The 1,153,433-nt window shown below is 43.9% G+C and overlaps 1 protein-coding gene and 2 pseudogenes across 4 annotated transcripts; 1 reads left to right on the forward strand and 2 right to left on the reverse strand.

The window, feature by feature from the left end:
• Positions 1-8,851: 8,851 nt before the first annotated feature.
• LOC126248185 (transcription factor CP2) lies at positions 8,852-925,372 on the forward strand. 4 transcript variants are annotated; one of them, XM_049948961.1, is made up of 15 exons: positions 8,852-9,097; positions 432,750-433,605; positions 578,777-578,903; positions 686,355-686,435; positions 738,044-738,189; positions 746,562-746,673; positions 746,984-747,128; positions 753,673-753,885; positions 770,510-770,656; positions 771,828-771,938; positions 784,876-784,961; positions 912,538-912,703; positions 914,256-914,452; positions 921,792-922,036; positions 923,365-925,372. In XM_049948961.1, the coding sequence occupies exons 2-15, from the start codon at positions 433,344-433,346 to the stop codon at positions 923,415-923,417; spliced, it is 2,091 nt and encodes a 696-aa protein (XP_049804918.1). In that variant the 5' UTR covers positions 8,852-9,097; positions 432,750-433,343; the 3' UTR covers positions 923,418-925,372. The 4 variants fall into 4 exon arrangements, with proteins under 4 accessions (XP_049804918.1, XP_049804920.1, XP_049804919.1 ...); XM_049948962.1 differs by lacking the exon at positions 8,852-9,097 and adding an exon at positions 268,479-268,784; XM_049948963.1 differs by lacking the exon at positions 686,355-686,435.
• Positions 593,116-593,233, reverse strand: LOC126250111 (5S ribosomal RNA; annotated as a pseudogene).
• LOC126249959 (5S ribosomal RNA) lies at positions 866,782-866,899 on the reverse strand (annotated as a pseudogene).
• Positions 925,373-1,153,433: the final 228,061 nt, after the last annotated feature.

The raw sequence follows: 1,153,433 nt of genomic DNA on the forward strand, positions 1-1,153,433 counted from the left end.
TTAGCTTGAAATACATGCTGTAACAGTTGTGAGCGTCAGTTACCTTTAATATTGGATGTGGTGAGTTGATGTTAGTCAAGGCAACAAAGACACCATTATCAACAACTCACTGAGTTTGAATGAGGGCTACGAGAAGCTGGATGTTCCTTCTGCGATATTGTAGAAAGATTTTGCAGTAATGTAGCCACTGTACATCACTGCTGGCAGTGGTGGTCCAGGAATGTATGGTCGCAAAAAGATCAGGCTCTGGATGGCCACGTTGCACAACCAAGAGGTAAGTCCATCACATTTGGCGTATGGATCTGGCACATCGCACTGCATCTGCAGCAGCAGTCTGAGCAGCAGTTGGCATCACGGTGACACAATGAACTGTTACAAATCAGTTACTTCAAGGACAGCTCGGAGTCAGATGCCCAGTAGCATGACTTTCACTGACCCCAAAGTACTGCCATTTGCAACTTCAGTGGCGTCAAGGGAGACTTCATTGTAGGGCTGGGTGGAGATCTGTTGTGTTTTCTGGTAAAATGTAGTTCTACCTCAGTGCCTGTGATGGTCATGTGTTGGTTAGGAGGAAGCCAGTTGACGGCCTGGAACCAAACTGTCTAAATGCTACACACACTGGACCTACACCGGGAGTTATGATCTGGAGTGTGATTTCATATGACAGAAGGAGCACTCTCATGGTCATTCCACACACTCTGATTGCACGTTTATGTCAATCTGGTGATTCAGCCTGTTGTGCCGCCATTCATGAACAGCGTTCTAGCAGATGTTTTCTAACAGGATAACTTTTGCCCAAATACCACTGTTGTAGCCCTACATGCTCTACAGAGTGTCTACATGTTGCTTTGGCCTGCCCAGTCACCAGCTCTGTCTTCAAATGAGCTCATACAGGACATTATCAATGACAACTCAAGCATCACTACAAACAGCATTAACTGGCCCTATGTTGACTGACCGACTGCAACAAGTACAGAACTCCATCTCTCAAACTTAAATCTGGCACCTGTACAACACAATGCATGCACATTTGCATGCTTGTTTTCACTTTCTGATTGTTATGCTATTTATCTCATACTTACATTAACCTGTGATATTGTAATGTTAATTACTTGAATATGTTACCTAGGCAAATGCATTCCCAAAATTTTATTGCTCTTTATTAATTATTTTTTGGAGTTGTGTTTTTTTCCCATTAATGTGAATGACCTTCCAACAATTTTATAGGATTGTTCAAAAACTGAAATGTTTCTGAATGACAAAAGCATACTAATCTAGGGCCCAAACACAACCCCATCACACACAGCACAGATGATAGCTGAACAGGTCTACAGCCATTTCATAGCAGTCTGAGCCTCAATCATATTATGCAATTCTAAATAAATAAAAATTAACAGATGGTAGCAGAAACAGACATTATTGGTTACACACTACATAAAACACTATGTTTAAAATTCCTTGAGGTCCATATGGATAACACGCAGAAACATAGCCAGCACATAGAATACAAAAAAAGATCTCATCAAAGAGGCCAAATCAGCATTTTTTGCATTTCTCTCATTGTGATGACTTGAAGACCAGGGTGCTAGATTATTCTGCATACTTTCACTCCCTGTTGTCTTACATAATTGTCTTTTAATTCAATGAAGCTAATGTAAACAAAGTATTCATACAGAAAAAGTGAGCTGTAGGTATCAGTCACTTGGTTTCTATATATCACATATATTATGTACTTTTTGGAATGTGTCACAGTTTGCTCTACTTTAATGAAGGATGTTTTCATCATGTGATCCTTATTTTGATGTCATCTTACCTGTGCTTTAAACCTGTATCAAAGCTCTGAAGATGACAGATTAATCTGTTGAAACTAGTAATGCGAAATTAACATTTTTATGTAGCTGATGGCTGATTTTTAGTTTGGTGAAAAGAATTCTTTGTACACTAGATAACTGAAGATCATGCACAGGTCTCTTCTGTGCTCACCAAATCCTCATGTTTGTTCCCACCACAACAGAATCATTTTCACAGTATGGGATATATGTTATGGAAAATTTTAACAAAAACACATATCTAATCATTATGACAGTTCTTACATGTACATGTACTACAGCAGAGAAGGTATAAATATTATGATAAGAATTGTCAATAAAAAATCAACTCTTAAGTTAACTTCTACAAATGTTGGAGCAGTATACCATTGTTATTCTTACTTAATGGTTTTGTTTTTATTATTGAGAATGGTAGTGTAGTATATAATACGAAGCCTATTTTCCTTATACTACTGTAGCATTTACTCAGTCAGATGTACATTATCTTTTACGTGGGTGTGGTGATCGTACACAAGATCAATCAGATCAAACAGATGCAGATTCTTATCTATGGATGAGACTGTCTAAAATGTTAATTCATGGGACAAGCAATAATCTTACAGTTCCTCGAAAATTGGCTTTGATGCCGTGTGTGGTTGTAATCATAGCATGACCTTTACAATTCATTTTTGTGTGACAAATGCTATATATTTCAACCCTCAGAAACAAATTAGCTCTTATCTCTGCATAGAAATGTTGCAAGAGACCAGGTTTACACCATCAGTGAACGATACAGGTACTGGTGGTACTGATGGAGGTAGGTTTTAATGGAGATCATGAACAGAATGAAGAGAAGTGGACCTAAGGTTGAGCCTTGAAGGAGTCTTGAGGCAACTGGTATTTCATCATGACGAATTGTTGGTCTCTCAGATATTATTTCTACCAAATGCCTTATGTTGCACAGATAGGCCTAAGCCCAGCCCTTGAAGACTCCTCTTATACCATACACATCAAGTTCGTGGAAGAAAGTGAATAAGCAGAATAAAAGCCTTTATTGGGCCAATAACAATTCAAAAAGCATAATTTTTTGTGTTAAATGCATTTAATATCTGAAGAAAAAAGTTCACTGATTTACTTACTTTTCTGAAAGCCAGAATGCTATAGTGTTAGTAAGGAGCTACTTTCAAGAAAGACCATTGCCTGAGTTAACCTGATATTTTTGGTTGTTTTAAAAACAGTTGGGATGAGGGAGATTGGCCAATAGTTGTCAGCATCATGTTTATCTTCTTTCTTGTGAAAGAGAACAAATTTGAAGGTTCTAAATGGTTCAGGTAAAATGCCAGTTCTTAAGGAACAGTTAGTTATGTCACAGTGGTTTCACTGTTATTGTCCTTTTTATTGTGTGGACAGGTATATTGTCAAGGCCACATGAGAGGGGATTATTGATGTTCCTAAAAATTTTGAAAATCTCCTTCACTGCTGCAAGAATTAGAAAAGTGATTTTTCATAAAAAGTGCGTTCTAAGGGGCAAGATTTTGCTACAGGAGAGTAGCCTGCTGATAGACTGTCAGAAATACCTGAAAAATATTTATTAAATGTGGCACATATCTGTTCGGTACCTATTATTTGTTATCCATTGGAATAGAGAGATTCTGGAGTTTTCAGCTGGGTTAGATATTGAAATTTACTATAAGATTCTTTATATCACTCACTGTGCTTGACATCTGCAAAATAACCTTAAACTCACCTTATAATACAATCTCATTATATTTAGATTTACAGAAATACACAACATCTTCATATCTGTTCATGAACAGTGTTATATTACCATCAGGTGACTGCTAGATGCAGATTATCATTACAGTATTCCACTTGGTTTCCATGCCACAGTATTCATACTCCTTAACAGCATTTCTTCTTGAGCATAAAAATCCATTTAACTGATTTTTGTGATTTACAAAGTGATAATAGGAGATGAAAAAAAAGAACAACTTGTCTCCTTGTCTAGGTTTTTATTTTCTTGCAGTCTAATGCATAGATCTTCATCAAAATGCTATAACACATCAAACAAGTAATTGAGTATTCCTGTAAGTTCAACAGACATATAAAAGCACACTTTATGAGCTACTCCTTCTATAATTGGTCTGCCTAGATTCAAGAATTGAAGTTTCCTATTAACTGCATGTCAGCTAGCAATATTCTTTGCAAACAGGTCCCTATTTCTTCTTGAGCATAAAAATCCATTTAACTGATTTTTGTGATTTACAAAGTGATAATAGGAGATGAAAAAAAAGAACAACTTGTCTCCTTGTCTAGGTTTTTATTTTCTTGCAGTCTAATGCATAGATCTTCATCAAAATGCTATAACACATCAAACAAGTAATTGAGTATTCCTGTAAGTTCAACAGACATATAAAAGCACACTTTATGAGCTACTCCTTCTATAATTGGTCTGCCTAGATTCAAGAATTGAAGTTTCCTATTAACTGCATGTCAGCTAGCAATATTCTTTGCAAACAGGTCCCTACTATTATGGTAAACAGTTAAACATATAAAAGCACACTTTATGAGCTACTCCTTCTATAATTGGTCTGTCTAGACTCAAGAATTGAAGTTTCCTATTAACTGCATGTCAGCTAGTAATATTCTTTGCAAACAGGTCCCTACTCTTTATTGTATCACATCACTATGATCATACAGATATTAACACAGCAGTAAAAGATAAGTATTGGCTATTTAATTTATAGTAACTGAGAAACCAGATTTAGTTTTAAGTGAGGCCTTTCCTGTTAGTTGTATGTTTTATATTGATACTGAGTGAGCACTGTTCATTTACAGGAGTTTAACAGTTCTGGTAGTTGATTATTAATGCAGTTTCTAACACCTGCATCACTTTGTTAATGGTAACCTGTCCCCTCATATATGGCAGTCTTCCTGCATGATGAGATCTGTGGAACTGGACGAATGACCATCTGTCTTTTGTTTTGACAAACAATGCAACTGTTTTTTAGCTTTCTTCAGAAATAGATAATGTGTTTCTTAACTTGAAGCAAATTCTCTTTAATGCTAATGAATACTGGTCAGTGTTTGGGTTGTAGGTTAGAATTCATATGTGGTAATCTGTCTGTCCCAAAAGGTGACAGGAAGGGGAACCAGTGGCCATCAGTATAAGTGGCCCCCCTCAGTGTCACGAACAACCTCCTTCAATGGTGGATAAGTGAATTGAGGTCAAGGCACTCTTTCGTCATTGGAATGAGAACTACCCGTACAGACAGACAAACCAATGCATCTGGGTCAGTGATGTAGAATGGACAAGGCAACGAGAAACCATCACATGAAAGATGTCTACACTATCCCAAGTAGAATGCAACCATGGAAATTGATATTCATGAGACATTAACTGCTGGTCATGGATCTTGGAACTTGAGATCTGGCAGGAGCGGTAAGAAAGCTTCTCGGATCACTACCAAGCGAAATCCCTCTAAAACTGTCATGAAGATGGGAACATGGAATTTATGGATGATATTGAAAGTGGGAAAACTGGATAAAGTAAAAGACCGAATAAGGAAGAACGAGACAGATATATTTTTATTTTATTTATTTAGCACCCGTACTATAACATTCATTATATTGGACTTGTCAAAGTACAGGACAGCATAAAATATTACATATTGACATAATGTACAAAATCTTATCATTGGTATCAACACATCTTTATAACAAAAACATTATTCTGCTTAATTTGATTATAAAATTATATATGTACATACAGATAGAATAAATGCTGGCGAAACTCCGTCGTTGATTTTACTAAAACTATTATACCAATACTTTAGTTAACTAAGCATAGTAACGTATAGCACAAAAACTAGGTGCATAATTAGGTACATATATGGCCAAAAGATTTTACTTTTATCTAGGAATGGTTTATAATTATGAATTTTTGTTTAGAGAGTTATGAAGCAGACCTACAGATTTGAGCAAAATTCCAGGTATTCATTAATGCTGTAGATGCTGTTGTTTCTTAGCAGATTTTTTAGTCCTTTTTTGAATGTGTTAATGTTTGGCATTTTTTTATGCTATCTGGCAATGCACTGTACAGAATTTTTTGTTTGTAAACAGCACTGTTGTGATATATTGATTTTCTGTGCACCTCCCTATGATAGTCATCCCTGTTCCTTGTTTGATAATTGTGGATCTCACTATTCAAAGCTGAAACTTGATGGTTTTTAATGAAGCAGATGCTTTCAAATATAAATACAGATGGTAAGGTCATGAATTTTAATTCCTTAAAGATACCTCTACATCGTGCTCTGTAAGCAACATCACTTATTAATTTTACAGCTTTCTTTGGAGCTTAAAAGACTGCTTTGCAAAAGAGGTATTTCCCCAGAAAACTATACCATACTTCAGCAGGCTATGCATGTATGTGTAATAAGCACTTAACACTGTTTCAGTATCGCAGCAAACTTTAAGCACTCTTAATACGTAACAGTACTTGCTTAATTTTTTGTTAAGCGTTTCTACGCATTTTTCCCATCTTACATGCTCATCCACCCATAGTCCTAAAATTTTTTATGTAATTCTTTTGCTGAATTTGGCTATTCGATAACGTGAATTTTACATTGGTCGTATTTTTGTTCCATATGGTTTAAGTTCATCCACACAGTTTTCTTGTCATTGACAACTAGACAGTTATCTTTAAATCATTTTTCTGCCACTTCTGCTGTTTTGTCGATTTTTTGCTGCATCTCATAATCATTCTTCCCTTTCATAATGCAGCTGGTATCATCAGCAAATAATATGGTATCAGCTGTTGAAAACTGTTGTGGTATGTCATTAATAAAAATCAAGAATAACAATGGTCCCAATACCGAGTCCTGGTAGACCTATATGGCACAAGACGGGGAGAAAATGGAAACCTCTACAATAATAAGTTTAGAGTAATTTATTGTGATAGCAAGAAAAGAGGAAAGCATGGAGTGGCAGTTATAATAAAAGGACAACAGTCAAATAATGTAGGAAATGCTTACCAAGTCAGTGACTGGTTAATAATTGTCAAGATACACAGTACATCTGTGAACTTGGTAATCGTTCTGATATATTTCTCAACACTGGCTCATGAGTTGGAATAAGTGGAGACTGTGTGTGAAGATATTGAAGAAGTGGTAAAACTGACTAAAAAATAACAGTATTGTAAGAATGAGCACTCTTAATGCAGTAGCGGGATCCCATACAGAAAATAAGACAGTAGGAAACTTTGGCTTGGGGGAAAAACATAGAAGAGGTGAAAATTTGGTTGATTTCTGCAATCAAAATACAGTCAACACAAACACATTATTTGAAGTTTCTCTTAAAAGAAGGCACACGTGAGAGGTGCCAGATAAAATGCAGTTTTGGTTAGATTATATACTAATGAAGCAGAGGCACAGGAATCAGATAAAATTATGCAATGGTTATCCAAGTCCGGAAATAGATAGTGACCATAAACTAGTGTTAGTTGTATGCTAAGAGAACTGTCAAAAGGAAATGGAGAGTAAAATATTGAAAGAAAAAGCAACAAAGATATCTTTTGAAGAAAGCATCCACAAAACAGCTAATGGAAAAGATTTATCCAAGATAATTCTGAGTGTTAGCCTTGCACTTCACAGTGGTTTGCAGATGTAAGGCCTGGCATGTTAAAATATCAGAAATGAAACATATTTCCAAGCTAAAGGAAGGATGTGATGCAAGGTTGATAATAGAAGCAAGCTAAATGTCGAGGAGAAACCAGATACCACTCACATACAAGAAACATGTTATACTGCCTACTGTTCTTTACTGTCATTGGGCAAGTAACAGGTATGGCACAGACTACTAACAATTATCTTAAACTTCCGGCCTGAGACACTGCAGTGTTTCACAAAAAGACTGGCCACTATGTGTAGCAATAAGTAAACCTTGGGCTGTACTACCGGTCAATTTGTTACCAAAACCTTTATTCAGCTTTCCCATTCATTTGTTTCGCCATCTCACAACCAAATCGTCATCTTTCAACTAAACCTATACCTCAGGCTGTGTTAAGATCAATCTGTCACCGCAGCCCGAATTCAAGGGACGGGGGGGGGGGGGGGGGGTCCAATGCCACACTATAACCTACATGGATGTTAACAAGAGTGCAGTGGTAAATTTCAGAACTATAGTCACAAATACGCGAGTATCAATATAATCTGTGTAATAAGTGGAATATTGTCACAGAAGCGTAAAAGCTTCGTTTTAATTATTAACAACAAAAGATCATAAAAACAAAGCAAGAATCCAAATTGAATATAAAACATTTACTCGAGTAGTCGGCGCCTGCTACTTTTTTAAGGCAACAAGTATAGGCCGACGATGATTAATCGGCGTTACGAACGTAATTGGGGACAATTTCAAATGTTTTCTGCGTACTGCTACTGATCAAGACGCATACCCATACACTGTATTTGTATGACAGAGAATTTGAAATAACCGCCCTCGGAAAACACCGATAAATAGTCACTATCATTTCCAGATTGGTGGTTTTCTTGCTCTCTGTCAAAGAAAACGTATTTTTCCGTGAACGGACAAAGAAGTACTAGCAGTCAAGCATCTAGAACAGCGTTTGTGAATTGAGAGCTACACTGGGAAATAGAAAAACAAGTGCTCCGCACATGACTCCATGGATAATATAACGGAGGTTACCTTCGCACCGCTGTTACTGGATAATAAATGGCAAATTTAGAGTTTCCAACAATACAGAACAAGAAATATGTTTTGGGTTTTTTCAGCGTATTGGTGTCACGATAAATTGTTTTAATTATATGATAGTTTATAAATAAAACATTATCATTATATATTGCCATGGCCATACTTCGCAAGATTTCGAACCTTTATGTTGTAATTTCATTTAACAATGTATACATTTATTCAAGCCTTTTTGGGCAAGGTACGTAAATGTAACTTCTGTAGAACAAACGGTGATATCGATAGCACCTCCTTTTAACAGACACTTTGCTTTTCTGCCGACCAGAGAAGTTCCGGCGTGCAGTATTGTCTTGACGTACGTATGTTGCATGTGTAACTCTGTACGGTACTCACGTTATTGCAAGCGTGAGGGACAGATGCGTTAGCCATCTGGGGCTGGATAATGACGTGACGCTGTGTTTCTTCAATACACAGAAATATCGGATACGTTGTTGACGTGTGTCAGTTAATAACAACGAAAACTTGGACGATTCACCGCGTCAACGCTCACGGGCCACACTTCCTTATACCAGTAGTCCTCTAAGGTAGGTGAAAGTGTGCATAATTGCATTGCAATATACGAGAAATAAGTCTTAATACATTCCATCCTAACTTTTGTAATGAAATGTGCTTTGCACAACTGTTGTCCTTTTGAATTGGTACCCTTCGTTTCACAGAGTTATGATTTCATAGTTGTAAAGAAACGCCGAAATAAATACAGCGTTGAAGGAGTACTGATAGTCCCCCTTAGGAGAAATGCAGGTGAACGTCGTTTTACATTTTATATACACCGGCAGTACTGTAGTTACGCTTTCAAAGCAACAGATCTTAATAAAAAAGAGATATAGTACGTTCTATGCTCTGGCCAAGTATGTTGTCTTAGAATACATGAAATCATTGTGGACAAATTTTGTACCAACCAGTGAACAATTTATCAGACGTCATGTTTCCCCAACAGCGAACATCTGTATACAATTAAAAACCAGTGAAATATCCTAGTGCATCTTGTCGAATTACATACTATCTGTGGTACAACTAAAATACCTTTTCGTTCAGTGATGTTGCTTGTGGAACAGTGTACAGTCATTAACTCCCGCAATTTCCCAGTAATCACCCAGTTCCCATAGAAACCCTTTATCAGCGTTTACTAATCAAAACTTAACAGTGCTTGTAGCTTTCAATGTAATATCTTTGGCGGACAAGACGCGCCAAGTTCGTGTACACAAATTTTTCCTATAGATGAATTGTTTTTAAAATTATGTTGCTGAAGAACATTACGATGGCGGATGGAAGTTCATAAAAATCACGAATCTGTAATGATGTGAATGGCAAACAAATTTGTGGTTATGGAAAAAGAGTTCCTTCATGACGCACATTTTTCTCGCAATGGAGATAACAGGAACAATCGAGCGGTAAGTTTTGGCATGATATAATTGTACTCTAATAGGTGTTGTTGCACATACGGGGTGATACTGAACTTGTAAGGATCACCACATGATATGTGTACTTACACATTCCTCTGTCTGAGACAGTTATTACGAAATAAAGTAAAAAAAGCTAACGAAGACATTGAAAATGGGGTTAATGATTTAACTTCCCTGATTATTTACATGAAGGGAATACCGTCTCGTCATTGACCTCTAATCTGATAACTTACACTAAATACAAACATAAAAAGGAAATACAAATTTGGTTTTATTTCACTGAGAATTAGTGAAAGTAAACCAAACATGAACATACAAATGACTGTAAGTATTTTTAACGTATTCGTTGAAGTCTACAGATGCTGGTGCAAACAGACGTTTCTAATTGTTGTTTGTTATTGTTGCAGGTAGATGACAGTATCCTCTCTAGTTACTACTCGAAAAGATGACAGAAACACAAGCCATAATTGTTGAGTGATATTACTTTACACCGGGATAAATGTGACGAAAGAACTGGCTAGAGCGCAGAATTATGTGAGGGAGAAGCTACATTACATCGTCAGCCTTTCTGTATCATCAAACTTCCATACTTCTGTTACCCTTTTTAAAATGCCTTGACAAAGCGTGACATCATATAATTAAATGTAAGAAAGATCAGTTAGCAGAAACAGTCCTGCTCATACTCCCCGATGCACCCTTCTCCCCACTCCCTGCTCTTCCTCTCATCAGGCAATGTCCTGAAGGAGACCTAAACCTGTAGTCCTGTAAAATGTCGATCCAAAACTCTCTGGGAAGGTGGAAGGAATCCAGTACACCCAGGAGTAATGACCAAACTTAGTTAGACTGTTCATTCCAGAGGCTCATAGTGATGAGATGCTCAAAGATGTGGTATGTGACAGAAAAACGAAAATTCATGCAAAAGAACTGATCTATTAATGTTCCTTCTGCAAATACTGGACCTCAAGGATGTGCAAAATGCCAGATTGCATACATTTATTTTCGTTTGGGCATTAATTGAAAAGCTTACGAAAAACATTTAAATGTATACATACAAAAGTGCACAAGATAATTCTTTGGCTGTTGTAATCAAGCATCATCAATACAAAAACAGTTTACAAACCTTTCTCACACAGATTGCATTACACAACTGAAACGCTATCTAATTCAGGCATTACACACGTTTGATCCTGCTATGAAATTCTTCAATGAAGTAAAAGGATTTAGCTGCTAATAACTCGTTAGGGTGCCCTTAAACTAATCGTTATTAGGATGCTTACCATTCTTCTAGGTGTTGTGGCGCGTTATTGTATAAAACATAAACTATATAACCGTCGTGCCAGCCATATTACAACGGTAAGACTTGTCTCTGTTAATAGTTAAACTTATATTTGCTGGCAAGTTACTGAAAACGGTTGGTATTTAGGCCTTTATGAAGATTAGTCTAGCGCCTAGTACTGATTCTAAGAATTAATGCTCCAAAAATTTCTGTTCAAATCTCTTTTTGGAAGTTTGCTCAGTTTACTATGTACCAATATGTTTGTATCATCTGCTAACGAAACATTTGTATATGATAAAGTTACTCTAGGAAAGTCTTTAATTTACATGAGAAAAAAATTAGGTCCTGAATTGGAACCTCGTGGGACACCACATACAATTAATTCCCATTTGGCTGAAGGTTGTTAGCTTAATACAGGACTCTTCCCTATTGACATACTTTGTTTACCATTAGATATTACTTGAACCATTTTGCAGAATTTACTGAGACCTCGTAATATTATAAATTACCAAATGGGATGTTGTGATTTACCCGGTACATTGCATTTAATAGGTAATGGAATATACCAGTACCATGTAATTTGTCTATTCTCACTGCATGTGTAATATCATTCGCAATATAAATACTATTTAGAAATCCAAACTGCTACTTGATATCACTAGAAGGGATGTCTGAAATATTCTGGAGACTGGAATTCGTTTCTCATATGTATCTCATAACTTGATTGGACCTTCACAGAGGTTCTACATCTACATCCATTTTCTACAAACCACAGTGAAGTGTACGGCAGAGGGCACTTTCCATTGTCTCACATATTGAGGTTTCTTCCTGTACCATTCACATATGGAGTGCTCACATATTGAGGTTTCTTCCTGTACCATTCACATATGTAGTGCAGAAAGATTGACTGTTTTAATGCCTATGCGCAATCTTCTATTTGCGATGCATACGGGAGCGATACATAGGAAGCTGTAGTATATTCCTAGATTCCTCACTTAATACTGGTTCTTGAAACTTCGTTAATTGGCTTTTGTGAGACAGTTAACGTTTACCCTCAAGTACCTCTCATTTCAGCTTTTTGAGAATTTCCATGGCACTCTGTTACGACAAAAAACAAAACTTCAACCATTTCTGCTGCCATTTTTTTGTATACATCCAGTATCCTATGTTAGTCCTACTTGATACGGCTTGCATACAGTTGAGCAATATTTTAGGGTGGGCCACACGGATGATTTGTAAGAAGTCTGCTGTGCAAACTGCATTTTCCCGGTATCCTACCTAAGAAATGAAGTCTGTCGTCTGTTTTTCTTACAGTTAGTCCTATGTGATCATTCTATTTCATATGCCCACAAACTGTTACACCCAGATATTTATACGAGTTGACTGATTCCAACTATAGTATATTAATTTATACAAAGTGCATAAATGTACATTTTTCAACATTTAAAGCAAGTAGCCAATCTTTACACCACTTTGAAGTCTTATTAAGATCTGTGTGGATGTTTGTGTGGCTGTTTTTTAAGGTAGTATTTCGTTATAGACAACTGCATCATCTGCAAAAGTCTGACGTTGCTGTTAATATTGTATCCCACATCATGACTACACAACATGAGTAGTAAGGATCATAACACACTTCGCTGGAGCACACATGAAGTTACTTTTACATGTGTTGATGACATTCCATCCAAGATATCATCCTAAGTCCTCCCTACACATTAATCCGTAACTAATCACAAATTCCATCCATACTTTAGGCAATAAACGTTTCTGTGTTGGTTAGTAGAAAGCTTCTCGGAAGTCAAGAAATACTGCATCCACATGTCTGCCTCAATCCATGGCCATCAGGATGTCATGTGAAAAGAGCACAAATAGAGTTCCTCATGGTCGTTGTTCTCAGAATCCATGTTAGCTGGCCCTAAGAAGATCATTCTCTTAAAGACACCAGTACGAAGTTTGAATCCAGAACACTTCCAAGATTCTACACATATTGACGAAGTGGTATCGGATAATAGTTTTTCGGGTCACTTCTGCTGCCCTACTGCTGTGACCCATGCTTTCTTCCATCCACTGGGCACAGTTTTTGTCTGAGCTATCTACAGTGTATTATGTTCGAGGGAAGCGTTAACTTAAGCTACAAATTTCCTATAGTAGCTGATAGAAATTCCACGGAGGCTTGTTCAGCTTTAGCGATTTCAGATGTTTCTCAACGCCACTGACACTAGTATTGCATCATGTTTGCAGTGGTGCAAGAAAGAAGCTGGGACAGTACTCCTGGTTCATCCTTTTGAAACCAATATTTGAAAACGAAGTTTATAATTTCTGCCTTTACTGTACTACACTAAATTTCGATCTTTTTTACGTGGTAGGAGGGGGAAGTTGCAATCGGTTTTACAGTAACATTCTGCCGTGGTTGTCACTGAAGATTCACGGACTGCCCCTTTGAATGCCAAACGTGGTTTGTTTAGCATCTCCATATCCATAATCTGTTTTGTTTTATACATGTTGTGCAGCAGCCACTGCTTGTGTAGAAGCTTCTTTACACTGGCTCTATACCATGGAGGGTCCGTCCTTCTATGAACTGTTGTGTTAAGTACATTTCTATTCTATCTGTATTAATAATTAGAAACTGAATTACGTTTTACTCAAGCAGTCTCATCATAGAAGCAGTCGCTCAAGGAGTCAAATCATACAAAACGTTCTTTCAAGCGAGGATTTATCTTTCATATTATGACGGAACACCTTAATTTCAGTGATTGCTGCAGTGTGAGAACTTGGTTTAACACTGGGGTGAAGTAAGTAACCTGCACTGTTTGACTGCTCAGATCAGTCTCTTGATGACCTCTTTGAAATGAGGCGAAACAGATCAAACTAAAACTTCCATTAGAAAGATCTCGATAATATGGATGAGCATTATGATTTGTTTGATCCTAGTCATCTCTGTGGGAGTGTATTAACTTTATCGTATCAGGTTGCCCTGAGTGGAATGGTTAGGACGTCCACACAACCTCGTGGGGACAAATAAGTTACTATTTCAATAAATGAGCAATGACACTGATGCAAAATAGTATTAAATTAAGAGGCTTGCAACAGTCTATGAACCACGCTACATCTTCTCTTTTTGCTCAATAAGTGGTCTCGAGAAGACAGGTTCTCTGACCAAACCTGGAATTAGTTATTCATGTAAGCTATTATGTTTATTAACTCTGCTACACAAGGAATACTGTAATCGCGTTAATTCACGCTCTTCAGACTGCCTAATCGCCAACTAAAATGCCAGCATCGAGAATCGAAGAGTAACTAACAGAGAATAAAGAGCACTGACAACGATAATTCCATGACGATATCTAGCGGGCTGGGATTCATAGTTTCTAGGAAGCGTTGGTACCTCAGAAGCAAGCTTCGTGAGTTCAAGTCCATCCTTGGGCATGTCTGTGGATTCAAAATGTGCAAATACTGTATATGAACGTGTCCTTAGAGACAGGATTGATGTTGATACACTGAGAATATATATATGATAAACTTTGGGTATACTATAAATACACAAATCTAAGGGCTGTCAGTTCGACTAAATATCTAGGAATTACAATTACGAGCAACTTACATTGGAAGGACCACATAGATGATATTGTGGGGAAGGCGAAACAAAGACTGCAGAACACTTACAAGGGAACCTCCCCAACGCACCCCCCTCAGATTTAGTTATAAGTTGGCACAGTGGATAGGGCTTGAAAAACTGAACACAGATCAATCGAGAAAACAGGAAGAACTTGTGTGGAACTATGTAAAAATAAGCAAAATATACAAACTGAGTAGTCCATGCGCAAGATAGGCAACATCAAGGATGCCGTGAGGTTAGCAGTGCCGTGGTCTCGTGGTTAGCGAGAGCAGCTGTGGAGCGAGAGGTCCTTGGTTGAAGTCTTCCCTGGAGTGAAAAATTTATTTTCGCATAATTATGATCTGTCCGTTCGTTCATTGATGTCTCTGTTCACTGTAATAAGTTTAGTGTCTATGTTTTGCGACCGCACCGCAAAACCGTGCGATTAGTAGACGAAAGGACGTGCCTCTCCAATGGGAACCGAAAACATTTGATCGCAAGGTCATAGGTCAACCGATTCCTCCACAGGAAAACACGTCTGATATATTCTATACGACACTGGTGACGGCATGTGCGTCACATGACAGGAATATTTTGTCGACCCATCTAACTTGTACACTTGGCGAATGGGTAAAAAGATTCTTCTACCTTGCCCTATTTAGGTTTTCTTGTGGATGTGATAATCACTCCCAAAAAAGTGATGAAAACAAAAGAGTTTGTGACATAAACTGAAAATAAAAAAAAATTTCACTCGAGGGAACACTTGAACCAAGTATTTCTCGCTCCGCAGCTGCTCACGCAACCACGGGACTACGGCGCTGCTGAGTTGACACTGCCCTTGATGTTGCCTATCTTGCTCATGGACTACTCAGTTTGTATATTTTGCTTATTTTTTCATAGTTCCACACAACTTCTTCCTGTTTTCTCGATTGATCTGTGTTCTGTTTTTCAAGGCCTATCCACTGTGCCAACTTATAACTAAATCTGAGGGGGGTGCGATGGGGAGGTTCCCTTGTTAGAAGATGCGACGAACCCACTAAAGAGACAGCCTATATTACACTTGTCCATCCTCTGCTGGAATATTGCTGCGCGGTATGGGATCCTTACGAGGTAGGATTGACGGAGGACATCGAAAAAGTGCAAAGACGGGCAGCTCGTTTCGTGTTATCGCGCAACAGGGGTGAGAGTGTCACTGATATGAATCGCTAGCTGGGGTGGCAGTCACTGAAACAAATTCGGTTTTGTTTGCAGCGAGATCTACACTCCTGGAAATTGAAATAAGAACACCGTGAATTCATTGTCCCAGGAAGGGGAAACTTTATTGACACATTCCTGGGGTCAGATACATCACATGATCACACTGACAGAACCACAGGCACATAGACACAGGCAACAGAGCATGCACAATGTCGGCACTAGTACAGTGTATATCCACCTTTCGCAGCAATGCAGGCTGCTATTCTCCCATGGAGACGATCGTAGAGATGCTGGATGTAGTCCTGTGGAACGGCTTGCCATGCCATTTCCACCTGGCGCCTCAGTTGGACCAGCGTTCGTGCTGGACGTGGAGACCGCGTGAGACGACGCTTCATCCAGTCCCAAACATGCTCAATGGGGGACAGATCCGGAGATCTTGCTGGCCAGGGTAGTTGACTTACACCTTCTAGAGCACGTTGGGCGGCACGGGATACATGCGGACGTGCATTGTCCTGTTGGAACAGCAAGTTCCCTTGCCGGTCTAGGAATGGTAGAACGATGGGTTCGATGACGGTTTGGATGTACCGTGCACTATTCAGTGTCCCCTCGACGATCACCAGTGGTGTACGGCCAGTGTAGGAGATCGCTCCCCACACCATGATGCCGGGTGTTGGCCCTGTGTGCCTCGGTCGTATGCAGTCCTGATTGTGGCGCTCACCTTCACGGCGCCAAACACGCATACGACCATCATTGGCACCAAGGCAGAAGCGACTCTCATCGCTGAAGACGACACGTCTCCATTCGTCCCTCCATTCACGCCTGTCGCGACACCACTGGAGGCGGGCTGCACGATGTTGGAGCGTGAGCGGAAGACGGCCTAACGGTGTGCGGGACCGTAGCCCAGCTTCATGGAGACGGTTGCGAATGGTCCTCGCCGATACCCCAGGAGCAACAGTGTCCCTAATTTGCTGGGAAGTGGCGGTGCGGTCCCCTACGGCACTGCGTAGGATCCTACGGTCTTGGCGTGCATCCGTGCGTCGCTGCGGTCCGGTCCCAGGTCGACGGGCACGTGCACCTTCCGCCGACCACTGGCGACAACATCGATGTACTGTGGAGACCTCACGTACGTCCACCCGGCCTCCCGCATGCCCACTATACGCCCTCGCTCAAAGTCCGTCAACTGCACATACGGTTCACGTCCACGCTGTCGCGGCATGCTACCAGTGTTAAAGACTGCGATGGAGCTCCGTATGCCACGGCAAACTGGCTGACACTGACGGCGGCGGTGCACAAATGCTGCGCAGCTAGCGCCATTCGACGGCCAACACCGCGGTTCCTGGTGTGTCCGCTGTGCCGTGCGTGTGATCATTGCTTGTACAGCACTCTCGCAGTGTCCGGAGCAAGTATGGTGGGTCTGACACACCGGTGTCAATGTGTTCTTTTTTCCATTTCCAGGAGTGTATTTAGGAAATTTCAATCACCAACTTTCTCGTCCGAATGCGTAAATATTTTGTTGACACCCACCTGCCGGCCGGAGTGGTCTTGCGGTTCTAGGCGCTACAGTCTGGAACCGGGCGACTGCTACGGTCGGAGGTTCGAATCCTGCCTCGGGCATGGATGTGTGTCATGTCCTTAGGTTAGTTAGGTTTAATTAGTTCTAAGTTCTAGGCGACTGATGACCTTAGAAGTTAAGTCGCATAGTTCTCAGAGCCATTTGAACCATTTTTGACACCCACCTACATAGGGAGAAATGATCATCATAATAAAATAAGAGAAATCAGAGCTCGAACGGAAAGACTGAGGTGTTCCTTTTTCCCACGCGCCATTCGAGAGTGGAATGGTAGAGAAGTAGTATGAAAATGGTTCGATGAACCCTCTGCCAGGCACTTAAGTGTGAATTGCAGAGTAACCATGTAGATGTAACGATCTTGATCACTGATATTAGTACATTATTATAAAACACGCTGGCTGAATGGGTGCACAGCCGAAAGCCACTTTTTAAAAAATACATAGAGGCTGCTACTCGCTGTTCGTTTAAGCTAAAAGGTGTACAACTTTGCTTCCGCTGTTTGCCGATAGGTGACGACAACGGTAAGTAGCGGTCGAAAGAAACAGATGGCACACGTCAGGCAGTTCGCTTGGATCTCGGTCAACATAACCTCTTTCAAACATTAGTCGATTTGTGTCTGCATCATAAAGTCGTTCTTGATTGAAAATGTCATTTTACGAGCCTAATTCTCGTCATTTGCGGGAGGTGTTACTGTTTTGCTTGAATATGAACAAAACAGCGGCTGAGTGTCATCGAATGCTCTCAAGTACGTATGGTAAGGACGTTATTAGTGAAAGAACGTGTCGTGAGTGGTTTCAGCGCGCCAAGAACGGTGATTTTAATGTCGTAGACCGGCATAGTGGTGGAAGAGAGAATGTTTTCGAAGATGCAGAATTGGAGACATTGCTGAGTGAAGACTCGCGTCACACTCAAGATGAATTGGCACGATTAGTGGGAGTGACACAGCAAGCCATTTCAAAACGTCTCAAGGCTGTGGGCATGATTAAGAAAGAAAGAATTTGTGTCCCGTGTGAGCTGAAACCAAGAGACGTTGAACGGTGTTTGTGTGTTTGTGAACAGTTGATTAAAAGGCTAAAACGGAAGGGATTTCTGCATCGCATTGTGACCGGGGACGAAAAATGGGTTCATTGCAATAACCCTAAACGCAAAAAATCATGGGGATATCCCGGCCATGCTGCCATGTCGACGGCCAAACCGAATATTCACGGCTCCAAGATCATACTCTGCATTTGGTGGGACCAGCTCGGCGTCGTGTACTATGAGGTGTTAAAACCAAGTGAAACAATCAAAGGTGCTCGTTATCGAACGCAATTAATGCGTTTGAGCAGAGCATTAAAAGACAAACGGCTGGAATACAGCGCGAGGCCCGATAAAGTGATTTTGCAGCACGACAACGCTTTACCGCACGTTGCAGAAGAGGTCAAAACGTACTTGGAAACGTTAAAATGGGAAGTCCTACCCCACCCGCCGTATTCTCCAGACATTGCTCCCTCTGATTATCACCTGTTTAGATCAATGGCGCATGGTCTGGCTGACCAACACTTCCGATCTCATGAAGAAGTCACAAATTGGATCGATTCCTGGATCGCTTCAAAAGATGACCAATTTTTCCGACGTGGGATCCGTACACTGCCCTAGTGGCCAGCGATGGAAAATACTTTGAATGATAGATGTGTATCCAATTTGTTTCATTAAAGCCTCAAATGTCGAGGAAAAAACGGCGGAAGCAAAGTTATACTCCTTGTAGTTGCTCCATTGTTGGCGACTAGCAGCTGGCAGCGTAAGGTGTGCGTTATGTAATTAATGCTGCTTTTGAAAACGATAGCCGTAATCATAGGGGACACTGTGACTGCTTCTTTAAGTGACAAAATGTGTTATCCAGCATAACAATGAAGTACATATCCATATGTGTTCTTTAGGACTACTAATCAATAAAAGTGCTCAATTTATTATGAATTTCGAAGTTCACTATGAGTTTTGGGGTGCTAAACATCAGTGAATGAGGAGCAGAAAATCTGTGCTGAAAAGTTTGAAGAATCTGAAGGAGATTAGCAACGTTAACTTCAGGTAATAAAGACATACCATGTGGAAAGTGACATTTCCCAAAAGACTGGGGTTCACAACCAACTTTAGACCATGCACATAAATCCATTCCACATTTGCTGCCGCTACAGTATCAGTGTGTTTCACGACTTCCGTAAAATGCTTCTTCAAACACAGGCAAACCTACTGTATCAGTACTATACGTCTCACCCACTGGTCCATTTGTCTCTGTGTTACCCAGACTACCATCGGTTACTGTATTAGTAGTGTTTGAAACTGTAGAAACAGTACGCACTACATCATTGCATCAAAGTCTCCTCCAAATTCTGAATCTTCTGCTCTTCTTTAACCTCTTCCCAGCAGTTCATTGATAGTTCATATGTGAAGGAGATAGACGTACTACTTAACGAATCCATGCATATCACTAGTAGATCAGTACAATCTACTCCCATATACTGGTTACCTATCTTGAGTCACATTCCACTTCCTGATATCGTACAGAAGAGTGTGCTACTATGTGAATATCAGAAGATTGTTGATAACCCCAACCCTCCAATATTGAATTGTGTATTCCCTATGGAGCAGAAAAGATGAAGACCAAGGCATCCTACTCTTATCAAAGCCAGGACTTTTGCTGAAAATTAATTCAGTGTCATCGATGAACAGAAACGCTACTGACAACAAAATTCTTGCACAATAACTGAAACTGCACTGCACCCTGGAGAATTCCCCTGGATTTGACTAGCCTCAGGAAATGTGGACTTCCCCCTTTGTGTTTGGGGGTTAGAATAGGCCCATAGTATTCTTGCCTGTCATAAGAGGTGACTGAAAGGAGTCTGCTACTTTTCGGCTTTAAGTCTTATGACCCCCTTTTAAGGTTTGACCTCCGCCTTTCGAAATTCTATATTTGTGCAGTCCATTTGAGGAAGGACGCCTTACATGGTGCATCATATATCCATCATGCGCTGAGACCTTCTGCACCTATTATTATCATGGCTCTGCAACCCTGCCTGTAATCCAGCTATTTGGGCGAGGACTCCATTCGAGGTGCATCATTTACATCCATTGCCCACTGTCCTCTTCTGCACCCATGATAATGATGGCACTTTTTGCACCCAATATCCAGCACGGTAGCCTGCCCATCACGGAGGGCTCGCCATGTACCCTCTTCTTTGTAGCCCCCCGACAACAGGAATCATACAGCTGATGCCTGAGATGCGAAGTTCCCAGTGTATGCCAAGGAATAGATCCAGTCTTCCTGGAGCATCAGGACTTCCAGAAATGGCCATCATCCCAGGAGGCCTTTGCTGTGGCTGGTTGGCGCCCGTGGAGATAGCCCCTGATTGGAGTGGTGGTCATACAGTCATACGACCCCAGCAGTCTCCAAGAGTGGAAAAGGCCAGTTTAATGTTGACAGATATGACCCCAAATCGTTCCCCTCCCTGGCTACCCCATGGAAGGAATGCAGGGCTAAGAATCAAGGTGAGACATACTCTCCGCAATATTCAGTTGGTGCCAGGTATGATGAGGAATCCTTTTCAATGACAAAGCCTCTGTTTTTCGTAAAACACATAGAGGACAAGTTCGAGAAAGTGGCAGGCATGTCCAAAGTGAGAAATGTGTCAGTCCTGATAAAAACAGCCTCCCCCCCAAAGCCACGGGCATTGTTCACCTGTGACATGCTGTGTGATGTCTCCCCATAAGAGCTTGAACATGGTCTAAATCATTATATTCCATAGAGATCTCCTCCTGCAGTCTGATGATGAGTTGCACACTAACCTACATCAATGAGACGTCCACTTTGTCAGGCGTGTGTAGTACAGGGGGCCTAAGGACAACAGGGTTTCTACTGGTGCCTTCATCTTGGCCTTTGAGGGTGATACATTGCCTGAACTCTATGTTCCTGCCGCTATGTGGTGGTTCAAATGATGGAAATTTGGGCACATGTGCTCTCGATGTTATGTCATCCCCACGTGTTGGTAATGTGGACGTCCTTGTGCCCCTCTTCCCATTTGTGTGCACTGTAAAGGTCACCATTCCCGCTGTTCGCCAGACTGTACCATTGATCTGAAAGAGAGGAATATAAGACCCTGGACTGGCTGACCTACACAGAGGCTAAAATAGAAGTACGACTGTCTTAACCCTGTACACATGATGTCATGCTACAGCTACAATGCCATCACCTTTTATGAAAATAGCATCATCATCAGCCATAACTCTTAAAGTGTGCCTTTAGGCCGCCAGACTATGCCTGCCTCCTTGATGGTTGGGGGCACTCCTCCACCCGTTGCACCCCTAACATCTACTTCAGGAGCAACACCCTCCCCCCCCCCCCCCTAGCAATTGCAGACATTGGTCCCCACCCTCGGCTGGAGAAGCAACAGTCTCCTCCAGCTCCTCTTGCAAGGAAGGGGCCCCTCGGGACACTGCCTTCCTATGCTTCTGCTGCTGTGTAGCTAAATGCCAGCCAATGGCTGAAGGAGCCACAAGTTGCTGGTTGTAGAGCTTCACGATCTTCATCAGTTCCTGAGACAAGCAGCCCTCCCAGCCAAAGAAGCCAAAAGAGAAGTGAGAGGGCAGAAAGAAGAAGCCTATCAAGAAGAAAGATATCGTGGTGGCTCCCACACCAACTCTTCCAGCAGGCTCCAATTCTGAGGATGAGGTAGAGATCCTAGTGTCCCCTGAGGACCTAGATCTCCCCAGAGACTCAGAACCAATGGACACAGAGGCCACAAACCCTCAACAGGTGGCAGAATGTGCCCCTGAGGCGTAAACTGCCTCCTTATCCACTTCATGCCTTCCCAGGCTACAGAAAACAGCATGCTCCAGTGGAATTGCGGCAGTCCCCCCCCCCCTCCCCCCACCTGGTTGATTTATGACAACTCTGAAGTGGTGCACCTGCTTTTTACATTACCTTTCAGTTTCTGGCAATGCAGACACCATCTCTTCGTGGCTACTGGGAGTATTACAGAAATTGTACTGACTGTAACAGCATGTCAGGTGGAGTGTGTATATATGTCCTTACCTCTGTATATGGCGAACCTGTGCCCCCTCAAACACCTTTAGAAACTGTGGTTGTCAGTGTGAGGACAATGCAGGAAATTAACATCTGCAATATCTACCTTCCTCCAGACGGTGAAGTATGTCACCATATACTGGCTGCACTAATTTCCTAACTCCCCACACCTTTTCTACTTCTGGGTGATTTTAACGCCCATAACCCTTTTGTGGGGTGGAACCAAAATTACTGGCTGTGGTAGATATGTCAAGAATGTACTAACTCAACTCGACCTTTGCCTGCCAAATACAGGTGCACCCACTCATTTCAGAGTGGCACATGGCACATACTCAGCCATTTATCCCTCAGTTTGCAGTCCTGGCCTTCTATGGTCTATTCAATGGAGATTCATGACAACTTGTGTGGTAGTGACCACTTTCTGCTCTTCCTGTCCCTCCCCTGGCGTCACTCACCTGGACACTTGCCCAGATGGGCTCTTAGCAAGGATGACAGGTATGCTTTCATCTCTGCTACCATTGTTGGATCTCCATCGCATGGCAACATCAGTGTGGTGATCCAGGATGTAACTACAACCATTGTTTCTGCAGCTGCATCGGTAGTCCCTTGTTCCTCAGATTGTCCTTGGCAGAAGACAGTGCCTTGGTGGTCATCAGAAATCGTTAAGGCCATTAGGGATCATAGGTGGGCCCTACAACATCACAGGCAGCACCTATCCCTGAAGCACCTTGTTGCCTTCAAACAGGTCCATCAGCTAATCAAAAGGCGAAAGCAGGAGTACTGGGAATGGTGCATCTCCACCAATGGAACACAAAGCTCTTCTTCCCAGGCTTGGACTAAGTTCAGACACCGTAACGGATATCAGACGCCTGAACATATACATGGCATTTCCACACATGGAACTGTATATACCAACCCAGATGCAACCGCAAAGCATTTTTCTGAGCATTACGCTCGAACCTCTGTGTCTGAGAATTACACCATGCCTTTTGTCTCCTAAAACAGCGGGTGGAATGACAACACCTATCTTTTACCTCATGCCACCCTGAGCCGTATGATGCTCCATTCAATGACAGGGAATTTCTCAGTGCCCCTGCAGATTGTCCTGACACATCCCCTGGGCCAGACTGCATTCATCACCAAATGATTAAACATCTGCCAGTGGATTACTAGCGCCACCTCCTTGCTGTCTTCAACCACATCTGGAACGATGGCATATTTCCATCACAGTGGCGAGAAAGTATCATCGTTCCACAGCTAAAACCTGATAAGGACCCGCTGGATATGGATAGCTATCGTCCTATTAGCTTCACCAACATTCTGTGGAAGCTGCTCAGACATATGGTAAGCCAGCAGTTGTGTTGGTTCCTTGAGTAACGGGGCCTTCTAGCTCCGTCCCAGGGTGGTTTTCGCCAAGGTCGCTCCATCACTGACAACTTGCAATACCTGGAGTCTGCCATCTGAACGATCTTTTCCCGTCGTCATCACCTTCCTGCCTTCTTTTGTGACGTGATGAAAGCCTGTGACACCACTTGGCAGCACCACATCCTCACTACATTGTACAAGTAGGATCTCAGGGGCCCATTCCCGATTTTTATGCAGAACATTTTGTCGCTCTGCACCGTGAGTTCGAGTCGGTGCTTCACACAGTTCCCCCCATATCCAAGATAATGGGGTCCTGCAGGGCTCCATACTGCGCATCCCAATCTTTTTAGTGGCTATTAATGGTCTCACAGGAGCTGTGGGGCCCTCAGTATCACCCTTATTATATGCTGACGACTTTTGTATTTCCGTTTGCTCAACCACTGTTGGTGTGCCTGAATGTCGACTGCAGGTAGCCATATGAAAGGCGCAGTCATGAGCCCTAACCAATGGCTGTCAGTGTTCAGCCAGCAGGACTTTCCTCATGCACTTCTGTTGTCATTATGGTGTCCATCCACATCCAGAACTTCACCTCGATGACCAACTATCTAATGTAGTGGAGACTTATCGCTTTTTAGGACTGGTTTTTGATACCCATTTATCTTGGCTTCCCCATCTTCGTCAGTTTAAACGAAAGTGCTGACGGCATTTTAACACTCTTCAGTGCCTGAGTCACCAACTGGGATGCAGGTCACCCTACTCTGTTGCAGCTGTACAAAGCCCTTCTACAGTCCCATATTGACTATGGGCGCCTGGGATATGGTTCAGCACCGCTCTCAGCATTGTGGATGGTGGACCCTGTAACCACGATGCAGTTCGACTTGCGACAGGAGCTTTCCAAATGAGCCCAGTGAACAGCCTACTCGTGGAAGCTGGGGTTCCACCATTATGGATCAGGTGACAACACCTACTAGCAAATTACACTGCGCATATTCCTAGCTCGCCTCAACATCCAAATTACCGTCTCCTTTTCCTTAGTATGGCAATCCATCTCCTGCAATGGCAGCCCAGGTCGAGGATTATAATTGCAGTTCATGTCTGGTCCCTTCTCACTGAACTCGATTCTTTTCCTCTCCCACCTTTCTTCTGGGTCCACTCATGTACACTTCCATGATCCATGCCGAAGCCACAGCTTCGTTTGGACCTATTGCAAGACCCAAAAGACTCAGTTCCTCCTGAGGCCCTCCACCGCCAACTTTTCTCTATTCCAGGGCTCTGAAATAATCTACACTGATGGCTCGATGGTAGAGGGAAACGTAAAGCGTCTATTAATTGTCCTGAACAGATGCAGTTATTTATCAGACAGCCAGTTTCAAACCCTTATAGGTCCATTTTCAAGCCTGGCCCACTGAGGCTGCACTGACTGCCTGATCTTAATAAGAACATTGAGTTGCAACCCATGCTCTATAACTGTTAGCAGGATGAATGCTACCATCCACACACGCCTGTTACCAAGTCAAAATCAACGAAATGTTGGTAGATGGTTACCATGGCCTCGCTTATGCTCATGCTGGACAATTTGAACAGAACTCCATGCCAGATGGCTGCAGTGTTTTCACTGCAGAGTTGGTAGCCATCTCTCGCACTCTTGAGCAAAATCCGCTCCTGCACAGGTGAGTCCTTCCTCATCTGTAGTGACTCCTTAAGCAGCCTACAAGCTCTTGACCAATGCTTCCCTCGCCATCCTTTAGTAATGACTATCCAGGAGTCTGTTTATGCCCTCAAAAACCGTGGACGTTCAGTGGCCTTCATCTGGGCCCATAGGAAATATCGGAATCCCAGGAAAAGAACTTGCTGACAGGCTGGCCAAAGGGACTACTGGTAGACCGATTCTGGAAATTGGCACACTGGAAACTGATCGATCAGCCTTATGCCATAAAGTTTCTGGGATCTGGGATACCGAATGGCACACTCTTCAGTACGCCAAATAAATTTTGTGCTATAAAGGAGACAATGAATGTGTGGAGGTTATCCATGCGAGCCATCTGCAGGGACTCAGTTGTCCTTTGACGGCTCCGCATCGGCCATACTTGGCTGACTCACGGTCATCTCCCCTGTCGTAAGAACCCACCCCAGTGTCAATGTGGTTCTTGATTGACTGTAGCCCACATCATTTTGGACTGTTTCAATCTAGCCGCCTTGAGTCAGACTTTTATTAACCTTCCTACTGTGTTAGGTGACAATACCTCAATGGATGATCTAGTTTTAAGTTTTATTTGAGAGGGGGGTGTTTATCACTCAGTCCAAGGATGGGCGCCTGGCCTTATCTCCCAGGTCCTCACCCTACCTGCAATTTTTTATCTCTCCTCGCTCTTTGTGGTGTTGTTTATTCAACTTGATGTTCGTCTTTTCACTATATGTGTTTCTCTTGCCTTGCGTCTCTAGGCTGAGAATTTTAGTGTGTTGCATAGTGACTGGCTCATCCATTTTTTTGTTTTTGCGATCATCCAGCCCAGGCCATCTGCTGTATTGTTTTAACACCTTCTACCTCTTTTTCCCTTTTAGTTCATGTTTTCACTTTTGACGTGCTTCTTTCGTTTCTCCTTTTGTGGTTACACAGTGCGTTTTACGCATTTTGTTCCTTTCCCAGGTTTTAGGTGATAGGATTCTTTGGGGGTGTGGTTTTCATCCGAGACCTGTATGACCACGGAAAAAGAGATCGATAACCAAGCAGTTTAGTCCCTTTACTCTCCAACCAACCAACCAAATGTGGGGCAAATCTTCATCACCATCTTGTGACCGTTATGTTGAACGACAGACAGTTGCTCATATTGTATAAAAATAGCCTGCACGTGCATACAAGGGTCCTTTCGAAGCTTTCCTGACAGTGACGAGTGGTGTAATAAACGACATAAAAGACTTTGATACTGTCCTATAGATGTCGTCATTTGTATTATATGAGGGCATGCTGAAAAGTAAGAAAAGTAATCCCTCTAATTTTTTATGAGAAAACTCTTAAAGCTTTTTAAATAAAAAACGTTACTAACATTCTACATCTTTATTCTTCATGTCTACGTATTTATTTCTCGACGTGCTCACCCTGGCAATGAGCACATTTCCCCAATGAGAGACGAGTTTGTTGATACTGCCACTGTAGAATGTTTGACGTTGTCGACGGAGCCAAAACCTCACCTCTGCTTACACCGCCTCGTCATTATCGAAGTGACGTCCTCAGAGGTGTTCTGTAAGTTTCGGAAACAGATGAAAATCGGATGGGGTCAAATCGAGACTGTATGGAGGATGATCGACGACAGTGAATTGTTGCAGATGTCACAGTGCTCGTGTGTAGTGTGGCATTGTCTCGCTAAAGGAGACGGTACTCCATGTGTGGATAAACTTTTCGAATTCGAAACTTGATTACAGCACGCTGTTTCTCAGGCACTAACATGGTTATGCTACACGCCGCCATGTTACACGCTACAGTTTGGAGCCCTCTTGTGGCAGGGGGCTGCAAATATGTAGGCATGAGAAATAAAGATGTAGGATGTTAATAACGGTAATTTTATTTAAAAAGCTTTAAGAGTTTTTACATACAAAATTCGGAGGCGTTGCTTCTCAGCACGCCCTCATATTATACTGGGGAGCTGCATTGATATGTAGTAGTTTAGTAATATTTGTACATGTATAGCTATTCTTGTGATTCAGAAACTCTTAATATGTCACACGATAAATAAAATCAATTAAAGCTCAGTGGCTAACATTTTCGAAGTACACTAATGGCCGTTAAAATTGCTACACCACAAAGATGACGTGCTACAGACGCGAAATTTAACCGACAGGAAGAAGATGCTGTGATACGCAAATGATTAGCTTTTCAGAGCATTCACACAAGTTTGGCACCTGTGGCACACCTACAACGTGCTGACATGAGGAAAGTTTCCAACCGATTTCTCATACACAAACAGCAGTTGACCGGCGTTGCGTGGTGAAACATTGTTGTGACGGCTCGTGTAAGGAGGAGAAACGCGTACCATCACGTTTCCGACTTTGATAAAGGTCGGATTGTAGCCTACAGCGATTGCGGTTTATCGTATCGCGACATTGCTGCTCGCGTTGGTCGAGATCCAAAGACTTAGCAGAATATGGAATCGGTGGGTTCAGGAGGGTAATACGGACCGCCGTGCTGTATCCCAACGGCCCAGTATCACTAGCAGTCGAGATGACAGGCATCTTATCCGCATGGCTGTAACGGATCGTGCAGCCACGTCTCGATCCCTGAGTCAACAGATGGGGACGTTTGCAAGACAACAACCATCTGCACGAACAGTTCGGCGATATTTGCATCAGCATGGACTATCAGCTCGGAGACCATGGCTGCCGTTACCCTTGACACTGCATCACTGACAGGACCGCCTGCGATGGTGTACTCAACGACAAACCTGGGTGCACGAATGGAAAAACGTCATTTTTTCCGGATGAATCCAGGTTCTGTTTACAGCATAATGATGGTCGCATCCGTGTTTGGCGACATCGCGGTGAACGCACATTGGAAGCGTGTATTCGTCATCGCCATACTGGCGTATCACCCGGAGTGATGCTATGGGGTGCCATTGGTTACACGTCTCGGTCACCTCTTGTTCGCATTGACGGAACTTTGAACAGTGGACGTTACATTTCAGATGTGTAACGACCCGTGGCTCTACTCTTCATTCGATCCCTGCGAAACCCTACATTTCAGCAGGATAATGCACTACCGCATGTTGCAGGTCCGGTGCGGGCCTTTCTGGATACAGAAAATGTTCGACTGCTGCCTTGGCCAGCACATTCTCCAGATCTCTCACCAATTGAAAATGTCTGGTCAATGGTGGCCGAGCAACTGGCTCGTCACAATACGCCAGTCACTACTCTTGATGAACTGTGGTATCGTGTTGGAGCTGCATGGGGAGCTGTACCTGTACACGCCATCCAAGCTCTGTTTGACTCAATGCCCAGGCGTATCAAGGCCTTTATTACGGCCAGAGGTGGTCGTTCTGGGTACTGATTTCTCAGGATGTATGCACTCACATGTCAGTTGTATTATAATATACTTGTCCAATGAATACCCGTTTATCATCTGCATTTCTTCTTGATGTAGCAATTTTAATGGCCAGTAGTGTAATTTGCGAAACAATATTATAATGGATGCTCCAATGAAAACTAAACATCCGCCACAACAGGGCCATGGAATTGTTCCATTCAGAAGTGACAACCACACGTGTTAAGATATTTATCCCACTGGAAGACGAGATGATCATCTCCCGTTTCGTAGGACGTGATCGGCCGCTGATGGATCCACAGCCGCACCCACTCTTGCACTTCCTAGTCTGACTGAAACCGACGTCCACGCATGTGTGAAAGATCCAACCTGTACGGAGGGTGTTGCCGTGCTTCGCAACCAAATCGCTGAAGCGTAGGCTTCGTCCGATTGGTATTGTGGTGGTGTATGTTATCGTGAAATAGGATGATTCCGTCCGACAGCATTCCGACAGCCTGATGTCAAACGGCAAAGTCAGCAGTTTAAACATCACCCATTTCCCCCTCCAAAGAAGTCCAGAGCTCCCAGAATGAGATTTTCACTCTGCAGCGGAGTGTGCGCTGATATGAAACTGCCTGGCAGATTAAAACTGTGTGCCGGACCGAGACTCGAACTCGGGACCTTTGCCTTTCGCGGGCAAGTGCTCTACCACTGAGCTACCCAAGCACGACTCACGCTCCGTCGTTACAGCTTTACTTCTGCCAGTACCTCGTCTCCTACCTGGTAGAGCACTTGCCCGCGAAAGGCAAAGGTGCCGAGTTCGAGTCCCGGTCCGGCACACAGTTTTAATCTGCTAGGAAGTTTCAAATCCAGAGCTGTTCACGCAAGTTATGGTAAGCTTCTGATGACCTTCTTGGACTGCAGGGATCCTCTGCTCGTCGAGTTCCTCGAGCGTTGAACTAAAATCAATGCGCTGTGCTGTGAAGTCACTTTGCAGAAACTGCGACACACCATTAAGTCAAAACGCTCAGGAATGCTGTTGCACGTGTTGCGCGATAACACCTGCCGTCACACTGCCTATCAGATGAAGACTCCGATTCAGCAATTTGGTTGGGAAACATTGCAGCGTCCTCTGTGCAGCCCAGACCTTTCACCGTTTGATTTTCACATCTTTGGCGACATGAAGAAAGACATGCCATTGCAAAACAGAGGTATCTAGTGCTACACGGACGTACTTCTACGAATGCATTGCATTGTAGCAGTCATTTACAGCGTTCAGAGCAAAAGGTTGTTACGTGATTCCAGAGATTTTGACATTTTTTTTAATTTTTTTTATTTTTATTTTTTGGTTGTGTTACGTGATTCCAGAGATGTTGACATGTTTTTTTTTTTTTAATCACATTGAGTAGATCATTGACGGTGAAAGTAAGTATGTCTAAAGTTATCGTAATATAAATTTGCATTTGTACTACAACTTTTATGAGTGGTTTCGAAATGAAAGCAGTCGTGCAGTATTTATTTTTGATATAAATTTTGTTAAATTTTATGCCCATTTTTGCCTGTTATTTAGGGCTATATTTTTAGGCATTATGAATTGGTGGCAGTTTCGAGATTCCAGATTGTGTCTAGGAAAAACGCTAGATTGCTTTCAAATATATCACGTGAAATGATGAGTGATCGAAAACTGTATGTCCCAGTGATTGTAAAGTGAAACCACCTCCTTAAAACTATTGATTGCTTAATATTTATCCATTCCATCTTTTATTCATTGCTCACCATGATAAAAAAGGTTATTTTTGGGAAAAAACTCAAAATTATATTGTTTTTCATACTGTCGGGACTCAAAGGGTTATTCATCGTTGGTATTAGATTCTACAGATGCGCTGCTACGGTTCTGCTGCTCACTCATCACATTGTGTCCTCTTCCTATACGCCACATCCGAAGATTGTCTCCGTGCCCCAAGTTCTAACGCGGCGTGATGTTGCAGATATGACGTTCGCAGGGAAGAAACTGGGTAATGTTGCTGTGGGAATTTTTTATTACTGAGTCAATGGTAAAAGTCAGGATGTGTGGCAATAATCCTGTTTTATTCACAGATACGATGCTGCAAGCGAATACACGCACAAACGTTCTCGTGTATTGCACTATGGAGTTGTTATTATGCACAAACTTTCTCTGCACAAAATTCTCACTCTACTTCAGTACGAAAAACGTTAATCTCATCTTTCCTGTCCATTGCAAATGAACCGTCCGTCCATCCTACGTCCGCAACTGACTGTAACTGACTACGCAGACTCAACACAAACTAACAGTGGCTGCCGGTTGCATTGTTGACAGTGGCCCCAACTGTAGTGCCTAACCCTTAAATATTAGTTTCAATATTCAGATTTATGCTTCAGTTAAATGGGTCATAGTAGTGTGGTAGCTATGGGAACGACACACAATCCGCTGGATATTACAGCCGCTCTCTGCTGCTTTGTATTCACCCACAAGGATTGAAGTCATGGCGAACGGATTACGATTTGTGTTAAGAACGCCTATCGCTGGCTTAGGGGCATAATTATAATGACACGACGGTAGCACAAGAATTATTACGTTAATAGTAATAGCACTAGTTTTCAGAGTATGTAAAGTTTTGGAAAGGGAGTCAGAAACAGAATCATTGCTGGAGATATGTGGCACGTGTGGTATAAGACAGACAAAAATTGCATAATTTTCACCTCCTGTTCTTGCCTAAAATGCATCAAATATGCTACTTCTTCGTTGCACATTCTAGGTGTGTACATTGACTTCCCAGTGTCCACTGGCAGACCTGTGACTAGGGCATTCAGGAATGTGCTCTTAGCTGGTTGGCCAGTCTTTGGCTTTCGACTTCACTTTCGTAACGGCAGCATCAAAAGTCAAGTCACAAGACACTCGTGCTGGTGTCGGAGGCATTTCTGCGAAGCATCCTCCCATCGCTGTCTTCAAGCACTCGTGTGGAAATTCAACTGTGATGTTACAAAAGAACTTATGGAAGCTCAATCATATATGCTAAGTTTATTAAATGTCGATCAGAAACAAATGCGAAAATCATTTTCTCAGCCGTCTTTGGATTGTTATAAAAAGAATGTAACTGATTTTGTGCGGATGTGTGCGAGGCCTAGGTTCACCATTTCACGGCACACACGAAAGAGCAATCAGACCAGTGAGTGGAAGTCGGTGGCCCTGCACAAGAAGGGCGAAGTCAGTTTCACCTGCTTTGTCCAGTGTTTCCGTAGATACAAGAGAGATTCCTCTCTGGATTACCTTGCAAAGAGTAAAACAACTGGCCATTACGAAGCAAGTATTCTTTAAGACCTGTGTTAAATGCATGTGAAGACAGGCCTGATTTGTAATAGAAAAAAAATTTGTTTGGATCAGCTAATGCAGTTTACCACAAAGGACCTTTGGCAATGGGGAAACTGAGGGATTTGAAGTTTGAGGTGTCGAAACATTCCAGCGCTCTAGAGATGGCAGAACAGTGGAGGAAATGAACAAATCTGAAAGGTTTTCACTTTACAACCAAGAAATATTCACTTTTTCCTCGTATGAGGTGTGTGAGAAAAGTAATGAGACTGAGAACACTGCGAGCGATATGACAAGGCTGCGTTGTTCTACTTAGGTAGACCAGTGTATTCATACCTTCCAGATGCTCAGTCCGAGCTTCAGCTCCGTACATCCATTACGTGATTTTTGAGAACGCCAACAGTAAAGTTGTGTTTTTGTTATGTGGTATGAAAATGGAAGCGCAGAATTCAGAGCAACATGATACCATCAAGTTTTGTGTTAAACTTGGGGAATCCGCGACCTTCAAAAAGTTGAAACAGGCGTAGGGGAACATTATTCATCAAGCGCACAAGTTTTTCGCTGACACAAATCATTTTTGGAAGGCCGAGAACGCGTTGAAGATGAACCTAGCTCAGGGAGACCTTCGGTTTCAAAAACCGACGCAAACGTCGAACATGTGAGTGTTCTTGTGAGATCAGATCGAAGTGTAACAATAAGGATGATGGGTGACTAGTTAAACGTAAACATTTTCGCCGTACATCAAATTTTGATCGAAGTTCAGCACATGGGAAAGGTTTGTGCCAAAATGGTGCCGGAAAACCCCACAACTGAGCGGAAGGACAACCGAAGAAACGTGTGCGTTGACCTTCTTGAGAGGATTGCCAGTAACCACGGATGGTTCAGTCGTGCGATCACAGGTGATGAATCCTGGATTTTTGGGGCGATCCTGAGCGGCACACTGAGACATCTCCTTGACCGAGAAACCTCGAATGAGGAAATCAAAGATGAAAACAATTTTGTTTTGCTGTTTTGACAGTAGAAGTATAGCGCATTAAGAATTTGTTCCTCCAGGACATACTGTCAGTCAAGTGTTTTACAGAAATGCTCTTTCCTCAGAAAGGTGTGAATCGAGTTAGACGAGATATTGCAGACAAGTGGATGCTGCATTATGAGAATGCCCCATCTCATACAGCCACTTCCATCACGGAATTTTTGACCTCTTGTTCCACAGTCCACCTGTTCACCTGATCTGAGTCATTGTGTCTTTTTTTCTTTTCGATAAATTGAAAAATGTCTTAAAAGGACGTCATTTTGGTACTCTGGAGAAAATTCGAAAGAATGTGATCGGCATGTTAAAGGCCCTATCAGGTGAGGCATTTCAGTGCTGCCACCAAGACTGGGAACAATGACATAGACGGTGCATAGTTGCCAAATGGAACTGCTTTGAAGGGGACAATTCTGTTGTTTGAAGAAAATACACTACTGGCCATTAAAATTGCTACACCAAGAAGAAATGCAGATGATAAACGAGTATTCATGGGACAAATATATTATACTAGAACTGACATGTGATTACATTTTCACGCATTTTGAGGGCATAGATCCTGAGAAATCAGTACCCAGAACAACCACCTCTGGCCGTAATAACGGCCGTGATACGCCTGGGTATTGAGTCAAACAGAGCTTGGATGGCGTGTACAGGTACAGCTCCCCATGCAGCTCCAACACGATACCACAGTTCATCAAGAGAAAGTGACTGGCGTATTGTGACGAGCCAGTTGCTCGGCCACCATTGAACAGACGTTTTCAATTGGTGAGAGATCTGGAGAATGTGTTGGCCAGGGCAGCAGTCGAACATTTTCTGTATCAAGAAAGGCCCGTATAGGACCTGCAACATGCGGTCATGCATTATCCTGCTGAAATGTAGGGTTTCGCAGGGATCGAATGAAGGATAGAGCCACGGGCCGTAACACATCTGAAATGTAACTTCCACTTTTCAAAGTGACGTCAATGCGAACAAGAGGTGACCGAGATGTGTAACCAATGGCACCCCACACCATCACGCCGGGTAATACGCTAGTGTGGCGATGAGGAAGACACGCTTCTAATGTGCGTTCGCCGCGATGTCGCCAAACACGGATGCGACCATCATGATGCTGTACACAGAACCTAGATTCATCCGAAAAAATTACGTTTTGGCATTCGTGCATTTAGGTTCGTCGTTGAGTACACCATCGCAGGCGCTCCTGTCTGTGATGCACCGTCAAGGGTAACCGCAGCCATGGTCTCCTAGCTGATAGTCCATGCTGCTGCAAACGTCGTCTAACTGTTCATGCAGATGGTTGTTGTCTTGCAAACGTCCCCATCTGTTGACTCAGGGATCGAGACGTGGCTGCTCGATCCGTTACAGCCATGCGGATAAGATGCCTGTCACCTCGACTGCTAATGATACGAGGCCGTTGGGATCCAGCACGGCGTTCCGTATTACCCTCCTGAACTCACCGATTCCATATTCTGCAAACAGTCATTGGATCTCGACCAACGCGAGCAGCAATGTCGCGATACGATAAACCGCAATCGCGATAGGCTACAATCCGACCTTTATCAAAGTCGGAAACGTGATGGTACGCATTTCTCCTCCTTACACGAGGCATCACAATAACGTTTCACCAGGCAACGCCGGTCAACTGCTGTTTGTGTATGAGAAATCGGTTGGAAACTTTCCTCATGTCAGCACGTAGTAGGTGTCGCCACCGGCGCCAACCTTGTGTGAATGCTCTGAAAAGCTAATCATTTGCATATCACAGCATCTTCTTCCTGTCGATTAAATTTCGCGTCTGTAGCGCGTCATCTTCGTGGTGTAGCAAATTTAATGGCGAGTTGTGTAAAAACTTTGATAGATAAGAAATCAGTCTCATCCCTTTTCTCACACCCCTCGTAGGGCCTGTGTACTCGCGACAGATACCGTTAGTATTCTTGGTTTGTTATGGGTGGCTTATGTCAGCTGAATGCATAGTACGATGATTAATGTATAGGTGGGGTGTAAGATACACATCTTGGTAGCCAGACGCTGAGAGCAGATGTAACGGGAAGCTGGCCGTGTGTGTCCAAGGCCGCTGGCGCGCCGCTGCGTCACGCGACAGTACCTCCAGTAAGTTCTTCCGTCTGCGAGGCGGCGAAAGGGACCTGCTGACGCGGATGCAACGCGTCACACGAGGCGCGTCAACGTTTAGAAACTGTCTACACTGCCGTCTGTTAGAACTGCGACACCACGAAGACGCCACGCAACAAACACCAAATTGCCACGGAGTGTACTAACATTGACGTGTAAATGATTATGCATTTCAACGCAGTAGTAGCAACGCCACTTACGTATTGTATCCAGGTAAACAGTACGCAGCGGGTTTCTCGTTCAGAAATCACAGATGAATGTTGGTTGTTTGTGAGAAAATCGTGTTATGCGTCGTGTAAAGAGGAGAAGCGTCTAGCATTACGTTGAATTAATCGATAGTAGCAGGATCGTAGCCTGTCGAGGCTGCAGTTTATCGTTCCACGATATTGTAGCTCGCGTTGGTCGGGATCCCACGACTATCATGCGAACAAGGAATCGCTGGGTCCAAAGGGGCCGTACTTTAGGCCATGAAGGATCTGCACTGGCTACGCGACTAGCGCCTGAGAGTACAGACATTCCTTTTCTCTCGGACAGGAAAAGGGCCTGTTTGCAGCAAAAGAAGTACCCGCACGGAGAATGCGACGACGTCGCGATCACCATAGTCTGTCAGCACGGCGACCTTTGTTGCAGCTTCTCTCGACGCGGAAGCAGAGAGATGTGCCGACAGCAGTGCGCCCCGCGACGACACTGAACCTAGGAATGGCACCACGTCGTCTTTTCAGAAGTGTCCCAGTTCTGCGTACAGCATCACGATGGATGTATCCGCGCCTCGACGCTCCGAGGAGAACGGACTTTACCAGATTGCATTCGTCACCGTCATATGGGCCCTGACTTGATGATGTGAGGTGCTGTTAGGTACACAGCGCGATCGTCTCTGGATCGTATAGCCGGTAATTTGGACAGCAGGCGTTAACTTTCTAGCGTATCAAGCCAGTGGCTGTGCCCTATCTTCGATGCCTCCGTGACATTACCTTTCAGCAAGAAAACGTAAGGCCCATGTTGCCCGTGCTGTCCTGCGTTACCACGATACAGAGGGTGTTCGATTGTTGTCGTGACCAACAGTTCTCCAGATCTCTCATCAGTACAAACATATGTTCATGGGTTACAGAGAGACTGGCACGCCACCGCTCCCCAGCAAACACGATTGTTGGATTCTGGCATAGAGTTGAAGCAGCATGGAATGACGTACCCTCTGTGTTATCCAGCCTCACTTCGACTTGATACCCAGCCCAGTTAGACACGATGTTGCTCCCAGAGGTGATAGTTTCGTATACCAAATTTCGCATACTGCATATCTCAAAATAACCTACATATTTTTTCAAGTATTCTTCCTATTATACTCATAATATACTGAAGCGCCAAAGAAACTGGTATAGGCATGCGTATTCAAATACAGAGATATGTAAACAGACAGAATACGGGGCAGCGGTCAGCAACGCCTGTATAAAACAACAAGTGTCCGGCGCAGTTCTTAGATCGGTTCCTGCTGCTACAACGGCAGTTTATCAAGATTTAAGTAAGTTTGGACATGGTGTTATAGTTGAGCAGTGAACCATTGCACGCGCGATGGGACACAGCAAAAAATGGCTCTGAGCACTATGGGACTTAACTTCTGAGTCATCAGTCCCCTAGAACTTAGAACTACTTAAACCTTAGTAACCTAAGGACATCACACACATCCATGCCCGAGGCAGGATTCGAACCTGCGACCGCAGCGGTCACGCGATTCCAGACTGTAGCGCCTAGAACCGCTCGGGACACAGCACCTCCGAGATAGTGATGAATTGGCAATTTTCCCGTACGACCATTTCAAGAGTGTACCGTGAATATCAGGAAACCGGTAAAACATCAGATCTCCGACATCGCTAGGCCGGAGAAAAATCCTGCAAGAACGGGACGAACGACGACTGTAGATAATTGTTCAACGTGACAGAAGTGCAATCCTTCCGCACATTGCTGCCGATTTCAATGCTGGGCCATCAACAAGTGTCAGCGTGCGAGCCACTCAACGAAACATCATCGATTTGGGCTTTCGGAGCCGAAGGCGCACTCATGTACCCTTGATGTATGCACGACACAAAGCTTTACGCCTCGCTCGGGCCCATCAACACCGACATTGGACTGTTGATGACTGGAAACATGTTGCCTGGTCGGACGAGTCTCGCTTCAAATTGTATCGAGCGGATGGACGTGAACGGGTATGGAGCCAACCTCATGAATCCATGGACCCTACATGTCAGCAGGGGACTGTTCAATCTGGTGGAGGCTCTGTAATGGTGTGGGGCGTGTGTAGTTGGTGTGATACTGTGATACGGGATCACTGATACGTCTAGATACGATTCTAACAGGCGACACGTATTTAATCATCCTGTCTGATCACATGCATCCATCCATGTCCATTGTGCATACTGAGAGACTTGGGCAATTCCAGCAGGACAATGCGACACCCCACACGTTCAGAAATGCTACAAAGTGGCTCCAGGAACACTCTTCTGAGTTTAAGCACTTCCGCTGGCCACTCAACTCCCCAGAAATGAACATTATTGAGCATATCTGCGATGCCTTGCAACGTGCTGTTCACAAGAGATCTCCATCCCTTCGTACTGTTACAGATTTATGGACAACCCTGCTGGGTTCATGGTGTCAATTCCCTGTAGCACTACTTCAGACGTTACTCGAGCCCGCGCCACGTCGTGTTGCGGCATTTCTGCGTTCTCGCAGGGGTCTCACACGATATTCGGCAGGTGTACGTTTCTGTGGCTCTTCAGTGTACATGCGCACAATAAGTAACATTTCATTATGTGCTAACCTGCCTGGTGTTGAATTTAATTACCAGCTGTGTTATAGATCACGCGCTCGTCAAAGCACTTTCCAACGGAAGTTGAGCTACTCTACACTGGGATACGTCCTACAATCCTGTCGGGCCTCCATTTTCCCTGCGTAGTGCAGCAACTCGACGTGGCAAGGACTCAAGAAGTCGATGGGAGTTTCCTGCAGAAATATTGAGCTATGCAGCCTCTATAGCCGCCCATAATTGCGAAAATGTTGCCGGTGCAGGATTTTGTGCGCGAACTGACCTCTTGTTTATGTCCCATAAATTATGATCGGATTCATGTTGGGCAGTCTGGTGGCTAAATCATTCGCTCGAATTGTCCAGAATGTTCTTCAAACCAATCGCAAACAGTTGTGGCCCAGTGGCATGGCGCATCGTTATTTGGGAACATGTAGTCCATCAATGGCTGCAAATGGCTTGGAAATAGCAAACATAACCAATTACAGTCCGTTCCGTGTAAACACAGCTCGCACCATTTTGGAGCTACCCTGGCTTGTACAGTGCCAGGTTGACAACCTGGGTCCATGACTTCGTGGGCTCTGCGCCACACTCTAACCCTACCATCATCGCTTACCAACTGCAATCTGGACTCATTTGACAAGATCAGGGTTTTTTAGTCGTCTAGGGTCCAACGAATATGGTCACGAGCCCATCAGAGGCGCTGCAGGTGATGTGCTGTTAGCAAAGGCACTCGCATCGGTCTAACGGATACGTTCGTTGTACGTGTTACATTGATTTCTGCGGTTATTTCACTGAGTGTTGCTTGCCTGTTAGCACTGACAACTCTAGGCAAACGCCGCTGCTCTCGGTCGTGAAGTGAAGGCTGTTGGCTACTGCATTGTCTGTGCTGAGAGGTAATGCGTGAAATTTGGTGTTCTCAGCACACTCTTAACACTGTGGATCTGGGAGTATTGAATTCTTTATAGATATCCGAAATGGGATGTCCCATGCTCCAGCTACGATTCCACGTTCAAAGACTCTTTAATTCCCGTCTTGCGGCCACAGTCACATCGGAAGCCTTTTCACATGGCTCGCCCGAGGACAAATGACAGCTCTGCCAAAGAACTGCCGTTTTATACCTTGTGTGCACAATACTACCACCATCTGTATATGTGAATATCGCTATCTGCTGACTTTTGTCACCTCAGTGTACATCTGGCGCAGCAGAACACGCATATCTTTTTAAAAAACCCAGACGCATGAGACAGCTGCATTTAACTAGCAGTTGTCAAGTACCGATGTAGATTTTGAGGATATCGGTGGATACAGTGGCGCTTATTGCGATGGAAAGAAAATTATACAATATTGCAGCGTCTTGAGAAGAAATTGATGCAGCGTACAACTTAAGTGGCTGGATCGTGAGAATGATAGTATGTAAAGAAATTAAAATAAAATGAAACCTCAAGGTGAGTACTGCTCCTGAGGCGAAGCAGTCGTCTGGGTTACCTAGTGCATCGTGCTGCATTAGGCTTGTTCAGACAATGGGGAATCTGAAACTTCCTGGCAGATTAAAACTGTATGCCCAACCGAGACTCGAACTCGGGACCTTTGCCTTTCGCGGGCAAGTGCTCTACCAACTGAGCTACCGAAGCACGACTCACGCCCGGTACTCACAGCTTTACTTCTGCCAGTACCTCGTCTCCTACCTTCCAAACTTTACAGAAGCTCTCCTGCTTTCCCCTATTTTAAGTACGTACTACGGTTTTATCGTTGTGTACAGTGTACCCAGGAAGGATGTTCAGTAGTCAAGGATATGAGAGAAACGATCATTCGAAGCAAAACAGTGTAGTAAACATGGGCTCTGAACTGTATACCGTAAGAGCAACGAGCATTTCTTAATCTTCGGTACTGCGAAACAGACCTCTTCTACTGCAGGCTCTTTGCTTTCCATATTTTGGGAGGAAGTAGTATGGAACAAAACAAAAAAAATTAACGTAAATGTGGCTTTTAAAATGTATACCTTAAGAGTTGTGAGCACTATTCAGTAGAAGAGATGCGTTTCGCATTAGCGAAGATGAACTGCTCATCGATATTAAGGTACGTGTTTTAGAGCCCATGTTTACTAGACTTTTTTGTTTCGAATGATCGTTCCTGTCATACCCTGGAATACTGACTATTCCTCCTGGGACACCATGCATACGGATGTCTCCCAGCAAATGAACTCGGTTGTTCAGCTGTTTTTCCTGGTGGGGTTTTCCAAGTACTCCATCCGAAACTACAAATTATGATGCGTAGCTACTCTACTGGCCATTAAAATTGCTACACCAAGAAGAAATGCAGTGATAAACGGGTATTCATTAGACAAATATATTATAATATAACTGACATGTGATTACATTTTCACGCAATTTTGGTGCATAGATCCTGAGAAATCAGTACCCAGAACAACCACCGCTGCCGTAATAACGGCCTTGATACGTCTGGGCATTGAGTCAAACAGAGCTTGGATGGAGTGTACAGGTGCAGCTGCCCATGCAGCTTCAACACGATACCACAGTTCATCAAGAGTAGTGACTGGCGTATTGTGACGAGCCAGTTGCTCGGCCACCATTGACCAGACGTTTTCAATTGGTGAGAGACCTGGAGAATGTGTTGGCCAGGGTAGCAGTCGAACATTTCCTGTACCCAGAAAGGCCTGTACATGACCTGCAACATGCGGTCTTGCATTATATTGCTGAAATGTAGGGTTTCGCAGGGATCGAATGAAGGGTAGAGCCACAGGTCGTAACACATCTGAAATGTAACGTCCACTGTTCCAAGTGCCGTCAATGCGAACAAGAGGTGACCGAGACGTGTAACCAATGGCACCCCATACCATCACGCCGGGTGATACGCCAGTATGACGATGACGAATACACACTTCCAATGTGCTTTCACCACCATGTCGCCAAACCACGGATGCGACCATCATGATGCTGTAAACAGAGCCTGGATTCATCCGAAAAAAATGACGTTTTGCCATTCGTGCACCCAGGTTCGTTGTTGAGTACACCATTGCAGGCGCTCCTGTCTGTGATGCAGCGTCAGGGATAACCGCAGCCATGGTCTCCGAGCTGATAGTCCATGCTGCTGCAAACGTCGTCGAACTGTTCGTGCAGATGGTTGTTGTCTTGGAAACGTCCCCGTCTGTTGACTCAGGGATTGAGACGTGGCGGCACGATCCGTTACAGCCATGTGGATAAAATGCCTGTCATCTCAACTGCTAGTGATACGAGGCCGTTGGGATCCAGCACGGCGTTCCGTATTACCCTCCTGAACTCACCGATTCCATATTCTGCTAACAGTCATTGGATCTCGACCAACGCGAGCAGCAATGTCGCGATACGATAAACGGCAATCGCGTTAGGCTACAATCCGATCTTTATCAAAGTCGGAAACGTGATGGTACGCGTTTCTCCTTCTTACACGAGCCGTCACAACAATGTTTCACCAGGCAACGCCGGTCAACTGTTGTTTGTGTATGATAAATCGGTTGGAAACTTTCCTCATGTCAGCACGTTGTAGGTGTCGCCACCGGTGCCAACCATTGCTACCTTGTCTGAATGCTCTGAAAAGCTAATCATCTGTATATCACAGCATCTTCTTCTTGTCGGTGAAATTTCGCGTCTGTAACACGTCATCTTCGTGGTGTAGCAATTTTAATGGCCAGTAATGTAAATGACATTTGACGACATTTGATTGGATTCGAGGGTATCACAGTACAGAGCGTCTCATCTGCTCTTCATCACTCAGTGTGTTACAAGCGGTCCATCACATGTATACAGTATACCAGTTGATTCAGATCATCCATGACACCTTACAGTGGACCCAAAACGGAGGTGCCTGCATACGTCGGGATGCTGGGAAATGCCTCAGCCCACAAAGCAGCCAAAGAAGCGTGCAGGGATGGTGGTGTGCGCCGATGTGCCGAAACTTGCACTGCGTCATCTCATTGTCTGACTGAAGAATCATGCGTCACCGGAACACCGAATGGGTGGAAGTGCGCTGGAAGTGACAAAAAACAAAATGCGGTCACTCAAATCGAACGCGCAGTCATAGCAGACTTCATGCCAACCACACCGATGGAAGGAAGTGCTGCTCACCACACTGCACATGGGACATTGCCCACTAGCACATGGTTTCCACCTCCGGCGGGAGGATACACCAATCTGTGAAGTTTGTGGTGTGCCACTTTAACATATTTTGGCTACGTGTGTTTTATGTGCTGACATCAGGGCAACCCTCACTTTGGCTGGATATCTGCCGACCATCCTCGCCACCATTGACACCATTATCACACGGGTTTTGAAATTTTGTGAACTGTCGTTCCTCATTCCTAAAGTGGCGGGGAGGGAAGGTCAGCATGCTTTGAATGGATAGCTTGTCCTGCCATTTTGTTATTTATATTAATCGATTCTCATTGTCTTACTTTAGTGCTTCGTAACGGCGTTTTTTTTATAACTGATAGAATTTCTTGCATTATAAACAACTCTGCCTGTGGGAATAGCCTTCGTCCTCCGCCCCCCCCCCCCTTTTCACCTCCACACCTGAAGACCCTCCCACCCCCACAAGCAAATGGAATGCTGACATTTCGTAAGGGCGGTAATGACCTCGCTGTTGAGCGCCCCACATCAAAAATAGTTCAAATAGCTCTGAGCACTATGGGACTTAACATCTTAGGTCATCAGTCACCTAACTAACCTAAGCACATCACACACATCCATGCCCGAGGCAGGATTCGAACCTGCGACCGTAGCAGTCACGCGGTTCCGGACTGAAGCGCCTAGAACCGCACGGCCACCGCGGCCGGCGCCCCACATCCATTATCATCCTCATCATCGTCATGTTGGACTTCTGAAAAGCATTCTAAAACAGTTCCGCACTGACTTTTAGCGAAATAAAGTACGAGCTTAGAAAATACCGGACGAGCTTTATAACTGGATTCAGGAGTTCCTAAAAAGATAAAAGATACAACTCAACACGAATAGGATGAAACAGATGTTCGGGAATACACCAAGGGCGTGTTACACAGCTGTTATATTAAAAATTGCTACACCAAGAAGAAATGCAGATGATAAACGGGTATTCATTGGACAAATATATTATACTAGAACTGACATGTGATTACATTTTCACGCAATTTCGGTGCATAGATCCTGAGAAATCAGTACCCAGAACAACCACCTCTGGCCGTAATAACGGCCTTGATACGCCTGGGCATTGAGTCAAACAGAGCTTGGATGGCGTGTACAGGTGCAGCTGCCCATGCAGCTTCAACACGATACCACAGTTCATCAAGAGTAGTGACTGGCGTATTGTGACGAGCCAGTTGCTCGGCCACCATTGACCAGACGTTTTCAATTGGTGAGAGATCTGGAGAATGTGTTGGCCAGGGTAGCAGTCGAACATTTTCTGTATCCAGAAAGGCCCGTACAGGAACTGCAACATGCGGTTGTGCATTATCCTGCTGAAATGTAGGGTTTCGCAGGGATCGAATGAAGAGTAGAGCCACAGGTCGTGACACATCTGAAATGTAACGTCCACTGTTCAAAGTACCGTCAATGCGAACAAGAGGTGACCGAGACGTGTAACGAATGCCACCCCATACCATCACGCCGGGTGATACGCCATTATGGCGATGACGAATACAATGTGCGTTTACCGCGATGTCGCCAAACACGGATGCGACCATCATGATGCTATAAACAGAAGCTGGATTCATCCGAAAAAATTACGTTTTGCCATTCTTGCGCCCAGGTTCGTTGTTCAGTACACCATTGCAGGCGCTCCTGTCTGTGATGCAGCGTCAAGGGTAACCGCAGCCATGGTCTCCGAGCTGATAGTTCATGCTGCTGCAAACGTCGTCGAACTGTTCGTGCAGATGGTTGTTGTCTTGCAAACATCCCCATGTGTTGACTCAGGGATCGAGACGTGGCTGCACGATCTGTTACAACCATGCGGATACAATACCTGTCATCTCGACTGCTAATGATACGAGGCCGTTGAGATCCAGCACGGCGTTCCGTATTACCCTCCTGAACCCACCGATTCCATATTCTGCTAACAGTCACTGGATCTCGACCAACGCGAGCAGCAATGTAGCGATACGATAAACGGCAATCGCGATAGGCTACAATCCCATCTTTATCAAAGTCGGAAACGTGATGGTACGCATTTCTCCTCCTTACACGATGCATCACAACAACGTTTCACCAGGCAACGCCGGTCAACTGCTGTTTGTGTATGAGAAATCGGCTGGAAACTTTCCTCATGTCAGCACGTTGTAGGTGTGGATAACGTCGGAAGCTCCGTGGCGCCATTCCTGAATGGCGCTATTGTTTGCAGGAAAGATGCAACGCCAGGAAACTGCAGCGAAATGCATGAAGAACTGCAGAAAAGCGACACTTGGTGCGAGCCATAAATACACTATGCGATCAAAAGTATCCGGACACCCCCAAAAACATACGTTTTTCATATTAGGTGTGTTGTGCTGCCACCTGCTGCCAGATACTCCTTATCAGCGACCTCAGTAGCCATTAGACATCCGTAGAGCAGAATGGGGCGCTCCGCGGAACTCATGGACTTCGTACGTGGTCAAGTGATCGGGTTTCACTTGTGTCATACGTCAGGACGCGAGATTTCCACACTCCTAAACATTCCTATGTCCACTGTTTCCGACGTGATAGTCAAGTCGAAACGCGAAGGGATACGTACAGCAGAAAAACGTACAGGCCGACCTCCTCTGTTGACTGACAGAGACCGCTGACAGTTGAAGAGGGTCGTAATGTGTAATAGGCAGACATCTATCCAGACAATCACACAGGAATTCCAAACTGCATTAGGATCCACTGCAAGTAGTAAGACAGTTAGGTGGGAAATGAGAAAACTTGGATTTCATGGTCGAGAGGCTGCTGGTAAGCCACACGTCACGCCGGTAAATGCCAAACGACGCATCGCTTGGTGTAAGGAGCGTAAACATTGGATGATTGAACAGTGGAAAAACGTTGTGTGGAGTGACGAATCACAATGTGGTGATCCGATGGCAGTGTGTGGGTATGGCGAATGCCCGGTGAACGTCATCTGCCAGCGTGTGTAGTGCCAACAGTAAAATTCGGAGGCGGTGGTGTTATGGTGTGGTCGTGTTTTTTATTTAGGGTGCTTGCAATCCTTGTTGTTTTGCGTGGCACTATCACAGCACAGACCTGCACTGATGTTTTAAGCATCTTCGTGCTTCCCACTGTTGAAGAGCAATTCGGGGATGGCGACTGCATCTTTCAACGCGATCGAGCACCTGTTTACAATTCAAGGTCTGTGGCGGAGTGGTTACACGACATTAACATCCCTGTAATGGACTGGCATGCACAGAGTCCTGACCTGAATCCTATAGAACACCTTTGGGATGTTTTGGAAAGCCGACTTCGTGCCAGGCCTCACCGACCGACATCGATACCTCTCGTCAGTGCAGCACTCCGTGAAGAATGGGCTGCCATTCCCCAAGCAACCTTCCAGCAACTAATTGAACGTATGCATGCGAGAGTGGAAGCTGTCATCATAGCTAAGGGTGGGCCAAGACCATACTGACTTCTAGCGTTACCGATGGACGGCGCCACGAACTAGTAAATCATTTTCAGATTGGTGTCCGGATACTTTTGATCACATAGTACATAGTCTAGCTACGCGAAAAACCCACTACTGTTCGATTACACAATTGGTTATAAATTACTGGAAACACATACAACCATAAAATGTGTATCAGTACCCATCTGTATTTACCTAAAGTGGAACCGCCACGTGAAACTGGTGGCAGGAAAGTAGATGCCAGGCTGTGATTCATTTGAAGACTCCTTAGGAAGCGTAACTCCTCCCTGAAGAAGTGGCTTACGAAACAGGCTCGTTCTATTGACTCTTCAATATTGCTCGTCATTGTTGGACCATTATCAGATAGTATCAATTAAAGAATAGAGAAGATCAAAAGAAGAGCGTCATATTTCGTAACGGGTTCGTTTATTAAGCGTCAGAACGTTAGGGAATGCTCATCAAACTCCAGTGACCGATGCTACACTAGAATTGTTATGCGTCACGGAGAGTTTGGTGTTAAAATCCGGGAATGCACCTTCCAAGACACGCTTCTTGAAGTGAGCATGTCAGCAGAATGAAATACACATAAATTATAGCTAATACGGAGGCTCAGTGTCGGACTGGCCATATAGTCGAGATGGCGTTTGCCAGCTGGGCCCTAGCCTGTGCGAGCCGCCTACCCTCCCTACCCCCTGGCTTGCGACCTAGATGTGAAATAGCTCATACATACTTAAGAGAGAAATGAAACAGAAAAGTGCTTCGCCCCGAAGCCATCTCTGAAACTTGAAGCTATTTTTGAGCTCTTCATACTTTACAATTTTTTACTAAGTAATTTTAGGTGATTCTAATGTTTTTATGCTAAATTCGGAAAAACGAAGGGTTTCCCTCTCTCACATAAGGTTTTTTCTCGAAGTAATGACGGAGATCCGTAAAATTCAGACAAAACACATAAACGAAAAAAAATTACATAAGACATGATAAAATAAGGCACTCATAAAATTAAAATGAAGATATGTTCTTCAGCAACAATTCAAACGCATAAACCTTAATGTTTTTTTATTTTTTCTTCTCAAATTTCCATTGTGTTTTGTTCTGCGCTCCGACTGAAGACACTCCTTATGCAGCATCCGACTATAGTCAGCCTTCATGCTGATATCCCGTCGGTCACGGCGCCACCGTTCCATTTGTTTAATGCCTTGATGAATCCTTTCGCCCTGTTCCTCACTCACAGCACCTATATTTTCTAGACAACAGCTCACGCAGGAGTCCAGAAACTACAGCTTCAATTCTCTTTGAGGTATCCAATAGCCGCGCGGGATTAGCCGAGCGGTCTTAGGGGCTGCAGTCATAGACTGTGCGGCTGATCCCAGCGGAGATTCGAGTCCTCCCTCGGGCATGGGTGTGTGTGTTTGTCCTTAGGATAATTTAGGTTAAGTAGTGTGTAAGTTTAGGGACTGATGACCTTAGCAGCTAAGTCCCATAAGATTTCACACACATTTGAACATTTGAGGTATCCAATACTTTGAAGGTACCCAGGATGTTTCGTATCAATTGTCGTACTCACGGTATTTGCAGTTGTCAGGAAACTTGTTGACAAGTTGTTTATAGGGTATCCGAGATTGTCTTTAAATTTCATTCAATTTGCCTTCAGATGTTTCGCCTTTCATTAGTTTCTGAACGTCAGGGATGACAAAACCACCTTCTTTCGTCTTTGCTTGCGACAGCCGCAGTAACTTTTGTTAGAAAGCGAATAATCCTGTTTTGATACTAAACCGATGTACGTTGGCTATTGTGTTCCAAGATTCTTTAACAATTCTGGCACTTTAAAGAAGAAATATGTCGATTCTGAATAAATAAAAATCAAGGCACAAACCTGTTTTTGGATGCCGTATGACGGCAAGATTTTTTTTGTTCATGGTTTATGTAACAAAACACAAAATGTAAATCTAAAACTGCAAGGAAAATACCATATCAGTACGAACATAAGGGGCCAGTTTAAAACATTCAAATGTAAACTAGTTTTTTGGAAAGCGTTGAAGAATGAAAACTTGACGCTTTTTTCTGACATGTAACGTGAACAAATCCGTTCTAGTGAAACTGTATCTTATAAGAAATACGCGATTAAAATTGTGAGGCTGCCAACACTGTTTGCAGATTATAAAATTTTGAAAGTCAGTGTCTAAGCAAAACGGAGATAGAAGTGGTTGAGAACCTGTGCGATTCAGATTTGAAAGCGAAATTTTGTGTCCCTGGATTTTACAAATATTTTACTGCCTGATTTTAAAATACCAGAAAATTCGTATTTGGATTTATATCCAAGTCTGTAAGTACTTACAAGCAGATATTGAAACTCATGAAGGGAAATAAATCTCCCGTCCGATCCAGAACTACTGACAATCAATCAGTCTAGAATTTAATCACTGCAAACACAATTATCCTCCAGGTAGTAACATTAATTTTGCCGTCGTTCTTCTGCTTTTGGTACTGCACATTCAAAATAAATCTGCATTTGTATGAAACGGAAAGGGCTTAAAGATTTTCTTTAAAAGGAAGAAAATATTTTATTGTTGTACTTGCTCCTTTATGTATAGTATAGTTAAAGAAATGGGCATTTCTGTGAAAATTGAATTATTTTCCAGAAGACACGAACTCGCACCTCGTTGATTTGTACCGGATTAGCCTCTGAGTTTGACATGCTTGCTGTACACTTCGATGGAGTCAAAGTGCAATGTCAAAATATCAAGCAAATTGTGTCGAAAGTTTTCTAATGTCAGAAAACACAAAACATAGAGAAACGCAAAGATATTGAGAAAGTGACATGCTGTGATCCGTAAACTGAGGAGAGTCACAACAGACTGCCCCAGAAACATTATAAAGCTCAACGTAAGATATTTAAATAAAAGCATCCTCTGCGAGTGAAGCAGCTATATAAAAACACGTTTCTGGATTAAAGAAGTACAAGTAATTGTATCGTAGAAAGAGGAATCTTGTAAGTGTTTGATACTGCAGAGAGTGACCATAATCAGTGGGAGTTCGCGTTTTAACGCACAACAGAACGATGCACTATAGTCAAAGCTGCGATGAGCTCACGGGGGAATGAAATAGAGTGAAGTGCACGGTAACATACAGTGCCAGTCGTTAACTTTCCGAACTGCGGAGCCAGTGTTAGCACGCTCCGAGATTAGTCAGCCACCATCACGGTTATCAGTTCTGTAAATAAAGCTAAGTGTTGGTACAACGGGTTCCATTGACCTTTGTGTCGTAATCCACATTCGGCCATCCTACAACGTGAGGAAATAATTCCTCCACTGTCGTTTCGCTCGTTTGTGTCACCATGTTCGTAAGATGCGAATGGTTTACGATTCTTTCAGAAGCTCCAGAGGCACAGTTTACTGTAATTTAATGATGGCCAGTTTCTGGCAGCCCTAAATGCGAAATTTGCTTTCGGTGAACAGATCATGTTGTCCAGATTCGTGGCCGTTGCAGGCGCCCACTAGTGAAGGAGGAGAGCATTCTCGCTCACGTCTCTCGCCACCTTAAGCGCTGCCAGCCACTGACAAAGGACAGACGCCTCCAAGGCTGCGGAGGCGTTTTTCAGCTCACAAACACCTCACACGTGGAAATCTGCCTTCTTCAACAGGAACACTTCACTGTAGCAAACTTGTGCACTGGAGCCCATCTCAAAGCTACTGGCACCGTCCTATTCACATCCACAAAGTAAACAACTGAGGACGCGTGGTGCAGTGGTTAACACATCGTTCAGCAACTAGCTTCCAGTGCCACTGCAGCCACCTTAGATTAAGTTGATACAAATCATTTAATCGATATTAAAGGGGTTCTTCTTTTAACTGTGAGTATACTCTTGTTTGATTAGATTCTAACTAGCTTTTAGAATTTCATTCCATATTGTAAATTTCATTCTAACTTCCAGTAAACTCATCATTAGCGTCGTATGTTTTAAAACCTTGCCCGGCACCGTTTCGAACATCCGTTCATTCCCACCTTGTGTTCTGTAAATCCCCTCATGAAGGAAAGCCTTCAGCAATCTGTAACGAGTCAAGTTATACAGCAGAAGACGGAAGCAACCATCGTAATCTTCTTTTTTACTGTCGTACTGTTTTAGTGCGGTATATACTCTACTGGCCATTAAAATTGCTACACCAACAAGAAATGCAGATGATAAACGGGTATTCATTGGACAAATATATTATACTAGAACTGACATGTGATTACATTTGCACGCAATTTGGGTGCATAGATCCTGAGAAATCAGTATCCAGAACAACCACCTCTGGCCGTAACAACAGGCTTGATACGCCTTGGCATTGAGACAAACAGAGCTTGGATGGCGTGTACAGGTACAGCTGCCCATGCAGCTTCAACATGATATCACAGTTAATCAAGAGTAGTGACTGGCGTATTTTCACGAGCCAGTTGCTCGGCCACCATTGACCAGACGTTTTCAATTCGTAACACATCTGAAATGTAAAGTGGGTCGGGTAACCAATGGCACACCATACCATTACGCCGGGTGATACGCCAGTATGGCGATGACGAATACACGCTTCCAATGTGCGTTCACCGCGATGTGGCCAAACACGGATGCGACCATCATGATGCTGAAAACAGAACCTGGATTCATCCGAAAACATGACGTTTTGCCATTCGTGCACCCAGGTTCGTCGTTGAGTACACCATCGCAGGCGCTCCTGTCTGTGATGCAGCGTCAAGGGTAACCGCAGCCATGGCTACCGAGCTGATAGTCCATGCTGCTGCAAACGTCGTCGAACTGTTCGTGCAGATGGTTGTTGTCTTGCAAACGTCCCCATGTGTTGACTCGGGGATCGAGACGTGGTTGCACGCTCCGTTACAGCCATGCGGATAAGATGCGTGTCATCTCGACTGCTGGTGATACGACGACGTTGGGATCCAGCACGGCGTTCCGTATTACCCTCCTGAACCCACCGATTCCATATTCTGCTAACAGTCATTGGATCTCGACCAACGCGAGCAGCAATGTCGCGATACGATAAACCGCAATCGCTATAGGCTACGATCCGACCTTTATCAAAGTCGGAAATGTGATGGTACGCATTTCTCCTCCTTACACGAGTCATCACAATAACGTTTCACCAGGCAACGCTGGTCAACTACTGTTTGTGTATGAGAAATCAGTTGGAAACTTTCGTCATGTCAGCACGTTGTAGGTGTCGCCACCGGCGCCAACCTTGTGTGAATACGCCGGCCGAAGTGGCCGTGCGGTTAAAGGCGCTGCAGTCTGGAACCGCAGAACCGCTACGGTCGCAGGTTCGAATCCTGCCTAGGGCATGGATGTTTGTGATGTCCTTAGGTTAGTTAGGTTTAACAAGTTCTAAGTTCTAGGGGACTAATGACCTCAGCAGTTGAGTCCCATAGTGCTCAGAGCCATTTGAACCTTGTGCGAATACTCTGAAAAGCTAATCATTTGCATATCACAGCATCTTCTACCTGTCGGTTAAATTTCGCGTCTGTAGCACATCATCTTCTTGGTGTAGCAATTTTAATGACCAGTAGTGTATTATGTACACTCCTGGAAATTGAAATAAGAACACCGTGAATTCATTGTCGCAGGAAGGGGAAACTTTATTGACACATTCCTGGGGTCAGATACATCACATGATCACACTGACAGAACCACAGGCACATAGACACAGGCAACAGAGCATGCACAATGTCGGCACTAGTACAGTATATATCCACCTTTCGCAGGAATGCAGGCTGCTATTCTCCCATGGAGACGATCGTAGAGATGCTGGATGTAGTCCTGTGGAACGGCTTGCCATGCCATTTCCACCTGGCGCCTCAGTTGGACCAGCGTTCGTGCTGGACGTGCAGACCGCGTGAGACGACGCTTCATCCAGTCCCAAACATGCTCAATGGGGGACAGATCCGGAGATCTTGCTGGCCAGGGTAGTTGACTTACATCTTCTAGAGCACGTTGGGTTGCACGGGATACATGCGGACGTGCATTGTCCTGTTGGAACAGCAAGTTCCCTTGCCGGTCTAGGAATGGTAGAACGATGGGTTCGATGACGGTTTGGATGTACCGTGCACTATTCAGTGTCCCCTCGACGATCACCAGTGGTGTACGGCCAGTGTAGGAGATCGCTCCCCACACCATGATGCCGGGTGTTGGCCCTGTGTGCCTCGGTCGTATGCAGTCCTGATTGTGGCACTCACGTGCACGGCGCCAAACACGCATACGACCATCATTGGCACCAAGGCAGAAGCGACTCTCATCGCTGAAGACGACACGTCTCCATTCGTCCCTCCATTCACGCCTGTCGCGACACCACTGGAGGCGGGCTGCACGATGTTGGGGCGTGAGCGGAAGACGGCCTAACGGTGTGCGGGACCGTAGCCCAGCTTCATGGAGACGGTTGCGAATGGTCCTCGCCGATACCCCAGGAGCAACAGTGTCCCTAATTTGCTGGGAAGTGGCGGTGCGGTCCCCTACGGCACTGCGTAGGATCCTACGGTCTTGGCGTGCATCCGTGCGTCGCTGCGGTCCGGTCCCAGGTCGACGGGCACGTGCACCTTCCGCCGACCACTGGCGACAACATCGATGTACTGTGGAGACCTCACGCCCCACGTGTTGAGTAATTCGGCGGTACGTCCACCCGGCCTCCCGCATGCCCACTATACGCCTTCGCTCAAAGTCCGTCAACTGCACATACGGTTCACGTCCACGCTGTCGCGGCATGCTACCAGTGTTAAAGACTGCGATGGAGCTCCGTATGCCACGGCAAACTGGCTGACACTGACGGCAGCGGTGCACAAATGCTGCGCAGCTAGCGCCATTCGACGGCCAACACCGCGGTTCCTGGTGTGTCCGCTGTGCCGTGCGTGTGATCATTGCTTGTACAGCCCTCTCGCAGTGTCCGGAGCAAGTATGGTGGGTCTGACACACCGGTGTCAATGTGTTCTTTTTTCCATTTCCAGGAGTGTATATTAATAAAATGCCACTGCTATCCGCCCCAATAGCGAAACGTGTTGAAGCGCTGCTTCCGAGACTGGGAGGTGCGTTGGCCGCGATTGAATCTGCGCGACGGATTAACGACGAGGGTCCTTGGCAGACCAGTCTAAATACGGTTTTTAGGCGGTTTCCACATCCCACTTACTGAATATCGCGCTGATACCCAAGTCCCGCCTAAGTTTCACGATTCGCTAACATTTAGAAACGTTTCGCACACTTTCACATGAATGGCATTGCATGCAGACGCTTGGGGGACACACATTACGATCCTGGGGGTAACGTGGTGACGGCGGGAAGAACATCCGGCAACCATGAAGTTGAAGACATGCGCGGAAAAACGGACTAACCCTCAAATGTAAAAGATTAGAGATAAGTGTTGCCATCTGTTACTGGGTATGGGAACATATCAAAATTGACGCTGGTCTCACCTCAAATGATATTTAGGGGTGAGACCAATGTCAGTTTCGATATTCCCGTACCCAGCAACAGATGGCAACACTTATCTCCAAGTTTTTGCATTTGATGGTTTGCCCGTTTTTCCGCGCATGTGTTTTAACGACCCCGAACCCATTAATAACCATGCCGACCCTGCGCAGATGCGGGACAAAGGCACAAGAAAAAGAAAAAGTAAAAAAAAAAAAAAAGCCACTGCTCTTCCGCGAAGACTACTTAGCTGCTGCTATTATCCCCTACTGCACTAACCATGTAATGAACTTTACTGATTCCATAGAGCGCTGTCAGCTGTCTAGATAGCAGGAAAGCTAAAACACTTCAGTGCTAACTGGAATTCTCGCCCACAAGTCCAAATATTATGATAAATTATAGAATGAGTGGCTAATAATGTACCCTTCTACTTTATTCTGGGCGATCTTGAGTTTCATGGTTTCCTGCCTGATGTCTGTCAGCAATTTGTTCCGCACTTCGCCAGAAGATGATGGGAAGGGACTCTAATCGAAACGTCGCACCATTTCGACCTTGGAAACCCAGAACTTTATAGAAACCTGTTAAAGCCTTTTGGATTAAAATGGTTAAATTGGCTCTGAGCACTATGGGACTTAACTTCTAAGGTCATCAGTCCCCTAGAACTTAGAACTACTTAAACCTAACTAACCTAAGGACATCACACACTAACCTAAGGACATCACACACATCCATGCCCGAGGCAGGATTCGAACCTGCGACCGTAGCGGTTTTGCGGTTCCAGACTGTAGCGCCTAGAACCGCTCGGCCACCCCGGCGGGCAAAGCCTTTTGGACTAGGATATAAAACTGTATTCTGAACCTTAGACAAGGACGTATAGGCCACATAGAAACTATTTTTGCTTACAGTACTGTGACTGTGAATTTCACATTTCATTCTAAATTCACTATGTTTACTAACCATAATACCATTAAGAAGAAATATATTGGCACGAATAGAATCGTAATGACCCTAAAGTGGCTTCTCCTAGATATTCGGCTACAGACTTTACACATTATTCCCCTATTCCCACTGCACGCATCTGCAGAATAAATACTCATAGATCTCTGCTGCATTACTTCAGAAAACAGCACTATAGGGCATTATCGAATGAAAATACGCAAAGTTTTACTAATACCGTCTGCTTGGTAACACAGTGAGAGAGACATTTCTAAGTGCAAAACGGATAGAACTGACATTTTGATATTACGAGCCGGCCGGGGTGGCCGAGCGATTCTAGGCGCTACAGTCTGGAATCGCGCGAACGCTACAGTCGCAGGTTCGAATCCTGCCTCGGACATGGATGTGTGTGATGTCCTTAGGTTAGTTAGCTTTAATTAGTTCTAAGTTCTAGGGGACTGATGGCCTCAGAAGTTAAGTCCCATAGTCCTCAGAGCCATTTGAACCATTTGATATTACGAGGATCTGGTGAAAAGTAATGCCTCCGAATTTTTCATGTAAAAACTCGTAAATATTTTTAAATAAAACAGAAGTTCTTAACATTCTACATTTTTTCTTCATGTCTACAGATTTATTTCTCAACATAGTCACCCTGGCAACGAACACATTTCTCCCAACGAGAGTCCAGTGTGTTGATACGGTCACTGTAGAATGTCTGACTTTGTTGACAGAGCCAAAACCTCATCGATGCTTGCAGCACTTCATCACTATCAAAGTGCAATCCTCGAAAGTGTTTTTTAATTTTAGGAAACAAATGAAAATCGGATGGGGCAAGTCGGGGCTATATGGAGGACGATCGATGACCGTGAAACCAAGGTGTCAGATTGTTGCAGATGTTCAGTCGCACGTGTGTGCGTTCTGGCATTGTCATGGCGAAGGAAAGAGCGCTCCATGTGTGGACGAACTCTTCGAATTCGAAACTACGAGTAAATTACAGTGCACTGTTTCTCACGCGCCGACGTAGTTACGTTACATACCGCCTTGTTACTCGCTACAATTCGGAGCTCTCCAGCGGCAGAGGGCTACAAATATGTAGACACGAAGAATAAAGATACAGAATGTTAATAATTTTCGTTTTATTTAAAAAGCTTTAAGAGCTTTCTCCTTAAAATTTCGGAGGCTGAAAAGCACGCCCTCCTATATATCCATGTGCTGGTGACACGTCTGTTTGGTCTTAAACACGATGCGTAGGAACTTCATACACGAAGTTTTATTCAGTTATTTAATGTCTCTGGTAAATCATTTATGCAGATCAAGCACAGGAGTGGCCTAATACCCATTAGTGCAACTGGTTTCTCGACCCTACAGATCCAATGCAGCGCAGCCCGAACACTGGCCAGGTCAGGGCGTGGCAGAAAAGCGAGTACGGCATGCGTGATGCACGCACATGTCTCCGGGAGGTCATTGCGCAGCTGAGGTCATAGCACTACTGCCTGTCCAGAAGGACATTTCGCTCTCATTGTGTCTACACGCTGACACTGCTCAACACAGAGACTACAGATAAACTCGCTGTTGAAGATAGTCTTGTTTACTGTTTCTGAACGTAGCAAGCGACCTGCTTCAAAGGGGACATTAAAAAATTAATTTTGTCTGTGATCCTCACCAGAATGAAAACCAGAGCTGTAACTGTATTTTATAGAAATTCTAGAGGTATTATTAGGTCTACATCCTTGCTTCCACCGCTTTTCTCGAGGTTAGAGACTTTATTATGAAAAATTTACAAAATATTTACTTTTTAAAGTACTGTCTATCGCTGGCCACTACTTTCTCCCATGTTTCGGGAAGTATACGAATCCCGGGGCGGAAGAACTAGGCGTCTTTTGAGGAGGTCCGTGAATTGATTCAATTTTGCACTTCTTCGTATGACCGAAAGTGCTGGTCAGCAAGGCCGTGTGGCGTTGATCGAAAAATATGGTAGTCAGAGGAAGAATACGACAGGTGGGTAGGACTTTCCATTTCAACGTTTCCAAGTATGTTTCGACGGGTTTTTCGACATGGGATCGATCATTGTCATGCAGCTTAACCACCTTTTTCATGTCTGCCATTGTATTGTGACCATTTGTCTTTCAGTGCCGGGCTCAAACGCATAAATTGCTTTCGATAACGATCTCCCGTGACTGTTTCAGTCGGTTTCAGTTGCTTCGAGCCCCATCTCTTTTCCACCACCATGCCAGCCATCGACTTCAAAATCACCGTTCTTGAAGAATTGAAACCGATCACGTTCTTTCGCTAATAGATGCCTCACTGTAGATCTTACTCAGCATTTTATGAGCCTCGGCTGCAGGTTAATTCATGTTAAAGCAAAAAATTAAAACTTCCCGCAAATGGGCTCGTAAGTTGACATTTTCAGTAGAGAATAGCTTCATGGTGCAATCACAAAACGACAAGTATTCTGATGACAACAAATGAAAAGCACCAGTTTGCTTTTGTTCTACAATATATTGTAGAACAAAAGCAAACGAGTGCTTTCCATTTATTATAATGTTGTTCTACCAAGAACCGACGGAAGATTCTGTTAATATGCTGATGACGTTATGTTTACAAATTCCTAAGATTACTGTATGACGCTTACAACGTACCACTTGCACCGCCAATTTCGGTTGCTGCCGTCCATTGCAAAACGGCGGAAGCAAAGTTGTAGGACTAATGTATGTTACCGAGCGAGGTGGCGCAGTGGTTAGCACATTGGACTCGCATTCGGAAGGACGACGGTTCAATCCCGCGTCCCGCCATCCTGATTTAGGTTTTCCGTGATTTCCCTAAATCGCTCCAGGCAAATGCCGGGATGGTTCCTTTGAAAGGGCACGGCCGACTTCCTTCCCCATTCTTCCCTAACCCTATGAGACCGATAACCTCGCTGTTTGGTCTCTTCCCCCAAACAACCAACCAACCAACTAATGTATGTTATTAGAGGAGTTACATAAGCCTCAGTTAAAAGCCTAGGAATAAAGCAAATCTAATACGCAAGCCAATTATTACTATATTTCACCGAACGTTGCCGATGTTATTTGAAGTTAATGCACACAGGGTAACTACAAAGTCCGCCGACAAAATTTCTGTCATTTCTCGGGGAACTTTTCTTTGTATTTTAGTACAAGTGGCCCATGGTCTCCGGCGGCTCGTTACACAGCAACTGCGTTTCATTTGATTTATTGTCCCACGACGGTATGCGCTGTTCATCTTGTCTGGAAAAAAACGTGTTTCTCTTACTCGTAGTACTAGCTGCTGATAACAGTAATACCCACTTTGCTCTGCGCCCTCAAGTGTGCATTCAATTCTGAGGGGTTCTGCTTCGCGTCTGTTGTTCTGCTGGTGTTAGATGTACATTAACTGTGATGGACAGCTTTACTGGTGAAGAGTGGCCGATTTGCAATTCGTGTACGGGCTCACTGAATCGCAGTACTTCTCCATCTGTGGGTTGTTGCGTTACTCTCTGTTTCGTGTTTTATGTTTTGCTGATTGCCTTTCACGGGGTTTTGCTGTTCTGAAGGCGTGTTTACAAAAACGAAAGTGATGGGGTAATAAACCGAATAAATCATAATTATATTACTACTATGTAACGAGCCATCGGAGAGCACTAATATCTCCTACCAAAATATTCAGAAAATATCCTTGAACAACCTCCGAAATTTTGCCGATGGAGTTAGAATTCATGGTTTATGACGTTCAAGTTTAATATTTTCGAAAGCTGCTTAAAAAGTTTCACGTGATCTCTTTCAATACTCCGTTAAAATTCGCTCGACGAAAGATCCGTATCCAAAGACTGGAAAGTTACACAGGTCACACCAATATTCAAGAAAGGTAGTAGGAGTAATCCGCTAAATTACAGGCCAATATCGTTAACGTCGATATGCAGCAGGATTTTAGAACATATATTATGTTAGAACATAATGAATTACCGCGAAGAAAACAGTCTATTGATACACAGTCAACATGGGTCTAGAAAACATCGTTCTTGTGAAACACAACTGGCTCTTTATTCACATGACGTGCTGAGTGCTATTGACAAGGGATTTCAGATCGATTCCATATTTCTGGATGTCCGGAAGGCTTTTGACACTGTACCACACAAGCGGCTCGTAGTGAAATTGCGTGCTTATGGAATATCGTCTCAGTTGTGTGACTGGATCTATGATTTCCTGTCAGAGAGATCACAGTTCGTAGTAATTGGCGGAAAGTCATCGAGTAAAACAGAAGTGACTTCTGGCGTTCCCCAAGGTAGTGTTATAGGCCCTTTGCTGTTCCTTATCTATATAAACGATTTTGGAGACAATCTGAGCAGCCGTCTTCGGTTGTTTGCAGATGAGGCTGTCGTTTATCGACTAATAAAGTCATTAGAAGATCAAAACAAACCGCAAAACGATTTTGAGGAAATATCGGAATGGTGCGAAAAGTGGCAGTTGACCCTAAATAAAGAAAAGTGTGAGGTCATCCACATGTGTGCTAAAAGGAGCTCGTTAAACTTCGGTTACACGATAAATCAGTCTAATCTAAAAGCCGTAAATTCAGCTAAATACCTAGATACTACAATTACGAACAACTTAAATTGGAAGGAACACATAGAAAATGTTGTGGGGAAAGCTAACCAAAGACTGCGTTTTATTGGCAGGACACTTAGAAAATGTAACAGACCTACTAAGGAGACTGTCTACACTACGCTTGTCCGTCCTCTTTTAGAATACTGCTGCGCGGTGTGGGATCCTTACCAGATAGGACTGACGGAGTACATCGAAAAAGTTCAAAGAAAGGCAGCACGTTTATATAATCGCGAAATATGGGAGAGAGTGTCACAGAAATGATACAGGATTTGGGATGGAAATCATTAAAAGAAAGGCGTTTTTCGTTGCGACGGAATCTTCTCACGAAATTCCAATCAACAACTTTCTCCTCCGAATGCGAAAATATTTTGTTGACACCGACTTAAACGGGGAGGAACGACCACCAAGATAAAATAAGGGAAATCAGAGGTCGTACGGAAAGATATACATGTTCATTCTTTTCGCGCGCTATACGAGAGTGGAATAATAGAGAATTGTGAAGGTGGTTCGATAAACCCTCTGCCAGGCACTTAAATGTGATTTGCAGAGTATCCATGTAGGTGTAGGCCGGCCGGAGTGGCCGAGCGGTTCTAGGCGCTACAGTCTGGAACCGCGCGACCGCTACGGTCGCAGGTTCGAATCCTGCCTCGGGCATGGATGTGTGTGATGTCCTTAGGTTAGTTAGGTTTAAGTAGTTCTAAGTTCTAGGGGTCTGATGACCTCAGAAGTTAAGTCCCATAGTGCTCAGAGCCATTTGAGCCATGTAGATGTAGATGTAGATGACTGAAGTTGTTGATTAAGTACAGGGCGCGGCGCTTAAATCCGGGTAAATTTCAATTTGAATTTTCCGCCATATCGTAATTCCGCCGGAGATCGCCATTGGCGTTCTTGAAAGCCATAGGCATCTAGTCCACAGTCAGAATCTCAGAATGACAGAGATGTTACGGACAAGTGCGGAGTACAACCGAAGAGCCGCGATTATCGAAAGTCTTCGCGCTGGGCGTTCGCCCACTGAAATAGTTCGGTTCTTCGGGTACCCGAGATCAAGTGTTTACGATATTGTGCTCAAGTATAATGCTTCAGAGAAGTCTGGGGGGAATGTTCCGCTAACCCGTCGAGGAAACCTCATTCGAGGAAACGCGTGTCACGAACTGCGGCAGTCATAGAAAAGACTCAGGCACCGATTTCGGAGGATCAGGGGCAATCGCTGAGGAAACTGGCGCCAGTATTGAATATAAGCCAGCGAACAATGCGTCAGATGGCAGATGAGGACCTCATACACGCCATTTAGTCCAACACTGGCTCTCAGATAACGTTGACATGTTCTAGTCAAAGGAAATCTGGCCCCCCAATAACCCGGATTTGAACCCACTCGACTACTATGTTTGGAGCGTAGTCGAAAGAGTTACCAGTAAGACGAGGCACCCTAATATCGCATATGTACGCACGGCTGTCGAAGCAGCATACACGAATATGGACAGCGCTGTTTTAAAGAGTGCGTGCGATTGCTTCACGACAAGACTGGAGGCGGTCATTGCGGCTGAAGGGGGCTACATCGAGTAATGTTACTTTTGAAAGATACCACTACTATTTATAAAAGAATTTTCATTTTCATTTACATTTTGTTTTAATAAATTTACTTTTAAAAATAGTTTCATTTGTCCAGATCTAAGCGTCACACCATGTAGATCTCAGCTTTTAATTATTAATTAACCAATCCAGATCTCAACAGTGACAACTTCACGTCTCAGCCTCCCTTCTACGTAAAGCTTTTACACTATTATAACAATGAAACACTGACGTTGTGAGACAATATGTTTGAAGACGTGCATACAGTTCTCTTAGCAACTTTTATGATAGTAATGGGTCTTAAAATTTGTCCTACTGACGTCAACGCGAGTGAAATGGCCCACTGGTAAAATATTTGACTCCTATCAGGAAAGGTACCGTCGAAATATCGGAATGGTTGTCCTCAATCAGAGCTTGTATAGTTTTCGTAAGTCACTCCAGGCGACTTCGTGAACACTCTCACTCTTGTCCAACTGAGCTAATGCTATGTTTCTAATGATTCCCTGTTGATGTTAACCAACGAAAAGAAACCTGAAAATTTCGGTAACATTCTCTTAAATACGCGATCTTTGCACAACGAACGTTAACACAAACCGTCCACTGTAGAACTGAATTTCTAAAAACAAGCATCAACGAAACAAACAAGGAAATTTCTTTCTGCAGATACTCGGAAACATACGCTTCCATGTTATCCAGGAGGAACACTTCAAATACGCTCCTAGCTTACTTAAGATGCTTTAATATTGCCTATAAATTCACATATAGCGGCTGAAGAAACCAAATCGTCTCTAAATACGCGGAAACGCCAAGGAAACTGGTAAAGGTATGAGTATTCAAATACAGAGATATGTAAACATGCAGGATAGGGCGCTGCGGTTGGCAACGCCTATATAAGATAATACACTCCTGGAAATTGAAATAAGAACACCGTGAATTCATTGTCCCAGGAAGGGGAAACTTTATTGACACATTCCTGGGGTCAGATACATCACATGATCACACTGACAGAACCACAGGCACATAGACACAGGCAACAGAGCATGCACAATGTCGGCACTAGTACAGTGTATATCCACCTTTCGCAGCAATGCAGGCTGCTATTCTCCCATGGAGACGATCGTAGAGATGCTGGATGTAGTCCTGTGGAACGGCTTGCCATGCCATTTCCACCTGGCGCCTCAGTTGGACCAGCGTTCGTGCTGGACGTGCAGACCGCGTGAGACGACGCTTCATCCAGTCCCAAACATGCTCAATGGGGGACAGATCCGGAGATCTTGCTGGCCAGGGTAGTTGACTTACACCTTCTAGAGCACGTTGGGTGGCACGGGATACATGCGGACGTGCATTGTCCTGTTGGAACAGCAAGTTCCCTTGCCGGTCTAGGAATGGTAGAACGATGGGTTCGATGACGGTTTGGATGTACCGTGCACTATTCAGTGTCCCCTCGACGATCACCAGTGGTGTACGGCCAGTGTAGGAGATCGCTCCCCACACCATGATGCCGGGTGTTGGCCCTGTGTGCCTCGGTCGTATGCAGTCCTGATTGTGGCGCTCACGTGCACGGCGCCAAACACGCATACGACCATCATTGGCACCAAGGCAGAAGCGACTCTCATCGCTGAAGACGACACGTCTCCATTCGTCCCTCCATTCACGCCTGTCGCGACACCACTGGAGGCGGGCTGCACGATGTTGGGGCGTGAGCGGAAGACGGCCTAACGGTGTGCGGGACCGTAGCCCAGCTTCATGGAGACGGTTGCGAATGGTCCTCGCCGATACCCCAGGAGCAACAGTGTCCCTAATTTGCTGGGAAGTGGCGGTGCGGTCCCCTACGGCACTGCGTAGGATCCTACGGTCTTGGCGTGCATCCGTGCGTCGCTGCGGTCCGGTCCCAGGTCGACGGGCACGTGCACCTTCCGCCGACCACTGGCGACAACATCGATGTACTGTGGAGACCTCACGCCCCACGTGTTGAGCAATTCGGCGGTACGTCCACCCGGCCTCCCGCATGCCCACTATACGCCCTCGCTCAAAGTCCGTCAACTGCACATACGGTTCACGTCCACTCTGTCGCGGCATGCCACGGCAAACTGGCTGACACTGACGGCGGCGGTGCACAAATGCTGCGCAGCTAGCGCCATTCGACGGCCAACACCGCGGTTCCTGGTGTGTCCGCTGTGCCGTGCGTGTGATCATTGCTTGTACAGCCCTCTCGCAGTGTCCGGAGCAAGTATGGTGGGTCTGACACACCGGTGTCAATGTGTTCTTTTTTCCATTTCCAGGAGTGTAAGTGTCTGGCACAGTTATTAGATCGGTTACCGCTGCTACAATGGCATGTTATCAAAATTTAAGTAAGTTTGAACTTAGTGTTATAATCGGCGCACGAGCGATGGGATACAGCCTCTCCGAGACAGCGATGAAGTGGGGATTTTCCCGTACGACCATTTCAAGTGTGTACCGCGAGCATCAGGAATCCGGTAAAACATCAGATCTCCGACATCGCTGCTACCGGAAAAAGATCCTGCAAGAACGGGATAACGACGACTAAAGAGAATCGTTCAACGTGACAGAAGTGCAACACTTCCGCAGATTGCTGCAGATTTCAGTGCTGGGCCATCAAAAAGTGTCAGCGTGCGAACCATTAAAGAAAGATCATATGGGCTTTCAGAGCCGAAGGCTCACTGGTGTACCCTTGATGATTGCACGACACAAAGCTTTGCGCCTCGCCTGGGCCCGTCAGCACCGACATTGGACAGTTGATGACTGGAAACATGTTGCCTGGTCGGACGAGTCTCGTTTCAAGTCGTAACAAGTGGATGGACGTGTACGGGTATGGAGACAACCTCATGAATCCATGGACCCTGCATGTCAGCAGGGGACTGTTCAAGGTGGTAGAGGCTCTGCAATGATGTCGGGCGTGTGCAGTTGGAGTGATATTTGACCTCTGATACATCTAGATACGACTCTGACAGGTGACATGTACGTAAGCATCCCATCTGATTACTTGCATTCATTCATGTCCATTGTACATTCCGATGGACTTGGGCAATTCCAGAACGACAGTGCGACACTCACACGTCCAGAATAGCTACAGAGTGGCTCCAGGAACAGTGTTCTAAGTTTAAACACTTCCGTTGGCCACCAAACTCCCCAGACATGAACATTATTGAGCATATGTGGGATGCCGTGCAACATGCTGTTCAGACGATATCTCTAATCTCTCGTACTCTTACGGATTTATGGACAGCCGTGCAGGATTCATGGTGTCAAATCCCTCCAGCACTACTTCAGACAGTAATCGAGTCGATGCCACGTCGTATTGTGGCACTTCTGCGTGCTCGTGGGGGCCCTACAGGATATTAGGCAGGTGTACCAATTTATTTGGCTCTTCAGTGTAATACACGACTTACATTGGGAAAGGGAAGGCTATGGGCGTTCAGTATACGGTTCCTGATCACAAAATGGTGCCAACACAGGATGAACGCGAAATACATTGACAAAATTTCGGAAGTTGTGCAGGAATGTTTTCTGGGTAAAAGACTCGTTGTCTGTCGTTGTTCGTTACAGAGTAATTGTAACTTTTATCAATTATGTATGTGGAGCACTGCGACTGTAATGAATAAAGGTTTCCTGAAGTTACTGCGACCAGTCGCCTTTTGTTTTAATCTTCAATTTTTATTTTCCATTACCGGTTTCGAATCGCCTACAACCTGATGATGAATCGGTAGGCGATTCAAAATCGGTAGTGGACAATCGAAATTGAAGAATAAAACAACAGGCGGTGATGAGGCGCTAGGGGATTCAAAACCGGGTATGGAATATAAAAAATTGAAGAATAAAACAAAGGACGACTGGTTACAGTAATTTCTGGAAACCGTTAAACTTGTTTCATTCAGTAACAGTACTTATTGTTGGCAACCGTGATGGCCACTTTACTCTTCGCCCTCAAAGTATTGCTCGCTTCTGTTCAAATAAATTTCGTCTTCCGGCTATGTTAGTTGACGTTGACGGTAATATGCAGCAGTATGGAGAGGTTTACTGATGATCATGTATGTACAGGGTGTTTCAAAAATGACCGGTATATTTGAAACGTCAATAAAAACTAAACGAGCAGCGATAGAAATACACCGTTTGTTGCAATATGCTTGGGACAACAGTACATTTTCAGGCGGACAAACTTTCGAAATTACAGTAGTTACAATTTTCAACAACAGATGGCGCTGAAAGTGATGTGAAAGATATAGACGACAACGCAGTCTGTGGGTGCGCCATTCTGTTCGTCGTCTTTCTGCTGTAAGCATGTGCTGTTCACAACGTGCAAGTGTGCTGTAGACAACATGGTTTATTCCTTAGAACAGAGGATTTTTCTGGTGTTGGAATTCCACCGCCTAGAACACAGTGTTGTTGCAACAAGACGAAGTTTTCAACGGAGGTTTAATGTAACCAAAGGACCGAAAAGCGATACAATAAAGGATCTGTTTGAAAAATTTCAACGGACTGGGAACGTGACGGATGAACGTGCTGGAAAGGTAGGGCGACCGCATACGGCAACCACAGAGGGCAACGCGCAGCTAGTGCAGCAGGTGATCCAACAGGGGCCTCAGGTTTCCGTTCGCCGTGTTGCAGCTGCGGTCCAAATGACGCCAACGACCACGTATCGTCTCATGCGCCAGAGTTTACACCTCTATCCATACAAAATTCAAACGCGGCAACCCCTCAGCGCCGCTACCATTGCTGCACGAGAGACATTCGCTAACGATATAGTGCACAGGATTGATGACGGCGATATGCATGTGGGCAGCATTTGGTTTACTGACGAAGCTTATTTTTACCTGGACGGCTTCGTCAATAAACAGAACTGGCGCATATGGGGAACCGAAAAGCCCCATGTTGCAGTCCCATCGTCCCTGCATCCTCAAAAAGTACTGGTCTGGGCCGCCATGTCTTCCAAAGGAATCATTGGCCCATTTTTCAGATCCGAAACGATTACTGCATCACGCTATCTGGACATTCTTCGTGAATTTGTGGCGGTACAAACTGCCTTAGACGACACTGCGAACACCTCGTGGTTTATGCAAGATGGTGCCCGGCCACATCGCACGGCCGACGTCTTTAATTTCCTGAATGAATATTTCGATGATCGTGTGATTGCTTTGGGCTATCCGAAACATACAGGAGGCGGCGTGGATTGGCCTCCCTATTCGCCAGACATGAACCCCTGTGACTTCTTTCTGTGGGGACACTTGAAAGACAAGGTGTACCGCCAGAATCCAGAAACAATTGAACAGCTGAAGCAGTACATCTCATCTGCATGTTTTTGACACGTTGTCAAAGGTTTCGGGTAATTTCATTCAGAGACTACGCCATATTATTGCTACGCATGGTGGATATGTGGAAAATATCGTACTATAGAGTTTCCCAGACCGCAGCGCCATCTGTTGTTGAAAATTGTAACTACTGTAATTTCGAAAGTTTGTCTGCCTGAAAATGTACTGTTGTCCCAAGCATATTGCAACAAACGGTGTATTTCTATCGCTGCTCGTTTAGTTTGTATTGCCGTTTCAAATATACCGGTCATTTTTGAAACACCCTGTACTTACTGAATGGAATGGAGGAGCAGCTTGACGATGATATGCTGGCTGATCCCCGCAGCGACGGCAACCACATAATAGTACTTTTATATCTGAGAATTGTTGCATTACTCTGTGTTCCGTTTTGGTGATAGCATGTTACAGGCGTTTTCACTGTTCGGACAGTATTTTCACAGAAATGTAGGTAAGTCTTACAGAAAGGACACTATCGGTGATAATCAGTCCATCCGATAGGCACCGCTCAGCACGCCTTCAAGCATATCCCGAAAAGCACGCTACGTACCAGTATCAGGTTCCACACTTTTCCTTCATTTTACTCCACAGAAAGTACGCAGCGCTACACTACACTACACGCTCACCGTAACCGACACCTTCAGTTGTTCATTTGTCGTATCTCCCACAGATCGGATGTAGTCCATGGCAAATCATATCCAGTAACACCTTACCAAGAAAGCGATGTGGGAGTTCCGTATTGTCAATGAAGCGCAGAATAAGTACATAACTTTCTAATAGAAAAGGAGAGTGATAGTGCGAATAAATACACGACTGGCCATTAAAATTGCTACACCACGAAGATGATGTGCTACAGACGCGAAATTTAACCGACAGGAAGAAGATGCTGTGATATGCAAATGATTAGCTTTTCAGAGCATTCACACAAGGTTGGCACCGGTGGTGACACCTACAACTTGCTGACATGAGGAATGTTTCCAACCGATTTCTCATACACAAACAGCAGTTGACCGGCGTTGCCCGGTGAAACGTTGTTGTGATGCCTCGTGTAAGGAGGAGAAATGCGTACCATCAAGTTGCTGACTTTGATAAAGGTCGGATTGTAGCTTATCGCGATTGCGGTTTATCGTATCGCGACATTGCTGCTCGCGCTGGTCGAGATCCAATGACTGTTAGCAGAATATGGAATCGGTGGGTTCAGGACGGTAATACGGAACGCCGTGCTGGATCCCAACGGCCTCGTATCACTAGCAGTCGAGATGACAGGCATCTTATCCGCACGACTGTAACGGATCGTGAAGCCACGTCTCGATCCCTGAGTCAACAGATGGGGACGTTTGCAAGACAACAACCATCTGCACGAATAGTTCGACGACGTTTGCAGCAGCATGGACTATCAGCTCGGAGACCATGGCTGCGGTTACCCTTGACGCTGGATCACAGACAGGAGCGCCTGCGATGGTGTACTCAACGACGAAGCTGGATGCACGAATGGCAAAACGTAATTTTTTCGGATGAATCCGGGTTCAGTTTACAGCATCATGATGGTCGCATCCGAGTTCGGCGACATCGCGGTGAACGCACATTGGAAGCGTGTATTCGTCATCGCCACACTGGCGTATCACCCGGCGTGATGGTATGGGGCGTCATTGGTTACACGTCTCGGTCACCTCTTGTTCGCATTGACGGCACTTTGAACAGTGGACGTTACATTTCAGATGTGTTACGACCTGTGGCTCTACCCTTCATTCGATCCCTACGAAACCCTACATTTCAGCAGGATAATGCACGATCGCATGTTGCAGGTGCTGTACAGGCCTTTCTGGATACAGGAAATGTTCGACTGCTGCCCTGGCCAGCACATTCTCTAGATCTCTCACCAGTTGAAAACGTCTTGTCAATTGTGGCCAAGCAACTGGCTCGTCACAATTCGCCAGTCACTACTTTTGATGACCGAGCGGTTCTAGGCGCTTCAGTCTGGAACCGCGCGACCGCTACGGTCGCAGGTTCGAATCCTGCCTTGGGCATGGATGTGTGTGATGTCCTTAGGTTATCTAGGTTTAAGTAGTTCTAAGTTCTAAGGGACTGATGACCTCAGATGTTAAGTCCCATAGTGCTCAGAACCTCGCTACTCTTTATGAACTGTGGTATCGTGTTGAAGCTGCATGGGCAGCTGTACCTGTACACGCCATCCAAGCTCTGTTTGACTCAATGCCCAGGCGTATCAAGGTCATTATTACGGCCAGAGGTGGTTGTTCTGGGTGCTGCTTTCTCAGGATCTATGCAACCAAATTGCGTGAAAATGTAATCACATGTCAGTTCTAGTATATACCAGTTTATCATTTGCATTTCTTCTTGGTGTAGCAATTTTAATGGTCAGTAGTGTAAATAATGTCTCTGCTTCTGTTGCAGATAGAGAAGTTAATTTTGTCACAAATAGATTTGCAGAAGTTGAGAATTACAGTTAAATATTTTCACCCGTGTTTGTGTTATACGTTACTATGGTTTCAACAATTCTTCGAACATGTTGAAATCCTCGTCTAAAATACGAAGAAACGCAGCTAACTGAGCTAAATCTTCAATGTCTGTACTCTCGTCACAGCATAAGGAATGGAAAAAGCTTCGAAATTAAATGTTTTTGTTTTAATTTGATTGCTTACTTGTCGGCAAATCAGTCATTCTGTCCGCAGCTATATTTTAAGACGAAGAGATTGTTAGAAAATCAACTGCCTTACGACTGAAACGCTAAGAGCCTCAATATGATTTTCTCGATATCCGTACTTTCTTCTTATTTCATAAAAGCCCGCGGGTATCATATTTTGAGGGCACCTGGCCAAGAGGCCTCACCCAGAGAGAGAGAAAGAGAGAGAGTGAGAGGGAGGGAGGGAGGGAGGGAGGGAGACGGGGAGAGAGAGAGAGAGAGAGAACAAAAATTACTTGGTCTTCCACGAAACAGATTCCAAACTTCATTCTTTTTGCTAAACATGTGTACTGCAAAAACACGCTGTTGCTCGTTTGGTTATTGGCAAAGGTGTTTGCAGCTCGTTGTCTTTGCCCCACAGTGCTGCCAACTGCACATGGATGCCGCGGTGCATTTCAGAACTTTTTCTTTTCTTTTCTCTCTCTTTTTTTTTTTTTTTTTTTTTTTTTTTTTTTTTTTTTTTTTTTTTTGCTGTCGCCCTGCTTGTCTAAACCCAACGAATATAAAAGAGGCGTTGATTTCGACATTAAATAATTATTCCCCATAGAGTTCTATGTGTAACAAGTGGGCCACAGTAAGTGTAAGTATTAATGGTGATGAGCGCTCAGGACGGTCAAAACCGTGTATGGTCGACGGGGTTGTGGCAAAAGTTCACAATGCCCTATTCATTGATAGCCGACGGTATGCGAGCTTGCCAATATTGTAAGATCTCCGCCACCTTTTACGCCTGGTAATGTTACTGCAAAACTGCATCACCTTTGCTTCCACATCCACCAGACTGGTCGAATTTGACCCCAATCGATTATTTTATTTACCTGAACTTAAGGAAACTGTTAGTGAACGAAGATTCACGTCAAAATATGACGATAAAGCTGAGAGAAACGCTTATTTTGTAGAGCTGGATAAATCATATTTTCCGGGAATCAGAATTTAGAAAAGTTGTACTAAATGTATTATCTAAGAAGTCCCTTATGGCAGTTGGTGCCTCATGTACAACTTTGTACAGAATCTTTAAACATGTCCTTGGACGGAGCACAACTAAAGATATATACGCGTGTTACAGTTTCAGGACATGTTTCCGAATCAGAGCCTTGGAACATTCGCTTCTGGACAACAACATCAAGTGACTCATTGTTACGTAACATCTAAGGTGAAATAAGAGGCATGCGGACAGTTTACCGGGGACGCGCTAGTTAGTTTCCTCTCTACTCAGAAAGGCAAGCGTTTACCACAGGCAGAGGCCGCATAATTACGGGTCTGTCTACATTGTCGCCTCCGGCGCCTACCTTATTACACGCTAATTAGCTGTCATGGTCTTCATGCATCATACCGACGTACACAAAAGGGGCAGAAGAAACTCTCACACATTTCAGGCAAAAATAAAAAAAAGAATCAAACGAAACAGTGAATACGAAACTTACTTTAATCTATGAAAAGCACTCGTGGTAATTACTTTCGATTGCTCTTGAAGATAATATCACTCAATTGGCGGCTCTTATCGATAACACATTTGCGAGCCGTGTGCATCTTGTCTGCGTCTTCTGTATCCACTGCGACCAGAGCGTCTAGTCTGGTTTTCTACGCGCACGCAGTTAGCTAGGGATAAAATAGTGCCGTGTTCGCGAGTTAGAGGACACACACCGCGAATGTAGTTCCAACCCATCACGTGACGTACTCGGCTAAAAACTCCATTGCCGACAGTGAAATATAGGACGCGAGCGCTATTTACTCGTAGCAAAGGATGTAAAATTTTCACTGGCGAAACCGACTATATCGGTTAGGATGCTACGGTTATGCATGCGGTTCTGGGCCTCGAACCTCTGTCCAAGGTGTTTCATCACACCCCTAGATGACTTTAACAGACGCCAGCATCATTCCTTGGAGAGGTCACAAACGTTTCTGTCTCCCATACTTCTGTAATATACTACTCCGTTGCTAATGACCCTCCTTTGCCAAAAGTTCTCCGATTTTTTTTTACCTTTCTTCATTAGTAGTACCCCATAATACAGCACAGTCCAGTGTTTTGCTACATTTTGAAGGAGGGAAACTTACCACATGCCTAAAACTGTATTCATTGATTTCCGTAATTTAATTGAGGAAATAGGTGGCTGAGGAAAACTAACACTGTAATAGAAAATAAAATTTATTTTATGCAACATACCTGTACTTTCCAAAGCGTGCAGATTGTGCAGAATGTTTAAGAAAAAGTGTTACATATTCCTGCAGTAGGTAATATTGGTCAAAACTAGAACAAAAGTTCTTCGAATCAAGATATGGGCTGCTATGTCCTCTCATTCTCATCTGTCTGTTATGTCCGCCCCTGGTAGCTGAGTGGATGCCGGCACGGTAGCTCAGCGTGTTCGGTCAGAGGGTTAGCAGCCCTCTGTAATAAAAAAACTGAGCTAATCGATCAACAACGAACTTAAACGGATGTCTTACGACGTCCGCCCCGAACAGATGCAACGATCAAAAGCGAACAAAATGAGATTAAAAAAAAAAAAAAAAGTGGTCCACGTGACGGAATGTCATACCTAACGGCCCGGGTTCGATTCCCGGCTGGGTCGGAGATTTTCTCCGCTCAGGGACTGGGTGTTGTGTTGTCCTAATCATCATCATTTCATCCCCATCGACACGCAAGTCGCCGAAGTGGCGTCAACTCGAAAGACTTGCACCAGGCGAACGGTCTACCCGACGGGAGGCCCTAGCCACACGGCATTTCCATCTGTCTGTTATAGAGTTGCTCAACAAACTCCAGTGGCAGATGCTATAACAGAGGCGTTGTGCATTATGAAGAGGTTTTTATTGAAATTCCAAGAGGGTGCGGCCTAGGAAAAATCGGGCAACATGTTCCTTCCACAGATGTCTCATGAAATGGCTACGACGAAAAAATCCGAGAAATTAGAGCTAATATGGAGGTTTACCGTCGATCATTCTTCCCACGCGCCATTAGCGATTGTAACAGGGAAGGAAGTATCAGACAGTGATATCTGAAGTACCCTCCGCCACACACCGTAAAGTGTCTTGCAGAGTGTAGATTTCAGCCACATATACAGGGTGTTTAAAAAAAGTGTCATATATTACTAATGTATATGTGGCGTCTGTTCTTTCGGGCTATAGGTAGTGCTGCATGTGGTTACCACATCCTTCAGACCCTCTTTGCAGTAAATCACGCACTCTTTCAAATACACCTGGCCCCATTCAGACTGCGTTACATGCATTGATCCCACGCTCCTGTAACGTCTGCACACTGTAGATGCGTTGGACATACACCAATGCCTTAGATGTCCACATAGCCAGAAATCCAACGGATTCAGGTCCAGTAAACTGGGAGGCCATGCCAGCGGATCTCGTCGACCAATCTATCGCCCATGAAAGGCAGCGGTGAGGTACTGTCGCACTATCCGTAGAAAACGGGGTGGCGCCCCGTCGTGCGTAAACCTCAGTCCTCTTTCTGCAAGGGTAACGTTCTCCGATAGTGCTGCTAATTCGTCGCGTGGAAGTCGGTAATACACAGCATTTGTTAATCTTTTTGGTAAAGAGTATGGTCCTACGAGTCTGTCACCGACAATTCTTGGTCATACATTGATAGTGAAGCGATCCCGATGCCTCATGTCCACGATTACTCGGGGATTTGCATTTGCCCACTTGTGAAGCCTGCCTCGTCTGTAGATACTACACGTTGCTTGTCACAGGTAAAACGGTCCATTTATCAACGGTATTGTTTTCCCGACATCTAATTATTGGAACTTTTCTTCTAGTTTTGACTAACACTTCCTCCTGCAAGAATATGTAACACATGATGAAAGAGAGATACTGATGTCAGCCGCATGAGGGCATTGAAATAATTCGGTGGCAACAAGACGAGAGCGGTCGCGTTATCCGCTTCGGCTATCAAAGCACGCTCTACGGTCAACCCAAATTCCCAACTTTTCGCACATTACTTCCGTAGCGCCCCGCTGCCCTCATTGCTTGCACGATTCTCGCAAGAGGTCGGACCTAAGAGGCATCCGCACTGACGATATCATAAACTGCCGTCGAGGTTTAGATATTACTATTGTGTGTGTGGTGTCTTTTCTTTCGGACATGTCAAAAAGAACAGACACCACATAATCACGACTCAGCGACCATATATGTACAAGATAAAAAAGAAATGCCGCTACAAATGAAACTTTATGACGGACAGGGACCCGAACCCACATTTCCCGCTAGACGCGAGCGGTCGCCTGAAGCGTTTCGGCTATCCGAGCCCTCTGCACGGCAACCCAAATTCCCAGCATGTCACACACTACTTCCGTAACGCCTCCCTGTCCATTTTCCTCATTGCTCGCAGCATCTCGCATGACACACGCAAGAGGTCGGACCTAGAGTGCATCAACAGTGAAGATACCACGAACTGCCGTCACCGCTTAGATATTACTGTTATACAGTGTGTTTTCGTAAGAGCGTGCAAAAATTTAACAGGACATGGAGGATGCGCCATTGAAAAATTTGAGGTAGGGAACCTGGGGTCGGAAAAGCCAGCTTGAGGAGGTAATAGGTATAAAGTCACTTTACTGTGTACTTTTTTATTTACACTAGTTACCTGCGAATACCATCATCGACGCAATGAATGTACCATTTGTACTGTTTCTTACAAAATGTGCTGAAACTGGCGGCCATCAATCTTAAATCAAGCATGACATCGGCTAACAAGATTCTGACGCACCCTGACGAATATCTCTGGTGTATTTCGAATCACATCAGAGGCAGCTACAGTTCTGGCCACTAATTCCATCTCCGTATCTGCTGGGGTCTCATACACAAGTGACTTTAGATATCCCCATAGGAAATAATCAAGGGGATCCAGGTCAGGTGATCTCGCAGGCCATGGGAGAAGACCTCCCTTCCAATCCAGCAACCAGGAAATACTGTATCGGCAGTGTTCCATCCTATTGTACTGTGCTTCTCCGAATAGCACTGGATAATGAATGGGTCTTTCGTTGATTCATAGCACGTTCTGTTCATATGGTTCAAATGGCTCTGAGCACTATGGGACTTAACTTCTGAGGTCATCAGTCCCCTAGAACTTAAAGTACTTAAACCTAACTAACCTAAGGACATCACACACATCCATGCGCGAGGCAGGATTCGAACCTGCGACCGTAGGGGTGGCGCGGTTCCAGACTGTAGCGCCTAGAACCGCTCGGCCACCAGGCCGGCGCACGTTCTGTCATGTGACAGTGTAAAAACGATACAACAGAGACGCATTATGGACAAGTAAAGTAAACAAAACCTGAATCATGAATTACATGTAATCAGACTCGTCCTCCTTATTTCCTTGCTGGAAATAAAGAATCTACATGTAAATAAACAACACAGTACGCCGGCCGGGGTGGCCGAGCGGTTCTAGGCGCTACAGTCTGGAACCGCGCGACCGCTACGGTCGCAGGTTCGAATCCTGCCTCGGGCATGGATGTGTGTGATGTCCTTAGGTTCGTTAGGTTTAACTAGTTCTAAGTTCTAGGGGACTGATGACCTTAGAAGTTAAATCCCATAGTGCTCAGCCGGCCGGTGTGGCCGAGCGGTTCTAGGCGCTACAGTCTGGAGCCGCGCGAACGCTACGGTCGCAGGTTCGAATCCTGCCTCGGGCATGGATGTGTGTGATGTCCTTAGGTTAGTTAGGTTTAAGTAGTTCTAAGTTCTAGGGGACTGATGACCTCAGATGTTAAGTCCCATAGTGCTCAGAGCCATAGTGCTCAGAGCCATTTGAACCGAGCCAACACAGTACGTGTAAACGCGTACGCGTGTTAGTTGTAAATAAGATGGGAAATAGTAATGCTAGACAAGACGGTAGACAAGTTTACTTCCACATCTCCTGTCCGGAGGTCGTGGTCTAGTGGCTAGCGTTGCCGCCTCTGGATCACGGGGTCCCGGGTTCGATTGCCAGGCTGGTTGGGGATTTTCTCTGCTCTGGGACTGGGTGTTTGTGTTGTCCTCATCATTTCGTCGTCATCACTTTTGACAGTGGCGCGCCTGTACTGTGTAAAAAATTAGACTGTGAAGAAATTGGGACTTCGTATGGGCGCTGATGACAGCGCAGTTGAACGCCCCACATCTCCTAAGTTGGCTTCTGCGACCCCAGGTTCCCTACCTGAAGTTGTTCAGTGAACCATTCTCTATGTCCTATTACAGTTTTCCACGCTCTTACGGAAACACCCTGTATATGCCGTGTCTGTTCTTTCGAACATATTCCAAATAACAGAAGCTACACATATAATAGTAACAACCCTGTATATGTGACTAAAATCTACACTCTGCAAGCCACTTTACGGTGTGTGGCGGGGTTCTTCCGGTACCTTTGTCTGATCCCCCCCTTTCCTGTTACGTTCGTGAATGGAGCGCTGAAGGAATAATTGATGGTAAACCTCAACATTAGCTCTAATTTCTCCGATTTTCTCCGTGTAGCCATATCACGAGACATCTGTGGAAGGAATATGTTGCCCAGCTGTTCCTATACAGTATGCTCTTGGAATTTCAGTAGGAAACCTTACCATGATGCACAACGCCTCTCTTGCAGCGCCTGCCACTGGAGTTTGGTGAGCAACACTCTACGCGTCTCTCTTCGTTGCATCGTGTCTATTATCTCTTTACATTGCATACCACTGCATTCTTGTTTGCTCCTTTCTTTCACCTTACTTACATGTTTCGCACATTCAGTGGTCAAAACAGTTAAGGTATATGTTAAGATATGCCAGTTGATAACAACTACTCTGTAATCAGACAAGGAAGCTGCGCGAGGCCGACCGATCGTTGCTTCATTCTCGTCCCTGGCACATAATTATTGTAATAAGTCAAGCTTTTTTCAAACCGACGGTTAGTTTGCGCTCACAGCTCTTTAAAAGGAATTTTCCTATTGGAAGTGGTACGTTCTTGCCTTCCTCCGTCGTTTGAACTGTCTTATCCCAGATTGTTAGACGGAGAACTACCATTAAACGTGGACTCCCAATAACGGTGTAACTCGGTATTTTATACGTTGTCAAACACTGTAATTTGGTACTTAACCACTGAGTCACCAATCATTGCATGACACCTTTGTCGGAGGTGCTTGTCGTCAGCATGCAGCTCTCCATGCCGTTAACATCTATTTTCTGAGCAAAGTGCCGGCCGGGGTGGCCGAGCGCTTCTAGGCGCTACAGTCTGGAACCGCGCGACCGCTACGGTCGCAGGTTCGAATCCTGCCTCGGGAATGGATGTGTGTGATGTCCTTGGGTTAGTTCGGTTTAAGTAGTTCTAAGTTCTAGGGGACTAATGACCTTAGAAGTTAAGTCCCATAGTGCTCAGAGCCATTTGAACCATTTTTTTTTTTTCGGAGCAAAGTCACAGCTGTCCTCTGTTTTCTTGCGGATCAGGACCCCGTTCCAGTATTCGTAGTCAGGAAAAAAAAGTACCGCTGGGGTTTGAAATTTAATACTGTGTCTTCCAAGAGACGCACACACTGCCAAGTTACGAAGATCGGATATCCTGACAGAAAATGTGGAGAATAATGTCTGGGACAAATTGGAATGCAATCCACATGCGGGAGGACGTCGGTTCAAATACGCGTCCAACAATTCAGATTTAGGTTTTCTGCGATTTCCCTAAATCGCCCCATGCAAATGCCAGGAAAAAACAATCCAAGCTTGTGCTCCGTCTCCAATGACCTTGTTTTCTATGGGACGTTAAACCTTAATCTTCCATCCATTTTTTAAATATTGTTCTAGGAGGAGTGAAATAGGTTGTTCTAGTTGTCTAGATAGGTCAGGTACCGCGTGGTTATAATTACACCGAAGTGCCAAAGTCGTGGGACAGCGATATGCACACGTACAGATGGCAGCAGTATCGCGCACAAATGTATAAAAGGGCAATGCTTTGGCAGAGCTGTTATTTGTACTAAGGTGACTCAGGTGAAAAGGTTTCCGACGTGATTATGTCCGGACGACGGAACTTAACAAACTTTGAAGAATAGTAATTGGAACTAGACGCATGGCACATTCCGTTTCGGAAATCGTTAGATAGTTCAGTATTCCGAGATCCACGGTGTTAAGAATGTGCCGATAATACCAAACTTCAGGCATTACCTCTCACCACGGACGACGCAGTGGCCGACTGCCTTCACTTAATGATCGATAGCAACGGTGTTTGCGTAGAGTTGTCAATGCAAACAGACAAGCAATACTGCGTGAGGTAACCGCAGAAATCAATTTCGAGTGTATGGCGAACGTATCCGTTAGGACAGTGCAGCAAAATTTGGCTCAATGGGCTATGGCAGCCGACGACCAACTCGAGTGCCTTTGCTAACAGCGCTACGGTCGCAGGTTCGAATCCTGCCTCGGGCATGGGTGTGTGTGATGTCCTTAGGTTAGTTAGGTTTAAGTAGTTCTAAGTTCTAGGGGACTGATGACCACAGCAGTTGAGTCCCATAGTGCTCAGAGCCATTTGAACCATTTTTTTTTTGCTAACAGCACGACATCGCCTGCAGCGCCTCTCCTTTGCTTGTGACAATATCGGTTGGACGCTAGAAGTTTGGAAAACCGTCGTCTGATCAGATGAGTCCCGATTTCAGTTGGTAGGAGATGACGGTAGGGTTCGAGTGTGGCGCAGTCCCCACGAAGCCATGGACATAAGTTGTCAACAAAGCACTGCGTCTGGTGGAGGCTCCATAATGGTGTGGGCTGTGTTTGCATGGAATGGACTGGAAATGATTGTTTGGCTACTTGGAGACCATTTGCAGCAATTTATGGTCTTCATGTTCCAAATACCGATGGAATTTTTAAGTAGGATTTTTGAATCCATGGCACGTCGAGCTAATGCACTACGCCGTGCGGAATGAGGTATCCGATGACTTTTGTCACCACAGTGTGAAGTGCAGCTACTCACAGGTTTCTATTGTAGGCTTACGATAAGTAAGGCAGCCAAACTTGGTAGACCCGCCGATCTGGAACTGTTAATGCCAGAAAGACATATAGAAATGTTTCCGTAAGTAATGGATTAGAAACGGGACGTGGGCAGAAAAGGTCAGACAAGTGAGAAGGGCATAATGTTGATTTTAGTATTATCTGCCGCTTACACAATTTGTTCAATATGAGCAACAGAGACATCGACGAGATGTTATACAGCGCCAGGTTTGCACCTGGTGGCCAAAGTTGGAACTAATTTTTTTCCGACGTTAATCGAATTCGCACTAACGCTTTAGCATATCTACGAATTTCGCTGCCATACAATAATTACAGCCCACAGTGGACCTCCGTGAATAGCTACACTTTAATTATAACCGCCAGGTATTAATATTACTGAAGAGTCTTGCTCTGCTCAAGAATTGAAGCTCCAGGAGCCTTCGGCGTTCTGTGCCAGTATTCAGTTAGATACGATGTAAGTTAGTGCAATGGATCAGCAACGCGACTCACCAGATTTGTGGTATGTCAGTGGTATGATAGAATCTCTTCAGTAAAAGTTTGTGGCTGTGAATGCCACTGTAGTATACAACAGGCTTTCTTTAAATAATTTCCGCTTATATTGTGAAGTCAGTCTTTCTAATATTTTTTCTCTTTGTGGAGGGTCTTTTCTTTTCCATCTTGACTTATTCAGCTGCCTTTGTTTTGCCGGCCCGCGCACTCATGAATAGTGTCGAAGTTATTGTTGTCAGCAGGTCAGGTCAGCCTGTGAATGGTCTCCTTTCCTCGACCGTAAAGTTTTCTGCAGCCGGTCAGGTCTTGTACGATCCACGTGGGCAGACTCTCACGTAAGCAGCTGAAATGTATCCTGGGTTAAACGCAACCTGTAATTTCTAGACTTCCGTGCCATTTTTGAGATTCTTAGTTTTCGTGCCACTTGATTACCTGAAAGTTAACTGAGTAATATGAAGTGAGTAGATATAAAAATATAAACGTTTTTAGTAAAACTTTCTTTGGATGGCGGGGGGGGGGGGGGTGCCATTTGAACGTTTGAACATCCCACACTCCCGCCCTCCCCCTCCCCCTCCCCTCTTGGAACATCACTCGGATGCCGTAACCAGCGTGTTCCGCAAATTTCTCCCCAGACTTCAGTCCTATTGAACATCTCTGGGAGTCTGTGATTCTTTAAGAACAACAAGTGCAATTTGACCACCATCTGCCACGGTTTCCAAGACGTGTAACTGGTTTTCTTGAGGAGCGGGAGAAAGTAACTCCCTTTGGGTCGAAAACAGATCAAGGCGTTGGGGCAGGGTTCTACCGGGTTCAGCCAAGACCGGAGAGCAGCATCTCTCTAGGGAAACTGGCCTTTGTATTCCAAGCCGAAATTACTGCAATCAGGGCATGTGTGGAGGAGAATATGAGTAGGTGCTACAATGACCGTAGCATCTACATCTATTCAGACAGCCAGGCAGCCCTGAAATCATTGGCAGCTCCTGCAACAAGATCTAACATTGTCGCAGACTGCCACAGGGCTCTAGTGGAGCTAGGGGGAAGCAATAGGGTGTACCTAGTGTGGGTCCCTGGCCACTCAGGGATCTGTGGCAATGAACAAGCCGATAGATTGGCTAGGATGGGGGCAATAACTCCATTTATTGGACCGGAACCTGTCTTGACAATCACCAAGGCTATGATCAATTTAGAACTACGGAACTGGCGTAGGAAACAGCACGTAGGATATTGGACCAAGGTCCATTAACAAAAACATGGTAAGGTAATGATGCCCAAGCCGTGTTTTAAAAGAAGCTCTGTAATCCTGGGATTGAACTGGAAAGAGATCAAACTCATGACTGGACTGATGACCGGTCATGGGAACTTGAAAAGACACCTACACACGATGGGCATAATGGAAGAGGACCCTAAATGTAGGATCTGTGGTGAGGCTGAAGAAACTGCATCACACCTAATCTTTGAATGCATGGCATTGGAGAGTAAAAGATACAGAATCTTCGGGACAACTAGACCTGAAGAAATTGTGTGTAAGAAAAAACTGGTAGAGGGACTCCTTGCACTATTTAAGGGCACTGGTTGGCTTTACTAGATATACAGGGAGCGATACCGCACAATAAACCTAGTTTCGGTGCGGGCAGTGGCGGGTTAGACCTAAGTTGTTTTAGCTCTCCTGTTAAAATCAATCAATCAACTCCCTTTGGACCTCTTTGGTACGAAGCAGCGTTTTTCCTTCGCTGACCACGTGCCATTTCAGGGGACAGTAACTATGATTCTCCGCCTGTTCTGTGCACAGATTGTCTCCGGACCAGATTGATGGTTACTACAACCTACAGATACTGCAATAAAAATAAAAAGGAAAGAAGATTAGGGTGTAACGTCCTGACAACGAAAAGGTCAATAGACGCGGAGCACAAGCTCAGACTGGGGCAAGGAAATCCGACATGTCTTTACCGAATGAGCCGTCGCGGCATCCTCCGTAATCGACTTGTGGAAACAACAGAAAACACGAATCTGGTTGGCTAGTCAGGGATTTGAACCGCCGTCCTCACGTATACGAGTCCAGTGTGCTTATCACTGCACCACCACGTCACTGTAATTATTCTGCTTTGTCTTTACGTTATGTGCGCTCTGCAGCATCGTCATTAAGTTTCACTTGTAAGCATTTCAAGAAACGATAGCGAAAGATCGACAGAACAGCCTCAGCAAAATTTCCGCATATTCACATAACAAGTGTTGCATATGAACTTTGATTTGCTACAGTCTTTGTTTGTCGAAGAGAGATGCTGAGAAATACAAAATTTGTAGATAGTAGTGGGAACCAGGACAAGCGTGAGCTATTTTATATTAGTAACGACTAGCTGCAGAATACTATCAGCGTGTAACTCGTTTGAACAGTATCTTATATTAGTCTCAATTATGCTACGTCGGAAAAAGACGGTCGTTCGTTGCGCATAGGCTCTCACTAAAATGACGAAGTAGTTTTAACAGAGTACTTTGTGATTGCTTCTGGCTATTACACAAATGCTGTTACATAGAATTTTACCCATAATTTTTCCGCAGGCTGTTTCTTTGTGCTTTTACATTGGTTCATATTCTTGTGTGTAGCTATAACTTTCTTAATGAAGAAACGGAAAGTAATAAGTGTATTGTTCAATGATACTTCATGCGATACTTTATTGCATACAAACATACAGAAGAAAACTGCATCACTTCTAAACTAATTCTCATTGCGTGGAACGCGCAGCACCCAACGCCTTAGCCGGCCGCGGTGGTCTAGCGGTTCTAGGCGCTCAGTCCGGAACCGCGAGACTGCTACGGTCGCAGGTTCGAATCCTGCCTCGGGCATGGATGTGTGTGATGTCCTTAGGTTAGTTAGGTTTAAGTAGTTCTAAGTTCTAGGGGACTGATGACCACAGATGTTAAGTCCCATAGTGCTCAGAGCCATTTGAACCAACCCAACGCCTTAGAAGTGAGTGGATCCGTCACTATGGCCACCCGTACACGTTTTACACCTCTTATTTCTTCTTCAGCAAACTGAAGACTTGAAAATGACTGCTGGCGAGATATGGTGATCTGAGAGGTCCTGGGTAGCTGTTGTTGCCGTTGTTTTTCGTGCTTTTTTCGGGGGGGGGGGGCGGGAGGGGTACGGGGAGGTCATCAGTCTTCAGTATTTTGGCTGGTTTAATGCGGCTCGCCGCGTCTTCCTATCCCGTGCCACGCTCTTCAGCTCATAGTAGCAGTTACACTCAACTTCCTCAGTTATCTGTTTGCTACAGTTTTCATACTCTGCAGCTCTCATGGAAGTTATTCCCTGTTGCCGCAGCACAGGTCCTGTCATTCTGTTCTATTTTCTATACAGTATTTTTCACGTATTCCTTTCCTCGTCGATTGTACGCAGAACTTCTTCATTTCTTATCGTATTAGCCCACTTAATTTTCAGACGCCTCGATTCTCTTCTTTTGCTGTTTTCGCACAGTCCATGATTCGCTCCCATACGGTGTTGTGCTCCCGACGCACATCCTTAGAATTTTCTGCCACGTGTTAAGGCCTGTGATTCAGACTAGTAGGCGCCCTTTAGCGAGCACTTCTCTCTTTACCTGTGCTAGTCCGCTTCTTATATCTTCCGTACCTCGTCCGTAATACGTAATTTTGCTACCAAGCTAGCAGAATTCCTTCAATTCGTTCTGTCACATAGTGCCAAATTTTTATTCTAAGTCTGTCGCTTATCTCATTTACCCCATGCCCCATTAGTTTCTTCTGTCTTTGGTTTACTCTCAATCCATATTTTGTGCTCAGTAGACTGGCCATTCTATTCAACAGCTTCTGTAATTCTTCCACACTTTCACTATGGACAGCAGTGTTAGCAGCAAATCTTAGTTACCTCGAATTATAATCGAACTCCTTAACTTTTCTTTTACTTCCGTTATAGCTTTTTCGATATTCATATTGGACAGTTGGAGAGAAACTTTGCATTCCTTCTGTAGGCCCTCTGGTGAACTTCTCTCTTGGACTTCAGTTCTTATAGCTTCCTCTTAGTTCTTATGCACGTTGCATATTACCCATTTTTGCCTACAGCTTACACCTATTTTCCTGACAATTTCGAATGCCTTACACGACTTCACGTTGTCGAATTCTTTTTCTAAGCCGACAAATCCTATGAAAGTGATGAAAGTGTCTTCATTCTCTTAAGTCTTGCCTACATTATCAAGGGCAACATAGAACTTCATGTCTGGTGCCTTTACCTTTCCTGACGCTAAGGTGATCTTTGTGTACCCGATCCTCAATTGTCTTTTCCAGTCTTTAGTATATTATACTTGCCAGCCGCTTGGATGCATGAGCTGTTAAGCCGATTGTGCGATATTCTTCGCATTTGTCATCTCTTCCCTTCTTCGGGAGTGTTTGCATGATGTTCTTTCGAAAGTCCCGTAGGTTCTACACACTAACTCGAATATTCGTATGGTTGCCACTTCCGCCGATGATCTGAGACATTCCTAAGTTTCACCGAGCGAGGTGGCGCAGTGGTTAGCACACCTGACTGGCTTGCGGGACGACGACGGTTCAATCCCGCGTCCGGCTATCCTGATTTAGGTTTTCCGTGATTTCCCTAAATCGCCTCAGGCAAATGCCGGGATGCTTCCTTTGAAAGGGCACGTCCGACTTACTTCCCCCCCCCCTTCCCCTATCCGATGAGACCGATGACCTCGCAGTTTGGTCCCCCCCCCCCCCTCCCAAATCAACCCAACATTCCTAAGGAACGCCACCGATCCCTTCTGCACTGTCTGACTGCAAGTCTTCCAAATCTCTTTCAAACTCTGACTCTAATTACGAATCTCCCATGTCTTCCAGATGACACCCATTTCGTATTGTGTCACGTCAGCAGACAATTCCTCCCCCATTTGAGTGTTTGCAACATTTGAGGGTCAGTGTGGGGTTGGGCATATTAATGCAGCAGACAGTTGCTGCTGACTGAAGGGCGAAGATGACTCCATGCGTTGCACTGTACACCTTAGCATCCCCTCGCCTTTGTTCGCTTAGTCATCCGAAATTGCCCGTCTTGGATCGATCCCGCGACCCTTCAGTTTGCAGGGACGCGCTTCACCGCTAGATCAACAGGCCAGGCATTAATGCTACGTTAATGATTTCTAGGTTATGGCCATTTGTTTTCAAGTGAATAAAGGCATGATATGTTTTTCCGTGGCAACAAAAAAAAAAATGGTTCAAATGGCTCTGAGCACTGTGGGACTCAACTGCTGAGGTCATTAGTCCCCTAGAACTTAGAACTAGTTAAACCTAACTAACCTAAGGACATCACAAACATCCATGCCCGAGGCAGGATTCTAACCTGCGACCGTAGCGGTCTTGCGGTTCCAGACTGCAGCGCCTCTAACCGCACGGCCACTTCGGCCGGCTCCGTGGCAACACAAATATTGGCTTTAGTCTGTTGCAGAGACACAGTCACCATCTAAAAATCATTAATACAGGGTGTCGCACTCAAACCTCCCTGATTTCAAAGTCCCAGGAAAAAAAAAAACCACAGTAGATACGACAGTGAAAAATGCACTACATTGTAGAGCATTTCAAAGAATTTACTTATGATCAATACACCTCTACATGTGAACCATTTGTAGCAAGAAGAATATCGAGTCTATATTCAATTTCTTGCCAAGTTCTTTGTAACATTTTCTCTGTTATTGTTGTAATCGCATTAGTGATACGATGTCGCAACGTAGGAATATAGTCCACTTTAGTCGCATACACGCGGTCCTTCACGAATCCCCACATGAAGAAATCAAGCGGCGTAATGTCGGGTGAACGTGGTGCCCAGGCAATGGGTCCTCCGCATCCGATCCAACGATTGGGAAATTTCCTATCCAGGAACTTGTGAACAGCCGTTGACCAATGCGGCGGAGCTCCATCTTGTTGAAAAATTATGTTGGGTTGCAAGTCTTGTATCTGAGGGTACACAAACTGCTCCAACATGTCCAGATACACTGACCCATTCACTGTTTGTTCCGCAAAGAAGAACGTCCAACAATCCTGTCGCACATTAGCCCGCACCAGACGTTTAGTTTGGGGTATCACGAACATGTTCAATGACAACGTGCGGATTTCGCGAACCGCAAATCCGAACATTATGCCTATTAACCCTTCCTGATAGATGAAAGGTTGCCTCATCTGAGAATAAACATCTTTCCAGGAAGCTGGCATCCATATCAGTACGTTGCAGCATATCCGCAGCAAATTGTTGTCGGCATGGTTTGTCGTTCGGCGTCAGATGTTGCAGAATTTGCACTTTGTAAGCACACATACGAAGACGCTGGTGAACTACACGATGCAATGTTGATCGAGGTACATCAGGTTGCCTAGATGCTTGACAAATTGACTTACGCGGGCTTCTGAGAAACATATCTTCTGGTAAACCTTCCGGGATGTAAGGTCGTGGTCCATGAAACTCTTCATGGACCACGACCTTACATCCCGGAAGGTTTACCGGAAGATATGTCATCCGGTCGTGACAGCTTTCATACTTCTGAGAAACGTTTGTCTGATGTCCCCCACTGTCTCTTCTGAAACTCCGTAACGTGCACTGCCAGATTGTTTCAGAACACTTCCTGTTGTCAGAAACTTCCGTAATAGTTTTCACATTAGGTGGATCACATTCATAGACACGACGATAATTTCTTTGCACAGTAATCGGCGATTTTGTTTCTGCAAACCACACTACTGTTTGCGTACGCTGCTGTGAAGTTGCCATTTTCACTTCATGCTGCACTCTGGCGATGATACTTGGCACTTCTGACGCGGGAATATAAATTCTTTGAGATGCTCTACAATGTGGTGCATTTTTCATTGTCGTATCTACAGTGGTTTCTCTCTTCTGGGTCCTTGAAATCAGGGAGGTTTGAGTGGGACACCCTGTGTAATATTAATAGCATATGAAACGCAAATTGTAATATCGTGAATATCATATCTGAAAAAGAGGCATTTGTTAACATCTGATAACAGTATAAGTTTCAGGAAGTCGCTTCAGAAGGTATTTGTGTAGAGTATAGGCTTGTACGGAAGTGAAACGTGGGCGATAAGCGGTTCGGACAGAAAGAGAATTGAAGTTTTGAATGTGGTGCTACAGAATAATGCTGAAGATTAGATGTTTAAATCGAATAATTTATGAGGAGGCACAGAATCGAATTCGGGAGAAAAGAAATGCATGGAAGGAATAGAGAAGCAACTGGAATCACTCAACAGAGGAAAGTCCACTGGACCTGACGGGATACCAATTCGATTCTACACAGAGTACGAGAAAGAACTTGCCCCCCTTCTAACAGCCGTGTACCGCAAGTCTCTAAAGGAACGGAAGGTTCCAAATGATTGGAAAAGAGCACAGGTAGTCCCACTCTTCAAGAAGGGTCTTCGAGCAGATGCGCAAGACTATAGACCTATATCTGTGACGTCGATCTGTTGTAGAATTTTAGAACATGTTTTTTGCTCGAGTATCATGTAGTTTCTGGAAACCCAGAATCTATTCTATAGGAATCAACATGGATTCCGGAAACAGCGATCGTGTGAGACCCAACTCGCTTTATTTGTTCATGAGACCCAGAAAATATTAGATACAGGCTCCCAGGTAGATGCCATTTTCCTTGACTTCCGGAAGGCGTTCGATACAGTTCTCCACTGTCGCCTGATAAACAAAGTAAGGGCCTACGGAATTTCAGACCAGCTGTGTGGCTGGATTGAAGAGTTTTTAGCAAACAGAACACAACATGTTGTTCTCAATGGAGAGACGTCTACAGATGTTAAAGTAACCTCTGGCGTGCCACAGGGGAGTATTATGGAACCATTGCTTTTCACAATATATATAAATGACCTAGTAGATAGTGTCGGAAGTTCCATGCGGCTTTTCGTGGATGATGCTGTAGTATACAGAGAAGTTGCAGCATTAGAAAATTGCAGCGAAATGCAGGAAGATCTGCAGTGGATAGGCACTTGGTGCAGGGAATGGCAACTGACCCTTAACATAGACAAATGTAATATATTGCGAATACATAGAAAGAAGGATCCTTTATTGTATGATTATATGATAGCGGAGCAAACACTGGTAGCAGTTACTTCTGTAAAATATCTGGGAGTATGCGTGCGGAACGATTTGAAATTAAAATAAAATCAATTGTTGGTAAGGCGGGTGCCAGGTTGAGATTCATTGGGAGAGTCCTTAGAAAATGTAGTCCATCAACAAAGGAGGTGGCTTACAGAACACTCGTTCGGCCTATACTTGAGTATTGCTCATCAGTGTGGGATCCGTACCAGGTCGGGTTGACAGAGGAGATAGAGAAGATCCAAAGAAGAGCGGCGCGTTTCGTCACAGGGTTATTTGGTAAGCGTGATAGCGTTACGGAGATGTTTAGCAAACTCAAGTGGCAGACTCTGCAAGAGAGGCGCTCTGCATCGTGGTGTAACTTGCTGTCCAGGTTTCGAGAAGGAGCGTTTCTGGATGAGGTATCGAATATATTGCTTCCCCCTACTTACACCTCCCGAGGAGATCACGAATGTAAAATTAGAGAGATTCGAGCTCGCACGGAGGCTTTCCGGCAGTCGTTCTTCCCGCGAACCATACGCGACTGGAACAGGAAATGGAGGTAATGACAGTGGCACGTAAAGTGCCCTCCGCCACACACCGTTGGGTGGCTTTCGGAGTATAAATGTAGATGTAGAAGGTATTTATTGATAAGATACATCGTGAGGCATCGAGGAATAGTCAAACAGTCAGTTTAGTAACGCAGGAAAGTGTGTGTGTGTGTGTGTGTGTGTGTGTGTGTTTGGGAGGAGGGATAAAATTATTGAGGGAGACCCAGTCATGAATGCATTAAGCAGATTCGAATGGACGTAGATTGCAGTAATTATTCAGAGATGAAGAGGCTTGCACTGGTTAGACTGGCATGGAGAGCTGCATCAAACCAGTTGTAGAAATGGAGACCATAACAACAACGACGACAGTAACAACAGCATTAATAGCAACTAAGGATAGACAGACCGTCAACATTAAAGAGGTTTTGTAAATTTTTGCTCATACCAAGCACGACACTACACACACTTTCCGTCTAGGTGATTTGCTATTTCTCTCTTCCCACTCTTTATCTTGCTGCCGATCTACGATACACGAGTGCGCAGTTTTGTGTGTGTGTGTGTGTGTGTGTGTGTGTGTATGCGCAGAGGGACTGATGATGTCGATGAGCTTGCTACCAGCCACCCTCAATCAGTGGCCACAGTAATTTGCAAACGGGAAGCCCGGCCGCAGAGTGAGAGGTCGGCGTAATGCGTACCGGCAGGTTGGCAGCGCCGACTTTTTTGCGGTGTCCACGAAGGTCGGCCAGGCAGGCAGCATGCGCGCTGTTCCCAGCGCATGGCCGCGAAAGAGCCCGCCGCTCCGTACCCACGCGCTTCTTGCGCATGTACCCGAGCAGCCATCTCCCCCGTCCCAGTGTCGTCATGTCGCGGCCTGCCAACTGCCTCCTCTAGCTAAACCACTGGCCTTCGTTTAACTAGAAGGGTTTTACAGGACTAACTCGACCTCCCCCGCACACAAAGTGGCGTTCTTATTACGAGACCGAGAAACGAGCTCGGGCCTCTTTCTGGTTCCGGCTATCTGAGAAGAGACGCCCGCCGACAAACGTGCAGAAAGACGACGGTAAATACAATAAATCCATGATTCCCCTAAATCTACATCTACATGATTAGTCTGCAATTCACATTTAAGTGCTTGGCAGAGGGTTCATCGAACCACAATCGTACTATCTCTCTACCATTCCACTCCCGAACAGCGCGCGGGAAAAACGAACACCTAAAGTTTTCTGTTCGAGCTCTGATTTCTCTTATTTTATTTAGATGATCATTCCTACCTATTTAGGTTGGGCTCAACAAAATATTTTCGCATTCGGAAGAGAAAGTTGGTGACTAAAATTTCGTGAATAGATCTCGCCGCGACGAAAAACGTCTTTGCTTTAATGACTTCCATCCCAACTCGCGTATCATATCTGCCACACTCTCTCCCCTATTACGTGATAATACAAAACGAGCTGCCCTTTTTTGCACCCTTTCGATGTCCTCCGTCAATCCCACCTGGTAAGGATCCCACACCGCGCAGCAATATTCTAACAGAGGACGAACGAGTGTAGTTGTCTCTTTAGTGGACTTGTTGCATCTTCTAAGTGTCCTGCCAATGAAACGCAACCTTTGACTCGCCTTCCCCACAATATTATCTATGTGGTCTTTCCAACTGAAGTTGTTCGTAATTTTAAAATCCAGGTACTTAGTTGAATTGACAGCCTTGAGAATTTTACTATTTATGGAGTAATCGAATTCCAACGGATTTCTTATGGAACTCATGTGGATCACCTCACACTTTTCGTTATTTAGCGTCAACTGCCACCTGCCACACCATACAGCAATCTTTTCTAAATCGCTTTGCAGCTGATACTGGTCTTAGGATGACCCTACTAGACGGTAAATTACAGCATCATCTACGAACAACCTAAGAGAACTGCTCAGATTGTCACCCAGGTCATTTATATAGATCAGGAACAGCAGAGGCCCCAGGACGCTTCCCTGGGGAACACCTGATATCACTTCAGTTTTACTCGATGATTTGCTGTCTATTACTACGAACTGCAACCTTTCTGACAGGAAATCACGAATCCAGTCGCACAACTGAGACGATACCCCATAGGCCCGCAGCTTGATTAGAAGTCGCTTGTGAGGAACGGTGTCAAAAGCTTTCCGGAAATTTAGAAATACGGAATCAACTTGAGATCCCCTGTCGATAGCGGCCATTACTTCGTGCGAATAAAGAGCTAGCTGCGTTGCACAAGAACGATGTTTTCTGAAACCATGCTGATTACGTATCAATAAATCGTTCCCATCGAGGTGATTCATAATGTTTGAATCCAGTATATGCTCCAACTAGCGCAACTAAACGATCCTGTGATGAAAAGTGTCGCTCTTCGTTGGATAGTGCGTATGTGTGTGTTTCCGTTAATTCAACTTGGTAAGGGTCCCAGGTTTATAAGTAACTAGCGACCAGCCCCGCTTCGCACGGGCAAGTATTAAGGGCGGACGACTCGTCTGACATAGCGGTAATAAGTTATTCAACAAACCTTCCTCGAGACTCAGTCTATCTATCCATCCGGATGATGCTGTAGTATATCGAGAGGTTGTAACAATGGAAAATTGTACTGAAATGCAGGAGGATCTGCAACGAATTGACGCATGGTGCAGGGAATGGCAATTGAATCTCAGTGTAGACAAGTGTAATGTGCTGCAAATGCACAGAAAGAAAGATCCTTTATCATTTAGCTACAGTATAGCAGGTCAGCAACTGGAAGCAGTGAATTCCATAAATTATCTGGGAGTAGGCATTAGGAGTGCTTTAAAATGGAATAACCATATAAAATTAATCGTCGGTAAAGCAGATGCCAGATTGAGATTCATCGGAAGAATCCTAAGGAAATGCAGTCCGAAAACGAAGGAAGTAGGTTGCAGTACACTTGCTCGCCCACTGCTTGTGTACTGCTCACCGGTGTGGGATCCGTACCAGATAAAGTTGATAGAGGAAAGAGAGAAGATCCAACGGAGAGCAGAGCGCATCGTTACAGGATCATTTAGTAACCGCGAAAGCGTTACGGAGATGATAGATAAACTCCAGTGGAAGACTGCAAGAGAAACGCTCTATTGCTCCCTTCCCCCCCCCCACCCCCCCACCCCCACCCACCCACACACACGTATGTCTCGCGAAGAGACCATGAGGATAAAATCAGAGAGATTAGAGCCCACACAGAGGCATACCGACAATCTTTCTTTCCACGAACAATACTACCCTGCCGGCCTTTGTGGCCGAGCGGTTCTAGGCGCTTGTCTGGAACCGCTCGACCGCTACGGTCGCAGGTTCGAATCCTGCCTCGGGCATGGATGTGTGTGATGTCCTTAGGTTAGTTAGGTTTAAGTAGTTCTAAGTTCTAGGGGACTGATGACCTCAGATGTTGAGTCCCATAGTGCTCAGAACCATTTGAACCAATACGAGACTGAAATAGAAGGGAGAACCGATAGATGTACTCAAGGTACCCTCCGCCACACACCGTCAGGTGGCTTGCGGAGTATGGATGTAGATGTAGATGAAAACCGACTCAAAATCCCTGCAGTTGTTCCTGATATTACAATTCCTACATCAATAAATGATGTACGCAGCTAGACAGACAGCTGCAAAAAGTTTGTTGTAATGGCCTTGATCGGGTTTCAGTACCACTAAGGTTATTCTTTTTCAGATGGAATGAAGTCGCATAACTTAACATTACCCTTAGAGGTACTGAAACATGGTCAAGGCTTATTACAATAAACTTATTGCAACTGGTTGCCTTATACATCGTTCATTCAAAGTTTACGTACGGCAGCTGCTGTGAGCTATGTTTAAAACTGTGATGTATAAATCTTATATATAATATGTATAGATATTCTGGTCAAACATTTTTGCTCTTTGGACTTGCGGCGGTTGTTTACTTTAATACTACTCCCTCCATATACGCGCCCCTCTGTAGATGACCAACACAGCTTCCGCCATTTGCACGATATGTCACTCCGGACGCGAATTAAATATGGAACAGATAACACTACACATGTTACACATTCATCTTTACTATAATATTATAAATTATTTACGAACCTTCTTTGTGACTCAGTCTATCTATGTGGCAAAAATGTATCAAAATCCCTACAGCAGTTCCCGAGATTAGCCTGAGCATATAGACAGAAACCGCGACGGGGGACTTTAATTTATAACATGTAGAGACAGATACGTAAGAATCGCACTAACAAGTGTTTCGTATGGCAGTTATTTCTTGGATGAATTACATTTCCTTAAGATTCTTCCAGTGATTCTCGGCCGTGCGTCTGCTTTTCCTACAATTCTTTTTATATGGTCATTCCACAGCAGATTGCTCCAGATGGTTGCTCCCAGGCATTTTATGGTAGGTAATGTTCCCAGCGACTTGTCGCTAATACTGTAATGGATTTCTTCGCCTGCTTAGGCGCAATATGTTACATTTATTTACGTACAGAGTCAACTGCCCGTCTCGCACGAATCATAGACCCTCTGCAGTTGTCTGCAGTCTTCTGGCGTTGCTGTCTTCCTATAGAGAACTGCATCTCGGAGTGGAACTGAAAGATTGTATCTTCTTAGCCACAAATGCTCTTCTGTCTCTTCGAACTGACCATGCAGGTCAGTGGATTGTACCTACCGTTTTTCCAGTGAGCAGATTCCATCCCTGAAATGCGGCTCTCGGAGATCTGCAAAATATTAATTCACAACTACCATAATGTCTTCGTTTGGCTCAAGAAGATTTCACCGAACAAAGTACATCACCTCCGTCCGGCCATTGACATTTAGATTGTCCACGATTTCCTGAAATAGCTTTAGGCAAATACGGAGGTTGCTCCTTCGAAAAAGACAATAGCTGTTTCCTTCGCCACGCTTATACGTCTGAGACCGTGCTCTATCCCTAATGACCTCATCGTTTCGTTTGGGCCGATGTACAGAAACTCGTCTTAATACCCCTCGGGCATGGATGTGTGTGATGTCCTTAGGTTTGTTAGGTTTAAGTAGTTCTAAGTTCTAAGGGACTGATGTCCTCAGATGTTAGCCCCATAGAGCCATTTTGAACCAATACGGGGGGACTTCAAAAAGTAAGTTACACATTATTATGGAAAGCCAAGTAACTTTTTAGTGAATGCCGCACTACACTTCAAAGTGACACAGATACATTACTCTGTTTTTCAAACGTAGTCACCAAGCCTCTGTGTACAACGGTCGGAATGTTCTACTAACGGTTGTATTCCTCGACTGTAGAAATCCGCTCCTTGGTCACGAAGCTATGCGAGAACCGCTGTGTGAACGTGCTCATCATCGAAATATCTGCGACTGATGCGTATAAGTTACTCGATTGCCTGGTCATTGTCGTCTGTGGACGATTTCGACGGTCTTCCTTCCCGGTCACGATGACCCAAATCTGTGTGGACTTTGCCAAAATGTTGGCACCATTTCACTATGGCTGCACGAGGAATTGGATTTGGTCCGTATGCCGACAGACAATCACAGTAAGTGGGTGTGCAGCTTAGACGTTTCGCCTACAATAATTATACTGTCCCGCGTACTTCATCTTAGGAGTACGTTTCCAGTTACCACCCTGTGATGGACCTGTTGCCCGCACAGCATTTCAGCTGTGTCTCCGGGAAATTCAGACCGTGTACTCGCTTCTGACAATGCGTCACTCTTGTTTCGCTATGGCATTGGCATGGGACGACACATGTAACTTACTTTCTGAAGTCACCACGTGACTGAGTCTGACCCTCGTAAACAAACTATACTGCTGCCATTCACTTGTCTGCAAGGAGGTTCAGATGTGCTATGAAAGTTTTCACTGTTCTCTTCCACATTTTAGCAGCAATACCTCCAAACCGAAGCTAAAAATACTTCATTATATTTTTTACTGCTCTATTAACCATTGAAATCTGTTTCATCAAAACTGAAGTACCTTTCAAATTTCCATGTCACTGATTTAATGAGTGAGTTTACATTCCATTTTCAGTGTTCTTCAGATATATTACACTATGAACCAGGAGGTCATGCCATTAGAGAATTACACTACTGGCCATTAAAATTGCTACACCAAGAAGAAATGCAGATGATAAACGGGTATTCATTGGACAAATATATTATACTAGAACTGACATGTGATTACATTTTCACGCAATTTGGGTGCATACATCCTGACAAATCAGTACCCAGAATAACCACCTCTGGCCGTAATAACGCCCTTGATACGCCTCATCATTGAGTCAGACAGAGCTTGGTTGGCGTGTACAGGTACAGCTGCCCATGCAGCTTCGACACGATACCACAGTCCATCAAGAGTAGTTTGTTGTTTTTTTTTAGGGAAGGAGACCAGACAGCGAGGTCATCGGTCTCATCGGAGTAGGGAAGGATGGGGAAGGAAGTCGGCCGTGCCCTGTCAGAGGAACCATCCCGGCATTTGCCTGGAGTGATTTAGGGAAATCACGGAAAACCTAAATCAGGATGGCCGGACGCGGGATTGAACCGTCGTCCTCCCGAATATCAAGAGTAGTGACTGGCGTATTGTGACGAGCCAGTTGCTCGGCCACCATTGACCAGACGTTTACAATTGGTGAGAGATCTGGAGAATGTGCTGGCCAGGGCAGCAGTCGAACATTTTCTGTATCCAGAAAGGCCGTACAGGACCTGCAATATGCGGTCGTGCATTATCTTGCTGAAATGTAGGGTTTCACAGGCATCGAATGAAGGGTAGCGCGACGGGTCGTAACACATCTGAAATGTAACGTCCACTGTTCAAAGTGCCGTCAATGCGAACAAGAAGTGACCGAGACGTGTAACCAATGGCACCCCATACCATCACGCCGGGTGGTACGCCAGTATGGCGATGACGAACACACGCTTCCAATGTGCGTTCACCGCGATGTCGCCAAACACGGATGCGACCATCATGATGCTGTAAATAGATCCTGGATTCATCCGAAAAAATGCCGTTTTGCTATTCGTACACCCAGGTTCGTCGTTGAGTACACCATCGCAGGCGCTCCTGTTTGTGATGCAGTGTCAAGGCTAACCGCAGCCATGGTCTCCGAGCTGATAGTCCATGCTGCTGCAAACGTCGTCGAACTGTTAGTGCAGATGGTTGTTGTCTTACAGACGTCCCCATCTGTTGACTCAGGCATCGAGACGTGGCTGCACGATCTGTTACATCCATGCGGATAAGATGCCTGTCATCTCGACTGCTCGTGATACGAGGCCGTTGGGATCCAGCACGGCGTTCCGTGTTATCTTCCTGAACCCACCGATTCCATATTCTGCTTACTTTCATTGGATCTCGACCAACGCGAGCAGCAATGTCGCGATACGATAAACCGCAATCGCGATAGGCTACAATCCGACCTTTATGAAAGTCGGAAACGTGATGGTACGCATTTTTCCTCCTTACAGGAGGCATCACAACAACGTTTCACCAGGCAACGCCGGTCAACTGCTGCTTGTGTATGAGAAATCGTTTGGAAACTTTCCTTATGTCAGCAAGTTGTAGGTGTCGCCACCGGCGCCAACCTTGTGTGAATGCTCTGAAAAGCTAATCATTAGCATATCACAGCATCTTCTTCCTGTCGGTTAAATTTCGCGTCTGTAGCACGTCATCTTCGTGGTGTAGCAATTTTAATGGCCAGTAGTGAATTAGGAGACGATTGAAAAATTACAGATGACCAGCGTATGGTACAAATTCAAAGAGGTGCCCCTGAACGTTGATTAATGTAACGGAATGGAATGTACAGCAAGGCCTGATGTAGTTTGATTACGTATTTGGTTTGAGCAACGAGTGACTGACATTCGTAAAATATCTACATTGTCCAGCCACATTAATGTGACCATCTGTCAGTAGCCCGAATAACCACTTTCTACAGCACAGATAGCTGCGAGACGTCCAGGAAGGGTCAGTGAGGTTCTGGAAGGTACCGACAGGGACGTAGAGCCATGCCGACTCCAGTGCCGTGGCCAGCTGCTCTAAGTTTCTCGGTTGAGAATCCACATCACGAACAGCCCGATCGAAGCGATCACACAGATTCTCGATTGGGTATAAATCTAGGGAGTTTGGTGGCCAGGGGAGTAGGGTAAACTCATCCTGGTGGTCTTCGAACCACGCACGTACAGTGCGAGCTGTGTGACGCGTTGGTAGATGCCGAGGAAAAACAAACTGCATATAGGGGTGGAAATTGTCCCCAAGGATAGAGACATACTTGTGTTGGTGTGCCCTCCTTAGTGACGACATCACCCAGGAAATGCCCCAAAAACATCCGCAGACCATAACGTTTTTTTCTCCAGTCTGAACCCTTTCAACGATTGTTGCAGGGTTGCTGTCAGGCGTTCCACACCAATGGAGCATAAAACGTGATTCATCTAAGATAAATTGGTGATCCCTTGATGCCTCAGAATATGCTCTACCAACCGATCCCTTCTTCTAGTCGTGCCACAAATTTCTCTTCTCTCCAATGCTGTTCAATACCTCCTCATTAGCTATGTGATCTACCCATCTAATCTTCAGAATTCTTCTGTAGCACCACATTACGAAAGCTTCTATACTCTTCTTGTCTAAACTATTTCTCATCCACGTTTCACTTCCATACATGGCTACACTCCATACAAATTCTTTCAGAAACGACTTCCTGAGACTTAAATCTATATTCGATGTTAACAAATTTCTCTTCTTCAGAAACGCTTTCCTTGCCATTGCCAGTCTACATTTTATATCCTCTCTACTTCGACCATCATCAGTTATTTTGCTCCCCAAATAGCAAAACTCCCTTACTACTTTAAGTGTCTCATTTCCTAATCTAATTCCCTCAGCATCACCCGACTTAATTCGACTACATTCCATTATCCTCGTTTTGCTTTTGTTGATGTTCATCTTATATCCTCCTTTCAAGACACTGTCCATTCCGTTCAGCTGCTCTTCCAGGTCCTTTGCTGTCTCTGACAGAATTACAATGTCATACGGCGAACCTCAAAGTTTTAATTTCTTCTCCATGGATTTTAATTCCTACTCCGAATTTTTCTTTTGTTTCCTTTACTGCTTGCTCAATATACAGATTGAATAACATCGGGGATAAGCTACAACCCTGTCTGACTCCCTTCCCAACCACTGCTTCCCTTTCATGTCCCTCTAGTCTTATAACTGCCGTCTGGTTTCTCTACAAATTGTAAATAGCCTTTCGCTCCCTGTATTTTACCCCTACCACCTCTAGAATTTGAAAGAGAGTATTCCAGTCAATATTGTCAAAAGCTTTCTCTAAGTCTACAAATGCTAGGAATGTAGGTTCGCCTTTCCTTAATTTATTTTCTAAGATAAGTCGTAGGGTCAGTATTGGGCTTCTACCAGTTTTTCCATTCGTCTGTTAAGAATTCGTGTTAGTATTTTGCAGCCGTGGCTTATTAAACTGATAGTTCGGTAATTTTCACATCTGTCAACACCTGCTTTCTTTGGAATTGGAATTATTATATAAATATTATATAAAATATATTGTTATGTAAAACAAAAAGTTACATAATTACTTTTTTGTTTGGTTGCAGGTAAATATCTGCCGTCCTGTAACACGCTGAAATGTCCGCTCCAGAGTACCGAAGCACGCCCGCTAGAGTAGCCAAAGCAAAGTGACGCAACTCATTGACAAAGTTGAGTATCGTGTGGTACATCGTTTTCTGCATTTGAAGGGTAATTCCGCTGCAACAATCTGTGCTGAGTTTGTAGCGTATGGCGACAACTCACTATCATATCACACAGTGGTTAGGTGGCGCAGACGCTTCCAGTGTTGTCAAACTGTAAGGTGTCAGGCAAATCCAACACCTTCCATGAAAACCCTGACATGATAAGCAAATCCAGTAGTATGTCACATAGCTCCGAATAAATCGTGACATTAAACTAACCAAAGTAATACGAGTAACGAGTGAGCAAATGGAATACCACAGACTAACACAAGAATGCCTAAATGCATGTCATACCTTCCCACCGTGAGACAGACGCAGTTCCGAAGGGAGAAATGAGAACAGAAGCCGAGAGCAGAACCGTGTTAAGTTAGAAGGCCCTACGATAAGGGACAGACACCCACGTCGCCAGCTAACCGTTAGGACTACCCCCAGCCCATGTTAAAAGGTAGAGCCTTAGCGTGAGACTTTTTCGCGTCTCTGTTACGTTAGGACCACCCCCCAGCCCATGTTAAAAGCTAGAGCCCTCCAGAAGAACAGTATAGATCTTACGATAACACAAAAAGGGCCACCCCAGCCGCATGTTTTAGCGTGAGACTTTTTCGCGTCTCTGTTACGTCAGGACCACCCTCCAGCCCATGTTAAAAGATAGAGCCCTCCAGAAGAACAGTATAGATCTTACGATAACGCTAAAAGGACCACACCAGCTGCAAGTTTTAGCGTGAGACTTTTTCGCGTCTCTGTTACGTTGCAAACTTTAAAAACATTGCCCCACCACGAAAAGTATAATGTTTCTCATTGGATAAACATAATTTTTGTCGGTGGAGCTTAAGGTTAACATTGAGACCCTGATTGGTCAGATGAAAACACAGCCAGATAGTTTTTTTTAAACCAACTTCGGTAAATTGTAGTAAGGAGAAGTTAGGGGAGAGTTGCTTCCGAGACGGCGAGGTAAGCGGAGCTGTGCTGTCCGCCGCCCCCTGACGAACACCGACAAGGTAATGAGCGCACGCGATGCCGCATAACAGCGCATAAAGCTTCACTCAGAACTGCAGAAGTCTCATCTGTTACACCCCCTTTTTGCGTAATACTAGTGTCGATCGTCAATTAAAGCTCATGGTGTTCACATTTGCCACTTGAAGTAAAAATCTGAAACGCGATGATTTTTCTGTTATATAGTTATTGAGAAGCCACATCAGCCACTGTAATTTACGACAAGTTAGATAAGTAATTAAAGATAATTGAGGGTCACTGTAGACCATTTTGATAGTTTTCTCTTTTGTGAAACTTAATTTAAACCTAGATTATAGATGTGATATGGCATAGGTCATCCTTCGATCCATTGTAGAACTTGGAAACCCATTCAGGGAATATTCGTTCACATTTTTGTTGAACGCAGTTGGTTTTTACCATCCTGTATTAAAACATTTCCTTTTATCAATAGTGCAATTTATAAACAATGTTTTGTGAGTAGAATAAAATTTCCAATGGTAAACTTAACTGCTTTTTCGACGTTATTTTACCAGCTAACTAAAAATAGGAAAGCCTTGAACCCCTTCCACTAAATTTAGTTAGCATTAAGATTCTTTTACAGGTAGTGCAGTGGAGCTGACGCTGAAATCATTAAGTATTTGGTTGTATCATCGCTAGTCTCACTGAACTCTTCTGAATTCTACTTGCCATGTGTGGTCTGGCGTCTCCTTACCAGCAACAGGTCCCAGGTTCAAACTAGTCAATTCCCTAAAAAACACGCTCAGAGCGTCGTTGCGCGAAAGTGGTAGGGAGACACGATATAGAACAAACAGACACCACGCAGAATGTTAGAAAACAAATCTGAATGCCGAAGAAGCGGGAATCACAAAAGGAGCGGAGGCTCTGGTGCTCGGCCGGCGTATCACAATAAAGGCGATAGACGAAAAACTGAAAATCAGTTATGGATCAGTTATCAGCATCTTGCGCGACATTTTGAATATGACGAAGGACGCCACCCGCTGGGTTCCAAGACTTGTCGCACTCACTCAAAAAGCCTGCCGAACCGAGGCCACAGCGGAAATGTTGCAGCTGTGTCGGTTCAGTCCATATGACTTCTTTAGCTGGCTAATTACCGTGGACGAGTGCTGTGCGTTTCAGTATGACACCAAGGCAAAGTAGCAACGCAAGCAATGGAAAGATGTGGATTCACCACCGCCGCCGCAAAAAAGCGGAGACCCAACCATCACTGGGCAAAGTGAGACTTTCTTTTTTTTTGGGGGGGGGGGGGGAATTGTATGAGGAATCTACCTACGTCTCCATCTGAGATCGTGGGAGGCTGTCAAGACGAATCGTGTTGTCTTCCTGTCCACTTTTGATGCTGTGGAATACACTGTTTGTTTTTGCATCTAGCTTTTTGTAGTTTTTTAACCTGTGGCGCTATCGCTGTTTTTTCCGTATACTAAATTCCCTGCTCGTCCTTTAATTTTAGTGAGTAATTTCTGTTTCGCCCTTTTTACATTGCAAGTAATGCGATATAATGACGTTCGGTCCTGCACTATATGGTCAGTTGTTAGTTAGAGCTGTGTCTGCTCCTTACGCTGCTGTCATGGACTGTGTGGCTGGTCCCGGCGGTGGTTCGAGTCCTCCCTTGGGCATGGGTGTGCGTGTTTGTCCTTAGGATAATTTAGGTTAAGTTGTGTGTAAGCTTAGGGACTGATGACCTTAGCAGTCAAGTCCCATAAGATTTCACACACATTTGAACATTTTTTTGTCTGCCCATTAGCTGAGCCATCAGCGCGTCGGCAGCGAGCCCAGGATCTGTTCCTGCTCGGGTCGGTGATTTTCTCCGTTTGAGAAGTTCTCTTTATCATTTCTTCATTATCGACACGCAAGTCACCCAATGTGGCGTCAGCTGAAAAGATTTGCAACTCGGCAGTCGAGGTTCCTCAGGTGGAGACTCCCGGCCATCAATGCCATACCATCATTTAATTATTTTCATGGTAGAGTTCTCAAGTGTTTTGCTTGCGGCGCCCCCCCCCCCTCCTCCCCCCCCCCCCCCAACACCCACCACCCTGCCCGCCCCTCCCCGTATTTAATTCGTTTTATTTCTAATGTTTTTGCAATGAAATTATTTGTTGTTGAATAATCGTCTCAGGTAGGTCAGTCAAATAATATTTGGTAGTCTGTTTTCTTCCCAGTAAACTTTGTTTGTGGCGTACTGAATAACAGCTTCTAAGGATGAGGTTTTGCGCATTCGATCCTCCATGTGGTTCGGTCTTTGTATTTTAAGGCGAATAAATTTTTTCTCCTTGGTTTGATCTCTTGCTGTAAGCTGTCCTCGTCTAGAAGTGAACCGTTTAACTGCCAAATGCTTCGAATCAACTAATTTTTTTCCTCGCGTGTGGTTGATTGTGATGTGATAGAGGCTGAACTAAATGAAAAAAATAACGTAAATTAATTACAAACTACTGCGTGCACACACTTTATTCAACATGTAAAATTCACTTCAGATATTTGGATTTAGATTATGACTTGTTTGATATGCCTGCCATGATTGGCGATGATATAGCCCAGACGAATAGCGAAATTCTGCATGACCCGCTGAAGTGTCGGAATATCGATGATGTCAATGATCTCCTGAATGGCTGTTTTCAGCTCATCAGTGGTTTTGGGATTATTGCTGTACGCCTTGCCTTTAATATAGCCCCACGAAAAGGAGTCGCATGTATTGAGATACGGAGGATATGGCGGCCAATCGAGGCCCATGCCAGTGGCCTCCGGGTACCCCAGAGCCAGAATGGGGTCCCCAAAGTGCTCCTCCACGACGTAAAACACTCTCCTGCTTCAATGGGGTCGAGCCCCGTCTCGCATGAGCCACATCTTGTTGAAAATCAAGGTCACTTTGGATAATGGGGATGAAATAATCTTCCAAAACCTTCACGTACAGTTAGGTAGTCACCGTACCATCAAGGAATATCGCACCGATTATTCCGTGTCTGGACATTGCACACCACATAGTCACCCGTTGAGGATGAGGAGACTTCTCGATCGCGAAATGCCGATTCACAGTCCCCCAAATGCGCCAATTTTGTTTATTGACAAACGCATCCAAAGTGGGCTTCGTCGCTGAACCAAAACATGCATGCGCATACTAATTCCCATCATTCCCCACTGCCAACCGTGCAGTTTGAACGTCCTAACGCAAACCGTTCAGAAGTTATGACGATTTTATTTCGTGTAGTTCAATAATTGTTACCCTGTATGTGTTATGGCCTGAAAAGTTCATTGTCCAATCTTCGCAGTTGACAGTATTGTACAGGAAGTCTTTAGTTGTGTAGTGGAGGTACCTCTATTGACGTAGGTATATCGTATGTTTATCATACGATTTTAAATGAGTCCAAGTGTCCTCCATATCGTGACATTTATCGAGATTTTCAACCTCGGCACAGGTAGTGTAGTTGGGTGCCTGCTTTTCTTTCTCAGAACGCAAATGAAGTCGCCACATAGTAATATGTTTGCTCTTGAGTATAGTAGGAATTTATTATTTCTTCCTTAAGAGACTGCTTCTGTCAACTTGCGATAGAACCCGTTGTCGCATATTGTTGAACCCTGCCTAGTCGTCGATGTGGGGTGTCTGGAAAACCTGCTTTCTCTAATCGCTAGACAACTATTCAAGAAAATCCTGTTAATGAGTTTTAGTACAAAAAGAAGTGATTACAATACTTAACTTTGTTTTTACACAGATGTGTCGCAAGCAAAGGACGACAGACAAAATAAACAATCTCTTCAGTATATACAAGTTCTGAGTCGTTGCTTTACTAGTGCCTAATCGTGATCCTGCTGTAGAACTGGCCCGCGGACACTCGGGCGCGGCGCTTATGTTCTCTTCGCATAAACGTCACTGTTGTCGCGTTGTCGTCCTGGAGAGGGGTCGGTCAGCGTGGAATTGGCTGACGTCTTCGTCTCAGCCCTCTCTGCTCCGTCGTTCCCGACTGACGTGCCGGCGCGGGACTTTACGCCGTATCACATATACATTAAATAATTACACTACTGGCCATTAAAAGTGCTACACCAAGAAGAAATGCAGATATACGGCTATTCATTGGACAAATATATTACACTAGAACTGACATGTGATTACATTTTCACGCAATTTGGGTGCATACATCCTGACAAATCAGTACCCAGAACAACCACTTCTGGCCGTAATAACGGCCTTGATACGCCTGGGCATTGAATCAAACAGAGCTTCGATGGCGTGTACAGGTACAACTGACCATGCAGCTTCAACACGATACCACAGTTTATCAGGAGTAGTGACTGGCGTATTGTGACGAGGCAGTTGCTCGGCCACCATTGACCAGACGTTTACAGTTGGCGAGAGATCTGGAGAATCTGCTGGCCAAGGCAGCAGTCGAACATTTTCTGTATCCAGAAAGGTCCGTACAGAACCTGCAACATGCGTTAACGCATTATCCTTCTGAAATGTAGGGTTTCGCAGCGATGGAATGAAGGATAGAGCCACGGGTCGTAACACATCTGAAATGTAATGTCCACTGTTCAAAGTGCCGTCAGTGCGAACAAGAGGTGACCGAGACGTGTAATCAATGGCACCCCATACCATCACGCCGGGTGATACGCCAGTATGGTGATGACGCATACACGCTTCCAAGGTGCGTTCACCGCGATGTCGCCAAACACGGATGCGACCATCATGATGCTGTAAACAGAGCCTGGATTCATCCGAAAAAATGACGTTTTGCCATTCGTGCACCCAGTTTCGTCGTTGAGTACACCGTCGCCGGCGCTCCTGTCTGTGATGCAGCGTGAAGGGTAACCGCATCCATGGTCTCCGATCTGATAGTCCATGCTGCTGCAAACGTCGTCGAACTGTTAGTGCAGATGGTTGTTGTCTTACAGACGTCCCCATGTGTTGACTCAGGGATCGAGACGTGGCTGCACGATCTGTTACATCCATGCGGATAAGATGCCTGTCATCTCCACTGCTCGTGATACGATGCCGTTGGGATCCAGCACGGCGTTCCGTGTTATCTTCCTGAACCCACCGATTCCATATTCTGCTTACTTTCATTGGATCTCGACCAACGCGAGCAGCAATGTCGCGATACGATAAACCGCAATCGCGATAGGCTACAATCCGACCTTTATGAAAGTCGGAAACGTGATGGTACGCATTTCTCCTTTTTACACGAGGCATCACAACAATGTTTCACCTGGCAACGCCGCTCAACTGCTGTTTGTGTACCGGATGATGAAGCGACCCTGTTGAGGTGCGATAGGCTGCATATGTATTCGTCAGACATGGAATGTACCGTGCGGACACTGTCATCTTGGAAGATGAGAGTGCTCACTGCCGTCCCATCATGAAGATGTAATGGAAGAGCAGCACATGGTCACAATGAACGTTGAAATAAACATTCTGGTTCATATGTGAGTGCAGGCTTTCTTAGCGAATTTCATATATGAAGTCTTCACGGGAGTAATATTTCAGAGCTAGATCAGAAATGGAAGGACTATGGTATGAAGATCAGCATCTCCAAAACGAAAGTAATGTCAGTGGGAAAGAGATATAAACGGATTGAGTACCAAATAGGAGGAACAAAGTTAGAACATGTGGACGGTTTCAAGTACTTAGGATGCATATTCCCACAGGACGGCAACATAGTGAAAGAACTGGAAGCGAGGTGTCTGACAATTTAGAACGGCGGGCGAAAGGTAGCAGTCAACATCCCCGGAGTTTGGTAATTTTGTGGAATCTTATCATTAGTGAGCGGCTTCATCTGGATTTGGCACACCTGGGAACTTGTAGATTTCTTTCTTCGCCGAATTGACGCTATTATTGTGGTGTCACCGTCAGACACCACACTGGCTAGGTGGTAGCCTTTAAATCGGCCGCGGCCCGTTAGTATAAGTCGGACCCGCGTGTCGCCACTATCAGTGATTGCAGGCCGAGCGCCGCCACACGTCAGGTCTAGTCTAGAGAGACTCCCTAGCACTCGCCCCAGTTGTACAGCCGACATTGCTAGCGATGGTTCACTGTCTACATACGCTCTCATTTGCAGAGACGACAGTTTAGCATAGCCTTCAGCTACGTCATTTGCTACGACCTAGCAAAGCGCCATATTCAGTTACTATGTATCCTGAACAGATAATATTATGAATCATGTACCGTCAAGAGCGACGTTAATCATTAATGGATTAAAGTTAAGTATCAAACTAATTATGTCCGCTTTCTGAATTCTAATTCCTTGTCATGTTCCAGACCTCACGTCAGTATAGTTCTTCCCTCCTCACGCCAGCCTGCGTGAGCTAAAACGCGCGCATTTCGGCCTCCATTCGTAACACGGTGTTGGCTCTTCTGCCAAAAGAACAATTATGAAGGCCAGAGGGGATACTAGCGTGATGCCTTCGGGGGGTGAATAATTATTCGTCCGGTGTGCTAGCCTTCGCCGGCCGGAATGGCAGTGCGGTTCTAGGCGCTACAGTCTGGAGCCGAGCGACAGCTACGGTCGCATGTTCGAATCCTGCCTCGGGCATGGATATGTGTGATGTCCTTACAAGGGAACATCCCCATCGCACCCCCCTCAGATTTGGTTATAAATTGGCACAGTGGATAGGCCTTGAAAAACTGAACACAGATCAATCGAGAAAACAGGAAGAAGTTGTGTGGAACTATGAAAGAAATTAGTAAAATATACAAACTGAGTAGTCCATGTGCAAGATAGGCAACATACAGGAGAGTGTAATCTCAGTAGCGCCGTGGTCTCGTGGTTAGCGTGAGTAGCTACGGAGCCCGCATCTCGTGGTCGTGCGGTAGCGTTCTCGCTTCCCACGCCCGGGTTCCCGGGTTCGATTCCCGGCGGGGTCAGGGATTTTCTCTGCCTCGTGATGGCTGGGTGTTGTGTGCTGTCCTTAGGTTAGTTAGGTTTATTGCTCAGAGCCATTTGAACCATTTTTAGTAGCTGCGGAAGGATAGGTCCTTCTCCGACTGAAAATTTTACTTTCTTTATTTTCGCAAAGTTATGATCTGTCCGTTAGTTCATTGACGTCTCTGTTCACTGTAATAAGTTTAGTGTCTGTGTTTCGCGACCGCACCGCAAAACCGTGCGATTAGTAGACGAAAGGACGTGCCTCTCCAATGGGAACCGAAAACATTTGATCGCAAGGTCATAGGTCAACCGATTCCTCCACAGGAAAACACGTCTGATATATTCTATACGACACTGGTGACGGCATGTGCGTCACATGACAGGAATATGTTGTCGACCCACCTAACTTGTACACTTAGGGAATGGGCAAAAAGATTCTTCTACCTTGCCCGATTTAGGTTTTCTTGTGGATGTGATAATCACTCCCAAAAAAGTGGTGAAAACATAAGAGTTTGTCACATAAACTGAAAATAAAAAATTAAACTTTTCACTCGAGGGAAGACTTGAACTTAGGACCTCTCGTTCCGTAGCTGCTCTCGTTAACCACGGGACCACGGCGCTCCTGAACTCCCATTGTCCTTGATGTTGCCTATATTCGCATGGACTACTCAGTTTGTATATTTTACTAATTTTTTTCATGGTTCCACACAACTTCTTCCTGTTTTCTCGATTGATCTGTGTTCAGTTTTTCAAGGCCTATCCACTGTGCCAACTTATAACTAAATCTGAGGGGGATGCGATGGGGAGGTTCCCTCGTTGGGTTAGTTAGGTTTAATTAGTTCCAAGTTCTAGGCGACTGATGACGTCAGAAGTTAAGTCGCATAGTGCTCACAGCCATTTGAACCATTTTTTTGCTAGCCTTCTGTAAGTTAAAGGGGAGTTGTGCAAGTGTACTTGCAAAGCCATTACGATGCATAGAAGTGGGCAGCAGCAGCAGAAGAGATGCGCAGAAGCGGAGCCGCTGCAGATATTGCGCAGGAGGCGTGTGGCGTGTGATGGGCTGCGGGAGGCGGGAGGCTAGGCAGGAGGCGCGCGTGCTGCGCTGGCCTTGGCGGGGGGCGGGGCCGGCCGCTACGTCACGCCGGCGCGCCAATGCGGGCGCTGCGCTCCCGTGGAACCTTTGTTCACCTCACCACTCTGCACAACTTTCACTACACCATAGAAGACAGTGGCACGCGAACAGTTCGGATGTTTGTGTCGTTACGGGGTCAAGTGCATAACTAACGTTGGCTTTGTGCCAACTCGTAAACACACGTACACTACTGGCCATTAAAATTGCGACACCAAGAAGAAATGCAGATGATAAACGGACAAATATATTATACTAGAACTGACATGTGATCACATTTGCACGCAATTTGGGTGCATAGATCCTGAGAAATCAGTACCCAGAAAAACCACCTCTGGCCGTAATAACGCCCTTGATACGCCTGGGCTTTGAGTCAAGCACAGCTTCGATGGCGTGTACAGGTACAGCTGCCCGTGCAGCTTCAACACGATACCACAGTTCATCAAGAGTAGTGACTGGCGTATTGTGACGAGCCAGTTGCTCGGCCACCATTGACCAGACGTTTTCAATTGGTGAGAGATCTGGAGAATGTGCTGGCCAGGGCAGCAGTCGAACATTTTCAGTACCCAGAAAGGCCGGTGCAGGACCTGCAACATGCGGTCGTGCATTATCCTGCTGAAATGTAGGGTTTCGCAGGGATCGAATGAAGGGTAGACCCACGGGTCATAGCACGTCTGAAATGTAACGTCCACTGTTCAAAGTCCCGTCAATGCAAGCAAGAGGTGACCGACATGTGTAACCAATGGCGCCCCGTACCATCAAGCCGGGTGATACGCCAGTATTGCGATGACGAATACACGCTTCCAATGTGCGTTCACCGCGATGTCGCCAAACACAGATGCGACCATCATGATGCTGTAAACAGAACCTGGATTCATCCGAAAAAATGACGTTTTGCCATTCGTGCACCCAGGTTCGTCGTTCAGTACACCATCGCAGGCGCTCCTGTCTGTGATGCAGCGTCAAGCGTAACCGCAGCCATGGTCTCCGAGCAGATAGTCCATGCTGCTGCAAACGTCCTCGAACTGTTCGTGAAAATGGTTGTTGTCTTGCAAACGTCCCCATCTGTTGACTCAGGGATCGAGACGTGGCTGCACGATTTGTTACAGCCATGCGGATAAGATACCTGTCATCTCGACTGCTCGTAATAATACGAAGCTGTTGGGATCCAACACGGCGTTCCGTATTACCCTCCTGAACCCACCGAATCCATAATCTGCTAACAGTCATTGGATCTCGACCAATGCGAGCAGCAATGTCGCTATACGATAAACCGCAATCGCGATAGGCTACAATCCGACCTTATCAAAGTCGGAAACATGATGGTACTCATTTCTCCTCCTTACACGAGGCATCACAACAACGTTTCACCAGGCAACGCCGGTCAACTGCTGTTTGTGTATGAGAAATCGGTTGTAAACTTTCCTCTTGTAGCACGTTGTAGGTGTCGCCACCGGTTTCAACCTTGTGTGAATGCTCTGAAAAGCTAATCATTTGCATATCACAACATCTTCTTCCTGTCGGTGAATTTTCGCGTCTGTAGCACGTCATCTTCGTGCTGTAGCAATTTTAGTGGCCACTAGTGTCCATTGCCTGAAAAAAAAAAGTGACGGGAGGAGGAAACGTAATGTAACTCTACTCTCTGAGAGGGTGTATGATGTTATATCAGTAATTACAAAATCGAGTCAAATTTACAAAGAACTTGGCGATAGGAGCCCACTTATCAGTATGAAGATGCACCCTCTCTGGTCTGGATGCATTCACTTATTCGGTGGGGAAGGCCGTCTTAGCCGTTGTATACTCTCCTGATGTCAGCCTGCTCGCAACGGCTGTATCTGGTCCTCGGTACTAGGACTGGGACTGAGTTGAGTAACTGGTCCTACACATTTTCTGCCGCGGACAGATATGGGGATCTTGTTGGCAAAGAGGTTACCTGAACATTACTCCGACAGTTCATAGAGACACGGGCCATTTGTGGACGAGCATTGGCTTGTTAAAAAAAAGTGGCACCGCATTGAGGCGCAGGATGTGCATGGCGTTGTACCGTCACAGTCCCCTTAATTACTACCGTGACTAAGTCATACCCGATGGCTTCCCACACCGTGACGTCAGAAGTAACATCGCTGTCCCCTCCAAAACATTGGAAGAATGGAACCTTTCCCCAGGTAGCCGCCATACTGGCCGAGGATGGTCATCCAGCATATTTCACTACTGGCCATTAAAATTGCTACACCACGTAGATGACGTGCTACAGACGCGAAATTTAACCGACAGGAAGAAGATGCTGTGATATGCAAATGATTAGCTTTTCAGAGCATTCACACAAGGTTGGCGCCGGTGGCCACACCTACAGCGTGCTGACATGAGGAAAGTTTCCAACCGATTTCTCATACACAAACAGCAGTTGACCGGCGTTGCCTGGTGAAACGTTGTTGTGATGCCTGGTGTAAGGAGAAGAAATGGGTACCATCACGTTTCCGACTTTCATAAAGTTCGGATTGTAGCCTATCGCGATTGCGGTTTATCGTATCGCGACATTGCTGCTCGCGTTGGTCGAGATCCAATGACTGTTAGCAGAATATGGAACTGGTGGGTTCAGGAGGGTAATACGGAACGCCGTGCTGGATCCCAACGGCCTCGTATCACTAGCAGTCGAGACGACAGTCATCTTATCCGCATGGCTGTAACGGATCGTGCAGCCAAGTATCGTTCCCTGAGTCAACAGACGGGGACGTTTGCAAGACAACAACCGTTTGCACGGACAGTTCGACGACGTTTGCAGCAGCATGGACTATCAGCTCGGAGACCATGGCTGCGGTTACCCTTGACGCTGCATCACAGACAGGAGCGCCTGCGATGGTGTACTGAACGACGAACCTGGGTGCACGAATGGCAAAACGTCATTTTTTCGGATGAATCCAGGTTCTGTTTACAGCATCATGATGGTCGCATCCGTGTTTGGCGACATCGCGGTGAACGCACATTGGAAGCGTGTATTCGTCATTGTCATACTGGCGTATCACCCGACTTGATGGTACGGGTTGCCATTGGCTACACGTGTGGTCACCTCTCTTTTGCATTGACGGCACTTTGAACAGTGGACGTTACATTTCAGATGTGTTACGATCGGTGGCTCTACCCTTCATTCGATCCCTGCGAAACCCTACATTTCAGCAGGATAATGCACGACAGCATGTTGCAGGTGCTGTACAGGCCTTTCTGGATACAGAAAATGTTCGACTGCTGCCCTGGCCAGCATATTCGCCAGATCTCTCATCAATTGAAAACGTCTGGTCAATGGTGGCCGAGCAACTGGCTCGTCACAATACGCCAGTCACTACTCTTGAGAACTGTGGTATCGTGTTGAAGTGTTGAAGCTGCATGGGCAGCTGTACCTGTACACGCCATTCAATGCCCAGGCATATCAAGGCCGTTATTACTGCCAGAGGTAGTTGTTCTGGGTACTGATTTGTCAGGATGTATGCACCCAAATTGCGTGAAAGTGTAATCACATGTCAGTCCTAGTATAATATATTTGTCCAATGAATACCCGTTTATCATCTGAATTTCTTCTTGGTGTAGCAATTTTAATGGCCAGTAGTGTAACTTAAACAAACGTACCTAAGGACAACACACACACACATGCCCGAGGAAGGAATCGAACCTCCGACGGGGGTTTCTCCGTTCAGCACACGTTTTTCCTTTTTTCATGCTTGATGTGTGTTCCGTTTTTGATGGGCTATCCACTGGGTCATCTTACCACTAAATCCGAGGGGAGTGTTATGGGGAGTTTCCCTTGCAAGAATCAGTGTGCCGTCTAGCAATGAAGTGCAGCGTGCGGTGATTTAGTTGATTTCTTGCTTTATTTATATTGGAAATGAAGCCCACGCTTCTTGACAGAGCGTAGGGTACGATGCGGGAGACCCGCACCGCCGTACTAAGCAAGGTCCTAATGTAGGTGGTTTGCCGTTGCCTTCCTCCGACCGTAATGAGGATGAATGATGATGATGAACACGACACAACAACACCCAGTCATCTCGGGGCAGGTGAAAATCAGTGAACCCGCCGGGAATCGAGCCCGAGACCCCGTGATCGGGAAGCCAGAATGCTACCGCGAGACCACGAGCTGTGAACCTTAGTTATATTACTTACTAATTTCTGCATTCCGTATATTGTCAACAGGTTTAGTAGAAAATAAACATTCGCAGACGTGTCAGAACAATGCTTTACGATGCATTTGAAAGGCACTTTGCGGAAGAGCCAGTATAACATAATGACGTAGTTTCGTACTAAGAGTGGGGAATCGCCTGCTCGCTCTTCAGTTAACTTACTGACAGGCAATCCGCACTAAAACGCTGTTCCTGACTTCAAAAGCAAATACTTGATCAACATTTGTACTGTTCCGTTCATTCACACAGCACATTCTGTCACTAATAGCCAGGCTGTTCAAAGAACTGCAACTTGAACCAGTCAGTAACGATCTCAAAGTCTACAAATTATTTATCAGTTAAGAATGCTCGCCCAGTATTATACAGTTCACCAGTATTCTGTGATCTGAAGTTTCTGAAATATGACTGCATAGTATGCCACGCTGAAGTTTAACCCACCGCAAGATAGTTACACCAAAACTTCCAGAAGCGTTATTTACAGAGGATCTCGTCAGTTTTAGATTTACTGAATTCCTCAGCAAATGAAAATAAGAAAACTTCCACAAAACTACTGGGGCACCAGGCAATACCTCCTCACGTTACGGAAGCTGAATCTGGACTTCTAGAGACGAGCACGTGCCGATCACTCTCCCTTAATAACCGCACAGTCGTACTACTCTCTGATTGGCTGAAACATACTGTAGCCAGTCAGCTTCATAACTTTTCTCGGACAACAAGGAAATTATGCTCCTTGACCAATCTTCAATTCCGAATGAAATTTAATCGTATGCCAAAACTTGAACTTTCTGAAGAGGAAATAAGATCAAAACAATCCCATATTTTCTTGTCTTAAGGGCGGAATTACAGATTTTGTTTCTATAATATCTAAACTGGAAAATGGAAATTTGTGGTAAGTCCTATGGGGCCAAACTTCTGTCATCGGTCTTAAGCTTACACACTACTTAATCTGACTTAAACCAACTCACGCTGAAGACAAAACACACACACACATGCCCGAGGGAGGACTCGAACCTCCGACGGGAGCAGCCGATCTAAACTGGCCTCTTCACAATAAGCATTTCATGCCGAAAATGTGTCTTACTGAACAATTACACGATATGGTTCACATGCTCGTTCGTCATTATCAACAAATTCTAAGGTTTTTTTGGTCACATACGTGCTGCATTCACCTCTTCGCTCACTCTGATAGCATTACAAATGAAAATAATAGCGTCAGACAACTGAAAATAATAATTGCTGCTCGAAATTGAAACAACCACATAAAACATAGTGTTTTGTTCAAAATATTGTTTAATTAATTGTTTAGCAATAAAGTTTTTACTTACAGACCGTCTTTGCTTTTGACTAAGCCATAGAGTGTTATCCGGAAAATTATTTTCGGTAGTGAAAAACCATTGAAAATACCCAAAAGGAAAACAAAGAAAGGATCTTATAGACTACGTATTAAATTTGGCATTGAATACACTGAGAAATTAGATCATCTCTTGATTCATATTTATGAGAATCTCTCCCGTATGAAAAAAGTCCCACGTGACTGGAGAAGAGCGCAGATGAGTCGTGTTTACAATAGAGGCAAAAGAGAGGTTGCACGCATCTAAAAACAATTATATATACCCACAATTCATTCCTGCACAAAGAGAAACTTTGTCTCCACATGGCAGGAAACATTACTCATCTCAAGCATAGCTCGCTTTTTTCGCACATAATAGAGTGTAAATAGTGCGCATATGTGAAGGGGTACTTTGTTGGCCATTAAAATTAAAACACTACGAAGGCAGCATGCAACAAACATCAACATGCTTGAATATGCAGCTGATAAGCATTTCAGTGCAACCGTACAAATAGGTTAGGGGTTACGTTATCTACTCTTCATTCACAAATCGCATATGAATGTGGATTGTTTGTAAGAAGATCGCCATATTTCTCAAGTAAGAAGGAGAACAGTCTACAGGACGTGTGGGAACTCAGCGTCAGGAGCGTGGCCTCTTGAGACTGCTGTATATCGATCGGCGATAAATTCCCGTTGGTTGGGATTCCACGAGTGTCATGCGAATATGGAATCGACGGGGTCAGGAGGGCCGTACTGAACGCCACGCAGGATCTCAACTGCCCCCGCGACTAGCGTCCAAGACGGTAGATAATTTGTTTTCTGAGGCGTGCAGGATCATATTGCAACGTCACGCGGCTTGAGTCGGCAAATGAGCTTTCTTGCAGCAAGACAAGTGTCCAGACGACTGTGACGTTGTCCGGAGCACCACGGACTGTGTAATGCCTACCCCCTTGTTTTTTACAAATAAAGTCATTGACTGATAATAGGATTAGTTAAAGATAAAGAAATAAATAAACAGCTGTCACCTAAGTGTTCTTATCTTTGGAACTGTGGATCTGTGTCTGAAAATCACTCAAAATGCAAGGAAAAGTTATTGTTAGTTGAACTTAGAACCACCTCAGCAATACAAGTGCCACTGATATTAGTGGACCGTGTGTAGCCTGACATATGTTGAAATTGTGGGGTTTCGTAGCACTACTAAGGTGCACACTAACTAATTTAGCCTCAAATGGAAGTAGTATGTTAACAGTAAACATTAAAAAAAACAAATAGAGACTGCATCTTTTGGAACAATAACTTTAAGTGTTGTAATATGTTGAGCAAATGTGACGTACCCTAGTTTTATGTTGTCTTCTAGGTCATTCACACTTCTGCTCGTTAGCAAGCGTCTAACACAGTCGCTAAATCTGTCTAAATAGTTCATAAGTACACCTAATTATTTATACACATAAATGCGTTAGCACATGACTTTAATATGATTTAAACCCTCTAAAACAGTAGAAAAATAACTGTGGAACAATCTGTTAAATGAGACTTCCTGGCAGATTAAAACTGTGTGCCCGACCGAGACTCGAACTCGAGTCTCGGTCGGGCACACAGTTTTAATCTGCCAGGAAGTTTCATATCAGCGCACACTCCGCTGCAGAGTGAAAATCTCATTCTGTTAAATGAGTGTTTGTGAAATGTTAATCAGCAGAACCATGCCTAAACGCGAAATCGACTGCAGATTATACACAAGTCCTTTAAGTACCGATAGGTTCTGAATCCTCATTTACTCGCACGTTCTTCACACAGTAAATGGAAGTGAATGTCTACATCTGCATCATACTTCGCTAGTCATCTAACGTTGTCGCAGTAACTGTACTTGCAGCGGAGCACATTCGACGCTTTCTCCTTTTTTCCGTGATTTATCTTACCACAGCTTTCCTTCCTTTAATTATGTTTAAATTAGAACCATGTAACATACCCAGATAAACTGAAAATAACCGTAGTTACTGTGTGGCAGATAAACTATCGAAGTTTGATGGCTCAAATGGCTCTGAGCACCATGGGACTTAACATCTGAGGTCGTCAGTCCCCTAGACTTAGAAGCACTTAAACCTAACAAACCTAAGAACATCACACACATCCATGCCCGAGGCAGGATTCGAACCTGCGACCGTAGCAGCAGCGCGGTTCCGGACTGAAGCGCCTAGAACCGCTCGGCCACAATGGCCGGCCGAAGTTTGATCCTCAGTATAACTATGTATTGCCGGCCGGAGTGGCCAAGCGGTTCTAGTCGCTACAGTCTGGAACAGCGAGACCGCTACGGTCGCAGGTTCGAATCCTGCCTCGGGGATGGATGTGTGTGATGTCCTTAGGTTAGTTAGGTTTAAGTAGCTCTAAGTTTTGGGGGACTGATGACCTCAGAAGATATGTCCCATAGTGCTCAGAGCCATTTGAACCATAACTATGTATTACTTGTGCATTTGACCAAGACTAGAGAGAGAGAGAGAGAGAGAGAGAGAGAGAGAGAGAGATCACAAACTATTACATATATAAATCGAAGGAAGAGGAAAACGAAACATTTTAGCTACCCAGTGCACTATGGGCGAATGAATTGGCTCTGAGCACTATGGGAATTAACATCTATGGTCATCAGTCCCCTAGAACTTAGAACTACTTAATCTTAACTAACCTAAGGACATCACACAACACCCAGTCATCACGAGGCAGAGAAAATCCCTGACCTCGCCGGGAATCGAACCCGGGAACCCGAGCGCGGGAAGCGAGAACGCTACCGCACGACCACGAGCTGCGGACACGAATGAATAAATGGATCACACATACCGCTGTATTTCCAAAATTGCAAGACATCTTTAATCAGTTTCCCATTCCCTACAGTTGTAATAATGGCTCTGCTCGGTCGGCTTCTTCTTTTATCATATAATGCCCATTTGTTTTCAACTAAGACAATGACGTCAGCTTCTCATTTAGCCATTTACTGAACGCTCACGAGAAATGGTAAATCCATTTCACAAGCCATTTTTCTGTGTGTCTTCCATCTCTTTTAGATCACTCAGACGCCGTGGAACCGCAATGTTATTTCGTAGTTATTCGAAATACCGACATTCAGTAATAAACAGTGCGCTGTATTATTTCCCTGTACAGTTATATAAAGCAAAAATGCTTTAAACAACTGTCTCTCTCGCAGTCCAAAAATAGTTTACAAAGAGAACTACAACGCTAACATTTGTACAACCACATTTATAATTTACTTTCAGAAACATGAAACAATTATTATTGCACATAGTTATATGAACGTTATCTCTAGAAGCCCATAAATTAATATATTGGTAACGGCTATGATGCTTCCACCTGGTGGAAGCTTGTTTCACTAAGCTACATAGTGTTGTTGTAGACTCTGAATAAACCACAGACAAATGGTTCAAATGGCTCTGAGCACTATGGGACTTAACTTCTGAGGTCATCAGTCCCCTACAACTTAGAACTACTTAAATCTAACTAACCTAAGGACAGCACACACATCCATGCCCGAGGCAGGATTCGAACCTGCGACAAACCACAGACAGCTCTGGCGTACCGATACTACTACATTTATGCGTTGGCGTCCTGATATATACAGGATTCAGAAAAAAGTGTCGACTACTTTGAGAGATGGTAGTACTCATCGAAACAAGAGAAATAAGTCCAATAAACATGGGTCCGAAAACGCATAATTTCTGAGATAAACACGTGTTTACAGGAAGGGCTGCGCGACGTTTCGTTGCGGATACTAGCACGGTCGCTGCATTGGCGCTCTGTCAAATGTGTCGGCAGCGTATTATGATGTCTAATGCACAGTACTCTACTTACCATTAGGTGGTCTACAGTCAGTTATGTGGTTCGAGTCGTATTATAGGCTACATTAGTTTCCGTCTTGTTTGTGTGCGTTATTGTACAGTACTGTACTATCAACCCTGCGTACGTATCATGGTATTTTACCTTCTTCGAAATGCGGATTCACTTACGTGTTTGCTGTTATTGCGCTGTTTGTACGTACAGATGGTGTAGTACAGTTACATTTTCTCTCTTCCAACAGCTGTTAGCAATGGAAGCCTACTACTCGACAAGTGAAATGGCGGTTATGATATTTTGCTATGGTCTAGGAAATGGACGTAGCCTGCGAGCCCGTGCCTTCTACGCTGAAATATAACCACAGCGCAGAATGCCCTCTGATAAGCTGTTCGGCAGACTTTTCCAGCGTCTGAGGGACACAGGTTCCCTTGCACCTCTGAAGACTGACAGTGGATGGCCCCAAACAGTCCGCTCGCCTGACATGGAGAAGCGTATGCTATGTTTGTTGCAAGAAGCCCCTGGGACCCGTGTCTACATCTGCAGCATACTCCGCAAACCACGTTATGATGTCACAGTAACTGCCGGCCGGTGTGGCCGTGCGGTTGTAGGCGCTTCAATCTGGAACCGCGTGACCGCTACGGGCGCAGGTTCGAATCCTGCCTCGGGCAGGGATGTGTGTGATGTCCTTAGGATAGTTATGTTTAATTAGTTCTAAGTTCTAGGCGACTGATGACCTCAGAAGTTAAGTCCCATAGTGCTCAGAGCCATTTTTTTGTCACAGTAACTGTACTTGCAGTGGTGCACGTTCGACTCTTTCTCCGTTTTTTTTTCGTTTATTATCTAGCCAAAGCTTTCGTTCCTTTAATTATATTTCAATTAGAACTGTTGTGGTTGGCAGGAGAGCCAACACCGTTTTACTAATGGAAATGCACGCGTTTTAGCTCACGCAGGCTGGCGTGAGGTCTGGAACAGGACAAGGAAATTAGAATTTAGAAAAACAGACGTAGCTGGTGGAATACTTAACTTTAATCCATTAATGATGAACGTCGGTCTTGACGGTAAATGATTCACAATATCAATAGTAACTGATATGGTGCCTTGCTAGGTCGTAGCAAATGACGTAGCTGAAGGCTATGCTATACTATCGTCTCGGCAAATGAGAACGTAAAGTAGGCAGTGAACCATCGCTAGCAAAGTCAGTTGTACAACTGGGGCGAGTGCTAGGAAGTCTCTCTAGACCTGCCGTGTGGCGGCGCTCGGTCTGCAATCACTGATAGTGGCGACACGCGGGTCCGACGTATACTACCGGACCGCGGCCGTTTTAAAGGCTACCACCTAGCAAGTGTGGTGTCTGGCGGTGACACCACAAGAACCATTTAACATACACAGGTAAACTGAAAATAACCACCCGCCAGGGTAGCCGAGAGCGCTAACGCGTTGCTTCCTAGACTCGGGTAGGCGCCCCGGCCCCGGATAGAATCCGCCTGGCGGATTGACGACTAGAGCCGGTGTGCCGGCCAGCCTGGATGTGGTTTTTACGCGGTTTTCCACATCCCGCTAGGTGAATACCGGGCTGGTCCTCACGTTCCGCCTCAGTTCCACAGCTCGCAGACATCTGAACATATTCACACTATTTCATGGATTCCACTAGACACAGACAGTTGGGGTACACTAATTCCGTCCTGGGGGGTACGGGGTGGCGGCAGTAAGGGCATCTGGCCACCCCTTAAACTTCATATGCCAAATCCGATTTACCATGGCCGACCTTGCGTAGCCGCGGACAAGGCACAAGCGATAGATAGAATAGATACGTAAACTGAAAATAACCTTAGTTAGCAGCAGAAGGCGTCGCTCACTCTCTTATCTCTGGGATACTTCATGAACAGTTGCTGTATCCATATCATCTACACCGCGTTCAGGCCCTAAAGCCAAAGGATCATCTTGGCAGACGGCGGTTCTGTCAATGGCTGTTGCCAAGTGTGCCGCAGATCCACTGTTCGCATCCAAGATTTCATTTACCGATGAGGCAGGGTTCACAAGAGATGGTGTTGTGAATTTCTATAACCAGTATGTATGGGCAGATGTAAATTCCCAAGCAATTCGGAAACGGGGCATCAGCACCGACTCTCAATCGACCTATGGGCAGGCGTACTTGGCGATAGATTGATTGGGCCATACGTACTACCTACCAGAAAGGTTAACTGGGGCGCATTATCTGGACTGTCTCATTGATGTGTTGCGTACCTTGCTGGAGGCTGTGCCATTGCAGCAACGATCACAAATGTGGTTTATGGGTGGTGGTGAATCAGCACATTTTCGTCAGAATGTGCCCGAACATCTGACGCAGGCATTTCGGGATCGCTGGATTGGTCGGATGCATACCACACCTTGGTCTGATCGTTCCCCAGACCTCAATCTCCTAGACTTTCGGTTATAGGGAGACTTGAAAGAATTGGCCTACGCCACTCCAATCAACGAAGTGCTGACACTATGGGGTCGCGTTTTCATTGCGTTCCAGCAAGCACAACAACCGCGTATAGAGGGTGTAAATTGTAAGTTGACTAACGAAAATAACTCGAGAAATAAGCTTCACACGAAAAAATGTGGAGAATCCAAAGTTGATTATTTTCGAGGGGGCATCTGCTGGTGCTAAAATTAGCCCGCCACCCCAGCCCCCTGTGGGTGGGGCGGGGGGAAACTTTAAAATTTCAAATGGGAACCCCCATTTTTTATTCCATAATCAGATTCTACATAAAAAAACTACGTACATTTTGCCTTAAACATTTGTTTTGATTCTTGGTAATTGGCGCTGTAATTCAAGAAAATCCATGTTCTCATTTTTGCGTGGAAAGTGGTTACGGATAAATAAAAAATACTTATTTACTTCGTAGGATTTTTGATTAGTTAGTTAGCTAGTTAGATGATTTGTTTGATAATTAAAAGTTGTGTGGCCTTATGACCACGAAACAAACAGAACTTTTCCGAATCTACGGAAAAAATTAATATTTGGGTCAACATTTGTAAAACTCTAATTCCTCTCTCCCAAATGCCACCCTATGTGGAGAAAAGGAGAGTTTTTGTTTTAGCGAATCAAAATTTACGAAGTAAATAAGTATTTTTTATTCATCCGTAACCATTTTCCACTCAAAAATGAGAACATGGATTTTCTTGAATTACAGCGCCAACTACCAAGAATCAAAACAAATGTTTCAGACAAAATGTACGTAGTTTTTTACGTAGAATCTGATTCTGCAACAAAAAACGGGGATTCTCATTTGAAATTTTAAAGTTGCCTCCTGCCCCACCCCCATGGGGCTGGGGTGGCGGGCTGCTTTTAGCACCAGCATATGTCCCCCTCGAAAATAATCAACTTTGGATTCTACACATTTTTTCGTGTGAAGCTTATTTTTCAAGTTATTCTGGTTAGTCAACTTAAAATTTACACCCTTTATTTCAAAGGGTGCACCATTCTTTACGCCGGAGGACAAAGGGGTGCATTGTCATGACTGGTCGCCACGTTGACCGCCTCCTGTAAACACGTGTTTGTCGCAGAAAGTATGCATTCCGGACCCATGTTTGTTGGACTTATCTCAGAAAGAATGCATTTCCCGACCAATGTTTATTGGACTTATTTTTCTTGTTTCGACGCGTACTACCTCTCAAAGTAGTCGACACTTTTTTTGAACACCCTGTATCACCTGATAAAAAAGTGGAGGAGCCAAAAGGGGAAGAGGAAACGAACTGAACCTCCACGGGGTGAGAGATTGTGTGATGGTACTGCAGTGGTTACAAAATCGAGCCAGATTGACAAAGAACATGGCAGTCTGAGTCTGCTTATCAGTTTGACGTTACAACCTCTCTGACCAGGATGCATGGGCTGATTCGGTTGTTAGGGCGTCTAAATCCTTTGTGTCTTCTCCTGAGGCAAGCTGGCCCACAACTGTTGTAACTAGTCCTTGATATCCTGCCTAGTGGCACCAGGATGGAGTTGACGTCTGAATTGTTCTACACATGGTCCATCGCTGACAACATTTGGGCATCTTACTGAGTTACTCCTGTGGTCAGTAAGATGCCCAAATCTGTCCCTGATGGACACGTGCCAAGTGTGGACTTACGTTGTCCTGTTGCAAAATAGCATCACGATACTGTCACATGGGGAGCAGGACGTCCGTGACATATCGTGTGGCATCAGGAGTTCCTTCAGTTATCAGCCGTGACCAGAAGCCATACCCGATGGCTTCCCGTACCATGAAGTCAGGAGTAACACCGCTGTGTCCTCCAGAGCATCGGAAGGACAGGAGGTCTCTCCAGGGTGCTGCCATACTCGCCGACAACGGTCATCTGGTGTACTGCTGGACGTTATTCGTCACTGAACACAACGCGACGCCTTTGGTCAGCAGCCCTTGCATCCCGGTCTCGGCACCACTCCAATACAGCCGTTTATCGAGTAGTAAAGGGTACAGCAATCAGTCGCTGTTTATTGCTGTGCAAATTTTTTGCGACTGATTGCTGCACTCTTTACTACTTCAAATTAATACAGTCGCTGGGCACAACAGTTTGCCCATGGAATTAAACCTGACAGTGCTGACCACATGGTTCAAAATGGTTCAAATGGCCCTGAACACTATGGGACTTAACATCTGAGGTCATCAGTCCCCTAGACTTATAGAACTACTTAAACCTAACTAACCTAAGGACATCACACACATCCATGCCCGAGGCAGGAATCGAACCAGCGACCGTAGCAGCCGCGCGGTTCCGGACTGAAGCGCCTAGGACCCCTCGGCCACAATGGGCAGCTCTGACCACATGCTCCTCCATATCCGCATTCAGTGATGCCTTCGGTCTGAGGATGACACGGCGGCCGATCGGTACCGTTGGGCCATCGTGGCCTGTTCGGGCGGAGTTTAGTTTAGTTATGAAACCTGACAGCAGTTCGTGTTGTGGTGTTGACAGCAGCCTACGTATGGGAGAGTACTTCCCTAGTACGGCTGCTGATAGTCTACGACCAATGGTGCGGGATGACAGTATATTGCGCGGAGTCCATTACATGTTCTCGGATGGCAGACGCAGATGTGAAGGATTTCAATGTGCTTGCTTCACAATACAGCGATGCTCCCTTCTTGATTAGCCGGGCGGTCTAAGGCGCTGCAGTCATGGACTGTGCGGCTGGTCCCGGCGGAGGTTCGAGTCCTCCCTCGGGCATGGGTGTGTGTGTTTGTCCTTATGATAATTTAGGTTAAGTAGTGTGTAAGCTTAGGGACTGATGACCTTAGCAGTTAAGTCCCATAAGATTTCACGTACATTTGAACATTTTGAACTCCCTTGTTGTGGTGAGGCATGGCCGACCGGAACCTCGACAGAGAGTATTCCTACTCTTACTTTCCCATGCAGTCCAACGTCGGGCCACTCTTACATTCGAATGTTCCACGTATCTGGATGTTGCACGATTCGACCAGATAGCCAGATGGAGACGCACCATGAACCCCCTTTCAAACACTGTCAGTTGTTGAGAATGCTGTCTCACGTGAATATGCGGAATCTCCGTGTCCTTCACAGTGATCACTCTACATCTGACGCTGTTCACGCCCCTTTATATACTTACCAGGCCTGGTAACAACGCTAAACATGTACAACACTAATGAACTCTGATGGCCTTTATACCTGTTACAGAGAACTGCAACTCTAAATCATTTACTTACCAGGCAGTGGTGTGTATGTGAACGAAGTTGCACTGACATCCGACCATAAACTTTTTTTCACTTCCTTGTCAGGCAGTGTATTACAGGTGTCAGCATGGTGAACAGCGTAGCGCCTTCCCTGACGCGGCATCGGTGGGAGTCGCACTGACAGCGTTTCACCCAACTTCAACAATGGACACTTGAGTGACACCACTCGTCTTTTCAGACAAGCCCATTCCTCTATGTAGCATTAGGGTCGACCAATCCTTGTGAGGAAACTCAGAGGAGCAGGAACGTTGCCAGACTGCATTCGTCGTCGTCATACTGACCCAGCATGTGGCGTGATGGTGTAGGGTGCCCATGGTTACACCACACAATCAGCTTTGGTACGCCTAGCCGGTAATTTGTACAGCAGGTGTTGCGTTTTAAGGCCGGTGACTGTGGCGTATCTTCGATGTCTCCGTGGTGTTATCTTTCAACAAGATAACGCAACACCGCATGTTGCCGGTGCTGTTCTGACAACCTCGATGTGCAGGGTGTTTGTAGCTCTTCCAGCGTGTTCGCTATATCTCCCATCCATTAAACATCTGGTTGCATGTTGCCGAGAGGCTAGCACGCCATCACTCATCTGCAACTACGATTGAAGAACCCTGGCATAGAAATGAAGCAGCATGGAATGATGTTCCCTTATCTGTCATCCGAGCTCAGTTCTACTCGGTGCTTTTGTTGCTGCCAGAGGTGGCTGTTTTGTGTTCTACATTTCGCACTTACAAATGTATCCTTCCTGGTGTTGCAGTTTTAATGGCCAACACTGCAGATTCCATCTTCCTAGATTTCCGAACAGCGTTCGACACTGTGCCAAACTAGCGATTGATGACCGAGATACAATCGTACGGAATGTCGTGTCAGATATGCAAATGGTTCAGCGAGTGATTGATACGACATAGTACGTGATAGTAGACGAAGGATGTTCAACAGAAACGAAGATCACAGCACGTGTGACGGCAGTAAACTACGCCCACAGGCCATGGCGTGCCAATCGGCGCCGGCCGACCGCCCTGTCGTCCTCTACGAGTGGCGTCATGGGATGCAGTGTGGAAAGCCGTGGGGTCAGCACCTGCCCTGGAGCCGCTATTACTCCAAGTAGCTCCTCAATTGGCATCACGCGGCTGAGTACACCACGTTCCAGTCCCCCAGTAACTGGCTGTGTAAGTCAGTTCAAAGATCAGAGGGGGCAATGGCAATCTTCCAATTGATGACTGCTTTACTTCACTTTATCAAGAAGTAATAAATCGTATCACGATTAAATGAGGAAAGGCATTAGACGGAGATACAACTTACACTACTGGCCATTAAAATTGCTACACCACGAAGATGACGTGCTACAGACGCGAAATTTAACCGACAGGAAGAAGATTTTGTGATATGCAAATGATTAGCTTTTCAGAGCATTCACACAAGATTGGCGCCGGTGGCGACACCTACAGCGTGTTGACATGAGGAAAGTTTCCAACCGATTTCTCATACACAAACAGCAATTAACCAGCGTTGCCTGGTGAAACGTTGTTGTGATGCTTCGTGTAAGGAGGAGAAATGCATACCATCACGTTTCCAACTTTGATAAAGGTCGGATTGTAGCCTATCGCGATTGCGGTTTATCGTATCGCAACATTGCTGCTCGCGTTGGTCGAGATCCAATGACTGTTAGCAGAATATGGAATCGGAGGGTTCAGGAGGGTGATACGGAACGCCGTGCTGGATCCCAACGGCCTCGTTTCACTAGCAGTCGAGATGACAGGCATCTTATCCGCATAGCTGTAACAGATCGTGCAGCCACGTCTCGATCCCTGAGTCAACAGATGGGGACGTTTGCAAGACAACAACCATCTGTACGAACAGTTCGACGACATTTGCAAGGGCATGGACTATCAGCTCGGAGACCATGGCGGCGGTTACCCTTGACGCTGCATCACAGAAAGGAGCGCCTACGATGGTGTACTCAACGACGAACCTGGGTGCACGAATGGCAAAACGTCATTTTTTCGGATGAATCCAGGTTCTGTTTACAGCATCATGATGGTCGCATCCGTGTTTGGCGACATCGCGGTGAAAGCACATTGGAAGCGTGTATTCGTAATCGCCATACTGGCGTATCACCCGGCGTGATGGTATGGGGTGCCATTGGTTACACGTCTCGGTCACCTCTTGTTCACAATGACGGCACTTTGAACAGTGGACGTTACATTTCAGATGTGTTACGACCCGTGGCTCTACCCTTCATTCGATCCCTGCGAAACCCTACATTTCAGCAGGATACTGCATGACCGCATGTTGCAGGTCCTGTACAGGCCTTTCTGGATACAGAAAATGTTCGACTGCTGCCCTGGCCAGCACATTCTCCAGATCTCTCACCAATTGAATACGTCTGGTCAATGGTGGCCGAGCAACTGGCTCGTCACAATACGTCAGTCACTACTCTTGATGAACTGTGGTATCGTGTTGAAGCTGCATGGGCAGCTGTACCTGTACACACCATCCAAGCTCTGTTTGACTCAATGCCCAGACGTATCAAGGCCGTTATTACGGCCAGAGGTGGTTGTTCTATGTACTGATTTCTCAGGATCTATGCACCCAAATTGCGTGAAAATGCAATCACATGTCAGTTCTAGTATAATATATTTGTCCAATGAATACCCATTTATCATCGGCATTTCTTCTAGGTGTAGTAATTTTAATGGCCAGTAGTGTATAGTTCCATCAAATATAAACTTTAATTGTTGCAAATTGTTGAGGAGAACTACACTACGATTTGCAAAATAAGATTTGCCCATGAATGTTTTCCGTCACGTTGTTATAGGATTAACACCCAGCAAACTCTGTTCTTTCAAAAATGGTTCAAATGGCTCTGAGCACTATGGGACTCAACATCTTAGGTCATAAGTCCCCTAGAACCTAGAACTACTTAAACCTAACAAACCTAAGGACAGCACACACACCCATGCCCGAGGCAGGATTCGAACCTGCGATCGTAGCAGTTCCGCGGTTCCGGACTGCAGCGCCAGAACCGCTAGACCACCGCGGCTCTGTTCTTTGACCGCGGTTATGTGAAGATCGGAGATACGGATCATCTCTTGTTCTCATGCAGCAAACATTATGTTGCAATAGAAAATATCGTACAACCGAGAGCATTTGCTTTTGAAGTCTCACAAAAAATTAGCTCGACCGTCAAACAGGATAACCGGAATGATCTTACAACTATTATTGAGTTAATATTGACAAATTATTTTCTTTTATGAATTAATCTGTGTGCCAATCTACGGCTTGATGTACCCGTGGTGCGACGTCTTATAATATCTGAAATGGTATGATTTAAATGTGTTTTAACATTTGCTGTGTGTTTTAGCTGCCTCAGTAAAAGATACGGTATTTCAAAATTTGTTTGTCATAAATTTTATGCAACTCGTTTGAAATATTAGATGATATTTGTAACATGCTAGTGGTAGTGTACAGTTTCGACGACTGTATGGTCGGGTAGATGTCAATAAAAGTAATTTTTAAAAAAAATCCTTCAACTGTTTTCGCTTCCTTCTCTAAGAGCGCAGCAATTATCAGATAGTAAAAATGGCGTCATCCGCCGAAAAAGTTTATGTAGTGTCGTAATTTCATTTGCCTTAGTGTGTTATGAGGTTGCAAAGACATTTCTTACCGACGTCTATCACGATGATACATGGAGTGCCAACTCCATTAAGCGGTCGTGTGCACAGTAGAGACGCAAGATTCCTTTGTAAGGGTAAATCAGCGGGTCTTTCGACACTGAAGACACGATTGAGTGCGTGCGAACGAATTTTGTAAGTATCCCACAGACGTTTCACAAACAGAGGAAACAGAAAGCATCCAATCATTGGATGTATCTGATTGGAATAGTTCAGCAGAGACCTTGCCGTATATTATTGCTACAAGCAAATGTAAGCGGATTTTCCCATTTGTGGCCCATACCGTGGCTAGAACGACACTCCATTCGTGTCTGCTCTCCTTATACAAGTGTACTTTCCACACCGTGTCACGTGCCCGCAACGCTGCTAGATGGTATTCGATCTCGCGGTGGGCAGTGCTCGTAATGTTTTGACTCATCACTGTTATTTCTTCCCTTTAAACACTTCTTCCTGCTAATTGGAATATTTAGCATATCATTTTTATGTTACTGTTTTAGTGTGGAGACGGTTCTAGGCGCGCAGTCCGGAACCGTGTGACTGCTACGGTCGTAGGTTCGAATCCTGCCTCGGGCATGGATGTGTGTGATATCCTTAGGTTAGTTAGGTTTAAGTAGTTCTAAGTTCTAGGGGACTGATGACCACAGCAGTTGAGTCCCATAGTGCTCAGAGCCATTTGAACCATTTTTTATTGTGGAGAGTAGTCAACAGAAAATCACAAGTTTGCCGGCTGGAGTGGCCGAGCGGTTCTAGGCGCTACAGGCTGGAACCGCGCGACCGCTACGGTCGCAGGTTCGAATCCTGACTCGGGCATTGATGTGTGTGATGTCCTTAGGTTAGTTAGGTTCAAGTAGTTCTAATCTTGGGGACTGATGACCACAGATGTTAAGTCCCATAGTGCTCAGAGCAATTTGAACCATTTTTTTGAACTTACAATACTCCTACCGAAAATCTCATCCTTACTCTCTTGCTCAAAATTATAACCATAACCTTTGACGCCATGTACATTCGACCTAACCGTCCCATTTCTTATGTCTTCCTTACCCACATAGACAATATCTTCTCCATCTTTATTACTGCCACTGACTTCAACATCCACAGCCGTTTCCAATCTGAACTCTAGCGGTGGCATCGATTTACTGATACCCTCCAACGTGATACAGTCCCCATTCGACATCGCACTAGCCTCGAAAGTAAGTCCATGCCCGATTTCGTCCTAGCATCAGCTATGCCCCTTGGGCGTAGTACTGCAGAATTCCAGGATCCAATTGGAAGTGACCACCTATCCATCTTTCTTACTATCCCCTGTGGACTACCCCAACCCTACACACCCAATCCTAACGTCCAAGTCTACTCCCATGCCAACAGGAAATCCATCGATACCCATATCGGAAGACACCCAATAACCATCCAACGCCTTGATGATGTTTCTCATGCTGCTTCTTTTGTACATCAGACCTTGTTAGATGCCATATCCCAACCAAACGTATCAGTCTTAACTGGCCCACTTTCCTTCTACGAGCTCTATTCCTCGTCCAGGAATCCTGTCTATTATACTTCCTTCCTTTAGACTCGTGATCGGGATACACCCACACGCCACCGGCTACTACAGACTTATTTTATAAACCTACTGATCGCTGAGAAACGTGGGGTCTGGCGCCACATTTGCAACAGGCTTAACACTACAATCCCTTTAAACTCCTCCAAGTACTGGAAAGCTTTCCACCGGCTCACTGGCAGCTATTCTGCATCTTACTACCGTCTGCTCCATCATTACCATCCACTACCAGACAACCTGAGCAAAGCTAATCATTTTACATTCTATCTTTCCTACATATCCGCAATCTGATGACCCTCATTTCGACTACTTTTTCCCCACAGTTCAAATGGTTCAAATGGCTCTGAGCACTATGGGACTTAACTTCTGAGGTCATCAGTCCCCTAGAACTTAGAACTACTTGAACCTAACTAACCTAAGGACATCACACACATCCATGCCCGAGGCAGGATTCGAACCTGCGACCGTAGCGGTCGTGCGGTTCCAGACTGTAGCGCCTAGAACCGCTCGTCCAACCCGGCAGGCTTCCCCACAGTCCATTAACGTACAGATACCACTGTCCCACGCCTTATCCCCAGTTTCCCATACTTGGACAACATAATACAGACAGAGCTGAACACACCAATAACTGCTCATTAAGTTGAACAAGTCCTCTACAAGAAATGCAACATTGCTCCTGGCTACAATTGTGTTTCCGATAGACATCAAAGCCCTTCTTCCTTCCTTAGCATCTCTTGCAACTCTTTACAACACTATCCTCTACACAGGTTATTATCCTGAACCACAGAAAGCCTCCAGAATCCTTATTTTCCTAAAACCCAAGAATCCCTCAAGTGAAACCACCTCCTACAGCCCACTCAGCCTGCCTATAAACCAGTGTGACTGCCATCCCAATTTATCTTCCCATGACCTCAACTCCTGTACGTAACCCATATCATATGCTATCAAGTTAATGACAGTAAATCCTCCACTTCTGTATCACTTGACAAAGTCTATACCCGTGTATGGCATCCTGGTCTTGTCTTCAAACTCTAGAATATGCACTTCCAGTTAACTATGCCCATCTAATTGGTTCCTTTCTATCTAACCGTCCATTTTTTTTCGCTATTAACAGTGCCAATTCCCATACCTTCTGTCCTGTTGCAGATGTGCCCCAAGGCTCTCTCCTCTCTGCACATCCTTTACACCGCTGCGTACCTAAACCTCCATTATATTGATGACACCGCCTTCCTCGCCTCTACCTTACCCTCCAGAAATTCCAACACGCCCATTACATCCATCTTGATCAGATCAAATCCTGGGGCAACTAGTAGATACTCAGGATTAATCCCTTCAAAATCCAGGCGATAACTATAGGACAATCCACCGGCAATTTGCGCCTCCACGACTGTTACCTTACCATTTATGATCGCGCTATCCAATTAAATATATTAAAATATCTCGGACTAACCCTTGATAGTAAACATGGACACTCTACCGACTATACGTCCAACAGAAAGTCACAATAGACAAACTAAGTGACCGAACATGGGGACTGCATCGCTCCACCACCCTCCACAAGCACAAAGCCTTGATCCGACCTATTCTCTCCTGTGCTAATGTCGCCTGGATATCTGTTGATATCTCTCCAAATTCTTCAACGCCATGCATTCCGCCTTGCTTTTCGAATCCATTTATCCTCCCCTACAAGAATCCTTTACCAGTTCATTTCTTTTCCCCACCTTCTCGCCCACACAAAACATCCCTGTCTGTCCTATACTTTCCGTAAACTCTACTCCAACAGCCCCATTGCCTCCCTCTTCCCTAATCACAAATCAAAGTCTGCTGCCGTAGATATATCAACACATTCCACCCACAAACCACTGTCACACTCTCCATGCCCTCTTCTAGCGTAGTTTTAACAGACTCCCAGTGCCTGACAACGAAATCTGCCCTGACATCTATCCCTCCTACCAGATTTATCCCACTCTATTCCTTTCTGATTTCAAGGCTCCCCTCCCTGGCAATCTCTCCCTTTTCTTTCCTCATCTAGGCTTTGACCTGGCCTCCACCCTAGCTATCTGTTTCCCGAATCCCATATTGCCCTACCAACCATCCTCCCACTTTGCACCTGTCGTTCAGGGTATGATGATCTATCTTCAGTGGTAACATGGCCGAAAAACATGCCCCCTTAAACTAAATGAAAACAGTCACAAGTAATCTTAGTATCCCAACAGAAATCAATATGTTCAGAATTCCGCGTACAATTGCCTCCTATTCAGCTCGACCGTATTGCAATACCATATCAGAAAACAGTAAAGAGCTTGTGTATAACTTTGGATGAGCATCTTAACTAAGCAGAGAACACCGTCGCAATGCGCCACTTGCCTCCATGCTCTCAAAAAGGACTCTTTCTACAGAACCACCAATATAGTGATGTAATTCAGCATGGCACGAATAGTAAAAAGACAAGGCGGTTCGAAGTAACCATGAATGCTTGTGTGTGTTAGATCTGCAACATCGTCGAGATACCCATCGGTCAGAGCTTCGCACGCCTAGTTATGGTGGTTGAGGTCAGACAAATTACATAACTACCACAAGCTGTGTCTACTTCATCGGTTGCTCAGCGCGCAAGAGCCACATTACCACGCGTCAGAAATTAAACGCCTTTCATGTCATTATAATCGAAACACCAATTCCCACATATCTAGTATCTCAGTTGTACAAATATAAAGAAATTAAAAAAAAAACACCACATTCGCATATTCCTTCGCTGTCGCTCCTGCCTGCTTTTGAAACAAGCAGTCGTGCACTTTGCGCACAATTCAATGACCTGCTACTTCAGTCTCGTAACGGTTTCCCCGAAAACTAACGTAAGGTCACCCCAGCGCGCACGCACAGAGTAATCGTTACACCTTTACAGGTGGCGCAGCGGTCGAGTCACGTGCTCAACCGCGCGAGCAGTGCTTCTACGTAAGCATAAAGCAGTAGCTATCTGTTAGACATGTGTCTCGAGCGGATGGATAAAATGTAAGGGTGTGACTGATTGAAAAAAAACGGCAATCATGTTTGGCCGTGCCCATGGCTATACGTTGTGTGAAGTTCCTGGACTTGGTGTTTCACGTCGGACTGTTCAACGTGTCTACAAACAGAGGAGTAACAAGATTGGCCACGAAACACGACGTGAGAATTGTGGTCCGAAAAAGGTCCTCACTGAGAAGGAGCGGAGACGCGTTTTATGGCTTGTGAATCAAAATCGCTTCCAAACCCGACAGAAATTGCTGCAGGTAGTGAATGAGGATGAATCCCAACCCGTTAGCGAGAGAACATTGCGACAGGAACTGCATGCAGTGAACATTCGGAGTCGGTCACCTCACAAGAGACCATTGCTCACACAGGCACATAAAACCGACAACAGCAAAGTTCATCGGGCTGGAAGAATATGTGACTCACTTGACGAACCTCATAGAAAATCTGCGGAACATATTGGAACAACGGATGAAAGGTGGACATCAGCATCCCCACAATTTGGTGCAATTACGCAACAAAACCGTCAGCGAGGGCGTAACAGGGATACGATGTACCTGCACAACCTTGTGGACTCACTTTCTAAACGAATCCACGCGGTCATCAAGTCCAGGGGCGGAATTACACGTTATTAGATGACACTTGTAATGGTTACTCTACGGGTGACTACCTCTTTGTCCAATTAACTTATATGGCCAACTTCCCCTCTGTAATATATTAAAGCCAGTGCCCCTATCTTCTCCCAATTATGCTCCTTTCTCTTTTCTTTTCCATACGAGTCACTTCATCTTCTTTTCCCTTATCTACATCTACATCTACATGGGTACTCTGCAAATCACAATTAAGTGCCTGGCAGAGGGTTCATCGAACCACCTTCACAATTCTCTATTATTCCAATCTCGTATAGCGCGCGGAAAGAATGAACACCTATGTTTTTCCGTACGAGCTCTGATTTCCCTTATTTTATCTTTGTGATCGTTCCTCCCTATGTAAGTCGGTGTCAACAAAATATTTTCGCATTCGGAGGAGAAACTTGGTGACTGAAATTTCGTGAAAAGGTTCCGTCGCAACGAAATTTTCTGTGTTCCTTCCAATTTAAATTGTTCGTAATTGTAACACCTAGGTATTTAGTTGAATTTACGGCTTTTAGATTAGAGTGATTTATCGTGTAACCGAAGTTTAACGCGTTCCTTTTAGCACTCATGTGGATGACCTCACACTTTTCGTTATTTAAGGTCAACTGCCACTTTTCGCACCATTCCGATATTTCTTCTAAATCGTTTTGCAGTTTGTTTTGATCTTCTGATGACTTTATTAGTCGATAAACGACAGCGCCATCTGCGAACAACCGAAGACAGCTGCTCAAATTGTCTCCCAAATCGTTTATATAGATAAGGAACAGCAAAGGGCCTGTAACACTACCTTGGGGAGCGCTATAAATCACATCTGTTTTACTCGATGACTTTCCGTCAGTTACAACGAACTGTGACCTCTGACAGGAAATCACAGATCAAGTCACATAACTGAGACGATAGTCCATAAGCACGCAATTTCACTACGAGCCGCTTGTGTGGTACAGTGTCAAAAACCTTCCGGAAATCCAGAAATACGGAATCGATGTGAAATCCCTTGTCAATAGCACTCAGCACTTCATGTGAATAAAGAGCTAGTTGTGTTTCACAGGAACGATGTTTTCTAAACCCATGTTGACTTTATGTCAATAGACCGTTTTCTTCGAGGTAATTCGAACACAATATATGTTCTAAAACCCTGCTGTATATCGACGTTAACGATATGGGCCTGTAATTTAGTGGATTACTCCTACTGCCTTTCTTGAATATTGGTGTGAGCTAAGCAACTTTCCAGTCTTTGGGTACGGATCTTTCGTCGAGCGAACGGCTGTATATGATTGTTAAGTATGGAGCTAAAGCATCAGCATACTCCGAAAGGAACCTAATTGGTATACAGTCTGGACCAGAAGACTTGCTTTTATTAAATGATTTAAGTTGCTTCACTACTTTGAGGATATTTACTTCTACGTTACTCATGTTGGCAGCCGTTCTCGATTCGAATTCTGGAATATTTACTTCGTCTTCTTTTGTGAAGGCATTTCGGAAGGCTGTGCTTAGTAACTCTGCTTTGGCAGCACTGTCTTTGATAGTGTCTCCATTGCTATCGCGCAGAGAAGGCATTGATTGTTTCTTGCCGCTAACATACTTCACATACGACCAGAATCGCTTTGGATTTTCTGCCAGGTTTCGAGACAAAGTTTCGTTGTGGAAACTGTTATAAGCATCTCGCATTGAAGTCCGCGCTAAAATTCGAGCTTCTGTAAAAGATCGCCAATCTTGGGGATTTTACGTCTGTTTAAATTTGGCATGTTTGTTTCGTTGTTTCTGCAACAGTGTTCTAACCCGTTTTGTGTACCAAGGAGGATCAGCTCCGTCGTTTGTTAATTTATTGGTATAAATCTCTTAATTGCTGCCGATACTATTTCTCTGTATTTAAGCCACATCTGGTCTACATTTATATTATTAATTTGGAATGAGTGGTGATTGTCTCTCAGGAAGGCGTCAAGTGAATTTTCATCTGCTTTTATTGAATAGGTTTGTGTTCCTCGTTCCCTCCCTCCTTCATCCCTTTGTCTTAGTCCCACTAACCGTTACTGTATCACACATAACTATACATCCATCTACCGTAATTTCTAACTGGTTGGTTGGTTGATTCAGGGGAGGGGACCAAACAGCGAGGCCGTCGGCTCCATCGGATTGGGGATGAATGGGGAAAGAAGGCAGCCGTGCCCTTTCAAAGGAACCGTCCCGGCATTTGCATGAAGCGATTTAGGGAAATCACGGAAGAGCTAAATCAGGACCGCCGGATGCGGATTTGAACCGTCGTCCTCCCGAATGCGAGTCCAGTGTACCAACCACTGCGCCACCTCGCTCGGTGATTTGTAACTATTGCTGTACTTATCATTTACGAATATGAACTGTGTGGGTGTGTTTTTTTTAATCTGCGTTGTAATTTTTAATTTCTAAATGTAATATAACATGATTACCGAAATGTATATTCATGCATGTCCAAAGGAATTTTGCATCGTAAATCGGAATAACAAAAAAATGTTCAAATGTGTGTGAAATCTTATGGGACTTAACTGCTAAGGTCATCAGTCCCTAAGCTTACACACTACTTAACCTAAATTATCCTAAGGACAAACACACACACACACCCATGCCCGAGGGAGGACTCGAACCTCCGCAGGGACCAGGCGCACAGTCCATGACTGCAGCGCCTGGGACCGCTCGGCTAATCCCGCGCGGCTCGGAATAACACAGGCACCGCACTATGATATTTATCTGCCGGTACCAGGCAAGCGACTTTAAAGTAAAAGGTGTCAGCTGTACGCGAATATACGTAATGCATGTACGAGTACAGGTTGTAGAAGCATGGTTGACGACATATGGAGGTTTGAGTATGGCCGTGAGTTCTGCACGGATAGCTAAATGGTAAGGCGACCGCTCGCGATAAGAGGGAAATACCGGTTCGAATCCCGGTCGGGCACAAATTTTCATTGTCGTCATTACATTCTACAGCTAATGGTTCTCCATATTCGGAATTGCGAATACATTTAATGTAAATCTTTCCTTCTTCACCTTGTATTGTATTGTACGTTAACCGGTGGCCTAGATACGACGGAGAGGCTCCGTCGTCGCCGCAGCCGCAGTGGTCCTCAACCCGACGACGACTACCGCAGTCCACTACACCCCTCCGCCGCCCCACACCGTACCCAGGGTTATGGTGCAGTTCGGCCCCCGGTGGACCCCCCAGGGAACGTCTCACACCAGACGAGTGTAACCCCTATGTTTGCGTGGTAGAGTAATGGTGGTGTACGCGTACGTGGAGAACTTGTTTGCGCAGCAATCGCCGACATAGTGTAACTGAGGCAGAATAAGGGGAACCAGTCCGCATTCGCCGTGGCAGATGGAAAACCGCCTAAAAACCATCCACAGACTGGCCGGCTCACCGGACCTCGACACAAGTCCGCCGGGCGGATTCGTGCTGGGGACCAGGCGCTCCTTCCCGGCCGGAAAGCCGTGCGTTAGACCGCACGGCCAATCGGGCGGGGCTTCTCTTACTCCTAAATGCAACAAATGGTATAATAGCGAAGTGTAATTTAGTCCATTGTTTTTAAATGTCCACAACGTTTTACTATTTGTTATTTTAAATATCATGAATCAAAAACATCTTTTATGTGTTTTAAAATTTTTTTGTATCGTTCATCCTTTTTTTTAAAAACAGTACTCCATCCTCTGTTGGCTGAAGAGTTCCCAGACGACCCTCACCCCTTTGGGACAATGGAATGAAATGACAATAAAGAAAAATAGTCTAGAGCTCGTTTGTTTAGCAGGTAGAAGTCGCGGAATTCGTTTGCACCCTTTTAGCCAGTCAGTCAATGTTGTTCTCTCGAGCGTTTTGAGAGAGGTGAATGAGGTGGGCTAAAACTGGCGGCTGTCATGGGGCGCTCACTACTGCAGTTTCAAGAGTTACAGTTAAGTGTCGGACCACGTTGATGGCAGATGGTTTTATTTCTGCCGTCGACTGCTCGCATTGTTTCGAAACTTGAGCGAGTGACGGCAAGTGGTCGCATGCAGCTGTGGCCGCAGCTGGCGCCGCGCATGCCAGTGCTGTTGCAACGGCCGGCTATTTTGGCTTGTTAACGAGCAGCTTCCTTCAGTTAGCCGCTTCATTTCTTGGCGCAGCGGTTCGCCAATTCACCTGTTAGCCGAATTATTATCTATTCTGCCATTTTATCCGAAGCACAGTAGCTTGTAAACCGAAGGGGTAGAAAAACCTATTTCCAAAGCTACTCAAATTGTTAGTTAGCGACACGTTCCTCCGTGCACACTGCTGAACGTGAAAATTAGATACTATACCTTGAACTGCTTTCCTCTTTCAACCGTTAGTACCAAACTTGACAGCAATGGGGAACTGTGAATGAGCGGAAGACTAACACACTGTGTTTGTTCGGACAACGATGTCTGACAGGTCGTTTCGCAAACTCTGGCTGCTGCATATGCGAGGCAATAGATAGTCTGAAATCGTTTAAGATCGTCGCACTGCTGGAACGCTCTTCTCGCTTTTTTAGTAGCGGGCCACGCGTAGCGGTAGTTTTCCGTGCAGAAGCTCTTTTGAGCTACGAGGGTCACTCCAAAAGAAATGGCCGGCCGCGGTGGCCCTGCGGTTCTAGGCGCTTCAGTCTAGAACCGCGCGACCGCTACGGTCGCAGGTTCGAATCCTGCCTCGGGCATGGATGTGTGTGGTGTCCTTAGGTTAGTTAGGTTTAAGTAGTTCTAAGTTCTAGGAGACTGATGACCTCAGATGTTAAGTCCCATAGTGCTCAGAGCCATTTGAACCAAAAGAAATGCACACTATTTTTGTAAAAATACAGTTTTCATTCTGCATGTGTGAAAGTTTTACAGTGTGTAGATACATCCTTCCCGCTTGTTTTCAAACTTAGTTCAACCTGTTCCCGTGAGTGGCGCCGCCACAGCATGTCTTCAAGATGGCTGCTACACTTGACGTTCGTCAGAAGCAACGTGCTGTTATAGAATTCCTGTGATGTGAAAAAGAGACAGAGGGAAACGTCCACAAGAGGTTGAAAAAGGTGTATGGATATGCTGCTGTCGATCGCAGTACAGTTAGTCGGTGGGCAAGCAGGTTACGTGATGAAAGCGGGCACGGCAATATTGAGGATTGTCCTCGCAGCAGCAAGCCTCGTACTGCACACACTCCAGACAATGTGTAGAGAGTTAACGAATTGGTGACTGCTGACAGACGCATCACAGTGAACGAATTGTCACGCTACATTGGGATAGGGGAAGGAAGTGTCAGCAGAATACTGAAAGTGTTGACAGTGGCTCACAAAGAAATAAGAAAACGGTATGCAGCGAACTTTTGGAACAGTACCAGAATGGAGGAGATAAATTTCTTGGAAGAATTGTGACAGGTGATGAAACACCAGAGACGAAGAGGCAATCAATGGAGTGGCATCATGCAAATTCAACCAAGGAAAAAAAAAAAAAATTCAAAACCACACCTTCTGTTGGAAAAGTTATGGCTACGGTGTTTTTCGATTCCGAAGGACTTTTGCTTGTGGACATCATGCCAAGTGGAACCATCATAAATTCTGATGCATATGTGACGACACTGAAGAAGCTTAAAGCTCGACTGAGTCGTGTTCGACCACATCGGCAAAAGCAGGATGTTTTGCTGTTGCACGACAATACACGGCCACATGTCAGTCAAAAAACCGTGGAAGTGATCACAAAATTCGGATGGACAACACTGAAACACCCGCCTTGCAGTCCTGACATGGCTCCATGTGACTATCATCTCTTTGGGAAACTGAAAGACTCTCTTTGTGGAACAAGGTTTGAAGATGATGACTTCCTTGTGCACGCTGCCAAACAGTGGCTAAAACAGGTTGGTCCAGAATTTTACCGTGCGGGTATACAGGCGCTGGTTCGAAGATGCCGTAAGGCAGTTGAGAGGGATGGAAATTATGTGGAGAAATGAAACTATTGTTCCTAAAGGATGTATCTACACACTGTAAAACATTCAGACATGTAGAATAAAGGATGGATTAAAAAAAAGAGTGAATTTCTTTTGGAGTGACTCTCGTAATACTTCATATAAACGCTGAAGCTTTTTCTCGCCGATTTCTTGTCACAGACTTAAATCCGTTTGGTCTATTCTACTTACGAGGGGACCACGTATACTCGCCATTACCGACGTCGTCCGAATTTATGCAGGGCTTGACCAGAAATGAAAATGTGAGAAATGGGAGCTGCTGACGGCCAAGCGTTTAGAAAAAAAGAAAAAAAAAAGCATTTTTGGTGCAGGTCGTGTGAAGCATCCTGGGAACCCACCTGGCGAAAACCTTTTTTTACGCCAACACTTTCAGTATTCTGCAAACACTTCCTTCCCCTATCCAAACGTAGCGTGACAATTCGTTCACTGTGATACGTCTGTCAGCAGTCACCAATTCGTTAACTGTCTGCACATTGTCTGGAGTGTGCAGTACGAGGCCTGACGCTGCGAGGACAATCCTCAATATTGCTGTGCCCGCTTTCATCACGTAACCTGCTTGCCCACCGACTAACTGTACTGCGATCGACAGCAGCATCTCCATACACCTTTGTCAACCTCTTGTGGATGTTTCCCACTGTCTCTTTTTCACAGCACAGGAATTCTATGACAGCACGTTGCTTCTGACGAACGTCCAGTGTAGCAGCCATCCTGAAACATGCTGTGACGGCGCCACTCACGGGAACAGGTTGAACTAAGTTTGTAAACAAGCAGGAAGGATGTATCTACACACTGTAAAACTTTCACAGGGACTGGGTGTTGTGTTGTCCTACTCATCATCATTTCATCCCCATCGACGCGCAGGTCGCCGAAGTGGCGTCAAATCGCAAGACCTGCACCAGGCGAACGGTCTACCCGACGGGAGGCCCTAGTCACACGGCATTTCCATTACATGCGGAATGAAAACTGTATTTTTACAAAAATAGTGTGCATTTCTTTTGGAGTGACCGTTGTAATTTTTTTGAGTCTTTTCGCTCGTTAGTTACTTTCTTGTACATTATAACTGAGATAGGCGGTGTCACTGGGCCAGCTATTCATTTCTATCAATATGAAAGTCCCGCTGGAAATCACTCTTAGAAATTACGTGTACTGGCACCAAGTTTCACGCCATCCCATTCTTTCACAATTAACAAAAACATGACACCATACTGGAAAAGCGTTAATCAGCGCTTACGACGATACATTTATGCACTAGACATCACTGGTCTCCAGAAGGCAATGACAAACAATCTTGCTAGGTGCTTGTGCAGGACAATTAGAGGCTGGCGCACGAAATATGTCACCATTTGTTTCGTACATGAATTATGAGACGCACTACGCATCCCGTAGGGCAACTCAACAGCGGCAGTAGTAGAGCTTTAAACAAGTGAGTTACGAAAAGACGTGTAACTCATAATTCGGTCGCTGGGAGATGGTTCAAATGGCTCTAAGCACTATGGGACTCGACAGCTGAGGTCATCAGTCTCCTAAACTTAGAACTACTTAAACCTAACTAACCTAAGGACATCACACACATCCATGCCCGAGGCAGGATTCGAACCTGCGACCGTAGCAGCAGCGCGGTTCTGGACTGAAGCGCCTAGAACCGCTCGGCCCCCGCGCGGGCCGGCTGTCGGTATGAGACTAATGTTTACAACATGACCGACGATGAAGACTAACACCGCAGCAGTGATCGTCAGTTGTGTTACGTTTTCACGAAATGGAAAGTCCTTTTGCGACTCAGGAGTGGTTTCGACTACAGTTTAACACACGTTGGGCCCTTTGCAAGAGAACCAGTCACAGCCTGTAATATCTATTTCTACTGGAGGGATCAATATTGGAAGCGAACAACAGTCGAAGTCTGTTTGCCCGCCGGAGAATACTGAAGCGGTACGAGCTGCTCTACAGAGAAGCCCTAGAAAGCTGTGCAGAACGGTAGCAATGCAACTGGGCACATCCACACACTCCATTCGACGGATTCTTGAAAGTCGCCTCCGGATGTTCCCTTACGAGATGACCTCTGCTCAAATGCTCACTGTAGTACACAACTGGTAGTGAGACTACTGTTTGCCCCCCGGGCGGAGGCGGTTCACAAACAGAATGTACACTTTTGGACTACTGAAAATCCGCAACTGCTTCATGAACGATGTCATGCTCTGAGATTACTTTGTGGGTCGCAATTTCCAGTCACGGACTTACTAGACCTTTTTTCTTTGAAAAAACTATGAATATTGCGCGTTATTTGAACATCCACCGCAATAACTTCTTTCCACAGCTTCTTGGTACTGCGTTGCCGTTCAACACGCAATGGTTCATGCAAGATGCAGCAAGGTCACATACTGCAAACACTGTGTTGGATTCCTTTCACGAGCGTTTTGACATGCGGGTCATTTCACTTAGAATTCTCAGGTCGTTTCACTGACAAGACAATCTTGAGTCCCCCCAATAGTCGAGAGCTCAAACCATGCGACTCTGTGGCTGCTCCCGGCGGAGGTTCGAGTCCTCACTCGGGCATGGGTGTGTGTGCGCTAGTCCTTAGGATAATTTAGTTTAAGTAGTGTGTAAGCTTAGGGACTGATGACCTTAGCAGTTACATCCCATAAGATTTCACACACATTTGAACATTTTTTGAAACCATGCGACTTCTTTCTTTGAGGGTACCTAAAGGAAACAATTTTCCCAAAACATGTAAATGATTTAATGGAGCTCAGATACCTTATTCTTCAAGCTTGCTGTGAAATCACGGAAGACACGTCCCGCAGGGTTATTACTAACATCACTGTTCGTGCGAAGAGAGTTAGGAATCAAAATAGTGGACACATTGAGAATGAGCTTACAAGGGGAGGCCGCCAATTGTGAAATTCAGATTCGATTCATACTGCGCATAATAAAAGCTCATGGCCAGAGGTGTAATGTGGCAAAGCACCAAGATGCACTTCTCAGCCGTTGTCGAGAAAATCGACAGTTAAAAGAAACCGTTGCCGTGAAATACTCTCTACGATTAATAATTTTCTACAGCGTCGTGGCGCAGGGTAAGCGCTCGGGTTCATAATTCGAAGGTCGCCGGATCGAATCTCGCGCCATGCAACCCTTTTTTGTATTTGTTTTTAGTAATATATATATATATAATATATATATATATATATATATATATATATGTATATATATATATATATAATTCCCGGCAATCAGTTGCAACAATTATGCATATAATAAGTTGTTGAAAGTCGTTTGTCGTGCAAAAACTGGCGACTTCGAACATCATTATGTTTTCCACAAACAAAGTTGTATTTCACAAATGTTATTAATTGTCTTCATAATGTTAACCACGTATAGTTAACGGAAGACGTAGAAACGATATTCCGAAACGAATGCGTATAGCGTAAGTCAAACGTTCGAATTAGAATAGAGACCCCACGAACACAAATTTGCTGCGGCATGTATGAAATATAAACTCCGTTACTCGCTCGTTACACTTGAAGGACAGATGCTGAATGGGCCGAAACGAGCCACGGCATAACAGCGTAGTTACCTGCTAACTTCGAAAGAAGGTAGATGCGGTCCCTAGCGCAACTTATAATATCGTCGAAAATCAGTGCGGACGGGAGAGCTTTGGTACACCCTGTTAAAAAAACGGAAAAATGGAGGCGGTACAATTGGAGAGCGATCCGCCTTCACCAGTATGCATAAGCAATTCATTAATAGTATATATATATATATATATATATATATATATATATATATATATATATTTGAATTACAAAAAACTAATAATAAAAAAAATTGCATGGCGCGAGATTCGATCCGGCGACCTTCGGATTATGAACCCGAGCGCTTACCGCTGCGCCACGACGCTGCGGAAAATTATTAATCGTAGAGAGTATTTCACGGCAACGGTTTCTTTTAACTGTCGATTTTCTCGACAACGGCTGAGAAGTGCATCTTGGTGCTTTGCCACATTGCACCTCTGGCCATGAGCTTTTCTTATGCGCAGTATGAATCGAATCTGAATATCACAATTGGCGGCCTCCCCTTGTTAGTTAAAACTGTTCTCCGCAGAGTGTTTTCCATGGCAGTGTATGTTCCTTTGAGTTTGCCTTGATAGTAAAGTGTTTATTCAAAAACAAAATGGTTACACATATCGTACGCCATCCAGTACGTGGAACTCCCTTGCCACGTCCAACGCTTATTGACCAGTAAGGCACTGATATGTGGCATGATATGACTGCATTAAGTAGTGGTGTCCTCACTTGTTGCCTAGATGTACGCTTCCCGGCAAAATATTAATTACATCTTTAAAAGAGCGTGCCGGGAAAGTGTAGTATGGTCCGACGAATCGGGAGTTGACCCCTTTCCAAATGAGGCGTAGCGTCGAATGGTCCGACAGCCTAATGAAGCGTTCAGCCAGCAGTGTGTGGAATGTGTCGCAGGCCGGAAATGGTTTGTGCTGTTTTGGAGGTGTTTTTCATACCTGACTTGGAGCCACTCATTCAGGTTACCATGAGCATGAAGCAGGATGTTTATTTCAATATATGTCCTTTCTACTACATCTTCATGATGAGTATGTTGTGGACAAACCCACCTTCCGAGATGACAACAGCTGTGATGACAGGGTTGCGTGCGTAAAGTTCCTGGTTTGACGAATATTCAAACACCCTGTCACATCACGACTAGTCCGCTAAGTCTCCTGATCTTAATCCTGTAGCGTATTAAATATAACACTCAACATCCTAATAATTTGGTAGCTCTCCGCCATCTAATCATCAATGAGAGGATTTGGAATATTGAAAGGTACTTGTGGACTCTCATCCTTGCCAAACTGAAATCATTACCAACGCTAGAGGCTATGCTACGCGTAATCAGCACGATGTCTTGCCAGTGTAACTGTTTTTGTCCTGCATACTTATAAGCTATGTTAGTATATACTGACTTGACAAAAGTTATGGGATCTACATCTACATCCATAGTCCGCAAGCCACCTAACGGTGTGTGGCGGAGGGTACCTTGAGTACCTCTATCGGTTCTCCCTTCTATTCCAGTCTCGTATTGTTCGTGGAAAGAAAGATTGTCGGTATGCTTCTGTGTGGGCTCTAATCTCTCTGATTTTATCCTCATGGTCTCTTCGCGAGATATACGTAGGAGGGAGCAATATACTGCTTGACTCTTCGGTGAAGGTATGTTCTCGAAACTTTAACAAAAGCCCGTACCGAGCTACTGAGCGTCTCTCCTGCAGAGTCTTCCACTGGAGTTTATCTATCATCTCCGTAACGCTTTCGCGATTACTAAATGATCCTGTAACGAAGCGCGCTGCTCTCCGTTGGATCTTCTCTATCTCTTCTATCAATCCTATCTGGTACGGATCCCACACTGCTGAGCAGTATTGAAGCAGTGTGCGAACAAGCGTACTGTAACATCCTTCCTTTGTTTTCAGATTGCATTTCCTTAGGATTCTTCCAATGAATCTCAGTCTGGCATCTGCTTTACCGACGATCAACTTTATATGATCGTTCCATTTTAAATCACTCCTAATGCGTACTCCCAGATAATTTATGGAATTAACTGCTTCCAGTTGCTGACCTGCTATTTTGTAGCTAAATCATAAGGGTTCTATCTTTCTATGTATTCGCAGCACATGACACTTGTCTACATTGAGATTCAATTGCCATTCCCTGCACCATGCGTCAATTCGCTGCAGTTCCTCCTGCATTTCAGTACAATTTTCCATTGTTACAACCTCTCCATTCACCACAGCATCATCTCCAAAAAGCGTCAGTGAACTTCCGATGTCATCCACAAGGTCATTTATGTATATTGTGAATAGCAACGGTCCTATAACACTCCCCTGCGGCACACCTGAAATCACTCTTACTTCGGAAGACTTCTCTCCTTTGAGAATGACAAGTTGCGTTCTGTTATCTAGGAACTCTTCAATCCAATCACACAATTGGTTTGATAGTCCATATGCTCTTACTTTGTTCATTAAACGGCTGTGGGGAACTGAATCGAACGCCTTGCGGAAGTCAAGAAACACGGCATCTACCTGTGAATCCGTGTCTATGGCCCTCTGAGTCTCGTGGACGAATAGCGCGAGCTGGGTTTCACACGACCGTCTTTTTCGAAACCCATGCTGATTCCTACAGAGTAGATTTCTAGTCTCCAGAAAAGTCATTATACTCAAACATAATACGTGTTCCAAAATTCTACAACTGATCGACGTTAGAGATATAGGTCTATAGTTCTGCACATCTGTTCGACGTCCCTTCTTGAAAACGGGGGTGACCTGTGCGCTTTTCCAATCCTTTGGAACGCTACGCTCTTCTAGAGACCTACGGTACACCGCTGCAAGAAGGGAGGCAAGTTCCTTCGCGTACTCTGCGTAAAATCGAACTGGTATCCCATCAGGTCCAGCGGCCTTTCCTCTTTTGAGCGATACTAATTGCTTCTCCATCCCTCTGTCGTCTATTTCAATATCTACCATTTTGTCATCTGTGCGACAATCTAGAGAAGGAACTACAGTGCAGTCTTCCTCTGTAAAACAGCTTTGGAAAAAGACATTTAGTATTTCGGCCTTTAGTCTGTCATCCTCTGTTTCAGTACCATTTTGGTCACAGAGTGTCTGGACATTTTGTTTTGATCCACCTACCGCTTTGACATACGACCAAAATTTCTTAGGTACCTCCTAACATTGTGTCGGCCTCCTTTTGCCCCGGCGTAGTGAACCATCTCGACGTGGCATGGACTCAACAAGCCGTTGGAAGTCCCCAGCAGAAATATTGAGCCATGCTGACTCCATAGCCGTCCATAATTCCGAAAGTGTTGCCAGTGTATGATTTTGTGCGTGAATTGACCTCTCGATTATGTCCCATAAATGTTCGGTGGTATTCATCTCGCCGCGCGGGATTAGCTGAGCGGTCAAGGCGCTACTGTCATTGACTGTGGGGCTGTTCCCGGCGGAGGTTCGAGTCCTCCCTCGGGCATGGGTGTGTGTGTTAGTCCTTAGGATAATTTAGGTTAAGTAGTGTGTAAGCTTAGGGACTGATGACCTTAGCAGTTAAGTCCCATAAGATTCCACACACATTTGATCATTTTTTTGGTATTCATGTCGGGCGATCTGGATGGCCAAACCGTTCGCTCGAATTGTCCAGAACATTCTTCAAACCTGTCGCTAACAATTGTGGCACATTGGCTTCCATAAAAATTCAATCGTTATTTGGGAACATAAAGCTCATGAATTGCTGCTAATGGTCTCCAAGTAGGCGATCAGACTAGGGTACCCAGTCCGTTCCATCTAAACATAGCCCACATCATTATGGAGCCCCCACCAGCTTGCACAATGTCTTGTTGACAGCTTGGCTCCATGGCTTCATGCAGTATGCGCCACCCTCGAACCCTACCATCAGCTCTTACCAACTGAAATCGGGACTCGTCTGACCGCGTCACTTTTTCCAGTCATCTAGGGTGCAAACGATATGGTCACGAACGCAGGAGAGGTGCTGCAGGTGATGTGCTTTTAGCAAAGGCCCTCGCGTCTGTCATCTGCTGCTATAGCTAATTAACGCAAAATTTCGGAATTTCGCCACACTGTCCTAACGGACGCCTACGTCGTACGTCCCACATTGGTTTCTAAGGTTATTTCAGTCAGTGTTGCTTGTCTGTTAGTACTGACAACCCTACAAAAACGCCGCTGCTCATGGTCGTTAAGTGAAGGCCATCTACCACTGCGTTGTCCGTGGTGAGACATAATGCCTGAAACGTGGTGTTCTCAGCACACTCTTGATACTATGGATCTCGAAATATAGAATTCACCACCAATTTCCGAAATGGAATGTCCTATGCGTCTACCTCGAACTACCGTTCCGCGTTGAAAGTGTATTAATTCCCGTCGTGCGGCTGTAATCACGTCGGACACCTTTTCACGTGAATCACCTGAGTATAAATAACAGCTCCGCCAACGCTTTGCTCTTTTATTCATTTTGTACACGATACCACCGCCATGTGTATATGTGCATAATGCCTCAAATATTTATATGAGCTTTCAAATTGATGGTTGTACGTATTCAGTCTTGTTCGTGCAAAAGAGACCGAGTGAGATGGCACTGTGGCTAAGAGTTGCACCAGCATTCGAGAGGAACACGGTTCAAATACTTCTCCCTCATCTGTATTTAGATGTTCCACGGATTCCTTAAAGACGAATGTAGGGATTATTCGTTCGAAAAGTACGTCAGATTTCCTTGACGTCCAATCAAAAATTGTGCTCCGTCTTAAATTACGTCATTGTCGGCGGCACGTTAAACGTTACTTTCTACCTGCTGCAGTCGTAAACAAATTCACTGCCTCTGACAGTGAAATATTTCTTAGAATCGGTTATAAGAATTTTACCGGCTAATCGTGGCGGCTGAAACAGCGGAAATGGTAATCATTAATGTGTACAGTGCGTTTTCGCTTTATGTGCTATTCTGTTATCGAAACAGCTTACCGTTATAAGCATACGAAGATCATTTGAGTGAGCGACAAGTGCTGGGACTCGAAAGATCGCCTAGCGTAATCGACCTTCACTTCTGTCAAAGGTGTGAGTACAGCGAAAATGGTCATCGTTAATGTGTTCAGTGCGTTTTCGCTTTATGTGCTGTTTTGTTATGGAAACAGCTTACCGTTATAAGCATTTGCAGTTCATCTGAGTGAGCGACAAGTTCTGGGAATCGAAAGGTCGCCTAGTGTAGTCGACCTTCTCTTCTGTCAAAGCTGTATGTGCACGACGTCGCGCTATAGAGTGCAACACACATTTTGACTTATCAAAAATTTGTTCAAATGTGTGTGAAATCTTATGGGATTTAACTGCTGAGGTCATCAGTCCCTAACCTTACACACTACTTAACCTAAATTATCCTATGGACAAACACACATACCCATGCCCGAGGGAGGGCTCGAACCTCCGCCGGGACCAGCCACACAGTATATATATATATATATATATATATATATATATATATATATATATATATATATATATACTGCTGGCCACCGTAAATGCAACACCCTGAAGGAAGCATCCGAATCAAGTGAAATTTACACCATGAGTTTGCAGCGATGAGATATGCAACTGATTAGAATTTCAGCGCAGACGCACATCACGCGCGGCTGTGGCGCCACCTCATAGCGCCATTTAAGGCTTGGCGATTTTGACGAGTGTACGTTCGGCACGTGTGTTTACCTTGTGGTTGTTTCACAAGACGATCAGTTATGCCTCGTAGACAACAGCGAACATCTTTTGATCAAGTATCCGAGTTCGACAGAGGAAGGATAGTGGCTTACCGAGATTGTGGATTATCATACAGAGAAATCGCTAGTCGTGTTGGACGAAACTAAACAACTGTAATGCGGATATGTGACCGTTGGATGCAGGAGGGTACGACGGACCGACGTGGTCGATCGCATTCACCTCGGTGCACCACTGCACGTGCTGATAGGCAAATTGTGCGCATGGGTGTGACGGATCGCTCAGTGACATCCCGAACCATAGCACAACACATTACGACTGTAACGCATCATCCAGTGTCTGCGCGTACCATTCGACGCCGTTTACAGCAGAGTGGTCTGTCCGCAAGACGTCCATTGCTTCGTCTACCATTGACGCAGAACCACAGACGTCTCCGTCGCCAATGGTGTGATGACAAACGGATGTGGACGGCAGAATGGAATGACGCTGTCTTTACTGACGAGGCACGCTTCTGTCTGCAGCACCACGATGGTCGGATTCGAGTGTGGAGACACCGTGGAGAGAGGATGCTGGACAGCTGCATTATGCACCGCCACACTGGTCTTGCACCGGGTATTATGGTATGGGACGGTATTGGATATTACTCTCGCACGCCTCTAGTACGCATTGCCGGTACTTTAAATAGCCGGCGCTACATATCCGAGGTGCTGGAGCCAGTTGTCCTTCCTTACCTTCAGGACTCGGCCACAGCCATATTTCAACAGGATAATGCGCGACCACACGTGGCACGCATTGTCCAAAGGTTCTTCGTCAATAACCAGATTGAATTGCTTCCCTGGCCGGCTCCCTCTCCGGATCTTTCGCCGATAGAAAACATGTGGTCCATGGTTGCTCCACGAGTGACCCAGATTACATCCCCAGCTACCACACCAGATGATCTTTGGCAACGTGTGGAAGCTGCTTGGGCTGCTGTACCCCAGGAACACATCCAACGTCTCGTTGACTCAATGCCGAGACGTGTGGCAGCGGTGATCTCCAACAATGGCGGCTACTCTGGCTACTGATTCTGGCAGGAACCACATGTCACAGACGTCTGTAAACGTAATCATTTGATACTTGGTCAACATGTTATCTACAAAATAAATTTTGTTGTGCTACCTCTTGTCTTTCTTGGTGTTGCATTTACGGTGGCCAGCAGTATATATATATATATATATATATATATATATATATATATATATATATATATATATATATATATATATATATATATATATGCTTTACTTATCGTCAACGACAATGTCGACAGGGATGGGTGAAGGTCGGGTAATTAAATTAATGGTATGGTAATCTGATTCTTAATCACATGGAGTAGACAGAAGTATTTTTGGAATTCATCTGCTTTGAAAAATGGTGGTTAGGACTTCAGAATAGGACCAAGAGCTCTTTTTGATGCTTGAGAAGAAAAATAGCACTCCTATATTAAATATCTAGGAGAAATGTGATGTCATTTCGAGAGAAATGTGATGTCATTTCAAGCCATGCAATCACACATCTCCTGCGCTAAAGAAAATATCAGTTTTGATGTATTGAGTTTAATAAGAAGTGTCCACATAGCTACAAGTTCAAGAAACCACATCAGCTAACCGTTTTGTAGTTAACGCTCCTGTGTAGTGAATGTTTCACAAGACGTACACCTAGCAAGTCGTTCAACTAGTGGTCACCCTGTGGATATACGGGGTGTTTGAAAAAGAAGTCACTAGTTTCAAGTATAAATTTAATAGGGTAATTAATGAAAAATTACATCAATGAGTACATATCATGAAAGAGAATTCCTTCAAGTTTTGTTTAATAGTTGGCCTGCACACATCGAGATGATATTCCACTTCTCGTCATGTATTCACCATTTCTGGTGTAACTGTCCCAACCGCCGCGACGATTCTTTCCCGTAAATGATTGATGTCTCTGATCTTTTCACTGTACACATTTTTTATGTGGCCCCGAAAGGAAAAGTCCAGTGGGATTAAGTCTGGGCTTCGTGGTGGCCAAGGTATTGGGCCAGCCCTGCCTATCCACCTTTCTGGAAAACGAGTGTCAGGAGCCGTACGCACATGGTTATTGTAATGAGGTGGGGCGCCATCTTGTTGGAAAAACACAAGCCCGTTTTCCGCCTCAGTATCGTCCATTTGGGGAAAGACGTACCCTGTCAATATGTCACAGTAAATGTCCCCGTTTATTGTTTTTCGTACAAAAATGAAAGGACCAATCACACGATCTTCCATCAAACCGCACCAGACAATAACTTTGGGTGAGTCACATTGATGCTGAATAACTTCCTGTGGATGCTCTGCCCCCCAACTTCTGCAGTTATGACGATTAACTGTTCCACTGATATGAAATGTAGCCTCATCTGAAAAGATAACCCTTTTTAAAAAATTGACATCATTACCAATTGTGTGTAGAAAGTCAACAGCAAACTCATGCCTTTCGATTTTATCAGTAGGTTTTATTTCATGTAACAGTTGCAATTTGTAGGCACACAACTTAACACTTTTACGCACAACATCATACACAGTGCCTCTAGTCACTCCTAAATGTAGACTATATCTACCTAATGACTTCTTCGGGCTCCGAACACACGAAACACAGATCTGTTCAACAACATCTTCTGAAGTTCTCGGTCCACCTGGTGAGTTTGCTTGTAAAACACTACCGGTTTCCTTGAAAGACTTTAGCCAATGATGGATAGTTTTTGCTGTAGGTGGTTCACCACCATACTGACTTATAAAATTACGTTGCACTGTTATAACTGCCGGCCGGGGTGGCCGAGCGGTTGTAGGCGCTTCAGTCTGGAACCGCGCGACCGCTACGGTCGCAGGTTCGAATCCTGCCTCGGGCATGGATGTCTGTGATGTCCTAGGTTAGTTAGGTTTAAGTAGTTCTAAGTTCTAGGGGACTGATGACCTCAGATGTTAAGTCCCATAGTGCTCAGAGCCATTTGAACTGTTATAACTGAATCAGTTTTCACAATCCAAGTAACACATTGCGCTTTCTGTTGCGGGAGTACACACTGGTGCTGAGTTACTCTGTACTGCACTGAACGCGCTGGACTGAACTGAGGCAACAGAGGAAAAAAATAGCACTGGTGCCGTCTCAAGGTCAAGCAGACCTGCCAACTGCAGGAGAGCCAAACTTGGAGAGCTGATGATTCAAACACCACAAAATAGAATAGTATATGTCACTTTGTAGAGATTCTATGACACATTAAAACTAGGGAGTTCTTTTTCAAACAATCTGTATATACTTTATGTATATTGTGTCTAGTGCTATGTCAGGCACGCCAGGCATTCCTCAGGATACCTCATTTTAAAAAATATACTTAATAACCAGATGGCAGTTATAAGAATCGAGGGGCATGAAGGGGAAGCAGTGGTTGGGAAGGGAGTGAGACAGGGCTGTAGCCTATCTCCGATATTATTCAATCTGTATATTGAGCAAGCAGTGAAGGAAACAAAAGAAAAATTCGGAGTAGGTATTAAAATCCATGGAGAAGAAATAAAAACTTTGAGGTTCGCCGATGACATTGTAATTCTGTCAGAGACAGCAAAGGACTTGGAAGAGCAGTTGCACGGAATGGACAGTGTCTTGAAAGGAGGGTATAAGATGAACATCAACAAAAGCAAAACGAGGATAATGGAATGTAGTCGAATTAAATAGGGTGATGCTGAGGGAATTAGGAAATGAGACACTTCAAGTAGTAAAGGAGTTTTGATATTTGGGGAGCAAAATAACTGATGATGGTCGAAGTAGAGAGGATATAAAATATAGACTGGCAATGGCAAGGAAAGCGTTTCTGAAGAAGAGAAATTTGTTAACATCGAGTATAGATTTAAGTGTCAGAAAGTCGTTTCTGAAAGTATTTGTGTGGAGTGTAGCCATGTATGGAAGTGAAACATGGACGATAAATAGTTTAGACAAGAAGAGAATAGATGCTTTCGAAATGTGGTGCTACAGAAGAATGCTGAAGATTAGATGGGTAGATCACATAACTAATGAGGAGGTACTGAATAGAATTGGGGAGGAGTTTGTGGCACAACTTGACTAGAAGAATGGATCGGTTGGTAGGACATGTTCTGAGGCATCAAGGGATCACCAATTTAGTATTGGAGGGCAGCGTGAAGGGTAAAAATCGTAGAGGGAGACCAAGAGATGAATACACTAAGCTGATTCAGAAGGATGTAGGTTGCGGTAGGTACTGGGAGATGAAGAGGCTTGCACAGGATAGAGTAGCATGGAGAGCTGCATCAAACCACTATCAGAACTGAAGACCACAACAACTTAATGATTTTATTTACTCTTGTTTTGTTTGTTTATCATTTCAGTTTGTTGTCGAATGAAGTACGTATCTGTATCAGAGTGCCTGATGGCGTGATTTGTGGCACAAAAAAGGGGGTATCTCAAATTTTTTCGGTTCACAGAAATGCACGATGCTCGGATCGAAAGCTGTGATTAAAACACACTGGCAGAAAAAAAATTGCGCCACCAAGAAGGAGTTGTGCGACATAAAGCAAAGCTGGTAGGCGTGTTCCTACATCTGTAACATGCTCTCTTCAAATTTCGCGCGAGGCCCATAAGAGTGGTGCTAGCAGCGTCACTATGAGGATGCAAATAAGATTTAGTTTAAATATATGCTATAACGATCGTGAGCGTTAGTTACCTTGGAGTCGGTGAGTAGATATTAGTCAAGAATTCCTTTAAAACGACAAAGACGGACTCATGAGCACGTCACTGAGTTTGAACAAGATCCTGAAATAGGGCTACTAGAAGCTTTCTGTTCCTTCTACGATATTGCAGAAATACGTGGCAGGAAAGTAGCCAGTGTTGAAATGACTCAAATGGCTCTGAGCACTATGGAACTTAACTTCTGAGGTCATCAGTCCCCCAGAACTTAGAACTAGTTAAACCTAACTAATCTAAGGACACCACACACAACCATGCCCGAGGCAGGATTCGAACCTGCGACCGTAGCGGCCGCGCGGTTCCAGACTGAAGCGCCTAGAACCGCTCGGCCACACCGGGGGGGGGGGGGGGGGGAAGGAGTGGTGACAGGAAGGGCATCCGGCCACGCCCTGCCTCTAACATTGCCAAATACAGATTAGCATGCCGACCCTATTGGATAATGCCACTAAAAAGAAGAAGAAGAACAAAAAAGAAAGAGTGTGTAGCTTACCACCGATCTTAAAAATCTCATATTGGCAGTTTTCTCTGTTGCTGACTTGTTTACTACCCAGTACACGCTGCCAAAAGTTACAGAACTTTTTGTTGTTGATTTCTGCATTTTCCTGCTTAATGTTCTGTTAAATGTAACATAAATTCTACGAAATTTATTTTATTGGTAACCTCCATTCTTTCGTAGTACGAAACCTTATTCTCTAACTAGTTGTAACTGCGTACTTCTTCTGTTATTTATTTATAACTATTTTAGTTCTCAAATTTTTCCCTTCGGAACCCGTTGCGTGATTTCTATCACCGATATCTTAAGGTTAAAATCTTTGACTACGAGTTCCCGCGTATTCGGTGCTAACTGAAGGTCGTCTCCTGTAAAGCTGAAAATAACCTTGTCGTCTACAAATAAAAGGGTATTTAAAATGATACTGTCCACTTACAAATCACTTCCCCGAGCACTTTGTGATTCCTGTGTGACTGCGTTCACTGATGAGCCAAAGCATTATGACCACTGTCCACCACGAGTCTGAATGCCACCTTGTGGCGTTGAGGGCATGTCACGTAGTAAGGATAGTACACTACTGGCCATTAAAATTGCTACACCAAGAAGAAATGCAGATGATAAACGGGTATTCATTGGACAAATATATTATACTAGAACTGACATGTGATTACAAAATGTTCAAATGTTTGTGAAATCTTATGGGACTTAACTGCTAAGGTCATCAGTCCCTAAGCTTACACTCTACTTAACCTAAATTATCCTAAGGACAAGCACACACACCCATGCCCGAGGGAGGACTCGAACCTCCGGCGGGACCAGCCGCAAAGTCAATGACTACAGCGCCTTAGACCGCCCGGCTAAACCCGCGCGGCGACATGTGATTATATTTTCACGCAATTTTGGTGCATAGATCCTGAGAAATCGGTACCCAGAATCACCACCTCTGGCCGTAACAACGGCCCTGATGCGCCTCGGCATTGAGTCAACAGAGCTTGGATGGCGTGTACAGGTACAGCTGCCCATGCAGCTTCAGCACGATACCACAGTTCATCAAGAGGAGTGACTGGCGTATTGTGACGAGCCAGGTGCTCGGCCACCGTTAACCAGATGTTTTCAATTGGTGAGAGATCTGGAGAATGTGCTGGCCAGGGCAGCAGTCGAACATTTTCTGTATCCAGAAAGGCCTGTACAGGACCTGCAACATGGCGGTCGTGCATTATCCTGCTGAAATGTAGGGTTTCACTGGGATCGAATGAAGGGTAGAGCCACGGGTCGTAACACATTTAAATGTAACGTCCACTGTTCAAAGTGCCGTCAATGTGAACAAGAGGTGACCGAGAGGGGTAACCAATGGCACCGCATACCATCACGCCGGGTGATACGCCAGTATGGCGATGACGAATACACGCTTCCAATGTGCGTTCACCGCGGGTGTCGCCAAACACGGATGTGACCATCATGATGCGGTAAACAGAACCTGAATTCATCCGAAAAATTGACGTTTTGTCATTCGTGAACCCAGGTTCGTCGTTGAGTACACCATCGCAGGCGCTCCTGCCTGTGATGCAGCGTCAAGGGTAACCGCAGCCAGAGACGTGGCTGCACGATCCGTTACAGCCGTGCGGATAACATGCCTGTCATCTCGACTGCTAGTGATACGAGGCCGTTGGGATCCAGCACCGGCTGGTCCCGGCGGAGGTTCGAGTCCTCCCTCTGGCATGGGTGTGTGTGTGTTTGTCCTTTGGATAATTTAGGTTAAGTAGTGTGTAAGCTTAGAGACTGATGACCTTAGCAGTTAAGTACCGTAAGATTTCACGCACATTTTTTGGATCCAACACTGCGTTCCGTATTACCCTCCTGAACCCACCGATTCCATATTCTGCTAACAGTCATTGGATCTCGACCAACACGAGCAGCAATGTCACGATACGATAAACCGCAATCGTGATACGATACAATCCGACCTTTATCAAAGTCGGAAACGTGATGGTACGCATTTCTCCACCTTACACGAGGCATCACAACAACGTTGCATCAGGCAACGCCGGTCAACTGCTGTTTGTGTTTGAGAAATCGGTTGGAAACTTTCCTCATGTGAGCACGTTGTAGGTGTCGCCACCGGCGCCAACCTTGTGTGAATGCTCTGAAAAGCTAGTCATTTGCATATCACAACATCTTCTTCCTGTCGGTTAAATTTCGCGTCTGTAGCACGTCATCTTCGTGGTGTAGCAATTTTAATGGTCAGTAGTGAATATGAGCGGAGCAGTGACGAATATGGAATCAGTGGTATAAACGATTCGACAGGGGGTAGAGCGTTATGGTCCGGCGCCTGAGAACTAGGGCCTCGGAAACGACAAAACTGGATAGCTGTTCGCGTGCTATTGTGGTAAACGTCCATGGAAAGTGGTTGAAGGACGGTGAAACCACGAGCGGGCGATAAGGTGTTGGACCTCCACGGCTCACCACAGAAAGTGGAAGTCGGAAGCTTGCCCGTTCTCTAAAGCAGGATAGGTGGCAATCTGCGGCAGATGTAGACAGACGGTGGAAGGTTCAGATGCTTCGGAGCACACCGTTCGTCACACATTATTGAACAGGGAGCTTCGCAGTAGACGCTCCCTATGTGTTGCGGTGTTGACCCAATGAAATCATCAATGACGGTTGCAGTGGGATCATCGGTATTGGTGTTTCGTGCAATGGAAACGTACCGCCTGGTCTGATGAATCAAGTACCTTGTTACACCGGGTCGATGGTGAAGTCGGACACCCAGGCGGGCGAGTGCTCGAAACACCGACTCAGACCGGTGGGGGCAGTGACTGAGTTGACAAAAGTCATGGGATGGCGATATGCACATATACAGATGGTGGTAATATCGCGTTCACAAGGTATAAAAGGGCAGTGCATTGGCAGAATTGTCATTTGTACTGAGGTAATTCGTGTGAAAAGGTTTCCGACGTGATTATGTCAGCACAACGGGACTTAACAGACTTTGAACGCGGATAGTAGTTGGCGCTAGACGCGTGGGATATTCCATTTCGGAAATCGTTAGGGAATGTAATACTCAGAGATCCACAGTGTAAAGATTGTGAGGAGAGTACCGGATTTCACGCATTACCTGTCACAACGACAACGCAGTGCCGGCCGGAGTGGCCGTGCGGTTCTAGGCGCTACAGTCTGGAACCGTGAGACCGCTACGGTCGCAGGTTCGAATCCTGCCTCGGGCATGGATGTGTGTGATGTCCTTAGGTTAGTTAGGTTTAAGTAGTTCTAAGTTCTAGGGGACTTATGACCTTAGAAGTTGAGTGCCATAGTGCTCAGAGCCATTTGAACCATTTGACAACGCAGTGTTCGACGGCCTCCACTGAACAACCGAGAGCAACGGCGTTTGCCTACAGTTGTCAGTGCTAACAGAGAATAACACTGCGTGAAATAAGAGCAGAAATCAATTTTGGGACGTACGACGAGTGTAACCGTTACGACAGGGCGGTCAAATTTGGCGTTAATGGGCAATGACAGCAGACTACCGACACGCATGCGTTACCAAAAGCACGACACCTCCTGCAGCGCCTCTCGTGGGCTTGTAACCATATCGCTTGGACCCTAGACGACTGAAAGACAATGGCGTGGTCAGATGAGTCCCGATTACGGTTTCTGAGTGCTGATGGTAGGGTCCGAGACCCCACGAAGACGTGGACCCAAGTTGTCAACAAGGCACTGTGCGAGTTGGTGGTTGCTCCATAATGGTGTGGGCTGTGTTTACATGGCACTGTGCCGTCTTTCCCAATTGAACCGATCATTGACTGGCAATAGTTATGTTCGGCTAGTTGGAGACAATTTGCAGCAGTTCATGGACTTCCTGTTCCCAAACAACGATGTCATGTCATCGAGCCACAATTGTTCGCGATTGGTTTCTAGAAGATTCTGGATAATTGGAGCGAATGGTTTGGCCGCCAAGTCGCCCGATGTGAATCCCATCAAATGTACAGGATGTTTCCGTAAGAACGTGCAAAAATTTAACAGACATACAGGATGCTCCACTGAACAATTCGAGGTAAGGAACCTGGGGTAGGAGAAGCCAGCTTAAGGAGATAATAGGAATAGAATCACATTACTTTGTACTTTTTTATGTGCATTAGTTACAGCTAACAGTAAATACCACCATTGACACAACGACCGTACCATTTGTACTGTATCTTACAAAATGCACTGAAACTCACGACTATCAACCTCAATGCAAGCATGACATTGGTGAACAAGATTCTTACGCGCCCTGGCAAATATCTCTGGCGTGTTTCGAATCACGTCACAGGCAGCGACAATTCCGGCAACCAATTCCATATCCGTATCCACTGGGTTCGCATACACAAGTGACTTTAAAGATCCCTATAGGAAATAATCAAGGGGATTCAGGTCAGTCGACTTCGCAGGCCATTGAAGAGGACCTCCCTTTCCAATCCAGTGACCAGGAAATACAGCAGTGAGATGGTTGCGGACATCCACACAGATGTGATACGGTGCACCGTCATCTACATCTACATCTATACTCCGCGAGCCACCTTGTTGATTCATAACACGTTCTGTTATGGGACAATGTAAATACTATACAACAGAGCCACCTTATGGACAGGTAAAGTAAGCAAAACCTGCATCATGGTTTCCTAGTAATCAGGCTCGTCTTCCTTGTTTCCTTGCATGTGAATAAACATCACAGTACGTGAAACTTCCTGGTAGATTAAAACTGTGTGCCCGACCGAGACTCGAACTCGGGAAGGTAGGAGACGAGGTACTGGCAGAAGTAAAGCTGTGAGTACCGGGCGTGAGTCGTGCTTCGGTAGCTCAGTTGGTAGAGCACTTGCCCGCGAAAGGCAAAGGTCCCGAGTTCGAGTCTCGGTCGGGCACACAGTTTTAATCTACCAGGAAGTTTCATATCAGCGCACACTCCGCTGCAGAGTGAAAATCTCATTCTGATCACAGTACGTGTAAACTTGTATGCATGTTAGATGTATATAAGCTGGAAAACTGTAATGCTAGACAAAGCGATAGACAAATTTACTTTCATATCTTCTTAAGCTGGCTTCTCTGACCCCGGGTTCTCTATCTCAAATTCTTCAGTTGAGCATTCTCTACGTTCTGTTACATTTTTGCACGCTCTTACGCAAACACCCGGTATGTGGGATATAATCGAGGTGTCGGTTCGTGCACCGGCAACACTTTCGCAATTATGGATGTCTATAGAGGCAGCATGGCTCAATATTTCTGCAAGGGACTTCCAACGGCTTGTTGAGTCCATGCCACGTCGAGTTGATGCATTACGCCGGTCAAAAGTAGGTCCGCACGATATTAGGAGGTATCCCACGACTTTTATCACACTAGTGGATGCTGTTGGGGACATTTACTTGGGCCTCCGTGGCAGCACAGGCACCGTGACAGCTGTGGACCAAGTGAACATTAATGCGGACCATTTGCATCCGTTTATGCCTAGTGTCTTCCCCAGCAGAGATGGCATCTTCCAGCATGATAATTGTCCGTGCCAGAAAGCTACAGTTTTTTCAGGACCACGACATAGAACTAGAATTCATGTGATCTGAGCCCGATGGAGCACATCTGAGTCGCTATCGGGTGCCAGATTCGCCTAGAAACTCCTGGACCGTAACTTACAGGAATTGTGTAACCTGTGCATAACAACCCACATACCCGAGGAACCTACCGTAGACCTTCGAATCTATGACACGCAGAATCGTGCTGAATTACGTTCCAAAGGTCGGCTAACGCGCTATTAAGTAGGCGACCATAACGTATTGCCTTGCTTTTTTTTATTCGAGTCAGAAATAAATGCAGTACGTGGCTCATTAAATATTAGTAGTAACATCCCTGCTTTATTCCATGATTTACGAATGCACTTCTGTAAGCCTGTCTCTTGATGCGTTTAAACAGAAGTGTTTGAAAAGTGATAATCCGTGTATTACTATAAGAGCTTGTAATGGTTCTTTATTTACGTGACCATTACGGCACTCCAACCCCAGTTCTCGATACCAGTAATATCGTACTACTTTTCTGCGAAGTAACAGACATATTTTTGTGACAATATTCACATTTGGTTTTATTGATGTATAGGTACTCCGATGTATCGATACATTACAGTGATATGGTTCTTGTGTGTATTCATTTCTGTGAGACTGTCATAATCTTTGACTTACTTGTAACCGTTTTGGCGCGAATGGGCACAGACCAGTCTTAGTTTCACTTTGCAGAAGTTAAGTTATTTCGCTTTGTAAAAGAACAGTCAAGTATTGTGTTTGGTTAAAGTGGAAATTAAATATATGAAGATTGATACAAAACTGTTTTCTTGATGATGTGACAATTAAGAAGAAGTGTATGTGAATTTACAAGAAGTTTAATAAAAATGTGGATCGTGAACACTAAGTCAAAAATTATTTCTACCATACCATTGTTCTGATGTGGGATTGTTTGATCATTAAGAATTTCCTGAAAAACGTATTTGTTAGGTCTTCAAATATTGCTAAAATACAGACCTGGACCTTCTAGCAGTCAAAGTGGAATCACCCTAGAATCAAGAAGATGAGCCATAACAACTTCGACGAAATCTACGTGGGAATCCATTCAAGATAAGTGCCAAAATTAATGACTTTTTTGCAGTGACTTCATTATTTGCTTTCTGACGATACCATCCACAGTCAACAACTTTGTTGTTGCCCAATAAAGCGAACATATGCTGCGTGAGCAACGTTATTAATCTGATTTATAACCTACTTTGCTAGTGGTGGTATCGTTAGAAGCTGTAAACTATACGCTGAGAGCGCCTTATAATGAAACTGCAGGCTAGAAATGGATGAGTGGTTGTCGTGAATGTGGAATAATTTTCCGTAATGACACTTTTGGACGTATGGAATAAAATGCTGCTTCTGTGGACTCTGTATGGAAACAGCAACTAGATATCCGAATGAGCTGATAATATGGTAGTGAAAAACGTCATGTGATGTCACCACAGACTTTGGGCTTCTCATCGGCACAATATTGCTGATCATAATCAACTAATCAACAGTAAGCATAACACTGGAGCACTACATCCCTTCATAATTCGATATTCACCCGGTAAAACAGCGTTGAGCTTAAGACTACAGTACGAGCGTGAACACAATTAAGACGGGATTGGCGTGACGTCTAATTGTGGGGAGGGTCTCACTTAAACGCTGAGTATTGTGGTAGCCAAACGAAAAAAAGTATTGGCAAGCTGCTGCTGAAACTGTGTTTCTAGCTTCGCACTGGATGAATGCGAGGCCAACTAGGGATTGTAGTTGGCCTTGGGATGAACGGCAAACGCTACGGCGTGAAATATCAATAGATACGTCGGCTGAAACAAACTGTCATTATAATCGACAACAAGCACTTCCTCTGGGAAACTCCAGACTCTAAGAGTCCTTCTCAATCCAGGTGCTGTAATCCAACGGAACAGCGCACGGCTTCATCCTTTATCTGACAGGGTGTTTCAAAAATGACCGGTATATTTGAAACGGCAATAAAAACTAAACGAGCAGCGATAGAAATACACCGTTTGTTGCAATATGCTTGGGACAACAGTACATTTTCAGGCGGACAAACTTTCGAAATTACAGTAGTTACAATTTTCAACAACAGATGGTGCTGCAAGTGATGTGAAAGATATAGAAGACAACGCAGTCTGTGGGTGCGCCATTCTGTACGTCGTCTTTCTGCTGTAAGCGTGTGCTGTTCACAACGTGCAAGTGTGCTGTAGACAACATGGTTTATTCCTTAGAACAGAGGATTTTTCTGGTGTTGGAATTCCACCACCTAGAACACAATGTTGTTGCAACAAGACGAAGTTTTCAACGGAGGTTTAATGTAACCAAAGGACCGAAAAGCGACACAATAAATGATCTGTTTGAAAAATTTCAACGGACTGGGAACGTGACAGATGAACGTGCTGGAAAGGTAGGGCGACCGCGTACGGCAACCACAGAGGGCAACGCGCAGCTAGTGCAGCAGGTGATCCAACAGCGGCCTCGGGTTTCCGTTCGCCGTGTTGCAGCTGCGGTCCAAATGACGCCAACGTCCACGTATCGTCTCATGCGCCAGAGTTTACACCTCTATCCATACAAAATTCAAACGCGGCAACCCCTCAGCGCCGCTACCATTGCTGCACGAGAGACATTCGCTAACGATATAGTGCACAGGATTGATGACGGCGATATGCATGTGGGCAGCATTTGGTTTACTGACGAAGCTTATTTTTACCTGGACGGCTTCGTCAATAAACAGAACTGGCGCATATGGGGAACCGAAAAGCCCCATGTTGCAGTCCCATCGTCCCTGCATCCTCAAAAAGTACTGGTCTGGGCCGCCATGTCTTCCAAAGGAATCATTGGCCCATTTTTCAGATCCGAAACGATTACTGCATCACGCTATCTGGACATTCTTCGTGAATTTGTGGCGGTACAAACTGCCTTAGACGACACTGCGAACACCTCGTGGTTTATGCAAGATGGTGCCCGGCCACATCGCACGGCCGACGTCTTTAATTTCCTGAATGAATATTTCGATGATCGTGTGATTGCTTTGGGCTATCCGAAACATACAGGAGGCGGCGTGGATTGGCCTCCCTATTCGCCAGACATGAACCCCTGTGACTTCTTTCTGTGGGGACACTTGAAAGACCAGGTGTACCGCCAGAATCCAGAAACAATTGAACAGCTGGAGCAGTACATCTCATCTGCATGTGAAGCCATTCCGCCAGACACGTTGTCAAAGGTTTCGGGTACTTTCATTCAGAGACTACGCCATATTATTGCTACGCATGGTGGATATGTGGAAAATATCGTACTATAGAGTTTCCCAGACCGCAGCGCCATCTGTTGTTGAAAATTGTAACTACTGTAATTTCGAAAGTTTGTCTGCCTGAAAATGTACTGTTGTCCCAAGCATATTGCAACAAACGGTGTATTTCTATCGCTGCTCGTTTAGTTTTTATTGCCGTTTCAAATATACCGGTCATTTTTGAAACACCCTGTACCATCAGTTGATTATATACTTGATATAGACTTTCGGTAACAAGCCAGTCGATGCACGTCAGTAAATATCAACGAGATTCTATAAAAATGGCGCAGTTTGTTCCTATCCTACCATCTCTCCTACAAGTCGAGTTTATTCCCCGTCTCCGTTTTTGAGATATTAATCTCTAAGCTTGCGCTATTTTGCATATTCCGGCGGCTTTATTCAAACAGCATATCATCTGATGATAATGTGTTCTGGAGGTTAAAACTACATTCGCTGCACTGTAGATACTACCCTGTCTATTCAACAGGTATCTATGGCGTATGGACGCTTGGCATTCGGTACAGTAATGTACCCCACCCCCTTATTGACAACAGTGAACTGTAGACTTGGATCACATCATTTTAACAGGCAGTACCAAATACTTCTTTCATTGGGTAGCGCAGAGTATTAAAACACTCTAAAAACTTATGTTTTGTAACGTAATGTGATTCCATAGGTCTGAAACTCCAAACACATGTAATTATTGATGAAAAGCTGTCGGGTTTCTAGCGGGATGGCAGTGCTGGAAGACCGCGAAATTTCAAGTAGTGTCATACTCATCACAAAGACGTCACAATGTTGAACATTGCCACCCAGCTAGAAACCCGAGAGCTGCTACTCAGCAGGAAGTCTGCATTCTCATACATAATTATTATTCACATTGCATGTGGCATAAATTTAATTATTTACAAATGATTCCTTAAGGATGTTTAACACCTTGCCAAGGAAAGTGTAGCAGACCGGAGCTGAAACTCGAACATCTGTCTGTTGAGTGCTGGCTCTTTAATTTGAGCCATCCGAGGATACACAATGGACAGATCCACAGTTTCCCGCAATCACACTGGTTCCTTTCTTTCCTTTGCACTGAGATAATATAGTTTGCGAAAGTCAGATCCACTACTGGGTCTCAAGCGAGTACAAATCTTTATTTGTGACGTTGAACATTTACGAGTAGCCAGTCTCCTAAAGTCAAATATATTTTATTTCAGATACCATATGTATTTGAATATATTTTCATCGGGAGTAAATATACAGATGAAACCGTTATATACAATAATCGCATTTCGCAACAAAACTGTTCATTCTGATTCCTTGTAGTGTGAAGTTAGCAGTGTTGCTGCTTGTGACTTGGAAAATTGTCTACTATTCTTAGTACATATCAGGGCTTTTCACAGTGTCGATTTCTGGAATGAAATGTTACTGTCCCGAAAATTTACTTAAGGATGTGCTTGAGTGCAAAAGCAATGGCTTCGGTCTTTATGTACTGGTTACAACTGTTAAGCGGCAACGACGAATGTTGTTCCTTGCAGGTACTGTAAAAAATAATAAAACACAGGACAGAATCGTGGGTATTTATATAATAGCTTGTCAGAGACTGGACATATGGGTTTCCGAAGAGGAAGCGGATAGTATGATACACTAACACAACTTATTAGAGATATCCAGCTTTGCCTCTTTAACAAGAAGTTCCTGATATCGGTTTATATGCGTACGGAGAATGTTTATGAAGCAGTTGACCTCTCTGGGTACTAGACAAGGAGCGACACAATATCCCTAGCCTTCATTGGCAACCTCATTTCTCTGATTAGGGTGAGAGAATTTTGCATCAAATTTGTTAGTAACAGCGTGAGACGAAGGATGGCGGTGAAGGGAATCTCTCAAAGATCACTTCTCTCGCCAATACTGTCTAATATGTACACCACAAATACGCACGCCATTTTCGGTAGCACTGCACTATCAACATATTTCACTTCGCTGATGACTTGGACATATACGCACCGAGCGACAGCCTAGAAGAAGGACAGCATAAAATGGATGCAGCTACTCGTATTACAGTTGCCCGCATCTCGTGGTCGTGCGGTAGCGTTCTCGCTTCCCACGCCCGGGTTCCCGGGTTCGATTCCCGGCGGGGTCAGGGATTTTCTCTGCCTCGTGATGGCTGGGTGTTGTGTGATGTCCTTAGGTTAGTTAGGTTTAAGTAGTTCTAAGTTCTAGGGGACTGATGACCATAGATGTTAAGTCCCATAGTGCTCAGAGCCATTTGAACCATTTTTTTATTACAGCTATCGGCTACTGCCTGGAGGAAAATGGACTAACTGCACCACAGAACAAGTCTGCTGTGAGAATTTACACCAGACGCCGGATGCAAGAGCTCCCCACTAAGAAACTAAGAGCGTTTGTTCTTCTGGTGAATGCAGTCAAGAAATACTCTCTCTGTATATCGACTGTAAACTACCGTCCACTACGCAGATAAGTCAAGTAGTAGAAAAATATGAAAGAAAAATTGACGAGTTAAGAACAGTGACAGGGGTAACATGGGATGCAGGTGCGGACTACAACACCTGCATGAACGTGTAGCGATCGGCGACGGACACCTACTATAAAGACTTAACAAGGTACAACAAGAAGAGCTTAGAATATGTCTTGGTGCCATGAAGTCAACGGCAAGAAATGCAGAGGGGTCCAAAAAAATGTATCCACTGTTTAAAAGTCCATAAATTTCAAACTAATTGATGGAGTTGTCTCATTTTTGGTGAAAGTGTAGCTTACAGTCCAACTTAAAGATATCACTGTAGGTTTTAACATCCACACACAAACGATTCCGCCGAACTGCAGCACGAACTACTGACTGCAACGCGTTCAGCTGGATATTTGCAGATGAATGTACGATGGATTCTCGAAATTCATCCAATGTGCGTGGCTTTTGTCGATAAACGACGTACTTTACTGTTCCCCACAGGTAAAAGTCCAGAGGAGTTAGGTCTGGGTTCAAATGGCTCTGAGCACTATGGGACTCAACTGCTGTGGTCATAAGTCCCCTAGAACTTAGAACTACTTAAACCTAACTAACCTAAGGACAGCACACAACACCCAGCCATCACGAGACAGAGAAAATCCCTGACCCCGCCGGGAATCGAACCCGGGAACCCGGGCGTGGGAAGCGAGAACGCTACCGCACGACCACGAGATGCGGGCCACCCAGTTAGGTCTGGGGAAAGTGGTGGATACTCCACAGCACCTCTACGGCCTATCCATCTTCCTGGTAGATTTTCGTCGAGATACGCCATAACACGATTTTGGTAGTGGGCTGGGGCACCATATTGTTGAAAGTAAACTCTTCCGTCTCCATACAAGTCTCGGATGGCAGGTAAAATGGATGACTGAAGGTTCTGAAGGTACACCTCACCGGTAACTGTGCCGTCAAAGAAGAATGGCCCAATCAAGCCCCAGTAAGACAACCCACACCACACATTTACTCCTGGCAAATTCACGGCTTTGTCTACATGGAAGTTCGGATTTTCGGCGGCCCAGTAGATGCACTTATGGCGATTTACTGTTCCACTGAGTTTGAAGTGTGCCTCATCGGACCACACAATCATCTCTGCAAACTGTTCATCGTTGCGCACCATGTTAGTGAACCACTCGCAGTACTCTGGGTCGTCCTCGTTGATTGCGTGTAGCAATCGTGGGATGTAGCACTTCCACTTTGCTGCCTTCAAAATTCACCAAACACTTGAGCGACTCACTCCAGTTTCACGGGCACACTGTCTCGCAGACTTCTGTGGTGAGCGAGTGAATTGTTGTAACACACGACGGGAGTTAGCTGGACTTGTTACTGTTACAGGTCGTCCAGATCATTGTTAGTGTACATCTTTAACACAGCCTTCGGCTTCAAAATTGTCTCGAATGCGACGAATCGTTAAACGTGTCGGTGGCTCTGTTTGATATTCGTTTCGCCATTGCCGTTGATCCTCATTAATATTTTCGTACTTAAAATACCACTTCAAAACTGACTTCCTTTCATCGAATGTAAGCCTTGCGCCAGCCATGTTTACTCGAGTAACTAGGTGCAACTAAGAACAAAACACTGGCTATCTGGCGACTGTCATCTGACAAAACAAAGCAACGCATACAACGCTTTTGTGGCGATTGCCGGAACTACAAGCTATTACACTACCAAAGATGAGACAACTCCGTCAATTACGAGGTGCATTAAAGTTCTAAGGCCTCCGATTTTTTTTCTCCGAACTGGAAAGAGATAGAAACACGCGCATTGTTTTAAAATGAGGCCGCGTTCATTGTCAATACGTCCCAGAGATGGCAGCACCGTACAGCAGATGGTATTTTACCGCCAACGGCGACAATGAGAACTGTTTTAAATACTTAAAATGGCGACGTTTTCCTTACTTGAATGGCGTGCAATCATTCGTTTTCTGAATTTGCGTGGTGTGAAACCAATTGAAATTCATCGACAGTTGAAGGAGACATGTGGTGATGGAGTTATGGATGTGTCGAAAGTGCGTTCATGGGTGCGACAGTTTAATGAAGGCAGAACATCGTGTGACAACTAACCGAAACAACCTCGGGCTCGCACAAGCCGGTCTGACGACATGATCCAGAAAGTGGAGAGAATTGTTTTGGGGGATCGCCGAATGACTGTTGAACAGATCGCCTCCAGAGTTGGCATTTCTGTGGGTTCTGTGCACACAATCCTGCATGACGACCTGAAAATGCGAAAAGTGTCATCCAGCTGGGTGCCACGAATGCTGACGGACGACCACACGGTTGCCCGTGTGGCATGTTGCCAAGCAATGTTGCCCCGCAACGACAGCATGAATGGGACTTTCTTTTCGTCGGTTGTGACAATGGATGAGACGTGGATGCCATTTTTCAATCCAGAAACAAAGTGACAGTCAGCTCAATGGAAGCACACAGATTCACCGCCACCAAAAAAATTTCGGGTAACCGCCAGTGCTGAAAAAATTATGGTGTCCACGTTCTGAGACAGCGAGGGCATAATCCTTACCCCTTGCGTTCCAAAGGGCACTACGGTAACAGGTGCATCCTACGAAAATGTTTTGAACAACAAATTCCTTCCTGCACTGCAACAAAAACGTCCGGGAAAGGCTGCGCGTGTGCTGTTTCACCAAGACAACGCACCCGCACATCGAGCTAACGTTACGCAACAGTGATAACAACTTTGAAGTGATTCCTCATGCTCCCTACTCACCTGACCTGGCTCCTAGTGATTTTTGGCTTTTTCCAACAATGAAAGACATCTCTGTGGTCGCACATTCACCAGACGTGCTGCTATTGCCTCAGCGATTTTCCAGTGGTCAAAACAGACTCCTAAAGAAGCCTTCGCCGCTGCCATGGAATCATGGCGTCAGCGTTGTGAAAAATGTGTACGTCTGCAGGGCGATTACGTCGAGAAGTAACGCCAGTTTCATCGATTTCGGGTGAGTAGTTAATTAGAAAAAAAATCGGAGGCCTTAGAACTTGAATGCACCTCGTAGTTTGCCAGTTATGGACTTTTAAACAGTGGAAACATTTTTTTGTTTTTTTGGATCTCTTCTGTATATTACTTACGGGAAGTAACGCACAACCCTTACACTTGCGGCGCAAATATTTAAACATAAAATTCTGAATGAAGAGGAGTCACTTTTCAGAGGACGCCTTGTTATCCTGCACCCAGGAACTATCTATAACATGTTGCACGTTTAATTATTGATCGTGTAAAGTCTGTCTCCACTAGCAAGGAATATATAGAGGCAGCACTTGACATTAGATTAACCAGCTCTGCACGTAGACTGTTCATTTTTTAACAAAGTATTGTCATTGAACCTGACATGAGATTTGTTCTGCGAGTTACATGAACTGTTTCAAACCATACCTTGCGCGAGCTCCGAACCAAATACCCACAAGCGAAGATAAGCTATACAGACGGCTCAAAGAAACGGGAGGGAACAGAATACGCCTTTTGGGATTCTCATGTGCTAGTAGGATTTAAGTGCAAGTTGCCAGAGGAAATTACAGTAATGACGGCGGAGCTTATGGTAACCTTGGAAGCACGTACTTCTGTCACACAGTACCGGAGGAAAACATTGTCATCTTCTCGGGCTCTAAATCTGCTCTCACTCTTCTTAAATATTTTCATCGAGAGCATAAAAACCACCCCATAACGTACGAGATGATAGCGTTCGTGGACCAGTTAGAAATGAATGACGTAGTGTCTATGTATTGGATTAAACCGCATAACAACACACTTGGAAATGAGATCGCTGACTCAACTGCTAAAGAAGGTGTGATATCGCCGATAGAGGACTAAACGCATGTTCCAGCGGAGGCTCTAATACCAATTTCCAGAAGACGATTCGGAATGAGTGGGACAAAAACTTACACGCTTCTCAGACAGTTAAAGGATAATACTACGCACGTATTACACAAGTACTACCAGCCAAGGCTTTGATACCGTGGACTCAGGTGTACACAGAAATTTGAAATTACCATAGAGCGGTTGAAGTTCAACCAGTGCCGCTTTGCACAGCACCTACACAGCACAAGCATAGCATCATATCCACTTTGAGCTTGCAGCGAAATGTAATACACAAATCACATATTTTTTGGACGCAATAGCTCACGTCAAAGTTGCGAAGGAATGTTGTGAGTAAGAAATCACTGACTTTGCTGTGTGTAAAGAACTTTACTCGTTCCTAACCGAAGTTAGAAGTAAGATGTGAAATAACTTGCGTAAACTAAATAATTTTGTGTAATCTCTGTATGTTATTTTAAGTTGTTTTTGCCTTTGTTCTATATTATCACCACTGAGTTTGTTTGCCCAATATTGTTTGTTATGTATACCAGATGTATGCATAAGGGACAGTGAAATGAAAATGAGACTCGCCTACGTATTGGCAAGATTGTTTCGACTACGCTTCAGAAGTTTTGCTGGGAAGCCCTTGCACATCGTCCACATAGTCCTTTCTCTCCCCATGCGATTTCCATATTTTTGGAGCCCTGAAGAAAGACAATCGTCGCCGTCGATTTGGTTCAGACGAAGAGATGCACGCCTGGACACAATCATAGTTCCGTAGGCAGCCGCAAAAATTATTCGATGAGGGTATTGACGGTCATGTCTCACAGTGGGATATAGGTATAAAGGTTATAGCGATTACTTAGGAGATAATAAATAGTTTACTTACATTTTTCCACCAGTCGCTTTAATTTGACTCTCCCTTACAATTCTGTTTTATTTACGTAGATGGCTGCATGGGTTGTAAACAAAGGCCAATACATAAAAAAGAAGACTTTTTATTCATGTCGCTACCTCTCTCCTTCTTAAAATGGAAAGGGCAGTTATAATGAACGTTCTTTACTACTCGGCTCCGAAACGAATGTAATTTTCCACTACACGGGCTTCGCTTCGACGCCAGCTCGGGCCGGGGCTTTAGGGATGACTTCGGACAGCTGTAAGATTGGAGACGCATCCGTATTACTTTTGGTTCAAACCTTAAACACGATGGCCTGAATCTCGTCTGACTACAGGGAAATGATTTCCATTGTAGATCGGCTGGCTGCGGGCTAGGTAGGGAAGGAGAGGGCAGAGTAGTGGGAGGAAGGTTAAAGTTAACGTCTCATCGACAGCGAAGTCATTAGAGGCAGCGCTCTAACTCAGTTGGAGAAGGGTGAAGAGAGGGAGGGATAGACCATGGCCTTGTTGCAGAACTCGTCCGGTCATTCGCCTTAAGTGACGAAGCGAAATGACGGTCGACGGTTGGAATACCGATCCTTCCGAACGTAAATTCAGCGCCTTATCCACTGCCCCACCTAGCGAGGTTACGTGTGGTCGGGGAAGGGAGAGGAGAAGCATCGCCACGTACGAGCAGTTTGAAAACCTTGCGTTCCAATCACACAGACTATGACTACAAGTTAACTTGTGTTTCGTATGTGATGTAGCCGTAACAGATAAACTTAATTTGGAAATGGGGCCTGCTGTAGGCAAGGCGAACAGAGTAGGCATTACGTCACCGCTATGTTGGCTGAGAATGCCTCTTCAGATGGATGCGCGGATATGTGTCACCGTAGTGCTACAGGTAAACACATCAACATCTCCATACATATTACGCAAACCACTGTATGGAGTATATCGGCGGGCATCTTGTACCACAACTATTCATTTCCTTTCCTGTTCCACTCGCAAATAGAGCGAGGGAAAAACGACTGTCTACATGCATACATTACCTTATCTTATCTTCGCGGTCCTTACGCGAAATGTACGTTGGCGGTAGCAAAATCTCTCTGCAGAACTTCTCTAAATTTTCTCAATAGCGTTTCACGAAAGGAGCGTCGTCTTCCGTCCAGGGATTCCCATTTAAATTCACGAAACATATCCGTAATACTCGCGTCTTTATCGAACCCACTGATCGAGCAGTAGTCAACAGTGGGCCGCCCTAGTGTTCTATTCGCGGTCTCGTATACAGACGAGCTATACTTTCCTAAATTTTTACCAATAAACCGAAGTCGACCGTTCGCCTTATCTACTACTGTCATTACGTGTTCGTTCCATTTCATATCATTTTACAACGTTACGCCGAGATATCTAATCGACATGACTGTGTTAAGCAACACACTACTAATGCTGTATCCGAACATTACCGGATTGTGTCTCCTACTCTTCTGTATTAACTTACATTTTTCTACATTTAGAGGAAGCTGCCATTCATTACACCAACTAGGAATTTTGTCTAAGTCATCTTGTATCCTCCTGCAGTCACTTAACGACGACATCTTCCCGCACACCATAGCGTCATCAGCAAAACAGCCGCAGATTGCTTCTCACGGCCGACCGCGGTGGCCGAGCGGCTGTAGCCGCTTCATTCTGGAACTGCGCGACCGCTACGGTCGCAGGTTCGAATCCTGCCTCGGGCATGGATGTGTGTGATGTCCTTAGGTTAGTTAGTTTTAAGTAGTTCGTAGTTCTAGGGGACTGATGACCTCAGAAGTTAAGTCCCATAGTGCTCAGAGCCATTTGAACCATTTTTTGCTTCTCACGCTGTCCGTCAATAGTTAATGTATATAGAGAATAGGAGTTACCGTGTCACACTTCCCCGGGAATTTCCTGACGATGCCCCTTTGTCTCATTGGCATTCGCCGTCGAGGACAACGTACTGGGTTCTATTACTTAGAAGTCGTCGAAACCTATTCAGTATGCTCGTACCTTTGTTAACATTCTGCAGCAGGGAACCGTGTCAAACGTTTTTCGGAAATGTAGGAGTATATAATCTGCCTGTTGCAATGGTTCGCAGTGTTGTGCGAGGAAAGGGTAAGCTGAGTTTCGCACGAGCGATTGTTTCTAAATCCATACTGATTTATGGACAGAAGCTTTTCCGTCTCAAGGAAACTACTTAAGTGCTAACTGAGAATATGTTCAAGCATTCTGCAGCAAATCGGTGTTGAGGATATTGGTCTGTAATTTTACTGGTCCATTCGTTTACCACTCTTATACAGGGTGTTACAAAAAGGTACGGCCAAACTTCAGAAAAGATGTTATGTGGACATGTGTCTGGAAACGCTGAATTTCCATGTTAGAGCTCATTTTAGTTTCGTCAGTATGTACTGTACTTCCTCGATTCACCGCCAGTTGGCCCAATTGAAGGAAGGTAATGTTGGCTTCGGTGCTTGTTTTGACATGCGACTCATTGCTCTACAGTACTAGCATCAAGCACATCAGTACGTAGCATCAACAGGTTAGTGTTCATCACGAACGTGGTTTTGCAGTCAGTGCAATATTTACAAATGCGGAGTTGGCAGATGCCCATTTGATGTATGGATTAGCACGGGGCAATAGCCGTGGCGCGATACGTTTGTATCCAGACAGATTTCCAGAACGAAGGTGTCCCGACAGGAAGACGTTCGAAGCAATTGATTGGCGTCTTAGGGAGCACGGAACATTCCAGCCTATGACTCGCGACTGGGGAAAATCTAGAACGACGAGGACACCTGCAATGCACGAGGCAATTCTTCGTGCAGTTGACGATAACCCTAATGTCAGCGTCAGAGAAGTTGCTGCTGTACAAGGTAACGTTGACCACGTCATTGTATGGAGAGTGCTACGGGAGAACCAGTTGTTTCCGTACCATGTACAGCGTGTGCAGGCACTATCAGCAGCTGATTCGTCTCCACGGGTACACTTCTGCGAATGGTTCATCCAACAATGTGTCAATCCTCATTTCAGTGCAAATGTTCTCTTTACGGATGAGGCTTCAATCCAACGTGATCAAATTGTAAATTTTCACAATCAACATGTGTGGGCTGACGAGAATTCGCACGCAACTGTGCAATCACGTCATCAACACAGATTTTCTGTGAACGTTTGGGCAGGCATTGTTGGTGATGTCTTGATTGGGCTCCATGTTCTTCCACCTGCGCTCAATGGAGCACGTTATCTCATACGGGATACTCTACCTGTGCTGCTAGAACATGTGCCTTTATAAGTACGACACAACATGTGATTCATGCACGATGGAGCTCCTGCACATTTCAGTCGAAGTGTTCGTACGCTTCTCAACAACAGATTCGGTGACCGATGGATTGGTAGAGGCGGACCAATTCCATGGCCTCCACGCTCTCCTGACCTCAACCCTCTTGGCTTTCATTTATGGGGGCATTTGAAAGCTCTTGTCTACGCAACCCCGGTACCAAATGTAGAGACTCTTCGTGCTCGTATTGTGGACGGCTGTGATACAATACGCCATTCTCCAGGGCTGCATCAGCGCATCAGGGATTCCATGCGCCGGAGGTTGGATGCATGTATCCTCGCTAACGGAGGACATTTTGAACATTTCCTGTAACAAAGTGTTTGAAGTCACGCTGGTACGTTCTGTTGCTGTGTGTTTCCATTCCATGATTAATGTGATTTGAAGAGAAGTAATAAAATGAGCTCTAACATGGAAAGAAGGCGTTTCCGGACACATGTCCACATAACATATTTTCTTTCTTTGTGTGTGAGGAATGTTTCCTGAAAGTTTGGCCGTACCTTTTTGTAACACCCTGTATACATGAGTCACCTACGCTTTTTTTCAGTCGCTTGTTACTGTGTGCTTTGGCGAGACGTTCGCGATAAATGGAGCCAATTTCGTAGAGTGCTCTTCGTAAAACCGAACTGGGATTCCATCCGGACGTAGCGACTTACTTATTTTCAACTCTTTCAGCTGCTTCTCTACGACAGTGGTGCGTATTACTATGTCCTCCGTACGGGAGTTCGTGAGACGGTATGTTTGTACGAGCCTCCTGCGACAATTAATACTTAAATTACATTCCGTTGGGGAGTAAGGTGGTAGACTTGTTCAGGTAGTGAGGACTGGTATTAGTAGCGGGGCTCGAATCATCACCCTACCGTTAAGGAGAAGTGTTTCGTGTTTTCTCAAAATTGCATCATTCCTTAAAGCGACACCTATTTCTTTACTTCATCAAAAAAAATTTTTTAAAAATTTTCAAATGGCTCTGAGCACTATGGGACTTAACATCTGAGGTCATGAGTCCCCTAGAACTTAGAACTACTTAAACCTAACTAACCTTAGGACATCACACACATCCATGCCCCAGGCACGATTCGAATCTGCTACCGTAGAGGTCGCGCGGTTCCGTACGGAAACGCCTAGAACCGCTCGGCCATAACGGCTGGCTTTCCTCCATCCCTATGCAACTAATACCGTTATCGATCTCGATGACGACGGAAGGTTGAACTCTACTCATTGTTCCTTTTGTCTAGTTGTACATATCTTTAGGAGAACAGAGATGTTTTCGTGAATTCATAAATTCATTTCTATTCAGAATGAAATGTTTGCGTACCGCGCCTGCTCGTCAGACTGCAGTGGGGTAAGGAAACCGCGTGCAGTGAGTATTTGTAAACAGTGCGAACGCAACAGGCTGACTGACGCAACAAGCTTGGCAGCGCTGACATTCAGTGTCCCACACACATTTCTCGAGTAGATACAAACACGTTCTGTCCCTCGAATTACTACTGCAAGAAATGTCATAATATATTGAATAATGATGCGCTGTTTCCGTCCATCACATTGAGTTACAAGTTAATTAATCTCCACTTGATTGTGAAATCGAGTTGTTGGTCCCACTGCTACTACTACTACTAAATAATGTTAGTAATTCCGTACTGACTTTATAATAATGTGCGGCTGGTCCCGGCGGAGGTTCGAGTCCTCCCTCGGGCATGGGTGTGTGTGTTTGTCCTTAGAATAATTTAGGTTAAGTAATGTGTAAGCTTAGGGACTGATAACCTTAGCAGTTAAGTCCCATAAGATTTCACACACATTTTTTTTTATAATAATGAATATCTCCGCTGTAAACAATGGTAAGAAACAAGTTGGTTGTTTTCTGAAACTGAGCAGTAAAGTTTTAGTAAAATCTTACCATTAAGATGTTCCAATTACATTTTTTATTCAGATAAGTAATTCTTTTCTAGTATATTAACAATGACAGTGTATGTTTAAAATGGTAAATCCTGCCCAAAATCTTATTCTTAAAAGCTCGTCAATGAGTACTTTGGTTCTAGGCGCTTCAGTCTGGAACCGCGCGACTGCTGCGGTCGCAAGTTCGAATCCTGCCTCGGGCATGGATGTGTGTGATGTCCGTAGGTTAGTTAGGTTTAAGTAGTTCTAAGTTCTAGGGGACTGATGACCTCAGCAGTTAAGTCCCATAGTGCTCAGAGCCATTTGAACCATTTGAGTACTTAACATCGTTTACTTGCAAACTGAGTGTACTTCACATGGGTTAGCATTGTCTTACCACTTACTTTCTGGGTGAATTAACGAAACGTTACTGCAAAACCTCTTAAAAATACAGATGACTTGTTCCTTCCGCCACACACCGCTTGGTGGCTGGCGGAGTATATATGTAGATGCAGATTTAGATGCCAAGGACTGTGTGACCATTTTGGCTGATTGGGTCCATCCCATGGCACAATTGTTGTTCCCCAATAGTGTTTCTGTGTTCAAAGACGACAGGACCCTTGTTCTCAAAGTCCCCCTTTCAGTCAGGGACCTACCACCGACGTTTTGCCAGTGAGTAAATTCCATTACCAAGTGCGATTCAGGAAAGCCTGCAAAATACTAACCTAAGATTGCCTTATCTTATTCGTATCGGGCTCAGATGTTTCCAGTCGCAAAGTTCTTTAATTGGTGTTGGATTGGATGGATGTTCCAACAAATCGTACTTAAAATGCTTCCAGTTTCTAACTGCCTAAGCGCTTTTAAGGATGTATGCATTCTCCTCACGAATGATATTCTTCATTTCTTCGCGTATTTTTATCTATATCACCCAGAAGTCTTGCGTCGAACTGGTCAGTTGTTTTACATTTGGTAGGTAATGAGGAGAGTCCCTTTTGCATCCTCGAATAGATTGCGTTCCCTTTCTGGCGGAGAGCTGTCGACTCACATTCTATCTACGGTAATGCATCGGCGCACTAAATCAGTTGGATTCTCTGTACAGCGATTCAGACATTGCTGAGACATTAGTTTCAATACTTGCCTTTGATCGGGATTCAACAAATGCAGCGCGGAACATTTTCTGGGTAGATCTGTCGCATTGTTGACTCTTATATGCCTGTGGAATCAACTGAATCAACTATTTTATGTACAACTTTTATCACAGTTCGTCCGGTTCTATATTGTGCACGTTCTCTCTGTTTTTGTCTGTCTCTAATGATCTTGTTGTCGACGGGATGTTCAACCATAATCGTCCTTCCTTGCTCCTGTGTTTTCATCTACGGTTGTTGTCTGCGTGGGACATCTCAAAGGTTCAAAATGGCTCTGAGCACTGTGCGACTTAACTTCTGAGGTCATCAGTCACCTAGAACTTAGAACTAATTAAACCTAACTAACCTAAGGACATCACACACATCCATGCCCGAGGCAGGATTCGAAACTGCGACCGTAGCGGTCGACCGGTTCCAGACTGTAGCGCCTAGAACCGCACGGCCACTCCGGTCGGCACATCTCAAAGGGAAATACGTTTTAATATAGCTACGCACTTCTTAACTGTTGAATTAGAAGGAGCAAGTTTCTTGTAAACCTTTATCAAATTCGGATGAATTTCCGTTCATGATGAAGCGACCAAGGATTTTATGACAGTACGGTATTCCAGATTACCAAATTAAAAAAAAGTAATCACAACTGCTTCAAAATACCGTATCAATCTAGTTATTCCGTACGGTAAGTTACTGTGCATCATTCATCGAAATTAAAAACAGCATCCTGTAGTTAAGCACCACTTACTGTTAGAACATTCAGAAAGGCAAACGCAATAAGGGTCCACTTCGCTTTAGACTTAATTCCTTTTCGTCCTGTCTAAACACACTCATCTCCGTGACTTCTGAAGATAGATGGACGGAGACTTGGTGTTCAAGCAGAATATGTTTACTGTTAGCACTGTTTTGTTGCTATAACTACTCGAGACATCCAGCACCACTGATTTTGTGCAGATTTTCAAGATTTCGTGTACTCATCTTCACAAAACTTTCAAGAAGTTAAATTACAGTGGAAAATATATCGTAGAGCTGACGTTGGGGTTGTCAGAACTTCAGATGCCTCCATAAATATGACGCTAACGAAAGCGAGCCACTTCTGATTTCCAAACATTTGTTTCATGCCAGGAATTCAAACAGCGTTGCTACATATGGCTGAGGCCCATCCTGCATAAACCACTGCGTATGCATTGGGAGGTTAGTGGCACATATATCCGGTAGGAACTGGTTTTCCAATATGGAGGAGCACTTATTCTTTCGACTAAGCATGATGACTGGGTGTTGTGTGGTGTGCTTAGGTTAGTTAGGTTTAAGTAGTTCTAAGTTCTAGGGGACTGATGACCATAGCTGTTAAGTCCCATAGTGCTCAGAGCCATTTGAACCATTTTTTTCGACTAAGGAGAAACGTCACCTTATTATCCCATGGCTTGACTTTACTAGACCAACACATGCTTATCTACTGTAAATATACCATTTAATTACAAGGTGAGTCAGGAGGAAAGGTACATGACTTGAGGGGTGACAGTATTAATGATTCTGAACAAAAAAAGTCGTATGAACTTATGCCCTGTTCTTAAACGTTTCCGCGGTAACTAATGAAAACTAAGATAGTTGGGACTTAACAAGTGCAGGTGATATTAAATGAAACATTATGATCTAATATTTTGTTTAATTGTGTACATTTCGTCACAGTAGATGTTCAAAACGTCCACCGCCAACTGCAGTGCATTTTGCAGCTCTTTTAGACAGCTGCTGTGTTGCTGACCTGAGCTCCTTCGCACTGCCCTTTACTTGAGCACACGCATGTAAAACACGAGCGAGAAGTACCTCTTTTGTGCTTTGTGTCCACTCTGCGCTTGTAGACTCCGCTCTTGAGCCAACCCCACCAACAGTCATCTAATGGAGTGACGTCGGTGGCTGAGAAAAGACTCCACGGCGACCGATTCAACGCCCAGGATATGTTTCAGTGAAGTACTGTGTCACTAGTGCTATAGTGCGCAAATGAAGTGCGCAGTCAAATGGGCAGTAAAAACAACATTATGCAGCCTGATTTCGCACTGGTTGTATTTGCATGTGAGTGTTTTTGAAGGACATGCGACTGACGCCGGTGAATTTCAAACACCTGTAGGTCGGATACGGGTAAGAAAAGAGCATATGTTCATTTGAAGTATTGTGTACAGAGTCACCAAGACTATCACTCTTAGAAACATGTACCTTTCCTTCTGACTCACCTGCATATATCGTACGTAACAGATTCTAATATGGGGCCGGCCGGTGTGGCCGAGCGGTTCTAGGCGCTACAGTCTGGAACCGCGCGACCGCTACGGTCGCAGGTTCGAATCCTGCCTCGGGCATGGATGTGTGTGATGTCCTTAGGGTAGTTAGGTTTAAGTAGTTCTAAGTTCTAGGGGACTGATGACCTCAGAAGTTAAGTCCCGTAGTGCTCAGAGCCATTTGAACCATTTTCTAATATGGGAGAAGTGAGGTGCAAACAACCGCCTGACCACTATATTTGGTTCAAATGGCTCTGAGCACAATGGGACTTAACATCTGATGTCATCAGTCCCCTAGAACTTAGAACTACTTAAACCTAACTAACCTAAGGACATCACACACATCCATGCCCGAGGCAGGATTCGAACCTGCGACCGTAGCGGTCGCGCGGTTCCAGGCTGAAGCGCCTAGAACCGCTCGGCCAACCCGGCCGGCCACTATATTTCTAAAGCAATTCATGCTAACGCCTCAAATAAACTCACAGTCAAAATCATTCTCCATTCTTGTTCAGCATGAGCTAGTAAACTATCTCTGGACATTGATGGAGCATGAAGCTAAGAAGAGTGCCTGTTTCCTTCGTTTCTTCCCACCTACAGAGTCCGGTCGATTACCCAGAAACACAAATACACACCCCTCCCCCCACCCTCCCGACACATACACTCATCGTGTTATGTAAAGCCCATCTTAATAGACAGGCGGAAGAGCATCTACGGTTATGAGGTTAGAGTCAGACATAGCCACTGTGACGGAAGGCATATAGACTAAAAGCCCAAACAGACTCACAGCTGGGTACGAAACTCGTGACTCTTCGTATATTGTCTACTCAAATCAGACACAAGCCAAAGATAGCCGACATACAGAGGGTGGAGAAAAATATGGAAACACCAAAAATATAACTCGTTAACATTCCTAATACGGTGTAGGAAAGTCGCTGATATGCAGATCAGTTTCCAGTCGCCTCGGATTGGATAAATTTCAGGTCCTGTGTGGTTTGCAAGGGACGAAAATCAGTGGCACGTTCAGGTAACGATTATGGAAGTGGATAGCGATCACGCAGCCTTCTCTCCGAAATAGACCACAAGGGCTCAATAATATTGAGAGCTGGTGACTGATGGCTCGGGCAGTCCCTATAATTCATCCTCGTGCTCGGAAAAAAAAATACACACACACATACACACACAAACACACAATACCGTAACACCTACAACCATCAAAAAGAAACGCAAAGTACGCTACTGGCCATTAAAATTGCTGCACCAAGAAGAAATGCAAATGATAAACGGGTATTCATTGGACAAATATATTATACTAGAACTGCCACGCAGTTTGGGTGCATAGATCCTGAGAAATCAGTACCCAGAACAACCACCTCTGGCCGTAATAACGGCCTTGATACGCCTGGGCATTGAGTCAAACAGAGCTTGGATGGCGTGTACAGGTACAGCTGCCCATGCAGCTTCAACACGATACCACAGTTCATCAAGAGTAGTGACTGGCGTATTGTGACGAGCCAGTTGCTCGGCCACCATTGACCAGACGTTTTCAATTGGTGAGAGATCTGGAGAATGTGCTGGCCAGGGCAGCAGTCGAACATTTTCTGTATCCAGAAAGGCCCGTACAGGACTTGCAACATGCGGTCGTGCATTATCCTGCTGAAATGTAGGGTTTCGCAGGGATCGAATGAAGGGTAGAGCCACGGGTCGTAAAACATCTGAAATGTAACGTCCACTGTTCAAAGTGCCGTCAATGCGAACAAGAGGTGACCGAGACGTGTAACCAATGGCACCCCATATCGTCACGCCGGGTGATACGCCAGTACGACGATGACGAAGACAAGCTGCCAAGGTGCGTTCACCGCGATGTCGCCAAACACGGATGCGACCGTCATGATGCTGTAAACAGAACCTTGATTCATCCGAAAAAATGACATTTTGCTATTCGTGAACCCAGGTTCGTCGTTGAGTACACCATCGCAGGCGCTCCTGTCTGTGATGCAGCGTCAAGGGTAACCGCAGCCATGGTCTCCGAGCTGATAGTCCATGCTGCTGCAAACGTCGTCGAACTGTTCGTGCAGATGGTTGTTGTCTTGTAAACGTCCCCATATGTTGACTCAGGGATCGAGACGTGGTTGCACGATCTGTTACAGCCATGCGGATAAGATGCCTGTCATCTCGACTGCTAGTGATACGGGGCCGTTGGGATCCAGCACGACGTTCCGTATTACCCTCCTGAACCCACCGATTCCATAATCTGCTAACAGTCATTGGATCTCGACCAACGCGGGCAGCAATGTCGCGGTACGATAAACCGCAATCGCGATAGGCTACAATCCAATCTTTATCGAAGTCGGAAACGTGGTGGTACGCATTTCTCCTCGTTACACGAGGCATCACAACAATGTTTCACCAGGCAACGCCGGTCAACTGCTGTTTGTGTATGAGAAATCGGTTGGAAACATTCCTCATGTCAGCACGTTGTAGGTGTCGCCACCGGCGCCAATCTTGTGTGAATGCTCTGAAAAGCTGATCATTTGCATTTCACAGCATCTTCTTCCTGTCGGTTAAATTTCGCGTACGTAGTACGTCATATTCGTGGTGTAGCAATTTTAATGGCCAGTAGTGTATATCTATTTTAAAAAGCTGATAAAAATGCTGTTAACACCTGTTTAAGAGACACTCTTCACTCCCTCCGATCTGATCATGAAAGTGTAGAAAAGTTGTGGAATGTTTTGAAAGAGATAGTATCGACAGCAATTGAGAGATATGTACCACATAAATTAATAAGTGATGGTACTGATCCCCCCCCCCCCCCCCCACGGTACACAAAACGGATCAGATCGTTGTAGCAGAAGCAACAAAAAAAGCATGCCAAATTTAAAAGAACGCAAAATCCCCAAGATTGGCAAAGTTTTACAGAAGTTCGAAATATGGTGCGTACTTTAATTTGAGATGCTTTTAATAATTTCCGCAACGAAATTCTTTCTTGATATCTGACAGAAAACCCAAAGAGATTCTGGTCATACATAAAGCACACCAGTGGCAAAACGCAATCAATACCTTCACTGCGCGATAACAACGATGAAGTCACTGATGACAGTGCCACTAAAGCACAGTTATTAAACACGGTTTTCCGAAACTCCTTCACCAAAGAAGACGAAGTAAATATTCTGAATTCCAATCAAGAACAACTGCCAGGATGAGAAACATAGAAGTAGATATCCTCGGAGTAAGGAAGCAGCTTAAATCACTTAATAAAGGCCTCCGGTCCAGATTGTATACCAGTCAGGTTCCTCTCAGAGTATGCCTGATAAAATAGTTCCATATTTAGCAATTATATACAACCACTCGCTCACAGAAAGATCCGTACCTAAAGACTGGATAATTGCTCAAGTCACACCAATACCCAAAAAGGGAAGTAGGAGTAATCCGCTTAATTGCAGGCCTATATCACTAACGTCGATTTGCAGTAGGGTTTGGGAACATATTCTGTGCCCGCATCTCGTGGTCGTGCGGTAGCGTTCTCGCTTCCCACGCCCGGGTTCCCGGGTTCGATTCCCGGCGGGGTCAGGGATTTTCTCTGCCTCGTGATGGCTGGGTGTTGTGTGATGTCCTTAGGCTAGTTAGGTTTAAGTAGTTCTAAGTTCTAGGGGACTGATGACCATAGATGTTAAGTCCCATAGTGCTCAGAGCCATTTGAACCATTTTTGAACATATTCTGTATTCGAACATTATGAAATACGTCGAAGAAAACGATTTATTGTCACATAGCACGGTTTCAGAAAATATCGTTCTTGTGAAACACAACTAGCTCTTTATACTCATGAAGTGAGTGCTATCGACAGGGGATGTCAAATTGATTCCATATTTTTAGATTTCCAGAAGGCTTTCGACACCGTTCCTCACAAGCGTCTTCTAACCAAACTGCGTGCATACGGAGTATCGCCTCAGTTGTGCGACTGGATTCGTGATTTCCTGTCAGAAAGGTCACAGTTCGTAGTAATAGACGGAAAGTAATCGAGTAAAACAGAAGTAATATCCGGCGTTCCCCAAGGAAGTGTTGTAGGCCCTCTGTTGTTCCTAATCTATATTAACGACATAGGAGACAATCTGAGTAGCCGTCGTAGATTGTTTGCAGATGATGCTGTCATTTACCGTGTTGTAAAGTCATCAGATGATCAAAACGACTTGCAAAATGATTTAGATAAGATATCTGCATGGTGCGAAAAGTGGCAGTTGACCCTGAATAAGGAAAAGTGTGAAGTTATTCACATGACTACTAAAAGAAATCAGCTAAATTTCGATTACGCGATAAGTCACACAAATCTGAAGGCTGTAAATTCATCTAAATACTTTGGGATTACAATTACAAATAACCTAAATAGGAACGATCACGTAGATAATATTGTTGCTAGAGCAAACCAAAGACTGCGATTCATTGGCAGAACACTTAGAAGGTGCAACAGGTCTACTGAAGAGACTGCTTACACCACGCTTGTCCGTCCTATTCTGGAGTATTGCTGTGCGGTGTGGGATCCGCATCATGTGGGACTGACGGATGACATCGAAAAAGTACAAAGAAGGGCAGCTCGTTTTGTATTGTCGCGAAATAGGGGAGATAGTGTCACAGACATGATACGTGAATTGGAGTGGCAATCATTAAAACAAAGGCGTTTTTCGTTGCGACGGGATCTTCTCATGAAATTTCAATCACCAGTTTTCTCCTCCGAATGCGAAAACATTCTGTTGGCATTCACCTACATAGGGAGAAATGATCATCACGATAAAATAAGAGAAATCAAGGCTCGCACAGAAAAATTTAAGTGCTCGTTTTTTCCGCGTGCCGTTCCATAGTGGAACGGTAGAGAGACAGCTTGAGGGTGGTTCATTGAACCCTCCGCCAGGCACTTTATTGTGAATAGCAAAGTAATCACGCAGATGCAGATGTAGATTGCTTACCTAAACAGTCTTTTGCTGCTATTCAAGAACCTTTTTCTCTTGCCCTTGTTGTTAATTGGATATGAGGTAGTAAATATTTTAATGGGACAAAATATCGTCTGCTATAAATATCCGTACAGAAGTTGTACTTCAAAAAAAGGGAGTTCTTCTGTTCCTTCTCCGCGATTGAGGCTCAAGCTGTCGAACACTATCATGACGGTCGGATTCCATTAGGAATCGTTGTGCTCAGCGACTGTGAAATGATTATCATAAAGGATGGCCACAGCAAACAGTCGCGTGTCAGTCTGTATTTTATTGCAGATGGAGCTAGATTTCAGCTACAGTATAGCCATCATCAGTGCGTTAGTAGTAAAGTGTCACTATGGTGGCAGTAAAGGCTTATAAACAGCAGCCTCAGTGTGAAGTGAGCTATGGACAGTTTTGTCATTTTAACAAAATGTGTACGTACATGCTTTCTGGATCTATATGACTTGCTGCTAAACGCACTGATCAGTTGAATTGTAGCTAGATCTGCAATAAAATACAGATTGATACGCGACTGGTTGCTGTGTTCATTCCTGATTGTACTATCATGTGTTTACAGCAAATTTTGTTGTTTGTGTGCTGAACTAAGTGCATGCGTAATACCCGGAAAGTAACCGCAAGCTTGTTGAAAACAAAGTATACGTCGTCTGAACTGCCGTGATCCAGCTCCAGCTCCTTCTCTTATGTTGGTGTGCGCGTGTTTCTCTGTAACGCTACGCCTTCATGGAATGACGCCAACCGCGGCCCTTCCCAGATGCTTCCTTTTTGCACTGTGTGATTTGCGGCTCTCTCTCTCTCTCTCTCTCTCTCTCTCTCTCACACACACACACACACACACACACACACACACTTCTCCCCTTTTCACGCGACGGACGTGCACATATTATACAGGGTGTCCGAAAAGTCTTTCCCTGATTACATAAACTGATAACTCAGGCTAGAAGTAAGATACAAATATGAAACTGGTGCCTAATTGTTTACAAACTATCAGTTTTTTTCACACGTCAGTAAACTTCCACATGAGCACCCTTGGTAGCAGCCGGCCGCGGTGGCCGAGCGGTTCTAGGCGCTTCAGTCCGGAACCGCGCGACTGCTACGGTCGCAGGTTCCAATCCTGCCTCGGGCATGGATGTGTGTGATGTCCTTAGGTTAGTTAGGTTTAAGCAGTTCTAAGTTCTAGGGGACTGATGACCTCAGATGTTAAGTTCAAATGGTTCAAATGGCTCTGAGCACTATGGGACTTAACATCTGTGGTCATCAGTCCCCTAGAACGTAGAACTACTTAAACCTAACTAACCTAAGGACATCACACACATCCATGCCCGAGGCAGGATTCGAACCTGCGACCGTAGCAGTCACGCGGTTCCGGACTGAGCGCCTAGAACCGCTAGACCACCGCGGCCGGCAGATGTTAAGTCCCATAGTGCTCAGAGCCATTTGAACCATTTTTGAACCCTTGGTAGCACGCAGCACATCTAGGCGATATTCAATTTCCGTCCACACATTAGCCAACATCACTGGAGGGATCGATTCAACGACTGTGGTTATCCGTTGCCGCAGGTTTTAAGATCTGGTGCACGTGTTCGGTAGACCTCGTCCTTGACATAACCCCATAAAAATAAGTCTGATGTGGTTACGGCAGGAGAGCGTGGAGGCCAAACATTTGGCCCATCACGACCAATCCATCGCCCAGGAAAGGTCATATCGAGATAGGCACGGACGTCGAAACCCCAATGAGGCGGTGCACCGTCTTGCTGAAACAATTCATCGGGGTGATACTGAAGCAGCTGAGGAACAGCATACAGTTGCAACATGTCCAGATACACTGCAGATGTGATGGTAGCCTGAGCGAAGAAGATTGGCCCGATAGTTCGATCGTGCAATAGCGCGCACCAAACATTCACCTTTGGACTGCCTCTGGTGCACTCCATGACCTCGCCAGGGGGTTGTGAAACCCAAATGGCGATTCACTACTCCACTGACAGAAAAGGTCGCTTCGTCGGAAAAGGCAATTCGCTGAGATAACCATCATGGTCCTCAATACGTGATAGCATTTCGACCGCAAAGTCATATAGACGTGTACTGTCATCGGGCAACAAGGCCTAAACGATTTGCACGAAACAATAAACGTTTGTGTAAAATGTCATGGAGAGAGCTTTTTGGCAACTGTAATTCACGTGAGGCCCTGCGCGCCGATTTCTTCTGACTTCGCAGAAAAGACTGCCTTACAGCTTCCACCCTGTCTGCTGAGGTTCTTGGTCGACCAGACCTCGGAAGGTCAGCAACCGATCCAGTGTTCTTGAACTTCTCATACCAGGCTTTAATGCTCTTGACATCAGGTGGATTCCTTCCAAATGTTGTCTGGAAGTGTCTCTGCACTGTGGTTGGTGATCGTGTCTCATGGTACCACAGGACACACTGTGCCTTCTCCTGATTGGTTAACATGGCTTCTTGGGCACTGCACCTCATCCACTACTTACGTACTGCGAAACTAAAGCAGAAAAAAACTTTGATAGTTGTAAACAATTCGACATAAGTTTCATATTTGTTTCTTACTTCTAGCCTGAGCTATCAATTTATGTAATCAGGGAAAGTCTTTTCGGACACCCTGTATTTCGCTGCTATCTTAAATAGTGCTAATTCGTCTCTAATACATTCCATTACATTCTCATAATGAATAAAAAGTTTTCATTATAGTCAACGTGTTTTCTTTTTCTGTTTCAGGTAAGCTACCGTTTACGTCATAATTGGGCGTGAGTTCGTCTGAGAAGAGTACTGTTGGTTCAAGTAAGAAATAATCACAATTATTTCGAGAGCTAACGATGTCCAACGTAAGTGGGCATCACTGACGAATTCTCACACCAAATATTAAACCAGTATTCATATTTATCCTTTGGTTTACAGTTTAAAAATCATTGTAACGAATTTTGTGAAGAACTGAAATGGTATAAACTGGTATAGAATCCCTATTTATTTATTTCATACCTTGTAGTTTGACATCAAGAACACTAAGTCTTAAGCGACAACGTAAGTAGGGAAGTTCTTGCTAACCAGTAAGAGAGAAATCAAGACTAACACCAGAGACAAGGAGGCATAGATTACGAAAGTAGAGTTAGACTCCCTTTAACGTCGAGACTGTGTGTGTAAATTAGCTTCCAATCATTCAAAGCAGAGAACTGTTTACTCATCCTACGTTGCAGCAAATGTTGCTACCAGGAAATTATTTAACTTACTTATACTGACTCGAATTATGGTGATATTGGAACGTGAGGGGGGGAGTTAGGGGAAATGACTACCGAAACAAAAGATTATAAAATTGGAAGCGTCGCACATCTAAACATAAAAGTAAAACACGTGAGTTAAGAGGGCTGGAATGTCTTGTATATGTAAAATTACCAGAGCTACTGGTTAGACGCATTGGCATACGATTACACTTCAGTCCGCCTTACATCGTCAACTGTTAAGGAGCATCTTTTAATTATTGGACGGAATCACAAGAAAACACTGAACTTACATGTGACGTGTATAGAATTTCCAGCCACTACCATCTTTGTTTGCATCAGACTGCGTCAGGAAATGGTATTTAGAATCAATTTACTTCGAGATCCAATTCTGGTGAGTAGAAAGTCATGACCGTGAGTTAAGTGATATTCAGATCCACAGAGCATGAGGCAGGGGGACGATGCGTGCACTAAAAGGCGCATTGGCATCATTGTGACTCTTTGAAATAATTATACGGATACAAGGTGTACTAGAAAGCGGACCTCTAGCTGTGACTGACACTTCCCACGCGCAGTGCCTCTCTACTGATGGCAAACACAGGAATCAGTACGGGGTATTATACTCTTGCATGCCAATACAGGATGCAGAGCAGCAGGAAAGCATGCTTTGGTTTGTGGTAATGCCTGGCTGTTAGTGGACAAGGGCAGGTACTACGTCAGCAGTGGTCTGGGGTGGCGGTGTTCGGACTTCAAACGTTCGACTTAATGATTCCTCTATGTTCAATCGAACTTAGTCTCGGGGACCGAACTAGCTATTCGTATGCCTCCTAAGAAATTTGTCCAAGAGGGGGGCAAGATTCTGAAATTGCGTATTTGATATAGCTGATTCGATGAGTCTGAGAATTTATAGTGCCACAATGGTGTGCCAAAAGCTAAATTTGATAGGAATTACGCAAAACGTATTGCATCACAATTGATTGACAGGTATCAAGTCAATGCTTTATAGGTACATTGATTTAATACCGAAATGGTAAACATATTTAATTAGTATAAGTCAAGTACTTATTTTTATATTATTAATGTAAATTATATGAAAGTCACTATTTAGGTATAAAAAGCTGAAGTTAAATCCTTCTTATGATTAAATCAGTAGTATTCAACGAGTTATTATAAAGAGTTTTTTATTTGTATACCAATATTGTTATATTTTCACTGAAAATTAAAAATATCAAACAGAAAGAACACTCCTGACGATGGAGCAGTACCTGTTGGATAGCAACAAAAATAATCAGGAAAAAATGCCAAATTATTATTCCTCGAACTGTAGATCAGAATTAAACTTTAAAGAATCACAGTATTTAAAATTGCGCTCAGTAATGCTAAATCTGCATTTGTAGAATCGCTGGCAATTAATGCTCGAAACGCGCGGAAGATTTGTACTGAGTTGGACATACATATTCATAGTTGAGTCAAAATACTGGGTACTAGAGGGCTTAATGGTAGTTACAAAATATATATGCAACCGTGCGTCTGTCGCTCCCTCACTTACCAGTCCTCCGCCACTTCGGTAGTCGCCTGCTGTAGTAACGAGCGCTGTGATTGGTTAAAGTGCACCCGCCTAGTCTTGAAGCCAACGCACTCTCACAAACATAATGAAACACATTCGAAATGCTGGATTTACATGTAATAACTTGAAATTAAGTAAATAGTCCTACGGCTGGACCATAAACACGCTCTAACACACATTATTAAATACATAAACAAATTAAATAAACATATATCATGGGAACAGAAACAAAGTAGGCCTGTAGCCTAATGTCTCTGTGCTGTCTAAACACAGCAAATATTTGACCAATTTCTTCTTGATTAGTATATATCGGATATAAACAAAGACATAGACGAATAAATATATTTATAAGCATGCTGCTACCATTTTTTCGTGTAACTGTGGAGTACTTATGGCCTGATGCGGTCGATAGTAATCGGCCACTTTGACTTCCAATAACTCATGTACTAATTAAGTTACATGCCTGTAATTTATACCAATTTAGGTTTACACTAATAGCTTTCTAAAGACACATCGATCGACAAAATCGGATGAACCGTTTAGGTTTTCGAAATTCGTTTGTTGTTACTTGTATAATTTATCGTCAGAGACTAAACTTGAAACTAATAAAGATATTGAAAATCTGATTACACCATCAGAATCGTCGTGCAGATAATGGTAATGTACATGTTTCTTTTTGAGGTATCATGATTCGTCTGGCTACTATTAATTTCTATACGAACTGTTAAGTGTCTGCCATTAAGGTTTCACAAAGTCCGCCATCTTTGTCACTCCCGGCATGTCTCCTTCATCGACACAGCGTCACCATGGAATTTCCACCCACTCACTCGGCCGGACCACGTGGTCCGGCCGTTGTGCGGTATCACGCGGTTGCTAACGAGGCATGGCAAGCCGAGCAGCGTGAGCGGTGGCCGCCAACTCTGAACTTAAAATATTTCCAGGGCGCCTCAACTCGCCAGTTACCTCACATACGGAAGCGAAACGTGGACGATAAACAGTCCAGACATGAAGAGAATAGAAGTTTTAAAAATGTGGTGCTACAGGAGAACGCCGAAAATTAGGTTGGTAAATCAGATAGATAATGAGGAGGTATGGGCTCGAACTGGAGAGGAAAGAAGTTTGTAGTGCGCCTTGACCATAAGAAGGGATCGGTTTATAGGAAACATCCCGAGACATCAAGGAATCAGCAATTTGGTAATGGAGAGACGAGTGAGGCCTGAGTACAATAAAGACGTTAAAGTGTATTTGCATTGCTGTAGTTATACGTAGACGAAGAGCCCTTCACAGCTTAGAGTAGCATTGAGAGCTGCATCAAACACGTTTTCGGACTGGAGACAACAACGTCGTCGTCGTCAACGTCACCAACATCACCATCATCACCACCACCACAACCACCACCACCACCACCACCACCATCATCATCATCATCATCATCGATAAAATCTTCTCGGGTGATCAGCCCAGTAGGGGCGTCGTCTGAATACGATGGGTGCGAAACTCAGTGAAACGTTGTAGCAAGGCGACGCCACTACTCGGCTGATCATCTGGGAAGATTTTATCATTGGTATACGCCGAAAAAGCCTGCAGTCACGTACAACATCTTCATCAACAACACCAGCAGCAGCTGCTCTTCCCAGGAAGTTGTATGAGGATAGGCTTTCACAAGGTCCTTAACTTGCGAATATCACACAGGCGCCGTTCGCATTACCCTTCCTGTGACGCGGTTTGCACCTGTCTGCATCCCCGTGCTTGAGTCTCGCCGAGTGAAGCAATGCTGTTATACTACATGACGCAGCAGGCTTACAGTTGCGTCAAACTCGTGACGCTTGTACACGGCAGCCTAGCTGGCTCCTCCTTAAAACATTGTGTTGCTAACTGAAATGAAATTAACTAATGAAAACACAATTTATCTACACCGTGACTGGAACTTTCTTTGAGAAAGGAATACCGCAAATGTTATGTGGTTAATGGACTGCACACACATTTCGTAGGAGCTGAGCGCTCACCATCTTGCCATCCTAAGTTGGGCTCACCGTGGTTCCCTTAAATAGATTACGGCGAATGCCGGTATGGTTCCATTAAAAAGGATGCAGCCGATTTATCTTTCTAATCCGAACTTGTGCACCGTTTCCAATATCCTAATTGTCGACGGTAGGTTAAATATTGCTTTTCCTTCCTTCCATCCTTTGTTTTTTTTATCGATAGGCAGTGGAAGAGATCTTATAGGAGGCTTTCAAGTCTGCCCCACGCAGAACTCAACTTATTTTCGTGCAGTTCTCGCACCTCGCTGAGCAGTCTGATAACGATAATGCGCTATAAACGTGTCACTGGTGAATTAGTGGCCACTCGCGTGCTGTGTGCTGTATACACTGTGGGTGACAACGCCGTTGCTCTGGCTTCAGCAGGTTGCCGAATATAAACCTATTACACATTCGTGCCGCATATAATCTGATCGTCTATTTTCTTTCCAACTTGTTGGTGTTGTAGCCTCCACGCTACACAGCTGGCTACGCGTTAACTGAAAAGTATTCACGTCCGTGGAATAGGTTTTCTTAGTGGGTAAGGTTAAAGTTTCTCGGCCTGCCACAGAAACGGAATTTCTATTAAACAGTTTTTGTCCTTACATTGGTACGTATTGTGCAGTAACCTAAGTAATGTTTAGGTGATGTGGTTTCTCGTACACGGCTTTTTAAAGTACTCTTATTATGCGTCTTTCGTTCAGATGGAGTACTGGAATACCATACTGTCATAAAATCCTTGGTTTTGGTAAGTTTATCGCCGACGAGTTTTCGTTCAAACCCGTAGATGTTTTTTTTAAGTTATGTACTATTTTACTTTCATCAGTTAAGGAATAAGTGATTGAATTCAAACGTGCCGATTTTATCTTCATGCTGATGCCAGTGAAGGACACTCAGCTGAACCACTGATGAAAACGCCGAGAAGATGCACAATACAGTATTCGACGATCGGCAGTTAAGGATGTGTGAAACCTCTGGCTCCATAGACTTGTCACAAGAAAGAGTACGGTACATTTTAATTGAGGAATTTGCTATGCGAAATCTTTGTGCTGTATGAGTGCTGAATCCAATGGATTCTGATTTGGTACATTTACTAGGTAGCATTTAGTGCATGCCGGCCGGGGTGGCCGAGCGGTTCTAGGCGCTACAGTCTGGAACCGCGCGACCGCTACGGTCGCAGGTTGGAATTGCCTCGGGCATGGATGTGTGTGATGTCCTTAGGTTAGTTAGGTTTAAGTAGTTCTAAGTTCTAGGGGACTGATGACCCCAGAAGTGAAGTCGCGTAGTGCTCAGAGCCATTTACTGCGGGGGACTGATGACCTTAGCTGTTTAGTCCCCCTTAAACATCCCAACAACCACCACCACCATTTACTGCATAACTATGTTTAGCGATAAAAAATGGCTCTGAGCACTATGGGACTTAACTTCTGAGGTCATCAGTCCCCTAGAACTTAGAACTACTTAAACCTAACTAACCTAAAGACATCACACACATCCATGCCCGAGGCAGGATTCGAACCTGCGACCGTAGCGGTAGCGCGGTTCCAGACTGCAGCGCCTAGAACCGCTCGGCCACTCCGGCCGGCGTTTAGCGATAAATCAGCGTTAAATAAAATACAGATTTCATTAAAACTTTGCTTTCCAAGCCGCACCCGCTGTAGGAGGTTTTATACACTTCCCTTTCCCCGGTTAAGGAAAAACTTGTCCATCGATTTATGAGTGGATATCCAATGAAAAGTTAATTGTGTGCCAATGTAAAAAATAGCTTGTACAGATGCAGAAGGTAAGGCTAGAAGTGAAAATTATGAAGTGTCACGAAAAAAAATCTTGAACTAAGCGAGCTTGTAATCTCCATACTCCTTGGGATTACTAATATGCCACTTGACGAACTGAAGTGCCTAGCCACACACACGACTACGTATAGATCCATCATTCCTGCGGGGAACGATGTGAGGAATTCTTATCGGTTGTAGAATAAAAACTTTCAAGGCTGGAAGTCATACGCCTATAAATTTTTCCTGGCTCTTATATGTTGGTGTGGTGGATTCTCTTGAAAATCTTAAAATTACGTCCTAATCTTTGGAGCACATCATCAGTCGTGACTTAGTTGTACGATCAGTACACATACTGACGTAGCAGTGACTGAAGTGAATTTAGTTTGCAGTGTATATTGGCACAATTTCTCCATTGTCACTGCCGCTATCGTCTCACGGCGATAAATTCTTGTATGTAGTTTCTCTTCAACACCGAAAGCCAGAAAGAGTTAAGCTTCACTCCTTCCAGGTTCTGACAGTAATATAGGTGTGTTTTAGCTATCTCTACCGCACCTGTACAACTTTTTGTATTATCTGCAAATGTCTTTGAGAATGAAACTTGCTGGCAGATTAAAACTATGTGCTTCTGTGAAGTTTGGAAGGTAGGAGACGAGGTACTGGCGGAATTAAAGCTGTGAGGAGGGGTTGTAAGTCGTGCTTGGGTAGCTCAGTTGAAGACAGTCGCCTTACGGCACGCTAGAGGCACGGACGTCTTGTTTACGTCCTCGCCGCGCAGCTCGCTCGCGGAGTTGTTTACGTGATTCTGCCGTCTTAGCGCGCTATATTTCCTTCAACAGAATGGCTTATACCCACAGAAAATCGACACTAAAGATTAGCTTTGCACCTGAACATGCCCGACCAAAAGCACTGGAAATCGAACAGTTTATCAGAGATGAAGTCAAGATTGATTGCAACGATCTTGTTGGCATCCACCTGTCTACAGTGAGCAGTGTGGTATACGTGAAATTGGTTAACGAAGACATATGTGACAAAATTCTCAGTGAAACTCGAAGTGGTCTTAAGTTCCGTCACTCTGATGGACACATCGGTGACGTAACTGTGGAACATGCAGGATTTAGACTGCGGACGATACGTGTATTTCAACTCCCTCGCGAGGTGCCTTCAGAGGTAGTGGTATCTGCATTCCGCCCATATGGAAAGGTGATTAGTCATACAGCTGAAAAGTGGGTTCAGTTCACTACATACCCTGTTCTCGATGGAGTACGACAGATCCGCATAGAGCTAACCAAACATGTGCCGTCCTACTTATATATTGGTGTCTGCCGTGCAATTATTATTTATGATGGCCAGCCGAAGACATGCTCGTGATGTGACAAAGGAGGACACCTCCGTTCCAGCTGTCTGCAGACTCACAGAGTTGCCGCCTGGGGACCTGTCGGCCACGACCGCTCCGACGACGCTACTGCTGACGTTTGTCGAAGTTCTCCACAACGACCCCCGACCGTTATCACCACTGCCTCCTACTGCTGCCACATCGTCGTCTACGGTAATGCCCCAGGCTGTTGCGGACGGACTGACGCTCTTGCCTCCTCTTCCCGACATGTGCAGTGGTGAGCAGTCTCTCGGACAGCGGATGGCCCTTGACTCCATGGTTGTGCCTACCGATGCTTTTGTGCCTAAACATCCGGATCCCCAGGCGTCTTCGGACACTGAAGATCACGTGCGCAAGCAACGGTCTCCGAAGAGACATCGGAAACGGCGGATCGCCCCGTCTGGTACCTGCAGGACGCAGTCTCAAGACGATGAGGATCACAACTATCAAGGTGTTCCTTCGATGGACGATTCCGTGGTGGAAGCACCAGTCTACACCCCGTCGAAGGTACAACCATCTTTGCATGCACCAGGCGTTGTATCTATGGACGTTGAACAGCAGCTGTGGCAACACCACTCTTCCACCGCCGACGTGACGCCGCCTTTGGACTCCACAGGTGCTCCACTGGACGCACACCATTCACGCACCTTTGCGTGGTCTGACGATGTAGACGACGAAACACCAACAGTTGAGACATCAGCGAATGCTGCTGCTCCAACCCACGACTACTAATCGACAGGGTTACTGGATGGGGATGTGCAGCCTACTGGGACAACGTTACTGTTCGCTGCTGCTCTTCGTGCCTCCATGTGCGTCCCTGTAGTCCCAATTCCACGACAAGCTTAACGGATTGGCTCCATGAATGTCAACACCATTGGCACCCCTGTCAAACTACAATTGCTCTGTGGAATGTTGAGGGCGTCGGACCTCGATGTTGCCCTTTTGCAGGAAGTTCGCCTGGCGACGTTTCCTAATATCTATGGCTATGTTTCCTACCTCAAGCCGTGTGCTGACGGTGACAGTGGGACATCTACTCTTTTAAAGGAAGGCATTGGGGTAGAAGCCGTGATTTACCTACCATCGGCTAGGGGGCCTTGCTGTGACTTTCCACGGTGTCCGAGTCATCAATGTTTGCGCTCCCTCGGGCACGGCCAAGCGACGGGAACAGTCGCGATTCTACTCAGAACATGTTGCTCCTTTGTTTGTAGGTAGGCCGCTACGACCGTATTATTCTTGGCGGCGACTTAAATTGTGCGTTATCCCAGAAGGACCAACATCCCCATTTCACGACATGCCAGGATCTCAAGCTGCTCGTGCATGAACTGAACCTCACCGATACTTGGGACCGCGTGCATGGTGATCGACCTGGATATACGTACGTCACCAGCCATTCAACAAGTCGTCTTGATCGTGTCTACGTTTCACAAGGAATTGTAACTTCCACGCTTGACGCTGAGTTATGGCCTACCTCCTTTTCCGACCATATCGCCTACATTTGCACTGTTTAGTTCCAGAGGCAGAAGGTGTGGCGCGGTCGAGGCCTGTGGAAGCTGAATGTCGCCCATCTCAAGGATCCGGAATGCAGGCAGGTCGTAGAAACGACGTGGAACAACTGCGTGAGACGCCTTCCAGCGTATCCTTCAACACTCCGGTGGTGGCTAGACTGCACGAAGCCTGCTTTCCGTCGTTCGATGATAAATTACAGTCGCGACAAAATGCTGTGGCAACGTCATACCATGGAATACTATTTCACAATTCTCCGGGAACTCTCAAACCATGCCTCCTCTATTCAACGACAGGTTGAAATTCAACGGATTAAGGCAAAGATAATTTCTCTTATGCGTCACCGCCTTGATGGCACAATAGAGCGCGCAAGCTGTCACTATTGTATACTAGGAGAGCCCCTTGGCAGCTACCCTGGACGAGGCTGCTGCGGAGATTCTCATAGCGACAATTACGGTTGATGACGTCGCCGATGCTCTTCATAAGGGTGCGGCGAACAAAGCCCCAGGTCCAGACGGGTTCCTGCTGGAGTTTTACCGCACATTCCACGACATCATGGGCTCACACTGGACTGCGATGTGTGAAGAACTGATGAACGCTAACCTTCCTCTCCCACCCGAATTCGTAGAAGGCTTGCTTATCCCGGTCCCCAAGCCATCAGGGGCGTCGGGGAGTTGGACATTCTCTGCTGTTGACCATGTTAAATTGTGACTTCAAGATTTTTACCCGGATTCTTGCCGCTCGCCTTCGGCGCGTCATCCCTCAAGTCATCTCTCTGGATCAAACGTGCTTTGGTGGTGACAGCAACATTCAGACGTCACTAAGCAATTGCCGTGACGTCATAGCCCTGGTCGCGACCTGCCGCAGTCGCGGTGCCTTAGTGACAGTGGACTTCGACCACGCCTTTGAGAGAGTGAGTCATGACTTTCTAGAAAACGCACTCCGACGGATGGCCTTTCCCCACAGGTTTATACACATCGTCTTGCGGCTCCTCCGAGGTGCCACGTCGTGAGTGCTGGTCAATAGCCGTGTGGCGGGCCCTATTAATGTCATGCGGTCGCTCCGTCAAGGATGTACGCTGTCGATGCTGCTTTTCGCCATCGCCCTTGAGCCACTGTTACACGGTTTGAGGAGCCGACTGACAGGGATAACAATGAGGGGGAATGATTTCATCTGCCACGCCTATGCAGATGACGTGCTGTTCTTGGTTCTACCGGAGGATGAAGTGCGGGAGGCACTGCTATGGATCAACCAGTACGGGACTGCTGAGGGCAGCCGTGTGAACCTCACGAAATCTAGTGTTATGTCCGTCGGTAGAGGTCTTCCAGCAGAGAGTGTGGCTCCATTGCCATTAGTGGACAAGCTCAAATGTTTGGGGAGCACCTTCACGCGTGATATACAGCGCACGATCTCATTAAGCTATAAACGCCTGCTTCAAGCTATTCGCACCTGAGAGCATTGGACATGTTAAAAAGGGCGGATTTTGTTAACACTCGTCTAGTCTCGCGACTACCCCATTTGCACAGATTTTACCGATGCCAAAGGCAATGGCACACAGACTTCAGGCGGCGTTCGGCTACTTTGTAAGCGCGGGTCTCATCTTCAAAGTCCGCTACGACACGCTGACACCTCCTCCTCGAGATGGTGGCCTCGGCCTTGTCAACGTCCAAGCGAGAGCAGCTGCCCTTTGTGTAAGTACGATGGTTAAATCGTGGACCCGCCGCCGACCCGGATTATCGGGAAGCCTGATTGACGAACTGGCCCCTCCCTCTCGAGTGGCACCCGTTGCAGTAGCCAATATTTCTTCCTCTCTCTGACATGTCAGGACCTTTTTCATCGAATACAGTTATGTCCATGCCGACTTGCCTAGTACCAGGAACCCTACGGCACGTGATGTTTACCGCCTAATGATGAGAAATCATACTCGGAATGTTGTGGAAAGCCGATATCCTACGATCGCATGTCCCGCGGTTGGGCATTCTGTGCACCATATCCTCCTCCACACGAGCGCTCGTGCGACCTTGTATCTGGTCGTTAATGGAAAATACGTGACACAACTTCGTCTACATTCCATAAAAATGACAGATTCTCCGCTGTGTCCTCGTTGTCACACGCTTGATACGGACGAACATCGACTGATGTGTGCATCTTCTGCAGAGGCGTGGCAGCTGATTCAGAATATGCTTGCCTTTCTTCTACGTACGGCTCCCCTTGCCATTACACCGAAATCTATTCTGTTCCCAGATGAGACATACTTCTCACGTACGAAGACCAACGCTCGATCTCTTATTTGTTCCATGAAGGTGATAAGAGTATTCTTGATTTTTGGACGTTCCTGCAAGATCGCTTTACTTTTCTCGTGCACCATCCGCGATACTGTCAGTACTATGCCAATTTTTTGGTTAGTGCCATCTTCGATTTCCCCCCCCCCCACCCACCCCCCCTCACCCCCCACACCTGCAGCTGGGGCGTCCCAGGTATGAGAAGATGATTTCAGTGAGATTGTATTATGCCAGGACTCGGTCCAATGAACCGGCAAATGCAATATTCTTCGTGAAGACGTGCCTGGAACTTGCCTGACTACCTTGGGATTCAGTGTGCGGCTACCCACAAGTAAGCGGGACGCGGATGCCATTTTGTCTGTTCTGCCAGGAGGGAGTTTTCTTTCATTTATTTTGTTTGCTATTGATGGTAATTACACATCATTATTTTTCGCCTGGAGGGCGTCCTATGTGATCTCAACAAATATAAAAATAAATAAATAAATAATTTAGTATGATACATGATCTGAAACAAAACCTAATATCAAAAAAGTATATTTATTTACATTTTAAGAAATACTTTTATTTTATGCAGAAGGCAGTTATTTATTTTAGAAAAAAAATAATAATCTCCTCCTCCTCCTCCTCCTCCTCCTCCTCATCCTCCAGATGTTCCAACAGTTAGAAATTATGGAAAGAGAAATATATGAACTTAGGCAAAGGACTACATATTTACGGGGTCGCCTCACTTCGTGTAATACTTACAAGGGAACCTCCCCATCGCACCCCCCTCAGATTTAGTTATAAGTTGGCACAGTGGATAGGCCTTGAAAAACGGAACACAGATCAATCGAGAAAACAGGAAGAAGTTGTGTGGAACTGGGAAAAAAGTAAGCAAAATATACAAACTGAGTAGTCCACCCCCAAGATAGGCAACATCAAGGAGAGTGTGAGCCCCGGGGCGTCGTGGTCCTGTGGTTAGTGTGAGCAGCTGCGGAACGAGAGGTCCTTGGTTCAAGCCTTCCCTCGAGTGAAAAGTTCAATTTTTTATTTTCAGACAATTATTATCTGTCCGTCCGTCCGTCCGATGCGAGGTAACTGCGCCGTAGTATGGGGACGCTACACCTAAAAGGAAAAATTTGAAAACGTTAAAAACATATGTTTTGACAGAGCACAGGGAAAACTGTGCGACTGTGAAACTGTTGCATTCACTTGTTGCAGTTTATGTGACAAACTCTTATGTTTTCACTACTTTTTTGGGAGTGATTATCACATCCACAAGAAAACCTAAATCGGGCAAGGTAGAAGAATATTTTTACCCATTCGCCAAGTATACAAGTTAGGTGGGTCGACAACATATTCCTGTCATGTGACGCACATGCCGTCACCAGTGTCGTATAGAATATATCAGACGTGTTTTCCTATGGAGGAATCGGTTGACCTATGACCTTGCGATCAAATGTTTTCGGTTCCCATTGGAGAGGCACGTCCTTTCGTCTACTAATCGCACGGTTTTGCGGTGCGGTAGCAAAACACAGACACTAAAATTATTACAGTGAACAGAGACGTCAATGAGCGAACGGACGGATCATAACTTTGCGAAAACAAAAAATTAAACTTTTCACTCGAGGGAAGAATTGAACCAAAGACCTCTCATTCCACAGCTGCTCACGCCAACCACAGGACCACGGCGCCCCTGGGCTCAAACTATCGTTGATGTTGCCTATCTTGCGCATGGACTATTCAGTTTGCATATTTTGCTTATTTTTTTCATAGTTCCACACAACTTCTTCGTGTTTTCTCGATTGATCTGTGTTCAGTTCTTCAAGACCTATCCACTGTGCCAACTTATAACTAAATCTGAGGGGGGTGCGATGGGGAGGTTCCCTTGTTAGTTACTTTTATACTTTACTTTACATGTGGTAAGGGCCTTATCGACCATACGCTTGCTCTGTGAGCCTCTTCCACTTCTGTCAGTCCAGTGCGCTGTTTGTCCAGTTGCTGTTGCTGTTCATCCTAGTTGTTTCCTCGCGAATGTGATCCTGCCATCTGATTCTGGGTCTCCCTCTTCCTCTCGTTCCATCTATTGTTCTGCTGAATGCCATTCTAGGCAGTCTATCCTATGTCATTCTTGCTATGTGGCCCGCCCAATTCAACCTTCTTCTCTTGAGAACTTCGACGATGTTATAGTGTTGTACAGCCCTCTTAATTCTTCATTTCTTCTTATTCTCCATTCCATGTTATTTTCGACGTATACAGGTCCAAAAATTTTCCTTGGTGCTTTTCTTTCGAATATTAAGTTTTTCTTCATCTTCCTTTCTAAATATTAATGTTTCACATCCATATAACATCATAGGTATAATGGTCGACTGATATAAGCAGATTTTGAAGTTACTGCTAAGTGATCTTTTCCTCAGAATTTTGATGAAACTAAAAAGTGTCTTGTTTGCTGTTGCTAAACGGGCATCTATTTCTATATCTGTTCTGTTGTTATTACTAAAAAGACTTCCTAGGTACTTGAAGTGGTCAACAGTCTTGAAATTGAATCCATCTACAGTCAAAGGTGCATCTTTTCTGGTTTTCTTACTTATGGGCAGGTATTCTGTCTTTTCTTCATTAACATGCAGTCCTGTTTTCTCAGCAATTTCGTAGTACTTAGTTACTTAAAATAAAACATTTTGAAAAAGCAAAAAAATAAATAAATAAATAAATAAAATGGTAGAGCACTTGCCCGCGAAAGGCAAAGGTCCCGAGTTCGAGTCTCGGTACGGCACACAGTTTTAATCTGGCAGGAAGTTTCACATTAGCGCACACTCCACTGCAGAGTGAAAATTTCATTCGGGTGTTTCAGAATTTGTGATAGCTAAAATAGAATCAAGTGGTTTTGTGGTTGCAAAGTGTATTTCGCTATAGCTGATTTATCCGTTTCCGATATTGAAGAAGAAATGCGTTGGTCTTCCATAATGGGGCGGTAGCGGTAGCAACAACCAGCAATGGCTACAGTGCGCTCAGATGTAAAAAAAAAAAAAAAGTGATTTTGTGAACTAGAAGTATTTAACAATAATTCAGTTTAGACAGTAGTGAGCCACATTATGAATTCGCCACATATGGACGTTTCGACCCTCCTGAAAAAGTCCGCAGCATACGGGGACGTACGGTACGATTTTCAAGAGAATTCAAGTGACTGTGGTGTAGGGTGAATCAAGAGGAAAGATACGTGCTTTGAGGGGTAATAGTAGTGATGATTGTGAACAAAAGACTTCAAATGAATGAATGCTCCTTTCTTAACCGTCCGCCATACAGCTGCCTGAAAATCATGTGAGTCAGTCGTACCGAAAGTACATACGACGTCGCGTTGCCAAAGGAATATTCTCCAAGTTTTCTGGTAACACATTTTGAGGGGAATCAGGATACCGTACTCCATTCAGATGGTTATATAAAACAACCGTACCGATGAGCCTGTCATTAATAATACCGCACCACATGTTAGCTGCGAAACGTCGTTGAAAATTTGTTTCTATAGTAGCGTGCAGATTTTCATGTACCCACACGTGAGAGTTGCGCGTCATTCGTGCCGTTGCGGGTAAATGTTGACTCATGATTTAATAGTATACCTGGAGTTCATCGTCCCCCTCGAATGAGATAAGCTCAGCAACACAGAAGCTGTCTACAAGAGCTGCAAAATGCGTTCCATTTGACGGTGTACTTTTTTGACATCTTTTGTGAGGAAATGTACATTATTAAACAAAACATTAGATCACAGTATTTAGTTTACTATCACCTGCGTTTGTCCTGTTCTCCATTGTTTCCATTAGCTTCCTCGGAAACTATTACTAACAGGTCGTATGTTCATATGACATTTAGTACTGTTCAAGCAAACAGATTCTAAAAACACACACACACACACACACACACACACACACACACACACATACAGAGCAACACTAGCGTAGGGCTGCTGTAGCATCTTTGCGTTTAAGAACTTCTATGGTTTGCACTGTTCTTCTCTGAAGACAGTTCTCTGCAGCTCGCGCACAGTCCTTGGACCCAAATTAGCCGCTAGATGGCTCTGAAGGTCAGTGATGACGACAGTGTGTTTTATGAAGCAGTGTACTGATGACGGTTCCATTGTACGGTTGTTTGTGGAATTGTCTGTCAACTACATAACATGACTCTCGATGCTCTGAGGAAAATTTTTGAAATCACACGCTTCTGATACAAAATTCTAGCGACAAATAGAGAGGAAAAAGCCGCGCTACACTGCAGTCCGCGAATCCTGTCGTCATCGCACTGGAATTTAGTTTCACTTGCTTCCATAACTCCGGATTCATGTATAGCTAGTCTTCGTGAAGCTTGTAACCCGAGCGTTATTATGAGTATAGCGCAGACATTTGAACCAATCCTGTCCAAAGAGCTTTTTCTGACTTTCGTGGCCGCGCCAGTCTCGGTGATTAGTTCTGGCCTGTTTGACTTAATTTACAGAACAAACTTCGAGCATCTTAATGTTTTAAATGCTGGCTGTTTTACTATTCAGTGATATATAGTGGCAAAAATAATTTGTTCTCAAAAGTCCATCTGACAGTCTAGTATTTTTTTTAACTGTAAAGCGACATTAGTGTACTCACTGGTTGGGTTCCTGCACTTAACTTAGGATCCACTTAGCAACTAATAAAAACACGAAACCCTCCGTTGCCAAATTTACCTTTATTGTAATTTTAATTAACGTGGAAGCCATAAAAACACCAAACATGGAGGCAAAATGTACGCATATAAAGGCTACTTAAAAAGGAATAAAGTCACTTAAATTTGTATCCACAAGAGGAGAATACAACGTCCCAATTCGGACCTAGCTAACACTTACATTTTACTGACATTAAATATAACAAGATAAATAATATACATGTGACGAGAACAAATGAATAACACTATCAATCTTTACAGATGAGAATACGACTATATTCACGAAGGTTCGCGTCCTGGCAAGGGAGATACTCAACTTCAACATATAAGGTGATCACAGTAAGACCAAATTCCACTCGACAAACGTAGTAACGATATAAGCGAGACAAATGTACTGAAGGAGGATAGCCGGATGTGCCGTAGTAGAAAGTGCCACTATCAACCCCGTCCGGACGCGACCCCCGTGAACACTTAAGTTTCAGCTACCTGAAACATACACAGAGTCATTTGTAGCTTCTTAAAAAAACAGTTAACATGAAAAGGCACAACGCGTAACACACTAATAAAATATAAACGACTACTTCACAGAACTAGCTCTTCTTTAGACAAAGCAAACAGCAGAATATTAATAACACGTAAAATGCTTCTAACCTATAACAAACTAAGGTACCACGTAATAGAATATCGTCTTGAGCTCATAGAACACTCAGTTTGACTTGCCTGTTTATAGGTCTTACAACACAACAGTGTCAGCTTAAGCAAACACACGAATACAAAATTCGAAATATAACAGGAATAATGATTGAAGCCACTGACAATGCTAGGCTGCCATAGAGAGGAGACAATAGTAATTTACAGTGGCACACAACTGACCTTACATCTCCAACTTAGTATAATCAGAATAAACAATTTTGTGTATAATAATTACTTACAGTGCCGTGACAACCTCCGAATAACACTTATTAGCCAAGGTAGGTGCTGGTATCGAAAGGCACCTTTAGTAATACAGAGTTCGGTTTATTCACTTATTGGAAGGGTTTCAACTTTACATCCCTTTCCACATAGCTCTCTGTTTACACACTTCTACAACTTCTGCGACTAAAGAAGGGCATGTAAATGCACATATAACTGACACAGATTTAAGCAGAATAACACAGTACATTAGTTCAAATGGTTCAAATGGCTCTGAGCACTATGGGACTCAACTGCTGTGGTCATTAGTCCCCTAGAACTTAGAACTACTTAAACCTAACTAACCTAAGGACATCACACACATCCATGCCCGAGGCAGGATTCGAACCTGCGACCGTAGCAGTCGCACGGTTCCGGACTGCGCGCCTAGAACCGCGAGACCACCGCGGCCGGCACAGTACATTAGTGTGGTGCAAATGGCTTCATTTGCTTTACACTTGGGATATCTTCACCATTCAGTAATTCCGAAATATATTCAACAACGCGTGAGAGCAAGACGTCACCGTGGTATCAGCTATTTACTTCACATAATTTCCTGCACAGACACAAAGCAGACGAAGCGTTTTCACATGCAACAGCGGCGAGCATCACACATTACCTCCGTCACGCCATAGACACATCTCAATTTGAATGGCCGGTAACAAGAACCTATACAAACCCTCGCAGCAGAAAAACCCCAAAACACAACAGTGCACCACCGCGATACCAAACCCGAGGTCCCATCAAGCCACTGCCGGGATCTCTCGCTGACCCTACCCATAGTGTACAGGCGTCGTACCACAGGCCTCGCGGTAAACGTCAAACAAGCCACCTGCGACCCTGCGAATCTCCACTCCAATGTCCTTGTTCTGTCTCCGTTAACCCCCGACCACCGGCCTGAATCGCGGAAGACAAAGATGGTGACCGTATAATCGATGGCAGCGATGCCATTCTAAGTACGAGAACACTGGCGCCAGCTGCGCTCACCTTGTCTGTGGCGTTTAGAATAAGGAATCCTGTTGCTATTTTTTCTTGCGCAACCCAGTGACACGTACATTTCTGAATGTTTTCAAGAAATTACGTCAAATATAATCGTAGCACAAACGTATGCTTCTTTCTGTTCCGCAAGTATATTGTATTGGTCTTCCCATTTGTTGTAGATTGAAATCGCAGAGAGAGGGCGTCTTCTTTTACAGTCATCTGACGCGTGATATGTGTCACATACAGGGTGATTCCTTGATGGTTGCAGATTTTTAGGGATGATGGAAAACGGTTAAAGTCTAAATTAGAGATAAGGGATCCTGATGTGGAAACGACCGAGTCGGAAGTTATAAACGAAAATCGTTTCGGTTCTGTTGTTGCTAAGATTGAAGAGTAGGTAACTTTCATAGTGGTAATATCGACCGAAACAAGAGAAACATACCCAGTAAACAGGTGCTCTAAAATGCAAACCTTAAGAGCTGTGAGCACTTGTTCATCTTGGATACTGTGCTTCTCCTGAACTAGTAGGTTTGCAATTTCAGATCCTATGTTTACTCGACAATATTTTCTTGTTTTGGTCCATACTACCTCTGGAAGTTGGGTACCCTGCAATCATAGCAATTACCGTACTTGTACATGTATTTCACTGTCACAGGTATCAGAACGATTATCGCTTATAACTTTCGACTCGTTCGTTTCTGGACAAGGATCTTTAACTTCAAATTGATATATTTACCCTTCTCCATCATCCCTGGAAGTGTGTAACATCATCACGGGATCATCCTGTATATCAAGAACAGAGAAACATACATTCTGTACCTTGGTATTGGGGGGGGGGGGGGGGTATTTATAATTACTTTTTTGTAAGTTTCTTGTACTATCCTACTGCTTGTGTAAATTGCTACAGCAAGAAGGATGCATGTAATAACTATTAAATTTATTCTACAGTCTAGCAGAGAAACTCAGCATTGCCCAGGTATTTATTTATAGCTGTGCTTAAGTCTTCGTACGTGTGTAATTTATTTTTAACTTATAAAGCTTCTTTGTATATAAAGTTTGAAGTAGTATGATTGGGAACATAAACACAGAGCTTGTGTTGCTTCACTGACTGAGAGAACCACATAGAGATGGCCGTGCGAAAAGCAAGTGACACTAAGATCCCCGCCCGCAAAACACAGCGTGTGGCCTCGTGCTTTGTTTATGGTCATGGCATTACATAAGCTCACCGGGAATTGTAGACGTTTAAAGTGAAGTGGTAAACTGTTAGGAATAGGAGGGATTCAGGGTATAAAAACTCGCTTGCTTGCGCCACTTCCCGTCAAAATTTCCGCTTCTATGATGCTACGTTGGAGAGAAGTAACTTTAAGCCTCTGTGGGCGAAGGGTTCTGAGGAGCGAGACAGTGCTTGATGCTCTCGATCGGAGTTAAGTCAATTCTTGCTTTCGGGAGAAGTTTCCAAACAGCGAGTTAAAGGCTGATAATCTCGAGTCGCAGAAAGTCATGCCTCACGATCTTCTCAGTGGATTCTTGAGACCGCACTGTTCTTAGTCTTTTAGCTGTTGTGGCGTATTCAGAAAGACTCGAACGTTTTCTGCGCTCTTTCGCTCGTAAATAAAACGAAATAAAAACTTAATTACTTGGCATCCAAATCGCAAGGCAAACTTAATAAATCACTTCTTCCTAGGAAAAAATATAAATAAAACCTATCGAAAGAAGCAAAGCAATATCGTTAAGTTTTTAATAAACAAAGTGAAATCAGTAGATCGTATGTCCTATCCATGTAAATTCGTAAAGATAAGATTGCGGTGCTTACTTCTGTCACTGACGTAAACTTCCGAAAGTATATCTGTCACTGGGTTAAAAAACACTAATAACACCATATGTTGATTCTTTGTGTACTAGGAAACTAACTTGTGTACTATGAAACTAACAGCGCGATCTGTTGGTTCTCTGGTGTACTACGCTGTGATGATTAAACATCCGAATTACTAAGCTCAGCACACGATTTTGGGTAAAATTTTTAATTACGATTTCCTTTTTTCTGTGATCCTATTTTAATAATATTAAGCCTGTAAATTCGTGTAGTAGTTTGAAAATTAGCATGTTCAGACAGACAGATACGACACTTTTACAGTTTTATTAGTGTAGGTATAGATATAGAGTAGACTGGTCGAAGGAGTGTTTTGTAAGTCGCTTCCTTTGTTGATGGACTGTATTTCGTGAGGATTCTTTCCATGAATCTCAGTCGGGCATCTGCCTCACCCGCGATTAATTTTATGTGGTCGTTACACTTCAAATCGCTCCGTACGCATACTTTTATCGAAGTAATTGCTTCCAGTGATTGTTCTGCAATTGTGTAATCATACAGTAAAGGGTCTTTCTGTGTATGTATTCGCAATACGTTACATTTGTTTACATTGAGAGTCAATAATTGCCAGTCCCTGCGCTAAGCGTCGATCCTTTGTAGGTCTTCCTGCATTTCGCTACAATTTCTAGCACCTCCGACTTCTTTGTATACATCATCCGCGAAAAGCTTCATGGAATTTCGGAAGTTATCTACTAGGTCATTTATATATTGTTTTGTGAACAGTAATGGACCTACAACACTTGCCTGCTGCTCTCTCGAAATTACTTTTACTTCTGAAGACTCCTCTCCGTTAGGAATGACGTGCTGTGTTCTGTTTGCTAGAAACTCTTCAGTCCAATCACACAGTTGGTCTGATATTACGTACGCTCTTATTTAGTTCATTGAGCGGCAGTGCGGAACTGTATCTAAAGTTTTCCGAGAGTCAAGCAACACGGCAGCCACCTGGAGGCCTATATCAGCTGTTCACAGGGTCTCGTAGACGAACAGAGCGAGCTGGATTTCACAAGATGGTTGTTTCCGCAACCTATGTTAGTTCCTACGGAGGAGATTTTCGGTCTCCAGAAATGTCATAATACGCGAGCATAAAAAATGTTCCAGAATTCTACGACGGACCGACCACACAGATATAGGTCTATAGTTTTGTGAATCTGTTCGACGACCCTTCTTGAAAACGGCACCAGCACTAGGAACGCTTCGTTCCTGTAGAGACATGCGTACACTGCTGTTAGAAGAGGGGCAATTTTTTTCGCATACGCTGTGCAGAATCGAATTGGTATCCACTCGAATCCAGCTGCCCTTTCTCTGTTGAGCAATTGTCTCTCTTATTTCGATATCTATCTTTTTGTGGTTCGTGCGACAATTCAATGGAGGAAGTACGGTGCGATCTTCCTCTGTGAAACAGTTTTGGAAAAAGACGCTTAGTATTTCGGCCTTTTCTTTTTCATTCTCTGTTTCAGTGCCATTATGGTCACAGAGTGTCTGGACAGATGGCTTCGAACCGTTTACTGATTTAAGATAAGACCAGAACTTCTTGGGATTTTCTGTAAAGTTGTTAGATAGAATTTTACTTTCGTATTCGTTGATGAACTCTTCTCGCATAGCCCTCATTACGCAAGTTTTGGCTTCATTAAGTTATTGTCTGTCTGTGAAACTTTAGCTGCATTTAAATTTACAGTGAAGCTCTCTCGTATTTCGTAGCAGCTTCCTAACACGCTTGCAAAACCACAGTGGGTCTTTTCCAGCCTTCATAATTTTGCTCAGGACGTACTTGTCTAAAGCGTATTGTACGATGCTCTCGAACAGTGTCCATTGACGCTCGTCATTGTCAGCGCTGGAGATGAAATTTTGGTTTCGTGATGACGCGTCAGGTAATCTGCTTCTCGTCACTCTAGCTAAGCAGGAAGATCTTTCTGCATTTATTTGTATTCCTATTTACAGCCGTATTCAGTGAGACCGTAACGGGCTTATGATCACTGATCCCCTATCTTACGCAAAATGAGTCGAAAAGTTCGGGTCTGCATGTCAAAAGCAGGTCTAAGATGTTATCTTCACGAATCGGTTACCATATTAACTGCTGAAAGTAATTTTCGCATAAGGCACTCGGACCAATTTCGCATGATTCTCTGTCTCTGCTACCCGCCTTAAGCACTTGAGTCGCCCAGTCTATATCTGGTAACTTAAAATCCCCACCTGAAACTATAACATGACCAGGAAATTTACGCGAAATATTCTCAAAGTTTCCCTTCAACTGTTCTGCCACTGATGCTGCTGAGGCAGTGGGTCTGTAAAAGCAATCGATGGCCATGTTTGATCTACCTGTAACAGTTATCTTCACCCAAATTATTTCGCATTCTGAATCTGTTCCAAACTCACTATATACTATCGTATTTTTTATTGCTATAAACACGCCTCCACCACCAGCGTTCATCCAGTCTTTGCGATAAACATTCATGTTGGGGTTTAGAATTACATTGCTGTTAACGTCTGGTTTAGCCAGTCTAGTTTAGTCCCTGTTACCACGTGGGCATTGTTACCATTTATAAGCGAAATTAGTTCTGGGACATTTCCATAGACGCTCCTACAGTTAACTAATACTATATTAACATTCCCTTTCTCCAATCTCCTATGATGAATGCTACTTTGTCTGGACTCAGAAGGCATATTATCGGTTCCTATGCGCACGCCACACTTACTCTCCTACCCTCGTTACCGCTTCCTGCGTGTAGAGCACGCCTGACATACACTACTGGCCATTAAAATTGCTACACCAAGAAGAAATGCAGATGATAAACGGGTATTCATTGGACAAATATATTATACTAGAACTGACATGTGATTACATTTTCACGCAATTTGAGTGCGTAGATTCTGAGAAATCAGTACCCAGACCAACCACCTCTGGCCGTAATAACGGCCTTGATACGCCTGGGCATTGAGTCAAACAGAGCTTGGATGGCGTGTACAGGTACAGCTGCCCATGCAGCTTCAACACGATACCACACTTCATCAAGAGTAGTGACTGGCGTATTGTGACGAGCCAGATGCTCGGCCACCATTGACCAGACGTTTTCAATTGGTGAGAGATCTGTAGAATGTGCCGGCCAGGGCAGCAGTAGAACATTTTCTGTATCCAGAAAGGCCCATACGGGACCTGCAACATGCGGTCGTGCATTATCCTGCTGAAATGTAGGGTTCCGCAGGGATCGAATGAGGGTAGAGCCACGGGTCGTAACGCATCTGAAATGTAACGTCCACTATTCAAAGTGCCGTCAATGTGAACAAGAGGTGACCGAGACGTGTAACCAATGGCACCCCATACCATCACGCCGGGTGATACGCCAGTATGGCGATGACGAATACACGCTTCCAATGTGCGTTCACCACGATGTCACCAAACACGGATGCGACCATCATGATGCTGTAAAGAGAACCAGGATTCATCCGAAAAAATGACGTTTTGCCATTCGTGCACTCAGGTTCGTCGTTGAGTACACCATCGCAGGCGCTCCTGTCTGTGATGCAGCGTCAAGGGTAACCGCTGCCATGGTCTCCGAGCTGATAGTCCATGCCCTTGCAAACGTCGTCGAACTGTTCGTGCAGATGGTTGTTGTCTTGCAAACGTCCCCATCTGTTGACTCAGGGATCGAGACGTGGCTGCACGATCCGTTACAGCCATGCGGATAAGATGCCTGTCATCTCGACTGCTAGTGATACGTGGCCGTTGGGATCCAGCACGGCGTTACGTATTACCCTCCTGAACCCACCGATTCCATATTCTGCTAACAGTCATTGGACCTCGACCACCGCGAGCAGCAATGTCGCGATACGATAAACCGCAATCGCGAGAGGCTACAATCCTAGCTTTATCTAAGTCGGAAACGTGATGGTACGCATTTCTCCTCCTTACAGTAGTCATCACAACAACGTATCACCAGGCAACGCCGGTCAACTGCTGTTTGTGTATGAGAAATCGGTTGGAAACTTTCCTCATGTCAGCACGTTGTAGGTGTCGCCATCGGCGGCAACCTTGTGTGAATGCTCTGAAAAGCTGATCATTTGCATATCACAGCATCTTCTTCCTGTCCGTTAAATTTCGCGTCTGCAGCACGTCATCTTCGTGGTGTAGCAATTTTAATGGCCAGTAGTGTATTAAGGGGCCCGGGGGGAGGGAAGAGACTCTACACTCCTCCACCAGATAGCAGAGGTCGAGAAGTCTGCATCCATGATCGTCACAAAATCTTCTGACCCTCTGTTTAAAGCCTTCAAACCAGAGGAACGCCATGGGTTCTGGGAACGATGCAGCAAAACGATAGCTCTGTTCTCACCCCGTGAGCGAGGCTAGCTGTCTTCACCAGATCAGCCATTCGGCTGTAGGAACTGAGGATTGAATACTTGCGGCAGGCGTCATTCGATCCAACATGAGCCACGATTTGCAGCGGAGTGCTACCATTGCGCTCACCCCCCCCCCCCCCCCTCCGGAAAGCATAGTGAGTGGACACCGGCATTCTTTCCCAACCTGCCCGCCAGGTTCTTGAGGGACACCGTCACCCACCTAACAATGAAACTCCCAATGACAAGCACTCTCACCCTCTGTGCTTGTCGGGACCCCTCAGGAAGATCGGCCGAAGTCCCAACAGGGGAGGCATCCCGCACCAACTCGCATGTACTTTCAACAGCGGGCAATGCCTCAACCTGTTTTTGGGGTTTTGGAGCATATACTGTATTCAAAAATTATGAATCATCTCGAAGGGAACGATCTATTGATACGTAATCAGCATGGTTTCAGAAAACATCGTTCTTGTGCAACGCAGCTAGCTCTTTATTCGCACGAAGTAATGGCCGCTATAGACAGGGGATCTCAAGTTGATTCCGTATTTCTAGATTTCCGGAAAGCTTTTGACACCGTTCCTCACAAGCGACTTCTAATCAAGCTGCGGACCTATGGGGTATCGTCTCAGTTGTGCGACTGGATTAGTGATTTCCTGTCAGGAAGGTCGAAGTTCGTAGTAATAGACAGCAAATCATCGAGTAAAACTGAAGTGATATCAGGTGTTCCCCAAGGAAGCGTCCTGGGACCTCTGCTGTTCCTGATCTATATAAATGACCTGGGTGACAATCTGAGCATTTCTCTTAGGTTGTTCGCAGATGATGCTGTAATTTACCGTCTAGTAAGATCATCCGAAGACCAGTATCAGTTGCAAAGCGATTTAGAAAAGATTGCTGTATGGTGTGGCAGGTGGCAGTTGACGCTAAATAAATGTGAGGTGATCCACATGAGTTCCAAAAGAAATCCTCTGGAATTCGATTACTCGATAAATAGTACATTTCTCAAGGCTGTCAATTCAACTAAGTACCTGGGTGTTAAAATTACGAACAACTTCAGTTGGAAAGACCACATAGATAATATTGTGGGGAAGGCGAGCCAAAGGTTGCGTTTCATTGGCAGGACACTTAGAAGATGCAACAATTCCACTAAAGAGACAGCTTACACTACACTCGTTCGTCCTCTGTTAGAATATTGCTGCGCGGTGTGGGATCCTTACCAGGTGGGATTGACGGAGGACATCGAAAGGGTGCAAAAAAGGGCAGCTCGTTTTGTATTATCACGTAGTAGGGGAGAGAGTGTGGCAGATATGATACGCGAATTGGGATGGAAGTCGTTACAGCAAAGACGTTTTTCGTCGCGGCGAGATCTATTTACGAAATTTCAGTCACCAACTTTCTCTTCCGAATGCGAAAATATTTTGTTGAGCCCAACCTACATAGGTAGGAATGATCATCTAAATAAAATAAGAGAAATCAGAGCTCGAACAGAAAGGTTTAGGTGTTCCTCTTTCCCGCGCGCTGTTCGGGAGTGGAATGGTAGAGAGATAGTATGATTGTGGTTCGATGAACCCTCTGCCAAGCACTTAAATGTGAATTGCAGAGTAGTCATGTAGATGTAGATGTAGATGGGGCGTAAGTGTGTAATGTCTCTTGCAGCGGTCTCTCCGCGATATTTTCAGAAATTTTATAAATTATATAACTCAGTAGATATCTCGAAATATCTCTACTTATCTTACCGATTCGTAAACTTTAATATACGATGATTATCAATGCAAAGTAGTTTCAAGCCCTATTATTCCTTGGAGCGTCCATTTACTCCATGGAATAGCTTCTCTGCTATCTATGTTTTCTCTTTTGAAAAGAATGAGGGAGATCTTGCCGATTAGCCGTGAAAGAACGAAGATGTATATGTATGTATTGTTGAGCTAGTCGCCATCTTGATGAGATTCTGTATGAGAAGGAATTTAATACATGAACTAAACTAAAGTAAGTGTGTTCGCGTATTATTTAACTGATTATTATTGACAGTGTCTGCTTACTACGCTGTGTTGCACGGGATCAGTGGGGAACGTCTGATTTACACTGGACGAACCTGCCGTTTTGTATGCTCAAGATATCCAGCTTATTACTTTCAATTAATAGGCTAACACGGTCTTACCAGCAGATCTCCGGTGTTCCCCATGTGATCACCGAAAGTTAATTATTACAAATGTTTTCAGGAGATCGACTGACAATTTTCGTCGCACCGAGACTTCGAAATTGCTTCACTGCCTTATGGAATTTAAGTTAAGCTCAATTTAATCAGGATAGAACAGTATTGAACTGTACGAATGTGATAAGCCTGCTTTGTGAATGAAAATTCCCTTAATATACGCATGTTTTTTACTATCCTGATCAGTGAAGCTAAATCAGGCCGGTGTGAGAGAGGTTTTTAAATTTTAGATCCCACAAAAAACATTAAAAGGGGACAGCTTTGGAGCCAGTATCCCCTTTCGTCTTCCGCCCAGAGACTCGCGATCTTACCGCTGTTCACCAATCACCGTCAAGTAACTGGCGACCGGCTGGGACATGCGACTCAGGAAGTGCAGTGGTACCAAGGATCCCAAACGACCCTGTAGGCTTCAGGGGCCCCAACGCCATTGCAGCCCAGGGCAGTAGCCTGAAGGCTGTCAACCATATGCAACACAGCTTGCAGCTGTTTGTGGACGATGGCCAATTCCCCCTGCATCCGTACATTGCAAGCACAATCCCTGTCCATCCTTAATCAATAAACAAGAAAACAAAAATTAACTCTTATGTTTCTTAGACCACACTGAAGGCGATATTAATACTCATTGTCACAAAACGAAAAGCGCAAGCTGCTATATAAACAATAACTCCCCTGTGACGTGGCAGGCGGCGTAAATCTACACCACTAAAACTACGATATACACAAAAATATAAACAAGAAAACAAAGGCTAGCTCAGATGTCTTTTAGACAATATTGAAGATAATACACTCCTGGAAATTGAAATAAGAACACCGTGAATTCATTGTCCCAGGAAGGGGAAACTTTATTGACACATTCCTGGGGTCAGATACATCACGTGATCACACTGACAGAACCACAGGCACATAGACACAGGCAACAGAGCATGCACAATGTCGGCACTAGTACAGTGTATATCCACCTTTCGCAGCAATGCAGGCTGCTATTCTCCCATGGAGACGATCGTAGAGATGCTGGATGTAGTCCTGTGGAACGGCTTGCCATGCCATTTCCACCTGGCGCCTCAGTTGGACCAGCGTTCGTGCTGGACGTGCAGACCGCGTGAGACGACGCTTCATCCAGTCCCAAACATGCTCAATGGGGGACAGATCCGGAGATCTTGCTGGCCAGGGTAGTTGACTTACACCTTCTAGAGCACGTTGGGTGGCACGGGATACATGCGGACGTGCATTGTCCTGTTGGAACAGCAAGTTCCCTTGCCGGTCTAGGAATGGTAGAACGATGGGTTCGATGACGGTTGGGATGTACCGTGCACTATTCAGTGTCCCCTCGACGATCACCAGTGGTGTACGGCCAGTGTAGGAGATCGCTCCCCACACCATGATGCCGGGTGTTGGCCCTGTGTGCCTCGGTCGTATGCAGTCCTGATTGTGGCGCTCACCTGCACGGCGCCAAACACGCATACGACCATCATTGGCACCAAGGCAGAAGCGACTCTCATCGCTGAAGACGACACGTCTCCATTCGTCCCTCCATTCACGCCTGTCGCGACACCACTGGAGGCGGGCTGCACGATGTTGGGGCGTGAGCGGAAGACGGCCTAACGGTGTGCGGGACCGTAGCCCAGCTTCATGGAGACGGTTGCGAATGGTCCTCGCCGATACCCCAGGAGCAACAGTGTCCCTAATTTGCTGGGAAGTGGCGGTGCGGTCCCCTACGGCACTGCGTAGGATCCTATGGTCTTGGCGTGCATCCGTGCGTCGCTGCGGTCCGGTCCCAGGTCGACGGGGACGTGCACCTTCCGCCGAGCACTGGCGACAACATCGATGTACTGTGGAGACCTCACGCCCCACGTGTTGAGCAATTCGGCGGTACGTCCACCCGGCCTCCCGCATGCCCACTATACGCCCTCGCTCAAAGTCCGTCAACTGCACATACGGTTCACGTCCACGCTGTCGCGGCATGCTACCAGTGTTAAAGACTGCGATGGAGCTCCGTATGCCACGGCAAACTGGCTGACACCGACGGCGGCGGTGCACAAATGTTGCGCAGCTAGCGCCATTCGACGGCCAACACCGCGGTTCCTGGTGTGTCCGCTGTGCCGTGCGTGTGATCATTGCTTGTACAACCCTCTCGCAGTGTCCGGAGCAAGTATGGTGGGTCTGACACACCGGTGTCAATGTGTTCTTTTTTCCATTTCCAGGAGTGTACTAATAATCATTGTTACAAAATGAAAAGCGTAAGCTGCTATATAAAATCACAACTCACTGAACGCAAGTGCACAGCACACAGGCAGACAACAAACTGATTGGTATTGCAGACCTGTACATGCACTTTATTAGTGAGAAATCAGTACAGTGTAAAGCCTCTGTGTGCTGGAATCAGGGCCTATAGACGTCATGACCTGGAATCAAAGAATCCCTGACACGTTCATAAGGCGACACGTCAAGCGAACGTGCAGACCAGGAAAGCAGTGGTACCCGTAGTTCTTTGAACAAGGCTTGCGCGTTCAGCGACACATGTAGCTGGGCACTGTCCTGCTGAAATATGGCATGCGGAACTGTCTGCAGCAGAGGGAGTGCCATGGACTCCAGAATCTCTCTGTTGAAGCGGTTGCTATTCAGTTTGCCCTCATCACGTAGAAGGCGAGATGGCATGTTAAGCCAATAGCTACTAAGACCGTCACACTTGGCGTGTGTCCGCTATGCCGATCAACAATGCAGTTTGCCCAATAGTTTTCACCACAATAGCGCGTAACATGACTTTCTGCCCCATTCTAACTTTCATTGATTTTGCGCACCTTGACGTCGATGAAGCACAACGGCACTTGCTTCCAGGAATTCACTTCGTTCGGCGGCTCTGGACTAACTGATTGTGGCTGACGCTGACCTGTCCGGTCACACAAAAAAGGGCCCATCGAGGCCTACATGCATGCCATCTCATTTATCACGTAGTGTGGTTCCACTGTTCTACACAGCCACCGATTTTGGAGTGACCGAGACCACTCCTTCTGGGTGTTGCAATTTTCACAAACAATGGTGTATATCGCTGTCTCATAATGGTAAACTTTGTTTGAGACTTGCTATGCCTCGTGCAAACCAAAGAACTGGCGACAAATTGACTTTTTGAATGTGGTTCGTCATTTGTGAAATTTCAGTCTACATATTCTATAATGCTGTTATAATGATGCGTGTATGAAAAATGTGGACTAAAGATATCTGGATAAACTACAGACCCGTCAGTGGAACAATAAATGTAATGTCAGCACGACACACACCAGAGATGCGTGCCAGTGACTGACTGCAGAGCTTCATCACGAGTATTGGCATCTCATAGCACTGCCAAAGAGCCGGCCGCGGTGGCCGAGCGGTTCTAGGCGCTGGAGTCCGGAACCGCAGGACTGCTACGGTAGCAGGTTCGAATCCTGCATCGGGCATGGATGTGTGTGGTGTCCTTAGATAAGTTAGGTTTAAGTAGTTCTAAGTTCTAGGGGACTGATGACCTAAGATGTTAAGTCCCATAGTGCTCAGAGCCATTTGAACCATTTGAAGCACTGCCAAAGGTCAGATGTCCCATATAAACATCACACACTGTCATCTTTGACTTTGAAGTTCTTTGGCTTGTGTTGTCCTTTTGTGAGTGAGCTATCGTACTGTAAACTTGCTACAATTTTCCATTTATTTCGGCAATTACGGTTTTCAGAAGTAACGTATGTCAAAGCATGTATCTATCGCTTGCGCCTTTGTCCCGCATTGTGCACGGGGTTGGCGGGATTAAATCGGATTTGGCGTGTTAAGTTGAAGGGGTGGCCGGATACTCTTCCTGCCACCACCCCGTACCCCCCGGGACGGAATCAAAGTACCCCATCTGTCTGCGTCTAGTATAAATCATGGAAAAGTGCGGATGTGTGTCAAATATCTGTGAGTCGTGTAACTGGGGACCAGTCCGCCATTCACCTTGGGGTATGTGGAAAACCGCCTAAAAACCACATCCAGGCTGGCCGGCACACCAGCCCTCGTCGTTAATCCGGCGGGCGGATTCGATCCGGGGCCGGCGCGCCTACCCGAGTCCAGGAAGCAGCGCAGCAGCGCTCTCGGCTAACCTGGCGGGTATGTCAAAGCACGTTTGACATGTGTTAAATCTGCTATAAGTTTTGTATTTGCATTGATTCGGTTTTTTGTGTTTTGATCTTATTTCGTTTTGCGTTGTCACATTGTCCACTTTGTGCTGCAGATTAAGATTGTTTAAGGCAGAAACCGGTAGCAGAATAAATATCACTCACAGACAGCACAATGTAATGCATTTTGCAGAAATCACCTTCATTAACGTACACTTTTGTATACTAAGACCAAGCTGCCATTGATTACACCAAACAGAAATTATAAGTCATTTTGTATTATCCTTCGGTCGCTTAACGACGACACTTTTCTATACACTACATGACAACATTAGAAGTGTGCTACCTGACAAATCACGTTGGTTAAATATGTAGGCGTAACGTTGCAAAGCAATATGAAATGGAATGAGCATGTAAGGATTGTATTAGGCAATGCGAATGGTGGACTTCGATTTATTGGGGTAATTTCAGGAAAGTATGGTTTGTCTCAAGAGGAGACCACATATAGGACACTAGTACCTCCCATTGCTGAGTACTGTTCGGGTGTTTGGGACGAACACCAGGTCAGATTAAAGGAAGACATCGAAGCAGTTCAGAGGCGGGCTGCTAGATTTGTTACTGATAGGTTCAAACAACATTCAAGTGTACGGAGATGCTGCGGGCAGTCAAATGGGAATCACTGGAGGGAAGGCGACATTCTTTTCGGGAAGCACTATTGAGAATGTTTAGAAAACCGCATTTGACGCTGACTGCAGAACGATTCTACTGCCACCAGCATACATTTTCCGTAAGGACCACGAAGATAAAAGAAATTAGGGCTTGTACGGAATCATATAGACAGTCGCTTTTTCCTCGCTCTGTTTGCAAGTGGAGCAGAAAGGGAAATGATTAGTGGTGGTACAGGGTACCCTCCGCCACGCACCATACGGTGGCTTTGGGAGTATCTACACGGAGGTGGCAAAAGTCACGGGATATCGATATACACGTATACAGATGGCGGTAGTATCGCGTACACAAGGTATAAAAGGGCAGTGCATTGGCGGAGCTGTCATTTGTACTCAGGTGAAAGGTTTCCGAAGTAATTATGGTCGCAGCACAGGAATTAATAGACTTTGAACGTGGAATCGTAGTTAGTGCTTGACGCATGGGACATTCCATTTCGGAAATTCATTACAGAATGATGATGATGATCGTATGGCATTGTTGTCCGGGAGGCCCCATGCGGGGAAGTTCGGCCGCCGTATTGCAAGTTCTTTTTAGTTGACGCCACTTCGGCGACTTGCGTGCGTCAATGATGATGTAGAACACACACAACACCCAATCATCATCATCACGAGGCAGAGAAAATCCCTGACCCCGCCGGGAATCGCACCCGGGACCCCGTGCGCGGGAAGCGAGAACGCTACCGCAAGATCACGAGCTGCGGACCATTAGAGAATTAAATAATATGACTGTGGAGTGTCAGGAGTGTGCCGAGAATGCCAGATATCAGGCATTACCTCTCACCATGGGCTGCTTGCATTTAACGACCGAAAGCAGCGGAGTTTGCGTACAGTTGCTAGCGGTAACAGATAAGCAGCACTGCGTGAAATGACCGCAGAAATCAATGTGGGACGTGCGACGAACGTCTCCGTTAGTACAGTATGGCGATATTTTGCCTTAAGGGGCTACGGCACAGACGACCGATGCGAGTGCCTTTGCTAACAGCACGACGTCGCCTGCAGCGCCTCTCATGGGCTCGTGACCATATCGGTTGGAGCCTAGATGACACGAAAACCGTGACCTGGATAGTTGAGTCCGGATTTCAGTTGGTAAGAGCTGATGGTACGAGGTGCATTCAAGTTCTAAGGCCTCCGATTTTTTTTTCTCCGGACTGGAAAGAGATAGAAACATGCGCATTGTTTTAAAATGAGGCCGCGTTCATTGTCAATACGTCCCAGAGATGGCAGCACCGTACGGCAGATGGAATTTTACCGCCAGCGGCGAGAATGGGAACTGTTTTAAATACTTAAAATGGCGACGTTTTCCTTACTTGAACAGCGTGCAATCATTCGTTTTCTGAATTTGCGTGGTGTGAAACCAATTGAAATTCATCGACAGTTGAAGGAGACATGTGGTGATGGAGTTCTGGATGTGTCGAAAGTGCGTTCGTGGATGCGACGGTTTAATGAAGGCAGAACATCGTGTGACAACAAACCGAAACAACCTCGGGCTCGCACAAGCCGGTCTGACGACATGATCGAGAAAGTGGAGGGAATTGTTTTGGGGGATCGCCGAATGACTGGAACAGATCGCCTCCAGAGTTGGCATTTCTGTGGGTTCTGTGCACACAATCCTGCATGACGACCTGAAAATGCGAAAAGTGTCATCCAGGTTGGTGCCACGAATGCTGACGGGCGACCACATGGCTGCCCGTGTGGCATGTTGCCAAGCAATGTTGACGCGCAACGACAGCATGAATGGGACTTTCTTTTCGTCGGTTGTGACAATGGATGAGACGTGGATGCCATTTTTCAATCAAGAAACAAAGCGCCAGTCAGCTCAATGGAAGCACACAGATTCACCGCCACCAAAAAAATTTCGGGTAACCGCCAGTGCTGAAAAAATGATGGTGTCCATGTTCTGGGACAGCGAGGGCGTAATCCTTACCCATTGCGTTCCAAAGGGCACAACGGTAACAGGTGCATCCTACGAAAATGTTTTGAAGAACAAATTTCTTCCTGCACTGCAACAAAAACGTCCGGGAAGGGCTGCACGTGTGCTGTTTCACCAAGACAACGCACCCTCACATCGAGCTAACGTTACGCAACAGTTTCTTCGTGATAACAACTTTGAAGTGATTCCTCATGCTCCCTACTCACCTGACCTGGCTCCTAGTGACTTTTGGCTTTTTCCAACAATGAAAGACACTCTCCGTGGCCGCACATTCACCAGCCGTGCTGCTATTGCCTCAGCGATTTTCCAGTGGTCAAAACAGACTCCTAAAGAAGCCTTCGCCGCTGCCATGGAATCATGGCGTCAGCGTTGTCAAAAATGTGTACGTCTGCAGGGCGATTACGTCGAGAAGTAACGCCGGTTTCATCGATTTCGGGTGAGTAGTTAATTAGAAAAAAAATCGGAGGCCTTAGAACTTCAATGCACCTCGTAGGATTCAAGTGTGGCGTAGACCCCCCCTAGCCATCGACGCATGTTGTCAACAAGGCACTGTGCAAGCTGGTGCCGGCCGGAGTGGCCGATCTGTTCTAGGCACTACAGTCTGGAGCTGCGCGACCGCTACGGTCGCAGGTTCGAATCCTGCCTCGGGCATGGATGTGTGTGATGTCCTTAGGTTAGTTAGGTTTAAGTAGTTCTAAGTTCTAGGGGGACTGATGACCCCAGATGTTACGTCCCATAGTGCTCAGAGCCATTTTTTTTGCAAGCTGGTGATAGCTCCATAATGGTGTGGGCTGCGTTTACATGAAATGGAATGGGTTCTTTGGACCAACTGAATCGATGATGAGATGGTTATGTTCGACTACTTGGAGACTATTTTAGCCTTTCATGGTCTTAAGAGTTCTCAAACAACGATGGAATTTTCATGGATGATATTGCGCCATGTCACCGGGCCACAGTTCCTCGCGATTGGTTTGAAGAACATTCTGGACAATTTGAGCTAATGATTTGGCCACCCATTTCGGTCGACATGAATCCCATTGAACATTTATGGTACACAGTGGAGAGGTCAGGTCGTAAACAAAATACTGCACGGCAACACTTTCGCAATTATGGGCGACAGTAGATGTAGCATGTCTCAATACTTCTGCAGTGGTCTTCCCACTACTTGTTGAATCCATATCACTTCGAGTTGGCTGGCCGGTGTGGCCGAGCGGTTCTAGGCGCTTCAGCCTGGAATCACGCGACCGCTACGGTCGCAGTTTCGAATCATGCCTCGGGCATGGATGTGTGTGATGTCCTTAGGTTAGTTAGGTTTAAATAGTTCTAAGTTCTAGGGGACTGATGACCTCAAATGTTAAGTCCCATAGTGCTTAGAGCCACTTGAACCATTTGAACTTCGAGTTGCTGCACTGCCCCGGGTAAAACGAGGTCCAGTACGACATTATGAGATATCTCACGACTTTTGTCACCTCAGTGCATGGAGATGTAGACAGTTTCCCGTACACTACAGTGTCATCAGAAGACAGTCGCAGAATGCTGCTCAACCTCTCCGTCAGATCGTTGATGTATGTAGAGAACTGCTGACGATACCTTTATCTCTGATGAACACTCGCCGTCCAGGACAACATACTGGTTTCAATTAGATAAAAAATCTTCGTGCCACTCACGCATCTGGGAACCTATTCCGCATGCTCAGAGCGTCGTTAACAGTCGGCAGTGGGGCACTGTGTCAAACATTTTCCGGAAATGTTGGAAAGTGGATTCTGCATGATGCCCTTCATACTTGGTTTGCAGGATATTGTGCGAGAAAACGGCAGACTGAGTTTCGCATGAGCGATGCTTTCTAAATCAGTGCTGATTTGTGGACAGAAGCCTTTCTGTTTCAAGGAAATTTATTACATCCGAAGTTAGAATATGCTCAAGAATTCTGCAACAAATCTACGTTAAGAATGTTGCTCTGTAATTTTGCAGGTCCATTCTTGAACCCTTCCCATATAGGGTGGTCCATTGATCGTGACCGGGCCAAATATCTCACGAAATAAGCGTCAAACGAAAAAACTACAAAGAACGAAACTTGTCTAGCTTAAGGGGGGAAACAGATGGCGCTATGGTTGGCCCGCTAGATGGCGCTGCCATAGGTCAGACGGATATCAACTGCGGTTTTTTAAATAGGAACCCCCATTTTTTATTACATATTCGTGTAGTACATAAAGAAATATGAATGTTTTAGTTGGACCACTTTTTTCGCTTTGTGATAAATGGCGCTGTAATAATCACAAACATATGGCTCACAATTTTAGACGAACAGTTGGTAACAGGTAGGTTTTTTAAATGAAAATGCAGAACGTAGGTACATTTGAACATCTTATTTCGGTTGTTCCAATGTGATACATGTACCTTTGTGAACTTATCATTTCTGAGGACGCATTGTGTTACAGCGTGATTATCTGTAAATACCACATTAATGCAATAAATGCTCAAAATGAGATCCGTCAACCTCAATGCATTTGGCAATACGTGTAACGACATTCCTCTCAACAGCGAGTAGTTCGCCTTCCGTAATGTTCGCACATGCATTGACAATGCGCTGACGCATGTTATCAGGCGTTTTCGGTGGATCACGATGGCAAATATCCTTCAACTTTCCCCACAGAAAGAAATCCGGAGACGTCAGATCCTGTGAACGTGCGGGCCATGGTATGGTGCTTCGACGACCAATCCACCTGTCATGAAATATGCTATTCAATACCGCTTCAACCGCACGCGAGCTATGTGCCGGACATGATGTTGGAAGAAAATCACCATTCTATCATGCTGTAAAACATCTTGTAGTAACATCGGTAGAACATTACGTAGCAAATCAGCATACATTGCACCATTTAGATTGCCATCGATAAAATGGGGGCCAATTATCCTTCCTTCCATAATGCCGCACCATACATTAACGCGCCAAGGTCGCTGATGTTCCACTTGTCGCAGCCATCTTGGATTTTCCGTTGCCCAATAGTGCATATTATGCCGGTTTACATTACTGCTGTTGGTGAATGACGGTTCGTCGCTAAATAGAACGCGTGCAAAAAATCGGTCATCGCCCCGTAATTTCTCTTGTGCCCAATGGCAGAACTATACCCTACGTCAAAGTCGTCGCCATGCAATTCCTGGTGCATAGAAATATGGTACGGGTGCAATCGATGTTGATGTAGCATTCTCAACACCGACGTTTTTGAGATTCCCGATTCTCGCGCAGTTTTTCTGCTACTGATGTGCAGATTAGCCGCGACAGCAGCTAAAACACCTACCTGGGCATCATCATTTGTAGCAGGTCGTGGTTGACGTCTCACATGTGGCTGAACACTTTCTGTTTCCTTAAATAACGTAACTATCCGGCGAACGGTCCGGACACTTGGATGATGTCGTCCAGGATACCGATCAGCATACATGGCACACGCCAGTTGGGCATTTTGATCACAATAGCCATACATCAACACGATATCGACCTTTTCCGCAATTGGTAAACGGTCCATTTTAACACAGTTAATGTATCACGTAACAAATACCGTCTGCACTGGCGGAATGTTACGTGATACCACGTACTTATACGTTTGCGACTATTACAGCGCCATCTATCACAAAGCGGAAAAAGTGGTCCATTTTCATATTTCTTTACGTATTACACGAATATGTAATAAAAAATGGTGGTTCCTATTTTAGAAAAAAACGCAGTTGACATCCGTTTGACGTATGGCAGCGCCATCTAGCGGGCCATTCATAGCGCCATTTGGTTTCTCCCTTCAAGCTAGACGAGTTTCGTTCTTTGTAGCTTTTTGTTTGATGCTTATTTCGTGAGATATTTGGCCCGGTCACTATCAATGGACCACTCTGTATACAGGAGTCACCTACGCTTCTTTCCAGTCACTTGGGACGTTGCGCTGGGTAAGAGATTCGCGATAATTGCGAGGTAACTAAGGGGCAAGACCGAAGACTACTTTCTGTAAAACGGATTTGGGATTCCAACCGGACCTGGACAGTTACTTGTTTTCAGCCCTTTCAGTTGATTCTGAACGCCTGTGTTGGCTATTTCAGTGTCCTCTCTGCGGGAGTGTGTGCGACTGTTAAACGATCCTCCTGCGTGAATGACTTTTTTTTTTTTTAACTCGAAATTTAAAACTTCTTTTCTCTTGCTGTCTCCTGTTGCCACAGCAGACTGGTCAATGAGTGAGTAGATACAAGCCTTTGACCAGCTTAGTAATTTTACGCATAACCAGAATTTTCTCGCGTTGATGTAAGATGTCGCGCTAATTTACGAGGGTCACTCCAAAAGAAATGCACAAAATTTTTTAAAATCATCTTTTATTCTACATGTTTGAAAGTTTTACAGTGTGTAGATACATCCTTTAGGAACAATATTTTCATTTCTCTACATAATTTCCATCTCTCTCAACTGCCTTATGCCATCCTGGAACCAGTGCATATATACCTGCACGGTAAAATTCTGGACCAACCTGTTGGAGCCACTGTGTGGCAGCGTGCACAAGGGAGTCATCATCTTCAAACCTTGTTTCACGAAGAGAGTCTTTCAGTTTCCCAAAGAGATGATAGTCACATGGAGCCAGGTCAGGACTGTAAGGCGGGTGTTTCAGTGTTGCCCATCCGAGTTTTGTGATCGCTTCCATGGTTTTTTGACTTACATGTGGCCGTGCATTGTCGTGCAACAGCAAAACATCCTGCTTTTGCCGATGTGGTCGAACACGACTCAGTCGAGCTTGAAGTTTCTTCAGTGTTTTCACATATGCATCAGAATTTATGTTGGTTCCACTTGGCATATTGTCCACAAGCAAGAGTCCTTCGGAATCGAAAAACTCCGTAGCGATAACTTTTCTAGCAGAAGGTGTGGTTCTGAATTTTTTTTCTTAGGTGAATTTGCATGATGCCACTCCATTGATTGCCTCTTGGTCTCTGGTGAAAAATGATGGAGCCATGTTTCATCACCTGTCACAGTTCTTCCAAGAAATTCATCTCCACCTTTCTCGTACTGCTCCAAAAGTTCGCTGCATACCGTTTTCTTGTTTTTTTGTGAGCCACTGTCAACATCCTGGGAACCCACCTGGCACAAACCTTTTTTAACGCCAACACTTTCAGTATTCTGCAAACACTTCCTTCCCCTGTCCCAAAGTAGCGGGACAATTCGTTCACTGTGATGTGTTTGTCAGCAGTAACCAATTCGTTAACTCTCTGCACATTGTCTGGAGTGTGTGCAGTACGGGGCCTTCCGCTAAGAGGACAATCCTCGATATTGCCGTGCCCGCTTTCATCACGTAACCTGCTTGCCCACCGACTAACTGTACTGCGATCGACAGCAGCGTCTCCATACACCTTTTTCAACCTCTTGTGGATGTTTCCCACTGTCTCGTTTTCACAGCACAGGAATTCAATGACAGCACGTTGCTTCTGACGAACGTCAAGTGTAGCAGCCATCTTAAAGACATGCTGAGACGGCGCCACTCACGGGAACAGGTTGAACTAAGTTTGAAAACAAGCGGGAAGAATGTATCTACATACTGTAAAACTTTCACAAATGCAGAATGAATACTGTATTTTTACAAAAATAGTGTGATTTCTTTTGGAGTGACCCTCGTATACCGGTGGAATTTATTTGCTTCGGACATCGATCTTTTTATTGACGCAAAAATCTCTACTAACTTTTGCCTATCCACACTTCTGCTGTCTTTCTGCTACCGAGAGTGCAAGAATCTGTGCTTCCTCAGCATTTTCTGAATTTTGTTATGAAACCACGGTGTGTGTTTTCCTTCCTTAATTCACTTACTGGGAACCCACTTCTCCGGAGAGTGATTTACAGTAAGTTTGAATTTGCCCATAATTGCTGTACTTTTTACATATTGGAACTAAACGATGTCCATTCTCTGTCTAAGTAGGGTGGGAACAACTACTTATCTTTTCTTATTTCTCCTAGCCTTCTTGATGGATTCTAAGAATCATCATCGTCGTAATGATAACATCATGATCATTAAACACTGTCTCTATACTGACTCTGCTGATAATGTCAGCCCTGTTTGTAGCTTAACGCGCCGGCCGGTGTGGCCGTGCGGTTCTAGGCGCTTCAGTCTGGAACTGCGTGACCGCTACGGTCGCAGGTTCGAATTCTGCTCAATCCCGTCTCCGGCCATCCTGATTTAGGTTTGCCGTGATTTCCCTAAATCGCTTCAGGCAAATGCCGGGATGGTTCCTTTGAAAAAGGGCACTGCCGATTTCCTTCCCCATCCTTCCCTCAACCGAGCTTGCGCTCCGTCTCTAATGACCTCGTACCGAGCGAGGTGGCGCAGTGGTAGCACACTGGACTCGCATTCGGGAGGACGACGGTTCAATCCCGTCTCCAGCCATCCTGATTTAGGTTTTCCGTGATTTCCCTAAATAGTTTCAGGCAAATGCCGGGATGGTTCCTTTAAAAGGGCACGGCCGATTTCCTTCCCAATCCTTCCCTAACCCGAGCTTGCGCTCCGTCTCTAATGACCTCGTTGTCGACGGGACGTTAAACACTAACCTAACCTAACCTAATGACCTCGTTGTCGACGGGACGTTAAACACTAATCTCCTCCTCCTCCTCGAATCCTGCCTCGGGCATGGATGTTTGTGATGTCCTTAGGTTAGTTAGGTTTAAGTAGTTCTAAGTTCTAGTGGACTTACGACCACAGTGGACGTATGTCCCATAGTGCTCAGAGCCATTTGAAACATTTTGTAGCTGAACGCTCTGAAATATTGCCATTGATGATGAGAAATGCAACCTGCTACCATTAGTTTTCCTCTGAGACTGCACATATCCATACGTCCATCCTGAGACTGTACGCAGAAGCAGTAATCTTCATAGACGACGTGGTAGCACTCCGTTGTCGAGTGTTGTCGGTGGACGCACTGTCTGCGGTCCTTCCTCTGCTACCTCTTCAAAGATACCTGCTACAATATTCGCCGCACTGACAATTCGTGGCTCTCGAGAGACCATCGTGCTGGTTTTTTTTTTTTTTTTTTGCATCCACGTCCTGCTCCGAGCTCATTTTCTGACTCATTTTTCCTGACGCTACTCGCATAGGGACATTTTGATCCTACAAGGCGCTGCGTATGGTCCACCTGAACCCATATACTTAAAAAAAAAAAAGTGGTTCAAATGGCTCTAAGCACTATGGGACTTAACATCTGAGGCCATCAGTCCCCTAGACGCTGAACTACTTAAACCTAACTAGCCTAATCACACACATCCATGCCCGAGGCAGGATTCGAACCTGCGACCGTAGCAGCAGTGCGGTTCCGGACTGAAGCGCCTAGAACCGCTCCGTCACAAGGGCCGGCGCATATATTCCTTACTGACATGAAAGTCACGCGATATCTGAATGAGAAGCCCGCTGCGGAACCTTTCCTTGTACAGGGTGTTTCCGTAAGAGGGTGCAAAAATGTAACAGAACATAGAGAATGCTCCACTGAACAATTGGTGGAAAGTATCGTGGAGACGGAGAAGTCAACTTAAGGAGATAATAGAAATGAAATCGCATTACTGTGTACATTTTTATTTACATTTACAGTTAATTGAAAAAAAATGGTTCAAATGGCTCTGAGCACTATGGGACTTAACATCTATGGTCATCAGTCCCCTAGAACTTAGAACTACTTAAACCTTACTAACCTAAGGACATCACACACCACCCAGTCATCACGAGGCAGAGAAAATCCCCGACCCCGCCGGGAATACAGTTAACTGAAAATGCCATCACTGACACAATGAACGTACAATTTGTGCTTTATCTTACAAAATGTGTTGAAACTGACGGCCGTTAACCCAATGCAAGCATGACATCTGCGAACAAGGGTGTGGCGCACCTGGACGAATATCCCTGATGTGTTTCGAATCACATTACAGGCAGCTACAACTCTGGCAACTAATTCCATCTCAGTATCCACTTGGATTTCATACACAAGTGACTTTAGATATCCCACAGAAAATAATCAAAGGGATTCAGGTCACATGACCTCGCAGGCCACGGAATAGGATCTCCACTTCCAATCCAGCGACCAGGAAACACAACACTGAAATGGCTGCGGACGTTCACACTGAAGTGAGGCTGAGCACCTTCATGTGTATCCAAATCCTCTCGCGAACAGCCAAGGCCGGCCGGAGTGGCCGAGCGGTTCTAGGCGCTACAGTCTGGAACTGCGCGACCGCTACGGTCGCAGGTTCGAATCCTGCCTCGGGCATGGATGTGTGTGATGTCCTTAGGTTAGTTAAGTTTAAGCAGTTCTAAGTTCTAGGGGACTGATGACCTCAGCAGTTTAGTCCCATAGTGCTCAGAGCCATTTGAACCATTTTGAACAGCCAAGGCTACGTTCTCCTACAACTCAGGATGAACTCTTTGCACGAACCTCAAGTATAGGTGGCCATTCAGACGGCCAGGTTGAAGATATGGCTCGTCCTCCTTGTTTCCTTACAGGAAATAAAGACTGTACGTGTAAATAAACAGCACAGTACTTGTAAACTTGTACGCATGTTAGTTGTAAATAAGCTGGAAAACAGTAATACTAGACAAAGCGGTAGACGAGTTTACTTCCATACCTCCTTAAGCTGGCTTCTTCGACACTAGATTCCCTGCCTCAAATTGTTCAGTGGAGCATCCTCTATGTCCTGTTAAATTTTTGCACGCTCGTACGAAAACACACCGTGCGCAGAAAGTAGATGGCGTTACTGCTACCTGCTGTGTGCGGTTGCACCGAAATGCTAATCATTTACATATTTAGGCCATTTTGACCTTTGTTGCATGTCAACTTCAATGCGTTGCAATTTTAAAGACCACCAGTAGATTTTCCATGGCGTTGAACGTGAAACTGGAAAAATTCGGAGGTATGTTACTGGTGCGTGGCTTATTATTTTTCGAGACTCAGACTCCACTGCTGTAGGAATTTTCGCACTGGCTGCTGTGGCATGTCCGGCCTGTGTATTTCTAGAAGTGTTACCGACTCGGGATATTTTGAATCATCACTAAATTTCTCGACAAAGCAAACTGTTGTCCCGCCTGTGGCAGGAACCAATTTGATCGAGATACAGTCACGTTCCAGTTCAAAGTAGTGCTCTTTGTTATTTTTCAGTGCGAATATAGTAAATAATATCGGAAAATGTCTTCGTGGACATTCGCGACAGCTTATCTTTCAAAATTTTAAAATTAAAGTCGATAGTGTGCAGATTGCGGAAGTCGGTCGTGTGCAGAATACGGAAGGAGGCAGAAAATACAGAGGGAAATGAGGTTAGAGCTTCAAGGAAACCGAACGAGTGGCAGATTATTTAAAACTCCGGACTAGCATACTAGTCGACTGGCGAGTCAGGATTAGATATTTCGTGGTTTCCCTAAATCTGTTAAGACAAAGGACGGTTTGCTTCCTTTAAAAAAGTCGCGTCTGATTTCCTTCTCCAGTCGAAGCCTAAGAGCAATCTCTAATGGCATCATCGTCGACGAGAAGTTAAACCCTAATCTTCTTTCCTTATGAAAAGAGAAGAAACGTGCTCGCAACAAGCATTCTGTTGTAGATAATGTGCTATTATGGAGAAGTTTCCGCGTTAGTACGAAGAACATTACATACCAACTTAGCAGATATGTCACACCTTTTGTGGCACAAAGCTTGACTTAACAGCTAGGAAGGAAATTCCCTGAAACATTGTTCCATCTGATTGATTTGGTTTCTAAAGATGCCAGATTACCATATGAAAACTACAAAACACAACTGGTGGAGAAAAATTCGTTTTCTCTAGAATATAACAGGGATAGGTGCCGGGTTGGAGTCCTGGGAAGGAAAAAATTAATGTTTCGTCTCGTCATTTCAGTTAAAACATCTAGCTAATGCCGAGAAAATCCGATATGTCACAGTTGATTGTGCTTCGATAACAATCCGATTAGGTTCTGGGTTCGAATACATGTCCAACACAATGCTTTACCTTACGGCATTTCAAGTAAGTTACTTGTGAAGAAGCAATATTTAACATCTCTCGTAGTTCGTTAACAGGGACAATCGATGCTAGGTAGGAATACGCGTCCGTTCAAAATGTTTACGTTATGTAATTTAAAGTTGATATTTGCAAACTGAAATCGAGGTATATCACTCTCTGTATGCCTCGTCAGGAATGACTGTTAGTTTCCATCAGTCACGAAATCTTTGCTTAGTCTGCGTGACCTGGGTTTGAATCCATGTGCAGAACGAGACGGTTCGTCGTGTCATTTGAAGTTCATACATATTCTCAGCTAGCTGCTCGTGAATAACTTAAATTTTTAATGTCATTTTGTGTTAAATAATAAGTACGGTGTGTTAGTTTCAAGAGGACATCATGAATACGACGAACTTACTGCGTGCATTACCTATCTGACGTAATAATGAGAGTGGTAGCATTTTAGGTATGTCATTTATTGTAATAAATGTGAGCTTACAAGCCTTAAGGACAGTCTTATCTGTGATAAGGTGTTCCCTGATATTTGTAGTACCGTGGTATTACTTTACATCTTGAGTTATTGCGATTCAGAGCAGTGTTTTCTAGTGGTAACTTGTTGGAACCATTTTCGATAGTCAAACGACTATACCAAGGAGCGATTAGAGGACCTGCTAGACAGCTGCGTTATGCGGGTTGAATGTGAATCCGTCGAAATGCAATTCAGGTCGTTCGGATACTTTTGAGCATGACTGTACGTGCTTTGAGCAAGTCCGGTAATTCATCAACAAGCAGCAAATCGAAACTGATACCCGCACAACGAATATATGGAAAACGTATTATGGTCGTGCGGTAGCATTCTCGCTTCCCACGCCCGGGTTCCCGGGTTCGATTCCCGGCGGGGTCAGGGATTTTCTCTGCCTCGTGATGGCTGGGTGTTGTGTGATGTCCTTAGGTTAGTTAGGTTTAAGTAGTTCTAAGTTCTAGGGGACTGATGACCATGGATGTTAAGTCCCATAGTCCTCAGAGCCATTTGAACCATTTTTGAAAACGTATTATAGCTTGACATCTCATATGTTGGGAGACTTGCCAGTATGTCTAAATCAGCTGTTTAATTCGTGTGTTAATCCTACTGTCATATATTCTTCGACCTGCTCTAACACGTAAAGAAAAAAAGTCAGAATATGACACTGATCGTTGGAATGCGGGGGGGGGGGGGGGGGGGGGATGCGGTATGTGAATGGTTCAAATGCCTCTGAGCAGTATGGGACTTAACTTCTGAACTCATCAGTCCCCTAGAACTTAGAACTACTTAAACCTAACCAACCTAAGGACAGCACACACATCCATGCCCGAGGCAGGATTCGAACCTGCGACCGTAGCGGTCGCGCGGTTCCAGACTGTAGCGCCTAGAACCGCTCGGCCACTCCGGCCGGCGCGGTATGTGAAATATAACGTTAAGATGCAGGGTTGGAAACGAAGATTTAAGAAAAAACGGGAGTAAACAGAGCACTGATCCAAGCTAAAAGTCTTGAGCTGCACTGTGTGCTGGGTGGGACACGTTATAAGAAGTTTCGTTGCGACATGGAGCAAATAAAGCAAACCTCCGCGTTTCGGTACAGAAGGGCCAATCGGGAGCGACCGACAGTCATGTCATGCTATGCCAATGCGGTATGGAGGGGCTCGCGATCGGCACACCGCTCTCACGGCCGTTCTCGGCTTTGTTAACCTTGGAACCGCTACTTCTCATTCAAGTAGCTCCTCAGTTGGCCTCACGAGGTCGAGTGCACCTTTCCTTTAAGCAAGGAATAATCTCCGCCAATACCAGGGATCGATCGCGGTTTCTCAGCATAGCAGCCAGACACGCATGGCCACTGTGCTGCGAAGGCGCACGATGACATATGGAGCAAATTAACAAAATGCTGATTGTGTCGCAAAAGTAAAAAGGAGAAAGTGAACATAAAGGAGATGGTGAGATGGCCATTAATAGTGAGGAGGACCATTATGGCTAATCTTTGCACAAGACTTTCAGGAAAGCAGTGGACCAGGTTGGGAGAGGTCTTCGCTACTGTGAAACACATCTCTTCTATCGAACAAATGCTCGTAGCCCTTAAGGTATCCGTTGTAGAAGCCATGTTTACTAGATAATTTTTTCTTGTTTTAGTCCATACTGCCGGCCGCTTTAGTCTGGAACCGCGCGACCGCTACGGTCGCAGGTTCGAATCCGGCCTCGGGCATGGATGTGTGTGATGTCCTTAGGTTAGGTAGGTTTAAGTAGTTCTACGTTTTAGGGGACTGATGACCTCAGATGTTAAGTCCCATAGTGCTCAGAGCCATTTGAATCATTTAGTCCACACTACCTCCTCTCTCTTTCAAATTCTGAAGATGGCAGGGGTAAAATACAGGGAGCGAAAGGCTATTTACAATTTGTACAGAAACCAGATGGCAGTTATAAGAGTCGAGGGACATGAAAGGGAAGCTGTGGTTGGGAAGGGAGTGAGACGGGGTTGTAGCCTCTCCCCGATGTTATTCAATCTGTATATTGAGCAATCAGTAAAGGAAACAAAAGAAAATTTCAGAGTAGGTATTAAAATCCATGGAGAAGAAATAAAAACTTTGAGGTTCGCCGATGACATTGTAATTCTGTCAGAGACAGCAAAGGACTTGGAAGAGCAGTTTAACGGAATGGACAGTGTCTTGAAAGGAGGATATAAGATGAACATCAACAAAAGCAAAACGTGGATAATGGTATGTAGTCGAATTAAGTCGGGCGATGCTGAGGGAATTAGATTAGGAAATGAGACACGTAAAGTAATAAAGGAGTTTTGCTATTTGGGGAGCAAAATAACTGATGATGGTCCAAGTAGAGAGGATATAAAATGTAGACTGGCAATGGCAAGGAAAGCGTTTCTGAAGAAGAGAAATTTGTTAAAATCGAGTATAGATTTAAGTGTCAGGAACTCGTTTCTGAAAGTATTTGTATGGATTGTAGCCATGTATGGAAGTGAAACATGGACGATAAATAGTTTGGAAAAGAAGAGAATAGCTTTCGAAATGTGGTGCTACAGAAGAATGCTGAAGATTAGATGGGTAGATCATATAACTAATGAGGAGATATTGAACAGGATTGGGGAGGAGAGAAGTTTGTGGCACAACTTGACTAGAAGTAGGGATCAGTTGGTAGGACGTGTTCTGAGGCGTCAAGGGATCACCAATTTAGCATTGGAGGGCAACGTGGAGGGTAAAAATTATAGAGGGAGACCAAGAGATGAATACACTAAGCAGATTCAGAAGGATGTAGGCTGCAGGAGGTACTGGGAGATGAAGAAGCTTGCACAGGATAGAGTAGCATGGAGAGCTGCATCAAACCAGTCTCAGGACTGAAGACCACAACAACAACAACCTCCTCTCAAAATATGGAAAGCAAAGAGCTTCCAGCAGAAGAGATGTTTCACAATGTCGAAGATAAAGAAGTGCTCATAGCTCTTAAGGCGCGCATTTTAGAGCCCATGTTTACCAGAATTTTTTTGCTACCAATGATCGTTCCTGTCATGTTGCTGAATATTGACCATTCCTCCTGGGACAACCTGTGTAACTTCTCGGATATTTATAAGGCTTTAAAGTTGCATTACAGTTCTATAATGCTAGAAGGTCTGAAATTCGTGCTATGGCGTAATGTGCGACGCTTTTGCTGCTGTAGATACGTATGTAGGTAACGTTCCAAAACTACTCGAGGTCATACAAGAGGTTGTCAAAAGAAACTGGCCCGGAAAATATTTCATGCACCTTCAGATAGGCAACCCATATTACATCATTTGCCCTGAGCAAGAACAGCAGTGATTATTTTGGTATAAGAAATTCGCCATAGTTCTTGTTTAAGTTACGAGGTTCATATACGTAAAAGGCTAGCACGCCAAACGCACACCAAACGCAACAGCTCAATCTTCTACGAAAAGTTGACTTTGTGCCACGGCTCTAAAATTAGCGAACTCGCAACATTTTCGGTAATTCTGGCGTCAAAAGTGGCGCTGTTGTTTTAACACAGTGAAACAGTTATTCATTCCAAAATATCATTATAAATTACCTCCATAACTGAAGGGGTCTTAGGGCCCTAAAAAGAATATTGTGCCATGATGACGTTATGCGGAACTATGGTGGAACAACACAGTATAATGCAACATACGAGGCAGCTAGTAAAAGACGGTTTGGTATTCTTACAACAGATCTTATAAACTGAGTTATTTATGCCTTGGGTACATTGGTCCAGAATGCGTGTGCTGAGTCAGTATTCGAGTCGTGGGAAAGCAGTATGGCACAGCGAACATATTCGGATCGTTGGAAAATAGGGAGAACCAGCCATTGCGAACAAGAGGTACGCGGCGAATTAAGATGGTGGGAGTCATCCTGATTTCTAGAACATTCACCACTGAATCTCGGTTAGGATGTAACGGTGTCGATTTATACCAGCACTTGAATCCGCAGTAATACGAACCGCAGTTGCGCAAATATCATTATGTACTTCAAGAATTTCAATTCGGGACTAAAGTTACTTTTCGGTTGAGAAAAGAACGCTTCACAGTTGCGAAGTACAGAGTGGTTATAATTAAAATTTCGCTATTAGAGCCAGTGTAGACAGAAAACTGTTCACCGTTCGGTTATCCAACTTTACAAAAATGTAGTTCAGACTGTGCGCTGCAGGATTTACACTATTGGCCATTAAACTTTCTACACCACGAAGATAACGTGCTACAGACGCGAAATTCAACCGACAGGAAGAAGATGCTGTGATATGCAAATGACTAGCTTTTCAGAGTATTCACACAAGGTTGGCGCCGGTGGCGACACCTACAACGTGCTGACATGAGGAAAGTCTCCAACCGGTTTCTCGTACACAAACAGCAGTTGACCGGCGTTGCCTGGTGAAACGTTGTTGTGATGACTACTGTAAGGAGGAGAAATGCGTACCATGAAGTTTCCGACTTAGATAAAGGTAGGATTGTAGCCTCTCGCGATTGCGGTTTATCGTATCGCGACATTGCTGCTCGCGTTGGTCGAGATCCAATGACTGTTAGCAGAATATGGAATCGGTGGCTTCAGGAGGGTAATACGGAACGCCGTGCTGGATCCCAACGGCTTCGTATCACTAGCAGTCGAGATGACAGGCATCTTATCCGCAAGGCTGTAACGGATCGTGCAGCTACGTCTCGATCTCTGAGTCAACAGATGGGGATGGTTGCAAGACAACAACCATCTGCACAAACAATTCGTCGACGTTTGCAGCAGCATGGACTATCAGCTCGGAGACCATGGCTGCGGCTACCCTTGATGCTGCATCACAGACAGGAGCGCCTGCGATGGTGTACTAAATGACGAACCTGGGTGCACGAATGGCAAAACGTCATGTTTCGGATGAATCCAGGTTCTGTTTATAGCATCATGATGGTCGCATCCGTGTTTGGCGACATCGCAAAGAATGCACATAGGAAGCGTGTATTCGTCATAGCCATTCTGGCGTATCACCCGGCATGATGGCATGGGGTGCCATTGGTTACACGTCTCGGTCACCTCTTGTTCGCATTGACGGCACTTTGAACAGTGGACGTTACATTTCAGATGTGTTACGACCCGTGGCTCTACCCTTCATTCGATCTTTGCGAAATCCTGCATTTCAGCAGGATAATGCACTACCGCATGTTGCAGGTCCTGTATGGGCCTTTCTGGATACAGAACATGTTCGACTGCTGCCCTGGCCGGCACATTCTACAGATCTCTCACCAACTGAAAACGTCTGGGCAATGGTGGCCGAGCAACTGGCTCGTCACAATACGCCAGTCACTCCTCTTGATGAACTGTGGTATCGTGTTGAAGCTGCATGGGCAGCTGTACCTGTACACGCCACCCAAGCTCTGTTTGACTCAATGCCCAGGCGTATCAGGGCCGTTATTACGGCCAGATGTGGTTGTTCTATGTACTGATTTCTCAGGATCTATGCACCCAAATTGCGTGAAAATGCAATCACATGTCAGTTCTAGTATAATATATTTGTCCAATGAATACCCATTTATCATTTGCATTTTTTCTAGGTGAGCAATTTTAATGGCCAGTAGTGTACGTTGTTAGTAGTGTTAGCGTCATGGCTTGCCGTTAAGCTTCAGTATTGATACGATAACGTGGGGTTGAAATACAGGCATCAGTGTGCATTAACAGTTGCAATGAACATGGGTCTGGCCAAGCTGAGCAGGGTCTTAGTCGTAAAGGTGTTTTATCAAAACGACAGTAGTAGTGCTACTGCTCTTCGCGAGTATCGACGCATTAAAGGACTACATACATGTCCTAATTCCGCAACGGTGTTGGGGAACATGATTCGGAAGTTAGAATTAACTGTCGATTTGGGAACTGCTCCTGGCAGTTACACCTCAAATTGTTCGAGAAGTTCACTGTTGCCGTGGCTGAGAGTGCTGGACGCAGTTTCAAGCAGTGTGCGAGCTGTGTCACGACAGTTGAACATTTCACGGTCCACAACACACCTGAGATATTTCGGGCAGCAGTCGAGCAATCTCGCAGTGTCTAGTGCGGTTCCAGGCTGGCATGGATGTTGATGATCGTCACGTTGAGCAAAGTTTGTAACCTGGAATGTAAAAATGGTACGCAATTAACAAGTGTTATCCTCCTATATGGAAATTAAAACTTCTTTGTTTCAATGGGTTATTCTTTATTTCTCTTCCACAAAGTTTCTTTGTCCTACGATCACTCGTTTTTCGTGGGGCCCTCTCAGGTAGCGAAAGTTTAATTATGTCCGCCCTGTACAACAATCTATTTCGTTACGACTTTTACTGCTCGGAGGCAGCTCTGTGTTTTGTGCCGATGTTAACCTTACTCATTGTGAGATTTGTCAGCAGGGCCGATGTTTCTTGAAGATATACTGTATTTAAGTTCCATCTACGACGAGACATTTTGAGACGGAACATAAGCTCAGACTGTACGTGAATTGAAAGGAACCATCCCAGCATTCATCGTCAGTGATTTAGCGAAACCACGAAAAAGCAGTTCTGCGAATGTGAACTTCACTTTTTCCGAATACGTGTCTGATATGTTATCTACTGCGCCACACAACCCTGAGGTTGGCTTTGGAACGCTTCTCAAGCTCCTGGGGAATTGCCAAGAACATTTTCGGCTTCCATTCCAAGCGTATTAAGCACGAATTGTACATTGGTGTACTCTAATATGGCGGGTACCTTTCGTACTATACTGCAGCAGTTCTTTCTCTGTATGGTCGATATTTCATCGAGCTATGTTACTTGGTAATGACACATCGTGTGAAAGTTATTTTCGTCCTAAAGTTCTGCACACCAGTGTAGTAATAGAGAGCAAGATAATGTCTGGTCTCCTCCTAATTTTCCCCTTTTAAACACAGATATTTCTAACTAACATGAGACACACAGGCATTTGGTAATTGGGGCACCATACACAAGCTTTAGAATAAGGATGACACTCAGGAAAGCTTCAGTAACTATCTGACACAGAAACCGTAATTTAAGATGAAGCTGATGATTGAAATGTCGCTGCGATGATGTTAGGTACCCAATAATACGTCATAAGATTTATTAATAACTGAATACAATGTATTTATTAGTTCGTTGTGAACCGGTTTTCGGCTTCTTAGGTCATCGTCAGGTAACTTAATGCTGAACAGATAGTCCACACAACTTAAACGAGAATTCATAGCTGTACGAAGAATGCTGAATAAAGATATGTGACATTTTATGAATGTCTTGATACAAAACACAAGCTGAAAATGCTCTGAATGAATGTCATTCATATAATGTGAAATGTGATGTTCTCCATAAAGGAACTAAAGAGAGTAAACTAACATTAATTAATGCTAATCGAAGAATGCTGACCTGTTCCTTGATGACTAAATACCGTTCCATGACTCACCATTTTTAAACTAGCAGCCAGTTATTATTCCTGTCACCATTAGTTAATAAGCTTGTTATAACTGTTACACGCCCACATCCCATAGACGTCTTTCTTCTCCTCCCTTTATTCGGCCTGTTCGTCACATTCACCAGTTTGCCCTTATGACATAATAACCTGTGCCATTACGCACCTGTAGAACATTTCTGTTTTATACACTCACGTAGTTTTAACATCTGAATATACTGTAATATAAGATTTATTTGATCACTGTCTCTTTAGGTATTACGCCATGCTTGTGCTTTGTATCAGTATAGTCATAAAATGTCACATATCTTTGTACAGCATTCTTTGTAGAGCTATTAATTCTCACTGAATTTGTGTGGACTATCTGTTCAACATTAAGTTATCTGACGATGGCCTAAGAAGCCGAAAGCCGGTTTATAACGAACTAATAACTACTATTGTGGAACGTTCAAAAATGGTTCAAATGGCTCTGAGCACTATGGGACTTAACATTTATGGTCATCAGTCCCCTAGAACTTACAACTACTTAAACCTAACTAACCTAAGGACATCACACAACACCCAGTCATCACGAGGCAGAGAAAATCCCTAACCCCGCCGGGAATCGAACCCGGGAACCCGGGCGTGGGAAGCGAGAACGCTACCGCACGACCACGAGCTGCAGACTGGCTCCCTTACAGTGTACGGGGTGCAGCTCTCTGGGACTCTCAAGTGAATTAGCAACACTGACACTACAGATTCCGTAGTGAAACCTATATCGCGAGTTCCAAAGAATAAATCTAAAATACATAATATTACGTGTAAGTATTAATTTAGACGAAATGTCCAAAGAATAATCGAGGTAGAGATTAACCAGGTAGACACGTAGCAACACCACACAAAACTACTACGAAATAAGCGAGATAAATACCACATCGAGACTGAAAGTAGGTATCGGACCATCTGAAGTGTTATTTTTGCAATTCTCCCATCCATCTCAAAGGACGTCCGAGCTAAAATGGAGTTAAGTGGGCAATGAATACTTGCCTGTTCTTTCGTTCTCACGCACGTTCGAGTCGTGCTCATGGTTTAGAAATTCACCAGTAACCCTCCCTTTTCTCTAAATAATCGATCTCCCATGTGTGAAACAGCTTCAAACGTCGGGTTACTGTACAAATGAGTTAATGTGTTAAATATTTCACATTGAGCATGTAAGCGAGAAAAATTTTAGAAAAGGTCTGACATTCTGTTTAAAGTTTGCTAGAAGTCGCTAAGTGCTATAATTCTTAAACATTGGATGAATATACACTCCTGGAAATTGAAATAAGAACACCGTGAATTCATTGTCCCAGGAAGGGGAAACTTTATTGACACATTCCTGGGGTCAGATACATCACATGATCACACTGACAGAACCACAGGCACATAGACACAGGCAACAGAGCATGCACAATGTCGGCACTAGTACAGTGTATATCCACCTTTCGCAGCAATGCAGGCTGCTATTCTCCCATGGAGACGATCGTAGAGATGCTGGATGTAGTCCTGTGGAACGGCTTGCCATGCCATTTCCACCTGGCGCCTCAGTTGGACCAGCGTTCGTGCTGGACGTGCAGACCGCGTGAGACGACGCTTCATCCAGTCCCAAACATGCTCAATGGGGGACAGATCCGGAGATCTTGCTGGCCAGGGTAGTTGACGTACACCTTCTAGAGCACGTTGGGTGGCACGGGATACATGCGGACGTGCATTGTCCTGTTGGAACAGCAAGTTCCCTTGCCGGTCTAGGAATGGTAGAACGATGGGTTCGATGACGGTTTGGATGTACCGTGCACTATTCAGTGTCCCCTCGACGATCACCAGTGGTGTACGGCCAGTGTAGGAGATCGCTCCCCACACCATGATGCCGGGTGTTGGCCCTGTGTGCCTCGGTCGTATGCAGTCCTGATTGTGGCGCTCACCTGCACGGCGCCAAACACGCATACGACCATCATTGGCACCAAGGCAGAAGCGACTCTCATCGCTGAAGACGACACGTCTCCATTCGTCCCTCCATTCACGCCTGTCGCGACACCACTGGAGGCGGGCTGCACGATGTTGGGGCGTGAGCGGAAGACGGCCTAACGGTGTGCGGGACCGTAGCCCAGCTTCATGGAGACGGTTGCGAATGGTCCTCGCCGATACCCCAGGAGCAACAGTGTCCCTAATTTGCTGGGAAGTGGCGGTGCGGTCCCCTACGGCACTGCGTAGGATCCTACGGTCTTGGCGTGCATCCGTGCGTCGCTGCGGTCCGGTCCCAGGTCGACGGGCACGTGCACCTTCCGCCGACCACTGGCGACAACATCGATGTACTGTGGAGACCTCACGCCACACGTGTTGAGCAATTCGGCGGTACGTCCACCCGGCCTCCCGCATGCCCACTATACGCCCTCGCTCAAAGTCCGTCAACTGCACATACGGTTCACGTCCACGCTGCCGCGACATGCTACCAGTGTTAAAGACTGCGATGGAGCTCCGTATGCCACGGCAAACTGGCTGACACTGACGGCGGCAGTGCACAAATGCTGCGCAGCTAGCGCCATTCGACGGCCAACACCGCAGTTCCTGGTGTGTCCGCTGTGCCGTGCGTGTGATCATTGCTTGTACAGCCCTCTCGCAGTGTCCGGAGCAAGTATGGTGGGTCTGACACACTGGTGTCAATGTGTTCTTTTTTCCATTTCCAGGAGTGTAGTATGTATAATTTACGCGCCGTGAGTTACTCTGCCTCAAGGCATGTACGCTGCTTTTAAATGTAATACGTGTCTTACAGTGTTCAACGTTAACGCAAGATTATTCTTCTTAATGACTAAATTGTGAGAGCATTTTAAATTTTTTAATTCGGTCAATAATTACATGAAATATTGAAAATCAAATTTTTGTTGCCCATGAAGCCCTTAGGTAGGCAACCTGCAGCAGTAACTGTGCACCATCAAGCTTGAACCGGGTTAACCGTTAGTAATATACACTACTGGCCATTAAAATTGCTACACCAAGAATAAATTCAGATGATAAACAGGTATTCATTGGACAACTATATTATACTAGAACTGACATGTGATTACATTTTCACGCAATTTGGTTGCATAGATCCTGATAAATCAGTACCCAGAACAACCACCTCTGGGCCGGCCGATGTGGCTGAGTGGTTCTAGGCGCTTCAGTCTGGAACCGAGCGACCGCTACGGTCGCAGGTTCGACTCCTGCCTCGGGCATGGATGTGTGTGATGTCCTTAGGTTTGTTAGGTTTAAGTAGTTCTAAGTTCTAGGGGACTGATGACCTCAGATGTTAAGTCCCATAGTGCTCAGAGCCATTTGAACCAAGCCAACCACCTCTGGCCGTAATAACGACCTTGATACGCCTGGGCATTGCATCAAACAGAGCTTGGATGGCGTGTACAGGTACAGCTGCCCATGCAGCTTCAACACGATACCACAGTTCATCAATAGGAGTGACTAGCGTATTGTGACGAGCCAGTTGCTCGGCCACCATTGACCAGACGTTTTCAATTGGTGAGAGATCTGTAGAATGTGCCGGCCAGGGCAGCAGTCGAACATGTTCTGTATCCAGAAAGGCCCATACAGGACCTGCAACATGCGGTCGTGCACTATCCTGCTGAAATGCAGGATTTCGCAGGGATCGAATGAAGGGTAGAGCCACGGGTCGTAACACATCTGAAATGTAAAGTCCACTGTTCAAAGTGCCGTCAATGCGAACAAGAGGTGACCGAGACGTGTAACCAATGGCACCCCATGCCATCATGCCGGGTGATACGCCAGAATGGCGATGACGAATACACGCTTCGTATGTGCATTCTTTGCGATGTCGCCAAACACGGATGCGACCATCATGATGCTGTAAACAGAACCTGGATTCATCCGAAAATATGACGTTTTGCCATTCGTGCATCCAGATTCGTCGTTTAGTACACCATCGCAGGCGCTCCTGCCTGTGATGCAGCATCAAGGGTAACCGCAGCCATGGTCTCCGAGTTGATAGTCCATGCTGCTGCAAACGTCGTCGAACTGTTCGTGCAGATGGTTGTTGTCTTGCAAACGTCCCCATCTGTTGCCTCATGGATGGAGACGTGGCTGCACGATCCGTTACAGCCATGCGGATAAGATGCCTGTCACCTCGACTGCTAGCGATACGAGGCCGTTGGGATCCAGCACGGCGTTCCGTATTACCCTCCTGAAGCCACCGATTCCATAGTCTGCTAACAGTCGCGATACGATAAACCGCAATTGCGATAGGCTACAATCCGATCTTTATCAAAGTCGGAAACGTGGTAGAACGCGTTTCTACTTCTTACACGAGGCATCACAACAACATTTCTCCAGACAACGCCGGTCAACTGCTGTTTGTGTATGAGAAATTGGTTGGAAATTTTCCTCATGTCAGCACGTTGTAGGTGTCGCCACCGGCGCCAACCTTGTGTGAATTCTCTGAAAAGCTATCACAGCATCTTGTTCCTGTCGGTTAAATTTCGCGTCTGTAGCATATCATCTTCGTGGTGTAGCAATTTTAATGGCCAGTAGTGTAGATTATCGAGTCACAGCTCTTTAGACAGTTGCGGTGCAATAGATAGTGTTTCAACCATCGTCTCATTATTGAACTCATGTCCCGGCAATGTGGCAGAAACAGCATCGTCGTAGACTGGAGATAATTATTGAAGATGGCTGCTGCACACGTGTTTCCTATCGGCCAATTGTTTGCCGTATCGTTCACACATAGCCGCTGCGCTCCAAGGCCAGCCGACACGTCAGACCGCCTCCCGGCTTCTGCGGCTGCCGTGCATCCGTGCTGAGAGGCGTCAGACCTCGCTTCCAATTACCAACACTTCGTGGCGCACGGCCAAGGCAACAGAGGCGAGCAACGAGTGAGGCGTGTTTGATTATATGCCACGCAGTGCGTGCAGACATGTAGCTAAGGGAGGCGCTTAACGAGGCCCAATGGCGTACCAACCTACTAACCTTCGCGCCATCGTATTACTGTCGACGGGGTTGTTCTCTTATGGCAGTCACAGAAAAAGCTTCATTGAGTTCAGTAAAGAAGTCTCTGCGAGGAAAAGGTGAGAAGTTCTTGGCCTGGGAGAGAGATAGCGTTGAGACCAATGAAGTTTTGTGGACCACATTAATTCATGTTGTGCAATATTGTAAGTTAAGTGTTAACGTGATTTGTGGAACTGTTTTCTTTACACGGCTATTTTGAACTAGTCCATTTGGTTTAGTTTCAATCGAACATCGTAAAATTGTTGGTTTGTGGCTGGTATGTCCCCAACAGCAATTCATACCCAGTTCCACAAGCTGCGTCATGGTCGCGAATTGAACAGTCCCGAAAATAGAATAAATTTCCTTATTTCGCGTCTATGGTCACAAATTTTTTATGTCATCAGACTACTCGTTTCGGTCTATAATGGCCGTCTTCAGGTCTGTTTTATAAAAACATGTCCTAATACACTGGAGTCATAGTGGCATCGTCAAGTGTAAAACAAAATCAGCGCCAGCATCGTCGAACGTATATAAATAATAGTGTACACAAGAGTCATCTTGTCAGCAGCACTACTGTTCAAAACAGTTTGCTTTGAACAGTAGTGCTGCTGACAAGATGGCTCCAGTATATTAGGACATGTTTTCATAAAACAGATCTGAAGATGGTCATTATAGGCCGAAACCGGTAGTTGATGACAAAAAAAAAAAAAAAATTGTGACCATAGACGTGAAGTAAAGGAAATTTGTTCATTCCCACTTAGTGAAGGTCTGTAAGGAGTGTACAACGTCATTTCCAAAAATTAAGGAACAGATTTCTCTTTAATATAATCCACGTAAAGGACGTCCCAAAACAGAGCGAAAATGAAAACACAGGGAAACTGCACCATCTCGTATTGGACAATCGCCGATTAATAATGTGTGAAATAGCTGATGCCATAGGCCTCTTAAAAGGGTACAGTGCTTTGTACATAAGAAAGTCACGTACAAGATGGCCTCATTTGATTAGCGTCCAAACGTAAATGCAGAAACGAATTTTTGAACTTATCAAAATTCAAATGATTTTGTGCACAGATCTGTTACTGTAGATGAGATGCGAGTCTACCGTTTCACGCCTGAAACGAAATAGTAATCAAAACAGTTGGTGGCCATGAAAAAAAAACCTCTTGTCATCTTACTGTAAGGGTATAGTCAGTGAATTTATATGGTATGAAAGGGATTCTTTTTATTAATAACTTTAAAAACGCTAAAACATAAGCTGAGAAGTACTATACAAGCTCTCTGCACCAACTGACCGATTACATACATGAAAACGGGCCTAGAGGGCAAAGGAATATGTTTTATATTCGTGACATTGCGCCAGAATGGGGGCGATCTGCAGTGTAATAAACTCAAAAGAAAAACTTCAAATAGCCAAGATCTCTGGGAAAGAATTTATTTCGGTAACCGGTTTCGGTAAGACTACGTATCACCTTCGGATCTTATGCTCTACAAATTCACATACTGATATCCATCTGTGCTATGTATCGTGTTGTGTCACGAATATGAATGCGAAGATCATGATGAACTGGATATCATCATTTCAAATTTAAAATCAACAATATGTAGAAACTATGGATAGTGTGTCGAATACAAGTGCTCGTTCTCACAAAATAAATGGTTCAAATGGCTCTGAGCACTATGGGACTCAACTGCTGAGGTCATTAGTCCCCTAGAACTTAGAACTAGTTAAACCTAACTAACCTAAGGACATCACAAACATCCATGCCCGAGGCAGGATTCGAACCTGCGACCGTAGCGGTCTTGCGGTTCCAGACTGCAGCGCCTTTAACCGCACGGCCACTTCGGCCGGCCCCGTTCTCACAGTACAACCGAATACCGAATACAGTCTGTTGTGTGAGCATGAACACTTGTTTGTACATACTATTTATTTTAAATTTGAGGCCGATGACCTCAGCAGTCTAGTCCCTTAGGAATTCACTTACACACACACACACACACACACATATATATATATATATATATATATATATATATATATATATATATATATATATACTCCTGGAAATGGAAAAAAGAACACATTGACACCGGTGTGTCAGACCCACCATACTTGCTCCGGACACTGCGAGAGGGCTGTACAAGCAATGATCACACGCACGGCACAGCGGACACACCAGGAACCGCGGTGTTGGCCGTCGAATGGCGCTAGCTGCGCAGCATTTGTGCACCGCCGCCGTCAGTGTCAGCCAGTTTGCCGTGGCATACGGAGCTCCATCGCAGTCTTTAACACTGGTAGCATGCCGCGACAGCGTGGACGTGAACCGTATGTGCAGTTGACGGACTTTGAGCGAGGGCGTATAGTGGGCATGCGGGAGGCCGGGTGGACGTACCGCCGAATTGCTCAACACGTGGGGCGTGAGGTCTCCACAGTACATCGATGTTGTCGCCAGTGGTCGGCGGAAGGTGCACGTGCCCGTCGACCTGGGACCGGACCGCAGCGACGCACGGATGCACGCCAAGACCGTAGGATCCTACGCAGTGCCGTAGGGGACCGCACCGCCACTTCCCAGCAAATTAGGGACACTGTTGCTCCTGGGGTATCGGCGAGGACCATTCGCAACCGTCTCCATGAAGCTGGGTTACGGTCCCGCACACCGTTAGGCCGTCTTCCGCTCACGCCCCAACATCGTGCAGCCCGCCTCCAGTGGTGTCGCGACAGGCGTGAATGGAGGGACGAATGGAGACGTGTCGTCTTCAGCGATGAGAGTCGCTTCTGCCTTGGTGCCAATGATGGTCGTATGCGTGTTTGGCGCCGTGCAGGTGAGCGCCACAATCAGGACTGCATACGACCGAGGCACACAGGGCCAACACCCGGCATCATGGTGTGGGGAGCGATCTCCTACACTGGCCGTACACCACTGGTGATCGTCGAGGGGACACTGAATAGTGCACGGTACATCCAAACCGTCATCGAACCCATCGTTCTACCATTCCTAGACCGGCAAAGGAACTTGCTGTTCCAACAGGACAATGCACGTCCGCATGTATCCCGTGCCACCCAACGTGCTCTAGAAGGTGTAAGTCAACTACCCTGGCCAGCAAGATCTCCGGATCTGTCCCCCATTGAGCATGTTTGGGACTGGATGAAGCGTCGTCTCACGCGGTCTGCACGTCCAGCACGAACGCTGGTCCAACTGAGGCGCCAGGTGGAAATGGCATGGCAAGCCGTTCCACAGGACTACATCCAGCATCTCTACGATCGTCTCCATGGGAGAATAGCAGCCTGCACTGCTGCGAAAGTTGGATATACACTGTACTAGTGCCGACATTGTGCATGCTCTGTTGCCTGTGTCTATGTGCCTGTGGTTCTGTCAGTGTGATCATGCGATGTATCTGACCCCAGGAATGTGTCAATAAAGTTTCCCCTTCCTGGGACAATGAATTCACGGTGTTCTTATTTCAATTTCCAGGAGCGTATATATTTTTTTTTTAATTTGACATGCCTGTATCCAGTGGTTTTTATGATCTTCACGTGCATATTCGTGATTTGACACGATACACAGCACGGATGGAGGCGGTTATGCGAATTTTTGTAGAGTATTATATACGAAAATGATAACGTAGTCTTACGGAAATAAATGTTTCACTAGCGATGTTGGCGTTTTGAAGCTCTTCTTCTGAGTTTATTTAATTAAATAAAACATCTCTCTTCTCGTAGGTGCTTTGGAAATAGGAAAGCTTAGGAGTCAGAAGTACGAATTTTTTGAACATCCAGCCTGTTTACCAGATATGGCATTTTCTGCCTTTCACCTTATCTAAAGACATTTGTAGGTGGAAAATGTTTTGAGGTCAATGAAGGGATTAGGGCAGTCTTGGATTGATATTTTAGTGAACTTCCGGAATCACACTTAGGATTAGGTCATACTAACTGGGTAAATGTTGGACAAAGTTCGTTTACTTGGAATCGGAGTAGGTCAAAAAATAAGTCATACTAACTGGGTAAATGTTGGACAAAGTTCGTTTACTTGGAATCGGAGTAGGTCAAAAAATAAGTGCATTTGACTTAAAAGTTGAAGAGTTCACCGGGATCAAGAGTGTTTCACTTTGCCATTGTACCTTAAAGATTAGGGTGTGTAGAAATCCACCTAAACAAATTAAAAAATTGCCTTTACTATTTTTAGGAGCAATACCTGCGAGACCACTTATATCTGAATATCTAAAATGAATGTTAGAAGCGGCTACTATCCATTCGCATGGTATAGCGAGGAGGGCGGGGGAGAATTGCGAGAAGTGAGAGTTCTTGGCGTTCTTTAGTGTTTCTGAGTAGGACTGTGGTTTAAAATTGCTCTGGGAAATTATTAATACCGAAGTATGAATTGGAGCAGTTCTATGGACTGTCGTTGCCTCTGGGATTCCATGGTTCGTGACATGTAGGAACAATACGCTATATTAGTACTCTTGTTGTTCAGTATCAACAGAAAGGTATATAATTTAAACAACACTATTTTTTGCTGTGGAGTGATTCTCATAATATTTCGTTAGTACCTGAATGATCTGACGCAGTTGCAATGTGTCTAATACGTTCAGAACAAATAGATAGATTTTTCAGTATTTTACTACACCTTCTTCCCAACAGTGGTTAATTATACACTGAAGCGCCAAAGAAACTGGTATAGGCGTGCGTATTCAAATACAGAGATACGCTATGTGACCAAAAGTATCGTGACACCCCCAAAAACATACGTTTTTCATATTAGGTGCATTGTGCTGCCAGGTACCCCATATCAGTGACCTGAGAAGTCATTACACATTGTGAGAGAGCAGAATGGGGCGCTCGGCGGAACTCACGGTATTCGAAAGTGGTCAGGTGATTAGGTGTCACCTGTGTCATATGACTGTACGTGAGATTTCCACACACCTAAACATCCCTAGGTCTACTGTTTCCAATGTGATAGCGAAGTGGGAACGTGAAGGGACACGTACAGCACAAAAGCGTAAAGGCCGACCTCGTCTGTTGACTGACAGAGACCGCCGAAAGCTGAAGAGAGTCGTAATGTGTAATAGGCAGACACCTATCCAGACCATCACACAGAAATTCCAAACTGCATCAGGATCCACTGCATGTACTATGGCAGTTAGGCGGGAGGTGAGAAAACTTGGATTTCATGGTCGAGAGGCTACTCATAAGCCACCCATCACGCCGGTAAATGCCAAACGACGCCTCGCTTGGTATAATGAGCGTAAACATTGGACGATTGAACAATAGAAAAAAGTTGTGTGAAGTGACGAATCACGGTACACAATGTTGCGATCCGATTGCGGGGTGTGGATATGGCGAATGCCTTGTGAACGTCATCTGCCAGCATGTGTAGTGCCACAGTAAAATTCGGAGGCGGTGGTGTTAAGGAGTGGTCGTGTTTTTCATGGAGGGGGTTTGCACCCCATGTTGTTTTGCGTGTCACTATCGCAGCACAGGCCTCCATTGATGTTTTAAGCAGCTTCTTGGTTCCCACTGTTGAAAAGCAATTCGGGGATGGCGATTGCATCTTTCAACACGATTGAGCACCTATTCATAATGCACGGCCTATGGCAGAGTGGTTACACGACAATAACATCCCAGTAATGGACTGGACTGCACAGAGTCCCGACCTGAATCCTATAGAACACCTTTGGATGTTTTGGAACGCAGACTTCGTGACAGGCCTTTCCGACGGACATCAATACCTCTCGTCAGTGCAGCACTCGGTGAAGAATGGGCTGCCATTCCCCAAGAAACCTTCCAGCACTTGAATGAACGTATGCTTGCGAGAGTGGCAGCTGTCATCAAGGCTAACGGTGGGCCAACACCGTATTCCAGCATTACCGATGGAGGGCGTCACGAACATGTAAGTCATTTTCAGCCTGGTGTCCGGATACGTCTGCTCACATAGTGTTTGTAAACAAGCAGAATACGGCGCTGCGGTCGGCAACGCCTATTTAAGACAACGAGTGTCTGGTGCAGTTATTAGATCGGTTGCTGGTGCTACAATGGCAGGTTATGAAGATTTAAGTGCGTTTGAACGTGGTATTATAGTCGGCGCACGAGCGATGGGACGCAGCATCTCCGAGATAGCGATGAAGTGGGGATTTTTCCCGTACGACTATTTCACGAGTGTACCGTGAATATCAGGAATCCGGAAAAACATCAATTCTCCGACATCGCTGCCGCCGGAAAAAGATCCTGCAAGAACGGGACCAACGACGACTGAAGAGAATCGTTCAACGTGACAGAAGTGCAACCTTCCCGCCAATTGCTGCAGATTTCAATACTGGACCATGAGAAAGTATCAGCGTGCGAACGATTCAACGGAACATCATACATGCGGACTTTCGGAGCCGAAGGCTCGTGTACCCTTGATGACTGCACGACACAAAGCTTAACGCCTCGCCTGGGCCCATCAACACCGACATTGGACTGTTGATGTCTGGAAACATGTTGCCTGATCGGACGAGTCTCGTTTCAAATTGTGTCGAGTGGATGGACGTGTACGGGTATGGAGACAACCTCATGAATCCATGGACTTTGTATGTCAGAAGGAGACTGTTCAAGCTGGTGGAGGCTCTTTATTGGTGTGGAGCGCGTGGAGCTGGAGTGATATGGGAACTTTTATACGTCTAGATACGACTCTTGACAGGTGGCACGTACGTAAGCATCCAGTCTGATCACCTGCATCCATTCATGTCCATTGTACATTCCGACGTACTTGTGCAATTCCAGAAGGACTATGCGACACCCCACACGTCCAGAATTGCTACAGAGTTTAAACACTTCCGCTGGCCACCAAACTCCCCAGACACGAACATTATTGAGCATATCTGGGATGCCTTGCAACGTGCTGTTCCGAAGAGATCTCCACCCCCTCGTATTCTTATGGATTTATGGACAGCCCTGCGGGATTTATAGTTTCAGTTCCCTCCAGCGCTACTTCATACATAATTAGAGTCCATGACACGTCGTGTTGTGACACTTCTGCGTGCTCGCTGGAGCCCTACACAATATTAGGCAGACGTACCAGTTTCTTTAGCTCTTCAGTGTATATGCATGTAAGTTGGTTTTGTAGCGATAATTACGTTTTCGGCTTTAATAGTGAACTTGACTTCTACATTAGAAACTGTCGAGACTGCACAAAAATTGCACCAAACTTGCCAGATTCCTGTTAACTCGACATATAATGGTCTCGATGTACATTGGACGTTAAACTGTGACATGCCTTTCTATAGTCTTTCCACCTTACATGACATGTTGGCTGCGCAGTAGCGACCATGCCACACCTCATCAGTTGGCTCCAGGAGCTAAATGCTCTCAAGCTCTGAGTTGGTCGTAAATGTAATGGGCCTTAACTTTCCACGCACTCATAAGTACTGGATGGCAGAATCCACTCTTAGGTACTGAATGCACAATACTTCACAAATATTTAACATTCCAAACTTTCTATTCTTAGTGTCAGTTTTTTGCCTCCTTTGTGATTTAAATAGATTTGTGACCATATGACCTATAATTCACACAGCGGGCACAACGTTGACGCATAATACAGTTATAATGAAACACAAGAAGGATCCATGTTGGAGCAGCTTCCTGAGAATCAGGCGTGTGCTGAAATTCCGCTATTACTGATTAAAGTTAACGAAGTTCGTCGGGTAGCAACAGGAAATGGCGAACCCTTCTGTACTTGATCAATCTGAAATCCGTCGAAACACAACATTACTAAAGATCCCTGTTTGATGGTCAGTGTAAAATGATAGTAACAATAAGTATATATTTCAAAACGACGTAGTGAATTTTGGAACTCCGTCTAACATAGTCCACCAGAGATGTTCCTACAATGAAGTTCCTGTCGCTTGTGGGTGAAAACCTGTTCCGAATGTCCCTGCACATGCGAAGCTCTTTCGTTACGTTTGATGTAGACTATTTAACCTATTTCCAAACAACGACGAAACCACATGTGACCTCGTGTTTAGTGCCGATAGCATGTAGAAATCCTGTCGTATCTAACTGACAATGCTCAAAGAAGATACGACATTCACGAATGTGTGTTCACTTGGAACGAGAGTGTTTGTCGTATGCCCAATGGACACAGTTGATATACAATACATTAGAAGAAAATGCGGTAAAGTAGTCATCTCACTTCAGAGACAATCCGTTAAAAGAACTATTTCCTGCCATACACCTACAGTTACATATATATCCCGCCTGCAACTGAAGAGAGCTTGTCGGAGTGTTCTTCGTACCAATATAAGCCATTCTCTACACATATCCCTATGGAACAGGAGAAACAATTACTCTATACGCACATCTACGCACCCTAATCTTTCGTACCTTAATTTCCCTTCCAACGTGAGGTATAATATGGAGACAGAGGAATAGTTTACAGTCTACCACAAATATCGGTTCTCTATTTGGAGAGAATACATCGTCTTTCTTCCTGAGAAACCCATTTAAGTTCACTGAAGATAACGATTGCTCTTTCTTAAGAGCTGTATTTGATGTGTCGGCAGCTGGGCCAACACCTTGTAGATCGAAGTGGCTGAAAGTGCACGCTAAACTAGCGCAGACGGGCGTGAAGTACTGGAACATGAGACTTATTAATGAATAAGAAGAACAGTACGTAGCTGGAATAATATACTTAACTTTATTCTCTTGTTGGAATACATCTCTTGAATAGTAGTAAGCTATAAGCACTGATACAAATGGCGCCTTGCTAGGTAGTAGCTATGGAATAAGCTGAAGGCTATTCTATCAGTCTCTCGGCAAATGAGAGGAAGACTTGGTAGGTCTGGTCGCAAGCTATGTCGTCCGTACAACTGGGGCGAGGTCTAGTCCGTGTATTGTGACCTGCCATGTGGTGGCGCTAGGATTGCGATTACACAGTGGCGACACGCGGGTCCGACATGTACTACAGGACCGCGGCCGATTTAAGTTACCACCTAGCAAGTGTGGTGTCTAGCGGTGACACCACAGTATTGACATGTTATGACTAAGAGCACGTCTCTGAATTCCTTTGACGTATGCTGGCGGACCTACGTGCAAGGACCCCAAAACATTGGAACAATACTAACATCGTTAATGCGGCTTCCTTTATAAATGAATTGTATATGGTTCAAATGGCTCTGAGCACTATGGGACTTAACATCTTAGGTCATCAATTCCCTAGAATTTACAACTACTTAAACCTAACTAACCTAAGGACATCACACAAATCCATGCCCGAGGCAGGATTCGAACCTGCGACTGTAGCGGTCGTGCGGTTCCAGACTGAAGCGCCTAGAACCGCTCGGTCACACCGGCCGGCTATGAACTGTATATTACTAGAATTTTCCAAACAATGTTTTCATTCACCAACCCTACTTCAGAGTTAATGTATACCTTTCATTTCATACCTCTCGTAGGATTACCTCTAGATATTTAAAACTACGTAACCGACTCCAGAAATATGCCACTGATTCTGTAATTCTGTTATGGATGCTACGTTGCATCTATCCGCAATGAAAATGTGTTTTTCAGTGTAAGTGATAACACTGTACACACTAAGGAGCCAGAACATTGTGGCCAACGACTTACTACCGATATGAACTCGAGCAGGCGATAGCACTGTCACCTGGCGAGGAATTACCGCTAGTCAGACACACGCTCTGAGCAATGTAGTAGCAGCGAGCGTGTTGTGCCGCGCGGGATTAGCCGAGCGGTCTCAGGCGCTGCAGTCCTGGACCGTGCGGCTGGTCCCGGCGGAGGTTCGAGTCCTCCCTCGGGCATGGGTGTGTGTGTTTGTCCTTAGGATAATTTAGGTTAAGTAGTGTGTAAGCTTAGGGACTGATGACCTTTTCAGTTTTCACACACATTTGAACATTTTTGATTTGAGCGTGTTGTCAGTGTGTAGAATGAGGAAGGCGCGCGATATCATGCCTATGGGAGGGCGCGAATCCGTCGTCTTCCAGGGGCACAGCTCCTTGACACCTGTTTTGCGGGACGAAGACAAGCTGTAAATAGTTGGTTGGTTGGTTGGTTTGGGGGATCAAAGGGACCAGACTGCTACGGTCATCGGTCCCTGTAAATAGTTCCCTTATGTTCTGGGGGACCATTTTAATTGGCATCCACGGTCCAGCGGAGCTCGCGCAAGACACCATGACGGCCAAGGACTATCGTACACTGGTTGCAGACAACGTACACCCCTTCATAATGACCATGTTTCCCGATGGCAGTGGCATTTTTCAACAAGATAATGCGCCATGTCATAGAGCGAGGAGTGTGATGGAGTGGTTCGAGGAACACAGTAGCGAGTTAATGTGCTGGCCCCACAGCTTGCCAGATCTGAACCCGACAGAACTTATCTGGGATGTGATTGAACGTGGCGTCAGAGCTCATCGCCCCATCCCAGAAATTTGTGGGAATTAGGTGACTTGTGTGTGCAGATGTGATGCCAGATTCCTTCAGCGACCTATCAAGGCCTCATTGCTTCCATGCTACGACGCGTCGCCGCTGTTATCCGTGCCAAAAGTGGCTGTTAGGTTGGTAGTCATAATGTTCTGGCTAATCACTGCAAATCGTCATTCATTTCCTCTACTTTTCTATAGGCGTAATCATCGTCATTGAATAATCTCAGACTGCTGCTAACCCTATCTGATGTGTAGTTTGCCCGCATCTCGTGGTCGTGCGGTAGCGTTCTCGCTTCCCACGCCCGGGTTCCCGGGTTCGATTCCCGGCGGGGTCAGGGATTTTCTCTGCCTCGTGATGGCTGGGTGTTGTGTGATGTCCTTAGGTTAGTTAGGTTTAAGTGATTCTAAGTTCTAGGGGACTGATAACCATAGATGTTAAGTCCCATAGTGCTCAGAGCCATTTTTTTTTTTTTTTTTTGATGTGTAGTTTGTTTCTATCTGGAACATGAATGGTCCTGTTGGGCTTCCTTGGGACGTAGCCTGCTTTCCATTCGTTTCTGTTGACGATTTTCCATCCAATATAACTTGCTGGATTCGATCTGCCAGATGTCTGAGACAGTCACAAATCTGGTATGATCTTCCATACCTATCTTGGTTATCAGTCTACACTGTCGTATAGTTTTAAGCGATTTTTGTTTTATGAGCATTAAGCCGTGGTAAGGCATATTTCTCTGCCGGAGACATAATCAGTGGTTGTAACTACAGAGAAAGCAGTTACAATACCATACAAGGTCAGCAAGCCGAACAGTTTCTTCGTTTTCAGGCAACCGTTGCTTTGTGACGTTATCAGACCATTGCCTAAGATCACAGAGTTGCCCCGACATGTATTATGGAGCTTTATTTAGTGCTGAGGCTCACTACTTTTCTAATTTCAATCTTTCTAGTTTTATGTTACAGTTGTTTTGTGTTTTTGAATCACTATGGCTTCTCTTTACACACTACCATAGTAATCACTCGATCTTGATAAAACCATGATGGTATCAGCGAAAGCCGGACGGAGTGGCCGAGCGGTTCTAGGCGCTACAGTCTGGGACCACGTGACCGCTACGGTCGCAGGTTCGAATCCTGCCTCGGGCATGGATATGTGTGATGTCCTTAGGTTAGTTAGGTTTAAGTAGTTCTAAGTTCTAGGGGACTGACGACCTCAGATGTTGTCCCATAGTACTCAGAGCCATTTGAACCATTTGTATCAGCGAAATGAATGATAGGAGGTACAGAGGGACCACAGAAATTAAAAAAAAAAATCTTCAACAGTAAATAAGAAGGACTAAAATTAGACTTGTTGTGGGCCTTAGCCCTAAATTAAGCCCCGTAAAACTTGTCGCCGCAACTCCGCGATCTTGTGCAACGGTCTGATGACGTCACGAAGCGACCGTTTCCTGGGTACGTATAAACAGTTGGGCTTGCTGAGGTTGTTTGAGACTGTAATTGCTTTCTGAGTTGTTGACGCCTGTGATGATGTCTCCAACATTGGAAGACGAAATTTCAGGCAAAGAAATATGCCTTGTACCACGGCTTGATGCCCATAAGAGAAATAACACCAAAAACGCTAATACCAGCTGCGAATGCCCGCATTGTCGATTTCTTTTTGGAAATATAGGAAGAAGGAATTACGAGACTTTTTACAGCGTTCTGGGATTCAGTTATCAAAAAATTTTTGCAAATACGTTTTGCGGGAAATCTTATTAAATGTGATTGCGGCTTTCAGTCTTAAAAAGCGTGGGACCCGGTAATCTCTTTAATTTCTTCCCAAAACCAAACTTTTATGCCAAAAGCCACATCTAGGAAATATTAATTTTATTTTTCTGATCACTGAATATTAACTCCTGTGGCTACCAATTCGACATGAGTAAGTGCAATATCACCATTACACATGCTCTCGCGCGCCTAACATGGAGCAATATTCGACAGACAGCACTAAACTCGTCAGCAGCTCGTCGACTTGGGGTTAGCGTTGCTGACTCTCGATTATGGGGCACCGGCATCGATTCCCGGCGGGGTCGGGGATTTTCCCCGCTCGGGGCTGGATGTATTTCTTGTTGTCGTCATTATCGAAGCGCAAGACGCCGAAGTAGCGTCAAACAAAAACACTTGAACCAGGCGGCCAAACATCCCAGACGGAGTCTCCGGGCCAATAGTGATATACGAACATGTCAGCGCGACAGTCGTCAGAACCTGTGCGCATGCGCCAGCGCTCCAGTTTTCGGTTCAAATTTGTAGTAGCAATCTCTAGTGAAAACTCATCTGAAGATGGTTATTGGCCTGTATATCGTGGTAACATCTCGACGTAATCCGGCTGCAGTACCGAAACCTCATGGAATATTCACTACGCGGGGAAAACTTCAAGAGACACACCTGGAAGTAGGCGTAATGTTGAAGTCAAGCTATCCTTCCTGCCGATTTCTTTTATGACAGTCGAGTGGCATCTCAGTCCAAATGAACATCATGTACCGGTGTCTTGAACTTGTTTTGAGCAGCATGCGGGTATGCTTTCAGAGTGTAATGGTTGCCGTCACTAAGAACTGCGTATGTGAACAGAACACGTCAAGTGCTAGATGGACACCTGTTGCGTTTTCGCCCAGGCAAAAGCATGAAATCTCCTGAAAGCTAGAGTGCGCGCAGTTGCGCCATCCTGATCCGAAAAGCTTCTCTGCCACCAGTTGGGCTTCATAGCCGGCCGGTGTGGCCAAGCGGTTCAAGGCGCTTCAGTCTGGAACCGCGCGACCGCTACGGTCGCAGGTTCGAATCCTGCCTCGGGCATGGGTGTGTGTGATGTCTTTAGGTTAGTTAGGTTTAAGTAGTTCTAAGTTCTAGGGGACTGATGACCTCAGATGTTAAGTCCCATAGTGCTCAGAGCCATTTGAACCATTTTGGACTTCATAAACAATTAAGGATTCCATTCCTTTGGTTTCTGTAAAAAATTAGCAGATTCCGAGAGAATGCCAATGTGTGTCACAAAGTTTTTCTAGGTTGAAACCATCTCATCGTCCACTGCATAACGGGCACAAGCTCCTACTTAGTGGGGAATAGGATGTGAAATCGAAAAATAGGAGATTACCTTTTCCACCACCTCTTCCTCCGCCAATACTTTGCTGCCAGAATATGGCTGTAACTGCTTTCATTGTTCGTTGAGTTTCCGTTCTCTGCACTCCTTCCGCTGTAAGGAAGCGCACTACATTTCTATGCACTTCGTTTGAGGCTTCCGGTTATCTGTTTTCAGCACTACTGAGTGCAGTGGATGGTGGACGCGTGCACGCGCTCGGTCTGTAACCACATCAATGTACGCCGATGTCCCCCTAGCGGCGAGTTTGGAGCCTCGGCACTCTTGTAGGGACGACACCTTCTTCCGTAGGTAGTGGCATTACGATCGCTTCATCAGTTTTCATTATGCAGCCTCCGGCTCGTTTCATTTTGAATCACCCTAGCAGGTCGCTATGCGATCAGTAATTACGAAGTTCAGCATAAACGTTCAATATAGACCGAATTTAATGCAATATAAATTGATTACAAGAAACATTAACACGTTTCGCCTAGTATAAAACCACAGTTATGCGTCTCTCACACTGCTCGTCACAAAAACCAGCCAATCTTACTTAAAACTGTTCCAAGAGTGCCTACTACACACATCAGAGAAGGTTTGCATCACTTCGGTTCCTAGAGCTCCGGAACCTCTACAGAAAATTGGAATAGAGATCAACATAAATATCATCCGCCCTTTTTATTGCTTATAAAAACCACACGTTGCGTGCTGTGCCACCATACAGCGAGACCTTCAGAGGTGGTGGTCCAGATTGCTGCACACACAGGTACCTCTAATACCCAGTAGAATGTCCTCTTGCATCGATGCATGCCTGGATTAATAGTGTCACACTATCCACAAGTTCATCAAGGCACTGTTGGTCCAGATTGTCTCACTCTTCAAAGTCGATTCGGCGTGGATCCCTCAGAGTGGTTGGTGGGTCACATTGTCCATAAACAGCCCTTCTCAATCTACCCCGGCAAGTTCGATAGGGTTCATGTCTGGAGAACATGCTGGCCACTCTAGTCGTTATCCCGAAGGAAGTCATTCACAAGACGTGCATGATGGGGGCGCGAATTGTCGTCCATGAAGACGAATGTCTCGCCAATATGCTGCCGATATGGTTACACTATCAGTCGGAGGATGGCATTTACGTATTGTACAGCCATTACGGCGCCTTCCATGACCACCAGCGGCGTACGTCGGCCCCACATAATGCCACCCCAAACCAGCAGGGAACCTCCACCCTACTGCACTCGCTGTACAGTGCCTCGAAACACGTCTCCGACGATTGTATGGTTGAAGGCATATGCGACACTCTTTGGTGAAGAGAACATGATGCCAATCCTGAGCGGTCCATTCGCCATGTTGTTGGGCCCGTCTGTACCGCGCTGCATGGTGTCGTGGTTGCAAAGATGGACCTTGCCGTGGACGTTGGGATTGAAGTTGCACACCGTGCAGCCTATTGCGCACAGTTTGAGTCGTAACACGACGTCATGTGGCTGCACGAAAAGCATTATTCAACATGGTGGCGTTGCTGTCAGGATTCCTCCGAGATAATCCGTAGGTAGCGGTCATCCACTGCAGTAGTAGCCCTTGGGCGGCCTGAGCGAGGCATTACATAGACAGTTCCTGTCTCTCTGTATCTCCTCCATGTCCGAACAACGTCGCTTTGGTTCACTTCGAGACGCCTGGGCACTTCCCTTGCTGAGAGCCCTTTCTGGCACAAAGTAACAATGCGGACGCGATCGAACCGCGGTATTGACCGTCTAGGCATGGTTGAACAACAGACAACACGAGCCGTGTACCTCCTTCCTGGTGGAATGACTGGAACTGATCGGCTGTCGGACGCCCTCCGTCTCATAGGCGCTCCTCGTGCATATTGTTTTACATCTTTGGGCAGGTTTAGCGACATCTTTGAACAGTCAAAGGGACTCTGTGATACAATATCCACAGCCAACGTCTGTCTTCAGGAGTTCTGGGAACCGGGGTGATGCAAAACGTTTTTTGATGTTTGTGTATGAATGCGTGGTGCCTGTTCTTTCAAACATGTCCGGAAGAACAGACACCACACATACATATAATTGAAACTCCTCGGTTAGCTATGAATCTACAACCATCAGTGCAGATGCACATTTACCTTGGACCTCCAGAGGAATCTAATATTAGCGAGGACTGAGAACTTGGATGGGAGCTTCGGATAAGTGGTGGCGCTGAGTGTGGAAGTGGGTCGGCCGAGCAGTGTGTCGAGATTGTCTGCCCATTTACGACTAACACTATGTCCGGGTGGCGCAGTGGTTAACCCAGCTGCCGAGTAAGCAGGAAATCCCGGTTTCAAGTTCTGGTCCGGCACACATATTTGCTCGTCACCGCTGATTCTGCGTAAAATCTCGAAGTAGCTCATATCATCAGTACCTTCCCTTTCTTCTCCTTTCTCCCTCCTCCATCTTAAATTTACATAAAGGGCGCCTATGTTACTCTCTGCTAACGAATTTTCCGTTCTTCTCGGCTTCTGACTGGCCGAGAGCGTTTCTCCCTCCATGTTTCACATGCTAATAGGGACTTATCCTTTGCTTTACAGCGATAATTTCAGAATGCCTCGATTCGTTTTTCGGTGGCATTCACTAGCTCCTCGGAGTAGCAGTTCGCTCCCCTGTTTCTGCTATTGTGAGACACTGGTTTCTGGGAACCGTAAAAATTTTACATTTTGTGCTATGCTAATGGCGTGGTAGTTCTTCGATGAATTCGTCATGGGCATGACTATCTGATAGAATGAAATACCACCTCAGTATATAGAGCTCAGTTGCCGGGTGTGTCATTGCGAAACTGGTGTCTTACGTCACACAATGTTCATCAATAAGGTTTCGTGTGTATTGTGAACGATTTATGTAATCAGATAATCGTTAAGAACTTACCTCTCGTTATGCACAGTGTGTTAACAATATATAAAATAAGAGAAACACTTGAACAGGTCAGTAATTTATTTAGTAAGCTGCTTGCTACAACTTTTCTTTGCTGTAGATTTGCAGCCATATTGGAAAAAGTTTATATGAACTCTGCATTGTGTCAAGATCTCATGGAACCCTACAACGCTTTCGACAAGGTGACAAACATCTCAGACGTTTCTTTCATAAGGACACGATCAATTTCCATCCCCATCCTGGGTTTTTCGGAGCTTTCTCTCCGTCTTTTTTACCTCATCGACTGTACGTGAAACCCTACTCTTACTTTCTTGCTTTTTAAACGTGGAAAAGAGGAGTCGCAGTTTCCTAAATAAATCGTAAGAGATTTCTCATACAGATATATAAATTTAGATCCTTATTAAAGACGCTATTAAGGATGGAAAGCATCGTTTCCTCGAAAAACTCTGTATTCGTAAACGGAATAAGTAAGATTCAAATCGCGGCCCGGCAGCTTGATGTAACATTTATGTGAAACAGTAAGCCCTTGGCCGATATATGGTCAAAGATGAAGTGTTCCATCACTGCCGACCAGCCGTGTTTCAGAATAGGTTTGATTCGTCCTGCTCCCATTCATCGTCGTTGTAAGGTGCTCGTACTGAATGCTGTGAGTGCAAGTGGCTTTGCACGAGCTGAATGTAAGCACGCCATGCAGGACGAGAAGCCATAAACGACTTTAACTGCCAGCCTGCCAGCTTTATAGCCTACCGTGGTCGTTACACTAGGTTAGGAACAATTAAAATCAGCACTTAGGATATGATTAATTTCTGCGGTTTTTTAAAAGTCGTTCATTACTTGCAAACAGTGTAGAATATCGTAATGTTTGTCAGACCCGTGCCTTTGGCTGAAACTGTTATTCGTGGTTATGAGATATCTATATAGATGAGGAAAATTAGTTCGAATTCCAGTCATGGAAGTAAATCATCCAGAGAATGTAATCCAATCCAGAATTATGTAATCCATTGTTCTACATTAAAGTCCAAGTTTCTCTCAGTGTCCCTGAAAAATTTCTGAAATTTGTGGTGAGGTCTAATGGGACCAAACTGCTGAGGTCATCGGTCCCTAAGCTTGCGCACTACTTAAACTAACTTACGCTACGGACAACACACACACACACACACACACACACACACACACACCTATGCCCGAGGGAGGACTCGAACCTCCGACGGTGACAAGACGCCTGAGACCGCGCGGCTAACCCGCGCGGCGGTGCCCTTGAAATGGAACCACAGGGCATTGTTGATTGTTACCGCTTCGTAGACAAAAGTGGCGACCCTTTAGTGCTTCTAAAAGCGAGCCGATTTTGTATTGTCACGAGATCTTAGCCTTTCTCTTTGCTTCGTTTCACACTTATTAGCGTCCATACCCACAGACATACATATCATCCAAGCTGTACAGTTAATACACTCTAGGAAAATCAGCGTCTATATCCATAGACATACATATCATCCAAGCTGTACAGTTAAACACCTGACATACGCCACTAGTTACAGGAAGACGTTGGTAATATGACATACAAGGGCCTTTCCCACGTAACTTTGATGGATTGTTTTGTTATTTGTTTGTTTATGGGTTGCAAAATGATTATTCGTATTTTTGATCATATATATGACACATTCCAGTAGAATATACGTAACAGAGAATTAATCCTTGCTGTTTCAGGTGATGAATTTGACTTTGTGAGACCAGGGGTTCAGTGGTTGTGAGGGAGCGCCGTGTCGAGAACGGTCCTAGTGTCAAGGCAAAGATGTAATGGCAAGAAAATCCGTTAGAGATCCTATAGCTGTACAGCCAGCGAGGAAGGGTTAATTAACGGAAAGTAAGGGCACAGAAGATATTATTGAACATTTTGTCGACTCAAGATGGCCTGAAAATGTCTTATGTTTCTTCCTGAAGAAATGCTAGGCCGTAATGAAAGTGTTTGATCTCGAAGTACACGTAATACCACTGTGTTCCTTTGAAGCAAAGAACTTTGGCAAATAATAAAAAAGGATAAAAGACTTTTTCTATAAAATACTCTGGATGATGTATTCGTCGCATTTTTCTTAACCGATAAGTTTTCCGTAGTATCTTGGGTCTGACGTTCTTAATACGTCTATCTCCTTTCACTAGGTGTCAGCATTTTTGACGGACACTTTTTCTTTTAATTACTTGGTCATTAGTGTCATCGAGACACAATCCCACAAGATCAGGCAGGTCAGGAAAGTAGTGAGAGTTATTCGTCGTCCCTCGAAGGAAGCTTGCACATTCCGTGACATTTGTGGCATCGATTGAGGTTATTTGATGGTTAAGTCACTGGGCTCTCATTCAGGAGAAGTGAGACGTAAATCCAAGTTAAGATTTTCCGTGGTATTCGTAAATCGGTTAAGGTGATTGCCGGGATGGTTTCTTTGATAAGGATACTAATGATTTCCTTCCAAATAAATGTTCCGTTGAAACGTACCATGTGGATTAGCCTGAAAGAAGGGAGATTTTCTTTTCTCTAATAATCATTACCTCTAGTACAGGGTCCGCTTTTTCACGATGTGGCGAATTTTATCATTTAACCGTGAGGCCGGATGCCTTACCTGACTTCACAGCCGCCAAGGCTATCTGAGGGAGAGAAGTCGGCAGCATTATCTGTTTCTTGTGTCTGTTATCGTATTTTAACTGTTTGTACATCGTGTTCTCTCAGGCACAACCCTCAGGCTGACCGGAGGACAAGCCCACGATCGTTAACCATCTGCTAGTCTGAAGTAATTTATGTAGATCTTGGGAAACGTACATGAAGATGGCTAGATGGTATTCTGTATCTAGCTCCTCTCAACGATCATGATTATTGTGTTTCGGATGGGTAACTTCCGAGCGACGAAGCGTGATTGTCGAGAAGTTAGACTCATATTCGCGAGATGACAATGCCCACCCTCCCCCCTCGCCCCGACCTTTTTGATGTCAGATTACCGTTGTTTTACTGCTAAGATGGTCTGAGAAGTAGGCAATGACGGACTCCTTCCCACATTCATTCGCCAGAATAGAGCTTGTACTGTTTCTGTAATGACAGCAGCACCGAGGAATCGTTAAAACCTAACCTCATTTCTTCATATTTGAGCGTATTTATCGGGTATTCAACAGAGAAGAGGTCTGCTAACACACAGCGCCAGCGATAACTGCCTGTATTATCGTCCTTGTTCAGCTGACATATCAGCACCAACGGTGTTCTGTGCGTACGCTGTTGCAAATAGTTTTAGAATTTAATGCAGGACGAAGTCACGCAGTTTGTTCTTCCTTTGTTGTTCCCAGATTTCCAGTATAGTTCCAGTTTCTCCACGAGTTATCAGTTTCTTTCTTTCATTTTTAAGGCTCCGTTCAAAGTGTCTCTTGACCTGCTCGTACAGTGAGGTGAAAAAAGTGGGATAGGGTTATATACACTACCGGCCATTAAAATTGCTACAACACGAAGATGACGTGCTACAGACGCGAAATTTAACCGACAGGAAGAAGATACTGTGATATGCAAATGATTAGCTTTTCAGAGCATTAACACAAGGTTGGCGCCGGTGGCGACACCTGCAACGTGCTGACATGAGGAAAGTTTCCAACCGATTTCTCATACACAAACAGCAGCTGACCGGCGTTGCCTGCTGAAACGTTGTTGCGATGCCTCATGTAAGGAGGAGAAATGCGTACCATCACGTTTCCGACTTTGATAAAGGTCAGATTGTAGCCTATCGCGATTGCGGTTTATCGTATCGCGACATTGCTGCTCGCCTTGGTCGAGACCCGGTGACTGTTAGCAGAATATGGAATCGGTGGGTTCAGGATGGTAATACGGAACGCCGTGCTGGATCCCAACGGCCTCGTATCACTAGCAGTCGAGAATACAGGCATCTTATCCGCATGGCTAATGGATCGTGCAGCCACGTCTCGATCCCTGAGTCAACAGATGGGGACGTTTGCAAGACAACAACCATCTGCACGAACAGTTCGACGACATTTGCAGCAGCATGGACTATCAGCTCGGAGACCATGGCTGCGGTTACCCTTGACGCTGCATCACAGACAGGAGCGCCTGCGATGGTGTACTGAACGACGAACCTGGGTGCGCGAATGGCAAAACGTCATTTTTTCGGACGAATCTAGGTTCTGTTTACAGCATCATGATGGTCGCATCCGTGTTTGGCGACATCGCGGTGAACGCACATTGGAAGCGTGTATTCGACATCTCGAAACTGGCGTATCACCCGGCGTGGTGGTATGGGGTGCCATTGGTTACAGGACTCGGTCACCTCTTGTTCGCATTGACGGAACTTTGAACAGTGGACGTTACATTTCAGATGTGTTATGACCCGTGGCTCTACCCTTCATTCGATCCCTGCGAAACCCTACATTTCAGCAGGATAATGCACGACCGCATGTTGCAGGTCCTGTACGGACCTTTCTGGATACAGAAAATGTTCGACTGCTGCCCTGGCCAGCACAATCTCCAGATCTCCCACCAACTGAAAACGTCTGGTCAATGGTGGCCGAGCAACTGGCTCGCCACAATACGCCAGTCACTACTCTTGATGAACTGTGGTATCGTGTTGAAGCTGCCTGGTCAGCTGTACCTGTACACGCCATCCAAGCTCTGTTTGACTCAATGCCCAGGCGTATCAAGGCCGCTATTACGGTCAGAGGTGGTTGTTCTCGGTACTGATTTCGCAGGATCTATGCAACCAAATTGTGTGGAAATGTAATCACATGTCAGTTGTAGTAGAATATATTTGTCCAATGAATACCCGTTTATCATTTGCATTTCTTCTTGATGTAGCAATTTTAATGGCCAGTAGTGTACATATGCAGATGGCGGCAGTATCGCGTATACAAGGTATAAAAGGTTAGTACATTGGCAGAGCTGTCACTTGTACTCATGTGATTCATGTGAAAAGATTTCCGACGTGATTCTGGCCACACAACGGGAGTTAGCATACTTTGAACGTGCAGTAGCACTTGGAGCTAGACGCGTGGGACATTCCATTTAGGAAATAGTTAGGGAATACAGTATTCCGACTTCCGAAGTGTCAAGACTGTACCGAGACTATTAACTTTCAGTTGTTATCTCTCACCACGGACAACGCAGTGGCCCACGGCCTTCACATAAACACCAAGAGCAGCGGCGTTTGTGTAGAGTTGTGAGTGCTAACAGAGAAGCAACACTGTGTGAAATAACCGCAGAAATCGATTTGGGACGTACGACGAACGTATTCGTCAGGACAGTGCGGCGAAATATGCTGTTAATGGGCTATGACAGCAGACGACCAGCGCGAGTGCCTTTGGTAACAGCACGACATCGCCAGCAGCGGCTCTCCTGGACTCGTGACCATATCGGCTGGACTCTAGACGACTGGAAAACCGTGGCCTAGTCAGATGAGTTCCGACTTCTGTTGGTAAGAGCTGATGGTAGGGTTAGAGTGTGGCAGCCTGGACCCAAGTTGTCAACAAGGCACTGTGCAATTTGGTGATGGCTCTATAATGGTGTGGGCTGTGTTTACATGGAATGGAATGGGTCCTCTGGTCCAACTGAACCGATCATTGACTGGAAATGGTTACGTTCGGCTAATTGGAGACCATTTGCACCCATTCATAAACTTCATGATTCCCAACAACGATGGTATTTTTATTGATGACTCTGCATCGTGTCATCGGGCCACAATTGTTCGCGATTGGTTTGAAAAACATTGTGGACAGTGTGAGCGAATGATTTGGCCATCCAGATTGACCGACATGTATCCCATCGAACATAAATGGGACATAATGGAGACGTCAGTTCGTGCTCTAAATCCTGCACCAGTAACACTCTCGCAATTATGGACGACTATAGAGGCAGCATGGCTGAGTATTTCTGCAGGGGCTTCCATGGACTTGTTGAGTCCACGCCACGTCGAGTTACTGCAGTGTGCCGGGCAAAAGGAGGTCCGACACGATAGTAGGAGATATGCCGTGGGTTTTGTCGCAGCGCGCTAGCTTACGAGACAGGAGGTCAATCCGACCTAAATCGAATTCGTGTGGCGGATTGACGACCGTGGGCTGGTACACCGGTAAACCTGCGTGTTGTTTTTAGGCGGTTTTCCAAGCTCGTTTTGGCAAATGCAGGCGTGGTCTTCAAATCCCGTCCCATAAAATACGATTCACAATTAACTTACGATAACGCACAGAACAAAGTTTACACAATTCACAGACAGGTGGTTGCACACCACTTCCCTTTCTCTGGTTACGTTGACGACTATGAGGACCGGAAAGACACCGACTTGAAAAAGTGGACAAGTAAAAAGAAGAGGGAAATTGTTAGAAATATCTCTCTGTAATTATCAGTTATCCAGTATCTTTTCATTTTTCATCTTTCTTTAATTTTTGTGGTTAATTGAATTATTATTTTTTCAAAAAGATGGAATTTTTCATTAGCATTTTCTCACTCATTCTGTGGAAATGGCCGAAGAAGTTCAGCCTTCGATTTCTGTAGATTGGTGGCCGGCCGATGTGGCCGAGCGGTTCTAGGCGCGTCAGTCTGGAACCGCGAGACCGCTACGGTCGCAGGTTCGAATCCTGCCTCAGGCTTAGATGTGTGTGATGTCCTTAGGTTGGTTAGGTTTAAGTAGTTCTAAGTTCTAGGGGACTGATGACCTCAGATGTTAAGTCCCATAGTGCTCAGAGCCATTTGATCCATTTGTAGATTGGTTTTAAACTCCCTGGGCTCGACAGCCCCTTTACGGTATCCAGTGGACCGTAATAATTGTTTTCCAGCGAGCAGGAGAAACAGGATTCAAACTCCTGTGTGAACATAAAGATGTAGCTTCCCTCATCAAACACTTACGACGAATTCCCGGGTGGCATTTTTGGTTGTGCCACCCTTACCTACCGAGCGAGGTGGAGCAGTGGTAGTTCCGTTTCAGCCGCGCTCGCGAGTGGCCGCTGTTAACTGTTGCGCTGCACTTCAGTGTTTACATTGCTGTACTTGTGCTTCGCCGAGTGCCGTCCGTCAGTTAATCTCCGTGTTCGTTCCTGTTCCTTGTGATCTGATCGCTCTTTCTGGTCTTGCTGCTGCTACTTGGAATTTCGGTTGTTTAACCGAAATTGCTTCGCTGGATTAACCATGGCTACAAACCTCAGGAAGAATACTCTGGTATTTGCTTTTGACAAGGAATCCCGACCTGTTCAGCCGACATCCCTGGAAATAGATGACTGGATTATACAGGTAATTGGTCTAAATTCTGAAACCGTTCATACCTGGCAACTGAATCAGGAAAAATACTGTGTTTTTGTCAAGTTAATCAGTGCTTCGACTGTTGATAAAGTGTTACGAAAGTGGGGTATGAAGTAGATTTTGTGCATAGAAATGGTTATAAAAGTAAGGTTTCCATCTATAGAGTGGACATTCATTACAAAACCGTTCGTGTCTTGAATCTTCCCATTGAAATTGAAAATGATAAGATTAAGGAAGCTCTTTCAAACTACGGAGACGTTAAATCAATTGCAAATGAAAGATGGTCGCCTCGCTTTAAACTGCAGTGTTTTAACGGGGTCCGCTGTGTAGAGATGGACGTTAAGACGAATATTCCGTCTCGCATAACTGTTTGTGGGTATAAGGCACAAATTGTTTACACAGGTCAGGAAGCTACACGTCATATATGTAACGAAACCGGCCACTTCAGACAGGAATGTCCGCGGCGAACTGTCGTTCTTAAAAGTAATTTGATACAGCGTCAGAAGCTTACCTTAAATGATCTGTTACCAAAGGATAGCCCGGAACAACTGGTTGAGGATGTTAACGCAGCGGGCCAAGCTGATGTCTCCCTTCACGATAACAGTCAATTTCCCCCGTTAACAACAAAAGGAAACCCTGTTGCCACTACTCGTGAAACTGAAACGCAACCGAAAAAACAACCTCTGGAGATAACTGATAGTTGTTCAGAGGACGAGCTGTCTTGTCCCACTCCCTCACTTCGCAAGCAAAAACAGTGCGATGAGGAGGCAGAGGAACCTGAAGGCAAAATGCGAATGGAAACTAATGAACAGAAAGATAATACACATACGGTACCAGAAAATGAAGGCGGTGTAAGCAGCATTAATTTGCAAGAAACATCAGGTGCAGTAGCCGATTGCAAAGATCAGAATCTATCTGTTAATAAACAGATTCAGGGAGAGGTTGCAAAACTGCAGTCTCCACTTGTTTCCCTCGATCAGAAAGTGAGTGAAATTAGTAAAGAAAGAGGAAGTGGTGGCCAAACTGAAATCACGGTCAACACCTCAGGGCAGACGCCGGCAACCGAAATTGCGAAAGCGTCTGCTGCTGCTCCAGATAAGCCGCGAAGTAAAATACCGACACAACCAAATGAGAATGTACACTCCTGGAAATGGAAAAAAGAACACATTGACACCGGTGTGTCAGACCCACCATACTTGCTCCGGACACTGCGAGAGGGCTGTACAAGCAATGATCACACGCACGGCACAGCGGACACACCAGGACCCGCGGTGTTGGCCGTCGAATGGCGGGCGCTAGCTGCGCAGCATTTGTGCACCGCCGCCGTCAGTGTCAGCCAGTTTGCCGTGGCATACGGAGCTCCATCGCAGTCTTTAACACTGGTAGCATGCCGCGACAGCGTGGACGTGAACCGTATGTGCAGTTGACGGACTTTGAGCGAGGGCGTATAGTAGGCATGCGGGAGGCCGGGTGGACGTACCGCCGAATTGCTCAACACGTGGGGCGTGAGGTCTCCACAGTACATCGATGTTGTCGCCAGTGGTCGGCGGAAGGTGCACGTGCCCGTCGACCTGGGACCGGACCGCAGCGACGCACGGATGCACGCCAAGACCGTAGGATCCTACGCAGTGCCGTAGGGGACCGCACCGCCACTTCCCAGCAAATTAGGGACACTGTTGCTCCTGGGGTATCGGCGAGGACCATTCGCAACCGTCTCCATGAAGCTGGGCTACGGTCCCGAACACCGTTAGGCCGTCTTCCGCTCACGCCCCAACATCGTGCAGCCCGCCTCCAGTGGTGTCGCGACAGGCGTGAATGGAGGGACGAATGGAGACGTGTCGTCTTCAGCGATGAGAGTCGCTTCTGCCTTGGTGCCAATGATGGTCGTATGCGTGTTTGGCGCCGTGCAGCACGAACGCTGGTCCAACTGAGGCGCCAGGTGGAAATGGCATGGCAAGCCGTTCCACAGGACTACATCCAGCATCTCTACGATCGTCTCCATGGGAGAATAGCAGCCTGCATTGCTGCGAAAGGTGGATATACACTGTACTAGTGCCGACATTGTGCATGCTCTGTTGCCTGTGTCTATGTGCCTGTGGTTCTGTCAGTGTGATCATGTGATGTATCTGACCCCAGGAATGTGTCAATAAAGTTTCCCCTTCCTGGGACAATGAATTCACGGTGTTCTTATTTCAATTTCCAGGAGTGTAGTTCGTAACCAAGGGAAGGGAAAATCCGGTAGGTGGCGACCGAAGCCCACAGAATGTTCAGTCCGAAACGGTCGTACACGAATCACTGGAGGAAAAATCAGAAAGTTTACCAGGAAATCAGTCTGCTTGCGTTACAAGAGAAAACATTAGAAGCAGAAAAAAACGGGACAGTAACTAATAAACTGACTGAAGTGTTATTCCATGTTCAGCCTTCCGAGAAAGCTGTTACAGCTTAACTGAACCCTGAACCACATGAAACTATATTAGTTCATCAAAACAACTACATAGTGACAGCACAATGACGCAATCTTATTCTGTCACCACTATAAACATAAATAAAATCACGACCGGTTTGAAATCATCGGCCCTTAAGGAATTTTTGTACGAATCCGCGACTGATATTGCCCTGTTACAAGAAGTTCTAATTTCGGATTTGGTAATTCCCTGTTTTGTCAGTTACATAAATGTGTCTCCGAAACAAGTGTTGGAACAGCTATTTTGGTGAGGGAAGGGATTGTAGTAAGCGAGGTGGAACGACTGGAATCCGGAAGAGGAATAGGACTAAATATCTATGATGTGACTATCGTCAACTTGTACGCCCCTTCAGGGAGTTCTCATCGAGCTGACAGGGCACGTTTCTTCAAAGATGACCTGATATACTTGTTAAGGAAATCGCCAAGACAGTTATTACTTGGAGGTGATTTTAATTGTGTTTTAAATCGAAAAGATCAGTTACCTAATTTTAATTTCTCAAGTGAACTAAAACAACTAGTTACTGGTTTAGAATTAAAGGATGTATGGGAAATCAAATACCCCTCCACTGTTGAGTTCACTTATGTCACGGCAACATCACGTAGCAGGATTGCTAGACTATATATTTCTAAAAATCTTGAAACTTCCGTGACAAAAGTAGAAACCATTTCTACGTACTTTTCAGACCATTCAAGTGTCATAGCTTGCATAAATCTAACAAGACAGCCGGTTCGCCGATTCAAGAATCAGTGGAATTTGAACACTTCCTTGTTAGTAAACCATGATTTAGAAGATCTGATTAAAGAAATATGGGCAATATGCCTGCGAGCCCGTAGTAGATATGCCACTGCTATTGACTGGTGGGTTAAAATGGCAAAGCCAAAGTTGAGGAAAGTTCTTATTCAATACAGTGCCCAGAGCGCAAGGGAAATGAAATGCACTATAGAGTATTACTATTCCGTTTTGAGAGATCTATATGATCAAGTCTCAGCAGGTTCCTCACTTCGGATAGCAGACATCAAAAAAGTCAAAGCCAAGTTACTTAATATCAAGAGAAGTCAAATGGAAGGGTTGAAAATAAAATCGAAGGCAAATTCGGTGTCAGAAGATGAAACTACTTCCCTATATCATTTAGTGAAGCATACGAAAAACGGGAGAAGGACTTTTATTGATGAAATTCGAACAAAACACGGCACGATTCTCAGAACCCAGCAGGATATCATGGACGAGATTTGTCGCTATTATTGCGAGCTATATTCTGTACATCAAAGTAGAGATGCTTCCTTGGAAGAATTCCTTGACATCCTAGCCCCACAGTTGACAGATGATGACAACGAAAATTTTCTCGAGGTTGTCACTGAAGAAGACGTGTATGAGACTCTGTGCGCCTCACCACCAAAAAAATCCCCAGGACCGGATGGTCTGCCAGCAGAGTTTTACATCCGTTGCTGGCCAATAGTAGGTGCAAAAATCACGGACATTGTAAATGAGGTTATTCAGGGGAAAATAATTCCGGCTGAGTTTAAAGAGAGTAAAATTGTTTTGGTGCCAAAAAATAATGGAAACAAAGATTTAAATAATTTTCGTCCAATTTCACTGCGGAATTCTGATTATAAATTAATAGCTAGAATAATTAACAAGAGAATTTCATGCCTTACAGATAAAATTATTAGTCAACATCAGAACTGTGCACAAGGCAGAACCATGTTTCAAAATCTAGCGGAATTCAGGGATATCATTGCAATAACTTCTGTAACAAACATAAAGTGTGCTTTATTGTTTTTAGATTTTTATAAAGCGTTCGATGTAGTAAATCATGAATATCTTCTACAGACATTGAAGAAAATAGGTTTCAACGATAGGGTCATACAGTTGATTAAGAACATAGCAACTGGAATAAATGCTAAAATAGCGGTGAATTGTTAACAATCCAGGCCGATGCAAATACAACGAGGTGTTCCTCAAGGAAGTCCTCTGTCCATGTCGCTCTTCGCCATTTCGCTGGAACCTTTCCTCCGACATGTCCATGCTACATTAAAAGGCTTAACATTATCAGGAAATAAAACGGTTATAAGAGCCTATGCTGACGATATAGGGGTCATTATAAGGAATAATGACGAGGTAACCACGCTAGCAACGGTGATTGATTCGTACTGTAGAGCATCTGGAGCCAATGCAAACGAAAAAAAAGTAAGATGTTAAATCTCAAAGGTTTTGATAATATCAACGTCGAGTGGGCAAAATTAGTCCGACAACATAAAACACTTGGGATCACCCTGACAGCATGCCCTATGAAAATGACGGCTTTAAATTGGAAAGTTGCAGCAGATAAAGTGCAAGGAGCCATTGTAGAGAATTTAACTCGATATATGAACCAAGTTCAAAGAACACAGTATATCAACTCATGCATCCTTGCTAAGGCTTATTATACTGCCCAGCTGTTTCCAATACCTAGAATGATAGCGAGGAGAATAATGTCCAAAATCACCAACTTTTTGTGGAGAGGTGAAGTGTTCAGAGTCACTGCTTAAGTAGCCACTTTAGATCCTAAAAATGGTGGACTAGGATTAACTGATATAACGGATAAAGCCTCTGCTCTTTTTATCAAAAGACAAGTTAATTTAATAAGAGACTCGCGAGAAAGCATAACCAGCCAGCTTTTCGAGATCATTAAACCTCCAAGCCTGCTTCCCCCGATTGACGTGCAGAATATCAACAGTCGCTTACAGCACGTGAGGATTTTCTATGTTGAGTTTAGTTACGTCAGTGTCGAACTCAGGCAGGTCACGACACTTAACATCGAGAGCCATAATGCGGGAACGAAAGAAAAGCGAAGGAAGAAACAAAATAGAACGACAGTTTCCAAACATTGAGTGGACTGAGATTTGGAAAAACATTAGTTCTAATGTGCTCACGTCTAACATAAAAACGGCATGGTACAAGACAGTTAACAACATAGTTAGCACCAATGAAAGATTGCACGCAATCGGACTCTGTGAAACAAATTTACGTCAACAATGCCATCTAGTTGACACAGTAATTCACAGATATACTTGCAGTGGTCACATGAATAGTTGGAAGTGGGTCCGAGAGCAAATAGATCTGATTACAAGAACATCCCCTGAGTATATATCGCTGTCATTGATACACAGGCCTGACGCACGCTATTTCCCAGAAGCAAAAAATAACGCTGTGCACTGGTTGCTGGGAAATTTTGTTAACTACGTCCTTAACAAATTAGGATCCGATAGCATCATAGAGTTCAAGGTACACATGCTGTGTGAGTTTCACAAAATTAGAAGCTATTCGAATCACAAGAAAAAGTTCGGTAATATGTTAAAAATTGTATTTGAAAGAATAGGCATTGGTTAATATAAAAAAGAAGACTGTGTTGACAGTGATGTATTGTAGTTACCTTAAGGATACTATTTAAGATTTTACAGTATATTAATGATGTGTACTTTTTCTACTTCAGAGAGTAGTTTTTGAAACTTATAAGCTAATGTACAGAACTTATGTGACATTGAGATTGTGTGTCGAAATAGTATCAAAACACAAAACATTAAAGGTGCATTATTGGCTTATACTAGAAATTTGGAAATAGACAGTTTTTATAGAAATGTCCTTATCGATTGTTTAAAACCATAAGATTCTATCTGATAAATGTAATATTCAATGGCTGGCACATTGCCCTGTTCATTTTTGCACTGTGATGTGTAAGTCAGTGTCTCAGTGAAAGACTGATTATATAGATCTGATCCAGTGAAAGACTGATTATAAAGATCTGATCACTTCAGATTCAATTAATGTCCAGAAAGTATAGTTGGAAGGCTAGTCAAATTTATTATATATCTTCTTTCCGCCATTCTCAAGTATTTCAGAAATTGTCTAATATGATTATTAAATTGTTTTAATTAAAATTATCCCATCAACTTGCTGATATCCATCATAAAGAAATTATGCTTCTGTAAAGATTGCACCTCATGTAATTCAAAGTGCAGATTTTACTTCTTCAGGTTGAAGTTTGAATGTCTTTAAAAATTTTGTTCTTGATGTTTAAATTAATTCTTTCTGGTAATTAGTCAGTAACACAATCCTCTGTTGTCTTTCCTTAACGTCAGCGTAACTGAAATGTTTAAATAACTTCATGTATGCATAACATAGTATGTATTTGGAGTGTAACATTGTTTTTTTAATAAATATTTTTATAAAAAAAAGAAAAAGTGGTTAGCACACTGGCCTCGCGTTCGGGAGGACGACGGTTCAATCCCGCGTTCGGCCATCCTGATTTACTTTTTCCGTGATTTCCCTAAATCGCTCCAGGAAAATACCGGGATGGTTCCTTTGAAAGGGCACGGCCGACTTCCTTCCCCGTCCTTCCCTATTCCGATGAGACGGATGACCTCGCTGTTTGGTCTCTTCCCCCAATCAACCCCAGAACCCTTGCCTACTGCTCGGACTTCAGAATCTACGACGGCGACGGAACATTAAATTCTTCCCCGAGAGTTTGGCATCACCACTGAATGGTTTTGCGAAAGTTGCGAGGGCAGCACGTGTGGGGCTGAACGCGCAATTTTTGTGCGGGCGTGTCTGCGCGGCGCTTGTGCGCCGGCTCGCGGGGAGCCACAATTTATAAATACGCCGGCGTGGCCGGTACGTCACAAGGCTGGTGCGTTATCTAACCAGTGGTCAGTAGCCTGCGCAGCAGCACACACTCAGCTGGTCGCTTTCTCCGCCGTTAAAAAATCTCGCGTTTTGCTAATCTGCTATGCGATCGTAGTGCCGAAGAGAACCCCCGGCTCTGGATAACGAGAACTGCACAAGTTCTATCTAGAGAAGGCGTGTGAAAATAGTCAGTGACGTAGAAACTAACGTGTGTCGTTAACGTTTTGTGTAGCAAAGGTGTGAGTGCTCTCTGGATCTGAAGAAGAGATTCTCCACGAGACGGAGCCATTCATCTGCCCAGACATCAACATTACACTGGATTGAGACAAGACGTGTAAGTGTATACGCCCTTTTGGGCATGAGGGCGATTCAGTTTACGTCAGTTGGTTATCCCTTTAAGCTTTCAGCATGTTGTTCTTTAGTAGTTGCGATATACGTAAAACAGGTAGTATTTCGTAAGAAACTGAAAACATTTACTAACCATTCGAAAGCATTACGCAGTAACTAAAATTAAAGAAAAAGGGGTGGACCAGAAAAGTCGAAAATTAACCCTGAATCTAAAGATCGTTTTGCGTTAGGCATATCCTTGACTGTCATTAATATCAGTTGAGACACAAGCCATTTTCCTAGCAACTCACTTTCGGTTTGGTAAACAAAATGTTTGATAAATAAAAAAATAATTAAATACCGAAACGCGTAGTGGAATAGTAACATAAAAGTGACTAAAAACAGCTATTTTTGTGTGTTCCAATTCTAGATCAATATGTTAATTATTGAGAGTATCTCGTCGCCTCTAGAATCGTATCCCCTTCACTCCTCTATCGTACGTACTCCCACAAGTCATCTGAAGAGTTCGTACATTTCAGCAATACGTAGATTTTGTTGTACGCATTCAGTGATACTTCGTGATAACAAATCAGGTGCAGTCTGTATCGTAGCGTGCTTTGTTCTCGCAAAGGTCAGTCTTTATACCCGAGTAGCTACGCCTAGAGAAAAACTGTGCCTTCTTTGCCCCAAAGATACACAAGCTAAGTAGTCAGCGAACGAGATCTTACGCCTCCGTTCAGCGGTAGTTTAGATTTGCATGCATTTCAACTTGATATAATTTTCGTTTATATCCAGCACTACTTAGAAAAAAATTTCTGGGTTACGCAGAAACCGAATCTGTCGTGTTTTAAATCTCTCATCATTTGATTCGACGGTGTACTCGATTTTGGTTGTGTAGAAGTACAGTGTTATACAAAACAAATGACAACGGTTCTTGGTTGTAAAAGTATTCTGAGAAGTATCACTTTCTTTACGTGTTCTAGCGAAAAAACTTGTAGAATTACGTGATTTGGAATAGATGTACACCACAGCTTGTGCAAATACGGCAGAAGGTTACATAAAAAACGTTTGCACACAGCCGTGGTAGTTTTATCCCATACTTATGCCTAAATCTACAGTGTTTTATTCCTTGATTGTTTTATTTTCTTGCAAGACACAAGTAACACGTCATAAAATGTGTTACAAAATGGTTCAAATGGCTCTGAGCACTATGGGACTTAACATCTGAGGTCATCAGTCCTCTAGAACTTAGAACTACTTAAACCTAACTAACCTAAAGACATCACACACATCGATGCCCGAGGCAGGATTCGAACCTGCGACCGTAGCGGTCGCGCGGTTCCAGACTGAAGCGTCTAGAACCGCTCGGCCACTCCGGGCGGCAAAATGTGTTACAAAATAAATATTCTACGAAACCTCCCGCGCTCCATTCAGTGTATCAGCAGTTACAGAACGAAGCGTTGCAACAGCAGTGTAGATTCACACACCACAGGCATAAGTTCACAGATTCATATTTTTTGAAACGTTTAAAAATAATGTGTTTTCAACACACTTCGCGCATTGTGATGGAGTTGATAGGATTATTCTTAATTTTCAGCCTGCAGTGTGGTATCGGTTATGTGGCTGCAAATTGAGACGTATAGTAGTTAACTTGTTAAAATTAATTCACGTATAACAAAATACTGGTACTTCTATAGAACATGAAGCATTCGCTGTGGAGGAAGCTCTTGTTGTTGACTGATGTGGTGGTTGTACAAATAAATGGTTGGAATTTGCACACTGACGTGCAGGTTTCTGAGACCAGAAAAGCTTGTAGTCTCTCACTCCAGAACTGCTACTTGACAAGAGGGGTAACGAGGTGCCAGCATCTCTGGAGCTATTTCAGAGGCGTGTGCTCAGCCTTGCTGAATGATGAAGTTGGTTTGGAACATGACGTCACTTACATTTTCAGAAATGTAGCGTAGGTAGCATGTTTCACCTGTCAGCTACATATACGTTGTGATGATTATGATTTCATTAAATGAGGCTAACATAAGTATGTTAGACGGCCTTCGGTGGTGTGTTGGCCCGAAATGACAATCCATAAAGAAGAAACGAATAGTGGCCACGATGGTTATGAAATTTACCTTTATTTAGGGGTTAAAGCGAACAAAATTAAAACGAATTAAAATTTTTTGCTTTATAATAGATTTTTCCCTTGGTGATTGGTAGGAAAATTTCATATATTGCATATCAATGAAAATACAGACTGTGGACGTTGTACAGTATTTATTTAGTTTCCGGCTTAAATGACCGTTGTCAGACAATAACGGACTATCGTTGTCTTAATATACCACTCTGGTTAATAAGTGTAATGGGAGAGGACGGGATCGGCTACATTGGGTGAGTCAAATTAGATATTTGGCTCATTTTTTATATTTACATTTGTTTGATGCTTAGTTTTAATGTTTCCTGCCATGTGGCCTTTGCATCACAAAAGGTGATTTTTACACAGTGTGTGTTTGCAACACACATTTCGAATGTAACATCTTTCTTAAGGATATTCAGTCACTTACTATCATCCTTGAAAACGGTACTTATATACTGCCTGACGGTGGCGCTGTAAACCGAAAATTGGTTCGCTGGATAAACGCGGTACGGCATACACATATTATGTCTTCCTCGATCAATGCGTGTGCTCTTCAACAGTTTCCAATGTTACGTATGCTCAAAAATGGCTCTGAGCACTATGGGACTTAACATCTGAGGTCATCAGTCCCCTAGAACTTACAACTAATTAAACCTAACTAACCTAAGGATATCACATATATCCATGCCCGAGGCAGGATTCGAACCTGCGACCGTAGCGGTCGCGCGGTTCCAGACTGAAGCGCCTAGAACCGCTCGGCCACATCGGCCGGCTGTAACGTATGCCTTTCCATAAAAGTCTCTTGTGTATTTTTCTCAGATTTTGTGATAAGACATTCTTCAAATGGCACATGAATATTCGATTACTTCACTGTTTTAGTTTTTATTCAGTGAATACTAGGGTAACTGCACTGTAAAAGTATTTTTATAGAAAAAAGTGACGAGGCTACTGTCGGTTCCAGTCGATAATTATAAACAGTGTTTTTTTCAGGATTCTAGGAAGTGTAGTTTCGCCGGTTTTGTCTTCGCAGCTCTATGTTCACTTTTTGTCTTGTTCGTTAAAGTTGCCATTTGATAGGAAACGTATTCGATACAGACGGCTTGTGAATGTCTTAGCCGGCAGTCAGAACGGCAAGACTGCGTTAATCTCTCTTCAGCGGCTCTCCACTCATCCAGCATGCCGCCCTGCACCACATGCACGCCCGAGTACAGGAAATTTGCCTTTGCCAAGTCCAAGACGCATTTGTAAATCATTTGAATCGGGACGCAAAGACACATTCAACGTAATCAGCAAGGTGAGAACGCATTAACTTCAAGTGATGTCTTTTCTTAGCGACAGCGTAGCGCAGCGGATGAAGTTTCATTTCTCTGGACGACATCTAAAAACGGAAGCGTACGTTGTTGGGGCGCGAGGGGCGGTAGCTGAACGTAGAGGGCGTATCGCCAAGAATGTGCTCTCTTGCGCAAGTTTCGCTACACCGTGCCGCTGCTCATCGCGGGAAAGGTCACTCACACGCGATGTGACCCTGGAAGAGGTATTCGATAGAAACAAACAAATCGAAATACCGGCCATGCAACAACTGTTCCGCCTAAATTTGAAAACAATCATATTCCCTTACGAGTATCATAATCTCTTATACAGGATGTCCCAGGAGAAATGGTCAGTGTTCAGCGATAAGGCAGGAACAATCATTCGAAGCAAAAAAGTCTAGTAAACATGGGCTGTAAAATATATACCTTAAGAGCTATGAGCACATCATCTTCGATACAATGAAACAAATATTTTCTATTGCAAGTTCTTGGCTTTCCATGTTTTGAGAGGTATCAGTATGGACAAAAAAAGTGCATTAAACATGCATACGTTGAGACCTGTCAGCACTTGTTCATATTCGCTACTGTGAAACACATATCTTCTACTGAACAATCGCTCATAGCTCTTAAGCCATGCATTTTAGAACCCATGTTTACTAAACTATTTTTTGTTTCGGCCCATACTACCATCTGTTAAAATATGGGAAGTAAATACACTCCTGGAAATGGAAAAAAGAACAGATTGACACCGGTGTGTCAGACCCACCATACTTGCGCCGGACACTGCGACAGGGCCGTACAAGCAATGATCACACGCACGGCACAGCGGACACACCAGGAACCGCCGTGTTGGCCGTCGAATGGCGCTAGCTGCGCAGCATTTGTGCACCGCCGCCGTCAGTGTCAGCCAGTTTGCCGTGGCATACGGAGCTCCATCGCAGTCTTTAACACTGGTAGCATGCCGCGACAGCGTGGACGTGAACCGTATGTGCAGTTGACGGACTTTGAGCGAGGGCGTATAGTGGGCATGCGGGAGGCCGGGTGGACGTACCGCCGAATTGGTCAACACGTGGGGCGTGAGGTCTCCACAGTACATCGATGTTGTCGCCAGTGGTCGTCGGAAGGTGCACGTGCCCGTCGACCTGGGACCGGACCGCAGCGACGCACGGATGCACGCCAAGACCGTAGGATCCTACGCAGTGCCGTAGGGGACCGCACCGCCACTTCCCAGCAAATTAGGGACACTGTTGCTCCTGGGGTATCGGCGAGGACCATTCGCAACCGTCTCCATGAAGCTGGGCTACGGTCCCGCACACCGTTAGGCCGTCTTCCGCTCACGCCCCAACATCGTGCAGCCCGCCTCCAGTGGTGTCGCGACAGGCGTGAATGGAGGGACGAATGGAGACGTGTCGTCTTCAGCGATGAGAGTCGCTTCTGCCTTGGTGCCAATGATGGTCGTATGCGTGTTTGGCGCCGTGCAGGTGAGCGCCACAATCAGGACTGCATACGACCGAGGCACACAGGGCCAACACCCGGCATCATGGTGTGGGGAGCGATCTCCTACACTGGCCGTACACCACTGGTGATCGTCGAGGGGACACTGAATAGTGCACGGTACATCCAAACCGTCATCGAACCTATCGTTCTACCATTCCTAGACCGGCAAGGGAACTTGCTGTTCCAACAGGACAATGCACGTCCGCATGTATCCCGTGCCACCCAACGTGCTCTAGAAGGTGTAAGTCAACTACCCTGGCCAGCAAGATCTCCGGATCTGACCCCCATTGAGCATGTTTGGGCCTGGATGAAGCGTCGTCTCACGCGGTCTGCACGTCCAGCACGAACGCTGGTCCAACTGAGGCGCCAGGTGGAAATGGCATGGCAAGCCGTTCCACAGGACTACATCCAGCATCTCTACGATCGTCTCCATGGGAGAATAGCAGCCTGCATTGCTGCGAAAGGTGGATATACACTGTACTAGTGCCGACATTGTGCATGCTCTGTTGCCTGTGTCTATGTGCCTGTGGTTCTGTCAGTGTGATCATGTGATGTATCTGACCCCAGGAATGTGTCAATAAAGTTTCCCCTTCCTGGGACAATGAATTCACGGTGTTCTTATTTCAATTTCCAGGAGTGTAGTTTGCAGTAGAAGTGATTTGTTTCACGATATTGAAGATTAAGTGCCCATAGCTCTTAAGGTGTCGCTATTCATTTTAGAATCCATGTTTACTAGATTTTTTTGCTCGAAATGATCGTTCCTGTCACACCCATGAATACTATTCCTGCTGGGACAGATGGCGCTTCAAAACGAATGGTTACATATTGAAGAAATGATAAATTTTTGCCACAAATATACTCAGTCAGAATGTACTGTAAATGTCACGATTTTGGCTACAGCTTTAGTCAATAAACTGATTTTGCAAACTCTGACGAAATGTCAAATGGAGGCATCAGTGATTGGCAAAAGGTGTTATTTGATTGGTAAAATGACTTTGCTGTTCACTAAGCTTTCTTTGTTTCTACACTGATCATCTTCAGAACACGCTAAAATGTCTTGTAAGTTGACAAAGTGCGAATTACTTGTACAAAATGTATTAGCGCGTTGCTTCACGTGCTATACTCAAAAGATGTCCAATGATTCGCCGAAACAGGTAAACAGTTATGAAACCATGTAAAGTGACTGATGCAAAGTATCATTACTGGAGGCAAGTGTTAGGTTTGGAACATTGGGACGGACGCTATCGCCGGCCGCTGTGGCCGAGCGGTTCTAGGCGCTTCAATCTGGAACCGCGCGACCACTATAGTCGCAGGTTCGAATCCTGCCTCGGGAATGGATGTGTGTGATGTCGTTAGGTTAGTTAGGTTTAAGTAGTTCTAAGTTCTAGGGGACTAATGACCTCAGATGTTAAGTCCCATAGTGCTCAGAGCCATTTGAACCATCTGAACGGACGCTATCATAGCGGATTTGCAAAAGTTCTCTACGGGTAACAAACACACAATAGTTCAGTGTCAAACTAACACTTGCCGTTTTTTTTCGATGTCACTAGAGTCGTAGTTTACGAATTTTTGTGCAGACAGCAAAAAATATACCGCCATTACACTTTAAGCGTTTAGAAAAAGCTGCAAAAAAATTCGCTAATGGAGACAACAACAGTTGGAAGATAACCCATTTTTCATTCACCTGACAGCGCACTGCCCACTCAACTGTATATTTATATATGAGCTCGTGACATTTATTGCCAAAAGTCATTTCTTTTTTAATTCCAATACTGTTTTGACTTTATTAATAGCAAGACGACTTCGTCACGAGCTCTGAAGGACATTCCAAAAGGAGGACTGCAGAGCAAGAGTTTAAAAATCGCTGATAGAGGTCCATAAATAGAGGAAGGGAGTGTTTTGGTGGAGACAAGGGCCAAGCATCTGCTAGTAGAATGAAACAAGGTATTCGGCAATTTTTGTAACGGACCTTCGAACATTTGCCTGGAAGTATTTTTGGTATTTTGTGTCGCTTCGATACCAAAATAAATTTCTGCCTTTATTGGGCTGGTTATCTCTTTTGGAATGAATCTGAAATTAAGTAGTTTAATGGGTGTGTTTTTTCAAATGGTTCAAATGGCTCTGAGCACTATGGGACTTAACTTCTATGGTCATCAGTCCCCTAGACCTTAGAACTACTTAAACCTAACTAACCTAAGGACATCATACACATCCATGTCCGAGGCAGGATTCGAACCTGCGACCGTAGCTGTCACGCGGTTCCAGACTGAAGCGCCTAGAACCGCACGGCCACACCGGCCGGCTGTGGTTTTTCAAAAAGAACTGGTGTTATAGAGAGGAATTATCGTATCCTTACGTTTGCTATTAGAAGAAGGTATTTCATTCTAGTTTAGAAGAAAGTATTTACGCGCTGAAAGTATAAATGAATCTTTTTATAAATTATTACAAATAACATTTGCCTGTTTCCGTTTGCTGCAACAAGCGGTGAATGTACTTTACGGCTTGTTGCAAGCACATTCGTGGCCAGCAATTCAAACTCTAGGTGGAGTTGGCATCAAATGGCATACTTACCGAACTCCGTCTACCATTCCATCTCCAAGAAAATTTGCTTTTAAACTGCGTATAGTCGCCAATGAACAATGAATATCGCATACCATACTGAAAACAGGTAAAAGAGTTATTTTGTAATACTTTACAAACCAATTGGCTCTCAAATTTAAAAATAAAAATGTTTTAACAATTAAACTGAAAAGAGTGCTTCTTTTTAAACAGGTATCATAAATCTTTTCCTCAGTAAGAAAAAGGGAATTTTAAACATTTTAATTAGACCACCACTACTCTGTTTTTGTGTCTCTCAGTGGATGAGTGTCAGGAAGATTATTTTGATTATACAGACTCTGCACCACGTACATACATACACACACACACACACACATATATATATATATATATATATATATATATATATATATAAGGTCGATTCTCCTCTTATTTTGCGGTTTTCTTTTCGTCTATAGACGGTTTCCCTAATGATGGCCGGCCGAAGTGGCCGTGCGGTTAAAGGCGCTGCAGTCTGGAACCGCAAGACCGCTACGGTCGCAGGTTCGAATCCTGCCTCGGGCATGGATGTTTGTGATGTCCTTAGGTTAGTTAGGTTTAACTAGTTCTAAGTTCTAGGGGACTAATGACCTCAGCAGTTGAGTCCCATAGTGCTCAGAGCCATTTGAACCATTTGAACCCTAATGATGTAGAAAACACATGAGTGGAACTGCAATTTGGTGCACGATATGACGTGATCGATAGTAGCCTTAGCAACATAGTATATACCTGTCTGACTACACATGGCCTTTTCCGAGTGCAAGAGATAAGGCTATCGGATGTGTGAATCGCAGCCTAACTCACGCCGCACTGCTCCGCATTTGTTATTGCAGCTTACGGCTCTATAATCATTGACACAGAGAGGTGGTGCAGCGATTATGATATTGGGATCGAATTCAAGAGCAATGGGGCTCAAGTTCGTGTCTGAACAGATTTTCCGTGGTTTCACTCAAAGCAGTAACGGTGAAATGCAGGATGGATCTGTTTAAAAGGAACCATTCTTGGTCTGTGCGAGCGTTTTCTACGTCTCTAATAACACAGTCGTCTATGGGAGGTTAAACGCCAATCGCCGGCCGTTGTGGCCGAGCGGTTCTAGGCGCTTCAGTCTGGAACCGCGCGACCGCTACGGTCGCAGGTTCGAATCCCGCCTCGGGCATGGATGTGTGTGATGTCCTTAGGTTAGTTAGGTTTAAGTAGTTCTAGGTTCTAGGGGACTGATGACCTCAGATGTTAAGTCCCATAGTGCTCAGAGCCATTTGAACCATCAAACGCCAATCGTCCTTCCACCGTCATAATTCAATTATTAACTGGTGAGAAGTCAAATAATTTCTTATACGTTCACCGAAAAGTTTTAAATGCTGCCATGAAATTATTTCCGTGCGTCTTTTATTGACAGTCGTGATAGCTTTTAGCTGTCCTAGATCGTCTGGTACCAAAATTCAAGGTTGACTACGATAATGTGCGTCACTTTCCTGCGGAATATTACCTTGTAACGTGTCTGGATACACAATTTTCGAGATTGTGTTTACAAAATTCTCAGTGTGGTAACGAGTGAATATCATAAACGAAAATATGTAATTGACTGAGACGGATATATTTGTTTTGAAAAGCTTTCATCTGTCAATATAATAATAATGAGCGTTTGGCGTCATTGGCCGGGAGGCCCCTTGCGGGGCAGGTCCGTCCGCCTTGGTGCAGGTCTTATTACATTCGCACATTGGGCGACCTGCGCGCTGGATGGGGATGAAACGATGATGAAGACAGCACAACACACAGTCCCTGAGCGGAGAAAATCCCCGACCCAACCGGGAATCGAAACGTGGCCAGCAGGACGGCAATCCGTCACACTGACCACGTAGCTATCGTGGTGGACGTCTGTCAATATGATTATACGTTTCCAGATATACAAAGATGTTCGACGATGTTTAATACATTTCAGAAAACTACAAGGACGAAAATTTTGCGTTCTTACGACAAAATCACTGTGCTATTTGACTAAAATTGGAACTCCATGAAGGAAGAATGCAAATGATTCAGAACTTCCAAGATATGCAGAATAGGATACAGAGAGAAAATTATCATAAATACCGGCGACTAGTACCTAAAAGGTCCCCTGGACGGCCATGTTCGATTTACAGAGAAGCGCTGAAGACTGTTAGTCGTTGTCTGCCTGCAGTAAACACTTCATGATACGACGCATCTCGTTGACACGAAGAAGCTCAAATGGCTCTGAGCACTATGGGACTTAACATCGGAGGTCATCAGTCACTTAGAACTACTTAAACCTAACTAACCTAAGGACGTCACACACATCCATGCCCGAGGCAGGATTCGAACCTCCGACCGTAGCAGTCGCGCGGTTCCGGACTGAAGCGCCTAGAACCGCTCGGTCACAGCGGCCGGCACACTCGATAGCAACGGAGGCACAAAATCGTTTTTATTTGATGAGTCACTCAGTTTGAACAGGGCGAGTGGTCGGTGTCTATAATGTAATTCCTCATGAAGTAGCAGTTTGTCCTGTGTATAATGTTACATCAATTAGGCGTATGTGACAGATGTGAAGCTGCATGCATATACCACAGGCCACGGTTCAGTGTGACAGTGGGCCTTTCATACTAATATTAACTCGCTGTACCATTCCACTTGCGTATGGCGTGAGTTTTTACTGCTTGTATGCGCATCTACGCGACCAAATCTGCCTTATGGTATTTTCATGATCCTTACGAGATATACACTATGGAGGTAGTTTGTTGTTGTACAGAGCACCTCGAATACCAGTTGTTCTAATTTATCCAACAGGGTTTCCAGGGAAAAAGGGCCCCTTGTCTAATTACCTCTTCGGTGATGGGACGTTAAATCCTGATCATCACTCTTCATTAATTTCTTCGGTATCTGTTGACTTGTCTACTTGATAAGATCCCACGCACTGGAGCTGTACTCTGGAGTAAGTTGCACTACTGTCTTGTATGCGGTTTCCTTCAGTTTTACAGCACTTTCCTCGAATTTTTCGCGCTTATCAGGGCGTTCTATTCACCTTTTACATTATTAATATTTCATTGAATTAGTCCTATTCATTTATGCAACGTAACACGCATCAGAGTTCACAATTATTATTCTATATCAGGTAGCAGCCGGTTCCTCCTCTTGTTTATGGACATTATCTTGAACTTATCAACATTTTTAAGAAAAATGACTTTCTGTACATCAAATGGAAATTTTGTCCAAGTGGTTTGATTTACCTTAAAATCACCCAGAAACGATATTTTCCTGTAGATAATTGCCTCATCAGCAAAAAATTGGAGAGTTCTTGTGCGGTACAGCCGATCTTTTCGTTTCTGTTGAAAACTCGCTGTCCAACATAACGTACTGGTACTATCGCTCAAAAATTATTTGAGCAAACTACTTTGTATGTTCGTATCTTGAGTGTTATCCGGAGTGCTGTACCCTGTCGAACACCTTTCGGAAATGAATTTAGACGGATTCCACCTGTTGGGTTTCGTCATAGTACGTGAAAAGTCAGCTATGTTTTGTAAAAATCGTGTCTTCTCCATCCACGCCGACTGCAGGAGATAAATAAGTTTATAGTCCTCAAGAAATGCCATTACAGTTTAGTTTAACATATTTTCTAGGATCCTGAAACAAATAACTGTTATAGATATTGATGTATAAATTACGGCGTCCGTTATGTTACCATTTTTTTATTAATAAGGATAAGCTCCTCAATTTCCTAATCAAGCGCAACCTCTCATGTGTGAGAGATTTTCCATAAACGTGATATAGCAAGGGGGCTAATTGCGCAGAGTATTCATTGTAAAATTAGTAGGAATTGTTTCGGTGTTTGCTGCCCTGTGTTTTGGTTGAGTAGTTTATATTGTATTTCAACACCACGATTTCTTATTCCAGTATCACCAATGTGTGTTGGTACAATGGTCGAATGAAAGCAAGCCTTCATGCATGACTGCATGTTTAAACGCAGAATTTAACATTCCGGCTTTCTTTGTGTATTCTTCAGTTTCAATATCAGACTGATGTATGAGAGACTGGAGAGGAAGCTTCGATCAGTCCATTGACTTGACATATGCCCTGAACATCCTTGGTTGAATCACTCTTAATTAGTTATCTTGCCCAGGTACATTGCTTCTTTTGTGCCCATAAGCTCATTCCGTGGTGTAGCAGGAATTTCTTCATGGAAATTCACTGCAATATCTACACATGATGAATCTTTACTCGCTTTGGATCTAGTAGTCACTTACGCTCTGTCTGGATGCTTTACCTGACACTGTAACCCCACCTTAAAATATGTCTTGGAATCCCGTACAATTTGGTCTGTGATTTGTGAAGAACTGCCTAAAACCCACTCCAAAGCTAGCCTGTATATCAGACTGTCGATCTTTAATATGGAGCTACGGTAGAAGCGTAGTGCTCCTGGTGATAGTTCCGCCATTGCTAATGTAACCTTGAACCACTACACCTTACGAATTCCTGGAAGAAAGTGTTTTTCTACAGATCCTATTCGATTACAATAACAGACTGAAAAGTTCAGGACTGGGACAGGAGTTAGGCAGAGGGACGCCATTTCACCAAAACTATTTCCTATAGCCTCGGAAAAAGCCTACGGATCATTAAACTGGGGTGAGGAAGCAATCGTAACTGAACTACCTTCTTACAGTCAGTATGCCGACTGTAGAGCAGTAAAGATTAATGATGAAGTTCAAAAAATGACGAATTTATGTACTCAGGACAGCTGAAAACTACAAGTGGACGAACACTTAAAGACATCAGACAGAAAGATAGAAATGGCTTAGGGTGTTTGTTTGTAAAGCTGAATGCTCTATTCAGAACCGAATTACTAATGTGCTGTAAAGGGAAGGTCTTCAACGTGTGTATGTTGCCAGTACTAATTTATGGAAGTGAAACATGGACGTTAAATACTTAGATAGTTCAGAAATTGAGGGTTGCCCAACGAGCAGTGGTAAGATGCATTTTGGGAAAACAAGAAGGGTCAGAAAAAGAAACAAAGGAAAAAGATAGGAGTTGATGAAGTGATAATGACTTACGAAACTGACATGGAGATGGGCCGAGTATATACCGTGACGAAATTATGGGAATTCTGTGTTGATTCTGTGTTGAATTCCTCGTAATAAGAAAGTAGCTAGCGGACGACCGAGTGAAAGAGGGATTGACGATATAAAGGGGAAAGCTGGAAAAGTGAGGAAGAAGCATGTATCCAGCACTGGAAGACAAATGGTTGATAATAATTAACTCTAAAATCTTCTTAGAAATTTCAACACGCGTTCGTTTTTAGACGATAATTAACAAACGTGGCACTCATGGTGCGGAAAGCTTTGTTATACCAAAACATTAGTGTAAAATTTGGTCTTCATGTAATATCGATTTCTTTGCAAAGTCATTAAGGCTCGTAATTCAGTTTCCATTTATTACTAAAATCAGAAATCTTACTTTCTTGCACCATCGCTGTAAACAATCAACTAATCGTACTTGTGTAACACTTCTTGTAAAATGGTTCAAATGGCTCTGAGCACTATGGGACTCAACTGCTGAGGTCATTAGTCCCCTAGAACTTAGAACTAGTTAAACCTAACTAACCTAAGGACATCACAAATATCCATGCCCGAGGCAGGATTCGAACCTGCGACCGTAGCGGTCTTGCGGTTCCAGACTGCAGCGCCTTTAACCGCACGGCCACTTCGGCCGGCCACACTTCTTGTAGCGTCAACCATAGGGGCCGTTATCCCATATCATCCGTGTGTTAGTATTTCTAATTCTATTGTTGATCCTAAGCTTCTGCTAAAGAAGACAGAGATAAATGCCTTTGTCGGCTTGCACAAGGAGGTCATAACTCTCTGTAGGAATGAGACACGCTTGTCTTTGCGCGCGAAAACTGCAGGCGGATCTTGTGTTTAGGAAAATAGTACTACGAGGTGCATTCAAGTTCTAAGGCCTCCGATTTTTTTTCTAATTAACTACTCACCCGAAATCGATGAAACTGGCGTTACTTCTCGACGTAATCGCCCTGCAGACGTACACATTTTTCACAACGCTGACGCCATGATTCCATGGCAGCGGCGAAGGCTTCTTTAGGAGTCTGTTTTGACCACTGGAAAATCGCTGAGGCAATAGCAGCACGGCTGGTGAATGTGCGGCCACGGAGAGTGTCTTTCATTGTTGGAAAAAGCCAAAAGTCACTAGGAGCCAGGTCAGGTGAGTAGGGAGCATGAGGAATCACTTCAAAGTTGTTATCACTGTTGCGTAACGTTAGCTCGATGTGCGGGTGCGTTGTCTTGGTGAAACAGCACATGCGCAGCCCTTCCCGGACCTTTTTGTTGCAGTGCAGGAAGGAATTTGTTCTTCAAAACATTTTCGTAGGATGCACCTGTTACCGTAGTGCCCTTTGGAACGCAATGGGTAAGGATTACGCCCTCGCTGTCCCAGAACATGGACACCATCATTTTTTCAGCACTGGCGGTTACCCGAAATTTTTTTGGTGGCGGTGAATCTGTGTGCTTCCATTGAGCTGACTGGCGCTTTGTTTCTGGATTGAAAAATGGCATCCACGTCTCATCCATTGTCACAACCGACGAAAAGAAAGTCCCATTCATGCTGTCGTTGCGCGTCAACATTGCTTGGCAACATGCCACACGGGCAGCCATGTGGTCGTCCGTCAGCATTCGTGGCACCCACCTGGATGACACTTTTCGCATTTTCAGGTCGTCATGCAGGACTGTGTGCACAGAACCCACCGAAATGCCAACTCTGGAGGCGATCTGTTCCAGTCATTCGGCGATCCCCCAAAACAATTCTCTCCACTTTCTCGATCATGTCGTCAGACCAGCTTGTGCGAGCCCGAGGTTGTTTCGGTTTGTTGTCTCACGATGTTCTGCCTTCATTAAACTGTCGCACCCACGAACGCACTTTCGACACATCCATAACTCCATCACCACATGTCTCCTTCAACTGTCGATGAATTACAATTGGTTTCACACCACGCAAATTCAGAAAACAGATGATTGCACGCTGTTCAAGTAAGGAAAACGTCGCCATTTTAAGTATTTAAAACAGTTCCCATTCTCGCCGCTGGTGGTAAAATTCCATCTGCCGTACGGTGCTGCCATCTCTGGGACGTATTGACAATGAACGCGGCCTCATTTTAAAACAATGCGCATGTTTCTATCTCTTTCCAGTCCGGAGAAAAAAATCGGACGCCTTAGAACTTGAATGCACCTCGTACTACTACTACTAGTAGTAGTAATTTTATTGATTCGTGTATAACTTTTTCCAAAATATTAGACATGTCATTGTATTACAGTTTAAGAAAAAAAATACAGAGTTTACAAGGAATTACGTACGTGTATGTCTATGTTCACAAGGATGAGACAGGTACTTGGCCATGTTCGCAACATCTACCGTTATATCTACATACATACTCCGCAGGTCACCAAACGGTGCATGGCGGAGGGTACCCTGTACCACTACTAGTCATTTCCTTTCGTGGTACACTCGCAAATAGAGATGGGTCGAGCTCGTTCATTCCCGTGAACTACTTCATTCATTTCACTCTTTGCCGTGAAGCGTTCAAATGAAGTAGTTCATTCATGAAGTACGGAAGGCTGGCGAAGTTGCCCAGTTCGCCGCTCAGCCGCGGCTACGCACGCTTCGCCTCGCTTGTACAATAAAGCTTCGTAATACTTCATAATTTTACCAACAGAAGGCCGAACTATGCAGTAACGTGAACGTAACGTTTTACTCTCTTACAGTGTCTGAGAGTTAAATAGAGCATGGTCGAAGGGGACAAAGGAAAGATAAACAGAGAAACCTGTCACATATAAAGAAGGGATTACATTTAATCTTGCTCGACATTTTCTCATGAAGCGCCCAAAAAAGTCTTTATCTGCCAAGTGAAACCTTATTTGTTGTATTCATGGACTGAAAACTAGGGCTACCAACGAAATGCAGTCCAGTTTTGTTCCTTTTAAAATTTAAACCAAAATAGAATGAGTATGTTTACCACTGTTACAAAGTCTATATACCTACGTTAAGTAATTATTCAGAAGTTTTCCTGTAGATTTCATTTTTGTTGAGAATAATAACCCTCCAAATTCAAAACGTAAACTGTCACCTGTAGTCATTGGTACGATTTCAGGTAAAATCCCTCTTTATTTTCTTTGGAAAGCAGTTTTTGTGTCTGTTCACTCCTATACAATGGCTAGCAACTCGCGATCGCGTAAAAGTAGTGAAATTTGGGGTTTCTTCGCCGATTTAGGTGATGGGAAAGCAAAGTGCAATTATTGTTCTAAGTGTATTTCATATAAAGGAGGAAATACATTTAATCTAGCGCGTCATGTTCGAGTGCTGCATCCAACAGTGTCATTTTCAGTCAGACGCTTAGCGCCCCCTGCTCCTGCATCTTCCGATATCTCTTGGATAAAAAACCTGCACAATCCGGAACTAACATCAGCAAATGCCAGAAGCGAACAGCAGTTGGTGCCAGAAAATAACAGTACCACTTCAGTATCAGAAAGCAGACCTCCATATCACGGAACATTACCCATGTATTTTCCGAAACCTCTTTCTAACAAAAGAAATCAGGAGACAGATTTCGCACTTCTGCAGACTGTTGTAAAGGATTATTTGCCCTTCAACATAGTGGAAAGCAAACATTTCCAAAGTTTTGTAGGCAAACTGAATGGTGCTTACAGAATGCCATCTCGGAAGACCATTTCCAATACGCTGCTACAACAACAGTACGCCATGATGAAAGAAATTGTGAGAGCCAAAATTAATTCTGCGGAAGCGGTTGTGCTGACAATGGATGGGTGGACCTCAACTACAAATGAGAGTTATTTGTCGGTGACAGCACACTACGTTAAAGACCTGGAGCTGGCGTCTTCCCTCCTAGAGTGCTTTAAATACGACGAAAGGCACACGTCAGAAAAACTCTCGGAAGAACTGCTACGTGTCACAAGGGAATGGGGCATTCAAGAAAAAATCGTCTGTGTTGTCAGCGAAAATGCTGCTAACATTGTGGCAGCTATAAGACTCACAGCCTGGAAACACATCCCCTGCTTTGCGCACACACTCAATTTAATTGTTCAGAATGGGCTTCCGCACATTCAACCCATTCTGAATAAAGTAAAAAAATTTGTTGAATTTTTTAAAAGAAGTTCGCAGGCCTGCACGAAACTGAAAAAGATGCAGGAACAGTTAAAAGAGCCAGTTCTGACACTAAAACAGGACACTGTTACAAGATGGAATTCAACCTATGATATGCTGCGAAGAATAATCGAGGTTAAGAATTCCCTAATGACAGTTATCACTCTGAATTATCCAGATCTTCCAAATCTGACTGCAGAGGACATTGCAAGTGTAACACAAGCCTGTGACCTGTTGAAAGTTTTCAAAGACTGCACTGAGGAAATGTCAAGTGAAAATGTTGTCACTGCTTCTAAAGTTATACTACTTAGTCGCTCGTTGAAAAAATGGTGTTGCAGGTTTGTTAATAACACTGAAATTCATGTAGACGTGCAACAGATGGCCGAAAAGTTAGCCAAAGACCTAAAACGACGATTTAGAAATATAGAGGAAAATTCCATTTTCGCGGAAGCAACTGCATTGGATCCCCGGTTCAAATTACATGGTTTTTCTGATAAAAATTCTGCTGAGAAGGTGAAATTAAACCTGATCAGGCACTGTGAGAAATTTGTGACGAGCACATCCACTGCTACTGCAACAATCTCAGTTCCAACCACTGAATCAACTTCCAGTCTCTGGCTCGAATTTGATGAAGTGTTTTCCAGGCTGCAGAGTAATCCACACCCGAGAGCTGCTGCAATAGTGGAAGTGGACAAATATTTACAAGAGCCCCTGCTACAAGGCAATCCACTTCAGTGGTGGTCTGAACGGCTGTCAGTATACCCCTCGCTCTTTGAACTTGCAAAAATACGACTGTGTATTGTCGCAACCTCCACGCCGTGTGAAAGAGTGTTCTCGAAGGCAGGACACCTTATAACTGACAGAAGAAATCGCCTGACAGGGAAAAAAGTGGAACGAATTATGTTTTTAAACGGAAATCTCTGAAGATTCACCAAATCCGTTGATGTTTATTCATAAATATATATATATATGTGTGTATTTTTTTTAAATTTAATTAGGACAATCCTCAAATTGACATTTAGTGTAATTATTTCAATAATGTGTACGAGATAAACATTCCTACATGAACGATTATCTTTCAAGCGTGGATTCCACGCATGCTTCAGTTCCAGACTCACAAGCTAAGCATTTTATTTTCATGTTGGCTGTGCGTGCTCACACAGCCAGCCTCTTCGTTTGTATTTTAATATTCATTTGTCTGCAAGCGCTGCCAACGGTAGCTTACCTGTAGACGCGAAGTATAACACCACAAATAGTCGCTGGTTATGGTGTCAGCACTGCAGGAAGCAGCTGACGCTACCTTCCCCTCCCCCCTCAACGCCTGTACCCCTCCTAACCCTACCGTTCCCCAGAAACACCGCGCGATTCGTCGACAGGCAGTAGAGGGAGGACTGAAGTGAAGGGAGAATGAGTGACGTAGCGCCGATGTACTTGGGGAGGGAGAGGGGAAGAGAGTGAGTGAACTAGAAAAAAGTGTGGAGTGTGCTATCTGTGAAGAGTTTGAAGTACCAGTTCATTGAAATTGAGTGGTTAGTTCACACTTCACTGGAGTGAAGCGTTCATTTGAACGACTCATTCACGAGCTCCCCATCACTACTCGCAAACAGAATGAGGGAAAAACAACTGTCTGTACGCCTCCGTATGAAACCTGATTTCTCGTATCTTATCTTCAAAATGGTTCAAATGGCTCTGAGCACTATGGGACTTAACAATCTTATCTTCGTGGTCCTTATGCAAAACATACGTTGGCGGCAGTAGAGTCGTACTGCAGTCAGCCTGAAATGCCGATTCTCTAATTTCCTTAATAGTGACCAGCGAAAAGAACACCATCCCTCCAGGGATTGCCAATTGAATTCACAAAGCAAGTCAGTAATACTCGACTGCTGATCGAACCTGCCCATAACAAATCTAGCAGCGCGCCTCTGATTTGCTTCGGTGTCTGTCTTTAATCCGACCTGGTGGGGACCATCCCGGCATTTGGCAGAAGTAATTTAGGGAAACCACGGAATACCTAAATCGGGATGGCAGGACGGAGATTGGAGACTTCATCCTCTCGATTATAAGGCCAGTCTGTTTGAAACAGCCCAACTTCATTCAGTATAGAGCAGAGACGTCGAAGTCGTCAATGACGCACGTGCTCGGCGCAGGATTCCTGAAGTGTGACTCTGGGAGGAGGAGCGGTGGTAATGGTGCGCCGCTATTTCTGCCAGTCTAGACACTTGCTAGTGTCTCGGCGCGTGTTTGGCGGCCACCTATGTATAGCTCCCACCTCCACGGCCGGCGTGTCGTCATACATGACGCCGCCGATCACGACGTCGCTCTTCCCGATTTGACGCAGTTTCCTGCATTCGAGGGCCAATTACCTCTCTGCGCTATTCCTGCTCATCTGACGGAAACCCTTACGTCTGGTGCCCTGTTGAGGCAACCTTTGCTGCGTAACAAGATGTAATTGAGTAAAGGCCAATTAACTCGCTGCGCTATTCCTGCTCATCTGACGGAAACCCTTACGTCTGGTGCCCTGTTGAGGCAACCTTTGCTGCGTAACAAGATGTAATTGAGTAAAGGCGGATGTAACTGATTGGATACTAATACGATTCTACGAGGGGCGTTCAACAATTAATGCAACAAACTATTTTTCTGAAAGCAGGTTGATTTTATTGAGGATTCCAATTCACCATATCATTCCCAACTCTTTTGGCTACAAAACCATATTTTTCAACATAATCTCCGTTCACTGCGACGGCCTTAACGCCACCGTACTTGGAGGGCCTTTATGCCCGCTTAGTACCACTCTACTGGCAAGGCAATCGTAAAATGCGTTAGACAGGTACGTGACGAGTAAAATTGTGAGGGACGGGAAAAACCCACCGTGGTTCAACAACAAAGTTAGGAAACTACTGCGAAAGCAAAGAGAGCTTCACTGCAAATTTAAACGCAGCCAAAACCTCTCAGACAAACAGAAGCTAAAAGATGTCAAAGTTAGCGTAAGGAGGGCTATGCGTGAAGCGGTCAGTGAATTCGAAAGTAAAATTCTATGTACCGACTAGCCCGCATCTCGTGGTCGTGCGGTAGCGTTCTCGCTTCCCACGCCCGGGTTCCCGGGTTCGATTCCCGGCGGGGTTAGGGATTTTCTCTGCCTCGTGATGGCTGGGTGTTGTGTGATGTCCTTAGGTTAGTTAGGTTTAAGTAGTTCTAAGTTCTAGGGGACTGATGACCATAGATGTTAAGTCCCATAGTGCTCAGAGCCATTTGCACCATTTTTTTTGTACCGACTTGACAGAAAATCCTAGGAAGTTCTGGTCTTAAATCAGTAAGTGGCTCGAAACAGCATATCCAGACACTCTGGGATGATAATGGCATTGAAACAGAGGATGACACGCGTAAAGCTGAAATACTAAACACCTTTTTCCAAAGCTGTTTCACAGAGGAAGTCCGCACTGCAGTTCTTTCTCTAAATCCTCGCACAAACGAAAAAATGGCTGACATCGAAATAAGTGTCCAAGGAATAGAAAAGCAACTGGAATCACTCAACAGAGGAAAGTCCACTGGACCTGACGGGATACCAATTCGATTCTACACAGAGTACGCGAAAGAACTTGCCCCCCTTCTAACAGCCGTGTACCGCAAGTCTCTAGAGGAACGGAAGGTTCCAAATGATTGGAAAAGAGCACAGGTAGTCCCAGTCTTCAACAAGGGTCGTCGAGCAGATGCGCAAAACTATAGATCTATATCTCTGACGTCGATCTGTTGTAGAATTTTAGAACATGTTTTTTGCTCGAGTATCATGTCGTTTTTGGAAACCCAGAATCTAATATGTAGGAATCAACATGGATTCCGGAAACAGCGATCGTGTGAGACCCAACTCGCTTTATTTGTTCATGAGACCCAGAAAATATTAGATACAGGCTCCCAGGTAGATGCTATTTTTCTTGACTTCCGGAAGGCGTTCGATACAGTTCCGCACTGTCGCCTGATAAAGTAAGAGCCTACGGAATATCAGACCAGCTGTGTGGCTGGATTGTAGAGTTTTTAGCAAACAGAACACAGCATGTTGTTTTCAATGGAGAGACGTCTACAGATGTTAAAGTAACCTCTTGCGTGCCACAGGGGAGTGTTATGGGACCATTAATTTCTTCAAGATTTTTCCAATGAATCTCAGCTTGGTATCAGGTTTTCGTACAGTTAATTTTGTGTCTTCATTCCAACTTAGATCTTCGTCGACGGGACGTTAAACGTCAGTCCATCTTCAATCATTTTGCAGCGAAGACATAGTGCGTTGTGGGGCGATCACTCTGTTGTAGAAATAATTCAAAAGCCAAGATCGCTTAGATACTGTTTACTGGATAACCGGTTTCAACACACTAAAGGTGCCATCATCGGATCTGAATGTAGATTAACATTTATAAACCATTTGGATATAACGATACATGAGGCAGACCAGATGATATAAAATGATTGTCACAAAAAATAAAAAACAACTGCTCTCATGGTCATTCTTTTCCATAAGATATGTAAAACCGAAGTCACAAGATAAAACTATTTGGTACATGATCCCTGCTCGACAAACAACGGTCGGCATCCAGTAAACAGTATTTAAGCGATCTCTGCTTTTGAATTATTTCTACATCTTCAATAAGTTTTCCCTGAAAATTGTGTTTTGAGTCTAATCGTATTTTCACTATTACTACTGAAGCGGTATACTTTGGAGGAGGTGGATTTTATTTGATTTATCGGTGGAAACCTATCGGTGATGTTTTCTCTGTAGAGTATCGTGAAATTTTAGGGCTGTCACTTCTGATCATTTTACATATTTGCTATACAATCTAGCTTCTCAGACAAGGCTAGTACTCTAAGCCGATGCCGAATCCGCACACTACAACTGTATTCCAATGCGTGTCGTACAAGTGTCTGAAAGACAAAGTCCTTCGTGCAGAGAGTGCAGTTCTGTGTGCTTTACCCGCGATTGGACAGTCGTGATGGCCTCTTTTTTTTTTAATTTGTTCCATACCTGGATTCCTTACTGAACTATTTGTTCTGCATACCTCCCAAAGAATACTTTAGACCATTTGCGGTAGAAATTTTGTCCTGCCCACCATTTAAGAAATGGTGGCTTTTCCTAATTTGTCGCAAGATAATAAAATTTCAAATAAAAGAAAAAAAAATGGTTCAAATGGCTCTGAGCACTATAGGACTTAACTTCTGAGGTCATCAGTCCCCTAGAACTTAGAACTACTTAAACCTAACTAACCTAAGGACATCACACACATCCATGCCCGAGGCAGGATTCGAACCTGCGACCGCCGGCCGAAGTGGCCGTGCGGTTAAAGGCGCTGCAGTCTGGAACCGCAAGACCGCTACGGTCGCAGGTTCGAATCCTGCCTCGGGCATGGATGTTTGTGATGTCCTTAGGTTAGGTAGGTTTAACTAGTTCTAAGTTCTAGGGGACTAATGACCTCAGCAGTTGAGTCCCATAGTGCTCAGAGCCATTTTTTCGAACCTGCGACCGTAGCGGTCGCGCTGTTCCAGACTGTAGCTTCTAGAACCGCTCGGCCACTCCGGCCGGCTCAAATAAAACAATTATCTGCGTCAGTCACTCTCTTTATTTCATCGCACGACGCGTTTCGAGAGTTTACACTCTCATATTCAGGTGGAACATTGATATTATATTACATTTTTGCTAGCTGGATGCAGCCAGTTGTTTGTTGTGGTTTCATTTTGCTACAAACGTGTAACGGCCGCTTGTTAGCGTAATATGGCACTATGATTATAAATTTTAACGGTTATGGAGTTACTTACAATTTGTTTCAGTGCACAGAAGCCTGCGGTTCGTCATAAATATACGTTTTTAACTTAATTTGTCTCACCGAACAAGAACCAATAACATAAACTGACGTTCAAATAAAGCAATTACCTACGTTAGTCGCAGTTCCTTACAACAGGCCAGCGCCGGCCGGAGTGGCCGAGCGGTTCTAGGCGCTACAGTCTGGAACCGAGCGACCGCTACGGTCGCAGGTTCGAATCCTGCCTCGGGCATGGATGTGTGTGATGTCCTTAGGTTAGTTAGGTTTAAGTAGTTCTAAGTTCTAGGGGACTGGTGACCTCAGAAGTTAAGTCCCATTGTGCTCAGAGCCATTTGAACCATTTTACGACAGGCCAACATGGACGTCATAAGTTTGTGTTGCAGTATTATTGTAATTTCTTCGCCTGCTATGATATGATATTGAAATATACGTACCAGTCAACTGTGGTTGCCCTACAGTTTCAAGCTATTTCTGCGAATGAACTGGTAGCCGGTAGAAGTGCCAAAGTAAAAGTAATTGTCGCCCGTCCCTCTCGTGATAATCATTTCAGCTTAAGTATCATTCACAGATTTCCTTTCTACCGCTGTAAACACAGTTTGACTCGTCGCTATATATCACTGCTGTAGATTTCGAGACATGGTCAGCTTTCGATACCAAATATTGTAAGAATCTGATGTTTTCTGGAAGTGCTTCACATTTGGTGATATCGCAATCGATGGATTTTCTTCATTGAGAGTAATTACCTTTGATATTTGCATTCACGAATCGCAGCTCATGTGCCATGATCACTTCCACTTCACTTCATTGTAATCTATGTCAACTATTCGTTTGTTAATACTTCTTATCCTTATCAAGATGAACGTGTTCTCAATATATAAAAGACCAGAAACGAGTTGGCTGATAACTGCATACTGTTGTCGGCCAACTCTTTCCTGCTCCTGTCAGTCACAAGTTTGTCTGTTCTCTGCAACCACATAAATTGGGCGTGGTAGTGACGTGAGCTGCATCTGCGTATTGTGTAGTAGACTCCTGTCCGTAACTTGCGGAACCTCCACGAACAAACATTAGTGAGTGTGGAAATTGGATAATTTATTTTATATTTAGTCCGCCACAGTTGCATTGATTATAAAATTCAGCTGTAGTGGTTACCGATTTCGGGCTGAGACACCCATTTTCAAACCACACATCGTGTTATTAACCGTAATTGTTCATACTATATGGTGCCAAAAAGCACAGCAAAGTGTATAGTACGTAACAAGTTTCCCCATTTATCTTAGCCTATGCTTCCGTAGCTGATGACTGAAACAATCAAACAAATAAAAAAATAAAAATTAAGTATCCAGTTTCTTCAGTTCTGCCGGCGGTGTTGCCTAGCGGTTCTAGGCGCTTCAGTCTGGAACCGCGCGACCGCTACGGTCGCAGGTTCGAATCCTGCCTCGGGCATGGATGTGTGTGATGTCCCTAGGTTAGTTAGGTTTAAGTAGTTCTAAGTTCTAGGGGACTGATGACCTCAGATGTTGAGTCCCATAGTGCTAAGAGCCATTTGAACCATCTTCAGTTCTGAATAGTTGCCGCCCTACCATCCTGTGGCAGTATGCCTCGAATAATCAAATTTGTGACTTGTGATAATTTGTGCACTAAAAGGTGCCCAGGAAACACTGACAAGTGGTAGCGATACTGATACGAGGTGTACCTTTTGATAACTGGTCATGAGCCGTAGCTCGCTCTTGCCGTGTTTGATGTCCCCACCCGGGTGGCATAAAGAAAGATGTCATGCCATCACATGGCAACACAAAACGTATACTATGGATTAGGTCGTCGAGCATGGCTTGAGGTAACGCATCCCATTACTGGACAAGCGCATTCTGGAGTCAGCAGCTGTTTGCGTTAGAGCTGCAATTACTTAGCGACGTTGCGCAGTGGTTGTGACGCTGTACTCGCACTCGGGCGGGAAGAGAGGATTCAAATCTCGTCCTGATCTCGGGGTGAAGTTTCATCTGGTTTTCCTGAATCGATTAAGTTGAATGCTGTGGTGGTTCCTTCGGAAAGGACACTGCCGATATAATACCATCCTGGTCAAATCCGAGCTGGTACACTGTCTTTAAGGAACTCACCGTTGGCGGGGCGGTAAACCACAGTCTCCGTTCCTGATCTACCTTAGGAGCTGCAGTCATTCAAACTAGTTCGTCCCACGCATGCTGAATCGGATTTACTCCCGGGAAAAAAATTGCCCGGGAAGAAAATTGCAGCGAAATGCAGGGAGATCTGCAGCGGATAGGCACTTGGTGCAGGGAGTGGCAACTGACCCTTAACATAGACATATGTAATGTATTGCGAATACATAGAAAGAAGGATCCTTTATTGTATGATTATATGATAGCGGAACAAACACTGGTAGCAGTTACTTCTGTAAAATATCTGGGAGTATGCGTGCGGAACGATTTGAAGTGGAATGATCATATAAAATTAATTGTTGGTAAGGCGGGTGCCAGGTTGAGATTCATTGGGAGAGTCCTTAGAAAATGTAGTCCATCAACAAAGGAGGTGGCTTACAAAACACTCGTTCGACCTATACTTGAGTATTGCTCATCAGTGTGGGGATCCGTACCAGGTCGGGTTGACGGAGGAGATAGAGAAGATCGAAAGAAGAGATGCGCGTTTCGTCACAGGGTTATTTGGTAAGTTGATAGCGTTACGGAGATGTTTAGCAAACTCAAGTGGCATACTCTGCAAGAGAGGCGCTCTGCATCGCGGTGTAGCTTGCTGGCCAGGTTTCGAGAGGGTGCGTTTCTAGATGAGGTATCGAATATATTGCTTCCCCCTACTTATACCTCCTGAGGAGTTCACGAATGTAAAATTAGAGAGATTCGAGCTCGCACGGAGGCTTTCCGGCAGTCGTTCTTCCCGCGAACCATACGCGACTGGAACAGGAAAGGGAGGTAATGACAGTGGCACGTAAAGTGCCCTCCGCCACACACCGTTGGGTGGCTTTCGGAGTGTAGATGTAGATGTAGAAGTGAGCTGGCCACACAAGTCACGTGATTCCCTCATGCTGCAGATACTCGCCCTCCAGGCTTACCCTTTGTAGTCGTATATTATCATCCAACTTGTGGAAAACGAGTCGATGATGAAAGCGTCACGGTATCTCTAGGAAATACATCTACTGACATGTGTCCCTTACCTGGTGCTGCCTCAAGGTGGAAACACTGACACCCCCATAACGGTACATTTACCCATCAGTAAGCGCTCGACTTTAGACTGTACAGGTGTTGAATGTTTAATCCGTACTGGAATATTTTCAGTAGAAGTGAAATGACGCAAAGGGAGACATTCACTAGCCGACCGAGCTTGCGCTAGCAGTGGCCTGTCAGCTATTAATTCACGCATGATGTCATCAGAATGGGTTCACTTTGTTATCCTGCTGTCCTGCCATTAGCAGGCAGTGTGTAACCGCACACAGCACGTAGTGCAATTCATTTTGCTGGAGAATTGTACCATACGGATTGTTGCAACCACACTAAACGCTCTCATACGGTACACAGTGTACTGCTTTTGTGTACCGTTTTCTTCTGTCACACATTAAAGAAAGAAGGAAGGAGGATTAGCGTTTAATGTCCCATCGACACCTGGGTCGTTAGAGACGCAGCACAAGTTCGGATTAGTGATGGATGAGGAAAGAAGTCGGCCGTGCCCTTTGAAAGGAACCACCCCAGTATTTGCCTCAAGCGAATTAGAGAAATCACGGAGAACCTAAATCTGAATGGCTGGACGCAGATTTGGACCTTCGTCCTCCCTAATGCGAAGCCTTTGTGCTAACCACTGCGCCACCTCTCTCGTTTCCGCATATTAGTCCATCAACACGAGGCTTTGTCCTGGGTGTAGAAGAATCTTCAACTTAGGGACGCGAGTTTAGTATGTAACAAAATCTACAAATATTGGAAGTGAAGAAGAACCCATTTACTACACCTAATGAAAGAAACTGAATCCATTGTTAGTGGTGTCCAATTCATGAAATTCCTAAAAAAGTGCTCTTCAGTCCCTTTGGGAATCTACATGAGCTTTCGATAGATCAGCTAGTATCGAGAACGGAGTTAATGCGTGCATTCAGGACGTACGACATTGCCTGTACACGTTCTTAAAGTCTCGCGACGCGCGTTGAAGTTCTGACGTAATACGTACGGAGCGGCCAAACCTGAAAGAATGCTGCATAGCGTGTGAGTGGAACATGTCTGTATAGATCTGCGTCACAACTTTCGTGATTAGATCAGATTCGAGGCCGTAGAACCGGATACTGCGAATTTAAACACTTGCCCATATACGTGTAATGTTTGATTGTTAGTAACATCACCATGGTCATCCGGGATGAGCGTTTAATTCTGCAACAGAGTGTACGATGTTGTGAAACGTCACGATCCATCAAAACTGTGCCACACTGGGACTCGAACCCGGGACGTTCTCATTCCAAAGGTAAGGTGGCAGTTTGATTTTAAATCTGTCAGGAAGTCTCATCATTGCCTTTACAATCACGTACCTACTTGCCTAAATACACAGGACCGTCCAAACCTCTCGGATCAAATTTATACAGTTGGTGAGGAACCTGAATTGAGCACTGTATGTTGAGATATGGTACTAATGGTCACAAACCCATATTTAGTTTTACTGACATAAGCAACTTAAACATTAAAAGTTACATCTTAACCTTATAGGAACTATTCAAAGTGAATGGTGAAGGTCGTTAGATTGCGGGTGGTTATTAGCGAATTTTCTCGCAGACGATCAAATATCATCAGCTCAAATTCTTCTCTGCGAACTGTACTTCGTAGAAAACCCTTGATGGCTGTCTCTGGCTTGAACGATTCAGTTTCTCGCTAGTATCCATCCACAGCAATAAATTTCTTTTAGTTAGAATGACACCGGTTGCGAAATTTTTCTCTGTGGATTCGTTCGGCTTTCTGGGCAGTACATCCTACGGCACAATACATTAAATGTATGTCTGCGTGTTCCTGTAACGAGTAATATTCTGTCTTTGACAGCCGATAATTAACTGCACGTAGTGGTTAACGATTGTGTATTGCTTTTGAAGATAGCTCTAGCAACGTTGATGCGGCAGGCAGTTGTTTGTTAACAAACATAAACAATTTGCAAACACCTACCTCAAGCGAATTTCTTAGTCGTGCTTTCTTAAATATTAATTTCTGACCTTTTATTATTTATTTCTTTATCTGATATCACATCATATAAGAAAAACTTCTTTTTTAACAATACATATACACATACTCAACACTTAGAAAATTTCGTAATTATTAGTTAAATTTACAATATTTACAAAGCACAGAAGATCAGACATACAACAAAGTTAAGACACAAAGAAAGTACAGACATCAGCAGAGAGCGGGCATTAATTGAACTCAATGGGGAAAGTTGAAAATATGTGCCAGACCGAGACTCGAACCCGGGTCTCATATTTACTAGACAGATGCTCTGACCACATTCTTTCTTATCGTGGACGTATCTTCTCATCTAATTAAGTTTAATATCCAAAAATTAAAAAAAAAATCAAATCTACCCCTACTTGGTACGGCCACTTTAACCCCCCCCCCCCCAAAAAAAAACTAATCCCTCTTGAGACGTTGCCCCTAACTATTCCCCAAACTTCTTCTAAGGGATTGGCTCCACAAGTCTACAATTTGTATTTTTGTTGTTTTTGCTTTATTTATTTATTTTATGTAATTACATGATTATAATTAGTAAATGTGTACAAATGCAAATGTTATAAAACAAAATGTTACAGTAAAAATGTGGTTGAAAGTATAAAGTAAAATAGCTTTGTATATTGCTTGCGCTACTTCAGCGAAAAGAATCTTTCTTCAAGAAATGGGGCATCCGGAGTTTCCTAGTCCACTGCCCCTTTCGTTTTCTGTCCCTTTCGATACCGTCTAAAATATCTACAACAAACTTATACTGCATTGCCAATGCCTCAGTGAATGCAGCGTTACTGGAATCAACTAAACGCTGTTCTTTGTCAGTGCCTGCAATTCAGGTCATTCTGTCTTCGATTAGGTGCTGCGCCATACGTTACACTGAGCATGCCAGCCGGCCGAAGTGGCCGAGCGGTTCCAGGCGCTTCAGTCTGGAACCGCGCGACCACTACGGTCGCAGGTTCGAATCCTGCCTCGGGCATGGTTGTGTGTGATGTCCTTAGGTTAGTTAGGTTTAAGTAGTTCTAAGGGACTGATGACCTCAGATGTTAGGTCCCATAGTGCTCAGAGCCATTTGAACCATTTTTTGAGCATGGCACTCCACAACTAGCAGGAAGGAGGGGGGGGGGGGGCGGGGGGGGGGGGGGTTATGAAAACTGCGCATAAATAATGTGCAAAGAGCGTACGGTATCTAGGTGTGAGTGCAAAAGCGATGTGAGCGTTTTGCAGATGCCACCAGTAATCAAGTTCCTCTTTCTCCCCTTCGCCGAAGATGTAATCCATTGTCATTCCCTTGAACCATGCAAGCGCATGATGTTTGTCGAGGAGGAAGTAACAATCATAGGAACACAGAAGGGATCGAAGGTCAATCACGTCAGGTGGAAACGTGGGTAACAGACTAAGATCTTCTGTGTCAGTCGCCAAACGCCAGACGACGACACGCGATGAACATCAGTGTCCATGAGGCAACAGTCGGGGAAAAGTGGGGAGTCCGTTAATCCGATAGCGTGGAGCCGGTGTCTTGTCGAATATTTTATATTGGTGGCTTGATACCACGTCGCACGCGCGGTACTTGGCAGAAAGTGGTGATGTATCGTTTACGACACTCGTGGCCAATTGACAGTTGGGTACTTGGTTTCTACCACATTACGCGGAACTGTCCGCAGAAGGGTGGTGCAAAGATCTTTCGCCTTTGGCGATAGCTGTATTCCAGAATGAATGTCGATACGTGGAAGTGCTGTGACGTGACGTCTGGGGCGTCTTGTCACAGTTCGCGCAGCTGCCCCCGTCGTAGGTTCGAGTTCCCCTCGGGCATGTGTGTGTGTGGTGTCCTCATCGTAGGTTAGTTTAAGTTAGATTAAGTAGTGTGTAAGGTTAGGGACCGATGACCTCAGCAGTTTGGTCCCATAAGACCTTACAAGAAATTTCCAAAATTTGTGACGTGACGTGCGCCACCGACACCGGCGGGGCGGTGAGAGACCGGCATCAGGAAGTACGATAGACAACCCGTGAGGGAGATGTGTTGACTAGTCCATCGTTTCCACATACTGTTCATATAAAGGGCAGCTGCCCGTGCTCGGACATTAACCAGTCCCAGAACTCTATTGCATGGGGTAGGGTGAGAGTTTCATAACGTATTTTAAATATGTGTTCTGTGAATAGGAAATAACTGAAGGGCGCCTGAAGTCTGCGACCTATCGCCGCTGATAGGAGGAGAACCTGTGCCAAGTGACTCAGTTTTGATGTCACGTAGATGTTCAGGTATTCAACACGTTGGAGCTGGTTCAAGTCCCAGAGCAGGTCCTGGCGCACCATCACACATATAATCTGTAGTAACCGCCGACAGTTTGCCGAGGCCGTTCCGCACACATCCTTCGTAAACGTGACTCCCAAATATCTCATTTCAGTAACTGGTGTGAAGGGGCCGACAGCGCCCGGCCCGAGACCGTGCCCGATATTCAGCGCCGCCGACTTACTGATGTTCAAGAGACGACACGCAGCCTGTCCATATCGCTCGATCCAGTTTAGTACGCTGCGGACTTCATCGGAGGAGGGAACCAGCAGTAGCAGGTCGTCGGCGTACGCCCTATAGTGGAAGATTGTGTCCCGCAGGATGATGCCAAATAGCCTGTGGCTGAGACGCCCGAGAAGTGGCTCGAGCGCGATTGCGTAAAGGTAGGTAGAATGGGGGCAACCGTGTCGTAGAGACCTCTTGGTAGGTATCGGACGGACCCACCGTCCGCCAGTTGACTTGGATCTGAGAGCTGGTTACCGCCAGAAGGCGCCGCAGGGTGTTGGTGAGCCTGGGAGGTAATCCCATACGGTCCATCACCTGTAGCAGTTAGTTGTGGTACCTCTCTCGAAGGCCCGATTGAAATCAGTGGAGACAATTGCAGCTCGTTGGGGCCGGCATTCCGAGGCGATCGCTATTAAGTCCCTGCAGTCGCCGGTCGCCATTTGTATGTTGGCGTTTCCCTCTGTGACGACTGTTCCGGGGCGACAATAATTGACAAAGTCATCTTAATGCGTCCTGCTAAAAACCTCATGCCGGCCGCTCTGACCGAGCGGTTCTAGGCGCTTCATTCCGGAATGGCGCTTATGCTACGGTCGCAGGTTCGAATCCTGCCTCGGGCATGGATGTGTGTGGTGTCCTTAGGTTAGTTAGGTTTAAGTAGTTCTAAGTTCTAGGGGACTGATGACCTCAGAAGTTAAGTCCCATAGTGCTCAGAGCCATTTGAACCATTTATTTTGAAAAGCCTGATGAAAATTTTGTAGTCGGCATTCAACATTGTAAGTAGCCGATAGTTATTGACCGATTGCTCTCCTGCTGGCTTGTGTACTGGTGTGAGAAACCCATCTACGAAGAAAGGTGGTATGGTGCAGTCGGGGGACATGAGTTCTCGGAACACTGTAACCCAGTGAGGCATCTTGATGTCACGGCCGTCCGGAGTGGCCGTGCGGTTCAAGGCGCTACAGTCTGGAGCCGAGCGACCGCTACGGTCGCAGGTTCGAATCCTGCCTCGGGCATGGATGTGTGTGATGTCCTTAGGTTAGTTAGGTTTAATTAGTTCTAAGTTCTAGGCGACTGATGACCTCAGAAGTTAAGTCGCATAGTGCTCAGAGCCGTTTTTTGATGTCACGGAAGGTTCAGTAAAACTCGACTGGTAATTAATTGACTTGTTGATCGCACCTTTGTCCAAGGCGTCGTCCACCACCTCACGCGAGAGATCCTCCAGTAATGCCGTCGCCATTTCCCTGTCAATAGTGCGTGTCACCTGTTGTAATGCTACCGCACGGACGTCCTCTACAGATCTTTCCTGGTAATGATTACGAAAATGATACTCCATGGCTTTCACTATAGTTGCTTGGGTTGTACAGGAGTGACCATATTGCGTCGTAAGGCGTGTGATTAACTGTCGGGGTATGTCCGCCATGATGTGGTGCATGGTGCGGACCTCTCCTGCTGTTCGGTCGTGTGGTCGCGAGCGGACTACGGCGCCTTCTAAGCGGCGCTTCGTCAACGACAATATATAAGCTTTGAGTCTGTGTGGTTCTCGTTGTGTGTCCGACGATGGAGATAGAGCGTCGAGGCCTCTGAGCACCGCATAGTTAAAGTCCTGGGCATGCCGCTGCCACGTAGCCGTGTCCTTGTCGAACTGCGTAAGTGTCCTGCGGACTGCCGGTTTGGCGCAGAGGAGCCACCACCCCAAAGTCGATTGGTATCGGGAGTGACGTTGTTCACAGTTGGCCCACATTGCAGCGACTTGCCGACGGTAGTCCGGGTCCTGGAGGTGTGTTACATTCGTCTTCCAAAGGCTGTTACCACGTCAGACATGTTAAGTGTGGAGATGCATCTTGCAGATGTAACCACTATGATCAGAAAAGGCCACCACTTCCTGAATAATAAGACCTTGCGACACATGTATGATATCCAGTCGGCTCGCCGAATGGTTGGTAAGATGAATGTGTCCAGAACTGTCAGCATGTATCTTTTCCCACGTGTCGCACAGATGAAGATAGTGAATCACTATACTCAGTTCAGAACAAGGCGTGTAGTGCGGGAATTGGTTCAAAACATGGCTCTGAGCACTATGGGACTTAACATCTGAGGTCATCAGTCCCCTAGAACTTAAAACTACTTAAACCTAACTAACCTAAGGACATCACACACATCCATGCCCGAGGCAGGATTCGAACCTGCGACTGTAGCGGTCGCGCGGTTCCAGACTGTAGTGCCTAGAACCGCTCGGCCACACAGGCCGGCCGGGTATTAGTTCTTGGGATGAAGGACGCAATTAAAATCGCCAGCGAAGACACTGTATTCGTTCCGTCGTAGAAGAAGGCGGAGGGCGCAATGTCAGCGGAGTGGAACCAGGCATGGTCACGACGTTTGGTGGTGCCCGATGGGTGGGTCTCAAGTGCCGTGACAGATATTTCTCGTGCGGATGGGAGATATGTGATATCGGTGGCTTCGATACCGTCACGCATTAAAATCGCCACACCGGTGTCCGTGAGACCACCAGCGGTCACGTACGCTGCGTAGCCATAAAAGTTATGTCACTAATCGTGTCCGCAGCTCGTGGTCTCGCGGTCGTGTTCTCACTTCCCGAGCACGGGATCCCGGGTTCGATTCCCTACAGGGTCAGGGATTTTCACCTGCCTCGAGATGACTGGATGTTTGTGTTGTCCTCATCATTGCATCACCATCATCATGAAAGTGGCGAGATTGGGCTGAGCATAGGTTCGGAATTTATAAGGGCGCTGCTAACCGTGCAGTTGAGCGCTCCAGAAACCAAACATCATCATCATCATCATCATCATCACTAATCGTGCTGCCGCTCACGCCGGAGGTTCGTGTCCTCCCTCGGACTTGGGTGTGAGTGTTGTCTTCAGCGTTAAGTTAGTTTAAGTAGTGTGTAAGATGATCTCATCAGTTTGGTCCCTTAGGAATTCACACACATTTCAACATTCATTTGGCTCGTATTGTTCCTCTTAGAAGTTGGGTCTTGGCAGGAGAGCTAACCAAGTTGATATGCATGGTGGCTAGGCGGAAAGTTTGGCGGTGCTGTGGTCGGGCAGTTTTATCCATGGTGACGGTGGAGAGAAGCGGACATCGCGAGTGACGTCACAGCGCGCCGACCGCGGCCCTCCCGGTATTGTTCAGACCTGAACCGGCCCCGGATCGGAGTCTTGCTGAGTCTCGACGTCCTGGGGCCACGATGTGGGCGCGGAAATCTGCTCAGTGGTGGTTAATAGGGAGAGACCGAGTGGCTTCGCAGCCTACAATGGATCCTTCGCAGAGGACTGGCTCCGCCCGCCCCGCCGTCTGTTCTGCAGGGATGGAGTCAGTGGTAATGGTGTCAGTCTCATGGTTGGCGTCTGCAGGATTAGTTCACCTTCCTTCTGCGAGTGGGAGCAGCCGTCTTCCGACGTGGTCCTACTGCGTCATTTTCGGTGTTTCGGAGAACGTTGTTTTCGTGTGTGGCCTTCAGTATCTGACGATGGCACTGACTCACGCCTCGGCGGCACAAAGGTTTCCATTGGTACCATAAGTGCATCGACTGTCAGCCTACTGTCGGCGGTGCCTGCAGTGTCTGGTGATATCGATGGCATTGGACGGAGTTCTGCCACTGGCCAGTATGACTGATCGGACCAGTGTCTGCAGAGGGCGATTCCGGTACTCCAACGGCGGTCTGTTGCGTCTGGATGGACGGAGACGTCGGGAGAACCGACGCGTAAGTTACTGGGAGGATTTTCGGCGTCAATGGAGGTGCCACGTCCTGTGGTGGAAGTTCTGTAATACGACGTTGGAAGCACTCAGAACGTAAATGACCTTGCTTGCCGCGTCGGGAACACAGGCTGTTAATAACTATGGCTCAGCAGGCTCCTGTTTGGAGTTATGATGGTACGAGCCGTCGGAGTTCTACATCTACATCTATATGGATACTCTGCAAATCACATTTAAGTGCCTGGCAGAGGGTTCATCGAACCACCTTCACAATTCTCTATTATTCCAATCTCGTATAGCGCGCGGAAAGAATGAACACCTAAATCTTTCCGTACGTGCTCTGATTTCCCTTATTTTATCGTGGTGATCGTTCCTCCCTATGTACGTCGGTGTCAACAAAATATTTACGCATTCGGAGGACAAAGTTGGTGATTGGAATTTCGTGAGAAGATTCCGTCACAACGAAAAACGATTTTCTCTTAACGATTTCCAGTCCAAATCCTGTATCATTTCTGTGACACTCTCTCTCATATTTCGCGATAATACAAAACGTGCTGCCTTTCTTTGAACTTTTCCGATGTACTCGGTCAGTCCTATCTGGTAAGGATCCCACACCGCGCAGCAGTATTCTTGAAGAGGACGGACAAGCGTAGTGTAGGCAGTCACCTGAGTAGGTCTGTTACATTTTCTAAGTGTCCTGCTAATAAAACGCAGTCTTTGGTTAGCCTTCCCCACAACATTTTCTATGTGGTCCTTCCAATTTAAGTTGTTCGTAATTGTAATACCTAGGTATTTAGTTGAATTTACGTCTTTTAGATTAGACTGATTTATCGTGTAACCGAAGTTTAACGAATTCCTTTTAGCACTCATGTGGATGACCTCACACTTTTCGTTATTCACGGTCAACTGCCACTTTTCGCACCATTCAGATATTTTTTCTAAATCGTTTTGCAGTTTGTTTTGATTTTCTGATGACTTTATTAGTCGATAACCGACAGCGTCATCTGCAAACAACCGAAGACGGCTGCTCAGATTGTCTCCCAAATCGTGTATATTGATAAGGAACAGCAAAGGGCCTATAACACTACTTTGGGGAACGCCAGAAATCACTTCTGTTTTACTCGATGACTTTCCGTCAGTTACTACGAACTGTGACCTCTCTGACAGGGAATCACAAATCCAGTCACATAACTGAGACGATATTCCATAAGCACGCAATTTTAATACGAGCCGCTTGTGTGGTAGTGTCAAAAGCCTTCCGGAAATCCAGAAATACGGAGTCGATCTGAAATCCATTGTCAGTAGCACTCAACACTTCATGTGAATAAAGAGTTAGTTGTGTTTCACAGGAACGATGTTTTTTAAACCCATGTTGACTGTGTGTCAATATACTGTTTTCTTCGAGGTAATTCATAATGTTCGAACACAATATATGTTCTAAAATCCTGCTACATATCGACGTTAACGATATGGGCCTGTAATGTAGTGGATTACTCATACTACCTTTCTTGAATATTTCAGTGCACACCTGGCGCTCGCCGTTGAGGACTGTATACATCTGAAATTGGGTCCTCTTTATCTGCCACGTGTTCGTGTTCTGTACCTTAGGGGCGCTGCGCCGCAACGACCTCAGCCGTCGGGAGTTCGAAGGGTAGCTAAACCTGCGTAGGCCCAATAGTCCGCTGTCCCTGTCCGGAATGAGCAATCTCGAAGTTGCCGACATTTCCGTCTGCGTGGCGGAAGCGTAGTCCGTGTTTCATGTCTCGAAGAACCCTGTCGAACGTTGCGTCATTAGTAAGTATCAGACAGACCGTGTTACTTACGATTGAAAACTGTATGATTGCGATGTCGCCAGCCGGTACCTTGGCCTCTTCCTTTAAAAAGTGCTCAACATCGAGTGCTTCTGGCCTAGCAAAGTCGTTTCTAAAAGTGAATCTCAATATTGATCTTCGGTATTGATTCGCCGTGATCTTGTCGCGCTGCGGCGTCACGTTAGTGTCGGCCGAGGAGAGTAAACAAGCCGAGTGGGCCCGCCCTACAGGCGAAAACACACAGCAAGTCCACGCTGCTCGGCCGGTAAAGCCGTACTCTAACCAATAGGCCATCCGGACACAGTGGTCAGTCCAGCTACACGGAATACCCTAGCACGCCTCACGCCAGACTCAAATTCTCAACTTATCCACACACTACTAATGTAGTACCCCTTGTCCATTAACTCCATTACTTACGGCATTTCGCACTGAAGAGACCGTTGGCCGTCTCTCCTTAGAACACAGTCAACTGACCGAGCGAGGTGGCGCAGTGGTTAGCACACTGGACTCGCATTCGGGAGGACGACGGTTCAATCCTGTCTCCGGCCATCCTGATTTAGGTTTTCCGTGATTTCCTTAAATCCCTCCAGGCAAATGCCGGGATGGTTCCTTTGAAAGGGCACGGCCGATTTCCTTCCCCATCCTTCCCTCACCCGAGCTTGCGCTCCGTCTCTAATGACCTCGTTGTCGACGGGACGTTAAACACTAATCTCCTCCTCCTCCACAGTCAACTGATGTCTTTGTTGCCATCAGGAGCTCCACCAGATCATCAGGCATGGATGGTTTTGGGTACACGCGTACGATATGCTGAACAGTTTCTCATTCTGCACCACAATCACAGCGGGGCAATGATGTTGTTGATCCACATTTGTACACTACTGGCCATTAAAACTCCTACACCACGAAGATGACTTGCTGCAGACGCGAAATTTAACCGACAGGAAGAAGATGCTGTGTTTTGTGTTAGCAGAAGAGCCAACACCGTGTTACGGTTGGAGGCCGAAATGCACGCGTTTTAGCTCACGCAGGCTGGCGTGAGGAGGGAAGAACTATACTGACGTGAGGTCTGGAACATAACAAGGAATGAGAATTCAGAAAGCGGACGAAATTAGTTTGATACTTAACATTAATCCATTAATGATGAACGTCGCTCTTGACGGAACATGATTCATAATATTATCTGTTCAGAATACATTCTTGAAGATAGTCATTATAGTAACTGAATATGGCGCCTTGCTAGGTCGTAGCGAATGAAGTAGCTGAAGGCTATGCCAAACAGTCGTCTTTGTAAATGAGAGCGCATGTAGACAGTGTACCATCGCTAGCAAAGTCGGCTGTACAACTGGGGCGAATGCTAGGGAGTCTCTCTAGACTAGACCTGCCGTGTGGCGGCGCTCGGTCTGCAATCACTGATAGTGGCGACACGCGGGTCCGACGTATACCAACGGACCGCGGCCGATTTAAAGGCTACCACCTAGCAAGTGTGGTGTCTGGCGGTGACACCACACTGTGATATGCAAATGATTAACTTTTCAGAGCATTCACACAAAGTTGGCGCCGGTGGCGACACCTACAACATGCTAACATGAGGAAAGTTTCCAACCGATTTCTCATACACAAACAGCAGTTGACCGGCGTTTCCTGGTGAAACGTAGTTGTGATGCCTCGTGTAAGGAGGAGAAATGCACGTTTCCGAGTTTGATAAGGTCGGATTGTAGCCTATCGCGATTGCGGTATACCGTATCGCGACATTGCTGCTCGCGTTGGTCGAGATCCAATGACTGTTAGCAGAATATAGAATCGGTAGTTTCAGGAGGGTAATACGGAACGCCGTGCTGGATCCCAAAGGCCTCGTATCACTAGCAGTCGAGATGACAGGCATCTTATCCGCATGGCTAATGGATCGTGCAGCCACGTCTCGATCCCTGAGTCAACAGATGGGGACGTTTGCAAGACAACAACCATCTGCACGAACAGTTCGACGACGTTTGCAGCAGCATGGACTATCAGCTCGGAGACCACGGCTGCGGTTACCCTTGACGCTGCATCACAGACAGGAGCGCCTGCGATGGTGTACTCAACGACGAACCTCGGTGCACGAATGGCAAAACGTAATTTTTTCGGATGAATCAAGGTTCTGTTTACAGCATCACGATGGTCGCATCCGTCGACATCGCGGTGGACGCACATTGGGAGCGTGTATTCGTCACCGCCATACTGGCGTATCACCCGGCGTGATGGTATGGGGTGCCATTGGTTACACGTCTCGGTCACCTCTTGTTCGCATTGACGGCACTTTGAACAGTGGACGTTATATTTCAGATGTGTTACGACCCGTGGCCCTACCCTTCATTCGATCCCTGCGAAACCCTACATTTCAGCAGGATAATGCACGACGATCCTTTACGGGCCTTTCTGGATACAGAAAATGTTCGACTGTTGCCCTGGCCAGCACATTCTCCCGATATCTCACCAATTGAAAACGTCTGGTCAATGGTGGCCGAGCAACTGGCTCGTCACAATACGCCAGTCACTACTCTTGATGAACTGTGGTATCGTGTTGAAGCTGCGTGGGCAGCTGTACCTGTACACGCCATCCAAGCTCTGTTTGACTCAATGCCCAGGCGTATCAAGGACGTTATTACGGCCAGAGGTGGTTGTGGTGGGTACTGATTTCTCAGGATCTATGCACCCAAATTGCGTGAAAATGTAATCACATGTCAGTTCCAGTATAATATATTTATCCAATGAATACCCGTTTATCATCTGCATTTCTGCTTGGTGTAGCAATTTTAATGGCCAATAGTGTAGTTCGAGCCAGCATATCTCCTGTTGTTTGTCCTTACTGTGTTGAGCACAGACTAGTTCTTGGTGTGGCCTTCTAAACCTGGTGGCCTAAACGAAATGTAGGGCACCTTAAGTTGTCTGGGATTGCACTGTTCTGCCACTTTTCTGTCATTAGGTCCGTTGTTGTTACTCCGTCGTCCGCAAAATATTTTGCACCTTGTAAAAATGGATGAGAGGAGCAAAGTCTGCTTTTATTAATTCCAGGGATGACCTCACGTGGGAGGGGTTTGGTGTATGGGCTTCTGACCATTGATTTCTTATCTCAAAATATTCAATTTAGGATCACGTGCCGTCCGTATAATTTTGATCTCAATGTTTTGGAACTCTGTATAACGCCAATTAGTGTCATACCGTGTTATGCGCTGTTATTTTGTTGTAGATAACTTTATATTTGAAAATGCCGGTGTGTTTGACAATGACCCTTTTGATTCATTTTAAGTATTTCAGTGCCATTTCGTGAGCCCTGACTTATTTTTATCTGTGATCGTAATTTGTACTAAGTTTCTTGTCATTTTGTGAAGCACAACTATTTCGCTTCCTTAAATGCCCCAAACTAAATAGCTGAATGTCGTAGGCCTCCTACCTGGTGCGTGGCAAGCAATATAATGCAATGGTAAGACACTGGACTCCCATTCTGGAGAATGGCGGTTAAGATTTTTCGTGGTATCCCTAAACCGCTTAAGGCAAATTATAGGATGGTTCCTTCGAAAAGGACGCAGTCGATTTCCATCCCCATCCTTCCCCAATCCGAGGGTATACTTCGTCATTAATGACCTCATCGTCGACGGGACGTTAAACCTTAACCTTCGGTCGTGCCTTCCGGTGGATGCCTGTAGACTGACGTCACTTCCGCAGCTTATTTTGCTCCCGTTTTATCGAGACGCTTACTGTTTGACCTCACGGGGTTGAGTGGTCTTCCTTCTACACCAGGCCTGTTCAGAAGGCGGCTAGGCAAGTACGAGCGCTCACGCTCTCTCGTCGCTCGAGCAGTGAGCGCTCACGGTGAAATGTGGCTGTCAGACGTCATTACGTAGCGATGGAGAAGTGCGAACTGTGCTCTGTCTTAGGAGCAATTACAACATATTAAGTTCGCCTTGGATTGAAGTGCAAGCGTATATTCTTAATGGCACAGTGCTTAAAGTGGAGAGTACCTGTTTTAAAATCGACGAAAAGCAGGATTATGACCGGGTTAGGAACTTCAAAGCGAAGGTCAGATACCATATTATCATTTTGTAACTTGTCAGTACAGCATGCGTAGCTACTGTTAGAACTTATAGACCTGCAATGTGACAAGGAGCCGGCCGGGGTGGCCGAGCGGTTCTGGGCGCTACAGTCTGGAACCGCGCGACCACTACGCTCGCAGGTTCGAATCCTGCCTCGGGCATGGATGTGTGTGATGTCCTTAGATTAGTTAGGTTTAAGTAGTTCTAAGTTCTGGGGGACTGATGACCTCAGAAGTTAAGTCCCATAGTGCTCAGAGCCATTTGAACCATTTTGTGACAAGGAAATGAGTCCTAAGTTTCATAATCAAATAAGTCTTATAGCTTCATATAAAAATTTTCTTAGACATAAATTCCCACAACTTCAGAAGTTTGCAGCTACGCCTATGTCGATATTTGGACCTTTATACATACCCCAGAAATTTTTTTTCTGCAATGAAGAGAACGATACCTATCCACACATGCTCACTGACAGTCTTCTTCTTCTAAGCTTATCTTCGAACTGGCAGTGCTCGTAAAGTGATACAGGACACTGATGCTTTAGTGAAAATCAAAGCAAATAGTATTCATTGTCATGCAGTGTTTCTGTGTTAAAGTTATGATGGTCAATCCACCCTAATCAGGCAATTGCTGTTGAGCGAGAGGGCCGGGCCACATAAGCAACATTCACAGTTTATAACAACAACACCTTGATTAAACTTTTCTTTAGGAAATAAAATTTTATCTTTAAAATTGTTGTTATAAGGTAAGTTAGCAAAGAATCCTTACAAGCACGGGCAAGCGCCCTATTCAAACAACAACATTAATCTTTAAACAGGCATTAAGTGATTCGCAAGTTAATTATATTCTGTACACAGTACAACTCGCAAAAGGAGACTACAATAATGAGATAAAGTTTAACCAATCATGGGTATCACAATTTTTTTAAATAAAATACAAACAGATACACCCCTTCGTGACAGATTTTCAAAACAGGTGACGTCACATAGGCACGGGCTAATTCAAGTAGCAGAAGGGGTGCCCACTGGACCCAGACCAGAGGCGGCTAGACCCAGAACCCACAGCAAGCGGGCGAGCTAGACAGGGTGCCGCACACAGTACACTATAACACACTGAAAAAAAGGTCGTAGAGCCCGTGCTACTACACAATTTCAGAGAAGGCGGGGGGGGGGGGGGGGGGAGAAAACGGTAAAAATTAATTCCTCAAACGTAAAATAACTACGATGTATAATATAATAGCCTATTTCACGAACATTGCAATAAAATAGTCAAGGGTAAATCAATAACTAATGCCCTTGACGTAACCTTAAAGCACGAGGGCGAATAGCATAATAGCAAGTCAGCTTAGAAAGTTAAACTACACTAGTAGGTTAACAAATGCTCACTGAAACTGGGGATCTCATTTAAATTACCGCCCGCATCTCGTGGTCGTGCGGTAGCGTTCTCGCTTCCCACGCCCGGGTTCCCGGGTTCGATTCCCGGCGGGGTCAGGGATTTTCTCTGCCTCGTGATGGCTGGGTGTTGTGTGCTGTCCTTAGGTTAGTTAGGTTTAAGTAGTTCTAAGTTCTAGGGGACTTATGACCACAGCAGTTGAGTCCCATAGTGCTCAGAGCCATTTGAACCATTTAAATTACCCCTTAACGGGATACTGATAAACTTACACAGTCAAGTAAGACTACCATTTCTCTGTTTACGAGTGAACAAGTAACGCAATTAGATAACACAGAACGTACAGATTCAGTGTTAAGCCTGTGCTTTGAACCAACTATAACAACGTCCACACATCTCAGTGTACTGGGAAAAATATTACAATTTCACCATACTGGCTTATGCCGCCCGTCACTCCGAACAGCAATAGTACCAATTAATACACCTCGCTTACTCGGACTGTATCACATCACAAAATCCAGATAAACCTTTAACCAAACACAATAACACGTGTTTACTTAAACAGCACTAAATAGAGGGGACCTTTTGGTTGGCAAGACAACAGTTTCCAGTCATGGTGCCGATACTTGGGAAGCAAGGATCAGTATAATATACGCACCAAAAACATGACAAGCAATTCTCACCAAATCTTTTATGAAATCCTTTACTGATCCAAATCAAAGCCGCACGATGCGATTTGGGTAATGTGGCTGAGTCCATTTCCCACACTACAAGCCAGGTTCGGTCTTGCAAACGTGTCAAACACACCACAACCTCTGCGTCGTGCCCTGGCCTGCTCCACCACGCTCCCCGTGATTCCCCAGCGTCGCGCGGCTCTTCAAATAAATGGTTCAAATGGCTCTGAGCACTATGGGACTCAACTGCTGAGGTCATTAGTCCCCTAGAACTTAGAACTAGTTAAACCTAACTAACCTAAGGACATCACAAACATCCATGCCCGAGGCAGGATTCGAACCTGCGACCGTAGCGGTCTTGCGGTTCCAGACTGCAGCGCCTTTAACCGCACGGCCACTTCAGCCGGCCGCGGCTCTTCGGCTGCCCCTCTCTCGCCACACGCCCATCGCGGCCAAAAGCCACGTCAAACGGCCGAGCCCAAAGATCACACCATGCCGACCCGATCGATCAATCGATACGAGCCGTCACGGCTCAAAAGTGTGAATAAAATACAAATTACATGTTGATGTCAATTAAAACTTCGCCCGAAAACGACATTTATCATGAGACTGTAACAAAAATCATCTTTCGCACTTAATTGCACTATGTTCTTTGCCTCGACAAATAAAATACGTGTAAGCTTAATTTCATTATCATTTCTCAACAGTGCAACAGTTTTAGGAAATAAATTTGCAAAGAAAGGCATTAATTAGCCACCATGAAGCAATAGATGTCCGTAAAATGATTAGCATCTGTAGAATGGATTCGTTGACAGCATTTTCTCTTGCCGAGCGGCTGTGTTCCGATTCCCCCTCCCCTCTCCTCCCTTCCCACCACCATTACTGCCGTGAGCCAGCCGTTGCTCACTGCTCAGGCGTGAGCGCGAACCAGCTCGCACGAGCAGATCGGTGAACAGGCCATCCCATCTCTGAAAAATCCAACATGGCCAGTGTGAAGGATCTCTGCGCTTGTAGCCAGCGACGGTAATCGTTAGACGATGAAGGTGGTTAACTATTCATATATGCTTAGACTATTTCACGATTAAGACAAGCATTCTTCCTCGTCAGTGATTCTTACACCCGAATAGGTGAATATCTGGCTCGTACCCACTTCCCGCATCAATTACACGATTCGCAAACACTTCGTAAACTTAAGGTTTTTAACATGGCTGTCAATCAGCGACTGTTGTATAATACAAAATTTTGAAAAACAAACTCTCTCTCACTTTTCCATTAGGTAACACTGGTTGCAAACAGGTAGGGTACACTAATTCCGTCCGTTGGTGGGGGGGAGGGAACATGGGGGGGGGGGGGATGGAGGAGCGGGAGCGGGCGTTGGTGACAGGAAGGGCCAACCGCTAACGCAAACACTGCCAAATCCAGATTCACCTGCCGACCCCATAAAGATACGAAATAAGGGCAGGAAAAAGAAGAAAAAGGAAAAAAAAATCTGCCATGTCAGTATGAAGCTCTCGTCCTCTAACGAATTCGGCCATCCTACGTGCAAGTTCGTGTCATGTTTCTCGATATTTATCTTTATTGGAGACAATTTGTAAAGTAGCTCGCAGCAGATACTTGTAAACGTATTCTCCTACCCAAGACAATATGCTGTCTGCAATTCGCCATTTACACAGCAAAATGAACGACGTACTGTAGAATACGCGTCAATATCTAAGGTCCGCGTAGTTAGGGATATCGCTTTCAAAGGCAGCTCTTTCTTCATTTAGATGTGAAAGGTTTCCGAATATACAGCCTAAACTTCAGTCTGTCCTATGCAGTGAGAGCACCTGCAACAAAAAAATTGCTCTGAACACTATGGGACTTAACATCTATGGTCATCAGTCCCCTAGAACTTACAACTACTTAAACCTAACTAACCTAAGGACATCACACAACACCCAGTCATCGCACCTGCTACAAATTACAGAGGTAATGTTAATGGGTAAACTGCATTGACCATGCAAAATTTCTGCAGTTTGTAGTGACATAATGTCATCAAGTCATTGATATGTAATCGGAGTTAGTAGCACCAGACGCGATCGCCGGTGGATGGCAGCCTATGCCGGCAAATTGCATCGGGAAACATCACATGTCCGGCCAGAGAGAAGATCTCCAATTTTCATCAAAGAAACATTCTTTTTAATTCATGCATAGACTCTGGCATTCGTTTAGAAAATGTCGTGAGTGGATGGAAGCCACTGGTGGACATTTCCATTAATTTTTTAGGTAGTTGAGTTGATGCCATGGCCTCCCGAGTTGTAATAACGAACATTTCTAAAAGAAGGTTCATGTAAAGTGGTGTAATATTCCTCCGCCTTAGGCAGCGAGTCTCGTACCGTGTCACAAGTAGCAGCAGTGAACGATAACAGAGAGTACCTTACTGAATAAGCTGCTGGCTGAATTTTGTTACCTCCTGCTGTATCATTTCGGCCGTCTAACAACTGTATGTGTCGGCAGGTATCAGGAGATAAAACGAGTTGAGATAATAAGCGTTCAATAACGGTTCAAATGGCTCTGAGCACTATGAGACTTAACTTCTGAGGTCATCAGTCCCCTGATCGTGCGGTAGCGTTTTCGCTTCCCACGCCCGGGTTCCCGGGTTCGATTCCCGGCGGGGTCAGGGATTTTCTCTGCCTCGTGATGACTGGGTGTTGTGTGATGTCCTTAGGTTAGTTAGGTTTAAGTAGTTCTAAGTTCTAGGGGACTGATGAACATCGATGTTAAGTCCCATAGTGCTCAGAGCCATTTGAACCATTTGAGCCATCAGTCCCCTAGAACTTAGAACTACTTAAACCTAACTAACCTAAGGACATCACACACATCCATGCCCGAGGCAGGATTCGAACCTGCGACCGTAGCAGTCGCACGGTTCCGGACTGAAGCGCCTAGAACCGCTCGGCCACAACGGCCGGCTTAATACACTACAGGCCATTAAAATTGCTACACCAAGACGAAATGCAGATGACAAACGGGTATTCATTGGACAAATATATTATACTAGAACTGACATGCGATTACATTTGCACGCAATTTGGATTCATAGATCCTGAGAAATCAGTACCCAGAACAACCACCTCTGGCCGTAATAATGGCCTTGATACGCCTGGGCTTTGGCTCAAACAGAGCTTGGAAGGCGTGTACAGGTACAGCTGCCCATGCAGCTTCAACACGATACCACAGTTCATCAAGAGTAGTGACTGGCGTATTGTGACGAGCCAGTTGCTCGGCCAGCATTGACCAGACGTTTCCAATTGGTGAGAGATCTGGAGAATGTGCTGGCCAGGGCAGCAGTCGAACATTTTCTGCATCCAGAAAGGCCCGTACAGGACCTGCAACATGCCGTCGTGCATTATCCTGATGAAATGTAAGTTTTCGCAGGGATCGAATGAAGAGTAGAGCCACGGGTCGTAACACATCTAAAATGTAACGTCCACTGTTTAAAGTGCCGTCAATGCGAACAAGAGGTGACCGAGACGTGTAACCAATGGCACCCCATACCATCACGCCGGGTGATACGCCAGAATGGCGATTACGAATACACGCTTCCAATGTGCTTTCACCGCGATGTCGCCAAGCACGGATGCGACAATCATGATGCTGTAAACAGAACCTTGATCCGAAGAAATGACGTTTAGTCGTTCGTGCACACAGGTTCGTCGTTGAGTATACCATCGCAGGCGCTCCTGTCTGTGATGCAGCGTCAAGGGTAACCGCAGCCATGGTCTCCGAGCTGATAGTCCATGCTTCTGCAAACGTCGTCGAACTGTTCGTGCAGATGGTTGTTGTCTTGCAAATGTCCCCATCTGTTGGGGACGTGGCTGCACGATCCGTTACAGCCATGCGGATAAGATGCCTGTCATCTCGACTGCTTGTGATACGAGGCCGTTGGGATTCAGCACGGCGTTCCGTTTCACCCTCCTGAACCCACCGATTCCATATTGTGCTAACAGTCATTGGATCTCGACCACCGCGAGCAGCAATGTCGCGATACGATAAACCGCAATCGCGATAGGCTACAATCCGACCTTATCAAAGTCGGAAAAGTGATGGTACGCATTTTTCTTACTTACACGAGGCATCACAACAACGTTTTACCAGGCAACGCTGGTCAACTGCTGTTTGTGTATGAGAAATCGGTTGGAAACTTTCCTCATGTCAGCACGTTGTAGGTGTCGCCACCGGCGCCAACCTTGTGTGAATGCTCTGAAAAGCTAATCATTTGCATATCACAGCGTGTTCTTCCTGTCGGTTAAATTTCGAGTCTGTAGTAGTCATCTTCGTGGAGTAGCAATTTTAATGGCCAGTAGTGTAAGTGTCTGTAATAAATTTTGTGGTAATTAATCCATTATTTCATCTTACTGAGAGTGTAAGTTTTTCAATGACTTTAGCGTTAGCAAAAAGAATGGTAAATGACTTCAGAGTTAGGAGGAAGAAGGTGGGCGGGGGGAAAATTGATAATATATCACTTGCGTGTAAAAATGTTGTCGATTAGGTCTTGCCTTGAAATGAACAAGAAACAAGGCTGTAATTTTATTTTTTGAACGGTTGGCTTATAAGTTTCAAATACGGTATAATTTTTTTCATTTTTTCGTAAATGATCTGTTATCAGAAAATACAGCTCCGCCCCCCCCCCCTCTCCCGTCCGAGTTGTTTCGGATAATTGACACTCTTCTGTATTGCATTGCAGCTAGTTATTTTATGTAAAATATGATTGGATTACGGACGGAAGAAGGCAGTGGCAAACCACCTCCACTAGGACCTTGCCTAGTACAGCGGTGCGGGTCTCCCGCATCGTCCCCAACGCTCCACGGAATATGGGACCTCATCATCATCGGATAGCTTTCTAGTGATGTTAATCCCCTGGAGATGGACCCACAGGGGCTTGCGACCCATTCTGTATTGATCGAATGACCGTCATATTACGAAGCATGCCATTTGTTATAAGTGCTTCAGAAGGTAAAAAGCGCGGCAGGTGAGCTATGAAGTGGAGTCGCGAGAAGAGTGGGCGGGTGGCTGGCAACCACGGAGGCATGTGCGGCCAGCTCGTGGCGTGACAAGGTTGCCAATGCCGCCGCACACACAGGCTATTCAGCGCGACGCGCTCTAAGCGAAACGATGCTGCTGTCTGTGTCTTACACGACCATTCTCTGCACCCGAATGCCACTCTGCAGGTCCCAACTTACACACTGATGATACCATTTATCGTGTAACACGAAAGGAAGCGCTCGATTCGCACTAGAGCCAAATACTGCTTACACTTCGGCGCTCGAGCCCTCTACAGCTTCGAATAGTGTTGGGTAGAATCGACAAATTCAGGCAGTGTCACATTTATGCTGTGTAATAATGAGAGAATCGAGAGGGTGAAATGCTGTGCCGACACATAGTGTACTCCTCCCGAATAGCACGAAGGGGACTGCCGAATTTAACGTCCCCATTCGAGGAAGGATCATCAACAGTGTCACAAATGCTCTCTGCAGACGCACTGCTGAGAGGTTTGGAATGTAATCTATGGAATTGGCGCACTGTTTCATATCAGGAACTTCTCGCTATCATCTTTCCTCCTCCTGCCGGCCTGGCGGTGAAACTCTCCACCTCCAGTATTCGTATCGGCTACGTGCCTCTGTACAACATTAGTGACCTCGGCTACACAGGCGTGTAACCAAGGGAAATCGAATACACATCCTAATATTTAGGACAGCCTAGCTGCTAGAGGCACCTTACGATTCAGCCACGCAAACGGCTGAACTCATTCAGCGGCGCATTTCGACTAGGACTGTTGCTATTTTTAAAATTATCGTGAATCTGATATATCGATATTTATAATAGTGTCATTATCGGCCCCCTATATATCGAGAAATAGTGTCAATATCCATATGGCAACGGGAAAAACATCTACGCCACAGCCTATAAAAATGTCGGCTGCACGTTGTAAATGCACTGCCGGTTTTGGAGGCGTATATTCAAGTATTGATTTATTATTAGGTATTCTGTGTATCAACAAGCTAGCAGCGTGCGTACCTCCGTTAGAGGAAAAATTGGTGGGAAAACAATGCACGTTCACGCTTGGCGATAACCACTTTGCTAACAATGGTAACTGCATGTAAGTGGCACAATAAAAGATGTCTGATGGATCCGTTGTTCGGTTTCGTCACGTATTGGATTTGTCCAGAACACTTCCTGTCGACTTCTCTGTGTTTTCATTTCTGCAAACGAGCCAGTTACGTCAGCAGTAACCGTCTCACGTACCCACCCACCACAAAGACCAATCTTGTCATTTAGATCTTTGTTTACCGTTTATCATTTCCAGCAACTGTTTCTGAAGAATGCTGATGTGAAGAAATAACACTCTAGTTACTTTAAAAATTGTTTTTAGCGCAACCGATGTGCTGTTCTTCATATTGGAAATGTCATTCCATTCACACTGTCATCCCTCTGTGCAATCGGACTTCGTCTTTTTGCCATCTATACTCAAAAAGTAGTAAGTCGCCTTCACACAGTGAAAGCAATATTATATTCTACTACAGTTTCAGGAGAATAATTTCAAATAGTTACCGGAAATACCGGAAGAAATATAAAATAAAAATATCGGCACTCGATATTGCCATTTCGATGTAGATATTTCGGAGAAAGAGATATCACCCATAAATATCGATCAATTTGGCAAAAGTAATGATATATCGATATTATTACAGCAAGCGTAGTTTCGACACGGGATCGTTCAGTCGGCACGAGAGCGTTACAGAGATGGTCCAGTGGCAGACGCTACAATGAGGCGTTGTGCGTCACGGAGAGGTTCAGTATTCAAATTCCGTTACGGTATGTTCCGAGAAGAGTCGAGCAGCGTATTACTTACTCGTATATAGCCTCGCGAAATGAGCACAACGGCCGGCCGTTGTGGCCGAGCGGTTCTAGGCGCCACAGTCTGGAACCGCGCGACCGCTACAGTCGCAGGCTCGAATCCTGCCTCTGGCACGGATGTGTGTGATGTCCTTAGGTTAGTTAGGTTTAAGTAGTTCTAAGTTCTAGGGCACTGATCTCCGAAGTTAAGTCCCATAGTGCTCAGAGCCATTTGAACCATTTTTTTTTAGCACAACGAGGAAATCCAAGAAACTAGAGCTTATACGAATGTTTACTGACAATAATTCTGCCCATGCCGGCCGGTGTGGCCGAGCGGTTGTAGGCGCTTCAGTCTGGAACCACGGGACCACTAGAACTACGGTCGCAGGTTCGAATCCTGCCTCGGGCATGGATATGTGTGATGTTCTTAGGTTAGTTAGGTTTAAGCAGTTGTAAGTATAGGGGACTGATGACCTCAGATGTTAAGTCCCATAGTGCCACAGGTTCGAATCCTGCCTCGGGCATGGATGTGTGTGATGTCCTTGGGTTAGTTAGGTTTAAGTAGTTCTAAGTTGTAGGGGACTGATGACCTCAGAAGTTAAGTCGCATAGTGCTCAGAGCCATTTTGATGATGGTGTATTTACATCACTGGCTAGTATATCGACTTAGAGTAACTCCCAAGAAATTGCAATTCAGAAAAATACGTGATTTGAATGGCATTTTCGTTCCGCTTGATTCTCCTAAAGTTAGCTGAAAAATTTTGAAACTGATATATGTAAAAATATAGCGCTTACAGCAAAATGTTTCTGGGGGCGGGGGGGATCATGATGTCCTATAGGACATGGCTGCAGCCCCCTCCCTCCCTCCCTCCCTCCCTCCCTCCCCCCCCTCTCTCTCTCTCTCTCAAGCCGCGCAGGATTAGCCGAGGCGGAGGTTCGAGTCCTCCCTCGGGCATGGGTGTGTGTGTTTGTCCTTAGGATAATTTAGGTTAAGTAGTGCTTAGGGACTGATGACCTTAGCAGTTAAGTCCCATAAGATTTCACACACATTTCTCTCTCTCTCTCTCTCCCTCCCCCCCCCCCCCCCGTCCCTTCTCCCTCTCCCTACCACCATCCTCTTGGTTCGTGACTGCAGCGGTCACGTTAGTTCCCGCTAAGGCCGTAATTTGACTTAGCTTTGGCAAGTAATGTGAGGTCAATGCAGGACCGAGAAATGACAGCGGTCTGGGTCGTGTTTGGACGCGCTGGTGAACACAGCGATCCCTCGTCCGCCGCTGGCCAAACCACTGTGTACTGCATTGAAGTGTTGGCGGTATTTGACGAGCGGGAGCGCGCCACGACCTGGCCGTCCGCGGCGTGGTTGAGAAGCGACTGGCAGCAGGCCAAAGCCGGCTGGCTCCATGCCACGAGCCCAGCTGGCCTCAACAGTGAGCACCGCACGCCTCGCGCCGTCTGCCTTTTTTCACTACGCCTACATCTGCGCCCCACCAATCTGCGTGAGGACCGCTCTCTGTGTACCACGTACCACGTGGAAACCATGCTCGCGGATTACGATCGCTCATTCGTAATGCCCGTGCCAGATAATTGTTAACAAGTGCTGGAAGACTTGCAAGTGATCACCCGTTAGAGAAAACACTGGCGGCTGACCCTCGACATAAAAAGGTGTAATGTAATGTGCGAAGATAGGCGAAGAAGCCCGATATTGGAGACCAGTCAACAGTATCAGAAGCGATTTGAGGTGTAAGGACTGTATAAATTTTGTGGTGAGTAAGGCAAATGCGACACAGGTTTAGCGGAAGAGTAATTCTACATCTACATCTACATCCATACTCCGCAAGTCACCCGACGGTGTGTGGCGGAGGGTACCTTGAGTACCTCTATCGGTTCTCCCTTCTATTCCAGTCTCCTATTGTTCGCGGAAAGAAAGATTGTCGGTATGCCTCTGTGTGGGCTGTAATCTCTCTGATTTTATGGTCTCTTCGCGAGATATACTTAGGAGGGAGAGACATACTGCTTGACTCCTCGGTGAAGGTATGTTCTCGAAACTTCAACAAAACCCCGTACCGAGCTACTGAGCGTCTCTCCTGCAGAGTCTTCCACTGGAGTCTATCTCTCATCTCCGTAACGCTTTCCCGATTACTAAATGATCCTGTAACGAAGCGCGCTGCTCTCCGTTGGATCTTCTCTATCTCCTCTATCAACCCTATCTGGTACGGATCCCACACTGCTGAGCAGTATTCAAGCAGTGGGCGAACAAGCTTACTGTAACCTACTTCCTTTGCTTTTGGACTGCATTTCCTTAGGATTCTTCCAATGAATCTCAGTCTGGCATCCGCTTTACCGACGATTAATTTTATATGGTCATTCCATTTTAAATCACTCCTAATGCCTACTCCCAGATAATTTATGGAATTAACTGCTTCCAGTTGCTGATGTGCTGTATTGTAGCTAAATGATAAAGGATCTTTCTTTCTATGTATTCGCAGCACATTACACTTGTCTACATTGAGATGCAATTGCCATTCCCTGCACCATGCGTCAATTCGTTGCAGATCCTGCATTTCAGTACAATTTTCCCTCCAGGAACGAGGCTTCTCAAGCAACCATCCTTCGACCAGTTCTTTAGTCCTGCTTAGTCATCATAGGAGCGTCACAAAAATGCTCAAGAAACCCCAATGGGAGACTCTACGAGAGGAACGTTGTGCACCGCAGAGGTCCTTACTCTCGAAATCCCGAATGACCGTTCTCCAATATGAATCAAACATATTTATTCCTCTCAAGTACATGGCGCGTAATGATCTCGAGAGAACTAAAACTCCAGCGTACACAGATGGGTACCAACAATTTTTGTTCCTCTGTATCATTAAAGATTGTAACACGAAGGGGAGAAAAATGACCCAGGTGCTCCGTATACCTTCGGCCGTACACAACACTGTGCCTCGCAGAGTTCCGACACACAGTTTCACGGTACTCCAACTATGAACGGAGTCTGCCAGTTCTTTACTCATAAGTAAACTTTCGTCATCGTGTCGTTTAGATACAACACGCATTATAGAGGGTGTTCCAGAGAGGACTTTACAACTTTAAAAATTCATATAAATTTATTGAAATAAGATACAGGGTTGGTTTTAGTGTTATTTTATAGGGAAACACATCAAGGTTCTAGTACCTTAAACTAAAGATGTTGTATGTGGATTTCACTGGTTATCCTGCACACATCCCATCGGAACTAAATTTCTTGCCAAACTCGCTGTAGCATTGCAGGTGTAACTTGCTCAGTTGCTGCGTAAATTCATGCGCTGGGTTCAGGTGTATCTTTGAGGAATTCCCATTAAAAAATCGAGTGGTGTCAGGTCTGGGGAATGTGGGGACCGTGCAATTGGCGCATTGCGGCCAATCCATTCACCTGGAAAGGGGTCACAGAGAAAATCTCTGACGTCCGCCACTCATAAATTATATGCTGTACTTCGTACGGAAATACGCTGAACTGTTGTCGTCGACTTCGATTCTTCAAACGGAACCACACAGCTAGCACGCTCGGGTCCAGTGAAGGTAGTCATCTTTAACTCAACTGCCGGTAGTGCTCCTTACGGTGCGATTCGGCACTAGCGAACTACGGGAGACAAAACTTGATGTATTTCCCTACAAATTTATACTACAATCACCTCTGTAGGTATTATGAATTAATTTATGTGAATTTTCAAAGCTGTAAAGTCCTTTTTGAAACACCTTGTGTTCTTACGACCGTTAAACACTAATAACGAAGAGGAATTTCTGCAATATCTGTTGCACTCTGCCGGCCACTGTGGTCGAGCGGTTCTAGGCGCTTCAGTCGGGAACCACGCGGCTGCTACGGGCGCAAGTTCGAATCCTGCCTCGGGCATGGATGTGTGTGATGTCCTTAGGTTAGTTAGGTTTAAGTAGTTCGAAGTCTACGGGACTGATGACCTCAGATGTTAAGTCCCATAGTGCTCAGAGCCATTTGAACCATTTGATAGTTACCACATTCCTAGCCTGACAGCTAACCTTCATATTCTCTCCGTTTCACTTTCCCTACTTTCTGAAAGCTGAAAAGCATCTCGAAGGTGAGTAATTCCCGAATTCACCCACATGTAAAGGGCTACGTGGAGAAAACCAGTCACGGAAGTAGCTCTGTGGGACGTATTTTATACATTTGCAGAAAGTGATGCCCCAAAGTTCGTAATAAATTTCGAGAACGTAATGATTTGCCTCCAAGAGCTGCTGATAAAATTTCATCATTGAACAAACAGGTTCGGTCCACAGACAATCATCAGATTCCTAAAAGCATTTACATCATCATACTAGCCTGCACAAAATCAAGGGCTTCAGGTAATAATGTCACATAGTAATGTAAATTACATCGTCGATCGTAAAATGTGCTACACGGTGCTCTCATTCATCCTATATCAACATTCAGCATTAACGCTACGAACGTTGGCATTCTACATACGAAGTATTTTATTTGCTCGAGTATTGTTCGAATTGTTCAACGTCTAAATGTACTACAAACCGGTATTAACACCACGTTGTCACATGGTACAAAACTTTGGTGTTTGACACACCATTCTTTGTTACTCACATTCTGTTAAACATTACACGCTTCCCATTCTCGTTAATTATTATGTAATCGGAAAATTGCGATAACAACTGTAGGTAAGGCAATTCGTGTAGTTGTTTGCAGCATTCGAGGTATTATGAAATACTGTTATTTATATTCGTGCCGAATGCTACAGATTTGACATTGTTGGAGTATGATTCATACCTTTTAATCACGTGACCGTAATTCTGACCACAGTAAATGATGTAAGATTAAAGAACCAATCATTTAAACACGTAAACCGTATGTGGTAAGTTTCCTCTTAAAACCTAAGTCACCAGCGGGGTGAATATGTTATGCACGTAAGTTTGCTTCATTAACATAGTTATCTTAAGACAGCACCAGGGGGTGGACGAAAATATGGAAATGCCAAAAGCACAACACATTTCCATGCCTAATTAAGCATAGTAAAAGCGGTACCATTCGAAACAGCTTCCAGTCGTCTCGGAATGGATAGACACAGGTCCTGTATGGTTTTAAAGGGAATCTAATACCTTTCTTCCAGAAAATAGTTGCACATTGAGGTACGATGGTGGATGTTGATGGTGATCACGTACCTTTCTCTCCAAAGTAGATCACGAAGACTAAATAAAATTGGCATCTGGTAAGTGTGCGACGATTCATTCTCGTGCTCACGAAAACAGTTCTGGACCATGTGAGCTGTGTGGACAGGGACGTTGTCGTCTTGGAACGCAATATCACTGTTGGGGAACAAACATTATACCATGAGATGGACCTGACCAGCCAAAAGTCACATAATCCTTGGCAGTAATGCACACCTGCAGGGTACCTGTCGGGCCCATGGAATACCATTATATGGTTGCGTTGCCCAAATAATCTCTGAACCCCCGTCGCGTTTTGCTCTTGGGACGTAAACTCGGCCAGGAGTTGGAAACAGTATGAAACAAGACTCATCCGACCAAATTGCTTTATGGCTTCGGTACGACGTTTTACTATTATGGGCATTTGCATCACTCATGTGCTGTGTTTGAATTCCAACTAGCCCTGCAATTCTCTGCTAATGGAGTTCCCTTCGTGTTGTTTTGCTTGCGTCGGGGTTCGCGAGTGCGAAATACAGTTCGGCAGTGACTTCTGCAGCTGTCGTCCTTTCATTTTTCGTCACAGCCCTCTCCAATGACCTACCACGATCACTTCAAGTCCGCAGCTCGTGGTCTAGTGGTTGCCGGCACGGTATCTCAGCGTGTTCGGTGAGAGGGTTAGCTGCCCTTCGTAATAAAAAAACTGAGTTAATCGATCAACAACGAACTTAAACGGATGTCTTACGACGTCCGCCCCGAGCAGATAAAACGAACGAAAGCGAACAAAATAAGTGTGAGCCCGAGGTCTAGTGGTAATCGTCGTGCATTGTAAACTTATAGTAGCCTGTTTGCGTCCAACTGTATTTTGCCGGCATGGTAGCTCAGCGGGTTCGGTCAGTGGGTTAGCTGCCCTCTGTATTAAAAAAACTGAGTTAACCGATCAACGACGAACTTAAACGGGTGTCTTACGACGTCCATCTCGAGCAGATACAACGAACGAAAGCGAACAAAATGAGATAAAAAAAAGTGGTTAGCTTCGCTGCCTCTGGATCACGGGGTCCCGGGTTCCATTCCCGGCCGGGTTGGGGATTTTCTCTGTCCGGGGACTGGGTGTTTGTGTTGTCCTCATCATATCATCATCATTCGTGATATGGCTAGACTGGATTGCGTAAAACATTGGACTGTGAAAAAAAATGGGACTTCGTACGGGCGCTGATGACCGCGCAGTTGAGGGCCCCACGAACCAAACATCATCATCACGATCACTCAACACACTGTTCCGTACGCGTTGTGACTTAGCGGATGAGGTTTTTCCGCTTTCCCTGTATGTGGTAAAATTCAGGATGGCAGGAATAGGTCACTTGTCCTAAGTTAAAATGGCAGGAGATTGTTGGTGTACAAACCCAAGATATCGGCAATGGGTGGAATTTAAATCGCCTCTTATTTTGGAGATTACCCCTTGTGCTACTTAAAATTCATGATGATGGACGTAGATATGATATTTGGTGCAATGGGAAAACTACCAAAAGCAGTGAAGTATAAAGACATGGTGCCTAGTAAGATAGGTACAGGAACTGATTTTTTCAGCAAATATATATGTGAGATTATACGGGGCTTGGTTAATGATACATTTTCTTTCAAAAACAGATAATGTTGTTGGGATTCTCAGATGACAGATTTTCAGATAAAGACAGATAGGACAGCTGCATCAGGGTGATCGATTTATATAATATACAGGCCGAAAGAGGATGAGCGAACACACAATTAAATAGGGGATCAGCTGCTGTACAGTGCCAAGTAAAGGTTAAGATATATAACGGAGCTGAAGCAATAGCTACGTATTATCAGGAATACCAAACGAAGGAAAGCCAAAGGAGAGTTCACATCTTCAGACTGGAATTAAGCAGGCGTGGTGAGTTAAATTAAAATTCCATTTAACTAGTGCTATTACTGGATGAATGCTCATTCTAAAAAAATACTAAACCTGCAGGAGTTAGACTTTGCATCTGCTCAGTGTCAGCGACTGACACATAAGTGCTTAGGTGACTCACGGCTTATTTGCCAATACAGGCTTTCCCGTATGCATCTTTATGAGAGGTTCTTTAGATTTTGAACCAAGTACTCAGTAGGTACTAGTTGCATAGCTGAGTGAACAGTGTGGCTGACGCCCTGCGGAGGATCTATGCTCAATTCCTTATACTGGCAGGGATTTTCCGTTGGTGAAAAAAGTGGAGTGGGGTCCACTCATCCTCGTGATTCCAATCGATGCCAACTGATGAGCTACATCAGTGAGAAGTAATGGGTCCAAGTTTTGCAAAGTCGACAATGGCTGGGAGAGTTGTGTGCTGAACCCACGTCCCTCCGCACCACATCTAAATAATGTCGTTGGCTACGGATGACAGAGCAATCGGCCGGTGACGATTGGCGCATTTGGGCCAGAATGAGGGATGTATACACGGTCCAGTCACATCAATGTAATCACCACCTATGTTCGACTTCAGTGTGCAGTACCACTCACAGGCGTCAGGTACCAGCGCTAACAGTGGAGGGATGTGGAAAATAATGCAGTCATTGTCGTAATTCGGAAATGACCTACTTATCTGATATTCAAATGGCATTTTAGCCAATGGCATAAGAATTTTCAAATCAGCTAAGTTTGTAAACTGTCCATGTGCTGCCACGTTCAACATATACTGTGTATGGCAAAATGGCACTATCCAAAACCTGTGCCGAGGCAACTGCGGTGCACTTTGGGCCATAGATAACAGTGATGAACGATGGCTGCAGCGATGCGTATGGGCGAATAGACGTGCAACTGTTGAACAACTGACTGTGAGATGAACCATGGGTCTCTGAACAGTGTCTCCTCAACGACCATTCAGTGAACATTGCTTCATATGGGCCTTCGCCGCAGGTGCCTGATTCATGCAACCCTGCTGACTGCTGTTCATCGGAGATGAAGGTAATTTGCATGCCAATACTGTAACTGGACTTCCGCTGATTGGTAACATGCCTCTTCAGATGAATCACTTTTTATGCTTCATCAGACAGAAGGCCGTTGGCATGTACGGCGCGAAACGCCTGAAAGGAAATACCCTACATCAGTCGTCGGAAAGGGTCCAGGCCCGAGGGAGCATTATGGCCTGGGGAATGTATTGTGACACTACCTGGGTAGTCTCGTCATTTTGAAAAGCACTGTGGATCAACACCAATCCTTGGGGACCATATCCACTCCTGCATGCAGTTTGTTTTTCCTCAGCATGATGGCATTTACCAGCACGACAGTACCATATGTGAGACATCGCACAGTGTAGGTGCATGGTTCGAAGAACACGAGGACGCCCATAGCCACCAAACTCTCTGGATTTAAAGCCAGTCAGGACTCTGTGGGACTACCTCGATAACGTTGCTGACACCATGACTCCTCAGCTGGAGGCAACATCACTCCAGATTCCTGACCGTCCCTTCCAGAACTTCACTGACTCGGTTACTGCTTATCTTGCAACAGACCGCACAGCGAAAGGTGGTTATTCAGGCTTTTGGCAGGTGATCTCATTAATGCGGCTGGACAATGTATATACTGACTATAAACATGTCGGCCATAATACACTACTGGCCATTAAAATTGCCACACCACGAAGATCACGTGCTACAGACGCGGCATTTAACCAACAGGAAGGAGATGCTGTGATATGCAAATGATTAGCTTTTCAGAGTATTCACACAAGGTTGGCGCCGGTGGCGACACCTACAACGTGCTGACATGAGGAAAGTTTCCAACCGATTTCTCATACACAAACACCAGTTGACCGGCGTTGCCTGGTGAAACGTTGTTGTGATGCCTCGTGTACGGAGGAGAAATGCGTACCATCACGTTTCCGACTTTGATAAAGGTCGGATTGTAGCCTATCGCGATTGCGGTTTATCGTATCGCGACTTTGCCGCTCAGATCCAATGACTGTTAGCAGAATATGTAATCGGAGGGCACAGGAGGGTAATACGGAACGCCGTGCTGGATCCCAACGGCCTCGTATCACTAGCAGTCGAGATGACAGGCGTCTCAACCGTATGGCTGTAACAGATCGTGCAGCCACGTCTCAATGCCTGAGTTAACAGATGGGGACGTTTGCAAGACAACAACCATCTGCACGAACAGTTCGACGACGTTTGCAGCAGCATGGGCTATCAGCTCGGAGACCATGGCTGCGGTTATCCTTGACGCTGCATCACAAACAGGAGCGCCTGCGATTGAGTACTCAACGACGAACCTGGGTGCACGAATGGCAAAATGTCATTTTTTCGGATGAATCCAGGTTCTGTTTACAGCATCATGATGGTCGCATCCGTGTTTGGCGACATCGCGGTGAACGCACATTGGAAGCGTGTATTCGTCACTGCCATACTGGCGTATCACCCGGCGTGATGGTATGGGGTGCCATTCAAATGTTCAAATGTTTGTGAAATCTTATGGGACTTAACTGCTAAGGTCATCAGTCCCTAAGCCTACACACTACTTAACCTAAATTATCCTATGGGCAAACACACACACCCATGCCCGAGGGAGGACTCGAACCTCCGCCGGGATCAGCCGCACAGTCCATGACTGCAGCGCCTTAGACCGCTAATCCCTCGCGGCTGGGGTGCCATTGGTTACACGTCTCGGTCACCTCTTGTTCGCATTGACGGCACTTTGAACAGTGGACGTTACATTTCAGATGTGTTACGACCCGTGGCTCTACCCTTCATTCGAGCCCTGCGAAACCCTACATTCGAGCCCTGTACAGGCCTTTCTGAATACGTTCGACTGCTGCCCTGGCCAGTACATCCTCCAGATCTGTCACCAACTGAAAACGTCTAGTCAATGGTGGCCGAGCAACTGGCTCGTCACAGTACGTCGTCTTGATGAACTGTGGTATCGTGCTGAAGCTGCATGGGCAGCTGTACCTGTACGCGCTATCCAAGCTCCGTTTGACTCAATGCCCAGGCGTATCAAGGCCGTTATTACGGCCAGAGATGGTTGTTCTGCGTACTAATTCCTCAGGATCTGTGCACCCAAATTGCGTGAAAATGTAATCACATGTCAGTTCTAGTATAATATATTTGTCCAATGAATACCCGTTTATCATCTGCATTTCTTCTTGGTGTAGCAATTTTAATGGCCAGTAGTGTATAATGGAAAGTAACCTTTAATAGAACTCTCCATTGATGAGATGTCTGGAACTGATAAACTTACAAATAATATAAAGTGAAAATGTACTGCTACACTGATCATTAGATCATCCTTGCAAAACCGAATGTGAGACTAAGCCTGTGAAGGAATGGCTTGCTCACCCTAAAAGCTAAAGTAGCCAAGAATCAGGATTGAAACTTAAGCGCGCAACCAGTAGGCCATAGCATGAGTGAAAACAAAGAAAACATCAGATATGACGCAAATGCAAAGCCAACTACCAAAATTACTCATCCAGCTTGATGCAGTAGCATCTTGAGATGAGAATGCGAAACTAACATTGTTCTATATAACTTTACAAGCAAAATTTTTACTTTTTCAGCCAACAAAATTCCCTGCCTGATCGATATGTAACTTAAACGTATCTGTGTGAAAACTCAGAATATAACTGGATCGGTCTTCGAAATATTTTGCGTAAAACCGAAACAACAACTCTGCAGAACCCCCGCCCATTGTGGAGCAGACGGGCAGATGGCTGCCACAGACATGTGAGAGAAAGAAAGGTATTGGACAGTCATAGAGGGAACTGAAACTGACCTACAGTAATATATGCTACAACCTGTAGAGCAGTGGTGGTAGGAGGGGATAAACAAGTTGAAAGCTACCGTGAGCTTGTTCAAACGAGCCAGTGGTGGAATGGTGGTGAAGGAAGTGATGAACCAGTCAAAACTTGCAGAGAGTTTCTGCAACTAGTAAGCCGGCTGCTCAGCTCGCCCTAAGTGTGGTCGCAGTTGATAGCTCTCTCTTGTAGCATATACTGCGTGGGCAGACGCTGCTTCCTCCAGTGCCCATGTGGAAATTCTTTATAAATTAATCATAAGAATAACAACAGGGCGCAGAGCTCCAGATCGTCTGTAGCAGAGCTGCAGCACTCTGAAATTAAAGTAGCACAAGTTCTGTATCTCCAACGTATTAGTTGATATACAGGGTGCTGAGAAACCGTCTGAAAAGCTTGTAAGGGTTCGGAGAGTAGGTTGTGCTCAGAAATAATTGTTAAGAAAGAAACGGAATACAGTGCGCCATTTCCGAGCGAAATAGCACTGAAGTTAGCTGATCGGGCCACTGCGTGCGCAAATTAAAGTGATCCACTAGAGACGGTGGTGCCAAACGTGTTCTTCATTTGGTTTCCTAAAATTGAAAAAGAAAAATGATACAAAAATTGGACTTGGGACTGCAGTAAGCCTGGGCGGTCTTGTGCACTATCATCTATGCTATGACAACTGATACCAATTATATCTGACAGACCGCTTGAATATGCATGTACAACCGCATGATTGGCTAACTTTAATGCTAATTACCTCATAAACGGCGCTAAGTATCGAGTACTTTTCTTAACAATTATTTCTGAGCAAAACCTACCCTGCAGCATCCTTACAAGCTATTCAGGCCGTTTCTGACCACCCTCTGTAATACCGATTCACCCATTTTGCAGTAACTTAGGACAATTGTGACCTATTTCCACCATCTCTAATTGAACATGGCACAAGTAGGCTAAATGCTCCATCTTGGCTTTTTCCTACTAGAAATACGGCAATTGCAGATGGGGTGTGAGAGTGGGAAGGGGTTATCTTGAAAGTGGAGGTGAGTGGAGGTGGGAGGGAGTCAGTTTGAGCCTTCCTAGGGACTGGATTCATCTACTAAAGCAGCCGTCTATATGAATCACGAACGAAACTTAATTCGACCACTTTTCTGTCTGCAACACCACAGCGAAAGCAATAGGAGCATTATTTCTTCCGTATTAACTCTAAGCCCCAATAGGTAACAAGCTTCCATATTGATTTCACACGGGCTGAAAAAGTTACTGACAAGCAAACACATTGTGTTATGTGGTCACGAAGACTTCCGCGAGGGATTTCTTGTCTCCAGTGTCCTTAACGACTACTGATGTTAAAAGTGGGTAAAAACCAAACTTTAGACAACGTTCGCCATTTTCTTCGTCAGGAAAGCAACTACTTTCACAGACAGAAAGGTAATCCAGAGAAGGAAATCATGTTGTTTTGTCCTGCGACAAGAAAATTGGAAATTTGGGACCAAACTGCTGCGGTCATCGGTCCCTAGGCTTGCGCACTACTTAATCTAACTTACGCTAAGGACAAAGAAAAACAAGAACCACACACACACACACACACACACACACACACACACACACACACACACACACACACACACACACGCCCATGCCCATACCCATGCCCGAGGGAGGACTCGAACCTCTGACGGGGGGAGCCGCGCGAGCCATGAAAAGGGGCCTTAGACCGAACGGCTACCCCGTGCGGTCCTGCGACAAGATATTATATCAGTGTCGACAATGCTACATACTCTGCAGCGTAATGGATCGTATCACGATGTCAAATATGCGCCTAATGTTTTTTTTTTCTTTATTGATTTTCAATTCCCCCCGAAGGGGGCGGGCTGGCAGCAGCTTACTACACTGCTCTACAGCCTACAGACTTCTTTTAAATAAAGGAAGAAGAAAGAAACAAGGTAAAACAGGCGATAAAATGGTGATTTAAAGTGTAAAATGGCGTAAAAATGCGGAAAGTTAAAAGAAAAAGCAAAAGGGGTTGGCAATGTAGATAAAATACACAGAAATCAGACAAGTAACATAGTAGACACACAATTAAAAAACACGGCGACAGTCTGGTTTCTGTTCGCAAGAGATAAAAGGCACACCCAGCGACAGTATGATGGCCGTTCGCAACAAGTCCCAAAAAACACAACACGGAACACTCACTGTAAAACACGCACTGTAGAACACTCACTGGAGAACACTGCACGAAAGTGGCAGCACAAAGATGACACTCCCGAGCCAAAGGCAGATGGGGGGGGGGGGGGGACCGCAGGAGGGGGAAAAACAAGGAGGGAGGAGAGGAAAAAAAACGAAAAGGGGGGGAACCAAGGAGGGAGAGGACTAATAAAGGGGGAGAAGGGCAGACGCGAGAGGGAATGAGAGGAGGGAAATGTAAAAGGATGCGGGGGAGAGAAGGGGGCAAAGAGAGGGGAGGTGGGGAAGAAAGAGGATGGAAGGGGGGGGGAGAGGGAGCCCGGGAAAAGGACAGAGGAAAGGAGGGGGAGTGAGGATCAGAGTTGATAGGAGGGATAAATGGAGGGAGAGAGGGCAACATCCGGGAGGGGGAGTTGATGGAAGCCACCTTGGGAAAGGAGATGTAGGGTGTAGAGATGGAGGGTAGAGGGGACAACGGTGAAGACGTGGCAGGGGGCGAGGATCGGAGAGGAGAGGAGCAACTAGGGGGTGAGGGGGTTCAAGACGGCGGGAGGTGTAGAGGATGCGGATATGTTCGAGGAATAGGAGCAGATGGGGGAAAGGAATGAGATCATAGAGGATCCGCGTGGGGGGCGCCTAATGCACTGTAGTCTCCCTATATCAAACGCACATTGGCATTAATTGCTGAGCACGGACCGTTTATACAGGCATAGGTCACCGCCTCCGTGATATTAGTGGCTAGAGTCACTAGCTGTTGGCTCATGTCCCCGTTTTTATTCCCGGAGATCGTCTCAGATTTTTGTGTGCTAAGTATACACTGATCACCCAGAAAATCATGACCACCGACTTACTGTCCATATAAACCAGTACAGGCGATAGCAGCGTCACCTGGCGAAGAATGACTGCTAGTCAGACACAAGCACAGTGCATGTATTATCAGTGAGCGTGCTGTCCGTGTGCAGAATGCGGAAGGCGCGCGATCTATCTGAGTTTGACCGAGGACAAATTATGATGGCCCGGAGGCTCGGCACGAGCGTTTCGGAAACTGCACGATTTGTTGGGTGTTCGAGGAGTGCTGTGGTGAGTGTCGTCAACAAAGCCCTAAACCAAGGTGAAACCACGTACAGACGTCGTGGGGTTGGGCGGCCACCCGTCATTACAGATGTCGGACGTCGTAGGGTGGGCAGACTGCTAAAACAGGACAGGCGCGGAACTGTGGCGGAACTAACATCAGACTTGAATGCTGGACAGTGTACAAGTGTGTCTGAACACACAGTGCACCGAACACTCCTAATGATGAGCCTCTGCTTCGACGACCCATGCATGTGCCAATGTTAACACCACGACATCGGTAACTACGACTGAAATGGGTATGTGTCCTGCCGGCCGGCGTGGCCGAGCGGTTCTAGGCGCTACAATCTGGAACTGCGCGACCACTACGGTCGTAGGTTCGAATCCTGCCTCGGGCATGGATGTGTGTGATGTCCTTAGGTTAGTTAGGTTTAAGTAGTTCTAAGTTCTAGGGGACTGATGACCTTAGAAGTTAAATCCCATAGTCCGCAGCTCGTGGTCGTGCGGTAGCGTTCTCGCTTCCCACGCCCGGGTTCCCGGGTTCGATTCCCGGCGGGGTCAGGGATTTTCTCTGCTTCGTGATGACTGGGTGTTGTGTGATGTCCTTAGGTTAGTTAGGTTTAAGTAGTTCTAAGTTCTAGGGGACTGATGACCATAGATGTTTAGTCCCATAGTGCTCAGAGCCATTAAATCCCATAGTGTCAGAGCCATTTGACCCATTTTTGGCAACGTGTCCGTCGGCGCAGTGGTGGCAGAGCGTTGCATGGTCTGATGAATCCCAACACTTTCTGGACCATGCCGATGGACACCGTCTTCCAGGGGAACATCTGTACTGCGGGACGAAGACAAACTGGTGGCGGCTCCATTGTGCTCTGTGGAACATTCACGTGGACGTCCATGGGTCCCGTGGAGCTCGTGCAAGGTACCACGACACCCAACGCGTATCATACACTAGTTGCAGACGACGTACATCCCTTCACGACGATTTAGTGGTTCGAGGAACACTGTGGCGAGTTCCAGTTGAAGTTCTGGCCCCCATGCTCGTCAGAGTTGGACCCGTTCGAGCACATCTTTGATGTGACTGAACGTGGTATCAGACCTCATCGCCTCCCTGCACATAATTTACGGGAGTTAGGTGAATTGTGTGTGTAGTTGCGGTGCCAACTCCATTCAGCGACCTACCAAGGCCTCATTGCTTCCATGCTACGACGAGTCGCCGCTGTTATCCGTGCCAGAGGTGGACATACTGGCAGGCGGTCATAAAGTTCTGGCTGATCAGTGTATTTGGAACGACGTCTTTTCAGCCTAGGGAGGTACATCTAAAATCCCCCCCCCCCAAAACAAAAATAAATAAATAAAAAATAAGCAGCGAAACTGATCTGAAAGCCTTGTGCTATTGAAAGTGTTTCACAGACTGGGAGCCACAAAGTATGTAACTTTTTCAGTATCTCAGTGATGTCCCACTGATACGAAGCGTGGGCCTTCATCCGCGCCTGCTCAATAAAGATTTTATGTCTGTTCCTGAGGCTGTGGTTGACCAACGCTGGTTTTAGATCCCTGTGCCGATGGTACTCTCTGCAGCCCTGAATCACATCGTTGGCGACGATGTAATATCTGGTCGTAAGAGACTCCAAATGGTTCTCCATGATCATGGAACACTCACAGCTGAAGCGTGTTAATATGGAAGCAATGTTCTGAAACCAGAGAAGCAAATTTTTTGTGGGTTCGTGCAGTTTTAAGCATCCTTTCTTTCACTTCAGTAGTAAAGCTGCCCTCAACATGAAATATGGGTTGAGCATCGCAGTGAGTTACTATGAATGGGCCTATAGAGATGACTACTCTTCCCTCGAGTTGACTTACCCAACCTACAGGGCCGGCCGTAGTGGCCGAGCGGTTCTAGGCTCTTCAGTCCGGTACCGCGTGACCGCTACGGTCGCAGGTTCGAATCCTGCCTCGGGCATGGATGTGTGTGATGTCCTTAGGTTAGTTAGGTTTAAGTAGTTCTGGGTTCTGGGGGACTGGTGACCTCAGAAGTTAAGTCCCATAGTGCTCAGAGCCATTTGAGCCAACCTACAGGTTAAGGTGGACTCCGAACCACCGTGCAAATTGGCGTTTTTCACAGAAACAAATCAATGCCGTAGGTGGAAGATGTGTCGAGTGATAAAAAATCATAGAACCGACTGGGGATAGAAACTCAGTACTTTAGAGCGTTAGACTGGCATTTGCCCGTGAACCATCGAGCCGCACCAGCTATCTCTTAGTTATACATTTCCCCCACCAAAAATCTCTTTAACGCCTCATTTTTGTGTTTGATTGTATTGCATGAAGACCTCGTGCCGTTCTCTCTCAGCCTATTTCGTGCCCATGGGTACTGGATTTATCGCTTCTTATCATCTTTCTCTTTGTGGCCTTGCTCTAGCAGTGTCTTATCTCTGCCGAGCAAGGTGGTGCAGAGGTTACGACGCTGCAAGAAGAGAGTCTCATTCTGACTACTGCCGCGCTGTATTCCAATTCTGAACAAGTTTTTCAACTGGCGGTGAATGTTGGAGTAATTCGCGATCAAGGACACCTTCTTTCCCTTCTAAATGTGAACAAAATCTAGTTTTTTTTCTAATTTTTATTGTTTGGGAGACGGAATTGGTACTGTATCGTCATCATTTTAAATACTCGGGGTAAAAGGTTCTGCCGTTCGCGAACAGGAGAAATTATATTTTGGTGTAAACTTCGGAGGGGTATTCCTGGGTTTAAGAGGAGGAAAAATATCTTTATCAACAGGAAGCCTAAAATCCTTCTGTTTCTGAATAGTAGTCGTTGGTACGTTTGGTACAGTCTGTTCTCGTACTAGTTCGAGACTCACCGTTTCATATTATCTGTCCGATATACATTCTAGAGATTCCAATATGAAGTCTGCGCCGCGTCATTGACGACACTACTCTTACTAGCATTTTAGGTACATTATTAATCCTATGAAACGAGGAAGTAACTGAATGTTGCAGGTCAACAACAGTGTTAACTGGAATAACGTTGTGTCATTGCTGCAATTCTGCCTGCCCTATGACACATGTGCTCGGCCTCTGGCATTGCACGGGGAAAACCTCCTTCACCAAAGAAGACGAAGTAAATATTCCTGAATTCCAATCAAGAACAACTGCTAAGATGAGAAACAGAAGTAGATATCCTCGGAATAACGAAGCAGCTTAAATCACTTAATAAAGGCAAGGCCTCCAGTCCAGATTGTATACCAACGAGTTTCCTCTCAGAGTATGCTGATAAAATAGCTCCATATTTAGCAATTATATACAACCGCTCGCTCACAGAAAGATCCGTACCTAAAGATTGGAAAATTGTTCAAGTCACACCAATACCCAAAAAGGGAAGTAGGAGTAATCCGCTGAATTGCAGGCCTATATCACTAACGTCGATTTGCAGTAGGTTTTGGGAACATATTCTGTATTCGAACATTATGAAATACGTCGAAGAAAACGATTTATTGTCACATAGCACGGTTTCAGAAAATATCGTTCTTGTGAAACACAACTAGCTCTTTATACTCATGAAGTAATAAGTGCTACCGACAGGGGATGTCAAATTGATTCCATATTTTTAGATTTCCAGAAGGCTTTCGACACCGTTCCTCACAAGCGTCTTCTAACCAAACTGCGTGCGTACGGAGTATCGCCTCAGTTGTGCGACTGGATTCGTGATTTCCTGTCAGAAAGGTCACAGTTCGTAGTAATAGACGGAAAGTCATCGAGTAAAACAGAAGTAATATCCGGCGTTCCCCAAGGAAGTGTTATAGGCCCTCTATTGTTCCTATCTATATTAACGACATAGGAGACAATCTGAGTAGCCGTCTTAGATTGTTTGCAGATGATGCTGTCATTTACCGTCTTGTAAAGTCATCAGATGATGAGACGACTTGCAAAATAATTTAGATAAGATATCTGCATGGTGCGAAAAGTGGCAGTTGACCCTAAATAAGGAAAAGTGTGAAGTTATTCACATGACTACTAAAAGAAATCAGCTAAATTTCGATTACGCGATAAGTCACACAAATCTGAAGGCTGTAAATTCATCTAAATACTTTGGGATTACAATTACAAATAACCTAAATTGGAACGATCACGTAGATAATATTGTTGCTAGAGCAAACCAAAGACTGCGATTCATTGGCAGAACACTTAGAAGGTGCAACAGGTCTACTGAAGAGACTGCTTACACCACGCTTGTCCGTCCCATTCAAAGAAACCATTCCGGCATTAGCCTGAAGTGATTTAGGGAAATCACGGAAAACCTCAATCACGATGGCCTTCATCGTCCCGAATGCGAGTCCAGTGTGCTAACCACTACGCCACCTCGCTCGGTGGTGGTGGCTTTGATAGTGATGAAGCGGTGTAAGCGGAGGTGAGGTTGTGGCTCCGTCAACAAAGTCATACATTCCACAGTGACGCTATCAACAAACTGGTCTCTCGGAGAAATGTGTTCGTCGCCAGGCTGAGTATGTTGAGAAATTAATACGTAGAGATGAAGAATAAAGATGTAGAATGATAATAACGTTAGCTCTATTTTAAAAACTGTAATAGTTTTCACATAAAAATTCAGAGGCATTACTTTTCATCAAGCCCTTTTACAAGGAATTCAGCGTGCATTTGTCTTCAAAGGCTGCTAGACACGTATTGATCAAGGATTACAATAAAACTAGAGATGTTAGGTCACATCGCGAATCGTCCAGGCACTCGTTTATCCACGCAGCATCTGCGAATTACAGAATCAGGGCTTGGGACAAATAATGCAGATGGCAGGTATTTCTCGCCATACACACTGCTGTGATTAAGAGAAAATATTTGCGTAGACGGAGTGTAAAACCCACATAACATCCTCTTACTCCTCTTACTGTGATATCCGGTTGCTTGGTCGTAGGGACTTGTCCGCACGTGTACAACGGAAAGATTACTTTAACAAGACACACCCACGCCGCTTCCTCCAGACGTGTATGCATGCGTGTTAACTTAAAAGACGCTGTTTCCTACTGATTACATTAAGTCCGCAGCAGAGTCCGACGGGCAGTGGCCGCTGCATGCTGGTTTCACAGTTGATGAGAGTGAACTTGCGAGGACAAAACAATTTCACGACCTGATACAGAAATAGTGTTGGTCCAGTGAAATTTTGTTTGTGTTACGTTGATAATATGGTGCACAATTGTGTTTCGTCCACGGAATGATTTGGTTTGTACTGCTTTTTAAATTAGTGGTGTTGTTTGTGTGTCGTTCAAATGGATAAACTGAAATGCCGTGCCTTCATAATATTATTGATTTTTAGACAGTTTATGGCCAACGGATACTCATAGAAAGTTAGTGGAGGTTTATAAAGAGTGTGTTCAACAGTTAAGGACCGGATGGCTGAACTGAGAGGCAGTAATAGTTCCTCGCGTGAAGTACGTCCGAAAGCTGCAACGACAGATGAAAACAGCGAGTAATGGATGAAATAGACACATCATAAAAAAGTCAGCTGCATTTTACGTGGCGAATTCTCACAGTCCAGGCGTTATGAAGGAGGATGCAGTATTCGTTGAACGCTGATCGAGAGAAAATGTGAGTAAGAATAGTTGGCCAGTATTAACTAGAGCCTAACTGATTTTCATGAATGCAAAAGAAATTGCTAACCAGAAGGCACTTGAATGAATGACCCTTCAATGGCTCCGAGCACTATGGGACTTAGCTTCTGAGGTCCTCACTTCCCTAGAACTTAGAACTACTTAAACCTAACTAACCTAAGGACATCCCACACATCCATGCCCGAGGCAGGATTCGAACCTGCGACCGTAGCGGTCACGCGGTTCCAGACTGTAGCGCCTAAAACCGCTCGGCCACTCCGGCTGGCCCCAGAAGGCACTGAATATCCTATAGTGCCTTAGCCACTGGTCTTGGGGAGCTTCTGCTCCAGTTTGATAGAGTTTTCGTGAGATCGTGGATTGACTATGGGGGCACAGTGTGCGATACAACGAGACCGTACCTGAAGATACTGGCACTGTCCACCATGAGGGATCAGGCGGGGATAGGGGTGCTTGCAGGACCAGTCCGATACCCAGTCTCTGTGCTGAGTCTTGTGAACGACCACTCACCACCCAGTGGCAGCTCCTCATGGTGCGTCAGGCGCATAAGACCCTCGCTGTTCCCATTTCACTACCATACCGCACTGTTGCCCGTGCAGCTATGGAACGCCTTTTTTCCAGTCGTTCACGAGCCACAAGACCGTTTGGTTCAAATGGCTCTGAGCACTATGGGACTCAACTGCCGAGGTCATTAGTCCCCTAGAACTTAGAACTAGTTAAACATAACTAACCTAAGGACATCACAAACATCCATGCCCGAGGCAGGATTCGAACCTGCGGCCGTAGCGGTCTTGCGGTTCCAGACTGCAGCGCCTTTAACCGCACGGCCACTTCGGCCAAGAGACCGTTTGGGATCCGCGTGAAGCATGAGCGGGCGTCACTTTGTGTGGGGCAATACAAACCCGAATCCTAGGTTGGAACCGGCTGCCTCCCAGGTTACTACAGAGACCTAGAGTAATTTTAGATTTAGTGCGGTGCAGGAAAGCCGCACTCCTGCCTCTGCTTTTATTACAGTGCTACAACGTTATAAATGAGCGCCACAAAAATGTAGCTGTATTCACGGACCATTGTAGACAGGGGCACTCCCTTGGCTGCTCTGGTTTTTTTTTTTTTCCACTGATCGTGTCCTCGAGAACTGGTTATCTCAAGCATTATACGCGATCTTGAGAGCACTGGAGCAGATGAAATGCTTTGCAACTGCTACATTCCTCGTCAGTTCCGACTCTCTGAGTGCCCTTAACTTTTGACAACACTTTTATCCAGCAAATAAAGTAGGATATCCAGGACGTCCTTCTTCAGCTACAGATACTGGAGCAGAAGTTGTCTTTCACCAGGGTCCTACATGGGTTTTAAGGGAAACGAAAAAGCAAATGTAGCAGCCAAGGAGGCGTATTGCGATAGTCATACAGTTTAGTGTGCCATCCCCCTACAGGCTATCACCTGACTGTTGAGGTACAGTCACGCGCAAATGGGAAGAAATGTGGCTAGAAGAGAGAGACAGTAAGCTGCGTCTAGTAAAGTCAACAGCTTGGCCATGGCGTATCTCGTTCCAACCACATAGCTGGAATGAGGTTCCTCTCACTTCATCGCTGAGCGCCTGTAACCTCCTCCTCCCCCCCCCCCCCACACCCTTCCGTCATCGCGTAGGACACAACCTTATAACTCACGGCTCCTCGCTCTGGCGGAAGTATCCTCCCGTAGGTGATGCTTCTGGCGCACGGATCACATTTTAGTTGCCTGAGTTTTATATTCATACAAGAGGGCAACAGCTAATTTACGTACAGATTTATCCTCTATTTTAACAGACAATGACACAAATGTGTTAAAACTTTTAAGGTTCTGTGAAATATGCGACCTGTTCCCCAAAAAATTTACGCAGAACTTTTTAATGTGTTGTCAGGATGTCTGACTCATCCATATTTTTTGTAAGTGATTAGTCAGCCACATATTCCTGTGTCCGCAGCTCGTGGTCGTGCGGTAGCGTTCTCGCTTCCCGCGCCCGGGCTCCCGGGTTCGATTCCCGGCGTGGTCAGGGATTTTCTCTGCCTCGTGATGACTGGGTGTTGTGTGATTTCCTTAGGTTAGTTAGGTTTAAGTAGTTCTAAGTTCTAGCGGACTGATAACCATAGATGTTAAGTCCCATAGTGCTGAGAGCCATTTGAAACAACCATTCCTGTGTAATTATTTCAGCTTTCCTGTTTCACTGCTAGTGTTTTAAATGACAGTTTTAAACATCTGACCGTATTTGCGCTATCTTAAAGGAGGTGAGATAGAGTGAATGTGCAGATGAACGTGAGTGGAGTTGGCACAGAGTCAGTGTAATTTTGTAAGACATATTCTTCCTTATTTGATAATGTTTTTTTTCACAACATTAACTAATTTTATTGATTGCCTTGCCTTTGTAGCAGCTGGTATATTCTATGAGGAACTTCTCGATCAGCTAGATAAAAATACGCGAGAACAAAACAAAATATTGACCAGGGCGATCCATCTAGTTTGGCATGTTCTCATTACCACCTGTTCCTACATCTAAAGAAGTCTGTGACTGGAAAACTTATTGGGTCTAATGAAGAAGTTATGAAAATTGTGACCACACTTGAGAGAACGTACATACTCAACGGGAAAATAGTTGGAAAAAGTGCATTTATCTACTTAAAAAAAAGTACATTTCTCATTTAAATAAGAAAAGTTTATTTTTTGGGGAGAGAAACGGGGAAGGCGTCCGTGGGGCAAGATCGAATGTCCTGCGTGCTACCCGCTGTAATACTCTTATTCGCGTCACAAGCAGAACTGTAGCGATGTAAACAATCGCACTGTACGTCACGTCACGTTAAGCATTCACCTTCGAAATTTAAACAGTGACCTGGCCCAGTGTTAAGCTATTTTTACCACACTTGCTTACGTTATTAGGTTCCGTCTTTTGTTGTGTGTAGCTACATCGCTAGTAGGAAGAGGACAAGTTGCAAGGGACGAGGCAAAAAGTGTTTTACCTGCCTTTTATTCTCTGTGTTTGTAATAATTTTCTGGAGAAGTGTTTTGATATCTTTAACTTTTTCGCAGCACTTTCTGTGTTCCTTCTGTCCTCTGCAGCTTACAGACATTACCATAGAAGCTTTTGTCAGAATCCTTCATGAATTTTGGCATGGCCCATGGTAACTGGAACTATGTCACTAATATTTTCCTAATGCTGAAAGAAAATCCCAACTTCTATAGGATGGACGTTCTCTTAGCTTTAAATTCAACATTCAGCAATGGGCAATGTTGCGTGCTGTAACTGTGAATTCAGTTATAGTGTGAGTCATCACCATTCAAGGGGCATCGGCGTTCCGTTTATATCCAGTGTGAATCAACATTAACTTGAAACGAAAGTAAATTAACTCTTTGATCTCTAAGTGTCTTGTGTTTCGGTGTATCTTGTTCTACATACTAACAATCTACTCATCGAGGCAGTGTATTGTATACATCCGTTAACCCGATACTCTCCCACGTCTGTGCCGAAATATAAGGTCGCTTTGCGGGCGTAGTGATGGCCATACTCAAGGCTACTACAGACCCATTATCACAAAACTTCCAAGTCAGGTCGCCGCTGTAAGAAGGTGGAAGAAGTAACTACAAGGTATTAGCTAGGTGGTCATAATTCAGGGAAGTGTGAAAGTTCACATTATATAGCCTCTCTGAGCTACCGAGTGTTATTAAGAGCATATGCTTCACTCATTACCTCGCTGAGCAAATGTTACCGAATCACTCAAACGGGAGTGTTCTGATCGTACCTGTCTGTGGAGTTGGGTTATCACTCGTGAAGGAGCTTCACATTCGTCATTCTCATAAGTTTGAAGCGTCTTTTTTACCAGCTGTCACGTGTTGTTTCGACATCTGATTCTGTTCGATTGGCGCCTTGAATCACTTATGACATTACGCTCCCTGAGAGATCCTATAATTGGCAACTGTTTGTGCTCTGTTGTTTGATTATAGTGCACCTTTATGCCTGTTACTACAAGATGATGCAACACACGATTAGCCCAAGAGCACTGCATTATATACCTCACGCGTCAATTTAGATAACACTCCGGAAATCATCCACTAACACGTACTTCTTCCTTCGATCTTGTATTATCTACGTCTAACGTCAAAACATTGAAACGACGAAAGTCCCCAACTGGATATCTGTCATTCACCTGGGTGTAATGGTGTTAAGACATATAACATGAGTTGTGGGGCATGTAGCCGGTATATAATTGTTTGGCTCTGAGCACTATGGTCCTTAACTTCTAAGGTCATCAGTCCCTTAGAACTTAGAACTAACTAACCTAAGGACATCACACACACCCATGCCCGAGGCAGGATTCGAACCTGCGACCGTAGCGCCTAGAACCGCTCGGCCACCCCGGCCGGCTATATAATTGTTTCTTTTTCCGATATATTCCTTGAAAAGCAGGAAACACGTGCAGCAACGATACGCTGTAGAATTCGCAGATGACAAATGCGCCACATCAGCGTGAAGGAGGAGGAGGAGGAGGAGGAGGAGGAGGAGATTAATGGATTAATTTTTAAGTCCCGTCGACAACGAGGTCATTAGAGACGGGGGACAAGCTCGGATTAGGGAAGGATGGGGAAGGAAATCGACCGTGCCCTTTCAAAGGAACTAGCCCGGCATTTGCGTGAAGCGATTTAGGTAAAACCTAAATCAGGACGGCCGGACGCGGCTTTGAACCGTCGTCGTCGTCATGAATGTGAGTCCAGTGTGGTAACCACTGCGCCGCCTCGCTCGGTATCAGCGCGGGTTAACGAGAAATGTATCGCAGATGAAACTCAGTTCTCAGTACAACAGGTACGAAGCTGCTCATTAGAAACCGCAAATCCGCAATAATTAAGAGCCTGGCGAATCGACTTTAAAACTGGTGGCCTGCATCGGAATCTAAGCAGCGAGAACTCCGATCACACATACCTGTGAGAGCGAAGATGATATGTATAGTATACGGATCATTTGTGTTGTTGAAATGAAAACCGTCGTCCAAGGTGATTAGAATGGCTGTCAGACATACTTTCACAGCTTTTTCGACCAGTAGATCCTGACAGGATGTTGCTATGGCCATTTTACCTTCACGTCACGTGTATTTCGCGTCTCAATGAACAAAAATGGATACGAATTTACGCTCAGTACTCAGTTAAAATGAATCGATTGCTATGACAGAAACGTTTTCCGTCTAAATACCGGAGGACGAAACAGTAATATTTCTCCTGCACGTCTGAAAACTGACGTAACATTAATTTCTCCCGGAGAATCGCATACCATAGCAACGTTATCGTCGTCAGGCGGAATATTTAATCGGGGATCCGAGCTGCAGCCGTCGTTTTCCTTCATTAGCGGGCAGCATTTGCTTGCCGTATCTCGAAACGGCTACAAAAGAGCCAATCGAAATCGTGTTTTTTTTTTCAACTGTTCTGTCTCCAAGTCCGTGCACCTTAATAAGACACTCGCATTTCGTGATGACATGTGACATATACCACGAATTTGTGTAACCAAAGAATCATCATAACCTTCGTTGAGTCCCTGCTCACAGTAGTATTTGATGTTCGCTTGTCACCTGACTAATAATTGCGTCTGCGACACGAAACAGGAATTCTGAAAACTTCTATATTTACATTAGCAAGAACCACACCCAGTGTTGGACGTTGTCGATAAACATTCTCATGAAAACCTTTCATCCCTCTCGGCACACATTTACCAGGTAACTGAAATACATATACATTTTTTACTGTTTCTTATTAGGAAATGACAACCCGTAAATTACAAGAACGAACTTGGGATAGCTAATTAACATAAAAATTATTAACAAAAACTTTAAAAAAAACATAAATATTACTTCGTACAGTGGGAAACTTACCAGAAACACATTATAAATTTCTGTTTCATTGATTCTGAAATACACTCCAGGAAATTGAAATAAGAACACCGTGAATTCATTGTCCCAGGAAGGGGAAACTTTATTGACACATTCCTGGGGTCAGATACATCACATGATCACACTGACAGAACCACAGGCACATAGACACAGGCAACAGAGCATGCACAATGTCGGCACTAGTACAATGTATATCCACCTTTCGCAGCAATGCAGGCTGCTATTCTCCCATGGAGACGATCGTAGAGATGCTGGATGTAGTCCTGTGGAACGGCTTGCCATGCCATTTCCACCTGGCGCCTCAGTTGGACCAGCGTTCGTGCTGGACGTGCAGACCGCGTGAGACGACGCTTCATCCAGTCCCAAACATGCTCAATGGGGGACAGATCCGGAGATCTTACTGGCCAGGGTAGTTGACTTACACCTTCTAGAGCACGTTGGGTGGCACGGGATACATGCGGACGTGCATTGTCCTGTTGGAACAGCAAGTTCCCTTGCCGGTCTAGGAATGGTAGAACGATGGGTTCGATGACGGTTTGGATGTACCGTGCACTATTCAGTGTCCCCTCGACGATCACCAGTGGTGTACGGCCAGTGTAGGAGATCGCTCCCCACACCATGATGCCGGGTGTTGGCCCTGTGTGCCTCGGTCGTATGCAGTCCTGATTGTGGCGCTCACCTGCACGGCGCCAAACACGCATACGACCATCATTGGCACCAAGGCAGAAGCGACTCTCATCGCTGAAGACGACACGTCTCCATTCGTCCCTTAATTCACGCCTGTCGCGACACCACTGGAGGCGGGCTGCACGATGTTGGGGCGTGAGCGGAAGACGGCCTAACGGTGTGCGGGACCGTATCCCAGCTTCATGGAGACGGTTGCGAATGGTCCTCGCCGATACCCCAGGAGCAACAGTGTCCCTAATTTGCTGGGAAGTGGCGGTGCGGTCCCCTACGGCACTGCGTAGGATCCTACGGTCTTGGCGTGCATCCGTGCGTCGCTGCGGTCCGGTCCCAGGTCGACGGGCACGTGCACCTTCCGCCGACCACTGGCGACAACATCGATGTACTGTGGAGACCTCACGCCCCACGTGTTGAGCAATTCGGCGGTACGTCCACCCGTCCTCCCGCATGCCCAGTATACGCCCTCGCTCAAAGTCCGTCAACTGCACATACGGTTCACGTCCACGCTGTCGCGGCATGCTACCAGTGTTAAAGACTGCGATGGAGCTCCGTATGCCACGGCAAACTGGCTGACACTGACGGCGGCGGTGCACAAATACTGCGCAGCTAGCGCCATTCGACGGCCAACACCGCGGTTCCTGGTGTGTCCGCTGTGCCGTGCGTGTAATCATTGCTTGTACAGCCCTCTCGCAGTGTCCGGAGCAAGTATGGTGGGTCTGACACACCGGTGTCAATGTGTTCTTTTTTCCATTTCCATGAGTGTATAACGTAATAGCTGCTTGGAAATGTAGATTACTCTTTGTTGAAGGAATGTATTTGGACTTTCTCCGCACAAGATACAGTATTGCGTTCGTAGCATATTCCTTGTATCTGCATCAAGACTAATTAATCAATGTCTTATATTTTCATGACCGTAAACCTAACGACTACGGAGAAAGTAGTCATTTGTAGAGAAACTGCAGTCATCCTTTCGTATTCTTTATGATGCTATGCAGCTGGCTTGCGCCTGCAATTTCTGTACAGCATAGCGAGGCCGAAACATCTTGTAACTGGAGACGAGAGTATAAGAACTTGTTATGACGCCAGAGCTCGGTCGGTTTACGTTCCTTAATTCGCATTGCGCACTAAATCTACTTAATTCGTGTTCCTACTCTTCGTTGTCGTCCTGGCACAAGTGGAATTCCAAGAAGTTGCTTTACGTCATGGTAATCTTTTGTGTTGTAGAGAAGCTGCTATTCGAACAGAACTCATAACCACTGTGAGGTTTTAGTTTGTTGACAGTGCTTATTTCGTCTTTTAATGCCATTGTTTTCCCACAGAACACACGTTTTCTACATTTGTATAATGAGAATAGCAGCTTCTGAGACTCAGGTTTCGGTGTTCAGATGCATGACAGTTTTCTATACTATTGACTCGCATCGTTTCTTACGTAGACGCTACTCTTTCTTTGGTTAAGCGGCGGGGAATCACGCTTAACGGCCCTCTATCGCGGGTGTTAGGAGGAAATGTTTGCATCATATGGCCGTACTTAAGTATACAGTGGCCCAGAGACAATTGCATTCTCTTTCACGGTTGCTAGCTCACTACAACATCCAAACGTAAAGTTTCGGTAATTCGGATCCGTAGCCAAGTCAACAATAAGTACAGAGTAATGTTATTATACGTGAACGCCAGCGGGTACATATTCCCGAACCGTGTGTTAGTTTTCAGCGCTTTCCCAGCGAATGGCGGATTGGCTTTTTGATTATGCCACGCGGTTCTAGGCTCTTCAGTCTGGAACCGCGCGACCGCTACGGTCGCAGTTTCGAATCCTGCCTCGGGCATGGATGTGTGTGATGTCCTGAGGTTTGTTAGTTTCAAGTAGTTCTAAATTCCAGGGGACTGATGACCTTAGATGTTAAGTCCCATAGTGCTCAGAGCCATTTTGAACCATTTTTGAATATGCCACGGCCCCTTGATCTCAACGTCGCGGGGACAATACACTCCAACAATGGATAAATTCAAGGTAGTGCCCATTAATAAGTGAAACAAACCGACACTAACAGATTGCACTGTCAGTGATAATTTCTGGAGACTGCCGCATGGTTTAAAAAACTAGGGCAGGTGGTACGAAGCGTTATAAAATGGAGCGAACAGGAAGTGGAGAAGGGTAATGGAAGAGTTAGATCTTTTGGGAGGATTATGAGAAGACATGTTCATAAAACTACACATAAGACGCATGTGCCAAGAGTACAGTACTGCTCTAGTATACACCGATGTCCCAGTCAGGAAATGCTATAAGACCTCTGCACTCTGATTACCCTGAGCAGTGCTGCTGTTGACTCGTTACTTTCTCCATAAACTTGAGAAAGCAGTAGAGCAAGCGGAGACTTACATCTACTAAACATACAAGTACCGCGTGGGATAAATGAAACTGTCCTGGAAAATATTTATCACGCTGACGCGGAATTGACCCTCGTTAATGAACAGGAGAACTGCCCATTGAAGAAAATGTTGGAAACCGTGATTTGGGTGCACCATTCGGAGTCTATGACGAAGTAGACTCTGTTCAAGAAACCCACCATTACGGCAAGCAGAACAGCAAGTTGCCATTAATACCGGGGTGAGAGATCTGTGGGATCAGAACTGTCAACTTATTGAAAGTTGTGAAGAAAAAAAATGGCTCTGAGCACTATGGGACTTAACAGCTGTGGTCATCAGTCCCCTAGAACTTAGAACTACGTAAACCTAACTAACCTAAGGACATCACACACATCCATGCCCGAGGCGGGATTCGAACCTGCGACCGTAGCAGTCGCGCCGTTCCGGACTGCGCGCCTAGAACCGCGAGACCACCGCGGCCGGCTAAAGTTGTGAAGAGCGTGAGTTGTTCCCAAAGTATAACTATGATACTGCTGGCACAGAATTAGACAGGAAATTATGGGTCAAATTGAACAGAGGTCACACTGGGCATGGAAGACGAATAGGGTGCTACGGGGTACCCGGTTTGTGACTGTGGGGCTCCGAACCAGACAATCAAGCGTATTAGAGATGAATGCCCCTTGCATTCCTATCAGAGGAGTTGGAGCGACCTCATGAAAGCTGATGATACAGCTCTTATATTTTAAGCTTTTTTTTTATTTTACGCGTCTAGTTCCGTAGAACCAAATTGAGCAGCAAATTTCGAAGATCATGGAACGTATCGGTACATGAAATTACAACAAAAAGGTAATAACAGATGAAATAAAATGTTTATGAGCCCAAAAAAAGACAAGCCATGAGTTTATGTAAACGGAATCAACAATATAACACAGCAATCAGCTTAATTTTTCAAGGAACTCCTCGAGAGAGGAGTGGCGCATGAGGAAACTCTTCAGTTTAGATATGAAAGCGCGTGGATTACTGCTAAGATCTTTGAATTCCTGTGGTAGCTTATTGAAAATCGATGCAGCAGTATACTGCACACCTTTCTGCACAAGATTTACGGAAGTGCGCTCCAAATGCGGATTGGATTTTTGCCGAGTATTAACTGAGTGAAAGTTGCTAATTCTTGGGAATAAGCTGATATTGTCGACAATAAAGAATATATATATATATTGAGAGGGCAATGTCAAAATACCCAGGCTAGTGAACAGGGGTTGACAAGAGGTTCGCGAACTTACACCACTTACTGCCCGAACTGCCCATCTCTGAGCCAAAAATACCCGTTTTGAATGGGAAGAGTTACTCCAAAATATAATACTATACGACATAAGCAAATAAAAATAAGCAAAGTAGACTAATTTTCATGTCGAACGATCACTTACTTCAGACACCGTTTGAATAGTAAAAATAGCAGCATTAAGTCTTTGAACAAGATCCTGAACATGGGCTTTCCACGACAGTTTACTCTCTATCTGAACTCGTAGAAATTTCAACTGTTCAGTTTCACTAGTCATATGCCCAATCTATGAAATTAAAACGTCGGGTTTTGTTGAATTGTGTGTTATAAACTGTAAAAACTGAGTCTTTATATGATGTAGCGTTAGTTTATTTTCTACAAGCCATGTACTTATGTCATGAACTGCTGTATTTGAGACAGTGCCAATGTTGCAGACAACAGCCTTTGCTACCAAGCTAGTGTCATCAGCAAACAGAATTATTTTAGAGTTACCCGTAATACTAAAGAGCATACCATTTATATAAATAAAGAACAGGTGCGACCCCAGCACTGGTCCCTGGGGCACCCCCCCCCCCCCCCCCCCATTTGATTAGGAACTTTGATATCGACATTTAGTTAGTTTTATATGCAATTTTGTCTTTCTGTATTCGTGTTATATACATATAGTAATGTTAGCGACCTGTATTTTTAAACTGCATGTTGGCCATACGAATAAATAAATAAAACCATGCTGTCACATGCTGTCACATGTCTGCGCATGCGCATCTCCCGAGCGCTTTGTCTCGAGAACGTCGTTGTTTCATTGCGTTTGAGTAAGTTAAAGTTAGAGGAGGAGACGCGTTTAGTGAACAGTTGAATGCAACACAAATTGGAGCTCACAATAAAATAACGCGTGTTCATTGTCGAGTGTTATGCCGAACTGTTTGCACAAGAGCTAAAGACCATAAGCGTTTTGACAAGACGTCCGGGAAAATCTGCAATGTATAAAAACCGTAAATATACGAAAAGATTTCGACTATTTATTGTAAATATTATCCGGGACAGTTTTTATGTTGTATGTCCTGTACATAGTGTCCTCATCTAACAGCAGGTTTCGAAGGGATTGAGAGGAACTGTGCTAGGATCGCTCCTGGTCGTACAGTACATACGGATGTGTGGCGTATATGGTCAGGGAAATACGACGTATATCTTTGGAATAAAAGCTCTCGCGAAACTCTGTTTGGCAAGTTTAGAGAAGCGATTTTCGCAATAGGCAGTGCACCAATCATTCTTCCTCCATTCGTATTTTGTGCAGAGCTCAGAAGAATAAAACAGCAAAAATTAGGGTGCACACCGAGGGATACAGTCATTCTTCTCTCGCACCATACACGAATGGAATAGGTCAAAGAGCGCCTAATATTGATATGAAGTAACCTCTGTGATGTATTCTACATCGATTTACGGATTATAGTTGCAAATGTAAAACCTTCATTGTTCCTTTATACTCCGAACATACTATGTTTAGAAAAGACTTACACTTTCAGCTCTATGTTTATGAATGCGCACATATCTTTCCGTATATTAGTTATGACCTCTGCTTCGTGTTAGTTCACTGTAAAAGTTAATACTCTAAAGAAAGACTTTGTAAATAGTGTACCGAAGGCTCTGGATAATGATTCATTTGGCAGAAAGATAAGTTCGCTTGCGCTAAAAATGCTTACGGTTCTGATTCGTATCACGATGACACTAATGACAACACGCAAAAATCTTCGAAACCAATGATACGAAATCCAAAGAGGACGATCTTTCCCTAGAGAATTAACATAAAAAATATAACAGAAAACTTTTGAAACAAAAAAGTTTGATTAATCCTTTCGACAGGAGCAGATAACATTGTTTAATGCACCCTTTTCTCTTCCCTCGTCACGTATGGACAACAGCAAGAAAACTGGAAGTTAATTAGAAGGGGCATGGAAGTTTGAAGGTTTGATTCCATCAGGTGAGCGTATGTAGTCCAGCATAAAGATTACTGTTAGCGATAATCGGAGATTTTGATTCAAAACCGAGTCCGTAGCGTAATTTTCAACATCGCAAATATTCCGAACAAATGTTTTCATATCCGTAACAACACTGAAGTCATGGCTAACTTCAGCGTATCATTTATCAAAGAACTGAACCAAACTCCAAAGTCTGACTTCTCTGACAGAGAAGGGAGGATAGGTATTAGAAAAGAAGAGAGGTTTTGTTGTGAAATACAAACGAAATCATAGCGAGTAGCAGAAAGGAACTTGTTTAAATATGCACGTAGAAAACGTCCGAAAAAAATATACTATTCTGCAATACATATAACGAGTAAGGCGAAAACATTGTATGAGAACTAAATGTAGTTACAGAAAGAAATAAGGATGATTAGTGTTTTATGTTCCATCGACGACAAGGTTATTCGGGACGGGCCACAATCTCGAAATGAAAAAGAATGGGGGTTAAAATCAGCCATTGCCCTATTTTTAAAAAAACATCAAGACAGTCACCTTGAATCATTCAAGTACACCATAGAAAACCTAAGGATATAAAGGCGAGCGAGGATTTGAATCTCGCTCTTCCGAATGCGAGAACTGCACTCTAACCACAGCTCCAAAATAAAAATGGGTCCTTGTATAAACTGAACTACAATGGAAAAGGAGGGCAAGTAACGTTTAAAATAGTTATTCATTGTGCTAACTTAAAGCATTCCGGCATGGAAGTGATTCATGTAATTGATGCCACGACTGAAGATAGTTGTAACGCTTTGGACTGGCAAAGAAACGGGAAAAATGAGCGTATTTTTTAAAGTGCTGAACGTAAGAGGACAAGTGAAACGAATGTGTCTTCGCGCCTAGTTGCTGTGACGCGTGGCGCACATGCTCGCAGGCCGGAAATTACTACCCACGCGATTACTAAGTTCCAGGAAAGAGAAGCAATAGCACTCCACTCTGGTAGCCTACAGGTCTCGCCTGCAAGCCGCTCTCTCGGCAACCCACACAACTTGTTCGGTGGCGGGCACATGCTGTCGTAGCAACCAGTTCATTAACATCTCTTGAGTTACTCCTAGTACAGGTCAGCGAGGCCACCGACGACACTTGAATAAAGCTTTTGGACAGTAACAACGAGAAGGACACTGTTGTTATATATAATCCTTTGTTTTGAGCACTTTCGTTGGAAAGTGCGCCACGGATGTGCTCCGCGAACTACAAACACTTCCCATTATCCTCCGTAAATGGTCTTAATTTTCAACGTAATTTAAGTAAGCAAGGTGAAATTTTCTCAGCTTTTCACTTAAAAATTGTGTTTACAAGACAAAAATTCACTTTTTTGGGAAGCACATGTAAACTACCCATGTATGTACGTGATAACCTCTTCAAAGGACTCGAAACGTTTTCCAGCCACTCATTTTATTTTAAAATAGGTAGAAATCGGTAGATGACATTCCAGATCTTTGAATCCGTGTTTCGCCACTACTAAAGCGGGCAGGTGTATTGTCCTGATCACAGATGACCTTTCCCTCTTTTCCAGTCCAAATCTCATATAACATATTTTTTCATACATCTGGTCGCGAAGACTGGACTATTGTTCCTTAGTAGTTGTTTTACCTTTTGAAAAGAAATCGAGAGTAGAGTCTCTTTCGCATCCCAGAAAACATTCTCCCGACATATAAAATCGAATTCACTCTTTCTGCTGTAGTACTGCCGGCTTCATGCCATTACTTTGCTGTTTCATTTCAGATGCTACGTGATGGGCACAAGTGGAAACTACAGTTACAAATGAATACACAACTTAAGTTGTATTCTTTTCAAAAAGTGTTACAGAAAAATCCGTTTCTCATTTTGATCATAATTCGAACAACAGAAAACTTTTTCATAGTTGATTCTTCGCGTGAAATGCACTGTGGCCTTTCTGCCGATACGCTTATGGTGTTAGTTATTTCATACGCCATTAACCGAAGATCGTCCAACATCGTATTACGCACTTTGTCTCCAAGACAACTAAGTCCACATTTGAATTCAGCCGCCCCATTCTTAACGTTCTCGTTAACATAGCCTGATAGGTCTGCGCTATCCTGGAAGACTTCGGCTTCACATTTAGTACAATTTTGCGAAATATTTTACTGTTTTTATTTACTCTTTTATTTGGTTTTGAGAGAGCCTTGAGAAAATACAGCTGTTCAGATAAAGAAAGAACAGTTCCTTCACTTTCTCGTTAGATAAACTTCGGAGTATTAACTGAATATCAGAGTACTTGTCCCCTTCGCGTACTATAATTCGTGAAAAACCTTGATAATTTTTTTGATACTGAAATGTTAAGGTTGACGTAGATGACTCACGTTGTGCAGCGGATTGGTACCTATTGTTGTGGCACAATATTAAGGTAATGGATTCGCAGCCGGAAAGATTTCATTCACATTTGAACTTTCCAGGGTCATTTCACGCGGAAGCCTACCAATAAAATAAAATAAAGGTGAACCTTTATGATGTAGAATTTTGTAAATTTTATGCATTTTATTCTGCCTATGAAAATAAGGTAAACTCTACAAAGTTAATGATTTTAGGACCTTCCGTTTTTGACTTATTAATTTTTAAGGTTCCCATGATTGGGCGAGTATTGTCGCGTTCAGAAACCTTAAAATGGTCAAATCTCAAAAACTATTTGACTTAGAGATCTGAAATTTATACCATTTGATTCAGTTTCTTGTAAACTTTAAAAATATGTGCTGTTTGATCATATTCATTTACATGCCAATTTATTTCCAAACAAAAATTTTTAGTTCGTGATTTCGAACCAGGAAATTATTAGTATCGAAGAAAAAGTGCATGTGAGTCATACACAACCCGTGTGCCAAATTTCTTGATGGTATCCAATTTGAACATACTAAAATAAATTTCACTTGACTGCAATTTGCATTGCGAACTGTACAAGTGCACCTTGTTTGCAAGATCGTCTATAAATTTAAAGCTGAAGTGAAATTAATGTGTAATAGTTAAGCACACTTTGGTTTAACATTTTAAGAATTGAGTTATCGATCCCATGAGACAATTGAAATGAGTAATGTGAGGGATTTTATGTAATTTTCATTTTATACAGGTTGGTCAGAAACAGTTTGAACAGCTTGCAAGGCTGTTGCAGGGTAGGTTATGTTGATAAATACTTTTTAAGGAAAAAAATTATATGTTGCGTCATTTGCGAGTTAATTAACATTGAAGTTAGTCAATCAGGCCGTTGCGCGCGGAAATTCAAGCGGCCCCGCCAGAAACAATTACTGTCAGTTGTTGCCATAGCGTAGATGATAGCGCACGAGAATGCTCAGCCTTTGGCTCGTTTTGGATCCTTACTATCGTTCCATGTCCTATTTGAGTATCGCTCGCTTGTTCGGTTTTAGGAAACCAAACGAAGATTGCGTATGGCATCATCGTCTCTGGAAGGGGGGGGGGGCGCTTGAATTTGCGCGCGCAGCCGCCTAAATGACTAACTTCAGTGCTAGTTAAGTCGGAGACGGCGCAACATATCAAATTCTTTTCTTAACAATTATTTCTTAGCACAGCCTGACATGCAACACTCTTACAAGCTTCTCAGACGGTTTCTGACCACGCTGTATAAATTTTAATTTAGCTGTAGTTTATGTTAATAGAAAATATATGCCACCGATATGTAATAAAACTAAAACATTCGCTTCTGTTAACACTGTAATTCACTTCAGAAGAGATAAATTGTTGAGATAAAATTAGTAAAGAACTGGAGTGACAAAGAGAAGCAGTGTACTGCGTAAGTGTATGACTCATTAAGCACATGTGCTGGGGTGACAGAGTGGCAGAAACGTACCGCTGTCATGATTAAAATGCCTAATTACCCAATAAAATGTTGAAAGGCGTATGTTGGAGAACGGCAAGTACCAAGCGCAGGCAACGAAGTGAAACATTTTACTTGTCGTATTACAACATGTACCTTTCAACATTTTATTGGACAATTAAGTATTTTAAATAGTGAGATCGCAACATTTCTCCCACTGCTTCAACTGAGGTATTCATGCAGTATGAAACTGGTTTTGGCTTAATAAATGCAGCTAATATAACAATCGACGTGGTTTCTTAACATTCATGTTAATCAGCTGTGCAACCACAACATGATCAAATATTAACTACTTTCCAATTGTTTGAGTCTGTTGAAAGGAATACCCCAGCAGTCACTTTCTTCTATGTGACAAATTATGAGCATGCAGCAGAAGAAAGGAGCAAGGCCAAAAGATTTTATGAAACTGTAGCAATCACAGGGACTATGAAGTATTTATTATACGCGGAGCAGCCGGCCGCGGTGGTCTCGCGGTTCTAGGCGCGCAGTCCGGAACCGTGCGACTGCTACGGTCGCAGGTTCGAATCCTGCCTCGGGCATGGATGTGTGTGATGTCCTTAGGTTAGTTAGGTTTAAGTAGTTCTAAGTTCTAGGGGACTAATGACCACAGCAGTTGAGTCCCATAGTACTCAGAGCCATTTGAACCATACGCGGAGCAAAGCCAAAGTTAAAGTAAAATTTGTTTTCCGTTTTAAGTATTTTGACGTTCGTAAAATTCAAGTGCGACCGGATGAAGATGACACGCTCTTGAACAGATTACCTGATTTATTGCTTGCGCTTACGACAGCAAATGGCAGATGGCTTGTGTGGTACCAAAAGTTGAACGAGAAAAAAAATAAAGCCTTTTACTTATGCGTCCTTGTAAACCAACTCCTTCTTTTTCATAACCAAGAAAACCAGATAAGCTGACTGTTTCAAAAAATTTCGTACTGTGTAAATTAAAACCCACAGCTGCCACTGAAAGAACATATAGACCATAAGATGAAAAGATACGAAAAGCCTCGCAGATTATTTTGAAAAAGAACGCGTTGTTATATCAATAACCTGTCATTATTGCTTGAGAGGAGTGGGTTATTCATTTAAAAAAAGACTTCAGTGTACAATCTTAGCAACTGGATCACCATAAAGTTTTTCTCGTTGCAGATGATAAGAAAGTTTCTCAGTGCAAGACATTTTATAGTAACAGTTTCACCAGTGTTTAATTAATAGTATTAATTAATACGAATGTATTTGTAAAATAAAGGTACAGTTAAAGTAAGTTTTTTATAGTCGTTATTCAGGATGTGTTGTTATGTTGTGCCAACGGCCTTGTCGCAGTGGTAACATCGGTTCCCATCAGATCACCAAAGTTAAGCGCTGTCGAGCTCGGCTACCACTTGGACGGGTGACCATCTGGTCTGCCGAGCACTGTTAGCAAGCGGCGTGCACTCAGCCCTTAAGAGGCAAACTGAGGAGCTACTTGATTGAGAAGTAGCGGCTCCGGTGTCGTAAACGAACATACAGCCGGGAGAGCGGTGTGCTGCACACGCCCCTCCATTTCCGCATCCTGTGATGCCTGCGGTTGAGGATGACACGGCGGCCGGTCGGTATCGTTGGGCCTTAATAGTCTGTTCGGACGGAGTTTAGTTTTAGTTGTTACGTTGTATGTTAAAGGCCTTCAACAATTAACATTTTTGAAGCCAAAAAATAATAATACCAACCTTATTCGGTTTTTTTGATATTTATGCTTTCCATCACTACTTAGTAGTAAGTCCGAAGTGTACAACTACGTACTGGATGCTATGCTTACCAGTAAAATAAACTTTATTTTAATGTATTGTAACTGGAACAGTTGACTCACATATTAACAAATGATGTATGAATAACATATATTCATTTTTCAAAACAAAAATCCGATTTTGAAATTTTAAGAATTTAAAGAAATTTTCGATTGGCAAAAGTCAACATTTTTATGAATATGGTCAAGTTACTGCTTTTAAAGCTTATAAGGTACTGAATAAAATGGTAGAAATTTTAGGTCTGTAACTCACATAGTTTTTGAGTTTCGTTGCAAAACATGACAGGAATAGCATAATTTTAGAAATTTTAAAAATTAACTCAAATATTTTAATTTGGAATTTTTAATGCAAACAACTACTATTAATGTACAAAAAATTATCAATATCAGAGACGTTATGAACCAGACCACTGGTTAATTTCACTCTGCACTGTTTAAGTGGTGGTCTTGTAGAGCAGAGTGACTTGTCGATGTGGATACCATTTACATATTCTCATATGAGAACGTTGTTAATCGAGACTCGCATTTTAGGGATCAAAACGTTCGTAACATGTACAACATAGCCTAATTGCATCACATTTTTTTATGTTTTATTGGCTATTTGGTGACCTCATTGAGCCAACTAAATACACAACAGTTCGGATAGAAAGATATTAAAGTGATACATGATTGCAGTGACTTAATAGTCTGTATACAAAAGTAAAAAAATGATTCTAATCAGATTTAAATATTAAAGTCATCGCTTTATATTTCATGAATGTTTCGTATATAGTTTCTTTTGCTGCGTATTTCGAAGATATATAACGTTCTGACATAGCTTAATGAGGTGAGCAAAACTGCTTCTCCACAGTGATATGTGATTCTTCAGAACTTTACCAATGAATCATAAAGGATAACCTAGCTGTCACATGGGCATTAAATGGTTCAAATGGCTCTGAGCACTATGGGACTCAACTTCTGAGGTCATTAGTTCCCTAGAACTTAGAACTAGTTAAACCTAACAAACCTAAGGACAGCACAAACATCTATGCCCGAGGCAGGATTCGAACCTGGGACCGTAGCGGTCTTGCGGTTTCAGACTGCAGCGCCTTTAACCGCACGGCCACTTCGGCCGGCTCATGGGCATTAAATTGTAGGCAAACGTTACTGCTTTCCGCAGGAATCCAATGAAAATGTACACTACTGGCCATTAAAATTGCTACACCAAGAAGAAGTGCAGATGATAAACGGGTATTCATTGGACAAATATATTATACTAGAACTGACATGTGACCACATTTTCACGCAATTTGAGTGCATAGATCCTGAGAAATCAGTACGCAGAACAACCACCTCTGGCCGTAATAACGGCCTTGATATGCCTGGGCATTGAGTCAAACAGAGCTTGGATGGCGTGTACAGGTACAACTGCCCATGCAGCTTCAACACGATACCACAGTTCATCAAGAGTAGTGACTGGCGTATTTTGACGAGCCAGTTGCTCGGCCACCATTAACCAGACGTTTTCAATTGGTGAGAGATATGGAGAATGTGTTGGCCAGGGCAGCAGTCGAACATGTTTTGGTATCCAGAAAGGCCCGTACAGGACCTGCAACATGCGGTCGTGCATATCCTGCTGAAATGTAGGGTTTCGCAGAGATCGAATGAAGGGTAGAACCACGGGTCGTAACACATTTGAAATGTAACGTCCACTGTTCAAAGTGCCGTCAATGCGAACAAGAGGTGAACCAGAAGTGTAACGAATGGCACCTCATACCGTGACGCCAGGTGATACGCCAGTTTCGCGATGACGAATACACGCTTCCAATGTGCGTTCACCGCGACGTCGCCAAACACGCATGCGACCATCATGATGCTGTAAACAGAACCTGGATTCATCCGAAAAAATGACATTTTGTCATTCGTCCACCCAGTTTCGTCGTTGAGTATACCGTCGCAAGCGCTCCTGTGTTTGATGCAGCGTAAAGGGTAACCGCAGCCATGGTCCCCGCGCTGATAGTCCATGTTGCTGCTAACGTCGTCGAACTGTTCGTGCAGATGGTTGTTGTCTTGCAAACGTCCCCATCTGTTGACTCAGGGATCGAGATGTGGCTGCACGATCCGTTGCAGCCATGCGGATAAGATGCCTGTCATGTCCACTGCCAGTGATACGAGGCCGTTGGGATCCAGCACGGCGTTCCGTATTACCCTCATGAACCCACCGATTCCATATTCTGCTAACAGTCATTGGATCTCGACCAAAGCGAGCAGCAATGTCGCGATACGATAAACCGCAATCGCGATAGGCTACAATCCGACCTTATCAAAGTCGGAAACATGATGGTACGCATTTCTCCTCCTTACACGAGGCATCACAACAACGTTTCACCAGGCAACGCCGGTCAACTGCTGTTTGTGTATGAGAAATCGGTTGGAAACTTTCCTCATGTCAGCACTTGTAGGTGTCGCCACCGGCGCCAACCTTGTGTGAATGCTTTGAAAAGCTAATCATTTTCATATCACAGCATCTTCGTGTCGGTTAAATTTCGGTCTAGTTCTGGGAAACGAGGTGATGGCCAGTTGATCGACCGAGATTTTACCTGGCTGACTCGGCGGGCAGACGCTGACCATCATCCGTCATTAACTGTTGCGATTGTTCTATTGTACAGCGCGCGTCCTTGCTGGCGCGTGCTGAGTCGACGTCGTATAATCTCGACTGCGTGTCGTTCGTTTCTAACGACACTGGCCATGAAACGTTGTCCTGTATGGATAACTAGCGAGGTATCGCTGAGTTTGCAGCGCCGGACTCCGGGCGTGAGAAGGGGATCAGCTTCCCATCCGGCCGCTCTGGTTTCTCCGAGTTCTTTCAGCAAGGTGACGCCGATGAGTACCGCCTCCTTCTCCAGCCGTGTTAATGTTCCGTCTGTAATGAGATGGATGTGGACGAGACAACTTCTGCTTCCCTCTTGAAGCACATAGATATAAGTTCAACTGCCGAGAAGACAGCTGGACGTCAGCGTGTGAGTTCCTTTAGTAAGCACAATGGACAAAAAATTAGATACCCCCTGAACACATGACGTTAATGCCGTGTAACACCGACTCTGGCCTGAATAATGATCTTAACATGACGAGGAAGAAGGCTACGACTTTGTTCTGGTATGCTATATCCAGCTGAAGCCACCCAAGTCTTTCTTGGTCTGCACAGTGTACGACCAAGGCTGAGAGCTTGGAGAGATTCAGTGCCGTAGGGATCAGTCGCAACAGTGCGTTAAGCCCATATATTTATCAAAGAACTGACCCTTGAATCACTGCAGTGTAGTGGGCTCAAGTTAGTGAAACAGTATACAGGGTGGTCCATTGATCGTGACCGGGCCAAATATCTCACGAAATAAGCGTCAAACGAAAAAAACTACAAAGAACGAAACTCCTTTTGCTTGAAGGGGGAAACCAGATGGCGCTGTGGTTGGCCCGCTAGATGGCGCTGCCATAGGTCAAACGGATATCAACTGCGTTTTTAAAAATAGGAAGCCCCATTTTTTATTACATATTCGTGTAGTACGTTAAGAAATATGAATGTTTTAGTTGGACCACTTTTTTCTCTTTATGATAGATGGCGCTGTAATAGTCACAAACATATGGCTCACAATTTTAGACGAACAGTTGGTAACAGGTATGTTTTTTAAATTAAAATACACGCCGTAGGTACGTTAGAACATTTTATTTCGGTTGCTCCAATGTGATACATGTACCTTTGTGAACTTATCATTTCTGAGAACGCATGCTGTTACAGCGTGATTACCTGTAAATACCACATTAATACAATAAATGCTCGAAATGATGTCCGTCAATCTCAATGCATTTGGCAATACATGTAACGACATTCCTCTCAACAGCGAGTAGTTCGCCTTCCGTAATGTTCGCACATGCATTGACAATGCGCTGACGCATGTTATCAGGCGTATCCTTCGACTTTCCCCACAGAAAGAAATCCGGGGACGTCAGATCCGATGAACGTGCGGGCCATGGTATGGTGCTTCGACGACCAATCCACCTGTCATGAAATATGCCATTCAGTACAGCTTCAACCGTACGCAAGCTATGTGCCCGACATCCATCATGTTTGAAGTACATCGCCGTTCTGTCATGCAGCGAAACATCTTGTAGTAACATCGGTAGAACATTACGTAGGAAATCAGCATACATTGCACCATTTTGATTGCCATCGCTGAAATGGGAGCCAATTATCCTTCCTCCCATAATGCAGCGCACCATACATTAACCCGCCATGGTCGCTGATGTTCCACTTGTCGCAGTCATCGTGGATTTTCCGTTGCCCAATAGTGCATATTATGCCGGTTTACGTTAACGCTGTTGGTGAATGACGCTTCGTCGCTAAATAGAACGCGTGCAAAGGATCTGTCATCGTCCCGTAATTTCTCTTGTGCCCAGTGGCAGAACTGTACACGACGTTCAGAGTCGTCGCCATGCAATTCTGGTGCATAGAAATATGGTACGGGTGCAACAGATGTTGATGTAGCATTCTCAACACCGACGTTTGTGAGATTCCCGTTTCTCGCGCAATTTGTCTGCTACTGATGTGCGGATTAGCCGCGACAGCAGCTAAAACACCTACCTGGGCATCATCATTTGTAGCAGGTCGTGGTTGACGTCTCACATGTGGCTGAACACTTCCTGTTTCTTAAATAACATAACTATTCGGCGAACGGTCCGGACACTTGGATAACGTCGTCCAGGATACCGAGCAGCATACACAGCACACGCCCGTTGGGCATTTTGATCACAATAGCCATACATCAACACGATATCGACTTTTTCCGCAATTGGTAAACTTTCCATTTTAACAGGGTAATGTATCACGAAGCAAATACCGTCCGCACTGGCGGAATGTTACGTGATACCACGTACTTACACGTTTGTGACTATTACAGCGCCATGTGTCACAAAACGAAGAAAGTGGTCCAACTAAAACATTCATATTTCTTTACGTACTACACCAATATGTAATAAAAAATGGGGGTTACTATTTAAAAAAGCGCAGTTGATATACGTTTCAACTATGGCAGCGCCAACTAGCGGGCCAACCATAGCGCCATCTGGTTTTCCCCTTCAAGCTAGACGAGTTTCGTTCTTTGTAGTTTTTCCGTTTGATTCTTGTTTCGTGAGATATTTGGCCCGGCCCCTATCAGTGGACCACCCTCTACAGTATATTATTTAAACCGGAACCGAGTACAGTTGCATGATGCCTTTCTAATGGCTTCCAGTGGCAACAAAAATCTGACTTTCAGTATTTCCTGCAATTATTGGGCGAATTCAGAAATTTAAAATGTTTCGTAGTCTGCTAATTAATGGGTATATCCTTACGTTAGAAGTTTTACATAATAAGACAAGTATTACGGGTGTCTGCCACTGTCAGCTGTGTTTGGAGATTCCTGATTCCCCTCCTTGGCCAAGCTCCTCTATTCTTTCCGTTTTATTCTGTTTTCATCACTTTTTAGAATTGGTTAGTCTCCTTCTACAATACGCACTTCTACATTCAAGCAGTTGAACGCTTTTAAATAGCAGGTGGTGTTGCCTCTACCGCATCAGAGGTGGAATATTTCCTGCCTCTAGCATAGCCTTGGGGTTGGTCTCTTGCTGAGTTCCCTCATTTTGTTTTTACCATTGACAACACGACTGCACTTGTACGTTTTTTAGCCTTTTACCTTTTATCTTTCTGACTTTTCTGAGATGTCAACTTGTCTGAATGGACCACATTGGAAACAAGGGACTGATGACCTTGCTGTTTGGTCCCTTCAACCCCAATCAACCAACCAACCAACCAACCATAGACAAAAAACTCTTTCTTGTAGCAGCCAAGGAGGCGTATTGCGATAGTCATACAGTTTAGTGTGCCATCCCCCTACAGGCTATCACCTGACTGTTGAGGTACAGTCACGCGCAAATGGGAAGAAATGTGGCTAGAAGAGAGAGACAGTAAGCTGCGTCTAGTAAAGTCAACAGCTTGGCCATGGCGTATCTCGTTCCAACCACATAGCTGGAATGAGGTTCCTCTCACTTCATCGCTGAGCGCCTGTAACCTCCTCCTCCCCCCCCCCCCCACACCCTTCCGTCATCGCGTAGGACACAACCTTATAACTCACGGCTCCTCGCTCTGGCGGAAGTATCCTCCCGTAGGTGATGCTTCTGGCGCACGGATCACATTTTAGTTGCCTGAGTTTTATATTCATACAAGAGGGCAACAGCTAATTTACGTACAGATTTATCCTCTATTTTAACAGACAATGACACAAATGTGTTAAAACTTTTAAGGTTCTGTGAAATATGCGACCTGTTCCCCAAAAAATTTACGCAGAACTTTTTAATGTGTTGTCAGGATGTCTGACTCATCCATATTTTTTGTAAGTGATTAGTCAGCCACATATTCCTGTGTCCGCAGCTCGTGGTCGTGCGGTAGCGTTCTCGCTTCCCGCGCCCGGGCTCCCGGGTTCGATTCCCGGCGTGGTCAGGGATTTTCTCTGCCTCGTGATGACTGGGTGTTGTGTGATTTCCTTAGGTTAGTTAGGTTTAAGTAGTTCTAAGTTCTAGCGGACTGATAACCATAGATGTTAAGTCCCATAGTGCTGAGAGCCATTTGAAACAACCATTCCTGTGTAATTATTTCAGCTTTCCTGTTTCACTGCTAGTGTTTTAAATGACAGTTTTAAACATCTGACCGTATTTGCGCTATCTTAAAGGAGGTGAGATAGAGTGAATGTGCAGATGAACGTGAGTGGAGTTGGCACAGAGTCAGTGTAATTTTGTAAGACATATTCTTCCTTATTTGATAATGTTTTTTTTCACAACATTAACTAATTTTATTGATTGCCTTGCCTTTGTAGCAGCTGGTATATTCTATGAGGAACTTCTCGATCAGCTAGATAAAAATACGCGAGAACAAAACAAAATATTGACCAGGGCGATCCATCTAGTTTGGCATGTTCTCATTACCACCTGTTCCTACATCTAAAGAAGTCTGTGACTGGAAAACTTATTGGGTCTAATGAAGAAGTTATGAAAATTGTGACCACACTTGAGAGAACGTACATACTCAACGGGAAAATAGTTGGAAAAAGTGCATTTATCTACTTAAAAAAAAGTACATTTCTCATTTAAATAAGAAAAGTTTATTTTTTGGGGAGAGAAACGGGGAAGGCGTCCGTGGGGCAAGATCGAATGTCCTGCGTGCTACCCGCTGTAATACTCTTATTCGCGTCACAAGCAGAACTGTAGCGATGTAAACAATCGCACTGTACGTCACGTCACGTTAAGCATTCACCTTCGAAATTTAAACAGTGACCTGGCCCAGTGTTAAGCTATTTTTACCACACTTGCTTACGTTATTAGGTTCCGTCTTTTGTTGTGTGTAGCTACATCGCTAGTAGGAAGAGGACAAGTTGCAAGGGACGAGGCAAAAAGTGTTTTACCTGCCTTTTATTCTCTGTGTTTGTAATAATTTTCTGGAGAAGTGTTTTGATATCTTTAACTTTTTCGCAGCACTTTCTGTGTTCCTTCTGTCCTCTGCAGCTTACAGACATTACCATAGAAGCTTTTGTCAGAATCCTTCATGAATTTTGGCATGGCCCATGGTAACTGGAACTATGTCACTAATATTTTCCTAATGCTGAAAGAAAATCCCAACTTCTATAGGATGGACGTTCTCTTAGCTTTAAATTCAACATTCAGCAATGGGCAATGTTGCGTGCTGTAACTGTGAATTCAGTTATAGTGTGAGTCATCACCATTCAAGGGGCATCGGCGTTCCGTTTATATCCAGTGTGAATCAACATTAACTTGAAACGAAAGTAAATTAACTCTTTGATCTCTAAGTGTCTTGTGTTTCGGTGTATCTTGTTCTACATACTAACAATCTACTCATCGAGGCAGTGTATTGTATACATCCGTTAACCCGATACTCTCCCACGTCTGTGCCGAAATATAAGGTCGCTTTGCGGGCGTAGTGATGGCCATACTCAAGGCTACTACAGACCCATTATCACAAAACTTCCAAGTCAGGTCGCCGCTGTAAGAAGGTGGAAGAAGTAACTACAAGGTATTAGCTAGGTGGTCATAATTCAGGGAAGTGTGAAAGTTCACATTATATAGCCTCTCTGAGCTACCGAGTGTTATTAAGAGCATATGCTTCACTCATTACCTCGCTGAGCAAATGTTACCGAATCACTCAAACGGGAGTGTTCTGATCGTACCTGTCTGTGGAGTTGGGTTATCACTCGTGAAGGAGCTTCACATTCGTCATTCTCATAAGTTTGAAGCGTCTTTTTTACCAGCTGTCACGTGTTGTTTCGACATCTGATTCTGTTCGATTGGCGCCTTGAATCACTTATGACATTACGCTCCCTGAGAGATCCTATAATTGGCAACTGTTTGTGCTCTGTTGTTTGATTATAGTGCACCTTTATGCCTGTTACTACAAGATGATGCAACACACGATTAGCCCAAGAGCACTGCATTATATACCTCACGCGTCAATTTAGATAACACTCCGGAAATCATCCACTAACACGTACTTCTTCCTTCGATCTTGTATTATCTACGTCTAACGTCAAAACATTGAAACGACGAAAGTCCCCAACTGGATATCTGTCATTCACCTGGGTGTAATGGTGTTAAGACATATAACATGAGTTGTGGGGCATGTAGCCGGTATATAATTGTTTGGCTCTGAGCACTATGGTCCTTAACTTCTAAGGTCATCAGTCCCTTAGAACTTAGAACTAACTAACCTAAGGACATCACACACACCCATGCCCGAGGCAGGATTCGAACCTGCGACCGTAGCGCCTAGAACCGCTCGGCCACCCCGGCCGGCTATATAATTGTTTCTTTTTCCGATATATTCCTTGAAAAGCAGGAAACACGTGCAGCAACGATACGCTGTAGAATTCGCAGATGACAAATGCGCCACATCAGCGTGAAGGAGGAGGAGGAGGAGGAGGAGGAGGAGGAGATTAATGGATTAATTTTTAAGTCCCGTCGACAACGAGGTCATTAGAGACGGGGGACAAGCTCGGATTAGGGAAGGATGGGGAAGGAAATCGACCGTGCCCTTTCAAAGGAACTAGCCCGGCATTTGCGTGAAGCGATTTAGGTAAAACCTAAATCAGGACGGCCGGACGCGGCTTTGAACCGTCGTCGTCGTCATGAATGTGAGTCCAGTGTGGTAACCACTGCGCCGCCTCGCTCGGTATCAGCGCGGGTTAACGAGAAATGTATCGCAGATGAAACTCAGTTCTCAGTACAACAGGTACGAAGCTGCTCATTAGAAACCGCAAATCCGCAATAATTAAGAGCCTGGCGAATCGACTTTAAAACTGGTGGCCTGCATCGGAATCTAAGCAGCGAGAACTCCGATCACACATACCTGTGAGAGCGAAGATGATATGTATAGTATACGGATCATTTGTGTTGTTGAAATGAAAACCGTCGTCCAAGGTGATTAGAATGGCTGTCAGACATACTTTCACAGCTTTTTCGACCAGTAGATCCTGACAGGATGTTGCTATGGCCATTTTACCTTCACGTCACGTGTATTTCGCGTCTCAATGAACAAAAATGGATACGAATTTACGCTCAGTACTCAGTTAAAATGAATCGATTGCTATGACAGAAACGTTTTCCGTCTAAATACCGGAGGACGAAACAGTAATATTTCTCCTGCACGTCTGAAAACTGACGTAACATTAATTTCTCCCGGAGAATCGCATACCATAGCAACGTTATCGTCGTCAGGCGGAATATTTAATCGGGGATCCGAGCTGCAGCCGTCGTTTTCCTTCATTAGCGGGCAGCATTTGCTTGCCGTATCTCGAAACGGCTACAAAAGAGCCAATCGAAATCGTGTTTTTTTTTTCAACTGTTCTGTCTCCAAGTCCGTGCACCTTAATAAGACACTCGCATTTCGTGATGACATGTGACATATACCACGAATTTGTGTAACCAAAGAATCATCATAACCTTCGTTGAGTCCCTGCTCACAGTAGTATTTGATGTTCGCTTGTCACCTGACTAATAATTGCGTCTGCGACACGAAACAGGAATTCTGAAAACTTCTATATTTACATTAGCAAGAACCACACCCAGTGTTGGACGTTGTCGATAAACATTCTCATGAAAACCTTTCATCCCTCTCGGCACACATTTACCAGGTAACTGAAATACATATACATTTTTTACTGTTTCTTATTAGGAAATGACAACCCGTAAATTACAAGAACGAACTTGGGATAGCTAATTAACATAAAAATTATTAACAAAAACTTTAAAAAAAACATAAATATTACTTCGTACAGTGGGAAACTTACCAGAAACACATTATAAATTTCTGTTTCATTGATTCTGAAATACACTCCAGGAAATTGAAATAAGAACACCGTGAATTCATTGTCCCAGGAAGGGGAAACTTTATTGACACATTCCTGGGGTCAGATACATCACATGATCACACTGACAGAACCACAGGCACATAGACACAGGCAACAGAGCATGCACAATGTCGGCACTAGTACAATGTATATCCACCTTTCGCAGCAATGCAGGCTGCTATTCTCCCATGGAGACGATCGTAGAGATGCTGGATGTAGTCCTGTGGAACGGCTTGCCATGCCATTTCCACCTGGCGCCTCAGTTGGACCAGCGTTCGTGCTGGACGTGCAGACCGCGTGAGACGACGCTTCATCCAGTCCCAAACATGCTCAATGGGGGACAGATCCGGAGATCTTACTGGCCAGGGTAGTTGACTTACACCTTCTAGAGCACGTTGGGTGGCACGGGATACATGCGGACGTGCATTGTCCTGTTGGAACAGCAAGTTCCCTTGCCGGTCTAGGAATGGTAGAACGATGGGTTCGATGACGGTTTGGATGTACCGTGCACTATTCAGTGTCCCCTCGACGATCACCAGTGGTGTACGGCCAGTGTAGGAGATCGCTCCCCACACCATGATGCCGGGTGTTGGCCCTGTGTGCCTCGGTCGTATGCAGTCCTGATTGTGGCGCTCACCTGCACGGCGCCAAACACGCATACGACCATCATTGGCACCAAGGCAGAAGCGACTCTCATCGCTGAAGACGACACGTCTCCATTCGTCCCTTAATTCACGCCTGTCGCGACACCACTGGAGGCGGGCTGCACGATGTTGGGGCGTGAGCGGAAGACGGCCTAACGGTGTGCGGGACCGTATCCCAGCTTCATGGAGACGGTTGCGAATGGTCCTCGCCGATACCCCAGGAGCAACAGTGTCCCTAATTTGCTGGGAAGTGGCGGTGCGGTCCCCTACGGCACTGCGTAGGATCCTACGGTCTTGGCGTGCATCCGTGCGTCGCTGCGGTCCGGTCCCAGGTCGACGGGCACGTGCACCTTCCGCCGACCACTGGCGACAACATCGATGTACTGTGGAGACCTCACGCCCCACGTGTTGAGCAATTCGGCGGTACGTCCACCCGTCCTCCCGCATGCCCAGTATACGCCCTCGCTCAAAGTCCGTCAACTGCACATACGGTTCACGTCCACGCTGTCGCGGCATGCTACCAGTGTTAAAGACTGCGATGGAGCTCCGTATGCCACGGCAAACTGGCTGACACTGACGGCGGCGGTGCACAAATACTGCGCAGCTAGCGCCATTCGACGGCCAACACCGCGGTTCCTGGTGTGTCCGCTGTGCCGTGCGTGTAATCATTGCTTGTACAGCCCTCTCGCAGTGTCCGGAGCAAGTATGGTGGGTCTGACACACCGGTGTCAATGTGTTCTTTTTTCCATTTCCATGAGTGTATAACGTAATAGCTGCTTGGAAATGTAGATTACTCTTTGTTGAAGGAATGTATTTGGACTTTCTCCGCACAAGATACAGTATTGCGTTCGTAGCATATTCCTTGTATCTGCATCAAGACTAATTAATCAATGTCTTATATTTTCATGACCGTAAACCTAACGACTACGGAGAAAGTAGTCATTTGTAGAGAAACTGCAGTCATCCTTTCGTATTCTTTATGATGCTATGCAGCTGGCTTGCGCCTGCAATTTCTGTACAGCATAGCGAGGCCGAAACATCTTGTAACTGGAGACGAGAGTATAAGAACTTGTTATGACGCCAGAGCTCGGTCGGTTTACGTTCCTTAATTCGCATTGCGCACTAAATCTACTTAATTCGTGTTCCTACTCTTCGTTGTCGTCCTGGCACAAGTGGAATTCCAAGAAGTTGCTTTACGTCATGGTAATCTTTTGTGTTGTAGAGAAGCTGCTATTCGAACAGAACTCATAACCACTGTGAGGTTTTAGTTTGTTGACAGTGCTTATTTCGTCTTTTAATGCCATTGTTTTCCCACAGAACACACGTTTTCTACATTTGTATAATGAGAATAGCAGCTTCTGAGACTCAGGTTTCGGTGTTCAGATGCATGACAGTTTTCTATACTATTGACTCGCATCGTTTCTTACGTAGACGCTACTCTTTCTTTGGTTAAGCGGCGGGGAATCACGCTTAACGGCCCTCTATCGCGGGTGTTAGGAGGAAATGTTTGCATCATATGGCCGTACTTAAGTATACAGTGGCCCAGAGACAATTGCATTCTCTTTCACGGTTGCTAGCTCACTACAACATCCAAACGTAAAGTTTCGGTAATTCGGATCCGTAGCCAAGTCAACAATAAGTACAGAGTAATGTTATTATACGTGAACGCCAGCGGGTACATATTCCCGAACCGTGTGTTAGTTTTCAGCGCTTTCCCAGCGAATGGCGGATTGGCTTTTTGATTATGCCACGCGGTTCTAGGCTCTTCAGTCTGGAACCGCGCGACCGCTACGGTCGCAGTTTCGAATCCTGCCTCGGGCATGGATGTGTGTGATGTCCTGAGGTTTGTTAGTTTCAAGTAGTTCTAAATTCCAGGGGACTGATGACCTTAGATGTTAAGTCCCATAGTGCTCAGAGCCATTTTGAACCATTTTTGAATATGCCACGGCCCCTTGATCTCAACGTCGCGGGGACAATACACTCCAACAATGGATAAATTCAAGGTAGTGCCCATTAATAAGTGAAACAAACCGACACTAACAGATTGCACTGTCAGTGATAATTTCTGGAGACTGCCGCATGGTTTAAAAAACTAGGGCAGGTGGTACGAAGCGTTATAAAATGGAGCGAACAGGAAGTGGAGAAGGGTAATGGAAGAGTTAGATCTTTTGGGAGGATTATGAGAAGACATGTTCATAAAACTACACATAAGACGCATGTGCCAAGAGTACAGTACTGCTCTAGTATACACCGATGTCCCAGTCAGGAAATGCTATAAGACCTCTGCACTCTGATTACCCTGAGCAGTGCTGCTGTTGACTCGTTACTTTCTCCATAAACTTGAGAAAGCAGTAGAGCAAGCGGAGACTTACATCTACTAAACATACAAGTACCGCGTGGGATAAATGAAACTGTCCTGGAAAATATTTATCACGCTGACGCGGAATTGACCCTCGTTAATGAACAGGAGAACTGCCCATTGAAGAAAATGTTGGAAACCGTGATTTGGGTGCACCATTCGGAGTCTATGACGAAGTAGACTCTGTTCAAGAAACCCACCATTACGGCAAGCAGAACAGCAAGTTGCCATTAATACCGGGGTGAGAGATCTGTGGGATCAGAACTGTCAACTTATTGAAAGTTGTGAAGAAAAAAAATGGCTCTGAGCACTATGGGACTTAACAGCTGTGGTCATCAGTCCCCTAGAACTTAGAACTACGTAAACCTAACTAACCTAAGGACATCACACACATCCATGCCCGAGGCGGGATTCGAACCTGCGACCGTAGCAGTCGCGCCGTTCCGGACTGCGCGCCTAGAACCGCGAGACCACCGCGGCCGGCTAAAGTTGTGAAGAGCGTGAGTTGTTCCCAAAGTATAACTATGATACTGCTGGCACAGAATTAGACAGGAAATTATGGGTCAAATTGAACAGAGGTCACACTGGGCATGGAAGACGAATAGGGTGCTACGGGGTACCCGGTTTGTGACTGTGGGGCTCCGAACCAGACAATCAAGCGTATTAGAGATGAATGCCCCTTGCATTCCTATCAGAGGAGTTGGAGCGACCTCATGAAAGCTGATGATACAGCTCTTATATTTTAAGCTTTTTTTTTATTTTACGCGTCTAGTTCCGTAGAACCAAATTGAGCAGCAAATTTCGAAGATCATGGAACGTATCGGTACATGAAATTACAACAAAAAGGTAATAACAGATGAAATAAAATGTTTATGAGCCCAAAAAAAGACAAGCCATGAGTTTATGTAAACGGAATCAACAATATAACACAGCAATCAGCTTAATTTTTCAAGGAACTCCTCGAGAGAGGAGTGGCGCATGAGGAAACTCTTCAGTTTAGATATGAAAGCGCGTGGATTACTGCTAAGATCTTTGAATTCCTGTGGTAGCTTATTGAAAATCGATGCAGCAGTATACTGCACACCTTTCTGCACAAGATTTACGGAAGTGCGCTCCAAATGCGGATTGGATTTTTGCCGAGTATTAACTGAGTGAAAGTTGCTAATTCTTGGGAATAAGCTGATATTGTCGACAATAAAGAATATATATATATATTGAGAGGGCAATGTCAAAATACCCAGGCTAGTGAACAGGGGTTGACAAGAGGTTCGCGAACTTACACCACTTACTGCCCGAACTGCCCATCTCTGAGCCAAAAATACCCGTTTTGAATGGGAAGAGTTACTCCAAAATATAATACTATACGACATAAGCAAATAAAAATAAGCAAAGTAGACTAATTTTCATGTCGAACGATCACTTACTTCAGACACCGTTTGAATAGTAAAAATAGCAGCATTAAGTCTTTGAACAAGATCCTGAACATGGGCTTTCCACGACAGTTTACTCTCTATCTGAACTCGTAGAAATTTCAACTGTTCAGTTTCACTAGTCATATGCCCAATCTATGAAATTAAAACGTCGGGTTTTGTTGAATTGTGTGTTATAAACTGTAAAAACTGAGTCTTTATATGATGTAGCGTTAGTTTATTTTCTACAAGCCATGTACTTATGTCATGAACTGCTGTATTTGAGACAGTGCCAATGTTGCAGACAACAGCCTTTGCTACCAAGCTAGTGTCATCAGCAAACAGAATTATTTTAGAGTTACCCGTAATACTAAAGAGCATACCATTTATATAAATAAAGAACAGGTGCGACCCCAGCACTGGTCCCTGGGGCACCCCCCCCCCCCCCCCCCCATTTGATTAGGAACTTTGATATCGACATTTAGTTAGTTTTATATGCAATTTTGTCTTTCTGTATTCGTGTTATATACATATAGTAATGTTAGCGACCTGTATTTTTAAACTGCATGTTGGCCATACGAATAAATAAATAAAACCATGCTGTCACATGCTGTCACATGTCTGCGCATGCGCATCTCCCGAGCGCTTTGTCTCGAGAACGTCGTTGTTTCATTGCGTTTGAGTAAGTTAAAGTTAGAGGAGGAGACGCGTTTAGTGAACAGTTGAATGCAACACAAATTGGAGCTCACAATAAAATAACGCGTGTTCATTGTCGAGTGTTATGCCGAACTGTTTGCACAAGAGCTAAAGACCATAAGCGTTTTGACAAGACGTCCGGGAAAATCTGCAATGTATAAAAACCGTAAATATACGAAAAGATTTCGACTATTTATTGTAAATATTATCCGGGACAGTTTTTATGTTGTATGTCCTGTACATAGTGTCCTCATCTAACAGCAGGTTTCGAAGGGATTGAGAGGAACTGTGCTAGGATCGCTCCTGGTCGTACAGTACATACGGATGTGTGGCGTATATGGTCAGGGAAATACGACGTATATCTTTGGAATAAAAGCTCTCGCGAAACTCTGTTTGGCAAGTTTAGAGAAGCGATTTTCGCAATAGGCAGTGCACCAATCATTCTTCCTCCATTCGTATTTTGTGCAGAGCTCAGAAGAATAAAACAGCAAAAATTAGGGTGCACACCGAGGGATACAGTCATTCTTCTCTCGCACCATACACGAATGGAATAGGTCAAAGAGCGCCTAATATTGATATGAAGTAACCTCTGTGATGTATTCTACATCGATTTACGGATTATAGTTGCAAATGTAAAACCTTCATTGTTCCTTTATACTCCGAACATACTATGTTTAGAAAAGACTTACACTTTCAGCTCTATGTTTATGAATGCGCACATATCTTTCCGTATATTAGTTATGACCTCTGCTTCGTGTTAGTTCACTGTAAAAGTTAATACTCTAAAGAAAGACTTTGTAAATAGTGTACCGAAGGCTCTGGATAATGATTCATTTGGCAGAAAGATAAGTTCGCTTGCGCTAAAAATGCTTACGGTTCTGATTCGTATCACGATGACACTAATGACAACACGCAAAAATCTTCGAAACCAATGATACGAAATCCAAAGAGGACGATCTTTCCCTAGAGAATTAACATAAAAAATATAACAGAAAACTTTTGAAACAAAAAAGTTTGATTAATCCTTTCGACAGGAGCAGATAACATTGTTTAATGCACCCTTTTCTCTTCCCTCGTCACGTATGGACAACAGCAAGAAAACTGGAAGTTAATTAGAAGGGGCATGGAAGTTTGAAGGTTTGATTCCATCAGGTGAGCGTATGTAGTCCAGCATAAAGATTACTGTTAGCGATAATCGGAGATTTTGATTCAAAACCGAGTCCGTAGCGTAATTTTCAACATCGCAAATATTCCGAACAAATGTTTTCATATCCGTAACAACACTGAAGTCATGGCTAACTTCAGCGTATCATTTATCAAAGAACTGAACCAAACTCCAAAGTCTGACTTCTCTGACAGAGAAGGGAGGATAGGTATTAGAAAAGAAGAGAGGTTTTGTTGTGAAATACAAACGAAATCATAGCGAGTAGCAGAAAGGAACTTGTTTAAATATGCACGTAGAAAACGTCCGAAAAAAATATACTATTCTGCAATACATATAACGAGTAAGGCGAAAACATTGTATGAGAACTAAATGTAGTTACAGAAAGAAATAAGGATGATTAGTGTTTTATGTTCCATCGACGACAAGGTTATTCGGGACGGGCCACAATCTCGAAATGAAAAAGAATGGGGGTTAAAATCAGCCATTGCCCTATTTTTAAAAAAACATCAAGACAGTCACCTTGAATCATTCAAGTACACCATAGAAAACCTAAGGATATAAAGGCGAGCGAGGATTTGAATCTCGCTCTTCCGAATGCGAGAACTGCACTCTAACCACAGCTCCAAAATAAAAATGGGTCCTTGTATAAACTGAACTACAATGGAAAAGGAGGGCAAGTAACGTTTAAAATAGTTATTCATTGTGCTAACTTAAAGCATTCCGGCATGGAAGTGATTCATGTAATTGATGCCACGACTGAAGATAGTTGTAACGCTTTGGACTGGCAAAGAAACGGGAAAAATGAGCGTATTTTTTAAAGTGCTGAACGTAAGAGGACAAGTGAAACGAATGTGTCTTCGCGCCTAGTTGCTGTGACGCGTGGCGCACATGCTCGCAGGCCGGAAATTACTACCCACGCGATTACTAAGTTCCAGGAAAGAGAAGCAATAGCACTCCACTCTGGTAGCCTACAGGTCTCGCCTGCAAGCCGCTCTCTCGGCAACCCACACAACTTGTTCGGTGGCGGGCACATGCTGTCGTAGCAACCAGTTCATTAACATCTCTTGAGTTACTCCTAGTACAGGTCAGCGAGGCCACCGACGACACTTGAATAAAGCTTTTGGACAGTAACAACGAGAAGGACACTGTTGTTATATATAATCCTTTGTTTTGAGCACTTTCGTTGGAAAGTGCGCCACGGATGTGCTCCGCGAACTACAAACACTTCCCATTATCCTCCGTAAATGGTCTTAATTTTCAACGTAATTTAAGTAAGCAAGGTGAAATTTTCTCAGCTTTTCACTTAAAAATTGTGTTTACAAGACAAAAATTCACTTTTTTGGGAAGCACATGTAAACTACCCATGTATGTACGTGATAACCTCTTCAAAGGACTCGAAACGTTTTCCAGCCACTCATTTTATTTTAAAATAGGTAGAAATCGGTAGATGACATTCCAGATCTTTGAATCCGTGTTTCGCCACTACTAAAGCGGGCAGGTGTATTGTCCTGATCACAGATGACCTTTCCCTCTTTTCCAGTCCAAATCTCATATAACATATTTTTTCATACATCTGGTCGCGAAGACTGGACTATTGTTCCTTAGTAGTTGTTTTACCTTTTGAAAAGAAATCGAGAGTAGAGTCTCTTTCGCATCCCAGAAAACATTCTCCCGACATATAAAATCGAATTCACTCTTTCTGCTGTAGTACTGCCGGCTTCATGCCATTACTTTGCTGTTTCATTTCAGATGCTACGTGATGGGCACAAGTGGAAACTACAGTTACAAATGAATACACAACTTAAGTTGTATTCTTTTCAAAAAGTGTTACAGAAAAATCCGTTTCTCATTTTGATCATAATTCGAACAACAGAAAACTTTTTCATAGTTGATTCTTCGCGTGAAATGCACTGTGGCCTTTCTGCCGATACGCTTATGGTGTTAGTTATTTCATACGCCATTAACCGAAGATCGTCCAACATCGTATTACGCACTTTGTCTCCAAGACAACTAAGTCCACATTTGAATTCAGCCGCCCCATTCTTAACGTTCTCGTTAACATAGCCTGATAGGTCTGCGCTATCCTGGAAGACTTCGGCTTCACATTTAGTACAATTTTGCGAAATATTTTACTGTTTTTATTTACTCTTTTATTTGGTTTTGAGAGAGCCTTGAGAAAATACAGCTGTTCAGATAAAGAAAGAACAGTTCCTTCACTTTCTCGTTAGATAAACTTCGGAGTATTAACTGAATATCAGAGTACTTGTCCCCTTCGCGTACTATAATTCGTGAAAAACCTTGATAATTTTTTTGATACTGAAATGTTAAGGTTGACGTAGATGACTCACGTTGTGCAGCGGATTGGTACCTATTGTTGTGGCACAATATTAAGGTAATGGATTCGCAGCCGGAAAGATTTCATTCACATTTGAACTTTCCAGGGTCATTTCACGCGGAAGCCTACCAATAAAATAAAATAAAGGTGAACCTTTATGATGTAGAATTTTGTAAATTTTATGCATTTTATTCTGCCTATGAAAATAAGGTAAACTCTACAAAGTTAATGATTTTAGGACCTTCCGTTTTTGACTTATTAATTTTTAAGGTTCCCATGATTGGGCGAGTATTGTCGCGTTCAGAAACCTTAAAATGGTCAAATCTCAAAAACTATTTGACTTAGAGATCTGAAATTTATACCATTTGATTCAGTTTCTTGTAAACTTTAAAAATATGTGCTGTTTGATCATATTCATTTACATGCCAATTTATTTCCAAACAAAAATTTTTAGTTCGTGATTTCGAACCAGGAAATTATTAGTATCGAAGAAAAAGTGCATGTGAGTCATACACAACCCGTGTGCCAAATTTCTTGATGGTATCCAATTTGAACATACTAAAATAAATTTCACTTGACTGCAATTTGCATTGCGAACTGTACAAGTGCACCTTGTTTGCAAGATCGTCTATAAATTTAAAGCTGAAGTGAAATTAATGTGTAATAGTTAAGCACACTTTGGTTTAACATTTTAAGAATTGAGTTATCGATCCCATGAGACAATTGAAATGAGTAATGTGAGGGATTTTATGTAATTTTCATTTTATACAGGTTGGTCAGAAACAGTTTGAACAGCTTGCAAGGCTGTTGCAGGGTAGGTTATGTTGATAAATACTTTTTAAGGAAAAAAATTATATGTTGCGTCATTTGCGAGTTAATTAACATTGAAGTTAGTCAATCAGGCCGTTGCGCGCGGAAATTCAAGCGGCCCCGCCAGAAACAATTACTGTCAGTTGTTGCCATAGCGTAGATGATAGCGCACGAGAATGCTCAGCCTTTGGCTCGTTTTGGATCCTTACTATCGTTCCATGTCCTATTTGAGTATCGCTCGCTTGTTCGGTTTTAGGAAACCAAACGAAGATTGCGTATGGCATCATCGTCTCTGGAAGGGGGGGGGGGCGCTTGAATTTGCGCGCGCAGCCGCCTAAATGACTAACTTCAGTGCTAGTTAAGTCGGAGACGGCGCAACATATCAAATTCTTTTCTTAACAATTATTTCTTAGCACAGCCTGACATGCAACACTCTTACAAGCTTCTCAGACGGTTTCTGACCACGCTGTATAAATTTTAATTTAGCTGTAGTTTATGTTAATAGAAAATATATGCCACCGATATGTAATAAAACTAAAACATTCGCTTCTGTTAACACTGTAATTCACTTCAGAAGAGATAAATTGTTGAGATAAAATTAGTAAAGAACTGGAGTGACAAAGAGAAGCAGTGTACTGCGTAAGTGTATGACTCATTAAGCACATGTGCTGGGGTGACAGAGTGGCAGAAACGTACCGCTGTCATGATTAAAATGCCTAATTACCCAATAAAATGTTGAAAGGCGTATGTTGGAGAACGGCAAGTACCAAGCGCAGGCAACGAAGTGAAACATTTTACTTGTCGTATTACAACATGTACCTTTCAACATTTTATTGGACAATTAAGTATTTTAAATAGTGAGATCGCAACATTTCTCCCACTGCTTCAACTGAGGTATTCATGCAGTATGAAACTGGTTTTGGCTTAATAAATGCAGCTAATATAACAATCGACGTGGTTTCTTAACATTCATGTTAATCAGCTGTGCAACCACAACATGATCAAATATTAACTACTTTCCAATTGTTTGAGTCTGTTGAAAGGAATACCCCAGCAGTCACTTTCTTCTATGTGACAAATTATGAGCATGCAGCAGAAGAAAGGAGCAAGGCCAAAAGATTTTATGAAACTGTAGCAATCACAGGGACTATGAAGTATTTATTATACGCGGAGCAGCCGGCCGCGGTGGTCTCGCGGTTCTAGGCGCGCAGTCCGGAACCGTGCGACTGCTACGGTCGCAGGTTCGAATCCTGCCTCGGGCATGGATGTGTGTGATGTCCTTAGGTTAGTTAGGTTTAAGTAGTTCTAAGTTCTAGGGGACTAATGACCACAGCAGTTGAGTCCCATAGTACTCAGAGCCATTTGAACCATACGCGGAGCAAAGCCAAAGTTAAAGTAAAATTTGTTTTCCGTTTTAAGTATTTTGACGTTCGTAAAATTCAAGTGCGACCGGATGAAGATGACACGCTCTTGAACAGATTACCTGATTTATTGCTTGCGCTTACGACAGCAAATGGCAGATGGCTTGTGTGGTACCAAAAGTTGAACGAGAAAAAAAATAAAGCCTTTTACTTATGCGTCCTTGTAAACCAACTCCTTCTTTTTCATAACCAAGAAAACCAGATAAGCTGACTGTTTCAAAAAATTTCGTACTGTGTAAATTAAAACCCACAGCTGCCACTGAAAGAACATATAGACCATAAGATGAAAAGATACGAAAAGCCTCGCAGATTATTTTGAAAAAGAACGCGTTGTTATATCAATAACCTGTCATTATTGCTTGAGAGGAGTGGGTTATTCATTTAAAAAAAGACTTCAGTGTACAATCTTAGCAACTGGATCACCATAAAGTTTTTCTCGTTGCAGATGATAAGAAAGTTTCTCAGTGCAAGACATTTTATAGTAACAGTTTCACCAGTGTTTAATTAATAGTATTAATTAATACGAATGTATTTGTAAAATAAAGGTACAGTTAAAGTAAGTTTTTTATAGTCGTTATTCAGGATGTGTTGTTATGTTGTGCCAACGGCCTTGTCGCAGTGGTAACATCGGTTCCCATCAGATCACCAAAGTTAAGCGCTGTCGAGCTCGGCTACCACTTGGACGGGTGACCATCTGGTCTGCCGAGCACTGTTAGCAAGCGGCGTGCACTCAGCCCTTAAGAGGCAAACTGAGGAGCTACTTGATTGAGAAGTAGCGGCTCCGGTGTCGTAAACGAACATACAGCCGGGAGAGCGGTGTGCTGCACACGCCCCTCCATTTCCGCATCCTGTGATGCCTGCGGTTGAGGATGACACGGCGGCCGGTCGGTATCGTTGGGCCTTAATAGTCTGTTCGGACGGAGTTTAGTTTTAGTTGTTACGTTGTATGTTAAAGGCCTTCAACAATTAACATTTTTGAAGCCAAAAAATAATAATACCAACCTTATTCGGTTTTTTTGATATTTATGCTTTCCATCACTACTTAGTAGTAAGTCCGAAGTGTACAACTACGTACTGGATGCTATGCTTACCAGTAAAATAAACTTTATTTTAATGTATTGTAACTGGAACAGTTGACTCACATATTAACAAATGATGTATGAATAACATATATTCATTTTTCAAAACAAAAATCCGATTTTGAAATTTTAAGAATTTAAAGAAATTTTCGATTGGCAAAAGTCAACATTTTTATGAATATGGTCAAGTTACTGCTTTTAAAGCTTATAAGGTACTGAATAAAATGGTAGAAATTTTAGGTCTGTAACTCACATAGTTTTTGAGTTTCGTTGCAAAACATGACAGGAATAGCATAATTTTAGAAATTTTAAAAATTAACTCAAATATTTTAATTTGGAATTTTTAATGCAAACAACTACTATTAATGTACAAAAAATTATCAATATCAGAGACGTTATGAACCAGACCACTGGTTAATTTCACTCTGCACTGTTTAAGTGGTGGTCTTGTAGAGCAGAGTGACTTGTCGATGTGGATACCATTTACATATTCTCATATGAGAACGTTGTTAATCGAGACTCGCATTTTAGGGATCAAAACGTTCGTAACATGTACAACATAGCCTAATTGCATCACATTTTTTTATGTTTTATTGGCTATTTGGTGACCTCATTGAGCCAACTAAATACACAACAGTTCGGATAGAAAGATATTAAAGTGATACATGATTGCAGTGACTTAATAGTCTGTATACAAAAGTAAAAAAATGATTCTAATCAGATTTAAATATTAAAGTCATCGCTTTATATTTCATGAATGTTTCGTATATAGTTTCTTTTGCTGCGTATTTCGAAGATATATAACGTTCTGACATAGCTTAATGAGGTGAGCAAAACTGCTTCTCCACAGTGATATGTGATTCTTCAGAACTTTACCAATGAATCATAAAGGATAACCTAGCTGTCACATGGGCATTAAATGGTTCAAATGGCTCTGAGCACTATGGGACTCAACTTCTGAGGTCATTAGTTCCCTAGAACTTAGAACTAGTTAAACCTAACAAACCTAAGGACAGCACAAACATCTATGCCCGAGGCAGGATTCGAACCTGGGACCGTAGCGGTCTTGCGGTTTCAGACTGCAGCGCCTTTAACCGCACGGCCACTTCGGCCGGCTCATGGGCATTAAATTGTAGGCAAACGTTACTGCTTTCCGCAGGAATCCAATGAAAATGTACACTACTGGCCATTAAAATTGCTACACCAAGAAGAAGTGCAGATGATAAACGGGTATTCATTGGACAAATATATTATACTAGAACTGACATGTGACCACATTTTCACGCAATTTGAGTGCATAGATCCTGAGAAATCAGTACGCAGAACAACCACCTCTGGCCGTAATAACGGCCTTGATATGCCTGGGCATTGAGTCAAACAGAGCTTGGATGGCGTGTACAGGTACAACTGCCCATGCAGCTTCAACACGATACCACAGTTCATCAAGAGTAGTGACTGGCGTATTTTGACGAGCCAGTTGCTCGGCCACCATTAACCAGACGTTTTCAATTGGTGAGAGATATGGAGAATGTGTTGGCCAGGGCAGCAGTCGAACATGTTTTGGTATCCAGAAAGGCCCGTACAGGACCTGCAACATGCGGTCGTGCATATCCTGCTGAAATGTAGGGTTTCGCAGAGATCGAATGAAGGGTAGAACCACGGGTCGTAACACATTTGAAATGTAACGTCCACTGTTCAAAGTGCCGTCAATGCGAACAAGAGGTGAACCAGAAGTGTAACGAATGGCACCTCATACCGTGACGCCAGGTGATACGCCAGTTTCGCGATGACGAATACACGCTTCCAATGTGCGTTCACCGCGACGTCGCCAAACACGCATGCGACCATCATGATGCTGTAAACAGAACCTGGATTCATCCGAAAAAATGACATTTTGTCATTCGTCCACCCAGTTTCGTCGTTGAGTATACCGTCGCAAGCGCTCCTGTGTTTGATGCAGCGTAAAGGGTAACCGCAGCCATGGTCCCCGCGCTGATAGTCCATGTTGCTGCTAACGTCGTCGAACTGTTCGTGCAGATGGTTGTTGTCTTGCAAACGTCCCCATCTGTTGACTCAGGGATCGAGATGTGGCTGCACGATCCGTTGCAGCCATGCGGATAAGATGCCTGTCATGTCCACTGCCAGTGATACGAGGCCGTTGGGATCCAGCACGGCGTTCCGTATTACCCTCATGAACCCACCGATTCCATATTCTGCTAACAGTCATTGGATCTCGACCAAAGCGAGCAGCAATGTCGCGATACGATAAACCGCAATCGCGATAGGCTACAATCCGACCTTATCAAAGTCGGAAACATGATGGTACGCATTTCTCCTCCTTACACGAGGCATCACAACAACGTTTCACCAGGCAACGCCGGTCAACTGCTGTTTGTGTATGAGAAATCGGTTGGAAACTTTCCTCATGTCAGCACTTGTAGGTGTCGCCACCGGCGCCAACCTTGTGTGAATGCTTTGAAAAGCTAATCATTTTCATATCACAGCATCTTCGTGTCGGTTAAATTTCGGTCTAGTTCTGGGAAACGAGGTGATGGCCAGTTGATCGACCGAGATTTTACCTGGCTGACTCGGCGGGCAGACGCTGACCATCATCCGTCATTAACTGTTGCGATTGTTCTATTGTACAGCGCGCGTCCTTGCTGGCGCGTGCTGAGTCGACGTCGTATAATCTCGACTGCGTGTCGTTCGTTTCTAACGACACTGGCCATGAAACGTTGTCCTGTATGGATAACTAGCGAGGTATCGCTGAGTTTGCAGCGCCGGACTCCGGGCGTGAGAAGGGGATCAGCTTCCCATCCGGCCGCTCTGGTTTCTCCGAGTTCTTTCAGCAAGGTGACGCCGATGAGTACCGCCTCCTTCTCCAGCCGTGTTAATGTTCCGTCTGTAATGAGATGGATGTGGACGAGACAACTTCTGCTTCCCTCTTGAAGCACATAGATATAAGTTCAACTGCCGAGAAGACAGCTGGACGTCAGCGTGTGAGTTCCTTTAGTAAGCACAATGGACAAAAAATTAGATACCCCCTGAACACATGACGTTAATGCCGTGTAACACCGACTCTGGCCTGAATAATGATCTTAACATGACGAGGAAGAAGGCTACGACTTTGTTCTGGTATGCTATATCCAGCTGAAGCCACCCAAGTCTTTCTTGGTCTGCACAGTGTACGACCAAGGCTGAGAGCTTGGAGAGATTCAGTGCCGTAGGGATCAGTCGCAACAGTGCGTTAAGCCCATATATTTATCAAAGAACTGACCCTTGAATCACTGCAGTGTAGTGGGCTCAAGTTAGTGAAACAGTATACAGGGTGGTCCATTGATCGTGACCGGGCCAAATATCTCACGAAATAAGCGTCAAACGAAAAAAACTACAAAGAACGAAACTCCTTTTGCTTGAAGGGGGAAACCAGATGGCGCTGTGGTTGGCCCGCTAGATGGCGCTGCCATAGGTCAAACGGATATCAACTGCGTTTTTAAAAATAGGAAGCCCCATTTTTTATTACATATTCGTGTAGTACGTTAAGAAATATGAATGTTTTAGTTGGACCACTTTTTTCTCTTTATGATAGATGGCGCTGTAATAGTCACAAACATATGGCTCACAATTTTAGACGAACAGTTGGTAACAGGTATGTTTTTTAAATTAAAATACACGCCGTAGGTACGTTAGAACATTTTATTTCGGTTGCTCCAATGTGATACATGTACCTTTGTGAACTTATCATTTCTGAGAACGCATGCTGTTACAGCGTGATTACCTGTAAATACCACATTAATACAATAAATGCTCGAAATGATGTCCGTCAATCTCAATGCATTTGGCAATACATGTAACGACATTCCTCTCAACAGCGAGTAGTTCGCCTTCCGTAATGTTCGCACATGCATTGACAATGCGCTGACGCATGTTATCAGGCGTATCCTTCGACTTTCCCCACAGAAAGAAATCCGGGGACGTCAGATCCGATGAACGTGCGGGCCATGGTATGGTGCTTCGACGACCAATCCACCTGTCATGAAATATGCCATTCAGTACAGCTTCAACCGTACGCAAGCTATGTGCCCGACATCCATCATGTTTGAAGTACATCGCCGTTCTGTCATGCAGCGAAACATCTTGTAGTAACATCGGTAGAACATTACGTAGGAAATCAGCATACATTGCACCATTTTGATTGCCATCGCTGAAATGGGAGCCAATTATCCTTCCTCCCATAATGCAGCGCACCATACATTAACCCGCCATGGTCGCTGATGTTCCACTTGTCGCAGTCATCGTGGATTTTCCGTTGCCCAATAGTGCATATTATGCCGGTTTACGTTAACGCTGTTGGTGAATGACGCTTCGTCGCTAAATAGAACGCGTGCAAAGGATCTGTCATCGTCCCGTAATTTCTCTTGTGCCCAGTGGCAGAACTGTACACGACGTTCAGAGTCGTCGCCATGCAATTCTGGTGCATAGAAATATGGTACGGGTGCAACAGATGTTGATGTAGCATTCTCAACACCGACGTTTGTGAGATTCCCGTTTCTCGCGCAATTTGTCTGCTACTGATGTGCGGATTAGCCGCGACAGCAGCTAAAACACCTACCTGGGCATCATCATTTGTAGCAGGTCGTGGTTGACGTCTCACATGTGGCTGAACACTTCCTGTTTCTTAAATAACATAACTATTCGGCGAACGGTCCGGACACTTGGATAACGTCGTCCAGGATACCGAGCAGCATACACAGCACACGCCCGTTGGGCATTTTGATCACAATAGCCATACATCAACACGATATCGACTTTTTCCGCAATTGGTAAACTTTCCATTTTAACAGGGTAATGTATCACGAAGCAAATACCGTCCGCACTGGCGGAATGTTACGTGATACCACGTACTTACACGTTTGTGACTATTACAGCGCCATGTGTCACAAAACGAAGAAAGTGGTCCAACTAAAACATTCATATTTCTTTACGTACTACACCAATATGTAATAAAAAATGGGGGTTACTATTTAAAAAAGCGCAGTTGATATACGTTTCAACTATGGCAGCGCCAACTAGCGGGCCAACCATAGCGCCATCTGGTTTTCCCCTTCAAGCTAGACGAGTTTCGTTCTTTGTAGTTTTTCCGTTTGATTCTTGTTTCGTGAGATATTTGGCCCGGCCCCTATCAGTGGACCACCCTCTACAGTATATTATTTAAACCGGAACCGAGTACAGTTGCATGATGCCTTTCTAATGGCTTCCAGTGGCAACAAAAATCTGACTTTCAGTATTTCCTGCAATTATTGGGCGAATTCAGAAATTTAAAATGTTTCGTAGTCTGCTAATTAATGGGTATATCCTTACGTTAGAAGTTTTACATAATAAGACAAGTATTACGGGTGTCTGCCACTGTCAGCTGTGTTTGGAGATTCCTGATTCCCCTCCTTGGCCAAGCTCCTCTATTCTTTCCGTTTTATTCTGTTTTCATCACTTTTTAGAATTGGTTAGTCTCCTTCTACAATACGCACTTCTACATTCAAGCAGTTGAACGCTTTTAAATAGCAGGTGGTGTTGCCTCTACCGCATCAGAGGTGGAATATTTCCTGCCTCTAGCATAGCCTTGGGGTTGGTCTCTTGCTGAGTTCCCTCATTTTGTTTTTACCATTGACAACACGACTGCACTTGTACGTTTTTTAGCCTTTTACCTTTTATCTTTCTGACTTTTCTGAGATGTCAACTTGTCTGAATGGACCACATTGGAAACAAGGGACTGATGACCTTGCTGTTTGGTCCCTTCAACCCCAATCAACCAACCAACCAACCAACCATAGACAAAAAACTCTTTCTTGTATGATTACACAAATAGAGGACAATCATCGGAAGCAGTTAGAACCACAGAATACACTGGTTTGCAAAACTTAAGGTAAAAGTAACTTTCGCATTAGGTGTCGCTGCCAAGTAACAAAGCTCGATGAAAATTTGTGCATACATAGAAAGAACGGCTACAGTGTAGTGCGGAAGAAAGCAATTCGTAATGAGACACTTATATTCAAAGATAATAATTACACTGAAGTTATCGCGATTTATGATAGTTCTCTGGGCATTACGGAAGGCGGCATGTGGTTCTTACTAGGCTGTGTGATAACCACGGGCGGTAGTACGTGCTCTGCAATGTGCACCAATGCTGGCCACAAGGTTGGTAAAAAGTTTTTGTGGGAGGGCGTTTCATTCCTCCACCAACGTGGTTGACAACCACTGGATGGTCATTGGTGAATGTGGACGTGCTGCACTCCGTCTCCTCAGCGCATCCCACACGTCATCTAAGTGATTTAAGTCGGAGGGACGGGCAAGACATCCATTCGGACATCCTCTCGTTTCACCATCTCCTCCACTTGCGCAGTTCTATGTCGTCGCGCGTTGTTATCCTGAAAAGACGCACATGGGGAAACAGTGCAGTGTAATAATAAGCTTGACCGCATGACTGCTTACAGTGGCTCCAACGCCTTGGTAAGGAGGTGATCTTTTGTTGGGCACGTGGCCACGTTGGGATACAAGGTAACGACATGGCTGATAAAGCTGCCAAGGAAGCATGTTGGGACGGTGCTGTTCATCAATGTCCCATCCCGTTGCACGCCATTATCTCATTTTCTGACAGATGCATCATGTGTCAGTGGGAGACTGAATGGTTGCAGGTGTCGGACAACAAACTGCGGTCACTCAATCCGACCACAAAAGCTTGGCGGACTTCGTGTCAGCCTCGCCGCTGGAAGGAGGTTTTGCTTACCAGACTGCGCATCGGGCATAGCCCTTTCACACATAGCTTCCTCCTCCGGGGGGAGGATCCATCTTTCTGTGAAATTTGTGGCGTGCCGCTTTCAATTCAGCTTATTGTGGCTTCGTGTGTCCTGTATACTGATAATAGGGCAGCCCTTGGTCGCTCTGCAGATCTGCCCACCGTCCTCGCAGATTCCGATACCAGTGTTAACAGAGTGGTGGAATTTTGTAAACTATCAGGCCTCACCCCTAAACTGGTGGAGAAGGGCGGCAGACTTTAGTACGTTATAAACTGCTCTGCATTTGGGGACAGCCTTCGTCCCCACCCATGGGATTTCCTGTTGATTTTTCGTTAGGACGCTGATGACCGTGATGTCGAGCGCCCCCTCAACCCAACTCATCATCATCACAATAAGGTTGACCGGCAGGCGAATGTACCGTGTTCAAAGATAAAGAGGTTAGTATGCCCATGCCACATTGTGCTTCCCCACACCATAACACCGGGACCACCAGAAATACCAAGTTGACAGTTTTCCTCAGTGCTTTACGTAACCTCATATGGCGAGAGGTGGGAGCACGCAATGCAACCAGGAACATTCTCAAACATGATCGTTTTTGTGGTCCAGGTATTATCGTGTGGGGAGGCATAATCTTGCATGGTTTGAGTTTCGCATTGGTTTCCATTTTTCGGCCGATCGGACATTACTTTCTAAATAGCCCTCTTAAATCTCACGTGTTGTCAACCCCGATAGGTACCGACAATCGTTCTTACAGCGTACCCAACCGTACGGTGGCTTGTGTTCTACAGATATACATTTATTTTATTTCTGTATGGTTTATGATCTGCGACAATTAAGATCTAATCTTACCTAACGCAGGCAGAGAGGGCCAACACCTGCCTCTGAATCGCGGGAAGCTGAAATCCGTATTGTCTTAGGATGAATCGCTGCTGAAAAGGTCCGGTGTGGGACAGTTTGGTAACCAGAACCGGGCTGTCATTGTGTGTCCTCGCAGGAATGGTTTAGTAACGAACGAAGGAATTGTTTCGTGTGTACTGATAATTTCCATATCACACAATACATCCAATCAATCGTTTTCTTAAAAATATTTTAATTAGATACAATGAGAAAGCGGAGGATTGCATTTCATGGCCAGGATAACAACAAGGAGACAAAAAGTTCGACTTCTTTGATACAAACCCAAAAACCCAAATTTGAATATTTAAGGAAGCTGAGAAAGATCTACCTGGGTATTGTAGACAGGGATGTAGAAAACAGAGACGAATTCGGAGAAAAGGTACAAAACGTCAAGAGTTTCCAGAAGAACACACAAAAGAACCGAGGAGGGAACATACACATAAGAAAGAAGTGAACACCTGAGAAGTTTTGAGAATCCAAAAACGGAAAACAGTACGATGTTATAAGTCGGCTGTTTCACGTGGCCCTGAAATGGGCAATTTGGAATTGTAATAATAATAATACTAATTTGATTAGATTTCATCCAAAAGTTAATGGAGATTAAGTATCAGAGACTGAACAGTTAGTAGCAGTACTAGAAGTATGATTTAACTATCATCTTATTAGTTCTACGTATTTAAAATTAGAAGCTTCGTGATAGATTAAAACTGTTTGCCATATGGGAGAAACGACTCAGTTACCCGAGTATGCCTCTCGGGCCAGCTCGCAGCAACATGAGCCAGTACCGCACTCTTCTTTTTCCGAAACCCGCAGAGATTCTCGTGCATACCTTAATGGACAGCCTTCCTTCGGAGAAACGATAGCAACAAAATAAAATATTTATGATCTGCACACAAGACGCTAATGCTGTCAGCTTTAGCACCACGGCTTTACCTCACAAGGGAACCTCCCCATCGCACCCCCCTCACATTTAGTTATAAGTTGGCACAGGGATAGGCCTTGAAAAACTGAACACAGATCAATCGAGAAAACAGGAAGAAGTTGTGTGGAACTATGAAGAAAATAAGCAAAATATACAAACTGAGTAGTCCATGCGCAAGGTGGGCAACATCAAGGAAGGTGTTGGCTTACGAGCGCCGTGGTCCCGTGGTTAGCGTGAGCAGCTGCGGAACGACAGGTCCTTGGTTCAAATCTTCTCTCGAGTGATAAGTTTAATTTTTTATTTTCAGATAATTATCAAAGTTCAGGCACTCACACATAATCAACTTCGCTCTCCAAAATTCCAGGACATGTTCAGATTTGCTTGGACATATACAGAATTTGACGGTCTACGCACGGAAACATTTGAAAACGTAAAAAACATATGTTTTGACAGAGAACAGGGAAAACTGTGCGACTGTGAAACTGTTGCCTTCATTTGATGCAGTTTATGTGACAAACTCTTATGTTTTCATCACTTTTTTTGGAGTGATTATCACTTCCACAAGAAAACCTAAATCGGGCAACGTAGAAGAATCTTTTTACCCATTCGCCAAGTGTGCAAGTTAGGTGGGTCGACAACATATTCCTGTCATGTGACGCACATGCCGTCACCAGTGTCGTAAAGAATACATCAAACGTGTTTTCCTGTGGAGGAGTCGGTTGACCTATGACCTTGCGATCAAATGTTTTCGGTTCCTATTGGAGAGGCACGTCCTTTCGTCTACTAATCGCACGGTTTTGCGGTGCGGTCGCAAAACACAGACACTAAACTTATTACAGTGAACAGAGACGTCAATGAATGAACGGACAGATCGTAACTTTGCGAAAATAAAGAAAGTCAAATTTTCACTCGAGGGAGGACTCGAACCAAGGACCTTTGCGTTCCGCAGTTGCTCACTCTAACCACGAGACCACGGCGCTCATCAGCTAACGTTGTCCTTTATGTTGCCTATCTTGCACATGGACTACTCAGTTTGTACATATTGCTTATTTTTTCATAGTTCCACACAACTTCTTGCTGTTTTCTCGATTGATCTGTGTTCAGTTTTTCAAGGCCTATCCACTGTGTCAATTTATAACTAAATCTGAGGGCGGTGCGATGGGGAGGTTCCCTTGTCAGCAGGATTTATTTCAGTAAGGAATTCCTACTAATTCTTCTAATATGTACATGAAAAAAGAAGGGTTCTACAGTTCCTTTACCGAATATATGAGAATACCTTTCGTCACATTCATAAAAGACATGAAGGGCCAGATACGAGAAATTTCAGTGTAACAGTTATTGCTAGGTCTTCGCGTGTGTGTGCTACAGTGATCTCTCTTACATTACGTAACAACTCCCTTTTGTATTGATGGTAGTTAGCAGACAGGGGACGGCCCCATGGACCCAGCCTGAGTGCAGCGGTTACTTGGCAAAGCTAGCTTGGTAAACTGTTTGTCAAACGTCAACATCACGCGCGCCTGTAGTGGACACTCCCCTAAGGAGCAAATGAGGCACTCAACTACACAGGCTGCTGGTAAGTAGCACTATCACACGTCAGAGAACACGCAATTTATTTATGTATATATATATCTTCCCATATTAATCTATTCTTGTCAAGTGAGTAGAACGGAAAATCACATCAGCTTGCCTATGAAACACTGTTCCGAGATCGAAAGCCACGGTTCAAAAATTTCACAAGTTTCTAAATAGGTTGTTGATTTAATTTCACTGGCCGCGTGACTATACATGTTGTCGTGTGAGCAGAACAATACATAGGTACTATGGTATATACAGTCTGTTGCGTAAGATCGTGGTCGGGTTAATCAGTAGAAAAACATATTTTACAACAAACTAAAAGATATACGTACATCGTATGTGAAGAAATAAAAATTAAATTAGAATTAATAATACGTCGAATCTCCCGCAGCGTCGATAATTTCTTGGCATCTCTGAGTCATGCTTGAAACCAAGTTATCCGCTATTCGCGTAGAATAGACCTATGCATTGCGTTGACAGCTGTTCCAAAGTGAAGATCTGTTTTCCTTGCAACTTCTTTTTGATGTAAGACCATATATTTTCAATAGTATTAGCGACAGGCGACTGCGAGGGCCAATCCAGTACCTGCACACCTTTCTTCTTTTTCCAGTCGCTGCAAAGCCTGCTGCGGTGCTTCGGATCATTGCCCTCCTGTTGTATCCAATATTCATTTTTGTCGATAAGCCAACGTTTGGTAGTCGACATCAAGCATCTTTGATAAATCTGTAACAACATCTTCTGTGCATTTAAATTGTCGATAAGCACGTGCAAATTACCGAAAGCCAATTTTGAGAAGCATTTCCAAATAAGCTTTATAGACATTGTTCCTTCTATTGCGTTGTGAAAGAACTAAGACGATATCTTTTACCATCTGTGTGTAATGGCAATCACGCTTTTACTTAACAGACTGTATGTGAAATATAACCACATCAGAATTTACTGTGTTAAAATACACAAAAAATTTCTAGCGGTGCTGCTCATGTAACAACAAATTTTATATATTTTTAAATGTTGAAAGCAGTATGCAATAAAATTCTGACGAAGGTAAGTTCACTCAAAAAAGAAAAAAATACTTCTATTAGTTCGCAGACTAGTAGCGTATCTTTGAAACAGCCGAGGAGTCACTCTTGTTTGCCGAAACATGCGAAAATAAGATAGTGGGCTGAGCTGAATTCTGCCGTCATATCGTTACGTAATCATTTGCGAGACACTTAAAATGTGATACGCTTCCAGTAAACGCTCTCCGCTTTAATTTGCTCAAGGGAAAGAGATAAGATTCGGAATCTTTGCTATGTCTGAAAGGAGGCATTACTGTACAAGCAAGAAATACAAGACAGTAACTCTTTTCCAAATACAGGTAATCAACTTACTATGTGAGAAGTGTCACCAATTATTCCTCAACTACAGGCAACTGGGGCCATGCAAACGACAACTTAATGTTTTTATTTGTTCATCGTGAAATTACTGTAACAAGTAAGAAATACGCTGCACCTGAACAACGGTTAAAGAATGTAGCTTTCAAAATATGATCTGGTAATAAAATGAATATGATCTGGTAATAAGATGATTATGTTCGAATATTATCTATATATTTGCACTGTCTGTACAGCATTAAATTAGTGGAATCTACAGCAGTATCCCTCAAAGTGTCTCGCAATGAAAACAGATTCTGCCACGGTGTAAGTGATAGTCGTCCAGAAGATGTAAATTAACAGAGTGAATTTATCGGGCAGTGTCGTCCACGGCCAATTTGGAGCATAACGATAATAGCAATAGCCTACGATGATCGTACACCTCTTGGGTTTGGTAGGCAAACCCTTAGCCGTCTATGGTGCACACATCCAACCCAACCCATTCTGTCGCCGTTTGTAAAAGTCACTGAGATCTGTTCTCCAACAGGGCAAAGCCCTTGTTTACACTTACTATGTTACGCCACCTGTTTTCCAATATGTTCACCAATTCCTATGGTCAACATGAACATCATACCTAACGGACTCCCCCACAAAAGAATATGTACAGGACATGATGGGACGGCGTTTGGTCCGATACAAAGTCCCTTGATCAATTGCGGCAACAAGTGAAAGTATCTCTGAGATCTACTTCCCTAGATGATAACCGACATATCTATGACCGCCTTCAAGTACAACTGCAGAACTGCATTTTAGCTAATGTAGGCTGTAGAAAATACCGGAATTGTTTCCCAAAACAAGCTGTCCACAGTATTTATGAATATATGATTATGATCACACAGTGCACAACATATGTAACAAGCGAAAAAACTTCTTTAATGTGAATCCCTTACTTCAGTCACAGGTCCATATTTCTTTTTGGACTACTCTACAGTTTAAGAAGATATCAGTGTATTATCACCATTAATCGTTGTGTACCCGTTCACAAATGTTTGAAGGAAGGCATTCGCGTCATGTAAAGTCGACACAGTCCAAAATAGTTTCTACATTTGGCCGTCATTTCTAGTCCTCCCAGAGAAGACTCTCGGCATCGGTAAAGAGATTTCACTCGCTAAAAGTAGAAAAAGTAGATATGGTAGATTCGCATGAACTGGCTGAGGAAGTAAGATGGTAAACGAGTTTTTCTTTTGTCGCAAGGAAGTTACAGGGTTTCAATTCTTGAACTATATGAAATAAAATCGCCATAACTTCTGAACGGTTTGCGGTAGGACGTTCAAACTGCACGGTTGGCCGCGGGGCATGATGGGAATTAGTATGGTTTGGGCATGATGGGAATTGGTATGGTTTATTTTAGCGACAAAGCGTACCTTCATTTGGATGGGTTCGTCAGTAAGCAAAAGTGGCGCAGTTGGGGGACTGACAATCCGCAATTCGCGATCGAGAAGTGTCTTCGCCCTCAACGGGTGCAATGTCCAGTCACGGAATAATCTTTGCGATATCCCTTGACGGCACGGTGACTACCAAACGGTACGTGAAGATTTTGGGAAGATGATTTCAGCCGCATTATCCAAAGTGATCCTGATTTCAAGAAGATGTGGTTCATGCAAGACGCAGCTCGAGCCGGTCGTTGTGGCCGAGCGGGTCTAGGCGCTTCAGCCCGGAACCGCGCTGCTGAGGTTCGAATCCTGCCTCGGGCATGGATGTGTGTGATGTCAAAATGGTTCAAATGGCTCTGAGCACTATGGGACTCAACTGCTGTGATCATAAGTCCCCTAGAACTTAGAACTACTTAAACCTAACTAACCTAAGGACATCACACACAGCCATGCCCGAGGCAGGATTCGAACCTGCGACCGTAGCAGTCGCACGGTTCCGGACTGCGCGCCTAGAACCGCGAGACCACCGCGGCCGGCTGTGTGATGTCCTTAGGTTAGTTAGGTTTAAGTACTTCTAAGTGCTAGGGGACTGATGACCTCAGATGTTAAGTCCATAGTGCTCAGAGCCATTTGAACCATTTTTTGAACACATGACTTCTTTTTTGTGGGGCTATATTAAAGACAAGGTGTACAGCAGTACTCCCAAAACCATTGCTGAGCTGAAAATAGTCATTCAGGAGATCATCGACAACATCGATGTTCGGGCACTTCAGCGGGCCATGCAGAATTTCGCTATTCGTCTGCGTCACATCATTGTCAATGATGGCAGGCACACCAAACATGTCATAACCTAATTCAGAATATCTGCGGTGACGTTTACATATTGAATAAAGTGTGTGCGCACCGTAGTTTGTCACTAATTTACTTTTTTTTATGTAATTCAATGATTGCCACCCTGTATCATCTCTTGTTGAGGAAGTATCTTTGTGTTGAGTTATTGGAAACAAGATGTCCGATTTCGGGAAGATGTGATGCAAATATATGTATAGTGCTAGTTTACTGGAGAGTTTTTCAATCATATTACCTCTCAAATGTCATACAAATTAGATAACACGACCATTGTTGTAAAAAAGAATAGATTAAAAATTACGTCTGTGGGGGAGTCACACCATCGCTTCATCCAAGTTTGTCTTTCGAGCTCGAACGCTAATCATATGACCACCATAAACTCTAACGTCCGGCATCTGCGCACAGATAGATCAGGTAAATAATAGACGCTTAAAACTTTTCTTGCGATTTTGACGGATTCCTATGACTCAATGCCGATCGTAGAGGTAGTCAGCCTTATCGTCTGTTTATGAACGTAATACACTAAGGTGACATAAGTCATGTGATATCGATATGCACATATACAATGGCGGCAGTAGGGTGTACACAGGGTATGAAAGGTCAGCGTGTTGGTGGAGCTGTCATGTTTACTCAGATGATTGATGTGAAAAGGTTTTCGAGATGATTATGGCGGCATGACTGGAATTAACAGACTTTGAAGGCGGAATGGTAGTTGGAGCTACACGCATGAGACATTCCATTTCGGAAATCGTTCAGGAATTCAATACTCCGAGATCCACTGCGTCAAGAGTGTGCCGAGAATATCAAATTTCAGGCATTGCCTCTCACCGTGGACAATGCAGTGGCCGACGACCGAGAACAGCGGCGTTTGCGTAGAGCAGTCAGTGCTAACAGACAAGCAACACTGCTTGACATAAGCACAGAAGTCAATGTGGGACGTACGACGATCGTATCCTTTAGGATAGGCTATGGCAACAGACGACCGACGTGTCTTTGCTAACAGTACGACACCTTCTGCAGTGTCTCTCCTGTGTTATTGACTATATCAAATGGTTCAAATGGCTCTGAGCACTATGGGACTTAACTGCTGTGGTCATCAGTCCCCTAGAACTTAGAACTACTTAAACCTAACTAACCTAAGGACATCACACACATCCATGCCCGAGGCAGGATTCGAACCTGCGACCGTAGCAGCCCCGCGGTTCCGGACTGCGCGCCTAGAACCACTAGACCACCGCGGCCGGCCTATTGACTATATCGGTTGGACGCTAGATGGCTGGAAAACCGTGGCCTGGTCAGATGAGTCCCGATTTCAGTTGGAAAAAGCCATGGACCCAAATTGTCAACAAGGTACTGTGCAAGCTGTGTTGGGTGTGTTTACACAGAGTGGACTGGTTCCTCTGGTCCATCTCAACCGATCATTGATTGGACATGGTTATGTTCGGCTTCTTGGAGACTATTTGCAGCAATCCATGGACTTCTTGTTTACAAACGACGCTGGAAGACCACAATTGCTCGCAATTGATTTGCACAACATTCTGTACAATTCGAGCGAATAATTTGGCCACCCAGATCTACATCTACATCGATACTCTGCAAATCACATTTAAGTGCCTGGCAGAGGGTTCATCGAACAACCTTCACAATTCTCTATTATTCGAATCTCATATATCGCGCGGAAAGAATGAACACCTATATCTTTCCGTACGAGCTCTGATTTCCCATATTTTTCCTTGGTGATAGTTCCTCCCTACATAGGTCGGTGTGAACAAAATATTTTCGCATTCGGAGGAGAAAGTTGGTGATTGGAATTTCGGGAGAAGATTCCGTTGCAACGAAAAACGCCTTTCTTTTAATGATGTCCATCCCAAATCCTGTATCATTTCCTTGACACTCTCTCCCATATTTTGCGATAGTACAAAACAAGCTGCCTTTCTTTGAACTTTTTCGATGTACTCCGTCAGTCCTATCTGGCAAGGATCCCACACCGCGCAGCGGTATTCTAAAAGAGGACGGACAAGCGTAGTGTAGGCAGTCTCCTTAGTAAATCTGTTACATTTTCTAAGTGTCCTGCCAATAAAACGCAGTCTTTGGTTAGCCTTCCCTACAACATTTTCTATGTGTTCCTTTCAATTTCATGAATCCCATCGAACATTTATAAGTCATAATCGAGAGATCAGTTCGTGCGCAAAATCCTGCACCGGCAACCGCGCGGGATGAGGCGAGCGGTCTGAGCGCTGCAGTCATGGACTGTGCGGCTGGTCCCGGCGGAGGTTCGAGTCCTCCCTCGGGCATGGGTGTGTGTGTTTGTCCTTAGGATAATTTCGGTTAAGTAGTGTGTAAGCTTAGGGACTGATGACCTTAGCAGTTAAGTCCCATAAAATTTCACACACATTTGAACATTTTGAATTTTTTGCACCGGCAACACTTTCGCAATTACGGACGGTTATAGAGGCAGCATGGCTAAATATTTATACAGGGGACTCGCAACGACTTGCTGAGTCCGTGCCACGTTGTGTTGCTGCACTACGCCTGGCAAAATGAGGTCCGACACGATATTAGGCCTATCACCTCAGTGTAGCTTGCAGTGTTATAAAAATTTTCAGACTGCCATGTCGGAAGGAAGCGGAATAACACACCCAGCTTTTGGGTCGAAGCCGGGTTTCCGTGCCTCCCGCCAGAAGCGGGCTGTACTTCAAGAACGACCGAATTGCGTGGAGCTAGTGATCCGCGCAGTGAAGCAATCTCTCGTTGAGCGACAAGTAAACAAGTTTATTAACAAGGCGCGCGACAGCTGCTGCAGCGCTGGCGCGCCCAGACGCGTTTCGGCAACGTTCGCGCTAACCAGATAACTGCAATCTTGCTCGGCCGCCGCCTCACGTGTCCGTGGCCCTCGCAGTCTGCTCGCGGCTGTTCAGACAGGAGGTGCAAAGTCTGCGGGTGCGAGCGTTCCTATCTTCCGTCTTCGTTCTCGGGACTCAGCCGCAGGAGAAGACAGCCACAACGCGGCTACGGAAAGGACTTTACCGCTGCTTTTCAACACGAATCTCTAAATTTTGGTATGATCCTCCGCAATGTTTACAGTGTTGACGACGGCGAAATACTGAAGTCACGTGGTACCTTGTGTTTGTGTTTCTTAATTTTCTTTGCGATAGTGAAATGTTAATCATTTGTGGCAGAGTCAGTGACAGTGTGTTCGCACTTTTGGTGTTTTAGATATGTGTATTTTGTAGGGCGCTCTATTTTCAATTCAGTGTTAGTTGTACCTGTGGTGATTATTTGTTGCGTTCGTGATGATGTGTTTCAAATGGCTCTGAGCACTATGGGACTCAACTGCTGAGGTCATTAGTCCCCTAGAACTTAGAACTAGTTAAACCTAACTAACCTAAGGACATCACAAACAGCCATGCCCGAGGCAGGATTCGAACCTGCGACCGTAGCGGTCATGCGGTTCCAGACTGCAGCGCCTTTAACCGCACGGCCACTTCGGCCGGCCGTGATGATGTGTACTATAATACAGGTTTGTTTGGATGACAGTAATCAGTGTTGGAAGAAATTTATTTCTTGAAACCGTGAACGGTGTTGAACATTTCTTGTTCATCTTCTTGTGGGTTACATTTTTTTATTGTACGTCATGGACATTCTTCGGTTGTACAACACGATCCATTAACCTATCAGCATGCGAAATTGCGAGAAAGGGTTCAGCCATACTGTGAATAAAGATAATTTCTTTTAAGTTTCTTCCTAAGCTGCTGGTAACAAACATAGGTGGCAAACTCAAGTGCAGGCTGCGTCACATTAATGTAACCATCGGAAGTAATTCAAGAAATGCCCGGTATCAATTTTGCTTGCTAGAAATAAAATTCTTCCTAGACATGTAACTGGTTGTTGCTATGCTAACATAACTTGGATTTCACTGTAGTTGCGCCTTTGCTTCCTCTGCAATAGGGAAAATAATTACTGGATTACAGACAGCATATGGATGCCCGTAGGAGCTATAGTTTTGCTTGATCAACATTATCGTAGTGTTCACTTTCATCCCATTCATAATGGCCTTCTTGCGCTTGTGACGTAGACATGGGTAAACATGTGATACTCTTTAAAATTTAGTTTTGAGAATGTAGACGATGAATTTCCATCAGAGAAAAATTTATTCCCTATTTCGGAGACCAGGTAGCATGAATCGAGCGTAGGAACCCCCCCCCCCCTCCCAAAAAAAAAAAAAACTCTTCCACAACGACTTTACGTAAAGTTTCGAAATTTCCGGTTTTCGTTGATAAAATCAGATTGATAATTTGGAAATACGGAAGCGTCCGATCCCGCCCGTCTGCTTTGACCCATGACGTCACAAATATGGCGGAAACAAAAACACACACACTTTCCACAAGAAGCCTAATGACACTAACGGGACAAGCGCGGGAAATGGGGTGTTTTTGGTGGGGGCAAACTAAATATAAACAAATTTACACGCCTTGCGTAGCTACAACGTGTAAGTGAAGACAACCATGCATGAATACCCACCCACCTCCCCAGGGATCGTAACCCCTGCAACCCATAGAAGATAAAGATGCTTCAGTAGCTGATTAGTGTTTTTTGTCTTTTTAAAAAAAAAATCTCACGGGATAGAACGAACAGATCTGAAAGATAAATATAATAAACTAAAACAGAAATTGGAGGAAACAGATAATTAAAATAAGTAAAAAGTGTTTTTAAATTTAAAAAAAAAAATCTCACGAGATAGAACGAACAGATCAGAAAAGTAAATAAAATAAGGTAAAACAGAACTGGAAACAGCCACACGCAAACCAAACTCCGCGCCGTCATGACGTCACACACAACACCCTTACGTCACGGGTCAAAGCCGACGCGTGGGATCGGACGCTTCTGTCGACCCGATAATTTTTACAGTCGCCCGTTTCTTGTTTTCGAAAACCGTGACGTGTAGCAACTGGGTTTATGAACAGTAGATAATACGATACAAGAACGTATGTTATCCTGTGAAGCTGGATGTTCACCTCTGTGTATCATCTCAGTGAACTTAAAATAATTAGTGTCAAGGTCCTCTTCCCAACAGGTTTACATCTACCATTACCAAAGTGCATGCTTACGTGAGTCCGTAGCCTTTTTATGTTGAAACTTTAAAGTGCTTCACATATTACATAACATCTTTGCGGTAGGCTGACAAGGGCCATGCGCTATGGAATTATAGTTTCCGAATGTCGCGCTAAACTTGACATGTTGTTTTCAGCGTTCCGTAGGTTCACTTATTCTCCTTGGTTGTACCCTGAAATATTTGGAAACCGCTACTCGCCTTACATAAAACAGTGATGTGATATTTAGGAGTAGTTTAGTGATGTTCAGTAAGTCTGAGAAATAAATAGAACAACGCATCCAGTGCGCACCGGCTCTACTTGACACGTGAAGTATCAAATACATAACCAAACGTAGATTTAGATCGTTGTTTCCCACGTGTTAGGATTATTTTGTTTTGTCAGTTCTATCGCTCTTTGGACAACGTTTAATCGAACTTAGTTCTGAAGTCTAATTCGTACATGTTTTCTGTGTAGTACTACACGCTACTGTATTTTTTTGTTTTTGTTTTTTTCTTTAATATGTGGATACAAATTTACTTTTACCGCCATTTTCTAAGAAACACGTGTTTCTTAAAATTGCGAATCATACGTTGAATAATTTCCCGAGTATTTTTTTTCCGAAAGCAGATTTCTAGAAGCAAATTTCTTAACGAATATTCCGAGAAAGGAGACGCACCAGAATGTCAGCTCCGTCAATTGGTCCTCTTGGCCGATAAATTGAGTAGAGCACGCCGGCCGTGAGCCGGCCGTTTGCTGGTGCGTTGCGCAAGCTATGGATTGTCCTGCTGTCTACAGCATCACCAGTGCGTCTGGAGCTTCTACTCTCTTTTTCTCCTCATTCCTAAACATGGTTTTTGTTGGTGGTCAATGCATTCTTCTTGGACAAAACACGATAAAATACTGGTGTGACTCACCAGAATTTGTTAGAATATAACTAAAATATGGACAGTCCCCAGAAAAGTTAATATAAGCACCTAAAAATTTTGAGAACAAGGCCACTGGAATGTGAAGTATAGGTCGCTGCCTAGTGCAACATCGAAAATATATATCGCTGTATCGTTGTGATGAAGTAACAAAAAAATGGTTCAAATGGCTCTGAGCACTATGGGACTTAACAGCTATGGTCATCAGTCCCCTCGAACTTAGAACTACTTAAACCTAAATAACCTAAGGTCAACAAAAAACATCCAGTCATCACGAGGCAGAGAAAATCCCTGACCCCGCCGGGAATCGAACCTTTTTTTTTTTTTTTGTAACCATATATATTTATTTAAATATTTTAACAACGATACATTTAAAAAAAGACATTTTATTCTATTAATCTATTATCCTAGTGATGATTAATATTATTGTCATTTCATATGTTTTCGTTTTTATATTTTCCTTTTTCGTTTTTCTCTTATTGTTTGTTCCTTAAACCCTTTTACATGGCCATTTGTCTTTTGTTTTGAGGGGGGTAGACATTGCAGGACAGGCATAACAGTTTATATTTGGCATCGTTGCATTGATTTGAGTTTGTTTCTGTATGTGATGCACTTGTGATGACACAGGCACATTGTGTATTCTGGTTTGATCTTTTCCTCTAGTTACACTGTTTAGTGGGACAGTGTGAAGGAAACGTCACCATGATAAGTGGAGCAGAAGTGGAAGAAACTTTTTTTTTTTTTTTACATATACTACAGAATATACCTAATTGAAGAAGAGAGAAAATTTTGTCATATTACATAAGAGAAGCAGAAGGGATAGTGTGAGTAATCAATAGAATTTTATAGGCACAAAGTAAAGGAAATCAAATATCTAATAATAATGAGTAGTTGGCACTTTCCACTAAGGAGCACTTTGTGTCACTGATTCCACTAGGAAGAAACACTTTATACTACTATACTTCACTATTTGATGCGAGAAGAGAAAGCACTTTATCTTTTTTGTTGCACTTGTTCACTATCACTGCACACGTTATTCTTGTGGTGAGTGTGGTGAGGTGGCTGGTGGCGGTGCTGAGAGTCACAGGCTGGGAAGGACTCTGGCGATTGCTGTCTGCAGTGGAATCTGCAGGAAGTTTTTGAAGTTGTCGTGGTATCGCCTGTGCTGCTGGGCCGTCTTGTTCTCCTCCCAGAGGTCCATCAGGAAGGCCAGCCGGTCAGTCTGCCTCCGCGCTACGATGGCGTGTGCCGTCATGGCGAGGATCCAGAGAGTCGCCAGTCGCTTGGGTCGTGGAAATGGGTTGCAGTCTGGGGCGGTGATTGCTTCCACTGTGATGCTTCCCGGCGCCGTTCTGTTGATGTGGGCCACCATCTGCTGGCACGCTTCCCAGATGTTGATGGCATTCCCGCACGTGAATCGGTGCTCGAGGGTGTCGGTCATGCCACATACGTCACACTTGTCACTTGCGACGCCGGGACCCCGTGCTCGGGAAGCGAGAACGCTACCGCGAGACCACGAGCTGCGGACGATGAAGTAACAATCACTTATTCAGTAGTGTAGGGTATACTAGTATATTACTGCATGTTAAAACACATTCTAGCCTAAAATTACTAAAAACAAACGGAAATTACCTTTATTTCTCGAAGACACGCTGTCACTACGATAAACAGCTTTCTTTAAGCAGATGCTGCCACCTACTGGGAACATGCAGAAATGGAAACAAATGATGCAGTGGAAGCACGTGGTGTAAAGTAAATGCTATAGTCCGGCACAGCGAATTTAGGTTATTCTCTGAGCTAAAAAAAAAAAATAATAATAAATAAAAATGGGTGTAGCATGGGGCTATACAGGGACATGTTAAACTTTTTCGGCCCGGGAGTGGAAGACTGGTTTATAGGTCAAGATGCACCTAGTTTACGACTTACTCCCCTGTTTAGCCGGCCGAAGTGGCCGTGCGGTTAAAGGCGCTGCAGTCTGGAACCGCAGGACCGCTACGGTCGCAGGTTCGAATCCTGCCTCGGGCATGGATGTTTGTGATGTCCTTAGGTTAGTTAGGTTTAACTAGTTCTAAGTTCTAGGGGACTAATAACCTCAGCAGTTGAGTCCCATAGTGCTCAGAGCCATTTTTTTTACTCCCCTGTTTAGGTGAGCACAATGTCTCCAGCGTTGTTTTATTACTTATTAGATATGCTTCTGAAGTGCGAATCCGAAGGTCTACAAATACCGGTCTACGGCTGCCATAATCTCCTCATTGACTCCAAACTATTTCCAAATGCAAAATTCTTTACGTATTGAAATAGGTAGAAGCTGTAAGGTGCGAAATCTGGTGAAGGGGGTGAATGTTCTGACAGTTCGCAATTCAAACTTCTGTTTTCCCATTGCTAAAACACGTCTCTCTGGGCTGGTGCATTGTCGTGCCGACAAATATTTTTTGTGTGTAGAATCCACACTTCTTCTCGCTTATACACTGCTAACCATTAAAAACTGCAACACCAGGAAGAATTACAAATGAAAGTTTATTTGTTGTGCGTCTACAGATACTAGGATTAATCATCACCATCACTGTCACCATCATCATTTATTGCATTAACGGGCGTTTAAGGCTTACAGCAGAAAAACAAAAGAAATAGCCACATTGCAAAAGGAGAAAAAACACCACTGTAAAAAAGTTACGGACGAACACGTTACGAAAAGCACATTAAAAAAAGGAACTCAGTCAGTGACAACAGAGAAGATATCTACTGCATATGCTAGTCCATCGTTGCTGGTCTCTAGCTTCGTGTTCCACCGCCGTCGGCTCGGCTTGTTTAAGGACTGTTGATACTCGATCCTGCCATAGCGTTCTCAGACGTCCCCTCGGGCGTTTTCAAGCAAGTCGAGAATGGAAGAGTGGGATCTGTCAACTCGAAGGATGTGGCCAAACAACTGTAACCTCTCGTACCCTTATATTAAGCCAATGTGTGGTACAGGTCTTCTTTCGTTCTTCGTTCCCATTTGCCTTCTGTACTATTGTACAGGTGTCCGTAGATCTTTCGAAGTACCTTTGTCTCGAAGGCACAGATTGCTTGGCCTCGCGGTCTAGGGCGTCTTGTCACGGTCCGCGCGGCTACCTCCGTCGGAGGTTAGAGTCCTCCTTCGGCCATGTGTGTGTGTGTGTTGTCCATAGCGTAAGTTAGTTTAAGTTAGATTAAGTAGTGCGTAAGCTTAGGGACCGACGACCTCAGCAGTTTGGTCCCATAAGGCTTTACCACAAATTTACCACAGATTGCTTCTTGGGTTGTTGCTGATGTCGCCCAGGTTTCTCAACCATATAAGAGTTCTGACTGTGCTAGTGTCATATACAGCTGGATCTTATTCTTCTGTGATATCAGTCGTAACTTGAATCAGTTTTTTCAGACAAAGCAACATGCGACAGGCGTGTATTATGCATTGATGCCCTCCTTCATCACTTCACTTGTATTAGCCAGTATGGAACCCAGATACTTGAAGTCTTGAACTCGTAGGAAAAATATATTATTAAAGAGGTAGGCGATTTGGGGGTGTACGGGTTGCGAAATACAGTATGAGCTCGGATGACAGATACGTATACGCCATTCCATGCTGCTTTAGTGCTATGCCAGAGTTTGTCAACCCTGTTGCATGGCGAGTGGTGACATGGCAGTCGCTCACCTATCAGTGACCAGAAGTGTTCAATAGGAGTGAAATCTGGAGAACATGCTGGCTGTGACAAGTCGAACATCCTCTGTATCGAGGTAGGCCAGGACAACGCAGGCAACATCTGGTATTGCGTTATCTACGAGGGTGAGTCAAATGAAAACCTTAAATATTTTTTTAAATATTATCTATTGTGCAGAAGTGGTACAAAGCTGTATCACTTTTCAACATTATCTCCTCCACGCTCAATGCAAGTACTCCAGCGCTTACGAAGTGCATAAATTCCTTAAGAAAAAAATTCTTTTGGTAGTCCGCGCATCCACTCATGCATGCGTGGAGTACCTCTTCATCAGAACGGAACTTCTTTCCTCCCATTGCGTCTTTGAGTGGTCCAAACATATGGAAATCACTTGGGGAAGGGTCTGGTTAGTATGGTGGATGAGGAAGACACTCAAATGCAGGACTGTGATTGTTGCAACTGTAGCACGGGCAGTGTGGGACCTTTCATTGTCATGTTGCGAAAGGATACCTGCTGACAGCAATCCACGTCGCTTTGATTTGGTTGCAGGCCGCAGATTATTTTTTAGGAGATATGTGTATGATGCACTGGTGACAGTGGTCCCTCTAGGCATGTGATGCTCCAAAATAACGCCCTTTTTGTCCCAAAAGAGAGTCAGCATAACCTTCCCTGCTGATGGTTCTGTTCGAAACTTCTTTGGTTTTGGTAATGAGGAATGGCGCCATTCCTTGTTCGCTCTCTTCGTTTGCGGTTGATGAAAGTGGACCCAGGTCTCGTCCCCAATAACGATTCTCACCTTCTCGTTCAAAGCCCCGAAGAAGTTCTTCACAATCATCAACACGTCGTTCTCTCATTTCAGGAGTCAGCTGCCGTGTCACCCATCTAGCAGACACTTTGTGAAACTGGAGCATATCATGCACAATGTGGTGTGCTGACCCATGACTAATCTGTAAACATGCTGCAATGTCATTCACTCGGCGGTTTTCCTTCACTATGGGTTCAACTGCTGAAATGCTCTGTGGAGTCACAACTCTTTGTGCCTGACCTGGACGAGGAGCATCTTCCACTGCAGTCATACCATTTGCGAACTTCCTACTCCATTCGTAGACTTGCTGCTGTGACAAACATGCATCACCGTACTGAACCTTCATTCGTCGATGAATTTCAATAGGTTTCACACCTTCACTACGCAAAAACCGAATAACAGAACGCTGTTCTTCCCTGGTGCAAGTCGCAAATGGGGCGGCCATCTTTGTACCGATACTACGACGGTATGTTTGCATCTGCACTATGCTGCCACCTACAGGCCACTCTGCACGCTGTTTGTAGCACTCACAAGATAAAACGGCGCGAAATTTCGATTTGTTATTACAAATTTAATGTTTTCATTTGACTCACCCTCGTATTTGAAAGTCGGCAATTGGCCACTCTGCTGCTGCTGTCGAATTGCGACACGTGTTGATAGACCTTTAACCTTACACGAGTCATAACGTAATGTTCTCGCAAAAAAATCAAATTTTAATTACGAATGAGAAACCCTCTACGGACTCTTTCCTTAGTTGCAGAATGTAGGTGGCGTCACCCTTAACTACGTTGTATGGTCGCAATGAAATGCCAATTATTTCCATATCCAAGCTATGCTGCGTCCCTATTTGACGTTTGCTGCACTTCACGTTCATGGTGTCGCAATTGTAATGTATGGGAAATTATTTTACATACATTTGGCTCAAAAGACTTACCATACTTCGTACAGTGAAAGAACATCCCTGACAGCTAGCTACACGGTAGCCAGCTCCCGAACGCGAAGTACAAACTGTTTCCACAAAACTAGCAGAAAGCCATGGTTTCTTGACGCTGCGGCAGCACTGCTATACAAACAAAAACAAAATCGCGTTACATGTTTGGTTGTGGGAAACGCGCGAAGCAGTCGCGCCAGGTTCACTTTAAATATAAAGAATCTTCTCTTCCCGTGTGTGCATTCGCACAATAAAAAGAAAATTTCTAGCGGCGTGAAATAGAGTTCGCCGTCATTGTTGCACAGCCACCGGCTTCCGCCCTATGCTGTGGTTGTTGTTTCGTACCGAGCGAGGCGGCGCAGTGGTTAGCACACTGGACTCGCATCCGGGAGGACGACACTTCAGGTCGGCGTCCGGATATCCAGATATATAGGTTTTCCGTGATTTCTCTTAATCTTCCCAGGCAAATTCCGAGTTGGTCACTTTGAAAGGACTCGGCCGATTTCCTTCCCCATCTTTGAAACATTCTGAGCATGTGCTCCATCTCTAATAATCTCGATGTCGACGGGACGTTAAACCCTAATCTTCCTTCCCTGTTGTTTCGTTTTTCATATGACGTGACAGACCCACGTCTCTTTTACAGTAACTAATGGTCAACAAAATACGTTGTAATCTTCTACTGGTGGTCCAAATTCGTTTCAACGTTTGTTTTTGGACAGCATTCTATGGATGCAACGTATGTCTATCACAGGACTTCGTCGTATTTACTTTTACACTTAAAATGAACTGTATTCTTTCTTCATATCTCCCATGTTGGCAGATGCTTTATACACCTTACATTTTCCGTAACGCACTTTATAACCCTTCACGGAGAGTACTTCACATCGTCAATAGCAGCTCTTTTTCTACAGCACTCGCGAATGGAGCCCAGGAGAAATTGACTAACTCTATGCCTTTGTACATTCTGTTATGTAGAAATGTGCTCCCCAAGCCACCGTAATTTGCTTGGCGCGAAGTAGATACTGAACTTATATTGTTGACACGCTTCTTAATTCACTTGTGGATGCTCCACGGGAATAAAGACGGGCGGAGCGCCTCTGTAATAAATGCGAATTCCTATAATTTTAGTTTATCATTGCGCGAGAAGTATTAGAGCGGAAGTAATGTTTATTGACTCGTCTTGGACTTCTTCTCTCGGAATCATCACAAGAGTCACCTTCAGTGTGTCCCACTGCAGGTAGCTGAGCATTTTTGTGATGCTTTCGCTCTGGCGCGGCAAGTTCGTAACGAGTCGTACCACTTCTCTTTCAATTTTCCCCGTCTCCAACTTCGTCACGGTCCTGACTGACAATCAATCACTATCGTGTGTGACCTTCGTAGTTATTTTTCCTGTGAATTTGTTTGACATCTGTCGTCGTTACAACTAGGTTAATTCACTTTATCCATTATTCCAGATAAAAAAGGTGTTCCTTATTGATAAACGTACATATTTCATACGTGAGATTTACTTAAATTATTGCATGGAGATTGTGTAATGCAATGATTTTAGGACTTCTCTTCTATAAATCAAGTCGCTGGAGCAACGAAGCGTTCCTAGCGAGTGGAAAAAGGTGCAGGTCATTCCCGTTTTCAAAATGGTTCGTCGAACACATGGGCGTGACTATGAGGCTATATCGCTGACGTCAGTTTGCTGTAAACATATGAACAACTTTCGTGTTCTAGTATTGTACCTTTGGAGACCGGAAATCTACTCTGTAGTAATGAACATGTAATTCTGAAATAGCGATCTTGTGAAACTCAACTCGCTGTGTTCGTCCATGAGATCCAGAAAACAATAGATAACAGTGCCCAGATCGATACCGCGTTCCTTGAATTCTGTTAGGCTTTCGATACAGTCCCACACTGTCACCCAGTGGACTAATTCCATGTACATGAGTGTTTCTTCTTCAGTCTGGGACAAGGTGGGATTAATAGAGTGCATATAGAAGGTTCCTGTGGAGAAAGGCGCGTTTCGTTTAGTAAAATGGTTCAAATGGCTCTGAGCACTATGGGACTCAACTGCTGAGGTTATTAGTCCCCTAGAACTTAGAACTAGTTAAACCTAACTAACCTAAGGACATCACACACATCCATGCCCGAGGCAGGATTCGAACCTGCGACCGTAGCGGTCTCGCGGTTCCAGACTGCAGCGCCAGAACCGCGCGGCCACTTCGGCCGGCTTTCGTTTAGTAAACGCGAGGGCGTTAAGGAGATGCTTATCCAATCCTAATGGAAAAAGAACGTGATGGGACAGTAAGAGGCATTCGAGCTCATACAGACATATACCTAAAGCCAATCTTCCCAAGCACCATTCGCGAATGGGAAACGTAAGGAGCGAAATGACAGCGATAACCGAAGTACCCCTCGCCACGCTCCGAAAGGTGGCTTACGGCATAGATATGTATATGTAAATTTTCATGGACTATACTACATTTATGTTAAAAAACGTGTGCCAACCTTCACATCAACCAGTGGTCATTTTCAAGTCTTCCTGCATTTCGCAGCAGTTTTATAATGATGTGATTCCCATGTATACAACCGCATCTTGTACCCAAGCCTGTTTTCAGAATGAACCTGGAGACATCAGAAATGTTTTAAAATCTATTCCAGTTACCGGTTCTCTAAGCTGTCCAACATACATTCGCGATAAGAACATAGACATTCCTTGAACGATTTATATTACTGTTCGATGAACATAACAGGAAGAGACTTCAGTAAGAAGTACAGTGAAGGGTCACAACTGTTGCATACCATGACACTGTTTTTCCTTTTCCTTCGGGAATCGACCGAACAGTCCTTAACCATAAACTGCACGAGAGAGTTAAAAGCGGTCTGTTTTGAGGTTGAACTGCGATTTCTAGAATTTTCCCAACACGCACCCTAAGGACATCAACGAGATAAAGATGAACTGATAAGAAAGTAATCATTCATAGTTCCACTACTTGCTGTTTCGTAATTAACTGATTGAAAAACTATCGTCCGACGCATTCATGAATAAATTTCTTGCATTTACGATTCTTAGTAAAAAAGATTTGACAGGGGTCACATTGTGTCGCTGATATGATCTGTAAATTTCAAAGCAAGACGCTAAAACAAAATAAATACGCATCATGTAAAGGAGTTATCTTAAATATCAGATAACTGGTTTTCTAAGACGAATCAAAGATCATTGTAAACGGCATTTGCACATAGCATAACAATCACAACGAAAGGGTAATGCTGTTTTTTTTTCAGCATCACCACTTTACAATTACAATACTAGCCATTAAAATTGCTACACCAAGAAGACATGCAGATGATAAACGGGTATACAATGGACAAATATATTATACTACAACTGACATGTGATTACATTTTCACGCAGTTTGGGTGCATAGATCCTGAGAAATCAGCATCCAGAATAACCACCTCTGGCCGTAATAACGGCCTTGATACGCCTGGGCATTGAGTCAAACAGAGCTTGGATGGCGTGTACAGCTACAGCTGCCCATGCAGCACCAACACGATACCACAGTTCATCAAGAGTAGTGACTGGCGTATTGTGACGAGCCAGTTGCTCGGCCACCATTGACCAGACGTTTTCAATTGGTGAGAGATCTGGAGAATGTGCTGGCCAGGGCAGCAGTCGGACGTTTTCTGGATCCAGGAAGGCCCGTACAGGACCTGCAACATGCGGTTGTGCATTATCCTGCTGAAATGTAGGGTTTCGCAGGGATCGAATGAAGGGTAGAGCCATGGATCATAACACATCTGAAATGTAACGTCCACTGTTCAAAGTGCCGTCAATGCGAACAAGAGGTGACCGAGACAGGTAACCAATGGCACCCCCATACCATCACGCCGGGTGATACGCCAGTATGGCGGTGACGAATACACGCTTCCAATGTGCGTTCACCGCGATGTCGCCAAACACGGATGCGACCATCATGATGCTGTAAACAGAACCTGGATTTATCCGAAAAAATGACGTTTTGCCATTCGTGCACCCTGGTTCGTCGTTGAGTACACCATCGCAGGCGCTCCTGTCTGTGATGCAGCGTCAAGGGTAACCGCAGCCATGGTCTTCGAGTTGATAGTCCATGCTGCTGCAAACGTCGTCGAACTGTTCGTGCAGATGGTTTTTGTCTTGCAAACGTCCCCATCTGTTGACTCAGGGATCGAGACGTGGCTGCACGATCCGTTACAGCCATGCGGATAAGATGCCTGTCATCTCGACTGCTAGTAATATGAGGACGTTGGGATCCAGCACGGCGTTCCGTATTAACCTCCAGAACCCAGCGATTCCATATTCTGCTAACAGTCATTGGATTTCCACCAACGCGAGCAGCAATGTCGCGATACGATAAACCGCAATCGCGATAGGCTTCAATCCGACCTTTATCAAAGTCGGAAACGTTATAATACGCATTTCTCCTCCTTACACGAGGCATCACAACAACGTTTCACCAGGCAACGCCGGCCAACTGCTGTTTTTTTATGAGAAATCGGCTGGAAACTTTCCTCATGTCAGCACGTTGTAGGTATCGCCACCGGCGCCACCCTTGTGTGAATGCTCTGAAAAGTTAATCATTTGCATATCAAACCACTTCTTCCTGTCGGTTAAATTGTGCGTCTGTAGCACGTCATCTTCGTGGTGTAGCAATTTTAATGGCCAGTAGTGTAGTATATTTAATCTAACAACTTTCCAGCTTTTTAATGCCTTCATGTGAATATTTTTTTCCAGCTGTGCACAATTGTCTCTCAGCATCAGCATCATTATTTGGTGCGAATCATCGTCCACCCAACCGTTTCTGTAGTCTTTGGAACAAAAAGTAATCATTGGTAGCCAAATCTAGCGAATACTGTGGGTGTGAAAATGAAAGGCATTCAATTTTCCAGCAATGATTAAAGAATTCTGTTAGGAAGCGTTATGCTGCTGGAAGAGAACTTTCTACTTTGCAACATCTAGACGCTCAACCCAAATAGTATCCTTCAGCTTCGCCAATAGTGAAATGTAACACTCCCTTGTTAGGTGCTTGCCCTTGTGGAGGTACCCTGTAAATACATCATGAGAATCCCGGAAAATGGTGACATGACTTTTCCTATAACCTGAACGGTTTTTACTTTCTTTGTCATCCACTGTTTAGACTACTGCTTTGTCTCAGGCGGTTAACAGCGAATTCGTGTTTCATCTATTATCAAATGTAGAAACTCATTGCGATTGCGTTTAAATGAGGTTAAATATTCTGAACAGCACTTTACGCGCGCATCTGGGATGGTAACGGCTAATTCCGCAGCCCCCTTTTTAACCGCCAAAAAACGAAGAGTCTTTTAATGTCGGATATCTAACTCCTATTTTATATTCGTTGTAGGGGGTAAACTTCAAAACAAAATATTTTCAGGAAAATCTTAATATGTAATTGTTTATACAGAATTACAATTGTTGAACTATATAAAAAACGTAAATTAGTTACAAACTACGGCGTGCACACTCTTTATTCAACATGTAAACGTCACTACAGATATTCGGATTTAGGTTATGACATGTTCGATATGCCTGCCATGATTGGCGATGATGTGGCGCAGACGAATAGCGGAATTCTGCGTGACCCTCAGAAGTGTCGGAACATCGATGCTGTCGGTGACCTCCTGTGTGACTTTTCAGTTCAGCAATTGTTTTGGGGTTTTTGCTGTACGTCTTGTCCTTAATATAGCCCCATAAAAAGGAGTCGCATGTGTTCAGATCCGGAGAATATGACGGCCAATCGAGGCCCATGTCAGTGACCTATGGGTACCCCAGAGCGAGAATGCGATCCCCAAAGTGCTCCTCCAGGTCATCAAACACTCTCCTGCTTCGATGGGGTCGAGCTCCGTCTTGGATGAACCACATATTGTCGAAATCAGGGTCACTGTGGATAATGGAGATGAAATCATCATCTAAAATCTTCACGTACCTTTCGGTCACCGTGTCATCAAGGAATATCGCACCGATTATTCCGTGTCTGTACACTGCACACCACACAGTGACCCGTTGAGGGTGAAGAGATTTCTCGTCCGCGAAATGCATATTCTCAGTCTCCCAAATGCGCCTATTTTGCTAATTGACAAACCCATCCAAATGAAAGTGGGCTTCGCCGCCAAACCAATTCATATTCACATCAAAGTCCCGTTCGTCAGTTCTGTGGACAAAAGTCTTGGCGAAATACTACCGCTGTTCTATGGCCCTGTGGCTTAATGGCTAGTGGGTTTGAATTTTGTATGGGAAGAGATGCAGGTCTTCAACAACAATCTGTCGCAGTGTCTCCCGGTTGATTCCCATCTGTTGTGCAGCTCGTCTGATCGGTTTCCTGGGGCTTGTTTGAAACACAGCGTGTGTCTTCCCGATGTTTTCATGCGTTTTCACCCTTTTTTGACGATCGACATTACCAACACTGTCATCACAAACGCCACCCGTATTCTCAAACTTGCGAATCAAATTCTTGATCGCTATCACACTTGGATCCGGTTGTCTACAGCTTTAACTCGATCGAAACATCCTTTGAGTGTAGTTGGACTGTTGTTGCTCGCATAGTAGGCGTTCACAAGAGTACTGTGACATTTTCGAGTGCAAATGGCGACAACAAGATGCTTGCGCATGCGCTTACTAATTCCTACCATGCCCCACCGCCAACCGTGCAGTTTGAACGTCCTAACGCAAACCATTCTGAAGTTATGACGATTTTATTTCATGTTGTTGTTGTTGTTGTTGTGGTCTTCAGTCCTGAAAAAGGTTTGATGCAGCTCTCCACGCTACTCTATCCTGTGCAAGCCTCTTCATCTTCCAGTACCTACTGCAACCTACATCCTTATGAATCTGTTCAGTGTATTCATCTCTTGGTCTCCCTTTACGATTTTTACCGTCCACGCGGCCCTCAAATACTAAATTGGTGATCCCTTGATGCCTCAACACATGTCCTACCAACCGATCCCTTCTTCTAGTCAAGTTGTGACATAAACTCCTCTTCTCCCCAATTCCATTCAATACCTCCTCATTTGTTATGTGATCTACCCATCTAATCTTCAGCATTCTTCTGTAGCACCAAATTTCGAAAGCTTCTATTCTCTTCTTATCTAAACTATTTATCGTCCACGTTTCACTTCCGTACATGGCTACACTCCACACAAATTCGTTCAGAAACGACTTCCTGACACTTAAATCTATACGCGATGTTAACAAATTTCTTTTCTTCAGAAACGTTTTCTTTGCCATTGCCAGTCTACATTTTATATCCGCTCTACTTCGACCATCATCAGTTATTTTGCTCCCCAAATAGCAAAACTCCTTTATTACTTTAAGTGTCTCATTTCCTAATCTAATTCCTTCAGTATCACCCGACTTAATTCGACAACATACCATTATCCACGTTTTGCTTTTAGTTCATGTTCGTCTTATATCCTCCTTTCAAGACACTGTCCATTCCGCTAAACTGCTCTTCCAAGTCCTTTGCTGTCTCTGACAGAATTACAATGTCATCGGCGAACCTCAAAGATTTTGTTTCTTCTCCATGGGTTTTAATACCTACTCCGAATTTTTCTTTTGTTTCCTTTACTGCTTGCTCAATATACAGATTGAATAACACCGGGGAGAGGCTACAATCCTGTCTCACTCCCTTCCCAACCACTGCTTCCCTTTCATACCCCTCGACTGTTATAACTGCCATCTGGTTTCTGTACAAACTGTAAATAGCCTTTCGCTCCCGGTATTTTACCTCTGCCACCTTCAGAATTTGAAAGAGAGTATTCCAGTCAACATTTTCAAAAGCTTTCTCTAAATGTGCAAATTCTAAAAACGTAGGTTTGCCTTTCTTTAATCTATCTTCTAAGGTAAGTCGTAGGGTCAGTATTGCCTCATGTGTTCCAATATTTCTACGGAATCCAAACTGATCTTCCCCGAGGTCGGCTTCTACCAGTTTTTCCATTCGCCTGTAAAGAATTCGTGTTAATATTTTGCAGCCGTGACTTAGTAAGCTGATAGTTTGGTAATTTTCACATCTGTCAACACCTGCTTTCTTTGGGATTGGAATTATTATATTCTTCTTGAAGTCTGAGGGTATTTCGCCTGTCTTATACATCTTTCTCACCAGATGCTAGAGTTTTGTCAGGACTGGCTCTCCCAAGGCTGTCAGTAGTTCTAATGGAGTGTTGTCTACTCTCGCAGGCTTGTTTCGACTCAGGTCTTTCAGTGCTCTGTCAAACTCTTCATCTACATCCTCTTCCATTTCCATAATATTGTCCTCAAGTACATCGCCCTTGTATAGACCCTCTATATACTCCTTCCACTTTTCTGCTTTCCCTTCTTTGCTTAGAACTGGGTTTACATCTGAGCTCTTGATATTTTATTTCATATAGTTCAATAATTGTCACCTTGTGCTGTTGCCAAAAGCAAGGAACCGTACGTACGCCACAAACTTCACCTAAAGTCATACTTCTCAACGATACTTTTTTTTTGGTCACATTCATGCCATTTCAGTGTTACGCCTACAATTTTTAACACGTCTTTCGTAGAAACACGCTATATTTCCATCTACTGTTTGTGAGTGTAATTGAACAGTACTGTCCACTGCACACCGCGGGGCTTCTTGCCGGGAGCAAATTTAGGTGTTGTTATGAAGCTGTTTCCTGTCTACGTGGAACACCTAGTTACACGGATCGAGGCGCAGAACCACTAGTGCCACCTTTTAGGGAATAAAGAAACTCATGCTGTGAGTCCTTGGTACGGATAACTTGTAATGTGAAAGATGTTACGTGTAGCGCACCGTAGGACGTGGTGGGTACGTCGTAATAGTAACACAAAATAAAATTTTTCAATTGGTTTTATACGTGGCGAATGGACTTAACACAGTAGTCGCGTAAGCAGGTTCCATCATGAAGATTAGAGGAATTTCGCATCATACTTCTGTTATGTTTGTGCTTAAGCGCAGTGTAGAGCATGTCCTTCCAAAAAGGGGAGATGGAGCAGTCAGTATAGAGTCCTCGCGAGGATTCGCGGACATGCATTGGCATAATGTCAAGTGTAGTACGATTTTCCACGGTCACCAGATCTTTCATTCCTATCTCATATTTGCGACATGAAAGTCATTAAGATATGAAAACACAGATTCATAGGTGGATGATGTACAATACACTCCTCTGTCTGCACCAACCTCAGCTTGTGGTGACATGAACAAGAGTTTATGACGATAGAAGGAACATTCTGTGGATAAATAAATGTAAAAGCAAGATGGGAATAACAATGGAAAGAAGGCTATGTCTTTTAGCGTGATACATCCGTTGTCTCGTAACACCATGCGAACCACTTAACTCAGGGACTCGACCAATGCGCCTCGAACGTCCTACACAATGAAAAAAAATCGAATTTGTGTATATCTTGCTTTCATTATTATGTACCACACAAGTCCACAAATATGTCTTGCGTTCGTCGTATTTGTGGTTCAAAAATGGCTATGAGCACTATGGGACTCAACAACATCTGAGGTCATCAGTCCCCTAGAACTTAGAACTACTTAAACCTAACTAACCTAAGGACATCACACACATCCATGCCCGAGGCAGGATTCGAACCTGCGACCGTAGCGGTCGCGCGGTTCCAGACTGAAGCGCCTAGAACCGCTCGACCACACTGGCTGGCCGTCGCATTTATGGCAAATAAATTTTCAGCGTTGAAATCTCCAATTTCGAGAAGCAGATCCTACGTCTACAGGCGAGAAACCATTTTTATGTGAGGAATTCGATGGATCCTAACTACGAAAGCACCAATATCACCGCTTAAAAGCAGATTTCTGCAATTAGCAGGTACCTCGGTAAGATTGTGTACAAGATTTAGAAACTTGGAACTCTGTACCGCAAGTAGTGTTTACGAAACGTTGGACTTTTTTCTTACTATTCTCTGAAGAACAATTGGAGATGCCTGCACGGAGTCGGAAATCCAGTCAACACGAGGCGTGTTCGAAGAAGTAATGTTCCATATGTGTGTTCAGCTCCGAAGCTCGTTTGTTGGAACAAAGATGATACTCCTACATGAGGGCAGGGTCCAACACAGAGAGCAAGACGTGCGCCTCCGCGAGAATTGTGCCAAAACATGAATCCGGCGATTTCCGATCCCACTAAGTGTCAATTATGCACGCTCGTTCTCTGTCTGGCTGTTTCCTAGAGTCTTCTGTGACGAGGGTGAAACCAGCGGCCCGTAACATATTGAAATGGAAAGGATAATTGATGCGGTTGCGTCATGTTGGATCGTCATTGACCACAGAAAAAAAGTCGCAGCAGTCCTTGGAAAAAAGTTCTGATTTTGCGATTGAGAAGGGATTTTACTTTTTTTGGCATCGGGCCTAAATACACCGCGAAACCATCAAGACGCTTTGCTAGATGATGTGAACTCCGCAGCAGTTTCCTTTTGGATATTCTAAATAATTCTATCTATCCATGACCCCTACCTAACATGAAGCGACTTCCTCCTGTTCGCCATTTTTAAGAAGCACAGGTGCGTAGAACACTTTTTAACAGATCATGATATGAAACATGCTGTATATGATTTATCAAGGAAATTGGCGGCGCGCTAGTATACCATGGGCATAACGACCCAGGTGACTGGAACGTAATGACGATATCTGCTATAGTTGTGAAATATTTCCCGTAAGTTCCTTGAATAGCGAACGCTCTTGAATGACGCACTGTGCTGAGATGAGATACCCTTCTGCCCTAAGTATGCACATTAAAAATCCCGGCATGCACGAGTTTGTTCGAAATTCGGCCAGAGCGAGGTGTCTGCTTTCGGATACAAGGCCATCCGAATATGGTTTTTCGTGATTTTTCCTAAGTAATTTGAGAAAAATCTTCCTTCTATAAAACCACGGCTGTTATCGTTCTCCATTCTTTTCCAGTTAAGTTTAATGACCGTTTTGTTGATCAGAACTGCTGTACCGGTGCATTTTACAAGGTATGTATCACAACTGAGGTTCCAGTGTCCCTCACAAATAGAAGTTTCTTAGTATTAGTGCACAGGTAAACCTCAAGAAACAGGCAAAGTTAAGAGAATGATTACTGTGGTATAGACAATGAATCGTAATCCATCAACAGCGAATAAAAGAAATAAAATTTCTATTTTCTTCCATTTTTCTCGTATTTCTGTAGCTGATAGCTGTTCCCAGTTGTGGCTGGTTTAATGTGGCGTCTCCCTGATTTTGATGATTGTCACAGTAGCGGGTCAATCACAAAGGCTCTCTTCTGAAACAGAGGATATTAAATTGGCTCTGTGTATAACGAAGTAGATATTTAAAAGTGTATAAAAACCACGCTCAGGTTGAGAATCGATCGTTACTGGGATTTGCATCATTGTTTCATGGTACTCATGTACATAATCTGGTTTAATGTCCTAACGGGTCGGAAAATCCTCATAAAATAAGCTTCAACTTTTAGTAAGCGTTAGGGTGACACAAATTTTGCTATGATTTCAAAACTACAAACCTTATTTGGGAACGAACGTTATGCTGAAATATGTACTGCTTTGAAACGCAGGCACAGATTCGAACATAAACAACCGCCTCATCAGCTCTGCAAGACTTTTTGACAGAACTGTACAGAAAGTCTCAAAAAGTTGTTTGGCGATATGGCACGTAGCTCCATGTTCAACACCAACAAGGAGCATCTCCTCCATTGATAAAAACGTTTATGGTGAGCTGGCGCAAGGCAGACAGCGTTTGAAGTTTCGTCAGGATACCTATTCGAGGAGGAGGAGATTAGTGTTTAACGTCCCGTCGACAACGAGGTCATTAGAGACGGAGCGCAAGCTCGGGTGAGGGAAGGATGGGGAAGGAAATCGGCCGTGCCCTTTCAAAGGAACCATCCCGGCATTTGCCTGAAGCGATTTAGGGAAATCACGGAAAACCTAAATCAGAATGGCCGGAGACGGGATTGAACCGTCGTCCTACCGAATGCGAGTCCAGTGTGCTAACCACTGCGCCACCTCGCTCGGTGATACCTATTCGAGGTGGTGACTTGTACCTGCACGTGGAGGGCTGCTTTGTTATGCTTCTTTAAACTGTTAATCAGTCGGCAAACAGGTTAAGCCACGAGCGTTGAATACTCTCTTTTTCTTCGTACTGGGAAGCGCGTGTTGTTTCTTTCCAGATGTATCAGCTTCTATCTACTTTCTGTGTGCATGTCATAGCACTCGTCGTGCCGAGTGCCGGGCGTATTCATTGTTATACGTGATTTAGTCTGTATGAAAATAGGTCCAGCACTACTTTATTCTCTACATAGTTAACAAGAATCACTTAAAAGTGATGAACGGGTTTTTCTCGTGGATTTTTCTGTGCTGTGTTGACGATTTCTACGCATGTGGCTGACCACTTAAACATAGATGACTGCCAACATACCAGTGACTCAAAAGTTTGGGAGTCCATGACATTAAAGTATACCGCGATTAACAGCACGACATTGTAAAAAAAAATGAGACAAATAGTGTGTGCTCGATCTGCTTCATCTCAGTATTCACTGCGCCTGAACCCAGATAGGCATTAATTCGATCACGGCCTCTGTATAATCTTAATTGTTTTACGTGTAAATCGACAAACCAAACTGTAGTTCCGGGTGTAGCGGAACCAGTTTCCTATCAAAGTAGCTCCCGTTGTTTCCTAGACGGGCCTTGATTTACATATGCGTTACGAGAGGTGCTGTGGCGCTACTTCATTCGGAAATATACGAGGGCTATTCGGAAAGTAAGGTCCGATCGGGAGCGAAATGGAAATGGCTCTAAGCACTATGGGACTTAACATCTGAGGTCATCAGTCCCCTAGACTTAGAACTACTTAAACCTAACTAACCTAAGGACATCACACACATCCATGCCCGAGGCAGGATTCGAACCTGCGACCGTTGCAGCAGCGCAGTTCCGGACTGAAGCGCCTAGAACCGCTCGGTCACAGCGGCCGGCCGAAATGAAAAACACAGTGAAATTGCGATGACGCTTTGCGTAGATGTGTTGAAGTGTGTCTCTGAAATGCCCGTCGATCGCGCCACGTCATTTTTTTCACTTCAGTGGACACAGTGAGCGAGTAGGATGCCTCGAAAATAAGAGTGCCGCGGCAAGTGTGAGGACCTGGTGAGAGATTTCGCCTGTCTTCATGCAGCCCATATAACATAACTGTCATGCATTTCCTTCTTCGTGGCAATTCTGAGCCGCACTCTGCAGGGGCAATGAAGATGCTCCCGCAGCGTTTTCGATAGGAAGTGTTTGATCACTCACAATACAGCCCGTAACTGGCTCCCCTTGAGTTTCATCTCTCCTCACGTGAACCCTTGCTATGACATCATATTGGCATAGACAACGAGCTGTGGACCAGCGTAGAGATTTGGAGGAAAGCATAGGCGGCGGCCTTTTGTGACGGGATGTTTGAAAGTTGATACAACGCTATTACAAGTATCTATGTCGGAGAGACGACTATGTAGGTGGGTAGCTAGTAGGTGCCGCTAACTGTTGTAAATAAACTATTTTTCATTTTCTCTGTAGTTTCCATTTCGTGACCGATCGGACCATACTTTCCGAATAGCTCTCTTACTTTGTCTGAAGCTCCGGGGAGACGCCATGTTATATTTCGCCAAGCGTGTATATGGTTTGTTCTACATTCTGTCTTAAATTACGTACTACGAATATATGCTTCTCCAAAACACTAACACATTGAGGATCTCTCGAAAGGGTACAGGATATTGCAGTTAAATGCCAGGTAATGAGTTACTCGCATTTAAAGGTGTTCTGTGATACAGAACAAAGTCGTAATTCGTACATGTAGTGGGTGTAGACGCGGAGTTCCGAATTTGAAAACTCTGATTCGCGTCCCGCTAGCTGCAAAAATTTTTATTATTCATCTTCGCGCTTCTGAAAGATTCGGGGACTTTTCTTTTTAATTTAATGGAAATATATTCTGTAGTAGTCCATGACATGTACATATGAGAGCGCTCTCTCAGGAGTGAGTTGTAATTGTCAGTAATGTTCTGATTAAGATTGAAGCACGAAAATGATTATCTGATAAAACAAACTACCACTCAAATAAAAAACGTAGAAAAGACTGACACACGTGAAAAAGAATTAAAAGGTAATATAGTCTCAGCCGTCTACAGAAGTACAAAGGAAAATTTACAAGTTAGTTATCTTAGAAAACTTCTTTTCCATACAAGAATATTTTCAATTAAAATACATTTGCAGACGAAATACACACATCAAAAAAGTTTTGCATCACCCCGGTTGCCAGAACTTTTGAAGATGTACGTTGACTGTGGATATTCTATAACAGACACAGTCCCTTCGACTGTTCAGAGATGTCACTAAATCCGCCCAAAGATGTAAAAAACCATGCATGAGCAGCGCCTATTAGACGGATGTGTGTCCGACAGCCGATCAGTTCCTGTCATTTCACCAGGAAGCAGGTACATGGCTCGTGTTGTCTGTACTTCAACCATGCCTAGACGGTCAGTACCGCGGTTCGATCGCGTCCGCATTGTTACTTTGTGCCAGGAAGGGCTTTCAACAAGGGAAGTGTCCAGCCGTGTCGGAGTGAACCAAAGCGATGTAGTTCAGACAAGGGGGAGATACAGAGAGACAGGAACTGTCGATGGCATACCTCGCTCAGGCCCTCAAGGGCTACTACTGCAGTGGATGACCGCTACCTACGGATTGTCTGGGAGGAACCCTGAAAGCAACGCCATCATGTTGAATAATGCTTTCCGTGCAGCCACAGGACGTCGTGTTAAGTCTCAAATTGTGCGCAATAGGCTGCATGGTGTGCAACTTCAATCCCGACGTCCACGGGAAGGTCCATCTTTGCAACCACGACACCATGGAGCGCGGTTCAGATGGGCCCAAAAACATGTCGAATGGACCGCTCAGAATTGGCATCACGTTCTCTTCATCGATGAGTGTCGCATATGCCATCAACCAGACAATCGTCGGAGACACGTTTGGAGGCAACCCGGTCAAGCTGAAAGCCTTAGACACACTGTACAGCGAGTGCAGCAAGGTGGAGGTTCCCTGCTGTTTTGGGATAGCATTATGTGGGGCCGACGTACTCCGCTGGTGGTCATGGAAGGCGCCGTAATGGCTGTGCAATACGTGAATACCATATCGGCAGCATATTGGCGAGGCATTCGTCTTCATGGACAACAATTCGTGCCCCCATCGTGCACTTCTTGTGAATGACTTCCTTCAGGATAACGACATCGACTAGCATGGCCAGCATGTTCTCCAGACATGAACCATATCGAACATGCCTGGTATAGATTGAGAAGGGCTGTTTATGGCCGACGTGCCCACCAACCACTCTGAGGAATCCACGACGAATCGCCGTTGAGGAGTGGGACAATCTGGACCAACAGTGCCTTGATGAACTTGTGGACAGTATGCCACAATTAATTCAGGCATGCATCAATGCAAGAGGACATGCTACTGGGTATTAGAGGTACCGGTGTGTGCAGCAATGTGGACCACCACCTCTGAAGGTCTCGCCGTATGGTGGTACAACATGCAATGTGTGGTTTTCATGAGTAATGAAAAGGGCGGAAATGATGCTTATGTTGATCTCTGTTCGAATTTTCTGTACAGGTTCCGGAACTCTCGGAACCGAGGTGACGCGTACTTTTTTTAATGTGCGTATATTCTGGTACTGGTGTAGGAATGTTACTGCCGGTGTTTTTTCTTCTAGTTTCTGTTACTTTCAAATGCATAGGAAGAAGTTTCCTTTTCAGGCAGTGAATAGAAAATTTTCTCTGAAATTAGAACGTACTTCAGACAACCAACAGATTTGGACAACTTAGGAAGCTTCTCCATAATTACTTTTTTGTAATACATATCACTATGTAACTAACGAGTATGAATTTGGTAAGTACTCATTTTCACAGAAAGAAACGACAAAAGTAGTTTCCAAATTTGCAATGAATGAACCAGCGGAACATATAATAAGCTGTTGCTTTAATTCGTCTACTAGACTGTCAGCCGCAGTCACGACGATAGGTTAAGAACAGAAACATCTATCGGTGTGTTAGAGAAGGCGGAAGTATACACTACGTGATCAAAAGTATCGGACACCGGGCTGAAAATGACTTAAAAATTCGTGGCGCCCTCCATTGGTAATGCTGGAATTCAGTATGATGACAGCTTGCACTCTCGCAAGCATACGTTCAGTCAGTTGCTGGAAGGTTTCTTGGGGAATGGCAGCCCATTCTTCACAGAGTACTGCACTGAGGAGAGGTATCGATGGCGGTCGGTGAGGCCTGGCACGAAGTCGGCGTTCCAAAACATCCCAAAGGTGTTCTGTAGGATTCACGTCAGGACTCGTTGCAGGCCAGTCCATTACACGGATGTTATTGTCTTGTAACCACTCCGCCACAGGCCGTGCCTTATGAACAGATGCTCGATCGTGTTGAAGGATGCAATCGCCATCCCCGAATTGCTCTTCGACAGTGTGAAGCAAGAAGGTGCTTAAAACATTAGTGCAAGTCTGTGCTGTGATGGAGCCACGCAAAACAAGAGGTTTAAGCCCCCTCCATGAAAAACAAAACATGGCTCTAAGCACTATGGTACTTAACATCTGAGGTGATCAGTCCCCTAGAACTTAAAAGTACTTAAACCTAACTAACCTAAGGACATCACACACACCCATGCCCGAGGCAGGATTCGAACCTGCGACCGTAGCGGTCGCGTGGTTCCAGACTGTAGCGCCTAGAACCGCTCGTCCACCCCGGCCGGCCTTCACTATCACATCGGACACAGTGGATCTAGGGATTTTTAGGAGTGTGAAAATCTCTTGTATAGACGTTTGACACAAGTGACACCCAATCACCTGACGAGGTTCGAAGTCCGTGAGTTCCGCGGAGCGCCCCATTTTGCTCTCTCACGATGTCTAATGACTACTGAGGTCACTGATATGGAGTACCTGGCAGTAGGTGGCAATACAATGCACGTAATATGGAAAACGTATATTTTTGGGAGAGTCCGGGTACTTTTGATCAGATAGTGTATCTTTGAAATGAGTGAAGGCAGAATACCTCTCGTAACGCATATACAGTGTGAGAAGGAAGGAAAGGTACATACTTGGAGGGATGATAGTAGTAGTGATTCTGAAAAACTACACATGGACATATGCTCTATTCCGAACGGTTTCCGAGATAGAACACATTTAACCACTTTTGTAAGTTTTCCTTGAATGACTCGAAAACCTCCCCTTCCAGCAAAAACTTTTCGCGGTACAAAATTAAAGTTCAATTACTTTTCTACAAAAAGGTTCTATTCAGTTTTTATCTAGGACTAACAGTTTGCACGAAGAGAGAGCAAGAATATTGAAAATTTTGGCGGGACGTTCATTCGCTATGGCTTGGGTAATTTTTGCAGGTCAGTTTGTGTTACTTTTCTGACTCGATATATTACAGACGTCCTGTATGAAGATGTTCGTTTCGCTTTCCTCCACATTACTATGGTACGTTATAAACAATGACAATGTTTGAATAATACAGAAAATAAATAACAATGTGCATTAAATGTGTTCTATCTCGGAAACCATTCGGAATAGGTCAGGTGTCCATATAAAGTTCTTTGTTCAAAATCACTTATACTGTCAGCCCTTAAAGCATGTACCTTTCCTCCTGACTCATCCTGTATAAATAAAGGCACGTTTACCTCGCGATATGCCGGCCGGAGTGGCGCTACAGTCTGGAGCCGAGCGACCGCTACGGTCGCAGGTTCGAATCCTGCCTCGGGCATGGATGCGTGTGATATCCTTAGGTTAGTTAAGTTTAATTAGTTCTAAGTTCTAGGCGACTGATGACCTCAGAAGTTAAGTCGCATAGTGCTCAGAGCCATTTGAACCAACCTCGCGATATAAGCAAGTAAAGTGACCGCAGAAAATGTTTCGCACTCAAGCACATGGCAAAAACATCATATCAATTACGGGCGATGCAAAGGGGGAAACAGTGGCCGTTCAGTGGAGACATTGGTGGAACTTGCTTCCAAACTGATAAAATTAACTCGATAATGTGCACATGTTGTCGCAGGTTCGAATCCTGCCTCGGGCATGGATGTTTGTGATGTCCTTAGGTTAGTTAAGTTTAACTAGTTCTAAGTTCTAGGGGACTAATGACCTCAGCAGTTGAGTCCCATAGTGCTCAGAGCCATTTGAACCATTTGCACATGTTGTAAGGAATAACATAGTACCCATGGAGCTTGATTAGAATTTCTACTGCAAAGAAAGTGAAGAAACAATGTTGTCACAACAGATGTTCAACGGACAAGATGCAGAATGTGCTATTGGACAGCAATTCCTTCGATTAAGTGCGACGAAGAAGTAACGTAGGTACTACTTATACAAAGGCTCCGTCCTTTTAAGTGGACACAATTAGACTTCAGTCTAGCAAAGAATTTACGAGAAAAGTTAGAGCCTCATGGGCGCTTGATTTTGAAAGGAATCAAAGTAATGATCGTATCGAACGAAAGCCTTATGACAGGCGTATTTGGTAAATGTGTTAACATGTGCATCCAAACGTTTTTCATCCGTATCCTTTCTTTGAATGAATCACTGTTAATTTGTATTTGCTCGCGTCATTTATTATTGAATCACAGTACATCTCCGTTGCTAGGTGTTAAGATCGTCGATGACGAAACCGTTCTTTCAGAAAAGCTAAGTGTACTCCGTCATTCTCTTTCGGGAAGATCATGACTACCTCTTCATGTTAGTGGCTTTTTCTCTAATTCGTTGCTACTGAAAAATGTATAATTACTAAACAGTTCCTCTCCCCATAGACTGCATAAGAGATGATTTGATTTCTCCACAATGGGTCTGCCTATTTAATACCACTAACTCTCACCTTCTAGCATAATGAGAGAACAGATGTAAACCTGCAGACATGAACGGTATTGGCCATCTTAACATCGAATTGCTGTGTTCGGGCGCCACAGGTTGCGGTGCTATTGAATGGGTGGTCTTTGCTGGAAGTGAGCGTATGGCGTCAGTGACCGGGAGTTCCCAGTCGGGAAGTTCGGCCCTCAAGTGCAGGTCTTATTGAGTGCGACGCCATATTCGTCGACCTGCGCGTCGACAATGGGGATGAAATGATGATGACAGCAAAACACCCAGCCCCGAAGGGGAGAAAATCTCCTTCCCCAGCCGGGAATCGAGCACGGCCCCCCGTGCGTGGCAATTCAACGCGCTAACCTTTCAGCTAACGTTGCGGACTTGGTCTGTACTAATATATCCGTTTTAGCATTAAAGCGACGTTGATCGTGGGCAGATGATTTGGCTTTTCTCTTTGCTAGAAGCTGTACGTGCTTATCCATTGAGTAGTTGTAGACAAGTAAACACCGGTGACTTATTTAACCTGAGCCAAAACATTTTGATCAATGCCTACCACGGGATTGAATCCCGCCTGGTGGCGTTGGGGGTAGGCTGTATATTGGAATGGCGACAATGAAAATTTGTGCTGCACTGGGAATCGAACCCGGATTTCGCGCTTTAGGTGAGCGGTCGCCTTAAACGCTTTGGCTATCCGTGCACGAATCACGTCCAGACCCAAACTTCCATATGTCGTCGTCCACGTACCACAGCCTGCACTCTTACGCTGCGTATATTTCCGCTCAGAAAGAACATGTCTATAGAAAACCGAAAGCCGCTGTGGCCAAGCGGTTCTAGGCGCTTCAGTCCGGAACCGCGCTGCTACTACGGTCACCGGCTCGAATCCTGCCTCGGGCATGGATGTGTGTGATGTCCTTAGGTTAGTTAGGGTTAAGTAGTTCTAAGTCTGGGGTACTGATGACCTCGGGTGATAAATCCCATAGTGCTTAGAGCCATTTGAACCACTTGAACGAAACAGCAGTGCCTGTGTTATTAAGAAGTACTACTAAATGTTTGTTCGGACATGCGTGCATGCATTGCATCGTACTTTGTGCGAAAACTGGCAACTGAACCTAAATAATGAAAAGTTTGAGCGTCATCCACATGAGTGCTAAAAGGAATCCGTTAAAGTTCGATTACACTACACAATAAAACAGTGTAATCTAACGGCCGTAAATTCAACTAAGTACCTAGAAAATACAGTTATGGTTCAAATGGTTCAAATGGCTCTGAGCACTATGGGACTTAACATCTATGGTCATCAGTCCCCTAGAACTTAGAACTACTTAAACCTAACTAACCTAAGGACAGCACACAACACCCAGCCATCACGAGGCAGAGAAAATCCCTGACCCCGCCGGGAATCGAACCCGGGAACCCGGGCGTGGGAAGCGAGAACGCTACCGCACGACCACGAGATGCGGGCTAATACAGTTACGAAGAATTTAAATTGGAAAGAACACTAGAAAATGTTGTGGGGAAGGCAAGCCAAAGACTGCGTTTTATTGGCAGGACACTTGAGAAAATGGAACAGATCTACTAAAGAAACTGTCTTCAATACGCTTGTCCGTCCTCTTTTGGAGTACTGCTGCGCGGTAAGGGATCCGTACCGCATACGATTAACAGATTGCACCCAGAAAGTTCAACGAAGAGCAGCACATTTTATATTATTGCGAAACAGGGGAAAGAATGTCTCTGGATGGACACCATTAAAACAAAAGGCGTTTTTCGCTGCGGCGTAATCTTCTCGGGAAATTTCAATCACCAACTTTCTCTTCCGAATGCGAAAATATTTTGTTGACGGTGACCTACGTAAGGAGAAAGGATCACCATAATAAAATAAGGAAAATCAGAGCTCGCACGGGAAGATATAGGTGTTCGTTTTCACTGCGCGCTATTCGAGAGAGGAATAATAGAGAATTATTGTGAAGGTGGTTCGATGAACCCTCTGCCAGCAGTTAAGTGTGATTTGCAGAGTATCGATGTAGATGTAGATAACACAGGCACTGCTATTTCGTATCGGAACAGAAATGAGTGTGGAATCATTCTAGCGATCAAGCGAGCCGCTGGGGAAGAGGGGAGGGGGGAGGAAGAATCCACTGACGTAGGCTACTGTGACAAAGAGCAGATTGTTATAGCCAGGAACCTGGGAACGAGCATCTTGCAAACGGTTGTTCGCGTGTTATTGTCAGAAGGGCGGCGAAACCTCGTGTAGGCGACACGATGTTAGACGTCCACGCCTCATCACAGAACATGGAGGTCATAGGCTTGCCCTCACTGTAAAGCAGATAGGCAGCGATCTGCAGCATGTGTGAAGACAGAGTGCAATGCTGACATTGGCACAGGTGTCTCGGAGCACACCGTTCAGCACAAATATTTGAACATGGGACACCGCAGCAGACGACCCCTTCGTGTTCGCATGTTCACCCAACCGAAATCGTGAATTAGTACTGCAGTGGGCACGCGACCGCCGAGATTCGATCGCGGATAAGTGGAAACGTGTCGCCTGATAGGACGAATCACGTTTCTTGTTACACCAGGTCGATGGTTGCGTTCGGGTATGCCAGTCACTCAGGCGAACGACTGCTTAAAACATGCACCACGTCAAGGAAGCAGGTCGGTGATAAGTGTTATGCTGTGCCGGACATTGACATGGGCTTCCATGGGACCTGTGGTGGTAATGCAAGGCATCATGAAATTTATGGATTACGTGAACATTTTTGCGGTCCACCTGTACCCCTTCAAGCTTGATACCTTTTTCAACGTCGATAGCATCTTCTAGCGAAAAACCTAAAATACAGGCTGTATCATAATTGCAAAAAACTAACAGCGGTAAAAGTATACTATGTTAGAAGCAAACACGTTCCAGTAAACATGGGTTTGCAAGCGAGGTGTCACTGACTTCAATACGAAACGTTGTTCTATTTAGTACAAATGTATTGGACATTAAACTTTTCGATTAAATCTCCATCTAATTAGGTCTAAATTTCACCCATAGCCTACTTTAACAGGAAGTGAAATACACTACTGGCCATTAAAATTGCTACACCACGAAGATGACGTGCTACAGACACGAAATTTAACCGACAGGAAGAAGATGCTGTGATATGCAAATGATTAGCTTTTCAGAGCATTCGCACAAGGTTGGCGCCGGTGGCGACACCTACAATGTGCTGACATGAGGGAAGTTTCCAACCTATTTCTCATACACAAACAGCAGTTAACCGGCGTTGCCTGGAGAAACGTTGTTGTGACGGCTCGTGTAAGGAGGAGAAATGCGTACCATCACGTTTCCGACTTTGATAAAGGTAGGATTGTAGCCTATCGCGATTACGGTTTATCGTATCGCGACATTGCTGCTCACGTTGGTCGAGATACAATGACGGTTAGCAGAATATGGAATCGCTGGGTTCAGGAGGGTAATACGGAACGTCGTGTGGATCCCAATGGCCTCGTATCACTAGCAGTCGAGATGACAGGCATCTTATCCGCATGGCTGTAACGGATCGTGCAGCCACGTCTCGATCCCTGACTCAACAGATGGGGACGTTTGCAACATAACAACCATCTGCACGAACAGTTCGACGACGTTTGCAGCAGCATAGACTATCAGCTCGGAGACCATGGCTGCGGTTACCCTTGACGCTGCATCACAGACAGGAGCGCCTGCGATGGTGTACTCAACGACGAACCTGGGTGCACGAATAGCAAAACGTGATTTTTTCGGATGAAACCAGGTTTTGTTTACAGCATCATGATGGTAGCATCCGTGTTTGGCGACATCGCGGTGAAGTGATGGTATGGGGTGCCATTGGTTATACGTCTCGGTCATCTCTTGTTCGTATTGACGGCACTTTGAACAGTGGACGTTACATTTCAGATGTGTTACGACCCGTGGCTCTACTCTTCATTCCATCCCTGCGAAACCCTACATTTCAGCAGGATAATGCACGACCGCATGTTGCAGGTCCTGTACAGGCTTTTCTGGATACAGAAAATGTTAGACTGCTGCCCTGGCCAGGACATTCTCCAGATCTCTCACCAATTGAAAACGTCTGGTCAATGGTGGCCGAGCAACTGGCTCGTCACAATACGCCAGTCGCTACCCTTGATGAACTGTGGTATCGTGTTGAAGCTGCATGGGCAGCTGTACCTGTACACGCCATCCAAGCTCTGTTTGACTCAATGCCCTGGCGTATCACGGCTGTTATTACGGCCAGAGGTGATTGTTCTGGGTACTGATTTCTCAGGATCTATGCACCCAAATTGCGTGAAAATGTAATCACGTGTCATTTCTAGTATAATATATTTGTCCAATGAATACCCGTTTATCATCTGCATTTCTTCTTTGTGTAGGAGTTTTAATGGCCAGTAGTGTACTAATTTAACATTTTAGTATACACTCGTACTTCTACATCTACATCCACTTGTTAAAATAGGTGTTCCTTGAGTCGCTGTCGCACTAGATGCAATGCTGCGCTCGCCTCCGCCTTGAGTTACGAATTCTTTCTAGCACTTCCGGATAATCTCGCAAAGCTTGACAAGAATATACAGTTCAATTTTCCAGTTCGACAACTGTATCATCGGGGCTGCAGTACACTTCATTTTCGAGAGGATTGAGGTCAGGTGATCACGAAAGCTAAGGCACAAGTCCTGTTCAACCTATCCATCTTGGGCTATAGTGGTGCGTTAGATGTATTCTTAGATGAGGTGTCCGCATTCTTAGCTGAATGGTAACGGGTTTTCCTACCATGTACCGGGCCCGTGTTAGATTCCCGGCCAGGTTGGAGATTTTCTCCGCTTGTGGATTGGGTGTTGTGTTGTCCTCATCATCGTATCATCATCACCGACACTCAGGTCGCCCCAATGTGGCCTCACCTGAAATAAGACTTGCAACTCGGCCATCAATGCCACACGATCATTTTTTGAGATGAGGTGAAAAAAAATTGCTGGTGCCGCATGATGCATGTACCAGATTCCCAAACGTCGCGCAAGGGGAACATGTTCAAGCGTTCCTGGAATATCGCACTGCAGTATCGGATGTACCCTCGACCATCAAATTTTCTTGTAAGAATGGGCGGCCCAACGATCCTTTCACCTAGCATCCCGAACCACATATTTGGTAGAAGCGTTGTTGATATGCTGATTTATGAACAGTATGTGTCTCAGATTTGAGCCATTTTGGATGGGGACCTAATCGAAAAGTTCACACTTCAGGTAAATTTGTACTAACTCTGACAGTATTTTATACTGCCGTCAATGGCGTTTAGTAACAACATATTCGCCGTTACCTCGAAAACGGCCTTTAAACCGAGTCAGTTTTCGTCATGAATTGTAATACACCATGTATAATAATGTGATGAATACGGTGGCCCATGGACATTTGATGAATTGAGGCGATGTAGAGTAACGCAGTCGTCTCGTATAATCTTCACAACGATCGTAATAAACGTTCCAGCGCCCTTATATGAAGCACCAACTCCTATCTGATCAGACATTTTTAACGGTCGGCAGGCTTAGAAATCTCTGCCAAGGCAAGAAGTTAGTATTTGGATGACTATACTGTATGAAGGTGTGCACTACCCTGTGGTACACGCTGAAGTCGCTAAGGTGCTAATAGTTGCAGAAATTTCTGATTCGCAACTAGAGGGATTCGGAAACACGCATCTGACACGATGACAGTGTGACGGCAGTGTGAGCTACAAATCCAAGCTGGGTCTTAGAGCTTCACCACTCTGATACACTTGCGACGTCACTGCTGTATGCGAGCTCGCACGCTACGGTCCTACATGTTGAAAGAGGGCGCTTTCAGTTCGTACGTGATTTTTGGATTTCCGATGTTACATGATGCTTCTATTTAAACCACTAAGTCTTTCGCGACGTATTTCTACTATAAACGTATCTCACTTCTAATCTGATTAAATTTCCAGGGTTTCGACAGTGTCCATTATTTTTAGCAGGGAAACAACTCACTTGTCTGTACATCACGTATAGACGCAGACAACAGGGGGCACCTTCACTGCTTTCACGTCTTACAGTTCAGATTATCTTTGTGACATTTGGCTGCTTACCTGTCGAAGAAAATGGAATGTATTCTCATAAACTTGTAATATTTCCAAATCTGACGCGAGTTTGGTGAGAACATTTTATACCGACATGATTTTTAGGGTAAATACCCCAAATAGCTGCTTATAATAAATAATCTTTATTTACGCCAGACTGTCTCGGCTTAGTCGCCATTTTCAAGTACCTGCAATTACAATATTGCCGAGAACAGGTATGCATGCCAATGCCATTCTTATTAAAGTATCTGTCTTGTACTCACGTCTACATTGATGTGACGTCCAATTGCGTTGTTAGTTATACAGTGATTTCAGTTATCATTAATCCAATCGTACTGTTAACTCTCATTAATACATAATCTGTGTTAAATGATATAATATTCACAACGTAACTAGCAATGAACATAATAATAACTATTATTATTAATTTTCATTGTGTGATCATGTTACACTTAGTGACCAGTATTGAAACAAGTTAACCGTATGTGAAATTCTGGATGTAGAATGTCTCAGACAGTCTATTTCTGTGAAATCCGATGCTAGAGAATTCTGACGTGGATAGCCATGTTCTATGTGTTGGAACCAAAATATGCTGTGCAAACAATGCGTAAAAACCACTTAGGGCTTTAAAGAGTGAATAAGAAAGTGTACAGTCCCCTAGTGCGACAAAACAGTCAAAGGAATAGTGACTCAACAGTCCGAAGTTGGCCCTAATAACCACTTAAAACAGAACAACTAACAAACCCATCACTGTTGAGGTGCTCATGGAAGGCGGCTCCGCCGGCCGGAGTGGCCGGGCGGCTAAAGGCGCTACAGCCTGGAACCGCACGACCGCTACGGTCGCAGGTTCGAATCCTGCCTCGGGCCTGGATGTGTTTGATGTCCTTAGGTTAGTTAGGTTTAAGTACTTCTAAGTTCTAGGGGACTTATGACCACAGCAGTTGAGTCCTATAGTGCTCAGAGCCATTTGAACCATTTGAAGGCGGCTCAAGGGAGATCGGGAAAACCGATGTGATTCGCGGCTTTTCGCAGAGACATGTTTTGCCGCCTCCTTTTCGTCATTTAGACTTTTTGACCACACCAGAGCGTCTGTGCCGTCTAACTTGTGTCATACAAGTATGATGATGCGTTGTTGCCGTGCACTTCCCCCAACTCAACATGGATTGTTGTAGAATTGTTCGGCTTCAGATTTTCAGGGTGCGATAGAGAACTCCCCAATTTTTGGAATGAATAAAATCAAAACATTATGAGATACCGACCGATACTTTTTATTGAAATAAAGTAAACAAAATTCCATATGCACTAACTGTTTACATTTACGGTTTTTGAACAGTACATCATTCAGTTGGCGGCCTGATGCACTACTCAAGTCTCGCGGTGGAGGTTTTCGTGTCTGCGATTCATCTCGGGCGGAATGGTAGTAACCTTGTTCGATATCGCTTCCTTATGAGCTTCCAGGGTATCGGGGAGATGCTGAAACACCTTGAAATTTAGGTATCCCCGCAGGAAATAGTCGCGGGATGTCATGTCGGGTGAGGCTGAAGGCCACCAGATATCACCTCTGAAGAAAAAACGTGCCCAGGAAATATATCTCTCAGGATTTCACGTAAACGACGAGATGCGTCTCGCTGAAGCTCAACGTTTTGAGCTCCGCGTTCACTGATAACATCGTACACTTTTTGCTGGAGAAGGTTTTGCTACAATGCACAGTGACGATCAGTGTTTGCTGTAACTGTCACTCATCTTCAAAAAAGCAGGACCCCAACACACCAAGTTGAAAAACTGCACACCAAACTGGTACTTTCGGGCTAAGAAGTGGACGTTGATGAAGATCTCTGCGGTTGTTTTCAGACCATTATCTGAAATTTTGTTTATTTACTGCACCCGAAAGATGAAGAAATTGGTTTCGTATGTAGAGAGACGTATGTGCAGCACACGTTTCGAAGAATGTATGGCATAATCTCGCATGTGTTTCAAAGTCTATCACTCAGTTTTTGAGTCGTCACAACCTTACAAGGACGCAGCTTTAGGATGCGGTGAAAAATTCTGCGAACAGTTCAGTCAGATATGTGTAGGGCGGTCGCGTGTTTTCGTGCTGAGCGCCGTCAAGACTGCTGAATTGAATTCCTTACTAAAGCCACATTTTTCCGGTCGTGCTGCAGTGAGAGAGTGGCCAGGAAGTTTTCTTTTGAAAGCAGAACTTGTTTCTCTAAAATGTATGACTAGTTTTCTTATCCGAAACGGGGTGATGTCGACCATACGCTATCGCTGATAGCGTTTACTGAGTTTAAACTCCTCGACTACTTACGGACGATGCTCACCAGACTAAGTCGTAGCTGACACTGACACTGGAACATACACAGCAGATGAATGATACTCTCAGCACTCTACACCATTTCCCCGCGTAGCTGTATGTTCAGTATCGTGGAGTTCTTTTTGCTGTACGATATTCCACTTTATCACTGGGCTGCTCCCTTTTGTTACGTCTCCCCTGCTGGTTTGCTAGGGTCCAATCGCGCGAGAATTTCAGCGTGTATCAGGGCTGCAAACGTGTACCTGCAAATAAACCAAAAATTGATTATGTGACTTTTTTTGATTTGACTTATTACCATACTTACGTAGGCGTAATCTTCACATTTCATTTTATTTGTACAGTTGTTTGTTTTCCATTGTTGCGTATTTTGCAAATAATAATTCTTTAGAAAACTTTGCTGTACTGAACTTACACTTTTATTGTCGCTGGTTACGATTGTCAACCAACATCTAGGGGAAACCAAATAAAAATACAACTTTCACATTTCATATATCATGCTACAGACGAATATTATACTACAAGGCATATTATGATACACTGCTCTGTATCTGAGTTGTATTTCACTGATAGCTGTTGATGTGTATCATAATATGCCCTTTAGTATACCATTAGCCTGACCCGCCAGGGTAGCCGAGGGCGCCAACGCGCTGCTTCCTGGAGTCGGGTAGGCGCGCCGGCCCCGGATCGAATCCGCCCGGCGGATTAACGACGAGGGCCGATGTGCCGGACAGCCTGGATATGGTTTTTAGGCGGTTTTCCACATCCCGCTAGGTGAATACCGGGCTGGTCTCCATGATCCGACTCAGTTAGACGGCTCTAAGACATCTGAGCACATTCGCACTATTCCATGGATTACACTCGACGCAGACAGTTGGGGTACACTAATTCCGTCCCGGGGGGTACGGGGTGGCGGCAGGAAGGGCATCCGGCCACCCCTTAAACATTAACATGCCACATCCGATTAACGATGACTGACCCTGCGTAACTGCGGGACAAGGCTCAAGCGATAGATACACTCCTGGAAATGGAAAAAAGAACACATTGACACCGGTGTGTCAGACCCACCATACTTGCTCCGGACACTGCGAGATGGCTGTACAAGCAATGATCACACGCACGGCACAGCGGACACACCAGGACCCGCAGTGTTGGCCGTCGAATGGCGCTAGCTGCGCAGCATTTGTGCACCGCCGCCGTCAGTGTCGGCCAGTTTGCCGTGGCATACGGAGCTCCATGGCAGTCTTTAACACTGGTAGCATGCCGCGACAGCGTGGACGTGAACCGTATGTGCAGTTGCCGGACTTTGAGCGAGGGCGTATAGTGGGCATGCGGGACGCCGGGTGGACGTACCGCCGAATTGCTCAACACGTGGGGCGTGAGGTCTCCACAGTACATCGATGTTGTCGCCAGTGGTCGGCGGAAGGTGCACGTGCCCGTCGACCTGGGACCGGACCGCAGCGACGCACGGATGCACGCCAAGACCGTAGGATCCTACACAGTGCCGTAGGGGACCGCACCGCCACTTCCCAGCAAATTAGGGACACTGTTGCTCCTGGGGTATCGGCGAGGACCATTCGCAACCGTCTCCATGAAGCTGGGCTACGGTCCCGCACACCGTTAGGCCGTCTTCCGCTCACGCCCCAACATCGTGCAGCCCGCCTCCAGTGGTGTCGCGACAGGCGTGAATGGAGGGACGAATGGAGACGTGTCGTCTTCAGCGATGAGAGTCGCTTCTGCCTTGGTGCCAATGATGGTCGTATGCGTGTTTGGCGCCGTGCAGGTGAGCGCCACAATCAGGACTGCATACGACCGAGGCACACAGAGCCAACACCTGGCATCATGGTGTGGGGAGCGATCTCCTACACTGGCCGTACACCACTGGTGATCGTCGAGGGGACACTGAATAGTGCACGGTACATCCAAACCGTCATCGAACCCATCGTTCTACCATTCCTAGACCGGCAAGGGAACTTGCTGTTCCAACAGGACAATGCACGTCCGCATGTATCCCGTGCCACACAACGTGCTCTAGAAGGTGTAAGTCAACTACCCTGGCCAGCAAGATCTCCGGATCTGTCCCCCATTGAGCATGTTTGGGACTGGATGAAGTGTCGTCTCACGCGGTCTGCACGTCCAGCACGAACGCTGGTCCAACTGAGGCGCCAGGTGGAAATGGCATGGAAAGCCGTTCCACAGGACTACATCCAGCATCTCTACGATCGTCTCCATGGGAGAATAGCAGCCTGCATTGCTGCAAAAGGTGGATATACACTGTACTAGTGCCGACATTGTGCATGCTCTGTTGCCTGTGTCTATGTGCCTATGGTTCTGTCAGTGTGATCATGTGATGTATCTGACCCCAGGAATGTGTCAATAAAGTTTCCCCTTCCTGGGACAATGAATTCACGGTGTTCTTATTTCAATTTCCAGGAGTGTAGATAGATAGATAGATAGATAGTATAGCATTAGTCTGTAGCATGAGATATGAAATGTAACATTCGTATTGTTTCTTGCTTTTCTCTGGATGATGTTTGACAACCGAAACCGGTCAGAATAAATGTGTAAAATTCAGTACAGCAAAGTGAACATACATTTTATAAAAATATATTCGTGCGGTAGACTGTCGCCTTAAAAATGTTGATAATTAATTAGGCATTTACTGAGTGCTCTGTGCTCGTGTGTTGCAGGAACGCTGAATGTATCTGGTCGGGCCAGCGGAGAAGCCTGGGACCCTCACGTACAGCCACCGTCGCAGCTGCTATTGGATCCGCAAGCGCGAACGCAAGAGGTCCCGCCCCAGCGCGCAACGCGGCTGCGACGCCGCTTCTTCCCATGAGCCCGGTCGGCATTCGCTGCTCATAAGTTAGGCACAGCCGACCACCGTTTCGGTAATGCATTGCTCCGGCCGCTATGTCTCCGAGCAGAAATGGTTTAACAAGTGCTTCAGCAGCAGCAGTTCCGTTCCACAGACCTTTATAAATTTTCTTATGTTCGTTTCCGGTATAGCTCTGTATCTGAAGTGTGCTGTAGGAAGGCAGTGCCGCCTCCTGGCTCTGAGTGCTAAGGAAATTACCGTGCTCGAGAGAAGTCGTCATCTATAGAGGAGATTCTAGTTTCGCCCCGAGTTAGGTAATACAGTTTATCCCCTCCCGTGTGTGCTAGACTAGGTAGTAGTGTGCTTTTGCTTGTCGCCTGCGACCGCACCGTCTGATCGCGTCCGAGGGAAGTTTTCGGTGCTGGGGGGCCGGCGCACAGCAGGCCCCTCGACTGCTCCCCGAGGAATGGAACTGCAAATGATTCTGCGTGACGTGATTAAGATAATGGACCTGCCGTTCGCGGACGAGTGCGCCGCAGCTGAAGACACAGGCGAGCTGACGGAAGCAGGGGTGCTGGCCGCGCAGGACGGACTGTCCGTCGACTCGGTGGACCTGCTGCCCTGGACCAACGACGTGCGCCTCGTCACCCTCGGGCCTCCGAAGAAGAAGCGACGCGCCGCCGACGACGAAGGCCGCACGGCCACCAAGAAGATCCTCACTGAGCCGGGTAAGTACTCTCACGTTTCTCTCTTTTCTCAAAACGCCAGCGGATGACACTAGCCTAGCTGAAGCAGGACAAAGCACTGAATCGACCACAGGTCTGAAGGAAACACTCCAGTATTCCGACCAAGTGATGTACGAAGCACTAGGGAACGTTACCTGGGATGGAAAGACAGGGATTTTAACCCATTTTTGGAAGCTACACTATTGGCCATTAAAACTGCTACATCAAGAAGAAATGCAGATGATAAACGGGTATTCATTGGACAAATATATTATACTAGAACTGACATGTGATTACATTTTTACGCAATTTGGGTGCATATATCCTGAGAAATCAGTACCCAGAACAACCACCTCTGCTCGTAATAACGGCCTTGATACGCCTGGGCATTGAGTCAAACAGAGCTTGGATGGCGTGTACAGCTACAGCTGCCCATGCAGCTTCAACACGATACCACAGTCCATCAAGAGTAGTGACTGGCGTATTGTGACGAGCCAGTTGCTCGGCCACCATTGACCAGACGTCTTCAGTTGGTGAGAGATCTGGTGAATGTGCTGGCCAGGACAACAGTCGAACATTTTCTGTATCCAGAAAGGCCCGTACAGGACCTGCAACATGCGGTCGTGCGTTATCCTGCTGAAATGTAGGGTTTCGCAGGGGTCGGATGAAGGGTAGAGCCACGGGTCGAAACAAATCTAAAATGGAACGTCCACTGTTCAAAGTGCCGTCAATGCGAACAAGAGGTGACCGAGACGTGTAACCAATGGCACCCCATACCAACAAGCAGGGTGATACGCCAGTATGGGGAAGACGAATACACGCTTCCAATGTGCGTTCACCGCGATGTCGCCAAAGACGGATGCGACCATCATGATGCTGTAAACAGAACCTGGATTCATCCGAAAAATGACGTTTTGCCATTCGTGCACCCACGTTCGTCGTTGAGTACACCATCGCAGGCGCTCCTGTCTGTGATGCAGCGTCAAGGGTAATCGCAGCCATGGTCTCCGAGCTGATAATCCATGCTGCTGCAAACGTCGTCGAAGTGTTCGTGCAGATGGATGTTGTCTTGCAAACGTCCCCATCTGTTGACTCAGGGTTCGAGACGTGGCTGCACGATCCGTTACCGACATGCGGATAAGATGCCTGTCATCTCGACTGCAAGTGATGCGAAGCCGTTGTGACCAAGCACGGCGTTCCGTATCACCCTCCTGAACCCACCGATTCAATATTCTGCTAACAGTCATTGGATCTCGACCAACGCGAGCAGCAATGTCGCGATACGATAAATCGCAATCGCGATAGGCTACAATCCGATCTTTATCAAAGTCGGAAACGTGATGTTACGCATTTCTCCTCCTTACACGAGGCATCAAAACAACGTTTCACCAGGCAACGCCGGTCAACTGCTGTTTGTGTATGAGAAATCGGTTGGAAACTTTCCTCATGTCAGCACGCTGTAGGTGTTGCCGCAGGCGCCAACCTTGTGTGAGTGCTCTGAAAAGCTAATCATTTGCATATCACAGCATCTTCTTCCTGTCGGTTAAATTTCGCGTCTGTAGCACGTCATCTTCGTGGTGTAGCAATTTTAATGGCCAGTAGTGTATGATTTTACCCAGGGGACACGACTGTACCTGTCGGATGGTGAAAAGAATCCCGTCGGTGACTCTGTACTGTGTCGTTGGAGACCATAGATTACTTACATCAAACTTCAGTCACTAACCTACAAGGATCTCAGGAATCTCTTCAGCACAGTTTCCTTCCATTAGGTAGGTTACTTCCCGAGCAATGGCTCATCTGAAGATGAAACTCCTGGCAGATTAAAACTGTGTGCCGGACCGAGATTCGAACTTGGGACGTGTGACCTATGAGGACGGGTCGTGAGTACAGTACTATTCCCGAAAGGCAAAGGTCTCGAGTTCGAGTCTCGGCCCGGCACGCACTTTTAATCTGCCAGGAAGTTTCATATCAGCGCACACTCCGCTGCAGAGTAACATTTAATTCTGGTCTCATCTGAAGATGTTGTTATGAAAGATATCATCGTTGCCTATGGGTCTTGGCCATTAAAATTGCGACACCGATAAGGATAGCAAATAACGAAATTTTACTTATCGTGCGTATACAGTATGGTAGGAAAAATAGACGATTAAATTTGTAGCTGATACAGGGGTAAACAGGATGCGAAATTAAGTGCAGAGCTGACAAGGTGAGGCCGCGACGTTGTAATAACGGATTTACTTCAAACTTTGTACACCTTTAGTAGGCCATAAAAGCAACATAATGTGTAAGTACAGAATTGCACTACCTTGGCAATTCCGAGAAATTCGCAGGAGAAATTTTACGCGTCTGTTACGTCACTGATGTACTTGTGCGAAGGTAACGGGTCTAAGAAGTCATTAAGGTCAAGTGGTTAGCGTTAGTGTTGCCAGAGGGTCGTGGATGAGGCGACAGTCCGAACCCATGTAACATTTACTTTTTAATCTATGTTTTTTTCTTCACTGGTCATAGTACTTCATTTGTAAGACATTTGATAAGTAATATAATGAAAAAAACACGTGAATTTTCGTGAAGTTGTAGTGAATTTCATATGTTATTTGACTATTTACTATTTGTCATTAAATTTTCAAGTCAACCTTCTATAAATAATTATGCGAATGATGTTATTTACAAGCAGTAATTTTAGTAAGTCACAGTGTGCCAGACCACAAGAGTAATGTAAAATTACTCGTGGGATGTGCTCTCGATATCACGTTGCAGGATAGTATTTGACATACAGAAATGGAAAACATATATTTAAGCTTCATGCGAATACATAGGGATGATAAAAACATGTTAATAGTTGAGTTAGCCGAGCGGTTCTAGGCGCTTCAGTCTGGAACCGCGCGACCGCTACGGTCGCAGGTTCGAATCCTGCCTCGGGCATGGATGTGTGTGATGTCTTTAGGTTGGTTAGGTTTAAGTAGTTCTAAGTTCTAGGGGACTGATGACCTCAGATGTTAAGTCCCATAGTGCTCAGAGTCAATAGTTGGTTAGAGCGGGGGTCCAAACGTCGCGTTATACACGTTCGTCTTACAAAGCTCGAACGGTAATCACTTGAGCACAAAGAACTCTCCGGTACCTACGCACAGATACATAAGCCACAATACAGACGCGTGAAACTTCTCTTGCGCTCTTCTCGGAATTGCCGGCGTACTGCCGGCCGGGGTGGCCGAGCGGTTCTAGGCGCTTCAGTTTGGAACCGCGCGACCACTGCGGTCGCAGGTTCGAATCCTGCCTCGGGCATGGATGTGTGTGTTGTCCTTAGGTTAGTTAGGTTGAAGTAGTTCTAAGTTCTAGGGGACTCATGACCTCAGAAGTTAATTCCCATAGTGCTCAGAGCCATTTTTTTGCCAGCGTAGTGCACCTTACTACTTGCACACTACGTTGTTTTAATGACGTATTAAAGATGTACAAGGTCTGAAGTAAATCTGTGATCTCAGCGTCGTGGCCTCCCCTTGTGAGTTTGAATGACAGGTGGAGGTAAATCATTCCGTGCTGCTTCAGCTCTGCCAGAGTTCATTAATCGTAGTGGCTGGCGAGTGGTCGTGTGCCAGTCTCTCGACAACCCACGGTCAGATGTATTCAGTGAGTGAGAGATGTGGATGACCTGCTGGCCAGCGCAGCAGTTTGACACATTCTCTATCGAGGCAGGTCAGGACAGTATGAGCAACTAATGGTTTCGCGTTATCTTGGTGGAAGATAACGTCACCAAGATCTTGAAAATATGGCTCAGTCACCGATCCTAGCACTTAAAAAATATAACGGCTGCCGTCAAAATTACAGGGTATGCGAGATGTAGGTGATCGTGTACTGTACGCAACGGTATTCCGTACCGCATCGCCAGGCACTGGATCTGTTTGATTATGATGAATGCAATCTGGTAACGTCCATTCTCCTCGGAGATTCCACACCTCGGCACGTCCATCATAACTCTACGTGCAGAACTGGGATTCGTTGGTGTGCAGTACTGACGTTGGACCTGCTGCCACGTCGAGGGAGGAGCCACTACAATGGTCGTTGTGCTGACAGACTATGGTTCTCCAAGTATGGTTGCACTGCCCGTATGGTTTACAATCATGTATTGAGTTACTACATTTACTGCCGTTATGCGGCGTTGGAGTTCACCCAAGGTTGATGGAAGGGGTGGCACGAAGACGGAGTTTTTCACACTCTCCCACAGAAAATATCATATAACGTGAAATCAGGCGACCTTGGAGGTCAAGTGTGCAATATGACATCCGTACGCCTCTTAAACTTCTTTTTCACGATCGACTTTCGTGTCTGAACAGATTAATCGAGACAAGTGAGTCAACTACATTCTTGTACTGAGTCCCGTCTGTCTAGAGTAGTTTTTACGTTTACGCATCAGTAACAAAATTGCATGTATTGTGAGAGCTGTCTGCTGTGCAATTCGGCACCTGAACCGTAAGGGAGAGGTTATGAGGGACTATCCTTTTTACGAAAAAATTGAGTAAAAACTGTAGGAAGAGGCAGTAATAATAATAGAGTTCATTAATGACCACACCAAAATTCGTGGTAGATGTTCTTGTCAAAGATCGTGTGGTGAATTCTCTACACTCTTGAGAACCGAAAAAATAGGAGAAGTGTCGTTCAAACATTTCAAAACAAACACATTGATTTGCTAGAGAATATATGTATTTGAAAACACATCAAACAATATCTCAAACGCAGAAAACAGCTCCTTTATATTTTATCCTTTGAATTTTGTTTTCTTGCTAAGTGCCAAATAATATCGAACATTATTTTTGTCATCAAATAATTGTGACTTTTTTGTTGTTTAAATAATTTTCATTAAAACACGTTTATCTGTTTATGTTCTTATTTATGCGTAGTGGGGACTTTCGTGTGCTTTCAGTTATTTCGTCTCCCTTTCAGAAAACACTAGTAAGAAAAATACCAAGATCTCGTGCAACCTTTACAGTATGTCATGAAGACAAAGCAAACAAGATTAAGAAGACACGAAAGCAAATAATCCCTTACTGTATCAAGAGTGAGTTCGGCCAGAATAGGTTAACTTCCGGTGTTAGGAGACGCCGCCGTAGTTCCCAGTTTCTGCGCATGCGCAATGTGCGGTCTACTCGAAAATGTTAAACTCCACACTCGGCGCAGTCTGTAGATCATTGACGTCATGGACGCACTGTCTACGTGGTTGGCTGCTGATTTACACGTATGCACGAATGGCGCACACTCTTCGAGTAGTCGAGTTTGACCAGAAAGTCGCTCGTGTAGGAATCGCAGTCCCGTGCTCACGACGAAAATCACGCCGCACGGTTGTACCTGAATCACGCCCGTTGGAACGGAGAACGCAGAACGCCTTTTGTTCGTGTGTTGTCGTCATCTCAATACGATCACCTGTGTGTCACTAAGCGACTAACCCGAAACCCCATTTCATTTGCAGGTTGCCTATCTAACGGCTTCCACGGACAACGAAATTATAAATTTCAATATTTCGCTTAATTACTGACGGAATTTAAAAATTTAAAATGCTTTGCTAATCTACTCATTAAGAGGTATACTCTCATGTTAAAAGTTAAACGCAGTAGGACATAGGACAAGTGTCACAGTTACAAACTGTACGTTTCTCATGAGGTAGCGCACCTGACGGCGTGCAAATACGCAGATTAAATTCATCCAGTGTTAGGAAATGAGAAAACTTAGCAACTGCCAACAAACTTTGTGCGTAATTTAAAATCCTTACGAAACGTCTTCCCGCTGACGTCCTCTACAAAATGATGAAAGGAAAACAGTTACTCGTTTCCTAAAGTTTCGCTGTTCATGCAGGCAAACTTCAGCGTTGGGTATGACATTTTAATTTATTACTTCTCTACTACCCACTCTGATCGTAACACAGTGTGCATACAGTATGTACATATACCGCTGAGTGTACCTGCAAAATTATATCATTATGCGACGCATAGTTCACGACATAAGATGTCATAAATGTTGAGATGCATGAAAAACTAGCTTCTGTTTAAAATGGAGCACAGGTTACCCCAGCTATATTCATCCAGTGTTACATAATGAGAGCACTTAGCGTCTTCCAACAAACTTTAAGCTTAATTTCAAACCTTTTCAAACCTTCTCTAACGTTTTATTCGCTTAGATGCTTAACATCATATATTTAACACATTAACTCATAAGTAAAGTAATCCACCCTTTCAAGGTGTTTTATACATTGGAGTTCGATTCTTTAAAGAACCTGGGGTTACTGGTTGGATAACGAGCGACGAGCGGTTAGGGAGACCTCTACCGGCAACCACAGTAACTAGTAAGTTGCAGCTGGCACCGAAATAAACTTTTTAATCTCACATTTCTATCTTCACTAATGAAGAAGATATATTTTTGTGAAATCGGATGAATCTCTTCCAAAAACCCTGTAATTTCTTGCTAATATTTCGCAATCACAAAAGGTGCATCTTGCGTTTTACACGAGACTAACAGACAGTGCAATATAATTCCTTTCTCTGCAATCAAAGGCTTAGACAAAGTTAAAGGAAGACAACTCCTTAATCTCGTCCACCTTCTCTCCCTCCAGCTTCACTTCCGTCGCTCCGCCATTTTTGTTTCCCTCGACCTCCAAAATGCCTAAGAGTTTCGGTATTTGACGGTCTTCTTCATGTCCAGCAGCGTGAATCGTGTGATCGTTGTGTCGGGGAAAAAAGAACGCAAGATCAGAAACGGAACAAAACACGTTTATTTTCAGGTTGTCACATTCGATCTCGATAACAGCGGTGAGTTTATCTGCTTTCGCGAATATTAGGCTGTTGATTCTTAACTACAGATAAAATTCCTTTCTTCACTGATGTGGTTAGTTCCACTACACACTTACCCTGTTCGACAGTTACGATGAAATTCTCGGAACAGACTTACCTCTTCACTGGATGTTCCTGAAGCTATTTATTATCCAAGTCGAACTGAAGTCCCAGCCAGAGTTTTAACACTGTTATATGTGATTGTAGACTTTCTCGGAGTATTCAAATGATAAGCTGAAATACTAAACACCTTTTTCCAAAGCTGTTTCACAGAGGAAGACCGCACTGCAGTTCCTTCTCTAAATCCTCGCACAAACGAAAAAATGGCGGACATCGAAATAAGTGTCCAAGGAATAGAAAAGCAACTGGAATCACTCAACAGAGGAAAGTCCACTGGACCTGACGGGATACCAATTCGATTCTACACAGAGTACGCGAAAGAACTTGCCCCCCTTCTAACAGCCGTGTACCGCAAGTCTCTAGAGGAACGGAGGGTTCCAAATGATTGGAAAAGAGCACAGGTAGTCCCAGTCTTCAAGAAGGGTCGTCGAGCAGATGCGCAAAACTATAGACCTATATCTCTGACGTCGATCTGTTGTAGAATTTTAGAACATGTTTTTTGCTCGAGTATCATGTCGTTTTTGGAAACCCAGAATCTACTATGTAGGAATCAACATGGATTCCGGAAACAGCGATCGTGTGAGACCCAACTCGCGTTATTTGTTCATGAGACCCAGAAAATATTAGATACAGGCTCCCAGGTAGATGCTATTTTTCTTGACTTCCGGAAGGCGTTCGATACAGTTCCGCACTGTCGCCTGATAAACAAAGTAAGAGCCTACGGAATATCAGACCAGCTGTGTGGCTGGATTGAAGAGTTTTTAGCAAACAGAACACAGCATGTTGTTATCAATGGAGAGACGTCTACAGACGTAAAAGTAACCTCTGGCGTGCCACAGGGGAGTGTTATGGGACCATTGCTTTTCACAATATATATAAATGACCTAGTAGATAGTGTCGGAAGTTCCATGCGGCTTTTCGCGGATGATGCTGTAGTATACAGAGAAGTTGCAGCATTAGAAAATTGTAGCGAAATGCAGGAATATCTGCAGCGGATAGGCACTTGGTGCAGGGAGTGGCAACTGTCCCTTAACATAGACAAATGTAATGTATTGCGAATACATAGAAAGAAGGATCCTTTATTGTATGATTATATGATAGCGGAACGAACACTGGTAGCAGTTACTTCTGTAAAATATCTGGGAGTATGCGTACGGAACGATTTGAAGTGGAATGATCATATAAAATTAATTGTTGGTAAGGCGGGTACCAGGTTGAGATTCATTGGGAGAGTGCTTAGAAAATGTAGTCCATCAACAAAGGAGGTGGCTTACAAAACACTCGTTCGACCTATACTTGAGTATTGCTCATCAGTGTGGGATCCGTACGAGGTCGGGTTGACGGAGGAGATAGAGAAGATCCAAAGAAGAGCGGCGCGTTTCATCACAGGGTTATTTGGTAACCGTGATAGCGTTATGGAGATGTTTAATAAACTCAAGTGGCAGACTCTGCAAGAGAGGCGCTCTGCATCGCGGTGTAGCTTGCTCGCCAGGTTTCGAGAGGGTGCGTTTCTGGATGAGGTATCGAATATATTGCTTCCCCCTACTTATAGCTCCCGAGGAGATCACGAATGTAAAATTAGAGAGATTAGAGCGCGCACGGAGGCTTTCAGACAGTCGTTCTTCCCGCGAACCATACGCGACTGGAACAGGAAAGGGAGGTAATGACAGTGGCACGTAAAGTGCCCTCCGCCACACACCGTTGGGTGGCTTGCGGAGTATAAATGTAGATGTAAAATCTTCTCGGGTGAAAGCCGAGTGGTGGCGTCGTCTTGCCGCCGACGCTTCATCGAGATTCGTAACCACCGTCTTCTGAAGATGGATTTCTATTTCTTCTTATGAAAATGATGGGTGCGAAACTTACTGAAACGTGCGACAAGACTACGCCACGACGTTGCTAATCACACGAGAAGATTTTATTATTGCAACACCGTTGCCTGCTAATGGGAAACAGAGGAACAGAGTACAACGGCTTACATTCCAGTAGTGGCGCGCTATCACACGCTGAGCATCTGACATCAATGAAATAACGTGCGTTTCTTTTATTCGACAGTACTTTTCGCAGAATGCCACTTCGTAAGCCATATATTCACGGAGTATTGGGTGTGAATACGGCCGTTTGAATTCCAGTGCCTCTTCTTTTCTAAATATGTAGGTTGCACTATGCTCGGTACGCAACTACGTTTCCTTCTTATTGCGAGCAGTTGCATTATAATCTGGCTAGCCGAGCCCCACTCACGGCCAGACTTGAACTTCCATATGTCGCCAGCCATGTGTTTACAACATGTTCTCGTACATCCATTATGTACTCGTTCATTTTCGCTTGTCCGATGTCGGCAGATAAATACGATATTTCAGTGCCGTTCCAAGGAACTTTGCGTCGTAATTCGGGAGAACACAGGCACTGCAATATCGTATTTTTAAGAATGTTTTCTTGTAACGTTCCGAATGTCGTTCCGTGTGATGTTTTCATGAGGTTGGTATTTTTTTTTTTTTTGTATCCTTATCCCTTACCTTCACGGGGTAAGTATGTTCACCCCCCCACCCCCCACCCCTCGCTTCCCGGGATACTGTGTGCACCATCAGTGTTATCTGTGTGAAAGTGTGAGAACATTTTTCGAAGTTTTTACGAATCGTGTAATTGAGACGAGACGTGGGTACCAGCCCGTTATTCAGCTAGTCGGATGCGGGAAACCGCCGAAAAACCACTTCTAGGCCGACTGATACACAGGTCTTGTTCATTAATCCGGCAGGCGGATTCGCTCCAGCGTCGGCGCGTCTTCCTTAACCCCGAAATCGACGTGCTAACGCTTTTCGGGTGGGTGCTTTCATAGAGTAGGTATCTTTTAATATTCCTCCTTATATCGAAGATATATCTACCTTTATTATTATTATGTTGTATTTGCCTAGTGGCAGGTCCATGTCTTCGTACGGAGAATTTCTGATTCCACTGTTCCCTGTCTTCAGCTTCTTCCTTCAGTCTGTTGTATCTCCTTCCATCTTTCATGTCGTCCAGATGTTGAATTCTTCTTCTTCCTCGTCCTGCGTTTCCTCTGAGTTTCCCTTCGATGACATCATGTATGAGTCCCTCGTGTCTAAGTGCATGTCCAATCCAGTTGGCCTTTCTCTGAAGAATTGTACGCAGAATACTTCTCTTCTCTCCTACTCTTCGCAGTACATCGTCATTTTTTTATGCGATCTGTCCACTTGATCTTTTCCATTCTCCTCCAGCACCACATTTCAAAGCTCTCTAAGTATCTTTTTCTCTATCTTTCTCATGGTCCATGTCTCTGCACCATACAGTGCAATGCTCCAAATGTAGCACTTTATCAGTTTTTTCCTCAATGCCAAACTCAACTTGCTGGTCATCAGAGTCCTCTACTTGTTGAAAGCAGCTTTGGCCATGGCGATTCTTGCTCGGATTTCGTTGGTGCAGTGGGCATCCTTTCTGATAAAACATCCCAGATACTTGAACTGATTCACATTTCCCAGTTCCCGATTGTCAACAGTTATCTTCAAGTGTTTCTCACCTATCGATATGCGCATCACTTTTGATTTTTTCGATGTTGATTTCCATGCTGTATTTTCTTCCCCTTTCCACCAAATTGTTCATCATGTGTTGCAGCTACCTTATAACACATTATATACATCGTCAGTGAAATGGTTATTGCAAGCGCGTTGTTTCCTCTTATTTGGATATTCGTATCATATTCCAGTGTGCATCGTGGCTCTACTACCGTAATAACCACACCGCCGACTTGCTCAGTTTGTATATTTTGGAAGCACGTTCCGTTGCGTTCTTCATCGACACTGACCAAGGTTTTCTGCTTTTCATTGTAAATAAATTGGACGGCATTAATAGCGAGTAGTCGCCCCTGCCTGCGAAGACATTCTTCGATGTCTTTTTCATACTTGCTCTGCGTAGTAACAACGGCACTGGAATACAGCTGTACCAAGCCACATATCTACATCTACATCTACATTTATACTCCTCAAGCCACCCAACGGTGTGTGGCGGAGGACACTTTACGTGCCACTGTCATTACCTCCCTTTCCTGTTCCAGTCGCGCATGGTTCGCGGGAAGAACGACTGCCGGAAAGCCTCCGTGCGTGCTCGAATCTCTCTAATTTTACATTCGTGATCTCCTTTGGAGGTATAAGTAGGGGGAAGCAATATATTCGATACCTCATCCAGAAACGCACCCTCTCGAAACCTGGACAGCAAGCTACACCGCGATGCAGAGTGCCTCTCTTGCAGAGCCTGCCACTTGAGTTTGCTAAACATCTCCGTAACGCTGTCACGCTTACCAAATAATCCTGTGACGAAACGCGCCGCTCTTCTTTGGATCTTATCTATCTCCTCTGTCAACCCGACCTCGTGCGGATCCCACACTGATGAGCAATACTCAAGTATAGGTCGAACGAGTGTTTTGTAAGCCCATCTCCTTTGTTGATGGACTACATTTTCTAAGTACTCTCTCAATGAATCTCAACCTGGCACCCGCCTTACCAACAATTAATTTTATTTCATCATTCCACCTCAAATCGTTCCGTACGCATACTCCCAGATATTTTACAGAAGTAACTGCTACCAGTGTTTGTTCCGCTATCATATAATCATACAATAAAGGATCCTTCTTTCTATGTATTCGCAATACATTACATTTGTCTATGTTAAGGGTCAGTTGCCACTCCTTGCACCAAGTGCCTATCCGCTGCAGATCTTCCGGGATTTCGCTGCAATTTTCTAATGCTGCAACTTCTCTGTATACTACAGCATCATCCGCTAAAGGCCGCATGGAACTTCCGACACTATCTACTAGGTCATTTATATATATTTTGAAAAGCAGTGGTCCCATAACACTCTCCTGTGGCACGCCAGAGGTTACTTTAACGTCTGTAGACGTCTCTCCATTGAGAACAACATGCTGGGTTTTGTTTGCTAAAAAAAAAAAAAAAAAAACAGGCGACAGTGCGGAACTGTATCGAACGCCTTCCGGGAGTCAAGGAAAATGGCATCTACCTGGGAGCCTGTATCTAATATTTTCTGGGTCTCGTGAACAAATAAAGCGAGTTGGGTCTCACACGATCGCTGTTTCCGGACTCCATGTTGATTCCTACAGAGTAGATTCTGGGTTTCCAGAAATGACATGATACGCGAGCAAAAAACATGTTCTAAAATTCTGCAACAGATCGATGTCAGAGATATAGGCCTATAGTTTCGCGCATCTTCTTGACGACCCTTCTTGAAAAGTTAATTCCGAATTAGTACCCGCTACTCCCGTGTTACAGCTTGCTTTGTCGAGCAATAACCACTCGTGCACGTCGATACAAAGTCCACACTACCGTTTCCGTCGTATGTACAAATAGTGTCTCTTGTTTTCTTCGTGCAAGGAAAAAGCCTAAATTAAGGTATAGTGTTAGTAAGGAATGTCCGTTTGCGTCTAGTTTCGTTAGCTTATTACTGCCCGTGACATTCTACAACGGCTCATGCGCAGTGGCTTTCAATAAAACGGGATGGTGTGACGTCTGTGTGGAGCATTTCGTCAAGCTTAATAATGTTTGCTGACAAGCGTATCACGCTGTTTTCCTGTCCCCGCATTGATTTGTGTTCAGCAAAGCGCGCAACATCGCGGCTGCTCATGTGGAGGGCAGACATCGACGCAATGTACGTGCGCTGCCGACGGATGCTACCTGCCGATTCAGGTAACCAGCTCTCGCAAATCTTACGACCAGTTCACTGCACCTAATCACAAACACAAACAGAGGCAAAATAAATGATCTTAATATTTTCCTTGTTTGCTAAGTTATTTTCCTTCGTTGTCAGTACAGGAAAACCAGCTCGCACCAACTCATTAATGAGGGTATGTTAAAGGTAAACTGCTCCAGTGTATTTAAGGACAGATGGTCGCACTATAAAAGGTCATATTTGTTTGTCCACTTGGAAGGAGAACACTTTATTTTGCCCATACTAGTTTCAGCGAAGTTCACCTATCATCACTGGGCTTTCAGTTCTACAAAACGTAGAAAACACTTAGATATACAACGATTTTAATTTACTTTGTGTTATAGCTTGTAACTCATTGTATGTTAAAGTGTGACAATACCTTTTCTCATACGTCACCAAACAGTTTACGATGTAAATGTGATTTAAACGAAACGAACTGAAATGAACTATTGACATTAATTAACTTCCAAATTACAAAATGCGAAATTGCCAGTAGTGGAATGTTTAGGGGAACCTTAAGCAAAAACATGCATCATTCTGTAGTTACGGATCTAGATTCTTTTCTTTTGCGTGGCCACAGTTTTATGAAAAATGTAAATACTCATCTTACAAATAGAATGTATTATGATACACAATATGTAACCGTTTGGTGACCTCTGAAGACAGAAAAAATAGTAGAACTTAATGCTATCAACATACTATACTATCAACATCGAAAATGCAATCAATTTCATTGTTCATATATAACGATTTCTTTAGTGTTTCAAAATTGAAAGCGCTCTAATAATAACGGAACATCGCATAGCTTTTCTTGAGTAAAACTAAAAGATGTTTTTCATCTGATGGACCCACAAAACATCGCATTCTTCTTTGCACACGCGAACAGTCAGGCGAAGAATACCAGTGCAGAATAAATCTTCTTTGACAAATTGAATATCATAAGTGAAATGCGCCAAGATGCAGCGTGGTACAAAATCCAATTTAACCTGTAGGTCCTCCTGCAACTCTCTGGGTATCTCTGTTTAAAAGTCGGAGGGAAGCCTACGATCTCTAATAAGACACAGCGGTGTTCAAACCAAACCTCGGGTTCATCATCACTAATTCACGTAGCAGAATACTTACAAAATGTTGCAGTTTATAAATAGCAGCCGCCCAAGACAGAGAAACTTGATGGGTAGGTAACTGGTTCAAACACCCAAAAGAGACACTGTTTTTGTGTCTGAGTCGTATTTCAGCAACTCAGTATACACTGACAGAAGAAAACCGCAGCACCAAAAAGCAATTAATGGATAGTAATGGAATTTAGGGAATACGTTTGTCTAGGTACCATATGTAAGTGATAAACATCACAAGATCATACAGGGTGTTTCAAAAATGACCGGTATATTTGAAACGGCAATAAAAACTAAACGAGCAGCGATAGAAATACACCGTTTGTTGCAATATGCTTGGGACAACAGTACATTTTCAGGCAGACAAACTTTCGAAATTACAGTAGTTACAATTTTCAACAACAGATGGCGCTGCGGTCTGGGAAACTCTATAGTACGATATTTTCCACATATCCACCATGCGTAGCAATAATATGGCGTAGTCTCTGAATGAAATTACCCGAAACCTTTGACAACGTGTCTGGCGGAATGGCTTCACATGCAGATGAGATGTACTGCTTCAGCTGTTCAATTGTTTCTGGATTCTGGCGGTACACCTGGTCTTTCAAGTGTCCCCACAGAAAGAAGTCACAGGGGTTCATGTCTGGCGAATAGGGAGGCCAATCCACGCCGCCTCCTGTATGTTTCGGATAGCCCAAAGCAATCACACGATCATCGAAATATTCATTCAGGAAATTAAAGACGTCGGCCGTGCGATGTGGCCGGGCACCATCTTGCATAAACCACGAGGTGTTCGCAGTGTCGTCTAAGGCAGTTTGTACCGTCACAAATTCACGAAGAATGTCCAGATAGCGTGATGCAGTAATCGTTTCGGATCTGAAAAATGGGCCAATGATTCCTTTGGAAGAAATGGCGGCCCAGACCAGTACTTTTTGAGGATGCAGGGACGATGGGACTGCAACATGGGGCTTTTCGGTTCCCCATATGCGCCAGTTCTGTTTATTGACGAAGCCGTCCAGGTAAAAATAAGCTTCGTCAGTAAACCAAATGCTGCCCACATGCATATCGCCGTCATCAATCCTGTGCACTATAACGTTAGCGAATGTCTCTCGTGCAGCAATGGTAGCGGCGCTGAGGGGTTGCCGCATTTGAATTTTGTATGGATAGAGGTGTAAACTCTGGCGCATGAGACGATACGTGGACGTTGGCGTCATTTGGACCGCAGCTGCAACACGGCGAACGGAAACCCGAGGCCGCTGTTGGATCACCTGCTGCACTAGCTGCGCGTTGCCCTCTGTGGTTGCCGTACGCGGTCGCCCTACCTTTCCAGCACGTTCATCCGTCACGTTCCCATTCCGTTGAAATTTTTCAAACAGATCCTTTATTGTATCGCTTTTCGGTCCTTTGGTTACATTAAACCTCCGTTGAAAACTTCGTCTTGTTGCAACAACACTGTGTTCTAGGCGGTGGAATTCCAACACCAGAAAAATCCTCTGTTCTAAGGAATAAACCATGTTGTCCACAGCGCACTTGCACGTTGTGAACAGCACACGCTTACAGCAGAAAGACGACGTACAGAATGGCGCACCCACAGACTGCGTTGTCTTCTATATCTTTCACATCACTTGCAGCGCCATCTGTTGTTGAAAATTGTAACTACTGTAATTTCGAAAGTTTGTCCGCCTGAAAATGTACTGTTGTCCTAAGCATATTGCAACAAACGGTGTATTTCTATCGCTGCTCGTTTAGTTTTTATTGCCGTTTCAAATATACCGGTCATTTTTGAAACACCCTGTAGGTTAATGTAAGCGCGAGATTAGCCATTTCAAATGTGAAATGCTAGTACATTAATAACCCGTCTTGTACAGGTGCCGGATGCTAGTTTGTGGGGTGGAGTTCCATGCCTGTTGCACTCGGTCGGTCAGTACAGGGATGGTTAACCCTGTTTGTGGATGACATTGGAGTTGTCGTCCTATGATGTCCCATATGTGCTCCACTGAAGACAGATCTGGTGATCGAACAGGCCAAGGCAACGTGTCGTCACTCCATAGAGCTCTGGTTCCCAATCTGGGGTAATATCTTGTTACTAAAATGGTGCGTCAACAAACAAGTCTCAAACTCCAGAATTCCGCAAATCGTTTTAAATTACGCGCTTCTACGTATCTAGAAGGTGGCAGCACATGCCGCGTGGAAGGTAACCGACACTTTATGCCTCGGCCAATGCTTAATGATCGACAGTCAAATCAAGGTGGCAGGTGTGCTAGAAGTGCGTTCCCGACTTGCACAACGCGATTTTTGTGAACCGAGGGACTGTCCGTTATATGGTTAGAACTTTATTTCATGGAAATTTGTGTTCAGTGAGATGCTGAAATTCAGCAAAGGACAAGAAAATATCACAGACGAGAAGCGTCCTGGGCGCGCTGCTTATCCTGCGCTGGCATGGCGCAGTTTCCCTGTCTAGGCGTATTTCGCTACCCCCAGAACACATCGGTCGTGTGGGTTGCAGCAATGTAAGGAACCACATAAACAATTTATAACCCAAGAGGTCGCTCGTTAACGCGAACGCTGCCACAACAATTCTATATTGCAAACGTTAAACGCCTTGTCGGAACGACGGGATAAGTGTTTAAGTTAACAAAGGAAGTATATTGAAAAAGAAAATAAGTTTCAGGCTGTTACATCCCAGTTTCCGACTTGTTTATTGACTCACTCCTGTACAACAAAAAAAAAAAAAAATTAAATATATGAAGAACATCTTAATCACGCAGTCCGTGTTCGTTTTTTGTTCTAATATTGTAATACTAAGACATTTCTAATATTGGTGTAAAAGTGATCTACGCCCTAAGTGATGAAGACACGCACATACTTTGTACTTTGTATCATGCATCAATGACAGTAAAGCTGAGGCATATACATCACATATGTTTGAGTATCTCCTGAAAATGCGTTCTCTTAATTGTGAATAGTTCCGTCAACAGACTGGTAATTGCTTCATTATTCGCTTCGCAACAGTGAACAAACTAAATGCCAACACAGCAGTAGCTACGTAATGGCTATTACACTGCTATAGGGCTTACTCTGTATTATTATGACATAAAGCGTTGACAGACTAAAGTATTCCAATTTCTGTCAGTTCAGAAACAAGTAGTCCAGAAATAAAGTGATTTACAAACATATACACTACTGGCCATTAAAGTTGCTACACCACGAAGATGACGTGCTACAGACGCGAATGACAGGTATCTTATCCGCATAGCTGTAACGGATCGTGCAGCCACGTCTCGATCCCTGACTCAACAGATGGGGACGTTTGTAAGACAACAACCATCTGCACGAACAGTTCGACGACGTTTGCAGCAGCATGGACTATCAGCTCGGAGACCATGGCTGCGGTTACCCTTGACGCTGCATCACAGACAGGAGCGCCTGCGATGGTGTATCAAAGACGAACCTAGGTGCACGAATGGCAAAATGTCATTTTTTCGGATGAATCCAGGTTCTGTCTACAGCATCACGATGGTCACATCCGTGTTTGGCGACATCGCGGGGAACATATTGGAAGCGTGTATTCGTCATCGCCATACTGGCGTATCACCCAGCGTGACGGTTTGGGGTGCCATTGGTTACGCGTCTCGGTCACCTCTTGTTCGCATTGACGGCAGTTTGAACAGTGGACGTTACATTTCAGATGTGTTACGACCCGTGGCTCTACCCTTCATTCGATCCCTGCGAAACCCTACATTTCAGCAGGATAACACACGACCGCATGTTGCAAGTCCTGTACGGGCCTTTCTGGATGCAGAAAATATTCGACTGCTGCCCTGGCCAGGACATTCTGCAGATCTCTCACCGACTGAAAACGTTTGGTCAATGGTGGCCGAGCAACTGGCTCGTCACAATACGCCAGTCACTACTCTTGATGAACTGTGGTATCGTGTTGAAGCTGCATGGGCAGCTGTACCTGTACACGCCATCCAAGCTCTGTTCGACTCAATGCCCAGGCGTATCAAGGCCGTTATTACGAGCAGAGGTGGTTGTTCTGGGAATTGATTTCTCAGGATCTATGCACCCAAATTGCGTAAAAATGTAATCACATGTCAGTTCTAGTATAATATATTTGTCCAATGAATAGCCGTTTATCATCTGCATTTCTTCTTGGTGTAGCAATTTTAGTGACTAGTAGTGTACTTTCCTGTAGACTACAGCATCATCGGCACACAGTCTAAGGCCGCTTTCAGTACCACCAACCAGATCCTTTATGTTAATCGTAAAAAGCAGAGGACATATTACGCTGCTCTGGGGCGCACCTGAAGTTACGCTTGTTTCTGTTGAAGTCACCCCGTTCAGGACGATATACTGCTCCATGTCTGTTAGAAAACTTCCTATCCAACCGCACATGTCATCGGATAGACCGTAAGCGCGTACTTTTTGTAGCAAGCGACAGTGCGGAACGTCTTTCGAAAGTCGAGAAATGTGGCATCAACCTGGGAGCCGGTGTCTAGAGCCTGTTGTATATCATGCAGAAAGAGGACCAAATCGTAGAGGGAGACCAAGAGATGAATACACTAAGTAGATTCAGAAGGACGTAGGTTGCAGTAGTTAGTCGGAGATGAAGAGGCTTGTACGGGATAGAGAAGCATTGAGAGCTGCATCAAACCATTCTTTGGACTGAAGACCACAACAACAAAAACAACAACAACAAGCACTAAATAGGGCACCAAATCCTACGCTTATGTAGTCTTCTAATTTTCATCGCCAAAGAGTTCGCAACGACGTGGTTAACTGAATTCAAATGATGGTGGACAGTAATCCTGTTACTTGTTTGTGAAAGTTCCCGTTCGAAGGCCTTAAAGTCTAGGATCGTTATGTCAGTTAGATAAAATTGCCGTGAGCATTGGGGCAATCATCCAACCGCCGCACCATATTAAAGATACCTGTTTGGTGAAACCCTGTGTTCTGCTGCGTGAAAAAGACCGTAACTGCCTGCTACACATCCTCCCCCGACAGGAATCGTCGACCCTTCGAAACCTTTTTTTAAGTGACTGAAGACGTGACTAGAGATCAGGACTATAGGGTGGGTTTCCCAGTGCCTCCCACTTAGTGCGCCTAGCTTCTGCACCCGTTGTCGCACCATTCCAGGACTGTGGTTTCCAACAGACACGCTGCCCCTTACGCACTCTTCATTCTCCAGTCGATTTATACTGGCGTTTGTCCTTCGGCAGCCAAGAAAAGAATAACAGCACGTTGGTCCTGTTCGGACGCATTTGGTAATAATCGCCATAGTTCACGTTTCCGGGTTTACCGCACGCACGTCGGAAAGACACGAATGGAGCATTCATCTCTTGCCTACAGGTCGGTGCTTATATACTCGCATCGGAGTGGTGCTACTTAGCATAGACGCTGCAACAACGCCCTCAGACGGAAACCGATGTAAGGATATATAAATTGATTTTTTGTTATTATTTTATAAATAAAGCTGTTGTGAATCCAGATTTTCGTTTGAACACCACAGTACCTTACTAGACATTATCATATTGATAGCAGTATCCCTACGTTTCTGTGAGTTGACTTACACAGTTAGTTATAGGGGACCTTCAGTTTCAAGGTAATTCGTAACCACGGTGCAGCTTTCAATGTTTTACATGTAAAAAATCACGCCAGTGGGGAAAGAAGCGACAAATGGCAGAAAACATATGGAGACTTACTAAGTATCGAACTATGGACCCTTAGATCTGTAATCCGACGTCCGTTCAGCCGCCGAGCCATAGGAAAATGAGCAACAAGTATTCCAGCAGAGGAATATATGTGACTACAAGTCGTAAACATGTGTCCATTTTCAGTGCGCTTTGCCTACGCAACCTCAAAGTGCAAGCATCGTATTAAGACTTTACTTATAAGCTGTTAGTAAACAGTGGCAACAACCAAAATTATATGGCAAGTAGTAAATGGTTCAATTTATGCGTTTATACATTAGCAAATATGTGTAGACTTTTGTGTACTCTTTTTTTTTTTAATTATCTACTGACGTATTACATAGTGAATAAGCTTAAATATTCTCTCACGCCGTAGTTGAGCGCACAAAATCACGATCAGTTTCGGTTAATTTATTTATCTGTCGTTGCTATGCCCTGACACTCCCACATTTGATACAGTGTCATTACAGTTTACAATTTATTATTGCATTTTTATCGTTAATCTACGTCTAAGCTGCGCGAAGTTACGTGCAATCTACCTGTTTGTAGTCTCGTTCAATACAGAGGAGCAGTAGCAGTCAGAGGATAAAGATGTGGCAGTAACATTGACGGGAGGTGTAGCATCAACGCATGAAAAGTGCTTGTTTATGTAATCATTACGGACACACAGTTGAATATTCATGCGCTCCTTTTGAGGCGTTTAATTCCCATTTCTGACTAAGAGAAAACAAGTTTTCATGCTTATCTTAAGGATGAGCTCCTAAGCTGTGGGGCTGCGAACAGCGTAGAATGAAATCGACAGTAAAATTATTCTTGTAAAAGTTACATGACTTGTGAAACTAAGAAATGTAAAAAATTCTTTTGGATGAACTAGTTCACAGTTTCAAAACAAATGTAAAGATGACCATCCTTCGGATTGTGGCGTTCTAAAGTAGCCCTTCTTGTAAAAGAAGATACAGGGATAGGTTCCACGTGGTTTTGCAAAACACAAATTCATATCATTTTGCTAGCCAAAGATGTTTCAATAGATTTGTGCCACCGTAAATGGCTACTTCCCTTTTATGACATATAAAGAAGTTAAAGCTGTTCGCAACCGAGCATTGGTTTGAGTACCGTGGAGGTTTACTAATGTTGGAAATGGTATACCTTGTCTTTTTTTTCGATATTTGATCTGACTTACCTAGCGAGTAATTGGGGGACTTGCATTTAACCTCGACTCCGAACCGCGGTCACATTAACACGTCATTGCCAGACGTGAAAGAAGCGATGAGTGACGAAAAAAATCGAAGACTCACTGGGGCCCCTAGAATCATGGTCCGTGTGAACTCATGCATTATTCTCCGTCGACTCGTTCCAACAGTAATAAGTCATTCAGTGTGAAACTGAAGTCCTTCCCTGCAACCGTACTGAGGAAAGAACATTCGGATATGTCGTCTGGTGTAAGTCTCGAAGTGTCGCGACATTTCGGCATCACACAAGACGCCATCGTTAAGTAGGTTTAGTCTGATACACTGAGACGTTGTTTGCAACGAGTACCTATTGTGTCTACACTTGTACGTATTTCATCAGATGTGGGGCCTGATGCCGCACACACAGTTTTAAATAGTGTCCGGAGTCTCATAGTGTATATAATAGTGGCTAAACGAGTCAAAGTCCTGCAAAATTTGAGATTTAAAAGGCACCTAGCCACCTACCAGATAGGTACAACGTTTCTCCAATTACTTGAATGATCTCAGCAAGTGACTCCTTTGGCTTTTATAAATGGTCTTGTCAGTTTGTGTCAAAACCTATACGGGGTAATTATAAAAAGCGTCCTTCGGTCTTACAGGAGATAGTACTGGTCAAAACTACAAAAAAGATCCTATAAAGATATGACTGGAAACAAAAACTTGTTGGGGTATGAGCGCTTCTGTCCTGGGACAGCCATCTGTCTGTTGATACTACAGGAGGTGTTCAATAAGCCTACCACTCATTCTTACATAATCTTCAGTCCTCCTCCTCAAAGACTTACGGACCCGTGCGAACATACGTGGCTGCCCACAGATTTGGTCACAGGCGTGCGGTACACTCTCTTGTAACTAGTACACGTAATCGGCGGGTTCTGAATACACCCTGCCCCCAGAGCCATAAGTCTTACTGATTGAAGTCAGATAAAATGAGCCTCCTCAACCAATCCAACCTATCTTAAATACTGTCATAGAGGCGCATAACAAGGGGTGTGCTTAAACCACTTACTGCAGTAGCGCGGGTGATTTGTCGCGGCAGATCACCTGTTAATTTGTCCGGTAAAATGTATGGTCCTATGAATCCGTTACCCACAGGTCCTGCACACACACCTTGATACTAAAGCGATCATGATCCTTTGTTTGCAAGCTCGCTTGAGGATTTGCATTTGCCCAAACGTGATTATTGGGATACTTTATTATCCATCTCCGTGTGAACCCAACAGTATCCGTAAATACGAGGGTATTTCGGAAAGTAAAGGTACACAGTACGCCAAAGGAACATAAGAGTTTTGGCGAGCAAGTTGGCAACACTGATGTTAACATTGAACCGTTAGCTTTCTCCTCGCGGTCGGTCGGCAGTTGAACGTGCTCCTGGTTGGAGTAGGTCGTTTTTAAAATGGCTGCGCCTATTCAGAATTCCGCCAAATGCGAAGTGCGCTCCGTCATACGTTTTCTTGATGCAAAAGTTCAGCGACCAGCGGATATTCACAAAGAAATTGTTTCTGTTTATGGGAACATTATGAATCGACAAAATGTAACGAAATGGTGTCGTCATTTCTCTGAAGGTAGGACCAGTTTTCATGACGAACAAAGAACAGGTCGGCCATCTGTGATCTTTGATGCCGCCCTTCTTCGGAGAACGAAGGAAGCAATTCGTGCGAATAGACGTCTCACATTGAAAGAATTGCATCAGATCATACCGGACGTGTCAATGACAACTCTTTATGGCGTTGTCACTGTCAAGTTAGGGTACAGGAAATTGTGTGCGCGCTGGGTTCCAAAACGGTTAACGGAAGAACACAAAAAGAAAAGGATGGACTTTGCACTTGACTTCCTCACATGCTATGCTGAAGCAGGTGATGAGTTCCTTGATCACATTCTGACAGGTGACGAGACGTGGGTTTATCACCATACACCTAAATCCAAGCAACAATCAATGCAATGGCGCCATTCGAATTCATCAAAGGCCAAGAAATGCAAAACGTCGATTTCAGCAAATAAAATCATGGCTTCTGTTTTTTGGGACAGACAAGGCATTCTTCTGTAGGAAATTATGCCTCCTGGAACGACAGTTAATGATGCTGCATATTGGCAGATTTTGAAACGTCTTCGAAGGGCAATTCAAAACAAACGCAGGGGAATGCTGACAAGTGGAGTCCGCTTGCTTCATGACAACGCTCGGCCTCACACAGCGCTCGTAACCAAAGCACTACTCAAACAATTCAAATGGGACGTATTGGACCATGTGCCACACAGCCCGGACCTTGCACCCACCGAAGTCCATGTCTTCCGTTACCTGAAGTCACATCTTGGTGGAAAATCATTCCACGCCGATGAAGAGATCAAAGATGAAGTTGAAATGTGGTTCCGACAACAAGCGGCAACGTTCTATGGCTGTGGGATACAAAAGCTTGTGCGCCGACTTTACAAATGTTTGGATAACGGAAGTGATTATGTCGAAGAACAACAAATAATCCAGTTCATAAGATGCAACTGACGTTTTCTAAATAAATGTTCTATTTAAGGACTACGAGCCATTGTATCTTTACTTTTCGAAATGCCCTCGTAAAAGGCAAGGTGTCAACTTCGAACCCTCAGCTATCCATCTCAGAATCCATTTGTAGTCTTACGGTTCAAAAGCTTGCACACATTCTAATTTGGATACAGTACCCGCTAGTGCAGAAGTGAACGCATCTTGTCACACCTTTTTCAGGATCATCTCCCACTTGTCGTTGCACTCGCTCTTCCATATCTGACGTGTGGACTGTGTGAGGTCTATTGAGAGCCCTTTTCCTTGGTGTGAATGGTCCCGTGTCTGTTGAACATACATACACTGATCAACCAGTACATTATGACTTTTCCTTGGTGTGAATGGTCCCGTGTCTGTTGAACATACATACACTGATCAACCAGTACATTATGACTTTTCCTTGGTGTGAATGGTCCCGTGTCTGTTGAACATACATACACTGATCAACCAGTACATTATGACCACGACCACCTACCTAATAGCCGGTATGTCCACCTTTGTCACGGATAACAGCGGCGACGCGTCGTGGCGTGGAAGCAATGAGGCCTTGGTAGGTCGCTGGAGGGAGTTGACGCCACATTTGACACGTAAGGCACCTAATTCCCATAAATTCCTGGGAGAGGGGGGATGAACTCTGACGGCACGTTCAATCGCATCTCAGATGTATTTGATCGGGTTTGGAACTGGCGAGTTGGGGTGGCCAGCACATCAATTGGAACTCGCCACTGTCTTCCTCAAACCACTCCATCACACTCCTGGCCTTGTGACATGCCGCTGTGACACACGATCGTCATGAAGGGGTGTACGTGGTCTGGAATCAGTGTATGTGGTCTGGAATCAGTGTACGATTCACCTTCGGCATTTATTCGCCTGAAAGAGACAGTCATTCAGTGCATGGCTCTGGGCACTATGGGACTTAACTTCTAAGGTCATCAGTCCCCTAGAACTTAGAACTACTTAAACCTAACTAACCTGACATCACACACATCCATGCCCGAGGCAGGATTCGATCCTGCGACCGTAGCGGTCACGCGGTTCCAGACTGTAGCGCCTAGAACCTCTCGGCCACCGCGGCAGGCCATTCAGTGTAAGTACTCGTATCATTGTCAGTGGAGTTGTCTGAGTTAACACAAAGATTGAAAGGCTAGAGTTAGATTACTTATTTTAACTGATGAATAATTAAAAATTTTAATGATCCCAAAAATATTTTTCTGAAATTTACAAGGTAAAAAGACGGCTACTGACACATAGGGTGTTTCCTAAGGGCGTCCAAAAATTGAACGGGACATGGAGTATGCTCCACTGAACAATTTGAGATAGGGAAACTGGGGTCGGAGTAGCCAGCTTAAGGAAAACTCATTACTGTGTGCCTTTTTATTTACCTTAGCTACAGCTAGCTAACTGTAGATACTCTCATTGATACAATGAACGTACCATTTGTAATGTGTCTTACAAAATTTGCTGAAAGTGATGGCCGTCATACTCAGTGCAAGAATTGACATCGGTGAACAAGATTCTGACGAACCCTGACAGATATCCCCAGTGTGTTTCGAATCACATCTCAAGCAGCGACAATTCTGGCAACTAATTCCATCTCCGTATCCACTGGGGTCTTATACACAAGTGACTTTGGGTATCCCCATATTAAATATCAAGGGTATTCAGGATTGAAATGGTTGCGGACATCCACACCGAAGTGAGGCGGTACACCGTCATGTTGTATCCACACCCTCTCACGATCAACCAGGGCTACGTTCTCCAAATTTGCACGGACCTCCAGTGCAGATGACCATTCAGACTGCCTGCTGCATCATGCCTTCCTAGTACTCTGGCTCGTCCTCCTTGTTTCCTGGCAAGAAATAAAATATGTACATGTAAATAAACAGGAGAGTACGCCTAAAGTTGCACGCATGTTTGTTGTAAATAAGCCGGAAAACAGTAATGCTAGACAAAGCGGCAGACAAGTTACTTCCATATCTCTTTAATATGGCTTCTCCGACCCCAGATTACCTACCTCAAATTGTTCAGTGGAGCATCCTCTGTCCTGTTACATTTTTGTACGCTCTTACGGAAACACTCTGTATATGAGAAGCAGGATATAGAATAAGAGTGCGGACAACAGCTGAAGAAATACGGTGTAGGCAAGAATAGAATAGCAGGAAGCAACAGGTAGCATTAAGATAAAAGACTGTTAAGAGAGTTGTGGTACGATCTGATCGTGTAGCTTATAGCGTAGTGTCCTTCCTACCTTGTGGTACAGAGAGGTAAGGCCGGCCGCGGTGGTCTAGCGGTTCTGGCGCTGCAGTCCGGAACCGCGGGACTGCTACGGTCGCAGGTTCGAATCCTGCCTCGGGCATGGGTGTGTGTGATGTCCTTAGGTTAGTTAGGTTTAAGCAGTTCTAAGTTCTAGGGGACTTATGACCTACGATGTTGAGTCCCATAGTGCTCAGAGCCATTTTTAGAGAGGTAAGAGACACCTGCTTCGAACGGTTTAACCCCTTTTATTATCATACACCGACCAGCCTGAGTGTGCGGTTTACGCGATTTTCCACACACTCTTTTAGACAAATACAGTGCTGTTGTTCAGAAAATACGAAGCACGAACAGCTGAAACACGATGACACACCGAACAAAGTTTACACGATGCACATATGGCGCACACAACTTGCCTCCCTTAGGTTAACTGACAACAGTGGCGGAAACAAGGGTGTCCTGCCACAAAGATATAATATAATTAATTTGACAAATAATGAAAACAGCGGACTTCACACGGTGGAGTAAACGCTAAGAAAGACAAAAAGACAGCTATAATACGGAACTCTCAGTAACGAAATAAACAGGCAAGACAGGGAGGCATTTTTGGAGGAGGGGTACCACGATCTGGAAAATCTCGTGAGTATAAATAAACTGGATGTAGCTGAAAGTATAGCAAAACACTATTACTAGATGCAGTTGTTTAAAGAAAAGGTGGAAGAAAAAACTACGAACAACAGAAAATCGAGTGAGGAAGTGACACCAGTACACTGAGAGATTATATATGGTGGACACAAGCTTGAACCATCAGGTATGATGCTTTAAAGAAAGTGCCAAATAGATTCTAAAAATGAGGGTGGGTGGGGGGGAAGGCGAAATATTCACGGAGAAAAGTGGCAGAGCAGTAGCAAAACTGAACAACAAGAAGGCGCCGTGGTATTGAATGATTACATGCAGAGCTTCTGAAGAGGGCTGGAGGGAAACCACGCGATTCACTGTGAATGTGGTAAACGATATGCGTGGCACTGATAACATCCCCTAAAACTTCGAACATTGTATCTGTTGCTGCTACTAAAAAAAGGTCGCTGCCAATAGATGTGAACAGTGTCGAACATCTCTCGTGCTTCTAAATTACTGACTGACATTAGCTACAATAATAAATAAGCTTCACATTATTTTCAGCTAAGCACAGTATGTATTTAGGGAGAGCAGAAGGATCAGGGAAACAATATTTGGCCTCAGAATATTATTATTCATGTTTTCTTTTTATCCGTCGTAAGCAAACTACAGATCTGAAAATTTTTTTAACAATTTGAAATACGATTTGGACTGAAAAAAACCACATTAATAATTCGTATAACAGCTGCTACAGAAGATACAAACAAAAATATTATGTTAATAACAGCAGTAAGTAGTAGTAGTAGTAGTAGTAGTAGTAGTAGTAGTAATAACCGGCCAAGTCCTTTTGACAGTGCAGGTTCGCACCGACTTCTGAAGATAAAGCATTAGTAAAGTATTTGGTGTCTTTATAGAGAAGAAAATGCAGTTGTGAAGTGGGAAAAACATAATAAAGAAGCTTATAACAGAACTAGAGTAAAGCTGGAATGCTCACTGTCACAAGCCCCATTTTTAATCCGTACGTACGAAAACTGTTAGCGTACGATAACTGTTAGCTCAAACAATGGAAAACACCATGGAAGCCGAACCTTACACACACCGTCAGGAAAGATACACGCCACATTTCGCAGGTGACATAACAGTCTCGGCGGAAAATGAGAAACAGCTACAGCAAATCCTTTCTGAGACTGACCGGACATTATCAGGGGTCCATCTAAAAACAAGGCAAAAAGTAAGACACTTGTTGTAAGAGAAACATGAATGGTAGAGCAAATAACTTTGAAAATTATTTATCTCGAAATGTATAAGAAGTTAGCTATTTCAGAAGCGTGATAACAGGTGATGTCCAAAGCATCAAGGAAACCACTAGTATAATACAAGCAAAGTTAACTATCAAAAGGAATAGAAAACGATTTGTTTCAAAAACTATGAGAACAGACATACGAATGTACGAATGAATCTAGTCAGGAATTCAGTGAGGAGCGTAATGCTGTCCGGAAGGGAAACGTTGACTGAGCAACAGAGGGCAAAGAACTTAATCCAATCTCTGTATATCGAAAGTTACCGGAGAACGTTAAGAATGTCATGAGTGATCAAAATAACGAACGGAGAAGTATTGATTCGAAGGAAAGTGAAATCCGACCTACGAAAATTTTTATGTTTTCATTGTGACATACTCATGAATAGGGCACATATTGAGATATAAAGATTTAATGATGACAATTTTAGAGGGGACAGCGGAAGGTCCGAACAGTATGGGACGACATTACAAGGGGACCATACGGTAATCGGATTTTTACCGTTTTTTTTATATTTATGGTACAAGAAGTTCAGAACACAAATATAAAATATACCTCTCACTTAGCAGTTCGATGCATCTCTCAAGTATTCTCGAGAAAATCTGCTTTGAAGTTTTCCGACCACGTTTAATATGCTAAAATAAGGTAGATATTTTTCGACAAGCAATGTTGCTGTGTGTCAAAGCGTTCGCGCTCTCTCTCTCTGTCTGTCTGTGTGTGTGTGTGTGTGTGTGTGTGTGTGTGTGTGTGTGTGTGTGTGTGTGTGAGGGCGGCACGGGTTCAGTTCCAGGTGGAATCAAATTTTTAAACAAAGGTTCATGTTTTACGAGCATTTCCCTGAAGCGTACAATACATAACGCGTACGAGAGTGGTAATCACTAGATTGAGTCTTTTTTCGGTCATTATTTTTTTCCCTTCATTTCGAATACTTACACCATTTAAATGTAAAATTCATCAAATACATGCTAATTAACACACCTAATAGTCATTTTTCTGAAAAATGCTTGTCTTCGTATTTCTGGTTATATATTGCACACAAGAATCCAGTTTACATTACAAACAAAAATTCTTAATTAACGGTTCTGTATAAAAGATTGTTATTCAAGATTGTATAGTTGAAAACTTACAAATTGATTTTTCTTCTGTCTTTTGTGTTTTATGCTTCACGTAAATGCTCACAAATGGTTCAAATGGCTCTGAGCACTATGCGACTTAACTTCTGAGGTCATCAGTCGCCTAGAACTTAGAACAACTTAAACCTAACTAACCTAAGGACATCACACACATCCATGCCCGAGGCAGGATTCGAACCTGCGACCGTAGCGGTCGCTCGGCTCCAGACTGTAGCGCCTAGAACCGCACGGCCACTCCGGCCGGCAAATGATCACAGAACATACACCTTTGCTTCAAGTACACTCCTGGAAATTGAAATAAGAACACCGTGCATTCATTGTCCCAGGAAGGGGAAACTTTATTGACACATTCCTGGGGTCAGATACATCACATGATCACACTGACAGAACCACAGGCACATAGACACAGGCAACACAGCATGCACAATGTCGGCACTAGTACAGTGTATATCCACCTTTCGCAGCAATGCAGGCTGCTATTCTCCCATGGAGACGATCGTAGAGATGCTGGATGTAGTCCTGTGGAACGGCTTGCCATGCCATTTCCACCTGGCGCCTCAGTTGGACCAGCGTTCGTGCTGAACGTGCAGACCGCGTGAGACGACGCTTCATCCAGTCCCAAACATGCTCAATGGGGGACAGATCCGGAGATCTTGCTGGCCAGGGTAGTTGACTTACACCTTGTAGAGCACGTTGGGTGGCACGGGATACATGCGGACGTGCATTGTCCTGTTGGAACAGCAAGTTCCCTTGCCGGTCTAGGAATGGTAGAACGATGGGTTCGATGACGGTTTGGAAGTACCGTGCACTATTCAGTGTCCCCTCGACGATCACCAGTGGTGTACGGCCAGTGTAGGAGATCGCTCCCCACACCATGATGCCGGGTGTTGGCCCTGTGTGCCTCGGTCGTATGCAGTCCTGATTGTGGCGCTCACCTGCACGGCGCCAAACACGCATACGACCATCATTGGCACCAAGGCAGAAGCGACTCTCATCGCTGAAGACGACACGTCTCCATTCGTCCCTCCATTCACGCCTGTCGCGACACCACTGGAGGCGGGCTGCACGATGTTGGGGCGTGAGCGGAAGACGGCCTAACGGTGTGCGGGACCGTAGCCCAGCTTCATGGAGACGGTTGCGAATGGTCCTCGCCGATACCCCAGGAGCAACAGTGTCCCTAATTTGCTGGGAAGTGGCGGTGCGGTCCCCTACGGCACTGCGTAGGATCCTACGGTCTTGGCGTGCATCCGTGCGTCGCTGCGGTCCGGTCCCAGGTCGACGGGCACGTGCACCTTCCGCCGACCACTGGCGACAACATCGATGTACTGTGGAGACCTCACGCCCCACGTGTTGAGCAATTCGGCGGTACGTCCACCCGGCCTCCCGCATGCCCACTATACGCCCTCGCTCAAAGTCCGTCAACTGCACATACGGTTCACGTCCACGCTGTCGCGGCATGCTACCAGTGTTAAAGACTGCGATGGAGCTCCGTATGCCACGGCAAACTGGCTGACACTGACGGCGGCGGTGCACAAATGCTGCGCAGCTAGCGCCATTCGACGGCCAACACCGCGGTTCCTGGTGTGTCCGCTGTGCCGTGCGTGTGATCATTGCTTGTACAGCCCTCTCGCAGTGTCCGGAGCAAGTATGGTGGGTCTGACACACCGGTGTCAATGTGTTCTTTTTTCCATTTCCAGGAGTGTATTTTGAAAAATTTGATTCCTCCAGGACTCCATCCCAGGCCCCCAACACAGGGCGTGGACACACTACCACAGAGCCGCACAGCTTGTTGACAAAGACCTCCATAATTATAGGATATTAAGCATGGTCATAGAACTTAAAAGTGTTTTTTTCGAAAAATTTTGAGAGTTGAATCGAACTGCTTTGAGAGAGTTGTATCTGAGTTCTGACCTTCACGCACCATAATTATAAAGAATTACAAACATCCGACTGTTGTGTGGTTCCCTTGTTAAGTACGTTGACCAGATGATATGCGACATAGACTGCAACACCTGTCGCGTGACTAGCTGAGGGCAGAGCAAACTGAAGGACGGGGACTGTAAACCAGTCAGCCAGTTGATTACGAAATTATGTCGTTAAATAAAAAGTACGGGCAGATTTATTTTAGTGAGATCATAGTTGATGTATTAAACGGGCAGGGTGAATCTGATATACGTGTACAACGTTTGGAAATATAACGACCTGTCAGACACTCGAGTACGCGATCTCGCAGGAGGCAGCCTCAGCCGCTCCGGAGTCGGCCGATCGTCGGACGGCGGGGCTTGACCCGCCAGCGACCTCAGAGGCCGCTGCGTTTACGACGACCCAGGGGATGGCAGGAGGACTCGTGCCGATGACAACACAGGCTACGAACATGGCATTCGAGAAGACAGTAACACAATACTGCACGACCACCGACGGTGCTCGTATTGCTACCACTCACCAGCATCCCAGTAACGGGAAACGGCTCATACATACTCAACTGCTACCGGTTCAGCATGCATCCGCAGAAGTGGACCAAATACCATACCACAACGTGGTAGACGACTTTCCACGTGACGCTTCTTCATCTCCTCCGAGCGACCAGGAGACGAATGACGATCCATAAGCGCAAAAAACGCGGTGCTCTGATTTTGAAACCATCCAAAACAAACGTAGACACCGGCCACGACTGGCTACAGAACAACGTCCGAAGAAACGGAAGGCAGAGGGGGAAATGCAAATCGTTTCCATTCGTTGCCCAGCAAACCTCCGAGCAGTGTTAGGCACAGGCATGGTTTGGTTCTCGCCCACGCCAACCAATCGGAACCCGTGACTAAACCTACACCACCAGGCAAATACCGCCGATCACGGTGTACTGCACGCAGAACAACGTCTCAACGACGTCTTGAAGGAACAATTGCAAGGCTCCCTCAAGGCGATATTCCAAGTAGACCGAATTACGTATCTTCTGGATTTTTACGAGGACCACGAATGGGAAATTTAGATCTTTGAACAATACAACATCTTGCTTTTCATTCACTAGCCTCCAGAGGCAAGAGAGCTGAAAGTGGTCACAAAACGGCTGACGACCAAGTACCACTGCCCGACGTTGCACGGGCACTACAGGGAAAAAGGGTTCACCTCAACGAGTGTGTACCAACATAAAACGACAAACGACTTATTGCCCACGCCAGTATTTGTGGTAAATCTACCTAAGTCGAAAGACGACGACAAGATTTACGCTGCACAACATTTTTTGCACACCGAAGGTGCCGTCGAAACATTCAGGAGCAAAGAAGAGCCAGCTCACTGTAGACGGTGCCAGCGTCTCGAACATACAGCGAACTATCCCTAACTTCCCCCATGCAGTGTCCGCTGTGCCGCTACCATGTCTCCAAAGACTGCACATTGTCCCACATGTCCAAGGCGAAATACGCCAACTGCGAAGGAGACCAACTTGCCTCGTGGCGTGGCTGCGAGAAGTACCAGGAGCTCTTGCATAAATCCAGGAATAGGAAGTCCAAGGCACCGAAGCAGACCCAGCCGAAACTGGTGATTGCACAGCACCCATCGGCGGCGTCCACACCAGCGCTAATCATACCACCCGATACGGCCCAACCGTCAACTTCTAGTTCCAGCCTTTCAACGACAGGTTGGCGACAACCCAACAGGACTTTCTCGGATGCCTTCCACAACAGACCAGGCACAACAGTGCCCTATCTCTGCTGACGCTAGCACCCTTGTGTCGCAATACAACGTGCAGTCTTTTTCACAAACGCTTACTCAAAATGGTTGGTTCAAAAAGGCTCTGAGCACTATGCGACTTAACTTCTGAGGTCATCAGTCACCTATAACCTAGAACTAATTAAACCTAACTAACCTAAGGACATCACACACATCCATGCCCGAGGCAGGATTCGAACCTGCGACTGGAGCGGTCGCTCGGCTCCAGATTGTAGCGCCTGGAACCGCACGGCCACTCCGGCCGACTAAGCGCTTACTTACATCGTGGCCCTTCTTACATCGCACAACAGATCAACTCCTTCCTCGGGCACGTCGAAGGAGTCGTCAGAGGCATTCGTACCGCCCTAAATCGGACCACAGGTCTCACACGAGACACTTCAAATTCGTGAATTCGAGTGCAAATGGTCTCGGTACTAAGACGACAGAACTTAACGACTTTTTATCACGACACCGCGCGGACGTGGCGATGGTTACGGAGACGCACTTAGAAGACACGGTCATCTTCCAACTGCGCAACATGCAAGCATACCGTACCGACAGGCCAGACCGGCACGGCGGAAGAAGGACGATCTTCTTTCGAAACTCGATGCGACACCAAGTGAAAATGCTACCGGCCCTCAATTCCATGGAGGCAATGTCAGTGACGATTCACACCATGGTTGGCATTGTGGCGTTGGTAGCGACAAACACTACTGGCCATTAAAATTGCTACACCACGAAGATGACGTGCTACAGACGCGAATGACAGGCATCTTATCCGCATAGCTGTAACGGATCGTGCAGCCAAGTCTCGATCCCTGACTCAACAGATGGGGACGTTTGCAAGACAACAACCATCTGCACCAACAGTTCGACGACGTTTGTAGCAGCATGGACTATCAGCTCGGAACCATGGCTGCGGTTACCCTTGATGCAGCATCACAGACAGGAGCGCCTGCGATGGTGTATCAACGACGAACCTGGGTGCACGAATGGCAAAACGTCATTTTTTCGGATGAATCCAGGTTTTGTTTACAGCTTCATGATGGTCGCATCCGAGTTTGGCGACATCGCGGTGAACGCACATTGGAAGCGTGTATTCGTCATCGCCATACTGGCGTATCACCCGGCGTGATGGCATGGGGTGCCATTGGTTACCTGTCTCGGTCACCTCTTGTTCGCGTTGACGGCACTTTGAACAGTGGACGTTACATTTCAGATGTGTTACAACCCGTGGCTCTACCCTTCATTCGATCCCTTTGAAACCCTACATTTCAGCAGGATAATGCACGACCGCATGTTGCAGGTCCTGTACGGGCCTTTCTGGATACAGATGATGTTCGACTGCTGCCCTGGCCAGCACATTCTCCAGATCTCTCACCAGTTGAAAACGTCTGGTCAATGGTGGCCGAGCAACTGGCTCGTCACATATTGCCAGTCACTACTCTTGATAAACTGTGGTATCGTGTTGAAGCTACATGGGCAGTTGTACTTGTACACGCCATCCAAGCTCTGTTTGACTCAATGCCCAGGCGTATCAAGGCCGTTATTACGGCCAGAGGTGGTTGTTCTGGGTACTGATTTCTCAGGATCTATGCACCCAGTGTAATCACATGTCAGTCCTAGTATAATATGTTTGTCGAATGAATACCCGTTTTCATCTGCATTTCTTCTTGGTGTAGCATTTTCAATGGCCAGTAGTGTATATCAGCTCCACGGACCCACTAATCAAGGAAGATCTTCTGTCATTTTTTGACCGAAGATATTGTTCCCTGTCGACTTCAGCGTAAAACATATCTCCTGGCACCACGTTAAGACCAACACCAGAGGTCAGCCCCTCTACAAGATGGAGGAGGAGCTGAACTGCGTAGTCAGTGGTTCTCCCCAACGTACCACGATCAGCTGTTTCCAAAACTAGTCGGATGACATCTTGGATATATAGTGCTTACGGAGGACATTGATCCGAACGTTCAACTCAGGACAATAAACGACACGTCCTCCTACCACCTACTCGTCGTGAGAATCGTCGAACGTGGTAGTGTTTGTCCTCCAATCAGACAGAGGTCGACTGGTACCTGTTTTGGACGTATCTGAACAACAACGTCAGGCTAACCCTGCCCATCTTCACGACAGCAGACATCGTGGTCGTAGTGAAGGTGTTGACAATGAAAATCCAACGAGTATTTCAGCAAGCCACGACAGTTAGACTACTTCCGGAACGACGCCTTTCGCCAACCCCTGAAAGACCTGAAGACGTTGCGAAACCGCGTCCGTAAACGATGGCAGCTAGCCCAGGACCCAGTGGACAGACGAGAAGTGAGGCACTTCTGACTTACACAGACGTGTCATTGAGTGGCGCCAACAAGCGTAGGAGTCGACAGTGGCCCATTTCGTCTTGCCAACTCAAGAAGACGAATGGAAACACATGAACAATATCAGGCAAAATAAGCGAGCTATCGCCGGCCCTGATGGACACTTTGCTTGAAGTGGAACTAGGCCCAAGAGATGGCGATCCCCAACCGTGACCAACACGACCCTGGTGGAGGTGGCATTGAGAATGTTGAACGGGTTCGGGTCTTCACTACCCAATTCTGGTTAGAGACCATGCATTACCAACCTGTGTTCACGACAGCTAGAGAGGTCTCCAAGATTATCTGCAAGACGAACAACTTGGCGTGGAGGGTGGACCATATCAGCAATGCGGACTTTCTACATCTCCCGCAGAAGGCGGTGATCCTCCTGAAAGGAATCATAAATGTCTGTCTGATCAACGCATACTTCCCACCCAACTGGAAGATTGGGAAGATCGGGAAGATCATCCCCATTCCGATGCCTGGCCGCGCCCTTGCATAGCCAACAAATCGCCGACCCATCTGATGCTACCGACACTCGGCAAGATACATGAGAGCGTGTTGCTTGCAAGAATAACTCAATGGGATTATTCGGCCCGAACATTTCGGCTTTCGGCAGGAAATGGCCGCCGAATATAAGCTCATGCGCGTCACGGAACATATTCGCCACCACTTTAACCTGCGGCAGTCCTATGTTGGCTTCTTTTTTGACCTCGAAAAGACGTATGACAAGGTCAGGCGGGACAAACTTCGTCTCCAAACGCCTCTCTGATTGCTACATTTAGCTGGTCGACAGCTTTCTGCAAGAAAGAACTTTGTGTGTCACTGTTTACGGCAAGAAACCTACATCGAAAACTTCAGCTGATGGCATCCCACAGAGCTCCGTTATTTTGCCCCTAATCATCAACCATACCGAGCGAGGTGGCGCAGTGGTTAGCACACTGGACTCACATTCGGGAGGACGACGGTTCAATCCCGCGTCCGGCCATCCTGATTTAGGTTTTCCGTGATTTCCCTAAAATCGCTCCAGGCAAATGCCGGGATGGTTCCTTTGAAAGGGCACGGCCGACTTCCTTCCCCGTCCTTCCCTAATCCGATGAGACCGATGACCTCGCTGTTTGGTCTCTTCCCTCAAACAACCCAACCCAACCTAATCTTCAACCTATACATCAATGACCTCCTGACGAATCCTCACATAATCTGCAGCGTCCACAAAGATGACACAGCGCTTTTCCATGCCTTCATGGAAACAATGACAACACCCCCAGAGGAACGTTGGACCCATTTTGTGTGCCCCAGTTTCCACTCAAAGTGAAATAAGTAAATAAAGATAACATTTTATATGTACTCCCTTCACCCAGTAAGAGGAAGCTGTCAAAGAGAGTCAGTCTTGTGTCCACATTATTGATGAACTGCTCACTAGGGCGCAATGACAAACCGATGTGATGGAAGCATGGGCACTTGTCAGTAAAATTACCATCAGCCCCCAAGAAGGCAGCAGTGCTCATTCCACGGAAGAGACGACCACTACTACGATCCCCACTGTGGGCGTTGGGACAACCCATTCCTTGGTCGCCATCTACGAAATACTTAGGGATTGTCTTGGACACGTCTAAATGTTTACGTTTCACACGCAGGAGCGGAAGACAGCCACGAATAAAGTGGTTAACGTAATTCCCCTTTTTGTCAGTAAGGACCTAAACGCCATGACGGCATTGCAACTTTACAGGATTTCTATATGAATGTGTAGCGTGGGGCATTATTTGTGATTACAACGTTAAATCCCTACAGACGATCCAAAACCGGTCCCTGAAGTCGATGCAGGGGATGCCATGTTGGACCAGGGCACGAGAAATTCACGAAGCACTTCGTGGATGAAACCTAATGGGCAAGATAACAGACTACGCCACCAAGTTATTCACCAAGATCGACATGTTACGAAACATAGTTGGCCAACTACGCCTGGTCGGAACGGAACGCCCACAACGCCGGCGTAAGCATAGCGTGGCACGAGCTTTGGTGCCCTGGCACACACCTTGACTCCGCTCTCGTATTGGAAGGACACCGAGAGCGTGGTCTACCCTTGGATCAACATCCCAGTGATTTACCGCCCAGTGTTTCATGCCTTCATGGAAACAAGGCCGGCCGCGGTGGTCTAGCGGTTCTAGGCGCTCAGTCCGGAACCGCGCGACTGCTACGGTCGCAGGTTCGAATCCTGCCTCGGGCATGGATGTGTGTGACGTCCTTAGGTTCGTTAGGTTTAACTAGTTCTAAGTTCTAGGGGACTAATGACCTCAGAAGTCGAGTCCCATAGTGCTCAGAGCCATTTGAACCATTTTTTGAAACAATGACAACACCCCCAGAGGAATTAAGGACCCATTTTGTGTGCCCCAGTTTCCACTCAAAGTGAAATAAGTAAATAAAGATAACATTTTATATGTACTCCCTTCACCCAGTAAGAGGAAGCTGTCAAAGAGAGTCAGTCTTGTGTCCGCATCTCCCAAAAATACAACGTATCGGACGTGTTGCGTCAACACATGTCCGGCATTGTGTGGTTTCCCGATAGCATTCAGAGGCGTTTACTGAAAAATAACTGTACTATTCGATGCAGTAATGAATGTATCCGTTTTATTATTGACTTGAATGAATGCCCCAGGGTTCCGCTTTGACGTACTATCAAATCTACATCTACATTCATACTCCGCAAGCCACCTGACGGTGTGTGGCGGAGGGTACTTTGAGTACCTCTATCGGTTCTCCCTTCTATTCAAGTCTCTTATTGTTCGTGGAAAGAAAGATTGTCGGTAAGCCTCTGTGTGGGCTCTAATTTCTCTGATTTTATCCTCATGGTCTCTTCGCGAGATATACGTAGGAGGGAGCAATATACTGCTTGACGTATAGAACCAAGCATCTGCGTCGTACAACCACTTTGACAACCCATTCCATACGCTGGATGACGATACCATTTAGTTTGTTGTATACCCCAACCTGGGCAATGCTGCAGTGCAGCGACACGTGAATGTTCGATTGTGATGGATCGGTATCCACATCACAGGCAGCTAGGTAGGAGCCGACCACTTCCATGGCATGCACGCTTGCCAGACTGTATTTATGTGGACATTAAAAGTATTTGGTGTATAGAAGACCGGTTCACAGTTAGGTGATACATCAGGCACTCATCTGCATCTACATGACTGCTTTGCAGTTCACACCTAGTACATCATTCGTGCATGCGAAACCACACGTAGTCAGACTAGTTGTTTTTAAATGCTGTGGCAGTTCATAATCCGACATGTCCAAGCGTATACAGAAGGTTCTGCGTGGTTCAATGATAGTTGAAGCAGAAATGAACAGCCTGCAGTGCAGACAAGTAAACAAGAAAATGTGTTGACATTCTGACACAGCGTAGCACGAGAGCTCTGCTTGGTGGTGTTAGCACCGCTAATACCGATTCCAGCCACCGTGCTCTCAAATTCTAGGACATTTTTCGAATTTTTTACGACAGGTTTCAACGTCAACGTTAATAAACGCTATACCATTGTATTTGTCTTCTCAAGAGCTATCGAATGCAGTTATAAAAAGTATACGGTTCCATTTACAAAAAACGTACTTGCTTCCATATCTCCGTTGACACAAGCGCTAAAAACGCTAACCAAACAAAAAAATACGTACCCCTCGACTCTCTAACATTTGCCGAAAATCGCGTTTCAGTATGTGCAATCGTTCACGAAATAAAAGGGGTGCTACGTCTTACGTGACTCACCTTGTGTATAAAAACCTTTTGTAAAATTTAGTCTCCTTGCAAACGCGCCTGTGGATAAAGACCATGAACGACTGGCCCCGTCACAGTTCTCTCATACATTTGCACGATCACCTTTGTATACGCTGACATTTGTCGTTTCAAGACACGTAGCACCCTCTCAAAAAAGTCTTCTGCTCAACTGTGTAACCGGTCGGAATCTCCACAATAACGACATTTTCGATATCGGCGGGGCACTAGTCTTTCTAGCTTCGCAAATAATGTATTTATGAAGTACAGCCGCACAAAACGGCTGTTACCGAATTCTTTAAAAGACTACTGGAATATTGGGCTGGGAATTTAACGATAGGTTCTAACAGAATAGTTATAAATTTCCTTACCGTCAGCAAGCGACATCGGGGTCATTTTTGTGCTACCGAGAACTCCAACAAAAGAATAAGTATTTGAAATAAATGTAATTTTATTCTTAACCTTGAACGAAGGGCTAATAGAACATCTCACAGCATAACAGCAGTCAGCATGTCACAAACCGAACACACGTGTATTACACAATTGCTTGTAGTCATCTTGGCATATGTGCGATTATGGCTGTAATAAATTTTTGTAAGATTGTTAAAACTTGACTTAATCAGCAAACACTGCTTCAACGAATAAACTTGGTATACTTTGCCTCGAGTAGAGGCAACCCGCATCACATGTGTTTTGCGTTCTCGGCCACGGAGCAACGTTCTGCTTCTGTAGGATATTGCGGAGAAATTTTGAATTTAGCACTGAAAACTCAAAATTTGATAATCGCCAGTTATACATGTGGTTGTGAATTTTCTCTATAGATGCAATCGAATTTCATAAGTACATATCATGCGCCATCACTTTGCTGGGATTTCACAAATACTCAACTGACGGCTTCCTGCGCGGCTCTCCCCGGCGGAGGTTCGAGTTCTCCCTCGGGCACGGGTGTGTGTGTTGTCCATAATATAAGTTAGATTAAGTAATGTGTAAGCTTAGGAACCGATGACCTAGAGTTAGGTCCCATAAGATCTTACCACAATTTTTTTTTCAACTGACGGAAATGGAAAGCGTTACGCTGTGAAGCACTAGTCCAGTATTAATCGAACTTCGTGGAGAGGTTCATCACATAATGGGCAGTAAATGATCAGATTTGCATCCCATTCGTAACTGATGCCCGTCATCATCAGTATGAGGAATGACCATCACGAGCACGAATACACTAATATTCGTTATGATATGGAAGCAAACAGTCTCTAAATGTCATCTTGAGGAATTTCTTGCTATGCCTGAAACAAATCTGTGCCAGCTGAATAAGATAGCTGGCTGGAGGCTTGTAAGGAAGCATACGTCTTCCCGTCACGTCCCAGACATGCTGTATGCGAGACAAATCAGTGAACTGAGCAGGCCAGTCAAGTATTTGTATTTTCCTCAAGGTGTTCTTTAGTGTTTACTGCAGCGTTGAGTATTGCATTATCCTGTTGGTGTGGTGTCACCGCCAGACACCACACTTGCTAGGTGGTAGCCTTTAAATCGGCCGCGGTCCATTAGTATACGCCGGACCCGCGTGTCGCCACTGTCAGTGATAGCAGACCGAGCGCCACCACACGGCAGGTCTAGGGAGACGTACTAGCACTCGCCCCAGTTGTACAGCCGACTTTGCTAGCGAAGCTACACTGACCGATACGCTCTCATTTGCCGAGACGATAGTTAGCATAGCCTTTAGCTACATTTGCTACGACCTAGCAAGGCGCCGTATTCAATTCATATTTATTATATGAAGCATGTATCATCAAGAGAGATGTTCTACAATTGTGGATTAAAGTTAAGTATTACATCATCTACGTACTTTATTTGCAATTCTCAAGATATTGTCCTGTTCCAGACCTCACGCCAGTCAGCGTGTAATTAAACGCGTGCATTTCGGCCTCCTCTAGAAACACAGTGTTGGCTCTTCTGCCAACACTACAGTTGGTTCAAATGGTTCAAATGGCTCTGAGCGCTATGGGACTTAACTTCTGAGGTCATCAGTCCCCTAGAACTTAGAACTACTTAAACCTAACTAACCTAAGGACATCACACACATCCATGCCCGAGGCAGGATTCGAACCTGCGACCGTAGCGGCCGCGCGGTTCCAGACTGTAGCGCCTAGAACCGCTCGGCCATTCCGGCCGGCCACTACAGTTGGAATGTGCTATTTCGTACTGTGCTCATGAACGGTATGACAATAGGGTTTAACATTCTTGGCACATACTGGCGAGCATTCATCTTCCCTTCATCAATTACCAAACGAGTTTTGCTGCAATATCCAATGGCTCCCCACTCCGTGATTCCAGGAATTTGAGAGGCGAGGGACTCGAGAATCGCTCTTACCTGTGGACTTCCATCACGTCGTTTACGGTCATGTTGTAGTCGATCTTACCACTACAAACAGATACGAGACACCGCCGATTACCATAGATGATTCTGGACCTAAATCGTGCAAGTCCCTGTTGTCCTTTATATGGTGTCAGCGGTAAATTACGCATGACGACTCGAAATCTCAACCCAGTTACCAGTAATCAGTTCGTAAGGAAAGGAAGATTAGAGTTTAACGTCCCGTCGACAGCGATGTCATTAGAGACGGAAATGGAAATTTACGAGGTGCATTCAAGTTCTAAGGCCTCCGATTTTTTTCTATCCGGACTGGAATTCTCCGGACTGGAAAGAGATAGAAACATGCGCATTGTTTTAAAATGAGGCCGCGTTCATTGTCAATACATCCCAGATATGGCAGCACCGTACGGCAGATGGAATTTTACCGCCAGCGGCGAGAATGAGAACTGTTTTAAATACTTAAAATGGCGACGTTTTCCTTACTTGAACGGCGTGCAATCATTCGTTTTCTGAATTTGCGTGGTGTGAAACCAATTGAAATTCATCGATAGTTGAAGGAGACATGTGGTGATGGAGTTATGGATGTGTCGAAAGTGCGTTCGTGGGTGTGACAGTTTAATGAAGGCAGAACATCGTGTGACAACAAACCGAAACAACCTTGGGCTCGCACGATCCGGTCTGACGACATGATCGAGAAAGTGGAGAGAATTGTTTTGGGGGATCGCCGAATGACTGTTGAACAGATCGCCTCCAGAGTTGGCATTTCTGTGGGTTCTGTGCACACAATCCTGCATGACGACCTGAAAATGGGAAAAGTGTCATCCAGGTGGGTGCCACGAATGCTGACAGACAACCACATGGCTGCCCGTGTGGCATGTTGCCAAGCAATGTTGACGCACAACGACAGCATGAATGGGACTTTCTTTTCGTCGGTTGTGACAATGGATGAGACGTGGATGCCTGAGCGAGGTGGCGCAGTGGTTAGCACACTGGACTCTCATTTGGGAGGACGACGGTTCAATCCCGTCTCCAGCCATCCTGATTTAGGTTTTCCGTGATTTCCCTAAATCGTTTCAGGCAAATGCCGGGATGGTGCCTTTGAAAGGGCATGGCTGATTTCCTTCCCCATCCTTCCCTAACCCGAGCTTGCGCTCCGCCTCCCATGACCTCGTTGTCGACGAGACGTTAAACAACACTAACCTAACCTAACGTGGATGCCATTTTTCAATCCAGAAACAAAGCGCCAGTCAGCTCAATGGAAGCACACAGATTCACCGCCACCAAAAAAATTTCAGGTAACCGCTGAAAAAATGGTGTCCATGTTCTGGGACAGCGAGGGCGTAATCCTTACCCATTGCGTTCCAAAGGGCACTACGGTAAGAGGTGCATCCTACGAAAATGTTTTGAAGAACAAATTCCTTCCTGCACTGCTACAAAAACGTCCGGGAAGGGCTGCGCGTGTGCTGTTTCACCAAGACAACGCACCCGCACATCGAGCTAACGTTACGCAACAGTTTCTTCGTGATAACAACTTTGAAGTGATTCCTCGTGCTCCCTACTCACCTGACCTGGCTCCTAGTGACTTTTGGCTTTTTCCAACAATGAAAGACTCTCCGTGGCCGCACATTCACCAGCCGTGCTGCTATTGCCTCAGCGATTTTCCAGTGGTCAAAACAGACTCCTAAAGAAGCCTTCGCCAATGCCATGGAATCATGGCGTCAGCGTTGTGAAAAATGTGTACGTCTGCAGGGCGATTACATCGAGAAGTAACGCCAGTTTCATCGATTTCGGGGGAGTAGTTAATTAGAAAAAAAAACGGAGGCCTTAGAACTTGAATGCACCTCGTACTGTGCCGGGAATCATACCGGCATTTCGAAAAAAAAATGCGTGTGAAATCTTATGGGACTTAACTTCTAATGTCATCAGTCCCTAAGCTTACACATTACTTAACCTAAATTATCCTAAGGACAAACACACACACCCATGCCCGAGGGAGGACTCGAACCTCCGCCAGGACCAGCCGCACAGTCCATGACTGTAGCGCCGGCATTTGCCTGGAGTGACGCAGGAATATCACGGAAAATCTAAATCAGTATGTCTGGATGGAGATGCGAACCGTACCCTCCCGAATGCGATTCCAGTGTGCGCCACCTCGTTCGGCCAGTCTGTTCCTAACGGTTCGTAGTGCTTGTTTGTCTGTAAACTCTGACCAGTTTCCAGTTGTTCTCAGCCTTCTATTCGTCAGAGACCGTCGAACATGGCTACTATCTTCTGGCGTGTAGTCCTGTGGGATGGACCTCTGCCTACTTTTCTCGTCATATTGTTGTCCTGAGTCCATTCCGTCGCCATTCGTTCTGTAGTCATTACAATACAGCCCACTGTATGTGCTATCTGTGTGTATGCCGCTCCCATGTAGCCCATGACAACGATTCACCTTTCTCAAAATCCGAAAGATGACGACAAGCCGCACGTGTACCCCCTCTGGGCCTTCTTTGTTGCGATTTACATCTTAAAAGATCCAGTAACGTTGTACACATCCGAAACGCAAACACTTCTTCGATTATAGGAATGGCTTTGCTCTGTGCTGAAAATAATCTTGTGTAAGGATTAAATTTTAATCAACATATCCCACAGGTATGGAAATACTGGAGTGTCAGTTTATTATCTTTCGGTCAAGATGATCATCGTGTAATACTTTCCATTTCCGTCGGTGTGAGGACGATAATCCATGAACAAGATGCTACAGATCGATAGCAATGAATTGTGGGACGTTGTAATTGTACTTTTAAGTTTTTTCCCGTATTTGTGCAGTAATAAAATATTTTAAGGGTGCCCCTTGTTTCTGTTTTACTGTCGGCCTAGACTTGTTTCAGTGCTGTTGCACTCTCGTCGGTGGGTTTGTTTTATTAATATTGTCGATGATCATTCAAAGCATAAAGAATTTCTATATCAAAGTAAAAAAAATTATAGAAATCGCATTTTCTGTAAGAAAAATGGAACAGGATGCACTGCGGGGAAATGACAACAGCACCGTCAGGCCTCTCGTATTTTCTTACAACCACTGTATGAAATTTTTACAACACGGATCGACCTGATCACCCAAATAAAATCTCATTCATAGGAAAGCAGCCGGCCGGGGTGGTCGAGCGGTTCTAGCCTCTACAGTCTGGAACCGCGCGACCACTACGGTCGCAGGTTCGAATCCTGCCTCGGGCATGGATGTGTGTGATGTCCTTAGGTTAGTTAGGTTTAAGTAGTTCCAAGTTCTAGGGGACTGATGACCTCAGACGTTAAGTCCTATAGTGCTCAGAGCCATTTGAACCATTTTTTTGAAAGCACGAGTCTATCCCTTACCTCACGAAGTGACTTTTCCGTAACGTATACTACGAGATGGGGTCTCTGGGACCCGTATGCTAAAACCGAGATTTAAGACATAAATCATTTGAAAGTTTTAATTTATGTCATATAACACTTATTTTTACAATTATTTGAGTGTTGTTTAAAAGCTCTTTGTTTATTTTATTTCAGTTAATAAGGCCTGCAGCATTTTACTATTTATCACACAAAATCACATACTTTTGCGTGGTCTTTTAAATAATACGTGTAAATGGACTGTTACAGAACTGAATTTTGCATTTTGAAAAATCATACTATCTTTGTAGAAGGTAAATTGCCACATAAAACTAAATTCCAGGGTTTAAATTTGCCAAAAAAAAAATTCCACTCGATAGCTACAGAAAGAAAGTCTGCAAAATTGACATTCAGTGCTGGGATCTAGATTTTTCTTATCACCACTCAGAACTTAAGTATGTAATTGGAGAAACAGACAGATCTCCGTCACAATCGTCCTGAAGGTCCTGCTCTGAATGATGCTCGTGTTCGATAGCAGAACTGAAATAATTGGCTATTGTAATATCGTCGTCTGTTTCGACTGTTTCTTGACCTATATCACTGACACCGTCCTCCATCCACCGACTAACAATTTCATCCAACTCGGGAAAGTTAAAACTGACACGTTCCTGGAAAGGCATTTTTCACTATACAGTACTGAAGAAAAGAGATACGTAGCTCACGAGGCGCCGTTTATAAGACCCTAACCCGTGTCAGCAACAAACAGACGGTGATAACATAACCGACAACAAAACATTGTAAAGTTGGCAATTTAAGGAGGATAGCGGGAGTATAGAAGCATTCCGCCACAAATGGCTCTGAGCACTGTGGGACTTAACATCTGAGGTCATCAGTCCCTTAGAACTTAGAACTACTTAAACCTAGCTAACCTAAGGACATCACACACATCCATCCCCGAGGCAGGATTCGGACCTGCGACCGTAGCGGTCGCGCTGTTCCAGACTGATGCGCCTATAATCGCTCGGCCACACCGGCCGGCATTCCGCCACAACTGACCTTGGAGCCGCTCCTGTGTTCAGAAACTGAAATTTGCGGAAGTGCGTATTTTGAGGCCACCTTCGTTCGTAGCATATAACACCAATTGGAGAGAGTAGTGTGTGGAACGGGACACTGGTAATTGCCGTCATACGCATAAATCGCTTATGTCAACCGTACCAACACATATTCCAGTATCTATTTAATTAATGGGGTTCTTATATATTTTACGCTCACAGTCACTACGCGAAATGTATGTTGGAAGAAGTTACATGTTTTGTTGACTCGCACTGGAACGTGGGATATCGCAATCAGGGTGCACAAGTTAGCATCCGCTTGGTATTTGTTATGCATTTATGTGACGCTCTCGCGCTGACTAAATAAACCCGTGACGAATCGCGCAGATCTTCTTTCAATGTTCTGCTCCCTCCCCCCCCCCTTCCCCTCGCTCACCCCTTACGTTACGTTATACGAACTTGGCAGTGTTTCCAGGCTAACGAACAATACTCCGGAACTGGTCGAACGAACGAGAGTTAATGACCGACCTCCATCGTGGTAAATCTCAATCCGGAATATGCCTTGCACACTGGTAGATTTATATCGTCGTTTTCACAAAGTGACTCCAGATTTATTTTGACAGGTGTCTGGATGCTTTGGCTGATTCTACGGACCGGTCGCCGATCGTTTGGTCAAATAATGTCTGTTCTTTTCCTCAATTTTATGCGTATATCATCGATTGCATTTCTCTTAATTTTATCCATTTCTCTCAGTATTTCTCCCGTGATGGTATCACTTTCGTAAAATAAAGAATAACCACCTTCAGCCACAATCCACTGAAGTCAAATCACGGTTGTGACTGAAGGCTGTTGTTCTGTATTTTACGATTGTATTTATATTGAGAGTATACTGCGAGCCCTCCTACAAAGCGTTAGTCGTATACATATTCTTGTATCTTTAACGACGTAACAAGCTCATAGAGGCTGCCACTTGATTCCTAGTTCATTTAGAAAGCGTGCACCCGAACTCCACTAACAAAATTTCTGATCTAGTTCAGTGATATTTTACGAGTATTTTGGTATAACAGTTCCATAGTATCTGGTGGTTTGTCACAGAATAATTGCATTTTGTTATCTTCATACATTTATTACTTTGATTGTATCTGCACAACAGTACAAATATGCATGGTATGTACTGCTTATCATGTTTTGAAAGAAAATTGTTCCATTCACTCACAGTATTTGCTGCTAATTCCCACTATACTTTCCGCCTTCAAGTCCTGTCTCAGCTTTGTTTCTTCTGCAGTGTTGGTTGTCCATTAACAGTGATACACAACACTTCGGGTAGATTTACAGCGTGTGAGGCAGCTGATGCTGCGTCGCTTTCCGCTTGCCATGATAATGGTGGTCTATATTTTGAACGGTATCTACAACAGAACAGCTCTGTATTTGATACGTAGTGTACTATACTCTGACAGAACAAACTGAACACTCTGCGATAAAAGTGTACGTGTTTCTTCTGAGGGTTGTTGAATTTCTCTGGTTTATGTTGTACATTTTGATGATTGCATATTACAGGCATAACACAGTTGTGAAGTTATTTGCACTTAAACAAAGGTAATGGAGCATAACAAACCGAATAAACTTCATTACTCTGTAAGGAGTCACCAGAGAGGGTGAGTGCCGCATGAAAATATTTCAGGAAATATCTCTCACCAATCTTCGAAATTTTGTCGGTAGAGTTCGCGTTTACCTCGTATACGAGTGTCACTCCAAAATACACACTATTTTTGTAAAAATACAGTTTCATTCTGCGTGTGTGAAAGTTTTGCAGTGTGTAGATACATCCTTCCCGCTTGTTTTCAACCTTATTTCAACCTGTTCCCGTGAGTAGCGCCGTCACAGCATGTCTTCAAGATGGCTGTTACTCTTAATGTTCGTCAGAAGCAACGTGCTGTCATAGAATTCCTGTGCTGTGAAAGCGAGACAGTGGGAAACATCCACAAGAGGTTGAAAAAGGTGTATGGAGATGCTGCTGTCGATCGCAGTACAGTTAGTCGGTGGGCAAGCAGGTCACGTGATTAAAGCTGGCACGGCAATATTGAGGATTGTCCTTGCAGTAGCAGGCCTCGTACTGCACACACTCCAGACAATGTGCAGACAGTTAACGAATTGGTGACTGCAGACAGACGCATCACAGTGATCGAATTGTCACGCTACGTTGGGATAGGGGAAGGAAGTGTTTGCAGAATACTGAAAGTGTTGGCGTTAAAAAAGGTTCGTGCCAGGTGGGTTCCCAGAATGTTAACAGTGGCTCACAAAGAAACAAGAAAAACGGTATGCAGCGAACTTTTGGAACATTACGAGAATGGAGGAGATGAATTTCTTGGAAGAATTGTGACAGGTGATGAAACATGACTCCATCATTTTTCACCATAGACGAAGAGGCAATCAATGGAGTGGCATCATGCAAATTCACCCAAGAAAAAAAATTCAAAACCACACCTTCTGCTGAAAAAGTTATGGCTACGGTGTTTTTCGATTCCGAAGGACTCTTGCTTGTGGACATCATGCCAAGTGGAACCACCATAAATTCTGATGAATATGTGACGACACTGAAGAAACTTCAAGCTCGACTGAGTCGTGTTCGACCACATCGGCAGAAACAGGATGTTTTGCTGTTGCACAACAATGCACGGCCACATGTCACTCAAAAAACCATGTAAACTATCACAAAACTTGGATGGACAACACTGAAACACCCGCCTTACACTCCTGACCTGGCTCCATGTGACTATCATCTCATTGGGAAACTGAAAAACTCTCTTCGTGGAACAAAGTTTGAAGATGATGACTCCCTTGTGCACGCTGCCAAACAGTGGCTCCGACAGGTTGGCCCAGAATTTTACCGTGCAGGTATACAGGCGCTGGTTCCAAGATGGCGTAAGGCAGTTAAGAGGGATGGAAATTATGTGGAGAAATGAAAATATTGTTCCTAAAGGATGTATCTACACACTATAAAACTTTCAAACATGTAGAATAAAAGATGGATTTAAAAGAAAATAGTGTGCATTTGTTTTTGAGTGACCCTCGTAAATTGTGAACAATAACGGTCCTGCCACAGATCTTTATGTATGCCAGACACTGCATTTTCTTATGGTTGCGTCTTTCAGATACGAACACGCTACTGAATTTCAAAATATCCACGGGTGTACTGCCAGTCTACACTGTCCAACGGGCACAATATTTCGGCGATCGCCTGATGATGGCGATATGTATGATCGCCGAAATATTGTGCCCGTTGGACACTGTAGACCGGCAGTACATCCGTGGATATTTTGATTATCAAATACGCCGGGAGAAACTCAAGAATCACATCATACACCTTTACGGGGAGGAGATGTACCGCAGCATGAAGAAATTTGAAAAGTTGCGCCACCGTAGACCTGATGATGGCGACATGTATGATCGCCGAAATATTGTGCCCGTTGGACACTGTAGACCGGCAGTACACCCGTGGATATTTTGATTATCAAATACGCCGGGAGAAACTCAGGACTCACGCTACTGAGTTCTTTGTACTTGTAAGTCTTTCATTTGATCGCATACCTGTTTCTGTACTTTGCAACGGTGCGAAATTGTATCAAAGCTTTACGTTTCGAGTTTTTGGGGAAAGAGACTATTTCTGGCGATTAGTGACGTGCAGGCGCGACAGAGCGCTCGACACGTGCGGCCGCGAGGTGTCGCCACCAGCTCCGCTGCTGTGCGCCAGCGGCGGCGTCATATCTGGGCGTCGTTATCCGCGCCATTAGAGACGCCCAGCTGACTCGCTGCCGCTGCGGACGTCAGTCGGCCTGCTTGCCGCGCGGCTCGAGAGATGTCGCCCCGAGCGGCGTCGGCGGCGCGCCAGTCTGTCCCGCGGTGGTGAGCTGCCCGCGCTATGTTCGCTGCCGGCTACAGCCGAACGACCACGAAAATGGCACGTGGCCGCTAAAGACGCGTCGCACCAGCTGGCGCAGCCGCGCAGTACACCGCTGGGATGACAAGAGGACCTGGCATTCGGTATCTCCACGGTCAGTCCCTACTCCATGTATTATACTCCGTACCACGCCGCGCCTGCATACTTTCAGCGCTGTCGCCACTCGTATTTCCGGCGCGGTCAGCAGCCTTTGCGTGCGCAGACGCTATAGCGGAGGACGTGGAATTAGCGAGCCGCGGCGCCAGCGGCGACCTCCCCCCTGCAGGACCGCTAGCGAAGGCAAACCGGTTGTCTGCGGCGATCAGCTGGCGCCCGAATGCGGCCTTTCGCCACTTGCTGGTTTTAGCGCAAACTACCAAGGACGCAGCTGGCTACACTGCTAGTAGCCGAGCCGACATCTCTCAAGATGTCACTACCCTGCGTTAGAACCTGTCTCGATAAGGAGGCTCCCACTACGAAGTCCTTCAACAAATTTCGCATTTACACGTGCTGTTCTCTTAAGCGTTATTACTTACTGAGGAGATAAGCCGAGTGTCAGCGAGAGAATAAATGATTCAAGTTACAAAACAACAAACTGAGGCAGGTTAAGTCAGCGACTCTGCTGTGCCAAAAATCTCTTCATTCACAATAAAGTGCTTTAATACGGCTAAAAACAAATTATGACTTCCTCCCGTGGAATACGCAACCAGTTTGGTGCTTTTGGCAACCCAATTCCCGTGTGCCATAGTTTGATTGTGTTTTGTATTGGGTGAATCGGGCAGCGATTTGCGTAGATAATGACGTGCCCTTAATTACAATGACATGGGTGTGGATAAGGTTTTATGGTTTGCTATGCTGTGCTAACTCCTCCATAGACAAATATGCAGGATATTGCAAAATCTGAAAGTGGCTGTTTCATTCTTTCTCTCTGACAAGATCACTCAGTAAGAGTCTACTCAAACATTTGTTTTACTACTTCGACTTTATTCACTTCCCTTTACTTAGAGAGATTTTAACAAAGACTACGTTTTCTCTATCTTTGTTTAGTATATGCATGTAGAACAGTATATATGGATATGGACTTGTCTTTCTTAAAACATATTAATCTCAAAAAATTGCAAAAAACAGTGCAGGGGCTAATGACCCAGGTGGGGCGTTTCATGAGCGCATAATGACAATAATAACTCTCTTCTGCGATGACGATCACATCGAAACTTTTAAATATATGCTAATGTGCCAAGCAAAATGTAAGTATTGCTGGAATTGTTTTGCTACTGATATTTCGTGAGCTTGCCTTCCTTCCGCCAAGGAAAGGAATAATTATTGCTTTTATTTCATACGCTTTAGATTATAAACTACAAAAATTTCGAGGAACGAAATAGTAATTTGTAAATATTTGTCTTCGCGAAGTTCATTGAGTACCTTCGCTTTGAGTTGTGTACTTTTGTTTCTCCAGCGTTGCATCCTGTCCTGCAGTTCGTTCCTAATTACTTATCAGTCCGTCCAAAGCTCAACCGTTGTCGTTTATGCGGTTCCGTAAACAAAGCAATTCTTCTGGACCACAGATTGTAGTGTCCGTTTCTGTTGTTCCCAGGCATGAAGATGACGCCCCCCTACACTTAGTCATCGTCCAACTCTTAGCTTAGATCTAGAAGCCACTTGTGCTTCACTAAACTAAGGAACACTAATCTTGTATTTGCCTAGCGTGAATTGCGGAGTAAACAAAAGATGACACCGAGGAGGAAGTACTGTATTGAGATAGCAACTTACCACTGTAATAATTGTTTCTCATTAGCACTTTGTAGATGTACTAGTAAACATAGGGCCTCGTTAAAAAATATACTACAGAAGCGCAAAAATCGTCTACATTAGTTGATTGCGTCTAATGTACGGAGCAATACACTTTAACGAGCGTTTTAGTTAGATTGTGTCAGGCATTAGTAAAAACGTACTCATAAACCTGCCCATAAATGTTCAGAATGTGTCTAACCCTGATTGCATATATCGATTGAACGATGCATGGTTGTGGATATGGCTAAAGTGAGCCTATAAACCGATGCATCGCTTTTTAATCACTTAATCCCCCTCGTGCTGGTTTTCCCGTGCTACCTAGTTGTTGTATTGAGTAACGTAGGTCGACATTTTAGTATAGCTGAAATGCGACATGACCATTGTAAGTTCAAGGAAACGGAGATCCTTTCCCGGAGGGCAGTGTTTATCGTGTTCGACTTATCGGTCGCATTATCAGTTGTGCTAGCGAGAAGTATCGAACACATGGCAACAGTGCGCCTTGGGTAAGATAAATGGCAGACGGAACTTCAAAAATTTACTTACGCGCCAGAGACGAGAAAATGAAACAGCATTTCGAGCTCTTTATATTCTACGTGGGAGCACGCGGTCGCTAATTGGAATGGGTTGTGTCGATAGGAACGTACAAAGCACGTAGCGTTTGTGGCAGAAACACAAGTAGCGCCTGCGGTATTGTGATAAGTGTGTTGTAGTGACTCCAGCTTTCAACCTGGAGGTCGGTTTGTGGCAAAATGCTATGAGAAAGAACACGCAACATGCATTGGAAATCTGTGGTGTAGGAAAAGGGGGTGGGGGGAGTACACTGGTTATCAGGACCCTATGACATTCTCGCAAGAACGATAGATCTAGCACAGGGCATCATATTTTGTCAAGCAACCTATACATTCAGTTGCTCTATCTCTAACGACCTCATCGCCGAATGGACGATCATTCCTAGCCCTCCTTTTTCCTTTCTGTCCTCAGATCTGCTCGTATGGAGTTACAGCAGCTCTGAAGAGTACTGTACTGTGTTGATTATGACAGATTGAGGTAGGTTACAGGTAAATGAAACCTGGTCGATTGAATTGTGTCGCTGGAGATGAGGGCAGCAGTATAATGTTTTGTGCTTCGGATCGGAAGAGATGGATTTATTCGTGTACCATTAGAAAATCTGATATGGAGCACTAAAGATAACCTTTTACTTTCGGTCCTATTCTTCTCTCCGGGGAAAATATAAAAAAGAAAAAGGAGGCGGTCTGGTCAAATTGCTCCTCAAGTAGTTACGAAGTGCTTCTTTATCCACCCGAACATCATTTAGTTCTCTTAGGAAAAAGTGTACGCGTCGAATCTGTTTTGTTTTATATGTGTATTAACAGAACTGAAGCAATTTTTTCCTGTAGCAACACACTGTAATTGGCGCATCATTCAATGAGAAAAGAAATTTGAAGCAGCAGTCTGAACCGACATATGTAAGTCCAAAGTGAATCGCATGCTTATTGTCAAAATAACTTTGTGGATGGCCTGCGACAGATCTTCAAAGAGGCTGCCTCAAAACTAACGGCATAAGTTACACGGATGTAACAATGGTTACAGAGCGAGAGGGCTTAGCGGTTAAGGCATCGGCCTGGAGGACGTGCGTTCGCATCACCGAGCCACGATTCAGATTTGGTTTCCTCGCATTGCAAAGTGCGAATAACGCGATGCTTTCTTTGAAATCGCGTGGACGATTTCTTTCTACACCCGTGTTGAATTTGGAACGTTGTTCCGTCTCTAATGACTCGTTGTCAACTGGACGTTAATACCTGATACTCCAGCTTCCATCGCACCAGTGATTGAACAACTCTTTCGAACCGTCGGTTTTGTGTCGAATTCTTTCAAAAGCAACAAATGTTGACGAGTGCTACTCTATATTGTCAGCTATAGTTGTGTAAACTAATCTCATCCAGACGCCATAGAAAAAAAAAAGTCTCGGAGCACTGGCCGCGTGACTGATAATATGCAGAGAAAAACTTCTGACGTATGAGCCGAGCCATGGAAGGTGTGTCAGAGCTTCTACAGAAAACGCATGAATGGTGGTAGCTCTGGCAAAGACGATCATTGACTATCAAACCGTATGTTGTTCTGCGTCCAACAGTAGGCGTTGTTCCATTGGGCGCATACAATCTACATCTACATCCATACTCCGCAAGCCACCTGACGGTGTGTGGCGGAGGGTACTTTGAGTACCTCTATCGGTTCTCCCTTCTATTCCAGTCTCGTATAGTTCGCGGAAAGAAAGATTGTCGGTATGCCTCTGTGTGGGCTCTAATATCTCTGATTTCATCCCCGTGGTCTCTTCGCGAGATATACGTAGGAGCGAGCAATATACTGCTTGACTCCTCGGTGAAGGTATGTTCTCTAAACTTCAACAACAGCCCATACCGAGCTAATGAGCGTCTCTCTTGCAGAGTCGTCCACTGGAGTTTATCTATCATCTCCGTAACGCTTGCGTGACTACTAAATGATACTGTAACGAAGCACGCTGCTCTCCGTTGTATCTTCTCTATCTCTTCTTTCAACTCTATCTGGTACGGATCCCACACTGCTGAGCAGTATTCAAGCAGTGGGCGAACAAGTGTACTGTAACCTACTGCCTTTGTTTTCGGATTTCATTTCCTTAGGATTCTTCCAATGAATCTCAATCTGGCATCTGCTTTACCAACGATCAACTTTATATGATCATTCCATTTTAAATCACTCCTAATGCGTACTCCCAGATAATTTATGGAATTAACTGCTTCCAGTTGCTGACCTGCTATATTGTAGCTAAATGATAAAGGATCTTTCTTTCTATGTAGCACATTACACTTGTCTACATTGAGATTCAATTGCCATTCCCTGCACCATGCGTCAATACGTTGCAGATCCTCTTGCATATCACTACAATTTTCCATTGTTACAACCTCTCGATATACTACAGCATCATCCGCAAAAAGCCTCAGTGAATTTCCGATGTTATCCACAAGGTCATTTATACAGGTTGTTACAAAAAGGTACGGCCAAACTTTCAGGAAACATTCCTCACACGCAAATAAAGAAAAGATGTTATGTGGACATGTGTCCGGAAACGCTTAATTTCCATGTTAGAGCTCATTTTAGTTTCGTCAGTATGTACTGTACTTCCTCGATTCACCGCCAGTTGGCCCAATTGAAGGAAGGTAATGTTGACTTCGGTGCTTGTGTTGACATGCGACTCATTGCTCTACAGTACTAGCATCAAGCACATCAGTACGTAGCATCAACAGGTTAGTGTTAATCACGAACGTGGTTTTGCAGCCAGTGCAATGTTTACAAATGCGGAGTTGGCAGATGCCCATTTGATGTATGGATTAGCACGGGGCAATAGCCGTGGCGCGGTACGTTTGTATCGAGACAGATTTCCAGAACGAAGGTGTCCCGACAGGAAGACGTTCGAAGCAATTGATCGGCGTCTTAGGGAGCACGGAACATTCCAGCCTATGACTCGCGACTGGGGAAGACCTAGAACGACTAGGACACCTGCAATGGACGAGACAATTCTTCGTGCAGTTGCCGATAACCCTGATGTCAGCGTCAGAGAAGTTGCTGCTGTACAAGGTAACGTTGACCACGTCACTGTATGGAGAATGCTACGGGAGAACCAGTTGTTTCCGTACCATGTACAGCATGTGCAGGCACTACCAGCAGCTGATTGGCCTCCACGGGTACACTTCTGCGAATGGTTCATCCAACAATGTGTCAATCCTCATTTCAGTGCAAATGTTCTCTTTACGGATGAGGCTTCATTCCAACGTGATCAAATTGTAAACTTTCACAATCAACATGTGTGGGCTGACCAGAATCCGCACGCAATTGTGCAATCACGTCATCAACACAGATTTTCTGTGAACGTTTGGACAGACATTGTTGGTGATGTCTTGATTGGGCCCCATGTTCTTCCACCTAAGCTCAATGGAGCACGTTATCATGATTTCATACGGGATACTCTACCTGTGCTGCTAGAACATGTGCCTTTACAAGTACGACACAACATGTGGTTAATGCACGATGGAGCTCCTGCACATATCAGTCGAAGTGTTCTTACGCTTCTCAACAACAGATTCGGTGACCGATGGATTGGTAGAGGCGGACCAATTCCATGGCCTCCACGCTCTCCTGACCTCAACCCTCTTGACTTTCATTTATGGGGGCATTTGAAAGCTCTTGTCTACGCAACCCCGGTACCAAATGTAGAGACTCTTCGTGCTCGTATTGTGGACGGCTGTGATACAATACGCCATTCTCCAGGGCTGCATCAGCGTATCAGGGATTCCACGCGACGGAGGGTGGATGCATGTATCCTCGCTAACGGAGGACATTAGGAACATTTCCTGTAACAAAGTGTTTGAAGTCACGCTGGTACGTTCTGTTGCTGTGTGTTTCCATTCCATGATTAATGTGATTTGAAGACAGTTGCTGTCAAATGTGTTCATACGCGTCGCATTTAGCGTTTTCTTAAGCGCCGTAAGGGAACCACCCCCTAACCACGGAAAATCACCGCTATGCCAAACACCACCTCCTCCGTGCTTCACAGTTGGCATTACAAATATACAGTTCCGTACTGTCGCCTGATAAACAAAGTAAGAGCCTACGGAATATCAGACCAGCTGTGTGGCTGGATTGAAGAGTTTTTAGCAAACAGAACACAGCATGTTGTTATCAATGGAGAGACGTCTACAGACGTTAAAGTAACCTCTGGTGTGCCACAGGGGAGTGTTATGGGACCATTGCTTTTCAAAATATAAATAAATGACCTAGTAGATAGTGTCGGAAGTTCCATGCGGCTTTTAGCGGATTATGCTGTAGTATACGGAGAAGTTGCAGCATTAGAAAATTGCAGCGAAATGCAGGAAGATCTGCAACGGGTAGGCACTTGGTGCAGGGGGTGACAACTGACCCTTAACACAGACAAATGTAATGTATTGCGAATACATAGAAAGAAGGATCCTTTATTGTATGATTATATGATAGCGGAACAAACAGTGGTAGCAGTTACTTCTGTAAAATATCTGGGAGTATGCGTACGGAACGATTTGAAGTGGAATGATCATATAAAATTAATTGTCGGTAAGGCGGGTGCCAGGTTGCAACTCGCGAGTGATTCCTTACTCCGCTTTCAGGCGATTTTTTTCGACCACCCTCCGCAATGCAAAACGGTCCACATTCATCAGTATTTGATCGCTTCCTGGTCTTGGTTAGGCTGCGGTACTTCCTTCGCTTTTCCACTTCACAACCACATCACCAACAGTAGACTTGGGCAGCTTCAGAAGGGTTGGTGTGTCCCTGATGTTTTTGCTACTCACGTCACACCCAATGACTAGTCGACGCACTAAGTCACTGAGCCCACCTGACCGAGCCATACTGCTGTTACTACACTATTGACAACACAAAGTACCCTACCTTCTTTTATAGAGCGGGTCTGCGCCTCGTGACATCTAGTGGTCAATTCCACATTACACAGGTGTGTCCCAATACTTTTGATCTGATTGTGTGCTTCATAAGTTCAGAAATAGAAAATGCTAAAAAAAGTAGTGATAGTATAAGAACAAAGTGAAATCAGTTTACAGTAATAAATGAGTTTAACAATATGTACGATACCATCCGAGGTTTAATATCTCGCCTTCTGGTTCAAATGGTTCAAATGGCTCTGAGCACTATGGGACTTAACCGAGCGAGGTGGCGCAGTGGTTAGCACACTGGACTCGCATTCGGGAGGACGACGGTTCAATCCCGCGTCCGACCATCCTGATTTAGGTTTTCCGTGATTTCCCTAGATCACTCCAGGCAAATTCCGGGATGGTTCCTTTGAAAGGGCACGGCCGACTTCCTTCCCAATCCTTCCCTAATCCGAGCTTGTGCTCCGTCTCTAATGACCTCGTTGTCGACGGGTCGTTAAACACCAATATCCTCCACTATGGGACTTAACATCTGAGGTCATCATTCCGCTAGAACTTAGAACTACTTAAACCTAACTAACCTAAGGACAGCACACACATCCATGCCCGAGGCAGGATTCGAACCTGCGACCGTAGCGGTCGCGTGGTTCCAGACTGAAGCGCCTAGAACCGCTCGGCCACAACGGCCGACTCGCCTTCTGGTACATTTGCTCTACATCTAATTGGATGCCCATCTGAATGATATGTTTTGGATACCCTTACTCGCCAGCCAAAACTTCACAGTAACGTCACCTACGTGTACACCAATCCAAATAATGAAGACAAATGGCCGGCCGCGGTGGTCTCGCGGTTCTAGGCGCGCAGTCAGGAACCGTGCGACTGCTACGGTCGCAGGTTCGAATCCTGCCTCGGCCATGGATGTGTGTGATGTCCTTAGGTTAGTTAGGTTTAAGTAGTTCTAAGTTCTAGGGGACTAATGACCACAGCAGTTGAGTCCCATAGTGCTCAGAGCCATTTGAACCATTTTTGAAGACAAATGTACGAAGCCCTCAGTATTAAGTACGAAACGTCGAAGCGCACCTTACAATATTAGTAATCTCATTTGTGACTGGTTACTGATCTCGTTTGGCTAGTATACTAGTCATTTACACAGTCACGGTAGGCTCAAAATTTAAATATCTACTTTCAGAGAATTTTGTCGCAAACGTCATTATGTACGTACCACTTGCATACAACGTGATAACATTTTGTTTCACAGTTACCACATAGAATATATTTTTGCCTTAACAATTGATTGCGGGCATTCGGGTTTGTCTCCCTAATGACCACTTCAGGTTACGTGGTGTACTTTTCTATTTGCGTAAATAGCCGGAAATGGCACTGCAGGAGTTGACCTCGCGAGGAACACACTGTGTATACCTATGGATTCTGTTCACATGATAATGAACCTGAGGCAAACTGCATAGTTGTCCATACGTAGAGAAAACAATGAAAATTATAGTATACAATTCTCATTTTCTTAAATAGCGTGTGGTAGTTGAAGAAATGGCTATTCAGTAAAATCGAGGTAAATATTGGCGTCTATATTGTTCTGTTACTAATTTTTTGCATCCTGATTTATCGTTAGGTATATGCAGAAGTTGTTGTGGAAGACAGAGATTGCTTTATCGATCCTTGTTTATTTTTCTTATGCTTGCTGCATCTAACTGAAGCTGTCGGGCAGATTCTAATACTATCTAAAGGTCAAATTACATAGACTCGTGGCATGAATGAGTGTCACATTGAAACTACGTGAGATTCCCAAAATTGTGCGAAAGATATGTGGCGAACGCTTTTCTGTGATGCAAATGTCTGTTATCCAACTGTGCTCTTCATAAATATTTTCCTCGATATGAGTAAGAACGTCACACCGAACAAATACGCTTACACCTGGAGGGATTTTGGCCTATAAGGACGAATTTACCTGAAAGGCATAAGAAAAGGCCTCAGGCATATTTTGCTAGCTCTCGTAGGTTTTCAAACGTGCAGTTCATTGTACCGTAAAAGTGTCCATCAGTCTCAGATAGTAAATCTGTATCGAATGTTTTTTACTTTCGGCGAATTTCAACAGTATTAATCAGTCTAGCACGCCTTGTTACTTTCAGGAGCCTAGAAACTTTTAGGATCACTTTTCTTGTAAAATTCAGCGTAAAAATATAGTGCTCAGTCTGAGATACACCAAAGTTGAACTCAATCTTCGAGGCGGATTAAAAATTTATCCCACACTGAACCTGCAATCAGTTTCTCTCAATTAAAAGAAAAATCTACCAAGGAACCCGTTTTGAAAGTTTATTCAGTTATTCAAGCATACAATTTGCTCCTGTGTGATAGATTTAATTGTGCATGGGTCTACAAGCTCACGCTGTGTAAGAGGTATTCTTTGCGAAATTATTTCATTCAGTATGGCTAGCTTCTTATGATTCGCAAATAAAAGCCTCCGTTGTGCCTGGAGCGGTAGGAAATGGAGGACCTGATTTGGATCTGTTCCGTGATACTAGAGACATCCAGCTTAGAGTGCCGATAGGACATAGGTGCGGTACAGTATTAGCGATATAGTTAGTCATTGTGAGCAAAATCTTGAACTTCGACGATCACGTTGTTCACAGTACCAAATGAACGATCCAGGATAATTTATATTAAGTTTTGTATCCCGGAATCAACTGTTATAATCTTTCATCGGGCTTTCGTTGCTACTGGATATTAAACATAGAACTCCTAATCGTTTGTGGACTTAACTTTATAAAACTGTACAAAGACTTTTCTTGTACAGTGCCACGTAACTAACCGAGCAGCAAAAACACAAATTCGTTAATTCGTTGTTCCCGGTGACCTGGAACAACTGAAATTACAAAACCGCCTCTTTGCACATACATGGCACATACCGAATGATTACATACCAAAACCCCTGCCGTTTTCCATCTCCAAGCGATGCGTAAGCCGTGGAGAAACGCTTTGTTTGTAATGACCTCGATGCATATAGGACGTTAAACAGTAAATAAACATTGGTGCGCGCAAATTGTCTGCTCTCCTTCACATGAGTGGCCGTGTCACTGATTTCAAAAAGAAAAACAAGTAAAAATCATAAGTTCTCTAATACATGATAGCTACATCTAAATTAAAGGCGGATTTCGTACACGTGGTCATAAATGGCTCAAATGGCTCTGAGCACTATGGGACTTAACATCTATGGTCATCAGTCCCCTAGAACTTAGAACTACTTAAACCTAACTAACCTAAGGACATCACACAACACCCAGCCATCACGAGGCAGAGAAAATCCCTGACCCCGCCGGGAATCGAACCCGGGAACCCGGGCGTGGGAAGCGAGAACGCTACCGCACGACCACGAGATGCGGGCTGGTCATAAATGGCTGAGCGATCTGCGTGCTCTGATCTCGCACTGCATGCCAGCGCTTTCCGAATCGTGTTTTATGAATCAGTAGTGTTTCGTGGGAGGTTCGTAAAGGTCCCTTGAAATGTGTAAGATAAAATCTGCATACAGAGTTATTTCAACAGAACAAATGAATACGGAATGTCAAAGACAAAAACAGCCCTTCGGTACAGCTTTTATCTTGTATGTAATTTAAAATCGGCGTTGTTAGAAAACTGATATTGTGAAGGCAGCAAAAAGTGCCACAGAATTTTCTTAAAAACAGTATAGTGGTGTTTCACAAACTGCAATGCTACTAGTTCCATCAGTGTATAGCATTAACAGAAAAGTGTTTGAAAGAAATCTTTGTGTTGTGCAGTTCAGCCGGGATCTCAGGCAGGTATGGTAATGTATTACAGTTAAGATGGTGTGTTAGGTATCTGATGTTCCAAGCAGGGTGCTTAAAAGTCTACATCCTAGAAAATTGAGGACGAAGACACAGTGCCTGGAAACCACATCGGTTGTCCATTGTGATGCAACTTAACTATACGTGACAATGTTCATGTAATTTCGTGTACAAGCACTCTTTAGTCGTCGACGGTCCCATTCTTGTAGGATCTTTCTCCGGCCGCAGCGATGTTGGAGATTTGATGTTTTACCAGATTCCTGATATTCACGGCACACTCACGAAACGGTCGCACGGGAAAGTCCCCACTTCATCGCTACCTCGGAGATGCTGTGTCCCACCGCTCGTGCGCCGACTGTAACACCACGTTCAAACTCACTTAAATCTTGATAACCTGCCATTGTAGCAGTGGTAACCGATCTAACAATTGTGCCAGACGCTTGTTGTCTTATATAGGCGTTGTCGACCGCAGCGTCGTATTCCACCTGTTTACAAATCTCTGTATTTGAATACGCATGCCTGTACCAGTTTCTTTGGCGCCTCAGTGTATAATGCTGGTAGAAGTTTGTGACTCCCAGCAAAATATTTTAGCGCAGTACCGCACTACCTGCTGCCTGGTGCATTGCCAGTGTAACTTACGCCTTGATTTCTTCCAGTGGACATTTCACAGCACAGCTTAGTTTGTATCAAGCGAGAACTTGATTGCAATACCTGCATGCTGGTCCGGAGGACTGTGCTCTCTCACCAAGCTGAATGATGCATTCGTAAAGAGAGTCTTATAGACCATTTAATAATGCAGTTTGAAATTCTCTCTATATAAAACTGGCGTACCGGTATTGCTTCTTTGCTTCGAATTGCATAATAGTCACAACAGGATAAACGTAGAAACTGAGTCCAGTGAACAGAATTTATTTAAAATTTACGTATCCCAAGATGTGTAAGATGTTCGAACAAATACTAGAATGCCGATTAGATCGATTTAATTCCTTGTTTGTTACCTCTTTCTTTTATAAAAATAGTGCGAACTGAGAGATAGTGATCTGGTTAGTATATTTGGTTCGTATTTAGCAGGAGCGAGATCAAATTTTCCATCCTGCCATCCATATTTGTCTTCCTTAGTCTCGTAAATCATCTCAGGCGACTGCCAGAGGCGTCCTTTAACAAGGGCCTCGCTGATTGCCTTGCCGTCCTTCAGCACCTGAGTTAGAATTCTATCTGGAATTACCTCAGGTAATATTCTACGAAGAATGACCAATTTTGCATTCTTATTCAAACAAACTGTTGAAATCGGGTGGTGTGAAACACTGTTTCGTTTCAGTACCTGAAATTTTAACTTATTGTCTCCGTAGTATTTGTATTGGATCCAAACAACCGCGCTGAGCAGTGCCGTTGACACCCACTTTTTGAGCAAAATGCACAATATACAAGTGTGAAACTTAGCATGGATTGAATTCTTTGTGCATCATTTGAGACAGTTAGGGACAATAAGCGAATTTTAGACGATCAACAGAGGAAATACAAGGGAAGATCAGATGCCACGGTTAAGCGTACTCCAATACTCTTCGATGTCATCCTTAAAATTGCTGATTTCAACATGTTGCTGTGATCACAACACTACAAATAGAACAGTCAGGAAATGAATAGGAACGAACTGCCTTTTTCCGTAGAAAATCATAAGACTCTTAGGAAAACAGCTGACTTCTAGTACAAAACGCTCTGTGCAGACCGTTGAAAATGTTAGTCCTTCTCTGCCTCGTGATGACTGGGTGTTGTGTGATGTCGTTAGGTTGGTTAGGTTTAAGTAGTTCTAAGTTCTAGGGGACTGATGACCATAGATGTTAAGTCCCATAGTGCTCAGAGCCATTTGAACCATTATTATTATTTTTTTTTTTTGTTACAGTCCATCCAGCGTGAAGTGGAAACGACTTTTTCAGGAGTGCAATCAAAATTACTGCGAACACTTTTTGAAAGAACTTTCCTTGCAATTTTTTGAAGCCACGGCGACACTACTGCTTGATGAATACGAAGAAAGGAACGTTCCGTCGTCAACGAGATCATTACAAACGTTGCAGAAGCTCGGGTTAGGGAAGGATGGGGAACGAAATAGGTCGTTCCCTTTTTAAAGGTACCATAGAGGCATATTCCTGGAGCGATTTAGGGAAATCACGGAAAAGCTAAATCCGTATATCAAACGGGGATTCGAACCGTCATCTTCCCGCATGCGAATAAAGTGTGCTAACCACTGCGCCACCTCGCTCGATGAGCCCGAAGATAGCTCTTGTTTAAACTCCCAGTACTTGTGATCTTTACGTACACTCTACCAACTGAGTTATCGCAGCAGTTTACACCTCCCAGAAAGTTTCAAATCAACATACACTCTGCTGCAAGGTGAAAATTCATTCTTGAATTCAGGAACACGGGGTTCAGACCCTCATCCTTCACCACGACCTACTTTTTCCGTCCTTTCCCTAATTCGGTTTAGGTAACTGTCGTTTTGGCTCCTTTGGAAAGGATACGGCCAGTTTCTTATCCTTCCTGCCTTACACGTCTCTTCTGATCTCGTCGTCGACGGGATGTTAAACACTAATCTTCCTTACTTCTTCCTTTAGCTCTGTGTTAATCGTTTCAGCAGTTGTAGAACAGAGAAGTATGGATCGCATTCCATCAGAGAACATTCGAAAGTAATAAGCTCAAATGCTGAGATCGAATGGCGCTGTTCTGTTGCGCTGAGAGAACATTGATTAGCGCGCTTCTCAACGTCGTGGGATGCGAGCAGAAGCTTAAGCTGTGGTGTTCATTTGTGGGAATGTCTTATCAGCGGACGAGGAACCCCCAGTCCAACGTACAAGCGGCTACCGCCCGCTAGCTAGCTCGCTGGACACGTTCTAGTGATTAGGAATTATGCGGGAGAACAGTGTTTTTACCCTGTTCTAAAGCGAATGGTCCGCGTTTACCTCCCCCTGACCAGGGCATGAAACGTCAAATGTCTAATTTTATATTGTGGGCGACTGTGATGACTGCTTGTGCAGTGTTATGTAATGTTATGGATGCGTGTGAGAGGAAATGAATGAGGAACGAGAAGTCTGCTAGCAACACACAATCCTATACGCTTGAAAACCTTCACGTTCTGACACGGGTCATCGTCAGCAGTGACTTGCACCGTCATTACTAAAACCGCATCTAAAACTTTATAAAGCCAGCCACAGTATATTGCATTGTGGATAATATTAAATATCATTGGTTGTACGTATTTTATTTATAATACTAAAGTATCGTGGAATAACAAGTATTCTTGTCTCCATTACCGGATGCTGGCACTAGGACGGAGTTGGCGTCCGAGATGGTCCCACACAGGGACAGATATGGGAGTCTTGTTGGGCACGGGAGTACCTCAACATCACGCAGACAGTCCGTAGACACATGTGCCATGTGTGGGCGAGCATTGTACTGTTGAAAAATGGCACTGAGATGTAATACTTGAGGACGTAGGACATTTGTGTTGTGTCGTTGTGTTGCCAGAGTTTCCTCAGTGTCTACCAGCCGTGACCTGAAGTCAAACCGGATGGCTCTCTACACCGTGGCACCAGGAGTAAAACTGCTGTGCCTCCCCAAAACATTGGAGGAATGGGAGCGCTTAGCAGACCGCCGCCATACTCGTCAACGAAGATCTTCCGGAGTCAAGTAGAACCGCAGTTTATCGCTGAACACAAGGTGACGCCTTTCATCAGCGATCCCCAATCACTGTATCACTCCAAACGCAGAAGTTTGTGCTGAGATGTTGACGTTAGCCTACGCATGATACGGTAACTCCCTAATCCGGCTGCTCGTAGTCTCCGACCAGAGGTTTAGGATGATACAGTATGTTGCAGGGAATCCATTACCTGTACTCGGATGGCAGGCGCGGATGTGGAGGGGGACCGATAGAGGTGGCGCAGTGGTTAGCACACTGGACTCGCATTTGGGAGGACGACGTTTCAAACCCGCGTCCGGACATCATGATTTAAGTTTTCTGTAATTTCTCTAAATCGCTTCAGGCAAATGCCGGGATGGTTCCTTTAACACGGCACGGCCGATTTCCTCCATCACCCACCCCTAATACTAGCCTGTGCTCCGTCTCCAATGAACTCGTTGTCGAAGGGACGTTGAAAACTAATCTTCCTCTCCTCCATGCAGAGGGGTTACGATGTGCGTGGTGCACAATACAGCGTTCTCCCTCGTGGACAAACTTTGTTATCCGGTAATAACACTTCCCCTCACTGTCCTACATCGGGCCACTGTCACATCCGAATGCAACACGTATCTGGATATTGCGTGGCCGCGCGGGATTAGCCGAACGGTCCAAGGCGCTGCAGTCATGGACTGTGCGGCTAGTCCCGGCGGAGGTTCGAGTCCTCCCTCGGGCATGTGTGTGTGTGTGTGTGTTTGTCCTTAGGATAATTTAGGTTAAGTAGTGTGTAAGCTTAGGGACTGATGACCTTAGCAGTTAAGTCCCATAAGACTTCACACACATTTGAACATTTTTGATATTGCGTGATAAGACCTCCCTACCAAATGGAGACCAACAGTAAGGCCCCTTTCAAACAGCGTAAGGTGCTGATAATGCTGTCTCACAAGAGTACGTGGAAGCTCCGTGTCCTTCAGTGATCGCGCAACGTCTGACGCAGATCACGTCCTCTTACAGCCTAATAGGATACTAGGCTTGGTAACAACACTAAACACGAACAATACCAATGCACTCTGATTGCCGTTCTGCCTGTCTCGGACAGTTGCAATTGTGATCGTTCACTTACGCGCCGATGGTGTGTACAAGTACAAAGTTGCATTGACAGTCAACCTTGCCTTCTGTGTGCTTATTTTTTTATGTTTCTTTTTTTTCCAGGTTGTGTATATGCGGCAGGAAGTCCACCGTTTAGCTTCTGTGGAATCTCTGTTGTGTCTGATTTTACAGTCATGGTTATTTCGTGAGAGATGGGAAGTAATAGGTATCTTGACTACCTGAAAACGTGCGTTCATTGATTTTCAGCTGTAACCTTCAGGGCGATGCATAGTGTCTCACTTGCCACTGGAGTTTCATGAGCATCCCCGGAACTCGCTGGCACTTAGTAAACGAACGCGTGGCGCTACATGCTGTTCGCCTTCGGATCTTCTCTAACTCGTTATAAATACTACCTGCAAGGTATGCAGGCTAACGGGCAATACTCAGCAATCGATCGAACGAGAATTTTTTACGTCCTAGGATTCTTCCAATGCTTGCCTTTTCTGCAACTTGTTTCCTTTCGTCATTCCACCTTAGATCGCTACGGATGCACACTCTTTGGTATTTTGTGGTCATAACTATTTCCCGCGTTTTATCGTCAATGATACAATCAAACAATTAGTCTTTTCGTCTATTTACACGCAGTACATTACATTTGTTTAAGTTTTCTGTCAACAGCCTGGCTTTGCCTCAAAGTTCGATCCTCTGCAGATCGTTTTCTGATATTTCAAATTCCCAGCGTACGGCAGAGTTCTCTGCAATCTGTCTCATGGCATTAATCACCAAGTAATTTATATATGTCGTTAATAGTAACGTTCTTATAACACCTCTGGGGGGCACCTTCAGAAATTTTTTTATCTGACGGAAATTCCCCGCCTCGGGCATGGCTATGGGTTTTTAATATACCGTTATAACATTATATCCTGTGTATACGTAAGAAATAATTCATCGTCTACGTTGGCTTGGTAATCGCGTGAAGTATGTTATTCAAATCAAACATTGAGAAATTTTGATCGCGAGAACGATGAGAAAAATTTCAACACCGAAGAAACCAGTGTTCTCTTTCCCTACTTCAGCGCAGAGACAAAGTGAGTCTTGAACACTATGTAATAAGTTCTTATCGGCGGAGATCGTGCGTCAATAATAAAGAACATGGCACGTGACGCCAAGTTCATATCCAATTAGTAAACCGTCGTTATCTTTCAAGTGCGCCGATAACCGGTTAATGTGCGTACATTCAGGGACATTCAAGTTGAAAGTATCGAGATTGGACTGGAATTTATCTTTAATTCTTTCTCTCTGTATCCCTCTCTCTCCCCCTCCCTCCCCTCCCCCCCCCCCTCTCTCTCTCTCTCTCTCTCTCTCTCTCTCTCTCTCTCTCTCTCTCTCTCTCTCTCAATCTTTGTGCTGTATTGGAGTCAACAAAAGTATGTACATATGCATAGATGTACGTAGTTAAGTAGTAGTTTCGGAATGTGAAGTTTTCTCTTCGGTTGTGGACTAGTGTGGATGATTGCAGAATGACAAAGAACCGACATTTAGAAACTGAGTAACGATCGTACATCTGTCTTCTACGTGAGTAGTTTCTAGGAGTACAAGAGTCTTTAATAAATAAATAGGCAAAGAGTTACATTGCCCCTGTATGTTATCAAATAAATGTTATAAGGCAAGTGCATTCTAACACAATCACAAACTACACCAGTTTCGGGTCTACCAGTGTATAAACTGATGTCAGATATTGATTTCGTTTCGTTAATTATGTACGAGGATGAGTCAAATGAAAACCTTAATTTTGTAATAACAAATCGAAATTTCGCGCCGGTATCCTGTAAGTTCGTAAGCATGCTACAAACAGCGTGCAGAATGGCCTGTAGGTGGCAGCATAGTGCAGATGCACACATACCGTCGCAGTATCAATATAAAGATGGCCGCCCCACTTACGACTTGCACCAGGGAAGAACAGCGTTCTGTTATTCGGTTTTTGCGTAGTGAAGGTGCGAAACCTATTGAAATTCATCGGCGAATGAAGGTTCAGTACGGTGATCCATGTTTGTCACAGCAGCAAGTCTACGAATGAAGTAGGAAGTTCGCAAATGGTGTGACTTCCGTGGAAGGTGCTCCTCGTCCAGGTCAGGCACAACGAGTTGTGACTCCACAGAACATTGCAGCAGTTGAACCCATAGTGAAGGAAAACCGCCGAGTGACACTGAATGACATTGCAGCATGTTTACAGATTAGTCACGGGTCAGCACACCACATTTTGCATGATGTGCTCCAGTTTCACAAAGTGTCTGCAAGGTGGGTGCCACGGCAGCTGACTCCTGAAATGAGAGAACGACGTGTTGATGCATGTGAAGAACTTCTTCGGCGCATTTAACGAGAAGGTCATGGCTTCCTTGCAAGAATCGTTACTGGGAACGAAACCTGGGTTCACTACCACCAACCGGAAACGAAGAAAGCGAGCAAGGAATGGCGCCATTCCTCAGCACCAAAACCAAAGAAGTTTCGAACAGAACCATCAGCAGGGAAGGCTATGCTGACTCTCTTTTGGGAAGAAAAATGCGTCATTTTGGGGCATTATATGCCTAGAGGGACCACTGTCACCAGTGCATCATACACAGATCGCCTAAAAAATCATCTGCGGCCTGCAACCAAATCAAAGTGACATGGATTGCTGTCAGCAGGTGTCCTTTTGCAACATGACAATGCAAGGCCTTCACTGCCCGTACAACAAAATGTTCAAATGTGTGTGAAATCTTATGGGACTTAACTGCTAAGGTCATAAGTCCCTAAGCTTACACACTACTTAACCTAAATTATCCTAAGGTCAAACACACACACCCATGCCCGACGGAGGACTCGAACCTCCGACGGGACCAGCCGCACAGTCCATGACTGCAGCGCCTCAAACCGCTCAGCTAATACCGCGCGGCCCCGTACAACAGTTGCAACAATCAGAGGCCTGTATTTTGTCTTCCTCATCCACCATACTCACCAGACCTTGCCCCAAGTGATTTTCATATGTTTGGATCACTCAAAGACGCAATGGGAGGAAAGAAGTTCCGTTCTGATGAAGAGGTACGCCACGTGGTGCATGAGTGGTTGCACGGACTACCAAAAGAATTTTTCTTCTAAAGGAATTTATGCACTGTGTAAGCGCTGGAAGACTTGCATTGAGCGTGGGGGTTGAAAAGTGTTACAGCTTTGTACCACTTCTGCACAATAAATAATATTTAAAAAATATTTAAGGTTTTCATTTGACTCACCCTCGTACTTTGTACTTCTGACATGATGATAAATAAATAAATAACCACTTAATAAAAAAACGCATTCATTGGTAGTGTTTGCTTGTACGTCTTAGTCCATAAATCGACGATCTACTCATCAATCTCATCCATGACAGCGCAAAGTATGACCGCAAATTGAAACCTGTTCCAACTACCGATTTCCATGAGAGTGAAATCAAATTGGTTCTTAAATTTGGGTTCGAATTGCAGCAGATATTGGGAAGTTGTACTTTACATATTTAGAATGTAACAAAAATGTACGACCAAATTTTCAGAATACGTATGTCGTACGTGGAAGAAGAAAATGTTACTTGGGTCTGGAAACGCTTCATTTCCCTCTTATTACTCATTTTGTACAACTCTTCATAGTAAATTAAAGCCTTGATTGAATCGCTTATTTGTGAATATGCATAATCCAGAATAATAAAGTTTTGGAAAATGAAAATAAAAAAATTGGAAATTTGTGGTAAGTTCCTATGGAACCAAACTGCTGAGGTCATCGGTCCCTAGGCGTACTCACTACTTAAACTAACTTACGCTAAGGACAACGCACACACACATGCCCGAGGGAGGACTCGTACCTCCGAGGGGGGGGGGGGGGGGAGGGGGCCGTGGACCGTACAAGACGCCTCAGACCACGTGGCTATCTCGCGTTTCCCTCATACACAGTGTGTTAGAGGTGTAAGTGCAGATACCTCTGTTGAGAACCGAGGACAGTGTACTGAATAATATTACTTCAGCATTTACTTTCTTTTCAGACTAGTAATTATAGCTATTGCGAGTAGTATGTTTTGGGTTGGTTAGTACCTCCAAGTACGTGTGCCGCAAGCAAGTCATTAACGTCTATTTCCCGCTGGGCAACAGGCGTGGACGTAAGAGATAAGTCTATACTGACAGCGCAGCTACAAATGTGCTGAAAACATCGGACAGTAAATTATGTGACGTGTTCGTGGGAATACTGTTCGACACAGGGAAAAAACAACTGGTACACTGAAGTGGGCACACATTATGACGATATCCCTAGAGCCCTGTGCAAAGCGTGGTTTAATGAGGTGTAACTACAAAAAAATTAAAAGTATTGAAAATTTACGTGACCGACGCCTTTGCATAAATAAAAACACATATTTTACAAAAAAATTGGATAATGTTGGAGACTTATTTTAGAATAAACAAAAAGCATAAGGTATATATAATGTCATTTAACGAATTCCAGTAACGTATAAAACATAATCACCCCAGTGAACTGTTTGTGGGCCACTTGAGGAAAGATCTGTAAAGGTCTTGATGGTCGTCTGGTGTTTATTTCATGGTTTTCAAATGGTTCAAATGGCTCTGAGCACTATGGGACTCAACTTCGGAGGTCATTAGTCCCCTAGAACTTAGAACTACTTAAACCTAATTAACCTAAGGACATCACAAACATCCATGCCCGAGGCAGGATTCGAACCTGCGACCGTAGCGGTCTTGCGGTTCCAGACTGCAGCGCCTTTAACCGCACGGCCACTTCGGCCGGCTCATGGTTTTAGATAAGTCTTTAATTTTATCGTGGTTAATATGCAGTTTTTCATTATCATATGCTCTTTCAGTTGGCGTTACGAATGAGACATTCATATGAAACTAGGCCTTAGTACAAAAGTGAGAGCCGCGCGGGGTTAGCCGAGCGGTCTTAGTCGCTGCAGTCTCGGACTGTGCGGCTGGTCCCGGCGGAGGTTCGACTCCTTCAAAATGGTTCAAATGGCTCTGAGCACTATGGGACTCAACTGCTGTGGTCATAAGTCCCCTAGAACTTAGAACTACTTAAACCTAACTAACCTAAGGACAGCACACAACACCCAGCCATCACGAGGCAGAGAAAATCCCTGACCCCGCCGGGAATCGAACCCGGGGACCCGGGCGTGGGAAGCGAGAACGCTACCGCACGACCACGAGATGCGGGCTCGACTCCTTCCTCGGGCATGGGTGTACGTGTTTGTCCTTAGGATAATTTAGGTTAGGTAGTGTGTAAGCGTAGGGACTGATGTCCTTAGCAGTGAAGTCCCATAAGATTTCACACACATTTGAACAATTGAACAAAAGTGTGATTTATTGAGTCCCGTATGTGTTGTGAAGCAGTAACTATCCCTTTAATGTGTTGTGAAGCAGTAACTATGCCTTTTTGTACTCAAACTGAATTAAGCTAGCTACGGTGAAATATTGGTTTTATGATCGTGGAACTGCAATGGATTTAGATTCTTGTGATAAGCAGTTTCACGTGTACAGTTCGAGAGACTGTATTTTGAAATTCAGTATATCATTTCATGCAACCATATGAAAATTAAATTTACCAGGAATTGCAGCAGAGTAGATCATTTTACAAGCTTCTAACGGTTCATAGTATCTCACTGTCTTTCTAAGTATTCGCTTTACAAGACCAAAATCACGGTCACGCGATAAGAATGAGTGACGGCGGATTGAAAAGCTATAAATAATTTTCACAAATTTCTGACAGTCTGTGACGGCTACTAAGAATCTTAACATGCAATGGTTCTTGTTTCTTCCACCACAGGAATCGCTATAAGATGAAGTTACCTGATATTTGGGGAAGCACGAGCATTCAAATATCTGAAAAGAAATGAATGAGTTGGATTTGTGCCTTTCTTCGCGTGGCTCTCTTGGTAGAAAAAGTAATCAACAGTTCCAGTTCTGATATTACATACTGCAATTGGGAAAACTGAAACTTCACTGTAATAATACATCTCTTGAAAAGGAAAGCATGGCAGGGGTATGTTCTGCATGTAGTCAAATGTGAGCCCCGTAATGTTGTCACTGCTTTTACATAGCTGTTCAATCTCTTGTACACTGCTGTAAAACCTTTTAGCTTGTCTTTCATGAACTGCTAATTCAGCCGCTAACAATAGCTTTCCAGGGCTCTTTAATTTTGTGTTGCTCACAAACGGCACAAGTATCAGTTTGTAGCTTACAAAAACGTAGTCGGCCGCTGTGGTCGAGCGGTTCTAGGCGCTTTAGTCTGGAATCACGCGACCGCTACGGTCGCAGGTTCGAATCCTCCCTCGGGCAAGGATGTGTGTGATGTCCTTATGTTAGTTAGGTTTAAGTAGTTCTACGTTCTAGGGGACTGATGACCTCAGATGTTAAGTCCCATAGTGCTCAGAGCCATTTGAACCATTTGTGGACTTCGCTGATGTTGGCTTGCTGGTGCCTTGTCCCGCGGTTGCGCAGGATCGGCACGGTTAGTATCTGATTTGGCAAGGTTAATTTTAAGGGATGGCCAGATGCCCTTCTTGCCGCCACTTCGTACCCTCACCCCCCCCCCCCCCCCCAACGCCCCCCCCCCCCCCCCCCGGACGGGATTAGTGTACCCCAGCTGTTTGCGTCGAGTGTAATCCATGGAATAGTGCGAACGTTTTCAGATGTCCGCGAGTCGCGTAACTGAGGCGGAACGTGGGGACCAGCCCGGTATTCACCTAGCCTAAAAGCCACAGCCAGGCTCTGGCCGACGTCGGTAATCAGCCGAGCGGATTCGATCCGGGGCCGGCGCGCCTACCCGAGTCCAGGAAGCAGCGTATTAGCGCTCTCGGCTAACCTGGTGGGTCTACTGTCTTCATGAAATACTGTGCACTTTCAGCAATAAAACTCCAAGAAACTTGAAAGCTAATTTGTCGGTATACCAAAGACGACATATCTGAAATCCCTGATGTAAAATTGTTGCCAATTTCTGTAGAGTGTAACATAATCCGTCACCTTGATGACGGAAAAGACATGGAATGGCTTGGAGTTCTCAAAATGCAACAAGCATCGCGCAGCCTTAGTGCTTCACTACTATCAGAGCTGGTCCGCTATTCACAAGTGTAGATTGCTGTATGGCGTGTGTAGTTAGTATTCATTCTGCCACTCTGACAAACCGGAGGTGCCGATGTAGTGCATTACCTTCCTGAATGTACAGATCTCCAGCGCATCGCTGTGATCGAACTAACAACTGTAAATGGCCCTATTTCTCCCCTGTATCCCTCATCTTTAAGATGTACAGAGCGCTGGATTCCCCACAGGATAGTACCTACCAACATAAACTATACGCTACTGATCAGACACGTCCATTCAGTCTTACAATGTCATAGATACGTACAAACATTTGGAAAATGCGTTAGTGGTGTTTCTGTGGTGGTAGTATCTGTGTCTCGTGCAACTGACGTAGGTTGGCTTGTGTGCCGGAGGCTTATGCGCCCCGTAACCAGGAAACGGTTCTGTACGGTGTGACTCCATATAGACTACCTAGTTATCCAGCACTGATTTGGCAATCGATCTACTATACCGTGAGTTTCTGTTTGGTCAGAGGAAACAATCCAGAGGAATGGAGGATGACGAGCGACGCGTGTGGCGTGGGCGCAGCCGGACCGCTGCTTGCGCAACGGGGAGCAGCCAGGCGGCAGGTGTCCTTGCGTGGGACAGGGCCAGGCCTCCCGCATCGCGCGTCGCACATTTGTGTGCATATTCTTCCGCTGCTCATACCTCAGACGGGCTTCTCAGTTTTGCCCTTGGCGACCGTAACCGTCATTCTGTGGCGTCATATAGCTTCTTGTCGTTTGCAGAATACTGTGACGTGAACCAGTTTTTCGTGATGACTGGGTGTTGTGTGAAGTCCTTAGCTTAGTTAGGCTTAAGTAGTTCTAAGTTCTAGGGGACTGTTGGCCTCAGAAGTTAAGTCCCATAGTGCTCAGAGCCATTTGAACCAGTTTTTCATGTCGGAGAAGGTACTAGATACCGACACCCGGGTTGACGCCGTGTTCCTCGACTTCCAGAAGGCGTCCGATACGGTTCCGCATTGTTGTCCAATGAACGATATGTGCAAATCAGTACTGTATGCCCTTCTAAATTCCAGCTGGCTCTTCGCGGATGATGCTATTATACATGGTGGTCCATTGGTCGTGACCGGGCCAAATATCTCACGAAATAAGCGTTAAACGAAAAACTACTAAGAACGAAACTTGTCTAGCTTGAAGGGAGAAACCAAATGGCACTATGGTTGGCCCGCTAGATAGCGCTGCCATAGGTCAAACGGATATCAATTGCGTTTTTTTTAAATAGGAACCCCCATTTTTATTACATACTCGTGTAGTGCGTAAAGAAATATGAATGTTTTGTTTGTACCACTTGTTTCGCTTTGTGATAGATGGCGCTGTAATAATCACAAACATATGGCTCACAATTTTAGACGAACAGTTGGTAACAGGTAGGTTTTTTAAATTAAAATATAGAACGTAGGTACGTTTGAACATTTTATTTCGGTTGTTCCATTTCTGAGAAGGCATGCCGTTACAGCGTGATTACCTGTAAATACCACATTAATGCAGTAAATGTTCAAAATGATGTCCGTCAACTTCAATGCAATTGGCAATACGTGTAACGACATTCCTGTCAACAGCGAGTAGTTCGCCTCCCGTAATGTTCGCACATGCATTGACAATCCGCTGACGCATTTTGTCGGGCGTTGTCGGTGGATCGCGATAGCAAATATCCTTCAACTTTCCCCACAGAAAGAAATCCGGGGACGTCAGAGCCGGTGAATGTGCGGGCCATGGTATGGTGCTTCGACGACCAATCCACCTGTCATGAGAAATGCTACAGTACCGCTTCAACCGCACGCGAGCTATGTGCCGTACCTCAATCATGTTGGAAGTACATCGCCATTCTGTCATGCAGTGAAACATCTTGTAGTAACATCGGTAGAACATTACGTAGGAAATCAGCATACATTGCACCATTTAGATTGCCATCGATAAAACGGGGGCCAATTATCCTTCCTCGTCTGGAACCGCGTGACCGCTACGGTCGTAGGTTCGAATCCTGCCTCGGGCATGGATGTGTGTGATGTCCTTAGGTTAGTTAGGTTTAATTAGTTCTAAGTTCTAGGCGACTGACAACCTCAGAAGTTAAGTCGCATAGTGCTCAGAGCCATTTGAACCATTTATCCTTCCTCCCATAATGCCGCACCATACATTAACCCGCCAAGGTCGCTGATGTTCCACTTGTCGCAGTCATCGTGGATTTTCCGTTGCCCAGAGCATATTATGCCGGTTTACGTTACCGCTGTTGTTGAATGACGCTTCGTCGCAAAAAAAAACGCGTGCATAAAATCTGTCATCGTCCCGTAATTTCTCTTGTGCCCAATGGCAGAACTGTACACGACGTTCAGAGTCGTCGACATGCAATTCCTGGTGCATAGAAATATGGTACGGGTGCAATCGATGTTGATGTAGCATTCTCAACACCGACATTTTTGGGCTTCCCGATTCTCGCGCAGTTTGTCTGCTACTGATGTGCGGATTAGCCGCGACAGCAGCTAAAACACCTACTTGGGCATCATCATTTGTTGCAGGTTGTGGTTGACGTTTCACATGTGGCTGAACACTTCCTGTTTCCTTAAATAACGTAACTATCCGGCGAACGGTCCGGACACTTGGATGATGTCGTCCAGGATACCGAGCAGTACACATAGCACACGCCCGTTGGGCAGTTTGATCACAATAGCCATACATCAACACGATATCGACCTTTTCCGCAATTGGTAAACGGTCCATTTTAACATGGGCAATGTACCACGAAGCAAATACAGTCCGCACTTGCGGAATGTTACGTGATACCACGTACTTACACGTTTGCGACTATTACAGCGCCATCTATCACAAAGCGAAAAAAGTGGTCCAACTAAAACATTCATATTTCTTCAGGTGTTGTTGTTGTGGTCTTCAGTCCTGAGACCGGTTTGATACAGCTCTCCATGCTACTCTATCCTGCGCAAGCTTCTTCATCTCCCAGTACCTACTGCAACCTACATCCTTCTGAATCTGCTTAGCGTATTCATCTCTTGGTCTCCCTCTACGATTTTTACCCTCCACGGTGCCCTCTAATGCTAAATTTGTGATCCCTTGATGCCTCAAAACATGTCGTACCAACCGATCCCTTCTTCTAGTCAAGTTGTGCCACAAACTTCTCTTCTCCCCAAACCTATTCAATACCTCCTCATTAGTTACGTGATCTACCCACCTTATCTTCAGCATTCTTCTGTAGCACCACATTTCGAAAGCTTCTATTCTCTTCTTGTCCAAACTAGATATCGTCCATATTTCACTTCCATACATGGCTACACTCCATACAAATACTTTCAGAAACGACTTCCTGACACTTAAATCTATACTCGATGTTAACAAATTTCTCTTCTTGAGAAACGCTTTCCTTGCCATTGACAGTCTACATTTTATATCCTACCTACTTCGACCATCATCAGTTATTTTACTCCCTAAATAGCAAAACTCCTTTACTACTTTAAGTGTCTCAAAAAAAATGGTTCAAATGGCTCTGAGCACTATGGGACTCAACTGCTGTGGTCATAAGTCCCCTAGAACTTAGAACTACTTAAACCTAACTAACCTAAGGACATCACACACATCCATGCCCGAGGCAGGATTCGAGCCTGCGACCGTAGCGGTCGTGCGGTTCCAGACTGTAGCGCCTTTAACCGCTCGGCCACTCCGGCCGGCTTTAGTGTCTCATTTCCTAATCTAATTCCCTCAGCTTCACCCGACTTAATTTGACTACATTCCATTATCCTCGTTTTGCTTTTGTTCATGTTCATCTTATATCCTCCTTTCAATACACTGTCCATTCCGTTCAACTGCTCTTCCAAGTCCTTTGCTGTCTCTGACAGAATCACAATGTCATCGGCGAATCTCAAAGTTTTTACTTCTTCTCCATGAATTTTAATACCTACTCTGAATTTTTCTTTTGTTTCCTTTACTGCTTGCTCAATATACAAATTGAATAACATCGGGGAGAGGCTACAACCCTGTCTCACTCCTTTCCCAACCACTGCTTCCCCTTCATGCCCCTCGACTCTTATAACTGCCATCTGGTTTCTGTACAAATTGTAAATAGCCTTTCGCTCCCTGTATTTTACCCCTTCCACCTTTAGAATTTGAAAGAGAGTATTCCAGTTAACATTGTCAAAAGCTTTCTCCAAGTCTACAAATGCTAGAAACGTAGGTTTGCCTTTTCTTTATCTTTCTTGTAAGGTAAGTCGTAAGGTTGGTATTGCCTGACGTGTTCCAACATTTCTACGGAATCCAAACTGATCTTCCCCGAGGTCCGCTTCTACCAATTTTTCCATTCGTCTGTAAAGAATTCGCGTTAGTATTTTGCAGCTGTGACTTATTAAACTGATAGTTCGGTAATTTTCACATCTGTCAACACCTGCTTTCTTTGGGATTGGAATTATTATATTCTTCTTGAAGTCTGGGGGTATTTCGCCTGCCTCATACATCTTGCTCACCAGATGGTAGAGTTTTGTCATGACTGGCTCTCCCAAGGCCATCAGTAGTTCTAATGGAATGTTGTCTACTTCCGGTGCCTTGTTTCGACTCAGGTCTTTCAGTGATCTGTCAAACTCTTCACGCAGTATCTTATCTCCCATTTCGTCTACATCTACATGCTCTTCCATTTCCATAATATTGTCCTCAAGTACATCGCCCATGTATAAACCCTCTATATATTCCTTCCACCTTTCTGCCTTCCCTTCTTTGCTTAGAACTGGGTTGCCATCTGAGCTCTTGATATTCATACAAGTGGTTCTCTTCTCTCCAAAGGTCTCTTTAATTTTCCTGTAGGCAGTATCTATCTTACCCCTAGTGAGACAAGCCTCTACATCCTTACATTTGTTCTCTAGCCATCCATGCTTAGCCATTTTGCACTTCCTGTCGATCTCATTTTTGAGAAGTTTGTATTCATTTTTGCCTGCTTCATTTACTGCATTTTTATATTTTCTCCTTTCATCAGTTAAATTCAATATTTCTTCTGTTACCCAAGGGTTTCTATTAGCCCTCGTCTTTTTACCTACTTGATCGTCTGCTGCCTTCACTACTTCATCGCTCAGAGCTACCCATTCTTCTTCTACTGTATTTCTTTCCCCCATTCCTGTCACTTGTTCCCTTATGCTCTCCCTGAAACTCTGTACAACCTCTGGTTCTTTCAGTTTATCCAGGTCCCATCTCCTTAAATTCCCACCTTTTTGCAGTTTCTTCAGTTTCAATCTGCAGTTCATAACCAATAGATTGTGGTCAGAATCCACATCTGCCCCTGGAAATGTCTTACAATTTAAAACCTGGTTCCTAAATCTCTGTCTTACCATTATATAATCTATCTGATACCTTTTAGTATCTCCAGGGTTCTTCCATGTATACAACCTTCTATCATGATTCTTAAACCAAGTGTTAGCTATGATTAAGTTATGCTCTGTGCAAAATTCTACAAGGCGGTTTCCTCTTTCATTTCTTCCCCCCAATCCATATTCACCTACTATGTTTCCTTCTCTCCCTTTTCCTACTGACGAATTCCAGTCACCCATGACTATTAAATTTTCTTCTCCCTTCGCTACCTGAATAATTTCTTTTATCTCGTCATACATTTCATCTATTTCTTCATCATCTGCAGAGCTAGTTGGCATATAAACTTGTACTACTGTAGTAGGCATGGGCTTTGTGTCTATCTTGGCCACAATAATGCGTTCACTATGCAGTTTGTAGTAGCTAACCCGCACTTCTATTTTTTTTATTCATTATTAAACCTACTCCTGCATTACCCCTATTTGATTTTGTATTTATAACCCTGTAATCACCTGACCAAAAGTCTTGTTCCTCCTGCCACCAAACTTCACTAATTCCCACTATATCTAACTTTAACCTATCCATTTCCCTTTTCAAATTTTCTAACCTACCTGCCCGATTAAGGGATCTGACATTCCACGCTCCGATCTTTAGGTACTACACGAATATGTAATAAAAATGGGGGTTCCTATTTAAAAGAACGCAGTTGATATCCGTTTGACCTACGGCAGCGCCATCTAGCGGGCCAACCATAGCGCCATCTGGTTTCCCCCGTCAAGCTAGACGAGTTTCGTTCTTTGTAGTTTTTTCGTTTGATGCTTGTTTCGTGAGATATTTGGCCCACTCACTATCAATGGACCACCCTCTATACAGGATGTCTCCCCAAAGAGCCGTCAGGTGCATTTTCTCTGCTGTTTTGGGAGATCATTCCAATTTAGTTTTTGCAGTTTGTAACTGGAGTCAGCCAAAACCAGGCAGTGCAATATGCTGCCCATCTCCATCGCCTGATCTCTCCCTCTCCCCCTGTGATTTTTACCTGTGAGGAAAACCGAATGGTCAAGTGTACTCACATAAACATCACACACTAGAAGAGCTAAAACCGAACAATGAAATCGCTATTGCTGCTTCCTCAGGACGAGCTGCGACGAGTGTCACAGTTTGATAAATTACGCACAGCGCTCCATCATCGTCAACGGTGGCCATCTTCAGTATCGTCTGTGATGTTCATTAACGAGGGTCAATGCCTCTCCAGTCCTCTCGTAAATATATTCCGGGCCAGTTTTGTTTCGTAGACCCTTTAAATGCAGGTGTGGATTTAAATCGGGACTACGCGGAAGGTGGTCAGATGCCTGTGGCAATGTGTGCAACGGACATTGTCATGAAGCAAAATCACGCTAATCTCAACGTGCCACGTCGTTTGTTTTGAATTGCTCTTCGCGGGTCTTTTATCGCTTCGCTGAGCCATCACTATGCGTTTATTGATGCAGTAACCGTAAGGTCTTTCGAAGAAAACGTCTAGAGGGATTTTACAGGTTTCGGTGCTAAACTGCAGTGAGCCCACTCCTGAGACAGCTATTTTGTATCGAAGTTCTTCGATGGAACGCTTGTCTGACCTCCTGAAACAATTTCACCGAGAAAAAGATCACCTTGTTCTACGTGTTACCGGAGGACCATTAGAGTCAAAGCCATTTTGTGAGTCATGCGATTGTTGAAAAATAAATCTAGGAACAATTTTTTCCGGTTTTAGCACACGTAAAACTGAATGGTTTTACAGTCGACGGGCTTTGCGATTATAGCGCCATTTCGAACCGTTGTTACGCACTGCACTCGTATTGGAGCAAAGGGAAGCTCAAATCTCCATCCGGCCATCGAGATTCAGGTTTTATCCTTAATCCGAATGCCGAGATTGTTCCTCTGAAAAGAACTTGGCTAACTTGATTTCCCATTCTTTCCCCTGTACGAGGGTGTGCTCCGTCTCAAATGACCTTGTCGACGGAGTGTTAACCTTAGTCTACCTCCCTTACTTTTCTGTATTACAGCTACAGTTTGACGGTTTGTGCCGCGATATCCAGCTGAGGGCAATCATTTTGAATCGTACGAAGCATAAGGGGTGTGGAATAATGATCTTACCACGTTGCTATTGGTTTTCTGCTTATTAATATTCGAATAATAAAATCGTCTATAATTACATGTAGAACGTCAGGTTCTTGTCGATACTGTGATCTGCGTTTAATACAAACTGCAATACTGAAATCGTTGTTAAGCGGGAAAATAATAAAAATGTTATAATTAAAGACTTTTTTTACACCACATAGCATATTGTGGTGGGACTAACGTATTCATATGAAAAGATACAGCCATGTTCCAGTTAAAAGTAGTGCGTAGTGCAAGCATAAAAACTGATCACGGGAGATTTCTTCGTGAAGAGGCGAAACGGTTAGATTTTAAGCTCATTGACTTAATTAACAAAAGAAAAGAAAATAGTGTCAGTACCGGTGGAGACGGAGACGGAACGATGTTGCAAAGTATTAAAATTAAGTTGACATTGTGCAAATTAGGAGGGAGTCGCCCGATGCCTAGGTCATTAGGATTCGAGTATTTAGCCTAAAGTAAAAGAAACTAAATGTCGACAACTTTGTTGACGAGAGGTATAAATTTACTCGTGCTCAGAAGTTTCACTACTTTGTTGTTATTGGCATTGTGATCCGTTCCGTGATAGCTAACCCAACCACCAAATATAAGGTATAGACTGCATCCCGGCATTAAGGAATAAGAAAAATCCAAACGTAACTATTAACAGAAATTTCCTTCTCAAACAAACAGACAAATATGTCGATATGATTCCTGAAGTATTCCTGGCGTAATGAGTATTCCATGAGTTTTCGGGATTGCAGCTGGATGACGTCGACAATCTGCCACGATATTTCGGATGATAATGGAGCAATATTCGAAGAGGGCGCTAAACTCGCCGGAGGGCGCTCACGCAGCGGTAACTGTGTCGTATGCGCCACCGCCTCAATTTTTGGTGTAACACGAGCGATGTGCACCAGCTGTCTCCAGTACAAAACACTCACTTGAAGACGGCTGAATGGTTCTAAGCTCAAATATCGTGGCAAGATGTCAACGTCATCCGGCTGCAATCCCGAAACCTCATGGAAAATATGTCGATGTGATTCGTCGGGTGTAAGTAATTGCCTGTTGATGATTTTCAAGTTACCGAATATATGCAATTTCTAATTACCTAACGCGTTTCCTCTCTGTTCATCATGAAGCATCTTTAATGTTCTGAAACACATAGACATACACTCCTGGAAATTGAAATAAGAACACCGTGAATTCATTGTCCCAGGAAGGGGAAACTTTATTGACACATTCCTGGGGTCAGATACATCACATGATCACACTGACAGAACCACAGGCACATAGACACAGGCAACAGAGCATGCACAATGTCGGCACTAGTACAGTGTATATCCACCTTACGCAGCAATGCAGGCTGCTATTCTCCCATGGAGACGATCGTAGAGATGCTGGATGTAGTCCTGTGGAACGGCTTGCCATGCCATTTCCACCTGGCGCCTCAGTTGGACCAGCGTTCGTGCTGGACGTGCAGACCGCGTGAGACGACGCTTCATCCAGTCCCAAACATGCTCAATGGGGGACAGATCCGGAGATCTTGCTGGCCAGGGTAGTTGACTTACATCTTCTAGAGCACGTTGGGTGGCACGGGATACATGCGGACGTGCATTGTCCTGTTGGATCAGCAAGTTCCCTTGCCGGTCTAGGAATGGTAGAACGATGGGTTCGATGACGGTTTGGATGTACCGTGCACTATTCAGTGTCCCCTCGACGATCACCAGTGGTGTACGGCCAGAGTAGGAGATCGTTCCCCACACCATGATGCCGGGTGTTGGCCCTGTGTGCCTCGGTCGTATGCAGTCCTGATTGTGGCGCTCACCTGCACGGCGCCAAACACGCATACGACCATCATTGGCACCAAGGCAGAAGCGACTCTCATCGCTGAAGACGACACGTCTCCATTCGTCCCTCCATTCACGCCTGTCGCGACACCACTGGAGGCGGGCTCCACGATGTTGGGGCGTGAGCGGAAGGCGGCCTAACGGTGTGCGGGACCGTAGCCCAGCTTCATGGAGACGGTTGCGAATGGTCCTCGCCGATACCCCAGGAGCAACAGTGTCCCTAATTTGCTGGGAAGTGGCGGTGCGGTCCCCTACGGCACTGCGTAGGATCCTACGGTCTTGGCGTGCATCCGTGCGTCACTGCGGTCCGGTCCCAGGTCGACGGGCACGTGCACCTTCCGCCGACCACTGGCGACAACATCGATGTACTGTGGAGACCTCACGCCCCACGTGTTGAGCAATTCGGCGGTACGTCCACCCGGCCTCCCGCATGCCCACTATATGCCCTCGCTCAAAGTCCGTCAACTGCACATACGGTTCACGTCCACGCTGTCGCGGCATGCTACCAGTGTTAAAGACTGCGATGGAGCTCCGTATGCCACGGCAAACTGGCTGACACTGACGGCGGCGGTGCACAAATGCTGCGCAGCTAGCGCCCGCCATTCGACGGCCAACACCGCGGGTCCTGGTGTGTCCGCTGTGCCGTGCGTGTGATCATTGCTTGTACAGCCCTCTCGCAGTGTCCGGAGCAAGTATGGTGGGTCTGACACACCGGTGTCAATGTCTTCTTTTTTCCATTTCCAGGAGTGTATTTCCATGCAGGAATTTTTATTACATATTTTGACATCTTAAATTATCGATAGTTACATTTCTTAAAATTTTCAGCTTCATTATCTCACTGTAAAAGTCTAATGTCTTTTAAAGTGTCAACTGTGTGTGTGTGCAGGGGGGGGGGGGGGGGGAGCGAAACGCCATTGGACATTCTCATGCTAACTTTGATGGGGCAATTCCCCCTTTGTTTCTTTGCTGTATTAGTAACCTCTGTATATGTTGACATTGGTCGTGAAAGAAACTGACTCATCTGTCGATGAAACTTAGAGCCTCCAGAGTTGTAGCAGCCCTGTTACAGATACTAACAGAACTGAGACTGGACATTAAAGAGAGAGAGAGAGAACTACAGAATTAAATTATGTTAAAAACTGAAGGTAAAACTGTGTGCCGTACGAGAACTGAACCGTGGCCCCTGAATTTGAAAGGCAGTTGTTCTGTCTGAGAACGCCTCACGACCGACTCGCAAAGCTTCGGCTTCTCAAAATATACATCGCATCGTTAGCTCCGCTAATGGTTAAACAAATGCCATCTCAGATCATCCCTGAGGCTATCGTTACGAAGATTTCTCCAAAAGGTCGTAGTCCAGTCCATAATGCTTGCCCGTGTAGTGTGATTACCCACGATCGACAGAGATCTGGCTGCCAGTTATAATCTGACATACGGTTTTAACTTTTCACAAATACTTATTGCGTCGTATACTCTTCTAAAGACAAATTACAGGGTAAGTCAATTATTATCCGCAATTTAGTTATGTTTCTGTTTATTTTGGTTGTACTGTCTTTTTACGTTGATGACGCATGCTTTGTTTATTTGTTGTTATATCTTTGCAATTTTCAAGCTGCTGGGTTCGTTTCGTTATCACTGCCGTGCTGTTAATCGTGGCTGCTCCGCTGTCTATTTGCATCAGAGAACAGCAACGCTCAGTGATCCTTTTTTGTGGTCGTAAGGCGCATCAGGGGCCGAAAGTCATCGAAGACTTTCGGTACAGTACGGGAACAGTGTTTTGCCACAACGAGGTGTCTACGAATGGATTGAAAAATTCTGAAATGGTGGCACAAGTTTTACGCACGATGATGGAGCTGGACGACCGTTTACCGCCACAAATGAAGAAACCTTGAGCGTTCACATGAAATGATTCTCTCAGACAGACAATTAACTATTGACGAAGTGGCACATCGTGTGCAAATTAGTCACGCTTCTGCCTACGAAATCATCCGCAACAGACTTGGGTTTCATAAAGTTTGTGCAAGATGGGTCCCAAAACAACTCACACAGTTGCATAAACAAACGCGCTTGGACATCTGCAAAAAAACATTTGGATCGCTATGATAGAGAAGGTGACAATTTCTTAGACAAGATCATTACTAGTGACGAAACATGGATCCATCATTACGAGCGGGAGGGTAAGCGGTCGACTATGGAATGGAAAAATCCTAATTTGCGGTGCAAGAAAAAGTTCAAGACCCAGCCGTCCGCAGGAAAACTGATGCTTACGGGTTTTAGGGACGCACAGGGTCCAGTACTGGAACATTGTGGGGAAAGGGACACAACAATAAACACTGTACGTTACAGTGAGATGCTTACTGCCAGGCTAAAGCCTGCAATTCGAAGCAAACGCCGAGGATTGCTGTCAAAAGGTGTGTTGTTGCACGACAATATCCGTCCGCATACTGCTGCCCACACTGCTGAAGCGCTCCAGAAACTCAAATTTGAAGTACTGTGTCATCCTGCATATAGTCCGATCTTGCCCCTTCTGACTACCACTCGTTTGGTCCACTCAAACAGGCATCAAGGGGCCGTCGATTTGCCTCGGACGAAGCAGTGAAAGAAGCGGTGCATTTCTGACTCGCAGCTCAACTGAGAACCTTCTTTTATGAGGGCATCAGGAAACTTGCACAACGATGGACCAAGTGCGTTGAAACGCAAGGAGACTATGTCCAAAAAATGATGTTCTTTAAGTTTCCTATTTGATTACAATAAAATTTTATAACTACATATCGGACAATAATTGACTTAACCTCGTATATACACTACTGGCCGTTAAAGTTGCTACACCAAGAAGAAAGGCAGATGATAAACTGGTATCCATTGGACAAATATATTATACTAGAACTGACATGTGATTACATTTTCACGCAATTTGGGTGCATAGATCCTGAGAAATTAGTACCCAGAACAACCACCTCTGGGCGTAATAATGGCCTTGATACGCCTGGGCACTGAGTCAAACAGAGCTTGGATGGCATGTACAGGTGCAGCTGCCCATGCAGCTTCAACACGATACCACAGTTCATCAAGGGTAGTGACTGGCGTATTGTGACGAGCCAGTTGCTCGGCCATCATTGACCAGACGTTTTCAATTGGTGAGAGATCTGGAGAATGTGCTGGCCAGGGCAGCAGTCGAACATTTTCTGTATTCAGAAAGGCCCGTACAGGACCTGCAACATGCGGCCGTGCATTATCTTGCTGAAATGTAGGATTTCGCAGGGATCGAATGAAGGGTAGAGCCAAGGGTCGTAACACATCTGAAATGTAACGTCCACTGTTCAAAGTGCCGTCAATGCGAACAAGAGGTTACCGAGACATGTAATCAATGGCACCCTATACCATCACGCCGGGAGATACGCCAATATGGGGATGACGAATACACGCTTCCAACGTGCGTTCACCGCGATGTCGCCAAACACGGATACGACCATCATGATGCTGTAAACAGAACCTGGATTCATCCGGAACAATGACATTTGGCCATTCGTGCACCCAGGTTCTGTCGTTGAGTACACCATCGCAGGCGCTCCTGTCTGTGATGCAGCGTCAAGGGTAACCGCAGCCATGGTCTCCGAGCTGATAGTCCATGGTGCTGCAAACGTCGTCGAACTGTTCGTGCAGATGGTTGTTGTCTTGCAAACGTCCCCATCTGTTGAGTCAGGGATCGAGACGTGTCTCCACGATCCGTTACAGCCATGCGGATAAGATGCCTGTCATCTCGACTGCTAGTGATACGAGGCCGTTGGGATCCAGCACGGCGTTCCGTTTTGCCCTCCTGAACCCACCGATTTCATATTCTGCTAACAGTCATTGGATCTCGACCAACGCGAGCAGCAATGTCGCGATACGATAAACCGCAATCGCGATAGGCCACAATCCACCTTTATCAAAGTCGGAAACGTGATGGTACGCATTTCTCCTCCTTACACGAGGCATCACAACAACGTTCCACCAGGTAACGCCGGTCAACTGCTGTTTGTGTATGAGAAATCGGTTGTAAACTTTCCTCATGACAGCACGTTGTAGGTGTCGCCACCGGCGCCAACCTTGTGTGAATGCTCTGAAAAGCTAATCATTTGCATAGCACAGCATCTTCTTCCTGTCGGTTAAATTTCGCGTCTGTAGCACGTCATCTTCGTGGTGTAGCAATTTTAATGGCCAGTAGTGTAACATTTAGAAAAACGGAATCACAAATTTTTCCACTTCGATTCTAACTGAGAACGTACTTACGAGCTACGTTGTAAGTCTGTAACAAAGTTGCAAGTAAATTGGAACACGAATTAAATATCGGGCGACTCTGTGATTCCAGGCAGTTGTGCTTAATAATGAAAAAAAATCTTAATCCTTCCTGTCTCGTCGGTACTGGTAAGACGCCACCAGGCCACACGCTCCACGTGAACGACCAGACCGCGTGCAGTGAGTAGCTCGTAACGGTGAGCGACTGCGCGCTTGCTAACTTTCCTCCGCTGTTGGCGTACGCACGCAGTGTAGGGCAAGGCGGACGCTGTTGGGCGAGTCGCTAAGCGGGTCAGCATCCCGCACTGGTGGGGAAAACGAGCTGTTCGTTGAGGCATTCCCATTCCGGCGTCAGCTGTCATTAGGGCGCGGTACAGCCGCGCGCACCGCCAGCGAAGCATTGCCGCGCGCCTCAAACATTCGCCGTACAATAACTGCAAACGCTACCACGGAGTTTATTGGCGCATTAGACGGCAAGGACAAAATCACTAACCCTAGTACGGTGTTGACGAAGATATTAATGGATTTTGTTTTTGTTGTGTTCGATCATGCTGCTCAAAAAACTGTCAATTTCGTCCTCCGCACTGTTCTGTTTTTACTGATTTTCGATTGATTGTTGTTATGTTGGTATATACGTACAAAGTAAGTCACCGGCCAGCATAATTTTCAAAAAAAGTTCTTCAAATGGCTCTCAGCACTATGGGACTCAACATCAGAGGTCATCAGTCCCCTGGAACTTAGAACTACTTAAACCTAACCTAAGGACAGGACACACATCCATGCCCGAGGCAGGATTCGAACCTGCTACCGTAGCGATCGCGCGGTTCCAGACTGCAGTGCCTAGAACCGCTCGGCCACCCTGGCTGGCGCATAATTTTCGCAAAGGTTTTGTTTATTCAGCTTTTCACAGTTGTCATGTCCTACGTGTTTCATTCAAATGAATAACATAGAATACATTGCCATCATTAAATTTAGTTTTGGGTGGTCTACCATTAAAGAAAATTTACCCAGAATAAATAAATAAAGAGTCTGCTCTTCATTTCTACAGATTATTAGTGGATGGTTGAATTAAAAAGCAATCTTTTTTTCTCTTGAAGGTAATCTAAGTGAAGGATGTCCCAAAACTGCAATGGTAAATGGAAATATGTTTTCTTTTAGGCCTCTCTTTGGCAGACGCAGCTTTACGAGTAATATGGGATGGATTTCGTCTTTGCTACTGTAAAGTCTTATTAGACCAGACGCATTTCGCTTTATTTTAAAGTGTCAGCATTGGTCAATTTTTTTTGGCTCTTGCTTTGTTTCCTAACGTTCTTCTACACACAGGTGTTCGATTTAAGTCACAGTGCTCTTCGCTGATGTAGAATACATTGTCGTTTTCATGTTTTGTAGAGTGCATTCCGTGCGATCAGAATAAAGAGCAGTTCTGGTGCTCTATTGCATAAGTTATACACAGAATACACACAAATTCTTGATCGCAGCAGTCATGGACTGTGCGGCTGGTACCGGCGGAGGTTCGAGTCCTCCCTCGGGCATGAGTGTGTGTGTTTGTCCTTAGGATAATTTAGGTTAAGTAGTGTGTAAGCTTAGGGACTGATGACCTTAGCAGTTAAGTCCCATAAGACTTCACACACATTTGAACATTTTTTCTTGATTGCATTTTGAAAGGCTGGCTTGCAGTCTACCACACTGAATCCACATATTCTGTAAATGTGACGTGCGCTGCCATCTGTCGACTTCGCTTGGAATCATCGTTTCTGTACGAAAGAGCGCGCATACATCCCCAAAGTGTGTTGCCTTCTCTTAAGGGCACAATTGCAAATTTATACCTTCAGAGTGTGTTGTAGAGTCCGAAGGATAGGTTTTGTTTCTGAATGACTTCGAATTAGGTTGCCGCTGCTCATGGTACGAAGGAGTCTGCTTTAACGAAAATACTGAAAGCTGTGAGTACAGAACATAGATTTTGGCGTTTCCAGGGGACTGGATCCAGTGTATTATGTGTAGGAGATGATAGCACGAACAGTGCTCTTCATTTGAAGGCGATATAGCGTTTATTTGTGACATTTGCTAAATGCGTACCCTTTGGGAATGTTTTGCGTACTCTTAAGCGTAGGTGAACGGAAGAGTGCGCATTTCCTGTTTTTTTGTGTTTTTGAAAAGTTCTATAAAAATTTCCTCTCTGCTGCTGTAGTTTTCCGATCATATGGATTTTGTGTTAATAAATATAAACCTAAAATGATTTTGTTTTCCTGTTGATAACAACCCAGATGTTTAAGATTATTCCTTAACTGCGCACTCTTAGGTACGGTTGCCCTATCCTATATTAAACTTCTTGCACTCCATCTTCAGGCCACGAGTGGCCTACCGGGACCATCCGACCGCCGTGTCATCCTCAGATGAGGATGCGGATAGGAGGGGCGTGGGGTCAGGACACCGCTCTCCCTGTCGTTATGATAGTATTCTTGATCGAAACCGCTACTATTCGGTCGAGTAGCTCCTCAGTTGGCATCACGAAGCTGAGTGCACCCCGAAAAATGGCAACTGTGCATGGCGGCCTGGATGGTCACCCATCCAAGTGCCGACCACGCCCGACAGCGCTTAACTTCGGTGATCTCACGGGAACCGGTTTATCCACTGCGGCAAGGCCGTTGCCTTGGCAGGTTAAAAATTTGTGCCGGATCGAGGCTCAAAATTCAGACCATTTGCTTATGCGGGGAAGTGCTTTACTGACAGAGCTACTCAAGAACGACTCACAACCTTTCCTCACAGCTTTACTACCTCATCTCCTACCCTCCAAACGTCAGGACTAGCAGTCACGGAAGAAAGGATAATGCGGACACATGATTTTAGTCACAGCCTCTAGGATCTTTCCAGAATGAATTTTTTTATCCTGGAGTGGCGAGTCGTGTTTGGGGATCTCAGTTGGTAGAGCATTCGCCCGCGAAAGGCAAAGGTCCCGAGTTAGAGTGTCGGTCCGGCACACAGTTTTAGTCTACCAAGAAGTTTTATATCAGCGCACACTCAGCTTCAGAATGGAGAATTAATTCCACATCCTATATTATCTGTAGATTGAAACATTGACGAAGTGCACAATGTGGTATTTGATGATGGACGACTACAGGTATATGAAACAGATAAAGCCATAAGCATACCAGCTGAAAGGATACGGTAGATTTTACGTCAAGAATTAACTGCGAGAAACTATTGTTATATCTTATTTGGTGAACTCTAATCAAAAGTAAACGAGAGAAATTAATTTCTCAGCAATATTGTAATCGCTTCGAAAAGAAAGCTACCGATTTTTCTGCGTCAGTTTATTACCACAGAAGTCGCTTTACGCCAGACGCGAAACAGTAGGGGAAAGTAGTGCGTGCAAGTCGGTGGCTCTGCACAGAAAGATATCTATATCTATTTCATGTCGGAGAGGGTTGTCAGTGTTTACTGCGGTGCGAAAAGGATTTTGCTTGTTATTAATTATGGCAAGCATTAAAAAAAGTAAATTGCAAATATTATATAAATCTTCTGGACTAAATCGATGAAAAAATACATGAGAAGGGATTTGAGTAGCAAAATTAAAATAACAAAGACGCTTTGACAATGCGGGTATTGTGGGATAAGAAGTGCTAATTGTTTGGGACAACCACTCTTTTCATCAGATTTGGGTTTGCCAGAGGTGTACTTGTTCGTACATCTAAACATTTTGAGAACAATGAAGAGCTCGTGACAGCTGTCGATGCATATTTTACAGACCCTCTTGAACAGCACTTTAGGATTCGAACATACACTCCGGAGAAACGTTGGGAAACGTATACCGATCTAAAAGTGGAACCACGTAGATATTATAAGTGCATTTTAAGCCATTCACTGCTAGGCCTGGAACTTTTGAACTTGTCTCCACTGTGTTTGTGTTGTTGCTCGATGGGCGGGTGAAGAGAGAGCGTTGAAACGGTTCCTGGCGCACTCACTTCTCCCAAAAATCACCGACGGGCCAGCTAAGCTGGATCTGACAGTCGCTTTACTGCTAACAATGCTTTACGCCCATATTACATGAGACCCTGACGACAACCTTCAGATTTATCTCAGAATATCGGCTTGATCAAGAGCTGTGCGCAGACGTCTTTCACCCCGTTGCCATTAAGTTTAGGATGATAAGTATTCGTTCTACTACCAGGGTTCCCACTGGCTACCACGGGGACGGCACATCGTGTCACGTTTACACTTCGGCCTATTGTTTAGTTTGAAAGTGCACAAAAGCACCGAGCTTCTATTAGACGCTGTGTAGAATACTGTTATCCCACAAGCTACTAGATTATTGGGTCTGCAAGCGTTAAAACGATTGTAGAATCGGAATCGTTCGCCGCTGAAACTGGATTGATAGCAGAAGGGAACGCGAGATAAGCTAGTGTGCTAAGACGCCGGATTGAAGCTGTCTGTTCCGGTACAGTCCTGTCTGTTTGTTTATTTATTTCACTCTCGGGAACGTTGAGGTAATCAGTATATATCAGTCTCCCGCGGTAGGAAAGTCTTGAAGTGCATGTATTCCTAGTTTATTCGCAATCTTCAGTAGGATAAATCGAAGTAATAGTATTCATTTTGGGCACGCCAGTGCAACTATCACTGAACTTGCCAGCATCTGTGAAATGCGATACTTGCGTTTTCAAGAATTTCAGTCGACCTCCAGTATTCCCTTTGTACGCTGTTAAGACCACACGGGTCAGGGCATGTTAAAACATTATTCGCTAAATTTAGGCGTTAAGCGGAAACACATCAGTCGATTGGCCTCTTTCTTTTCGTTAGTTCGCTACACGCAGATCTGTGTTTTATGCCTTATTATATATTTTGTGAACTTTCTGCAAGTTCATTGAGTGGTTCGAAACAGTTAACACCGAATTCGACTTTTGTATTGCTTTTGTGTTACGTACGAATTAACGCTATTTCACTGTTCTCAGTAGATGCTCCTTCTCAACTGGTGTATACGTTTCTGTGACTGAAGTTTATTTCTTCACAATGTGGCGTAGTGGTTAACACGCTGGACTCACAATCGGGAGGACGACCGTTCAAACTCACGTTCGGCTATTCTGATTTAGGTTTTCCGTAATTTCCCAAATCGCTTCAGGCAAATGCCGGGATGGTTCCTTTGGGGCACGGCCGACTTACTTCCCCATCCTTCCCTAATCCGATGGGACCGATGATCTCTGTTTGGTCCCCTCCCCCGAACCAACCAACCTCACAATGCGATTCTTTTTATCCACTTGCATATATCCATTGGAATCGTAGCTGGTCCAATAGAGACATGTCACTACACAATGAATGTTCTGGCATGTGGTATCTCAGGCTTTTGTTTTCATTTTATCTTGTTTTAGATCTTCGTTTTTATCTGACCTTTTTGTTAGGGCCTTTTCGTGACAACGTAGAAATAAAATCTCACCTTCCTATTAAAATTAGCTCATATCGTAGACCATAAATGAGCCGAGCCCTGTAGTAGTTCTTGTCCTTATGACATTTCGTGAGTTTGAAAAATGCTAAAACTGCAAGCTTCGTGACGAGACCCAAAGAATCGTGCGATGCCAACTGACCGATGTTTCATTGTGAACTCACCCTTTAGAAGTCAGTATTAGGCCGTACTTCATTGCAGTTCTCCCAGGACACGAAGTAATAATTATTGACTGTACAGGGGAGTTAACTGCTTCGCCACATTACGAAACTGAATTTTTGGCATCTATCATCTTAATTCAGCGCTGTGATGGTAAAGAAGTTGACGTACGAGAAAGTGTCCGAGTTTCATCTTTACTCATTCTCATGATCTGCGCAAAGACTTACTTCCAGGTCTCAACCGAGCGAAGTGGCGCAGTGGTTAGCACACTGGAATGGCATTCGGGAGGCCGATGGTTCAAACCCGCGTCCAGCCACCCTATATCGCTTCAAACAACTGCCGGGATTGGTCCACTGATAGAGCACGGCCGAATTTCTTCCCCATCCTTCCCTAATCAGATGGGCCGATGACCTCGCTGTTTGGTCCCCTTCCCCAAATAAACCAAACAACCTAGTTTTAAGCTACTTTTAGTGCCCTAGATTTCTGTTGAGGTATCAGGACTCCTGACCCTACTGCGAAAGTCTTTATAAACACCCTCAAAGTTGAAGAAGTTGAAAAAATCAGCCAATCAGTTGCAAAACAAAGGTTAACTACGTCTTGTCCTAGGTTTCGATATTCCTAAATAGCAGAGTTCGTTTTGTTTGCAGATGACACAAGTATTGCAATAAATAGTATGTCGAGGGTAGCTCTAGAAAGATCTGCTAATGATATTTTCATGGATATTAATAAATGGTTTAAAGCCAACTCACTGACATTAAACTTCGAAAAGACTCACTATATGCAATTCAGAACCTGTAAGAGGTTTCCACCCAGCATATGCATAAAATACGAAGAAGAGCAGATAGAAGAGGTTGACAGTCTTAAATTCCTGGGATTACAACTTGATAATAAATTCAGTTGGGAGGAGCACACCACAGAACTGCAGAAACGCCTTAACAAATCTGTATTTGCAATTCGAGTGTTAGCTGACATAGGCGACATAAAAATGAAAAAGCTTGCATACTTTGCCTACTTTCATTCCATAATGTCATATGATATAATATTTTGGGATAACTCTTCAAGTCAAACAAAAGTTTTCAGAGTCCAAAAGCGTGTAATACGTATTATTTGTGGAGTAAATTCACGGACGTCCTGTAGAAACCTCTTTAAAGAACTGGGTATACTAACTACTGCCTCTCAGTATATTTACTCGTTAATGAAATTTGTCCGAAATAATATATCTCTTTTTCCAACAAACAACTCATTTCATACATACAGTACCAGGAACAAAAATGATCTGCACAAGGACTTAAAAGCACTTACTTTAGTTCAAAAAGGGGTCCACTACTCCGGAACACTCATCTTCAATAATTTGCCAGCAAACCTAAAAAATTTAGTTACAAATAAAGATCAATTTAAAAGAAGCCTGAAAGACTTACTAGTGGCCAACTCCTTCTACTCCATTGACGATTTTTTTAATTCATACTACTAGTATTGTTATTTCAGCTTAGAAAAATTGGCACGTTCCACATCCACGAGGATCTCCTCAGCACGGATCTATGGAACGAAAAACTAATCTAATCTAATCTTCTTCAGAAGGAGTGGGCCTTGTTACATCACATGGTGGGACATTATATTCTAATGTCATGTGATGTCACAAGGCCCACTCCTTCTGAAGAAGATATTTTTAGAAATATCGAAACCTAGGTCAAGGGCTAATAAACCTTGGTTTTGCAACTGGTTGGCTGATTTTTTTTCAACCTCTTCAGATTTATACAGTTGCTGTTTCTGAGCTATGTTTAAGATCTCCAAAGTTGTATATATGCAGAATGAATCGACAAATGAAAGTTTATACCAAAGCTGGGTTTCGAAGTCGGGTCTGCTGCTGACTAGGCATCTGCCTAATGAGCAGAAGACCCCGGTTCGAATCCTGGCCTTGGTACAAATTTTCATTCGTTGCTTCGATCTGCATATACACCGTAGTTTTTTGAAGTTTGAAAAGTTCTCTGAAAATATATAGTTTCAGTTGCTCTCCAAAATTAATATCTGTCACAATTTTCTGAGATCTGATCATCGCCTGCACTCGATCAGCAACTGGAAACTGCTGCCAGCTTTAACAGCCTTTTTTCTGAATTGTGCTGTATTCGTATTGGCAGTGTCAACTGCGCTGCTTGGCTGTTGAGTGTGTTTGGTCGGTGTAGTCGGTTGGCGAGACGTCCTCCCAGTAACGGACGACAATTGCGAGAAATGTTGGCTCGGAATTGGGGCCAACAGATGTGCGCGACTGCGGTCGGCCCAGCTGATTGATGTGCGCCTTGCGGCCCGCCCAGTGGACGCTGTGGACCGCCACACAGGCCATCACTTCCATTCGCAGGTTTTACAATCGTTGTCAAAATAATGGAAACATCCGGATGCACAGTTTTAGCACTGCATTATACCTCCCTTTGCCTTATCCAGTTGACCGAATACGGCTATCGTACTGTAGTAGGGCACTCATTTTGAAAGACAGTGTCTGTTTTTGGAATATTACCTACAACGTAAGATAAGGCGTGTCACCTTAAGTTTCACCATTGGCCGTGGCTGTAATCCGACGAGGGCGTTGATAACAATGAATTGTATTGGATTGGTGGATAAGTTCGTTGTTGTGGCGTAACAAGACAGCCACGCCACTCGGAAGTAGCCGAAAGGCACGCGTTAACTCACGCAGGCTAGTAGATAGGTCTGAAACAGGATACGTAATGAATGCTATAAAGAAAAGTACGTAGCTCCTGGAATACTTAACTTTAATCCATCCTTGTGGTACATCGCTCTTGACGATACAAGTGAGACTCTTTAGATACAAGCTATGTAAGGCTAATGGCGCCTTGCTAGGTCGTAGCCATTGACTTAGCTGAAGGCTATTCTAACTGTCTGCTCTGCAAATGAGCGAGGCTTCGTCAGTGTGCATCGCTAGCTACGTCGTCCGTACAACTGGGGCGAGTGCTAGTAAGTCTCTCGAGACCTGCCGTGTGGTGGCGCTCGGTCTGCGATCACTGTCAGTGGCGACACGCGGGTCCGACATGTACTAATGGACCGCGGCCGATTTAAAGCTACCACCTAGCAAGTGTGATGTCTGGCGGTGACACCACATTCGTAGCGTTTTTTCATAAGTTTAATGAACGCAACAAATAAACATAACAGAGACTCTAATGAATAATACATTCTCCTTCACTATTTACCACAGTCTGTCAGTGCTGGGGCAACTTCCCGATTCCGCAACTGTGGAAATCATGTGGTTTTGAGGCGAAGAACACATCGAGCCATGTTCGGAGCGCATTTTCATTCTGAAAGGCTGTTCGATAGAGAAGAAAAGGTGAAAATCTGAGGGCGCCGTGCAGTGAGACCTCTTATACCCAGTAGCATACCCTCTTGCATAGATGCGTGCCTGTACTTTACACAAGTTAAGGTACTGTTGGTCCAGACTGCCCCATTTCTCAACGGCGATTCGGCGTAGATCCCTCAGAGTGGTTGGTGGGTCACGTCGTCCATAAAAGCCCTTTTCAATCTATCCCAGGCATGTTCGATAAGGTTCATGTCTGGAGAACATGCTGGCCGCTCTAGTCGGGCGATGTCGTTATCCTTAAGGAAATCATTCACAAGATGTACACGATCGGAAGTTCACTGAGGCTTTTTGCGGATGATGCTGTGGTATATCGAGAGGTTGTAACAATGGAAAATTGTACTGAAATGCAGAAGGATCTGCAGCGAATTGACGCATGGTACAGGGAATGGCTATTGAATCTCAATGTAGACAAGTGTGATAGATCCCTTATCATTTAGCTACAAAATAGCAGGTCAGCAACTGGAAGCAGTTAATTCCATAAATTATCTGGGAGTACGCATTAGGAGTGATTTAAAATGGAATGATCATATAAAGTTGATCGTTGGTAAAGCAGATGCCAGACTGAGATTTATTGGAAGAATCCTAAGGAAATGCAATCCGAAAACAAAGGAAGTAGGTTACAGTACGCTTGTTCGCCCACTGCTTGAATACTGCTCAGCAGTGTGGGGTCAGATGAGATAGACAAGATCCAACGGAGAGCAACGCGCTTCGTTACAGGATCATTTAGTAATCGCGAAAGCGTTACGGAGATAACAGATAAACTCCAGTGGAAGGCTCTGCAGGAGAGACGCTTAGTAGCTCGGTACGGGCTTTTATTGAAGTTTCGAGAACATACCTTCACCGAAGAGTCAAGCAGTATATTGCTCCCTCCTACGTATATCTCGCGAAGAGACCATGAGGATAAAATCAGAGAGATTAGAGCCCACACAGAAGCATACCGACAATCCTCCTTTCCACGAACAATACGAGACTGGAATGGAAGGGAGAACCGATAGAGGTACTCAAGGTACCCTCCGCCACACACCGTCAGGTGGCTTGCGGAGTATGGATGTAGATGTAGATGGGGGCGCGAATTGTCATCCATGAAGACGAATGCCTCGCCAGTATGCTACCGATATGGTTGCACTATCGGTCGGCGGATGGTATTCACGTATCGTACAGCCGTTACGGCGCCTTCGATGACCACCAGCTGGATACGTCGGCCTCACAGAATGCCACCCTAAAACAGCAGGGAACCTCCACCTTGCTGCACTCGCTGCACAGAGTGTCAAAGGCGTTTAGCCTGACCGGTTCAAATGGTTCAAATGGCTCTGAGCACTATGGGACTCAACTGCTGAGGTCATAAGTCCCCTAGAACTTAGAACTACTTAAACCTAACTAACCTAAGGACATCACACACATCCATGCCCGAGGCAGGATTCGAACCCGCGACCGTAGCGGTCGCGCGGTTCCGAACTGTAGCGCCTAGAATAGCCTGACCGGGTTGCCTCCAAACACGTCTCCGACGATTGTCTGGTTGAAGGCATATGCGACACTCATCGGTGAAGAGAACGTGATGCCAATCCTGAGCGGTCCATTCGGCATGTTGTTGGGACCATCTGTACCGCGCTGCATGGTGTCGTGTTTGCAAAGATGGACCTCGCCGTGGACGTCGGGAGTGAACTTGCGCATCATGCAGCCTATTGCACACAGTTTGGGCTGTAACACGACGTCCTGTGGCTGCACAAAGAGCATTATTCAACATAGTGGCGTTGCTGTCAGGGTTCCTCCGAGCCATAATCCGTAGGTAGCGGTCATCCACTACAGTAGTAGCCCTTGGGAGGCCTGAGCGAAACCTGTCATCGAGAGTTCCTGTCTCTCTCTATCTCCTCGATGCCCGAACAACATCGCTTTGGTTCACTCAGAGACGCCTGGACATTTCTCTTCTCGAGAGCCCTTCCTGGCACAAAGTAACAATGCGGACGCGATCGAACCGCGGTATTGACCGTGTACCTCCTTCCTTGTGGAATGACTGGAACTGATCGGCTGTCGGACCCCTCCGTCTAATAGGCGCTGCTCATGCTTGGTTATTTTCATCTTTGGGCGGGTTTAGTGTCATCTCTGAACAGTCAAAGGGACCGTGTCTGTGATACAATATCCACAGTCAACGTCTATCTTCAGGAGTTCTGGGAACCGGTGTGACGAAATACTTTTTTTATATGTGTAATTACTTCACAATTGATTGTATAATAAGTCGTATGTATCTATCAACCTGATGGTATGGCTTTGTACAACGACTGAAATTTTGTTTTCTTACATTGTAAATAATTATAGCAAGCTTAACACAGCTCGCTTGTAATTTTATTAACAACATATGACGGAAACTACTAGTGTTGTTGCTTTAGCTCTTTTACATGTTCACTGAGAATGCGTCTTTTATAACTACGTTATTCATGACTTATGATCGCTCTGTGAGATCGTAATTATCGTTCCTGATATTTTTACGTAATTACTTTGTAACTGTGTTTTATAATTATTCCTTACTGTCACAACTGTGAAATGACGATGCAGGTTTACGTAAGTCTTGTCACCTGTTACCTTGTTATTGTGCATTTTTCAATTGTTTTGATTAAGCGGTTTTTACTTCCTAGTAACAATGCCTCCTCTTCATAGTTCAGCCAGGCGGTAGACAAAATGTTTATGATTATTGTCCCTGGACTTGGTCCTAAACGACAACTAGACATTATGTAATGACTTCAGCAGAACTCGATGAGGATTTAGCATCGGTAAGACTGTTGTCAATGTGACTTGCTTATTTTATTCGTTAAGACGCTATAGCCTTGCCCCCCCCCCCCATTTTTTTTTTTTTTACTGCAGGCAACCTGAAGATCGTATAACAATAGATGTGTAATAATACAGCTGAATTGGTTTTCACTGATCATTAACAGTAAAGGGCCTTCCGCAACCAGGACAGTGTACGTTCTCGAAAAGGCGATTTGCAATGGGAAGATTGAAGAATTTGATGAGCAGATTGTCAGAACAAACCAGGAGACTTAGCAACCTCAAACGTCCACCTAGTCCTTCTTGTAAGTAAACCTGTGGTTGTGTAACCTCTAGAGTCCAATGAAGAATTTACGACAATTCTAGATGGCAATTTTACAGACCTACAATCGCACTTCAAAAGCGGAATATGTTTACTAGAAAAACGTTAGTCAAAGTTTTTTTCGGCTGAAAGGAGAACTATGTCGAAAATAAATGTGTTTTTGGCCTAAGAACAGTCTTTATTTGTCAGACCAATGACATTTTAATTTGCTTTGATGCCTGTAGAGTAGCAAAATGGCCAAAATAATATTTTGGTACTAATCTTTATCATCGGGGAGCTACACGCATGTTTGCCGGCCGGAGTGGCCAAGTGGTTCTAGGCGCTATAGTCTGGAACCGCGCGACCGCTACGGTCGCAGGTTCGAATCCTGCCTCGGGCATGGATGTGTGTGATGTCCTTAGGTTAGTTAGGTTTAAGTAGCTTTAAGTTCTAGGGAACTGATGACTACAGCAGTTGAGTCCCATAGTGCTCAGAGCCATTTACACGCATGTTTATCGAATTGAGGCAAGTATTCGAACGCATAAGCTCTTTAGACGTCCGTCATACATAGTACGCCGCTGAATGTCTGAAATAAGATGGATTACTCATCCGGCTATCCCTTGCGTTACGCTGTGCTTTCGTCTTGGAGATCAGTGAATAATCGCTTGCCACTGGTTGTTCCGTCTGTGCATCTCACTTCAGACTGTCTACAGCAATAGGATTTTGAAGTTGCTGACTGAGTTGTGATGTCACACGTATTACATTATTCCTACGATTCTTTGTGACCATCTTTTTCAGTTTCCAGCGTTCCCTGAGAATTGGTCGCTGTCTTCTATTATTTTTCACTCTTATTGCTTATCACAAGTCGTATGTGCCTTTCCGAAAGAAGTGGCAAACTTTCGAGAGGGTCTCCAAATCCCTGACTGGCGATCCTATGCAAGTTTTTTGGCAGTCTCCCGAAATCTCTAAAAGCGAATACCTGAATGTTTCCTTCAGTAATGCTGCAGTCCATTCTCTCTCTCTCTCTCTCTCTCTCTCTCTCTCTCTCTCTCTCTCTCTCTCTCCACCCCCCCCCCCCTTACCTCATCTTGGTCTTGCCGAGCAAGTGTTTCGTTTCTGATCATTTAATTGTTGATGGTATGTTGTTTTCTAACCTTCCTTCCTTCCTTTCACTCCTTGTGTCAACATACAGTTCTGAACTGACTTTAAATGTTGTATTTAAGAACCTGAAAATTAAAGACATACGTTTGTTATTTACTTGTTTGGCTGTTATGTCTACATATTGAGAGAGTTAATTCGGATTTCTTTGTATCGTTATGGTCGGAATTGTTGACGTCCGCAAGTTTGTTCTCCATCGTTATCATTTGCTTAGTTTGCAATTGCGGCGTTTATGCTGTAAGAAACGTATACAAAAAGCCGACTAAAGGGATTTTGAGTGACTTATATGGGCCTTTTTACAACGCCCAGTGTGGCAGAAACCGGTCGCTTGCATCTGCTTTTCTGCACCTAGCATTTGAAATGTGGCAGTACAGGAGAATGACAGGAGGGCCATAGATAGATAAAATTACTAACAGTGACGAAATAAAAGGAAGTCCTAAACGCAACAAGCTAATGAGGAATTGAAACAGGTGTAAACTGCAAAGAAGGATACCTGGTCAAAGGGAACGAGGAAGATCATCATCATCATCATCTTGACTCGGAAACTTAAGGACATGGACGTCACACACGAGCGAGGAACTTTTTAAAATAACCAAAAATTATATAGCTAAGTTAGTCAGTAACATCCGAAACGGATACACACTAGAAGAAAAAGTACTCGTGATTTATTTCGAACCATCAATGGCTGATGCATTATCTTATACTACTGATAGTAATTCGCCATTCAAGAATGAAGTAAAGTTTGTTCAGAATCCGAAAGCAAAAAGTTAGTTCTGGGTTCTACTACACCTGGAGCAAATAGACGACATGGTTTATTGTATTGACTCCGAATCGACGGTGCTTAAAACACCGTCTCATGGCATAATTGATGTGCTAATCGGAGGAATAACTTCGTTGTCTACCAGAACCAGGGCTGGCGACATCTGGTGTTTCTCCAAAATCATATTGGATTATTGAGTATGCCCCATAGATACGCCGCTCTTCTGTCTCACTGTAACAACTGAGAGTAAACACATTTGTGCCTCATAAATGTTAGTATCTCAGACCATAAAGTTGTTGGCCTTGGAGTATGGGCGAGGAACTGTTCGCTTGGTTCTTTCAGTTTGTCTTCTACGTCATACCACTGCATTATGAGACTGCCACCTACTCGCATGTTGGGCTACAAGCCGATTAACTTTGTTGTTATTTTATTAAGTTCTTATATTTGATATTACGCTGACTCAAGAATTCGTTTCATTCGTGATTTATTAAAATTCAGTTTGTACATAATAATACTTGAACGATTATTTGTACTAGATTATTTCTTATACGCTTGTTCTATTTCGTCTAATGTTAGTACTGTACACCTGTCCAGAGTGCCTGGAGAAAAACCGACAGTATGAGTTCCTAGCAAGGCGACCTGATCGCTGGTACAAACTGGCAATGTTCTGACTGTAGGGCAGCATACTACGAACACGAACCACCATGCGGCTGAACCATCCGTCTCACTCTTCAGCTCACCGTCGAAAGCATTCTGTTTTCTGTTGGAACGAGGAGAAGTCTGCAACCGGGGTCGACAGAGTGGTATTGCGAAAATGCAAATGAAAGCCAATTGCAGTGAAGCCCACAGCCTTGCAAATAGCATTGGCTCACTATTGGCAAATTAGTGAAGTGAGCAAGGCGAAATCTCGGCACTATTTCCTGACCGCAGTAAGTACACTCCTGGAAATTGAAATAAGAACACCGTGAATTCATTGTCCCAGGAAAGGGAAACTTTATTGACACATTCCTGGGGTCAGATACATCACATGATCACACTGACAGAACCACAGGCACATAGACACAGGCAACAGAGCATGCACAATGTCGGCACTAGTACAGTGTATATCCACCTTTCGCAGCAATGCAGGCTGCTATTCTCCCATGGAGACGATCGTAGAGATGCTGGATGTAGTCCTGTGGAACGGCTTGCCATGCCATTTCCACCTGGCGCCTCAGTTGGACCAGCGTTCGTGCTGGACGTGCCGACCGCGTGAGACGACGCTTCATCCAGTTCCAAACATGCTCAATGGGGGACAGATCCGGAGATCTTGCTGGCCAGGGTAGTTGACTTACACCTTCTAGAGCACGTTGGGTGGCACGGGATACATGCGGACGTGCATTGTCCTGTTGGAACAGCAAGTTCCCTTGCCGGTCTAGGAATGGTAGAACGATGGGTTCGATGACGGTTTGGATGTACCGTGCACTATTCAGTGTCCCCTCGACGATCACCAGTGGTGTACGGCCAGTGTAGGAGATCGCTCCCCACACCATGATGTCGGGTGTTGGCCCTGTGTGCCTCGGTCGTATGCAGTCCTGATTGTGGCGCTCACCTGCACGGCGCCAAACACGCATACGACCATCATTGGCACCAAGGCAGAAGCGACTCTCATCGCTGAAGACGACACGTCTCCATTCGTCCCTCCATTCACGCCTGTCGCGACACCACTGGAGGCGGGCTGCACGATGTTGGGGCGTGAGCGGAAGACGGCCTAACGGTGTGCGGGACCGTAGCCCAGCTTCATGGAGACGGTTGCGAATGGTCCTCGCCGATACCCCAGGAGCAACAGTGTCCCTAATTTGCTGGGAAGTGGCGGTGCGGTCCCCTACGGCACTGCGTAGGATCCTACGGTCTTGGCGTGCATCCGTGCGTCGCTGCGGTCCGGTCCCAGGTCGACGGGCACGTGCACCTTCCGCCGACCACTGGCGACAACGTCGATGTACTGTGGAGACCTCACGCCCCACGTGTTGAGCAATTCGGCGGTACGTCCACCCGGCCTCCCGCATGCCCACTATACGCCCTCGCTCAAAGTCCGTCAACTGCACATACGGTTCACGTCCACGCTGTCGCGGCATGCTACCAGTGTTAAAGACTGCGATGGAGCTCCGTATGCCACGGCAAACTGGCTGACACTGACGGCGGCGGTGCACAAATGCTGCGCAGCTAGCGCCATTCGACGGCCAACACCGCGGTTCCTGGTGGGTCCGCTGTGCCGTGCGTGTGATCATTGCTTGTACAGCCCTCTCGCAGTGTCCGGAGCAAGTATGGTGGGTCTGACACACCGGTGTCAATGTGTTCTTTTTTCCATTTCCAGGAGTGTATTTTCACTACGTGTGCTTAGACTCATAAGGTGGACTGCAGGAAGAGAGACAAGTACGTAGTTAATAGTGTGATAGGAAATGGAAGTCTCTAGCTGAACCCAAAAGATGTCCAGTAAAATGACAGAACATTTCGCCTCAGTTACCATCAAGTCCATCCAGCACACAGCCTTAAGCCGCCGATGAGTGATCAGTGCAAGAGCAGTTAATAACTACGAGGGTCACTCCAAAAGAAATGCACACTATTTTTTTTAAATCCATCTTTTATTCTACATGTTTGAAAGTTTTACAGTGTGTAGATACATCCTTTAGGATCAGTATTTTCATTCCTCCACATAATTTCCATCCCTCTCAACTGCCTTACGCCATCTTGGAACCAACGCCTATATACCCGCACGGTAAAATTGTGGACCAACCTTTTGGAGCCACTGTTTGGCAGCGTGCGCAAGGGAGTCATCGTCTTCAAACCTTGTTCCACGAAGAGTGTCTTTCAGTTTCCCAAGGAGATGATAGTCACATGGAGCCACGTCAGGAATGTAAGGCGTGTGTTTCAGTGTTGTTTATCCGTGTTTTGTGATCGCTTCTATGGTTTTTTGACTGACATGTGGCCGTGCATTTTCGTGCAACAGCAAAACATCTTGCTTTTGCCGATGTAGTCGAACACGACTCAGTCGAGCTTGAAGTTTCTTCAGTGTCGTCACATATGCATCAGAATTTATGGTGGCTCCATTTGGCATAATGTCCACAAGCAAGGGTCCTTCGGAATCGAAAAACATCGTAGCCATAATTTTTCTAGCAGAAGGTGTGGTTTTGAATTTTTTTTCTTGGGTGAATTTGCATGATGCCACTCCATTGATTGCCTCTTCGTCTATGGTGAAAAATGATGGAGCCATGTTTCATCACCTGTCACAGTTCTTCCAAGAAATTCATCTCCACCGTTCTCGTACTGTTCCAAAAGTTGGCTGCATATCGTTTTTCTTGTTTCTTTGTGAGCCACTGTCAACATCCTGGGAACCCACCTGGCGCAAACCTTTTTTAACGCCAACAGTTTCAGTATTCTGCAAACACTTCCTGCCCCTATCCCAACGTAGCGTGACAATTCGATCACTGTGATGCGTCAGTCAGCAGTCACCAATTCGTTAACACTCTGCACATTGTCTGGAGTGTGTGCAGTACGAGGCCTGCTGCTGCGAATACAATCCTCAATATTGCCGTGCCCGCTTTCATCACGTAACCTGCTTGCCCACCGACTAACTGTACTGCGATCGACAGCTGCATCTCCGTACACCGTTTTCAACATCTTGTGGATGTTTCCCACTGTCTCGTCTTCACAGCACAGGAATTCTATGACAGCACGTTGCTTCTGACGAACGTCAAGTGTAGCAGCCATCTTGAAGACATGCTGTGATGGCACCACTCACGGGAATAGGTTGAACTAAGGTTGAAAACAAACGGGAAGGATGTATGTACACACTGTAAAACTTTCACACATCCAGAATGAAAAGTGTATTTTTACAAAAATAGTGTGATTTGTTTTGGAGTGACCCTCGTAAGCTGCACCGAAAGATGAAGCCTACTATTGCTTGACCATCTATGTTATCTTAACAAAAATCTCAGGACACCTGTATATTTTGCAGAATTGACAATAGTTGTACAATAGGTGGACCCACGAGTATAGATGGAATCCAACGTGAGTTCTAAAGTGCTACCAGCAGTCCATCTAGCACAATGGCTGTGCGCCATGAGTTGAAACGAATATAATACAGTGGTGTAACAACTCCTCGTGAGCCACACATTTGTGTAGTCAGTGCTAAGCAGTCCTGGATAGTGGATGAATGGACACGAGTGATCTGGAGTGATGAATCACGGTATACCCTGTGACAATCAGATGAAGGGTTTCGGTTTGGCGAATGTCTGGAAAACGTTGCCTCCCATTAATGTGAAGCGCGAAGATAGTGGTGTTACGGTGTAGCCGGCCGTAGTCGCCGAGCCGTTCTAGGCAATAGGTTCGAATCCTGCCTCGGGCATTGATGTGTGTGATGTCCTTAGGTTAGTTAGGTTTAAGTAGTTCTAAAGTTCTAGGGGACTGATGGCCTCAGCAGTTAAGTCCCATAGCGCTCAGAGCCATTTTTTTGTTAGGGTATAGGAGTGTTTCTCGTGTTATTACGTGGTCCCCGTATTGCGCTTAAGAAAACGCTAAATCGGAAGGATACGAACATATTTTACAGCATCGTGTACAGCGTACAGTAGAGGAACAGTTCAGAGACGATGATTATTTGTGTCAGTGTGACAGTGCTCCCTGTCACAAACCAGCATCTGTTAGGTAACGTTTGTGGACAGTAACATTCCTAAAATGGACTGGCTACTCAGAGTCCCGACCTGAACCCAATGGAACACGTTTGGGATGAGTTACATCGTCGACTTCGCTCCAGACTCCAACGTCCAATATCACAAGCATCTCTGGTTTCGGCCCTTGAGGAAGAATGGGTTGCCATCCCTCCACAGATATTCAGACACCTCGTTGGAAGTGTGCCCAGCAGAGTTCAAGCTGTGCTAAAGGCGAAAGGTGGACGCTCCCCACATCCTGTATTAATGTCCACTAATAGGAGCCCGGGTACTTTCAACCAGATAGTTTACTTCAAAGTACGAAATTTTGTCGACTGTGAATGAATCGCGCTGGCCCGGGGCTTTTGAACGCTTCATAATCCAGGAAATTGTCTGAAGGTTCACTTTCCACCAGGCGCCAATGTCTCATAGTGATGAAAGCGTTCCACATTCCCCAACATACAGAACTGTTGTTCCCCACTCTTCAAATGCTTTTTAGGTGATCAGTTGTAAATAAGTAAAGTCATATGCCAAGAGTGGCTGGGAGACCTCGAAGGGTAGTTTCAGCCGCCTAATTGGAAAGGTTTTGTCCGTAAGTGTACGTGACTGTAATGGATGTGTGTGTAGTGTAGTCTCATATTCGTGATGGAGATGATGAGAGAAAGGAGAAAGTGAAACCTGGCGCCGACACTTAGCCTGTTTGTCTCGAAGAGCACCAAGGGGACCGTCGAGCTTAACGTCCCCATCTGACGGACGGATAACCATCAAACGGGTCGCAAGTCCTCACTTCTTAAGGCATTACGAAGGGCTTTGGAATTTAATCCAGAACATTGGCTCAAAAACTGGTGATCAGGGACTTAACACCACCACCCTTCCTAGCCCCAACACCGCAAAGGCAAAGGGAAAATTGTTAACAGCGAGCGGCATGTCCGAACGGTTACCCATCCAAGTACTGGTCTCGCCCTGCTTCGGTGATTTAATAGGAGCCAGCGTATCCACCTCGGAACTGCCGTTGACATCGTCAGCAGTGAATCTGACAATTTGGAATCCGTTTAAGGGACTTCCTTGTACAAGCAGATATGCCAAATACTGATGACTTAATTAGAGGTTGTAGTACAAACCCATATTGGCTTCTGAGAATCAATAATATTTTCAGTGTCATAAAGCTCAGAAACGGCAACAGTCAGAGATGAGCCCACATATCTTCGTTTCAAAGTATTTTAGAACTTTTATTCTTCAAGATTCTCCTTCCCAATGAATTTTACAGTTTTTAATGCTGAGCTGTATGTTATCCTGAAGGTACGTTAACAAACGAGGCATGGTTAAAGGACGAAATTTCTCACCTGTTGCTATTTTCTCATAAAAGATAAATCTGGCGGAGAAAATGCATCACAATACGCTGGTCTCCCTTTTCCTGTTAAAAAAAAGTGATGGATGGATGTCTTATTCCACTAGATATTGGAACACATTAGACTCCAACAAAACAAGCAAGTTGTTGTACAAACCAAGGAGGCCCACAGGGATTTCTGTCTCAGACAATGTCTCCTTCTCCCGCCGTTGGGTGTTACTCGGATGGGGCGATTTTCTCTTGTAGTGTCAATTTTAAACATGGCCCCGTACTCCATTGGGAAGAGCCAGAGTTAATGGTTCGTATTGTTCATCATATGCCAGATCTTAATTGTTTTAAAGTCTCATCTGACGAGGGACTGGTGTTAGTTTTTGCTTAGTTTTATACGTATAAGGGGCACTCAAATGAAAACGAGACACATGGAAAAAGTAAATAAACTGTTTATTATTTCAAAAGTAATCACAGTAACTGTTTATAAATATATCTAACTGTGAGACAGATGGTCAATGACCTCATGGAAAAATGTTCGCGGTTGCCTATGGCACCGTGATTGTACCCAGGCATGTACCTCTGCATCCGAAGAAAATCGACGCCACGAATGTCTTTCTTCAGGCTTCCAAAAATATGGAAATCGCATGAGGAGATATCGGGACTGTATGGAGGATGTGTAAGGGCTGCCCAGGGAAACTTCTGCAGCATAATCGAAACACCTTTGCAGTGGTCGGGCAGTATGCTGCAACAGAATTACGCCGTCCATCAGTCCGCTTCTCATCGACTTTCTGGAGCGAGTCGTCATACCTAACGGAAACGGTACGTGAACACTTTGCAAAATTTAAAGCACATCATCAAGTCCAAATGTCCAGCGAACGGCAACCTTCTGTTGCTAGTAATGCCCGCCCACATGTTGCCAAGGTTGTTTCGGCTATGCCGCGGAAGTTTCGCTGGGAAGCCGTTACACATTTTCGATCCAGTCCCGATCTTTCCCCATGCGATTTCCATACTTTTGGAGCTCTGAAGAAAAGCATTCATGGCCGTCGATTTGCTTCGAAAGACGAGGTGCACGCCTGTGTACAATCATGGTTCCACAGGCATTCGCAAACATTTCACCGGCTTATCTCTCAGTGAAAGAAATATATTAATGGTTATGGCGATTGCTTTTGAAATACTAGACAGTTTACTAACTTTTTTTCATCTGTCTCGTTTTCATTTGTCTGCCCCCTTATACAGGGTGTTACAAAAAGGTACGGCCACACTTTCAGGAAACATTCCTCACACACAATGAAAGAAAATATGTTATGTGGACATGTGTCCGGAAACGTTTACTTTCCATGTTAGAGCTCATTTTATTACTTCTCTTCAAATCACATTAATCATGGAATGGGAACACACAGCAACAGAACGTACCAGCCTGACTTCAAACACTTTGTTACAGGAAATGTTCAAAATGTCCTCCGTTAGCGAGGATACATGCATCCACCCTCCGTCGCATGGAATCCCTGATGCGCTGATGCAGCCCTGGAGAATGGCGTATCACAGCCGTCCGCAATACGAGCACGAAGAGTCTCTACATTTGGTACCGGGGTGGCGTAGACAAGAGCTTTCAAATGCCCCCATAAATGAAAGTCAAGAGGGTTGAGATCAGGAGAGCGTGGAGGCCATGGAATTGGTCCGCCTCTACCAATCCATCGGTCACCGAATCTGTTGTTGAGAAGCGTACGAACACTTCGACTGAAATGTGCGGGAGCTCCATCGTGCATGAACCACATGTTGTGTCGTACTTGTAAAGGCACATGCTCTAGCAGCGCAGGTAGAGTATCCCGTATGAAATCATGATAACGTGGTCCATTGAGCGTAGGTGGAAGAACATGGGGCCCAATCAAGATATCACCAACAATGCCTGCCCAAACGTTCACAGAAAATCTGTGTTCATGACGTGATTGCACAATTGCGTGCGGATTCTCGTCAGCCCACACATGTTGATTGTGAAAATTTACAATTTGATCACGTTGGAATGAAGCCTCATCCGTAAAGAGAACATTTGCACTGAAATGAGGATTGACACATTGTTGGATGAACCATTCGCAGAAGTGTACCCGTGGAGGCCAATCAGCTGCTGATAATGCCTGTAAACGCTGTACATGGTACGGAAACAACTGGTTCTCCCGTAGCACTCTCCATACAGTGACGTGGTCAACGTTACCTTGTACAGCAGCAACTTCTCTGACGCTGACATTAGGGTTATCGTCAACTGCGCGAAGAATTGCCTCGTCCATTGCAGGTGTCCTCGTCGTTCTAGGTCTTCCGCAGTCGCGAGTCATAGGCTGGAATGTTCCGTGCTCCCTAAGACGCCGATCAATTGCTTCGAACGTCTTCCTGTCGGGACATCTTCGTTCTGGAAATCTGTCTCGATACAAACGTACCGCGCCACGGCTATTGCGCCGTGCTAATCCAGACATCAAATGGGCATCTGCCAACTCCGCATTTGTAAACATTGCACTGACTGCAAAACCACGTTCGTTATGAACACTAACCTGTTGATGCTACGTACTGATGTGCTTGATGCTAGTACTGTAGAGCATTGAGTCGCATGTCAACACAAGCACCGAAGTCAACATTACCTTCCTTCAATTGGGCCAACTGGCGGTGAATCGAGGAAGTACAGTACATACTGACGAAACTAAAATGAGCTCTAACATGGAAATTAAGCGTTTCCGGACACATGTCCACATAACATCTTTTCTTTTATTTGTGTGTGAGGAATGTTTTCTGAAAGTCTGGCCGTACCTTTTTGTAACACCCTGTATAGTATTGAAAACATGTAGTTATTTCACCCATATCTCCTGATAACATTTGAGTAGCGGTGCTGACGATCATTATAAGAGCAAAATTAGAGGAAAGGTCTTAACACGGCACCTGATGAAAATGAATGGCACGACTGGAATTTTAATCACGCTCCTTTCGGATGCGAGTCCTTTGAACAACACACGTTTTCAAAATTATGGGTTAACCGACTTCGGATAGTCTACATCCTCAGTATATGTGCTGTGAAACCATTCACATCTTCCTGCGATATTTGTTGTTCCTCCTGAAGCAACCTATATACTGAGTTTGCGTAAATCAACTGTGTGTACCAGACAGTAGTAAAATGTGTAAACTTTAGTAAAATAAAGTGGGACGGAGTTAAAAAGAAATTCAGAATTCTAGGAGAAAACGTAAGTGCTCAGGATATGCGGCTCATGTTATAGGCAAACCTGCTAGGCGAGAGGAAAGAAAGAAGACAAAATGACGCTGCTGGCAAAATTGGCAGAATTACGCGATCCGCGCTTTTCGGTTTATCCATTTCATTAATTCATCTGTTCCTTTTCACTGTCTCTATATATTTAATTACAGTTTAGCCTTAAAATTTGAAAGCGAAGGTTTCATTTTCAGTTTTTTTTATGACACTTAGCGATTGCTCGCATTTGTGTGTGTGTGTGTGTGTGTGTGTGTGTGTGTGTGTGTGTGTGTGTGTGTGTGTGTATTGGTTACATTCGCGCGGCGACGTTCTCGAGCAGCATAAATGTAGTGCGTGTTGTATTTCTGAATGTTGCTGGCTCAAACAGCGGGGTCTGGAGGTTATCTCATCGCCGCCTTGCAGATAACTTCATCACTCATAGCTTCGAGGAACTTGTAACTGATTCGTGTGTAAACCAGCTCATACAAAAACATTACACTATTAGCCATTGACTGTTTTTTTTATTTTTTATAGTTTTTTTTTACTTTAGGACTGTTAGATCAATTCACTAACAAAACAAGTAGGCCAGCTTGAACGGCTGAAACAGAATAGAAATTGTTTTTTTTTAAGGACTGAGATAGCCGGCCGAAGTGGCCGTGCGGTTAAAGGCGCTGCAGTCTGGAACCGCAAGACCGCTACGGTCGCAGGTTCGAATCCTGCCTCGGGCATGGATGTTTGTGATGTCCTTAGGTTAGTTAGGTTTAACTAGTTCTAAGTTCTAGGGGACTAATGACCTCAGCAGTTGAGTCCCATAGTGCTCAGAGCCATTTGAACCATTTGAACCAAAGGACTGAGATGCGTATGTTCTACCAACCATCAAGGCCATTTCTGTACAACCGATGTTCCAAGGTTAATGGCTCTAAAGACAACGAAAACAAACTTCGATGAAGAAACAATACTGTGTCACAGACATTCATGATCAACAATTCGTAAGAGTCGTGAGCGGGATATTATTTGGTAATAACCTTAAACATTTGCTTGAAACAATATATATGAACACATGTAGCACTTACATAATCTGTTTCCTAAAATAGAATTGTTGTGTTGTATGTAGATTTTCCGTTATTCGTCATCGAAATACAGATGTAGACATTCAACGAGATATTAAAACGTAGATGCATGGAACGATATGCACATTTGACGAGGGAAACCTTTGAGAAACTGCATCATTTTCGGTGTATCCGCACTGTCATAGTCCAGTATCAAAAACACACTTATTATTTTATCTAGATCTTTGCCAAGAGCTGTTACATTTCGTAGTATGTTAATCGCTCCATTGAAACTTCATATCTGCGCTTCGATGACGAATGAGAGAATTCGTCACATATGGTCAGCCTAATGTGTATACAAGTTGAGGCACCAAAGACAGGCCACCTGAATTACTAAGCCACTTTTAGTGATCTAAGAAAACCTATCAAACAGGAACTGCTTACGTTGAAGGGGGACATAGTGTGGTGTTCATCATCTTTTCGTAGGTGAAAGGGTACAGGCGATATGATAGTCAACATTTTTATTATAAATGGGTTGGAGTGTTATATTATTTACTTTTTAATAATACGTTTGAAGGTGCGTATAATGCATAAGATTGCACAGTGACTATCTTGGATCACGTCATGGTGTTGACCTTTTACAAGTGCATTTGCAAACGTATGGTAATGAGACTCGAATAAAATGCACAGTAAGTAATCTAACACTAGAATACTACACCAATTTCGAACCCTTTCATACCTATACCTTCGTTGATTCGACTACCACACCTAGGAAAATTACTAAAAGCGACGCAACAGTAGAATTATAAGCCCTCTCACTGCCCCTCAACAACAGAGGGGGGGAGGGTATTATTAAAGGGGAATGTGTTCCTCGAATCGACTACCAGTGGTATTCAAGGTTAATGATCTCAGATAACGTTGTTACAACGCGTGTTCAATGTGGTGACCATTAGCAGTCATACATGCTATAAAACGATTGCATGTAGACAATATTGCACGTTGCATTTCATTCGAACTGATAGCAGAACGAGCTCGTGTAGTAAGAGCTTTCATGTCTTCGCGAGTGGTTGGAATTTCATTGAAAACCTTTTCAATTTACACCATAAGTGAAGGTCCAGAAGCGTTATATCTGGCGAACGTGCAGGCTATTTTGTGCTGCCGGACCGACCAACCCAACGATCCTCAGATATGTTATTCAGAGCCTGTGTAATCTTGTTGTACGTTCAGTGGGAGTCTTCTGGTAACAGTGGCAGTACCTCTACTAAGAAATCAAATTACCTCGCACTATTTAAGTTCCCACCAATAAAATAGGGACCAATAATTCGACTATTAGAAGACCGCACGACACGTTGACTGATCAAGGTCTTTTTCCGGTTCTCTCAGCTACTGTGGGTTTTCAGAGGACCAGTAGTGCGTGTTGCGAAGATTAACATGCCCATGGTTTGTAAATGCTGCTCCATCTGTAAATAACAACCTGATTAAGAACATGCTATCTGTTTGCAATTGGGAGAATTGTAGCTTTCGTCGAAAGTCATCGCCCAGCAGCTCCTGATGAAGTGATATGTGGTAGGGTTGAATTTTGTTGGAATTTTGTATTCGCAGAACACTTCGTTGACTCCACCCTTGCGCTCGAGCTGTCTTGTAGATTGTGTGGTACAGCTGCTAAGATGCCTGTTACATATCGGTTGCTGTTTTGAGCAGTTTACACTTTTTACTATCGACATTTCCTGTTCTCTGAAATGTTTGTATTATGTTTGCAACGGTAGGTTGCGAAGATGTTACACGATGAGGATATCTGTCAGCATACAATCACATTGCTACTCTCTATTTTGGTGACAGTCGCCGTAAATAAAAATCATATCAACTTTCTCAGCTTTTGAATAAAACATTGTGAAGATTTAAACCGGAATGTGGCTTTAACTTCTCACGTGATCGCGTCAGTTCCTGCTACGGGGGTCTTCAGTTTGCGTTGGAGAGTGATAGTTTTCTAAGAACAAATTTTTAATGTGTGTCCCTTCTTTCTCTGTTTTTGCAATTTTCTACGGTTTCCTGCTAGACAATCCTAGATACTGATTTTACGGTATGGTCACACACATTCATAGCTGCCGTATAAGACCATGTAAAACGTAAAGCCGGCAGGAGTGGCCGAGCGGTTCTAGGCGCTACAGTCTGGAACCGCGTGACCGCTACGGTCGCAGATTCGAATCCCGCCTCGGGCATGGATGTATGTGATGTCCTTAGGTTAGTTAGGTTTAAGTAGTTCTAAGTTCTAGGGGACTGATGACCTCAGAAGTTAAGTCCTACAGTGCTCAAAGCCATTTGAACCACTAAAACGTAAAGATGAAGTGCAAACTACTTAAAAAGTCGCAGTGAGTTTTGAACGCACGTCCGTGTATCATTGCACACGGCTAACTGGAGAGGCACAAACCATTTGAATCGTCCCGTTAAATGGTTCAAATGGCTCTGAGCACTATGGGACTTAACATCTATGGTCATCAGTCCCCTAGAACTTCGAACTACTTAAACCTAACTAACCTAAGGACATCACACAACACCCAGTCATCACGAGGCAGAGAAAATCCCTGACCCCGCCGGGAATCGAACCCGGGAACCCGGGCGTGGGAAGCAAGAACGCTACCGCACGACCACGAGCTGCAGACGAATCGCCCTGTTAATCCCCATTAAGTTACCACCTTTAACGACAAATAAAGCTAATATGAAGAAGTCTATGTCGCAGTTACTGGCGATAATTGTCTTAGCAGTATCAGCGGTTACGCAGGTTTTCCCAGATGCGAGAAGCTTCATGAACACTTTCCGAAATTGTACCAGGACAGTCACTTGCTTCAGGAAGAGGGTCGTTTTGTTACAGTTCAGTGACCACGGAAATTAAATAGGCATAGATGTAGATTTCAAGTGGTTTCGGATGTAGTAGACATGCGAATAGCTTGTCAAATGGCTCTGAGCACTAAGGGACTTAAAATCTATGGTCATCAGTCCCATAGAACTTCGAACTACTTAAACCTAACTAACCTAAGGACATCACACAACACCCAGTCATCACGAGGCAGAGAAAATCCCTGACCCCGCCGGGAATCGAACACGGGAACCCGGGCGTGGGAAGCGAGAACGCTACTGCACGACCACGAGCTGCGGACAATAGCTTGTCACATTTATTGCATTTTAAATGTGGGCGGGTTTGCCCTAAAACATCGGAAAGCTTGCTACAGTTCCTTCGTAACTCAAGAAAGCAGATACTCATATTTCCAGCACCATGAATGTTTGTATTTTATTACATAGTGGATCGTAAAATTAGTTTTCTGTTGCAATTCGTTCAGCGATTGACCGTGAAATTTCGGCTACAGCATAGATGTTAAAATGTATGATAACTTATCTTATTGAGGGACCTAATATTCCTTACCGCTCATCGTATCTAGTCACGCATAGTCATCTCTTGAGAAACTTAAATACGTAATTCATTATATGCTGTCGTAATGTGCTTTCATAGCGTTTTAGGTAGAAATTATTCGCGTTCGGGATAGGTGAATGTTTTTTCTATGTCTCAGGTTAGAAAACATGGGGGGTCGTCATCTGTTGTGCTGATGAATGCACCTGGTTGGCCCGATCCCCGAACCATGTGGAGGGATTTAGTGGGAAGTAGTCCAACTCGATCTGGATCTGAAACAAAGCATTTTATTCTAGAGGTCACTGTGTTGTACGCTTTCAGTTCTTAGATCACGCCCGGGGAGACATCAGCTCTAACTGGACGTATTCAGTGTCAGAGCGGTGTCGCAATGAAGTTTGTTAGTATTTGGTAACTACGTTCAGTGTTGTGTATTATGCATCAAGATGATATTCTTCCAGCTATATGGTGGCGTCTTGACAGTCATCCGCAGAGAAAACCCATAGAGGACATAATATTCTCTCAAAGGTATTTTGTGGAAAAGATTTAGGCAATTAGTTCTGGAGACATGTCAATAAGGAATCGCCGTCTTTCGTTTTTACTTGATTTGAATGGTGATATTTAAAATAGCAGTAAATATATTCACACTCATTAAATATATTTCGAACGAATGCTGTTACAGTCATTTTTTCAAGTAATGTCTACGCTTAAAGTTTTCCCTGTGCTGCTGGCTGGCTGTTGGTTTAGTGAAGTTCTTTCTTTTTTTTTTAATGTTTTCGAAAACTGTGTAGGGTGTTTTATTATAACTCACACAAACGAATATATGTAGTGCGTGTCGCGCGACACTATTGAAATGTCTACTTCTGTCTACATGTGTAGTAGTTTTTACGTGCAGTTATGTTGGGCATAATTGACAAGAAGCTGATGTTTGAAGGAAGAAGAAAGAAGAATAGGATTTAACACCCCATCGGTGACGATACCATCAGAGACGAAGCACAAACACAAGTTAGGACAAGAAAGCGTGAAGAAGAAAATCTGGATATCCGGAGAATTTGAACGTATCTTCTCCCGACTGCGTGTTCAGTATTTGGCCCTAAGACCATACCTGTCAATCTAAAAAAGTATATCAGTGCATCGAGAACACAGTAACGACTGTTTAGTACACCATAAAAGTGTGCGCTGCTATGATCTACAAACCATAGTCACTAAGGCATTGTATACGGAACAGTGGTTACCTCGATTCAGAAATGGCTCTCAGCACTATGGGACTCAACTGCTGTGGTCATAAGTCCCCTAGAACTTAGAACTACTTAAACCTAACTAACCTAAGGACATCACACACATCCATGCCCGAGGCAGGATTCGAACCTGCGACCGTAGCGGTCGTGCGGTTCCAGACTGTAGCGCCTTTAACCGCTCGGCCACTCCGGCCGGCACCTCGATTCAGAGAGGCGCTCAAAATCACCATCGAACAACAGTGTCAGGCATGAGACATGCAACACATCAGTCAAAAATTTCAGCGGGCTAGATGAAGCAAGCGCCCAAATTCTTGAAAACACCATGTAATTCTGGTCTTGCCATGTATCACTTGAAATATTTCTGAATGGGAATAAAAACTCCTGTAATCATGAGACAATGAATGTCCCTTATAAGATGCTTGGTAAAATTGGTTTGAGTAATTGCTTAAGATAAATAGATGAGAAAGAAATCTGTATGCGATATTTTCTTTCGACCCTTTCCAGCAAAGCGCGAAATTCCGTCCAAAGAACCGCAGTGTAACAGCCCCTTTACCTTTCATGATCACAGCGGTTTGCACGTTTAGCTCAATGTAAACGTGGAAAAATTACAGACTCCCAGTGAAGTGAGAAAAGTGAGCACCGAACATTTCTCTAATAGGAGGCTTTTTGAGATTAGTAAGATTCTCTGACAGCAACCAAATACCAGAATTTTGCGTGACTTGTCATAAGATCGCACTATAGCGAATGTATTATTTCAGGAGGTAGAACAAATTCTGAGATCCACTGAGTCATAAGTTAACTATCACTTTATGAGAATTTGTGGTAAGTTCCAGTGGGACCAAACTGCTGAGGTCATCGGTCTCTAGGCTTACACACTACTTAATCTAACTTAAACTGACTTACGCTAAGGACAACACAAACACCCATTCCCGAGGGAGGACTCGAAACTCCGACGGGGAGAGCCGCGCGGTATCACTTTATGAGATAATGTTTTACCGGAATATGCGAAAAGGCTACAAGCGTACTGCGTGAGAAAGACCCATTCGCCAAGTCTGAGGAGATGCTTGCAGACTGTTGGCGTAAATGTAAATAGCGTACTACCGCGGTTGTAAAAGCTTCGCTATCTTTCCGGCTGTTCTGCGCGCAGCCATACTATGAGATGTCAGTCGTATAGCAAATGGAAATGTCCTCTACCTCGCCGGAGGTTTCGTAACAAGTTTTGCCGCGATAAGAGCTCGCTGTACGGGAAGACAGTGGCCTTGAGCACTGAGAGTGATACAGGGTCTATTAATCCTTTTGAGAGTAACGCTGATCATTCTAGTTCGCCTGCGGAATGTGCCACGCATTTCTTCCGCATTAAATTTTGCCTTTCTTCTGTATAAATCATTACTGTAGGCAAGGCAAGGCACAGCTAGCCTTGGTTATTGCATGAAAATTGCTTTATAGCTCAAGTACAGCACTACTGTTGAAAAATCGTCGTTCTAGTGGTGGCGAAGATTGATGATGATGGTGGTGATGATGATGCGTGGGATGTCTAAGGGACTCAACAGCGTCCTTATTTGTCACTGTATGCCCTTCGGTATTGAACCAACGGTGCAAGTTTGCGGGTAGTACAGCATTGAGTCGGATCAAGAATGACTTACAGAGTACAGTGAACTAAGAGCAATGGTAAAAGAAGGTGCAGGGAATGCACAAGCGAAGATAGAGCAGCAGTCTGGGGAGGAGCACCCTGCTGCTGCTGATTGCTAAAATGAGTGCTATTATAAAGTTTCCCTTTGGAAACTTATAGCACAGGTTGATTTCGTTGCATCTTCACCAAAGATCTCTGGAAAGAATTCTACGCCATTGATCAAGTGAGTCTTGACGTATCTCAAGGGTGTGGCGAACTCTAAGGGTCACTCCACTGGCGCATTGGAGAGGGTTCTCTTGCCGCAGCATGTAGCCGCATATGAGGCAGATATAACCAATATGGATGCTACAAAAAATTGCAGCTCCTCTTAGATAGGGGCGAAGCGACGTCCTTCAAATTTTGGTAGGTGCTTTTATCGTTCGGACTTTGTTGGGGGCGAATGTTGGTTATCCACACTTTTTTCCCACTTTTGAAGACACGGCGTCTCGGATGCGTTCGTACGCCAGTTTCCGGGATTCATATTGACAATGGCTATACCGTGGACGCTTCGTTGGTTACTGTACAGTTCCGCGTCCAGGACCTAGACGGGCCAATCAGGCTCGACCGGCCGCCGTGTCATCCTCTACCAATGTAGTCATCGGAGGCGATTTTGAGGGGCATGTGGTCAGCACATCGCTCTCCCAATCGTTGTCGGGTTTGTTGACCGTGGAACCGCTACTAATCGGTCGAGTAGCTTCTCAGTTGGCCTCACGAGGCTGAGTGCAACCCTTACCAATCCTCCTAGCAAGGAAAATTACCTGGCAGTCCCGGGAATCGAACCCGGTTCCTCTGCTTGACAGTCAGCCGCGCTGACTACTCAGATGCGAGGCGGACTTCATGTATAGTGTGGTTATAATTAAACTTCTGCTACTTGAAAGGGCTACCGTGACAAACGAGTGAGCAAAGGACAGTGAAACTTTCTGGAAATATTTGTAAGGCCGTGCAGAAGAGAAATAACGAATAAACCGTTGAAACAAACACATTTTAATTTGCACATGAGAGGTTAAGATTTGCTAATTGCATACCACTTTTACGTTCCAGGTTATAAAACTTGCTCAATGTGACGACTACCAGCAGCCATCACAGCCTGTAACCGTACTATAGATTTCTCTACTGCTGCCCGAAACTTCTCAGGTTAGATGTTGGCTACCTCCCTCGCTATGCTAGCGTCATTACACAACAATACACAGTGAAGATGCTGATTTTTCTATAGGCCTTTGGTACATCTATAAGCAGTCAAGTCAGGCCGCAGCTGTCGGCTGATATACATCTACAGTTAGGCAAGTTAAGTGATTATCTTTCCCTGTGTTTTTTCTGTAGTTTGTTTCTTAAATTTCGTGCGTGTTTTTTTTTGTTTAAGAGGTTCAATCTTGCGTTTTAGTAAGGGTAAATTCTTCAGTTTGCAGCGCAGTAGTTACTTACTGAACAGCTCATTAACGCAACAGCGTCCGTTGGGGACACATCAGGGCCGGCCGTTGTGGCCGAGCGGTTCTAGGCGCTTCAGTCCGGAATCGCGCTGCTGCTACGGTCGCAGGTTCGAATCCTGCCTCGGGTATGGATGTGTGTGATGTCCTTAGAATAGTTAGGTTTAAGTAAGTCTAGGGGACAGATGACCTTAGATTTTAAGTCCCGTCTCAGAGCCATTTGAACCATTTGACACATCAGGATAGTAGGAAGCTTCATATCTAGGGTTCTGTCTGCTATTATTGTTTACTTCTTTAGTTAGTCTTGCTAGGATGGTTAGGATGCATGCTGTGTGCGGACGCAGGAGGAACTGGCCGCAGTTTGCGAACAGCTGAATGCATTTTTGGCTACGGTCAGCCACCTTGAGGCTTCTGCCTCAGGGTGTAGCGGTGGCAGAGAATCTGGGGCGTCGCGTGGGACACCTCAGGTGTTGCTTTTTTTCCCCCACTGGCTCTGCTGCCGAGGCACCTCTTTGTGTACCCGACGCTGTGGATCCGCCCTCGCCGCAGGATAAGTGGCGGGTGGTAAAGCGTTTGCGTCGCTCGAGGCGGTGGGCCAGTGTGGAGACTGGCCTTCTGGCATCGCCTATTCATCCTATGAGTGGACATGCTCCTACTTCAGCAGGGTCCGAGCATGGCACACGGGGGGAGGGGTTTACTAGTTATCGGGAACCTCAAAGTTAGGCGTGTTATGGAGCGCCTTAGACAGATAGGGTTCAGCGCTGGAAATAAAGCCAGTGAGCACTCAGTATGTCTGCCGGGGGTCCTCATTCGAGATGTGAAGACGGCCTTGTCTGCGGCAGTCGAGCGCGCAGGTTGCAGTCGTCTGCAAGTTCTGGCTCACGTCGGGATCAAAGACGCCTGTCGCATAGGTCCTGAGGCAATCCTCAGGCTGGCGGAGGTGGGGAAAACTGCTGGCCTCGCGCGCGGGGTGCAAGCAGAGCTCGCAGTTTGCAGCACCGTTCCCAGAGTTGATTGAGGTCCTTTGTTTTGGAGGTGAGTGGAGGGTCTCATCACTCTGTGACGGTCTTAGCTGCAGATTTCTAGACCTGTGTTATCGGTGGGGATTTGTAGGACTCACCTTGTTTCGTCAGGGGTGCATTACACGAAGGAAGCCACTACTCGGGTAGCAGAGCTCTTTTGGAGTGAACATGAGGGTCTTTTTAGGCTAGATGGTAGTTTGAGGTACTCTGATGAACAACCGCCGGTCGATACACAACAAGGGAAATCAGACCACATTCAGAGTAAAGACACTTCGACTGTCAAAATTTTATCAGTTTACTGTAGAAGTATTCGTAGCAAAATTCCCAAATTTACTGCCCTCCAGGAAAGTTCTCGCGCTCGGATTATTCTTGGGACCGACAGCTGGTTGAAATCTCAAGTGGAAAGCTCTGGGATATTTAGCGTGTCGTTAAACGTATACCGGAAAGACAGATTTAGAGGCCGTAGGAGGGAGAGTATTCATTACACAGGAAAGGAAAAGACTAGGAGTGGTACAGTGGCTTGCGGATTATTTATGTAATGTAGATGAATAAGTATTTTGGGGAGAATCAGTTACCACCCAAAATAAATACGAGACAAACTTCATTACGCTTATCCATTACGGATATCGTTGAACAACGCGACTGTGTATTAACTGAATATAAATAAGGAGGATTGCAATCAGTCTTTTATAAAAATTTTATTTCCATAAACTATTTTTTGAGCTTTTTCAGGCTCGTATTGAGCTGGATCATGCGTACTGGCTTGCGGCAGTTTCTATTTCCACTGCCTATCGGCCATAGAATTAATTACTATTCACTATAAACACTGAGTGACGGCTGTTGTACAGCACATGCTGGATGCTGGCAGATTTCTAGTGACACTCAGTGTTTATAGCGTTTAGTGATTAATTCTACGCCCTATTGGGAATGAAAATTGGAAGCAGCCAGGTGGGTATTAAAATCAGTACATCTAATACTGCCGCAAGCCGGTACGCACGACCCATCTGAAGATGAGCCCGAAATGATACGAGAACTACACTACTAGCCATTAAAATTGCTACACCACGAAGATGACGTGTTACAGACGCGAAATTTAACAGACAGGAAGAAGATGCTGTGATATGCAAATGATTAGCTTTTCAGAGCATTCACACAAGGTTGGCGCCGGTGGCGACACGTACAGCGTGACATGAAGAAAGTTTCCAACCAATTTCTCATACACAAACAGCAGTTGACCGGCGTTGCCTGGTGAAACGTTGTTGTGATGCCTCGTGTAAGGAGGAGAAATGCGTACCATCACGTTTCCGACTTTGATAAAGATCGGATTGTAGCCTATCGCGATTGCGGTTTATCGTATCGCGACATTGCTGCTCGCGTTGGTCGAGATCCAATGACTGTTAGCAGAATATGGAATCAGTGGGTTCAGCAGGGTAAAACGGAACGCCGTGCTGGATCCCAACGGCCTCGTATCACTAGCAGTTGAGATGACAGGCATCTTATCCGCATGGCTGTAACGGATCGTGCAGCCAAGTCTCGATCCCTGACTCAACAGATGGGGACGTTTGCAAGACAACAACCATCTGCATGGACAATTCGACGACGTTTGCAGCAGCATGGACTATCAGCTCGGAGATCAAGGCTGCGGTTACCCAAGACGCTGCATCACAGACAGGAGCGCCTGTGATGATGTACTCAACGACGAACCTGAGTGCACGAAAGGCAAAACGTCATTTTTTCGGATGAATCCAGGTTCTGTTTACAGCATCATGATGGTCGCATCCGTGTTTGGCGACATCGCGGTGAACGCAGATTGGAAGCGTGTATTCGTCTTCGCCATACTGGCGTATCACCCGGCGTGGTGGTATGGGGAGCCATTGGTTACACGTCTCGGTCACCTCTTGTTCGCATTGACGGCACTTTGAACAGTGGACGTTACATGTCAGATGTGTTACGACCCGTGGCTCTACCCTTCATTCGATCCCTGTGATACCCTACGTTTCAGCAGGATAATGCACGACCACATGTTGCAGGTCCTTTACGGGCCTTTGTGCATACAGAAAATGTTCGACTGCTGCCCTGGCCAGCATATTCTCCAGATCTCTCACCAATTGAAAACGTCCGGTCAATGGTGGCCGAGCAACTGGCTCGTCACAATACGCCAGTCACTACTCTTGATGAACTGTGGTATCGTGTTGAAGCTGCATGGGGAGCTGTACCTGTACACGCCATCCAAGCTCTGTTCGGCTCAATGTCCAGGCGTATCAAGGCCATTATTACAGCCAGAGGTGGTTGTTCTGGGTACTGATTTCTCAGGATCTATGCACCCAAACTGCGTGAAAATGTAATCACATGTCAGTTCTAGTATAATATATTTGTCTAATGAGTACCCGTTTATCATCTGCATATCTTCTTGGCGTAGCAGTTTTGATGGCCAGTAGTGTAGTTTATGGATACAAACAAATATTTTATAAGTGAGTGGTTGTAGTTCTCTGTATTTACCTAGAAGGGAAACTTTAACTCTAGAACGAGTTTTTGTGTGATCTACCTTTGACGAACGTATTCTTTAACATTCCAGTAGTCACGAATACGAGGCACACGATTTCGAAAAGTGCCGCTATCTCCTGAGGGTTGAGAGAGTGACTGTCAAGAGTGTTGGGATGGGTGGGAGGGGGAGGGGAATGTTTCGAGAACGGCCGCAGGCGGCACCACACGGGCGGGACATTGAGCGGGCGCGGCCGCGCGCGACCTTGGCACAGCAGCCGATTGCAGCCTGCTGCCTCACTTGCATTGATTTCCGTGGGCACCACCCCACTCCCGACCTGCTGTCGACGTGCCTTGGTTTTTTATCAATAAGTGCGGGACGCTCTTGCACGCAGTGGACATACGCTGTTTTATCGTGTGTTTGGTGTAACGTGCTGAACACGCTGCTGTAAAATATCTGTAGAAAGTTACTCCAAATGACTGAAGTGGTTTCAGTAACGCACGGTAGGGGTGAAACTGAAAAATTAAAAAAAAAAATCCGAATGTTGCTTCGAATAGAAAGTGCTTTGGCCCGACTTGCGAGATGAGTTAGGTAACCAGTCGGGAGAACGAGGGGGTACAATTTAATTTTAGGAGATAAAATAAATTATGACAGACTTTGGTATCTAAAGCATACAGTTCGTTAAAGAGGATCTGCTGTCCACATTGTTTTTCCGTAGATGGCAAAATCAGATATCTAAACGAAAGTTTCCTGGTTAATGATGAGCCGCAGCCATAAAATTTCTCATACCAACGATTCTCAAAGTACGTTATGCGGATGTACCAATACGGAATTCGATTATTTTCACGGAGCAAATGAAACTGGAAACTCACAAATGGTTCAAATGGCTCTAAGCACATATTACAGAAAAAGCTTCTTCTGCACCACTCCTATCCCTGGCAACACTTCCTTCGCTCACTTCCTGCACCCCAATATAAAAACAACCAAGTTAAAATGTATGCACTATACTTAGGTGTACTGTTTGTACATCACGACCGAAAGGAACTAAATACATTGGTTGCTAACGTCTTCACTTCCTTTAATCGGTAGTCATATGTGGCTGCAGGATCAATAATGGTAGTCTCTTCTTACGCACTATACTTCGGTATAATGACTATAAATCATGATCTAAAGGAAATAAACACATTGGTTTCTAATGCCTTTATTTATTTTGGATGATAATCTTTTGTGGTTATAGGATCAATAATGGTGTCTGTTCTTCCAGACATCGAATTAACAAAATAAATAAATAAATAAAAGAAAATGGCTCTGAGCACTATGAGATGTAACATCGGAGGTCATCAGTCCCCTAGCCTTAGAACTACTTAAACCTAACCAACCTAAGAACATCACACACATCCATGCCCGAGGCAGGATTCGAACCTGCGACCGTAGCAGCAGCTCGGTTCCGGACTGAAGCGCCTAGAATTGCTCGGCCACAGCGGCCGGCGGTAACTGACAGTACAACTTTTCGGGAACGTATTAAATGTATCTATTAATTGACAGACTGTATACTACCAAGTACTGCATATCCGAACACTATTGCAACGTAGCAGAAATGTCACATACAATGCACTACTGGTCTATAAAAGTATAATGCTATGAAGACGACATCCAACAAACGTCAAATCGACATGATTACTCACGACTCAGTCTTATTAATGTGTCCGCCGTCTATCTCCATCGTCAACTTGCAATAACCACTCACCGACGGCAGAAAGCAGCACTAGCAGGGGAGGATATGTAAAGCGTGTCAGGGGGACGCGGAAAACAGTGCAGTCGTTGTCGTAATGTGGAAACGGAGCGATTTATCTGACGTCCAAAAGGGCTCGATCATTGGCTTTCTGGCCAACGGCGGAAGTTTTTCGAAACGGCTCAGTTTGTGAACTGTTTGTGTGCCGCCGTGGTTAAAGCGTACCGTACAAGGCAAAATGGCGCTATCTAAAACCGCCGCCGTGGCAACTGTGGTCCACCACGGGCCATAGATGACAAGGGTGGACGACGGCTGCGGAGATGTGTACGGGTGATACAGTCTCCTCAACGACCGTTCAGCGAACGTTGCTGCAGGCATCTGATTGGTGCAGCTATGCTGACTGCTGTTTATCAGCGACGAAAGGAGTACCGTAGCTGGACATCCACGGGGTGGCGGCAAGTGGCCTTGACAGATGCTGGTTGGCGTGTTCGGGATGAAACGTGTGAAAGCAGACATAGTGCAACAGTTGTCCGAAGGGTCCATGCCATATAACATCCCATGGGTGATATTGTTATTCTGGTAGGTACAGTGGATCAACACAAGTATGCTTCTATCCTTGGGACTTTTCTGGAGACTGGAAATCTACTTTGTAGAAATCAGCATGGGCTTCGAAAAAGACGATCGTGTGAAACCCAGCTCGCGCTATTCGTCCACGAGACTCGGAGGGCCATAGACAAGTGTTCCCAGGTAGATGCTGTGTTTCTTGACTTCCGCAAGGCGTTCGATACAGTTCCCCACAGTCGTTTAATGAACAAAGTAAGAGCATATGAACTATCAGACCAATTGTGTGATTGGATTGAAGAGTTCCCAGATAACAGAATGCAGCATGTCATTCTCAATGGAGAGAAGTCTTCCGAAGTAAGAGTGATTTCAGGTGTGCCGCAGGGGAGTGTCGTAGGATCGTTGCTGTTCACAATATACATAAATGACCTTGTGGATAACATCGGAAGTTCACTGAGGCTTTTTGCGGATGATGCTGTGGTATATCGACAGGTTGTAACAATGGAAAATTCTACGGAAATGGAGGAGGGATTTGCAACGAATTGACGCATGGTACAGGGAATGGCAATTGAATCTCAATATAGACAAGTGTAATGTGCTGCGAATACATAGAAAGAGAGATCCCTTATCATTTAGCTACAATATAGCAGGTCAGCAACTGGAAGCAGTTAATTCCATAAATTATCTCGGAGTAGGCATTAGGAGTGATTTAAAATGGAATGATCATAGCCGGCCGCGGTGGTCGAGCGGTTCTAGGCGCTCAGTCCGGCACTGCGCGACTGCTACGGTCGTAGGTTCGAATCCTGCCTCGGGCATGGATGTGTGTAATGTCCTTAGGTTAGTTAGGTTTAAGTAGGTCTAAGTTCTAGGGGACTGATGACCTCAGATGTTAAGTCCCATAGTGCTCAGAGCCATTTGAACCATTTTTTTGAATGATCATATAAAGTTGATCGTTGGTAAAGCACATTGCCAGACCGAGATTCATTGGAAGAATCCTAAGGAAATGCAATCCGAAAACAAAGGATGTAGGTTACAGTACACTTGTTCGCCCACTGCTTGAATATTGCTCACCAGTGTGGGATCCATACCAGGTGGGGTTGATAGAGGAGATAGAGAAGATCCAACGGAGAGCAGCGCGCTTTGTTACAGGATCATTTAGTAATCGCGAAAGCGTTACAGAAATGATAGATAAACTCCAATGGAAGACTCTACAGGAAAGACGCTCAGTAGCTCGGTACGGGCTTTTGTTGAAGTTTCGAGAACATACCTTCACCGACGACTCAAGCAGGAGACGGGAATAGAAGGGAGAACCGATAGAGGTACTCAAGGTACTCTCCGTCACACACCGTCAGGTGGCGTGCATAATATGGATGTAGTTGAGTGGCTGGTGGGTCACGTCGTCCATAAACAGCCTTTTTCAATCTATACCAGGCATGTTTGATAGGGTTCATGTCTGGGGAACATGCTGGCCACTCTAGTCGAATGATGTCATTATCCTGAAGGAAGTCATTCACAAGATGTGCGCGATGGGGGCCCGAATTGTCATCCATGAAGACGAATGCTTCGCCAATATGCTGCCGACATGGCTGCACTATCGGTCGGAGGATGGCATTCACGTATCGTACAGCCGTTACGGCGCCTTCCAAGACCACCATCAGGGAACCTCCACTATGATGCACTCGCTGGACAGTGTGTCTAAGGCTTTCAGCTTGACCGGGTTGCCTCCAAATACGTCTCCGACGATCGGTTGAAGGCATACGCGACACTCATCGGTAAAGAGAACGTGATGCTAATCCTGAGCGGTCCATTCGGCATGTTGTTGGACCCATCTGTACTGCGCTGCGTGGTGTCGTGGTTGCAAAGATGGACCTCACCATGGACGTCGGGAGGAGCGAAGCTGCGCGTCGTGCAGCTTATTGCGCACAGTTTGACTCGTAACACGAAGTCCTGTGGTTGCACGAAAAGTATTATTCAATATGGTAGCGTTGCTTCAGGGTTCCTCAGAGGGATAATCCGTAGGCAGCAGCCATCCACTGCAGTAGTAGCCCTTGGGCGGCGTGAGCAAGGCATGTCATTGACAGTTCCTGTCTCTGTATCTCCTCCTTGGCCGAACTACATCGCTTTGGTTCACTCCGAGACGCCTGGACATTTCCCTTGTGAGTGCCCTCCCTGCCACAAAGTAGCATTGCGGACGCGATCGAACCGCTGTATTGACCGTCTAGGCATGGTTGATTTACAGATAACACGAGCCGTGTACCTCCTTCCTGGTGGAATAATTGGAACTGATCGGCTGTCGGACCCCCTCCGTCTAATAGGCGCTGCTCATACATGGTTGTTTTACATCTTTGGGCGGGTTTAGTGACATCTCTGAACAGTCGATGGGACTGTGCCTGTGATACAATATCCGTAGTAACGTCTGTCTTCAGGAGGTCTGGGAACTGATGAAAAACTTTTTTTGGTGTGTTTAATTTTAGTAAGTAGCTGGGGTAAAGTCCATGTCCCAACAGGTACTGTACAGAACCCTTGATCGGAAGGAAGTACGTCATTCATGTTCTTTCTTTTATTTTAGGAAGGAACTGGTAGGTTCTCCTCCCTGTTTCTGACCTGTCCTGGATTTCTTGCCATTTTCTATATATGCATGCTTTTATTTCCTTATTTGATACAGCTTTTACGATCAGTATCTCCTTTACCTTATCGTATTCGTGTTTTTTGATTCAATATTGCCCACCTCTCGTTCTTACAGCATGGTCTAGAGATGGCAACTCTAATATCACCAGCAACGCCTCACTCGGTGTTGTTCGGTACGCGACTGTCAGGCGCAGAGTACAATCCTCTGTGATCGCCTTATAGCCTGTGCTGTCCTTACCTTTCAGGCTCTATGAGCCCACAATAGCGAGTAAGACTGCGTTGTGTTACGTTCTTACTGCACTTAGTGGCAGCTGGAAACTTCTTTGGCCAATGTTGGCTATTTGATTTAGGAATTTAATGCCTCTCTGGCAGACAATTTCTACATGTGCGTGGAAGTTTTGCTTTTCGTCGAGGTTAATTCCAAGGTACCTATATACTTCTTTCCTTTTCACAAGTTGGTCATTTATTCTGATTGTGTTGTCAGATCGTTCTCCTTGGCCGTCAGCTCGTAGATATGAGTTCATTTTCACAAGGGTGACCGCGCCTTCCCCTCCATCACAGATTTCGCCAGAATTATTGTACATGTAGGGTTTGGCCAGAATGAAAGTGACAGAAGTGGCAGTTCCGATTGGCTAAGCGTTTAGAAAAAAAATTGCATTTTTGTTATGGTTCGAGCCAGGAATGTGCCATTTGTTACTGTTGTTTTCAGCCAGCATTTGGCACAGCGGCAAAAGTACAGAACGCTAATCCGAGGTTGGTGTGGACGAGTCCCTACGTAGAAATTTTTTTATTCTCAATTTTTAAGCTACTTACACTAAAAATAAACCGTAATAATGTTCGATATATTCTGTTTATTAATATTTTCATAGAAAGCGTCAAAAGGAAAGACAATGGAAAATTTGTAATTGCAAATATATTTCGAGGCAGGGATTGTAAAGTTTCCACGAGAACTTCGTGTGTAAAATTAGAAACTTCTATTGTTTTGCAGTTGATGATTTACACGTGCTGTTGGGTTCAAAATGGTTCAAATGGCTCTGAGCACTATGGGACTTAACATCTATGGTCATCAGTCCCCTAGAACTTAGAACTACTTAAACCTAACTAACCTAAGGACAGCACACAACACCCACTCATCACGAGGCAGAGAAAATCCCTGACCCGCCGGGAATCGAACCCGGGAATCCGGGCGTGGGAAGCGAGAACGCTACCGCACGACAACGAGCTGCGGACCGTTCTGTTGGGAGGTAGTAATTTTCTCAGCATCATGCACCAGGAACCTATTGTTAGAGTGCTGCTCACAGGTCAAAATGCAACTAACAGTATGCATAGTCCTGTACGTTTTAATTACAATCTTTTCTTGTAAAGTTGTTTGCAGAGTCCTCGCGGAAGCTGTAACTACAATCCTTTATTGGAAATTTGTTTGAGATTCCAGATTTTCCTTTGCCTTTCTTTTTCATGCCTTTTACAAAGATGTTAATAAATACAATATAGTAAGCGTTATTTCTCTCTATTTGGTGAGTAAGTAATATAAAGTTTGAAAATAAAAAATAAAAAGGTTTTCGAATAGGGACTCGACACCACGACCCTCGGATTACCGTTCTGTAGTCATTCACCTGCGCCAACCGCTTCCTGGAAACTACGCTAAAATAAAGGCTCGTCTCTCATCCGACCTGCGCCAAAAATGCTATTTTTTTAAATGCCTGGCCATCTGGAGTTCTATCTCTATCACTTTCATTTCTGTCCATTTCCCACATATATCATAAATCTGGACGAAGTTTGTGATCAAGAGTAGGCTCTTAAAAATCATAAAATTTCGCCTGTACGTCTGACTTACTGGTGTATTTGCCACATTTAACCTCTGCTATGGATTCTAAAGATGTGGCTACACTCATACACCCGCGAAATTTGAAGCTAACTTCGCTAATTTTACTAATGGAGACATATTTTATTCTCCCATTTGTGACCGAAGTATGTAAATGTATGCATTTTGCTATCTTCATGAAAAAGAGGTAACCAACCTTTGTCCAGTCAATATAGGTTGCTCTTAGTGTTGTCAAAAATTAATTTGTTTTTCATATACTTGCTGTGTTTTGAAGGTTATCGCGGTGTGTGTTTGTAATGATAATCATTAAATCTGAAGTAAATCCAGCTCTTTGGGTGCACAGACATAATGTTGATATCAAAATCTATTTCAAAAGTAAACTTTTAAACATTATGTAAATAGCTTGATGTATTCTGCTGTTGGCGTGATATTTAACACTTCGATAATTTATTAGAATGTACACCTAGATCTTGATTTGTTGCTCTCTTTTGGAATGCCGCTATGGTTCCTATGAATTACAACCTTGGCGACGGGATTTTAGACTAAAATCTTCCTTCTTTTTTTTCATGTTCTCTCATTTTATTCGTGGACTTCAGAATTTCCACATGTGATATTTTACACGCTAAATTTCCGTATTGGTTAAATGTGATGTGCAAATGGTGTTTTCTGTGGTTTAGTCACTAGCGTTACTGTTTTCCTCAAGCGTTTTGGGCTGGTAGAACGTTTTTCAACTCTGTTCGGCAATTCCAGACGCTCACAGACTGTGCTGTCTATTCTTATATTTCGCATTCACCCGCTCGTGAATTATCACGAAGTGATGCCTGAAAGAGTTCTAGGGTCTACAATCTGCCCGTCGTTTGTTTTCATTCGTCGGTACCTTTCTAATGTTACGCAATATGTTTGTCTGCAACACAGATGGCCGCTGGTACTGCGCTCTCCATAAACTGTGCGTCTAAGTTTGTCGCCTTCTTTGTAGAACATCAGCTTATGCTTAGGTAATTGCTCACTCCGACCTGATGGTAAACAAGTGTGCTTTACTTCGGTCAACACATATGTGTGGTGTGAACAGTTAGAAGTTCAAATTATGGTACGGGTGCGAAGTTGTCTGGCGCTTGAATCAGACGCTATATTTAGGGCGTGGACGACGCTTCTTTAGCGGCGTTTTGTACCGAGGCTAAACACTCTGATGAGGTTAATGACAGGAAAAAAAAATTACGTCTTCTGGCCTGCACAACGCTAGGCGAAGTCAGCCAGTTCAGCACACACATTGAGCGGATTGAGACTTTTTATTATTTCACGTGCTTAGCTACTATGTTAGTAACATGTTCCATCTGTTCATGATAATTCGGGAATGGGCGCAAAGTTGTTGCGTTTAATTATGCTGCGTAAGGAAAAAAAATCCATAAAAATTCACAGTGTAGTAAAGGGGCATGTCGTTAGTTAGGTTTACACGGTTAACAGAAGTAGGTACAAATCTACTGGGGGAAAATGTATCGACATAGTGCACACTACTGTCTTGTCAGAAACAAAGACTGCGGCTGTGTCAAAACACATCAATTAGCCACTAATAGTTACCCCATTATTCTGAATAGAGCCATTAACAGGCACGTCAGGCATTAGGGCTGGTCATTACACTCCCAGCGTCTCACAGTAGTTTGCTTGGGTATCGACAGGTTTAAAAACTGTCCTGTCTTGACAAACGATAACTAATTCATGAGCTCTCAGTTGCAAAATAAGCGAGTTTGTTATTCCAAAAATTAAAACTTCAAACATATTTCACTGTGCTACAATCTTTTCCGTGTTATATTGGCAGCATGTTGCTCACGAGAGTCGTAAATCAGAATGAAAAATGCCGCCGGAGGATACTGCTCTGGCCACTTTTAACTACTTTCATGGTAGGGAAGAAACGATTTATATAAGTCTTTAGAAACACCAACAAAGATTTCTTCGTAAAACTGTGCAGTAATGGGTAGCGCCGGAGGGAAGAAAGCCCCTAAAACTGTGAGAATGTCTGTGCAGTTGAGAAATATTTACTGTCTTCCGTGTAATATTGTGTCGCACCGCTGCCTGATCAACTTGGGTTGCATTCAGCAAGAGACTGACTCAACCACTGTGGAATATGGCAGCATGAGTACTTCGAAAAATCTCCATCGACTGAAATCAATTCTTACAAACCGTTCGAAGCTGACAACTTGGCACAAGTAATGGCTCTGTTTAAGGCAGAAAAGTGCGTAGTGCTCTTCAGCTACAACTGATGTATCCACAGAAAAGGAGCTTGTGAGGGAGTAGATTCGCTAAGAGCCGCGGTGGTCTCGCGGTTCTAGGCGCTCAGTCCGGAGCCGCGCGACTGCTACGGTCGCAGGTTCGAATCCTGCCTCGGGCATGGATGTGTGTGATGTCCTTAGGTTAGTTAGGTTTAAGTAGTTCTAAGTTCTAGGGGACTGATGACCACAGATGTTAAGTCCCATAGTGCTCAGAGCCATTTGAACCATTTGATTCGCTAAGAACGAGAACGCAAAAGTACTAATATTTTGCTTCTTCCACGACCAGACGGTCATTATATGGAGACTGTATCTACGCTGGTACCAAAACTTAAAGCAACAAACGGAAATGTTACAATGTTGTATTTATTTTGCCGCAAAACAGTGTTTCTACTTTACTGTCACCTGTTTACAATGTAAAGAACGCTGAACGTAAACAATTGCAACATGCATAACGGTAGACAAAAATTTTCTTCGTTTTTCTCCAACTTAAAGGATTTGCACACACATTCCGACAAATGGTTAATGTGCTCAGCGTGGGGTGTTACCACCTTTGGCAGCAATACAGGTCTGACAACGACGTGACATGCTGTGAGTGATGTCATCAGTCTCATGTTGAGGCAATAACGCCCATTCTTCCAGCAGAGCTGCTCGGAAATCTTGGAGACTGGTTAGTGGATGCTGACATGATGCAACCTGCTTCCCTACCACATCTCACACATGCTTTGGTTCAAATGGTTCTGAGCACTATGGGACTTAACATCTGTGGTCATCAGTCCCCTAGAACTCAGAACTACTTAAACCTAACCAACCTAAGGACATCACACACATCCATGCCCTAGGCAGGATTCGAACATGCAACCGTAGCGGCCACGCGGTTCCAGACTGAAGCGCCTAGAACCGTCAGACATGCTCTATGGGATTCAAATGGAGAGAGCGAGCAGGCCACTCCATGCATGCAGTGTCTTCCGTTTCCAAGAAAACCTCAACCATCCGTGTTCTGTGAGGTCGAGCATTGTCGTCCATCAACACAAGGTCTGGGCCCACACCACCTCACAACAACCGCACATGAGATCCCAACATCTCGTCGCGATACCTGACAGCAGTTAAACCTTGCCAATTCATTCGTACAATTTCATGAAGAGGTGTTCGATTGATCAACATAATCCCTGCCCACTACATTAAGGATCCTCCTCGATATCGGTCTCTTTCCACAGTGTGTGGATTCCGAAATCGTGTTCCACTTTCCCTTCAGATGCGAATACGTCAAGAATCACTCTGCAGACCAGATCGGGATTCATTTGCGAAAACATCAATGGTCCACTGTTTGACCGTCCAAGTGGCATGTTGACTTCACTCTAGACGTTCTCTTCTGTGAAGACGCACCAGAGGTACACATACAGAAGTTCTCCAACAATAAATGCTACTCTGCCGAAGCCTTTTGCACACCGTTTGTCTCGATACAACACGTCCAGGGGATGCTGCAAGGTCAGATGCCAGTTGCCGTGCAGTACTAAGGCGGTACCATCGTGCCCTTACGGCCAAATAACGGTCCTTTCTTTTTGATATCACACGTGGTTGGCCCTGGCCTGGTCTTCGGTATACTCTTTCGGTCTCTATAAACTGTCGCCTCATCCAAGAAACAATAGAACGATTCACATGAAGCCTTCGGGCCACATCAGTTTGCGATTGTACTGCGCTCGCTGGTAGCACACCACATCTTGTACTCGTCCACCGCCGCGCTAGGGGTCACAGCACCAGGTTAGGACACCTGAAGATGGGCGTATAAGAGCCCGAAACCGGTCGCGTTCTAAATAAAAGAACCTTGCAATTTTAGTGGTATTTTCAACCTCCGGTGTCCTGCTTCCATTCCTCTTATGGCCCTCCACCACAGACTCTGGGTATGCGTCTTCTCTGTGCCATACTGCACCGTCTGTGACTGTATACACAGCAATTGTGGATGTGGTGCTACTTGGCAAACACTACCGCGTTTGGTAGGTGCCTTTTCTTCATCGTTGACGTGGTCGTCCATTGACCAGAATGCCATCGTCCGTGTAGAACACGATTGTAGGACATCTGTTGACCCTTTGTATGATTATGACGTGAATTAGACGCAACACGGGGAAATAGCGGTTTGTTGGTTTAATTTTGGACACCAGTGTAGTAACCACTAAGAAGGCAAGATCCATCATCCCGAACTGTTACAAAAAAAAAAAAAAACAAAAAAAAAAAAAAACAAAAAAAAAGAAACTCCAAATGTGTGTGAAATCTTATGGGACTTAACTGCTAAGGTCATCAATACCTAAGCTTACACACTACTTAACCTAAATTATCCTAAAGACAAACACAAACACACACACCCATGCCCGAGGGAGGACTCGAACCTCCGCCGGGACCAGCCGCACAGTCCATGACTGCAGCGCCTAAGACCGCTCGGCGAATCCCGCGCGGCACTGTTCCACAGAGTCAGCTCTTTGTAAGAGACTCGTCATATTACTGCCATTTAAATGATCGTATCCGTAGTTAATTCTTCTTCTTCTTCTTTCTTTGCCCCGCATCGGGGCAGAGTCGGCATGGTTATTTACGAGTCTAGAATAGTTAATTTAAGGGCTGTCGCCACACCGTTACTCCCCCGGGACGGAATAAGTGTGCCCCAACTGTCTGCATATAGCGTTATTCATGTCAAAGCGAGCTAAAGTTCTCTAAATATTTACGAATCTTGTAACTGAGGCGGGAGTTAAGTATCAGCCCCGTATTCACCTATTGGGATGCGGGAAACCGCCTAAAAACCAGAGCAATGCTGGCTGGAACATCGACCCTCGTCGTTAATCCGCCGAACGGATTTGATTCGGGGGCGGCGCACCTCCCCGTTCCGCAAGCGACGCTTTAAGTCACACGGCTCTCCGGGCACGTAACGTATCTGTAGTTCATTAATCTGTGCAATGTCGAAATTATAGACCTGCTGAAGAAGGACGTTGCATGGTGTAGGCATCCTAGAGCAGCCAGCAAATGAAACTGACAGGACATGAACACTCGTGAGGAACTGAAGGTGCAACGCATACGTGTAGTTATAGTGATATTTTCATTTTCTAACTGAGACTTCCAGTAATGGTTTTCCTTCATCAATTCTCTCTCTCTATCTACGTATCTATCTATCAGTCCATCTGTTTCTGTCATTTATTGACCTCGATGATAGCTGGAGAAGACTACTTGGAGCAGTCAGAAGACCGTCTTATTGGTTACTGTTGTTTTCTTGTTGATTCAAAACATTTTTTTAAATGCCTGACATAGAGCTATATTAATCCTTCTTTGTTAACACTGTCGCTCTCGTTAATGTACCACCTTCTACTTATCAAAACGATTAATATTATTCATATTTAATAACAAATTCAGACATGCAAAACCACATATCATATATAAAATCTTCTCAGTAGTGCATATGTGGAAAGGCAATGAGTGCTAATTGCTTTCTTTGGTAACACACTTATTCTCTTTCTATATATGCACAACTGTCAAGATTTTATATGAAATCTGCGGGGTTCCATGTCTGGAATTGTTTTGGACATTAGTAACAAAGCTACAGCTGGCGTTACTTTCTTTAAAAGAAAGTGTTATTAGTTTCGTTTTTAGTTTCTTGTTATGCATTGTGGCTGTATGTGTTTATATTCTCCATTTTGTGAGGATCTGGGTTGACAAGGTTGTAACGTTGTTACTTTAATTTGTGGTGTAAGCGGTGCTGATAGCCAATAAAAGCGGGTTAAAATCTGTGAGCTGTCTGGGGAAGTTAACCTTGCATTACTGCGCAACTGTTTCACCAGGTATCCAGTCTAGCTTACCAAATTCCCAACCAGACTAATATTAATTATAATCTTTTAATAGTCATACGACAACCGGTATAAGAGAATTTAAATAACAAGAAATAAATCAGTTTATATTTCGAAATTTATTTTAACATTGATCATTGAAATTTCAGTATATTAAACGTGAGTCATAACTAAGCTGGTGCCTTATTTACGACGGTGAAAATGTGAGTTTGTAATCTTACGGAACACATCAAATATGGAGCCAAGATTGGGAGACTGCATACAACACTGCATTCATAAAATAACACAAAAAGAACGTTGAAACATATGCAAGAGGAAATTAACCACAACCAACCGATTCAATTTTCACCCAAAGAAGTTACGTTCGTAGCACAATCCTGTCCGTCATGTAATTACCACACACTGGTATACTAAATTCATACTAACTTTCTGTGAAATCTTCCCGAAAAGAATAGCTGAGGGCTACTTTGATGATTACACCACATTCTTCACGTGGTCAACTTGGTTTACACAAAGAGTGTAACTCCACAATAATTTTGACAATTAAAATAAATTAGATCGAAAAGCAATTTACAAAAGAAAAACCTCGAACTGGTTACTATCGTCTTACTATTAACCTGATGGATCAAACAATTGTATAAGCACGTGGTACTGGTCTCACAAAGTACACTCCACGAGTGTTGAACATAAAGAAAAGTTGCTATATTGAAAAATATTGTCAAGACGAGACGTTATAATCTCACGCACATTCGCATTTAAGATTGATGAACTTAGTTAGAGTTACTGATCAACACGTGGTTCCACTTTACTCACAAAGTAGTGACAAAGCAGCTACCGGAATATATTCTGAACTTCACACTCGAATTACACTGCGTTGCAATTTAAGATAACATTAGATATTTTAGAGCTAAACCTGAAATAAAGGTGATTAAATTTTCAGTTAGGCTGAACTTAATAAATCCATTGTCCTACGGACTTAGCAGACACGCGCTTAGCCGGAGATCTTACCACTTCAGACGCTCGCCGCGGAAAGACTGACCTGCACTCCTACCGAGCGTGCTTCCCAGATACAAACGGAAGTGAACAGAGAGGCAACTCCCTATACCAACATGACAAGGGACGGACAGGACCATACTAAGAATAGAAACCTCTCTGCTTTTAGAAAGCGTAGCTACCTGTTCCGACGTTGGTCCTACTGTTCTCTAGCAGACAGGCTTGTCTGCTACCATCAAGCATGCACTTAGAAATACATTGCTCAGTCATTCTTTCACACAGAAGGGAAGGGGGATGACAGTATCTTATCATATACAGTATATAAAAGAAAGCGGATGTAGGTTCCGTATGAGACTGTGTGACATGAATTACATATAAACTGTGTTTTAAAGTGTAGTAGTGTGACAGATCGTTCTTGTTTATGTGTAAAAGTAACACGTTTCACTGCTCAGTCTCCTCCCAGATAGTCAGAAACACCACAGTAAAATTAGAAGAGGAATTTATGCCGTAAATGACAACAGATTTAAGAAATTAACATGAAAGGAATCCAACAGAGACCTTTCAAGGTTTACGGCGCTTAAAGTAAATAAAGAGTTCTCCGCAACTGAGAGTTTCCTTTTTTCATTTTGTGTGGTACTTCATATCCCCGAAGAATGCTCATGTCATAAAGTGCGCTCACATTAAATTCAAATTTATATTATTTGTTTCATCTACTTATTTTGTGCGTTTAGTATCCATGGAATATTTTCTGTCGTACACTCTTTAATTTGAAATTAAATTACCCAAAACAAAATGAAAGCGTAAAATGACTAAATTTCGAGTGAATACAGAATAATATTAAACGCATGGTCTCTTACGCTTTATACATGGGACCTTTTTTTCTGTGTATGGATAACATAACCTGTTTTCTTAATGTAAATGCTATTAATGTAGCAGTTGCTTATTTAAGTTTTCCGTGCTTTCTCTGTACCGCTTAAGAGAAAAAGGACACCCGCGGTTTCTTTCCTCATCCAAGTCCAGTTCGAGCTTATCGTTCATCTGTAATTACCTTGCCGCTGAGTAAACATTAAACCCAAACCTTTCGTACTTCCCCGTATTCCAATGGAATTCTTGGCGGTATGCAACATGCACCTTTGCTGGCAAGCGTGGCTAAAATCCATATGGGTCATAATGTCCGTGTGTGTGTGTGTGTGTGTGTGTGTGTGTGTGTGTGTGTGTGTGTGTGTGTACGTGCGCGCGCGTGAAATTCCATGTGGTTGATCTATTAAGGAGCGTGATGCAATTCGTGTGACGCGCATAACGCATGTGTTCCGTAGTCGTCGTTCAGCTTCTCTCTCCCAACACCAAGATATGTTGAATTAACTTTGCGTCTATACCTAGTATGTTCACTGCTATGGTGAAATGTCCTTATTAATGAGATAAATTTGCCAGCGATCTTACGAGATACAATGTTTCTCATGTCCGGCTCACCACGTACTACCTATGAACTTACATTATTGAATCCCACATTATACGTAGTTAACGATTTATACATTTCGCCTGAAAATAGCTACACAGCCGAATCGTCGTAGTACATAAAATAAAAATGAAATGAATATGTATAACAGCCAATGCGGGAAATTTACTTGTTTCAAGAAGTTTATTACGGCTGTGGACCCTGTTTCAACTAAATTATTTAATACTACTTGTCACCTGAGATAATGAAGCAAGAACTTTTTAATGGAACGATTTACTCTTTAACGGCGTTGCGCTACATATCCCCTGAGTGTAGCTGTATTGGAAGAGATGCGTATCAGTCACGGTTAACAAAAAAGAAAAAAAAACATTAAAAAGAGCTGCATTTTTCCCCTTGGTTTTGTTTGGCTTTAACGAGTATGTCACAAGTCAGCTCAAAAATCACCTGCAGGAGACGCTGAAACAAACATGAAAATGCTGCACGATTTCTTTCGGAAATTTTTGAAGACGTACGTACGTAGGACGATAAAAATAGGTAAATTAGGGCATTGCTTCCGCGCACCATCGGGAATGGTGTAGGAATTGGAATTAATTATACTAACGCACTATCTGTCCTCAACACACGGTGAGATAACTTGGGGAGTAGGAACGCAGATGGAGTCCTTAAGTCTAACAGCAGCGGATGGGGATTGCAAATTTGACACGATTTGGAGATTGGCTTAAACTGGTGAGGACTGCGTTATGCAGTTTAGCAAAATATTCTTGGAGCAAATTGCGGAACTCGCGCAACCTATGTACTGTGTAATGTACTTCAGTTCATACTCTGAGTGAATATTTCTTAAAATCATCTAATTACCCACGCTGAAAGCCACTGTGCGAGGCAGAGGGTACTTCGTGCTAATATTGGCGATTTACTGATCTGTTCTAGTTGTGCATGATGCGAGGAAAAAAGGACATTTAGTATGCCCCGCTGCACACCCCAATCTCGCTAGTCTCATTGTAATGGTACCTACTCGAAGTATCCGATGGAGGCAGCAGAGCTGTCGCATAGTCTTACTCAAATACTTGTTCTCTTTATCTATCCAATAGGGTTTCCCGAAAACTGCGCCCTATTTATACCATTGATTCCCACTGAAGTTACCTGAGCATCTCTATTACGCTTTCATATCGTCTAAAATGGCCCGTTACACACCTCTGATTCTTTCCATATCCATCACCAGACATACGTGACCAGGACTCTAACATACTGCAGCCATACTCGAGAATTGATCACACTAGCGTTTAGTATGTGGTTTCCGTTATAACATCCCACTCTCCCCAAAACGCTCCCTCGCCCTCCCTACTATTAATGTTACATCTTAGTTCTGTTTAATATTGATCAAGATTATATATTTAAATGCACTTACGCACTCGCGAAGTGAACCACTTGTCTTGTACCTGGAGACTGTTCAGTCCTTTCTCATGTTGTTTGACATTCTCCTGCATCCATCAACATTTAGAGAGGCCACCACTCAATCCACCAAACGGGAATACTGTCGAAGTCGTTATGCATTTCCTCAATCGCACAACAATGACACTATTGTGTACACATAAACCTCGTCACGGAACAATCTGCGTTTCTTACTGCTTTCCGTAAATGGTTTACATACAGTTTACAGTGAAATGAGAAAACTGATGGGCTACCTCCCAATATCGTGTCGGATCTCCTTCTGCCAGCGTAGAGCAGCAACTCGACGTGACATAGACTCAACAAGTCGTCGGAAGCCCCCTGCAGAAATGTTGAGCCATGCTTCTGTAAGCGTCCGTAATTGCAAAAGTATTGCGGGTGCAGAATTTTGTGCACGATCTGACCTCTAGATTATGTCACATAAATGTTCGGTGGATTTCATGTCGGGCGATCTGGGTGGCCAAATCATACGCCGAAAGTGTCCAGAATGTTCTACAAATCAGTCGTGAACAATTATGGCGTGGCGAGCTTGCACAGTGCCTTATTGACAACTTGGGACCATGGCTTCTTGGAGTCTGAGCCACACTCGAGTCCTACCATCAACTCTTACCAACTGAAATCGGGACACTTGTGACCAGGCCACAGTTTTGCTGTCGTCTAGGGTCAAAATGATATGGTCTATCGCCCAGGAGAGGCGCCGCAGGCGATGCCGTGCTGTTAGCAAAGCCACTCGCGTCGACCGTCTGTTGACGTAGCCCATTAACGTCGAACTCAGTCGCACTGTCCTAATGAATACGTTCGTCGTACGTCCCCCATTGATTTCTGCAGTGTTGCTTGTCTGTTAGCACTGACAACTCTACGCAAACACCGTTGCTCTCGGTAGTTAAGCGAAGGCCGTCGGCCACTGCGTTGTCCGTGGTGATGTGTAATGCCTGAAATTTTTTATTCTTGGCACACTCTTGACACTGTGTATATCTGAATAGTAAATTCCCTGACGAATTCCGAAATGGAATGTCCCATACGTCTAGCTCCAACTATCATTCCGCGTTCAAAGTCTATTAATTCCCGTCGTACGGCGATAATCAGGTTGGAAAACTTTTCACATGAATCAACTGACAAGGGAACCTCCCCATCGCACCCCCCTCAGATTTAGTTGTAAGTTGGCACAGTGGATAGGCCTTGAAAAACTGAACACAGATCAATCGAGAAAACAGGAAGAAGTTGTGTGGAACTATGAAAAAAATAATCAAAATATACAAACTGAGTAGTCCATGCGCAAGATAGGCAAGATCAAGGACAGTGTGAGTACACGAGCGCCGTGGTCTCGTGGTTAGCGTAAGCAGCTGCGGAACGTGGGGTCCTTGGTTCAAGTCTTCCCTTGAGTAAAATTTTATTTTCGCAAAGTTATGATCTGTCCGTTCGTTCATTGACGTCTCTGTTCACTGTAATAAGTTTAGTGTCTGTGGTTTGCGACCGCACCGCAAAACCGTGCGATTAGTAGACGAAAGGACGTGCCTCTCCAATGGGAACCGAAAACATTTGATCGCAAGGTCATAGGTCAACCGATTCCTCCACAGGAAAACACGTCTGATATATTCTATACGACACTGGTGACGGCATGTGCGTCACATGACAGGAATATGTTGTCGACCCACCTAACTTGTACACTTGGCGAATGGGTAAAAAGATTCTTCTACCTTGGCAGATTTAGGTTTTCTTGTGGATGTGATAATCACTCCCAAAAAAGTGATGAAAACATAAGACTTTGTCACATAAACTAAAAATAAAAAATTAAAATTTTCACTCCAGGGAAGACTTGAACCAAGGACCTTTCATTTCGCAGCTGCGCACGCTAACCCTGAGACCACGGCGCTCTTTGGTTATACTTCCTTTATGTTGCGTATCTTACGTATGGACTATTCAGTTTGTATATTTTGCTTATTTTTTTCATAGTTCCACACAACTTCTTCCTGTTTTCTAGATTGATCTGTGTTCAGTTTTTCAAGGCCTATTCACTGTGCCAACTTATAACTAAATCTGAGGGGGGTGCGATGGGGAGGTTCCCTTGTGAGTATAAATGACAGCTCCGCCAATGCGTTACTGTTTTGAGCTTTGTGTACGCGATACTAATGCAAAATATATATGTGCATATCTCTATTTCAGTGTATTGATAGCTTTAGAAGTTCTTCTACGCTTTCATCCTGAACACGCAGAAATAAGTTTGTCTGTGGTGATTATCCGTCGTCCAGTGTAGCGTACTACATGCTATAGATGTCTGGATATTTCTCCTTCTTAGCTGTAACTCGTCGACGTCAACTAAGGTAGAGTTCTGGAAAGTGTCGTCGTTGACTGGCTGTAGGAGCATATAGTATGACATAGACAGAATTTCTATATGGTGAGATGGATGGAAGCTTGCTCCAAGATCAGAGAAACATAAGTTAGTGCAAATTAGCAGGAAAAATAAACATGTAATGTTCCAATAAAGCCGGCTGGAGTGGCCGTGCGCTTCTAGGCGCTACAGTCTGGAACCGGGCGACCGCTACGGTCGCAGGTTCGAATCCTGCCTCGGGCATGGATGTGTGTGATGTCCTTAGGTTAGTTAGGTTTAATTAGTTCAAAGTTCTAGGCGACTGATGACTTCAGAAGTTAAGTCGCATAGTGCTCAGAGCCATTTGAACCATTTGTTCCAATAAAGTATTAGTGGTGTACTGCCTGATAAAGTTACGTCGATTAAAAAACCAAGCCGTGACGATGGAAAGCCATATCAAATGGAACGAGCACGTAAGATGGAGTCGACAACGGTTTATTGAGAGAAACCCAGCAAAGGTGTAACAAAAATGTATGGGGAAACACTTTATTTCCATGTTAGAGCTATTTTATACTTCTTTTCATAATCGCATTAATCAAGGGAAACAAACAGAACGTACAAGCACTGCATGATACGTATCTTACACGAAATGTTCGCCATACTCTCTCGGTTACGGTATAAAACACATTCCTAAATGAAATAATCGAAAGCCCTCCCGTTAGCAACGATACATGCATCAACTCGCCGTCGCATTAAATCCTTGATGCGGTGATGTATACATGGAGAAATGCATATTGTTTACCGAGCGAGGTGGCGCAGTGGTAGCACACTGGACTCGCATTCGGGAGGACGACGGTTCAATCCCGTCTCCAGCCATCCTGATTTAGGTTTTCCGTGATTTCCCTAAATCGTTTCAGGCAAATGCCGGGATGGTTCCTTTGAAAGGGCACGGCCGATTTCCTTCTCAATCCTTCCCTAACCCGAGCTTGCGCGCTCCGTCTCTAATGACCTCGTAGTCGCCGGGACGTTAAACACTAACCACCACCACCACCACCGCATATTGTTTCACAGCCTTTCACAGTATGGGCACGAAGATCTCGTGCATTTTGTACCTGGTTACCGTAGACAAGAGGTCTGAAATGCCCCCGTAAAGAAGCATCTAAAGGATTTAGGTCCGGACAACGTGGAGGCCAAAGAATTGGTCCATCGCTACCTATCCATCTGTCACGAAATCTGTTATTTAGAAGCCCACGGACATTGACACGGAAATGAGTAGCAAGTCCATCGTGTGTGACGTACACTGTGTGGTCAAAAGTATCCGGACATCAGGCTGAAAATGACTTAAAAGTTCGTGGCGCCCTCCATCGTCAATGCTGGAATTCAGTATGGTGTTGGCCCACCCTTAGCCCTGACAGCTTCCACTCTCGCAGGCGTTCGTTCAATCAGGTGCTGCAAGGTTTCTTGGGGAATGACAGCCTATTCCTCATGGAGTGCTGCACTGAGGAGAGGTATCGATGTCGGTCGGTGAGGCCTGACACGAAGTAGGCGTCCCAAAACATCCCAAAGGTGTTCTATAGGATTCAGGTCAGGACTCTGTGCAGGCCAGTCCATTACAGGGAAGTTATTGTCGTGTAACCACTCCGCCACAGGCCGTGCATTATGGTGCTCGATCGTGTTGAGAGATGCAATCGCCATCTTCGAACTGCTCAACACCACCGCCTGCGAATTTTTCTGTTGGCACTAAACACGCTGGCAAAAATGACGTTCACCGGGCATCGCCATACCCACATCCTGCCATCTGATCGCCACATTGTGTACCGTGATTTGTCACTCCACTGTTCAGTCGTCCATTGTTTAGCTCCTTACACCAAGCGAGGCGTCGTTTGGCATTTACCGGCGTGATGGGTGGCTTATGACCAGCCGCTCGACCATGAAATCCAAGTTTTCTCACCGCCTGCCTAACTGTCATAATACTTGCAGTGGATCCTGATCCAGTTTGGACTGCCTGTGTGATGGACTGGATAGATGTCTGCCTATTACGCATTACGACCCTCTTCAAATGTCGGCGGTCTGTCAGTCAACAGACGAGATCGGCCTGTTGTACGCTTTTGTGGTGTACGTGTCCCTTCAGTTTCCACTTCACTATCACATTGGAAACAGTGGACTTAGGGATGTTCAGGAGTGTGGAAATCTCGCGAACAGACGTAAGACACAAGTGACACCCAATCACCTGACCACGTTCGTAGTCCGTGAGTTCCGCGGAGCGTCCCATTCTGCTCTCTCACGATGTCTCACGACTACTGAGGTCGCTGATACGGAGTACCTGGCAGTAGGTGGCAGCACAATGCACCTAATATGCAAAATGTATGTTTTTTGGGGTGTCCGGATACTTTTGATCACATAGGTGATATCTTTTGTCGTACACGTAAAGGCATATGTTCTAGCAAGATAGAGTATTCTCAAAGAAAGCGTTTCCCCGTTGAGCCTGCATGGATGAACGTGCACTAACAGTCACGGACAATGATGGCCCAAGCGTTGACAGAAAATCTTTGTTGATTCTCCTGGGATACATCAGCGCATCAGGGATTTAATGCGATAATGCGTTGATGAATATATCCTTGCTAACGGAGGGAATTTTCAACGTATCATTTAAGAAAATGTTTCATACTGTAACCAAGTGGGTACCATGCAACAAAACGTTACATACAATGCTGTTACGTTCTGTTTCTGTGTGTTTCCCCTGATGAATGCAATTACGAAGAGTAGTAAAAAATGAGCTGTAACATGAAAATAAAGTGTTTCCGGACCCATGTCCATGTAATGTATTTTCTTCCTCTACGTCCGAGAAATGTTCCGTGAAAGTTTAGCCATGCCGTCTTGTTGCAGCCTGCAGAACGCTAGTGTGATTCTTTCTTCAGTGCTTCTCGAGTGTTTGGGATCCCCACTAGGTAGGATTAAAGGAAGATGTCGAAGAATTCAAAAGTGTGCTGCAATATTTGTTAGCGGAAGGTTCGATCAACGCGCGAGTATTATGAAAATGCTGTGTGAAATCAAATGAGAATCCTTGGAGGGAAAAACATGTCACGAACCGGCGTTTGCGCCGACTGCAGAACGATTGTACTTCCGCCAACGTACATATCGCGCAAGGACCGCGAAGACAAGATACACTGAAGCGCCAAAGAAACTGGTATAGGCATACAGAGATGCGTTAACAGACAGAACGCGCGCTGCGGTCTGCAACGCCTATATAAGACAAGTGTAGATCGGTTACTGCTGCTACAATGGCAGGTTATTAAGATTTAAGTGAGTTTGAATGTGGTGTTATAGTCGGCGCAAGGGAGATGGGACACAGCCTCTCGGAGGTAGCGATGAAGTGGGTATTTTCCCGTATGACCATTTCACGAGTGTTCCGTGAATATCATGAATCCGGTAAAGCATCAAATCTCCGACATCGCTGCGGCCGGAAAAAGTTCCTGCAAGAACGGGACCAACGACGACTGAAGAGAATCGTTCAACGTGACAGATGTGCAACTCTTCTGCAAATTGCTGCTGATTTCAATGCTGGGCCATCAACAATTGTCAGCGTGCGAACCATTCAACGAAACATCATCGATGTGGACTTCTTTAGCCGAATGCTCGCTAGTGTACACTTGATGACTACACGACGCAAATCTTTACGCCTCGCCTGAGCCCGTCAACACCGACAGTGGACTATTGATGACAGGAGATATGTTGCCTGTTCGGACGAGTCTCGTTTGAGATTGTATCGAGCGGATGGACGTGTACGGGTATGGAGCCAACCTAATGAAACCATGGACCCTGCATGTCAGCAGGGGAATGTTCAAGCTGGAGGAGGTTCTGTAATAGTGTGGGGCGCGGGCAGTTTGAGTGATACGGGACCCCTGATACGTCTAGATACGACTCTGACAGGTGGCACGTACGTAAGCATCCTGTCTGATCCATTCATGTCCATTGCGCATTCGAATGGACTTGGGCAATTCCGGCAGGACAATGCGACACCCCACAGGTCTAGAATTGATAGAGTGGCTCCAGGAACACTCTTCTGGGTTTAAACGCTTCCGCTGGCTACCAAACTCCCCAGACATGAACATTATTGAGCATATCTGGGATGCCTTGCAACGTGCTGTTCAGAAGAGATCTCCACCCCCCTCGTACTCTTACGGATTTATGGACAGCTCTGCAGGATTCATGGAGTCAATTCACTCCAGCACTACTTCAGACATTAGTCGAGTCCATGCCACGTCGTTTTGCGGCTCTTTTCCGTTCTCGCGGGGGCCCTACACGATATTAGGCAGGTGTACCAGTTTCTTTGGGTCTTCATTGTAAATTGGGGTTCGTACGGCGGCATAAACGCAGTCTTTTCTCCCATGCTTCATTAGCGAGTAGAACAGGAAAAGGAATAGCTAGTAGTACTACAAGGTATCCTCCGCCATGCACCGTATGGTACCTAGCGGAGTAAGTGTGTAGATGTAGATGCAAGGACTGAGTGCCACGAACCACATCGCACAACACTGAGAACCGCCACGTTTCTGCTGCACAGTCTAGGTAATTCTATTATCGTTGCTGGAGATGGCTCGCAACTGGAAATTTCCGGAACAAGGTGAGTGGCCCGGAAGAGCGACTACCGGTGCCGGAAAAAGCCGGCAAAGAAAATCTGCCTGGCGACGGGCCCACACATTCATCGCTCGCTCTCGGCCGGCGTTGCTGCTCTTCTCATTTTGCGTGGGCGCATCCAGCTTACGAGATATTCTGCGCCAGTCAGTGCCATCACTGTCAAGTTCGTGCTCTGATTCTCTGTGGATAACTGTGATATTGTCTGGGTTGCCAAGTGCTGCTGCCAGTTTACCTCGTGTTCAGTTTCACCAGCGTTTCGCCTGTGATTAATGCTCATTCTCAGAAATTGCTGTATTTAAATCCCAGTCCAATCACTGGAAAAGTTGTTCTGCAGTTGCTCTTCATGACTTTACACGAACGCCGGTATGGAGTCCTCCATTCGTGGCCAGCAAGCTAGTGGTCCGTCTGTAATGGCTGAGGATGCTAAACTCTTTCCTTGCTGTGTTCGTGGTTAGTAAAAAGTGTGCATTTGTGGTGTTTCAGGAACGGGTGGGGGAGAGAAGATGAGTAGCTGGCAAGTGGAGGACATCGATGACAACCTAGCAGCCGACTTGGACGGGAGCCTCTCGGGCCTGGGGGTCGACCTCACCACCGGATCCTACAGCATGAGGTGAGTACCTGCATTACATATTCAGTCATTGCAGTGAACCACTTCCCTTGTTCCACTCCAGATAGCAAAACGAGTACGTTATTTGCAGCTGAAATTTGGAGGGTAACAATGCCTTTATAATAAGATTCGTTACTGTAAAACAGCTGACAACCACTAAATTGAGGAAATAGGTAACTCCTTTTACTGTATTTGTCATTATCAATTTCAAACTGTCAGTTCATCTTCAGATATCTGGAGTTCATTTAAGAGCAGCCACGTTGATCATGTCTTAAATACTTCGTCGCGCCATTGTGCCAGTGAAAAGTTTCATTTTTTTGCGCTGTTTGTACATATTACTGTTGTTTTTACCCTGCGAATAGGAAATACCTTAATTTTCACTTCGTCTGCTTTGTACTGTGGGGTACCACCCAAGGAAAAAAAAATCAGTGTTACCTTTCATAAATGCATTTCTGTCGTCTGAAAATGAACTGACTATTCGGAACTGTTAATGACAAAAACCATAAATTGATTTAAATATTTCGTCAATTTAGTGGCTAGCAGGTGTTTTACAATACGTTTATGCACACTGCTTTCCTGTAAGGATTATTTAAATCACAACACGAAGTTTTCACAAAAAGTTTCTTTTCACAATAGAAAATAAATATCAAGTTCTTAAGAAAATATTGTGCAACAGACGATCAGCGTGAAAGAAATAAAAAATAAAATAGTGGTTAGCTTTTACATTCCTATGTCTGCGGTCGCAGTTAGAACGTATTATGACTTAGAGAGAACGTCTTTCGCGACTGCAATAAGACTGGTAATCACATCAAACACATTTCACTTCATTAAAAAGCATAAATAGTGATCACTGTAGAATTACAGCTTTGCTTAATGTTTGGATAAATGATACCTAAAACTATTCCTGTCCGTAGTGTTAAAGTTTTTTAGTACGTACAGTAACCATAATTATCTTCATATGAACCTTAAACCACACTCACGCATAATTCATACTGCTGAAACACATTTGTAACATTCTACATACACAAAAAGACATATTAACACTTTATGAAAATACTAGAACAGTTTATGAAAACCATTCTATTACTTTAGTACACTCTAGTGAGCGCAATCGAAACTAAATAACAGTCCCCTATCCAATACTGTCCTCTACCGGCTGATACATAAACTACGTGCGCGTCCAGTCTCGCGTCACCATCTGTCACTATCCAGCTCTAAGACACATGTCCCACTTAACTGCCTCCGAGGCAGGATCGGTATACGGCGCTACGCCTCAGTGTGTCTACCCTCCGCATTTGTGACAGTTTTAAATCTGCTGTGGACACCTTCAATAAGGCGTCTTAATGTCTGTGGAGGAATGGCAGCTCAGTATTCCCCAAGAACCGAATACAGAGACTGTAATGATGGTGGACGCTGGAGTCTGGAGCGAAGTCGACGTTCTAACTTCTCAAAGGTGTTCCATTGGGTTCAGCTCCGGACTCCGGGCAGGAAAGTTATTTTCGCAGTCCAGTATCTCACATATGTTGATTTATGACAGGATGCATTGTCGTACTGATACAATCATTGTGTCAGAACTGTTCATCTACTGTAGGCAGAACACAGTGCTTATATTCTTCCTCCTTTAGCGCAGTAAGGGGACCACTCCATAAACGCGAAAAATACCTCTAGTCCACGACACCACCTCCCCCGTGCTTCAGTGTTGGCAGTACGCATGATGGCAGGTAACGTTCTCCAGCTATTCGCCAAACTCAGACATTTCCATTGGACTGCCACATGGTACAGGGTGAGTCATCACACCAAAAAACTCGTTGTTAGTCATCGACTGCCAGCGGCGTCGATTTTTATATCACCTCAACCGTCGCTTAGCATTGATTACAGAAATGTGCAACCTCTTAGGAGCTGCTCGCCCATAGTACCCTATTACTTTTAACTCCATACGCATATTCATTATGGTACACTACTCGCCATTAAAATTGCTACACTAAGAAGAAATGCAGATGATAAACGGGTATTCATTGGACTAACATATTATACTAGAACTGACATGTGATTACATTTTCACGCAATTTGGGTGCATAGATCCTGAGAAATCAGTACCCAGAACAACCACCTCTGCCCCTAATAACGGCCTTGATACTCCTGGGCATTGAGTCTAACAGAGCGTGGATGGCGAGTACAGGTACAGCTGCCCATGCAGCTTCAACATGATACCACAGATCATCAAGAGTAGTGACTGGCGTATTGTGACGAGACAGTTGCTCGGCCACAATTGACCAGACGTTTTCAATTGGTGAGAGATCTGGAGAATGTGCTGGCCAGGGCAGCAGTCGAACATTTTCTGTATCCAGAAAGGCCCGTACAGGACCTGCAACATGCGGTCGTGCATTATCCTGCTGAAATGTAGGGTTTCGCAGGGATCGAATAAAGGGTAGAGCCACGGGTTGTAACACATCTGACATGTAACGTCCACTGTTCAGAGCACCGTCAATGCGAACAGGAGGTGATCGAGACGTGTAACCATTGGCACCCCAATACCAGTATGGCGATGACGAATACACGCTTCCAATCTGCGTTCACCGCGATGTCGCCAAAAACGGATGCGACCATCATGATGCTGTAAACAGAACCTGGATTCATCCGAAAAAATGACGTTTTGCCATTCGTGCACCCAGGTTCGTCGTTGAGTACACCATCGCAGGCGTTCCTGTCTGAGATGCAGCGTCAAGGGTAACCGCAGCCACGGTCTCCGAGCTGATAGTCCATGCTGCTGCAAACGTCGTCGAACTGTTCGTGCAGATTGTTGTTGTCTTGCAAACGTCCCCATCTTTTGACTCAGGGATCGAGACGTGACTGCACTATCCGTTACAGCCATGCGGATAAGATGCCTGTCATCTCGACTGCTAGTGATACGAGGCCGTTGGGATCCAGCACGGCGTTCCGTATTACCCTCCTGAACCCACCTATTCCATTTTCTGCTAACAGTCATTGGATTTCGACCAACTCGAGCAGCAATGTCGCGATACGATAAACCGCAATCGCGATAGGCTACAATCCGATCATTATCAATGTCGGAAACGTGATGGTACGCATTTCTCCTTCTTACACGAGGCATCACAACAACGTTTCACCGGGCAACGCCGGTCAACTGCTGTTTGTGTATGAGAAATCGGTTGGAAACTTTCCTCATGTCAGCACGTTGTAGGTGTCGCCACCTGCGCCAACCTTGTGTGAATGCTTTGAAAAGCTAATCATTTGCATATCACAGCATCTTCTTCCTGTCGGTTAAATTTCGCGTCTGTAGCACGTCATCTTCGTAGTGTAGCAATTTTAATGGCCAATAGTGTAGGTGGACTGCTGGTAACAAATTGGAACTCACGAGTGATTCCTTCCACTGATATCCTGCTATTTTTTTTTTACAACCACCGTCCGCAGTGTTCGACGGTCCCTGCGTCTCAGTCCTTAAGGTCTTCCTGGTCTCGGTTTGGCTGTGGTACTTCCTTCGCATTTCCATTTCACAATCGCATCACCAACAATCGACCCAGGCAGCCGTAGAAGTGTTGGAATGTCCCTAAAGGATTTGTTACATCCAGTGACTAGCCCACGTTCTAAACCACTGAGCTCTCACGAACGACCCATTCTCATGACATTGCTTCGCTACTGACACCCATTTTTGTACTGGTGGGCCCGCCTCTCGTGACATCTAGTGGTCAGTTCCGCATTACATAGAGGTGTCCGGATACTTATGATCAGACAGTGTATTTACCACTGTAGCGCACCATGATTCAGTGTTCCCCTCTCTGTCAGGCATGCGCTTCGCACACGTTGATTGCGTCGCTCCTTCTTTGTTAGTCCAGATAAGTGCGTAGATCATGTACGCTGTTTTTCCTCTCAACTCTATGCATATCGACTCGTATATTTGTCGGTGTTAACTTACGTATCTACATTGGTTGAAATTAGTTTATCAGTATTCGCTTGGCCTTTGTTACGACTCTAACTTTTCTGGTCATATTACACTGAACTCCGAGTCAAAGCTCACGATATACTAATATTCCACTTTCCCAAGAGACCTCTCCAAAATCATTTCAGATTCTCAGTTTCGTGTTCAGTGAGTGCCAAAAATGCCTATGTCGCGACTGCAGTCGAATATTTTTGTCTGGTATCGTGTTCGGTACATCTACATCTACATCTACATTTATACTCCGCAAGCCACCCAACGGTGTGTGGCGGAGGGCACTTTACGTGCCACTGTCATTACCTCCCTTTCCTGTTCCAGTCGCGTATGGTTCGCGGGAAGAACGATTGCCGGAAAGCCACCGTGCGCGCTCGAATCTCTCTAATTTTACATTCGTGATCTCGGGAGGTATAAGTAAGGGGAAGCAATATATTCGATACCTCATCCAGAAACGCACCCTCTCGAAACCTGGACAGCAAGCTACACCGCGATGCAGAGCGCCTCTCTTGCAGAGTCTGCCACTTCAGTGTATTAAACATCTCCGTAACGCTATCACGGTTACCAAATAACCCTGTGACTAAACGCGCCGCTCTTCTTTGGATCTTCTCTATCTCCTCCGTCAACCCGATCTGGTACGGATCCCACACTGATGAGCAATACTCAAGTATAGGTCGAACGAGTGTTTTGTAAGCCACCTCCTTTGTTGATGTACTAAATTTTCTAAGGACTCTCCCAATGAATCTCAACCTGGCACCCGCCTTACCAACAATTAATTTTATATGATCATTCTACTTCAAACCGTTCCGTACGCATACTCCCAGATATTTTACAGAAGTAACTGCTACCAGTGTTTGTTCCGCTATCATATAATTATACAATAAAGGATCCTTCTTTCTATGTATTCGCAATACATTACATTTGTCTATGTTAAGGGTCAGTTGCCACTCCCTGCACCAAGTGCCTATCCGCTGCAGATCTTCCTGCATTTCGCTGCAATTTTCTAATGCTGCAACTTACATGTTGAGATATGAGCGTATTATTGTGTGTAATTTAACGGCGTCATCGCATACAGTATGGCCCATATACTGATGTGTTGCTTCTCACCCTTATTGTCCTCACTGAATGTCAAATCTGTGACACCTACGGTAGAAATGCGTTCTCATATAACTATGCTGTCCCCACCGCGTTTCGTGGTCGTTTCTAGACATGCTACTTCTGATTCGATGTTACAGTCCCACGCATTACTTTCCTACAGAGTCGTCCGCAGCTCGTGGTCTAGTAACTAGCGTTGCTGCCTCCGGATCACGGAGTTTCGGGTTAGATTCCCGACTGGGTCGGGGGTCTTGTCCGCCCGGGGACTGGCAGTTTGTGTTGCCCTCATTATTTTATCATCATCAACATTACTACAAAGTCATGTTTCATAAATTCACACTCATCAGAAAATGAGATGACACTTTTCCAAAATGACTCAGGATTTATAAGTACAGACTTCGAAAGTTTTTTTTCTGCTATTCCTTGCTAGGGTATCTTTTTGGTTCTTTTGATTTGCATCTACAAAATGATCTTGAGCCTCTCTCTGATTTCTGGCTCTGTCTGATTTTATGTTCCTTCCATCTTAATCCCTTTAAGTTGTATGGGCCTCAGTTACAGAAAGCTTTTTTGCTGTGCTAAAGAGCGTACCCGTTTTTCGTACTGGTGGATAACTTTTGTTTCCTGCTTCCCTTACTTTGAACGGAACGTCTATGCTAAACCTTCAACGTAACACACCCCTCCCCTCTACTACTTCATTTTATTTCTTACCTCACGTATTTAGCGTCGATTGCGAATTGGATATTTTAGTTTCGTTAAGTAGTGGAAGCTTTCTGATTTTATGCTTTTATAGTTTGACATGACCTTGTATATACTTTACAACGCCTGACAAAAAAACTGAAGCACCCTGAAGGAGAGGAGGGAACGAAATGAAACTTCACCATTTACGAAGATATGTGATTTTATTCCATTCATTAGAAAATCGAATACCCCAGCATCACGCAGACAGGTCATAAAGACACGTGCCATATGTGGGCAGGCATTATCCTGTTGAAAAATGGCACCACGATACTGTCGCATTAGAGGTGACACATGAGAACACAGGATGTCCGTGACGTACCGCTGTCTCGTCAGAATTCTCTCAGTAAAAGCAGCCGTGACCTGAAGTCATACCCAGTGGCTCCCCACACCATGACGCCGGGAATAACACCACTGTTCCTCTGCAAAACATGGGAAAAATGGTACCTCTCCCTAGGCCGCCAGAATATTCGGTGACTGTCATCTGAGGTTGTGCAGAACCGCGTTTCTTCGCCAGATACAATGCGATGCCGTTCAACAGTATTCCATGCTTCCCGGTCGTGGTACCACCCCAAATGCAGTGTTTCATTTGTGGTGTTAACGACAGCATACGCAGGGACGGTAATTCCTTAGCATAGCAGCTGCTAGACTCCGACTAGTTGCGCGGGATGACACAGACTGTTGCAGCTAAATGCAGATGTGGAGGGGTTAGCGCGTGCTTGGTGCACTGTACAGCGGTTCTGTTGTGGTGTTCAGGCGTTGTCAGCTGGAACACTGTCGATGAGCATGCCTGACCTCACATTCCCATGCTGTCCAAAATGGGGCCCCTGCCATATGTAAACAAATCTAGATGTTGCACGATTCGACCGGTCGGTCAAATGGGGAACCACAGTGAGGCTCCTTTCGGACTCTATTAGGTGCTGATAACGCTGTCTCAGACAAATACGCGGCATTTCTGTGTCCTTCACAGTGATCACTGAATATCAGACGCTGCTCACGCTCCTTTTATACCCTACCTGTCCTAGTAACAACACTAAAAACGACCAACATTAACACACTCTGGTGCCCGTTCTTCCCTGTCAAAGAGAACTGCAACTCTGCTCAAGTTCGTCGCCGATGGTGTGTGCATGTACGAAATTACATTGACATCGCACCATGTCTTCTGGGTGCTTCACTGTTTTTGTAGGTCAGTGGATTAGTGCAGCTGCCCTCTTATGAGAAGCTTCAGGGACACTGTGAAAGGTGGCTACACTGAGCCACAGCGCCAGAGATCGCTAGAGAGCATTGTTCCGCCGCCTCCACTGGCATTGATTATTGAGATGTCGTAGTGGGAGTGCTTGTCGAGGACTCGTAGTAGTCAGTTCGTGTTCAGATGTGCTAGTAGAGAGTGCTTGCTGAGATGTGATACTGAAAAGTTCTTGTTGAGATGTGGTAATAGCGAGTCGGTGTGGAGATATATTGTAATGATTAGAGTGATTTTGGTCAATATATGAAGGTAACGAAACTTGATTTATTTTTCATTATTTCCATGTTTTAAATAATGCGTCATTACAGGTTCAGTCAACAAAGCATCTGGCTTGTGTTCTTGGATTAGAGTGTAATTCTGGTTCTCTTGAGTAATTATGGTATTTTTATTTTCTTTAATTAATTCAGTATAAATGATATTTAAAATTTCTTGTGTTGTTGAAGAAGAACCGTGCCAGATGCGTACGTTGAGTTATACTTCCACACGCAGAACAGTTACACTTGTGCTTTGGTTTCGTAGGTTTTATAGTTGCTGGGGACTTAATTAATTAATTGTGTTAATGAAAATTTCCATTTCATTCTTTGTTATTGTTCTATGCAGTCAGATAGCGTAATAATACTAGTCAGGGCCAACCGTTACGAGACTTCGTAATCGAACAGTCAGCTACTAAAGCAAGAAATTAAAATTATTTGCATTACATTTTAATTAAGCCCCCATGCACTATAAAACCTACGAAACCAAAGCACAAGTGTAACTGTTCTGCGTGTGGAAGTATAACTCAACGTACGCATCTGGCACGGTTCTTCTTCAACAACACAAGAAATTTTAAATATCATTTATACTGAATTAATTAAAGAAAATAAAAATACCATAATTACTCAAGAGAACCAGAATTACACTCTAATCCAAGAAAACAAGCCAGATGCTTTGTTGACTGAACCTGTAATGACGCATTATTTAAAACATGGAAATAATGAAAAATAAATCAAGTTTCGTTACCTTCATATATTGACCAAAATCACTCTAATCATTACAATATATCTCCACACCGACTCGCTATTACCACATCTCAACAAGAACTTTTCAGTATCACATCTCAGCAAGCACTCTCTACTAGCACATCTGAACACGAACTGACTACTACGAGTCCTCGACAAGCACTCCCACTACGACATCTCAATAATCAATGCCAGTGGAGGCGGCGGAACAATGCTCTCTAGCGATCTCTGGCGCTGTGGCTCAGTGTAGCCACCTTTCAACTGTTGTAATGGAAGCTTGCGTATGAAGTCGGGTCTATGGCAATCAGATTACTTCCATATTGTGAAACATCGGACTGGTTCATGATCTCATAAATTTCGTTACCCTTTATTGATCTCAAAGTATCTCCGTCTCTCGTCTGGCCCCAGATTCTTGTCATCGCCTTTCCTTCAAGTTAGAAACTTTTGCATGTTGAAAATGAATTTCATCGCTATAAATAAATAAGTTTATGCCAACCATATTTTCAATGAAATATTTTGTCTTTCAATAACAAGTGTTATTAATGACTTATTTATTAAACATGTGTCCGCGGCTCGTGGTCTTGCGGTAGCGTTCTCGCTTCCCGCGCACGGGGTCCCGGGTTCGATTCCCGGTGGGGTCAGGGATTTTCTCTGCCTCGAGATGACTGGGTGTTGTGTCTCTTTCATCACATTTCATCCTCATTCACTCGCAAGTCGCCGTAGTGGCGTTAAAGAACTTTTGGAGCGGTGGCCTAACCCCTCATTATTATTAAGGATGTTGTCATTATAGGCCGTGGTGGTCTCCTGGGTAGAGCTTTAGAGTCTGCCGTGGAAGTCCTGTGTTCAGTCTCGGGTAGAAGCGGGTATTTTTAATCCACGCAGTTTCTCCATGACGCCCCTAGGTCCACGCAGACTACTATTAGACTGCGTATCGGGGATCTTCCCCGGAGGCAAAAGGTGACCGGACCTATGGGCGCCCCACCCTTCTCCTCCTAGTGCCGTGGAGAGCGAAAGTCTGTAGTCTACCTGCAGTCAGCTCAGAACCCCTTCCTCGGTTTGTGTGCCACAGACTTTGCCCTTTTATTATCGTTATATACGATATTGCAGTACCTACGTCGTTCAGACATACGATGCAGTGTTCCTTTCGACAGGCATCCGATATACATAATGGATGTGCGCGCGCAGGTTGTAGCCACATGGCTGACGACATGTGGAAGTTTGAGTCTGGTCGTGAAGCGTGCACGGATAGCCTAATGGTGAGGCGACCGCTCGTGATAAGCGGGAAATTCGGGTTCGATATCGTCTGGCACCAAATTTCATTGTCGTCATTCCATTAGTCACCTGACGGTTGACCACAATCGCAACTGCAAATACATTTCATGTATTATCATTAAATGTACTCTCATAGGATAAGAAGAAAATTGTTAGCCGTGCTGAAACGTCCCCTTTGAACAATTATACAAGACTGTGCTTAAACTGACACACAATATTTTTTTTTTGCGCAACGCAATCTGACATTCAATAGTCCCTACAAAAGAATGGCCCTGTCTAATATTAACCAATACCTTTCACAAATCACTAACCTCACAAAAATCTTCGTTACTGGAACTACTGCAATACAGCGAGCGCCACTACTGCCAGCTAAATAAAAGATTCAAACTATTGAAGGCACTAACTACTGATAGGCATAGTTAGCAAATGAAAGATTTTAATAGAGAACAAACAATGTATTTACCTTAATAGTCATAATATATATAGCAGTTCATGACAATCTTACAAATTTCAAAACTCCGCCATCTCTCTCCCCACATCCATCACTGCTGGCGGCTCACCTCCAACTGCGCAACGCTACGCGCTGTTCGCATCCAGCTGCCGCTGCCCAACACTACAATGGCAGACAACAATGCAAACTAGCCACAGACTGCACAGACAAAAGGAGAAAACTACACGGTAAAGCAAATGCAAAGAAATTATACATTGGTCAGAAAGTTCTCATTAAAGCTCATTCATTGTCACATAAGAAGAAACACTTGAGTCACAAATTCTTTCTAGTTTACAATGGATCTTACAGAATCCGACGTATACCACATGATAATTGCGTTGAAGTTGAAACTCTGCGTACTAGGAAGAGTAAAGCTTTACACCACATTTCACATGTAAAACCATTTATTGCGAGATAATCTGCTTTTTAACTTAGTCTTTGGTATAAAACTTTTCACTTCACATTTCTAGTATGCTTTGTCAGACTTAAGAAACTGTTAACATGCAACAATGTTTGCAGTTAAATATCCAGTCTAGAACCTAGGGAACATTTTTAAACAGAAATTACGAATGCATTGTTATAGTGAACAGACGTCACAGTGTTATTGTGTGTGTACATTGTTGCTTGCTAGTTGCACGATTACGTAACGACTATAAGGCTTACATACTTAGAACATATACTAGTACTGCTAATGAGATTTTAAGGCAACATTTTGGTTTACCTGAAAATACATTTTGGATTTAAAGTACTTTCTGTGAGATACCAGATGACACAGTGGTTAGTTTATGTGACAGCTACACGATTATATCACGACGCTACTAATGAGTGACACAATTTATATTATTGCTTTTGCGCTGTTCCTGTGTTATATCCGCACAGTTTTTCTGTATTATTCTGGAAAGTAAAACATGTTTTAGTAGTAACTTTTGTGGTATACCTACAATAAGACAGCCTTTTTTTTTATTAGCACAACAATACGTTACAGCACAGTCATGTATAATTGTTCAAAGGGGACGTTTCAGTGGTAATAGTGGAGTTGGACTCAACCCTTATTTGACGGATTCGTGTAGGGTGTAAATTTCTCCTGCATAGATCCCTGGAACACGTTTTCACCCGACTTAACGTCCCGTGATGATGATGTTGATTTGTGGGGCGCTCAACAGTGTGGTCATCAGCGCCCGTACAAGTTCCCAATCTTTCCAGTTCCGATCTCTCCACTTTCCGAATGGTGATGAGATGATGGGGACAACACAAATACCCAGTCCCCGGGTGGAGAAAATCCCCGACCCGCCCGGGAATCGAACCCGAGACCCCGTGAGTTAACGTCCTGTGGCGAAGTACGGTCAACAGATAAACGACTGGAAATTCTCGAAGCAGCTGCCGACGTCCACAAGATCAAAGCAAGAAAAACCGGGGTGCAGTGTAAAACAGTGAAGTTAACATCTTCGGCTAGCATGCAAGATTAGATTCAATTGCGAATACAAAACATTTAATCAACAAGAAAAACTTAATTTGTAGCTGAGGACATTGGTAAAATAGTAACAGCCAGGAACGTTTCAGAATGGACACTGCGCAAAAGAATGAAAGGTCAGTTTTTGAAACCGTCATTGTCCCCAAATTGCGGCGCAGAAATTTGAAATTAGGCTAGAAGGTGGCTACAACCTTTCTCTGTAATTGTGCGAAAGAATGGCAGCCCACGATGTCACCCTCGGGTTCTGCGACCCTTCAAGCAGCAAGGTATGAACACATGCAAAGAAAGACCAGAGCTCAGAAATTCATGTCAGGCACCAAATTTCACCACACTTCTACCCAGCGTCACCGTAAACGTGTCACACGTGATAAGTTCATGCCCCCCTAGTTACCCACAGCTCACCCCTTCTCTTGACGAGTCTACGATGAGGTCAGAACTTCGATGCCCAGTATTGAAATAGCGTCGTTTTCTTGTTGGTGGACGAGGAAACCACTTCAGACATACCACTGATCAGAATCTACGTGCAAAGGCCGCAGGAGTTGGCATAAAGTTCGTCGATGAAACCACTCCTCCCCCTGGGGCATCCATTTACACACATTTCCCATTCGAAAACGACAATTTGTAGTGCGACGTGTCACAGAAAGACATTCTTGACAACCTTTGCCACTGCTGACATCCTCCAGACGATCCAACCCACCTCTAAATGACGTTATGGGGCTGCAACCCCACCGAACGTGATCTTATCCCTTGGAGTGTGGCGCAACTGCATTGTTTGCTCTGATATAAGCGGTAGAACCAATGCGGGTGGCGGCAGTCTGAGACGTCTTCTCACGGTCCGCGCGGCTCCCCTCGTCGGAGGGTCGAGTCCTCCCTCGCGTATGGGTGTGTGTGTGTGTGTGTGTGTGTGTGTGTGTGTGTGTGTGTGTGTGTGTGTGTGTGTGTGTATTGTCCATAGCGCCGGCCGCTGTGGCCGAGCGGTTCTAGGCGCTTCAGTCCGGAACCGCGCTGCTGCTACGGTCGCAGGTTCGAATCCTGCCTCGGGCATGGATGTGTGTGATGTCCTTAGGTTAGTTAAGTTTAAGTAGTTCTAAGTTCTAGAGGACTGATGACCTCAGATGTTAAGTCCCATAGTGCTTAGAGCCATTTGAACCATTTTTTGTTGTCCATAGCGTAAGTTAGTTTAAGTTAGATTAAGTAGTGTGGAAGCTTAGGGGCCGATGACCTAAGCAGTTTGGTCCCGTAAGATCTTACTACAAATTTAGTACAGTGCGGACTGTTCGATGAAATTTGATTGTGTTCTGCAGCAGCAAAGGATGTTTACGCTTTTTAAGGTCTCCTGTTTCGCGCCCCTCTGTGGCATGATGATGGGGGAGGGGGGATGGGAGGGGAGCCACATTCACACCGCATGAAAAAATGGCTAAGGGTCTCTCTAAGGACCCTAACAGTTCGGCATTTGGCAACACCCTCGGTGCCACCTATGCACCTTTGTTGAACACTTTCGACGAACTCCGATTCCGCAAGCAGGCAGTAGAGCATAAGCATAATGCCACACACCTGAAGAGTGTTGAGGGTTGGCCGCCCACAGGCGCCTAGGAATCGGTCAAAGGTTGCCTCAAAAAAGGCGCACGGGTGACAACAAGGGTGTTGCCAAACTGAGGAATATTAGGGGTACATTTGTCGTTTTATACACCTGCATCTGAGCGGCGGTCCATCGACAAAGCGTCAAGAGAAGTAGTGAGATGTGGGTAAGGGGGTGTGACGACCTTCCCATCGCATGGCACATCGAAGGTGGCGTTTGGCAGAAATGTGGTCAGTTTTGGTGCCAATGTGACGTCATTAACCCACCTTACACCTCACGTGAACGTCTGAGCTCTGGCCTGTTTTTTGCATGTGTTCTAACCTTGTTGTCTGAAACGTTACCGAGCCCAATGGCGACGTCATGGGGCGCCAATCCTGTGCACCATCGCAGAGGGAGGTTGCAGGCACGTTTGAACAAAATTTCGAACTTCTGCTTCAAAATAGGTGACAATGACGGGGTTTAAAAGAATGTGATCCTTTATTTCTAGTGCGGAGTGTATAATGTGACCTCTGATCCTTTGCTGCGTATCAGTTCTACGCTAGGCATTCAGAGGCAACGTTTGCCGACCGGAGTGGCCGTGAGGTTCTAGGCGCTACAGTCTGGAACCGCGTGACCGCTACGGTCGCAGGTTCGAATCCTGCCTCGGGCATGGATGTGTGCGATGTCCTTAGGTTAGTTAGGTTTAAGTAGTTCTAAGTTCTAGGGGACTGATGACCTCAGAAGTTAAGTCCCATAGTGCTCAGAGCCATTTGAACCATTTAGAGGCAACGTCCAAAGTAGAGCTTCCTGTAGGAATGTTTGTACTGCGAGTTCCAATTACCGTATCCGTGGCCGCTGCTTCGGCTTACCTGTCATTAGTCTCACAAGATGGATATGCGTCAACAAGTCTCTCCGCTACCGGAGTAGCCTAGTCCCATGAACGCTGGCCTTACTGAACGCGGGAAAGTTGCACAGTCGCGTCAAATCCAACAGGCGGTAAACAAGCGCCCAAAGTACAATTGGCTCGATAATTGCCTGTGGTTATGTTTGTCGTGTTTATGTATTGATTGCTAGGTTTGTTTATCGTTTAACGCTCAGGTGTCCTGTTAACAGATACATATTATCATAAGGAAAGAGTTAGCACAGTGGTTTTTCTTGTCAACAGTATCGGCATGACGATGGGTAGAACTCTGCTTTGAAGCACTCCGTCTTCAGGCCACAAGTGGCCCATCTGGGCCATCCGACTGCCGTGTCATCCTCAATGAGGATGCGGATAGGAGGGGCGTGTGGTCAGCACACCGCTCTCCCGGTCGTTATGATGGTTTTCTTTGACCGGAGCCGCTACTATTCGGTCGAGTAGCTCCTCAGTTGGCATCACGAGGCTGAGTGCACCCCGAAAAATGACAACAGCACATGGCGGCCCGGATGGTCACCCATCCAAGTACCGGCCACACTCAACAGCGCTTAACTTCGGTGATCTGACGGGAACCGGTGTATCCACTGCGGCAAGGCCATTGCCCAGAACTCTGCTTTAGTTCGTCGCTAATTTTCTGCGGTCGCTCTATATAAACTCCGCTCTAGTGCATCGTGTGAGGCACTGCACACTAGCTATACTATTTGTGTCTCTCTGTGCCGACGGGATGAGCGGGGTGAGAAGAAACATACAGGCTTGTAAAGAAAACACGAAGATAAAAAATACTGTAAAAAAATGCTTATCTATAATTTCAGATAAAGCAGCAACCTTTCAGAGCAATTTTTTCATCTCTGCTTGCCGTTTTGGGACGTGGACAACATTCAAAAGAAATACGGTCGCACTTGAATTAAGATACTTATTTATGAGCTACTGAAGAAGAGAAAAAAAACAGTAGAGCCTCTTAAACTTTAAAGAACGTTGCATTAATTCTCCCAGGTGTCAAACTGTTCGATACAAAGAATTTCATGATGACACAGTATTAGAGATTACCAATTTTCATCGGAACACATGTGACACAACTGCTTAAAAAACCCTTGTCAATTAAAATTGTTTGCTGTATTGAACTGACACTGAATTTTTGCGCAGTTTACATTATAACAAATAATTTTTTTTAATAATATTAACCCCTTCTGTGTGCCAGTGCAAGAAATGATGCCCTCGCCCTCGTAATTCAATAAATTCTATTCCGAGCTTACGTTATTCCCGGCTCGGTAAGCAACTGTAATCTGCACAAGAATTTCATTTCAGTATGTAATCCATTGTTCACACGTAAACGGCATTTCATTGCATTTGTGGCGACCGACGGTCATTAGCCTAGTATTTTAATTGTTAAACTTTACTTTCTTTACGACGGCAAACACTTCCTAATTTCTGTGACTTACGTGTTCACATTGATTTAGTCGCAGTATCTGTGCGTCTGCTATGGATGCTTGAACAACAGTCTTTTTTTAATTCAGATCCTCCGGGGGAAAAATGAACCTTCAACTGAAATCGATAAGTAGTTTCTCGTTGTGGATTTACAGGGACACACAATACTGGCGGAATCATTCGGGACGTTGTCGTAGCTATTAGTCGTGCCAGCTATTTTAACAGTAAGGATCCTTTCTCCTCCTTTTATTGGGCATTTAAAATTGTAAAGGGAGTAACGATGTTATTCCCAATTCTGTGAAGTAACATCTTTGTACAAAGGAAAAGAAACAATAGAGAATATTAACACAAGAAGAGCAAACACGAAATAATAATTTTCGTCTTCTCGATGGTTACGTCAACCAACTGTAGCTTCTGCCAAGTCACACATTTCAACGGTTTCCCAGTATACGTCGGTTAACAATTAGTTCTTGTTCGCGAATTACAATGAAGGAACTGCTGTATGAAATTTTGATGATTATGAGGAAGACCAAAACAGGCTCGTGTTTTACTTAAGCCATGTGGTCCAATGGTTAAGGCACTAGAACTTGTAAGGAGCGGTGTTCAAATCCCAATCCTCACATCTAGATGTAAGTTTTCTTAGTATTCCCAAAGTGATTAAGGCACTGCCAATTTCCTTCCCCATCCTTGTCCTTTCAGAGATTACCCTCCGTTGCTGTTGGCCTTATGGATAACGGCAACTAAAACCCTAACCTCATTTTATAGTATTTTGGATGACGTCAGAACTACACCAGGTATTTATCCCCCCCCCCTCCCCCAATGGCTGTGCTGATAAGAAAAACAGAATAAGTTTTGATGAAATGAAACACTGAGTCAGATATCATATTACTTTACTATTTTTTTTTTCTTTCTGAGCTCTGCCTTGTGTTATCATCTCTTTCTGCTGTAGTCTATAACGAATGCTCGAGTAATGATGATGTTAATTTTGGAATAGCACAATGACTGGAAAGGAGGTATAAAGTTGTTCGTTGGAGAATAGCATGATTCAATAGCAAAATCATTTCTTTATATTTATTGTGTTTATCAGACTCTTACGTCCAGCTGAACCAGTTTACAAACCTAGAACTCATCTAGATGTCTGAGGAAAGCTTTCTGAATGTTAGTTTCTCCATATGCTCCGCAACTGTTTGTTTAATTAATGAAAAGGCCGCTCCGGTTGCTCTGTACAACTTTATTTAGTCCAATACCGGTTGTGGCATTTTTGTTAAGCCATTTTCAAATGTATCTGAAACTGCCATACACGCGATCGATGTATAGGTGTATATGCTTGAAGATAAAAAAAAACAAGGATTACTTATGTTTATGTGCAGACAGACTGTAAAATTTACAGTGGCAAAGTAATTCCCAAAAGCTTGAAGTACAGTCTGGTAGAGTTAAAATCTTGCTTGTCCAATGATATGAGAATATGGCCATCTCAAGACTGTATAGTTTATTACATGACACTTATTCTTGGGGTTTACAGAGATTTATGTTTTGACACATTCGAATTTGCATATTGTATAAGTAAGAGGCTGATTCGAATATGTCGAAACATAAATCTCTGTTAACCCAAGAAGAATTATAATGTAATGAATTATACAGTCCTTAGATGATCGTATTCTCACATCGTGAGACAAGCAAGATTTTAAAGCTACCAGACTTGTACTTATGGCTTTTGAATATTATTTCGTCGCTGTAAGTTTTATAGTTTGTCTGTACATAAACATATAAAAACTTTCTAAAGCCAAGATTGCATAAATATTTCTTCATTTACAAACGCCCGATTTCGACGACTTTTCTGTCATCTTCATGTCTTCAAAAATTAATGTTATAAAATGTGTTAATTCTGAATTGGACCTCTTGACGTGAGGTCCAATTCAAAATGAACACATGGTATAACATAAAGTTTTGAAGCTCCGAATATGACAGAAAAGTCTGTCGAAATCTATTATTTGTAAATGAAGAAATATTTATGCAGTGTTGGCTTTAGAAAGTTTTTACCAGGTAAAACAGATCGCTCCTTCTAATTTCTCAGCATGAGAACATTCAATTACATAAATATGTATTATGTAAGCCTTGTTTTTTCGTCTTCAACCATATAAATATATCCATCTATCGTTTGAGTGGCAGTTTCAGAAAAACTTGCGATTAACGTAAAAAAAGGTGAAACCGACAGTGGAGTAAATAAAGCTCTACATAGCAGTTGGAGCTGCCTAATTATTTATTAAATTCTGAATGTGATACATAAACGACATTTAGCGCTCGACCCGATAATATATTCAATAACGGAGGTCCTCTGGCTCCACAACCCGTTAGAATAAAGTCTATATTTCAATGACTGTGTTCTCATAGCTGTAGAATCTTTCAGGAGTAACGATCGTTGTATATAGGATGACTGAGTATGGCTGCAGCGCACGTTATGTGGATATTTCCTTTCGGCTTGTTTATTACGATTTGATATCCTGTTGACAACGAGGTCATTAGAGGCGAAGACCCGAGTGATAACAAGACACAGACAAAGAATTAGCGATGACCTTGTCCGTAATTATCGAGCTGTGTGTTTGTAGTTAATTCAGGGAAAGTTCTGAAAAGCTGAACGGCATGGCAGAATCAGGATATAAACTTCAGTCATCGGAATTTAAAACTCTCCCTAAAATGGAACAATGACTTGGAAAGTAGCAAAGTTTCGAGGATAATGAATCTATTGTGATGCAGTGATACAGAAGAAACCGTAATGGAAAATGAAGAAACGAAGAGTCTGCTCAGAGGTCGCTGATGGCCGGTCGCCGGACAAATTTACCCGAGAACATTGCCTGAATCCAGTGTCCTCAGCGAATGAATTTTGTAACTATCGAGCTGTGTGTTTGTAGTTAATTCAGGGAAAGTTCTGAAAAGCTGAACGGCATGGCAGAATCAGGATATAAACTTCAGTCATCGGAATTTAAAACTCTCCCCAAAATGGAACAATGACTTGGAAAGTAGCAAAGTTTCGAGGATAATGAATCTATTGTGATGCAGTGATACAGAAGAAACCGTAATGGAAAATGAAGAAACGAAGAGTCTGCTCAGAGGTCGCTGATGGCCGGTCACCGGACAAATTTACCCGAGAACATTGCCTGAATCCAGTGTCCTCAACGAATGAATTTTGTATTGAAATTTCCCCTAAAAACTTAACCTAGTCACATTCGTACATATGTGTACTGTTGGAACAGTAGATTGGTAATGTGGACGTGGGTGGAAGAGGTGAGGCGGCTGATATGCTTCATAACAGTTGTTATTGTGGCATGCCGTGTGTTGTGACGGAGTTTCTGCTTGATGATCCATTCTTCGTCGTTTTAAGTATGTTAACCTGGATCCGTTGATGATCGAATATTTTAGCCATGAAATTGTTGCTATGTAAATGAAATAATAGATGTATGCGATTAGGAAAGACAGGCAGCAATTGATTAAAAATCTGGATTTGTAGAATAAAAATCCAAATTTTCCAGTAATTTCTTAATTTATTCCGCGGTAGGTTTCGAAACATAAAGCTTCATCTTCAGGTTCCACCAAATATCAGTCATTGGGTATCACTCCGTGTCGTGCTCTCCAGGCAGGCGTTGTGGTTGTTGGTCCTGCGCTCCCATGCGTTTGTTTGACGTGAGTGTACACTCCCCCCCCCCCCTCCCCCATGTCTGATTGGCCCGACCACCACACACTTATGATCCCATAATTATTTGGTGGCACCGACGAAAGATAAAGCTTCATGCTCCGAAACCAGTCGTGGAATAAATTAAGAAATTACTCGCAACTGAATCAGATTTTTACTTGATATTTTGTAAATCCAAATTTTCCAGTATTTCCAGTATTTTGTATTTTTCCAGATATTTTGTAAAAATATAGAACTTGGTTAGGTGAAAGTTGACAGTCCGTCGTAAGTGCGTACCCGGACCTGCGTTCCGCCTATTGTTTCTATCTTACATACTTCTTAGCTTTCTTGTTCAATCACATTTCATTGCATCTATGCGATCAACAGTGCTTACTTACTTTATTAGAACTCTGAAGTTATTAATGCTTTTAGAGCATCACAAACCAGAATATCACGTGCACACGGGGTACACCTGCAGAGCAAAATAACCAGATATTTAAGTGGTGATGATCTGATTTACCTGTCATTGACAAATCACGCTTGAGTGCGAACAACGTAGTACCCAAACACTCTTAATGTAGCACTCTCTCTCATGATAGTTGGTTGTTCAGTCTTGCTAGAGGATAGAGATTTCGTGTAATTTTGTGTCAATAATTGACTTTCGTAGGGCGCACTGATTATTTGTATTTTCTCCTTTATTTTCTGTTACTTTTTGTTTTTTCTTCTCCCTTTCCCTTAAAAAACTATATTGAGTCTGATGTGTGTTCAATAGTAAACAGGTCAAAATCACAAAAGAGACCTATTATTTTTCGTGTTAAGTCCGTACTTTGTAGGTTAGAGAGCCGCGAAACAACAAAAATCTACGGCAGTAAGGTATGCATTGAAAAGTGAGCAGCCAATGCTATGAGATATGACGCCGGCCGATGTGGACGAGCAGTTCTAGGCGGTTCAGTCTGGAACCGGGCGACCGCTACGGTCGCAGGTTCGAATCCTGCCTCAGGCATGGATGTGTGTGATGTCCTTAGGTTAGTTAGGTTTAAGTGTTTCTAAGTTCTAGAGGACTGACGACCTCAGATGTTAAGTCCCATAGAGCTCACAGCAATTTGAACCATTTTATGAGATATGACACAGTGCTACGGATTCCAGATGCACTGGAAAACTGGTCAGGGATGGCACCTACCGTGTGCCGTGTACTTTCACTGGTGGCATACAGAACGTTAGCTAGGGGTGTAATGCCTTTGTATGGCAATACTAGTTACACAAAATCTCCCTGTATAGTAGATCAGGCGTCCAGCGTAGTTTGTGCCAATGCTTTCCATTCATAGACAAGTGCCCTCTGGAGGTCAACGATGGTCCTTGGTGGTATCGATAAGGCTACAGAAGTATTGACGTCCTAGAATCGAACTGGCCATTCTAGATGCTCGGTGCCGTTATGTTGCAGCTAAACCTTCGTGTCCGAAAATTAACATCGAACAGATGGAACAATGGTCCAGATTCAAAACTAAAAGGATGTCACTAAAGAATGACATCCATACAGATAGCATCCATTGCAGCAAACCTAGGAAACAAATCATTAGTGTACGTGCTCCTAACATAACGCTGCTACAGACGTAAATAATGACGCCACCATACCCGTGTTTCTTCACGGTAGTGGCAGAATTGTAAAGTTTTATCAGGGGTGTGGCGAGACTCTCTGCCGGCTAAGTCGCAGCTCATCATTCAACAGCACCAGTTTATGCACTTATTGTTGTTACAAACTAAAGTTTTTAACCTAATGTAGGTTGAACATATTTGTTGTGTGTATTACAATAATCCGTCCAGGAACCCACCACCTAACACCTTAAAACTAGATACTAGAATTTATTCTGTAACATTAACCAAACCGGTCATTGTACATAAGAATGAGGACCTGGTATTTCTGGAGCAACTGGTACCTCGGCAGTCTGTATGAACGAGGGTTGGAACTTTAATAGTGGCAACTATTTTTTACAGCTCGTACAAAATAGATACGTGTTTCAAGGTTTTACTGACCTTGTGTATAACCCGTTGCCAGCGATGTGGAAGTCGTAGGATACTTTTAGCAGTGCCAGTTGTGTTGAAAGTTCGAGCGGCACGGCCTATTACCCGACGAATTTGTAGCAGTTCAGAAGCGAATGCCGTGAAGTGTGTCCTTCAATTTAGAAATCGAGTTGAACTTACGAGGGCGTAAGTCAGGGGAGAGCAGTAGGTGGTATAGCTCTTAGCAGCCCCATCAGTCTAACAAATCAGTAACAGCTTGCACTGTACGTGCTTGAGCATTGTCCTGCAAAGTGATGGTTGGGTCCTGCAGAAAGTGTCATCACTTCTGTGTCTATGCTGTTCATTTCTGGAACACAACCTACGACCAGTTCCAACCGTCGTACTTCACTGTTTAAAAATAACAAAATGTGACTGCTCACAATAACTACACTGAGCTTACTATACATTTACTCTGTCTCGTGTTACATTGTCCAACCGCGTAGAAGTCTTTTAGAAACGCAGCTGTTTTCTTCCTGTGAGAGTGAGATGATCTTCACCGGTATGGATACGGTCTTAGAAGCTGGTGCAACGCCATTCTGAGGGTTTGGGTCCACCGATGTGATACCAGAAAAACTTTCCTAATGATGTAGTGGTCGTTGAATAGGACGTCATTGTTCAGGGAGCTTTCACGATGGGGAAAGACAACACATTCTTACGCCTCGCCTTTTTTTTCTCTAACACTTAGTAGCAATAGCCTACAGTTGACGACTTCCAACCGAAACCATGCCAGTAAGTAAATCATCCCTCTGTGTGTAAACGTCTCCATTGCCCGTACCTACTAGCTCAACATTATCATTTGCTTGTTACCGCTCTTTGCTGAGCTCTTCCCAATCACTCAGTGCGCATGTGCTTATTAGATTTGGGAATTTCCTTTACGGCATGTGTAGCCTTCTGCGAGAAACGATGCAGGTATCCTGAATCAAGGATCAATAACCATCGATCTGCTCATTTCCGCCAGGATGTTTGGAGGCTTTGCTCCCTATACCGTCGCGTAAAAAACGAGACGATTTAACCGCGTTGCTGAGGTAGAAAACGAAACTTCACGCGTTTTTATTTATAGTTTGTTGCAGCTATACCATACAACACGAACTGCTAGATCCAGCCGCGCGGGATTAGCCGAGCGGTCTTAGTCGCTGCAGTCATGGACTATGCGGCTGCTCCCGGCGGAGGTTCGAGTCCTCCCTCGGGCATGGGTGTTTGTCCTTAGGATAATTTAGGTTAAGTAGTGTGTAAGCTTAGGGACTGATGACCTTAGCAGTTAAGTCCCATAAGATTTCACACACATTTGAACATTTTTTTGCTAGGTCCATCTGATAGAGCACTCACTGATCACGCTGAATGAATCGTTTCTGCAACAGAAGGGCGCGAGGTTTGAATCAGACTTCTCAGACAATTGCCGGATGCTTGACACCACACTAAATAATCTTTGTTAGTTCTTGATAGTGTTTGTCTTTTGTGGCTCAGAGCGTTCTTTTTTCGATGGAGTAGTTTGGCTAAAGTATAGATACTGAAAAACTAACGCTAAACGGAACACGTTCTTAGAGATCTAGCCAGTTTGCATTTCAGTGGAGAAATTCTTGGGAGAGAACTGCCGGTTATCGTGGACAGAGATGTTTACCGTGGAAGTAATGTCGGGTGATCACAAGAAAATTATTTTCCGTGTTAAATAATAAGTGCTAGTAGGATTCGCGCTCTGAGATTTCCGGACAAACTCCATTATCTCTATCTGTCTGTCCCCGTCCGAACAGGCCTCGGAAGGCCCAACGGTACCGACCGACCGCCGTGTCATCCTCGGCTCATAGGTGTCACTGGATGCGGATATAGACGGGCATATGGTGAGCACACAGCTCTCCCGGCCGTTGTCTGTTTCCGTGGCCGGAACAGCTACTTCTCAATTAAGAGGCTCCTCAGTTTGCCTCACAAGGACTGGGTGCACGTTGCTTTGCCAACAGCGCTCGGAAGACCCATCCATGTGCTAGCCACGCCCGATAGCGCTTAACTTCGGTAATTTGACGGGAACTGGTTTTACCACTGCGCCAAAGTCGTTAGCACTTAATTATGTATGTACGTAATGATGATTAATATTTCACATGTCCGAGACGCCTGGTATAAGTCTTACACTTGGACGCCACTTCGGCTATTTGCGTTTCCCTAACCTATCCGTTATAGAGTTGGGGAAAGGGGACCTCCAATTTAATGTGGAATGTGAACCACGTGTTCAAATGGTTCAAATGGCTCTAAGCACTATGGGACTTAATATCTGAGGTCATCAGTCCCCTAAACTTAGAATTACTTAAACCTAACTAACCTAAGGATATCACACACATCCATGCTCGAGGCAGGATGACTATAGTCATTGCGATATTGCCTGAGCCTAAAAACGCAACATTAAACACACAACCAGTTGTTACTTATGTGAAGAATGCCGTTCTTGGAGTCCAGAAATTAAATATACTTTCTAAGTGTCTCATCTTACAGTGGATTATATCGTATGAGTCTTCGATGTGAAAAACGAATTCCAAGTGAATTTAGCGACGTAATGCCGGGTCACACCCGGAAGTAAATGCACTTTAGCTGCGACTGTAACAGCAGCGCGGTTCCGGACTAAAGCGCCTAGAACCGCTCGGTCACAGCGGCCGGCTGAACCACGTGTCTTTTCTGGCGACTTTTCACATCGTTGAGAGGCGAAGGCTACGTTAAACCGAAGACGGAAAAATCTATGGTCCGACCGAGATTTGATCCCGGCACGTGCTTTACCGCCTTTCTTTTTTTATTTACAAAATAGAACAAAGCGGGTTTGGGAGACAGAGGGGCAGGGGTTGAAAATACGAGGCATGGTCACGGTGTCCTCGTCACCTTTTGGCGAGCAGCGTTGATCAGCAGGAAAGTAAATAGCCGGATACACAGGAATATAGTAAGGGGTGTTATTTAGAATTCAATGTTGTGGTGTGGAACTAAAGAACTGGGCTGCATACTGTGTGCGCGTCACTGGAGTGTTCCACTGACGTAAGGAAATGGGGGGGGGGGGCTTTGTAGTGTCTACTCCAGGGAAAGGATAGGCGATAGTATGGTCCGTATGCGCATTGCCGATATGGTCCGCGTATAACATGGTAAGTGGATGGTGCGGTACACCGAAGTCAATTACCGGCCCATATCGACCCGCCGCGGCATCATTAAGTCGCGAAATGTTCGATGAAATTCAGTTGACAGACTGTCTTGTCCTGGGGATTTTTCACCGCTCCTTTGTCTAGTGCCACATTGACATCATCCGGTTTGATGTTCTCTGTCAGTGCTGTTGCCGCCATATTGTCTAGGGCACGCGTCAAATCTCGTAACACGTCTTCAGTCGCCTCTTTGTCGACGTTCCTACTATCGTAGAAGTGAGGGTAATGTTCCACGAAGACGTCGACGAGCTGGTCGCTGTGGCCGAGCGGTTCTAGGCGCTTTAGTCTGGAACCGCGCGACCGCTACGGTCGCAGGTTCGAATCCTGCCTCGGGCTTGAATGTGTATGATGTCCTTTGGTTAGTTAGGTTTAAGTAGTTCTAAGTTCTAGGTGACTGATGACCTCAGATGTTAAGTCCCATAGTGCTCAGAGCCATTTGAACCATTTGACGTCGACGACGGCCACATGGGTGGTAACCTGTTGGCCGTCCTGTGTGGTAAGAGTCGTGATGAGCTGCCGCCGGCGGCGACTGGGTTCAGCGACGGTGTGGTACGTGGAAGGTGGTTCGTCGCCCGCCTCGTCACGTCGCTGGGTTCTCACAATCACACTTTGTAGCTTGCAGTGTATCAGTGGTAGTATCTTCACCTCTGTTCTGTGTCATTCCTATTGGTTATCGTGGTATGGGGGTTGGATGTCGATTTCATGCAGTATGGTGTAATAGTGGTCCGTGGTGTGACGGTGGCACTCGGCTGCTTCCTTCCTATACTAGACTGGCATGCATTGGCTCGTCGGTTTGGAGCAGTGGAGCTACCACAACAGTGTGGAAGGGTATAATGAAAAACGGCGTTCACAAGGTGTCTGTGCTGTGGCTAAACGCTGACAGTAGTCCTCGTCTTGTAGATCAGACATGTTCATATTTTACAGTACACGGCAACACCAGACCATCTGATGCAGGAGGAACACAATGCGGATCATAGCTCTGTGATCCGAGCAAGTGAATAGCCACCACTCGGCACCCTACACACCCGGATACAGTTCTGCTATTGCAAAATTTAGAAGAGAGGAACTATATTTATCAAAATATTCGCTTGATAAACAACCTCCTGACATGTTAGACCCACATGACGAACAAAGCTCAAATTCGAATCGTTGACAGTAGGTTTGAATCTTTTCAGAAACTATTTTACAATGAAGCACCGTGGCATTTGCAAAGCAGACATCCATGATATTAACATAATTTACTAAGTCGAAATTTCAAGGAGATTTATGTGTAAAGGCATTCTTCAGATTTAGCAGTTTGCAACTCCATTAGTTAAAATGGAAAATAAAACGTTGTGTTCAGCGGCCTTCACCGAGATTGGAACTGCCATTTCATATAGCACCAGCATCGCAACCCATAATGGAATCACCGAGCGAGGTGGCGCAGTGGTTAGCTCACTGGACTCGCATTCGGGAGGACGACGGTTCAATCCCGTCTCCAGCCATCCTGATTTAGGTTTTCCGTGATTTCCCTAAATCGTTTCAGGCAAATGCCGGGATGGTTCCTTTGAAAGGGCACGGCCGATTTCCTTCCCAATCCTTCCCTAACCCGAGCTTGCGCTCCGTCTCTAATGACCTCGTTGTCGACGGGACGTTAAACACTAACCACCACCACCACCACCACCACCACCATAATGGAATCGCTGAGCTAACGACACACTGGCGGCAACAGGCGGACTATAGTCATTGCGATATTGCCTGAGCCTCAAAACGCAGCATTAAACACACAAACAGTTGTTACTTATGTGAAGAATGCCGTTCTTGGAGTCCAGAAATTAAATATACTTTCTAAGTGTCTCATCTTACAGTGGATTATATCGTATGAGTCTTCGATGTGAAAAACGAATTCCAAGTGAATTTAGCGACGTAATGCCGGGTCACACCCGGAAGTAAATGCACTCTCACAGAGTTGACAAATACTTGTTACTACGCTGCCAATTCTCAGCTCTCTTACGAGACAGATCTTTAGCGAAATGCTTGTCGTGATTGTCTGATACGGTTCTTCAGAGGGGAGAGGCGCGCGCACGTTTGGTTTTTATGCGGCGTTCTCCCCTGATAGTTTCTGACGTCGCCTTGTGGGCTATGTATACATTTGAGGCATTCAATTATCATTAATCCAGAATGAGTTAAGTTTCAGCTTCCGGCGTGGAAGAAGGCTGTTGACGCCGACATTATATCATTACAACGCAGGGAAAGCAAAACGGATGATTCAGTGTTTCTCATTCAGCACAAAGCATGTGAGATGATTTTCCGTAACGTTCATAATCATCTCAAAATACAAACGAAGTAAAAATACATCGAAAGCTTATTTTAATTGAATGTAATGTAAGATATCAAACACTTTGCACCTCGATGTCGAATGTGTCCACGTGCAATCTTTTGCAGCATACATATAGAATGTCATGATTACCACGAGAATGAAGAAATCTGTTAGTATGGATGGAAGCAAGAAGAGAAGCAATCAACAAATATTCGATTCCACATGGCATTCATTTCATTTGAGATTTAAGAAGAGGTAAAGCGGGATATTACTTTCGTCAACAAGAAAGATATGCCGCACATATGGACAACGAGGAAGTCTGTGTCTTCATAAGTTTCCTCCTTGAAATGTGAATGCTCTATTATATACTAAGTAGCCTGATCATTGTTTCCGTGATGTTATCCTCTTGTTTGGCCCATAAACGATGAACAGATTACAAATGCATGTCTGTGCATTAAAGTAGTTGTTCGAACCCTTTCTGAGTTATTTTTTGTGTATTTGCTTGGAATTCGTGACGCAGACCGCTGTCTCCCCCCCCCCCCCCCCCCCCGAATTCCGGTTGAGTGACTGGTGTGAGAAAGGTGCGTCTGGGGCAGTCGCCATGCACCTTTTCCCACGTATCAGAGAGACGTAGGTCAGGCACCACCAAGGTGCGATTTGTGCTTTTACCAGTGGGGGGGGATGTCTTAGGGGGTTAGTAGAATTATATATGTTACTAGCTTGGACTGTGGCGTTACGCATGGTTAAACAGCTATTTATAAATAGATGTTAATGCCGAAACTCACTATTCACGCGTATGCACTATCAGAAAAGCCATCCCTTGTTTTATCTTTAAAAGTACATTATAGATAAAGCTTATTTACAAAATCATCTACATACAGGTATACGAGGGGAATTCAAGAAGTAGAGGCACATTTGTGAAAAGCTGTACTTATTCTGATGATAGAAAACTGAAACATATTAACAGTATTAATAGTAAGACTTATTAAAAACTTTCAGTGTTCGGCTCCACAAATTTAAATTATATGTAAAGTTTTACTACAGTGCTTGGGAACTAAACATCCCAGGTTGGGATGCATAAACTAAAACCAGAGGAGGTGATGGTCTGATGCAGAGGGGGGGAAATCCCCCCCATCCCCCCCTGCAAATCGCACACTGGGCACCACCAAACCAATTTCTTGACAAGGAGTGTAGTGTGGCACCTGGTCTTCGAGCCCAGTTGTGCCTGACAGGGCATATAAGTTAATGATGCACATTCCCAAATTTGTGAGAGCCACCAGGGATGGTGGAGGCGAGTAGAGTCATGTCAGATACGGAAAGGCTGCCACGAACATACACTCCTGGAAATTGAAATAAGAACACCGTGAATTCATTGTCCCAGGAAGGGGAAACTTTATTGACACATTCCTGGGGTCAGATACATCACATGATCACACTGACAGAACCACAGGCACATAGACACAGGCAACAGAGCATGCACAATGTCGGCACTAGTACAGTGTATATCCACCTTTCGCAGCAATGCAGGCTGCTATTCTCCCATGGAGACGATCGTAGAGATGCTGGATGTAGTCCTGTGGAACGGCTTGCCATGCCATTTCCACCTGGCGCCTCAGTTGGACCAGCGTTCGTGCTGGACGTGCAGACCGCGTGAGACGACGCTTCATCCAGTCCCAAACATGCTCAATGGGGGACAGATCCGGAGATCTTGCTGGCCAGGGTAGTTGACTTACACCTTCTAGAGCACGTTGGGTGGCACGGGATACATGCGGGCGTGCATTGTCCTGTTGGAACAGCAAGTTCCCTTGCCGGTCTAGGAATGGTAGAACGATGGGTTCGATGACGGTTTGGATGTACCGTGCACTATTCAGTGTCCCCTCGACGATCACCAGTGGTGTACGGCCAGTGTAGGAGATCGCTCCCCACACCATGATGCCGGGTGTTGGCCCTGTCTGCCTCGGTCGTATGCAGTCCTGATTGTGGCGCTCACCTGCACGGCGCCAAACACGCATACGACCATCATTGGCACCAAGGCAGAAGCGACTCTCATCGCTGAAGACGACACGTCTCCATTCGTCCCTCCATTCACGCCTGTCGCGACACCACTGGAGGCGGGCTGCACGATGTTGGGGCGTGAGCGGAAGACGGCCTAACGGTGTGCGGGACCGTAGCCCAGCTTCATGGAGACGGTTGCGAATGGTCCTCGCCGATACCCCAGGAGCAACAGTGTCCCTAATTTGCTGGGAAGTGGCGGTGCGGTCCCCTACGGCACTGCGTAGGATCCTACGGTCTTGGCGTGCATCCGTGCGTCGCTGCGGTCCGGTCCCAGGTCGACGGGCACGTGCACCTTCCGCCGACCACTGGCGACAACATCGATGTACTGTGGAGACCTCACGCCCCACGTGTTGAACAATTCGGCGGTACGTCCACCCGGCCTCCCGCATGCCCACTATACGCCCTCGCTCAAAGTCCGTCAACTGCACATACGGTTCACGTCCACGCTGTCGCGGCATGCTACCAGTTTTAAAGGCTGCGATGGAGCTCCGTATGCCACGGCAAACTGGCTGACACTGACGGCGGCGGTGCACAAATGCTGCGCAGCTAGCGCCATTCGACGGCCAACACCGCGGTTCCTGGTGTGTCCGCTGTGCCGTGCGTGTGATCATTGCTTGTACAGCCCTCTCGCAGTGTCCGGAGCAAGTATGGTGGGTCTGACACACCGGTGTCAATGTGTTATTTTTTCCATTTCCAGGAGTGTAGATGGCCGACTGGATCACATGTGAATTTATTGGCAGCGAATCTGTAAACTTTGGGCAGTGTGTCTAGCCTTACTTCCTGCAACAAAGTGATGTTGACATCTGACACTTGGAGCATTTCACATACGATTCATGTTAGTCATCACAACCCTATATGTTTGCCGGCAGACCACAAGTGTAGGGTGTCAACCATGTCGTTGAACGAGTGTGGGACCCATCAAATCACATCGCCACACTGATCTTTTGTGATGCGGCCGAATGTAACATATCTAAGGGGCTAACACTGACTCTGCCTCCCTAGTGTCGGGTCTTGTGTGTTGTCCTCGTCAATCCAGGCTGTAGTCGTGGGCGCATACTTGTCATCCATGTGTTCATTCGGCCCTGGGAGGTATGCCTGTGGTACTAGTAAGGAGGTGGGTGTTTCATCTTGAATAACAAGGGCCGTGTGGTTTGCCAGAGTGACGGCCTGGGACATCCCAGTCGACTATGCTGGCCCAATTCTGTCGCAGTCGGCTATCATATTTTGATGTGCGCCGTCCTGACGGGCATGTTCGTCGTCTTCTACTGAATGTGTATATCCTTGTTCTGAAATTGTCCTGCGTCTCCACTTGCAGTGTCTCAGGAAACGCTGTTTCCGCACGTGAGCCTTCTGTATCAGATGACGGCGAGGAACTGTGTTGCTCCAGCATGAAGGCCTCTGTCCACATGGTGAACGACTCGATTTGTATCTCGGAGTTCAAAATGGTTCAAATGGCTCTGAGCACTATGGGACTCAACTGCTGAGGTCATTAGTACCCTAGAACTTAGAACTAAAGTGCGCGTCATATATCTTGGCGGCCGAGTTTAGGTTCGTTCTGCGCATCTGACGTCAGAAAACACAGTCAGCCAATGAACAGAGAACGACGTTGCCAGATCTCGAATGCAGTGCAGAGCACGGACGAGTCTCTTCAGTTTTAGAAACGTTCAGTCATAAATACAGTAATAGAACAAAAGCAGTGTCTTGATAGCAGACTTTCTTTTATAGAAAGTTTGGAAAAAGCATTCTTTATACCAATTGCTTCATATTCTATTAATTAATTAAACCAAACAAGCAATAAGACTCCTAATTCAGGCGATAGCAAGGAAAGGTGTTTGTTTGAATCTCACGAACTGCTTTTTCGCAATAAAGAACAGCGGTAATTGTTTATTTCCTATTGTACTTCGACGAAGCGTGAGTAATTCATAGTCATACCAACAGTGTTTATAAGTAGTTGCGTGGGGTGTTAGAGTCCTTATGGAGTTACACTGTTCGATGAGCCGATGTAGTGGAATGGTTAAGGTGTTGGGCTGCCTAGTGAAAGGTTACGAGTTCAAACCTCGTGCGGTGCTTTATATTTTTATTTAAAAACAATATTGGAGTGCCATACTTCACGATTTTTATTCGTTTGAATGAAATTTCTAGTGCTTTGCCTCTTCATTAACTTTTTCGCTGCTGCAGACACGTGCTCCCCGCATTCCGCGCTGTGCGCGATTTTGTCATCACTGCACTTCTCGCCTGTGCAGACACATGGTGTTCCCACTGCTTTGACACACTTATCATTCGATTTCACAAAAACTATTTGGCCAAAAAATTTGATTTGTAAAGTCTTCTTGACTGATACCTTCCCCCCATAAATGACTTAATTTTGTTTTGATGTGTAGCATTAAATGTAGTAAACCATTGCACGAAATTTTGAAGAGTTTGCAGAGGTAAAAGTCCATAGCGTATACTTTCCATATGGTCGATTTTAGTTGCCACAATGTTGAGAATGAAATGTGGACAAGATACCTAAATTTCATATAATATTTACTGTATAACAATATCTCATTTAATTTAAGTACCACATAGGTGTCGTATGTAATATTGAGAAATATTCCGTCTTTCGCGACTGTAATAAAAGTTTTATTTACACAGGGCGCGTTTGGCTTTATTTTAAAGTGAAAGGTGAAAAGGTGTGGCACATACACAATGGTATTCATGTTCTATTTCTTGTTTTTGTTCCACAGTCGCAGTTTTACCAATGGTATTGAAATATATCCCTCTTCTGCAACTGTAATAAGCGACTTATTTAGACTAGATGCGTTTCTCTCTCTTGAAGCATCATAAGAGGACTGTATTTTGTGTCCTCCATTGCCAAGTCACCTTTCGTAGTTTTGTGCTGCGGTAGCACAATATTCAACGTTTGTGTTGGCTCATCAGTGTTTTAGCAAATAAATGCTGTTTGTGTGTGCCACACACAAAATTATATATGACATAGCTCTGAGCACTTCACTGACAGACGGTATATTCAAGTCCTAATGTTTTTGTAAGTCCACAGTTTTGTTTAATGTATTTTGTCTACTTCCTTTTAGGTGCTTTAAAATAAAGCCAAACGTGCCCAGTGTAAGTAAAACTTTTGTTACAGTCGCGAAAGGTGGAATATTTCTGAATATTACATACGACACTTATGTGGTACTTAAATTAAATGAAATATATAGGTATCTTGTCCACATTTCATTCTCAACATTGTGGCAACTAAAATCGACCATCCGGAAAGTATACTCTATGGACTTTACCTCTGCAAACTCTTCAAAATTTCGTGCAATGGCTTACTATATTTAATGCTGCATAATAACTGCGTTGAACATCGAAACAAAATTAAGTCATTTATGGGGGGAAGGTATCAGTCAAGAAGATAGGTAAAAATCTAATTTTTGAGCCAAATAGTTTCTGTGGAATCGAATGATAAAGAGTGTCAAAGCAGTCGGAACACAATGTGTCTGCACAGGCGAGCAGTGCAGTGACAAAATCGCCCACAGCGCGGAATGCAGGGAGCACGTCTTTGTAGCAGCGAAAGGGTTAATGCGGCCGTGGTGGCTTTACTTCATGAACTGCGCGCTCCCCCCTAAACGTAAGCTTGCGAACTATGCTATACTATGGCGCTGCTTCTCTTGGCGCGTGAGTCGTGTGCAACTGGCAACGCAGCAATCTCCCGCGTCTAGGCGGGCATGCGCGAGCCGCCAAGATAAAAGAATTGAACTATAGTTAAACCTAACTAACCTAAGGACATCACAAACATCCATGCCCGAGGCAGGATTCGAACCTGCGACCGTAGCGGTCTTGCGGTTCCAGACTGCAGCGCCTTTAACCGCACGGCCACTTCGGCCGGCTATCTCGGAGTCATTGGCCATTTCGTCAGTCGGCTGTGGCGTCGTTTGTGGCGGAGGATCGGCGCCCAGTCGGGTCAATGGATTGCCCATGCGATGTCTGTGGGGACGGCGCGATCGGTTGAACAACGTAAGCGGGTGATGGTGTGAGGTGGCGAGAGGTGTCAGGGTCACCATGTACATCACCAGCATTATGGTTGGTACGAATGGGATGTAGCTGGGAGGTTAATAATCCTGCACTGTACGCTCTCAGAACTGAGATCTCCCTCTTTGTTGCACCCAGAACATGTCCTGGGTGTGCCGTCATACATTATAATGGCGCGGCATCCACCAATTTGGAGGTACGATTGCACGTGGACCTGGCTGCACAGGCCAATCTGCCGGACTCCGCTCAGGACGGGGTATATCTTGAATTATGTCAGTTTCTCTGCAATGTGGTTGTGCAAGGTGCTGTATGGACGGAGCACCGCAACAACTTCCTTGGCCAGTAATTCAAAAGTTAACTCATGCCTAATTCGGCGTGGTCCACGCTGAAATTAGCCACGTAGCTACCAGAGTGGCAAAATTGGAGGCCACGACCCGCTTCTCTGATGATCTGGTCACACGCAGTGTCGTTAACGACCTTGACATAGAGTGTGCTAGTAACAGTCAAGATATGGATGCCTATAATGTCGGTTACCAGTATCTTGGCGTCGTTGCATAGAAATTGTTCCACCTCAAAGGCATTGGGTCGGCCAAAGTCGGTGCAGAACGTAAACTGATTCGCCATGTTGTTATGTAAGCGAAGGCGACGCGCACGTGGCTGCCGATAGGACGTAAACACAGGTGAGCAATCACTCCTCGCGAGGCACACAGGCGGCGTGTCCACACCGCTGCACTGACGAAAGGAGCCTGCCCGCTAAACCACCAGGCCCAACGTTTTGATGAGTGAGTTTGCGAGTATCAAAATATGTGACATCAATTTCTGTGTTTTTGACTGCATTGACTGAGAAGGTTAAATTTTTTACACCGCCAAGGGATTGTTGACTTTAGTATTTGACATAAATTGAGGAGCTAAAGAATTTGGCACACCTGCCTAATATCGTGTAGGGCCCCCACGAGTACGCAGAAATGCCGCAACACGGCGTGGCATGGACAAGACTGAAGTAATGTTGGAGGGAATTGACACCATGAATCCTACAGAGCTGTGCATAAATCCGTAAGAGTACGAGGGGGTGGAGATCTCTTCTGAACAGCACGTTGCAAGGCATCCCAGATATGCTCAATAATGTTCATGTCTGGGGAGTTTGGTGGCTAGCGGAAGTGTTGAATTTCAGAAGAGTGTTCGAGGAGCAACTCTGTAGCAGTTGTGGACGTGTGGGGTGTCGCATTGTCCTGCTGGAATTGCCCACGTCCGTCGAAATGCACATTGGACATGAATGGATGCAGGTGATCAGACAGCATACTTACGTGTGTGTAACCTTTCAGATCATATCTAGACGTATCAGGGGTCCCATATCACTCCAACTGCACACGCCCCACACTATTACAGAACCTCCACCAGCTTGAACAGTTCCCTGCTGACATGCAGGGTCCATGGATTCATGAGGCTGTCTTCATACCCGTAAACGTCCATCCGCTCGATACAATTTGAAACGAGACTCGTCCGACCAGGCAACATGTTTCCAATTATCAACGGTCCATTGTCGGTGTTGATGGGCCCAGGCGAGGCGTAAAGCTTTGTGTTGTGCAGTCATCAAGGGTACACGAGTGGGACTTCGGCTCCGAAAGCCCATATCATGACTTTCCGTTGAATGGTTCGCACGCTGACACTTGTTGATCGCCCAGCATTGAAATTTGCAGCAGTTTGTGGAATGGTTGCACTACCGTCACGTTGAACGATTCTCTTCAGTCGTCGTTGGTTCCGTTCTTGCAGGATATTTTTCCGGCTGCAGCGATGTCGGAGATATGATGTTTTACCGGATTCCTGATATTCACGGTACAGTCGTGAAATGGTCGTACGGGAAAATCCCCACTTCATCGCTACCTTGGAGATGCTGTGTCCCATCGCTTGTGCGTAGACTATAACACCACATTCAATCTTGAATCTTGATAACCTGACATTGTAGCAGCAGTAAGCCCTCTAACAACTGCGCCAGACACTTGTATATAGGCGTTGCCGACCGCAACGTCGTATTTGGCCTATTTTATATCTCTGTATTTGAATACGCATGCCCATACCAGTTTCTTTGGCACTTCTGTGTAAATTTCACCTATGTATCTCTTCCCGTTTCTGAGAAAAATGAATTTGTAACAGCTGGATGGACGGACGGCAAAGTGATCCTGTAAGAGTTTGGTTTTTAGTGACTGACGTATGGAACCGTAAGAACTTAGCAGATACTACAGTGACAATCCCAGACTCGTCGCAGATAACGTGGTTATCTGTTATAAAATGTCATCCGATTTAAGTTATGGAAATAACCAGTTTGTTCTGGGTGGAATATTAGACTTGATACAGCCATCTTCTGGTGGATGTTGGGAAACAGCTTTTATTGTATCTTAAATGTACGAGGGCGTGCTGAAAAGTAATGCGTCCGAATTTTTTATGTGAAAACTCTTAAAGTTTTTTTAAATAAAACAAAATTTATTAACATTCTACATATTTATTCTTACTGTTTAGATATTTATTTCTCGACATAGTCACCCTGGCGAAGAACACATTTCTCCCAACGAGAGGTCAGTTTCTTGATACCGTTTAGACGAATTCTTCGCCGGCCGGAGTGGCCGAGCAGTTCTAGGCGCTTCAGTCTGGAACCGCGCGACCGCTATGGTCGCTTTTTCGAATCCTGCATCGGGCATGGATGTGTGTGATGTCCTTAGGTTAGTAAGGTTTAAGTAGTTCTAAGTTCTAGGGGACTAATGACCACAGCAGTTGAGTCCCATAGTGCTCAGAACCATTTGAACCATTTTTTTTGTTATCCGATAACAGTATTGACAATCAACCATAGTAACGATAACACCATCAGCTGGGGTTGTTGGGTTATATCTATGCAATCTGTTCCGATGTTACAACTCACTAGCTTCAGGACCCTCTGTGATTGCAGATAACCAACGGGATCATCCAGAGTCGTAGAGGGGCCTGAAGATGGTGTATTGTAACACCAGAACCGATTACGTGTGAATAAAATCAGTAAATATAGCTTATGGTGTTACCGTTACAACATATAAGAATATTGAACTGGTCTTTTAACTCTTAAAAGCTTTTAAAGATTGTGAAATCGTTCACCTCACGAAATTTTAAAAAATGTAATAGAATTTCACTACAAAATCACATAATCGCAGTTCCAGCTAAAGTAAATGTCAGAGTTCGATTTACGGGTAAAATACTGGGAAACATTTTTTGTTTGCGAAAGAAATTATTTACAAAAAATTTGACCCACTATACTGTACTGCTGCTTTAGTGTGTAATATGGCAGTGAACCAGTGGGGGACATCAGTCATATACAGGGTGGCGCACGAAATGTGTTACCAGTTGTTTCTTTCACAATTTACGACGTACATCAGATATCCCGCTGGGATCTCTACAGCAGTACCAGCAGAGCTTGGAAAAGCAAATGAATTACGAAATGACGTGTAATTCATGATACTGCCGCCAGGAGACTAGTAAGCAGCAATGGCTGACAATGGAAGACTGACGACACGGCAACGATCGGCAATTGTGTTACTTTTTCATGAAACGAAAAGCCTTGTTGTGACTCAGAGGCGTTTTCGACAACAGTATAACACACGATGGGTCCCTTGCAAGAAGTACGATAAATTTGTACAGGAAGGAACAGTATTGGAAGCGAAGCGGCCTCGGCCTAAGCCTGTTTGTTCGCCGGAGAATATTGAAGCGGTACGAGTTGCTGTACAGAGAAGTCCCGGGAAATCGTGTAGAAAGGCAGCAGTGCAACTCGGAATATCTAGACGCTCCGTTCAACGCATTCTTAAAAGTGACCTCCATATGTGCCCATACAAGATGACCAGTGCACAGAAGCTCACTGAAGAACACAAGCAGCACAGACTACTGTTTGCTCAGTGGGCGGAGGATGGGGAAGAAACTCTCAACAACGTTTCATTTTCATTTAGACGGTGTGGTTAACAAACAAAATGTACGCTTTTGGGCCATTGAAAACCCACAAGTGCTTCATGAACGACAACATTATGCTCCGAGGATTACAGCGTGGGCAGCAATTTCCAGTCACGGACTTATTGGACCCTTTTTCTTTGAAGAAACTGTGACCAGCGAGTGTTACTTAAGCATGCTTCGCAATAGCTTCATTCCACAGCTTCTTGCTACTGCCTTGCCCTTCAACATGCAGTGGTTCATGCAAGATGGACCAAGGCCACATACTGCGAACACTGTGTTGGAGTTTTTACACGAGCATTTCGACATGCGGATCATTTCACTCAGGTTTCCAGGTCGCTTCAATGACGGACAAAATTGGCCCCCCAATAGTCCAGACCCGAAACGTCCACTTGATTTAATGGAGCTCAGAAGACTTATTCTTCAAGCTTGCAGTGAAATTACAGAAGACGGGTAATCACTAACTTCAGTGTTCATTTGAAGGAAGTTAGGAAACGAAATGGTGGACATATTGAGCATGTGCTGAGTCAGAACAAATCTCCATGGACGGCTCTTCATTGTAGTATATGATCCTTTCAGAGTGTATGTACAATAAAGTTTATATTCAAAAACAAAATGGTAACACATTTAGTGCGCCACCCAGTACAAGGAAGTCTTTAACTTGTTGTTTCTCTCGCGAGAGAATACAACGGAAATGTTGAAAAGTTTCATCTGTCAGTCACTCGAATAAGGGCGCCTAATGTATCTCGAAGCTCTAATAAGAAAATATAATGAACTGGTTTTCAGGTAGGAATCTACGAATAATCTTCAATGTTTCACATGTCGCTTCCGTAGAGACCCCGAGCATGAAATTGGACAAACGTCTCGCACAAAACCGTATTACCATTCATACTTGCTCAATCAGTGTGTGAATGGAACTGGAAAGGAAAGAAAGTAAATACATGGGATCTTGAAAGGTACCCTCGACCACGAGATCTCCAGTGATCCGCAGAATGTGAATATTCTTCAGCCGAACAGCGTTTATAAATATTCGCTATGGCTAAAACAGTCACTAAAAGGCAGAATGTAAATATTATTCAAGACTGTAATAATCTTGTATTATTTCCATGAATATCATTGTGGCGTAGATGTTGCGCCGGCTGATAGCGTTGATGCCTTTGACTGGTTGTGGGAAGACTAATGGTTGTTGTTGTTGTGGTCTTCAGTCCGGAGACTGGTTTGATGCAGCTCTCCATGCTACTCTATCCTGTGCAAGCTTCTTCATCTCCCAGTACCTACTGTAACCTACATCCTTCTGAATCTGTTTAATGTATTCATCTCTTGGTCTCCCTCTACGATTTTTACCCTCTGCGCTGCCCTCCAATACTAAATTGGTGATCCCTTGATGCCTCAGAACATGTCCTACCAACCGATCCCTTCTTCTGGTCAAGTTGTGCCACAAACTTCTATTCTCCCCAATCCTATTCAATACTTCCTCATTAGTTATGTGATCTACCATCTAATCTTCAGCATTCTTCTGTAGCACCACATTTCGAAAGCTTCTATTCTCTTCTTGTCCAAACTATTTACCGTCCATGTTTCACTTCCATACATGGCTACACTCCATACAAATACTTTCAGAAACGACTTCCTGACACTTAAATCAATACTCGATGTTGACAAATTTCTCTTCTTCAGAAACGCTTTCCTTGCCATTGCCAGTCTACATTTTATATCATCTCTACTTCGACCATCATCAGTTATTTTGCTCCCCAAATAGCAAAACTCCTTTACTACTTTAAGTGTCTCATTTCCTAATCTAATACCCTCAACATCACCCGACTTAATTCGACTACATTCCATTATCCTCGTTTTGCTTTTGTTGATGTTCATCTTATATCCTCCCTTCAAGACACCATCCATTCCGTTCAACTGCTCTTCCAACTCCTTTGCTGTCTCTGACAGAATTACAATGTCATCGGCGAACCTCAAAGTTTTTATTTCTTCTCCATGGATTTTAATACCTACTCCGAATTTTTCTTTTGTTTCCTTTACTGCTTGCTCAATATACAGATTGAATAACATCGGGGAGAAGCTACAACCCTGTCTTACTCCTTTCCCAACCGCTGCTTCCCTTTCATGTCCCTCGACTCTTATAACTGCCATCTGGTTTCTGTACAAATTGTAAATAGCCTTTCGCTCCCTCTATTTTACCCCTGCCACCTTTAGAATTTGAAACAGTGTTTTCCAGTCAACATTGTCAAAAGCTTTCTCTAAGTCTACAAATGCTAGAAACGTAGGTTTGCCTTTCCTTAATCTTTCTTCTAAGATAAGGCGTAAGGTCAGTATTGCCTCACGTGTTCCAGTATTTCTACGGAATCCAAACTGATCTTCCCCGAGGCCGGCTTCTTCTAGTTTTTCCATTCGTCTGTAAAGAATTCGTGTTAGTATTTTGCAGCTGTGGCTTATTAAACTGATTGTCCGGTAATTTTCACATCTGTGAACACCTGCTTTCTTTGGGGTTGGAATTATTATATTCTTCTTGAAGTCTGAGGGTATTTCACCTGTTCCATACATCTTGCTCACAAGATGGTAGAGTTTTGTCAGGACTGGCTCTCCCAAGGCCGTCAGTAGTTCCAATGGAATGTTGTCTAATCCGGGGGCCTTGTTTCGACTCAGGTCTTTCAGTGCTCTGTCAAACTCTTCACGCAGTATCGTATCTCCCATTTCATCTACATCCTCTTCCATTTCCATAATATTGTCCTCAAGTACATCGCCCTTGTATAGACCCTCTATATACTCCTTCCACCTTTCTGCTTTCCCTTCTTTGCTTAGAACTGGGTTTCCATCTGAGCTCTTGATGTTCATAGAAGTGGTTCTCTTATCTCCAAAGGTCTCTTTAATTTTCCTGTAGGCAGTATCTATCTTACCCCTAGTGAGAAAAGCCTCTACATCCTTACATTTGTCCTCTAGCCATCCCTGCTTAGCCATTTTGCACTTCCTGTCGATCTCATTTTTGAGACGTTTGTATTCCTTTTGCCTGCTTCATTTACTGCATTTTTATATTTTCTCCTTTCATCAATTAAATTCAATATTTCTTCTGTTACCCAAGGATTTCTATTAGCCCTCGTCTTTTTACCTATTTGATCCTCTGCTGCCTTCACTACTTCATCCCTCAAAGCTACCCATTCCTGTCAATTGTTCCCTTATGCTCTCCCTGTAACTCTGTACAACCTCTGGTTCTTTCAGTTTATCCAGGTCCCATCTTCTTAAATTCCCACCTTTTTGCAGTTTCTTCAGTTTTAATCTACAGGTCATAACCAATAGATTGTGGTCAGAGTCCACATCTGCCCCTGGAAATGTCTTACAATTTAAAACCTGGTTCCTAAATCTCTGTCTTACCATTATATAATCTATCTGATACCTTTTAGTATCTCCAGGGTTCTTCCATGTATACAACCTTCTATCATGATTCTTAAACCAAGTGTTAGCTATGATTAAGTTGTGCTCTGTGCAAAATTCTACCAGGCGGCTTCCTCTTTCATTTCTTAGCCCCAATCCATATTCACCTACTATGTTTCCTTCTCTCCCTTTTCCTACACTCGAATTCCAGTCACCCATGACTATTAAATTTTCGTCTCCCTTTACTATCTGAATAATTTCTTTTATTTCATCATACATTTCTTCAATTTCTTCGTCATCTGCAGAGCTAGTTGGCATATAAACTTGTACTACTGTAGTAGGTGTGGGCTTCGTATCTATCTTGGCCACAATAATGCGTTCACTATGCTGTTTGTAGTAGCTAACCCGCATTCCTATTTTCCTATTCATTATTAAACCTACTCCTGCATTACCCCTATTTGACTTTGTGTTGATAACCGTGTAGTCACCTGACCAGAAGTCTTGTTCCTCCTGCCAACGAACTTCAGTAATTCCCACTATATCTAACTTTATCCTATCCATTTCCCTTTTTAAATTTTCTAACCTACCTGCCCGATTAAGGGATCTGACATTCCACACTCCGATCCGTAGAACGCCAGTTTTCTTTCTCCTGATAACGACATCCTCTTGAGTCGTCCCCGCCCGGAGATCCGAATGGGGGACTATTTTACCTCCGGAATATTTTACCCAAGAGGACGCCATCATCATTTAATCATACAGTAAAGTTGCATGCCCTCGGGAAAAATTACGGCCGTAGTTTCCCCTTGCTTTCAGCCGTTCGCAGTACCAGCACAGCAAGGCCGTTTTGGTTATTGTTACAAGGCCAGATCAGTCAGTCATCCAGACTGTTGCCCTTGCAACTACTGAAAAGGCTGCTGCCCCTCTTCAGGAACCACACGTTTGTCTGGCCTCTCAACAGATACCCCTCCGTTGTGGTTGTACCTACGGTACGGCTATCTGTATCGCTGAGGCACGCAAGCCTCCCCACCAACGGCAAGGTCCATGGTTCATGGGGGGAGGAAGACTAATGGAAGGAATGGAATTATGAGGTCGTGGGGAAGAAGGGGCATCAGGGATATACGTGGAAGCTAGTGTTAGGGATGTTAGTCTATAGAACGTATTTGTTAATTGATCAGTTGCAAAGGTTCCGTCATTACAGACGTATTCCAGGGTAATAGGATTAAACAAGAGTATGAAGGCGGAGGAAAGTGAAATGCGAGTGTTTCTGGGAGTATATGGCAAGTGGCATTCATATGAAATACAGGACGCGCAGCCAGAGCTACAGGGATTGGTCAAAAATACCGAAACATCAAAAACACAACACATTAGCATGTGCAATACGGTGCAGAAAACCCGATCACATTCAAAACAGCTTCCAGTCGTCTCGGAGGGGATGAATACAGATCCTGTATGGTTTTCAAGGGAATCTTATACCATTCTTCTTGCAAAATAGTAGAAAGTTCAGGTAATAACGATGGAGGCGGATAGCGATCGCGCAGTCTTCTCTGCAAAGTAGATCACAAAGTCTCAGTAACATTGAGATAAGAGTAAGGTGACCAGTGGAAATGCTACAATCGATCCTCATGCTCGCAAAACCAGTCCTAGACGATGAGAGCTGTGTGAACAGGGGTCCTGTCGTCTTGGAACACAGCGTCACCATTGGGCCGGCCGAAGTGGCCGTGCGGTTCTAGGCGCTGCAGTCTGGAACCGCGAGACCGCTACGGTCGCAGGTTCGAATCCTGCTTCTGGCATGGATGTGTGTGATGTCCTTAGGTTAGTTAGGTTTAACTAGTTCTAGGTTCTAGGGGACTAATGACCTCAGAAGTTGAGTCCCATAGTGCTCAGAGCCATTTGAACCATTTCGTCACCATTGGAAGAAATACTGTACCACGGGATGGACCTGGTCAGTGGAAATAGTCACATAATCCTTGACAGTAATTCTACCTTGCAGACAAACCACGGGGCACATGGAATACATATGCCTAACCAAATCATCACCGAACTCGCTCGATGTTTCGCTCTCGGGACGTGAACTCGGCCAGAAGTTGGTATCAGTTTGAAACTAGATCCATCCGATCAAATGACTTTCTTCCTTTGCCCCATATTCCAGGTTTTGTAGCTTCGACTGCACGTTTTCCTGTTACGGGCATTTGCATCATTGATGAGTGGTTTTGGAATTCTAGCTCGCCCTGCAGTTCCCTGCTTATGGAACTACCCTCGTGCTGTTTTGGTGCTGACAAGGTTCGCGAGTCACAGTCCTCTTCAGTGACCGTCTGTCGCGATCACTCAACACACACTTTCGTCCACGTTGTGACTTATCGGATAATAATTCTCCGCATTCCCTGTATGCGGTATAAATATTCGATACAATGCCTCTTGAAACACCAAACACTTCTGCTGCCTTCGTTATGGAAGCATCCACCATACATGCACCAACAATTTTCCCACGTTCGAATTTACTTAGATCCGACATAATGAACTCACACCTGCGCAGAAAATCTTCTGACGACGACTGAGACTTGCAACGTATTGAGGACATTTTACAGGTGCCGTTCGAGGTGAAAGAGGTTTGGTTAGCATCTACATTTACGTTCAAGTATACATTTCTTGCGGTGTTTCCATATCTTTGTCGTACCCCTGTAATTGTTGAAGGATAAGGGGTCGCTCAAGAATGTGGATACTTCATGGGACTGTAGGGACAAAGCGGATTATATTTTCGTTGGTGGGAGCGGGATGAGGAGAGTTATTTGAATGGAGCAGTGTGTAGATGGGAAGGAAGGAAGAAAGAAAGAAAGACTAGAGTTTAACCCCTGTCGACGACAAGGTCATTAGAGACGGAGCTAAATATCGTGGTGGGTAAGGATGGGGATGACACTCGACTGTGCCCTTTTCCAAGAAACCACTCAAGCATTTGCCTCAAACAGTTCAGAGAAACAACGGAAAAACTAGGTGTGGATGAACGGACAGTGATCTGAAATGGTGTCTACGGGCCGGTTAGGACTACATATTTCAGGGTTTCGCTCGCACTTGTAGGAATAGGTCGGGTGGAATACGTTATAGGTGCTACATTTTGGTGGGGACTGCAAGTGATGTCATTCTATTAGGCGGTACTCTGACTGTGGGGGCATGAGAGAGGAGTGTTTTATGCGTTGTTGGGTTAGGTGGTCATTGTTGTGTTGGCAGAAGAGCCAACACCGTGTTACTAGTGGAGGCCGAAATGCACGCGTTTTAGCTCACGCAGGCTGGCGTGAGGAGGGAAGGACTATACTGACGTGAGGTCTGGAACATGACAAAGAATTAGAATTCAGAAAGCGGACGTAATTAGTTTGATACTTAACTTTAATCCATTAGTGATGAACGTCGCTCTTGACGGTACATGATTCACAATATCAGTATCAATAGTAACTGAATATGGCGCCTTGCTAGGTCGTAGCAAATGACGTAGCTGGAGGCTATGCTAAACTGTCGTCTCTGCAAATGAGAGCGCATGTAGACAGTGAATCATCGCTAGCAAAGTCGGCTGTACAACTGGGGCGAGTGCTAGGGAGTCTCTCTAGACTAGACCTGCCGTGTGGCGGCGCTCGGTCTGCAATCACTGATAGTGGCGACACGCGGGTCCGACGTATACTAAGGGACCGCGGCCGATTTAAAGGCTACCACCTAGCAAGTGTGGTGTCTGGCGGTGACACTACAGTCATTCTACCACGTCAGTCAAAAAAGTTGCGAGACTTGATTAATAAAAAATAGAGAAAAGTTAAGATGGTCCTTTTATTGCTCCTGGTGTTCTAACAGTATCTCCCACCCCTCTCCCCCACCCCTCCCCACTTCGAGTACAACGCACAGAACGTTCGTGCAACCTTGTGAAACTGTCAGAAAAGTCATCCTTTGGGATGTTGTTCAATTGGTACGTCACATTGGCTTGAACGTTGGTTATGTCGTCAAAGCGTTGACCCTTCATTTGAGTTTCTACACATCGTCGTTTTGTGGTAGTTCCGCATTGATGACACGAACTTTAATTTTTATTTTTTCAGGAAAGAGTTGGCATTTTGCATTTCAGTCAAGTCGTGGCAGGCCTCCAAGCGTCGTTTTCGTTCGAGAGTCAACGCGTGCGGGACAAACTTTGTAAACATATTTCTGTTTTTTCAAAATATTGTGGAGAATGTCTTCAACACTTTATTTAGAAATTTTGCTTCATTGCGATTTGTGGCACAACTGTGTTGACCCACTGCAGCTGCACGTCGACTGCTTTACAGTACCTGCTTAGAACTGACTTGACGAATGCACATATGTTGTTTACAGTTATTAGTCCGAGCTGCCACCGTAGTCATTGCGATGACCTCGCCTATACGCCAGGAATAAAAGCTGTCTCGGAACTTTGTGGATGGAGGGTGTACATAAGGCATTTGTGGCAACGATAGACTTTGACTTCGGAGTGGGATGATTGTACAAGATGTCTGCCGCAGCAAATGACGGCACCATGGGTCATTAGGTAAACATTAACTGTTGGGAGTTATGAAGAATCGCACCCAAGAAATGTTAGAGCAGAGTTGTTGCGCATGTGAAGGGCTTCAGATATCTGAGGTTTACAGGCAGAAGTGAGAGCAGGTTGTGGTGTTCATTTCATGACTACATGTATAATCAAATGGAATGTATTTTTCAATTTCTCCGCTGTTAACACAATGTTTGCAGGTACTCTTTCCGATGTGAGTCAACTTATATCGTGGGTTATGCAACACGTGTGATGGAGCTTATTACACAGTCGTGTTGTTCCACTTGCTGTGATGTGTAGGTGGAGCTTTGATATATGAAGCTCCCTCTTCCGTTAATCCAATTCGGTAATATTTCCCAGGTGACTCACTATGCTCAATAAGTAGCCGGAGAAGGAATTAGTTAGGGCTCTTCTTCGTATCAGTGTGCTTCCTTCCAACAAACCTTAATCTGGTGTGTGTGTTCGCCACGGCAAGGTTTATATCGTATTTCCAGCGTATATCTCTCTGGATAGACACTCCTACATACGTGACGGCTATGATTGATACTAGTGACTGATTTTCGATCGTATTATCAAATTGTATCTCGTCTTGTCTGTTTTCAGGCATTACATTTATTTATGTTCAGCGTCATTTTAGTATCGTGTACCGCTCGTCTACAAGTCTGCTTCATTTCGAAACAATTATGTAACGACTTGACCTCCGTGTATGAAACTTCGTTGTCTGCTAAGTTACGTATATAAATCTTGAGCAATAATGATCTTCTCGTACTTCATTCATATACACCGAACGCTACTTTTGCCCTTGGTGATGTCTTGACATAAAGAAAGACGTAGCGAGTTCTGTTTGCTAGAAAGTCTTCATTTAAAACACACAACTGTGCCGATGCTCTTAAGCACGTGTTCTGTGTGCTAGGTGATGCTGTGCCACTGTATAGGTAGCTTTCCAGAAATCAAGAAACACGTGGCCTGCCATCCACAGCTTTCTGTACCTCTAGAACGTACAGAGGAAACGAAGTTTCATACGGTAGTTGCTTGTGCATTATATGTTGAGCCCAACAAAGGAGTTATTCGCTTTCCACAAAAAAGGTAGTCATAGTTGAGCACAAACTACGTTCCATAATTCAACAACAAATTGATGTCAGTAAAATGTGTCTGTAGTTAGGTATATCTGCCCTGCGACTCTTATAAAAGACAGGAATGGCTTGCATCTTTTTCTCCAATTACATGAGAGCTCACCGTTCATCCAGAGACTCATGATAGTCTGTAGGTGGAAGAGGGAGCATTTTTTCCGTATTTTCAATGTACTGGGTGGTTATAATTAAACTTTAGTTACTTGAGAGGGCCCCAGACAAACGAGTGATCTTAGGGGAATGAAACTTGTGGAAACATTTGTAACGACATGCGGAAAGGAAATAACGAATAAATCATTGAAAGAATAACATTTTAATTTTCACATGAGAGGGTAACATTCGTGAATTCCGTATCATCTTCTACATTTACATCTATACTCCGCAAGCCACTTGACGGTGTGTGGCGGAGGGTACCTTGAGTACCTCTATCGGTTCTCCTTTCTATTCTAGTCTCTTATTGTTCGTGGACAGAAAGATTGTCGGCATGCCTCTGTGTGGGCTCTAATCTCTCTGATTTTATCCTCATGGTCTCTTCGCGAGATATAAGTTGGAGGGAGTAATATACTGCTTGACTCGAAACTTCAACAAAAGCCTGTACCGAGCTACTGAGTGTCTCTCTTGCAGAGTCTTCCACTGGAGTTTATCTATCATCTCCATAACGCTTTCGCGATTACTAAATGATCCTGTAATGAAGTGCGCTGCTCTCCGTTGGATCTTCTCTATCTCTTCTATCAAACCTATCTGGTACGGATCCCACACCGGTGAGCAGTATTCAAGCAGTGGGTGAACAAGTGTGCTGTAACCTACTTCCTTTGTTTTCGGACTGCATTTCCTTAGGATACTTCCAGTGAATTTCGGTCTGGCATCTGCTTTACCGACGATTAATTTTATGTGGTCATTCCATTTTAAATCACTCCTAATGCCTATTCCCAGATAATTGATGGAATTAACTGCTTCCAGTTGCTGACCTGCTATATTGTTTACGTTCCAGAGTACAGAAGTTGCTCAGTGTGACGGCCATTTGCATCCATAGCAGCCTTGACCGCACTACAGATTGCTCTACTGCTGTCGAAACGACAGTAGACCGTGGAATGTTCATCTGTCGTGACACAGCTCGTTCACTGCTTGAAGATCGCACGTTGTGTTCAGCATTCTCAGCCGTGGTAAGAGTAACTCCAACAATTTGTAGCACAATTGGCCGTCGGCCTCTTCCAGGAGCTGTTCCCAAGCCAGCAGTTAATTCGAAGTTCAGAATCATTTTCTTCAACCTCGGTGCGGAAAGAGGACCTCTCCGTATTCCTCTAATACGTCGATACTCGCGAAGAGTAGCAGCACTATTTTTGTTGTTATGATAAAACGACGTAACGAGTACAGCCTTGTTCACCTTATTCAGACCCATATTGACTGTCTGCAACTGTAATGCACACTGATGCTTGTGTTTCACTCCTACGTCGCAGTACAAGCACCGGCGCACACGCACTGAACATCATTCCTATGAAGTACCATACGGTAAATTATTTTCCTTCTCCACTGGGCCAGTTTGCGAAAGTTTAATGATAATCGCCCTGTGTAATTTAACGGCCACACAATCAGATCAACGGCCTTTCTTTTGTCTTGCAGCTTCAATTATTCTTCAGTTGCGCGACCCTATCTTCTGTATCTGTTTTTCATTTGAGTCTACACGTCGATCGACCACAGGGTCACTCTTTTAATCTTGTTCAGTAAAGCCGTATTGGAATTTAATATTTGACCCTCTGTTTCATTACGCTCCGTTTTGGTATCCTGACCGACGAGCATCTAGATAGACGACTGATTTTTGCCTACGACGGAAATGAATTGAGATTTATTTTGTTTATATAACTCACGAGGGAAACTCCCTATAGCACCCCCCTCAGATGTAGTGGTAAGATGGCCCAGTGGATTGCCAGTCAAAAACTGAACACAGATCAAGCATGAAAACAGGAAGAAGGTGTAATGAACTGTGAAGAAAAATCAAAATGGAAACAGTGAACTATCGAAGAACAAGAACTGCAATAAAGAGCGGGGTAATACAGCAACGGCATCGTGGGTAAGTAGTCAGTGGGCGAGCTGTGTTCAGAACTCCGTCGTACCATTTACCCTTTTATTATTATTATTTTTTTTACGACGTCACGATCTGTCCTTCCGGTCATTGAAATGTTTCTTCCCTTTCCGTAGTCTTGGCAGTCGTCGTAATGTACGTTGGCTACAGAATATGAGTTATGTGGTAAGAATACGTTACCGTCGCAAGTGAATATGGATGAATAGTGAGAGCAGGCGAGATATCACACAGACGTCTCAATAGAAATGAAAACAAGTAAACGGGTGTGAACTATGTTACAACAAAGAAATTCAGGAGTCAAGACTACCAAAACGGAACGCAATTTCAAAAACATTAAAAACGTATGTTTTCACAGAGAATAGAGAAACTGTGCGATTGTGAAACAGTTGCGTTTATTTGCTGCTGTTTATGTGTAAAACTATTATGTTTTCATCATTTCCATGGGAGTGATCATATTTACATTCATACGAACACCTGAATCGGTCAAGGAAGCATATCTCACTCACTTAGCAGGCGTACAAATTAGGTGCGTCGATAAGACATTCCTATTGTATGACGCACTAACGCCGTGTATGACACACCGGACGTCCGTACCTTACACTTCGCTGTTGTAAAAGGACTTTACACCACGATACAGACACAAATTGGAATAAAGCGAACAGCGTAAAAAAAAGGCACGACAGGTTTGAACACTGCTCACCTGCTTGGCAGTCCCACACCATATCCACTTAACCACGACGCCATTTCTCTTTCCTGCTGCTCTTTATTACACTTCTTTTTCTTGGACCCTTCACTGTTTCTATTTTGCTTTTTCTTTCCACTGTCCAGTACACCGTCTTCCCGCTTTCTTGCTTGATCTGTGTTCCGCTTCTGACAGACAGTCCACTGGTCCATATTACCACTAAATCTGAGGGGGTGCTTTGGGGAGTTTCTGTTGTCAGTAATGAGATCTAATTTTCGAATTCATTAAAAGCCTTGCTACCTGAAAGAAACCAATGACAGTCTAACAGCAGACTATATACACTACTGGCCATTAAAATTGCTACACCACGAAGATGACGTGCTACAGACGCGAAATTTAACCGACAGGAAGAAGATGCTGTGATATGCAAATGATTAGCTTTTCAGAGCATTCACACAAGACTGGCGCCGGTGGCGACACCTACTACGTGCTGACGTGAGGAAAGTTTCCATCCGATTTCTTATCCAATAACAGCAGTTGACCGGCGTTGCCTGGTGAAACGTTGTTGCGATGCCTCGTGTAATGAGGAGAAATGCGTACTATCACGTTTCCGACTTTGATAAAGGTCGTATTGTAGCCTATCGCGATTGCGGTTTATCGTATCGCGACATTGCTGCTCGCGTTGGTCGAGATCCAATGACTGTTAGCAGAATATGGAATCGGAGGGTTCAGGAGAGTAATACGGAACGCCGTGCTGGATCCCAACGGCCTCGTATCACTAGCAGTCGAGATGACAGGCATCTTACCCGCATGACTGTAACGGATCGTGCAGCCACGTCGCAATCCCTGAGTCAACAGATGGGGCCGTTTGCAAGACAACAACCATCTGCACGAACAGTTCGACGACGTTTGCAGCAGCATGGACTATCAGCTCGGAGACCATGGCTGCTGTTACCCTTGACGCTGCATCACAGACATGAGCGCCTGCGATGGTGTACTCAACGACGAACCTGGGTGCACGAATGGCAAAACGTCATTCTTTCGGATGAATCCAGATTCTGTTTACAGCATCATGATGGTCGCATCCGTGTTTGGTGACATCGCGGTGAACGCACATCGGAAGCATGTATTCGTCATCGCCATACTGGCGTATCACGCGGCGTGATGGTATGGGGTGCCATTGGTTACACGTCTCGATCACCTCTTGTTCGCATTGACGGCACTTTGAACAGTGGACGTTACATTTCAAATGTGTTACGACCCCTGACTCTACCCTTCATTCGATCCCTGCGAAACCCTACATTTCTGCAGAATAATGCACGACCGCATGTTGCAGGTCCTGTACGGGCCTTTCTGGATACAGAAAATGTTGGACTGCTGCCCTGGTCAGCACATTCTCCAGATCTCTCACCAATTGAAAACGTCTGGTCAATGGTGGGTGAGCAACTGGCTCGTCACAATACGCCAGTCACTACTCTTGATGAACTGTGGTATCGTGTTGAAGCTGCATGGGCAGCTGTACCTGTACACGCCATCCAAGCTCTTTTTGAATCAATGCCCAGGCGTATGAAGGCCGTTATTACGGCCAGAGGTGGTTGTTCTGGGTACTGATTTCTCAGAATCTATGAACCCAAATTGCGTGAAAATGTAATCACATGTCAGTTCTAGTATAATATATTTGTCAAATGAATACCCGTTTATCATCTGCATTTCTTCTAGGTGTAGCAGTTTTAATGGCCAGTAGTGTACTTAGCAGCAAGAATATTTTTTCCCTTCTGTTAAAGTGCAGGTACTTGCACTTTGTATTATCTGCGATCTGTTTGCTATAGGCTAATTTCGTTGTGGTATATCTCAGCGACAGGCTGTTACTGGCTTATATATCACGTATATGAATTTGGGCCGTGGCACAATTGTAAGGAGTTCACAGCGCCATCCCGAACGAAAGACGTCGCTGCGTCGTGGTGACACGTTCCAGACATGCAGCGCTGACGCAGAGTGCCGTTATCTAGGAAGCTTCCCGTGATACCCTACTGTGGGCACCGCCCGACGCATCTCAGCGGTCAAGACGCTGCCAATGACACACTATTTATGTGGCAACAACGAGGTACTCTTGATGAGTTTATCGATTTTCCAGAGATGATGGTACAAGCCGTTGGAACGTTTCGTATATGGAACAGCGTGGCTCTCGGTAAAACGTCGATTTGCGTCATATGGAAGAACGCTTCGTGCTTACACATGGAATACCGAGGTAAATTTCCTTCAGGTTTTGTAATTAGTTATTTAGCTTTTTATTTACATTTGATTTTATCGAACAAGGTGAAGGTACTGAGGGCCTCTCTCACCTCAAACCATATAATCTGAGTTGAGGTCCTTGTATTTAGAATGATTACAACGTTCTGAAAGTACAAAACGTCATCTAACTCTACAAAATGACGCAAGTGAGGCTGGACACTGTTTTGAAATATCAAAATAGCGATGGAAGGCAAGAACATGTTATCTGAGGATGGCAGCTTGCTGCCTAAACACTAGTAAACGATGTCTCAACTAGAAAACAGGGTTTCATATATTGCAGTTTATGATATCAAACTCTTAGTATGGCCGGCCGAAGTGGCCGTGCGGTTAAAGGCGCTGCAGTCTGGAACCGCAAGACCGTTACGGTCGCAGGTTCGAATCCTGCCTCGGGCATGGATGTTTGTGATGTCCTTAGGTTAGTTAGGTTTAACTAGTTCTAAGTTCTAGGGGACTAATGACCTCAGCAGTTGAGTCCCATAGTGCTCAGAGCCATTTGAACCATTTGAACTCTTAGTATGTTAAAAATAAGTTGTCTTGTTATTGCTTTGTTGTTACAACAAACGATCTTCTTATTTAGTTGTAAGTAAAGGTTTAAACTTTCTTTATATATTATGCGACTGTTCCAAATTATACTACGTTCAAAAATCTCTCTCTCTCTTTCTGAAGATAATTTCAATTTTGATTTTATGACGAATGGTTCAAAGGTTCCCTCGCAGCACACTCCTATTTTGAGCGGAAATTCCTCTCAGTATCGTAGAGCATTGAAGGCAATGCAGTGTTTATTGTATACACTATTGTAAATATTTTTTGTGATTTATTTTCATTTGTTTTGGTCACGTGGACCTACAGATGCTAAAGAATTAAAATGTGGAACTAGATGAAGCCAGTTCAATGAAGAGATGCTTATAGGCTTTCATGTGAGGATGAGCATCAACGAAAAACACAGATACGTTTATTATTATAAATCTCAATAGGCTACATTGCAAGTATGTGTGTACATGATTACTACGAGGGTCGTTCAATAAGTAATGTCCCACATTTTTTCTCTGAACATATTTATGAGTCAGAATTTGGTGACAATATACATCGACACGTCTTCTCCGTATTCTGTTTTTCTACGTAGTTTCCATCACGTTCTATGGCTGTACGCCAACATTGTGGAAGAGTATGTATTCCCTGCTGGCAAAAGCTCTTGTCCTGTAGGCGTAGCCATGTTTTCACTGCATGACTAACACTCTCGTCGTCTTCAAAGTGTGTTCCCTGTAGAGAATCTTTAAGCTGGCCAAAGAGATGGAAGTCCGAGGGTGCCAGGTGTAGACTGTAGTGTGAATTGAGGCAATGATATCCAGCCCAATTTGACGATGTGTTCCCGGGCTCTCAGACTTGTGTGTGGGCGTGCATTATAGTGTTGGAGCAAGATTCGTGCTGGACTGTTGTCCGATCGAACACTTCGGAAAAGGTTCTTGAGTTTATTTAGAGTCTTAACGTATGCCTCTAAATTGATGGTTGACCCTCTTGGCATTTCATCCACGAGAATGACGCCATCACAATCCCAGAATGCGGTCACCATGACTTTTCCGGCAGAGGGGTTTATCTTGAACTTCTTCTTTTGTGGTGAATAAGGATGATGCCACTCCATGGACTGCTTTTTTGTTTCCGGTGCAAAGTGGTGCACCCAGCTTTCGTCCCCCGTAACGATCCGTGACACAATGGCCGCTCCGTCGGTCTCAAAACGCTCCAACAATTCAGATGAAATGGACTTTCTTTGAATGTTGTGATCTGCTGTGGAACCCATCGTGAGCACCTCTTTGAATATCGGTCAGGGATTTTCACCTGCCTCGAGATGAATGGGTGTTTGTGTTGTGCCGGCCGGAGTGGCCGAGCGGTTCTAGGCGCTACAGTCTGGAACCGCGCGCCCGCTACGACCGCAGGTTCGAATCCTGCCTCGGGCATGGATGTGTGTGATGTCCTTACGTTAGTTAGGTTTAAGTAATTCTAAGTTCTATGGGACTGATGACCACAGCAGTTAAGTCTCATGGTTCAAATGGTTCTGAGCACTATGGGACTCAACTGCTGGTGCTCAGAGCCATTTTGTTTTGTTGTCCTCATCATTTCATCATCATTCCTGAAAGTGTCGAGTTTGGACTGAGCAAAGGTTGAGAATTTGTACGGGCGCTGATAACCGCGCACTTGAGCGCCCCACACACCAAACATCATCATCATCGAATATCCTGGAGTCTCGATCATTGTAGACGCACTTCCAATACTGACCGACAACTGGAGAGCCAAATTGCACGAATCAGCATTTCTCATGCAGAGGCTGTGACAGGACGTCCCGAGCGTGGCTGATCGTGGAGCTCTATTTCTGCATTGATTGGGGCTGTCACTTTCTTTACCCATCGCCCAACTGTACCCCTATCAACTGCAGCATCGCCATACGCTGCACACAAACGTTTATGGATGTTCACCACGGTTTCTTGTTCTGTACACAAAAACTCAATAACAGCACGCTGCTTGTAACGTGAGTCGTATGTAGACGCTATTTTGACGCTGTAATACGGCTCTGCCATCTGCCAGAACGGTTCGAAACTTCACCGGCGCACAGAACAAACATCAGATGTGAAGCACCAACAAGAAAGTTTGTCTGTGTATATTAATGGCTTTTTTAAAAAAATGTGGGGCATTACTTATTGAACATCCCTTGTATTTAGGGTAGCGACATACCGTATTTTATTCCGTAATTCCCCCCATTTTTTCTTGAGAACACTAGGGACGGAACTATGTCAGTATTAGAGTGGTGCTTCTAGGAATTCAGAAAGGAACGGAAACGACGTATTAGGTAGGTAAAAGTTATATTTGCGGTAATTGGTGAAAAAAGTTTTACCTACCGGTATTTGTTTTCAGTTACCACAAAAGAATTGGATTCATGCTACTTTTTCATTATGCCTACAGTGAAGAGCAGCAATGCATTTTTTCATTGTTTTGTTTCTCTCACTATTCTGCGGCCTCGCTTTCGTCACTATCATCACCATTTTCAGGCTCAGATAAGCCATCTTCTTCTTCATTTTCGATATTCCACAACATGACGTTCTCGGAACCGTCAATGGCACAAGAAATTTCAGTTTTTTGAAACTTTTCTTAACAATATCGACATTAATTTTCTCCCATGCACGGATTATCCACTCGCACATCGTCGGTACTGATGGCTTCCTTATCTTGCCACCTGGAGTCAGCTGATGAGATCACGCCGCCATCCATTCGGAATACAGGTGTCGAAAATGTTCTTTGAAAGGTTTGTTGACGCTGACATCTCAAGGTTGAAGAATGGATGTTAAACCTACAGGGATGATGGCAGGGTAGGACTTCATCTGTTACATTTTCTCCTTTACAGCTTCCACAAGGTGACCCCGGAAACTGTCTAGGGTAAGAAGGGACTTTTCTGTAATAATGCCCCTGGTCCTCTTCCCCAGATGTTCTCCAACCAATCCACCATCAGATCTGCTACCATACAGCTCTTCTCCAGAACTCCTAAGTGAATTCCGTGTGGGGGAGCCTCATTTGGTAATATCTTCCTTTTAAAGAAGGCATAAAGTGGAAGTTTATTACTGTAATGCACAACATCACCGTGCATCTTAGTTTCTCTGCTCCAGTCGTCTTCACAAGGACACTTTTTGAGCCAGTTGGAGCAACGGTTGTGTTGTGCAGCGTTGCCAACCTGGGGGAGCAAATAGTTATATTGCTGTCGCATTTGTATTACGTTACGATGGAACTCGATTACTTTATCTGAGTAGTACCCAGGTAAACGCTGGCACAAAGACGTTCTCCTTCGTAGACTGAGCTTTTGCCGTCTCATAAAACGAATCACCCAACCAGTGCTTGCCTTAAAATCCTTTCTGTCAGTGTTGAGCGTGGCAGCTGTATCGTGAGCTTTGTTGTGAATCATTTCGTAAGAGACAACACAACCGTCATTCTGAAGTTGATTGATGTAAGAAATTACACCGTTATCAATTTCGGAATATTTCCCTGTTTTAGATTTGGAGCTTGCCTTTGCAGGCATGAGTTTATCTTTTTGTCTCTACCAGTACCGTATTGAATTAGGCTCAAAGGACAAATATCTTTCGCAGCTTTCACTCAGTTTATATTGGCGTGAGATAACACATTTAATTTAAATTTTGCGGTATAGTTTGAATATTTCGACATTATGACGACTTGTAACAAACTGACCTAGAAAAATGCCTGCAACTTTACTTTCAAAATTTACGATATGTTGTGACAATGGAAATATTTTTATGCCATGTACTGCTATGTCCATTGTTGTCCATTGTCAAGTCATTTGAAGGCCGCTCCAGTAAGAACGAATCAAGAGAGGGAATTATGCGCGATATTAGCAAAATAATTGTTTAATGATGGAACATTGTCTGGGAGGGAAATATGCGAGGGAGGAGCTTATATTACTGGTTATAAGTAAGTTTACATAGTATAATATCGGTATTGATACCAAGTATTGATAATTTTATGGTACCATAGGTAATATAAGCGTATCGGTTCGAAAAACCGTAATAGCATGGGGAAAAATAATAATCTTTTACTACAAGTTTAATGAGAATTAAAATGAATGCAGTGTCTATGTAGTATGCCAGAGACACAAGTTCAGTGTTGAAAGTTAGATACCATGTGTTTCAGCAAGTATGCACGCACGACGTCGTTAAAGTGGTTCGCGTATGCAAATGTTTAAGGACTGAGTGTAGGTGAAGGGAGGCCCTAATAGCTTCATAGAAATGAATTTTTAAAAATCTTTTGCTCCTGTAGGTTACTAAAAGATACCAAGTCTGAGAGACCTCTTTTTAGTGTGCAGCAACTATCGGAAGATATTACTCCCACGAGTGGTCACACTGTAGTCACAGCAATTAGCAAACTCGAAAGTGTTTCGTCTGGGGAAAGTTTTGGCGAATCTGAGAAACAAGCTGATGTAAATATATTTGATTTTTGGAAGACGCCTCAGGAGCTTCCTGGTGGCCAGAAAAGGAGGATACATTTGTGTCCCCGGACATATCCTTGCATTTAGTACCTCACAGAGCCCTCTGAAATCAAATATTCTATGAGAATGGAGGAATATGAAGACAATTTTCCCTGGATTATACAAAGAGGCAAGAACTGATGTATTCAGCAAGGCTACATCAGTGCCTTGAGTGTCTTTTTCACGAAAGTCACCGTCGTCCAACAATGCAATTGACATTGTGGCAAACTCCAAGAAATGTTAATATTTTTAGGAAACGTACCAGATGAAGAAAGATTCAAATAGACATGATTTTTCACTACAAAAATAGTTTTGCTTGTAGTATTAACACCTGTGTGTGTCACTAAGTTTACTTTAAGAATTATATTTTTGTTTGTGTTACAAATAACTGTGCTTTATTGCTTATATTTTCATTTGGTTTTATGTTGAAATTGGTTTATATAAAAGTAGCATATCGTACATATTTTGCCTTGCGTTGCAAATGAGTCATTTGTGTCGCAGAAAAAGCTTAAAATGCACTAAAAAATCAATCAATACTTTACTATTATGATATCGAAGGTACAACCAACGTATGGTAGGAAAGTGATGTTCGCCACATTAATTCGTTGTCCCCAGTGAGCCAGAAGGCGCTGTAACAAGCGACAAAAATATCAGTTTCATGACATCGTTCGCAATATAGACAAACATACAAAATATGTTATTCTCCAGAAATAGAATTCCCATTAACACCCATCTTTCTACAAGCTGACGTTTTCAACATTTCGTGTGATTTCGTTTTACTTATTGAAAAGGAATTCTGTAGTTCGGGTATGAATTTCTAACCAGATTGTTAGCTGTTCGTAATTCACCACATATCCCTTACCTTTGCACAGCAGCTTTCAATCCTTGAATCGTGCCAGAACATTTACTCTGAAACGGTGCATCCGATCATACTCGTACAGAAAATGTTAAAAGCACACCTTGGAGGACGAACTGAATGGTGAACCTCAAACTGTAAGGAATGCTCTGCAAACTTGAAGAGACGGATAAAAATGCATATTTTAAAAACCGTAAGATAGTGTAAAATTAGTCTCTTGAGTAGACTTCTCAAAACTAAACACAGAGCTAGGCGTCGCAGTCGTGAGACAAAGGACTCGCATTCCTGAGAGCGGCGGTTGGTTGTCCGTACTTTGCCTGTATAGTTTAAGATAAATGCTGGGATGGTTCCTCTGAAAGAGCGTGACCGAGTACCTTCCTCGTACTTTACCAATCCGGACGTGTTTTTCGTTTCTACTGACCTTGTCATCGATGGGATGTCAAACGCTAATCTCCCTTCCGTCAAAACTGTGCATGTCATATTATAGGTAAATTGAAGGTGGAGGGGGGCGAAAGGAAAGGAAAGGGATTGCTGATGTCAGCTGCATCGAGATATTACGAGGGTCACTCCAAAAGAAATGCACACTATTTTTGTAAAAATACACTTTTCATTCTGCATGTGTGAAAGTTTTACAGTGTGTAGATACATCCTTCCCGCTTGTTTTCAAACGTGCTGTCATAGAATTCCTGTGCTGTGAAAACGAGACAGTGGGAAACATCCACAAGGGGTTGAAAAAGATCTATGGAGATGATGCTGTCGATCGCAGTACAGTTAGTCAGTGGGCAAGCAGGTTACGTGACGAAAGCGGGCACGGCAACAGTGAGGATTGTCCTCGCAGTGGCAGGCCTCGTTCTGCACACACTCCAGACAATGTGCAGAGAGTTAACGAATTGGTGACTGCTGACAGACGCATCACAGTGAACGAATTGCCACGCTACGTTGGGATAGGGGAAGGAAGTGTTTGCAGAATACTGAAAGTGTTGACAGTGCCTCACAAAGAAACAAGAAAAACGGTATGCAGCGAACTCTTGGAACAGTACGAGAATGGTGGAGATGAATTTCTTGGTAGAATTGTGACAGGTAACGAAACATGGCTCCATCATTTTTCACCAGAGACGAAGAGGCAATCAATGGAGTGGCATCATGCAAATTCACCCAAGAAAAAAAATTCAAAACCACACCTTCTGCTGGAAAAGTTATGGCTACAGTGTTTTTCGATTCCGAAGGACTCTTGCTTGTGGACATCATGTCAAGTGGAACCACCATAAATTCTGATGCATATGTGACGACACTGAAGAAACGTCGAGCTCGACTGAGTCGTGTTCGACCACATCGGCAAAAGCAGGATGTTTTGCTGTTGCACAAAACTGCACGGCCACATGTCAGTCAAAAAACCATGGAAACGATCACAAAACTCGGATGGACAACACTGAAACACCCGCCTTACAGTCCTAACCTGGCTCCATGTGACTATCATCTCTTTGAGAAACTGAAAGACTCTCTTCGTGGAACAAGGTTTGAAGATGATGACTCCCTTGTGCACGCTGCCCAACAGTGGCTCCAACAGGTTGGTCCAGAAATTCACCGTGCGGGTATACAGGCGCTGGTTCCAAGATGGCGTAAGACAGGTGAGAGGGATGGAAATTATGTGGAGAAATGAAAATATTGTTCCTAAAGGATGTATCTACACACTGTAAAACTTCCAAACATGTGGAATAAAAGATGGATTTTTTAAAAAAATAGTGTGCATTTCTTTTGGAGTGACCCTCGTATATGGAATCAGCGGGAACAAGTGAAGTTGTGTGCTGGACCGGGATTCGTACCCAGGATCTCCTGCTTATCCACTGCACTACCCACACACAGTGTTCATTTCAACTGCGCGTACTACCTCGGCACGCCTCACGGCCGACCCACACTCCCACCGGGTGACACCTACCCGCAGTTCCTGTCCACATCCTCCGTGCTCGCATCTCTGCGGGTCCCGCAGGAGGTCTGATGTACTTGTGTATCCGCACTGAAGAAGGTGGATTCATTGCCAGTCTAGGCGAATCAGTTTTATGGATGCGCCGTACTTTTGAACTTCTACATCTACATAAATACATCGCAACCTACTGTACAGTGCATGGCAGAGGTTGCTTCGTATCGACATTATCGAGTAGCTGAGAAACCTGGCGTTGCTTTATAGCTGTGCTCAAGACTTCATACGCATGGAATTTATTTTTGACTTTCTTTGTGTACAACATTTAAAGCAGACTGATTAGGGATACGAACGAAGAGCTCGTTTGCTTCACTATCATAGGGAGAGCCATTTAGAGATGGCCATGCGAAAAGCAACTCATACAAGGTACAGGCTCGCAACACACATCAGGGCTTGAGCTTTGTTTACGGTCACTGCCCATGAATTGTGCACGTTTAAAGCGAAATGGTAAATTCTTAGGAATAAGTGGGATTCGGGGTGTAAAAACTGTCGTCTGTACCATTTTCTCTCAAAATTTCAGCTTCTGTCATGTTACCCTGGAGATAATTAGCTTCATACTTACGTCGTGCCTGGCTTTCGGAAGGAGTTTCCAAAGAGCTAGTTAAAGCCAAATGTTCTCAAGCCGCAGGAAGTCTCCCCTAACGATCTTCATTGGATACTTGAGACTGCATAGTCTTCAGTCTTTTAACCATTCTGATGTATTCAGAAAGAGTCAACCATTTGCTAAGAACTCTTACACGTAAACAAAACGAAATTAAAGTGTAACGAGTAGGTACCCAAACTACAAAGCAAACTTAATAAATTCGTTTTTCCTAGCGAAGAATTAAGTTTTAATACATGAAGCGAAATCAATAAATCTCTATATCCTAGCCAAGTAAAATAACTATTAGAGTATTTTCGTAAAGATAAGTTTGCGGTGCTTAGTTCTGTCCCTGGCGTAAATTTCGGAAAATACGTCTGTCACTGAGTTAAAAAACTAACAGCGCCGTCTATTGTTTCCTTGGAGTACTATGCCGTGATGATTAAACACCGGAACTTCTAAACTGAGCTGATGATTTTAGATAAAATTTGTACATTACGATAACTTTTTTCCGCGTTCCAATTTTGGTGAAATAAAGCCTATATGTTGATCTAAGCTACGCTCAGGTTACCTTTCAAAACCCCATAAAATTCAAACAGATAGACAGGACGGTTTTACAGTTTGATTTTTATCATATATTTTTCCCACTATTTGGGGAGCAAAATAATGATGATGGTCGAAGTAGAGAGGATATAAAATGTAGACTGGCAATGGCAAGGAACGCGTTTCTGAAGAAGAGAAATTTGTTAACATAGAGTATTGATTTAAGTGTCAGGAAGTCGTTTCTGAAAGTATTTGTATGGTGTGTAGCCCTGTATGGAAGTAAAACGTGGACGATAAATAGTTTAGACAAAAAGAGAATAGAAGCTTTCGAAATGTGGTGCTACAGAAGAATGCTGAAGATTAGATGGGTAGATCACATAACTAATGAGGAGGTATTGAATAGCATTGGGGAGAAGAGAAGTTTGTGGCACAACTTGACTAGAAGAAGGGATCGGTTGGTAGGACATGTTTTGAGGCATCAAGGGATCACCAATTTAGTATTGGAGGGCAGCGCAGAGGGTAAAAATCGTAGAGGGAGACCAAGAGATGAATACATTAAACAGATTCAGAAGGATGTAGGTTACAGTAGGTACTGGGAGATGAAAAAGCTTGCACAGGATAGAGTAGCATGGAGAGCTGCATCAAACCAGTCTCCGGACTGACGACCACAACTACAACAACGAGCCGCTGCATGTGCCCGTCCCTATTTCCTCTTACCTATTTCTCATCGTCCCTACGCGAGATATTCGTTGGTGACAAAATAATGGACGCACAGTCTTTTTCTACACACGTTCGCGAGAACTGCGTCGTCTTTCTTCGAAGGATTCCCATTCAAGTTTCCCGAGCATTTCTGTCACACTTTCTATAGTCTGTACAGACCTGTTACGATCCTAGAACCGCGTCTCTGAATTCGTTCGATGTATGTTGCCATTTTTATTAGATAAGGATTCAAAACACCGGAAAAATATTCTCATATTGGTTCCACTCGCATCTGGAATGCGATTTTCTTTACAGATGCACCACACTTTCCTAGAACTCTTTCAGCAATTCGAAGCCTTCCGTTCGCTTTGCGTATCAAGGATTTTGTGTGATCGTCCCATTTCATACCACTGCTTATTATTTCCCCAAAATACTTATGCGATGTGACGTGTTCAAGCTGTTCACCACTAATCTCGTGATCTGATACTAGGCAGTTAATTCTCTCTATTATGGGGAGTATCTTGTAATTGTTCAAATAGAAAGAGAGCTGCCATTTATTACATAAAGTAGATATTTTGTCCATGTCTTTCTGTGATTTCTTATGATCGTCCAACGGCAGGATATTCTGTACACATGTGAATCGTCACCGAACAATTTATAGTGCTGTTGATCCTGTCTGATAAATATTACGTGAATACTCGTATTAAGAATACCCAAAGTCACTTTCGTTTCTGTGGGGCGCTCGCCGTCCAGTATGAAGTTCTAGATTCTGTTAGTCAAAAGGCGTTTTCGCTTTCCATGTTGGTATTCCGGTTGTTATGGGTTTAATTACCGATTGTCATTTTTTATTTGTACTTCACTGTTGTGTTGTCAGTTTGTCATTTGGAGATAGTGAACGCAGTTGTGGACGCTAGAAAATGGAGCGTCAGCGGGAGAAATACACTACTGGCCATTAAAATTGCTACACCACGAAGATGACGTGCTACAGACGCGAAATTTAACCGACAGGAAGAAGATGCTGTGATATGCAAATGATTAGCTCTTCAGATCATTCACACAACGTTGGCGCCGGTGGCGACACCTACAACGTGCTGACATGAGGAAAGTTTCCAACCGATTTCTCATACACAAACACCAGTTGACCGGCCTTGCCTGGTGAAACGTTGTTGTGATGCCTCGTGTAAGGAGGAGAAATGCGTCCCATCACGTTTCCGACTTTGATAAAGGTCAGATTGTAGCCTGTCGTGATTGCGGTTAATCGTATCGCGACATTGCTGCTCGCGTTGGTCGATATCCAATGACTGTTAGCAGAATATGGAATCGGTGGGTTCAGGAGAGTAATACGGACCGCGGTGCTGGATCCCAAAGGCCTCGTATCACGAGCAGTCGAGATGACAGGCATCTTATCCGCATGACGGTAACGGATCGTGCAACCACGTCTCGATCCCCGAGTCAACAGATGGGGACGTTAGCAAGACGACAACCATATGCACGAACAGTTCGACGACGTTTTGCAGCAGCATGGACTATCAGCTCGGAGACCATAGCTGCGGTTACCCTTGACGCTGTATCACAGACAGGAGCGCCAGTGATGGTGTACTCAACGACGAACCTGGCTGCACGAATGGCAAAACGTCATTCTTTCGGATGAATCCAGGTTCTGTTTACAGCATCATGATGGTCGCATCCGTGTTTGGCGACATCGTAGTGAACGCACATTGGAAGCGTGTATTCGTCATCGCCATACTGGCGTATCACCTGGCGTGATGGTATGGGGTGCCATTGGTTACACGTCTCGATCACCTCTTGTTCGCATTGACGGCACTTTGAACAATAGACCTTACATTTCAGCTGTGTTACGACCCGTGGCACTACTCTTCATTCGATCCCTGCGAAACCCTACATTTCTGCAGGATAATGCACAACCGCATGTTACAGGTCCTGTACGGGCCTTTCTGGATGCAGAAATGTTGGACTGCTGCCCTGGCCAGCACATTTTCCAGATCTCTCACCAGTTGAAAACGTCTGGTCAATGGTGGGTGAGCAACTGGCTCGTCACAATACGCCAGTCGCTATTCTTGATGAACTGTGGTATCGTGTTGAAGCTGCATGGGCAGCTGTACCTGTACATGCCATCTCTGTTTTACTCAATGCCCAGGCGTATCAAGGCCGTTATTACGGCCAGAGGTGGTTGTTCTGGGTACTGATTTCTCAGGATCTATGAACCCAAATTGCGTGAAAATGTAATCACATGTCACTTCTAGTATAATATTTTTGTCCAATGAATATCCGTTTATCATCTGCATTTCTTCTTGGCGTAGCAATTTTAATGGCCAGTAATGTATGAACATTCCTACATATTCTTCTGTCGAGTTCAGTAGAGGGGTGCAGCGGCTGGCACTGCCATAAACATTTGCGCCATGTATGAGGATAGCGCCATTGGACAAAAATGGTTTTCTCGTTTTAAGGATGAGCGTTTTGACATTAGTAACTCTACGCGTTCAGGAAGACCTTCGGAGTTTGATGAAGATCGTTTAAACGAGTTAATCCACAATGATCCACGTCAGTGTACTCGAGAACTGGCAGATGTGATGAACTGTGATCATTACACCATCGTGCGACATTTGCCTGGCCAAGCGGTTCTAGGCGCTACGGTCGCAGGTTCCAATCCTGCCTCGGGCATGGATGTGTGTGATGTCCTTAGGTTAGTTAGGTTTAAGTAGTTCTAAGGTCTAGGGTACTGATGACCTCAGAAGTTAAGTCCCATAGTGCTCAGAGCCATTTGAACCAATTTTTGACATTTGCCTGCAATGCGGAAGGTTCAATAATCGGGTATATGAGTACCGCATGCTCTAAGTCAAAATCAGCGTGTGGTCATACGTGTATCTCCGCTTGCTCGTCATCAATTGGCTCATGAAGCAACACTGACTATTCCTATCCTGTATCGTCAGTGGTGACAATAAATGGTGTCTTTATGCTAACACAAGGAAGAGAAAGGAATGGCTGAGCTCAAACAAAGCAGCAAATCCCCATACAAAGACCTGCGCGCATCCACAAAAGATAATGTTACGCAATTGGCGGAACAGCGACGGTGTGGTGTACTTCGAATTGCTTCTACGAGATGTAGTCATCACTTCTTACATTTGTTGTCAACAACTGAGATGTCTTTCAGACAGAATCCAAGAACGACAGTTGTAATCTTCCAGGAAGTTTCAGACCTGAAGGACTGACGGGATGGTACACCACGATAACGCCCTCCCACATTCTGGTAGCTTGGCAAAAACCACTATACAGTAGTAGGGATGCGAAGTCGTTCCGTAACAACCTTATTCACCAGATCTTGCGCCCTCAGATTTTCAGTTTTTTCCTCTACCTATCGAACAACCTTCAAAGAACTTCCTTTCGCCGGCCGCGGTGGCCGTGCGGTTCTAGGCGCTTCAGTCCGGAACCGCGAGACTGCTACGATCGCAGGTTCGAATCCTGCCTCGGGCATGGATGTGTGTGATGTCCTTAGGTTAGTTAGGTTTATGTAGTTCTAAGTTCTAGGGGACTTATGACCTCAGATGTTAAGTCCCATAGTGCTCAGAGCCATTTGAACCATTTTTGAACTTCCTTTCGGGATGAAAACGCGCTCCGAATATGGCGGGACGAGTGCTTCGCCTCAAAACCACGTGATCTCTACAGTCGCGGAATCGAAAACTCACCCCGGCGATGGAAGACTGTTGAAAATAGTGAAAGAATATATTTTTGATGATTGTTATTTGTATCTGTTCTGTTTACTAAAAAAAGGAAAAACGCTACGAACTTATCCACCAATCCGGTATGTACCCTTGAGTTCTCAATTGATTAATCGACGTGCACTGCCGGCCGTAGTGGCCGAGCGGTTCTAGGCGCTTCAGTCTGGAACTGCGCGACCGCTATGGTCGCAGGTTCGAATCCTGCTTCGGGCATGGATGTGTGTGATGTCTTTAGGTTAGTTAGGTTTAAGTAGTTCTAAGTTCTAGGCCCCCGGAGTAGACAACATTCCATTAGAACTACTGACGGCCTTGGGAGAGCCAGTCCTGACAAAACTCTACCATCTGGTGAGCAAGATGTATGAGACAGGCGAAATACCCTCAGACTTCAAGAAGAATATAATAATTCCAATCCCAAAGAAAGGAGGTGTTGACAGATGTGAAAATTACCGAGCTATCAGTTTAATAAGTCACAGCTGCAAAATACTAACGCGAATTCTTTACAGACGAACTGAAAAACTGATAGAAGCCGACCTCGGGGAAGATCAGTTTGGATTCCGTAGAAATGGAACACGTGAGGCAATACTGACCCTACGACTTATCTTATAAGAAAGATTAACGAAAGGCAAACCTAGGTTTCTAGCATTTGTAGACTTAGAGAAAGCTTATGACAATGTTGATTGGAATACTCTCTTTCAAATTCTGAAGGTGGCAGGGGTAAAATACAGGGAGCGAAAGGCTATTTACAATTTGTACAGAAACCAGATGGCAGTTATAAGCGTCGAGGGACATGAAAGGGAAGCAGTGGTTGGGAAGGGAGTGAGACAGGGTTGTAGCCTATCCCTGATGTTATTCAATCTGTATATTGAGCAAGCAATAAAGGAAACAAAAGAAAAGTTCGGAGTAGGTATTAAAATCCATGGAGAAGAAATAAAAACTTTGAGGTTCGCCGATGACATTGTAATTCTGTCAGAGACAGCAAAGGACTTGGAAGAGCAGTTGAACGGAATGGACAGTGTCTTGTAAGGAGGATATAAGATGGACATCAACAAAAGCAAAACGAGGATAATGGAATGTAGTCGAATTAAGTCGGGTGATGTTGAGGGTATTAGATTAGGAAATGAGACACTTAAAGTAGTAAAGGAGTTTTGCTATTTGGGGAGCGAAATAACTGATGATGGTAGAAGTAGAGAGGATATAAACTGTAGACTGGCAATGGCAAGGAAAGCGTTTCTGAAGAAGAGAAATTTGTTAACATCGAGTATAGATTTAAGTGTCAGGAAGTCGTTTCTGAAAGTATTTGTATGGAGTGTAGCCATGTATGGAAGTGAAACATGGACGATAAATAGTTTAGACAAGAAGAGAATAGAATCTTTCGAAATATAAACATAACTAATGAGGAGGTATTGAATAGAATTGGGGAGAAGAGGAACTTGTGGCACAACTTGACTAGAAGAAGGGATTGGTTAGTAGGACATGTTCTGAGACATCGAGGGAGCACCAATTTTGTATTGGAGGGCAGCGTGGAGGGTAAAAATCGTAGAGGGAGACCAAGAGATGAATACACTAAGCAGATTCAGAAGGATGTAGGCTGCAGTAGGTACTGGGAGATGAAGAAGCTTGCACAGGTTAGAGTAGCATGGAAAGCTGCATCAAACCAGTCTCAGGACTGAAGACCACAATAACAACAAGAAGTTCTAGGGGACTTATGACCTCAGATGTTAAGTCCCATAGTCTCATAGTGCTCAGAGCCATTTGAACCATTCGACGTGCACCATTCTGCCATTTCTCGCCTTTAGGTGAATCTGTGGCGATACATCCACCTCCTCCGTTTGCGGTAGATTTATTCGGTGATTGGCTTACTATTTGAACAGCGAAGTTGGCTCCGTTGGAGTATAAGAGATCGCTGGAAAGCGGCGAGTTGTTGGCAGAGAGTTATCTGGCGTGGGATGACTTAACGGTACGAAGAGCGCGCCGCGGCGCGGCTCAGCTAGCACGAGGTAAATGCGAGAGCGCAGGCATGGCGCCTCGCTGCAATTAATAGTGCTTCCGGCTCGAGCAGCGCGACGGCGAAGGCGCCGTTACACCATGCCGCTGGCCACGAGGCAGTATTGGCCCTTCCCGACACCACACCCGCCCTGGTACGTACGTCTTCTCACCTACATTTACCAACCACACCTCACGTTGCCGAAATACTGCGAAATTTGTCGGGCCGCCACCAGGCTGTGCTCTATAAAGTAGTGCAACATCGCAACCCATTGGGAAAATATGATTAATCACAGTTTTGTGATTTTCTAGTGCAGAGAATAAAACTGTGGCGTGCCTCCTTAGCTTCATTACTACGCGCCATGCGACGAAGTGACCGGCGAGCGCGGTGAAAGGGGGGGGGGGGGGGGGAAATTCCTCAGAGGAATCACGTGTTTTTGTCTGCGGAATACGAGTCATATTACTCTTAATTTGGTGCTCTTAATTACTTTACAATAGGGCCGCTTTACGCTGAAGTTGAGAGATGCAGCTCTATTTATGGCATCAAGCTAGAGTCAATTTGTTTTATGTTTGTGCTCCTCTCGAAGTTGTTAGGTTCGGTGCCTTAACATGCGTCAGCATCTTTGGCCTATGCACCAATTGGTTACTGATCGTGATTGTTCCACCGTTCGAAATATGTCGCCTTTTTGTGTATTATAGAATCATAATGAAAAGTTTCTCGTGAGTGTCGAATATGCCATACAACTCATATTTTACACAAGAATTGATATGCTTAATGTGCATTCCACAGATTCTTAGTGATGCATTCTTTAAAAATTTGGAACAATTCCGAAAAATTAATACTCTGATTAACTGAATAATGCAATAGATGTTGTCATGTACTTGTAAATATGTATTTACGTTCAAATCAAATGGCTCTGAGCACTATGGGACTCAACTGCTGAGGTCATTAGTCCCCTAGAACTTAGAACTAGTTAAACCTAACTAACCTAAGGACATCACAAATATCCATGCCCGAGGCAGGATTCGAACCTGCGACCGTAGCGGTCTTGCGGTTCCAGACTGCAGCGCCTTTAACCGCACGGCCACTTCGGCCGGCATGTATTTACGGAAGTACATAAAATAATTCTTATACTCTTCAGGTCAGCGTCGCGAAATGGACAAAAATATTATATTATTTGTCTGTGCTGGCATACTACTGTACATAAGGTGTACAGAAGTCGTGTAATACGCAGTTGTGCGGCAAATAACAAACGTCTTATGGATTTTTGTATCGCACTAAATGTCTTCTTCTATATAATTACTGCTCTTATTTTATCAACTGGACTATTAGCTGCCGGCCGCGGTGGTCTCGCGGTTCTAGGCGCTCAGTCCGGAACCGCGCGACTGCTACGGTCGCAGGTTCGAATCCTGCCTCGGGCATGGATGTGTGTGATGTCCTTAGGTTAGTTAGGTTTAAGTAGTTCTAAGTTCTAGGGGACTGATGACCACAGATGTTAAGTCCCATAGTGCTCAGAGCCATTTGAACCATTTGACTATTAACTGGAAAAAGTGATATATTATTTATAACAATTTTTATTAAGGCAAAATATATCTAGAAACAGTAGTGTTTATACCCTATTCTTTGGTCAGTTCTCTCCAGGACGTACTTCAACTCTCGCCTCATGTAATTCGAATTACACGTTTCTGGGTTTCGAAAACAATTTGGCCAGAAGGTTTATCCCACAATACGACACTATACTACATAATGAAGTTAAACAAGAACTGTTATTTTTTTAAGCTAGTAATGATGTAGTATGTCTTCTAATAATTATCTCATGCTAATTAAAGTTTTTAAAGAGTCATTATATTGTTTCAAAACAGTTTTGTATGAGTGCGAGAAATCCAGCAATCGTGCTAGTTAGTTTGTTAGTTCCTTTCATGTTCCATGGATCGTTTTGCGCCATAAATCGTCATGACGTGGAACGAGTCACTTTACATTCATGTATAAATCATCATGTTATCGTCATCATGTTCATCGTCATCATGTTCATCATCATCATTGCAGTGACTGAAACAAAACCGTCACGAATCGCTTATATTTGCCACGCGGCATTTGCCAGCCCACCTCGTCTGTCTAGAGATGTCAATTTTCCCTGATAGCGTGCGCTCCGCATTGCTTCTGTAAAGTGAAAAATGTTTTTCTACGTGTTAATTTTGTGGTCGTACGCCTGCAAATCAAGCTTCTACGAACTTCTTGGTAATGACACCTTTTGTAGCCTCAAAAAATATTTAATACTAATGTGGGTTTCAAATAAAACGAATCGTGTTTCGTAAATGTTGCCTACCGCCCTGCTGTTTTTGGTGAAAACATGACGCCATTGTCTGGGAGAAAATACCTGTCCATTTTAAGACGACAACTTTGTTATTGATGATTATTAGGAAAAAGCGAACCATCTTCGGTCAAAGTAGACTTTTTTTAAATTGCCACAGACGTCAAAACCAGGATAATGCTCGTAAGGTTTTGCTCTGTTCATGTTCTTTTACGTTGGAGACCGTGTTTAGTGATATTGACTACGTCTGCCTTTGGCCATTGTGAACCATATTAAACTACAAATTATTACATCCCAAGAGGAGTGGTCAATATTCAGGGATATGACAGGAATGATCGCTCGAAGCAAAGAAGTCCAATAAATGTAGGCTCTAAAATGCATACCTTAAGAGCTATGAGCACTTCTTAATCTTCAATACTGTGGAACAACTCTCCTCTGCTGCAAACTCTTTGCTGTCCATAAACGGGTTATAAAGAATTGTTCAGTAGAAGAGATGTTTCACAATAGCGAAGGTGAAGTAGTGCTCTCCGAGCCCAGGTTTAATAGTCTTCTTTGCTTCGAATTATCGCTCGTGTCAGCTTGGAACCGCGCGACCGCTACGGTCGCAGGTTCGAATCCTGCCTCGGGCATGGATGTGTGTGATGTCCTTAGGTTAGTTAGGTTTAAGTAGTTCTAAGTTCTAGGGGCTAATTACCGCAGAAGTTAAGTCCCATAGTGCTCAGAGTCATTTATCGCTCCTGTCATATCCCTGAATACTGACAATTCCTCCTGGGACGCCATGTGTAAATAAATGAATAAAGTGGAATTCCTTAACCATCCCAGCATACGTATTGAATGTTGGAGCTCTTGTCAGTGGCGGATACATATGGGGGGCGCCCCGCCCCCCCCCCCCCCCCCCCGCCCCAACACCAGTCAGCAGGCACGCTATTCGTTCGTTTCTGTCGTCAGTCGACTCGACTGAATCCAGTTGTCGAATAGTTGTACTTTCCTATACAGCACGCGCGTCCGCGTCATCCTATTGGTCGATGTAATTAACCAATTTGCCAGAAAGAATAGGCCCATAGAATTCGTCATTTAAGGAACAGAACCACAATTGTAACTTTTTTATATCATAAGATGGCATTGTCTTATATATGTGTATAATCAGTTTAAATAAAGCTTTCTTAAACTTTGCATGTGACTTGATTATTTTTTATTACGGTAAAATAGAAAGGCGGCTCAAGATATCTTTAGCGTCCCCTTCTTGAGGTTTTCTACATCCACCACTGGCTCTTATCGGCTGCTTTCTTTGTTGAGCTACACACTTAGCTGAAAGATTATGACCGTAGCGCAGCACGAGATGAAATGCCGCTCGGTGGCGTTGCGGGCACATGACGCGGCATGAAAGGTATTTAAGCCGAGCGGAGACGAGTGAGGGAGATACGGGCCGTTAATGAGGAAATTTGCGTACTTGAGCGACTTTGACAAAGAGCAGATTTTACTGGGCCGGCGCCTGAGAATGAGCATCTCGTAAACAGCGAAGCTGGTCTTCTGCTCGCGTGCTGCTATCGTGGATTAATTACGTTTCTTGTTACATCAGGGCGATGGTAGTGCCCCGTTACGTTGTCATCGAAGCGAAAGGCCGCTCGAAACATGCGCCACGGACATAGGACGGTGGGGCCAATATTAGGCTGCGGGGGACATTCACCTGGGCTTCCATAAGAGCTGTGGTAGTAATCAAAGGCACCGTGACATTAGTGGATTACGTGAAAACTATTGCAAACCACATGCAGTCCTTCATCCTTCATGTCTTCCCCGACGAAGGTGGAAACTTCCATCAGGATAACTGTCCATGTTACGAAGCCAGAATCGTGGTACAGTGGTTTGAAGCTCATGCTAGTGAACTCATTTTGACTGATGTCTTTTACCACCAAATTTGTGTGATGTGAACAAATCTTGGTTTTAAATGGTTACTCCCGCCCATATACCACAGGTCCGTAATTTACGGGGATTGTGTGATCTATGCGCAGACATCTGGTTCAAAAATGTTGAAATGTGTGTGAAATCTTATGGGAGTTAACTGCTAAGGTCATCAGTCCCTCAGCTTACACACTACTTCACCTAAATTATCCTAAGGAAAAACACACACCCATGCCAGAGGGAGGACTCGAACCTCCGCCGGGACCAGCCGCACAGTCCATGACTGCAGCGCCTGAGACCGCGCGGCAGACATCTGGTGTTACATACCTCAGAAAACCTGTCAAGAACTTGTCGAATTAATGCCACACACAGTCACTGATGTACTGCGTTGCAAAAATGGGCCAGCACGGTATTAAAAAGCTGGTCATAATGTTTTTGCTCATTAGTCTATGCAACAATACGCTCTCGCGAGTTGCGAATGTCCCATTGTTATCGTCCTGTTCTACTTTACATCTTCTTTAATATAAAATGTACTCGATGGTGTGTGTTAGCATAATGTTTCATTAACGATAAATTTTAAATCAAATTGTTTATTATCAGTCATTATTTTATACAGTATAGTTTCGTATTATATTATTTGTCACTAGTGCACAACTCTTCCTCGTTGTATGTTGTACCACGTGTTCAACGGTTGATGATAACGAAACAGTAAAGACCACTCATATCTTTCGTGATATATTTTCAGGAGTTCATAAATGGTTCAAATGGCTCTGGGCACTATGCGACTTAACATCTGAGGTCATCAGTCGCCTAGAACTTAGAACTAATTAAACCTAACTAACCTAAGGACATCACACACATCCATGCCCGAGGCAGGATTCGAACCTGCGACCGTAGCGGTCGCTCGGTTCCAGACTGTAGCGCCCAGAACCGCACGGCCACTCCGGCCGGCCAGTTCATAAATACAGCCGGCCAGTTCATAAATACAATAGTGTTTTGTAATGTCCAGAAACACACACTTTGATTCAATCGCTCTAATAATGTAGGTTTGAGCGTCCTACGGTACGAATAGTTCGAGTGGCTTTCAACAATTCGAAGTCGCTGTAGAACTGAAGAAATAACGACGCAAAATCTGGACCCGCTTCTGTTTCACACATATTACGCAATAACATGCTGACCTTCTATAGACGTGTTCCACCGCCTGACGTATTTCCCTGATAGCTGTGTGCCACGTGTTCAATATAAACACCTTGTCATATCTCGTCTAGCTGCACTGCACTGAATAAGGAGGACGGCAAATTATAAATTAACGTCCTGTCGATGATGACGCCATGACATGAACATTGAATAAGAGTCGACGAGTCTTGCTTGAACCTGGAGATCGAGTTTGAGCTTTTATATACCAAAATTTGGAGTCTTCAAATGCGAAGAAGGAAAAAGGAGGAAGGAAAATGAAGGTTCTAACGGCTCGTCGACGACGAAGTCATTAGAGACGTGGTACAAACTCTGAATGGACAAGGAATTCGGACTATCCCCTTCAAATTTGCCATTCGCCGTAGTAGAGTAAGGAAACCACAGAAAACTTAAATCTGAATTGAGGGACGGGGATTTGAATCGTGTATTTGCACTGCTCCCTAATAAGAAGAAAGACACATATGTTCGTCTGTTTCGTCTGATAAAACAGGCAGTGTCTGAGTGGTGTCCTAAACAAGTAAAGGTGGACTTTGAGGCAGCTGCGATATCGACAATTCGTCAAGTTTTTCCCACAACTGAAATATATGGATTCTATTTCCATATGAAGAAGAGTTTATGGAGAAGAATTAAAGTTCTCGGTCTAACTGAGGAGTACCGCTAGAACGAGGATTTAAGACTTCACGTCAGCGTGTGTGCAGCGCTGGCAGTTGTAAAACCGGAGGACGTAAGCAATGGATGGATTGAGATTCATGCAGAAGCTCCTGATAAGGGAAGGTTCTCTCATTTTCTTGACTACTTTGTGGATAACTGGCTATAGAATGAGGATATCGCAATAGAAATGTGGGACTGTTACGGAAAAAGGCACCGCACGACGAATGCTGTTGAAGGGTGGCAAAACAAAATAAATAGTATTATTGGAAACCCTCACCCTAGAATCAACTATTTGGTGGAGTGCTTGAAAAAGAAAGCAGAGCTCACAAACTGCATGTACATGAAATTGGAAATGAATCTTGAAGGTAAGAAGAGGAAGAAGTAGTACTTGGAGCTGGACGACAGGATAGAGAGAATCGTAAAGAATTATGAAGAGACTGGCAACATCAGGCCTTGCTTGAAAGCCATTGCCCATATTCAGAAACTGGACTAAAATACGTTAAAAATGTATTAAAAGCTATGAAGACCACTGAGTCCTCGCAGATTACAAAGATAAAATTATTAAAACATTGAAGCAGCATTATCGGAGCTAATATTAAGTTGTAATTGTAAATAGAGTGTACATTAGTTCAGCGTGTTTAGGCTGATTTTACACACGCCAGAATGGTAGATGGTCATTTATCATTTTCACGGTCCAAAGCCTGATGCGAATCAGCCTTCAATGTAAAAATTAAAAAGTGTTTCAAGCCTCACAAAAGTATCCCTATTGTTGTCACGTTAAGATAACTTTTTTCTACCTTCCAATATTACGGCCATACTATTAAATAATTGTGAGTTCTAAAATAATTTTCTGAAGCTTCAGAATCGCAACTATCACCTAAAAGCTCATGGCTTGTTAAACTGATAGTATACGCTTTTGTGAAAGAAAATGGGAACTTAACCTTTGAATTGCACCTAAAATTGACATCCCAAAACTGATCTGGTCCTAAGGTTGACAATTTTGGCACCTCAAATATTTTTTATTTAAGTTTAGCTGCAAACATTTATAGTAGATGTAAATCTACTTAAGTACATTTAAATATAGTCCTTTAAAAATTAAAATTTCTTACTGAATTGTTGATTATCTTTAAGCAAGTCAGAAAAGTAAGGAGCTTACTGCTGAAAATTAATTGTTACTAAAGAACATCAGAATCAAATGTATTAACCTACTTTTCTTATACATTACAGACTTTTTGAAAAGATATTTTATCATTTCCTCTGTCACTGACAGTGTAATTTCAGTTGCTTTGCAACACCAGGGATATCTACTCCTAAATTATGTTTCCAGCTGTTCTCATTTCAAATTCTGGAATATTTACTTCATCTTCTTTGGTGAAGGAATTTCGGAAAATGCATTTACGAACTCCACTTTAGTGGCACTGTCTACAGTAACATTACCATCGCTGTCGCGCAGTAAAGATACTTACTGAGCCTTTCCGCTGGTTTACTTAACATGGGACCAGTATCTCTTTGGATTTTCCGCCACATTTCTAGAGCGAGTTTCGTTGTGGAAGCTATCAAATGCATCTCGCATTGAAATCCGCACCAAATTTCGAGCCTCAGTAAAACTTCAACAATCTTTGAGATTTTGCGTTCGTCTAAATTATACGTGCCTTTTGCGGTGCTCCTGCAACAGCTTTCTGTCGTGTTTTGTGTACCATGGGGGATCATTTCCGTCTCTTATTAATTGATTTGGTATGAATATCTCGAGTGCTGTTGATACTATTTCTTTGAACTTAAGCCACATATGGTCTTAATTTACATAGTTTGGAAGGATTGGAGACTACCTCTTGGAAAGACGTCACCCGAATGTTTAGCTGATTTTGTAAATAGATATATTTCGCGTTTAGTTTTGGTGAATTTTTTTGTTACGGAAGTGAGCCTCGCTACGACTGCGTGTTCACTAATTCCTGTATCCGTCGTGATGCTCAGGATTATTTGTGGGCAAGAGTTAAAGTGTGTTTTCGTAACCATTTACAAATGGTTCAAATGGCTCTGAGCACTATGGGACTTAACATCTGTGGTCATCAGTCCCCTAGAACTTAGAACTACTTAAACCTAACTAACCTAAGGACATCACACACATCCATGCCCGAGGCAGGATTCGAACCTGCGACCGTAGCAGTCGCGCGGTTCCGGACTGAGCGCCTAGAACCGCGAGACCACCGCCGCCGGCGTAACCATTTACAATTTGAATGGCCTCGTCAACTAATTGTTAAAATAATTTTAAAAAAAGCATTTAGAACAATTACGGAAGTTGTTTTCTATTTACAATAGGGTATGAAAATGTATTTTTGTCGGTCCGCAGCTCGTGGTCGTGCGGTAGCGTTCTCGCTTCCCGCGCCCGGGTTCCCGGGTTCGATTCCCGGCGGGGTCAGGGATTTTCTCTGCCTCGTGATGACTGGGTGTTGTGTGATGTCCTTAGGTTAGTTAGGTTTAAGTAGTTCTAAGTTCTAGGGAACTGATGACCATAGATGTTAAGTCCCATAGTGCTCAGAGCCATTTTGTATTTTTGTCAACATGCGGAAGGAAGATTGAAGTAACTGTCAACTATAATTGTATGAGTAGGGTACCTATTTGTGATGAGACTCAAGTTTTCCTTTCTTTGAACTGATCAGCAAGTGTTTCATGTGAGACAGTGGGTCGGTAAAAGGAGCCAGTTATTAATTTATTCCGGTTGTCGAATATAACCTCTGCCCATACTAACTAACAGGAACTATCTGCTTCAAAATCGATTGTGAGCTTACATTATTTTTACTTTAAGTTGTCCTTCTTGTTTCTGTTGTAGTGCAGATAATTACAATTACGGCTTTTCCCTCCAGAACCTAAGATGCTTTCTCTGTGACCCTGTGAATACCAGAGCTAAACAATGTAGAACAACAATATACGTTACAAGCGTAGCATTCTGTATTACTTCATTTCCTTATTTCTAACATTTTAAAATTGTAAGTCGATTTTCGATGACATGTCAATCATAGATGTTCTTATCTCTATTTAGTGAACGTGTTTTCAGTTACGTTTTGAACATTGTCCCGCTACACTGCATTAACTAATGTTTTTAGAGAGTAAATTAATATGGAGTACGTCGTTCTTCTTTTCAAACATTAACAAACCCATTTATTCTTTCCCTCTTGTCTTTTGGGTATGCAGTTGTACTAATTAAAGTAGGCACAAATGCAGTGGTCAGAAAGAAATGATTAGCGTACATTCGCATTCTCGTTTCATCGTGAAAGGAAGCTACCGTATAGACAGAGGAATCTATATTTATACTTAGCAGAACTGATTACATACTGACATAATCGTCGGTATTGCTTTCGTTTCCAAAAAGTTATAAATATTTCGATTTCGGAAAAGAAGATCTGTATTTGGCCAAGATGTCGAAGAAGAAGGTCCCTTACGTACTGGTTGTATCTAGTAAGATGTGGAGACGGCGGTTTGAAAGCGGACAGAGGTAGTGCGGGGAAGGGCGTCCCTTACCTGAGGGATCGCTACTCAAGCTACCTGCCGAAGGGGCAAGTGTGGCAAATGTCCGGTGTGGCAAATGTCCGGCATTCTTTCCAGCACGACAGGAAGTGCTTAGTGTGCAGCTGCCCTGCGGCTGCTGCGTGCCTTCGCCGTGAGCCCGGTGCATGGCTTCTTCGGGCGGTCGCGACTCTGCTGCAAGGAGCGTGTGAGAAAGTTTTGCAGATACGTTTAGCACGATCTGGGACAGTGTAACTACATGGTTCCTTTCGCTATCAGAATAAAAAAAGTACCGCAGTTGTTTAATGTCATGTAAATTGTTTAAAACACCAGCGTAAATATCGAGGTGTATTGCGATTTCTGAAGTAAATAAACAATATTAAAAAGAAATTATTTAAACAATGCCTCGTGCATGCTATATCAACCTACTGTCATGAGACCCTCCCAGTCCAACAGCTAGAAACAGGCTGAGCGAATTTCCCGCCATTTTTCCCCGGGCCGCTATCTTGGATTAGGTCACACCAGGGGAAGGGGGGCAGGGGTCAACAGTGCCTTTTGCTGGTGGTGTTGTGAACTAGGTCAGTTGGACTCCAGACCTCTTAGTGAACACACTGGGTGGATTTACTCTCTAGTGCATGATGAATGGCAACCCAAATTGTTTAAAGAAACAATATACTGCACTTCATACATAGTAAAGACTTATGTCGACCCTGTCTGGCAGCCCAGCACAGATTGAGTCCTTTTCCTGACAGTTTCCAGGTGGGGGAAGGGAAGGGTGGGGAGGGAAGGGAAGGGAAGGGAAGGGAAGGGAAGGGAAGGGAAGGGGTGGGGAGGGGAGGGGAAGCTAGGAGAGAGTGAGTGGAGTTCGGTTAATGGAGGTAGCCCAGTTGAACTGTTTTCTCGTCAAAATTTGAATTTCTCGCCATGATGTCAGTAAGACATTGCCGCATATATGGCCGCCATCTTGGATCCGCCATCTTGAATAAATTTGGCAACAATGCCGAATGGGGCCGCACACCATTTGCCCAGCTGCTCAGGTCATTGCACCCTACGAGTACAAACAGCATAAATTATGTATTGCCTATTAAGGTCCCTACACACGCATTAATTTATCGGCTGAACAACCGGCCGACCAATTTCGTGGTAGCGTATACACGTCCCAACTGACAGCACTCAGCAATTACAACACAGCCCCGTTGTTGTGATTTGTTAAGTTCATTGCGTTTGTGTTCTACGAGATCCTTATTAGTTTTACACAGAAACAAAAGCGAGAGTTTGCCTTGGTTGTTTAAAAGCTAACAAGTCCAAAAAAGCCGAGAAAAAGGTGTGGACAAAGTAGTGGGTGACGTAAGGAGAGAAGTTCACCAAAGTTGTGTTACTTAACCAGCTAGAATCAGATTTTCATAATTATGTAAGAATGGGTGAATCGTGCATTTCAGAGCTGCTGAACGTCATCAAACAATTCTTAACGAAAGGAAAAATTTGGAAATTTGTGGTGAAGTCTTATGGGACCAAACTGCTGAGGTCATCAGTCCCTAAGCTTACACACTACTTAATCTAACTTAAACGAACCTACGCTAAGGACGACACACACACCCATGCCCGAGGAAGGACTCGTATCTGACGGGGGGGGGGGGGGGGGGGGGAGCCGCGCGGACCGTGACAAGACGCCCTGGACAACGCGGCTTAACGAAATGGAATACAATCATGAAACAGACTGTAAGCTGTAAGGAGCTTTTGTTAGCTACATTATGGTTTCTAGCCACTGCCAGACGTTAAGAGGATCTCTGGTTCAATGTTGTTGTATCGCCACAATTATTAAGTAAAATGATCCCTGGAACCTGAACGTGATTTATAGTTGACAGTAGAAACAGATCACCGTAAAGCGAAAGAAATAAAACAAAAGTAGTTTATGTAAATGTTAATAATTTAGCATAAAAGAAACTCTTTTAAATTCGAAGAAGAAAGACTACACATGGTGGTGACGCAAAAATATAACAGATACATAAGAAATGAAGCATTTAGCAACTGTTAGAACCCTTAAAAAAATCCCACACTTGACTCTTCATAGCAGAGTGCTTGGATATAGACTGAAATTTTTTAACACTTATAACAATGAAGCAAGTATATTTCATGAATTAACGTGCATTGAAGGTCGATATTTCGGTTTTTAGATTTCATTTCCGGTAAGTATCGGAAATAAAACCTAAGAACCGAGATACATCAGGTCGACGGACTTTTATGCTCTCTACGTGCCACACGAAACGATTAGGGATTCTTTTTTAAAAAAGTGATTCATTTTTTACATCTATATTGCTATACTCCTCGAACAATTTATCCCATAAACACCTGCAGTTCTTAAATTTCTTCAGAATCTCTGTCTTTAAACTTTAGTCCACCGAGCACCCGGTCATGTATATTAGAACAGCATTTAATCCCGCGTGACGAAAGACAGACTTTAGTTTTCGTCGGGCAGTTGGCATGACAGAGCTACACACGGCACAATTTGTGGGGTGTAGTTGGGGCGGGGGGCGGGGGTTCGGGATTCGGCTCTGTCGGTGGTCCTACCCGCCCGACCAAGGAAAGTTCTTCGATCGGTCGGTCAGAACGCCTACACACGTCAAATTAGTCGGTTTGTCAATCGGTCGGTTGATGCGTGTTCAGAGGCCGTTACCTTTCAGCTGGCGGCGCTTGGACAAGTATTACGCCCCCTAGTAGTGGTTGCCGCCCTGTTGTGTTGTGAGCCATTACCATGTGTAACACTGACAGGCAGCTCTGTATGACTACACGAAAGTTCCAGTACCACCCACAGCCGCTCCTTACCTTCGAAGATAGTTCGGCAAAGTCTATCAAATGTGTTAAATGATTCATTCGCACACACTTCACATAGTTAGACGGGGATCTGTCCAGGGTTCTGTCCACGGTGGACGAGAATTTCCAGTTCCAACAGAAGGTTAGTAAATTATTGTAATCGGATAGTTGCTACTGACCAACCTGTTGAGGCACCTAATTAAATTAGTGGGACAATGCAGGCTCGGTACATTGACATCTGTAGACTCGTGAGAACATCGGCATATTTACTTGTTTTCACAGTCAGTAGATCCATGGGCTCATGTAGGTAGCACGACGGCTGTAATATGCGTGCCATATACAGTCTGTATGTACTAAAACTGTTTACCATTGCTACAAGTCAGTGTGGTACGTATACTTATACCGAAACTTTGTTATTACGTGCCGCTGGCCGGACTTACGTGAGCAATATCGAGTCAGATTTCTGACTTTCAGAAGTGCATAATGTTCATTCGTTATGCAACTAGGGTGGTGACAAATGCTCACATTTTGGAGAAAGGAATTCCGTAGAAAACAAGAGTTACGCCTTAAAGTATAAGTCGCATTTGGCAGGCCATTATCAGTGTAGACTAATAGTGTAGAATAATAGTGGACGAAAAACATTCCCCACGGACACACCCAGCCGATTCTCATTAAAAGTAACTTAGGTTTTCTGAGGTTTTCTATTTCACGTTGCCGTACGTTGCATTCCTCGCCTTGGTCGCATTCAACTACATAATCAACTCTCTGAATTGTGTCTGCTTCAGTTTAATGTGTGTTTTAAATACCAAATGAAACTGATAAGGTTTTCGGTGCAGTTTAAAATACGCAATTAATGGGATTCAATAAAGGAAACGGCAATGAAGATTCATATAAGGGTGACGACATAGGACTGGAGACATAGCATACTAACAATATCCACTTTCATTTTGTCAAGATTTATGATTTTTTGGCGATATGGGAGCGAGTTGGTGCACTTATCTAACACTAGAGTACGCGTTTGTACTACTGGCGCTGTCATCAATCTGTTTAATTTCTAGACTTCATGCTGCCAAGCACTGTTATAGTTTCATTACACTTCAAACTCACAATTAATGATTTAAGTCACTGTTCTTCATGGCTCCGGTGGCAAGGTAGTATCTGAAAAGTAACGCTTCGTGGTAATAGGCGTTACCGCCTTAGCCAAGCATCAGTCCCCATCACATCTCTAGCGACCGATTTTACCGCGATGACAAATGCCTACCTGTATGGGTTTCTAATTCGCTAACGTAAATTCATTTTCGACAGCTGTATGTAAAGCATTCTTGTGCAGTTATGAAGAGGAACAACAGGTCACACGTAATTACCAACTAGTTATGACCAATCATACCTTCCTTTCAATGAGGCGAAAATTTCAGCCATCCTTGATTACTATTCTGCCTCTCTTCTTTCCACGACACGAACACTCTACTACTTAAGACAAAGTGCTGATTATAAAGTAGTGAAATAATTATATCAAGTTGTTGAGCCTGATGGAGTTTGCTACATAACTGTAACGAGATCCACTATCTAAAACTAGGTGAAGTGACATCAAGGAGTAGTTCACTAAAGTGTTGGTGTAGTATCGTCCTCCTGTTTATGAGTGATGAATTTCTGAGACATCCTTTACCTTAGAGGTCCTTGGAAAGCACCCTCAATTTCGGGTTACATACTGTGAGGTGACTTGAGGAGTTTAGATGTAGATTTCCGGTGGAAGGAGGACGGAGGACTCATCACTGCATTCGCCTAAAATGTTGTAGGGAAACAACGGAAAAACTAAACACATGGCCCAACGGAGATAAGAACCCCCTCCCTCGGGTTTGGAGTTACAATTATTTATCCAGATTTTTAAAACACTTTAAAAACCAGCCTGTAATAGCTTCAAGTAAAAGACAGGTACTACTCCTTGCTTTGTGATCGATCGTTAGTTAGATCTGATTTCTCTTGTGACAGTGAATGTTAGATATGTATTGCAGCAGCTGTGAAATGTAAATCACTAGTGAATGACTATGCAGCGAAGGCACAGATTTTCTGAGCGCCTTTAAGATCGCTCCAGTATCTTCATATCGTATATCAATCTCTGCATATTCGCCTTTACTACGCGAACCACCTGACTGTGTGTAGCGGAGGATAGTTCTGGTCCCACTAACTGTAGTCCCCATCCCTGTTGCATTGGCCAGTGGCTCGTGGGAAGAATTATCATTTCGCGAGACGTATGCGGAGGAAGCAATGTGTCACTGTTCCCGGAACGTACTATCTCGGAATTTCATTAGTAAACCTCTCCGTGATGCACAGCGCCTCTCTTGTAGCGACTGTCACTAGAGTATGTTCAGCATTGCATGTCTTCTCCTATGTACGCGCAATACGTTACGTTTATTCACATTCCGAGTCAACTGGCAGTCCCCGCACCGTTTGTCTATCCTCTTTAGGTCTTCCTGAAATCGCTAGTCTTCTGGTGTTGCTACCTTCTTGAAGGTAACTGCATCATCTGCAAACAGCCTAATGGAGCTTCCGACGTTATCTACTGGATCGTGTGTGTATAACGTAAATAGTAACGGACTTAACGACCTTCCTCGGTGTACGCACAAAATTACCTTTACATCTGTCGATTTTGTTCCGTGGAGAGCGACTTGTTGAGTTCTATCTGCAAGGAAGTCTTGAATCCAGTTGTAGATCGGGTACGATACCCGGTAAAGTTTTTTTTGTTCGTCGCGTGGTTAGATGCGCCATGGCACAGATTGCGCGGCCCCTCCCGCCGGAGGTTCGAGTCCTCCCTTGGGCATGGGTGTGTGTGTGTGTGTGTGTGTGTGTGTGTGTGTGTGTGTTTTGTTCTTACCATAAGTTAGTTTAAGTAGTGTGTGATTCTAGGGACCGATGACCTCAGCAGTTTCGTCCCTTAGGCATTCACACACACACACACACACACACACACACACACACACACACACATATATATATATATATATATTGTTGGGTAAACGGCAGTGCGGGACGGTGTCAAATGTTCTGAAGTCAAGGAACGCGGGATCGACCTCAGCGCCGATGTATGCTGTGCTGTGGGTGTCACCGAGGAACAGAGCGAGCTTATTTTCGCAAGATCTTTGTTAGCGGAATCCGTGTTGATTTTGATGGGGAGACTTTCGTTCTCCAAAAACTTCGTAGTACACGAACATAAAACATGTTCCATAATTCAACAGATCGACTTCAGCGAGACAGGGCTGTAATTACGTGTATCTATCCTATGACCCTTTTTGAAAACTAGAATGACCTGCGCTTTTTCCAGTTGCCCCCCCCCCCCTCTCCCTCATGAAATCGTGGTTTTGCTGATGAAGCCAATGAATATGAATGCAAAATGAAGGTTGTAAAAAAAAAAAAAAAAAAAAAAGTTAATCTGTAACGTATCCTGATGTCTACATTCATTCCATATTTCTCGATATTTTTGTTATAGAAAAACTGAAACTGGAAAAAAATTCAGAAATGCTACGTTACGTTATAGACAAATCGACAAATATTTTCGTGTGTATACAGTTCATAATATCATACTAGTATTTTATCCATCATCTACAACTACAGTTGTATACATCGAAATAATCAACAGCCAATTTCATAAAAGAAATTTAATATCTTAACCGGTTTCGAGCACTTAATGCCCTTCTTCAGAAGGTTATACCTGTCGCATTGTTCGCGAGTGTCAACAATAAGATGCATACAGCAAAACGCAGTGGTCATGTGGTCCACAGTACTTGTGCAGAAATGGTATAAAGAAGCGAAACATGTGCAGACATCATACCAGAAAAGAAGATAATCAACTAATAATTATCTTCTGTTCTGGGATGATGTCTGCACTTCTTGCTTCGCTTCTTTGTACCATTTTTGCACAGCCACATTGAACCTCATGACCAAGACATTTGCTGTCTGCATCTTACTGCTGACACTCGCAAGTAACGCGATAGGTAGAACATTTTGAAGAAGGACACTAAGTGTCCGAAACTGGTTAAGAAATTAAATTTCTTTTATGCAACTCGTTGCTAATTATTTCGATGTATAATATCGTATGTCAACCATGAAAAATGTGGGCGGGTGTCCTATGTAACTCTTATGTGTCAAGGCACAATATGCTAGATATGGTTGCGACTGATGGGCACTATCAGTAGTGTCCTTGTTCTAAAATGTGTTTCAAGCATTCAGAGTTTGCAGCCAAGGCAGCCAAGCAAAGATGTTGACATTTCTATCTCAGACATTAGGAACGGGGCACCAGTTTTGACTTCTGCAAACAAAATAGGACAGCGTCGGGTACTCTGTTAACGTAAACCTTCCTGAACGGCGGGTGTGTGGAGGCGGAGCGCAAGGTCGTGATAATTATCCGGTGTCAAAGGTCACTAGATCTTACGCCTCATAATATTTGTCTATGGGGTTATGACAAGAATAATGTTTATACACAGACAATGTCTGCTTCAATTCGAGAACTTATAGAGGTACTTCACTGTGAATTCTGTAACTGAAGAACAACTATCATTCGTATGGCGCGATATGTAGCGTCGAGCTGATGTCTGTCGTGATACACACGTAATTCGTTTAGAATGCAAAGCTAGATACCCTCATTTGTCAATGTATGCGTAATCTGTTTTCATCGCGTGCAGTTTATAGCAGTAAAATGATTTTAAAATGTACTTGTTTCTCAAGCATCCTCCACTCTTACAAGGGAACCTCCCCATCGCACCCCCCTCAGATTTAGTTATAAGTTGGCACAGTGGATAGGCCTTGAAAAACTGAACACAGATCGATCGAGAAAACAGGAAGAAGTTGTGTGGAACTATGAAAAAATAAGCAAAATATACAAACTGGGTCGTCCATGTGTAATATAAGCAATAATAAGGGCAGTGTGAGATGAGGAGCGCCGTGGTCCCGTGGTTAGCGTGAACAGCTGCGGAACGAGAGGTCTTTGGTTCAAGTCTTCACTCGACCGAAAATTTTAACGTTTTATTTTCAGTTTATGTGACAAACTCTTATGTTTTCATCACTTTTTTTGGAGTGATTATTACATCCACAGGAAAACCTAAATCGGGCAAGGTAGAAGAATCTTTTTACCCATTCGCCAAGTGTACTAGTTAGGTGGGTCGACAACATATTCCTGTCATGTGACGCACATGCTGTCACCAGTGTCGTATAGAATATATCAGACGTGTTTTCCTGTGGAGGAATCGGTTGACCTATGACCTTGCGATCAAATGTTTTCGGTTCCCATTGGAGAGGCACGTCCTTTCGTCAACTAATCGCACGGTTTTGCGGTGCGGTCGCAAAACACAGACACTAAACTTATTACAGTGAACAGAGACATCAATGAACGAACGGACAGATCATAATTTTGCGAAAATAAAGAAAGCAAAGTTTTCGGTCGAGGGCAGATTTGAACTAAAGATCTCTCGTTCCGCAGCTGTTCACGCTAACCACGGGACCACGGCGCTCCTCACCTCAGATTGCCCTTGATATTGCCTAACTTACGCATGGACGACCCAGTTTGTATATTTTGCTTATTTTTTCATAGTTCCACACAACTTCTTCCTGTTTTCTCGATTGATCTGTGTTCAGTTTTTCAAGGTCTATCCACTGTGCCAACTTATAACTAAATCTAATGGGGGTGCGATGGGGATGTTCCCTTGTTAGTACACGAGAATTTGGATATAATGATAGGAACAGGATTCCATGTTCATTATGAATAGCTCTTATGTAATGCATGAATGTCCTGCAGGTAATGTCTTTCAATACCTGCATATATTTGTAGTGATTAATCATTCTCGCAGGCACAGTAGTGCATGGATAACAAGAATGTGTGAATTTGTTTCAAATGTCTGCGAGTCATGTAACTGACGCGGGACGTGGGGACCAGCCCGGTATTCACCTAGTAGGATGTGGGAAACTGCCTAAAAAAGACATCCAGGCTGGCCGGCACACCAGCCGTCGTCGTTAATCCGCCGGGCGGATTCGATCCGGGGCCGGCGCGCTCACCCGAGTCCAGGAAGCAGCGCGTTAGCGCTCCTCCTTTTTTTTTTTTTTTTTTTAAAATCTCATTTTGTTCGCTTTTGTTCATTGCATCTACTCGGGGCGGACGTCGTAAGACATCCATTGAAGTTCGTTGTTGATCTATTAACTCAGTTTTTTTATTATAGAGGGCAGGTAACCCTCTGACCGAACACGCTGAGCTACCGTGCCGGCATGCTCTCGGCTATCCTGGCGGGTACTGTATGTTACTCTCGTCTAAAAATGTTTATATGAATTAGTTTTTCGCTAGGCTAGTATCATTCTTTACTATATATTTCGTGTGTCTATGTGATGTATATCTTTACTTGCTGTTCAATTTTGTAACAAGAGATTCCATAGTAGAGATGAGCACTGTCTCCTAGTCAGCTGCAGGTCAGGCAGGTGGCTGCTGCAGACATGTGTAAGAAAACAGGCCACACAGCCCTGGTGTGGTCCCTCATGACACAGTTGTAGACAGAACCGAAAGTATCGTACAAGGAGAGGACGCCTACTCGTCATCGCCGAATTCGTCCAAATTCATGGTACATGGTGAGACATGAAAGTGCCTCAAGTGGGAACTTCAGATGGCCAAGCGTTTAGGAAATAAAGGAATTTGACTGGGTGTTGTGCGATGTCCTTAGGTTAGTTAGGTTTAAGTAGTTCTATGTTCTAGGGGACTGATGACCATAGATGTTAAGTCCCATAGTGCTCAGAGCCGATAAAGGAATTTTGGTACGGATCTATCAGCATGTGCACCTGTGACAATGTGTTTAGGAAGCGGTTTTTGGCTCAGCGATAAGAGAAAGGAAACGTATTGGAAGGGTCGCAGATTCGACTCCACCCAGCGGCAAATATTTTTGTGCTCCTTGGCAAATATACTACGAGCTGTTCCAAGATGAAGATAGATTGCCAACGTGCAGTATCAAAGTAATTTCCCCCCCCCCCCCCCCCCCCACAAATGTACGCCGCTAGTGCAACCCTGCGTTGTATATTTTTACCGTCAGGTAAAAAACCTAATAAAAAAAGGTCAAAATTGCACTTACCTCATCGAGAAGGAAAAAGAAATCACTTCCCGAGAAGCTTGCATCAAACTACATTCCATTATACAAAACCAGCTATCCTCGCACGTATTCAGCGACATGCGGCGTTATGCGTGGTTCGCTGCTGGACTGTGCGATGGAAGACGCTGTTTTCAGAATGTCATTTGGAACGTCCTCTTAGAAAAATTATGAATGACAGTCCTGCAAAAACTCTTACGTTATTTTATTTCCAAACAGCTGAGCAAAACCCAACGTACTCAGAGTTTTCTCTTTACTTATTCTGATCATCACTAAACTGACACATTTTTAGCGCAACGCGATCTGACTTTCAATAATCCCTACAAAAGAATGGTCCTGGCTAACAATAACCTATACCTTTCATGAATCACCTCACAAAAATCTTCGTTACTCGAACTACTGCAATACAGCGAGCGTCCGCTTATAGTAACCTATCAGAACTCTGGCATCTCTCTCTCCACAGCCAACACTGCTGGCGGCTCACCTCCGACTGCCCAACGCTAAGCGCTGTTCACATCCAACTGCCCAACACTACACTAGCGAATATTCCAAAAATTCCCCAGCCACAGACTGCACAGAGCGCAGTCAGCGATTTTCATACACAGCACTACATGGCATTACCAACAAAAAAACCTAAAAGCCTACTTACACAATCAAGTTTGTTTTTCTATGGAGACATTATAAGAAACTATGTCACTGCAAAAAGGTGGGATTGCTCAGTGTTCTGTACCCCAACAGCAAGCACACGGCATTCCACAAACAGCACGATCCGACTCGACGAGACATGTCGAGATCATACCACGCACACTTCGCTCGGTATCACGCACCCTACATTGGAACCTAATATATGACCACCCTCCAATGTGTGGCTCTTCTTTGCAGCTCACGTTGCTGTCTGGTAAAAAAGGCAGGTGTGTGCTTCACGGGAGGGTGTAATCTTGAGAGAAAGGGGGAGCAGAAGGTGATATTGACAGGCTCTGGCTCTGAGCACTATGGGACTCAACTGCTGAGGTCATTAGTCCCCTAGAACTTAGAACTAGTTAAACCTAACTAACCTAAGGACATCACAAACATCCATGCCCTAGGCAGGATTCGAACCTGCGACCGTAGCGGTCTTGCGGTTCCAGACTGCAGCGCCTTTAACCACACGGCCACTTCGGCCGGCGATATTGACAGCAATGGGGAGAGTGTTTCCATGTGGGGACAGCAGAGTGGGTGATCTTGAGGGGGAGGTGGCGACCTTGGGGAAAGGGGGAACATGTCTGGGAATATGCAGTTTAGATATAAAATAAGGTTGAAGATCTGTTCAATTTTGAAACTCCCACTTCACGGTATGGTACATAATGATACAGCTGCCCAACTCATATATTGAGAACATTTTCGAATCGCCTCAGCCCATCGTATACCATTTTTCGTCCGACTACTACAATGGCTGCTAGAAACTGGTACATTCGCAACTAGGAGGGTTGATTGTGATGCTCTGTGGACTTGGCTCAGGGTTTGTGGACCGTATGTATGAAAGCGTGCGTCGCAGATACATCTTGTGCAATTAACAGCAAATTAGAGACGTGGAGCAGTTCCTGTAGAGAACACAGGTCAGAGCTTATGACCTCTGCTGTGTTCGTGAAGCGGCAGATTTGGAAGTGATCCAGTATTCAAACTTATTGTATGTCCAAACAGTACATTACCGGACCAGTGTTTCTTATTTGAATTTGATCTTAAAAGTCCTCTCTACAACCCCTAGTACATTGTAATCGGGATTGTGAAACACCCCCCATAAATGTATTTTGAATTCCATGTTACAAGCATCACGTGAAAACTAAATGAAAGACGAATAGTGTAGAAATGGCGTTACAACAGGCACATAAATCTTTAAAAATTTGTTTTATCTGTTGTCCATTTTGGAAGATTTAGCCTGTGGTGTCACCGCCAGACACCACACTTGCTAGATGGTAGCATTTAAATCGGCCGCGGTCCGTTAGTATACGTCGGACCCGCGTGTCGCCACTATCAGTGATTGCAGACCGAGCGCCGCCACACGGCAGGTCTAGTCTAGAGACTCCCTAACACTCGCCCCAGTTGTATAGCCGACTTTGCTAGCGATGGTTCACTGTCTCCATACGCTCTCATTTGCAGACACGACAGTTTAGCATAGCCTCCAGCTACGTCATTTGCTACGACCTAGCAAGGCGCCATATTCAGTTACTATTGAGATCGATATTGTGAATCATGTACCGTCAAGAGCGACGTTCATCATTAATGGATTAAAGTTAAGTATCACACTAATTATGTTCGCTTTCTGATTCTAATTCCTTGTCATGTTCCAGACCTCACGTCAGTATAGTTCTTCCCTCCTCACGCCAGCCTGCGTGAGCTGAAACGCGTTCATTTCGGTCTCCTCTAGTAACACGGTGTTGGCTCTTCTGCCAACCCAACATAGCCATCTTCATATCCCTGCAGTTTCATTGTATCACAGGGAATTTCTTGTTAGCGATATGTTGGAGTCACCATGCTGTTGGAAAGTATGAGGTCTGCATCGTGTTCCTGAGCCAAACTTGAGCCTACAGGTTGTCCTAAGGGGCTCCGGAACGCCCTATATCTGCAATGTTAAAATAACGCTTATAAATTACATCTTTCCTCACAAAGTATTTGAGGTAGGAAGTTGAACTTTGTACAAATTATTTATTGGAATATGGGCTACAACTTAACACAGGGATTTTACAAAATTTTAGTTCAGTTATTAAAGATGATTTTTTTCAATTGTAATGAAAATTCACAACATTTTTTTGCAATTTTTTATTTATATATTCAAAAATATACAGTTTTTTGGAAAAAGGCTGTGTTAAATTATGCAGAAGGTGCTGTGTAACATTTACTGAAAGTTTGAAACAAATATGTTTGGAAGATCCTTAGAAAACATGTAATTAGTATGAGAAAATAAAAGTTTTGGGAATCGAGCGACAAAGATTGGATTAACTTTTTAGTGCATTCCAGGTCCATAGGATGGATTATCTTCATCCTCTGCAAACTCCTCCTCCAGCTTCCTCTTGTTCCTCCTCCTGTTTACTCTTGCTTGTATTTCTAGACTCTTTACAGCCCTGTCTGCAGCCCGAAGGCGTTCCTTGTCTAAAGCAAGCATCGCTCGTACCATGTTAGAACCTATCTTCATTCCCATATTTCTAAATACCTTTGGCTTGCCAACATTTCTCCTTTTCTTAAAAGCCTTCAGAGGATTCCTAATAACTTTACTTTTACTCATTATTATACTTCAACAAAACAGACACTCAAGAAACAGAATTAATTACGAATATTTTCGAGATAACGACAGAGTAAATAAACATGAAACAATCGACAATCACACCAGCGATATATATTGAACCATCACAGGTTAGCCACAACACATACTTTATCTCCCATCACTAAAATGTACCTGATGAACACGGACGTTAATAACACCATTTGACAGCAGTTTAACAGCGCCACAGTGCGTCACGCCCATGTAGAACACATTTCAAAAAAATTTAAAAATAGTTGTAGTCTTCGGAATTGAATAAATTATATATCTATTAAAAGGTAATAGTCTGCAGATTCAGAAAACGCAAAAAAGTAAAAATTGAACTTTTCATGATTTTTGAGCCTTTCCGGAGCCCCTTAAACCTTTTGCGTCAAAGTGAAACAGGTGATAGTGGGAACACAACCGATTGTATTGAGACAGTGAACCAGTGGTCAGAAATTAATATTTGTGTTATGGACATACAGTGTACACAGCATAACAACTATGTACCTTACAACAGTTATTGAAAGTGACCCATGATGGTGTTTTCAACAGCCACAATAGCCATGTCTGGAATGCGCACAATCCCCGTGCTATCCACAAGGGTAGCCACCAGCAACGAGTATCTGTCAATGTGTGGGTGGGCATTGTCCAAGATCACCTAAAAGGACATTATCTGCTGCCTCCCCATGTGCTGCCGTAGTCCTTGGAGACTGTGTACCTGTTGTTGTCCGCGGAAGGATGTGGTTTCAAAACGACGGTGCACCAGTCCATTTCCATGTTTGTCCGCGAGCACCTGAACAACACGTACCCTCACCGTGGGATTGGAAGGGGAGTCCTGTTCCACGGCCAGCGCGATCGCCAGATCTCACACCTCCAGACTTTTTCTCTGGAGCTAAGTCAAGACGTTGGTGTATGAAAGCCCCGTAGAAACACATGAAGACCTGCTTACTATGGTCCAAGCTACCTGTCTCCTGGTACAATAGACACCAAGGATTTTTGAGAGTGTGTGGCAGAACTTCGTGCGCCATTGCCATACGTGAATTGAGACTGGCGGTCGTCGCGTTGAACGGTTACTATGAGCTACGTTGTTATTGTGTACGCTGTGTATGACCATAACACAATAAATATGCATTTCTGTCCATTTGTTCCCCATCTCAATATAATTGGTTGTGGAGCGACTATCACCTTGTTTCGATTTAGCGCAAAAGGTTTGACACACACTGTATACAACAGGTAGTTTGTAACTGTTTTTACAAATAACTGGAGCTTATCTTCGAATTAAAGCGAGTATAAAAAGAGTGGTGACAGGAGCTTTTCCTGTTCTACATCAACGTTCATTATATTTTTAGTATGAAGAACACATCATTAAAGAGTAGCGTATAGCCATCTTAGTGTGAACAAACTGTTTCAAAGCCGGTAATACCTCAGGTAAAGATAGTTTGAAAGTCATTGTGGCATATAATTTCAACATGACTCGTTATTATACAGTCACAGTCCGTTGATTACGTCATGTTTCGAAAGGTTGAGGAAGCATCTGTCAGCTCTGAGAAGTGTGACACACCTGTGTGCTGTCTGACAGTGAAGAAAGACGTTATGTCGTGCCTCGCACTGACGCACACAGCAAGCTGTTGTGTCTCCCTTCAGCAATCGTAAAACATTTGTAGCGTAGTTTTTTTTTAGAACTTCGACAGATTAATCTCCTTTAGGCTTTAAATTGGCGACACCTCTGTTTCCGATGTCTTCGGATGTCATGATCTTGCCCGCTGTGATTGGTTTGTATAGCTCTGTTTCACTCAGCTCTCAGAATACTGGTCTGTTATTAAGTTGCTCTTAATCTTTGTAAACAGCATATTTTTATCAGGTATTACCCTTTCCCTTGCTGAAGGACTTTTCTTATCATAAGCTGTGCTTGTTCTATATAGTTATTGTATAACGAGTTGTGATTGCGCCTACAAATAATAAAAAGAATTCCTGCTGTTGATTGGCTCTCTACGTTTGACTCAGAATGCATCAGATTGACCATTATAGAATGTGCTCTAGAGTCTACACACTGATTTGTTGAAAATTTATTAGTGAACGATTTCAGACTTACATAGCTGATTTCCAAACTTGCAGGTCAGACGGAATGTAGTGATATATTCAAGCAGGTGGCATGTAGTTTCCTCAGCGAGATAAGTTCAGTGTTGTCCTATTTTGGTTAGGTTAGTGTTTTTTAACGTCCCGTCGACAACGAGGTCATTAGAGACGGAGCACAAGCTCGGGTTAGGGAAGGATGGGGAAGGAAATCGGCCGTGCCCTTTCAAAGGAACCATTCCGGCATTTGCCTGAATCGATTTAGGGAAATCACGGAAAACCTAAATCAGGATGGCTGGAGACGGGATTGAACTGTCGTCCTCCCGAATGCGAGTACAGTGTGCTAACAACTGCGCCACCTCGCTCGGTCCTATTTTGAAACTTTGTTCATTCAGACTTGAGTAAGGAGACGCCGTGGCGTAGACGCGAGTCTGGTTCAAATGGTTCAAATGGCTCTGAGCACTATGGGACTTAACATCAGTCCCCTAGAACTTAGAACTACTTAAAACTAACTAACCTAAGGACATCACGCACATCCATACACGAGGCAGGATTCGAACCTGCGACCGTAGCGGTCGCGCGGTGCCAGACTGTAGCGCCTAGAACCTCTCGGCCACAACGGGCGGCGCGAGTCTGCTATATGGGAGCTTCAGATCCTCGTCTAGCATATCTAATACTGGAACAAGTGGATGAACAAGGGACAGGACTGTCATTAGTTTGTACATGAGCCGTGTAAAATAGCGAACAAGTATTCTAAAATTCATTCCACACTGGTTCCGAGAGCCACATTAGTTCGGAGTCGCCCGCCGCTGCCGAGAATGCGACAAACGGCGTATCGCTCGCTCGCTTCACGGGGCAACGTCGATATCACTTCGCCGCCAGTCGTAGAGTAACACGGACAAATTCGCAACAGACACGGTGGAAATAAAAGTAAGCGAACTTAATTGTTCGAAGCGGACAGTTGTGAGCATGCGCGTCGGAAAGCTGTCGTAGGGGCGGTGCGGCGCCGGTGGGAGGCATCCGGTAATGAGGGGAGGCGAACCAGTTTGAACTGGCTGCCGACCACGGACGCACGCGGAGCCCGCCAGCGCGTCGACCCACCTACGAGGAAACAAAAGCCGCATGTCTGGAACACGCACTGGTACGCGCGCACTAATCCGCGGGGCGACGCACTGGCCTCGCGTGTGTGACGGCTGGCGACCATGTGCGGCCCGACTGGACGCCAGCCGGCGCGCCACCACATGGACGAGTGCAAAAGGTAACTCTGTACCTACTCTCTGACTGCACGTGAGGGCGAACTTGTGGAGCAGCCCTGTCGCGATTGTGTAGAGGTTTGACTGGCAGGCGGGAAGGGTCGGTGCTCGTCGGCTGTCGGTGTACCGCCTCAGAGGCGAGTCGGACGGTAGACGCCAGACGCGAAAGGGAGAGACGCGAGCTGCCGCCGCGGTCCAGGCTCGGCGGGAGCCGTCTCCTGCAGCCACCAAACACTATCGCGGCCCCATCGCGAATTCGGGAAGATACCGGTTGTCGGCAGGCCGTACCGGCTGAGTCTGCGCCACTTCTTGTGGCTGAGGACTGCGCGATCTGGCACGCTCAGGACTAGAGCTGTAGAGTGTGCTAATAGACGTACTGGCTGTTGCCATCCGGGTATGACGCATCACCGCGACAGCACCTCAGTAGTAAGGTGCTATTCGAGACGGCGAGTGTTCGACAGGATCGATAGTAACATTGGTTGTTCCCCGAGTAAGCGCAATAGGACCTCCAGTGTTCTGATTATACGTAAACGTGGCAGCTAACTCTAAAAATAGATAAATGTAAATTAATGCAGATGAATAGGTGAAAGAATCCCGTAATGTTTGAATACTCCATTAGTAGTGTAGCGCTTGACAGTCACGTCGATTAAATATTTGGGCGTAACATTGCAGAGCGACATGAAGTGGGACAAGCATGTAATGGCAGTTGTGGGGAAGGCGGATAGTCGTCTTCGGTTCATTGGTAGAATTTTGGGAAGATGTGGTTCATCTGTAAAGGAGACCGCTTATAAAACACAGATACGATCTATTCTTGAGTACTGCTCGAGCGTTTGGGATCCCTATCAGGTCGTATTGAGGGAGGACACCGAAGCAATTCAGAGGCGGCCTGCTAGATTTGCTACTGGTAGGTTTGATCATCACGCGAGTGTTACAAAAATGCTTGAGGAACTCTGGTGGGAGTCTCTAGAGGAAAGGCGGCGTTCTTTTAGTGAATCGCTACTGAGGAAATTTAGAGAACCAGCATTTGAGGCTGACTGCAGTACAATTTTACTGGCTGGCTATGAGCACTATGGGACTTAACGTCTGTGGTCATCAGTCCCCTAGAACTTAGAACTACTTAAACCTAACTAACCTAAGGACATCACACACATCCATGCCCGAGACAGGATTCGAACCTGCGACCATAGCAGTCGCGCGGTTCCGGACTGAGCGCCTAGAACCGGCAGACCACCGCGGCCGGCGTACAATTTTACTGCCGCCAACTTACATTTCGCGGAAAGACCACAAAGATAAGATAAGAGAGATTAGGGCTCGTACAGAGGCATATAGGCAGTCATTTTTCCCTCGTTCTGTTTGGGAGTGGAACAGGGAGAGATGATGCTAGTTGTGGTACGAGGTTCCCTCCGCCACGCACCGTATGGTGGATTGTGGAGTATGTATGTAGATGTAGATATCAGAAAGGATCAGGAGAGCTAAATGAAATGTGGTACGAAGCGTATTTGGAAAGTGAGGTCCGATTAGAGGCGAAATGGAAACCACAGTCAAAATCCGATGGAACTTCGCACAGATGTGTTGGACAGTGTCTTTAGTGTGCAAGTCGATCGCTTCGCGTCGCTCTTTTCAGTTCAGAGCGCAAAGTGATCACATAGAAATGCCTAAAACGTTTCCCGCCAAGTATGTGGATGTAGTGAGAGATTTCGCCTGAAACTATGCACATGACATAAGATGAATGTCATGCGTTTCTTTCTTACAAGGGGAGGCCGCCAATTGCGAAATTCACTCATGGCCAAAGGTGTAATGTGGCAAAGCAACAAGATGCACTTCTCAGTCGTAGTCGAGAAAATCGACAGTTAAAAGAAACCGTTGCGTTGAAATACTCTCTACGATTAATCATTTTCTACAGCGTCGTGGCGCAGCGGTAAGCGCTCGGGTTCGTAATCCGAAGGTCGCCGGATCGAATCTCGCGCCATGCAAAATTTTTTATTAGCTTTTTTATATATACACACATAAACTATTAATGAATTGCTTATGCATGTTGGTGAAGGCGGATCGCTCTCCAATTGTACCGCCTCCATTTTTTCCGTTTGTTTTACAGGGTGTACCAAAGCTCTCACGTCCGTACTAATTTTCGACGATGTTATAAGTTGCGCTAGGGACCGCATCTACCTTCTTTCGAAGTTAGCAGGCAACTACGCTGTTATGCGGCGGCTCATTTCGGCCCATTCAACATCTGTCCTTCAAGTGTAACGAGCGAGTAACGGAGTTTATATTTCATACCTGCCACAGCAAATTTGTGTTCTTGGGGTCTCTATTCTAATTCGAACGTTTGACTTACGCTATACGTATTCGTTTCGGAATATCGTTTCTACGTCTTCCGTTAACTGTGCGTGGTTAACATTATGAAGACAATTAGTAACATTTGTGAAATACATCTTTGTTTGCGGAAAACACAATGATGTTCGAAGTCGCCAGTTTTTCCACGACAAACGACTTTCAACAACTTATTATATGCATAATTGTTGCAACTGATTGCCTATATATATATATATATATATATATATATATATATATATATATATATTGTGTGTGTGTGTGTGTGTGTATATATATATATATATATATATATATATATATATATATATATATATATATATATATATACACAATTGGAATTACAAAAAACAAATACAAAAAAAAGGGTTGCATGGCGCGAGATTCGATCCGGCGACCTTCGGATTACGAACCCGAGAGCTTACCGCTGCACCACGACGCTGTAGAAAATTATTAATCGTAGAGATTATTTCACCGCAACGGTTTCTTTTAACTGTAGATTTTCTCGACAACGGCTGAGAAGTGCATCTTGGTGCTTTGCCACATTACACCTCTGGCCATGAGCTTTTATTATGCGCAGTATGAATTGAATCTGAATTTCACAATTGGCGGCCTCCCCTTGTTAGAGACAATTTTCAGCCGCATTCTGCAGGGGCAATGAAGACGTTCCTGCAGCGTTTTCGATGGGAAGTGTTTGATCACCCACAATACAGCCCTTAATTGGCTCCCTCCGTTGTTCATATCCGCTCACATGAACCGCCGGCTATGCAGACAACATTTTGGCACAAACAACGAAAGGCAGGCCAGCGTAGAGAATTGGCGGAAAGCACAGGCAGCTACTTTCAGTGACGAGGGTACGGGAAAATTTATACAACGCCTCGACAAATGTTTAAGTCCGAGTGGCGACTATTTAGAGAGATAGCTGGAAGGTGTGGCTAATTGTTGCGAGTAAAAATTTTGTGGTTTTCATTTCGCGACCGATCGGACCTTACTTCCCGAATAGCCCTCATATTTCCACGTCTAATAAATGGCCCTGTCTCTAGATGAACTGGGTGGAGCAAAATAATCTGGTAAGATCAGAGCAGTGTTAGGTACGTCGAATCAGGCAAGATTTTGCACATAACCGTAGTTAGGAAATGCACCTTTGTGTAGCTATGACCTTAAAACCACAGACAGTGCCCGATAGCGAACGTGGTTTAGTGTATCTAGCAGTGCCGTTTCGTCCGACAGAGGTGATGCTGTGTTGTGCTCTGGTTGTGGCATTTCGGTCCTTCAAGCTTAGTTGACTTAATAGCCATCCTTTACCCAGTAAAAATACCAGAGAATTCGCAAAAATGGTTCAGATGGCTCTGAGCACTATGCGACTTAACTTTTAAGGTCATCACTCACCTAGAACTTAGAACTAATTAAACCTAACTAACCTAAAGACATCACACACATCCATGCCCCAGGCAGGATTCGAACCTGCGACCGTAGCGGTCGCTCGGTTCCAGACTGTAGCGCCTGGAACCGAACGGCCACTCCGGCCGGCTAGAGAATTCGCATCTAACGTAACTAACCATGGACGAGAGTTAGAAATTCGTCTATCGTTGATAGCTGCGCTTAAACAATTATCATTTAATTTAATTAGGCTGTTAATGCAACTGTGCTCCTCAGCATAACAGATATTAGCTTGGGCAAGCTAGTTTAAATTCACACACTAGTGCGCCCACGTCCCTAATTGGCTGTCGTTTTATAGCTATAGCTCAACAACTGTGTACGATGGCGTGCTTAAAAGTATGTGAAAACTCTTAAAGCTCTTTGAATAAAACAAACGTTATTAACACTCTACATCGATATTTTCGTGTCTACGTATCTGCAGACCTCTACCGCTGAGGGCTCCGAATTGCAACCTGTAACAAGGCCGTGTGTAACATCACTTTGTCAGTGTGTCAGAACAGCACGCTGCAATCGAGTTTCTAACCGCAGAAAGAGTTCGTCTACACATGGATTACAGTCTCCTTCAGCATAAAAGTGCCAGACCACACACGAGCGGTGCGACATCTGCAACAATCCGACGCCTTGGGTTCACTGTCACTGATCATCTTCCATACAGTGCCGCCTTAGCCCCATTCAATTTTCATCTGTTTTCAAAACTTGAAGAACGCGTTCAAGGGCTTCACTTTGGTAGCGAATAAGCGATGCAAGCAGAAGTGCGGTTGTGGCTCTGTCAATAGTCAAACATTCTACAGTGGTGGAGAACTGTATTTGTCTCCAGGGTGACTACGTTGAGAAATAAATATGAAACATAAAGATGTAGAATGTTACTAAAGTTAGCGTTACTGAAAAAGCTTGAGTTTTCTCACAAAAAATTCGGAGGCAGTACATTCCAGCATGCCTTCGTATTTGCGATCTATGGTTTTCTGGAAAAACTTACTCGTCATCCCCTGTCCTGCTGTGACCTTACTGTCCGAATTTTTTCTCCATCCTGTGAATAAATGCCCTGTCTTGCTGTGACCTTACTGTCCGGATTTTTTCTCCATTCTGTGAATAAATGCAAGTTAAGGCCCATAATGAAAAGAACATGATAATACAGGATGTGATTACAAGATTAGTGATAAACAGTCACATAGCGTAAATACTAACGGTTAATAATACGAAACAATATAAAATAGATCGGTCACGCGAAATATGTATCAGGGGTACCTAATGGGAGGCAGATCTTTGGTAAAGGTTCTGGAAAAAGTATAACGCATATATTGTAAGAAAACATCGTCAACCTGACAGCATATTTTAAGGATAAGAAAGCACTCTTTAAAGATATCAGCCCCAAAATTCGACCCCGCGTGAAAATTTGGGCCATAATTCTTGATAGTGGGCAGTTACGGACTTCCGAATGTACAGCTTTAAAACACCAGCACACACCGATTGTGTGTCACTCGCTCCGCCTGATAGCAGCCCCCAATGCCCGAGCTAAAGCATTCTACAGCGGAGTAAGAGGTTCGTGTTTATAATGTCGCCGAAACGACAAGCTACAGTGCTTTGTTCGTTGTGTCAAAGTGCGCTGTTTCAAACCTGTAGCTGGTGCCAGAGATGTCTTTACTGTCAGCACTTTTGTATTGCGATTCACAAATGCAGTGTAAATTAATGAAATCCATAAGTGTGTCGTAGGAGAACAAGCGTAACGCCATTTTATTAATAACATGGCTGTTGTGTGCTGTTTTCTTTGGATTCTAAAGCTGGCAGTGTTAAAGTGAAGTACATTTGCAGGAGATGCGCTGTTCTTGAATATCTGTAGTGTTAGCAGTTAGCCAACACTACGCACACTACTTGGTTGAGGAGGCCGAATGCACGCTATAAGGTCACGCAGGATGGCGTGAGGTCTGAAACAGGATACGTAATGAATGCTATAAAGAAAAGTACGTAGCTTCTGGAATACTTAACTTTAATCCATCATTTGTATACATCGTTCTTGATGAGACATGCTTCATACGATAACTATCAATTGCTATGGCGCCTTGCTAGGTCGTAGCCATTGACTTAGCTGAAGGCTATTCTAACTATCTGCTCTGCAAATGAGCGAGGCTTCGTCAGTGTGTATCGCTAGCTAAGTCGTCCGTACAACTGGGGCGAGTGCTAGTCCCTCTCGAGACCTGCCGTGTGGTGGCGCTCGGTCTGCGATCACTGCCAGTGGCGACACGCGGGTCCGACATGTACTAATGGACCGCGGCCGATTTAAAGCTACCACCTAGCAAGTGTGGTGTCTGGCGGTGACACCACAATATCATTGGTATGATTACATGTAAATCGAAAATCGTTAACTTCATTTCGTAATAATTTTTTAGTTGCTTAGGTTTATTCATTTCAATTTTGATATACAATCTAAGACATAAAAAGATGCACCACGAAGGAACTGTCCGAATGGGACGGAATTCGGTGCACATGATGTACATGTACAGACAAACAAATGATTAAAAATTGAGAAAAACTGGAAGATTTATTCAAGAGAAAGAGCTTCAGAAATTGAGCAAGTCAGTAACCCATTGGTCCACCTCTGGTTCTTATGCAAGCTGTCACTCGGCTTTGGATGTCGGATGGCCTCCTGAGGGATATCGTGCCAAATTCTGTCCAATTGGCACTCTCAATCGTCAAAATCTCAAGCTGGTTGGAGGGCCCTGCCCAAAATGCTCCAAACTTTGTCAGATAGAGAACCGGAGACTTTTCTGACCATTATACGGTGTGGCAAGCACGACGACGAGCAGCAGAAACGTCCGCCTTGTGCGGGCGGGCATTATCTTGCTGGAAGGTAAGTCCACGATGACTTGCCTTAAAGGGCAACGAAACAGGGCGTAGAATCTCGTCGACGTACCGGTGTGCTGTAAGGGTACCGCGGACGACAACCAAGTGGACTGCGCTACGAAAATACGGGGAGCAGCTCACAATTCCTCTTACTTTAACAACAGACAGCGAAAGGTCATTATTCAGTGTTGAGAATGGCTGTGATGTAGGGTCTGAGTGGGGTACGGTCAAATGGAGGGTGCCCCAGTGTTGCGGCCACTCCTGTTCCTTAATTATATAAACGATATTCCCTCTAGTATTATGGGTAATTCTAAAACATGTCCGTTCGCTGATAGCACTAGCTTGGTAGTAAAGGTTGTTGTGTGCTACATTGGCTCTGGTTCAAATAGTGCAGTTCATGACAAGTTCATGGCTTATAGAAAATGAACTAACGCTAAATCTCAATAAGACTCAGTTTTTACGGTTTCTAACACATAATTCAACAAAACGCGACGTTTTAATTTCTCAGAATGGCCATATGATTAATGAAACTGAACAGTTTAAATTTGTAGATGTTCAGATGGATAGTAAACTGTCGTGGAAAGCCTATGTTCAGGATCTTGTTCAAAGACTTAATGCTTCCTTTTTTACTATTCCAACGGTATCTGAAGTAAGTGATCGTTCGACACGAAAATTAGTCTACTTTGCTTATTTTCATTCGTTTTGTCGTATGTTATTACCTTTTGGGGTAACTCTCCCCACTCTAAAAGGATATTTTAGGCTCAGAAACGGGCATTTCGGGCAATAAGTGGTGTAAGTACGCAAACCTCTTGTCGACCCCTGTTCACTAGTCTGCGTATTTTGACATTGCCCTCTCAATATATATATTCTTTACTATCGTTTCTTGTTAACAATATCAGCTTATACCCAAGAATTAACAGCTTTTACTCAGTCAGTATTCGGCAGTAATCCAATCTGCATTCGGGAGGACGACGGCTCAATCCCGCGTCCGGCCATTCTGATTTGGGTTTTCCGTGATTTCCCAAAATCGCTCCAGGCAAATGCCGGGATGGTTCCTTTGAAAGGGCACGGTCGATTTCCTTCCCTTTCCTTCCCTAATCCGATGAGACCGATGACCTCGCTGTTTGGTCTCTCTCCCCCAAACAATCTAATCCAATCCAATCTGCATTTGGATCGCACTTCCTTAATTCTTGTGCAGAAAAGTGCACTGCATCCATTTTCAATAAACTACCACAATAATTCAAAAATCTTAGCAGTAATCCACGCGCGTTCAAATCTAACCTGAAGAGTTTCCTCATGGATCACTCCTTCTATTCTGCTGAGGAGTTCCTTGAAAAATTAAGCTGATTCTTATGTTATATTGTTGACTGCGTTTACTTAAACTTACGGCTTGACTTCTTTTGGGTTCATAAACATTTTCTCTGTTATTACTTTTATGTTGTAATTTCATGTACTGACATGTTCTATGACTTTGGAGATTTGATCCCCAATTTTATCCTACGGAACTAGGCGTGCAAGTAAATAAAGAATAAATTAGAAAAGTAAATGGCTCTCCAGACTATCACATCTGGTTGCCGGTACGTATGGCGGGCGTTCCCAGACAAGTCTTCCCTGGTCATCGGGGCTCCGTTCGAAGCAGAACTGGTCTCCGAAGACAATTCACTTCCAATCAATGAGATTCCAGGTCGGAGACTTGTCTGGAGACGTCCCGGACAACGGTGGCATACCAAGCTAATTGTGGCCCACCATACGGGCCGACAGCCAGGAGTAATGGTGGGGGTGCTATTTCTTTTCATATCAGGACCCCTTTGGTTGTCACCCACGGTACCCTTACAGCACATCAGTATGTCTACATCTACGTGATTACTCTGCTATTCACAATTAAGTGCCTGGCAGAGGGTTCAGTGAACCACCTTCATGCTGTGTCTCTAACGTTCCACTCTCGAACTGCACGTGGGAAAAATAAGCACTTAAATTTTTCTGTGCGAGCCCTGATTTCTCTTATTTTATCGTGATGATCATTTCTCCCTATGTAGGTGGGTGCCAACAGAATATTTTCGCAATCGGAGGAGAAAATTGGTGATTGAAATTTCATGAGAAGATCCCGTCGCAACGAAAAACGCCTTTCTTTAATGATTGCCACTCCAATTCACGTATCATGTCTGTGACACTATCTCCCCTATTTCACGATAATACAAAACGAGCTGCCCTTCTTTGTACTTTTTCGATGTCATCCGTCCGTCCCACCTGATGCGGATCCCACACCGCACAGCAATACTGCAGAATAGGGCGGACAAGCATAGTGTAAGCAGTCTCTTTGGTAGACCTGTTGCACCTTCTAAGTGTTCTGCCAATGAATCGCAGTCTTTGGTTTGCTCTACCCACAATATTAACTATTTGATCGTTCCAATTTAGGTTATTTGTAATTGTAATCCCTAAGTATTTAATTGATTTTACAGCCCTCAGATTTGTGTGACTTATCGCGTAATCAAAATTTAGCTGATTTCTTTTAGTACTCATGTGAATAACTTCACACTTTTTTTATTCAGGGTCAATTGCCACTTTTCGCACCATACAGATATCTTATCTAAATCATTTTGAAATTCGGTTTGGTCATCTGATGACTTTACAAGACGGTAAATGACTGCATCATATGCAAACAATCTAAGACGGCTACTCAGATTGTCTCCTACGTCGTTAATATAGATAGGAACAATAGAGGGCCTATAACACTTCCTTGGGGAACGCCGGATATTACTTCTGTTTTACTCCATGACTTTCCGTCTATTACTACGAACTGTGACCTTTCTGACAGGAAATTACGAATCCAGTCGTACAACTGAGGCTATACTCCGTAGGCACGCAGTTTGGTTGGAAGACGCTTGTGAGGAACGGTGTCGAAAGCCTTCTGGAAATCTAAAAATATGGACTCAATTTGACATTTCCTGTCGATAGCACTTATTACTTCATGTGTATAAAGAGCTAGCTGTGTTTCGCAAGAACGATATTTTCTGAATACGTGCTGACTGTGTATCAATAACTCGTTTTCTTCGAGGTATTTCATAATGTTCGAATACAGTATGTGTTCTAAAACCCTACTGCAAATCGACGTTAGTGATATAGCCCTGTAATTCAGCGATATTCTACGTCCTGTTTTGTTGCCCATCATGGCAAGCCATCCTGGGCTTACAATTCGTCAGGATAATGCCTGCCTGCACTCGGCGAGAGTTCTTCCCGCTTGTCTTCGTGCTTAACAGACCCTACCTTGGCCAGTAAGGCCGCCATATCTCTCCCCAATTGGCAACGTTAGAAGCATTATGAGCAGGGCCCTCCAACCAACTTGGGGTTTTGATGAGCTAAAGCGCCAGTTGGACGGAATTTGGCACGATATCCCTCAAGAGCACACCCAGCAACTCTGTCAATCAAGGGTAAACTGAATAACTGCTTGCATAAGGGCCAGATGAGGACCAACGCGTTATTGACTTGCTCAATTTGTGAAGCTCTTTCTCTTGAATAAATCATACAATTTTTCTGAAATTGTAATCATTTGTCTATCTGTACATGTACGAGGGTCACTCCAAAAGAAATGCACACTATTTTTGTAAAAATACAGTTTTCAATCCGCATGTGTGAAAGTTTTACAATGTGTAGATACATCCTTCCCGCTTGTTTTCAAACTTAGTTCAACCTGTTCCCGTGAAGGCGCCGTCGCAGCATGTCTTCAAGATGGCTGTTATACTTGACGTTCCTCAGAAGCAACGTGCTGTCATAGAATTCCTGTGCTGTGAAAACGAGACAGTGGGAAACATCCACAAGGGGTTGAAAAAGATCTATGGAGATGATGCTGTCGATCGCAGTACAGTTAGTCGGTGGGCAAGCAGGTTACGTGACGAAAGCGGGCACGGCAACAGTGAGGATTGTCCTCGCAGTGGCAGGCCTCGTTCTGCACACACTCCAGACAATGTGCAGACAGTTAACGAATTGGTGACTGCTGACAGACGCATCACAGTGAACGAATTGCCACGCTACGTTGGGATGGGGGAAGGAAGTGTTTGCAGAATACTGAAAGTGTTGGTGTTAAAGGTTTGTGCCAGGTGGGTTCCCAGGATGTTGACAGTGGCTCACAAAGAAACAAGAAAAACTGTATGCAGCGAACTTTTGGAACAGTACGAGAATGGTGGAGATGAATTTCTTGGATGAACTGTGACAGGTGATGAAACATGGCTCCATTATTTTTCACCAGAGACGAAGAATGGAGTGGCATCATGCAAATTCACCCAAGAAAAAAAATTCAAAACCACACCTTCTGCTGGAAAAGTTATGGCTACTGTGTTTTTCGATTCCGAAGGATTTTTGCTTGTAGACATCATGCCAAGTGGAACCACCATAAATTCTGATGCATATGTGACGACACTGAAGAAACTTCAAGCTCGACTGAGTCGTGTTCTACCTCATCGACAAAAGCAGGATGCTTTGCTGTTGGACGACCATGCACGGCCACATGTCAGTTAAAAAAGCATGGAAGCGATCACAAAACTCGGATGGACAACAATGAAACACCCGCCTTACAGTCCTGACCTGACTCCATGTGACTGTCATCTCTTTGGGAAACTGAAAGAACAAGGTTTGAAGATGATGACTCCGTTGTGCACGCTGCCGAACAGTGACTCCAACAGGCTGGTCCAGTATTTTACCGTGCGGGTATACAGGCGCTGGTTCCAAGATGGCGTAAGGCAGTTGAGAGGGATGGAAGTTATGCGGAGAAATGAAAATATTGTTCCTAATGGATGTATCTACACACTGTAAAACTTTCAAACATGTAGAATAAAAGATAGATTTAAAAACAAATAGTGTACATTTCGTTTGGAGTGACCCTCGTACATCACATCTACCGATATTCGTCCCATTAGGATAATTCCTTCGTGGTGCGTCGTTTTTTCCCCCTTGGAGTGTATATAAAACTGCTGCAAAATATCAGTACGACAATATTGTTAAAGTAATATTGAACGTGTATGTGTATGAGGTTGACATATTACATTCTCGTTTTACTTACCACGTTTTCACGTGGGGTAACACATGTTCCCGAACAATATTTCAAGACACGTCGGGCAGGTGTCACTCCTTCCTCCTTAATCTGCCCTAGTCTTCAACATCTCGCGAGTAGGAGGGCGCTGCTTGCCACTCTGCTGCACAGTACTTCTTCGTATTAGGCTGATGCAGTTAGGCGGCGCGAGCGTCAAACAACCGGTGCGCACGAGTGTTTTAAAGCTGTGCGTTCTGAAGGTTACAACTGCGTATTGTCGGAATTACGGGTGAAATCTACACGCAGGATCGATTGCTGGGGCCGATATCTTGCTAGTGTGCTTTTTCTCCTTAAAATATGAGTCAAGTTGGTGATGTTTGCTTTGTAGAAAATCCACGTACAAGAAATTAAAGATAAATTCTCGAATACTGTTGCAGTATTTGAGACCCTTATCAAGTAGACCTGAGTATAGACGTCGATGGCATACTCTGGCAATGACTTGGGAGCAAAACAAATTGATAGAGCATCAGACACAGAAGCGTTGAAAAAAAAAAGTATTCAAATGTGTGTGAAATCTAATGGGACTTAACTGCTAAGGTCATCAGTCCCTAAGCTTGCACACTACTTAACCTAAATCATCCTAAGGACAAACACACACAACCATGCCCGAGGGAGGACTCGAACCTCCGCCGGGACCAGCCGCACAGTCCGTGACTGCAGCGCCTAAGACCGCTCGGCTAATCCCGCGCGGGAAGCAACGTCGTTTCATCAAGTTGAATCTGTCGTCTCGAAGGCAGAGGGAACGAACATGTTCATTTGACTTTGCCCAACCACATTCCATTTCACAGTAATTGGCGTTGTTAAGTAGCACGTATTGAATGGAAAATTATCATAAGGTCATTCACTGTGTTGAGAAAGACGAGGTGAAATGAGCAACTGTTGCGTCAGAAAAAAATGGTTCAAATGGCTCTGAGCACTATGGGACTTAACATATGTGGTCATCAGTCCCCTAGAACTTAGAACTACTTAAACCTAACTAACCTAAGGACATCACACACATCCATGCCCAAGGCAGGATTCGAACCTGCGACCGTAGCAGTCGCGCGGTTCCGGACAGAGCGCCTTAACCGCGAGACTGTTGTCAGAGAATTCGTACAAAATGTTGAAATGTAGTCGACAGATTGCAGAATACGGAGGAAAGAAAACGATGGTCCAAAGATGCAGTAGTACGCTCGCAGTAAATGTTCTACGGCAATAGCCTAAAATGTGAAAAGTCTGCGATACTACGAAGAATATAATGAGATAATAACTCTGTAAAATCCTCAGTGCTTTTGTCGTACAGAAATGGACTACAAAAGTAACAAACTGTCAGAAAAATGTCTCTGTCCAGAGGATTCAGTTTTAAAAATTGGCTTATTAAACAACTGATCATATAAAAGCGCACACTGTCGCCATATTCCTGTGTCTCTGGCATACACAGATCGTGTTCTAATGGATAGCGTTGCCACCTCTGGATCACGGGACCCCAGTTTCGATTTCTGGCCGGGTCGAGGATTTTCTCCGACCGGGGCCTGGGTGTTCGTGTTGTCCTCCTCATTTCATCATCATTCGGGAAAGTGGCGAGACTGGACAGTGAAAAGATTGGGACTTTGTAGGGGCGCTAATAACCGCGCAGTTTAGCGCCCCACAAACCAAATACTGTCATCATTCTCTGGCGTAAAAACAACAGTGCCGACACTCTCACTGGAACTTTCGTTTGGAAGACAGGTGTATGGGAGAAAGCTTAGGGTTTAACGTCCCGTTGATGATAAGATCATAAGACGAGACACAAGCTCGGATAGAGCAAGGATGTGAAGAAAATCGGGAGTGTCCGTTTCTCAAATTAACCATATCGGCACTTGCCTCAAGTGATTGAGGAAAGCCACAGAGAACGGATGAGACGATCATATGGGGATCCTGACGGCCGTCATTCCTAATACGGGTGCAGTGTTACTACTGTGCCATCTCGCTCGATACTTAGGTTTGACTTGTCGTTTAATTCGTTGCGTCTACACCAAATCTAAACTCTATCTCTGTACATGGTGTCGCAGGAAGAATGGCCAATATTCGGGGATATGACAGGGACAGTCATTCGAAGGAAAGAAGTCTAGTAAACATGGGCGCTAAAATGCATGCGGTAGGAGCTATGAGCACTTCATCTTCGCTACTCTGAAACACCTCTTCTTTTGAACGAGTCCGCATAGCTCCTAAGTTTTGCATTTTGGAACCGATGTTTACTAGACAAGTTTTTGCTTTATCCATACTATCCTCCCAAAATGTGAAGACAGAGAGCTTGTAGTAGAAGAGGTTTGTTTTAGTGCTCATAGCCCTCAAGGTATGCATTTTAGAGTCCATGTTTACTAGACGTTTTTGCTTCGAATGGTCGTTGCTGTGCTATCCCTGAATATTGACCACTCCAGGGACATGCTGTGTTGCCATGTACTTGTTGGCTCGAATTTTCGTTTTTTAGTTCTAACTGCGGTATGTGTGAGACTGCCAACCGTCTTAGAATACGAGTTTCCATTCGGTACCACTCAGCACTTCGGGGTACTACACATAAAAGTTTCAATAAAATTACCAACACGTCGCAGATGATAGTGTTACCACCTTAAATTTTTAACGGCATTGTAATAATTTGAGCACTTTTTATATTGGTTTATGGTGATGTTTCTTTCTTAAAAGCCACTCGATCGGAAAAATTTTGGTGCCTATGAGTTAAAATGCTCACGAGCCTAGACATACTCATTGGGCGTTGCAGCTCCAAAGTTGTCAGAAAGTTTTATTTAAAACGTGTGTCAATGTGGCTCCGAGAACTGTAACGAACTGAAGCTGTTCTAAATCGGTAATAAGTGCAGGCCACTTAAACTGAGCAAAACGCGCACCAAAGTAAGCGTGATGGTCGCGAGAGACTGATTCCGCGGAGCGGATCGGGTTTGTATCTTCTCTTAATAGGCAACTTCGTGCAGCTTACATGCGAACTGGGACACTGATCAGTTCAGGTACGTTTTCTGTTTTTTCTTTTGTATTTTGCGGCGCGATGCGATTGGGTTAGAGTTTGCGACTCGCAGGTATTCATATACCGACGTGGCAAACATCTTGTTGATTTGCTGACGCCCTAAGCGTCTTATCTAGACTAGTGCTTGGCTCCTTCCCAAGTTTCACCTAACCCAACCAATTACGAACTGCCTGCGCACTTTTTCTTTGCCTCTCGGCTTAAAAAAAAGTAAATAGCTTGTTTGCCAGCGTGTGCGACCAATAATGCAGATGCAGCCACAGTGCCGTTGTCGCACGCTGTTCAAAGTTTTCTACTTCCAGTACTGTGAACAAAAACCATCCCTGTTCTGCTATGGATTCCACCCACAACACCTTTGGGTGTAATAGTTTCAGATTTGATTTTATGAAATATGTCGTCGGTTCTTACTCTCGAATGTCAGTTTTGTTTCAGTAGGTGCTTAGTTTGGAGCGCAGAATATAGGTCCCATTTCTCTTGTTGACAACATTGGAAGAGGAAGTTCGGTGTTACAGCCGTATCCTGCGTGGTGAGGCTGGCCGCCTCCGTTCCAGTACCCTTTTGAAAAAGGCAAAGAAAAAGGTCGCTGGTAGTTCATACGTAAGACAATTTCCATGTCAGCGAGGTTACACTTTCCACAGACTAACCTCGTTGTCGGCGGGACATTGAGCTCCAAGGGTAGGAAAGCTTGGCTGCGGTAGCGAGGGCACACAGTGTGTGGACACGCGAGCGTAGGCGAGCTTTCAGGCCCAGTGGGCAGTAGCCAGTATTTGCAGTTTTGTTGCAGTGTAGTTTGCACTTGGTAGTAGCGATTAACGGGAGACGTTTTTTGCAGCGAGGCCCTGTTGACGCTACCGTCCCTGGCAGTATGCAAGCAAGAGGCGCCCTCGCCATCTGGTCCGCACAATGAGTCGGGGTAAGTTCCACGCCACGTCCACGCCTGCGCGCCAAGCCTGCACCCAGCCAAGTCCTACCACGGGACCACTCAAGTAGGAGCTTCCCGCAGATCGCCAACCAGCTTCGTGAACTTAAGTCTGGTTGCGTTCAAACGCGCTGGGTGAATCGGGGCCTCCGCCGTAAACTCAGAGGGACGGTAGATAACCCAAAGGCGACCATCTTACCCCAAATAACCCATGTTTTCGGACGCACCATTTTGGAGTTATCTACCCTCTTTGAAGTGTACAGGTATAGTACAAGGTAGGTTAGCTTTAATTGGGTCACATATTGCCACACTAAGATCACTTCGACTCTGCTTCCTTACGTTATTGAAACTAGGATTAATTTGGTCCCACAAAGCATTTAGCTTGGGTCTAATGTGCCACTCAACATCGCATAGGAGACAGATAATAGGTGACACAAAGAAATATAAAGGAATTACGTATTCATTCCTGAAGCATCACTGCGTATAGTTTGCAAAAAGGTGATCAGAGTGATCCGCGAAACCCGATCACATACATTACATTCTTTTGGATTTTGAATTTTGTAGAGTATATTATAAAACTTGAGAGTTCAACGTCCTGAAGACATATAGAGGCCATTAGCGACGAAGCACAAGGTCATTTGGACAAAAATGAGGCGGTCTTGTTGACGGAACCCTCCCAGCAGTCGCATTATGTGATGCTGGGAAGCCTCGAATGGCCGAACGGTTTTTTCTTTGCCACCCCTCCCGAATACGATTTCAGTGCCTTACTGTAATTTACAAAAAATATAGGTGCATTACGTCGGTTGATATTGGAGGTCATAAAACGGCTGACGCCTATAAAATCAACGATGTTAGCGAAGCAGCGTACGCGGCGAGGGAAAGGCGTGTACATTAGGTTCAACGACGCCAACACAAGCAATTTGAAATGTATGGATATACTTGTGCAATACGTTTGAGTACCAACAACAGCCTTCAAACAGGACTCAACAATATTAAAACGGCCCGTACGAGTTCCTAACAAAGAATGATCTCTTGCGAGATCTACCTTTCCTCTGAGTTCGTCGCACGTATCTAATCCACCCATCATTACTTTTATTTTCCGTTTGCATGGTGCAGCAACTTGTCTATAATTCCACTCAATTTATTTTTCATTACACAGTATGTTGGTCGCACAAGACAACTCGTAGCACAAAGACACAGTATGTAATTCTTCATTCTGTGTAAAACTGTCAGCAACAGTTTTGTTGCAATTCTGTGCAAAAACTAACACAACTTTCAACAAATTCTCTGGCGCGCGTACTGTAGTGTAATGACGTAAGTTTGTATATAAATGATTTTCTTTTGACATATGACCATGTGCTGACTTCGTCACCTACATCAGTTACAACACACTTCAAAATTATTTAAACTCTTTTTTAAAATTTGTCTCAGAATGGTTCTTGAACGAAACTGTAAAACATCATTTGAGTCGTATGCGCAGAATTACGTCACTCGGGCCAATTGGTTTGCGTAAACTTTTTCAATTTTAGATGTCGTTTGTTTCTCCTCAGAAATTATATTGATACACGTTATCTGATTTAAACGATATTAGAACCACATTGAATAAACTTTTTGAGATTCAAAGTCGCGATGAACGCTGTCAAAATTCAATAATCTTGTCAAATATATTATTAATTCATTCACATAATTCTTCATAAATAAATCCTCGGAACACGTATTTCAACTTTAGTAGCATCCACTAGTTTATTATCTTCCTACATACAGACGTGAACCTGAGCCTTGACGAGACAAAACTAACATTTTCAATAAGATTAAACTTCCTATGATATCATTGTTGTACAAAACATTACAAATTCTCATTTATTTGATTTTTAGAAGCACGACGCAACAACTCGGTTTCAGGATCTTCTGTTGCTCCTTGGCTGTCGACCCGCGACGTATAGTGGCCAGCAATTTTCTCTCTGGTCCCGGCAGCGAAGATGCTGTCTCCGTTCGTTGCGCCGCCCTCTCCGTACATGAAACATAAAAAAAATACAAAAACTTTAGACAATTCACAACCATTACAAATATTACAAAAATACATAAACAAAACTAAATTACACTTATATTCACCTGCAAACTGGGCTGACACTGGTGGATGGGTGACGCTTAAATTTCGCGTCCCGCTACAGTACACACACACACACACACACACACACACACACACACACACACACACAGAGAGAGAGAGAGAGAGAGAGAGAGAGAGAGAGAGAGAGAGAGACTCTTTCCATCGTCGGATGCAAGTTTTGCCTTATTTCGTAGTATGTAGCTTCCTTCCTACGTATGTTGCATACCGGAAACGGCTACTTTAGCCAGTACCGTCTCAGATAAACAAGTAATTAGTTCAGCAACTATAGTATTACAACCTATAGTCTGTGGTCAACTTAGCGTCTGCGATTTATCTTCGCACCTTTACGACAGTTAACTTTTTCATGTTTCGTTTTATTTAAAGTGATTTTATGAAGTTTATTTTCTGAACTTATCCCTACACGGGTAACAGTCTGTTGCCCTATCACGTGAGAAGCGTGGTGTGCGCTATCGTGAAACTCCTAACACATTAAAACTGTGTCGGACCAGGAATGCAAATGGGACTCGTGCTTTTCGTGGGCAGTGCTTTTGCCGGCAGAGCATTTCCCATGAAAGGCTTTCCGCGCGTTCCCTAAATTGCGTGAAGCAAGTGCTGGGATTGTTCTTATGAAAAGGGCGCGGCCTATTTCCCTTCCCAATCCGATCTGTGCTCCGTTTCTGATGACCTCGTTGTCAGTGTGATGTTAAACCCTAATGTCCATTCTGTGAAAGGCAAGATTCCGGCGTAGACACTGGCCCGGTACACATCATGAATGAGGCAGAAAATGTCAAATGTCTTTCGGTTATTCTCATCTGGTACTTTAAACGCAGATAAGAGCAAGAAAGAAGCGGGCAGACTGGGCTATTCTTCAAGCTGACAATAATCATAAACAGTTTGTACGGTGCAAACTGAAAACTAGCTTTCTGTAGTCGCATGACAGTAATTAATAGAGCATGTAGATTTGCTGCAGATGTTGCAGCATGCTGTGCTGTCCGTGTCTTGGCTTGGCTTGCACTTATTATTTGCTATCATAATGAGAAAAACTGCTTGTAAATTCGAGCACATAAATTGCTGTGTGCACTGTATTTGCTTTGCTTGGCGCGTTTTATGAAGAAAGCGACTAGATACTCCAAAAGAATTTCTTATATTATCTTGCACTCACACTGTTTGTACAAGGCACTGTTTTTCTTTACCCAGACATGTTTTTGCGCTTCCTGTGCTATATTCGGTAGTATTTTTTAACGTTCCGTTTGAAAATAATTATTATTATTATTATTATGTGGTAACATTTTGATTATACCTTACAGCCTTTCGTATATATAAAAAGTAGTGATAATTAGGTGTCAGATTTTGTGTTGGTGTACATAAATAGTTAATGACATGTTACGGAACTCATCCACGAAATATTATCTATTTATGCAATGACGAAAATTAGGCCTAGAAATACTAATCTGGAAAACATATAAATATATAGTTTACGAATACCTTACACGATGTTGAGAAGTTATTTTTATGCTGGTTGGTTTATTACTATCATACATTTTTATAGCAGCTTTTCAGATGACAGGCTATAAAAGTTTGTGGTAGTAGTAAAGCTACCATCATAAAAATAGCGTGTTAGCATCATGAGAGGTATGTGTGAAATTGTATAAATATTTCTTTTCCATACTACTATCTCTAGGCCAAGTTTTTTCTGTAGCATCAACGTACAATATTTCGTACGTCAGGTGACATGCGCCATTGACTATAAATGTACACTAGCATAGAATTAGACGCCCAATTATCATTCCTGTATATGTAAATAAATAACTTTAAGCTGAAACTGAAATGTTACAATATTATGATAATTTTCATAGTGAACAATAAAAATGTCCCACTGAAGACAGGACAGAAAGTGCTGAAACATTGTGGCTAAAGAAAAACAAACATTGTCTTGCATAAGGCGTAACATTTCTCCAATTTTTCTCAGTAAACACGGAAAGGAAGAAGAGAATCAACATCCAAAAATACAATACTGTAGAGATTCCACTTCTGACATGCCGAAGGTGTCGCTACTTCCCAAATTCCAACTCTCATATTCAGAGTTCCCCATTCATCGCATCACGACCATTTACGTGCTAGCCAACGGGAGGACGTAGTCGCTTCTTTTTCTCTGGGAGAAAATGCGTTCTCCGTCGGGCGCACTGGTTTGTTCTTTTTTTTTTTTTTTTATTCTTTATTTCCATTCATGATACAAGAATAACCCACCACCTTAGTGATTAGTGGGTCTTAATATTCTACAATGTTGTTATAAATTGCAGCTACTACATATTTAATTTGCAAGACTACAGACAGTATTACACGGGTTAATGGGCAGACTATTTCTAGTGTTAGCAGTACTTTCTAATAACTACTGGTGATTTGTGTTAACTGCCTGCAACGTTACATGTGTGCCAGTGTTAGTATAAGCCTATTTGGGTGCCTGGCTCATAGAGCTAAACCCTATGAGCATGCCCCTGGCACAAGGCAGGCAAGGAGTTTATTGTCGCTGCAGGTTCCTAATCTACTATCCTATTCTACTCTACTAAAACTACTAACTAATCTACGTCATAATCGGTGCATATGTCAAGTCCGTGAAACAGATCACCCCCAGTCCCCCTAGTCCTGCACGTGGCGGATTCCAACTGTTTAGTCGACCTATCCACGAACAGGCGGTACGGGATCGGAGTGGTGGACGCGATTGGTGATTAGCAACTAGCCACGAAAGTGTCTCAAGAATATTGTCAGTACTTTTCGTGATACCTTGTTGGCTAATGTATTCAGTGTTTGAAAGGACCCTTCTTGTCTCAGTAGGTCATAAGTATTGTTACTCGGCAGTTGTTGTCATAGTGCCGCTGCTACATCGTCGAAAAGGGGCCACTCGTAAACCACGTGGTCAGGAGTACCCTCTGATACGCCACAGTCACACGCGGGCCTCGCCCTCTTCCCAAACCGACATAGATATGTCGGATAGGGGCCATGACCAGTGAGGAAGTGGAACAATCCCCGAGTGGGCTCAAAATATTTCATTCCCATTCTTTCCCTTACATTTGGTAGGAACTGAAAAGTCCTTCTGCCAGTTTCGTCCGTCTCCCACAACTCCTGCCATAAATCTTCACCCCTCCTCCTTATCTCACCCTTATCCCTAACAGGTGCTCCCATAATTTCTTCTATTTTTGTAATGTTGTCTTTCTTAGCCCAGTAGCGCACTGGTTTGATTGCTCCAGTGACGGTCAGTACCCCATCCGCCGTAGCATAGCTATTGGCGTGGCTTCCCAAACAGGCTCCAAAAGTGGATTGGATTGGCGGACGAACCAGATGTCGTATATTCCACGACAACCAACTGTTAATGGAGCAGATGTCAGAATCTCAATAGTCCGAACAGAAAATGAACCGAAAACGAAATAGACTTCCACCAAATCAGTCTAAAGGAAGGAAACCTTGAATGAAGAAAATAAATAAATAAGAGCATTTACAGAGCTGACCAACAAAGCCTCGGGACTGAAAAAAAACTAATAAATGTCAGTTAAAATGAACTGATTGCCAAGAAGCGTTACTGAAGATTTTTTATTTCACAAGTTCCGTAGTTTTAACTCATTTTAATAGGAAAACTCTTTTCACCCTGTCAGTCAGGCCGGCGGGCATTCCTTCACACTAATTTAGATATAGCCCCTTACATTTCGAATCCAGTAAGGAATACGCTTCGATGATACGCCTGCGCAAACACTTATACGTCGGCCCTCTTCCACAAGTTACGGATAATACAAATTTCCTGTATGAAATTTCACATTTAACAAATACAGTGGCTTTCTAAGGTTATTCTGGCTTATTTCTACCAACAATGTATCGTATGTGCTTCGTTGCAGCAAGTAAGCAGTGTGTCTAATCTGCAACTCGAAAGCTAATTTGCCAGAGACGTAAAAAAGTGTTCCAAATGATATATACAGTACTATTTACAGGCTTTTTATACAAGCAGTATTTATATTAGGGAACTATGCACCAAACGAAACACGTTTATATCCTTGTGTAACTCGTGTCAAAATAAAACAAGAGGTAAAATCACAACTGGAAGTAGAAACTACATGGAATCCAAACGTCCTTTTAACGTTATGTGATATTTTGAATAAATTTTTCTTCTTTCCGTTCTCTTTCAACATTGACAGGGTTAACATTCCCTACCAAGGAATGTAAAGACATTAGAGCGTTGTCAGATTCGATTGGCTAAGTAAATTTCGTTTCAAGCTTCTCTCACGTCTTACAAGGGGAGGCCGCCAATTGTGAAATTCAGATTAGATTCATACTGCGCATAATAAAAGCTCATACCCAGAGGTGTAATGTGGCAAAGCACAAAGATGCACTTCTCAGCCGTTGTCGAGAAAATCGACAGTTAAAAGAAACCGTTGCGTTGAAATACTCTCAACGATCAATAATTTTCTACAGCGTCGTGGCGCAGCGGTAAGCGCTCGGGTTCATAATCCGAAGGTCGCCGGATCGAATCTCGCGCCATGCAAAACTTTTTTATTATTTTTTATTATATATATATATATATATATATATATATATATATATATATATATATATATTGGTGAAGGCGGATCGCTCTCCAATTGTACCGCCTCCATTTTTCCGTTTGTTTTACAGGGTGTACCAAAGCTCTCACGTCCGTACTGATTTTCGACGATGTTATAAGTTGCGCTAGGGACCGCATCTACCTTCTTTCGAAGTTAGCAGGCAACTACGCTGTTATGCGGCGGCTCATTTAGGCCCATTCAACATCTGTCCTTCAAGTGTAACGAGCGAGTAACGGAGTTTATATTTCATACCTGCCACAGCAAATTTGTGTTCTTGGGGTCTCTATTCTAATTCGAACGTTTGACTTACGCTATACGTATTCGTTTTGGAATATCGTTTCTACGTCTTCCGTTAACTATACGTGGTTAACACTATGAAGACAATTAATAACATTTGTGAAATACAACTTTGTTTGTGGAGAACATAATGATGTTCGAAGTCGCCAGTTTTTCCACGACAAACGACTTTCAACAACTTATTATATGCATAATTGTTGCAACTGATTGCCGGGAGTTATATATATATATATATATATATATATATATATATATATATATATATATATATAGTGAGTGTGTGTGTGTGTGTATATATACACAATTGGAATTACAAAAAACAAATACAAAAAAAGGGTTGCATGGCGCGAGATTCGATCCGGCGACCTTCGGATTACGAACCCGAGAGCTTACCGCTGCACCACGACGCTGTAGAAAATTATTAATCGTAGAGATTATTTCACCGCAACGGTTTCTTTTAACTGTAGATTTTCTCGACAACGGCTGAGAAGTGTATCTTGGTGCTTGGCCACATTACACCTCTGGCCAAGAGCTTTTATTATGCGCAGTATGAATCGAATCTGAATTTCACAATTGGCGGCCTCCCCTTGTTAGTCTTAAACCATCAAACCAACCAACCGATTATTTCTTTTAGTAGTTTTAGTTCCAGTTTGGTCATTATCCCCGTAGCGTCGTTCGTGGCTGAAATTGCCTATTACAATTCTATTTTTTCACGCCTATAAAATCCTTAGCACTTTTCGTGTAGACCGAATTGATAGTTCCAAACCCAGGAGCAGTATTAAAAAAAATGTACGAGTATATTGGATCCGATTCTCTGTAACAGACACGCTACACTTTTCCAAAATTCTCCCATTTTACCTACCTGCAACAGATTTTTTTTCGTTACACTTCAAATAGGGTAATAGTGTTATGCCTAGAGGCTAGATAAATAATCGGTGTGGCTGAGTCCAGCGACATACCCCTAAAGCTGTAATCTATGCTACTGGATTTAGTTCTTCTGTTCATGCACATGATCTTGCGTTTATCTGTTCTTAATACAAGCTGCCGTTCACTACAAGTGGGAATTATGAATAAGTTAGTGAATTTTCTTGTACTTACTTAATTTCAGTATACTCATGATCATGATTTAAAAGTTATTAGTGTGTGACGCCCTTTTTTAAACTCTGACTTTCTTATATAGTTGGAAGAGCCAAGTCCCCACTTGTTTCGCTTTTTACCCTTTTACGTGTTTCTCTCAAGAACTCTGGAGAGTTAGAGTTTTCCCTGGCTGCTTTGTGACACGTGGCACAGTCATCAGGGTACGAGGTATACCGAAAAACAGTCCATGAACCGTTGGTGACACCGTATGTGGTCTCCCTCCGCCGAGGTGTACATACTTTTGTAGTGCGTGCGGCGGCTTCACAGGAAGTACTCGTAAACTCATGAAGGCCTTCTAACCTGGGTTACGCTAAAGCCTTGCGACACGAACAAGAAAGTCGTCTACAGGGGCGCTTCACGCGATAGACGCTCAAACTACAGAAAAGCGTTTACACATTACGTACCTGTCTATTCGTCTGCTCTACTTTTCTACTTCGTTTGTCATCTTCCAATAAGTGAATCGACGACTTAAATTCACTTTTCGAGACTATAAAGTATTTTATGTCCTTTTGTAATGATTGCAATATTTGTGTTTTAGACGGACGCTGTGAGCTATATTACTTGTTTTCATGCAGCTTGTCTGGATCGCTGAATTACGTTCGTTTCCTCGCGCGAGCCTCTTATCGTTTAAGTTCCAGTGAGTGTTAATAGCAGATGTTTCATCCGTTAACTATTATGTCACTAACAGACTAAAATATTTCGCTGAGCGGGAGAGAGAATTCACAAAGAACTGCGTACTGTTTGTCAGTTGGGCTCCCCACTCGGTCGTCTGCGATTGCGCGAAGCATTTTCATGTGCGTGAGAATAGGATCCATGCTACTTCGTCTAAAACCAATCGTACGCGTGAATCTTATGCAAGTGGCCCGCGTTTACACGGTGGAGGCCGGCGGAACCGGTGCACCGTACGTAATCTTGCAAGCTCACACGTCCGGTGTAGAACGGGCTCAAGGCCTTCCACTGCTGAACGATCGCCTTTTGGCGCTCAGTAGTGGTTCATGATGGCAGTCGTAGGGCTCGTCTTAGGACAGCAACTTTTTTTCTATTAAATCCGGATTAAGTCTTTGGAGTGAGCTGGGCGCTAAAGATGTGTTATGTCCCATTGTTGCTCTTTTACCAACTGTTTAGATGGAACATAGGACCGTGTGTGACACTAATTAAGCGCATCTACCATAGAAGGACGTTGTTTCTGTTGACAGCAACCGTCGCAGTGGGAGCAGCTTACATGCTCCTAGCAATATGCCTCTCCACAAGAGGACACTGTTGATGTTGTATCAGTCCCTGTCCACAATATTAGCGGAGTTGTAAAGCGTCCCAGGAACTCATCGGATGAGCAGCGGAAAGATTCACTCTTCAGACTGAACCACGACTCAACTGTGAAAAAGGCAGTACCTTACTGTTCCGAAGGCCACTCGCATTCGTTGGGCCACGTTCACCCTTTGTATCAAGGGAATGCATCTGGCGTTTTGCCAAGTATATGAACCAGTCTCCTGAAGCCCACAACACACTATCTGACTGGGTATATGTGACAAAGAGGCAACCAAACAGTCTCTAGGCCAGCCCCAACTCTAAAGACGGTACTGTCGACGAGACGTTAGACTCTAATCCGCCTTCCTTTCCTTCTAGGCCAGTTAGCTGCTGTGCTGGTTGGACGTCTTAGTGTATTTAAGGTGCTGAGTTGTAGCACGTGGTTGCCTTTTCCGTACATTTTAGTAATACAGTGTGTATTAAAAAGAATCATCCGATTTGGCACGTCTATATTTCTTAAACTAATAAACATAGACTGTGAATTTTGTTTGTTGATGAACGAGATACTCAAAAAGTTTCTTTCATACCTTTTCATAGGTGTTCAATATGTCCCCCTTCAGATGCACGGCATATGTCAATGCGGTATTCAAATTGTTCCCACACTGCAGCAAGCATGTTACAGCTTCCACAGCTGCTGTTATGCGGTGTCTCCGTTCATTCATTGTTGTTGGTAACGGAGGCACATAAACAGAGTCTTTTAAAAACCCACCACAAGAAATAATCACATACAGTCAGGTCCAGTCACCTTGGAGGCCAGTAACGTAAGGTTGAATCATTTGGTCCTCTGCGACCGATCCATCGTTCAGTAAACCTTTATTTTAAAAGTTCCCGCACTTCCAGGTGCCAGTGTGGTGGTGCCCCATCCTACTGGTAAATGAAGTCGTTCGAATCAGTGTCCAACCATGGGAAAAGAAAGTTCTCAAGCATATCGAGATACGTACTTCCTCTAACAGTGTTCTCCGCAAAGAAAAATGAACCATACACCTTTTCCCGTGAAACTGCACAAAACACATTAAATTTTCGAGAGTCCGTCTCATGTTGTACAACTTTGTGATTGTTCCGTACCCAATATTCTCACATTATGACGGTTCACCTTTCGATTTAAATGGAATGTTGCATCGTCACTAAACACTAAGCGTAGAAGGAAACTGTCATCCTCCATCTTGCCAAGAATGAAATTGCATAACTCCACACGTTGTCACCTTCACGAAGAGCTTGTAGCTGAATTTTGTAGGGTTCCATGTGTAAACGTCTACGCAGCACACGCCAGACGGACATCGGGGGCATGTTCGACTGTCGAGCTGCACGGCGAACGGATTTCTATGGACTGCTTGTGAAACTATAGCGGATGCGTTCGACGTTTGTGTCAAACACTTAGGGACGCCCCGCCGATTTGCTTTTACACGAACAACCTGTTTCTCGGAATTGTTCATGCCATCGTCTAATGCTCTGAGCTGTAAGAGGATTCATACCATATCTAGTACGAAAGTCACGCTGAAAAGCTGTTACTGACCTGCACTGCGCAAAACTTAGAACACAAAACGCCTTCTGTTGTTCCGACACCAGTTTTACTAGAACTCCTGCGGGCGCACACTGCTACTACCTAGCGGGAACCACGTAAAACTCGAGTATTTACTCTTTCCGACAGTACGTTGTTCACACATATATCTCAGATAACATAATAGTTATGATTTTTTTTAAATAGAATGATTATTTTTGAAATACCCTGTATATCTTCCCTCCTGGGATTTCCTCCACAGTTATGAATTGACAATACTTACTATAACTTCAACTGGCGCCACACTTCACACTGAATAACTGGCTGGCATCCACACAGCCAATGGTCCAGCCTCGATGTTGTTGTTGTTGTTGTTGTTGTTGATGATGATGATGATGATGATGATGATGATGATGATGATGATGATGATGTTTGGTTTGTGGGGCGCTCAACTGCGCGGTTATCAGCGGCCGTTCACATTCCCAATCTGCACAGTCCACTCTAGCCACTTTCATGAATGATGATGAAATGATGAAGACAACGCAAACACCAAGTCCCCGGGCAGAGAAAATCCCCAACCCGGCCGGGAATCGAACCCGGGACCACGCGATCTAGAGGTAGCAACGCTAATCCAGCCACGAATAGTGCATTCAGGTGTGTTCGCTATGTTGTCGTTCCCTGCGGCTCGTGTACTGTACGTTAATCGCACACGACACGCAGTAAGAACTACCATACCGTAAGTTTCTGTCTACAATGCTGTCTTGTGCCGACAGGTCACTTGTTTTCGTGTTCTTGTGTCACTGGTTAGTCCACATAGTGTGAAAAAAAAAAAAGTTCGAATGGCTCTGAGCACTATGGGACTTAACATCTGAGGTCATCAGTCTCCTAGACTTAGAACTACTTAAACCTAACTAACCGAAGGACATCACACACATCCATGCCCGAGGCAGGATTCGAACCCGCGACCGTAGCGGTCGCGCGGTTCCAGACTGAAGTGTCTAGAACCGCTCGGCCACTGCTCACATAGTGTCGCCATGACGCAACGTTGTTCCGTAGGTCTCTAAGATCTCTCAAATTTTGGACGTGACTCTGTCCTTCACACGAGTGGTTCATTAGCCAGTAACTTGCATACTACTCACTCGTGACTTTAGAATTTTTCAGTGAAAAATACTTGTCCATGTTAACATTCTGGAACGTACAAGGACAGTCTTGTAGTCACTAACACATTTGGAGATACTACTGACAGTCGGTTTTTTGTCATCAGTTGACAGTGTGGTACAGTTTAGAAAGTTTTCCGGAATCTTCAGACATTCGTATCATATATAAAAGAAACGGTACTTGGTAATGGTTCCTAAACAGGGGCAGATGTTTGGAAAAGAAAGTTTTTCCCCATTTCACGTACAGCATTGTATTAAATCGTAGACTGTGTTGTTTTTGGCCCTTGCAGTTGAGCCGCATGGGACAGCTGCGCGGTCTAGGGCGCCTTGCCACCGACTCCCCCCGTCAGAATTTCGAGTCTTCCCTCGGGCATGGGTGTTTGGTCCCATAGAAACTTACCACAAATTTCCAAATTTCCTTGCAGCTGGCAGACGTCAGGAATAGTGATCTTTAAATCTGAACGTATTTTCTTTGACCTTCTTGTAATCTAGGATACTTAAACTCATCTCCTGTCATTCGGGACTACTCTCCATAAATGAAACAGCTATTACGTAAAACTAACCACAATACTTTTTACTTAAATTTGATTTTAATCACTGTGGCTGCTTATTTTTATGATATTCATGAGTTCGTGTCGCCGTCAAAGCGAATGTTTCAATACAGAATTTAAGCTTTAAGATTTTTCTTTATGTCTACCATTTCAGTCATGGGGGAATAAATGATAGTGATGGAAACAACCGAATGAAAACAATAGATTCATTCGGTTGTCGGAAAATGATCAACTCATTATGTTGTAGTTCTATGTATCGGTCGACTTACTAATTCTTTCGAGTGAAACTAGTCTGTGGGAGCAACCGAATGAAAACAATCGTTAAGTTGCTCATTCATTCTTTTGAATTATACTACTATATGGGAGTCATGGAATGGAAACAATCGTGTCAGTCGGTCGTACCTGTACCTGTCGGTTGGATTATTATTCGTTTGTTTTTTTCGAGTGAAAGCAGTCAGTGGGAGTAATCGAATGAAAAGATTAGACACCATTGTAGCTTTGCATATTGACTGATTTATTCATTCTTTATTTCAAGTGAAAACAATCAATAATTTTTCTGTCGGTTAAACCATGTACTCATTGTTTTAATTGAAACCGCTGTTTAGTGATTTAGCTGACCGAGCTATCGATTTATTGTTCTGAGTGAAATCAGCTTAACAAAAACAGTGCTAGACTGCTGGCCATTAAAATTGCTACACCAAGAAGAGATGCAGATGATAAACGGGTATTCATTGGACAAATATACTAGAACTGACATGTGATTACATTTTCACTTAATTTGGGTGAATAGATCCTGAGAAATCAGTACCCAGAACAACCACCTCTGGCCGTAATAACGGCCTTGATACGCCTGGGCATTGAGTCGAACAGAGCTTGGATGGCGTGTACAGGTACAGCTCCCCATGCAGCTTCAACACGATACCACAGTTCATCAAGAGTAGTGACTGGCGTATTGTGACGAGCCAGTTGCTCGGCCACCCTTGACCAGACGTTTTCAATTGGTGAGAGATCTGGAGAATGTGCTGGCCAGGACAGCAGTCGAACATTTTCTGTATCCAGAAAGCTCGTACAGGACCTGCAACATGCGGTCGTTCATTATCCTGCTGAAATGTAGGGTTTCACAGGGATCGAATGAAGGGTAGAGCCAAGGGCCGTAACACATCTGAAATGTAACGTCCACTGTTCAAAGTGCCGTCAATGCGAACAAGACGTGTAACCAATGGCACCCCATACCATCACGCCGGGTGATACGCCAGTATGGCAATGATGAATACACTCTTCCAATGTGCGTTCAGCGCGATGTCGCCAAACACGGATGCGACCATCATTATGCTGTAAACAGAACCTGGATTCATCCGAAAAAATGACGTTTTGCCATTCGTGCAACCAGGTTCGTCGTTGAGTACACCATCGCAGGCGCTCCTGTCTGTGATGCAGCGTCAAGGGTAACCGCAGCCACAGTCTCCGAGCTGATTGTCCATGCTGCTGCAAAAGTCGTCGAACTGTACGTGCAGATGGTTGTTGTCTTGTAAACGTCCCCATCTGTTGACTCAGGGATCGAGACGTGGCTGCACGATCCGTTACAGCCATGTGGATAAGATGCCTGTCATCTCGACTGCTAGTGATACGAGGCCGTTGGGATCCAGCACGGCGTTCCGTATTACCCTCCTGAACCCTCCGACTCCATATTCTGCTAACAGTCATTGGATCTCGACCAACGCGAGCAGCAATGTCGCGATACGATAAACCGCAATCGCGATAGGCTACAATCCGACCTTTATCAAAGTCGGAAACGTGATGGTACGAATTTCTCCTTCGTACACGAGGCATCACAACAACGTTTCACCAGGCAAGGCCGGTCAACTGGTGTTTGTGTATGAGAAATCGGTTGGAATCTTTCCTCATGTCAGCACGTTGTGGGTGTCGCCACCGGCGCCAACCTTGTGTGAATGCTCTGAAAAGCTAATGATTTGCATATCACAGCATCTTCTTCCTGTCGGTTAAATTTCGCGTCTTTAGCACGTCATCTTCGTGGTGTAGCAATTTTAATGGCCAGTAGTGTATATTATACTGACAGAGGGTGGTCCTAAGTGAAGTCTTATCTCAGGGGTATGCCAAATTTAACATAAGCAGTATACATGTTCGTTTAGTTATGAGCTGAATGGAGTAATTTTTCTCTCCATAATTTAAAACTGATTCATATACTGTTGTGGATTAAATTGTTCCAGGGGCCAGTAACGCTTAAGTAATTAACCTGATGTATCACTGGGGTAGGCCTACCATCACTTAAATTGCCGACCGCAGACAAAACTTCGAAAACGCCGGACATGTGGGTGTCTGTAGACGATAAGTCGGCCGATGGCCACGATGTTCGGCGGGGAGCGGGGACGTGAGGGGGGAATGATTTCAGTGGTGACAATTCCAGCGGGCGCGCATCTCCTACCGATCAGCGGATACAAATTACACAAGAGAGTAACAAGTATTTGTGAAAGCGCATTATAGAGACGTTCATATTCAGACGCAAATGAAATCGGTTTTATACAGCTCAAGTAGAAGGCAAATGACATTTAAGACATTGAGTTGTGTGGCAGGCGGGGCGGCTTCTCAGTATCTCAATAAAGAAGTATTGAAAATACAGTGTGTTCCAAAATTGTCTTTACAACTTGGATCAGATATATATTTCAGAAATGGTGATAAGTAGGAAAGCGCGGTTTGCGGCATAATTTTCATTTACACCTAAGATTCTAATAGCTGCTTAACAGTTGTTAAGGTGACCATATTTTCTAGAGCCAAATTCGAGACAAGTTAAAAAATTTTGATATTGCAAAAAAGCCTGAATTGAACGTAGTAAGCGCAAATTATCACTTTAATTTGTTACAAAAAGTACTTTTATATTATGTTAGTAACTTCTAAGATGGAGTGCGAGTAAGCATACAGTGCTATAAATTTTTTTCGGCATGTCTGTTTTCTTCAACAGCCTTATGAAAACATTCAACTGAAGTTCCATAATAATTCACTCTAGTCAGTAACATTGCTTTCGTAGTTCCCACAACAAACTGTTTTGCCACTGTTCCATCTATTACTCATTTGGGAGAGTATCCTTTCAGTAACAGCGTACTGATACAGGTAAAATGAACATGCAATTGGGGATAAATCCTTTCGTAATTGTTAAATCCGCGACAAATAGGTGTCCCGAATTACTTTTGGGAAAATTCGGGACAGAGCTAGAAAAATCGTGACTGTCATGACGGATGGTCACCTTAAATGCGTGCGCCGTCTGTGACACACAGGTTATCTAAGCAATTTTCCAGTTCCGTGTCCGGCCTACGATGTCCTCATTAAAGTGTGTTATTGCTGCTCTAATGCGAGCTCACAGTTCGTGCAAGTCCCGCCCGAAGAAATGTAACGGGATTCCGCAGGATCTGTGTGTTAGATCAGATCTGTACAAGCCATTCCACACACTGCCAACTGCTGGAGAGTAGTCAGTCAATAACTAACATGGGAAAGTAAGAAGAAACAGCTTCAGGCGTGTGTGAACATCCTGCCACAAACCGGACCTTTCTACCTATTCCCTTTTCTAAAATATACGTGATCAAAGTTGTAAAGACAATTCCGGATCATGAAGTATGCACATAGGAGAACGGCTAAGTGTGCTTGCCGCTACGTTTTTAATAGACTAAAACGAAGACACCCTATTTATAGTTAGGTCCTTCTTTAATGCATTTTAACTAAGGTTTATTAAAATCTATTTTCAGGCAGTCGAATTTCCACGGGCACTAAAAACTGTCCGGTTTACCTCGAACAGTTTTATAAAAATCCCTCCAGCACGCCTCTGTACTCCCTCAAGGCTAGGACCAATGCGGGTTCGAATCCTGCTTCGGGCATGCATGTGTGTGATGTCCTTAGGTTAGTTAGGTTTAAGTAGTTCTAAGTTCTAGGGGACTGATGACCTCAGAAGTTAAGTCCCATAGTGCTCAGAGCCATTTGAACCATTGCGGGAAAATCAGGACCTATTGCAACCCTAGTTCGGGGTACAAAGGTGAACGCAATGGTTCCCTTAAGGATGTATAGAGAAGAACGGAACCTTGTCTCGTTTTAGCTACAGTTTGCATTCCGTTTTATGGGCAATGTGTGATGTCAACAAATGCAAAACCATGTTATATTAAAAAGTTTTGTATTTAAATAATTTTTTTCTGCTCTTTAATCTTGTGTGTGTGAAATTTTTCAGTTGATTTCAAATATTTTCATGATATTACAGCAGGACATGTAAACTTCAGGTTTATTTCAGTTTCTCTTCAAATGAGTCAACCAATACATTGCTTCATCTAGGCATACCTCGCGAGAAGACCGTGGATGTAAAAGATAGTCGAGCTGACGGGGAACATTAGCAGCAACCGTTCTTAAGCGCGCAACATTCGCGACTGGAACAAGAAAACAGGGAGAGAGTTGTGGCACACAAGAAAAGAAAGCTAGTTAATATTGCATTGTCATCCAGTCCTGAGCTAAGTTGAAAGTTTAAAGTCTATAGCTTATCGGAAAATTAGTTGAAAACCAGTTGCAAAATTTGTACCGGACAGATCGACCGAAAAAACGAAGTACTCTTTGCCACACACCAGACTCGAAAGCGAGTTACAGTATCATCCAGTTCTGAGCTACGCTGAATGCTTTACGTCTCTAGCTTATCGGGAAAAAAGTTTAAGATCACCTGCAAAATTGGTACCGAAAAAAGAAACAGACAAGAAACCGACCTAATAAAAGCGTCTTAAAAAGTGGTTGCTCTTATATATATATATATATATATATATATATATATATATATATATATATATATATAATTCAGCACCAGATATTAAACTTATAGAACCAACCAAAAATTCATATCTAATGCCACAAGTACGAAAATTCGTACTTAAGTAAGTCAATACATACATTTTGAATGTACTTTATTTTTAGAAATATATTTTTGATTCACATCTCCTTGAAATAAGATACTTTATTTGTATTTTAAAAAAGTTGTCAACCCTAGTCATGTTTCATATATAACGGGAAAGGCTCAAAAGTATCTAAATAAAATCACTAAAACCCGGTGAGTGAATGAAAACTACAGTCTCATGTCTCACACTGAATGAAACCACTAATACTAGTTTCATTCGATTGTTTCATTCGACTGAGAAAACCGACTGAACGAAAATTGTTAAAAACAGTCGACATCACTAATGTAGGGATGTTCCAAATACGCTAAGTGATTTTTCACATCATCACAATTATTTGAAATGCTGAGGTGCAACTGTATAAATGCTCGAGTTGATATTCCATTTTGGATGTCGGGTTTTCTTTTAAATAGAGTACTACAGTCCATTTTCTCATTTTCTGAATGTTACTGTTAAAGTACGGGCGGATCCTTTGTAGACTTATTTCACATTTTTGGTTAAATGTGACATTAAAATGTGAAAAGAAATTATTTTATAGACTCAAATTCTGTTCATCAGTCGCTGGAGAGTGCGTGATGTGAGGAGGTTGGACTTACTAAATTACCATTGATGTTCTCGCGATAAATGTATAATAAAAGTTCTCTATTGTAAATTCGCAAATAGAGTACACCATACGTTAGTCCTTTTTTAATAAGGAGTTGTTACAGCTGTCTGGAGTACGCTTGTGTACAAAACTGAAGGACGAAAGCCACTTTAGCATGATGTATCACTGCCAAGTAACATAGATCTACGAAACTTGGACCATGCATATAAATAACTGCCACTGTATAATACAGAAGGTAACTGAAAGAAATATGCAATAGGACGATCGGAAATGACACTTTTATTCAGAGACTATAATTACACTGAAGTCACCGCAATTTGAGACTGGAAATTACGAAAGGCAGCACGTGGTTCTTAATAGGGTGTGTGATCACCACGGACGGTAATGCGTGCTCTGCAATCTGCTCGCATGCTGACCGCAAGATTGGAAAGCAGTTCTTAGGGTAGGGCTTTCCACTCCTACAACAGCGCGCTTGAAAACTGCTGCATGGTGGTTCATCTACATCTACATGGATATTCTGCAAATTACATGTAAGTGCCTGGCAGAGGGTTCATCGAACCACCTTCAGAATTCTCCATTATTCCAATATCGTATAACGCGCGGAAAGAAAGAACAAAATTGGTTCAAATGGCTCTAGCACTATGGGACTTAACTTCTGAGGTCATCCGTCCCCTAGAACTTAGAACTACTTAAACCTAACTAACCTAAGGACACCACACATATCCATGCCCGAGGCAGGATTCGAACCTGCGACCGCAACGGTCTCGCGGTTCCAGACTGTAGCGCCTAGAACCGCACGGCCACTCCGGCCGGCAAGAAAGAACACCTATATCTTTCTGTACGAGCTCTGATTTCCCTTATTTTATCGTGGTGATCGTTCCTCCCTGTGTAGGTCGGTGTCAACAAAATATTTTCGCATTCGGAGGAGAAAGTAGGTCATTGGAATTTCGTGAGAAGATTCCGTCGCAACGAAAAATGCCTTTCTTTTAATGATGTCCAGAGCCAAATCCTGTATCATTTCTGTGACACTCTCTCCCATATTTCGCGATAATACAAAACGTGCTGCCTTTCTGTGAACGTTTTCGATGTACTCCGTGAGTCCTATCTGGTAAGGATCCCACACCGCGCAGCAGTACTCTAAGAGGACGGACAAGCGTAGTATAGGCAGTCTCCGTAGTAGGTCTGTTACATTTTCTAAGTTGGTATGAGTACTGCAATACGTCTCCCCAACGCATCCAAAACTTGCTCAACGGGATTTCAGTCGGTGGAACAGGTGGGCCAGACCAGTAGCCGAATATCCTATCGTACGATGCGTTGCTCCACCTATGCTGTTAAGTGCGGTCGCGCATTTTCATCCATAAAAATGGTAGGGCCGAGTGCCACACTGAGAAGAGGAACATGGGGAAGGCTTACAGTGTCACAATAACGTTAGGCACCGATGACCTAAGTAGTTTGGTCCCATAAGACCTTACCACAAATTTCCAAATATATCCTGACTTTTGTAATGTCCATGACAATATCATAAATCAGGGTGACTTAAGTGTAATTATTGTCTTTGAAGGAATTTGTCATTTCTGTTCGTCTCATAGCGTATTTCTTTCACTTACCTTCTATAATGTACTGTGACACTTTTCCTAAATATGGTCCAGGTATCAATGAGCTATGGTAGTTTGCAGACTTCATGTGAAAGTTACTTTTGCCCTTACGTTTTGCACACGAGTGTAGTTCTCATGGAGCTGGTACGAAACTATGGTTTATATGCAGAATTGAGAACAGATTAAAGAAGTTGATGATTTCGGAGGTCGTAACGTTCTTCACATCCACGCTTTTTTTTAATCATTCCCTAACACTACAAATGCTCTTTCCCTCCCTCCCCCCTCCCTCCAAAAAAAAAGATCTTCTGCTGCAGTGCGGAGATGGACATTTAGATGAGACTAATGAAGCTTTCTCTAATTAGTGAATAAGGCGAATAACACGCACCGACTTTCGTTTATTATTGGCAGGCAGTTTGAGACAAGTGCAAACACTAGAACTTTTGCAAGATACGTCGCTCTGTCCTGCCAATTGCTCCAGAGATAACAAAGAAGAATCATCTGAGAGGAGTGATATACAATCTTGGACAACAAATACTCACCACGAAGGAATCATCCGAATGGGTCGTAAATTCGTGGATGTGATGAACATCTACAGACGAACAAATGATTCAAAGTTCAGAAAAACTGGATGATTTATTCAAAAGAAAGGGCTTCACAAATTCAGTAAGTTAGTTACGCGTTGGTCCTCTTCATTTGTGCTAAGGTCTTACGGGACAAACTGCTGAGGTCATCGGTCCCTAAGCTTACACACTACTTAATCTAACTTAAACGAACCTACGCTAAGGACGACACACACGCCCATGCCCGAGGGAGGACTCAAGCCGTCACGGAGCCGCACGGACCGTGACAAGAAGCCCTAGACCGCGTGGCTCACTGGTCCACCTCTGGCTCTTATACAAGCATTTATTCGGCTTGGCATTGTTAATGGTTGTTGGCTGTTCTCCTGAGGGATAACGTGCCATATTCTGTCCAATTAGCGCGCTACGTCGTCAAAATCCCAAGCTGGCTGGAGAGCCCTGCCCAAAATGCTCCAAACTTAGTCAGCTAGGGAGAGAATCGGAGACCTTGCTGGCCAGTAGAAACTCTCATCTTGTGCGGGCGTGCGTTATCTTGCTAAAATGCAAATCCAGGATTACTTGTCATGAACACCTACAAAACGGCCAGTAGAATACCGCCGACGTACCGGTGTGCTGTAAGGGTACCGCGGATGACAACCAAAGGGGTCCTGCTATGAAAGGAAATGACATCCCTGACCATCACTCCTGGTTGCCGGGCCGTATGGCGAGCGACAGTCAAGTTGGTATCCCATCGTCGGCCGCGGTGGCCGAGCGGTTCTAGGCGCTTCAGTCTGGAACCGTGCGACTGCTACGGTCGCAGGTTCGAATCCCGCCTCGGGCATGGATGTGTGTGATGTCCTTACGTTAGTTAGGTTTAAGTATTTCTAAGTCTAGGGGACTGATGACATCAGATGTTAAGTCCCATAGTACTCAGAGCCATTTCAACCATTTTGGTATCCCATCGCTGTCCGGGGCGTCTCCAGATAGGTCTTCACTGGTCATCGGGGCTCAGTTCGAAGCAGGACTAATCACTGAAGAAAATTCTACTCCAGTCTATAAGGTTCCAGGCCGAAGACATGTCTGGAGACACTCCAGATAGCGGTGGGATACCAACCTACTGTCGCCTGCCATAAGACCTGACAAACAAGGGTGGCGATCTGGGCTTTCATTGCATTTCATAGCAGGACCCCTATGGTTGCCATCCGCTGTACCCTTACAACACAGCGGTACGTCGACGATATTCTACGCCCGTTTTGTTACTCTTCAGGGCAAGCCATCATGGGCTTACATACTAGCAAGATAATGCCCGTCCGCACATAGCGCGAGTTTCTACCGCTTGTCTTCGTGCTTGCCAAACTCTACCTTGGACAGCAAGGTCGCCGTATCTCTTCCCAACTGAGAATGTTTGAGCATTATGAACAGGGCCCTCCACCCAGCTCGGAATTTTGCCCATAAAACGCGCCAGTTAGAATTTGGCACGATATCCGCCAGGAGGACATCCAAAAACTCTATCAACGCTAAGCCGAGTAACTACTTGCCTAAGGGCCAAAGGTGGACCAGCGCGTTATTGACTAATTCAGTTTGTGAAGCTCTTTCTCTTGAATAAATCATCCAATTTTTCTGAAATCTTAATCATTTGTTTGTCTGCATATGCAAATCACATCTATCGATTTCCAACCCATTTTGATAATTCCTTCGTGTTGCGTCGTTTCTATTTGATGTTGAAGATTGCGTCGTTTGTATTTGATACTGAAGATTTCTCCTTACGGAAGGCACAATTATTAGTTTTTTTTTTTTCTTTACCTTTACACATGTTTCAGCAGTTCGTGTACTGTCATTAATGAAACTGCAGTTTACAATATGGAGATGATAACATGTGCAAAGTTCATAGAACTAGGCCTGAAAACTACTTCATGAAACTGGGTAGTATTTATAGTGACTTTCACAACGAATAGCTGACGCCTTTAACAAACCTGTGGTTCGTTGGCTGCGCCGTGTTTACGTGCGAGTTGTTTAAAGCTGCATAGAATTCACTTAATGCTGTAAATTATTGCCGAAAGATGCTTTGATTTATGTTTTGCATTTAATATTTGTGGTGTTCTGTTTCGAGAACAACTACTGTAATAAGCTACTTTATTTAAAATAACTCCAGCGTGGTGTTAGTTTCTTTTTTAATTAGTTATCCTAGTTCAAATATAGGTATACATTTAAAGTAGATATTAATAGTTCAAAACTCGTATCGAAGACAATAGCCACCAGTTATATTCCGGTATAACTTAAAGTTTCAGAAACTGTTGTATACTGTCAAATCTTTAGCCAGTGTATGAAGTCCTGAGACGTGTATGGACAACAGTAAAAATAGAAAATTTGTGCCTTACATAAGGTTGAATCTGCAAAAGAATTTTTCTTTGCAACCACGGGAATCAAAATATCCCCACATCCATAACGCGAGTAGGAGCCTGACTTGAAGAGATTGTAGGCTTTTCCTTTCTGCGGATCAACCCCAGCCTGAGAGTAACCGCAGGAGGCGTCGACTGCTCTCGGTTCTCGTTAGCATAAATAAGCACGTGACAAGTCATGGCAGTAACTCGATTCTCATCTCTCTGTTACATTGATGTATAATTCTAGTCGTCCAACGACCTGAACGCATTTATAGCCACGAGTGTGGCGTGTATCAGGAAACAGAAGTACATGCTTCCACAAACCTTCTTGTAGTCACCCAGTGCATATTTTTACCATGTCTCCGTTCCATAGCTAAACTGCTTGACTGAAAATAATAATAATAATAATAATAATAATAATAACAATAATAACAATAATAATAATAATAATAATAATAATAACAATAATAATTGAATTTTTGCACCTTTAGTTTATTCCCTAGTTAAGCCAGTTTTCCTGCACGTAAGAACGAATTTCATTGCCCCTAAAGAGCTTAGTATTTTCAGATGAAGTTGGCCAGAGGTCTCAGATTCCCTCCGATTGCATATCATTCCTGACTCCCAACAGTCCGAATGTCTGATTTTGCTATTACGAACAGCAGTGGATTGGTTGCCATATGAGGTACAGAACTGATTCCTCCCACGCTTCATTGAACATGGTTGTCAGAAAATTGATGGTAAGTTCCTATGGGACCAAACTACTGAGGTCATCGGTCCCTAAGCTTACACACTACTTAAACTAACTTACGCTAAGGACGACACACACACACACACACACACACACACACACACACACACCCGAGAGAGGACTCGAACCTCGACGTGGGGAACCTCGCGAACCGTGACAACGCGCCTTAGGCCGCACGGCTACCCCACGCGGCTGGTTGTCAGAGATTTGAACCAACAGCAAGTTTAAGACTGGAGTGGTTATTTCAGAGCATATGCTCTCAGCTGCACCTCTGGTGAATTGAAGCTGACCAACGTGGATTTGGGTAAACTCTAACGCGGTTCTGCTGCCTTCTCTGGTGTTCAGTTGGTGTTACAGATCATCTTTCACCGAAAAAACTGTTTACCGTCAAATTGATCGTGGAAAGAAAATGTTATCAAACATTTGCAGGGATAACACATGAAGATGTCAAGAGCAGTGAAATTTTTCTATCTTCAGTTCAACAATGGCAAGCTGATCAGGAAGAAAACCGGAGGAGGAGACTGGGCAACTTCGCCTGAAACGAGAAAATAAACATTTCCTTGTAAAGTCCCAAATGGGCTCATTCGTATAATAATAACCTGTTTCTTCTTCTGCCCCGAAGTAGACATACCACGTGCTACTGTTTCATAGCCGGCCGGAGTGGCCGAGCGGTTCTAGGCGCTACAGTCTGGAACCGCGCGACCGCTACGGTCGCAGGTTCGAATCCTGCCTAGGGCATGGATGTGTTATGTCCTTAGGTTAGTTAGGTTTAAGTAGTTCTAAGTTCTAGGGGACTGATGACCTCAGAAGTTCAGTCCCATGGTGCTCAGAGCCATTTGAACTGTTTCATAAGTCACTCCATTGCTTGCGTAATCTGCTTACGGATCTTTTCCCATCAGGTTCACATTATTTTAGTTTAGGCAGTGTTTCTGCAATCATCGTTTGTACATGTTGTAGCTAGCGTGATGTATTTGCTGAGAGCTCGTATAAGAGTGTTTCATGTTTTAGTTCTTTCGTTGTGTTGCTATTTTCGATGTGATCTAAGATACTACATCTTTCGACTTCCTAAGAAATCTCATTTTTGATGTCTGAATTTAGCTTTGCAAATGGTTGACGTTCCACAACAGTACAGTACTTTCCACATATATAGTAGACGACTGGCAATAGGTACGTGCCATGAATCTCTTTCACCATGTAGTAGTACTGGAAGTGCTGTAGTTTCAAATTTTAATAAGTTGAATGTTTTTCGACATTTTGCGTTTTAAGGTTCCTTTAAAGGTCAACTGGTAGTTTAGAATCAGCTTGCTTCTTCGATGATGATTCTGTCTCTTTCATAGGTCACATCACCAAATATTTAAAATATGAAATTTGTTCAAGTACCGTATTACCTATTGTATTGTATTGTATTGTATGTTAACCGGAGACCTAGAAACGACGGAGAGGCTCCATCCCCGCCGCAGCCACAGTGGTCCACAACCACACGACGACTACCGCAGTCCACTTCACCCCTCCGCCACCCCACACCGAACCCAGAGTTATTGTGCGGTACGAGTGTAACCCCTATGTTTGCGTGGTAGAGTAATGGTGGTGTACGCGTATGTGGAGAACTTGTTTGCGCAGCAATCGCCGACATAGTGTAACTGAGGAGGAATAGGGGGAACCAGCCCGCATTCGCCGAGGCAGATGAAAAACCGTCTAAAAACCATCCACAGACTGGCTGGTTCACCGGACCTCGACACAAATCAGCCGGCGGATTCTTGCCGAGAACCAGTCGCTCCTTCCCGCCCGGAAAGCCGTGCGTTAGTCATATCTCTTACGTGGCATTTTCTTCTGAATACCATTATATTGGGTTTTTACACAGAAACAGTTACCTTATAACTGAGACATTATTTATACAGCTTGATTTTGAAGATTAGGACAAAATGCGAGAGACGACACCTGAGAGTATAATGGAAAAGTTTTTATGCCAGTTTCTTCATACGAAGAAACAGTGTGTACTGGACATAGTGGACGAAATTGGCCTCCGCAACAGCCATGTGTGAGCGACCCGTGGGCATGATCCATCAGTACTGGTCCAACCCTAGTTTGTGTGGAATATTATTGGCGACTGCCATGTGAGACTGTGTGTCCTTTCATGACACGCTATTAACAGACCTCTCCTGCCTAATGTCGTTAACTTGATCCTGTAAAGAAACGCTTATCATTCGACGAAGCATACACATTTCCATAAAGGCGAGTTATTGACGAGCTCTGTCCGTTCAGAGCTACGTGACTTACCGTAATCTCGTATATCTCGGCTATACGGTACATTGTTATTTGTTTGTCAAACGGCGCCCCAGTGAGCTCCTGCTATCGCATCCAGGCGGCTTTGATTGTGGCTCGTTCATCACTACTGACACTGCCACCACTTTGTTGATGAGATCCAAGGTATCAGAACACGTTCACAATCTGTAAACTTTTTATTTGATTTTGAACCTTATAGGAGTAGGAACTGTTCCTAAGTAGTCAATTTTTTGTATTCAGTCGCGGTCCAAATTGACGAAGGCGGTCATACCATTCCTGGATTTTTAGGTGCAGTTCGTCTCTTTCGAAAGGGAAGAGGAAACTCGTACGAACCATTCCTCGGATTGAAAACTACAGAAGGAGGAGGAAAAAGAGGAAGACGGCGATGAGGTTTACAGACGTCAGGTAGAAGTCTTAGATAGATCATAAATTACACGAAAGGCACAACTGAGTATGCATTCTGTTGTTTATATAACTCTGGACATTCATAGTCACACCTACTCACGCTTATACAATATGTAGAATACAGTTATTTGCAGAAAGAATTGTACTCCTAAATAAGCTATTATAAAGCTTTGCACATATCGTCCTCCTTCCCTGATAACATTTCCCGTCGTGTCTGAAGTTCATAGGACCTCCAAGTATTCATCATAAGTGAATCGTCGCGAAAGTAATCATTTTGTGATCATTGGTGACCCAATGGCTGGACCATATTAACTGAGCCAGTGGCGCTGAGAGTGAGGTATTGGGCTCGCATTCAGAAGAGCTAGGATTAAATTAACTTCCATCCTTTAGGTTTTCCGTGACTTTCATTAACCAGCAGAAGCGAACTTTGGGAAGGTTTCTTCGAAGAGACCACGCATGATTCTTTTCCCTATCCTTATCCAAACGAGATACGCTGTCAACGAGACGTTAAACACTAACTTTCACACGTTTGAGATTGTTGTTTACATTTCACAAGTGAAGGCAGAGCACATGTTGTGATTCGCCGTAATATTGTGCGGCTCCTAATGAGTGAGTGTTGCTCTAGCTACTTCATTTGAAGTGAATTCCATGTCAATATCTCCATTGCTTATTGCATTATGAAAAGCTGGAATCGTAATAAAATACGACTGTGGCGTCTTAAAACATTTTCTGCGTAAGTATATCGTTAGAAGGATAGGTCTAAATGTACAGGATCAGTTAAAGTAGAATTCTCCATCTGGCAACGCATTTCATATTTCTAAAATTAAAACGTGAAAAAGTTTTGATCTCGGAGTGTCACACAACTAAAAGACCACGCCTTAAAATAAAACCCCTGTAGCAGCCGTCCGAAGAAGATGATAAAATCTGTAAGCAATTATGGTTACTTTATTCAAAATCTTACTAATAGTTGGTTGCTCTCTGGAAGCTATAACCAGCAAACTTGCACTATAGCCATGTTTTCTCAATATTTCTGTTTTTGACTCGGTTTCGTCCAATGTTCCCTTTGTCTATAGTAGTGTGGAAAAGCTTTGCCTACGAAAATGTTTCTGAGGTAGTTTCTTCATTTTCAGGAAGCCAGTTCGATGCTTGATAAGAGTATGGAATGTAATGTTCTTTGAGTACATATAGCTTATATTCTACGTCTTCTTTCTGACCCTGCAGCGTCTACAGTTTGAATAATTCCACAAGAAACATAACTGTGGTGTACTGTGAGAGTCGTCTCACATGCGGATCCCTTAACTCGTCCCTAGATCACTCTGAGGCATCTGCTTTATGCATCACATTTTCAAAATTTTGGTACTTGTTTGTCGTATCTAACTACTCAGTGGAGTGACCCAGGTTCGATTGGCGGAGGTTCAGGCTTCAGTTTGGGTTATTGAACATTTATTTCTACAATTGTTAAAACACATAGTTGACCTTTCTAGAGACCAATGATGACCATAACCTATAATCCACCGATTGTCTTATTTCGAAGACAGCTACTTAGTATCAGTACGAAATACGTGTCCATCGTGTGTGTCTCCTCCCATACTGCAGGTAAACATCGGCCTCCATTCAAATGTAACTTGGGTCTGACGTATGAGTTTCAACCCAACAGTAAGAAACCTTCAGCTACTTTCTTTGTTTATAAGTCACTCTAAACAGCCACAAATTGTTTTGAGAAGTATCGCGACAATGTCGCTCGAAACTGAGTATTTTCTAGTAAAGCCATAGAGAAACTGAAGGATGAAACCAAAGAAAATGTCATAGCGGTAGTGTACAGACGGTGTATTAAACGGTAAGAGCAAAAGAAATAACTTAAAATTCTTCCATAACGGGCAAATTATATTTGGTGACACGATCCATAAGTACACTTCGTAAGCCATCGTACGTTGCTCGGAGGAGCGTACTTGGCGTACCTTTATCATGTCCTCCCTTTCCTGTTCTGTTCGCAAATTGTGCGCGGAAAGAACTACACGCTCCCGGACGAGATCTGATTTCTCTGATTCTTCCGTTTTGGTCATCTCACGAGGACTTTGTGGGAGGTACACTACTGGCCATTAAAATTGCTATACCAAGAAGAAATGCAGATGATAAAACGGGTTTTTATTGGACAAATATACACTCCTGGAAATGGAAAAAAGAACACATTGACACCGGTGTGTCAGACCCACCATACTTGCTCCGGACACTGCGAGAGGGCTGTACAAGCAATGATCACACGCACGGCACAGCGGACACACCAGGAACCGCGGTGTTGGCCGTCGAATGGCGCTAGCTGCGCAGCATTTGTGCACCGCCGCCGTCAGTGTCAGCCAGTTTGCCGTGGCATACGGAGCTCCATCGCAGTCTTTAACACTGGTAGCATGCCGCGACAGCGTGGACGTGAACCGTATGTGCAGTTGACGGACTTTGAGCGAGGGCGTATAGTGGGCATGCGGGAGGCCGGGTGGACGTACCGCCGAATTGCTCAACACGTGGGGCGTGAGGTCTCCACAGTACATCGATGTTGTCGCCAGTGGTCGGCGGAAGGTGCACGTGCCCGTCGACCTGGGACCGGACCGCAGCGACGCACGGATGCACGCCAAGACCGTAGGATCCTACGCAGTGCCGTAGGGGACCGCACCGCCACTTCCCAGCAAATTAGGGACACTGTTGCTCCTGGGGTATCGGCGAGGACCATTCGCAACCGTCTCCATGAAGCTGGGCTACGGTCCCGCACACCGTTAGGCCGTCTTCCGCTCACGCCCCAACATCGTGCAGCCCGCCTCCAGTGGTGTCGCGACAGGCGTGAATGGAGGGACGAATGGAGACGTGTCGTCTTCAGCGATGAGAGTCGCTTCTGCCTTGGTGCCAATGATGGTCGTATGCGTGTTTGGCGCCGTGCAGGTGAGCGCCACAATCAGGACTGCATACGACCGAGGCACACAGGGCCAACACCCGGCATCATGGTGTGGGGAGCGATCTCCTACACTGGCCGTACACCACTGGTGATCGTCGAGGGGACACTGAATAGTGCACGGTACATCCAAACCGTCATCGAACCCATCGTTCTACCATTCCTAGACCGGCAAGGGAACTTGCTGTTCCAACAGGACAATGCACGTCCGCATGTATCCCGTGCCACCCAACGTGCTCTAGAAGGTGTAAGTCAACTACCCTGGCCAGCAAGGTCTCCGGATCTGTCCTCCATTGAGCATGTTTGGGACTGGATGAAGCGTCGTCTCACGCGGTCTGCACGTCCAGCACGAACGCTGGTCCAACTGAGGCGCCAGGTGGAAATGGCATGGCAAGCCGTTCCACAGGACTACATCCAGCATCTCTACGATCGTCTCCATGGGAGAATAGCAGCCTGCATTGCTGCGAAAGGTGGATATACACTGTACTAGTGCCGACATTGTGCATGCTCTGTTGCCTGTGTCTATGTGCCTGTGGTTCTGTCAGTGTGATCATGTGATGTATATGAACCCAGGAATGTGTCAATAAAGTTTCCCCTTCCTGGGACAATGAATTCACGATGTTCTTATTTCAATTTCCAGGAGTGTATTATGCTAGAACTGACATGTGATTACATTTTCAAGCAATTTGGGTGCATAGATCCTGAGAAATCAGTACCCATAACAACCACCTCTGGCCGTAATAACGGCCTTGATACACCTGGGCATTGAGTCAAACAGAGCTTGGATGGCGTGTACAGGTACAGCTGCCCATGCAGCTTCAACACGATACCACAGTTCATCAAGAGTAGTGACTGGGGTATTGTGATGAGCCATTTGCTCGGCCACTATTGACCGGACGTTTTCAGTTGGTGAGAGATCTGGAGAATGTGCTGGCCAGGGCAGCATTCGAACAATTTCTGTGTCCAGAAAGGCCCGTACAGGACCTGCAACATGTGGTCGTGCATTAGCCTGCTGAGATGTAGGGTTTCGCAGGGATCGAATGAAGGGTAGAGCCACGGGTAGTAACATATCTGAAATGTAACGTCCACTGTACACAGTGCCGTCAATGCGAACAAGAGGTGACAGAGACCTGTAACCAATGGCACCCCACACCATCACGCCTGGTGATACGCCAGTATGGCGATGACGAATACACGCTTCCAATGTGCGTTCACCGCGATGTCGCCAAACACGGAAGCGACCATCATGATGCTGCAGACAGAGCCTGAATTCATCCGAAAAAACGACGTTTTGCCATTCGTGCACCCAGATCCGTCGTTGAGTACACCATCGGAGGCGCTCCTGTCTGTGATGCAGCGTCAAGGGTAACCGCAGCCATGGTCTCCGAGCTGATAGTCCATGCTGCTGCAACCGTCGTCGAACTCTTCGTTCAGATGGTTGTTGTCTTGCAAACGTCCACATCTGTTGACTCACAGATCGAGACGTGGCTGCACAATCCGTTACAGCTGTCCGGATAAGATGCCTGTCATCTGGACTGCTAGTGATACGAGGCCGTTGGGATCCAGCACGGCGTTTCGTATTACCCTCCTGAACTCACCGATTCCATATTCTGCTAACAGTCATTGGATCTGGACCAGCGCCAGCAGCAATGTCGCGATACGATAAACCGCAATCGCGATAGGCTACAATCCGACGTTTATCAAAGTCGGAAACGTGATGGGACGCATTTCTCCTCCTTACACGAGGCATCACAACAACGTTTCACCAGGCAAGGCCGGTCAACTGGTGTTTGTGTATGAGAAATCGGTTGGAAACTTTCCTCATGTCAGCACATTGTAGGTGTCGCCACCGGCGCCAACCTTGTGTGAATGCTCTGAAAAGCTTATCATTTGCATATCACAGCATCTTCTTCCTGTCGGTTAAATTTCGCGTCTGTAGCACGTCATCTTCGTGGTGTAGCAATTTTAATGGCCAGTAGTGTAGTAATACGCTACCTGACAAAACAGTTAAACACCCAGAAGGGGAGGAAAAGGAATGATACTTCACAGCTTGAGAGGGTATGTGATCTTATTTCCGTGATTACAATATCGAGTCACATTTCTAAAGAAATTGACTACGTAAGCCCACTTACCAGTATGACGTTGCACCGATTCGGTTAGGAAAACTGTCATTAAGCTGTTGTGTCCTCTCGAGGCTAGTCGTCACAAATGCTGTAACTGGTCCTTGATATCTTGCTTGCTGGCACTGGCACAGAGTTAACGTCCGAGCTGGTCCCACACATCTTCTGTTGGGAACAAAACGGGGACTATTACTGAGCACAGGAGTCCCTAAAAACTACGCAGGCTGTTGATAGAGACGCGTGCCATCTATGGATGAGCATTGCCCTGCTGGAAAATGCACCACGATACTGTAACATGAGAGGTAACACACGAGGACGCAGGATATCCGTGACGTATTGTTGTGCCGTTAGAGTTGCCTCTGTCACTACCATCTGTGAGCTGAAGTCATACCGGATGTCTCCCCTCATGACGTCAGGAGTAACACCTCTGTGCCTCTCCAAAACACAGGCAGAATGGGACCTCTCCCGATGATGGTCATTTGGGGTACCGCAGAACCGTAGTTCATCGATGAACACAATACGACGCCATTTGTCAGTCGTCCATGCTTCACGGTCACAGCACCACTCCTAACGCAGCTGTTTGTATAGTGGTGGTAACCGCAGTCTACACGTGGGATGGTAATTCCCTAGTAGGGCTGCGGCTAATCTCCTCTAATGGTGCGGGATGACCCAGAATGTTGCAAGGGGTCAATTACTTTTTTCTTCTATGGTAGACTCAGACGCGAAGGGGCTACGATGTGCGTGGCGCACAATACGGCAATCCGTCCTTGTAGAGGTAGGACGTGGTTGACTGGAATCTTGACAAGTATGCCGGTTCTCACGTTACCATGCAGTTCAACATCGGTCGCTTGTCACATCCCAGCGCCCCACAGTTCTGGATATTGCGCGATACGACCAGCCGGCCAAGTGTAGAGCCATAATGTGCCCCCTTTCAAACTTGGCCGGGTGCTGACAACGCTGTTTTCCACGAGTAGGCGGCATCTCCGCGTTCTTCAGTGATCTCTCAACATCTGATGCAATTTATGCCCGTTATATACCCTACCAGACCTGGTAAAAACCTAGACACGATCAACACTAATGCACTTCGGTGGTCGTTATAAACTCAACAGAGAATTGCAGCTCTACTCATTTACATAACCGCCGATGGCGTGTACGTGTACGAAGTTACATTAACAACAGACCATGTCTTGTGGGTGCTTAACCTATTTTGGCAGGCGGTGTATTTGCGCGAAACCTTCGTAGCGCCTCCCACTGGAGCTGCTTGAGCATCTTCCTGCGGCTTTCGCGCTTGGTAATCTAACCCGTGACGAAGCTTGTTGTTCTTTGAATTTCATCCCTTTACTTTATTAATACTCCGTCTCTAATGACCTCGATGTCAATGGGTCCGCAGCTCGTGGTCTAGTGACTATCGCTGCTGCCACTGGATCACGTGGTCCCGGGTTCCATTCCCGACAGGGTTGGGGATTTTCTCTGCCCGGGGACTGGGTGTTTTTGTCATCATCATCATCATCATCATCATCATCATCATCATCGTCGTCGTCGTTTCTGTTAGTGGCTAGATTGGACTGCGTAATAAATTGGACTGTGAAAAAATTGGGACTTTGTACAGGCGCTGATGACCGCGCATTTGAACGCCCCCACGAACCCATCATCATCATCGATGTCAAAGGGACGTTAAACCCTAATCTTTCTTCCTCCTGTTTAACACTATATGAAAAGAACGATCAATGTATTATCTTCACTAAAGATTGGATTTCAAGTATTCTCTGGTGAATGTTACAGACGTAAGAACCTACTAAAAATTAGTAAATCATCAACGTCTAAGTTTCGAATAGACAACGAGAAAAAGGACTACGTAGGGACATAGTCACTGAAGTCGCAAAGAAAGGGAAGGAAGAAATGAGTCAACTCCAAATGACGCTTTTTTTATGAAGTACTAGATCTACGCGATTAACAATGAAGACACAAATAAGGATGCACTTTACTGAAGATAATTTGCAAAGAAATGGTTTGGCAGAACAATGAACTCCTGGCACAAGTTTAGCAGCTGTTGTAGAATACGGCACTATATGAAGCGTTCCGTCTCCTATCTATTTATGCATTTGCTTCGATTTACTATTATCTCTATTCTGTCTGGCTTCTTAATGACGTCTCCCTCTTGTATGCACACCTACAACAACTATCGTGTTCACCATATTTATTGTAGCCCCTTTTCTGTTACGCACTAAAAAGTAGACTCTGGCTGTACTATGATTAGTATATTTCATTATATATAATGTACGTGTGTGTGTGTGGGGGGGGGGGGGAGGGGGGTGGAAGGAGAATTCTTTTCGTGTACTATGTTTTAAATGTATCGTAGAGAATGATTTACCGCACTCGACTCTGACTTTTTCATCCAGGGACAGTGAAGACCATGTTGTTGACTGCCGGTAAATTCATCCCGTCCAGCACTTAGTCTTCTAGCGCACAAATCGGTATGAACCACATCTAAGCTATATAGATGCAGCTACGTAGAATCAAGAATATCTCGATTCCCTGAAGCCGACAATGTTTATTTCCCCTGATACACAGGGCGCGGCGTCTAAATCCGGACAAATGAAACTTCTTTAAAAGAAAATTTATTAAAACAAAATACAAATGAAAATCCTTTTATATATAAGTAGTGGTATCTTTCAAGAGTAACATTACTCGACGTAACCCCTTTCAGTCGCAATGACCGCCTCCAGTCTTCTCCTGAAGCGATCGCACGCACTCTTTACAACAGCGCTGTCCATATTCGAGAATGCTGCTTCGATAGCGGTGCAGAGGGATGCGTCATTAGGGTGCCTCGTCTTACTGGTCTTTCGACTACGCTCCAAACATAGTAGTCGAGGGGGTCAAATTCGGGCTATTCAGAGGCCAGAACTCCTTTGATCAGAACATATCAACGTTTTCCGAGAGCCAGTTTTGGACTAAATGGCTCGTATGAGGTTCTCCTCTGCCATCCGACGCTGACATCCAATAATGACGTCAGTTGCCCCGCGTCGTCCGAAATCAGCGCCTGAGTCTTTTTCGATGACAGCCGCAGGTTGTGACACGCGTTTACTCGAATGAGGTTTCCTCGCCGGGTTAGCTGAACCTTCCCCAGACTTCTCCGAATCATTATAATTGGCCACAGTGTCGTAAACAGTTGATCTCGGGCACCCGAAGAATCTAACTACACTCCTGGAAATGGAAAAAAGAACACATTGACACCGGTGTGTCAGACCCACCATACTTGCTCCGGACACTGCGAGAGGGCTGTACAAGCAATGATCACACGCACGGCACAGCGGACACACCAGGAACCGCGGTGTTGGCCGTCGAATGGCGCTAGCTGCGCGGCATTTGTGCACCGCCGCCGTCAGTGTCAGCCAGTTTGCCGTGGCATACGGAGCTCCATCGCAGTATTTAACACTGGTAGCATGCCGCGACAGCGTGAACGTGAACCGTATGTGCAGTTGACGGACTTTGAGCGAGGGCGTATAGTGGGCATGCGGGAGGCCGGGTGGACGTACCGCCGAATTGCTCAACACGTGGAGCGTGAGGTCTCCACAGTACATCGATGTTGTCGCCAGTGGTCGGCGGAAGGTGCACGTGCCCGTCAACCTGGGACCGGACCGCAGCGACGCACGGATGCACGCCAAGACCGTAGGATCCTACGCAGTGCCGTAGGGGACCGCACCGCCACTTCCCAGCAAATTAGGGACACTGTTGCTCCTGGGGTATCGGCGAGGACCATTCGCAACCGTCTCCATGAAGCTGGGCTACGGTCCCGCACACCGTTAGGCCGTCTTCCGCTCACGCCCCAACATCGTGCAGCCCGCCTCCAGTGGTGTCGCGACAGGCGTGAATGGAGGGACGAATGGAGACGTGTCGTCTTCAGCGATGAGAGTCGCTTCTGCCTTGGTGCCAATGATGGTCGTATGCGTGTTTGGCGCCGTGCAGGTGAGCGCCACAATCAGGACTGCATACGACCGAGGCACACAGGGCCAACACCCGGCATCATGGTGTGGGGAGCGATCTCCTACACTGGCCGTACACCACTGGTGATCGTCGAGGGGACACTGAATAGTGCACGGTACATCCAAACCGTCATCGAACCCATCGTTCTACCTTTCCTAGACCGGCAAGGGAACTTGCTGTTCCAACAGGACAATGCACGTCCGCATGTATCCTGTGCCACCCAACGTGCTCTAGAAGGTGTAAGTCAACTACCCTGGCCAGCAAGATCTCCGGATCTGTCCCCCATTGAGCATGTTTGGGCCTGGATGAAGCGTCGTCTCACGCGGTCTGCACGTCCAGCACGAACGCTGGTCCAACTGAGGCGCCAGGTGGAAATGGCATGGCAAGCCGTTCCACAGGACTACATCCAGCATCTCTACGATCGTCTCCATGGGAGAATAGCAGCCTGCATTGCTGCGAAAGGTGGATATACACTGTACTAGTGCCGACATTGTGCATGCTCTGTTGCCTGTGTCTATGTGCCTGTGGTTCTGTCAGTGTGATCATGTGATGTATCTGACCCCAGGAATGTGTCAATAGTTTCCCCTTCCAGGGACAATGAATTCACGGTGTTCTTATTTCAATTTCCAGGAGTGTATTTCAGTGGGCGAACGCCCAGCGCGAAGACTTTCGATAATCGCTGCTCTTTGGTTGTACTCCGCACTTGTACGTAACATCTCGCCCATTTTGAGGTTGACTGTTTGCTAGATGCCTATGGCTTTCAAGAACGCCAGTCGTGAACTCCTGGGGAGCTACGATATGGCGAGAAATTCAAATTGAAATTTGTCCGGATTTAAGCGCCGCACACTGTACAAGTTAACAGATCGCTGGCAGCTCTCCTTTTTTTTTCTCTAGCTTATATCAGTGTGCGGTTTCCTGTACTTACTTAGGTACCACAGTTTGCTGTTGCCATTAATGTTTTCGTCGTACAGTACATGTATAATGGAATAAAGATGTGCTCATTATAACATGGGAGGTCAGGCCAGGTAAAAAGCCTGTACGAATAATGAAAGGAAAAATAGGATATTTCACTGTTATTTTGCTAAACATTCTTTACAGATGAGCACCAGTTACAATAATTTACTATTGTTACGCACATCATACAATTACAGATATAAATTTCACGTTGACAGACCTACACCCTTCTATTACATGTTTTTGTTGTGAAAGTTAAATCAGGACTGATCCTGAGGTAAAGACGCTGTCCCTGGCAAAAATGCGAACCAGTCAGAATTTATCAAAAGGGGGGAAAAGTTCTTATCACATAAGTTCATGAAACTGTGATGAACTGAAATAGTGGAGGAACCCTTGACTCTTTCGCTGCAGCATGCATGGTGGTGGGTGTTTCACCGCCAGGCCAGACCATGGCGTCGTGCTAATACAAAACGGTCTCATAGCATATAAGTACTGCAAGTCATATGTATCACTAACATACTTCTAAATTATCCACTACGTTTAAAATTACGAGGTGGTGCTGAAAATTAATGCCCCCGAAATTTTTATGTGGAAACTCTTGAAGCTAACCTAACCTAACCTAACCTAACCTAACCTAACCAAGTGAAACAAACTTTATTAACGTACTACATCTTTGTGCTTCATGTCTACATACTAATTTTTCAACATAGTCACACAACGAGAGGCCAGTTTGTTGATACCGTCGTTGTAGAATGTTTGACTTTGTTGACAGAGCCACAACCTTACCTCTGTGCACGCTTCTTCACTAACAAAGTGAAGTCCTTGAAGGTGTTTCGGAAACGGATGAAAATTGAATAGGGACAAGTAGGGATTGTATGAAGGATGATCGATGACAGTGAACCCAAGGCGTCGGATTTTTGCGGATGTTGCAGCACTCGTGTTTGGTCTGGCACTGTCATGCTGAAGAAAAGGGTGCTCCATGTGTGGACGAACTCTTCAAATTCGAAACTCGATTACACCACTCTGTTTCTCACGCGCCGACATAGCAACGGTACACACCGCCATGTTGCATGATACAGTTCGGAGCCCTCTAGCGGTAGACGAGTGGAACTTGCTTCACCTAAGCGGGAAAGTCGCCCGAGTAATACACTGAGGTGACAAGTCATGGGATACCTCTGGTGCAGGATTTTGTGCATGAACTGGCTTCTCGACTGTGTCCCATAAATGTTCGATGAGATTCATGTTGGGCCATCTGGATGGCCAAATCATTCGCTCAAATTGTTCGTAATGTTCTTCAAACCAGTCGCAAACAAGTGTGGTCCATTGACGTGGTACATTGTCACCCATAAAAATTCCGTCGTTGTTTGGGAACATGAAGTCCATGAATGGCTGCAAATGGCCAAGCATAACCATTTCCAGTCAGTTATCGTTCAGTTGAACCAGAGCACCTAGTCCATTCCACGTAAACAGAGCCCACACCATTATGGAACCATCACCAGCTTGCACAGTGCCTTCTTGACAACTTGGGTCCATGGCTTCGTGGGGTCTGCGCCACACTCGAACCCTACCATCAGCTCTTACCAGCTGAAATCGGGACATCTGACCAGGCCAAGGTTTTCCAATCGTCCAGGATACAACCGATATGGTCACGAGCCCAGGAGAGGTGCTGCAGGCGATGCCATGCTGTTAACAAAAGCGCCGGCCTTGGTGGCCGAGCGGTTCTAGGCGCTTTAGTCTGGAACCGCGCGACCGCTATGGTCGCAGGTTCGAATCGTGCCTCGGGCATGGATGTGTGTGACGTCTTTAGGTTAGTTAGGTTTAAGTAGTTATAAGTTCTTGGGGACTGATGACCTCAGATGTTGAGTCCCATAGTGCTCAGAGCAATTTGTTAACAAAACCACTGGCGTCGATCATCTGCTGCCGTAGTCCACTAACACCAGATTTTGCCGCACTGTCCTAACAGATACGTTCGTCGTACGTCCCAAATTGATTTCTGCGATATTGCACGCAGTGTTGCTGGTCCATTAGCACTGACAACGCCGCGCAAATGCATTACTTTGTGTACGCGATACGACCGCCATCTGTATACGTGCATGTCGCTATATCATGACTTTAATCACCTTAACGTTTGCACGACATGTAGTACTTCCGTCGATATTGAGAACAATAAAAATTTGGAGGCATTACTTTCCAGCACGTCCTCTTAGTTTCATCACATGTGGTATAAATAAGAAATAATAGTGCAGATGTCGTACTTTCAAGATACACTTGACAGCTCAGCTCACAAAGGTATGATAAGCAACAGTAAGAGCATAATGAGAGTTTCACTCTGCAGCGGAGTGTGCGCTGATATGAAACTTCCTGGCAGATTAAAACTGTGTGCCCGACCGAGACTCGAACTCGGGACCTTTGCCTTTCGCGGGCAAGTGCTCTACCATCTGCCAGGAAGTTTCATATCAGCGCACACTCCGCTGCAGAGTGAAAATCTTTCTGGAAACATCCCCCAGGCTGTGGCTAAGCCATGTCTCCGCAATATCCTTTCTTTCAGGAGTGCTAGTTCTGCAAGGTTCGCAGGAGAGCTTCTGTAAAGTTTGGAAGGTAGGAGGCAAGATACTGGCAGAAGTAAAGCTGTGAGACCGGGCGTGAGTCGTGCTTCGGTAGCTCAGATGGTAGAGCACTTGCCCGCGAAAGGCAAATGTCCCGAGTTTGAGTCTCGGTCGGGCACACAGTTTTAATCTGCCAGGAAGTTTCAGTAAGAGCGTAGTTTGTCCGAAAATTAATATTTTTACTCTCACGTAAATCGTATGTATTCATGGCAGTTATTGTAAATCTGCCGTATCTCTACATTGTTTTGAAATTCTTCTGACTTCACATCAGATGTCAAATAAGAAGTGCTACACTTGGCAGTGTCAAAAATGTTAGTACGTAAACTTTTTACTGCCGACAAGAATCACTGTTGCGAGTCAAAGTTGATCATAAAATGAGACTACAGAAACAAATATAACGTTGATTGAACACACAGCGGTTATCCATTTGGAAGTTACTGAGGTGCTTTTTACTGTACATCGTCTGCCGTTGTCCACTGGTTGTAGGCGGAGGGCACTTTGCTGTGGACGTTGCACGCAAGCATTGATTAACGCGATCGTAGTAGTGAATATGTTAGCATTCGTCTTCATGTCTTTCGATCGTCGTGGCCAAGGAAGTTGACCAACATCTTGCAATGTGTAACGCCACAAGTGTGTGTACGGGCAATATGTGCTGGAAAAGTACATATCGCCGATATTGTAGGAACGGCAGCGGACTGTGTTCTAAATGTTCCCTCAACAAACACCGTATGTGTTCGGTCGTAGTAGGATATGGCTCCCCACACCATGATGTATTGAACAGATCTAGTCTGTCGCTACTTGATTCGCTCTAGTAGTTGCCTATTTCATGGTCAATTTTTCACTGGCGAACAACCAAGACGAAAGCGCTCTCATTACTAAACAGAACTCTGCGCCGTTCACATGCGCAGTTGCATCTTTCGCGACACCTCTCGCTCCAATGATGACCAGTCATTAACCTAGTCCACTATCTACAGCAGGGACAGTCGTTCTTCTTTTTGTATCCCTGTTAGTAGTAAAATTTTCTAACCGCTCTCGGTTTAACAGTAATGACGATTTATAAAGTATGTAACTAATTTTACTTTATTTTTGTGGTCTAGTGTGGAGAGAAGGGTGCATGGTCGCTATCCACCTCCATCATCGTTAGCTGAATTTGCTACTATTTTGCAGGAAGAATGGTATAAGACTTCCTTAAAAAAATACCTAGGGCCTCTGTTTATCCACTCCGAGACGAGTGGAAGCTGATTTGAATGGTAACAGGTTTCTTACGCCTTGCGCCTTATTAAGCGTGGTAATACGAGGCGGTGTTCAATAAGTAATGCAACATGTCTTTTCTCGATCAGTTTCGGTTTAAAAAAATGTTGAATTTGTTGTGGGGCATCTTGGAATACTGGCGCTTCAGCACCTATAGTTTCATCAGGTTCCAATACGTGGCAGCGCTATACATAGCCTTCAAAATAGCGTCTCTAACGGAGGTGTGTTCCAAGTACAGAGCTGTCATCGAGTTTCTTTGGCGGAAAAGCAGAGCATCTCAGATATTCATACTTGCTTGCAGAGTCTACGGAGACCTGTCAGTGAACAAAAAAGCACGGTGAGTCGTTGGGCGAGGCGTGTGTCATCTCGCAACAGCCCGCGCAAACCTGCCCGATCTCACACGTGCCGGCCGGCCGCAGACTGCTGGGACTCGTGCAATGCTGGAACGTGCGTAGGACCTCACAAAACCTTATTGGGCTGTCCTTCCTTATCCACCATACAGTCCGGATATCGCACCTTCCGACTTCCCTCTATTTGGCCCAATGAATGATGCACTGTGCAGGAAGCAGTTAGTGCAGGATGCAGCAATTAGTTGGCTCCTAAGTCGACCAGTAGATTCAAAATGCTTCAAATGGCTCTGAGCACTATAGGACTTAACATCTATGGTCATCAGTCCCCTAGAACTTAGAACTACTTAAACCTAACTAACCTAAGGACACCACACACATCCATGCCCGAGGCAGGATTGGAACCTGCGACCGTAGCAGTCGCGCGGTTCCGGACTGAGCGCCTAGAACTGCGAGACCACCGCGGCCGGCTTCGACCAGTAGAATGGTACAATGAAGAAATACAGGCCGTCCTAGTAAGGTGATGTAAGGCTGTCATTGAACGGAGACTATATTGAAAAATAGAGTTTTGTAGCCAAAAGAGGGGGAATAATATAGTGTGTGGGAATCCTGAATTGGAGTAACCTACTTCGAGTAAAAAATGTTGTGTTACTTAAAATGCTGCATGACTTATTGGACACCTCTCGTATGTATTTTAATGTGTACATATTTTTGTCGACCCCCTGTATATGGATGTGGAATACGGATTGCATACATGTCCAAGGGGTATGTTGACATGTTGCTGATATTCCATGAATGCCTGTGTCAGTGATACGAGTAAGCGTGAAACTTGTGAATGTCTACTATTCGGCACACAGGTCAAAGGCTGATACCAGTGACTGCAGCAGCTTCTCGTAAGCTGGCCTGTGGATTGTGGTGGATTTCGGATGAAACATTTAAACTATTTGTTTCTTTGTGTCATTCTTCAGTATGTGAGACAGTAATGGCTGATGGAGCTCTTAAACCAGGGTATTTCACAACACAACGCATGACTACTGCATTGGCATCTTTTTGGCATTTGCCGAATATCAGCAATGTGTCAGTGACCTCGTCAGATGTGTACACTACGTTTATTCCTCTTTAATATCCACGACAGACCGGACATTGTATTTTTGTGCATTCTGACCTCCCTTGTTTAGGACAGTGTAAAATGCATTGTACTATCTAATTGAACATGAGTTCAAACAGTGCATTGAGCAAACTGTCATTTGGTGACACCAGTAACTTCATTTACAGCATGTTGCATTCACCCCTAAAACTTTGAACAATTGTAGCACCCGAACTAAAATTGAAAAAATTTGATTTGTGCACAACTGGTGTAAACATATCAGCTATATTATAGAAAAATTAATATTCCATTTAAAAATGTGTAACTCGTTGCTGTAACACTCCAAAAAATAATCAAATAAACTATATTCATAACTCTGCAGAAAGAGTAACCTTTCATATGTTTACTTATATAAATAAATATTCTTTGTTTGTACTATTTTGAAAATTATAGAGAAAAACACCGTAGCTGAAACATCTTGTATTTCAATAACATAAACGACACTATCCTTCCATTTTCCTATCTCTTGATATCGAAAAAAGCCAATGACAGTTCTGTTCAAATTTCACTAGTACTGTATGTGCTTCCAGTCAATTACATCCACTTAAATGAATGCATGGTGTCTGTTCTTTCAGACATGTCTAAAGGAACAGACACCGTGCATTCATATAACTGATTCGCCTCAATGGACAATGAATCCACCACATTCAGTGTGTATGCAGAATTACGTCCAACTTCCTGCAGGAATCTCAAAGTAGCGAGTGTGGAGGACATGGATGGGGACTGCAGATAGGTGGTGCTAGGTGGAAATTTGGGTCGACCGGGAGGCATGTCGAGAGTCTATCAAACTGTGATAAACGCTGTGTCCAGGTGGCACATGGTTAGCTTAACTGACTATTAAGCAGGAGATCCCCAGTTCCGATCCTGGTCTGGCATACATTTTCACTCGTTGCCACTGATTTCGCATGAAGTCTCGTTACAGCTGACATCAATAGTTCGTTCTTCCTTCCCTTCCGTTTCCTTTCCTTTCTCCCCTCTCCACCTTCAGTTTAAATAATAAAAATCTGCTTAATTGCATTCTATCTAACTAACCATCCCACTTGCACATTTTCCATCAATCTGCTAGTGTACGCATAGGATCTGTCTTGATGCCCATATACCTCAGTATGCTGATGACATTGGCTTCCTTGCTGTCCATGTCCCTACATTAGTCCCAGCAATCCTTCCAATTTTATATCAATACTTTCAGCTCCTGGTTTAACCAGTAGTTTTTCTTGATTACTCCTGTAAAAACATGGACAATGACTATAGGAGGAACCATCCAAACTTTGTGTCCTTGGATCTCTTCCTCACTGTCAACTATCCAATTCACCTAACTAAAACACTGAAATATCTTACACTAACGACTTAATCAAAAACTAACTTGCAACGCCCACTTACTAACCATCCAAAAGAAAGCCCCCTAGAAAAAAAAATTATCTGCACAAACTGAACTCAAATCCTGCCCCATTGTGCAGTCTGTCATCTCAGTCCCATATCAGTTTGAAGAAATGTGGACTCTACAGTGGGAATTGACTTGTAGCACATGTACCGAGAACCATTTGTTGTCAAAATTCCAAAATTATGTTATGATTTACCATGAAACTAACGAGTTGCACCCTCTGCCCCTCCCCCCATTTCCCATTTCATCACCCACGTAGCTCAGGTCTTGGGTATACACTTGGTCATAAATCTTCTTTGAGTAAAACTAAGCAGTCACAGAATTAATACTGTGCCCCTGTTGGAATTCATCACCAACTATTTTTGACTTATGAACCATTAGACATGATTGACTGGATCTCACTCATTGTTCTAGTATTGTTCTTACCTCCAACTATTACCTGCAGATACAGTGTAATGCCTATCAAGAACAACAATGCTTGCTGCTGACACACACTTCTGTTAATCAGCTAAAGAAACCAATCCTTGCCAAAGCTAATTCAACAGCTCAGGAATTAAATAAGTTGTGGGATTCATTTTGTGTTTGACTATTCTGTTGAATTTGGAATCATAAGTTGTTGAAATTAAAGTTGCTATATAGTATAAAAGTTAACTCAAACCAGGGTTTCTGTCTTGGGGAAATACAGTAACAGTCGTATAAATTTTGTTTATTATATATTTCAACCTCAGATCATACAAATGGTATCATTACTGGTTGTGACTTATTACATAGTGACACATCAACTGAACAGGCCCAGAGACGTGCTCACGATTCTTTTGCTGTACAGGTCATCTTACGATGACTTCGTAATAAGCCTAAAATAGTAACGGTGCCATTTGCCTGACCTGAGGCTGAAATAAATAATAAAACTATCAGTTAAACCTAACATTTAAATTACTGTGTAATTCTGTATTAAATTAACTTCATATAAAGACCTCCTGCACAAGAAATTAAGTTCCGATTGATTTACATTAAAGACATCTCATCAGCATGCGATCCTTTTATATATTATTTGCCATAATTAGAAACTTCTGGCAATTTTTTGCAGCATTTTTGAAGATGTGACTTACCAAATGAAAGTGCTGGCAGGTCGACAGACACACAAACGAACACAAACATACACACAAAATTCAAGCTTTCGCAACAAACTGTTGCCTCATCAGGAAAGAGGGAAGGAGAGGGAAAGACGAAAGGATGTGGGTTTTAAGGGAGAAGGTAAGGAGTCATTCCAATCCCGGGAGCGGAAAGACCTACCTTAGGCGGGAAAAAGGTCTTTGTCTTTAAATATGTCTGCTTGTGTCTGTATATGTGTGGATGGATATGTTTGTGTGTTGAGTGTATACCCGTCCTTTTTTCCCCCTAAGGTAGGTCTTTCCGCTCCTGGGATTGGAATGACTCCTTACCTTCTCCCTTAAAACCCACATCCTTTCGTCTTTCCCTCTCCTTCCCTCTTTCCTGATGAGGCTACAGTTTGTTGCGAAAGCTTGAATTTTGTGTGTATGTTTGTGTTCGTTTGTGTGTCTGTCGACCTGCCAGCACTTTCATTTGGTAAGTCACATCATCTTTGTTTTTAGATATATTTTTCCTACGTGGAATGTCTCCCTCTCTCTCTCTCTCTCTCTCTCTCTCTCTCTCTCTCTCTATATATATATATATATATATATATATATATATATATATATATATATCTAAAAAGAAAGATGATGAGACTTACCAAACAAAAGCGCTGGCAGGTCGATAGACACACAAACAAACACAAATATACACACAAAATTCAAGCTTTCGCAACAAACTGTTGCCTCATCAGGAAAGAGGGAAGGAGAGGGAAAGACGAAAGGATGTGGGTTTTAAGGGAGAGGGTAAGGAGTCATTCCAATCCCGGGAGCGGAAAGACTTACCTTAGGGGGAAAAAAGGACAGGTATACACTCGCGCACACACACACATATCCATCCACACATACAGACACAAGCAGACATATTTAAAGACAAAGAGTTTGGGCAGAGATGTCAGTCGAGGTGGAAGAGTAGAGGCAAAGAAGTTGTTGAGAGACAGGTGAGGTATGAGTGGCGGCAACTTGAAATTAGCGGAGATTGAGGCCTGGCGGATAACGAGAAGAGAGGATATACTGAAGGGCAAGTTCCCATCTCCGGAGTTCGGATAGGTTGGTGTTGGTGGGAAGTATCCAGATAACCCGGACGGTGTAACACTGTGCCAAGATGTGCTGGCTGTGCACCAAGGCATGTTTAGCCACAGGGTGATCCTCATTACCAACAAACACTGTCTGCCTGTGTCCATTCATGCGAATGGACAGTTTGTTGCTGGTCATTCCCACATAGAATGCATCACAGTGTAGGCAGGTCAGTTGGTAAATCACGTGGGTGCTTTCACACGTGGCTCTGCCTTTGATCGTGTACACCTTCCGGGTTACAGGACTGGAGTAGGTGGTGGTGGGGGGGTGCATGGGACAGGTTTTGCACCGGGGGCGGTTACAAGGATAGGAGCCAGAGGGTAGGGAAGGTGGTTTGGGGATTTCATAGGGATGAACTAACAGGTTACGAAGGTTAGGTGGACGGCGGAAAGACACTCTTGGCGGAGTGGGGAGGATTTCATGAAGGATGGATCTCATTTCAGGGCAGGATTTGAGGAAGTCGTATCCCTGCTGGAGAGCCACATTCAGAGTCTGGTCCAGTCCCGGAAAGTATCCTGTCACAAGTGGGGCACTTTTGTGGTTCTTCTGTGGGGGATTCTGGGTTTGAGGGGATGAGGAAGTGGCTCTGGTTATTTGCTTCTGTACCAGGCCGGGAGGGTAGTTGCGGGATGAGAAAGCTGTTGTCAGGTTGTTGGTGTAATGTTTCAGGGATTCCGGACTGGAGCAGATTCGTTTGCCACGAAGACCTAGGCTGTAGGGAAGGGACCGTTTGATGTGGAATGGGTGGCAGCTGTCATAATGGAGGTACTGTTGCTTGTTGGTGGGTTTGATGTGGACGGACGTGTGAAGTTGGCCATTGGACAGGTGGAGGTCAACGTCAAGGAAAGTGGCATGGGATTTGGAGTAGGACCAGGTGAATCTGATGGAACCAAAGGAGTTGAGGTTGGAGAGGAAATTCTGGAGTTCTTCTTCACTGTGAGTCCAGATCATGAAGATGTCATCAATAAATCTGTACCAAACTTTGGGTTGGCAGACCTGGGTAACCAAGAAGGCTTCCTCTAAGCGACCCATGAATAGGTTGGCATACGAGGGGGCCATCCTGGTACCCATGGCTGTTCCCTTTAATTGTTGGTATGTCTGGCCTTCAAAAGTGAAGAAGTTGTGGGTCAGGATGAAGCTGGTTAAGGTAATGAGGAAAGAGGTTTTAGGTAGGGTGGCAGGTGATCGGCGTGAAAGGAAATGCTCCATCGCAGCGAGGCCCTGGACGTGCGGAATATTTGTGTATAAGGAAGTGGCATCAATGGTTACAAGGATGGTTTCCGGGGGTAACAGATTGGGTAAGGATTCCAGGCGTTCAAGGAAGTGGTTGGTGTCTTTGATGAAGGATGGGAGACTGCATGTAATGGGTTGGAGGTGTTGATCTACGTAGGCAGAGATACGTTCTGTGGGGGCTTGGTAACCAGCTACAATGGGGCGGCCGGGATGATTGGGTTTGTGGATTTTAGGAAGAAGGTAGAAGGTTGGGGTGCGGGGTGTCGGTGGGGTCAGGAGGTTGATGGAGTCAGGTGAAAGGTTTTGCAGGGGGCCTAAGGTTCTGAGGATTCCTTGAAGCTCCGCCTGGACATCGGGAATGGGGTTACCTTGGCAAACTTTGTATGTGGTGTTGTCTGAAAGCTGACGCAGTCCCTCAGCCACATACTCCCGACGATTAAGTACCACGGTCGTGGAACCCTTGTCCGCCGGAAGAATGACGATGGATCGGTCAGCCTTCAGATCACGGATAGCCTGGGCTTCAGCAGTGGTGATGTTGGGTGTAGGATTAAGGTTTTTTAAGAAGGATTGAGATGCAAGGCTGGAAGTCAGAAATTCCTGGAAGGTTTGGAGAGGGTGATTTTGAGGAAGAGGAGGTGGGTCCCGCTGTGACGGAGGACGGAACTGTTCCAGGCAGGGTTCAATTTGGATGGTGTCTTGGGGAGTTGGATCATTAGGAGTAGGATTAGGATCATTTTTCTTCGTGGCAAAGTGATATTTCCAGCAGAGAGTACGGGTGTAGGACAGTAAATCTTTGACGAGGGCTGTTTGGTTGAATCTGGGAGTGGGGCTGAAGGTGAGGCCTTTGGATAGGACAGAGGTTTCGGATTGGGAGAGAGGCTTGGAGGAAAGGTTAACTACTGAATTAGGGTGTTGTGGTTCCAGATTGTGTTGAAAGGAATTTTGAGGTTTTGGAGGGAGTGGAGCTGGAAGTGGGAGATTGAGTAGATGGGAGAGACTGGGTTTGTGTGCAATGAGAGGTGGTTGAGGTTTGCTGGAAAGGTTGTGAAGGGTGAGTGAGTTGCCTTTCCGGAGGTGGGAAACCAGGAGATTGGATAGTTTTTTGAGGTGGAGGGTGGCATGCTGTTCTAATTTACGGTTGGCCTGTAGGAGGATGCTCTGGACAGCCGGTGTGGATGTGGGAGAGGAAAGATTAAGGACTTTTATTAAGGATAGGAGTTGACGGGTGTGTTCATTGGCTGAGTTGATGTGTAGGTGAAGGATTAGGTGGGTGAGGGCAATGGATTGTTCAGTTTGGAACTGGTATAGGGACTGATGGAAGGAAGGGTTGCAGCCAGAGATGGGAACTTTAAGTGTGAGGCCTTTGGGGGTAATGCCAAATGTCAGACAATCTTTCCTCTCCCACATCCACACCGGCTGTCCAGAGCATCCTCCTACAGGCCAACCGTAAATTAGAACAGCATGCCACCCTCCACCTCAAAAAACTATCCAATCTCCTGGTTTCCCACCTCCGGAAAGGCAACTCACTCACCCTTCACAACCTTTCCAGCAAACCTCAACCACCTCTCATTGCACACAAACCCAGTCTCTCCCATCTACTCAATCTCCCACTTCCAGCTCCACTCCCTCCAAAACCTCAAAATTCCTTTCAACACAATCTGGAACCACAACACCCTAATTCAGTAGTTAACCTTTCCTCCAAGCCTCTCTCCCAATCCGAAACCTCTGTCCTATCCAAAGGCCTCACCTTCAGCCCCACTCCCAGATTCAACCAAACAGCCCTCGTCAAAGATTTACTGTCCTACACCCGTACTCTCTGCTGGAAATATCACTTTGCCACGAAGAAAAATGATCCTAATCCTACTCCTAATGATCCAACTCCCCAAGACACCATCCAAATTGAACCCTGCCTGGAACAGTTCCGTCCTCCGTCACAGCGGGACCCACCTCCTCTTCCTCAAAATCACCCTCTCCAAACCTTCCAGGAATTTCTGACTTCCAGCCTTGCATCTCAATCCTTCTTAAAAAACCTTAATCCTACACCCAACATCACCACTGCTGAAGCCCAGGCTATCCGTGATCTGAAGGCTGACCGATCCATCGTCATTCTTCCGGCGGACAAGGGTTCCACGACCGTGGTACTTAATCGTCGGGAGTATGTGGCTGAGGGACTGCGTCAGCTTTCAGACAACACCACATACAAAGTTTGCCAAGGTAACCCCATTCCCGATGTCCAGGCGGAGCTTCAAGGAATCCTCAGAACCTTAGGCCCCCTGCAAAACCTTTCACCTGACTCCATCAACCTCCTGACCCCACCGACACCCCGCACCCCAACCTTCTACCTTCTTCCTAAAATCCACAAACCCAATCATCCCGGCCGCCCCATTGTAGCTGGTTACCAAGCCCCCACAGAACGTATCTCTGCCTACGTAGATCAACACCTCCAACCCATTACATGCAGTCTCCCATCCTTCATCAAAGACACCAACCACTTCCTTGAACGCCTGGAATCCTTACCCAATCTGTTACCCCCGGAAACCATCCTTGTAACCATTGATGCCACTTCCTTATACACAAATATTCCGCACGTCCAGGGCCTCGCTGCGATGGAGCATTTCCTTTCACGCCGATCACCTGCCACCCTACCTAAAACCTCTTTCCTCATTACCTTAACCAGCTTCATCCTGACCCACAACTTCTTCACTTTTGAAGGCCAGACATACCAACAATTAAAGGGAACAGCCATGGGTACCAGGATGGCCCCCTCGTATGCCAACCTATTCATGGGTCGCTTAGAGGAAGCCTTCTTGGTTACCCAGGTCTGCCAACCCAAAGTTTGGTACAGATTTATTGATGACATCTTCATGATCTGGACTCACAGTGAAGAAGAACTCCAGAATTTCCTCTCCAACCTCAACTCCTTTGGTTCCATCAGATTCACCTGGTCCTACTCCAAATCCCATGCCACTTTCCTTGACGTTGACCTCCACCTGTCCAATGGCCAACTTCACACGTCCGTCCACATCAAACCCACCAACAAGCAACAGTACCTCCATTATGACAGCTGCCACCCATTCCACATCAAACGGTCCCTTCCCTACAGCCTAGGTCTTCGTGGCAAACGAATCTGCTCCAGTCCGGAATCCCTGAAACATTACACCAACAACCTGACAACAGCTTTCTCATCCCGCAACTACCCTCCCGGCCTGGTACAGAAGCAAATAACCAGAGCCACTTCCTCATCCCCTCAAACCCAGAATCCCCCACAGAAGAACCACAAAAGTGCCCCACTTGTGACAGGATACTTTCCGGGACTGGACCAGACTCTGAATGTGGCTCTCCAGCAGGGATACGACTTCCTCAAATCCTGCCCTGAAATGAGATCCATCCTTCATGAAATCCTCCCCACTCCGCCAAGAGTGTCTTTCCGCCGTCCACCTAACCTTCGTAACCTGTTAGTTCATCCCTATGAAATCCCCAAACCACCTTCCCTACCCTCTGGCTCCTATCCTTGTAACCGCCCCCGGTGCAAAACCTGTCCCATGCACCCCCCCACCACCACCTACTCCAGTCCTGTAACCCGGAAGGTGTACACGATCAAAGGCAGAGCCACGTGTGAAAGCACCCACGTGATTTACCAACTGACCTGCCTACACTGTGATGCATTCTATGTGGGAATGACCAGCAACAAACTGTCCATTCGCATGAATGGACACAGGCAGACAGTGTTTGTTGGTAATGAGGATCACCCTGTGGCTAAACATGCCTTGGTGCACAGCCAGCACATCTTGGCACAGTGTTACACCGTCCGGGTTATCTGGATACTTCCCACCAACACCAACCTATCCGAACTCCGGAGATGGGAACTTGCCCTTCAGTATATCCTCTCTTCTCGTTATCCGCCAGGCCTCAATCTCCGCTAATTTCAAGTTGCCGCCACTCATACCTCACCTGTCTCTCAACAACTTCTTTGCCTCTACTCTTCCACCTCGACTGACATCTCTGCCCAAACTCTTTGTCTTTAAATATGTCTGCTTGTGTCTGTATGTGTGGATGGATATGTGTGTGTGTGTGCGAGTGTATACCTGTCCTTTTTTCCCCCTAAGGTAAGTCTTTCCGCTCCCGGGATTGGAATGACTCCTTACCCTCTCCCTTAAAACCCACATCCTTTCGTCTTTCCCTCTCCTTCCCTCTTTCCTGATGAGGCAACAGTTTGTTGCGAAAGCTTGAATTTTGTGTGTATATTTGTGTTTGTTTGTGTGTCTATCGACCTGCCAGCGCTTTTGTTTGGTAAGTCTCATCATCTTTCTTTTTAGATATATTTTTTCCACGTGGAATGTTTCCCTCTGTTATATATATATATATATATATATATATATATATATATATATATATATATATATATGAGAGAGTCATCTTTGTTCAAATTTCAAATTGGTCAAAGAAGCTATATGACCCTCATGTTGACATTCCACTGCGGATTCCATGAATTACATTTCCTTAGGTTTCTGCCAGATGTCTACTTTCCTTACAGCCACTTTTATGTGGTCATTCTCTTTGTCATTGAGGATGGTGGCTCACATGTATTTTTATGGTTGTTATTGTTTCCAATTACGTGTTGCCAATAGTACAGTCGAACAGTTCTGGATCTAAGGTGAAAGTTAACTGCCAGCTCTTGCACCAATCATTAAATCTCTTCAGGTTTTAAGATTCCTTTTTTATTTTTTAATAAATTTTGATTCTTCTTCTCAATTAAATCATCTGTGTAGTTAACAAAGTCTTTTTATTCATTTCCTCAAGAACACCTTTCGTTTTACTTACCAAAAAGTCACTTGCACCAAGTCTTTGCAAGCTTGATGACATTCTGCGTGTTAATGAAATGAGTTATCTTAAATGTTAAGTTTCATACACAGGAGTGCTTAGAGTTGTCAAGTCTGTAAATAGGGGAAGAGGAACTAGAGTGATGGGCAGTGAAAGGGAGGGGGGATATTTTGTATATAGTTTGCTTAGTGAAATGCAGAATAATATTCCTAAGCCTATTCTTATTGGTCATTTTAGAAATGGAGGCCAATATTCATAGAAGAAAGATTGCTGTTTCCCGGGCTCAGGAAACAGATACACACAGTGGGCCTAATTTCTGGTCCAAATACAATTTTCTACTTTTGGTATACTAGTTAAGTTAATCGCTTTAATTTTCAGTTATATCCTGTTGTGTTTGTATCTGTGGCAATAAAGATTTTTAATTTGAAAATATTGTTTTGACAGAATTCAAGAAAACACACAAGCACTCAGAAATGATGGAGAAAATATTGGGGGTGGCACTGCCAATTCCCAATTACATCAGTTGCTTCAACAACATGGGGCTCCTGCGGCACTCTATACTGGTTCTCCAAACAGGATGGACACCACAGGCAAGTTATAGAGTACATCAACATGGTAGACTATGATTACTGAAGAGGGTACTAAAAATTGAATTGCACCTCAAGCATTCATTTTGTTGATTTCAACGAGATTTACAATGGATTTCATCTGTCTGACTATGCAAATGTGTTTATGAAGCCAGCTCCCAGATTGAAACAGATTGTTGACTGAAACATAAACTTTGACATATTACTTTCGTAGATTAGAGATCAACATCTTTGACAAGATTGCTAATAATCTTTTTTTTCTCAATAACCAGTTTCATCAATCAGTGTTATCTTCAGATCTCAACAGACAAGTTATTGCATACTTCTTAAAACAGCAGTAAAGAAAATACTCTCTAATGAATTGGCATGTATGTAATAGGCTACAAGGATGATGCTTTGGCATGTCAGAGTTAAAACAACTAGACAGGGTGAACATTAATAAAACCGATAAACTGCAGGGACAGATTCGTCACAGTAAATGGAGGGAAAAAAGTCCTATGAATGTGTGTCGAGAAATGGATGGTGTCCATGCAACAACAGATTGTCCCAGAACACAGTACATAGCTGCATTGTATCCACATCACAACAGATGTTCAAAGTGGCCTACATGGGATTGCAGGTGATAGGGATAGTAACATTTTCCATGCAGGATACACATAATCATACTTTGGCATACACCATGTCAGCAGGCCAGTTCCATGGAGCTTGTACTAGGGTTCATCTCAATATCTTGTAGAACCCAGTTCTCCAAATCTGGCATACGCACAGTCCGTCGCCTCCCTGCACATTAGTCTGTCTGAAAGGATCCCTGATCACACAAATGCCCAAAAAGGGCATGAAATGTTATATGAATTCTGCTGTCTGTGAGGATACTTGTTTTGGTACAGCCATCTTTCGACCATTTCCATCTGCTTAGCCGTACACAAACACCATTTTGGCTTGTTCCTGAAATGAACACCAGAACATTCTTCTGCTTACAGTATGCTGTGTTAATCACACAGCCTGCATCACACAAAAAACACATGGCACATGGTCAGAAGAGGTCATTCATCAGTGCCATCTACAGTGGCAATGATGCATTTCCAGACACATTTTCATAGGACCTTTTTTCCTCCATTTGTAGTCATGAATCTGTCACTGCAGTTCTTCAGTTTTATTAATATTCACCCTGTATTTAGAATTATTCGCCACATACATGTCTCATGCCACTCACAACAGAGCACATCATTCTAGCCAGGGCACTCATCACTGCCAGACTGGCTGCAGTAATGTGCTATGTTGAGTGTGACATAAGAAATATGTATGTCGTGAACAACTGTGTATATATTTGTTCTAATTTTGACATGCTGATGTATCAGACTTAGTCTGTTACGTTCCCGCCAATTCATAGAAAAGATTACTTTTACTGCTATTTTAAGAAATGTGCAATAACCTGTCCATTGAGATGTGGAGATGGTAACATTGATTACCGAAGCCAGTTATTGAAAATAAGGTCACTATTGGTGATCATGGCAAAGAAGTTCTTCTTCTGTAATCTTTTCTCACAGATCAATCCTTGAATCTCAAAATGAGAGAAAAAAAAACTTTTTTTTTGTTTTGTTTGGCATTCTCATACAATCGTTTGTGCAGGCACAAGTCACAGCCAGATGGTTTCAGTCTGTTAATATCTCTCTCCTGTGGGGAAAGTCCTTCTGGAACCATGATTATATTTATATAATGGATGTATTAATACAATTTAGTATGTGAACCTTATTTGATACAGATGGTCAATCTGTATTGCTTTCATACATACACATTCTCTCTGTATCCAGAATATGTGCTTCCTTCTTGTTTGTTGCAGATCTCCAAAGCATGATGTGATCACATCCTTTTAAGTTTGTGAAGTGTGAAGCAATTATTGTAACTATAGGAGCAGGCTGCCATTCGTGACCCCACTGCATTTTTAGACCTTCCTCTGATTCAGTCCATGTGACTCCTGGATGATTCCTTCCACAGGGACAATTTCATTCCCATTCTTTTTCAAAATGGAACTTTTGTTACACATATTACTGTTTATAAGAAGCAGTGACTTAGCTAAGTTGGGGTGAGAGGGGAGGGCTGCTGGGCTGCAGCCCCCCCCCCCCCTCCCGCAAGAGTCGTATTTCTCCTCACCATACAAAGAAAAAGGTGATGTAATGACATAGCTTTCTGACTTGACAAGCACTTACAATTGCTGATCATCAGCTGAGTGTGTATTTGCTAACATGAGGGCTAAGTAAGGATAAAGGCAGTATACTCCACCCACAGCTGCATTTAATATAGGTGGATGTGGTCTGCCCCATTGAGCTTGTTGCCCATAGTTCAACTCAATTCATATCAGTAAAAGTCAGTAGTTTCTGTGATTTCAGCTGCTGCCAACCACAGAAATCTGTCATTTATTGTTTTACACTAGGCTTAATTTAATTTAATATAACAGTACCAAATTAAAGTTGTGGTTTTGACTGGACGTGTTTCACTTGTGCCGGTATTACAAAAACAATTCTGAGTGGTCACACTATAGTATGTAGGATAGTATTCCACAATTTGTATAAAATTTGTGTAAATAATAAATATTTGATAAAATTTTAGTAGAATTCGTGACATGGCATTGATGTTACAGATGCATAGTGTATATACAAATGAGGCACTGAAATGTTTGTGAGAGTTATATGTATGACCTGAAATGTTGTTTGTTAACTTATGTTGCCATAGAAGAGACTTAAAAAAAACAATAGTAATAGAAATCTGGGACAGCACTTGGCAGTGAACGGTTTGAAGACATATGGAAATTATCGGAACCAATGTAAGCGCTATTTTAGAGATAATAGCTTCTCTTACAGAATATGTACCTGCAATATTTTAAATGTTAAAAATGCTAATTCCATATAGGAGGATAAGACATTGCATAAACTCTGCTAGAAAGTATACAGATCAATATTTTGAATGTTCAGGTATTTTGAGTGGCTGGCACTCTTTCCTGATGCCAGGAAAAGAATGGATTGTGGGTCTGTAGTGTCTGTCAGTTTCAACTGTTAAAAAAAACTAATGGTTATGTTTCAATATTGAGATGGAGGCTCTTTCCGAAAGCTCCACATGCAAATTTAAACTCAAAACACACACGCATTTCATAGCATTTTCAGTTCATGTGACAAAAAAATACAGTAAAATACTGCAAAAAGCTGCCAGAAAGGAACCTGTGTGAAAAAACAGTTTCAATTTTTGATCATTTGGTGTGTATTCTGTAGGATGACTCCATTTGTTGTATAATATTTGGTACATACTCTGTAAGAGGCACCCCAAGTTGTAACATAGTTCTCTTGTAAGCTCCATTTTCATGGCACTACTGGTTGCAAACTGCTGTAACATATTTCACATGTTTTTCCAAATTAAGTTATTTCTCCCAAAAGATACAACTGCAAAACATTTTAGGGTGTGGATATAATTCTTGGAAACATTTCAGTGCCTCAAATATGTATGTAATACATGCTAATAACCTGACTTACAGGATTTAAAACTGAAGCTGGGCCAAATATTTTACATAACATATTTTCAGCACAAACATTACCCGTTTTCTCCATTACTTGTCATGGGTTTAGTAAAACTGTATTTCAATATGTGGCACACTACATGTTTTCTCTGTTATAATTCACTTTGAATGGTTGTTGCTTTTCTGTTTTGTTGTTTGTAGTGTTTACATCCCAACTATATTTCTTAGTGTGTAGTAGAGAACTGAGCAGGTAGCAAGTCTTTGCAGTGGTGGTACTATGTTTTCCATTTATCAACATTTTGTTGTAATTTAGTATATACTTTCTACATTTATCCTAATGGAATATGGTCATGATAAAGAAAATGCTGCACAGCAATATAAAATGTATGACTTTTTTACTCACCACTATAGAATGACAGACAGGAAAAGGATTAAGAAAATACCATGTTGTTCACTTAAGACAATTTTGATATGTTTCTATGGTACAATATTTTTATGACTTTAGCTGCACCCCCCCCCCCCCCCCCCCCAGTTCAGACCAAAATCCTGGATTTACCCATGACAAGATCTAATATGCAACAAAAGAGAGAACAATGAAGGGATGGCCATTGTGAAGTTCTATGGCCTGTTGTCAAATACAACACTACTGTATAACCTGATTTAATGCTGTAGAACATCATCAGCATGCCTAGTCACTCAGGTTATTCATTCCAAGCACTTAAATAACATCCTATTATGTTAATGATAGTCTGGAGATGTCTATCTTACTATTATTGCTCTTACTTCCTGGAGCAATGTTCCATCTAACCCACACATAGCCCCCTATAGTCACAATATGAAGGAGTTATCTACATGCCATTGATGGTCTGAGACACTGCATTTTGATGCACACTATAGAGCATAATTCCAGTACAGAGTATTAGTGACATATGGCAAGTTATTTGCGAAACAGAAATGGTAACAGTGCCTACTGACAATGGACATAGCAGGTATGGGATGAGTTGTACATTAAAAAAATTAAAATTTGGTTGCTCACTGAAACTTTAACAAATCATTAGCACTTCATTTTAACTCCCAATGTTAACAAATTTAATGCATGGAGACAAGCGAAAAGATCCAATCAGTAAGATCCGCTAAGGAGTCCCGAGGGTCGAAAGGCTCGAAAATACGTGACTTTACTAGGCACGGTAGACCCACGTGGCGCCGTGCCGTACGGGCCCAACTTCTTTGCCGGACGGGGCACTCGGGTGGCACTGTCTGGGATCTGTTCCCGGCATTGCCCTGCTTCTACCAGTCGACCATGGGTGTCTATATTTCGATGTTGGGACTCGGAATCATCTGTAGACGACTTAGATACCAGGTGGGGTGTTGTACTCGGTAGAGCAGTTGCCACGCTGCGATCTGTTGAGACTCAGCCCTAGCTTGGGGGATTCGTGACTGAAACCAGATGTAAACAGTAATGAAATCCTAAACTCAGATTGGAATGTATACCACAGAGACAGGCTGGACAGTGAAGGGGGAGGCGTGTTTATAGCAATAAGAAGTGCAATAGTATCGAAAGAAATTGACGGAGATCCGAAATGTGAAATAATTTGGGTGAAGGTCACGGTTAAAGCAGGCTGCAACATGGATGTCTCTATAGGCCCCCTGGCTCAGCAGCTGTTGTGGCAGAGCACCTGAAGGATAATTGGGATAATATTTCGAGTAGATTTCCCCACCATGTTATAGTTCTGAGTGGAGATTTTAATTTGCTGAATATAGACTGGGAGACTCGAACGTTCATAACAGGTGGCAGGGACAAAGAATCCGGTGAAATTTTTTTAAGTGCTTTATCTGAAAACTACCTTGAGCAGTTAAACAGAGAACTGTCTCGTGGCGATAACATATTAGACCTTCTGGTGACAAACAGACCTGAACTATTTGAAACAGTTAACGCAGAACAGGGAATCAACGATCATAAAGCGGTTACTGCATCGATGATTTCAGCCGTAAATAGAAATATTAAATAAGGTAGGAAGATTTTTTTTTAGCAAAAGTGACAAAAAGCAGATTGCAGAGTACCTGATGGCTCAACACAAAAGTTTTGTCTCAAGTACAGATAGTGTTGAGGATCAGTGGACAAAGTTCAAAACCATCGTACAATATGCGTTAGATGTGTATGTGCCAAGCAAGATCGTAATAAATGGAAAAGAGCCACCGTGGTACAACAACCGAGTTAGGAAACTGCTGCGGAAGCAAAGGGAACTTCACAGCAAACATGAACATAGCCAAAGCCTTGCAGACAAAATTACGCGAAGCGAAATGTAGTGTGAGGAGGGCTATGCGAGAGGCATTCAATGAATTCGAAAGTAAAGTTCTATGTACTGACTTGGCAGAAAATCCTAAGAAATTTTGGTGTTATGTCAAAGCGGTAGGTGGATCAAAACAAAATGTCCAGACACACTGTGACCAAAATGGTACTGAAACAGAGGATGACAGACTGAAGGCTGAAATACTAAATGTCTTTTTCCAAAGCTGTTTCACAGAAGAAGACTGACCTGTAGTTCCTTCTCTAGATTGTCGCACAGATGAAAAAATGGTAGATATCGATATAGATGACAGAGGGATAGAGAAACAATTAAAATCGCTCAAAAGAGGAAAGGCCGCTGGACCTGATGGGATACCAGTTCGATTTTACACAGAGTACACAAAGGAACTTGCCCCTCTTCTTGCAGCAGTGTACCGTAGGTCTCTAGAAGAGTGTAGCATTCCAAAGGATTGGAAAAAGGCACAGGTCATCCCCATTTTCAAGAAGGCACGTCGAACAGCTGTGCAGAACTATAGACCTATATCTCTAACGTCGATCACTTGTAGAATTTTGGAACACACATTATGTTCGAGTATAATGACTTTTCTGGAGACTAGAAATCTACTCTGTAGGAATCAGCATGGGTTTTGAAAAAGACGGTTGTGTGAAACCCAGCTTGCGCTATTCGTCCACGAGACTCAGAGAGCCATAAACACGGGTTCACACGTAGATGCCATGTTTCTTGACTTCTGCAAGGCGTTCGATACAGTTCACCACAGTCGTTTAATGAACAAAGTAAGAGCATATGGACTGTCCGACCATTTGTGTGATTGGATTGAAGAGGTCCTAGATAACAGAATGCAGCATGTCATTCTCAATGGAGAGAAGTCTTCCGAAGTAAGAGTGATTTCGAGTGTGCCGCAGGGGAGTGTCATGGGACCGTTGCTATTCACAATATACATAAATGACCTTGTGGATGACATCGGAAGTGCACTGAGGCTTTTTGCAGATGATGCTGTGGTGTATCGAGAGGTTATAACAATTGAAAATTGTACTGAAATGCAGGAGGATCTGCAGCGAATTGACGCATGGTGCAGGGAGTGGCAATTGAATCTCAATGTAGACAAGTGTAATGTGCTGCGAATAGATAGAAAGATAGTTCCCTTATCATTTAGCTACAAAATAGCAGGTCAGCAACTGGAAGCAGTTAATTCCATAAATTATCTGGGAGTACGCATTAGGAGTGATTTAAAATGGAATGATCATATAAAGTTGATCTTCGGTAAAGCAGATGCCAGACTGACATTCATTGGAAGAATCCTAAGGAAATGCAATCTGAAAACGAAGGAAGTAGGTTACAGTACGCTTGTTCGCCCACTGCTTGAATACTGCTCAACAGTGTGGGATCCGTACCAGATAGGGTTGATAGAAGAGATAGAGAAGATCCAACGGAGAGCAGCGCACTTCGTTACAGGATCATTTAGTAATTGCGAAAGCATTACGGAGATGATAGATAAACTCCAGTGGAAGACTCTGCAGGAGAGACGCTCATTAGCTCAGTACGGGCTTTCGTTGAAGTTTCGAGAACATACCTTCACCAAAGAGTCAAGCAGTATATTGCTCCCTCCTATGTATATCTCGCAAAGAGACCATGAGGATAAAATCAGAGAGATTAGAGCCCACACAGAAGCATACCGACAATCCTTCTTTCCACGAACAATACGAGACTGGAATAGAAGGGAGAACTGATAGAGGTACTCAGGGTACCCTCCGCCACACACCGTCAGGTGGCTTGTGGAGTATGGATGTAGATGTAGATGTAGATGTAACAAGTTATTATGCCAGTCAAAGTCATTATTTACACATTTCAATCCAGAACAACTTAACATACAGTAACAACATGGAATTAGTCATTAGGGAAGGTGATGTCAGGGTGATATTAATTGAAGGAATTTATGGAAAGTGTAACCAAATTAATGGGCAAAGCATCTTGCATTTATAGCCTCAGTCATCATCAGTGGGATTTTAAACCCAAATATTCATCCCTTCCATACAATTGCAAACTATTTCTGTATACTGTTTCTATGTATATAGTCCTTATAAAAGAGGATTTACAGAGGAGAGAGACAGAAGGTTGAAAAGTGGCCAGTGCAAGTCATCATGTATTCATATATTCATAGCAAGAGTATCATAGATACAGTCACCAAACTACAGTGGAAGACATTGAAAAAACAAAGGAATTGCATATTACGTGAAGGGCTGCTGCTAAAAGTACAACAACTTACCTTCTAAGATGAGCTAAGTAATATTTTATGCAATGCCAATGATGATAAAAGTTGAATCAAACAATGGAAAATCCAGGCTGCATTAGTTAACCTCTACTCCATATTATATGGTGGGTGTCAGAGAAAGATAATCACTAAAATAGAAAAGGGGAGTGTGGGGAAGTGAGGGCAATTGGTAATTTACATTTCTATGCAGCATTTACCAAGACAGTCCTAAATGTTATTTATAATGTTATAAAAATATAGATGCATTTTATTAACTGATCTTTAAGAAACCTTATTTATCTTTCTTTTACAGCTGTGTCACATGCCAATATTAACCATAATGAGGCTTTCCAATGCCCCAATAGCCAAAGTTCAACAACATCTACTCTAGTTGGAGCTGCTCAAGACCTGAACATTGACTGTCGGTAGGTTCTTCTTGTCTCATTGACATAATTCTAGAAATGCCAGTGGTTGATTTTTCTAGCTTTGCTGTTCAGCACACTGTAGGAAAGTACATGTTTGGTGTGGAAGAGGTGGTAATTGTCATTGTGGACATATTAGTCACTGTAGTTTGAATGAGGTGGGTGGCTTGAGACTAATTTTTAATTAGTTAAAGAAAATGATATTAAATGTTTTTCTTTTCACTTTGACAGAACTGCTTTTGTACTTCTTCCTTGCAAATTTTGATATGTTACTGCAGTATGTGAGTACATATTTCATTTATATTTATTCCAGCTTTCAGTATGTACTTGCAGCAGCTACATCAATTGCCACAAAAGTTAATGAAGAAACTCTGACATATCTGAACCAAGGGCAGTCGTATGAAATTAAGCTGAAGAAACTGGGAGAATTGTCAGCATATAGAGGAAAAATCCTGAAGGTAATGAACAATATATATATATATATATATATATATATATATATATATATATATATATAATTTTTTTTTATTTGTTGTAGAAATCAGTGTACTTAATGCATTGCTTGTAGAAGACCTATCAATCTACTCTGTACAACAATATCAAACATGTTAGATACATTACAGATATGATTAATACATGTACAGGGTGTCAGAGAAGGAATGGCCAGTATTCAGGGATATGACAGGAATTATCATTTGAAGAAACAAAGTACTGTAAACACGAGTTTTAAATACATACCTAAAGAGCTATGAGCACTTTTTCAATAGAAGAGATGCTTTAAGTTATGGATTTTAGAGCCCATGTTTACTGGACTTTTTGGCTTCAAATGATTGTTCCTTTCATATTTCTGAATACTGATCTTTCCTCCTGGTGGTCTATAAACATAAAAAAGGATAGGGTAGGAGTAGGCAAGGACAGGGCAGGGAGTTGGCCATGGTCTAATCAATGGAACCGTTCCAGCAATCACCTTGGCAACTTCGTAAAACCACAGAAAATCCAAGTCAGGATGGCTGTACGTAGAATAAACCCTGACTGGCATAGCCACCTTACTCAGCACATGAGTGGAAGGGGAATCAGAAGTGCATTGTCTACACTGACATTGCAACATGCACAAGCAGAAAATCAGTGATTAACTAGAATGTGAAACTTAGGTATTAAATGGTTCTGGAAAAGAAAAAATGTACACATGAATACATTATGCAACACTACTGAAAAGTATAACACACAAATGCATAAAACCTGCTGGCATCATACTCATCACAACTAGTCTAGCAACCAGCTCCCTTATCTGAGGAGCTGTATTGCATTGCAACTGAAACAGAAAACAAACAGCAGAAACATTATTTTGTAAAGGAAAACACAGCATAGGTGTCACATCAGTTAACATAATCAAAAGAACTCAACAATAAATAAGGGCCTCGTATTCCTGTAAGCTAACATATTCACTTGCAATGTAGAAATGCTCCTCAACAAGAAATGATTTTAATTCTGCTCTAAAAGCTATTTCCTCCTTCTACCTCTTTATGTAAGTTGGCAGTGCTTTACAAAGAATGACACCAAAGTGCCTCACATTTCTTTGAGTTCAAGTTGTTCTTACTTGTTTCATATGGAGGGACCCACAGTTGCGTGTATTATAACTGTGGTAATTGCAGTTGGTTTTGCAGGTCACCAAGTCTAGCTTTTGTCACCAACACACATTTGTGTATGTAGAGGGAGGGTACAGTTACCAAACTCAGATTTTTAATTAGGGACTTGAAGTGAGCCCTAGCAGAGTTATGCGACAAGATTTGAATAGTCCTTTTCTGTAATGTAAATGTTTCCTTTAACTGACTCTTAATGTTACCCCAAAAACTATTCCATAAGCTACAACGTACTGGAAGTAACCAAAATAAGCTGTCCTAGCACCATCTGAGGAGCAAACTTTACAAGTAATTCTCAGAACAAAACACGCAAAATGAAATCCCTGGTAGAGTTTAGTTACACGGTCTTTCCAGTTGAAGTCTTGATCAACATGCTTTCCTAAAAGTTTTGTGCATCATAGCCTTTCTAATTCATTTCTACGCAGTAGCAGTTGGAGCTATTGGTTTTGATTCATTGTTCCATATGAAATATAACTTGTTTCTTCTCATTAAGGGTAAGGCTGTTAGCACTGAACCATGAATGCAAGGACTTGATGAGGAGTTGTGGACAGAGATCCCTTAACAAATGTAGTAGCCATTAAAGCAAAAACTTTGCTTGGATAAAAAATGACAAGTGATGTCTTCCTTTAATTCATAAGAAAATAAATGAAAGAGTCAAATATTCCACTGTTGGAATGGTAGAAAATAGAGGAGTAGAGGAAGAATCAAGGATAGAACTAGAATTTTCATAGGTATTTGCCACCAATACTGCAAGAGTAACCTTACAAAACTATGCTGTGACACACACACACACACACACACACACACACACACACACACACACACACACACACACACACACAGAGAGAGAGAGAGAGAGAGAGAGAGAGAGAGAGAGAGAGAGAGAGAGAGAGAGAGCCTTCAGTGATATTAATGAGAATATAAAAAGTTATGTATTTTAAAAATAAAAATTAAGGGGATTTTAGTAAGCGTTGTGTATTAAGCTTTCTGATATGCAGGTTCCTTTTTCGAGAAAGGGAAGACAGGAAGGTGTGAGTAAGTCAGTGGTTACACTAAACCATGTGTCAAGAAAGAATCCAGCTTCATTGGAGCCATCATGTAGAACTACTGATCTCCCCTTTACTTACACTTTGTATATAAAGAGTCCTACTTCCATCCATGTTCTGTGTTGTGAGCAGCCTCAGAATTTCCATAGTTATGGGATAGCCAGGCACTTGGCTGCTGGGGGCACAACCCTCATGGGGGCACACTTTGCAGCCTCACAGCCTGCCTGCCACTCAGGTACATGCACACAAAATTTAAAAAATGATGCCAACTCCCATTAAAAAAACCAGCACTTGGGTGTGATGCTTCCCTCCCCGCCCCCTCTCACCATATTAGGAAGGGTGCCTCTAATGTAGCATAAAACTTTATACCAAACCCTTAATGAAAGATTAAAAACTTTATGAAGGAATCAAAATTTTTTTTTCAAACTTGTAAATTAACATTAGCCATTTCTCCACTCTTCTCTTAAAAAATCAGTCTTGAGAGGAGGAGGGGTGCATAATTTCAATCTTGCCAGGGGGGGGGGGTACTAATGACCCTAGCTATAAAGCCATTAAGAAGTTATATAGAAAAAGAAAAGTTATCTTTAGATTCATTCACTATACTCAATGTTTATATTGATGATATCATATGTAAATAGCTGATTTTATTAAATGACCCTTTAAGAAATGATCATTTTAATTTTATGAAGATTTTATTTTCTGCTAATCAGTTTATAATAGAAGAATCTGAAGGAAAAGGTCAGATAGGAGTGCATAAATTGAGTCAAATTTTTGCTAAATATGGAATAAGAATATTGATAGATAAAACAAAAGTGATTACATTCGAAGGATTGGAACCCATAAGAGCCAAAATTGTTATAGATAGACAAATAACTGAACAAGTAAAAGAGCTTCAATATCTGGGGTACAGTTCTAAATTTCCCAAGTCAGGTGACATAGAGCTAAAATTTGCGAGATTCAGACATTTCTGTGGAGATGCACAATGTACATTAAAACATAATGTATGAAAAGAAACACCAATTAAACTCTACAAAGGAGAAGCATTGCCTTTGCTGCTGTATGGTAAGTAATGTTGGACTTTAAACATCAATAATGATGAATTGGATCATCAGAGATGAAGATTATCCACTTTGTAGTGGGATATTCATTGGTGGACCGTAAAAGAAATACTAATATTAGAAAAGTTCTAACTGTTGAACCCATTGCAAATATAATTGTAAAATACTACCTGAACCATACATACCACATCCATTGTATGTCTAATGATGGGATGACTAAAGCTGCAATACAATATAACCTAACTGGCAAGAGGAATGTTGGACATACCTTGGAAGAGAGAGCATGAACAGTTCTGAAGCTAAACAGACCAAAAGGCCAAATCATTGAAGACAATGATGCTGATGATGAAATCAGATTTGCTCATTTACTCAATATATAATCAACAGTGTTGAAAGCCAACACTGAATGTACAGAATAGTAAAACAAAGTGTATGAGGCCAGTAGCTGCTACTTGTGGGCTTATATGGTGTCTCCAAGGAATTTCATAACTGATTGTTTCTGTATTGTTTCTATATGAGTTCAGAGTTTTGTTTAATTAGCTGCTGGAGGTGTGTCAGAGGTGAGCTGCTGACCCACAAAGTCCCAGCCATGTTCATTGGGCAATGTACCAGATGAAAGGATAGCTAGTGAAGAATTAGTATCTTCCATGCAGAGAAATTGGCTAGCTCTTATTGAAACATACACATGAATGTTTTCCCGATGTACACTGGTTTCCAGGATACGTTGAAAAATACTGTTGAGAATACTGCCATTTCAAACTAAGATGTAACCAGACACGTAATGTTATTCTCACACATTGTGTGTTCTCCACTGGTTTTTCAACCGATGGGTTCCCTAGCATTTGTCTTCATATGTTCAATTCTTATTACTGGGACTTAACAGTAACATAAGGTCAACCTCCAGTGACCTCATTGTTGACGTGAAAACAAGTCATAATCTTCCCTTGTTTGTAACTTGGGGTCTGATAAACCTAGTATTGTAGGTGTGTCTATTTATAATTATAAACTTTCTTCCATTTAGTCAATTATACAAGTTAACAGTAACAATAAGGGAACAGTAATTTTGCTAGTGAGAACATAACTGTTGACACTGGAGCAAGAGTGAACTGAGAATGTGATCAGAGAAAGAGAAAGTAAAATTTGGAATAGAAAAAAAAGTAACAGCTGACCAAGAATGGAGAACAGAGTTAAAGAAGAGAAAGTAAACTGCTGAAGGAATAATAATCTTCCTTCATTGATCCTTAATTTTAAGTACGTCTTTGACTGTGATCACTACTTTTCTATCACTTACCTGTGCCATTTATCTGACTCGTACATTAATACCTGGTTGAGGTAGACTATAAAATGAAATAATCAATTACAGTAAATCTGAATGTGTGACAAGCAGTCAGTTTCATATTCCTCCAGTATTTTCTAGCATATTATAGTTTTGGGTCATCTTTCATGAATAAATACAATAATTATTTCTAAAAATTGCATACTTCACTGAAATTTGAGGCAGTTTTTCTCTCTTCCTTGATTTTGGAAGTGAAGATAAACAGATACATAGATACACATCTCTCTTCTTTTTCTCACTTACTGTTGAGTGTGGCACCATCAGTGGGTTAAAAAAGTAAAAAAGAACTTGCACGCTCTTGGAGCTGATGGTTACTATTCTTTTGTATAAATCAGTAGATGCAATCATTTTCGTATGATATGATTCATTATATCGATTACTTTCCTTACTCGGTATTCTGCAGAAGGAAGATATGTTAGTGTTCAACATCATCTTAAGATCAAGGTCAGTGCAGACAAGACACTAACAGTGGAGACAAAGCACTAGCTTATTTCAAGAACTGTGAAGGAAGCAAGTTTCTGTAACCTTTATAAGCAGCCCTTCTGGTATTTACATAATATTAAATGCAGAACCAAGGGAAAACCTAAATTATGGTGTTCAGATGGAGATATGAACCCTGCTCCTTTTGAAGAGAGGGCTAGTACTTTAACCACTACACCATATGCAGTGATGCATATGCAGTTTATGCAGAATATTTCCTTTATGTTGGTTAAGGACTATTTATTAATATTATCATGATTGTAATACCAATCCATTCACATAAGAGCTAAGATTGCTTATTATCATACCATTACAACTACTCTGATGTGGTTCAGATTGGTAGTACCATAATTAGGGTTGGTACAAGGACATCATTTGGTGGCTCTCCCTCCCCCCTTTTCTCTCATATACTATCATCTGTGTGAGTTTTGCTATTAATTGTAATATGCACTGTGTACATACCTTGCACTTGGGTGCCCCTAGTGTCCCACTCATCTTGGTGCCCCAAGCAGCTGCTGCTAATTTTGATATGTCCTGTATAGAAATCTTACAACTGTGGATGCTGTGGCACCCCTCTCAGATTGGCGACCCAAGTGGGGGATTGTTTCTCTTCGGGATTAAACTGGCCCTGACCTTAATATATAGTGAACTATGTCTTTCAGACATTGAAAATACTAAATTATGAAATTTGCTATCACTGAATTTGCTTCTGGCACCATGCACTTGATTTCTTCCTGTTAGAAGTCTTAGAAAATAATCTTCATATTTGTTAATAGCAGCATTACTTGAGACTGAATTTATTTTCATGTATTGAGGTGTATAAATATTTGTTATTCCTCACTGCTGTTTTATCTCAGAATAAAAGGCAGTTTAATTACATGGAACAAGTTCAGTTAATATGTAAATTAAATAGTATAGTAAAAATGGTTTTATTTCGTTTTCTCAAATACAATATAATATTTGTGTCTCCACTTACATTATGACTAATGAAATAAGCAGCAAAAAGGTTTTGGGCAGCAGTAGAAAAAATATTTTACTTATTCAAAGCTGTAATACATACTAAGTCTTAAATATAGCGCCACAGTATGTTCTTGAACCTGAATGAAGTAGATCTGAGTTTAGAATTTGACAGTCAACAGCCATCACTTTTATTGATTCCAATCATTGTCTTTATCAACCTAATTGCCTGTATTTACTGGAATGCATTTAGAGCTACAAGAACGTGTTGGACAACCAGTCCTTTCATAATGCTGGAAATGCCTAGTATTTTACCAGAAGCTTCTTACCACATATGACCATTGATTGTTGTACTGTTTACTGGCATATCATGTGTACTATATTGTTACATTTTTGGAGGCTGATTAATTATTTAAATACTTCATCTTACTAATTCTCAATCTGTTCATTAGCTTAGATTTTTATGGTACAACCCTCTGTTTCAGAGTGTGATACGGATATGTTTCCATGAACGCCGTTTACAATACATGGAACGAGAACAGATGGCTGCGTGGCAGGCATCAAGGCCAGGAGATCGTATAGTTGAAGTAGATATTCCACTATCATATGGAATTTTCAAAGTGGAGCAAGACAGTACACTGTGCAACACAGTTGAATTCTTATGGGACCCTACGAAAGAAGTAGGAGTCTATATCAAGGTGAGAGACAAATTTGTACACATTTAGAAAACACATACAAATGTTTCCAAAATGAAAATTGATCTAGCATTTGAAACTGTTTAAAAAATACTGCCTCATTCTCCCTTTACATGTTCAGGAGCAGCTGTACTCAGGCATGTTTATGTTGGGTTACTAAGATGACAAATAAGAAAAACTCCTTTTGCATTACCCGAAGTGTAACATCAGCATTACTGTCAAGTGATTATGTATGTTATAATTTGTTAATGCTAAAGGAAATTCAGATTGGATATTGGAAGGGCTTAGATAAACTTTTGTGCAGTACCAGTAAAAGGCTACTCTTAGTGCTGCAACAGGTAGTTTGGAACAGACACAGATGGTATCTGCAGAGGTAGTGAGCAGAAAAGCCTTAAAAAGAATAAAGGTTCTTTTTTTCTTTTAATCTGGAACCGTAGACGAGATTTACTCAGTGTGTAATTTCAGAATAAACTCCTTCCTTTCCACTCTCTCTCCCACCCAACCCCATGTGATGATTACCTATACACTGTTTTTATGCCTTTGATAGAGATATGTTTTTATTCATACTATGAGCAAACAATTATTCCAGTGTTTGTACAATCTCAGAGATAGTAGCAGATAGTTCAGTTAGATGTGGATGGTACACCATGAACCATTTGTCCATATAAGATGCAACTTTACATCAGATGGATTCAAAACATGATTCTTCCTGTTGCCCTTGATATTAGTTGACCATACTTTTTCTAGAGGGAGCAGTTTTCTTCTCAGTTGCCAATTTTTTCACTGAGAAATTTTGCCAGCTCCTATCTATATTAGTGAAGTTTCTGCTTTGCTTGGCTGTCCGTTGTGTAGAAACACACAGAAATGTTCTTTAGAAGCTGCTTTTCCAAAGTCAGCCAGAATTTTGGAAAATTTTACCTCTGTGGTTCTTGAATCAATATATGCCACCTAGCCAGTAGAATGCAATCTGGTATAACGCTTGACATGTCTCGTCACTAATGGATTTGAATGCTGATCGTGCATGCCATCTCCACTCCCTCCTTGGTTATAATCTTTACAGGAAATAGATTTGAGCTTTATTGTTCTACTTCCATGTCCTCAATACACACTGACCTGTTCCGATGTGTTTACAGCTGGTGGACATTTCCCTTATCATTCCACTTCATGCCAAGAACATTATTGGCAGGCGCAAATGTAAATTCCTCCTCATTCAGGGAAGCTGCACTGAACTAAATTAACATACTTGTCTTATTGTTCTTTGTTGGTGTTGCAGTGTAAACAGCATAGAATGTTTGCATTTGTCAGTTGATTCAAAAACTTTCAGCATGTTTTATAGTGTACAACATTCTGTTTTCATTTTGTCAAAAATGTTACTGTGTGTGTGTCACTTTCTGAACTATTTATCACATTTTTCTCTGCCTTGATAACCAACAGAGGACATTCCTTTCTGTGTTTTTTTAAAGGCAAATTCTGTCGGCTTCTGCTTTGTATGTATGGAATATTATGTAGGAGGCAAAGCATGGCCTAAACATGTTTACACTGGCATTTAGGTTCCATTTAATAAACATAGACTCAGTGTTATTTAGTGGTGCAACTACACTAAAGCTACAGATTGGCTGTAAAGCAGTGCACTATTCAAGAGCCATATTAAATCATTGAAGCACTGTGATGACTATACCTTCATTGCATTCCAATAAGAGGAACTTCAGTGATGGTTGTACATGTCATTGTAGGTGATCATTGTGTAAAATAGAGAGAACATGACATGTAGAGGTTGGCAGAGAGCTTAAGCATTTCTTTTTAACATTCTCAGTACACCTTAAAAATGGGAAATAAATCATATCAACACTATTGCAGACAAGGCAGTTGTGATACATCTCATCTTATAACACAAAAAGAGGCGTAGACACTGATTATACAATAAGAGCAAGACAGTTCAGTAACAAAGAAATGCTGAAACACAATTGAATATCTACTGAGCAGCCTGCTTCTTTATGACAAATAGGCAAATACGTTGAAGATAACCACTCCTACAAATAGTGATGATTGAGTTCTCCAGTTACACAGGACTCAGGATGGCATGGGGAAATGGGTATCTATCAACTACTTTGCTAGCTAGCTTTTGTAGCAAGATTTCTCACTAGTGTGTCATCCCATTAAATCATGAGATTGACAATTGACATTTGAAAAATGGTTACTCCCAATCTTTGCAAGGCTTAAGCTATAAGCTACACTTCAGTTACTTTATTGGATGATTACATAAATTACAGTGCACAGGCGACCACTCTGACATTGATAATTTTAAAGGTATAGAGCAAGAAAGGCTATTGTTGAGGAACAAAATTGTCCTGTAGCATATTTCAGGTGACATCATCATGGAAAGTACTACATAAAATATTTGATAAAGTATGACTCATGAATTATAATTACAGTTGCAGGAATAGGAGGAGATTCATAAAAGGGGATCTCGAGACACAACAAGAGGTACAGAAAAGAAAAAGATTTACTGAACAACTGAAAAGAGGTGTGTGGCCCACAGTACATGAAACAATGAACTAAATGTAATGTAAGATGAGCACTAGATAAAAAAATATTTATAATTTCTCACTGAACAGAAACACCAGTATGAGAAACTGAACATTTCAAACTGTAAGTAGATTGAGATAAGGGTATGCCATCTCATATATGTTACTGAAACTCAACTTAGAGTTGATTGGAGTCAGTTTTAACAGTGGAAACTGACTTTTGGGGTACAGACGTTACTAGACTTGCTTACTTGGATGATGTAGCAGTAATAAGCAACTCCAGGATAGACATAATCAGAATGACACAAAACTATCATCAAACTGCTGTCACAACAAGACTGTATATTAGTGGATAGAAGACTGTGTACCTGTGATAAATATGAAAAACCCAATTAAAGCACTCCTGGAAGCAGATGGATTAACCTTCAGGAGAACTGACCACTTTGCATACTCAAGGATTCTCTTTAGTGAGGACAATAGAACAGATATGGAAATAGACGCATGTCGAGCAGCTGCTAACTGAACACTTCACAATTAAATCAAAAACCTAAAGAAAAGAACTTGGCAGAAACTTTGAAATACACTTATATTAATCTATTATAGGTGTGATATTACCATATGGATGTGAAACTGTAACAATTAGGAAAAAGAGGAAAAGCTATTAACATTTGAAAATAAAATAGTAACAAAATATTTGCATTTATGATTGATGAAGATACCAAGGACTGGAGGAGTGGAAAACTATGAAAAACTATGAGAGTATCATGAACACCATAATGCCATTCCAGTGCTAAAGAAAAAGAGGTTATGCTGGGCTTGTTATATGGTAGGAATTTTATAGGATAGAGAACCTACTATAGCATTACCTAGAAAAGGAATATGAGGATTTGAAAGACAAAGAAGTATATGAGAAACAATATCCAGATGACATAACAAGATGAATATCAACACAGAATTGACAACCAAAACATAAGACAGAAAAAAAATGAACAACACTTGAGCAGGTATATGACTGATAAGGACCACACAATATAAAGGAAAAGAAAGAAGATAGTACTTGGGTATTTCACTTTTCACTCAAAGTAACAGAGCAGGAAACTCCACTCTATAGTGAGATTTTGTATTCTGAAAGATATTCTGAGCAGAATGTTTGAGAGAAGAGACAATTGTGTGAACAAAATGTTGTAAGTGTGCAGAGTATAATGAAGTGAGATCACTCGAGTTTAGTAAATGGGTGGGTGGGTGGGTGGGTGGGTGGGTGGGTGGGTGGGTGGGTGGGTGGGTGGGTGGGGACAAAACAGTGAGGTTATTGGACCTATTGGATTAGAGGAGGATGGAGAAGGAAATCGGTCATGCACTTTCAAAGGACCCAGCCTGGCATTTGTCTGAAGTAATTTGGAGAAATCACAGAAAACCTAAATCAGTACGGCCAGATGTGGGTTTGAACTGTCGTCCTCCTGAATGTGAGTCCAATGTGCTAAAAATTGCACCACCTCGTTCGGTATCTAAGTGGGATGCTAACAACTGCTTATTCGCTTTTTCCAGTGTAAATACTGTCCTAGCCTTGTTGATGGATTTACCAACTTCAGTAACCATCATCACCGTCTTTATACTGACACTATCGATAAGGTCAGACCTGTTTGTAGCTACGAGATCTAAAATATTTTCATTGTGTGTGGGCAGTTTTCAGAAAATGTGTTCTGAAGTACTTCACAAGACTGTCTATTGTACAACCTGTAGTGAATCCACAGAGATCATCCCTGTCTATACTCAGTAGATTAAAATCGCCTCCAGCTAATACTGCATAATCTGGATATTTCCACAATACTGAGGGTGGACTTTCCTTGAATGGCTCTACAACTGTTGTGGGGAATCATGTGGCTAGTAAAAAATCTGATAATTAACTTGAGTTGACCTAGGTCTGCTACTCAAATCTTGATAACTTCATGGTCACACTCAGTTTTGACCTCGATAGACACAATATTTTTGTCAACATCAATGAGCACTTCCCTTCCTATGACATCTAATCTGTCTTTTTGATATATGCTCCATGACTCACTAAATATTTTGGAGCTTTTACTTTGGGTTTCAGCCAGCTCCCAGTTACGAGAGTAATTTGAGCGTGACAACTTTCCTGGAGGACAATAACTGAAGGAACTTTATGAATATTTCAACAATTTACTGTTAAGGTTTTTACAGTCAAAGTGTGTGGATTTTGTACATGATCTGATTTCACTCTCTATGCATCGACTGGTGAGCATTCATCAGAGGCCCTCAAGCTACTGCGTAACCTAAAAAAAAACCATGTGCACTCCGCAAGTACTCTATCAGTGTTGCTGCTTCCTTTGTGTAGTGCACCCCTGACCTATCAAAGGGTATCCTACAGTTCTTCACTCCATAACGTAGGTCAAGGCATTTGCAGCCCACACCTTCACAGAATCGGTTGAGCCTTTGATTGAGATCCTCAGCTTGGTGTCAAACCAAAGGACCCCGATCAATTCTAGGAAAGATACTGAAAATTTTGAGCTTTGCTTGAACCCCATGTGTGAGGCCAGCAGGCTTCAGCACTTCTGCTAGCAGTCTGTACAAACCAAAGATGGTCTCAGAGCCCAAGCAACAGACATAATTGGTGCTGATGTGAGACACAAGCTACAAGTGACTGTGCACTACAGACATGACAGCCACAAGCAGAAGTTCTCTCTCTGTGGTTTCTAAACAGAACAGAGTGCTCCTCTATCATGTATTCTATAGACTGTGGTCCATGCATAAGATGCCAAGAGAAAATCTTGAGAGTTTGTTGGATCCTTGTATATATAAATTTTCTTAAACTGTAATACAATGACACATCCAGTATTGAGGGAGGTGGTGCAGTGGTTAGCACACTGGACTCATATTCGAAAGGACGATGGATCAAATCCACCTTCAGCCATCCAGATTTAGGTTTTCTATGATTTTCGCACATTGTTCTGGGTAAATGCTAAGATGGTTTCTTTGAATTGGAGGTGGCTGATTTCCTTCCTCATTCTTTCGTAATCTGAGCTTGTGCTCCAACTCTAATTGCCTCACTGTTAGTGGGATGTTAAACCCTAATCTTCCTCCACATGAGGAAGGAAATTTTGTTTCTAATTTTTATGATTCCCTAAAGCACTACACACGCAATGTTATCACACTAGACTCAAATTTGGGAGAAGGATACTCTAAATCCATGTCTGGAAATCTAGATTCCCCCCCCCCCCCCTAAATCACTTCATGCAAATGCCAGGATGGTATCTTAATGTATCTATCTTTCCTTTCTTTCTTTCTTTCTTTCCTTCCTTCCTTCTTTCCTTCCTTCCTTCCTTCCTTCCTTCCTTCCTTCCGTTCTCCCTCTAAAATGCTGCAGTTTTTGAATGGTTTCTTTGAATGGCTGTCACTCATTCCTTCCCCCATCATAACACCTTGTAATTTATCTTAGGTTGCAGTTAAGTTTAACTCTCAACTAGGTCTTCTCTTCAAGATCTACGTGGAAAGTATGGAGAGGAACTAGTGGCAGATTAAAGATTGGAATCAGTCTACATCTACATCCACATCCACATCCACATCAACACTCCGCAAGCCACCTGACGGTGTGTGGTGGAGGGTACTTCGAGTACCTCTATTGTTTCTCCCTTCTGTTCCAGTCTCATATTGTTCGTGGAAAGAAAGATTGTCAGTATGCCTCTGTGTGGGCTCTAATCTCTCTGATTTTATCCTCATGGTCTCTTCGCGAGATATACGTAGGAGGGAGCAATATACTGCTTGACTCCTCGGTGAAGGTATGTTCTCGAAACTTCAACAAAAGCCCGTACTGAGCTACTGAGCGTCTCTCCTGCAGAGTCTTCCACTGGAGTTTATCATCTCGGTAACGCTTTCACGATTACTAAATGATCCTGTAACGAAGTGCCCTGCTCTCCGTTGGATCTTCTCTCTCTCTTCTATCAACCCTATCTGGTACGGATCCCACACTGGTGAGCAATATTCAAGCAGTGGGTGAAAAAGTGGACTGTAACCTACTTCCTGTGTTTTCGGATTGCATATCCTTAGGATTCTTCCAATGAATCTAATTCTGGCATTCGCTTTACCAATGATCAACTTTATATGATCATTCCGTTTTAAACCACTCCTAATACCTACTCCCAGATAATTCATGAAATTAACTGCTTCCAGTTGCTGACCTGCTATATTGTAGCTAAATGATAAAGGATCTTTCTTTCTATGTATTCACAGCACATTACACTTGTCTACATTGAGATTCAATTGCCATTCCCTGCACCATGCGTCAATTAGTTGCAGATCCTCCTGCATTTCAATACAATTTTCCATTGTAACAACCTCTCTATATACTACAGCATCATCCGCAAAAAGCCTTAGTGAACTTCCGATGTTATCCACAAGGTCATTTATGTATATTGTGAATAGCAACGGTCCTACGACACTCCCCTGCGGCACACCTGAAATCACTCTTACTTCGGAAGACTTCTCTCCATTGAGAATGACATGCTGCGTTCTGTTATCTAGGACCTCTTCAATCCAATCACACAAATGGTCGGACAGTCCATATGCTCTTACTGTGTTCATTAAACGACTGTGGGGAACTGTATCGAACGCCTTGCGGAAGTCAAGAAACACGGCATCTACCTGGGAACCCGTGTCTATGGCCCTCTGAGTCTCGTGGACGAATAGTGCGAGCTGGGTTTCACATGATCGTCTTTTTCGAAACCCATGCTGATTCCTACAGAGTAGATTTCTAGTCTCCAGAAAAGTCATTATACTCGAACATAATATGTGTTCCAAAATTCTACAACTGATCGATGTTAGAGATATAGGTCTCTATAGTTCTGCACATCTGTTTGACGTCCCTTCTTGAAAACGGGGAAGACCTGTGCCTTTTTCCAATCCTTTGGAATGCTACACTCTTCTAGAGACCTACGGTACACCGCTGCAAGAAGAGGGGCAAGTTCCTTTGCGTACTCTGTGTAAAATCGAACTGGTATCCCATCAGGTCCAGCGGCCTTTCCTCTTTTGAGCGATTTTAATTGTTTCTCTATCCCTCTGTCGTCTATATCGATATCTACCATTTTGTCATCTGTGCGACAATCTAGAGAAGGAACTACAGGTCAGTCTTCTTCTGTGAAACAGCTTTGGAAAAAGACATTTAGTATTTCGGCCATTAGTCTGTCATCCTCTGTTTCAGTACCGTTTTGGCCACAGTGTGTCTGGACATTTTGTTTTGATTCACCTACCGCTTTGACGTAAGAACAAAATTTCTTAAGATTTTCTGCCAAGTCAGTACATAGAACTTTACTTTCGAATTCATTGAATGCCTCTCGCATAGCCCTCCTCACACTACATTTCGCTTCGCGTAATTTTGTCTGCAAGGCTTTGGCTATGTTCATGTTTGCTGTGAAGTTCCCTTTGCTTCTGCAGCAGTTTCCTAACTCGGTTGTTGTATCACGGTGGCTCTTTTCCATCTCTTATGATCTTGCTTGGCACATATTCATCTAATGCATATCGTACGATGGTTTTGAACTTCGTCCACTGATCCTCAACACTATCTGCACTTGAGATAAAACTTTTGTGTTGAGCCGTCAGGTACTCTGCAATCTGCTTTTTGTCACTTTTGCTAAACAGAAAAATCTTCCTACCTTTTTTAATATTTCTATTTACGGCTGAAATCATCGATGCAGTAACCGCTTTATGATCGTTGATTCCCTGTTCTGCGTTAACTGTTTCAAATAGTTCAGGTCTGTTTGTCACCAGAAGGTCTAATATGTTATCGCCACGAGTCGGTTCTCTGTTTAACTGCTCAAGGTAGCTTTCAGATAAGGCACTTAAAAAAATGTTTGAGTCTCCCAGTCTATATGTGACAAATTAAAATCTCCTCCCAGAACTATAACATGGTCGGGAAATCTACTCGAAATATTTTCCAAATTTTCCTTCCGGTGCTCTGCCACAACAGCTGCTGAGCCAGGGGGCGTATAGAGACATCCAATTACCATGTTTGAGCCTGCTTTAACCGTGACGTTCACCCAAATTATTTCACATTTGGGATCTCCGTCAATTTCCTTCTATACTATTGCATTTTTTATCACTATAAACACCCCCTTCACTGTCCAGCCTCTCTCTGCAGTATACATCCCAATCTGAGTTTAGAATTTCATTACTGTTTACATCTGGTTTCAGCCAACTTTCTGTCCCTAGTACTACGTGGGCATTGTGACCGTTCATTAATGAGAGCAGTTCTTGGACCTTTCTAAAGATGCTCCTGCATTTTACTATTACCACATTAATATTGTTATATCATGTTGCACTTTGCCTACTACTACCTTGTCACATCTCAGGAGGCATCTTGCTAGGCCTAGGGAGGGAATTCTCTAACCTCAAAAACCCACACGTGCACTCCACACATACTCCGCTACCCTTGTAGCCGCTTCCTGCGTGTAGTGCATGGCTGACCTATTCAGGGGGACCCTACATTCCTCCACCCGATAGCGGAGCTCGAGAAATTTGCACCCCAGATCTCCGCAGAATCGTCTGAGCATCTGGTTTAAGCCTTCTACTCGGCTCCAAACCAGAGGACCACGATCGGTTCTGGGAATGATACTACAAATAGCTCAGCTTCCACCCTGCGAGTGAGGCTCTCCGTCTTCACCAACTCTGCCAACCACCTGTATGAACTGAGGATGACCTCTGAACCCAGACGGCAGGAGTCATTGGTGCCGGCATGAGCAACAAGTTGCAATCGGGTGCACTCAGTGGTCTATTGCCGCCAGCAGGGCCTCGTCCACATCTTGGATGAGACCCCCCGGGAAACAGACAGACAGTGAACACTGGCCTTCTCCCCTGACCTTTCCGCTATTTCCCTAAGAGGCTCCATCACTCCCCTAACGTTGGAGCTCCCAATCACTAATAATCCCCTTCCCCCATGTGCCTGCTCGGACCTTGCTGAAGGAGCAGTCACATGTCCACTCACATGCAGAGCGGGCGGTGCCACATGGCCAGCCTCCACATTGACCCTCTGCCTTATGCACCACGAACGCCGCTGAACCCGCCACTCCCCTTGGGGAGAGGGTGGCACAACCGCGCGCGGTACCTGCGAAGATGTCTCGACAGCAGGGACCATGGGTGAAGCATGTAACACCTGGGGTGTACCATGCGATGCACCAGACTCCCCACTGCACTCGTAGGCAGCAGCCTGAAGACGGCTGACCGCGGCCACCAACACGTTCAGCTGTTCGCGAACAGTGGCCAGCTCCTCCTGTGTCCGTACACAGCAGTCACACATCCTATCCATCCTAAGAAATCAATTTACTGTAGAGAGTTAATCAACTTTTAACTAGACTGCTAATTAATTAAAGGTGGCTGATAACTGACTAAACTGTGGTTACTAGACACTTCTTGTTGAAAACAATGAAAATAAGCACTACCTGTCTCTGGACTGTATTGAAAACAAACACTAGCACTCCTGGCACTACAGCTGACTAAAGGGACTCTCTCTGACTGTATTCAAAACAAACCCGAAATCTATGGACCACTATTACTAGTACTCGAAAATTAAAGCTTCCTAAAAGCAAAAACACATGGAAGAAGAAGTGACAAGTAAGAAAAATACAGTTAATACTTAAATTAACGTAGCTCGTTGCACAGGAGATACGAAGCAGATGTCAGTCTGTAAGACATGGTGGTCTGCTCCCTGTAAAAGGAAAGTATCATGGTGCAAGTCCCAATCTGGCACACTGTTTCAACTAGTAATTTTGTTTGTCCACTAACCATTTATTGTTTTAATCATATTTCTCTTTACACACTTGGCTAACCTAAAAATCTGTAACTGTCCAAGAGCGTTCTGATACATCCTCAAAGGCAGTCTGGGCTCTACCATTAAACCAAGAGAAGTAGTGTAATGGTAAAATGGCTTAAGGAAAAGGCTGGGACAATTCCTTTGAAAATGGCACTGTTGATTTCCTTCCTGCCATCCTAGCTTGTGCAGCATCTGTAGTGACCTCACCATTCATAGGACAATCAGCCTTAAAATCTTCCCTTTTGTACCATTAAATCTGTTAATGTCACAAGCCCTGTAATGATCTTTACCACATGCATATACCTTATAATGGATTTCGCCTTCCCTTTCATCATCATTGCAGCTGTACACAGTCTGTTTGCTCTCATTTATTTATGTATTCATCCTTAGGCTATTTAGTACAACAGTATCAGACATTACAGATACAGCTCAGAAATAACATATACGTATATTAAAATATAAGCAGAGGAGGATAGGATTAGGCAAGCATAGGGCAGGTAGTTGGCCATGGCGTTACCAATGGAACCACCTCAGCATACACACTGGACAGGAAAGAAACTATGCTCCTCCCAGTGCATTAGCACTGGCATAACCACCTTGCTCAGGACATGATTGGAAGGAAAATCACAAATACATTGTCTACAATGAGGTTGCACCATGCACAAGAAGTAAATCAGTGATATACACTGATGAGCCAAAACATTATGACCACCTGCTTAATAGTTTGTTCGTCTGTCTTTGGAACAAAATACAGCACTGATTCTGCATTGCAGGGATGAGACAGTTTGTTGGTAGGTTTGTGGCATTAAATGCCTATGCGCACGTCATGTAATTCGCATAAATAATGGGCAGCTGATTTGCGTATATGGTGATGGTGCCTGATAGTGACCCAGATGGGTTCCATAGGATTTACATTAGGCAGATTTGGTCCCTGAGACATCAACATGAGTTCAGTGTAATGCTCCTCAAACCACTGTAGCACAATTCTCGCTCCAAGACATGGGCAATTGTACTGCTGTAAGACAACATCGCCATCAGGTGAGACATCAAGCATGAAGGGATGCAGGTGGTTTGTAGCTGCCAGCGTGTCTTTGAGTACTACCACAGGTCCCATGCAAGCACAGATGAATGTCTTCCATAGCATAATACTGCTCCCACCACCCTGCGTCCATGGTGTGCTGCCTGTTTTGAGCCACTGTTCACCTTCATGTTGCTCTTTTGGCAGAGATGCCACAGGTCAGCATGTATCCTACTTCACCGAGAAGACAAGTCTCTGAAATCCACATTCTGTGAAGAGTCGTGGACGTCTAACCATTTAGCACCTAGTGGCAGTTTCTCTGTCGTCCTACATGTTTCAGCAGATGCTCGTGACAGTTGCACATGAACATTCGATTAGATTCGCTATTTTTTAAATACATGTTGACAGACTCTGTGTAATAATAATCTGCCCAGTGTCAGTCACTTACCTCAATGGATTTCCCCATTTGTGGCCCATATCTTTGCTAGGGTGATCCCCCATCCAAGTCTGCTCCGCTTACATACTTTTGTTTCCACGTCACATGCCCACAGTGCCACTAGGTAGCATGCAGTGTCACAATGGGCAGTAGTCAAAAAGTTTTGGTAACTAGAACATGAAATTTTGATATAAAACATGTGTGAAAAAATGAAAGCACATAAATACATAACACAACACTACAGAAAAATGTAACACATGGAAAATCTGCCGCCCGCATCTCGTGGTCGTGCGGTAGCGTTCTCGCTTCCCACGCCCGGGTTCCCGGGTTCGATTCCCGGCGGGGTCAGGGATTTTCTCTGCCTCGTGATGGCTGGGTGTTGTGTGCTGTCCTTAGGTTAGTTAGGTTTAAGTAGTTCTAAGTTCTAGGGGACTTATGACCACAGCAGTTGAGTCCCATAGTGCTCAGAGCCATTTGAACCATTTTTGGAAAATCTGCCAACACTATATCCATCACAAGTAGCTGGCACCAGATCACTTCTGAGGTGGTGTAGTGCACTGCATCTGAATCAGAGGAAACAGAAAACCAACAGCAGAAACATTCTTTTGCAGACAAACATGGCATAAATGGAACATCTGTTACCAGAATCAAAAGAACTCAATAATAAATAAGGGCCTAGTATTTCTGTAAGCTAACATATTCATTTACATTGTAGAAACACTTCTCAACAAAAACCGATTTTAACTCTCCTCTAAAATCTGTTGCCTAAGAGTTTAGTTAAATGATGCTCCCATTTTGTGTTGATTTCTAAAAGTTTTGTGCTTTGTACCATTTCTAACTCATTTCTACTCACTACCAGTTGGAGATCTTGGTTTTAATTCATCTTTCCAAACTGAATATAACTTGTTTTCTTCACATTAAGGGTCAGCTGGTTGGCACTGAATCATAAATGCAAGGACTTGAGAATTTGATTGGTTATTGTTAACAGAGATTTCTTAAAATCACTCCTTATTACACTCTTCAAATATGATCTTAGCTGCACTTTCTGATTATGTGATTCATATAAATAAGGAACAGAAGGGGTCTAACATATTACCCTGTGGTATACATATTTTGGCTTACTTGGCATCAGATACTACTCTGATTTTATGATTAAAATTATCTGATGTGAGTTCCTAAACCCATGATTATTTTGTAAATAAGGTTGAAACCACTTGTTTTCTATTCCTTTTATACCAGTTGCTTCCAATACCAAAAACTTCAGAAAGATCTAAATTGACTCCTACACTAGCATTATTGTTATCAAAGTTCCTATTTCATCTGTGTAACACAGTAGTGATGTTTCTGTACTTCTATCTGTTTGAAAGCCATGTTGATTATTATTCAGTAGACTGGTCATTTGAGCACTTGGTGTATCATTGTTTCATCATTCTCTCAATTACTTTAGAGGAGGGATATACAGGCTGCGGCCCATGGATCACATGCATCCCGCCACTAAACTGATGGCAGCCCACCTGTCACCATTGGTTCTCACAATTTTTTTATTAAAATATTTTATGTCATTTCTAGATTTCTTTATGCTTTCCTTTACTGCTTCCTCAAAGTTGTAGTGTCAGTAATGACTCACACATTCCTACAGTTCTCCAGAACATAAACTGACCTTCCCCAAGGATGGCTTTTACCAGTCTTCCCATACCTAGGTAAATAATAATTTGTTAATAGTTTGCAACTATATGTTATGGAACTGATGCTTTCAGTCAAAACAGTTGTTTTGGAAATGCCTTCCTGAGAAAGAGAAATTCGTTGACATCAACTGAAGTAGTTATTATGTCCATTTTCCTAATTACAAGAAAGTGTTAGAGAAGTTAAAAGCCAACTTTAAGATTACATACCGTGAAAAAGTTGGTAACATGATTTCAACCTTAAAGGTTTGCTTCACTGAGTTTTATTAGGTGAACCCATTCCTAAATTTATTTAGCGACCCTTGTTCCATTTTGCCTGAAAATGCACCAAAGGCTGTGCAGCCTGAACTCTTAGAGGTGCAAAATGATGAGACACTGAAAATTAAATTTGATGAAACAAATCTGTTGAGTTTCTATTGTTGTGTCAATAGAAACAATTGTAAGTTATTAGTAGATAATGCATTAAAATACACTAGCCTCTTTGAGTCATCTTAGACTATTGAAGGGTGTTTCTAAAATGAAAGTAAAAAAGGACAGGACTAGCAGAGTGGGTCATAAGCAACTACCACATGGTAAAACGTGTCTTTATTCCTTAGTGTTTGGCACTAGGTATTATTTAACAGTGTTGCACACCACTGGGAAGGCAGACATACAACCTGCCATCAGAGTTGAAATGATAGCAGGTATTCCAGGTGGACAACACCATGGCGTTTCTTGCAGCACGTGCTGGGACACAAATGCAATGTGTTGGACAGTGCAAATGCCTGTTTGATATGATGATGCGTAGACGGCAGCACCTGTGCACATTGTAGATTCTGGTTCATTTTGTGTCAACAAACGGGGACAGTCCTGTGTTTGTTAGTGTGTGGAGTGGACATGAAATGGAGCAGTTTTCTCGAGAGGAAAGGGCAGACGTGCATTGTGTTTATGGAGTGGTGGACAGAAATGCTCTCACTGCTCAGTGGATGTACATTAATTGGTTTCCAAATTGTTAAATGCCAGATCCATACATGTTTACTACTATCCAAAGGTCGCTATGACAGACAGCTGCATTTTAGTTGAGTTGTCCACTGACAACGTATCATAGTGGCACATGTGCATTTGAGGCCTACTGTGAACCCTGATGCATTCATTTTGTGATACAGGTGCAAAGGCTGGACAGTCACAGTCGTTAAAGCACAGTGCATACATCAGAGTTTGAAGAAGAGGTGTTAACACTGCTATAAAACATGCCCGCAACAAGCTCATGGATTGTTGCTCAAGAAGTGGGTGTAAGCTATTCTACAGTCTAGAGTGTGTGTGGAATGAAAATGATTTGCACCTTTACTGCTTACAGAAAGTTCAAATCCTTAATCCATAAGATTTTCCGCATCACATAGACTTTTGCCAGTGGTTTTTTGCAGAAATGTGCCATTCAACCTGCATTCCCACACTTTGTACATTTTACGGATGAGACATAATTTGCAAGGGAAGGTGTGTTCAACAGTCACAATCAACATGTGTGGGCAAGGGAAAATCCACGTGGCACCTTTGTTCATGGTCACCTAGCGTGCTTCGCAATCAATGTTTGGGCTGATTTGGTAGTCAATAATCTGACTGGTATATACCTTGGTCCATACTCTGATGACTGAACATTAGCAGATACTTAATCTTTTTAAGGGAAACACTGCCATAGTTATTGGAATACATCCCACTCAATGTGAGACAGCACATGTGGTACCAACAAGACAGTGAATCTGTGCATTTCTCTCATGTGGTGCAAAATCGTTAGGTTGAGACCTTATGGTGAGAACTGGATAGGGTGCAGTGGGTTGGTGGCAGCGTATGAACATTCCCCCAACTTGATGCTTCTTAATCTTTTCATCTGGGGACATCTGAAATCTGTTGTTGAAACACCTATTGAGATGGTTGAAGAGCTGATAGTGTGAATTACGACAGTCTCTGATGTAATCTTCACTTTGCGAGAGGCATTTGAAAGAGTGCAACACACTCTCAGGCATCGCTGCGTGGCATGCATTCAAGCAGAAGGATGTAACTCAATCAGTTCTTGTAACTGTTTGCAAATAAAGATCATGAAATACCAACCCTACCTCTCTTTTTGCCTTGATGTCACAAAAAAATTGAAAATGTTGCTCTGCGAACCTGCTACAATGTTGATTTGGGTGGCAGGTTGTATGCCTACCTTCCTGGTGGCACACAATACTGTTAAATGATGCCTAGTATCAAATTGGGTTGCTATGTGAAAGTTGCTCACTCTACCAACCCTCTCATTTTTACATTCATTTTAGAAACATGTTGTATATGTTGACAACCTCTGACGCTGGTAACATTCCCCAGATGATTCAACCTTCCTCTAAGGACGTCATAGACTAGCAACCCCATTGAACATGGTCACACCCTTTTGAAGTGCAGTTCGACTGCAGTATTTGCTTCGGTTTACAGGGTGGAGCCACTAGGGACCATTCAAAACACATTCAATAAAATCTGAATGTGATCCACAGCAGTATAGGGTGCTTACGCTTTTTCAGCTTCCCTGTTTTGCACCCTCCAGTGGTATGATCTTTGAGGAATGTGGCATTGAACTCGTGTATGAATGAAACAGAAAAGAATCCATCTAAGACCCCCACCAGTTTGGCAACACCATGGGTGCCACCCATCTACCTTTGTTGTTGTGCATTTTAAAAACTGACCTGTACAAAAAAGAACAGCCTGCAGGTAGGCTACACTGCTGATCTTGCACCTGCTAGTACGCATGTGGAATTGGAGGGCTGTCAAGGGATTGCCTGCCTGAATGCTCCTAGGACTTGGGCAATGGGAGACACTTGGACCATTTCAAAACACTGATCCTTTAATTTTGTTTGCTCAATGTGCAATACTTTCTGAGTTTAATACTGATAAAGTATTGCCATAGTCCGACTGGCACAGTAAATAATGACAACACAAACTCTTAGGTGTCAAATAACAACATAAAATAAAGCGGATAGAGATGTAGAATTTTGTATTGCAAGACTGACATATCCCTTCTGAAATATTAATAATAAATATTTGTAGAGTAATGAAACTATAAATACATGCATTTTTCATAACCTGTTGTAGACTGAAGAGAGCAAGCTTACAGTGCCAACAGTATATCTTTATTCTTTGTTGCAGGTTAACTGTATAAGCACTGAATTTACTCCAAAGAAGCATGGAGGAGAAAAAGGGGTTCCATTCCGTATTCAGGTAGAAACATACCTACATAATGAGGGTAAACTGAAGTGGCTTCATGCAGCAGCGTGTCAAATAAAAGTTTTCAAGGTAATTATTCCAGGATTAACTTTTTTCCTTTAGCTCAGAGTTATTGAAAACAAAGCAGAAATTTGTTTTTACAGCTTCACTGAAAGTAAGCACTATCCACATGACCATTTGAATGTCTGTCATTTCATTTTTGTAAAAACTGGTTCCATTAACTAAAAGAATAAGAAGCCATTGCAAAATGCATGACTTCAGCTTGAAAAACTGTGATGATAAATAGAGCAGTCACACATTTCAAGCATACTGTGATAATATCTTCTGGTAAACCTTCCGGGATGTAAGGTCGTGGTCCATGAAACTCTTCAGCTCCTAACGTTTCATCCAGAGCTGCTCTGGACATCGTCAGAGGGGTGTTTCTCCTCCGGTGAGTCTTGCCGAGTCGGCAAGACTCACCGGAGGAGAAACACCCCTCTGACGATGTCCAGCACAGCTCTGGACGAAACGTTAGGAGCTGAAGAGTTTCATGGACCACGACCTTACATCCCGGAAGGTTTACCAGAAGATATGTCATCTGGTCGTGAAAGCCTTCATACTAAGATACTGTGATAATGTTTCAGTTGCTACGACTCTTTCAGTAGTTTCTCTTGAAAAATCATTAAAATATCCCAAAGTATTTTCCTTTCTCTTCAGAGAATATATACAGTTTACTGTAACTTATATTCACATTTGGTTTCTTCCTTCAGAGCTTCCCTCTGGCTTTCAAACTCTAGTATCAAGTGAATTCACCATTTATGCAGCTTTGCTCATGAACCGTTCTGTTTGTTCTGTAAACAGTCTATACACATTGCCTGCATTGGATGATGTAGGAAAATTTACAAAACTGTGATTAATTCTTATGATCAGGACTCACATTCAACTTTGGGCATGATTACAGTTATGAAGATTTTTTTTGTTGATTTAAAAGGAATGGTGAAGCACAACAGAAGCAAGGGTCTACATTATACTTCACCAACACTAAAAGATTCAATCTCATTTTTTTTTTCCACACTGGGTTAACCTAGTACAATAGAACAGTTACACCTTGAATGTTACACCTTGAATGTTACATTCTTTAAAACATTCATGAGGTTAATGAAGCTAATGCAAAACTGATGTTTAGATAATGAATAGATATAAAGAATAAAGTTCTTATTATTGAAATAGTTCCAAAGATATATGCTTTGTAATGTTTCAGTTAAAGGGAGCTGACCGTAAACATAAACAAGACCGTGAAAAAATTCTGAAACGTCCACCAGCAGAGCAAGAGAAGTTTCAGCCTTCATATGAGTGTACAGTTTTGAATGATGTAAGTTACTTGCCATAAATGGTTTATTGTTATTATATCATCATGTACTCTTTAGTCACATTTCCTTTCTTTCTAAGTTACCCATTGTCAGGCCTAAACATTTGTTTGCTGCAAGCTGATTTCCCTTTAAACTGGTGATAAATGATTATTATTCCCAAGTTTTCATGTTAGATAATGTGTGTATGTGAAGTTATCTTGGTCAAAAATGCATCTCAACTAACATTTTCTTTGGTTGTTTTTGTATAAACTGTTGTTGTTATGGTCTTCAGTCCAAAACTGACTTGATGCAGCTCTCCACACTAGTTTATCCTGTGTAAGCTGCTTCATCTCTGAGACTACTGCAATCTACATCCATTTGAACTTACTTACTGTAGCAAAGTCTGTCACCATCTACAAGCTTTACTTCCCATACTTCCCTTCAGTACAAAAGTCATGATTCTTTGATGCCTCAGGATATGACCTGTCAGCTGATCTCTTATTTTAGTAGACTTGTTCCATAAATTTCTCACCCCCCCCCACCCCCCTTTTCCATTTGGTTCATTGCCGCCTCGTTAATTACTCAATCTACGCATCTAATCTTCAACATTCTTCTGTAGCACCATGTCTCAGATTTTCTGTCCTCTTCTTGTCTGAACTACTTATCAGTGTTTCATTTCCATGCATGCACCACACAAATACCTAAGGAAAAGGCATCTGAACACTAAAATTTTTATTTAGTCTTTATGAATTTCTCTTTTTCAGAAATGCTTTTCTGGCAATTGCCAGTCTGCATTTCATATCCTTACTGCTCTGATACAACATCAGTTACTTAGCAATTCAGTTAGCAAAACACATTGACTACTTTTAGTATCTCATTTCCTAATCTAATTCCCTCAGCATCACCTGCTTTATTTTGAATACATTCCATTACCTTTGTTCATGTTAATCTTATAACCTGTTTTCAAGAGGATATCCATTCCATTCAACTGCTCTTCTGAGTCCTCTGCCATCTGACAGAATTGCAATGTCATTGACAGTCCTCAAAATTTTTATTTATTCTTCCAGAACTTTAATTCCCCTTCCAAATTTCTCCTTGGTTTCCATTACTACTTGCTCAGTTTGAAAGGCTGAATAACACACTGCAACCCTGTCTCCCTCCCTTTTCAGCTAGTTTCCCTTTGGCTTCCTGTTACTCATAACTGCACTCTGGTTTCTGTACAACCTTCACTCTCTGAAGATTTTCCCTAAACTCAGAGTATATTCCACTCAATGTTGTCAAAAGTGTTATCTAATTGTAAAAATCCTATAAGTGTGAGTTTTCCATTTTGTAACACCCATCTTATCAAAACAAGTTATAGCATCAGTATTGCTTTGCATGTTCCTATGTTTTTCTGGAACCCAAACTGATCTTACCTGAGGTTGGTTTCCACCAGTTTTTCCATTCTACTGTAAATAATTTGTGTCGGTATTTTGCAGCCTTATTAAACTGTAGATTAGGTAATATTCATACATGTCAGCACATGCCGGCTTCAGAATTAACACATTAATGTTAATAGGAATGAAACACAGCTGTACTTAGATATGATTGTTATGTCACTACCAGTTTTATTCAGTGAATGTTACCAAGTGCCACTGAAAATTCACCCAGAGTCTTTGTAACTAATTCTCACTGAATTTTGCCAATACCATGACTCAAGAAGTCTAATCATCTCAAGTAACATTACACACACACTCTCGAACACAATGAGCACTTACTGCTGGCTGTGCTTGCCCCAGACAGTTGCCAGAGTGTTTGTGTGCTCCCGACATTCCAGAATGTGCATTCAGTGTTATGTAAGGTAATTAGACTTTTTTAACCATACTGATACAATTGTGTGAGAATTAGTTATGAAGACTGTTGGGGAATATTTGGTGGCACCTTATGATGGTCATTGAATGAAACTGGATGTTGCATTATAAACATACCTATACGCTAATTAGACTTTTTTAACCATACTGATACAATTGTGTGAGAATTAGTTATGAAGACTGTTAGGGAATATTTGGTGGCACCTTATGATGGTCATTGAATGAAACTGGATGTTGCATTATAAACATACCTATACGCAGCTGTGGTATTTCTTATTAACATTACCATAAATCAGCTGTGGAGCTCAAAATGATGAAAATGAACACATTATAATGGTCTTCTAAGAGTCTCATGGTATTTTGCCTGTTGTATATTTCTTGAAGACCAAGTGGAATAGGTTCATCATTGCTGGTACTCAAAGGTCGTGTTTCATCTTAGAGCTTTCATTGTTCTATCAAATTCTTCTCACTGTACTGTATCCTCCATTTCATCTTCATCTATTACCTCTTGCTTTCAGATCTGATTCCTTTGAATAGCCCTTTTATGTATTCTTTTCGCCTAGTCATACATGCTTCTGCAGCCTTGCATTTGTCTACTAGCCGTACCTGCTTAGCCATTTTGCATTTTCTGCCACTCCCGCTTTTTAGGTCTGTATTCCCTTCTGTATGCTTCATTTTGTATTTTCTCATTTTTGTACATTAGATTCAATGTTTCATGTTTTTTTTCAAAGACTCCTGATGGGCCTTTCTTTTTGCTTATTTGAACCTCTGCAATCTTCACTATTTCATCTCTCATAGCTACTCTTTCATCTTCTATTACATCATTTCTCCTTTTTTTGTCAATTGTTGCTCATTGCTCCCTTTGAAACAATCTTTAGTTATTTAAATTTATCAAGTCTCTATCTTATCATTTTCCTACCTTTTTGTAATTTCTTCCATTTTAATATGCAGTTCATAACAGTAAATTATGGCCAGTGTCCATATCTTCCCCTAGAGATGTCTTACAGTTTAAAATCTGGTTTCCAAATCTCTATCTCACCATGTATAATCAATCTAAAACCTTCCAGTACAACAAGGTTTATTCTGTGCATACAATCTTCTGTCATGATTCTTAAGCAGTGTGTTAGCAATGTGAGCTGTGGAAAATGCTGCCAGTCAGCTTCCCTTGTCATTCGTTCCTTCCAGTCTCCTTCATTTTTTATTCTCTTCTTCCTCATGCTATGAAATTCCAGTCCCCCATCACAATTAAATTTTCATGTCCCTCAACTGTGACTAATTTTTTTTATCTCACTACACATTCTTCATCTGCGGAACTGGCTGGCATATGAACTTGTATTACTGCAGTGGGTGTAGGCTTTGTATCTATCTTGGTTATGATAATGTGTTCACTATGCTACTCATAGTAGCTTATTCACATTCTTATTTTCTTATTCATTGTGAGACATGCTCCTGTATTATGCTCTTTGATTTTGAATTTATAACCCTGTACTCATCTCACCAGAAGTCCTGTTTTTTTTTCTGCCACCGCATTTCAGTAAGTCCCACTACATCAAACTTCAACCTATCCATTTATCTTTTTCAGTTCTTTAACCTAATTACCAGATTAACTGATCTAATGTTCCATGCCTTGACCTATAGCATGCCAATTTTTTTTATTTATTTAATTTTTTTCCTGATGGCAACACCCTTCTGAATAGTCCCCATCTAGAGGTCTGAACAGAGGGGATTATTGTAACTCGGGAATATTTTACTCAAAAGGTTGCTATCATCAGTTAGGTATACAGTAGATGAGCATGTCCTTAGGAAATGTACTGGCTGTTCAGCTGTTCACATTACCAACATTGCAAGGCCATGTTGGCTAATGTTACAAGCCCAAATCAGTCAATCAACTGGACTGTTGCCCTTGCAGCTGTTTAAAATACTGCTGCCACTCTTCAGGAAAAATATAGTAGTCAGGCCTCTCCACAGATTACCCTTCATTGTGGTTGCAACTGTGATACAGCTATCTGTATCATTAATGCACATAAGCCACCCCACATCAATAAGTTCCTTGGTTTATGGAGCTGTGTATAAAGTAGCCACACAACTATAACATAAATTGAATGGGAGGAGGGGTAAGAAATAAGCTGCAGGAATGTAAAATCTGTCAATAGAGAGAAACTGCATTCATAAAATTTTAAATTAAAAAATACTAAATATAGTTTATTTCTAATTTCAGTTACGAAACAACCATATTCAGACACAGTGTCTACTTATGCTGTAGCTAGAACACTATTGTACGCTATTATAACTTGGTACATGCTCATGAACCAGCCAAGTTTCAATACACTGTTGGTTATACCAATGAAGTTACAGAATGCAAATATGAACCACATTTATTGCCCTCTGTATCTTTGTTGTTATACCCAACAGTGTATTGAAACTTGGCCTAATCATAAGCATGTACTGAGCTATAATAGCAGACCATGACATTCAAGCCTACAGTGTCTTTACTATGAGTGATCTGAAGAATGTTGTTTAGCAACCAAAATTAATAATCCACTATATGTAATAGATCTTTTTTTATGATCAAGACAATTAAGACTTTGCAAAAAAAAATTTTTTTTTAAGCTTTTAAAATACGTAAGATTGCTTTTCTCCATCACCAGATGATATCAGGCCTCACTAAACAGCATTTAAACTGGTGGTTAAATCAATTTTTTGTTGTAGAGGCCTTTTTTTATTTGGCTTATGTTGCCATTTGTTTGTATATTACCCTTAGGATGTTACAAGAGAAGTTTACAGTTATTTAAAATGATAATTTTGTTTCTAATAAATACAGCCTTTATGTTAGGTAGTAGTGACTGATTATATCTGATCAGCTGTTGAGAAAACTCTGTTTAATGGTTTCCATAAGTCATTTCTACAAAGAAAATATGATTTATATCTATATTGTTACAGCGTTCTATTCATATTAACGGTCAATCTGTATTTGTACGTGGTGCCCAAAGAAAACTGACCCAGAAAATGTTTGTAAGTCTGACAGGAAATAAATTACTCTATTTAATGACAAAGAAGAATGCTTTGAATGCTTAAAATTGTCACCATTAATGTCATTGCACCACTTTGGATGATTTATCAAACTGAGAAACACATTCAGCAACTTTGACTGACAGATGGCTTCAATAGCAGTTTTAGTATTCTGCTGGAGCTCTTCCAGTATGGGAATATGAGAGTACATTTACCACTTTAACATACCCCACAGGTAAAATGTCAGGGAGAGAGAACATGCTATCTTGGACTCCAGGAGACTTTACTACATTTTCTGAGTGTTCTTTCTCATCTCACAAATTCTTGCCAAGGCTGCATATGTTGGGTGTGCTGTTAGTCCATTTTGCATCTTATGATCACTTTGTCATTTAGATTAAGTTGTCACATAATATCACAAACACTTTTGGGCTAATTTTATTTTGTTCACCTTCTACCAGTGGTCTGTTAATCTGTATGTATCCACATTATTTCGATTTTCTTGAATGTGGCATACTTATTTTTCCTGTTTTGCTGACCCCTAAATGTCAAGTGATCTTTAGATCTGATGAGAGTAGTTAAATATTTCCAAGTGCCTCCTTCAGAGTGGTCATCTTCACTACATCACCAACTATTTCATTATTTTCAATCATGCCATATGACTTGGTATAAACATATGTACTGTATTTACTTGCTTATTGTTTTCTATAGTGGGTTTGATAATATCCATTACAAATGGCTTAGTTTTCTTTATGAAGGCTGGAGTATCTCAGAACCAATTTTTTTTGGTATTATATGCCCAAAACATGTTTTGATATATGGTTCTTTATGTAGTTTAAAGCTGGAAGTAAATTTCGGATGTTGTCGAGAAACTTGGTATGCTTCGGAAGTGAAATAAGTTCTTTTTAACCAGAGCTTTGAGGTCTTCATCCTACCCTCTTATCAGATGTGGTTTTTGAGGTGTCTGTAAGGACCATAAAATATGACAGACAAATATCAGAGATGCAGTTTTTCAAAAATTACTATGCCCTTACATGCTTTTATGATAGTCATGTAGTACATGTGGAATTGGGGAATGATTGATGCTCTTCTGAGGATAGATAGAATTTCCTTTAGCTCCATGAAGTTGACACAATTCTGTTTGAACACTATATTGTTAAGCGTACAACACCACTGCTAAGATCCGTTGATGATGCATGCTGTAGCAAGTGGGGAAGGGGGAGCGCGAAGGCATGAATGGATGCACGAGGAGCCTGTGAATGTAGTGTAGGAAGGATGCAGAGACCCCAGAAAAAGGTACAGGCAGGGGATGAGCACAAGAGCGCAGGAAAAATGTGGGCTGCTGGGTGGTGGAAGGGGGGGGGGGGCAGGGTGGCGGGAAGACCATTACCACTGCCTTTTTCAGAGCATGGCAACAACTGGATGGAGGGAGACCAGCAGGCAGTGGGAAAGGTGACCTCGCAGTGTGAACAAGAGCACAGAAATAATCTACACTGTGGTGAAGGATGTGTGTTACATGGAAGCAAAAGCACGTAGTGCTGTGATGTGCTCGAGAGGAGGAGGTCGACCATGGCTTCTTTTGCTGGAAGTCGCAGTGTGCATTGACAGGCAGTGTTGGGCTGGACAGTTTGAGGACAGCTACAGGTTTAGCTGTAGTGGAATCAGGGGATGGCAATGGAACTGCCATCTGCACACTCAGCAACAGTGAAATTGTAGCACATGGTCAGGGCTGCACCAAGGCAAAGGCATGGCAGATGAACGGCATTGGATATGGCTGGAAAGAGCAGTGGGTTGGCGGCAGTTGAGTCGTGATGCTGTGTGCAGAGAGCCGGCCATGGCTTTGATGTCATGGATACAGCATCAGGCATGGTGAGAGGAAAGTAAGTAGGGACCTCAGTGCTGGCAGATGTGGTGCACCACCCACGTGATAGACCAGCCATGGCAGCATCCTCATGGCAAAGATGCAGGAGAAAGAAGCAGCATTGGGCTGATGGTCAAAGGGGGTGGCAAGTGCGTAGTGAGAGAGGTCGGGTGCATTGAGAATGGAGGACACTGTGGAAGCCAGATGATGCATCCTGGGTTGACCCAGCCTTGTGACGAAGGCCTGCCATGGCTGCATCTTCATGCCAAAGTGTAAAGTGGCAGGGCAGCATCGAATGCAGCTGAAAGCCTGACAAAAAAACATTGGCTGATGATCCCAGGAGCTTCACTGTGTGGACTCAAACCCCATATCCAACAGATGTCCAGATAATGCCAACCTCAGGAGAAAGGCCAACCATGGTTGCAATGTGCAGAGCAGTGTTGGGCATGCCTGGAAGTGGGCAGTGGGCAGGCACTGGACAAGATAAGGAAATGGTGTAAGGGCCAGTGAAGGTGCTGGAGCCAGAGGCAGTACAGATGCAAGGTCTGGAGCTGGATCAGCCTCAGCCCTGACACATGGGCAAGCGGTACAAGCTATCTGTGACAAACCATCCCTCTTGGCTGTGTTTTGCCACAGACAGACACACCAGTGATGAAGCATCCCATGTGACATTGTTTTGCTACCAGCAGTGACCTCCATAAACACAGTGGGAATAGCAAGTCCACCAAAGTACAAAAAATGTACAAACATCATGAAGTCATCACTCACATGAAGTGTCCAACTCAGGCAATAAGCAATGTTCCTTATTACCAACTTTTAAGTCCTTTGTTTCCATTGTTAAGACCCATTGTGGATGATGCATGCTGCCTTAAATGATTATTCCTAAGTTGTACTCAAGAATACTTTATTCACAGCACCAGTTCACAACGAAATTTACTGCTAGTAACAACTGATAAAGTGTTTGTGATCACTGGACAGTACCAGAAGTAAAGTTCACTGGCATAATAAAAATTTCAAGGGAAGCATTTTCTGGGTGGAGTCCATGGGGCCATGCTGTGTGGCATACTGTGAAGCAAAGTTGTTGTGTTGCATTGTAGGTGGAGCATCCAGGATGGTCTCAGTGTGTTCAGATTGATGGGTTATGAGGTGTAGCCAGCTTGTGGCCTGGAACTGAGGGAGAAATTGACTGTTGCTGCCTGAGGTTGCATTCTGATTTAAATATCCATCAGGGTGGAAGTATGCCTACAACCACATGATATGTAGACAGAACTTGTTTCTTCAATAGCAGCACTGCTGGTTTCCTGATGTGGGGTGATGCTCAGATGTGTGGCTGGTGTCCCCTGCTGGTGCCTGCAACAGTCAGTATATCAACAGACTGAATACTGTATCTTGTCCGCAGTATGTGATGCCCTTGGGGTATTTTAAATAGTCTCCAGAGGAGAGACTCCTGTAGGCCAAGACTAAGCAATACACAGGGTGAAGATGTTCTCTGGAAGGATAATGTAGTCTTTCTATGGCTGATATACAATGCATATATTCAGAATCCATCAAATTTCCAATGTAATGAGTGCCTGTATCCCTATGTTGTCCATTGTAGAATGTGCTTTATTCAGAATATGTTTGATCATAGGTTTGAATGTATAGTTTTGTAGTTCCCTTTATAGACCACAAAAGTCATTTATTAACACTGTACTGAATATATTGAAACACAGAATAAATGTCACATAGTTCACAAAAGTTACTGGTTCTGTAAATTTTCTAGGACTACATTGAAAAGAACCAATCAGTCGGGAGTAACAAAACAGGGTGGGGGTGAAAGGTGGAACCATTCTTAGATAAAGCTGAAATCAATCACCTGCCTACCCATTATTGTAGACCCCAAAGTAGAACTTAATAATGGTAGGTGGGTGTCACTATACTCACATCCCAAGTAGGCTCAGCCACCATGACCAAATAACATAAGTACAAAGAATATTCAGATATAAGTGGTGTTGTGCAGTCATTGTTAGTACTTCAGTTTGTTGTGGAGAGGAACACAGTAGTTATCAAACACAAGTGAGATTTGACCTGCAGCCACCTGACCAATAATTTGCCAGCTGATGGGTCCACCTGACATGCAGGCCAGAGATGATGCGCTGCTTACATCTCGTGGCAACCCTGTTGGGCATGAGTGTAGTGAGGCATATTGATAAAATTGAATCATCCATCGGTATGTCCCATGAGATATGGCATAGGTTGTTTTTCTCTGTGCTTCTGCCAAAAGTGGATTTGTAAATATGCAGCTCATATGCAGTTAATAATAAAACTCAAGTGACTGCCTTTTGTTGGAAAAAGCCTTGTTATTACATTTATTATGGAGCATGTGACCAAAGTCATCTCTAGATATTTTAAGACTTCTATTGCCTACCAGTAGGATACTGTGATCCACTTATAAGATTCTAGTAACAAAAGTGCATTGCATAGTGACAAACCTGGCATTTCTTCATGAAGTGTGCAATATGTACTATCCATGAGAGACATGAGACTATCATCAACCACCATAGGCAAAAACAAATCATTCAGGGTCAGTGTGCTGTTCTTGTGGAATATCAGCATATCAGGGTCATTAGAAAAGAGCATAAATTTAAATAAGCATGGGAAAGGGAATCACTGCACAACAGTAAAAATGTTTTAGGTTCAAAACTACCTTATTGTTTTGCATTTACACTTACTGAATTCAAAATCTCCAAAAAAATTACTGATTTGTTGTTGTTCTGCATGTACAGTGATGTAATTTTTTACCAATCTACATTTTTAGCTTGTGGTAATTTTTGTTTTGAAGTTGTCACACCTGTTAAATGACAAAACGTAACAATCTCCAGTTGTCTGTAGGTTATAAATGTGGTTACTGTTGCCATGACTGAGTTTGATATTGTTTGTGGTGTAATTAGTGCAGAATTTTTGGTTTTTGAGTGTTTCTGAAATGTAAAGGTCATTAAATTAAAATGCCATGAAAATGTGTAAATTCCATGACTAATAATTGTTACATTTGTTGTGAAATAATATTTTCATCACAGAAAGACAATCTGAAGCCTCTTTTGAAGACTGTCTATCAACTTTATTTTGCTATGAAAGGCAATGGACCAGGATAAGTCATGGACTCCACATATATGTTGCAATTCTTGTTCATTTATACTAAAAGGATGGCTGAAAAAAATTATCTGTGACTTTTGTTGTCCTATGATTTGGCAGGAGCCTCCAAACCATACACACAAACCATTTCTGCTTCACACTGCCTAGAAAGGCAGGATTTTCAGTGAAGAAAAGAGAAAAAGTTAAATATCCTCATCTTCCATATGGTATTCAACCTATTCCACTTTCAGATACTTTACCAGTTCCTTTTCCACGCTAAAATTATGAGCTTGAAGTAGAAAATGAAGACAGCATGGAAGAAGAAGAATCCAACAAGCCTTCCATATACCGTGTCTCTGATTTTGATGAAAAAGTTGATAACCCACAGAGATGGAGTGATCTCATTCTAGACCCTGACTTGCCGTAGGAGAAGGCAGATCTTCTAGGGTAAAGACTACAGCAATAGAATTTTCTCGAGTGTGATGTCAAGGTCTTACAGTATAGACATTGTCATAGGGATCTGATTGCAATTTTTTATCCTCCCCAGAATAAAAAAAAAATCTTGTTGTTTGCTGTGATGTCAATGCTTGATGAAATATTTGGATTATGATCCCACTGATTGGAGGCTATTCATAGACTCCTCCAACCTTAGTTTGAAAGCTGTATTACTTCACAATGACAACAGTCTTCCAACTGTTTCCCTTCTATTCCTGTTGGTCATGCAGTTCACATGAAGGAGACTTACGCCAACATGGTGACCTTCCTTGACTCAAGGAAATATGGTGGAAAGAAGTTTAAAACCTGTGGTGCTCTGAAAGTCATCACTGTATTCCTAGAAATGCAACTCGAGTATACTCACTATTGCTACTTTTTATGTATGTGGGACAGTAGGGGTAGGAAATCACGTACTCGAGTGGACTGGCCTGCAAGAAATCTTAACTCCAACAAGGAAAATGTTGTCGAGCCTCTCATTGACCGAGAAACATTCTTCTGGGTTTGATGAAAATTTTTGGCAAAAGTATGAACTGAGGACGGGCCATTAAGTGATTAAAGAGACAAATTTCTTACATTAAGTCATGCAAAAACTAAGGAAGCTATTTTGTTGGGACACAAATTCCTGCATTTGACCAGATTTTGAAGGGGAAAGAAAAGGAAGCTTAGGAAGCATTAAAGGGGAGTCCTTCATGGTTTATTGGCAGCAAAAGAAATCAAAACTACAGTCACTTGATGACAGTACCTCTGCAAAAATACCATTAACTTGGATGCAACATGCCTCTTAAAATCGATTTTCTCCACTCATATCTAGCCTTTTTCTCCTATTAATTGTAGAATTGTCAGCGATGAACATGGAGAAAAATTACATCAGAATATTTCTCTAATGGAAAAAATGTATCAGTGCTATGGGAATGAAACAGTTCTTGTGGATTATTGCTGGACTGTGTATAGGAATGCTCTGGAACTCACTCAAGAGGCAAGCCAAAACACAATCTTGAACCAACCAACTGATTGGTATTCTTTCATCAGTTTAGGGTGCTTAGAATGTAACTGTCATGAAAAAAAAGTCAACTGGATTTTCAATGTCATTGTCATGCATAATTAAAATGTATTGCTTTCTCTTAACCTTAATACGTCCACATATTGTGTGTCATAGAAACTAGAGATAATATATTTCTTTCTCATATTCATTTTTGCCAGTGCAGGATTAGTAAAATTTGGCTCGTAAAGTGAAGGAAACAATTTTTTTTGTTGGGCAGTAAAAGAGGCCATGTCCTTTTTTAACGGAGCATATGCACTTGAAAGATTGTCACTAACAAGTGGTCCATGAGCCACTTGGGGAAGAAATGGTGCAGATAGCCTCATCTGAGCATTCTGAAAGCTACATTTGTCATGAGCAGGTAGACACTTTTAAGAATGCAGCAGGGCCATCCCATTCCCTTTGGCCCATGCATACTATTGTGCTCACTGGAACAATCAGCAGCAGATTGCTCATGCTTGAGCAGCTCTTGAGCTACTTTGCTCACATGTGTAAACATGTGTTAAGGAACCACACTAGCATTTACTCTAAGTGATTTAGGGAAACTATGGAAATTGTTCATTAGACAGAGGATTCAACCCACTCCTCCCAAATGAACATCAAGTGTCCTAATCACTGCACCATCTCCCTAAATACTGCTAGCCTCTGGAACCCCAGGTTAGCTGTGTGTCTGAACCAGCATGAGAACCAAAGAGACTGAGTCTTTGTAGATAGGTGGTGGTCCATTGTTCAGGTGACTATGCATCTCTGTGGGCTGCTGAGAAATAGTTGCTGTCTTAGCAACACACAGTGTGTGTTCTCTTGGAGCTCCATCATCAAAAACTTGAATAGCAACAGCTCTGTATTTGGAATGAGTGAAATCGTGGCTGTGCAAAAATTTGTTGTTCGTGATGTACAGAAGTTTGTAAAAGAAAGGGAAAAGGAGAAAAATATTTAAAATACGTGTTGCATAACAAAAGATGACCTGCATGTAGGGCATTAACAGGCAGTATGCTAGCTTGCACAAATGGCAGGAACATGAGCCAGGCCCAGATTGAATCTGCGCAGCCATTCAACTGTGGGCTGGTACAGTGGCCAGCTCGAGTGCAGTTTGTAGGTGGTTTTGCATGTTGATTTAGGCAAATATTGGTTATTTTGGTAAATACTTAGCTAGTGTTGAGATTCAACCTCAGAGAATGATACACACAGTTAAAATACGGCAACACAGAATGAGGCCTACCATGATTCATAGAGATATGATGCATACAGCTTCCCTCCCCCAGGTTACCTTGATGACTGTGATGTCATAAAGGACATCAGACCACAGAGTTTAATAATAAAATAAAATCTGTCTAATCTTGAAAAAAGTTGACCCTGTATTAGATGGAATAAATGATAAGGAAAAAAAGGAGGAAAAATATACAGATGAATTTTATAAAGCCCTCTGGAGGTGATCTGTTCCATGGCAAATGACAGCTGCATAACAGGCTGTAGGTTCTCTGATATAAAATGTACACTTCCATTTTATTTATCCATATATGTTACAAATCATTAATAAACTACCTCATTACACTGGAAGAATATAATTTTCCAAATAAATAATCGTCTATCTTTTACAGATACCATCAGATCTGATCATGCATACATCAATGTCACCCATCGTAGGAGGTAGTACCACGAGTGTTTACAGCCCACCAGACAACCAGTAAGTAATAATTTTCATAATTCCCTGGTTTTTAACTAATCTTTCTGATGCATAAGAACTTCAAATTTAATACAGGGTCTTTAAAATTTTAATTCTAGCCTCCCCAAAATTATTAAAACATTTGCAATTTTTCCTTTTAACAACAACAACAACATGCATGAGGCTTGAAAACAATGAGATCAAAACAAATTTTAGCATTGTGTTCTGGGATCTCACTGTTGATGGGTCAAGGAAAAAGGTTTCCTGAATAAAATATTTGTTTTATATTAGATTGTATGACAGTATAAACAGCTAGTTGCACAGTAAAGTAGCATGCCAAACTGAGAATCAAATATATACATTTCCAGTCTGTGCACTGAGCTATGTGAACAAAATGCTGGTACTTCTTACAGTTAAAAAACTACCTAACTTAAGGAGGAACTTACACAAAGTATGGGGCTCTTGTTAGTCATTTGCTGCATTTTTCTTGTTTGTGTCCCTTCAAACATTATCGCGACAAGAATAGCTGTGTCTCCAAGTGGCCATCATATGTGAGAAACTTTAAAGTAGATTTGGTAGCTGACAATCTGGAGACTTCCTCAGTTCTGAACATATATTTAGCCATGGTATGTCGACCCTTTTTACTGGTGCTGCTCAGCAGCAGAGAAAATGGGCACTAGTTGGAAGATATTCATTTTTCTCAGAGCACTGCAAATATTTCAGCATGTCTCGCATATGCTTTCGTATACGCACAAAACATAAGTTAGGAGGCAGCACTACCATCCCCTCACTGCTGTTCTCCCATCAGCAGTCCTGATGCGAAGGTAAGGCATGCCTCCTGCTGTTCCTAACAAGTATGTAGTTATATTCTTACACAAGACACACAATACAGCTATAACTATAAACTAATAATGTGAGGGTCTTAAACCTAGTCTTTGTATAGGACCAGCATGAACAAAATACTTGAGAATTTGGAATCCGAGGGTCTTTCATTGGATGCTATATACAGTGCGAAAAAAGGAAAATTGTGGAAAAGAACCAGAATAATACTAAAAATCTATCTATTTTAACAGTTCTGTTGAATTGGATTGAACTTAACGATGAATTTACTACATTATCATCGTGTGATGACTTGTCAATTGTACTTCACTGCAATGGGAGCACCTGTAACTAGGCACAATACTTGCGTTTTGGAACATAATGATAGCACTAACTATTAAATAATATACTCAAAATGTTCGCTTTTAATTTTCAATATGTTAACAAAACCATGAGAAGAAGTTTATATTAGTTTTCACAAAGAAACATTTTACTGCCTGGAACAAATTTAACTCTAAAAATGACATCACAAATATTGCCCTACAAAGGCTGCTCCATAACTGCCACCCTACGGTCTCTGCCATGCCATCTGAAATACTTTCTCTGTAACTGTATGTATGATTTTACATTACTTAAAATATTATATTGACATAATTGCAATTAAAATTTTAAGTTTTGCAAAAATTACACGAAACATGGATTACAGCACATTATGGATTATTTGTCGTTATAATCTGACTGTAAAATATGTTACAATTTCATGAGAAGTTATATTTTGAGACAGTCTTTAACAATAATTTCACCAAATGTTTTTGATTAGAACTTAATTACTTTGAATATTTTGTTATTGTTGTATTTCCAATGTTTGTGTGTGAAGTGTGTTCTTTTGCCTGTCCAGCTTCTGATGTGAGAGAATGTTAAAATATGATTCCAGAACTATTGACAGTAATAATAATATTCTTCGAACTAATAATTTTGGTAAAAGAATTGAATAATTAGTTAAATGTTGCATAAACAAGAAATAAAGTTGAATTAAAGTTCATGCAACAGTAAATAAACATACGAACACACAAATTAGTCAGTGCACACAATGTGCAAGTAAAATATATGACTGGTATTGAATGTGATACTTAACTTGGTATTGATAGGTACAGTAAATGTAATACCACCTGACCATGATACACTACCTTGGAGTAACAGTGGGATGAAATGTAATAAATAATGAAGAAACATTGTCTTTAAGGTTAAAGTTCCAGATTACTTAACATAAAGAAGGTATCAGGTAGCCCAAAAATAATTAAAAAAAGGAAAGACAGTTGTAGGTGTAAATAATGATGAAAACCAAAAAGGACAATATGACTGCTGGAGAGCTGAAATGCATTTGTATTTTACTCAACTACCACATTTGGTAACAATGGTGAGCCATTTTCATCATATACCATGAATCATTTAAAAAAGCATTTATTGTGTTATTAGAACCTGTGGTTGTCAGGTAGAAGATATATTTGTCACATTGGGCATTCTGATCACATTAAGAGAAAAGTGTAAGTAATAAACTGTTCTCCATCATTTTCTTTCAGTCAATTTTAAATGTACTATGAAAATTCACACTGTATCGTATGGAACGGGGTATGAAATGGAGTCTCAGTGACAGTGGTACAATGTTTTAGGTTCAATTATTATTGGTTTTTCTGTCTTAAACTTGTTTTGGTTAAAGAGTATGTTTTACCAGAAGCATTTTGCTTTTATTTGTAAAGCATTTTCTGTGGTTCTTCTGGAAATGTGGAACCCAATAATTCACTACATGGTATTTATAGAACAAAAACAGTGTTTCATTATAAAATTTATTTACAATTTGGCTACAGTGCTTTTGCCTCTTGTTTACATATTCAACAAACCACTGCTTTTTCCTTTGTCCTTAGTGGAGGTTGAGGTCAAAAGACTTTCTTGCACATTGTTAGGTCAACGTCAACCTCTGATAAGAACACAGGAAAAAGCATAATCGTAAGTTCATAGCCTTACTAATTAGCTGCCATATGCTGCAAAACTATGTTGGTTGATTGCTTGATTTGATTGGATGTATCGATTTTTGTATGGTTAGAAAATAGGATATTAGAATTTAAGGCAAAAAAAAAAAAAAAAAAAAAAAAAAGATTTGACACACAAATGAAACATGATGCGTCATGAATATTTGATGCTGGTCAAGAGTGACATACTTTATTCATCTTGAAACATTTTTACATGGAATTAGTGTTACCCAGTAAATAATCAAATAATTAGGTAAGTGATAATAGGTACAAAGAATAATACAAATTAGAAACACTACGCGATTTATGGTAATATAATACCGATAATACTGCCTGTGGTTTATTTATACTTCAGTAGCATGGAAAATGTAGTTGAGTCATTAGATACTCGTAGAATTCCTTAGCAAAGTAACTTACTTTTCATTCATTTTGCAATACTATTTTGAAGTTCATTTGTGAGCATTTTCAGATAATTTGTACATTTGGATAAGATAAAGATATTTATAGTGGTTATGGGTATGTGTCAGCATAGCACACAACTTGTTAAATTTATAGCCAGTTCTTGTGTTGTCATAAATGGGCCTCCTTAGGTCATACTTCCTTACATTCTCTTTAACAAAGATAGTGGAGTTATGGATATGTGGGTCAGATACTGTCACTTTATTCTATCCTTTAAAATAATTGCTGTTATATTGACATGTGTCAAGTGCTGCAATATACATGATAACTTCCTTTTTTCCATTTAAGCACTAATTTTGAGCCTACAGAATTTCACCATAATACCACTTACAGAAGTCAGGTCACAGTGAATGTGTGCATATAATGAGAATTATCTATTGGCGAAGCTCCTCAATTGCTATGGCACATAGATCACACAGGCTAGTCTGCCCCAAAATATTGTGTGCAAGTATGCCAACCGAGGTTTTGGGCTATGTGAAGTGCTAGTGCTTGACTGTTTTATTGTCATATATGGGAGCATTCAGATTGAATATAATGTTTTCAGTTTTATTGTCACTTTCTTTGTAGAGCATTTCCATGAAACCATGTAGTACATCGCTCTGTCACTACTACCATATAGTGTTGCACTTTCTAAAGATTGGTACGACGTGTGCCTAGTATTCTCTTGTGCATACTGGGTGTATAATAATTAATGGTGTAAACACATACTGTTGAAAGTACACAAGACTAGAGGCAAAAAAGTCTTAGTAAACATGTGCTGTAAAATGCATACCTTCAGAGAGATGAGCACTTGCTCATCTACACTACTATGAAATGCACATCTGTTTTACTGAACGAATGCTCATAACTTTTAAGGTATAGATTTTACATGTTTAGTGGATCATTCACATAAATAAAGGCGTGGGGAAAAGGTCTGGCTTTGGTAACTGGTACACTGTCTAACTTTTGACTGTTTGTATTTACTACTGCCTAAGGAAGACTGCATTAGATGCAGAATGTTGTCTCCTATTCCTTAACAGTGGAGTTTTTTTTAATAAGAAGTGTAGGAAACCATATCAAATGATTCCTTGGAGCCAACACTGTTACACTATTTCCCCATTTTCAAAAAAATTGTATACTTTCCCTACTATGCTTTCAACTGAGGCCTGAACCAATGTTGTGAGGGGTTAAGCATATTATTAGATTTAAAGTATTGGCTCATCTGTTTATACTTGCAGGATTCTATTACTGTTTATCTTATAGGTATAAGTGAAATCAGTTGATAGTTATCTGGAGATGTTACATCTTCTTTCCTGTGTATTGATTTGATACAATTTTCAAACATCCTTGATAGTTCTATTCATTCAATATTTTACTGTTTTTTATAGTCAATGGGATTACCATTTCCTTATAAGAATTTGACTCCTCAGTGTCCTATCATTTGACTGCTTACTGTAATCTTTGGTGTTAGTTGCTATTAATCTGCAGTTAGTGTTGGTTATAGCTAGTAAAGCAAGAGTTAGAGCCATCTGAAATGACTGACAGAGCATGAAAAGGCAGTCTAACAACAAACATCTAAAAAAGAATGATATGAAGGAGCTTTGTAAGATCTGCAATTAATGTGCTAGAGGCAAAAAAAAAAAAAAAATATTGTAATCAATATAAAGTCTACTTGATTATTTATGCATATATTCACGTCTGTATTTCCACTAGATGATGAAGACTAAGTGAAAGTACTTAAATGACATGTTCCACTCATAACTGAAAATCTCATGTAAATCATTCTACAAAAAAAGGTGGCTTGCTAGCATTTCAGTCAAATTTGTCTTGGTATGAAGAACTGACATTTTTGAAAGACTTCATGACTTCATGGCAGATGAAAAGTATTTCTTGCAGAAACATAACCCCATCTGAACACAATGATGTAAACAGTTGTTGTTAAATGTACACAGAGAACATGACAGAGAAATGACGAGAACAACTTGTTGTCATTAGAAGCCAATTCTTAAAAGCTGTCAAAAAATTTAGAAAGCAGCATTTCAATGCCTCCACACTCACTCTCCTCATACACAGACAATCATAAGAGACGAAGAAAAAGTACAAACATGGAGTTGTTAAACACAGAAAAATGAAAGCTGAAGCTTGTTGAGAAACAAATGTCAAACTCAGAGATGCAAGATGGCACTTATCATTTTGTACCGAGTTTGCTGCCCATTATGTGGAAACTATCACCTGAAGCTCAGTTGAGAGCTAAAATTAAAAAACAACAGATTCTATTGGAAGAACTGCATTTCAGTGCACATTCCTTCTTGTCTTGTTATGGACTTGAAGATTCCAAGTTGAAAGAATCATTTAAAACCCTCAAAGTTTACAAAAACTTCAATAATTATTACAACTTCCTGTCACCTATGTAGTGAATTGTCACCTATGTAGTGAATTGTAAGCTATGGTGATGTGTAACAAACTAATTGCTGGTGGTAAAAAGTGATCTGTAAACTTAATGTGAATTTGTTGATGGCGACCATAGGTTTCTCTTCACTGGTAATAGCCATTCCGAATTTTTGTTTTGTTTTGTTTTTGTAATCGACTTGAAACAGATGACACTGTATAATCAAATGGCACAGAACTCATCCTGAAGTAATTCCAAAATTTATCTTTATTGTTTCTCAAGTCACTGTACAGATGATTGTATTCTCCTTCAGGTATCCTCTCCATGTTGATTTTGTGCACCCATTCGTAACTGCTGAGAGTTCAGAGAGCTCTGTTTTCTACTAAAAAGGAATTTAATCATTTGGTGAAAAACTACATCATTAAAAGACTGCTAAACAACTACCAGGCAGACCACATGCCGTATGAACGCTCTATCAAATCACGCTGCTTTGGGGAATCTGCTTCATAGCACATCGCAAGTGATGTAAATTCTGTCCAACACCAGAATACTGAAAGAAGGTGACACTACACTTTTCTAAGTCGGTTATCATCATTGTCATTTATCAAAAACAGTCCTAAGAATTTATAAGAGAAATGTAGTAAGGGCAGAAGTAGGTAGCATTTCAGAAAAGCTATTCTTATGTCACAGAAAGCTGTGTGAACTGTGCTGTCCATCCTCACAACCTAAGTGCAAGACATTCATTGGAAAATAATGCCATGTCTGAATGAAGTCACAATCCTAGAAAAACATGTAAATCATTTTATCCACATTAAACTGTGTTTGTATATCACACATAGTGTGTCTTTACATGTAATAATCAATACTTTTAGGTTAATTTAATACAAGTAACTCGTAAAGTTTTGTTTCTTTTACACATGTATAAATTTTTAAAGGATAGCATAAATCACCAACATGTTGGGAATTTTTGATGAAATTTAAATTGCCATTGACTTAAAAGGTATTTAAAAATGTTATGTTGTTCTGTACATTTTACCCATGGAAAAACACAGGACGAAGTAATAAGTTTCATTTTGTCAATCATGGTAGAAAGTGCAGTATCCAAACAGCACTGAAATGTAGTGGCATTGCAAATCTACATAATTAGTCTTTAATCCACAAGTAAATGCTTGGAAGAGGGTTCATCAAAGCACCTTCAAGCTATTTCTCTTACGTTCTCCTCTCTAACAGTGTGCAGTTAACATGAACACTTAAATCTTTCCATGCAAGTTCTGATTTCTCTTATTTTATTAAGATGATCATTTGTCACTATGTAGATGGGTGGCAACAAAATATTTTCACACACTGAAGAGAAAGTTGGTGATCGAAATTTCATGAGATCATCATGCCACAATAAAAAATTCCTTTGTTTCAATTATTGCCACCCCAAGCTCATGTAACATATCTGTGGCTCCCTGTGCCCTATTTCATGATAATACAAAATGAGCTGCCCTTCTTTCAACTTTCCTGATGTTCACCATCAGTCCTGTCTGATGTGGACCCCACATTGCTCTGGAATGCTCTAGAAGATGGTGGACAAACATCGTGTAAGCGCTCTTTTTAGTAGACCTATCACATTTTCGAATTGTTCTGCCAATAAATCACAGTCTTTGGTTTGCTTTACCCACAATATTATCTATGTGTTCGTTCCAGTTTAAGTTATTTGTATTGTAATCCTTAAGAATTTAGTTGACTTTATAGCCTTTAGATTTGTGTGGTTTATAGTGTCACCGAAATTTAGCAGATTCCTTTTAGTACTCACGTAATTAACAAGATGGAAAAAGACAGCATCAGCCGCAAACAATCTAACATGTGTTACTCCTAATCTCTGTATGTAATATAACCACATGAACATCTACTCAAGACTACTGAATTTTAGAATGATTTTTAAATAATGATACAAATATAAAAAATTGGACATCTGACTACTACTGCTTTCCAGCCATTGTACAAGGGTGGACAGAAACGTGGAAACACAAAAAACATAACATATTACCAAGCATAATACAGTGTAGGAGATCCGATTGCATTCAAAATGGCTTTCAGTCATCTCAGAATGGACAAATGCAGTTCCTGTATGGCTCTCCAGGAAACCTTATACCATTCTTCCTGCAAAACAGTGGCAAGCTCCGCTGGATTTGGATACCGACCACATACGCGCCTCTTCAAAATAGACTGCAAAGGCTCAATTGTTATGAAATACACACTATAAAAATTATTGTAACATACTCAGAAAAGTTGTAAGAAAATCAAGAAATATGTATGTTAGAGAAGAAATTAACAACTTCAGCAATAAAATAAAATTAATGTGGAATGTTGTTAGACGGGAGAGAGGAAAAGTAACCACTGGGTTAGGTAGTATTACTATTAAAGAGAACGAGACCATCATAACCAACAGTACACAAGTAGCTAATGTATGTAATAACCATTTCTTAAGTGTAGGAGAAAAAATTGGTGAGAACAGTTCAAAAAAAAAAAAAAAAAAAGGCCAGGCAGTACATGGAAGAGTCTGTTTTGAAAAAAATTAGTCAGATTAAGTTTCACCTAACAACCTCTTGTGAAATAAGTAAAATTATTAAATCTTTGAAAAATAAATGTTCTGTTGGAGTAGATGACATCTCTAGTAAGATATTAAAACAATGTGGAGCAATAACAGCTGATGTTCTGAGTCACATATGTAATGCATCACCAACACAAGGTACTTTCCCAAACAGGTTAAAATATGCCATTGTCAGGCCTCTCTGCAAAAAGGGGGACACCACAGATGTCAATAATTATTGTCCAGTATCCTTGCTTACAGCATTTTCAAAAATCTTCGAGAAAGTAATGTACTAGAGTGGTTAGCCTTCTCAAAAGCAATGGGATACTTAGTAAATCACAATTCGGATTTCAAAAATGCTATTCCACTGAGACAGCAATATACAATTTCACTGTCCACATACTCTTTAAATAGTAAAATGTCACCAATAGGAATTTTTTGTTAATTGTCCAAAGCATTTGATTGTGTGAACCATGACATTATGTTACAGAAATTACAATTCTATGGCATAAATGGAATAGCATATGAGTGGTTTAAGTCATACCTACAGAACAGGAAGCAAAACGTTTTCTTATATAGGTCATGTGATTTAAATATGTTTGACACTTCATCTAACTGAGGTGAAATTACATTAGGTGTTCCACAGGTTCAATCATTGGTCCCCTTCTGTTCTTGATACATGTGAACAACCTCCCTTCCTATCTGAAACAGGAAGCTGAACTGACACTGTCTGCTGATGATACAAGCATTATTATTAATCCAGCTAAAGAAACTCCAATTGAAAATGATACAAATAAGGTCTTTGGAAAAGACATTAATTGGTTTTCTGCAAATGGGCTTGCTCTAAACTTTGAAAAAACACAGAACATCCAATTTTCTGCTGCAAAAAGTACAGTTCCTTCAATAAATATAACACATCAACAGAAGTCAGTAGACAGGGAAGACCATACTAAGTTTTTGAGTGTACATATAGATGAGAATCTCAATTGGAAAATTCATATTTTGGATCTTCTAAAACGACTAGGTTCAGCAACTTTTGCAATTAGAATAATTGCCTATTTTGAGGATATAGAAATTAGTAAGCTAACATAATTTGCATACTTTCACACTCTGATGTCATACGGACTAATATTTTGGGGTAACACAACATTTAGACAAAAAGTATTCACTGCTCAAAAGCAAGTGGTTGGAATAAAGTGTTGGGTTCATAGTCGAACATCTTGTAGGCATCTTTTGAAAGACTGGGAATTCTCACAACAGCCTCACAGTACATTTACTCACAAATGAAATTTGTTCCCAACAACATGGAACAACATTTAAAAACAACAGCAACATTCTTGATTATAATACCAGAAAAAAGAGAGGCTTACACTATCCTTTACTTAACTTGTCTTTGGCACAGAAACGGGTAAAATATGCTGCTAAAAATTTTTCAACAAATTACCAGATGAAATAAAATGTGACAGAGAGCAGTAGTAATAGCTTCAAAAATAAATTGAAATCATATCTCCTAGACAACTCCTTCTATACCATAGATGAATTCTTGAATAGGAATAAATAAATCTATTAATATAGTATATACATTTTGTACCATTTAAGGGAATCGGGTAAATAATAGAAATATCAATCTTTAACTCTGCACTTATATATATTAAAAAATCTTTTTTCATATGTGCATTTCTTGTGCACTTGACACGCTCCACATCATAATGCCTACCGTAACATGCAGTTGATCAATGGAACACGCAACCAACCAACTAACTGTGGTGGCCAGGGGAGAAGTGACAATTCATCCTCATGCTCACAATACCAGCCCTGGATGGTGTGAGCTGTGTGAACAGGGCCCTATCGTTTTGGAACACATCACCATTGGGGAACAAACATTGTACTATGGGATGAATGTGATCAGCCAAAATGGTCACATAATCCTTTGCAGTAATGTGACCTTGCATAGTAATCATGGAGCCCACGCCCATGTTTCACTCTTGGGACATAAACTCTGCCAGAAGTTGGAAACAATGTGAAACGAGACTCATCTGATCAAATGACTTTCTTCCATTGCTCCGTAGCCTAGGTTTTATGGCGCCACATTTTCCAGCTAAAGGCATTTGCGAAACTGATGAGTGGTTTCGGAATTCCAGCTAGCGCTGCAATTCCCTGCTTACGGAAGCTCCCTCCGTGGTTTTGTGCTGACAGGGTATGCGAGTGTGACATTGTGTTCTGCAGTGACGTTTGTAGCTGCCGTCTCTTATTTTTCGTCACAATTCTCTTCAGTGAGTTTCATCGACGATCACTCAACACACGCTTTCGTTCGCGTTATGATTTAACGGACGATGTTTTTCCGCTTTTCCTGTATGTGGTATGAATCTTTGATATGATAACTCTTGAAACACCAAACACTGCAGCTGCCTTGATTCTGGAAGCACGGCACCATACAAGCACCAACAATTTGCCCCAATTCGAATTCACTACCTCCGACACAACACACATCTACACAGAACACTGTTCTGACCACTACTGAACTTGCAACGTACCGAGTGCATTGCAAAGGTGCCGTTCGTGTTCAAATACAACAGAATAACCTGCAGGCGTGGCTGGAATCTGCATTTATATTGAAGCATGCGTTTTTCGCAGTTTTTCTATATTTTTGTCCGACGCCTGTCTATGGCAGACGGTCGTTTGTTTGTGCATTCCGACTTGCCTTATTTTCGGCAGTGAAAGCATGCACCTGTAACTTAACCGAACATGACTGAAAAAAGCGCATGAGACATGGTTATGATAATTGCATACCAGTTACACTGCTCTTTATATGAGTTGTATTGCTTTTGAGAAATGTTGACTGGAATACTCTCTCTCATATTCTGAAGGTGGCAGGGGTAAAATACAGGGAGCGAAAGGCTATTTACAATTTATACAGAAACCAGATGGCAGTTATAAGAGTCGAGGGACATGAAAGGGAAGCTGTGGTTGGGAAGGGAGTGAGACGGGGTTGTAACCTCTCCCCGATGTTATTCAATCTGTATATTGAGCAAGTAGTAAAGGAAACAAAAGAAAAATTCGGAGTAGGTATTAAACTCCATGGAGAAAAAATAAAAACTTTGAGGTTCGCCGATGACATTGTAATTCTGTCAGAGGCAGCAAAGGACTTGGAAGAGCAGTTGAACGGAATGGACAGTGTCTTGAAAGGAGGATATAAGATAAACATCAACAAAAGCAAAACGAGGATAATGGAATGTAGTCGAGTTAACTCAGGTGATGCTGAGGGAATTAGATTCGGAAATGAGACACTTAAAGTAGTAAAGGAGTTTTGCTATTTGGGGAGCAAAATAACTGATGATGTTCGAAGTAGAGAGGATATAAAATGTAGACTGGCAATGGCAAGGAAAGCGTTTCTGAAGAAGAGAAATTTGCTAACATCGAGTATAGATTTAAGTGTGAGGACGTTATTTCTGAAAGTATTTGTATGGAGTGTAGCCATGTATGGAATTGAAGCATGGACGATAAATAGTTTGGACAAGAAGAGAATAGCTTTCGAAATGTGGTGCTACGGAAGAATGCTGAAGATTAGATAGGTAGATCACATAACGAATGAGGAAGTATTGAATAGAATTGGGGAGAAGAGGAGTTAGTGGCACAAATTGACGAGAAGAAGGGACCGGTTGGTAGGACATGTTCTGAGGCATCAAGAGATCACAAATTTAGCATTGGAGGGCAGCATGGAGGGTAAAAATCATAGAGGGAGACCAAGAGGTGAATACACTAAGCAGATTCAGAAGGATGTAGGTTGCAGTAGGTACTGGGAGATGAAGCAGCTTGCACAGGATAGAGTAGCATGGAGAGCTGCATCAAACCAGTCTCAGGACTGAAGACAACAACAATAACATTGCGTAAATCACAATGGGCTCATTTCGGCATAATGACATCAGGTGATCTGTAAATACATAAAAAAGGTGATAATCATGATAGTGTAAACTGTCACTATGATCTTAAAGGCATTATACATTAGATTTGTGTTTTTACCTTTCATGTAATATAGATGCTGCCATATGGTGTCTTTGTTCGAATTTGTATTTAGAAGTTACTCGTACGTTCGTTGTAGAAGTACTGTTATATCCGGTTTTTAGATCTAGATTAGTCAGTTTCTGTGTGTTATTTTCCCTCTTGACTGCCTAGATGACAGTGGATCAGCGCTATTACACGTTTACGTAGTTAGAAGAAGTAGGTGATTGGGTCGGATTATTTTTTTTTTTTTTTTTTTTTTTTATCTGGGAAGATCACCTACTTCTAGAGATGACCATGTAAACACGTAATATCGCTGATCCACTGTCATCCAAGCCGTCAGAGGAAAATAACGTATAGAAACTGACTAAACTATTTCTAAAAATCAAATATAACAGTACGCCTACAAGGAACGTCCAAGTAACAGCTAAATACAAATTCCAACAAAATCAGCATATGGCAACATCGATATTACACGTAATGTAAAAACACCAGTCGAATTTATAATGCCTTTACGATCGTAGTTATAGTTTACAATATCAAAACTGTCACGTATTTACAGAACACCTGTGATGGCAACATGCCAAAATGAGCTCACTGTGATTTACGCAATAAAGCTCCGGTAGAGAGCACTGGAACTGGTATATCATTACCGTAATACTGTATCTGTTACAGTTAGGCGACGGTTTTGTGTGTTGCCTCAGCGGTGGCGTGCTGCTCCCTGGCAGCTAAGAATAGAAACTCGTTGCTCCTTCCGGGTCGGCATTGCGTTGATGAGGAGGCCAGAGGCCGGAAGCCCGCGCTTAATAAGTAACTGGATGTTTCCGGTTGCGGTCGCGGTCTGGCGTTGCCAGCTTCTCAGTTACTCACTGCCCCTTCACTCTGGGAGAGCTCACTCTAAGGCGAGCCTCGCATTCGCTAAAAGACTTGCATTCAGCTGTTTTCGATACGCACTCTACCTAGAATTTCAATCTTTTCTCATCAGCAGTCAGTTCCGAAACCTTGTGAGTGGTTTATTATGAGTGAATATTCAGTGACATAGATGTGCCAGAAATCTCGTTTTTTCCCATATTAGATGATAATGCAGCGAACTTTCGCGTAGAAAAGACCATGTTACCTGCGTAACTGAGTTGAAGCACTTTCTACGATTAAACTTTTCGAGAGGTTGTTCAGGGTACTGAGTGATTTCTTTTCGCTAACCCTTGGTTTTCGGAATCTTGTTGCAGCACTCCCTCGTGCTCAACAAGAATTGGTGAAGAAAACTGTTTGGGAAATGCTTAAAGATGTCATCTACACTACTGGCCATTAAAATTGCTACACCAAGAAGAAATGCAGATGATAAACGGGTATTCATTGGACAAATACATTATACTCGAACTGACATGTGATTACATTTTGTTTGGGTGCATAGATCCTGAGAAATCAGTACCCAGAACAACCGCCTCTGGCCGTAATAACGGCCTTGATACGCCAGGGCATTGAGTCAAACAGAGCTTGGATGGCGTGTACAGGTACACCTGCCCATGCAGCTTCAACACGACACCACAGTTCATCAAGAGTAGTGACTGGCGTATTGTGACGAGCCAGTTGCTCGGCCACCATTGACCAGACGTTTCCAGTTGGGGAGAGATCTGGAGAATGTGCTGGCCAGGGAAGCAGTCGAACATTTTCTGTATCCAGAAAGGCCCGTACAGGACCTGCAACATGCGGTCGTGCATTGTCCTGCTGAAATGTAGGGTTTCGCAGGGATCGAATGAAGGGTAGAACTACGGGTCATAACACATCTGAAAAGTAACGTCCACTGTTCAAAGTACCGTCAATGCGAACAAGAGGTGACCGAGACGTGTAACCAATGGAGCCCCAAACCATCACGCCGGATAAGGCATAACAGAAAATGAGCGTGGGTGATGTATAAGACATTACACAACATACGGATTGTGTTCCGCCAGTATCACGATTGATCACATAACTGCCTCCAGTCTTCGCGGTTCATTTTTTCCGAACCATCATAAGCGGAAGAGCTCATTTCCTAGGCTCTGTAGTTTGCACCGGTGCACACGTACTGCAAGTACACAATGTAAACTGTAATCATGCGATGACAACTGTTGTTATAGACGTTTGGACATTACCTACAGTGTAACGGCGAAATTCCTTTCCCGTCCGGCCAGTCGAGAGAACACGGAGGATTTTAATTCTTTGTGACCTCATTCACTGGTAAGAAACTGGACGTATTCCAATGACGCCGATACGTCCACAATAGGGGAGGAGGGGTGGTGAGGAGGCGACATCAGGGGCACTTGGGGCCGTATCCCCCACCCCGCCTCCCCACCCCCACACCGGAATCCGGAGTACAGTATTTTTATTCATTACAGAATTCTCATACATTTCTAGAAGTGATTTCCCGTGATCCGCTACACCTCTCATTTAGCCAGTTGTGGCATTACGTGGCCGATCATAGTGAGTCAGTACTATGGATTTAGCAGCTGCTGTATAGCTTATATTCGTGTGGCAATTTTGGGGTATAATGCCTTCGACAGGAAAGTGATGTGACTTTTCAGCAGGACAATGCACCTTCACACACGGGCGCTGCAACGCAGCGTGCTATTCGTGGTGTACACCTACTGTCCTGGCCAGCAAGATCACCAGATCTCTCGCCGGTCGAACACGTATGGGACGCGGTGAAGTGGGAACGTACCCGTTCTCCAGAGCCTGCAAGAACCAGTGCCGAGCTGCAACGAAATGTGCGAGATGCTTGGGAAGTCTGTTGCAGGATTCAATTCGGCATCTTCGTGATAGTTTGCGTGCGAGAATACACGTCTGCGTTGCCGCCAGGAAGGTGGGGGGCGGGGGGGGGGGGGGGTAAGGTGCGCATTTATGTTTGGTCAACCTTTACTGTGACGTGTCTTTCATTTGGTCTGAATTTATCATGTACTCCTACAATGATAGGCTGCCCGGCACATCACTTAATAAAATGACTGTCCTTAGGATGTTGCACTTTTTTCTGAAAATTGTTTAACATTGCCTCCACAAATTATTACTTTCTTCAAAGATTTTATTTGCTTGGCCTTTGGCATTGCTGCGCCATACAGCCAGTTAAGTTTCCCGCATCGTCATTGGAGTTAGGTTTCCCGCATCGTCATCCGTCTCATCACGATGTAAGCTAAGGAGCATACTTCTCAGCAGCCAGGCACTCAGTGAGGTGGCGTAGTGGTTAGCACACTGGATTCGCATTTGGGAGTAGGCGGGTTCAAACCCGCGTCCGACCATCCAGATTTAGGTTTTCCGCAATTTCCCTAAATCACTCGCTTTGAAAGGGCAAGGCCAATTTCCTTAACCATCCTAGACACAATCCGAGCTTGTGCTTCGTCTCTACTGACCTCGATGTCGACGGGACGTTACACTCAATCTTCATTAGCAGCCTCTCAGTATCAGACGTATGCTTCCATACATTACAAAATTCGTAGCCCGAATAAAGTAGTTAACGCATATTCAGTTTTCCACAGCGCTCTTGATGACAAAGTTTCAGATATTTGAAACATGTGCTAGAAGCTGATTCTGCTCAAACAAGATTTTGTATATTTTTATAAAGTTGCATGCTGATTTTTCTAGTTTTGAAGCGACAAGTTCACGGAGAACATCTTTAACACCGAAGCGGTCGAGGAAGACTTGGTAATTTTGTTCTCGGCTTCCTCTTATCACAAATAATTCTGCCTGCACGACGTAGTAGCTCCTGTAAATTGCTCCCTTAATTTTTAATAGAATTAATAGAATATACGCATACTTTCTAGCGGTTTTACATGGATTTCACGGAGACCCCCGATCGCCCATAATATTATGACCATACATATGATAGCGCTTCGGTCTTCTCTTTATAGCACTGACATTTGATGACTTTCCAGTTACATTCGATAAGGTTGATATTCAGCAAATTTTGGGGACAGGGCATCAAATGAGATACATGTTGATGCCCTTGTTAATAGTAACATGATACGAACCTACTGGCACGGACACAAGTCCTGTTGGAAAACGCCACGACCAATTGGGAAGATATCGGCCGTTAAGCGGTCGGAAATAAAGTTGACACAATCCACAGGTTCTCCTGGAACAGCCATAGGCCGTTAAGGCCAAGTTGAGTGTATCCTGTTGATTTTTTATCTCCTTTAACCGTTTTCCATCTCTGGTGAATGAAAGCGTCTTCCATACCGTTCCATTACATTTGGTCTGTGCCATCAGGGTACCACCGAATTCCAACAGTCTCCTTGGTGTCGTCTAACTTCGTCTAGAAACCAGGGAATGCTTTTAGTGTTCTCGAGGTCTTGTGGCTCTATCATTCAGGAATCTTGTCTTGCATTGTCTGTCCCAACGCCATTTTACTGTTACAGCGGGCTCTAAGACGATTCTCTCTCTAATACACATGTATTTTAATAGTGCCTCGGGGCTAACGCCAAACTTAGCCTCTTAACTGCGCATTGTGCACTCAGTAAACTTATGATATCTCGTCTATGTTAGAATCAAGTTTTGTAAAACCGTAAGATTAAGACATAAGGATTGTACAGTTTAATTTTTAGGTTTATTGGAAAATCCTTATTTATCTGGATGAATAGAAGCTTTCTGAATTCTGTAAGTCTTAATCCTATTTCTGCCATTTTTTTCAGGTTTTCTCTAGATAAATTTTGTGTTCAGGCTTAATATATCCGGAGACGACTTCATTGGGTTGACAGTTATGTAACATTGGCTGCAGATATGAACGAGAACTCAAGTTCTTCCTATATTCATCTATAGATTAACTTATACAGAGGCAGTTTTCGGTTCTTGAATCGTAATCGTTAATTATGTCAGGTCTCCGCTTGTGAGAACGATGCCTAATATTAACCGTAGTTTCATTCTTCCAGTATCCAAATCCTAGCCACTGAATAAAACTTTCACGACAAAGATAAACAGCTACGGAGACCTGGATAACTCCACTGGTTAATGGGATCTTCCCATCGATGAGATCTTTTTTAACTTCGACGGTCATCGTTGTCTGCTCGTAGATGTGATTAAAGAGCTTATATAATTTCGATTAACAATTGCGTTCATAAGGGCTTTCTAAATTTGCAATGACTCAAGTTCTCTGGGATATTTAGCGAATGGTGGGTGTATATCGGTGTTGCCTTTCATATGCCGTATACCATAATATCGTTTTCATCGATTTACGTTGTGTTTGTGGTGAGTGCTGAGGTGTACTACTTCTGGATAGCAGTGTATTTTATCATGGCCAGCGGCTAGATTATAAAGGAATCGTGATTTACCTAACACCTCCATTTCTCATGACGTAAGTGTTATTTATTTAACAATAGCATACACACAGGTCGCCTGCTACATCGCTCGTTGTTGCAAATGGAGATATGACCTGTGCCCTCCAAAACATACACTCCTGGAAATTGAAATAAGAACACCGTGAATTCATTGTCCCAGGAAGGGGAAACTTTATTGACACATTCCTGGGGTCAGATACATCACATGATCACACTGACAGAACCACAGGCACATAGACACAGGCAACAGAGCATGCACAATGTCGGCACTAGTACAGTGTATATCCACCTTTCGCAGCAATGCAGGCTGCTATTCTCCCATGGAGACGATCGTAGAGATGCTGGATGTAGTCCTGTGGAACGGCTTGCCATGCCATTTCCACCTGGCGCCTCAGTTGGACCAGCGTTCGTGCTGGACGTGCAGACCGCGTGAGACGACGCTTCATCCAGTCCCAAACATGCTCAATGGAGGACAGATCCGGAGACCTTGCTGGCCAGGGTAGTTGACTTACACCTTCTAGAGCACGTTGGGTGGCACGGGATACATGCGGACGTGCATTGTCCTGTTGGAACAGCAAGTTCCCTTGCCGGTCTAGGAATGGTAGAACGATGGGTTCGATGACGGTTTGGATGTACCGTGCACTATTCAGTGTCCCCTCGACGATCACCAGTGGTGTACGGCCAGTGTAGGAGATCGCTCCCCACACCATGATGCCGGGTGTTGGCCCTGTGTGCCTCGGTCGTATGCAGTCCTGATTGTGGCGCTCACCTGCACGGCGCCAAACACGCATACGACCATCATTGGCACCAAGGCAGAAGCGACTCTCATCGCTGAAGACGACACGTCTCCATTCGTCCCTCCATTCACGCCTGTCGCGACACCACTGGAGGCGGGCTGCACGATGTTGGGGCGTGAGCGGAAGACGGCCTAACGGTGTGCGGGACCGTAGCCCAGCTTCATGGAGACGGTTGCGAATGGTCCTCGCCGATACCCCAGGAGCAACAGTGTCCCTAATTTGCTGGGAAGTGGCGGTGCGGTCCCCTACGGCACTGCGTAGGATCCTACGGTCTTGGCGTGCATCCCGCATACCCACTATACGCCCTCGCTCAAAGTCCGTCAACTGCACATACGGTTCACGTCCACGCTGTCGCGGCATGCTACCACTGTTAAAGACTGCGATGGAGCTCCGTATGCCACGGCAAACTGGCTGACACTGACGGCGGCGGTGCACAAATGCTGCGCAGCTAGCGCCATTCGACGGCCAACACCGCGGTTCCTGGTGTGTCCGCTGTGCCGTGCGTGTGATCATTGCTTGTACAGCCCTCTCGCAGTGTCCGGAGCAAGTATGGTGGGTCTGACACACCGGTGTCAATGTGTTCTTTTTTCCATGTCCAGGAGTGTACGTCCCTTCACTATCGTTTTATTCTGTCAGTCGCATCACAGACTGCTACCTATCCTGCTTTACAGTGCGGGGTACTAGTGTAGGTAGTTTTCTCAGGCCTTGTTTGCCTGGAAAGGGGAGGAGAGGTTGCAACATTAAATTTCATTGAGTTTTACCCGTTCCGTCCTCTTCATCAACAACATTTTTCGTTTTAGGTGCTATCCATTTCAATTTTGAATCAAGGCATCTTCAGTACTCTTCCATTACACTTGGTTCAATGCTGTCGTGTACTGTTCCAAGTCTTCCTAATGCCACTAATAATCGTTTTCCGAAGTCTTCAAATGCTTGTTTTTTGTCCTCGAGATCTCTAGTAAACCGTTTTAGGGTTCCACTTGTTTGAGTCTTGCCTCGATATGTAGCAGGGTCACTGCTCTTTCAATCTGACAACTCACCTGAACTTGTCTGTGGCTCTTTTCCTGGTCACCTTAATTCTAATCCTGCAACCGTGGCTGATGCACACCATTCACTTGCTCCATTTCATCTGGATCGGTCTAGCATGAGATTATTCTCACTCATCAAAGCCAGTGTTTCAGCAGAAAACAAGTGTTGTACGTTTTCGTTTTAGATTTATTGTTTGACAAGATAAGCTTCAACTTTCTCACTACTGCCCAACTCGTCCTTGCCTTTAATACAGTGATTCCTCTCTTTGACAGTGGGCTAAATCAGTCAACTCAAAGTTTGTTTTAAAACAGCAGTGCTTTGTCGGGCATGGTTGTTTTGGAAGTTGTACGAGGCGTGTTTTTTTAGTAAGTACCCTTTTTGAAATTAAAAAAAGACGTGCTAAGATATCTCAGTAATTTTATTTTTACGTGAAAGCCTGTACCTTAATCTACTTTTCTACATAATTTCCGTCAACATTGAGGCACTTGTCGTAACATGGTACCAGTTTTTGAATACCCTCCTCATAGAAGTCTGCCGCTTGACTTGTTAACCACTGCATCACCACTGTTTTGACTTCGTCATCGTCTTGAAGATGCTGACCTCCCAGGTGTTTCTTCAAGTGCAGGAACAGATGGTAGTCACTGGATGCAAGATCGGGGCTGTACGGAGGATGATTTCGAGTTTCCTATCGAAAAGATCCCCCCATGAACCATGGACCTTGCCGTTGGTGGGGAGGCTTGCGTGCCTCAGCGATACAGATGGCCGTACCGTAGGTGCAACCACAACGGAGGGGTATCTGTTGAGAGGCCAGACAAACATGTGGTTCCTGAAGAGGGGCAGCAGCCTTTTCATTAGTTGCAGGGGCAACAGTCTGGATGATAGACTGATTTGGCCTTGTAACATTAACCAAAACGGACTTGCTGTGCTGGTACTGCGAACAGCTGAAAGCAAGGGGAAACTACAGCCGTAATTTTTCCCGACGACATGCAGCTTTACTGTATGGTTAAATGATGGCGTCCTCTTGGGTAAAATATTCCGGAGGTAAAATAGTCCCCCATTCGGATCTCCGGGCGGGGACTACTCAAGAGGACGTCGTTATCAGGAGAAAGAAAACTGGCATTTTACGGATCGGAGCGTGGAATGTCAGATCCCTTAATCGGGCAGGTAGGTTCGAAAATTTAAAAAGGGAAATGGATAGGTTAAAGTTAGATATAGTGGGAATTAGTGAAGTTCAGTGGCAGGAGGAACAAGACTTTTGGTCAGGTGATTACAGGGTTATAAATACAAAATCAAATAGGGGTAATGCAGGAGTAGGTTTAATAATGAATTAAAAAAATAGGAGTGCGGGTTAGCTACTACAAACAGCATAGTGAACGCATTATTGTGGCCAAGATAGACACAAAGCCCATGCCTACTACAGTAGTACAAGTTTATACGCCAACTAGCTCTGCAGATGATGAAGAAATTGATGAAATGTATGACGAAATAAAGGAAATTATTCAGGTAGTGAAGGGAGACGAAAATTTAATAGTCATGGGTGACTGGAATTCGTCAGTAGGAAAAGGGAGAGAAGGAAACATAGTAGGTGAATATGGATTGGGGGGAAGAAATGAAAGAGGAAGCTGCCTTGTAGAATTTTGCACAGAGCATAACTTAATCATAGCTAACACTTGGTTCAAGAATCATGAAAGAAGGTTGTATACCTGGAAGAATCCTGGAGATACCAAAAGGTATCAGATTATATAATGGTAAGACAGAGATTTAGGAACCAAGTTTTAAATTGTAAGACATTACCAGGGGCAGATGTGGATTCTGACCACAATATATTGGTTATGAACTGCAGATTGAAACTGAAGAAACTGCAAAAAGGTGGGAATTTAATGAGATGGGACCTGGATAAACTGAAAGAACCAGAGGTTGTAGAGAGTTTCAGGGAGAGCATAAGGGAACAATTGACAGGAATGGGGGAAAGAAATACAGTAGAAGAAGAATGGGTAGCTCTGAGGGATGAAGTAGTGAAGGCAGCAGAGGATCAAGTAGGTAAAAAGACGAGGGCTAATAGAAATCCTTGGGTAACAGAAGAAATATTGAATTTAATTGATGAAAGGAGAAAATATAAAAATGCAGTAAATTAAGCAGGCAAAAAGGAATACAAACGTCTCAAAAATGAGATCGACAGGAAGTGCAAAATGGCTAAGCAGGGATGGCTAGAGGACAAATGTAAGGATGTAGAGGCTTGTCTCACTAGGGACACGATAGATACTGCCTACAGGAAATTTAAAGAGACCTTTGGAGAGAAGAGAACCACTTGTATGAATATCAAGAGCTCAGATGGCAACCCAGTTCTAAGCAAAGAAGGGAAGGCAGAAAGGTGGAAGGAGTATATAGAGGGTTTATACAAGGGCGATGTACTTGAGGACAATATTATGGAAATGGAAGAGGATGTAGATGAAGATGAAATGGGAGATAAGATACTGCGTGAAGAGTTTGACAGAGCACTGAAAGACCTGAGTCGAAACAAGGCCCCGGGAGTAGACAACATTCCATTAGAACTACTGATGGCCTTGGGAGAGCCAGTCATGACAAAACTCTACCATCTGGTGAGCAAGATGTATGAGACAGGCGAAATACCCACAGACTTCAAGAAGAATATAATAATTCCAATCCCAAAGAAAGCAGGTGTTGACAGATGTGAAAATTACCGAACTATCAGTTTAATAAGTCACAGCTGCAAAATACTAACGCGAATTCTTTACAGACGAATGAAAAACTGGTAGAAGCGGACCTCGGGGAAGATCAGTTTGGATTCCGTAGAAATGTTGGAACACGTGAGGCAATACTAACCTTACTACTTGTCTTAGAAGAAAGATTAAGAAAAGGCAAACCTACGTTTCTAGCATTTGTAGACTTAGAGAAAGCTTTTGATAATGTTGACTGGAATACTCTCTTTCAAATTCTGAAGGTGGCAGGGGTAAAATACAGGGAGCGAAAGGCTATTTACAATTTGTACAGAAACCAGATGGCAGTTATAAGCGTCGAGGGGCATGAAAGGGAAGCAGTGGTTGGGAAAGGAGTGAGACAGGGTTGTAGCCTCTCCCCGATGTTATTCAATCTGTATATTGAGCAAGCAGTAAAGGAAACAAAAGAAAAATTCGGAGTAGGTATTAAAATTCATGGAGAAGAAGTAAAAACTTTGAGGTTCGCCGATGACATTGTAATTCTGTCAGAGACAGCAAAGGACTTGGAAGAGCAGTTGAACGGAATGGACAGTGTCTTGAAAGGAGGATATAAGATGAACATCATCAAAAGCAAAACGAGGATAATGGAATGTAGTCAAATTAAATCGGGTGATGCTGAGGGGATTAGATTAGGAAATGAGACACTTAAAATAGTAAAGGAGTTTTGCTATTTAGGGAGTAAAATAACTGATGATGGTCGAAGTAGAGAGGATATAAAATGTAGACTGGCAATGGCAAGGAAATCGTTTCTGAAGAAGAGAAATTTGTTAACATCGAGCATAGATTTAAGTGTCAGGAAGTCGTTTCTGAAAGTATTTGTATGGTGTGTAGCCATGTATGGAAGTGAAACATGGACGATAACCAGTTTGGACAAGAAGAGAATAGAAGCTTTCGAAATGTGGTGCTACAGAAGAATGCTGAAGATAAGGTGGGTAGATCACGTAACTAATGAGGAGGTATTGAATAGGATTGGGGAGAAGAGAAGTTTGTGGCACAACTTGACTAGAAGAAGGGATTGGTTGGTAGGACATGTTTTAAGGCATCAAGGGATCACAAATTTAGCATTGGAGGGCAGCGTGGAGGGTAAAAATCGTAGAGGGAGACCAAGAGATGAATACACTAAGCAGATTCAGAAGGATGTCGGTTGCAGTAGGTACTGGGAGATGAAGCAGCTTGCACAGGATAGAGTAGCATGGAGAGCTGCATCAAACCAGTCTCGGGACTGAAGACCACAACAACAACAACATCGAAAAGATGTGATGAGATCTTTGGTCTGATTCGCCACATGCGGACAGGCAATGTCTTGCAGCAAAACGATGCCCTTGCTCAACTTCCATGGACTGTTGCTTTGATTCTGGTGTGACGTAGGCCACCCATGTTTCATCGCCCGTAACAGTTTGGCTTAAGAAATCATCACCGTCATTGTGGTACCGCTCAAGGAAAGTCAATGCACTGTCTAAACGTTTGGTTTTGTGCACATCCGTCAACATTTTCGGTACCCAACGTGCGCACAATTTTCGGTAATTCAAGTGCTCGGTCACAGTGCCATACAAAACACTACGAGAAACATTTGGAAAGTCATCCCGCAAGGAGGAAATCGTAAAGCGTCTGTTTTCTCTCACTTTATTGTCCACTTCCTGCAACAAACTTTCATTAACGACCGAAGGACGTCCACTCCGTTGTTCATCATGCACATTTGTGCGGCCACCTTTAAATGCTCTCACCCACTTTCTTACCATTCCATCACTCATAATGTTTTCTCCGTAAACTGCACAGATCTCACGATGAATATCGTCCGCTTTTAGGCCTTTAGCACTAAGAAATCTTACAAGAGCCCGTACTTCACAGTCGGCGGGACTCACTATTATCGGAAGCATCTTAAACACTCAGTACACAACGTAAACAAGGAAGAATCAGACTGTAATGGCGTCAGTGCGTAGATTACGGTACAGGCTTTCATGTAAAAATAAAATTACTGAGATATCTTAGCAAGTCTTTTTTTAATTTCAAAACGGTACTTACTTAAAAAACACGCCTCTCACCAACCAAGAGTTTTTCGCTCTAAATAACCGTCCAGGAAACTCTTTACACAATAGATAACAGGTTTTTCGTTGTTCCTCTATACCGTTAACGGCGAATACTGAGGTGGTTCGTTTGGAGTGATATGGCAGAGTTCAATCGTCCAATCAGAATTGGTTTACCATTGCTAATGATCTCGTTGTCGACGAGACGTTGAACCGTACTGTTCTGTCCTTTGTTTCTTACGACAGACCACAAGAATTTCGGCCTTTGGGGCGTGGTTCTCGAATTGGAGTGTATGTTTAGTGAGAGTGAGGTACTGCTAGTTACACAGATTGATAGTTGCAGTTTGTTTCCTTCGGCCTGCTGCGCCACTGGGGGAGGTGTTGGGTGCGCTTCCGGAATCCCCGACGTTCGTGGCCTGGCTGCGTGGCGTAGCCTGCACTTTGTTGTGGAACGCTGCGAAACGGAAGGAACGATAATCTCGGCTGCGCCAGCCGCTAGCTGGTTGCAACCGGGCCGAACTGGCTGTGTCGTGCTCCTCGCCCGCAAGCGGATTTATCCAGAAGATATCTCAGCTGTGCTGGCCTTTCCCGGTTGCACACCTACCTTCCAGATCTATCCACTGGCTCCGTGCTATCCGCCAGGCCTCTGAACTTCGGAGCCTACTTAGTCCCCTCTCCGTATCGGTCATCCCGACGGACATGTCCGAAGAACTGTTAGCAACCCGGGGTCAGGGATTTTCTCTGCCTCGTGATGGCTGGGTGTTGTGTGCTGTCCTTAGGTTAGTTAGGTTTAAGTAGTTCTAAGTTCTAGGGGACTGATGACCATAGATGTTAAGTCCCATAGTGCTCAGAGCCATTTGAACTTTTTTTTTTTTTTTTTTTTTTTTTTTTTTTTGTTAGCAACCTAAATCTTCGGTGTGTGATAACGCTGGTAATTGCGGTATGCGTGGCCCAGCATGGTGCAAGCCTTTTAATGGGGAGCTATTTCGGCAGCTAGCCTGTCCGGCACGAAAGTCTGTAATCGTGTCGGTGCATGGCATGTGATGGGTGTGGAAAGGATGTATAGTTGAGCTTATCTTGTAGTTGTAGGTGCCTGGGGTCACAGATCGAAACGACCTCATCCGACTGATTGATCACTATCACCGTAATGAGACAATACGGAGAGGTTTAGCAAATAAACCCAGAGCATTGGTGCAAAGTCTGGCGATAAGAAAGTTTGCACTACAACCTTTCTGTACCTTGTTAGCCAGATACTACCGATAAAATTTTGTTCTAGCAGCAGGATACCAGCCGACAACTGCAGAGTGAATAAAGAACCTCGGAAACAGAGGCGAGTAACATGCATAAATGATTTATCCGATGTGCTGGACAGCACTGACGGAAGTGTCGTCTGTAGGGAGGTTGCGTCAGTGAATGGCTGTAAGGAAATTTGACAGTGTTTGCGCGTTGCGTTGCGTTGCGTTGATTTGGGGGAAGAGACCGAACAGCGAGGTCATCGGTCTCATCGGATGAGGAAAGGATGGGGAAGGAAGTCGGCCGTGCCCTGTTAAAGGAACCATCCCAGCATTTGCCTGAAGCGGTTTAGGGAAATCACGGAAAACCTAAATCAGGATGGCCGGACGCGGGGTTGAACCGTGGTCCTCCCGAATGCAAGTCCAGTGTGCTAACCACTGCGCCACCTCGATCGGTAGTGTTTCCACGTAGTGTACCTAATATTAGCACTCTTCTAATATGGATAACTGCAAGAATAAGAGAAAGTACCCGTTATTATCGGATTACTAGAGTAGTGGTAAACCTCTGGAGCCTGCTGTATCGTTTCAATATGTAGGGCTAATACTGCGAAGCGAGATGAAATGAAACAAATACGTGACATCAGTAGTCGAATGGAATATTATATTTATTGTGAGATCAGTGCAGCTTGTGTAAAAGCGTAATAAAGATCCTCAGAAAACTTAAATGGAAATTTGCCGAAAGAAAATCGACGCTTGCCTCGTGAATCTTTGCTGGATAAATCTGGAGAACGGTAGTTGAAGTAGAGCGACTTGACATCTCTGCTGGGTAGCTTTATGTACTCTGTAGCTGCAGCAAATCACTAAAACGGAACGTTGGAACGATTCTGTCAGTAAGGTCAGGGTCGATTCCTTATGTTTCTTCCTTATACAGAGAGGGTCGGGCCTGGTGGTCTAGCGGTAGAGCGCGCGCCTTAGAAACAGAGATCGCACTATCGAATCTCTCTCGGACCACGGAAATTATCTGTCTGCTTTCCTGGTTTTCACCTGTCAACGATATGAAGAGTCGCCACAAACTACTCGTGCACCGGATTCCACTATAAACTGTAGATCACCTTTCCTCAATTGGAATTAATTAATTAATTCATTCATTCATAAAAATGAAGTTATTACTACACCTGCAATGGCCTTATTACGGATTGGACGTTACATGTAGAGGACAGAACATGTCAGTGTAAAAGGAAGTGAGTTGCTTTCACTTTAGACGCGAGCCCAAGGAAGTAAAAACTTGACTAACCTGCCAGTTTGAGAGGTCGAACAACTGCTTGTATTATTCGCAGATTCGAACAGCGGTATTCCTCATGCAGGCCACTAGCACCATTGGTGGCGTAAAAGCTAATGTGACCTTTTTATATTCCCCACCCTTTCGTACATTGTTGTATATGACACTGTGAGAGAGATCTGGGTATCTGTTCATCTTTAAGAAACTTTTGACAGCAAAGAGAAATTACTACGTCTGCCTTAAATTTTGGCTGTCTTTATACATCCAGCATCAATATGAAGCCCAATAAGTAGAAATGATTTGGAGGGGATCAAGATAATCCCTGACCTCAGAAATCGAAAGCGCGATAGATCATTCCAGAGGCAAATGACCTGCCGTGTAAAACCATACGTGATGCTACAAGCCAACTGTGATGTATCACATACAAACGAGAAGTGCGTGCTCTGTATTCACTTTGTAGAGTCTACTGCTCTGAAGAGGACACGGAGAGGAGAGAGGAGGAGATAAGAGGCTAAGACATATTTCTTCAGGGGTTAAGTTTCAAGAAGCTGTGAGTTTTTCCAAGAGTTTCCTCTGATCATCCTTATCGGAGTTTTTGTATCCCGAAAAAAGCTGTTTATGTAATCTAATACTCGAAGCAAGTAACTTACTGCCAGCTCAGCGCGGACAGTGACTTGCGCCATGTAGGCGTAGCTCCTTTATCTGAGCTGTCGTTGTCCGTGGATATCAGTGCAACGAAGGGATGTTCTTAGGTTACATTCACACATGCGAGACCAATAATTCACATAGAAACTATAGTCCAGCTTTACCTCCGCCTTCTCTTCACCAAGCCGCCACGAATTTCCATTCGTCAAATAATGTGCGTAGCTTAAAGTACACAGCTTTGCCTTCTGGTTTCGTTTTGTCTCACGGATTCCTTCCTACAGCTGTTATTGCAACTTGTTGGTAGACCCATTAATGGGCTCTGTATAAATTCTGTTTGCCGTAACAACCGAAAAGTCATCTTATAAGAAACATGGTAAATCTCCATATACATTCTTACTCCACAAGCGACGGCAAAATACTGAAGGATACAAAGCTTGGCAGGATCTTCGGACAGCCGTCTACATTTGGCGAGAAATATTCGTCGAGCACTCTTAGTAATGCGGCCTCGGTCTGCGCTCACAAATGTCTTGAAGAAGCCACTTGCGATGCTTACCGCCTTCCACTGTACTTCCATGTCCAGACACTTCCGCATCAGACCTTGTCACTGTAAAATTCAACCCTCCTTCTTATGCTTTTCCTTATCGCTATTCGTATTATTGTTCTCCGCCTTCTCGATAACCTTCGATGCCATGGTCGATGCCTAACAAGACACGCTCAAAAAAAATCCTTGGCTTGTCAAAAGAAACGTAAGATGTAAGATTTTTTTATTTCTCGACTAGGTCGCCTTGAAAATAAATACATTTTGTCCAGTGGCTTTCCATCTTTTTAATACAATCAAAAAGAATTTGTCCAACTGTGAAGTATGGGCGTCAGTTTCAGCTTCTCACCTGATTTGCGTGTTCGTGCATCCAGATATTTCCTCGTGTTAGCGAACAGAAAATAATCGCTGTGACCCGAATATGATGGATGTCGAAGCACTTGAAGACGGTGGTCATGCAGTTTTGCAGCAAAAATCAGACACGTATGTGAGAAAACCGTGATAGAAGGGAACGACCTTCTTAGCAATATGTGGGCGCTAGGTTTGAACGGCGTTCTTCAATTTTTTCCACTAGTAAACCATAATAGGGGGGATGAATTCAACGAAACAGTAACCAAGTCGTTTTCTGCAACAGAAAACGAAAGTGAAAACTCCTTTAATGTTTAATCTATCTCCTCTTTCTTTGGGGCTAAACCTTCTTACAATGAAGTATGTTATCATAGATCGTAATTCAGTTCTCTCCTTTTTCACGCTATCGACACGAACAAGTAGCTGAACGTAAATCTTTGGAACTTCATAGAAGAACTAAATTGTCTAAATCCTTGTTAACTGAAATTTTGATACTTAACTGTATGTGCTGCGAAACACATTTAAGGATTATGTGGATACACACAATTCGTGTACATACTATGTTGACGCAGACGTTTGCAGCTAAACTATCATTCATGTGAAAATCAAATTTTGTTTGCTAAAGTTCTGTTCGTGAGTCTTCTGCTTCTACCACTAAATGAGGCAGAATAAGTAAAAGTAAATACAAATGGAGAGATGTCTTTATTTGCTGAACTGTCAGTAGTAAACAGTTACCTTGTGATGTCTATGTGATAGTTGTGTGATACAAATAGCAGAAACTTCTTCACTTTGGCGTTACGTTTATGATCCAGTGAATGTGAAACAAAACAACGTATTACGCACTGAACTTTGCACTAACTGTGAACAGTTTATTTACATTATATATATTTACAAGGGCATACTGAAAACTAGCCAAAAATGCAAAATTATTTTCTTCCAGTTTTTTCACCCACAAAAATCTTGATCTTTGCTTCACGGATTATGCTAGAAAGAAGTTGGCACTACACGGCAGTAAGTCCAATAGTCCATTTCAATAAACTGTCGAGCGTTCGACACGTATTTGGTAGTACTGGTCTCAGATATCCTTCCAGTCGTTCAAATTTAGGTTTTATACAGTTTCGGCAAGAACATAGAGACGAGTGCGCGAAGAGTTCCTTTAAGAAGGCCACCGCATCATCTTTGTTCAATCAAAGCTTGTGAATGGGCAAATGTCTATAAGGTACATTACGTAGGTAGAATTGTGGACAGTTGGGAATGTGAGTCTCACGGGAGGCGTGCAAGGGATAAGTCCCTGCAGTCGCGCTATTCATCTGTGTCCTCGGTGGCTCACATAAATAGAGCGTCTGCCACGTAAGCAGGAGATCCCGGGTTCGAGTCCCGGTCGGGGCACACATTCTCAGCTGTCCACATCGAGGTATATCAACAACACCTGTCGGCAGCTGAGGGTTTCAGTTAGTCATTTATTACAGGAAAAGCTGCACGGTCATCTACAGTATCTGTTCTTTCGAGAACAGTTACTGTCTTCATATATAGAGCTGGTTTTTTTATCCGGTGATATCGTCGTCGATGGGACATTAAATTCTAATCTTTCTTCGTTCAATCCTTCCTGCTTTTCTCATTTTAAATAATATTTATTTCCTAAATGTGCCATTTAGGATGTTATTGATAACAGATGTGAACAAGTAAATGGTTTCTCTTTTCAGATGTATTTTTCCCCCCAAAGGAACAGTCTGCCGTTTTACGTTTGATAATTCCGACTGTCAACATGCTGACATATTTCTGTGACGTTTGTGTTGAATTGAACGACATTAAAACCAATGTTTGTACTAGTATCTAAAATGTCGACGTTTTGCGTCTTGGCTGCTGTAGCGCTTGAAAACACTCAAATAGTCTTGTTTCGATGATGAAGAAACGGCATTTCGTTTATGGTGCAACAAGTCTCTCCAAGGTGTGGTCAGTTAAACAGAAATTGCATTTCCTTGGTTTGAGAAGAATCGTGTTATAACATGTTCCTCTCACAGATAGTATCCAGCAAGTTACTACAGTTTCCTAAAATATAGTAAATTGTCTCTGTCCCTGAGGCAGGTTTCGCTCACCTGTGGGAATTTCCCATATCTTAGAGTGTCAATAACTAAGAATATTATCGAATGAGATAACGCTTGTTCAGCCACTAGACTTGTTATTGCGTCGAGCATCCTTCACACATTTCATCATATGAACTATAAATAGAATCGAGATATACACTCTGAGCTACATTTATGTTTTACGGCCAGTTTTTATATCAGCAGTCAATATAGCTCCCTTTTTAGATTGTTTACGTCAAATGTTTTCAGTTCGCACATTACAAAACTCTCGAGCGACGAGACCTATAACTGTAAAGATCGATCCTGAGTCTCAGCTGTTGAGTTAAAAAAAACCGTTAGCGCTCTGAAATCAGTACGACCCGAACGCATAAATCTGTCTGATGCTCGCTATAGTGACATTGTTAATGTGACCGTAGCTGATTCCACTTGCCGGCGTAACCGTAGTTAGTGTTGTGAATACACCCATGTTGGCAAGTAAGATGTTTTATAAAACGCATTTTAACCATCAGCTGTTAATTTGACCCATTAGTCATCTACCGGCTTCGATCGTTAACCGTCATCGCGGATGTAGGGTACAACAGATTAGTTAAAAGCATCCCGTATTCCTTTGAAGCCTCAAATGAATATGGGATGCTTTTAACTAATCTGTTGTATCCTACGCCCTAGATGATGGTTAATAACCGAAACCGGTGGACGACTAATGGGACAAATAAATTATACATTAGATTATCACGACTGCTGACTGGGCTGCAATGTTGAAAGTACAAAAACCTTTACACAATGGCCGGTCGGAGTGGCCGAGCGGTTCTAGGCGCTACAGCCTCGAACCGCGCTGCTGCTACGGTCGCAGGTTCGAATCCTGCCTCGGGCATGGATGTGTGTGACGTCCTTAGGTTAGTTAGATTTAAGTAGTTCTAAGTTCTAGGGGCTGATGACCTCAGAAGTTAAGTCCCATAGTGCTCAGATCCATTTGAACCATTTTACACAATGTTTGGGCCCCGAACTCGTGTTCCATGTTCCTTCCAGATGCGAATCCTTCGAGAATCGCTCTCCATACCAAATTCTGATTCATCTGTGGGGAGAACATCGGCCCACTGTTCGACCGTCCAAGTGGCATGTGAACGACTCAACTCCAGAGGTTCCCTTCTGTGAAGACGCGTCAGAGGCACACATACGGCACTTCTCCGAAAATAAAGGCAATTCTGCCGAAGCCTTCTGTACACAATGTACATTGACACAACACGTCCAGTGGATGCTGGGAAGTCAGATGCCAGATGCTATGCAGTAATAAGTCGGTACCGTCGTGCCCTTACAGCCAAATAACAGTCCTCTCTTTCTGATGTCATATGTGGTCTTCGGAAGAGTGTTTCGGTCTCTATAAAGTGTCGCCACATCCGAGAAACAACAGAACGATTCACATTAAGCTATCGGGCCACGTCAATTTGCAACTGTCCTGCTTCCATTCTTTTTATGGCAATCTATTTCAGAGAGCCTGGTAAGCGTCTTCTCTGTGCCATACCATACGTCTGAGACTGTGTACACAGCGTCTGTAGCTGTGGGACTACACGGCAAACACTACTCCGTTTGATAGGTGCCCTGACGTCATCTTTGGTGTAGTTGTTCTTTGACCGGAATTCCATATTCCCTTTCAGAACACGATCGTACGGACATCTGTTGTCGGTTTGTATGTTTATGTCGTAAATTAGACACAGGACAGGGAAATAGCTGTTTGTTGCTTTAATTTTGGGCACCAGTGTATCACAATTAGAAACATCTTCATGTCCTTCAATGAGTAAACAAAGGGCGAAAGTTGAATATGTTGGGAGTCCTTGATATCGTCAAATATGTGGCAACCAACACTCAGTTTGTGGCACATTCAAATTATGTGCTGGATCGAGACACTATAAGTTGGATCCTTGCATTTCGCAACCAATGCCCTTGCCGACTGAGCTACCTAGGCAGGACTTAGGGCCTGCCCTCACAAATTAACTTCCGCCAGTATCTCTCTCCTACGTTACAAAATTCACAGATCTGCTGCATATCTTGCTGGATTGGCACTTCTGGAAGAACGAGAAATGCGGAGCATTGCTCGCGAAAAGCGATGTTCCAAATAAGAGTATCCGCTTGACACAGTTTTAATCTGCCAGGAAGTTTCAAACCAGTGCACGAGTGAAAGATTCATTCTGTTCAATATTATGTTGCTTTACCATACACACGCCACTTCTGCAGTAGTAATTCATGTTGTTTAATACAAATGACAGGTTGGGCTGCATAAATATTTATCACCGTAGGCATTTTTTCAGTAACAAGCTGCGATTTAACTGTACCAGGATTCGCAACTACAGCCTAATGTGTTTCACCTTGTGCAACCTCGCCTTTCTTACTCAGTCTTTAGTTTTAATGTTCTCTGCTGTCACGACTGTACTATCAAAAGTAATTTTCATTCTACAATTTTTTTTACATGCTTTTCTTAGATAATATACAGGGTGTTTCAAAATGAATGTACGGGTTTTATGGCCTTATAGCATTTATTACATTCAACTTAGTTATAAACAATGAATCAAATGAAAGAGCAACTTTGTTTTGTTTTTATATCTGTGCGCAAAGGGAAAATTATGGAACGACCAAAGATGACTGAAGAAGGCGTTAAACGAGTGTCTTGCACGCTTAGTCCCAAGAAATCAGTTCGGAAGGCTGGACAGGAATTAGCTGTTCCAGTGACATCTGGCTGGATACTTAAGAAGACGTTTACAGCCACGTCCTTATCGTTTGCATTTGTTACAAGCTGTAAAGCCTACAGACTAAAGTTTACGTGCCAACTTTGCTGCCTGACCAAGAAGTTTTTCTAGATCGTGTTGCCTTCAGTGATGAACAGATATTTCACCTTAAGTGGAAATGTGAATACACATAATGTGCGCATCCTGGGCCAGAAAATCCCCATGAGATGGTACAGATCCAACGAGACACTCTAAATTGAATGTTTTTTGTGCCATATCCCGGCGGAAAGATTATGGGTCTTTCTTTTTCGGTGAATCAACTGTAACTGATGTTTATCTTGATGCGCTAGAATTATGGCTCTTTCCTCAGTTGGAAGAAGCTGAACCACATAACTTCATTTGGCAGCAAGATGGTACACCGCCACACTGGCATAATTCAGTACCTGATTGGTTAAACGACGTTGCACGCGAGAGTTGGATTGGCCTTACGGGGCTGGATGACAGTGCCTGTCTCGCGTGAGCTCCACGTTCACACACGATCAGACGCCATGCGATTTTTACCTATGTAGTTTCATAAAGGATCATGTATGTGTGCGCCTCCGCTACCAGCTGATCGGCTCGATTTTAGAAACAGCATTGTTGCAACAGTTACCCCTCATACTGTGATCAAGGTTTGGGAAGAACCCTCCTGTCGACTCTGTGTGACGAAGGGTGCTCACACTGAACACTTGTAAGAAAAACTACTTGAGTTACTTTTTCATTTGATGTATTATTTATACATGTAAATGCTACAAAGTCTTAAAATCCGTATATTCATTTTGAAACACTCTTTATTTGCCACACACATTCACCTGCGTGCTGTCGTCTTAGATTAAAATTTTCAGTCTTTGACTGGTGATGGCGTTGTTACCTGAAACTCGGTTCACAAGATACAATGAAGAGCCAAAGAAACTGGTACACCTGCCTAATGTCGTGGAGGGCCCTCACGAGCTCGCAGAAGTGCCGCAACACGACGTGGCATGGACTCGGGTAATGTCTGAAGTAGTGCTGTAGGAATTGACACCTTGATTCCTGCAGGGCTGTCCATAAATCCGTAAGAGCATGCCGGCACGGTAGCTCAGCGTATTCGGTCAGAGGGCTAGCTGCCCTCTGTAGTTAAAAAAAACTGAGTGAATGGATCAATAGTGAACTTCAACGGGGTTCAGGGGACGTCCCGCCACGAACAATTGCAACGAACTATAACAAAAAAAAAAAAAAAGAGTGGTCAGCGCTACAGGCTGTCAATCCTAAGGGCCCGGGTTCGATTCCCGGCTGGGCCGGAGATTTTCTCCGCTCAGGGACTGGGTGTTGTGTTGTCCTAGTCATCATTATTTCATCCTCATCGACGCGCAAGTCGCCGAAGTGGCGTCAAATCGAAATACTTGCACCAGGCGAGCGGTCTACCCGATGGGAGGCCCTCGTCACACGCCATTATTATTATTATTATTATTATTATTATTATTATTATTTGTCCTTAGGATAATTTAGGTTAAGTATTGTGTAAGCATCGGGACTGATGACCTTAGCAGTTAAGTCCCATAAGATTTCACACACATTTTATGATCCACAACAGCGTTAGTCCCTTTTCCTGTTATCGTCATATATTGTCATCTCGGTCGTGTAGTGCCACAGAAAGTTTGTAAAAACATTAGATATGCGAACCATGAGCGACCCAACAGATTTCAATACGGTAATCGAATTCTTGCCATACCTGTCCCAGATTGGCATCGTCGACTGTGGCAGGCGGTAGAGGCGGGACATACACCAGATCTTTGACGTGTCCTCAGAGAAAAAAGTGACACGGAGTGAGACCTGGTGATCGGGGAGGCCATTTCATGAAACAGCTGTCGAACTCCAACACACAGAAAGCTCGCTCCGCACCTGAACTCGCCATGTTTGCGACTAGCGTTGGCTATCGGCAAATTACCAAACTACGCTGTGGCGGTATACATAAAAAAAAAACTTTCAGGGTTTCTCTTCAAAATGACATATGTATGGTATCTGTGCAATGTTTGGTTCTTGTGCAATAAATAATTGAAAGTGTTCTCTGACTTAATGTACAACCTGTACATAAAAATGGTGGGTTGCTGTATTTAAGTAACTTAATCCACAGCCACTAAGTTAAACAACGAGTAAAATGGATAAATTAATGTTACTGCATTTTCTAGCTGCAGTTGCGTAAAGCAGATACCGTAATGAGCTAGCGCTTCAGTGCCGTTGACAATATTTATGTTGACAACACGACTACCGTAGCTTGGTCCTTACGCTCTGCTGCGCTCAGATGTAACTAATTAAATTCGTACCGTATGCGAAGACGTGCAAGATATTATTCGGAACGTCTGCTGACTATCGTCTCAGTAGCATCCTCGGAACCGCGTGCCTGGGACATCATGAAAAACGTAAGACGATTGTGTGCTGTTTCTGTACTCGAACAGCATTTACGCTTAAAATGAAAAGGGCTTGAGTTTTTTCACAGCTTTGATAAGTCTTACAAGTGACATACTTTAACAAGTGAAGCTGTTCGATAATTTATTTTTAATTGTTCGTCCGGATTCAGTCGGAGACTATTTTTCTTTACAAACTTTTGTTAATAGCAGGTGCTATATATAGGGACAGTTAAATGAAAACGAGACACACGGCAAAACTAGGTAAACTGTTTCTTATTTCAAAACTAATCACCATAATTGGTATTACACCCAACTGTGAGACAAAATGGTCAATGTCTTTATGGAAAAATGCGGTTGCCTACGGAACATTGATTGTACGAAGACGTACACCTCTTCGTCCGAAGCAAATCAACGGTCACGAAAGTCTTCCGTTAGGGCCCCAAAAATATGGAAATCACATGGCAAGATGCCTGACCTTTCGTAACAGTAAATGAAACAGATTCATCATTACACGGCTGAGATAAGCGAACAGTTGAAACAATGGATGACGAAATTGAAGGTACACAAAGGAAACCAAACACTGTTCTTTCTACATCAAAACGTATACAGTTCATGGGATTCTTATGGTGCAGCGCGGACGGGACACATCAAAAAGGGCGGAACGATGACGTGGGAGTATCACATTTCGCACTATCAAACAAGTGGCGCAATAGCAAGGCAGCGGGTTCTCAGTCGAAGGAGTAGAGTTCAAACCTGTGCCGAGCCAGCCAGATTTAAGTTTTCTTAGGTTTGTCTACATCGATTAAGGCAAATGGCGGGATGGTTACTTTGAAAAATACTCAGTTAATTTCATTCTTCAGTCTCCCATAATCCGATATTGTGCTGTACCTCTAATGACGTCAACGGGATCTTAAACGCCAATCTGCCTTCTTCACACTTCTCTGCTGGACAGTTTGAAACACGGTATTCAGACTAAACGCCCATCTTTGTCAAGGAGGAATTTTTTCTAGTTTTGGTTCCTAATGATCGCTTTGTGTCCCCGAACGTGAAGAAATGGTTGGGAGGATGAAGATTCTTATTAAATGACAAGGTTGAAAACATTGCAACTACCTGTTCATCACTACACGTCAAACACTTGGTGCACAGCAAGCTGTAATATCGCCAGAATACCTCAGGGGATGCACGCTGACATTTTTAGACTCCTGCAGTTCGGATTCAGGTCGTTCTGTATCAGACGTAAACACGGCAATTTTAAGCAGTGGGCACCATAAAATTTGATTAGTGCCGGTATGTTTCAGTTTGCCCCGCTACGGATGCGTGCGTCCGAAATGCACCATAGCAAATCTGCTACTGAAAGCTCAACACCTGCCAAGCCGCGCAGGCTATTCTCGTACCGAGTAAAATTCCAGGGCGATGGAATGTAAACTTCGTAATCTACGGAATCTGTGAGCCCTCTCCTCCTTTTTGTGAAGTTTATTGTATCTGGTTTAGTTAAGTTTTTGACTTGAGTGTCTGCCCGAGACACATCAGATTAAATCTGGAGAACGGAGACTTACCGCAATTCATGCACAACACCGCGTGTATTGATCCTACCTTACCACGCAAGTCTGTATCGTTACCTAGCTTTGCTACCAGTAAACCACAGATTCTTTAACCAATCGAACTCCCAGGTATAAATCAGTTTCAAACGTCTGGTTACTGTTGTATATGGGTTAATGTGCTAAATATCTGACATTCAGCATGTAAGGGAGAAAAAGTTTATAAAAGGGTTTAAATTAAGCTTAAAGTTTGTTTGAAGTAGCCATGTGCTGTAATTATGAAACACTGAATGAACATAGTCTGGGTAGTTTGTATTCCATTTGAAGCAAAAGTAAGTTTTTCACGCATCTTAATGTTTGTGACGTCGTGTTCAGTGAACTATGCGTCGTACAATGATATAATTTTGCAGGTACATTGAGTGATATATGTAGATACTGTCTGCAAGCTGTGTTAAGAATAGTGCTTGTAGTAAAGAAGTAATAAATTAAAGCTTCATGGCTGATGTGGCAGTTTTACTGCATGGACAGCGAAAATATAGCAAGTGATAAACTGTTTCCCTTTCATCTTTTGTGGAGGGTGCCAACGAGATGAAGTTTCCAGAGGGAAGAAATTATGTGGGAAGTCGTAAAGTGCTTTCATTTTCAAATACCGATGAATAGTGTGGGGGCCTTTGCGCGCCATCAGTTACTATGTCTCAAGACAAACACACAGTTTGTAACTGTAAGACTTATCTTATTTAGTATGTTGGAATCTTTCGGGTGGGAAGGTTACAAGATGTGCTTCAGTCGTCAGTAAGTGCAACCATTGATATAAATGTGTACTTTTACTATGGATTGTGGATTTTAACAACTCACAAGCATCAAAGGAGTGCAACATGTGTAGACGTGCCAAACTCCATAAGGAGAATTTTAGTTTTGACAAACCTGTGAGGAATGTGCAATATACTCTTTAGTAAAATGTTAACATGACATGAGTAATGAACGCACAGTGGAACATGACTTACAACCAAATTAGGTTTTGAAGATCTAAAAATAACAATCTAATCTGTCGAAACCGGCCAGTAAAAAAAATCAGCTTTGAACGCGAGCTCTGCTACAAAGAATTTCTTTAAATTACATACCGATAGCTCCTTCTCATTTCTGATTATGAGAAACTTCAATTAATTATTCTTATCAGTTACTTATTCTCATATAGCACAACAAACAAATGGTTTTTTTTTCCGCTGACGTACAGAAACAGCATATTCGCTACAACCTTTAGGGAAGAAACCTAATTTACACTTTGTAGTCCTTTTTCTAGTTGACTAAACCTATGCATCAAGTTTCGTTTAAGTATGATTCTGAATATCTTTAAACTTGCTTAAGACAGTATTAAGCAAATTCACTCTAATTTTATAGATACAGCTTGTTTGTCCAATATGGCGTTTCCAGTTTTTTTTTCCGCCTGGCGGTGAGGAGCGTTATATTTAGTAGTTCAAAATGGTTCAAATGGCTCTGAGCACTATGGGACTTAACATCTGTGGTCATCAGTCCCCTAGAACTTACAACTACTTAAACCTAACTAACCTAAGGACATCACACACATCCATGCCCGGCAGGATTCGAACCTGCGACCGTAGCGGTCACGCGGTTCCAGACTGAAGCGCCTAGAACCGCACGGCCACACCGGCCGGCATTTAGTAGTTAAGTTTCCTTGAAAGCGAGAGCTTTGTGATTAAAAGAAATAGAAATGAGTGTTCTGAGAAAGAAAAGGTGATGATGACGACGTCGACGACGACGACGACGACGACGATGGAGATGATGGAGATGATGGAGATGATGGAGATGATGGAGATGATGGAGATGATGGAGATGATGGAGATGATGGAGATGATGGAGATGATGGAGATGATGGAGATGATGGAGATGATGGAGATGATGGAGATGATGGAGATGATGGAGATGATGGAGATGATGGAGATGATGGAGATGATGGAGATGATGGAGATGATGGAGATGATGGAGATGATGGAGATGATGGAGATGATGGAGATGATGGAGATGATGGAGATGATGGAGATGATGGAGATGATGGAGATGATGGAGATGATGGAGATGATGGAGATGATGGAGATGACGACAACACACACCCAGTCCCCGGGCATAGAAACTCCCCATCCTCGCCAGGAATCCAACCCGGGACCCTGTGACCCAGAGGCAGCAATGCTAGCCACTAGACCACGAGAAAAGTGATGAAGATGATGATGAAATATATATAAAAGAGAAAACAAGGAGATATGAGTGCGGCACAGAAAGTAAAGTGTGTGTGTGTGTGTGTGTGTGTGTGTGTGTGTGTGTGTGTGTGTGTGTGTGTGTGTGAGAGAGAGAGAGAGAGAGAGAGAGAGAGAGAGAGAGAGAGAGAGAGAGAGAGTTGACAAGAATTTTGAGCAGAGCTGAAGGCGTGTACGATGTCGGTCAGGGAAGGGACGTTACTATATCACGAGCGGAAAATTTTCCGACGTAAAAATAAATAAGTAAATAAAGTAATACTGCCATGCTATATATTCCAGTCGGTATGGTGTTTTGGGCTTTGCAAGTTGTGTCTGGGTCGAAATATATTTAAATCAGTTTGCAACGTATTCTTCCATTTGTTATAAAATATATTTTGATAGACTATTTCACTCGTGTCAAGTCTTTACTAGATCACAACCTATCACCCACTGTGTACTCTTATACAGATTAGTTATTGATAAATGTAGCTGCGAAACGGGAGTTTGTACAGGTTCACTTGTCTTAGATTAGCGACTTGCTGATCTTAGATGTGTTTTTACTTTTGTTCGAAAGCGCGCGTGTTCCTCTTGTCGATCTCACTTCATTTTAAATCAGTATCGTCGAATTCGAAGTTGACGGCTGCGGAACAAGCTTTCTGTCGCTCCGCAAACGATATTGGCAATTCTACGAGGGCTATCCACAAAGTACATTACGTTTTGGAATTAAAAATAAATGAAGTATTGGAAATTTTTTTATTATATACAGATGAAAGCCACACTTAAATACTATTTTCTACATAGTTGTCATTTAAGTTAAGGCACTTATCGTAACGATGGACGAGCTTGGAAATTCCTTCGTCGTAAAATTCGGCCGCCTGCGCCTTCAACCACGTGGTTACCTCTTCTTGAAGCTGCGCGTCGTCATCAAAACGCTGCATAGCCAACCAGTTCTTCATTGCTGGGAATATGTGGAAGCCGCTCGGTGCCAGGTCGGGACTGTACGGCGGATGAGGAAACAACTCCCAGTTAAAAGATTCGAGAACTTCACCAGTGGCATTTGCCGTGTGGGCCCGGGCGTTATCGTGAATCAGCAAGATCTTTGAGCCCAACTTTCCCCTGCGCTTATTTTGTATTGCTCTTCCGAGGTTGTGCAGAGTTTGGCAATACCTTTGAGAGATTATTGTAGTGCCTCTTTCCAGGAAATCCACAAAAATCACACTTTTTCTGTCCCAAAAGAGGTAACCACGTGGTTGAAGGCGCAGGCGGCCGAATTTTACGACGAAGGAATTTCCAAGCTCGTCCATCGCTACGATAAGTGCCTTATTTAAATGGCAACTATGTAGAAAAGTGGTATGTAAGTGTGGCTTTCATCTGTATATAATAAAAAAATTTCCAATACTTTATTTATTTTTAATTCCAAAACGTAATGTACTTTGTGGATAGACCTCGTATTTTCTGTCACTGTAAAATGTTAAGTTCTTCTTAAATCAAAGATAACTGTAGACATTGTCCAAGAGGTATACGGTTTCAGTGGAGGAAGCGTTGAAGTTTCATCTACCTCTGCGGAGAGATTGACTCTTTGCCGGTAGCGGCAGCAATATGGCAGCCGTAAAATAAGTTTGCGTTAACGAAACGGTAGTCTGCTAACAGAAGATGTTAAGGTGCACTCCAAATAGCAAAGAGAGATTTGAATGGCTGGAAGTCAGCTTTGAAACGGAGTTGGGATGCAGTTGCTAGTCCTGGCGATATTTGCGTGATCCCCTGGAAGTCTCAGAGCTGGTCACCTCCCACCGATCTAGAGGCTGGGCCGGTTTTTTGCCGCGTTGCCACACGTGCGCACTGTTGCTTAAAGTAGCGCAACCAGGCGTCCGCGCTCTCCTAGATTCATAACAACCGACGTGTCCTCCTTAGTGTTGTCTTTTCTCTGTCTCCTCCTGTGACAACTGATCGCTGGTAACAGTACTGCGCCTGGATTGATCATTTGTGGGTATGCATACACGCATTCTGGTATTGATGTTGAAGGAAATGAGTGGTATCGTTAGATTGAAACGTCGATCTACATACTAGGAGGAAATGAGAGGATCACGAAGAATAATGTGCTGTGTTTGAGGCGGACTGAACAACGTTACATGGGCCTCCTCTGGGGAAGCATTACAGAATGGTTAAAATGGCTCTGACCACTATGGGACTTAACATCTGAGGTCATCAGTCCCCTAGAACTTAGAACTACTTAAACCTAACTAACCTATGGACATCACACACATCCATGCCTGAGGCAGAATTCGAGCGGTTCTAGGCGCTTCAGTCTGGAACCGCGCGACCGCTACTGTCACAGGTTCGAATCCTACCTCGGGCATGGATGTGTATGATGTCCTTAGGTTAATTAGGTTTAAGTAGTTCTAAGTTCTAGGGGACTGATGACCTTAGAAGTTAAGTCCCACAGTGCTCAGAGCCATTTGAACCATTTTGAACCACACCGGCCGCCGAAGCGTTACATCCTGTACAAATCCCCCGAGTCAGTAATAATTTCAACTCAATCCTTTAGGCTTTTCCCCCTCAGTTGGCAGAGGGTAACTGCATTAAGATTACTCTCTTATTAAGAGTGGCTTCAATAGGAATTGGAATGTGGGAGGTAAAGTTACGACTTTACATCGAAGTTACAATCATTTACGTATATTGACTTTAACAAAATTGCAAGTTATTCTCCTCGGAGGCATCTTGATTATTCAGTTCTTTACTTACGTTACTTCACGCGATCAGACCCAAAGATTTGCGCGCAGCTACAATGTTCCTCCTCCCCGGACTCTGTTGCCAATCACGCTTTACGCTGACTCTCAGCAAGTCCTCATCGATTCTATATCTATATCTTCTCCGTAGTTTTCCTGGTGATATTCTTCCGCAGATAGTAAAATCCATAGATTTCAAAGGCCATCCGGTCCGGTGTTTATCCATCCGAATGACATGTCCTGTCCATCCAAGTCGCTTGCTTCTCATCAGACCTACAATGTTCGGTCTCTTGTAGATTTCATCCAGCAAACAATTACACTGAATCCTCTATTCTTGAGTGATCCATCTTGTAATGGATTATACGCTACTGGCCATAAAATTGCTACACCAAGACGAAATGCAGATGATAAACGGGTGTTCATTGGACAAATATATCATACTAGAACTGACGTGTGATTACATTTTCACGCAATTTAGGTGCATAGATCCTGAGAAATCAGTACCCAGAACAACCACCTCTGGCCGTAATAGCGGCCTTGATACCCCTGGGCATTGAGTCAGAGCTCGGATGGCGTGTACAGGTACAGCTGCCCATGCAGCTTCAACACGATACCACAGTTCACCAAGAGTAGTGAGTGGCGTATTGTGATGAGCCAGTTGCTCGGCCGCCATTGACCAGACGTTTTCAGTTGGTGAGAGATCTGGAGGATGTGCTGGCCAGGGCAGCAGTCGAACATTTTCTGTATCCAGAAAGGCCAGTACAGGATCTGCAACATGCGGTCGTGCATTATCCTGCTGAAATGTAGGGTTTCGTAGGGATCGAATGAAGGGCAGAGCCACGGTTCGTAACGCATCTGAAATGTAACGTCCACTGTTCAAAGTACCGTCAATGCGAACAAGAGGTGACCGAGACGTGTATCCAATGGCACCCCATACCATCACGCCGGGTGATACGCCAGTATGGGGATGACGAATACATGCTTCCTTTGTGCGTTCACCGTGATGTCGCCAAACACAGATGCGACCATCATGATGCTGTAAACAGAACCAGGATTCATCCGAAAAAATGACGTTTTGCCATTCGTGCAACCAGGTTCGTCGTTGAGTACACCATCACAGGCGCTCCTGTCTGTGATCTAGCGTCAAGTGTAACCGCAGCCATGGTCTCCGAGCTGATAGTCCGTGCTACTGCAAACGTCGTCGAACTGTTCGTGCAGATGGTTGTTGTCTTGCTAACGTCCCCATCTGTTTACTCGGGGATCGAGACGTGGCTGCACGATCCGTTACAGCCATGCGGATAAGATGCCAGTCATCTCGACTGCTAGTGATAAGAGGCCGTTGGGATCCAGCACGGCGTTCCGTATTACCCTCCTGAACCCACCAATTCCATATTCTGCTAACAGTCATTGAATCTCGACCAATGCGAGCAGCAATGTCGCGATACGATAAACCGCAATCGCGATAGGCTACAATCCGACCTTTGTCAAAGTCGGAAATGTGGTGGTACGCATTTCTCCTCCTTACACGAGGCATCACAACAACGTTTCACCGGGCAACGCCAGTCAACTGCTGTTTGTGTATGGGAAATCGGTTGGAAACTTTCCTCATGTCAGCACGTTGTATGTGTCGTCACCGGCGCCTACCTTGTGTGAATGCTCTGGAAAACTAATCATTTGCATATCACAGCATCTTCTTCCTGTCGGTTAAATTTCGCGTCTGTAGCACGTCATCTTGATGTGGCAGTTTTAGTGGCCAGTAGTGTAGATCTTCTGTAAGACATTTCGCTCGAAAACGAGAAGATTATTTAAGTCTTTTTCCGGACACTCGGGGTTTTACATCCATACAACCCTACGGATTGGATCAGTGTTTGGTACAGCTGAAGTTAGAAATTCCTTACGAGATTGCGCTATTTAAAAGCTGATTCTGACTGAAGTTTCATCGGTTTGCGCCTTGTATCCTCGCTTTCATTTCTGCCTCACATGATGCGTCCTCCTTAAAGATTGTCCCAAGATATTTAAAATTATAAACCCTGTTGTATGATCGGGTTCCGACTACCAGAGTCTGGATTGATTCTTTCGAATAGGCACGCGCCTGCTCGATCTTCGATTCATTGAAAAGGAGACCGGTTCTGCTCTCTGCCGCCTCCACGGCGTCGCTCATTTGCTGGACAACAGGGCCACATCGTCTGCAAATGCGAGATGTGTGGTTTTCTCACCATCTACCTCGATTCCGTTGAAGTTCTTATGGGAAGCTTCCCTCATATTTTCTAGCGCCAGTTTGAACAACCATGTGTTTATGTAAAAGCTGTTCGTGAGTTGGTGCCTGAGTTTGTCTTCACCTTTTGAATTCGTGAGAGAACTCTAACTAGATTGATGAGTTCCTTGCGTACTCCAGCCTCAGTTAGGCAGTTCATTAGGCTCTCCCGGTCGATGCGGTCATATGCACACGCAGGTCTTCGCCATATTTCCACATCTTCCCATTGAGCTGTCGCAGCACATAGATGTTGTCGACAGTCAAATAACGCTGATATTCGCCGATCAATTCTTCTGCAAACATACGGCTGGGCAAGATCGTACAGCAGACATTCGGGAGGGTGGTTCCTCTGTATTGATGCAGTCCATTTTGTCACCTTTCTTGTGTGTAGGGCAGATGGTAGCTGCCTTCCAATCTTTTGGGATCTCCTCCAAAATCCAGATCCTCTTGATTAGTTGATGAATTTTCTTGTGGAGTATCTCCCCTCCAGCTTGAATGACATCTGCCTGGTTTCTGTCTCATCCTGAATTTTTGATCTTCTTCAACATCATTATCTGATTATTTCCTGCACTGCAGGTGGCGGGTAATCTAAGTCTACAATGTCAGGAGGCTGAAGTTCGAACAGCTCTTTAGTTTCATCTGGAAAAAAAAAAAGGCTCTGAGCACTATGGGACTTAACATCTGAGGTCATCAGTCCCCTAGAACTTAGAACTACTTAAACCTAACTAACTAAGGACATCACACACATCCATGCCCGAGGCAGGATTCGAACCTGCGACCGTAGAGGTCGCGCGGTTCCAGACTGAAGCACCTAGAACCGCTCGGCCACCAGCGGCCGGCGATTCATCTGAGTTCGAGGAGCTCTCTGAAGTGTTGTTTCCATCTGTCAGCAACGTTGAATTGATTGATGAGTGCGGTCCCACTATTGTCCTTAATTCTTTGGCGGCTTCGGTATTCGTTCTTAAAGAAGTTAAGTTTACGGTTATCTCTTGCGCCTCTTCTCTCAATAAATCTTGTTGAGTCTCCTCTATCGTTTCGTTGACGTACATTCTGTTCGCTCTCCTCGGGGCTGCTTGGGTAGCTCTCCGTACTTCTTCGAACTGTGCTTTGCCTTGTGCAAAATCTTGCGCTTCTTAATGAGCTCTCCTTGGCTTCCCTTCTCTTGGTTAATGCCTTAATTCATTCGTCCCCAAACCAATTCTTCCTGCCCCAGATCCGCTTATTGATGATTGCATTCGCCTTCTTCCTTACTGCATCCTTGACTTCTATCTACACTTCTACTGGGTTTTTTTTTCTGTGAATCCCCTCCCTGAAGAATTTCAAAGCGGTTGCTGGGCTGCAACAGAAACTCGTCTTTCTTTGTGGTATCTTTAAGCACATCGACGTGGTAGCGTATTACTTTCTTAAGATTGTTTCTGATTCAGGCTGGGGGTTGTGCTCTCCGCCAGCGTTTTACTAGGAAGTGGTCGCTCTCGCACTCTGCACCCTGTACTGTTTTAACATCCATCACCCAGTTCTTTGCTTTGACATCAGTTGCAATGTGATCATCTGATTAACTGTTTTACCATCTGACGACACTTAAGTTCCTATATGTATATTATTCCTTTGGAAATTTGTGCTGTTGATGGACATCCCTTTCGATGTTGCAAAGGTTATGAACCTGATGCCATTGTCGTTGCTGAGATTATGTAAACTATGTCTTTCAGTTGTTGAATGGAATACGTTTTTTCTTCATACTCAGCGTTCATGCGCTATTGGTGGTGGCATCCATGACTACCTCTAATTCCGCACAGAATTTATCCTTCACTTTTGATGCGCTTTCTTCTGTTGGGGCAAGACAGTTCACAAACGACATTTTATGTACCTTCATGTCTGTTGTTAATACTACTGTTAAAGTGGTCACTGACTAAGCTACAGATAAATTAGCAGCTAGAGCCTTACTCATAAAAAATCTCAAACCGAATTATAGTCCTGTGTCACAGCTTCAATAAAATATTGTACACTTTTCTACATCAAAGATTAAGTTATTTAACAAATTTAATATTAAAATCTGTGCCAAGTTATCTGCTAATAGGTAAGGCGTTCAGAGGTTTTCCCACGAGGCGGGACGAGGAATCTCTCTCTCTCTCTCTCTCTCTCTCTCTCTCTCTCTCTCTCTCTCTCTCTCGTGTGTGTGTGTGTGTGTGTGTGTGTTTTGCTATGTTTGCATGAAAGTGGTCCTTTTTTTAATATTCTGTTGAGATACTTGGGAGGGTGGTATTGTGGCTAGTGAGGGAGGAACTTTGGAAAGTTTATGTGGATCTGATAGCTGTTAGAGAGTGTGTAAAAAGTTCTACGTGTTTGGATGGTTGAATTTTTGGTTTAAAGGTTATTAGAAGGTGGTCATGGAAGAGTGAACAAGAAGAGGCTGTGTGACATTGTTCTGGTAATCATCTATTAGGGCGTTATTCTACTGTTTTACACTGTGGTGAGGACTCATGGGACACATCCTAATATTGCGTCGGATCTCCTTTTTCCCGGCGTAGTGCAACAACTCGACGCGGCACGAACTCAGCAAGTCGTCGGAAGTCCCCTGCAGAAATATTGAGCTATGTTGCCTATACAGCCGTCCACAATGGCGAAAGTGTTACCGATGCAGGATTTTATGCACGAACTGACCTCTCGATTATGTTCAGTGGGTTTCATGTCGGGCGATGTGGGTTGCAAAATCATTCGCTCGAATTGTCACGAATGTTCTTCATAACAATCACAAACAGTTGTGGCCTGGTGCATTGTTATACAAACATGTCAACTTTGTTTGGGAACAAATGGTCTCCAAGTGGCGGAACATAGCCATTTCCAGTCAATGATCGGTTCAGTTGGACCGTAGGTACCAGTCCATGCCACGTAAACACAGCCCACCCGCTTATGAAGCCACCACCAGTTCGTACAGAGCCTTGTTGACAACTAGGGTCCATGACTTCGTGGGATCTGCGCCATAATCGAACCCTATCATCAGCCCTTGCCAACTAATATCGGGACTCATCCGACCAGGCCACGGTTTTCCAGTCGTCTAGTGTCCAACCGATATGGTTACGAGCCTAGGAGGGGCGCTGCAGACGTCGTGCTGTTAGCAAAGACACTCGAGTTGGTCGTCTGCTGCCTGAGCCCATTAACGCCAAGTTTCGCCGCACTGTCCTAACGGACACGCTCGTCGTACGTCCCACATTGGTTTCGGCAGTTATTTCGCGCACTGTTGCTTGTCTGTTAGCACTGACAACTGTACGCGAACGCCGCTGCTCTCGGTCGTTGAGGGAAGGCCGTCGGCCACTGTGTTACGCGTCGTGAAAGGTAATGTCTGAAATGTGGTATTCTCGGCACACACTTAAAACTGTGTCTAGGATTATTGAATTCCCTAACGATTTCCGAAATGGCATGTGCCATGCGTGTAGCTCCAGCTATCATTTCGCGTTGAAAGTCTGTTATTCCCGTCGTGCGGCCATAATTACGTCGGATACTTTTCCTGAGTAAAAATGGCATCTGCGTCAATGCACTGCCTCTTACTCCGTGTGTACGCGATACTATCGGCATCCGTGTATGTGAATATCGCTGTCCAATTACTAAATGGCTCTAAGCACTATGGGACTTAACATTTGATGTCATCAGTCCCCTAGACTTAGCAATAAACTGCTGGCCATTAAAATTGCTACACCACGAAGATGACGTGCTACAGACGCGAAATTTAACCGACAGGAAGAAGATGCTGTGATATGCAAATGATTAGCTTTTCAGAGCATTCACACAAGGTTGGCGCCGGTGGTGACACCTACAACGTGCTGACATGAGGAAAGTTTCCAACCGATTTCCCATACACAAACAGCAGATGACCGGCATTGCCTGGTCGGATTGTAGCCTATCGCGATTGCGGTTTATCGTATCGCGACATTACTGCTCGCGTTGGTCGAGATCCAATGACTGTTAGCATAATATGGAATCGGTGGGTTCAGGAGGGTAATACGGAACGCCGTGCTGGATCCCAACGGCCTCGTATCACTAGCAGTCGAGATCACAGGCGTATTATCCGCATGGCTGTAACGGATCGTGCAGCCACGTCTCGATCCCTGAGTCAACAGATGGGGACGTTTGCAAGACATCAACCATCTGCACGAACAGTTCGACGACGTTTGCAGCAGCATGGACTATCCGCTCGGAGACCATGGCTGTGGTTACCCTTGACGCTGCAACACAGACAGGAGCGCCTGCGATGGTGTACTCAACGACGAACCTGGGTGCACGAATGGCAAAACGTTATTTCTTCGGATGAATCCTGGTTCTGTTTACAGCATCATGATGGTCGCATGTGTGTTTGGCGACATCGCGGTGAACGCACAGAGGAAGCATGTATTCGTTATCCCCATACTGGCGTATCACCCTGCGTGATGGTATGGGTTGCCATTGGTTACACGTCTCTGTCAGCTCTTGTTCGCATTGACGGCACTTTGAACAGTGGATGTTAGATTTCAGATGTGTTACGACCCGTGGCCCTACCCTTCATTCGATCCCTCCGAAACCCTACGTTTCAGCAGGATACTGCACGACCACATGTTGCAGGTCCTGTACGGGCCTTTCTGGATACAGAAAATGTTATACTGCTGCCCTGGCCAGCACATTCTCCAGATGTCTCACCAATTGAAAACGTCTGGTCAATGGTGGCAGAGCAACTGGCCTGTCACAATACGGCAGTCACTACTCTTGATGAACTGTGGTATCGTGTTGAAGCTGCATGGGCAGTTGTACCTGTACACGCCATCCAAGCTCTGTTTGACTCAATGCCCAGGCGTATCAAGGCCGTTATTACGACCAGAGGTGGTTGTTCTGGGTCCTGGTTTCTCAGGATCTATGCACCCAAATTGCGTGAAAATGTAATCACATGTCAGTTCTAGTATAATATATTTGTCCAATGAATATCCGGTTATCATCTGCATTTCTTCTTGGTGTAGTAGTTTTAATGGCCAGTAGTGTACTTAAACCTAACTAACCTAAGGACATCACACACACCCATGACCGAGGCAGGATTCGAACCTGCGACCGTAGCAGCAGCGCGGTTCCGGACTGAAGCACCTAGAACCGCTCTGCCCCAGTGACAGGCTTATCCAATTACTTTTGTCACCTTAGTGTATGTATTGATGTAAACAGCAAGTAGTTTGTCATGTACACCTACTTGGTCATTCAGAACTGTTTTTTTTCTGCTTTGGCATTTTGTGTATGATAATTACCATCCGTACACTTCTGAGGTCAATTTTCTACGACCCTCTCCCTGACCAGCCACAATCCCATAGTCCAAAGTACCTTAACATAAGAAAAACCTCTTTCATGTACGCAAAGAAACATATACACACATACAGACAGAGAAAGAGAATAGAAGCGATAAAATACAACGCAGCAAGAGAAAAGCGTTTAAAGGTATAAAACGAATATTTATATACTTGCTGCGGTTGATGGGCACGCAAACAAACTTGTTAACCTCTGAGAGAGACGAGGCTTCCTCATTTCCTGGCTGAAGCCAGCAGCGTCTGGTGGTCGGCTACATGCAGGGTACGCCACTTCCCTGTTGGACTGTAGCACCCTAACCGCTGTCGCTTTAATGTGTCCTGTGCCTTACTGAAGGAAATATCCATCACAACAAGGATCATCATAGACTGAGTGGACAACTTTTTTTAACACGGCTTTGTCAATACACAAACACAGGAAATACGATCTGGGCCACTGATTTAAACAACTTTTTCAACGCTAGTCATTATATGTATTAGAAATTGTAAGGGACTGTCCCGTATCCTGAGATTAGTCTCAGGTTGGTTTTCGATATTTCGCGTGATTTTTGACCGAATTAAAAAAAATTTAAATTTTGTCAATCTACTCATTAAGAGGTATAACCTTATGTTAGAAGTATAACACAATAGGACACGTATTACAGTTAGAAACTGTGTTTGCCTTGCGGTAACGTAACTGACGACATGCAGATATTGAGACTTCATTCGCCCAGTATTGGAAAATGAGAACACTTAGCGACTTTCAACAACGTTTAAGCTTGATTTAAAACCTTTTCTAAACTTTTTCTCGGTTACATGCTTAACACCAAATATTTAACATGTAAACTCATTTGTAAAATAATCAGACTTTGGAACTGTTTTATACAAGGGAGTTTGATTTAAAGTATCGGGTGCTTACTGGTAAGCTAGAATCGGGAGTAAAGCAGTCGTGCTTTGAAACTTTTAAGAGACTGTTCCTTATCCTCAGGGGCCACGGTTAAGAAATCCTTTTTTAAAAGCTGGCAGGCGAAATCACTCTGCGGTGAAAGACTGAAGACTCTGGACAGTTTTTCCTAGAACGCCTCGGAAAAATGCAGTGCGTGCAGATGCAAACTGGATCACACGGGTATGTTGCGACGCTCTCGCGGACCGTACCGGATTTTGAGGCTGTTATCTGACAATTCTGAAAGAGGGGAGGTCTGATGGAGGGCGACGCGTCTGAAGACGTATAGTGGTGCTGCTCTGATTAACGTGACCGTATCTGGTACCTTGCGACGTGAATATCAAGTAATAGGAACTTCCTTTGTGACACGCAGATCTAATAGGATGATCAAACCAGCCTCCTCACAATAACAGCGTTTTTTATCCTCCGCGTATGAGGACAAAAAACGAGAAATATCGCGCACGTGAACCGTTCTGTTTGCGATCAGATAAGATAAAACAACGTTATAAAAGTCTATGCGTGCGTGCGTCATTTTTTCGGTTCCTCACTTTTTGTTTAATAATCCAGGAGTTTGACCTAGATATAAAAGGTTCCACCATACTACCCTGTCAACTGAGAATTACTTCTATCCTATCGTTGGGGAACCTTCGTACCTGCAATACTATTTATGCCATGTTCCGAACTGTAAACCGAGGTAGGTAGCACAGATTCTCGACAACTGAAAAACCCGTTGCTTTCTCCTATCCTTAACACTAAGATGTGAATTATTTTCGTATCTCATTTACCCTTTTTTCACTGTCTATCTGTATTTTGAAAAATGTTCGCATTTTTCTAACAGTTGCTGCAATTGTTGGCTCATTTATCACCGTCAGTGACTTATGATACACTATTTGTTCGTAACGTAGTGTAAAGAATCTCTTTTTCTCATGGGTATCGTGTTTAGTAGTATGTTAGCTGTCTTCTGGTCCAAGATATGCTATGTATCTGCAGTCCATGTGTGTTAGGCAAATTACTGTATTAAATGTGATGGTGTCAGGGTACGTAGTGTACCAGAATCTTATTCTCTCTGTTTATTCAATTCGCGGATGGTGTGAGAGAAGAAAGATAACCATTAAACCACTGTACATGGTCCAATTTCACTTGATGGTCATTACGTAAGTTACACGTTGGAGAAAGTGTGTGTGACTTGCCACCTCTTAAAACGTCTGGTCTCGTAATTTCGAGAGGTAGTCCGAATAAGGCTCTTTGCGACACCTAACGTCTTTTTTAGCGTCTTCGACGGGAGTCGTCTTTTTTAGCGTCTTCGACTGGAGTAGTTGGAGTTTTTAGGTTCTGCAGATGATCAAGCGAGCCAGTGAAAATGTTGCAGCTTTTCTTTGAACATTCTCATTCTCTCTCCCTCTCCCCCCCTCTCTCTCATATATATGTTTGTCGCCTTATACAGTACCGATCTCTCCCCATGCGATTTACATATTTTTGGAGCCCCGAGGAAAGACATTCGTGGTCGTCAGTGTGCTCGGACGAAGAGGTGCAATCGTGGGTATAATGGTTCCATGGGCAACAGCGAACATTCCATGAAGGCACTGACCGTCTTGTATCGTGGAATAGATGTGTTAACGGTTATTGCAGTTACTTTTAAAATAATACACACTTTACTTAAATTTTTTCCATCTCCCTCGTTTTCATTTGACTGCCCCTAATAGATAAATGCTCTAAACCAAAGAATAATACTCACCGACTGATTGAACGAGGATTCTACTAGCGGCCTCATTATTTAAGTGGGATGCATTTCAGTATAATTCTTCACATAACTGAGTCCTTCATTTACATTGAGGATCAGCTACAAATCTGTGCGACATGCGCTGGTCATCTGCAAGTCTCTCTACATTTCATAATATTTTGTACCGATGTGGCTTTCCTGCGTGCAACATATTACGCGAACGGCCTTACAAACTACAAACGTTGTTTGTCTTGTCGTTTTAAACGCTGCTGGCCATTAATACTCAAACAGTCTGAAAGCGGCATGCAACAAAGAAAGTTGGCACGAAGTGTGTGTTACACGTTTGGATATGCAAATGATTATCGTTTCAGCGTAACCGCACAAAGGAGGTAGTCTACGTTCTGTACACGTGGTGGACCAGGAGGAATGGTCAGTATTCAGGTTTCTGGCAGGATCTCTTATCTGAAGCCAAAAGCCTTATGTTGATATATACTCTAAGCCGAATGGTTTCAGAAGAACAAATTCAACGTACTTTCTTTTTTTTTTCAGTGGCGCGCGTGCATGTGTGTTACCCACCCAACGATTCCTTTCCATTATTACTATACACTGATGAAACCAAGTTCATATGGAATGGAATCAACAGTATACGTAATAATCATCGATGATCGCATGAAAATCCACATTCTACAGTGGAAACCAACCAACAAAGTTCGTTCTTCGACCAATATTTGGTGCGGCATGATCGGTAACATGTTGATAGGTCCATTCATTTTAGAGGCGCGATTGACGGGAGAGAATTACTTGCATTTTTCCGGAAAATTGGTTTGTTAGACACCTCGAGGAGGCGCCTTTGGCCACGTAGATGAAGTGTACTTCCAGCATGACGGAGTCCCTCCACATTTAACCAGACGTGTCAGGGAACATCTCAATGGCACTTACCGTAACAGGTAATAGAATGAAGTGGCCACCAAGATCGGTAGACCTTGGGCCATTAGATTTTTGTTTATGGGGTTGGATTAGGTATAGGGTGTACAAACGAAAGGTGAAAATGCGAGATAAACTACTTACCCTCGTCATGGACGGTGCTGCCCTCATTAGGGAACATGCAGAGGCACTCAGACAAGCAACACAACATGCTCTCCCGAGAGCGCACAAATGCACTGAAGCTGATGGTGGGATATTCGAAAATTTATTGTGAAATGTAAAACAGCTGTAATGTGACGTGTACGATGACGCTTAGAGGTAAACGAGTTACAAATACGCATGTCTCAATTGATATTTTGTAAAACGAATTTTTTTTTTTTTTTGTTTACTTACTGTTGTACATGTGTTTTACACAAGGGAGTTTGATTTAAAGGATCGGGTGCTTACTGGTAAGCTAGAATCGGGAGTAAAGCAGTCGTGCTTTGAAACTTTTAAGAGACTGGTCCTTATCCCCAGGGGCCACGGTTAAGAAAACCTTTTTTAAAAACCTGACAGTGTATTGAATAATATAAAAATAAATAACAATTTACATTAAATGTGCTCTATCTCGGAAACCATTCGGAGTAGGGCGTACGCCCATATGAAGCTTTTTGCTTCAAATAGTCGTTCCTGCGATATCCCTGAATATTGACCATTCCTCCTGGGGCATCTTTTATCACGAGAAACAACGTAGGGGGCTTCTTATTCAGAAATCGCATTTGTTTGTGAGGAAACCGTGTTACAACTCGCGTAATGAGGAGAAATGTATACTGACATGTCGGAATTCGACAGCGGCAGGGTTGTATCCTGCCGAGACTGGTTTGACACCACGACTCCCACGCAAATAAGGAATCGATCGATGCAAGAGGGCTATGCTCAACGCAATGCGGGATCTGGAGGCCCCTCACAACCAGTACCTCAGACGACAGGCATATCATTAGTTCACACATGGTGGGTAGTAAGCCGCGCCATGTACCTGAAATTGGGGTATGAGATAGTCGCAGCAAGATAGTATCAACACGGACAGTGCGACGATGTGTGGAGCACCGTGGACTGCCATCACGGAACTATTGTTGTGGCTTCCCTTGACGCGGGAGAGGACCCGACATTAGAACGTCCAGCAACCCTAGGCACAGGTATGGTACCACGTCACCTTTCATATCGAGTCCCGATTCATCGTAAAGGCTCACGATAGAGGCACCCGTGAAAGGGGAAAGGATGTTGTCAGACCGCATTAGTCATCGTGGCGTGACGTATGACGTGGTCCACGTAGCCTGAAATTTGGACGGCATGTGTTAGTTACATTTTTGACTTCAGGCCGGTGAATGTACCGAAACTTCAAGGTGTCCATGCCGTTACCTTTTAGATCGTATATTTTCTGTGCTGTCCTGAAATGCCTCGCCGTGGCCAGTACGTTCTGCAGATCTCTCACCTGATGGTTGAACGTTGGAACAGGATTGAAGCAGCATGGAATGATGTTCCCGTATCTGTCAATCGAGGATTAGTTCGACTCGATGCTCAATTCGGTTAGAGTCGTTATTGCTGCTTTGTGTACCAAATTTCGCATCCTGTATACCTCCGAATTACCTACAGATTCAATGTGTTCTACCTACTACACTGTATACGAAAAGTAAGTAAGATTTCGTCCTTTGTTATCCTTCTTAGTGTTATTTTAATAGCCCACCGAGCGAGGTGGCGCAGTGGTTAGCACACTGGACTCGCATTCGGGAGGACGCCGGTTCAATCCCGTCTCCGGCCATCATGATTTAGGTTTTCTGTGATTTCCCTAAATCGCTTCAGGCAAATACCGGGATGGTTCCTTTGAAAGGGCACGGCCGAGTTCCTTCCCCATCCTTCCCTCACCCGAGCTTGCGCTCCGTCTCTAATGACCTCGTTGTCGACGGGACGTTAAACACTAATATCCTCCGCCTCCTCTCCTTCTTTAATAGCCAGTATGTATCACGAGGTACACAGTTAGCTACGGCGCTACTGGCGATGTCACCCGATTACACTACTGGCCACTAAAATTGCTATACCAAGAAGAAATGCAGATGATAAACGGGTATTCATTGGACGAATATATCATACTAGAACTGACGTGTGATTACATTTTCACGCAATTTGGGTGCATAGATCTTGAGAAATCAGTACCCAGAACAACAACCTCTGGCCGTAATAACGGCCTTGATACGCCTGGGCATTGAGTCAGACAGAGCTTGGATGGCGTATACAGGTACAGCTGCCGATGCAGCTTCAACACGATACCACAGTTCATCAAGAGTAGTGACTGGCGTATTGTGACGAGCCAGTTGCTCGGCCACCATTGACCAGACGTTTCCAATTGTTGAGATATCTGGAGAACGTGCTGACCAGGGCAGCAGTCGAACATTTTCTGTATCCAGAAAGGCCAGTACAGTACCTGCAACATGCGGTCGTGCATTATCCTGCTGAAATGTAGGGTTTCGCAGGGATCGAATGAAGGGTAGAGCCACGGGTCGTTACACATCTGAAATGCAACGTCCGCTGTTCAAAGTGCCGTCAATGTGAACAAGAGCTGACCGACACGTGTAACCAATGGCAACCCATACCATCACGCCGGGTGATACGCCAGTATGGGGATGACGAATACACGCTTCCAATGTGCGTTCACCGCGATGTCGCCAAACACGAATGCGACCATCATGATGCTGTAAACAGAACCTGGACTCATCCGAAAAAATGACGTTTTGCCATTCGTGCACCCGGGTTCGTCGTTGAGTACACCATCACAGGCGCTCCTGTCTGTGATGCAGCGTCAAGGGTAACCGAAGTCATGGTCTCCGAGCTGATAGTCCATGCTGCTGCAAACGTCGTCGAACTGTTCGTGCATATGGTTGCTGTCTTGCAAACGTCCCCATCTGTAGACTCAGGGATCGAGACGTGGCTGCACGATCCGTTACAGCCATGCGGATAAGATGCCTGTCATCTCGACTGCTAGTGATACGAGGCCATTGGGATCCAGCACGGCGTTCAGTCTTACCTACCCCCCCCCCCCCCCCCCACCGATTCCATATTCTGCTAACAGTCATTGGATCTCGACCAACGCCAGCAGCAATGTCGCAATACGATAAACCGCAATCGCGATGGGCTACAATCCGACCTTTATCAAAGTCGGAAACGTGATGGTACGCATTTCTCCTCCTTACACGAGGCATCACAACAACGTTCCACCAGGCAACGCCGGCCAACTGCTGTTTGTGTATGAGAAATCGGTTGGAAACTTTCCTCATGTCAGCACGTTGTAGGTGTCGCCATAGGCGCCAACCTTGTGTGAATGCTCTGAAAAGCTAGTCATTTACATATCACAGCGTCTTCTTCCTGTCGGTAAAATTTCGCGTTTGTAGCACGTCATCTTCGTGGTGTAGCAATTTTAATGGCCATTAGTGTAAAAACGACACACTAACTTCTTTGGGCTATAATGTCTGCATTACAATCGCTGCCGATGTTCGGTGCATAATGAAATTGTTGACTTTCTGAAATACAGGAAAACTGGCATCAACCTGCGCATCGCTTTCTGCAAATTCCTGGATTTCGTGAACGAACAGAGAAAAATAAGTTCATACGTTCGATGTTCATGGAATACACGATATACGTACGTTGTTCGGCCTCCAACAAAGTCGTGAAATGCGAGGAAACAGTTGTACGGTCGCGGGTCTTCGCTAGCAAGCTGTAAGCGGGCGCGAACGGAACGGTGGATAGCCAGACGGGTGCGGGGGCGTGCGCAGGTAGGCGACCCGCGGCATCCAGCTCGTGCCGGATCGCAACCGCCACCAACTCACTCCCACAGGCCCGCCGCTGCCGACGCCCCCACCTGCTACGCCGGAGAAATGCCTTCATAGTCACGCTAGCCTCACAGGAGGAACCTCTGTACGTAGCCCACTTCCTGTCTTCTATCTACATTGTTGGCTATTCAAATTGATAATCACGAGAGAGGATAAATACTGAAATTTTACTTGTGCGTATACAGTATACTAGGCAAAATATAAGTGTAAAAGGAGGAATACATGATTAAATTTGTAAGTGATTTGAGGATACACAGGGTGCGATTTTTAGTACAGCTAGCTGCCACCTCTGGCTGCAGTAACAGCGTCCGGCCGGAGAGGTCGAGCGGTTCTAGACGCTAGGTTCTACACGCTACAGTCTGGACTAGCGCGATCGCTACGGTCGCAGGTTCGAATCCTGCCTCGGGCATGGATGTGTGCGCTGTTTTTAGGTTAGTTAGGTTTAAGTAGTTCAGAGTCTAGGGGACTGATGACCTCAGAAGTTAAGTTCCATAGTGCTCAGAGCCAGTAACAGCGGCTCTAACCCGGCTGGGCAAGTAGACAAACTGAACTTGGATGACAGATACGAGTACGTCATTCCATGCTGCATCGCCTCTCTGCCAGAGTCAGTCAATCGAAGTGGCTGGCAAGTGCTGGGATGCCAGTCCTTCTGCAGTCCGTGACCAGATATTTTCAGTAGGTCAGGGACGAGGGCAAAGTGTTGGTCAGGACAGTAGTTGAACACCCTCTGTATCGAGGTAGGTCAGGACAGCGTGGGCAACATACTGTTTTGAGTTATCTCGTTGAAAGATAACGTTACGCAGACCTTTAAGACAGGGTACAGCCGCCTGTCTTAGGGTGTCAGAAATGTAACTGCCACTGCCAATTTACCTGCTGTGCAAACTAGAAATTATCGTGTTGAGAACTCAGTGGCACACCATATCATCATGTCAGTTGCTGGGTGCGTATGGCGATGCCGAATGAAATCTGGCAATGTTCGTTCTCCTCGGAGCCTCCACACACGTATATGCCCGTAGTGATGCAGTACTCAGAACTGAAAGACGACATGGTACTAACCCTGTGTCCAGTGTTGTCGGTGGTCGCACCACTGACGGTGTACGTCTTTCTGCTTCCGCGCAGCAGTGGTGGGCAGCCATCGTCGCACTGTGTCTATACGCGTCTTGCTGTAAAGAGGCCGCTATCCGAGTCAAGGTACGTGGCGTGGCTGTACGAACCTGCACGGCACAGTAAACAATACTCTGTCCTCTCGGCCGCCAAGCCTGGCCGGCCGTTGAAATCCAGCATGGCGCTGAGTGTGGCCCTTTCGAATCCTTCACTTCCATGTTCGCGTGGCAATACTGAAATTCTGACAACGCCAGCGACAATATAGCGGAACTATAAGTTACAGACTTGATAGGCCACGATCTGTCCCTGTCGATTTCCGACACGCGCTGGTAGACCTTTCTTCTTCTTAGAAGAGGGATAATACGATCTTCTCACAAATAAACAACATTCAGATGTGATTTCTGAATGAGAAACCTTCTGCATAATCCTTCCTTGTGTGCGAAGTGTAGATGGCGTTAGTTTTGCTGGGTTGCGCTGAGACGCTAATCCTTTTCGTATCCAAATACACTATTGGCCATTAAAATTGCTACACCAAGAAGAAATGTAGATGATAAACGGGTACTCACTGGACAAATATGTTATACTACGCCTGACATGCGATTACATTTTCACGCAATTTGAGTGCATAGATCCTGAGAAACCAGGACCCAGAACAACCACCTCTGGTCGTAATAACGGCCTTGATACGCCTAGGCATTGAGTCAGACAGAGCTTGGATGGCGTGTACAGGTACAACTGCCCATGCAGCTTCAACACGATACCACAGTTCATCAAGAGTAGTGACTGCCGTATTGTGACAGGCCAGTTGCTCGGCCACCATTGACCAGACGTTTTCAATTGGTGAGACATCTGGAGAATATGCTGGCCAGGGCAGTAGTTGAACATTTTCTGTATCCAGAAACGGCCGTACAGGACGTGCAACATGCGGTCGTGCATTATCCTGCTGAAATGTAGGGTTTCGGAGGGATCGAATGAAGGGTAGAGCCACGGGTCGTAACACATCTGAAATGCAACGTCCACTGTTCAAAGTGCCGTCAATGCGAACAAGAGGTGACAGACGTGTAACCAGTGCCAGCCCATACCATCACGCCGGGTGATACGCCAGTATGGCGATGACGAATACACGCTTCTAATGTGCGTTCACCACGATGTCGCCAAACACGGATGCGACCATCATGATGCTGTAAACAGAACCTGGATTCATCCGAAAAAATGACGTTTTGCCATTCCTGCACCCAGGTTCGTCGTTGAGTACACCATTACAGGCGCTCCTGTCTGTGATGCAGCGTCAAGTGTAACCGCAGCCATGGTCTCCGAGCTGGTAGTCCATGCTGCTGCAAACGTCGTCGAACTGTTCGTGCAGATGGTTGTTGTCTTGCAAACGTCCCCATCTGTTGACTCAGGAATCGAAACGTGGTTGCACGATCCGTTACAGCCATGCGGATAAGATGCCTGTCATCTCGACTGCTAGGGATACGAGGCCGTTGGGATCCAGCACGGCGTTCCGTATCACCCTCCTGAACCCACCGATTTCATGTTCTGCTAACAGTCATTGTATCTCGAGCAACGCGAGCAGCAATGTCGCGATACGATGAACCGCAATCGCGATAGGCTACAATCCGACCTTTATCAAAGTCGGAAACGTGGTGGTACGCATTTCTCCTCCTTACACGAGGCATCACAACAACGTTACACCAGGCAACGCCGGTCAAGTGCTGTGTGTGAATGAGAAATCGGTTGGAAAGTTTCCTCATGTCAGCACGTTGTAGGTGTCGCCACCGGCGCCAATCTTGTGTGAATGCTCTGAAAAGCTAATCATTTGCATATCACAGCATCTTCTTCCTGTCGGTTAAATTTCGCGTCTGTAGTACGTCATCTTCGTGGTGTAGCAATTTTAATGGCCAGTAGTATATATATTACACTTCGTTCAAATTTGATGTACTTTGCGTGCTGTCCTCATGGTGTTGCAGATTTAACGGCCATCATTCTACAGCTGTACTTTGCAAGCGACCTTACGGGGCGTGGCAGATGCACCTCGATGTGCCATACGACAAGCATTCTGCACAGAGAAATGAAACCCTATCTGATTATCCTATTGAACCTGCCCCCCTTATCGTCTCCCAGCCTACAGTGTCATACGATTCGATCGTTCAGAAAATTCCCGGTATAACACGGAGATGACATGCAAATTTCTGTAATACTATGAGCTTTGGAATGTACTATTTATTAGATACCGCTCTGTGCACTTTCAGAGACGTGAGCTTAGGGCTTGAGTGTGGCGATTATGTTAAAGAAAGTGTTAATTATTCCACGAAAAGTATTTAAAGTAGAATTACTATATGTGATTGAACGCTCCATTTTAAATGTTGAGTATGTGAGAAGTTTAAGTATTCCTCCCTTTCGTTCTTTAACAAGTGAGTAACTGAATTTAAACGTAGGTGTGCTTCCATTTGAGGTGATGATTGTTCAGGATGTTCAAAAACCTGTAAAACCGGCAATATAGAGGACAAAGTTCTCAGTGCTGCACCCTCTTATCCGTGACGCGATCTCGTTGATATTGTAAATAAACTCCTAAAAAGAGTTTAGTGCCTCTGCATCTCAAAGCATTAGTGTGGACATGGGGGTCATTAAATGAAAGAATAAGTCGTATGAAACTAAAATAATTACTTTTATATGAAATAAAAACAAAACAATAACCAAAATAAAAATTTTTTTTTCGAAACCTGTACATCAGCGAAATGAAAATCTGCTGTTGGGTAACATTCAGTACCGTGTTGCTCCACCCTGTACATCAGAACATGCTGGGATCCTCGTTGCCATACTGTCCAAAATGTGATAGAGTGCTGCTGAAGCCTGTTCCACTGCTAAACAGCGATCCTCCTCATCCGATCCAGTGTTTGGGGAGACATCTTGCAATGCTGCTTTGCAAGTTTCGACTGAATCAAGTTTATGTCCGCAGACGCCGCGCCGCAAGTCATTCGAGTGGGATGATTTCTGCAGGAAGGTGTTAGTAGGTTGAAGCGGTGTGTTTCAAAATTACTATTGACAGAAAGAAGCTGTCACCGAAACAGGATTGGAGGGTATTGTCCCGAAATACGTAGTCTTCAAAATAACCTTCGACAGCTGAGGGAGGTGTCAGAGATCTGTACGTGATGCTGGTTCGTAACATGACACCCAGTTCCTTGCTGAACCCGTGACGTGCTTTAGTGCTTGGCCGCCTCCACGGTTTTCTCCTGTGGTCTTCAGACGTCAGAAATTCTACACCCGATGACAAATGTAACGGACGCCATTCATACAGATTCCATTCCAAGTGGTCCCTTTCCCATATCACTTTATCATCAGGGTGCTGGGGATTTATATTGATGTTCGTAAAGCACTAAGAGGACAAATTTATCATGTGCGGACAGTTACGTTCTGTCCGGACAGACTCAGCCGTTCCAGTTGCCTCCGAAAAGCAACGCACAATTGTGTTGCAATTTCTCTTGGGATACATACTAGCCATAATTTGCTAGTAGCGGTCTACAACTGTTGTGACCGCGGGAGCCAACTAAGATGCAAATATTCAACGTTTATGTCTCTCAATAGCGATTGGTCGTTGAAAGGACGTTGCTGTGGTGTATCTGAATTCGGCGCTCAGCTTCCAATGCTGACTGCCCTTGTTGCCCTTTAGATGATCATTCAAGGCGTGTTGACATACTGAGCGGAGTACGCAGACATCATTGTCTCGCTTACGGTTGGAGAGACGGCGCGCTCTGCTGAAGAACAGTGAGAAAGCAGCGTCATTTTCACCTCCATTGCACAAACTGCTGTGCGTAGTAATTCCCTTTGGCCGAAAGAGTAATGAGAAAAAGGTTTCCACAGAAAACTCCATGCAAGTCATGAGGAGGGGCAAGACATTTTTTCGAGCAGTTTCTTTCGCGGGGCCGTTCCTACTACATTTTATACCATATTTTGGTTATGATACAGCTTTTTCAGCTGTGGGTACAGCGTCTGCTAGTCGGACTCAAAACGCGTTCGAATGAACGTAACTCAAGAAAGTTTAGACTAGTATAAACTCGGTTTCAGTGAGTTTTCTGACTTTGCATAACAGTAGACAACATGGATCTATCATTACAGGCCAGAGATGTAGGAGCGGTCGGAAGAGTGAGGGACAAAGGAAAAGTATGGCTGAGTTCTTGAGGTGCTTACAGATTATTTCTCAGTGAGCTAAATGATCACTGCAGAGTATTACGCAGAAAAATACACATTTGACAAAGAAAGTAAGTTAGTTATCTCCCATTACGATAACACGCCCTCACACCCGTCTCTGATAGTTGCTACAAAACTGCGCCACATTCGCCTCGAAATGCTTCCAAATGAGCCGTATTCGCCTGGCATTGATAACTTTTCGTTCTCCGACATGAAGACATTGCTGTGTGGACGAATATTGACATAAGATGTTTTGGTCTGAGCTAAGCTAGAGGCTTATTTTTCACATTTAAAGAAATGTTATTTTACTGAGGGTATCAAAAACTTCGATATCTGTTGTACTAAAAATGTTGACTTACAGGGGTCTGGTGAGCAATAAAATTCTAAAAAGATTGTCTTAAATCGGAGAACTTCTTGAACGCCCCTCGTAGAATACAAAATAAGCTGTGGTATGAAGAAAATAAATAAATAAGCTAATTTTAAGTTACAACATTTTCCTGATTGAAATCAACCAGTTCTAGTTGCTACGGACGCAGCGTACACACGAGAGTTTCATAAGAGAAGTATCTCCACAATACGCAGGCAATATTCGCTGGTTTCTAAATGCAACAGACTTCCAACATAAGTTTGTTTCTGTTCTGTGAAGACAATCTGTTGCCCAAACAAACAAAGTATGCGCCATGGCGGAATATTCTGGAACACGTGAACAAGTAGGTTGAGAATTTTGCCTGTGGATAAATTCAGTTTTTTGAACAAACAAAATTATTAATGACGGAAGAATGCAGTTTTCCTCCGAGACACTATAATCCATCGCCACCGTACAAGTCATTCAGGCAGTGCAGTGTCGCATGGTATCGTACACTCTTTTATGCTTCAGGTCATGTGGTACGTGTACGATTAGTTTCAGCGCAAGAAATTTTAGTCAGCCTCGTATCTCAGAAATCTGCCTGCAGCTGCGACCTTAATAATGCTCTGAGGCAGATAGCTGTTGAAGCCAGAAATGTTAAACCGTTCGTCCAATTGAGCTCCGTCCCTAACGACTTCGCCATCGAAGAGTCGTTCAAAATTCCACGTTCTAGGCACCTTGTTCTGACACAAAAGGCATTTTTAGTGCAAAAATTTGTTCGTTGTTCGGCAAACGAAGAAGAGATGGTGGCATCCAATTCCTTATGGCCCGCTTGCTTATCCATCAAAATCTTAGTCAGTTACATGATAATCAGTCGGTGTACATTGAAGCCAGATGCGGAAATCCCGAATTGCTGTCGTGGGCAAACTACAAGTAGATGCAGTCCGCAGTTCGTCCGGCGGGTTATGGGGTTATCAGTGTAGGTAGCGTGTGGACGTCTATGATGGTGCTTGTGCAGTGTAGTGTTCAGAACTTGGGTGTGAGTATAGAATGAAAGGGTATACACCAACACTCTGAATTTAATTACACAGCTCTACAGTTTGTCGAATATTGAGCAGGCAGAAAACGATGCGCCCGATTGCTCTGACAAGGGAACCTCCCCATCGCACCTCCCTCAGATTTAGTTATAAGTTGGCACAGTGGATAGGCCTTGAAAAACTGGATCCAGATCAATCGAGAAAACAGGAAGAAGTTGTGTGGAACTATGAAAAAATAAGCAAAATATACAAACTGAGTAGTCAATGGGCAACATCAAGGAGAATAAGAGCTCAAGAGCGCCGTGGTTCCGTGGTTAGCGTGAGCGGCTGCAGAACGAGAAGTCCTTGGTTCAAGTCGTCCATCGACTGAAAAGTTTAATTTTTTTTATTTCCAGACAATTATTATCTGTCCGTCCGTCCGTCCGATGCAAGGTAACTGCGCCGTAGTATGGGGACGCCACACCTAAACAAACATCAAAACACACGACGTCAGTCGACTACAGTGCACGGAAGAGAGAGTATTCCTGCTAACGAGGCTCCCTGGCTGGCAGTTGACTGTTCACTTCTTTGGACGAGAGTGCATTAAATAAGTGAGACGTATTCCGTGGGCAATGTGAATCCAGCAAATATAGCTCGGGCCTTCAATAACAATCGCACGGTTTTGAGGTGCGGTCGCAAAACACAGGCGCTAAACTTATTACAATGAACAGAGACGTCAGTGAACGAACGGACAGATCATAACTTTGCGAAAATAAAGAAAGTAAAATTTTCACTCGAGGGAAGACTTGAACCAAGGACCTCTAGTTCCACAGCAGGTCACGCTGACCACGGGACCACGGCGCTCTGAAGCTCCCACAGTCCTTGATGTTGCATATCTTGCACATGGACTACTAAGTTTGTATATTTTGCTTACTTTTTTCATAGTTCCACACACACACCTTCTTCTTGTTTTCTCGATTGATCTGTGTTCAGTTTTTCAAGGCCTATTCACTGTGCCAACTTATAACTAAATCTGAGGGGGGGGGGGGGGGGGTGCGATGGCGATGTTCCCTTGTGAGTAGCGCACCTGTATACAGTATAAAGGCAGCGACTGCCACTTTCTCCACAGGTTGTACTGTAATGGCTGGGCGCAGAACGCACCTAAACTGCTATTTCGGGTAACCGTTATTCTGGGACACCGTTCTCAGATGCTCCACTTCCAAGGAGAGAAACTCTTCGTCTAAGATGGTGGACGCCTTGTGTACAAGTGTTTTGAGCACCCCATTCTTCTGCGTAGGTACGGGTTACTGTTAATTCCTTTGCGATTTATACTGTGGCCAGGGATGGCATCCGCTTTTCCCTTGACCTCGATTCGAAAAATGGTCGTCTTTTTTCTGCCTCAGTCTCTGTAGTGAATCTGATACTGGGATATGTGGATGTGCGAGGAAGTCATGGAGCTTATCTTTTCAATGAGACCAGATGATGAACGTATCGTCCACACAACGGAGAAAAATTTAGCAAGTTTCTAGCTAGATGACTTCAGGGCTTCATCTTAGAAGTGATCCATGTACAGATTGGCAACTCAGGCATGAGTGGACTGCCCATTTCGACCCCCTGTGTTCGTTGTATTCTCCATTAAAAACAGAGTATGCCGGCCAGTGTGGCCGAGCGGTTCTAGGCGCTTGAGTCTGGAACAGCGCGAACGGTCGTAAGTTCGAATCCTGCCTCGGGCACTGATGTGTATGATGTCCTTAGGTTAGTTAGGTTTAAGTAATTCTAAGTTCTAGGGGACTGATGACCTGAGATGATAAGTCCCATAGTGCTCAGAGCCATTTGAAAAACAAAGTATGTTGACATCCGGACTTTCATGAAAAGGTCGGCAGACTTAGTCAAATGGTTCAAATGGCTCTGAGCACTATGGGACTCAACTGCTGTGGTCATAAGTCCCCTAGAACTTAGAACTACTTAAACCTAACTAACCTAAGGACATCACACACATCCATGCCCGAGGCAGGATTCGAACCTGCGACCGTAGCAGTCGCACGGTAGACTTAGTCAAATTTTTGACTAATGAGCTGTAGGGACTCTTAGTTGTTGAACAGCGGAACAACATCAAAGTTCGTCAGTATGTCTGAATGCTTCAGACTGAACTTGAGGTGTTTAAAAAAATTCGCAGAATCGTGGACGTGCTGCATAGGTTTACCCACATGTGAGGTGAATGTCTTTTAGGTATTTTGCTAACAAATATATAGGAGCCCTGTGTTACTGGCAGTAGATCGTAAGGGAATTCTCCCTTTTTGGACCTCAGGGTTTCCATAAAGTCTTGGTGGTACATGTCCTTGTGGTAACAATTTCTTGATCCCCTTTTGGAGTCAGTCCGCATCCTTCATAAGTGTCCTGTTCTTGTTCTCCAGCTTCTTGGTGGTGCCAACGTTCATCTTCTTGTAGGAATCATCTAGCAGGCCCTGCATCTTCTCAGTGTAATCTTTGTGCATTAGGGTATCCATTGCGCTGCCCGTGTCAAAAAGAAATTCAATAATGTCAGGGAACACTAAGTTCCCGAAAGGGTGGCCTTCTCGCTGCTGGTGATTGACTTCGTAAAGTTTCGTGACGAACTACTTCAGCTGCTTGAGGCGGGATAATGTTGTAAGCTGACGAAGTTACTATTCCCACTTGCACAGCTAACCAGCGTTACTATTTTGTAGAACTTTCTTGCTGGCTGTCTTTCACTTGAGCGATGTTTTCTGGTGTTCTGTCACATCTCAGACAGTTTTCTGATCGTCTCTTTCTGATGAGGTTACGTTGTCATAGAACGCCAAGAACACGTTTCTAGCAAGTACTATTTTGGCCACCAACATACACGGCGTCGTAAACATTTACATTCAAAACATAGTACGTTACACAGGGTCCTAATCCCAGTGCACTGAGATAATAAACTAATGGTCGGAAAAAATATTTAGTTTTTTTTTTATTGCCGTAAGCAACATATACCTTAGCAGCTGTTGGAAGAGACTAAAGGGAATACCCATCCACATAAGGTTACGCCGTATTCTCTCAAATATTGTTGATGTCTGTGCAGTGCAGTGAGACGGGCAGCTAGGCTCGTACCAGCAGTACCTCTCCAGTTCTTACCGGGCTTTCATACACAGTAGAGTTTCTGAAATCGTGTCATTTCAGATGACTGTGTATTGTTCTTAAAGATGGTCCTACTAGCTAAAGGCAAGTGGTTTACGAGCACATACCTCACATGCATCGCTCATTCAAGTGTGTGTGTGTGTGTGTGTGTGTGTGTGTGTGTGTGTGTGTGTGTGTGTGTGTGTGTGTGTGTGTGTGTGTGTGTGTGTAAGGCGGGGGGGGGGGGGGGGGAGGGGAGGTCAAAAGTCAGTACCAGTACATAAAGGATGTAATACAGAAAGCCATAGTCATGTATCCAGTCATGTTACAATTTGTAAAGGTGCAAATCTGTATTCGGGAAGTAAGAAGCGTGGTATCATCCTAGGCTGTGCTATCTGCAGCCTTAGAGGCCTCGTGACCTAACAGACCACTTTGAGTTTCACCCGTCTACTGCTTACACAACCCATGTTAATAACTACAGATGAGTTGACCAGCCAGATATGAAATCTTGGTCGTCATAAATGTAGAATGTTTCAGCCCAGATTATTGTACAATGTGTCTGATAGATTTCTGCACCTGCAGTAGACGAGAAAAAACTCAGTTACTTTCGTGCTGAATGTTTCTTGAATAGTTTCGCTTTATTCACTGAGAGAGGAAATAAACGACTGAAGCTCTGGAGCGAGTATATTGAGAGCAACGCAGTTGTTTTTAGCTCGGCCGACAGAGGGCAGCACGCTCGTGTAGCAGCGAGCTCTTGGCGGCCAAGGTCGCATCGCAGCGCACCTCTCGTCGTCCTGTGGAACAGGCGGTTCACACACCCGCCCGTCCTCTCCAACTTGCGTGTTTCTCACGGCAACAAAAAGATAATCAGGCCTCATCTGCCGAAAAAAGACGGTTTCTCATTCGTCGCGTAATAATGTTTGGTGGAGCAGATGGGTTCAATTCTCCTTGGGACTACCCAGCTTTAGACTTCCATAGTTTCTGGAAAATATTATCAATGTTAAGTCAAATTACTTCTTGCAGAAAATCAGGTGCAGCTTCTCTGACTATTCTTGCCCGATTGACGGTCACATACGTTGGACACGACATGGTAACCAGAATAGCAGTTCGCGTTCAATTGTGTGTGTCTCCTGGCTACTGAACGATAACCAGCGTATCAGAATCTAGATATGTTGGTGCCGAGAACGCACATCCGTATCACGGGTCAGTAACACCCACTAATGAACTGACGTTTATCCTGGTGGTTTCCGGTTCGAATTCTGCAAATGCAAGAAACTAATATCACCAGTTGGCCGGAAAGGACGAGCATGCAGCAGTGTCCTGAGTTGAATCTCAAACGTCTGGGCAGGAAATAAATACACTAAGCTCTTGATTATCAGGTTGCGGATTATCCAGTTTGTCCACGGCAGATTTTATGTCTATGTGTTTGCCTGGCCCTTTCCCTACGAGGGTAATTTCCAACGCACTCAAGGCCGATAGGAATGATTTTAAGTTTTCTTCTGGGACAGTTCCATCCATAATTCGTGCTGTGTGTTGGTACGAAATGGAAACATTGTCTAAAATGGCCAAGAAGACTGCATTGTTGATTGTACTTATGTCACCGAAAAAGTGAAACTAGTAGAGTAGGAGAATGAAGAAGAGATAGTCGAGGAAGCCATTAACAAGCACGATGGGGCACTGAAACGGGGTGATGTGTTATTAAAGTATGCAAGCCAAAACTCATTTGAGTACACTGATGTTTTGACTCCTTGTAAAATGAGAACCATAGTCAGCAACAAAGTGAGTGAAAAAAACAAGGGTAGAAAGAAATGTGATGATTATATTCTAAAAGTGAACTGGAAACAAGTTATACGAAATAGAGGTGTTTGAAGAGTAATTTTGTAAAAAAAGTTCTCAGCTTGAAGCGAGTAATACGAAAGTAATACAGTGAGATTTCACGTTTGACATGGAGCATGTTTTGTAAATAAAGTAAATAGCAGTTTCTGGTAAAAACATGTATATGTTGCATTGTTTGTGTTTTTCGGTTATCGGTGCAGTCTCTGTATAAGAGGGCTCTTGCTTCGTGCGTGGTGTGGCTGTATGTAGCACCACTCTTCCGATGTGGCGCCGCTTCAAATGACGTTCCAGAAAAGTCTACGACGGTCGCCAGGAACTGTGTCTCGGTGTTGCGACGGTCAGACGGGAAACTAAAACTAGGCTCCTCCTTGATCTTATTAGAGAGGAGTAGCCGTTGTACCACGTTTCACTCTGTCCTTTTCCTTTCATTTCATAGGCGCTCACACAAGCGCTGCAGAAGGGTTGGTAGTAGTCATCCACGTGATACGGGTGCATGCATGAAACTTCACAGCAAGTCGGAGGAAGGCAACGGCGATTACTGTACTGTCCAAAAGGCTAGCGCCGGGTATGGGAAGGCCTTGGGCTTAGAGGTCCCGAAAGTTTCGTTTTATAGAAATAAGATGCTGTTATTATCAAGATTACGAAAGGAGACATTGCAGAAAAAAAAGTATACAAGGAGAAGTTACAGATGTACAATAATTAGTTTATATTAGAAGGTTCTCTTTCACCGAAAGATCAAACAAAACAAAAGACGTGCTTCTTTATACAGGGTGTTTCCGTAAGAGCATGCAACAAATTAACGGGACATAGAGGAAGCTCCACTGAACAATTTGAGGTAGGGAACCTGATGTCGGAGAAGCCAGCTTAAGAAGGTATTAGGAGTAAAATGACGTTAATGTGTACTTTATTTATATTAGTTACAGTTAACTGGAAATACCGTCATTGACACAATGAACATACCGTTTGTATTGTATCTTACAAAATTTTCTGAAAGTGATGGCCACCAATCTCAGTGCAAGCATGACATCGGCGAACAAGATTCTGACACTACCTGACAAATATCCCTGGCGTGTCTCGATCACGTCATAGGCAGCTATAATTCTGGCAACTAATACCATCTCTGTATCCACATGGTTCTGATACACAAGTGACTTTAGATACCCCCATAGGAAATAATCAAGGGGATTTAGGTCAGGTGACCTCGCAGGCATGCAATAGGACCTCCCCTTCCACTCCAGCAACAACCAGGAAATACCGTACCGGAACTGCTCCATCGTCGTGTACTGTACGTCTCTGAATAGCGCTCAGTAATGCAATGGTCTGTCGTTAGTTCATAACACGGTGTGTCGTGAGACAATGTAACTTAAATACTATACAACAGAGGCACCTTATGGTCAAGTAAACAAAACTTGCGCCGGCCGAGGTGGCCGAGCGGTTCTAGGCGCTTCAGTCTGGTCATAGGCTCGAATCCTGCCCCGGGTATGGATCTGTGTGATGTCCTTAGGTTAGTTAGGTTTAAGTAGTTCTAAGTTCTAGGGGACTGATGACATCAGATGTTAAGTCCCATAGTGCTCAGAGCCATTTGAACCATTTTTTTGAACCTTAAGTTTATTCAGCTGCTAAACTATGTTGTTGTGTTGGCCGATATCGGATCTCATTCAGTGCTAATGGTCTTAGAACTGTGGAGGACCACTGATGTAGTGTTTATCCATCCATCAAAATGCCACCGTTAGCTAGCTGCTAGTGTTCTTCAGTTACACTTAACTGCCGGAGCAGAATATCTCTGCATAGCGTTTGTCGATACCTGTAATAGCCTTGTATAACAGCTTGAGAGCCCAATCTTACGAATTCCGAAGCGAACGCACTAGAACATCCAACGCGTAAATACACGTTTGAGTAAATCCCACTCATACATCATTCTTAATAACAAAGATCGCTTTCAATTGCCACTTACGTCAGTTTCGGATGACGTCTTGGTGGAATTCTAAACTCAGGATTTGCACCTGGCTGCAGAGTGGTAGTATCTTGTCTTAAACAGATCAATGCAGCACAAAGCCACCGAGTACTTATTTCGCTGATGCGAGGCAAACTCATTTCAGATTTTAACTTTGTTCTTTTTAGAAAGTACAGAAAGATCCCGATTGCCAGTGTGCGGTTTACCCGTCCATAATTTGGCTTTGAATGATATAGTAATGGAGAAAAAGGGAGATTAGTGTTTAAGGGGAGTTGGAACGCCCTATCCCGACAATGTTAAATTTAGTGATTTGGCTTCCCTGTATTTCAGGAACCACTGTAGCCATTGACATGAAACTTTTGTAGGACATTAAACTGTATTTTCTGAGTCTACTGAATTTACACTAATTGCATTTCAGCCACTGCTTTCGGAAATACAATTTTTTAATTACAGGGTTAAAATTTTGTGTACTTTTTTCTCTGAAAATTTGAATACTCTACTCGAAGTGGTTTCTGAGATTTAGGGAAAACTACAACAGAAAACGTAAATTTTCAGGAACGGCTTCTAAAGTTTCAAAAGACTGTAACTCAATATATGCTTAATTTTTTATTTTTAGTCACTCAGAAGCACCCTGCACCATATATCATCCTCTTGATCGTTTTACAAGTTTTTTCTTCTTTCTGGACTCCTTAGTGGCCAACTGTGCTGCATACTCTGCTTTATCAATGTGAGCCTTGTCCATCCATTGAAGTTCTTTGATGCAGTTTGCTCCAGGATTAATTCCCATACGCTGTAGCGCTTTCATCCTATCAATGTTGCCATCATTAACAGCAATCACTGACCCCCACTTTAGTGTCTTAATTCCAACAAAAACATTTTTTGCTAAGGGAGTCCATATGAGATTATTGAACGACTCATTGGGTCTGACCATGCAGACACTTCTTCAGTAATTCAGCATTTGCCAGGTCTCTGTAAATAGGTTTTTATGATATCCATGGCTGCTGCTGGGACGGAATGTTTATGAGTGCATGAACTGTTTGAGTACTGGGCATTGCGGTAATTGCACCATGAATCAGGTCCAGGAAGGCAAAGGTGGTGTACTAGTTTTTCATCAGTTGACAGTCTGCTTCACTTTCAACAAATACTCAGTATTATTTCTAATGGTCATCCCATAATACTGCTGTAGTTAATCAGTCATTTTGTCTGTCAGCCTGCCACTTAAGGTTTTACAATCAGAAAGTTTCTTGTCTCTCAAACTTTGTTTCAACTTCCTCATCATGACCAACACATTCCAGTTTTGTGATAATCTTCTCACCATAAGGCTGAGCAACTACTACACTGTTATATGCTTTTGAGTCTTCATCACCCAAGAACTTTGTGTAACACACTCCCCTCTCGTTCACAGATCGACTAAAAATTTAAATAGCTGCAGAGGCCTCTGTACCACCACTTGTTCCTTCATAATTTGTCACAGATAAGCCCTTCTTCATTCCCCGATGTACACTTACAACAATCGTTGGATAAAATCTGGAAATCTATTACCTTTTCAGTATCCACACTGGTCACCATAGCAACAGAATTCTTAGAACTGTAGCCACTCTTCTGCCAAATGCCATCAAAAGCTACTGGTATGTCACCCATACCATCGTTTATTTCAACAGATTCGATTGCAGCACCCTTCATTGACTCACATGCAACAGATTCCACAGCAGCTCCAATAAATCCTGCATACTTTTCAATTTTACAAGGTGGCCGTGACATATTCATGACGGTACACATCGTTCCTGCTGCAGTGTGTCCTTTGCCAATAGCTCTGAATCCATAAAACCACCTAAAATAATTATCTTTACAGTTATCAGAATTCTAAAATGAATGAGTATATTTACAACTGGCACAGTTAATGATAAGTTTCCTGGCTAGTCCATTTGATACCTCACTGTCTTCATGTAAAGTAACTGGCACTCCACATATTTTACAACACACACATTCACCTAACACCCTTGTTAGGATGTGTATATCAGAATATAACCTAACCTACCATTTACATCACTTTCGTTTGAGAAAACTGTCTCACAACTTTTTTGTTTTAATCGTCGAAGCACTAATGGGTGTTTCTGTAGATACTGACGAGTTTGCTTGTATTTCATTGTCTGTAACTTCACACGCCACATTTTGAACACCATGTTTCCCATTATTTGAAAATCTATTACCATGAAACCCACGTTTCTTAAAAACATTTCGTTTTGGCGTCATACTTTACTTTTTGTGAGATTACCAATCTACTCATTTTTCGCCGGCCGAAGTGGCCGTGCGGTTAAAGGCGCTGCAGTCTGGAACCGCAAGACCGCTACGGTCGCAGGTTCGAATCCTGCCTCGGGCATGGATGTTTGTGATGTCCTTAGGTTAGTTAGGTTTAACTAGTTCTAAGTTCTAGGGGACTAATGACCTCAGCAGTTGAGTCCCATAGTGCTCAGAGCCATTTTTTTACTCATTTTTCCTCGGAAAAATGTTAGCACTTCGACATACAACGCGTGTTTATTCTGTGAGACGATACGATACTGTTCTTGACAGAGCTACCAATACAAACACGTAATTTAACCTTTATAACACAGCAATCCACAGCCTTCTATATAAAAAAAATTACCGATTTTATTAGATCTTGAAGTAACGCACGTACAAATTTTAACACTTCCAACCAGTATAGATTATACTTTCAAAATAAAATACTTCCCATGTGAGTTTATAAGTGATATATATACAATTTTACTCGTAAAGTTGCAAATTTTATAATGAGATAAAAATCCGAAAATGTGAAAAAAAAATTCCATTATAACTCCCCTTAACGTCCCATCGACAGCGAGGTCATTACAAACAGAGCACACACTCGGATTAGTGGAGGATGGGGAAAGGAAATCAGCCCTGTCCTTTCAAAGGAACCATCTGGACATGTGCCTTAAGCGATTGAGCGGAAAACCTAAATCTGGATGGCCGGACGGGGATTTGAATCGTCGTCCTCCCGAATGCGAGTCCTGTTTGTTATCCACTGCGCCACCTTGTTCGGTTATAGTTATGGGGGAATGCGATACTGGTACTCGTGTGACCGATCTTGTGAATTAAATTTCTAGTTGTGAAGACGTGGGTGACGAAATCATCGGCGAATGTTTGAATAGCTACTACGTCTGTGAACCTGGATTTGAGTAGCGTAACAGTGAACAAAGAGTGTTCAATAGAATAAGAGAAAGAAGACGAGACCATCGAGAAACCAGATATCACGCACACCGAGGCACTGAAAGGCGTTAATCTGTTATTAGAATATGTAAGTAAAATTCATAAGAATATAGCGATAGTTTGACACACTGGAAAAGGAGAACCGTCGCCAGGTAGTAAGTAAATGAAAAGCAGAAATAGAAAGTGAACTCATAGTTAGAGATACGAAACGCAGTGTGTTTTAAGTATAATTTTGTAAATAAGTTGTCAGTTTCGGACAAACAGCGCCTAAGTAATCTAGGGGGCTCTCAAGTGTTACGTATAGCATGTATTACACAGTAAATACCAGTTTCTGTTAAGAAAAAACGCGTGTATTTAGGATTATCTCTCGTTTATTAGTGCAGTCTCGGGTCCCCATTAATTCGAATAATCAGGAGCTTGTTTACAAACACATGATCAATTGCATCGGACGTGTTTTACTACTTCAGTTTGTTATTACTTTGCTTCTGAACACTCGACGAGAGTCCAGTTTTAACACTGTTCACAATGGTTTTTCAACACACATCTGACTTTCTTTATTGCGTATAAGATGCTTTATCAGCAAAGCTCGTATAGATGAAGCTAATTTGACGTGATTTTAGTAATAAAATGCTGTCTAAAGTCATTTCGCAGAGCTAATCCGTATTTGCTTCGCGCCGTTATTCGCATCGTCGGGTGGCAGCCACAGATATCTGAGGAAAGCAGGGTAAAGCTGGCCTTTTCGCTGACAGAGCGTGCTTGCGAGCGGAAAGTTACGTCTTTGGCTTTGCAAGGGGAACGGTAGTCCACCAGACTGGGAGACATTACTTGTCACACGCAATAACGCTCCGTCTCGTTTCTGTGTTATCGTCTCTCTAACCTGGGCCAGAAAAATTCTTGGTATTGTGCTCAAGCCACTTCGCTGCTGGTCGTGAGGCATTTTTAGTGCCTTGATAACTTTGTGCCATTGAGGGTTTCTTGATGGTTACCTGCAAACGCTGCTGTTTTGAGGAAGGTACAGTGCCTTCGGAAGTGAGCTTCCACAGCTGTAGTTTAGTTGCTGTTTCACTCTGTGGTCGGATGCATCTCTGTAGTGTTTCAGTAATGGCTGCAAACTTTTCCAGGTAATGAATGCGGGTATTTGTTCACTTCTTCCAAAATGACAGAAACTGTCACCTTTTTTTTACTATTAAAATACAGCGACGACCCACTTTTTTTAATGCGTTTTATTTATGCCAATATGCATTTCGGGTTTGCACCCATCTTCAGCTGGCAAATTACATGTATCTTCAGTTTCTACAGTGGTACAATATCGACAGCAGTTTGGATGCTGCAGCTGGCCTGTACATAAGCAACGATTCCAATCATTTACTTCAATTTCGCGAGTTTAAAGTTACGCACTATCAGTTGTTCATTTTACTTACATTCTCCTCTCCTTGTTTTTTCTTGGCCTTTCTTCTTTTTTGTAACAGCACAAACACTTTTTGTCACGTATTTTACACAGGCGCACTGCGTTATCCGCCATGTTGTCGACTGACAGTTTTGTTTACATACAAAGAATTTATCTATGGACAGAGTTATATTTTACGAAAGTTTTGAGGTTCTAGCTAAGCTACTGTTTACTAAACATTGACTTGGGTGATATAAGTATTCTAAGTACGATGTATACTAAGTTTTTTGTTTTGTTACTTATTCAGTATTGAAGATAATAAACTAACATAACACATTCATACAAAGCAATAATTCATACATTTACAGATAACAAAGATAGAATTAAGATTTTTATGTTGTATACTGTTACATACATTTGTTGGGTTTATATTAGATTATTTTATTTCTTGATTGTGCTTAGTAAGTGGTTTGATAAGTAGAGTGTGGAAGTTTTTCAGAAATATTCGGTTTGGATTCTCTGTTTGGTCGTTAAGTATGTCAGAAGGGGATGCATGTTTATGTGAATAAATTTCGATTTCTTCTAGGAGGTTCATTCTTTTTCCTTTGTTGGCTAGGTGGAGAACTTGTAGGTTATGAGATATGTCTGTTACTTGATGTTCTTCTTCTGCTACATGTTGGGCAAATGTTGATTTATTTAAGTTTTTTAAACGAAGAGCATCCATGTGTTCTCGAAAACGTACGTTGAAGTTTCTACCTGTTTGGCCTATGTATGTTTTTGGACATGAGTTGCAATTAAGTGTGTATATTCCTGATGTATGTAAACAAAACTGTCAGTCGACAACATGGCGGATAACGCAGTGCACCTGTGTAAAATACGTGACAAAAAGTGTTTGTGCTGTTACAAAAAAGAAGAAAGGCCAAGATAAAACAAGGAGAGGAGAATGTAAGTAAAATGAACAACTAATAGTGCGTAACTTTAAACTCACGAAATTGAAGTAAATGATTGGAATCGTTGCCTTTGCACAGGCCAACTGCAGCATCCAAACTGCTGTTGACATTGTACCACTGTAGAAACTGAAGATACATGTAATTTGCCAGCTGAAGATGGGTGCAAACCCGAAATGCATATTGGCATAAATAAAACGCATTAAAAAAAGTGACTGGTCGGTGTATTTTTATAGTAAAATATCATTATCCACGGCCACGGAGCTCAACAGTCCAAATAAAATGGACAAATTGTTACTGTCACCTTTATTTAAGCATATGGTTAGACCAGTCTAAACTGTAGTGTAGTAACGAACGACAATTGGACTTTTGAAGGGTAATGATTAAGTGTAATGTACCCTTACATTTACAGGCGATGTTTTGGCGTAGGCAGCAATTCAGAACGTAGAAAAGGAAAGCCTATATGAGAGGACTCAACAGTTGGAAAGTGACAACATTTCAATATTGCTCAGTATACAACCAGGATAGTGTTAATCCACTAATATACTTAGTGAGTCGTACCAAAGAGGAACTGTACGAAATAATACTCAGCAAGACAGAAATCGTTTTTTCAGTCATTAAAAGAAAACTTCGTTGGTATAGCTAAATAATTCACAAACTAAAAGTATTTGTATACAGTAACTATTTATATATTCTAATTGTTTGCTTTTATAAATTGAAACAAAATGAAAAGGAAAGCATCCGAAATGAAATTCATTGGAACGACGCATCCGAATGTTGATGATTAGCTAAGACGTTAGTGTTAATATAAATGCTGGTAAGGCAGTAGTAGACTTTAGTGGTGTGGACGCATAATGAGAATGGAGGGCAATGCTTACTTTTTTATCATCTGGAAACTTGATTTCATCATCACTATGTACTTTTCGCTAAGAAACGCACGACCGATAGGAAGTGCAGAAAAAAGATTTTGCCGTGTCTTTTGCGAGAACATTCAATTCCTTTCTGGCAACTTTCAATTGTGGGTCGTAACTGGTACTGTTGTCCACTCTCCTGGCATTTTAATATTTAATTTCCCCCTCTCTGCTTTTGCTATCTAATCGAGAATGAATTGCACAGAAGAAAACTTTTATCCATTATGGACGTTTGTGATGGATGGTAATTTTTTTTTTTTATTATTTTCCCGTTATAGGTTTCAAGTCGCCTTAAGACTCACCATCAGACTGTACAGTTCCTACTATTCATTCATAGCATTGTGGGGGCTGTTTTGTAGAGTTACGTGATTCCATCCTGGTGCACAAATCAACTTGTAAAACATTATGGGAGTTGTTGAATGTGCCGAAATGTGTGTACTGTTGTGTAATTAACATAACTGGCAAACATAAACAGTGTTTTATAAAGTGATTTGTGCACAAGGAATAATCTTATTGAATTAAATAATTCCACATAAACACCTCCACATTGCTATGAATGAATGAATACTAAGAACTGGGGCAGCTGATTAGGATAAAACCGACAACGCAAAAATAAAAATTCCACTATCACAAAAAGCGACTACTTGCAGTAATTTCTGAAGAACTTCTGTATCTACAGAAGATCGCGGACATAGTCCTTTTATATAGTTTGTGACTGCAATATCGCGAGGATGCGAGCTATCGCCACACGTAAGAAATTAACGTCACAAACTGAATCTATTAACTACGAACGACATGAAATACAAAAATAAGTTGGCAATAATTCTGTATGCAGATAATCGATAAACTCAATAGAAATTTCATACCGCATATTTTCCTCTTAACCAGAAAAAAGGGAAAAGAAAAGCAAGCCAACTAATCATCGATGTTTAAAAAATGATCTTAAAAAGCGGTACTCACACGATTACAGTTGTAAAATGGCGACCTCTGGCTTCCCAGTTTGCTTCTTGCAGTCACAGTGCAGTGTTGCCTTGACGTGAAGAAACAGGTCACTGGATTTGGGCGTCCCGTCTTTTGTACTTGAAAGCCAGCTAAATATTCCCCAGCGTGCTAAAGTACCGTGTGACACGAGTATGGTTGTTGCCTGGAGACATTCGCTGTGGAAATGGAATACTGCTGTATAGTTACACCTCATTTACACGCGGACATTAACATAAAGATATCATTGTCTGGCTTTTACAGTTAGTCCTTACAAAACTTGTGCTGGTGGAATGCCTTAAAACTTGAAAATCTGTTACTGACGTGTTACAGACTCGTAGACAGTAAGGAAAAAACTCAAACATTTGCATGACAATATGCGAGACCAGAAACAATTAAGAGCCACGCTGACTGTCTACATAAGCAATAGTTTACATGTAATCGATCGGCGAGAATTTCAGCTACTGTATTACCTCTCCCGGTGACAACGCGAACCAGACTGCGCAAAGTGGATAAATGTACGAGCCACCTAGCGTGGCTAAACGCAAACCCGGTGCGTACCGGATAGTATGGGCTGGTCCAGACGGCAAAGCCGGACGCTCGCAGTCTATACGAGGGCGAATTTAAAAGTTCACGGTCTGTCACAGAGATGGCGTTGAAATCAATAGAGCTTTGCTTATGTGCATGTTACTGAATAATATTAAAAGTCAGGTGTGTACTTGATCAGATCAATACTTTAGTTCACGCGACTTTTAAAACGTAGTCCTGTGGTGTGTTGGATGGTTTATCGTCAGCGGAAGTCAATCCTAGCTTGGTGAAGGTTTATGAAAGGTTTGCCCGTTATTTTCAGTGAAATCTCTCTATTTTCATATGTTTACGTAGCTCAGTGGTACGCTGCAGTACGATTTAACTTATAAGAGTGTGCAAGGTTGGGTGTTTCTGTAAGCCTGAGACTCCATTACGCAGTTGAGTTTTCTTTCGCCCAGATAGTTCTCTCTTGGAACATAGCAGTGCTTTCGTTTGAAAACATGGATTGTTTAGTGAGATAGAATAATAGAATTGCCTTTTTTGTCTCAAAACTGTAACCGGTGGGACGACAGGGCAAGAAGAAATTAGGAACGATGAAAATACGCCTAATGATGCACCAGTAAGGAAACACTTAAATAGAGCACACTTTCGTTGTAAGGCTTCCTTATCAACTGCATACTAATTGAAGCGTTAACCCTTCTCCTTGGTGAGAGTGTCATTTTCAGTATGGAATAGTTTTCTTTTCTGATTATAGTCCCAAAACCGGTTGAAAGTCTAGCGCATCTTCAGACGAATCTACTTAACCAACGGTTACAGTTAGTTTTTTGCATGTCATATGTTACATGGTTTATGCCCTTTCCCATTATGAAACCGCATAGCTGCAGTCATCATTGGATGAATTGCAGTTAATAATTTCAGTGTCTTAAATCATCAGCATGCATGTTCTGACTGTAAGTTACAGCACAGTAAATTCGATCTCAAGTACGAAACCACGAAATTTTAATTATTTTATGACATTCAGATTTCGATAAAACTACCTACGTTGTAATTTTTCGTTTTCATAATAGGAAAGGGCATAAACTATGTGAATGTGATGTACAGAGCCGGCCGCGGTGGTCTAGCGGTTCTAGGCGCTCAGTCCGGAACCGCGCGATTGCTACGGTTGCAGGCTGGAATCCTGCCTCGGGCATGGATGTGTGTGATGTCCTTAGGTTAGTTAGGTTTAAGTAGTTCTAAGTTCTAGGGGACTGATGACCACAGATGTTAAGTCCCATAGTGCTCAGAGCCATTTTTGTGATATACAGACAAACTGCAATCATAGGTTAAGCAGATTCATCCGGATATCGCCCGGACTGGCTTGAGACAGACTATAGATCGATAAATAAAAATCAGGACGTGACTGATACGATTTTATGAACACATTACTCATTGAAGCATCAATGAAATATCAAATACGAAATCGAATTACTGAGTGGGACTAACTGTAGCAGCCAAAGAATTAATGAAGTTTGGAATGACAACTTAAAAGGATGGCGTAACATGGCGAAATGTAAGAAAAATACGGTTAAAGGTGCGATGCAGTTGTTAATATGAATAGCTAATAACGGCATGACGATAAAGATTAATTAACTTAGTAGCCTAAAGGATGTGAAGTGTGTACCTTGATTCTTTCATTGACGTATGGAACTAACAGTCCCAATATCAGCTATGAGGAAGCACAGCTATTGAGGTGACCAACCAATTCCACAAGTACAGGAACTGTTGGAATTTAACCATGTATTCTGGTCCTGTTAAGTGAGAAGACTGTCCTTTTAGTGCGTAACCTGTGTGTGTGTGTGTGTGTGTGTGTGTGTGTGTGTGTGTGTGTGTGTGTGTGTGAGAGAGAGAGAGAGAGAGAGAGAGAGAGAGAGAGAGTCAGGAAGAACCCTAAGACGAATTCTGGGACCTTTAATGTAAAATGTTGCCAGATTAAAGTATCTGTTTACACTCTGGTGTTTCCTCGTAATTTCTCTACTAAGATGTTAAAAGTGTAATACCTCAATAGATAACGCATCAGTAGCCCGAGATAACAGTAATCTGATCAATGTTGACTTTGCTGTGAATGGATGTCAGAACGGTAATCAGTCAAACTAAATAAATGGATGCACACAAAACTTTAACAGTACCTTAAAAGGGATTGTCCGCAGCTCGTGGTCTCGCGGTAGCGTTCTCGCTTCCCGAGAGCGGGGTCAGGGATTTTCACCTACCCCGAGATGACTAGGTGTCGTCGTATTGTCTTAATCATTATTATTCATCCCCACTACGGTCGGAGGAAGGCAACGGCAAACCACTTCCATTAGGACCTTGCCTAGTACAGCGGTGCGGGTCTCCCGCATCGTTCCCCAACGCTCTGTCAAGAAGCATGAGGCTACATCATCATCGTAAAAGGGATTGAAACTAATTAATTGTACTGCAGTGTTCGCTATAATTAATTTCATCCTGATATGAATTACGATCTTAAAGTAAATGTACTATGCATAAGTTTGTCTGCATCCGAAAATGATTTTCGTGAGAAAGTAATTAAACACCACGTTAGAAAATCGATTAAGGAATTATGGATTATTGGAAACTTTGAAACAGCATGTAAAATTAAATGCAAAATGTGGAATATTAGCAGTGTACCAGTAGTGATGTAATACTGTCAAATACATTTTGTGACTTGAAGAGGTTGGCACAGGAGAGGAATTAGTGCCGGCCGCGGTGGCCGTGCGGTTCTGGCGCTGCAGTCCGGAACCGCGAGGCTGCTACGGTCGCAGGTTCGAATCCTGCCTCGGGCATGGGTGTGTGTGATGTCCTTAGGTTAGTTAGGTTTAAGTGGTTCTAAGTTCTAGGGGACTTATGACCTAAGATGTTGAGTCCCATAGTGCTCAGAGCCATTTGAACCATTTTTGAGGAATTAGTGGCAGGTCTCATCAAACCCGTCAGAAGAGTGATGATAAAAAAAACTGGGAGAGTCATTAAAGCTTTGAATATTTTGATTCAAATTAATATATGAAATAATAAACAGATACAGAACTAGGCATGTGAGAAGTAGGGAAATAAGTTATCGAACAAGCGACTTGGTTGGTAAAGAAGAAGACGCGATTATAAGGTGCAAGGTAAAGTAAGAAATTTTCCAAGTAGTTAGAAAGAAATAGCACATCAACTAAACTAAACTCCGTCTGAACAGGCCATGAAGGCCCAACGGCACTGACCGGCCGCCGTGTCATCCTCAGCCCACAGGCATCACTGGATGCGGATATGGAGGGGCATGTGGTCAGCACACCGCTCTCCCGGCCGTTGTCAGTTTTCGTGACCGGAGCCGCTACTTCTCAGTCAAGTAGCTCCTCAGTTTGCCTCACAAGGGCTGAGTGCACCCCGCTTGCCAACAGCGCTGGACAGACTAGATGGTCACCCATCCAAGTGCTAGCCCAGCCCGACAGCGCTTAACTTCGGTGATCTGACGAGAACCGGTGCTACCACTGCGGCAAGGCCGTTGGCACTGAAGTACATACCTAAATTTAAATTGAGAGTAAATAGTCCCCAAGGCAGACGCAGAGCGTAAAGCGAAGCGCGCTAGCTTGCGGGACGGTTGTCAGGCGGTTTTCCACGCTCGCTTGGACAGATGTGCTGGTCCCTCCCTCCCTCCCATCCACCACTGCCCCTCTCACTTTACGCCTCAGAATATACGATACATAAATAGTTAAAATAGGATCACACACAGAACAAAGTTTACACACTTCACACTCGCGCGACTTCCCTTCCTTACAAGGGTAACACCCCATCCCACCCTCCTCAGATTTAGTGGATTGAGGGCCCAGTGGACAGCCCGTCAAAAACTGAACACAGATCAAGCATGAAAACAGGAAGAAGGTGTACTGAAATGTGGAAAAAAAGGAAATAGAAACAGGGAACGGTCCAAGCACAAAAAAGGCAACATAGAGCAAACTGGTAGTCACGGCGTCGTGGCTAAGTGGTCACCACGGTGTTGGACCGCAGAGTGGGCAAGCCGTGGTCAAATCTCCCTCGTGGTTTTTTTTCCCCGCTGTTCACTGTAGCCAAATTTGTGTCTGTGTCGTGGTGTAACGTCCATTTGCAACAGCGAGGTCTAAGTTGGCTCTGAGCACTATGGGACTTAACATCTGTGGTCATCAGTCCCCTAGAACTGAGCACTACTTAAACCTAACCTAAGGACATCATACACATCCAAGGTCCGTAAAAAAACACACACATCCATGCCCGAGGGAGGATTCGAAACTGTGTCCGTAGCGGTCGCGCGGTTCCAGACTGAAGCGCCTAGAACCGCTCGGCCACACAGTGAGGTCTAAGGAAGGAACCTATAATGAAAGTTGATTTTGCACAACTACTCTTATCAGCCGAAAGGTAGCGGCTTTCGAATGGGAACCGCAAACGTTTGATGCAAGGCGTCTCGTCAACCGAATCCTCCACCGGAAAACACCTCTGGTGTGTCATACAAGGCATTAATGACAGTACATGTGTCATATGATAGGAATCTCTTATCGACGCACCTAATTTGTACGCCTGGTGAGTGAGTGACACATGCCTCCTTGCCCGATTTAGGTGTTCGTATGAATGTGAATATTCCCAAAGAAATGATGAAAACGTAATAGTTCGTCACATAAGCTGCAACAAATGAACGCAACAGTTTCACAATCACACATTTTCTCTGTGCTCTGTCAAAACATATGTTTTTGACGTTTTTGACATTTGTATTCCTTTATTGTTCATAGTTCACGCCCATTTATTTGTTGTTTTTCATTTCTGTGAGACCTCCGTGTGGTACCTCGCCTGCTCTCGCTATTCATCACATTTATTTGTGACGGTATGTGTTCTTACCACATGACTGATATTCTGTAACAAGTATATAATATGACAACCGCGTAGACAACCCACAAATATTTTAACTGCAAATGGTGACAGAGTGACTGACACAAATACTCGTCCCGTCACAACGATATTGCTTTTATATCTGTTCCTTCATGAGAAAGGCGCGACGAATTTATTGCCGATCCCAAGTCCTTTCCCGCCCGATCCACAAGTGCTGCTGTTCACACTCTGATGGTCTTATCTCCCTCTGAATAATCTTAGCAATTCACAGTTTTGGTGTCAGTGAAACCTCACAACTGGCTCACTATCCAAACGATTACTAGGAAGGGTGCAAAGATCTGGCGAAAGAAAATAGCCGGAGAAATCTCAAAAGAAAAGCTGTCTTTTCTTGGTGGAACACCATCACTTACAGACCACCTTAACAAAGCATAGAATTTCTGTTGTACCGGTTCATTGTAAATGTGACCATAAATCGAGTATCTAATTAGTATGTATACAATTTGGTGCTCGCGAAACAAGTGCACTCGCGGGAGAAACAGTAAAGATATTTTGAACAAAGTGCATCGTGTCTGTTGGTCTTTTACAGTATTTGCTTTGGTGCGAAGTTGTCATCCCTTTGTGGGGGGAGGAGGAGAAACAATCCTCGGCATTTTATAATTTAACCGAAGTGTGGAAGCCTGTGGAGATTTTTACCGATTCTTTCTCGTGTTGTTCGTAGTGTAGCTGCAACAAATATGCTTATTGACCTTTCGCACGTAAAACAGTAATTGTCTTGTGATGGACTTGCTTTTGTTGTGACTGTTTTGAAAGCGTGCGCGTACCCCAGCACGGATGCTAAGAAGTTGATTACTTGCATGAAGTCGGCCGCTGTCTACATTAAGCTCCAGGTGGCGCCGTTTTGAGACCCAGGAGTCGCGTACCGAAGAACCGGAGCCATACTCCGGCCCAGTAATGCTAGTGTGTATTTCCCTCAGTTTCTGTAAATTACTCAAGCGAGTGCGTAGACATTTGTTTGAAAGAGGTCATCTATTGTGTCTACGGCCTTGACCGATTAGTATCCTGAATTTGTAGCAAATCATAATTTAAAGAAATAAAAGAATTTTCTATCTTCCAGACAAGAAAATTCGCAGCGACTTCTTTGTTCTGTTACAGAAGTAACATGAAACTGAACAAATATGATTTCTAAGAGAAATTTCTAGAGGCATTCCTTGAGAGTAGGAATTGATGATTGTACCGTATAAACTTCGTACTGACTTTCATTCCATTGCAGTCATGTACCTCTGTTCTGTTACATAAGTACAAAAAGTTTTGACACCCTGAAAATGTTAGTGGTCGGTCGAGTGGTTTTGAAAATAAATGAGAAACTATTTGATCAAGCATGTTGTGCAACCATTGGAAAGTATGTGTCAGAGGCCGAACATAGGCTACAGCATGTAATTTTTTCCTTTTCCTTTTTTTAACAAGAAGAATAGCTGGCTTTTGTTATCAGTTCCGTTAGGCCTACATCGCGACAAAGGAAAGGGGACTTCTAGACTGATCCTTTCTTAAGAGTTGCTTACAAAACAGTACAATATACACAACTCTTATTGACATAGAGAAAGAGTGCTACTAAGTACACCTGTTTTGGGTTTTTTCCTTGCATCTGTTACGTAACTGAATCTTGTACCGAGACTGGACATGAATCTTGCTCCCTCCAGGCAAGGATAGGCTTTGATACTGTTTTAAAGGTAATTAACCTACACAACGGAAGCTATTTAGTAGCAACGAGCTGTGAGGTTATAAACGACGAGGATCACCGTTATTGCTTTTGAAAGAAGACTCCAGCGTTTGAATGAAACAGGTTTTGTGTCACTGGGGCCTTATCTACCAGATGTCTGAGAAGACTGAATATTATTTATCAAGAGAAACTAAAAAGTAGCGCAGACTGGAGTCAGAGGGACAAATCGGCTTTGAAACCACAAGAAGAACCCAAGATTAGAAATTAAACATCCAGTCAACATCAAAGTCAATAAAGACGAAACACTAGATCAGTGTGGGGAGGAAACGGTTGTGGGCTGTTTGAAGTGAGGGAAAATGATCGTGCTTTAACGCCCCGCCGACGACGATGTTAAGAAAATTGACCATGTCGTTTACAACGGAACCACACCGCTATTTGCCTTAAGCGATATAGATGAAACACGGAAAACTTAAATCTGGATGGGCGGACGGCCATTTGAACCCAACTACTCCAGAATGCGAGCTGTGTTTCTTAACTACAGTGCCACTTCGGTCCATTCTGGGTTTTTTTGAAGGAATTTCTTGAAGTTGGCTCAAAGTGATTAAGAGAAACAGCAGAAAAATGAGAATCAGAACGGTCCGATGGAGATTTGAGCTGTGCTTCTCCCTAAGACACGATCAGTGTCTTAACATGTTAAATCCAGCCTGGTCATTCCAAAGGATTTAAATATGCTTAATCTCATGTTAGTAAATTGTCGAAGTGTCTGTAGCATAATGTCGTTCTGGCTTCTATGTCAGTGAAAGTTGCAAAAAACAAAACCACAAAGAAACAGCGTAGAGTTTTCTTGTTTGGGAAAGCAAATAAAAGTGTCATTAATGAATATCTTCATAGTCAGCTCCAAGCATTCACCGCGGGACACAAAGATATTGAGTATCTTTGGTCGGAATTTAAAGGTATTGTCTACCATGTGCTAGACAAGTATGTGCCTAGCAAAAGTATAGTGGAGGGAAAGGATCCACTTTGATACAACAAACATATTAGGAAGTTGCTGAGAAAGCAGAGAATTTTGCACAGCCGTTTTAAACGTAGTCACTGCCCCGGTGACAAACAGAAATTATGCGAAATGAAAGCAGCTGTCAGAAGGACAATGAGGGATTCTTTTAACGAATTTGAAAGCAATATTTTATCTGCAGATTCTAAAAATAACCCCAAAAAATTTTGGTCGTACGTAAAATTTATGAACGCTACAAATAATTCAATACCTTCTCTTGCTGACAGTACGGGTAATGTAACTGATGATGATAAACATAAGGCCGAAATTCTAAACCTAGCCTTCAAAAACTCGTTTACGGTAGAGGACTGCAGCACCATTCCCCCTTTAAATTATCGAACAAACGCAAGGATGGCTGACATAGTGTTTAGTGTATCTGGGATTGTAAAACAGTTAAGATCCTTAGGCGCCAGGAAGGCATCTGGCCTAGATTTTATGTTGACTGCCGGCCGAAGTGGCCGTGCGGTTAAAGGCGCTGCAGTCTGGAACCGCAAGACCGCTACGATCGCAGGTTCGAATCCTGCCTCGGGCATGGTTGTTTGTGATGTCCTTAGGTTAGTTAGGTTTAACTAGTTCTAAGTTCTATGGGACTAATGACCTCAGCAGTTGAGTCCCATAGTGCTCAGAGCCATTTGAACCATTTTTTTTATGTTGACTATGCTACAAATATAGCACCATTCTTATCCATCATCTAACAGAGTTCACTGGAACAGCGGAAAGTTCCTCGGGACTGGAAGAAGGCCCACATCATAGCAATCTATACAAAGGGTAGAAAATCGGATGCACATAATTACCGGCCAATTTCACTGACATCGATTTGTTGTAGAATCATGGAACATATTTTGTGTTCAGACATAATGACCTTTCTAGACTATGAGAACCTCATCTGCAGAAACCAGCACGATTTTAGGAAACAGCGGTCATGCGAGACACAGCTGGCCCTCTTTGTGCATGATATACAACAGGCTCTAGATACCGGCTTCCAGGTTGATGCCATATTTCTCGACTTTCGAAAGGCGGTCGACTCAGTTCCGCACTGTCGCTTGCTACAAAAAGTGCGCGCTTACGGACTATCCGATGACACAAGCGGTTGGACAGAAAGTTTTCTAACAGACAGGCAGCAATATGTCGTCCTGAACGGGGTGACTTCAACAGAAACAAGCGTAACTTCAGGTGTGCCCCAGGGCAGCGTAATAGGTCCTCTGATTTTTACGATTTACATAAACGATCTGGTTGATGGTATTGACAGCGGCCTTAGACTGTTTGCCGATGATGCTGTAGTCTACAGGAAAGTAGTATCACACGAAAGTTGTGAACAAATCAATGAGGATTTGCAGAAAATAAATGCGTGGTGTAATCACTGGCAGTTATCTCTCAGTATTAGCAAGTATAACAAGGCGAAAATCCCTATTAACGTACGAGTACAAAATAAATGCCCAGTCCTTGGAAGCGGTAACGTCCGTCAAGTATCTGTGTATGACTATTCGTAATGATCTCAAATGGAATGATCAGATTACACAAGTAACGGGTAAGGCGAACTCTAGATTGCTGTTTATTGGTAGAATCCTGAAGCGATGCAGTCCTTCACCAAAGGAAATATCTGACAAGACGTTAGTTCGTCCAGTCTTGGAGTATTGTTCGTCTGTGTGGGACCTTTACCAGTTGGGTCTGATTCAAGAGATTGAGAAGGTCCAAAGAAGAGCGGCAAGATTCGTGACTAGTACATTTAGAAATAGCGAGAGCGTTACAAATCTCATAGATAGTTTGAAGTGGGACACACTTGCATAGACGGCGCGCTAAACAGAAGGGGCTGCTCACCAAATTCCGAAATCCGATCTTGACCGAGGATGTAGAGCATATATTATTACCACCAACTTTCAAATTGCGCAATGATCACTGATGTGTCGGCAGCTGGGCCAACACCTTGTAGATCGAGGTGGCTTAAAAAGGCACGCGAGACTAACGCAGACGGGCGTGAAGTACTGGAACAGGATACGTAATTAATGCTATCAAGAAAAGAACGGAGTTTCTCATATACTTATCTTTAATTTCTTCTTGTACATCTCTATGGTGAACACAAGTGAGACTCTAATTACAATCACTGTAAGGCTAATGGCGCCTTGCTAGTTCGTAGCCATTAACTTAGCTGAAGGCTATTCTGTCTCTAGGCTAATGAGAGAGAAAGGCTTCGTACGTCTAGTCGCTAGCTCTGTCGTCCGTACAACTGGGGGGAGTTCGAGTCAGTCTCTCGAGACCTGCCTTGTGGTGGCGCTAGGTTTGCGGTCACACAGTGGCGACACGCGGGTCCGACATGTACTACAGGACCGCGGCCGATTTAAGCTACCACCTAGCACGTGTGGTGTCTGGCTGTGACACCACAATCACCATTCAAAGATAAGGGAAATAAGAGCTCGTATTGAGGCATTCAGACAGTCGTTTTTCCCTCCGCGATCCGTGAGTGGAACAGAGAGGGGGGGGGGAGGGTATATGACGTTGTTGGCGCGAATTGTGCCCTCCGCCACATACCGCTTGGGCACTAGAGGACTATATATGTAGATGGTCAAATATGGGGTGGCTATTAAACCTGCTTTTTCGAATCGCTAAACCAAATTCAAGCAACTCATGTTAATGAGTTTTATTACAAAAAAGGAAAAAGTTTACAATACTTAACTTTGACTATTACACAGAAGTGTCGCAAGCAAAGAGCGACATACGAAATAATCAAGTTTCTTCAGTATAGACAATGCTACACAGTACAAGAGAAATAGTCTTGAAGCTACTCTAGAACTGGGCCGCGGCCATTTTGGCGCGTCGTTTATCCTCTTCGCATAGGGGCCGCTGCTGTCGCATTGTCGTCCTGGAGAGAGGTCGGTCAGCGTGCGATTGGCTGACGTCTTCTCTTCTATATCGTTTCCGAATGGCGTGCCGGCGCTTGACTTTACGCTGTAACATAACCAATGTGTCATCTCCCCCTATGAATCTACAACAGTAACTATTACACTCTGAAACCACTTCCTTACTGCTGTACGGCTCCAAGAATATTCTGAGAGATGTATCAGAATTTGACTGGGTAGTTGGTTGACAGTCAGCTGTATTTGACTAGAATGAGACTTTCACTCTGCAGCGGAGTGTGCGCTGATACGAAACTTCCTGGCAGATTAAAACTGTGTGCCCGACCGAGACTCGAACTCGGGACCTTTGCCTTTCGCGGGCAAGTGCTCTACCATCTGAGCTACCGAAGCACGACTCTCGCCCGGTACTCACAGCTTTACTTCTGCCAGTATCTCGTCTCCTACCTTCCAAACTTTACAGAAGCTCTCCTGCGAACCATGCAGAACTAGCACTCCTTTCTTTCATGTCACTTGCATGTAGGATTTTCATAATTTCTCTCAGTCGCCTAAGACAAATGGCAGTATGGTTCCTTTGAAAGGGCACGACCGATTTCCTTCCCTATCCCGAGCTCGTATTCCGTCTTTAATGAACTCGTCATCGACGGGACGTTAAAGAGTAGTCTTACTTCCTGTCCGTCATAGTTATGTTACTGCAGCCATTAATTAGCCTTCACACATATTCCCAAGCGGAAATAGTCTTTTGTTAGTTCACTCTCCACATGGGTGCGATTACAATTCGCCGCCATCGGGCTATACATTTTTCCATCGACAACATTCTAATTCAAAACCAACCCAAGTATTCCCGAATACACGAATTGACGATTACTTTACAATGTGTGTGTTGTTTCTATCTGTTTATGCATCAGGTATGAAATACACACAAATCAGAACAAAAATATCTAAATCTCGGAATGATTTTTAATCTTCCTGTAATACAGCTTCTCATGACATAAAATCCGAGATAGTTCACCTTATCGGTACATATTGGTTTGTTAACTTGATGCCGCGTTGAGAGCAGAATTCTATTCCTTTGCTGGTATTGCCTCGTCAGGGGTAACTGCATTGGAATACCAAAAGACGACTTTATTGGCGTCGCAAAGAACTTCTTTCTGAAGTGTCGAAACATAGCGTAGCAGAGAAAATATTATCGGCTTCCAAACATTAGTACGTTGTAACGCCTGTGAACAATGCGCTGATGACCTCGCTGTTGAGAGCCCTATACATACCACCACCACCACCACGTCAACAACAACAACAACAACGCCTATATACAGCGTCAAGTTTGCCTCCCTCCCACCAGTCTGTTACTAACGAGCGTATACAAACAGTTTATAGGTGGAGATAGTACGTTGCCGGCACAGATAATTTTTGTGAGTATTTTTCGTAACGGGCTTTGAAACTGCTCTGAAAAGCATGTAGTGCAAGTTAAAAATATGCAGAATCTTGTCTAGTTTTGATTACTTTGTGCGAAATCCAGCTTTTTCATTTAACGAAATTTTTACGCGGTCAATAAAGAAATATGTGCACTCTGTCGTTAAGCATTGAACCAGCGTTGTGTCCAATCAGTGGAACAAAATAGGTTGGTAATTTGTTGAGGTTAATCGATTTATTGTATCAGTTTCGAATTTAGTTGTGGTCTATGACTGCTGATATTATATAGGGCCTCTTAATGTCGTCAGGGTGGCAGAGTATAGCAATTTTCATCTGAATACAAAAATGATTGAATCTCAGGAAAACTTCCAACATGTTTCGGGACAAATTTTCCTAAAGGGAATGTTTTCTTATATTGCAAGAACCTTCCAAGTTCTCGAGTGTAATTTATTCTCTGGGTAGGCACATTATTTACAAAATGGTATGGGCGTCTACGGAAGCTTTTATTGAAGAAGATTAGTGTGCAACACCCCGCCGACGTTGTGTTGAGCGGAGACTGAATATCATATCAGTTTGATCAAGGATGGTGAAGGAAACTGTCTGTGGCCTAATTTATGGAATCACCTAGGTGTTCGCCGGAAGTGTTTCCGGAAAAGAATTGCCAGCTTGAACCTAGATAATCAACTCCAATTTGATCAAAAAATGGTTCAAATGGTTCTGAGCACTATGCGACTCAACTGCTGAGGTCATCAGTCGCCTAGGACTTAGAACTAATTAAACCTAAGGACATCACACACATCCATGCCCGAGGCAGGATTCGAACCTGCGACCGTAGTGGTCGCTCGGTTCCAGACTGTAGCGCCTTTAACCGCACGGCCACTCCGGCCGGCTCCAATTTGATCCCCTCTCGTCCGGAATACGAGTGTTGTCTTAATGTCACTTAGTGTGAGTTTTGGTTACTGTCTAGTAAACATTCCATACACTAAAGCAGCATTATTCGTCCTAGATCAATGGAAGCAGCGACATTGTTAGAGCCGGCCGATGTGGCCGAGCAGTTCTAGGCGCTTCAGTCTGGAACCGCGCGACCGCTACGGTCGCAGTTTCGAATCCTGCCTCGGGCATGGATGTGTGTGATGTCCTTAGGTTAGTTAGGTGTAAGTAGTTCTAAGTTCTAGGGGACTGATGACCTCAGACGTTAAGTCACATAGTGCTCAAAGCCATTTGAACATTCCCAGACAAGCTGCTTCATCGAAGCGTGCTGATTACTTCATTGGGAGCTACCGCGTACAGTACTTAGGTTTCGTACAACGTAGTTTTTGCTATGATTTTTACATTTAGAGCATTTTCTCCAAGCAAGAATGGTATTAGGATGATACTTGGTGTTGGTGCGAGTTTATTGGGGGAAAAATTAATTACACTTCTTGTTAACCGTAGGGTATCTTGTCCACTAACTGATCAGTATAAACAAGACACAAAGTTGGTAGCATCGAACTATGTTAGCATTCCTACCGCTGCCGACTTTGTCACAACTTTCAGTTACGAAACGACAAGTTGGTTATCGTCACGGAGTCCATGTGGCCTCGACAGCTTAAATGCGAGTAGCAGGTGCAAGCAGTCGAACCTGAATGAATGAATGAATGAATACTGCCGCCATGTAGCAAAGAGCTGCTGAGAACACAGTTCGCTCTGGTGACAACACGCACTCACGGGACACCGTGCACTAGCTGGCCGCGTTGACCTCGCTCAGAGAGCGGTTTAGCATCGACCATACATTTCAATGCGTTTGTGGTTGTTCCACATCGTTTGATGTTTAACGTAAGCTGTCTACCTGGTTTGTGGAAGAGTTGGGCTTATGTGGATTTTTAAACTAGTCCTGTCGAGTGTGTATGTTTGAAATGTATAAACTGGACTACTGTGCCATCATAACAGTTGCTGGACGATTTACCTTTCACGGAAGATCATCCAGAATAAACGGAAGCAAGGCACTGCAGTCATGGACTGTGCGGCTGGTCCCGGCGGAGGTTAGAGTCCTCCGTCGGGCATGGGTGTGTGTGTGTGTGTGTGTGTGTGTGTGTGTGTGTGTGTGTGTGTGTGTGTGTGTCCTTAGGATAATTTAGGTTAAGTAGTGTGTAAGCTTAGGGACTGATGACCTGAGCAGTTAATTCCTATAAGATTTCAAACATTTTTAAACGGAAGCTTATGAGGAACTTGCTCCTTCGTTCTTAACAGATAAGAAATAAGCAGAGGAATTCAAACTTAGTCGTCCTTTTTTGAAATAATCCACATGAAGGTCTTCTCAAATCTGTAACTAAATGCAAAAATATAGAGGAAGTCCATTATATGGTACTGGACGATATCGTGTGAAAGGGGTATGAAGTAGCGGACGCAGTAGGCGTACAGACGCACCAAAAGTGAGGATACATTAATTTCAGATTAATATGCAATGAGAAAACTTTATTCAGGATTTGTGCGGCAGTTTTTGAAAGCTGACAACAAAGTAAATGGCGAAGAAACGCCTCAGCAATTTTTTTTAAAAGAATCCAAATTATTTCGTGCTGGAAGCGAAAGAGCAGTTAAAGCAGATGGTTGAAACCGGTAACCCTCCACCAGAAAGACGGAGTCTCTTTCATTTTCCAGCAAGGTCATGACGAATGTTTTCTGGAATTCCAAATGAAGTCTCCTCATTACCTAGCAAATGGTTAAAAAATTCTTGCTAATTCTGCACAATTCTTTCGGACAAAGTTACTGAAAAAAAGGAGACCTTCATGGGAAATAAGTGATGTGTCGTAAGGAAAAAGCAACTGCCTGCAGATGTATTTTGATAATAGTGAATGTAATTGATTTAAAGTACGAATTACTCGAAAAATCCTCCATATTCACCGTATTTGACACCCTTGGCTTCCACATACTGCCACATCTAAAGAAATTAGTATTTATAATAGTTTTAGTCCGCTCAAAAGATTATGACAAGGTTGAAACTTCCTGGCAGATTAAAACTGTGTGCCGAACCAAGACTCGAACTCGGGACCTTTGCGGGTTCCCGGGTTCGATTCCCGGCGGGGCCAGGGATTTTCTCTGCCTCGTGATGACTGGGTGTTGTGTGATACCCTTAGGGTAGTTAGGTTTAAGTAGTTCTAAGTTCTAGGGGACTGATGACCATAGCTGTTAAGTCCCATAGTGCTCAGAGCCATTTTGAACCGGGACCTTTGCCTTTCGCGGGCAAGTGCTCTACCAGCTGAGCTACCCAAGCATGACTCACGCCCCGTCCTTTCTTCCAGGAGTGCTAGTTCTGCATGGTTCGCAGGAGAGCTTCTGTGAAGTTTGGAAGGTAGGAGACGAGGTACTGGCGCAATTGGAGCTGTGAGGACGGGGGCGTGAGTCGTGCTTGGGTAGCTCAGTTGGTAGAGCACTTGCCCACGAAAGGCAAAGGTCCCGAATTCGAGTCTCGGTCCGGCACATAGTTTTAATCTTCCAGGAAGTTTCATATCAGCGCACACTCCGCTGTAGAGTGAAAATTTCGTTCTATGACTAGGTTATTTAACAGATATTCCAGAATCTCACTTCAGGAATCTACTCTCCGGAAGAATCCCGGTCAAAGTGATTGATGTAAAAGTAAATCTGTATATCGAAATACGCGCAATTTTTACCCAGAATACACTCTTTCGCCCAAAGGTCAATAACTTTTCACCTTATCCTTCTAAGCAAGTTAAATGTTAAGAAGCGAAGTTATTCAGTAAACTACATTCTAGAACAAAAAAAGAAAAACACACACACCACGAAGGTATTATCGGAATGTGACGGAAATCGGTAGATGTGCATGTACAGACGAAGAAGTGACTATGATTTCAGAAAAAAACTGAATGTTTATTCAACAGAAAGAGCTTCACAAATTGAGCAAGTCAGTAACGCGTTGTTCCACCTCTGGCCCTTTTACAAGCAGTTACTCGGCTTGGCATTGATTGATACAGTTGTTGGATGTCCTCCGGAGGGATATCGTGTCAAATGCTGTACAATTGACGCGTTAGATAGTCATAATCGCGTGTTGGTGGAAGGGTCCTGCCCATGATGTGCCTAATGTTCTCGGTTGGGGAGAGATTCGATGACCTTGCTGGCCAAGGTAGGGTCTGGCAAGCACGAAGGCAAGCGGTAGAAACTCTCTCCGTGTGCGGGCGTGCATTATCTTGCTGGAATGTAAGCCGAGGATGTATTACTAACAAAACTGGGCGTGGAATATTGTTGACGTAACGTTGTGTTGTAAGGGTGCAGCGGATGACAACCAAAGGGCTCCTACTATGAATAGAAATGGCGCCCCAGACAATAACTCTTATTTTTTGGTGCAATAATTTACCAACAGCAGTATGATTTGTAGAAGTTTATTTTATTTTATGAACTTCTATGTGACTTTGAGTCAGACTCAGTCTTGGCATTGATTGATACAGTTGTTGGATGTCCTGCTGGGGGATATCGTGTCAAATCCTGTCTAATTGACTTTGAGTCAGACTCAGTCTGTGTCGCCTGGCCATCAAGAGCTGTTGCAGGACGATTGATTCACGGATCCAGTTATATGGCTCCTTCCGTGTATAGCGATTTTACGACTACGACGACTAGGGCCTGAAGATGGCATCAATGTAATGCCGAAACTGGTAGCACATAGAAGTTCATAAAATAAAATAAACTTCTACAAATCATACGGCTGTTGGTAAATTATTGCACCAAGAAGTTAATGCCAGCCGTCGTCCCACGATCCATAGTGGATCAACGAAGAATGACTCTTATTGTCGGACTGTAAAGCGGGCGACAGTCAGGTTGCTACCCCACCGCTGTCCAGGGCGTCTTCAGACACATTTTCGACCACTAATCATTGACTGGAATATAATTGTCTTCGCTGATGAGTTCCGCTTCGAATTAACGACCACCGATGGCGTGTCTGGACAGCGGTGAGATATCAACGTGACTGTCGCCCTCTGTACGGCGCAACAACCAGGAGTGATGGTCTGGGGTGCCATTTCTTTTCATAGCAGAACGCCTTTCGTCGTCATCCGCAGCACCCTTACAGCAAAGCGGTCCGTAGACGATATTCAACTCCCTATTTTGCTGCCCATCGTGACAAGCGATCCTGGGGTACAATTCAGCAAGATAATGCCTGCCCGCACACGGCGACGATATCTATCGCCTGTCATGTGCTTGCCAAACCCCACCTTGACCATCAAGGTCGCCGGAGCTTTCCCCAGTTGAGAACGTTTGGAGCATTATGAGCAGAGTCCACCAACCAACTCGGGATTTTGATGATCTAACGCGCCAGTTGGACAGAATTTGCCACGATATCCCCCAGGGGGAGATCCAACAACTAAGTTAATCAGTGCCAAATCAAATAACTGCTTGCGGAAGGACCAGAGGTGGACCATCGCGTGATTGACTTGCTCAATTTGTGGACTCTTTCTCATGAATAAATCATCCACTTTTCTGAAATTGTAGTCATTTGTTTGTGTCTGCATGTACATCATATTCACCGATTACCGGCCCATTCGGGTAATTCCTTCGTGGTGCGCCGTATTTTTTTTTTTTTTTTTTCTTTAGAGTGTTTCTTGGCCGGATTTAGTACTAGCATCTGTAGGTTTTATGCAAATATTTGCCTGCAAAATGACGTCAGGATACTTGCGTAATTTTGAGTAATGCTGTATTAAAATTTCGTTCGCTGTAATGTAGTAACTTGAACATGTCCAGTTTTTAGCTTTAGCGCGCCAAAGAACTGCATCCAGCTGCCTCTGTACAAAATTAACCGCGTTAACGTCAGAAGTTCAGTGACGGAGGGGCCGTAAAATGAAACTTATTTGAGGCATTGCCTCCACATTTTTGGCTCTGCCTCAGTGGCATATTGGCTACTGACAAGGAGATAAAAGTTGAGATTCCTAGTGACGACGTCGGATTTTTATGTGGTAGGGAACTACGGCATTGCGACTACGCAGCCTTGTGCAGCCAAATAAACAAAGTTTAAAGCTTGCTCGAGGACGCTATACGACATTATTGAATAAGTTTTACAGTAATTGCTACCAGTCATTATTTGATGGCATCTTCCTTAAATTTGGTTTTGGAACATAAGTAGATATAAACCTCTCGTAGGTATCCAAAATGATGGTCGGATATGTAGCCTAAGTATGCAACGATTTTGCCATGGTATTTTTCTTGTGGTGTGGACTGTAGAGAACTCTGGGACAAAACAGAAACACAAGATGAGTGTGTTAGTGTTGCTTCATTAAATGGTTCCCTGCTAATGAGAGTTCAAATGCACATACACTCACCCATGCCCTCCAACGGGAGGGGCCAGGTAGTCCGTGACATGACTCCTCAAACCTCGCGGCCACTCCGCGCGGCAATGAGAGTACTAATGAAGTCATTCATAGTGTTAAAGTCTTAAAATGTCCTTGTAGTGTACACTGTGTTGCTCTTCCTGCACTGCTGCAGCTTGTGGAATGTCAGCGATCATTCCTCGAAGTCGCATAAAAAAATACGTTGTTCGCTATACAAATCGTCACTAGTTACCAAGAGAGAGAGGTATGGCACTGTGGTTCAGACCCTGAAGTGGCATTTTGGAGGAAGTGACTTCACATCCATGTGGGAACATCCTGATTGAGGCTTTCCGTTGTTGCCCTACATCACAAAATCCTGGATGGTTCCTTTGAAAAAGAAACAGTTGGTTTTTTGCCTTTCCTGTCCTTGTCCAGTTCGAACTTTTAACTCCAAGAGTTTAACTTTCACGAGACGGTCGTTGTGTGTGTGTGTGTGTGTGTGTGTGTGTGTGTGTTTTAAGCCGCCGTCGTTAAACGTACAAGCAGTGTTTCTTGCCTATTTGCGACGTAAGTTTTTTCCTCTAATACCAAAACACATAGCATCTTTCTTAAACTGTTGTTCAAGACGTAAAAAATATCCCTCTTTCTGATTCTTCCTGAGAATACGAGTTACTTATACAAAAGGTGGTTATGAGTTAGTGTCAACGATTTCTGAAGTCAAACAATGTCAACGACATCCAGGTTGGTCTTCGGTGAGCAGGAATCTTTCTTAATCAGAGTCTGTGCCCAATTTCATTATAGTCCAGTACTTGATTTTTTTTCTTTCTTTTTATTCTTATTTAGTCATTTTCTGTGTTCGACACTAATCTCACGCTTAACCGATCCAAAAATTTAAGTCTCGTACCGTTATTACATTTCCGTTTCTAGAACATTTTTAGGCGTGCATCATGTTATTACGTGGTCAAATTGCATTCAGAATCTTCTCATGCCGATTTTTCTTAGCGTCTCAGGACTTACCAAAACCTTGAAAAAACACATTTCATTGCCTCCATTACATAACTGTACCTTCAAAACGAGACGCTTAAGCGTTTTAGAATACGTGACTCGGAGAATCTGACTATTCAACTGCTGGAGTCTATACGAAGCCACTAAAATTATCAGGACAAATTCTGTAAAACATTTTAATTTAACTCACGTAACATCGTCCATTTTTGAAAAATTATGTGAATATGCTGAGACAATGAAATATTTGTGGAATAGTTAATCAGAAAGGAGTAAAACACACTAACGAAGAAGGAGGGAGGGAGGGAGGGGGGGAGAGAGAGAGAGAGAGAGAGAGAGAGAGAGAGGGGGGGGGGGATGAAAGACGCGAGGAGGATGGAGACATAGAGATTACTCCGGCAGCAGTTTCCTTATCTACTGTGTATTCTTGATACTGCTATCAGCCACACATTTTCGCGTGAAATGGTCCGCTTTGCTTAGGAGGTAAGTAAGGCAGAACACATGTTTACTCTCTTCGGTGGCATGTTAACCCCTTACCTTCATGCTTCGAGCTATACTCTCTGGGCAGTATTCTGGTAGTACACAGAAGGCCCCCTTACTAGCCAGATGTCAATGGGTAAAAAGAATTTTTCCACAGATGCAAACTTAAGTAGCAACAACATTTCAGATTTAGCAGACCATTGCGTCAGAATATCGGATGACAGGAGATGTGTGAGTATTTTGGTCGCTAAAAGGATCCCAAGAAATCCGGCATTGTCCAGTTAGCGCTGGGTTGTGTACGTCGGGGCGGCTGAGACTTGTTCGCGCCTATGATAAGCGCCTGCGGCGGTTGGCGCCACGTACTTACATAACCATGCACCCTGTTTCAGGTGTTCCACTGCCGGTCACATCTATTTTGGTGCATATCCTCCCTATACTGCTGTAACCTAGCTCTTACGTTACCATTCGAAACATACAAAATACAGATGCTTCCAAAATTATTGAAACACCTGAATGAACATGGTAGTAGGGCGTTGGATTACCATCACCCTGCCGTTCGTCGTATGACTCGTCGCGAATTGCATACGTAAAACTTGAGGATTGTAGCAAGATGTTTATGTGACGTTCGCCAGTCTCTTCAGTGGCAGATGGGAAGACAATCTGCTCCGGATTCTGCTCTCATAAGGTATTACTTACGCTTAAAGTCAACGTTAAGTCCCGTTATCAGGAAGTGGGCGTCGAGAACAAATGTGGAAGTACTGCATTTCCATCTTGTGGACGGTCGTGATAGATATGGTTTGTCGTTGCATTCCTCCTATGTGTTTTTTAGTGTGAAATGCTCACCTTTATAGTTTGGATGACTTATGAATATTTGTGGAGCGTATTGGTTTTGTTTTGTTATCTGTGAAACGAAGGGAGAAGACTAAACCTGGCGCCGTCACATAGACTAGAACTCTCAAAGAGCAGCTTAATGTCCCTATCCAATGGTCGGACCACCACCAACCGTTTTACGTACTCGCCCCATGAGAAACTGCGGAGAAGTTTGGAGTTTAGGTCAAGACGTATGTGTAAGCTCCGGTGGCGAGGAATTGTACTCTACCGCTTTTCTTCCGTTTACCGCAAAATACAGGCAATATAAATTTATTTCGTCAACAAGAGTCGAACCATCTTCCTACAGTCAAGAGCCGCCACCACGGAAAAGTGAGGAACCTCTCCTACAGAGGTTAGTACAGAAGGTCCATAATACTGAGGTCCTCTGACTGGGCGGACGAGGTAAGAAACATCTACATGATTGTGAAACGAACCATGAACCCAGATAATAGACTGACTTTGATCATCATCGAATTGAAAGATAGCGCGAACAAGATCTTTGCAATAAGAGCAACGTTAATTCATCCTTCGAGAATAACTATAGCAGTAATAGGATAGCACGAATAAATGTCCCACTTCGTCAATGAACAGCTCTCCGTAATAGGAAGTAGTTAGTACGAAACCTAAGCTTCAAGAGAGCGATATTGAAACAACGTGAGGTATAAGCTCTCTTCCAGATGTCGTTGTCCCACGTTGTTGTTTATTGGCATTATTTACACGCTACTGGCACATTCTCGGTGGTGATCATTGGTATGGAGTTCGTCTCATTCGCTCAGATGTTCATGTTATGCAGCTCGCACCAGACTGCAATTGGTGGAACAGTCTCTCAGAAATTCTGAGTAAGGCTTAACATCACATGTTAGTTTTGCGCTATGACGTGTTGTGACAGCCGTGTCAAGTGATCAATGACCCACACGGCTATTTCCCTACTAGAAGTGTAGCGGATTAACGAATGAACGATCTTAAAGGGACTTAAGTGTGATTTGCAGAGTATCCATGTAGATGTAGAAAGATCACGGTTGGTTTGTATACCTGGCGAGCAAGTTGGGTAATAGGCACGCTGACCCTAGTAAGACTCTTGCTGTTGGCCAGTTTTCACGCTAGTTACAATTCCTAGTTGCAGTCTGGAAGATCGCTGACGTATTCTTACGTCGTGCAACAAAGGCTTGCTCTTAGCCGGTAGTTTCATGCAACAAATCACGTAAATCTACACTTTAGCTTTTGATACACCCAAAACACCGACAGCTTTGCTCCTGCACTGCAGCTACTATTGTGCGCTTTTGTAAATTGCGCAGTGCCTATTCCACTTTCATTATAAAAATGAACTACCGAATTATTTCCCCCGCTTCTCCAATAATAAACATATGATGGTTGCCGTCTAGTACATAAAAAAGTTTATGTGCACATCTGTTGAACGGACGACAGTAGATTGACTAAAAAGTTACTTAACAGAATAAATTCAAAAAGGTAAAAATCATATGTTTACCAGAAAATAAGCAGAACTTAAGAAAAATTAACGCCATCAGAAAATACCGTCAGAGAGCTCAAAGCCTTTGGAATCCTAGTTGCAAATCACACATTCGGCGGGAAAACTAATAAACCACTGGAAAACAGTGGACAGAGGGGAACGCAAGAAGAAACGTAGGGAATTCATGAAGAGATTTTGAGAAAAGAAGAAGAAAGGAATCTGCCAGACCAAGCTAACAAGTCCAAACGCGCTCTTACTGAGGAAACGAAGAAAGAATAGTGCTACACCTATGTCTGAACTAATTTATTTTCGAAAATTACAGACGGTTTAGGTCGGAACGGTTAAGGCTATACAGTATCTTAAATTCACACGCTTTTATAAAGAGAGATCTCAAGTTGGTTGATAGAGATGCGTGAACATCCAACTGAGACCATTATCTCTTCTGTAAATATTGTTATCACTGACCAAACACGCAGTTTAAACGTCAAATTCCTCGATGTATCATACTAAGCACCAGTCTTAAAGAATTACGTCATGTATCATTTCTGATTTAGCGTGTCAATTCGTTTATTGCGCTTCGGTTCTCCGTTACGATCAGACTACATAGATTTAAATAGTGTGGTAGCGGTTTTTTTATGGATTCCCCCCTGAACTATAAAGGATATCACATCTCGTTTGTGAAAATACCGAGTTGATTTTCTGTGGATACTCACTGCTATTTATAATACCATGCTATTTATAAGACCCCTTTGCGACCCTGCATATATTTAGGTTGATTATAACAGACACATCATGAGGACGATATATTAAAAAGAAAGGTTGGAATTTGTCACGTTGACATCAAGGTCTTTAGAGGTAGGGCTCTTTTGTATAAGTGGGCGGTAGGTAATTGGCATAGACCTTTTCAAAGGAAACGTTTTGGCATTCGCCTCAGATTATTTAGGTAAAACGTGGAAAACTTTAATCGGGATGACCAGATGGAAATTTGAAACCCATTCTTGCAGAATACAGGTCTGTACGTTAACCACTGTGGCAACTCGCTCCGTCTGAAATTTGAATAGTCGCTTTGCTACTGTCTTTGAAGTTACATAGCTGACACGGGTGTTACACTCTATTCAGTCGCTATCTTACTGACGATTCCATTATTCGTGGCTTTCAACATACCTTTTCATGTAAGGACCACAAGGACAAGATAAGAAAGATTAGAGCCCTTGCGGAGGCATTCAAATATTTTTCTCTCGCTCCATTCGGGAATGAAATAGCAGTAGTAGCATAAAGCAGTGTGTCGCAATCTTTATTTCTCACGGTACTTCCAGACTGGCCTAGACTCAACACAGCACACCAAAATGTCTGACCGCTCAAACTCGTGTGAATCTTGATGTAATTATAAATTACTAAGTCGTTATGTCATTATTATTATTATTGTTGTTATTAAATACGAATAGACTTAAGCATTTATTAACAAGTTATTAACTTTAATTCACCGTAGGAAGTACGTTTCTAATATGAATATTTAAGTAAATAGCTCTTCTCATACATTCAATGTGATACTTGAGCCTGATTAGGTTTACACCACGGCTGATTCGTGGCGCAATCACTGACAAAGCAAGCCTCATTTCTTCATCATTAGAGTTGAGTCTCTCTCTCTCTCTCTCTCTCTCTCTCTCTCTCTCTCTCGCATATTTTAATTTCAGTCGACATCGAGGAGCCTAGCTCACACTAATGTTAGTTGACAATGGTAATAACACATTAACTGCCATCTCCGAGATAACCGTATATTTGCTGCTTATTGACATCCAAAATGTACCCAAAGGCATTTCGAAAAACTTTGATTTCAGTGTTCTGTCTGGTTTCAAATTTGCCAGTACTTCTTGTAGTCCTAAACCTAAATTTAATTTGTCGGAAGATGTTTCAAATCCACGAGCGAATCACGAACCCAGTCAAAATCTTTAAGACTCTCTCCAAACTGTTTTTCGAAACTCTACTGCAAGACTCCTAAATGTTGTTTAATTTAGTCCATCAGCACCTTATTATCGTCAGCAAGGAGCTATACACCTGGGAACATCTCACACGATCCGTTTTCAATTGTCTGTATCCACTAATTTAACGTATTAATAGATCCTTAAATATTATCCGTACCAGTCAGAATATTTTCGTTTCTGCCTTGCAGTTTTCTGTTTAGTTAATTTAAGTGTACGAAAATATCGTAAATATAAGACAGCTTCGATGCCCATTCATGTGAAACTAAATCCGCACACTCACGCCCCTCATTTGTTAAAAATGCAAGTATCTCATCTCTACAAATATTTGCGTATCGCGTTAACTCAGTGTGCAATGATACCATTTCTTGACACAAAAGTTAAAAAGCCGCATATTTAAGGGTCGAGATTTTATGACGAACATGGCTTCTACTACTACGTCCACAAGAATTTTCAGAGGAGATGGCAAAGACCTAGCAACAATGGCTTCGCGGTGAATGAGACAGTGATCGGTTCGTAAGTTAGGACTTCATTCGCTTACTTTACTCCGAATCCTTTCACTCGGCCTGTAATAAAACCGACCCCTTCGGTACAAACGCCAACACAATCGTCTCACGTTAATTCATTACAGACCAAATATTCCTTAGTCGCACGAAATATTTCTTCATAGATTTCTCGCTCCGGTGTTCTTTGCAAACAAAAGAAATTACTTGGAATTACATCCCCGTTAACCCGTAACTCACGAGGTGTGGTCTCTCAGATCACGCCAGATTTTTCCAAGTCGCTTTCGTAGATGAATTATGGCAGAACGTTTTTATACACCTTTGTCACCAACCCTACAAATTATAATTGCCAGTTGCGTTATCGCCTTATTTGATTGTTGTTGACATGTGATGGGGTCTCCTAGACCGCGCCCCGTGAACTACGCACCTGCTTCAGTAAAAAATGTGATAGCAAAAATATGACAATTTTACACACACTAAGTTCTATGAAATTTTTAGTCAGTGGATGGAAAATGTCAGTGATATAGAACAAGAAGTGGACGAAGAAGACAACTATTTTTCAATAGACAGTGATCACAATTCTGCTAGCGAACAGGAGATCCATTCAGAGGAAGAACGTCAGGACAATGGTGATGACGACCTTTCTGTTTCTACAACAAATACTTAGTGTTAGTTAAAATTAAATGTGTTCTGAGTGGTGGTAAAGAAAGATGTAGATCTCAGTACTGATTATTAATTTTGGAGCCTTTCTTTGTCTGGCTATCGAGTTCAGTTTTTATATGCAAGTTTAAACTCCGGAAATTAGTTTTATGCGAAAATTTGCTTTCTGCAGATATACCATAATTCTTCAGAACGTAAAATTCAGTTCTCTTAACAGTTCGTTTTGTGTACTATTGAAAAAGCTTCACAAAAGTATGTGATTTTTTTTCTTGAGACAAAAATACTGTTGGCTTTATTGATTCAAATGGTTCAAATGGTTCTGAGCACTATGGGACTTGACATCTGTGGTCATCAGTCCCCTAGAACTTAGAACTACTTAAACCAAACTAACCTAAGGACATCACACACATCCATGCCCGAGGCAGGATTCGAACCTGCGACCGTAGCAGTCGCGCGGTTCCGGACTGCGCGCCTAGAACCGCTAGACCATTGCGGCCGGCTGGCTTTATTGAGTGCAATAAAATCAACAAGGAGTATTTAAACAACACTTACATAGTTGCAATCATAAATGTTATATAACATAAATTTTCAAATGATTCACAGCTTAAATCTTGGTTTAAAGATAGGTTTCTGAGACCACACCTCGTAGTATACGTCACAGAAAAGTCACCTCGTGATTTTAGGGATAACTTAAAAGTAGTTGTGCTTGACCGCCAACATCGGTGGACTCGTTAATCTGAAGTGAGAACTTCCGACTGCTCTCTGTTTTTATCCCTGAAAATACCTCCGATCTCACCGGACATGTCACTAACTCGACGGCTGATTGCGTCAGCAGAGAGAGGAAATTTTTGAAATTTCAGTTGCGGATTCTGAACCACGGACTATTTTTAACATTTCCTTATACGCGGGCATCAACAACGTTTCTGATATTGTGTGTGGTTTTTTGGCCTTTGATACGTTCGGCTACCTTACCGCTAGCTTCCTTTCCTTTTTGCGAAACACCTACATAGTCATGAGTACACTTGTTTTTTATTTTCTTCCAACAACCGACGAATATAACTTAAATCTTCACTTAAACCGAGCGAGCTGGCGCAGTGGTTAGCACACTGGACTCGCATTCGGGAGGACGACGGTTCAATCCCACGTCCGGCCATCCTGATTTAGGTTTTCCGTGATTTCCCTACATCACTTCAGGCAAATGCCGGGATGGTTCCTTTGAAAGGGCACGGCCGATTTCCTTTCTCATCCTTCCCTAATCCGAGCTTGTGCTCCGTCTCTAATGACCTCGTTGTCGACGGGACGTTAAACACTAATTTCCTCCTCCTCCTCCTTAACAGAGAGAAACGTTTCAATTTACTGGGAGTCAAACCAGTATTACTGAGTTTTTCACCAGACACGACACACTCGGGGATTGGGGATGTTTTGTCACCACACCAAAGTAATCATAAGATAAATATCACTATATTGACTTTCAAGTACTTTCTTTTTTTCGGGCTCGATGGTTTCACTACTTACACTCGAGGACGGATCACTCCTTACAATGAACTCACCCATATGGGGGGAAAATAGTTTAATAACGCTGTAATAGAAAATACTGGTTAGCGATTACAATATTCGCACTACTGCAGAGCACAGCTGTGATCAAACTGAACTGAAACACTCAAACAGTGAGAAGTTCAGGATAGAATAACAACAATATTATTGAACTGAAATACTGTACTGTTGTCTGACAATGTGTGGGTCCTACTGTATTCCCATCAAATACTCGTCTGGAGAATATCATTATTACTTCGGTCTGGGAATTGCTAGAAACTAACTATGGATTTGTGGGGGAAAAAACTGATCACTGTCTTGGACTTCGTCTGCGTATTACAACAACGACGTTAACATTTAAGTACAAAAAAACATGTGTTAGTGGATTTCTTGTGTTGCTTAGACCGACGGCTTGATGCATTGTATCTCCATTGTATGTTTCAAGTAGTTACGGACTAATCACGATTTGTAAAAAGCGCTGAACTAAGGGACTTCCTTGAGGTCTTGGACAACTTGACGCCTTGTCAGTAAACGTCCAGGCACACACAGTGAGGGCATCTGGACTTAAAATACGTTATTCGACTCGAAATATGCTAACTTTGATATCAGTCGATGCACGCAAGACTAGTGGGTGACATCCCAAACGAAACAGACAACCATGACGTTGCTAAAATCCGTCTTGTTACCAAAGGCACATTTTTTGGTGTTGCCAGAACCCTCCCTGAAAATTTTCCATGAGAAAGAGCTGCTCAGAAGAAGCGTAACAAGATGGATAAATATTAAACAGCGCTGAATATGGGTGCATCCTTCTTGTCCAAGAATGAAATGCGTGTAGTTTCGTAATCAATTGTGAGATGCCACGGTCAGCACTAGACATACGGATGACAATTCGGAAAGCATCTAATATAAAGATGCCACTTAGAAAATCTACATCTACGTCACTACTCGGCAATTCGCACTCAAGTCCCCGACTGAGGGTTCATCGAAACACCTTCAGATTATTTCTCTATCATTTCACTCTGGAATAGCGCGCGGTAAAAAACGAACCCACAAATCTTTCTGCGTGAGCTCTGATTTCTCTTATTTTATAAATATGAGCATATCTCTCTACGTAGGTGGGCGCCAACAAAATATTTCTGCATCCGAAGGAGAAAGTTGGTGGAAATTTTGTGGAAAGATGTCGCTGCAACGAGAAACGCCTTTGTTTCAATTATTGCCACTCCAACTTGTGTGTCATGTCCGTGAGATTCTCCCCCCCCCCCCCCCCCCCCGCCCCCTCCCTCATTTCGCGATAGTACAAAACGAGGTACCGTTCCTGGAGCTTTCTCGATGTCCTCCGTTAATCCTATTTGGTAAAGATCCCATACCGCGCAGCAATTCTCCAGACGAGGACGGACAAGCGTAGTGTAGGCAGTCTCCTAAGTAGACCTTTTGCATCTTGTAAGTGTTCTGCCAGTAAAACTCAGTCTTTGCTTTGCCTTCCCCACAACATTATCTGTCTATGCGATCGTTGCATACCAGAAGGACACAGACAGCCTTAGTCTGTATCGAATTCGCGCTGCGATGTGCAGATTCAAAGTATCGAGACAACTTTGAGAAATTGGTAGTTCTCCACAAAATCAGTTATCTCTCACGCGGGAAGCGGAAATCCTCTACCAAATACTTCAATGCGCACCTGAGCACTGAGCACCTTAACTCTCTCAGAAAGTGAGCTCAGGTGATAAACGGAAACACTATGGACACTGGCCTGTACTAGGCGAATATTATTTGATAGTGTGCTTTCATGACTGCATGATTTCAAGTTCGCCATAATGTAACAAATCTCTCGGTGGAGAAATGTGTTACTGGTTTCTATGTTGGCATGTCTTCGTGCACCCTGCCCTAAACTTCGTTGCTCCGTGTACACTTACGACTCTAGTTGATTTTAACGTCGGGAAACGATTTGGTTAATCCCGTTCAGTGATTTCACTCGTAACCGGAGACTATAAACTCCAACAACGGAAGAGCATATACTCGCCAGTCCCTCGAAGTGTGTTGCAGCTTTCGTTGCGAAATTTCTGTGACACGCTCGAGAAGCCTATCCTGCCCTGTGACGTGATCTTTCGCCGGCTGTCAGTGGGACAATCTGGCTCGAGTTAGTTGACCGCCGGCTGTGCACGTGACGCAGAAATTCGTTTTACTCCCGCTTCCCGTTATCACCTCCGCCGCCGCACGGTCACGGTGTGGTAATCTTTGCTGCCTGAGACGGGCGACAGCCGGTGGATAGCAGTTTCAGGTCCGTGCTGGTACGTCACAAAAACGTCGCCAGTCTGTTTCCTCATTTCTGTTCTGTGTCTGGTGCCAGGATTACAGCGACAAACTGATACAAGAAAAGCACAAATTTCAATATCGTTCGTCGAAAAGACATCCTTTGCAATGAACGTGTGATTGATTAGCTCTTACGTGAGAGTGTGAGCTGGATGGTCACTGCATCTGGCTGAAAGCTGTTTTGTTATGAGGCGGACAGTTGTTCTACAGTACTGGCTGTTGACATTTGCCGGAAATCTCAACCATCGACCTTCGTCGCTGTTCTCCACGCCTGAATTGGTTGCTGATTTCTGTACGCCTTGTCTTTAATATAACCCCAGAAAAAAGTCGCATGTGTTCAGATCCGGAGAATATGGCGACTGATCGAGCCCATGCCAGTGGCCTCTCGGTACCCCAGAGCCGGAATGCGGTTCCCAAAATGCTCCTCCATGACATCAAACACTCTCCTGCTTCTATAGGATCGAACTCCGTCTTGCATGAACCACATCTTGTCGAAATCAGTATCACATTGGATAATGGAGATAAAATAATCTTCCAAAACCTTCGCGTACCGTTCGGTAGTCACCATGCCATCAAGGAATATCGCACCGATTATTCCGTGACTGGACATTGCACACTAGACAGTCGCCCGTTGAGAGTGAAAAGACTTCTCGATCGCGAAATGCGGGTTCTCAGTCCCCCACATGCGCCAGTTTTGATTATTGACGAAACCATCCAAATGAAAGTGGACTTCGTCGCTAAACCAAACCATGCATGCGCATACTAATTCCCATCAGCCCCGCGGCCAACCGTGCAGTTTGAACTTCCTAACGCAAACCGTTCAGAAGTTATGACGATTTTATTTCGTATAGTTCAATAATTGTCACCCTGTACATTCTACGTTACGTTACAGAAGTAAGAACAATGCATGATTTCTGCCTTGCGATCTATAACGGAACTAGCCAATCATTAGATGATAAGAATTCGAGCGTAGTACGGATACGACAGGTTTTATCTGCATCTCGTAAAGAGCCGATGTTACGGTCTGCTGCCCACATCTACGGATAGGAAGATGAGGCGTAGCATAACGAATGCACCTAGAGTTCCTCGAACGTTAAATTGTGGTAGATTTTGGGGCAGCGCTGGACTCACCAGCTATATTCCGGTGCCATCTCTGAACTTTAGTCTCGCACTTCGTGCTGTGAAAGCTTTCGCTCAGGTAATAAATCAGTGTAAATTTGTACTCTCCATAAGAAGCCTGTGTAGCAAAAACACGTTCTTCACAAGGGACAAGGGCGTTCCATCCGCACTGACGTACAGTATGAAGTAAAGGACTCAGTGCATTATGCTTCCACATTTGCGTTCGCAGTCCATGTAAACCAACATGTACAACACAAGTGTTTCACTGCTGTCAGAGAGAAAATAGCAATCCGTATCTGAGTCAGCAGACGAACAGTTCATACAGGTTAACCGCGAAATATTTTGGAACATATACAGGGTGGTCCATTGATCGTGACCAGGCCAAATACCTCACGAAATAAGCGTCAAACGAAAGAACTACAAAGAACGAAACTTGTCATTTGACAATACGCGTAACGTCATTCCTCTCAACAGCGAATAGTTCGCCTTCCGTAATGTTCGCACATGCACTGAAAATGCGCTGACGCATGTTGTCAGGCGTTGTCGGTGGATCACGATAGCAAATATCCTTCAACTTTCCCCACAGAAAGAAATCCGGGGACGACCAATCCACCTGTCATGAAATATGCTATTCAATACCGCTTCAACCGCACGGGAGCTATGTGACGGACATCCATCATGTTGCAAGTACATCGCCATTCTGTCGTGCAGTGAAACATCTTGTAGTAACGTCGGTAGAACATTACGTAGGAAATCAGTATACATTGCACCATTTAGATTGCCATCGATAAAACGAGGGCCAATTATCCTTCCTCCCATAATGCCGCACCATACATTAACCCGTCAAGGTCGCTGATGTTCCACTTGTCGCAGCCATCGTGGATTTTCCGTTGCCCAATAGCGCATATTATGCCGGTTTACGTTACCGCTGTTGGTGAATGACGCATCGTCGCTAAATAGAATGCGTGCAAAAAATCTGTCGTCGTCCCGTAATTTCTCTTGTGGCCAGTGGCAGAACTGTACACGACGTTCAGAGTCGTCGCCATGCATTTCCTGGTGCATAGAAATATGGTACGGGTGCAATCGATGTTGATGTAGCATTCTCAACACCGACGTTTTTGAGATTCCCGATTGTCGAGCAATTTGTCTGCTACTGATGTACGGATTAGCCGCGACAGCAGCTAAAACAGCTATTTGGCCATCATTATTTGTTGCAGGTCGTGGTTGACGTTTCACGTGTGGCTGAACACTTCCTGTTTCCTTAAATAACGTAACTATCCGGCGAACGGTCCGGACACTTGGATGATTTCGTCCAGGATACCGAGCAGCATACATAGCACACGCCCATTGGGCATTTTGATCACAATAGCCATACATCAACACGATTCCGACCTTTTCCGCAATTGGTAAAAGGTCCATTTTAACACGGGTAATGTATCATGAAGCAAATACCGTCCGCACTGGCGGAATGTTACGTGATACCGCGTACTTATACGTTTGTGACTATTACAAAGCGAAAAAAGTGGTCCAACTGAAACATTCATATTTCTTTACGTACTACACGAATATGTAATAAAAAATGGGGGTTCCTATTTAAAAAAAAAACGCAGTTGATATCCGTTTGACCTATGCCAGCGCCATCTAGCGGGCCAACCATAGCGCCATCTGGTTTCCCCCTTCAAGCTAGACGAGTTTCGTTCTTTGTAGTTTTTTCGTTTGATGTTTATTTCGTGAGATATTTGGTCCGGTCACTATCAATGGATCACCCTGTATACAGCCAAATCCATTTTCGCAAAGAAACATCCTGTTACCGATTATAGGTGTGTGCTCACTTAGAAGCAGGGTGGGTCATTCACGAGGACGAACGGACACGGTAGAACGGCGGTGGTATAACGTGTTCACCTGGCAATCGGAGGTATGGATTGTAGCATCAGCTTATCTGAAGTTTTACACCAAGAAGAAATGAAGATGATAAACGGGTATTCAGTGTTCATATATACTATACTAGAACTGACATGTGATAACATTTTCAGGCAATTTGGGCATATAGAACCTGAGAAATCAGTACCCAGAACCACCACCTCTGGCTTTAATAACGGCCTTCATACGCCTGGGCATTGAGTCAAACAGAGCTTGGACGGCGTGTACAGGTACAGCTGCCCATGCAGCTTCAACTCGATACCACAGTTCATCAAGAGTAGTGACTGGCGTATTGTGACGAGCCAGTTGCTCGGCTACCATTGACCAGACGTTTTCAATTGGTGAGAGATCTGGAGAATGGGGTGGCCAGGGCAGCAGTCGAACATTTTCTGTATCGAGAAAGTCCCGTACAGGACCTGCAACATGCGCCCGTGCATTATCCTGCTAAAATGTAAGGTTTCGGATGGATCTAATGAAGGGTAGAGCCACGGGTAGTAACACATTTGAAATGTAACGTCCACTGTTCAAAGTACCGTCAATGCGAACAAGAGGTGACGGAGACGTATAACCAATGGCACCACATACCATCACGCCGGGTGATACGCCAGTACGTCGATGACGAATACACGCTTCCAATGTGCGTTCACCGCAATGTCGCCAGACACGGATGCGACCATCGTGATGCTGTAAACAGAACCTGGATTCATCCGAAAAAATGACGTTTTGCCATTCGCGCACCCAGGTTCGTCGTCGAGTACACCATCGCAGGCGCCCCTATCTGTGATGCAGCGTCAAGGGTAACCGCAGCCATAGTGTCCGAGCTGATAGTCCATGCTGCTGCAAACGTCGTCGAACTGTTCGTGCAGATGGTTGATGTCTTGCAAACGTCCCCATCTGTAGACTCAGGGATCGAGACGTGGCTGCACGATCCGTTACAGCCATGCGGATAAGATGCCTGTCATCTCGACTGCTAGTGATACCTGGCCGTTGGGATCCAGCACGGCGTTCCATATTACCCTCCTGAACCCACCGATTCCATATTCCGCTAACAGTCATTGAATCTCGACCAACGCGAGCAGCAATGTCACGATACGATAAACCGCAATCGCGATAGGCTACAATCCGACCTTTATCAAAGTCGGAAACGTGATTGTACGCATTTCTCCTCCTTACACGAGGCATCACAACAACGTTTCACCAGGCAACGCTGGTCAACTGCTGTTTGTGTATGAGAAATCGGTTGGAAACTTTCGTCATGTCAGCACGTTTTAGGTGTCGCCACCGGCGCCAACCTCGTGTGAATGCTCTGAAAAGCTAATTATTTGCATATCACAGCATCTTCTTCCTGTCGCTTAAATTTCGCGTCTGTAGCACGTCATCATCGTGGTGTAGCAATTTAAATGCCACTAGTGTATTTAAGGAAGACACCGTCCCATATACTACAAAGTCGTGGCAAAAAATCTCAGGTTGCTCTTCAACCAATGCGTCAGTTCGTTTTTGTGTATACAGAACAGGAGCGGTCCTGTCCCACTTGGGCAATCCTGGGGATATTGTTGCTCTTAATTATTTTCACCTAATTGGCTGTCCGGCTATCCTGATTTAGGTTTTCCGTGATTTCCCTAAATCGTTGCAGGCAAATGTCGGGATGGTTCCTTTGAAAGGGCACGGCCGATTTCCTTCCCCATCCTTCCATAACCCGAGCTTGCGCTCCGTCTCTAATGACCTCGTTGTCGACGGGACGTTAAACACCACTAACCTAACCTAATTGGCTGTAGTTGACAATGACTGTTAAAACTGCTTTTTTACACATGCAGTAATCTCCAGTCACAGTATGTTGGCTAAGATTCATGCAAGGCACCTACTAACTATGGCGATTTTATTTCAAGAATTCAAATTTGTTCTCAAGTGGCCGCCTAAGTCCACAGGACCTATTCCTGCCGTTGGATGTAGCGTGATGTTATGAAATCTCCGTGAGGCGGATGAGCTGTTTGGCGTAGGCTGTCCTCTCCAGCCAGGGTGGGCGAGGAAACGCACGCGCAGTACAGAGGCGCGCTATTTTCGTCCTCCGTCACGTTAGCCTGGAATGAGTCACGGTTGCTGCTCCAGGCGTTCACGTTCTCACAGTCTGCATTCTCTGAGAAAACGAGCCTCCCGACCTCTCGCCCTCTTTGTAGTGGCCTCACATACTGGGTGACAATTATTGAACTATATGAAAAAGACATACATTAGTTACAAAATACGGCATGCACACAGTTTAATCGACATGTAAACGTCTCTAGAGACATTCGGATTTAGGTTATGACATGTTCGATATGCGTGCGATAATGTGCCGCAGACGAATAGCGAAATTCTGCATGACCTGCTGAAGTGTCGGAACATCGATGCTATCGACGGCCTCCTGAATGGCTGTTTTCAGCTCAGAAATAGTTTTCTGCATCTACATCTACGTGATTACTCTGCTATTCACAATAAAGTGCCTGGCAGAGGGTTCAATGTACCACCTTCATGCTGTCTCTCTCCCATTCCACTCTCGAACGGCACGCGGTTAAAACGAGCACTTAAATTTTTCCGTGCGAGCCCTGATTTCTCTTATTTTATCGTGATGATCATTTCTCCCTATGTAGGTGGGTGCCAACAGAATGTTTTCGCAATCGGAAGAGAAAACTGGTGATTGAAATTTCGTGAGAAGATCCCGTAGCAACGAAAAACGCCTTTGTTTTAATGATTGCCACTCCAATTCACGTATCATGTCTGTGACACTATCTCCCCTATTTCGCGATAATACAAAACGAGCTGCCCTTCTTTGTACTTTATCGATGTCATCCGTCAGTCCCACCTTATTGCGGATCCCACACCGCACACCAGTACTTCAGAATAGGGTGGACAAGCGTAGTGTAAGCAGTCTCTTTGGTAGACCTGTTGCACCTTCTAAGTGTCCTGCCAGTGAATCGCAGTCTTTGGTTTGCTCTACCCACAATATTATCTATGTGATCGTTCCAATTTAGGTTATATGTAATTGTAATCCCTAAGTATTTAGTTGAATTTACAGCCCTCAAATTTGTGTGACTTATCGTGTAACCGAAATTTTGGGGTTATTTCTGTACACCTTGTCTTCAATATAGTCCCCAAAGTGCTACTCCATGACATCAAACACACTCCTGCTTCGATGGGGTCGAGCTCCGTCTTGAGCATGAACCACATCTTGTCGAAATCAGGGTCACTTTGTATAATTGGGATGCAATCATCTTCCAAAACCTTCACGTACCGTTCGGTAGTCACCCAGCCATCAATGAATATCGCACCGATTATTCCGTGACAGTACACTGCACAGTACGCAGTCGCCCATTGAAGGTGAAGAGACTTCTCGATCGTGAAATACGGATTCTCGGTTCCCTAAATGTGCCAATTTTGCTTATTGATGAACCCATCCAAATGAAAGTGGGCTTCATCGCTAAATCAAACCGTAATGCGCAGACTAATTCCAATCAAGACCCCCCCCTCCCCCGGCCAACCGTGCGGTTTGAACGTCCTAACACAAATTGTTCGGAGTTTATGATGATTTCATTTCATATAGTTCAATAATTGTCACGCTGTAAGAAACTTCCTAGAAACTTGCCTTCACACTGAACGCGTTTTGATGTGTATCAGAATGTGACAAATCAGCGCGCCTCACGTGACATTAGGTAAATTATTCTCGGTTCGTTAACACGTTGTTGGAAATTCGACTACGAAACATGCTTGTTGTGCACATAGTTGGCTCATTGCGCAAAACCTAATAAAATGGTTGGAGTTAAAAATTGCATGACTCGCCTCTCCATGGCACATTTCTTGGCAACGCTGACGATTGACCTGATCGTAGCTGGAAGAAATTTCGTTATAGAAAGAGAATTAAAATCGGCGCACCTAATTTAACTCTTACTCATTTAGTACTTGCAAGGACATTTCACAAGAAGACATACAATGCAGACAGAGACAAACATAGAATGGAAAATATTACGAAACCGTGATACAGGGGCTGGACAAAAGTAGTAAAGTACCAAAAACGCAACACATCGTCATCCCTAATACGGTGTAAGAAACCTACTGGCCATGCGGTTCTAGGCGCTACAGTTTGGAACCGCGTGACCGCTACGGTCGCAGGTTCGAATCCTGCCTCGGGCATGGATGTGTGTGATGTCCTTGGGTTAGTTATGTTTAAGTAGTTGTAAGTTCTAGGGCACTGATGACCTCAGATGTTGAGTCCCATAGTGCTCAGAGCCATTTGAACCATTTTGAAACCTACTGGCAAGAAAAACAGCTTCCAGTTGTCTCGGAATGGATAAATGAAGGTCCTATATTGGTTTCGAGGGAATCTTATACAGTGCTTCCTGCAAAATAATGTCAAATTCAGGTAAGTATAATGGAGGTGAATATCGACCACGGCCGCGCGGGGTAGCCGAGCGGTCTAAAGGCGCCTCGTCACGGACCGCGCGGTTCCCCCCCCGTCGGAGGTTCGAGTCCTCCCTCGGGCATGGGTGTGTGTGTTGTCCTTAGCGTAAGTTAGTTTACATGTACATCCATACTCCGCAAGCCACCTGACGGTGTGTGGCGGAGGGTACCTTGAGTACCTCTATCGGTTCTCCCTTTTATTCCAGTCTCGTATTGTTCGTGGAAACAAGGATTGTCGGTATGCCTCTGTGTGGGCTCTAATCTCTCTGATTTTATCCTCATGGTCTCTTCGCGAGATATACGTAGGAGGGAGCAATATACTGCTTGACTCCTCGGTGAAGGTATGTTCTCGAAACTTCAACAAAAGCCCGTACCGAGCTACTGAGCGTCTCTCTTGCAGAGTCTTCCCGTGTCTATGGCCCTCTGAGTCTCGTGGACGAATAGCGCTAGCTGGGTTTCACACGAGCGTCTTTTTCGAAACCCATGCTGATTCCTACAGAGTAGATTTCTAGTCATCAGAAAAGTCATTATACATTATAGTGTATAAGCTTAGGGCCCGATGACCTCAGCAGTTTGGTCCCATAAGACCTTACCACAAATTTCCAAATATCGACCACGTACCCTTCTATCCAAAGTAGACTTTTAAAGCTCAGTAATACTGAGATTTGGGGTCTGTGGGGTAAACACGACAGTTCATCCTTGTGCTCACAAAACACGTCCAACATTTTACCATGGAATGGACCTGAACAGCCAAAATGGTCACATAATCCTTGGCAGTAATGGTACCTTGGAGAGTAACCATGGGGCACATGGAATACCACGATATGGTTGCCTAAATCACCAACGACCCACCGTCATGTGCCTCTCTTGAGACGTAAACTCGACCGGAAGTTGAAAACAGTGTGAAACAAAACTCGTCCCACCAAATGACGTTCTTCCATTGCTCCATAGGTCAGGCTTTATGACCGAACGAGGTGGCACAGTGGTTAGCACACTGGACTCTCATTCGGGAGGACGACGGTTCAATCCCGCGTCCGGCCATTCTGATTTAGGTTTTCCGTCATTTCCCTAAATCCTTAGAACGGGCACGGACGCCTCCCTTCCCCATCCTTCCTTAATCCGATGAGACCGATGACCTCGCTGTTTGGTCTCCTCCACCAAATCAACCCAACCCAATCAGGCTTTATGCAAATTATCGTGGTCCTCCATATCACCTCTACGAGGGAAATATGTAAATTTCCCAGACTGGCAATGATATGACAGTGATATCGCTGAAGTTTTGCTTTGCGTGTGGTCGTACATACTGTACAATATAATAAGTGTGTATGCACCTGATTTACCGAATAGTTTAGTTACTAATACTTCTCATAAAATTCAGTTCATAAAATTTTTATTTTTTGGGACAGATTACTTAGAAGCGAAATTCACCGGAAGTAGGTGACTGTAACGATTGGGCTCCCTCATCTGCAACAGTTCAAGAAATGGCGGAAATCAAGTGGCCGTACTACTCTTAAAGATAGCTGAAATGTGAGCTGATTATGTGAGAACAGGACCGGATTTCAGCGGAGCAAAAACTTGTCTTGAATCAGGACAACGCAACCGTCCATGTAGGTGCTTTGGCAACGAGAAAACTGAGGGCTTTTCAGCACGAATAATTGGAATATCCATCCTGTTCAGCAGATTTCACACCCTCTGACTTCCATAAATTCCGACAGCTAAAGTAATTTGTGGCTGTAAAACGCTGAGAGTCCAATCAAAAGGCTATGACAGCCGCACATGTATCGGTTATAGAATACCAGGCATGAAAATCTAGTCTGGTGAAACATGTTGGAGGGAGTTAATTGTTCTAAAACGGTATTACTTCGAAAATATCAATGCCTTTCTGACCTAAAAGACTGTTACATGTAGGACTTTTCGCCTTTCCCTCGTATTCAGGCAGAAGTTTACGTACTGGGATGCTACGTGCGTGCGGTACTGTACACCATTGTGTTTCTTTATCTACAGTCGTTGTACTGTAGGGGAAAAATTGAAAAAAAAAACAACAGAAAGAACTAGCTTTCTGTTTACAAGTGAACTCCATGTTTTGTGGAAACGTGCGTAATAAGTAAATGGGGATGATAGGCGTGCGATTTTAATCCCGAACGCCCCCAACGTAGGTATTTTTCACTAGTTCGCAAAACTGCTCAGTGGATGTCATAACCGAGAGCGTTTTCCAAACACCTAGCCTATAGTCAGAAATTGTTACCAGTCTCTGGACAACATTTAACCACCTGTCTATCCCTTTAGAGCTCTTCGTGCATCCAGTTTGTCATTGGCCCTCCATCGCAGCTCCTCAGCTGCAACATAGCGAGTTGGCGCAGGCATTGGATTAGAAGTCGAAAGGAGCAGAATTCACACAACCATGTTGCCATCAGGGCTCGAGTCTAGAATAAGGTATTCGGTGGTTTCCTTAATGGGTCTGTCTCAGATACAAAGTCGGTTCTTTGTGAAAATAAACGGTCCGTTCCTATCCTTATCCTTACTCAATCTGAGCTGATTCTACTTCTATAGTCACGATAAATCCCTAAGTTATACAAAGCTACAAATGTATACATTGCATGTATCTACCAACTTAAGTTACATTCAGTAGTGCAGTAAACGTGAAAGCAACCTTTCTTCCCATGATTCGTCCCTAACTGTAAATACATCGTTTGCTAGTTGGGGTATAATGTTAAACACGTATCGCCTTATTATAATACTCAGTGTAGATGTAAAGACAGGATACTCGTATTCCTGCTGCGACCAAGTTCTCTCTCTCTCTCTCTCTCTCTCTCTCTCTCTCTCTCTCTCTCTCTCTCTCTCTCTCTCTCTCAGCCGAAAGGTAAGAATGTCTGGGACGTAAAATTGTAGAAACCGTGAATTTACGTTGGGAAGTATACAAACACCAAAAAAAGTTTTGCATCACCTCAGTTCCGAGAGTTCCGGAACCTGTACAGAAAATTGGAATAGAGATCAACGATCAACGTAAACATCATAAACATCATTTCCGCTCTTTTTATTACTCATGAAAACCACACATTGCATGTTGTACCACCATACAGCGAGACCTTCAGAGGTGGTGGTCCAGATTGCTGTACACACCGGTATCTCTAATACCCAATAGCTCGTCCTCTTGCATTCATGTATGCCTGTATTCATCGTGGAATACTATTCACACGTTCATAAGGCACTGTTGGTCCAGATTGTCTCACTCCTCAACGACTATTCGGCGTAGATCCCTGAGAGTGGTTGGTGGGTCACGTCGTCCATAAACAGCCCTTTTCAATCTATCCCACTCTAGTTGGGCGATGTCTTTATCCTGAATAAAGTCATTCAGAAGATGTGCACGATGGGGGCGCGAATTTTCGTCCATGAAGACGAATGCCTCGCCAATACGCTGCCGATATGGTTGCACTCTCGGTCGGAGGATGGCATTCACGTATCGTACAGCCGTCACGGCGCCTTCCATTACCATCAGCGGCGTACATCGGGTCCCATAATGCCACCCCAAAACAACAGGGAACCTCCACTTTGTTGCACTCTCTATTCAGTGTGTCTAAGGCGTTCAGTCTGACCGGGTTGCCTCCAAACACGTCTCCGACAAGTGTCTGGTTGAGGGCATATGCGACACTCATCGGTGAAGAGAACGTGATGCCAATCCAGAGCGGTCCATTCGGCATGTTGTTGGGCCCATCTATAACGCAGTGCTGTCGTGGTTGCAAAGATGGACCTCGCCATGGACGTCGGGAATGAAGTTGCGCATCATGCATCCTATTTCGCACTGTTTGAATCGTAACACGACGTCCTGTGGCTGCACGAAAATCATGATTCAACGTGGTGGCGTTGCTGTTAGGGTTTCTCCGAGCCACAATCCGTAGGTATGGGGTCATCCACCGCAGTAGTAGCACTTGGGCGGCCTGAGCGAAGCATGTCATCGACAGTTCCTGTCTCTCTGTATCTCCTCCATATCCGAACAACATCGCATTGGTTCACTCAGAGACGCATGGAAACTTTCCTTGTTGAGAGCCCTTCTTGGCACAAAGTAACAATGTGGACGCGATCGAAGTGCGGTATTGACCGTCTAGGCATGGTTGAATTACACACAACACGAACCGTGTACATCTTTCCTGGTGGAATGACCGGAACTGATCGGCTGTAGGACCCCTTCCGTTAGACAGGCGCTGCTCATGCATGGTTGTTTACATCTTTGGACGGGTTTAGTGACATCTCTGAACAATCAAAGGGACTGTGTCTGTGATAAAATTTCCACAGTCAACATCTATCTTCAGGAGTTCTGGGAACCGGGGTGATGCAAAACTTTTTTTGATGTGTTTAGAACAAAGCGTGGCGGTTATATGTAAGATGCTTTGAAATAAGTTAACGGGAAAGTGTTACTTCATGGAAAGCGAGGGGACAGTGATTTGTTGCTTTAGAAACAGACTTATTGTCTGCATGAAACGTACCACTTGCAAAGTTGTGTTAAGGTTTATTTATTGATTCTGCATGATTCTAAGGCGAACCTCCAAGCTGCCCCAACTGTTGCCCGAACTATTCCAACTCAAAACAAACAGTTTGCCAACCGCTAATCGAGATCGTATCAAATCAGATTTTTATCGCATATCGTGCCTCATTCAGTCAAAGATTGTGACGTAGGTGACTTGTCAATTCTAACACTACATACAAACTTAGATTAAGTTTGTTACTGTGAAACACAAATTTTGTTACTTCTTCAATGGTTCAAATGGCTCTGAGCACTATGGGACTCAACTGCTGTGGTCATAAGTCCCCTAGAACGTAGAACTACTTAAACCTAACTAACCTAAGGACAGCACACAACACCCAGCCATCACGAGGCAGAGAAAATCCCTGACCCCGCCGGGAATCGAACCCGGGAACCCGGGCGTGGGAAGCGAGAACGCTACCGCACGACCACGAGATGCGGGCATTACTTCTTCAAACAGATACTATTTTAGATGCTTATCATCAAGAAATCTTCTACTCTATAGTAGCAGTTACTTTTCAGATATTTTTCTAGACCTCTTTCAGTATTTTTTACATTTTGTGTCACACTTCCCCTTCCAGATTTTGTTTATAAATTTTATGTCCATATAATGTAGAGTTTTTTTCATGTAATTTTAGCCTGTGGGTAGGTGAAATATAACTTGCTCTTCGCTTAGTCTCATGGTGCGAGAGGCACTTACCATCAAAAAGTTGGGGATTTCTCATTGTGAAAATGAGACTCTCATGTATATACATGCTTGGAATGGACATTAGATATAGTTTGTCAAATTCAGGTTTGCAGTGTTGTTTCTTTTTATATTCTACCAAGGCCCGGATGGTCTTTTTTTGTAGTCTAAAAGCGTTGAATAGATTAATTTTCTCAGACTCGCAGAATATTATACTATACCTAATGATTGGAACAAAATATGCGTGATATGCAGTTTTTTACAACTAAATTAGTGATACTATGTAAGACCTCCATGATAAATGTGAGACTGTTCAGTCGACTCAGTACGCTGTCCACGTGATGACTCCACAACATAGTTTATTTATTAGTACGCCAAGCATTTTGACACTTTAAAGTGTCCAAATTTTTGTCTCTGTAGCTTACTTCAGTTATACATTGTGCTGATAGTTTTGTGGTGAAATGAACAGTCTCTGTTTTCTCAAAGTTTAATTTCAACTTATTATTTTTGACCCATGCCTCTACTTCAAGTATGACATATCATTAATATAATACAAAAATAGTGGTGGCCGTAATATTTAACCTTTTCGGACGCCTTTCCAGCCAGAGAAGATTTTTTTGCTATTTTTCTTAACAGGTATTCTTTGTGTCCTGGTTGCCAAGTACGATGACATCCATCTAAGAGATTTTCCTTGAAAACTATAGCATGCCAGTTTTTGGAGAAACAGGTTATGGTTTACAATTTCGAAAGCTTTGACGTCACGAAAGTCGCGTAATACATTATATCACGAAGACATCTGCTAACTTGTGACCAATTCATTTATTGCGTGGGTTGTTCTGCAGCCTTTCCTGAAACTATTCTGACTGCGTAAAATATTGCTGTGAAATGAATTGTAATTTTCCATCCCATCACATGCAGCCCTTTCAAATATTTTTGAGAAAATTGATGACATTGAGGTAGACCTATAGTTTTTCCCCTTGTTTGCCCTTTTTATGGATTGGGCGTAGTTTAGTGTGTTTTAATCGATCTGGAAAACTCACAAATATTTAGGGTGAAAGGAATGAAAAGCGAGTGGGATGAGAAACAGATAGGAAGGAAATAATGACTTCATCTCCATCTACATCCATACTCCGCAAGTCACCTGACGGTGTGTGGCTGAGGATACCTTGAGTTGAGTACCTCTATCGGTTCTCCCTTCTATTCCAGTCTCGTATTCTTCGTGGAAAGAAAGATTATCGGTATGCCTTTCGGTGGGCTCTAATCTCTCTGATTTTATCCTCGTGGTCTCTTCGCGAGATATACGTAGGAGGGAGCAATATACTGCTTGACTCCTCTGTGAAGGTATGTTCTCGAAACTTCAACAAAAGCCCGTACCGAGCTACTGAGCGTGTCTCTTGCAGAGTCTTCCACTGGAGTCTACCTATCATCTCCGTAACGCTTCCGCGATTACTAAATGATCCTCTAACGAAGCGCGGTGCTTTCCGTTGGATCTTCTCTATCTCTTCTATCAACCCTATCTGGCACGGATCCCACACGGGTGAGCAGTACTCAAGCAGTGGGCGAACAAGTGTACTGTAACCTACTTCCTTTGTTTTCGGACTGCATTTCCTTAGGATTCTTCCAATGAATGTCAGTCTGGCATCTGCTTTACCGACGATCAACTTTATATGATCATTCCATTTTAAATCACTCCTAATGCCTACTCCCAGATAATTTATCGAATTAACTGCTTCCAGATGCTGACCTGCTATATTGTTGCTAAATGATAAGGGATCTTTCTTTCTATGTATTCGCAGCACATTACACTTGTCTACATTGAGATTCAATTGCCATTCCCTGCGCCATACGTCAATTCACTGCAGATGAACCTGCATTTCAGTACAAAATGGCTCTGAGCACTATGGGACTTAACTGCTGAGGTCATCAGTCCCCTAGAACTTAGAACTACTTAAACCTAACTAATCTAAGGACGCCACACACATCCATGCCCGAGGCAGGATTCGAACCTGCGACCGTAGCGGGCGCGCGGTTCCAGACTGAAGCGCCTAGAACCGCTCGGCCACCCCGGATTTCAGTACAATTTTCCATTGTTACAACCTCTCGATATACCACAGCATCATCCGCAAAAAGCCTCAGTGAACTTCCAATGTTACACAGAAGGTCATTTATGTATATTGTGAATAGCAACGGTCCTACGACACTCCCCTGCGGCACACCTGAAATCACTCTTACTTCGGAAAACTTCTCTCCATTGAGAATGACATGCTGCGTTCTGTTATCTAGGAACTCTTCATTCCAATCACACAATTGGTCTGATAGTCCATATGCTCTTACTTTGTTCATTAAACGACTGTGGAGAACTGTATCGAACGCCTAACGCCTTGCAGAAGTCAAGAAACACGGCATCTACCTGTGAACCCGTGTCTATGGCCCTCTGAGTCTCGTGGACGAATAGCGCGAGCAGGGTTTCACACGATCGTCTTTTTCGAAACGCATGCTGATTCCTACAGAGTAAATTTCTAGTCTCCAGAAAAGTCATTATACTCGAACATAATACGTGTTCCAAAATTCGACAACTGATCGACGTTAGAGATATAGGTCTGTCTATAGTTCTTTACATCTGTTCGACGTCCCTTCTGGAAAACGGGAATGACCTGTGCCCTTCCACCGGCACAGGGGATTGCAACAGTGCAACGGCGAGAGCTGAAAAATCTTTGCTTGACCAGGGCTCGAACACGGCTGCTCCATGTCTTAGAACGGTTGCCTTAATCGTATCAGCCATCCGGACACTCTTTACGTCCTCTCCAACTTCCCAGCATCCCGATGGCCGCAATGCAACGACCCTCCCTCCCTTATTAACTCGCTACTCATAATTTTGTGATCCTCGCAGGCGTTCAGACATTGGTTGTGAATCCGCACTTAAACTTTTACATCAACTAGCCGTAGTGTGGTGTGTTATGTCGGACATGTCCGATAAATAGATTTGGGAAACATCCCTCATCTAAAGACTTGTTGATTATGAGGGAGAGTGGATGTGCAGTACTGTGATAAACTGTTTTTATTGTTCTGGTGGGCTTCCATATTTTAAAATTAACTAGAGACAATCGTCGAGACGAGCATTTCATGGGAAAAAAGTTTAGCTTTTTCTTTGTGCTTCACGTAACAGGCTTTGCAAGATGTTAAAAACTTCCGTTTCACGTAGCGACTCCCGTTTCACCATGGCTTCCGTCGGTATGCCTCCTTATTCTCGGTATTGGTCTTCTGTGTCCCCTCGGTAGGGTCCACATATGACAAGCAATCCACCTTCCACGATCAAGAAAATTTGTTTTTATTTTGGCGCTTGACGTTCTTCTTTTCTCTACAAACAGCGGTAGCCTAAAAAGCTTAACGTCCCGTCGATCACGAGGTCATTTGAAGCGGAGCACAAGCTGGGGCTGGTAATGGATGGAGAAGAAATTCGGCCATGACATTTTCTGAGAAACCACGTTCACATTCGCCTCAGATGATATATAGTAAAACCACTTAAACATCAGATCTGTATGGTTGAAAGGGTATTTGAACACAGCTACTCCCGCGAGTGAATTCATTGTCTTAACCGCTGCGATCTGTGTTATTACACATAAGACTGCGATTTTCAGGAACCTCGAACCTTTCTTTCCGACACTGTGGTTTTAATGACGCTGTAGAAGGAGATTATATTGTAGTAGTTGATACCCAACATTATCTCTGTTCATAAACTAAAACGTTTATTAGGTGTAACACCTGTTGTATTTTAACCTTAAGTTTTAACTGATGCCCCCATCTTTTCTGAGAATTAATGCAAACAACAAATTGGTACAGTCAGCCACAAGGTACTTCACAGCTTCACGGAATACAATACTATGAAAAGGGAAGTAATTGCTATTGAGAGTCTTAATTGAAGTTTTTATTCGCGAATTCATTCATGAAAACGTTATAGTCATGATTACGGAAAAACTACTTGTCTAAGAGAGAAGTGTAAGAATTCAAATAATTATGCAAAATTCATTGTGCAGTTGCTCCGACATACAAACGTAGCAGTCGTACGTTAAGTACCGTACTGAGAGACTACTGACAGTGTGTGTGAAAGCGTTCCGGACGTTCACTGGGAATGACCTAGACTAGTATAAATTCAACACGATAGAAGTTCGAAAGAGTGATACACATTTTTGCAACTACCAAAGACTGTGCAGTGGATGCCGCGTAAGATGTACTGCTCCTTCTTTTGGAGTAGGCATAACAGTGTCTTCTGTGTGTTTGCACTGAATCCTGCATAGCTTGTAGTACTAAATGTTTCGGAAATAGGGCCTCGCCTCTTTTCTATTGGTGCTTGTGTGCCATAACGTGATTTTCAAGTCACTGGGCTGTGTAGCGCCGTTATTAGTGTCACATTAACCTTACCTTGTTTTAGCTGAGTTGCACAGCTTTTTTAAGGTCGAAGTACATCGTGGCACATCGATGCTAAAGGTCTACTTCCTTGCTGCCCGGCGCTGTCTTATTCGACGTGCCGATCGGTATGCTATTTGAAACTCGTTTCACAAATACCTCACTTATACGGGTATTTATGAGTTAGATGTGATTCTCCGAATCATTGCTGTTAACATCTTCGTTCGCCAAAGTAGAATAGAATGTTGGTAGAAACATTTCGTTCTATTGATTGTCACCGATTAATTGAGATTAATTACTTCCATGAATTACGTAATTAAAGAGTCAGGTCAACAAATGAGAATTTTAGTTCAGTACCTATCGTTGGGTAAAACTAATATAGGTTATGCAAATATTGTTAAAAGTCAAGGGAAACATATGAGCTTATTTTGTTCACATTCTCATGTTCACAACAAAAGTAGGTTACGTCAGCGTAAGACGAAATATCTGCCGAAAGCTCAACGACATTGGAACTACTAAAACAGAAGAATCTAATATTATTCGCTGATAAGCACAGTCTTCAACGTTAATCGGTGTGACAGAGAACAAATGAATAAAGAAACGCGTTAATCTCGCACAGTTCATAGTATATCAGGTCGGTGTCGTTATTTTGTTGTCTCTCCGTTGCACGCAGGACGAATGAAATCCACAGGACGTCAACGATACGAGCGCTCAGCCAAGGAACATAGAACGCTCAGCCTTGAAAGCCGAATGAAAGCGGAGTTAGCCGAACACGTAATAAGGCAGAGCCGACAGGGAACATCGTCGCAACTGGTTTGTGCCAGTTGGAAGCTGATTTTAGCTGCTGGCGCACGGTTCTGCACGCACTCCTACTGCAGTCGTTGCCAGTGTCGGTTCGTTGTTGTATATGTATCCGAACAGCGTCGCACTCTCTGGATTCCAGGGAAGTCTGGAGATAAGAACAGCTTGTAAAGTTGTGCGTTCAACATTGAAGTGATTCATTCGTGGCTGCAGCCGTGGCAACATCGAATGAGCGTCGGCGCTCGTTCACACTGTTCGCAGATTCATTGTAGAAGTTGCTTCAGAGTTTTAAAGCTGCGACCCTACGTTAAGATTTGGGAATGGTTGTTCCAGTCCCAGAACATTACAGCAGTGTCGGAGCTGGAGCCGAAAAGGGCAGCGTATTTGTTCGCCAGGATCACTTCATTAGCTGACGAGCAATTAATCCGTCCGGCAACAAAAAGAAGAGGGCCCTGTGCGGGAGGAGAGGCTGCCCGAAATCTACTGTTGTGGATATTGGACGGACTCTGCCTTAATTCGTTGGCATCATCAGCTGCCAGCTTAATATCTCCCAAGAACGCTTTGTTTACCTCCGGTGTAATACAAGGGGGCAGGCGTTACAGGTTTGCTGCAGGACTGACATAAAATCAGCTACTGTGCGTCGCAACAAAGTGGTTAAAATTTGTCGGGTTCAAAACCGAATCCTGGCCAAGAAGATTTGTGCTACTTCACTGAGCAGCTGTGGAGTGAATTGGTTCTGTACGGTGAGAGGTTAAGAGTCAATGGTTTACAATTTGTGTTGGATCTGGAAAATCCATGCACCAATAAGCAATTGTGAGATTAGAGTTGTTGATGTTTAAGTTTCATTCTTCGTGATGATAGTAAAATCTTGTTTACTCAACTCACTCTTGCTTTATGTCCTTCAGGACATTTAATTGAGACTTACACCTGAATTTAATGAGTCTACCTTTTAATAACTCATTGCTTGATAGTACAAATGTAAAGTATTTGTAACAGTAAAGAAAGAAAGAAAAGATCATAATGCTCCTCTTAGTTCATACAGTTACACTGGCACATGAGGACTATGTTGTGAGTGCACGTTTTTATCATTCAATGTCTTGTATACCTCATGAACGTCGTATACACCTGGCATTGCTTGGCAAACGTGTGACAGTAACACTTAGAAGATCGCAAGGGGAGCACAGAGTTAAGCGGCTGATAAACTGTCGTAAACACACGGCACGAGACAGACCGTCAGTAAGACGAACTCTTCGAGCACTAGCACTGTAAGTTACAGGTTAATAGCAATTACCCTAGTATAAGAACCATTCTGTACTGTAGACCATATGCATATCTTGTTTCAGTGGTAATGTCTGATAGCAGAAATATGTGAACTTAGCTAACACTTCAGGCTACTGTTTATGTAATGTATTCTTTGGTTATTCTGTCAACGAATATTATGAAACCATTTAATTTAAATTTGGAAGCAAAGTTTCCCACACATCTAGAAATTATTTTGTACTAACGGATATGTCATCCATTATTACTTAGGTGGTATTTTATATTGTATCTATGTAGGAATTCCAAGGGAATTCATACATTATAGAAGTGGTAAGCAGTCAGTAGATACATACAACTATGAAACCCTTCCAAGAATATTGTTGAAAGAAAAAAAAGTTTTTTTTTTTTGTTTGCAAGCATACAGTACTGATACTAATAATGAGTAAAAGAAAAAAATGGCTATTTACCATTATTTTGAAGTGTTATGGAATATGTCATCTGACTAGAGCGTATGTTGGTCCCCATTTCTGTCATCTGACTCCAGTTCATGTGATCTGACTTTTGAGAGCTTATAGTTTGACAGTGATGTAAGTTGTTGGAAGGGACATGATAGAAAACAGAGTGGGCAATGTATAGTTGCTTCAATGACATGTAAGGAATGATGCCAGGGATACGAGTTTGATGTTTCAATAGATGAAGAACATGTTGGTAAATACCCCTCTTTATTATGGCGCTGATTGAGGTATGGGTCTAGTTATTATTCTAGAGATACTTTCACCCAAGAGATACACTGATTTGTATCATATGACTGTGTAAAGTGGTAGAGTTTCATTGTAATATAGTTTGAATCTGTTGCAAAAGGCTGAGTGATACGTATGTATTCGTTACGATAGGTATCATTCATGTGGTGATAGTGTTTTTTCCTCTATTGTTTCTGTTCATTGTTTGTAAACAGTCTAGAGATAGAGGTCAGTCTGTTTCACTACTATGTGTATTATGTTAACTTTTGTTCTTAATGTAATCATTTCTCTTCCAGTGGTAATTCTGGACATACTGTTGGTACGTCAAATGGTAGTAATGTGCCCTCAACTTCAGTCGCTGCAAAAGAAGAAAGGAGTTCACAACCACTAAACACAATTCCTCCTGTTCCAGTGATAAACACAGTACTTCCAGATCAAGTAGCCATACCTACAGATGTTCCAGTAAGTAATGGCACACCCATTAAGTTAACTGCTTTTTTTTCTGTGTTAATTATCAGTCCATGTCCTTTTTTTACCCTCATAGTATCCATTTGTTGGATACATTTTTTGGTGTAAAAGCAAGTTTCTGCTGAGGTGCAAAATCAAGAATCTGTTTACAGTTGTAGGTAGTTGTTTGCAGGGTAGGGATGTCCACCAGGCTTCATATTAAATCGCAGAATGTGACTGGACTTTCAGAATTGTTCTTGATCAACTGAAAAGCCATATTTTAATGTATTTATACTCAGTTCATAATCGTTACCCAATGTAATTCAGATTACAAGAAATATATTTAAAGTTAGTCCAATTTTATCCAGTGTTTTCCTGTTTACAGAAGAAAACTTTTATCGACTAGAAACATGCTCATGTGTTTCACTTAAATGGATGTCCACTCTTTCAAGAGTATGAAATTTGACAATTTGTCAGCAATGTGTAGCACTGCTACTTTACCTGAAAAATTCCTTTACATGTAGTATATGTAAAATTGTTTTATTTGGTATATAGGACTCGGTTAATGTGTGTGAGAATTAATTACTGCTCTTTAATTAGAAGAGTTACTGAGTAGCAGACAGGCTCATAGAAAAGTCTGAAAATTGCTTACGACTGCACAAGGTCCTTCAATACTAGTGCTTTTATTTTTGCTTTCTTCTGACATTTCGGATTGTTGCTACAGTGTCTGGAAACTACAAGTAATTTAGTTTTTAAAATTCCATGAATAATTGTTGGTTACTTATCTGTTTATATTGTCAAGTCGCACATAAATTATCAGTTGCTCTATAGTCAGAAAAGAAAGCAGTGCATGTCATCCATGCAGTGTTTTTAAAAAATTTACTGTAGTCCCATAGAATTGAGTATAAATACATTAAAGTATGGGTGAAAATGCCAAGCTCCCAACAAAAGCTCATTAAAATTGTGACTTAATGCGTTTGGATAATGAAAAATTTGACATTTGGAAAATGCAAACATGACAGAGACTCTAGCAAGTAGAGAAAGAAATACTATTGTAAATTGAAATGTCTGAGTTGTCTAAACATTTATTTGGCAATGAAATAATTCAGAACATATTTCTTAGAGCTTCTCAGATGTTTCTGGAAGTAAATATGCTGTTCAGAAGCATGTAAATGTACATGGCAAAGCAAAATATGTAACAAGTGTAGCACCATGCTGTGTTGTGTTTTGGGGGAAAACAGTTTAAGCTGTTAGAATTTTCAGAAAAAGTCAAAAGTGGAAAGCCAAGTGTAACTTATTGCAGTCTGTGTTATCTTCATTTACAAATGGGAATACACAATAATAAGTAATGAAGACACACTAAGTGTGTTAGGCTAGATACAGTGCCAGTACTGTCCGTTGACACACAGAAAAGTGAAAACATGACAGTTTCTAGCAAATGGAGAAAGAAATACAATTGGGAATTGAGAGGTCTGTGCCACAATATTTAAAATTGACATTTGTGAATAATAATTGTTCAAAACTTGGTGTTAAGCAGTTTAAGTTTGATTTATATTTGTTTTTACAGGTGTATCAGGAACCTTTGGCAAGTGAGGCCACTGCACAACAAGCAGCTCAGTGGCTTCAGGCAAACCGGTTTGGATCTTACCTGCATACATTTGCTAATTTTTCTGGAGCAGATATTTTACGCCTATCAAGAAATGACCTGATACAAATTTGTGGTGTACCTGATGGCATTAGATTGTTCAATGCTCTTCATTCAAAGTAAGTCTGTGAAATGTTTTATTCATTCTAGTTGTAAGACTGATATCCTTTTTGTGTTATTTTATACTTGATGACTGTGTGCCTTAAAGTATTGAATTCTGGGATGAAGAGGAATGCTGCCACCGGTTCAAATCCAACCAACAGATTAATAACGTGGGTCATTGAACTGGCCAGTTTGTGGTTTTCAAGCAGTTTACCACATCGCACTATGTGAACATCATGCTGATACCCACATCTGACCTCTGACACACACCAAGCAAATATTTAGGACACTTTATCACATTTGCACTTAGAATGTACTCTATCTGCAGACAGAAGGTGTACACTGTTTCCATCCTGGGGGGGGGGGGGGGGGGGGAGGGGCAGGGGTGAATAGGAGACTGGTGACCTTATATGTTTATTCTCAAGGATACCCATAATCAGGTGCAGCAACTTTTTGTGGTGCTTAGATATAACATATTTGCGAAGTCCAGGGGAAGTCGCATCATGTACTGGAATGCCCAGTGGGCAAGGCAAAGTCACTAGAACGGCGCCCAGTGGGATGCAACAAAAGCATGTTTCAAACGCTATGTTCAAGGTCACATAGACTCCTAGTGGTTCTATGAGCACCCCAGAGTGCCCCTGAAAGCTACAACACCAAGAAGAATCGCTTCTTGGCTTTTGGCAAGATCAATATGTAGTATTTTTTTGGTTAAAGGTAATAAATAAATCACTTTACACATTCAAGATCATTTAATTTCTATAACACCTGCAGTCTTAATCTCTCAATTGTTATTGCCTACTTTGGCCCAAATAAACAAATACTCGTCAGAATTTGGGAGCTTCTGTCTTCTAGTTGAAAGAGAATACTGCTTGTCTAGAACCAATCTACCATACGGAATCTTAGCCAGTAGTCCTGTACTCTCTGTTATACTCAAAGTGGTTAAAAAAATAATGTTGGCATAATAGTTGTGCAAATGCTTCTTACCAAAACATACTAGGAAAGAATGTGCTTTTCATATTCAGAGAAAGTTCATGCCAACCAGACACTGTGTTTACTGACAACCATAAAAATCTATGTCAAGAACTGTTAAGTGATGCAGACATAAGAAATCAGAAGTTGGGGGGGGGGGGGGAGGGAGGGGAGGGGAGAGAGATCCTCTGTAGCAAGGAACAGTGAAATGTGTGATGCACCAATGAATATCACCATTTTACCACATCTGACTAACAGGTGTTTCAGGGAGTGCACAACATTAATTGCTGGTTTTCACGTCAGCACAGGTATGAAAAAACTATGTAGCTATGCAAAGGTTAGTTACAGGTGACATAAGACACACACGGGGTATATTATAAAAATAGAAATAAGTATCCCTGAGTGGAGAATAGCCCATCAGTGCCAAGGTAAAGAACAGCTGGGGGATGTGGTGTTGACAAGAGACAGAGTGCACACTGGTGATACCACAAAATATTCGTCTCTGTCTGTGAAGAATTTATCATGTAACTGCTTTCTAATCTTCATAGCACTCAAACTCATCTGGCTTTAATTCCACTTATAACTTCTGCCTATAAAAATAGTTAGCCAGTCATGTTGTGCATTTACTTATGATCCACACAACCTTTTTTTTATATGTAAGCTTGTGTAATTCACTTGAAGCAAATTGCAGAACTGTTATTTATATTGGAATAGTTTGTAAAGTTCTGTGCATTGTAATATGATAGTATTATTTGTGCTAATGTGTGAACTACCAGTGCTAATTTATGTGATTGATTGATATAGGATTCTGGGCTTTTATTTCAATTTATATATCATAGAAAAAATTTTTCTGAACTAATGGTAGTTCCAGCAATTGCTGTAAGTTGTTGTTACATTTAATAGGTATATATTGTTTGGTAAAAGGGACAGTTCATGCCCAGAAATATTAATCAATGTTCTAAAGAAATTTATCCGGCCTGGGTGGCCCGTCTGTTCTAGGCACTACAGTCTGGAACTGCGCGACCGCTACGGTCGCTGGTTTGAATCCTGCCTCGGGCATGGATGTGTGTGATGTCCTTAGGTTAGTTAGGTGTAAAAAAGTTCTAAGGGACTGATGACCTCAGAAGTTAAGTCCCATAGTGCTCAGAGCCATCTAGACAAATTTAGGAGTAGATGTTGACTCAATTTGATTTTTCTGGAGGGTTTCTACATAATCTGTACCAGCATTTGTAACAGTCATTTAGTTCATAAGTATCAAGTGTTGCTTAAGCCATAGACTGCTGACCTCGCTGTTTGGTCTTCTCCCCCCAAACAACTCAACCTGCTTCAGACACACAGTTCAACTATTGTGTAGGTCAGTATTTTCCATTAAATAGGATTTTGAAAGGCAAATAAGTGTGTTTGTCTACTGTCTGTGCCCTGTGTGTGGCATTTCAGATTTATCATAGGCAGGGCAGAATAATTTTTAGTTCTTGCTAACCATTTTTGTCTGAGATTTCTTTCATACAATGTTAGTGTCATACTAACTTTCACAGTACCACATGCATTAACATTTTTGTCAGTAGATTCATCAAGAATAATTCTAATTTGCTACAACATAGTGTCACCTGAAGTAGTAGACTGTGCAACTTGGCTTTCAACAATGTGGTTCAGATGGCAAGGTGTAATATAAATTTTTTCTGTGACTGGTGTAGGAACTATAAACAATCCACCAGTAATGTAGGATTATCAGTTTTTTAAATTAAATTTGTCTCACATAATTAGTGCAGAAATAGCACTCTTCGCTGGCTTACCTTGGGGTAGCACTCAGTTTCTATGTCTGGACGACTTTCCTGGCATAGTGATCGTAAGGTTAGCTATATTAGTTGATTAATCAAAATGTCTTTGGGGAGTGGGAAATACCACCACCACCTATTTGTGAACTGCATGATAGTAATAATGTCATGTCAGTCATGGTTTGAAGCTTAGGTAGGTGCTGGAAAATAACAAGAGCCATGCTGTCTGGGATACCCGGGTTGAGTTGTTATATCCCATAGATGAAATACAGTTATTTCATTTACCTTTGACTTGTGATTTTAAATTGGCAGACTAATTTTTGAAATATTGTCCAGTCAGTCAGATGACAATTAGAAATTATAACAAAATAGGAGTAGGATACTTATTGTTTCTTTCATAGGATGGAACTCTTTGTGTGCTTTCTTATTACTTTTTATTTTAGTTTACATATGATCAAAGTAACTGAACAGCATAAATTATGTAGCTAATTGAGAGAAAATGGGATAATTGGAGGGAGGGAGAGGGTGGTAGTGTGGTAGACTCTCAAGAGGTAGATTAAAACACAGGATTTGGTGACTTTGAATAGCAAGGTATTCATTTCAGTTAAAGGTTGCATTTGTGTTATAAAATTACTGGGTTCATGTTCACGAAAATGCTCAGGCCACCACATCTATTTTTTGAGCCGAACATGAAGCACTTAAAGGGTATTCTGCTCCACAATAGACATTAAATGATATGTATAACATAGTAGTGACGCCTACATTGAAAACTCACTTCACTCATTGTTACAATGATGAGCTGAGCCTGCTAGTGAGATACACCACTGATTGTGTACTTTTTGGACTATCCACCCTGGTAACACCAACCTGATGTGGTTCATTTGATTCATTTCTGTGAACAGACCCAGCATCAAAAGCCTCAGTGTGACTATACATTACACCTGATTTTTAACTTGTCTGAGCCGCATACTTTAAAACTTCTGAAATTTACAATTACTTCAGATGACTGCATAAAATGTGAGCAAGTCTTAGGTAATTGATACCCTGTTCATGTTTTTTTTTCTGCAAGTATGCCAAACAGTACTTCCACCACTCAGTCACAGTAATCTGACCACCAAAGTAAGACATATCTGAAGTACAATCTGCTGGATGAGCTGGAAGTGAGACACTCAAATACTGACAGGTCACTGTAGTCATGCTGCTCCATTGGTTCCCACAGCCGCTGACAGTTGTACGTCAGGGTATTCATACAGCTAACATAATGTTTGGGGTACTACACAGACGTTAGATTTAATCAAGATTCAGGAATTTAGATGTCATGAAAGTACCTTCAGAGTCATGATTGTGCTCTACCAATTGTTACAGATGCCTGGTGCTGTTTCATGTGTTATCTTGCGGAAAGAACCCACTGTATTGAGTGGAAAGACACTCACTTTGTAAGGGTTGGTGAACTCCTAGAATGGAGTCATGGCCAAACCAGTAAAAAATACACTATACATATATTAGTTTTCCTAAAGAATGCCTCAGGAACATTCTCATAATGTAGTATTGTCTGCCCCACCTCATGTTTCTGCAGCAGTAGTTGCAGAATGTTTGTTATGACATTTATTTGCAGGCATGTGAATACCAACCTGTTCTGACAATGTGATTTATCAGGCAAGGCTACCAATCACCAACAACAGTCATTCCATTTCTGTATAATTGGGGAAATATATCTTCTTTTGTGGATACAATAATGTTAGCAAGAGTGCAGACATCATTTGTCTGCTTACGAGCATCATACATAAGATGATATGAGGGTAATCCCAAAAGTAAGGTCTTCTATTTTTTTATAAGTACGTAGACCTGTTTATTTCTACAGTGGTTTACATCAGTTTACAGCTTGAACATTTAGCTATTTTTTGATATAATCACCATTTCTGTCGATGCATTTTTGTAGATGCTGTGGCAATTTTTGTGTGCCCGTGTCATACCAGCTCGCCGCTATGCTGTTTAGAAACTTATGAACTCTTCTTTCACCTTGCCGTTGGAGCTGAATTGCTGGGGCCACAATGAACACTGACAGGTACTGTGAGAATCTTTAAAAACTGAAACGGGCAATTCTGAACCGTAGGAGGAGGAGGAATGTTGAACAACGGCATACACATTCTCCATGACAACGCTCGCCCACACATTGCTCGGCAAACCGTTGCTCTCCTGCAACAGTTTCAGTGGAACATAATCACACACCCATCCTATAGTCCTGACTTGGCACCCAGTGACTATCACCTGTTCCCCAGGTTAAAAGAACATTTGGCCGGAAAGCGATTCAGCTCCGATGACGAGGTGAAAGAAGAGGTTCATAACTTTCTGAACAGCATGACGGCGAGCTAGTATGACATGGGCATACAAAAACTTTCACAGCGGCTACAAAAATGCATCGACAGAAATGGTGATTATGTCGAAAAATAGCTAAATGTTCAAGCTGTAAACCGATGTAAGCCATTGTGGAAATAAACAGGTGTATGTACTTACAAAAAAATAGGAGACCTTTCTTTTGGGATTACCCTCGTATACTGAGCTAATTTTCAAATGGGACTGGCTATGCCTTGGTTTATTTGGATAGTGAACTGTTTTCCTATGGCATGTTGGTTAACTTTAAACACCTTTCAGTCATATGAAATAGGGTATATTGCTACTCACTACATACAGGAGGCATTTAGCAGCAAACACATATTGTTCATAAATGTGTGTCTTCGGTTCAGTGCATCCTTTGTGATGAATAGCAATCTATCCTGTTTCATATAACTGTTATTCCATCCCAGATTTACAATTCTCAGTGGGATTCATGTTCATCATGGCAGTTATTAAGAATTCTGTCATCAGTCCACTAACAATAAACTTTGAGTCATCCTTCCATTGTCCATTTGAGTAAAAGGCATACAGGCAGACAATTGCTCCCCTTACATCACACATCACATTCAGGAATAGTTAAAATGTGACAGGATAATGTTTATTAAGGGTTATGCACACAGTGCTCTTTTGTGGAGTATGGAGTAAGTGTTAACATGTCATTGTTCATATTGGAGACAGTCAGTGGGAGGATAATATCAGATGGCAAAGACCATGACATTAACCAAGTGTTATCGAAAGACCAGAAAACAAGTACTCAATTGTTACACCAAAATACTTAATGGTTTAATCTGAAATGTGATGCCTTGGTTATAGTGACAGAATGATTGGAAGGTCACCAGTAGATTTGCTGCAAGTGGTGGGGATGACGTGAAAATCAGTCTGGCTGCTCCTTTTCTGAGATGTGATTGATGTAGAAGTTGACAGTATGAAGTTCTACATTTGTGAACTCTCAAGTTTAAAGGACTATCCAAAAGCTTTATTAGCTAATTTTCTACATATTTAGCCAGAATTCACAGGGTTTTTTCCCGCCATAAGTGTGATTCACTTTCGTTCTGACTGCTAGTACATACAGGTTATCATCATCTTAGAAACAAAGCAGTTTTTTCCAAGATCAGAACAAAATCATCTCATTGGTAAGTCCTTGGTTGCTCAAAATTAGCTTTTACTCTGACAACTTAATTCCCATGATCACTTTTTGGCAGATATTACCAACATGTGGTTCTTGTTAAATGTGTTGATGGTCTCATGTAATGTCTTACTTTGTATTTTGGTGGTAAGAAATATGCTTAAAAGGTGTGATGTGAAATGTCCACCTCACGTGTGTGTGTGTGTGTGTGTGTGTGTGTGTGTGTGTGTGTGTGTGTGTGTGTGTGTGAGAGAGAGAGAGAGAGAGAGAGAGAGAGAGAGAGAGATCCCCTCTCCAACCCCTGTACAAACAGTGCCCTATAGTACAATGAATGGATAAATATCACGATATATGTAAGGCCATGTCAAGAAACTATAACCTGTGGTAAAATGTGTGAATGTTTCCCTTAAAATTACTGAGCTTTGACATTTGGAAATTTGTATTGTAGTATCCTTTAGCAAGTGAAGTTCAAAGAATGTTGGGTGTAGAACAGCAGCTGTACTTGCTCTTTTTCCCTTTTAAGGGAGTAGCAGTTACTTTGCTTTCAACGATTGCTCAACACCTTCTCCTAATATGGATCTTACTGGCAGATTAAAACTGCGTGCCGGACTGAGACTCAAACGTGAGACCTTTGCCTTTCACAGGCAAGTGCTCTACCAACGGAGCTACAAAGCAAGACTCACAACCTGTCCTCTCAGCTTTACTGCTGCCAGTACCTTGCCTCCTACCTTCCAAACTTTGCAGAAGCTCTGCTGCAAAACTTGCAAGACTAGTGCTCATGGAAGAAAGGATCCGTTCTTGGTCTGGCACACAGTTTTACTCTGCCAGGAAGTTTCATACCATAGCACACTGCAGAAGAGTAAAAATTTCATTTGCCTAATATGTTCAACATGTTAACTGTTGCATTTTTTTGGGCATGTAGTGGTTGGATTTTGGAAACCTTGACGCTACCAGTTTTCTTCAAAATAAAACTAAACTCCTTGTGTTAGATATAGTTTCTCACATCATCTGGTTCATTTTTGAAAGCTTTGTTTTTTGTGTTGCATCATGTAATGGGTAAAACTGGTTCTTTAACTACTATTCTTTTTTCAGATCCATTGCACCCTGCCTGACAGTGTATCTCTGTGTGGGCCAGAACACAGTTTATCATGCTTTGTATCTTGATAATTTTTCGTGTGGTGAGATGGCCCAGAAATTAGCAACTATGCTTGGAGTATCTGGTGATCAGATTCATGACTTGTATATGCAGGGTCCTAATGGTATTCATATCCAGATGACAGATGAAGTTATCCGAAATCTGAAAGATGAAGCCCTTTTCAATATTGAAATATTGCATGGTGAGTATTTTATTCACACAAACAGTTTTGTGTAGTACCATAAAATGTAGCTCATTCCAAGAATTAATTTCTATGATGTAAAACCACACTCAAAATAATACAACATAATATCAAAGTGAAATTCTGACAACTGGTATAAAAATCACAATTTGCTAAGTATTTTAACAGATCATAATTAGATTTGTCATGCCAAATGATATCTTATAATACAATATGATAGTTTGTAGTCAGACATTTTAGTGTACTTAACATGGAGGAACTGAGAAGACATGTACGGAGTTCAAGAACAAACAGTAATGTCACTGATTTTCGAACTATATATGTAGGAATCACATTTTTCATGTGGGGGAAATAACAGCAGCAAAAAACTGCAGAAAAATGCAAGACACTCCATGGATGATATATTTTGCAGAAATAGGTTGAAAAACACATCAGTGTTACATGACACAATTGATAATCAGTCACAGCTGTAAAACATTAGTAGGACATGTGTGGAATGGTTTAAAGTGGAACAACTGTACAAAACTAATTGTAGGAAAACAGACTTCAGAAAGATTCACTAGAAGACTGCTCAAGTAAATGTTGTTAACCTATGAAAGAGAGAGCTTGCAAAGCTTTTGTTCAGTTGACTGTTGTGGTGCTATTAAGTCTGGACCACTCACCAGATACCATCAGATGATGATGATGATGATGATGATGATGATAGTTTTTTGGGTGCATGACAGCAAGGTCTTCAGCATCTGACAGGATCAATAGAGGAGATAGACAAGACCCAAATAAGAGCTACATGTTTCATCAGACGTTTTTTCAGTAACTGAAAGAGCCTTACTGAGATGCTCATCCATTTCCATTGGCAAACTATATGTGAGGAGAGTGGTGCATTGCGGAGAGGTTTATTTAAAATTCTGGGAATGTATGTTCCAAGAAGAATCGAGTAACATATTGCTCACTTGCACATATCTCTTTCAAAAAGGACCATAACAGTAAAATCAAAGATACTATAAACCATACAGAGTATTACTGACAGTCATCCTTCCCAGATCCAATTTGTGAATGAAACAGAAAAGGGGGAAATGATTGTGGAACCCCAACTACTCTCCATCACACACTGTTAGGTGGCTTGTAGACTATACATTGAGATATATACTTCTGAGAGAGGCACTGTTCATAGTTTGAAGCATGGTTATAAGATTTAGTATGTGCTTGCTTGTATCTGTGAATATTATGTAGCAGTAAAATTTGTGTCAATGTTACATAAATGATTTGCAAAAAATATTTGTTGTCTGAAGTTAACAAAGTATCTACATTTTTGTTTTGGTTCTTTACAGATCAAAATGGGGCAAGATATCGACTGCTATTGAAACCATCTCAGTCTCAATGAGATGCTGATGTGAGATTTCCTCTTTTATATTTTGTACGTCATAATCAGTGGTGTCTCATTAAAAGTGAAACTTGTGCCTTCTGAACTGTTTCTCATGAGGTTGCCTTCAGTATTGACAGAGTGACTAAGAATTGTTATGGTGATTTTTTACCAGCTGTTTTCTATGCCGTGTTGTAAGGCTTCAGATTTTTATATCTTCGTTGCCATATTGCACATGCCATAAGATATATTTATTAGTACTAATTACTGACATTGACAGTATCATTGAATATGGTCTCCCTTTTTAGAGGCTGCATATTTTTTTTTTTTTTTTAAGGAGAATATGTGATCATATTACTCCAAAAATTACACGAGCTTTGTTTCTATCTTCTTGAAAAATTTCATAAAAGATACGAGCAAATGTGTTACCACTTCATTACCTTTATAGCTGGGTGGTGCTTCCCAGCTTCAAAAAGTGCCTGTACACACAAGTATTGTAGAATTTATTAGTTTATGTGCCTTTGTGTAGTAAAGTAATCATTAACATTTAACAAGTTTTTCATTGTACTGAAAGACATTTTATTCCTTTCTATTTTTATGTAATGTTAAATCAATCTGGTGTTGACTAGTGTCATACAGATTGTAAATTCAGTCATAATCACCTGTCATCTTCAGCATGTGTGCTGTTGTTTGGAAAACACAAAAATGTTTTATTTCATGATCCTCTCCTCAAAAGCTGTACCTCTGGAAGGCGCTTTTGCATGGAGTGCGATTTCTTGAATTTATTCTCAGAAAAAGATTTATGTGGTTACTTCCTCATAAAATCCAATGTAAACTTACAGTGTTTAGTATCTTAGTTAAAGTTTCTCTAGTTAGTAAAATTTAGTTTTTTGTTAAGCATGTCATGCACCAAAAACAGTGAGCAAAATTATTAAAAACTGTTCATTATAGTTCATTTTTAAGTAAAAGTCTTACTTTTTTTTAAATATCAGTTTTGGTTGACTTTTCGATATTGAGGTGTGCATTGTTGTAGCTGTTTATTACTTTTACAGCTTAAGTCATTTAAGTGTTGATGCTTATTATTTTATGTGAAAATGTTTCTACATTAGACGCTGTGTAGAATACATAGTTACAGAACATAGTCATAACGTAGCTCGTTACTACAAATGGGAATTTTGAAGGAAAGTCCTTCATTTCAGTACTGGGTGGGGAGGGGGGGGGGCGGCAGGGGCAGTATTTTTAGACTTCCATTCCCTTCTAAAGGTTGCATTATCTTCATTTGCATCTTTAGCTACAAATATTGTATTCTGTCAATTCATTTTCAAATTTCATTGTGAAAATTTCATTCTTTGGTGTATAATGTATTGTCTGAAAATGTATGTTTTCTTATACTGAAATATCAGAATTTAGCATTATTATTGAAGGGATATGTAGCTATGTAAATTATAACATGACAGTTTTTGTACCAGTGTGCCAGCCTTCTGTGAGTCAGCTGGTGATGGACAAGTATGTACAGTGACTGGATGACGGTGCTGACTGTGTCAGATGGTATATTAAAAAGTAACCTGTCTATCTCATCCAGAAATTGTGCATGACTCCCTGTTATCCATTTACTGCCATAAACTATCATTTTCGTAAGAGTCACTGGATGTTTCCAGTAATTGTCTGTATCAGCGTTTCATCCTCTGCTGTAAAATAATGCATTTCATATCTGAGTAGTAAAAACAGGGATTTGATTTTTTTTTTTTAGCACAGCAGCATTTATATACTTCAAAAATATATGGTGGTATTGAAAATATATTTTATTCTAATTTGAAGTTTCCTAGTGCTTTCGTAATGGAATTTTTGCATGCAAATGATCTTGCTGGACAACAATTATGCATATATTGAATTTGGTTCTCTTTATTTACAAATTATTTCCACAACTTTGTTTTCAATTGTACAATAAAGAAAGAAATACATAAATTTTAACTGCAGTTTGTTGAAGTATTTACTTGAAAGTGTGTCTAATACCTATATACTGTCCCCTCATGACAGAAGGTGGTCCTTTGTTACACAAACATAAGACGACACTTTACTACAAAAGCTAATGAGAATGGCATCATCCCTAACAAAAGACCTTCCTAAACATCAGGCCTAGCCACACTCACAGCATTGCATTATATGTTTTTAAAAGGTTACAAACCTCTCTTTGGTGTGGTGGAGTACAAAGGAGAGAACAATGCATGGACTGAAGTCACTGATTTTACATATGGAACTAGTAGCCTTCCTAGTTACCTTTCTGTGGTTTGTGTGCACAATGTTGCATTTAGGTCTTTTTTTTTTTTTTTTTTTTTTTGTTTTTTTTTTTTTTTGGGGGGGGGGGGGGGGGTTGGTGGTATTGCGTTGTACATGGATAGTAAGTAGTATGCTGTTGAATGAAGGTGTGATGTATCTATCAAATGTTTTTTTCCCTTCTTTTCTATTTTTTTTTTTTTTTTTTCCTTTTGTGATAAGAATTTCAAGGTGAAAATGGAACTTACTTTTAGTATGTCCACCAATTCATGCTTTATAAAATTTGACAGTTGCTCATATAGTGTTCTTGTTGTTGTTTTCTTCAGTCCTGAGACTGGTTTGATGCAGCTCTCCATGCTACTCTATCCTGCGCAAGCTTCATCTCCCAGTACTTACTGCAACCTACATCCTTCTGAATCTGCTTAGTGTATTCATCTCTCGGTCTCCCTCTACGATTTTTACCCTCCACACTGCCCTCCAATGCTAAATTTGCGATCCGTTGATGCCTCAGAACATGTCTTACCAACCGGACCCTTCTTCTTGTCAAATTTTGCCACAAACTCCTCTTCTCCCCAATTCTATTCAATACTTCCTTATTAGTTATGTGATCTACCCATCTAATCTTCAGCATTCTTCTGTAGCACCACATTGCGAAAGCTTCTATTCTCTTCTTGTCCAAACTTTTTATTGTCCATGTTTCACTTCCGTACATGGCTACACTCCATACAAATACTTTCAGAAAGGACTTCCTGACATTTAAATCTATACTCGATGTTAACAAATTTCTCTTCTTCAGAAATGCTTTCCTTGCCATTGCCAGTCTACATTTTATATCCTCTCTACTTCGACCATCATCAATATAGTGTCATTGTTAAATCACTGCCCAAAACTTTAATGTTGCCGTGAACACAAAATATTCACTGTTAAGAAAGAAAAATATTAGCAAGAAAAGGAAAATATAATAATTTTAGAATATATACAAAATACACCCAAATCTACTGAAATGACTATCCACATGGGCTAAAATGTCATAAAAGTTCACCCACAGACTGAGACGTGCATGGCGTGTTCAAAATGTAAAGAGACATAGTGTCATTAACAAAGTGTCAAAGTCAAATATTCCACTCAGTGTGAATGTTGCACTAATGAGACATTATTGCACTTGAACTGGCTGAAGGCAGTTGAGCTAATGATGAAAGTTAAGTGTATGCAGGTTTCATATAAATGAAAGATGACACACTCAGATTTTGAAATAAATACCTCTAAACTTACTCGAGTTGAATCAAAGGTGGTGTCAATATGAGCCCATATGTCAATGATATTCCGCTATGTCTGACCTTGATGCATGCCTTTATTCAGTTCCCTCTCCTGAGGGAAGCTGGCCAACAACTGTTGTAACTGGTCCTCGAGATACTGGATATTGGCAATGGGATGGAGTCAACATCTGAACTGGTTCTACATGTTTTAACAGAGGCAGGTGTTGGGGATCATAATGGCCATGGGAGTCCCTCAAAATACTGCAGACAGTCCATAGAGACAAGTGCCATGTGTGGACAAGCATCGTCCTGTTGAAAAATGTCACCACAATACTGTTGCATGTGAGGTAACACTTGAGGATGCAGGATGTCCATGATATGCCATTGTGTTGTCAGATTCCTTAATCACTAGCAACCATGACCTGAAGTCACATCTGCTGGCTGTCCATTCCACGATACCAGTAGTAACACCACGGTACCTCCTCAAAACATTGTAAGACTGGAATCTCTTGCCAGTTTGTCACCATACGCACTGATGATGGTCATTTGGAGTAGTATAGAGATGTAATTTGTCACTAAACACAATGTGACGCCATTTGTCAACAGCCTATGCTTCCTGGTCACTGCATCACTCCAAATACAGCAGTGTAAAAGTTCAGTCATTTAGCTGTGTATCATATCAGTCTGTCTTTAGATCTACTTGGGTTGCTCAGAATTTGTTGTTGATTAACAAACTGTGTACTTCATTCTTTTGGTACTTTGCATTTGATGAACCATCTGTCTCAGTACAGCAAAGGTATCTTTAAAAAATGCATTTATTAGAGCTATCTAGTCAGTTTTGTGACTTGAGGGCTTTGACAGGTAGAAAAAAGTTTGTTCATGATAAAGAAATTTTCACTGTCCAGTCACATTAATGTGGCCATCTGTCAAAAGCTCGAATAACTGCCTTTTGCTGTGCGACCCCCAGCGAGAGGTGCAGTAAGAGTGTCGGTGAGGTTCTGGAAGAAACTGACAGGGATGTGGAACCATGCTGACTCCAGTGCTGTGGTCAGCTGCTCTAGGTTTCTCAACTGACGATCCATGGTCAGATCAAGGTGGTCAAACAGATTCTCAGTTGGGCTTAAATCTAGTGAGTTTGTTGGCTATGGGGGCACAGTAAACTCATCTTGGTGCTCTTCAAATCAGGCATGTACACTGTGAGCTGTGTGATATGTAGCATTGGCCTGCTGGCAGATGCCATCGTGCCAAGGGAAAACAAGCTGCTTGTGGGGGTGGACATGATCCCCAAGGTTACCTACAGTGGTCAAAATAAATGTTGCATTTTTGTTTATTGACAATACTGGACACAACAGAGAACAAAACCGATTTTATTGTCTTGGGTACAGTCATGAGAAAATAAACATAAAGAGGATAGACACAGTTCCACTTAATAAACACAAGGAAAAAATAAATAAAAACAAAACCTCATAATAGATTGTACCACAAGCACTAGTGTTTTTTTCTGTTATCTTGCATAATACATTATTTATGAACCAATTGGCTTTCCTCGTAATAGGAGACACCTTTAATCTCATTCCTCCACAATGGCCTCTATGATGCCCTGTAAGGTTTCTGGTGGGACAGGATAACTGCAAACTGCTCATTTTAGCATGGTGCATGCATTGTAATTGCAGTTCAGATATGGAGAGTGTGGAAGCCATTCCATCCAGTTGATTCTATGCTCCACTAGGAAGGTGTTCACAAGATTATGATGGTAGTGTGCATTGTCCCTTATCAGTGTGAATCCCACTCCAGTACGTTCACCAAATGGGGCCATGGTGCGTGCAAGAATTTCATCCTGATATTTCACAACAGTCATCCTCCCATATGTTGGCACAAGGGGAGGCCTGTGGTCATACATGACTCCATCCCAAAGCATGACTGAACCGGCTTGATAATGGCAGTCTGCAATATAGTTATGTTTTAAAAGTTGTCCTTCTTGCCTCCACACATGAATATCAGTATTGTCATGGTGGAGACTGATATAGGTCTCATCAGAAAAGAACACTGCGTCCCACTGCTGCCTAGTCCACAAAAAGTGGATTTGTGTCCATGCAACACGAGCCCTTCTCGAACTTGATTTAGAGGAGGAACATTGAGAGGTCTTCTGGCATGTAATCCCTTCTCATGGAGCCTGTTCCATATCGTCTGTGTTGCCACCTGCACTCCTGTGGCTGATTAGAATGGCCGCTGTAGACGTGTAGTATTGTGTTGAGGATTCCTGCTTGCTGTTATACACAGATGTTGGTCCTGCACACCTGTTTTTCTTCTGTGGCCACTTCTGTGCCAATCCTCAACTGATCCTGTTGCCAGTTCTAGAGATATCACTTTGACTCACGCTGACATTCACACCTAAGTCCCACCTGTCTCCTTTATACACCATTAGAGTGACTATATGGAGCCTCTGATTGTGTTTTATTGTTGTCCAAACCATCCTGATGCAACACAACTCTTGTAATGACACACAGCATGAGTACTGCAACGTTTAAAGGTGACACGGTTGCCATAGACTGCACATACTGACACATTGTGGTAGAAACATGGACCATTCCCACTGGAATTACATTACAAACAAACCAATATATTGATACAATAATATATTTCTGCATCACAGCATTCAATATTAAAGTTTCAGCAATATGCAACATTTATTTTAACCACTGTACATAGCTGTGTCAATCTATTGTGCCTTCCAGACAAGATCATCCAGGGGATGCCACAAAAACATTCCATATACCATGACACATGCAGGGTGTTTGCTTTCAGGTGTTTCATGCTGTACACCACAATAGCTGTCTGTCTGATGGAGTATAAAACGTGATTATTTTGAAAAGGTTACCTGTCGCCACTCAGTGGACATCAGATTGTGTTACTAGTGAGCAAATTCCAGCCTTCATTGCCAATAAACAGCAGTCAGCATGGGTGCACGAACCAGGCACCAGCTGTAGAGACCTATACGTAGCAATGTTCGCTGAACGGTCATTTGAGGTGACACTGTTTTGGAGCCCCCTTGGTTCATCTTGGCAGTCAGTTGCATCTAAATTCGACCACACACATCTCTGTAGCTGTCATTCACCCATGTCATCTATGGCCTGTAATACACCACAGTTCTCTCTGCACCAGCTTAGAATAGTGTTATTTTGCCAAATGGCGGCACGTGAACTATTTACAAACTTAGCTGTTGTGGAAATTCTTCCACGTTTGGCCTGAAAGCCAATGATGATGCCCTTTTTGACGTTGGATAAATTGCCCCATTTCTGCATTGTGACAACTACTGCATTGTCTTCTGCATCCTCCTGACGTGCCTTATATACCCTCTATGGTTTGTGCTGCCACCTGCTGTCAGTGAGTGGTTATTGCACATTAATTTCAAACATAGGTGGTGGTCACTAATGATGAAGCATTAATATTTGTAAATTATCACTACTATTAATCAATTATGTAATTGCCTTTGATAAAACAATATCTGAAAAATCAACATGTATAGCTGTCAGATCCTGAGGAAATTTTAGCCTGGTACAAAGAATAGCAAATGTCCATAAATGTACAGATTCTAAAATTATGAACATTATTTTCTTTTTAAACATAGTAGTGTTTGATAATGAAATTAATAGGTGAACTAGAGTTATAGCATGTAATAATTACAGAAGTTAATTTGTTGGGAAACCAAGATGCTTTCAGTCACAAACAAAATGTGTTAAAACCCTACATAAAACTCACATAGGGAGTGTGAGAGTAGCAACTGTAGCCATAGGCATGTGCATCATGTTATTAATTTAAAATGTATCCATGAATGAAACATGAAGAAACATAAGCACACTGGCTTCCATAAGTAAATGATACAAAACATCAAAACGAAGGATTTAAACAGTGATAAAAATTGAAACATTGACATGATATCGATGCATATGTAGACGTAGTTCCACTCTAAGAATTTATGTTTTTAGGAACTGTTTGAAATGTACAAAATGGATGTTTTAGTTTGCTATGGTACGGAGTGTGTCATGAGATATAATACCTAATGTGTGGCACTATTGAAGGTCATGTCTATGAGGTATGTATTGAGTGAAAGCTGTCCTCCTCATGAAATCGATCACACAGCAGCACAGATTTTGGGAAGGAGGGCTGTGAGCAGTAATATACCTCCAGAGAGCATCTCAAGATGCTTTGTGGGATCAGGGAGGTCAAGAGGAATACTTGATATGAATCACCAGCTTTGACCACTGGCATAATGTTAATAGCTATTATGATGTCACGTTTTGTGCACATACTCACAGTTTTGTTGTTAGTTGGTGAAGAAAATTAATGTGAAACTTTTTAACTTGGTTGTGGTGACAGTCTGCTGTAGCTCAGACCGTTTCAAAAAATTTTCACAGATATCACTTCATAGTTGCCATGCTGTTTATCACATTCCCTAGGTCACTGGTCAAAGCTGATGACTTGTACTGAATATTCCTCTTTATCCAGATCATGTTGAGATATCACGCTGACCCCTCCATGCATTGAATTCTTAGTTATTGAAGATATTTGTCTACAATACAAGCTCCATCTGGATGAGCACTGCAGACGTGTGTGTGCTGAGAGGTTTGCTGCAAACACTCCCTCCTGTGATAATTGGTGAATAGCACACACCTGACTGATAGCCTTACATACATACTTCACAAAGTACTCTCTGATATTACTCTTACAGTGGCTGCAGCTAATCACCATCTGATCGTGGCCTCATTCCTTGGAGTACACAACCACAAACATCAGTCTGGTGCACTGTATCAGGTCTTGGCCCAGCTTTCTAGGTGTTGACTTGTAAATAGATTTTTTTAGTAGTCTGTGAACAGCAAACAGACCCACATACAACCATCTTTCCACCAATGTCTCAATGTGAGCTGTCTTAAAATTGCTGATTGCCTACCATCACAGCTAATGATACCTTGACACTATTAGACCAAGTTGACAAATGCAGTGGTCTTCATTCACTGTTGCTGTACAAACAGAAGTTTTTCTCTGAAAGTTGCGATTGTTTGCTCTGTGTAAATGATGTAATTAGATTGCAGTACCACTAATTGCATGAGATAATTATATGAAGAATTTTTATAACACCAACATAGTGAATTTTCATGACAGTTGGTTTATGTTTTCCAGAAATGATGTTGTTGAGGTTTTCCTGTAACTTACCTGTGTTACAGGACAGTAACAAGTTTCTTCAGTCTTATCTTTGGGTGTATAACTGGAAAAAATGTAGTTCATCTACCGGGTGATCAAAAAGTCAGTATAGATTTGAAAACTGAATAAATCACAGAATAATGTAAATAGAAGGGTACAAATTGACACACATGCTTGGAATGACATGGGGTTTTATTAGAACCAAAAAATACAAACATTCAAAAAATGTCCGACAGATGGCATTTAATCTGTCAGAATAGCAATAATTAGCATAACAAAGTAAGACAAAGCAAAGATGATGTTCTTTACAGGAAATGCTCAATATGTCCACCATCATTCCTCAACAATAGCTGTAGACGAGGAATAATGTTGTGATCAACACTGTAAAGCATGTCCGGAGTTATGGTGAGGCACTGGCGTCGGATGTTGTCTTTTAGCATCCCTAGAGATGTCGGTCGATCACGATACACTTGCAACTTCAGGTAACCCCAAAGCCAATAATCACACGGACTGAGGTCTGGGGACCTGGGAGGCCAAGCATGACGAAAGTGGCGGCTGAACACACGATCATCACCAAACGACGCGCGCAAGAGATCTTTCATGTGTCTAGCAATATGGGGTGGAGCACCATCCTGCATAAACATCGTACATTCCAGCAAGTGTATATCAGCCAGGCTGGAGATGATGTGATTCTGTAACATATCGGCATACCTCTCACCCGTCACGGTAGCAGTTACAAAACCAGAATCACGCATTTCCTTGAAGAAAAAAGGCCCGATAATGGTAGATGTGGTAAATCCAACCCATATCGTGACTTTCTCGTTGTGCAATGGAGTTTCCACGACAGTTCTAGGATTTTCGGTAGCCCAAATTCTGCAGTTGACAGAGCCTCGGAGCGTGAAATGAGCTTCGTCAGTCCACAACACGTTATTCAACCAATCGTCATCTTCCGCCATCTTTTGAAACGCCCACACCACAAAATGCCCTCTGCTTCACTAAATCGCCAGGTAACAGTTCATGATGCCGATGGATTTTGTACAGATAGCATCGGGGGGTATGCCTCAGTGCCAATCAAATATTAGTGTATGGGATGCTGGTGCGACGTGCGACTGCACGAGTGCTGACTTCCCCGTGCATAGACGAACCCACTACAGTCTCCATTTCTTCCTGAACTGTCTCAACAGCATTATGCCTTGTGCTCGGTCGGCCACTACGGGGTCTATCATCTAAACAACCCGTGGCTTCGAACTTTGAAATCATTCTCACCACAGCTGCATTTGTCAACGGACCTTTACCCGTCCGAATCCCCTTCCTATGGCGATGGGATCGTAACGCTGAACTAGCACATTCCCCATTCTGATAATACAGCTTCACTACAAGCACCTTTTCAGGTAACGTCAACACGCTGCGACTGCTGGCGCATCTGATTCTCTCTCTCTCATTACAGCTCCTTTTATACACGATTGCCATGCGCAGTCACTGATGTTTTGCTGTGCAGCGCCATCTGTCGGACATTTTGTTAACTTTTTTTTGGTTCTAATAAAACCCCATGACATTCCAAGTATTTGTGTCCATTTTTAACTCTCTATATACATTATTCCGTGGTTTAGTAAGTTTTCAAATTTATACTGACTTTTTGACTACCCGGTATGTAAAGCAATGGTCATAAAACACTTGTCTGATCTAGATTTGTGTTCCTGTTTGAAAGTGTTGGATTTGTATCAGGCTCAGCCAACAAAGTATTAAGTTATGTAAATGGTTATTCATAAGTACCTCTAGGGTTTCAGAAGATGATTGTGAAAAACCTATATGACATAAAGAAAGTAGACACACATCAGTGGATACAGCATCTCTCCACGTTTTTAACTCATATGACAATTTGGTCCCTGACTGTGACATGGCAAACATCAGTACATTAATTAAGTCACTGACAAGAAGCGCACGGGAAGGTATGACAGCAGCCCACTTTGGAAATATTTTTATTAAGTTGCCCATCTGCAGGCACAAACCAATTTGATGCAGCAATATGGAGCAGATGAATCGTCTACCTTTTCTCTCTCACTTTCCCCCTAGTTCAACTTTGCCACAGCACATATTATGAACTAAAAGTGGGAGAGGTGATCTATCCACTGATATGAGTCATTTCTGTGTAAGTCATGTAGTTATTGCACAGTTGTCTTCTGAAGCCCCAGAGGTACAAATAATTAAATAATCCTATATACTGTAATGGCTGTAAGATGAGAGATCTTTGAAATCAACAGAAATACTGCATCATGGTAACACTGTACAGACTAACATAAAAACATGGAGTGCAGTATATATGACACACAATTATGCGAGTGCTTAGGTGTGACTGCAACAATCAATGAAGACAGAGACATGGGCATCTGCATGGTAAGGGGAGGAGGGGGGGGGGACAGGAGGCAAGAGTGGGCACTTTCCCTCTCCTGGAATCTGTATACAGGATTTCTATTCATCACAGAATTCTTGCCAATATCTAGCAGTGAATGTTTGTGACTCTACTAAACTGTGTATTCATTGCCAATGCAATGAGAGATACTGTGGTTTTAGCAGTCAATACATATCGAGAATTTTTGTGGTGGTGCTTGTTGTTAAGCTGTTCACAGAAAATTGGTGCTGTCCTGCAGTCAAGGTGGAAGTGAACCTTTAGAGAACAACGTTGAAATAGTGTCCTCAATCCATTCTCTGGCACTTCCTCATAACGACCTTATCAAGCAACAAGAAGGGGTTGACCCAACACCCTGACATTACGATTCGCAACACAACTTATATATGGCAGCAGTATTAATGCCTGTCATCCATCCCCAATACTGTTTATGGCAAATAAAGAAAGCATGAAAATAATGCATTAAATCCAGTAACTTCATCATATGTGAAGAAAACGAAGTATTGGTGATTGCATTAAAATAGGATCAGTCTTTTTTAAAGTTTATTCTCTGTTTCTCCTCAACAAGAAATATCTTCTGTTGATCACTTTTTGTTGCTTTCCAACAAGATTCTCTCAGTCAAACATTGTTCAGCTTCACCCTATCACAATGGGAATACAAATAATTACTTTTTGTGTTCATTAGAAAGGGTGATCAAAAAGATTCTGTTTGAAGGCCGTACAGTCAAGAATCGGTATACCAATAAACCAAAATCACTGTGAGCATTGAGGCAATTATCCCACCGACACACCGCGTTGATACTCGATTGGCAATATGCCACATCCTGCTGTGTGAAGATGTCTGTAACTGCCTGCTACACACCATCGTTTGACAGGAATCGTCAAACCTTCAAGGCCTTTTTTAAGGGACTGAAAGCATAACTGCATGGGGAGAGATGAGGACTATAGGGCGTGTGCTCGAGTGTCTCTCATTTGAGTTGGTTTATTAAATTGATGAGTCTGGCCTCCCAGATCTACTGGCATCTTGTATCAAATTGTGACTAGGTTCAGTAACCTGGCAACCCATTCCACAATTGTGGTTTTCGACAGACATGCTCCCTAATACACATTCTACATTAGCCAATCGATGTCTACTGGATGCATTTTGTAATGATGTTGCCATATTTCATGTTTCCACATTTACCACATGCACGTTGGAAAGACACGAATGCTACACTAATCCCTTGCCTACAGGTTGGTACCTACATACCAGTGTTGGAGCCAGGCTATGTTGAAGATATGCTGCACCAGTGCCCTCAAATGGAAACTTTTTGATCACTCCTTATATTTTCTAGCTTTATTTTGTAACTAGTTGGATACTGTCTAGATCTACATCTACATACCGGGTGATCAAAAAGTCAGTATAAATTTGAAAACTGAATAAATCACAGAATAATGTAGATAGAGAGGTACAAATTGACACACATGCTTGGAATGACATGGAGTTTTATTATAACCAAAAAAATACAAAAGTTCAAAAAATGTCCGACAGATGGCGCTTCACCTGATCAGAATAGCAATAATTAGCATAACAAAGTAAGACAAAGCAAAGATGATGATCTTTACAGGAAATGCTCAGTATGTCCACCATCATTCTTCAACAACAGCTGTAGTCGAGGAATAATGTTGTGAACAGCACTGTAAAGCATATCTGGAGTTATGGTGAGGCATTGGTGTCGGATGTTGTCTTTCAGCACCCCTAGAGATGTCGGTCGATCACGATACACTTGCGACTTCAGGCAACCCCAAAACCAATAATCACACAGACTGAGGTCTGGGGACCTGAGAGGCCAAGCATGACGAAAGTGGCGGCTGAACACACGATCATCACCAAACGACGCGGGTAAGAGACCTTTCACACGTCTAGCAATATGGTGTGGAGCGCCATCCTGCATAAACATCGTACGTTCCAGTAGGTGTATATCAGCCAGGCTGGGAATGATGCGATTCTGTAACATATCGGCGTACCTCACCCGTCACGTTGGCAGTTACAAAACCAGAATCACGCATTTCCTTGAAGAAAAAAGGCCGGATACCGGTAGATGTGGTAAATCCAACCCATATCGTGACTTTCTCGTGGCGCAATGGAGTTTCCACGACAGTTCTAGGGCTTTCTGTAGCCAAAATACTGCAGTTGTGGGCGTTGACAGACCCTCGGAGCGTGAAATGAGCTTCGTCGGTCCACAACACGTTACTCAACCAATCGTCATCTTCCGCCATCTTTTGAAACCTCCCACGCCGCAAATCCCCTCCGCTTCACTAAATCGCCAGGTAACAGTTCATGATGCCGATGGATTTAGTACGGATTGCATCGGAGGGTACGCCTAAGTGCCAAACAAACAGTAGTGTATGGAATGCCGGTGCGACGTGCGACTGCACGAGTGCTGACTTCCCAGTGCATAGACGAACTCGCTTCAGTCTCCATTTCTTCCTGAACTGTCTCAGCAGCATTACGCCTTGTGCTCGGTCGGCCACTATGGGGTCTATCGTCTAAACAGCCCGTGGCTTAGAACTTCGAAATCATTCTCGCCACACCTGCATTTGTCAACGGACCTTTCAAAATGGTTCAAATGGTTCTGAGCACTATGGGACTTAACTTCTGAGTTCATCAGTCCCCTAGAACTTAGAACTACTTAAACTTAACCAACCTAAGGACATCACACACATCCATGCCCGAGGCAGGATTCGAACCTGCGACCGTAGCGGTCGCGCGGTTCCAGACTGTAGCGCTTAGAACCGCCAAACGGACCTTTACCCGTTCGAATCCCCTTCGTGTGGCGATAGGATCGTGACGCTGAACTACCACATTCCCCATTCTGATAATACAGCTTCACTAAAAGCCCCTTTTCAGGCAACGTCAACATGCTGCGACTGCTGGCGCATCTGATTCTCTCTCCTTTTTTTTTTTCTTTATTGTTATTTTTCACCTTATACAAAGGTGGGCTGGCAGCGGACAAATCTATTCCGCTCTTCAGCCACAAGCATACAATAAATGAGACAAGGAAGACAGAAAGTAACAGATTGGTGGTTAAAAACACAGTATATACAAAAATTACAAAACACGAACCCTTTCACACTCGACGAAAAAAAACACTAAAAACTGTCGGCACTGCGCACAAACACAGATGACTGAGATGGTACCGGTGAACGAAGGAGCGTGACGGCGAAAAACACTAAAGACAAACACGATGGCACACACATGAGAAACTGATGGCGATGATCTCCGGTGCGCGAATGTTCACTTAAAGTGTGTGAGGCCGGGGATCTGCCAGGAGAGGAAGAAGGTGGTGGGGGAGCGAGAGGGAGGGAGAGCAAAGATGCCAAGCGCAGAGGAGATGGGGGGAGGAATGAAGGTATGGTGGTAGGGGAAGCCCGGGGGGAGGGGGGAGAGAGGGAGGAGGGATGGAAGGGGGAGAGAAGGAAGAGTGGGTGCCCATAGGAACAGACATAGGAAGAGGGAGGGAGTATCAAAGTTGGTAGGAGGAGTAGATGGAGGGGAGGAGGGCATCATCAGGGAGAGTGAGATGGCGGAAGCCACCTTGGGAGAGGGTATGGAGAGTGGAAAGATGGAGAGCAGGTGGAACATGAAAATACAGGCGCGGCAGCAGAAGGGGGCGGGAGAGGATGGGAGAGACAATCGGGTGAGGAGGATCGAGTTTACGGGAGGTGTAGAGGATCCATATCCGTTCGAGGAAAAGTAGGAGGTGGGGGAGCGGAATAAGGTCATACAGGATCTGCGTGGGGGAGGGGAGACGGATGCGATAGGCGAGGTGGAGAGCATGGCGTTCAAGGATCTGAAGGGATTTGTAAAACGTAGGAGGGGTGGAGATCCAGGCAGGGTGGGCGTAGCAGAAGATAGGGCGGATGAGGGATTTATAGGTGTGGAGGATGGTGGAGGGTTTCAGACCCCATGTACGGCCAGAAAGGAGCTTGAGGAGATGGAGTCGGGAGCGTGCCTTGGCTTGGATTGTCCGGAGGTGGGGGGTCCAGGAGAGGCGACGGTGAAGGGTGACGCCAAGGTACTTGGGGGGGGGGGTGAGGGCGATAGGACGGCCATAGACGTGACATAGAAATCGAGGAGGCGGAAGGAAGGAGTGGTTTTGCCTACTATGATCGCCTGGGTTTTGGAAGGATTGACCTTAAGCAACCACTGGTTGCACCAAGTGGTGAATCGGTCAAGGTGGGATTGGAGAAGGTGTTGGGAGCTCTGCAGGGCGGGGGCGAGGGCAAGGAAGGCGGTGTCATCGGCGTACTGGAGAAGGTGGATCGGGGGTGAAGGCGGCGGCATGTCCGCCGTATACAAAAGGTACAGAAGAGGGGAGAGGACGGAACCTTGGGGCACACCGGCGGAGGGGAAGAAGGTTTAGGAATCCGTGTTATGGATGGTGACGTAGGAAGGACGTTGGGAAAGAAAGGACCCGATCAGACGGACGTAGTTAATAGGAAGGGCGAAGGTTTGGAGCTTGAAGGGGAGACTGGAATGCCACACACGGTCATAGGCGCGTTTGCGGTCAAGGGAGAGGAAGATAGCGGAGCGACGGGAATTAAGTTGTTCGGAGAGGAGATGAGTGAGGTGAAGGAGGTCATCGGTAGAGAAGGACGGCCGAAAGCCACACTGGGTAACGGGAAGGAGGCGGTGCTGGCGGAGATGCTGGTGGATGCGTCGGGTTAGGATGGATTCCAGGACCTTGCTGAAGACCGAGGTAAGGCTGATGGGACGGTAGGAGGAGACAGCGGACGGCGGTTTGTCGGGTTTGAGGAACATCAGGATGCGGGAGGTTTTCCACAGGTCGTGGTAGTAGCCGGTGGACAGGACCACATTATAGAGCCTGGCCAGACTGGAGAGGAAGGAGGCAGGAGCTTCACGGAGGTGGCGATAGATGACACGATCGTGACCAGGAGCGGTGTTGTGTTTCGTGCGGAGTGTAGCGATGAGATCCTGAGTAGTGATGGGGGCATTGAGTTCGGTGTGTGCAATGTTGTCCAAGTACTGGAAGCCAAGGGCGAGGGGAGGGAGATTCTCTCTCTTATTACAGCTCCTTTTATACACGATTGTCATGCGCAGTCACTGACGTTTTGATGTCCAGCGCCATCTGTCGGACATTTAGTGAACTTTTTTTTTTGTTCTAAAAAAACCCCATGTCATTCCAAGCATGTGTGTCAATTTTTACCTCTCTATCTACATTATTCCGTGGTTTATTGAGTTTTCAAATTTATACTGACTTTTTGATCACCCGGTACATACTCTGCAAGCCACCGCACGGTGCGTGGCGGAGGGTACGCTGTACCACTACTAGTTGTTTCCTTCCCTTTTCCACTTGCAGGTGGAATGAGGGGAGAACGACTGTCTATATGTCTCCATATGAGCCCTAATTTCTCATATCTTATCTTCATGGTCCCTACACGAAATATATGTTGGCAGCAGTAGAATCGTTCAGCAGTGAGCTTCAAATGCCAGTTTTCTAAACTTTCTCAGCAGTGTTTTTCAAAATGAATGTCTTCTTCCCCCCAGTGATTCCCATTTGAGTTCCTGAAGCATATCCATTACACTTGCATGCTGTGTGGGTTTAATCATACAAAGATGTAGTTTCAGATTTTTTAGTCAAAAAGCTGAAATACGTATTAATATTAATAACATTAGGTGTATTTTGTATAAACTGTTTAATTACAGTTATCATTTATATATACATTTTCAAAATATTAAATGCATATCAGTTATTTGAGATACAATAAGTTTTCTGCACTTACCAAATTTAGTTTTCAGGATAGCAAACTTACCGGATTAGTTACGTCACAACTAGCAATTTTGGAATCTTGTCCCCCTCTTGGAAACATTTCTGTCGATGACCATGGACAGAGATCTCGAATATAGTGGCTATGATTCTGTAGAGTCCACTTTACAGTTGAGTATTCAAGTCTTATGGATGCATGATGGCACCGCATTTTTATGCAGTGGCAGCTCGTGCAAAGTTATACCAATGTGCTAGAAAGTGGTGACCTAAGGTTTTTTGACTTACAATGGTAGTAATCGTAACTAAATTGAATTTATTAATTTTACATATACAAACTGAATTGTTTAACTACATGTATTTAAATTCTATAGTTGATAGTTTAACATTGCGAGAAATAACACAAAATGAGAAAAAAGATGTTGGCTCAAATGGCTCTGAGCACTATGGGACTCAACTGCTGAGGTCATAAGTCCCCTAGAACTCAGAACTACTTAAACCTAACTAACCTAAGGACAACACACACATCCATGCCCGAGGCAGGATTCGAACCTGCGACCGTAGCGGTCGCGCGGTTCCAGACTGTAGCGCCAGAACCGCTCGGCCACCAGCGGCCGGCAAAGATGTTGGTATCAGCACGAACTCAGGTGGGTTCGCTAATTACCAATGCCTGCTTCAGACCCCCTTTTTCTATATATCATTTTGTTCTACATTATACGTTGACTTTGTGCGTGGCGGACGTTCTGTGACACTTGTTCTGGTTGTTCGTTGATCCGTTCACTCAGTTTTTTTTTATTACAGAGGATAGCTAAACCCTCTGACCGAACACGCTGAGCTACCGTGCCGGCGTCCCCTCGGCCGCAACGCCATCGCTGCAATGCTTCTACAAGAAGTCCTCATACTCTACGCTTGCACGTTACACTACAGGGAATTACAAAGAAAAATGCTGACTTGGTGCTGTGAGCGACGCAGTACTCTTAGTGCCAGAAGGAATGACATCGCGTCAGTGCACGTGCAGTGGCAGACAGACAGCTCCGTCGCTTCTCTGAGCTGATCCTAGTGCAGCTCTCCGTCATGTCAGCACTCGACACTGGTTTCTAGTTATCGCAGAGAGACCGTTACAAAACACTTTCTTTCATTTTATTTGCATACCGGCATGCATTCGAAGAGAAATGGCGTAATTTTAGTGCGATTTCTGGCTCGCATTCGGAGCGAAACTGCATAATTTTAGTGCGATATTTACAGGATGATGTACACATTATCACATCACAATCGCTCGCACTGTACGGATGACAGTGCACGTGTCCAAACTAATGACAGTTTGTAGGCCAGTCACCAGCAGTGCAAGCTTGGCTCAGGATTCATCGTTGCCTGCATGGTCATTTCGTGGCTGTGGGGACAATTTCAGAGGCAGAAAATATTCATCGGCAGTACACGGACGGTTAACCACGTGATATAATCTAGCACCGGGGTGATAACATTGCCTTAAGCCTCAAAGATGTCAATTCTACATGGCACCTAGCCTGGCTGAAGAACACACAGTTGCTAATGGATCACATATCACCTACCAGACTTTGTATCCTCAGCTTTGAGAGTCTGCTCTGTATGATTGGCATCCTGCCTGATACATCACACTCACACAACGCTACATGTTTCAGCAATTGTTGTGTCTTGTCCATAATGAGTTGACGTAGGAACACTATAGTGTCCACACTGTTTAGCCTAGATAGTAATATTCACCTTCTCTTCGATTAGCACAACCATGGGACACGTTACATCATTGAAAATACTGCCAAATGGGACCAATGTGGTGTATCAGTATTTTTGTTTGTGGTTGCCTGATGTTCGGAGCACATAAGCCACTGTATGTGTTTCCTAACGAAATTATGTCTACAACCGTGACGTCCTGTTTCACGTGGTGGGTGATAATGCCCACCAACACAGAGCTCATACAGTGAATGAGTAAGGCCGGCTAGACGCAGAGTCCTGTAGCCATGCGGCTAGCTGCGGAATGTTCGTGCGGAGAGCCAAATATCTAGTCATCTATTTTGTCTCGAAAAAAATTGTTTCATGTAAACGAAGGAAAGCTACATCCGTCCATGTAGTTAGTTTCTTATTACAACTTATACTTATCGTGTAAAAAATTAAAAACCACTGTTTTGGAATTCGTCCGTGTTCTGCGCTACGCAATCTCTCTCATTCGATTGTGAGGAAACTATTCCACGAAAAAAAATTATTTTTACGCATGTTATAGCCTGATATCACAGCTTGATAATGAACTGGTTTTCTTTTCGCTGCTGCCCATGGTTATCGTGATACTTCATAATTAAGTAAAATACAGCGCATATTTTGAAAAGTTTGCAGTAAAAAATGTCGTCGCTGGCTACTTTGCGTTTGGTGCATTTGAGGTCGTAAAATGCTGCATACGAATTGTAGCTAAGATATCGAAATTGTTTTTAACACTGGAAGGAGAGCCATATATCTTTCCAGTCTCGAGTAATCGAGTGATATACACTCCTGGAAATTGAAATAAGAACACCGTGAATTCATTGTCCCAGGAAGGGGAAACTTTATTGACACATTCCTGGGGTCAGATACATCACATGATCACACTGACAGAACCACAGGCACATAGACACAGGCAACAGAGCATGCACAATGTCGGCACTAGTACAGTGTATATCCACCTTTCGCAGCAATGCAGGCTGCTATTCTCCCATGGAGACGATCGTAGAGATGCTGGATGTAGTCCTGTGGAACGGCTTGCCATGCCATTTCCACCTGGCGCCTCAGTTGGACCAGCGTTCGTGCTGGACGTGCAGACCGCGTGAGACGACGCTTCATCCAGTCCCAAACATGCTCAATGGGGGACAGATCCGGAGATCTTGCTGGCCAGGGTAGTTGACTTACACCTTCTAGAGCACGTTGGGTGGCACGGGATACATGCGGACGTGCATTGTCCTGTTGGAACAGCAAGTTCCCTTGCCGGTCTAGGAATGGTAGAACGATGGGTTCGATGACGGTTTGGATGTACCGTGCACTATTCAGTGTCCCCTCGACGATCACCAGTGGTGTACGGCCAGTGTAGGAGATCGCTCCCCACACCATGATGCCGGGTGTTGGCCCTGTGTGCCTCGGTCGTATGCAGTCCTGATTGTGGCGCTCACCTGCACGGCGCCAAACACGCATACGACCATCATTGGCACCAAGGCAGAAGCGACTCTCATCGCTGAAGACGACACGTCTCCATTCGTCCCTCCATTCACGCCTGTCGCGACACCACTGGAGGCGGGCTGCACGATGTTGAGGCGTGAGCGGAAGACGGCCTAACGGTGTGCGGGACCGTAGCCCAGCTTCATGGAGACGGTTGCGAATGGTCCTCGCCGATACCCCAGGAGCAACAGTGTCCCTAATTTGCTGGGAAGTGGCAGTGCGGTCCCCTACGGCACTGCGTAGGATCCTACGGTCTTGGCGTGCATCCGTGCGTCGCTGCGGTCCGGTCCCAGGTCGACGGGCACGTGCACCTTCCGCCGACCACTGGCGACAACATCGATGTACTGTGAAGACCTCACGCCCCACGTGTTGAGCAATTCGGCGGTACGTCCACCCGGCCTCCCGCATGCCCACTATACGCCCTCGCTCAAAGTCCGTCAACTGCACATACGGTTCACGTCGACGCTGTCGCGGCATGCTACCAGTGTTAAAGACTGCGATGGAGCTCCGTATGCCACGGCAAACTGGCTGACACTGACGGCGGCGGTGCACAAATGCTGCGCAGCTAGCGCCATTCGACGGCCAACACCGCGGCTCCTGGTGTGTCCGCTGTGCCGTGCGTGTGATCATTGCTTGTACAGCCCTCTCGCAGTGTCCGGAGCAAGTATGGTGGGTCTGACACACCGGTGTCAATGTGTTCCTTTTTTCCATTTCCAGGAGTGTATTTTGGCGCTTGGCCGCAGCTGCGTACGGCGCGCCATGCTCGAGGCTATTCTCGCTCACAATGCAGAGTTGTGCCGTGTTTATTTTCCTCATGTCGTCTATGAAGGCATTTACACACTTTATGTTAACGTTGCACCTTCAAGAGGTTCATCATTTTAAAAGTAGAAAAAGACATTTGCAGATTCAGGTGCAGAGTTAGCTATTTGCTGTATGTGTCATTTTTTCTTGTCTACACTTTCATTCACGGAACATTAAATAACTATTATCAACACAATTTTTAAGAAAGTAAGTAAAGTCGACCTGGTAACTGTTTACCTTGCGATTAAATGACAATAGAGACGAGAAAAAAAATACACTTTTCATTCTAGTACAGCGCGAAATGTTCTTACAAGGGAACCTCCCCATCGCACCCCCCTCAGATTTAGTTATAAGTTGGCACAGTGGATAGGCCTTGAAAAACTGAACACAGATCAATCGAGAAAACAGGAAGAAGTTGTGTGGAACTATGAAAAAATAAGCAAAATATACAAACTGTGTAGTCCATGAGCAAGATACGCAATATCAAGGATAGTGTGAGGCTTAGAGCGTCGTGGTCCTATGGTTAGCGTGAGCAACTGCGGAACGAGAGGTCCTTCATTCAAGGCTGCCCTCGAGTTAAAAGTTTATTTTCTTATTTTCGCAAAGTTATGATCTGTCCGTTCGTTCATTGACGTCTCTGTTCACTGTAATAAGTATAGTGTCTGTGTTTTTCGACCGCACCGCAAAACCGTGCGATTAGTGGACGATCGGACGTGCCTCTCCGATGGGAACCGAAAACATTTGATCGCAAGGTCATAGGTCAACCGATTCCTCCACAGGAAAACACGTCTGATATATTCTATACGATACTGGTGACGGCATGTGCGTCACATGACAGGAATATGTTGTCGACCCACCTAACTTGTACACTTGGCGAATGGGTAAAAAGACTCTTCTACCTTGCACGATTTAGGTTTTCTTGTGGATGTGATAATTACTCCCAAAAAAGTGATGGAAACATAAGAGTTTGTCACGTAACCGAAAATAAAAAATTAAACTTTTCGCTGGAGGGAGGACTTTAACCAAGAACCTCTCGATCCACAGTTGCTCACGCTAACCACGGGACCACGGCGCTCCTGAATTCGCACTCTCCTTGACGTTGCTTATCTTGCGTATGGACTACTCAATTTGTATATTTTACTTATTTTTTCATAGTTCCATACAACTTCTTCCTGTTTTCTCGATTGATCTGTGTTCAGTTTTTCAAGGTCTATCCACTGTGCCAACTTATAACTAAATCTGAGGGGGGTGCGATGGGGAGGTTCCCTTGTTAGAATGAAGATAGTTCGCTTCGTAGCCGCGAGGAGGCCAAGCAAATAGACTGAATTGTTCTCTCCTTTTTTTTTTTTTTTTAAGCTGGTAGTCGCGATGGATGCTCGACACTGTGCAGTAGTGGCATACGTAGGGTTAAAAATACTGAAAAAGAGAAAAATACACCGAAAGTACTGGGTGCATCCAGTAGTGAGTAGTCGTTGTATTTAACGAGCTACAAATGGCTCTGAGCACTATGCGACTCAACTGCTGAGGTCATCGGTCGCCTAGAACTTAGAACTAATTAAACCTAACTAACCTAATGACATCACACACATCCATGCCCGAGGCAGGATTCGAACCTGCGACCGTAGCGGTCACGCGGTTCCAGACTGAAGCGCCTTTAACCGCACGGCCACACCGGCCGGCTAACGAGCTACGAGAGGATGAAATGAAATTTTTCAACTGTTTCCGAATGTCTTTCTCAAGCTTCGATGAATTACATCACACGCTTAGAAACGCTTTACAGAAGCAAGACACGAACATGAGACTCGCTATACCTTTAATGGAAATGCTGGCTATAACTTTAGGGTAAGTGAATTCTAATATGTAAGTATCCTGTCTCAGCCAAAAATTATCTCAGCTAAAATTAAAGAAACCCAGTAATGTCTATCACTAGTTTTAACAACACTCTCATTTCAATTAAAAAAAAAGATAATGGTTAGGTCAATAAACGAACAAGTTTAATTCTCTTTTCTTTATTGATATTGAATGGAATGTTACATGCAAATCTGTCTTTTGAGGATAAGAAACATCAATTAACTGTAAATGAAATTAACAGAATGGACATGCAAAAAGGGAAAGTAACTCCTTTTAATTAACTTTTCTGCAAAAACCCTCTACTCAAGAGTCGGAAAGTAAACTCTGGTGAAATAGAAGACGATTGTTCTCTAGACGTCAGAATTCTTTCAGCTCGATACTGTTGAGACTGCATCTGCACTAACTGAGGAGCTGCACGCTGGTTGTACATATTTCCTTGTGTATGTAATGTTTGGAAATGTCCTGGGCTTACTGCATGCGTTGGTGCATGTTGCATAGGTTGCTGACACGCTGCATAACAGCCATGAAATGGTTGCGATTTTGCGTTTCGGATGCGCTGAAGTAGGCGTAAAACTTCCATACGGAATTCTAGTTTTTGATCTAAATCAAACTTACGCTGCGTGGGCAACAAGGAATCAAAAAACGATTTGTCTTCGTCCTCAGCGGACGGAGAACGAATTGGAGGACTATCCAGAAGTTTGCATAATTTCGCTTCAATATCTGTTTTCACGCTTCTCCATTTCGTTTTCTTTTGTGGAACTGATGAGCCTACTGAAATCTGCTCAAATGTTGAGGCGTCAACTGATGTTACTGGATTGCCAGTGTCGTCTTCTGCCAGGGAAAATTCCAAAGGATGTTCCAAGTGCTGAATTTCGTCTTCCTGTAGACTTGAAACTGAATCTCTTGTTTCTAAAACAGGTGCCAAGAACCCCAGCTGGTCAGCGTACACGTATTTTAATATTCTTACTGCTTCTGAACCAGATTTCTTCACTTTCGTTACATATTTTCGATAATAGTCCCTAATGTTACGCCACTTTTGTGGTGCCTTCTGGCCTAAAAAGGAGAAAAAAAGAAACGGAAATTTAACGTAACTTTAAAATCTTTAATATCAGTAAATAATGACTAAATATTGAACGTAATTTTTATACATTTATATCTTTGGTTTTAGGTATTTGGCTACTGGTTGTCACTTAGTTGATCTGCACTATACATACAGAATATGCTAGTCAACAGCCAGTGACATAGTGAGGAAAGTGTGCTGTGCGATTTGGGCCCGCCTGAGTGACCAGTGTCTGCCTCAGCCGACAGAGGAGGATTCCAAATCCGTGCAAATTTCCCAAATTGCATAGGGGCAATCGATGGTAAACACATTCGGTTGGTCAAACCTAAGACGAGTGGTTCACTGTTTTATAATTATAAAGACTTCTTTTCCATTGTTCTTTTAGCAGACTCAGATTATAGATTCGTTTTTGTTGACATTGGCTCGTTTGGAAAAGATTCAGACAGCACAATTTTTAAAAAACCTACCCTGTGGAAACGTCTCAACGGAAATACATTGTGTATACCAGAGCCCTCTGGCTTACCAAATGCCACTGGGATAGTTACACCGTATGTGTTTGTTGGTGACGCCGGCCGAAGTGGCCGTGCGGTTAAAGGCGCTGCAGTCTGGAACCGCAAGACCGCTACGGTCGCAGGTTCGAATCCTGCCTCGGGCATGGATGTTTGTGATGTCCTTAGGTTAGTTAGGTTTAACTAGTTCTAAGTTCTAGGGGACTAATGACCTTAGCAGTTGAGTCCCATAGTGCTCAGAGCCATTTGAACCATTTGTTGGTGACGAAGCATTTGGACTCTCAGAACACGTACTACGACCATATGGTGGTAAAATGTTGACACGCGAGAAGAGAATTTTCAACTACCGTTTGTCACGGGCTCGTAGGTACGTTGAAAGTTCCTTCGGCATATTGTCGAACAAATGGCGCGTGTTCCAGCGAGCCATGAATGTGAAATTGGATTTTGCTGTTGACATAACAAAAGCATGTTGTGTTCTGCATAATTATGTGCGCGAGAGAGATGGGCACCAAATTGAAGACACATTTATTGTGAATGGATTTGAGACTGCAACAAACTTGGATGAAAGAAGAAGTGTGTCAGCAATAAGAAACAGAGATGTAATGGCAAATTATTTTGTAAGTGAGGCTGGTAAAGTGCCTTGGCAGGACAGAAAAATCTGAGGTGTTACATAGAGCAGAAAATGAACTTTTTTATGCATTTTCCTTAATATTTACAGTTTTATTAATTTTATTGTTCTAGCTTGTTATTATCGGTAATTACAGCTGTAAATGCACCTGAGACTTAATAAAACTAACTAATCAGCTATTGTCGACTCTTTCATACACTATCCAGAAACTCGCTTGAGAGCAGTGCTTACTGAACCTGGTCGCTTAATGTTCTATTTTTAGTGATTTATCACTCTATCCAATATTGTAATTGTCCAAGGCGATCATGTGGCTTAATTCATGCGATGCAAAAGAATCGATACCATTATTGCCAATTCTTACATATTATTGTCCAAATATGCTGTTCTTTTCTATTGTTATATTTGTGTATTGTTGTTACATTATCAATGTGTAACATGTCAACAATAATAGAAATGCAGGACTTTCTCAACACTTATCATTGTTCAGCAATCTCTAAACAAAAATACTTAACGAGTTCCAGAAAACTAATTCGCTAACTATGTTGCAATTCAGAGTGATCTTTTAACCAATTGTATTATCCTAATAGTGGACGAAAAACTTACCAACGGATTTTTTCTCTGTACTTGAATGATCTGCGAAATCATCGAATAATGCACAGCAGATTTCATGCCATGCGCCGGCATCGGTGGTCTCGCGGTTCTAGGCGCGCAGTCCGGAACCGTGCGACTGCTACGGTCGCAGGTTCGAATCCTGCCTCGGGCATGGATGTGTGTGATGTTCCTAGGTTAGTTAGGTTTAAGTAGTTCTAAGTTCTAGGGGACTGATGACCACAGCAGTTGAGTCCCATAGTGCTCAGAGCCATTTGAACCATTTCATGCCATGCTGAATCCTTCTTATTTCTGTCCTTGTATTCCTCGGTCCTTACATCCCAAGTACTAGGCCTTTTTTCCACTTCCATTATCAGAATCTCCATATCTATTTTCTCAATGTTTAGTGGGCACATCGTGGAAGTCACTTTGTAGTCACACGGAACGGAGCACGCAACTGCCTGCTGCGAATGGCCACTCTACTCCGCTGTCAGCTGGCCCTTCTCCGCGCACCTGTCGCACCGCCCATGTGAAATGCCCAATTGATTCTCATGACCCATAGCGCTGCGTGTGCCGCAGTGGGTTTTCCGCCTCGCTATGGGCGATGCGGCTGGCAAGCGGCAAAATTCCGCAGCTGCAGCCGTTCCGCCCCGTGTGGACTGCTGCATCTACCCCATGCGCCATAGCGGTGCGGTCATTTACCGCGCGTCTGACGTTCCGCAGCTATTCCGCTCGTGTGGCCCCGGCCTAAGTGTAACATGAGGACCTGAGATGTGTTGAGTGGACAGTTCACACCCTGGACTGAAATTCGATTGAACATGTATGGAGCACTCAAGTCCAAAGAACGGTGGCCTTGAAACTTCCTGGCAGATTAAAACTGTGTGCCGGACCGAGACTCGAACTCGGGACCTTTGCCTTTCGCGGGCAAGTGCTCTACCATCTGAGCTACCCAAGCACTAACGCCCCGACCTCACAGCTTTACTTCTGCCAGCACCTCGTCTCCTACTTTCCAAGCTTTACAGAAGCTCTCCTGCGAACCTTGCAGAACTAGCACTCCTGAAAGAAAGGCTGTGGCTAAGCCATGTCTCCGCCAATATCCTTTCTTTCAGGAGTGCTAGTTCTGCAAGGTTCGCAGGAGAGCTTCTGTAAAGCTTGGAAAGTAGGAGACGAGGTGCTGGCAGAAGTAAAGCTGTGAGGACGGGACGTGAGTCGTGCTTGGGTAGCTCAGATGGTAGAGCACTTGCCCGCGAAAGGCAAAGGTCCCGAGTTCGAGTCTCGGTCTGGCACACAGTTTTAATCTGCCAGGAAGTTTCATATCAGCGCACATTCCGCTGCAGAGTAAAAATCTCATTCTGGGAACAGTGGCCTTAACTTAACTACACTTTCTAGTCACTTTAATGTGACCCTCTGTCAAAAGCCTGAATAACCGCCTTTTGCAGCGTGGACCACAGTGGGGCTTGCAAGAAGAGAGTGAGTGAGATTCTGGAAGGTACCAGCAGGGATGTGAAGCCATGAAGACTCCAATTCCATGGTCAGCTGCACTGGACTCCACTGTTGAGGACCCTTTGCGTGTAAAGCCCAGTCGAGGAGGTCCCACAGATTCTCGACTGGGCTTAAATCCAGGGAATTTGGTGACTAGAGGAGTACAATAGACTCTTCGAACCACGCACATACACTGCAAGCTGTGTGACACGTTGCATTGTTCTGCTGGCAGATGCCACCATGCCGAGGAAAAACAAATTGCATGTAGGGGTGGACATGGTCTCTAAGTACAGATACATACTTTTTTGCTCCATTGTGCCTTCCAGAATGGCGAGATCAACCAGGGAATGCCACGAAAACATTTTCCAGACCATAATACTCCCTCCTCTGGCCTGGACCCTTCCGACGATTGTTGCAAGATCTTTGAGACCTTTCACGCTGTACACGACAACGACCATCTGTCCAATGGAGCATAAAACGTGATTCGTCGGACAAGGTCACATGTTGCCACTCGGTGGACATCAAATTACGGTACTGACGTGCAAATTACAGCCTTCGTCGTCGACGAACAGTAGTTATTACGGGTGCACAAACCAGGTGCCTGCTGCAGAGGCCATACGCATCAACTTTCGCTGAATGGTCGCTGAGGAGACATTTTTGGTAGCCCCTTGGTTCATCTGGGTGATCAGTTGCGCAACAGTTGCCCATACACATCTCTGCAGCTGTCATTCACTCGTATCATCTATGGCCCGTGGTTCATCACGGTTTTGGATAGCGGCGTTATGCCGTACACAGTATATTTTAACCACGATGGCACACGAACAGTTTAAGAACTTTGTCTTCGGAGATGCTTCCACCCTTGACCAGAATGCTGTTGATAATGCCCTTTTGGACGTCAGATAAATTGCTCTCCTTTCGCATTACGACGACTGCAATGTTTTCAGTGTCCACCTTACACGCTTTATGCACCTTACATTGCTAGTGCTACCCCATGTCTGTGAGTGGTTATTGCTCACTGACGTCGAACACAGATGGTGGTCACGTTAATGTGACTGGAAATTGTAGCATGCACCACTACTTAAGTAGAGAGGCTGGTCACCCAGCAGTAGAGGCCTTGTTAACACTGGATGACACTGAGTAGTTATCTATTGACTCTGGTGCTGCAGAAATTCCAGCTTTGCACATTGGTGATGTTACTTCTGGTAGCACAGTTGCGCCTCTTCTTGCCTCCTGTGGCGTCACTCTTGATAAAGGAAACGGGAAAAATCCAAGATGAGGAAATACTCCACTAGTGTTAAGTTAGATATACAAGATGTCAGCAAAAAACACCGGACAGGTGTAGCAGGGGAAAATCCAAGGTGGTAGAAATATCCCACTTGTGGTAAATGAAAAACCAACAGGGCAGAATAGTCCACATATGCTAATAATTGGTTCAAATGGTTCTGAGCACTATGGGACTTAACATCTGTGGTCATCAGTCCCCTAGAACTTAGAACTACTTAAACCTAACTAACCTAAGGACACCACACACGTCCATGCCCGAGGCAGGATTCGAACCTGCGACCGTAGCAGTCGCGCGGTTCCGGACTGCGCGCCTAGAACCGCTAGACCACCGCGGCCGGCTGAACCATTTGAATTTTGCTAATTAAAATGAGAGAATAATATTTAGCTGGAAAATTGAAAAAACGAATATCAATTGCATTGAATTGAAATTGTAGGAAATATGAATTAGGCAACAATGCAATAGGAAAAATGGTGGGAAAAATTTCAATTTCATTGATGTTGTCCTACTATCCTGTGTGAAACAAATAAAAAGATATTCTAAAGAAATCAGCTGGTGTCCATCAAGTGCCAGTAGATTATATCCTAGCTTATCCAAATTTTAACAGCTGGTACTTCAGTCACAGTCGTCCATGTTCCTCTCCAATCGAGCACACCAACTGAGGCAGTCATGGTGTTATCAGGTGTAAGATCACTGGACCTAGCTGTAACAGAGAGGTGCACAGTATTGGCTCATCAAGGGCGAATACGGTTAGGTGGAGGAGATATTGGGCACAAGAGCCACATCAGAAAAGGAAATAACAATATAAATGGTAGAAAACAGCGAGAAGTCTGAGACAGGGTAGAAACAGGGAGAAGAACCTACCAGCTCCTTCCTCACATAAAAGAAAGCTGAAGATCTCGCCTACCAACGGAGCAATACATTGCATGTTGGGACATAGTAGATTTTTCAACCATTTATTAAAAAAAAAAAAACGCGGCAGATATTTACGACTGTGGAGCAGTTGGCACACTGGAACACATCGTCTGGGAGTGTACCAAAAGACAATATATATGTGGTGCCTCTTCTTTTTGACACATCTGAACGAACACACACACACACACACACACACACACACACACACACACACACATAATGTGATCAAAAGTATCCGGACATCCCAAAAAAATATGTTTTTCATATTAGGTGCAATGTGCTGCCACCTACTGCCAGGTACTCCATATCACCGACCTCAATAGTCATTAGATTTCGTGAGAGAGCAGAATGGGGCGCTCCGCGGAACTCACGGACTTCGAACGTGGTCAGATGATTGGGTGTCACTTGTGTCATATGTCTGTACGCGAGATTTCCACACTCCTAAACATCCCTAGGTCCATTGTTTCCGATGAGATAGTGAAGTGGAAACGTGAAGGGACACGTACAGCACAAAAGCGTACAGGCTGACCTCGTTTGTTGACCGACAGAGACCGCCGACAGTTGAAGAGGGTCGTAATGTGTAATAGGCGGACATCTATCCAGACCATCACACAGGAATTCCAAACTGGATCAGGATCTACTGCAAGTACTTTGACAGTTTGGCGGGAGGTGAGAAAACTTGGGTTTCATGGTCGAGCGGTGGTCATAAGCCACACATCACGCCGGTAAATGCCAAACGACGCCTCGCTTAGTGTAAGGAGCGTAAACATTGGATGATTGAACAGTGGTAAAACGTTGTGTGGAGTGATGAATCACGGTACACAATGTGGCGATCCGATGGCAGTTGTTTTGAGTGGCATTATCACAGCACAGGCCTACATTGGTGTTTTAAGCACCTTCTTGCTTCCCACTGTTGAAGAGCAAGTCGGGTATGGCGATTGCAACTTTCAACACGATCGAGCACCGTTCGTAATTCACAGCCTGTGGCGGAGTGGTTACACGACAATAACATCCCTGTAATGGACTGGATTTCACAGAGTCCTGACCTGAATCCTGATTCCTATAGAGCACCTTTGAGATGTTTTGGAAGGCCGAATTTGTGCCAGGCCTCACCAACCGACATTGATAGCTCTCCTCAGTGCAGCACTCCGTGAAGAATGGGCTGCCATTCCCCAGGGAACCTTCCAGCACCTGATTGAACGTATGCCTGCGGGAGTGGATGCTGTCATCAAGGCTAAGGGTGGGCCAACACCATATTGAACACCAGCATTATCGATGGAGGGCGCCACGAACTTCCCAGCCAGGTCTCCAGATACTTTTCACCACATGTGTGTGTGTGTGTGTGTGTAATTAAGGCGAGACAGCCAACGATCTCTTCAGTGCAGACGCACTCCACGGTCGAACTCTCTATGGGGTAATGGGCAAGGAGCATTATATTAGTGGTGTGTGGATAAGTTGAGGATCTAGTTCTGACAGGAGGCATGTTAAAGTAGTCAGTACAGTTGCAGTAACCACTATGGATAGCACAGTGGTCAGAGCATCGGCCAAGTAAGCAGGGGTCCCAGGTTCGAGTCGTGGTTTGGCACAAATTTTAAACTTCCCACGTTGATTTAAATCAATGCCTGCTTGCAGCCAGTGTTTATAATTCCTTTGTGTCTTAAAAGACAATATGTTACAGACTATGACAGGAACATCTGTGGTACTACACCAGTCTATAGGATATTAAAGAATAAGGATTTGTCGCACAAGCTGAAGAAGTTGACAAGGGAATTATGAGATTACGAAATGCAAGCCTATCTGGCCAATAGACATACTAGAATAAATCATACGTCATGACAAAGAGACACACTGAAGTAGTACACCAAACTGCAAAGTACTTCCGAAAGCAGTGAGGTTAGTACCCAAAAAGGAAAGTAGGAGTAATCCGTTAGATTACAGGCCCATATCACTAACTTCGATTTGCAGTAGGGTTTTGGAACATATACTGTATTCGAACATTAGGAAGTACCTCGAAGAACACCATTTATTGACGCGTAATGAAATGAAATGATTGTACAGCATTGTTGGCTGGGAGACTCCATGCGGGGTGTTCGGCCACCGAAACTGCAAGTCTTTTGTAGCTGACGCCACTTCGGCGACTTGCGAGTCAATGATGATGAAATGATGATTAAAGACACACAACACCCAGTCACCACGAGGCAGAGAAAATCCCTGATCACGCCGGGAATCGAACCCGGGACCCCGTGCGCGAGAAGCGACAACGCTACCGCAAGACCACGAGCTGCGGACTTACTGACACGTAGACAGCACGGATTCAGAAAATATCGTTCTTGCGAAATACAACTAGCTCTTAATGCTCAGTGTAGTACTGAGTGCTGTCGGCCGGGGATGTCAAATTAATTCCATGTTTTTAGATTTCCAGAAGGCTTTCGACACCGTTCCTCACAAGCGTCTTCTAACCAAACTGTGTGCCTATGGAATACCGCCTCAGTTGTGCGACTGGATTCGTGATTTCCTGTCAGAAAGGTCACAGTTCTTAGTAATAGACGGAAAGTCATCGAGTAAAACAGAAATAATACCGGCGTTCCCCAAGGAAGTGTTGTAGGCCCTCTATTGTTCCTGATCTATATTAACGACATAGGAGACAATCTCAGTAGCCGTCTTAGATTGTTTGCAGATGATGCTGTCATTTACCGTCTTGTAAAGTCATCAGATGACCAAACCGAATTGCAAAATGATTTAGATAAGATATCTGTATGGTGCGAAAAGTGGCAATTAACCCTGAATAAAGAAAAGTGTGATGTTTTTCACATGAGTACTAAAAGAAATCCGCTAAATTTCGATTATGCGATAAGTCACACAAATCTGAAGGCTGTAAATTCAACTAAATACTTAGGGATTACAATTACAAATACCCTAAATTGGAACGCTCACATAGATAATATTGTGGGTAGAGCCAACCAATGACTGCAATTCATTGGCAGAACACTTAGAAGGTGCAACAGGTCTACTAAAGTGACTGCTTACACCACGCTTGCCCGCCCTATTCTTGTGTATTGCTGTGTGGTGTGAGATCCGCATCAGATGCGACTGACAGATGACATCCAAAAGGTACAAAGAAGGGCAGCTCGTTTTGTATTATCGCGAAGTAGGGGAAATAGTGCCACAGACATAATACGTGAATTGGAGTGGCAATCAATAAAACAAAGGCGTTTTTCGTTGCGACGGGATCTTCTCATGAAATTTCAATCACCAGTTTTCTCCTCCGCTAAACAAACATTCTGTTGGCACCCACCTACATAGGGATAAATGATCATCACGATAAAGTGCTCGGACAGAAAAATTGAAGTGCACGTTTTTCCCGCGCGCCGTTCGAGAGTGGAGAGGGCGACAGCTTGAAGGTGGTTCATTGAAGCCTCTGCCAGGCACTTAATTGTGAATAGCAGAGTAATCACGTAGATGTAGATGTAGATCATTGACAATTTTTTAAAGTCATAAAAAGAGATAATTTGACTGTTTCTTCCTAAATATCTATAATATTTTCATTACAAAATCGTAACATATAAACAATACCATAATTCTGTTCATTGTTTCTCACATGTTCAGTTATTAAAGATGGTTTAAAACAATTACTACAAGTATTACCTTTAACTTATTTCTCTCTTAGTTTACTATTTCTTCAACGGAAATGTCTTTATCAAATATAAATTCACCCTTCACTTTAGTCTTATTTTATTGGTTTTAATCTATAAGACAAAAAATGTGTTTCATTTTTAAAAAGAAAAAAATGTTTTTGACTATTTGAGTACTAGGTATTTGGGAGAACTAATTTATATGATGAAAAGTTTATTACATTTTTGAAAATGAAACACAAAAATTTATTAGATTTTCAAAAATTAAAAAGCAAGTTTATGTTTTTATTAGGTTCATATTTCTTAGTTTAAAAATTCTATATAGTATTTGTATGAAGTGAATTCTATACCATGAAGCTCATTGTTTTTATATACTTTTTTAATTCATGTATATTTTAGTTTAATAGTTCCTGATTCAAAATAATTAAAATAATATTAATTAATTAATCTAATACATTTGTTTGGCAAAATAGTTTTAAATTCATTATTGAAGTCCATACAAGTTTTTTCAACATATCTAATATTCAAATAGCCTCAAACAGTAATATCATATAAAAAATTTCATTCTAATTCATTAATTTGCTTGAAAGAATTAGAATTGCTGAGCTTCTTAAGAAATGAATCCATAGATATGTGGAAAAAATTTTAAATATATAAATTTTTTATTCCTTTGTTCTCAGAATTTTATATTTTTTTCTGCGTAGGATTTTTTACTCGGTTAAAAATTGTTATTTAACTGATTTTCAATCATTTTTATATTTGGTTAAAAAATTTATAGTTAACTGATATTCAAATGATTTCATATTCTGTTAAATTGAATTAAAAATTACTGTTTTCTCATTTTTTATTTAGTTTTGTTCCTTATTACTGTCAAATTTATTTTTTAAAAGTAGGTTGGAAGAGCTGGTTCATGTGAAAGAAAGATTGGTATTAGTAAATGAAAACTGCTGATCGCCCCACCCTGTGGGACCAGATCTATAATATTCAACTACTTCACATCAAATGATCATCTCTGAGACGGAACATGTTGAGTAGAAATGGACAAAGATTAGGATTATTATAAGTATACCTTAGACATGTACACCATCTTACACTATCTGATCAATAGTATCCGTGCATCTGGCATTGGACATTAATGTGGTATGTGTACTAAAGTGGTCCGTGCCAGGCTTGGTGCAGAAGAACTTTCAACCCAGGTAGACAACAAATAATAGGTTTATTAATAACACCACAAATTCACTCTTCTCCATTCTGGACCATTAAGGAACAAGAACATAAAATACACTCCTGGAAATTGAAATAAGAACACCGTGAATTCATTGTCCCAGGAAGGGGAAACTTTATTGACACATTCCTGGGGTCAGATACATCACATGATCACACTGACAGAACCACAGGCACATAGACACAGGCAACAGAGCATGCACAATGTCGGCACTAGTACAGTGTATATCCACCTTTCGCAGCAATGCAGGCTGCTATTCTCCCATGGAGACGATCGTAGAGATGCTGGATGTAGTCCTGTGGAACGGCTTGCCATACCATTTCCACCTGGCGCCTCAGTTGGACCAGCGTTCGTGCTGGACGTGCAGACCGCGTGAGACGACGCTTCATCCAGTCCCAAACATGCTCAATGGGGGACAGATCCGGAGATCTTGCTGGCCAGGGTAGTTGACTTACACCTTCTAGAGCACGTTGGGTGGCACGGGATACATGCGGACGTGCATTGTCCTGTTGGAACAGCAAGTTCCCTTGCCGGTCTAGGAATGGTAGAACGATGGGTTCGATGACGGTTTGGATGTACCGTGCACTATTCAGTGTCCCCTCGACGATCACCAGTGGTGTACGGCCAGTGTAGGAGATCGCTCGCCACACCATGATGCCGGGTGTTGGCCCTGTGTGCCTCGGTCGTATGCAGTCCTGATTGTGGCGCTCACCTGCACGGCGCCAAACACGCATACGACCATCATTGGCACCAAGGCAGAAGCGACTCTCATCGCTGAAGACGACACGTCTCCATTCGTCCCTCCATTCACGCCTGTCGCGACACCACTGGAGGCGGGCTGCACGATGTTGGGGCGTGAGCGGAAGACGGCCTAACGGTGTGCGGGACCGTAGCCCAGCTTCATGGAGACGGTTGCGAATGGTCCTCGCAGATATCCCAGGAGCAACAGTGTCCCTAATTTGCTGGGAAGTGATGGTGCGGTCCCCTACGGCACTACGTAGGATCCTACGGTCTTGGCGTGCATCCGTGCGTCGCTGCGGTCCGGTCCCAGGTCGACGGGCACGTGCACCTTCCGCCGACCACTGGCGACAACATCGATGTACTGTGGAGACCTCACGCCCCACGTGTTGAGCAATTCGGCGGTACGTCCACCTGGCCTCCCGCATGCCCACTATACGCCCTCGCTCAAAGTCCGTCAACTGCACATACGGTTCACGTCCACGCTGTCGCGGCATGCTACCAGTGTTAAAGACTGCGATGGAGCTCCGTATGCCACGGCAAACTGGCTGACACTGACGGCGGCGGTGCACAAATGCTGCGCAGCTAGCGCCATTCGACGGCCAACACCGCGGTTCCTGGTGAGTCCGCTGTGCCGTGCGTGTGATCATTGCTTGTACAGCCCTCTCGCAGTGTCCGGAGCAAGTATGGTGGGTCTGACACACCGGTGTCAATGTGTTCTTTTTTCCATTTCCAGGAGTGTAGTTTAGCAGTCAAAGTAACTCTCTGAGTTTAACATTCCTGTCAATACAAGCAAAAGCTAGACAGTTCATCTACAATGTCTAGTTCACTGATTTTCTGATGAAGTCCATGTCTTAAGGACCAAAAGGTGAGATGACAGTCTTAGAGCACAATCACAGTAACAAGCCCAGATACTAAGGTCTGGGAGGCTGAGTGTGGAGAGGGCAAGTCTCACTGTTGTTAGGACAAAGACTGCTGATGGCTCTATGTAGTTCAGATAGTGGAGTTCCCTTTTTGGGGAGCTGGTTTCAACTGCCAGATATGGGCCACTCAATGGCCTAACTATTGCACAGCAGATGGATTGGTGGCAGACTGTTTGCAATCACATAATGTAGCAGAAGCAAATACGTCTGCAGCAGCAGCACTTCAGTGATGCCACTGACACCTGATGATGAGTCAAGTGCTTTGAGTCACAGTGATAGCATCCTGCATTGTCTTAAATAACACACCTGGTGATATTGTTGTCATATGGATGTGCATTGTTTGGGCTGTCATTATTGTGGCTCCTGCACTCTCATATATAGGAAACCTGTTATGTTTGTGGGCTATATGTGTAATATGTGTACATATAGCATCTCCCCCCCCCCCCCCACACACACACACAAAAGAGGAGGGATGGGGACATAGTTCACTGTCTGAGATGTCAGCGTTGCTGCTGCCAATGTCCAGAGCAAGCAGCAAACCCAGGTGACAGGCCCCTAGGAATGGGGACATTGCCAACTGCAGGTGCATCATCTGTGGGACTGGTGTCTGTATATCCTGAGGCTACCAGATCCTGAGGGTGTTGCAGCTGGTATTTGTATCTGTCATTCCCAGGCGCCAGGTGGATCATCTCTGAAGCAGAAATCAAGGAGAAATCATCTGCCACGACCAAGTGAGCTTTACCGAAAGCTCAGTTGAGGTGCTTATGGATGTGGGGTTGATCTGTCAGTTGGCTTTTTCCGTTGGACTTTTCCCGTCCCTTGGTGTGTAGCACTAAGAGGCAAGAAACAAGGTCAGCACCTCATCAAGACCATGATGCTGATGCAGCTTTACCATTTGGTTTTTAAAGCTTCAGACGAACTTTTCCATCAGGCCCTGGTAAGCTGGATGGGACAGTGCCATGTGGCCAAATGGATTCCACTTTCTTCACAAAAGTGTCGAAATTCTGGATGTGTAAACTGAGGGCCATTGTTCACTACAATGGTTTCTGGTAATTATTCAATGGAAAAGATGTGGGATAAAGCTTTTCTGGTTTTTACTGAAGTCGGCTGCATCTGTGATACATAGTGAAATTTGCTCCCAGCATCAACCAGGATCAACCAAGATTAGCCCAGGAAAGACCTGGAGGAATCCACATGAATCCAATATCATGGCAACATTGCTTCTGGGCATGGGAATTATCAATGTGTCAGGGCTGCCTGTTCTGCCATGTCTGGCAAAATGTGGTCATTTTTTCAAGCTCTTTGTTGATGCCCTTCCAAAAAACGTATTGTCTAGCAATCTTTTTGTGATGACCACTTCTCTGATGACACTCGTGGAACAATGACTCTGCTGTGACTATTTTCTCCCTACAGCAAGAGGACGACATTGAGTGTTGATAATTCATGCCAACAGTGGCCAACAGTGGCCAACAGTATGCCTGAAGCTCAGGGTACTGAATGACTTTGTGATCCTTTTGCCACCTGTATTTCACAGCCCTAATGACATCACAGAGGACAGGATCCTCTGGTAACCACCAGGCTGTGGTTATGGTGACTGTTAGTCTGTATGGAAGTAAACTCCGGTGCAGCATCAAAGTCAGGATGCTGCTCCACTGGGAGATGGGATAATACATCTGAGTTTGCATGCTGTGGTGCTGAGCAGTAGTGGGTGTCATACTAGCGTCCAGAGAGGAACAATACTCAGCGTTACAGGCGTTGGGCGATCTTGGTAGGTACGTTAGTGTGAGCATTAAACAATGGCAGAAGTGGATTATAATCTGTTAAAAGAACAAAACGGTGGCCTTTCACAGAGATATAAAAGTTTTTGAGAGCAAAGGTGATGTCCAAAGTCTGTGTCTATTTGAATGTAATTACGTTTTGCGGATGTCACAGTTCTTGAGGCAAATGCAGCTAGGCATTCCATCCTGTTGACTTCATGAGAAAGAGTGGTTCCAAGATCATAATACGTTGGGTCTGGTGTGACAAACCTTAACTTCATAGTGTCGTAAGCCATGAGGCACATTGTCTGGAGGGGCGCCTGTGCCACAAGTGGGAGACGAATCTAGCGTTTCTGGGAAGCAGCTGATAGAGTTGTTTGGAGATTACTGCAACACCGGGAACGAATTTCCAGTAGTAGTTCAGCTAATCCATTACTGGTTTTAGTAGATTCGTATCTCTTGGAACTAGTAACTTTTATATTACCGTTTCATGGTGTAGAATGGTTTTATGGTTATCGCAATAGGAGTAGTCCACTGACTGTTGGCTATGGGAGTAAGGATTTCTTCTATTTGCTGTCATTGTAACTCGAGGTGAAGCTTGTCCCACAATGCAAATGGGCATTTAAGGCTTTAAAAAAACGTAGTCATTGTAGCGCACTTCATGACGATGTGTGTTTCAACGTCGGTGACGCAGATAATCTGATGGAAGAAAATCGAGATGTATTTCGAGAAAAGTTCTTTAAGATGGATACCAGGTACAAAAGGTTGCATACGATTCATCGAATCGTGTACTTCCAGAACCAGAATATTAAAGAGATCTAAACTCAAGATATTTGTGGTCCTTGTCGAATCGATAGCCAAAGTATGAGCTGAGAGTGATGCCACTTGACAATGGTCTCATTGCCCCGCTGTAGCACTTTATTTGTTTTGCAAAATGTTGTAGTGATGGTGAACCAAGGACCCATACATGTCCTAATTCATGATGGTGGTCTAGAAGCCAGTATCTATTTAAAAGTTTACAAGGATTGGGGTGATTTCCACCTCTATGGTTAACAGTGGTCAACAGTGCATAATGGCCTGTATGTGGAGGACATCAGGGTCATGCACATAGTCTGCTTCATCCAAGTCAGAGTCCAGTTTGCTCAGATGGGTATTACCAACATTCATTTTAAGTGTCGACTAGCGCACCTATGCCTTATGCCCAAATTTACCACAGACTTCGCTTTTCACACGGTGAAAGTAGCACTGCTGGCGCTGATGCATAATAAAACAATTGCTGCATGATGGTAACTTCTGGTCGCATCAGTTATTCGTGATGTCTTTTCCAGAAGAAGACTTGTCCAGTGGAATTGGTAGGATTGGAGGATGGGACTGAGCCTGTGTCATTAATGTAGAATTGGTGGCAATTACCTGTGACAGGTTGCAGGGCTGCTAAGGACTAGACTGACTGCTCGAAAGAGCAGCTAAAGATGGGTCAAAAATGGTTCAAATGGCTCTGGGCACTATGGGACTTAACTTCTGAGTCCCCTAGAACTTAGAACTACTTAAACCTAACTAACCTAATGACATCACACACATCCATGCCCGAGGCAGGATTCGAACCTGCGACCGTAACGGAACGCTGTTCCAGACTGTAGCTCCTAGAACCGCTCGGCCATCCCGTCCGGCAAAGACGGGTCATTTTATTTGAGAAAACCATTCCACAGCCCCTCATCTGGGAATGGGCTAGAATCATATATCTAACCAGCTATTCGGCTTATGACTGTTTCCACTTACCAGTGGAACACTCAAAACAGCAATTCTGGGAAAATCCCTGCGATTGAGCTATCCACTCCCAGTTGAACTGTCTCTTCCGTTTAAGACACTTAAAAAAATTGTGCATGGCGGTTGACACATGAAGTGGTGAATATCAATATTCTAACAAGCACGTTTTCAAATGTTCTGCTTCTGGATTTAACTATTGCAATAGACATCATCTGCCACATAAATCAACAGAAATGCGGATTGCTGGGTATCACTCGAGTTTCTGAGGAGGATGAAATGCTCTTATAGGCAGGCAATGTAGTTGGTTCTGCTTTTCTGTCGAATGCCAAGAATGGCAGTAGCAATGCCCTGAAGCCCTCCACCATGGAGTCGATACGATACAATCGGCTGTAAACCTTGCTGCATCTTCTCCAACATCCGCTCCTGTGCCCGTTACATGTTTTCCAAAAGCAATTGTATGTTCGTGGTGACTGTAGAGCTACTGAAACGGAAATTGATGTAAATACACCACGTATGTGTGAAAAACATGTAAAAACGCAATCTTTGCGGGATATAGCACAAGAGTTCAGCATAAATTCAAAACAAGCCTCGTCGTTAACTGAAGTGATCCCGAGCTGGGCTCAGTGGAGAAGAACTTACACCCAGGTATACATCAAATAAAATGATTATTAATAACAACACAAATTCACTCTGCCCCATCCTGGGACATCAATGAACAAGAACAACCAAGTAACTGTGTCGGTTTAACACTTCCGTCAGGATAAACAAAAACTACACAGTTCAACCAGAAGGTCTAGTTCAATGACTATCTGACGAAGTCTGTGTCTTAAGGACCACAAGGTGAGTCGACAGTCTCACTGAACAATCACAGTAACATGCCAGGATACCATTTATGTTGGTGAGCTATATTCCCAGCTACCTTATTTACGTCCTTTGTCGCTGCTTGAACTCTGATGGGGCTGCTTTCGTTGACATGCCTCAATATCTGTGGAGGAGTGGCAGGCATTCTTCCTCAAGATCCTAAACCAGGGAAAGTAGTTAAGGTGTCACAGATATTTTGAAATGCAAGTCTCACAGTTGGCACCATCACCAACACCATAGGGAGGGAAATCGCTGCCTGCAAGAGCGACCTACAACCCAAGGAAGCTACAGTGTGTCACCACCGCCGGCGAAAGTGCTTTTCGTGATCAGCTGGCTCAAGAATTGAAACGATAGCAAGACAGTGGTGTTACTGAACCGATTTCAGGAAATCAATGGGCATCTCCCCTAGTAGTTGTCAAAATGTCGTTGGGCTGTTTACTACTGTGTGTAGACTTAATATCCACCACAAACCTACAAACAGTGGAGGACTCTTTTCCCTTGACTTGTTCCAACAAATTGGTGAACAAATTGGAACAGAGCTGTTTCTTCCCCAAAATTAACTTGCAAGAGACATACTTGCAAAAATCCTTGGATGAACAGTGCAAACGGTTTCTCATAGTCAACACACACTTGGGTTTTTTACTAGTTTCAGTGCCACCCATTTGGTAGTGCATCAGCTCCCGAAATTTTCCAAAGGTTTTTTGGAACAGTTAACAGAGAAGTTTCCTTTGTGTGCAAAGTTTTTAAATGACATTGTAGTGTCTGGTCGCACACCAGTAGAATATTTAGCCAACTTACTATGTTTGTTCAAGATTCTTTCTGGTGTGTGCCTAAAGTGCAATAAATCGAAGTTCTCATTTTTCCATGCGGAAATTGAATACCCCACTCATGTAATTAATGCACAGGGCATCTACCCTGCACAATTGCGCCTCGTAAAGTTAAGAAGTTACAGGCAGTAACAGGCAAATTGATGTACTACATGAAATTTATTTGCCATACAGCACAAACTACTGTTTCACTGAACTGACTGCACCATAAACGTATTCCCTTCATGTGGTCCAAACATTGTCAGCACGTTTTTCGTTGACTTAAGCACGGTCTCCTCAGTGATCGATGTTTGGTCCAGTTTGATCTGGTCGACCCAAGTGTCTTAGCAATTGATGGGTCGTCCTGTGGGATTGGAGTGGGGCTTTCCCATAGGGCTGGTTTCTATGACAGGCCCACTGCCTTCGCTTTGAAAACGAAACAAGACACGGTGTAATCACAGCCAGCTGTAGAAAGAGACGCTCGCCATTGTTAATAGAGTCACAAAATGTCACCATTATTTGTTGGTTCCTGACGACTGTGTTCAGCACCTCCAAGCCTGTTCCACCATGGACTGCAGAAAAATTACAACTTTGGGCTGTTGCATGGGGGCTTAATTAAAATATAATGCAATTAATTTTAATTTTTTGTAGCTGTTTGTCCGATTACGAAGTCTCGTGAACGGTTGGCCCTGACTAGTATTATTACGCAATCTGACTGCATAGAACAACAACAAAGAATGAAATGGAAATTTTCATTAACACAATTAATTAATTAAGTCCCCAGCAACTATAAAACCTACGAAACCAAAGCACAAGTGTAACTGTTCTGTGTGTGGAAGTATGACTCAACGTACGCATCTGGCACGGTTCTTCTTCAATAACACAAGAAATTTTAAATAACATTTATACTGAATTAATTAAAGAAAATAGAAATACCATAATTACGCAAGAAAACCAGAATTACACTCTAATCCAAGAACACAAGCCAGATGCTTTGTTGACTGAACCTGTAATGGCGCATTATTTAAAACATGGAAATAATGAAAAAAAAAACACGGAATATTTTACCTTCATATATTGACGAAAAGCACTCTGATCACTACAATATTTCCATTCGAATAACATCTGCTGTCTAGCCCATCAAACAACTGCATAAAACATGGAACAAGCACTCCTTACTACAACATCTCGACAAGCACACTCCACCACGACCTCTCGACAGGAACTGACTACTACGAGTCCTCGACAAGCACTGCCCACTACGACATCTCAATAATCACTGCCAGTGGAGGCGGCGGAACAATACTCTCTAGTGCGATCTCTGGCGCTGTGGCTCAGTGTAGCCACCTTTCATATGCCCTTCCTCCACGGGCTAGAATTTGATGGTATTTTTGCCAGCATTGGTGGTGAAAATACCACCAAATTCGTCAAAAAAATACAGACAAAAATAAAAGATAATATTAATGCGTAAATATCATATAACTAGATAAAATTTTGGCTTTGCACTGACCTTTCAATAACCTAATATATAAAATACAGTAAGAAATACAAATTCTTTCATACATGTGACTTTACATAATAGTTTACACAAGTATTATGTGGTTAAACAGATCAATCAATAGCGTCAGCAATGACGAATATGTGCAGGTAAGAGTCTCATAACTTTTCACAAACAGTAATACACAAAAAATCAGTTTATACAAATATTCACATAAACTCTTTCCATAGTCCAAGAAACAAGTAGTTGACAGTTCCAGCAGTAGCACCCAGCAATGGTCAACAGGTGCAAAAACCAACAAGCGACATTTTTTCAGTAGAAACAGTCCATCAGTGGCACCCAGTAATGTTGAATAGGTGCAGACACCAACAAGTAACACCATTTCAGTATAAGCAGTTCCATTAGTGGCACCAGCAATGTTGAGCAGGTGCACACAGCAACAGGTGACATCTTTTCAGTAGAAACAGTCCATCAGTGGCACCCATCAATGTTGAACAGGTGCAGACACCAACAAGTGACATCATTTCAGTAGAAGCAGTCCATCAGTGGCACCCAGCAATGTTAAGCAGGTGCAGACAGCAATAAGTGACATCATTTCAGTAGAAGCAGTCCATCAGTGGCACCCAGCAATGTTGAACAGGTGCAGACACCAACAAGTGACATCATTTCAGTAGAAGCAGTCCACCAGTGGCACCCAGTAATGTTGAACAAGTGCAGACAGCAACAAGTGACATCATCTCAGCAGAAGCAGTCCACCAGCAGCACCCAGCAATGCTGAACAGGTGCTGACCGCAGTCCATAATATTCACTTTCACCAATCACACCGTTCATCAGCAGAAACTAAACATGTCCCAGTGGCACGAATCATGTAGAAAAGTGCAAGTAACAGTCCATAATACACCCTATCACTAATCAGTCAGTTACTCAAAGTTCATTCATCAGCAGAAATTAAACATGTCCCAGTGGCACCAATCATGCAGAAAAAGTGCAAATCACAGTCCATAATATTCCCTATCACTAATCAGTCAGTCACTCAAAATTCATTAGCACAAATTATGTTGAACAAGTGCAGGTAACAGTCCATAATATTCACCATCACCACTGAGACAGTTCAGTCATGAACAATAGTTTGAGTGCACACACAATTAACAAAATTATTATCAATGCTCTTACACTAAACGTACAAATCATAATAAACGCACAAATAATATCAGGTAGTTGTCATATTAACTATTACAATACACAAATAGCAGTAAACCTATAATATTTATGGGTGTCAGTGCAAGCCACAACAAACAAGTAAAATAATATTTAGGAGATAGGTTGGTACCAATTTGGGATAGGAAAAGGAAAACACACAAAACACACTCACTCATCTTTCATCCACATTAGTGCTACTGTGTAATTGAATAGTGTTAACTGTGTAAATGCAATTCTGTCAAAATTTTATGTTCATCATGTGTATCAAGTAGTAGTGGCAGCAATGTATAACAGTCAATAATAGTTAGTCAACGTCATAGTCATCATGTCAAGACCAATGTTTGCCAAGCCAAATCAAAATGTACGGTTGCTGAACAACTGTCAGTGTGCCAAGATATGCAAATGCTTCCTCTCTCAAAAAAAAAAAAGTATGTACTGCTTATTGATTTAACAAAGTGTGTGTGTAGGCAATCTTCCTTCTACTTGAGTGTTCTAGTCTGCCATCTTCATCCTCCTTGTTCCATATAGACCAACAGAAAAAAATATGCTCCTCACTTACTTAACCTCTTATCCACCAAAACTCCAATAATCTTCAGCATCACATAATCTTAATACTTCAATAATACCTCTTACGTCTACATATAAATCTTATCATCAATAATACCTCTTCAATACGTCGATACATATAAACCTTATCATGAATATCATTTACCTTACCTCTTGTCCACGAAAACTCCAATAATCATCAACTTGACATCATCTCAATACCTCAATAATACCTCTTCAATACGTCGATACATATAAACCTCAGCACCAATATCATTTCACTTTCATAACAACTCTTTCCTCTAGTCAGTCTCCTCGAACAAGTACAGACAAAATCCTAGTGCAAACTTCAATTCAGCATCCCATACAATCCGAAGACACAGTGTCCACACACAACCTCTATGTAATCCATCTGACCCAAATCTTCTACTCATTATGAATCATAAAATGTATTTTGGTTACCTTGTCCATCATTAAATAAAAGAAATGCATACATGACCTCTAACAGACTTAGTTCGAATAACTCACAGTAATTAAGTACGATTACGGAGTGTGAATGATCATAATATTTCACAGTGTGTACACCACTTCAAGAATCATGGCAAACAGAAGCAAACATGTGGAGTATTTCTTGTGTCAAGTGTCACTTCCTATTTCAATTACTCACGAAAAATGCAGTGTAATAACTGTCAATGGTCTAACCCTAGTGTTGGTATGTCATGTCGTTAGCTTCCTTCCTATTAGCATAAATTTATACAGCTTCCATAAAACCTCCAGCTCATGTGACTGCTATGCAGTTTCTTGTACCAATGTCGTTCGTAGAATTATAGCAGTTCATTTTCTTATCTTAAAAATATAAGGCACTGAGCGTAAGCAAAACATGCAATGGCGAGTAAATATACCAGTAGAGAACAGAATGTCAACAAGTGGATGCAGCACAATCCCTACAACGAGGCTCTGCCAAGCGAACAATCTATAATTAATACCATGGTGTGACCTAAACTCCATGTTCGTACACTGTACATCAGCATTTCTATACACCAAATTAAAGAATAGTTATGACAACAAACAGAAATGTATAAATATGCAATCCACACGCAAAGCGGCAAATATACACCTTACATAATAAACAGGTCATTAGCATCATATCAGCATAAGCAAATAAATGTTCGTGTGTCATCTTAATAAGTAAACATGAAGGCGCAAGCAGATAAATCACAAAGTATAACCTACATACATAACCACAGTCAGCACAATTAATCAGTTGACAATTACAATTTAAATAAATAAGCACAGCAGGCACATAATAAAAAAATATGACATCAGTGAAAAAGCATAGCAGCCAAACGATGCATAATATACATAATTAACAACCGTGTTCATTAATCAATCATTGTCAAAATCAGTAAATGTACGCAAACACGTCGCTTCGCAAGTAAATTCATAGAACATAAAATTTAGCACAAAGTATAAATCACGTAATCGCGAGCAGCAAATTACGTCTAAAGTACGTACCTAAGTGGAATTATGTTATCTGAAAAATAAACTCAATTAATAGTTACCCCTTTTAGTTTCTTACTTTTTTCTTCGAATTTACATTCTTCCTGAAATTTTCTCCATAGCAAGTCGTCTTAACGTCGGACACGCACAGAATTTACCTGAAGGTCTTAAATATTTTACACAACCGTATCCTGAAAAATACTGAACGTTAATAACATAATTCATCAAGTCACTATAGCTTTATACTGAATTTAATCCGAGAAATTAGACTGTGTATTTGTTTACGTCTGTCAGTGCATTCGCACTGAGCGCTCGATCAGCTGTAGGCGCGTGACGTAGGAAGTAATTGTTTGCGGTCAACGACTGCCTTGTGCGGCGCGCAGACTTCACTGTTGCTTTGAGTATCTGCCGCCGCCGGAACACGGCGCGGTATCCTTGCATTCTCCGCATGTTTACGTATAACTGTTGGTTTCTCAAAAATATGTCATTCCACAAAAATTTTTACGTTCGATATATGATGTATTCCCTTAGAGCGCCGAGATTTAAGAGTTTCTACTTCAACAGTGTTATGATGAATAATTTTGCGAATTCTATATGGACCGTTATAAAGCAGAAAAAATTTGCGACATAAGCCTTTTCCTTTATGAGACAAACGATGAGACTTAATTAACACCTTTTGACCAACTGACAAAATTTTTAAACGACCAGGACGTTTAGCTGATTTCTCTCTTCTAGCAGCCGCAGATGCAATATTTCGTAGAGCCAGGTTGACAACTTCAGAATGCCGCAGTTTCCGTGTAGGCGGAAAAGGAACAATTTCAGAAATGCGATTTGACGGTGCTTTGTTTTTTAATATCAATAGAGGCGGTAAAGAAGTTGAGTCATTAGGAAGTTCATTCAGAAAGTTTTGAAAAATATGAAGATACTGATCCCAAGTTCTGTGATTCTGATGACAATAAAGACGGCACAATTTATTGATTTCCTTCATCCATCTCTCTGAAGCATTAGATTGAGGGTGAAAAAGTGAAATGAAAATTGGTTTAATCTTACGACGCCCTAGAGTACGAAGCCAAATTTTAGACAGAAACTGTGATCCATTATCTGATATAACCTTATCAACATGACCCACTTCTTTAAGAAAATGTTTGATGAAAGCATTAGATACTGAACAAGCTGTTGCTTTGCGTAAAGGTGTAAAACACACGTATTTTGATGTCAATTCCACTGCTACGAAAATGTACGCAAAACCATTAGTAGAACGAACCACTGGACCGAACAAATCGACTGCAGCCATGTCCTTTAATTTCGCTGGAATGATAGGAAACAACGGTGCTCTGTGAGAAACAGTTGGCGGCTTAGCCTTTTGACATAATTTGCATTTGGCAAGAACAGATCGAATACGTTTTTCCATATTACTGAAGTAGCAATTTTCTCGTAATTTATGAAAGCATTTTCTGGGACCAAAGTGTGCATAACTGAAATGTGTGTACCAAATCAATTTATTGACCCACTCATCAGGAATACAAACTAACCAAATAGAGTTGTCGACCGGTTTTCGTTTGAAAAGAATATCATTGCGAACTAAATAATACTGTCTGATCGCTACGCTTTCCTTTCTCCTCCACTTCTCCTTAATGTCCTTCCAGATTGGATCCTTGTTTTGCTCCTTAGCGATGTCTTGGAGGGAAGACGAAATAAAATTCTCAAACGCAACACCTTGAATGTACATCAAACAATAATGGTTTTCTTTGCAGTCCTCTTCAGCACTTTGTTTCAAACCCATAGGTGCACGTGATAAAGCATCAGCAACAATATTTGAAGATCCCTGTATGTAAACAATACTAAAATCAAATTCCTGTAGGTACAACGCCCATCGTGACAATCTGCCATGAGTTAATTTTGTCGACATAAGAAATTCCAAAGCTCGATGATCAGTGTAAACCTTAGTATGTCTACCGAACAAAAATGTGCGAAATTTTGTGAAAGCCCAAACAACAGCCAAAGCTTCAGGTTCCGTAATCGAATAATTCTTTTCGGATTTAGAAAGAACACGACTTCCAAATGCAATAGTCTTCTGTACTACAACGCCGTTTTCTTCTATCTCTTGAAATAAATGTGCACCTAGGCCTTTGTATGATGGAGTCCGTCGCCAAACAAAAATCTTTAGATAAATCCGGATGTGAAAGAAGTGGAGCAGCAACTAAAGCATCACGAAGTTGATCAAATTCTGACTGAGCTTCCTCATCCCAACAGCAATTAGAATTTTTTCCAGATAGTTCACATAAACGAGGTGTGGCCAAATTGTCCAATCTAACAAAGCGTCTAAGAAAATTACAGACACCAAGGAAACTACGAACATCACGTTTTGTGGTAGGAACAGCATAATTACGAATAGCGTCTAGTTTCTCTGGATCAGGAAGAATACCTTCTGTAGAAATAATGTGACCGAGAAATTTCACCTGAGAACGACCAAATTCAGATTTTTCCAAGTTCACTGTAATGCCAACTCGTGCAAAAATACGTAATAATGAATCCAAAATTTTGTTATGCTCACTCCAAGAACGTTTAGCAATAAGAATATCGTCAACATATGAAGTAATATTGTCACGAAGATAAACAGGTAAAATTTCATTTAAACTACGAATGAATGCTGCAGAAGATACAGTAAGTCCAAACGGTAATTTCCGAAACTGGTAACAGTTACCAAAGGCTAAAAAGGCAGTATATTTTCTACAATCAGGGTGGAGTTCTATTTGCCAAAAACTTGCGTGCATATCAATCGTGGATAAAACTTTAATTCCATGGAAATGTTGAAGAAGTTCATCTAAATTTTGTGGACGGTCAGTTTCAGGAATAATAATATTATTTATCTGTCTGGAGTCCAGAACCAAACGAATTGACCCATCCTTTTTAAGAACGACATGTAATGGGCTGGTATAAGGGCTGACTGCTGGCTCAATAATGCCCTGATCTAACATGTATTGAAGTTCATTCTTAACCTTGTCTCTGTAAGCCAAAGGAATAGCGTACGTTTTTCCTCGAAATGGTGTGTGTTCTTTTACTTTAAATAAATATTGTAAGCCTTGTATAGTTCGTGTGTGATGACTAAACACTGTAGCATGTGAAGTCAAAATATGGTGCAGCTCTTCTCTTGCAACGTCATCTGGCACTTCAGCTTTTTTAACCTTTTCATTAATTAATTCTTCGCTACTAATTATATCCTCCATCGCGTCTCTGTATCTATTGTCATTGTCATGAATAAACACACTGTCGTCATAATGCTCAACGAAAACAGCAGAAGTAAGAAACCTTAAACATTTTGTATCTGATTCAGATCTTGCTAAACACTCGAAAAATTTCAAACATTTCGGCATTCCGGCAACAGTCAAATTCACACTTCCTTCTTTAAAGTTCAAAATTGCCTTATGTGTGTTAAGAAACTCCATACCTAATATAATCTGTGTACTGAGTAATGGAACAATAATAAAATTAGCAGACAATTCGTATCCTTGACAAATAAAATTTAGGTTGGTCTGTTGTTTAACTTCCACACCTTTTCCAGAAATCGCTCCTCGAATTGTAGTTTTAGAAATAGGTAACACAGGACAGGCAATAGTTCTTTCACATATACGAAAAACTGATTCACTAATGACGTTCAATGGGCTCCCAGAATCTAAAACTGCAGTGAACTTATTCTTACCCACACATACTTCAATAACAGGATGTAAAAATGCGTCTACATTATTTTCCTTTTCGCCTAGCAAAATGTCTCTCATATCTTCCAGGCGTACGTAGTGTAAAGTTGTAGTGTCATCACTTTCTGAACCGTCTATATTGCTGCCAGAAGCCGAAGCTGCAAGTCATGGTCGATTGTTTGCGTCACGTCTTTGATTATTCCCGTCATTTCGCGGATCAATTTCTACTATTTCCACTTGTCTTTCTGAATTTCTGTCACGCGGAGGATGCCAATTAGGTCCTTCCTGTCTGTTAGATGCAAATTCTTGGTTGTGTCTGTTATTAAAATTTCTGTTTTCCTGTCTGTCTGCATAACTACTTCTTGTATAATTTCGACTGTCACTTCTGAAATTACTGTTAGACCTACTACCCTGGTTATTTCTGTAGTAAGAATTTCTATTACTGTATGGATAATTTCTGTCTTGATGATACCGATTACTGTTTCCGTATGATTGATCATTCCGGTACGAATTACCGTTATTATAATTGTCTGTGTAATTTCTGTTAGAACGTCTGTTATTGTCATAAGGCTGGTATCTATTGTCCTGTCTGTTACGTCTGTCATTCTCAAAGTTACCCATATAACGCCCGTTCCGATCACTATCCCTTTTCTCTGAAAATCTATTATAATTACTGTTACTGAAAAAGTTACAAGAAGTCCCGTCGTCGTTGTCATACTCAAGTTCTTGTAACAAAGTCTTAAAAGTCTCAATGTCGTCTTTACATCTTCCAGCTAAAGCAATTTGTCTTATGGATTGTGGCAGCTTAGTTAAACAAATGCGAATTAATTCAGTCGGGCTATAAGGGTTGGACAGGAACTGATTCTTTCGAATCATGTCTTCAAAGTATTCTGCCGGCGTGCGGAACTCAGACTGTTTAAAATTACGCTGCATAATCGGACTATGTTTGACTCTGTCTTGTGTGTTTTCGGACCAATATGCCGATAGAAATGCATGATAAAAATCATTCAGATTATTACAATCTCTAATGAGTGCGCGCATCCGCGTCGCCGGTTCGTTTTCTAAATATCCACACATAAATTCCAGTTTGTGACTTAGTGGCCAATTTGGTGGGAGTGCATACATAAATTGATCTAACCATGCACATGGATGTATGTCATTCTTAGAATTGCGGAAGATCTTAAATTTCCGAACAGTCAAAAAGTGTTTATAGTCAAAGTTTTCGCCTCGTGGCGACAAAGACCTACCGCGTCTGTCCCAGTTTGAATGTCGATTATTGTCAAGTTCGCGCGCCTGGCGCTCTCTTGTTGCATCCCGTAAATGAAACAAATTATTTTCTTCAAACCCCTCTGCTATCTGTGATTCCAAATTTCTTTTGCTGTCTTTTCCTACAATTTCCCCTTCAATTTGTTTGACTTGCTTTCGTAATGCCTCAACTTCCCTTTTAACACGTTCATTAAATTTTCCCTGATTTTCAACATGCTTATTTATGTTCTGGTACTCTTCGGTTTCTGCAAATGGTAATGGAGCTGTATCATCCGACTCTCTGTCCCCATGTAAACTAAGATTTGTCAATTTATCTGAAATCTCCTCAACTCTTTCCGATAAGTCACCTATTTTTTCTTTCTGTTTATTTACGTCTTCCGTAAGTGTCGCGACTCGGGTTTCAGTATTGACACATTTGGTAGTTAACTGTTCATATTGTTGTGTTAGATTATTTATTCTGTCATTTGGTACGGATTCCTCGATTCTCTCAAATATTTCTTCCTTATCGTGTGCACGTTGTAAATTTAACTCTGAAAATTTTTGTACTTTCGCGCGATCTCTTTCTTCCTGTTCTCTATCCTGTTCCCTTTGCCTAATCTCTACTGCAATTAATCTATTATTGTGAGAATTCAAAATCGGTTGTACTTCTTCTCTGATTTCTTTCTTTAACTCATCTTTCATATTTTTGAAACATGTCCCTATTCGTGAGTCTAATCGTGTTTCCATTGTTTCCATCTCTGTTTTAATTGTTCCTATTTGTGATCCCACTGTTTTTAATTCAGATCCCAACTGTGATCCCAGTGAGTCTAACCGTGTTTCCATTGTTCCCATCCGTGTTTCCATTTGTGAGTCTAACCGTGTTGCCAAAGTTCCCATCTCTGTTTTAAATTCAGATCGTAACTGTGATCCCATTGTTCCCATCTCAGTTTTAAATTCAGATCGAAAATTTAATATTGCACTCATCAACTGCTCCATATTAACTTGTTCGAAATTCTTTTCGCCCCTAACATTTCCCGCAAAACCAGCTTCCTTCGTCATAGCTGTAAAGCTATCTGTGTTCGATACTATTACAGAATCTTCTGTCGTTAATCTCGTATTCTGAAAATTTTCTGATTGTGAAAAATTTTGAAATGGTTCTGGACTATTTTCCCTGCTTATTAAATTGTTTTCAACTTCATTGTTCATCATACTGTTGTCCTGTGTTGGTGAGTTCGCCATGTCAACAATTTCGTCATTCTGACTATCCATCATTTTTGCCCTTTTCATTTATCGCGTAAACATTTGCAAAATATACAAAACTCGTCACTATATGAAAATTACACACAATGACACTTTATCTCCAACAATACCATTCACACGAAATGTTTCCCTCAAACACGATTAACGAACAATTGAAATCTTCCTAACTGTACAAAATTGTCAAACCCGTATACAAGATAACAAAATTAAATTTTGCAAATTAAAATACCATTAGAAGAATGACAATTACCAAATCTACACATGCAAAATAGACTACAATTACTAAACTACAAATTACTACAACAATACTACTGTCTACTATTTTTACAATGAGAAGAATTCCAAGGGACGATCCGAAGCAGCGGTCGCCACGTGCATGGGGGCTTAATTAAAATATAATGCAATTAATTTTAATTTTTTGTAGCTGTTTGTCCGATTACGAAGTCTCGTGAACGGTTGGCCCTGACTAGTATTATTACGCAATCTGACTGCATAGAACAACAACAAAGAATGAAATGGAAATTTTCATTAACACAATTAATTAATTAAGTCCCCAGCAACTATAAAACCTACGAAACCAAAGCACAAGTGTAACTGTTCTGTGTGTGGAAGTATGACTCAACGTACGCATCTGGCACGGTTCTTCTTCAATAACACAAGAAATTTTAAATAACATTTATACTGAATTAATTAAAGAAAATAGAAATACCATAATTACGCAAGAAAACCAGAATTACACTCTAATCCAAGAACACAAGCCAGATGCTTTGTTGACTGAACCTGTAATGGCGCATTATTTAAAACATGGAAATAATGAAAAAAAAACACGGAATATTTTACCTTCCTATATTGACGAAAAGCACTCTGATCACTACAATATTTCCATTCGAATAACATCTGCTGTCTAGCCCATCAAACAACTGCATAAAACTTGGAACAAGCACTCCTTACTACAACATCTCGACAAGCACACTCCACCACGACCTCTCGACAGGAACTGACTACTACGAGTCCTCGACAAGCACTGCCCACTACGACATCTCAATAATCACTGCCAGTGGAGGCGGCGGAACAATACTCTCTAGCGCGATCTCTGGCGCTGTGGCTCAGTGTAGCCACCTTTCACTGTATTGTTGTCAAACTGCTCGTATGATGTGTTGTACAAGCCCATGGCTCTGTGTTCAATTGCTGACTTGTTATCATGGTTACAAGTCGATACTGTTCCAGTGTTTGATTCATCCCAGGATTCATGCTTCCAAACTGATTCACAGCATTTTGACACCTTTCACAGGTTTCTAGTAGACTACCTCCACATTGCACAGGAATCCGCTTCAGACCCCGCTCTATTAATGGTCTTATAGGATGTTCACAATAGGACACCTCACAGCTTAAAAGAAATCCACCACCCCCTGGCATGCCATTCTTTGCGCATGGGTGTCCTTCATACTGAGAATGATGACATATGTGCTGTGGTCCCTGAATCCCTCCACAAGGAAGTGTTTAAATTGCTGTAATGGGGTAACTGGGGAGTAGTACACACAAGGAAGCTAGCTTGGCGCCATTCTGTTTGGCTGAACATGGACGTCCAAAAATGGTTCAGATGGCTCTGAGCACTATGGGACTTAACAGCGGAGGTCATCAGTCCCATAGAACTTAGAACTACTTGAACCTAACTAACCTAAGGACATCACACACATCCATGCCCGAGGCAGGATTCGAATCTGCGACCGTAGCGGTCGCGCGGTTCCAGACTGAAGCGCCTAGAACCGCTCGGCCACTCCGGCCGGCCATGGATGTACAAATTGAATGGATGACCTCCGATTGCACAGTTTGTGAAGAACAAGCAGTTAGCTCCATGGTAATGATTTTTCGAGTGGCCACAGCGAATGGGACGATGGGAATTTCGTGGGACATGCAATAGTTGATGGTTATTGATGTTTATTGCAGGTTTCCCTTTGTAGTTCCATTGAATTCCACCACAACTGCTATTACAGTGTAGTGAAGGAGTACCATAGGTCGATGTTTCCAACAATGAACCGCAGTTTACGCCGGCCAACTTTCGACAGTTTTACTGTGACGACGACATACAGAATGTCAGAATGGTGCCATTTCACCCACAGTCAAACTGCGAAGGTGAATGTTTTGTACTCATGTTCAAGACAGAAATGGAGAACCTGGAGACATCCCACGCACGGTATCAGACCCTAAAGAAATTCTACCGGGAAAGTTGTGGCGTCGCAACTAGTGCGCAATCGCCCATTTGTCTATTAAACTTTACTTCAGAATGTATGTGGGCTGCAATGTAAGCCGGTAGAGTATTGTACGGTCGGTAACGGACGAGTTGTGGCCTGCAGACTGACGTCACGACCATCTGTTGCAGCTGCGTGTGTGAAAACAGTGGAGTAGCGCTGGCAGGCCACTTACATTATACGAAACTAAAAATATTAATAACTAATAAAGGAATAACCTGAGGAACGTCATATTTGATGTACATCCTTCTGTTGTAAAAACAAACAATATGTCAAAGTCTGAGATCAAATATAGTTGTATTTTGGAAGTTAGTAAAATTCCATAAAAAAAAATAATTTTCCAACAGTCACGAATTTAAATAAATACAGTGATGTAATAGTTCACCTTCAGTGACTATGTACGATAATCTGATAACACTTTCAGTGTTGATATATAAATTTGGAAAGTTTTTAGTTTCAGAAAACCTCTGTGACTTTTCTATAATAATAATTTCAAGAATTCTAAGTAAATGTGTGTATTGTGTGTTAGGGTGCGTGTGATTGAGAATGTGTGCGTGAGAGTATGTGGGACGTTCGGCATTATTAAAAATCATTCATGTAATTCTCTACAGGAACTGGCAAGTGTTCCAACTCTGTAACGTGGGAACGAATCCACTAGTGGTTCCCCTACTAGTGAATGTCGGATGTCCAAGTATGTATGCTTATGTATAAGACAGCCAGAACATTCGCGACTACATAATAAATTTCCAGATGTAGAGTAAAGCTTATAGTTCATTTTGTTTTGTTTATTTAATTAGAGAGTTTTGTGTTACTTAATTTGATGACGTCAATAAGCCTAGAGAAGTGGTTGCTGCTTGCTAGATTTTGGCGCGAGCCGCGCCCTAGAAGTGAGTTCTCATTGGTCGTAAGTGCTGACAGCCAATGGGAAGCGAGACGGTTGGCCGGCTAGGGAGGAGATATAGTTTTGAGTGTGGGAGAGTGAGAGGGGAGTCGCGAGCTAGCTTGGATTGGAGGCGGTTATGCTGGATGTGACTTTTCGCATTATGTGTAAGATGAAGTCTTGGGATGACTTCCGCATTATGGTCCAGTGTTAATGGTATCTGGTAGTGACCAGAAACTGTTTATGAAAACTTTAGAGTGTTGTGATAATTCGTTCCGACGAAAATCACGAGTGAACTTTGAATTATATAGCGTGGCGGTACTGAGTATATTCTTACTGAGTATTTTATGACGAGCATAAACTTTTACTAAAAACAACCACTGAATATCGTGTGCAGAAGTAATTGGCCGATAATTGACTGTGTTACAAGTAATTGGTTTCGGAATTTGGGAAGGTAAAAGTTCTGGCTGTTTTAGGTATGGTGAGCAGAAACTTTAGTAATTTAAGTAAATGTGGGCTGATGATCTTGCCTAACGGCAATAAAGGTCTATTGAAGGTTTAAATTTGAGCTTCATGTTTAAGTACGAGTGACATCCCCTTTCCGAATCATTTCTTTAAGGTACATAGACAATTTTCAGCAAATTTTACTCATAGCGGCCTCCGGCGTGTAGCTATGAGGTTACAGTTTCCTCAACACTGCTTTTCTGTGATCTCGTAAGTAGCTGCAGTCAGGAGTTTACATGCGAAATCTACCGCTGTAAAGAGGTAAGTGAACAAGAATTATAAAAGAAATTGCATTGCAGCAGCAACGTATAATCCGTCGCAATTGGTGCATCGCACGTACGCACGTAAAAAAAAAAAAAAAAAAAATCCGTCGCAAAGTCACCATCGGAACTCCTGGACGGTCGACATCTCTATACCCTTCAGCATCTCCTGCACCCGCTGCAGAAGCCATACGTTCCGCCACGCCCTACAAAGTTTCAGCTCCAGGACAGTGTCTTTTTCAGAGTGTTTGGCAGGGGTAAGTGTTGGGAGCGGGGTGTCGGGAAGGAAGATTTAAGCAGATCGTCATAGCCGGTCACGGTGGCCGAGCGGTTCTAGGCGCTTCAGTCCGGAACCGCGCGACTGCTATGGTCGCAGGTTCGAATCCTGCCTCGGGCATGGATGTGTGTGATGTCCTTAGGTTAGTTAGGTTTAAGTAGTTCTAAGTTCTAGGGGACTGATGACCTCAGATGTTAAGTCCCATAGTGCTCAGAGCCATTTGAACCATTTTTTTTGAAGATCGTCATATGTCGTTCAGGGTCCGACGGGGCTACACCAGTGGTATCAGAACCAGCTGTGGCGTTCTTGGATTCGTGATTCTTCCGCAGGAGTACATTGACAGTAGTCGTCATCTCCACCTCTTCGTCCAGCTCGGTCTTCGCCTCTTGTCGAGGCGCCAATGGAGACTGACATCCAGTGTAGCCGCCAGTCCCACAGCCTGAGCTCTTTGTCTCCACCAGGATGTGCCAGGGGATCCTGCAGCTGTAGTCAATGTTCTGCCCACAGCATCAGCATCCCTGAATGCAGGCGTTCAGCCTGCGGTCAGTTTCTCGGCCTGTGTTCCTAGACACGCTCAAGGTGTATACCACAGGGTGAACAGAGATCTGGCATCGACCACAGTTATAGACCTGTCCCATCTGAGACATTTGCATTCAGGCTTTCCTCCAGCCATCCAGCACTATACGATGACACTGGGGCTCGGGGGTGTGTGAGACTGTAGTGTATGTTGTAACTTCCTTTGCAAGCTTTGTGGGGTCTTTAGTTGATACAGGGGCGAGGAGCAGATGTGGTTCGTGAACAGAGAATTATGATATTAAGTTATTCTACATCTAATATCAAATAGGAAAAGTAATACATAAATTTGTTTGCTGTTGTTGCAGCGTCAGTTGCTAACAGTAGATTTGAATGTTGAAATGTGTACAGATGCATAGGTGTACAATTCAGTCAGTCTTCAATACTATGACTATACCGTAGATGACGAGCCCAGAGCGCTATGAAAATCTGTAATTGTTATCAAATGGCAAACACATAAAATGGGGCTTTGCGCATCGATGTTTGAACTTAAGTAGACCCACCGTTATAGCTCCGTAGAGGGTATGCTTACATATCATTGGCAGCGGCGTAAAGTCGTCGGCACACGGACCGTTCTGTGAAACGTCAACGTTGAGCGTGCTGGGTTCAACGTGCTGCTGAACACTCAGGAAGGATGCAACTTGTGCATACGGTATGTGGGACCCAACGTGGTATACGCGATCACAACGCACTCCAGTGGCAGTTGCGAGATGTTTGATGTTTCTAGTTCGTAAATCACACTGTTTACTAAATGGGCGGGCGTAAAATTCCCACATTAGCTCTATTAAAACGCACATTTCCACCATTGTCCATATGCTAGTCATGTTGTTCTACATGTAATATACACAAAAGAAGCCATGTACATGTTTTATGACGGAAAGGAAAATACCATATCCAGTCAATAAGGACAAAGGCTTATAAAAGTTCCGTTACAAACAGCGCGATACAAATTTGCAATAGTTCTCAAATGTTCAAATGTGTGTGAAATCTTATGGGACTTAACTGCTAAGGTCATCAGTCCCTAAGCTTACACGCTACTTAACCTAAATTATCCTAAGGACAATCACACACACCCATGCCCAAGGGAGGACTCGAACCTCCGCCGGGACCGGCCGCACAGTCCATGACTGCAGCGCCTCAGACAGCTCGGCTAATCCCGCGCGGTTAATAGTTCTCCACATAACATAAACATTGTTTCATCATTCCCACATTTTAGTAAAATCCGAAGGTGATTCTTACTTGATCACTGTTCCTACCCAGTAGCAGAACCTTTGCAAAATGTGAATTATGAAACATAAAAGAAAATGGAGCAAAATATCTTTATACAAGTAGCGCAATCTGTAATGTAGATTAACCAATAGAAATCGAACAAACCCAGTCTTAAAAAAAAGAGTGAATTTATATTTACATAACATAAAATATTATAGTATATAGTTATATTAAACTAATAATAAAACATCAGAACCTATTAAAATCACTGATGTTAGGAGAAAAAAATTAGACAAGGTGGCACGCGAACCACTACCATATCACGCATCATCTTGACAGCAAGTAACTACGCTAATCCAATGACACAATGGAAACAGCCAATCGTAGCGTCTTACTACGCGCTAAAAGCTTTAATCGTAGCTATGTTACTAATTGAAATTTAATTATTACAAACTGTACCAAGAACAAAGCGTTTTTGGTGGATCCTCAGTGAGTCGTTGCCTTCAAATGGCATACTCTCATAATACGCAAGTTACAATAATTCTTTTGCTATGCATATGACGTTTCTCATTATTTTATTGCAACGAATCACACAGTTAACAACGGGTTTTCGAGTGATTCTCGATTTGCTGGTGCTCAGAAACGGCATATATAAATATAGACTTGAGATGAATGCCAATATGGCGCCCACAACTCTGCGCTGAAGGGAGATGGCGTGCATGTGACGCAGGTGGCGTAGTGCCATCTGACTGGTCAACGCTCAGACGCACGCTCAGAATATCTGACATGTCAGATATTGCTCTGCACGTTCGGAAAGACTCCCGAACGTGCTATTCCACGCTGTGACGTCAGAAACCCGGCACGCTCAACGCTCAACGTTCGGATGCACGGTCCGTGTGCCAACGGCTTAAGCGTTCGTGGCAGTGTCCTCATGCCGCGGTGGCGGTTGTAGGAAACGCGGCGCACGAATGGCGGTGCGCTTATTTTAAAGTGCGGCCGACCAGATGGCGGCCGATACCGCAATGTAATCGATATACTGAAGCGCAAGTCTAACTGTTGGCACCACCGTCCACATGACTAGGAAGAAAGTAGCTGCTTCTCGGAGTGATCAACAATGACGCGGCCTATGGCAACGCATTCGAGGAAGCTTCAGTGAGCCACCGCTGCTGCGAGTATAGTATTTCATTCTGTCCTCAGAGCTGAGTGGCGAGTGTGTAGCCAGTGGTCACTACGGAGCTTATCGTGTGTGCTACAGACTGCCAACAAGCTACAGTGGACTCAGTACAGTCCGTATATTCCACGCATATTATTGAACAGTTATCAGTGACATGTACACTGCATCCATAATACAGTGTATAGACGTAATGACCCACTCATAGGCCACATCCTCCTTAGAAGTCAAATTTCTTAAACAATAAATGTATTTTGGTTAAGATTCTCCATTATTTACTGTTTTATGGCTGTCTATTCCTACGTCCGAGCAATGACACACCAATAGTGATGTTGGACACTAGTGTCTACATATAAATCTACATCCATACTCCGCAGACACCTGACGGTGTGTGGCGGAGGGTACTTTGAGTACCTCTATTGTTTCTCCCTTCTATTCCAGTCTCGTATTGTCCGTGGAAAAAAAGATTGTCGGTATGCCTCTGTGTGGGCTCTAATCTCTCTGATTTTATCCTCATGGTCTCTTCGCGGGATATACGTAGGAGGGAGCAATATACTGCTTTACTCGTCGGTGGAGGTATGTTCTCGAAATTTCAACAAAAGCCCGTACCGAGCTACTGAGCGTCTCTCTTGCAGAGTCTTCCACTGGAGTTTATCTATCATCTCGGTAACGCTTTCGCGATTACTAAATGGTCCTGTAACGAAGCACGCTGCTCTCCGTTGGATCATCTCTATCTCTTCTGTCAACCCTATCTGGTACGAATCCCACACCGGTGAGCAGTATTCAAGCAGTGGGCGAACTGGTGTACTGTAACCTACTTCCTTTGTTTTCGGATTGCATTTTCTTAGGATTCTTCCAATGAATCTCAGTCTGGCATCTGCTATACCGACGATTAATTTTATGTGGTCATTCCATTTAAAATCACTCCAAATGCCTACTCCCAGATAATTTACGGAATTAACTACTTCTAGTTGCTGACCTGCTATATTGTAGCTAAATGATAAAGGATCTTTCGTTCTATGTATTCTCAGCACATTACACGTGTCTACATTGAGGTTCAGTTGCCATTCCCTGCACCATGCGTCAATTCGTTGCAGATCCTCCTGCATTTCAGTACAGTTTTCCATTGTTACAGCCTCTCGATATACTACATCATCATCCGCAAAAAGCCTCAGTGAACTTCCGATGTTATCCACAAGGTCATTTATACATATTGTGCAACGGCCCTAGGACACTCCCCTGCGGCACACCTGAAATCACTCTTACTTCGGAAGACTTCTCTCCGTGGGGAATGGAGCGGAGTCCACGATCTAACTTGTCCCAAAGGTGTTACACCGAGCGAGGTGGCGGGTGGCGCAGTGGTTAGCACACGGGACTCGCATTCGGGAGGACTCGCATTCGTGCGTCCATCCTGATTTAGGTTTTCCGTAATTTCCCTAAACCGCTTCAGGCAAATGCCGGAATGGTTCCTTTGAAACGGCACGGTCGACTTTCTTCCCCATCCTTACCTAATCCGATGGGACCGATGACCTCGCTGTCTGGTCCCCTCCAACCAAAGGTGTTATATTGGGTCACTGGGCAGGCCATGCCATTTCAGAAATATTACTGTCCACAGACCAATGCCTCATAGATTCTGCCTTATAAGCGAGTGCATTGTCATGCTGATACCATCAATCATCATCTCCGAACTGATCTTCTATTGAACGCAGTGCACAATGCTTCACATCCTTCCACATTGAGCGTTTTCTTAAGCACAATAAGGGGGCCACACCCTAATTATGAGGAACACGCCCACACCATAACATCACCTCCTCTGCGCTTCACTCTTGGCACTGCACATGACGGCAGGTGACGTTCACCAAACGTAAACCATTCCATCGGATTGCCCAAATCACTCGTTTTTCAGTCATCCACTGTCCAGTGGCCTCACTCTTTTCACCACCTCAATCACCGCTTAATACTGACTACAGAAATGTGGAGCTGCTCGACCATCGTACACCATTCTCTTTAACTCCCTAGGCCCAATCATTGTGCTAGCTGCACTTTTGGTGGCAATTTGGAACTCATGATTGATTACTTCCGCTGAATTAATGTGATGTTTACAACCACGTTCCGCAATGCCCGGCGCACTAGATGAGATCTGCATGGCCATGGTTAAGCTGTAGTTGTTCCTTCACGTTTCCTCTTCAGTCACAGCACCAGCAGTCGACTTCGGCAGATTTGGAAGGGCTGAAATGATCCTGATGGATTTGTTACTCAAACGATTCTGTCTATCGCTTGCGCCTTGTCCCACGGTTACGCAGGGTCGGCCATGGTTAATCGGATTTGGCGCGTTAATGGTAAGGGGTGGCCGGATGCCCTTCCTGCCGCCACCCCTAACCCTCCAGGACGGAATTAGTGTACCCCAACTGTCTGTGTCTGGTGGAATCCTTGAAATAGTGTGAATGTGTTCAGATGTCTGCAAGCTGTGAAACTGAGGCGGAACGTGGGGACCAGCCCGGTATTCACCTAGCGGGATGTGGAAAACCGCCTAAAAACCACATCCAGGCTGTCCAGCACACCGCCTCTCGTCGTCAACCCGCCGGGCGGATTCGATCTGGGGCCGGCGCGCCTACCCGAGTCCAGGAAGCAGCACGTTAGCGCTCTCGGCTACCCTGGAGGGTCATTTGTTACTCAGGTGATATTCAGTGACAAGTCCGCGTTGGAGTTACTGAGCTTTCCTGACCAACCCAATCTACTGTTACTGCTTCCTTACTAACAGCGCTATACTCCCCTACTCCTTTTATAATGGCGGGTGCGCCTCTCGAGACATCCAGCAGCCAATTTCATATTACATAGGGTTCTCCAGATGCTTTTGATCGGATAGTGTACGTTCCCAAAGTTGTGAAGTATGGGAAAGACACACTGTAGTTCAACGACGACGTTAGAAATGGTTCAAATGGTTCTGAGCACTATGGTACTTAACATTTGAGGTCATCAGTCCCCTAGAACTTAGAACTACTTAAACCTAACTATCCTAAGGACATCACACACATCCATGCCCCAGGCAGGATTCGAACCTGCGACCGTAGCAGTCGACGACGTTAGAAACTGCTCGAAAGTAAAGAGAGCTTCACTACAGATTTAAAGTAGCCACAGCCTTATTGACAAACAAAAACTGAACGAAGCCAAAATAATGAGTGTAGAAAGAGCTATGCGTGAAACTTTCAACAAATATGCAACTAAAACTCTGTTTATCGATCTAGCAGAAAACTCTGAAGCGTTTTACTCTTGCGTTAATTCAGTAAAGGGATCAAAGCCATCTGTCCCCACACTCAGTGACCACACTGACACCAAACCAGAGGATGACAGCCGGCCGGGGTAGCCGAGCGATTCTAGGCGCTACAGTCTGGAACTGCGCGATCGCTACGGTCGCAGGTTCGAATCCTGCCTCGGGCATGGATGTGTGTGATGTACTTAGGTTAGTTAGGTTTAAGTAGTTCTAAGTTCTAGGGGACTGATGACTTCAGCAGTTAAGTCCCGTAGTGCTCAGAGCCAAGCCAGAGGATGACAGAGAAAATTTCGCTTTCCAAAGTAGTTTGACTCAGGAAGATAGTAGTGCGGTTCTTGCTTTAAACCGTTTTACGAACAACAGAATGAGAGATATCGAAGTAACGGACTGCGAGGTAGAAACTCAACAAAAATCGTTCAACGAAGGAAAGGCGACTGGACTTACTGTGACACCTACAGGGTGTTCGGAAATCCCTGTTACCGATTTATAGGACTTGTAGAAGGGAGTGAGTATATAATGTTTGGAATAGGAACCCATGTCCGCAATTCAGATGACTAACGCGTCCGCGTGTGCTAAGGGAAAGAGAAACTTCTCATAGTTGCTTGCCCTGGCACGCAGTAGAGTAGACAGGATGAAGTGTGCTACGTCAGACGGCCATCTGATGTCACTTTACGTCGCACGCCAAGCTTTGATTTACGAGACACCTGTGTGACAGAGGAAGATATGCTGGCACGAGTTCTGGTTGCTGCACCAGGAACTGAAGAGACACCAGGTGGGATAGAGAGTGTACCAGAACATCTACATAGGTAGAGTGTCTGTAACAACGTTGGTGGTCACCAAATCGAACCGCTGTTGTAATGCATAAGAACGGTTTTGTACACTACTGGCCATTAAAATTGCTACACCACGAAGATGACGTGCTACAGACGTGAACTTTAACCGACAGGAAGAAGATGCTGTGATATGCAAATGATTAGCTTTTCAGAGCATTCACACAAGGTTTGCGCCGGTGGCGACACCTACAACGTGCTGACATGAGGAAAGTTTCCAACCGATTTCTCATACGCAAACAGCAATTGACTGGCGTTGCCTGGTGAAACGTTGTTGTGATGCCTCGTGTAAGGAGGAGAAATGCATACCATCACGTTTCCGACTTTGATAAAGGTCGGATTGTAGCCTGTCGCCATTGCGGTTTATCGTATCGCGACATTGCTGCTCGCATTGGTCGAGATCAAATGACTGTTAGCAGAATATGGACTCGGTGGGTTCAGGAGGGTAATACGGAACGCCGTGCTGGATCCCAACGGCCTCGTATCACTAGCAGTCGAGATGACAGGCATCTTATCCGCATGGCTGTAACGGATCGTGCAGCCACGTCTCGATCCCTGAGTCAACAGATGGGGACGATTGCAAGACAACAACCATCTGCACGAACAGTTCGACTATCAGCTCGGTGACCATGGCTGCGGTTACCCTTGACGCTGCATCACAGACAGGAGCGCCTGTGATGGTGTACTCAACGACGAACCTGGGTGCACGAATGGCAAAAAGTCATTTTTTCGGAGGAATCCAGGTTCTGTTTACAGCATCATGATGGTCGCATCCATGTTTGGCGACACCGCGGTGAACGCATATTGGAAGCGTGTATTCGTCATCGCCATACCGGCGTATCACCCGTGATGGTATGGGGTGCCATTGGTTACACGTCTCGGTCACCTCTTGTTCGCATTGACGGCACTTTGAACAGTGGACGTTACATTCCAGATGTGTTACAACCCGTGGCTCTACCCTTAATTTGATCCCTACGAAGCCCTACATTTCGGCACGATAATGCACGACCGCATGTTGCAGGTCCTGTACAGGCCTTTCAGTATACAGAAAATGTTCGACTGCTGCCTGGCCAGCACATTCTCCAGATCTCTCACCAATTGAAAACGTCAGGTAAATGGTGGCCGAGCAACTGGCTCGTCACAATACGCCAGTCACTACTTTTGATGAACTGTGGTATCGTGTTGAAGCTGCATGGGCAGCTGTACCTGTACACGCCATCCAAGCTCTGTTTCACTCAATGCCCAGGCGTATCGAGGCCGTTATTATGGCCAGAGGTGGTTGTTCTGGGTACTGATTTCTCAGGATCTATGCACCCAAATTGCGTGAGAATGTAATCACATGTCAGTTCTAGTATAACAATTTGTCCAATGAATACCCGTTTATCATCTGCATTTCTTCTTGGTGTAGCAATTTTAATGGCCAGTAGGGTACATCCAGTATGCTGGGTTCTAGTTTGTAAATTTTTAGTAAAGCATTAGTAAAAGTGAGTGATGTGGTATCAACAGGCCACCAAAATGGAAGTAGACAGATGGATACTAAATACAAAAGCCACCCAGGGTAAGTACAAAACTAAGTTTTTAATCCAAATTGAAGGATAAACAGTACTCATGGCGATGCATTAAAGCATGTTCCATCTTCTTGTCACAGAGCCAGCACCCAGCACTATGCTTGAAATAGCTATGTAAATTCTGGAAAACCATCTGAAGATGAGCCTGTAAGGTTCGAAAACCCGTTCATCTAATGAATAAACAACTGTTTAAAAAAAGTGACTTGTTGCACTTTTATGTATTGACATAAAATCTACATGGTTTGCAAAAGAACTCGCCCTCTTATATAACAACTGTCTATTGTACATCGCTGGAGGAACGGAGAGTTCCATGTGATTGTAAAAATGCACAAGTCGTCCCCGTTTTCAAGAAGATTCGTCAAACAGGTCCACAAAACTATAGACCAATACCGCTGACGTCAGGCTGTTGTACAATTTTAGAACACGTTGTATGTTTTATAATGTTTCTGGAGACAAAAAAAAAACAATCAAAATGGATCACGCAAACAATGGTGGTGTAAAACTACATCACTCTACTTGTCCAGGAGTCCCAGAAACCAGTGGATGTATGCGTCCAGGTTGATACCGCGCTTTGAATTCCAGAAAGCTTTCGGTACAGCTCCGCGCTGTAGCCTATCAAAATACGAGTGAATGAAATATCAGACCAGCTGTCAGATTTATTGAAGGTTTCCTAGCAAACACAACACACATTGTCATTCTTAATGGCTACAAATCTTCATACGTAAAATTAACCTCTGACGTACCACTAGAGATTGTTATGGTCTCATTACTTTACATCATATGTTAAATGACATAGTGGATAGCGTTGGAAGGCACTGCGCAGATGATATACACTGGTTTGCAAAATTAAAGCAACAAACGGAAATTTCGCAGGGATGCGATTATTTTGCCACAAAATAGTATAAATAGTTGAAAGTAAAGTGGAATCAATGTAAAGAATACAAACGTAAACAACTGCAACACGTATAACGGTAGACGAAAATGTCCTTTGTTTTTCCCAACGTAACGTATTTGCACACACATTCTGACAACTGGTTAATGTGCTCAGTATCGGATGTGATGACCTTTGTCAGCCATACAGGCCTGACAACGACGGGTCATGCTGTGAATGATATCATCAGTCTCATGTTGAGGCAGTAACGCCTATTCTTCCTACAGAGATGCTCACAGTCTTGGAGAATGGTTGGTGGGTGCTGTCGTGATGCAAGCCATCTCCCTAGTGCATCCCAGACATCCTGTATGGGATTCAAATCGGGAGAGCGAGCAGGCTACGCCATTCGAGCAATATCTTCCGTTTCCAAGAAAACATCAACCATCCGTACTCTGTGAGGTCGAGCATTATGGTCCATCAGTACGAAGTCTGGGCCCACAGCACCTTGCGACAACCGTAAATGAGGTCCCAAGATCTCGTCACGATACCTGACAGCAGTTAAAGCTTGCCGATTCACCCGTACAATTTCATGATGGTTCAAATGGCTCTGAGCACTATGGGGCTTAACATCTATGGTCATCAGTCCCCTAGAACTTAGAACTACTTAAACCTAACTAACCTAAGGACAGCACACAACACCCAGTCATCACGAGGCAGAGAAAATCTCTGACCCCGCCGGGAATCGAACCCGGGAACCCGGGCGTGGGAAGCGAGAACGCTACCGCACAACCACGAGCTGCGGACCAATTTCATGAAGAGGGGTTCGAGTGGAAAACATAATCCCTGCCGACACCATTAGGGATCCTCTTCGATATCAGTCTCTTTCCACAATGTTTGGGTTCCGGAATCATATTCCACGCTCCCTCGAGATACGAGTCCATCGAGACTCACTCTCCAGACTAAATCGGGACTCATCTGTGGAAATAACATTGTTCGACAGTCCAGGTGGCATGTTCATGACTCCACTCCTAGACGTTCCCTTCTGTGAAGCGTGTCAGAAGTAGACATACGGCAGGTCTCCGACAATTAAGGCAACTCTGCCGAAGCCTTCTGCACACCGTTTGTCTCGATACAAAACGTCCAGTGGATGCTCCGAGCTCACATTCCAGCTGTCGTGCGGTGCTAATGTGGTACTGTCGTGCCCTTACAGCCATATCGGTCCTCTCTTCTGATGTCAAACGTGGTCGACCCTGCTCTGGTCTTCAGCACACAGTTTCGGTCTCTATAAACTGTCGCCACATCCGAGAAACAACAAAATGTTTTACATTAAGCCATTGGGCCACATCTTGGCTGGGCATCTTCCCTGTGCCATAGTGAATTAGACACAGGACGGGGAAACAGCGGTTTTTTGCTTTAATTTGGGACACCAGTGTAGTTGTAAACAGAGAAGTTGCAAAGCTATAAAATTGTAGCGACGGCCAAATTATCTGTAGATGACCAACGCTTGATGCGGGAATTGGCAGCTAACCTTCAACATTAACAAATGTAACATAATGTGCTTAAGACCCGTTATTATTTGATTGCATGATCGCAGAACAATTACTGGAAGCAGTCACATCCCTTAAATATCTGGGTGCAGGCATATGGAACGATTTAAAGTGGAAGGAGCATACAAAATACCAAAGACCAAATCGATAAGTAATTTCAGCTTTGGTATTAATCATGTTCCAAATAATGCACCAACGCACAAGCAACTAAAGTGATTGTATTAAAGCTGACAAACTTTAAAACTGCATTTGACTTTGAAACTTATTCAGTAGTGTGTCAAGCTAAAAGTTAACAGAAAAAGTTTACAATTTGCAAATACATTTATTTGTCTTCATCAGTTTTTGGTGCAAATAATTTACAATAAATGAACATTTTATATAACAACATTAGATGCAATTATTTTTACCCATACTAATACCCCAAACACCTCCTTTGAACATATCAGAACCTGAACATAAAACTAAAGTTGTATTATATGTTATACAACCAAGGAAAAAATATTTTTCAGCTGCTCAATAGCTCCATCATCACCGGTTGGATCGTCCATTAAAACTAATCTTTTATTTGCACATTCTTGCATAACAAATGAAATATATTTGTTATTTTTATTATTAATGGCGTAGTTTACGAGTACTTAAAAAACAGCTGTGCAAACGTGCTTTGAAATGAGTTAAGCTTACCAATAAGTGAAACGCAATTATTTACCATTTGACTTATTTAGTGTATTACACGAAGTGGTAATAACTTCACAAATTGTTTCGTAATCGCTGATTGATATTCGAGAAAATATTCAGATTCTGCAATAGAATAATAAAAGTCATTAAATGGACGAGAAACAAATTCAAAGTATACTTGATCTACTTGAATAATTCACAAGTAAAGTTTGCAAATGGATAAGAGCATTTTCAGAAGTTTGTTTGTTGAAGTTACACAGTATCCAGGAAACCATATTTTTCTCTCTTTGATACTGACTAGAGGTACCGTAATATGCTTTCGCATTCACTGCAAGAGTTCTGGAAAGCTTTTATGCTTTCAGTATTCGGTATACCCTCCTCTGATAAGGTCGACTCGGCTTCATTATCTTAGCTACAGCCTGGCTGAAAATGTTTTTCGGATCCTCCGGACCGGAAAACATCAGGATGTCCTTCAGTCTGGATTTTTATTGTATCGGCTTTGACAACTTCTCCTCTTTGATAAATCGTGAAATTGCGAGGTAAAGTGAAACAGCTTTAGTGCCTACGACTGAGATATTGGATGATATTTTGTCGTTTGTTGTAGTCACTGGGTGCAGCAACGTTGACAAGCCTTGATTTTCTCATTCGAGGCAAGAAGGTTCTTTGGAAGATGCATCTACATTATACAGATACTCTGTTACAAGTGTGGTTGTGTGGTTTTGTCGCTTGGCTTTCGACGCAGATGTAGACGAATATGTCACCTTTTGGACTTCGGTAGGTCGCTCTAAGAAGGTACTTAAATATTTTTCTATTGTCACTGAAGAGCATTTTGTTGATGACTTGATGCCACATATGTTGCTAGATTTGGACAAGATTTGTCTAGTAACTATTGCGTGGAATTCTTAGTCGATTCCAATTGTATTATAGAAAGTACTTGGTAAAATATTGTATTCAGGCTTCTTAGCAAAATACTGATAAAGCCAGCGAAGGTATTTTTCATAATTCTGCAGAAATGTTTTGCGCTGATTCAGTAAGCAATGTGATCAACAGAGAAGCCATTTCAAGACTACTAGAAAGTACAAAATTAGTATCGTCAGCAGTTTCTGCGACAGATTGAGAAGGATAAGTCAAACTTCTCTTACTTATTTTGTCTACGGTGTGCTCTTCAACTGAACTTTTTTCAGTTTCTTAGGTGCGTTTGGTGGCTCCACCGTCGGTGAAAAAGATACAAAGCCTTCTGTTACAGGTTGAGTATTAGCAAGAAAGTCTCGCTCACCATCCAACAAGCCCGATAAGGAATACTGGACGTATTTATTTGCTATTATATTCTTCAATTAAGAATATCAAACTAACGTCGTTTCAGGTTCCAAAGATTTATTTTGTTTGTCTTTAAATTTTGGTTTTTAATCAGCCTGATCAAAAATATTTTTGTTAAAAAGGTCTTGTATTTTATGTCCAAAGCTGTGTTTCAACCAACACCCGCACAACATTAATTCTTTGAATGTAATTAATGTCTCAAAGAAATGAGTGTTACTGTGGTATATTATTTCGCCATGTTTTTTTTTCCTCAAATTTCTGTTGCATTTGGCTGTTCGTTGTTCGTCTGCCTACGTTTGAAGATGGATGAAAATTTAAATTACTTTTTAAAGTCATATTATCAAGAGGTATAATTGTCCAGTTAAGAGAACACTCATCAAAAAGCGTCAGAAAAATATTTGCTGAATGTAACATCTCATTACGGCAAAAACAGTTGTTGAAAAATGAAGGTATTCGCTTAATCATACAAGAACATACGGTGACAAGATCAGTTTGAAAAGATTTTGTTAAATGTATATAAACCCATGGAATGTTTTTGGTGAAGTATCTACATTTCCGTGAAGTGCATAAAACGTCTAAATGTTTTGAAGTGAAAGTAATATTTGTTCAAGAATTCTTCACCTGTGAATTTAGTAATTGTGAGATATTCAATATTTAGTTTGTCTTGGAGACACGGTTGCCACATATGGATTTGTAACGTTCTTTAAAAAAGGAAATAATAAACTTCACGATTACGTTGAATGAATGTCTGATCTGTGGAATGAGTACTGAACTCGAATTGTCGTGTTGCGTGTTGTAAGTGTAAATGGTGTGCTTACTCTGTGTTACTGTTAGCAAAACTTTACACGAAAATATTGGTCAGTGCAACTCCCAATACCAATAAAGAAATAAGTCACTGCAAAATATATTCAACCCCTTAAGCACTGAATCATCTGGCCCTGTTCAAAACTGATAACTGTGGTCCCTGTGCACATAACAAATAAATTAAATTGTATTACATCTAGAACAGCAACGGTGGAACGCGATATATTCTGGTCTCCACAAAAATATAAATACGCTAGTACAGGCTCAGCAGTGTGCAATACGGGCCGTAATACTTTGAAATGCACATGAAATTCTTCTGGCTGATAAACGAGAACATTTAAGAAAATCCAACTTCTTGAAAAAATATGTGACCTGGACAGGGAAAGTACTGATTGTGGTGAATTACTAACACTGAGTTTCTTTAGCAAAATTATATTGCAAGTTAAGTTTGTCTTTTCAAAAACATCTGACAATTGAAGTTACATTACTCACAATTGATTCACAAACCATGAGATTTAGACAGCAAGTATTATCTAACTTCATCAATCCAGTATAAATGCAAACCATCAAATTACATACAGCTCTGTTAACAAATCCTAGAAGCATTACAAAAATGAAATATCTAACTAGCCTTTTAATGAAAACGGTTTACGTGTATTCTGGGGTAACTCAACAATTACAAATTATCTATACTAAAGCACTGGCAAACACGAAAATCGTAATTATTTAACATCTTTACCTTGCTTGCATGAAGACTTCTGCTTCTAAGTTCAACAATATTAACAAACCTGCATTAATCTAACCCTTGGTGGCTTCACACAGCACACCACAAAAACTGCCTACTCCATCGTCTTTCCCTCACAGGCAGCTACCTACCACTGAGCGCCAAGCGCTCTCTTTCCCCAACACCATAATAATTTCGGGGTCTGCGGTCTTACACAGCCTATCAAAGACATACATCGTTTATAAAATCGTATTCAGGTGCCACGTACAAATGTGCCCCAGTATACTCCTGTCAGATTTTATATTTAGCTGTATTCGTGTTTCTAATTATCCAGCCTCTGGGATCGTCTTTACTATGAAACTTACGTCCTCGTCGCCACATACACACATCAAAAAAAGTTTTGCATCACCCCGGTTCCCAGAACTCCTGAAGACAGACGTTCACTGTGGATATTGTATCACAGACACGGTCCCTTTGAATGTTCAGAGATATCACTAAACCCGACCAAGATGTAAACAACCATGCACGAGCAGCGCCTATTAGACGGAGGGGGTCCGACAGCCGATCAGTTCTAGTCATTCCACCAGGTAGGAGTACACGGCTCGTGTTGTCTGTAGTTCAACCATGCCTAGACGGTCAATACCGCAGTTCGATAGCGTCCGCATTGTTACTTTGTGCCTGGAAGGGCTCTCAACAAGGGAAGTGTCCAGGCGTCTCGGAGTGAACCAAAGCGATGTTGTTCGGACATGGAGGAGATACAGAGAGACAGGACTGGCGATAACATGCGTCGCTCAGGCCGTCCAAGGGCTACTACAGCAGTGGATGACCGCTACCTACGGATTATGTCTCGGAGGAACCCTGACAGCAACGCCACCACTTTGAATAATGCTTTTCGTGCAGCCACAGGACGTCGTGTTACGATTCAAACTGCGCGTAATAGGCTGCATGATGCGCAACTTCACTCCCGACGTCCATGGCGAGGTCCATATTTGCAACCACGACACCAAGCAGCGCGGTACAGATGGGCCCAACAACATGCCGAATGGACCGCTCAGGATTGGCATCACGTTCTCTTCACCGATGAGTGTCGCATATGCCTTCAACCAGACAATTGTCGGAGACGTGTTTGGAGACAACCCGGTCAGGCTGAACACTGTCCAGTGAGTGCAGCGAAATGGAGGTTCTCTGCTGTTTTGTGGTGGCATTATGTGGGGCCGACGTACGCCGCTGGTGATCACGCAAGGCGCCGTAACGGCTGTACGATACGTGAATGCCGTCCTCCGACCCATATTGCAACCATATCGGCAGCATATTGGAGAGGCATTCGCCTTCATGGGCGACAATTCGCGCCCCCATCGTGCACATATTGTGAATGACTTCCTTCAGGATAACGACATCGCTCGACTAGAGTGGCCAGCATGTTCTCCAGACATGAATCCTATCGAACATGCCTGGGATAGATGGAAAACGGCTGTTTATGGACGACGTGACCCACCAACGTGCCAACACAGCAGAACTTCAGAGACTGAATCTCACCACCGTACGGCATCCTCCATACCGTCTGACTGCCATCTGTTGCCGATAATGAAAGACGATCTGCCCTGACATCATTATGCTTCTGATGAAGACGTTGAGAGAAATGTGAGACTGTGGTCGCGGAGAAAGAGTGTCGACTTCTTCCGTGACGCCTTCAGAAAACTTGTTCAGCGTTGGCAGAAATTTATCCAGTTGTCTGGTGATTATGCGGAAAAGTGAATATCGGTAATTAAAAATCACATTCTAAGGATTACTTTTGAGTTTGATTTATTAAAATATTTCCATCCAAACCCAATTAACGAAGGCGGGAACATTACTTTTCATTCAACCCTCGTACCAGTGGTTCTAAAAATTTTTTTCCTCCGGTGACCCCCCTTTACGAGGAAAAATAGTATCAGCCCCCTCACCCTATTTTATTAATAAAAATATTCATTTTTTATATTTTCTTTGCCTTATTTTCTGTTTTACCAAATTCAATTTAGAAAGATTTTACGCAACAGAATCCGAAAGTACATGAATTATTATAATGAAAATACGGAAGAAATTGTTCATCAGATTTTTATTTATTGAAAAATTATCATATGAATAATATTCAGAAATCAGCAAATGAGGGTTGCAATTGTATTAAAAATTTAAATTACAAAGTTCAGTATGTTGGATAAACTCGCTTTTCAGAAGAAAAATTTTCAAGACGTGGTGTAATAGCACAAATAGCCACTCGAAGGTCTTTGCTTGCATTTAGCTTTGAACAGTAGTTCGACTCCGTAGCTGCCAAAGCTGAATAGCTTGTCTCGCACAAGTATGTTATTGCGAAAGGACTCACGAGCTTCATTGCATTTTGGCTCAGCGTCCCAAAACTCCAACAAAGACACTTCTTTAAATTTAGTCTTCAGTGACGTGTCACAACTGAGATCAATAAGTTGTTCTTGCCCTTTTATATTTAGACGTGATGATCCAGGAGCATCTTTGAATGGATTTTCCACCCAATTAAGTTTATCAAAATCGTTGCTGAAATATTTTTCGAAGTGAACTTTTAGTGTTGCAAGATGACGAAGAAAGCAGGTGTTTATCTCCATTGGAAGTATCGGATTATCTGTTTCCTCTAACAATGGCACCAGAGTAGGGAACATATCTAGCATGCCACTTTTCATTCGGTTTTGACACAGCTCTGATTTATTTATGAACGCCTTCACTTTTTCATTTCAAGATAATACAGTTTCCTGATTACCTAGAAGTGAATTGTTAAGAATATCTAGTTTCGCAAAAATGTCAGTGAGGAAATCTCCGTTGCTGAAACAGTCTGCCAGACTGAGACCTTTCTTCTTTATGAAACACGATGCCTCATTCTTCAGCTTAAACATTCTTTTTAGTACTTTTCCGTAAAGCAATCGAGCGTTACTAAAAAATAGCAACTTAGTGTGTTCAGCACCTATCTCCTCACATAGCACTTTAGAAAGCTTTGAATTTATGGATTTTGCCTTAATAATATTAACTGTCTCTATGACTGTTTGCAGCACTTCATGAAAGGGTGAGCTAAGTTCATTAGCGGCCACAGCCTTCCAGTGTATCACGCAGTGAGTCCACACTGCACCAGAAGCTACAGCATTAACTTTCGCTTGTAATCCACAATGAATTCCAGACATTGAGCGAGTTCCATGTGTGCATACGCCAATGCACCTATTCCATGATATCCTGTTGTGATTAAAAAAGTATTGATCGTATCAAAAAGTCATTGAGCTGTAGCTGTTTCCAGTATCGGCACACTGAAAAGCAATTCCTCTCGAATGTTAAACTCATCAACGAAACGGATATTAGCAATCAAACGAGGATCTTTACGCATATCAATCGCTTCGTCCACATGAAGTGCAAAACAGTTGTTACGCAGTTTATCGCCTAGCTGCTCGAATAAATTGTCAGAAATGTCTAAAATTTTCTATATAATGTATCATTAAAGATAGGAATACTTTCAACTGTTGAGCTAAAGAGTCACCATACATTGTTGATACTATATCAATCACTGCTGGTAACACCAGAGTTTCTGCAACCGTGTGTAATTTCTTGCATTTAGCAATCCTAAGCAAAATCTCTTAAGAGGCTTATAAGGCTTTAAAACTCACATTAATCGTTTTAGGGAGGTTCTTCTGGGTAGACAATAAATCATTTAGTTTACTGACAAAAAAAGTTCGTTTGGTTTTCCCGTTAATTTAAGTTTGGTTTCAAAATGTCTCTTTAACTTCTTAGGCTCCATGCTATCAGCAACTGAAATAGTTAAACATATTACGCACTGCAAGCATTTTTCACCATTGATCGCAGTTTTCGTTAAGTCTGGCAATAAATAGTTCCCATGGTGCAGGGGACAGGCGAAATAATGTGAATACCTGCACTTACTTGGGAATGGTTTATTAATAAGGTGTTGGACCCTCATTTGCCCGTAATACAGCTGCGATTCTTTTTGGAGTACTGGCATATAATGACTGTATAGACTCCAGTGGAATGTTATCCCACTTTTCGATCAGAACCTCTTCTAACTCCTTTAGTGACGGGGGAGGCGGAAATCTGCTCCGGAGTCTGCGCTCCAATACCGCCCACAAGGGTTCGATAATGTACAAGTTCGGGGACTGTGCTGGCCAGGGAAGACGCTGCACTTCAGTTGCATGCTCCTCGTACCACGATTGTACTGTCCTGGCTGTGTGAATGGGTGCATTACCGTCCAGAAATATGGCATCATTTTTGGGAACAAGACTTGAAACATGGGGTGCTCCTGATCACCTAAAATGGTCACATAATCGTTGGCTGTAACACTGCCTTCGAGAGTAATGGTGGGATCAGCAGAATATCATGATATGGCTGCCTATACCATCACATTTCCAGCTCCATGCTTAAACCGTTGGTATCAAGCAATCAGGATTGTAGGCTTCTTTGGCGTTCTCCGGACGTAAACGAAAACGTTGACTTGTCGGACCATATGGCGTGTTTCCACTAATCAGCCGTCCACGATTTATGCTCCTGACACCATGTTTTACGCTTCTTTACTTTGGTTGTCGTCACTAATGCGTTCGGTGTAGCAGCTCGTCCATGAGTATTCGCTTTATGGAGTTCTCGGCGGACAGCGTTGATAGATACGGGGTCTCGAAGATGGCTATTGAGCTCTGCAGTCACTTTAACCGTTCGTAGTTTTGTGTTGTTTTGATACAATTCGTGTAAGCGTACAACGATCTCTGTCATTCAGTTTTGATTTGCGCCCACTATTACGTTTACACGATGATGTCTCTCCATGTTTTGTGTAGGCTGTCATGACTGTTGAAACAGTGCTCTTGAAACATTCAGTAAGTTGGCTGTCTTGGTTACTGATGCCCCAGCTAATCGGACCCCCACAATCTGCCCTCTTTGGAATCTGTTAGGTCTTTCATTGCACGTCGACCTCGGCCACTGAATGCAATTCCGAAGTGTGCACAACTCGTAAACAACCTGCACTGATGCCTAGTCCGTACTGAACACGCACAGTCCAGCGCGACTCGTGCCTTACCTGCGTTGTTGACCGTCAAACACAACTATCCCATTACTACCTCTGTTCACATTATTTTGCCTATCCGCTGCAGCTTCTCGTTTTCGCCTTTGGAGTATCTCCCTCCTCTGCGCCAGCTGATGGACCACTGTTGTTCAAATGGTTCAAATGGCTCTGAGCACTATGGGACTTAACTTCTGAGGTCATCAGTCCCCTAGAATTTAGAACTACTTAAACCTATCTAACCTAAGAACATCACACACATCCATGCCCGAGGTAGGATTCGAAACTGCGACCGTAGCGGTTGCGCGGTTCCAGACTGTAGCGCCTAGAACCGCTCGGCCACCCCGGCCGGCGCCACTGTTGTCTTCACGCCTATCATTAACCAGGAAGCGCTTCATACTGCAGTCAAGTCCTCCTCGCGAAGTCTGAAAGACTCTAAGGAGGGTCACGATACACGATCCGAGGCGTACAGCAATACCTGAGTATACAGTCACAGTGCAGCGGACAACGGACGATTCAAAAATGGTTCAAATGGCTCTGAGCACTATGGGACTCAACATCTTAGGTCATAAGTCCCCGAGAACTTAGAACTACTTAAACCTAACTAACCTAAGGACATCACACACACCCATACCCGAGGCAGGATTCGAACCTGCGACCGTAGCAAACGGACGATTCCGTCGACGACGGTCGACGTCGCCAAGCTCGCCCGATCATTTCAAACAATTCTAAAAATATAACTGCGGTTTCATTGACGCCGACCGCGGGCAGCGTAACACCGACATCGGACGAAATTGATTCCAGATCAACGATATCTTATTTGTGACTCTTCAAGCTTTCCCGACTGATATGTCGTAAATAGTCTTCACGGGTTTGCCGCCGGATCACGTTGTGGAAATTCCACAATATTCCCTCGGAGCAACTGTTCGACATCTTCGGGTGGTTCAAACCTTGCTGGTGGCTAGGTACGACTGACGGTTTACGCACATCGACGTCCCGTTTAAAGAACAAGCGCGCGAAGAACGCGCAGCCGCGGAAATCGCGCAAGCGCAATGATTTGCCGTATTCAAACTCCCTCTGCCGAAAATCGCAGAGCGGCTCTCCCGCGCGTGCCCTGTACGTTGTGTTTGTCAACAATGCGGCCAGACGTGAGTCACTAACGGCCGTACTAAACCAATGTTATGACGGGCCTGTTATCGAAGAATCTCGATCTTTGCGTCGTGATTTAATAGCAGCCAATGCAGGGTTCCAGGCTGTGCTCAGATGAAATCCTGTATCCTTGTTGATGAGATTATCGGCTGTACGGATATGTATTGCTACCCTAACGACGCAATCCCAGAAAGATAATGCTGGGGAAAAACTTCCGTCTTTTAACTGCTACGGTCGCAGGTTAGAATCCTGCCTTGGGCATGGACGTTTGTGGTGTCCTTAGGTTTGTTAGGTTTAAGTAGTTCTAAGTCTAGGGGACTGATGACCTCAGATGTTAAGTTCCATAGTGTTAGAGCCATTTGAACCATTTTGTATCCTATTTTCGAACATTTGATTGTACAATACACAGAAATGTTCAAAGAAAACTTTTAATCTGAGCGAAGTCCTTCTACTGTAGTTTATTAAATAACATTTTCCGATAACTTAAATATGCACGCTTCTGTCTCAGTTTTGTTCACAAAGATTTATTTTTTTTCTTAACTTTTTGTTCTCCTTACAGATTTTTCTTCGATAATAGTAGTGCAACAACGGTGGTGGCTGCTCTGGTTTTTAAGGGCCACACTATACACTTTCAGGTGCCTGTCTCAAAATGCGACTTTGGTGGAACCATTTCTGCAAGTACGTGCAGCAAGCTCCTCAAATTAACTTGCCCAGTCGTCTTGCAGAAGTCTTTGTTCTACTGTAAACACGATAGCAAGAGCTTCCAGAACTTACAGCGTAAGTTACTTGACACTGGACACGCATCTTTAAACATTCACGCATTCGGGAGAACGACGGATCATATCCTCTTCCAGACATCCAGATTTTCGTTTTCAGTCATTTCTCTACATCGCCTCAAGCCAGAGTTGCGCTCTAACTAAACTAAAGTTCGATGGTTTTGGTGCAGTACATAAATGACGTAGTAAATGGTAGGATTACTGGTAGCATTGGTACGGAAAGAAATATAAATGAATATGTGAGATAGAAATTAAGAGCCGACAGCTGCTCTTTGTTTTTTGTTCGTTTATTTGTTTTGCACATAATTCAAATGGTTCAAATGGCTCTGAGCACTATGGGACTTAACATCTTAGGTCATCAGTCCCCTAGAACTTAGAACTACTTAAACCTAACTAACCTAAGGACATCACACACATCCATGCCCGAGGCAGGATTCGAACTTGCGACCGTAGCAGTCCCGCGGTTCCGGACTGAAGCGCCTAGAACAGCACGGCCACCGCGGCCGGCGTACATAATTAGAATCGCATATCGTTCAGTGCTAATCCATTGTGTATTTTATATCATTACAAAATAACAATTTAATTTACCAAATAATAAAAAATTAGTTAATTGCGTAAGTTCTGCGCTTATGTGTAACCAGAGATATTTCCATTGAGACAAGTTCAGTTCACATGTGCAAACGTAAAACATCTATGTAACAATTGTTGCTGTTTTGTACCCAATAGAACATTCTTCATCATGATCAATGGCACCAGTTCCTTGTTATTAATGATAAGTGTGGAAGTTGTTTATGAATAACAGAAACATGTATACAAGCTCGACAAATTATGCTTTAGGTGTGCGTTGTTTTTTTTTAAAAATTTTACCTTTTTTGAGGAAATTGTGTTTTAAAGCTCTATATGATAAATCTGTATTTTTTAAAATTTTTACTGTACATCCATCTGTTTCACGTTACAAATCAACAATTTGCGAGTAAAACCTGAATTAAACATTGGCAATTTCAATTTTGCTACAAGTATTGTTTATTGTTAAACAACAGGCAGGAGAATAACTAGGTAGAACAACAAATATTCTGTGGGTTTTGTGAGCTGTTATATATCCTCAATCAATCAGTAAACGGTTCACTGCTCTCGGTTTCTGGGGGAACCTAATAAGAAATTGATAGCTTGCGCAAACAAAGGGATCGAAAAGAAGTATCGCCTGATAGGTATGCAACACACCTAACGTAGAGGTAGCGCGTTTACTGACCCAAGCAACTAGAAAAATTACTGTAGTCAACGTTTATTTTTGTTAGTGCCGGCCGTGGTGGCCAAGCGGTTCTAGGCGTTTCAGTCTGGAACCGCGCGACCGCTATGGTCGAAGGTTCGAATCCTGCCTCGGGCGTGGATGTGTGTGATGTCCTTAGGTTAGTTAGGTTTAAGTAGTTCTAAGTTCTAGGGGACTGATGACCTCAGATATTAAGTCCCATAGTGCTCAGAGCCATTTTTTTCCTAGTCTCCAGTAGCCCACGGTAATTTTTCAACTCTACATCAGATAAATGCCGGGATGGTTGCTTCGATAAGGACGCGACCGATTTCCTTCGTACTTTTCTACTCCGGGACTTCCTGCTCTAATTTCCTCGTCGTCAACGGGATGGTAAACTGTAATCTACCTTCCTTCTTTCTTTAGATATAGCTTGTAGTTTTCTGTAATCCATGGCCAGTTCGAGACGCTTGCCTTTCGTGCACCTTCATTCTGCGACAGATAGAGAAATTTGGCAACTAAAAATAGGAACTCTTATTGTAACATGTTGTTGGGGCGGGTCGTGACCCCCAAGACGCCTTTGCCTCCTCGGACCCACGTCTAGCCTGCGGGCGCAGAATACTGGGGAACCGAGGCGCAATCCTTCCGCGTACTGGTTCTGTACCTTGACCGCTGCGCAACCACACTGGGAGCTGCAAATGGAGAGAGGCAAGTGATGGCAGAAATAGGGGGACGCGCATCCTGACCTTTCGGCGGTTTATAAATAGACGCGGACAGGCTTCCGCACTCAAGGCCGGCACGCACCGTCTCGCCTGTAAACACCGGACACTAGCAGCTGTCAAAAAACAAACGTCGCCGTGTCCTTTGCTTTGGATACAGAGAGAGCCGTCACTTGCCTCTCTTTCTTCCTTCCGCTTTTCATGTCTAAAGTGTTCATTGCGAAGTGCTAGCTGTATTCCGACGTATGGGCGTATAATGGAAAGTCTAGAATACTTCTAGCAGTGACAAAAACTGCGATATAGGAAATAAAAGAGAGGATGAGATATATCTCTTCGTTCGCTTTTTAAAATGCTAGCCCCTAACAGTAAATTCTCAAATTCACAACTGCCGTGCAAATAGACACATCAAAAAAAGTTTTGCATCATCCCGGTTCTCAGAACTCCTGAAGCTAGACGTTGACTGTGGACATTGTATCACAGCCGGCCGATGTGGCCGAGCGGTTCTAGGCGCTTCAGTCTGGAGCCGCGCGACGGCTACGGTCGCAGGTTCGAATCCGGCCTCGGGCATGGATATGTGTGATGTTCTTAGGTTAGTTAGGTTTAAGTAGTTCTAAGTTCTACGGGACTGATGACCTCAGATGTTAAATCCCATAGTGCTCAGAGCCATTTGAACCATTGTATCACAGAAAGAGCCCCTTTGACTGTTCAGAGATGTCACTAAACCAGCCCAAAGATGTAAACACCATGCATGAGCAGCGCCTATTAGACAGAGGAAGTCCGACAGCCGATCAGTTCCAGTCATTCCACGAGGAAAGAGCTCGTGTTGTCTGTAGTTCAACCATGCCTAGACAGTCAATACCGCGGCTCAATCGCGTCCGCATTGTTATTGTGCCAGGAAGGGCTCTCAACAAGGGAAGAGTCCAGGCGTCTCAGAATGAACCAATGCCATGTTGTTCGGACATGTAGGAGATACAGAGAGACAGGAACTGGCGATAACATGTGTCAGTCAGGCCGCCCAAGGGCTACAACTGCAGTGGATGACCGCTACCTACGGATTATGGCTTGGAGGAACCCTGACAGCAACGCCACCACGTTGAATAATGCTTTTCGTGCAGCCACAGGACGTCGTGTTACGATTCAAACTGTGCGCAATGGGCTGCATGATGCGCAACTTCACTCCCGACGTCCATAGCGAACGGCCATCTTTGGAACCACGACACCATGCAGCGCGGTGCAGATGAGTCCGACAACATGCCGAATGGACCGCTCAGGATTGGCATCACTCATTCTCTTCACTGATGAGTGTCGCATATGCCTTCAACCAGACAATCGTTGGAGACGTGTTTGGAGGCAACCTGGTCAGGCTGAAAACCTTCGACACACTGTCCAGTGAGTGCAACGAGGTGGAGGTTCTCTGCTGTTTTGGGGTGGCATTATGTGGGGCAGACGTACGCCGCTGGTGATCATGCAAGGCGCCGTAATGGCTGTACGATACGCGAATGCCATCTTCCGACTGATATTGCAACCATATCGGCAGCATATTGGCACGGCATTCGTCATCATGGAAGACAATTCGCGCCCCCATCGTGCACATCTTGTGAATGACTTCTTTCAGGACAAAGACATCGCTCGACTAGAGTGGCCAGCAGGTTCTCCAAACATGAATCCTATCGGACATGCGTGGGATAGATTGAAAAGGCTGTTTATGGGCGACGTGACCTACCAACCACTCTGAGGGATCTACGGCGAATCTCCGTTGAGGAGTGGGACAATCTGGACCAACAGTGCCTTGATGACTTGTGGCTAGTATTCCACGACGAATACAGGCATGCGTTATTTCAAGAGGAGGACGTGCGACTACGTATTAGAGGTACCGGTGTGTACAGCAATCTGGACCACCACCTCTGAAGGCCTCGCTGTATGGTGGTACAACATGCAATATGTGGTTTTCATGAGCAATAAAAAGGGCGGAAATGATGTTTATGTTGATTTCTATTCCAGTTTTCTGTACAGGTTCCGGAACTCTCGGAACCGAGGTGATGCAAAACTTTTTTCGATGTGTGTACGTGTGGGCGAAATTCTATTCAGACACAACTACTGTGTGTTCAAATGTGTGTGAAATCTTATGGGACTTAACTGCTAAGGTCATTAGTCCGTAAGCTTACACACTACTTAACCTAAATTATCCTAAGGACAAACACACACACCCATGCCCGAGGGAGGACTCGAACCTCCACCGGGACCAGCCGCCCAGTCCATGACTGCAGACCCTTAGACCGCTCGGCTAATCCCGCGCGGCAGACCCAACTGCTGTACAGCAGACGATTCCCTGACAAGTCATCGCCTTCTCGTTGGGTGTTTGGTCGTCTCATTTCTCGTCGACGTGAAACGGGAAGTTTAAATGCAAGACCTCTACATCGTGGCTTTAGAAGGTTCAAATGGCTCTGTGCACTATGGGACTTAACATCTGTGGTCATCAGTCCTCTAGAACTTAGAACTACTTAAACCTAACTAACCCAAGGCCTTCACACACATCCATGCCCGAGGCAGGATTCGAACCTGCGACCGTAGCGGTCACGCGGTTCCAGACTGAAGCGCCTACAACCGCACGGCCACACCGACCGGCCTCTACATCGTCCTAGAACACGAATGGACGATGGTGCTGAGGTCCCTGAGCTCGCTGACGTAGCCGTGAATCCTCAAGTCAGCACACGACGAATTCAACAGGAAGTTGGTGTCTCGAAAACAAGTGGACACCGCATTCTGCAACGTCATAAATTCCAACCTTGCTGTGTTCATTTACATCAAGAACTTCATGGGAATGACTTCAACAATAGGGTTCAATTTTGCCAGTGGGCTCAGTAACAACTTCTGACTAATCCTAATTTCTGCCCGCCCGGTTAGCCGTGGGGTCTTACACACAGCTTTCCGGGCGGGAAGGCGTGCCGGTCCCCGGCACGAATACGTCCGGCGAATTAGTGTCGAGGCCCGTTGTGCCGACCAATCTGTGGATGGTTTTTAAGGCGGTTTTCCATCTGCTTCGGCGAATGCGGGCGGGTTCCGCCTCAGCTGCACTATGTCGGCGATTGCTGCGCAAACACTTCCTCTACGTACGCGTATACCATAATTACTCCACCACGCAAACATTAGGGTTACACTCGTCTGGTGTGAGACGTTCCCGGGAGGGTCCACTGGGGGCCGAACGGCACAATAACCCTGGGTTCGGTGTGGGGCTGCGGTTGGTTGAGTGGACTGCTGATTTCTGTTATGGGGCTGTGAACCACTGAGGGCTACGGCGGGGACGAAGCCTCTCCGTCGCTTCTAGGTCCCCAGTTCCACACAATACAATACCATACAATCGTAATTTCTACTTAGATGTTCTTTTCAACGACGAGGCGTCATTCTCCAACAAACGAATTGTCAATATGAGAAATATACATTACTGGTCCATCAACAATCCGCATTGGCTCTGACAGGTAGAGTATCAACGTCCGCGGAACGTTAATGCTTGACGCGGAATTATTGGAGATACCACTATCGGAAATTTCTTTGTAAATGGCAACCAAAATAGCAGACAATATGCCCGATTTTTTAGATAAACTCTTCCTCTGGGACGCCGTACCTCTAAATCAGAGGATGGCCATGTGGTATCAGTATGATATATGCCCTGCACGTAACACCTTACAAGCACGACAAATTCTGTATCGTAAATATCCTGATAGGTGGATCGGACGTTGCAGGCCAGTTAGTTTGCCTGGCCGATCTCCGGACTTCACACATCTGGACTTTTTCTGAGGAAAGCAGTGAAGGATGCTGTCTACCAAAATGTTCCAGGAACACCAAAGGACATGCAGTGACCCATTGTTGATGCTTCTGCAGCCATCACAAGGGACGTAGTAGAACGATGTAGGGCGTCCTTCATCCACAGAGTGATCCTACGTATGTATGTCAATGGTTCCTATTTTGAGCATGTGATGTAAACGCTCTGTTTTACATGTAGTGGTAGTATCACAGTAAAAGTTACTACAAATGGTCATGTTACTCCTACACTGTCGTACGTAGTGTAATGCGGTACTGTACAATAACAAGATCCAATTACTGTGCAGTGCAGTACTGATGCATTCAATGTTTATTGGTAATTTGTAAAATATTCAAGCGCACCTTGAAGAGATTAAGTGATTTACTTAATGAAATGCACTGAAGTGCTATTTAAATTACAGAAGTTATGTATTGGCCGTGCGGTTCTAGGCGCTTCAGTTAGGAACCGCGTGACCGCTACGGTCGCAGGTTCGAATCCTGCCTCGGGCATGGATGTGTGTGATGTCCCTAGGTTAGTTAGGTTTAAGTAGTTCTAAGTTCTAGGGGACTGATGACCACAGACGTTAAGTCCCATACTGCTCAGAACCATTTGAAGTTATGTATTATTTGTCATAACCGTAGCTACTAGTTCTGTGCAGAAAATGGTACAGTGTGATACGCTTTTGAATATGTCTGGGAGAGAGTAAGCATATTCTTGAATAAAATGTACATGGTTCCATTTAACAAAATTTATCCTCTACCCCGTATCTTCTAAATCTGTGGGGATGCATAAAACGTACACCCTCAGCAAGAACTATCCAATGATGTTAAAAAAACATTGGTTGAAACAATTTTTCATTTATCCCAGCAGATTAAAGTTATTTTGGGCGAGCAAGATAAATGAGACACCCTGTATGTATATAGGCTGGTCAGGAACAATCTAGAAAGCTTATTAGGATGTTGCAGAATAAGCTGTGCAGAGAAATAATTGCTAAAAAAATTCGATACGTTGCACCTCTCTCGAGTTAATTAGCACCGCAGTTAGCCGATCAGGCCATGCTAGGGCAAGTTCGAGCGGCTCGCCAGAGATGGCGTCACTAAACGCGTTCCTCTTTCAGTTTCCTAAAGCCAAACAAGAAAGCGATACAAAAATGGACCTGAAAAGATAGTAAGGATAGAAACCGAGCCAAAGGCTGAGCAGTCTCGTGCGCCATCATTTGCGCAATGAGAGCAAATGACACTAACTGTAGGCCGGGGTCCGCTTGGATTTGCGAGGTCAACGACGTGATTGGCTGATTTCAGTGCTAATTAACTCGGAAACGGCGCAACATATCTATTTTTTTCCTTAACAAACTATGAACATTTCTTCATCTTCGTTACTGTGAAACAAATCTCTTCCACTGCAAGCTCTTGTTTTGTGAGGAGATAGGATGTACCAAAACAAGGGAAAAAAGTCCTAAACATGGACTCTAAAGTGAATACTTTAAGAGCTATGAGAACTTGTTTAGAAAAAGAGACGTATTTCACCGTAACGAAGAGCTACGAGCAATTTTTCAGTAGAAGAGGCGTGTTTCACATTAACTAAGTGGAAGTGCTCATAGCTCAGCAGAAGAGACGTTTTTCACAGTAACGAAGATGAAGTACTCATAGCTCAGCAGAAGAGACGTTTTTTACAGTACCGAAGATGAAGTGCTCATAGCTCTTAAGGTATGCACTTTGTGCCCATGTTTACGGTACTTCTTTTGCTCCATACTGCCACTTTTCAAAATATGGAAAGCAGAGAGCTTTCAGTGGAAGAGATTTGTTTCACGGTATCGAAGATTTAGAAATACTCATAGCTCTTAAGGCATGCGTTCTAGAGTCCATGTTTGCTCTATATAAATTAAAAGATTGTATTTGATCCATAGATAGCAGATATAGACTCGGATTTGTCATTTGTTCAAGCCAAAGTCTTTTTTTTTTTTTTAAAAAAAAAAAAGAACCGAGCGAGGTGTCGCAGTGGTTAGCACACTGGACTCGCATTCGGGAGAACGACAATTCAAACCTGCATCCGGCCATCCAGATTTAGGTTTTTCGTGATTTCTCTAAATTGCTCCAAGCAAATGCCGGGATGGTTCCTTTGAAAGGGCACAGTCGATTTCCTTCCCCGTCCTTGATCTAATCCGAGCCTGTGCTCCGTCTCTAATGATCTCGTGTCGACAGGACGTTAAACCCAAACTTCCTTCCCTCCTTGTAATGATTTGTTTCGCTGTTTCAATTAATTAATATTAATTAAAATATCAGTATTTGGATGAGTAAAAATAAGTAAAGGGCCCAATTTCCGCACCTCCTGCTGGAATCACATGACCATAAACTAGCACCACGTTCGAAGTCTCTGAGCTCTTCTGTCTGATCCATTCTGTCATTACATGTTCTTTACTAACAACACAATATTCTCCGCCTCTTTCTACATTGGCGGGATAGTCTCTGATGACATCTCGTCGTCAGTTCCGTATTACATAGGGCTGTCCGGAAACTTCTGATCATACAGTCTATGTCTTTTTCTCACTGCATGCTAGAAGTATTGGCGACCACATCACAGATGAATTCTTACGGCTTTTGTAGTTCCAGAGTGATCTCATACACTATACGGGTTGGAGTGAAAGCTTCGTGCTTAACTCAGAGCATGATTTGGGTATCAAATTGAGATAAATTTACCAAATTAATTGGAATTGCACCGTCTTAGAGCTACAGCCACAAAATGCCAGCCCATCAGCTACGAATGTGCAGAAAAATGTGCCTTTAACGTAAGCTGCCCCAGATTTGTATCTGTTTCGTTAAAGAGCGCAGATACTTAAAGTAGCTGAAATGAACTGCATAAGCTGAACATCAGAACTTAGTCAACTTCGGATTTGTAGCCAAGACTACGTGAATGAAAATTTTCTGTTGTGTTTACCGCATAAAGGGCGAGTATTCTATCAGCTAAGCTAAGAGTACCTTAATGTTATTAATTTGTTAATCTAGTAATCTGCCCTGCAGAAACCATAGTGGAGCGACTTGCAACGTTTTTAATGAAATTTAAAGCCATGTGTTCAGTTTTTGCTGATGTACGGATATTTATCATAACGAACTTGTACTCGAGTCTAAACAAGTAGGTCAGTTCAAATGGTTCAAATGGCTCTGAGCACTATGGGACTTAATTTCTGAGGTCATCGGTCCCCTAGAACTTAGAACTATTTAAACCTAACTAACCTAAGAGCATCACACACATCCATGCCCGAGGCAGGATTCGAACCTGCGACCGTAGCGGTCGCGTGGTTCCAGACTGTAGTGCCTAGAACCGCTCGGTCACCCAGGCCGGCTTTTATTCAGAAGATGGCCTGATTTTTCCGAAACTGGTCCTTGTTGTTGTTGTGGTCTTCAGTCCGAGGACTGGTAACTTTCAGCTCTCCAAGCTAGAATATCCTCTGCAAACCTCTTCACGTCTACGTAACTAATGCAACCAACATCTATTCGAACCTGCTCGCTGTGCTTAAGCCTCGGTCTTCCCACACAATTTTGACGCCCCATACTTCCCTTCACTACCAAACTGACACTACCATCTGATCCCTTGTTTTAGTCTATTTGTACTACATAGTTCTTTTTTCTTTATTTCGATTCAGTATCTCGGCATCAGTTATCCAATATGCCTATCTATGTAACCTTCAGAACTTTTCTGCAGCAACACAATACAGAAGCTCCTGTCATTTTCTTGTCTGAATCAATTGTTTTTGTCGTTCACGTTTCATTTCTGTACAAGGCTAGACTCCAGACAAATACGTTCAGAAAAGACTTCCTAGCACTTAAATTTTTACTGTAGGGCAGTATCTGCTGTTTTACAGTGTCTGTATAGTTCGATGCAACTTGCTTCGGATATGCATGCATGTCCGAAGAAACGTTGCATCGAACTATGCAGACACTGTCATATATAGATACAGCCTTACTGTATTGCATGTCAAAGTAAGGCAATCTGACGAGCAAAACAATGTCTCTCCCTGTGCGGGGATCACCCGAGTTGTATGCGAGCGTTATAGTAGAAGATAGAAAGTCTGGCCATAGGAGACGCACAGACCTTGGGCGTTACCGTTTAATTACTCTGGATTAAAGGACATCATGGCATTCTTCATAATGAAACTGTTGACCGCCTTGCTAAGAGGACTATTACAGAAGGCGTGCTACGCCCAACGCCGATCCGTTATAAGGATCTCACATCCCCGGTACGGAAGGCTGCTGTCATGCTTGGAACCGTGAATGGCATGTCTCTCAGCACTCTAAGGGCGGCCACCGGGCGGCCATACAACCGAACATCTCTTCTCGACCATGGTTCGCCTCGGTGCAGCTTCGTGGACGTCACGTGACTTCTGTCAGTCGCATGAGGTTGGGGCACGGGTGTTACCCCGCGCACCTATATCAATTGAAGATTATCACGTCTGGACACTGCGATAAGGACAACGGCAGTAGCGGATCTTAGCCACAGCGTATTGGCAGGTTAGAAGTGCACGACTGCACATCCAGACTTACATAAGAAATTGGTTCCGAGAGGTTACCCCCTCCATATCAGCGTTCCTGTCTTACTCCACCGTTTTGATAAATATAACCTGCTCACAGACTATTTGAAAGCCACAGGCATCCAAATTTAATTTATGAGTTTCCGAGGTCTTCATTTTCAAATGGCACCAGCCCGGTTCGTAATCGGTTGCATAATTTAGTGTTTTAATTTGCGTACGGGCCTTTATTTGTACATTACATTTTCATTGTTGCTCTATTGTGCATTTTATGTCACTGTTCTACTGGCACTATTGTACAAACCGTTGGTTGTAGCCTATTATGTTTGTCATCTTGGGTTTTTATTTTATTTTAAGTACATCTATATGTATGCTATATTTCCCACATTGTTATATGATGTTATTTGCGGTTCTGTTCTGCAGCAATTGTTGTATTTATTGTATGATGTACAGTGTTTGCCCTTTAATGTTTTGTCTTTTCTATAAGAACATAGCCGGCCGAAGTGGCCGTGCGGTTAAAGGCGCTGCAGTCTGGAACCGCAAGACCGCTACGGTCGCAGGTTCGAATCCTGCCTCGGGCATGGATGTTTGTGATGTCCTTAGGTTAGTTAGGTTTAACTAGTTCTAAGTTCTAGGGGACTAATGACCTCAGCAGTTGAGTCCCATAGTGCTCAGAGCCATTTGAACCATATAAGAACATATGAATGTTTGTCATAATGCTGCTGTATAGTGCTATTTGTAATTCTCCTCCAGTGTCATTTTCATCACTGCCGTCGGCTCTCTGGTGTTTGCCTAATGGCGCTTTTATTTTACGTTAAGAGTGTGTTTATATGCTAACTTCGTAATTCTGCTTTTTGCGGTTATGTTTCTTTGGCACTTTATAACCGCTGTTGGCTGCATGGTCCGTGAAACCCAAAGCCAAAATAAAGAAATGAACAAAATAACAAGTCTGGGTCGGTCCTGCAGGCATGCTCGGATGGCCGAGGCAGTTGGCGCAGATATGTTCAGCACTTCGAGCCGAGCTCCGCTAGCGAATATTTGTTTATTTCCTGAGGCGTTATGTAATAGTGTTATTTCAGTCGACTCGAAGCTCGATGGCTATTTCGTGGTGAAAAGCGACGATAAAGCTTACATTCAATGCACAATTCGCCCGACCCAAAGCTCGTGAAATCGAACTTTTTTTCTGACGTGGTACACTTAGAACCACAAGATCTGCTAGGAACGCATTTTTCCATTGTCTCCAACGCAGTTTACCTCAACCTCATAGAAGAAGCGGCTTCTGACAGACTGCTACGCAGATGTGCCGATAGATTCCACTTCTGCCGTTCTAATGGGAACGTGAGTGAGGTAGTCTGGGAGTTCGAACGATGCCTTTGAAGTCCCCGCCTCTCTGGCCATAGACGCTTTACAGCCGTTTGTTACAGTTCTTAGCCATGTGGAGGAAAAATGGAAAACTTCTTAGGCGTATCCCGTAATCTGTGGAGTGCGTCAAGTTCGTATTGAGGTCGGAAACACATACCTTCATAAGTGTCCATTGGTGGATGTCGGTCAATCGTTATGATAGAAAAGCGTGGACCTGCGTGGATTGAGGACGAGAATTACATTAAATGAATTTTATTCATAGTGGATGCTGTTGAACTCCGTGACTGTACCTGTATAGGGTGTAGCAAAATTCCCGCTACCAGTCACAATAAAAGGTTATTTATTTGTCACACGACCAGTTTCGGGCTTGTGCCCATCCTCAGGTGTTTATACATTGGTTCAAATGGTTCAAATGGCTCTGAGCACTATGGGACTCAACTGCTGAGGTCATTAGTCCCCTAGAACTTAGAACTAGTTAAACCTAACTAACCTAAGGACATCACAAACATCCATGCCCGAGGCAGGATTCGAACCTGCGACCGTAGCGGTCTTGCGGTTCCAGACTGCAGCGCCTTTAACCGCACGGCCACTTCGGCCGGCCGTTTATACATTCATGTACATGTTTATATTGCTGGAGATCACTGTATAAATACAGAAAAAATATTTGCTGGTGACTAAACAGATACACGTGATACAATTGTAAAGTGGCAAGGCAGCATTTGTCGAAAATACGAGGTGCATTCAAGTTCTAAGGCCTCCGATTTTTTTTCTAATTAACTACTCACCCGAAATCGATGAAACTGGCGTTACTTCTCGACGTAATCGCCCTGCAGACGTACACATTTTTCACAACGCTGACGCCATGATTCCATGGCAGCGGCGAAGGCTTCTTCAGGAGTCTGTTTTGACCACTGGAAAATCGCTGAGGCAATAGCAGCACGGCTGGTGAATGTGCGGCCACGGAGAGTGTCTTTCATTGTTGGAAAAAGCCAAAAGTCACTAGGAGCCAGGTCAGGTGAGTAGGGAGCATGAGGAATCACTTCAAAGTTGTTATCACGAAGAAACTGTTGCGTAACGTTAGCTCGATGTGCGGGTGCGTTGTCTTGGTGAAACAGCACACGCACAGCCCTTCCCGGACGTTTTTGTTGCAGTGCAGGAAGAAATTTGTTCTTCAAAAAATTTTCGTAGGATGCACCTGTTACCGTAGTGCCCTTTGGAACGCAATGGATAAGGATTACGACTTCGCTGTCTCAGAACATGGACACCATCATTTTTGCAGCACTGGCGGTTACCCGAAATTTTTTTGGTGGCGGCGAATCTGTGTGCTTCCATTGAGCTGACTGGCGCTTTGTTTCTGGATTGAAAAATGGCATCCATGTCTCATCCATTGTCACAACCGACGAAAAGAAAGTCCCATTCATGCTGTCGTTGCGCGTCAACATTGCTTGGCAACATGCCACACGGGCAGCCATGTGGTCGTCCGTCAGCATTCGTGGCACCCACCTGGATGACACTTTTCGCATTTTCAGGTCGTCATGCAGGATTGTGTGCACAGAACCCACAGAAATGCCAACTCTGGAGGCGATCTGTTCAACAGTCATTCGGCGATCCCCAAAAACAATTCTCTCCACTTTCTCGATCATGTCGTCAGACCGGCTTGTGCGAGCCCGAGGTAGTTTCGGTTTGTTGTCACACGATGTTCTGCCTCCATTAAACTGTCGCACCCACGAACGCACTTACGACACATCCATAACTCCATCACCACATGTCTCCTTCAACTGTCGATGAATTTCATTTGGTTTCACACCACGAAAATTCAGAAAACGAATGATTGCACGCAGTTCAAGTAAGGAAAACGTCGCCATTTTAAGTATTTAAAGCAGTTCTCATTCTCACCGCTGGCGGTAAAATTCCATCTGCCGTATGGTGCTGCCATCTCTGGGACGTATTGACAATGAATGCGGTCTCATTTTAAAACAATGCGCATGTTTCTATCTCTTTCCAGTCAGGAGAAAAAAAAATCGGAGGCCTTAGAACTTGAATGCACCTCGTATATCTGTACTTACATAAAGATGAAGCATCATTATTATCGTTACGCTGTGGAGACAGTTTTTCCACTTAGTTGCACACGTCTTATCATTTTCACGTCCATATTTCAGTTTCATAAAGTTTAGCTACATATTTCACTATTACGACGTGGACTAGTGAAATACACTGTGCTTACATACAAACATGTGGGCTATGGTCAAAGAACTTAGACGTAGCAGGTGTACAAATGTTGCTCATACGGAACATGTAGGTTTTGGTCAAAGAACCAAACCGTATGAAGGACAATTATGTTGCACATATAGAAACTTATAAAGCTATTATAGACTGCGAAGTTGTTTGATACACATTATGAAATTTTTTGATCCATATTTTTGTCGGAGAACTTACATCTAGGAAGTACAATGATGTTACATGTACCGGGTGATCAAAAAGTCGGAATAAATTTGAAAACTTAACAAACCATGGAATAATGTAGATAGAGAGGTAAAAATTGACACCCATGCTTGGAATGACATGGGCTTTTATTAGAACAAAAAAAAACACCCCATATTGCTAGACGCGTGAAAGATCTCTTGCGCACGTCGTTTGGTGATGATCGTGTGATCAGCCGCCACTTTCGGCATGCTCCGCCTCCCAGGTCCCAGACCTCTGTCCGTGCGATTATTGTCTTTGGCGTTACCTGAAGTCGCAAGTGTATCGTGATTGACCGACATCTCTAGGGATGCTGAAAGACAACATCTGACGCCAATGCCTCACCATAACTCCGGACATGCTTTACAGTGCTGTTCTCAACATTATTCCTCGACTACAGCTATTGTTGAGGAATGATAGTGGATATATTGAGCATTTCCTGTAAAGAACATCATCTTTGCTTTGTCTTACTTTATTATGCTAATTAGTGCTATTCTGATCAGATGAAGCGCCATCTGTCGGACATTTTTTGAACGTTTGTATTTTTTTTGTTTCTAATAAAACCCCATGTCATTCCAAGCATGTGTGTCAATTTGTACCTCTCTATCTACATTATTCCGTGATTTATTCAGTTTTCAAATTTATACTGACTTTTTGATCACCCGGTATATGAAATTACTAAAAGCTATTGCAAATTAAAAAATGACAGTAAGAACTGTACATGTACACCTGAGAATGAGCACAAGCCCGAAACCGACTGGTAGCGGAAACTTTTCTACACCCTACAAGAAGGACATGTTCGCTCGGACTGCCTTCAGGGACGTCTCGTGCAGTTACCTCCAGCAGAACGGACACTGACACCGCAGATGACGTCCCTCCAACATTACGTATGTGGAGGCACTGAGGAGTGACATGGGAGTCTACCACGACCGGCCCTCATCCCAGTTCTGCCCATGATCTTGAACTGAACGTTTCCCACCTGCACGATGAGGACTGTCGCCGTCAACGAGCTTACAGTTCCACACTGCTGTGGTGGATTAGTTGTGTCAAACCTGCCATAAGCAGGGCATTTGATGGCTATGGCAGAGATAAGTCCGGCATTAAGGGAACTGGCAATGCGTCTGCCGTCACCAGACGGTCGACAGCCGTCCAACGCATCAAAGCCCACTTGCTCCAACTCACTGCGGTGCAATTGCAGAGCTTAAGAGTCCGTGCGAGAATGCAAGCGGTCTTCATGACTAGCGAGTAACGCTCCATCACATAGTACGAGAAAGACATCAGCGCAAACGTAGGCTCATTACAGCAGTCTAAACGGCAGAGGCAAGGCAAGCTGTGACAAAAACAGATGCTGGCCAAGAATTCACCAAATACTAATGCAACTTCTTTCTCAGGGCCCAAGAAGCGACGTGGGACTGGGAGATGTGTTGCAAAACATGAGAGCAACCGAGGCTGGGTAGGACGACGACATGCTTCTGGCAGACACACAACTCCAGACGAACTGGAGATAGCCTTGAAGAGTGGTGCGTTGAACAAATAGCCTGGGCCTGATGGGCCCCCTATTGAGTTCTAACGCTGTTTCTCCAGCTTATGGGCACAACATGGATCCAAATGTACACTACTGGCCATTAAAATTGCTACACCAAGAAGAAATGAAGATGATAAATGGGCATTCACTGGACAAATATATTATACTAGAACTGACATGTGATTACATTTTCACGCAATTTGGGTGCACAGATCCTGAGAACTCAGTACCCACAACATCCACCTCTGGCCATAATAACGGCCTCGAAATGCCCGGGCATTGAGTCAAATAGAGCTTGGATGGCATTTACAGGTACAGCTCCCCATGCAACTTCAACACGATACCACAGTTCATCAAGAGTAGTGACTGGCGTATTGTGACCAGCCAATTGCTCGGCTACCATTGATGAGACGTTATCAATTGGTGAGAGATCTCGAGAATGTGCTGGTTAGGGCAGCAGTCGAACATTTTCTGTATCCAGAAAGGCCCGTACAGGACCTGCAACATGTGGTCGCTCATTATCCTGCTGAAATGTAGGGTTTCGCAGGGATGGAATGAAGGGTAGAGCCACGGGTCGTAACACATCTGATATGTAACGTCCACTGTTCAATGTGCCGTCAATGCGGACAAGAGCTGACAGAGATGTGTAACCAATGGCACCCCACACCATCACGCCGGGTGATACGCCGGTATGACAATGACGAATACACACATCCAATGTGCGTTCACCGCGATGTCGCCAAACACAGATGCGACCATCATGATCCAATAAACAGAACCTCGATTCATCCGAAAAAATGACATTTTGCCATTTGTGCACCCAGGTTTGTCGTTGAGTACACCATCGCAGGCGCTCCTGTCTGTGATGCAGCGTCAAGGGTAACCGCAGCCATGGTTTCCGAGCTGAAAGTCCATGCTGCTGCAAGTGTCGTCGAACTGTCCGTGCACATTGTTGTTGTCTTGCAATCGTCCCCATCTGTTGACTCAGGGATCGAGACGTGGCTGCGCGATACGTTACAGCCATGCGGATAAGATGCCTGTCATCTCGACTGCTAGTGATACGAGGCCGTTGGGATCCAGCACGGCGTTCCGTATTACCCTCCTGAACCCACCAATTCCATATTCTGCTAACAGTCATACAATGTCGACCAACGCGAGCAGCAACATTGCGATACGATAAACCGCAATCGCGATAGGCTACAATCTGACCTTTATCAAAGTTGTAAACGTGATGCCGGCCGGTGTGGCCGTGCGGTTAAAGGCGCTTCAGTCTGGAACCGCGTGACCGCTACGGTCGCAGGTTCGAATCCTGCCTCGGGCATGGATGTGTGTGATGTCCTTAGGTTAGTTAGGTTTAATTAGTTCTAAGTTCTAGGCGACTGATGACCTCAGAAGTTAAGTCGCATAGTGCTCAGAGCCATTTTGTAAACGTGATGGTACGCATTTCTCCTCCTTGCACGAGGCTTCACAACAATGTTTCACCAGGCAACGCCGGTCAACTGCTGTTTGTGTATGAGAAATCGGCTGGAAACTTTCCTCATGTCAGCACGTTGTAGGTGTCGCCACTGGCGCCAACCTTGTGTGAATGCTCTGAAAAGCTAATCATTTGCATATCACAGCATCTTCTTCCTGTCAGTTAAATTTCGCGTCTGCAGCACGTGCCACTGTCATTACCTCCCTATCTTGTTCCAGTCGCGTATGGTTCGCGGGAAGAACGACTGTCTGAAAGCCTCCGTGCGCGCTCGAATCTCTCTAATTTTACATTCGTGATCTCCTCGGGAGGTATAAGTAGGGGGAAGCAATATATTCGATACCTCATCCAGAAACGCACCCTCTCGAAACCTGGCGAGCAAGCTACACCGCGATGCAGAGCGCCTCTCTTGCAGAGTCTGCCACTTGAGTTTATTAAACATCTCCGTAACGCTATCACGGTTACCAAATAACCCTGCGACGAAACGCGCCGCTCTTCTTTGGATCTTCTCTATCTCCTCCCTCAACCCGATCTGGTACGGATCCCACACTGATGAGCAATACTCAAGTATAGGTCGAACGAGTGTTTTGTAAGCCACCTCCTTTGTTGATGGATTACATTTTCTAAGCACTCTCCCAATGAATCTCAACCTGGTACCCGCCTTACCAACAATTAATTTCATATGATCATTCCACTTCAAATCGTTCCGCACGCATACTCCCAGATATTTTACAGAAATAACTGCTACCAGTGTTTGTTCCGCTATCATATAATCATACAATAAAGGATCCTTCTTTCTATGTATTCGCAATACATTACATTTGTCTATGTTAAGGGACAGTTGCCACTCCCTGCGCCAAGTGCCTATCCGCTGCAGATCTTCCTGCATTTCGCTACAATTTTCTAATGCTGCAACATCTCTGTATACTACAGCATCATCCGCGAAAAGCCGCATGGAACTTCCGACACTATCTACTAGGTCATTTATATATATTGTGAAAAGCAATGGTCCCATAACACTCCCCTGTGGCACGACAGAGGTTACTTTAACGTCTGTAGACGTCTCTCCATTGACAACAACATGCTGTGTTCTGTTTGCTAAAAACTCTTCAATCGACCCACACAGCTGGTCTGATATTCCGTAGGCTCTTACTTTGTTTATCAGGCGACAGTGCGGAACTGTATCGAACGCCTTCCGGAAGTCAAGAAAAATAGCATCTACCTGGGAGCCTGTATCTAATATTTTCTGGGTCTCATGAACAAATAAAGCGAGTTGGGTCTCACACGATCGCTATTTCCGGAATCCATGTTGATTCCTACATAGTAGATTCTGGGTTTCCAAAAACGACATGATACCCGAGCAAAAAACATGTTCTAAAATTCTACAACAGATCGACGTCAGAGATATAGGTCTATAGTTTTGCGCATCTGCTCGACGACCCTTCTTGAAGACTAGGACTACCTGTGCTCTTTTCCAATCATTTGGAACCTTCCGTTCCTCTAGAGACTTGCGGTACACGGCTGTTAGAAGGGGGGCAAGTTCTTTCGCGTACTCTGTGTAGAATCGAACTGGTATCCCGTCAGGTCCAGTGGACTTTCCTCTGTTGAGTGATTCCAGTTGCTTTTCTATTCCTTGGACACTTATTTCGATGTCAGCCATTTTTTCGTTTGTGCGAGGATTTAGAGAAGGAACTGCAGTGCGGTCTTCCTCTGTGAAACAGCTTTGGAAAAAGGTGTTTAGTATTTCAGCTTTACGCGTGTCATCCTCTGTTTCAATGCCATCATCATCAAGGAGTGTCTGGATATGCTGTTTCGAGCCACTTACTGATTTAACGTAAGACCAGAACTTCCTAGGATTTTCTGTCAAGTCGGTACATAGAATTTTACTTTCGAATTCACTGAACGCTTCACGCATAGCCCTCCTTACGCTAACTTTGACATCGTTTAGCTTCTGTTTGTCTGAGAGGTTTTGGCTGCGTTTAAACTTGGAGTGAAGCTCTCTTTGCTTTCGCAGTAGTTTCCTAACTTTGTTGTTGTACCACAGTGGGTTTTTCCCGTCCCTCACAGTTTTACTCGGCACGTACCTGTCTAAAATGCATTTTACGATTGCCTTGAACTTTTTCCATAAACACTCAACATTGTCAGTGTCGGAACAGAAATTTTCTTTTTGATCTGTTAGGTAGTCTGAAATCTGCCTTCTATTAGTCTTGCCAAACAGATAAACCTTCCTCCTTTTTTTTCCTATTAACTTCCATATTCAGGGATGCTGCAACGGCCTTATGATCACTGATTCCCTGTTCTGCACATACAGAGTCGAAAAGTTCGGGTCTGTTTGTTATCAGTAGGTCCAAGATGTTATCTCCACGAGTCGGTTCTCTGTTTAATTGCTCGAGGTAATTTTCGGATAGTGCACTCAGTATAATGTCACTCGATGCTCTGTCCCTACCACCCGTCCTAAACATCTGAGTGTCCCAGCCTATATTTGGTAAATTGATATCTCCACCTAAGACTATAACATGCTGAGAAAATTTATGTGAAATGTATTCCAAATTTTCTCTCAGTTGTTCTGCCGCTAATGCTGCTGAGTCGGGAGGTCGGTAAAAGGAGCCAATTATGAACCTAGCTCGGTTGTTGAGTGTAACCTCCACCCATAATAATTCACAGGAACTATCCACTTCTACTTCACTACAGGATAAACTACTACTAACAGCGACGAACACTCCACCACTGGTTGCATGCAATCTATCCTTTCTAAACACCGTCTGTACCTTTGTAAAAATTTTGGCAGAATTTATCTCTGGCTTCAGCCAGCTTTCTACCTATAACGATTTCAGCTTCGGTGCTTTCTATCAGCGCTTGAAGTTCCGGTACTTTACCAACGCAGCTTCGACAGTTGACAATTACAATACCGATTGCTGCTTGGTCCCCGCATGTCCTGACTTTGCCTCGCACCCGTTGAGGCTGTTGCCCTTTCTGTACTTGCCCAAGGCCACCTAACCTAAAAAACCGCCCAGCCCACGCCACACAACCCCTGCTACCTGTGTAGCCGCTTGTTGCGTGTAGTGGACTCCTGACCTATCCAGCGGAACCGGAAACCCCACCACCCTATGGCGCAAGTCGAGGAATCTGCAGCCCACATGGTCCCAGAACCGTCTCAGCCTCTGCTTCAGGCTCTCCACTCGGCTCTGTACCAAAGGTCCGCAGTCAGTGCTGTCGACGATGCTGCAGATGGTGAGCTCTGCTTTCATTCCGCTAGCGAGACTGGTAGTCTTCACCAAATCAGATAGCCGCCGGAAGCCAGAGAGGATTTCCTCCGATCCATAGCGACACACATAATTGGTGCCAACATGAGCGACCACCTGCAGATGGGTGCACCCTGTACCCTTCATGGCATCCGGAAGGACATTTTCCACATCTGGAATGACTCCCCCCGGTATGCACACGGAGTGCACATTGGTTTTCTTCCCCTCTCTTGCTGCCATTTACCTAAGGGGCCCCATTACGCGCCTGACGTTGGAGCTCCCAACTACCAGTAAGCCCACCCTCTGCGACCGCCCGGATCTTGCAGACTGAGGGGCAACCTCTGGAACAGGACAAGCAGCCATGTCAGGCCGAAGATCAGTATCAGCCTGAGACAGAGCCTGAAACCGGTTCATCAGACAAACTGGAGAGGCCTTCCGTTCAGCCCTCCGGAATGTCTTTCGCCCCCTGCCACACCTTGAGACGACCTCCCACTTTACCACAGGTGAGGGATCAGCCTCAATGCGTGCAGTATCCCGGGCAACCACAGTCGTAGTCCGATCGGGGGATGCGTGGGACGAGCTGGCCGTCCCCGGCAAACTCCCATCCGGACCCCCACAGTGATGCCCATTGGCAACAGCCTCAAGCTGTGTGACCGAAGCCAACACTGCCTGAAGCTGGGAGCGAAGGGATGCCAACTCAGCCTGCATCCGAACACAGCAGTTGCAGTCCCTATCCATGCTAAAAACTATTGTGCAAAGAACGTCTGAACTAATCTACAGAGAGCGCAAACAAATCGACAAAATTTAAACGGTTATTAAAATACAAGATTGCCTAGTAAATGCAGTAATGCTGCTACTTGCGCACTGCTGACACACTGCTCGGCGGCGGCGGGAGACTACGCAATTTTACACTATTCAGGTACTAAAACGCGATGCTACAACTCTCAAATACTATAATAGGCCCGAAATTTATGAATTAAACAATGCAAGTACCAAAAACACGCAAAGAAATTAAGAATTAAACTATGTAACAAATGAGTGAGCTAGGAGTATACGACTTCCTGCTGCAGCTGCTTATCCAACGGCGGCAGGGAGCACACTGACTGTGACCAACCGACATTGGCCGTTCAAAACAAAAACAGAAGACAAACAACTACGCGAATTTACACTATTCAGGTACTAAAACGCGATGCTACAACTCTCAAATACTATAATACGCCCGAAATTTATGAATTAAACAATGCAAGTACCAAAAACACGCAAAGAAATTAAGAATTAAACTATGTAACAAATGAGTGAGCTAGGAGTATACGACTTGCTGGTGCAGCTGCTTATCCAACGGCTCGCGTTGGTCGAGATCCAATGACTGTTAGCAGAATATCGAATCGGTGGGTTCAGGAGGGTAATACGGAACGCCGTGCCAGATCCCAACGGCTTCGTATCACCAGCAGTCTAGATGACAGGCATCTTATCCACATGGCTTAACAGATCGTGCAGCCACATCTCGATCGCTGAGTCAACAGATGGGGACGTTTGTAAGACAACAACCATCTGCACGAACAGTTCGACGACGTTTGCAGCACTATGGACTATCAGCTCGGAGACCATGGCTGCGATTACCCCTGACGCTGCATCACAGACAGGAGCGACTGCAATGGTGTACTCAACGACGAACCTGGGTGCACGAATGGCAAAACGTCATTTTTTCTAATGAATCCAGGTTCTGTTTACAGCATCGTGATGGTCGCATCCGTGTCTGGCGACATTGCGATGAATGCACATTGGAAGCATGTATTCGTCATCGCCATACTGGCGTATGACCCGGCGTGATGGTATGGGGTGCCATCGGTTACACGTGTCGGTCACCTCTTGTTCGCATTGACGGCATTTTGAACAGTGGACGCCGGCCGCGGTGGTCTCGCGGTTCTAGGCGCGCAGTCCGGAACCGTGCGACTGCTACGGTCGCAGGTTCGAATCCTGCCTCGGGCATGGATGTGTGTGATGTCCTTAGGTTAGTTAGGTTTAAGTAGTTCTAAGTTCTAGGGGACTAATGACCACAGCAGTTGAGTCCCATAGTGCTCAGAGCCATTTTTTGAACAGTGGACGTTACATTTCAGATTGGTTACGACCGGTGGCTCTACCCTTCATTCGATCCCTGCGAAACCCTACATTTCTGCAGGATAATGCACGATCGCATGTTGCAGGGCCTGTACGGGCCTTTCTGGATACAGAAAATGTTCGACTGCTGCCCTGGCCAGCACATTCTCCAGATCTCTCACCAATTGAAAACGTCTGGTCAATGGTGGCCGAGCAACTGGCTCGTCACAATAGGCCAGTCACTACTCTTGATGAACTGTGGTATCGTGTTGGAGCTGCATGGGCAGCTGTACCTGTACACGTCATCCAAGCTCTGTTTGACTCAATGCCCAGGCGTATCAAGGCCGTTATTACGGCCAGAGGTGGTTGATCTGGGTACTGATTTCTCAGGATCTATGCACCCAAATTGCGTGAAAATGTAATAACATGTTAGTTCTAGTATAATATATTTGTCCAATGAATACCCGTTTATCATCTTCATTTCTTCTTGGTGTAGCAATTTTAATGACCAGTAGTGTATTTTCGCCTCGCCAGCGCAGGCAGCTGACGCACGCGCGGTCTGTGGCCCTCGAACCGGAGATAGCCGGTTTCAGTCCTAGTGGTAAAAGAACTTGGCACCAGCGTTGGCGGTGTCAGGTTGTGATCGGGATATTCTGCGTCCATTCCCTGGCTTAAATTCAAAATGTTTCGTAGTATTTTACACAGGTTGTTTCAAAATTCCTTTCACACATCTGTACAGTCTGTAGAAATTTTACACAGGAACATACGTCTGGAAATAGTCTCTTTCCATGTTGCAAGGAAAGTACAATTGTCTCGCGTGTTTAACTCAAGTGCTAATACTGTTGTTTCGTACATATCTAACTATAAAAACAGCTCCATATGGTGGCCGCCGTGTTCGCTACACAAATTGTATCATTTCTGTGCAGTATGTTCTGATAACCGTATACTCGGTGAAATATATCTGCTGTGTGGTGTATCACTTTTGTCTCACCCATAAGCCATGCAACGAAGTCTTCCACCGAATACACCATCTCTAATGACCGCATTATCTATGGAAAGTTAAACTCTAATTTTGCATCACTCCTTCTTCCGAATACACAGTTTCCCAAATCGGAGACATTATTTAGCCTCGGGTCCGCAACTCGTGGGCTACTGGTTACCGTTTATGCCTCTAAACCAGCGGTTGTCAAACTGCTTCGCTCAGCAGCCAATACAACATTGTGAAGAGGCCCCTCGGGCGACATATTATATCGATATTATTATTAATTAGTAGCCTACGTAAATTAGTATGTTATGAGGCCCCAATAGACTACCTGTAGTGAGGACGCGATAAATTGGGCACTGGCGCTAAATTACCGATCGTCAAAAGTCAAAAGTCGACACCATTCGGAAAACTTCGTGCCGACCTTTATGTGCTGAAGATTGCTGCCACCCTTAATTAAACCAAAGTTGTGGTACTGTAATTGTCTGACAAAGTGTTGATGTGTTGCCTTTGTGAACGGGTGATTAACTGATTAATTGCAATATGGCACAGATCACAAATGTTTACTAAACGTTTGGAATACCTTTTTCTCTCTACTCACTACTTTGTATCACAACAGCCTTAATTTAGTTCCACATTCCTCGCTACAAATATGTACCACATCAACGCCTCTATAACACGGGTTCCCGAATTCATGCTACTTCCATGTCAAAATTTGTGCCATACCTGCTGATCGGTATAAGTCTCGCAAGCCCGCGAACTGTCGGTACTGGAAGATAAACAATAAAACATTCTCCCTCTCACCTCCTCTAACCCCCAGTGGTTAAGCTGCTCACCCCTCTGCCCTGTGTACGTACGCAGATCCTATATTTTTCTCCGTTCAGTTCACGCTTGCTCTTACATGCTTAAGCGAGTAAGTTTTCTGTTCTATCGCGTTCTTAGTTCTGTTTGACATTAGCAATGACGAAATGTCCTGTGGCTTTACGTGAAAACTAATCACAATTTCCCAAAGATCTAGAAACATCTTATTACTAGGTGATGGCATTAACATTAAAAGTACTACTATCTGTAGCATAATTTGAAAGAGCACGATTATGTACGAAATCTGTCGACCGCATCATCGAAACTTCCACAAACGAAGAATCTAAATCCGACTGCTGTGCCTACATTTCACCTTATTAAAGCTGCTTCTCCTGCTCCATCCTCCAACCAACAAGTATCTAAATCTACATACATACCGAATGGTGCGTGGCAGAGGACACTGCATCATTACAAGCCATTTCCTTTCCTCTTCCACTCGTAAATACAGCGAGGGAAAAACGGTCGTCTTCATAAATACTGTATAAGGTCGGTTGGTGGCCGAGCGGTTGTAGGCGCTACAGTCTGGGACCGCGACACCGATACGGTCGCAGGTTCGAATCCTGCCTCGGGCATGGATGAGTGTGATATCCTTAGGTTAGTTAGGTTTAAGTAGTTCTAAGCTCTAGGCGACTGATGACCTTAGAAGTTAAGTCGCATAGTGCTCAGAGCCATTTGAACCATTAATATATGCCGTCGTATGAGCCCTAATTTCTCTTATCTTCGTGGACATTATGCGAAATGTACGTTGCTGATAGTACAATCACTCAAGAGTCATCTTCAAATGCCGGTTCTCTAAATTTCCCTTAAAACAATGTCGCCTTTCCCTCCAGGGACCCCGATTTGAGTTCCCAGACACTCCGTAACACTTGCGTATTGTTCGGTAACCAATCGAGCAACCCGCCTCGGAATCGTTTCGGTATGTTCCTTTAATCTGACCGGGTGGTGATCCCAAACACTACTCAAGAAGGGGTCGCACAAGTGTCCTATATGCGGTCTCTATTACAGATGAATCACATTTTCCTAAAATTCTCTCAATAAATCAAAGCCGGCCGTTCGTCTTTCCTGCTACAATCATAACACGCGCGTTCCATTTCATATCTCTTTGCAACGTCACGCCTAGACATTTAATCGAAGTGACTGTCTCAAGCAGCACACAGCTAATGCTGTATTTGAACATTGCGGATTTGTTTTTCCTACTCATCCGCATTAAGTTACATTTTTCTACATTTAGAGCTAGCTGCTACTCATCACACTAACAAGGGAACCTCTCCATCGCACCCCCCTCAGATTTAGTTATAAGTTGGCACAGGGATAGGCCATGAAAAACTGAACACAGATCAATCGAGAAAACAGGAAGAAGTTGTATGGAACTATGAAAAAATAAGCAAAATATACAAACTGAGTAGTTCGTGTGCAAGATAAGCCACATCAAGGTACGTGTACACTGAGGAGCACCGTGGTCCCGTGGTTACCGTGAGCAGCTACTCCTCCCTCGAGTGAAAAGTTTTAATTTTTTATTTTCAGACAATTATCAAAGTTCATGCACTCAGACATGATCAACTTCGCTCTCCAAAATTCCAGGACATGTTCAGATTTGCTTGGACACATGCAGGATTTGACGGTCTACACACGGAAAAACTTGAAAACGTTAAAAACGTATGTTTTGACAGAGCACAGGGAAAACTGTGCGACTGTGAAACTGTTGCATTCATTTGTTGCCGTTTATGTGACAAACTCTTATGTTTTCATCACTTTTTTGGGAGTGATTATCACATCCACAAGAAAACCTAAATCGGGCAAGGTAGAAGAATCTTTTTACCCATTCGCCAAGTGTGCAAGTTAGGTGGGTTGACAACATATTCCTGTAATGTGACGCACATGCCGTCACCAGTGTCGTATAGAATATTTCAGACGTGTTTTCCTGTGGAGGAATCGGTTGACTTATGAATTTGCGATCAAATGTTTTCGGTTCCTATTGGAGAGGCACGTCCTTTCGTCTACTAATCGCACGGTTTTGCGGTGCGGTGGCAAAACACAGACACTAAACTTATTACAGTGAACAGAGACGTCAATGAATGAACGGTCAGATCGTAACTTTGCGAAAATAAAGTAAGTAAAATTTTTACTCGAGGGAGGGACTCGAACCAAGAACCTCTCGTCCTGCAGTTACTCACTCTAACCACGGGACCACGGCGCTTTTCAGCGTACATAGTCCTTGTGTTGCATATCTTACACTTGGACTACTCAGTTTGTATATTTTGCTTATTTTTTCATAGTTCCACACAACTTCTTCCTGTTTTCTCGATTGATCTGTGTTCAGTTTTTCAAGGCCTATCCACTGTGTCAATTTATAACTAAATCTGAGGGGGGTGCAATGGGGAGGTTCCCTTGTAAGTATCAATTATCTGTAAGTCATATTGTATCCCCCTACAGTCACTCAACGACGGCACCTTCTCGTACACTACAGCATCATCAGAAAACAGCTGCAGATTGCTGCTCACCCTGTCCGCCAGATCATTTATCTATACAGAAAATAACGGCGGTCCTATCACACTTCTCTGTCGCACTCCTGACGATACCTTTGTCTCTGATGAACACTCGCTGTCGAGGGCAAGATACTGGGTTCTCTTACTTACAAGTATTCGAGCCGCTCACGTATCTGGGAACCTAATCTGTCTGCTCGTACTTTCGTTAATAATTTTCACTGCGGCACTGTGTCAGATGCTTTTCGGATATCTAGGAATATGGAATCTGCCTGTTGCCGTTCATTCATAGTTTCAGGATATCATGTGAGAAAAGGGCACAAACGATGCTGTCTAAACTCGTGCTAACTCGTGGACCGAAGCTTTTCTGTCTCAGGGACATTTTTCGAGGTGTCGGGATGGAGAAGAGTTTGTACCTTTTTAATTCAGACGAATTTTGCATGAGAGCGAGACGTGCACTCGATTCCCTCCTTACGTACCAGCGAATTAATTATGCCCACAACGGTAACGGAAGGAAATAATGGTGGACCCTGCTAGTTGGTAAAATAAGAAGTGCACACTCACAATAATTTCATAAAAATCGTAATCTACTCAAAAAAGAGAAGTTTATCATAATAAACAACAGGAAATGGGATTCTGCCTATATCTACGAAATGATATGCGGATTAAATATTACAGTGAGATTTATAATATATCAGAACATAAATGCACATGATTGTCGACACACACAGTAGGTTAAAGGATAGGGTATACTGAAATACACTCCTGGAAATTGAAATAAGAACACCGTGAATTCATTGTCCCAGGAAGGGGAAACTTTATTGACACATTCCTGGGGTCAGATACATCACATGATCACACTGACAGAACCACAGGCACATAGACACAGGCAACAGAGCATGCACAATGTCGGCACTAGTACAGTGTATATCCACCTTTCACAGCAATGCAGGCTGCTATTCTCCCATGGAGACGATCGTAGAGATGCTGGATGTAGTCCTGTGGAACGGCTTGCCATGCCATTTCCACCTGGCGCCTCAGTTGGACCAGCGTTCGTGCTGGACGTGCAGACCGCGTGAGACGACGCTTCATCCAGTCCCAAACATGCTCAATGGGGGACAGATCCGGAGATCTTGCTGGCCAGGGTAGTTGACTTACACCTTCTAGAGCACGTTGGGTGGCACGGGATACATGCGGACGTGCATTGTCCTGTTGGAACAGCAAGTTCCCTTGCCGGTCTAGGAATGGTAGAACGATGGGTTCGATGACGGTTTGGATGTACCGTGCACTATTCAGTGTCCCCTCGACGATCACCAGTGGTGTACGGCCAGTGTAGGAGATCGCTCCCCACACCATGATGCCGGGTGTTGGCCCTGTGTGCCTCGGTCGTATGCAGTCCTGATTGTGGCGCTCACCTGCACGGCGCCAAACACGCATACGACCATCATTGGCACCAAGGCAGAAGCGACTCTCATCGCTGAAGACGACACGTCTCCATTCGTCCCTCCATTCACGCCTGTCGCGACACCACTGGAGGCGGGCTGCACGATGTTGGGGCGTGAGCGGAAGACGGCCTAACGGTGTGCGGGACCGTAGCCCAGCTTCATGGAGACGGTTGCGAATGGTCCTCGCCGATACCCCAGGAGCAACAGTGTCCCTAATTTGCTGGGAAGTGGCGGTGCGGTCCCCTACGGCACTGCGTAGGATCCTACGGTCTTGGCGTGCATCCGTGCGTCGCTGCGGTCCGGTCCCAGGTCGACGGGCACGTGCACCTTCCGCCGACCACTGGCGACAACATCGATGTACTGTGGAGACCTCACGCCCCACGTGTTGAGCAATTCGGCGGTACGTCCACCCGGCCTCCCGCATGCCCACTATACGCCCTCGCTCAAAGTCCGTCAACTGCACATACGGTTCACGTCCACGCTGTCGCGGCATGCTACCAGTGTTAAAGACTGCGATGGAGCTCCGTATGCCACGGCAAACGCTGACACTGACGGCGGCGGTGCACAAATGCTGCGCAGCTAGCGCCATTCGACGGCCAACACCGCGGTTCCTGGTGTGTCCGCTGTGCCGTGCGTGTGATCATTGCTTGTACAGCCCTCTCGCAGTGTCCGGAGCAAGTATGGTGGGTCTGACACACCGGTGTCAATGTGTTCTTTTTTCCATTTCCAGGAGTGTATTAATCTCCCGACTATATAGCAGTATCGCAATTAGTAGTGAGAGCTCAAATGGGATCACATGGAGAAACAAGCAAGGTGGACTTGTAGCAAAGAGAATGCGCGTGCTGCTGAGGGATTCAGTATAAAATTGATAAGGTCCTACAATGCCGGAGCCGCAAAATACAGTACCAGTACTGAAATCTGCAGCTTAGCCAGCCGGAGTGGCCGTGCAGTTCTGGGCGCTGCAGTCTGGAGCCGAGCGACCGCTACGGTCGCAGGTTCGAATCCTGCCTCGGGCATGGATGTGTATGATGTCCTTAGGTTAGTTAGGTTTAATTAGTTCTAAGTTCTAGGCGACTGATGACCACAGAAGTTAAGTCGCATAGTGCTCAGAGCCATTTGAACCATTTGAAACATTTGAAATCTGCAGCACGTCGTCGGTAGGCAGCGTCCTGGTGTTGTAGGCGCCGACTCCTGCCGTGCAGCAACTCTGTGTCAACCCCTCGCGGCGAAGGCTGTCCGAGAATTGAAGTTCTTCCGAAAACGAGCGATCAAGTCACAAGACCGTCCGACTCCTAGGAAGATCAGATCCCGAATCCCCTGCCCGCACAACGCAAGAGCGAAGCCAACATTGCTCTACTCCCTACTCTCCTCGAAAACTGCAAATCAGCATTCAGTTCTGATTCCAAAATTCCCCCACACTTTCTCAGAACATCATTCGCGCCAATAGCGACCGTTCTCTCCAATTTCGAGCAGGGCTTTATGACGTCAACTAGCCTCAGTTTAAGTTGACCAATCGTGCCTCTGCTATTCACCTGATGGCACTGAACTTGCCATTTGACCGGCTACGAAAACAACCTGCCTAGACTACCGGCCATCCGCCGCCAGACAGTCGCCCCCAGCAGGGCACAGTCCACAAGTATTCTCAGAATCAAGAGGACAATGCAGTCAGTCGGTGCTAGGAATCTTCGTTCCAGACGCGCCGGAACGGTAAACACATAAACTGCGGCGACACTCAGACGTCTCGCACGTCGTTTCGCCCTGCACACAATAGGCGAAACTCGACCGACGTCAGTCGTTCCGCCAGGCGCTTAAGCCTATTGTACGAACCCCTCAGAATTCAGGGAATTGCAGCTCCCAACCGGAAACGCAGTGTGCCGCGTCCTCCTATGCCGGCCTCGCACAGGCCACCCAGGGAAGTAACCCAACATGCTTAGGAATCAAGTGAAACGTATTTTTTGAGCTCTCAGTACAAATACTCTCATTACCATAACCTTATTCGGTCTGTTACTACCGTGTAATGACATAGAACATTAATAAAATTGATTATATTCAGACTGAGAATATGTTCAAGGACTCTGCAACAAACCAATGGTAATGATATTGGTCTGTAATTCTGAGGGATTGTTCTTTCACCTTTCTTATCTACAGGAGTCACCTGCGCTTTTTTCCATTCGCTTGGAACTCTGCGCTGTGCGAGAAATTCTCGACTAACTCGAGCTAAGTATGTGGCGAATGCCATAGAGCACTCTTTGAGAAACCGAATTGGGATTCCATCCGGACCTGCAGAGTTATTTGTTTTGTACTTTTTCAGTCGCTCCTCTATGTCTGGAATGCTTATTACAATGACCTATATACGTGATTCTGTACCATGGTCAAAATGCTGTATGTTTGTACGGTTCCCTACAAGAACGATTTCTTAAATACGAAATTTGAAAGTCTGGATTTCCTTATGCGATCTTCTACTGCCACACCAGACTTGTCAACGAGTGACTGGATAGAAGCCTTAGACTCGCTTAGCAATTTTACGTAAGACCAGAATTTTCTTGGGTTCTCGGCAAGACGTTTTGCTGAGATTTGACGGTGGTAGCTGTTGTATGTTTCACGCATTGATCTTTTTACAGACGTTCGAATTTATACTAACTTTTGCCTATCTTCTTATAGACGTACGAATTTCTGTCGTCATTCGAGCGTTCTCGTTTGAACCGAGATGTTGTTGTTACACCGCGATGGGTCTTTTCCGTCTTAATCCACTTACTCGGCACATACTACTCCAGATCACGATATACAATCCGTTTAAACATTGCCCTTAATTCCTCTACGTGCATCATACTGGAACTTTCTTTCTTTCTTTTGCTTACGCCATAGTCCCGCAGCGATTGCAGGGTCGACGTGGTTACAGCTGATTTGGCAGTGTTAGTGTTAGGGATGGCCGGATGTCATTCCTGCCGCCACCCCGTACCCCCCAGGATGGAATCAATGTACCCCAACTGTATGCGTCTAGTGTAAATCGTGAAATAGTGCGGACGTGTTGCAAATGTCTGCGACGCGTGTAACGGAGGCGGAACGTGGGGACCAGCCCGGTATTCACCTAGTGGGATGTGAAAAACCGCCTAAAAACCACATCCAGGCTGGCCGGCACACCGGCCCTCGTCGTTAATCCGCCGGGCTGATTCGATCCGGGGCCGACGCGCCTACCCAAGTCCAAGAAGCATCGCGCCAGCGCGCTCGGCTACTCTGGCGGGTGTCCATCATACTGGAACTAAATGATATCAGTTCATTGCCTAAGTGGGACACTAACAATTGCTTATCTGCACTTTCTAGCAGAAATATTCCCATAGCCTTCTTGATTGATTTATTTAGTGACCATCATCGCTATGAAGACACCATGCTCACTAATCCCTGTCTCTATAATGACGCCGTCGATATCGCCATGCCTGTTTGTAGCTGCAGGATCTGAACTATTTCGATTGCATGTGGGCTGTTAAACCAGCTGCTCAAGACAGTTTTCGGAAAACATGTTCAAAAGCACTTTGCAAGACTATTTGTCTATATCTCATGCGATGAATCCATAGACGCCCCAGTCTATACTCTGTAGGTTAAAGTGACCTCCAACTAATATTGCATGGTCTGGGTATTACCGCGATACTGACAGTATACTTCCTTTGAATGACTCTAAAACTGTCAGCGGATTCGGATGGCCGGTAAAAACATCCAAGAGTTAGCTTGATTTCATCTAGACCTCTTATACGCGACCAGATAACTTCACCGTCACACTCAAATTCGACCTAAATAGAGACAATATTTTTGTCAACTGCAGTGAATACTCCCCCTTGATGGTGTCTAATATGTCTTTTCGGTATACGTTCCACGACTCGCTAAATATCTCAGAGATTTCTACTTAGGGTTTCAGCCAGCTCTCGGTCTCAAGAATAATTTGAGCGCAAGAAACTTCCTGGAGGGCAGTAAATTCGGCAACTTTGTTACGAATACATCGACAATTTACTGATAAGATTTTAACAGTCGAAGGCTCATTACTCTGAACGCGGTCTGATTTCGCTGTCTGCGTGTCGTCTGGCGAGCGTTCACCAGAGTACCTCAAACCAGTGTCTAGCCTAAAACCCCAACGTGTACATCACAAGTACTATGCTACCCGTGCATCATAAACAAAAATAGAAGCAAAGTTCATGAAACTCGTCAACGCATGCTTAACACGCTAACTAGACTATCACCGAAGAAGAAGAAACCGGAACAAAGCACAGATACGGGAAGAGGCAGTATCGAAGATGAATGTAACAAAAGATTGAAAAAGAACTAATAATAATGAAAGAAAGAATAAGCACTTAATAATAAAAACAATACTCTGAGAACGAAAAAGAAATTACTGGTTCATGTTTTACGCAGACAGAGGAACCAATGCCGTGGCCTTCGGTTTCGACACTGTACTGAACTAATGACTAAATGTACACCAGAGTTTTACAAAAACTCTTTACGGGCACACGAATTAAATATCTCATTAAATGCAAAAAGAGAACCATCAGAGTAGGGAAGATATAAGCAAAACCTTGCTTTCGCGCTCTTTATCCAAGAAAACTTACATTTATGTATGCTACATGATGGGTATACCATCAGCGGAATTTCTAACTAATAAAGGTGGGTATCAAATTCTTTTGAGTGCCATGCTGGCATTTTTTGATAAGTGTTTCGATCAATCTCAAGCTTCTGTATAATTATGCATGCTTTAAAATTATGGAATTTCCTTGTTACTTCATATCTGAGTGCAAATATGTTAAAAACTATTGCCAATTGTGACGCACAAAATGTTTATACTACACGGAACACTATTATGACTGTTGCGTGTGCAGTACGGCTGAAATGAAGGATGGAAGGTTAGAAGCTACCTGATAGAAAATATTGAGTAATCTCATCAGCCGTATATATTATAATTGCGACAGTTTGTGTGTGTGTTAGTATGTTTGCTACTCCTTCACGCTGAAACCGCTAGACGGATTTGGATGACATTTCGAATGGGGGTATCTTATACACGACATTAAGACATAGGCTACCATATACACTGAAGATCCAAAGGAACTGGGACACCTACCTCATATCGTGCAGGGCCCCCGCGAGCACGCATAAGTGCCGCAACACGGCGTGGCATGGACTCGACTAATGTGTGAAGTAGTGCTGGGGCAACTGACACCATATATCTTGCAGGACTGGCCATAAATCCGTAAGAGTACTACGGGGGTGGAGATCTCTTTGCAAGCTAGTCTATGATGGCGGCAGTTCTCCGTCTGCCAAACGACTAAAAAGCCGTAACCACCATACGCAAGAGGTGCCACATTTAACAATAGCGCAAGGAAATCTGACATTAAACAGTGGCTCCTGTGTGGATCAGCCCTGAGTTGGCTAACTAGACATAAAATTAATTATTTCACTTCAAACCCACAATAAAACAAATTAAATCGTAAGGAATGAGAATGGGCGTCGTTGAAAAATTGATAACGAGGTACTACGGTATCACAAAGAGCTTTATTAACTAATATCAAGGTTAAGAGAGAACAAACATATGAACAGAAACTTCAACTGTGTAACATTTCATTAACAAAAACTCAGGTTAGTTGGCAATAGACCTTGGGAGCCTAACTGGAATTACGTGTACATGAGACTGGCTATTGGGAGTGGAAGGATGCCAATCTAAGCAAGCACACGCTGCTGTATCGTTCCACTGATTAGTCTCTCGTGTCAAGATACAATTATGCATGCAAAGGACACTACTGCGAGTACAAGGCTGCTATGAAAGGAGATAGGAGATAGTTGTGAAAACTATTGACAGGCTTCTGAATTTGCCGAAGCTGCGCAACGTTACCGAGGTACCCGGTGAAAATTGAGACGCTGTTTGAGTGCGGGCACTGCCGAAGCATCGTACTGCGGGAGATGACCCCACATCCGCTGGTGATTGTCTCACGTTCGCGAAAATATAAAGTTTCGCCCGGTTGTCCAGACATCTTTACAACTAACTGCTCTCTCCGTAGAAACAGAAGAGCTCTAGCGACTCTACTCCGCGACAGTCGAAAAGCAAGTTCCTGTTTCTCCCGTTGCCCAAAACCTTCCCAAAAACAGCTGTTTCCCCTGATGTTCTAGAAGAAACCTATCATTGCCCAGCAGTGGTTACCGTGCAAAGCATGTTTTCTAGCAAGGAGACCCGATCTTCCTCAACCAATCACTGCAGTGCAGTACACGTTCTGTTCTCCGAAAAAACAGCACACAATGCCTGGAGGTCCTGCAGCCCGACCCCCGGCGCATTTCACAAGATGAGCGAAGCTTCCTAGTGAAAACAAGCTCCGTCTCGTCCGTAAAACGATTTAGTGGGCGACGGTCTGGCGGGGCGCGGTGGCGTCTAAGAAACGCGACATCCGGAGAAGGACAAATTCGTCGTCCCGTCTCACACGGTACGCTGTTCATGTAATAAACATATTAGCCAGGCACCAGCCTGGCGCCGCTTTACGTGGACCCACACACGGGATAAGGAGACCAGGCTCCAGTCGCTAATGAAGCAATTAGGCCGGCGCCAGGATGCCCGGCGCCGCCAGTTTCTAAGGAAGTTTCGTTTCGCATTCAGCCACGGCGTTTCCACCCTCTTGCTTGACCGCTAGCGGAACAAGGCCGGCCCCCAGAATAGCAGCCCATAAACCACTGCCCTACCAGGCCCACGGCCCGTTTCGGTGACTCAAAAGGAATCCACGAAATGCCTTGCGGCTCGGGGAAAGCTCTACAGCTGTCCCTAATGCAATGGCCACCTCCAGCGTCCAAAAATCTGTTTCTATAGCTGAGTGTAATTCTACAACTGCTACTCGTGTCATGCAAGTACTGTGAGATCAATCATTAGTTAACACTAACCCTAATTGTCCATCAGATCAGTATCAATCATGGAAATATCGATACACCAAAGGCGAATGAAATTGTGTGATAATCACTGAAACAAAATGAAAGGGGAGGTTGCTGACGGGTATTACCATTGCAGCGGCCTGCTTGGAAGGCACCGCGATCTTTCATTAACCCCCACTCACAACAGATCATTTTTCGCCGTTTGTGGCTTACTTAAGGCAAGGGATAGTGTGACACAACACAAGGAAAATGTCTCAATTAAAACATCGTTAACAGCCACTAGTCGTGGTGAAAGAAGAAAGGGCAGAGGTCATGGAGGTGAATATTGCCAAAATCACAGCCAATTTTACTCTCATACCTCAAGTGACGCTAATTCATTCACAGGGATTCCCACGTCCACACCCACATCCTCTCCTCCAGTTGTAAGAAATTTGAGCACTGCTGGGTGTTGCCATTGTCAGTTCCATGGACTACATAGTCCGGCAAGCATCCAGACTTAATTCGTTAACAATGCACAGTTTAATTGTGCCCAGCGTAAACACACACATTCGCTAGAGATGGTTCAAATGGATCTGAGCACTATGGGACTTAACTTCTGAGGTCATCAGTCCCCTAGAACTAACCTAAGGACATCTCACACATCCATGCCCGAGGTAGCATTCGAACCTACGACCGTAACGGTCGCGCGGTTCCAGACTGTAGCGCCTAGAACCGCTCGGCCACTCCGGGCGGCCATTCACTAGAAGAAGGAAATTTTAGGACGGGCAGAAAATGCTTCTGGTCGAACGTAGGTTCAACTCTCGCACTTGACAATCTGTCAGATACCGTCACAGGGATCTGGTCCAGATGATGCGACACATCGTGTACGATGTGGCCGTCACATCTGCCAAAATTCTGCGGTACCATGACCGGCGTATTCCCACCCGTCGGGTGAGAGGTATCGCGTGAGTGCGCACAGCACTCAGCATAAGACACGGCTCGCGTCGCACTGCTCTGTGAACCACCCGATGGCATCACTCGTGCCATTAAAGTTATACAGTTGCGTAACTGTTGCGCCGCGCAAGATCTCTAAGTCTTTGTCTGCAATTTTTCCTCTACCTGAGCTAGCCGATCGTTTACTTTAGCAATATTCTCCGTATTGGCGATTACTGCCTTATGTCCCTGCGCCAAGGATTTCGAACTTTTGTTAGCAATGGAGCGCGCTCATTTTGCTCGGATGTCAGCAGCAAGAGCGTCCTTCTCCGCTCCTGCTGCCTCTATTCGGGGAAGGCGAGCGTCTATCTTCGCCTCCTCCCGAGTTTGCGTACATCAGAAAGTTTTCCACCAAACTCGTCCATGTGTTCGCTAATCTGCTCTTTTAATGCGATCGTCTCCTCCCTTCGTTTTATTTCTGAATCTTCTATCCGCTTCTTAAGCTGAACTAAGAGAGCGACGACTGGACCAGGTTCCGGTTCATAATGCGTGCTTGCCATTGGCGCAGCAACCCGTGATTCCCGAGCGCTGCTGCATTGGCGTCGCACTGTGTGTCTGTCTTCTACACTACTGGCCATTAAAATCGCTACACCAAGAAGAAATGCAGATGATAAACGGGCATTTAAGGACAAATATATTACACTAGAACTGACATGTGATTACATTTCCACGCAATTTGCGTGCATAGATCCTGAGAAATCAGTACCCAGAACAACCACCTCTGGCCGTAATAACGGCCTTGATACGCCTGGGTATTGAGTCAAACAGAGCTTGGATGGCGTGTACAGGTACAGCTGCCCATGCAGCTTCAACACGATACCACAGTTCATCAAGAGTAGTGACTGGCCTATTGTGACGAGCCAGTTGCTCGGCCACCATTGACCAGACGTTTTCAATTGGTGAGAGATCTGGAGAATGTGCTGGCCAGGGCAGCAGTCGAACATTTTCTGTATCCAGAAAGGCCCGTACAGGACCTGCAACATGCGGTCGTGCATTATCCAGCTGAAATGTAGGGCTTCGCAGGGATCGAATGAAGGGTAGAGCCACGGTAGTAATACATCTGAAATGTAACGTCCACGGTTCAAAGTGCCGTCAATGCGAACAAGAGGTGACCGACACGTGTAACCAATGGCACCTCATACCATGACGCCGGGTGATACGCAAGTATGGCGATGACGAATACACGTTTCCAATGTGCGTTCACGGCAATGTAGCCAAACACGGACGCGACCATCATGATGCTGTAATCAGAACCTGGATTCATCCGAAAAAATGACGTTTTGCCATTCGTGCACCCAGGTTCGTCGTTGAGTACACCTTCGCAGTCGCTCCTGTCTGTGATCCAGCGTCAAGGGTAACCGCAGCCATGGTCTCCGAGTTGATAGTCAATGCTGCTGCAAACGTCGTCGAACTGTTCGTGCAGATGGTTGTTGTCTTGCAAACGTACCCATCTGTTGACTCAGGTATCGAGACGCGGCTGCACGATCCGTTAAGCCATGCGGATAAGATGCCTGTCATCTCGACTGCTAGTGATACGAGGCCATTGGGATCCAGCACGGCGTTCCGTATTACCCTCCTGAACCCACCGATTCCATATTCTGCTAACAGTCATTGGATCTCGACCAACGCCAGCAGCAATGTCGCGATACGATAAACCGCAATCGCGATAATCTACAATCCGACCTTTATCAAAGTCGTAAACGTGATAGTACGCATTTCTCCTCCTTACAAGAGGTATCACAACAACGTTTCAGCAGGCAACGTAGGTCAATTGCTGTTTGTGTATTAGAAATCAGTTGGAAACTTTGGTTCAAATGGCCTTGAGCACTATGCGACTTAACTTCTGAGGTCATCAGTCGCCTAGAACTTAGAACTAATTAAACGTAACTAAGCTAAGGACATTACACACATCCATGCCCGAGGTAGGTTTCGAACCTGCTACCGTAGCGGTCGCTCGGCTCCTGACTGTAGCGCCTAGAACCGCACGGCCACTCCGGCCGACAGTTGGAAACTTTCCTCATGTCAGTACGTTGTATGTGTCGCCACCGGCGCCAACCTTGTGTGAATGCTCTGAAAAGCTAATCATTTGCATATCATAGCCTCTTCTTCCTGTCGGTTAAATTTCGCGTCTGTAGCACGTCATCTTCGTGGTGTAGCAATTTTAATGGCCAGTAGTGTATTACCCTTTCTGAATTCCTACTCGTGTCTAATACGTCTAAGTGGCCACGGTCGTATCCATAATCAGACTAGTCAACACTGTTCATTCCATGTTCCGATCCAGCATCACCCATCCGTACCAAATGACTATTATATGTGTTTGGGCCTGACTGCTCCTTGGGAAACCCGTCTAACACGTCACCAGAAGGATTGACATCACCGTTATTAGCGTGTTACATCGAACGAATTGAAACACAAAAAGAAAAACACAAATGTAATTACGGACTGATTACTGTTATCAGACGAAACCAAGGGTAAAATTCGTTCACTGGCAGGATCGCCAATATGCAAGCTAGCCTATAGTGGCGGCAGTTCTCAGTGTGCCAAACGACTGAAAAGTCGTGACCACCATACCCAAGAGGTGCCACATTTATCAATAGTGCAAGGAAATCTGACATTAAACAGTGGCTCCTTTGTGGATCACGCCTGAGTTGGCTAACGAGACATAAAATTAATTCGATCACTTCAAACCCACAACAAAATAAATGACGTGGTAGGGAATGAGGATGGGTGTCGTTGAAAAATTAATAACAAGGTCCTACGGTATCACAAAGAGATTTATTAACTAATATCAAGGTCAAGAGAGAACAAACATATGAACAGAAACTTCAGCTGGGTAACATTTCATTAACACAAACTCAGGTTAGTTGGCAGTAGACCTGGGAAGCCTAACTGGAATTTACGTGTACATGAGGCTTGCTATTGGGAGTGCAATGATGCCAGTCTAAGCAAGCACACTCTGCTGTATCGTTCCACTGATTGGTCTCTCGTGTCAAGATACAATTAAGCATGCAATGGACACTACTGCGAGTACAAGGCTGCTATGAAAGGAGATGGTTGTAAAAACTACTGACAGGCTCCTGAATTTGCCGAAGTTGCGCAACGTTACCGAGGTATCCGGTGAAAGATAAGCCGCTGTTGAGGTGCGGGCCCTGCCGAAGCACCGTACTGCGTGAGATGGCCCCACAACCGCCGGTGATTGTCTCACGTCCGCGAAAATATAAAGTTTCGCCCGGTTGTCCAGACGTCTTTAAAACTAACTGCTCTCTCCGTAGAAACGGAAGAGCTCTAGCGACTCTACTCCGTGACGGTCGAGAAGCAAATTCCTGTTTCTCCCGCTGCTCAAAACCTTCCCAAAAACAGCTGTTTCCCCTGATGTTCTAGAATAAACCTATCATGGCCCAGTAGTGGTTACTGTGCAAATCATGTTTTCTAGCAAGGAGATCCGATCTTCCCCAACCAATCACTGCAGTGCAGTACACATTCTGTTTTCCGAAAAAACAGCACACAATGCCTGGAGGTTTTGCAGTCCAACCCCGGCGCATTTCACAAGATGAACGAAGCTTCCTAGTGAAAACAAGCACCGGCCCGTTCATAAAACGATTTAGTGGGCGCCATTTTGGCGGGGCGCGGTGGCATTTAGGAAACGCGACATCTGGAGAAATTCGTTATGGTGTCCTACAAGGAACGCTGTTCTTGTAATAAACACATTAAAACACATTACCCGGGCGTCAGCCGGACGCCGCTTTACCTGGACCTGCGCACGAGATAATGAGACCAGACGCCCACACCGCGTCCAGTTGCTAATAAAGCAGTTAGGCCGGCGCGAGGATGCCCGGCGCTGCCAGTTTATAAAGAAGTTTCATTTCGCATTCAGCCATGGCGTTCCGACCCTCTTGCTTGGCCGCTAGCGGAACAAGGCCACCCTTCCAGGCTCATGGTCCGTTTCGGTGACTCCAAAGGAATCCGCGAACTGGTTTTGCTGCTCGGGGAAAGTTCTAAAGCTGCCCGTAATGCAATGGTCACCTTCAGCGTTCAAAAATCTGTTCCCATAACTGAGTTTAATTCTACTACTGCTATTCAAATCATGCAAGTACGATCAATCAGTGGTTAACACTAACCCTAATAGTCCATCAGATCAATCAGGGAAAATTTCGATACACCAGAGGGGAATGAAACTGTACGATCATCACCGTAACGAAATGAAAGGGGAGGTGCCTGACAGGTATTACCACGGCAGTGGTCTGCCCGGAAGGTACCGCAATCTTCCATCTTCTGAACAGCACGTTGCAAGGTATCCCAGATGTGCTCAATAATGCTCACGTCTTGGGAGTTTGGTGGCCAGTGGAAGTGTTTAACTTCAGAAGAGTGTTTCTGGAAGCACTCTTTAGCAATTCTGTATGTGCGGGATGTCGCATAGTCTTACCGGAATTGCCCAAGTCTGTCGGAATCCACAGTGGACACGAATGCATGCTGGTGACCAGACAGGATGCTTACGTATGTGTCACCTGTCCGAGTCGTATCTGGATGTATCAGGGATCCCATGTCACTCCAACGACACACGCGCCACACCAATACAGAGCGTCCACCAGCTTGGACAGTCCCATGCTGATATGCAGGGTCCATGCATTCATAAGGTTGTCTCCGTACCCTACACGTCCATCCGCTCAATACGATTTGTAGCGAGACTCGTCCGACCAGGTAACACGTTTCCAGTCATCAACAGTCCAATGCCGGTGTTGACGGGCTCAGGTGAGGTGGTTCAAATGGCTCTGACAAGGGAACCTCCCCATCGCACCCCCCTCAGATTTAGTTATAAGTTGGCACAGTGGATAGGCCTTGAAAAACTGAACACAGATCAATTGAGAAAACAGGAAGAAGTTGTGTGGAACTGTGAAAAAATAAGCAAAATATACAAAACTGAGTAGTTCAAGGGAAGATAGTTAACATTAAGGACGATGGGAACGCAGGAGCGCCGTGGTCTCGTGGTAACGTGACCGGCTGCGGAACGAAAGGTCCTTGGTTGAAATCTTCCATCGAGTAAAAACTTTAATTTTTTATTTTCAGTTTATGTGACAAACTCTTATGTTTTCATCACTTTTTGGGAGTGATTATTACATCGCAGGAGCGCCGTGGTCTCGTGGTAACGTGAGCAGCTGCGGAACGAAAGGTCCTTGGTTGAAATCATCCATCGAGTGAAAACTTTAATTTTTTATTTTCAGTTTATGTGACAAACTCTTATGTTTTCATCACTTTTTGGGAGTGATTATTACATCCACAAGAAAACCTAAATCGGGCAAGGTAGAAGAATCTTTTTACCCATTCGCCAAGTGTACAAGTTAGGTGGGTCGACAACATATTCCTGTCATGAGACGCACATGCCGTCACCAGTGTCGTATAGAATATATCAGACGTGTTTTCCTGTGGAGGAATCGGTTGACCTATGACCTCGCGATCAAATGTTTTCGGTTCCCATTGGAGAGGCACGTACTTTCGTCTACTAATCGCATGGTTTTGCGATGCGGTCGCAGAACACAGACACTAAACTTATTACAGTGAACAGAGATGTCAATGAACGAACGGACAGATAATAACTATGTAAAAATAAAGAAAGTAAAATTTTCAGTCGAGGGAAGACTTGAACCAAGGACCTCTCGTTCAGCAGCTGCTGACGCTACCACGAGACCACGGCGCTCCTAACCTCACATTGTCCATTATGTTGATCATGTGGCCCATGGACTACTCAGTTTGTATATTTTGCTTATTTTTTCACAGTTCCACACAACTTCTTCCTGTTTTCTCAATTGATCTGTGTCCAGTTTATCAAGGCCTATCCACTGTGCCAACTTATAACTTAATCTGAGGGGGGTGCGATGGGGAGGTTCCCTAGTGAGCACTATGGGACATAACATCTATGGTCATCAGTCCCCTAGAACTTTGAACTACTTAAACCTAACTAACCTAAGGACAGAACACAACACCCAGCCATCACGAGGCAGAGAAAATCCCTGACCCCGCCGGGAATCGAACCCGGGAACCCGGGCGTGGGAAGCGAGAACGCTACCGCACGACCACGAGATGCGGGCAGGGCTCAGGTGAGGCATAAAGCTTTGTGTCGTGCAGTAATCAAGGGTACACGAGTGGGCCATCGGCTCCGATAGCCCATTCGATGATGTTTCGGTGAATGGTTCGCACTCTGACACTTGTTAATGGCCCTCCATTGAAATCTGCAGCAATTTGTGGAAGGGTTGCACTTCTGTGACTTTGAACGATTCTCTTCAGTCGTCGTTGGTCCCGTACTTGCAGGATCTTTTTCTGGCCGCAGCGATGTTGGAGATTTGATGTTTTACTGCATTCCTAACTTTCACGGTAGACTCGTGAAACGATCGTACAGGAAAATCTCCACATCATTGCTACCACGTAGACGCTGTGGCCATCGCTCGTGCTCCGACTATAACACCACATTAACTTAAAACCTGATAATCTGCCATTGTCGCAGTAGTGGCCGATCTAACAACTGGGCCAGACACTTGTGTTATATAGGGGCTGCCGACCGCAGCGCCGTCATCTGCCCTTTTAAATATCTCTGTATTTGAATATGCATGCCTAGACCAGTTTCCTTGGCGCTTCGGTGTATGTTTCTATTCTACCCATAATTATTCCATTTCCATTTTCCTTAAATTTTTGTAAATGAATGTTAGTTTAAGAGGAATGGTGTCATATTACACTACTAAAAAAAAAAAAACTAACTCCGTCTACAGGCCGCAAGCGACCCATCGGGACCATCCGACCGCCGTATCATCCTCAGGTGAGGATGCGGATAGGAGGGGCATGGGGTCAGCACACCGCTCTCCCGGTCGTTAATGACGGTTTTCTTTGACCGGAGCCGCTACTATTCGGTCGAGTAGCTCCTCAATTGGCATCACGAGGCTGAGTGCACCCCGAAAAATGGCAACAGCACGTGGCGGCGGGATGGTGACCCATCCAAGCGCCGGCCACGCCCGACAGCGCTTAACTTCGGTGATCTCACGGGAACCGGTGTATCCACTGTGGCAAGGCCGTTGCCTCTCATATTACACTACTGGCCCTCAAAATTGCTACACCAAGAAGAAATACAGATGATAAACGGGTATTCATTCGACAAATATATTATACTAGAACTGACATGTGATTACATTTTCACGCGATTTGCGTGCATAGATCCTGAGAAATCAGTACCCAGAACAACCACCTCTGGCCGTAATACCGACCTTGAAACGCCTGGGCATTGAGTCAAACAGAGCTTGGATGGCTTGTACAGGTACAACTACCCATGCAGTTTCAACACGATACCACAGTTCAGCAGGAGTAGTGACTGGCTTATTGAGACGAACCAGTTGCTCGGCCACCATTGACCAGACGTTTTCAATTGGTGAGAGATCTGGAGAATGTGCTGACCAGGGCAGCAGTCGAACATTTTCTGTATCCAGAAAGCCCCGTACAGGACCTGCAACATGCGGTCGTGCATTATCCTGCTGAAATGTAGGGTTTCACAGGAATCGAATGAAGAGTAGAGCCACGGGTCGTAACACATCTGAAATGTAACCTCCACCGTTCAAAGTGCCGTCAATGCGAACAAGAGGTGACCGAGACGTGTAACCAATGGCAGCCCATACCATCACGCCGGGTGATACGCCAGTATGGCGATGACGAATACACGCTTCCAATGTGCGTTCACCGCTATGTCGCCAAACACGGATGCGACCATCATGATACTGTAAACAGAACCAGGTTTCATCCGAAAAAATGACGTTTTGCCATTCGTGCACCCAGGTTCGTCGTTGAGTACACCATCGCAGGCGCTGCTGTCTGTGATGCAGCGTCAAGAGTAACCGTAGCCATGGTCTCCGAGATGATAGTCCATGCTACTGCAAACGTGTCGAACTTTAGTGCAGATGGTTGTTGTCTTGCAAACGTCCCCATCTGTTGACTCAGGGATCGAGACGTGGCTGCACGATCCGTTAAGCCATGCGGATAAGATGCCTGTTATCTCGACTGCTAGTGATACGAGGCCGTTGGGACCCAGCACGGCGTTCTGTATTACCCTCCTGAACCCACCGATTCCATATTCTGCTAACAGTCATTGGATCTCGACCAACGCGAGCAACAATGTCGCGATACGATAAATCGCAATCGCGATAGGCTACAATCCGACCTTTACCAAAGTCGGGAGCGTGATGGTACCCATTTCTCCTCCTTAGACGAGGCATCACAACAATGTTTCACCAGGCAACGGCGGTCAACTGATGTTTGTGTATGAGAAATCGGTTGGAAACTTTCCTCATGTCAGCACGTTGTAGGTGTCGCCACCGGCGCCAAACTTGTGTGAATGCTCTGAAAAGCTAATCATTTGCATATCACAGCATCTTCTTCCTGTTGGTTAAATTTCGCATCTGTAGCACGTCATCTTCGTGGTGTAGCAATTTTAATGGCCAGTAGTGAAGAACGTGAGAAGATGTCTCGTGCTGATAGTGCTTCTCGACTGAGCGAGCGAATTGGCTCAGTGGTTTTCACACTGAACTCGTGTTCGGGAGGGCGACGGTTCAAATCCGCGTCCGGCGATCCTCATTTAGGTTTTCCGTGATTTCACTAAATTGCTCCAGACGAATCCTGGAATGATTCCTTTGGAAGGGCACGGCCGATTTCCTTCCCCATCCCTGACGCAATCCGAGCCTGTGGTCCATCCCTGATGAGCTCATTGTCGATGGGATGTTATTCCCTGATCTTCGTTCCTACCTTGCTTCTCTACGGTGACGTCAGGCGGAAACGCCCGAACGCCCTGTCCCAACCTTCTATGTCGTAATCTTGTTCCCTCTGCCCCTGAGGTAAGCGACCGACTTTACTGACCTTACAGTCGAATTCAACCATATCAATTAAAGTGAAGCACATCTTGAAGTATTACTGTCTCTGTAAATATTTTTGTTTGTTACTCAGCTAGAAAACTAAATTCTTAAGAAGCTCTTAACGTTAGTTGACGTTTTTAGAATCGGTGTTAGTTACTAGATGCATATTATTATAAAATATGGCTGACCGACTGAAAACCGCGGGTCGCACGAGTACTTGATTCGGGCCGCAGTTTTACGATCACTGCTCTAAACCCGTTCCGTCCGCGTCGGACTCTTTCTCCGTTCGGGGACTCATTGTTGTGTTATCCTCATCATCATTTCACCATTATCGGGTCTCAAGTTGCCGATGTGACGTCAAATAAATAGATTTTCACTAGGCGGTCGAGCTACCTAGACGGGGTCTCACGGCCAATAATGCCCTAACATCATTTCATTTCATATAGCCTCACAACACGAACGTCTAAAGGGGCCAAATTCGGGGACCTTTGCAGCCAAGCATATGGTCCACTAGGACTTAGCCATCTTCCCATAAATATTGCAGCTATATCATCTCTGACAGGAGCTGAAAAATGTGCTGGCACGCACAGTGATGCTTCTACATTCTTCAACCATGCTCTGTGGCACACGTTCCAGACTCCATTCGAATGGAAGTTACGTAACTCTGACCCGCTAGGGCGGGACGGAGGCGATATTAACCAACGAAATAACCATCGACGATACCTCATCGTACGATGATGCTAGAAGCGTATGAAATGCACAGTAAAAATGTGGTTGCTAAACTCTTGAAAACAGTTTCACTTATAAAATGTGCTTTGTTGGTGAAAAGAATTTGTATCGGAAATTGTGAAAGACCCATACACTAGTGTGGGAAGTAAGTACAGTAGCTGACGCATGGCGCCAAATCTACTGGCCTAATGGTATGTACGAGTAACTTACCCTCTGATGCCGGTAAGGATGGGGTTGCTGCTCAGGAAGAAAACGCCAGACAGTGGTTCGAGGCACATCAGTGTCATGTGAAATGACTCTATTGCTCGTTCTCGCGTTCTCTTCTACTGGATGAAATGCGTTCATTTCGGCACTGTATCGACTCCTTCTAGCACCACAGTTTGCTCTGCTGACTGTAATAGTTTTGTTTCCCACCGAAATCGTTCTCATTTGCTTACTTACTTACTAGGTTGGCCGCGCAAACCACTGTCGGTCTTTGGCCTCACCAATCAGCCTCCTCCATCTTCTTCGGTCCATGTATTCTTCTCCAGCTAGTCCCATCATACTCACATCCTCTTTGATTCCGTCAATCCATTTGAGCCGTGGTCTTTACTTTGGTCTGTTATCTCTGATATCTTCTTCCACCACTTGCTTGGTGATCTGACCTTCTCGACGCATTACGTGCCCAAACCACTTCAGCCTCCTCACTTAAATCACTGCCACAATGTTCAGTTATTTGTACAACTCCTGCAGTTCGAGGTTTTTCTTCTTTCTCCAGCCATCTCTACCGTTCACTGGTCCAAAAATATGTCCCATAACAGCATTCTCAAATGTCAGGAGGTTGCTTTCTGCCTTTTTGGTCACAGTCCAGCTCTCTGCTTCGTGTTGGATCATAGGTTGTATTGCAGTTCTATAGAGCCTAATCCTTCTGGAGCTCAATAGAAGCCCGGACTTGAACAGCTTCCCGAGTTCAAACCTTGGCCTGTGTCCTCCTTGAATTCTTGTCATTATTTCTTGGTCTATCTCATTCGGTTCACTCTTTTACCCCTTTCAAAGATTTTACCATCCTTATCCAAAGGCCTTTCATCGTTCTCTCTGCTCTCTGCTCCTGTCTCTAGGCCTGTTACCTTTCTCAGTGCTCTTTCTAGAACCATATTAAACGAAGGCGGGAGAGAGACAGTCTTCCTGCCGCACATCAGTCCTCACATCGAACTTCTCCGACATCTTTCCATTCACTTTCACCGTCCACCTTGTCTCTTGCATACATGATTGTGTTAGTGTTATTAGTTTTCTAGAAACTTGCTTGCGCTTTTTCCAGTTTTTGCCTTTTGCTTGCGTGCTCACACTATCCTATGCTTTTTGGAAGTCGGAAAAAAGATAGTGAACATCTATGCCAAATTCCCAACTCTTTATGACACTTCCCTTATTATATGCAGCTGATCTACGGTTGATATTCCCATTCTAAACCCTTCTTGCTGGAATCACGGTACGAGTACTTCCTCGGCATATGATGTTAGCCTCTTCTGCAACACCATGCTCGGTATCTCATAAGCAGTACATACTAAGGTAATTCCTATGTCGTTTCCGCATTTCATTGTGTCTCCTTTCTTAATTATTTGGCAGATGACAGACTGCTTTCATTCTTCCGGGATCCTTTTTCTTCTTCAAATTAAACAGATCAGGTGTTGCACTCTCTGTTGTAGGATCTCTCTCCCTTCTTTCAGCATCTCTTCATTTCTTCTATCTATTCCTGGTGCCTTTATTTTCTTCAGCAGTTTATGACTTTTCCTACCTCTTCCATGCCTGGCATTTCATATTCCATACTGATATTGTCGCAGATGAAGCTCAGTAGCACAGTCACCGTTGTGTAGTTATTATGATACTAGAGTGTTGCATGGAGGGTCGTGATTTCAAAACTCGTCTATACTCTGGAATTTTAATTTCTATATTCGTTTCGAGTACATTATAGAAGTATCCAAAAAATTCAAGAATCATTGTATTGGAATGTTCTGTAACTGTAAGTATACCGTAAGTGTTCTGGCCGGAGGCAGTTCGCTCTGCGCTCTTGTATGTGCAAGTGCTGAATAAACCTTCGTTAAGTGAAGTTAGTGTTCGTCATTCATCTACTTACACCTTCCTCTACATTACATTATTCTGGTTATGATACTAGACTGTTGCCTAGAGGGTCGTGAGTTCAAAACTCGCCTCCACTGTAAAATTTTAATTTCTACAGGGTGTCCGAAAAGAGTTTCCCTGATTACATAAATTGATAACTCAGGCTAGAAGTAAGATACAAATATGAAACTTGTGTCGAATTGTTTACAACTATCAAAGTTTTTTTCTGTTTTAGGTTCGCAGTACGTAAGTAGTGGATGAGGTGCAGTGCCCAAGAAGCCATGTTAACCAATCAGGAGAAGGCACAGTGTGTCCTGTGGTACCATGAGACACGATCACCAACCACAGTGCAGAGACACTTCCAGACAACATTTGGAAGGAATCCACCTGATGTCAAGAGCATTAAAGCCTGGTATGAGAAGTTCAAGAACACTGGATCGGTTGCTGACCTTCCGAGGTCTGGCCGACCAAGAACCTCAGCAGACAGGGTGGAAGCTGTAAGGCAGTCTTTTCTGCGAAGTCCGAAGAAATCGGTATGCAGGTCATTACGTGAATTACAGATGCCAAAAAGCTCTCTCCGTGACATTTTACACAAACGTTTATTGTTTCGTACGTACAAAGTGCAAATCGTTCAGGGCTTGCCCAATGACAGTACACGTCGATATGACTTTGCGGTCGAAATGCTATCACGTATTGAGGACGATGATGGTTATCTCAGACGAATTGCCTTTTCCGACGAAGCGACCTTTTTTGTCAGTGGAGTAGTGAATCGCCATAATGTGCACATTTGGGGTTCACAACCCCCTGGCGAGGTCATGGAGTGTACCAGAGGCAGTCCAAAGGTGAATGTTTGGTGCGCGCTATTGCACGCTCGAATTATCGGTTCATTCTTCTTCGCTGAGGCTACCATCACATCTGCAGTGTATCTGGACATGTTGCAACTGTATGCTATTCCTCAGCTACTTCAGTATCACCCCGATGTCTTGTTTCAGCAAGACGGTGCACCGCCTCATTGGGGTTTGGACGTCCGTGCCTATTTCGATATGACCTTTCCTGGGCGATGGATTAGTCGTGATGGGGCAACGGTTTGGCCTCCACGCTCTCCTGACAAAACCCCATTAGACTTCTTTTTATGGGGTTATGTCAAGGACGAGGTCTACCGAACACGTGTACCAGATCTTGAGACCCTGCGGCAACGGATAACCACAGTCGTTGAATCGATCCCTCCAGTGATGTTGGCTAATGTGTGGACGGAAATTGAATATCGCCTAGATGTGCTACGTGCTACCAAAGGTGCTCATGTGGAAGTTTACCGATGTGTGAAAAAAAACTTTGATAGTTTGTAAACAATTATACACCAGTTTCGTATTTGTATCTTACTTCTAGCCTGAGTTATCAATTTATGTAATCAGGGAAAGACTTTTCGGACACCCTGTATATTCGTTTCGAGTACATTCTAGAAGTATCCACAAATGTCAAAAATCATTGTACTGTAATGTTCTGTAACTGTAAGTATACTGTATGTGTTCTGGCCGGAGGCAGTTCGCTCTGCGCTCTTGTATGTGCAAGTGTTGAATAAACCTGCGTTAAGTGAAGTTAGTGTTCGTTATTCATCTACTTACGCCTTCCTCTACGTGACAGTATTCTGGTGGAAGCGTCGGGTATCGGAACTTGTGATAGCGCACATTATCGACGACACAGTGGCTCCCATCAGGCCACGACAGGACCGCCGTTTACGTGGCGAGAAACCCGAGTTCGAGTCATATTCAACAGATCGCAGTCTATCGGACACAGAAGAAGAAGAGGACGTTACGATGACAGCAACGGTGTGCCACCACATGAGATATACTTCCGTGTTCTCTGGTGACAATGGCAAAGATCCAAACTAGTGGCTGAAGGTATATGATCGTATAGCCAAATTTAAGAAAGGGGATGACATCGTGTGTTTGGCGAAAGCATTTTTCTACTTCGAGGGCACTGCCAAGTAATGGTATGAGGACAACGAGAAGAAGTTCACAAGCTGGGAAGTATTCTACGCGGAACTGAGCAAGTATTTCGGCGACACACAACAACAGAAGTGCAAGGCTGAAGATAAATTAAAGTGCAGGGCACACCGTCCACGAGAAACGACAGCATCCTACATTCAAGACGTCTTGAGCCGTGTAAAATAGTGGATCCTAGAATGAAGGAGGAAGATAAGGTTGCACATCTCATGAAGGGTGCTGCTGAGGACATGTATCAAGTCCTCTCCTGAAGGAGGTTTCGACAACAGACGACTTCATAAAATGGTGCCAGTATATCAAGACAATACATCAAAAAAGAATTACACACAAGAAGTATGAAGGGCTTCCAAACGTCGTATCGATATCTGTGATGAAGGAAGGAACTGATTTCACAAGTGTTCTTCGTCAGATACTGAGAGAGGAAGTTCAGAAGGCACTTAAATTGCACGGCGAGCAAAAAACCGAGACGCTTCAAGAGGTCATAAGGGAGGAAGTGAAACAGACATTGAACCCAATCTCTCGTCCTTCATTTCCCTTTAAACCTGTCAAAAAGTCGAGACCCAGGCGAAGTTACGTTCCTATAACGCCGTATGAGGAACCTGTTTGGGCACCAAGGAAGACTGACATCTGGAGGACCCAGGATAACCACTGCAAACGACCGGGACATGTAGTGCGCTATTGTCGAGAAAGGCGGCGGATATTTGATGACGCCCAGCCAGAAGACAGCAGACCGATCTTAGCCGACGCCAACTCCGGGACGACGAAGATGAACAAGAAGATGTGGGTGCAGGAAGACGTAGGTCACCATCGCCGCTCCCCAACACGCCGATCAAGGTCTCCATCGCCATTTAGAAGCTCCAGCCGATCACCTAACCACCGCAACCTGGAAAACTAACGGGTGCGACCATCGTTGGAGGTGAGGCCGCCGAAGAGAAAAGTCCTCCGCCGTCGATCACGAAAAAAATGATAGGAAACTACGTCGATATCCTCATGGATGGCCGACCAGCCCAAGCTCTTGTGGACTCTGGAGCATCATACTCCGTCATCTCGGAGAAATACCGTCGCCAGTTGATGAAAACCGTATTCGTCGACAACAAAACACCTCTGCTGAAGGTGGCTAATGGGAAATATGTAAAACCTACAGCAAGATATGTCATTCGTGTGGGTATAAGTGGCCATACACAGCCCGTAGGATTAATCGTTTTACAAGAGTGTAGTCATGACGTCATTCTCGGATGTGACTTTTTGAAAGCTTCTCAGGCAATTATAGATTGTGGTCGATCGAAGATTACGCTAGACGAGATGAGATACTGTGAACAGGAAGATGCTCATCCGAGTGTGTGGAGACTATGTGTGCTGGATGAAGTGATCATTCCTGCAGTCAGCGCTAGAAAAGTAACTGCCATGTGTCATGGCTATGCATCAACCCATGGATCTTGTAGTGGAATGTAAGAGAAGCATACCACTGAAGAATAACTTGGTCATCCCAGCCTCTGTCGTCTCGTTTAAGAACGGATTAGGTGAATTGTGGACAGTTAACCACAGACCCTTCCAAGACGCATGTGCGTAGCAAACGCTGAGCCGGCAATTGCAGAACAGCTGAGCGTCATAGAAACCTCTCATGTCGAGTCTGTGGGCGAAATTGGCGCTACCACTACGAGACAAGAGCTTCTAGCTTTACTATCACCAGATTCACTAAGGAACGACAGAAGAAGCTACTTGCCATTCTTCAAGAGTTCTCTGAATACTTCAATCCACAGGTGAAGAGCAAATTAGACAAATCGACGGTGAAGCACCAGAGTAGCACTGGAGACCATCAACCAAAAAGCCAGAGAGTATACCGTGTGTCAGCAACGGAACGTTGAATAATTCGCGACGAGGTAGAGAAAATGATGAAGAATGACGTCATTCAGCCTTCGCAGAGCCCATGGTCGACACCAGTGGTTCTCATCAGGAAGAAGGATGGCAGTTGGCGCTTTTGTGTTGATTACAGAAAGCTTAATATGATAATTAAAATGGACGTTTACCCCCTTCCACGAACTGACGATACACTAGAGTGTCTGAAGGGGGCTAAGTTATTCTCAACCATGGACATGTACTCGGGATACTGGAAAATCGAAATAGATGAGGCTGATCATGAGAAAACTGCATTCATCAGCCCTGAGGGCCTGTATGTGTTTAAGGTAATGGCGCCTGGTTCGTGTAATGCACCAGCACCTTTAGTTCGGATGATGGATGACGTTATAGTGTTCTCAGAGACATTTGACGAACACGTAAAAAGACTGAGGGCCGTTCTTAAGTGTCTCCAACAAGGCGGACTGAAACTTAATCCGAGAAAGTGTCTCTTTGGAGCAATAGAGATCAAAATACTTGGACACCTTGTGTCAAACGAAGGTGTGCGGCCAGAGCCAGAAAAGGTGAGATCTATAACGGAATTTCCTATTCCTAAAAGTATTAGAGATGTGAGAAGCTTCCTCGGATTATGTTCTTATTACGTCGTTTTATCAAAGACTTTTGTATCAAAGCCAGGCCACTCCAAGAGTTGTTAAAAGCCGATGCTAAATTTATCTGAGGTGATGTTCAACAAGATACTTCCGAAGTGCTGCGAAAAGGTCCGACGACTGACCCTGTACTTGGTTTGTATGATGAGAGAGCACCTACAGAACTACACACAGATGCCAGTGGGTATGGCATCGGTGCTGTTCTGGTGCAAATTTCGGATGGAAAAGAGAGGTTATAGCCTATGCTTCTCGGACACTTACAAAAGCCGAGAGAAACTACTCAACTACAGAAAGAGAATGTCTTGCTGTGATCTGGGCCATGTGCAAATTTCGCCATATTTCTCTATGGAAGGCCATTCACAGTTGTTACAGACCATCATTCACTTTGTTGGTTGACAGGTCTTAAGGATCCAACAGGACGACTCGCCAGGTGGGCACTTCGCCTTCAAGAGTATGACATTACCATAGTGTACAAAAGTGGAAGAAAATACCAAGATGCCGACTGTCTCTCAAGAAACACTGCGCAAGACCATCAAGACTTTGATGAAGATAGTGACTGTCTCTCTGCACTCCAGGATCTCTCTGCTGAGCAGAAGAAGGACGCCAAGACTTCTCGAATTATTCTTGCCTTAAATCGGTCAGAGGATGTGAAAGGACAATTTAATTTAGTTAATGGATTACTTTGTAAGAAAAACTTTGATCCATTTGGAGAGAGGTGGCTACCAGTGATTCCTAAACACATGCGCTTAGATGTTCTACAGAAATTCCATGACACACCTGAAGCCGGACACTTAGGATTTATTGAGACATGCGATAGGATCCGCAATAGATTTTTCTGGCCAGGTTCCTTTAGGAGTGTCCGTCACAATGTATCGCACTGTCGAGAGTGCCAGAGGAGAAAGGCAGTTCCTCAGAAACCACCTGGCCGACTCATACCAATTCCACTAGCCGAAACACCTTTCCAGCCTATTGGGATTGACTCCCTCGGGCGATTTCCAACGTCTGCTAGTGGCAATAGATGGATTATTGTTTGCACTGATTATCTGACACGCTATGCCATTACAAAAGCCGTGAAAACAGCCGAAGCATTCGAGGTAGCCAAATTCATTGCGGAAGACGTTGTATTAAAACACAGTGCCCCAAGGTCATTAATTACGGATCGAGGGAAAGTTTTTCAATTGGATCTTGTGGCAGAGATAAACCGTCGGTGCAACATTACTCATCACATGACGAATGCCTACCATCCGCAAACTAACGGGCTTACTGAACGCCTTAATAAGACCTTGGCCGGCATGGTATGAACGTTCGTCAATGTTGAGCAGAACAACTAGGATGAGGTGCTACCTTTCGTGACGTTTGCCTACAACACCACTAAACAAGACACCACAGGATTTACGCCATTTTTCCTGGTGCATGGTCGTGAGGCGAGTACGACGATGGACATTGTGTTTCCGTTACATCCTGATGACGTGGTCGACGACTACATCGGCCAGGTGTTGACCAGAGCTGAGGAAGCTCGGCAGTTAGCTCGACTCCGCACGCTGCAGGCTCAAGAAAACGATCGCCGAAGGTATGACGCGAGCCACCGCCCTGTTGTCTACCAGCCTGGTCACCTCGTCTGGATCTTCACTCCTGTTCGGAAGGGTGGTCTCTCTGCGAAGCTCCTCAGGCGCTACCTTGGACCTTATAAGATTGTAAAACAGTTGTCCGATGTTACTTATGAAGTTGAAGATTTAGACCCCGACACAAGACGACGAAAGTTCAGAGATACGGTCCACGTCCTTCGAATGAAGCCCTATAAGGATCCTGCAACCCAGGTTAAATTCGAAGCTCCAGCGACAGGCAACAAGCGGAAAGGTGACGAAGACCGTAGCGACAAAGGAAGTTCTAAGAAGATTACCGTCAGGGCGAACATTAGCCATCGGGAGTCGGAGTATGTTGGACCGATGACTCGTTCCCGGACTAGGAGGACATAACTCCGAGACGCTGTTCTCTTTAGGAGGGAACAATGTCGCAGAAGAAGCTCAGTAGCTCAGTCACCGTGGTGTATTGGATATGATACTACACTGTTGCAAGGAGGATCGTGAGTTCAAAACTCGCCTTAAGTGTAGAAATTTAATTTCTATATTCGTTTCGAGTACATTCTTGAAGTATCCACAAATGTCAAGAATTATTGTACTGGAATGTTCTGGAACTGTAAATATACCGTATGTGTTCTCGCCGGAGGCAGTTCGCTCCGCGCTCTTGTATGTGCAAGTGCTGAATAAACCTTCGTCAAGTGAAGTTAGTGTTCGTCATTCATCTAATTACACCTTCTTCTACGTGACAATATTGTCACTTTATTTTCTTTGTTGTCTTACATTGTTGTTCCACTCCGACAAATAAATTACGAAGTACGAGATAGATAACTGGAAACAGTGACAGCCGTAAAATACCTACGTGTATGTGTCTAGAGCAATCTCACTTGTAACGATATCTTTAACTAGCCTTTGGAAAAGCAGATTCCAGATGTATTCGTTGATACAATGCTAAGGTAATTTAATACACCCACAAAACATTCGTACGACAAATTCTCGAAGTTTTCTCGTGTCTGGGACCAGATAGGATTAGGAGGTTGAGAAGATCCAAAGAACAGCGGCGCATTCCATCATGAGCTCGTTTAGTAAAAGCGAAAGCGTCACGGAGATGCTCATCAAACTCCAGTAGTGAACGCTACCAGAAAGGCGTTGTTTATAAGAAAAGTGTTTATAGTTCAAATTCAGAAAGCGTGTGTTCCAAAAACAGGCAGGCAATATATTGGTTCCTCCCACACACATAAAGTGAAACGATGATGACATAAAAACCTGAGCAATTCTAGCTCTTATGTATTCGCGAATGGAGCAAGAAAGTATAGAAAATACAGAGGGAGAATAAAGTTTTTCCCTGATTACAAAAACTATTTCTAAGGAACTGTGCTAGATATAGCTACACTTCTTTTTTAATAAACTTCGTCATGTTCTCTTTCTATTGCTCGTAGAACATGCTGGTGCTACTGAATTTCTTTCCATGTCTTTATCATCTCTTCCGCCACCACCTTTACACCATCTCGTATTCTAGCCGTAAGAGTTAGCACATCAGGAGCTGATGATGCCGACCAATTTGGCAAAGCGGTTCTAGGCGCTTCATTCTGGAACCGCGCGACCGCTACGGTCGCAGGTTCGAATCCTGCCACGGGCATGGTTGTGTGTGATGTCCTTAGGTTAGTTAGGTTTAAGTAGTTCTAAGTTCTAGGGGACTGATGACCTCAGATGTTAAGTCCCATAGCGCTCAGAGCTATTTGAATTAGGAGCTGATGAACTGAACACTTTGTCCTTAACGAAAGCCCACAAAAAAAATCAAGGATGGTTATGTCTGCTGAACGTGGTGGCCATGGTTCTGGACCGTCTCTATCGACCCATCTGACCGGAAATATTTCATCCAAGAACTGGTGAACAAATAACCCGCGGTGTGATGGTACACCATCTTTGTGAAACTGTACACATGGTTGAAATACTTGTCACTGACATTGTCAAAGCACATAGAGAAATGTATCCATAAAACTTCGTGAGTTAAGCTGTCATTTGCAAAAAAACAGATAGACATGTGGAAGCGTCTCCATAAAAAACTTTCTGAGTTAAGCTACCAATTACAACAAATCACATAGCTGTGAGTTAAGCTGCCATTTGCTAAAAATCAGATAGACGTGTGGAAGTGTATCTGTTACAGTGAAACACCGAAATCTGGAGAATGTCGACTTTCAACGGTGAATGTCAACATTCACATAGTCGCTTAGTGTATGTCCGAAATATTTGCTAAATACCCTTATTTCTGACTTACACCGGTAAATGTTGCCATTCACTATGAACTAATGGTGAATGTTGAACATGTTGGAGATTTATATTTTCTTCCCCGTCATTCAGTCGCTATAAAACGTCACAAGGGTGACGTAACTTTCTCGCCTCTCTTTCTGAAAGGAATGACCAAGAATTTAAAACACGTAGTACATTCTACATGAAAAAAGAAAGTAATCGTTATAAAAAATTACTTACTTATGTGATTCAAATCTTATTTATTGCAACAACTTAAACTATTATGACACTTTGAATTGCACAAGAGTTTTACAACTGCATGTATTCGTGGAACGCTTCCTCTTGCAATGACAGCGTGTATAGCCTTGTCCCCCGCTTCTCGAATTAGCTGTAGCTGCTTCTCTCAGCGACATTTCTTGAAAAGAAATCACATCTATGGAAAGTAACTATTCTTTACAAATTACAAACTGATTACGTGTGTAAAGCTGCTTGAGGATGCCATTTTTACTTGCCAGTTTATAGAAGTCGGTGTCTTCTACTCCAACAACAACCGCTAACACATTTCGGCTATCTGTACGACCACGGTCGACATCACGGACTTGTATTCGTAAATTATCACCAATATGAGCAGGGGGCAATTGTTTTTGTGAGGTTGGTAACCTCTTTCAATACTTTTCTTTGGAATATGGTTTTCGGTATGACCACCGCTCAAATTTTTTTAATAAGCATTAACAGTTTCTTTAAGCTGTTCTTCGGTTTCAGTAGTATTGGCGGTTTCTTCGAGTTGTTCTTCGGTTTCAATATTTGCGATTTGTTCGCCAGGCAAAAAAGACGATGCTATGCCTCTTTTTGCTTTAACGCCAAACATGGCTTCATAAGGACTTTGGCGTATTCCTTCGTGGTATGTAGTGTTCTTGGCAAATTGAACAAAAGATAAACCATCTGACCATTTATTTGTATCGTTATCGTTCATCCATGCAGTTAGCATATTCTGTATATCCTGATTGGCCCTTTCAACTGAGCCTTGTGTTTGACTGTGACGAGGCTTTCCATGAACTTTTTTAACACCTTTCCACATAGCGCATATTTCGGATATGACTTGATTACTAAATTCTCTACCAATAGCTGATTGTAATACTGCTGGTGCACCAAATATCAAAAATATTGAAAGAACGTGATACGCTACTTCTTCAGCTCTTTTAGTTTTCAAAGGTCGTAGCTGTACAAACTTAGCTAAACGATCTTGATACACCATTATGAACTTATATTCGCCATCTTTGTTTGACTGCAGATCTATCAGATCAACTTGACATCTTGAGTTTAATTCAGAACTAACGATTGGCTTCACAACAATACCTTTCTTAGGTGCACTGTGTTTCATTTGACACTGTTTGCATAAATTTAAATACAACATCACAACTTTATATGTAATATTTTTGTATTTAACTTGCAACTCTTTAAGCATACGTGTTCTTCCTCCGTGGCCTATTCTGATGTGAATTCCATATACTATACTGTACAATTCTTCATTGGTAACATAATACTGTATTTTCGTTTCCCCTGGTTTTAATGGTACAATTAACTTCTCTTCATCATTAATTTTTAAAACATCAAAACATTTTAATCGTCTGTAATCCAAAGCTGTGCTGCATTTAATTTTAGCAGAAACCACTTTAGAAGTATTTTAGAATACTTTTCTTGAGAAAAATAAAAACAATTGTCTTCTCGTTTACCCGCAATTAATGCATTTAACTTTTCATGAAAAAGATCATGGAAAAGATCATCGGAAAAAAATAAGAAAACGTTGCTCGCGTTATCAAAGCTTGCATAAGACTGACAAAGTTGATTGACTCCGAGCAGAACAAAGGATTTGGCGGGAGAGAGCCAGTCGCTTGTTTTTTGACTCTTCTGTTTTGGACCTCCACCAGAGCATATCTGTGATTGTCGACACACACCGGAGAGGGTCCAAATGTACAACAATGTAATGAAATATTCGGTCTTTCGCCGACGCATTTGGTATCTGTTGACATTCACCGGTGAAAGTCGACATTCTGCAAAAATGGTTCAAATGGCTCTGAGCATGCCCGAGGCAGGATTCGAACCTGCGACCGTAGCTGTCGCGCAGTTCCAGACTGTAGCGCCTAGAACCGCTCGGCCACCCCGGCCGGCGACATTCTCCAATTTCGGTCATCCACGGTAACATATCCATAAAACATCATGAGTTAAGCAGCCAATTACAACAAATCGCATAGCTGTGTTTAGCAAAGGTCCCTAGAAATAAATTTTTGTAGTCAGAGAAAGACATGCTTACCAAGTATTGTGGTACCGGAAGTACCTACCGCTACACATCACAAGGTGGATTGTGGAACACGAAGCCTCTAGCCGTGCCCTAAATCGCTTAATGCAAATACCAGCGTGAGTCCTTTGAAAAGAACACAACCTCTTTCCCTCCCCACCCTTCCACAAGCGAAGCTTGTGCCCCGTCTCAAATGACCAGTTCATCGACGTAACGTAAAACTACTTTTCTTCCTTCCTCTTCTGAACAGAGAAGATTACGTGACAACACATGACCGCAACATGTAAGCTGTCAATGTGGATTTTCTATCAAGCAATAGACCTACCTAAGAACCATCGACATTAGCGGAAGAGGTAAAAGCGTTGGTTAAATTTGTTTACCTTGTAATGTGGAATCTAACCATTTCCGGACATCTCCAATGTATAGAAGTGTGGAATAGGAATTGTGGAACGCCCTACAGAGTGAGCGCTAAAGGCACTTTGCTTGTGAACTATATGTCGGACAGTGAAAACCGACGCCCTCTTGGTATTATTTGAGAGGAACTGACTATGTGTCGACGCTCTCCCGGAGACGGTATCTCCATGTAGCGTATGTGGCACATGAAACGGGACCCGCAGTCACACCGTCCAGTTTTTCGGGAGAAAATTAAGGAATAGCACTACTGAACTGAAAATAATAATACTGGTTAGGATTATGTGTGCATGACTGTGCAGTATTTTTGGGAGACTGGAAATAGTGACAGAAACAAAATTACGTGTATTTTCAAACTTTCCAACTTCATTAAAACTATATTTCACGTTTAATTTCATTAAAAATAACAGATGTTTTAAAAAGCCCGCAACTGTGTCATTAATAATTTAAATACCAAAACACTGCAACAGTTACTTTTTTTCATGCATGGCACAACGGGTTTCAGGAATTTATTACCATTTTGCATATTTGCACTCGAAAATGGAATAAATTCCTGAATTATGTCGTGATATGTATGAAAAGACCTAAGCGTTGCAGCGTTTTATTATTTAAATCACATTTCACGAGTTACAAATTATCCGAATAGTTTTATTTGCATGATTTATTCCGCTCTCACCTGCTGTATAGTTTTAGTGTAGGTTAGATATTGGTCGAAAAATAAAAGTGGTCATGTTAGTGTTTAAATTATTGAACTTAAATTTGATTTTATGTTACCATCATTTATTACATCGAAGTAAAAAAATACGTTTAAAAAGCATGTAAGTACATGATGCTGAATAGGAACCCGGTAGTTCATCAGTACAAACTTACATCACAGCATTGTCGACAGAGACTATTTGCTTTACACAGTTAACAAAACTTGTCTAAAATTCGTTTGCTAATATATCCCCGTACCAAAAGACGTTGGCAACCAAGTGACATATTCGGGCAGCCAGAATACTCACAAAGTCTGACATCTATTCGTTTGAATTACGGTCAAGGAGAAAATAGCTCACTTGTTGGATTTTCACTTAATATTTGTTGTCATATAAAAGTTGTGGAAGTTTATTCAACATATGGCTTTCAAGCTACCTTCTCCTCGTTGAACTTCCGGATTACATGCAAATATGTACACTGAAACAAAGTTTGGGCTCAAGAAAAGATATTATAATGCTGTCTGGCTACATTTTTTTAAAGGAATGGAGCAAAGAGAAGGATAGATATAGTTTACTTTGTGGGCCACAAATGAACAATTAAATGACTTTTACAATCGTACTATCTTGTCATAAGGTTATGACCGTGTTTCAAACACGTGTAAGTAATGCACCTTGTAGGCACGTGCAGTGAGCATGCACGGCTCGGTCTGTTAATCCAACCTTTTCTATTCAGAAATCTGGAATCTAAAGTTACGTAGCAATCACGTCGTGCATAAAGTGATGCAACATCAGCTCTCTCTGCATCTCCAGCTGATGGCTTAAATTCAGACCTGAAAAGCGTGCAAAGAAATAGGCGAAGCGTTCTGCTGACTTCAGTCCTGAGAAACGAATACACTGATTATAAGAGCGGGTCACTAAGCCTGGTGTCTCTGCTGAAGGCAGGAAACCTATGACGTAATGTGTGGTAGCTCTGTGCATGTTGAAAACTACACACACTGTCGTAAAGATGTTATAATATTTAAAGAATGACAAGGGATTACGAATAAACCTCACAACATTTGATTCAAGAGATTATAATTTCTTCTAAAGCATATTCATGGCGCCATTAAACCACACAGTCGTCCCTGCATGAAACGAGTGATACCATAGACCAGCACAAAAGAAAGTACTCAACGGCAATAACTGCATCTGCATTAGAAAATGTTGAAAACTGTTTAAAGGCGATGAGTTCAACAGCCCTAGTATTCGGCTGGTTCAAATGGCTCTGAGCACTGTGGGACTTAACATCTGAGGTCATCAGCCCCCTAGAACTTAGAACTACATGAACCTAATTAACCTAAGGACATCACACACATCGACGCCCGAGGCAGGATTCGAACCTGCGACTGTAGCGACTGTAGCGGCCGCGAGACGGGCCGGCTATTCGGCTGGACTAACGGAATCCGATTCTTTATGAAGCCTCTAAAGATGACAATTTCACCGAATAACGACCGTTAAGTTTGAACACAGACGAATGCACGCTAAAAAATCTGGAAATGCTGTAAATACTACTACACCAAGCTGCACGATGCAAGCCAGAATCTCACAAAACATTTATCACATGAAATTTGAAAATGATCAACAGAAAGTGACTTCAATTCATCATAATACATTATTCAACCACACCAACGTCTCAGCACCCCGAAATACACCGACAGGCAGCCCCAGACCGACTAGGTTTTTCCTTTATTGTTATTTCAGTTCCCCACAAACGGGACGCGCTGGTAGCGGATAAAACCGCTCTCCGCCGACCAGACTGGCTTTGTCTGATTTAAACGGCCAGTTCCCAGTGGAACACACAGAGCCCTCACCTCTCACTGGCTAGCGCTATAGCTCGCCAAAGTGTTTCACCTGATTCATCCCTACTGAATTCGCCACAGACTGTGATACTTTCAATGATCTATTTCTCTGTACAGAACCATCTTTGCAGAGTGTCAGCGATTTAGAATGAGCTGAAGATAATCTGTTCCGAAAGTTGTGGTTGTGACAGGCAACTTTCAGGCTTTAAAATTTTAAACGTTAATTTCCTGAAGGGAATATGGTACTGAGTGGAAAGAGGGACTTATTCCTTTTCAGAGCACTGAGAAATATGCCACGAACTGCGTTTTTCTTAATAGGAACGGACAGAAAATCTGGAGCTACAGTTAGCTATTTGATTGACGAAACAGTGATTTTTACCCCCTTTGCTAACTGAATGGATGTAATAAAAGTCAACCAGGACAGGTAGTTTTCGTGGCCTCACTAATAGTACACTACTGGCCATTAAAATTGCTACACCAAGAAGATGACGAGCTACAGACGCGAAATTTAACCGACAGGAAGAATATACTGTGATAGGCCTATGCAAATGATTAGCTTTTCAGAGCATTCACACAAGGTTGGCGCCGGTGGCGTCACCTACAACGTGCTGACATGAGGAAAGTTTCCAACCGATTTCTCATACACAAACAGCAGTTGACCGGCGTTACCTGGTGAAACTTTGTTGTGATGCGTCCTGTAAGGAGGAGAAATGCGTACCATCACGTTTCCGACTTTGATAAAGGTCGGATTGTAGCCTATCGCAATTGCGGTTTATCGTATCGCGGAATTGCTGCTCACATTGGTCGAGGTCCAATGACTGTTAGCAGAATATGGAATCGGTGGGTTCAGGATTGTAATACAGAACGCCGTGCTGGTTCCCAACGGCCCCGTATCACTATAGTTTAATTCTTTTATCTTGGCGGCTCGAGCATGCCCGCCCAGACGCGGGAGATTGCTGCGTTGCCAGTTGCACATGACGCACGCTCCAATAGAAGCAGCGCCATAGTATAGAATAGATCGCAAGCTTACGTTTAGGGGGGAGCGCGCAGTTTATGAAGTAAAGCCATCACGGCCGCATTAACCCTTTCGCTGCTACAAAGGCGTGCTCCCCGCATTCCGCGATGTGCGCTATTTTGTCTTTGCACTTCTCGCCTGTGCAGAGACATGGTGTTCCGACTGCTTTGACACTCTTATCATTCGATTCCACAAAAACTATTTGGCCCAAAAATTAGATTTTTACACATCTTCTTGACTGTTACCTTCCACCCATAAATGACTTAATTTTATTTCGATGTTCAACGCAGTTATTATGCAGCATTAAATATAGTAAACCATTGCACGAAATTTTGAAGAGTTTGCAAAGGTAAAAGTCCATAGAGTATACTTTCCGTACGGTCGATTTTAGTTGCCACAATGTTGAGAATGAAATGTGGACAAGATACCTAAATTTCATATAAAATTTACTGTATAATATCTCATTTAATTTAAGTACCACATAGGTGTCGTATGTAATATTGAGAAATATTCCATCTTTCGCGACTGTAACAAAAGTTTTATTTACACTGGGGACGTTTGGCTTTATTTTAAAGCACTTCAATCAATCAAAAGGAAGTAGACAAAAATACATTAAACAAAACTGTGGACTTACAAAAACATTAGGACTTGAATATGCCGCGTATCAGTGAAGTGCTCTGGGCTATGTCAAATGTAATTTTTGTGTGTGGCACACACAAACAACATTTATTTCCTAAAACACTGATCAGCCAACACAAACGTTGAATATTGTGTTACCGCAGCACAAAACTACGAAAGGTGACTAGGCAATGGAGGAGACAAAATACTGTCCACTGAAGATGCTTCAAAAGAGAGAAACGCGTCTGGTCTAAATAAGTCGCTTATTACAGTTGCAGAAGAGGAATATATTTCAATACCATTGGTAAAACTGCGATTGTGGAAGAAAAACAAGAAACAGAACATGAGTACCATTGTGTATGTGCCATACCTTTCATTGATTGAAGTGCTTTAAAATAAAGCCAAACACGTCCGGTGTAAATAAAACTTTTGTTACAGTCGCGAAAGATGGAATATTTCTCAATGTTACATACGACATCTATGTGGTACTTAAATTAAATGAGATATTGTTATACAGTAAATTTTATATGAAATTTAGGTATCTTGTCCACATTTCATTCTCAACATTGTCGCAACTAAAATCGACCAAACGGAAAGTATACTCTATGGACTTTTACCTTGCGAAATCTTCAAAATTTCGTGCAATGGTTTACTACACTTAATGCTGCATAATAACTGCGTTGAACATCGAAACAAAATTAAGTCATTTAGGGGGGGGAAGGTATCAGTCAAGAAGACGTGTAAAAATCAAATTTTTGGGCCAAACAGTTTTTGTGAAATCGAATGATCAGTGTCTCAAAGCAGTGGGAACACCATGTGTCTGCACAGGCGAGCAGTGCAGTGGTGACAAAATCGCGCACAGCGCGGAATGCGGGGAGCACGTCTCTGTAGCAGCGAAAGGGTTAATGAAGAGACAAAGCACTAGAAATTTCAAAAAAATGCATTCAAACGAATATAATTCGTGAAGTAAGGCACTTCAATATTGTTTTTAAATAATGAAAGTGTTTAGCACCGCATAAGGTTTGAACTCATAACCTTTCGCGTCGAAGCCCAATACCTTAACCGTTACGCTAACGAAGCTCGTCTGATTACTGAACGCCATGAGCAGTTTAACAAGTCACGCAAAATACTGACAAACACTGTTGGTATGACTATGAATTACTCACGCTTCGTCGAAGTACTATAGGAAATAAACAACTCCGCTGTTCTTTATTGCGAAAAAGCGGTTCGTGAGATTGATACAAACACCTTTCCTCGGTATCGCCTGAATTAGGAGTCTTATTGCTTGTTTGGTTTAATTAATTAATAGAAAATGAAGCAATTGGTATAAAGAATGCTTTCTCCAAACTTTCTATAGAAGAAAGTCTGCTATCAAGACATTGCTTTTGTTCTATTACTTTATTCATGACTGAACGTTTCTAAAACTGAAGACACTCGTCTATGCTCTGCACTGCAGTCGAGATCTGGCAACGTCGTTCTATGTTCATTGGCTGACTCTGTTTTGTGACGTCAGATGCGCAGAACGAACCTAAACTCGCCCTCCAACATAAATGACGCGCACTATAGCAGTCGAGATGACAGACATCTTATCCGCATGGCTATAACGGATCGTGCAGCCACGTCTCGATCCCTGAGGCAACAGATGGTGACTTTTGCAAGACAACAACCATCTTCCCCAACAGTTCGACGACGTTTGCAGCAGCATGGACTATCAGCTCGGAGACCATCGCTGCGGTTACTCTTGACGCTGCATCACAGACAGGAGCGCCTGCGATGGTGTACTCAACGACGAAGCTGGGTGCACGAATGACAAAACGTCATTTTTTCAGATGAATCCAGGTTCTGTTTACAGCATCATGATGGTCGCATCCGTGTTTGACGACATCGCGGTGAACGCACATTGGAAGCGTGTATTTGTCAGCGCCATACTGGCGTATCACCCGGCGTGATGGTATGGGGTGCCATTGGTTACACGTCTCGGTCACCTTTTGTTCGCATTGACGGCACTTTGAACAGTGGACGTTACATTTCAGATGTGTTACGACTGGTGGCTCTACCCTCCATTTGATCCCTGCAAAACCCTACATTTCAGCAGGATAATGCACGATCGCATGTTGCAGGTCCTGTACGGGGCTTTCTGGATACAGAAAATGTCCGACTGCTGCCCTGGCCAGCACATTCTCCAGATCTCTCACCATTTGAAAACGTCTGGTCAATGGTGGCCGAGCAACTGGCTCGTCACAATACACCAGTCACTACTCTTGATGAACTGTGGTATCGTGTCGAAGCTGCAGGGGCAGCTGTACCTGTACACACCATTCAAGCTCTGTTTGACTCAATGCCCAGGCGTTTCAAGGCCGTTATTACGACCAGAGGTGGTTGTTCTGGGTACTGATTTCTCAGGCTCTCTGCACCCAAATTGCTTGAAAATGTAATCACATGTCAGTTCTAGTATAATATATCTGTCCAATGAATACCCATTTATCATATGCATTTCTTCTTGGTGTAGCAATTTTGATGGCCAGTAGTGCAATTATGTTGGTCAGGTACTGGTTCAAACATCAAAGTGGACACGTTAGAGCTTAAATTATTGAAACTAAATTTGGTTTTATATTACCATCCTTTATTATACAAACACAGTGCGAAAGACCTTGAAGGCCCAACGGAATCGACCGACCGCCGTGTCATCCTCAGTGGTTAGGCGTCACCGGAGGCGCATGTGGTGAGCACAGCCTTCTCCCGACCGTTGTTAGTTTTCGTGACCGTGCCGTTACTTCTCAACAAGCAGCTCCTCAACTGGCCTCACAAGGCTGAGTGCAGCCCGCTCGCCAGCAGCACTCGACAGACTCGGACGGTGACCCATCCAAGTGTTAGCCAAGCCGGACAGCGCTTAACTTCGGTGATCTGACGCTAAACGGTGTTACCACCGCGGCAAGGCCGTTGACATCATTTATTATATGGAATTAAAAAGTACATTTAAAAAGCACGTACGTACATGATGCTGAATAGGAGCCCTGCAGTTCATAATTGCTAAGGGCTCTGCAGGACATAAAACCGGCTCTGCATTTGTCAACTGCACAAATACGCCAAAAGATGACACTGTATTGTCCGACAGAGACAACTGTAGGTCCGGGAAGAGTGGCAGCGCTGCGATGTTAAACTGCGCAAAAGACAAGAGAGAGAGTCGGGGGGGGGGGGGGGGAGGAAAGAGAACTCAGATGCCCTCCAGTATTGATCCAGTTAGAAGAACTGTTACTCACTACTCAGGTAAAACATGCCTGATGCACACGTAAATTTGTTACAAGGATAAACTCAGACATTTTTCCGCTTAAGACGCTTAGCAGGTGGTTGCCATGCAGTCTGTCCTCAGGCTAATTCAAAGTATTCGTCGGATGTTATCGTGGAATACTCTTCGCCCAATTCAGTCGTGGATGGTGGTGACAATTCTTCGTTCTCATATTTGTCGCCTACTATTGCTGTTTTTCAGTTTCATCACTTGTCCGTACACGTCTCTTCTGTAAAACAACCCACATTGGACTAACACGATCAGCGACTATTCACCAGTCGTTAAACGTTGCAGCTGAAGCAGGAGTGGTTTAAGTATTCTTCTTGTAGGCACGTTTAGCGTGGGAGCACGTTCCGCCTATTTCTTCATCGGTACTTGGTTCAAATGGCTCTGAGCACTATGGGACTTAAAATCTGTGGTCATCAGTCCCCTAGAACTTAGAACAACGAGGGCAGTTCAATAAGTAATGCAACACATTTTTTTCTGAAACAGGGGTTGTTTTATTCAGCATTGAAATACACCAGGTTATTCCCCAATCTTTTAGCTACACAACACTATTTTTCAACGTAATCTCCATTCAATGCTACGGCCTTACGCCACCTTGAAATGAGGGCCTGTATGCCTGCACGGTACCATTCCACTGGTCGATGTCGGAGCCAACGTCGTACTGCATCAATAACTTCTTCATCATCCGCGTAGTGCCTCCCACGGATTGCGTCCTTCATTGGGCCAAACATATGGAAATCCGACGGTGCGAGATCGGGGCTGTAGGGTGCATGAGGAAGAACAGTCCACTGAAGTTTTGTGAGCTCCTCTCGGGTGCGAAGACTTGTGTGAGGTCTTGCGTTGTCATGAAGAAGGAGAAGTTTGTTCAGATTTTTGTGCCTACGAACACGCTGAAGTCGTTTCTTCGATTTCTGAAGAGTAGCACAATACACTTCAGAGTTGATCGTTTGACCATGGGGAAGGACATCGAACAGAATAACCCCTTCAGCGTCCCAGAAGACTGTAACCATGACTTACCGGCTGAGGGTATGGCTTTAAACTTTTTCTTGGTAGGGGAGTGGGTGTGGCGCCACTCCATTGATTGCCGTTATGTTTCAGGTTCGAAGTGATGAACCCATGTTTCATCGCCTGTAACAATCTTTGACAAGAAATTGTCACCCTCAGCCACATGACGAGCAAGCAATTCCGCACAGATGGTTCTCCTTTGCTCTTTATGGTGTTCGGTTAGACAACGAGGGACACAGCGGGAACAAACCTTTGAATATCCCAACTGGTGAACAATTGTGACAGCACTACCAACAGAGATGTCAAGTTGAGCACTGAGTTGTTTGATGGTGATCCGTCGATCATCTCGAACGAGTGTGTTCGCACGCTCCGCCATTCAAGGAGTCACAGCTGTGCTCGGCCGGCCCGCACGCGGGAGATCAGACAGTCTTGCTTGACCTTGCGGCGATGATGACACACGCTATGCCCAATGACTCACCGTGCTTTTGTCCACTGCCAGATCACCGTAGACATTCTGCAAGCGCCTATGAATATCTGAGATGCCCTGGTTTTCCGCCAAAAGAAACTCGATCACTGCCCGTTGTTTGCAACGCACATCCGTTACAGACGCCATTTTAACAGCTCCGTACAGCGCTGCCACCTGTCGGAAGTCAATGAAACTATACGAGACGAAGCGGGAATGTTTGAAAATATTCCACAAGAAATTTCCGGTTTTTTCAACCAAAATTGGCCGAGAAAAAAAATGTGTTGCATTACTTATTGAACTGCCCTCGTACTTAAACCTAACTAACCTAAGGACATCACAAACATCCATGCCCGAAGCAGGATTCGAACCTACGACCGTAGCAGTCGCGCGGTTCCGGACTGAGCGCCTAGAACCGCTCGGCCACCGCGGCCGGCTCATCGGTACTCTCCAGTCTCTTGTCTCCTTCTGATCTAAGTTAGCTTAGTAATAAATTAACAGAAAAATATCACACATATCACAGAAGAAACTTTCTGTGGTAGTTTTCAGCGCTAATATAGCGGAACAATAATACACAGCACTTTGATCTTGAATGTGACTGTAGCTACTCACACTAGCATGCATCTTTCCTGAAACGGCCTGAGGCTCAGTTGACTTCGTCTTATAATCGACCACGTAGTTACAGTCATCTAGACAAACACGGCGACACTCAATATTTAACATTAATACTTCGCGAGAAGGAGTACCATTGCAGGTTAGAAAAGGAAACCTTTACTGCCACGAAGGAAGCTGAACCTACCTCTCCGTGTTTCCCAGCTAATGAAACAGTTTAATCTGTTTGTTAAGAGCCGAAACATTTCTTCCGTGATGGGCAACTTTTTACATAGTAATTTAATTTGAAACAACGAGTCTTTTCAGGTGATAAGTACTGACTATTATTCATCTCTGTTTATTATCTGAGATCGAGCTTCATTCAGTTAAGTTTCATTCAAAGTGTTAACAGTTTTGAACATACATAATCACAGCTCTGTTGTGGAGAACAGCCAGCAGAAACATTTCTAAGGCGAAGCTCGTGTTAACAGTGAACTACAAAGAATCGAATTTTTTATTTTAATTGTGGTGTTTCCAGTAATAATATCGCATCCATATCATCTATGTTCTGCCAATGACAATCTAAACAGTGCTATTTGCCACTGTTACGGGCATAGTGGACATCATCTGAGGTTCAGCGTTCCTCCTTCACAAGCACAGCACCAAATCGCCTTCTGATAGCTTGATATTTTACTGAGAGGAATATAGACTAAGCTGATTACTCCGGAAGAATATCTTTCTTACATTAGCACAACAATATGTTTAAAAGAGTCACCTTAGTTATTTATTTCAGCCGTTAATTGAGGTTTTATTCTGAAGATGCATTCAGTTTCTGTTATAAACTCATCAGTACGTGTTTTATAATTGAACCTATTTACGTGAGCCCTACTATTTTATTTTTAATCTTCTCTTATTACACATACATCAGGAGAGACCCACCCCATGAACCATGGACCTTGCCGTTGTTGGGGAGGCTTGCGTGCCTCAGTGATACAGATGGCCATACCGTAGGTGCAACCACAACGGAGGGGTATCTGTTGAGGGGCCAGACAAACGTGTGGATCCTGAAGAGGGGCAGCAGCCTTTTCAGTAGTTGCAGGGGCAACAGTCTGGATGATTGACTGATCTGGCCTAGTAACAATAACCAAAACGGCCTTGCTGTGCTGGTACTGCGAATGGCTGAAAGCAAGGGGAAACTACAGCCGTAATTTTTCCCGAGGGCATGCAGCTTTACTGTATGGTTAAATGATGATGGCGTCCTCTTGGGTAAAATATTCCGGCGGTAAAACAGTCCCCCATTCGGATCTCCGGGCGGGGACTACTCAAGAGGATGTCGTTATCAGGAGAAAGAAAACTGGCGTTCTACGGATCGGAGCGTGGAATGTCCGATCCCTTAATCGGGCTGGTAGGTTAGAAAATTTAAAAAGGGAAATGGATAGGTTAAGGTCAGACATAGTAGGAATTAGTGAAGTTCGGTGGCAGGAGGAACAAGACTTTTGGTCAGGCGAATACAGGGTTATAAATAGAAAATCAAGTAGGGGTAATGCAGGAGTAGGTTTAATAATGAATAAGAAAATAGGAGTGCGGGTAAGCTACTACAAACAGCATAGTGAACGCATTATTGTGGCCAAGATAGACACGAAGCCCACGCCTACTACAGTAGTACAAGTTTATATGCCAACTAGCTCTGCAGATGATGAAGAAATTGATGAAATGTATGATGAGATAAAAGAAATTATTCAGATAGTGAAGGGAGACGAAAATTTAATAGTCATGGGTGACTGGAATTCGAGTGTAGGAAAAGGGAAAGAAGTAAACATAGTAGGTGAATATGGATTGGGGGTAAGAAATGAAAGAGGAAGCCGTCTGGTAGAATTTTGCACAGAGCATAACTTAATCATAGCTAACACTTGGTTCAAGAATCATAAAAGAAGGTTGTATACATGGAAGAATCCCGGAGATACTGAAAGGTATCAGATATATTATATAATGGTAAGACAGAGATTTAGGGACCAGGTTTTAAATTGTAAGACATTTCCAGGGGCAGATGTGGACTCTGACCACAATCTATTGGTTATGAACTGCAGATTAAAACTGAAGAAACTGCAAAAAGGTGGGAATTTAAGGAGATGGTATCTGGATAAACTGAAAGAACCAGAGGTTGTACAGAGTTTCAGGGAGAGCATAAGGGAACAATTGACAGGAATGGGGGAAAGAAATACAGTAGAAGAAGAATGGGTAGCTCTGAGGGATGAAGTAGTGAAGGCTGCAGAGGGTCAAGTAGGAAAAAAGACGAGGGCAAGTAGAAACCCTTGGGTAACAGAAGAAATATTGAATTTAATTGATGAAAGGAGAAAATATAAAAATGCGGTAAATGAAGCAGGCAAAAAGGAATACAAACGTCTCAAAAATTAGATCGACAGGAAGTGCAAAATGGTTAAGCAGGGATGGCTAGAGGACAAATGTAAGGATGTAGAGGCTTATCTCACTAGGGGTAAGATAAATACTGCCTACAGGAAAATTAAAGAGACCTTTGGAGAAAAGAGACCCACTTGTATGAATATCAAGCGCTCAGATGGAAACCCCGTTCTAAGCAAAGAAGAGAAAGCAGAAAGATGGAAGGGGTATATAGAGGGTCTATACAAGGGCGATGTACTTGAGGACAATATTATAGAAATGGAAGAGAATGTAGATGATGATGAAATGGGAGATACGATACTGCGTGAAGAGTTTGACAGAGCACTGAAAGACCTGAGCCGAAACAAGGCCCCGGGAGTAGACAACATTCCATTAGAACTACTGATGGCCTTGGGAGAGCCAGTCCTGACAAAACTCTACCATCTGGTGAGCAAGATGTATGAGACAGGCGAAATACCCTCAGACTTCAAGAAGAATATAATAATTCCAATCCCAAAGAAAACAGGTGTTGACAGATGTGAAAATTACCGAACTATCAGTTTAATAAGTCACAGCTGCAAAATACTAACACGAATTCTTTACAGACGAATGGAAAAACTGGTAGAAGCCGACATCGGGGAAGATCAGTTTGGATTCCGTAGAAATATTGGAACACGTGAGGCAATACTGACCTTACGACTTATCTTAGAAGAAAGATTAAGGAAAAGCAAACCTACGTTTCTAGCATTTGTAGACTTAGAGAAAGCTTTTGACAATGTTGACTGGAATACTCTCTTTCAAATTCTAAAGGTGGCAGGGGTAAAATACAGGGAGCGAAAGGCTATTTACAATTTGTACAGAAACCAGACGGCAGTTATAAGAGTCGAGGGGCATGAAAGGGAGCAGTGGTTGGGAAGGGAGTGAGACAGGGTTGTAGCCTATCCCCGATGTTATTCAATCTGTACATTGAGCAAGCAGTAAAGGAAACAAAAGAAAAATTCGGAGTAGGTATTAAAATCCATGGAGAAGAAATAAAAACTTTGAGGTTCGCCGATGACATTGTAATTCTGTCAGAGACAGCAAAGGACTTGGAAGAGCAGTTGAACGGAATGGATAGTGTCTTGAAAGGAGGATATAAGATGAACATCAACAAAAGCAAAACGAGGATAATGGAATGTAGTCGAATTAAGTCGGGTGATGCTGAGGGAATTAGATTAGGAAATGAGACACCTAAAGTAGTAAAGGAGTTTTGCTATTTGGGGAGCAAAATAACTGATGATGGTCGAAGTAGAGAAGATATAAAATGTAGATTGGCAATGGCAAGGAAAGCGTTTCTGAAGAAGAGAAATTTGTTAACATCGAGTATAGATTTAAGTGTCAGGAAGTCGTTTCTGAAAGTATTTGTATGGAGTGTAGCCATGTATGGAAGTGAAACATGGACGATAACTAGTATGGACAGGAAGAGAATAGAAGCTTTCGAAATGTGGTGCTACAGAAGAATGCTGAAGATTAGATGGGTAGATCACATAACTAATGAGGAGGTATTGAATAGAATTGGGGAGAAGAGGAGCTTGTGGCACAACTTGACGAGAAGAAGAGACCGGTTGGTAGGACATGTTCTGAGGCATCAAGGGATCACAAATTTAGCATTGGAGGGCAGCGTGGAGGGTAAAAATCGTAGAGGGAGACCAAGAGATGAATACACTAAGCAGATTCAGAAGGATGTAGGTTGCAGTAGGTACTGGGAGATGAAGAAACTTGCACAGGATAGGGTAGCATGGAGAGCTGCATCAAACCAGTCTCAGGACTGAAGACCACAACAACAACAACATCAGGGGATAGTTTGAAAGAGTTCCAACCAACTCATATTTGAGAAAGGTACGTACTATTTGTTTTTAATTGAGAATTAGAACCAGCTGCAGTTCCAATCAGCAAAACTGGACGCTATGTTAGGCAGTTATAGCTAGAGTCCTTCGTAAGTATACTTGTATACTTACTCATAACTTAAACTATTGTCTAACATGTTAGATGTACACGAAAATCAGTAACGTACGTAAATCAAAAAGTGAGAGCTGCAAATACTTCGGCGCGTCCTCCAGTCTAGGTTGCATCAGTCAGAGGAATATTTTAATAGAGCCTCCTTTCATCCGCCTGGATAGAAACACAAACAACAATCAACTGCCGGCCGGAGTGGCCGAGCGGTTCTAGGCGCTATAGTCTAGTCCGGTAGTGCTCAGAGCCATTTGAACCAACAATCAACTTTCCGATTATATCCTCCAAGTCATAGTTGCACATCAACTTATTTTTATTCCTACCGTTAAAATAGTCAGCAAAAGATCCGGAATTAAAACTTTCACTAAACATGAAACACGTTAATAGATGCTCAATGTGAGTAATTTGTTTCTACTTGCAAACAAGACAAAGTATGTGCAGATGCATGCATTCACATTCTGTACATCCAAATAATACACTATTGGCCATTAAAATTGCTACACCAGGAAGATGACATGCTACAGACGCAAAATTTAACCGACAGGAAGAAGATGCTGTGATATGCTAATGATTAGCTTTTCAGAGCATTCACACAAGGTTGGCGTCGGTGGCGACACCCACACCGTGCTGACATGAGGAAAGTTTCCAACCCATTTCTCATACACAAACAGCAGTTAACCGGCGTTGTCTGGTGAAACGTTGTTGTGATGCCTCGTGTAAGGAGGAGAAAAGCGTACCATCACGTTTCCGACTTTGGTAAAGGTCGGATTGTAGCCTGTCGCGATTGCGGTTTATCGTATCGCGACATTGCTGCTCGCGTTGGTCGAGATCCAATGACTGTTAGCAGAATACGGAATTGGTGGGTTCAGGAGGGTAATAGGGAACGCCGTGCTAGATTCCAACGGCCTCGTATCACTAGCAGTCGAGATGACAGGCATCTTATCCGCATGGCTGTAACGGATCGTGCAGCCAAGTCTCGATCCCTGAGTCAACAGATGGGGACGTTTGCAAGACAACAACCATCTGCACGAACAGTTCGACGACGTTTGCAGCAGCATGGACTATCAGCTCGGAGACCATCGCTGCGGTTACTCTTGACGCTGCATCACAGACAGGAGCGCCAGCGATGGTGTACTCAACGACGAACCTGGGTGCACGAATGGCAAAACGTCATTTTTTCGGATGAATCCAGGTTCTGTTTTCAGCATCATGATGGTCGCATCCGTGTTTGGCGATATCGTGAAGAACGCACATTGGAAGCGTGTATTCGTCATCGCCATACTGGCGTATCACCCGGTGTGATGGTATGGTGTGCCATTGGTTAACGTCTTGGTCACTTCTTGTTTGCATTGGCGGCGCTGTGAACAGTGGTTGTTACATTTCAGATGTGTTACGGCCCGTGGCTCTACCCTTCATTCGATCCCTGCAAAACCCTACATTTCAGCAGGATATTGCACGCCAGCACGTTGCAGGTGCTGTACGGGCCTTTCTGGATACAGAAAATGTTCGACTGCTGCCCTGGCCGGCACATTCTCCAGATCTCTCACCAATTGAAAACGTCTGGTCAATGGTGGCCGAGCAACTGGCTCGTCACAATACGCCAGTCACTACTCTTGATGAACTGTGGTATCGTGTCGAAGCTGCAGGGGCAGCTGTACCTGTACAAACCATTCAAGCTCTGTTTGACTAAATGCCCAGGCGTATCAAGGCCGTTATTACGACCAGAGGTGGTTGTTCTGGGTACTGATTTCTCAGGCTCTCTGCAACCAAATTGCTTGAAAATGTAATCACATGTCAGTTCTAGTATAATATATTTGTCCAATGAATACCCGTTTATCATCTGCATTTTTTTCTTGGCGTAGCAATTTTAATGGCCAGTAGTGTATATTAAACTTAGAGACTTACTTCTAAAAGAAGTTCAGTTTAAATTTTAAATCTGATAACATAAATCAACTTTTTACGAAATAATCACGAACCTATACCTATTTTGAAAAATGCCTGGGACAGTTAATACAGATGCACTTTTACAATATCCTATTGTCTAATATATACTCACTTACGATACTGCATCATAAGGAGGGGAAATGGACTCTAAATACTAACAGAGAGATTGGTCAATGTACAGAAAAATGCTATAAAATGTGTTGCAATCTGCGCTCAAGGTATTCTTACGGAGATATATTTTGGAAAATAAATAGACTGACAGTACCTTCAAAACTTATCTACGAACCATATATGTGCATAAAAATATCTTCACAGATTTGTTAAATAGAGACGTGACAGATAGAGATATATACATGACATATCGGTGTCCACCTTGAAGTGAAATGATACAAATTAACTGACTGCGGATACAAATTAACTGACTGCGGGACACATTGGACGCATTCTGCATATCGTATCACCGGACACGCTAAAAATCGTAGAGAGACTCATTCAGAAATAAATTAAATATATTACTTTATCTCCGTTTGGGTATGTAGCGCGAAAATATTCAGAAGCAAATGAGGGAGAGACATTTTCCTCGAAAGAATATTGTCAGGCAATCACGTAAATATCCGTACAACTAATGCAGTGTTTAAACCATTAGTTTTTGGAAGAAACTTGGCTAGCAAGCGGGGGAGAGTTTGCGACCTGAATGTCCTAATCACTAGACCGTATGTCAGCCGAGACACTGTACTTTGTATCCAGATTTCACTTCATTCTTACTTTTATTCCAGCAACATCCACGGCATCCATGGCAACAAAAACAGAGCACCTCACTTAATATTCGTTCAGTTGAGCCATTCAGAAATATGTCGGACACATTCTGTACAGGTTACATCCCTGCAGTGGCAATCTCTGTTCACTCTGACGATCCATGAAACGGTTATGGGCAAAATAAAATAATGCGACTGTAGACTAAAAAACTTTTTTTCTGGTTATGTGGATTTTACATTATCACCATACATTTTCTGACTGCAAGTGACACAACTGTCACTATGAAGGATGTGATATGTAATGTAAATGATCGAGCAAAAGGGTTGATGCATAACATCTAGTGGTCTACAGAAAGGAGATTGTCGGTGATTGAAACAAAACGCAGAGACATCTCTTGTAAAAGAGAAATTTTTCAGTCAGTAGGTGATGAAATAATCTCTAGAGGCCAAAATTTTAAATTCGTAGGATGATAAGTTCTCTTTGAAACTACAATCAGGATCTTATTTAGATACTAAATGCTGCTACCATTACTATAAGAATAATCTCCACTGTCTCTGACAAACGCGATGCTTGTTTACTCAGCATACTTGAACTCCATTATATTCTATGGTATTATATTTGTGGCATCTCTGTGCATTCACAGAGAATATTCTTAGCCCTGAAAAGGATAGTCAAAACGATCTGCAATAGCGAAATCGGCACAGGTCCTTGGTCAATCGTCTGTCAAACCTATGCATGTACTATGAGATTTGATGTTAATAATATGAACTCATTCAAGATCCGATTAACGACGAGGGCCGGTGCGCCGGCCAGTCTGGATGTGGTTTTTAGGCGGTTTTCCACATCCCTCTAGGTAAATACCAGGCTGGTCCCCACATCCCGCCTCAGTTACACGACTCACAGATATTTGAAGCACGTCCGCACTTTTCCATGATTTCTACTGGACGCAGACAGAAGGGGTACACTGATTCCGTCCCAGGAGGATACGGGGTGGCGGCAGGAAGGGCATCCGGCCACCCCTTCAAATTAACATGCCAAATCCGATGTAACCACGCCAACCCCGCGTACAATGCGGGACAAGGCGCAAGCGATAGTAGTAATATGGACTCATTCGAAAGGAATTGTCGCATTCACCCTGCTAACGCTAGGAGGGAAAACTAAGAACACTTGGATAACTGTTCTTAGTCCATTGTGCGTAAATATGCTCACTGGTCTGCCGATTTCCTTTTCAATAGGCTTCCATCAGAACTGAAACACGTGCGTGATAAATCCAAGATTTTCAAATATGAGATGAAAGACTTCCGAGTGGGAAACTCCTTTATGAACTATTGTAAACTCTTTGTGTTTTTTTTAAATTATGGACTTTTGGATTTTAAAATTTTCTTGTTATGTTTTTGTGAATGGCGTAACGACTCGTTCGATGACGGTGTAGCTCTGGTACAAGGTTCATTATTTGGTCACTAATACGCCTGTTCTCATCTGAATTATAGACCCTAATGTCACACAAATTTATGCACAGAAATGTTTTCGTGACACTGACAAAAACTGTTGCATTAATTTTAGTCTTATTTAGAGAAGTAAATATCGATGTTCACAACTACTTTCCCTGTTATTTGTTCCCTGAGTACTACTTCTAACTACGTGCCCGTTTCGCCAGTCCGCACTCCCTGCGTCACACGAATTGTTTTATTTTAACATCCAGTTACTACTCACCTTCCGTTCCGGTAATTTCTGGCCAGATCCAGCAGACTGCCGAAGGTTGTCAGCGGCGTCTTGGGAGGAGGTAATGCCCCTCTCGCCTGGGCGCACCATTTGCCCCGCCAGTTTGCCGTTGTTAGTTACGGCCACCCGAAATAAATAGCACTGCCTGTACCTCGACCTCAATTCTGGGGAGGAGAAATACTTATGATCATTTTCTCGACGGACCTAAATTTGTACGATAATTTAATAAAAACCTGAATGTGACCGTGCAATTCAAAGAAATGTATCAGAAGTAAAGTATTAGAATTACAGTATGACGTTTTAAGTAAACCCGAGGTGTGAAGCCTTGCACCGTTTCGTATGTGGCACATACTCATTAAAAAAATATTGTTATTTCACACAATGAAACGCAGTCTTTGTTTCTCTCTCCCCGCAACACCATCTACGCGATCGTTCCATTTTACGTTTTTGGTAATTGTAATTCCTAAGCTTTTAATTGCATTGACCACTTTTAGATCTGAGTAATTTAACAAGTAATCGAAGTTTAACGGATTTCTTTTAGTACTCATGTGGATGGCCTCAAAATTATCATTAATTAGGGTCAATTTCCACTTTTCGCACCATGCAGGTATCTTGTCTAAAGCATTTTGCAATTGGTTTTGTACTTCTGATGACTTTACTAGACGGTAAACGACAGCGTCATCTGCCAACAGTCCGATAGGAATGTTCGGATTGTCTCGTAAGTCGTTTATACTGAGTGCTCTAAGATTCCCCTTACAAACTTCTAGGACTTGTACAGGGGACTGAGTAGATAACATTTCGCACGGGAACACATATCCGGAAAGGTACCGTTTCCGTGCTACAGCCATCTAAAAACGTGTTGGTAATGCTACCACTTTTACAAGTAATTTGTTAGGTATGCCACAGTACATCACTTGTTTTACAATTCTACTCATTAATAAGGAAAGAAACAGAAAGGAAACTTAATCAGTTTTCACAAACACTATTTTTTTACAGTGAATTCGGGTATGATGTGCCTCCTTTGAGCACCAAAGTCACGCCTACTGGCGACGAAGACATCTTTCTCGAAGAGAAAGGGGTATGCGATGGAGTCGGACGTTGTGGTTAGCGATCTTGATAAAGGCAACAAGCGGCTCTTCCATTACCGTGAGATTTTCCACACGGGTGGATCATGCCAGTGTATTATGCAAACGTGCACCCAACCAAAAGTTGCTCTAACACTCACAGACACGCGAATGAGGCTTGATCCACGTCATAGAGGTAGGACGGATGTCAAATGGCATCAGCCGATCCCAGCCTCGGATCTACGATAAATTTACGGGCAAAAACTTGGCAGTGGTGCGTGCAACCCCCCCCCCCCCCCCTCGCCCAACTCGAGCGTTTGAGATAGGATGTCAATAATTTCAAGAAAATCGATTTTTCAAAAATATGTTCATTTTGTGGCGCACATCTTTCTGTAGAGTTTCATGTATGAAATATGTGTTTGAGGAAACTTAAGACATATATTTTGGTGTTAAGTGCGCCAAAGTGCAGTGACACGCCTCTTCACACAGCATTCTTCTATCATACGTTACTGTCTTTCCCTCTGCGGAATTGGTTCAAATGGCTCTGAGAACTATGGAACTTAACTTCTCAGGTCATCAGTCCCCTAGAACTTAGAACTACTTAAACCTAACTAACCTAAGGACACCACACACACCCATGCCCGAGGCAGGATTCGAACCTGCGACCGTAGCGGTCGCGCAGTTCCAGACTGTAGCGCCTAGAACCGCTCGGCCACACCGGCCAGCTCTGCGGAATTCAAACGTGTATATTTTGTAATGGAAGCCATCCAACCTATTTTCAGGACAGTGGAAATTAAAATGTCCTGTGATGCCTCTCCTACTCCCAGTCGGCCGATCTGATATCCTACCCCCCATTTAAAAAATTTACAATTAATAATGGGTGGGATTATGTGTGAAAAATCAAAATGTCGTTCTCTAATACTGAAAAAGCTGTTAATACGAATAGTACCGAAGAGAGCTGGAGTTTCTCGATTTGATTACGTCTATTTTGTCACTGTCTGCCAGACAAAACGAAATAGGCCTTTCTAATATTGCAGCAGTTCCAACACACGCCAAATAAGCGAGACGGTTTTGGCACAAATGATCATATTAATCTACCCAATTTACATACATAACGCCACAGAATACAATTCACAAGGTACAGATATCAAATCCCTATTAGGCCTATTACAAGCAAACAGTTTTATGTTACGAAATAGTTTCACATATCATTCATATGCTCCGATTTCTCAAGCATGAGCTCTAAAAGTAGTAGCAGTATAAAAGTTTTATATAAATTTGGAATGTTCATATTCTTCCATATAATATGTGTGATGTCCCCGTTCCTTCTCCTTCCTCTTCTAACAAACAATCTTGTCCTCGCTAAGTCTTTAACTATTCCTGCCATTCTCAAAACTTTTTCTTCGGTTAACTTCACTAACCCTGCCAGAATCACCTGTTCAGTTATTCCGCGTTTATTCTCCGGTTAGGCGTTATTATGTGTTCGTACAACGCGTTTTCCGCGCTATTTCGAGAATAGAACTTAAGCGGCTGCTAATCGGGGACTGTACAATTGGCCCTTAGTAGTGTAGCGATCTGGCAAAAGTCAGCGTGGCCGATCGACTAAGTACCCCCGACCATGACTACCTTGCTGCATACCTGCCTTGCGAACATGTTATGAAACGGCTGCAGCACGGAAACGGTACTTTTCCGGACATGGGTTCCTATCCAAAATATTTTCTACTCAGTCCCCTCTACAAGGCCTAGAAGTTTGTAAGGGGAAGTCTAGAGCGCCCTGTATCCATTACAAACAGCAGAAGGCCTATAATACTTACAAGGGAACCTCCCCATCGCACCCCCCTCAGATTTAGTTATAAGTTGGCACAGGGATAGGCCATGAAAAACTGAACAAGAAATCAATCGAGAAAACGGGAAGAAGTTGTATGGAACTATGAAAAAATAAGCAAAATATACAAACTGAGTAGTTCGTGTGCAAGATAAGCCACATCAAGGTACGTGTATACTGAGGAGCACCGTGGTCCCGTGGTTACCGTGAGCAGCTACGGAATAGAAGTTCCATGGTTCAATCCTCCCTCGAGTGAAAAGTTTTAATTTTTTATTTTCAGACAATTATCAAAGTTCATGCACACAGACATGATCAACTTCGCTCTCCAAAATTCCAGGACATGTTCAGATTTGCTTGGACACATGCAGGATTTGACAGTCTACACACGGAAAAACTTGAAAACGTTAAAAACGTATGTTTTGACAGAGCACAGGGAAAACTGTGCGACTGTGAAACTTGCATTCATTTGTTGCAGTTTATGTGACAAACTCTTATGTCTTCATCACTTTTTTGGGAGTGATTATCACATCCACAAGAAAATCTAAATCGGGCAAGGTAGAAGAAACTTTTTACCCATTCGCCAAGTGTGCAAGTTAGGTGGGTCGACAACATATTCCTGTAATGTGAAGCACATGCCGTCACCAGTGTCGTATAGAATATTTCAGACGTGTTTTCCTGTGGAGGAATCGGTTGACCTATGAATTTGCGATCAAATGTTTTCGGTTCCTATTGGAGAGGCACGTCCTTTCGTCTACTAATCGCACGGTTTTGCGGTGCGGTCGCAAAACACAGACATTAAACTTATTACAGTGAACAGAGTCGTCATAACTTTGCGAAAATAAAAGTAAGTAAAATTTTTACTCGAGGGAGGACTCGAACCAAGGACTCCTCGTTCTGCAGTTACTCATTCTAACCACGGGACCACGGCGCTCCTCAGCTTACACAGTCCTTGTGTTGCATATCTTACACTTGGACTACTCAGTTTGTATAATTTGCTTATTTTTTCATAGTTACACACAACTTCTTCCTGTTTTCTCGATTGATCTGTGTTCAGTTTTTCAAGGCCTATCCACTGTGTCAATTTATAACTAAATCTGAGGGGGGTGCGACGGGGAGGTTCCCTTGTTAGTAGGGGAACGCCAGTTATCACTTCTGTTTTACTCGATGACTTTCCGTTAGTTACTATGAACCGTCAACTTAATGACAGTAAATAATGAATCCATTCGTACAGCTGAGACGTACTCCATAGGCACGCAGTTTTATTAGAAGTCGCTTGTGAGGAAAGGTGCCAGAAACCTTCTTGAACTCTAGAAATTTGGAATCATTTTTAGATCCGCTGTCGATAGCACTCATCACTTCATGTGAGTAAAGAACTAGCTGTGTCTCAAAAGAATAATACTTTCTGTCAGCAGCTCGTGGTCGTGCGGTAGCGTTCTCGCTTCCCACGCCCGGGTTCCCGGGTTCGATTCCCATCGGGGTCTGGGATTTTCTCTGCCTCGTGATGACTGGGTGTTGTGTGATGTCCATAGGTTAGTTACGTTTAAGTAGTTCTAAGTTGTAGGGGACTGATGACCATAGATGTTAAGTCCCATAGTGCTCAGAGCCATTTGAACCATTTTTTGATACTTTCAGAATCCGTGCTATCTGTCAATACATCTTATCACCGAGGTAATACATAATTTCCGAACACAGTATGTGTCACGTGATCATACTACTAATCGACGTCAGTGATACGGATAGGTAATTCAGCAGATTACTCTTATTTTAATTCTAGAGTGTGAGTGTGAGCTGTGCAGCTTTCCAGTGTTTAGGTGCTGATCTTCTGTCGAGCGAACGGTTGTATATGATTGCAAAGCATGGAGATATTGTATCAACGTACTCTGGAAGGAATCTAATTAGCAAAAACTTCGACCAGAGGACTTTCTTTTATTAAGTGATTTAAGCTGCTTCGCTACATCGAGGATATGTCCTTCTAAGTTACTCGTGTTAGCAGTTGTCCTTGATGCAAATTCTGAATATTTACTTTGTTTTATTGATGAAGGAATGTGGGAGAACCGTGATTAGTACGTCCGCTTTAGTGACGCTGTCATTAGTAACATTACACCACATATACCGACTATTGGATATTCTAATTTAGTTCTGTATATTTAAAATATGTGTTGAACGAAGTATAAGTTTGAGAATTAAGTAACTTGTTAAGTCATCAGAACAGCAAAACCATTTGCAAAATTATATAGACAAGATATCTGTCTGGTGCAAAAAGTGGTCATTGACTCCAAAAGAATAAAAAATATGACGTCATCCACTTGAGTAGTAAATACGTTAAATTTCGGTTTTACGATAACTCAAACAAATTTAAAGATTGTCAGTTCAACTAGATACACAGGGATTACAGCTACGAACAGCTGGAATTGGAAAAATCACATAGCAAATGTTGTGGGAAAGGCAAACCAAAGATTGCGTTTTATTCGCAGGACATTCAGAGGACGAAACGGATCCGCTAAAGAGACTGCCTACACTACACTGGTCCGTCCTCTTTTGAAGTATTGCTGCGCGGTATGGGATCCGTATCAGTTGAGATTGATAGAAGCCACCGAAAACGTTTGAAGAACGGCAGCTCGTTTTGTATTATCGCAAAATACGGGAGAGAGTTTCACGGTTATGATATGCCAGTTGGAGTGGAAATGATTAAAACAAAGACTTTTTTCGTTGCGGGGAGATCTTCTCACGAAATTTCAATCAGCAACCTTCTCCTCCAAATGTGAAAATATTTTGTTGACTCTCGCTAACATAAGGAATGATGATAATGGTAATAAAATAAGGTAGATCGTAGCTCGCACGGAAATATTTAAGTGTTTATTTTTCATGCGTGCTGTTCGAGAGTGGAACGGTAGAGAAATAGTCTGAATGTGATCCGATGAACTCTGTACCACTGTACCAGGTACTTACGTGTACATTGTAAACAAGTTATGTAGATGCGGATGGACAGAACGCGCACGAGTTGCGAAGCGTCTTTTGAATAACCGAATTAGTTATAGAAGCCTACAGAGCAGCTCTGATGGTTCAAATGGCTCTAAGCACTACGGGACTTAACATCCGAGGTCATCAGTCCCCTATACATACACTCCTGGAAATGGAAAAAAGAACACATTGACACCGGTGTGTCAGACCCACCATACTTGCTCCGGACACTGCGAGAGGGCTGTACAAGCAATGATCACACGCACGGCACAGCGGACACACCAGGAACCGCGGTGTTGGCCGTCGAATGGCGCTAGCTGCGCAGCATTTGTGCACCGCCGCCGTCAGTGTCAGCCAGTTTGCCGTGGCATACGGAGCTCCATCGCAGTCTTTAACACTGGTAGCATGCCGCGACAGCGTCGACGTGAACCGTATGTGCAGTTGACGGACTTTGAGCGAGGGCGTATAGTGGGCATGCGGGAGGCCGGGTGGACGTACCGCCGAATTGCTCAACACGTGGGGCGTGAGGTCTCCACAGTACATCGATGTTGTCGCCAGTGGTCGGCGGAAGGTGCACGTGCCCGTCGACCTGGGACCGGACCGCAGCGACGCACGGATGCACGCCAAGACCGTAGGATCCTACGCAGTGCCGTAGGGGACCGCACCGCCACTTCCCAGCAAATTAGGGACACTGTTGCTCCTGGGGTATCGGCGAGGACCATTCGCAACCGTCTCCATGAAGCTGGGCTACGGTCCCGCACACCGTTAGGCCGTCTTCCGCTCACGCCCCAACATCGTGCAGCCCGCCTCCAGTGGTGTCGCGACAGGCGTGAATGGAGGGACGAATGGAGACGTGTCGTCTTCAGCGATGAGAGTCGCTTCTGCCTTGGTGCCAATGATGGTCGTATGCGTGTTTGGCGCCGTGCAGGTGAGCGCCACAATCAGGACTGCATACGACCGAGGCACACAGGGCCAACACCCGGCATCATGGTGTGGGGAGCGATCTCCTACACTGGCCGTACACCACTGGTGATCGTCGAGGGGACACTGAATAGTGCACGGTACATCCAAACCGCCATCGAACCCATAGTTCTACCATTCCTAGACCGGCAAGGGAACTTGCTGTTCCAACAGGACAATGCACGTCCGCATGTATCCCGTGCCACCCAACGTGCTCTAGAAGGAGTAAGTCAACTACCCTGGCCAGCAAGATCTCCGGATCTGTCCCCCATTGAGCATGTTTGGGACTGGATGAAGCGTCGCCTCACGCGGTCTGCACGTCCAGCACGAACGCTGGTCCAACTGAGGCGCCAGGTGGAAATGGCATGGCAAGCCGTTCCACAGGACTACATCCAGCATCTCTACGATCGTCTCCATGGGAGAATAGCAGCCTGCATTGCTGCGAAAGGTGGATATACACTGTACTAGTGCCGACATTGTGCATGCTCTGTTGCCTATGTGCCTGTGGTTCTGTCAGTGTGATCATGTGATGTATCTGACCCCAGGAATGTGTCAATAAAGTTTCCCCTTCCTGGGACAATGAATGCACGGTGTTCTTATTTCAATTTCCAGGAGTGTAGAACTACTGAATCCTAACTAACCTAAGGACATGACACACATCCATGCCCGAGGCAGGATTCGAACCTGTGACCGTAGCAGCAGCGCGGATCCGGACTGAAGCGCCTAGAACCACTCGGCCACAGCGGCCGGCGCAGCTCTGATCATTTGTATCGCTGTCCGCCGGCGACAAAGTTGCATGAGAAACCACGATACGTTTTCTCGTCACAAATCACGTGACAAAGTTTGAACAAAGGCGTGTGATTGGCGCTGGTCATTGTATTTTGTAATATTGAACTAAATTTAGTAGGTGACTTCAGAATGAATAAATTAGTTTATTCTGCATGTTTCCATTCACTTAAAGGATACTAGATTATTTTTGACCTAAGTTGATTTACAAATATAACATTTTCAGAATACAGAAGCGTGTTATAAGAATTATATCTGACATAGGTAGTAGAGCAACCAACAGAAATTTTCTTAAAAAGTAGTTTTTTGACATCTGTTTCACAGTACACACACCAACAAATAGTATTTATCATTGTCAACATTTCTTTTCTCTAAAATAATCACAATAATACGGAACGTAAACATAACAACAGGACCAAAAAAGCTGTACGAGAATTTCAGGGGCTTAACGTTACAATAAAAAGGAGTTAGAGACAGGAGTTCTCACGAATTCAACGGTCTGCCGGAGTATATTAAATGTTTTGCACGTAGCACAGGAGAGTTTAAAAGTGAATTAAGGAATTTTCTGTTGATCTGTCTCTTCTATTCCAGTGAAGAGTTTCTTCACAGGAATACTTGAAATTGTTGTATTAAATTATAATAAGTTTCATATTACTAATGTAAAGATGACTGTGAACTTGAAATAACGGAACCCTATGGCTCATTTGGCGTGGAAAAAGATGCCACAGAATAACTACACGTAGAGTGCGTACAGATAGCAATCCAAATGTTAGAGCAATATTAGTAGAAATGAATAAAGATGCGGAAAGATAGTAATACGGATTCTATAACCTTAATTCAATTTTCAAAATAGAAAAAAAGAATAATAGATTATCATGAAAGTTCACATAAATATAATTCTGCACGCATCGGTGCATTGTTGTCATCAGGAAAGGGCAATATCATAAATAAATAAATAGTTGTAAAGATCAAGCTATCGTCATCCCTAAAATTGATTTGAACATTATAGTCGTACTGGAGGTGGTATGCCTTTACCTTTGAGACTAGTTAGAAGGGGACTTCTTGACAATCACGGTGCAACCTGGAATTTTTACATTAACAAACACTGCCAAAGGTTAAATGCATACTAAGTACGTGGCAGAAATCCTAGGATTAACTGGGGATTGAACCTGGGACCTCTAGGTCCGTAGTCTTGCATCTGACCGCTTTTTATTTTTATTTTGTTTCTTTCTTTCTTTACCAACATAACTTGTTGAAAAGTATGTCTGTTATCCGCCAGGAAGTCTTTTCACCAGTGTCGACATGGTTTCAGGGTTTATTTTGTGCTTGGAGCTCACTTTTTGTACGTGGTTAATTCCAAAAATATGATTATGGAAATAGGGTTCTGCCTTGAACAAATTAAACAAACATGTTTCGGGAAGTTTCACCGTCGTCAGTGGGTCATTTATTTTCTGTCAAGTAACATGTAAAAATTTAGCATGATAATATACACAGTTTTGGGATTATGATACCATAGCATTAAGAACAAAAATATATGTACCTTACTATCATATATTGACGTTTATGTAGTTGTGTCATTTGCAGTACAGCTGGTATTTAGAATCATTTTGTCATCTACAATTAATCAGGAATTCTCAATAGTACCACATATATTTAGCTAAATATTAGACGTGAAATGAAGCTATTGCATTTTTCCTCCGATTTGCTAATGTTAGCTTATGTTAGTGTCATTACTTGACATTTTGTAGTCAACACTGCTTTTTATCCACTCTTTAACTGTCGTTTGCTAGGTCAACGTAACAGCTTTCGAATATGTAGTGAACATCTGTGTGCGTAATTTGTATGTACTTACTTTTTGGTGGTTCCACTTTTTGAAACATCTATATAGTCTGAAATTTCTAACATGCACAGTCTTAATGTTTATTACGTATCAAGCTGTGCTGCCGTCTTGTTTTACGTGCTCAGAGCGGGAATTTCCAACTTTATAATGACAACAGGATGCGAAGGGCCCTCTCTCTCTCTCTCTCTCTCTCTCTCTCTCTCTCTGTGTGTGTGTGTGTGTGTGAGAGAGAGAGAGGGGGGGGGGGCGGTAGGTGTGTGAGGTGTGTGTAGGGGTATGTTTGTGCAGCCAACGGTGCTGCAATATGTGCAAATGCTGACAAATGCGTAAGGTTGCTGATTTGCATATATTCAAGGATGCACCACTGTACTGTTGGTAGTTTCGTCGAATCTGCTAGACTAGTTGAATGTTTGCTGTCATCTTGGAGTACAAATGTGACACCATCTACCCACGTCTGGACGATTGTTTTGAATCTATGTACACTGTCTGATCAAAAGTATCCGGACATCTCTATGTAATGCGGAACTAAAAACTAGATGCCACGAGAGTTGGATTCACACGAAATCAACAAATCCCTAGTGAGTTTTAAAGTGTTGACTGCAGTCCATCTAGTACAACTGCTGTGGGTAGTGACTTAAAAAGAATGAGGCAAAATGATGAAGCAGCTCTTCATAAGCCACACATTTCTGTCACTCTCGACATGGTGTAAAGAGCGCCAGTGGATGACTCAAAATGAATGATTTGGAGTTACACGCTGTGGTAATCCTACGGAGACGTTTGCGTTTGACGTATCCTTGGAGAACGTTTCCTGCCGCCCTGTGTAGTGTCAACAATGGAGTAGGGAAGAGGTGGTGTTAACGGTATGACGGTGTTTTTTGTGGTTTGTGTGAGGTCACATTATTGCGCTTAAGAAAATGCTAAATGCTGGAGGAAAACTTGGAAATTTGTAGTAAGGTCTTATGGGACCAAGCTGCTGAGATCATCGGTCCCTAAGCTTACGCACTACTTAATCTAACTTAAACTAACTTACGCTAAGGACAACACACACACCCATGCCCGAGGGAGGACTCTAACCTCCGACGGAGGGAGCCGCGTGGACCGTACAAGACGCCCAAGACCGCGCGGCTACCCCGCGCGGCTATGCGGGAGGATATGAAGACATTTTACAGTACTGTGTTCTGCGGGGAACAGTTCGGAGACAATGACTGTACAGCATGAGAGTGCACCCTGTCATAAAGCTGCGTCTGTGAGGCAATGGTATGTGGATGACAGCATTCCTGAAATGGATGGCCAGCCGGAGTGCCGACCTGGACCCAATGGAACATCCTCGGGATGAGTTAGAAGGTCGACCTCGTTCCAGACCCCAGTGTCTAACATCACCGCCTTCACTGGTTTCGGCTCTTGAGGAAGAATGGGCTGCCATTCCTCCATAGAAATTCAGACACTTCCCTGAAAGTGTCCCCAGCAGAGTTCAGATCATCATAAAGGGGGAGGGTGGACACACCGCATATTAGCGTCCACTAATATGTTTTCGAATACTTTGAATCAGATAGTTTTCTTTTTTGCCCGTTACTGTGTGGTGAAGATGTCTTATCAGAGGTTCGGTGACCAGCGCTAACAAATTTAGCGGATAATGGGCAATCATGTCGAAGTCCTTTAGGAAAAGGAATTGGGTTCGTCAGCGTTTCATTCATTTTTAATCTCGAGGATGTGCCGTTGATGTATGGGGTGATGAGGTCAGTGAAGGTAGAATGAAAACCTAGAGTAGACACTATGTACAACAGACAACCATAATCTCTTCGATCATACGCATTTGCTACCTCTAAAAGTGTGTTGGCGCTTGACACTTGCAAAATGGCTCTGAGCACTATGGGACTTAACATCTGAGGTCATCAGGCACCTAGAACTTAAAACTGCTTAAACCTAACTAACCTAAGGACATCATACACATCCATGCCCGAGGGAAGATTCGAACCTGCAACCGTAGCGGTCGCGCGGTTCCAGACTGAAGCGCCTAGAACCGCTCGGCCACGCCGGCCGGCTGACACTTGAACCTGCCAAGTCATATATACTAGGTATCTGTAATGGGCTAAAAAGTTCATCATCAATACGGAGATTACAGTGGCACTGTGCTGGCAGCAGCGTGGGACACAAGATAAAAGATGTTTCAGTCTATGCTAAGACTGTGCGTCAGCAAGTTGATATCACAGTTTGGCAATATAATCGACCTTAGGGCTATTATAGTCGTCGCGTTTCCTGAGTGAATTCCGGTGGTATGAATGTCCCCTGAAGCGATTCGTTAATCATCTCTGTAAGGAAGTTACCGAAGAGGTGCCATTAGCGTACATAAAACTCTACCGGTAGGCCGTCCGCCGTGGAGATCTGCGCCCTGGTGTGGGGTTTTTCAAGCTGAGCGCAGTACCTCGCTGTAACTTACGTGTTTCGGCAGTATTTGGTTCCAAACGTCGCCAAACGTCTTCGAATGCCATCTCTACCACTAATATACACACACCAAAAAACGTTTTGCATCACCTAGGTTCCGAGAGTTCCGGAACCTGTACAGAAAATTGGAATAGAGATCAACACAAAGATCATTTCCGCCCTTTTTATTGCTCATGAAAACCACACATAGCATGTTGTACCACCATACAGCGAGACCTTCAGAGGTGGTGGTCCAGATTGCTGTACACACCGCTACCTCTAATACCCAGTAGCACGTCCTCTTGTATTGATGCATGCCTGTATTCGTGTGGCATACTATCCACAAGTTCATCAAGGCACTGTTGGTCCAGATGGTCCCACTCCTCAACGGCGATTCGGCGTAGATCCCTCAGAGTGGTTGGTGCGTCACGTCGTCCATAAACAGCCCTTTTCAATCTATCCCAGGCATGTTCGATAGGATTCATATCTGGAGAAGATGCTGGCCACTCTAGTCGAGCGATGTCTTTGTCCTGAAAGAAGTCATTCACAAGATGTGCACGATGGGGGCGCGAATTGTCGTCCATGAAGACGAATGCCTCGCCAATATGCTGCCCTTATGGTTGCATTATCGTCGAAGGGAAGCATTCACGTATCGTACAGCCGTTACTGCGCCTTCCATGACCACCAGTGGCCCCACATAATGCCATTCTAAAACAGCAGGGAAACTCCACCTTGCTGCACTCGCTGGACAGTGTGCCTAAGTGGTTCAGCCTGACTGGATTGACTCCAAACACGTCTCCGACGGTTATCTGATTGAAGGCATATGCGACACTCATCGGTGAAGAGAACGTGATGCCAATCCTGAGCGGTCCATTCGGCCTGTTGTTGGGCCCATCTGTACCGCGCCGCATAGTGTCGTGGTTGGAAAGATAGACCTCGCCATGGACATAGGGAGTGAAGTTGCGCATCATGCAGCCTATTGCGCACAGTTTGAGTCATAATACGACGTCCTATGGCTGCACGAAAAGCATTATTCAACATGGTGGCGTTGCTGTCAGGGTTCCTCCGAGCTATAATCTGTAGGTAGTGGTCATGCACTGCAGTAGTAGCCCTTGGGCGGCCTGAGCGAGGCATGTCACCGACAATTCCTGTCTCTCTGTATCTCCTCCATGTCCGAACAACATCGCTTGGGTTCACTCCGAGACGCCTGGACACTTCCCTTGTTGAGAGCCCTTCCAGGCCCAAAGTAACAATGCGGACGCGATCGAACCGCGGTATTGACCGTCTAGGCATTGTTGAACTACAGACAACACGAGCCATGTACCTCCTTCCTGGTGGAATGACTGGAACTGATCGGCTGTCTGACCCCTTCCGTCTAATAGTCGCTGCTTATGCATGTTTGTTTAAATTTTGGGCGGGTTTAGTGACATCTCTGAACAGTCGGGGGGACTGTGTCTGTGATACAATATCCACAGTCAACGTCTGTCTTCAGGAGTTCTGGAAACCGGGTTGATGCAAAACTTTTTTTGATGTGTGTATAAAACTGCTCCGAATAATTATAGCCTAGTGTACGATCGTCTTTAGACACCAAACAATTGAAATCTTCATCACGAATTACCGGTGAATGCAAATCTGTAAATTGCTGCGTTACATGACCATGGTAAAAGCCACATCTTTCTGCTCTGCAATTAGTTCCCGAGGAGGCATAAATGTCATTCAACTGCAAGTCGTGTAACCGAGCGGCTATGCGTTGCCCGGAAGCGTAATACGTGCTATTTTTTGGTTGAACATGTTCATTCTGCCAACGTAGAATCCAGTGTTGATAGTTTCGTCGTAGCCTGTATCGACTGCTAATTTGCTTTTGGTGCCTTCTATAAGAAAGATAACATCTACGTTAGCAGCATACAAATATTGATGGGAAATAAATATGTTGTTAACGCTATCGGACTGAAATTTAGGGTAGCGAATTTGTAGATCTGCGAGAGAGGATGTAATTAACTCTCAGTATCTTCAGCCCACAAAAATTTGCGGCCTGAGATTCGAGGCTGACCGATTTCCATTGGCTCTTCTTTTTGTTTCCAGGGGGCGTTGTTGTGTGTGATTTTCATCTGAGAAGAGGGACTATAAGGAGGCCCTCATCATATGGGTCCGTTTTGGTCGAATTTCTCTTAGATCTGCGTGTACGTCTTCTTTGTTGGCCTTCGGTGAAATCCACGTCCTGCCGCGCGCTCGCGCGCGTTTAAGCCAATATTGCTCACATACTTCTGTCACCAAGAGGCTGGATAAGAGCGCCTGTTAACATGTCGGCGGGTTCGGGTCCACAAGTCGTGGGTGCGTTGCGGTGCAGTGAGTCAACCGCGTCTAATGACACAGAGCGGCTGTTAATTAAGCGAGTTGCGTAGGAGGAGTCAGCCTGCCAAGATTGATTTCGTAAGTTCTCGCGACAGCTGAGCACTTGGCTGCCTATAGTGGTATCCAGGTGCTGGACACGTAGGAAGCCTATAACCCTACACGCCGCACAGCTGCGGTCAAGTAAGAGGGAACATGCGTCGTCAGACCTACTCGAACAATTTCCACACCGGTATACACATTAAAATTTTTGTTGGTGGACCATTTCTCCTTTTGTGTTTGCAGAACAGCTCATGAAGGTGCTAACACCTGCTTTATAGCTTCGTTCAGTGTCTCAAAAGACAAGCTCTACACCTTTATTGTGCGCAACCCCTTATCCACGTAAGAGGCAATTACTTGTAAGCCTCTCCGTGGACGTAGGAAAATCAAGTTCCATCGAATTGGTCAACCACTTGTGCATACACATCATCGCTAATTACTTTCACGTAAACCGCATCGGCGAAAAAGTCGTACTGAAAGCCGGATAATTCGTGTTCACAAATGTCAATACTATTGCGCTTAAAGACGTTGATGGGCTGAGTCATTATGACCACCTGCTTAATAGCGTTTGAGTCCGCTTTTGGTATACAGCAGTTTACCAGCGATTCTGCGTGACAGGGAGTCGACAAGTCTTCGTAGGCTTCCGGAGGAATGTGGCACCAGATGACAACGCACAAATAATGTAGTTCCCATAAATTAAGGGCAGGGGCGTTTTGGACACGGAGCTGCCTCGATAGCGTCCCATATGCATTCCATAGAGTTTAGAACGTAACATGACTTCACTGTCACGTTATTCAAATCCTGCAGCATGATTCTGGACTTGTGACACGGACAGTTATCCTGCTGGAAGTTCCGTCGCCGTCAGGTTGGTGACGAATGGTGGTCCGCCTTAATGTTTATTTAGTCCCCTTAATGATTCCTACACATATGTGAAAGGCTCCTGTTACGGGGAAGGTTCTTTCATGAAAATATCTTTGTTAATGCAACATGTAGAAAGATTCCTGGTCATGTGGAGGGTTAATAAAAAGTTTCTCCTTCTGATGCTTCTAGCTTATTTATCATTCTCTCTTTCTCTGATAATTACTTCTCTGATTTTCATTCTCATTATAAATACGGGATTCTATTTTAATTGTTTGGAATAATAGCAAACCAATGAATTAAACATTAATTTATTTTATTGTTTGCAACATTTAACATCTCGATAATGATGTCAATCTCCTGGGTGCCTTTACAATTATAAGCCAACTGATAATTTACTCAGGTAATGGATGGGGACTGGATGTATTCACATTCATGCTAGTACTAGTGTGCTAGAGTCATACATTTACTGCACACCTGATTTTATTTCATGCATCACGATTAGTATGGCGCCACAAGTTACAAGTAATGCAGCACAGTCGAACGCTATCTGGACTTGGTTATGAAGTTCCGAGCTATGGTGCATTCCGCGATTCTAAATTAGCAGAGGTCTGGCCGAAAGCTCCGCACACTAACGAGCCGCTACACATCGCTTAGCGTGCCCCCTTATGCTCGCCTCCAAGACGGCGGATTTCCCCAGAGCGACCAGAATTCGGCCGAGGGCAGCCTCTGTCCCTTCGGCACAACGCGATACTTTACCTCGCAGCCCAACTCCTTTCAGACTCGAATGCTAAGAGGGTTTCTTAAGCAAACTGCCGACTAGGGTCTGTTCCTGCGGTGAAGCCGCAAGTGTAGCTTAACTAAGAGACACTGTCCAAGAATGGAATATTGCTCTCGCTACTCACAACGCTAATAAGACAGGCTAATTCACGTAAGGCACGTGACATTCCCTGGACTATAAGATCGAATCCATGGGTTACTTGGAACCTTTATAAACATTACTCACATGATGATTATTAAAATCGCCCTAAAATACATTAATTCAAAACTTAAATAACAAGAAGAAACTCTCTAGCATACTAACTAATTCACTGTATTAAGCAAACGGTGAATCTACGCACTGCCTACCACGTGGCCACGAACTCCACGTGCTAGCCTACAATTCAAATTAAATTTCGAGATCGTGATTACTATCCCCTTCCTTCACGATACACAAATTCCCAGAACATATAACAATTTCACAAACATCGAAACACATTACACATACCTTGTTCTCGCCACTCGGACGCTCGTGCACAATGAATCTATAAGTAACACGTGTTATTCTATTCAATCTCAAAACACGAATCGTATATCACACACACATCGTAATTTAAGATACACTAATAGCCGTTAAAATTGCTACACCAAGAAGAAATGCAGATGATAAACGGGTATTCATTGGACAAATATACACTCCTGGAAATTGAAATAAGAACACCGTGAATTCATTGTCCCAGGAAGGGGAAACTTTATTGACACATTCCTGGGGTCAGATACATCACATGATCACACTGACAGAACCACAGGCACATAGACACAGGCAACAGAGCATGCACAATGTCGGCACTAGTACAGTGTATATCCACCTTTCGCAGCAATGCAGGCTGCTATTCTCCCATGGAGACGATCGTAGAGATGCTGGATGTAGTCCTGTGGAACGGCTTGCTATGCCATTTCCACCTGGCGCCTCAGTTGGACCAGCGTTCGTGCTGGACGTGCAGACCGCGTGAGACGACGCTTCATCCAGTCCCAAACATGCTCAATGGGGGACAGATCCGGAGATCGTGCTTGCCAGGGTAGTTGACTTACACCTTCTAGAGCACGTTGGGTGGCACGGAATACATGCGGACGTGAATTGTCCTGTTGGAACAGCAAGTTCCCTTGCCGGTCTGTCGGCCGGTGTGGCCGTGCGGTTAAAGGCGCTTCAGTCTGGAACCGCGTGACCGCTACGGTCGCAGGTTCGAATCCTGCCTCGGGCATGGATGTGTGTGATGTCCTTAGGTTAGTTAGGTTTAAGTAGTTCTAAGTTCTAGGGGACTGATGACCACAGCAGTTAAGTCCCATAGTGCTCAGAGCCATTTGAACCATTTTTTTTTTTTTGCCGGTCTAAGAATGGTAGAACGATGGGTTCGATGACGGTTTGGATGTACCGTGCACTATTCAGTGTCCCCTCGACGATCACCTGTGGTGTACGGCCAGTGTAGGAGATCGCTCCCCACACCATGATGCCGGGTGTTGGCCCTGTGTGCCTCGGTCGTATGCAGTCCTGATTGTGGCGCTCACCTGCACGGCGCCAAACACGCATACGACCATCATTGGCACCAAGGCAGAAGCGACTCTCATCGCTGAAGACGACACGTCTCCATTCGTCCCTCCATTCACGCCTGTCGCGACACCACTGGAGGCGGGCTGCACGATGTTGGGGCGTGAGCGGAAGACGGCCTAACGGTGTGCGGGACCGTAGCCCAGCTTCATGGAGACGGTTGCGAATGGTCCTCGCCGATACCCCAGGAGCAACAGTGTCCCTAATTTGCTGGGAAGTGGCGGTGCGGTCCCCTACGGCACTGCGTAGGATCCTACGGTCTTGGCGTGCATCCGTGCGTCGCTGCGGTCCGGTCCCAGGTCGACGGGCACGTGCACCTTCCGCCGACCACTGGCGACAACATCGATGTACTGTGGAGACCTCACGCCCCACGTGTTGAGCAATTCGGCGGTACGTCCACCCGGCCTCCCGCATGCCCACTATACGCCCTCGCTCAAAGTCCGTCAACTGCACATACGGTTCACGTCCACGCTGTCGCGGCATGCTACCAGTGTTAAAGACTGCGATGGAGCTCCGCATGCCACGGCAAACTGGCTGACACTGACGGCGGCGGTGCACAAATGCTGCGCAGCTAGCGCCATTCGACGGCCAACACCGCGGTTCCTGGTGTGTCCGCTGTGCCGTGCGTGTGATCATTGCTTGTACAGCCCTCTCGCAGTGTCCGGAGCAAGTATGGTGGGTCTGACACACCGGTGTCAATGTGTTCTTTTTTCCATTTCCAGGAGTGTATTATACTAGAACTAACATGCGATTACATTTTCTCGCAATTTGGGTGCATAGATCGTGAGAAATCAGTACCCAAAACAACCACCTCTGGCCGTAATAACGGCCTTGATACGCCTAGGCATTGAGTCAAACAGAGCTTGGATGGCGTGTACAGGTACAGCTGCCCATGCAGCTTCAACACGATACCACAGTTCATCAAGAGTAGTGACTGGCGTATTGTGAAAAGCCAGTAGCTCGGCAACCATTGACCAGACGTTTTCAGTTGGTGAGAGATCTGGAGAATGTGCTGGCCAGGGCAGCAGTCGAACATTTTCTGTATCCAGAAAGACCCGTGCACGACCTGCGACATGCGGGCATACATTATCCTGCTGAAATGTAGGGTTTCACAGAGATCGAATGAGGGGTAGAGCCACGGGTCGTAACACACCTGAAATGTAACGTCCACCGTTCAAAGTGCCGTCAGTGCGAACAAGAGGTGGCCGAGACGTGTAACCAATGGCACCCCATACCATCACGCCGGGTGATACCCCAGTATGGCGATGACGAATACACGCTTCCAATGAGCGTTCACCGCGATATCGCCAAACACGGATGCGACCATCATGATCCAATAAACAGAACCTGGATTCATCCGAAAAAATGACGTTTTGCCATTCGTGCACCCAGGTTCGTCGTTGAGTACACCATCGCGGGCGCTCCTCTCTGTGATGCAGCGTCAAGTGTCACTGCAGCCATGGTCTCCGAGCTGATAGTCCATGCTGCTGCAAACGTCGTCGATCTGTTCGTGCAGATGGTTTTTGTCTTGCAAACGTCCCCATCTGTTGACTCAGGGTTCGAGACGTGGCTGCACGATCCGTTACAGCCATGCGGATAAGATGCCTGTCATCTCGACTGCTAGTGATACGAGGCCGTTGGGATCCAGCACAGCGTTCCGTATTACCCTCCTGAACCCACCGATTCCATATTATGCTAACTGTCATTGGATCTCGACCAACGCGAGCAGCAATGTCGCGATACGATAAACCGCAATCGCGATAGGCTACAATCCGACCTTTATTAAAGTCGGAAAAGTGATGGTACGCATTTCTCCTCCTTACACGAGGCATCACAACAACGTTTCACCAGGCAACGCCGGTCAACTGCTGTTTGTGTATGAGAAATCGGTTGGAAACTTCCCTCATGTCAGCACGTTGTAGGTGTCGCCACCGGCGCCAACCTTGTGTGAATGCTCTGAAAAGCTATTCATTTGCATATCACAGCATCTTCGTCCTGTCGGATAAATTTCACGTCTGTAGCACGTCATCTTCGTGGTGTAGCAATTTTAATGGTCAGTAGTGTATATCCTGACCTTAAGTTTTACCAGCTGTTTCTTACCATTTCGTCGTGCTCTTTTGCAAAACGACTCAGAGATTTACCATTACAAAGTTTCACACGATATCTTAAAATATTCAAAACATTCTTAAATATTTCACATACACATCTTAATTAAAAACCTGTCCTGATTTCCTAACGCTGAAAGAAAAGAGTATCTTTGTGGCTCACTTAAGGTGAACTCACCAACCATGCCACGCTTTCTTAGCGGAGCTACCCAATACGTCCACTGACCATGAAGTCCGCTGCTAGAGTGCTTTAGAACAGCACATCACTCAGCATTCTGTGTTTCCCCCAGAAGTCCTCCAAACTATCTTAAAAGATGCTCCCCTCATACTGCGAACCTTACTCATCTCTGCTTGACGAAGACCTGAAGTTTCGACTAGCTGTTGCTCTCTTTTGAGCACCCTTACATCTCTGTCCAGCAGACGCTATCGATTGCTGCAATACTGAAATTGTGCAAATATCTTTCCCCCTCTCTCTCTCTCTCATACACACACACACAACATGGAATATTGATTTAGGGATTTACACAGGAAATGTTGGCCTTACAAGGTATAACATTAATAAATGAGCATTGGTTTTGCCTTCCTTGAGTTTGCTATTACATTTCCTGTTCTAACTGAGTTTACGTTTGTAAGCTAACGCTTCTGATTTGCTCTTTTCTGCTGATTGGTAAGCCTGCGAGCGGAACGTATAAGTGAAAAATTTTGCACAACGGATTTTATAACGCTAATTTGTCGCCCTGAAACTTATACGCTCTCCAGAAGGGTAAGCTTGTCCTTTGCTCTATAGGTGACGTTAACTAGTCGTATGCAAATATGGTTGGTTTCTAACCATATCCTCAGTATATGCTAGAATGTTCAGATGTGCTGACCTACAAACACTGCCTCCACCAGGTGGTTGCAAACATGAAATACACAAGTAAGGAGATAATAAAATGACAAAGGAAAGTACTAGCTATGAAATGATACACTCAGTAGTGTTAAATTCTTTACTCTCTGCAATTTACTCTATAGAAGATTACACAGTACGAGCAACATTTTAGTTCTGCCTATTCACATTTGGTAATCGCTCTGTCTGGCACTGTCCTGTGATATATTCGCGGTCGTTAATTCAATCGCTGAATACTGACATCAACTATGGCAATTGCAATTATATTTAGAACTACACTCTTGTCTAGCAACGTGAAGCCTCAGCATAGAACGAAAAAGACACGTGATCAGCAATTTACTTTACTTCCCTAACCGCCGTTGCGAATGTTCGACCACTACAGTGATCTAACGCTTATCGCTGCAGAGGTTCTCGCCTCAGCGAGATAACATAAATTCTACCTCACCAAAAGCTTCCGTAGGCACCTCCACGGCTGCCGTGGAACACCAGACGATCCTCAGGCTCTCGCTACAAGTACTCTGACCCAGTAACGAGGTCGCACACCTCGCCAGGACCAACCTCTTTCCTCGACGCCCCAAGAACAAGTGTTTCTCAGTCGCTACGCTTTTTTGTAGCTCCTGTTCTTTTTTCTTCCCCCTTTTAATGTGCGTGGCCCATCATATTGCTGGAAGGCGTTCGTTTCCGAGCGCCAACCAATCTCAGTTTTGCAACCGACAGAAGCTTCTAGAAGCTTCCAGACTGTTCCAGAAGCTTCCGCTCCGGTCGTTGGGAAACCCACCTACACGCCGCCACGCGTTTTGTGAGCGAGCCCCTGTGTCTTATCCTTGTCCTCGGCCACGTGGCTCCCGCTAAGACGCAGACCACCCGCCTGGAGTTTCCAGGAGCTTACGGGCGCTGTTGTCCAGCTCTCAGGCCTGCCTGCCACGCTTGCGTCTTTCCCGTTCTCCTGCCAGCCTTCCATCTCCGTCCGCTCCACTATCGCCCAACGTGCAGATATTCTGCTACAAATTAAGATCCCTAGCCGATGTCAGTATTGTTACTGGTTTCCAGTCTCGATGTTTATACTATTAAAGGGTCTTCTTTCCGGAGTGGTAGTTGTAATGCGGCTCAAAATGATGCCATCTTACACTTTTATGATTGTCATTACATTTTGTGCTCAAACTGAGTTTATTTCTGAGAGGGTCGAATCAGGGACCTCTCACCACAGCCGTCATGATGCCTTCGATTAGTACTACAAGTCACGTGGAAGCGCAGGTAAATGTTTCCCATGGCATAATACTGCTAACTCCGGCCTACGTTTGTGACGCGGGTGCATGTTTTGAGCAGCCATCCGTCTGGATAACAGCATATTTGGATACGACCCTCAATCTGGTGCAACAGGAAACGTGGTTCATCCAACAAGGCGAAACGTTTCCTTTGATCCACGGTCCGATCTCGAGGATCCCGTGCTGACTGTAGTCATAAATGACGATGTCGTTAGGTCAACATGGGAACACGTAGGGGTCATTTGCTGCAGAGTCTCGCATTCAGTATTGTGTGCTGAACGGTTTGCTCCAAAATACCTACGCCTGTGACAGCATCGGACTCTGTCGTCAGATCTGCCACACACTGCTGTCTATCCTGCTTTACAGGTAGGGTAAGCCTCCGACCTCCACGTTCTGTGATGAGGCCTGGACGTCCGACTCATTGTAGCCCACTCGTGGTTTCACTGCTCTGCAGTCACTTTCCATATATGCTCACACGGAGATAGCTGGCCAGCTTCGCTGTTCCCGAGATGATTATTCCAGTGCGCCAGGCCATAAAACTCTGACTTTTGTCAAAGTCACTTTTCTCATTTAAAGTCCATATTGTCACTAGAATAATTGTCCATATCATATACGAGGGTGAGTCAAATGAAAACTTTAAATGCCGGCCGCGGTGGCCGTGCGGTTCTGGCGCTGCAGTCCGGAACCGCGAGGCTGCTACGGTCGCAGGTTCGAATCCTGCCTCGGGCATGGGTGTGTGTGATGTCCTTAGGTTAGTTAGGTTTAGGTAGTTCTAAGTTCTAGGGGACTTATGACCTAAGATGTTGAGTCCCATAGTGCTCAGAGCCATTTGAACCATTTTTGAAAACTTTAAATATTTTTTTAAATAGTATTTATTGTGCAGAAATGGTAGAAAGCTGTATCACTTTTCAACATAATCTCCCCCACGCTCAATGCAAGTCCTCCATCGCTTACAAAGTGCATAAATTCCTTGAAAAAAAATTCTTTTGGTAGTCCGCGCAGCCACTCATGCACCGTGTGGCGTAACTCTTCATCGGAACGGAACTCATTTCCTCCTATTGCGTCTTTGAGTGGTTCAAACATATGTAAATCACTTGGGGCAAGGTCTGGTGAGTATGGTGGATGAGGAAGACACCAAAAATGCAGGTCCGTGATTGTTGCAACTGTAGTACAGGCAGTGTGGCGCCTTGAATTGTCATGTTGCAAAAGGACACCTGCTGACAGCAATCCACGTCGCTTTGATTTGATTGCAGGCCGCAGACGATTTTTTTGGAGATCTGTGCATGATGCACTGATGACAGTGGTACCTCTAGGCATGTAATGCTCCAAAATGACGCCTTTTTCGGCCCAAAAGAGAATCAGCATTACCTTCCTTGCTGATAGTTCTGTTCGAAACTTCTTTGGTTTTGGTGATGAGGAATGGTGCCATTCCTTGCTCGCTCTCTTCGTTTCCGGTTGGTGGAAGTGAACCCAGGTTTTGCCCCAGTAACGATTCTTGCAAGGAAGCCATCACATTCTCGTTCAAAGCGCCGAAGAAGTGCTTCACAAGCATCAACACGTCGTTCTCTCATTTCAGGAGTCAGCTGCCGTGGCACCCATCTTGCACAATGTGGTGTGCTGACCCATGACTAATCTGTAAACATGCTGCTATGATGTCATTCAGTGTCACTCGGCGGTTTTCCCTCACTATGGGTTCATCTGCTGCAATGTTCTATGGAGTCACAACTCGTTGTGCCTGACCCGGACGAGGAGCATCTTCCACTGAAGTCACACCATTTGCGAACTTCCTACTCCATTCGAAGACCTGCTGCTGTGACAAACATGCATCACCGTACTGAAGCTTCATTCGTCGATGAATTTAAATAGGTTTCACACATTCACTACGCAAAAACCGAATAATAGAACGCTGTTCTTCCCTGGTGCAAGTCGCAAGTGAGGGGGCCATCGTTATACTGATACTGCGGCGATATGTGTGCATCTGCACTACGCTGCCACCTACAGGCCATTCTGCACGCTGTTTGTAGCACGCTTACCAACTTACAGGATAATGGCGCGAAATTTCGATTTGTTACTACAAATTTAAGGTTTCCATTTGACTCACCCTCGTATGTTTGCTCCGCTTACATACCTTCCTTATTGCGTCACGTGCCCGCAACACCATCAAGCAGCATTCAGTATCGTGGCGGGCTGTGGTCATAATCTTTTGATTCATCAGAATAGTACGTACAGCTCTGACTTATTTCTACATTTCAGAGACTTCCTACCATGAGATCAATGTAATATGTTCATAACCGTAAAGTAATACTAGTAGATTCATGCAGGCGCGAATAAGGTGGAACGGAGCCGGGAGGTTTGGGAACCTGACAGTTAACTAGAAATGTGACGTCAGCATGAGATGGCATACTATACATGGATGGATATAACAATGTGTCTCCATCTTAGCGGTTAGCACGAAGTTGGAACCCTGTCTAAGGTGTGCAGTTCTCCATTCCTACCGTTTGCAATTATATGAATTGCGTGCACATATTTCTGTGTGTCCCTATAGACAGTAGTAGCCTGTCAGTTGGAACCGAATTGGTTCTTAGCGAGTTTCACTTCAGTTTGTACTACATTGATGCTTGAACACGACTGGGACGCAACAGAGGTTATCGGCATCGGCCACATGCCATGGTCTAGCGACATATCAGGTGTATGGAGTGTACCACTGGTATCGTAGCTGCTTCGATTTGTTAGTGCACGTTACACTGGTCCACAAAAAGAAAACTGACGTTGTCTCTACCCTTTACAAAAATAGTCAATTTCAACCAAACGACGTCGAAGAATAAGAATATGACACCAGAATTTTCCTTGTTAGGTCTGGGTTCTCACTTTGGTCTCTTACCTATTTCAGTATTCCCTTGAATTTTTTTTTTTTTTAATTTTCGTTCATAATCTACTTCTGGGACATCTCTCATGACATTCCAACAAAAGTTTGCAAGCAGAGATGAGTTCCACTTGCCCTGATATCTTCTTCCCATTGCTGAAATGTCCTGATGGAAGCGCTCTCCGTTCTTTGCACTCACAGCACCACAATTGCTTCAAAAGAAGTCAAGGTGTAAAGTCCAAGAAATGGATCTTTAGCGAAATATTACAACCTAGCTCTCGGTATTAATTCCTGTTCTTTCAAAGGAATCTAAATTAGTTAAGCATTTTAAATATCATATTCGTTTATTTTAGATGGAAATGAATAGGAATTAATTATTTTCGACTCGGACAATTTTGAATGTAGACCGGTGTTACCGGCGACAGGTTCGTTAAGGAACCTGTTAGCGTCCTCTGTAAACCAATTGGTTCAGCGGAATTCGACAAGCCAGTCCACGGCCAATAGGTGTAAGACAGCTGCTCTGTACAACGTATGCCTGCCTCTCCAGCACACTGGACTCGCATTCGGAAGGAAGACGGTTCAATCCCGCGTCAGGCCATCCTGATTTAGATTTTCCGTGATTTCCCTAAATCGCTCCAGGCAAATACCGGGATGGTTCCTTTGAAAGGGCACAGCCGACTTCCTTCCCCATCCTTCCCTAATCCTATGAGACCGATAACCTCGCTGTTTGGTCTCTTCCCCCAAACAGCCGGCCGGAGTGGCCGTGCGGTTCTGGGCGCTACAGTCTGTAACCGAGCGACCGCTACGGTCGCAGGTTCGAATCCTGCCTCGGGCATGGATGTGTGTGATGTCCGTAGGTTGGTTAGGTTTAATTAGTTCTAAGTTCTAGGCGACTGATGACCTCAGAAGTTATGTCGCATAGTGCTCAGAGCCATTTGAACCATTTTGAACCCCCAAACAGCCAACCAACCAACCTGCCTCTCCTTCCCCAGCGCGTCCAGTAGCTTATAGAGCCGGCTGAATAAGATTTCATCAATCATTCGCTCATTCAGAAACCACTTTAACAGTGGCGACGTGGTAAGACACTGGAATGGTGTTCGAGAAGACGACCGTTCAAATCTCTGTGCGACCACTCTGATTTATGCTTTCCGTGATTTCCCTAAATCGCTTAAGGCGAATGCTGGGATCGTTCCTTTGAAAGAGCACAGCCGATTTATTTTCCAACCATTCTCTAATCCTACCAACGCTGTGCGCCCTCTCTAATGACCTCGACGATGACGAGACACTAAACGCTAATATTTCTTCCTTCCTTTTCTCAAATTTAGCTCATTCTTAGAACGAAATTTGCTAGGAACTAGCACAGTTCAATTACATACTCGAAGCAAGACATTTGGCTGTGTTGGCTGAATGTAATATTATGTCTGTGCTGAATCACTTAATTTTTTATTTATTAACTACGACTACCTAGGAAGCGCTGTCAGTATAGCCTTCTTCTTCCATTTTGTGTGTACAGAATTATTGCGCTAGAGCTTAACCTCCACAGAGCGCTGATACAACGATGTATTGTTTGGAGATGGCGAGGAAGTTTAGGCTTTTATACCTCCTGGCGTTGGTAAAAGACTCTCTGCTCCTTGCCTATTCTTTTTCTTCTATCTACTACTGACTTGTCCCCTACCAAATGTGAACTGGAACTGCAGAGTCCTATAAGAAAGTACAATAAGGGCTTCATTTTCAGGTATAGTTGTAGTTCTCGTAGCCTTCAGTTCGAAGACCGGTTTGACGCAATCTGTGAGCGGAGCAGATACAGACGGGGGTCACTCTAACGGAAATATGGGCTGCAAATGGGGAAATTCATTGGGATAAGCGACTTTTACAAAGGGCAGTTTATTATTACCTTTGAACGAGTATCTTGAAAACGCCGAAGCTGCTCGAATGTTCACGTGCTTCTGTCGTGAGCATCTACGGAAATAGGTAGAAGTACGGTATAACTACCGCTAGGCGCTAAGTGGTTGAACGTCCTAGACTCTTCACAGGACGTTGTAGTCGGAGGCTTGTCTGCTCTGTACAAAAGGACAAATGGTGATCTGTGTCATCTCTGCCGAAAGAGCACAATGCCGGTGCACGCACAAGTGTTGGAGCACACCGCTCATCGTATATTGTTGAATATGGATCTTGGCAGTAGACCATCCCTACGTGTTCACATGTTGACCCAATGGCATCGTTAGTTACGATTGCTGTGGGCACGGGACCATCGGGATTCGACCACTGACCAATGTAAATGTGTCGGTTCTTCGGTGAATCACATTTTTGCTACACTATGTTGATAGACGGCACAAGAAACGCCACCATCGAGGTGAACAGCAGCTCGAAACGGCCAGTGTGCCAAGGACACAGGCTGGTGGGAGCAGTATTATGCTATGAGAGGCATTCTCCTGCGTTTGCATGGGAGCTGCGGTAGTAATCGAAGACACGCTGGCAGCTGCGAACCAGCTGCTTCCCTTCATGACTGGCTCTGAGCACTATGGGACTTAACTTCTGAGGTCATCAGTCCCCTAGAACTTAGAACTACTTAAACCTAACTAACCTAAGGCCGTTACACACACCCATTCCCGAGGCAGGATTCGAACCTGTGACCGTAGCGGTCGCGAGGTTCCAGACTGTAGTGCCTAGAACCGCTCGGCCACGCTTACCTTCATGCTTGATGTCTTTCCCGACGGTGGTGTCATCTTTCAGCAGTATAATTATCCATTTCTCTGACAATGGTTTGAGGAGCACTATAGTGAGCTCACTTTGACGTCTCGGAGAGCGAATTACCCTGATGTAAATCCTACCGAACACATCAGGGTCGCTATCGGGCCCATCACGATGTACGCAAATCAGCGGCCCGTTATTTACGCCAATTACATGAGTTATGCCTAGACATCTAACGCCACACACCTCCACAAACCTATCAACGAACTGTCGGATCCATGATACGCAGAATCAGTGATGTATTTCATTCCAAGACAGACAAATAAGCCATTAAGCAGGTGGGCATACTGTTTTGGCTCATCAGTGTATACTTTGTGTTTCTCGTCATCTGTGCGTAACTAGTGCAGCCTGCATCTATTTGAACCTGTTTACTGTATTCAAGCCTATATAGTTTTGCCTCATGCTCCCCTCCTCAACCCCCCCCCCACCCTCCCCCTCTTAGACTTCCCTTCATTATCAAATGGTTCAAATGGCTCTGAGCACTATGGTCATCAGTCCCCTAGAACTTAGAACTACTTAAACCTAACTAACCTAAGGACATCACACACATCCATGCCCGAGGCAGGATTCGAACCTGCGACCGTAGCAGTCGCGCGGTTCCGGACTGAGCGCCTAGAACCGCTAGACCACCGCGGCCGGCTCCCTTCATTAGCAAATTAATTACAACTTTGAATGAACCCTATCAATCTATCTCTTCTTTTAGTCAGGTAGTATCTCTTTTTACCATGACTCGATTCAGTAACTCTTCATTAGCTACCCAATATTCTTTTCTTTCTTTTGCACGTGCCTTTTTCCAGCGGTGACGCAGGGTCGGCATGGTTAATCGGATTTGGCAAGGTTAATTTAAGGGGTGGCCAGATGCCCTTCCTGCCGCCACCCCGTACCCCCCCCCCCCCCCCAGGACGGAATTAGAGTACCCCAACTGTCTGCATCTAGTGTAATCCATGGAATAGTGTGAAAGTGTTCAGATGTCTGCGAGCCGTGTAACTGAGGCGGTACGTGGGGACCAGGCCGGTATTAACCTAGTGGGATGTGGAAAACCGCCTAAAAACCACATCCAGACTGGCTGGCACTCCGGCCTCCGTCGTTAATCCGCCGGGCGGATTCGATCCGGGGCCGGCGCGCCTACCCGAGTCCAGGAAGCAGCGCATTAGCTCTCTCGGCTAACCTGGCGGGTCATTAGCTACCTAATAGTCCTTGTCTCTCTCTCTCCAACCCCTCTCCTTACATATATATTGCAAATGATATGTATACCAAGTTTGGTTAGCCGGCCGAAGTGGCCGTGCGGTTAAAGGCGCTGCAGTCTGGAACCGCAAGACTGCTACGGTCGCAGGTTCGAATCCTGCCTCGGGCATGGATGTTTGTGATGTCCTTAGGTTAGTTAGGTTTAACTAGTTCTAAGTTCTAGGGGACTAATGACATCAGCAGTTGAGTCCCATAGTGCTCAGAGCCATTTGAACCATTTGAACCAAGTTTGGTTAAATTGATCCAGTGGTTTAGGAGGGGAAGTGATGCATACATACATAAACACACACATTTTTATAATATATACCGGCTGAATTGACCCAGTGGTTTAGGAGGAGAAGTGGTGCATACTAAACCACTGAACCAGTTCAACCAAATCTTATACACACATCATTTACTATCTGGAAAGAAGCACTGTATGGGTAGGGCGTGGGGGTGAAAATGGGATGACATACAAACATAACTCAGAAATGTCCGGTAGTGATGTGATGGGACAACCGACTGGTTTTTAACAACCGACTGATTGGTTGGGTGGTTGGTTGATTTGGGGGAGGGGATTAGGGTCAGTGAGGTCATCGGACCCATTGGATGAGGGGAAGGATGGGGAAGGAAATCGGCCGTTCCCTTTCAAAGGAACCATCGCGGCATTTGCCTGAAGCGATTTAGGGGAATTACGGAAAATCTAAATCGGGATGGCCGGACGCGGGCTTGAACCGTCGTCCTCCCGAAAGCGAGTCCAGTGTGCCCTGCGCCATCTCGCTCGGTATCGAATGACTGGGCAAAAGATTGTCTTTTTCGTTCAGTTGGTTGTTTCAAATGGGAACAACTGAATAAAACTTGTCTCTCTGTGGCCACTTCAGCTATATGAATGTTTCAGTCACTGAGTTTGAGTGACTTCACTTGCAAGGGGAGGCCACGACGTTTTGGAATGCGGATTTACTGCAAAGTTCGTACACTCGTAGTACTCTATGAGGACAACAAAATGTGTAAGCAGTAGCGCGTACTTCTCAAGCGTTATTGAGAAAATCGCAAGATAATTTCGGTCGTCATATATGTACCTGTGTGAGGCCGTTATTATCACAAAGCGGCGGCCGTTATGAACACAACGCCGGTACGCTAGTTCAGCGTGTTCGGTCAGAGGGTTAGCTGCCCTCTGTAACAAAAAAACTGAGATCACGGACCAACGACGAACTTAAAGGGATGTCTTACGACGTCCGCACCTAGCAGATGCATCGAACGAAAACGAGCAAAATGAAATTGAGGAAAAAGAGTGGTAAGCGTCCAAGCCCTATAATCGTTGGTAGTTGGTCGCTGTATCGAGTCCCGTTCGTTGTCTTTTTTTTTTTTTTTTTTTTTTAACACAGTCATATTCTTTACTCTATACATATATACTGTCTGTGACAGTCAAAACGTGCAGGCAACAAGTAGTTTCGGGCTCCTTCCAGGTATTAGGGATTTCTCAAATCACGGACAAGCAAACATTTTCAGTATCACTTTATGCGTTTATATGGTTTATATGGTGCGGAGACCTGGACATTGAGGAAGGAAGATGAAAGAAGATTGGAGGCACTAGAGATGTGGATATGGAGAAGACTGGAAAAAAAGGAAATGGGAAGACTGAGTAAGGAATGAAGAGGTATTTAGAAGGGTTGGAGAAGAAAGAAACGTGCTGAAAGTTATCAGAAAGAGAAAACAGAACTGGATTGGACATTGTTAGAGGAGGGACTGTTTACAGAAGGGAGGAATAATAGTGGATGGAAAAAGGGGAAGATGAAGAAAATGATTCAAATGGCTCTGAGCACTATGGGATTTAACATCTGAGGTCATCAGTCCTCTAGAACTTAGAACTTAAACCTAACTATCCTAAGGACATCACACACATCCATGCCCGAGGCAGGATTCGAACCTGCGACCGTTGCAGTCGAACGGTTTCGGACTGAAGCGCCTAGAACAGCTCGGCCACCGCGGCCGGCCGAAGAGGAAGAAGAAGATGTCAAATGCTGGACAATATCAAAGGAGACAAATATTCAGAAATGAAAAGACTGGCTATGGACAGACAAAAGTGGAAGAGGCTTAACCCATGACAAGACCTACCGTAAGGCAGAACCCCATACTACTACTACTTATGCGTTTGGTCGTTTACTAGTCGGTAGTTATGAATATTATATTATTTGTGATGATAAAATTTTGTAGACTGCCAAATAACATTGTAAATGTAATACAAGTTCATCTGATTACACGCATTTTTCCCGTTATATCAACAGTAATATAAATAGTAAAGAATATGACTGTGGCCCGCATCTCGTGGTCGTGCGGTAGCGTTCTCGCTTCCCACGCTCGGGTTCCCAGGTTCGATTCCCGGCCGGGTCAGGGATTTTCTCTGCCTCGTGATGGCTGGGTGTTGTGTGATATCCTTAGGTTAGTTAGGTTTAAGTAGTTCTAAGTTCTAGGGGACTGATGACCATAGATGTTTAGTCCCATAGTGCTCAGAGCCATTTGAACCAATATGACTGTGTTGGAAAAAGAAGTGACGAACAGGACTCGATCAAGCGACCGACGACTTAACGATTACGGGTCTTTGACGCTAACAACTATATACGTCGCGCTAACCACATGTTTTTTTTCGATCCAGCGATTACGATGCTTGAACGCAAACGATTTTTTTTAATAATCTTTATTGAACAAACTGAGAGTACATATATATACACAAAGCAACAGTTCTTCAAGGTACCAGTTAAACATATACAAATGAGTATTAGGTAAACAAATTGTTAGAATAGCATTAAATACAACAAAATATAACATATTCTGTCTTCTTCCTTTTTTTCTTTTTTCTTTAATAATCTTTATTGCACAAACTAAAAGTACATATACATACACTATGCAAGAGTTCTTCAAGATACCATTTAAACATATACAAATGACTGTTAGTTAAACAAAAATATTAGAAAAACATTAAATAAACAAAATATAACACATTCTGTCTTCTTCCTTTATGAATTTGTTTTTTGGTCGATGCATGAGAACGTGGATAAGGGTGTTGCATCATGTGACAGGTAGGCATGGCACACCCCAACTTTGAGGGGGGTCAAGGAAGACGCTGCGGAGATAACCGGCAAAAGTTCGTCGGTAAGATGGTTTCCGGGTGAGGATGTTATGCGCGGTCACAACTTTGTACCAGAAGTCAAGGACTGTATGCGGACCATTCTGAAAGAGGTATTCTAAAGCCTGTCCTCGAAACCAGATTAGGGAATGGTGCTTAGCAAGAGGGTAGTGAAATGTCTGGGGCAACAACAGGAAATCCGGGGTTACCGTTGTTGGCGGGGCACGGAGGTAAAAGCCCACGATTCGTTGGATGAGGAGCCATACGTTTTGTTTCAGGGGGCACGTAAGACGGTGCTCGTCGGTGTCTTCGAGCTGACAGTCAGGGCAGAGTGGGGAGGTAGCCAGTCCTATGCGATAAAGCCGACTATTAGTCGGGAATTTGCCATAGACTAAAACATACCAGAGTGCAGACACAGACGACGGTAAAAAGGGTGCATGCACACACTCCCAAACCGTTCGCCAGTTAATGTCAGGATTCTGTAGCACCATGGGGTCGCAAGGGTTGGACAGCATAAACAAACGATAATAATCTTTTGTACGGGGAGGACGGGTGACTGGAAGATCAGCCCGGACGTAGCTGAGTTCTATGAAACAATTGGCGACGTGGTGCAATAATGGAGAAATAGGTGCCACATTGATCGGTGGATCGATAGAAGCTGGTCGGAGGATATCTAAGAGACTGCGTGTTAAGGACAGGACCGGCCCCAGCCAGTGCCGCAACATAGTATGGACAAAGACAACTCAGCCGCTGCCGCTTCGTGTTAATAACGGCCGCCGCTTTCTGATAGTAACGGCCGCGCTCAGGTACTTGATCAGTACGCGCTACTGCTTACACATTTTGTTGTTCTCATGGAGTACTAGGGGTGTACGAACTTTGCAGTAAGTCTGCGATCCAAACGTCGTGGCCTCCCCCTTGTTAGGCTACTACCCTCCCTTCTCCGTCCGGGGACAGGCGCAGGCCGGCGCGTGACGCCGCCGCCGCCGCCGCCGGCAGCCTCCGAGAGCCAGGTGTACAGCCGGCGTGAGGAGGTGGCGCAGTCACCAGCAAAGTGCAGCGCGGTAAGCCACGCCACCTCCACGCGCCGGCTGTTCCCCTGGCGGCTGCCACAGCGGTAGTCGGCTAGGCGAGCACAGGCGATTTTATTTAGTCGGCGCGACTATCTGTCGCGGAAGTACAGTGCCCCTGGCGGCAGTGACAGGAAATTTGCAACTACTCTCAGTACCGTCATGCAGTAAATCGAAACGGATTGTCTGGCGGCGCCTTTACTACGAAGAGCAGAAGTAAGAGTGATTTCTGGTGTGCCGCAGGGGAGTGTCGTAGGACCGTTGCTGTTCACAATATACATAAATATAAATGTTGATGGTTTTAGGGACAGCAACCAGCCACAAATTTACTTTTAGTTCCTTTATTCAAAGGAAACCGTTACCGGTCTCGAATCGTTGTGATTCATCCTCAGACGGTTTACACACGCTTTCTTTATAACATTGGTGTGTTTTTATAGATTAATTGTCCTAAAATATAAATAAAACATAATTATAAACACGCCACACACAGATGGTTGCGTTACAGATTTTCGTTGCATGTGACTTACGTGAAACGTCGGTTTCTAGTGTTTGTTTTCATAACATTCGTCCAATCGATGTAAATGCTTTCCCACTGCATCCTCGTTGTTGCACACGTAAATAGTTCTCACTGTACGGTTTAGATTTGTCGCTGAGATCATTTCAACCACGCACCACATGTTTTGATACATACAAAGAGCTTATAAACATATGAGTATCACAGATGCTATGATATATCGTAACATTTGACGATGCTGTCCTATGTTTGGAAAGGATCATATATTAATTTACAAAACTGTAATGCCTTTTACATTAGTACAGAGACATTGAATTTTTGAGTTGATATTGCTAAATTAATTATAAAGTTTTTTATATATATTTAGAACTGTATGGGTAAAATAGTACATTATATTATTACATTTGACCTCATGAGAATTATAGTAACATATAAATTTGCTACTTGATCTGCAGATATGTGTATTAATATTATTTGCTTTTAGAAATTTTTCAGGAAAGGGGTGTTAGCTAACTCTGTTTGTTCGTTAAGGATATAGTCTGGGGTGCAGTTTTTGTGTGTGTGTATTTCTAATTCTTCTAATATATTCAAGTGGCTCCTTTTTCTGCTAGATGCAAAATTTTTAAGTTGTCCTCAGTGTTTCCCACTGAATGTTTTTCTTCAGCAAAATGGGTTGCAAATGCTGATTTGTTCAAGTTACTAAGTCTTAGAGCATCAATATGTTCTTTGTATCTAATTTCAAAACTTCTGCCTGTCTGTCCAATGTAGAATTTTGGGCATGTATCACACTTGAGTTTGTATATTCCTGATTTATGGTAGGGACTCTTGGAGGTATTTACATGAATTACTTTTTGTTGTAATTTATTATTTGTGGAAAAGCTGATTGTGATATTTTTCTTCTTTTTAAATAAGTTTGCTATTTGGTATGAAATTCTCATGATGCCAAATGTAATAAAATAATGTACTATTTTACCTATACAGTTCTAAATATATATAAAAAACTTATAATTAATTTAGCAATATCAACTCAAAAATTCAATGTCTCTGTACTAATGTAAAAGGCATTACAGTTTTGTAAATTAATATATGATTCTTTCCAAACATAGGACAGCATCGTCAAATGTTACGATATATCATAGCATCTGTGATACTCATATGTTTTGTGGCGAAATTAATAAAAAACAGTTTATATTTTATGTTCCACGTCCTTCTTAATTTAATCAGAGTTCTCACCTTAGACGTAGAATTAGTCCTTCTGCCACAATATTAATGCATTAGTCGCCATCGATATCCTTCTCTTTGTTGACCGTGTGTACCATCATGAGTCGGCATCGGTTCACTTCACGAAGACGGTGGAAACCAAGCAATACTATGCTACGTTGCTTTAAATGATTTTCGTAACACTTCGATACTTCTCACTATTTTTTATTCCCAATAAGACTTGCTCTGCTCGTCGCACAAACCATAATTACTAACCCTATTGCTGCCTTTCCGCACACTCCAAAAATCACGTCCATCATCCACAAGGCAACCATCGAAGAAAAAAAAATGTCCCTTAGCTCCTTGGAGTATCAAACAAAAGAGAGTCCAATGTGAACTTTACAAAGATTACAATATACATGCCTCTCAATTTATCTTTGGCGCAGCTTTTAAGATATTGTATGTCTCTGCATAGGAACGTGTCATTACAACTGCCCCCCTACTGTATACTGTCACTAGAAAATTTTATTTTATTGACAGGATACAGTAGTCGACCTTGCAACTGATAGGTTTGGGGTTCTTTTATTTACAAACTTCACTTTTATTATCTCATTTTCATGGCACTGTGAATTCTTTGGTAATTCTGAGTGTGTGTCAGTTTTTTTTTTTTGTATACTTATGCTAATGTTTTCAAACCTTAATCCTAATATACAAAGTTCTGGTTAATACTGAGAAAATGACATCATGTAGTAAAGTTCGTACAATAAAATATACAATGAATACAACGTTACATACAAATGTTTCCTCCCTCATGAGAGGTGAAAATTAAGTCCTTGTATTGCTTTCTGTATTTATTCTGGGGCGACGAACTTTGTTCGCTAGCCCGTGTTGAATATGGGCGGGCGATACGCGCGCCTGATTGTTTGGTCGTCCGTTATCGGGCGACGTTGGTTGAATGCGCGCGCCTGTGCACTGAATATGCACCGACATGCATGTACCGTCGAGACTTCCGAACCTCAGTATGCATGTGCTTCCAGTACTTAGACTGGATACGACGAGGTACATTGGAATATGTGCCCCGAAGAACACACCACACTATGTGCGAGGCGGAGGACGACCCCGTCGATGCAGCTCCTGGTAAGAAGCGTACCATGTCAAACTTGTTTGGCATTGTCTTTTCTTATTGTGACGCCATGGGTCGTTTGACAATACAAGCTTCAATTTTCGATGTCACTTGTTTAGGCTCGCTGACACTTGCAACGTAGCACTACTTTGCACAGTTTTAATTTCTATACACACCACTTTAACCGCGAGTATTGCGATCGAAACTTTCCTTTCACTTCACTTTTTTTTTTCTTTCGCATTAACCCCTTTTACCTATTGTACCGAGATTCATTCCCTCAATACTTCAGGTCAATGTACATAAGTATTCACAAAATTGTAAGTCACGGGACTTGGCATGAAATGCAAAATACATCACATACAATTGAATAACAAATACACATATAATACATTGGTTACATTAATTACAGGAAAAAACTATCGACGAACATTGAAAAATTTTTGACCACTCGAAGTGGCTTCTTCGTCTTGGATTTTACTGACACACACACCCTTTTCCATTAATCTGTTAGAAGGAACAAGTCCTTTGTTTTCCTTCTTGAACTCGAGTGTAAGTTAAGGTTTACCTCCGTTACGTCTTCTTCATACGCAACGACATGCATCAGCATGCAGAGAATACACCTGTAGCCGCTCCACTGAAGCTTGGGAAGGGAATTTTCTACCTTCTACTTAGGGTAGTGGCAACGACTACGTGTATGCTACGGTTTTTTGCGTATAAAATCTGAAAATGCACGAAATAATCTTTTATATGCAGCATCACCCTAATATGTACAGTGTTTTTGGTGTATTCTGGTGTGCTTGTAAATCATTAACCCTAATAAAACTTCCTACATTAACATGGACATATAAACATACAATCTTGAAGTTCAGGGTGTAGCTATTATTAATATGTACAGTGTTTCATAATAGCGGCACGCCCTTGTGTGCGTGTATCATTTTCAGTTAAAGTGCGCTTATAGGCGTCTTGTGTTATCATGGGAGAAAAAGTACAGGTATTTTAATGCATCGGTTGTCATGAAAATCTATGTACACGAATAACCCGACTTTCATAGCTTCAGTGCAGCATGAAATTCTGTTTTGCTTACAGGTCGTCGATCACACTTCTTACCTGTTTCTCGTACAGCGGCGATATCATTTTCATTCTTTGTGACTGTAAATCGTGATATGTATGAAAGATATAATTTTGACATGATTTATCATTTCATGTTTCAAGTGTGTAAAGTAATTCATGTCTTCCTTCTGCATACATGAGTAAAGAATCGCTACTGTTGCACTGGGTATCAGGTATTTCGTATTTTCTCGGAAACTCGTAGAGTCTTACGGTTTTAATTAAGTTGTTTCTTGACGTTAGGTATACATGCTTATACGAGGTTGTCTTAGAGTTTAATTTTCCTTAAAAACTTCTATGTTGTTTAGGTTCCGTACATGTACAGAGCTTCTTTCGTCTTCCACACATTCATACATACGTTTATACACAAAAAAATATCTACCACTACAATATACACTTTGCTGGTGGGGCCCTTTTTCGGTACCCTGCACCATTCCTTCAATATTCCAAAATAATTCAGGGTGTGCTGAGCATCGTCCCTTCATACTAATAATACTTACAACTAAATATTTCTTCTTACATACATAACAGCCTTACGGTCCATTAATGCGCAATCATTCCATATTTTCCTCCTTTACACTTTAGCTTTCGTACATGTAACCTCGTGTATAGCTTATATATTCTACAAAGTTGTTTGCTGAGTGCTTCAGGTGGTTCCTAACGTTAATGTGTGTCTCTCTCTCTCTATAAACCCTAGGTATTTGTTTCGAGAGCGATTCCGTTCATTACTCACGCTGCATAGATCTGTTTATTATTTTCCTATTTTAAAGCTTGTCATTCTTTTCCTTAGTCACAAAATTTAACGCGTTTGCCTTGTTATTCATTCTGAAAATCGCTCGCCACTGTGTAATGTAAATGCATGCGTTATCTCTTTTCTCTCCTCTTTGCTGCTTTTTCCCTATATGTGGTTGTGTGTTGTTCTCGCGTGTACATAGCCTTTCTTCCGGTTATCTATCTGTTTTATTTATTTGTACAAGCTAAGACTGTTTACTCAGTATAATATAATATTACAATACCGTCCATGACCAGTATGTCCTTGTATGTTCACTTTTATTAAGTAATACCAGCTTATAATTAAATTTTCTAAGTTACTATTTACAAGACTTGTGTACCCTTTCCTTTCTTGTTTTTTGAATGGCTTTCATCACCGTGTCTCATAGTAAGAGTGGTCTCAAAACTTTTAAACGTTCCGCACATGCGCGCTTACGTACCACGACTGGACTGTAGGTGCGGCGAAAACTCTGCATTGTTGATGAACATTATTCGTGATAGCCACCATCGTGTAATAGAGTCACGTGACGCCTGGACTTGACCGCGCATGCGCCTTCGCGCTTTGTATACACTCAGCTGATCGGACCGGGAAGGGGGAAGATTTCTCCCCGGCTCGCTGCCTACAGCGCGGCCAATGACCTCGTCTTGACATGCAGCTATCACGTGCTCATTCGCTGAGCGTTGGATTGCAACTTCGACGTGTGGTTTGTTGCTCGTCTCACGCGAACAAACTCTGACCTTCGCGCTAATTTGTCTTTGTTCCCCTCTCTTAAATAACTGAGTTAGACTACAAAAGTACCGTATGGTTTATTTTATAGTGTTAAGACTCACAGTAACATATGTTTCATTGGGTTTGGTTAAATATGCGTTTTTAAGCTGGCATATGCCCCCAGTTGTTCACACGTTTCCAGCAATTTTACTATGTGATCCAAGGTTGTACAATTTCAATTTTGCTAAAATAACATATAACCTTTAATGGAAAAATTCCTTGATGTCCTTGTGGGGGTATAACCCTTTCACCTTGCCCGTTCGTGTGTTACCTAACAGATAACATCCTGGGTGAGGTTTGTCTATTATAATGAAAGGGCCATCATACAACAACTGCCACTTTTTGTTTAATGCCTTAATTTTAGAGGATTTTGGGTGGGTACGTAATAGTACTTCCTGTCCAATGTTAAATTCTGTAACCTTTCTTATCTTTTTGTTGAACTGCTTTCTCCTTATTTCTGCTTGTTCTTCCATCTGTAGTAATGCTTGACGTACCTTTTCATCTAGGTTTATTTGCTTTGTGGCTAATTTAGGTAAAGGTTTAGCCCATTCGTCAAGTTCTGTGCCTTGAAACATTAACTCTGTAGGTGTAAAGCCTGTTGAAGTATGAATTAAATTATTTACAATATGCTGAAAGGGGGCTATGTATTCCACCCACTTTGTCTGTTTATTTGGTGTATAAGTTCTTATAAAGCGATTAAATTCTTTAAAATTTCTCTCAACTGGGCTCGATTCTGGGTGAAATTTGGATACCAATATATGTTTTATGTTTTGAGATTCGAGAAATGTTTTCCATTTATTACTAGTGAAGTTTGTTGCATTATCAGTTAATACAATTTTCGGTTTTCCCACTAGTGGTATGTAGTCTTCTATCATGCGTTTGATTATTGATCCCGACAGTACTGCTTTTATAGCATACATTTTTAAGTACTTTGTGAAGACATCATAAAATGCGATCACATATCTGACTCCTCCCCTAGCTCGTGGATATGGTCCTGCTGCGTCCACGGAAACTAGTTCTCTTGGTCTAGTTGGAATGATAGGGTGTAATACGTCCAAACAAGATCTATTAAGATGTTTAACCTTCTGACATATCGTACACTTTTTTATTATTTGTTCAATTCTGCGTCTGAGGTTCGGGAAGTAACAATACGTTGATATTTTCGCTGTACATTTTGATACCCCATAGTGCCCCCATACTCTATGTGTGTGTCTTATCAAATTGTCTATGTATTCTTCCGGGATGCAGACACACCAGGTGTTGGATTGTGTATTGCGCCTGTAGAAAAGAACATCGTTTGACACTGTGTAATATTGTTTCAATGTACTATTGTCATCTGCCTGCAGTTTTTGCATAACTTGTCTCCATCTATTGTCTTCCTTTTGTAGTTTGCTCATGTCTTTACACATCTTTCTGTAATATGGTTGAAATGTGCCGTCATGCATCAGAAAAACTCTAAAATCGGAAGTCTGTTCGATCAATTCATTGAACTCGCTCAAACCTTGTGGCAAGCGCGATAATGCGTCGGCAATTACATTCTGTTCACCCTTGATATAAACTATCTCGAAATCAAATTCCTGGAGGAATAAACACCAACGTGCAATCCGTTTGTGCAACAATTTGCATGTGAGTAAAAACGATAATGCTTGATGGTCACAAAACACTCGTGTATGCCTTCCCCAGAGATAGTACTGGAACTTGCGGAAAGCCCACACTACAGCTAACGCTTCAAGTTCAGTTGCCGAATAGGCTCTTTCACATTCCGTTAACGTTCTACTGGCAAAACTAATTATGTTTACTTTCTGTTCTCCATTGTCATTTACTAATTGGAACAGACAAGAGCCTAATCCCTGACATGAGGCGTCCGTGCTCAAACAAAAGTGGTAGTTCATGTTAGGATGCTTCAGAATGGGTGCGTTTATGAGTGCTTGCTTGATTTTTACGAAATCTTCCTCACATTTTTCTGTCCACAACCATGTGTGGTTTTTCCTTAAAAGGTTGAGTAGGGAATCACTATTCAGTAACTATTTGGGCACGAATTTTCGAAAAAATGACGTGAGCCCCAGAAAAGCTTTCAATTGTTTACGTGTTTGTGGTGAGGGGAAATATTCTATGGCATCAAGCTTTTTCTGATCTGGTAAAATTCCACCTGGTGAAATAATGTGGCCTAAAAATTTTATTTGATCCCTTCCGAATTCGGACTTCTTAAAATTTGCTGTGACGTCATATTCTCGGAACTTTTGGAACACTTTGTGTACCAGTTCTACATGCTCTTGCCAGGTCTCCGTGGCTATCAAGAGATCGTCTACATACAACGTCACTTTGCTAATCAGTTCTGGACCCAATACTCTGTCTAAAGCCTCTATAAACACCCCAGCACTCACGTTGAGTCCAAATGGCAGTACTTGGAATTGATAGCTTCTGCCAGCATGAATGAACGCAGTATATTTTCTGCTATCAGTGTGTAGGGCTATTTGCCAATACGAAGCCTTCATGTCAACGGATGTTAAATACTTCACTCCATGAAATTTAAGCAATTGCTCATCTAAGTTCTCCGGCCTAGTGCGTATTGGTACGATGATCTTATTAATTTCCCTCGCATCAAGTACTAATCTGACTGATCCGTCAGGTTTGCTAACAGCTAGGATGGGACTGCAGTACGGTGAATGTGAAGATTCTATCACCTTCCACAGAACCATTCTATCTATTTCTTTGCGAACAGCTTCCTTCTTTGCCCATGGTATCGCATATGATTTATGGCAGTACGTTTTATGTGGGTAGACTTCCATTTTGTATTCGTAATTTTTGATTATTGTCGGCTGTTTTCTAAAAATGTCTCGGTATTCATAAATAAGATCTGCTAGTTCATTTTGTTGAGTCTCTGAAAGACAAGTGGATTTTCCTATCTTCTCGTGGGCGGCTTGTTCGTTAATTATTTCCGTGTCTAATTGTTCGGGGAAAGGAATATCTATCAATAACACTTGTGGGTGAACTAATTTTACTTCAGCTTGTTCCTGTACTTGGCCATTACGATCTATTGTTGACTTTACAAGATTGACCTTCACACTACGACTGCCCACTCGGAAATAGCAAAGTCCACTGCCTATGTCGATGTTTACTTTATGCTGCCGGAAAACTTCCATACCTAAAATACAATTGACGATTAATTTGTCAACGATTAAGAAGGTACAGTTTATCGTGACATCGCTAATGGTAACAGGTATTTGCGTCTGCCACTTAATACTTTTTGACTTGTTACCTACAGCTGTCAAGATTTTACATTTTTCCGTTGGCAACACTGGTACTTTTAATGCTTTCGAAACTTCTTTAAATAAACTGTTAGAAATAATATTCGTAGATGCGCCTGTATCTAAAATTACGTTGGTAATTATAGTTCCTATCTTTGCTGGTATTACAGCCTGCACGAGGTCACTTACCTTGTCCGGTGCTTTCACCTCTTCTTCACATAGATCATCTTCTACGGTAGCATCCTGATCATATCTTAAAAATAATTGTTCAAGATGTAATGTGTGCTTGTTTGTGCCCCCTGTTGTCAAATCGGTCGGCCGGTGGGAGCTCATTACGACCGATTGTTGTTTACCGGGGGAGACAACGGCGTTGCTTCATTACTGTCCGTTACCTCTACGAAGTGTACTGAGTGGTTATTCTGTCGCCAATTAGTTTCCGGACCGCCGCGTGCAACATTTTCTTGCGACCGGCCGTCGCTATTCCTCCTTGGTCTGTCATTCCTATTACTGTAACTATTGTAATTTTCATGTGTGTGCCGCCTTTCATCACGCGGGCCTGACCAATCATTCACGTGATTTCTATCATTTCCATACCGGCGTGGACCGTAATCTGTACTATACCTTCGGTCTTCCCGTCTCTGTGGCGCCGAATTCCTCCGATTTCCGTAATTCCAGGTTCCATTATTTGGCCTTGTCGCATACGGATGCCAACTGTGTGGGTTTTGTCCACTGCCATTAAAATGATATCCGTTACCGTTGTTTTGATTGGTTCCGGATTGTTCATTCCGATTACTTGTGCTCGTCTCTTCTTCGTATATTAGATCAATTGAGTCAAGCACGGAAAGAAAGTATTCAAGGTCGTTCTCCGGTATGGTTACCAATTTTTCGCGTAAGTTCGCGGGTAGTCTGTTTTTCAGAATTTTGAGAACATCTACGTGCGGTATTGGATTGTTCCAATAGCGCGTCTTATTCAAGTACTTTTCGAAATACTTTCTCAACCCGCCGTTTTTTAGGTTGAACGGTTGTGGGTTGAATACCTCACGTCGCAGTCTTTCTTGGACCCCAGCAGACCAATATTTCTCCAAGAAAGCCCGTTCAAATTGTTCGTAGGTGACGCACTGTTCAGCCATGTCTGTGGCCCACAAAAGTGTGTCGCCTTGTGTGAAGCCTACTACATATCTAATCTTCTGTGCCTCAGTCCAGTTTCTTGGTAAGACATTTTTAAATGCTCTTACGAATACGACTGGATGAGTTTTTCTGGATTCTGTGGAGAAAACTGGAAACTGTCTATGTTTCAACAGGCTCTCATCGACTAGAATCGTCGAGATGCAAGGCGACACGCCTACTGCCTGTTGCAGCACCGCGTTTGGCGAATAGCCATTGTTTGCCTGTGCCGGTGCGTGCACATACGCCGGACTGTGCGCCTGATGTTCTGCGTTATTGACATCGTAATCCGGCACGGGCGAATAAGTGTCGCGCTGCCTGCTGCTTGACGTAGGCAAGTCATTTGAAACATTCAGTCTACCAGCAATTTCCTTGCGTATTCTGTCCTCGGCTACTTTGATTTCATTACCTAATTTTTCAAAAAGTTTTGTTTCCCGGTCAGTTATTGATTCATTTACATTACCGTTTTCTAAAGTTTCATTTATTTTGATAATGTCCGCGTTGATACGTCGAGTCTCCTGTTTCAGAAAACCGACTTCTTCGTTAACTTTATTAACCTGGTCAGGTATTTCTTCACATGCGGACTGTACTCTTGTTAAATTTAATTGAATAGCCTGTACGTTTTCATGTATTTCTTTTTGTACGGTTTGTGTTTGATTGTGTGTTTCTACTATTTCTGACAGTTCCTGTTCCTGTTTGTTTGTAAGATCTGAGAATTTCTTTTCTAGGTCATTCGCCAATACATTGTATACACTATTGACGGTTTTGATGACTTTGTCTTCGATCTTTTGATCGATTTCATTGGTGAGTTTATTTAAGCGTTGATCGAAATGTCTGTGCATGTTCGCCAGTTTTGTGTTCGTTGTGTTGTGGCTGATTTCCAGATTCGCCAGTTTTGTGTTCGCTGTGTTGTGACTGATCTTTAAATCAGATAATTGCTCGCTCACGTTTGACATCAGACTATATAATGCCTCAAGCGTAACTGACGAAGCTTGTATGTTTGTATTTATGTCATTATTTGTTGCCATTGTTTCTCTGCCACGGTCTGATTGAATCGAAACCGGGCTAGGTTCACTGATTTCACGCGAAATATTTTCATCTGATCTGGTAATCGATGCTTCATCGACTGTGCACAAGGTTTCATTTGCAAGTGGTTCGTTATTGTTAATCCCTGTGGAGTGCAATTGAATTGTATTTACTTCTACATTATGTTGTGCTGAAAAACTATTTGCGTCATCATTTACGTCACTATTGTCAGAATCGGTGACGTGTCCATGAACATTTGTCAAATTAAAATTCTCCGATTCCATTATGAAGATATTGTTTTTATCTGTACTTTACTGAATCTAAATCTTTAAACTCTCTCGCAGTTGAATTAATAAAAATATCTCGCGATTGTTATTTGTATCGCGTCGGAAATTTACAAGATGGCGCACTACGTCTTCTAATTCTGCGATTGTTGAACATAAAAAAGTAATTATCAAAGTGTAATTGTGTGTTGCCACAAACACTACCAGAACTTTAATGTCTAAAGGAAAAGGTTCTGCTTTAAGTGGAGCTAAGCCAGGTGCAGCCACTGCATGCGTTTGCGCTTTCCTACCTTAATTACGGCTGAGCTGCGTCACTCACGATTACGTTAGGTTTGTAAATCCTTGTCCTTGTTCCTTCTGGTTATTGTGCCATCCGTTTATACAGTTAATATTGTTTCACCATATTCGTCATTTTCCATGTGCGTCATGTAACAGAGAAACAGTAATTAGTATAAGTACATTTGTAGTACCACAATGAAGCACTTACTCTTTGTTCCACCAGCACTGTCCTGTCACAGTCGCCAGTGTGGCGAAATTAATAAAAAACAGTTTATATTTTATGTTCCACGTCCTTCTTAATTTAATCAGAGTTCTCACCTTAGACGTAGAATTAGTCCTTCTGCCACAATATTAATGCATTAGTCGCCATCGATATCCTTCTCTTTGTTGACCGTGTGTACCATCATGAGTCGGCATCGGTTCACTTCACGAAGACGGTGGAAACCAAGCAATACTATGCTACGTTGCTTTAAATGATTTTCGTAACACTTCGATACTTCTCACTATTTTTTATTCCCAATAAGACTTGCTCTGCTCGTCGCACAAACCATAATTACTAACCCTATTGCTGCCTTTCCGCACACTCCAAAAATCACGTCCATCATCCACAAGGCAACCATCGAAGAAAAAAAAATGTCCCTTAGCTCCTTGGAGTATCAAACAAAAGAGAGTCCAATGTGAACTTTACAAAGATTACAATATACATGCCTCTCAATTTATCTTTGGCGCAGCTTTTAAGATATTGTATGTCTCTGCATAGGAACGTGTCATTACAGTTTGTAAGCTCTTTGTATGTATCAAAACATATGGTGCGTGGTTGAAATGATCTAAGTGACAAATCTAAAGTGTACAGTGAGAACTATTTACGTGTGCAACAATGAGGATGCAGTGGGAATTCATTTACATCGATTGGACGAATGTGAAAGGTCTCTGTTGGATTCCTTTCATGTTAATTTCTTAAATCTGTTGTCATTTACAGCATAAATATTGTCTCCTAGATTTACTGTGGTGTTATTGACTATCTGGTAGGAGACCGAGCAGTGAAACGTGTTACTTTTACACATAAACAAGAACGATCTGTCACACTACTACACTTTAAAACACAGTCTATATGTAATTCATGTCACACAGTCTCATACGGAACCTACATCCGCTTTCTTTTATATACTGTATATGATAAGATACTGGCATCCCCCTTCCCTTCTGTGTGAAAGAATGAATGAGCAAATGTATTTCTAGTTGCATGCTGGATGGTAGCAGACAAGCCTGTCTGCTAGAGAACAGTAGGACCAACGTTGGAACAGGTAGCTACGCTTTCTAAAATCAAAGAGGTTTCTATTCTTAGTATGGTCCTGTCCGTCCCTTGTCATGTTGGTATAGGAAGCTGCCTCTCTGGTCGCTTCCGTTTGTATTTGTGAGGCACCCCTCAGGTAGGAGCCCAGGTCAGACTGTCCGCGGCGAGCGTCTGAAGTGGTAAGATCTCCGGCTAAGCGCGTGTCTGCTAAGTCCGTAGGACAATGGATTTATTAAGTTCAGCCTAACTGAAAATTTAATCACCTTTATTTCAGGTTTAGCTCTAAAATATCTAATGTTATCTTAAATTGCAACGCAGTGTAATTCGAGTGTGAAGTTCAGAATATATTCCGGTAGTTGCTTTGTCACTACTTTGTGAGTAAAGTGGAACCACGTGTTGATCAGTAACTCTAAGTTCATCAATCTTAAATGCGAATGTGCGTGAGATTATAACGTCTCGTCTTGACAATATTTTTCAATATAGCAACTTTTCTTTATGTTCAACCCATGTGGGGTGTACTTTGTGAGACCAGTACCACGTGCTTATACAATTGTTTGATCCATCAGGTTAATAGTAAGACGATAGTAACCAGTTCGAGGTTTTTCTTTTGTAAATTGCTTTTCGATCTAATTTATTTTAATTATCAAAACTATTGTGGAGTTACACTCTTTGTGTAAACCAAGTTGACCACGTGAAGCATGTGGTGTAATCATCAAAGTAGCCCTCAGCTATTCTTTTCGGGAAGATTTCACAGAGAGTTAGTATGAATTTAGTATACCAGTGTGTGGTAATTACATGACGGACAGGATTGTGCTACGAACGTAACTTCTTTGGGTGAAAATTGAATCAGTTGGTTGTGGTTAATTTCCTCTTGCATATGTTTCAACGTTCTTCGTGTGTTATTTTATGAATGCAGTGTTGTATGCAGTCTCCCAATCTTGGCTCCATATTTGATGTGTTCCGTAAGATTACAATCTCACATTTTCACAATCCTAAATAAGGCACCAGTTTAGTTATGAATCAAGTTTAAGATGCTGAAATTTCAATGATCAATGTTAAAATAAATTTCCAAATATAAACTGATTTATTTCTTTTTATTTAAATTCTCTTTATATATATATATATATATATATATATCACCGGTTATCGTAAGATGAGTACTAAAAGATCATAATTAATGTTAGTCTGGTTGGGAATTTGGTAAGCTAGACTGGATACCTGGTGAAACAGTTGCGCAGTAATGCAAGGTTAAGTTCCTCCGATAGCTCACAGCTTTTAAACCGCTTTTATTGTTTATCAGCACCGTAATCAGAACAAATTAAAGTAACAACATTACAAATGTTATGAAAACAAACACTCGAAACCGACGTTTCATGTAAGTCACATGCATCGAAAATCTGTAACGCAACCATCTGTGTGTGGCTTGTTTATAATTATGTTTTATTTATATTTTAGGACAATTAATCTATAAAAACACACCAAATGTTATAAAGAAAGCGTGTGTAAACCGTCTGAGGATGAATCACAACGATTCGAAACCGGTACCGGTTTCCTTTGAATAAAGGAACTCAAAGTAAATTTGTGGCTGGTTGCTGTCCTAAAACCATCAACATTTGTCTTCAAACAACAGCCACGGTCTCCATCATGTCATCATATGACAAAAGTGCATATACATAAATGACCTTGTGGATAACATCGGAAGTTCATTGAGGCTTTTTGCGGATGATGCTGTAGTACATCGAGAGGTTGTAACAACGGAAAATTGTACTGAAATGCAGGAGGATCTGCAACGAATTGACACATGTTGCAGGGAATGGCAACTGAATCTCAATGTAGACAATTGTAATGTGCTGCGAATACATAGAAAGAAAGATCCTTCGTCATTTAGCTACAATATAGCAGGTCAGCAACCAGAAGCGGTTAATTCCATAAATTATCTGGGAGTAGGCATTAGGAGTGATTTAAAATGGAATGATCATATAAAGTTTAACGTCGCTAAAGCAGATGCCAGACTGCGATTCATTGGAAGAATCCTAAGTAAATGCAATCCGAAAATAAAGGAAGTAGGTTACAGTACACTTGTTCGCCCACTGCTTGAATGTTGCTCACTAGGGTGGGAGCCGTACCAGGTAGGGTTGATAGAAGAGATAGAGAAGATCCGACGGAGAGCAGCGCGTTTCGTTACAGCATCATTTAGTAATCGCGAAAGCGTTACGGAGATCATAGATAAACTCCAGTGGAAGACTCTGCAGGAGAGACGCTCAGTAGCTCGGTACGGGCTTTTGTTGAAGTTTGGAGAACATACCTTCACCGAGGAGTCAAGCAGTATATTGCTCCCTCCTACGTATATCTCGCGAAGAGACCATGAGGATAAAATCAGAGAGATTAGAACCCACACAGAAGCATACCGACAGTATTTCTTTCCACAAACAATACGAAACTGGAATAGAAGGGAGAACCGATAGACGTACTCAAAGTACCCTCCGCCACACACCGTCAGGTGGCTTGCGGAGTATGGGTGTAGATGTAGATGTAGAGCAAGAAAACAGTGCAAATATCTTTACAGGGTGTAGTCAAACAAAGACTGGTGAAAGGCCAGTTTTACGAATTACATGATCAGATACAAAACCACCCAAATAAATTCTTTCAGTACTATCGAACGAGTAACAATACTTATGACGTGTTGTGGACTGGCAAGACAGCCAACCCACAATGAGAGGAGACCGAAAGGCACGCGTTAAAGCTCACGCAGGATGGCGTGAGGTCTGGAACAGGACAAGTAATGAAGACTAGCAAATAAAATTCGTAGCTTCAGGAATACTGAACTTTAATCCATAATTGGTGAACATCGGTCTGACGGTACATGCATCACAAGATAAATAGCAAATGATAATGGCGCCTTGCTAGGTCGTAGCTAATGACGTAGCTGAAGGCTATGCTAACTATCGTCTCGGCAAATGAGAGCGTAAATTGTCAGTGAACCATCGCTAGCAAAGTCGGCTGTACAACTGGGGCGAGTGCTAGGAAGTCTCTCTAGACCTGCCGTGTGGCGGCGCTCGGTCTGCAATCACTGACAGTGGCGACACGCGGGTCCGACGTATACTAACGGACCGCGGCCGATTTAAAGGCTACCACCTAGCAAGTGTGGTGTCTGGCGGTGATACCACATGACGCACTACTTCAAGCAATAGGCCCGAAAGTAACAAAACGAGACAAGACATCGAGGAAGTACGTACCACTTGAGGAGGGCTTATCAGTGACTTTAAGGTCATATGATTTCATTTAACAGTTTTTCTTGTCCTTTCATATTATTCATCAGATACCTCAAGAAAGTCACTACTACTAGTCGAAATTCGCGTACTTGTTTCCTGTGAAAACTGCAAAACCATATTGCGAGTAGGAGTTTCTGAGTCCTTGCTGCGGTTGTCAGCAGAGGGGCACAGGAACACCGTTTGTGGAGGTTCCACTTCATTTCAGACATTTGACAAATACGACTGAATGAATGAAATTCTTGGGAATAAACTGCTTGTGGGGGTTGTTATGACGCGTTTTTCGAATGTTGACAACAATTGGCGGAAAATGATAATATTTGGCATTCCTCAGCACGTTCAGTATTTCTACTTTCAAGTAATGTTTTTGTTCTTCGTTTAACTACGCCAGCATAGAGACCCACTAAAGCAAAATTTTTGTCGTCATAGATTTCTTCAAATGTTCCTCCATTAACATACACTGACGGAAAAATTCGCATCACCAAAAAATAACTAATGTACAGTAATGAAATTTAGGGAATACGTTTGTCTAGGCAATACATGTCATCATCATCAGTTATCTGCTATATTAGCAGGTCCTTTGCCTCTCCATTTTCTGCGATCCATTGCTTCCTTCTTAAGGCTGCTGTATGTTGTACCGTCCATCATGTCATCCAGTATCTGGAATCTCTTCCTTCCTCGCTACCTTTTCCCTTCTACATGACCTTCTAAAACTGTTGTGATCAGTCCGTCATTCTTTCTTAATATATGCCCAATCCAATTTCTTTTTCTTCTCTGTATTACATCTGGTAACTGTCTTTTCTCTCCCACTCTTCTCAATACCTCTTCATTTTTTACTCTGTCCATCCAACTTATTCTTTCCATCATCCGCCATGTCCAGATCTCAAAAGCCTCCAGCCTTTCTCTGTCTTTCTTCCTCATAGTCCATGTTTCAGCGCCATAAAGAAGAACACTCCACACAAGACATTTTATGAGTCTCTTCCTGAGTTCTCTGTCCAGACCGCTGCAGAACTTTTCTTATAAAACGCCTCTTTTGCCGTTGCTATCCTTGTTTTAATTTCTGTGGTGCACTTCCAGTCGGTGTCTATCCTGCTTCCAAGATACTTAAAATTTTGCACCTGTTCTAGTATTTCTCCATTCAGCATAATTTTTATTTCCTTATTTCCTCCTAGTGCCAATACTTTTGTTTTATTTGTATTAATTTTCATTCCACATTTTTTTCCGTTAGTTTCAATGGTGTCCACCAAATCCTGTAATTCTTTTTCCCCTGTGGCTAGAAGGACCATGTCATCAGCAAACTTCCAACACCCTACTCTTCTTCCTCCAATTTCTACACCTTTGTCATCTAATGAGCATTGGTCAACATATGTAAGTGATTAATATTGCAAGATCACAGGTTAATGCAAGCGCGAGAGAGGCCACTGCAGATGTGAAATGATGGTACATTTATAATCGGTGTAACCGCCATAACGTTGAACGAAAGCGTGTAAACGTGCGTGCATTGTGATGTACAGATTAAATTAGATTAGATTAGATTAGTACTTGTTCCATAGATCATGAATACGACACTTTGTAATGATGTGGACCGTGTCAGGTTAATAAAAGGTGCCCACACAAGATGTTACACTAGACAAAATATTACATAACACTCAATATTTTTTTTTTTTTTTTGAGGTTGGGAAATTACCCACTTACTATATCCAAAAATTCATCTAATGAGTAGAAGGAGTTGCCATTAAGAAATTCTTTTAATTTCCTTTTAAATGCTATATGGCTATCTGTCAGACTTTTGATGCTATTAGGTAAGTGACCAAAGACTTTTGTGGCAGCATAATTTACCCCCATCAGAGCCAAAGTTAGATTTACCCTTGAGTAGTGAAGATCATCCTTTCTCCTAGTGTTGTAGCCATGTACACTGCTATTACTTTTGAATTCGTTCGGATTGTTAATAACAAATTTCGTAAGTGAATACAGGTATCGGATATCAGTTTGTGGGATGAAGTTGCATGCTTGTTGCACTTGTTCGGTCAATACAGGCAGGGTTAATGCTGGTTGTGGATGATACTGGAGTTGCTGCCCGATGAAGTCTCATATGCGCTCGACTGGAAACAGATCTGGTGATCGAGCGGGCCAAGGCAACATATCGATACTGTGAAGAGCATGTTGAGTTACAACGGCGTTACGTGGGCGAGCGTTATCCTGTTGGAAAACACCCCATGGAATGCTGTTCAGGAATGGCAACACAACAGGTCGGATCACCAGACTGCTGTACAAATTTGCAGTCAGTCGGCCAGAGTGGCCTTGCGGTTCTAGGCGCTACAGTCTGGAGCCGCGCGACCGCTACGGTCGCAGGTTCGAATCCTGCCTCGGGCATGGATGTGTGTGGTGTCCTAAGGTTAGTTAGGTTTAATTAGTTCTCTAAGTTCTAGGCGACTGATGACCTCAGAATTTAAGTCGCATAGTGCTCAGAGCCATTTGAACCAAATTTGCAGTCATGGTGCGTGGGATAACTACCAGAGGCTCTTGCTGTTATACGAAATAGTACCCCAGATCATAATTCCAAGTGTAGGTCCAGTGTGTCTAGCACGGAGACAGGTTGGTTGCAGGCCTTCAAGTAGCCTTCTCCTAACCAACACATAGCCATCACTGGCACCGAGGCAGAACCAGCTTTCATCAGAACAAACAGCAGACCCCCACTCTGCCCTTCAATGAGCTCTCGCTTGACACCACTGAAGTCGAAAATGGCGGTGGTTTTGGGGTCAGTGGAATGCACGCTACAGGGCATCTGGCTCGGAGCTGTCCATGAAGTAACCGATTTGTAACAGTTCGTTGCGTCACAGTGGTGCCAAGTGGTGCTCAAACTGTTGCTGCGGGTGAAATACGACGCCCCAGAGCCATACACCGAACACGATGGTCTTCCCTCTCCGTAGTGCGACGAGGCTGTCCAGAAGCCGGTCTTCATGTGACCGTACATCCTCGTGACCACCGCTGCCAACAACCATGTACAGTGGCTACATTCCTGCCATTGTTTGCTGCAATATCGCACAAGGAACATCCAGCATCTCGTAGTCCTATTACACGACCTCGTCCAGACTCAAGAAGGTGTTAATATTCGCGTCTATTCAATTTCAAGTCATTCTGGACCGAGATCAAGTCACCACGTCCAATCTAAAAAGTAGCTAACGCTCACGATCGCTATAGCGTGCAATTAAAGCAAATCTGACATGCATCCTCGTAGTGACACTACTAGCGCCACTCTCATGCGACAGGCACGAAATTTGAATAGAAATTATCTTTCAGATGTAGAAATACCGTTACTAGCTGTTGTGTACATAGTTCCGCGTAGTCAGCGCGTACACAACTCTCCCACTAGAGCGCGCCCCACTAAGCACAACAGCGCAGGCGCAGCGCTCGTCCGTCTTCGCTCTACGAGATGGCGCTGCCATAAAGACGGACCAAATTCTGCTTCCGCCGATCCGCCCATTAATAAGTAATGCAGCCAATGAGATTTCTGCTAACGTAGAACCTTTTTTCCTCGCGGGTCACACTCGCGCAGTGATACCTGAACTCACGCAGTGATACCTGAACGCGCGAGGTATTATAACGAGTGTACAGACCTCCGATCAGTCAGTCTGCATTTGTCTGTACCAGTCAGCATTAGTCTGCATTTGTCTATAGTCAAGTTTCAGTCTGCGCCTAATAAGATTACCATATTCCTGTGCATAGCCATGAAGATAAATGAATAGACACTTTGTCAAGTATCAGAGATATGTGAGAATAAAATTAACGTACCAAGCCCAAAGGAACTTCAGATTGTCAATTGTAAACAGCATCCAGAATCAAGTTACGTAATGTCTATGATTTTTATTATTTTAATAAATATGTGTGAAAATTAATCAAGTTCTGTTTAAAGTTGGTCACCGTCAGTCTGCTACTCTAAGTGTGCAAGTGGCATTTCTATCGTCTGACCTAACGGCAGAAGATAGACACGCCACGATAGGACCACGAGACATATTGCTGACACTCGCCTACTTCGTTAGAGCGACAAGTCAAATAATCTCATGGTGTGTGTATCGAAGGTCTTACAGTACGCACACCACACTAGCTTTCGTTTAATTCGCATAATTTCTTCTTGGTGTTGCGATTTCTTTTGCCGTCGGTCTATTTAAGAAAGATTCCTCGCATGAAGTAACCTTTTTCGTTTCTCTTTCAGTAGAATGCCTTACTTTTGTGACCTGTGCTGCATCGTTGCTGTTTCTTTGTGAAGTCAACCTAGGGCGTCGGTCTATTTAAGAAAGATTCCTCGCATGAAGTTACCTTTTTCGCTTCTCTTTCAGTAGAATGCCTTACTTTTGTGACCTGTGCTGCATCGTTGCTGTTTCTTTGTGAAGACAACCTACGTCTCAGCAGCATATAATACTGCATTCCTCACCGTTGCTTTGTAGTGGTTTATCTTTCCCTCTGTGGATATATTCTTTTTATTGTATATCTCTCTCATCATGCAGAAGGCTGACCTCATCTTCTTTATCCTCTCTGTTATTCCCTCCTTGCTCCTGTTCCTTCCTGTTATGCCGGCCAGGATGGCCTATGCTTTGTATTGAAGTGCAGATATTTTCTCCGCTTACTTGCACCCTCGTCAGACGAAGACTTTTACTGTGATGCCAGTTCTCTCGCGAAATAGCCCGTCAGATACTTGCAGTTCTCTTGAATTTATTTACCTATCATGTATAAAATTAACACTGTGTACACTTTATTGTAAGTATGTAGCCCAACATTCCAATGAATAAATATTAATGCTGTTACTGAGACGGAAGAAGACACAACTCGACAACTTAAGTAAGGTAGCCAGAAAGGTGGGACTGAGGATGGCCTGTAACAAGACAAAGACATTAAATACCACTGCAGACTGGGAAACACCGGAAGGCACTGTGCAAATGGTGGACAGATTTAAATACCTGGGAGAATTTATAACAGGAAGGTTCAAAATGGCTCTGAGCACTATGACACTCAACTGCAGTGGTCATCAGTCCCCTAGAACTTAGAACTACTTAAACCTAACCAACCTAAGGACATCACACACATCCATGCCCGAGGCAGGATTCGAACCTGCGACCGTAGCGGTCACGCGGTTCCAGACTGTAGCGCCTAGAACCGCTCGGCCACCTTGGCCGGCATAACAGTAAGGAACAGGAGCAAGGAGGGAATAACAGAGAGGATAAAGAAGATGAGGTCAGCCTTCTGCATGATGAGAGAGATATACAATAAAAAGAATATATCCACAGAGGGAAAGATAAACCACTACAAAGCAATGGTGAGGAATGCAGTATTATATGCTGCTGAGACGTTGACACTAGGAAGAAATGGGGCAGAACAACTAGAGAAAGAAGAGAGAAAAATACTGAGAAAAATACTAGGTCCCAAAAGAGGTGGAGAGAGGTGGATGCGAAGACCTAGGGAAGAATTGTACCGGAACATGAGAACAATATCCGGGGAAATCAGACTCAAAAGGGCAAGGTTTGCTGGACATGTAGTTAGGATGAGTATGGACAGAATAACGTAGAGAGTGTGGGAAACAACAGGGAGGACAAGGGGAAAGACAGGAACCAAGTGGGTTGTTGAACTTCGGAAGGACTGGTTGGAATTTGGGATCAAGGTCGAAGGAAAGGAAAATTGGAAGAACAAATATACACCGACCAATATGCCGGAGATCAATGACAGAGAAGAATACAGGAAAAGATTAGAGTGTCACCAGTGGAGCCGACAGGAGAAACGGAAACTGGCGATCTTCGGAAGAAGAGCGGGAGAGAAGAAGAGAAAGAATGAAGAGGATTTGGGAGAAGAAGAGGAAAATGCAGTCCACGAAGGGGCTACCCGTGGTCCTACAGAGGCCGTAGCGCAAGAAGAAGAAGAAGGAGAAGAATATTATTTCTTTCAGATATCTTGCAACTGGACATAGCTTTCGCTCATTACCGTAAGAATATGTCCTAGGAGCCACTACAATCAAACAAACTATAAAGGATAGATATTAACAACTGTGCAAATGTCTACAGCCTACTCATATGGCAGAAAAAAATCAAGATTACCAGATGATTATTGCCAGTTTTTAGACAAAATTGCATTAGTGCTACCGAAAGAAAACTTGTAAGATTGAAGAAACCTGCTATCAGTGGCTCAGCGTTCTATATACACATCAAAAAAAGTTTTGCATCACCTCGGTTCCGAGAGTTCCGGAACCTGTACAGAAAACTGGAATAGAGACCAACATAAACATCATTTCCGTGCTTTTTATTGCTCATGGAAACCACACATTGCATGTTGTACCACTATACGGCGAGACCTTCAGAGGTGGTGCTCCAGATTGCTGTACACACCGGTACCTCTAATACCCAGTAGCACATCCTCTTGTACTGATGCATGCCTGTATTCGTTGTGGCATAGTATCCACAAGTTCATCAAGGCACTGTTGGTCCAGATAGTCCCAAACCCTCGACGGCGATTAGTCGTACATCCCTCACAGTGGTTGGTGGATCACGTTGTCAATAAACAGCCCTTTTCAATCCATCCCAGGCATGTTCGATAGGGTTCATGTCTGGAGAACGTGCTGGCCACTCTAGTCGAGCGATGTCGTTATCCTGAAGGAAGTCATTCACAAGATGTCCACGATGGGGGGGCTAATCGTCGTCCATGAAGACGAATGTCTCGCCCATATGCTGCCGATATGGCTGCACTATCGGTCGAAGGTTGGCATTCACGTATCGTACAGCCGTTCCATGACCACCAGCGGCGTACGTCGGCCCCACATAATGCCACCCCAAAACAGCAGAGAACCTCCACTTCGCTGCACTCACTGGACAGTGTGTCTAAGGCGTTCAGCCTGACCGGGTTGCCTCAAAACACGTCTCCGACAACTGTTCGGTTGAAGGCATATGCGACAGTCAGCGGTGAAGAGAACGTGATGCCAGTCCTGAGCAGTCCATTCGGCATGTTGTTGGGCCCATCTGTACTGCGCTGCTTCGTGTCGTGGTTGTTAAAATGGGAGTGAAGTTGCGCATCATGCAGCTTATTGCGAACAGTTTGAGTCGTAACAGGAAAGGCGTTATTCAACATGGCGGCGTTGCTGTCATGGTTCCTCCGAGCCATAATCCGTAGGTAGCGGTCATCCACTGCAATAGTAGCCCTTGGGCGGCCTGAGAGAGGCATGTCATCGACAGCTCCTGTCTCTCTGTATCTCCTCCATGTCCGAACAACATCGCTTTGGTTCACTGCGAGACGCCTGGACACTTCCCTTGTTGAGAGCCCTTCCTGGCACAAAGTAACAATGCGGACGCGATCGGACCGTGGTATTGACCGTCTAGGCATGGTTGAACTACAGACAACACGAGCCGTGTACCTGATTCCTGGTCGAATGACTGGAACCGATCGGCTGTCGGAAACCCTCCGTCTAATAGGCGCTGCTCGTGCTTGGTTTTTTACATCTTTGGACGGGTATAGTGACATGTCTGAACAGTCAAAGGGGCTGTATCTGTGATACAATATCCACAGTCAACGTCTATCTTCAGGAGTTCTGGGAACCAGGGTGATGAAAAACTTTTTTTGATGTGTGTAATTACAAGATTTTTTTTTCGATAATATTTGTGGATGTAGCGGACGCTGACTATTGTTTCACTGTGGTAGACGTGGGCTCAAACGGCGCCAGTGGGGATTCTAATGTATTTAAGACATCCAATTTCTGTCAAAGACTAAACGCTAATCAGTTAAAAATTACCTCACGGCGAGCTTTTTAATTTGTAGGAAATTATATATTATCTAGACATACTGATCAGCCAGAACATTATGACCACCGACCTACTATCGATATAAACCCGCCCAGGCTAAACAACGTTACCTGGCGAGGAATGACTGCTAGTCAGAAACGCGCACGGTACATGTATCAGTGAGCGTGCTGTCCGTGTGTAGAATGGGGAAGGCGCGCGATCTATCTGAGTTTGACGAAGGGCAGATTGTGATGGCCCGGAGGTTCGGCACAAGCATTTCGGAAACTGCATGACTTGTTGGCCGTTCGAGGAGTGATGTGGTGAATGTCTTCAACACGTGGCGAGACCAAGGTGAAATCACGTCCAGACGTCGTGGGGTTGGGAGTCTACTCCTCAACACAGATGTCGGACGTCGTAGGGTCGGGAGACAGGTCACAGGACAGGCAGCGAACTGTGGCAGAACTAACATCAGAGTTCAATGCTTGGCAAAATACAGGTTGCTCTGAACACACTTTTCACTGAACAGTCGTAACGGTGGATCTCCGCAGCCGACGACCCATGCATGTGCCAATGTTAACACCATGACATCGGCAACTACGATGGAAATGGTCACGTGACCACTGGCAGTGGACGTTGGCGCAGTGGCAGAGCGCTGCATGGTCTGATGAATCTCCATATCTTCTTCATCATGCCGATGGGAGGGCGCGAGTCCATCGTCTTCCAGGGGAGCAGCTCCTTGACACCTGTACTGCGGAACGGTGGCAAATTGGCGGCGGTTCCATCATGCTCTGGAGAACATTCACGTGGTCGTCCATGGGACCAGTGGAGCTCGTGCAAGGCAGCATGACGGCCAAGGAGTATCGTACACTGGTTGCAGACCACTTACGCCCCTTCATGATGATCATGTTTACCGACATCAGTGGCATTTTTCAACAAGATAGTGCACCATGTCACAAGGCCAGGAGCGTGATGGAGTGGTTCGAGGAACACAGTGGCGAGTTACAATTGATGTGCTGGCCCCCAACTCGCCAGATGTGAACCCGACCGAATACATCTGGGATGTGATTGAAGACGACGTCGGAGCTCGGTTATGTATTTGTGCGTTGGTGGCAGACGTTAGAGTTCATGGTGGTCAAATAAGGTGACGGTATGACTCCCGTTTAAACTTAATTTTTAATCTATATTTTTTGTCACTGGTCGTATTATACAATTTATATGACATCTGAGAAGTAATATAACTAAAAAAACACGTGTATTTGCATGAAGTTTTAATGAATTTCGTGTAATTTGACTACTTACTATTTCTAATTAAATTTAATTATTAGAATAAACATATTTATAACCATCGACAAGTAAATGAAGAAACGCATAGAGTTTTCCTGAAAATGTATGCCTGTCGTGATTTGCGAAATCTCTTCAGTTGCGAATTGGTAAGGTACCCGTAACTACTTTGCACCTCGACGCTTCGAGTTGCACATACAGAGGCAGGCCCCATTTGGCAGTTAACTTGCATAGCGGTGTGGCGTTGCTCATGTAGCAAGAACAAATAGTATAGGTGACAGCGCTGAATGTACAGTTACAACTTGTACAGAAACCAGACGGCAGTTATAAGAGTCGAGGGGCATGAAAGGAAACCCCGCGGTTGAGAAGGCAGTGAGACAGGGTTGTAGCCTATCTCCGATGTTATTCAATCTATACATAGAACCAGCAGTAAACGAAACCAAAGAAATATTTATAGTAGGAATTAAAGTACAGGGAAAAGAGAATAAAAACCCTGAGGTTTGCCGATGACTTTGCAATTCTGTCAGAGACAGCAAAGGACTTGGAAGAGCAATTGAACGGAGTGGACAGTGTCTTGAAAGGAGGATATGAGATGAACATTAACAACAACAAAACAAAGATAATGGAATGTAGTCGAATTAAATCAGGTGACGCTAATGGGATTAGGAAACGAGAAACTTAAAGTGGTAGATGAGTTTTGCTATTTGTGCAGTAAAATAACTGATGATGCCCGAAGTAGAGAGGATTTAAAATGTAGACTGGCGATGGCAAGAAAAGCATTTCTGAAGAAGAGAAATTTGTTAACGTCGAATATAGATGTAAGTGTTAGGAGGTCTTTTCTGCAAGTATTTGTGTGGAGTGTACCCATGTATGGAAATAAAACATGGACGATAAATAGTTTAGACAAAAAGAGAACAGGAGCTTTCGAAATGTGGTGCTACAGAAGAATTTTGAAAATTAGATGGGTAGATCACGTAACTAATGAGGAGATACTGGAAAGAACTGGGGAATCAAGAGGTATGTGGCACAAATTGACCAAAAGAAGGGATCGGTTGGTGGACGCATTCTGAGACATCGAGGGATCGCCAATTTAGTACTGGAGGGAAGCGTGCGGGGTAAAAATCGTACAGAGGGACCAAGATATGAAGACAGTAAGCAGATCAGAAGGATGTAGGTCGCAGTAGTTATTTGGGGATGAAGAGTCTCGCACAAGATAGAGTAGCATGGATTGGGTTGTTTGGGCGAAGAGACCAAACAGCGAGGTCATCGGTCTCATCGGATTATGGAAGGACGGGGAAGGAAGTCGGCCGTGCCCTTTCAAAGGAACCATCCCGGCATTTGCCTGGAGCGATTTAGGGAAATCACGGAAAACCTAAATCAGGATGGTCGGACACGGGATTGAACCGTCGTCCTTCCGAATGCGAGTCCAGTGTGCTAACCACTGCGCCACCTCTCTCGGTGAGTAGCATGGAGAGCTCCGTCAAACCAATCTTAGGATTTACTTAAATATAATGACGAAACTTTTGTTATGATCTTACAGTGAAGTTTTGATGAGAAATCTACTACGTGGACCGGAACTGCGCTCAAAGAAATTGTTTGTTTGTCACATCTGCTTCAGTACATCGTCTTAATTTGGACATGGAATGTCCATCTTCTGTATCGGTGGACAACTTCCTCCCTGGAATTTACATTTCAAATGATTCAGAAATGTTGTGCAGCCGTAAATATGTCAAAATTTTTGGAATTCGATACAGTGTTTGATCGTAAAACGATTTTTTCCTTTATTTCATCACCGATTTCCGTCTATGAGAATGTCATCAGATGCGTCTCTGTACCTAAACTAGTAAACAAAAATTAAAGAACTTGTACCCAAGATCGGCACCATCAAAAGATAGAAAAACAAAACCTCAAAAAAAGAAGTCAAAACTTCCAGAATGAGATTTTCACTCTGCAGCGGAGTGTGCGCTGATATGAAACTTCCTGGCAGATTAAAACTGTGTGCCTGACCGAGACTCGAACTCGGGACCTTTGCCTTTCGCGGGCAAGTGCTCTACCACATCCCCCAGGTTGTGGCTAAGCCATGTCTCCGCAATATCCTTTCTTTCAGGAGTGCTAGTTCTGCAAGGTTCGCAGGAGAGCTTCTGTAAAGTTTGGAAGGTAGGAGACGAGGTACTGGCAGAAGTAAAGCTGTGAGTACCGAGCGTGAGTCGTGCTTCGGTAGCTCAGTTGGTAGAGCACTTGCCCGCGAAAGGCAAAGGTCCCGAGTTCGAGTCTCGGTCGGGCACACAGTTTTAATCTGCCAGGAAGTTTCAAGTCAAAACTTAATCAAACTCTGTGCTTTATCACAGTTTTTTATGTTTTTACAGATTTTGACGTTCCTATCTTTGCTACAAGATTTTTATGTTTTGGTTCAATTGGCTCTGAGCACTATGGGAATTAACATCTGAGGTCATCAGTCCCCTAGAACTTAGAACTACTTAAACCTAACTAACCTAAGGACATCACACACATCCATGCCCGATGTAGGATTCGAACCTGCGACCGTAGCGGTCGCGCGGTTCCAGACTGAAGCGCCTAGAACCGCTCGGCCACTCCGGCCGGCTTTTATGTTTTCTCTTGTAGTTAAGGAAGGAACATGCACCAGATGATGATCTCATAATTCGAACTCTATCATAAAATGAAGGGAAAATCATTTTGCGATAAAAGACTGCTTTTAATTCCACAAGTTTTAAACGTAGGGTCACTGTACACTTTAGTGTTATTTGTCATACTTCATATACGCACTGTATGATCCAAAGTGTTCGTACACCAATTAGCGGACATTAACATGAGGTGTGTCCATCCTTCGCTTCAATGACGACTTGAACTTTGCTGGGGACACTCACAGTGAGGTATCTGAATGTCTGTGGAGGACTGTCAGTCCATTCTTTTTGTAAACCCTAGTTGCCAGTTTTTGTTAAGGCCTCGTCGCTACTGCTGTGGAGGACGAGTTGCCGCTGTTGTTACGGTAGGCCGAGCTTGTGAGTTCGTGAAACGACTTCTGGTACAGTTCACCGCTAAGACAATTTCTCCCTGCCACTATTACACAGCTGTGCCCCAGGAGCAGGTAATAGGATGGAAGGTTCTACAACACTGCAACAAACTACTAACGAAGTCACACAAATGAGTTAAAAGGTTTACTTATCTTTGTGACTAGTTGAATCATGCAGTCTGCAACAGTGCTTGTAAAAAATGGCCCTCAATGCGTAAGTGCAAATAATCGTAGGTTAACTTCTAAGAGTACGCTAAAGGACGTTCTCTGTCTAAGTCAGCCCTGGACTATGATCTATATATTATTCCAGGGACGGCCACGGCGTGCCAAACTGCACGCGTGTACAGATGTGCAGTACGCGTGCGACCAGGGCTCGGTCCGTCTCGCCACTACTCGGTTTTCTTCGGTCTTTCGCGGAACTGCTCTTCTTCGGTCTTTCGCGGCACTGCTCGGCACGGCGCGACATACGCGAATGCACTGTCACATGCGGCGTGTTCGTAGTTCCTCGCGTGCGCGCACAGTCAGCTGGTGTGTTAGTGGGGGACGTGTGACGTCAGAAGGGAGCGATCCGCACGCGTGTGAAAGCTCGGCCACGCGTGCATGCACACGTGCCGCGTTCTTGGCGCCGGCCTAGGTGACCGAGCGGTTCTAGTCGCTACAGTCTGGAACCGCGCGACCGCTACGGACGCAGGTTCGAATCCTGCCTCGGGCATGGATGTGTGTTATGTCCTTAGGTTAGTTAGGTTTAAGTAGTTCTAAGTTCTAGGGGACTGATGACCATAGCACTTATGTCCCATAGTGCTCAGAGCCATTTGAACCATTTTTTTTTCGTTCTTGGCCGTCCCATTCTATAACCAAGCGAGCGAGAGCTGCTCTTGTGTCTTCCGAGCAGGCTTCTGTCCGTTGTCGTCCGGTCATTGGCAGATTGTACTCGGCCGGCAATTAGCCGATGCGAAGTCGACATCTTCATCCACAGCGCCGCCCGTGGCGCTGGTAGAACTCGCCCGAGTGGCGAGTCTCTATGCCACTGGCATCAGCTCGCACCTTTGCGCCTGTGGTGCTTTTGCCCTGGTTGTGACTTGTTCGGACGGCACAGCAATTCTTCCTCAAGAGCCGAAACCAGAAACGGTAGTGATTTTACACGCTGGACTCTGGAGCGAGGTCTACGTTCTAACTCATTGGGACCATGTCGTGACTCCGGCCAGGCCAGACCATTTCAGGAATATTATTGTCCACAAACCATTGCCTTGCAGGGTGCGTTGTCGTACTAGTGCAAACAGTCATCGCCTCCGAACTGTTCATCTAAGTACACAATGCTATGAAATGTGTTCATATCCTTCCACAATTAGCGTTTTCTGAAGCACAATAAGGGAACCACAAACCAACCACGGAAAACACCCTCAACCGTAGCACCACTTCCTCCGTACTTCACCGCTGGCACTACACACGGCAGGAGACGTTCCCCAGGCATTCGCCAACCCATCGGATCGGCGCAGAATGTTACGCGATTCATTACTCCAAATAGCTCGTTTCAGTCATCCAATGGCCAGTGGCGTCAGTCTTTACACTACCTCAAGAGTCGGTTAGCGTTGGCTACAGAAATGTGTGATTTGTAAGAAGCAGCTCGATCATTCCAACCAATTATTTTAAGTCTCTATTTGCAACCATTGTACTAACTCGACTGCTGGTAACACTTTGCAAACCACGAGGGAATCCTCCTTCTGATTTCATGCGTTTATATATATATATATATATATATATATATATATATATATATATATATATATATATATATATATATATAAGCACGATACTCGACAGTCCCTGTCCACCAGTACGTGAGGTCTACATCTACATCTACATACATACTCCACAATCCACCAAACGGTGCGTGGCGGAGGGTACCTCGTAGCACAACTAGCATCTTCTCTTTCTCTTCCACTCCCAAACAGAACGAGGGAAAAATGACTGCCTATATGCCTCTGTACGAGCCCTAATCTCTCTTATCTTATCTTTGTGGTCTTTCCGCGAAATATAAGTTGGCGGCAGTAAAATTGTACTGCAGTCAGCATCAAATACTGGTTCTCTAAATTTCCTCAGGTCTAAATTTCCTCGGGGCTGTTTCCTCTTGGATTAGCTGCGGTTATTTCTTCTTGTGCGCGTGACTTGGGAAGCTTTAGAAGGGTTTAAATGTCCCTCATGTAACAACCAATGTCAAGTCGACATTCTAAGTGAGTGATCTGTCCTGACCGACCCCCTCTGTTACTGCATCTCTACTGACAACACAATACTCACGGCTCCGTTTATACCGGCGGGTCCCTCTCTCGTGAAATCTAGTGATCAATTCCGTATTGTATACGTTTTCCGGATACTTTTGATTACGTAATGTACGTTACGTTATCTGAAGTGTTAAGTGCAAATGTGGAAGTTTTTCACCGTTGCAGAAGATGAACATGTTCTTTCCACATTAATGTAATAAAGTGAAGCAGGTGTAGCGTCCAATAAACGTCATTGTAAGCGTTGAGAAAGAAGCTGTAGCTGCGAAACGCGTTGGAATAAAACAATAAAATAAAATGCTGTGCCGGCCAGTGTGGCCGAGCGGTTCTAGGCGGTTCAGTCCGGAACCGCGCTGCTGTTACGGTGGCAGGTTCGAATCCTGCCTCGGGCATGGATGTGTGTGATGTCCTTAGGTTAGTTAGGTTTAAGTAGTTCTAAGTTCTAAGGGACTGATGACCTCCGATATTAAGTCCCATAGAGCTCAGAGCCATTTAGACCATTTTTTTAAAATGCTGTGACAGAAGACGTATTAATAAAAATGGGCCCACCTTTCTATTTTTTTCCATGTCTATACTGTTGATCATCCACGTTCACTTCCATATAATGCTGCCCTCCAGACAAATACTTTCAGAAAAGATTTTCTAATAGGCTAAGTTATGTCTCCGCTACTGTAACGTAGTAACTTCGCGAAGCAGATCGTTATATTTGCACGCGACACTAAGTAGACTTACAAAGCGCGTGAGTGTTCGCCAAGGCAACTTGTTTTCGGAATTGTGTTGCGTCAGCGTTTGGAAGAATTCATTTTGCGGATTGTGTGATCGCTCTGGTTAGTTCGCTCGAACTCCTGGCCGTCCACACTGGTCTTTCTTTAGGCGCAGTGAGAGCGTAAGTGGAAATTTCCGGATCGCGATAACGGCGCGCTGGCACGTAACGTAAACAACTGAGCTGGCACAGACGGCGCCCGCGCGTCTCGCTGAAAGGGAGACCGAGCAGGGCTCCTTCTTCCTGGCGAAAGTCACCGTAGTTTTCAGTTAAATCACGGCCCTTATTACACTGTAAAGGACTGTTTTTTTAAATCCTTTCCGTAAACTCCTTTACACTGTACCAGGAGTGGTTTTATAAAAGATCTTTGATAAAAGTTAGAGTATAGTACCACGTTTTATAGAAGTTCGGCATCGCTTAGTTGGTGCTTCTGCTAACAATATTGAAACGTCGGAGACTACGGTCATAATGGAGTATATGAATACTTGACAACCCGAAGGATGTGGATTGCAAAAACCGCAACAAACGTTTGAAAGCATGTAAGAAAATACATGTGTCCATCAGCTGTATAGTGGTTAGCACACTGGACTCGCATTCGGGAGGACGACGGTTCAATCCCGTCTCCAGCCATCCTGATTTAGGTTTTCCGTGATTTCCCTAAATCGTTTCAGGCAAATGCCGGGATGGTTCCTTTGAAAGGGCACGGCCGATTTCCTTCCCAATCCTTCCCTAACCCGAGCTTGCGCTCCGTCTCTAATGACCTCGTTATCGACGGGACGTTAAACACTAACCACCACCACCATCAGCTGTATAAAGCGGCTCCAAGGTGACGACGTCGCTATACATTAAAGGGCTTAAGTACGTAATACCTGGCTCAGGAACTGAAAGAGACTGCAGTTACTTTAAATACACTACTTGCAATTAAAATTGCTACACCACGAAGATGACGTGCTACAGACGCGAAATTTAACCGACGGGAAGAAGATGCTGTGATATGCAAATGATTAGCTTTTCAGAACATTCACACAAGGTTGGCGCCGGTGGCGACACCTACAACGTGCTGACATGAGGAAAGTTTCCAACCGATTTCTCATACACAAACAGCAGTTGACCGGCGTTGCCTGGTGAAACGTTGTTGCGATGCCTCGTGTAAGGAAGAGAAATGCGTATCATCACGTTTCGAACTCTGATAAAGGTCGGATTGTAGCCTATCGCGATTGCGGTTTATCGTACCGGGACGTTGCTGTTCGCGTTGGTCGAGATCCAATGACTGTTAGCAGAATATGGAATGGCTCTGAGCACTATGGGACTCAACTGCTGTGGTCATCAGTCCCCTAGAACTTAGAACTACTTAAACCTAACTAACCTAAGGACATCACGCACATCCATGCCCGAGGCAGGATTCGAACCTGCGACCGTAGCAGTCGCACGGGTCCGGACTGCGCGCCTAGAACCGCGAGACCACCGCGGCCGGCAGAATATGGAATCGGTGGGTTCAGGAGGGTAATACGGAACGCCGTGCTGGATCCCAACGGCCTCGTATCACTAGCAGTCGAGATGACAGGCATCTTATCCGCATGGCTGTAACGGATCGTGCAGCCATGTCTCGATCCCTGAGTCAACAGATGGGGACATTTGCAAGACAAGAACCATCTGCACGAACAGTTCGACGACGTTTGCAGCAACATGGACTATCAGTTCGGAGACCATGGCTACGTTTACCCTTGACGCTGCATCACAGACAGGAGCGCCTGCGATGGTGTACTCAACGACGAACTGGGTGCACGAATGGCAAAACGTAATTTTTTCGAATGAATCCAGGTTTTGTGTACAGTATCATGATGGTCGCATCCGTGTTTGACGACATCGCGGTGAACGCACATTGGAAGCATGTATTCGTCATCGCCATACTGTCTCTCCCACAAGCACGGCCGCGGGAAGGCCACACAGCACACCGGCTGCTGCGCCTAACCGCCGAAACCGTACAGGGTGCGCCCCTGCCTCTTCAGGGCGTACACCACGTCCATGGCCGTCACAGTCTTGCGTTTGGCGTTCTCCAGGAACACCTTCAGCACTCCGCGGATCTCCTCGTAGATCAGACCAGAGATGCGCTTCACGCCGTCCCTGCGTGATAGGCGGCGGATGGCGGGCTTCGTGATGCCCTGGATGTTGTCGCGCAGCACCTTGTGGTGCCGCTTGGCGCCACCCTTGCCGAGCCCCTTTCCTCCCTTGCCGCGGCCTGTCATTCTTCTTCTTCTTCTTCTTCTTCTTCTTCCTCCTCAAGCAAAACGTGCAGAAACAGCAGCTTCAGCAGCTCCTCACCTGGCGCTAGCGAGTCGGCGTGATGGAATGGGGTGCCATTGGTTACACGTCTCGGTCACCTCTTGTTCGCGTTGACGGCACTTTGAACAGTGGACGTTTCATTTCAGATGTGTTACGACCCGTGGCTCTACCATTCATTCGATCCCTGCGAAACCCTACATTTCAGCAGGATACCGCACGATCGTATGTTGCAGGTCCTGTACAGGCCTTTCTGGATACAGAAAATGTTCGACTGCTACCCTGGCCAGCACATTCTCCAGATCTCTCACCAATTGAAAACGTCTGGTCAATGGTGGCCGAGCAACTGGCTCGTCAGAATACGCCAGTCACTACTCTTGATGTGCTGTGGTATCGTGTTGAAGCTGCATGGGCAGCTGTACCTGTACACGCCATCCAAGCTCTGTTTGACTCAATGCCCAGGCGTATCAAGGCCGTTATTACGGCCAGAGGTGGTTGTTCTGGGTACTGATTTCTCATTATCTATCCACGCAAATTGCGTGAAAATGTAATCACACGTCAGTTCTAGAATAATGTATTTGTCCAATGAATACACGTTTACCATCTGCATTTCTTCTTGCTGTAGCAATTTTACTGGCCAGCAGTGTAGTTTGTATTTATTGAGATTCCTCTGCATCGTGTTTTAAGGTGATTTTTCAGAAAAATTTCTAGCCAGTTGCATAAGTGTTTCATTCTACCAGTTAACAGACTATGTCAAAGAATGAAATTTCCGTCAGGTTGTTAGTTTAAATGAGAACTGTGTTAAGGACTACAGGCCATTTTCACACGGGCACTCATTTTCATATGCACAAATAGACGTGAACGCATCATCCTCATATGTGTCACGTGCTATGCATAGACACAAGTGGCACGGTCGCCAACGAACCCAGCCTCAGAATGTGGCTGGGCATCTAACAAATGTGTATGTATGCTTTCTGGATACTCACTACGTCCATTTACGATAGACGCCATGTATGACTGCGTACGATACGCAATTTTTGTTGCATTCTTATGAGAATGATGTGTTCACATCGATTTGTGCATTTGAAAATGGGCACACGCTAGAAATTGGTCAGTAGTGATTGATGATGATGATGAAGTCCCATACTCCGAGGAGCGTAGGTAACGATGCGGGATACCCGCACCGCGGACTAGGCAAGGTCCTAGCGCAGGTGGTTTGCCATTGCCTTCCTCTGATGACCGTAAATGGGATGAATGAAGATGATGAAGACGACACAACAACACCCAGTCATCTCGCGGCAGGAAAATCTGGAAAAGTAGGTGGAATAGTGCATTGTGGGAACCAGGAACTACATTGAAGACTCCCATAATTTTAACCCGTCGCTAAAAATCGTAGTAACCATAGCTTTTTTAAATTGGTGTCTTGCTTGCACATATGAGGAGCTACATTCACAAGCAGAAACAGAACTGTTTGTAAGTCCATTCTCAAATAATTTTCTTAGCACTTCGCACTCCACTACAGTTCACGAAGAAAATTTTGGTGAACACTTCGAGTCTCTCTTTCTGCTACTTACCTGTCCATCCACAAGAGTTCCCCTTTCTCTTCCTTTTTTAAGAACTGTGGCTGCCGAAACATTACATTATATGCTGTTGCACAGGAGATTAACTGTTTCCCATTCATTCTCGGACAGTCGTGCCAACAAATTTTACTATAGTACAATGCATTATGTGAGATACTTTTGACCTTGGCAAGGATCTTTGTTATAGCTCTTTCAGAGTGTAAGGCGGACCTACGGGGGAAACCAATGTGCTCCACATGTCTGTGTATCATGTTAACTTAGTTCTCTGTGATATCATACTTTAACTCTTTGTGTATCGTGGTTCATGAAGTGGAGACAGAAGACCGGCACAGAGTTCCCTTTACTGAACATGGAAACCGACAAAAACCAGACTCAGGCTGAACAGTGCGCTACAGCAACGGTAGTTAACGCAGCGTACAGATCGATAATGCCATATTCACCAGCCCCGTCTCGAAATTTACAGCATGTCGCGTAATCGCCCCGCGCTTTTGACTTTATATGCAGTTTATATGGCATAATAATTTAATTAACTATATATTGCTTGTTGTTGCGAGCACAGCAGAGAAAAAGTCATTCTCACTATTAGTTTCTGCAGCTGAAAATATTTTAACTTTGTGCACCTTGATCTATTACATGGGGATTCACACAACACTAAGAGATTTCCTGCTGTGCACGTATGATCTTTAATTTTCAAACTATTTTTATATAACTCTGATCTGGCATGTTAGAAATGGAACACGGTACCATTATATAACTAATTATGAAATTAAACGTGTCCTTCGCTACTTTCATCTCTGAAATGCACTGAAAATTACTCTTATTATACGTACAGAAGTTACAGTATGCTATGTTCGCTAAACGTAAAAGCTGCAGTGGAGCATGAAACTAAAAATGAAATTTGATTTTTTGTATTATTAGCCACTACTGGTTTCATCATAGGAATCTTTGATATCACACAAGTAAAATTTTATTGCTCTGATTTACTTAAATTATTTACTTCACTGATATTGTAATAGCAGTTGCCCATGTCCACCTGAAAATGGCATAATAAAATCCACCATTCACCTCGTACGTCTCCGGGAAGCTGAGAGAAATAATTTTAATGTACCGTTACCTACCAGCTTAATTACGGGAAAACCGCTTTCATTCAATTTAATTTGAATTTGCCGCGGCAGCGGCTCCCGCGATCTCTGCACAGCTTTGCGTCATGAAAAATTCTACATATTCTGAAAATGGCGAAAAATATGGAATGAAATACTGGGTAAGCTAGCAATAAATTATTACAAGTATTTTTAACCATTTCTACATTCAAAAATCAACATAAATTTAAAGTGCATACCTTTTTTATTAATCAGCCTCCAATGTCGTCCTTCTCGAACAAGGAACGAAAGAAAGCTAACCAAGCATTCAATCGAGCGTTACAGGCTCTTACAACTTTAACGGCTACAAGTAGACGGAGAGAGTAATGTTTTTAACCTTCACTATTTACGGGCAATTTAATATGCATCTTTGTTATCTTTTTTAATTATCATTGTCTGCTTTGATTTCTACACTCGCCGACCACAGATGTTATTTGCAAAATATATACACTCCTGGAAATTGAAATAAGAACACCGTGAATTCATTGTCCCAGGAAGGGGAAACTTTATTGACACATTCCTGGGGTCAGATACATCACATGATCACACTGACAGAACCACAGGCACATAGACACAGGCAACAGAGCATGCACAATGTCGGCACTAGTACAGTGTATATCCACCTTTCGCAGCAATGCAGGCTGCTATTCTCCCATGGAGACGATCGTAGAGATGCTGGATGTAGTCCTGTGGAACGGCTTGCCATGCCATTTCCACCTGGCGCCTCAGTTGGACCAGCGTTCGTGCTGGACGTGCAGACCGCGTGAGACGACGCTTCATCCAGTCCCAAACATGCTCAATGGGGGACAGATCCGGAGATCTTGCTGGCCAGGGTAGTTGACTTACACCTTCTAGAGCACGTTGGGTGGCACGGGATACATGCGGACGTGCATTGTCCTGTTGGAACAGCAAGTTCCCTTGCCGGTCTAGGAATGGTAGAACGATGGGTTCGATGACGGTTTGGATGTACCGTGCACTATTCAGTGTCCCCTCGACGATCACCAGTGGTGTACGGCCAGTGTAGGAAATCGCTCCCCACACCATGATGCCGGGTGTTGGCCCTGTGTGCCTCGGTCGTATGCAGTCCTGATTGTGGCGCTCACCTGCACGGCGCCAAACACGCATACGACCATCATTGGCACCAAGGCAGAAGCGACTCTCATCGCTGAAGACGACACGTCTCCATTCGTCCCTCCATTCACGCCTGTCGCGACACCACTGGAGGCGGGCTGCACGATGTTGGGGCGTGAGCGGAAGACGGCCTAACGGTGTGCGGGACCGTAGCCCAGCTTCATGGAGACGGTTGCGAATGGTCCTCGCCGATACCCCAGGAGCAACAGTGTCCCTAATTTGCTGGGAAGTGGCGGTGCGGTCCCCTACGGCACTGCGTAGGATCCTACGGTCTTGGCGTGCATCCGTGCGTCGCTGCGGTCCGGTCCCAGGTCGACGGGCACGTGCACCTTCCGCCGACCACTGGCGACAACATCGATGTACTGTGGAGACCTCACGCCCCACGTGTTGAGCAATTCGGCGGTACGTCCACCCGGCCTCCCGCATGCCCACTATACGCCCTCGCTCAAAGTCCGTCAACTGCACATACGGTTCACGTCGACGCTGTCGCGGCATGCTACCAGTGTTAAAGACTGCGATGGAGCTCCGTATGCCACGGCAAACTGGCTGACACTGACGGCGGCGGTGCACAAATGCTGCGCAGCTAGCGCCATTCGACGGCCAACACCGCGGTTCCTGGTGTGTCCGCTGTGCCGTGCGTGTGATCATTGCTTGTACAGCCCTCTCGCAGTGTCCGGAGCAAGTATGGTGGGTCTGACACACCGGTGTCAATGTGTTCTTTTTTTCCATTTCCCGGAGTGTATTATCAACAATAGGAGACCGAAACGTTGTATAAGATGTTCTCAGTGTATTATTGACGTGAAATATGAATAAAATTCCAAGCTTTCGAAAATATCTCCGCGTACCTTCCCCAGGAAGTAACTGACAATCGTAGAAATCTGGAATCCGCAGATATGAAAGCTCTAGGTGTACCTCTGTGACAAGAGGTTGCACCAGAGCCAAAGATGGTACGTCACCTTAACATCAAAGTGTCAACTATAGAGCATATATCTATAGTTTCCCTGTATTTAATGCCCTCTTCCAGGCATTGCAGAGTGCGTAGCTTGTATCTCTGTCGAAGATGTTGACTTACATTCTAATTTCCCCAGGCTATGACTGAATCCCAGTAATTTGAAGCAAGGGAAGAATCTGTTTGTGCTCAAGAAGAATTTGTGCTTATTCATCATGATTGTGTTTCTGTTGGGTGGCTAATTTTTCAAGATTTCTGTACTTGATTCGCCTCTGACTTCTGATGAAACACTGGAAAACGGTTAGAGTAAATTGTCCTACCTTATTCCTACCACATTCATGCGGATTGGTAGTTTTATCTGCAAATGTGAAGCAATGAATATCTTTCACAAAGCGCAAAACCTCTCTCGTTTTCGCGGATGGTCGAAAAACTGTATTTAGCTCTTGTCTGTTTAAAATTCGTTCTATTTGTTCCACCGAATGGGTGAACATCACTGCTGATGTTCTTGCATGTTTGAGCAGGAGCACACCCTCGTTTTTCAGAGAGCGATGTGTTAATATATTTAATGAAGATATGGGTGACACGCTGAGCGATACATGCGTGTGAGCAGGCGCTTGCTATAGAGAAATGTGATTCAGTTGACATCTTAATGACGCTGCGGACAACACATCATTACTGGCGGGGGCATCAATATATCGCTTAAGTATGTGCATTCCAGTCCTCTCTGTGATCGTCAGTTGCTTCCATGACAAAGACAATGAACGCTATCGTCGAAAGTTTGGAATTTTGTCGAAAGTACACGGCTAATAAAGTGAAAATATTTTACCCAAGAAATCCGCGTAGAAAGGGTTCATAGTTAGATGAGAAACTTACTGGCTTTCCCAGAAATAACGACAATGAGGAAATTTCGAGGTGGCCATCCAGAGGTTATTAGAGTTCCTAGAATGAGTGAGAGAGTGGTGGCGACGACCGCTGGCGTTGCCTAATGTATTTCACGGAAAACACCCAAGTATCAGCCGATCATCTCCAGAAACGGGTGTCATTAGCAGACACAAAGGGCCAACTCCTGCAGAAGGAATGTAGCAAGGTCAGCCCCTGACACCAGGTGGCATCGTTAGATTTGGAGCAGCAGTGACAGAGATGGGGAAAATGGGAGGTCATGACTTTTTGCGAAAACATCCGTCATTCATGTGTAGTGACTTAGGGAATCGGTGAAAGATGAGCGCAGTTCCTTTTATTTATTTCTGGCAAAACTACGAAAAACGTGGAGCACACTGTGGGAGCTCTTTGAACATTTTCAGTTTGCTTTATTTTATTTTATTTGTCTCATATCACTTATCACTATGTTTTAAATTACGCTAAAATGAAGCGGGATAGGCTGGCGATCAAATACGTGAGGTACTGTCACCCTACGATAGCCCTGCAACGGCCTCATTCATGCTGTCCCACGCATTTAGGAGCGAAGTTATTCAGACGGTAAGGAATCGTAAACTGAGTATTCTGTGATAAGGAGCCAACGGTTGGAAATGAAAACTTCAGGTCGTGCGATGTCTTGAATCAGGAACGTGTGTTAGGTATATGTCTTGTAACGAACAACATCGACCTCGTTGTTACAGCTTGAAAATCAATACACAGTCGTCTGTGACGGGCCCACAGTGGAGCTTTGAATTATTTATGATTCATGATTGGTTGTCGAAGATAGAGCATTATTCGTCATAGCAATTTAATGATACGATTTAACGTACAGAATAGCAGCATGAGGTTCCCCGAAAGCCAAATTAATGTACGGAGAAAAGTTTCGCAACATGCGTCATCCTAATTGGCAGAATTTAGTCATCGTGGGTAGAAGCTAACGAGAAGCTGGGTCGTTCAAGCTGCAGGGAGCCGGCCAAGGGTCTCGACAAAACCATTATTCGCACAGTAGAATTGTACGAAGTGGTGTTTCATGGTGTGCAATAAGATGAATAAGCACATGTCAACTTGCCTATAAAATACACACTTCAAATGATACTGTGCAGAGAGTGCTCACGGAGCAGTAATAAACACTTATCATAAACAATGTGTACAAGCAATGGGCCAAATCTGTCAATTGATTAATCCAGCGCAGTGGTTCAGTGCCAAGTTTCCTACAGTTGGTAGTGTTCACGGATGATGACTCTTTCAACCGTGATGGTGCTTTCAACTACCGTAACAACCAAGCAGGCTTGTTGAAAGTCCATAAGTCACGTTCCTCGCAATTTCTACATCTACATCTACATCTACATTTATACTCCGCAAGCCACCCAACGGTGTGTGGCGGAGGGCACTTTACGTGCCACTATCATTACTTCCCTTTCCTGTTCCAGTCGCGTATGGTTTGTGGGAAGATGATTGCTGGAAAGCCTCCGTGTGCGCTCGAATCTCTTTAATTTTACATTCGTGATATCGTCGGGAGGTATAAGTAGGGGGAAGCAATATATTGGATGCCTCATCCAGAAACGCACCCTCTCTAAACCTGGACAGTAAGCTACACCGCGATGCAGAGCGCCTTTCTTGCAGAGTTTGCCAAATGAGTTTGCTAAACATCTCCGTAACGCTATCACGCTTACCAAATAACCCTGCCACGAAACGCGCCGCTCTTCTTTGGATCTTCTCTATCTCCTCTGTCAACCCGACCTGGTAGGGATGCCACACTGATGAGCAATACTCAAGTATAGGTCGAACGAGTGTTTTGTAAGCCACCTCCTTTGTTGATGGACTACATTTTCTAAGGACTCTCCCAATGAATCTCAACCTGACACCCGCCTTACCAACAATTAATTTTATATGATCATTCCACTTCAAATCGTTCCGTACGCATACTCCCAGATATTTTACAGAAGCAACTGCTACCAGTGTTTGTTCCGCTATCATATAATCATACAATAAATGATCCTTCTTTCTATGTATTCGCAATACATTACATTTGTCTACGTTAAGGGTCAGTTGCCACTCCCTGCACCAAGTGCCTATCCACTGCAGAACTTCCTGCATTTCGCTACAATTTTCTAATGCTGCAACTTCTCTGTATACTAAAGCATCATCCGCGAAAAGCCGCATGGAACTTCCGACTCAATCTACTAGGTCATTTATATATATTGTGAAAAGCAATGGTCCCATAACACTCCCCTGTGACACGCCAGAGTTTATTAGCAACGATTTCGTACCAGCCAGTTTGCTGCAAATGGACTAGATCAGGTACTTGGACTTATTTGCTGCTAGCCCATCTGTATGGTGCACGTTACCTGGCGTTCGGTCGCGATGTGCTGCAAAATTTGTTTAAAACTATACTTTTGTTGGCTGCGATAGGATGCGGTTTCAACATGATGGTGCACTTCGACATTAATGTCAGTGAGCACCTGAACAACACATACCATCATTGTTGGATTGGAAGGGGAGATTCTGTCCCGTGGCCTGACCGAAACTGCTTGGCATTGAAACAGAGGATGACACGCGTAAAGCTGAAATACTAAATACCTTTTTCCAAAGCTGTTTCACAGAGGAAGACCGCACTGCAGTTCCTTCTCTAAATCCTCGCACAAACGTAAAAATGGCTGACATCGAAATAAGTGTCCAAGGAATAGAAAAGCAACTGGAATCACTCAACAGAGGAAAGTCCACTGGACCTGACGGGATACCAATTCGATTCTACACAGAGTACGCGAAAGAACTTGCCCCCCTTCTAACAGCCGTGTACCGCAAGTCTCTAGAGGAACGGAAGGTTCCAAATGATTGGAAAAGAGCACAGGTAGTCCCAGTCTTCAAGAAGGGTCGTCGAGCAGATGCGCAGAACTATAAACCTATATCTCTGACGTCGATCTGTTGTAGAATTTTAGAACATGTTTTTTGCTCGCGTATCATGTCGTTTTTGGAAACCCAGAATCTACTCTGTAGGAATCAACATGGATTCCGGAAACAGCGATCGTGTGAGACAAAACTCGCTTTATTTGTTCATGAGACCCACAAAATATTAGATACAGGCTCCCAGGTAGATGCTATTTTCCTTGACTTCCGGAAGGCGTTCGATACAGTTCCACACTGCCGCCTGATAAACAAAGTAAGAGCCTACGGAATATCAGACCAGCTGTGTGGCTGGATTGAAGAGTTTTTAGCAAACAGAACACAGCATGTTGTTATCAATGGAGAGACGTCTACAGACGTTAAAGTAACCTCTGGCGTGCCACAGGGGAGTGCTATGGGACCATTGCTTTTCACAATATATATAAATGACCTAGTAGATAGTGTCGGAAGTTCCATGCGGCTTTTCGCGGATGATGCTGTAGTATACAGAGAAGTTGCAGCATTAGAAAATT

The sequence above is a fragment of the Schistocerca nitens genome, chromosome 3 (assembly GCF_023898315.1).
Source record: "Schistocerca nitens isolate TAMUIC-IGC-003100 chromosome 3, iqSchNite1.1, whole genome shotgun sequence".
NCBI lineage: Eukaryota > Metazoa > Arthropoda > Insecta > Orthoptera > Acrididae > Schistocerca > Schistocerca nitens.

What these genes read in the sequence shown, in the direction of transcription:
- LOC126248185 (XM_049948961.1), top strand. Translation starts at nt 433,344, where the DNA reads ATGGAACTGCAAATGATTCTGCGTGACGTGATTAAGATAATGGACCTG. An exon ending in ACCGGATCCTACAGCATGAG is followed by an intron (nt 578,904 to 686,354) that starts GTGAGTACCTGC and finishes CGTTTTTTGCAG; the next exon opens with CGAGGCCCTGTTGACGCTAC. An exon ending in ATAGAGGAAAAATCCTGAAG is followed by an intron (nt 747,129 to 753,672) that starts GTAATGAACAAT and finishes CCTCTGTTTCAG; the next exon opens with AGTGTGATACGGATATGTTT.